The sequence below is a fragment of the Pleurodeles waltl genome, chromosome 5, assembly GCF_031143425.1.
Source record: "Pleurodeles waltl isolate 20211129_DDA chromosome 5, aPleWal1.hap1.20221129, whole genome shotgun sequence".
Lineage (NCBI taxonomy): Eukaryota > Metazoa > Chordata > Amphibia > Caudata > Salamandridae > Pleurodeles > Pleurodeles waltl.
The window spans coordinates 1361010718-1362164150 of NC_090444.1; positions in this window are offsets into that span (position 1 = coordinate 1361010718).

The following is a 1153433-nucleotide window of genomic DNA, read 5'->3' on the forward strand; positions in this document are numbered from 1 at the left end:
ATTTGTTTCCTGTGGACTGGCAAATGGCCTTTGCTGTACATATGTACATATGTATATATTTATTTATTTGAAATTTTCCAACAACAATACAGTGGTTGGATGTCCTGGCTTTCTTTGCTCCTGTGTTATGTTACTGTTGATTTACTCTGCAGATTGTTCTGGGTGTGTGTTATGTGTGTCGTGTGTGTGTGTGTGTCACTCTCTCCTCCCTCCCTTGTGTGCTACGTGGCTGTACTCACCGTCATCGTCTTCATCGGCGTTGGTGCTCCTGGACTTCCATTGCGTGGTACAGCATCGACAGGACTCCCAGTTTGTGGTCCATGGTGGCCGCAGGCTCTTCTGAGTCCCTGGAGGTGACTGTCTCCTTTTACATGATGTGTTTCTGCCAGGCATTTGGTGGCGATGGTCCCGCCCCAGAAGTCCTGGAAGTCTGCAATGTCATAATGTGGTGGGCGGGTCGTTGTCTTCCGCCTGCCTGAAGGTGTCTGCCGCCGTGGTCAGTGGGCGGACCGCATTGGCGGTTCAGGTGGTACATTGGCTGTCTATGGGGGGGATCACCACCATGGTCATAATTTGTCAGTCTTCACTGCCAGCCTGGCGATGGTTCTACCACCATTGCTGTCATGGCGATCAGCTGACCACCAATGTCATAATGAGGGCCTCAGTCCTGGAGAGCTCTCTTGGTAGCAACAATACCATGATGTCCTTCATGAGCCACTTCAATCACTTTTTGTTGTAGACTCTCTATAATCAGGATCCTCGATCATCGCAGTAGAACTCCTTCCTGAGTTATGGACAATTAATCTTTAACATTTTTGCACTTTTGATAATCAGCATCATTACTAAAGGGATGAATGTGCTTATTCCACAACTGATGTGTAATTATTTAATTTAACTTCAGGACAGTGACAATATGGGCTAACGATATAGCAGCTGGTGTACTTGACTATTGAAGTGATGCAGGCCTTAGCCGTTTTGGATGGAGTACCATGAACTTAAATAGGCACCCTCAAAAAGTCGTCAGTGGGATTTTGATCCTTTCCTGGTTGCTGCACAATTGTATAATCCTACTTGTGCAAATGTGACCCCCATTGTTCAATTTGCTGAGGGATCTTGTCTTTTGGATTGCCAAAGATGGTCAGCAAAACTTTATGATCAGTCACCAGCATCACAGGCTTTCCATACAGATATACTAGGAAAAGTTCACAAGCCCACACTACAGCCAAACTTTCTATCTCAGGCTGTGACTAAACACTTTCTGTTTGAGACAAATTTCTACTAGCATAGGCCACAATCTGACATCTTGCATTTGGGTGTCCACTATGCTGTGCAAGTATTGCACCTATCCCAACTGGGCTAGCATCAATTAAAATCTCGTTAAGGAGCTTTGGATTGAAGTACTCCATTTCTATAGCATATTTGACGACATGTTTGATTCTCTTGAAACACTTTCCACATTCTTCTGATCATTTAAAAGAAACCTTGTTCTTTGTTAACTCTCGTAATGAAGCACTGACAGTGGCAAAGTCCTTTATGTATTGAGAACAGTAACTGCCCATTGCAATAAAAGAACATGCCATGGAAACATCTTGTGGGGAATCAACATTTGTCAAAGCTCGTACTTTTGCAGGATCGGGCATCATAACCCCATCCAAAAAGATATGGCCGAAGAATTTCAGTTTTCCCATATTGAACTCACACTTTTATTCATTTGAGGTTAAACCTGCATCGAGTAATTGACGTACTTGTGTGAGGGATTTAACATGCTCCTTCTGTGTAGTTCTAAAACGAATATGTCATTGCTATAATTGAATTAATTCACAACAGGTTATATGATGTTCTGTTCTTTCCAGTTTTCATCAAGCCATCATTTTTATCATGCATTATGTGTGATTTTGCTGAGTTGCACATAGAAGAGGCCATAACACAACCACTGGTGTAATTCATAGTGTGTGGGTTAACGATCACGATGACTCCCTTGTAGCTAGTGAGTATAATAGTAATTGCTGATAAGCAAGCAACGTGACTTATCACTGCCTGTCTCTGCCGTCGCATCCCCCCTTGCTCCATCTGCTTCTGCAGCTAAACTTGAGGCGATGCCACTGGTGGTCGGTGTGGTTAGAAAAAGAGTGCATACATTTTTTAGATGCCAGGTACACCTCCCTTAATTTTTTATTTAAAAAAATGCAACTGCGATACTTCGCTACAATTCTGTTAGCACTGCAATATCTTCTATATTTCATCAAAAATATCACTGTGTGCATTTTGTTGGTTCAGAATGTTAGAAAAGCCAGGTAGTCAAGCCAACTGCAAATGTTTCATAATGGAGGGGCAGAGCTATAGCCCATAATGATAAAGACAGAATTATTGAAGCACAATGAAGGGGTGGAATAAAATGGTCAACGAAAGACAGAAAAAAAGATAATGTACGGATAACAGGAATTAAACAAAAATTAGAGAGGGGAGTTGGAAAAAACAGAGACAAAGTAAAAAGAAACATGGCAAAATTACAAGTAGTATAATAGTGTGCAGAGGGTAAAATTAGGGGAATTATAATAATAATAATAATAATAATACTAATAATAATAATAATAATAATGATAATAATAATAGGACTTACTGGGATGATCAGAGCCCTCAGCACTGACACTGGGGGTCGGCGCCTCCTCCTTCTTGCCGAAACCGCCTCTGTGTTATCCCTCTTCTTGGTCTTGATTGCTAATGTAAAAAATAAAAAAGATGAAAAAAAGATTAGTGGTACAGTTAATCTTCATAAAATTATTATAACAGGAAAATGCACTCAATTTGTACTTAGCTACATCAGATCACCTATGTTACTAGTATGATCAATTATCGTTGAGTTGGCTATACTTCTAAAATCCCTATTCCAAATTTCCTTACCAAAATCTACATTTGGAACTAAGCATTGCAATGAATGATCTTTGATTCTATTCTCATTTCTTAACCCCCATGGCAGACCAACTAATTCTTCCTTTTTTGCAATGCATAGATGTATACTAGAAGTACTACTACACATCACTGTGAAATTGTTTGGGACTGTAGCAGCTACATAAATAAAAGTCACAGAGATTGCTAACTCACTGACATCACTAATTCACTATTGTGACAGGAGGACAAAGGAGATTGCATTGCAATGGCTTCTTAAATAATCAGCCAAAGTTTTGTAACAATATGACGGGAACTCTGCATGATGAAAGCATAAAGGTTTATTATGTACGGGAGGAAAAGGAATTACCCGACAACACGTCCCGATCTCTGCAACCGCTGCTCCCGGTAAACTCACATTCCCTCGAATTCTAGTAAGCATCAGAATTCAGTGTTCTTAATTCTAATGGAACTAAACTACAACATTATCTCCTTTTTTTTTTAGAACACCAAGAAATAAATACATTCTTTATCATAAAAGTAACTTCATAATACTCTAAGCTAAAAATAAATTGTATAAACCTGACCTAAAAAAAAACATAACTAAAACACAGAATAACACAACTGTGACTGAAGCCCAAATAAACAAAAGCACAGAGGGAAAATATACCCAAAAGTAATTAAAAACAAATTTCACCCAAATGCAATCTACACATCTAGCTTCAGCTTCCAAGGTAAAGGTTTTTCCAGGTGGATCTGCGTACACTCACATTCCCTGATACCCTAGTATGAGTTTGGACATTGGGAGACCCTGACACCTTTTTCAAGAAATCCTCTGCTGGACAAACCTCCAACACCATTCACTTTCACCACCTGTGGGAAACTTTTCTTGTATCTTTACATATTCCACTAACAACCCCCATCCACCATTACTGCATTCTCACAAGTTTTTTACTCTCACAGGATCACTAAAACAAACATCTACTTTTCTTACAAAGGTACTATTTTTTATATATACTAAGTCCCCCGGGTGTACATTTCGCTGTTTGATAGCTTTCATGGAGTCATACCTGTTCTTCATTTGAACCTGACCCGAAACAAATCTCTCCCACTTATCAACACCCCCACATCTCTTGGGAACGTTTCCCTTACTGAACTTGCTAACCATGCAGGAAATAGAATGGAAGTAGGTTTGCGACCACTTAACGCTTCAAACTGAGACATCTTAGTCAATGATGTTGGTGTAGAACGATTGAACTATAACATGGCCTTAACCGCTTCTTCTATATCAAAGTTATTGCTCCTAGCCCATTTTATACATTCCCCTACTACTCTGTTCATTCTCTCACCCAAACCATTAGTTTAAGGATAGTAATGGGAACTCTTTAAATGCCTTATACCAGATTGTTTCAAGAAACTTTCCATCACAAAATTAACAAATTGAACCTACTATCTGATATAATTCCTTCTGGAAAACCTTCCCACATGAAAATGTCTTTCAGGGAAATCACAGCATTGGACACAGAAGGTGTGGCACAAAAACATACTTCCTGCCATTTGCTTTGATAATCCATGGGGGCGAATGCGTACCACAAAATATGAGGAAGAAAGTTAAATGGACCACATTTTCGTTCTCAGCATTCTTTCAGTTATCTTCGCTAAATGCTTTACATGTAAGTAAATTCACCCTAGCAACAAAACTGTCTTCTCTATCTTCCTCTTCATCCAACTCGTCCAAATCACCAATCAGTAATCTTGAAAGAAAATCAGCCCTTACATTGTCTCTGCCTAGTACGTACTTAACTTCCAGATCATACTACCGAACTTTTTTGGTCAAGCGTGCTATGCCTGGAGTGGTATAATTAACCTTGTCACCACCCAAAATATACATGAGGCGTTTATGATCAGTTTGAATAACAAATTTTCTTCTACATTTTTCACTTGCCCAAACACACACTAGACATTCCTTTTCCATAACCGAGTAGTTTAACTCAGCTTCTCTCAAAACCCTTAAAGCATAACTAATGGTCACTTCACCCTGTACAGATTCCTGGGTTAAGACTGCCCTCAACCATACTTGCTGGCGTCTACTGTAATAGTGCAAGTCAAATGGGAATCATATGAACAAAACACCTTAGCATTCATCATTTGTGATTGCACCAACTGAAAGGTGTCTTGACTATCCTTGTCCCACTCAAAAGCAAAGCTATTCTTTAGCATATTAGCATATTAGTTAAATTCCACACTTTAGAAGCATAGTCATGGGGAAACCTGACGTAAAATTTGCACAAATCTATGTAAGAGCATAACTCGTCTTTATTCTTGGGAGAAGGACACTCCTTGACCACCTTGACTAACCCTGGTCTGGGTTTGATACCTTCAGAGGATATAGCATGTCCTAAGAACTCAATTTCTTTCTTTCAAAATTCACACTTTTCTCTTTTGGCTACCACACTACATTCCTCAAACATCTGTAGGACCGACCTGAAAAAAGAATCATGTTCTATTAGCTGTTTTGCGAAAATGCGAACGTCATCCTGGAAAATCAAAACTCCATGAAGTTCTTTTAGTAGCTGGGATATAATCTGCTGGAAGACCAAAGCCGCAGAGGAAAGACCAAAGGGCATTCTAAAAAATTGGAAACTGCCAAAGATGTGTTAAATGCTGTGTAATGTCTCGAATGTTCCTCAAGCACAACTTGGTGGTACACCGATGCCAGATACATTTTTGAAAACCACTCTGTATTAAGTTCTTCTAACAGATCATTAATTCTGGGGAAGGGGAAATGAATCACCCCAAATCTCCTTATTCAAACTTCTCAAATCAATGCACATATGCATTGTGCTTGCACGCTACAATGATGGGCGACAGCCAAAGATTATTTTCATTAGGTTCAATCACCCGCTCATTTGCAATTTTCCCAACTCTTGCTTAAGTTCATCTCTCAAATTGAAAGTGATTGACCTCAATTATGTTTGACAGGAACTGCTCCCTGTTTGACTTTAATTCTGTGTTTAAATCCCCTGATACATCCTGATTTAATCTCAAAGGCTTTAGGGAATTCTTTGTACAAACACTCCACCTCTGACAGTAATGATTCTTTTGCCACCATCACCTGTTCACTAGTGTTAGGTTTGAGACCCATTTCAAAAAGACCCTGATGGAACCATCCAAGAATGTTTAGTCCCTTGACCGCCACATGAACCTTACCATGGATCTTGGGACCCTTGAACACCAAGACATCATCAAAGTATCCCTCAAGGTCAATCATTCTGCCGTCATTAAAAACTGGGGCTCTATCATGTGGAAACAACTTCCTGGTACCCCATATTCTCTTGAATAATTCTGAAGTCACCATAGTAATGTGCACTCCTGAGTCAACTGGTAAGCGCAGGGTCTTACCCCCAACCACAACATCCACATAAGGATCAACACACTCCCCGGTATCACCTGTGACGATACCATGATCTGACTCAACCACAATTATATTCTGGAACTCAGTTGCCAATTGCTGATCTGAAACATGGTCAGCATCAAATATGCTCATAACCTTCACATTTTCGTTTGCACCGCTCTGACACACCTTGGCGAAATGACCTATTCAACCACACTTGCGACAAACAAATGCCCTTGCAGGACAACCCTTGGTATCTCTCCCGTGCGGTATATTGCCACATCTAAAACATATATTAGTGCGTTTATAAAATTGGTTATTCACACTTTTGTAATCTTTTTGTGATGATGCATTAGTAATAGTATTGATTTTCTCATCCTCTCTTGGCTGTAAGGCCAGTTCATTGAGAGCTACTTGTGCAGGTTCAATAGTCTTCTTTACATTAATAACTTCTTCAAGAGAAGGGTTCCCCCATAGTGAGCAGCTTCTGCTGAATTTGTTTGTCTATACAATGGCCAATAAATTGATCTCTGACAAGCTGATCATCAAACTCATCAAATTGGCACTGTGAACACAACTTCCTTAACACACCAATGAAGTCATCCACATTTTTGTTGTGTAGTTGCATCATTTTGAAGAACTTGTGACACAAAACCACAAGACTAGGTTGTCTGTCAAACCTTAAAGCCAGCTTCTTCAAAGCTTCCTGATATTCATCCAGCTTTTCATCATCTCCAAGTGCAACATCCAGGAGATGTTTAAAGATCTCTCTTCCTTCAGAGCCAAGAGAGTGCATCAAAAGGATTTTTTTTCCTTTCAGGCCTGAAGCGTGAAGCACCAATGGCACCCAATTACGTTTCAAAAGCATCCCCCATTGTCTCCACACAACTGGAGGGTTGCCTAGTGATTTCAAAAAGGGGGGTCGTGCAGATACAGACTGCATGATACAGAACCAAGCAGCCCTAAATAGAAATAATTACAGAAGGTATCTAAATATCCCGTTGAACTCAAGACACACTGTCACAAGCGGTTGCTTAATTTTCCAGAGTTCACAAGAGAAGAATGATGTTGAAACCTAATGCCTCTCCCAAGCTCTCTGTCTCCACTAAGATTCTTAATGTATGAAGACTAAAGGGCTCCAGGAGGGGAAAGGGTTTGGTGATAAGAGAAGAGACTGCCTCGTCTTCTACATTGCGCTCATCTGTCACTTCGTCTATTTTCTTAGGGACTCAGTGAGGATGTTACACAAGCTTTAAAATTAATTAAACATCAATACACTCCTCACTAGTCTCTATCTCTCTTATTTAAAGTAACATTATATTCTAAATAAGACTGTTGTATAACCTACCCCAGAGTTAAGAGGCATTCACTTCTCCTAATTTCCTTCAATTGTTTGTAACTAGCTGTAGTAGTAAATAACATGCATTGAACGTATACCCAAAACTCTGTGGTCAAGGCTGTATCATTTATACTATGTTCTCCTTAATCTTTCTTAAATAGAAAATAGTTGCATGACTGGGAACAAGTATATCAGGAGACTATTCTGTAGTTTAAATTCTTGCATGACTGGGTAGGAGTATGTTGAGGGATTATTCTGTAGTATAAATTATTGCGTTACTGAAAAAGAGTATATCAGGAGATTATTCTGTAGTCTAAAATCTCCTCAAGGGCCAGTATGTCTCCTCAGCCTTAACGTCAGATATTCTTAATTCTTTAAGACCTTTTGTGTAAGGCTTGAATTTTTTCTCAGTTGACCATTGTCACTCAAATGATAACCTTAAACTGCTTGACGGACAAGCATTACGAACACTATCCCTGAAACACTATTCTAATTTTACCACAGCTTCAAAAATTCTGAAATTCTCTTCAGTGAAGTGCGCCGCTTGAGAGGTTGTGTGCACGTTTCACTCTGCTATGTAAATCTCAAGACCCTCTTCTGCCGCATCACTAGAGCAGCTACTCAAGGTCATAACGGCCGCCATCTTGAGAGACTGCCGCTTCCATAATTCTCTCCAGTATGAGGTCCTCAACTGTTGCGTGGACCGTTCTTTCGGAACTAGCCACAATACCTGGGGGGGAGCCTGAATTGCCTTTGTTTTCCTGACACACACAATGCCCTGCATACAAAACAAATAACACAGACTAGACCTCCAGCTGTGAGTGTCAGCATAAAAGTACAATAACTAAAATTTCTCTTGGGGCACCAACACGCTGAGAATTAAACTTGTGTGCGAAACACTAGAAGGTCGTGCTGGTCAGTGTGGGAGACCTTAACATCTCATGGGCTGTGTTCACTTTGCCTCAAATAAGCTGTGCACATCAGCGTAATTGACCAACATTCATGAATGTTATCAGCTGTTTGCACTTTAGCCCGAATAAACTGCGCATCAGTGTAATTGTGAAAACGCGAGTCGGCCATAGGCGTTGCGTAGCAACCATTCCTGGAAATGCCGTTACAGCAGACTCCTCACATCTGTGCGTTACCTCAGGCTACTGTCAGGTCAATTGTTGTGAGCCTCATGTACACAGCTTGCGCTCCTAAGAATATAAAGTACTTACAGTTCACACGATTGTCAGAGATACCATGAACCAGCTGAAGCAAGAAAAGTATACAGTTGCTGAGCAGCTTCACACAGCATTCACCGCAGGTAAAAGCTTCCGTACCGTGTTAGATAAGGCCTTTTTGTTTGGGAAGTTATTTTTGTTCTGTAAAGTACGCATAGGCTCCTCTCAACAGTTTATGTTGAAACAAGATGACGGGAGCTCCGTATGATGAAGCCATACAATTTTAGTATGTACAGGAAAAAGAGGAGACACCCCACGACATGTCCCAATCTCTCCAACCTCAGCTCCCCATACACACATGTTCCCTAAAATCCTGGTAAGCACCAGAATTCAGTGTTCTTAATTCTATAGCACTAAACTACAACACAAAGTGAGAGCCGTTGAGTACGATGAGGTAGCCCCAAGCACCTCCTACCTCTAACAGGATCCTATAAACATGTTCTTAACTAAACATGACTTACCTCTGGGTGTGAGCAGAATGCTATTTGAAAAGAAAGATAGCATTGTGGAACACAAATGCAATAATATAGTTAATACTCACTGAGCCTCTGTATCTCTATGCCTAGTAGGTCAAGCAGGTCTTGCTAACAGGCGATAATATCCCCCCAGGCTGGTGTGCTGCACACACTGGCACCCCCCCAATGCACCCCATGCTCCCGCATGGAATACCCTCTGCCAGGCCTGCCATCTGCTGCCAGCATGTAGGAGTGGTGGCACAGTGTGTGTGACTTTGAACTCGAGAACATCCGTTGCATTGCGTTTGATGTAAAAAACAATGTCAATGGGCATGACGGAGAACTCCACCCACCTGCATAACGTCCGCATAACGTAGCAGCGTTTTTGACCCACTTCATGGTGTTCCACATAGCATGACACTGCACACTCCACCCAGGCCTAACTAAAAGTTTCACTCAGCATTCGTTGTCTGAAAGAATCAGACAAAGGGGGTCATTCTGACCCCGGCGGTCAGAGACCGCCGGGGCCAGGGTCGGCGGGAGCACCGCCGACAGACCGGCGGTGCCCCGCAGGGCATTCTGACCGCGGCGGTTCGGCCGCGGTCAGATGCGGGAAACCGGCGGTCTCCGTGGGGATTCTGACACCCCCTACCGCCATCCTGTTCCTGGCGGGTCTCCCGCCAGGAACAGGATGGCGGTAGGGGGTGCCGAGGGGCCCCTGTAAGAGGGCCCCACAAAGTATTTCAGTGTCTGCTATGCAGACACTGAAATACGCGACGGGTGCCACTGCACCCGTCGCACCTTCCCACTACGCCGGCTCAATTCTGAGCCGGCGTCCTCGTGGGAAGGTTGATTTGCCCTGGGCTGGCGGGCGGCCTTTTGGCGGCCGCCCGCCAGCCCAGGGCAAATCCCAAAATACCCTCAGCGGTCTTTCAACAGCAGAGCGGTATTTTGGTGGGGGTACTTTGGCGGGCGGCCTCCGCCGCCCGCCGAAGTTAGAATCACCACCAAAATCTCTACGCCTAGCAGGTCAAGCAGGTCCTGTTAGCAGTTGATGTTATCCTCTCAGCGGTGTGTCAGCTGCTGGGTGGTGCGTTGTACCAGGCTGGTGTGCTGCACACACCGGCACCCCCAATGCAGCCGACACTCCCACATGGAATACCCTCTGCCAGACCTGCTGCCACCATGGAGTGATGGTGGCACTGTGTGTGCGATTTTGAATGCGAGAACATCCGTCGCATTGCGTTTGATTTAAAAAGCAATGTCAATGGCCATGTCGGAGACCTCCACCCACCCGCAAAAATGCACATAGCGGGTCAGCGTTTTAGACCCACTTCGTGGAGTTCCACAGAGCATGACACTGTACACTCCGCCCAGGCCTAACTAAAAGTTTCACTCAGCATTCGTCATCTGAATGTAACAAACATCCATTGATTAATCTAAGTTGCCTGGCTTCTTCATCGAACTTACAGTGTTTGATGTCAAGTCTTTCACTAATTTATCAATTGTTTTGCCCACTCTTTGTTTGACGTTCTTTACTGAAAATATATTGCTCATAGTCAACATTTAGTACCAGATTAAATTTGAGATTGCATGCATTCTAAATCTGATGGTAGTGACTTCTTTGTCAGTTCTTGGCATTTTCTTTATGAATTCTTTTAAACCATTACCACCCAATTTTTTGAGCTACTTGATGATTTTCCTTTTATTATTCTCTTCAAGTGCATCTATGAAATCTTCAAATGTCTCTATCCGTGTAGTCCATCTATCGACAATATTTTGCTTTTTGTCAGTGCCAAATGGTGGTTTTGGTTGAGGAAGAAGGCAGTATTGTAACTGTTCATTGGAGTGGCTGACGTTGTGGCTGGAGCTCTGTCAAATGCTGTTGACTGTCCCTGGGAATCTGCACCATCACTGAGGACGACCATGTTTCAGCCTACGGGTCATCCAGGACAGTATCTGGAGTTTTGACCTTCTTCTTGGTCTCCATTGGAGCCCCATCACTTGTGGAGACCTCTGGAGTTGTTCTGCGACACTACCCGGCAGCTTTGATGGTGTGCCACTTCAGGTATTGGACAGCTCTGTAAACACAACCCCAATGTGTTTTCTTGGGTCTCCCTGCCCGGTGCTGAGGTCATAATGCTCCATTTATGAAGACTCATGCAAGCGTAATAACGAAATGTTTCTTTTTTACTTGTTCTGTCAGTCATCACTATTATACGTAGTAAGATACAGCAACTTATGATTGTCTTTATCGGTACTGTATAAGCCTGTTTTTATCCGCTTTCAGCATTAATACTTCAAATAATGTATAACTTTATTTTGCATGGCAGCGCTGTACCGTTTTTTAGGATCTTGGTCATTGTTGCTTCACCAAAAATATGTAGGGTTTTCCGTGAAGCTCTCTTTCAATTCATACAATTCACGCTGGCTGGAGTTGCACTTTGATTCCACGTACGCCAACTGTTGACTCAGCACTTCAACAAAGGCACACGTGGTACACACAAGCAGTTTGCTTGGACCAAGGCAAACACTCCTGTAGATCACTTTCTTCTTCAGGTTACTTATTCCCTATGTCATCACCAGTTGTAACATCTTCCCCAGGCTGGGACCCGCTGGATGACTGGGCCACACAAGGAGCTGTAAATCACACATCTTTATTCCTCTGTGTGTACCTGTGAGCGCCAACATTCTAAACTAAGTTTTCATTACATGGAAATGCTGCCAAAATCCTCTCAGGTCAAGTACCACTCACAGGTACACAAAATGTTGGAAGCATTTCCAGCAACCCCAGATTAATTTTCTTTGTTCTCTACTCTCTACTGATGAAGGGCTGCACCCAGAAACACGTCTAGAGATATACAGCAATGTCTGCACCAACTTTGGTGAAAAACTATAGATCATTTTCAAGTAAGAGCTAACTGTGAACTGCATTTACCAGGATGCAAAGGGGCGAACTTTGCTTGGATGTGAGGCAGTGTGCTCCCAAACCCCCCTTCCTGTTTAAAAGGCTCCCTTGAGCCAGTGAACTGGCAAGCTTTGGAAATGCACCTGTGTGAATGTGAGTGGGACTTGAGCTGAGGGGATTTTGGCAGCATTTCCAGCAACTCCAGATGAATTTTCTTTGTTCTCTACTCTCTACTCTCTACTGATGAAGGGATTAAGCCAGAAACACGTGCCTAGAGATATACAGCAATGTCTGCACCAACGTTTGGTGAAAAACTACAGGTCATTTTCAAGTAAGAGCTAACTGTGAACTGTATTTACCAGGATGCAAAGGGGCGAACTCTGCTGGGATGTGAGGCAGTGTGCTCCCAACCCCCCTTCCTGTTTAAAAGGCTCCCTTGAGCCGGTGAACTGACGAGCTTTGGAGATGCACCTGTGTGCCTCTGAGTGGTACTTGAGCGGAGAAGATTTTGGCAGCATTTCCAGCGACCTCAGAGGAATTTTCCTTGTTCTCTGCTATCTACTGATGAAGGTATAAACCCAGAAACACGTGTCTAGAGATGTACAGCAAGGTCTGCACCAACTTTGGTGAAAAACTACAGATAATTTTCAAGTAAGAGCTAACTGTGAACAGCATTTACTAGGATGGAAAGGGGCGAGCTGGGCTGGGATGTGAGGCAGTGTGCTCCCAACACCCCTTCCTGTTTAAAAGGCTCCCTTACTTCAGTGAGCTGACGAGCTTTGGAGATGCACCTGTGTGCCTGTGAGTGGTACTTGACCTTAGAGGATTTTGGCAGCATTTTTGGCAACCCCAGATGAATTTTCTATGTTCTCTACTTTCTACTGATGAAGGGCTAAACCCAGAAACATGTTACTAGAGATATACAGTAATATCTGCACCAACTTTGGTGAAAAACTACAGATAATTTTCAAGTAAGAGCTAACTGTGAACTGCATTTACCAGGATGCAAAGGGGTGAACTGTGCTGGGAGGTGAGGCAGTGTGCTCCCAACCCCCCTTCCTGTTTAAAAGGCTCCCTTGAGCCAGTGAGTTGACGAGCTTTGGAGATGCACCTGTATGCCTGTGAGTGGTACTTGAATTGAGAAGATTTTGGCAGCATTTCCAGCAACCCCAGATGAATTTACTTTGTTATCTTCTCTATACTGATGAAGGGATAAACCCAGAAACGTGTGTCTCGAGATATACAGCAATGTCTGCACCAACTTGGTGAAAAACTACAGATAATTTTCAAGTAAAAGCTAACTGTGAACTGCATTTACCAGGATTGAAAGGGTCACACTGTGCTAGGATATGAGGCAGTGTGCTCCCAACCCCCCTTCCTGTTTAAAAGGCTTCCTTGAGCCAGTGAGCTGACGAGCTTTGGAGATGCACCTGTGTACCTGTGAGTGGTACTTGATCTGAGAGGTTTTTGGCAGCCCTTCTGCCACCCCAGATGAATGTTCTATGTTCCCTATTCTCCACTGATGAAAGGCTAAACCCAGAAACAAATGTCTACAGATATACATCAATGTCTGCACCAAGTTTGGTGAAAAAATACAGATAATTTTCAAGTAAGAGCTAACTGTGAACTGCATTTATCAGGATGCAAAGGAGCAAACTGTGCTGGGATGTGAGGCAGTGTGCTCCCCCTTCCTGTTTAAAAGGCTCTCTTGAGTCAGTGAGCTGACGAGCTTTAGAGATGCAACTGTGTGCCTCTGAGTGGTACTTGACATGAGAGTATTTTAGCAGCATTTCCAGCTACCTCAGATGAATTTACTTTGTTCTCTACTCTCTACTGATGAAGGGCTAAACCCAGAAACATGGTTCTAGAGATATACAGCAATGTCTGCACCAACTTTGGTGAAGAACTACAGATAATTTTCAAGTAAGTGCTAACTGTGAACTGCATTCATCAGGATGCAAAGGGGAAAACTGTGCTTGGATGTGAGGCAGTGTGCTCCCCCTTCCTGTTTAAAACGCTCCCTTGAGCCAGTGAGCTGATGAGCTTTGGGGATGCACCTTTGTCCCTCCTGTGAGTAGTTCGTAACATGAGAGGATTTTGGCAGCATTTCCAGCAACCCCAGATGAGTTTTCTTTGTTCTCTACTCTCTTCTGATTAAGACCTAAAAACAGAAACACATGTATAGAGACATACAACAATGTCTGCACCAACTTTGGTGAAAAACTACAGTTAATCTTGAAGTAAAAGCAAACTGGTAAGTGCACTTACCAGGATGCAAAGGGGAAAACTGTTCTCGGATGTGAGGCAGTATGCTCCCACCCCTCTTCCTGTTAAAGACGTTCCCTTGAGCCAGTGAGCAGACGAGCTTTGAACATGCACCTGTGTGCTTGTGAGTGGTACTTGACCTTAGGGGATTTTGGCAGCATTTCCAGCAACCACAGATGAAATATCTTTGTTCTCTACTCTCTACTGATGAAGGGCTAAACCAAGAAACATGGTTCTAGTTATACAGCAATGTCTGCACAAATTTTGGTGAAAAACTACAGATACGTTTCAAGAAAGAGCTAACTGTGAATTACATTTACCTGGATGCAAAGGGGCAAACTGTGGTGGGATGTGAGGCAGTGTGCTCTCAACCCCCCTTTCTGTTTCAAAGGCTCCTTTGAGCCATTGAGCTGACGTGCTTTGGAGATGCACCTGCGTGCCTGTGATTGGTACTTGACCTGAGAAAATTTTGGCAGCATTTCCAGCAATCCCAGATTAATTTTCTTTGTTCTCAACTCTCTACTGACGAAGGGCTAAAAACAGAAACACATGTTTAGAGATGTACAGCAATGTCTGCACCAACTTTGGTGAAAATGTACGGATAAATTTGACTAAATTTGGGAACTGCATTTACCAAGATGCAAAGGGGTGAACTGTTCTGGGATGTGATGCAGTGTGCTCCCACCCCTCCTCCTGTTAAAGACATTCCCTTGAGCCAGTAAGCTGACGAGCTTTGGTGATGCACCAGTGTGCTTGTTAGTGGTACTTGACCTGAGAGGATTTTGGCAGCATTTCCAGCAACCCCAGTTGAATTTTCTTTGTTCTCTACTCTCTACTGATGAAGGGCTAAATCGAGAAACATGTTTCCAGAGAGATACAGCAATGTCTGCACCAACTTTGGTGAAAAACTACAGATAACTTTCAAGTAAGCGCTTACTGTGAACTGCATTTATCTGGGTGACAAACTCTGCTGGGATGTGAGGCAGTGTGCAATCCCTTCCTGTTTAAAAGGCTCCCTCGAGTCAGTGAGCTGACGAGCTTTAGAGATGCACCTGTGTTCTTGTGAGTGGTACTTGACCTGAGAGGATTTTGGCAGCATTTCCAGCAATCCCAGATTAATTTTATATGTTCTATGCTCTCTACTCATGAAGGACTAAGCCCAGAAACATGGTTATAAAGCTATACAGCAATGTCTGCACCAACTTTTGGTGAAAAACTACAGATAATATTCAAGTGAGAGCTAACTATCAACTGCATTTACAAGGATGCAAAGGGACAAAATGTGCTGGGATGTGAGGCAGTTTGCTCCCAAACCCCCTTCCTGTTTAAAAGGCTCTCTTGAGCCAGTAAGCTGACGAGCTTTGGAGTTGCACCTGTGTGCCTGTGAGTGGCACTTGAGCTGAGTGGATTTTGGCAGCATTTCCAGCAACCCCAGATGATTTTTGTATTCTCTACTCTCTAACGATGAAGGGCTAAACCCAGAAACACGTGTCTAGAGATATAGAGCAATGTCTGCACCAACTTTGGTGAAAAACTACAGATAATTTTGAAGTAAGAGCTAACTGTGAACTGCATTTAACAGGATGTAAAGGGGTGAACTGTACTGGGATGTGATGCAGTGTCCTCCCAACCCACATTCCTGTTTAAATGGCTCCCTTGAGCCAGTGAGATGACGAGCTTTGGAGATGCACCTGTGTGCCCGTGAGTGGTACTTGACCTGAGAGGATTTTGGCAGCATTTCCTGGAACCCCAGATTAATTTTCTTTGCTGTCTACTCTCTAATGATATAGGGCAAAACCCAGAAACACGTGTCTAGAGATATACAGCAATGTCTGCACCAACTTTGGTGAAAAGCTACAGATAATTTTCAAGTAAAAGCTAACTGTGAACTGCATTTGCCAGGATGTAAAGGGGCGAACTGTGCTGGGATATGATGCAGTGTGCTTCCAACCCCCCTTCCTGTTTAATTGGCTCCCTTGAGCCAGTGAGCTGACGAGCTTTGGAGATGCACCTGTGTATCTGTGAGTGGTACTTGACCTGAGAGAATTTTGGCAGCATTTCCAGCAATCACAGATTAATTTTCTTTGATCTTCACTCTCTACTGATGAAGAGCTAAACCCAGAAACATGTGTCTAGAGATATAGAGCAATGTCTGCACTAACTATGGTGAAGAACTATAGATAATTTTCAATTAACATCTAACTGTGAACTGCATTTACCAGAATGCAAAGGGGTGAACTGTTCTGGGAGGTGATGCAGTGTGCTCCCAAACCCCCTTCCGGCATAATTGGCTCCCTTGAGCCAGTGAGCTGATGAGCTTTGGAGATGCACCTGTGTATCTGTGAGTGGTACTTGATCTGAGAGGATTTCAGCAGCATTTCCAGCAACCCCAGATGAATTTTCTTTGTTCTCTACTGACGAAGGGCTAAACCCAGAAACACGTGCCTAGAGTTATACAGCAATGTCTGCACCAATTTTGGTGAAAAACTACAGATAGTTTTCAAGTAAGAGCTTTCTGAGAACTGCATTTACCAGGAAGCAAAGGGGCGAACTGTTCTGCAAGGTGATGCAGTGTGCTCCCCACCCTCCTTTCTGTTTAAATGTCTCCCTTGAGCTGGTGAGCTGACGAACTTTGGGGATGCACCTGTGTGCCTGTGAGTGGTACTTGACCTGAGAGGATTTTGTCACCATTTCCAGCAACCCCAGATTAAGTTGTTTTCGTTCTCTACTCTCTACTGATAAAGGGCTAAACGCAGAAACATCTGTCTAGAGATATACAGCAATGTCTGCACCAACTTTTGTGAAAAACTACAGATGATTTGCAAGTAAGAGCTAACTGTGAACTGCATTTACCAGGATGCAAAGGGAAGATCTGTGCTGGGATGTGAGGCAGTGTGCTCTCAACCCCCCTTTCTATTTAAAGGTCTACCTTGAGCCAGTGATCTGCCGACCTTTTGAGATGCACATGTGTGCTTGTGAGTGCTAGATGACCTGAGAGGATTTTGGCAGCATTTCCAGCAATCCCAGATGAATTTTCTTTGTTCTCTACTCTCTACTGATGAAGGGGTAAACCCAGAAACACATGTCAAGAGATATACCGCAATGTCTGCACCAACTTTGGTGAAAAACTACAGATAATTTTCACGTAAGAGCTAACTGTGAACTGCATTTACCAGCATGCAAAGGGGCAAACTGTGCTCGGATGTGAGGCAGTGTGCTCCCAAACCCCCTTCCAGCTTAAAAGGCTCCCTTGAGCCAGCGAGGTGACGATATTTGGAGATGCACCTGTGTGCCTGTGAGTGGTACTTGATCGGAGAGGATTTTGGCAGCATTCCCAGCAACCCCAGATGAATTTTCTTTGTTCTCTACTCTCTACTGACGAAGGGCTAAACCCAGACATACGTGTCTAGAGATATACAGCAATGTGTGCACCAACTTTGGTAAAAAACTACAGATCATTTTCAAGTAAGAGCTAACTGTGTACTGTATTTACCAGGATGCAATGGGGTAAACTGTGCTGAATGTGAGGCAGTGTGCTACCAAACCCCCCTTCCTGTTTAAAACACTCCCTTGAGCCAGTTAGCTGATGATCTTTAAAGATGCATCTGTGTGCCTGTGAGTGGTACTTGACCTGAGAGGATTTTGGCAGCATTTCCAGCAACCCCAGATGCATTTTCTTTGTTCTCTACTCTCTACTGATGAAGGGCTAAACCCAGAAACACGTGTCTAGAGATATACTGCAATGTCTGCACCAACTTTGGTGAAAAAGTAGAGATAATTTTCAAGTAAGAGCTAACTGTGAACTGCATTTACTAGGATGTAAAGTGGGGAACTTTGTGAGGCAGTGTGCTCCCAATCCCACTTTCTGTTTAAAAAGCTCCTGTGAGCCAGTGAGCTGACAAGCTTTGGAGATTCAGCTGGGTGCCTGTGAGTGGTACTTGCCATGAGAGGATTGTGGGTGCATTTCCAGCAACCCCATATGAATATTCTTAGTTCTCTACTCTCTACTGATGAAGGGCTAAACCCAGAAACATGTGTCTAGAGAAATACAGCAATGTCGGCACCAAGTTTGGTGAAAAACTACAGATAATTTTCAAGTAAGAGCTAACTGTGAACAGCATTTACCAGGATGCAAAGGGGCAACCTGTGCTGAAATGTGTGGCAATGTGCTCCCAAACCCCTTTCCTGTTTAAAGGGCTCCCTGGAGCCAGGGAGCTGACAAGATTTCGTGATGCACCTATGTGCTTGTGAGTGGTAATTGACCTGAGAGGCTTTTGGCAGCATTTCCAGCAACCCTTGATTAATTTTCTTTATTTTCTACTTTCTACTGATGAATGGCTAAACCCAGAAACACGTGTCTAAAGATATACAGCAATATCTGCACCAACTTTGGTGAAGAACTACAGATAATTTTCAAGTAAGAGCTAACTGTGTACTGCATTTACCAGGATGCAATGGGGTGAACTGTGCTATGATGTGAGGCAGTGTGCTCCCAAACCCCCCTTCCTGTTTAAAACACTCCCTTGAGCCAGTGAGCTGATGAACTTTAAAGATGCACCTGTGTGCCTGTGAGTGGTACTTGACCTGAGATGATTTTGGCAGCATTTCCAGCAACCCCAGATGCATTTTCTTTGTTCTCTACTCTCTACTGATGAAGGGCTAAACCCAGAAACACTTGTCTAGAGATATACCACAATGTCTGCACTAACTTTGGTGAAAAACTACTGATAATTTTTAAGTAAGAGATAACTGTGAACTGCATTTACCAGGATGCAAAGGGGTGAACTTTGCTGGGATGTGAGGCAGGGTTCTCCCAACCCCCCTGCCTGTTTAAAAGGCTCCCTTGAGACAGTGAGCTGACGAGCTTTTGAGATGCACCTGTGAGCCTTTGAGTGGTACTTGACCTGAGAGGATTTTGGCAGCATTCCCAGCAACCCCAGATGAATTTTCTTTGTTCTCTACTCTTTACTGATGAAGGGCTAAACCCAGAAACACGTGTCTAGAGATATACAGCAAAGTGTGCACCAACTTTGGAGAAAAACTACAGATAATTTTCAAGTAAGAGCTAACTGTGTACTGCATTTACCAGGATGCAATGGGGTCAACCGTGCTGGGATGTGAGGCAGTGTGCTCCCAAACCCCCCTTCCTGTGTAAAACACTCCCTTGAACCAGTTATCTGATGAACTTTAAAGATGCACCTGTGTGCCTGTGAGTGGTACTTGACCTGAGAGGATTTTGGCAGCATTTCCAGCAACCCCAGATACATTTTCTTTCTTCTCTACTCTCAACTGATGAAGGGCTAAACCCAGAAACACTTGTCTAGAGATATATCGCAATGTCTGCACCAACTTTGGTGAAAAACTACAGATAATTTTCAAGTAAGAGCTAACTGTGAACTGCATTTACCAGGATGCAAAAGGGCGAACTTTGCTGGGATGTGAGGCAGGGTGCTCCCACCCCCCCCCCCTTCCTTTTTAAAAGGGTCCCTTGAGCCAGTCAGCTGATGAGCTTTTGAGATGCACCTGTGTGCCTTTGAGTGGTACTTGACATGAGAGGATTTTGGCAGCATTCCCAGCAACCCCATATGAATTTTCTTTGTTCTCTACTCTCTACTGATAAAGGGCTAAACCCAGAAACACCTGTCTAGAGATATACAGCAATGTGTGCACCAACTTTGGTGATAAACTACAGATAATTTTCAAGTAAGAGTTAAATGTGAACTGCATTTACCAGGATGCAAAGGGGCAAACTGTGCTGGGATGTAAGGCAGTGACCTCCCAACCCCCGTTCCTTTTTAAAAGGCCTCCTTGAGACTGCGAGCTGACGAGCTTTGAAGATGCACCTGTGTGCCTGTGAGTGGTACTTGACCTGAGAGCATTTTGGCAGCATTTCCAGCAACCCCAGATATATTTTCTTTGTTGTCTACTCTCTACAGATGAAGGGCTAAACCCAGAAACACGTGTCTAGAGATATACAGCAATGTCTGCACCAACTTTTGTGAAAAAGTACAGATAACTTTGAAGTAAGAGCTAACTGTAAACTGCATTTACCAGGATGCAATGGTGCGAACTGTGCTGGGATGTGAGGCAGTGTGCTCCCAACCCACCTTCTTACTTAGACCTGGAGAAATAGTAGATGCTGATGAGTCATCAGCAAGGCAAGCTGCAAGTTCGATCCAATTGGGGGTTCGACAATGGCGAGTTGGTGAAGAGCTAGGTCCCTGTGCAGTCTTTGATGGAGTTGGAAAAGCTCTGAGTAGGCAGTTTGGCATATGTGACCAAGAAAATCTAAATGTTGATTGGCATCTCTCTCTGTGAAACTCTCTACGTTCAGATTTATAAACTTTCTGAGAGTCAGATCTTCTTCAGCGGTACAAGCCAGCAAGTTGGATTGAACCAGCAATTTAACACCGACGGCTTGGAATTGATGGTGATCCCGGTCTCCCACCAGTTCTTTAGAAGACAAGTGAGAAAAAAGTTTGGAAGTTTCAGCTTATACAGTTTGGGAAGCAAGAGTACACTCTAACATTTGCCAAGGATTCCATTCCCTCAGAAACAGCACGTTGGGAATGAGGGCTCACACCAACAGAACCTACCTGCAGGATCATGTGCGAGTCCAGTTGAAACCAGTCAGCTTGTCTCTTTCAGGAAAGTGGCCTTCTTGCACCTTTTGTGTCCCATTAGCGCAACATCAGGTCAGCAAACTGAACATTGGAATCCACGTCTTGGCTCTGGGTACAGCTGGGAGCTGGTCTAGCCCTTAGGGCTCTCCTCAGAGGTCACATCAGCAGGTACAGTCATTTTTTGTAATTCACAAGCCCAGCAGTGTTTTAAGGAGGATGCTGGTGGTGCTACATTTATGCACAGTGCCTGCCTGTGGGTAGGGGAAATTCCTGACCACTTCCTAAACGAAGGGTAAAAGTTCTTAGGGGTGACTCTACTAACGTTTGTATAAATTCCTGTGGGTTTTACGTTACACTCTCCCACAATCTCCTTCACCTAAAAGCAAGATGACAGAGCCTTTCTTCTTCTGTGCAGAACTCTGTTCTCACTCAGTGATGTGGCCATGATATTGGGCAATCCCTTCCTTGTGGGCACTCAAAACTGGCTCTGTAGGCAGCACCTTTTCCACTGGCATTAGTGCCTGGCTGTCTAGCAGGACAATTAAGGGGACAAGCCCTGGTGAGCACTACATACGCTAGTGACAGAGCTGGCATACTTTGAAGTTAATTAAGTTGCGGGGTCAGCAAAGATAGCCATCCTATCAGGAGAAAGTCAACCTTCTCCATTTGTCTCAGCTGTGGGATCTACTTCCCAACTAATCAAGGAGCGATTGCTCTCCTGGGTGACATTGAACACTGGCAGAAAGGCACATTTGTCTCAGGCAGGAAAATGACAACTATCTAAAAAAATTTACTTTCAAAATAATAATACAAAATTAGACCTGACCATTGAATTTTATATTAAAATAAATGTAATATTCAAATGAGTAGTTACATCATTTTTCTGGCTGCTCCCAAACTGAAGTTGGACAAACAATGGCAGAGGCAGCCCTGCCAAAGTGCATGCAAAAAATAAAATATACTTTAATACTTGTTAAATACCAAACACCTTTCCCTATGGGCATTTAGGGGTGCCTTATAAATACTAAAAAAGAAGGTTTAGGACTGGCAAAAGCCAGGTCGGCTTTGCAGTCTTAAAAAAGCACACCTGGTGTGCATGGGCAGGCCTGGGGACAAGCTTTGCATTTTCTCTTTAGTGGTGGCACATAACCTGCTGCAGTCCACTAGCAACATTTAACTTACAAACACTGGATACCTTTCTGTGTCTATATTAGGGACTTATGGGTATGTGTAAATATGCCAATCAAGAGTGTAGTCAATTTCAACATGCTTTAGGGGTCAAAGCACTTGCACTGGGGCATTGTTAGCAGTACCCAGTGTTAAAAAAACAGCAGCAATAGTCTAAACAATGAGGGTGATTATGCCAAAAAAGGCATTTTCTTACACTCAGTCTCCCTCCCTTTCAGTCAATTTGTGACAATATCGTACTACCATCCATTACCATTATATATCTCTAGTAGCCAACCCTCCATGATACCTACCAGGACTTGTATTACCTGTACTTCTTATACATTGACTACACCTAAACATTCATCCGCTTCTTTTCTCTCTAGACTTAACCAAAGATTTCTTTCCATGTGACTCTCCCTTAAATGTAATTTTCTCATATCTCTCAAAGCTGCCTCTAGCATGTTCACACTAAAATGATTTTCTCCCATCTCTAACTATCCATTGTACAAATATAAGCCTGAACAAGCCCTTTTAATACCCCTGTATTCATACACCCATGAAGGCAATGCATCTCCCACCTGCCTCTGCCTACAAGTTATCAGAATCCTATTTTCTTCTTTCTCCAGAACCCATGAAATTCATCAACCTTTTCATTCCTTCATGTCCTAGTCTGTTTCCCACCCTCTTCATACTATGTATATACTGTCCCTTCCCTTTCGGACCTAAGCACTCTCATCTTCACCAGATTCAATTCAAATAATCAGTAGGGTTTGCAGAACTGCTGTAATTCTCTCTGGCATAAATACTCGCAATTACAACAACATTACTTGTAATTAGGTGTAATTTTGTGGGACATGCAATGCAGCATTTAGAGCAATTTTCCAAAGTGGGCAACGTGTAGTTACATGTAGTAGTCAATTTTGATGCAGTTGTGTTGAATGTCACTGCATCACTAATTAAAGTAGTTCCAACAACACTCAGGTGACGCTATGCATAATTTGCTCCCACAGCGCCCTCAAGCCTTAGAGATAAATAGGACTGGACTTAAAAGCTTATATCTGCACATGGGGAAGAGACTAAGAGCATGCCTCCGATGTGATAACTAGATACTACAGAGTTGAAAAACTGCTATATTGATTGTAATCAGGTATGGCCTCACCATTACTTGGTATGCCAGGGTAGTTCCTTGTATGGCTCTTAAGCCATCATAAGGGTGCTTCATTGCAGTTTGAGATAAAAGGAATAGAAAAACGTAAAGAGAAAAAAGCAAAAAGGAAAGAAGAAAAAGCAAGATAGATAGTATTATTGCATGTTTGCATATCCTAGGGTATCTTCAAAACACAGCAAGGGAACAGAAGGAGGGGAGGGGAAAATAGAAGATAAGCACACTTTTGATGTCTGCATACCACAAGTGCGAAGGACTATAGGGGCTATTTAAGGATGAGGGGACATTCTGGCATGCTAGGTGGTTGTATAACACACCAGAGCCAGAACCTGAGCGTGAGGAATCTTGCAGCACTTTGAAGCAGTGTTATAGCAGCACACGCGCTAGACATACAGCCAACATGTCCTTACGTTTCCTTTTGTACTATCCCTTTCTTCCAAATTGTTCTTTTGCCCTACTTTGAAGAATGTAGTATTAGCGTTGAACGATATTAAAAAGCAACAATTAAAAAGATCATCACACATATAATCCTCTAATATATTAGGAACACATAGAATGTAAAAGAAGACCTGCGAACCATTGTGTGGAATATAAAATAAAGGGCGGGCATATACTATAATTGAAATGAAAAATAACGATGATAACAACAATAAATTGCATATTCCACCATGATGCAAGCTAGTCTCAACATATCACAACTTGAACATTCGCCACCACACATTCCACATCTGCTCCATTATTAACAGAGAATAACAGTGCAAAGTACCTAAAATAAAACTGCAAAACAGAAATGAAGAACAGATGCGCACAAAAAAGAAAACTTTTAAACACACCACACAAGGTCTGTAAACCTAATTAAACCAGTCACTCAAGTCCAATGCGTCTAGGATGTCCGTGCCTGGCAGTTTCAAGGGTTCCTTCTGCCCTTCTTCCCCACCCATCCTGAATAAACCGTACACGTTGACTGAATGACCTATGTTATCCGAGACACAGGGAGAGGTTGGAATTCAACATATAAGTAACCTTTTTTAAAGCAAAAAATGTGTATTCTGATTCGAATGAAATGGGCACGTAGGAGAAAACAATGCTCTGTGAAAATCCAGCTGATGGTCCTTTCACAGAGGACACTGGTGAAATCTCTTTTGATATGCTCCAGTCCACTGCGACCGTGAAACCAGGCAGCCTAGGGGGGAACATAGCCTGAGAGGTCGCCGTAATCACCACCGTATAAAAATATTTCCTTTCAATATGTTCTCTGCCTGCAGACTCCACTCTAGAAGATCATATCATTCAGTCATGTTTTTACACTACTCATTCCAACACTTCTCTTTTTTCTTTCCCTCTCTCGCTACTGTCACTCTCCTCCAGCAAATTTCTGCTTTTCCAAATCCAACTGCGACTTCATCTCTTCCATGGTTCTTCTTTAATAATCCACAGTGATGTCAGTATTTGTTTGCACGACCGGATCAAGGCATCATCAAATCCATCATTTTATCCATCAATCATCATTCCAAGGGACACTGTGGAGTCCACCATTTCACGAGTGGACAAATGGTGGAGGTGGTGACAAATATTGTAACTTTGCTGTGCAAAAGACAAGACAATCTTTGCCAATCTGGGCCTTGGTCAAGAAAGCTCTGCACCCACAAACCTTCTGGTCTAGTACTCGATATCGTAACCCTGATCTGAGAGGGTCTGCCGACGTTTGCCGATGTGAGCAGTCTAAACTTTAGCATACAATCATATAAAGGAAAATTATACCTATGTGAAACACAATCAGTCAAACAGGGTATCTGTTACTTTACATTAGCTTATCAACAAAGTATTCCTAATGTTTAAACATTGTCCTTTGGACAACAGAATAAGCATCTCTTTGGGTCTGTTCAGCATTTGATCGGCTTGTCTCCGGACTCCAGTTTAATCAGAAGGCTACAGTGAGATTTCTTTTTGGATTCCTCAATTTTGATCACATCTTCTGGGCCCCTGAGTCCCTTTATTACTTTCCTGTTGGTAAGAGTATCATTTTCATGAGTATGTAAACAATGTAGTTAGTATTCTACAAAAGATCGTGCTGGTCACTTGCAGACAACGTCTGACCTGCATGCCCTTCATAAACCTTGTGTTTTAGCTCCATCTTTCAACTAAACAGTTACAATGTCTCTGTGACACATGAAGGAAGCCGAGTACTTGAGAATCATTAGTGGGCCTCCCCACACCTTTCACTCAAGCAACTGACTAACATTATGCTTTGAGATAAGGTTTGAAAGCAGTTCTCTTCACGATACCACAGGGGTATCTCTAGATCCCTCTTTACTGCTTGCTCCATCTTAGATATGACTGCCTTCGATTGGTCTTCCCACCAACCGTTTGCCTGCATTCTCTACTTTTCTGACCTCGTTTTTGCTGGCTTTAGGACTCTGAGCACTTTACCACTGCTAACCAGTGCTAAGGTGTGTGTGCTCTCTTCCCTAAACATGGTAATATTGGCTTATCCCTAACTTGAATTTTCATTTACTTATAAGTTCTTAGTAAAGTGCACTACATGTGCCCAGGGACTTTAAATTAAATAGTACTTGTGGGAATGCAGCATTAATTGTGCCACCCACTTAAGTAGCCCATTTAACCATGACTAAGGCCTTCCACTGCCACCAATAGCTGTATGTCGAAGATAAAAAAAACACTGAATACAAATAAAACTCTGAAGAGCACCATAACTTATTGGAACTGGTGCAGCAAAATGGTCAACTGCAGTTATTTGCAATGTCCAGCTCTGTGTGTAAGAATCAGACCATCTTATAGCATTGTTGGACACCTTAGTAATAGGAGATAGAGGAGGGAGGTGTTATGATCCAACATGATAGATCAGCAAGGCAAATCAATGTGGGTACAAAAAAAACAGATTTCTCCACATTTTTTAAATTGGTGCATATGATTCACCTGCCCACCATTCACTTTGTGATCTAAGCCGCTTGATTGATTATTACTAATAACAATGATCTTGATTCCATTATGCAACTAACTATACAATAATTAATTGCTGAGGTAATTCCTAAGCTTTGCATATTATTATATGTTTTTGTTTCATATATTCCAATGAGGTAGAATGATTCGCTTATACCTAGTGTTTTCCTATATAGGTATTCATGTGCAAAATAGTAAGAATTTCTATCAGGGGCTTCACATCCTTCTTCAGAAATCACAGGAACACTCATCACAGTTCTTATGGAAAGATGTGGAACTGTCCAGTTTTCCCATCTCTGAGACAGAGACTTGCTTATTCTTGTATCCAGCAAGCTTGCATCTCTTCAAAGAACACTAACTGATAACCAGCTGGGATCTCACAGACAGATCCTGGTCCAGCCTGTCTGCACCATAGAGGCATACAATAATCTATTGCACTTCTGTCAATGGCAGACTTTAGATTGGTAATTCTAATTAACAAATGTTTCAGATTTGGTCTCTAGATGACAGAGGTCTGCACCCTGTCCAAGTAGGGACCACAATCCTAGTCAGGGTAAGTCACAACACAACCTAAATTATCCTACACTCACCCTCCAGTGGCTGGGCACAGAGCAGGCAGGCTTAACTTAGAAGGCAATATGTAAGGTATTTGTGCAATAACATATACAGTAACACAGTGAAAGCACCCCACAAAGTACTCCACACCAGTTTAGGAAAATAGATAATAATTATCTGAATAAAATAAGACCAAAACAACAAAAATCCAATATACACCAGTCAACATATCACTTTTTAAAGATTTAGCTGAGTCTCAATCCTTAAGAATCAGTGGTTCTACCCTTTTAACACACAATACCTGGAATACTCATAAAATACTGCTGCAGAGGGCCACAGAGGAGGAGATGTGTCAAAAGGTAAAGCGATGCACGACAAAGGCGATGCATTGTTTCTTTCCACTCTGCATAGCCGTTTCCAGGAGAGCAGTCTCACTGCAATGTTGGAATATTTTGATTCCCAAGGATAATGCAAGAAAAATCCAGAATGCGTTGAGAAGAGGCAACAGGTGCTGCTTCAATCCGGCAGGCGTTGCGTCAAATTTTGCAGGTGTTGCATCGATTTTTCGGCACGCTTGATTTTCTTCTCTCTGGTGAAGTCTTTGATAGCCCTGAGACATCAGAACAGGAGGCAAGCTCAAGCCAAGTCCTTGGAGAGCACTTGTGGAGGAAGGCAGAGTCTTTCCAGCAGAGTTAGGAGTTAGCAGGCAGCAGGGCCACAAGCAGGCCAGCAATCCTTTAAGCAAAGCAGTCCAGATGGGTTATGTGAGCAGCAAGGCAGTCCCTCTGACAGAGTCCAGTTGTAAATCTAGAAGTGACTCATTTGGTGGGGTCAAAGACCCAGTATGTATATACCTAAAGGTACCGTTGAATTGGAGGAAATTTCAAAGAGAGGTTGTTAAGTTCACAAGTTACCCTTCCAACACAGCCCTGTCTGCAAAGAGCCCTGTGGGGGATTATCAGTCCTTTATGTGAGGGCAGGCCACTGGCCTTTGGAATGTAAAAGAGAGCCCCTCCATATTTCCTCCCCAGGGAAACCCATCTGTGTGCCGATGACTGAAGCTGTGTATCCTGTGTTTATGGCTGTCTGGGTGGAATACACAAGGGGAGCTGTCAACCAACACATACCAGTCATGGATTGGAGACTGGCTGTAAGGCACAGATGGCAGAAGGTACAGAGAAATGCCTACCTGCTAAAAGTGGCATTTGTGAAATAGTAATGTAGAATCCATCTGCACCAGTAAGTAGGATTTCTCACTACCATTCTAACCATGCCAAATATTACAAGTCTATTCGGTCAAGATTAGAAATTACAACTTAAAACCATAGAAGTGAATCTCTAATGCTGGCGAGAGGAGCAGGCTTCACAGTAGTGAAAAATGACTTTGGGAGTTTTTCACTATCAGGGCATGTAAAACTTATAAATGAGTACATGTGCTGCCTTTTACTTACATAACACTCTGCCCTATGTGTTACCAAGGGCCTACCTTAGAGGTAACTTATATGAAGAAATGGGATTTTAAGACTTGCCAAGTTGAAGTGCCAGTGGAACTGCACACACAGACCTAGCAACGGCAGACCTAAGACATGGTCAAGGGGCTACTTATGTAGGCAGCATAATCAGTACTGCAGGCCCACTAGTAGCATTTAATTTACAGGCCTTGGTCACAACTAGTGCACTTTACTAGGGACATACACCAATTGGGTATGAGCCAATGTTACCACATTGAGTGGAAAGAGAGAGCACATGCACCTTAGCACTAGTCAGTACTAAAACCAGCAAAACTGAGATCAGAGAAAATTGAGGGAAGAAGGCAAAATGTTGGTGCGGGGAGACCACCCTAAGGCTGTCAGTTCCAAGAACAAAGGAATAGTAAGAAGGGTAATTATCACACATAACATTACCTTTCTTGTTATTTACATTATTTTCATTGTTATGACTATACCTGAGATATTTGCTACCATAATTCAAACACTCTGCACTAGTTTTGCTTGAAATAAGAGCCTCTTATAACACTACTCCAGGTGTCTTGATGGTGTGCTCATTCTATGGAGAGCTTCTGTGAAAGTTGAACTAATTAATAATAAATTTGCATTGATAAGTAGTTAAGAATTCTACATGAATTAGGCTAATAGAGAGAAATCAAATGTCTTTGAAAAATGTGCCCACCTGAGTGGCCATCATTATGTGTACAACATTAATAAAGGAATGACATTAACCGTTGCTCTACAAGAGGCTGTTGACAGGGAAGAAAAGAGAACGTGGGCTAAAATTAAAGGTGTTCAAATCGAAGACGGTGTTTGGGTTTCCGGGGAGGGACCAGTGGTTCTGCCAAATTGCCTGCTCACCCAAATGGCTAGATATTATCATGGTCAAGCACATGTTGGGAGGAATGCAATGATTCGAACCTTTAAGCAGACATGGTTTAATCCAAAATTAGATAGGTTGCCAAAGCAGTTTGCCACCGCTGTGTCATTTGCAAACAGATGCACGAGGGAAAAGGTACATTCGTTAACATGAGCCACATTGGGAGAGCAGGAGGTCCATTTAGCAGAATGCAGATGGATTTTATTGAAATGCCTGTGTGCGGAGGACTGAGATATGTGCTGGTGATTGTTTAAATTTTTAGTCATTGGATTGAAGCATACCCCACACGCAGAAATGGCAGGCTTACTATCGTAAAGTTATTGCTTAGGGAGTTAATTCCACATTTTGTTTTTCTGGTCACTTTAGAATCAGATAGAGGAAGTCACTTCAACAATGAGGAGATTAAATGACTAGGTTCAGCTTTAAATATTGAGCAGAAGTTGCACTGTAGCTATCACCCTGAAGCCTTAGGCCTTGTAGAGCATATGAATGGTACCCTGAAGTCACGAGTTGCAAAGATGTGTGCATCCACGCACCTGAAATAGCCAGATGCATTGCCCTTAGTTTTGATGGGCATGAGAAACACACCCAGCAGGAAAATGCATGTACTCCTCATGGGCAGAACAATGAGATTGCTGGGGGTTCCTGCCAATGCTCTTGTGAACATAACAGATGATATGGTGTTGGACTACTACAAGGGTCTAGCTGATGTGGTTCGCTCTTTCTCTCATCAGGAGGAAGCAACAACTGTGCTGCCATCCCCACAGCAAAGCCACAATCTGACAGCTGGAGACTGGGTTGTGATCCGGAAACACATAAGGAAAACGTGTCTGGAACGTTGGTGGAAGGGTCCCTACCAAGTAGTATTAGTTACTACTACTGCTGTGAAGTGTGCAGGAGTTCCAAACTGGGTGCATGCCAGTCACACAAAGGTACCCTGTTCTCTGGATGATGAAGAAGAGTTGTTGAGAGTACCAACAACATCCAAACAGTCTCCAGAAAAGGAGAACAAAACTGGAGAATCAGAGACAGACTCTGAGTATATGGAGGAAAATTCAGATACTCCTGTAAGAGACGAGACTGAAGGCTTACAGGAAATCAACTTTGAACCAGTCTCAACTGAGACAGCAGGACAGTCTAGTCAGAGTAGGGCTCTCCCAGAAGCAGACAATTTGAATGAGCAATCAGAGCAGCCCACTGACCCGGCAGCAGGAGTTGAAGCAAACCAGAGTCAGACAGGTCTGAACCCTCAAGAACCAATTGCAGGTACTCCAAGCAAAATCCTGCAGAGCAAGGAGAAACTGCCAGTCCAACTCTAAAAATAACGTTGCCAAAAGGGGCACGTAAAGAAGATAACTGGCTAAAATTACAAGCCAAGAGAAAAGAGTCAAACACATTGTCAACAATCAAAGAAGAAGTAGACACAACAAGGAAAGAAGATTTGAGTGATGGGGAATTGAGTGCAGATCGAAAAGTTGTTAAAAAAAAAAAACAAGTTGAAAAAAGATTATGTGAAAACCTAGAAAAGAAAGAGACATTAAAATATAATTTGAAAGTGATATTAAAGTAACCTGAAAAGACTTTGAAATAAACTGATTTGACAAGCTGGTAAACCAATTTTGACAACATTTACTGATTTTTGACAAAAAAAGTTCTGGAAGAGAAACTGACAGCTGTAAATAATTGCAAAGAAGATTGATGATTAAAAAAAAAAAAGCTGCATAGTTAAATTTCTTTCTTTTCCACTTTCTGATTCTTTGCAGATCATGGATAATCATAACAAGAAGTTTAGGTGTCGTGAATATTTAGGTATTGGATTAGCCATTGTGTGTGTGGTACTATGTTTGCTATTGATTGTGAGTGTGGGCTTTCATAGTAGGTCTGAAACAAATTGCACTTCTTCTTTAGAAATTACTACACTTACAGAGTTACACACGTTTAGGCTGGATGAGAAATATTTACATCTAAACAAATCACAAGGAGATCTTTCTTTTAATGTCTTCTATCACTTGCTGTATGTTGAGACGAGGAATGTGAGAGAGTGTTATGTTTGCACACAAATTCCTTCATCAGTGGAAGACGGAATAACCTAGAACAGATTGCCACTAACGTCTGGAATTAGTTGCAGTATCCTATTGACAAGATTCTATAACCAGGAATACATTCAGTGTTTTTACTCAAACTATGATCTTGTGTTTACTTTTGTTCCTATTATTAGGTACTTGTGTGAAGTGGCTAGAAAAGAGCACATAGAATTAGTAAGAGGATTCTTTGAGCCAACACTGATGTTTGGTACAGCTTATGTGCACAAGAATAATCTCACATGCTTACCAACACCAGTAGAAAAATCTTTTCTGGACCAGACTGACAGCAGTAAAAAGGCACTGAAGGAGAAAATAGATAAAGGGTTAGTAAAAAGGACATTTAAGAATGACCATGCTTTTAGTGTCACTAAGAGACAAGGGAAGTCACCTTTAGATGCACAACATGTAGGGAGGCTTTGTATATATAGACTGCAATCTAAGACTGACACATTATTTGTGGGAATGAGTGAATGTTGACGTGTTTCTGTTTCAGAGCAAATGGACTTTCATGTTAAATGGGCAGGACCCAGCGATTCCTGGGATATACTATATTTGTGGACAAACTGCCTATTACGGTCTTCCAAGAGGATGGTATGGTATATCCTATTTGGGAATTGTTTTTCCAAATATCTGTCAACTTGAGAAACTGAATGAGACACCTAAGGTGAATGAACTTCACCTTGCTAGATCAAAGAGAGAATCTTACTCTAGTGTAACTGGAGACATATTTGGAACAATTATTCCTTCTGTAGGAGTAATCCTAAATTCTTTGAAAATTCAAAAGTGTGTCTATTATTGTGGACAGCATGCTGACAAGTTGTTCTGGAGCCATGGTCCTAATGGACACAGAAATGGCTGCGGCACAATCTATGACTCTTCAGAACCGCCTTGCGCTAGCCATCCTTTTAGTGAAAGAGGGCAGAGTCTGTAAAATGTTGAAATTGCAGCATTGTTGTACTTATACACCTGATAACAGTAGAGAAATGAAAAACTTCATTAAAAATCTGACTAATGCTAACGCTGGCCTAAAAGTTCTGAAAGGGCCAGGAGTTTGGGAAAAAGTTGGCAAAGGTTTTGCTTCTCTGGAAAATTGGCTAGGCAACATAGGGAAAGGGATAATTGTGAAAATAATTCAGGCAATATTGATTATTATCATTTGTATCCTTGGCATATGGGAACTCATAAGTTGTATACTATGAATAAAAGACAGAAAATGGAAAATGATCAGAGGAGGGAAGAAATTGAATTAGAAACAATGAGAAGCAGATATTTTGATGAAAACTGGAGAAACAAAACAAATGCCAAACATTATCAAGAAACAACATTTTAAATTACTAAAATTATTTTGTGTAATGAAAGGTGTGATGACACATTTAGTCATCAGAGGAGGGATTGTGAAAGCTGAACTAAGTAATTAAAAATTTGCATTGATAAGTAGTTAAGAATTCTACATGAATTAGGCTAATAGTGGGGAATTGAATGTCTTTTGAAAATGTGCCCACCTGAGTGGCCATCATAACATGTATGTCTGTGGCAGGGCGGCGCAAGGAGGACAAATAGCCAGTGGTCAGATGGTATGTTGATTTTATTAGAAGGAACAAAATCATGCAGTTAGGTCTGTGTTCTCCCACCTATATGGTGACCGCTTTTCTTCTTCTCTTCGTCTTTGTCTTTACAGGGATCCTAGGAGGCGCATGTGGGGGAAAACAAAAGAGAAAAGAAGGTAAGTGGCCTGTCCTTTTCGTGGCACTATTTCCTTTTTCTTCCTTTCCTCTCTTTCTTTACTTTCTTAGCTTTAGTCTGGGTCTCTTTGGCTCCTTTTATTTTCTGTCTGTGCTGACTCCGCCTCTATTCGTCTCTTTACGCTCTCCTGCTTTCTGTACGGGTCTGGTTTATCTATACAAGTTTCCTTGTCTTCTGCATCTTTTCTCCTCTTTGTTTGTAGTACTTTCTTCTGGTGGAGCGTCGATTGGATTGCTTGTGTCGCTCTCTATTTTCCCTCTTTACTTGAAGGGTTGCTTATTCACCTCTCTTGACATGTGCTATCACCAGGTATGGGAATATGTATTTGACTCTGACTCTCCTTCTCCCTCCCCAGCATGTATAGTACTCAATCTGGGTAACAGGATTGCAAACCCCCCCAAAAATTTTTAAAAATAGGCTGACACTGTACCCTTCAAACGGGACCGCTACATTCCCCTCCTGCCTTCAAACAAATAATCATGAACACCGCTTTGTTCTCATTCGGCACACACTACTCAGATTTGTATTCCCTTTTTTCCTTCCTCCCCTCATCCCCTATCCTCCCTCCCTCGGTTTGGAACAGCCACTCACCTGAGGGGCCACGCTTTTCCCCAAGTGTGGCTGGAGCTTGCGATCGCACCGTCGGCAGGCTGAGTTTCTGCTGGTTCGTCCCGGCTGGAGTATCTTCCGTTCTCCACCTCGTCTCCATCTTCTTCACCAAGGTTCCCGCTCCGTGATCTCCACTCTCCTCTCTCTCTCGTCACCTCCGGAACATCCTCCTTTTGACGCCCTGGAACGGCGTGAAATGGTCCACTCTGCCCCTGGTCACCTGGAAGTGTAAGGGGATTGGTTGGTACGTGCTGCACTTCCAGGTCGGAAGTGGCAGTGCAGTCTCGGTCCTCGGAAGATGGCAGGTCTGCCTGCAGTAGCAACGGCCCGTCACAATGTCATTAATAAAGAATTGGCATCAACTGTTTAAATAAATGATCACAATAGAAAAAATGTATTAGTAGACCATATTAACGTATAATTGATATGTATTTGCTTAAACTTATGATGCATAGATTAATTGTGAAATGTTGGGCCTAATCGACAAAGACTCGTGTTGAGTTTTATGGCATTAATAAATGTTCGTAAAGGTTTTTCTGATGCAAGGAGAGAAGTTTTGTTGTTCATTGTTCTGTGTACACACAGAGTTGACCAAATAATTTGGAATGTTTCAACGTTAAACTAGATGATGTCTTGACTTTCCTGTGAGAATTGCCTGCTGTCAAGTAATGTACCCTTTACAGATGTAAATGAATCAGTGGCACGTGAGAAGCAAATGTTCCCAGTGCTTGACAATGGCTTCTCTCATAAGAGTGTGAATTGCAACTAAAAGTTACCTAACAGAAACTGGTGACAGGAGATGAGGAGCCAATAACTGACGTGTGAAAGACTGTCTAACAACATCACAGAACTGAGAATTAATAATTATTGGTTCAACTGTGAACAGCCAATATTCTGACCAATGACAACATGAGAAAATCCTTTATGGATTTTCAATATACCCCGACTACACTTGGCAGAAAAGTTCAGTTCAGTTTGAGGAGAGTTAGTTCCAGTTAGTTCGAAATCGAGAGATCTTCCAGGAGAGATCCAGAACAAACTTAGACGCCCTTTTTTAGATACATTACTCAGCAACTGAATCTCAGATGGTGCTCTTCTAATTTGGTTTGGTTAACTTAGAGCCCACAGTGGCTGAGACAGTCCCCTTCACTTCCCCATTGCTAATACAGACCAGACGGATTTCTAGCTGACAAAGAAGTCTCTGCTTGCTGACCCATTATGGAGAGGTATAATGAGATGAAATTGTTTTTTGTTGCAGGTTTTTGTCTTTCTTTTCTAGGTACCAACCTCTATATTGTGCTAGAGCTGTAGCTAGATGTTTTTCCAAATTAACCTTTTGTCTGACTTTTCCTTTTTGCATGAAAGTCAATAATGCCATTCAAATTAGGGGGCTAGATAGTGTATCCATATTCAATAATCAATATTATCCAAGGATTGATTTTGTCCAACTGTCAATGTCTAAATGTATGCTATATCAGTAGTTCAGTTATTGCTGTTATTGAATTGCATGGTAGATCTTGAATGTTTAATGTTAAATGCTTTCGTGTAATTAAGATTCTTCCACCGTTTTGGTCAACCTCTGTTGTTTATATAGGTCTATCGGCTAATTTTGAGATTGCTTTCTGTGACCTTAGCATTGTTAATCTAGGAACATAGGGGCCTGATTTATACTTTTTTAGCGCCGCATTTGCGCCATTTTTTAACACAAAAGCGGTACAAACTTACAAAATATAATTGAATTTTGAAAGATTGTGCCACTTTTGCATCAAAAAACGACACAAATGCGATGCTTAAAAAAGTAAAAATCAGGCCCTAAATATTCTAACCTTTACTGAAATGTGTGGTTATTCTCGGTCACATGGGCCATGGTGCATGAAGTTTACTGACTCAAACTTTGACAATTGATTATTGTATTTTGATGTGTTATTGTTAATTGAGTTATGAGTTTGGTGGTGGATCGCTCTTAACTGAGTCAAAACGTCCATCGAATCTCTAACACTTTCCCTTATCAATAAATTATAAAAGACAAATAAGGCAGGACGTGCTCACACTTCTCCTCTTTTGTCCCCAAAAGGTGTTCCAGCAGTTCTCTCAGACTCCTCACCACTCTTTGGGGCATATTTACAAGCCCCCAACGCCAGTAAAGCATCACTTTTTTTGATGCTCCGGTTGCTTTTTATGGCCTTGTAAAAATGGCCCCCTTTTACTCATTACGCTGCGCGAAAGGGGCATTCCATGGGTTTTACTATGGGTGTTCCCATGCAACACCCATAGAATCTGACAATTTATCAGAGTTACAAGACTGGGAATATGTCAGATAGCTACGCCACCCCATGGGTGGCGTAAACGTGGCATAAAAAGGAGAAATATATTTATTTCCCCTCATTTTTCCCTCTTTCTATCTGTGCTGGTGCTAGGGTGCCTGCGCTGTCGCTAGTCTGCCAACTGTGCTCCAGCGCTGAGGAAAGTACAGGGATGTGTCATATTGTAGTAAATACAAAAACATCCCTGCACTTTCCTAATGGCACAGCTTGGTGCTGCAAGATGCGGGTTGCATCCTTATTTTGTAAATATGCCCCTTAGTGTACCTGTTTTTGTTGTATTGTAAAGCGCCACTGCTCTCCATGTTGTGCGGGTGCTACATAAAACTGTTAGATTAAACAAAGAAAGTGAATGCTGAAAATACATGTGATGACAGGCGCTGTCTGCAACATATGTAGATATTTCTGGGTAAGTTTGGGAGAGGCTTACCGAACGCCTGTCCATTTCCCCTGCTACAAATGATAATTTGGTATATATACAGTGCCTGGGGGCCAGGGGAAATATACTGGGGGTGACCAACATTTCTTGCTGACATAACAAGAGGTGGTTGTTCTCATCTAACACATAAATGTCTACGTTTCATGTGCCTACAAACATGTAAAATGAGACTTAAATGATGCTGATTGAATAATAGTGAATTATGAGGTATACAAATGCTCAGTGCTCATTTCCTTTTATTTGCTTTACAAACATATTTGTGTATAAGAGAGCAGCACGCCTCTGTGTCAGAGAAGTGCAGTGTTTCTTGCAGACACTAGTGTATAATGTTCCTGTCCCAGATTTGAAGCCTGATAACACGGCGCAAAGTGTTAAAGTGCACACAACCGCACACGACCTTTGAAATCTCAGGAATGAACGGAAGAGTACTCTGTGGTCTCACGCACACATTGGGTGTAAAGATCCATGTATAACCTGAAGTTCGTAAGTTCCATTTATGGCATGATGGCTCAATAGCTTTTGCGCCTCTTCAATGACCTATCAGAGCTACCTCAGTCTTATATTTATAAAATAAAAAACATTGCATTGGATAGGAATTAACAGCTACTATAAAGCAACATGTAAGTAATGAGTTTGTGTTGTGTGTTAAACAGTAATTTTTGTAACTCTAACACATAGCGACAAACATACATGCACATGCAATGCGCATTCGGTACACTTTAGAAACAGACAAACGGATGCAACACATCTTTAAGACTCCTCTATTGCCTCTCGTATTAGAGCTGTTGACTTCTCCTTTGGAAATGTTTTGTCTTTTAAGAGAACATTCACACCTAGTAGGTACTTGAAGTGGACTTGTAAGTTGAGGCACAGTGTACATTATTCGCATCACTTGTTTCTCTTGATGCCACGGTGGGCCAATAAGGTACGTTTGAGGGATCCCCATACAGCTGCACTCTATCTGACCCATCACACATACCCCATCCCAGTCAGCAAAATATAATTGCATAAATAACAACAGATGGAAGGTGTTACAGAGCAAGGCACATTATGACCAGTACAGGCAGGGTAAAGAGTTGACAAGCAGTCTATCTGATCTCTCACCAAATTCGGTTATTCGATGTGTTTAATTCTCTAGACCCTACCTGTGCCGCACGTGTTCTACCACCTAAAATCACATAACCCACTTTTTCCAAGTAAAACAACCATTGAGTGCTGCTTCTCACTAAAATCTTCTTTTTCATTGGTTTTGTACCTAGCAAAGCTGACAGCGCGCATTTTATAACGTGTCTAAAAGTATATATTATAGCCAAACATTACGATGTCCGTGAAATAGGAAGCATTATATTAAAGCAATCGTCTTGAAAAAAATACAGACTGCTATTTAGGCCTCATTCCTAACGAGGAAAATGTGCACCTTAATTTTGTACCCTTCTTTAAAAAAAAAAAAATGTTCATTAAAAAGTGTAGCTTTTCTGCTTAGGTTACAGCTTTGTCTCTTAACTCTGCTAGATCATTCGTTATATGTCACGAGATTCCTTTCAAAGGTCAAACATCTGCATCGCTACAGTTCGGAGATCCCCAATGAATTAAAACGGGCCTCTTCCATTTCCTAATGTCATCCTGATAAAAGAAACGAAGTCGAGTTTGACGAATTACTCCCTCACAGATGTTACATCCTAATGACTCACGCTCTATTTGTGATTCAAAAACCCATTTGCTTTACAGCCCTTAACTTTTTTTTAATAAATGTGTGTTATCCCCTGGCATGAGCTCCTGTCCCAGTCATTACAGAGTGAGGTGGCCCTGTCCCTCAGACTGCCAATTCACAAGCGCCCTAGTCCTTTTTAGGCCGAGAATAGCAGCGCGCAAGCTCTGCTTTTCTGATGTGTTGGTATGTATCTGGACTTTTAACCACACCCACCCCATGCCCATTACTATCGCTCATTACTGGGCCTGCCTTTCAAAAATCCTTTGTTTTCGTTGGTAAATGCTTTATGTTTGTCCCTTCTTGGGGTGGTTTTATTACCGGATTGGGCATTGACCCTGTTTCATGTCTAATTGCTCTTTTGCTGATAACTTGGACTGCGAGCAAACTTCTTTTAACTTTTGTGTCTCTTCTTTGCGCTCAGGGCAGCAGTGGCGCTTTGAATCGGCTCACTTATGTCAACTGTTTTACTTTTGACTTTTAGTTTATGTGGCAAGAAAAGTCCAGTTCGGAATTTACAACGCTAATAGCTCTAACTCGAGCAAACACAAGCCCCATTGCATTGCAAATGCTTGTTTTTAATCGTTATTAACTCCTCTGTGATATTAGCAGTCAGGGGGAGGTCATAGTGGCTTGGTCATGCGCTGTGCACTTGCTGCATAAGAGACCAAAGTTGGTGTTATCAACTTGCATTTGGCGTGTGACTCCCAAGCTGCCTATTATTGGCCGCCAAACGTGATGCTCAGGGAAACCAATTAACTCACATCTGTAGGGGCTTCATGCTAGTCTCCTCCACACACTTTGGTAGTGGATGACACTACATATCCACTCACCTTTAACTGAAAACATAAACATTCACAACAATCAAATGTCACAACCAAATAGCTCTATGGAAGGAAGGCAGGCAGTTTGGGAGGTTTTTGCGGGGACTCGGAGTTCAGAACAATCAGCTCTTTAGCCTAGTTCACAGCGTTGGATTGTTTCTCAAGAGATACCTCATACAGATGCTCCTGTCACATACAGCCTGTCTAGCTTGTGAGGGACTTGTGAGCACCATTAGGGGATCATGTAGGGATATTTGTATCAGGATCAGCAGGACTACGACCCTGAGGACCACTTCCTTGGGCAGCAGCACACAATGGTTAGGATATTGCAGTTTCACAAACAGATGGTTACAGGTTGGTCATGGTTCTTGTTACAGACACCTCTCACAGATTTACAACAGGAGATGTTCCAAGTGATTTCCTCATCATTTCATCAGGCCATGATCATTGTGCCTCGAGGCTACATTACAACGCATGGGTGGCATTCAAAAGGCAACGTGAACGTGCTGCCAGGGTACTGGTCGTCAATGAATGTTGTGTCACCTGGACGAAGGCCTGACGGTCGGGCTCCACGAGAGACACTCGCCCTCAGATTGGTGTCCTTTCGCTTTTGGAGCACCCTCACATCATCGATTGGGAGGGGAGTCAACTTTGGGAGGTGTGGAAAGGTGTCTGTCATGACCTGCCCCATTCTGGTATGCTCCCAGGCCTGCCCTGTGGTGCAGTGAGGAGTTTGGCGATATTCCAGCAAGAAGGCATAGATGGCTCTTTCCACCAGTTGATAGTCAGTATGTGCTATGCATATCATTTTATTAAGGGTCTGCATAAAATGTTTAACATCTCCATTGGCTTGGGTCCAATGTGGAGTCACCTTGCAGTGTCTGATACCCCAGGATTGTAGGTAGGCAGCAAACTCTTCATCCCGAAACAGTGGTCCATTATCAGTTTGAAGTTTTTCGAGGAGCCTTAGAGTGGCTATCATTGTTTTTTAGCTTGGGAAGGACCTCAGTGGCAGCCTGTGATTTAACTAGTTCTATTTCAGGGTGCTTGGTGTAGTCGTTAATAAGGACAAAGATATAACATCTGTTGGGAAGACACTCAAAGTCCAGGCAGGAGCATATCTAGGGCTGCTGGGGATCTCGTTCTGTGAGTATTGGAGAAGATGCCTCTGGGGGTCTGGTGATATGGCACCACTGGCAGGATCGTACCGCAGCTTTCACCTTTTCATTCATTCGTGGGAACAAAACTTTTGTCTGGAGGCGGTTCTTGGTTTTCATCATGCCTTGGTGACTGATGTGGGCGAGCTGCACAGACTCTTCCACCGGGTTGGCAGGGATTACAAAGCTGGGCCCTCTTGCCATACACCCACTTGCATAAATGGTACAGTGACTCCAGAGTAGAGGTGGGCAATAAATTCTGCTCCGCCGGCAAAGTTGAGGTAGTTCAGGCAACTCTGTGTTACACATATAACTCGGAGTTCCGGCCAAATTCCTCCAATTGCCAAGTGCAGAGTTTTTTCATTTGTGCAGCTCACTAACACTACGTTGGAGAGTGAGATTTAGCATCCCCTAGCATGATTTCAGTTGCTGAGAGGGCGCCAAATGAGATTACCCCAACATGTGCGGTCACAACTGCTTGTGGTCAGAAAGCTGCAGCTGGTGTAGAAAATCTACTCAGGAGGCAGCAAAATCAAATTGAGAAGCAGCACCCTCTGGCATGCTGTGTGGTGCTGTTTGCGCTGATTTGTCAGCATGGAACAAGCTCCATGCGCTAAAAAACAGCATGAGAAGCACAACATGCCTGATTCCGTCTGTTTTCTGAACTTCACGGAATCTCATGGAGTTTTCATTAAACTCCGCAGAATTCCATGGAGTGAAACTACATTAGCTCTGCCCATCCCTATTCCAGAGTTCTTTTCACATCAGGGGTCTAGTAAGACAGGTGTTTCTTGAGTGAATGCCACAGCCCTGACTGGGTTGCAGCTATAGCTAGCTGCAGGCACTCATCTCCTTCCATCATGGTGCGGATAATGTCAAGAGACAAAGGTAGCAGTCGGATCTCTCTACGACATATCTACAACAGCTCCCAGCCCTTTTGGGCTTGCTTCAACTGCTACAGTGGTTGGCTTGGAAGGATCAAAATTAATGGGAGTGGTGTCAGCTCAAAGGCCCCATTTGGTCACCTGGAATGGCTTTTCTTGAACCTTGTTACAGACATCCACAGGGCTGCAACTTTCATGAGATCCGTCAGAGGCTGTGTGAGGCTTGTTAAGTCCACAATCTTGCATCGACCAGAATCACCCACAATTGTTTATTTCTTAGAAACTCCTCACTTCTAACATTTTGTTGGGAGCACCATCATCCTGGACCTCCTGTCACTTCATAAACTCACACTCTCCCCAATGAAGCCTGCATCCTGAAACATGGATCCTTTTGAGTACTCCGCGAAGGCACTCATGATGTTTTCTTACAGACGTGGTTGGCATCTGAATGTCATCACTGATGTTGAGGACACTGGGCAGCCCGGTGAGTAGCTCATGGATGTTTTTTTTAGCAGGCCCTTAGTGGCGCTCAATATTCCAAAGTTGAGCCGCCGATAGTGTCAGAGGCCCATGTGAGTAGAGAAGGTATTGACACCTTGTGTCCGGGACCAGGGGCAGTTGATGGCACCTTAACTGCAGGTATACCTCAGAGGCCCTCTGGGCTCCTTTGAGTTTAACTATAATATTGTCCGCTGTGGGGTTCAGATGACGTCCACGCTTGATTGCAATGTTCAGGAGTCGCATGTCCACATAGCTATGGACTTCTCCCAGCTGCTTTTGCTTCTTTGCTACTACTATTGGTAACACCCACCGTATTGGACCTCTGACTTTCTCAGTTATTTCTGGGTGTTCCGGTTTGTCAAGTGCCTCTTCCACCTTGAGTATGAGGTGGAATGCAATGTGACAATGTCATAGAATGGCTGGCTGTATCGATTTATCTACGTATTTCAGCACAACTTTGTTTTTTTAAAAAGCCCATTCCTTTGAAGAAGCTTTCAAGCTCAGCCAGGATGTGAGATAGTTCATCGACCTGCACATCAAATGGCAAGGAGATTAGGCCCAAGGTTGTGGCTGTGTGGCAGCTGAAGAGCATGCCCTCACTGCCATCTGCAACATAGATGGTGATGTCAACACTCACGTCCCAGTGGGATACAATATCCTAAAACTCCCAAGCATGGGCAGCTACTGTGTTTTCCCGTAAGTGAAGACTCTGACATTGGCTTTTGGGAGCACTAGGGTTTTCACTAGTGTCTGATATGTGCTTGCTGACATAAGATCTTAGAAGTCCTGTAGGAGGCTGGCCTGGTTTGTAGTGGGTACCAATAGTGCTTACACCTTATACCAGGTCCAGTTATCCCTTATTATTAGAGTGAAGAAGTGTTCTAGCAGCTTAGTCTGATAGAGGTAGCTATAGCAGTGCAGCCAAGGCTGAACTAGGAGACATGCAAAGCTCCTGCAATACCACTATATCATAGAGGTACCATATCATAAGAAAGACAATACTCAGAGTTACTAAAATAAAGGTACTTTATTTGAGTGACAATGTGCCAAACACATCTCAGTAGATATATTCCCTTGGGAGGTAAGAAACATACAAAAAATATACACAAATAACCAAATCAGGTAAGTGAAACAGTCAGAAAGTAGTGCAAACACTGTAAAACACAATGCAATGCAATAGGCCTAGGGGCAACACAAGCCATATACTAAGTAAGTGGAATGCAAATCATGAATGCACCCCTAGGCAAGTGTAGTGTGTAGAGGGTTGCTTGGAGTGTTAGAAAACACCAAGGGTATAGAGGAGATCCCACCCCAGGACCCAGGAAAGCAGGAGTAAAGTACTACTGTTTGCCCCAAAACACACTAAAGTTGTGATAAAGGATTTTGCAAGGACCACACCAGACTGCAAAGTACTGAAGACAGATTCCTGGACCTGAAGACGTGTAAAGAAAGGGGACCACGTCCAAGAGTCGCTAAAGTGTTCAGGGGGACAGGAACCCACTAAACTCCGGGTGAAGGTGCAAAATGGCTGCATCTGGTTGTAAGGAGATGCTGGATTTGCACCAACGGAGTGAGGTGGGAGATTCTGCTTTGTGCAGAAGATGTCCCACGGAATGCTGGTGGATGCAGGGTAGTTTCCTTGGCAAAATACCACAAACAAGCCTTGCTACACGCAAGAGTCAAGGTTACAGAAAAAGGGTGCTGACCGGGCCCAGGAAGGACCAGGATGTCGCCACTCAGGAGGGGAGACAGAGGGGGCCCTCAGCAACGTAGAGAGCCCACTGGAAGGAGGGAAACACCTGCAGGAGTCCTTGAACATGGGTTAAAGAAGACTGAACATGGTGGTCGTCTCAACACTGCAAAGAGAGCTCCCATGACACTGGAGGTCACCTCAGGGAGCTGAGCTTCGCAGGACGGATTGCTGGGGTCCTGGACTCAGCTGTGCATGCAGGATTTCTTTGAAATGTGCACAGAAACTCTTGTAGCTTCAGATCACACTGTGCAAAGGAATACTGTCTGGGGAGGGGAGGCAAGAACGTACCTACTCCAAATTCGGACAGTTGGACCTCTGGACAGTGGGGGTCACTTGGGTCCACCACCTGTGTTCCAGGGACCATGCTCGTCAGGATGAGAGGGGACCCAGAGTACCAGTGAGGCTGTAGTTTGGTGCCTGCTGGAGCAGGGGGAAGATTCCGTCAACCCACGGGAGATTTCTTTGTGGCTTCCAGTGCAGGGTGAAGGCAGGCAGCCCCCAGAGCATGCACCACCAGGAAACAGTCAAGAAAGCTGGCAGAAATAGGTGCTACAATGGAGCAGTCAGCAGTCGATCCTTGGCAGAAGTCGAAGAGAGAAGTGCAGCGGAGTCCTTGTGGATTCTTGCAAGTCAAAATCTAAAGAGAAGCCCACTGGAGAGATCCTAAATAGCCCTGAGCAGAGGATTGGCTACCTACCCAGGTACGCACCTATCAGGAGGGGTCTCTGATATCACCTGCTGGCACTGGCCACTCAGAGGCCTCCAGAGTGTCCCCACACCGCTGAAAACAAGTTGGCAGAGGTCTGAGACACACTGGATTCCTGGACCTGAGGACCTGTAAAGGAAGGGGCCAAGTCCAAGAGTCACAAAAGTGTCCAGGGGGGAAGAAGCCCACTAAACCCTGGATGAAGGTGCAAAATGGCTGCCTCTGGGTGGAAGAAGCTGAATATTCTGCAACAACGGAAGATGCCAGGAACTTCTCCTTTGCAGAGAAGATGTCCAATAGAATGCTAGAGGATGCAGAGTTGTTTCCTTGCAGAAAGACCGCAAACAAACCTTGTTAGCTGCAAAGGTTGCGGTTAAAGAAAATGGATGCTGCCCGGGCCCAGGAAGGAACAGGAGATCGCCTCTTGGAGAAGGAGACAGAGGGGGCCCTCAGCAACAGAGAGAGCCCATGCAGAAGGCAGCACCCTCAGAAGTTCCTGAACATGGGTTCAAGAAAACTGAGCACGGCCTCCATTGTGCCCTCACTCTTCTGCATTCAAGATGGCAGAGGTCTGGGAAACACTGGAGGAGCCCTGGGGTGGTGATGGGCAGTGGAGTGGTCACTCCCCTTTCCTTTGTCCAGTTTCACACCAGAGCAGGGGCTGGGGGATCACTGAGCCAGTGTAGACTAGGTTATGCAAGGAGGGCACCATCTGTGCCCTTCTAAATATTTCCAGAGGCCAGGAGAGGCTACTCCTCTCAGGCCCTTCACACCTATTTCCAAAGGGAGAGGGTGTAACACCATTTCTCAGAGAAATTCCTTTGTTCTGTCTTCCTGGGACTGGGCTGCCCAGACCCCAGGAGGGCAGAAGGCAGTCTGTGGGTTGGCAGCAGCCGTAGCTGCAGTGAAAACCCCAGGGAGCTGGTTTGGCAGTACCCGGGGTCCATGCTGGAGCCCCAGGGATGCATGGGATTGGCACCCCAATACCAGATTTGCATGGGGAGACAATTCCATGATCTTAGACATGTTACATGGCCATATTCAGAATTACCATTGTGAAGCTACATATAAGTATTGACCTATATGTAGTGCACACATGTTATGGTGTCCCGCACTGACAAAGTTTGGAGGAATTGCCCTGACTATGTGGGGGCACCTTGGCTAGTGCCAGGGCGCCCTCACACTTAGTAATTTTGCACCTAACCTTCACCAAGTGAGGGTTAGACATATAGGTGACTTATAAGTTACTTAAGTGCAGTTTTAAATGGCTGTGAAATAACGTGGGTGTTATTTCACTCAGGCTGCAGTGGCGGTCCTGCGTAGGAATTGTCTGAGCTCCCTATGGGTGGCAAAAGAAATGCTGCAGCCCATAGGGATCTCCTGGAACCCCATTACCCTGGGTACCTAGGTGCCATATACTAGGGAATTATAAGGATGTTCCAGTGTGCCAATTAGAATTGGTAAAAATGGTCACTAGCCTGCAGTGACAATTTTAAAGGCAGCGAGAGCATAAGCAATGAGGTTCTGATTAGCAGAGCCTCAGTGACACAGTTAGGCACTACACAGGGAACACACATTCAGGCCACAAACTATGAGCACTGGGGTCCTGGCTAGCAGGATCCCAGTGAGGCAGGCAAAAACAAACTGACACACAAGGAAAAATGGGGGTAACATGCCAGGCAAGATGGTACTTTCCTACAGTGGAGCCCCCAGGATGCATGGAATTGGCTCCCCAATAGCAGATTTGGAATGGGGGGACCATTCCACGATCTTCGACATGTTACATGGCCATATTCAGAGTTACCATTGTGAAGCTACATATAGGTATTGACCTATATGTAGTGTACACGTATAATGGCGTCCCCGCACTCACAAAGTCCAGGGAAATGGCCCTGAGCTATGTGGGGGGCACCTTTGCTAGTGCAGGGGTGCCTTCACACTTCGTAACTTTGCGCCTAACCTTCAGCAAGTGAAGGTTAGACATAGGTGACTTATAAGTTACTTAAGTGCAGTGAAAATGGCTGTGAAATAACGTGTGCGTTATTTCACACAGGCTGCAATGGCTGTCCTGTGTAAGGGTTTGTCTGAGCTCCCTATGGGTGGCAAAAGAAATGCTGCAGCCCATATAGATTTCCTGGAACCCCAATGCCCTAGGTACCATATACTAGGGACTTACAAGGAGGGTCCAGTATGCCAATTAGAATTGGTAATTGCAGTCACTAGCCTATAGTGACAAACTTAAAGGCAGAGAGAGCATGAGCACTGAGGTTCTGATTAGCAGTACCTCAGTGACACAGTTAGGCACTACACAGGCATACACATTTAGGCCACAAACTATGAGCACTGGGGTCCTGGCTAGCAGGATCTCAGTGAGACAGGCAAAAACATACTGACATACATGTAAAATTGGGGGTAACATGCCAAGAAAGATGGTACTTTCCTACAACTCCCCAGTGTCGATGGTCACAATGATGGAATGTGAACCCACATGGAGTCGGCATTGGGGAAGGGGTCTGCAGGGATCGTCAATGTGTCTAACAGTGAAGACCGTATGCAATGTGTACTCAGTGATATTCTCAACGTTCATGTCTTCTGGTTCACTTTTAACTTATGGAATAGTGTGGATAGTCTCTTTTAAGGCTGTGTGTCTCAAGAATCTGCAAACTTTGGCATAGTGTTTGTACTTTTTTGCCTTTGGCCGAGCAGTCTGCCTGGCTGTGGGACTGCCCTCTGCAGTATTCACATGTCTTTTTGCCCCTTGGCGGTGTCCACCGGGTTTCCACATTGTTTTGCGATTGGACTGCATCGACTTGTTCTGTCTTGATCGTTCTGTGGAGTGTGGCTTCCATATGTGATGCACAAGTTTTTGAGAGTTCTTTTGGTCTGCAAAGTGTAAAAATGTCTTGTAATGACTTCCTAGATTCCTGCAGTGTGGCCTCCCTGAGCTTAAATTATGCACAATCTTGAATGGCTTGACCTCTGATTTCCTCTTGTTCATCATTGAAACCGCAGGTGCTTGCAAGCTCTTTGAATCTGCCATAGAATCCACCTAGCGGTTGTTGACAGGCCTGTCTAAAGATGAAACACTCATAGTCCCTTTTTACCACTGGCTTGAAGTGCTCATTCAGGGCTGTGACAAGACTGGCATAGGTTCAGGGGATTGCTTCTTTAAGGGTTTTATATACTTTGTGGATGCAGTAGAAGGGTGCAACAATGTTCCCCTGCTATGTCTGCACCTTCAAAGTGGAACTGGAGGCATTCTACCCAGCCCTTCAATTTGGGTGCTTGTTAGGATGGTGCCTTCAAAGAGCATTGGTTCAATGGCAGGGACAGTGGACATTCTATTGTGGTCCGAGCAGCATATAGTTGCACAGTTACCCTTCCGGGAACTTTGGGTTCTGGAAGCACTCCTTCCAACACAAACACTGCTTGGACTAGGGGAGGAAACACGTCACCTGGCAGTGGGTCAGATGTTAGGTAATGAGTCTCTTGGCTGCAGGGTGAGTCTGCAGTCCTCATTTGTGGAAGTACCAGCCACCTGAGTCAGGTCACCAGGTCTGGGCCAATGTTATGGGGCATTTAGGCTGTGCCAGGAGGCTGAATGAACCTCTTTGGGGGCCCACAATGGGCAAAGAAATCTCTTGAAGGCTCACCATGGCCTAAATTGGGGCCTAGGTCAGTGAGGTGCAACCTTCCTAGTCTGCAAAGCACTATAACCACTGGTGTGGCTTCCTGTAAGGTAGCCGCTGCCAAGGAGACTGAGAGGCAGATGAAGGGAGCTGGTAAGAGCAGGGTGAAGATAAATACCAGCCTCATCACCAGTGTGATTTTGGCAGTCAGGTGTGGAGCTGACTGATGCTGTGGGGTAAGTGAGGGCTCATCATGCGCTGCATGCTCACTGCATAAGAGACCACCCGAGCCGGTGCTATCAGTTGGCAGTTGGTGTGTGACTTCCTAGCAGCCATGCCTACCACTTTTTATTGGCTGTCCTACGTGGCATGCATGGAAAACCAATTAACTCATGTCTACAAGGGTTTCATGAAATTACCTTCCACAGACTTTAGTAGTGGACAACACTACACTCACCCCGCATTACGGCTTCCTGCTGATATCCTGTCTGCAGATGGCTGTCGGGTGTTCAAGGTTATTTCTAAGACAACTTTCTTCATGTTTCTGCAGTTTTTGGTTTCAGCGCATGTTCGCATATTGGTGCCAGCTAGGCTGACATGCTCCCCACTCATGTGCAAGGCTGAGATGGGGAGTGATTTCACTGTTGGCCTTCTTGCCATGCGGTTACCCAGTAGAAGGGTTGTCCCGGATAGTGCTGCGTGCACTGAGCGCGCAGGTCAGGCTAATTTGTCAGGCACAGGGAATTGTCTTTTAGTAACAGTTCTTATCTCCCAATATGGAACCTGTTGCTATAGTTTCCCTATATAAACAAGCCTGGGGTCTCACTGCCATTAAGGAGTCTGTGAAAAATTCAAAGAACAACATGCATGTGGAGCAACCACAGGAGACTACACAGGAGGAAATGATGACTATTTAAAAATCACAGCTCGAAATCCATATTAACAATGCAATAACCACCGCTATGAGTGAGCCATCAGATGATGGCAGAGGCAGGAGATAGATCCTGATGAGGATCTGGATGAAGAACCTCAAGGAAAATATGTGCAAGGTCATCATGTTCCGGTTATGCTGTAGTATATCAGGGAAGTGTTGCATAGAAAAAAAACTGAACTTCAAAGCAAAGAATATTATGCACTGTGTCCATCATCATAGACTGACTCATTGCTTTTCCATGATGTTATTGAGGATAATATCTTCAAGGAATAGAAAGATATAGATAAACAGTCCTTTCCAATATTTTCATCCAAAAGATGTATACTGGAAGATTTTGATGAGAAATTCCCTCAGGCACTTAAAGTTAATTATAAAACAAAAAAGAGAAGAAACCCAAATACAGTGGTGAGAGTATTACAACTCAGATACTGTTTCAATACCCTGTCAACCAATATGGATATGTGCCACTGACATTTACACAAATATACTTCACACAGAAGAGACTAAGGGCCTCATTACGAGTTTGGTGGTCTTTTGGGAAGACCACTGCGGTGGCAGACGCCAAAAGGCTACCATGTTGGCGGTAATCCGACTGCCGTATTAAGAGTTACACTGTGAAATCCACCAAAAAACAACCACATTTCAGAAACCTCCAGGACACCGGAGGATGGAAAAGAGGCGTTCCCACCACCAGCACCACCAGCCCGCCAAAACCCTCCCATTAGTTTACGATCTACAAATCATGACAATTGTTCTTCCATGGCAGAAAACCGTTGGTGGTGCGAACAGCGGAAGTTTCAACTCACGTCACACTGAACACAACACCACATTGGATAGTTTAAATACCCACACCTAACATATATCGACACACCCGATACACCTACTCACTGTACTATATAACATACCACTACAATCCTTTGCAATCAAAATGCCACACGTAGCCACAGACAACCAACATCCCAGAGAGAACAAATTAGAAAGAATAGGCACCCAGTTACACTTCACTATGCACACATCACACACCTGCACAACATATTTAACAAACAGATTAGTACCATACACAATCCACAACACCCATCACCCACTTGCATCACATCACCAGCACCTCACCATTTATCTAACTCTGCACCTTTTCGCTTTGAACACAACCACACAATCATCATAACTACTACCATGTCCCCACAAAAAATCCGCATTTCACAGATGAGTAGTTGAGGGTCCTGGTGGATGAAATTGTCAGGGTAGAGCCACACCTGTTCAGAGCACAGGTCCAACAAACATCTATTGCCAAGAAAATGGAGTTGTGGCAAAGGATGGTCAACAGGGTGAATTTTGTAGGCAGTTATCCACACACAAGGGAGGACATCAGGAAGAGGTGGAATGATCTCAGGAGGAAGGTCCGTTCCACTGCATCCAGGCACCAGCTCGCTGAACTGGAGACTAGCAGTGGGCCCCCACCTCCTCCTCCTACTTTCACATCTTTGTAGAAGAAAGTCTTAGACATCTTGCGTCCTGAGGGCCTGACAAGAATACCTGGGGGAGTGGAGTCTGATAAGTACCCACAACTTTTGTGTCACCCAATTGTCTAGTCCTGCATATTCCCTCTCCAACTAAACCTACCCCAATTAACACACCACCCACTACAATTCTGTCCTAAGCACCTAATACCCCTCTCTGGCATGCACATGTCCACTAAATTCATCTGGTGCCACAGCCCTTGGAAATGGCATGTGAAGTAATGGCTAATCAAATCACTACACTCCCAAAATGCAATATCCCAACATTTTCAAAACCTGGACACTGCACCAAATAGTACATGTCATGCATGTACACCATCTTGATTGTGCAAGTGTGGAACAGTACATGGCAATGACAGCAATGCAATGGCACACTCACACTAGCATCCCAAGCAAAACACAGCTATAGCTGAGTGCCTAGTGAAAATGGCTACAAATGAAAGATCCCAAGCTAGTAAAATACTCACCTGGTTTGGAAATTCAGATGGCTGATAGGATGCACATGCAGAACATCCTGATACAGATCAATGTCCATTGCTTACTCATATACTGTGCTTCTACAAGGACATTGCTGTTCATTGTACAGCTCTTAATTGTACCATCTATCATGCCAGACAGTAAAATAGGTAATAGAAGTGACTGCCATGTCAATAATCAGACAATATCAGCTGACATCAGCAGTACACATAGTACCAACCTAGCCTAACAACTTAATACATGGAAAATGGAATTCAAGTCACAGAGTTGTATGTTGTGCTAAATTGTTCGGTGCAGCAGCTGTCAATGCCACTGCTGGAGATCAAGTTCAGGCACCGGCTGCATCTCACACAACTGCAACAATATCCCCAATTTAACCTGAACTCTTTCTTTCACTCCTTTCATAGTTCACCTTCCTATTGTCACCTTAGAGAGGATACCAGAAACTGTCACTACACCTCTGGATGAAGGCTTCAGCGAGGAAAACACCCCAGGATGTCTGGACATTGACGAGGAACCTGGCCCATCTGGGACACCTGGTAAGTCAATAACTGTCAGCCTCAGCCTGCCCACATCAACTCTTCCCAGCCCTGTTGCATCTACATGACAGGCAACCACAAACCTGTGTCCCAAGGACTGTTTCATCCATTGTGTGCCCCATAGCATAGGTACCTGAGTCTCACCTTGCCACCCCTGACAATAATGGACCTGCCACCACTGGTAGTGGGCACACTGTGCCCCTCTGGCACAGTCACGTGGTGGTAGCATGTGTTGGAGGGATGCTGTGGGCCAGGGGACCGGGTCTCAAATGGACAATACTGACCAGGAAACAATCTTCCAAGTCTTGGGAGCCTATCAAAGTTTCCAAGTTGTCACCATGTTGGTAGAAATCCAAAAGCTATAGAGGAACACCCACCAGGAAGTCATGCAGCAGTGGCAGGCCCAAAATGGCCACTTGGCTTCCATTGAAGGAGTGCTGAGAGACATGAATACCACACTGAGTAGGTTTTATACCCAACATCTGGCCCCTTCCACTAGCAATGAAACATCAGTCCCTTCTACATCCGCTAGTTGAATGGAGGCCCTGTCAGGGAAAGGACATGCCACAGACACCTGACTCTCTGTAGCTGAAGAACCCCCCCTGCAAATGTGGACATCCACCCAGAGATACAGCAGGAACAGATGTCAAGACCAAACCTACTGCCAGGAAGTAAACCTCACCTGACTTGTACCCTTTGTGTGCCACAGATACACCCAGTTGGCCATTCTGTAACCAATATTAATTTTCCTATGGTGCAAGGACACTGGACTTGTGTATCCCAATGGTGTAGCAGCTACCCTCATAATTCCAGCTACCGTGACTGAACCCATCACTGTTTATTTTGTGTTTTCTTTACATATATAGTCATATATGTTGTTTTAATTCCACAGTAAGTCAGACTTGAACACAGGTCCTGTGTATGTGTAATGTATCATCCATGTACAATAGATTTGCATGCCAACTATAGTCTGAATATGTACACCCATTGTTATGGACATTAAATGTAGACTCCATCAGCAGGAGACTCATCACAATAGGATAGGAACACAACGGATTCCAAACAATTTGTAAACTACAACTACACACAATCATTGATAGATGTGCTAACATCACATAGAACAGGACTGAGAGTAGCATCAGGATGTTTGCCAAGGTGTCAGACAATGCTAAACCACAGGATACAGAAGTTAGGGTCATGTTAGTCTACCAACAAGGCAGAATGCACACAGATTGGTCCTTTGTTTCATCTGGCAAAGCCTTATAACATACCCAACCACAGCTTCCATAGATCATATCCCATTGTACAGACAGTGATCAACACTGATGCCCCCAGTCCTGGAACCTTTCACTTACATTAGCCACATAGCTGTGGGCTTGTCATTCACCCATGTCAGTCCACCGTGGCATGCACATTGGTATGCAAAGTAGTAACACACTGACAGTTAGTTAAAAGGTAGTTTACATACAACAGAAACCATTGTGATGGTAGAGGCTATGGTCTTACATTTACACATGTGCCAGACACACATCTAGACACAAGTGACAGCATTTTTGTCAACCTCCTGTACCCTACAAGTGAACTTGATGGGAAAACACATTACTATCCTAGTGTTCTGATAGTCTAACAATGTTCGTTGCACTCCACATAATCAATACCAATAGTACCTGCTTTCAGCCATGTCTACTTCTCATGTCAGTCTGCAATTCCCATCTGCTTCTCAAATCTGTGATTGAAAGAGAAAAGGGATAGAACATAGCAGAATACACTCCTCAAATCAGAGAAGTCATGTCCACAATAGTGACTTTGCATCTGCAACAAAAATACATGATACTGTAGACCACGCTGTCCTGTGCACAATACAAACTTTCAGTTTGCATGCACAACTCACTCATAGGCATTGGAGCTATCTGCAACCCCACAGATGATGCAAGAAAGGAGGTGAGATTCTAACCATTTACTTCAGGTTACAAAATTACATTACAACATTACATCAAATTCACATACCTTTCCGTCAGTTCAAGTACTCATTGATGAGATCTGCCCTGGAGTCTCCTGCTTCATCTTCCTTTGGCTCTTCATCACTTGGAAAATCTGAATTTCCACCCACAGGTTCTGCTGGCTCTCCTCATCTGCTATAAATGGTACCTGTCATCTCAGGGCAAGATTATGGAGCATGCAGCAGGCAACTATTATTTGACATACCTTTTAGGTCAGTAGAGGAGGGCTCCTCCTGACATGCCAATGCACCTAAATCTTGCCTTTAGGAGCCCAAACGTCCACTCAAAGACATGCCTTGTCCTCCCATGGGCCTCATTGTAGCAGACCTCCCCTGGTGTAGTTAGGTACCTCACTGGTGTCAACAACCAAGGACGGTTAGGATACCCAGAGTCACCTGTGAACAATTTGGTAGGACCACATAAACATATTTGTGGGACATGCAACATTGTGATGGCAGGATACATACATTGCAAATACACATTTCAATTGTAACTTACCAACCAGCCAAGCCCTCTCTGTGTGGAGTCGTGAATCAGCAGTGGGCCATTGCTGTTCCGCATGATGAATGAATCATGGCTTATCACTGACTTGTGAAATGTACTGGTCTGCCAGACACACCAATTGAATTTGTGGATGGAGTGGTAGTTTTTCCTATTCCTATACCCTGTTCATTGGCACTGGGGGAACCAAGGCTACATGGGTGCCATCTATGGCTCCAACCACACGTGGAATGTGTCCCATTGCATAAAACTCTGCCTTCACAAAGGCCAAATCTGCATGTTGGGGAAACCTGATGTAGCTGTCCAGATGTTTCAACAATGCACACAGTACATCCTTCAAAACGTGCCTGAACGTGGGCTGAGACATCCCTGCCGTTAGGGCCACTGCATTCTGAAAGAACCCAGTGGCCAGGAAGTTTAGCACTGGCAAGACTTGAATGATGGGTCGTATGCTATTGGGATTGCGTATGGCTGGCATCAGATCGGGCTTCAACTAATCAGAAAGATCCATGATAGTATGACGATTCAGCCGATATGTCTAGATACAATGTCTGTCCTCCATGATGTGCAGGTCTATTAGTGGATGGTACACTGGTGGTTGTCTTCCTCTACTCATGGCAGGATAACTATGTAAAAAGATGTAAACATATTATGTGTAATGCAGCATGCACACATCATGTAAAGTTAATAAACAACTCACACAATTCTACCATTGAAGTTGGTTACAACCTCTGACATCTACAGTACAGCACATAGCTATGCTTCTGATCACACCCTCCTTGGTGCACATACCCCAACATTTTTTTAGAGCTACACATACATATACATCTGTTACGGAACTTGTTAGTAAGTCCCTCCGACTTGACATGTTTTACCCATATTGTTATACATTACCTACATTTTCAAAGCACATAGGAACTTCAGAGTAGGTGTACATTGCTATCACCACATATCCTCCTGTTACACAACATTTACTGTGCAGATGTACATGTAGACAACTAAACTTGAAGGCAGTACTTACAGATATACTGCACAATATGGGGTATAGTTCATGACACAGATTTGAAAACTCTTTCATGCATGAAATGTACTTAAAATGGCAGCCGCCTGATCTACTGTACTGGATATGTGGAAGTGACCTAAGTTGTCATGGCGGTAGGCAGTCACAACTGCGGTTGAAATTGCCATTGGAAGACTTTGCTGCCTTTGGTGGTCTTGGGCCAGTGACGATGTCTGCCGGCAGTGACGGTCACGTATGTGGTGGACGTGACAGCCATCTTTTGCAGTATTGCTCACTTTACTCCTGACACTGCTGCCAGCAAGACCTCCACTACTTGAGCTGCTGTGTACTGCCTCTGGGAGTTATTATGCCATGTCCTGCAGGTGTTAGGGCCCCAGCTTTCACCCCACAAGAGCTATATGAGTTCATGGAGGAAGCCTGTATGAACAGCTATATGGTGCACCAGAGGAGCAAGTGAGTCCAATGCAAAACCAATGTGTGATAGGTGTGGTGTGTGATGGTGTACCTGAAATGTAAATTTGTGAAGGTGGTGACGCATACAGATGCTAATTTGTATATGAGTGTGAGTTGAGAGGATGGGAATGTTTGCCTACTTGCCGTCACTGAAGTGATCTGTCCACCACTTTTGTACTGGTGCATGCTGACATGGCTTTTTCCTTTTGTCTGTGTCATTCATGCAGGTCAACGCCAATCAGAAGAAGGGAATTTGGTGTGTTATCGCCAAGCAAATGTGGACCCTGGGAGTCCACAGCCGGTGGGGTTCCCACTGTAGGAAGGGGTGGGAGGACCTGAGACGCTGGGCCCGGAAGACCACAGAGGCCTAGCTGGGGATGTCCTCTGAACGAGGGAGAGGGTGCCCGTCAGAACTTGACCCCTCTAATGGTCCACATTTTAGTGGTGGCCTACCCTGAGATGGATGGGTGTTTGAGGGCACCACAGCAGCCACAAGGGAGTAAGTACTGACTGAACCCATATACATGCCTCAGCAAGTTCAGTGTATGATGTATTAGTATCTCATCTGTGGCAATGTGGTAAGTCATACAGATAAAGTGTCATCTAGGTAGACAAAGTATTCCAGTTGGCAACATAGGAACACAGATGTAGCCATAGTATAGTGTATAGGGACATGTTCATAACCCATGTCAACCAAATGGTATGACTTCATATGGAGATGCAGATGTGAGTGTGTCATATGTGTAATTCTACTCAGCCACACATATGTGTAGCCAGCTGTGTCATCCTACCTACCCAATGTTCCCAAGTCAATTTACCCATTTGATCAGTTGTATAGCTCTTTGGTCTCAGATCAGTCCTATTCCACTGGACTTTGCTCTATGTGCCACATTGGGTCTGACAGGTGAGTAACAGGGCCAAGTATTCCTGTGTCCTGAAATAGATGGAAACTTCATGTAGGCATCATCTCTAGCAGGAAATAGCTATGGCAAACTCACTACACTCCATGTGAGGTCTGAAGAGGTGTCCCCATTCTCAGCTCATACTTATACATTAAGAAAGATTAGTTTTGATCACGGTGTACATCCTACATGTTGGATTTTTTTTTGGCAATGATACATTGCTAGTTCAAGACATAACATTGACATGTGTACTAATACCTTTTAGTCTCATGTATATGATTATGAAAAGGTAAGTGGCTAGTTTACTGATCTCTTAGCCTATGTATATTATCCATGCTACATAGGGCAATGCCATAACTATACGACTGCAACAAGAACTATTTTCTGCCTACATCATGTGTAAATTGATACTTCGTGGCTACTGTATTGTTGAAACTTCTTTGCCAGACTTACCTTTTCAAATTTGAGGCTGTTTGGGCAGTTTTAGTAATGGATCTGCTCATTTCTGCCTGCCTTCATGGTGTCGCAGCTGTTCCATTAGACATATACATGTAGGTGTTATGCGATATGTTGTCATTCATTTTGCTTGATTCTGGATGTATGTGCCATTCAGGGTTACCTTAGTAATTAGCTGTTTCAGTATTAGTTCTGGACTAAGGTAATAGGAATCAAATGTCTGGAGAGTTGTTAGTGATTATGGTGTTTTGTGTAGTCATGTAGAAGTTTCTAATCAGCATGTATGCTGGAAGGCTATGAGCCCTTCATGCACATTGTTTGGTGTCCATTGTATTGGCAGTGTTACTATGCTTTCTGTGGTTGTCTGTGGATGTATCCTGTGTGCTAAGTAGGCCCTTATTGCAGGACATAAAATAATTGTATATGTGTCAAAGAGTTAGATACGTGGGCCCAGATACTCTTTCTGAATCTTTTCATTGTATTCAGATAGATGTTTCAATGACATGCTATGTCATTTCGTGAGGCACACAATTGGGGTATGCCATATGTAGTGTCTTCATCTGAGGTGTTTGACATTGTGTACAGATTGATAAGTAAGGCATGTGTTTCGAAAGCAACATGCTGTTATAAACTACATGTACAACAGCAACATGCTGTTGTACATGTAGTTTACTTTAATCGAACATGACTACTGGTGATGGACTGGGCAGGTGTCGAGCAGGAGGAGACATGATATTGTGTTGTCAGTTAACTGCATTTTCTTAAAATGATTTCCTGATAGACAGTGATGATCTGTATGGGAAGAGATTTTACATGTTGCCAATTCATCTTCTGCTTGATGCTTTAGAGCTACTGGTAAATTGATGGGATGAATATGTGGTGGTCAGATGGTTGGCATATGTTGTGGTCATATGGGTAATGTTTAAAGTATCTCGGTGTGACATGATGTAGGCTCTGAATGTTTTTTACCTGGTGCTTTATTTGACATTTATGTGTTGTTACTGTTATTTTAGTTGCAATGTATGTGTATGTTAAGAATGTGATAATCCTCTCTCTCTCTGCTTCTGAGCATCAGCATTTGCAGGTGAAGGAGATGGGGTTCAACTGAGTGGGGAAGCTGCTGGCCACAGAACCTGGAGTGCTGAGACCACCGACACCAAGGGACCCAGTGGCCCGGAGGGCAAGAGGAGTGCCACAGGGGAGACAGGATCCACGTCTTCATCATCGGAATCCTCCTCCAGTGGATACTGTCTAGTGGTGGTGGACCCTGTGGGTCCAACCCAGCACCATCTAAGTCCACCACCTCCCTTACTACCACTAACCTCCCTGTAACCCACCACCCAGTTGGCTGTGCCCGCTCACCCAAGAGGGTGGCTTCTCCTTTGCCACAGGTACCTCTGCCCCTGACCCTGTCAGCGTGCTGTCATCAGTGAGAAGGCCTTTGACCTCCTGAGGTCGATCTCTGTGGGTCTGTGGGTCAGTCGACCATTGTAAATGCCATCCAGGGACTTGCAACTCAGATACAACAGAGTAATGCATTCATGGAGAGCATCCACTGTGCACTGGCTGGCCTACAGAGATCCTTTCAGGTTTTTGCCTCCACACTGATGGCAACTAGTTACCCTTTGTCTCCCGTTCCCCCTCCACCTTCCTCTTCCCAAACCCCTCTTCCCTGACCAAGCCAGAGCACACAGACAGGCATGCATCCACATCAACATCCAAGGGTAGCTCAGACAAAAAGAAGCACCACAAGACACACTACCAGCATGCACACAGGCAAGATACACCTGCGCACTCAACAACAGTCACTACCTGCCCAGGTACCCTATAACGCCATGCATCATTGACAACACACCTGACACACCTTCAGACACTACACCAACTATTAGAAATGGGGTCTTTCGTTGGCAGTCAGGTTACCCCATGTCCAAGCAAGGACCCTCACTCTAGTCAGGGTAAGTCACACACAATCCAAATTATCCAGAAATATACATATATATATATACACCATGTACATAATATATACCAAGGATAGTAGTCCAGGTAGTGCTCTAAGAAAGTCAGTGGAACACTGGGACCACACGGTATGGGCGAGGCCCACACAAGATCCCTGACCATGAAGGAGAGAACACTGCAGGGGCATCAGACAGCAACTAAACAGGCACCTCAGGGGGAGGGAAAGGGGGGGCACCTCAGCTGCTTGGGTGCACGACACCAAATCCACGAGGGGGCCACATGCCCACTGTTCAATCCTGGGGAGTGCAAAGCCACAGTCTCTCAAGTCTCTACAGTGGGTGGGTTGCCCACTGTTCAATCCTGGGGAGTGCAAAGCCACAGTCTTTCAAGTCTCTACAGTGGGTGGTTTGCCCACTGTTCAATCCTGGGGAGTGCAAAGCCACAGTATCTCAAGTCTCTACAGTGGGTGGTTTGCCCACTGTTCAATCCTGGGGAGTGCAAAGCCACAGTCTCTCAAGTCTCTACAGTGGGTGGTTTGCCCACTCTTCAATCCTGGGGAGTGCAAAGCCACAGTCTCTCAAGTCTCTACAGTGGGTGGTTTGCCCACTGTTCAATCCTGGGGGGTACAAAGGCACAGTCTCTCAAGTCTCTACAGTGGGTGGGCTGCCCAATGTTCATTCCTGGGGAGTGCAAAGCCACAGTCTCTCAAGTGGATAACAGTCCCCACTGGTTCTAGAGGGGGCTTTGTGCCCAGAGTGCTTCATCCTGCTAAGGACAGAGGGAGTGGATGCCTTTCTCTACTGGTTCTGGAGGGGGCTTTGTGCCCAGAGTGCTTCATCCTGCTAAGGACAGAGGGAGTGGATGCCTTTCTCCACTGGTTCTGGAGGAGGCTTTGTGCCCAGTGTGCTTCATCCTGCTGGGGACAGAGGGAGTGGATGCCTTTCTCCACTGGTTCTGGAGGGGGCATGGTGCCCAGAGTGCATCATTCACCCCATGACGGACTCAGTTGCATCAGTGCCCTTGCCGCTCATGGGCCAGCGGTGCTTGAGATGGCGGAGCCCTGTTCAGCAGTGCTTGACATGGCGGTGCTCTGTGCAGCGGTGCTTGAGATGGCGGTGCCCTGTTCAGCAGTGCTTGAGATGGCAGTGCCCTATTTAGCGGTGCTTGAGCTGGCGGTGCCCTGTGCAGCGGTGCTTGAGCTGGCGGTGCCCTGTTCAGCGGTGCTTGAGCTGGCGGTGCCCTGTTCAGTGGTGCTTGAGATGGCGGTGCCTTGTGCAGCGGTGCTTGAGATGGCGGTGCCCTGTTCAGCGGTGCTTGAGATTGCGGTGCCCTGTTCAGTTCAGCGGTACTTGAGGCGGCGGTGCCCTGTTCAGCGGTGCTTGAGATGGCGGTCTCCATTGCAGGGTCTCAGCTGCTGGCGGTCCTTCATGGCCCAGCGGGCCTTTTGCTGGCGGTCCTTCATGGCCCAGCGAGGCTTTTGCTGGCGGTCCTTCATGGCCCAGCGGGGCTATTGCTGGCGGTCCTTCATGGCCCAGCGGGGCTAGTGCTGGTGGTGGCCTCCTGGCCAGGTGGGCTAGTGCTGGCGGTGGCCTCCTGGCCAGGTGGGCTGGTGCTGGCGGTGGCCTCCTGGCCAGGTGGGCTGGTGCTAGTGGTGGCCTCCTGGGCAGCTGGGTTGGTGCTGGCGGTGGCCTCCTGGGCAGCTGGGCTGGTGCTGGCCGTGGCCTCCTGGCCAGGTGGGCTGGTGCTGGCGGTGGCCTCCTGGGCATCAGGGGTGATGGCGGTCTTCTCCGTCGTGCTGCTCCTCCCAGACTTGCCAGGGTTCTTGTGACCCTTCCCCACCTTGGAAGGTGTCACAGCTGACTCCACACTCCCACCTGTACCCCTGGGAGCGGCTTTGGTGGCTGGAGTCTTCCCCCCTCTCCGCCGGGCACTGGGCAACATCTGATGCTTCACAGGTGGGGGACTGTCTGTGCTGTGGCTCCGTGCCACACTGGCTACCCTGGTGGCCGGTGCACTCCAGATTCCGGTGACTACAGGCACCACTGTTCCCGGAGATGTTGTGGCTGAGGTGCTAGTTCGGGACCTATGAGATGGACGGGGTGTGGGAGGTGTGGGAAAGAGGTCATGGTTGGACAGGAAAGGTTTTTTGGACACGCTGGGACGGGTAGCTGGAGGGGGTTTGGGAGTGGAGGAAGAGATGGTGGTTGTAGGAGGTGTACGTTTAGTGACTTTGGGTGAAGGTGCATGCGCTGGAGACTGTCGTGAGGTGGATGGCTGTTGGGTGGGTGTGTGCCTGTGTTTGTGTATCTTGGGAGGGGGCGTCACAGGCACACTGGGAGAGGACACAGGGGACGTGTGAATGGTAGTGGGGGTGGTGACTGAACGTGAGCAGGTGTGGTGGTGGGTGTGCTGGAGAGGGACGTAGTGGCTGTAGAGGTAGTGCATGCAGGTGTGAGTGTAGACGAGACTGGGATGGAGGAAGGAGACGAGGAGGAGGGGGACACAGTGGAGGCAGTGGATGTTGGTGTGTCTGCATGTGTGTGATGCTTGCGTGAATGCCTGTGGGATGTGTGGTGCTTATGTTTGCCGGAGCTTCCCTTGGGTGTTGACGTGTGTGCATGTTGGTCTGTAGGTGTGCTTGGGATAGGCTGAGGTACAGGGGATTGGGTCGGGGTGGGGGAAGTTGGAGGGGGGAGGCTAGAGACGGGGACAATGGCTGCCATCAGTGCTGAGGCCAGAGTCTGAAAAGCTCGCTGAAGGGCTGCCTGACCAGAATGAATGCCCTCCAGGAATGCATTCGTTTGTTGCAACTGCCTCTCTACACCCTGGATGGCATTCAAAATGGTAGACTGCCCAACAGTGAGGGACCTGAGGAGGTCAATGGCCTCCTCACTGAGGGCAGCAGAGGTGACTGGGGCAGGGCCTGAAGTGCCTGGGGCGAAGGTGATGCCCACCCTCCTGGGTGAGTGGGCACGGGGCAAAGGCTGAGGGGCTGCTGGGAGGGCGGTGCCGGTAGGGGGGGTGGCGGCTGTACCTGTAGATACGGGGGGCACAGATGTTGCCGCCACCACAAGGGAGCCACCATCAGAGGACGTGTCCGTGTCGCTGGTGTCAGCTCCTGTCCCCGCCGTGGAGCTCCCCTTGCCCTCCGTCCCACTGGTGAATTCAGACTCCGTAGTGTCGCCCTCCAGGGCCATGTGGGATGCAGCTCCCTCCTGCTCCGGTGCCACTGCTCCTCCGCCTGATGATGCTAATGCACACAAGAACAGGGAGACCACAAAAAGGGGGGGGAGACAGAAGAAAGACATGTTGAGTGCATGCATTACCGCTACCGTTGGCAGACACGACATACACAGAAGCCCCCTGCACTACGCCGCGCTTCTGGGCTCCACTGTTCAATTGCTGGGAAATGGCCTACAAGGCTATGGTTGACATCTGCACACATAGATGACACAGGGGCATGACTAGGTGTTCTTGGCACTCTACAGAGGTGGGGTGGGGTGCCACATGGCCTGCCTTATGGAGGGGCCTTGCCTACGGAACTTGCCCTGGCCTAGGGAAAACCATAGCCCTCCTCCCCCACCCAGACCCCTCCACTGCGTGCAAAGTCAGCAGAATGCGAGTGTATTCACCCCCTTTTGGCTGCTGTGATGCCCTCAAGCGCCCATCCAACTCCAGGTAGGCCACTGCCAGGATCCTGAACATCAGGGGGGTCATGGTGCGACGGGCACCCCTCCCACGTTGGGAGGCCATCCCCAGCTGAGCCTCCGCCGTCTTCTTGCTCCAGGGGCGAATGTCCTCCAATCTTTTCCGGCAGTGGGTGCTCCGTCTGTGGTAGACCCCCAGGGTCTGGACGTCCTTGGTGATGGCACGCCAAATATATTTTTTTTGGTGGGCGCTGACCTACATGAAATGTACAGGGGAAAAAGAGAAGTTATTACCAACTGCACCGTCAAAGTGATTGGCCCCCATCCCTATCCTTGCCATGTGACACATGCATTCACCATCTGTCATGCACGCAGCACTCTCCACCCTTCCTTCTTACATCCAGCCCTCTCCACACAGGCACAGCCCATACAACATGCTCCCTGTGTACTTACCTGTTTGTCTGGAGGACCGTAGAGTAGCGTGTACTGGGGGAGATCCCCATCCACAAGCTTCTCCAATTCCTCCAATGTGAAGGCAGGGGCCTTTTCCCCAGACACTCGAGCCATTGTCTCTTCCAGACCGAGGTCACAGCAGCACTTGCAGTGTAGGTCCTCTCCTGTCGAAGATCAGGTATCGAGTGATTGAACAGTTAGAAAATGGCGGTCACGTCCGCGGCGGTGCGTACCGTCACTGCTGGCGTACATCGTCATTGGCTCCTGGGAACCATAGGGTCCAATGTTAACCAATGCAGCATTGCACCGCGGTCTTCGACCTCCTACCGCGACGGTGTACAATGCCAGCGCAGTTACCTCACATCCCATTGTCCCACTTTAGAGGTCAGGCAGCCGTCATTTCAGGGGCCCACATCTCTTCATTTCCAACTGCGTCACACATACCTAGGACTAGACTCAACACACATACAGGCCACCTTTTGTGTATGATTGGTGTTTTGGGTAAACTGTGGGTACGTACCTCAGAGTTGTTTGACTCTGTGCTCGCTGTTGTCCTTCATAGGCACCGTCCGCTGGGACATGTGAGGAGATGGCGACATCCTGCGGTGTACCGACCGTTGGTGGACCTGTCGACAATGGAGGAGCGACATGTGATTATCACATACAGGCTTGACCGTGCCACAATCCAGGAACTGTGTACCCAGTTGGAGCCAGACCTGATGTCAGCAATCCACCATCCCACAGGAATCCCCCCTCAAGTGCAGGTGCTGTCAATGCTCCATTTTTTTCTTGCAAGTGGATCTTTTCAAACAACAGTGGAAAATAGCATCAGGGATGTCCCAGCCTATGTTTTCCAACGTATTGTCCAGAGTGTTGGCTGCCCTTCTGAAACACATGCGGAGCTACATCGTTTTCCCTCAGGTGGAGGATTTGCCTACAGTGAAAGGTGATTTCTATGCCCTGGGACATATCCCCAACATCATAGGTGCCATTGAGGGGACCCATGTGGCTTTGGTCCTCCCCCACAGGAGTGAACAGGTGAACAGAAACCGGAAGAGTTATCATTCTATGAATGTACAGATGGTATGTTTGGCAGAACAGTACATCTCCCATGTGAATGCCAAGTTCCCTGGCTCAGTGCATGACGCCTACATCCTGCGGAATAGCAGCATCCCTTATGTGATGGATCAACTCCAGAGGCACCGTGTGTGGCTATTAGGTGAGCACCTGGAGGCAAGTCAGTGGGAACGGTTGTCTGGGGATATCCCTCCAGGTTAGTGTGTGTCTAACAGTTGTCCCTCACCATTTGCAGGTGACTCTGGTTACCCCAACCTGTCATGGCTACTGACCCCAGTGAGGAATCCCAGGACAAGGGCAGAGGAACGCTCCAATGAGGCCCATGGGCGAACTAGGAAGGTGATCGAGCGGACCTTCGGCCTCCTGAAGGCCAGGTTCTGGTGCCTCCATATGACAGGTGGATCCCTATTCTACTCACCAAGGAAGGTGTGCCAGATCATAGTGGCGTGCTGTATGCTTCATAACTTGGCATTGCGACGACTGGTGCCTTTTCTGCAGGAGGATGGTCCGTCCAGATGACGGTGTTGTTGCAGCTGTGGAGCCTGTGGACAGTGAAGATGAGGAAGCAGAGGAATAAGACATGAACAACAATATTTCCAGTGAGACACAGGTAAGAGTACAGACCTGCCTACTACATGTACTTTAACAGTACTACCTCTCTACTGTCTGTCGTTTTCACCGAGTGTATGGTCACTGAGTTGTCACTTTCCCTTACGATTTCACAGATGTGGGTCCCACTGTGTGACATCTGCTTAGATTCCTCATGGACTAGAGCTGTGTGACATAGGTATGTTGACATTACAATTAAAAGAGCATTTTGTCACTGTAATTGCTAATACACTATTTCAAAATCACAGACAGACTCCAGATTGTTTTGTGCTTTTAGTGTGTTTATTTAAGTGCTCAATATTGGAGGGGGTAGTGAAATGGTGAGGGGTGATGACGGAGGAATGTCCATGGCAGAGTCCAGTCTGTTAGTTCACAGGTGCATTGCCCAAATGGGCATAGGAAGTGGAGCTGGGGCAGTTTAAGGATGGACAAGGTGACAAAGTGGGACAGTAGGATGACAATCAGGGTGGTCTCATTTCTTGGCGGGGGTCTTGGCATCGTGCTCTGTCTTTGTCCTGGATCTCAGGGACCGTTTGCGGGGTGGTTCTCCCTCTGCAGGGGGTAGGGTGCTGGTGTGGTGGTCCTGTGGCGAGGCGTCCTGTCCACTAGCGCCAGCAGATGTGGTGGTCAGTTCATCGTCCATGCTAGTGTCAGGGGCCCCTTGTAGTGCCACAGTGTCCCTCCTGGTGTTGAGTACTTCCTTCAGCACCCCTACGATGGTGCCCAGGGTGGAGCTGATGGTTCTGAGTTCCTCCCTGAAACCCATATACTGTTCCTCCTGCAGATGCTGGGTCTCCTGAAACTTGGCCAGTACCGTTGCCATCATCTCCTGGGAGTGGTTGTAGGCTTGCATGATGGAGGAGAGGGCCTCGTGGAGAGTGGGTTCCCTTGGCCTGTTCGCCCCCGGTCGCACAGCAGCCCTCCCAGTTCCCCTGTGTTCCTGGGCCTCCGTCCCCTGGACCGTGTGCCCACTACCACTGCCCCCAGGTCCCTGTTGTTGTTGGGGTGGTGGGTTATCCTGGGTTCCCTGTAGTGGTGAACACACTGCTGATTGACGTGTCCTGGGGACTGAGGTATGGGCCCGCTGGGTGGATGCTGTGCTGGTGTTTCCAGAGGGGGGAAGGTCTGTGGTGGCCTGTGACTGGGTGAGGGGAACCGACTGTCCTGAGGTCCCAGATGGGCCAGGCTGGTCATCGAGATCCAGTTGGACAGAGCTGCTGTCATCACTGTGGGCCTCTTCTGTTGGTGGTGTGGACATATGTGGACCCTCCTGTCCGGTGACGCACGGTAGGGGTCCTGCAGGGGTATAAAAGGATGGTCATTACATCTGTGTGTGTCATGGTGTGCAATGGGTGGGTGACCATGTACCCCAGTGCGCATTCCTGTGTGGGACCTTGTGTGATGATGGTTTAGGGGGTTGTATGGGTATGTGCAGTGGGCATGCTTTAGTGATGGGTGTCCATGCTTTGTTGTTGCATGCAGGGCTCGGTGGTTTGTGATGTTGGGACATATGTGAGGAGTTGGGGTGCTGGGGGTGGGTGTATGTGATAGCTTGCAGGTAGGGTGGGGGATGTAATAATTAAGATTTGTCTTACCAGAGTCCATTCCTCCACCTACTCCTGCGAGGCCCTCAGGATGCAGAATTGCCAAGACCTGCTCCTCCCATGTTGTTAGTTGTGGGGTGGGGGTCCACCGCCAGTCCGCTGAACCGCCAGGTGGTGTCTTAAGACCACGGAACGCACCTTCCCCTGTAGGTCGTTCCACCTCTTCCTGATGTCCTCCTGATTTCTTGGGTGCTGTCCCACTGCGTTGACCCTGTCCACTATTCTTTGCCATAGCTCCATCTTCCTTGCAATTGAGGTGTGCTGCACCTCTGCCCCGAATAGCTGTGGCTCTACCCGGACGATTTCCTCCACCATGACCCTGAGCTCCTCCTCCGAGAACCTGGGGTGTCTTTGCCGTGCCGTGGGGTAGTGTAGGTGATGTGTGGGGTGGAGTGTGTGGTGATAAGTGTGCTGATATGTAGTGGTGTGTTGTGTGAGGTGCGTGGAAGTTCTGTGGGTGATGGTGTTGTGTGCCTGTGGATGCTGTTGTTCTTGGTGGTGCTGTCTCTCTCTGGCCTTCTTTCGGAATTTTTTGTCGTGGGGGTTTGTGGAGGATGTGGGTGTGTGTTTTCTATTGTAATGGGTGTGTGGGAGTGGTGTGTGTATGTGTATCAGGTGTGTGTATTTGGATTTGTCCAATGTGGTTGTGTTTTGTAAATATGTGTGTATTTTGAGCGCAGCAGTGTGTACCACCAATGGAATACCGCGGTTGAAAGACCGCCGCGTGGATTCGTGTGTCGTGATAGTGTGGGCGTATTCCTGTTGGCGTGATGGTGGAGGTTTTGTTTTCGCCAGTTTATCACTGACCTTTGGTGTGGCGGACTTATGTAGGTGTCTGAATTTTGGCAGATTCCGAAATGTGGGTCATAATAGCTGTGGCGGAAATCCACGGCCCCGGCGGTGTGTTGGCGGTCTTCTGCATGGCGGTAAGCGGCTTTTACCGGCAATGTTGTAATGACCCCCTATGTTTATACTAATCAAGAGCAGTATGTTAGTGGGCATGGGGTGTTCTTGTTGATACTGGGGAAATTTGTGGGTTTGTAGTGTTGGGTAAAAGACATAGGCCCTCATTATGGCTTTGGCAGTCTTTTTCAAATAACGCGGAAGCTGATGCAGCCAACAGACCGCCATATTTTGAGTTGTTGGAGGACTTCTGCCCATTTATGGGCAGACGTCCCACTCCGTCAGCCTGGCAGACGGAGTTGAAGAGGCCGGTGCAAGACTCCACCCGCCGTATTCCGAGCCGGAATACAGCTTGGTGGAGTCTTGCTGGCGTGGTGGTACTGGCAGTGCAACACCGCCAGGACCCATCCTCTCCCGGACGACCAGCTTGCGGGAAAAGGTAAGGTGGTCGTCCGAAAGGGGTGTGGTGGGGAGTGTTGTGTGCATGTTTTTGTTGTGTGCGTGTATGTGTGCAAATGTGGGTGCATGTATGAATGTCTGCGAGTGAGTAGGGGTGCATGTGTGCAAGTGTGCGTATGTGGAGGGGGAGTGTGTGAATGTATGCAGGCTTGGAGGGGGTGCGGGTGTGAATGATTGTGGATGCGGAGGAGAGGGTGTTTGTGGGTTGATGTGTGCGTGTGCGTGTGTTTGTGTGAGTCAACTGGGAGAGTGGGTGAGTGTATGTATATGGTGCAGGGGGAAGGGGGAGCTGTTAATGTTTGCGGAGGGTAATGCATATGTGTGAATGGGGTGTGTGTGTATGTCATTGTGAGTGCAGGTGTGGATGCTTGGATGGATGTGTACATTTTGGGGGGTGTTTGGAAGTGTGTGGAAGGGTGGGGTGCTGCATGAAGGTGTGGGGACATGTGTGCATGTGTGTGTGCCAGTGACAGGAATGGGGATTCCTGTCACCGGGTGCGTTACCATCAGGGTTTTCATGGTTGGGTGACCGCCACGGAAAGCCTGGTTGTCTGCAGCCTTGTAATCCAGCTTGCAGACTGAGGCCTGCCCCTGGGCTAGAGGTGCTCACTGCTGTCCACGTCGGTGTGACCACACCGGAAGGCTAGGCGGTGTTGTGGAGGTTCAGCTTCTGCCAAATCCCCCAACTTGTAAGGCAGAGTTCTTTACCGTTGGCTGTTGTTTTTTTAAAATTAAATTTAAAAACTGTCCTGCAAATTCCAAAACAAAGTGATCTACTCTGGCTATATGTGTGTTTAAGTCATCGTCGATGCGATATATATCCTCAACATAGGACCATGCTTCTGGGACAATATCATGAAATTTAATGTTACTTGGGCTGCAAACAGCCCATGACTCTTCTTATATCCCTGAGGATACCGATAAAAATGGTGCTGTGAGATGAGTGTAGAGAAGACAGTTGTCTTCTGCTTTCTGGGGTTAGATTTCGGCAGAAAAACCTGTTGGAACTATCCAGAAATGTTTGCATATTTTACTGACAATATTGTTCATTAAAGCTGTACTGTGTGAATTTTGAATTGCAAATGTATGTGTGTGGCTGTTTAAATGTCTATAATCTAAGACTGTGCAATACTAGTAGTCATCAGGTTTAACTACTGGAAATAAAGGGTTATTCAGAGGAGATACACAGGGTTAATTTACTCCCTGACACACTAATTCTGAGAGAATTTCTCTCACTGGTGCTCTAGCTTCATGTTTTATTGAGTATTGTGGTTGCACTTGTGGGCTGAACCTCTTGCGTATAGTACAATAAGGCGAATCCTTATCCCAGCTTACATAGCTGTTGTATAGTACGGGGGCTTGTGCAAGGTCCCACTCTGCAGCGTCCGGTTGTTTAACTTCTTTAGGAACAAGGACAGAAAACAAAAGTATTATTACATCTTCTCCTTGTAGGAGTGCTCTAACAAACTTTGGTGGCCAATCTCTTTCCACCTCTTTCCACCAAGGGAATGTCATAGCTAAGTGTTACATTTTCCCACAACATGACTTTAATCGGCCTCATAATCTAACCATCAATTTGTATGTTAGCTTTGTACAGTCTCTCTTGAGGGGCGACACACTGATCTTGTGTTTCAACCTCTATCAAGTCATTCTTTGCTTTCACATCCAGGAACTCTTGAAATTCTGGAGAATTATTGTGACTTCTGCCACATTGTCTAGCAGAGCCACTGCCCATGTCCTGTCCTGAAGGAGAGCTCTCAATATGTGTGACATATTTAGACAAAGTTTCGGCAACAACCTTCTTCTTTTTGAATTGGGGTTTTTGTTGAGGACGTTTCAGTTCCTTTTTTTATGATGATGTCAGACAAGCATTGTGAGTCTTTTTTTCGGTTTCACATACTGTTCTTGTCTGCTCTCTGACCACCCTGCTCTCTCAGTCCATTTGTCAGATGAGTCCTGAAAGGAATGAGAAAGGCGTGTATCAGTATACTGATATCTATTAGGCCATTTTAATGTATCACAGCTGTAGTGTCTTCCCCAGCCTGGGTACCCGCCAATGACTATGCCACACACGGACCTGTAAATCACACATCTTTACTCCTCTGTGTGTACCTGTGAACACTAACATTCTAAACCAAGCTTTCATTACATTATAATACAGCAATTATGTCACACTGATATGGAATCTACTTTTATAAATAAATAAATCAATCAGTGGAATCAATTTTTATAAATCTTTAGACATACAAATATATAAAGAAACATGTACAACTATATCTATTTGATCATTCTTCTTGGTACTTTGATCATCTGACCCTATCTGATTACCTGAAGCAGTAAACTGTCATTTTCACTGTCAGATGGTAAAGAATCAGCAACAGTCACTGAGTCTTCAGATTCAATCTTTCTTTCACTATTTTTGAGTTAAAGACCAATGAAACACAGGCCTGAAGTGAGAAGAGTCTCTTTTAATCGACTTCCCAGGTCACGTGGAAGCCACAGTGTATCCCTTGGCAGATACCACTTGGAAAGGTTCAGCATCATAAGGAGCATCAGATTTGCTTTTGCGCATCTGTCAGGCGATCACCAAATCTCTTGTCTCTCTTGTCTCCATAAGCTTTCATTTTCTGTTTGTTAATCGAGTCCCTTGTCCACATCATGTTTTTCCTTTTATCTGCCTGAGTGGGCAATTGAGGTTACTTGGCTGTCATTGCCCTTCCAAACATCAAAGTCGCAGGACTTTCACCTGTGATCAAGTTGGGTGTCGAACAAGAAACTTTTAGAGTAGAATTCAAAAGAGTTGCAAGCTGTACTGCTTTCTTCAGTGTACTCATAAAACTCTCAACAACTCATTTGGCCTGTGACCATAAAGGTGGGATCTTTTATGTTCAGATGGCATATTATGTTAGGTTATGTTACAGTATATCTCTAAAGCGTACGTACACCAGAAGGATTTTGTGGCACTGAGCCAGAAAAGACCCAAGGATTAGCCATAAGCCTGTTTAAAGAGCCAGGTTTTTAATAAAGTCATGAAGCTTGCATAGGAAGTTGTAGCTCTACTGTGTGGGGGAAGAGAATTCCATACATTTGGGGTAATCACGGCAAACTTGATTTCACTCATTCTCTTCCTGTTAAATTTGGGGACCTCTAATAGATTTTAATGGTCTAATCTAAGATTATGTTTAGGAATGTAATTGCGGATTCTAGAAGTTACAAAAGTTCGGCTTTTGCCATGTCAGGATTTGAAGATGATACATTCATTTTTAAACAGGTTCTCTGAGCGACTGAAAGCCAGTGTAATTTTATCATCAGAGTTTTTATGTGGAAGTATCTAGGCTGGTGCCATACCAGTCTAGCTGCCTGATTTTGAACCAGGTGCAGCCTTCGACTCAGTCCTTTTGGGAGTCCCAGGTAAAGGGAGTTAGCATAGTTAATGTATGGCAATTATAATCTGAAGGAAAGCCTCAAGAGTAAAGTATTTCAGATATTTTTTTTTATTTCTGAAGTTGGAAGAAGTAGAATGAGGTTACTGTGCCTACGTGAGGATTCATAGAAAGGTCTTCATGAACAAGAATCCAGAGGTTTTTGACCGCTTTTTTAGGGATAGGACAAGCACCCCTCTTCAATGGCCAGAAGGAAGGGATCCAGCTATGCAGTTTATTTTTAACCAACACAATTTCAGTTCAGCTTTCCATACAGAAATACATGGAAATGTTCACAAGCCCATTCCACAGCCAAACTTTCTTTCTCAGGTTGTGAGTAAGCACGTTCTGTCTGGAGCAAACTTCTACCAGCATAGATTACAATATGCATTTGAGCATTTGGGTGTCCACTATGTTGTACAAGGATAGCTCCTAACCCGGCTGGGATAACGCCAATCACAACCTCTGTCTGAGACTTTCGATTCAAGTATGGCATTTGTGTAGCATTTTCAAAGGTGTATTTGATTGTCTTGAAACTTTTCCACATTATTGTGACCATTGAGAAGAAAAATATTTTCATTCTTTAACTTTCATTGTGAAGCACTAACAGTAGCAAAGTTTGTATGTATCTTGAACAGTAGCTGGCCAAGCCAAGAAAAGGACATACTATTGAAACATCTTGTAGGGGTGTCAGCATTTGACAAAGCTTGTACTTTTGTAGGATCAGCTGTCATAGCCCCATCAACTGTAGCTCTGCAAACTAATATGCCATCACTATAATTGAATATAATCACAACAGGATGTATGACACGTCAAATGATGTCCTGAAAAAGTTCTGAAGTCGATGGCACCCCAAAACTAAGTCTCTCGTATTAAAACAAACCAATATGTGCAGAAAGTGTTTTAATGTATCTGCAGCATTCTTCAAGTTCCAACTGATGATAACCTTTATTTAAATGAAGTCGAGAAAAGACCTTTGCAACATTCAATTGCATCATCATGTCAGCAATGTACGGCCCTGGATGTCGTTCTTCTTCTGTTCCTTTATTCGCCTGATGCGTGTCAATGCATATCCGTACAGCTCCTTCATTGCCCTGTTTGGGCACTACTACTACGGGAAACCGATGGTGTTGAACCAGTGGAACACTCAGTGGTATCATGCTTAAGTAACAATTCAAGTTCTTTTTCAAGAACGCTCAGTGGTATCATGTTTAAGTAACAATTCAAGTTTTTTAACAGCTACTTGTAAGCTTCTTGTAAATGAAAAGAAATGTGTCTATGTCACTAAGCAACAGGACGGAAATCCTCATTAATATGCAGTTTTACTTTCATAGTCTTAAGCTTTCCTAAACCATGAAACAATTAAAGGAATTGAGTTACTATTTCGTGATGAGCATTCATGTTGTAATTCACAGAAATCAGTCTGATATCAGCAGCTCTATTGAAGCTGAGTAAGAAGGATCTTGACGCTGTACCTTCAAGCACGTGGATTGGTGCTTGTACCTTTGTTTTCTTATGGTTCACTGTTGCTACAAATGGAACATTATGGGCAGCAATGCAGCCAAAGTATACACTTTGATCTTTGATGCAGTAAGCCACGGTAATGGAGACAGTTCATTGTATTTCTCTTCAGGCATTACGTTTATCAATGCATCACTGTTGATAATGAAAGGTATTGAACATGCTTTTATTTTCAATATGATCTTTGGACTGTGTTTGTATGATTTTTGCTGCTTTGGCATATCAACTTTTCTTTGACTGACATTTTTCTTCACACTGAGGTAAACATTGACATAGCACAATTGCTTTCTTCACTCTCACTTGTTATTGAGACGGAAGCACTGTTTAATGATGATTCAGATAATGATCCACTTTGTTCAGTATCTATTTGCCTTACTTTCTGGCACTGCTTGGTCTTGTGCGTGAGCATCAAACATTGCTTCTGGAAGCCTCTGATAGCCAATTTGTCCTAACACCGTGATGCACTTATCTTTTCTTTCGCATTGCACATTGTCAAAAAATGGTTCTTTTTCCCACAGTCTTTATATTTCTGCCCAATGGCGGGACACATTCCTTCATGTGGAAACAAAAATCCACATTTGAAACACAGCTTCTTTTTACATGTAGTCATCACTTTGTATTCCTCAGTCTTTTGCTTCTGATTACTTTTTATACTCATGACAGACTCGCTGTGGGCACCTCTGACCTTCATGTCAGCAGCTTGTCCCTCAGCATGTTCCTTAGCTCTGGCAGCCATCAACACTCACGTCAGACTGAGTTTCTCTCAGAATTCGTTGTCAGAATGAATTAGACAAGCATCCATCAATAATTCTAAGCCACATTGCTTCTTTGTTGTTAAATTAATTGAACTTTAGCATTTGTCAAGTCTTTCCACAAATGTATTGCTTGTTTCTCCAACTCTTTGATGTTTTGGACTGAAAACATATCATTTCTAATCAATGTTCGGTACTGGATTGAACTTGAGATTCAATGCATTCTTAAGCTCGTGGTATGTGACTATTTCATCAGTTCTCAGCATTTTCTTTATGACTTCTTTTACACCATCACCAGCATGATTCTTTTAGATATTTGATATTCTTTTTATTATCTGTCTCTTCAAGTGCATCAATAAAATCTTCTCTATCCAGGCAGTCCATCTTTCACCAATGTTTTGCATCTTGGTGGTATCAAAAGGTGGTGATGTTTTCAGGAAGGTGGCAGCATTATAACCGTTCATGGGAGTGGTTGACACTGAGGGTGAAGCTCTCTCAGACGCTGTCAGCTGTCTTGGGAATCTGCATCATCACTGAGGCCTAGCGATGGTTCAGCCTCTGGGTCATCCAGGACAGTCTTTGGAGTTCTGTCCTTCTTCCTGGTGTTCACTGGAGCCTTGTCACGTGTGAAACCCTCTGGAGTTGTTCTGAGCCACCACCTGGCAGCTTTGGTGATGTACCGCTTGAGGTATTGGACAGCTCAGTAAGCACAACTGCAGTACTTCTTATTAGGTCTCCCTGCCCAGTGCTGTGGTAATAAAGTTCCATTTATCAAGTCTCTGGTAAGGGTATTAGCCGTATGACGATGCCTTGGAACCAGTTTTGGTGTTCCTTAAATGTTAATGATATTCCTAAATTACTATAAGCTCTGTGCTGGCCTGATAAGGCACCTTCAGTGCATGTGTGGAATGTGTTTGTATTAGCTGTGACTGCAGGAAAAGTGACTTGTGAGTAAAATACTCACGTTTTATAAGCTTCATGATCCTCAACCATTAAGCTAACACCTACAACAACATTAGGTAGCCCATGTATTGTGCTGTAACAACAGGTCTGCAATTAGCAGGACCATTATTAAGACTCTCCATTTTGAAGAATGAAGTTCAGAGAGGGAATACACTACAGTGGGGTATCTTTTTAAAATGTTCAAGCTTAAACAACCTACAGATAAATAAAGGTGTTTCCTTTAATGCTGAGGAGGAATGAATCCCTAACACCATTGATGTCTCAGTTTTTAAGTGAATAGGAGACCTGGGACCAACAAGAGAACTACTCAGGAGACCTGTCAAATAAGTACCTGACCAATGAACATTTGTGGTGCTGTGATATACTGTTCCCACTTAAAGGTAGGACTGTGTATTAGGGTAGTAGACCTTCAGGACTAGGGGACTGATTCCACCATCAGTAATTGCCGCCCCAATTCCTAGCTAGATCACAGTGCCCCACCTGAAGCTCAAACCTTCCCAGGGTAACGGATGATTACAGCAATCTCAACATGACATTCTGACTATAAAGGAAGTTGTGGAAACAGATCTTACCCATTTTGTTGCTTATTCATGCATACACAAGAAAGATATGAATAAAGTTTTCAAACATTTATTGAAATAATCATATTCTTGCATAGACTGATTGCGCTGAGGTTATAGGCAGATGAAACAAAGCATTGTAATCAGCATTACTTATGAGTTGAAAAGAATAAACAGCCCAACCATGGTGATCTCAGATTCATATCTTCCTACATAGCACTATCTATAATTCAAGAGCATAGCAGGTGTACCATTAATCTGAGAGCATAGCAGGTGTACCCTTTGCCTGTGCCTGATTTAATGGGTTAGTCTAAGAACCCCATACCTGGAGAGCTGAGCCAGGGTACCGATCTGGAGTGAAGTTGGCAGTCCTTCACTGAAAGGTGAGAGGGAACAGTGTCAGCAGAGCTGTATGTCAAACACTGTAATCATTCCAGGACAGCAGTGGTCAGAGTGATCCTCTGCACCATTTGGGTCAATGCATTGTTTATATATTCTAAGACACAGTGTGTTAGAGGCACAACTCTGATCCAATAACATGCCTAGATGTTGGAAGCTGTCCCGTAGTGGTGAATGCAAGCTGCAGGATATCATGTTTCATGTACCTAAACTTGAACAGAGCATACAGATTATATGTTGAAAAAGGCTAACTAAAACAAGCAACATGTACAATATATTCTCAGAATAATATCATGCAAGCATAAAACTGTGTGAAAAAATGCAATGGCAGCTAAAACGTGTAAATATAATAGTAAGCAGAAATGGAGAACCAATTTAAATAACTAGAGACTAGGAGAAACAACATCTTTACACAATAGGCACACATACACATCACACTCAGCACAAACCCCACATTAGTACAATTAACACAATACACACATCACTGATGAACACAATTTGCAATAAAAGTCTCACCCTCAAACGCAGCACCCACACCTCAACAATTAAACACTGCACACTTGCACTCACAAACCCTGACCCACCATCTACACAACAACTACCATGTCACCATGAAAACACCCAATATTTTACTGATGAGGAGCTGAGGGTCATGGTGGATGAAATTGTCAGGGTAGAGCCACAACTGTTTGGAGCACAGGTCCAACAAGCAGAGATTCCCAGGAAAATGGAGTTGTGGCAAAGGATAGTCGACAGGGTGAACTCAGTAGGCAGCTATACACACACAAGGGAGGCCATCAGGAAGAGGTGAAATGACCTACAAGGAAAGGTGCATTCCATGGCATCATGCCACCAGATAACCGTGCAGAATACTGGCGGTGGACCCCCACCTCCTGCCCCACAGTTCACATCATGGGAGGAAAACGTCATGGACATACTGCATCCTGACGGCTTGACTAGAATACCTGGGGGACTAGAGTCTGGTAAATACCCAAAACAAACATGTCTCATATATCTATTGTCCTGCATGCTTCTTCACCACCCAAATACTCCCAAATCAACTAAATGTCCTACTACACCTGACATATAATCACCTAATGGCCCTCTCCTGCATGCCACCACTCCACCCAGCCCAACTGCTCTCACAGCGCTTGGCAATTGCATGTTGACTGCTGGCTAATCATACCACTATGACTTCCAGAATGCACTAACCCATTATTTAGAAAACATGGAATGTGCACAACACATCACATTTCATGCATGTTCAGCTAAAGTACAAGCTACACCATCTACATTGTCCTAGTAAGGACTAGTACATGGCAATGACAGCAATGCAATGGCACACTCACAATAGCAAACAAAACAATATATAGCTACAGCTGAGTGACCATTCCTAATGGCCACATATCAAATATCCCAAGCCAGAAATAGACAGACCTGGGTTGGAAAGTAACATGGCTGAGTCGATGCACATGCACTACATCTAAATACAGGACTATTACCCTTGCATACCCACATACTGTGTTCCCATTAGGACACCATTGTGCATTGTCCAGCTTTAATGTGTGACATTTAGCAAGTCTGGCTATTCACTAGGTAACAGAGGTGAACTGTCAAGTCAATTATCAGACAAAGACAGAACCCATTTGCAGTGCAATCTGTACCAAACCTGTATGACAGCTCCCAACATGGAGTATGGTGTTCAAGTGACAGAATTGTATGTATGACAAAGGTATGTTGTGCAGCATCTGTCGATGTCATTTCCGGAAATCATGTTAAGCCACTGTCTGTGTCTCACAAGAGGAAACCAAACACATATTCCAAACTGAACTCTGTGTCTCACTCCCTCCACAGATAATCCTGCCATTGACACCATGCAGCGGATCCCTGAGACTGCCATTCCCCCTCAGGATGAAGGCCCCAGTGAGGACAACATGCCTGGATGTCTGGACAATGACAAAAAACCTGTCCCATCTGGGACACCTGGTCAGTCAACAACTCCCTGCCTCACCCTGCCCACATCAACACCCCCCACCCCTGGTGCAGCCACATAACAAGCAGCCATTTGCCCCACAACCTGTGTCCTAAGGATTGTTCATTCAATTGAGTGCCTCACAGTACTGGGACCTGAGTCAAACCTTGACCTCCTTGACAATGAAGGCTCTGCTACCACTGGGAGTGGGCACATAGTGCCAGGGGCACAGACACCTGGTGGTAGGGTGCGTGGGAGGGATGCTGTGGGCCAGAGGCTAAGTCCTCAAAGGGTATCCACTGACCAGGAAACCATCTCCCAAGTACTGGGAGCATACCAAAGTTCCTAGGACAGGATTGGACAAATAAACACCATGTTGGGGGAGAATCAAGGGCTGCAGAGGGAATACCACCAGGACATCATGCAGCAGTGGGAGGCACATTATGTCACCATGTCCACCATTGCAGGGGTGCTGAGGGACATCAATACCACCATTGGCTCCTCAACACAACATCAGGCCCCTTCCACTAGCAATGTAACATCTGCCCTATCTACATATTGGGGCAGTTAGTGGAATGGAGGCCTTGCCAGGGGGCCCACATGCCTCAGACACACCTCCCTCTGTTGCTGAAGAGCCCCCCGCAAATGTGGATGTCCACCCAGATCTCTAGCTGGAGCAGATGCCAAGACCAAACCCACTGCCAGGAAGTGAACCTCTCCTGATATGTCACCCTTGTGTGCCACTCTGACACCCTGTTCTGAGACATGACTCCAATTTCCCATGGTACAAGGACACTGGACCTGTGTAACCAACTGGTGTATCGCTACTCTGATGTATCCATCTACCATGTCCTATCTCATCACCCTATTTTTCATTTAAGCACTTTGATTTTGACCTTAAGTATTATTATATGCATGGTTAATTACAACTGAACACAGCAACTATATATGTGTCTTTTATAATACATCAACAAATGCCATGCTTGCGAACTGTGGTCTGGTAATGCCCCCCTGCACCGATCAGCCAGTGTAATGGTCATCAGATGGAGGCTTTCTCAACAGGAGACACATGACAGCGGAAATGTCACAGGACAGATGTCAAAGAGTTTGAAATCCAGGCCCACGCCATAGTATAGTCAGTATTCCAATCAGCAAATAGAGCATGACAGAGAGTACTATCAGGATAGAAGGCGTGGTGGCATACAATGCTCAAATACATGTAATAGAAGTCATGTCCATGGTAACCCATTTGCAAAGAAGGGTCACCCAGGTTGGACCTATATAGTACCAGGTACAGGCTCTTCACATACCCAGACCATACCTACATTATCACATATCCCATGGAACACATGCAGAACATCACTGAGGAACCTAGTACTTTAATCATATACTAACATAAGGATCATACCTGTAGGATTCTTACTCACATTTGTCAATATACAGTTACCTGCACCTTGGACAGCAACATCTGAATACAAACACAGCTAGGTCCCATGGTAATCACAAATTACCGCACCCATTGTGTAGCCAGAGGGCATGATCCAATCATCACATTTGGGCCGCAATCTTCAACTGGCACGTAATACATCATTTCACATCGCCCCAACCCCACTGGTAATAGGAAAGGACTAATCAGTCACAACCCCACTTGTATGAGGTAGTACAAACATGTTTCGAACCCACTGTAACTATATCCATTTACGAGCTGTCATATACACCTCTCATGTTTGTCAGCAATTACCATTGACTACTGACAATGAATACATCAAGGCATAAGTTGCAGAGTCAAACATGGAATAGCAATTTCAGTGAGTTGAAGGAAAACAGGATAAGAGATTCCAAGAAACATACCTCAATATTGAGTAGTCCATTACAGAAGTGTATTTTAGGATCAGATGAAACAATACATGATAGAGCAGAACACTGTTTGCTGTACATATCACAATCTATCAGTCTACTTCCACAACTCACACATAGGCATTGGTGCTCATTACACCCCCACTGATCAATCAAGTCAGGAGGTGTCATGGCAACCATCTACTTCAAAATGTGGTAATGTTGATAATAGTTTATTGTACAGATATTAAAATCTATTACAATTTAAAACAAGAACAATCGAATGCTACAAAGTACACATTTAAACCCCAGGCTACCGGTGAAACACATATGTAAAGTACATGATAAAATACTTTATTAATTTGTATACATTAACATCAAATTGAGGACATTCCCATAATCCTTCAAAATGTGCACATTAAACACTTCTAAAGGTCCACTTCACATACCTGTATGTCAGTGGAAGTACTGATTAATGAGATCTACCCTAGAGTCACCTGCTCCATCTTCCTTTGGCTCTTCATCACTTGCCATATCAGCATTTCCTGCCACTGATCAAGATGCCTCATCCACATCTGCTATCTGACATCTCAGGGCTAGACTGTGGAGCATGCAGCAGGAAATGATTATTTGTGGGGCGGGTAGAGGGCGGCTCCTCCAGATAGGTCCAGGCACCTGAATCTTGTCTTCAGGAGCCTGAATGTTAGTTCAATTACACGCCTTGTCCTACTGTGGGCCTCATTGTAACGGAGTTCCCCTGGTGTGGCTGGGTACCTTGCTGGTGTCAACAGCTAAGGAAGGTTTGGATAGCCTCAGTCACCTGTGAACACAATGGTAGAACAACTCATAAATAGGTCTTGTGACTGGCTACATTGTGATGACAGGTGTCATAACACACAAACACACTACAATGCAAACTTATCAACCACCCAGACCCTCTCTGGAGTCATGCCATCAGTTGTGAGATATTGCTGTTCCACATTATGTAGGAATCTTGCACAGATCCAGGAAACCTAACTGTGACTTGTGAGATTTACTGGTCTGCCAGACACACCACCTGTACGTTGTTTGAGTGATAGTTCTTCCTGTTCCTATAAACCTGTTCCTTTGCACTGGAAGGGACCAGGGCAACCTGGGTGCCATTAATGGCTCCTACCACATGAGGAATGTATCTCATCTCATGAAAGTCTGCCTTCACGTAGGCCAAATCTGCTTGCGGGGGAAACCTGATGTAGCTGTCCAGGCATTTCAACAATGCAGACCATATATGTCCTTCAACACCAGACTGAACATGGGCTGAGACATCCCAGCTGTTAAGGCAACAGTATTATGAAAGGACCGTGTGGCCAGGAAGTGTAGCACTGACAAGACTTGAATGATGGAAGGCATGCCATAGGGACTGCGAATGTCTGGCATCAGATCTGGCTCCATCTGTGTACAAATATCCATGGTGGTATGACGATTAAGATAATATGCCAGATCTACTAGTGGACGGTACACTGTTGGTTGTCTCCATCTCCTCATGGCAGGATAACTATGTTGAGAGGAGAGAATATACAATGAGTTATGCAGTATGTACACATCATTGACACATTGTATATTACCTGACACCTAACATCTGTAGAGGATGAGTAGCACTTCTGACAAATACAGTACAGCCCATAGATATGTACCTAATTCACCCTCATTGCTGCACATTGGTTAACATGTAAATTAGAATGAACATATGAAATAATGTTATTGTGCATGTGTGTAAGACTTAACTGTCCTGCACTAATATCACACGTTATTGATTTAACCAACATCTACCCATGGCCTATGTACCTCAGAGTAGCTTTACATAGTTCTTACCATATATACTCCCTCAACACGTCATTGTGTACAAATTACCATAATACGTTGCACAACCACGATGGCACAACATACGGTTGCACAGATTTTTGGGAGAGTAATTGACAGACGCAGATAATTAAGCACATCCATTGATTACAATGTGCCCAAAATGGCAGACGTCTGACATACTGTAGTGGACAGTTGGAAGTGACCTAAGTCTGCCAGAGGAAGTCATCATGGCGGTAGGCGGTCGCAACCACTGTGCAACTTGCCATTGGTTAACATTGTTGCCTTTGGCAGTCCGGGACCAATGGCCATGACTGCCGGCAGTAACAGTCCTGTACGTGGTGGCCGTGACTGCCATTTTCTGCTGTATTGCTTACTTGACTACTAACACCTTTGCCAGCAAGACCTCCATGACATGAGCTGCTGTGTACTGCCTCTGGGAGCCATTATGCCACATCCTGCAGGTGATAGGGCCCCTTCCTTCACCCCAGAAGAGCTGAAGAAGCTAGTGGAGGATGTCCTACCCCTGTATGAACAGCTATATGGGGAACCAGAGGAGCAGGTGAGTCCAATGCCCTAGCCATGTGTGATTGGTGTTGTGTTTGACATTGCAATGGGCATGTGAACTTGTGAGGGTGTAGATGCATGCAGACGGCATAATGTGAAGGCGTATGAGCAGAGAGGATGCCTACTTGCTGTCACTAATGTGTACTGACCACTCTGTGATTGTCTGTGGATGTCTCATGTGTGCTATGTAGGCCACTGTAGCTGTTCATGCATGTATGATGTGATTTGGTACATCTGTGTATAGTTTCTACAGAGATTCCTCTGAGATTTGGTACATGTAGTGACATGGCTGTTCTCCAGACATGGATCCTAAACATCAGATGTCACCTGCATGGGAGTACCACCTGTTGTGGCCTTACCAGAGATTATATCTATTATGGTATATACAGGGAGTGCAGAATTATTAGGCAAATGAGTATTTTGACCACATCATCCTCTTCATGCATGTTGTCTTACTCCAAGCGGTATAGGCTCGAAAGCCTACTACCAATTAAGCATATTAGGTGATGTGCATCTCTGTAATGAGAAGGGGTGTGGTCTAATGACATCAACACCCTATATCAGGTGTGCATAATTATTAGGCAACTTCCTTTCCTTTGGCAAAATGGGTCAAAAGAAGGACTTGACAGGCTCAGAAAAGTCAAAAATAGAGAGATATCTTGCAGAGGGATGCAGCACTCTTAAAATTGCAAAGCTTCTGAAGCGTGATCATCGAACAATCAAGCGTTTCATTCAAAATAGTCAACAGAGTCGCAAGAAGCGTGTGGAAAAACCAAGGCGCAAAATAACTGCCCATGAACTGAGAAAAGTCAAGCGTGCAGCTGCCACGATGCCACTTGCCACCAGTTTGGCCATATTTCAGAGCTGCAACATCACTGGAGTGCCCAAAAGCACAAGGTGTGCAATACTCAGAGACATGGCCAAGGTAAGAAAGGCTGAAAGACGACCACCACTGAACAAGACACACAAGCTGAAACGTCAAGACTGGGCCAAGAAATATCTCAAGACTGATTTTTCTAAGGTTTTATGGACTGATGAAATGAGAGTGAGTCTTGATGGGCCAGATGGATGGGCCCGTGGCTGGATTGGTAAAGGGCAGAGAGCTCCAGTCCGACTCAGACGCCAGCAAGGTGGAGGTGGAGTACTGGTTTGGGCTGGTATCATCAAAGATGAGCTTGTGGGGCCTTTTCGGGTTGAGGATGGAGTCAAGCTCAACTCCCAGTCCTACTGCCAGTTCCTGGAAGACACCTTCTTCAAGCAGTGGTACAGGAAGAAGTCTGCATCCTTCAAGAAAAACATGATTTTCATGCAGGACAATGCTCCATCACACGCGTCCAAGTACTCCACAGCGTGGCTGGCAAGAAAGGGTATAAAAGAAGGAAATCTAATGACATGGCCTCCTTGTTCACCTGATCTGAACCCCATTGAGAACCTGTGGTCCATCATCAAATGTGAGATTTACAAGGAGGGAAAACAGTACACCTCTCTGAACAGTGTCTGGGAGGCTGTGGTTGCTGCTGCACGCAATGTTGATGGTGAACAGATCAAAACACTGACAGAATCCATGGATGGCAGGCTTTTGAGTGTCCTTGCAAAGAAAGGTGGCTATATTGGTCACTGATTTGTTTTTGTTTTGTTTTTGAATGTCAGAAATGTATATTTGTGAATGTTGAGATGTTATATTGGTTTCACTGGTAATAATAAATAATTGAAATGGGTATATATTTGTTTTTTGTTAAGTTGCCTAATAATTATGCACAGTAATAGTCACCTGCACACACAGATATCCCCCTAACATAGCTAAAACTAAAAACAAACTAAAAACTACTTCCAAAAATATTCAGCTTTGATATTTATGAGTTTTTTGGGTTCATTGAGAACATGGTTGTTGTTCAATAATAAAATTAATACTCAAAAATACAACTTGCCTAATAATTCTGCACTCCCTGTATGTACAGAGGGTACAGCCAGGCATGTGATTGGAATGGCAAGTGCTGTGTGGTCTGTGAATAGAGTTGTCTTTACTTATGGACAAGGATAGGTGAGGTGTTGAATCACAATAAGGTGTAATCTGTCAACTGCTCATCCTAAAGGTGATAGGAGTATGAAGAGTTATGATCGGGATTAAGACAGAATTTAATTTTAAGATTAAATGTAAACTTAATCTTAAGAATTTCAGCTCAAACCAGGGCTTAAGAATTTCAGCTTAAGCCAGGGCTTAAGAATTTCAGTTTAAGCAAGGGATTAAGAATTCCAGCTTAAGCCGGGGAATGATGAGCATGCTGGCATAGCTTTACATGTGATTTGTTGGAATGCTCCAGTTGTGCTACTTAACTTGGATTTTGATGTCAGTGAGAGAGATGACATAAAGGGGTGGGTAGAAGTAACGTGTTGTGACATGATGTAGGATATTTGGTTTTCTATATGGGATTGCCTAGCCAGGAGATGAATACCTACAAGTGTCCATGTTGTAATGTGTGTATGTGAAGAATGCAATGACCTTCTCTCTCCATCTCTATATCTCCCTCTCTATTTGTGTGCATCAGCATCAGCAGGCAAAGAAGACGGGTCACAGTCGAGTGGGGATGCTGCTGGCCATGGGACCCGGAGTGCTGATGCCACCGACAGCGAGGGACCCAGTGAACTGGAGGGTGAGGGGGTTGCCAGGTGGGAGACAGTATCATCATCATCCCCAGAATCCTCCTCCAGTGGACACCCTGGTGGTGGCGGAACCTTCTGGGACCGGTCCAGCACCATTTTTGTCTGCCACCCACCTTACTACCACCACCCTCCCTGTAGCTCCCCACCCAGGAGTCCGTACCCACTCACCCAGGAGGATGGGTGTCTCCTTCACTGCAGGCACCACTGACTCTGCCCCTATCAGCCCTCAGTGAGGAGGCAATTGACCTCCTGAGGTTGATCTCTGTGAGTCAGTCGAAAATTGTGAATGCCATCCAGGGTCTGGCAGCTCAAGTCCAACAGAGCAATGCATTCCTGGAGGGCATTCATGGTGCACTGACCGGCCTACAGAGATCCTTTCAGGCTCTGGCCTCCACACTGATGGCAGCCAGTCTTCCATCCTCCCTCCATCTTCCTTTTCCTAATCCCAAACCCCTGTACTCCGACCCAGCCAAAGCACAGTGACAGACAAGCATGCATCCACCTCACCAATGAAGGGGAACTGCTGACAAATACAAGCACCACAAGACCCACCACCGGGATGCACACATACAACAGCCACCTGCAGAGACACCAACACTCACTACCTGCACTGACTCCCCCACAACCCCCTGCTTCACCTACAGAACACCAAACACACTTGCAGACACCACACCAACATTCACTGATCCAGCCACAACTCCTATCCTACCCAAGGTAAGCACAATAGCAGACCCTCAGACATCCACCCTAGTCACCACATCTGCAGACACCACAACCAGAGACATGCCTACATGCAGCACATCCACCATGCCTGCAGTCACCACCCCAACAGACAGTCACCCATCCACCACAGCATCTCCCAGCACCTCCATCCCCCTCCTCCCAAGACACATAAACGCCAACACTCACCCACCCAACAGACACCCAGCACACACAAGCATACATCGCACACACATGAACCCAAGACATCCACCAAAAAACCTCTTACAACCACTCCCTCTTCCTCCATTCCAAAGCCCTTTTGCCATGACCATCCCAGTGTGTCGAATAAATGTTTCCTCTTGGAGTTGTGCCTTTTCCCTACTCCTCTCCCACCCCATGTAACCACCAAATGATCTGTGTCCCCCCTCAAGTCCAGTCCTTCCACCTCAAAGTCCTTCCCTGGCCCTCCCCTGCAAGTAGCCATGCCCCTCTCCCGCCAAGAAGTCAATCCCTCTCAAGAGTTCCCAGCTCTCCCCTAAGCCTTGACCTAAGCCCCCCTCCCAAGCCCAAAGATCCCCCGCCCAAGCCAAAGCCCAAACCCCCTCCTTTGCTCCTAAATCCCTGAGGTACCCGCCTACCCCATTGATGTCCTTACCTATATAGCAGTCAGGAGTCAAGTTGGGGCACTTAGATGTGCCATCTGTGCATGATGCATATGTGTTTGGACTGACCTGTGGCCTTAATCTTTGTACTTAGTTCTCCATATATATTTATTTATTAACATATATCTGGGCCGACAGGTTTGAAGGTTACATCTTTGTCCTGCCTTTCTTTTCCTAGGGCTGTTTCGGTCTTGGCTGCTTTTGTTTGTGTGTGAGCTAGTTTTGTGTGTGTGGTGGTTGTGCTACCAGTTGTGTCTGGGCAGCATGTGTGGGTGTATGCATTGCATTTGGCCTGCAGTGATGGGTGTGTGTTGTGTGATGGGCATGTATGAGTTGGGGAGATAGATTATTGTTGGTATTGTGTATTGTGATTGTGTTGACATGTGTTATTTGGAATGTTGTGTGTCCTTGTGTGGTTGGACTGTGTGCATGAGTGTGTGTGGTGATTGGTATGTCAGGTCCGTTGTGAAGTGTGTTTGCGGGGTATGATGTATGGATGTGTGATTGTGTGTCCATTCTCTGGTGTTGTTAAGTTGTGTTATAAGTACGATTTGTGAAGTGGAGGTGTGCACTATGGATTCTTAAAGGTGCTTTTGCGGTCTTGCGGTTGTTGTGTAGTTGTGTCATTTGGTAGTTTTGTGTGTTGTTGTGCTTGACTGTGCTTGCGCTGTGTATATGGGGGTTGGTGTGTGTTTTTGACGTGTGTGTGTTGGCTGTAGAGTATGTATTATGTATGTGTGTGTGTGGATGTGTGTGAGTGTGCATGTCAGTGTGAGGGTACGTGTGTGTGTCACTATCACTACACGTTCGGGATGTGTATGTTTTGTGTGCGTAGATACATTGACATTTTGCAACAGTGACGGGTAACTGTGTGTACTCACGGTTGCTGTTGTCACCATCATCGCTGGTTCCGGAGTAGTTTGGCAAGTAGCAGCAGTGGGAAAATGTGTAGTTCAGGTTTTCTGCAAATCCAGACGGTATGTGTTCCTGAAGTGATGCCTCCTTTCATAGGGTTCATTTCCATGGTGGTGCGACCGCGGCGGAAACCTTGCCAGTGTTCAGCCTCGTAATATGTCTGGCTGGAACATGGTCTCCGCCAGGCTGCAGGTGGCTACTGTCGTCTGTGGTGGCCTGACTGCACTGTCAGTGCCTGCAGTGGTTGCTGTGAATACTGCCATAGTCATAATTTGGCGGTCTTTACTGCTAGCCTGTTGGAGGTATAACCGTTATCACCAACATGGCACCGCCAGACTCATAATGATCCCCCAATATGACCTTGTGATCCTAAGAACATGACAGACCTATTCCTATATTGCATTTCCAAATCAGCCATTTGGGCAGAAATTGCAGATGAAAATGTTGTTAGCTATTGCTATTTCTTCCTATTTTTTTAAATATTTATTTCTATGCCTAGTTCCTTTGGGAAAACCTTGACCTACCTACAAAGTTCTCCCCTTTCTGAAATTGTCTTCAACATTCCAAAATGTATAGCTTTCTGTTTTTATCTATGTGCTTTATGTGTTTTTTCATCATAAACAACAAGTAGGTTGAAACCACAGAAATAACGGAAAATGAACTACCACTTAATGGGGAAATGTGATTAAAATGGCTTTTTTACAACACTACTTGATCTAGAAAGCTGAAAAGTTATTTATTTTAGCACTGCAAACATCACACTTTCTCGCACAACACTTTTTCCTATTTTTTTTTTTCAAATTATCCTAAATGTTGTACCAACTTTATGCTTTTTCCTCTGATTCCCTCCTAGAAAATACACAAAGCTTAGTTACCTTTAGAATTCCAAGGATGTAACTAAAGGGATGGAAATAAAATTTTGTGGAAAAAGGTTGTTAACATTTAAAAGCAAAGGGCCCCAAATCCCAAAAAATGAAATAGAATTTGGAGAGAAATATCCTCCATATATTCCTCGGAAATTATTGTCATTCCGGACCCTGAATCCAACATCAAATCTACTACTTTGATGTTTGCTGTTACGTTAGCAAATAATATCTCTCATTTTATTAATCTTCTTCCCTTCCTCACCCTTGTCACAAATTTGATTTAAGCAAATAGAATGAAAATTTCCATCACTGCTCTAGTGTCTTCCTCATCCTCCTCGTTAGTCTTTTTTTTGTCTTACCACATACCTCTTTCTGTCTCTACATACCGTAAGATGCCTTAATTTTCCACACTTCTTACAATGTGGCAATGTTGTTTTAAGAGCTGTATTTCGAGTGGAACACGTTGTTTTTGCTCCTTTGCTACATGCACTATTAACTGAACCAATGATATTCTCCATTCCTTTCACCATCTTTAGATTTCCACTACTTCCCACAATAGCTACACCTTTCAATTTCTTCCCAATGCTTTCTCTGCATGTGCCCTAGTTCAATAGCTTTCTCTAATGCAATGGTTCCCAACCTTTTGACTCCGGTGCTCAAAGCCCTCCTCTTAAAAACGCGGCTGCTGCAATTAAATGTGGGTACACGGAATACTGAGGCAGCACAATCCTGAAGCCATCTCGGGACTCTTCAATTCATATAAAGCCACTCCCTGCCACTTCAGCTCACTCTAGCAGCTTTCTACTTTCTCCCTTTGTGACGCTTTTTTTGTTTTTCCCTTCCTCCGTCTTTCCCATATGTGTCTTTTGCTCGCAGCAAATGCTTGAGGCAGAAGAATAAGCCCCGGCCCTAAAAAATAAGAGCACAAATTAAGCACTGTGTTAACAATAAGAATGTATTTCTACACATGCAAACCTTTTTTAGCAGGATAAGGAAAATTAAAGACTAGGAAAAAAACAACTTTCTAATTTGTGCCATGCGGTTTGCATGCAGCTCTTTGATGGCAGTTCACAGTTCACTGTGCTTGATTACGAATATAAACTGCATAGTAACAAAAGAATCTCTGTGACAAAAGCAGTAACCCACTGTGCCATGCACATAAAAGACTGTTCTTTGCATGATACACATTCTTTGCAGCAGGCATATTAACCATCTGCGCTACCTTTGAGTCAAAACTGCCACTACACAAAACACCCATCTCTCTCCAGCAGATACATTTATCACTTGAGTTAGCTTGACACTTTTATTTTTACAGTACAAGGAGTTTTGCAGTGCGTTTAAAACTGCTCTACAAAGGAAGTAATAAATATGAAAACACCACCCAGTGTTTGTCAGAGGCCCAAGCTGGAGAAGTGCCTTCCTCCCAGCCCAGGCCTGCAGACCCCCTAGTTATGTTTGTGAATAGTCTATGAATTTCCTCTGGCTTCTAATTGGTCTCTTCTCAAATAATCCTTGAACCACTCACATTCACAATTATTAGCCACAACGTTCCATGCAGATATGTATGCATAAACAGTTTCCCACGTTTGTGATCTTATGAAGAATGTGTGCCTATGCAACATTATATTGTTCTTTTAATAATTGTTCTAAGATTCACATGCCAGCTAGAATTCTTTAATTCCCTCCTTCTCTTTATCTTCTTGTCTGTACGTTTTGAATTTATTTTAACCTTCAGCTCCCAAGCATTATGCCACCGATAGCTTTTCATTCCAGGTTGGTATTTCAGTCCTTTAGTCGCTCCCAAATATGTAATGAATATTAACACCCATGTCTGATTGTGTCTGTTCGGCACACTGACTACCATGGCCATGCATCAGCGCTTTTAGCTTTCCGTGGGCGGCAATCTTCTGACTTTTAGGATACCACCCATAAAGCTTACTCCTATCGGCACCTTCAAAATAAGGAGTGATGTTTTTCAACATTACAAACTGCATATATGCTGGGGATACAAACAGTACCTGAATTTCCTTTAAACACGTATATCAAGCATGGATTAAGCTCCTTAAAGCTCCTTACGTTTTATGACCCGATGATGACCCTTGCCTGCCGGTAGAAACCCCTTCCACGCTTGGGGAATTTTGACCAAATGTGATTAATTTTGCCTGTGTGTTCACTTGAGCACTCACAAAATTCAAGCTGTTATAAATATTATTTTTGCAAATAAACGTTTTATGGCTTATGTCACTATTTCCTTTGTTTGTTTGGCTTCCTATTGATGACCAGTTCATAATGATTTATGTATAACTAATTATCCCTCAAGAAACAGTTGCTTCATATGTGTTATTTTAAAAAATAGCAGTCATCACTAGCCACCCTTTTTTTCTACAGGTAATAGGGCATAGTGGTGCAGATAGATTTGCTCAGAGATCGTACACACAACCATGGCCCCTCCTTTATGGGTGTTCTTCCCGGTGCAAGGTAACTGATCTTCAATGTCCAAAATACTTTTTCAGGTTGAAGTCTCTTTGTCTCTCAATGTGCTCTCGTTCTTCATCTCAAATTATGGAGTCATCATTTGATGCTCCCATATTTTAAACATAATGGCCCTCTTAGTGAGACTGCCAAAGCCACAGGTGGCAGAAGATCGTCAGTGCTGGCGGTCTTCCACCCACCATTTAATGGGTACTGCTGGATTTCCACCACACTTTGGGCAGATATCCGGCAGTGGCCATGCTGGCGGGTGGTGGTGCACTGGCGTTGCTACCACCTGCACTGCTCCACCAGAAGGACACCGCCAGCCGTATTAAGACTATTAATACCGCCTGGCAGAGTTCTGCTGGCGGGGCACTGCTGGCGGAGGCAGCACCCCTTCCCTGCCGCACAACCTCCTTGCCGGACAAGGTAAGTAGGGAGTCCGACAAGGGTTGGGGTGGGAGGGTGGGTGGTGTTGTGTGAGCGTGCCTAAATGTGTGGCATCTGCGTGTGTATGTGCATGTGTGTGAGCATGTGTGAATGTGACTGTGAGTGTTGTGGTGTATGCGTGGTTTTATGCCTGGGTGAATGCGTGTATGAATGTTGATGTGAATATGTGTCTGCATGTCAGTCTGTATGCGTGTGAGGATGCATGTTTGGATGTTTGTGTATATGCATGCCTGAATGCGTGTGTGGATGTGTAAGTGAATGCGTGGATGGATGCGTGTGAGTAAATGCGTGTATGGATGAGTGTGAGTGAATGCGTGTCTGGAAATGTAGGGGAGTGGTGAGTGTGGGTGTCTGTGTACATGTAAGTGGGGAGGGGGCGCTATGTGAATGGGGGTGTGGGGACACTATGTGAGTGGGGGGTGGGTGGCACTGTGACTGTAGAGGGATGGGGGGTCAGGTCCTTTCTGGTGGGAGCCATCTACCGATGCCATGGAAGGAATTCCCTGTCTCCGGGAGCCCTACTGCCATGGTTTTCGTTGCGGTTCTACCGCCGTGGAGACCAGGGTGGTGGGCCAGCTCCTAATATCCCTGGCGGTCCTCTGTGGACCGCTGGGTCGGAAATGGACATCTCTGGCCTGACGGTTCATACCGCCATGGCGTTATGAGTGGAGATGTGGTGGGTTGGCAGAGGCCAACCCGCCAAACTCATAATGTGGTGGTCTGCACCGCAATCCTGACCACCAGGGTCATAATGACCACCAATGTTCCCAATGTTGGATTTTTTCAGATTTGATTTTTCCTTCAGATACAACTGTGTTCCGACACCAAGGCCCATATTCATGCTTTTTGCTGCAAAACTGCGTTAGCGCCAGCTTGCGTCATTGAACAACGCCAGCCGGGCGCTGTATATATGGAATGGCGCAAGTCGGTGCTAAACTTGGGCTAGTTTCTTAGAGGAGATGCTAGCGTGGGGGGTGGTGGTAGGGAAGGAGGGGGTTGTGCATCAGAAAACAACGCTAGCCTGGTTAGAGACAAAAAATGGCTCTAATCAGATTAGTGCCTTTTCCTAGCACACAAGCACCAAAAACATGACTCCTGTCTTAGGAAAGACAGGAGTCATGCCCACCACCCCTATAGCCAGTACAGGGGACAAGTGTCCCCTGGGCCTGACCATTGCACCCTGTGCCATGCAGGGTGCCCCAAGTTAGGGTCCCCGATGGCACATACATACTTACCAATACTTACCCTATTTACCTGGGATGGGGTTCCCCCATCCTCTGGTGTCCCTCTGATGTGGGTGGGGGTGTTCCTGGGGCTTTGAAAGGGCACCTTTGGACCCATTCAATGGTGTTTAACCATGGAAATGGGTCCCCAGATCGTCCCCTAACACCTGGTCTGACCCAGACGTTAAATAATGGTGCAAAGCAAGCTTTGCACCATTATTTAGTCCCTCTTTCCACCCGTTCGTCATTTTAGCACAGGGAGATAAATATGGGGCTATGGGGATAGCACCATTTTTTAGATGGAAACGCCTACCTTGCATCTCATTGACACAAGGTAGTTGCATGCATCCACAAAATGGTGCAAACTCCCATATTTTGAGGTTAGACATGTCTAAAGGCAAAATATAAATATGGAGTTAGGTTTGCGCCGACTTTTTGTAAAACAAATGACGCAAATTTGGCGCAAACAGAGTGTAAAGATGCCCTCAAATGACTCTACAACTTTGTATTGTTCAACAAACAGCCTTTTATTGTGAGCCAGATAGAAACGTGACAGCTTCTTTAGAAGAGGATCGGCTAAACTGCCATTAATGAAACTCTCAGTTCCTGAATCCAAATAGGAACTGCTCAGCACAGAAAGATGTTACTGTTATACCGCTGGGAGCTTTGCTTAAAGGCACATAAGAAAGGTTAGAGCTGGGCTATGCAGGGTCCTATCTTGCCACAACTTAACAGAGTCATGAAATAAATCTTGCAAGCATAAATCCTCTTTTTTCTAATTTGAAGGAAGTTGTCAGTATGAATGTATAAGGGATTTGTGATTTGGGGATCTAGAATTATAAACCAATGCCGTAGGTAATACTCTCTAGAGTTTGAGTACCATGAAACGGCCAAAGAGATGAGAAGGGGAAATGTTGGGGGCTAACATTATGCTTTCAGATTTTATTTATTATCCTGTCTCTAGAGGCAATGTGGGAGTTCAAGTTAAGTAAAAAAAGGAGGTTATTTGTTCAGTAGCTGTGTTCCAAATCAATTGGACGAATGGAAGCATTCCTCCTCCAGCCCCATGAAAGCCCTCCCACAGATGCACAAGTTGCATACTATGGCCCAGATTTAAGAAGCTATAGCACCACATTAGTGTAATTTTTTTAACGTTAATGTGGTGTTAGGCTTCAAAAATCGCTGCACCATACTTACAAAGTGGCCACCTTGTAACCCCTTGCTACACATTATGCCTGTGCCAGGCATAATGTAAGCAGGGGGTGCGTTCCCCATTAAGGGGGGGGGGGGTTTAAAACATAGAAACATAGATATTGCTGAGCTAACCACAATGGTTCTACAGCCTACTAGACAATGATTTTTCTTCATAGTTTCCCTTCAGGTTGTTAGGAGTGTTTTCGGTGACAATTCACAGGTGACATAGAGGTAGATTTAAGAAAAATGGCCCTGCTTCCAATGCAGCACCACTTTTCTAGTGCCCCTTAGCGCCCCCCCACCACCACCACCATGAGTTTTTGATGCTATTGTTATACTTTGTAGGACAATTTTGGCACTAGCCTAGCAAATTACATAGAGGCCCATTTTAACAAATGGGGTGCCTCCTTTTAATGCCTGCTCAGAGCAGGCTTTAAAAAATGCCCCTAAACATGGCATAAAGAAAGCTTTTAGGTTTTAGGTTTAGGTTTTTGCTTCTGAAAAACAACACAAATGTCACTGAAATGCAATGTTAACCCTTCACAACAAAGACATGGCTTGTGTTTCAGGAGTGTGACTGCCATGCCTCACCTCGCAGTTCCGGTCAGGAAAAACAAATGTCTGAAAACCTACTATAAAAATTGCTTGTTTGTCAGTGGTCACGATGTTCATTATCTGTTCAGTCTGCAATAGACGTTTTCCGGCTAAATGTTTCCTTTAGCAGAGCCAGATGACGCTCTGCCATCAGATACTTGATGGCTCTCCCATTTCTGAAGGAGGAGGAAGAACAATATGTTTGGCAGATTCTCCTTCAAAATAACCCAATTGTCATTTGATAGGATAGATAGTAAATTACAAAATGCTTAACAAATACACAGGAATCATCCCAAGCATTTCCATGTAGCTCATTATATTAATTAAGGCTGTGATAATGAAATGAATGATGTGTAACATTTGATGATAATTGGGAGCGAAACAAATATGAACACTTGCCAGTCATCTCTAGAGATGTTAGCACCCAGACTTAATGATACAAATGCACATTTATAATATGAGGTGAGTGTAGGAAACTTTGGGCCAGATGAACGAAGCCATTTTGCATTTAAAACCACCACATGTACCAATGCCTTTAGGAAATCACATATTGCGATTTCTACCCTATAGAAATTGTAATATAAGATTCCTAGAATAGGAAATCACAAATAGGCAATTGCGATTCCTATTCTAATGTACACAGCATTTCATAAATGTGACTTGGGCATTTAGAAGATGCAATTATCAGTGGTACCTAGGTGTAATTTAAAAAAAACAGCCAATGGTGCTTTTTTAAATTGCAATAGAGCAAACACACATGCCCCTTAGGCATATGTGTGCTCTACAGGTGCACCTCTATTTGTGGGGTGCACCAAGTGGGGCCTTTAGGCCTTTGCCAACCCTGGTTTCGCATTTCCTAAATAGAGATTTCTTAATAAGAAATCTCTATTTAGGAAATGCAAAACTGGCCTATAGACTAATATGCAACGTGATTTCTAAACACCGATTTCATAATAGTGATTCCTACTTTGTAGAAATCACTATTAGTAAACCGGTATCGCTGTACATAGCATTTTGCATTTCTTAAATAGCAATTTCAATAAAGTTGCTATTTAAGAACTGCAAAATTGCATTTTTGTACATCTGGCCCTTTATGTTTTGCTACAGAAAAGAAGAGTGTCACGTGACTGTCAAAAGAGGTACCTGTGGACAGCAATCTGACTGTTAGTTTTAATTTCTATGGCTAAAACCTAATAATGAAGTTCATATAGGTGTACAGTATTAACACAAAGTGGAAATGCATGGGACTGAGCTGCAAAGGCAGTATGGCTACAATACTTTGATGAAGAATGCCATATCAAAAAGTGCAGCCTCAAGGATTTCCAAATAGGACATAATAAGCGTAGCGCTGAAGAGCTAGAATTGTTTGATGCAGAGGCATTGATTGAAGATTGTTGTCATGAATCGACTGATATTACTGATGTAAGGTTTTCCAGGGCAAAATATTCAAATATGTGCTACAGAAAGAAGGTTGAGTCTGTAACTAGCAACATTACAGGGAAATTGTAGGTTAATCACATATTTCATCAGATTTGCTAGCAAGTGCTAGTGTACCCGGTAGAGCTAGCTGGCATGCATTCACTTGTTTTTAAAGGGGCGAAAGGGGAAAGTTCTTATCCTCTGTTTTCATAGATTTTAGTCCCATGACCAGATGTTTTTAACCATGGTGAATTGTTATGACCATCACAGGCAAAGCAGATTGTGAGTAGGCCAGAGTGCTAAGATAATTTCTGAATTTTCAATCAAAACTTTTCTTGCAACAGGTTTTTCAATCAAGCAGTGCATAGAATGTGTTTCACAGGATTAGATGGGTCAAGTGATAGCCCCTGTTGTATGAAAGTTTTGCAGTTGTGGTGGGTGGTTTGCACCCTGCATATCGACACCTGATATTGATGGGATATAATACTGAGGGCAAAATATCAACATACATATATATATATATATATATATATATATATATATATATATATATATATGTATATGTATATATATATATATATATAAATATGTATATATACATATATATATATATATATACATATATATATATATATATACGAAAACAAACAGTTGCAAGCAACTTCACCACCGCACTCCATGGGGAATTTATTTCCTTTTCTTGCAGTCAAGATTTAATCACCATCCTTCTCCACCGACGCGTTTCGACCTACTGGTCTTGATCACAGACCAGTAGGTCGAAACGCGTCGGCCTTAGGGCGTGCATTTTAGTTACTTGAAAGAACTCTAACTATAACTGCTGACTTTCTATGGTTTTGTACGAGAAAAATTCAGAACCTAACTATAACCTCCCTGTAATCTATGTTTTTTTAGTGAATTTCTGTGGCTTTTTTGACGCATAGTAATTTTCATTGCTTTACGTGAAGCCAACCACCTTCGGCCATGCACGGTGGCAGTTGCTCATTTAGCCAGTCACAGACCCAATGATACACTGATGCAACTCACTCATAGACTTAGTCAGACCCTTATGTGCCCACTCACAGGTCCACTCACACCTTGATGCACCTATTCGCAGACCATAGCCACACCCTGATGCACCCAGTCACATAACCAGTTATGCCCTCATGCACCCATTGAGAGACCCAGTCACACCCTAATGCACCCATTCATACACCCACTCATGTCATGAAGCACACAATTGCAGATCGAGCCACATTCTAACACACCAATTCACAGACTCACTGATACCCTGATGCACCCATTCACAGACCGACTCACCCCCTGATGCATGCATTTACAGATCCACTTACACCCTGACACATCTATTTGCATACCAAGTCACAACCTCATGCACCCATTTGCAGATCCACTCACACCCTGATGCACCCAGACACCCACTAACAGCCTGATGCACCCATTTGCAGATCCAGTTGCACCCTAATGCACCCATTTACAGATTCACTGACACCCTGATTCACTTATTCACAGACCCAATCACACCCTGATACACTAATTCCAGACTCAATCATTCCCTCATGCACCCATTTACAGATACAGTCACACCCTCACAAACCCATTCACACACCTACTCACAACCTGAGGCACCCATTCTCAGATGCAGTGACACCTGCTGCACCATTTGCAGACCAAGTCACACTCTCATGCACCCATTCACAGATCCAGCCACACCCTGATGTACCCATTTGCAAATCCATTCACACCCTGATACGCCCATTCGCAGACCCACTCACATGCTTATGTACCTATTCACAGACCCAGTTACAACCTCATGGACCCATATGCATATCAAGTCACACCCGGATGCACCCATTCGGAGATGCATTCACACCCTGATGCACCCATTCACACATCCATTCACACTGTGATGTATCCATTTGCAGCCCCAATCACACCCTTATGCACCCATTCACAACCCCAGTCACAACCTCACACACCCAGATGGGTACATCAAGTCATATACTGATGCACCCATTTGCATACCCAGTCAGACCCTCATGTACCCATTCACATATTCAGTCACACCCTGACGCACCCATTTGCAGACCCACTCACACCCTGACACCTATTCACAGAGTCAATCAGAACCTGATGCACCCCAGAAACAACCTCACACACCAATTGGCAGATCCAGTCATACCCTGATTCACCATTTGCTGATCCAGTCATACCCTGATGCACCCATTCACAGGCCCAGTCAGAAGCTCACACACCCTTTCACAGATCTATTCATACCCTGATGTACCCATTTGCATACCCACTCATATCCTAATGCACCCATTAGTAGATCCATTCACACAGTGATGCACCTTTTCACAGACCATATAACACCCTCATACATCCATTCACACACCCAGAATCAACCTAACACACCAATTCGCATATCCATTCACATCATTATGCACCCATTCACAGAACCAATCACACCATCAAACACTCATTCACAGATGCAGTCGCACCCTCATGCACCCATTTACACACCCACTCACACTTTGATGCACCCATTTTCAGATGTACTCACACATGTTGCACTCATTTGCAGACCCACTCACACCATCCTGCATCCATTCACAGATGCAGTCACACCCTCATGCACCCATTCCCACACTCACACTCTGATGCACCCTTTCTCAGATCCACTCGCACCTGCCGATCCCATTTGTACACCCAGTCAGACCCTCATGTACTCATTCACAGACCCATTCACACCCTGATGCGCCCAGCCACAGGTCCATTCATACCCTGAAACACCCAGTTGCAGTCCCAATCACACCTTGATGCACCCATTTGCAGATCAATTCAAACCATGACACACCCATTTGTAGCAAAATTCCAGAGTTCGTTGCAAATATGTTGAAAATATAAAAAAGAATTAAGACAAAAAAAGTGAACAAGAATTTTGGACTACAGGGTGGCCCTCACAAGAGCCTTTGTGTTCATTGTTAGTATGAGATAGTTACTTGCAAGACTAGATGCAGAGTTTCAGGTTTGGAAGAAAACTCTGTTACCTTCCTCTGTAAAGTGCATACCGTCACTTCTATATATACTGTTCATGTGAAAGCATAGGGTGTTGTCTATAGAGCCCATGATATTGTCCTAGAGGAATGCAGGAACAGTTTTATTAACATGTTTCCTGACGTTGTCAATCTATGGTCAGAATTGGGTGGACCACTTCCATTTCTGCCTTTGGCAAATGTTGGAGTATACCAAGGCAGTGTGAGTGAAAAGTCTCATCAATTGTGCAAAAATATCTTTCAGTAGGATTTGCAGTCCTACCCCAGTTAGGGGCAGATTTATGGAAAGTGGTGCTGCACCTAGCACACCACCACCTTTGCTGCACCACTTAGCACCCCGTAACCACCACCATGTGTGCATCGTATTTAAAATATGACACACCATGGCACATGGTAGTGGGCAATAGCATCATAATTTTTTATACTATTGATATACTCTGCAGTATTCTTGCAAACTGTTGGTGCTATTCCTGCAGAGTACATAGGTGCCATTCTAAAAATGGACGCCCCCTTTATAGCCTGCTATGAGCAGGCATTAAAAGTGCAATAAAAAATTGTGCAAGGAAATCTCATAGATTTCCTGGCGCCATTTTTTCACTCCCCCTAATTGGGGAAAGCCCCCTTTGCATACATTATGCCTGGTGCAGGCTTAATGTAGCGCAAAGGGTTACAGAGTGGCACAAAGCATGCATTGTGCCACTCTGTAAATACGGTGCTGGGATTTCGGCCTCTTTGGGCCACATTAATGTAAAAATAATGACGCTAATGTGCCGCAAGTTGGCGCTAGGGCATTATAAATATGCCCCTAAGCGTGCTAGGTCTTTACAACCACAGTGCACAATCATGAGGTCAAGGGGTTGGCAATCTCTAATGCTTTTATCCAAAGCAAGCAATTGATGGCACCTTAACCCTCTCTGGCCAATCCAATTAATGTCCACAAGTCCCTGTCAATTGCACTCTTTCTAACAGCCTCCCTAGCCCAAAAGACATAGCTGTGCCCAACAATCCATATCTAACCATTTTGAAGTGAGGCAGCAGTAGCAGTAAGGAGAAGACTGGATCTCAATGAGGCAGTGTTGGGGATGGGATGCATTTAAAATGAAGCTGTGCTCCTGCTTTAAAACAATACAAATAATTGGGTACTGTGCATATACAGGTCAAGAAAATTAGGTGGTATCTTGAAAAGATAAGTAACTAGTTCTTTGATTGGCTCTAGTAAAACTAAAATTTGTACTGCTGACTTTAATATGGTATTTTATCTGAACAGTAAACCACACCTGCTGCAGCTCATTTTGTATGCAGTATGCCACTTCTAGATTGTGCTGCAAACTTGTGACCTACTGGTTCTAGAGGGTTGCTATGCAGACTGTGCTAAAAGTGTCTTGGGAGAAGGCTCTTAAAGGGACAGCATGTCTTTGTAAAAAATGAAAAGGCTTTCTAGTCATCACTTTGTGACAAAAGTTTACTTCCCAAGAGATTTTGCTAATCATTTGTACTGTACTGTTGAAATAGTAAAACTATCAAGCGAAATGCATTTTTGAACACCCGTTTTTTTCCCCCGCAAATTTGTCTTTTCACTGTGTGGACACTCTATTAAATGTCAATGGGAAAGGATGGTCTAGGGTGCAACTCAGGTTCACTAGGGTTCACAGAGACCAGAGTCACCCCAATGTAAACTGTAACCTGTATGCAAAGAATAATGCAGTAGGTTACAAAGGCATAGTTGCACAGCTTATGGGTCGTCCAGGAATCTCAGCTCTCTTTGACTCAGCTCAGAATTAGGGCCAATGACTGCTCTCTCCAGATCTGTCCAGCTGCCTGAACAGGGCCTTGCATCAGTCAGCCAGCTGTCACCCCATGCCAGGAAATGAGCGGAGAGGCCCTGGAAGGAATGTCAGGGAGTAGGGGCTGGGACTTTCAGAGCACATGTGGCACTAGCTCCTGGATGGTGGCATGCCAGTCTGAGCTATCCCAGAGGTCTGTGCAGGAATGAGGGGGCAGGGCCAAGGAAGTGATAGGGCCCATATGTATTGGCCACAGGTGCAGGCCTTCTATCTCCACTTGAAAGGTTATGCACAGGGGAGAGCTCTTTCTCTTGTCTATGTTTCACTGCAGGACACTGGGACTAAGAGGAGGCATCATTGATATCTGGAAAGAAGAACCCCCTGACTGCACACTGAGGCAGGGACTCTGCCCCTGAATGACTTCAGACCCAGTGAGGCACATGCCAGGGCCAGGTAAGCTGAACCCCTTACCCCCCTTGTTGGGGGAAAGACTGGGCTGGGGCAGTGAGCGCACTGCCCAGAAGAAAGGAAGGCACCCAGAAGAAAGGCTGGCTCAGGGAGTCAGTGGGACTGGCTCCCTACAATTTGGGGATCTTCTAGGCCAGGAGGCCTAACGAAAGTGCTCCTGTTGGCAAGGGCTTATCTTCAAGAGAGAAACAACACCAAGGTTGTCAAAACCCGCCCTTAGGGGCCGAGATATCCCCAAGAGAAGGTCTGCAAACTTTGACCTAGTTCTGAGCAAACGGTGCCACTGTTTGGATTGATGCCCCCAGGGTGGGCACCATTACACCCTGTGAAGCCTAGCAGAGGGGCCCAGACCCCAACCTGGGGCTCCCAGTGAGAAGCAAACCCAGGGAGTGCTGTCACTCTGCTAGCGAATATGTGCTGGGCCACAGCCTAAAGTAAAGCCGGGGGTGCCATTGTACCCCCTGTGAAGGTGCTGGAAGGGGCCCCATCCCAGGGCCCCACAGGGAAGGCCAGTTCAGGGAGTGCCGTCACACTCTCCGTGAACATGCTAGAGAGGCCCCAGACCCCATTCCGGGACCCCATCAAGAAGCAAAGCTGGGGGATCCCGTCACATCCCCATGAAGATGGCTGTCAGCTGAAGGAGGGGCCAGCAGCCAAAGACAAAGCCAGGAAGCACCGTCACATTCCCCATGAAAATGCAAGAGAGGCCCCAGACCCAATCCCGGGGACCAACACGAAGATGAAGTCATATGGCCAGAGGGGCCCCAGACCCCATCCCGGGAGCCTGTGAAAATGAGGAAGGTGGGAAGCACCATTGTGCTCCCTGTGAAGGTGAGGAAGACCCCGGACCTATCCTGGGGCCCCAGTGGAACCAAAGGAGGAGGGGGAATGCAGCTGCATTCCTTCAAGGCAGATTCCCAGCTGCAACTGCTCGAATCATCAGGAGCGGGTAGACACCAACTGAAGGATGGGCTCCTGCGGCAGCTCGTGGAGGTGCTGGCCATGTGGGAAGCCAGCAGAGGCGATGAGGGGTGGGCTCCCCAAGTTGCTCCCCAACGTTACTTACCCCAAGGGAGTTTCCAGTGGGACGGTACGCCCCCAAACACGAGGGCAGCCGGGGGTGGGCTCCCTGCACTGCTCTCCAATGTGGAGGCAGCATGACAAGGGTGTCTAGGTGGGACCGGGCATCCCCCGAACACGAGAGCAGCCCAGGGTGGGCTCCCCAAGCTGCTCTCCTACGAGACAGCTTTATAGGAATGTACAGGTGGGATCAAACACCCCCACACAAAAGTGGAACGTGGCGCGAATCCGCAGGAATAAATCACTGACAATTAAAGGGAAGCATCTCTCCCTGGCACAGCAGTAAAGCCGCTCATGTAGTATACAACCTACCCCACAATGCCTTGTGAGGCACCACATTCTCTCCAGCTCCATACTCAGCTTGCGATGGCCCCAGAATGATGGGGCAACCACTAACAAAGTGTCCATAGACAGGGGGACTTGCAGGAGCCACACAGCCTCTCCCAATGCAAACTCTGTGTCCTCACCCTAGGTTGGGTGGAGCAAAAGAATCATAACTCCACCAAGGGTTCCGAAGCCCCCTAAAGCACAAGCTCTTTGAAACTTGTGTTTTGTGCTTGTCAAAACAGCATCCTCTAGGGGTGAAAGGCTGCATTAACAAGTTGTTTTACAGCCTTAATTAAAATGATAGAATGCTGTGCTAAACATAGTCTGGGAATGTGTGGTCCCAATAGGAAGATTCCTAGTATGGCTTGTGAAGGGTCATGTGATAAAGCACCTACAGTCATTGATACAGCCTGTAATTTATGTGTAATCACTCATATACCCATTCAATCACCCATACAGTCACTTATTTACCCACTCACACACCAATAGTCACTAACACATCCACTAACTCATCCATACACACTCACTCACTCAACCATGCAGCAACTCATACACCCAGTCACTCCCCAATGCACACACTGACACACCCAGTGAGGAACTGATATAGATACTCACACATCCATTCACTCTCCCATAAACTAACTGGCACATCCACCCACTTATGCAAACACCTAGTGATCCATCCACTCACCCATACAGGCACTGACTCACTCACTGATACCGACACTCACCCATGCAAGCAAACATGCACCCAGTCACCTGTACAGCCTCTCACACGCCCACATCTATAAAACCCCTTACACTCACTAGATGATGTCATCCGTCATGTCATTAGTAATGTCACTGACCATGTCATAAATGATGTAATATGTGAGGTCATAAGCAGTGCATTACGGGGATGTAAGTTATAGTTAGCTGGGGTAATTATAATTGCTGACTTTTACTGGATTTCTATGTGTGAAATGTGAGCCTAACTATAACATCCCTGCAACCTTTGTTATTTCAATGAATTTCTAAGCTTTTTTTAGTCCTATTTCCAAAATATAATGTCCCTGTAACCTTTGTTTTTTTCAATGAAAATATGTATATATGGTTTACCTGGGGGCAGTCGCCACTAGGTAGTTATAATTAGGACCATGTTTTCATATGAAAAAGCATTTTTGGACTTGCCTATATCTATGCAGCGTTTGATGAATCTTCTCAAAATTTCCCAACAAAAAGTGCCCCGGTGATTTTTGTTGCACACAGAAAGTTTCAGGGTGGTCTGTCAAGTGGGGGCCGGGAAAAAGAGGAGGGTCAAAAAGGTTGCATTTCCCATGCTAATTCCTATAGGCCATTTAGACACAACTACAGCCCGAACCACTGGACGGAATTACACGCACCAGGCTAGGCTTTGGTAAGCAGATTGTGCTTTCACTTATTTGGTGTAAATCCGTTCAGCAGATTTTGAGATATTAATGACACAATAAATTTGCATATCGAGGGCCACAGATCCTTCACAATGATTTTGTGACGGTCGTGGTGAATTTGCGAATGCACGCATTAAAAGGAATGCTGTGATTGGCTGATGGCAAGTAACTATACTATTGCACTAAGGTAACTATAATTTGCGCCCTTGCCTTGAACTGATTATTACCCCACAAATGACGGCAGTCATGACATGTTTGATAACATCATTGATAATATCAAAGAAATATTTGCAGTAAAATTTTTATCGAAAAAACTGTGCATGATGGGGCCGTGAGTTATAGTTACCTTAGGGCACGAGTTATAATTACTTGGTTTTGTATATTTAAAATGGGAGCCTAACTATTACATCCCTGTAAACTTTGTTTTTTTAAGTCATTTTCTATGTTTTTTAAAATTGTATTTCCTAACTATAAGGCCCCTTAGACCTTTGTTTTTTAATATATATATGTGTATATATAAATATATATATATATATATATATATATATATATATATATATATATATACATACATGTATATACACATACATATATATCTTCAATGTGCATAAATGCGGAGTTAGGAAGGGAAAATATATGTTTCCCTATATGCACATACCTCTCGATATCTGGCCCCTCTATAAAATGTTCTCGATATTCTCATATCATGATATACTGGATGTCGATATTTAGAAGTATAACCATGGAGGAGCCATTTTAAAAAAAAAATGTTATTGATGAGATCCGACATTATCACTCAACCAATTTCTGTTACAAACTGAGCTCAGCGAAACATTAATATCAAATTCAATAACATTAACATCCTCTCAAGTACCCTCAAATAGGGACAGCTGAGTCCTTGTCCCCACCCATAGACTGGGCTACTGTCAGGTTTGGAAGAATCTCTTGAGCTCGCCTGACCTCAATGCATACTTCCATTCCTGATTCCTTACTTGTGCCATTTTATTTAACCATTCCCCGACAGTGGGAAATTACGTGGTGCACCAATTGTGTAATAAGAGGGATCTAGCTACTGGAATGGCAATGTAAACTAATTTTACCTATCTAGGTGCAAATTTCGCCCCAGGGTCATAGCCCAAAACCAGTAACCACACACTGGGGTCTATTTCAATCTGTAAAGTTATTTTTAAAAACTTAAATACCTTACCCCAGAACTCTTGAATAAGCCAGCAAGTGCCTATCACGTGTTCAGTTTGCTATGCCCTCTGCTTGACAGCAAAAACAGCGATTAAAACAGCTGGGATTTATCTGGGCTAAACATCGTGGAGTACGATAGAGCAGCCATTTACTAAAAAACAAAATTCTGTTCAAATTTGCTCCTCTCAGTACCCCAGAGTTTAATACATTAATTTTCTCCCAGATATCCTTTGTTAATTTTAGCCCTTCGTCTCGATCCCATTTTCTAGTGGCTTTTACCAGAAGATTAGGGTTTTTCAACTTCAGAAGTAGCCTTCTCTATTCACCCGCTCGTCTATCCCCCAAGGGGTCTATCAGTTCTTTCACTAACTTCTGAGTATCGCAAATTTGACCATAATCCAAATCGATAAGGCTATGAAGCGTACTACTATAGGACTCATAGGCAGAAAATTGCCTTGCACAGCCACCCCTATCTTCGGAAGTGTTTCCCATCTATCACCGGCTAAAAAATCTACAATTTTCCTGAATGTAGCATAGACCCATTTCCTGATTATCTCTGAATTGAGCCTAGAGCCGGACCTCTTTGTAAATTCGTACAGAAGAGTGAATAAGTTCACATATGGGATTGCGTATCTTCAAAAAAATCTGACCTATTTTTAAAGAACAACCTAAAAATCTTAGAGCGTACTTTCTTTGGGGATTTCACCAATAATATGGGATCCCTTATACCATATTCCTTACAAATTAATTCACAAAAATCTTGCAGGAATAGACTGTCCTGAAGAAATGCAGGTTTGAATTTTGTCATATATTGGGTGGAAAATGGGGATGTTAACACACATGGAATGGCTGAGAACAAGAAGTTAAACAGCAGCAAAATTACCATTTTAATCAGGGTGACTCTCCCTACAATAGTTGAAGGAAGTGACCCCCACTGAGCTAGTAACACCTGAGTTTTAAGAAGCAGAGGAACAAAATTACGATCGTAAAGATCTATTTTAGATGAGAATCTAACCCCTAGACATCTCTTGGGCCAAAGGTTCACGCATGGCACCAACTCAGGAAGCAGTCTATTGGAAGTGCAATCACAGAGTATAATTTCATTTTTTTTCTTATTCACCTTATACACCCCGGAGCAAATATTTCAAAAACCTTCTCCTGGGAGCTTCTGTTATCATCAAGAAACAACATAATATCATCTGCGTACAATTTAATCTTCCTCATCTGCTCAATTCGAGGATGGACCAAATAATTTTGTCTAATTGAGATGGCTAAATGTTCGATAAATAAAGCAAACAGGATACGTGACAGGGGCATGCCTGCTGGCTGCCACAGTGAACTTGTAGTTTACCCTTATTTACAGAATTTCTTATGATGTTAGCTTCCGTATTTTGATACATCCTTTGTACCAACCCTGAGATCTGGGGCGGAACCCCAAATCTAGATGATATCTCAAACAACATATCCCATAGCACCAAGTCGAAATCTTTTTCTGCATCCAGAAAGATAATAACAGCAGGGACTTTATTAATAGCGAAGTAGTCTAGTGCCTCAGGCAAAAAATGTGTGTTAGTTGCAAGTTGTCATCTGGCAATAAACACATGTTGGCCTTGATGAACCAAAGTGGTGTTTATCGTGTTGAGGTGATTAGGTAGAAGCTTCATGATAATTTTATAATTGGTGTTTAATAGTGTGATTGGATGATATGAGTTTGGATCTTCCTTATCTTTGTATTTTTTAGAAAACTAATTACATTCCTTGCACAAAATGAATTCGGAATTGTTCCACCATTTAACATATTATTGAATACAAGCAGAAAATCACCTGCCGACACATCAATAAAGGTTTTGAAAAATTCAGCTGGGAGGCTATGTGGGCTGCAGGCCTTCCCATTTGTGAGGTTTTTGACCACCTCCAGAAGTTCTGGCTTGGTAAATGACCGGGATATGGCATCCCCATCTTCCCTAGACAAGGTGGGAATGTCCAGTTTCCCTAGAAAGTCCTTAATGGCCGCTGAGTCAATACGTTGTTTTTGGCTATATTCGTCTATAGTGTGCAAGCATCACTTCTACCACTGTCCTAAAATCTGTATACCTGTTCCCCGTAGTTGGGCATCTGAATGCATGTATCGTATTACTAGCCACTTGGCCTTGTACTTGCCAGGCTAGGAATCTACCCGTAAAATTACTTTCCTCATACAGTTTCTGCTTGTGGGCCTGGTACGCTCTTTCGTCTTTGCCAAGAGTCTGGTTGGAGAGTGCCTGCTTGGCCTGATCGAATACATTTTTGTTACTTTCTGTGGGGGACCTAAGTTGTTTATCTACCTTTCTCTTCTCTTCCTCTACTAGAACCCTACTTTGTCGTTTATCACGGCTTCTATTCACCACCTCCTTTGCAATCACAATCCCTCTTATATAAGCTTTAAATGTGTCCCGGATCGTACTTGGAGCGGCTGAATCCCGATTTCTAATAAAGAAATCCCTAATTTCCTTTTTACAGACCTAAACCCATCCTTCCTCTTGCAGATGCTGCTTGTTAAATGTCCACCTCCTGGGCAGCGGTGTATCCCGCTCAGGCTCTAGCAGTACGTCCAGAGTATGGATATCATGGTCTGAAAGACCAGTGTGCAATGTCAGCTGGCCCTTAAAGTTCAACATTTTAGTCATCAAGAAAAAATCAATACGAGACAAGCTTTTAAATAGACTGGGAAGGCATGTGTAATCTCTTTTATTTGGACCTCCAGGGATTGCACAACGACAATAATCCTAAATATTCTCTAAAAGCCTTTGCCACCTTGGGTTTAGATTGCTTTTTCTCTTTCACTGAGGAGTAAATAAATGGATCTTAAAGAAAATTAAAATCCCGGCTAAAAATAATTTTGCCCGGGATTTGTAAGAGAAATAGCTTCTCATATGGTCCAGGATCATCTTCCACCGGAGCGTAGAAGCTAACAAACATAGATCTTTTAGTGAACACAATAGCGCTCACCCAACACTACTGCCCATTTTTATCACTGAAAAAATCAACCCCTGGGGCCCCCAGTTTCTTGGCCAAAAAGACTGTGGTGCCCCTATGGGCTGCTTGCGCCTCGGTGACCCCCTTATAATCTACCCAGTTTTTGAACATCCCTCAGTTTCATGCCCGGAATGTGAGTTTCTTGTAGCATGATTACAGAGGCATTTGCTATTTTAAACTACTCTTCAATTGCACCCTTCTTCTTCCTAATATTTAGCCTATGAGCATTACAAGAGACGACTTTTAGTGTATAATTTAAGCCCGCCATTTGGTCATTTTATCATACTGAAAATATACGACCTAATTGAATCTCTTCCTAAAGCCACCTTGTATTTTATAATCTCCTTAGTTCCCCACCAATAATTTATCATAACCCCGTCCCTAGTTCTTTTACACCAGTTGACTATCTTGTTTCGCCTATTTCCCCAAAATGTGATTCCTCCGCTTTGCGTTAGGGTCTTGTTTTCTTCCTTCCCCCAGCATCCCACCACCTCACCATCCCCTGACACTGTGGCACTTGAATACCCTCCCCCTCCCTTAGTGGCCTATACCTGGGGCCCTCCAATCTGGGCAGTCCTGGACCACCTCCCACCCCCACATCTACTGTCTGTCGATGACCCTGCTCAAACTCCCCACCCCCCAGAACCACCCTTATCCCACTAAGGCATCTTTACATTGCACCCTAATCGCCTGGACCAGCACAGCAGAGAGGAGTTGATAATAGATTACTTATGGTGCACTGTGCAACCGGTATGTTACTTATCACCGTGGAATTCATCACCCTTACTGCTTATTCCCCTCTCAGCCCATCCTCTCTACATTTTGTATTGAATGCAAAGAGTTTTGGCTGCATCAACTGTTTGTAATATATTTGACCCCCCCTTAAAAAACACAAGTCCTGCCGGGGCTCCTGCTTTTTTAAATTTGGGTATAATTTCCTTCAGCTCCCGACTCCTCCATGCAGCTAAGGCAGATATAGCTGACATTTTTTTTAAAAGTGTAGTCGCCTGGAATCTGATATGCTTTGTTTTTGATCACCTGAGAAAGAATGAGTTCTTTGATACGAAAATTGCCAAAGTTCACCAGGATTGTTCTGGACTATTTTGCATTAGAAGGTTGCACTGCAGGCGCTCGATGAGCACGCATAATAGAAAGGTCTCGGTTTCTGTCAACTGACTCTGAGAGAACGTACTGTGTGATGAGGTCTGTGATTAAGTTCATAACAGTTTGCTAGTTTTCACATCCTTCCGGAATCCCTGTATACCTTAGATTAGATCTGCGTGAGCGGTTTTCTGCGTCGTCCATCCGGATCTGCAAGTCCTACAAATCTACTTGGCATTTGGAGCATGATGGCTCCAAGTGGATCTGCCCCTCTTCCAAATCTGAAACTCACTGCTCCACCTCCTTAACACGAGTGTTTAGTTGCTGCATGCTCTTACTTATCAAATTTAACTGCACTTCAGTCCTCTGGTTTGCCTCTTCTTATGATATTTTTAAGGTTTTTAGTTCACTCAGTATTTGAGGGAGCAGGCTTTCTGTTTGGGTGCCAATCCCTCCTTTTACTCTTTCATCCTGGGATTGAGAACCTGCCTGAGGACTCCCCAGCTCGGTCTGCGACGTAGCCGCTATATTTCTGAACGCTGTAAAGCTCTGTTCTCCAAACGGCTGTTGAGGGAGAAAGTCACTGCCCCCCCGAGAATAGGGGAATCTGACCAGTGTTGGACATTAGGCAGTAGGTTGTCTTCAGAAGATATTGAATTGTGGCTATTTACCTGGGACCTCTTAGGGCTTCCTTAGGATCCTTACCCCCACCACTAAATAAGGGATATAACTGCTTACAGCCCGTGCCAGCCTCCTGGTTAACACTGCTATTGGGTACTAGGCCGGTTTTTTCTCTGATTGAGTGAGTTCTTGTCTAGAGCTGTCAGCATTATCCAAGTTCCCAGAGTCATACTCTCCTTGCTTACCAATTGCCGACCTGGTACACTCTACTTCATATGTAGCGCTGTAGCCATGGCAGAGATTTTGTGATATTGGTATTGGAAGAGTCATGCTAAAAACCAGGGAGGAACCTGAAGCGGGACTGTTGTCCGTCTGGTGGGGCCCTCTTGCCCCGAAATCGATGTTTGCCATTTTATCAGAGATTATTGGGCGCTTACCCCTGACGTTACGTGCCGTTTTAACAGATTTCACCATGGAGCGGCCCTTGCTCTGCAATTCATGTGGGGATCGTTGCATTGTCGAGTAAGTGCAGCACCCTGCGCCCCCTTCCATAATGTCAAGGCACCAGAGGGCCACAAGCCGCACCTGTGTCTACACAGGCAGCCTCCGTGACCAACCTGAGCATCTGTTCAGCCTAACAGGAAGACCTAGTGCCACTCCTGTTACTGGGGGTGCACCTTTCTGTGTACACTTATAAGTCTTTATATGCATTGTAGTTGGTAATTGGTAGTGGTAGTTATTCTTCTTCCATTATCTTAACTGCCTGCATTTTGCAGAAACACTTACCGACGCCCGACTTTACTTGAGGTTCGAAGCTACCAAGGAAGGAAAGCCTCCCTCCCACTGAAATTGAGATTTCAAATCTAAAAATCATGAACGAGCCATTCTTTCATAAAGGTACATTGTAGTAGAATGACAGTTGTGTACAATCCATCCAGTCATCTTTTAGCAGCAATGGTGGAAAATAGTAAGGCACCTGTTTAAACCTAGTCTCTCCTTAAATGAGTTATAGGTGGGAGTGAGAGCTTGCATAAAATTAATGGAAAGACACCATGGTGGCATCCAGTACAGTGTAATTATTATATTGAGGTCAAAAACCTCGTTTGGGTTAGTACAAGGCGCAGCTAACATTCAGTTTGCCATTGCACTGAAAGTGCTCATCTCAAAGAGCCACAGCCTCCAGCTGATAGCAACAGGGCTATTTTAATAGATAGGACTTAGCTATAGGCTCCCTTAAATTATAATTCGATAGAAAATAACAAGTTTTGTTTCAAATCGTAGAACTTAAACATTCTACTTTCTGGATAGACGTATTGCATATGCCATTTTCTGTGCAATGCAGTTTTGACTGTATATGGCTTTTTATAAGGCTTTTAACTGGAAAGGCGGTTCCATAGTTAGTTCATCAGACATGGTTACGATACTCTCACTCTTTTTGTGCCTCTCCTTTCTCTTTTTTTTCACCTCCATCCACCATTGTCTGTTTCTCTCATTTTTTCATTCCCGTTTCTGTCTCTCTTTCTCTGTAATTTGATTAACATTAAAATGGCAAGAAAACGTTGTATACTGTACATGCCGAAGACGTGCACTCAAGCTCTGTAGACGTATTCAGTGGAATGTGAATACATTGAGCTTCAATGTAATACTCGAACTACCAAAAAGAAAACTATTCAGTCTGTGAATCTTAAACATTTACCTTACATAAATGATTACGACCTGATTAGATCCAGAACATATTTGAATGCTGATTTACTTTTTAAACAAGGCTTACATTTTTTCTGCTGTCACAGTGAAAGATTATGCCTTCACTTTACTGTAAATAAACTTGGACAAATTAACTAGACTCAAAGACACATGGTTTCTGATGACCATCCCCGATTGAGAAGTGTCTGGCAAGAAGAAGCATTTTTAGAGTAAGTTGCAGACGTATCACGTATATATCAATAACTACAATTTCCTTTTACAAGTCCATACATAAACGTAGAATTAATCATAATTTGCTTAAACATCACTAGAAAACACAACGATTCTAAAAGGATATCGCGTTTGAAATGGAAAAGATGTTTGACGGAAGCTCCTGTGAAGATGCAGTGCAGACTACGAGTAAAGGCAGAGCACATATGGAACGCGGTGCAATACAGAGCGAATAACATGCATGAACGCCAGCTAATGTGTTAATGCCTTCAGCTTTAGCGGGATTTTATATACAACCCTTCCTTTCATTGCACAGGCAAAGATCCAGTTTGTAATTATGCCACGTTATATAAAGTCAAATGGACTTTGCTGCCGATTAAAGTCTCCTTCTGCGGGGAATGAAACTTGGCTGCAACACCATTCATATATAAACATCTACATTTGACCCATGCAAATTTTTAATTACTGAGCTCTGCGGTTTGAATCGTCGTTTACAGATGGATATAGAAGAGAGGTATTTTTGTTTTTATTAGGCTGAAAAACAGTTGAAAGGGAGAACTGCAGAAACGGCTAGGAAGAAACTTTTTTTGGGTGTGTGAGAGCCATGCGGAGAAACGATGCAACTGTGACATAACGTTACCATACATCTGAATTTGTATAAAGACTGGGCGCGCAGCTTTCATATTACCGTATAATTCATAAAGTTTATAATTCCGATATCAAACTCATTATGTTTTGATGTTTCGGGCAATTTCCCTTTATCTAAGAGTACATTTGGCACATATTTTCACTGGGGACCATGAGACCATTCCGACCATAGCAGTGAATCTGGAGGTACACATTTGAAGTAAGGTTTCTGTTTGTGCAGCGCTTTATCTTTCGTTTTAGGGGGGTATAAGGAAGCCAAGCTGACAGTGAAGGGACAGAGGGAGGGATAGAGTTTTGGGAGTGTAAGGGGTATCGGAGTTTAGAAATATCATTATTTAAAGATGTCAAACAATAATACATGTATTAGTATTATTGTTACTATTATTATTATTAAAATAAACTATATATTACCTTAAAAATGTGTTTAAAATATAAAAGTGCATATATATATATATATATATATATATATATATATACAAATAAATATATAAAATATGTATGTAATTATCTTATACAAATATATGTGTATGTATGTATATAAAGTTCACTGGAAAAACCAAATGTTAAAGTGACGTTATGTTTAAGAGAAACGTAATGTTTTACATTATAAAAACCACTGTAATTCAACAGTTATTTACCTGAAGTAACTGTAACTTGTGCCTTCTCGTTGCACTGCTTTTGTCCTTTCATATAACATAACTCATGACATGTCCTACGACTATAACTCTCATACACGTGTGAGATACATGTTATACATGTTATCAAAGTATTCAGAAATACCCAACGACGGAAAAGGAATTCACACTGTTTTGTTCTTTGTTTCAGGTCTCCTTCCCTGCTGTTCCCATCCCACACTTGTGCCCTAAGGTAACTATAACTCATGCCCGGGCCATGCACAGTTTTTTCGGCAAAAGGTTTACTGCAAATATTACATTGATATTATCAATGATGCTATGAAGGAAGGCACGATTTCCATAATTTGTGGGGTAATTTGCAGTGGATGGTGAGGGTGTGAGTTCTAGTTACCTTAAGGCACGAGTTATAGTTAGTTTAGGTAACTCTAACTAAAACTGGTGAATTTCTATGGTTTTGTATGGTTAAAATGTGGGCCTAACTATAACCTCCCTATAAGATTTGTGTTTTTTTTCATTGAATTTCTATGTTTTTTTAATTCTATTTCCTAACAATAACGTCCCTGTAACCTTTGTTTTTTTCAGTGAATATATATATATATATATATATATATATATATATATATATATATAAAACTACAATGTTGTCTTCGCTCCAGCCACTTACTCTTACGGTGAATCACAGCAAGGCGGCGTCCCCTCCCATAAACATCAAAACGTTATATTTAAGAGAAACATAATGTTTTACATTTTAAAAACCACTGTAATTCAACAGTTATTTACCTGAAGTAACTGTAACTTGTGCCTTCTCGTTGCACTGCTTTTGTCCTTTCATATAACATAACTCATGACATGTCCTATGACATCATTGATAACATAACTAATGACATCTGAAATGACATTTATGACAACACTATCCTTTGATTTTCTAACCTTTGTTTTTTTCAGGGAATTTCTGAGTTTTATTTTAAAGTAAAGTGAGATATTAGCACAAGACCTAACTATAAAATAACTTTGACCTTTGTTTTTTCAGTGAACTTCTAAGGTTTTTGTTTAACACAGGGTAACAAAAAAAAGGCATGGCTTCGTCAAAGGGTGAGCAGTACAAAATATAAAAGACTGTTATGAGGCAACCAGCACACCGGCATATTTAAAGCACACCTGTTAGCTTTGTCAATAAATCACCACAATAATGAATCAATAACTACTATCCAATGTATTCCTATGTTCATGGCTATAGCTGTCACAAAAATATTTTAAATACAAAAAATTTTCAAAGCAACCATAAACATCTTTTGAGTCTATTCCATGCTCGTTAAGTAAAAAATGCAGCTAGGAGAGCCAACACAAGGGATCCTTGTGCCCCAGCTGAAAAGTATACATCTCCAGCTTGGACTGCTTTAGAAATAGGTTAAGCTCTTCTGTTGTGAGGCACCGAATGACCCATGAGACTTATGGTGCCTTTTTTTCCAGTGTTTTTAGGGCAGTGCTGCACTCTCTGGAGCCCCCGACAACATTAAAATAAATGGTGATGTTGGTGTCAGAAGGCACCAGCAATGAGCATCAGGGCACTTCATTTTATAGCTTCAGGACACGTCATGTCTGAGCTTCAGGGTGCCTCATATCTCAGATGCCTAGCAGTTGATGCAGGTGTTTATAATAAGGAGGACTGCCATAACCTTGGGTACCTTGCAATGAGGATAGTAATGTGGTATGAGGCTATATGGCCTCTGTGGAGGACTGTCATTTATAATGTCCAGGAATATTTGGGAGCTAACACTCTTTGGACTGTTTCAGAAACTGAGTGGAGGGACTACATGTATCAGCTTCTCCTGACAAGTGGCCATCTTGGGTGGGGCACAGGTATAAGCCCCACCCATTTTGCCATTGCACGTTATTCCTGTGGTTTGGAGCGGAAGGTCCTCCACTTCCTGCTCAGCTCATCTAACCATACTCAACAAGCTGTTTCAGCCTGCCACTTATAAGCTACCAAGAGCGCATCAGAATTGTCCCGACTGCAAAGGTAAAAAATATTTCTGCTCTTTGTTTTCACTGTTCCTTGTGACAGACTTCCTGCTTTTTGTTGGTTATGCTTTGTTGTGCTTATTTTAAGAGCCCACACTTCCACTTACAGTCCACATCTCTGCAATTGGTATTAGAGACAATTCCCTTGCAGGGGTCTAAGTTTTGCTATAAAAACTATTGAATAAGAAGCAAACTAGGAACATGTATTCTACTGTTTAAGCTGTGAAGTTACATTGTCTATTCGTCCTCAGAGGTAACTCTCATACACATGTGAGATATATGTTTTATCAAAGTATTCAGAAATACCCAACGACGGAAAAGGAATTCACACTGTTTTGTTCTTTGTTTCAGGTCTCCTTCCCTGCTGTTCCCATACCACACATGTGCCCTAAGGTAACTATAACTCATGCCCCGGGCCATGCACAGTTTTTTCGGTAAAAGGTTTACTGCAAATATTACATTGATAATATCAATGATGCTAGGAAAGAAGGCATGATTTCCATAATTTGTGGGGTAATTTGCAGTGGATGGTGAGGGTGTGAGTTATAGTTACCTTAAGGCATGAGTTATAGTTACTTTAGGTAACTCTAACTAAAACTGGTGAATTTCCATGGTTTTGTATGGTTAAAATGTGGGCCTAACTATAACCTCCCTGTAAGATTTGTTTTTTTTTTCATTGAATTTCTATGTTTTTTAAATTCTATTTCCTAACAATAACGTGCCTGTAACCTTTGTTTTTTTCAGTGAATATCCACATATATACATATGTATATTTTTATATATATATATATATATATATATATATACACATATACATATATATATATATATATATAAAACTACAATGTCGCCTTCGCTCCAGCCACTTACTCTTACTGTGAATCACAGCAGGGCGCCGCCCCCTCACATAAACATCAAAACGTTATCAAAACCTCACTAGGACAGATGTCCCATGATGAAGAGCAACAGGCCATGATTCCAAGTCGAAAAGAACGTGTTTTATTGAATTTAAATAATCCTGATGCGTTTTGGATCAATGGATCCTTGCTCACAGGTCATATCCCATGTTGGATTATGCATACATTTAAATCAAAGGACAAATGAACAACATTAAAAAAGGACTCAAAGGCGCTTGTTGCAAATGTGTCAGCCATTTTGAAGTGGAATCTATTTACTGCACTGCCTAATCAGTCAATGTTTGTCAAAGTTCTGAATCAAATTTAGCTTCACTACTCACACTAATTATCAGAGAGCATATTGCATATTACAATTTACATACTCATGATTCATATACATATGTCTCTTTCCATTTGTATTAACAAAACTACCAGAAAAGTGCTTTACTGCTAACGTGTCGGCCATATTTAAAGGGTGTCCCACATTAAAAAAAATCATATAAACTCATATGGACCCGTGTGTATGCATAGTTTGAAAGGAGCAAAAACAATACATAATATTATGTTTCTATTTTAGCAATTCTTTGCACACATAATCCCACAGGAAATGTAAAATTAATATATGATACTCATCTAATCTGAGGCGTGTGCTCCAATAATACCAATAGCTCCTTACACTTCCAACACATATCAATATTTTCTGTCCTAATTTTTGGACATCCTTGGTCGATAGTAATAGCTCTTTTGCATTGCCACTTTTTCTTTATACCTGTAACAAAACATAAAGAATGCTTACAAACATAAATAAAAGTACACCAACTATAATATTATTCAATTTCCATCCCTATGTAGTTCACAATAAAACATACTCCCCTATCAGTCTAAGTAGAACTAAGATGGACAAAAAGTTCCCCAACCTGATTAAATCCATCTGGGACACAATTGGAATATTTAATAATTAATTTAGATTCTAGTTGTCTCAATTGAAGTTCTCTATTGCCCCCTCTTATATTAACTGGGACATTATCCAATACACAGAATCTCAGTAAGTCACTGTTTTTTTGAAGAACTAAAGCAAAATGTCTGGCCATTGGAAATGTTTTATCTTCATTAGTTATAGCTCTCATGTGTTCCAAGATTATTTTGCTCGCTTTATGAATAGTACTACCAATATAATGTTTATTACATGGGCAACTAAGAGCATAGACACAAAATTCAGTATTACAGTTGAAATGCTTTTTGTGATAAAAGGGCTTGCATCTCTTGATAGCTTAACTTTACTACAATTGGTACTGCCCCTACAAGCTTTACACTTGCCACATATGAAAAAACCCTGAATATTAGGTTTTCTTATTCCCTCTGATGATTGTATCAGGCTTTTACATAAACGGTCTTTTAGGGATATGCATCTTCTGAAAGTCACTTGAGGTTGTTGACCAATTACATCTGCTAGGTGTTCATCACTTTTGAGAATATCCCAATATTTCAATAGAATACGTTTCATTTCCCAAAATATACCAAAAAGTGTGCCGTGATTCTTGTTGCGCATGGAAAGTTTCAGGGTGATCCGGCAAGCGGGGGCTGGGAAAAAGAGGGTGAGGTGTCAAGAAAAGTGTGCTTCCCATGTTAATTCCAGTAGGGGTTTTGAACATGACTACAGCCCAAACCGCTGGACAGAATTACAACAAATTTGGCAGAAAGCTAGATTTTGTCCCATAGATTGTGCTTTTTGGTATAAATCCGTTCAATAGTTGTTGAGAAATGTATTGAAATCCAAATTTGTATATCAAGGGCCACGGATCCTCCCTGGCGACTTTGCGAATAATAACAAGCTTTTGCATGGAAATGCAGAGCTCTGATTGGCTGCCAACATTTCAATCAGGAAGTTGAAGCCATCCTGGGACTTAGATTCAGCTGAATCCCACAAAAAAAGTAAAGAAAAGGAAAGGGGGCAGGCTAGGAATACCCTGACCCTCAAGCTTTCTTCTTGAGCACCCAGAGGGACCCTAGCAGGGCAAAAAGGCATTTGTTTTTACATTTGTGCGGCAAATTTGCGAAATTCAGAAATTCACAGCAAAAATTACATAAAAAGCAAGCATGGACTCCCGCACTTGTTTTTAATAAATCCAATAGGGGGGGCAAGGACCCCTGGGCATGCTGTGTTAAAAAAAAAAATAGATGGGTACACATAGCCCCTTCAGAGGGCTTATTAATGCCCTGGGGACCGCCACCTCCCCAGGGCTTAAGGTAAATATTATGTGGGGGGCTGCATCCCAGGGACCACCACCTCCCCGGGGCATAAAATGTTAATTGCAAAGGGGGGTCCTGCAGAGCCCCCGATGCCCCAGGAACCACCACATCCCTGCGGTTTAAAGATAATAGTATGCAGGGGGCTACGTGGCCCCCCTGTGCCCAGGGGCAAAATGTGTATTTAGGATGGGGGAGACCAATACGGCCTCCCCCACAGCCACGTGGAGTGCCACCTCCCCTGGGCTGAATATGAAATTTATGCAGGGGTGCTCAGCTCTCCAGCAGCCCTGGGGACCACCACCTCCCCATATCTAAATTAAAGATTGGAGGGGTGCCACACAGGCTCCCTCATGAAGCCATACATGGCCCTGAGGACCGCCACTCCCCAGGGCCAGCTCCTGCTATGTCCTGGGATGCCCAGCTCCGGGACATGACTGTTTGCTCCCACTTGGCAGGAGCTTTGACAGCTTCCACCAAGTCAGAGTAAGCACTGCGATTCCAGTGAGTGAGAGCTGTCAAAGTGCTCTTGCCCGCTGAAAGTGGAGGTTTAATCTCTTTGCCTGCTTACAGAGATGGGGGCAGGGAAAGAGATTAAATAATTGCTCTTGCATACAGGAAGCTGCATGTTTAGCAGTTCCCTGTGTGCAAGAGCATGGCAGGTTCCCACAGGAAGTGGGGAGCTGACTTGGACCGCAGGGGTCTTGAGGCTTCTCCCGTGGTCTCCATAATGCACACTGGGTGCATAGGGCACCAAGGTGACATGGCCCTGCCCATGGAGATGGCGGTCCCTTGGGCCAAAATCGGCCTGCAGAGGGTGACCATGTAGCCCCCTCCCCCATTGATTAGTGGTGGGCCCTGGGGAATAGGGTCCCCAAGGGCAAAACCAAACATAGGAGAGGGGCATGTGGCACCCCTCCCCTATTGAATAGTGGTGGGCCCCAGTGAATGGGATCCTGGGGCCGAAATCAGCACAGGAAGGGGAGTGGCATGGTCCGCCTCCCCCATTGAAAAGTGCTGGGCCTCAGGGGATGTGGTCCCTGGTACTGAAATATTTCCAGGGAGGGGGAGCCGCACAGCCCCCTTTTCCACATGATTGCCCATTTAATTTGCTAAAAATATGTGAATGTGCAAATCACCCGGGAGCTGCACCCACTTGGCACTGTACTGTCCACCTTAGCAGTATGCAAGGGTCTTTTTCCTTTTGCCAGGATCATGTACAGCTTCCCAAAGGGCCCTCCCAGTGTATTTCCTGATGGTTTTGATGGTGCGTTCTTGATGCTGAGTGTTATAAATGGGGTTTCTGGTTGGCAGTCAGTTTACACTCTGTCCAAGCAGGGACCCTCACTCTAGTCAGGGCAATGGAGATACACACTTAAGATAACCCCTGCTCACCACCTTGGTAGCTTGGCACAAGGAGTCAGGCTTATCTCAGAGGCAATGTGTAAAGTATTTGTACCAACACACAGAGTCATACAGTGAAAACACTACAAAATGGACACAACACATGTTTAGAAAAATAGCCAATATTTATCTAAATCAAACAAGACCAAAATAACAAAAAATCCAGCATACATAAGTAAAGTTAGGATTTTTTTAAGTGAAAAGAGTCCTACTCCACAGGAAACAATGGATGCAATTGATGTTACATAAAGTACTTGGTTTGCGTCAAAAATAAAGCTGCACAGGCGAGCGCGCATCCGAAAAGTCAGCGATGCATTGGTTCCTTACTCGCAAGTGAGGCCGTGTGTTGTTTCTTCTCCCATTGGGTAGGTGATGCATTGCTTTTCTCTCCTGCAAGAGAGCAATGCGTTGATTTCCAGATGGGCACCTTGGAGCGGGGCAGGCTCACGTTAATTTTGACACACAGCAACAATACATATGAAAACTGGCCGCACAATGATGAGGAACCGCACTTCATGGGGGTTGTGTTGATTTCAGCAGCCGCAAGCGGGTGTTGCATCCTTTCTTCAGCCACAATGCAGGTGATGCATTGATTTCCCAGCTGCAATGCATGAGGTGCATCACTTTTACAGCCATTTTGCAGGTGGTGTGTCGTATTTTCTCTGCACGGCTCCTGTGCATGGATTTCAGTCTTGGTTTCACCACTTTCACCTCTCAAGGGCCCAGGGACTGGAGTGGGCACCACATGGCAAGGTAGGAGTCTTAAAGGCAGAAGCAACAACTGCAGGCTAACTCAACAAAGCATACTCACAGGCAAAGGGGTAGTACTCTTCCTCCAGCTCTTCAGTTCTTCTCCTTGGCAGAGGTTCCTCTTGTTTCCAGAAGTGATCTAAAAATCTGGGGTTTTGGGTCCACTACTTACACCCCTTTCTGCTGTTGAAGTAGCAAACTTCAAGGGAAAGTCTGTTGTCCACAAGATACTGCCTTTCCCAGGCCTGGCCTCAGACACATACCAGGGGGTTGGAGACTGCATTGTGTGAGGGCAGGCACAGCCCTTTCAGGTGTAAGTGTCAGCTCCTCCCTTCTCTAGCTCAGTAGATTCACCAGGCTACACCCCAGCTCCCTTTGTGTCACTGTCTAGAGGGAATTCATAACAGCCCAACTGACCCAGACTTGGAATACACAAGCAGGCAAAAGCACAGAATGGTTAGGCAAAAAAATGCCCACTTTCTGAAAGTAGCATTTTCAAACTGACAATCTAAAAAACAACTTTACCAAAAGATGCATTTTAAAATTGTCAGTTCTGAGACCCCAAACTCCAATGGGAAACTACACTTAAAAGATATTTGAAGCCTGTCCCTCTGTCAACCTATGAGAGAGATAGTGAAACAGTGGAAACTGAATTTGGCAGTATTTCACTGTCAGGACATGTAAAACACATCAGTACATGTCCTACCTTGAACGTACTCTGCACCCTGCCCGTGGGGCTACCTAGGGCCTACCTTAGGGGTACTTACATGTTCAAAAAGGGAAGGTTTGGGTCTGGTAAGTGGGTATACTTACCAGGTCAAATTCACAGTTTGATACTGCATACACAGACACTGCAGTGGCAGGTCTGAGCTATCTTTACAGGCCTACTCATGTGGGTGGCACAAACAGTGCTGTAGGCCCACTAGTAGCATTTGATTTACAGACCCTGGGCACCTCTAGTGAGCTTTACTAGGGACTTACTAGTAAATCATATATGCCAATCATGGAAAATACAATTACAATACAGTTTACACAGAGAGCACTTGCACTTTAGCACTGCTCAGCAGTGGTAAAGTGCCCAGAGTACCAAAACAAGCAAATATATAGTCCAGCACACAATTAAAACATAGGAAGCAGAGGCAAAAAAGACAGAGGAGACCACGCCAAGGATGCTAGGTTTAACACATGTCCCCCCATCTGAAAGTGGGAAGAACTACCCAACCTTATAGGAGTTTTCATCACTAAGGCAGAAGAATCTGGACAGACCCCAAGCATTGGCGTATTCTGTTCCAGGGTGGTGTTCCACCATAAACAGTTTTGGATTCTCACCCATCTGCATTAACCATCTGAGTGGCCTATGGTCTGTCTGAACCCGGAAGTGAGTCCCAAACAAGTAAGGTCTTAGCTTCTTCATCGCTCAGACCACAGAAAAATCTTCTCACTCAATTGCATTCCACCTGCGTTTCCCGGAGAAGTAACCTCCTACTAATGAAGGCTACAGGCTGGTCTAGGCCCTCTTCATTTAGCTGTGCAAGTACTGCTCCCACACCATGGTCTGAAGCATCAGTCTACACGACGAGCTCCTTGGAGAAGTCAGGTGAGTTCAGCACGGGTGGCATGCACATGGCTGCTTTCCGGGCATCAGAAGCAGTCTTGCAACTCTCAGCCCAGATCACCTTTTTGGGTTGTTTCTTAGAGTTTAACTCAGTCAAGGGGACAACAATAGTTCCATACCCCTTTACAAACCTCCTGCAGTATCTTGTGAGACCTACAAAGACTCTCACCTCTGTCTGGTTCTTGGGAGCCTCCCAAGCCAGAATGGTGTCAATTTGTGGTTGCAGGGGTGCCACCTGGCTACTCCCCACCTGGTGTCCCAGGTACACCACAGAACCCTGCCCTATTTAGAAATTATTTGCCTTAATGTTGAGGCCTGCCTTCTGCAGAGCCTTCACTTTGCAGAGGTGCTGCAGATGTTCCTCCCAGCTAGAGCTGGGCACTGCAATGTCATTCAGGTACGCTGCACCTAAATCCTCCAACTCAGCCAAAACCTTTTTGACCAGCCTCTGAAAAGTGGCAGGGGCATTATTAATCCCAAAGGCCATAACCCTGAAGTGGTAGTGCCCATCTGGGGTAGAAAATGCTGAACTCTCCTTTGCCCCATTGGTTAGGGCAGTCTGCCAGTACCCAGGTGTTAGATCAAATGTGCTGATAAGCCTGACAGCTTCCAACTGAGCACTGAGCTCATCAACTCTAAGGATGGGGTGAAAATCATTCTTTGTGACAGCGTTGAGTCCACTGGAGTCCACAAAGAGCCTGCGTTCTGAGGAGGCACCGGGGGCAGCAGCCTTTGGGACCAAGACCACTGGGCTGGTCCAAGGACTAATCTCAATAACCCATTCCCGCTAACATCTTGGACACCTCATCATTGATGCTAGCCCTGACCTTGTCAGTCACTCTGTAAACCTTTTGCATTACAGGTGGACTGTCCCCAGTGTCCACATCATGTGTACACAGATGGGTGGCCCCTGGGGTCAAGGAGAACAAGGAGGCAAACTCTCCCAACACCTGGCGACAGTCTCCCTGTTGCTCTGGGGTCAGTGAGGGGGCGAGACCCACACCATCCACAGAACCAATCTATCTCCTGGGCAGACAGGATGTCAGAAGGTCAGGGAGAGGCTCACTCTCTTCCTCCACCCCATCATCTGTTACTAGGAGCATTGTAAACTCAGACCTCTCAAAATGAGGTTTGAGGCGGTTCACATGCAGGACCCTCAAAGGGTTATTTGGAGTCTGCAAGTTCACCAGATAGGTGACCTCACTCTTGTGCTCCACCACCTCAAAAGGTCCAGTTCAATTGTCTTGGAGAACACGAGGCTCCACTGGGGCCATAACCCACACTTTCTGGCCAGGGTCAAACTCAACCAGAGCGGCATTCTGGTTGTAGCAGTGCTTCATGTCTTCCTGTCTTGCTTCCGTGTTCTCCTGAGCAAGCTTCCTAAAGTGTGCTGTCTGGCTTCTAAAAAGCCAGCATGTAACTAAACAAATCCTGGGGGGCTTACTGGAGGCCTTTTCCAATCCCTCCTTCACCAGACTCAGAGGTCTCCTCACAGGGTGGCCATATAACTACTCAAAGGGGCTAAAACCAAGGGCCATATTTATACTTTTTGACGCAAAACTGCGCTAACGCAGTTTTGCGCCAAAAAAATTAGCGCCGGCTAACGCCATTCTGAAGCGCCATGTGGGCGCCGTATTTATTGAATGGCGTTAGCCGACCGGCGCTGCCTGGTGTGCGTGAAAAAAAACCACGTACACCAGGCAGCGCCGGCGTAGGGAAAAATGGCGTTTGGGCGTCCAAAAATGGGGCAAGTCAGGCTGAGGCAAAAAAATCGTCTTAACCCGATTTGCGCCATTTTTTTTTGGCGCCCAGACGCCATTAACATGACTCCTGTCTTAGCAAAGACAGGAGTCATGCCCCCTTGCCCAATGGCCATGCCCAGGGGACTTCTGTCCCCTGGGCATGGTCATTGGGCATAGTGGCATGTAGGGGGGCACAAATCAGGCCCCCCTATGCCACAATTTTTTTTAAAAAAAAATACTTACCACAACTTACCTTTTCTTCCCTGGGATGGGTCCCTCCAGCCTTGGGTGTCCTCCTGGGGTGGGCAAGGGTGGCAGGGGGTGTCCCTGGGGGCTTGGGAGGGCACCTCTGGGCTCATTCTGAGCCCACAGGTTCCTTAACGCCTGCCCTGACCCAGGCGCTAAAATCCGGCGCAAATGTGGGTTTTTTAGTCCTGCCCACCCCCGGGCGTCATTTTTGCCCGGGAGTATAAATACGCCGCATATGCATCGCAGTCATTTTTTACGACGGGAACGCCTACCTTGCAAATCATTAACGCAAGGAAGGTGTTCACGCAAAAAAATGACGCTAACTCCATGAACTTTGGCGCTAGACGCGTCTAACGCCAAAGTATAAATATGGAGTTAGTTTTGCGTCGAAAAAAACGACGCAAATTCGGCGCAAACGGAGTATAAATATGACCCCAAGTCCCTTCTGTGGCACCTCCTTGTAAGCAAACAAAAGGCATGGCAAAAGGACGTCCCACCTATGCCTCATGGGCTCTGACAAGCCCATATTCATGCCCTTCAGGGTTCGGTTGAATCTCTCAACCAATCCATTTTCTTAGGGTTGGTAAGGAGTGGTGAACTTGTAGGTCAGCCTACACTCCTTCCATAGAGACTTCATATAAGTAGATATGAGGTCCGTACCCCTGTGAGATATCACCTAACTGGGGAATCCGATGTGGGTAAAAACCCCCATCAATGCCCAGCCCACCGCAGGAGCTGTGATTAATCTAAGAGGGATAGTTTTGAGTACCAGGTGGCCTGGTCCACTAAGACCAGGATAAACCTGTTGCCCCTGGCTGTCTTGGGATCCAGAGGACCCCAAATGTCAATACCCACCCTTTCAAAGGGGATCCTGAGCACAGGAAAAGATTTCAGGGGAGCCTTACATTTACCCCCACTCTTGCCACTTGCCTGACAAGTTTGGCAAGACCTAGAATATACACCAGAGTATCTGCACATTTGGGGCCAGTAGAAGTGGGTGACAATCCTTGCAAAGGTCTTATCCTGCCCCAAATGTCCATCTAAAGGCACTTCATGAGCCAAACCCGGTAGGAAGGCTCTGAAGGAATGGGGTACCACCAGCACACATGCTGCCCCATGCTCAGCAACCTTAGGCTCACTATACAAGAGTCTATCCTCCCAATACATCCCGTGTGATCTAGACCAGATTCGTTTCCAGATGCCTGGTCTGTAGCCTGCTGTCTCAGACTCTCCAGAGTAGGGCATGTCTTCTGTGCCTCACAGAATTCCTCCCTGGTGGGACCCCCTTTCTGCTGTCAATAGGTCAGCTCGGGTGCCTCCCCCAGTTCAGCCACTTATTCCCCTGTAGGCTCCAGGGCATCCATCTCAGATTCAGCCTCCTCCCAGACTGTGGGAACTTCTGGATTGGTTCTGTCAGGCCACTCTTTCAGGCCCCAGGGCCTCCTGATCACCCTGAGGGGCATCCATTGACCGAGTGGACACACCCACCCACCCAGGCAGACCCAAAAAACTCCAAGGGGAATCCTCCAGGTCATTGCCTAGCAGACAATCAACAGGCATGGTTGGATTCACAGCGATCCTCAAGGAACCTGAGACCCCCACACTCAAAGGGAACCTGCACTACTTTGCATAGGTGCTCAGAGTTGTCTACTGCAACTCCTTGGTGAAGTGCATGGAAATCTACCTGCTCTTCAGATACCAGGTGACTTCTCATTATAGTCACACTGGCTCCTGTGTCCCTCACAGCCTCCACCCCATGTCCATTGATGGTCACCCACTGCTTGTAATTCTTAGTGTTTGTTGGAAAGTGGATTATTGTTAAGGGCAGATAAGTACCTACCCTTAGCAATAGGCCACTAACCACCACTAGGTTTAGTTAGGTCTCAATGAATTAACCCCAGCTCAACCTGTGGTAGATTGGCAATGAGCAACAAGGCTTAACTTAGGAGCCAAAGGGCCTCATTATGAGGGTGGTCTGACTTCCCCATTATGACCGTGGCCTGCAGCATGGCAGTCCCAGCAGTAGTAATCTGCCAGGGCAGCGCTGCAAGCAGCGATTCCCTGGGGATTACGAGTCCACATCTGCCAGCCTTTTCATGGTGGTTAACACCGCCATGGAAAGGCTGGTGGAATTGGGGTTTCGGGGGGGCCCTGGAGGCCACTAAACTGCCCATGCACTTGGCATGGGCAGTGCAGGGTCCCCCATCACACATTTCGCTGCCCAAATTATGGGCAGTGAAATGCAAGACGGGTGCTGTCACACTCGAGGCACCACAATATTGCCACTGGCTCAATTACGAGCCGGCGTCAATGTTGTGGTGAGTGTTCTACTGGCCCAGCAGGAAAAAATGCTGTCTTTGCCCGCTGGCTCAGCAGAACACTCCTACTGGCGGTCTTTTGCCTGCAGTGGCTTCAGCAGTCCTGTGAAAGGACCGCCGAAGTCGTAATGAGGCCCAAAGTGTGTGAAGCATCCAAGCATCACAAAACAGTAATAAAAATTCAAAAGCAATTTATAAAACTAGGAAATATTTTTTACTTTAATTTGACACCAAAATGAATACAATCAGATATGGGGAACCGGAGTTAATTATTTTGAAAGAATTAATGTTTTTTAGAAACTAAAAGCGCCACTCGGGACATCTGGTTGCACCTCAACTGGGGCAAAGTCAAAGTTTCAGGCCAACTGTGATGGAGCCCTGTTCAGCTACAGCAAGCTGGAGGCTTTGGACAAAAGGTTACATTTGGACTTTGTATTTTATATAAAGATTTTATTCAGCGGGACAAAGTCACCAATCCGATCCGACCTCTCTAGAGCCCTCTTCGGATACACATCGCAGGAGACCTCCGTGAATAATTCTATCATCAGACTTACACAATATTTTAGGCCGGAAATTTTTATCCGGACCAAAGCTGAATCTTGATCCGACGTCCCTGAAACCCTCCTCGGATACGCTGTGTGGGAAGTCCCGGTCAACTTTTTGTGTTCCGACTCTGTCACTTTTTTGGAGCTTTTTCTCTCAGATGTCAGATGAGCCTCCACAGCAAGCTGATTTTGAGCCATCATCGTTGGATTGCCTTTAAAGGAGCCCCTGGTGAAATCATGGATTTCTGGGAGTCCAGAGCTTTTCAGGGTTATGAATCTGCAGGTCAGACCGGGTCGCGGTCGGCTTAAGCTGCCTTGACTCTTGATGGAGGGTCGGTACCTTTGTAGAGCTTTTTACAAAAAGTTCTCCAATCTTCTCCAAGCTTCTGGATCTTCTTCCAGAAGGTCTTTGAATGCCCTTTAGGAGTCCACAGCTCACCCCAAGGTTCCAGAAGCTCTGAGATGCTCCTTGAGGGCTAGAAATTCAACTCTCAGAATAGACAGTGGTCAGCTGGTCAGTTTCTCCCGGATTTGATGCAGGGGGCTCTGGTTAGCTATTTTCCACCTGTAGCAAGCAGGGAGTCCCTTCTTGAACCAGTTGAAGCCAGACAAAGTTATTTTAGTGGTGAAGCCTAAGTGTACAGCTGGTGCAGTCCTTCAGAGTGCAGTGTCCAGATACAGGTCAGGGGTCCAGCAGGGCAGTCCTTCTTCTTCTGATGTTGTTCCTTGTGCAGGTTCTAAGGTATGGATGCAGCTCTGCCATATTTCTCCTTGCTCCTGGGGTGAAAAGCAGGGGAGACGACAGTCCAGTCACAGGCAGGCCACTACCCCCCTAGTTGACAACTTCCTGGGAAGTGTGGCAAGAATCAATTCCAGGGAGCAGCATTCTTTAAAAATCCAACATGGCTGAAACTGATTTTTGGAGGTTAGGTTTGTCTGAGGCCACCCACTGGTGTGGCAAACAAATCCTTAACACACTCCTCTCCTGCCCTCTCCTAATCTACTCAAGAGGGCACCTGGTTGTCTGGGGTTGCAGGAAATGGGGGAGGTCCTGAACTGTTCCACATGTCCTTCCCTCCTATGAAGACCAGTTTGGCTGCTCTCCTCTGATCCTGTTTCATCATCTGCTAAGGCAGATCTCCTGCCCCCAGGAACTTCCTTTGTGTTCAGCGCAAGCCACTTCAAACCTCATCAAGGCAGCCTGGTCAGGCTGCCAGAGGCCGGCCAATCAGAGAAGGGCAATATAGAGCTGAAGTTGGCAACTTTCAGGTAGAGTTTTAGAACTCTTTCAATGAACTAGTTATATTAAATCCAAAAATGGCAAGTTGTGGGATTTTTATTATAACAATTAATCTGATCCCAAACTCAAAATATCTCGCTCCTATGGGGACTCTATTAATTAGTCTTCCCATTTTAGCCTGTGAAGCCCATTTACTACAGTGAGGGAAAAACAGATTTGACTATTTTACCTCGCCAAGGCTTATCAAACAATTGTTATAAGTTACCTGCTTATAGTTATATGGCACCCAACCCTAGGGGCACTTAGGGCACACCTTAGGGGTGAACTATATGAAGAAATAAGGTAGTTTGAGACTTTGGAAGTATTTTTAATTCCAAAGTTGAATTAGCATACAACTTTAGTTTAAAAGCAGCCAATAAGGCAGACCCGCCTTTAAGATTATACTGGGCACCTCAACATTGCACCTATGAGTTCACTACCTATGCTTGGGTCCCTAAACCTGCTTGCCCTACAATTTCCTGGGAATTTATAGGTAGTTTGATACCCGCCAATTAAAATTAGCCTAATATGCATATCCACTTTACACAAATCACTGGCCCTGGGACTGATAAGCAGTACCCAGGGCACAGCCAAGAGTCAGTAACCACCAGTATATGTCCAAAATGTGTGGGGGTGACCAGGGCAAAAAGGAGGACTTTCCTGCAGTATTCTCAGGCCTGAGGATCCTCTGGACCATCTCACTGTCCCCTAGTGAGACAAGGGTCATCTCATCTGACTCCCACCCTTCTCCTGGATCCAACTCCTCATCAAGCGCTACACTGGCCAAACCCTGTGACTGAGCACCAGTGGGTACCTGTGTCCACTTGGGAGATTTGAGGTTCCCCCTCATGTGACCCACCTGATCACATGCAATGCACTTGCAGGGACCCTTCTCTGCAGGTTTCCGTGTAGAGACCCATGGTTTCTTTTCAACTGGGGTTTTGGAATCCTTACCCTGGGAGCTAGGTTGGGGCCCTTTAGAGAACTCCACTTATTTCCCCTTACCCTCCCACACATCGCTGGTAGAGACCCTGTCCACCCTTGGCAGATTCTCCCCCATACCTCCTTTGGACCCTGGTGCTCTCCCACGGTCCGCTTCCTGAGCAAGCTTCCTAGGGTCAGTCTGCTTGCTGTTAATTAGGTGCTGGCGCAGCTCTGGAAAACAAAGACTATACAAATGCTCCCACGCAATCAAATTGTACAGCCTCTCAAAAGTTTTCAACTTACAGCCCTTCACCCAACCATCTAGTGACCTGCAAAAAGAGTCTACACAATCCAACCAAGTTTGGGATTCTTTCTTCTTATAGGACCTAAACTTTTCCTTATATTGCTCAGGACTAAGACCATAACTGGTGTGTAGGCTTCCTTCATGATAGGGTAGTTGAATCCCTGAGGATCCCCTTAAGCTGGCAGAGTGTCCCTCCTCTCTACCTCAATGTGCTTCCACAGTCCCGCCCCCCCCCCCCTAATGTGGTTCAGGGACCATGTTCATATGAAGAACAGACTCATACCCCTTGAACCATAGAGAAGTTTTATCCGCCCTCTTGTAATCCCTCACCGAGTCCTTCGGAAGGCTGCTCTGAGGTACTGCTGCCACCATATGCACTGGGCTGGCTCTTTTGGTCCAGCTCCCTGTATATGTCCTACCTTTAACATACACTGCACCCTGCCCATGGGGCTAACTAGGGCCTACATTAAGGGTGCCTTCCATGTACATGTTTGGGTCTCGCAAGTGGGTACACTTGCCAGGTCAGATGGATGGGCAGTTTAAAACAGAACACACAGACACTGCAGTGGCAGGTCTGAACTATGTTAACAGGGCTACTCATGTGGGTGGCACAATCAGTGCTGCAGGTCCACTAGTAGCATTTGATTTACAGGCCCTCGGCACCTCTCTTGCACTTAACTAGGGACTTACTGGTAAATTACATATGCCAATCATGGAAAAGCCAATTACACATACAGTTCACATAGAGGGCCCTTGCACTTTAGCGGGTGGTGATATTTAGAAGTGGAGGGGCGCCGGAGCGAAGTGGGTGACAAGCACTGTGATAAATGCCAAAGCTCTTAATCATGGCTCGCTAACAGTGTTTTTATAATACCAGACCATGATTGAGAGCTCTGAAGTTGAGGTTAAAGGCATTGCATGTTGTTCCACAGTGCCTGTCTGCTCTCCGCAAACTAACATCTCAGGCAGGGATGTTAACTCACACTTGTGACATACTAAAATTGATACTCTTGACCACTGGGCACAGCTAGCTGACTGCAGCAGAGGCCTTTACCTGTGACACTTTCTTTCTGAAACTAGAATGAATGACTCTTGATCTCACACATAGCTGGCAATCCAGTGCTCTACCTCTCTCATACTTTCACCCAGAGGATGGGGGACAGGTCTGTGCAGCAGGCATGTTGACCAGCTGATCTGACTCAGACAAGTATCCTTCCAGCATCCTGCAGTTGAAGCTCACCCAGGCCTCCCTCCCTGCTTCCTTCCCTCCTTGGTCTATGGCTGCCCTGCAGAAGCCATCACTGCTGTTTAAATAATTTGCTCAAATTGTGGCAGAAATGGGGGACATATCATTTGGGAACTGCTCTTCATGTCTAGATTTCAAGATTGAGAGTAAAGCTTTGTTGAATCATGTACTTGTCACAGCACTCTGTGTTTTTCAGGTGTTTACTAGAGAATTCATTGAGAGGACAATTTGCTTAGCTTAATTTGATTGATTAGAATCTATGCTGTAGGCACCACACCAAACATGCATGAGTAGAAATGGTGAGATCATTTATTTTCAGTGTATGGGACAACTCAAGGAGCCACCTCTCATTACTGTCAAGATGCTTCTACTGACAAAATGTCAGTGCGTGGAAGATGGAACACCCTAACAACATTCAACACAAACATTCTACAAGCTGAGTATAACATATACCTCTTTTTGTTTTAAACAAAAATAACATGCAATGATAAATACATTAAAATTAAAACAAATCATAATACTTACAAGGATTATTATAAGGAAAAATACAACAGAATAACACATATGCTAGTACAATGTCAGTGAGCACGAAATAACATATCATATACTAAGACACATCTTACAAATTATCTCAACTTCCTAGGTACAATTTTTTCCCATGCAGGCATACTTAAACCTGTATCATTTGGCACCCCTACCAACATCTCAACTGGTTGGATAGTAGGTTCCACTCTCTCTCCAGTGTTGATCATCTTTTCATCTCTTGTGTGTATATAGGGTTTTGTTTTTGGACTTTCACTACTTTGGCCATGTTCCACCAATGTCCACCCTCCACCATCACAGCATTACCACATATTTTCTTTACTCTCACTGGGTCACCATAACTACATTCTTTTTTTTAAACAAAACTACCATTCTTCACACTTACCAGATCACCAGGGCTTATACACATTCTTCTCGTTGAGTTGATGACATCATACCTACTTTTCATCAACTCCTGACCACATAACACCCTATTCATCATACTTGAATTATCCGTGCAATTTGTGCTTTCCTTCTTTACTGATTTGGATTTATTTGCCGGATATAGAGTGGATGTAGATTTACGTCCTCTTGGCAATTTAAACAGGGAAACCTTAGTGAGAGAATGTGGAGTTGTGCAGTAAAACCATAACATGGATTTTACCACTTCTTCTGTGTCAAAGTTGTTGTTTCTGGCCCATTTCACACAATCACCTACTACCATATTCATCCTCTCTACTAAACCATTGGTTTGAGGGTGATAGAGTGAGCCCTTTAGATGTTTTATGTCTGAGTCTTTCAAGAATGTTTCCATTTCATAACTGAGAAATCGAACACCATTGTCAGAAATAATGGATTCTGGAAACCTTATCCCATGAAAATATCTTTCAGAAATTTAATAGCATTACTTGCAGTAGGTTTGGAAGAAAATGAAGCTCAGGGCATTTGCTATGATAGCCTATCAGAACAAAAGCATAGTGTTAAAAGTGTGGAAGAAAATTGAACAGGCCCCCATGTCATTTCCAACTCTCATTCGAGGCCTTTCTGGTATGTTTATGGGTTGTAAAGGAGGTGTCACTACTTTAAGTTCTTTCTCGGCATTTTAACACCCCACACAATCTTTCACCAATAGTGTTCCCTGATCCTTCTACTTGTCATAGTATAACCCAAATGACCTTCATGAGTATGTTTGATCAATTTAGTATGGATAGTTCTGAATGGCACACATTCCATCTTCTTCAATAGAGAGTTCATCAGCCACCTTGGAAAAGGATTGCTTCTCCACATCCAAATTTCTTTTGGCAAACCACTGACAATACATTCTTTTACTTTTACCTGAACAAATATTCCTCATTTGCTATCTTCCAATCAGCCTCACTGCATGCTTTGTGTTTTTTATTATATCTACTAAAGCTACAAAACAGTTCCCTTTATCTTCCTCTGGGTGTATTATCTCTTGGTCAGTAATAGGAAGTCTTGACAGTAAATCTGCCCTCAAAATTTCTTTACCAGGTATGTGCTTAACCTGCACATCATATTGTAATGTTTTAGTAGTTACTGGAGCAATCTGTGGTGTGGTGTACTTAACTTTGTTTCCATTTAATATATAAACAAGTGGTTTGTGATCTGTTTGTATAACAAACTTTATTTCCCTCATATAACTTCTGAATTTTTCACACGCCTTGTAACATGCCAACAGCTCTTTCTAAGACATAACAATTCAATTCTGATTCATGGGATAACCTTGATGCAAAGCTGATAGTGACATCGCCTTCCAAGGTATTTTGGGTCAAGACTGCTCCCAACCCATACATACTAGTATCTACGGTGATGTGCACATTAAATGTGGATCATAGGCCCTGAAGGCCCTGGCATTTGTCTTCTCTGCCTGAAATAGGTTGAACGTCCCTGAAAGCTTTTATCCCACTCAAATGCCACCTTATTTTTTAACATATTAGTCAAACATTTCATTTTTTTAGCATCCCCAAGAATATATCAGGCATAAAGTTGACATCGACTAATAAAATAATGTAGTTCATCTCTGTTTGTAGGACTGGGACACTCCGCCACCACTTTGACAAGACCAGATCTAGGTCTAATACCCTCACTATATTTACTATGACCCAAAAACTCAATATCTCTTTTCTAGAAGTCATATTTTCCCTTTTTCACTACGATTCCATTTTTCTCAACTATGTGAAGTACTGACCTGAGTACTTTTTCATGATCTGAATGTTTTATGAATTTCAAGGCATCATCTTGAAATACAAGTACACCCTGAACATTTTATAACATTTGTTGCATGATACTCTGAAATACTGAGGCCACTGATGCCAATCCAAACGGCATTCTGCAGAACTGAAAAGTTCCAAGTGGTTAATCAAGTGCTATATAATGCCTCAATTCATCTTCCAAGACTACTTGATGGTATGGAGACGCAGGGTCAATCTTAGGAAACAGTTCAACTCCTCCTAATTCTTCTAACAGATCTCAAATCCAGAATAAGGCACATAAATCCACTCAGATTTCCTTATTAAGGCTTCTCAAATCTATACACAGACACACTTCACCCATTTGTTTAGGTGCTACTTCAAAGTCTGATAAGCACAGACTTGACTCAATTGGTTCAATCACTTTTTACTTGTGTAATTTCTCTTTCTCTAATTTGAGGTCTTCCTTCAGGCTAAGTGGTACAAACCTATTCTTGTGCTTAACCAGAATGGCATCTTGTTTTACCTTAATCTTATGTAGAAAGCCTGCAAATGGACTTAGATTTTACCTTGAATTTTGCTCCCTTTGAATTCTAATATATCCTCAATGAACCCTTCCAGTTCAATTTTTCTACCTCATATGACACAGGAGGCCGGTCCAAATGGAACATCTTTTGATCATCACATGTCTTATGGAATAAATTAGAAATCATCATAGTTATACAAGCTTCAAAGTCAACCAGTATATGTAACATCTTGTCCCTTATTAAAATGTAAACATATGGATTTACACAATAGTTCGGGTCACCTATAATCATTCCTTCTTCAGTTACTACTTCGACCATGTCTTTTAACTCTTTCACTATTTGTTGGTCGACATTTTCAGTATTTACACACTTGACTTTCATACTTTTGTTTTGAGTCCTTTGACATATTCTTGCGAAAGGACCCATTTTACCACCCACATAACACAAAACTGACTTTGCAGGACACCCTTTGCTATTCCTTCCATGTGGCATATTACCACATCTAAAACATACATTAGAGCATTTATAAAAAACATTTTCATGACTTTTGTTGTCTCCATGCCTATTTGGTTGTTACTCACAGCATTAACATTTCCTTTCTCAGTGGTCTACACTGTAGGTTCCTTAAGAGGAGCCTGTGCAAGTTCTACACTATCAGCGACTTTGATTACTTCTCCTAAAGAAGGATTTCCCGTAGTTGTTAATTTTTTTTTAATTGTTTGTCAGAGCAATGTCCGATGAACGGGTCTCTTAACAGTTGGTTATGAATTGTACCAAACTGATATTGTGGACAGAATTGTCTTAACTTACTGATATAGTCATCAACCTTTACTTGTTGCATTTGTTTTCTTTTGAATAATTTATGCCATGGTACATCTAAAATGGGTTGTATATCGAATCATGTAGATCATTTATTTAGACAGCTCAGGTTGGAGATGTTGAAAGTGTGCATGTCAGGCTGGTCATTGCAAGACAGCCAGCCAATGTGATATGCACACATTAAACAGGAGTGGGCACCAGTCCTCCCCGCTGCAAATCAGCTGCCAAAGAAACGCCCTGATTCAGGCTGAGAACAGCAGTGTAAATAGAATGTTGATAAATAATTTTATAACCATTTTGTTTTTCTCCTCTGCTGCTTTTGTGATGGGGGGGAGTGACATTGATCCACCCATATGAAGGCCCGCCGCTGTTTGGTGGAGAGTTATGTCTTTGTAGTTTCATTGGACTTTCTAGAAGAGGATACATGTTATCAACCAGTTCTAGGGAAACAGGCACCAGGAACCATCACATTGCCAAAACGCAAACAAGGTCACAGCTGTAGTGTAGAATACATACTAGACATGTACCCAAGGAGGCAGAAAGAACTCCACTTGGGGAGATATTTCATCCAAAGGAGTGGATTCTGGTTGAATAAACGGGCAGGTAAGTTTTTTTTGTGGCAGAGTCACTCACATAGCTACTGACAAAACCACACAGATACTCACACACCCATTTACAGACCCAAACAGACACCTCACACATCCACTCACAGACCAACTCAGAGACTCACATACCCACTCACAGGCTCACTCAGACTCTCACACACAATCACAGACTGACACAGACACTCGCACCCATGCACAGAGCCACTTTCACACCCACTGTCACTCCCAGAGACACCTTCTCACACCTACTCTCAAACCCAGACAGACACTCTCACACCTACTCTTGCACCCACATAGACCCTTTCACACCTACTCTCACATACAGACAATCTCACACCCACTCTCAAACCCAGAGACACCTTCTCACAGCTAGTCTCACACCCAGAGAGACAGGCACTTCAGCCAACTCCTGCTGCACACAGCCATATGTGGTGTGCAGCATGGGGTTGGGTGGTTATGGGTTTTTGCCGCAGGGACAACCGAGGGCCATGCACAGCGCAGGTTTGGGTGGTTATAGGGGGCTGGCCACAGGCCCTTCAGCCACGCACGGCAGGGGTTGGATTAACTTATAGTAATTAAAAATACTTTACGTAAAATAAAATATAGCAATTCACTGAAAAAAACAAAGGTTACAGAGACATTATAGTTAGAAAATAGAACTAAACCAAGATGGAAATTCACTTAAAAAACAAAGGTTACAGGGACTTTATAGTTAGGTTCTGAATTGATTCATGCAAAAACAAAATTCAGCGGTTTTAAAGTTACTATAACTCGCAGCCTATGGTAAATATAGCTTGCGCCCTCGCCAGGAACTGCTAATTGCCCCTGATTTTACAGCACTCATGAAGACTTTTATAAAATCAATAAAAAATATCAACGAAACATAGTCACAAATTTTTGAAGAAAAACTGTGCGTGGTGGGGCACGAGTTATAGTTACTTGAAATACCTCTGCAAATAACTATTGAATTTCTCTGGTTTTGTGTTGGTAAATTCAGAACCTAACTATAACATCCTTGTAACTTTTTTAAAGTGAAAAAAATATATATAAATATATGCCTGCCAGTATGCAATATTGAAATATTGAAGAATAAATTAACTTCACTACCTGATTAGAGCTGTGCTGCTTGTGTAATATACATATACAAATACTTTGTTGGAAAGTGTTGTATTATTAAGGGAAGGTAGGTAATTACACTTAGTAACAACGCCACAGTCTCAAATCGAGTCAAATCAAGATCTCAGTAAATGAATCCATGCTCAACCCTTGGTAGCTTGGCCCATGAGCAGGAGACACGTGTGTAAAGCTTTTAATATCAACACAGTAAATAGGTAAAACACAATGTACAATAAAAAGCCAACACCAATTTAAAAACATGAGAGCTATTTTTTCCTTTAAAATGACTTAAAAACAACAAAAATCCACTATTTGGAACCAGGGATAATAATTATTAAAGATTAAGGCCCATATATATACTTTTTTAGCACCGCATTTGCATCGTTTTTTTGCGCAAAATCAGCTCAAACATACAAAATACAATTGTATTTTGTAAGATTGCGCTGCTTTTGCGTCAAAAAATGACGCAAATGCGGCGCTAAAAAAATATAAATATGGCCCTAAATGTAAAAATGTGCTTTCTAGTTCTTAAAATCAAAAGGTGCCAATCGAGGATCGTGCCTGATCGGGACAAAGTCAAGTGTTTGCAACTGCAGGAAGCTGGCTCTCTTTACAGTGCACTAAAATGAAGTGCATTGTGCAAAGTGTCCAGTGGATCCAAAAAAGGTTTGCAGAGGCATTAATAGATAGGCCGAGTGCCCTTCTTGTGGTAAAGTGGCCGAGCAGTTAGGCTTATCAAGGAGTTGTGTTAAGCATTTGTTGTACTCACAGAGGCAATAACACTCAAAGAATAAATCCAAGACCAATTTAGAAAAATAACAGTTGCTTTTATATATGCTTTAAACCAAAGGACTTCACTAAAAAGTAAGCAGTTTTTACATTAAAAATACTTTGCTCTTTCAAACATCAACGTACTGCAATTTTCAGAGTCTTCAATGTTTTACTATCGGGGGAAAACTAGAAAGCAGTTTCACAGGCAAGTCCATGGCTTATGATTGCACACTTCAGGGTTTTAGACTAGCACCAGGAAAAGTTCAGATTGGTACCAAGAGTGCACCCAAAGTGGCACAGGGGCATCTGGGTGCAGAGGCCGAATTTGGAGTTGGTGCCCAGTGTTAGTCAAAGGAGACTGGTGGGATGATGACACGCTGCTTCCAGGAAAATACAAGTGTTGTCAGAGGTTGGTGTCTGGGGTTTTGAGGTGAGCACTGGGGGGAGGTCACAAGGCAGCACCAAACTTACACCCTCAGCAGCCCAGGGGTGGCCGGGTGCAGAGTGCCAAAACAGTGTCAGGCACCCAATGTTATCTAATGTAGGAGATTAATTTCATAAAAGGACTACAAGCTCTGGCCAGGAGGCTGGGAGTGGTCACCCCAAAGCTTCCCAGGTATGTTAACATGCCAAACATTGAAGTGACACCGACGGTTCAGCTCTCCAAAGCCCAGGGGCTCCAGGTGCAGGGGTGTCTTTTGGTGTTAGAAACAGCTTACCAAGCAGGTTGCGCTCTGGGGGAGTCCGAATTTAGGCTGCAGGTTTCGCTGTGGAGTACGGCAGGGGTCAACCCACGAAGCACTCTTGGTCAGAAGTGCTGAGTAACCTCCACTGGACTGTTTGGCCACTTGGACTAAGACTGGGGGCGTCGGGTGCAGAGGTGGTTCCAGGCGGCGGTTTCTCAGTTCCTCAGGCAGACTTCTATTTCTTTGGAGATGGTTTCTTCTGGACAGGTCCGCTGTCCCCTGGGGTTCTTGGTCTTTTTCAAAGGCAGGCAGTCCTTCCAATGCTTTGGAGGTCGCTGGGCCGCAGGACACTTGTCTTCTGGGTACAGGTTCCTATGAAGGCTGCTGCCAGGCTGGTAGTGCTGAGGGCCAAGTCAGTTGGTGTCTTCAGTCTGCTCTGCTGGGTGACTTCTGATTTGTCCTGTTATTCTTAGACAGGAATCTGATTGTAGGGTACAGGGGTGCCACCTAAATGCTGACTTTATGGGCATTAAAGGGAATACAAGGTGGTTGTCAATGGGTTACTCACCTTTAGGATGACTATATCCTTCCTTGACCACTTCGTTTGGGAACGTTTTGGCTTCGTTTTAGCCCAGCCCTATTGGCCTAATACCTTTCATGCAAGATAGATGAATTGAAAAAGTGGCCACTTCAGCTTGTCAACCCTAGGAGTGGGACTTGCATGAAGTGGGCACAATTCTTAATTTAGTAATTTGTTCAGTTAGTCCTTCCACCAGAAGTGGGGTCAGTAACTGGGGTCGGCCCCCTCCACCATTTGGAGAGGCCTGGGTCACATTTCAAAGGCAAAACAGCCTTTGAAGCTCCCTGCCTTGGAATGTTCATCCTGCTTGGGAGAGGAGGTCACACCTCTGCCCAGAGCAGGCCTTTGTTCTGAGCCATCAAGCACATTGGCTCTCAGCTCAGGGGGCCAGAACTCTGTGTTAAGGTGGCTGTATGGGTTTTCGCCAGGCAGTGCCCACCCCATGGGTTTTGGTAGGTTTTTTCAAGGGTCACCTCTAAGGTGACCTCTGAGTGCATGTATTAATTAATCTGTCACTGTATTCAGTGAAGGTTTATTAATACAAGATGTTTGATACCAACACCCCCTTTTGTCAGTGAAACCATCATGTAGATGGAGAACTCATAAGGACCAGTGGACAGCACATGTACTTAAAATGGCTTCACTGTTTCCTTAGCATGTCGGAGAATTGACAAAGATATCACAGGGGCATATCTGCTAATGCAGGTATATCATCACTTGTAATATAATGCACCCTGCCTTTAGGGCTGGAAGACCTGTTAGAGGGGTGACATACATATATTGCATGCAGTGTAAAGGGGACAGGGCACACAGTCTGTGTGCCATGTTGTGTTTTCATTTTAGTTCTGCACGGACATGCAGCCTGCAACAGCAGTACTGTGTGCACTTATTGAGGGGGTCCATGAGGGGGCACAGTTTGTGCTGCAGCCCTTAGCGGCCTTCCTTTAGTATCCCATTCACCAGGTACAAGAGGTGCTATTCACTAGAGACTTATAGTGGTAGCTAAGTCTTGCAGATTGGGAAAAACAACTGTGCAGTTTTAGGGAAAGAGATCTGACACTGGGGACTTATTTAGCAGGGACCCAGTGTATTTTCAGTCACAATGGCACAAGAAACCAGGCAAAAAGTGGTGGGGGTGATCATGTCAAAAGAGAAACTTTCCTACAGTGGCTGACAGCAATGGAGCCCAAGTCGGACACACTGAGCAGCAGGCCTCAGTCAAAATTTTACCTTTGTACTGAGTGCCTGATTATGACCTTGGTGGATGGAATACTCCATCACAAATGTGATGGATATTCCATGCCATTATATCTTATGGATATTTTAAAATGTCTGGTGGGATATCAGGCCTTCACTCTCTTTTCTGGAGCTTTTTCTCTCAATGTCAAGCAGGACTACTCAGGCCGGTTTGCTATGATGGTGGCTTTGGCTCAGCACAATGCTGCTGTCAACTTCTAGAGGTCTTATCAATGATGAAATGTTCTGGAGCTTCAGCAGGACAAATCTGAAAATCATGCCAGGTCTTAGTTCAACGTTGCCGGATTGACTCTGGTCAACGGGTCAATCACTTTATGGAGCTTTTTTCCAAATTTGTTCCAAACTTCTCCAAACTTCTAGATGTTCTTCCAGAAGGTCTTTTTATGGTCCTGCAGTTTACACAATCTTGGTCCAAGGTTCCAGAAACTGCGCGTTGCTCCTTGGGTATTGGGACTACAGTTCTAACAATGCACCTTGTCAAATCCGTAGAAACGACTACTGGATGCAGGCCAGCTGGGCTCTTCTTGCAGAACGTGATGCTGGAGACTCTTGGTAGCTGTTTTGTACTTTTAGCTTTCAGTCCACTCATGAATCTTTAGAAGCAAGGCTAAGTCCTTTTTGTGGTGAAGCCCAGAGTGCGCAGTATGTGTAGCCCTTGTGAGTGCATTCCTTCTTGTGGCAGAGGTTGGCAGGCAGGGGGCACCATTGACTAATGGGTGCAGGGCACAACTTTCTGTGATGATCACTTGTTGCACAGTGTGGCACATTTCAATCACAACATTAATTAATTCTTAAAAATTCAAGATGTAGAAAATCCCTTCAGGAGGTGCAGGTCAGGCTGAGCCCAAACACTGGCGTGACTAACTTTCCCTGCACACTTTCCTTCCAATCCCGCCCCTAATCTGATTACAGAGTCTCCCATCTGGCTGGGGATGCTGGAAATGGGGAAGGTCTTGTTTCTGTCCCATTTGTCTTTCCCTACTTTGAAGACACCACATGCACCCTTTATCTCAGGCCAGGCATACCTCATTCAGGTAGCTGGACTCAGCTTGCCAGAGGCTGACCATTCTGGAAAGGAAACTGCAGGGTTGATTTGTTGTAGCTTTAAGAAAAGGTTCTAAAACTCTTTACCTGTAATAGTTATAATAAATCAAACAGTGGCAAGTTATTGGCTTTATTCTAACTATTAATTTGATATCTTAAATTATGTCCCTCATTACAACCCTGGCGGTAAATCCCGCTTACCGCCGTGCTGACGGCAGCCAACATACCGTGGCTGCGGCAGAAATCCGCTACAGGTATTATGACCCACATCTAGAAATCCGCCACAGCAAAGACACCCACACAAGTCTGCCACATCAAAGGTCAGTTATAAACTGGTGATAGCAAAACCCACACCGTCACGCCAACAGGAATGCGCCCACAGTATCACGACCCACGAATCAACGCAGCGGTCTTTCAACCGCGGTAACCCATTAGCGGTACACACCGCTGCGCTCAAAATACACACACACTTACAAAACAACACCACGTTGGACAACTCAAAATACACACACCTGATACACATACACACACCACACCCACAACACTATAAAACACACACCCACATTACCCACAACCCCTTACAACTAAAATTTTGGAAGAAGCAGAGAGAGAGAGAATAGCAAAGATAACACCAGCATCCAGAGGCACACAACACCATCACTCATACAACATCCATGCACCTCTAAGAACACACACCAACACATCACCCCACACATCACATCAAACATCACCCCCCACATCACTCACACCACATCATGGTCCCTCTAAGGCACCCAAGGTTTTCTGAGGAGGAGCTCAGGGTCATGGTGGAGGAAATCATCTGGGTAGAGCCACAGCTATTCGGATCACAGGTGCAGCAGACCTCCATTGCAAGGAAGATGGAGCTATAGCAGGGAATAGTGGACAGGGTCAATGCTGTGGGACAGCACCCAAGAACACGGGAGGACATCAGGAAGAGGTGGAACTACCTATGGGGAAGGTGCATTCCGTGGTATCCAGACACCAGGTAGCTGTACAGAGGACTGGCGGTGGACCCCCACCTCCTCCCCCACAACTAACAACATGGGAGGATCAAGTCTTTACAATCATGCACCCTGAGGGCCTCACAGGAGTAGCAGGAGGACTGGACTCTGCTAAGTCAAATCTTTACTACTATATCACCCACCCTACCTGCATGCCATCACAAAAACCTAACCCTACCCTCACAACCATCACCCCAACACCTCACAGATACCCACTATCACAACCCACACATCCTAAAACCAAGCCCTGCATGTGACAACAATTCATGGACACCCATTACAGACCTGCATGGACACCCATCACCTAAGCATGTCCAGTAGAGAGACACAGCCAAGGCACACAATCACCACTCACACAAGGGCCAAGGCAAAAATGCAAGCACAGGATTAGCGGAAAACCCACTCATTGTACAAGGTGGCACACACAAATACAATAACTATGCATTTACACCCCAACAGGACCCCTACTCAACGTCACCGGACAGGAGGTGCTAGCCATATCCAGTCCCCCCACAGAAGTGGCTCACAGTGACAACAGCAGCTCTGCACGCCTGGATCAAGATGACCAGCCTGGCCAATCAGGGACCTCTGGAGAGTCAGTTCCCCTGCCACAGTCACAAACCACCACTGAACCTCCCCCCTCAGGAAACACCACCACATCACCCACCCAGCTGGCCCATGCCACTGTTCCCAGGACACGTCAATCAGCAGTGTGTCCACCACTACAGGGACCCCAGGCAAACCCACAAACACACTCAGATGATCAGGGACCTGGAGTCAGTGGCAGTGGGCACACGTTTCAGGGGACAGAGGCACAGGATACCAGGGAAGCTGGGAGGACTGCTGTGCAATTGGGGGAGGACAGACCCACTCTCCACAAGGCACACTCCAACATCATGGGAGCATACCACCATTCCCAGGAGACCATGGGCACAGTACTGGCCAATTTTCAGGAGACCCAGCAGCTGCAGGAGGAACAGTACCTGGGGATCAGGGAGGACTTGAAGTCCATTAACACCACCCTGGTCACCATTGCAGGGGTGCTGGCAGACATGGCCAACACCATGAGAGAGACAGTGGCACACCAACAGGCCCCTGACACTAGCTTGAACGATGAACAGCCCTCCACATGCGCCGGCGCTAGTGGACAGGAGGTCCCACCACAGGACCAACAGGCAACCAGCACCCCACCCGCTGCAGAAGGAGAACCACCCCGCAAACGGTCCCTGCCATCCAGGCACAAGACAGAGAACATTGCCAAGACCCCCGCCAGGAAATAAGACTTTCCTGATTGTCAACCTTCTGTCCCACTGTGTCACCCTGACCACCTTGAACTGCCTTTGCTCCACTTCCTATGTCCCCTTGGACAATGCACCTGTGATACCAAGAGTCTGGACTCTACCATGGATATTCCTCCACCATCACCCCAGCCCATTGCACATCCCTCTCCACTTAATAGCACTGAAATAAACACCCTGGAATCACAAAACAATCTGAAGTCAGTCTGTACTTTCACAAATGTGTCATTACAACCTCTCTGACAAATCTCAATGTTAATGTTCATTTGCACATACCAAAGTATGACAGTGGTTGGGAAGCAGTGAACATAGCAGAAGGCAGAATGTGGTACCCAGATCTGTGAAAAGGAAAGGCAAAGTGAACTGTCAGGGTCCATACACAGAGGTAAAAAGGCAGACTTATACAATTTCCTACAGTAGTCTGATATGAGAGGAGCAGTGCCAGTCTCTTACCCATGTCTCACGATGATGTTGTTTCGGTTGTCAATATCTTCTTCTTCTGCCTCCTCTTCTTCACTGTCCACAGGCTCCACAGCTGCCACAAGACCAACATCAGGCCCATCCTCCTGCAGAAAAGGCACCTGGTGTCGCAAAGCCAGGTTGTGCAACATACAGCATGCCACGATTATCTGGCACACCTTCTTCGGTGAGTAGTATAGGGAGCCACCTGTTAGATGGAGGCACTGGAATCTGGCCTTCGGGAGGCCGAAAGTCCGCTCTATAATCCGCCTAGTTCGCCCATGTGCCTTATTGTAGCGTTCCTCTGCCTTTGTCCTGGGATTCCACACTGGGGTCAGTAGCCATGGCAGGTTGGGGTAACCACAGTCTCCTGCAAATATCGAGGGGTATCTGTTAGACATATACCAACCCTTAGGGACTCTCCCATCCCCAGACACCTATTCAAATTGTGTGGGGACCTTGAGCTCACCTATTAGCCACACACGGTGCCTCTGGAGTTGGCCCATCACATAAGGGATGCTGCTATTCCTCAAAATGTAAGCATCATACACAGAGCCAGGACACTTGGCATTCACATGAGAGATGTACTGGTCCGCCAAACACACCATCTGCACATTCATATAATGGTAGCTTTTACGGTTTCTTTACACCTGTTCATTCCTGTGGGGTGGGACAAATGCCACATGTGTACCATCAGTGGCACCAGTTATGTTGGGGATATGTTCCAGGGCATAGAAGTCACCTTTGACTGTGGGCAAATCCTCCACCTGGCGGATAACGATATAGCTGTGCATGTGTTTCAGCAGGGCAGATAACACTCTGGTCAACACGTTAGAAAACATTGGCTGTGACATCCCTGATGCCATGGCCGCTGTTGTTTGAAACGAACCACTTGGCAGGAAATGGAGCAGTGACAGGACCTCCACTAGAGGCGGGATTCCTGTGGGATGGTGGATAGCTGACATCAGGTCTGGCTCCAACTGGGCACACAGTTCATGGATTGTGGCACGATGAACTCTGTAGGTGATAATGATGTGCCTGTCTTCCATTGTCGACAGGTCCACCAGGGGTCTGTACACCGGAGGATGACGCCATCTCATCAGCTGCCCCAGCGGATGGGCCCGATGGAGGAGAATGGAGAGCAGAGGGTCATATACCACATAGGTTGCACAAGGGTGATCTCACTATAGTGATTTAATTGGTGTGTGGCGCTGTCTGTCCGTATTCCTGCTCAAATGTGCTGTTACGCAGTTAGATGCCCTGCCATGTGCCCCCTGAAATGGTGGCTGCCTGACCTGTAAGGAGGGACAAGGGGAAATGAGGTAACTGTGCTGGCGTTGTGCAGCTTCACGGTAGGCGGTCAAAGACCGCCGCGCAATTCAGCATTGGTTATCATTGGGCCCTATGGGTTCGAGGAGCCAATGACGATGTACGCCAAGAGTGACGGTATGCACCAACGCGGACTTGGCCTCCATTTTCTATCTGTTCACTCACTTGATAACTGACCTTCAACAGGAGAGGACCTACACTGCAAGTGCTGCTGTGACCTGAGTCTGGAAGCGACAATGGCCACAGTGTCTGGGGAAAGGGCCCCTGCCTTCACCGCAGAGGAGTTGGACAAACTGATGGATGGGGTCCTCCCCAGTACACGCTACTCTACGGTCCTACGGTCCTCTAGACAAACAGGTGAGTACACTGTGAGCATGATGGATGGGACATGAATGTATGGAGTGGTCCGGATGGAAGACACATTGGGGGGGCTGTGGCCTGTAATGGAGGATGGTCAGTGTATGTGTTTCGGGGCATGGGTGGAAGTTATGGCCAATGAGTAAGAAGAACCGGACGGGGGAGTAAGTTCAATTTTTTATTTACCTTTCCTGGTGGTCAGCGCCCACCAGAAGAAGATTATTTGGCGTGCCATCGCCAAGGATTTGCAGACCCTGGGGGTCTATCATAGACGGAGCACCCACTGCCGCAAGAGATGGGAGGACCTGAGCTGCTGGAGCAAGAAGACAGCGGAGGCCCAGCTGGGGATGGCCTCCCAAAGTGGAAGGGGTGCCCATCGCACCGTGACCCCCCTGATGTTCCAGATCCTGGTGTGGAATATCCGGAGTTGGATGGGCGCTTGAGGCCATCACAGCAGCCACAAGGGGGTGAGTACAGTCTCATTCAGCTGACTGATCCGCCAGGGCAGCGCTGCAAGGAGTGCTGCCCTGGGGATTATGAGTCCCCATCCGCCAGCCTTTCCATGGCGTTAAACACCGCCATGGAAAGGCTGGTGGAATGGAGGCGTCGCACTTGGCATGAGCAGTGCAGGGGCCCCCATGCACAGCCCCATCGCACATTTCATTGCTGCAACCAACGCACCACAACATTGCTGCGGGCTGACTTATGAGCCGGCATCATTGTTGTGGTGAGAGTTCTGCGGGGCCAGCAGGCGAAGGCGCTGTTTTTGCACGATGGCCCATTGGAACATTCCTAATATGGCTGGCAAAAGACCTCCATTACTGGCGGTCTTTTGCCTGCAGCGGCTTCAGCGGTCCTGTGAAAGGAAAGCATTCAAGTATCACAAAACAGTAATAAAATAAAACTAAGGAAACAGTTAAAAAATCCAGAACTAATTTATTCAAATATAAATTATTTTTATCTTTAATTTGACACCAAAATAAATAAAATCGGATAAGGTGAACCGGAGACATATTTTTTTAAAGAATTATTGTTTTTTAATGCTTAGAAACTAAAAGCGCCACTCTGGACATCTGGTCTCCTGGTAAAAATTATACCTCACTTGTGTAGGTGGGCCAAGTGCCTGTGACAGGGAAGAGCCAAGAACATGTCAAAATTTAGGGGGAACCAAAGCGGGTCCAAAAGGGCAGTTTGGAAAAAAACATTTTTAGGCTGACAAGTGAGGCAGGCTTTCTATCGGTATAGATGAGACAATGCTGGGTGGTAGGAATTTTGTGGATTCCTGTAGATTCCGGTAGGTTCCATCACAAAAATGTGGGAAAAATGTGTGATTTCCAGCAAAGTTGGAGGTTTTCAGGGCATTGTGGGTAAGAAAATGGTGCAGGGTGCATGTGAAGCACACCACCATGGACTCACCCAGATGTTTAGTTTTCAGATGTGTCTAGGTCTTGTGGATTTTTCTACATGGCAGCATCCCAAAGTCCAAAAAGTGCAGCCCTCCCCATTCCAAGTGGGACGATTTTGAGAGTTAGCCAAGCTCTCATGGCCCAAATGTAAAACCAAAAACCCAAATAATCAAATGTTCACTTGCTTGCCGTGGGATAAGATGTTTTAGTGTGCGGGGGAGAGCTGAAAGACTGTTACCCCCTTCAGTTGGGGTGGGGGCATAACCATGCCCATACTGGTTGGTAGCCACCACCCCACTATTTTTTTTTTATTCCCTGGCATTTAGTAGACTTCCTGCCCCCCGGGGTGTGGATCAGGGTTAATTGCCCCATCTGCCCACTGGTGGGCAGAACAACTTTGGCCCTATTTATTTGCGGTGAGGGTATGGCCATACCCCCAACCTCTTATTTTGAAAAAAAATCTTCCCTGGTCTCTGGTAGGCTTTCTGCCCCCCCTTGGGGGCAGATGGCCCTCCCAAAAATAAGCCAATCTGCCCCCAAGGGAGGCAGATATGGCCAACAGTAATGTGCCCCAATGGGGAGCAACCCTTGCCCAAGGGGCTGCCCCCCCAAACAAAACACACACACCAATCCCTGGTGCCTAAGTGGTTTATGCCCCCAGGGGCAGATTGGCCTAATAAAAATAGGCCGTTCTGCCCCCAAGGGGGGCAGAAATGGCCTAAAATAAATTTGCCCCCCAGGGGAACGACCCTTGCCTAAGGGGTCGCTCCCCTTGCGTGAAATTTTCACAAAAAAATAAAAATCCCTGGTGTCTAGTGGTTTCTGCCTCCCCTGGGGGCAGATTGGCCTAATAAAAATAGTCCGATCTGCCCCCAAGGGGGCCAGAAATGGCCCAAAGATAATTTTGCCGCAGGGGAGCGACCCTTGCCCAAGGGGTCGCTCCCCACATATAAAAAAATAAAACAAAACAAAAAAAATCCCTGGTGCCTGGAGGTTTCTGTCCCCCCTGGGGGCAGATCAGCCTAATTACAATAGGCCGATCCGCCCCCAAGGGGGGCAGAAATGGTCTAAAACAAATTTGCCCCCCAGGAGAGCGACCCTTGCCTAAGGGGTTGCTCCCCTGAAGTGAAACTGACAACAAAAAAAAATCCCTGGTGTCTAGTGGTTTCTGCCCCCCTTGGGGGCAGATTAGCCTAATAGAAATAGGCCGATCTGCCCACAGGGGGGGCAGAAACGGCCTAGAATTTATTTTTCCCCAGGGGAGTGACTAAGGGGTCGCGCCCCACATATAACAAACAGAAAAAAAAATAAACAAACAAAAATACCTGGTGTTAGGGGGTTTCTGCCCCCCTGGGGGCAGATCGGCCTAATTATATTAGGCCAATCTGCCCCCAGGGCGGGCAGAAACAGCCATAACATTGTTTGCCCCCCTGGGGAGCGGCCCTTCCCCAAGGGGAATCACTTTTCAAAACCATTTCTCCTCCGATCACGTAGAGGGGGCAGAGAAGCCTGAAAGGAGAGGAAAGGCCCTACCTCCCCTTCAGAAGCCTTTCTGGCTTCTCTGAGCATTTCTGCTGCCCGATCGTGCTCCCCCCGGGGGCCCATAGCAGGATGAGGTGGTCTTGTCCTTGGCACCGGGGAACCGGCGCCGAGGATGAGATCACCTTGTCCTGGGCACCCAAGTGGTTAAGGAAAACAGATTGCATTTTTTTTTTTAAAACTGCTTTATTTAAAAGCAGTCACAGATGTGGTGGACTGCTGTCTGCTCTCCTTCTCAGGCTGATCTTGGATACAGGGACTCCATTCCCACCTAAATATTTGATTTTTTGGGTGATGAGGGAGACCATGTTCGCCCTTGCCATTAATTGAATAATTGCCCCTGGGAGGCAGCTGTCCCTCGGGCTGCTACGGGGCCAGAGAGTCCCAGCATTTCATTCTATCTTTGGCACCTGGGGAGGTGGCGGCCCCCAGGGCTGTGAGGGGGCCAGGCAGCCCCCCTGCATTTAATGCTATGCTTGCCCCGGGGAGGTGGCAGTCCCAGGGGCTGCAGGAGGGGCTGCCTGGCCCCCTGCACTTAATTGAATATTTGCCCCAGTAAGGTGGCAGTCCCCAGGGCATGGGTGTCCGCAGGACCCTCCCACTTAACATTTTGCCCTGGGAAGGTGGAGGTCCCTGTGGCGGGGGGCAGTGAGGCCCGCCCTAATTCAATGCAGTAATTGCTGAGGTTGCCATCCCCAGGGCTTCAATAAGCCCAGGAGGGGGTCCATTACACCCACTCTTTATTTTTAACATACCTCCTCGACCTGGTCCACCCACTGGCCTTAATATAAACAAGTGTGGGAGCAGACACTTTAGATTTTAGTTTTTTTGAATTTTCACTGGACCCGCTGCAACTCCCGGTGGAAATTCAAAGTATGCTTTTTTGGTCTGGGGAGTCTCTCTGAGACCCCAGCACCAGAGCTAAGGGGTTAGGGAGTCCCTACCCAGGCCCCTTTTTATTTTCTTGAATCTCTTTTTCTGGGACTCGGCTGAAGTCGAGTCCTAAGATGGCTGCCAACACTTCCTTGTTGAAGTGCTGGCAGCTAATCAGATCTCAGCACAAGATCTGGAGGGTTCACGGAGCCTTCGCATCCCTATATATACAAATTCGTTTTTTCTTTAAGTTCTCAAAAATTACTGAACAGATTTATACCAAATAACAAAAAAGACTCTTTCTGGACCAAGATCTACCTTTCTGCCAAATTTGGTGCAATGTCATCCAGTGATTCTGGTGCTATTCCTGTTCAAAATTCCTATGGAAAAATGACTGAGAAAAGGAGTTTTGGGACCTCCTTTTTTCTCAGCCCCCACTTGAAGGATCACCCCAAAACTTGCCATACAAACGCTGAACTGAGCATTGCATATTTTGAAAAAATTGCATGAATATTCATCAAATGGCGCCAAAGTTATTAACAAAATAAAAAACACTTTTTCTATAAAAACTAGGTCCTACCTATAACTACATACCATGGGCCAGATGTACGAACCGTTTTGCATGGCGCAAACCACGATTTTTGCAGTTTGCGCCATGCAAAACGCCCATTGCGATGCACATTCCCATTTTGCGAGTCGGTACCGACTTGCAAAATGGGAATGCGACTCGCAAATAGGAAGGGGTGTTCCCTTCCTATTTGCGACACGCACCGCGATGCAGAATTGCTTTGTAACAGCGAAAGTGGTCGCAAAGCAATTCGCAGTAAGCACCCACTTGAAGTGGGTGCTAACTAATTTGCAAAAGGGAAGGGGTCCCAAGGGGACCCCTTCCCCTTTGTGAATGTCGCCAAAAATGTTTTTTCAGACCAGGCAGTGGTCCATTGGACCACTGCCTACTCTGAAAAAATGAAACCAAATGGTTTCATTTTTTATTTTGTATTGCAACTCGTTTTCTTTTAAGGAAAATGGGCTGCAATACAAAAAAATAAAACTGCTTTATTGAAAAAGCAGTCACAGACATGGAGGTCTGCTGTCTCCAGCAGGCCACCATCCCTGTGAGTACAGGGAATCTCAAGGGGGTCGCAAATTGCGACCCACCTCATTAGTAATAATGAGGTGGGTCTTTGCGACCCCCTTGAGATTCGCAGATGGTGTCTGAGACACCATTCTGCATACGATTTTGCAAATCGGAAATTGCGAGTCGCACCAACTCGCAATTTCCGATTCACAAAATCTCATCTTGCTACAGCTGGCCCTATATACCCATAACCTATAACTACTGCCACTAGGTAATAAATTTAAAAAACATTCAGACTCATTCATACTCTAATCCATTGACTCATACATTCAGGCAAAGACTCATGTGCCCACTCACACACCCACTCTGACCCACTCAAAGACTCATGCACCCACTTTGAGACCCACTCAGACCCTCATGGTTGGTTATAAGGGCTTGGCTGCTGGGCCTGGCTGCAGGTCAGGCGCTGCAGGCAACCTCCGCTGTGAACAGGCCAAGTCAGTGCATGGCAGTGGTTGGATTAACATATAGTAATTAAAATTCACTAAAACACAAAGGTTACAGGGACATAATAGTTAGGTAAAAACCATAGAAACTCAGCAGTTATAGTTAGAGTTATTTGAAGTAAATGTACCTAGCACCCTAAGGTAACTATAACTCAAGCCTTCGCCATGCACAGCAAATTACTCCAGATATTATATCATGGATGACATCTTCTTTGGCATATTTGATATTATCACTGCAACATTTGCATTAAAATTATTGATAGGAAAACTGTGCATGGTGAGGGCGCGAGTTATAGTAACTTGAAATAACCATAACTATAACGGCTGAACCTAACTATAACGTCCTAGGAACGTTTTTTATGCAGTTGAGTTCTTTCATGCACCCTTTTGGACTTTCATTTTTTATGAATGAGTCAATAGAGGACATCAACAGGAGTTCTAACACATTTTCGCAATCATAAAAGTATTTTTCTATGTTTATGAGGCAATTTTGCAGATGTTTATTGGTATTACTAATTGAATTGTTTATCATTAATTTTTGATGATTGAAACTGCCACAGGACATGAATATTGATTAACTTAACATTGTTTACATATATGTGCCCATAGCATACCATAGTATGTCTTCTATGTCGTCAAAAGGTCTTGATTATATTGACGGCATATGGAACTACCTCCCTTTTTGGCAAAGGTTACGGCGTAGCTTAAATGCATCTTGCTTTCCTGTGGCATTAGAACTGTGGTACAAGGAATTAGTGTGCCACTTCTTCCATTACGGGTGGTTGTTTTGGTGAACTATTGAATTAGAAGACTGAGTGCGACCACTTGCTGGCACCCGTGTTGCTTGGTGGAAAGAGACTCTCTCACCACATCTTGCAGCTAAAATATGTATGGAGATAGATATAGGTATTGAGATAGACAGTGGGACAGCAAGCATGCTTGCACAAAATAACTGTTTTATTACAAACCTAAAACAAACTGCCTGCATGTGGCTTGCATATGGACTCAGTGTAAAAAATGTGAGAAGTGCAGAAATGTAACATTTCTAAATTCTGAAAGTCATAAAGAGGAACTAGAAACTGAGATTACAATAGCTACTCCAAATCAAGTGTCAACTGGCATAAACACATTCTTCTACTAATGCCCAATGTGAATTGCTAACTCTTCATCCATATTTTGGCCTGTTGGTCAATTTTTGATGAAGTCAGTGTCATACCGTGAGTCCAAGACTCTCAGACTTTTTCCCGGTCGCCTGCTTCAATATGTTTTCAATTCTATATATGTCATAGAATGTGATTGATTCCTTATCACCTTGATTGACTCTTGCAAAGTGACGTGCCACTGGATAAGTGGGGGTCATTATTGTTTTATTGCACTATGTATCTGTGTTGGCAAAGGAGATTCAGGGTGTAAACTGTAAAGTTAGATGTGTATGTGATAAATTTGTTAATTGACCTACTCTTTCCTGTAGAGAGTATGAATTGCTTTCGGGTTTAAACTGTATATACAGGCCTTGCAAGAGCCGCATTTAATAAAACTTTTTTTCTCATTCAACCATGTATGTGTTTTCCTGGGGTTAGAGTAGCTACGATCAAGCATGTCCCTAAGGGATCTGTCTTTTTAAATGTAACCTTGGATCATGCATCTATGCTTCTGCCTGTGACTGGATCAGTAGCGTTGAGCCACTAGTTTTTAAGGCACTCACTGATTTTGATTACTAACCTGCTGTAGGTGGTTAGGAACCTAGGTGGGGGATTGTCCGTATTAAATTGTATGAAATTAGATCATGGTACTCCCAACAAGCTTGCCACACATGAGCAAGACAAAATCATTCATTAAGTGTCTAAACATGAGATTAGTTTCACATTTTGCACTGTTGCACTTTTCATGCATCACATTTTTTTTTGTTTGTTTACACACTATGTTAGGAGTGCCTTCTTTTGTCATGTTATCACACATTTATCGTCTGTGAAGCAGTGTATGCTCAAATTTCTATGCTCAATTGAACTGCCATGTGGCAATAATCAATAAGCTGATTGAACTGAGCTGTAACACAAAATGACTTACCTTGATGATTTGTAATATGAATGGTTGTTCATCAGAAAATACGTTACTTCATCCCTCCTTATTTACATATATATTTTGTGTTATACTGCAAAACTATTTGGAATTCTTACATAGAATTGCAAAGCATTTTTATGGAGTACATTTTCATGGTATGTTGTTGCTCTTCATGAACTGTTTGTACTTCTTGAAGAATTTGAGCTTACTTTGTTGACTCTGAGAAATGCTTCTGTGAAGTCGAAACGTGCCAGTACTGAGCACGATTAAAGGATGACAGTACCTAATTTGGTGTGCCACATTTGTTTGCCCAGGATTGTTGGGGCAACAGTGGTGTGTTTGTTGAGAATTGACGGGAGCCAAGGAGCATTGCATGCACTGGCAATGCCAGGCCACTTGTCAGCATAGCTGCAGAATTTATATATATATGAATATATCTATATCTATAGGTCTACCTCTACAACGATATCTTTACCTCTATCTCTCTCTCTATATACGTAGATATATATAATCTATATCTATATCTCTCTCTCTCTCTCTCTTTCTCCCTATAGATATACATATATATATATATATATATATATATATATATATATAATCTACATCTATATATCTCTCTATCTCTCTTTCTCTTTCTCCATATATATATGTATGTTTTTTATATATATATGTATGTTTTTTATATATATATATGTTTAGATAGATAGATATAATGTCCTGAGCAGTTGGCAGTGACTTTCACCTATCCTATATGTATCTGGATAACTCTGGGTAGTTCTCAAGTTTAGGTGCAGAGCAGCTCCTGTACAGAGCACCCTACAACACCAACCTCTGAATCTGCTCTCCTCAAACCGTTTTTCTAGCAAAGTTTTTAAGAATTGGATTAGCACAGTGCCATCCACTCTGAGCTAGAAAGGGACAATGTTGTTTGCCATTCATACACTAAAGTCTTTAAGCATAGGATAAGCACAGTACCATCCACGCCAAGCTGCTTGTATCATTATAGCTCTTCTGAGAGGTTTAGCTTTGTCCAGACATAAGGGAGCACCCAGTATAAGTCAAAACAATAACTTTTCAAACTTAGGGGCATATTTATACTCGATTTGCATCAAATTTGCATCATTTTGTTTACGCAAATTTGGCACAAAATATTGGAGTTTGCACCATTATTTAGATGCATGAATCTACTTTGAGTCAATGAGATGCAAGGTAGGTGTCCCTATCTAAAAACAGTGCTAACCCCATAGCCCCATTGTTATCCCTCCATGCTAAAATCACGTATGGGTGGAAAAAGGGGCCAAATAATGGTGCAAAGCTTTCTTTGCACCATTATTTAATGCCTGGGTCAGTCCAGGCATTAGGGGACCTGAGGACCCATTCTCATGGGTGAACACCATGGAATAGGACCACAGGTTCCCTCCTCAAGCCCCAGGAACACCCCCACCCACACCTGAGGGACACCGGAGAATGGGGGACCCCATCCCAGGTGTTAGACTTTTCATCCTTGGCGTGGTCTCCCTTAACTTTTTGCCTCTGTTCCCCAGGTTGTTGATGTGTGCTGGACTCTGATTTTACTGTTTTTGTTACTCTGGGCACTTTACCACTGCTAACCAGTGCTAAAGTGCAAGTGCTCCTGTTTAAAATGTATACGTAATTGGTTCTCCATGATTGGCATATTTGTTTTACTGTTAAGTCCCTGGTAAAGTGCACTAGAGGTGCCCAGGGCCTGTAAATCAAATGTTACTAGTGGGCCTGCAGCACTGGTTGTGCCACCCACACAAGTAACCCTGTAATCATGTCTCAGACCTGCCACTGCAGTGTCAGTGTGTGTATTTTTACACTGTAAATTCGACTTGGCCAGTGTACCCACTTGCCAGGCCTAAACCTTCCCTTTTCTTACATGTAAGGCACCCCTAAGGTAGGCCCTAGGTAGCCCCAAGGGCAGGGTGCAGTGTTTGGATAAGGTAGGACATATAGTAATGTGGTTTATATGTCCTGACAGTGAAACACTGCCAACTTCGTTTTTCACTGTTGCAAGGCCTGTCTCTCTCATAGGGTATTATGGGGGCTACCTTTAAATATGATTAAAGCGTAGATTCCCCTAGAGAGTAGATGGACATGTGGAGTTTGGGGTCCCTGAACTCACAATTTAAAAATACATCTTTTAGTAAAGTTGATTTTGAGATTGTGCGTTTGAAAATGCCACTTTTAGAAAGTGAGCATTTTCTTGCTTAAGCCATTCTGTGACTCTGCATTGTTTGTGGATTCCCTGTCTGGGTCAGTTTGACAGTTGGGTTGTTTTTCACCTCACACTAGACAGTGACACAAAGGGAGCTCGGGTGTAACCTGCATTTCCTGATTAGCCATCTCTGCTAGGAGGGAGGGGTGGAGTGGTCACTCTCATCTGAAAGGACTGTGCCTGCCTCTGACAATGCAGACTCCAACCCCCTGGTGTGTGTCTGAGGCCTTGCCTGGGCAAGGCAGGATTTCACAAGTAGGTGTGAGTCCCCTTTGAAGAAAGGTGACTTCAAAGACTAAAATGGGTATAAGAAGGGCACCCAAATCTACAGACTTTAGAAACACTTCTGGAACCAAGAGGAACCTCTGCCTGGAGAAGAGCTGAATAGCTGAGGAAGAAGTGCTGCCCTGCTTGTGACTGTGCTTTGTGAAGCTTTCCTGCAGTGCTGCTTCTACCAGAGTAAGAGGGCAAAGACTGGACTTTGTGTGCCTTCCATCTTGTGAAGAAATCTCCAAGGGCTTGAGTTAGAGCTTGCCTCCTGTTGTTGGAAGTCTCAGGGACAGCAAAGACTTCTCTCTGCCAGCACCTGGAGTCTCTGGAGAGACACCTGCTCTGACAAGTGGTGCCCTATCCAGTCCCTGGGCCCTTGAAAGGAAAGCTGGTGGAAATCCAAGGAAATCTACTTCGGACGATTCCGGACCGACGCCGCTGCTGGACCTGGTGACGCCGCCTGCACCCAACGCCGTAACCTTCGCTGGAACGCAACGCTCTTCGCAGGCCCGACGCCGCTGCAGCCCCGCTGAAGTCCGCGACTCAGTGGAAGTCGCCGTACCACGTCGTGACCGACACCGCTCGAAGTGCACGGATTCAACGTTTCACACAGACGCCACGATTCCCGACTTCGCGCATCGGCTTGTTTTCACTCTTCACCAAAGGTACTGTACTTGGGGGTCTACACGACTCCGTGTCCGGCGCCGCTGGTGTCGGCTTGTTGGGAACGACTCCGTCACGACGCTGTGTTAACATCTCATCAAAGCATTTTTGTTTCTAAGTGCTATTTTTGAGTTTAGGGGCATATTTATACTCCGTTTGCGCCGGAATTGCGTCGTTTTTTTGACGCAATTCCGACTCAAAACTAACTCCATATTTATACTTTGGCGTTAGACGCGTCTAGCGCCAAAGTCCATGGAGTTAGCGTCATTTTTTAGCGTGGACACCTACTTTGCGTTAATGATATGCAAGGTAGGCGTTCCCGTCTAAAAAATTGACTCCGAGGCATGTGCGCCGTATTTACACTCCCGGGCAAAATTCACGCCTGGGAGTGGGCGGGTCAAAAAAAATGACGTACGGCCGCTTTTGCGCCGTTTTTTTGTGCCTGCAAAAGGCAGGCGTTAAGGGACCTGTGGGCTCTGAAGGAGCCCAGAGGTGCCCTCCCATGCCCCCAGGGACACCCCCTGTCACCCTTGCCCACCCCAGGAGGACACCCAACGCTGGAGGGACCCATCCCAGGGACATTAAGGTAAGTTCAGGTAAGTATTTTTTTCTATTTTTTTTGTGGCATAGGGGGGCCTGATTTGTGCCCCCCTACATGCCACTATGCCCAATGACCATGCCCAGGGGACAGAAGTCCCCTGGGCATGGCCATTGGGCAAGGGGGCATGACTCCTGTCTTTGCTAAGACAGGAGTCATTTCTATGGGGGTTGGGAGTGAAAAAAAAATGGCGCAAATCGGGTTGAGGAGAAAAAATTGCCTCAACCTGACTTGCCCCATTTCTTGACGCCCAAGCCCCATATCCCCCTACGCCGGCGCTGCCTGGTGTACGTCGTTTTTTTTAACGCACACCAGACGGCGCCGGCGGCTAACGCCAGCTAACGTCATTCAATAAATACGGCCCCCGCATGGCGCTTCAGAATGGCGTTAGCCGGCGCTAATTTTTTTGACGCAAAACTGTATAAATATGGGCCTTAATCTCAAAAAATTCATAACTTGTGTATGTTGGATTTTTGTCGTTTTGGTCTTGTTTTGTTTAGATAAATATTTCCTATTTTTCTAAACTGGTGTTGTGTCATTTTGTAGTGTTTTACATTAAGTTACTGTGAGTGTTGGTACAAATACTTTACACCTAGCACTCTGAAGTTAAGCCTACTGCTCTGCCAAGCTACCAAGGGGGTAAGCAGGGGTTAGCTGAGGGTGATTCTCTTTTACCCTGACTAGAGTGAGGGTCCTTACTTGAACAGGGGGTAACCTGACTGTCAACCAAAGACCCCATTTCTAACACCAGGTAAGTAGGTTAAATATAGGGATGTTTTTTTCATTTTTAAATTAAAGTGCCATTGGGGCCCAACTTGGGGTCCCCTGCATGGCACTGGATGCAATGACCATGCCCAGGGGACCCTGGCCCCCTGTGCTGGCCTTTGGGGTGGTGGGCATTACTCCTGTCTTTCCAAGACAGGAGTCATGAGGTATGGATTGTTTTGCATCAGAAAATGAGGCTAGGCTAGTTAGAGGCATTGTTTTTTGCCTCTAACCAGCCTAATGTCATTTTTTGGGGCAAAACCCCCTTCTCCCAAACCTCCGCCCCCACCCGGCTAATGTCATTTTTTTTACACTAGTATAAATATGCCCTTAGAGTGCTGCATAAATTATGAAAACGCTTGAGAACTACCCAACGTTCTCTGCATCTCTTTTTGAAATAATTTACTTTATTCCCAAATCTGAAAAAATAAAAATTGCATTTTATTAGGAAGATTGGTGTTTTTACTAAATTCAATAGAGACCACCCATCATCCATATTATATTCTGTCTAAATACTACTACAAATCATTCTGGGAATACCAACTTAATTCTTAGCCTTTTGTTTCACATTCCTTTACAACTAAGCAATTGTTTAAAATGTTTGATTTTACAGTTTGCTTCTCAAGTTATTCACTTTACTAATCCAGCAATATTATTTAATATTCTAAGCAGTCGTGGATGCCCTGAGTAGTCGTCACAGACTCTTCACGGGTCCTCAGACCACATGTTAAGAACCACTGCACAAAATGGTTTCCTCATACAGAAAATGTCACTGTTCATCACGTCCCTTCAGAAATAACTTGCAATGGCATTCGGTCTGAATTGCAGTTCAAAACACCTCTTCAATCACCTTTTAGTTTATGGCACTCAAAAAATGATCATTCATGCACTTCACATAAAAAGAGATGCATGCACTCTGTTACTCATTCTTGCACTCATGTACCCATACATCTACCCAGTGACCCTTTCTTTCATTCACTGGGTCACCCATCCAAAATACATAACATACAACCAAACTCAACATGCTATCAATCAATATGCCATAAGTCACAGTGCATTGTTTGTGTGTGTGTGTGTGTGAGTGTGTTTAGTTTATCACAGTGAATGACATCTTGTGAAATAGTCATTTGTGAGATAAAATACCTGTTTAAGGGCTTTGACAAAGTGTGACAGCAATCCATCCTTAAAGCTTCACGTGTGATAACATATACTTATCATAAGACATAAATAAGGTCTATTGACTTTATTGTAACTTCTCCTAGTGAACATATCAGACCTGCTCACTTCAATAGCTCGTCAATCTAATAAAATCAGACATACAATATTGACCTCACATTTTTCCACGAGGCAAAACAAGCACAGTTATGGGTAATCTATTGGGATATTGGATTTATTTTTACAACACTCCAACTTCATACTAGATACTCCCATAGCATTTTGTGATTGTGAACCATCAATTGAAAAGAATTCCAGAGATCGGTCAGAAACACAGACATTGGACTGCAAATTTGTGTTGACCTTGTGTGACTTGGGTTTGGATGTTGAGGCAAGAATACTCTGGAGTTCCACAAAGAGGAATTTAAAACATACAGAGATGCAGCACCTGGAGCTATTGCAAGACATGATATATCTCTTTGTCAGTTATTGTAGGCATCCCGTGAAAAAAATGGATATTAATGCAAACAGATTGGAATGTAGCTATAGCAGAATGTAGGAATGTGATGAAAAAACAAAACACAGTATGAAACGGGTAATGAAAAGGGAGCCATACTTATTGAACACATGCTATTGAAAAAATATTTTTAGTTTTGCAAATGAATGCCATAAAACAGGATATTATCCTTTATTATTATATTGTTAAAAAATGGCACTCCGCACTCAATAATATAATAAGTTGTTTAACATAGCGCTTTTTACAACTTCTGCATTTTCTAGGTCATTTAAACGATAGCGATTGTAATTACACAAATTACCCAAGTACCCCAGTTATGGTGCTCAATTCACTGACCATTAATTATTTGTGATAATTTGATTACCTGACATATTTTCTTCTTGTACTACTCACAAAACAGCTCTAAAATTATAACAAAGATGTTAAAAGGGGCAACGGCAAAGCCAGTAGATCTGGTCTTGGCATACCAGTGCAGTGGTTGCGTTTTCTTTTTGAATTTGTATTGCAAGAATCCCACATAAAGTGGAAAAGAAAGCAGAACACCACTTATGTATGACCACCACGAGCTTGCAACAAAGATATGAAATAAAAAAAAAAACATTCACTGACGTGGCTGTTTTACTTGTGATCCTTTCGATTGTGCTATGTATTTAATCATCATTTTTTCGGAGGCAAAAAGCAGCAATCATCACTCAAATAAGCACTCAAATTACAGGCAAATGCAATATCACTAAAATCCTTTAAAAATGAGAAGGAAATAAATCACCATCTAACTGCCCACTTGACGTGCAGGCAAATGAAATAGTAATTTTTACATAAAATATACAAAAACATAGTGAAAAAGGAAATGTTGATAGATTTTTATCACCGAAAACAAAGGAAAAGTATTTAAGTGGATGTTAACAATGAGCACAAGTTTTGCACAGTTACTCAAAGTGAAGGAAGCTTCTGGGTAAAATGTGCTAACCCACTACCTTATGCTGTATGCTGTGATGGGTGTAACAAAAATTGTAGATTACATTTTATCACACCAGTGGATGTAGTCTGCTGACCAAAAATCACTCTATCTATGGATTTTATTTTTGGCAACCAATAGTCTGGTGTGACTGCTAAGCTGTCTCAAAGGCCAGACTCAAAAATTTTCACCACCTAGTAATCTAGCAGATGCCTAACAGACAGCAAAAAAAAAATCAGAAGGTTTGGCCCCAAATTTCAAACTCAGCTTTTAAATAAGGCACATAAATAATTGTGCATATTGGTATTATCCCCAGGTCCCATGTATCACTAATGAGGTGATCCCACTTCACAAGACAGAAAAAACAAGAAGAATGCTAAGTATAAGTCCCTCCCATAAGGCTGTAGCCTATCAAGGCTATACTTACCCATCATTTCTCCTGTTCTTTCTGTCTCGCAGAACAGGGATGAGGAACGGCACACTCTTCTGGACTTCATCTGCTCACATGTTGCTTTGGATTCCTGGCTCTGGGTCACCATTGCAAGCTTGGAGATTTTGGTTGTCTCTCTTCCACTGCTATTATTTTGCAATAGAGGCACAGAAGGTTGTCGGCAGTGTATTGAAGAAGCCAGGCATCTTCCAGATCTGCTTTACCTTTCCGCGGTGTGTTGTCACTTCTGGGTTACCATGCCAGAAGTTTTGCAATGAGTTGCTGATCTAGACTCCGTGTTAGGTGGAGGTGTCTTAAGACAGCGAATAACGGTAGGCCTACGTAGAAATTTTTGGATACAAGTGGAGTTGTGTTGTTTGCAATTCTATGTCTACCTTTGGAGATTGTTTGGGTATAATGGGGAATGACTCGTACAAGAGGAAACAGGGTGTGTCCTCTTCTGATTCTTCCTCTCCTGTGAGGCAGCGATCTGAGGGATCAGATGAGCAGCGATCAGTGGAATCTGAAGCGCAGCTGAAGCACTTCATCAGGAAGACCTTGCTCTAACTGTCTCCTGTAAAAAACGTGCAGCAGGAACCTTTTAATGCCTATTCTCCTGAATGCTTGGGGTCAGATGAGGAGGTTCTCAGGCCTGATGAAAAAAAGGTCAAATACATAGGCAAAGAGGGTTGGCCTGAACTGTTGGCTCACGTTAAGGACAATATGGGTTTTCAGGAGGAGGTGGTGCCTTAGACCTTATCTTCTAGATTACTTCAGAAATTCCAGAGTACCCCAGAGTTTGATTTTCCAGTTTATCCTTTTATTTTGGAAGTCCTGAAAAGGCAATGGAAAGATCTAGACACAATAATTTTGCCTTCCTTCATGCTTAGTTTACCAGATTCTGGTGGTCATTACAACCCTGGCGGTCGGTGTTAAAGCAGCGGTAAAACTGGCAACAGGCTGGCGGTAAAAAAAATGGAATCACGACTGTGGCGGAAACCACCAACATGGACAGACACTTTAACACTCCGACCGCCACGGCGGTACAAACAAACACCGCGGCGGTAACTGCCAACAGACAGGCGGAACACAATGTACTGCCCACAGTATTCCAACAGTCCAATCCGCCACCTTTTCCGGGGCGGATTCACCGCATACAAAAACACGGCGGAAACAGGACTTGGAAGGGAAAACGCTCACCTCTACACACCCCACGAGGAACCAGGACGCTATGGAACCGGAACTCAAGATTCTCCCAGCCTTTGTATTCCTGCTCCTCTACCAGGAGCACGAACGCCGGCGGCGAAGACCACGGTGAGTACTGCACCTATGACACAGGGGAGGGGGGAGGGAAAAGAGAGTGACACACACAAACAACACCCCCACACCCACCCTCACCCACTACAACACACACACTAATACATCATGATACATTACAGTTACTCCTCCCAGGCCCTCTGGAAGAATGCAAAGACAAAAGGAAATTATTTGAACGTTTGTAATCGATTAAAATCCAGTACTAAAAACATATATATACACTATAAACAAATATATACACCAATAATACAAGTCCAAGGTATTGCACCATAAAAGTTCGTGGACCACTGAGCCCAAAATGCATGGGCGAGGCCCAAACAAGATACCCAATCAAAACGGAGAGAACACTGCAGGGGCATCAGATAGAAATACAACAGGCACCTCAGGGGGAAGGGAAGGAGGGGGCACCTCTGCCGGATGAGTGCACGACGCCAGATCCACAAGGATCCTCCATGCCCACTGCTGTATCCTGGGGAGTGCAAAGCCACAGTCTCACAAGTCTCTCCAGTGGGTGGGTTGCCCACTGCTTTATCCTGGGGAGTGCAAAGCCACAGTCTCACAAGTCTCTCCAGTGGGTGGGTTGCCCACTGCTTTGTCCTTGGGAGTGCAAAGCCACAGTCTCACAAGTCTCTCCAGTGGGTGGGTTGCCCACTGATTTATCCTGGGGAGTGCAAAGCCACAGTCTCACAAGTCTCTCCAGTGCGTGGTTTGCCCACTGCTTTATCCTGGGGAGTGAAAAGCCACAGTCTCACAAGTCTCTCCAGTGGGTGGGTTGCCCACTGCTTTATCCTGGGGAGTGCATGGGTTGCCCACTGCTTTATCCTGGGGAGTGCAAAGCCACAGTATCACAAGTCTCTCCAGTGGGTGGGTTGCCAACTGCTTTATCCTGGGGAGTGCAAAACCACAGTCTCTCTGGTGATTAACAGTTTCCACTGGTTCTGGAGGGGGCTTTGTGCCCAGAGTGCTTCATCCTGCCAAGGACTGAAGTAGTGGATGCCTTTCTCCACTGGTTCTGGAGGGGGCTTTGTGCCCAGAGTGCTTCATCCTGCCAAGGACGGAGGTAGTGGATGCCTTTTTCCACTGGTTCTGGAGGGGGCTTTGTGCCCAGAGTGCTTCATCCTGCCAAGGACAGAGGTAGGGGATGTGAATCTCCACTGGTTCTGGAGGGGGCTTTGTGCCCAGAGTGCTTCATCCTGCCAAGGACTAAGGTAGTGGATGTGAATCTCCACTGGTTCTGGAGGGGGCTTTGTGCCCAGAGTGCTTCATCTTGCCAAGGACGGAGGTAGTGGATGCCTTTCTCCACTGGTTCTGGAGGGGGCTTTGTGCCCAGAGTGCTTCATCCTGCCAAGGACTGAGGTAGTGGATGCCTTTCTCCACTGGTTCTGGAGGGGGCTTTGTACCCAGAGTGCTTCATCCTGCTGCGCTCATTGGCCTGTGGTGCTGGTGGCGGCGGTGTCCTTGGCAGCGGTGCTGGTGACGGCGGTGTCCTGTGAACTGGTGCTGGTGGCGGCGGTGTCCTGTGAAGCGGTGCTTGTGGCGGCGGTGTCCTTGGCAGTCGTGCTGGTGGCGGCGGTGTCCTTGGCAGCAGTGCTGGTGGCGGCAGTGTCCAGTGAAGCGGTGCTTGTGGCGGCTGTGTCCTTGGTCGCGATGCTGGTGGCGGCGGTGTCCTTGGCAGCGGTGCTGGTGGCAGCGGTGTCGTGTGAAGCAGTGCTGGTGGCGGCGGTGTCCTGTGAAGCGGTGCTTGTGGCGGCGGTGTCCTTGGCAGCGGTGCTGGTGGCAGTGGTGTCGTGTGAAGCAGTGCTGGTGGCGGCGGTGTCCTGTGAAGCGGTGCTTGTGGCGGCTGTGTCCTTGGTCGCGATGCTGGTGGCGGCGGTGTCCTTGGCAGTGGTGCTGGTGGCGTCCTGTGAAGTGGTGCTTGTGGCGGGGGGAGGCTGGACACAGGGACAATGGCTGCCATCAGTGCTGATGCCAGAGTCTGAAAAGCTCTCTGTTGGGCTGCCTGACCAGAATGAATTCACTCCAGGTATGCATTGGTCTGTTGCAACTGCCTCTCTACACCCTGGATGGCATTCAAAATGGTAGACTGCCCAACAGTGAGGGACCTGAGGAGGTCAATGGCCTCTTCACTGAGGGCAGCAGGGCTGACAGGGGCAGGGGCTGAGGTGCCTGGGGCGAAGGAGATGCCCACACTCCTGGGTGAGCGGCCATGGGGCACACGCTGAGGGGCTGCTGGGAGGGCAGTGCTGGTAGGGGGGGTGGCGGCTGTACCTGTAGATGCGGGGGGCACAGAGGGGCCCACCACCGCAAGGTGTCTCCCATCAGAGGAGGAGTCCGTGTCGCTGGTCTCAGCTCCTGTCCCCGCCGTGGTGCTCCCCTTGCTCTCCGTCCCACTGGTGGCTTCAGACTCCGTTGTGTCGCCCTCCAGGGACATGTGGGATGCAGCTCCCTCCTGCTCCAGTGGCACTGCCCCTCCACCTCTGCACTTTGAGTTCCCTAATTAATCACAGGGACATGGGTACAAGGCCTATGCCCGATTGCTGCACACATGGAAGTCACAGGAGCCTGACTAGGTGTAGGTGGCTCTGAACACAGGTGGGGTGGGGTGCCACATGGCCTGCCTTACGAAGGGACCTTGCCCACTTAACTAGCCCTGGCCTGGGGAAACCCACAGCCCACCTCCCCCCCCAGACACCTCCAATGCGCGCTGAATGAGCTGAATGAGAGTGTAATCACCCCCTTGTGGATGCTGTGATGCCCTCAAGTGCCTATCCAACTCCGGATAGACCACCGCCAGGATCCAGAACATCAGGGGGGTCATGGTGCGACGGGCACCCCTCCCATGTTGGGAGGCCATCCCCAGCTGGGTCTCCGCCGTCTTCTTGCTCCAGCTGCGAATGTCCTCCCATCTTTTCCGGCAGTGGGTGCTCCATCTGTGGTGGACACCCAGGGTCCGGACTTCCTTGGTAATGGCACGCCAAATATCCTTCTTCTGGTGGGCGCTGCCCTACAGGAATAGTACAGAGGAAAAAGGTAAAACCTTAACCGTCCGGACCATCACAGTCATTGGTCCACGTTCCCACCCTTGCCCTGACGCACATGCACTCACCGTTGTTTCATGCACGCCTCATTATCCCCCCCTATCTTCCGTCCACACCACTCCACACAGGCCTTGCCCATTCGGCATGCTCACAGTGTACTTACCTGTTTGTCTGGAGGATGGTAGAGTAGCCTGTACTGGGGAGGACCCCATCCACTAGTTTCTCCAACTCCTCTTCGACCGCCTACCGCGACGGTGTACAACACCAGCGCAGTTACCTCATATCCCCTTGTCCCACATTACAGGGCAGGCAGCTGCCATTTCAGGGGGCCACATGGCATTAATTTTAAATGCGTCACACATATCTAGGCCTTGCATACACACTAATACAGGCACATAGCGGATTAAAAAAATTGTGGAATAAAGTTGTGTTTTCGTACCTCAGTGTTGGCTGACTCTCTGCTCGCTGTTCTCCTCCATAGAGCACGTCCGCTGGGGCAGGAGAGAAGATGGCGGCACCCTCCGGTCTTCAGACTGCTGGTGGACCCGTCGACAATGGAGGAGCGACATGTAATTGTCACCTACAGACTGGACCATGCCACAATCCAGGAACTGTGTGCCCAGTTGGAGCCAGACCTGATGTCAGCTATCCGCCATCCCACAAGAATCCCCCCTCTAGTGCAGGTGCTGTCAGTACTCCATTTCCTGGCCAGTGGGTCTTTTCAAACAACAGTGGCAATTGCATCAGGGATGTCCCAGACTATGTTCTCAAATGTGTTGTCCAAAGTGTTGTCTGCCCTGCTGAAACACATGCGCAGTTACATCGTTTTCCCTCAGGTGGAGGATTTGCCTACAGTGAAAGGTGACTTCTATGCCCTGGGACATATCCCCAACATCATAGATGCCATTGATGGGACACTTGTGGCCTTGGTCCCCTCCCCCGCAGGAGTGAACAGGAGTACAAAAACCGGAAGAGTTACCATTCTATGAATGTGCAGATGGTGTGTTTGGTTGACCAGTACATCTCCAATATGAATGCCAAGTTTCCTGGCTCAGTGCATGACGCTTACATTCTGAGGAATAGCAGCATCCCTTATGTGATGGGGCAACTCCAGAGGCACTCTGTGTGGCTATTAGGTGAGGACATGGACCCTATACATTGTGACTAGGTGTCTGGGGATGTCCCTAAGAGTTAGTGTGTGTCTAACAGTTGTCCCTCGACATTTGCAGGTGACTCTGGTTACCCCAACCTGTCATGGCTACTGACCCCAGTGAGGAATCCCAGGACAAGGGCAGAGGAACGCTACAATGATGCCCAGGGGCGAACTAGGAGGGTTGTAGAGAGGACCTTTGGCCTCTTGAAGGTCAGGTTCCGGTGCCTCCATATGACAGGTGGTTCCCTATTCTACTCACCAAAGAAGGTGTGCCAGATCATGGTGGCCTGCTGTATGATTCACAACTTGGCTTTGCGATGACAGGTGCCTTTTCTGCAGGAGGATGGTCCAGATGGAGGTGTTGTGGCAGCTGTGGAGCCTGTGGACAGTGAAGAGGAGGAAGCAGAAGAAGAGGATATCGACAACAGAAACACGGTGATTCATCAATACTTCCACTGAGACACGGGTAAGAAGACATCACTGCCTGCTACATCTGATACCCTTGTTCTACCTCTCATCTGTCTGTCACTTTCACCCAGTGTATGGACCCTGATTTGTCACTTTCCCTTTCAATTTCACAGATGTGTCCCACTGTGTGACATCTGATTTGTTTCCGCTTGGACTAGAGCTGTGTGACATAGGTATGTTGACAATACAATGGATATAGCAGTTTTCCACAGTTGTTGCAAATAACCATTTTCGAAAGCACAGACTTACTCCAGATTGTTTTGTGCTTTAAGGGTGTTTATATAAGTGCTAAATATTGGAGGGTGTTGTAAAATGTTCAGGGGTGATAGTGGAGGAATGTCCATGGCAGAGCCCAGTCTATTAGTCTCACAGGTGCATTGTCCAAAGGGGCATAGGAAGTGGAGCTGGGGCAGTTGATGGATGGACAGGGTAACACAGTGGGACAGAAGGATGACAATCAGGGTGCTCTCATTTTTTGGCGGGGTTCTGGCATTGTTCTCTGTCTTTGTCCTGGATCTCAGAGACCGTTTGCGGGGTGGTTCTCCATCTGCCGGGGGTGGGGTGCTGGTGTTGTGGTCCTGTGGCGGTGCCTCCTGTCCACTAGCGCCGGTGGAGGTGTTGGGCAGTTTATCGTCCAGGCTAGTGTCAGGGGCCCCTTGTTGTGTCACAGTGTCCCTCCTGGTGTTGACGAGTTCCTTCAGCACCCCTACAATGGTGCCCAGGGTGGTATTGATTGATTTACGTTCCTCCCTGAACCCCAAATACTGTTCCTCCTGCAGCCGCTGGGTCTCCTGAAACTTGGCCAGTACCATTGCCATAGTCTCCTGGAATGGTGGTAGGATCCCATGATGTTGGAGAGGGCCTCGCGGAGAGTGGGTTTTCTGGGCCTGTCTTCCCCCTGTCGCACAGCAGCCCGCCCAGTTCCCCTGTGTTCCTGGGCCTCTGTCCCCTGAACGGTGTGCCCACTGCCACTGCCCCCAGGGCCCTGGTGTTGTTGGGGTGGTAGGTTAGCCTGGGTTCCCTGTAGTGGTGGACACACTGGTGCTTGACGTGTCCTGGGGACAAAGGTATGGGCCCGCTGGGTGGGTGCTGTGCTGGTGTTTCCAGAGGGGGGAGGCTCTGTTGTGGCTTGTGCCAGTGTAGGGGGAACCAACTGTCCCGAGGTCCCAGATGGGCCGGGCTGGTCATCTAGATCCAGTTGGACAGAGCTGCTGTCATCACTGTAGGCCTCTTCTATGGGGGGAGTGGACATGTCTGGCACCTCCTTTCCTTTGACGTTGGGTAGGGGTCCTGCAGGTGTGTAAAGGCATGATTATTGCATCTGTGTGTGCCATGGTGTGCAATGGGTGGGTGACCCTGTACCCCAGTGCTTGCATTCTTGTGTAGGATCTTGTGTGCTAAATGTTTTGGGGTGTGTGTGGGTATGTGCAGTGGCCATGCATTGGTGATGGGTGTCCATGCTTTGGTGTTGCATGCAGGGCTTGGTGTTGGGATGGGTGGGTTGTGATAGGGGGACATATGTGAGGAGTTGGAGTGATGGGGTGAGGGTGGGGGTATCTGATAGCATGCAGGTAGGGTGGGGGATGAAGTAGTGAAAGATTTGCCTTACCAGAGTCCATTCCTCCAGCTACTCCTGCAAAGGCCCTCAGGATGCAGTATAGACAAGACCTGCTCCTCCCATGTTGTTAGTTGTGGGGGAGGAGGTGGGGGTCCACCGCCAGTCCTCTGAACCGTGATGTGGTGTCTTGAGACCACGGAACTCACCTTCCCTGGTAGGTCGTTCCACCTCTTCCTGATGTCATCCTGTGTTCTTGGGTGCTGTCCCACTGCGTTGACCCTGTCCACGATTCTGCACCATAGCTCCATCTTCCTAGCTATGGTGGTGTGCTGCACCTGTGATCCGAATAGCTGTGACTCTACCCGGATGATTTCCTCCACCATGACCCTGAGCTCCTCCTCAGAGAACCTGGGGTGTCCTTGCGGTGCCATGGGGTGGTGTGGTGAAGTGTGGGGTGGTGGGTGTTGTGATGTGTGGGGTGATGTTTAGGGGTGTGTGGTGTTTTGTGTGTGGATGTTGTGTGAGTGATGGTGTTGAGTGCCTGTGGATGCTAGTTTGTAGATGGTGGTGTCTCTCTCTGGCCTTCAGTCGCAATTGTGGTCGTAAGGGTGTGTGGGTGATGTGGGTGTGTGTTTTATATTGTATTGGGTGTGTGGGAGTGGTGTGTGTATGTGTATCAGGTGTGTGTATTTCGATTTGTCCAATGTGGATGTAATTGTGTGTGTATTTTGAGTGCGGCAGTGTGTACCGCCAATGGAATACCGCGGTTGGAATACCGCTGCGTGGATTCGTGGGTCGTGGCAGTGTGGGCGTATTCCTGTTGGTGTGATGGTGGAGGTTTTGGTATCGCCAGTTTATCACTGATCTTTGTTGTGGCGAAGTTGTTTGGGTGTCTAAATTTGGCGGATTCCGAGCTGTGGGTCATAATAGCTGTGGCGGAATTCCGTGGCCGCAGCGGTGTGTTGGCGGTCTTCTGCGCGGCGGTAAGCGGAATTTACCGCCAATGTTGTAATGACCCCCTCTGTGCCTATTTATTCTTTTCTGGCCAGTTTGGGGGACAGGACCTCCCTGCCAAAAGATGCTATTGTTAAAGACATGACAGATAAAAAAAAGTAGATTTTTCCCTCAGAAAGGTTTCTTCTGGTTCCCCCTTGTCTTGGAGAGCAGGGATTTATGGTTCTTAAGTTTCTCAGTCCTTACTGTCTGATATCAAGAAATTGTATAACGCAAGAGATGACTTTGTCTGTTCCACTTTGCTGGATCATATTAAATAACAAGTCTAATTCATGTCAGGCATTGTTTTTTATATAGTACGCGCTTCTGTTTTGAAGGGGTTGCTTGAATTGCTGCTAGACATTAGCTGGTTCTGAAAAGCTGGCATACTGATGCTGTTTAAAAGTCCTCTGCTTTAAGACTGCCTCTTCAGGTTTTGTAGCTGTTCACTATAGAGTTAAAAGTCAAACTCCAAAGGTTGCTCAAAGAAAATAAATATTCTTCTTCCTTGAAGCAGTCTGGCTCAGAGAAGAAGCACCACTTTTTTCCTCAACCCTTTTGCCACTAGCAAAAGCAGCACTGTACTCCGCAGAGAAAACTCTATCCTAAGAAGGGAGTACAGAAGAAGCCTTGGTCTCCCCCAAGCATTCCTGACTATATGAAAGTTTCTCTGGCATGTGGTGTTGGAAGCAAACTTCTTCACTTCATTGCAGCATGTGAGGCATCTACTTCAGACTAATTGGTTCTCTGCAAAATCAAGGGAGGTTACAGGATCGAGTTTGTAACTTCCCCTTGGATTCCAGACTAAGACCAACTCCATGGCCCAGGTTGAAGGAGCAGCAACTCACTCTGTCTTAAGGAGTGGAGTCTGTTGCTGCAACAGCAATAGTGAGGGTGCCTCTTATCATTTTACTAGTGGAAAAATCATTGTGGGGATTTTAGATGATCCGGAACCTGAAATCATTAAACAAATTTGTACAGACATTTCCTCCAAGATGGAGGCTTGAAAGTGGGTGATTTCTCTCCTCATAGACTATTTCATTTGTACTCTGGACCTCCAGGACATTTATTAGAATGTGACCATTCATCCCCTTGATCAAATGTTCCTGTGGTTTTGCATTCAGAACCAGCACTTTCAATTTTGAGTTTTAATGTTCTTCCTCAAGACGGCTTGACAAATGTGGTAACTCCCCTCATTGCCTTGTTCCACCTTCAGGGGATTCACATCTACTTGTATCTGCATCACTGGCTTTTCCATGCTTTGACCTAATCCCAGTTATGCAAGAAGTGTGAGGTGGTTTGCCAGGACATCATGAGGCATGGGTTTCTCCTCAATTGGAAGAAGTGCAGGAAGATCCCATTGCAGAATCTGGTCTTCAATGGGGCCAGGTTTTGAACCAATCTTAACAAAGTCTTCCTTTCAGAATCCAGGTGGGTGGTCTTGCAGTCTCTGGCTCTCCAGGTATCCAACAGCCAATCTCTTCGGGTGAAGTATTGGTTGAAGCTCATGAGGTGTATGAGGCACATAGCAGCAGCTGCTTTCACAGTTCCATTGCCCAGGTTCCACATATGGCCATTTGGGACTCATCTGCATGCTTGGTGGTACCCTGTTGTGGAGGACGTTAAGGATCAGGTTCTAGTGACACAGAACATTTGGCAGGAGCTTCTTTGGTAAATGGATTCCTCCTGAATGGAAAAGGGTATTTTTCTTCCACCAGACCCCCTGAAAGTGTTGATAATGGATGCCGGCTCATTTGGTTGGAGGGCTACTCTAGAGTTTCTTTTACTTCAAGCTAAATGGTCCCTCCAAGACAGCAGATGCTCTTCCATCTGGAGGGAACTCATGGCTGTGTTTCAAGCTCTATTGGATTTTCAACAGGATCTGGAGGGTTGCAATCTGGTGGCCCAGATGGACAATTTGGTGACAATGGCATACCTCAAGAACCTGGGAGGAATCAGGTCACAGTCATTAAATCAAGTTGCAGCCCGTTTGTTCCAGTAGGCAGAGTAATCACCTGGTGTACCTTTGTGCAGTACACATGAAAGGGGTAGATAATGTGGTGGCAGGTTCCCTCAGCAGGGTCTTTTTTGCTCAGAGGAAATGTCCCTAACCAAAAGTGCATTTATCCAAATTTGTGCCAGGGCTGGGGAACCGAGTTTGGGTCTATTTGCCTCCTGCACAATGCTAAGGTTCCCTGTTTTGGTGCCAGGGTTCTTCAGGAAGGAGCTTGGAGAATGGATACTTTGTTGACTCCCTGACCTCAGTCTCTTTTGTATGCCCCCCGCCCCCCAAAATTCCTCTGATTCCCAATCTCCTGGCTAGGTTGTTGGGGGAATGCAGGTAGTTGGTTCACTTTTAGCCTCATAGGTCACAGTTTCCTCTACTAAGGTCCCTGGCTGTTCAGGGTCCTTGGTTTCTTCCTCTCTTCCCCTCTCCTCTGTGGGAATCTCATGGTCTCTTGTTCCATAGACCCCGACTCTTGGTGTAGTGTTTGAAAGGAGCGGGTTACAGAACCCCTTTTTTGCCACAGGTTTTCTCTCAGTTTCATAGAACTGAAGAGATAATTGTGCCTGCTTTGAATGGGGAGTCTGAGTCTAGGGGAGCTTTTCAGTGGCAGTTGTTGTATGTGAAAAGGGCCCTTTTGGTGTATGTGAATAGATCAAAGTCTTTTAGTTGTTCTGGCTCACTGTTTGTTTCATTTGGTTTCTCCAAAAGAGGAGAAAAGGCTTCCTTGTTGTACATTAGTTGCTGGATTAAGCGGGTGATCTTTATGGCTCATTCTTTGATGTGTTCTGTGCCTTCTGAAGGGGTTCAGGGGTGTTCCACTAGTGGGATGTCAGCCTCTTGGGCAGAAACCCATGGGGTTTCAATTTCTGAGATTTGTTGTGCAGCCACTTGAGCTTCTCAAAATGCTTGGTAACAATTACTAGGTACCAATTGGTACTGATTTTGGTGTGGGGGAACTAATGGTAATGTCATATTACTTACCGGTAATCTTCATTACTCCTGGCTCCATTGTTCTCGTCCCATTAGTCTCACCCCTTCAGTGGGAGTTATGGAGGTGAGAATGTAAATTTGTTGGGGTATGTGCCTATGGAAATTGTGTTTAAGGTGAACATAACTGTGGGCAAAGTTTATGGAGTGCAAAGAGGTGACAACATTTTGAGTTGGAGACATCAGCATAATTTGGGATTATTCTAAATCCCAATTTGTCTCAGCAGGTGATGATGGGGGATTGTGTGAGTGAGGATGCTGATATTATTGAACATTAGCCTGATGTGTTTATGACTAAATTAGGATTGCTAAAAGGATTCAAACACAAGATCATTTTGAAGGAGGGTGTACAATCGGTGGTTCTCAAAGCACGTAGAGTCCATAATATGATGATGAAACTACCCAAAGAAGAACTTGACAGATGAAAGGAATGATTGAGGAAATTGAATCCATTGAATTCTCAGAATGGTTAGCTCCAGTGGTTCGTCTATCTAAGTATGGGGGAAAACATTGAAATGTGTGTGGATCTTCAAAAGCTTAATATGAGTATTTGGGTAGATGGACAATGACTCCCTGATATAGCAGAGGTCATACATCATACCGCTGAAGAGATCAGGATAGATGGCACAAACTCCAATCAACAATAGGGGAGAATTAGGCTGTTGAAGGAGTGAGACATGCCCTAGAGTAGGTACCTCTTAAGAACATGTACCCAAAATCTTCAGGAGTTACTCCAAGGAGTTGAGCCAGAACTAGTGACTTAAGTCAGCACAATAGCCACCACAGCACCAATATCAACATGAAAATGGGAGTGACTGACCCAATGCACCCTTCATGTGAGTGGCCCAATACTGCAGTCATGTGCAAACAATGACGCAATAAACATACTGGATTTGCACATCAACTTCACAATAGGGTCAGGCAGCACATACCTACACAAGGCATACGCATTCCTGTTTGATGATTACAAACAACACAAATAAAATACATTGAGGAATTAGTTGTCAGCAATGCAAGGGAGTGTAGAGAATGTACTTCACTATATTCTCATCCCATCTTAGTCCTAGGCGGTTGCCAATATGGGTAGTGTACACAAGAGCCTTTCAATATGAAATCATGAAAACCTGAAGCATAATGGTAAACATGTATGTCGATATCACACAAAACTAAGGAAGGACATGATGAGACTGTAATAAAGAGTGAGGAGACCTGTGATAGCACTTCTGTACCACAACAGCACCACATCTGGGGTAAGAGTAATAACTTTTCTAGGGCCTTTAAGGTCAATATGCCAGCCTGAAACAGAAAAGCAGGTTGAATGCAATCATCCCACAAACAACTGCGCATTACTTGAGCAAGGTGAATTTTAGGAAAAGATCAATGCAGTGAAACATCACTGGAATAGTTAGTAGAACCTAAACCAACTTTCATCATGAATAGACACACTCAAGAACACTAGGAAACTAGGAATATATTTTCAAAGTTAACTAAAATTAAAATCATATCCTAATTCTAATCATATGAATAGTAACTAGAATAAAAATACACATATTAGTGACGTTAATACTTGCGAGAGGACATAGCTATAGAAGATAGTGTTGCATTGTGATGGTATTATAGAACATATATACATTAGTACTCCAAACCCCTTCTCTTCCCAGGCAAAGTAAGCTGAACTCAGTACCAAAAGGGGTTCCAATCGAGGTTTTATGAATGGTTCACACCTGCACACTTTTTCTGAACAATATAAGCTATCTTCATCAAAGAAACAGCAACTGCTCTTCTAGTGTCCACAACTTGGCGGCTATGGTGTTCTTGAACCCGCAGATCAGCTTGTAAGATAACTTAATGTGACTCCTCTGTAGCTTTTAGCAGGGAAAGAAGATTATGCCCACTGGATAACCCTCAGTCCTATTACCCTGGACTGAAGTTCCTCTCTATCTAATGCATATGTATATATATTCACTGAAAACACTAAAGGTTACAGGTGCATTATAGTTAGGAAAAAAAATTTACTGAAAAAAACAAAGGTTACCTGGACGTTATAGTTAGGTTCTGAATTTACCCATACAAAACCATAGCAATTCAGCAGTTATAGGTAGTTCAGCTAACTTTAACTGGCGCTCCTGTAATGCACTGCTTATGACCTCACATATTACATCACTCATGACATGGTCAGTGACATCACTGATGACATCTCATAAGACATCACAGATGACATCACTGATGACATCATCCGGTGAGTGTAAGTGTATCAATGTGTGCGTGGGTGTGTGAGTGAGTCTATGGGTGAATGAGAGGCTGAATAATTTGTTGTATGGGAGGCTGGATGGATGTGTTAGTTGCTGTGTAGGTGAGCAAGTGACAGTGTGAGCAGCAGCATTACATTTAGTGAGTGGATCAGTGGGTGGCTGCATGTATGAGTGAGTGGGTGTCAGAGTGGGTGTCTGGGTAAGTTAATGGGCGTCAATGTATTGGTGAGTGACTTAGTGACTCACTTACTGTATGGCTGTAAGTAGAACTGAGTGGCTCCATCAGTGACTGTATGCGAGAGTCAGTGGGTGTATGAGTAGCTGTATTATAAACTGAGTGGGTGAGTTAGGTTTTTTATAGGATAGTGAGTGGAAGTGTGAGAACTTGAGTCGGTCAGTGAGTGGCTGTGGGAATGGCTGTATTGGTGACTGAGTGGGTATGTAAGTATCTGTTCATGTGAGTGAGTTGGTGTGTGAATAGTTGTACAGTTAAGTGAGTGTGTGTGTAAGTGACTGTAGTAATGAGTCAGTGACTGTAGGGGTGAGTGTGTGGGTGTGTCAATGTTTCTACAGCCAATTAACTGGATGTGTCACTACAATAGTGATATATTCATGGTGTGCATTAGTATGATTGGGTGAGTCAGTGGGGGTATGAGTGGGTGTGTAAGTAACTGTATGAGTCTTTGACTACCTCAGTTGGTACTGTATGGGTAAGTGAGTGGTTGTCTCAGTGGATGTTTGGCTGACTGAATATCTGTATATCACTACTCTTATGCACCTCTGAATAAGTATGTGAGTAGATGTGTTTGTGAGTATACAAGAGCTTGTATCAGCAAATGAGTGGGTGTGTGACTGTATATGTGGATTATGTCATCCGTGATTTCATATGAGATGTCATCAGTGATCTCATCAGTGATGTCAATGACTATGTAATGAGTGATGTAATATGTGTGGTCATAAGCAGTGCATTATGGGAGTGCCAGTTATAGTTAGTTGAACTACCTAAAACTGCTGGATTTCTACGGTTTTGTACGAGTAAATTCAGAACCTAACAATAACGTCCATGTAACCTTTGTTTTTTCCAGTGAATTTCTAAGGTTTTTTTTTATTCTATTTCTTAACTATAATATCCCTGTAACCTTTGATTTTTTCAATGAATTTCTAAAGTTTTTAAATTATATTTCCTAACTATAAGGTCCCTGTAACCTTTGCTTTTTTCAGTGAATTTCTATGGCTTTTTTAACAAATAGTAATTTTAATTACTATACGTTAATTCAACCACCACAGTGCCCGGCTTTGGTGCACAGCCTGGGCGGTCCCTGGGGCTGTAGGGGGGCCACAGGGCCCTCCGCTTTAAATAATACATCACCCCGGGGAGGTGGCGGTCCCAAGCGCAATGAAAAAAATGAGCCCCGGGAAGGTGGTGGCCCCTGGGGCAGCAGGAGTAGGCCAGACATGCCCCCCCGCTTTAAAAAAAAAAAAAGGCCTCCGACTTGGCACACCCAGGGGCATTAAACTAATGAAGCGCGAGAGCCCGTGCTTGTTTTTTTTGAAAAGTTTATGAGCAGATTGACAGATCCACTAGGTAATACATATATAAATATATATATATATATATATATATATATATATATATATATATATATGAATTGCTATTTATATTGTGTAAAGTGGGTAACATTCTTTACAATGCAGTTGTAACCACACAGTCCCTTTATGATGCAGCTTTTATCACACATGTATTTTTGGGTGCGTTTACAAGGCATACCTTCACTACGCATATTAAATCTAGTTAAGATAAGTGTATATAAGTATATATGCATTCATTTGAGATGTCATGATTGATGTCATAAAATCTGTAATAGAAAATGTGATGAGTGATGTCATATGTGAGGTTATAAGCAGTGCACTGAGGGAGTGCAAGTTATAGTTAGTGCTGTTAACTGTAACTGGTGAATTTTTGTGTGTTTTTATTTGTTTAAAAGATTAAAGTTGTCAATGAGAAGGTCACTATCAATAATGTTACTTTAACCTTTTGTTTTTTTCAGGGAATTTCTAGGTTTTGTTTTTAAAAAAATATATGTATAAATACATGGAAACTAACTACTCCAATAATGTTTGCACTGTTCAACTTGTTAGTTTTTGTAACTAACATATACAGAAATATTTCCAGCATTGTTTTAATAGCCTTTGTATCTTCACATAAACATATTTATATTTCAGCTAGACACTAATACCTGTTTCCTATGCTGTAAACTGTGTGTTTTCACAGTGAACATCTACTATGTACATCAAGGCTTAAGAGATCATAGAGTTATAAATTTCACTCTAATCTGTTGTACAGAGATATTTTTCATAAGGTCAGTTATTATTGAATGCTAATGTTTCATAATAAACTGACTACATTATGTATATTGCATTATTTATTTTTACAAGCGTATGGCTCTTGTTAGAAGATCGCAGGAGCCAAACCCCTGTGTGGACTATGCGAGGGCTGTACTTCCTGCCTGGGTGTTGCCATCTGTTTGCGAGATCATACATTTGCAATTAAGTTCAGAACAGTGTGATTTTGTAGTTCTGAAGAAAATAATACATGAAAAGTGTTGTTTAAAGTATTAAAACAGCTGATTTATTGTTACATGCCAGATATAAAAAAGGTTTTCTATTTTTATGCTTTTTCGAGAGGCTACCAGCATCATAAACGCCTTGTAGCAGGCTCAGTAATTTTTCCTCAGGTCTTGTGAGCATCTTGAGAGACAACATGTGTGCATACAGCAAACTTCACTCCCCCAAGCTTGTGAGCTACTGTGGGAAAGTAGCCTCTTTCTAGCAGAGTTACCCCCACTTGTGGCTGTTTGTCAGTGTGTTTGACTGTGTCTACTGGGATCCTGCTAATCATGACCCCAGTAGTTATGTTCTCTCCCTTAAATTATGGTTGTAGGAAACTGGTAATCCACTGTTTCACACACAAGTGGCATAATGGTGCCCCCTTAGAAGTCCCTAGTAAATGGTACTAAGGTACCCAGGGCATTGGGGTTCCAGGGGATCCCCATGGGCTGCAGCATTTCCTTCGCCACCCATAGGGAGCCCATGCAAAGGCTTCTGCAGGACTGCCATTGCAGTCTGCGTGAAAAGGTGCATGACCCCTTTCACTGCCATTTACACTGCACCAGGTCACTTATGAGTCACCCCTATAATAGGTCCTTCAGCCCTGAGGGCAGGGTGCAGAGTACCTGTATGTGAGGGCACCCCTGCACTAGCAGAGGTTCCCCCACGACATTCATGAGTGCGGAGATGCAATTTTACGTGTGTACTGGACATAGGTTACTACCTCTGTCAAGCTACATAATGGTAACTCCGAACATAGGCATGTTTGGAATCAAACATTTTGGAATCATACCCCAATGCTTTTGCAAGCATTGATTGTATGATTCCATGCACACTGGCGGCTCCTTAGATGACCCACAGTATTGCCATTCCAGCCTTCTAAGGTTTTCCAGGCATCCACAGCTGCTGCTTCCTCTCAGACAGGTTTCTGCCCTCCTGTTGCTTGAGCAGCTCAAGCCCAGGAAGGCAGAACAAAGGATTTCCTTTGTAAGAGGGGTGTTACATTCTCTCCCTTTGGAAATAGGTGTTACATGCTTGGGAGGGGTAGCCTCCCCAAGCCTCTGGGAATGCTTTGAATGGCAAAGATGGTGCCCTCCTTGCATAATCCAGTGTACACTGGTTCAGGGACCCCCAGTCCCTGTTCTGTCACGAAACTGGACAAAGGAAAGGGGAATGACCACTCCCCTGTCCATCACCACCTCAGAGGTGGTGCGCAGAGCTCCTTTAGAGGGTCCCTGGGTTTTGCGATCTTGGATTCCAAGTTGGCAGGGCACTCTGGGAGCATCTGAGTGGCCAGTACCAGCAGGTGATGCCAGAGCCTTCCCCTGATAGGTACTTACCTATTTAGCTCACCAATCCCCCTTTAAAGGCTATTTAGGGTATCTCTCTTGGGTGTTTCTTCAGATTCAGATTGCAAGACTCTGCATCCTTAGTTCACCTTCTTACCAAAGAAATTGCATCCGGACCCTCCAGGAACTCTACAACTGCAACAAAGAAGCAAAGACGACTTCTGCAACATTTCATCTTTCGCTTCTGCCATCAACTGCTACTGTTTCCATGTCGTGCATCTGCAGAAGACAGCCTGTCTTCAGCCTGCACCAGAAGAACGAAGGAATCTCCCTTGGAGTCACTCCCCTGCTTTAGCAGGCACCCCTCTGCAGTGACGACTGGTAGTGTGGGACACCTCTCCTGATGAAGTGCGTGGATCCAGCATCACAGGTGGTGGACTGAAGTGGTCCTGATGGTCCTCACGTCCTACTGTCCAACTTTGGTGGAGGTAAGAGCTTGCCTCCCATGTAAGAAAGTACCCCCGTGTATCACGTGTTTTGCTCAAGGCTTGTTGGCATCCTTCCACAAAGTTCTTTATGCACCATGCAGCTCCAGCCCCCTGCATTCCTTCCTGCAATGCACAACTTCCTCTGTGCTTCTCTGGTGGCATGGGACCCTTTGTTGTAGGGTGGTGTGAGCCTCCTTTTGCACCTTCTTTGTCCCAATGCTGTGGGACTCCTGTGCACGCTGTCTGGTCTTCTGAGGGTTCTCTGAATTTCTGAGAGCCCCATCTGACTTCCCGTCCTGGGTAGAGTCCACCAGGTCCCTCCTGGTCCCGGGCAGCACAATTTTCCGCTAACCATGAGCTTGTTGACAGAATCCAGCAACACAAACCAGACTGCAATTATCCATCCAGTGTGGGACATCTGCACCAACCACGAACCTGCATCTGTCTTCTTGGGTGCAGTACTGACTGTTGTTCTTCACCGGTGGTTCTTCTTTTGCACCTTCATCTGGGTTAGCAGGGGCTCCTGTTCTCCCTGGACTCTTCAGTGCTTCTTGAACTTCATCCCCTTCTTATGCAGTTCTTCAGGTCCAAAAATCCATTGTTGGTGTCTTGTAGTCTTTTCTGGTTCTTGTGATATCTTCTTTCTCATTTTCTTGTGTGTTTTAGGAAAAAACTGTGATTTACTCCTGGGCTCTGGGTTGGGTTCTATTACTTACCTTTGGTGTTTTTTAATACTCCCAGTGCACCTCTACACACTACACTTGCCTAGGTGGAAAACCGACTTTTGCATTCCACTTTCTTAGTATATGGTTTGTGTTCCACCAAGCCCATTTCTAACTATTGCGATTTTCACTATTTGCACTGTTTTCTGACTGTTTTTACAGCTATTTCTGCATACTAGTGTATATAATTTGTGTATTACCTACCTCCTAAGGGAGTATAGTATCTATGGTATTTTTGGCATTTGTGTCACCAAAATAAAGTACCTTTATTTTTGTAACACTGAGTATTTCCTTTCATGTGTGTGAATACTGTGTGACTACAGTGTGTATTTCATGAGCTTTGCATGTCTCCTAGTTAGGCCTTGGCTGCTCATCCACACTACCCTTAGAGAGCCTGGCTTCTAGACACTGTCTACATTTCACTAATGAGTGATAACTGGACCTGGTATATGGCGTTAGGTACCCACTACAAACCAGGCCACCCTCATACAGCTACTCTCCAGAGAGTCTCACAGGATCTCTGGAAAACTGTAAGGAAATAGTAATATGTGGGATAGCGTATCCTCTCCACTGAGACCTACCATTCACATGACAAGTGTGTATGCTAGGATGTGGGAGAGACTGGCCTCCTAACAAAGACCTCTGGTCAGATGACAGGTGTGCGTAGCAGTGTGTATGGAGGGACTGGCATCTCCACTGAGACTCCTCTCTTGCTTGGATGACTGATGTGGATAGCATGGTGTGAGGACAGACTTGTCTCTTCCCTCGGACCTATTGCTTACATGAGACATATGCATAGAAGGTTTCTGTTGGGACTATCATCTCTTTCTACACCTCTTTCTCAGATAACAGGAGTGCAAAGTAAGGTATGTAAATGGACTGCCCTCTCCTTCAAAACCACTCAATCAGCTTTGTGTAGTAGAATGTATAGGTAGAGACTGACTCTTCACTAAGACACCTCTCTCAGATGATGGGAGACAAGTTAGGGTGTGTACACACACTGGCCTCTTCTGTCAGACCTCTGTCTCAGATGATGACTGTGTTTAGTATGGTCCCTAAATGGACTAGTCTCTTCTTCCAGACCTCTCTCTCAGATGACGTGTGCCTTGTAGGGTGTGTGGAGAAAGACTGGCTCTCTGGTGAGACCTCTGTCTCAGATGATTGCTGTGCATGGTAGGGTGTCTACATGGACTAGCCTCTCCTGTCAGACCTCTCCTGCAGATGACAGGTGTGCGCATTAGGCTATGTACATGGACCAGCCTCTTGGCCTATTGTGTCACAACTCAGATGATCTCTGTGCCTCTCCAGTGAGACTTATCTCCTGGATGACAGGTGTGCCTTAAATGGTCCCTTCAGGGTCTGCCCTCCCAGCTAGCACCCTCTTTCTGATAATGGATGTGTTTAATAGGGCGTGGGAAGACACTATACCCTACTCACAACTCTTACCAAGCTAATGGGGGTAAATAGTACACACTGACAAACACCATCTCCAGTAATACTCCTTCCTACAGCAGCAAGAGAGCATAGTACATTCTTTAAAAAAAAAAAAAAAACACCATTCTACTGCTCAGAATCCCAAAAGAGCCTTGGACATTGTAACATTTTTTTTAAATAAAAATTATTCATCTACTAATCACAATACTTATCTCTTACACACTTCCCCTCAAAACCAATGACCACAATACACATCCCTAATAATGGAGTGTATTCAGAATTCATCTACCCCTTTTTACTATTCACGATCTCACGAGAGTCCCAAGAGATTGTAAAACTTAGTTAAAAATAATATACATTTATTTTCTTCACAGTAGTTGATTTCAGATATTTAGAGATCTTATAATATAATGTGAAAAAATATATAAACATTATTGTGTAGAGTAAAATCTATAATAGTATTTTAAATATCTCACAGTGGCCGACACTTTAAAAAAAAAAATGTGTGAGCATTTGTTAGTCCGTCATTTATGTTAATTAGTATGTCGCAGTTTAGTTTACATAAGTTACGAAGAGGAACTGCAATGGATTCATTTGAATCTGTGAGCAAGGAGCGAAGGCTCCGAAATGCGTTGGGTATTTTTTGTTACTGTGGCATGCTGTTTAAATAAAGACGCTGTGTAGACTAGAGACGTGGTACGTTTCTTTGAGGTGTTTGAATGCACGCACGGAGGTGACGCGTGTGGTTGGATACATTTGGGTTTGCTACCTTACTGAAGGCTTACCGCTAATAAGTGGCCGGAATTAAGCGACAAATCATGGAAATTTTATATAATTATAAATATATATATATATATATATATATATATATTCACTCTTGTATTTGGCAATGCCCTTGTTGCTCCTGACCGCCAATGGTGCCCGGTAGACGCGCGCCACCACGTCTGTAATACAAACACTCCCTTATATGTAAATAAGGCCACCGGCACTCCGTGAAAGTATAAATAGGATTTAATTCAATCCACACAGGAACGCGTTTCGGCGTCTCCGCCTTTCTCAACCTGCGGGCCGCCATTTTGACCCCCTTTTATATATCATGTTTGACAAGTCACATGCACTTCATTTAAAGCAACACAGTCAATAAAATATAATACATATGCTTATACTCGTAAATCATAAATTCCAGGTCTACTAACAGTTTGGTCATCTGATGCAAAAACCCACTTTCAAAATTCGGAAAACTAACAATAAACAGTAACTGTGAAAAATAATATTCATAAATGTCAACAATGAATAATAAATGGATAATATGTAGTAATGCCAAGGTTCATTCAGTTACAAGGAGCACAAGAACTAGTCTTAAATTTCAAGATATGAATTAAACATGAAAATGATTCCAAAAAGGGAGCACCATACCCTGGAATATATCTATATCCCCCAGTCATTAAACAAATGTAATATTTTTTACAGTTATATCTACGACGTCTCATAGGAGAAAAAAATCATTAATACATGTAGTCTGCTATGCATTAATTTAAGTATACATTTATTTTTATTTATTTTATTTTATTTTAGGTATACATTTTTTGGAAAGAGGGGGGGCCTGGGCCGGAGGGGTAGGTAAAGTAACTCACTTGAGAGAGAAGATAATATCAACTGCATATATTAACTGCATATATTAACTCAGATGGATATATAATTCCTCACTGGAATTCAGTCCCGCTGGTTCCCTAGAATCTAGTGTAAGAATATACCTGGACTCCAACTTCCTCAAGTTTTTCTCTCTATCCCCTCCACGGACATCTTTTCTTACCCCGTCGATTACGCTGTATTTGACATCTTCTATTCTGCCACTATGGACCTCATGTACATGTCTGGCGACTGGGTAGGAATTGTCTTTATAAGCTATGGCTCTAAAATGTTGGAGAATTCTTTTATGTACCTGTAGTTTAGTGCTCCCTACATATATCTTAGGACAGCTACATTTCAAAATGTAGATGACATATTCACTTTTGCAGTCATATCTGCCTTTTATTGTGTGTATCGTTCTGTCCCCTTGTCTAATGGTTTTAATATTCTCCCCATTTTTGCAAGCTTTGCATTTGGAACATTTGAAAAATCCATTTAACGATGTGAGCCAACTACTTTGGGAAATTTTATCTTGCCGTACGTCACTTTTCACCAGGACACTTCTCATGGATTTCCCTTTTCTATACGTTATCATGGGTCTTTTATTTAAATTCATGCCAATGACAGGATCACTTTTTAACATGTGCCAATGTCTCTGTAATATCTTTCTGATAGATTCATGTGCCATATTAAAAGTAGTTATGTATCTCACATTAGTGTTATCCTTATGGGTATCACTATTCTTATTCAAGTCATTACCCCTATGTCCTGATGTGAAAAGCAACTGGTCCCTAGGACGGGATTTGGCTCTCACGGGGCTTTGTTATAATGTATCACTAGTATATCCTCTCTGTTTTAATCTCACAATCATGTCTGATTGGAAATTTAGATAATCATCCTCTTTACTGCAAATCCTTTTTGCTCTCAAGAACTCTCCAAATGGAATGTTATTTATCAAAGGTTGGGGATGATAACTTTTGGCATGAAGAATGCTATTCCCTGCTGTGACTTTTCTAAATAATGTTGTCTTTATTTTATTATTTTCAATCTGTACTTTGATGTCAAGGAATTCAACTTCAGACTTATCGATTTTACCAGTGAACCTCAAGTTGCATTCATTCATGTTTATCTCTTTGATGAAATTACTGGCAGAACTGCAATCACCTTTCCAAATTACGAAAATATCATCGATGTATCTGAGCCACAAGATTATGTTATTGCTCCATTTCTCTAAGGGGACATTATTTAATATCTGTTCTTCCCACCAACCCATGAATAAATTTGCATAGCTGGGAGCAAAGCAGGTTCCCATTGCTGTACCGCATACCTGCTCAAATATCTCATTATTGAAAAAGAACATATTATGTTGTAAACACCATCGTATTATCTGGCTCAGCATTTTGCTGTGTTGATACAAATTGATGGATCTCATTTTTAGAAAATACTCTAACAATCTTGGTCAGACATTCACTTACACGTTATTTCTATCACTTGCCGCATCTCAGTTGTTATAGAATGGTTTCACTCTACTGTTTATTGTTAGTTTTCCGAATTTTGAAAGTTGGGTTTTTGCATCAGATGACCAAATTGTTAGTAGACCTGGAATTTATGATTTACGAGTATAAGCATATGTATTATATTTTATTGACTGTGTTGCTTTAAATGAAGTGCATGTGACTTGTCAAACATGATATATAAAAGGGGGCCAAAATCGCGGCCCCGCAGGTTGAGAAAGGCGGAGACGCCGAAACGCGTTCCCGTGTGGATTGAATTAAATCCTATTTATACTTTCACGGAGTGCCGGTGGCCTTATTTACGTATAAGGGAGTGTTTATATATATATATATATATATATATATATATATATATCTGCACTTGAAGCGGTGTGCTCTTCTGCACCAGAACGCTGGGGGTGCCAAATGTAACGCACGCCACAGCCTCTATAATTGCCACTTGCCTCCAGGGTCCTCAAAAAGGAAACTGCACTCCAAGAATACTGTGAATCAGTTTGTTGACTTGCAACGGAACGCGTTTCAACACCGTGAACAAGACCAGGAGGTCAAAATGCGTCAGTGGTGATGGTTGGTGATTTATATGACTGCAATTAAAAGAGTATAACAACTCTCCTATAGTGCAGTGTTACAGTTGCTGTTAGCTGTTTGTTTTGAATATAATTTGGAGGAAAGGTCATTCAAATGACATTAATAATAAATATAATAACCTGAAAACCTGGATGAATAGATTAATTCTCCCATGAATTATCATTCTAGATCTGATTGATCAACCATATGTTACAAATGATCAAGAATATAATATTCAATGTAAATTAGCCATCATGGTGATTCTCTTTCATTGTCCTAAATGCTCCATCACTTATATACAAATACCTATGTTAAATCTATTCAACCAGTTTATTCCTTAAACACCAATATTCCTATTATATATGTATTGATAATTCTTCATTCATATTTAATCCATTTGGAGCTAGATGTAGAAAGCGTTTTGCATGGTGCAAACAGCGAATTTCGCTGTTTGCGCCATGCAAAACACACATCGCGATGCTCATTCCCATTTTGCGAGTCAGTAACCTGGTTACCGACTCGTAAAATGGGAATGCGACTCACAAATAGGAAGGGGTGTTCCCCTTCCTATTTGTGATTCACATCGCAATCTAGAATTGCTTTGTGACCGCGAACGCGGTCGCAAGACAATTCGCAGTTAGCACCCATTTCATATGGGTGCTAACTCATTCACAAAAGGGAAGGGGTCCCCAGGGGACTCCTTCCCCTTTGTGAATGGCTCTGAAAGAATGAAACAAAAACGTTTCATTTTTTCGAGTGTATTACCACTCGTTTTCCTTTAAGGAAAACGGGCTGCAATACAACAAAAAAAACAGCTTTATTAAAAAAGCAGTCACAGACATGGTGGTTTGCTGTCTCCAGCAGGCCACCATCCCTGTGAGTGCTGCGAATCACAAGGGGGTCGCACATTGTGACCCACCTCATTAATATTAATGAGGTGGGTCTTTGCAACCCCCTTGCGATTTGCAGATGGTGTCAGGGACTCCATCTTGCATCCGATTTTGCGACTTGCAAATTACGAGTCGGTCAGAGTCGCAATTTGCAAGTCGCAAAATCGGATTTTCCTACATCTAGCCCCTGGTTCCTAGTATCCAACTTGATTATGTATCTTGACTCTAAAATTCTTAATTTCAAATCTCTGTTGCCACCTCTAATGTCTTTCGAAATAGCGTCTATAATACTATATTTTATTTCTTTAATATTTCCTTTATGTTTCTGCTGTATGTGCCGTGCGACAGGGTATGTATCATCCTTATTCTGTATGGCTCTTAGATGTTGCAAAATTCATTTACAAGCTTGCAGTTTGGTACTTCCAACATAAATCTTAGTACAACTGCATCTTAAAACATATACAACATAATCGCTTTTACAAGTGTAATGACCTTTAACTCTGTGTAATACCCTTTGCCATTAGGGATTTGATATTTTAACCATTTTTACATGCTTTACATTTAGAACATTAGAAAAAAACATCTTGTTGTGTCAACCGTCATTCTTTCGTATCACAAATCCTTAGATCACTTTTAACCATACGTTAAAAGGGGGTTTATTAGTTATTACCATTCCTTTGACAGGATCAATCTTTAATACATGCTAGTGTTTACGCAGTATGTTCCTAATCTGCAAGTACGCAGTATTATTTGTAGTGATGAATCTTATAGTACCTGCTCCTGTACCATTCTTTTTGTTCATGTTGTCTTTTGAATTAAAAGAAGCAAATATCTAGTGCATAGTCTAACTTTCCTTTTTGCCCCCTCAAGGGTTGTGTCTGTGTACCCACTCCTTTTTAATCTTACACTTCTTTCACTTTGTGCTTTCTCAAAATTTTCTTGAGTACTACAAATTCTTTTGGCTCTCAGGAGTTCTCCAAATGGGATACTTTCTTTTAATGGAAGGGTATGTGTGCTTGATGCATGTAATATACTATTTCCTGCAGTAGGGTTCCTAAATACTGTGGTTTGTAATTTGTCTTCTTTAATGATAATCTTAACACCAAAAAATCAAATGTATTGTGTATGTACATTTTCAACAAATTTTTAATTTGTATATTGCACATAAACCTTAATATCCAGATATTCTATCTCCTTTCTATTGGTTTTATGTGTACATTTTAAACCTACGTCATTAGTATTCAAGATCTCAAAAAATTCCTGAAACTTCTTTTCTGTTCCCTTCCAAATAATAAACAAGTCACCAATAAATCTCAACCATAGTGGTTTTTTAAAGGAAATGGTTAATATATCTAGATTTAACAGTTATTAGTACAACACACCACAGGGATTATATCATGAAGAACAGCACACAAATGGATGTATAAGTAAGTCATGGAGAACAAGTTGATGTTTAAAACTACATGTCCCAGAATGCAACATCTTAGCTAATTGGTTTGAGACTATATAAGTGGGGTGAGGTACGACAATGTTCACCTGTGATCAAGACCTGTTTAGGTTGAAATGCGTTGGGTGGTGGAACACTGACTTGTGGAATAATTAAAGGCCGAGATAAGAACTTCCTGGAGTGCAATGAATTCTTTTGTTGAAGAAATTTATGGGAGTTCTGGTCTCTAACTCCTTCATCGGCACCGGCAGTGAGAGCGCGCGATTTTACATGCAGCCATTTGGTGATATATATGTATGTATATATATATATATATATATATATATATATAAATGAAAGCCCTCCTTTTCCTCTGGTCACCCCCAAACATTTTGGACAGATACTCGTGGTTACTGACTCTTGGCTGTGCCCTGGGTACTGCTTACCATTCCAAAAGCCAGTGCTCTTTTTAAAGTGGATATGCAAATTAGGCTAATTATGTTTGCAGTACCAACCTACCTATAAGTTCCTAGTGTATGGTAGGGCATGTAGGTTCAGGGACCCCAGTATAGGTAATGCACCAATAGGTGCACTGCTGAGGTGCCCAGTATCATTTTAAAGGCAGGCCTGTCTTGCTGGCTGCTTTTAAACTAAAGTTATATGCAAATTCGACTTTGAATTTGAAACTACTTCCAAAGTCTTAAACTACCTTATTTTTATAAATAAGTCACCCCTAAGGTGTTCCCCATGTGCCCCTAGGGTTGGGTAAATGTAACTATAAGCAGGTACCTTACAAAATTTTTTTTATAAGCCCTGGTGAGGTAAAATAGCGAAATTAGTTTTTCCCTCATTGTTGTGAATGGCCTCCGTATGCTAAAGTGGGGAGACTTTTTTTTAATTTACAAAGTCCTGATAAGTGACAGATAGCTTGAGTTTGGTATCAAATTAGTTGTTATAATAAATCCCATAACCTTCCATGCTTGGATATAATATAACTAGTACAGGGAAAGAGTTTTAAAGCTCTACCTGAAAGTTGCCAACTTCAGCTCTTTAGTGCCCTTCTCTGATTGGCCAGCCTCTGGCAGCCTGGCCAGGCTGCCTTGATGAGGTGTGAAGTGACCTGGGCTGAATACAAAGGATGTTCCTGGTGGAGGAGATCTGCCTCAGCAGGTGGTGAAACAGGATGGGGGGAGAGCAGCCAAACTGATCTTCAAAGGCAGGAAAGGACATTTGGAGCAGCTCAGGACCTCCCGCTTTTTCAGCAGCCCCAAACAATTAGGTGCCCTCTTGATTAGATAAGGAGAGGGCAGGAGAGGAGTGTGTTAAGGATTTTTAGCCACACCAGTGGGTGGGCTCAGCCAGATCTAAGCTCTAAAAATCTGTTTTTGTCATGTTGGATTTTTGAAGAATGTTGCTCCCTGGGATTTAATTTTGCCACACTTCCCAGGAAGTGGTCTTCCAAGGAGGAAGTGGCTTGCCTGTGATTGGACAGTCGGGCTTCCCTGCTTTTCACCCCCAGAGCAAGGATAAATATGGCAGAGCTGCACCCCCACCTTAGATCCCTACAAGGAAGAACATTAGAAGAAGAAGGACTGCTCTGCTGGACCCCTGTCCTGCACCCGTACACTGCACTCTGAAGGACTGCACCAGCTGGACACTTGTGCTTCACCACAAGATGGACTTTTCCTGGATTCAACTGGTTCAAGAAGGGACCCCCTGCTTGCTACAGATGAAAAATAGTTAACCAGAGTCAACTGCATCAACTATTGAAGAAACTGACCAGCTGAAGACTGTCCAGTAGTAATTTTGGAGTTTGAGCCAGGTGCATTCTGGGAGTTGGAGTCCTAACCCCCAATGAGCAACTCAGAACTTCTGGAACCTGGGAGTGAGCTATGAACTCCAAAAGGACCTCCAAAGTCCTTCTGGAAGAAGATCTAGAAATTTGGAGAACTTTGGAGAACTTTTGGTAAAAAGCTCCATAAAGGGACCGACCCGCTTTTGAGAGTCAAGCCGGCTTCCGTCGACCGCGACCCGGCCTGACTTGCAGGTTTGTCCTGCTGAAAAGCTCTGGAGTCCAGGGATTTCACCGGGGGCTCCTGGGAAGACAATCCAATGACATTGACTCCAAATCAGCTTGCAGTGGAGGGTTGTCCCACAGCAGAGAGAAAAAGCGCAGAAAAAGTAACTAGGTTCGAAGATAAAAAGTTGACCGGGTCTTCCCGCGTAGCCTATCCGAGGAGGTCTCCAGGGACGACAGATCAAGATTCAGCTTTGGCCTGGACAAAGATTTTCGTCCCAAAAATGTTTCTACATTCAAACATAGAAATCTTCGGCAAGGTCTTCTGCGACGTGTATCCGAAGAGGGCTCCAGGGACGTCGGATTGGATTGGTGACTTGGTCCTGCTGAAGAAAATCTTCAAAAAAACGACTAATTACAAAGGTAAACTTTTGACCGAGGCCTTCCGCTTCTTGTAGCTGAGCAGGGCTCCATTGCGGTCAGCCAGAAACTTAGACTTTCCCCTGATCGAGGTGCGACCAGATTGGCGCTTTTAGTTTTTATGTGCTAGAAAAAGGTTATTCTTTACAAATTAATTTCTCCGGTTCCCCTTATCTGTTTTTATTTGTTATGGTGTCAAATTAAAGACAAAAATATTTCCTATTTTTATAAATTGGTTCTGGATTTTTAAACAGTTTCCTGTGTTTTATTTTATTAATGTTTGGTGATACGTGAATGCTTTACACACTTTGGGGGTCATTGTGACCCTGGCGGTCTTCTGACAGCCAGGGTAGAGGTGGAGGTCCCACCGCCAACAGGCTGGCGGTGAAGGAGGGTTAGCCGCTGCCAACCCGGGACATCTCCACTCACACCGCCGTGGCGGTCGGAACAAAAGACCGCCGGCAGTATTAGGAGCTGCCTTTCCACCAGGTTTTCCGCAGAGGTAGCACCGTTATGAAAACCATAGCGGGAAGGCTACGGTGACAGGGAATTTCTTAAGTCACCGGTAGATGACTCCCTCAGCCCTCCTCCAGAAAGCACTAAACCCCCCTCTCCCACTCCATACACAGTGCCTCCCTCCCCCCAACCCCTCACTCCCACTCCAGACACAGCGCCCACTCCATACACACCACCCCCTCCAGACACAGCACCCCTATCCCCCTCCATACAAAGTGCCCCCTCCCCATATGCATGCACATGCACACAGACTGCCACACGCACAACGCATATACTCATTCATCTACACTTACATGCACGCATTCACTCACACGCATCCATACACGCATTCACCTCAGCACTCATACACGCATTCAGCCACACATACTCACACCCATCCAAACACGCATGCTCACACGCAAACATGTATTCCCCACTACACTCACACTTGCATACATGCTTACATGCATACAAGCACTCACTTCAACATCCATACACCCATACAACTAAACATACACACATTCATGCACACAGGCAGACACCACACACTCACACATGCACACACAACAGCCCCCCTTTGGCCAATCAACTTACCTGGTCTGGGGAGGAGGTCGTCCAGCAGGGAACGGGTAGGGGTGCTTCCACCGCCGGCAGCGCCTCACCAGCAGGACACCGCTAGGCCGTATTATTGCACATAATACGGCTGGCGGAGTTACACTGGCGGGGGGGCTGGTGGTGTAACTGCCACAGTGCCTTTGACCGCCAGCACGACTACTGCAGATTTTCCACCCAAAAAATGTGGCACAAATCCTGCAGTGATATGGTGGTCGGAAGACCGCCAGCATTGGCGGTCTTCTGGCGCCCGCTGCTTTGGTGGGCTTCTGAGAAGTCCACCAAAGTCGTAATGAGGACCTCTGTCTCTGAACTTAAGCCTTGTTGCTCGTTGCCAAGCTAACAAGGGTTGAGCTGGGGTTAATTTATTGAGACCTAACTGAACCTAGTGGGGGTTAGTGGCCTATTGCTAAGAGTAGGTACTGACCTACCCTTACCAATAATCCATTTTCCAACATTTGTTGGTGCTCAGTGGTGGAATCCAGAAAATGTGTTCAGTATCACACTGCAATTTTAAGTAAAGCAAATTGAAAATCCTTTAACTTGTCCTAGTGCAAAAATTGTTTTTGATTTTTAATTTGGATTGATTTCAGTTTTTGCATTTTTTTGATTTTTCTAAATTCTTGATTCCAATTTTAGAAATAAAAATCAATGAGACAAAACTAGGGAACCATGGAGCTTTATCTGGCTAACCTACCCACAACAACAGTAGTCCAGCTTAGGGGGTGGTGCACTGGGAGGGGTTTGCCTGCAGCCACTAACCTCAGGAAGAATGTGTTAATTATATCGTTGAAAGCTTGGGCAGAGGCCCAAGAAGTAGGCACAGAAGAAGCTCTAGGGGAGGAAGAAGTAGGGGAGGATACCAGCTCTAACCACTCAGAGGTAGGTGGGCATTTGAACCTTAGTGAGGAGGAGGAAGACTGGTCCTCACAGCGCACAGTTACCAGGGCCATACTGAAAGCTAGTTGGGGGGAGGGGGTTCCTTCAAAAGGAGAGAACCTGTCCCTTAGAGAAAGATTACTGGAGGCACAGCTGGCATATATAGCTTTGGAGGCAGTGAAGCTGACCCTGGAAAAGAAAAAGTGGACAAGGGAAGGCAAAAGAGATGATGACAGCAACAGAGAAGCTGAGATGTCCATGGGTGGAAGGTTTTGTCCCAGACTACCAAAGGGGGTGGTTCCTGTCGATGTAGAGGGGGATGATATAGATAAATGACTGGGGGCCTTTGATAAGGCCCTCCAGATGAGGAGAGTTAAGCCTCAATACTGGGGTTCTCCTATGAGAGTTGGTCCCCAGCTCTGGAAGGGATAGGCTTCTGACCTTAAGTGGGGAGAAGCAAGATTCATACTCTAGTATGGAGAGGTGCTTAATTAAAAAGTTTGGTCTGACCCCATAACAATTTAAGTTTAAATTTAGGGACACCCAGAAGACAGCTACCCAGTCCTGGGTTGATTTTGTGGACAATTCAGTTAAGTCACTAGATGGCTGGATATGGGGCAACAAGGTAAGTACCTTTGAGGGGCTGCATAATTTGATTATGAGGGAGCACCTTCTAACTAATTGTGCCCAAGAGAAACTCCGCCAGCATCCAGTTGACTCTAAGTTGACCAACCTCAGAGAGCTAGGGAAGGCAACAAACGACTGGTTAAGAACCAGAGTTAACCAGAATCCTGTAGGGGGTGACCAGAGAAGGGAGGACCTGATTCTTCTCAGGGGAAGAACAAGGGAAAGATTTAAAAAGTCCAAGGAGTCCTCACAAGAGTCTCCTAAACCTTCTTAGGGTAGGGGAGCCCCGAGCCATGCCACTTTGAAGGTGAAGGGGTACCAGGGGAAGCATTAAGATCCTGTTAAAGCAGAAAAGTTTCAGGAGCTTGCTAAGGCCAGCAAGTGTTTTGAGTGTCATCAGCCTGCACACAAAAGAGGAGATGCTATCTGTTCCAAGAAGCCCCCCACTGTTGAGCAGTCCCATGGGATTACAAGTGTAGATGTAGGGGTGGAAGTTGACCCAGGGTTGGGATCAGGGTACACAGAGTTCACCTTAGTGTCTGTGGGTGGGGTAGACATTGCACCCATGGCACCTTACCTCCCAGCATGGAGAGGTATAGGCAGAGGCAAGGCAGGGGGCAAGCCAAAGGCTCCCTTGATAGCACTGCTATTGGTTGGGACTCCCTTTGAGAATGTGGGGATCGACATTGTTGGTCCCCCAGACCCACCAACTGCCTCAGACAGGTACATTTTGGTTGTTGCGGACCATGTCACCAGGTACTCTGAGGCAATGCACCTCAGAACAGTCACTGCTCCCACAGTAGCTAGGGCCTTTCTTGGTGTGTTCACCAGAGTGGGATTCACAAAGGAGGTGGTCTCAGATAGGGGCACAAACTTTATGTCAGCCTATCTGAAAGCAATGTGGGATGAGTTTGGTGTTACCTATAAGTTCACCACCCCCTATCATCCCCAAGACCCTGAAGGGCATGATCATGGTTTTGTCTGACAAACTCAGGAGGAGATGGGTTGTTCTTCTCCCATGCCTGCTGTTTGCATAAACGGAAGTGCCACAAAAGTGGTTGGATTCAGCTCCTTTGAGTTATTATTGGGCACCGTGCAAGAGGCCCATTGTGTTTGGTGAGAGATTCTTGGGAGAAGCCTCTCAAGTAGTCCAAGCAGAATGTGCTGGATTATGTGCTGGGCCTGTGGTCACACATGGCTGAGTATATGAAAAAGGCAAGCAGCAACATGGAGGCCAGCCAAGAGATCATGAAGCACTGGCATGACCAGAATGCTACCATGCCTGAGTATCACCCAGTGCACTTAGGGCGGCAAAAGCAAAGCAAAACACAAACGCTGTGGGATAGCGTAACTGGATGGACAGAATGCAGAACCAATCAAACATTCACCCCCAGTCACAGATCTGGGTTTAATCCATCATTTTTTTTGCTCACCATGCCACCCCAGTTTAGACCCAGCCATATGCAAATCAGTCTTGACCGTGTTCCCCATGGGAACAGTCCATTCCAAACTGCAAGGCCAGGTTCTCCCTGGACTGGAAAAAAGCATCCTGGGACCGGTTTCAGGGTATCACCCTTCATTAGCCAAGCTGGCTTGAATCCAGTGGCTTAGTGAGCCCCATACCCACATCTGGGCATACCTGGAGCATTTACGGCAATAAAATCAAACAAACACAAATGATGGACGGACGCGTGACCAATCAAACATTCACCCCCCAGTCACAGATCTGGGTTTAATCCATCAATTCTTTTCCTAACCATGCCACCCCAGTTTAGACCCAGCCATATGCAAATCAGTCTTGACCCTGTTCCCCATGGGAACAGTCCAGCCCGAAGTACAAGGCCAGGTCCTCCCTGGACAGGAAACAAGCATCCTGGGGCCGGTTTCAGGGTATCACCCTTCATCAGCCAGGCTGGCTTGAATCCAGTGGCATAGTGTTCTGCTTTCCTTCTCTTATCTTATGACCGAGCTTACAAAACCTCTCTGGAATGCACTTCTTAGTTTAAAGAAGACATTTATTATTATTATTACTTCACCACGTGGTTCCTGAGAGACGAAATTAGTAGATTAGAAGCACACGTTCAAAAGTAGTCGCAGCAATGAAAGTGAAATATATCAAAGTACTTCTCAGTTGAAATGCACACAGCAAATACATGTGATTATATTATAGCATAACTTCAAAGCAAAGCATACACGTCAAAATTGCATCACCGTAGGGCTGTAGGGCTTCATCTTTCTGGGGCTTCAAGTTGATGACTCCGGTTCAACTGCGAGAAAGAGATTTTCTACCCAAACGGGGACAGGCAACTGACGTCCGTTCCTGTCTGAAGTCAAGATATTTTCTCCTTCGCTGTTGTCCAGAGCCATCCTTAAAAGCAAACTCAGTGTGAGAACCGAATAAACTTGGAGAGTTGCCAATTCTCCAGAATTCACTAGTTCCCAGACTGGATTGAGAAGTAAACATAAAATCTACGCGCTCTTATCAGCTAGGGTTTGGTGTGAAAAACACAACTTGGAAAAACACAGGTCATCTGCAATGTCTCAACTGCAATGTCTAACTCCACGTTAAATCCAATAGGCTGCTAACCTAAATACCAAATGTAATGTCTAATGCCATGTTAAAGCCAGTAGGCAGCTGTCCTGAATACAGAATGTAATGGCTAACTCCATGTTAAAGCCAATAGGCAGCTAAACCCAAATACCAAATGTAGGCCCGTATTTATACTTTTTTTAGCGCCGCATTTGCGCTGCTTTTTGGCGCAAAACGGTGCAAACCTACAAAATACAATGGCATTTTGCACGTTTGCGCCGTTTTTGCATCAAAAAACGATGCAAATGTGGCGCAAAAAAAGTATAAATACGGGCCGTAATGTCTAATGTCCTGTTAAAGCCAATAGGCAGCTAACCTGAATAATGTGCTACTGGTGAACATTGAGCAACTAATATGCGCAGTGGTGAAACACAAAGTCATTGGTCAAACACAATTAATAGCATCACACTCCACCCTATGACCAATGAATTTTTGTTTACATACCTCTTATTTCAAACAAAAACATCAGCAACAACATTATAAGCAAATCAAATTTGAATGATGAAAGCAATCACTGTAAAGCAATGGAAGTGGATTAGCATATTAATCTCATAACCTTTTACATCAGATACATCTACAATGAAAAGACTGAAACTTATATACTCTGATTGGGATAATAACTGATTGAACAGTGTCTCTAAAACAGCGAGTGGATGTAGCATGAGTTCTACTCATGTAAAAGTACACAGTCTACCTGAAAGGTTTACTGGAATATAAGCGAAAGTCAGAGTTCCACACGAAAAAACACAGATTGATCCCAGGTAGAACTTGAACTGAAGGCGCCAGTGGTGCAAAATGGATCCATGGGGTTTGTACTTTAATCAAACAGGTTCAGGTTGGGGGTTTGGTCCCTCCCCCGGCCCCACACGCACACATCCGAAGGGAGACCACACAGCACACTCATGGTCAGTGGCGAGTCGTGGTAGGATCTGCAAAAGAAAAAAATATGACTTTTCTTGCAAATAACATTTGTCATCTGAAATGTGCCCTTCCACATCCTTTCCTTGTTTTATAATCAGCAGGACATTTTTGGGGCCTTTTGTTATAATTTCTGCAGGTTCTAGAGGGTCATTTGGGGATTCAACCCACACCTTAGCACTGAGGTTTTTATCTGCTGCACCACAGCTTCCCTTTCCTTGCACTGTCAGAAGGGCTGGGGCAGACTCCTTCTTTACTAAACCTCCATTCACTGCACTTTTGACAAGTTGGGCAACTCTGTCTCCAATTTGTATGAATGAATCAGATTATTTTCTAGTTATCAGCATCATTTTGATTGCGACTTGGTAATCTGCAGCAATCACTCCCCCTAAAACCTTATCAATTTGCCACATCTGTCCTGGTAACTTTCCTCTCCCCAACTGATGTTTTACTGTTTGTGGGACAGATTGCTGTTGTGTGTGCTGACAAATAGGACATTGCAAAATCACAGTTTTTATCAAATCTAGGGGAATGTGCATCTCTCTAATCTCTGCCCACCTGTAAGTGGCGTTTTCTCCCAGATGTCCACATTTCTGGTGCACCCACTTAGCCATCCCTACTAAGTCAGAATTCTTGGTGGACACTTCAGACTCTGAATTATTCTCTTTAACATCTGCAAGGGAATTGAACCAGTTATGTTCAAGCCATATGGAAAACCAAACGGCTAAACCATTGGCAGTGAACCAAGAATCAGTGTAAAAATGGCACATCTCAACTAGCTCTTGCTTTAAAGTCTGACACACATTGTACAAATCTGAATCAATAGTCAAACAAACATTCTTTTTATCCTCAGGGGACACTAATTTAAATGGTGCATCTACTAATTTTAATGGTGCATCTAATTTCACTGGTGACTCTTTTACCTGTGGTACTCCCTGCACCCTCTCCTCATCCTGAAAAGGGGCTTGTGACACCTGTTCATGTAGGGCTGCAGTGCCTCTAGCCCGTCTTGCATGTACCAGATCCAGTGTATGATACTAGCCTCCTATGCCTGTCCTATACTGTGAGAGTTAGGTGAACTCATCACCCACTGTATGCTTGATATTTCAGGTTTCAGAATTACATTATCATTTAATGTCATTTGCTCAGTATTTACTAGAGCCCAATAACACGTCAAAAGCTTACTCCAAAGTTCCAGGGGCACTCTTGTCCTCCCCTGTTCCTGATTTACATGTAAATCAATGTTTCTCTCTTGCACTGCGCAGAAACCTAAAGTATGAATTATTTCATTTGCCAAATCAAAAGCGCGCAGCTGCTCATGTTTTTTCCTAGTTACTTTGTACCAAAGTGTTAAGATTTTACTCAGATGAGGGCTATATTGTTTCCAAAAATCAAACAAGCTCATGAAACTCGTTGTCTCTTGCTTAGTGCAAATAGTAAGAGACTCTAAAATCTTTTGTTTTACTTGTGACAACATCTGTCTATTTTCTGGGTTCCACTGAATTCCCAGTAACTGCACATTTTGCGACAGTACTTCTGCCTTGTCTGAATTAATTTTAAACATCGTACTTTGCAAAAGCGGTCTGTAAATTACATTGTGAGCTCTGTTCTCAGTGTTATCTGTTAAGGGATGCACTTCAACTGCCAAAAACTGTGGGCTGTTCTGCGGATCTGGGCTTGGCTCACACTGAGGCTTAGACTGGCCCACAGCTGTTTTAACCTCCTCATTACTGGAATGGGAAAAGCCAGATTCTTCTAAAACAGCAGTTTCATGGATTTCAGCATTATCTTGCAATAATGTGTTCTGGCTAATTTGCTCACGTAAATTCTTATTTTCATGTTCTAATTGCCTACATCTCTCATGCATTTTTCCATAAGCAGGCAAACGTATCCAAACCCTTCTGTCAAGAACAAAAGGAACATAATTTCTTTCAAAATGCACATTTTTTAAATATGTTTCCAAACACTCATCCCAAGACTCACACAGTCCTGATAAACAAGAAAACATGTTTCTCACAGCACCATAAGGCAGTTTAACTTCACATGCATTTTCAAACATGGTATGCCGTGCTTCTTTAATTCTCTAAACAACAAAAAACAATTACACTTTTAAATCGTGCACCTCCAATCTCCAATTTGACTCCCAGGCTGCTGACTCATGCCAAAATGTTCTGCTTTCCTTCTCTTCTCTTATGACAGAGCTTACAAAACCTCTCTGGAATGCACTTCTTAGTTTAAAGAAGACATTTATTATTATTATTACTTCACCACGAGGTTCCTGAGAGACGAAATTAGTAGATTGGAAGCACACGTTCAAAAGTAGTTGCAGCAATGAAAGCAAAATATATCAAAGTACTTAGTTGCAATGCACACAGCAAATACATGTGATTATACTATAGCATAACTTCAAAGCAAAGCATAAAAGTCAAAATTGCATCACTGTAGGGCCTATCCCTCTGCTTCATTCTTCTGGGGCTTCAAGTTGATGACTCCGGTTCAACTGCAAGAAAGAGATTTTCTACCCAAACGGGGACAGGCAACTGACGTATGTTCCTGTCTGAAGTCGAGATATTTTCTCCTTCACTGTTGTCCAGAGCCATCCTTAAAAGCAAACTCAGTGTGAGAACCGAATAAACTTGGAGAGTGGCCAACTCTCCAGAATTCACTTGTTTCCAGACTGGATTGAGAGGTAAACACAAAATCTACGCGCTCTTATCAGCTAGGGTTTGGTGTGAAAAACACAGCTTGGTCTATCATGTGGAAAAACACAGCTTGGAAAAACACAGCTCATCTACAATATCTAAACCCCAGTTAAAGCCAATAGGCAGCTAACCTAAATACCAAATGTAATGTCTAATGCCATGTTAAAGCCAATAGGCAGCTGACCTGAATACAGAATGTAATGGCTAACTCCATGTTAAAGCCAATAGGCAGCTAACCTGAATAATGTGCTACTGGTAAACATTGAGCAACTAATATGCGCAGTGGTGAAACACAAAGTCATTGGTCAAACACAATTAATAGCATCACACATAGTGAGCCCGGGACCCACGTCTGGGCATACCCTGCGCATTTATGGTGACAAAACCAAACAAACACAAATGATGGGGAACAGGGTCAAGACTGATTGGCATATGGCTGGGTCCAAACTGGGGTGGCATGGTGAGCAAAAGAATAATGGATTAAACCGAGATCTGTGATTGAGGGTGAGTGTTTGAAAAGTTTCAACACTCTGTCCATCTTCCTTTTGTGTTGCTAAAGTTGCCCTAAGTGGGAAGGGTATGCCCAGATCTGGGTCCCCTGCTCACTGTGCCACTGGATTCAAGTTAGCCTGGCTGATGAAGGGTGATACCCTGAAACCGGTCCCAGGATGCTTGTTTCCAGTCCAGGGAGGACCTGGCCTGACAGTTGGGGCTGGACTGTTCCCATGGGGAACAGGGTCAAGACTGATTTGCATATGGCTGGGTCCAAACTGGGGTGGCATGGTGAGCAAAAGAACAATGGATTAAACTGAGATCTGTGACTGGGGGTGAGTGTTTGAAAAGTTTCACCATTCCGACCATCATCCTTTTGTGTTGCTTGAGTATCACCCAGGTCAACTTGGGTGTGTTTTAGAGCCCTTGGCTCCCAGGGCACTCCAGGCCAAATGGACTGGGCACTGTCCATTTTTGGAGAAAAAGGGTGAGGTCACCTACCTGGTGCAGCTTTGCACCCTCAGGAATCCTCATAGGATCCTGCATGTAAACAGACTGAAACCTCACCAGGACAAGGCAGACATGAGCATGTGTATGGTCATTGATGAGGGAAAGGAGGAGGAGTATAAACCTCTGCAAGACCTCCTCTTCACAAATGCACAGAATGGGTCAGTGAAGAGAGTGGTACTCTCTCCCAAGTTGACAGCCCAGCAGCAGAAAGACTGCAGACAAGTTTTAGAGCAGTTTTTTGGTCTGTTCTTTTTGACTCATGGACTCATCAATTGGTGTGTCCATGATATTGACAATGGTGACAGCGTACCTGCCAAGAACAAGTTGTACAGGCTGTCTGACCAGGTCAAGGCCAACTTCAAAGCTGAAGTGCCTAAGACATTGGATCTCAAGGTAATTGAGCCCTCTGATAGTCCTGGGGCCAGCCCAGTGGTACTGGTACCCAAACCCAATCCCCAAGGTGGGAAAAGGAATTAATATTCTGTGTAGACTACAGAGGTCTAAATGCAGTCACCAAGACTGATGCTCACCCCATACCTAGAGCTGATGAGCTCATTGATAAGTTGGGGGCTACCAAGTTCCTGAGTACATTTGACCTGCTCTCAGGAAACTAGCAGATTCCCTTAAGTCCAGGAGCTAAGTAGAGGTCAGCATTTTCCACTCCAGAGGGCTACTTTCAGTTCAAAGTGATGCCCTTTATCCTGAAAAATAGCCCTGCTATCTTCCAACGGTTGGTGAACAGAGTTTTGTCTGTGTTGGAATCTTTCAGTGCAGTTTATCTGGATGACAGAGCTTTATTAAGTTCCACCTGGGAGGATCACCTGGTCCACCTTAATGAAGTGTTTCAGGCCCTGCTCCAAGCTGGCCTGACTATCATGTCAAGCAAGCGCCAGATAGGGTAGAGTTCAGTGGTGTACTTGGGCCACCTTGTTGGTGAAGGCCATGTACAGCATCTCCAGCCCAAGATCCAGACTATCCTGGATTGGGAAGTTCCTAAAACCCACACTCAGTTATGGGCATTTCTTAGCCTGACTGGGTACTACCGTTGGTTTGTTCACAAACATAGGACCATAGTAGCCCCTCTGACAGAACCTACCTCAATGAAACAACCCAAGAAAGTAACTAGAACCCCAGAGTGTCAAAAAGCCTTTGGCACTCTGAAACAGGATATGCGTTCAGCACCAGTCTTACTGGCCCCTGACTATAGCGAAGAGTTTATAGTGCAAACAGATGATTCAGAGGAAGAGATTGGGGCAGTGTTAGCAAGTTAATGGAGAAGGCCAGGATCAGACAGTTTTCTTCATCAGCAGGTGACTACTCTCCAGAGAGAAGAGATGGAGTGCAATTGAGAGGGAGGGTTTTGCTGTAGTATGGTCCCTGAAGAAGTTGAGGCCATACCTGTTTGGCCCTCACATCTGTGTTCAAACTGACCACAGACCTCTCAGATGCCTAGTGGAAATGAGGGGGAAGAACCCAAAACTGTTAAGATAGTCCATTTCCCTACAGGGTATGGACTTCACAGTGGAACATAGACCTTCGAGTGCCCATGCCAATGTAGCTGGCCTTTCCAGATTTTTCCACTTAGCTGATGAAAACTACCAGGATGTAGGTTAGTACCCATCACGTTTTATCCGGGGGGACAGTGTAGGAAAGTTCACCTTTTTGCCCTGGTTACCCCCAAACCTTGTGAATAGATACTGGTGGTTACCTACTCTTGACTGTACCCTGGGTACTGCTTACGAGTCCCAGGGACAGTGCTCTGTGTAAAGTGGATATGCAAATTAGGCTAATTATAATTGGCAATATCAACATATCTATAAGTCAGTAGTATATGGTAAAGGCATATAGGTTTAGGGACCTCAGCATTGGTAGTGCACCCAAAGGTGAAGTGCTCAGAACCCATTTTAAAGGCAGGTCACCCCTGCTGGCTGCTTTTAAACTAAAGGCTTATGCAAATTCCTCTTTGGAATTAAAAGTATTTCAAAAGACTTAAATTACCTTATTTTTGCATATAAGTCACCACTAAGTTGTGCCCTAAGTGCCTCTAGGGTTGGGTGCCATGTAACTGCAAGCAGGGAACTTATAAAGCATGTTTTATAAGTCTTGGTGAGGTAAAATAGTCAAATTTGTTTTTCCTTCATTGTAGTGAATGGGCTCCATAGTCTAAAATGGGGTGACTTTATTTTAATTAGTAGAGTCCTAATAGGAGCCAAATATGTTGAGTTTAGTGTCAAACTAATTGTTATAATAGATCCCTTGCCATTGTTGGATTTACCATAACTAGTTCAGGGAAAGAGTTTTAAAACTGAAAGCTGCCAACTTCAGCTATGCAGTACCCTTCTCTGATTGGCCAACCTCTGGCAGCCTGGCCAGGTTGCCTTGATGAGGTGCGAAGTGGCCTGGGCTCAACACAAAGGAAGTGCCTGGGGGAGGAGATGGTGAAACAGGATTGGGGAGAGCAGCCAAACTGGTCTTTAAAGGCAGGGACGGACATTTGGAGCAGCTCGTGACCTCCCCCATTTCTAGCAACCCCAGACAACCAGGTGCCCTCTTGATTAGATTGGGATAGGGCAGGAGTGGGGTGTTTTTAGGGTTTTTAGCCACACCAGTGGGTGGGCTCAGCCAGATCTAACCTCCAAAAATAATTTTCAGCCTTGTTGGATTATGAAGAATGTTGCTCCCTGGGATTGATTTTTTACATCCTTCACAGGAAGTGGTCATCCAAGGGGCAATTAGTTTGCCTGTGATTGGACAGTTGGGCCCCCCTACATTTCACCCCCGGAGCAATGATAAATATTGCAGAGCTGCACCCACACCTCAGATCCCTACAAGGGAGAACATCAGAAGAAGAAGAACTGTCCTGCTGGACCACTGACCTGCACCTGGACACTGCACTCTAAAAACCTGCACCAGCTGCACACTTGGGCTTCACCACAAGAAGGACTTTGCCTGGCTTCAACTAGTTCAAGAAGGGACTCCCTGATTGCTACAGGTGAAAAATAGCTAACCAGAGTCCCCTGCATCAAACCCTGAAGAAAATGAGCAGCTTGCCACTGTCCAGTGGGCATTTTGGAGTTTGAGCCAGGTGCATTCTGGGAGTTGGAGTCCTAAACCCCCAAGGAGCAACTCAGAGCTTCTGGAACCATGGGGTGAGCTGTGGACTCCTAAAGGACTTTCAAAGACCTCCTGGAAGATCCAGAAGCTTGGAGAAGTTTGGAGGACTTTTGGGAAAAAGCTCAATAAAGGGACTGACCTGTGGTTAAGAGTCAAGCTGGCTTACGTCGACCGCAACCCCGCCTGACTTGCAGGTTTGCCCTGCTGAAAAGCTCCGGAGCCCCAGACTTCCAGGATTTCACTGAGGTCTGCTGGAAAGGCAATCCAAAGACGTCGACTCGAAATCAGCATGCTGTGGAGGGTCAACAGACTTCAGAGAGAAAAAGCTCAAAAAAAGTGACTAAGGACCATATTTATACTTTTTTAGCATTGCATTTGCGTCGTGTTTTGATGCAAAATCAGCACAAACTTACAAAACACAAATGTATTTTGTAAGTTTGCACTGCTTGTGCATCAAAAAATGATGCAAATGCAGCGTTAAAAAAGTATAAATATGTGCCTAAGTCTGAAGATAAAAAGTTGACTGGGCCTTCCTGAACAGCGTATCCAAGGAGGGCTCCAGGGACGTTGGATCAAGATTCAGCTTTGGCCTGGACGAACAAAATTGTCTAAGTGTAAAGGTGGAATCCTTCACTTAGGTCTCTTGTGATGCATATCTGAAGAGGGCTCCAGGGAGGTTGGATCTGATTGGTGACTTCGTCCCGCTGAAGAAAATCTTCAAGAAAAAATTAAGGGGTCATTATGACCCTTGCAGTCTTCTGACCACCAGGGTAAAGGTGGCGGTCCCACTGTCAACAGGCTGGCGGTGAAGACCGCCACATTATGAGTTTGGCGGGTTGGCTGCTGCCAACCCACCACATCTCCACTCATACCTCAATGGCAATTCGAACCGCTGGGCCGGAGATGATGGTCTCTTACCCTGCGGTCCACAGAAGACAAATAGTGGTATTAGGAGCCGTATTTCCACCAGGATAGGAAGGCTACCGGTGATGGGGAATTTCTTCCCTGTCACCGGTAGAGGAGTACCCCATCCCCCAGCACACACTAAACGCCCCACCCTCATCCATACACAGCACCCCACCCCTTTCAGACACAGCGCCCCACCCGCATACATGCACACATTCACCTACATTTACATACACGCATTCACTCACATGCATCCATACCCGTATTCACCTCAGCACTCTTACATGCATTCAACCATGCACACTCATATCTATGCAAACACACATACTTACACGCAGACAAACATGCATTCACCACAGCACTCTCACTCGCATACACACACTCACACACACTTACATGCAAAACACGCACGCACTTCAACATTCAGACATGCATACAACCACACATACACACATTCATGCACACACATAGACACCACACACTCACACATGCACACACAACACCCCCCTCCCCTGTCGGACGATCAACTTACCAGGTCCAGGGAGGAGGCCGTCCACCGCTGGCGGCGCCCCGCCAGCAAGACACCGCCAGGCCGTATTATTGCACATAATACGGCTGGTGGAATCATACTGGTGGGGCAGGGCTGGTGGTGGAACCGCCACAGTGCCTTCAACCGGCAGCACGACTACTGCAGAATTTTCACCCAAAATGTTGCGGGAATCCTGCAGAACTCGTGATATGGTGGTCTGAAGACCAACAGTGCTGACGGTCTTCTGGCGCCCGCGGCTTTGGCGTCTTCTGAGAACACCGCCAAGGTCGTAATGAGGGCCTAAGTCAAAAGGCCAACGTTTGAGGAGGCCCCCCGCTTCCTGTAGCCGCGCAGGGCTCCATCGTGGACAGCCTTAAACTTTGACTTTGCACTGGTCGAGGTGGTACCAGACATCCCAAGTATCGCTTTAAATGCTAAAAAAAAAGAAAATTCTTCAAAAATTCATATCTCCAGTTCCCATTATCCAATTTTATGTGTTTTTGTGTCAAATTAAAGATACAAATAATTCATATGTTTATAAATTGACTTTGGATTTTTAAACTGTTTCTTGTGTTTTATTTTATTACTGTCTTTTGATACTTGAAAGCTTTAAACACTTGTGGTGGTCGTTTGGCGGTGTTCTGTCCGCCATGGTTAATGTGGCAGTATCACCGCCAACAGGCTGGCGGTATTGACTGCCAAATAATGATCATGGCAGTGAGGCCTCCCACAGACAGCCAATGTGCCACACCAACCACCAGTGCGATATGAACACCGAACACAGTGGTAGCCACCTACAGGCAGGCGAAAGACAAGGATCTACCCACTATATTATGACATAGCACATGGTCAAGATTTCTGGGGTGGTACCAATGCCACCAAAAGCCTGGTGGAAACACATCATATAAAAGGAGACCCTCACCTCCAGGGACACAGGGGAGTTTGCGGCTGCCATGGAACTAAAACTGCATGTCTTCCTGATGCTGTACCAAGCCATGGCCGTCCTGGAGCACCAATGCTGACGATGATGGTGACTACAGCCGCCTAGCACACAAGGGAGTGAGAGGGGGAAGAGTGACACACACACAACACACACCACACACCCAGAACCAGATGCAGAGGAAAATAACAGTAACAGGACCTTCCTGCCCACTGGTTCTGGAAGGGACTTCCTGCCCACTGGTTCTGGAGGTGGCTGGCTGCCCACTGGTTATTGATGGTGCTCCTTGGCCTCTGGTTCAGGATGCTGCTCCATGGCCTCTGGTTCCAGATGCTGCTCCATGGCCTCTGGTTCCGGATGGTGCTCCTTGGGCACAGTTTTGAGTGGGTCCTCCTTGGCCATGGTTTCAAGTGGGTCCTCCTTGAGCATGGATTTGTGTGGGACCTTGGATTTTGGTGTGGCCTTCTTACCCTGGGATTTGGTTGGGGCCTCCTTGTCCTGGGATTTGGGTGGGGCCTCCTTGGCCCTAGGTTTTAGTCGTTGCCACATGGTCTTGCCAGTCTGCTTGAGAGGGGGTGGCACTTTAGCCATCCGTTTTGGGGGAGGAGTGTCCATTGTTCGGGAGGTCGGCGTCCCACTCATGTGTCCCTAAGTGGCAGCTGGAGACATTGGTGGTGGAGCTATGTCAGACTTGGTGCTTGAGGTACTGGGATGGGTTGGTGGGACCTTCTTCTTACAGGCAGGACAGGAGAGGGAAGAGGTCAAGGCAGGCAAGGAAAAGCTTCTTAGGGCCAATGGTGTGGGATGTGGGAGGAGGGATGGTAGTGGAGGTAGATGGAGTGGTTGTTGGAGGAGGAGATGTGCTGGACTTAGGTGGAGGTGCATGGACAGTGTGAGTGTGTGAGTTCGATGGCTGTTGGGGTCTGAGTGCGAGCGTGTGTGTGGCTCTGGAGGGGGGCAGAAAGGGTTGGGAGGACAAACAGGACATGTGGATGGATGTTGTGGTGGTGCCTGCAAGTGAGTTGGGTGTGCTGCATGAGGTGGTGGTGACTGTGCATGTGGTGTGTGGGGTGCATGTCTGCGGGTCTGCTGTTGTGGTGACTGTGGGCAAGGCTGTGAAGGTAGCAGGTTCTGGGACTGTTGATGCAGTGCATGCAGGTGTGAGTGAGTATGTGACTGTGAGGGAGGAGGAGGGGGAGGGGAACACAGTGGAGGCAGTGGATGATGTTGTGTGTGCATATGTGTGTTGTCTGTGTAAGTGTTTGTGGACTGAAGTGGGCTGCCTGTGTTTGTCTGTGTGAGTCTTGTATGTTGTTTTGGGTGCATGCTTGTCAGAATGTGTGTGTGGGATGGGTTGGGGATGAGGAGGATGAGACTGGGTAGTGGTACTTGGAGGGGGGACGAATTAAACAGAGACACTGGCTGCTGTCAGTGAGGAGGCCCGAGCCTGAAACGATCTCCATAGGGCCGCCAAACCACCATGGATGCCATCCAGGAAGGCATTGGATTGCTTCATCTGGGATGCCAGCCCCTGGATGGCATTCACTATGGTTGACTGCCCTACAAAGATGGATCTCAGGAGGTCAATAACCTCCTCACTGAGGGCAACAGGTCTGACTGGGGCAGGGCCTGAGGTGCCTGGGGTGAAGGAGAAGTCCACCCTCCTGGGTGAAAGGGCACAGGCAATTCGGTGGGGGGCTACTGGGAGGGCAGTGCTGGTACGGGGTGGTGGTAGAACCTGTAGCTGGGGTGGTCCCAGAGGGGTCCGCCACCACCAGGGAGCTCCCATAGGAAGACAAATCAGAGTTAGTGGTATCACCTCCTGTCCTCACTGTGGTGCTCCCCTTGCCCTCCGTCCCACTGGTCTCCTCGATGTCGGTGGACTCTGCTTCCTGGGTCCTTGGGCTGCAGCTCCCTCACTTGTCGGTGCCCCTGCTCCTTCACCAGATGAAGCTGATGCACACAAGGATAGGTAGACAATGAGGGGGAGAGAGAGAAAGGGAGCACAGGGTCAATCCCTACACCGATAGCACAGATGGCAGACATATCACTGTCACACACTGAGACTGAGAATGGGCAGTATGGACCACACTGGCATACCATTGACTAATTACCACAGCAGGTAGGAGCCAAACACTGCGAGCTACATACCAACTCGGACCAGCTGAGCCCTGTCTGGGATGGGAAGCCACCTACCTAGCTATCTAATACATGCTTTCCACCCTATTAACCTGAGCTGGACCACGCAGCAATGTCTGAACTGGCATATTGGGGCATCCACTGACTAGTACCCTGCACACAAATCCCATGCTAGGCAACAGAGTTGGTTGACAAACACACTGTACTCACCCCCTTGTGGCTGCTGTGATGCCCTCAAGCACCTATACAGCTCTGAGAAGGCCACCGCCAGTATGCAGCCCTTCAGTGGGTCAGGTTCCGATGGGCACCCCTCTCTCATTGGGAGGATTCCCCCAGATGGGCCTCTGCGCTCTTCGGAGCCCAGCGTCTCAGGTCCTCCCACCGTTTCCTGCAGTGGATGCTCCACCGGCTATAGACCCCCAGGGTCTGTATGTCCTTGGTGATGGCACGCCACTACCCCTTCTTCTGATGGGTGCTGACCTGCAGAGGAGATACATAAGGTGGGATACCATGAACCAGACAATCCAGCCTGTCACACAAATGGCCCACAAAAGCATTATCCCCTCATCGGGCACACACATGACCCGTAGCCCTGCATTAGCGCTACCACCAGCCACCCTACCATCTGACACACTGCCAGCACACACACTCATCTACATGCAGCCATGTCGCATGCAACGTACCCATGGTGTACTCACCTGTTGGTCTGGAGGCCCACACAACTGCCCATACTGGGGTAGGACCCCATCTAAGAGGCTCTGTAGTGAATCCTAGTTTGTTTTAATGGGATAACAGGAGTTAGCTTAGCCTTTGGCTTGAAGACTCATGCCCCCCGTCACCTAGTGACTTTTAACCTACTTAGCTTGCTCTGTCTTGGCCCATTTATTTAATTAATTCTTTTAAGATGGCTGCCTTGTTTATAGTTAGGCCGTTTGTTTAAGTTTATGTTATCAGTGCTACCGTGCTAAAGTGTCAAATCAAGCGACAAAGACAAACAAACTGTAGGTGTTCACATTAGGTACTTTCCCTCTTCACGCTTTTGAGGGAATTGTTTATATTGATCACTGTCCCAAGCATGCTGTGTTATCTATTGTTTAGGAACAACCTACATCAGGGGTCCAAGTAGATCTGTGTAAATACATCTCACTTTAAACAGATAATCAGAGGGATTCCGACCAAATACCATAGCTGCTATAAATGCTGCACGTCGCCTTGATGCTGACCCGGACTTCGTGTTCCTACAGAGTCTGAGCTAGAGACCTCATTTCAAGGTAACAAGGGTTGGAGGCTCTTCTCGTGGACATGGCATTGGCAGATTAGGTTTAACATACCCAGCTCTCCTTTAGGTAGACGGTTAGGTCAATCAGAATAGAGTTATAGGACATATTATACACTCTATGTCTTTCCATGTTACAGCAAGATGGTGGGGGTCTTTTTAATCATGACTCTTGTTTTTACAATTGTGTCTCTTGCACTGTTCATTATCCTAATCATTGCAGCCCATGCAATTTACCACAGATTGCAGATTGTGTTGAATAAAACTATTGAAACTTTACTGCATCTTATGTTGTTGCCTGTGTTTGGTTGAGACATGATGTATCTGTGAGAAAGGGGTAATCTCCATTTAACCACAACACTCCCTGAGATGTCATACTCTTGAGTCCATGTGTAAAGGATCCCAAAATCACCTTTACCTGTTTGGGTTTTTGGTGATGTACTGCTAGTGAGCCAGAAGGTTTGCGACTACAGTTGCGACTTGTTGTAGGATAGGCATAGTCACATACAAACATAAGTACTGTCATCCTTAAACCAGAAGTCTTGCCTAGAGCAAGAGTCCTACTACGACAGCTCTCCCACTCCTCTGACATGAAGGCTGGAGCCCTTTCCCCTGTTGCACGAGTCATGGCAGGTTCCAAACACAGGTCACAGCAGCACACGCAGTGGAGATGTCATCCTTCAAGTGAAGTGGTAGAAAGGAAATGGCGGTCACATCCGCGGCGGTGAACACCGTCACCACAGGACTTGAACATCATTGGTTCCCATTCTCCATAAGGGCCATGTTAGCCAATGAGGAATTACACAACGGTGCAGACCGCCTCCCGCTATGATTCGAACGCCAGCAGAATGAAGTCGCTTCTACCTGTCCATGAATACAGGACAGACGGGCGCACATTTTCTGATGCTGGTACACATGAACAGATTGATAAGTGTGTCATTGTAGCCAAAGGTACTCACTTACACAATTCCAGTGTCCAACATACAAGCATGCTCAGTGTACACTGCTTTAGTATGTTTATGGTTCCTGTTGTCACTCCTTTCTTACATTTGGGTTCCTTAGGTACCAAGCACTGCGGAGGAATAGGAGGAGGCAGACACCTGTGTACAGACCCTTTATGGATTGGCTACACTACAGGACCAAACTATCGTTAGGACAGGGCCACAATCATAGAGCTGTGTGAAGAATTGGAGCCTGATCTGATACCTACTATCCGTAGAACACCAGCAATCTCCCCTCTTGTGCAGGTACTCTCAGTGCTCCATTTCCTGGCAACTGGCTCTTTCAAGGTGACAGTGGGCTTGGCTGCAGGGCTGTCACAGCCAATGTTCTCTATTGTGAGTGCAAGAGTTTTGGCACCATTACTCAAACACATTTGCAGCTACATCACATTCCCCCATGTAGATAATTTACCCACTGTGAAGGCTGGATTTTATGCATTTAGACATATTACACATGTTATTGGGGCCATCAATGGGACCCATATTCCCTTAGTCCCCCCCAGGGCCAATGAACAAGTGTTCAGGAATCTGAAGAGTTTCCACTCACTCAATGTCCAGATGGTGTGCCTTGCTGACCAGTACATCTCCCACTTCACTGCCAAGTATCCAGGGTCGGTGCATTGTGCTTTTGTCATGAGGAATATCAGTGTCCCCCAGCTGATGGCACAATTATAGAGGCACAGAGTGTGGCTAATGGGTGAGCCTGAGTCCCCATCCAATGTATGTCAGTGTATGCCTTCAGGAGTCATAGCCCTTGCCATTTTGCAGGGCTTCCTTACTTCTTGCAAATGATTCTGGCTACCCAAACCTGTCCTGACTCATGACCCCTCTTAGAAATACGAGAACAGGGGCTGAAAATAGGTACAATGATGCTCATGGGTGTACCAGGAGGATTATAGAAAGGACCTTTGGGCTCCTGAAGGAAGGATAAGTACAGGTGCCTCCATCTGACAGGTGGAACCCTATGCTACTCCCCTGAGAAGGTCTGCAGAATCGTTGTTGTGCGCTGCATGTTGAACAATTTAGCACTCAGACGGCAAGTACCCTATCTGCAGGAGGAGGGGGCTGACAATGCAGCTGTGGCAACAGTGGACACTGAGGTCAGTGAGCAGGAGGAAGAGGAAGAGACCTCCTGTGGACAAAAGGTCACATTTGATCCTGCAGTACTTCCAATGACACTCAGGTATGACTGTTGAACTAAACATTTCTACATTTTAGTGTTGTGCTGTGTGACTGGAAGTCATTACCTCTGCATCCCACCTGACTATCACCTATGCCTTCCCTTATTTCAGATGTTGGTGTTGTTCCAACAGTATACTGCTGTGATGTTTACAGACTGCTGCATCACATTTGTTGGATGGATCAACATGTTACTGGACATTTACACAGGATCATGCAGTTCATTACAGTTCAATACATTTTACCTTACCTGTAGATAAAGCACTATTACTCAAGTTGTGTCCAAGGGTGTTTATTGATAATTGGTATACAGTGGACAGTGCAATAGAGTGGGGTGATGGTTGGGAATAGTCCAGCGTAGTGGACCAGTCTGTTTGTAGCACAGTTCCAGTGTCCAAGGGGCCATAGGAAGGGGAGCAATGGCAGTTCAAAGTAGACAAGGTGATGCAGTTGAACACAAGGGGGATATTCAGGAGGGTGCCATTTCCTGGTTGTTGTCTTTGTCTTGGCAATTGTCTCTGGTGTCTATCTGGGTCTCAGGGACCATTTGCGGGGTGGTTCATCTTCTGCAGGGGGAGGGGTGCTGGTGGCCTGTGCGTCCTGTGGCAGGGCCTCCTGTCCACTAGCTGCAGTAGATGTGAGAGGGCTGGTCAGTAGACTGGCTAGTGGAAGGGGCCCGCTGGTGTGATGTATAGTCCCTCATGATGTTGGCCATATTACCCAGCACCCCTGCAATGGAGACCATGATGGTGTTCAGGGCCTGCAATTCTTTCTTGATCTCCTGGTGGTGTTCCTTCTACAGCCGCTGGTTCTCCTGCATAATGTTTATCACCTGACCCATCTTGTCCTGGGTTTGTTGATAAGCCTGCAGGACATTAGTGAGTGACTCCTGGGCAGTTGGTTCCCTGGGCCTGTCCTCCCCCTGGTGCACAGCTGTCTTCTGACTGTCCCTGGCCTCCTGTGCCTGTGTCCCCTGAACAGTGTGCCCACTGACCCCTGGACCCTCATTGTCTTGCCTGTAAGGTGTGGACTGGGGTCCCTGTACAGGTGGGCACCCTGCTGATTGACATGTCCTGGGGACAGAGGTATGAGGAGCCTGGATGGCTGCTGTGGTGTTGGACAATGAGGGTCGTGGCTCTGTGGTGGACTGGTTGTGGGCTTGGGTAGCCGGCTGACCATTGGTCCCTGATGGGCCAGGGATTTCATTCAAATCCAGCACTCCAGAGTTGCTGTCATCACTGGGGGCATCTTCTGGTTGGGGACTGGGTAGCCAGGGCACCTCCTCACCTTTGAAATTGGCTGGGGCACCTGTGGGGGTGTAAGTGGTGTATTGTGCTACATGTCTGTGACAAATTCTGCATCCCTAGCTTCCCCTATATTATTGCTGTTGCCCTACCACCTTTGTTTGTGTATGGTGATGGATTGTGGGATTGTTAGTTCTCCATGCTGTGCATGCATTGGTGGTGGTTACACATGCAGGGCTGGAATGGATGTGCATGCAGTGGGTATTGCATGCAGGACTTGGCATTTAGGTTTGTTAATTGTGGTGGTGATCTGTGTGGGATGGAGTGGGGTGATGGGTGTCAGGGTAAGGGGTGGTGGTGGCATGCAGGTATGGGGGGATGATAGGTAGTAAATGTTGACTCACCAGTGTCCAGTCCTCTGGTGACTCCAATGAGTCCCTCATGATGCAGGATTGCCAAAACTTGCTCCTCCCATGCTGTCAGCTGTTGGGGAGGAGGTGGGTGTCCACAGCCAGTCCTCTGGATAGCGAGCTGGTGCCGTGCTGCTATGGAACACACCTTTCCCGTAGGTCGTTCCACCTCTTCCTGATGTCGTCCCTTGTTCGTGGATGCTGTCCCATGACATTCACCCTTTCCACGATCCTCCTCAATAGCTCCATCTTCGTGGCAGTGGATATCTGCTGGATCTGTGCTTCAAACAGCTGTGGCTCTATCCTTACTATTTTCTCACCCATGACCCACAACTCTTCATCAGTGAAACAGGGGTGCCTTTGTGGGGACATGGGTGTTGTGTGGTGTGTATTTTGTGCAGAGGGTGTTGAGTAATGTGGTGGGGTGTGGGATGTGTGGTGCGTGACGGATGAATGGGTAGTTGTGGTGTGTGTGTAAAGTTGCCTCTGAGATTGGCGTGGCAAAGTGTAGTGGTGTGTTTTCACTTTTGCAAAGGATTGTGGGTAGTGTGGATGTGTGTTTTGTAGTGCTGTTGATAGGTGTGTGTGGTGTGTGTATTTGTGTCAGGTGTGGGTGTTTTGTTTTGACCAATGTTCTCTTGTTTTATATTGTGTGGCCATATCCACCCCAGCTGTGTTCACCACCAATGGTTTACCGTCATGGAATGTACACTGTGGTGATTTGTGGGTCATTATTTGAGGGCGTAGCATTTGTTCCGTAATGATATGGGTGGTAGTTCCGGCAGATTATCACGTTCAGTGGGTCTGGCGGATTTGTGGTTGTGTCTGTTTTCTGTTGGCTTTGTGTGTGTGTGTCATAATCTGGCTGATGGGTGTTCGCACCTGCCGCGGTATGTTGGCAGCAGTCACCACGCCGGAATTTGGAATTTACCGCCTATGTCATAATGAGGGCCTTTGTCTCCTAAGTTAAACTTTGTTGCTTGTTGCCAAGCTACCAAGGGTTGAGCTGGTGTTAATTTATTGAAACCTAACTGAACCTAGTGTGGGGTTAGTAGCCTATTGCTAAGTGTAGGTACTTCCTGGCCCTTACCAATAATCCACCTTCCAACAGTCTCTTAATGAGTACATTAGGGTCTGAATAGACATGGGTGTGCATAAGAGTTAGAGTATGTTTGTGAGTGTCTAAATGCATCTGTGAGTAGGTGAGTGAGTCTGATTTGGTCTGTGTGTGGGTTTTTCAGTGTCTGAGTAGGTCTGTGAGTGGGTGCCTGAGGGTCTGAGTTGGTCTGTGATTGGATGCATGAGTGTCTGAGTGGGTCTGTGAGTGTGTGCCTGAGTTTCTGAACGGGTCTGTGAGTGGGTGTGCAAGTGTATACCTGGGCTGTAAGTGGGTGCATGAGCAGTTCTGTGAGTGGGTGTGACTGTGTGTGACAGCATGTGTTTAAATATAAATATATATATATTTCTTTCATTGGAAGGGTTTACAACTCAGTTGTAATGATTTACAAGGGGCTGTGCTAGGTACCAGGATAGAGTCAAGGATCAACGATTGTCAAAAAAATTAGGTTTTAACCTTTTAAACTCATAATTAGTCCCTCACAAACTCATACATTATCCCCATGGGGTCAGAGTACCTCTACCTCTAAAAGAAAATCTATCCCCCAGGACTGTTGGTGGTTGATAAAAATGGCAGTCACAACTTTCTGAACAGTTTGCACCCTGCAATCACACTCCTCCATGTGTCTCACAGATTTGCGGTGGTCAACGTCAGCCGTGCGAAGGATCCGCATCCCTATATATACATTTTTCCCCCTTTAATGACCAAAAAAGCACTAAACAGATTTACAGCAAGACACAAATGTGTCGCTTTCTGGACCATTTGAACCGGCAAGACGCGCAATTCTTTCCTCGTGTGATTTATTCCTGAATCTATGTTGTGTTATTCATGGTGCACAATCCTTCTATGGTGTTTACTACCTATGTGAAAATCTGCAATGTGCGTAATTCATGTTCCAATATTTTGAGAGAACAAAAAAGGCCAGAGTTTTAGATGTAATGTTGTGTGTTCCTAGTATGTATTCTCAAAAAGGATTCATGTGATGGTTCAGAACTTATTGAGATTGTTTTCCTGAGTCTCATGCAAAAGAAAGTACTTGAATTTGAAAGTTTAATTTAACCTCTCTTGATTCCCTCACAGGTATTCAGTCATCTTGAAGCCTAGTCATTTTACGTCTATTCTTAGGTTGTTCATGTTTTCAGAATGACGATGCTTAGAGTCATAGCCTAGTACTGATTTCATGAGATGTAATTTTGATGTTGTGTGTTTTAACCTTTTGCTTCCTACAGGTCTCCTTCCCAGCTGTTCCCTTCCTAATCCCCTTTTCCCCACTTGGACTCTCTTAGACTCTGTGACAAATCTAATCAGAGTATTGGAGCTGTCTTGTGGTGGAAGTGTTGGGAACGTGCACAGACCCCGAGGATCTGGTGACTCTGACAGAATAGTGAGCCCACAAATTATTATCCTCCTGGTTTGTGTATGTTCTCAGCATGGCCACACAGGACGAGCTAGTCAAGGCTATCACCCAGCTCCAGGCAGAGGTGGTATCATCAAAAGATTTGGCAACTAGCCTAGCTGAGAGAGTGAGTCAGTTACAGGATAAGGTAGAGAAGAAGGAACAAAGTCCCACAGGTGTGTCTTGGCCAGGTACTTCTCCTCAGACTTCTGGATGTAATCCGACAAACATTTCCCTCAATGTTCCTTAAGCCATTCCTTTAGCTCCCCCAGAACGTTTCTCAGGTGACCCCTTGAAAGCGCAATCTTTCCTGGTTTAAGTGGAACTACACTTCACCTGCAGACCACATACATTCCCCGATTCCCAGACCAAAGTAGCTTTCTTGTTATCATATCTGTCTGGAGATGCAGCTACCTGGGCCATTCCTCTTGTGCGTAAAGATAGCCCCCTGCCGTACAACTGGAGAAATGTTGTTCGTGAGTTTGAGAGAGTTTTTGATCGTAGAACTGTAACACTGTCAGCAGATCGTGAATTATTAGACTTACGCCAAGGGAATCAGGACTTAGTGCCATATTTAGCCAACTTTAATTGGCTGGTTGCTGAGACAACCTGGCCTGGGGAAAAACAAGCGGCCTTGTTTTACAAGGGACTCAAAGAGGAGCTAAAAGATATCTTAGCGCAAATCGACCCGCAACCTACAGACTGTCAAGAATTAATAAACCTTGTCTTGAGGCTTGATCATCGTTTAACAGAACGAAAAGGAACGCGCAAAAAGACTGAAAAATATTCCTGCCGTGTTCACGATAACAGAGACTCAAGAACTCCAAAAGAAAGAACGGCGGAACCGATGGAAATTGGAACCATCAGGAGACCTTTGACCAAAGAGGAAAAGGACCTACGCAGAAGGAATGGACAATGTCTCTATTGTGGGCGGAAGGGCAATTTTGCCAAAGATTGTCCAATCAAACCAAAGAGCAAGCGAGGTCCAGTTCAGAAGGTTGCAGCCAATGCACCAGTCGAGTCGGAAAACTAAAGCACCCAAGATGCAGAGAAGGGTTGCTCTGGGGTGTCACCGTGGACCCTTCACAATCTAGACCTCTCAAACTGGGAATCAGAGTTCAGGTTAAGAAAACGACCTACCGCAAGAAGGCTCTAGTCGATTATGGGGCTACCGGGAACTTTTTTGATGCCCAATTGGTTTGTGCATGGGGGATCCCATGTATTGAAAAGAAGACCCCAGAAATCATCCAGGCAGTCGATGGAAAACTCTTGACTGGAGGTCCGGTAACTCTTCAGACTGTCCCCTTGTCAGTGATTTGTGAAGATAAAAATCAAAGAAAGAAACATAAAGAGAAACGTATCCTTGACGTGATCCATGCTCCCCAGTATGGGATTGTCCTTGGCTTGCCATGGTTAACTCATCACAATCCAGAGATTAATTGGGCAGAACGAAAGGTCGTGTTCTCTTCTGCGCTATGTAAAGAACAATGGCCCTCATTCTGACCCTGGCGGTCGGTGATAAAGCGGCGGCCAAGCCGCCAACAGGCCGGCGGTCTAAAATATGCAATTCTGACCCTGGCGGGAACCGCCAACACAGCCCGCCGTATTAACACTCCGCCCGCCACGGCGGTACAAACAAACAGCGCGGCGGTTCCCGCCAACAGCCAGGCGGCAGACAATGTACCGCCCACCCTATTACGACCCACCAATCCGCCACCTTTTCCGGGGCGGGAGCACCGCCGATAAGAACACGGCGGAAACAGACTACGAACGGGAAAACGCTCACCTCTACGCATTCCACGCGAAATTCCGGCAGTATGGAACCAGAGTTGCAGGTCATCCCCGCACTCCTATACCTGCTCATATACCAGGAGCACGCCCGGCGGCGCGGAAGACATCGGTGAGTACTGCACCTACGACACAGGGGAGGGAAAAGATTACCGGCACACACCCACCCACCCACACCCACTACAACACACACATCAATGCATTCCCACAGATCACTGTCACAACCCACAAACCACCCCCCACCGAAATAATGCAAAGACCAAAAGAAGAGATCATAAACGGGCAGACATATTGAAATATGTACACCAGTAATCCCAATAAATAAATAAACTATGTACAAAATATATACAGCTACTAAATGTAGTCCAACCACTGTCCGTGGATCACAGGGGTCCTGTGCAAAGGGGCAAGGCCCAGTCCCACGACAAGAACTCCACGGAGAGAACACTGCAGGGGCATCAGAAAGAAAATAGGACAGGCACCTCAGGGGGAAGGGAAGGGGGGGCACCTCAGCCACTTGAGTACACAACGCCAGATCCACGAGGGGACTCCATGACCACTGGCCCATCCTGGGGAGAGCAAAGCCACAGTCCAAACAGTCCATACAGTGGGTGGCCTGCCCACTGGCCCATCCTGGGGAGAGCAAAGCCACAGTCCAAACAGTCCATACAGTGGGTGGCCTGCCCACTGGCCCATCCTGGGGAGAGCAAAGCCACAGTCCATACAGTCCATACAGTGGGTGGCCTGCCCACTGGGCCATCCTGGGGAGAGCAAAGCCACAGTCCAAACAGTCCATACAGTGGGTGGCCTGCCCACTGGGCCATCCTGGGGAGAGCAAAGCCACAGTCCAAACAGTCCATACAGTGGGTGGCCTGCCCACTGGGCCATCCTGGGGAGAGCAAAGCCACAGTCCAAACAGTCCATACAGTGGGTGGCCTGCCCACTGGCCCATCCTGGGGAGAGCAAAGCCACAGTCCAAACAGTCCATACAGTGGGTGGCCTGCCCACTGGGCCATCCTGGGGAGAGCAAAGCCACAGTCCATACAGTCCATACAGTGGGTGGCCTGCCCACTGGGCCATCCTGGGGAGAGCAAAGCCACAGTCCATACAGTCCATAACAGACCCCACTGCCACTGGAGGAGGCAAGTTGGCCAGAGGACATCCTGCAGCCCTGCCCGAGATAGATCCTGCCCTGCCACGTCTGCCAAAGGGCCAGCGGTTCTTGCCTTGAAGGGCCCAGTTCAGCGGTTCCTGAGACGGCGGGGCCCAGTTCAGCGCTCCTTGCCTTGAAGGGCCCAGTTCAGCGGTTCTTGAGACGGCGGGGCCCAGTTCAGCGCTCCTTGCCTTGAAGGGCCCAGTTCAGCGGTTCTTGAGACGGCGGGGCCCAGTTCAGCGCTCCTTGCCTTGAAGGGCCCAGTTCAGCGGTTCTTGAGACGGCGGGGCCCAGCGGAGCAGTGCGTGAGACGGCGGAGCCCAGTTCAGCGGTTCTGGAGACGGCGGGGCCCAGTTCAGCGGTCCTTGCCTTGAAGGGCACAGTTCAGCGGTTCTTGAGACGGCGGGGCCCAGTTCAGCGCTCCTTGCCTTGAAGGGCCCAGTTCAGCGGTTCTTGAGACGGCGGGGCCCAGCGGAGCGGTGCTTGAGACGGCGGGGCCCAGTTCAGCGGTTCTTGAGACGGCGGGGCCCAGCGGAGCGGTGCGTGAGACGTCGGGGCCCAGTTCAGCGGTTCTGGAGACGGCGGGGCCCAGTTCAGCGGTCCTTGCCTTGAAGGGCCCAGTTCAGCGGTTCTTGAGACGGCGGGGCCCAGTTCAGCGCTCCTTGCCTTGAAGGGCCCAGTTCAGCGGTTCTTGAGACGGCGGGGCCCAGCGGAGCGGTGCTTGAGACGGCGGGGCCCAGTTCAGCGGTTCTTGAGACGGCGGGGCCCAGCGGAGCGGTGCGTGAGACGGCGGGGCCCAGTTCAGCGCTCCTTGCCTTGAAGGGCCCAGTTCAGCGGTTCTTGAGACGGCGGGGCCCAGCGGAGCGGTTCTTGAGACGGCGGGGCCCAGTTCAGCGGTTCTGGAGACGGCGGCCGGTCTATGGCCAACTGCTAATTGCCTGGTGATGCCCTCCTGGGCAGCGGGGATGGTGCTCCTTCAATGCCCACCTGGGCTGTGGGTGGTGGGGCCCTCCTGGCCAGCTGGGCTGGGTCCTCCCTGGGCAGCGGCTATGGGGGTGGTGGGCTCTCCCGGGGCAGCTGTGCCGGTTCCTCCCGAGGCAGCAGCTATGGGGGTTGTGGGCTCCTCCTGGGCAGCAGGCCTGCTGCCTGACCTCTCCGACTTGCTGCCCTTGCCCTCCTTAGTCGTGGGCCTGTGGCCCTTTCCTCCCTTTGGAGCTGTGGCTGGTGACTGTCTCTGGGTGGTGTCCGGGGGGGATGTAGAAGGCGGGCTCCTGCGGCGCCCCTTCCGCCTTCTGCTCCTCTTCCCAGGGGGTGGGCTGGCTGTCCCCTTGCTGCTGGGCGAAGATCCAGACATGCGGGCTAGCGGGCTCCAATACCCCTGCACCCTTGTCAAGGGGGCTGCAGGGCTGGTGGTGGCTGAGGTGCTCTTCTTACCCCGACGAGAAGGAGGGGGGGGCTCAGGGTCAGGAAAGAAGTTAGTAGTGGCGAGGAAGAGCTTCTTGGGACAATGGAGAGTGGTAGGTACAGTGGGAATGGGAGTGGAGGGAGAGGATGTGGTTGTAGGTGAGTGACGTTTGCTGTCTTTGGGTGCAGGTGCAGGAGGGATAGGCTGTCGTGAGGTGGATGGCTGTTGGGTGGGTAGGTGGCTGCGTTTGTGTGGTGTGGAAGAGGGGGTGACAGACACAGTGGGAGAGGACACAGGGGACGTGTAAATGGCAGTGGGGGTGGTGACTGCACGTGTGCGGACTGGAGTGGAGGGTGTGCTGGTGATGGAAACACTGGCTGATGGTGAGGTGAATGGAGGTGTGAGTGTAGACGTCACAGGGAGGGAGGAGGGAGACGAGGAGGTGGGGGTCACAGAGGTGGTAGTGACTGTTGGCATGTCTGCATCGGAATGTTGCGTGTGTGAATGTCTGCGTGATCTGTGGTGCTTATGTTTGGATGATCTTCTCTTGGGTGTTGAGGTGTGTGCAGGCTGGTCTGATGGTGTGGGTGGGACAGGCAGAGGAACAGGAGACTGGGAGGAGGGAGTTAGTAGAGGCAGGCAGGAGACAGGGACAATGGCTGCCGTCAGTGCTGAGGCCAGAGCCTGGAACGATCGCTGATGGGCAGCCTGACCCGAATGAATGCCCTCCAGGTACGCATTGCTGCGATGAACCTCCCTCTCCACCCCCTGGATGGCATTCAAAAGGGTAGTCTGCCCAACAATGAGCGTTCGGAGGAGGTCAAAGACCTCCTCACTGAGGGCAGCGGGGGTAACAGGGGCAGGGCCTGAGGTGCCTGGGGCGAAGGAGATGCCCGGCTTCCTGGCAGAGCGGGCACGGGGCGAACGCTGAGGGGCTGCTGGGAGGGCGGAGATGGTGCGCTGGGTGGCGGCTGTACCTGTAATGGCGGGGGGCACGGATGGTGCCACCCCCGCAAGGGAGCCCCCTTCCGAGGACGTGTCCGTGTCGCTGCAGGGTCCAGTCGTCCCCGTCGTGGAGCTCCCCTCGCCCTCCGTCTCACTGGTCCAGTCTGACTCTGTGGCATGGCCCTCCTGGGCCATGTGAGATGCAGCTCCCTCCTGCCCCGATGCCACTTCTCCTCCGCCTGATGATGCTGATGCACACAAGCACAGAAAGACAAACAAAAAGGGGGGGGGAGAGAGAAATAAAGGGATATTGATTACATGGATCTCCGGTACAGTTAGCGGACATGACAGACACAGATGCCCCCTGCACTAAGTTGCGCACTTGGGGTCCGCTACGCATTCCGTGGAACATGCCCTACACGCCTAGAGTTGACAACTGCACCCATGGATGACACGGCCCAGGGATGGCTGTACTGACAAACTACTGAGGGTGGTGGCTGGGGACACAGGGGCTTACGGGGTTGCCCAGCCTACAGATATCGCCCTGGCCTAGGGGGACCCCCAGCCCTCCTCCCCCACCCAGACACCTCCACTGCGCGACAACAGAGTAGATAATGCTTGTACTCACCCCCTTGTGTCTGCTGTGCTGCCCTCACGCGCCCATCCAAATCAGGGTAGGCCACCACCAGGATCCGGAACATCAGGGGGCTCAGTTGACGGCAGGCACCCCGCCTACGTTGGGAGGCCATCCCCAGCAGAGACTCGGCGGTCTTCTTGGTCCCGCGGCGGATGTCCTCCCACCTCTTGCGGCAGTGGGTGCCCCGTCGATGGTGGACCCCCAGGGTCCGGACTTCCTTGGCGATGGCACGCCAAATCCCGATCTTCTCATGGGCGCGGACCTATGTGACACGTACAGGGAGGGAGAAATACCACGTTCAAGTTTGTCAGCATTTTCCTTGCCAGTGGCCCAACGCCCCCCATCCCCGCCAGGCCCCCCGCCATGCCCCCCGCCAGGCCCAACATGCCCCCCATCCCCGCCATGCCCCCCGCCAGGCCCAACATGCCCCCCATCCCCGCCAGGCCCCCCGCCATGCCCCCCGCCAGGCCCAACATGCCCCCCATCCCCGCCAGGCCCCCCGCCAGGCCCCCCGCCATGCCCCCCGCCAGACCCAACATGCCCCCCATCCCCGCCATGCCCCCCGCCAGGCCCAACATGCCCCCCATCCCCGCCAGGCCCCCCGCCATGCCCTCCGCCAGGCCCAACATGCCCCCCATCCCCGCCATGCCCCCCGCCATGCCCCCGCCATGCCCAACATGCCCCCCATCCCCGCCATGCCCCCCGCCAGGCCCAACATGCCCCCCATCCCCGCCAGGCCCCCCGCCAGGCCCCCAAGCCAGGCCCAACATGCCCCCCATCCCCGCCATGCCCCCAGCCATGCACAACATGCCCCCCATCCCCGCCATGCCCCCCGCCAGGCCCAACATGCCCCCCATCCCCGCCAGGCCCCCCGCCAGGCCCCCAAGCCAGCCAGTGGCCCCAAATCCAGATTGAATTAAACTCACTTGTTGGTCTGGAGGACCGTAGAGTAGCGCATACTGGGGGAGGACCCCATCCACAAGTTTCTCCAACTCCTCTCCAGTGAAGGCAGGGGCCCTTTCCCAAGGCGCAGCAGCCATTGTCCCTTCCAGACCGAGGTCACAGCAACACTTGCAGTATAGGTCCTCTCCTGTGAAAGTTCAAGTCGCAAGTGGATAAGTAGATAGAAAATGGCGGTCACGTCCGCGGCGGTGCGTACCGCGGCGGTGCGTCCCGCCACCGCCGGCGCCCTTCGCCATTGGCTCCTGAAACCCATAGGCTTCAATGTTAACCAATGCGGCTTGGCGCCGCGGTCTTCGCCCGCCGCCCGCCGCGGTGTGCCACGCCAGCGCATTGACCTCACATCCCATTGTCACACTTCACAGGTCAGGCAGCTGCCATTTCCAGGGCCCACATGGCTCAATTTCAACAGCGTCACACAGGCCTAGGCCTTGCATAGCCACTCAGACACGCCATTCACTGCATAGAGAATCGTTTACTGTGCTAGCTGTGAGTACGTACCTGTGGGTTGCTTGACTGTGTGCTCCATGTTGTCCTTCCTAGGCACCGTCCGCTGGGTTGGGCGAGGAGACGGATGAATCCTCCTGTGTACCGACCGCTGGTGGACCTGTCGACAATGGAAGAACGCCACATTATCCTGACCTACCGTCTTAACCGTGCCACTATCCATGAACTGTGTGCCCAGCTGGAGCCCGACCTGATGTCCCCCATCCGCCAACCCACAGGGATTCCCCCTCTGGTGCAGGTCATGTCAGTACTCCATTTCTTGGCAAGTGGGTCATTTCAGACAACCGTGGGAATTGCTTCTGGGATGTCTCAGCCCATGTTTTCGAAGGTGTTATCCAGAGTGTTGTCTGCCCTGATGAAATCCGTGAGGAGCTACATCATTTTCCCTGAGGTGGGCGAATTGGCTACAGTGAAGGGTGATTTCTACGCCCTTGGACATATTCCCAACGTAATTGGTGCCATTGATGGGACCCATGTGGCTTTGGTTCCCCCAAGAGACAGGGAGCAGGTGTACAGGAACAGAAAAAATTACCATTCAATGAACATCCAGGTGGTGTGTTTGGCTGACCAGTACATCTCGCATGTAAATGCCAAATTCCCAGGGTCAGTGCATGACGCCTACATCCTCAGGAATAGCAGCATCCCTTACGTGATGGAACAGCTACAGAGACACCGTGTATGGCTAGTGGGGGACTCTGGGTACCCCAACCTGTCGTGGCTACTGACCCCAGTAAGGAATCCCCGGACCAGGGCAGAGGAACGGTACAATGAGGCCCATGGGCGTACTAGGAGGGTGATCGAACGCACCTTTGGCCTCCTAAAGGCCAGGTTTAGGTGCCTGCATATGACAGGTGGATCCCTAATGTACTCACCTAAGAAGGTGTGTGACATCATCGTGGCCTGCTGCATGCTTCACAACCTGGCTTTGCGCCGCCAGGTGCCTTTCCTGCAGGAGGATGGTCGAGACGGTGGTGTTGTGGCAGCGGTGGAACCTGCGGAGAGTGACGAGGAGGAAGACGACGGGGCTGAAACAGACAACAGGGACAGAATCATTGAACAGTACTTCCAATAGGACACAGGTAACATTTCAAAGATAATTTAGTAAATGTTAACTACTCTCCTGCATCTCTGCTGCCTGTCTATTTGCCCCAGTGTATGATGACTGAGTTTTGGCTTTTCCCTCCCTATTTCAGATCTGGGGTCCCCACTACGAATCCTGTGCTTCGTTTCCCCATGGACTACAGCTTTGTGGCAGCTGTTTGTTGACTTCACCATGTACAAGGACATATTTGCACTGTCATGTCAATTACAATATATTGAAATCACAGCCAGACTCCAGATATTTTGGTGCAAAATAGGTGTTTATTTAAGTGCTCAAAATGGGATGGGTGGTTTCAAGTGGGTGGGGGCTATGGTGAAGGAATGTCCATGGCAGAGTCCAGAGTAACAGTCACACAGGTGCATTGTCCAGAGGCCTGTGGAGAGATGGAGCATGGGCAGTTCAAGGATGGACAGGGTGACAATGTGGGACAGTGGGATGACATCAGGTGGTATCCATTGCTGGCGGGGGTCTTGACATCCTACTCTGTCTTCTTGCGAGATCTCAGGGCCCTCTTGCGGGGTGGTTCTTCTCCTGCAGGAGGTGGGGGTCTGGTGGGCTGCTGCTGTGCGGGGGCCTCCTGTCCACTAGCGCCGGCGGAGGTGGTTGGCTGTTCTTGGTCCAGGCTAGTGGCAGGGGCCCTTGGGTGTTGTTGAGTGTCCGCCCTGGTGTTGACGAGGTCCTGCAGCAGCCCTACCATGGTAACCAGGGTGGTGTTGATGGCTCTGATGTCCTCCCTGTACCCCCGATAGTGTTCCTCCTGCAGTACCTGGATCTCCTGGAACCGGGCCAGTACCGTCGCCATCGTCTCCTGGGAGCGGTTGTATGCTCCCATGATGGTGGTGAGGACCTCGTGGAGAGTGGGTTCCCTGGGCCTCTCCTCCCCCCCCTGTTGCACAGCTGCCCTCCGAGTTCCCCTGTTTCCCTGGGCCTCTGCCCCCTGGCCGGTGTGCCCACTACCACTGCCCCCAGGTCCCTGTTGTTGTTGGGGTGGTGGGTTATCCTGGGTGCCCTGTAGTGGTAGACACACCGCAGATTGACGCGCCCTGGAGACAGAGGCATGGGCCCGCTGGGTGGGAGCTGTGCTGGTGTTCCCAGAGGGGTTTGGGTCTGTAGTGGCCTGGGCCTGTGTGAGGGGAACCGACTGTCCAGAGGTCCCCGATGGTCCGGGCTGGTCATCGGTGTCCAGGTCGACAGAGCTGCTGTCATCGCTGACGGCCTCTTGGGTGGGGGGTGTGGAGAATTCTGGCCCCTCCGCCGCGGTGTGTTGACGGTCAAGTCCTGCAGGGGTATAGAGGTATGGTTATAGTTTCAATGTGTGGCATATGGGTGTATCTATGGGTTCTCGTGTCCCCAAGTGCTGGCATTCGTGTGTGGGGGCTTTGGTGAGGGTGGCTTGTGGGGGGGATGTGTATATGCATTGGGCATGCTTTGGTGATGGGTGTCCATGCTTAGTGGACGCATGCAGGCCTAGGTTTTGGGATGTGTGGGTTGTGATGGTGAGACATTGGCGGGGAATAGGTGTGCTGGGGGTGGGGGTGAGGATGGTGGTGGGGGTGAGGGTGGGGGTGAGGATGGGGGTGGGGGTGAGGGTGGGGTTCGAGGATGGGGGTGAGGGTTGGGGTTTGATTTGGCATGCAGGTGGGGGGGAAGCAGTATTGAAGCTTCAACTTACCAGTATCCATTCCTCCGCCGACTCCTGCGAGGCCGTCAGGATGCAGGATGTTCAAGACTTCCTCCTCCCATGATGTGAATTGTGGGGGTTGAGGTGGGGGTCCTCCGCCAGTCTTCTGCACGGCGATGTTGTGCCTGGATACCATGGAACGCACCTTCCCCCGTAGGTCGTTCCATCGCTTCCTGATGTCTTCCCGATTTCTGGGGTGCTGTCCCACTGCGTTGACCCTGTCGACAATCCACTGCCATAGCTCCGTCCTCCGGGCAATGCTGGTGTATTGTATCTGTGTGCCGAACAGCTGGGGCTCTACCCGAACGATTTCCTCCACCATGACCCTGAGTTCTTCGTCTGTGAAGCGGGGTTGTCTTTGGGGTGCCATGGGGTGGTGTGTATGATGTGTGGGGTGGAGTATGTGTATTTAAGTGAGTTGAGTGTGGTGGTGTGTGTTGTTTTGTGTGTGGATAGTGTGTGGGTGATGGTGTTGAGTGGCTGTGGCTGTTAGTTTGTGGATGCTGGTGTCTCGCTCTGGCCTTCTTTCAGAATTTTTTAGCGTAGGGGTTTGTGGGTGATGTGGGTGTGTGTTTTATATTGTATTGTGTGTGTGGGAGTGGTGTGTGTATGTGTATCAGGTGTGTGGGATTCAAATCGTCCAATGTGGCTGAGTTTTGTTCGTTTGTGTGTATTCTGACCGCGGCGGTGTGTCCCGCCAATGGAATACCGCGTTTGAATGACCGCCTCGTGGATTCGTGGGTCGTAATGGCATGGGCGTATTTCTGTTGCCGTGACGGTGGAGGTTTTGTCACCTCCACTTTTCCGCCGACCGCTGGTCTGGCGGTCTGTTGTGGCGGTCGGATTTTCGGAGGTTTGCCTTCTGCGGGTCAGAATGACCGTGGCGGGTTTCCGCGACCGCGGCGGGATTATGGAGGATTTCTGACCGGCGGTAGGCGCCTTTTACCGCCGAGGTCAGAATGACCACCAATGTCTCCAAAAGGTTCAAGTCTAAAAAGTTTGCAACTCTTACATAGCTACTGCCACAGAGAAAGAAGTTCAGTTGCCCAAACAGTATTCATCTTACGAAGATGTATTTGATGAGAAAGAAGCAGAGAACTTACCTCCTCATAGATCTATGACTATCAAATTGATCTAGTCCCAGGTGCAATACTTCCCAACTGTCATGTGAATGCCCTGTCAGAACATGAAAATCAACATTTACGAAAATATCTAGATCAATTCTTGGCGAATGATTTTGTGGTAACATTCCGGCCTGGTAAAGATAATGGCAAGAGTCCACCACGTTGCCTTCATTTCAAACCTCCAGAGCTATCATTGCTCCTGACAAAGTCCTATATATCACAAAAACTGAAGATTTCTTTGAAGACATCCGCAATTCTTTCACTGTTGAGAAATGGCAGACATGGGCCCAAGCAGATCCCAAAAGGTCAATCAAGCAAGGACTACCCTTTCATGATGCTCATTTGTTCGTGCTCACTACCAAACTTCGCAAGATAGTGTTTCGTTGGTTGCATGTTATACCTACGGCAGGTCACCCAGGTACTCCTAAACCTCTTGAATTAATCCAACGCTATTTTTGGTGGCCTACCCTAACAAAAGATGTAAACGCAGTGGTAAACAACTGCGAAGTCTGTGCTTGCACTAAAACAAGTCATTCAAAACCGAAAGGGTTGTTACACCCACTCCCAACCCCAAGTCGTCCATGGGAGCACATTTCCCTAGACTTTATTACCGGTCTGCCAGTGGTTCAACAGCATTCAGTAATTCTGGTGGTAGTAGATAGTCTCACGAAATATGGACATTTCATTGCCTGTAAGAAATTGCCCACCTCTAGTGAACTGGCAACTATTTTACTGAATAGAGTTGTTCGTTATCATGGACTGCCAAAAGTGATCCTCTCCGATCGGGGGTCGCAATTTGCCTCCAATATCTGGAAGACATGGTGTAAAACACTCCAAGTGACATCTACACTATCTACTAGCCACCATCCTCAAACAGATGGTCAAACGGAGAGACTAAATCAGACTTTGAAGCAATACCTACATGCTTACGCTGATAAAGCACTTCATTCTTGGACATCAATGCTCTGGTTAGCTGAATTAGCCTACAATAACTCATTCCACACTTCTACTGGCGTTACACCCTTTTTTTGGTTTGTTTGGCTATCATCCTGACACCTTTCCCATCACAATCCCTCAAGAAAGTTCTCTTACTCCAGCTGTGTCAGAAACCATTCAACATTTGCATCAAACCCAGAAACTGATTCAACAGAAAATGCCAAACAAAATACAAAAAGCATTATGACAAGAAACATTGTGAGGGACCTCAGTATCAACCAGGTGACAAAGTGTGGCTTTCCACAAAACATATAGGGGGTCATTACAAGCTTGGCGGGCGGCGGCGGCCGCACTCCCGCGGTCCCCATTACAACATCCCCGCTGGGCCGGCGGGCGCAAACCTAGTTTACGCCCGCCAGCCCAGCGGGGATGCGGCCGCAACATAGGAGCCGGCTCCTAATGGAGCCAGCGGTGTTGCGGCCGTGCAACGGGTGCAGTAGCACCCGTCGCACTTTTCACTGTCTGCTGTGCAGACAGTGAAAAGCTGCACGGGGCCCTGTTAGGGGGCCCCTGCACTGCCCATGCCACTGGCATGGGCAGTGCAGGGGCCCCCAGGGACTCCAGGACTCCCCTTACCGCCAGCCTCTTCCTGGTTCCTGCGGTCAAAATATGGGTCTCCGTACCGCCAGCCTGTTGGCGGTACGGACGCCACTTTAGCCCTGGCGGTCTCCGACCGACAGGGTTAAAATGACCCCCATAGACCTCAAGAAGAAGCACATGTTCAACCCCAAATTCATGGGTCCTTACACTGTCCTTCAGCAAATCAATCCTGTGACCTATAAACTGCAATTGACAAGATCATTACGGATTCATTCGGTGTTCCACACTTCCCTCTTGAAAAAGGCAGTCCAAAAGGTCCGCCCTCATCCAGCTCCTGTTCTAGTACAGGGGGATGAAGAAATCAAGAAAGTGTTGGATTCTAAACTGAGAGGGCTTAACCTATGGTACTTAATCTCATGGAAAGGTTATGGCCCTGAAAGTAACTCATGGGTTTCCGCATCTGATATTCATGCTCCATTACCTGTGAGACGCTCTCATCGTCTCAATCCAGACAAGCCAGGCCCTAGAGCGCGTCTGGGAGAGGGGAGTACTGTCAACACCAGGGCAGTGCGCGCTCTACAGGCGAATAGAATGCAAAAACCCAGCACTCTCAAGATAACGTAATTAATGCATTGTGCTGATATGTTGTTGTTTAACCTTTTGCATTGCAGAGTTCAATACTGAAGACTTATTTTTAAGGTGCTTATAAATACTGTTCATTTGCAATGTATTGCTGCAGGCTTTCAGAGTGTGTCAGGGTGTGGTCCCTTTCCAGGGCCTTCTAGAAGCTTTCCTTGCAGCATGCCTGGGTGTGGTTGTGGGCTGGTCCAAGACTCTATAAAAGGGAGCCAGCCCAGCTCCACGTGCTCACTATTCAGAGGTCCCGGTGCAGAGCAGCAGCAACTTCCTGAGCTCCTGTTCCGGTGGCCTATTTTGATCTTCCAGGCCTCTGCCCTTCATTCTTCATTGGTGATCCTGGTTCAGGGGGGTAAGACATAGGTTGGGCTGGGCCCCCGACTCCGTTATCGAGGACGCTCGAATTCTCTGGCCTAATTCTTGCATGATTAACAAATTACTCTTGTGCGTGTGAATATGCGCTTGGGCGTTTTGTGGAATTTGTATGTTGATACTCGAATCGGCAAGACGCGCGATTCGTTTTCTTGTGCTTAACCGTTGATATTCATTGTGTGCTACCATTTCTTGATAGTTACATTGGTGGCCTTCGAATCGGCAAGACGCCCGTTTCGTTTTCTTGTGCTTAACCCTTGATATTCATTGTGCCATACCATTTCTTGATAAGTACATGCTGGCCTTCGAATCGGCAAGATGCGCGATTCGTTTTCTTGTGCTTAACCCTTGATATTCATTGTGCAATACCATTTCTTGATAAGTACATGGTGGCCTTCGAATCGGCAAGATGCGCGATTCGCTTTCTTGTGCTTAACCCTTGATATTCATTGTGCGCTACCATTTCTTGATAATTACATGGTGGCCTTCGAATAGGCAAGACGCGCGTTTCGTTTTCTTGTGCTTAACCCTTGATATTCATTGTGCGCTACCATTCCTGGGCAGTTACATGGTGGCAATCGAATCGGCAAGAGGGGTGATTCTTTCCTCGTGCTTAATTCATGTTATTCATTGTGCGCTACCATTCCTTGGCAGTTACATGGTGGCATTCGAATCGGCAAGACGCGCAATTCTTTCTTCGTGCCTAATTCATGTTGTTCATTGTGCGCTAACATTCTAAGGCATTTACTTGGTAGTACCTGAGTTGACAAGTCGTGTGATTTATTCCTGAATCTATGTTGTGTTATTCTTGGTGCACAATCCTTCTATGGTGTTTACTACCTATGTGAAAATGTGCAATGTGCGCAATTCATGTTCCAATATTTTGAGAGAACAAAAAAGGCCAGAGTTTTAGATGTAATGTTGTGTGTTCCTAGTATGTATTCTCAAAAAGGATTCATGTGATGGTTCAGAACTTATTGAGATTGTTTTCCTGAGTCTCATGCAAAAGAAAGTACTTGAATTTGAAGTTTCATTTAACCTCTCTTGATTCCCTCACAGGTATTCAGTCATCTTGAAGCCTAGTCATTTTAAGTCTATTCTTAGGTTGTTCATGTTTTCAGAATGACGATGCTTAGAGTCATAGCCTAGTACTGATTTCATGAGATGTAATTTTGATGTTGTGTGTTTTGACCTTTTGCTTCATACAGGTCACCTTCCCAGTTGTTCCCTTCCTAATCCCCTTTTCCCCACTTGGAATCTCTTAGACTCTGTGACAAATCTAATCAGAGTATTGGAGCTGTCTTGTGGTGGAAGTGTTGGGAACGTGCACAGACCCCGAGGATCTGGTGACTCTGACACAAACTTTGATTGGAAGTGTGCTGGGACCCTGCTAACCAGGCCCTGTACCTTTGTTTTCACAATTGGCACACAAATAAGTCCCTTGTAAAAGGTACCCATGGTACCAAGGGCCCTGTGGCCAGGAAAGGTCCCCAAGGACTGCAGCATATACTATGCCACCGTGGGGGACACCTCACCATGCACATGCACACTGCCTTTGCAGCTTGTGTGTCCTGGTGGGAAGAAAAAGGCAAAATCGACATGGCATCCCTCTCAGGGTGCCATGCTCACAAACCACTGCCTGTGGCATAGTTAAGTCACCCCTCTAGCAGCCCTTACAGCCCTAAGATAGGGTGCACCATACCACAGGTAAGGGCATAGCTGCTTGAGCAGCATGCCCCTATTGTCAAAGCCCATTCTTAAACATTGTAAGTGGAGTGTTGCCATATTAACTATATGGTCTGGGAGTTTGTCATTACAAACTCCACAGCTCCATAATGGCTTCACTGAATACTGGTACGTTTGGTATCACACCTATCAGCACAATAAACCCACACTGGTGCCAAAAAAAAATGCATCCAAAGGGCATCTTAGAGATGCCCCCTGTATGTTAGCCAAACTGCTAGTGCAGAACTGACTTGTCTGTGCCAGCCTGCCACTTTCAGATGAGATTCTGACTACATTGGGTGAGAGCCGTTTGTGCTCTCTGTGGTCAGAAACAAAGCCTGTCCTGGGTGGAGGTGCTTATCACCTCCCGTTGCAGAAACTGTAAAACCTGGCTGTGAGCCTCAAAGGCTCAAGCCTGTTGTTACAGTGCCCCAGGGCACCCCAGCTGGTGGAGCTGCCTGCCCCCCAGACAATCCCCACTTTTGGTGGCAAGTCCAGTTGGAAAATTATGGAAAACAGGGAGGACTGACCACCTCAGCTAGGACCACCCCTAAGGTATCCAGAGCTGAGGTGACCCCCTCCCTGCAGAATCCTCCATCTTGGGTTGGAGGACAGGGACCAATAGGGTTAGGTTTGTGTCCCCCTCCCCAAAGGGAGTGGACACAAGAAGGGTGTAGCCACCCTCAGGGACAGTAGCCATTGGTTACCACCCTCTGACCACTAAAATGCCCCTAAATCCAGGATTTAAGGGCCCCCTGAACACAGTTCACCAGATTCCTGGCGACCTAACAGGAATGAAGAAGGAGGCGCAAACTGACTCGTCCCAGCCCTACCGGCCTGTCTCCTGCTTCAAAGAACCTACAACAAGAATGTGCCACATCCAGTGGGATCAGTGACTTCTGTCAAGCTCTGGAGGACTGCCCTGCACCCCAAAGGACCAAGAACTCCCCTGGATAGCGGCCCTCCAGAGCCTCCCCGGATCCGTGAGTCCTGACCACTCTGCACCCGATGCCTGTGGCCAATGACCAGGTGACCCAACTAGATAAAGAGAGCCCCCGGATGACTGTGACCTCTCCACCCCTCCACTACCACGCCTGCAGAGGGAATCCTGAGGACCCCCCGACCATGAAAGCTCCTGATGAAGACATCCCATGCCTAAAAGACCACTGCACCCGCAGCCCCCAGGCCTTGGAGAACCCAACCTCCAGTGCAGCTACGTTCAGCAGATGGCCCTCTTCCCTGTCCAGCCTGTGGTTGGCCCAAGTCGACCCCCTGGACCTCGCCTGCAGCATCTGAGTGACCCCCGGGGTCCCCTCATAGAAAAGCATTGGAAACCTGACATCTTGTTTGCACCCTGCAAAGGGCTGTCTCAGTGTTGCTGAGGTGTATGTTTGGTGCCTACATGTGCCCCCCCCAGCGATCCTCTAAACTCCCCCAAGGTCTGCCCTCCAAAGTCGCAGCTACTTACCTGCAGGCAGGCTTGATTCCCAGTGTCCACAGTCTCAATAGGAGCCAATGTTAAATTTGCCTCAAATTTGACCTGTCCACCCGGCCATCCCCGTGTTGCTGGTGGTGGGTATTTGGGGTTAACTTGAACCCCAACCTGTGGACTTCCTAATCCCTGGAGACTGGAACTATAAGTCAAGTACTTATCTGTAAATCGTACTACCCTTTCTTCCCCTAGGAACTGTTTCTGAAAATTGTTGTCAACTTTAAAACAGATAATTGCCAATATTTCAAAAACTGTGTAACTTACAATTTCAAACCAAGTGCTAATGATACATATGTGAAATATGAATCTATTGAAGTACTACATACAACTTGAATCTTGTAATGAAAATTACTATGTGTTAAAAAAAATAGACATTCACTGAAAAAAACAAAAGTTACAGGGACGTTATGGTTAAGCGCACATTTTAAACGCACAAAACCATAGTAATATATCTGTTAGAGTTCTCAAGTATAACACGTTCCCCAAGGTAGCTATAACTCGTGCCCTCACCATGCACTGCTATTTACCCCACAAATGACAGCACTCATGACATCTTTGATAACTTCATTGATAATGTTAATGTAATATTTGCAGTAAAATTTATGATGAAAAACCAGGGCGAGGGCATGAGTTACAGTTACCTTAAGGCAAGAGTTATAGTTACTTGAGATAACTCAAACTATACCAGGTGAATTTCTTTGTTTTTGAACGTCCAAAATGTGCACCTAACTATAACGTCCCTGTAACCTTTGGTGTTTTCAGTGAATATATATATAGGTATATATTTAGATACATAGGGCCAGATGTAGTAAGGTCCGAATTTGCGATTCGAAAACGAGTTGCAAAATGAAAAACAATTACGAAACCATTTGGTTTCGTTTTTTCAGTGTAGGGCAGAGGTCCATTGGACCACTGCCTGCTCTGAAAAAACCTTTATACCCACATTCACAAAGGGGAAGGGGTCCCATGGGACCCATTCCCTTTTGCAAATGAGTTACCACCTGTGTGACACTGGTGGTAACTGCGAATTGCTTTGCGACCGCATTCGTGGTCACAAAGCAATTCTGCATTGCAATGCGAGACGCAAATAGGAAGGGAACACCCCTTCCTATTTGCGAGTCGCATTCACTAATTGCGAGTCGGTACCGACTCGCAATTTGTGAATGAGCATCGCGTTAGGCTGTTTGCATGGCGCAAACTGCGATTTTTGCAGTTTGCACCATGCAAACGGCTTCCTACATCTGGCTCATAGTTATATATAATAATAATAATAATGTACAGGAATGTACTCCTCTATAGTTTGTTTGACTGGCCTACTCAGTAGAATTAATCAACAATGTCAGTTGTAGCTCCCACAGTGCCTGCATAAATAAGAGTTGAAGATACTTTCTGAAAACATGTGATCAGACACTCTGCCTCATACTCTTCCTCAATGTGTGGGTGGGTGAACTTGTGTGATTTTTCCCATGAAACTTCAAGAGATTTCATGAACATTTAGTAAAATTGCTCTTTTGTAACGTAATGTGAATTGTCAGTATCTTGCATAACCATTGTACAACCTAGCATGTAGCTCACTTAAAAGGTAAACATAGGATACCACCATAAGAAAAGTTTGAGCAGAAGTTCTTGGAAAGATATTTTCTGTGTGAACTAGTCTCCCACTTATATCTTGCAAGAGTGTTAAATGCACGCTGCATGCCTGAGTAAAAACAATAATGCAAAATCAGATAATATGAAATTGAGAAATTTCATGAATTTCATATAGCACAAAATTGGGGTATTTCCCAGCATAACAAAATAATTCACCCATGTTGAGTGTTCTTTTTTTGGTTACCGTATAAGTATTCATTCACAGATGGTAAACATATTGCTACATGTGTCTCACCAACACATTCTGTTACATGAGGCAGTTGTGCAATTCTACAGAATTGCAGTTTGGAGTTCTGCGTGTCACATGGGTTGTTAGGAAATACTATGTGGTAGTTAATTCTACACATTACTGCATTAGGAAATTACAACAATATCTTCATAAAGCGCTTTGTGTCAGAATGCACTAACTTTGTGTTCAGAAATCAATTGGAGTGATACAATTTTCCGTCTCTTGCTGCACCACTGATGACCACCTACAAAGGTGTTGTACCTGCCCTTTTTTTGCAGGGTCATCCCCAAACTTTTTGCCTCCTTCCTCCTATTTTTCCTGACCTGTTTTTGTTGGCTTTACCAGTGCTAGAGTGCATATGCTCTATGTGTACATTGTACTGTTGATTGGTTTATCCATGATTGGCATATTTGATTTACTGGTAAGTCCCTAGTAAAGTGCACTAGAGTTGCCCAGGGTTTGTAAATCAAATGCTACTAGTGGGCCTGCAGCACTGTAAATTCAACTTGGCAAGTGTACTCACTTGCCAGGCCTAACCCTTCCCTTTTCCTACATATAAGTCACCCCTAAGGTAGGCCCTAGGTAGCCCCATGGGCAGGGTGCCGTGTATGGTTAAGGTAGGGACATATACTTATGTGTTTTATGTGTACTGACAGTGAAATAATGCCAAATTCGGTTTTCACTGTTGCAAGGCCTGTCTCTCTCATAGGTTAACCTGGGGGCTGCCTTTGAATATGATTAAAGCGTAGATTCCCTTTTGGAACAGATAGACATGTGGAGTTTGGGACCACTGAACTCACAATTTAAAAAAACATCTTTTAGTAAAGTTGGTTTTGAGATTTTGTGTTTGAAAATGCCACTTTTAGAAAGTAGGCATTTTCTTGCTTTAACCATTTTTGTGACTCTGCCTGTTTGTAGATTCCCTGTCTGGATTAGTTTGACAGTTGGGCTGTTTGCACCTCTCTCCAGACAGTGACAAAAAGGGGTCTGGGGTGTAGCCGGCATACTCTGATGAGCCATCTGTGCTAGGAGGGAGGGGAGGAGTGGTCACTCGCACCTGAAAGGGCTGTGCCTGCCCTCACACAATGGTGTGTGTCTGAGACCCTGCCTGGGCAAGATAGGATTTCACAAACAAGTGAGACTTTCCTTTGAAGTAAGCCTACTTCAAAGGCCAAAATGGGTATAAGAAGAGCACCCAAAACCACAGACTTTAGACACTTCTTGGGGTAGATACTCTACCTCACAGACACTTTCTGTAGAAGAGAACCTGAACCAGAACCTGCCTCCTGCCAAGAAGGCCTGCCTTGTTGCCCAAAGGACTCACCTGTCTGCTTTCTGTGAAGGACTGCTGCCTTTCTGTTGCTCTGCTGCCTTGATGCTCTCTGGCTGTGGTGAAGATGTTCTCTCCAAGGGCTTGGCTAGAGCTTGCCTCCTGTTCCCTGAAGTCTCAGGACTAAAAAGACTTCATCTCTACAAGAAGGACTCCTTGTGTGGCGAAATTTGAAGCACAGCCTGCCAGAAATGACGCACAGCCTGCACCACGGTGAAAAATTCACTGCACGCCGAACCAGAACGACGCAGCCCAACTTCGCATCGAGAAGATCGATGCAGCACCAGCATAGCGACTGGAAATTTGACACCCGGCCCACTGGATAGATGCACAGCCGAACCGAAATGACACAGCCTGACTTCCAGAGAGGAATCGACGCAGCGCCTGCCGCGCCGTAGACATTTCAATGCAATACCCACCGAATCAATGCAGCTCCTGTGACTTCGTCCTGCCAGTGCAGGAAATCCAGGCATCATCCCCGGGGCGTCCTGAAGGGGATCAACGACGAGAGCCGGATATCGAGGCACAGCCATCCCTGCATGAAACCTAAATGACGCATCGCTGTGTGCGGCCCGAGTAATCAACACACACCCCTTTGTTTCCACGCATCTCCTCCTCTGCAGTTCTGCGGAGGCCGCCCGCCAAAGTACCGCCGTCAGAATACCGCTGCGCGGTCAAAAGACCGCCACGGTAATTCGGATTTTCCCGCTGGGCTGGCGGGCGACCGCCAGAAGGCCGCCCGCCAGCCCAGCGGGAAACCCCCTTCCATGAGGATGCCGGCTCCGAATGGAGCCGGCGGAGTGGAAGGGGTGCGACGGGTGCATTTGCACCCGTCGCGATTTTCAGTGTCTGCTTGGCAGACACTGAAAATCTTGGTGGGGCCCTGTTAGGGGGCCCCTGCAGTGCCCATGCCAGTGGCATGGGCACTGCAGGGGCCCCCAGGGGCCCCGCGACACCCGTTACCGCCATCCAGGTTCTGGCGGTCAAAACCGCCAGAGCCAGGCTGGCGGTAAGGGGGTCAGAATCCCCATGGCGGCGCTGCCTGCAGCGCCGCCATGGAGGATTCCCCAGGGCAGCGGGAAACCGGCGGGACACCGCCGGTTTTCCATTTCTGATCGCGGCGGTACCGCCGCGGTCAGAATGCCCATGGATGCACCGCCAGCCTGTTGGCGGTGCATCCGCGGTCGTTGGCCTGGCGGTAGTCTACCGCCAGGGTCAGAATGACCCCCTTTATATCACTTTTACAGTGATATCTCAACATATACTTATTGAATTTTAATTGTTTTGACCTGCCTCTTATCATATTAATATTATATATTTTTCTGAACACTGTGTGGTGTATTTTTGTGGTGCTATATGGTGTTATTGTATGATTTATTTCACAAATACTTAACCATTGCCTTCTAAGTTAAGCCTGACTGCTCAGTGTCAAGCTTCCAGAGGGTGGGCACAGGATAATTTGGAATGTGTGTGACTTACCCTGACTAGAGTGAGGGTCCTTGCTTGGACAGGGGTAACCTGACTGCCAACCAAAGACCCCATTTCTAACAAAAGGGATATGAGGACTGGTAATAGAAGTTGGGAAATGAGTGTGGTAAGAGAGAAAATTCAAACACAGGACTCCATCACTTCGACCTGTCACTTCTGTTAATAAAGGGTGTCCAGAGGGCATAGTTCCGGTCAACAAGATAAAGACTGACCTTATGGAACTTGCCTTTAAGGGTTACATTTTTTATTGTAAAAATTGTGAACAGATATACTTTAACAATATCTCTGTGTAACCAACTTTGTACTTTAATATGAAACTGCTAATTTCCGAAAAGTAAACATAAAAAATGTGTACCTACAAACAGTTCTCCCTACGGATTCAACAACTATCTAATGCTTTGCTTGCATGCACTCTTAATGAAGAAGAGTGTCTGTTTGCCCTTTCTAAAACTGGAAAATAACCAACAATTATAACAATCTTGTGTTCTGTATTCTTAGTAATTTGCATGTGCATGCAAAAACTCAATACCTAGTGGTTGACATTCATTTATACATGTGCAACATCATGCAGCCTGGGAATCCTTTCTGTCTCCTTATTTTAGCTCAAATACTCCCAAGCCTAAGATGAGTTCTGATAAAACCTTCAATAAAAAACTCAGGCCCTCATTCTGACCTTGGCGGTCGGCAGAGAGGCGGCGGTCGGACCGCGAACAGACCGGCGGTCCAAAAAATGGCATTCTGACCGCGGCGATCACCGCCGCGATCGACCGCCACTTCCCCACTCCGACCGCCACGGCGGTCATGACCGACGGGCTGGAGTTTGCGCACTCCGGCCCGGCGGTCACCCCAAGACCGCCACCCGTATCATGACCCTGCTTACCGCCGCGGTTTCTGGCGGTCGGGAACCGCCATGCGAACCATGGCGGTAGGCACTATCGGGGCCCGGGAATTCCTTCCCTGGCACTGATAGGGGTCCCCCCCACCCCCCACTGCCCCCGAGTCCTCCCCCCACCCCCTCCACCCCCCTGCCACCCCCCAGAGGTGGTACGAACCCCCTCCCCACCCCCACCCCGAAATGCACATACACGCACCCCGACATGCACGCACCCCAACATGCACATCTGCACACCCCCATGCACGCACACATCACACAACACCCCCCTACCCCCTCCCCTCACGGACGATCAACTTACCTTGTGCGTTGGTCCTCCGGGAGGCGACGGGAGCCATAGGGACGTGACCGCCGACAGCACACCGCCAACAGAAGACCGCCACACAGAAATGTGGGTCGTAATTCTGGGGGCGGTGTTCTGCTGGCGTGGCGGTGGAGGTTGACCAGTCTCCACTTTCCCGCCGACCGCCAGTCTGGCTGCCGGCGGTTTCCCGGCGGAACGCTCCCAGCGGTCGGAATGCGCACAGCGGCATACCGCCGCGGTCGGCGGTCTTCACCGCGACGGTAACTCGGCGGTCTTGCGAAAAGACCGCTGAGGTCAGAATGAGGGCCTCAATGTTCATGTTCACCAACAATACAACATTCCTGGATACTTCTTGGCATTATCAGTTTTTACCAAGGTAAACTCTCATGACGAAACATACCCCTGCATGTAAAATCTGAGATCCATGTAGCAAGGTCCGGGTTGAAACAACGTAGTATCACAAATGCCCAGCAAAGATACTGGAAGCATAAAACAGGTTATAACTAATAATCGATAATGGCTGCTGCCTCTCCAGCATATGCAAGAGTGTTTTGCCTATGTATAATCGACACACAAGACAACATTGACACTGTGATGACTGCCCACCTTTCCTTCACTAAAAGGAATCTAGTACTAACGGGTTTCATTTACCACTTCTCTGGGTTTGATCCAAAGTAAGTGGCTTTAGTTCCACTGCCCAACTCTTTCAACATCCCAAGAGCTACAGCCAGGTGGTGAATTAAGCACAGTACCTAAAAATGTGCCTGTCTGGCTTTACTACTGAGTGTGCTGTTACTTATCTCTGGGTTTACCTCATTAATGAGTTCCAATATTACCTGTCTAAAAAGCATTAATTTGTCATACATTTCTTCCAATTTATGTTCAAACTAGTGTAACATTTATCCTGAAAAACCTCTGTTGTTTCCCCTGTCACTTTCTCCTCCTCTGTGTTCCACTGATTGTCCACACCTTCCTCTGGAGTCCATACTGTGTAGCCACTTTAAAAGACACTGCAGCATTGAACCTTGCTTGCACTTGATTTTCACCTGCTTCAACGTATGGCATAATTTTAGTTCAACAAAATAGTAATTCACTATTTGAGATTCACAGAGATTTGCAAATTTCAAATTGGTAAATCACTAAATTGCGGTTTGGTTTTCCTCCTAATTTTGGCAAATTACTTTTAGGATATTGAAACATGCCATTTTAGCGGTTGCAAACCAGTTTGCAACTGGTTTGTAAACCAATAAACCTTCAAACATCTGGCCACATATCTGTACACATAGGTGTGGGAGGAAGTGTGAGAAAATACTTCAAAATTGCTCTTGAAGCCTACACAATAGGGTGCTTAGTATGTAAAAGTGATACAGGCAAGAATTTAGTGTTGCCATGTAGCTACTGTGACTAGCCACCAAAAGCAATTTTCACTAGAAAAGGGTGGTAGCTGGCCTATGAGAAACACTAAAGTCAGACTAAAATCATAACTCTGCTATTTTGGCTTTGGAACAGCCTATCTAAATGATTCAAGATCTATGTTTTAATGTATGTAAAATATCCAATTCCCTGGAAAGGTCAGATTTTAAGTAAATATTTATGAAACATATTTTTTTAAAACAGAAACTCCAGTAGGGTAATAGCAATATCCTGCCATCAGCTGACCCATGACAGTGCTTCCTCTTTCCCACCTTGTTTCTTCCTACAGCATGAGACAGCATGGATGCTTGCCCTGTTAGTTCTCTGCTGCTGGTCCATAGCCTGTCCCCCACCTTATTCTGCATGGGCCTGCTGCGTTCATTTACAATCTTGTACAGGTGGCAAATGGAAGCAGAATTGTTCCAGAAAACGGAAATCTACATGTGTCGAAATTACAGGTCTGCGTGTTAATCTCTTTTGTACAGACACAATCGTGTAATTATAAAGTGCAGTCAAACAATTACTGGCTAAATGCAGTCATATGAGCTTAATAATAACATCACCCTTGCACTGTGCAACATGGTGCAAAAAGATACCATAAGACTGTTTCTCCCTTAGATGGGCACTATGAGGGCAATGGAAAAGAGGTCTCAAGTTCTCTGGAGATGAGAGGTCAGAACCTGAGTGGTGGTATGTCACTGGCAGGCAAACTATTGACATTTAAAGAAAAGGTCTGGATCGATTTTAGTCAACTTCTGCTATTGTACAGAGTATGATAATTTCAGTCTTTCTACCTTCACATTTAGTCAGTATGGTAGTGAGGTAACTCTCAGATCTCATATATAGCTTATATGAGATGGATTTAAATGAGGAATGCAGGGACCATTTTTTAAAATAATTTGTGTGTATGCTACAGGGCAATATACACTTTCAGTATACACTTAGGCCCATATGTATGGGAAAATGACGGAGTGCAACGATGCGACAAAATTGGCAGCGCCAGGCTCCATCATTTTTACAATGAGTTGAGGGGTGTGATTGTTTATGTGCAGGAAGGTGTCCCTTTCCGCACATAAACAACCACTAATGGAGCTTTGACACTTCTGTGTGTGCTGCAGAAGGCAGCACACACAGAATTGCCAAAGTGTCATTTTTAAGTGATTTTTATGTGAAGGAAGGGACACCTTCCCGTACATAAACAATCATTTCTTGCATTTTGCTCTTTCTATGTGTGCTGCAGAATGCAGCACGCATAGAAAAAGCAAAAAACGAGGAGGAATGAAAGTATTCCTCCTCATTGTGCCTTGTTAACGCCACCCCTAGGGGTGGTGTTAGATTTTGGCTCTGCCTCAGGTTTATGAAATCTTGTAAATCTGAGGAAGCGTCAAAATGCAATGGGAGCTGCTGTGGTACGCCCACAGCAACACCCATTGCACGCCCCTCTGACGCAGATGACTGCATCGGATGGGCCCATATTTACAAGAAGGTGTAATGCCACAAAAAGTGGTCATCCGTCATAATTGCGAATGTTTTTTTTGATTTTCTTGATTGAAACTGTTTTATGCTTAGCTTAAATTTAGTAGAGGCTTTGGCCTAGTCACCTGGTCTCAAATTCAACTGCATGGTTTTCACTTGCACTAACAAAAGCATATTATTTCATTTAAAGGTTGTACTTTTCCAGTAGAAATGACTAATACCCTTATCTCAAGGTTTCGTGCTAGGATGGTTGCATCCCTTTTGATGCAAGGTCAACTCCTGCAGGTGCGGACAATAAAAGCACTGTGATAAAATTAATTGGCAAAATCATTGTTACTTGTGCTCCAAGGCTCCAAGGACAATGTATGCATAAAAGAGTACTAGGAGAAAGACACTATTCATTGGTCAAATTGAAGCCACCCTATGAATCCTCCAATGGAAGACTCTGCAGAATTTGGAATGTTTCTTACTTAAACCGACCGGACAAAGAGAAGTCAGCCATTTTCCTTGATGCCATCTTTGAAGCTAAATGCCAGACGCCATCTTGGATGACATCTTGATGCCCTTTTCTCTATTCCAGAGAAAGAGACTTTAAGAATTCTCACCCTAGAGACTTTAACTTTAAAGTTGCCCCGTTTTGCCTATGTAGTAACTTTGCCCCATTTTCCTTGCTGCTGCAAGGAAACTTGCCCTAAATTCTGCCCCATGAGATCTGCCCCATGCTGACCGAACCGGTACCTGAAGGACGAAGACTTTCCTTGTATGCTGATTGTATTTGGTAATTATGAAAGGATAACTGTATTATGCACTGTGTTTTTCCTTTTAGGTACCAACTGCTATGTGATAGGGCCCAAGCTAGAAGTTTTCCAAATTCGTGTTGACTAAATTCATTTTGCATGAAGCCCCACATGCCAATGCTAATTAGAGGTTAGTCGAGGTATTCACTTGATGCAACATGTCGAACTGAAATCTTGTCATGCTGACCGATGTATGCAATTAGTCAAATTCAATTACTCGTATTAGTGATTTGCATTGCCATAACCGAGTGTATTATAGTTCAGATTCTGCGTAGATTGCGTTTCTTCCGCCGCTATGGACAGCTAGTAATGTTCGTATACATATATCATTTGGTTTTGAGACTCATATATATCGTTTTAGCTTTGTTAATATAGGGAAATAAATTCACTAACTAAATAAACAGGTGTGGTTATTCATGACTGAAAGGTCATGGTGCGTCGAAATACCAACTGTTATTGATTTCTAATGCGTTATTTTGATCTATTAATTGAGTATTGGCTATCGATTACAATAGCTATTGATTATTGATTTAAGTGATCCGACTATCCTAGGATGAGGAGGCCCCAACTCGGTTAAAAGGTTCACCGACCTCCAACGTGTCCAGGTATAGGGAAATTTATAAAGGCTGGACGCGTTACCAGTAGATGGTAGCAGAGATTGATGGTTACACCCTTTGGGACCCCATCCAAACAATAGACGGACTCAAGTTAGAATTTTCTTTGATAAAACAAGTTGGAGAGATGATGATGCTCTAAATCCCCAATTACTTTCCCGGAATCTTGGAGCTTGCGAATGGAGGAAATGGAGGTGTGAGAATGTTTCCGGCGTTTCTAGTGACAGTGTGAGAGAAGTTAGGGTTTTGCGCTTACACAGCTTATTGCCGCAGATTAATTGAGAAGTTTGTGAGGATTCCAGGGGGTTATGAACTCCAATCAAAAGATTTTAGAGGAGTGTTACTCCAAAGTGTGAGAGTAGGGAAGTCGTCGAACTTCACATGTGTGTAGCGCTTTGTGCAGGAAAATTGTCCACGTGGTTGTTGATGTTGAGACGGGCCCTGCGAGGTCAAGAGACTCCGGAGTATGTTGAAAAGTGTATGAGACACTTGATTGATGTTGTAATCTGTTCGGTTTAATAGGTTGATCGGGCGTGGTCAATGAGTCTGTATGAATATTGAAGAATGAAAGACAATTTTCGACTTTGAGATTTGACGAATTCTAAGGTGCACTAGAATAGTTCATTGATCAGTTGAGAGTAAAGTTTGCGGGTCAAATTTTGCTTGCGACAGCGGGAAACCGAGAAAGATGGAATAACTGCCGAGGCTAGTGAAAAATCCCTAAGGTTTCTGAAGCAATTGTATTACCCCTTCCTGTAGTAAACTGACAGATTTGTTTTCTTCTTTTTGGTTAGTGCTCGCGATATATTGCAGAAATTAGTTTAGAGTGAAGCTGAATGAAGGAGGACAAGCTGCAGGACTTTGTCAGCCGCAGTGTGTGAGTGTGACGTCACTAGGAGCCGCGCTGGGATAGGTTGGTTGGTGAGAAGGGTCGTGCACGGATTGGACGCAGTCCGTGAAGCGCAATTGGTGGGGAAAGGCAAGCGAAGAGTATTCCGGGAATTAAAGTCACTTATTGATTACACATTTTAGAAAAATAAAAGACGGAAAGATGAAATTTTTCAAAGCATTTAAGAGTGCATTGAGGGGAGATGTGTATATAAAAGCAAATGTAGGAGAAGAAACACCACCTGAGGATACACCAGCTTACATCGTGATCAAAGAAAAGGGTGTCGCACCATGTCTTTGGCTAAAGCAATGGTGTAAATTAACAGAAAAGCATGGAAGTGTAGCGTTCCCTATCCATGGGTCGTTTAATCTAAGAGTTTTGGAGAATCTGAGATTCGTGCTATACGACATGAAAGTACCTCCAAGACCGGCGCAGTTTGAGGCATTAGCAATTTGGGAACTAATAGCTAGGAACCAACAACAAAAGAAATTTGAGACAAGAATAAGAAAATTAGAAAAGACACTAGCGGATGCTAGATGGGATACCACACAAAAGGTTTGGAGATCAGACGTACTGCAGGGAATTAAATTGTTTCCAGCAATTACTGATGAAGCAGAAACGGAAGGAAGGAAAGCTACCTATAAAACAAACAGGAGTCAGTCCAAAGATAGAGAAAACAACAGAAATTTGAAAAGATCAGATGAGTCAGACGATGAGGAGTTCATTATGCAATTGTTAAATGATCACCCGCCACCATATGTGGAAAGCGAAAAAGGCTCAAGCATTAGCACTGCCCCTCCAGAACCAATACAAGGTAATGTGACACCGAATTTGAGAATATCACAGAGGCAGAGCAGTTCCGATATGCCCTTTTCACCACAAATACCACAAATTCAGAGGATATATCCTGACGTGCCTAAATTTAATCCTGTCGATAATTATCAGCCGCAGGTTCAAAGGCGCTGCTGTGATGAGCATAATCTGGGAATGACTTCTGATTTAATGGCGCAGGGAGGACAGAATTATCAAAGACCGACATTGATTCAAGCTGAATCAACACAAATTGTGATGCCTCAGAAGCAGATGCAAGAGGTGCCGAAGTACACACAAATAGCAGAGAACCAGTTAGACATGCCAATAATGATGAACCATAATGTGGGAATTAACATGCCACAGAGTTCGGGGAACGGACAGAATCCAGACGCAATATCTCTGCCTATCACTCTAGGTCCGCCAGTACCATTGTATATACAGCAAAGCCGAATGCATGTGACCAAGGGGTAATGATACGAAATGAGACAGGGAGGAGATGCATAGAAAACACTCCAGAAACAACCCTGGTAGGAACACTGCCAAATAGATCTGGGTCTTTGTCTGAATTTAGTCCTATTCCAATTTGTGCTCGTCAACTGTGGTAAGGTTGAATCCACCACTAATAGTACCGCTAACTTCAAAAACTGAAACGTTGCCGTAACCATCAGTAGCAGTTGATGTAAGTGCTACATTGATGGGACTGAACGCACAACAGCTAACACAATGGTTCAACAGTTTGAACTCCCCACAGAGTACATCCAGTGGGAAGGGAGAAGAATGCCTGAATAAAATAAGATTGGGCATGGAAGCAGATGAACTAGTAGAGGGAACGATGGGTCTAAACAGGTTAGAATCATACACAGAAGAAGAGCTGAGGCACATGTGCCCTAGGATTACAAGAGAAGTGAGCAACATACATAAGAAGTTACAAGAGATTGCAGACAGAAACGAGATCAATATAGGTAAGACTAAACACTTGAGCAGAAGTTACAGGCTAGACTTTAAGACAAAAGACTTTGAACACATGAGATCTGCAGGGATGAAAACACACCTTAAGGAGATACTGCAGAGCGTGCAGGTCTGGAGATGCTTAGACAAGTGGGAAAATAGATGGGTTAAGGAAAAGGACAAAAAGAAGGAAGTACCCCAGATTGGAATGAAAAAGTACAACAGAATGACCTGATAACCATGTTTCCAATGAGAGAAACAGCAGGGGGAAAACTTGTACATATACCATGGCACAGGTGCGATATTCAATCCTTTACGGATGATTTCCCTAAATTAAGAGAGAAACCGATCGAATGGTACCAACAAACAGATAGATTTGTAAAACTCGCAAAATGTCTTTGGGAAGACCTGAATACCTTATTTGAAATTGTGGTTCCGGCAGATTTGTGGGAAGATTGTAAGAGGGCTGTAGGTTGGCCAACAAGTGAACCAGAAAGGGATAGGGACACAGGTGCACCAACACCTACGGTAATGAGTTTATACCATAAGGTGATTGAGCACTTGAAAACAAAGGTTGCGGCGAAAAATGTGGATTGGCAGAGGATTGACAGAACGGCACAAGAAGCTAAAGAGTCAATACATGCGTATTATGAGAGATTGTTGAAAGCGTTTAAAAATTACAGTGGCACGGAGACGATTGAGGTAAAGGACATGCTCCATTTCCTGTTCAGATTTGTGGAAGGGTTGAGACCCGAAATCAGCCAGATGATTAAAATGCATTTGATTTGTTGCCAGTCAAAATCGATCGACGAAGTGTTGAACTATGCAAAATACTGTAGTGATGAGACTGAGACGAAGCAGAAAAGGTTGAAAGAAAAGGTGATAGTGATGCAGCTTAGAGCAGCTCAGACAGGTTTGCAAGGTTTACAAGGTTTTCAACAGCAGTTGCCGCAGCACAACAGCAGGGAAATGCTATGTTTCAGCCACAAATGAGAGGCAGAGGCCAAGGAGGTTTTGTAAATAATGGTCCTGATATAAATACTGTTATGATTCCGAATGGTATACAGGCAATGAAGAAGGTGATGCCATGTCACACGTGCGGAATCGTCGGGCATTGGAAACGGGAGTGTCCAATGTTGGTGCAGGAAGGTGTAGGTCAGCAAAACAATTATGTCAATGCATTTCAGAATATGAGAGGACCGAAATTGAGAGGTCCAAATCCAAATTTTCAAAATAATGTAAATCAAATGCAGGGTTTACAACCCATACAACCGCAGCAGGTGCAAATGCCCCGTGCACAAATGGCACAGTTGCAGCCAATGCAACAGCAGTTTCCTATGGTACCTAATCAGCAAATGCAAATACCCTTAGCACTAATGAATCAGCATCAAGTAATGCTTCCTCAATAGGTCGCGGGTCAAGGGATAAACCAAAATGACACAGTACACCAATTCCTGTTACACAATGAGCACGGAATAAACGATGTATGGGAGAGTAAAAGTTCAGAAGAGGAGGGAAATTGTATGCTTGCAGCATCCTTGGAAGTTGATCAAAAGGGTCTGTATGTGGAAGGAAGAGTTACGGGTCACCGCGTTTCATTCTTGGTTGACACAGGAGCTACACGCTCTACAGTTAGAAGCATTGAAGTACCAAACTTGCCACTTTCAGGGAGAACAGTTGAAGTAGTGGGTGTAGCAAATGGGTACCTGACAAACCCAATCACAGATCCAGTGCAAGTCAGAATTGGTAACTATCAAGGGTCACATAAATTTGTGGTGTGTGACTCAAGCCCGATATCATTATTAGGTAGAGACTTATTGTGCAAATTGGGGTGTTCGATTATGTGTTCAAATGATGGAATTAAAATTCAGAAAAACAGTGATGAGGAAGAAGAGGACAGTTTAGGAGGAGACGTAGTGGAAACTGTCGATGAAGAGTATCCCCTGATTACTCTTTATCCAATCCTCACTGAAGCAGATATTCCTGCTGAGTTACAGGAAACAGCTGGAAAGGAAGTGTGGGATATGACAGGAAAAGAAGTAGGATTGGTCAAAGGAGTAGAACCAGTGAAAGTGACTGTAAGACCCAATGTAAATTTTCCCCAGACCCCACAATACCATATGGCACAAGACACCCTCATGAAAGTTGCCCAACTCATTGATGAGTTTGTGAAACAGGGAGTACTGAAAGAAGTGTTAAGCAGTCCATGTAATTCACAAATCATGGGACTAATAAAACCGAGTGGAAAGGTCCAGATTGTTCAGGATTTGAGGAAAATAAATGACATAATAGTCAAGTGTTGTCCTGTAGTACCAAATCCAGCTGTGATAATGTTTCAAGTTCTCTGTGATGCTGAGTGGTTCTCAGTCATTGACTTGTCACAAGCATTCTTTTCTGTGCCCCTTCATGAAGACAGCCAAATTCTCTTTTGTTTCAAATTCCTAAGCAGAGTCCACCGTTGGTGTCGAATTCCTCAAGGGTTTTCGGAGTCACCATCAATTTTCAATCAGATTCTAAAGAAAGATTTGGAATCATTGGAATTACCATTTGAATCAACCTTGGTGCAGTACATTGACGATTTGCTGATCGCATCCAAGACAGAAAGTGACTGTACAGCTGACACCATTGCCCTATTGAATCATTTGAGAAGGAATGGACACAAAGAGTCCCCTTCGAAATTACAGTTCTGTCAGAAGAAAGTGAAATATTTGGGTCACCAAATAGAGAAGGGGTCGAGAAGAATTATGAAAGAGAGAATAACCAGTGTACTTCAAATGAGTCCACCGAAGACGAGAAGAGAGGTGAGAAAGTTTTTGGGAATGGTGAGCTATTCTCGCCAATGGATTCCCAGTTTCTCAACTCTAGCAAAACCTTTGCTGAACCTGACCCAGAAAGATGCGCTGGATGAAATAGTGCTGAAAAGAGATGAGATGGATGCTTTTATTGAATTAAAGGAATGCATGTGCAGGGCTCCAGCTTTAGGTATGCCTGATTACACAAAGCCTTTTACATTATTTTGTCATGAACGTGATGCATGTTCCTTGTCTGTCTTGACTCAAGCCCATGGTGGCGTAAACAGAATAGTAGCATATTTTTCAGCTACTTTGGATCCGGTCGCAGCAGCACTGCCAGGGCGCTTGCGTGCCGTAGCAGCAGTTGGTATCAGCCTAAATCAGAGTGAAGGAATAGTGATGGGACATGCTTTGACAGTCATGGTCCCTCACTCAGTCGAGATACTTTTGACACGTTCCCGAACACAGCACATGACCGGTGCTAGGCTTACAAGGTACAAGACAATAATTTTGGGTTCACCTAACGTGCAGCTGAAAAGGCGCACTACGTTGAATCCAGCAACCTTGTTTCCTAGTGAAAATCGAAATTGAGAACGCTGAAGACATCGAGCACGACTGTCTTCAGGTGACTGAATTTTGCACAAAACCAAGACCTGACAACAAAGACACCCGATTGGAAGAAAATGATCAAGTTATTTTTGTTGATGGTTCATGTTTAAGAGATGCACTAGGAATATTGAAAGCAGGATATGCTGTATGTACAATAACAGGTGTTCTGGAAGCATCTTGGCTTCAAGGAGTTTACTCTGCACAAGTAGCATAACTGGTAGCACTTACTAGAGCTTGCCAACTTTCCGCATTAATGAAGGTCACCATTTACACTGACAGTCAGTACGGATTTGGAATAGTGCATGATTTTGGACAGTTGTGGTCACAAAGAGGCTTCATGACCTCTTCAGGATCACCAGTGAAAAATGGTGAAAGAATAAGGGAACTGTTACATGCCATCCAGTTACCAGGAGAAGTTGCAGTGGTAAAATGCAGTGCACATTCAAAATCACAAGACTATGTTTCTTTGGGAAATGGATATGCAGATCAAGTCGCAAGGTTTTGCGCATTGAACTGTATATTGCTCAGAGACGAATGGAACTTGATAAATGAGCCAGAACTTGAACCAAGTGAAGCTTTTGCTCTAAAGGTTGTAGATACAATTGATGAATTGAAATCCTTACAGAACGACGTCAGTGAAGATTAGAAACTCTCATGGAGCAAATTACAATGCGTAAAGAAACCAGATGATTTGTGGGTTTCAAGTGAAGGGAGATTGGTTTTACCAAACAGGCTTTTGACGCAGTTGGCTAGATTGTACCATGGACAATCCCATCTTGGAAGGGATGCCATGGTTAGACTATGCAAAATTGATTGGTTTAATCCCAAATTCCGTCAAGTTGCTGAAGCAGTTTGCCATTGTTGCGTCGTTTGCCAGCAAATGAACACAGGGAAGGGAACAGTAGTAAATTTGAGCCACATTGGAAGAGCCGAGGTCCCTTCGGCAGGATGCAAATGGATTTTATTGAGATGCCTGTGCATGGAGGCTTGAAATATGTGTTGGTGATTGTGTGTATTTTTAGTCACTGGGTTGAAGCATACCCCACACGTAGAAATGATCGCCTTACAGTTGCAAAACTACTCTTGAGAGAACTAATACCACGTTTCGGATTCCCGATCTCCTTAGAATCAGATAGGGGAAGTCACTTCAATAACGAAGTAATAAAATTACTGTGTGTAGCACTGAACATTGAGCAAAAATTGCATTGTAGCTACCGCCCTGAAGCATCAGGACTAGTGGAGCAAATGAATGGCACTTTGAAATCGAGGATGGTGAAAATATGTGCATCAACAAACTTGAAATGGCCTGACGCATTTCCCTTGGCATTAATGTCAATGAGAAACACCCCTGATAGAAAGACCGGACTGTCCCCACACGAGATCCTCATGGGCAGAGCCATGAGGCTTCCAGCAGTTCCTGCAAATGCTCTTTTGAATATTACAGATGATATGGTGTTGGACTATTGCAAAGGTCTAGCTGATGTGGTACGCTCTTTTTCTCACCAGGTGGAGGCAACCACCTTGCCACCGATCCAAGGTCCAGGACACGCCCTGAAAGCAGGTGACTGGGTCGTGATAAAGAAGCACGTGAGGAAGTCGTGTTTGGAACCCCGTTGGAAAGGACCTTTTCAAGTGATTCTGACAACTACCACCGCTGTGAAGTGTGCAGGAGTTCCCAACTGGATTCACGCCAGTCACACGAAAAGGGTGACGTGCCCCACAGAAGAGGAAGTTGAAGCGCTGAAATCGCCAGTGACTGACAAGAAAGTACCAGGCACTGAGACAGAACAAAGAGAACCTGGAGGCGAACAAGCAGAAATAGAGGAGGGAGAGATATTTTCTGAGGAAGAAACAATAGACCCATTTGAGGAGATCGGAGGAGAAACCTCAGAAAGTGACAGAGATCCTGAAGGTACCGAAGAGCCTGCGACAAGTGAAGGAGCAGGAGAGCCTGATCAGAGGAGGGCTTTCCCAGAAGCAGCCGATACAGGAAAAGAAAAGGAAAACCTGATTGACCTCCTAGGGGAAGAAAAGGAGGCGGGACAGGGTGAAGTTGTTCAACCTCATCCAGAACCGGTTGCACGGCCCTCAGGAGAAAACAGTGCGAAACGGAGACAAAGCATATTGCCAGTGAAATTAAGGATGAAAGAATTATCGAATGAAGGTGAAGGGCCAAAGTTGAAAGAGAAAAGAAAAGAAGTGCCTGTCGCAATAGCAACACCAAGTGAAGAGAAAGACCTGGCCAATGAAGAAAGTACCAGTGAGAGAGAATCAAAACGAGATGCAAAATTGAAAAGGAAAAGAATACAGAGCAGAAGATATTCTGGTCCAGAGTGGGCATACATAGCCACTAACGATTGGTCAGATGAATTCCTATCTCTCAGTCTTGAGAACGAAGAAGCAGAACTTCACTTTGGCACTTGAGAAGCGAAATCCCATGAATATTACTGAATAAGACATTAACAATCTGATTGAGTTTTGAACCGGCTAAGACATTGCTAACTTGATTGACTTTGAAACCAATTTTGAGACAAAGCTGCTAACCGATAAGAGACTAAGCTGCTAAAGAAAACAGTGTGAACATTGAACTCGTTCAGCTTTATATATATATCTGCAAATCTGATTTGAAAGAGTGTCTTCAACTTTCTGATTCTATATAGATCATGACAGGTTACACTACACAGAGACATAAGATGAAGTGTTGTAAATACGTGTGTATAGGTCTAATAACTGCATGTGTACTAATCATTGTAGCAATAATTCTTGGAATGCATGTAAAGAATGAGAGAGACGAATGATGCCTCTACTTCTAAACCTATTACTGAACTAACCCCTTTAAAGAAACTCGAACAAGACGAAAGACATTTGCATGATAAGAAGGAACTTTCGTTCAACGTTTTCTATCGCTTGTTGAGTGAGTATGTTGAGACAATGGATGCAAAAGATTGTTATGTATGCACACAAATACCTACCTCAGTAGTGGAAGGGGTGACATATCATAGCATGCCTCTTGCGTATGGAATTACATGTAGTTTAATAATGACCAGATTTTACGGCCAGGAGTATATTCACTAATTTTTTTTCCAATCAGGATGTTACATTTGCATATATCCCCATAATCGAGTACCTGAGTAAAGTAGCAAGGGATTACTATATAAAATTGATGAGGGGTTTCTTTGAGCCATTGTCACCTTTCCACACAGCTCACGCCCACAGGGAAAATCTTACTTGCTTGCTTTCACCGATGGAGATAAGCTTCTTAGATCGCACTGACGATAGGAGAAAAGAGGTGAAGGAGAAATTAGAAAGGGAATTACACAAGAGGACTTCTGTAGATAATTATGTTTTTGCCGCGATAAAGACGCAAGGGAAAATAGCTTTAGATACATTACACGTTGGGAGATTTTGTGTACATAGACATAAATCATATTATGACACAGTTTTTGTGGGAACGAGTGAATGTAAACATACGTTTTTGTTTCAACCTAAATGGACGTTCATGCTGAATGGACAAGACCCAGTTATTCCAGGGGTATATTATATTTGTGGACTTAACGCCTATTATCGCCTTCCTAAAGGATGGTATGGGAGATGTTATTTGGGAATAGTATTTCCAAAGGTTTATCAACTGGATGACTTAAAGAATTTTCCAAAGCTGTCTGAATCACATCATGTTCAGAAAAGAGAGACAGCTTCTGGTGTGGTAGGAGATGTATTTGGAGCAGTGATTCCTTCTTTAGGAGTCATATTGAATTCAATCAAAATACGAAAGTTGTCTACTATTGTGGATAACATGCTGACAAAATTCTCAGGAGCTATAATCCTGATGGATGCTGAACTTGCTGCAGAAAGAGCTATGACTCTTCAAAATCGGCTTGCCTTAGACATTCTTTTAGCAAAGGATGGCGGCGTTTGGAAAATGCTTGGTACACGTCACTGTTGTACTTATATTCCGGACAACAGTGGGCAAATTAGAAAAATGCTTACAAACTTAACTAACGAAAGTGCAGATTTGAAAGAATTGAAAGAACCAGGAGTATGGGAGAAGGTTGGAAAAGGATTTGCTTCAGTGGGAAATTGGCTCAGCAACATTTGGAACGGACTATTATTGAAAATAGTAAAATATTAATAGTGTTAATTTGTTTATTAGGCATTTGGGGAATATGGAAAGCTATTAAAATATTGAAAGCAAGAAACAAAAGAAGAAGAGAAGAGAAGATAGAAAACAAAATGGTAGAAATATACAGAGAAAAATCTAAGGGAACCAAAAGAAAGAGGGAATTGACTGAAGTGCCGAATTACTAAAACAGAATTTTAATTGGAATAAAATTTGTGGGTAGATTTGATGTGATGACATAATTAGTCATCAGAGGAGGGATTGATGACGCAGAAAAAGAAGGACTAACATATATTCATATATCATGTAACAAAATCGTATAAGGTAGAATGATTTTAGCAAAGAAAAATAATGTACGTGGAAAATTGTGCCCACGGAGTAGTCCGCCATTATTATAAACAAGCCTAATTAATCATGAAGAATTGACAAATGTAGTAATCCGTCATAATTGCGAATGTGTTTTATGATTTTCTTGATTGAAACTGTTTTATGCTTAGCTTAAATTTAGTAGAGGCTTTGGCCTAGTCGCCTGGTCTCAAATTCAACTGCGTGGTTTTCACTTGCACTAACAAAAGCATATTATTTCATTTAAAGGTCGTACTTTTCTAGTTGAAATGACTAATACCCTTATCTCAAGGTTTCGTGCTAGGATGGTTGCATCCCTTTTGATGCAAGGTCAACTCCTGCAGGTGCGGACAATAAAAGCACTGTGATAAAATTAATTGGCAAAATCGTTGTAACTTGTGCTCCAAGGCTCCAAGGACAATGTATGCTTAAAAGAGTACTAGGAGAAAGACACTATTCATTGGTCAAATTGAAGCCACCCTATGAATCCTCCAATGGAAGACTGCAGAATTTGGAATGTTTCTTACTTAAACCCACCGGACAAAGAGAAGTTAGCCATTTTCCTTGATGCCATCTTTGAAGCTAAATACCAGACGCCATCTTGGACGACATCTTGATGCCCTTTTCTCTATTCCAGAGAAAGAGACTTTAAGAATTCTCACCCTAGAGACTTTAACTTTAATGTTGCCCCGTTTTGCCTATGTAGTAACTTTGCCCCATTTTCCTTGCTGCTGCAAGGGAACTTGCCCTTAATTCTGCCCCATGAGATCTGCCCCATGCTGACCGAACCGGTACCTGAAGGACGAAGACTTTCCTTGTATGCTGATTGTATTTGGTAATTATGAAAGGATAAATGTATTATGCATTGTGTTTTTCCTTTTAGGTACCAACTGCTATTTGATAGGGCCCAAGCTAGAAGTTTTCCAAATTCGTGTTGACTAAATTCATTTTGCATGAAGCCCCACATGCCAATGATAATTAGAGGTTAGTCGAGGTATTCACTAGATGCATCATGTCGAATTGAAATCTTGTCATGCTGACCGATGTATGCAATTAGTCAAATTCAATTACTCGTATTAGTGATTTGCATTGCCATAACCGAGTGTATTATAGTTCAGATTCTGCGTAGATTGCGTTTCCTCCGCCGCTATGGACAGCTAGTAATGTTCGTATACATATATCATTTGGTTTTGAGACTCATATATATCGTTTTAGCTTTGGTAATATAGGGAAATAAATTCACTAACTAAATAAACTGGTGTGGTTATTCATGACTGAAAGGTCATGGTGCGTCGAAATACCAACTGTTATTGATTTCTAATGTGTTATTTTGATCTATTAATTGAGTATTGGCTATCGATTACAATAGCTATTGATTATTGATTTAAGTGATCCGACTATCCTAGGATGAGGAGACCCCAACTCGGTTAAAAGGTTCACCGACCTCCAACGTGTCCAGGTATAGGGAAATTTATAAAGGCTGGACACGTTACCACCCTCACTTGTAAATATGGAGCAGAGGTTAGTGCCATTGGAGCGTCACTTAAAGTGACGCTCCAGTGGTGCTAGGGGATAATAAATATGCCCCTTAGCTTCTGAGAGACTGTTCCTCTCCACTTCATAGATAAGGCAAGCATGAACCAGGGATCGCCCAAAGTTGGAAGCGAGTAGAGTGAAGGTAGAAGCAAGACACAATGTTTGACACATTTTTGGGAAAACAAGAAAACGGATCGGATATAGGCCTGTAATTCCACTCATGTGTATTGCACAGTTGAGGTAGTGGCCAGGGGAACCCTCAATTTTTTCATCCTTATTATCCCTATCTGCCCCCACAATGCTTGTTGAAGACATTTAAGAACTATGCATTTGAGAGTTAACGCCGGACTATGGTTCGCCAGTTGCAGTGTTGAATATTAAATTAAAGCAGGATTTATACTGATAAAGTTTACTTAACTAGGAAAATCCTGAATGATATATCTGGTTGCCAGTATTGCTTTGCACCACACACATAGTATTTTCCACCAAGATAAGTAGAAATTGTCTGGGTAATGGAATTTGAGTCCTCGTTAGCTTAATATTTATTCAATCGTTTATGGGAGAAAAGGAAGAACGTAAAAGGAGGGAGGAAGAGTTAGAGAACATAATGGCTGTTGTGCACATTTGACAAATTCTAATTTTATTACCAATCGTTTACCACATGCGTGTTATGGGGCTCTTTTCTTGATATTTAGTGTGAAAATCCTCACTTCAGTGTATTACTCTCGGATTTTAGAACTTATTCACCAGGTAAGAGGAACCGCAAAGTCAAAAGATTATAAACTTGCTCAAAGGAAAAACATACGCTGACATATGAATAATTTCTGATGCAAACTTTCCTATTAATGAAAGAGTGAACCTTTACAAAGGCGGAACGACAAGAGATCAGAGGGTATATCTGTTAGTTTTCATGCGGGATAACTTATCCCGGATAAGGCGTACAGACATTCCCATTTTCTCCATGAATTCACCAAAAACATTTGTACTAAGGGTAACTTGCGTGATGTGGCACTGGGATATTAGAGGGGTGGTGTTATTTTGGTGCAGAATCTGCTGATGGCGAGGACTAAACCTGATATGATCAGAGTTCCAGCAGCACTAGTTCAAGGTATAAGTTGCCTGACATGTGATGACAATTGCAAAAGGGCTAGAGGTCCTAGCTCAAGATTGGATTTGTTTTTAACTCCCAATCTACGTTATGAATCTCAGCACATCTTGCGAGATGTGGGAAAGGGATGATTACTCCCCGTCCTATTAAATAGTGACCATGGCAGGCACCTTTTGGTAGATTGGCATAATGCAAAAAAGAGAAACACACTAAAAACGTAGGTATGTCAACTGCATTCTGCAGGTTTTTTTTTTTTTAATATATAAAGTTCCCTTATGAGATGGATTCATTTTGTGCCCCAAATCACCCTCATCCAGGGAATTCTACAATACCGAGACATTTTTTAGAACGAGACAGATGGGGCTTTGGGGAAGTGTTCACATCCCACTTCTAATCCATATTTTGCCGATTTTTCTTAGCCCACTCTAGAGTAATTCACAAACCACAAGCATCTTTCCAATCCCCTATGTGGGAAAAAGTACGATTTTGGCACAGACATCATTTGTTAAAAATGTAATGAAGCCATTAGCACGAACTGTCAAATAGATCAAAAAGCAGGTGACAATGCGGGGTCACTTTCACAGCACTTTCAGGGTTCAACATGTTGTTGTCAATGTGTGGTACAACAAGACCTATAATTTTCGTACAAAAAAAGATCACCTGGGCATAAAGTATGAGGAAATGTTTCAATTTATGAGTTTTATCTTTATCTGTCTATGATACTGGAAATAACTGACTATACTGAGAAATTTCGATTTTATTGTATTTGTTGTTATGTATCTCTCTTCATAATCATTTGAGATCAATATTGTGTGTCAACCAAACAGCAGGGCATGGTGCCAGAATATTGCCAGCTAAATATTCTCTACCTAAAAATAGTGTTCTAAATATTGGTTACAAAAATATTCTTCCAATGGTGTTACTAATAGAACATCTTCACCAAAAAGAGCAATATTTTCAAACAAATGTCACTCCATAATATTCTGACATACAACTACATGGTTCTTTATTAATAATATGTTTACCTAATCGGTGATAATATTTACGGTAGAAAATGCACGTTACGTGGAGTCTTCCTCAAAATTATCACCCCCCCCCCCGTAACTATTTAATGCAAGAAGTGGCAATTGGCCTTAAAAATGTCTAGAAACTTTTAGTTGTGTTGCAAATTGTGTTAAGAACATAACCTGAATTAATGCAGCAAATGAAAACTCTTTATGTGATCATTCTAATATGTTCTCACATGAACGGCAAACACTGGAATCTTCCCTTTTTTGATCAAATAATGCTTTTAAAAAGGCATTACAAAATTATTTAGTAGCCGCTCTGGAAAAATTCCCTCTGCTAGTAAGCTAAGAATCTTTTCCTGACTGAGGGTTGCTAAACACACTACAGATTTTGGCCATCCACAATGTGTAAATCATGTTGAAACACGATATTGATAACAAACCAAGGGGCATATTTATGAGCCCCTAGCTCCACCAGAGAGTCACTTGTTGTGATGCTCCGGAGGCGCAAAGCCCTGCACTGTATTTACAAGGCTGAACGCCACCTTGTAAATGCAGCCCCTTCACACGCAGCCCTTTGCATAGAAGAGGCATGCAATGAGTGTTGCTGTGGGCATGCCATACCAACACCCACTGCATTTTGACGCTGCCTCAGATTTATAGGTTTTCGTAAACCTAAAGCAGCACCAAAATCTAACGCAACCCCAGGGGTGGCGTTAGCAAGGCGCATTGAGGAGGAATAATTTTATTCCTCCTCATTTTTTGCTTTTTCTATGCGTGTTGCATTCTGCAGCACACATAGAAAGAGCAAAATGCCAGACATGATTGTTTATGGGGTGAAGGTGTCCCTTCCTGCACATAAACTACAATTTCAAAATGATGCTTTGGCACTTCTGTGTGAAGTGCCAGATCGCCATTAATGATTGTTAATGTGCAGAAGGGACACCTTCCAACACATAAACACCCAAACCCCTCAATGCAGACATCCTTGCACAATGGTGTAAGGATGCCTGCGTTGGTGCTAGGTAGCTCAATTTAGAAGCAGCGCAGTGGACAACACAGGGGTGTGCCATATTAAATTAAATACAGTGCATTCCTGCGTTGTGAAAATGACGGAGCGCAGCACTGTCAACTTTGGCACAGCATCGCACATCGTCATTTTCTGTTAAATACGGGTGCAAGGGCATCAGAAGACTTCAGATGTCCTTGGAGTAGTACAGCAATACATTTGGAGTGGGATGGCCAGTAATACACTATAATTATTATCAATATATTCATTGAACGACAACAGCGTTTATAAAGACAGTACAGTTTTGCATTTTCAGAAATAATGAACTGTCAATGTCCTCTCTATAGTAACTTTTGACTTTATGGTTCTCTAGCTCAACAGTTCTTTGGTGGTCATTATGAACATGGCGGGAAACACCGCCGACCGCCGTGGCAATGGTGAACAGCACACCGCCATGCAATGATGCCAAAAATAGAAACCTCAAAAAATCCTGCAACCTCCACCAACCATGGGGCCAATGATGGCGTAAATGCTGTACACCCCACCCGCCACCGCCAAGCAGACAAATCCTCCACCCACCAAATAATGATGCACACATCACCGTGGGACCCAACAACAACAAATGCACACATTGGCAAGTTTGAAACCCACACACCTGACACACATCCACAACAGTATAAAACACCCACATACACACCCCAACAGTCCTTTGCAATGCCAATTGCACAAATCAGACTGACAAAACTACACGCATACACTGTACACAATATAACAAAAGTCATACACACATATACACAAAAGCACCCTCAGCAATACACCCAGAACACCACACATATAACACACCATGGCAGCCCCTAAGCACCCACGCTTCACGGAAAGGGAGCTAAGGACTATGGTGGACGAAATACTCAAGGTCGAGCCACAACTATTCAGGGCACAGGTGCAGGACACACCTATTACCAGGAAGATGGAGTTGTGGCAGATGATTGTAAACAAGGCCAGCACAGTGGGAAACCATCCACGCACAAGGGACATCATCCACAAGAGATAGAACAACCTGAGCGGGAAGGTGAGGTCTGTGGCATCCAGGCACAACATTGCGGTACAGAAGATTGGTGGAGGACCCTCACCTACACCCCCAACTACACCGACTGGGAGGAGAAGGTACTGGCTATCCTGCACCCGGAGGGCCTCACTGGACTCACTGGAGGACTGGACTCGGGTAAGGCATCTAAAATTACTTCATATCCACCACACCTTTAATGCATGTACCACCCCACCCCTCCAACTACCACCAGGACCATTTCCCCACCCAGGCCACAACATCCACAGCCACTAATAGGCCCACATCCCTCCCCCTATGCACAGTCACCTACCCCTGCAAGGATTCACAATGGCACTACTTCACCCACAATGCACCTCCACATCCCATGCAAAATGAAAGGATAATCCCACAAAAGGTCCCTCGATGGCCCAACAGGGGAATAAACAGCATAAAATAGGGCAGGGCTGTGCATCCTTATCCAATTTTGTACATGTAACATACATGACCACACCCCCCACTGGCACTACCAACCATGCCACCGGACGGAAAGGCCAAGGAGTACCAGCACCCCACATGAAGACAGAGGCCCCACTCAGGAGACTGGAGAGGGATGTATGCCATTGAGGAATACCCTGGCCCGTCACACAGTCCTGGACTGTCACCCTCCAGCAGCCCGACCCAGGATACCACTGACAGCCCTACCGCCCATCCACCAACATCAGATCTGGCCAAACGACCCCACGCCAGTGTGTCCAGGCCACAGACTGGCAGACCTCATGTACAGAGGCCAGAGTTTTCACCAACCAACAGGCAGGATGAAGATGGCCCCAGTGCAAGTGGGACTGCCAGACCTATTCAGGGGACACAGGCACAGGGGGCTAGGCCCAGTGGGAGGGCATCAGTGGCCGAGGGGGGGAGCCAAAGGATGGATGCTGCAGCCCAGGAGGTGATCTCTGAGGTCCTGGGAGCATACCACCATACCCAAGACAGGATGGGCCAGATCCTGGCCACAATGGAGCAGAATCAAATACCAGAATCAAAGGCTGCAGATAGCACAACACCAAGAGGCAATGGAGCAATGCAAGCAGCTCAATGCCACCATGGCCACCATTGCAGGGGTGTTGCAGCACCACTACCCTAGCCAGCCTGAGACCCCTACACACCTGGAAACCCCTACCACTAGCCAGTACACAGTCCTGCCATCCACATCTGCAGCAGCAACTGGACTGGTGGCACTGGCAGAGGACACACATGAGACCAGCATCCCTAGCCCTGCAGCCCAGCACCAGTCACTCAAACGTGCCCTCAGACCCAGATATGGCACACCTGCCAAGACCAAGGCCCCCACTAAGAAGTGACTCTGCCCTGAACTGTCTCCCATGTATGCCAGTGTGCTACCATCTAGACCCAACAACTTGCAAGGGACATATGGACCAATACCCACTGCCACCAATAGCTGAGCCCATGTACCTGGTATGGATATGCACCATGAGCCCACTCCCTATCACTGTACAGTGCACCTATGAAATTGTGACATGTAATAAAACACATCTACACCAATTCATATGTCCCCTGTTGTTATGAGTAGTCAATTGTTATTGTGAATGCATTAGCCAGTCAGTTCCGTAATCATACCTTTATTGCAGGAATGGTACTCCACACACAACAATGTCTGGAGTAAGTCAAAATGTAAACCATGTTTGTTTCCATGGCACATGCCACCTCAGTCTTCAGGTAACAGTGTCAATGACTACAGACACCACATCCTCAAGCAAATGAGTCAGACAAACATTGTGCAGTGTAGACAACAGTATCAGTGAATAGTACCTCATAGTCACTGGAAGTATAGGCGGATCAGCTGGTTCCTGGAGTTGACATCGTCCCCCTCTTCATCCTCACCATCACTCTCATCCCCTACCAGAGGTTGAAGGTCTGGATGTACAGCAACGTCCTCCTCTAGAAGGGGGATAGCTCTCCTCACAGCCAAGTTGTGTAGCATTCAGCAGGCCAGGCCACCATTATTCTACACACCTTCTCAGGGCCATAGCAAAGGAATCCCCCAGAGAGATGGAGGCAACGAAATCTAGCCTTCAAGAGACCTATAGTGCGCTCAATCATCCTCCTAGTACGTCCATGGGCCTCATTATAATTCCTCTCTGCATCTATCCTGGGATTCCTCACAGGTTTCAGGAGCCATTGCAATTTGAGGTAGCCAGAATCACCTGCAAAAGTGGGTGAAATAGCACTTTAACAAAGTGCATTTACTTGCATACAGCCTGGCTGTCAGCTATGTTCTGATCCAGTGTCATACACACTCACCTATGAGCCAACCTCTGTCCCCTTGTAGTTGTTCCATCCTGTGTGGCACACTGTTGATCCTCAGGACAAAGGAATCATGAACTGATCCTGGAAACCTAGCATTGATATGCAATAAGTACTGGTCAGCAGTACACACCAATTGCATGTTCATTGAGTGGAAGTTCTTTCTGTTCCTGTACACTTGTTCATTCACTCTTGGGGGGATGAGAGCATTGTGGGTTCCATCAATGGCACCTATCACATGGGGTATGTTAGCAAAGGCATAAAATCCAGACCTGATGGCAGGGAGTTCAGACCTTTGGGGAAACTGGACATATGTCTGCATGTGTTGTACAAATGCATCCAGGAATTTGGACATGATGAGGCTAAACATTGGCTGTGAGAACCTTGCACCCATGTCCACTGTCACCTGAAATGAGCCTGTAGCCAAAAAATGGAGTACAGATAGCACTTTCACTTCAGTAGGGATGGCATGCATATTCCAATTAGCTGGTCTCAATCCAGTAAAGCACATAGGTCCTGGATTGTTGAACGATTGAGTCTGTAGGTGACAATGATGTTACGTTCCTCAATGGTATCCAAATCAACTAGAGGTCTGTACACAGATGGGGCCCTCCCTCTCCACATGGGTCTGTACCTTTGGGCAGGAAAGAACACATATGAGGGACACACACACACATGCAAAACAGGTTGTGAATGAATAACTGGTGTGCAATACGTAGGCTACACACACAGGTGATGAATGATGTACAACGTTAGGCACATGTATGCAGAGATACCTCTGGTCTAATGGCGTGCCAGTGTGGATACATTACATGAGATGGGTGAATGTGAGGAACAGACACTCATGTGGGCAGGCCACTAAGGACTGGGATTTGTAGGCCCTGAATGGGGCCTCTGACCAGGAAAAAATGTACGTGATGCTAGCAAAATGGCAGCCTCCTGCCATCCAGAAGGAGTGGAAGTGATATAATTCCGGTGGCGGTAGTTGTAATGGCGGAAGGCATTGTTTACCGTTGTGCACCCATTCATTGGTTTCCATGGTTGTCAATGGGGAACCTGGGCCTATCATGATAGCCACTGGCGGTGACGGTGCACACAGCCATGGAGCATACCCCATGTTGTCACCACAATTTCACTTGACTCCCGATTCCCGTGCATGCAAGTAATCCACTGAGTGTGCTGCTGTGTCCTGACTCTGGTTACTTCAATGGCATGAGTCACAGGGGAAAGGGACCCGGCCTTCACCATGGAGGAGCTCGAGAAGCTAGTGGACAGGGTCCTACCACTGGATGCCAAGTTATATGGACGACCAGAGGAGCAGGTGACTTGGTAGTTGTCTTCCATGGATGTGTGTGATGGTGGCAGATGCCTGTATGCATGTGTGCTCGATTTGTAACTGCACAGGCATATATTGTGTGGCATGTACTGTTAGTGAGTTGTTAAAATGATCCTGTGAAGTTTCCGTCCCATAGGCGACGACATGTCAGCTGAATCAGATGGGCATATCCTGACATCTGTTTTTCTCTTCTGTGTGTCCCATACAGGTCAGCGCCCATCAGAAGAGGGTACACTGGCAAGCAATCACCAAGGAAGTATGGACCCTCGGGGTCTACAACCAGCAGAGCACCCACTGCAAAAAGCGGTGGGAGGACCTGCGGCGCTGTGCCAGGAAGACCTGCAAGGCCCAGCTGGGGCAGGCCTCCCAATGAGGAAGGGGTGCCGGTCAGACCCTGAACCCCCTAATGTTCCGCATTCTGGTGGTGCCATATCCGGATTTGGATGGGCGCTTGAAGGCAGCACAACAGCCACAAGGGGGTGAGTACCAACACTGTTTAATGCTACTTTGATGGATGTGTTTGAGTGCTGTCTTTTGCCAGGCACTCTGACAGGTGTGTTCCTGCAGTCCTGCCCCCCATATGCACAGAAATGATGTGGGGCAGGTGTCGGCGGTCCAAATAGGCCCATGGGGGTTCATCTTCCTGTACTGTAGGATTATTTGTGGGCTCATGGACTAGTGGGTGCATTGGCTGGCCATGGGCCCCATGTGTGCAGTCCACACAGTTCATCAGGTCCGTGTTTCATGTGGGAAATGAGTTGTATTCTGGGGTTGTGGCCACTAGTCAGGGGCACATTCATGACTATTGTTGTAGGTGCTGCGTGTAGGTGTGTAAGGTGGATGTGGTTGTGTGTGCACCAAGTATGTACATTCAAACAGGTATTTGCAGATTTCTCTCATGTTCTGTCTCCCCACCCCTGTGCTCTTGTGTTCTTTGAGTACATCAGCGTCATCTGTCGAGGGAGCAGTGGCACTGGCAAGTGGGGATGCAGCGGACCACAGTTCCAAGGAGGCAGAGTCGACGCAGCCTAAGGGGACCAGTGGGTTGGAGGGCGAGGGGAGTACCACGGCGGAGGCAACTACCACTGTTGGTAGTGACTCTGATACCTCCTCTGATGGCAGCTCCCTGGTGGTGGTGGACCCTAGTGGGCCCACCCATTCTTTGTCATTTTCTGCCACTCCCCATGCCATCTCCGCCCTCCCAGTTGCTCCCCACCCAGATGCCCGTGCCCACTCACTCAGAAGGGTGGGTGTCTCCTTTGCCCCTGGCACCTCATCCCCTGCCCCAGTCAGCCCTGCTGCCCTCAGGGAGGAGGCTATTAACCTCCTGAGGACCATCTCTGTAGGGCAGACAACCATCGTGAATGCCATCTTGGGCTCGCATCCAAGATGCAGCAATGCAATGCATACCTGGAGGGCATTCACGGTGCCATTTCTGGCATACAGAGATCTTTTCAGGCTCTGGCCTCCTCTTTGACGGCAGCCAGTGTCCCTGGTCTTTCCGTCTCCCCTCCCAGCACCTCTACCCCTCCCAGCACCCCACTCCCTTCACCCATCCCAAGTACACATTCAGACAGCCATGCACACACCTCAAAACACAAGAAGCACACAGAGAAACAGAAGCACCACACTTCCCACCACAGGCATATCCACACCCAACATACAAAGGCACACACAACAACATCCACTTCCCCCTATGTGTCCACCTCTCCCGTCTCCATGTCTGTCATCTCAACATAAACACCCACAAGCACTGCACCCTCAGTCACTGTTGCTGGCCCCATTCTTGCAGTCACCTCAACATCTGACATCCAGTCATCCACCCCAGACACCACACCTGCACTCACCACAACTACATTGACTGACACAAGCAGCACACTCACCAGATCTGCAGACACCCAGACAACATCCATTTACACTGGCAGCCTGTCTTGTCCCACTGTGTCCACCACCCCTCCTCCCAAGACACTCAAACGTTCCCAGACACCCACTCAGCACATATCCACCACACCTCAGCATACCTTACAGGCACCTGCTTCCACTTCCAGCACACCTACACCTGGTACAAGCACTCCCTCTACCTCTACTCCATCACCTTCCTCCATGTCCACCCCAACTGCCCCTAAGAAACTTTTCCTCTCCCATGTTGACCTGTTTGAACTCACTGGCCCACCCCGTCTCGTCCCTAAACGTGCCCATCTCCTTGCCCTGTCCACTTCTTCCTCGTCCAAGTCCGCCCCAGAACGCCCTTCCCATTCCCGTGCCCCTTCACCAGAGAGGAAGAATCCCTGTGTTGGCCCAGGTCCCTCTGCCACCCCATTGGTCCAAAACCCACTTCCCCACCTTCCAAGGGCAAGCCCAAACCCCATCCACCTACCAAATGTAAGCCCAAGCCCCCACCTTCCAGGCGTAAGTCCCCACCCTTGCCACCCCCTGCCCCTGTTCCCTGAGGCTCCTGGCTGCCGCATTGATGTCCCTTTACAGTGGAGTATCCTGTGCACATGTGGGAGTCAAGTTTGGCCCATTTGGGCCCTTCAGGGTATTCTGCATGGACTGGCCAATGGCCTTATTTGGACATTACCATTTTGATGTTCTATTAAAGTTTGTGTGCCCAGTGGTGCTTTTGGCACAATATGGAGACGTGGTTCATCGTTTCATTGTGTGGGGGTGGTGTGTACTTTGGTGCAGGTCTTGGTTGCCTTGTGTTTGGTAAGTCCCCCTTATTCTGGTGTGTATGGTTTGAGATGGTTTGAGATGGTGGGGTGGGGTTGGGAGTGCGTTGCAGTGTGGGTGGGTGTGTAACTGTGCCCTTTCTTCCCATGTTTACTAGGTTGCGGTACTTACCATCGTTGTCTTCGTCAGCGGTATGTATATCTATAGATATATATCTACATATATTTATATATATATATATATATATATATATATACTCCTAAATGGTGAAACCAGCTCACCAAACAGCTGCACCGTATCCAAATATACCATCGATCAGAATAACGGAGAAAAGCTGTTTCTTCCATAAAGTTAATCTGTTTTATTATAAATCCGAAGTGAATAAAACGCTGTCACCAAGCAAAATGTCTATGCGTTTCAGCTGATGCCTTCTACTGGACACATTTGCCCCCCCAACATCACGCTCTAGAAATATAACTAATGAGCCCTCATCTATTTCCATTATCTGCTGATCCTTGGAAAGGCGGCGGCCATCTTTAAACAAACACACTGTTCAATCCTCATCTATTGCATCTAATGTTAATAAGATCTAGATCAACATATATAATGTGAATCACAATAATAATCAAAGACATCTATGACATTATAACTTAATGTACATCTCATAATCACTCATATCAATCTAAACCTTGCACATATCAACAATTATTAAACTTATTCTAAAAAACTGTTATTCTTCAAGCTTGAATAAGGGCAGAAAAATCAATTGACATAATGGAAACCATCATGTTAAGTACTGTGATTCTGCCCTTAGATTAAAGTGACTGACACCTAATGTATTATTCATGGATTGACTGAAATCACAGTATATTAACGTTTATATTATTGTACATAATTACACCCATGGATATCCTAAATTTAAATCATAAAATCTACCATCTCATATTTATTGGCAATAGAAGGAAACCATCCAATACTTTTAGGAATGAATCTTGGGCACATATCATAAAGTGTCTAGTGCAAAAAAGTGCTCTGCCATCAGTGAGTGTTAAATATTAGAAACCAATTATACTAAAAATATGTGTCAGAAATGCTAAATCAAAAATAATGATTAAAAAGTGAGCATGTTACAGCACCTATATGAACATGGCAAATGCATCTATAAAGTCATTAACTAACCAATTGTGACAATGATCATCTTAGACACTATGGGGATACGTCCCATCACAAATGGACAGATAATTCTGCATCAAGATCATGTCCCCACGGATTTTCAGAACCAAGTAAGAAAATCATCTTAGATTCCATTTGTCTTAGTTCAGATAATCTATCACCTGATCTGGGGCCTAACTTAATGGATTTACTCCCATAGAAGCATTACGTACTAGAGTCACCTCCATGTACATCCCAAAAGTGTTTGGCCAATAGATAGGATCTATCATGGTTCTTGATAGCTCTAAAGTGCAGTAAAAATCGAATTTTACGTTTATGAATCGTGCTGCCTACATATTTGTTTCAGCAGCCATATTCAATGACATATATAACATATTGAGTTTCACAAGTGATCTGTTATTAAATATCACATTTTCTGTCATCAAATTTTTAATACTCCTGTGTATTTCGTCAATATTTGCATGCCTTACAATGGGAAAACTTACAAAATCCGATACTTTTCTTGGTCAACCATGACCTGTTATCATTGGTCATTAATAAACTGCTTGTCAGATAATCTCCGAATGAATTGGTTTTACGATAGGTATTCTGAGGATGTTACCCAATAATATCCTTAATATGAGGATCTTGTTGTAGAATGTGCCAATTACGTTGTAAGATATTCTTGAGGGCCATATGTTGATGATTGAATTCAAAAAACAGTCTCAGTGGCGATCCCTTGATATTTGGATTGTCCAACATTGTTTGATTTTTAAAGAGCAATTCTTCTCTGGTTTTGCTCATGACCCTATTTTGAGCATAAACAAGACTTTTATGGGGATAACCCCTGTTTAAAAATCTTTGGGTCATGTCCTCCATTACTTCTCCCGCCATCCCAATAGAGATTTGCATATGTGGGAGCAAAAGATGCACCCATAGCTGTACCTTGTTCCTGAAGATAATACTCATTATTAAATAGGAAAACATTGTGTGTCGAGCAAAATGATAACATGGACATAAGCATTTCACTGAGTTGTAGGAATTCTATGGGGCATGTTTTCAGAAAGTATCTGCAAGCATCCATGCCATATTGGTGCTTTGTCGATGTACAGAGAGAGGCAACATCCATTGTAACCAATAAATAACTTTTCTGCCATGGAATGTTGTATATTTTGGATAAGAAATCATTGGTGTCACACAAATATGATAATAGTTCTGTAACATATGGACATAAAAAGAGGTCCAAATATCTCAAAGTCTTCTCTAAAAAAAGACATATTCATGCTCACAATAGGTCTCCCCGGAGGATGTTGTGCATTTTTATGGATTTTAGGCAAAAAGTAGATACATGGAATTTTAGGAAAGTCAATTTTTAGATATAGATATTCATTATGACCGATCAATTTATCAGCGTGCCATCGTTCCAGCAATCCATGATAAATTTTTCTGATATTGTCCAATGGGATTTGTATGCAACTTCTTATAATGACTCTCATTGGTTAGTTGACACTGAGGGCCATATTTATACTTTTTGACGCAAAACTGCGCTAACGCAGTTTAGCGTCAAAAAATTTAGCGCCGTCTAACGCCATTCTGAAGCGCCATGCGGGCGCCGTATTTATTGAATGGCGTTAGCCGGCGCTACCAGACCGGCGCTGCCTGGTGTGCGTGGAAAAAAACCACGTACACCAGACAGCGCCGGCTTAGGGGGAAAATGGCGTATGGGCGTCTTAAAATGGGGCAAGTCAGGTTGCGTCGAAAAAATCGTCTTAACCCGACTTGCGCCATTTTTTTACGACGCCCATCCCCCATCAACATGACTCCTATCATTGTAAAGATAGGAGTCATGCCCCCTTGCCCAATGGCCATGCCCAGGGGACTTCTGTCCCCTGGGCATGGTCATTGGGCATAGTGGCATGTAGGGGGGCACAAATCAGGCCCCCCTATGCCACAAAAAAAAAAAAAAAAAAACTTACCTGAACTTACCTTAATGTCCATGGGATGGGTCCCTCCGTCCTTGGGTGTCCTCCTGGGGTGGGCAAGGGTGGCAGGGGGGGTCCCTGGGGGCAGGGGAGGGCACTCTGGGCTCATTTTGAGCCCACTTGTCCCTTAATGCCATGCCTGACCCAGGCGTTAAAAAGCGGCGCAAATGCGCCGTTTTTGGCCACGCCCACTCCCGGGCGTCATTTTTGCCCGGGAGTATAAATACCACGTAAAGGCCTGGGAGTCATTTTTTAAGACGGGAACGCCTCCCTTGCATATCATTAACGCAAGGAAGGGGTTCACGCTAAAAAATGACGCACACTCCGGGCACTTTGGCGCCCGAAGCGTCTAACGCCATAGTATAAATATGGCGTTAGTTGGCGTTAGTTTAGCGTCGAATTTGTGTCGAAAAAAACGACGCAAATTCGGCGCAACCAGAGTATAAATACGGCCCTGAGCCTCATGCACATAATCTGCCATATCCATAATAACAATGTTACCACCCTTATCAGATGGTTTAATGATAGTTGAATTATTAGATTTTAAAGAATTCGAATCCCTCCAATCTCTGGAGGTAAAGTTTTTTGAAATATTACTTTTTTGTATTGCACAATTAGATTTACAGTTAATCCGAAATTTGTCTATATCACCAACTACCAGCTCATGAAATACATTAATCAAGATACCACTAGGTAGTTGAGGATTGAATCTACTTGATGGTTTCAACATACTGGTTCCAGTGAGATTGGTGGTGAAGCCCATTGTTTTAAGTGTGACTACATCCGAACGTTCTTTGTCACATATCATAGGATTGCCTGTTGCATCTTCAGCTAAATCATTGATCAAAACCAAAGCAGAAGTATCGTCAATGGTGAATCCAGAAAATGTAGGGCTCTCAAGATCATAGTTTAAATTGGAAACCATGGTTTTACTTGAAAAATGTTTCATCAGCCGTAGTTTGCAAACAAATCTATATAATTCAATACATGTTTTAACATAATCCCAATTTAAAGTTGGACAAAAGCTGAGTCCTAGATTTAGAATACGTTGCTGGTTGGTTGTGAGGCAAGTATTTGAAATGTTGACAATGATATTAGAATCATTCGGCAGGGTCTCTAGTTGGACCAATCGATCTATTCCTGATGTTTTTTGTCTCTTCCTCTTCCCCCGCCTTGTCTTGTGCGTCCGCACCCTCGTCTTCTGCTTTTGCCTAGTTGTGGCATGACCATTTGCGTCAGTCACATCTCTCCTTGAATATCCAACTTATTAAGTGGCACCTCATCAGCCGATGTACCTGGATCAGAGCTCACATCTGTGAGATTGTACTGTGCACTCACATTTCCTCCTAATGGATTTATACAATCATGTAAAACTGTTTTTTTCTTTTAAATTTAAATGGTCCAAATTTTTTGGACCGAATGTATTTAAATAAATAAAATACTGTGCACTCACATTTCCTCCCGTGTCCATCTTTTTCTTGGTTCTTAAAGTATCATATGTATGTGCAAAAGTGTAGATTCTGCCATGTTCATAATCCATTTTATCTCTATAAAATTTCTGTGCCTTCTGTGTCTTGATCTTATCCTCCTTCTTCTTAAAACGTTCTTCCATTTTCTCCAATAGCTGTTACACTTCATGCTGATTAGAAACCCCTTCTAATTATGTTGTCAGAGTTTCTATGATTTTATTCTGTTCCTCCATACGCCTTTTGTCTTGAGTAATAAGGGTGCCCATAAGTTTAAGAGACCAAGCAGCAGTGTAAGTTCTCCACTCTTCCAGTAGATCCAGATCTATTTCACCTAAAGTTGGTAATATCAGAATATGCAAACCTCTTGGTACCCTGTCATTTTCAATATATTTGGTTAACAATGTCATCTCCCACTATTTCTTTGATTCCAAGATGTGACCTTTTTCCAAATCCTTAATAATATTGGAGGTGGTACGAGGTCTTATAGCTGAAGATCTAATGACATCTAGGCCTTGATTGGTTTCACTAAAAAATTCAGCTGCCATATTGCTATACTTGCTATGAAGAATAGGTGCTGGTAAGCATCTCAAACGTACCACATATGTTTCAACGACGGAAATAATTCAAATAGCAAATTCAAAAAAGATTATTTTGGATTGTGCTGAACTGTTATACTCAGGAGAAAGGAGCAGCGTATATGTTAGAACGATTTTCATCAACGTAAAACAGGCGAAGATCGATCTTCAAGATGGTAATGTAGAAATCATTAATATAAATATTTGAAGTCTCTTGATACGCCGGGCATCAGCCACCAACAAGTGGCCCTACATGTACCGGCGCCAATGGAGAAGGGAACAATCTTCTGTAACACACAGTAGGAAACCTGTAAACTATGGGCACCCTCCGACCCTCCAGAAAACAAGAAAACTCCTACTGCAAGTTCGTAACACATCAATAGTTCCTAAAGGTGTGGCGCGGTGCTGCATGTTCAAACAGTACATATGAAGATCACTTTTGTCAATGTATCTGTGGTTTTCCTGGGGGCTGCGATCGCCCCCAGGAAAACCACACCCACATATATAAGTGATCTCTCTCTCTATATATATATATATATATTTATATATCTTCACCACCAGTTGTCTCGCAGCTCTCGTCTTCAAAGCAATGCACATGCTCCAACCAATGCGTTTCAACTGTAGCTTTTAGGCAGTAATAGAAAAGTCAAGCTAACTCTTGTGGTAATGTTTCTGACAGAAAAGTGGCAGTTTTGATGCCATAAAGTAGTGCAAAAGGTTTATATGCCTACTGCAAAGATCAAGTCTGTATTTTATGTGAATGGCTGAGTGGATTAGTAAAGCCAGCCATTACCTGTGCTGTAATACAAATGAAATGTATGTGTGAGGGGGGCTATGGAGAGATGAAGGGCACTTTTGGTGGGTGGTAGTGAGGGAATCTGAGGAGGATGTCATGGGAGTGGAAGCACCAATGATGATTGTCGGACTGGGTGCCAAAGGCGCAAACAATTGTGACAATTGGTATGTGACAAGGTGAAGTAATAGTGTGTCTTTTTTGTTTTGTTGAGTCTCTTGAGAAAACATGCTGATTGAGGGAAGAAGCGAAGGTAAGGTGACCTTTACTGTTGCACGCATCACACCCATTCCCATCAGCAATTTTGTGACTGTCTACTTAGGCTAGTGTTTTAGAGTGACAGTTTAGCAAGTAGCAGAGATGGCGTCTTGTTGGATGCCTGCTGCTCAAGCCCTAACTCGGGTTATGGAGGACAGCTCTGATGCAGGATCAGGGACTGAGACAGCAGATACTGAGGCTGCATCGGAGGGATAGGATTCTGGGAGTGATTCTTCAGTCAAAGGAGTCCCATACGACAACTCCTCTTCCAGTGATTCTGAGGGAGGTGATGAGGACAGTCCTGCTGTCCCTTCGCAAGCACAGTCTGTGCAGAGAGACAATAGCGGGTTAGCTCAGAGAGCAATAGCGGGTTAGCTCAGAGAGCAGGTGCATGCAGTGGCAAGCACAGAGAGAGTGGTCTCTTGGAAGCTCCCCAATTTAGTTTAGCCCCCAATTCCACTGCCCAATTCATATTGTGGAGACATCAAAATTATCTGTCACAAAGCAACCTGGTTTTGAAAGGTACGCACCTGCGTTTTTGGTCCTGGCCTTGGCGGCCATATAGGGAAACCTACCAAACACAGACATTTCTGGAAACTAGACACCCAGGGGAGTCCACTGAGGTGTGGCTTGTGTGGATTCCAAAAAAATGTTTTCTTACCCAGAATACCCTGCAAAGGTGAAATGTTAAATAAAAGCTCTATTTTTTTGCATTTCTTTCTCACAAACTACAGCAATACGCTCAGATCCACAAAAGTCCTACCACCCAGTGTTTCCCCAGCTGTCCTGATAAAAACGCTACCCCACTAGAGTGCCTGTACCTAGTACCTGCAGCGAAAATGGATCACGCCAGGATCAACAGTTGTCCTCATGTAAAGACTAACATTGATCGTTGGGTGATCCATTCCTGACACAAGAACTAGGCCTACCCACACAAGTGTTAACGCTGAATTTTACCAATGAATATTCATGTATTTTGAGTGTTGGATTTGCCTAGAAAATTAATGAACTTAGAGAGATATAATGCACGCATTTGAAGTTGCGCCCACTTGAGTGGCCGTCAATATTCACAAATTGTACTTATTAATAGCTTATTAATATGAAATGTTGAGCTTATGTTTGATTAATATAGTAATATGTCATATTGAAGGTTATGTATTATGCATTAGCTTTATTAATCATAGGCCTTAACTTGGTAAGCCTTAGGACTAGTTGCACAGCCTCATGTCAAGCTGCATTTCTTAGGCGACTGATTAAATGGATGCTTAGAGAATTAAATTGTGATTTTCCACTGTACTGACCAAGTGCTCGTAGCTGAAATACATTCACATGAGAAATTGTTTGCTAGAAGATGCTGTACTAGCTAGGGAAACATTGTATAATGTAGTATGTGTAAGAATGACCTTCCCAGGAGAAGACAATGGATGCACTGACTGGAGTATAAGTTGCAACAATATTGATACCTGACAAGCCGAACAATGGGAACAGGAGAAGACGAGCCAATCATCAACATGTGAACCATGTAGTAGTAAAACTTTGTGGTTTCATTTTTATTGGACTAAATGCAAACATGCAATTCTTTGACCAATAAGATAGTGGGAAGTAGTTTTAGGAATTCTAACTTATCCAGAACTCACAGAGAGGAGGAGAGCATTTGCCCATTTTCCATTTTCCACTTTGTGTCGAACTATCCTTTCTGAACTACATGAAGAGACTTTGCTTTTCCTGAACTTTAGTGCTGAATCCCAATGTCTTGCTGACTGAACTGATGTCCTATTGACGAAGACAGTCACAGCTTGCTGAACCACATTCAGGACAGGTATAAGACGATGTTACTGATTGTTATGTCTATCTGATTTGTTTCTAGGTACCAACTGTTAATTTTGGTACACAACGCCGCGCTCAAAATACACACACATTTACAAAACACAACCACATTGGACAATTCGAAATAAATACACCTGATACACATACACACACCACTCCCACACATTCAATACAATATAAAACACACACTCACATCACCCACAAACCCTTATGACAAAAATTGAGAACAAAGCACAGAGAGAGACACCACCATCAACAAACTAGCTTCCACAGGCACACAACACCATCACTCACACAACATCCACGCACCTCACACAACACACACAAACACATCCCCTCACACATCACAACACATACCAGCTCACACATCACCCACACCACACCACACCATGGCACCGCAGGTTCTCTGAGGAGGAGCTCAGGGTCATGGTGGAGGAAATCGTCCGGGTAGAGCCACAGCTATTCGGATCACAGGTGCAGCACACCTCCATTGCTAGGAAGATGGAGCTATGGCGCAGAATCGTCAACAGGGTCAACGCAGTGGGACAGCATCCAAGAACACGGGACTACATCAGGAAGAGGTGGAATGACCTACAGGGGGAGGTACTTCCCATGGTCTCAAGACTTCAGATTGCAGTTCAGAGGACTGGCGGCGGACCCCCACCTCCTCCTCACAACTAACAACATGGGAGCAGCAGGTCTTGGCTATACTGCATCCTGAGGGCCTCGCAGGAGTAGCAGGAGGAATGGACTATGGTAAGGGAAATCTTAACTATTACATCCCTCACCCTACTGCATGCTATCACATACCCCCTCCCTCACTCTCACCCCCATCACTCCAACACCTCACATATGTCCCACTATCACAAACCACCAATCCCATCACCAAGCCCTGCATGCAACACCAAAGCATGGACACCCATCACCAAAGCATGTCCACTACAGATACCCACACAGATCCCCAAACCAAATATCACACAAGGTCCTAGACAAGAATGTAAGCACTGGGGTACAGGGTCACCCACCCATTGCACACGATGGCACACACAGATGCAATAATGATGCCTTTACACCCCTGCAGGACAGGAGGTTCCAGACATGTCCACACCCCCACAGAAGAGGCCCACAGTGATGACAGCAGCTCTGTCCAACTGGATCTAGATGACCAGCCCGGCCCATCTGGGACCTTGGGACAGTTGGTTCCCCACACACTGGCACATGCAACCATAGAGCCTCCCCCCTCAGGAAACGCCAGCACAGCACCCACCCAGCGGGCCCATACCTCTGTCCCCAGGACACATCAAGCAGCAGTGTGTCCACCACTACAGGGAACCCAGGCAAACCCACCACCCCAAGAACATCAGGGGCACACAGTTCAGGGGACAGAGGCACAGGACAACAGGGGAACTGGGAGGACTGCTGTGCGACAGGGGGAGGACAGGCCCAGGGAACCCACTCACCACAAGGTCATCTCCAACATCATGGGAGCGTACCATCATTCCCAGGAGACGATGGCAACGGTACTGGCCGAGTTTCAGGAGACCCAGTGGCTGCAGGAGGAACAGTATTTGGGGATCAGGGAGGAACTCAAGTCCATCAACACCACCATGGTCACCATTGTAGGGGTGCCGAAGGACCTTGTGAACACCAGGAGGGACACTGTGGCACAACAAGGGGCCCCTGACACTAGCCTCGATGATGAACTGCCCACCACCTCCACCGGCGCTAGTGGACAGGAGGCACCGCCACAGGACCACAACACCAGCACCCCACCCCCTGCAGATGGAGAACCACCCCTCAAATGGTCCCTGAGATCCAGGGCAAAGACAGAGAACAATGCCAAGACCCCCATCAAGAAATGAGACCACCCTGAATGTCATCCTTCTGTCCCACTTCGTCACCCTGTCCATCCTTAAACTGCCCAGCTCCACTTCCTGTGCCCCTTTGGACAATGCACCTGGGAGAAAAATAACTGGACTCTGCCATGGACATTCCCCCACCATCACCCCTGACCATTTTCCAACCGCCTCCACCAATTTGCACTTAAATTAACACCCTTGAATCACAAAACAATCTGGAGTCAGTCTGTGTTTTCACAAATGTGTATTTGCAATAACTGAGGAAAATAGCAATGTCCATTGTATTGTCAACGTACCTATGTCACACAGCTCTAGTCCATGAGGTAACATAGGAGAGGTCACACAGCGGGACCCACATCCTTGAAATGGAAAGGCAAAGTGACAGGTCAGGGTCCATACACTGGGTGAAAGTAACAGACATATGATAAGTCTAACAATTGTATGAGATGTAGGAGGCAGTGATGTCTTCTTACCTGTGTCTCACAGGAAGTATTGCTGGATCACGTTGTTTCTGTTGTCGATATCCTCTTCTTCTGCCTCCTCTTCTTCACTGTCCACAGGCTCCACAGCTGCCACAAGACCTCCTTCTGGACCATCCTCCTGCAGAAAAGGCACCTGTCATCGCAAAGCCAGGTTGTGCAGCTTACAGCAGGCCACGATGATCTGGCACACTTCTTTGGTGAGTAGTAGTGAGAACCACCTGTCATATGGAGACACCAGAACCTGGCCTTCAGGAGGCCGAAGGTCCTTTCGATCACTCCCCTAGTTCACCCATGTGCCTCATTGTAGCGTTCCTCTGCCCTTGTCCTGGGATTTCTCACTGAGGTCAGTAGCCATGACAATTTGGGGTACCCAGAGTCACCTGCAAATGTCGAGGGACAACTGTTAGACACACACTAACCCTTGGGGACAACCCCAGACCCAGACAACTATTCACAGGGTATTGGGTCCTTGTCCTCACCTATTAGCCACACACGGTGCCTCTGGAGTTGCCCCATCACATAAGGGATGCTGCTATTCCTCAGAATGTAAGCATCATGAACTGAGCCTGGAAACTTGTCATTCACATGGGAGATGTACTGGTCGGCAAAACACACCATCTGCACAGTCATTGAATGGTAGCTCTTCCTGTTTCAGTACACCTGTTCACTCCTGCGGGGGGGTACCAAGGCCACATGTGTCCGATAAATGGCACCTATGATGTTGGGGATATGTCCCAGTGCATAGAAGTCACCTTTCACTGTGGGCAAATCCTCCACCTGAGGGAAAACGATGTAGCTGCGCATGTGTTTCAGCAGGGCAGACAACATTCTGGACAACACGTTTGAGAACATAGGCTGGGACATCCCTGATGCAATGGCCACTGTTGTTTGAAAAGACCCACTTGCCAGGAAATGGAGTACTGACAGGACCTGCACTAGAGGGGGGATTCATGTGGGATGGTGGATAGCTGAAATCAGGTCTGGCTCCAGCTGGGCACACAGTTCCTGGATTGTGGCACACTCAAGTCTGTAAGTGATAATGATGTGTCTGTCTTCCATTGTCGACAGGTCCACCAGTGGTCTGTATACTGGAGGATGCTGCCATCTCCTCACCTGCCCCAGCGGACGTGCCCTATGGACGAGAACAGCGAGCACAGAGTCAGCCAACACTGAGGTAGTAAAAAAATAATTTATTGCACACATTTGTCAATCTGCTATGTGCTTGTCTCTGTGTGTATGCAAGGCCTAGATATGTGTGACGCATTTAAAAATATTGCTATGTGGCCACCTGAAATGGTGGCTCCCTGACCTGTAATGTGGGACAAGGGGATATGAGGTAACTGCACTGGCGTTGTACATCAGCGCAGTAGGCTGTTGAAGACTGCAGCGCAATCCTGCATTGGTTAACATTGGGCCCTATAGGTCCCAGGAGCCAATGACAATGTACACCAGCGGTGACGGTATGCACCGCCGCGGACGTGATCGCATTTTCTCTCTGTTCACTCACTTGATACCTGACCTTCGACAGGAGAGGACCTACACTGCGACCTCTGTCTGGAATCAACGCCTGCTCATGTGTCTGGGGAAAGGGCCCCTGCCTTCACTTCGGAGGAGTTGGAGAAGTTAGTGGAGGGGTCCTCCCCAGTACACGCTACTCTACGGTCCTCCAGACAAACAGGTGAGTACACTGTGAGCATGCTGTATGGGCAATGCCTTTTTGGAGTGGCGTGGATGGAAGATACAGGGGAGGACTGAGGCCTGCATGAGTGGACGGTGAGTGTAGGTGCATCAGGGCAAGGGTGGGAACGTGGGCCAATGACTGTGACAGTCCGTACAGTTTAAGTTTTTCCTTTTCCCCTGTACTATTTCTCTAGGTCAGCACCCACCAGAAGAAGGATATTTGGGTGGCATCGCCAAGGACGTTCGGACCCTGGGGTTCCACCACAGATGGAGCACCCACTGGCGGAAAAGATGGGAGGACATTTGCCGCTTGAGCAAGAAGACGGTGGAGGGCCAGCTGGGGATGGCCTCCCAACATGGGAGGGGTGCCCGTCGCACCATGACCCCCCTGATGTTCCGGATCCTGGCGGTGGCATATCCGGAGTTGGATGGGCGCTTCAGGGCATCACAGCAGCCACAAGGGGGTAAGTACCGTCACATCCATCTGACTCTGCGTGCATTAGGAGGTGTCTGGGTGGGGGAGGTGGGCAGTTGGTTACCCTGGCCAGTGCGAGCTTTGTAGGCAAAGACCCTTTGTGATGCAGGCTGTGGCACCCCAACCCCACCAGTGGTAAGAGCCATATACACCTAGTCAGGCTCCTGTGACTTCCATGTGTGCAGCAATCAGACATAGGTCTTGTAGCCCATGTCCCTGTGATTAATTAGGGAACTCTAAGTTCATGGCGTAGTGCAGAGGGCTGCTGTGTCTGTAGTGTCCGCCAACAGTAGTGGTATTGCATGCACCGAACATGTCTTTCTTCTTTCTTCTCCCCCACTTTTTGTGGTCTCCCTGTTCTTGTGTGCATTAGCATCATCAGGCGGAGGAGCAGTGAGACCGGAGCAGGAGGGAGCTGCATCCCACATGGCACTGGAGGGCGAGACAACGGAGTCTGAAGTCACTGGTGGGACGGAGGGCGAGGGGAGCTCCACTGTGGGGACAGGAGCTGAGACCAGCGACACCGACTCCTCCTCTGATGGGAGCTCCCTTGCGGTGGCGGGCTCCTCTGTGCCCACCACATCTACGGGTACAGCCTCCCCCCCTACCAGCACCGCCCTCCCAGCAGCCCCTCAGCGTGTGTCCCGTGGCCGCTCACCCAGGAGGGTGGGCATCTCCTTCACCCCAGGCACCTCAGGCCCTGCCCCAGTCAGCCATGCTGCCCTCAGTGAGGAGGCTATTGACCTCCTGAGATCCCTCACTGTTGGGCAGTCTACCATTCTGAATGCCATCCAGGGTGTAGAGAGGCAGCTGCAACAAACAAATGCATACCTGGAGGGCATTCATTCTGGCCAGGCAGCCCAACAGCGAACATTTCAGGCTCTGGCCTCAGCACTGATGGCAGCCATTGTCCCTGTGTCCAGCCTCCACCTCCAACCTCCTCCACCCACACCCAATCCCCTGTACCTCAGCCTATCCCAAGCACACCATCAAACCAGCATGCACACACCTCAACTCACAAGGGTGGCTCAGGCAAACATAAGCACCACACATCCCACAGGCACTCACACAAGCACATTACCCATGCACACATACCAACATCCACTGCCTCCACTGTGTCCCCCTTCTCCACATCTCCCTCCTCCCTCCCTGTCTCATCTCCACTCACACCTGCATGCACTACATCTTCAGCCACTACCTCCATCACCAGCACGCCCATCACCACACACCGCTCACATGCACGCACCATCCCCGCTACCATTCACACATCCCCTGTGTCCTCTACCAGTGTGTCTGTGAGCCCTCCTCCCAAAGTACACAAACGCAGTCACACACCCACCCAACAGCCATCCACCTCACAACAGCCTCCAGCCCATGCACCTTCACCAAAAGTCAGCAAATGTACACCTCCTACATCCACTACCTCTTCCTCCACTCCCAAACCCCCCTCCATCTACCCGTCCCAGTGTGTCTAAAAAGCTTTTCCTATCAAATGTTGACCTCTTCCCTACACCTCATTCCCCCCCATCCGTCCCCTAGGGCCCGTCTTTCCAGGTCCCAACCCAGCACCTCAGCCACCACTTCACCGGGATCAGTGGTGCCAGAAATAGCGGGATTTTGGAGTGTGCCAAGCAACAGGGCTGCCAGTGTCCCAAGGAGCGAGGGCAAGGACATTCCCCCACCTCCAAAACGAAAAAGTTGGCCACATCCCGGAGAGTGAAGGCGAAAACACCTGCCACGAAGGGCTCAGGCAAAACAAAAGTGGAAAGTGGCAAGACAGCTACGCCACACCCAAGGTGGGGAAGGGCCAAAAAATCAAAGGCAGGTCCACATCAACGCCAATCTGCATGGCAGACAAGACCGCCACCGGCACCGCCACCACAGACACTGCCGCCAGCACCGCAGACACTGAGCCCTTCACCAGCACCACAGACACTGTGCCCTTCACCAGCACCGCAGTCAGTGAGCCCGCCACAGCACCGCCGCTACTGACACCGCCGCCAGCACCGCAGTCAGTGAGCCCGCCACCAGCACTGCTGCTACTGACACCGCCGCCAGCACCGCAGTCAGTGAGGCCGCCACCAGCACCGCAGTCAGTGAGCCCGCCACCAGCACTGCAATCAGTGAGGCCACCACCAGCACCGCCGCCACAAAGACCGCCACCAGCACCGATGCCACAGAGCCCACTGCAAGCACCGCCGCTACTGACCCCACCGCCAGCACCGCCAGCAGTCCTGCGACATCCTGCGCCAGTGGCACCACCGCAGACATGGCTGCCATCCCCAGTGGTCAGACGTACAAGGCTGGTGGAGTGTCACATCTACTGCGTCTGTCCTTGGAAGGTTGAAGCACTCTGGGCACAAAACCCCCTCCAGAACCAGTGGGGAAAGGCATCCACTACCTCTGTCCTTGGCAGGATGAAGCACTCTGGGCACAAAGCCTCCTCCAGAACTAGTGGAGAAAGGCATCCACTACCTCTGTCCTTGGCAGGATGAAGCACTCTGGGCACAAAACCCCCTCCAGAACCAGTGGAGAAAGGCATCCACTACCTCTGTCCTTGGCAGGATGAAGCACTCTGGGCACAAAGCCTCCTCCAGAACCAGTGGAGAAAGGCATCCACTACCTCTGTCCTTGGCAGGATGAAGCACTCTGGGCACAAAGCCCCCTCCAGAACCAGTTATCCACTTGAGAGACTGTGGCTTTGCACTCCCCAGGATGCAGCATTGAGCAGACCACCCAGTGAAAAGACTTGAGAGACTGTGGCTTTGCACTCCCCAGGATAAAGCAGTGGGCAAACCACCCACTTGAGAGACTTGTGAGACTGTGGCTTTGCACTCCCCAGGATGCAGCAGTGGGCAAACTACCCACTGAAAAGACTTGAGAGACTGTGGCTTTGCACTCCCCAGGATAAAGCAGTGGGCAAACCACCCACTGATAAGACTTGAGAGACTGTGGTTTTACACTCCCCAGGATGCAGTAGTGGGCAAACCACCCACTTGAGAGACTTGTGAGACTGTGGCTTTGCACTCCCCAGGAGACATCAATGGGCATGGAGCTCCCTCGTGGATGCTGGCGTCGTGCACTCATCCGGCTGAGGTGCCCCGTCTTCCCTTCCCCCTGAGGTGCCTGTTTCATTTCGATCTGATGCCCCAGCAGTGTTCTCTCCATTTTGAGTCTGGTATTGAGTGTGGACCTCGCCCATGCAGTTTGGGCCCAGTGGTCCACGGACTATGAATGGTGCACTACCCGGACTTGAATAGTTGGTGTACATAATTGTTTATACTGTATTTCAAGTTTTGACTAATGGATTTTTATTGATTACAATCATTACAATCATTTCCTTTTGTAATTGCGTGCTTCCAGGGAGGGGTGGGGGTGTAAATCTAATGTTACAGCATGTATTTGTGTGAATGTTGTTGTGTGTGAGGGTGAGGGTGGGGGTGTTGCATGTTGCGTGTGTGTGTCACTCTCTTTTTCCTCCCCCCTCCCCAGTGTTGTAGGTGCAGTACTCACCGTGGTCGTCGCCACCGTCTTTCGTGCTCCTGGTAGAGGAGCAGGAAGCCTATCGCAGGGAGGATTTGGAGTTCTGGCTCCATGGCGTCCTGGTTCCTCGTGGGTTGTGTAGAGGTGAATGTTTCCCCTTCCAAGTCCTGTTTCTGCCGTGTTTTTGTTTGCGTTGAATCCCCCCTGGAAAAGGTGGCGGATTGGCCTCTCATAATCGTGTTGTCGGTACATTGTCTTCCGTCTGTCTGTTGGCGGTGACCGCCATGCTGTTTGTTTGTACCACCGTGTCGGTCGGAGTGTTAAAGTGGCTGTCTATGTTGGCGGTTTCTGCCATGGTCGGGATTCCATTTTTTTTACCGCCGGCCTGTTGGAGGTCTTACCGCCGCTTTAACACTGACCGCCAGGGTTGTAATGAGGGCCTAAGTTATGTGACATTAGCATTGTTAATATAGAGAAATAAACATTCTAACTTTTACATAAAGGTGTGGTTATTCATGTTCATGTTCTTGAGGTCACAATGTGTGGTACTTACTGACTCCTATTTATTATTGATGTCATTGATTGTTATTGCTATTGATTTGGTACAGGGTTACATGGTGGGAATAACGCGAAGCACAGTTCAAAGGTCCATCGGTCTAAATGCATCTCCCTTATAAATTTACTTAATAGGGGCTGACACGCTTACAGAGATGGTAACAGAGATTGATGGTTTGTCTCCTTAAGAGCACATCATAGATACCCGAGACATGGTTTGTCTCCTTAAGAGCCCATCATACAGTACAGAGATAGGTAGTAGAGTATTTGATCCCATAGATTGTAAGCGAGTAATAATAGGTGTCCCCAGAGATGGTAGTGGGGTAAGGGTTAATATCCTACAAAGAACATAATAATTCATAGGTTTGGAAGTAATTCTGGGTTTTTCTAGGTTCGATGAATCAAAGTAGAGAGGAAATGTGCCGCTAAGTACCTGAAATGGCTTTCCCAGAATCTTGGAGCTTGCCAAAGATTGTTTGAGGATGTTCTCGGCGTTCCAGTGACAGTGTCATTGAAGTAGGTTTGGTGCTTGCACAGCTTATGCAAATCGCAGGTGAATTGTGATGTTTGTGACGGTTTAGGGAGTTTGCATACTCCAAATGAAGTTGTAGGAGGAGTTTGCATACTCTGAAGCATGAGAGTAGGGAAGACGTCGAACTTCACATGTGAGTGGCGCTTTGTGCTCAAACATTGTGCATATTTTTGTTGGTATATGGCCCCTGCATGATCTAAGACTCCGGAGTATAATGAAAGGTGCATGAGACACTTGGTTTGTGTTGTAATTTGTCTGGTTTAATAGGTCGATCGGGCATGGTCAACAAGTCATAATGTGAGTGAAAGAAGTTTTCGACTGAGATTTGGCGAGTCCCATGTGCCCCAGGACAGACCGCCTGATCAGTTGAGAGTGAAATTTGCAGGTCAAATTTTGCTTGTGAATCAGGGAAACCGAGAAAGGGTAGCTGCTAGAGAAAAACATCATCAGTGAAAAATCCCTAAAGTTTCTGAAGCAATTGAGTTACCTTACCTGTAGTAAACGGACAAATTGAGTTTAAATTTTATTTAGTGCTCGCAATGATTTTGCATTAGTTCAGTATGAATTTGAGTTTGGGAGAGAAAGCCGCAAGTCTTTGTCAGCCACAATACTTGTGAGTGTGACGTCATTGGAGCAGCACAGGGATAGGTTGCTTAGTGAGAAGAGTTGCGATCAGATTGGCAGCCGTCCGTGAAGCGCAATTGGTTAAGAAGTTGGGTGAAGAGAATTCTGGGATTAAAAGTTGCTTCCTGATTTCATTTAGACTAACATAAAGGTCACAAAAATGTTTTTTTTCAAAACTTGAAAGTGTGCTTTAAAGGGAGATAGGTACATTCCAGCCAGTATAGGAGATATTACACCACCAGAAGGTACACCATCTTACATTGTAATCAGAGAGCAGGGTGTAGAGCCATGTCTTTGGTTGAAACAATGGTGCAAAGTGACAGAGAAGGATAGGAGCTTAGCGTTTCCTTCCCAAAGAACATTTAATTTGAGGAGCTTAGAGAATCTGAGGAGGGTGCTGTATGATTTGAAACCCCCACCGAGACCAGCACAGTTCCAGGCACTAGCAATCTGGGAGTTAGTAGCCAGACAGCAACAGCAACAGAAATTTGAAAGGAGGATGAGAAAAGCAGAGAAGACAATAGCGGAGGCTAGATGGGACAGTGATCAGAAATTGTGAAGAGCCAAGACTTTACAGGGGATTAAACTGTTTCCAGCGATTCTACAAGACCAGGAGGAAGAAGGAAGAAAAGCTAGCAGAAAAACAAACAGGAGCCCTTCCGAGAGTAGGGAGCGGAGATCAAAGGAGTCTAGGAGATATTTGACATTTGAGGAAGAGTCAGACGATGATGAGTTTACTTTATAGTTATTGAGAAACAGTCCCCCACCATATGTAGCACAAGAGTGGTCCATGCACTATGGTAAATCCTTGAGCTTCGATATAGGTTAACGTGACAACGAGTCCAGTGCAGAATAATCCTAGCATGACACAGAGCAGAGCAGTCTCAATACACGTATTACTGCGGTAGCACAAAATCAGGTGCCACAGTTGAGTGTCCAGAGAATTTACCCTGATGTACTCGTAGTGGAAATTGACACAAACCTAATAGTGTCAACAGGACAGGTTTTCCCGAAATCAATGTTGGTTCAGACAGAACTAATTTTACATTTACTGCCTCAAGTGCAGTCACAAGCAGTGCCAACATATGCGCAGATAATAGGGACACAGTCAGACAGGTCCGTACTGATGAGTCAGAGTACGGGAACTATGCACCCATAGAACTTGAGTGTTAGACCCAGCCCAGATGCTGTACCTGTCACCATTGGTCCAGGTGTACCTTTATTCAAACAAGAGTAAAACAGAGCAAATGGACAGGAAGTCCTGAGTCAGAATAAAATGAGGGGGGGGGCTTAATGAGAATATCCGAGTAGTCTCTCCTGTGGGAGAGACCTTTGACAGATCAAGATCATTGCTAGACTGTAGTCCATTTGGAGTTCCTCCGGATACTGTCAATGGGTCAAATGTTAGTCAGAGCTTGAAATTACTGATGCCGTAGTCCCCAAATGCAGCAGTAAAAAAAGTACCACATGACCAGGCTAACAACATTTCGCTGCAAGGTTTGACTGGCCAACAATTGATTAAATAGTTAAACAAGCTGAATACCCCACAGAGTGCTCCTAGGGTTGAGGAGTACTTGAACTATACAATACTAGGAATTGAAGCAGGTGAGCTCATTGAAGGAACTATGGGTGCGAACAGATTAGAGTCCTATACAGAAGCCAAACAGAGATATCTGTGCCAGAAAAATTACTAGGAAAGTGAGCAATGTGCATCAAAGCTTAACAGACTTGGCAGAGAAGTACGGTGTAGAAATAGAGAAACAGAAGCAGTTGAAAAGGAGTTACAGTTTTGATTTTGACACAAAAGACTTTGAACACATGAGATCTGCAGGGATAAAAGCACATCTTAGGGAGTTACTCCAAAGTGTCCAGACATGGGGAGCATTAGACAAATGGGAAGCCAGGTGTGCAAAAAAAGAGATAAAAGAAAAAGGGATCATGCAGAGCTGACTGCAAAAGTGCAGCAGGGAAAGAATCCAGTGAAAATGTTACTAAGGAGAGAGATTATAGGAGGGAATTTTGTTCATGTCCCTTGAAGCAGAAGTGATATTCTGTCCTTTACAAATGACTATCCCAGGTTGAGAGAGAGGCCAGTAGAATGATACCAGCAGAAGACAGGTTTGTGAAACTTGCAAAGTGTCTGTGGGAAGACTTGAACACTCTATTGGAGATAATAGTTCCAGCTGATCTGTGGATGGAGTGTAAGAGGAGTATAGATTGGCCGACAAAGGAACCAGAGATAGATCGGGATACAGGTGCTCCATCTCCTGAAGTAATGAGATATTACTACAAAAGTGATTGATTTCTTGAAAACATGAATTTCACCCAAAAACATTGACTGGCAGAGAATAGATAGGTGAGCTCAGGAAGCCAAGGAGTCTATACATGCATATTATGAGAGATTGTTGTAGGTGTTGAAGCATTACAGATGTACAGAAACGATTGAGCCAAAAGACATGATTCATTTTGTGTTCAGATTTGTGGACGGGTTGAAACCCGAAATTAGCCAGATGATTAAGAGTTATTTGTTTGCTGGCAAACAAAACCGATTTGTAGTGACGAGATTGAATTAAAGCAGATAAAGTTGAAGGAAAAGGCTATGGTGATGTAGGTTAAAGCTGCACAAATAGGGATACAGGGACATTTTCCACAGCAGCAGCAGCCGGGAAATGTGTTGTTTCAAAATCAGATGAGAGGTAGAGGTCGCAGAGGAATTGGTAATGGAAACCGTAGTCACGATTTGAGTACAGTAGTGGTCCAGAATGATGTGCAGGTAATGAAGAGAGTGTTGCCTTGTTCTGCTTGCAGAGCGGTCGGACATTGTAAGCTGGAGTGTCCGATGATGGTACAGGAAGGTGTTGTTCAGCAAACAGGTGACATCAATTTGTTTCAAAATATGAGAGGACCGAGAATGAGAGGTCATAATCCAAATTTTCAGAACAATATGAATCAATTGCAACATTTTCAACCCATGCAGCAGGTGCAAGTGCCATGTGTCCAAATGACACAGTTGCAGCCACTGTAGCAGCAGATGCAAATTGTACCTAGACAGCAAATTCAACTACCTCAAGTCCCAATGGAGATCTGATATTAGAGACACCCGATTGGACGAAAATGACCAAATTATCTTTGTTGATGGTTCCTGTCTAAAGAGACAATGCAGGAGTATTGAGACCAGGATATGCTGTGTGCACAATAACTGGTATACTGGAAGAATCTTGGCTTTGAGGAGTATATTCTGCACAAGCAGCAGAACTGGTAACCCTTCCTAGAGTGTGCCATGTTCCTGCTCAGCTTATCAATCAATCAATCAAAAGATTTATAAAGCGCGCTATGTACCCGTTAGGGTTTCGAGGCACTGGGGGGGGGGTGCTGCTAACATTCGAAGAGCCATGTCTTGAGGAGTCTCCTGAAGGTGAGGAGGTCCTGGGTCTGGCGAAGAGAGGTGGGGAGAGAGTTCCAGGTCTTGGTGGCGAGGTAGGAGAAGGATCTGCCGCCAGAAGTCTTGCGCTGGATTCGGGGGACGATGGTGAGGTTGGCAGAGCGTAGTTGACGTGAGGGAACGTAGAAGTTGAGTCTGGAGTTCAGGTAGGTGGGTCCGGTGTTGTGGAGTGCCTTGTGTGCGTGGGTGAGGAGTTTAAAGGTGATCCTCTTTTCCACAGGGAGCCAGTGGAGGTTCTTCAGGTGGGGGGAGATGTGACCTCGGCGGGGTACGTCGAGGATCAGGCGGGCAGCTGCGTTCTGGATGCGTTGGAGTCATTTGATGTCTTTCGTTGGGATGCCTGTGTACAGTGCGATGCCGTAGTCGAGTCTGCTACTGACGAGGGCTTGGGTCACCGTCTTTCTGGTTCCTGTTGGAATCCACTTGAAAATCCTGCGGAGCATGCGGAGGGTGTTGAAACAGGAAGAGGAGACAGCGTTGACCTGTTTGGACATGGTGAGAGCGAAGTCGAGGATGAAGCCCAGGTTTCGTGCGTGGCTGGCAGGGGTGGGTGGCGGGCCGACGGTGGTGGGCCACCAGGAGTCATTCCAGGCCGAGGGGGTGCGTCCGAGGATGAGGACTTCCGTCTTGTCGGAGTTGAGTTTCAGGCGGCTGTTGCTCATCCACTCGGCGATGGATTTCAGTCCCTCGTGGAGGTTGGTTTTGGCGGTGAGAGGATCTTTGGTCAGGGAGAGGACGAGTTGGGTGTCGTCGGCGTAGGAGATGATGCTGAGGTTGTGTTGGCGGGCCAGTTGTGCGAGGGGGGCCATGTAGACGTTGAACAACGTTGGGCTGAGTGAGGAGCCTTGGGGGACGCCGCAGATGAGGTTGGTGGCTTTGGAGCGGAAGGGTGAGAGTCGGACTCTCTGAGTTCTGTCGGAGAGAAAGGATGAGATCCAGTTGAGGGCTTTGTCTTGGATGCCGGCCTCGTGGAGACGGTTTAGTAGGGTGCGGTGGCAGACTGTATCGAAAGCAGCTGATAGGTCTAAGAGGATCAGGGCTGAGGTTTCGCCGTTGTACATTTGTTGTCTGATGTCATCTGTGGCGGCGAGGAGTGCGGTCTCAGTGCTGTGGTTTTGTCTGAAACCAGATTGAGAGGGGTCTAGGATGGCGTTGTCTTCTAGGAAGTGGGCGAGTTGTGCGTTGACGATCTTCTCGATGACTTTCGCTGGGAAAGGGAGGAGGGAGATCGGACGGAAGTTTTTGAGATCGTTGAGGTCAGCCTTGGGTTTTTTGAGGAGGGGTTGGATTTCTGCGTGCTTCCAGCTGTCCGGGAAAGTAGCGGTGTCGATGGAGAGGTTGATGATCTTGCGGAGTTTGGGGGCGATGGTGGCGTCGGCTTTGTTGAACACGTGATGTGCGCAGAGGTCAGCGGGGGATCCTGAGTGAATGGAGTTCATGGTTTTTCGTGTTTCGGCGTCATCTACTTGAGTCTAGGTAGTGATGCGGTAGGCGTGGGAGGAGTTGCTGGGGGTGGGGTCCGGCGGAGGTGAGGTGTTGAAGCTGTCGTGGATGGTTGCGATTTTCGGGTAGAAGAAGGTGGAGAGCTCGTCGCAGAGTTCCTGGGAAGGAGGGACGTCGTTGACGTTGGCGTTGGGGTTGGAAAGTTCCTTCACGATGTAGAAGAGTTCTTTGCAGTCGTGAGCGTTGTTATTGAGGCGTTCTGTGAAGTGGGAGCGCTTGGCGAGTCGGATCAGTTGGTGGTGTCTGCGGTAGGCTTCCTTGAGGGTGGCAAGGTTGTCGGGTGTACGCTCGAGGATCCATTTTTTCTTGAGTTTCTGGCAGGTGCGTTTGGAGGTGGTCAGTTCGTCTGTGAACCAGGCTGTTTTTTTCTTATCTTGGTTGGTGGTGGGTCTCTTGAGTGGAGCTAGGATGTTGGAGCAGTTGAGGATCCATTGATGGAGGTTGATGGCGGCGGAGTCCTGGTCGGTGGGGTCGGGTGGTGGGTTTTTGGCGAGGGTGCTGGCTAGTTGTTCTTCGGTGACTTTTCCCCAGCGGCGGTGAGGCGGTAGAGGGGTGCGGTGGTGTTCGGTGTTTTTCTTGAAGGTGAAGTGTACGCAGTGATGGTCAGTCCAATGGAGTTCGGAGGTGTGGCTGAAAGAGATGTGGTTGCTTGAAGTGAAGAGTGGGTCAAGGGTGTGTCCTGCGATGTGGGTGGGGGTGTTGACCAGTTGACGGAGTCCGAGGTTGGAGAGGTTGGTGGTCAGTGATGCGGTGTTGGCGTCATTGTTGTTCTCCAGGTGGAAATTGAGATCTCCCAGGAGGATGTAGTCTGGAGAGGCGAGGGCGTGGGTGCTTGCGAGGTCGGAGACGGTGTCGCTGAAGGGGGCTCTTGGTCCTGGCGGACGGTATATGAGGGTTCCTCTGAGAGTGGTGTTGGGGTCCGTGTGAATCTGGAAGTGGAGGTGTTCGGCTGACTTGAGGGTGTCGTCCGTGTGGGTGAGGATCTTGAGGGAAGATTTGTGGGCGATGGCTATTCCTCCGCCGATTCCGTTGGTGCGATCTCTTCTGGTGATCTTGTATCCGTCAGGGATGGCGATGGCGATGTCAGGGGCCGAGGAGTCGTTCCACCAGGTTTCGGTCAGGAAGGCCACGTCTGGGGCGGTGGTGTCGAGCAGGTCCCAGAGCTCGATGGCGTGTTTTCGTGCGGAGCGTGTGTTGAGGAGGATGCAGTGCAGGTGGTTGGTGTTGGTTGTTGCTGGTTTCGTTGTTCTGTTGCAGGAGAAGTTGCAGGTGCGGCAGGAGAAAGGTCCTTTGGTGTGCTTCGGGGTGGCCTGGAAGCACTCTGTGGAGGGGCCAGGGTTGAGGGTGCGGAGTTCGCTGGCTGAGTAACGGAGGCAGGGGGTGTGGGGGTGTGAGGACCAGGGGGGGTGGCGCTGGGCGCGGTCCAGGCGCGGACAGGCGCAGACGGGCTTGCCTCTGGCGCGCCGAGGTGCGCCAGCGGCACGCCCGCTGCGCGGCCGTGCAGCACCAGCCATTAAGAAGGGAGGGGGGAGGGAGGAGCAGCTGGGAGGCGGGAGGCAGGAGGCAGGAGGCGGGAGGGAGCGGCGAATGGGGGCGCGATGGGGGCGGGGCCGCAGGGAGGCAGCGGCAAGGGGAGATCAGCAAGGGGGAGCGCCCAAGGGGCGAAAAAACCAGGGAAAAAGGCACAAAACAGTAAGGAACAAGATTCAAAACAGGCACAAAATACAATTATGGCACAAGTTACACTCAGGGTACAGCAATCAGAGGGGCACAACGGGGGCAGAAGCGCAAGGAGGCAAGGCGCTGAAAGTTGGAAAACACTTATAGGACGGCGAAAAGCGGCACAATCAGAAGGGGCACAACGGGGGCAGACGCGCAAGGGGGCAAGGCGCTGAAATTAGAAAAACAACTTACAGGACGGCGAAAAGCGGCACACGGGTCAAGTGAAGCTTACAAGAGCCCACTAGACACCAGGGATGAGGCGCAGGAGGATGCCTGCGGGTGGAGGAGGGCCTCGAACACGCTAGCAGCAGCGTGGGCAGGGGTCAGAGGCAGGAGACAGCAGGTTGGTGCTGCGGACGTGGGGGGCGAGCTCTAGACCTAAGGCAGGTCAGAGGTTGTTTAAAGTTACCATCTATACGGATAGCCAGTATGGACTTGAAATAGTCCATGACTTTGGCCAGTTGTGGTCACAGAGAGGCTCCATGGCCTCTTCTGGTTCACCAGTGAAAAATGGTGAAAGAATTTGAGATTTGTTGCAAGCTTTCCAAATGCCTGAAAAGATTGCTGTGGTGAAATGCAGTGCACATCTGAAATCACAAGACTTTGGGGGTCATTAAAACATTGGCGGTAAAAGCCGCTTACCGCCGTGCAGAAGACCGCCAACACACCGCCGCGGCCACGGAATTCCGCCACAGCTATTATGACCCACATCTCGGAATCCGCCAAAAGTCAGACACCCACACAAGTCCGCCACACCAAAGGTCAGTGATAAACTGGCGAAAACAAAACCTCCACCGTCACGCCAACAGAAAAACGCCCACACTATCACGACACACGAATCCACGCGGCGGTCTTTCAACCGTGGTATTCCATTGGCGGTACACACCGTCGCGTTCAAAATACACACACATCTCCAAAACACCACCACATTGGACAATTCGAAATACACACACCTGATACACATATACACACCACTCCCACACACCCAATACAATATAAAACACACACCCACATCACCCACAAACCCCTACGACCACAATTACAGAGAGAAGGCCAGAGAGAGACACCACCATCAACAAACTAGCATCCACAGGCACACAACACCATCACCCACACAACTTCCACGCACAAAACATCACACACCACTACACATCACCACACTTATCACCACACACACCATCCCACACATCACCTACACCACCCCATGGCACGGCAAAGACAGCCCAGGTTCTCGGAAGAGGAGCTCAGGGTCATGGTGGAGGAAATCGTCCGGGTAGAGCCACAGCTATTTGGATCACAGGTGCAGCACACCTCAATTGCAAGGAAGATGGAGCTATGGCGAAGAATAGTCGACAGGGTCAACGAAGTGGGACAACACCCAAGAAATCGGGAGGACATCAGGAAGAGGTGGAATGACCTACGGGGGAAGGTGCGTTCCGTGGTCTCAAGACACCACCAGGCGGTTCAGCGGACTGGCGGCGGACCCCCACCTCCTCCCCCACAACTAACAACATGGGAGGAGCAGGTCTTAGCGATTCTGCATCCTGAGGGCCTCGCAGGAGTCAGTGGAGGAATGGACTCTGGTAAGTCAAATCTTAACTATTACATCCCCCATCCTACCTGCATGCTATCACATACCCCTACCCTCGCCCCCACCCCTATCACTCCAACTCCTCACAAATGTACCAATATCACAAACCACACACCCCAACACCAAGCCCTGCATGCAACAACAACGCATGGAGACCCATCACTAAAGCATGCCCACTGCACATACCCATACACCCCCCCTAAACCATCATCACACCAGCTCACACACAGGAATGCCAGCACAGGGGTACACGGTCACCCACCCATTGCACACCATGACACACACAGATGCAATAATCATGCCTTTCCACCCCTGCAGGACCACTACCCAACGTCACCAGACAGGAGGGTCCAAACATGTCCACTGCACCCACAGAAGAGGCCCACAGTGATGACAGCACCTCTGTCTACCTGGATCTAGATGACCAGCCCGGACCATCGTGGGCCTCGGGACAGTTGGTTCACCTCACACAGGCACAGGCCACTACAGACCCTCCCCCCTCTGGAAACACCAGCACAGCACCCACCCAGCGGGCCCATACCTCCGTCCCCAGAACACGTCAATCAGCTGTGTGTCCTCCACTACAGGGAACCCAGGATAACCCACCACCCCAACAACAACAGGGATCAGGGGGCAGTGGCAGTGGGCACACGGTCCAGGGGACGGAGGCCCAGGAACACAGGGGAACTGGGAGGGCTGCTGTGCGACAGGGGGTAGACAGGCCAAGGGAACCAACTCTCCACGAGGCCCTCTCCTCCATCATGGGAGCCTACGACCACTCCCAGGAGACTATGGCAACGGTACTGGCCAAGTTTCAAGAGACCCAGTGCATGCAGGAGGAACAGTATTTGGGGTTCAGGGAGGAACTCAGAACCATCAGCTCCACCCTGGGCACCATCATAGGGGTGCTGAAGGAACTACTCAACACCAGGAGGGACACTGTGGCACTACAAGGGGCCCCTGACACAAGCATGGATGATGAACTGCCCACCACCTCAGCCGGCGCTAGTGGACAGGAGGCACCGCCACAGGACCACCACACCAGCACCCCACCCCTTGCAGACGGAGAACCACCCCGCAAACGGTCCCTGAGATCCAGGAACAAGACAGAGCACGATGCCAAGACCCCCGCCAAGAAATGAGACCACCCTGAATGTCATCCCACTGTCTCACTTTGTCACACTGTCCATATTGAAACTGCCCCAGCTCCACTTCCTGAGCCCATATGGGCAATGCACCTGTGAGACTAATAGACTGGATTCTGCCATGGACATTCCCCCGCCATCACCCCTCACCATTTAACTTCCCCCTCCAATATTTTATATTTAAATAAACACACCTAAAGCACCAAAAGATCTGGAGTCTGTCTGTGATTTCGAAATAGTGTATTTGCAAGTACAGTGACAAAATGTTCTTGAAATAGTAATGTCAACATACCCATGTCACACAGCTCTAGTCCATGAGGAATCTAAGCAGATGACACACATTGGGACCCACACCTGTGAAACCGTAAGGAAAAGTGATAACTCAGTGACCATACACTGGGAGAAAACGACAGACAGGATAGAGGTAGAAGTGCAAAAGTACATGTAGGAGGCAAGAATGTATTCTCACCTGTGTTTCACTGGAAATTTTGCTGGATTACTGAGTCCCTGTTCTGCATGTCTTCTTCCTCTGCTTCCTCCTCATCACTGTCCACAGGCTCCACACCTGCCACAACACCGCCATCTGGATCATCCTCCTGCAGAAAAGGAACCTGTTGTCGCAAAGCCAAGTTGTGAAGCATACAGCAGGCCACGATGATCTGGCACACCTTCTTTGGTGAGTAGAATAGGGATCCACCTGTCATATGCAGACACCTGAACCTGGCCTTCAGGAGTCCGAAGGTCCACTCGATCACCCTCCTAGTTCGCCCATGGGCCTCATTGTAACGTTCCTCTGCCCTTGTCCTGGGATTCCTCACTGGGGTCAGTAGCCATGACAGGTTGGGGTAACCAGAGTCACCTAATAGCCACACACGGTGCCTCTGTAATTGACCCATCACATAATGGATGCTGCTATTCCGCAGGATGTAGGCATCATGCACTGAGCCAGGGAACATGGCATTCACATGGGAGATGTACTGGTCTGCCAAACACACCATCTGTACATCCATGGAATGATAACTCTTCCGGTTCCTGTACACCTGTTCACTCCTGTGGGAGGGACCAAAGCCACATGGGTCCCATCAATGGCACCTATGAAGTTGGGGATATGTCCAAGGGCGTAGAAGTCACCTTTCACTGTAGGCAAATCCTCCACCTGAGGGAAAACGATGTAGCTCCGCATGTGTTTCAGCAGGGCAGACAACACTCTGGACAATACGTTGGAAAACATAGGCTGGGACATCCCTAATGCCATGGCCCCATTTGTTTGAAAAGACCCACTTGCAAGGAAATGAAGCACTGATAGCACCTGCACTTGAGGGGGGATTCCTGTGGGGTGGCGGATTGCTGACATCAGGTCAGGCTCCAACTGCGTACACAGTTCCTGGATTGTGGTATGGTCAAACCTGTAGGTGATTATCAAATGTCGCTCCTCCATTGTCGATAGGTCCACCAGCGGTCGGTACACCGGAGGATTCCGCCATCTCCTCACATGTCCCAGCGGACGGTGCCTATGAAGGACAACAGCGAGCACAGAGTCAAACAACTCAGAGGTATGTACCCACAGTCTACACAGAACACCATTCATACACAAAATGTGGCCTGTATGTGTGTTGAGACTAGGCCTAGGTATGTGTGACGCAGTTGGTAATTAGGCCATGTGGGCCCCTGAAATGGCGGCTGCCTGACCTGTAAAGTGGGACAATGGGATGTGAGGTAACTGCACTGGCGTTGTACACCGTCGCGGTAGGCGGTCGAAGACCGCGGCGCAATGCTGCATTGGTTAACATTGGACCGTATGGGTCCCAGGAGACAATGACGATGTGCGCCCGCAGTGACGGTACGCACCGCCGCGGACGTGACCGCCATTTTCTATCTGTCCAGTCACTTGATACCTGAACTTCGACAGGAGAGGACCTACACTGCAAGTGCTGCTGTGACCTCAGTCTGGAAGAGACAATGGCTCGTGCGTCTGGGGAAAGGGCCCCTGCCTTCACATCGGAGGAGTTGGAGAAGCTCGTCGATGGGGTCCACCCCCAGTACACCCTACTCTACGGTCCACCAGAACAACAGGTAAGTACACAGGGAGCATGTTGTATGGGCTATGCCTGTGTGGAGAGGGCTGGTTGTAGGAAGGAAGGTGCAGAAGTCTGCGTGCATGAAAGACGGTGGGTGCATGTGCCACATGGTAAGGGTAGGGATGGCGGCCACTCACTTTGACAGCGCAGTTGGTAATGACTTCTCTTCTTCCCCTGTACATGTCATGTAGGTCAGCGCCCACCAGAAGAAGGATATTTGGCGTGCCATCGCCAAGGACGTCCGGACCCTGGGGGTCCACCACAGATGGAGAACCCACTGCCAGAAAAGATGGGAGGACATCCGCCTCTGGAGCAAGAAGACGGCGGAGGCTCAGCTGGGGATGGCCCCCCAACGTGGGAGGGGTGCCCGTCGAACCATGACCCCCCTGATGTTCCAGATCCTAGCGGTGGCCTACCCGGAGTTGGATGGGCGCATGAGGGCATCACAGCAGACACAAGGGGGTGAGTACACTCTCATTCAGCTGACTTTGGACGCAGTGGAGGTGTCTGGGGGGGGTAGGAGGGCTGTGGGTTTCCCTAGGCCAGGCGAGTTCCGTAGGCTAGGCCCCTCCGTAAGGCATGGCCTTGTGGCCCCCCACCCCATCTCTGTAGAGTGGCAAGTACAGGTAGTCATGCACCTGTGTCATCTATGTGTGCAGATGTCGTCCATAGCCTTGTAGGCCATTTCCCATGAATTGCACTGTAGAGCCCAACAGCGCGACGTAGTGCAGGGGGCTTCTGTGTCTGTCTTGTCCGCCAACTGTAGCGTTAATCCATGCACTCAACATGTCTTTCTTCTGTTCCCCCCCCTTTTTGTGGTCTCCCTGTTCTTGCGTGCATTAGCATCATCAGGTGGAGGAGCAGTGGCACCGGAGCACGAGGGAGCTGCATCCCACATGGCCATGGAGGGCCACACTACGGACTCAGAATACACCAGTGGGACGGAGGGCGAGGGGAGCACCACGGCGGGGACAGGAGCTGAAACCAGTGACACGGACTCGTCCTCCGATGGGAGCTCCCTTGTGGTGGTGGCAACATCTGTGCCCCCCACTTCTACAGGTACAGCCGCCACCCCCCCCTACCTACCAGCACCGCCCTCTCAGCAGCCCCTCAGCCTTCGCCCTGTGCCCGCTCACCCAGGAGGGTGGGCATCACCTTTGCCCCAGGCACCTCAAACCCTGCCCAAGTCACCCCTGCTGCCCTCAGTGAAGAGGCCATTGACCTCCTCAGGTCCCTCACTGTTGGGCAGTCTACCATTTTGAATGCCATCCAGGGTGTAGAAAGGCAGTTGCAACAAACCAATGCATTCCTGGAGGGCATTCATTCTGGTCAGGTGGCCCTTCACCGAGCCTTTCAAACTCTGGCCTCAGCACTGATGGCAGCCATTGTCCCTGTGTCTAGACTCCCCCCTCCAACTTCCTCCAGCCAGACCCAACCCCCTCTACCTCAGCCTATCCCAAGCACACCATCAGACCAGCCTGCACACACCTCACCACACAAGGGAAACTCAGGGAAACATAAGCACCACACATCCCACAGGCACTCACGCAAGCATCACACACATACAGACACACAAACATCCACTGCCTCCACTGTGTCCCCCTCCCCCTCGTCTCCCACCTCCCTCCCAGTCTTGTCTACACTCACACCTGCATGCACTACCTCTACAGCCACTACGTCCCGCACCAGCACACCCACCACCACACCCCGCTCACGTGCAGTCACCACCCCCACTACCATACATACGTCCCCTGTGTCCTCTCCCAGTGTGTCTGTGACGCTCCCTCCGAAGATACACAAACGCAGGCACACACCCACCCAACATACATCCACCTCACGACAGCCTCCAGCGCATGCACCTGCACCCAAAGCCACAAAACGTACACCTCCTACTACCACCACCTCTTCCTCCACTCCCAAACCCCCTCCAGCTACCCGTCCCAGTGTGTCCAAACAACTTTTCCTGTCCAGCCTTAACCTATTTCCCACCACCCCCGTCCAACTCATAGGTCCTGAACTAGCACCTCAGCCACAACATCTCCGGGACCAGTGGTGCCTTTTGTCACAGGCATGTGGAGTGCACCGGCCACCAGGACAGCCAGTGTGTCACGGAGCCACAGCACAGCCAGTCCCCCCCGTGAAGCACCAGAAGTTGGCCAGTGCCCTGCGGGAGAGGGGGAAGACTCCAGACACCCAAGTCACTCCCAGGGGTCCCGGTGGGAGTGTGAACTCAGCTGTGACTCCTCCCAAGGTGGGGAAGGGACACAAGAAACCCGGCAAGTCTGGGAGGAGAGGCACGGCAGAGAAGACCGCCATCATCCCCACTGCCCAGGAGGGCCCCGCCAGCCCCATCGTCGCTGCCCAGGAGGCCACCGCTAGCCCCATCGTAGCTGCCCAGGAGGCCACCGCCAACCCCATCGTCGCTGCCCAGGAGGCCACCACCAGCCCCATCATAGCTGCCCAGGAGGCCACCACCAGCCCCATCGTCGCTGCCCAGGAGGCCACCGCCAGCCACAGCCCAGCTGCCCAGGAGGGCCCCGCCAGCCACAGCCCAGCTGACCAATGAAGGACCGCCAGCCCCAGCCCAGCTGGGCAATGAAGGACTGCCAACTCAAGCACCGCTGAACAGGGCAAGAACCGCTGTACAGGGCAAGGACCACCAACTCAAGCACCGCTGAACATGGAAAGCACCGCTGTAGAGGGCAATGACCGCCAACTCAAGCACCGCTGAACAGGGCAAGGCCCGCCAACTCAAGCACCCCTGAACAGGGCAAGCACCGCTGTACAGGGCAAGCACCGCTGTACAGGGCAAGGACCGCCAACTCAAGCACCGCTGAACAGGGAATGCACCGCTGTACAGGGCAAGGACCGCCAACTCAAGCACCGCTGAACAGGGAAAGCACCACTGAACAGGGCAAGGACCGCCAACTCAAGCACCGCTGAACAGGGCAAGCACCGCTGAACAGGGCAAGGACCGCCAACTCAAGCACTGCTGAACAGGGCAAGCACTGCTGTACAGGGCAAGGACCGCCAACTCAAGCACCGCTGAACAGGGCAAGCACCACTGAACAGGGCAAGGACCGCCAACTCAAGCACCGCTGAACAGGGCAAGCACCGCTGAACAGGGCAAGGACCTGCCAACTCAAGCACCGCTGTCCAATGAGCGGCAGGGGCACTGACGCAACAAGGACTGTCAGGGGGTGAGTGATGCACTCTGGGCACCAGTCCCCCTCCAGAACCAGTGGAGACATGCATCCACTCCGTCTGTTCATTGCAGGATGAAGCACTCTGGGAACCAGTCCCCCTCCAGAACCAGTGGAGAAAGACATACACTACCTCAGTCCTTGGCAGGATGAAGCACTCTGGGCACAAAGCCCCCTCCAGAACCAGTGGAGAAAGACATCCACTACCTCAGTCCTTGGCAGGATGAAGCACTCTGGGCACCAGTCCCCCTCCAAAACCAGTGGAGAAAGACATCCACTACCTCTGTCCTTGGCAGGATGAAGCACTCTGGGCACAAAGCCCCCTCCAGAACCAGTGGAGAATGTTATCCACTTGAGAGACTGTTGCTTTGCACTCCCCAGGATGCAGCAGTGGGCAACCCACCCACTGTAGAGACTTGAGAGACTGTGGCTTTGCACTCCCCAGGATGCAGCAGTGGGCAAACCACCCACTGTAGAGACTTGAGAGACTGTGGCTTTGCACTCCCAAGGAGACATCAATGGGCATGGAGGCCCCTCGTGGATCTGGCGTCGTGCACTCATCCGGCTGAGGTGCCCCCCCTTCACTTCCCCCTGAGGTGCCTGTTGTATTTCTATCTGATGCCCCTGCAGTGTTCTCTCTGTTTTGATCTGGTATCGTGTGTGGGCCTCGCCCATGCATTTTGGGCCCAGTGGTCCACGGACTATGAATGGTGCAATACCTGGACTACTATTCTTGGTGTATATTTTGTTAATAGTGTATATATGTATATTTTTGCTTACTGAATTTTGATATATTACAATGGTTACACTCATTTCCTTTTGTCTTTGCATTCTTACGGGGGTTGCGGGGGTGTAACTATAATGTATAGATATGTATTAGTGTGTGTGTTGTATTGGGTGAGGGTGGGGGTGGGGGTGTTGCGTGCTGCGTGTGTGTGTCCATGTTTTTTGCCTCCCCTGTGTCGTAGGTGCAGTACTCACCGTGGTCTTCGCCGCCGGCGTTGGCGCTCCTGGTACAGGAGCAGGAAGACTATCGCAAGGAGAATTTGGAGTTCCGGTTCCATGATGTCGTCGTTCCTCATGGAGTGTGTAGAGGTGAGCGTTTTCCCTTTAAAATTCCTGTTTCCGCCGTGTTTTGATCCACAGTGAATCCGCCCCGGAAAAGGTGGCGGATTGGCCTGTCATAATAGTGTGGGCGGTACATTGTCTTCCGCCTGTCTGTTGGCGGTGACCGCCGAGCTGTTTGTTTGTACCGCCGTGGCGGTCGGAGTGTTAAAGTGGCTGTCTTTGTTGGAGGTTTCTGCCACAGTTGTAATTCCTTAATTTTTTCCGCCGGCCTGTTGGCGGTCTTATCGCCGCTTTAACACCGTCTGCCAGGGTTGTAATGACCACCTTTGTGTCAATGGGAAATGGATATGTTGATCAAGTTGCAAAACTTTGCGCATTGAACTATATATCGTTCATGGATAAGTAGGAGTTGTTGAGACATGTCCAAGTTATGCATTACATGTGATAGATACATTTAAAGAATTGAGAACACTGCAGAATAATGTTGACAGGGAGGGAAAATAATCATGGAGCAAAATGAAATGTGTACAGCATCAGGATGAATTGTGGGTTTCAGAGGAGGGTCAATTGGTCTTACCAAACAGTCTTTTGTCTCAAATGGCTAGGTATTATCATGGTCAAGCACATGTTGGGAGGGATACCATGATTCGCCTCTCCAAACAAAACTGGTTCAATCCGAGGCTTAGACAAGGTGCTGAAGCAGTTTGCCATCGTTGTGTCATTTGTCAACAACTTGGGACGTGGGAAAAGGGACAGTGGTTAATTTGAGCCACTTTGGAAGAGCAGGAGGTCCATTCAGCAGAATGCAAATGTATTTTATTCAAATGCCTGTCTGGGGAGGGTTGAGATATGTGTTGGTGATTGTCTGCATCTTTAGTCATTGGATTGAAGCATAGCATACATGGAGAAATGACAGCCTGACAGTAGCGAAACTGCTGCTTAGGGAGCTGATACCACTTTTTGGGTTTCCGATCTCTTTAGAATCAGATAGATGAAGTCAGTTCAACAATGAAGTAATTAAATTGCTGTGTGCAGCCTAAACCATTGAGCAGAAGTTTCATTGTAGTTACTGCCCTGAAGCATCAAGACTAGTGGAACAAATGAATGGTACCTTGAAATCAAGAATGGTGAAAATGTGTGTGTCCACAAATCTGAAATCGCCTAGTGCACTGCTGTTAGTTCTGATGACAATGAGAAACACACCCGACAGGAAGGCAGGACTGTCACTGCAGAAGATCCTCATGGGCAGAGCAATGAGGTTGCCAGTGGTTCCTGCAAACGCTCTTGTGAACATTACAGATGATATGGTGTTGAACTATTGCAAAGGTCTGGTTGATGTGGTTAGCTCTTTCTCTTAGCAGGTGGAAGCCACCACACTGCAACCATCCCAAGATCAAGAACACAACCTAAGAGCTGGTGACTGGGTTGTGATCTGAAAACATGTGAGGAAGACGTGTTTGGAACCTCGGTGGAAAGGCCCTTTCCAGGTAGTTTTAATCACTACCACAGCCATGAAGTGCGCTGGAGTTCCGAACTAGATACACACAAGCCATACAAAAAAAGTGGCATGTTCTTTGGACAATGAAGAGTAGTTGTTGAGAGTACCAACAATGACCAGACAAGCCTCAAAGCCGGAAAGAGAAGAAAGAGGAACTGAGACTGGATCTGAGCAAATTGAGAATGGTTCAGTCACTCCTGTGAGAGACGAAGGAGAAGACCTCCAGGAGAGTGACAGTTAGCCAATATCGAGTGAGGCAGCTGGAGAGTCTAGTCAGATGAGGGCTCTCCCTTGAAGTAGATGATTTTGACAGGCAATCAGAGAAAAAGCCAGACCCTTAAGGGGAAGGAGTTGAGGTTGATCAAAGCAAATGTGGTCTGACTCCTCCTGAACCAGTTGCAGGTCCGTCAAGAGAAAATCCTTCAGAGCAAGAAGAAGTTTTGAGTTCAACACTGAAAAGAGCATTGACTAAGGGTCCACTGAAAGCAGATAAGTGGCCGGCATCACAAGCAAAGAGAAAGGAAGAAGTTGTTGTGACAACAATCGAGGAAGGAGTGGATACGACAAGAAGGGAAGACTTAAGTGAAGGAGAATTGAATGGAGATCGAAAGTTGAAAAGAAAGAGAATTGCAAATCGAAGGTACGCAGGTCCTGAATGGGCATATGGAACGACAAGTGAATGGCAAAATAAGTTTTTGTCTTTTTGTTTGGATAGAGACATTCCAGGTCAATATTTTGGCACTTGAAAGAAGCTAACGAACTGAACTGTTGAACAAATTGAGAGAAGTACAAAGAGAAAGATACTGTTGAAAGTAACCAAAAGACTTTTGAAAACCTGATTTGACAAAGATAACCTGATTTGACAAGCTGCTAAGATGATTTTTGACAAAGGATCCTGGAAGTGAGACTGAAAGCTGTAAATAGCTGCTGAAAGAAGATGTTGTTTTTGATTTTTGCTGTATAGTTATTGAACTTCTCCCTTCTACTTTCTTATTCTTTACAGATCATGAGTAAAGTCAGCAGGGTAGGAAGAACAGGTGCTGTAAATACTTGAGTATTGGTTTGGCATTTGTGTGGGCGATATTGTGTGTGATATTGATCATGGGTATGACTGTTCTTGACCAGAGTAAAGCCAACCATACTTCAGCTTTGGGGACAACTACTGCACTACCTGCAATAAAGAAGATTAGGTTAAATGAGAAGTATCTGCATGTAGATAATGCACAAGGGGAACTTCCTTCTAATGTCTTCTATCGCTCATTGAGTGAGTATGTTGAGATGATGGGTGCAAGGAACTGTTATATGTGTACGTAGATTCCTTCATCAGTTGAAGAAGGAGTTACCTATCATAGTTTGCCTCTTACTTATGGGATACGTTGTAGTCTGTAACTAACAAGATTTTATAACTGGGAGCACATTCAGTATTTCCATTCCAAACACGATGTAGTGCTTCTGTTTGACCCCATAATTATATATCTGAGTTGAGCAGCTGAGGTCCAGGACGTAGTGTTAGTAAGGGGTTTCTTCGAGCCTACATTAACTTTTAGGATAGCCTATGCACACAAAAACAACCTGATATGTTTGCTTACACCATTAGAAAAGAGCTTCTTAGATCAAACAGATGATAGGAGAAAGGCATTAAAAGAGAAGTTGGAAAAGGGTTTAGAGAAAAGGACTTTTAGAAATGATTATGCTTGTAGTTAAATGAAAACACAAGGGAAATTAACTTTAGATGCAGAAAATGTTGGAAAGATTTGTGTATATAGACCTAAATCCAGCACTGACACTTTGTTTGTGGGAACAATTGAATGTAGGCATGTGTTTTTATTTCAGAGTAAATGGACATTTATGTTGAATGGACAGGATCGAGCGATTCCTGGTATATATTACAGTTGTGGACCTAGTGCTTATTACCGTATTCTGTGAGGATGGTATGGCACATGTTATTTGGGGATAGTTTTCCCAACGATATCCCAACTCGATGACTTAAAAAGATTACCGAAATTGACAGAAATACATTACACTAGACAAAAGAGAGCGTCTCCTTCTGGTATAGTGGGAGATATATTAGGAGCAATGGTTCCTTCAGTAGGAGTCATTCTGAATTCAATGAAGATTCAAAAGTTGTCTACTATTGTGGATAACATGTTGACAACATTTTCAGGAGCCATGATCCTAATGGATACAGAAGTTCCTGCGGTAAGATCATTGACTCTTCAGAACCCCCTTGCGTTAAACATTCTTTTAGCAAAAGATGGCAGAGTTTGCAAAATGCTTAATTAGAGACATTGCTGCTCATATATTCCTGATAATAGTAAAGAAATTAGAAGTTTACTTACTAATCTGACTAATGAAAGCGCTGATTTGAAAGAGTTGAAAGAACCAGGTGTTTTGGAGAAAGTTGGCAAGGTGTCAGCGAGACCGGATCCTCGGGGTTTGCTCCTGTTCCCAATATGTCCACCTCTTGGCAGCTCCACACTCTACTAGCCGTTATAGCACAGAGTTAAGGAATGGCAAAGCGGGGGATGGGGTTTAGGTTGGGAACAGCGGGGAAGGAGACCTGTGGAAGCAAGAGTTAAGAACACAATAGCAAGGTCATTCACATTAATCTTCATGAACTTTGTTTTTAACTCTTTATGCTCTAATAACATGAGAGATCAAGAACTTTTCAATAACGTGACCTTTTTATAATCATATACTCTGAACAGTGAACTTTCTCAAGTTAATCCTTAGAATAGCAATTACATCACAACAAGAGTCAATGAGTACAATCGTTCCCAAAGAATTAACTGCTATAGGATTCATGAATCATACTGTGGAATAGGCAAACTGACTAAACTTGTTTTGTCTAGAAAGATCACACTCTGTTTGATCTAAGTTTCAAGATTCAATTGCCCAGAAATTATTGCACAAAATACTTGAACTGGGTGCAAAATGAGGAGAAGTGGCGCTCAGGATGTCACAGTACCCTATGTGTTGCAACCGGGAAACCCCACAAGGGAAACACCCTACCCTTAGAGGTATACACAACCTCAAAACTAAGACAAAAACACAGTGAGGGTCCCCTAATGTAAAATCATAAAAATTAATAGAAGAAGCAGATCACATGATACAAAATTTCATATCATGATCAATGACACATCAAACAGGTTCTAGATTCCACCGACGAATCCAAAGTTTATGAGAATATGCAGAACATCCAAAGAAGATTGTATATCCAGCCAAATTTATTGAGAATATGTAGAACATCCAAAGAAGATTGTAATTCCAGCCAACACGTGTTCCGTCTTGGGATACATTTACATCCCCATACGACTTCTTCAGGGCTAGAAATCATAAACGCAACAAACCAGTTAAGACCAAAATGCTCAACCGCCAAGACAATATCATCTGTGTACCAAAGCCCAAGGGAGGAGAACTCACCAATCTACCACCTAACATAAGTGAGAGGAAAATAAGTTGAAAAAAGTTGAAAATACACCTAGTAAAAGACAGCTACTATAACCACTGTGTACAATGAACAAACAAACACTCAACTCATGCTCAACCTTAAGTGAAAGACTAAAGTCAGAACACACCAGAAAACCACCACATGCAACCCATAGTGTGTAAAAGTATCCACAATAACATTAATATGTTAAAATACCTTATATGTCCACAACAATTTCTGAAACAAATGATCATAAGAGTGTATCCAAGTCAATATGAACTTCAAGCGTAATTATTATCCAATCAATACTTCCAATCTAATATCAAAGAACAAAAAGGAACAAAAAGAAAGCGGGGGAGAAAACATATATCTCAAAGAACTAATAATTTACAAAATTCAAATAACTTAATCAGTCAATACAAGCCCTAACCATCATGGACAGTATCCCATGAAGACTTTCCCAAAATCCAAACACCGACATAAAATCATCCCTTTAGGAATAACAATAACAAGTGCACACCTTGTTACCAGACTGCGCATCAAGACTCAAGTACCTGGAATGATTGCGCGCTCTGCCGATCTGAACTGCAAGGGTTAATTGCCAAGAATGAATTGCACACACTGTTGCCGATTGAACCATCAAGATTCAAATGCTTTGAAATGATTGCGCACTCTGCCGATCTGAACTGCAAAGGTTATTTACCAAGAATGAATCGCGCACACTGTTGCCGATTCAACCATCAAGATTCAAATGCCTTGAAATGATCGCACACTCTGACGATCCAAACTGCAAGGATTAATTGCCAAGAATGAATCGCGCACACTGCTGCCGATTCAACCATCAAGATTTAAATGCCTTCAAATGATTGCGCACTCTGCCGATCCGAACTGCAAGGGTTAATTGCCAATAATGAATCGCGCACACTGTTGCCAATTCAACCATCAAGATTCAAATGGCTTGAAATGATCGTGCACTCTGCCGATCCGAACTACAATGGTTAAGTGCCAAGAATGAATCGTGCTCACTGTTGCCGATTCAACCATCAAGATTCTAATGCCTTGAAATGATCGCACATTCTGCCTATCCGAACTGTAAGGGTTAAATGCCAAGAGTAAATCGCACACGCAGTAAATCACAAAGCCAAAAACTCAAATGTTTTTAGAAAACGGAGTCGAGGTCTATCCCGAACTACGCCTTACCGCCCTGCTTGAAGATCAGCAAGATAACGAGGACAGGGCCGGGAAATGTCCAAGTAGGCCTCTGGAACAGGAGCTCTGGAAAACACTGCTGCTGTGCACAGGGACCTCTGAATAGTGAGCACGTGGAGCTGGGCTGGGTTCCTTAAATAGACCCAAGCCCCACCCACCTGCCACACCCAGCCACACCCAGCCAGGCTGCAGGAAAGGCTTGGAAATAAACAATACATTGCGAACAGTTTTATTGCAAACAGTATTAATGACATTTCAAGGTAAATACCTGCAATGCAAAAAGTAAAAAAGTAATATCAGCACACAATGCATGAATTATTACATTGCATAAGGTTTGTCATTTTGCATTATGTTGCCCATAGAGCGCGCACTGTCCTGGTGTTGACACAAGGGATTTATTTCAGTGGGAAATTGGCTCAGCAACATTGGGGAAGGGATAGTGTTGAAAATAATACAAGGGATACTGATTATTGTGATTTGCATCTTGGAGCATGGGAAATATGTAAATTGTGTAGGATGAATAAATTGAAGAAAATGAAAAATTATCAGAGGAGGGAAGAAATAAAAAGGGAAAAATTGTTTAGGGAAAATTCAAACAGGGAACGAAGATTTAAGGGGATAGAGATGACACCATTTTAAGGTGAAGCAAAAGAAAATTTGTGTGGGAAGATTTAGGGAGTCATTACAACTCTGGCAGTCAAAGACCGCCAGGGTTGTTGTGGCGGATTTCACCACCAGCAGGCTGGCGGTGAAATCCCTGGTATTACGACCGCGGCGGAAGCGCCGCGGTCGCACCGCCGGGACCGGCGGTTTCCCGCCACTTTAGTCCCAGCGGGAGTAATCCTCCAGGGCAGCGCGGTTTGCACCGCCATGAAAAGGCTGGTGGAAAGGGGTGTCGCGGGCCCCTGGGGGCCCCTGCACTGCCGATGCCACTGGCATGGGCAGTGCAGGGGCCTCCGGCCACGGCCCCGTGCAGCATTTCACTGTCTGCTATGCAGATAGTGAAAAGCTCGATGGGTGCAACTGCACCCGTCGCACGCCCGCAACACCGCCGGCTCCATTTGGAGACGGCTCCTGTGTTGCGGCTGAGATACCCGCTGGGTATGTCATACTGAAGGTTATGTATTATGAATCATAGGACTTAAGTTAGTGAGGTCTTGGCATAGTTGCACGGCCTCAGGTCAAGCTGCATTTCTTAAGCAACTGATAAAATGGCTGCTTAGAGAATTCAATTGGGATTTTCCACTGTACTGACCAAGTGCTCGTAGCTGAAATCCATTCTCACGAGAAACTGTTTGTTAGAAGATGTTGTACTAGTTAGGGAAACATTGTATAATGTAGTATACGTAAGAGTGACTTTCCCAGGAGAAGATAATGAATGCACTGACTGGAGTATACGTTGCACCAATATTGATACCTGACAAGCTGAACAATGGTAACAGGAGAAGAGGAGCCAATCATCGACATGTGAACCGTGTAGTAGTAAAACGTAAGATTTGGGGTTCCATTTTCCTTGTACTGAATGCAAACATGCAATTATTTGACCAATAAGGACATGGGAAATAGTTTTAGGAAATTTAACTTAGCCAGACTACACCGAGAGGAGGAAAGCATTTGCCCATTTTGAATTTTCCACTTCGTTTTTAACTATGCTTTCTGAGCTACATGAAGAGACTTTGGTTTTCCTGAACTTTAGTGCTAAATCCTGGTGTCTTGCTGACCGAACTGTTGTCTTATTGACAAAGACAGTCACAGCTTGCTGAACCATATTGAGTACAGGTATAAGATGATGTTACTGATTTTTATGTCTATCTGCTTTTTATTTTCTAGGTACCAACCACTAATTCGGTTGAGCCATAGTTAGATGTTTTCCATATTTGTGTGATAAATTGTTTTCCATGAAGTCCAAACATGCTATTCTAACCTGATGGTAGTCAGGGTTCCCACTGATGAAGTTCACTACATGTAATAACAGTTGATGTCTTTTTTTTGCTGAATCAAAATTTACGCTATTTCATTTGCGCAGCTAGTCGTATTATTAATTTGTACTATAACTTTAGAAAGTGTGGTAGCTCAAGCTTTGATTAGAGTGTGATTCTTTCGCCGTTTTGGTCAGTCAGTATTGTTTCTATACGTTTATCACTTGATTTTGAGATTAAGTCACTTGATTTTGAGATTAAGTTATGTGACATTAGCATTGTTAATTTAGGGAAATGAACATTCTAACTTTTACATAAAGGTGTGGTTATTCATGGCCGTGAGGTCACGATGTGTGGAACTTTCTGACTCCTATTGATTATTGATGTCATTAATTATTATTGCTATTGACTTGTATTGGTACGAGATTACATGGTGGGAATAATTTGCATTGCATTCAAAAAGTCCATCGGCCTGCATGCTTTTCCCTTGTTAGTTTACTTAGTAAGGTCTGACGTACTAACACAAGTGAGGTACCATTTTTATCGAGAGACTTGGGGGAATGGTGGGTGGAAGGACATTTGTGGCTCCTCTAAGATTCCAGAACTTTTTATCACCGAAATGTGACGAAAAAGTGTTTTTTGCCAAATTTTGAGGTTTGTAAAGGATTCTGTGAAACAGAACCTGGTAAGAACGCCAGAAGTTACCCCATCCTGGGTTCCCCTACAAGTCTAGTTTTAAAAAATGCATAAGTTGGTAGGTTTTCTTAGGTGCCTGCTGAGCCAGAGACCAAAATCCGCAGTCAGACACTTTCCAAAAAACACAACAGTTTTCAATGTAAAAATGTGATGTGCCCGTGTTGCGTTTTGGGGAATTTTCTGTTGCGGGCACTAGGCCTACCAACACAAGTGAGGTACCATTTTTACCAGGAGACTTGGGGGAATGCTGGGTGAAGGATATTTGTGGCTCCTCTCAGATTCCAGAACTTTCCATCACTCAAATGTAAGGAAAAAGTGTTTTGTTGCCAAATGTTGAGGTTTGCAAAGGATTCTGGGTAACAGAACCTGGTGAGAGCCCCACAAGTCACCCGTTATGAATTCTCCTAGGTGTCTAGTTTAAAAAAATGTATAGGTTTGCTAGGTTTCCCGGGTTGCCGGCTGAGCTAGAGGCCACAATCCACTTGCTAAGCACTTTGCAAAAAACAGCTCTGTTTTCTTTGGGAAAATGTGATGTGTCCGCGTTGTGTTTTGGGCCATTCCCTGTCGCGGGCACTAGGCCTACCCACACAAGTGAGGTATCATTTTGATTGGAAGACTTGGGGGAGTGCTGGGTGGAAAGAAGTTTGTGGCTCCTCACGAATTCCAGAACTTTGCAGCACCGAAATGTAAGGAGAAAAGTGTTTTTTTGCCAACCTGTGAGGTTTGCAAAGGATTCCTGGTGAGAACCCCACAAGTCACCCCATCCTAGATTCCCCTATAAGTCTAGTTTTCAATTATCCACAGGTTTGGTAGGTTTCACTGGGCGCCATCTGAGCTAGAAGCCAAAATCCACAGCTAGGCACTTTCCAAAAACCAAGTCAGATTTCAATGAAAAAATGAGATGAGTCCATGTTGCATTTCCTTATGCGGGCACTAGGACTACCCACACAAGTGAGGTGCCATTTTTAGTGGGAGACTTGGGGGAATACAGAATAGAACAACAAGTGTTATTTCCCCTTGTCTTTCTCTACATTGTTTCCTTCCAAATGTAAGACTCTTTATTTGAGAAATATCCTGTAATTCACATGCTAGTGTGGGGGCCCCGGTATTCAGATATGTGCAAATACCTACTGCTTCTTAACACCTTATCTTGTGCCTTTTTCGGAAATACAAAGGTTTCCTTGATACCTATTTTTCACTTTTTAAATTTCACCAAATGAATTGCTGCATACCTGGTACACAATGAAAACCCATTGCAAGGTGCAGCTCGTTTATTGGCTCTGGGTAGTTAGGGTTCTTGATGAACCTACAAGCCCTATATATCCCTGCAACTACAAGAGTCCAGCAGATGTAGCGGTATATTGCTTTTAAATATCTGTCATAGCTGGAAAAAGTTATCGAAGAAAATAGGGCTCAGAAATAGCTCTTTTTTTACCTCAATATTAATATTTATTTTATTTCAGCTGTTACTTTCTCTAGGAAAACGTTGAAGGATCTACACAAATGACCCCTTGCTGAATTCAGAATTTTGTCTACTTTTCATAAATGTTTAGCTTTCCGGGATCCAGCATTGGTTTTGCACCCATTCCTGCCACTAGAAGGAGGCAGAAAGCGCAAAAAATTGTAAAAATGGGGTATGTCCATTACAATGCCAAAATTACGTTAAAAAATGTGGTTTTCTGATGCAAGTCTGCCTGTTCCTGAAAGCTGGGAAGATGGTGATTTTGGAACCGCAAACCTTTGTTGATGCCATTTTCAGGTAAAAAATACACATGCTTTCTTCTGCAGCCATTTTTTCCAATTTTTCTGAAAAAAAACCAAACTTTTCTCCACGGGTACCTACAAACTCTGGGTACCTTTAGAATTGCTGGGATGTTGGACAAAAAAGGACGCAACCTTGGTGTGGATAGCTTAAGTGAAGAAAAAGTTATGAAGGCCTAAATTCGAACTACCCCAAATAGTCAAAAAAGGAATCAGCACAGGGGGAGGGGTTAAAATCAAAGGGGAGAGTGAAGAATGGGTTGCTTCAATTTAACCAAAAGCACATGATTCACTTGTATGGCAACTTGTTACAAAAACAATTCGACTGATGACAAAAAGGATCGATTCCTAAAAAATGAATTCAAAAGGTAAAGTTTATTTTTAAAAATTGCCGTAAATTGCTACATGCAAAGTTTTATCTGATTTGCAATTTGTGAGTCTGCTAATATTTTCCACACTCAGGTGAACATGTGCTTTGTAACTTAATGTTACACTATCATAAGCATGTTACCAATTTGAGCATTAGATACATTGTGAGGAAGAAGAAAGCTTAAAACTCCAATGTAATAACAATTTTATTTACCATGTATGGAATTTCAATGCTGGTTGCTGCGGCGCCTCCTCTGTTATCTCGGACGAGCGTCGCCCCATTGCCTCAGCAGCATAAAACCATGTAAGACAAAATGATAATAAATCAGTTTTATTATCAATTTATTTTACATGACAGAAGCCGAGCTGAGTCTGGGAAGTGAGGCCAAAGCAAGCATGAAAGGCACTTGCAGTGGTGGGCACTGCAAGTGCACATGGCGGTTTGGATGGTTGTCTTACGATGGCCAAATCCTCATGCGCACTTAGATTGTCTCCTGGTTGGTTTTTCTTGAGTAACCTTTATTGATGGTCTGTTGAACTGAGTGCAAACATTCCAGCATTTGCGCATCAACCTCACAGTGTGCACCATATGTCTTGTGGTCTGGAGCGTGTTCTTTCCATTGGTAGGCAGTTGAAATCCCTTTAGCGAAGCCTGTCTTTCTCCTGGGAAATGAAAAGTTATGTTCTGTGCAAACACTGAAATATTTCTTATATTTTCTTTCACATATAATATGATGCTAAATTCCTTTAAGACAGCAGCAGGGCTTCAGATTATGGGAATTTATTTGCCATCATCTGTAAACCTTTTGTTTTTTGGGGGGATCTCCTTTTCATAAACAGGCCAATGCTTAAAGGACAGGGACATTTTTTTAATCTTACTATAAACTGAGAAGCAAAAGATCTTATATCAGTCTTTGGGATGTCCAGTAAATGTAGGTCTGAATATATGTTGGCTGCTCATGAAGGTCTGAGTTGCAAAGTGATGGTCTGCCTCAGAATAATATATCAGTGCAGTCTGGTGCACCTTAATCCAGGCTGGTGGAGTGGATATCCGTCTGTGCAGAATGGTCAGAGGAATTAATGACTGGGTATTTTCCAGCAGCAGTAGAGAGCAAGCGTCACTGAGGTTGGAGATTTAAGTGGATAATCTACTACTTCAATGATCGTTGTTTCTATCCTGCAGTGTGATCTGAAGCTGAACTGCTAGTTTTGTCTGAGTTAATTGTTGATGTTTAGACCTTGACATTGAACAGAACTGCATTGACAAGGATTCAAGGTCTTTGAGAGTCTGTAATTTGCATAGTTACATGGGTCCAAGTGGGTGGGTGTTTTTGGAGTGGTCTGATCTATGGTCTTTTGAATACGTAGAAGATGATGTTTTATTAGAGTGATATTATTACTATGCGTATTTAAAGATGCTTAAAAAGGATATGTTATCTGTAACAGGGTAATGTCTTAAGATCAGTGTTAGACTTGGCATCCTTGGAGTGGTCTCCCTTAATGTTTTGCCTCTGTTTCCCAGGTTGTTGATGTTTGCTGGACTTTTTGCTGTTTTTGATACTCTGGGAACTTCACCACTGCTATCCAATGCTAAAGTGCAAGTGCTCCTAGGTAAAATGTATGTGTAATTGGCTTTCCATGATAGGCATATTTGATTTACTAGTAATTTCCTAGTACAGTGCACTAGAGGTGCCCAGGGCCTGTAAATCAAATGCTGCTAGTTGGCCTGCAGCACTGGTTGTGCCACCCACATGAGTAGCACTGTAATAATGACTCAGACCTGCCACTGGAGTGTTTTTGTGTGCAGTTTTAAACTGCCAATTCGACTTGACAAGTATACCCACTTGCCAGGCATAAACCTTCCATTTGTATACTTGTAAGGCACCTCTAAGCTAGGCCCTAGGTAGCCCCATGGGCAGGGTGCAATGTATGTTTAAGGTAGGACATTTACTAAAATGTTTTATATGTCCGAACAGTGAAAAACTGCCAAATTCGGTTTCCACTGTGCAAGGCCTATCTCTCTCCAAGGTTAAAATGGGGGCTGCCTTTAAATATTATTTATGTGCAGATTTCCTTTGGCAGCGGATAGGAAAATGGAGTTTGGGGTCTCTGAACTTACAATTTAAAAATACATCTTTTAGTAAAGTTCGTTTTTAGATTGTGTGTTTGAAAATGTCACTTTTAGAAAGTAGGCATTTTCTTGCTTAAACCATTCTGTGACTCTGCCTGTTTGTGGATTCCCTGTCTGGGTCAGTTTGACATTTGGGCCATTTGCACCTTTTCTCTAGACGGTGACACAAAGGGAGCTGGAATGCAGCGTGCATATCCTGATGAGCAATCTGTACTGGGAGGGAGGGGACGAGTGGTCACTCACATATGAATAGGGGTGTGCCTGCCCTTACTCAATGTAGTTGCCAACCCCCCGGTATGTGCCTGGGGCCTGGCATGGGCAAGGCAGAATCTTACAAACAAGAGAGACTTTTCTTTGAAGTTTGCCTACTTTAAATGCAGAAAGGAGTATAAGTAGTGGACCCAAACCCCCTGAAAATTAGATCACTTCTAGATTCAAAAGGAACCTCTGCCAAAGAGAAGAGCTGAGGAGAAGTGCTGCCCCTGCCTGCGACTGTTGGGCTAGCCTGCAGTTGCTGCTTCTGCCTGTGAAAGGGGACAACGACTGGACTTTGTTGTGCATTCCTGCTTGAGAAGAAGCTTCAAGGGTTTGAACTGAGCTTGCGTCTTGTTGTTGAAGTCTTAGGGCCATCAAAGACTTCCCCCGCCAGCACCTGGACTCTCTGCTGAGACTCCTTCCCTGCAAGTGGTGCCCTAACCAGTCCCTGGACCCCTTGAGAGGTGAAGCTGGCAGCCAAGAACTAAAAATCTACAGCACAGAATGGCGGGTGGGGAAATTGCTGACACACCTTCCATGACCATGCTGATAAATGACGCACCGCGGCTGAAATCGATGCTCCACCTGCATCACGGCTGGGAGATTGACACTCGTGGCTGGAGAAACGATGCACAACACCCACTTACGGAGGCTGATAACTACGCACACCCCAAACAGTGTGGTTTTCTAACACTGTGCAACCGAATTCTCCATGCATCGTTCCTGGGAGTCCAAGTCAACCCGACTCTGCACGGACCCGAGGTGCCTATACGGAAATCGATGCATCACTAACCCGACCAGAGAAAGAAACGATGCCCAGCCTCACTTGCGAGTAACGAATCCACACATCACTGGCTTTTCCGCTGCATGCTCACCCGTGAAGCTTTATTTTTTACGCTATCCAGGTACTTTGTGTACAGCATTTTCACTGTTTTCTAAGGATTAAGACTCTTTTTCTTTTGAAAATTCATATCTGAACTTGTGTCTTTTGGATTTTTATCATTTTGGTCTTGTTGTATTAAGATAAATATTACCTACGTTTCATAACCTGTTTGTGTCATTTTGTAGTGATTCACTGCATTACTGTGTGTGTTGGTACAAATACTTTACACATTGTTTCTGAAGTTAAGCCTGCCTGCTCATGGCAAGTTACCAAGGGGGTGAGCGGGGGTTAACTGAGGGTGATTCTCAGTGGCTAAACCTGACACCGCCCCTTTCACAATGAAGGGATAATAAACATAAATCATTAATTCCTCGTTGTGAAAGGTTTTGCAACATCTGCTGCTGGCAGGGAGAATTTGAAGTCTTTAGATTACCTTGGATGTTTGGACCACTGTACATGTATGATCTTTTTTGTGTTCATCATCATTGTTTCCTCTTCCAAAGGATTCACTGTAATATTGTGCGATATTATATAATCAAGGGTAATAATGTCACACACAGATGCTAGAGCATGGTGTTTGGCACTTTCTGATGTGTGAAGGTATTGAAATAAGCATTGACCATGTTTGGCCTGGTTAAAACACCGTCCAGGCTTGATTTAGAATTTGGCGGAGGGAGTGACTCCATCACAAACAACAAATATCCTGTCCGCCTTATTAGGTTCCCATAACAGCCTAAGGAGATTGTAATATGTCAGACAGAATATCTGCACGTTTGTGATGAAGTAACCTGTCCCCTAAAACAATAAATCAGGCCCTATCTGTTCTATTTTCAAAGGAGCAAGCAGAAACAATGGTGCCAAAGGAGTTACTCTACTCTTTCTGCACCAGTGCAAAGCTTCCGTAATACAGCCCTAGGATTGTCTGTAGTGTTTGTCTACCAACTGTGCTTTCACACTGCAGGTGTGAAAAGTGTATGGAATGAAGGGCCATTAGCATGCATATTAAGACTGGAACTTGTGAGTCACAGAAGTCACTTTATTCCTTGAACAGCGGTTCCCATGCACATGATTAATGACGCAGTGTTCCTCATTTGTAAGCAGACATATGCAATGTAGAACCCTTGTTTCATGGTGCTGCAGCAGCTAAACAGCATCATTTACCTGTGAGGTTTTATCTCTGCCACTGAACAGCAAAGTTGTTGGTTAGCTGTGTGTGGCCAGCATCCCCCGTGGCAAAATGTAAATCAACAAGGCAGTTGGTTGATGTATATGTAAAACCTTGATTTAAACTTGTTAGGAAAAAATTGCAATTATCTTGCCCATATCTTGTGAATTAACAGCATCAGGTTTAAATACATATAACACTAGGAAGAGGACTGTGGAAACATTCAAATAAAGGTTTCTCACTGGGGAAAATAGTGAATGTGCACACAATGCACTTCAACAAAGATCCTCTGACCTCTAAGGTATAAAATATTATGGCACGCTCTACTACAGGATTTCCCAAATTGTGGGTTTGAACCCACTGACAGGTCGCCTGCAGACTTTTGGGGATGGGAAAGCCTGAGCAATAAATAAAGATGTCTTTACATTCTGTGTTAATCTTGTCACATTTGATGGGGCTTCTAAGTTAGAGGTCAAACATCAGGCTGCTTTATTATGTTAGCATTGGCACTGCTGCTTACTTTTCTTTTCAGCTAAATTATGTGAAAATCTTGATGGAGTACAGGTAAATGAAAGACTGTAGGATGTTGGTTTATTGCAACACACAATGAAATATAAATATTAGTATGTGAACTAAATGCTTTTAGCAGTTAGGAAAGCACAAATGAAGCATATTTTTGTAATTCTGAAGTGTTTCTGGCGATTTTAACCCCCCCCCACCCCAACCCTAAAAAACAAAATTGCACACCACGCTGCTCCTAAAAACCAAACTACCCCGATCCTCCCACCCAACCCCCTAAAAAATAAAACTACCCTGACCCCCCTACAACCCAAAAACAAAAGTACCCTGACCCCTAAAAACAAAACTACCCCACCCCTAAAAGCAAAACTACCCGAGCCCCCACACCTCACCCCTAAAAACAAAACTACCCTGACCCCCCCACCCCCCGCCTAAAAAACAAACTACTGCACCCCTAAATACAAAACTACCCCAACCCCTCACCCCCAAAAACAAAACTACCCTGACCCCCACCCCTAAAAACAAAATTACCCCGACACCCGCCCCTAAAAACAAAACTACCCTGATCACCCACCCCACCCCTAAAAACAAATGCTGACTGCATCCTCTTCCGGTCCTCTCTGCCTTTTTCTCTGCCTTAACCACGCATATGCATTGTTCAGCGCATGCATGGTTAAGGCAGAGAAAAAGGCAGTCATTGTTCAGGCAGCATGGTTACGCTTGCGTTATTCACTGGATCATTCTTCCGGAGTCGTTGTTGAGGACCTATTCCTTCAAAACCATCAAGATTTTACTTGATGAGGCACAAATGATATATATATGCACTGAAACACGATTTTCATACATTATAATTTATGTGCAATATGGTTTTATCAGTAAAACTGTATGTCTGTGCGATTTTGGTGGCTATTTTAATGAAAATTTGCTGTGTGTAAATGATAATGCATTATCACAGAATTCTTTAGGTCTGATTGGCCAAGATGGTGGACTGGTGAGATGCTTGATCCGGTCTCTCCGCCCCCCCCCCCACACTACAGCTTCATAGAGAGCCCTGCCTGCTTCCAGCTGTATGACCACACCGGTGTATGAAGGTACAAGGAGAGTTGTGGAACACCAGGTGCTGGCTGGAGAGTACTGGGTCCGACCTCACCACCTCTGACATCAGGCGGTGGCGCCCAGGTCCATGGCACACAGCAGCTCCTGCAGAGCCCGTTCACTCCCTTCTGAGATGGTGTTCCTGTGTGCTGTGACCCTAGGGGCTAGGGAGTGGAGATCGAGCTGGTGGCTGGATGTGGCTCTGTTGGAGGTGCCCGGCCGACCTGGAGTTCAGCGACTGAGGGCTGCTGCAGTGGCAGTGGACATTTGAGGCCTCACTCGGTGCCCCTGGGCTAGCTCTGCCCCTGCTCACCACTGCACCGGAGTTGGGGGCTCCAGACCACATGCACAGAGAAACGCCCCACCGGCAGCGGCCTACAGCATTAGAGCCACAGGTGAGAGGGCCACAGGCCTGTGAGGCACCCCAGCAGCCACTAGCATGTTTAGAGAAGAACTACAGCAGCAGTAGAGACACTCAGCAGGCCCCATTACTAACTGCCAGCAGTTAATAAATGGGGGCAGTGAAAAGACCAGAAGTACTCTAGCAGGGCCCCTGAAGCCTACCCTGCCAGAAACTCAACTACCACACGCCCTTAGACTTGATCGCAATGGAGGTCAATCTGAGCCTACCTGCCTCAATGCATCTTGAAAGCCTTATTCCCATCTAGACTAATAAATGGACACTGAGATGCCCCTCTACACTACCATCTCCTGCTTGCATAATCTTGAGCCCTTGTAGCACATTACTCGTTGTCCCCGTAAGGGGCCCTAGCTGGCTAAGAAACCAGAGGCTATAGCAGGGTGGCTGTAAGCAGCTGTGCTCCTAGGCGTGGGGCCCTGGCCTGTCCTCCGAGCTTCCCCAGTGACATGTGGTCACCTGCTCTTCGGGATACCAGAAAGCTGTACCTAAACCATGGCAGCCAAGCACACAAAATTGGGCCACTCAGGGAAATTTTGTCAAAACCTACTGGAAGCCCCAGAGGCAGAAAATGATGATGATGAGATTGCAGCAGAGGACAAGAACGCTGAAGGCTTGTTGACATGCGCCTTCTTCGAGGGGCTATTTTCCAAATTATGAGATGACATGCTGACCATCAAAAAAGATCTCTCTGCAGTTCTAAAGAAAGTGTGCAAATATTTAGATGAGGTGGGCAAGAGGGTAGCAACATTGGAACTCAAAGATGATGAGCAGAGAAAAGAAATTGAGTGGATGCAACAAGAAATATTGCACCTGCAGAACCAGCAAATTAAACTCCGAGCTCACGCTGAGGACTTGGAAAACCACTATAGGCGGAAAAATATCCACATATGGAAGTGCCAACAGGTGTGGAGGGCTCAGACTTAAAATCTTATCTGATATCCCTGTTCACCTTTATACTGGGGGATGCGGCATCGCTGTCCATGCAGCTGGACCGATATCATAGAGTCGCGTCCGACGGCCAGCGCCAAACCCCCCTGCAGACATCTTAGTCTGCATGCATGACTGAAAGAGTATATTCTGCGAAATGTGCAAGAACTCCACCACCCTCATTTCAAGGACCACGCTCCTGTGCTTTACCAAGATCTGGCAGCTATCACATTCCAGAAAAGGAGGGTCTTCAGACCTGTCACAAGTACACCTAAAAAACGACAAAATCTCCTACTCCTGGGGCCATCACTTCCAGATCATTTTCTTCTACGAGGGTAAACTCCATCATCTGTAGTCCTTGTGGGAAGCATGCAAGGTGCTCAGCATCTCAGAGCCTGATACAGATGGGACCCTAACGAAGCCTCATCCATGTGATTCGACAAAGTGGCCCCGCAGACGGTCACCCCAGAATTCCTGGGCCACACATAAACCGGATGCAGCTGCCATGGCCCTGGAGCGAAACGGTGATAGCTACTCTGACTGGCGACCAGGGATTGTCATCCTCGTCCTGAGTTGAGCCCATTGTAAGTCATATTCCTAAGGTTGGGCAGGGTTGGGAGCGGGGATGGAGAATGGGAGACTGAAGCACCATGTTGAAATCACCCTTCTGAAGGAAGATGCTTCCACCCCGGATGACAGGCAACATTGGCCTCCCCGGTCCAGACGGACCACACCTCTCTGAACACATATTGATTTATGATCTATATGAAGGACTTTTTGTATTGTTTGATTGGGGGGAGGGTTGTTTTCTTTATCCTGTGTTACTATACTCACAGCAGTATTCCATATCCTTGACTGAATATTACTAAGCCTGATTACACAAGAGCTTTTGGAGAGGCTCAGAGTCCTACCTAGCTTCCCTATCTAGTCCCTATAAGTAATGGATATGAAGGTACTTAGTTTCATTGTGAAAGGTCTTAATAACCCAACAAAGAGGCTAGCTGTCTAATCCCTACTAGAGCAATCAGAGGCCAACATCTTCCTCCTTCAGGAGACCCATCTATTACGGTTGGATGTTCATAGAATGCAGTCAAGAAGATTCCCTAGACAGCTCCAGTAGTCCAGCCCTTCCAAAAAAGGGGAGATAGCAATACTTTTCTCACAGAGGTTTAATTGGGGTAACCACATGACTTTACATGCGATTAAGGGTTGCCTACTCGCCACACGCATCCAGCTGGAAATGTTTCAGTTGACGTTATTAAATATTTACGCACCTAATGAACACTAAAAGACTTTCCTACTCCCAGCCCTTGCAACAGTGCTACGGATGCTGGATGCATCAATCTTAGTGGGTTGGGACCTAGTCATGGATTCGATGTTAGACAGGTCAGGCCAATGCTTTGGTCAAAGCGGGGCCCTCTCTGCGGAGGGTCACCAATGGCTATGTGACTGGACTGCTAGATGTATGGCGGAGCCTTTACCCCACAGTGCGTGAAAATACTTATTACTTGGCTGCACATAAAACGTATGCGTGCATCAACCACTTTTCATGCCATCCCTTAGAGGCTTGATAATAGGTGCGTCAATTGAGCCACAAACACTGTCCGATCATGCCCTTGTAGTCTTGATGCACTGACTCCCTGTGAGTTGTGCAAAGTTTCCTCCCTGGAGGCTGCGGGATAAACTCTTGTGCTCCCAAGCCAATGTTTCTAACCTTAAGAAAGTGCTGCTGTCATACTTACAAGTCAATGACACAGGAGTTACTCCAATAGCATTGGTTTGGGAAGCCCTGAAACTGGTAATAAGAGGGAAGCTGATTGCTCTAGCTGCTGATGACAATTGCAGACAAAAAGAGAAAATAGAGGCCTTACAGCAAGAGGTGACGGTGCTGGAAACTATACACAAATGAACAGGTGCCCAGAAAGTGTGGAGGGACTTTGAAAAGGCACAAGTCCACCTCAAACGATTAGACCAGGACAGGGCAGGGTATGCAGTGCTGCACCTCAAACACACATTTTATTTGAGCAGCATTAGTGGTGGACATATGCTTGCACATTGACTGTGCTCTCGCTCTCATGCATGAGAGGTAAAAAAGATCCACTCCGGACCCTCCTCCATTGTGGAGACAGCGACCAAAATTGCACAAACATTCAGAGCCTTCTACAGCACTCTGTATGCCTCATCAGACACCCTAAACGATGACACCACAAAATATCTGGGGGACACTACTCTCACCTCATTCCCTGACAATGAGTCTTCTGCTCTAGAGAACCCAATCCGAATAGATGAGGTTATCTCTGGTATCAGCCACCTGAAACCAATAAAGGCCCAGGGACCTGCTGGCTTTACATCTCTATTCTAAAAATCCTTTTGTCCCCACTTCCCACTCAGCTCGACATCAAATATTCCATGAAGGAGGCTACCATCTCTGTGACACAGAAGCCAGACAAAGACCCCATTCAGTGTGGATCTTATCACCCTATTACTTTGCTGAATGTAGATACAATACTGTTTGCTAGTATACTAGCTGCAGACCTCAACCCTCTGATGCCAGGGTTCATCAATCCCAATAAGGCAGGTGTTATTCCAATCTGCCAGGCAAGTAACTGTACCAACCGTTTCTTACACTTAATTGACAATATACATTGGTCTAAGCAGGAGCGTTTTTGTTGTCCCTAGAGGCATTCCTTCATGTGTATTGGCCCTACCTGTTCACCACCCTTCAATAGTTTGACCTAGGACCCCGCTTTTGTAAATGGATTGAGAGCATCCCTCATGCCTGATAGCGTCCATCATAGTTAATGGAATGCTGTCATCTCCCTTCCCAATATAGAGAGGATCAAGACAGGAATGTCCACTGTCTCCTCTCCTCTTTGTTCTATATATGGAGCCACTAGCACAGCACCAGAGAGACAACCCTAACATCCAAGGCATTCCATTTGGGGGTACCCAACACTTGGTTAGACTATATGCTGACAACATCATTCTCTCTGTTACTGATCCCTTGGAATCTCTCCCCGCACTAGCCGCAGAGATGAATCTGTTCAGCGATGTGGTAGGTTTCAAAACCAATGACCAGAAGTCCCAGATACTCAACTTGATGATCTCCCAGCTCTTGAAATGTCCCTACGATCTACGTATCAGTTTGAGTGAACATTGGACTCGCTACCTTACTTGGGCATCGCTTTGGCACGCACAACTCATAAGATGATGACCATTAACTACTTGTGTCCCAGACATGTAGGGACCTTGCCGTATGGGGACGCCTTCAGTTGTCACGGATGGGTAGGATGGTAGCGTTCAAGATGACTATACTTCCCCATATCTTTCAGACACTCCAGCTAACCTCCTCCACTGCAAAAGTATATTAATTCATCAGGGATGGCAAGGCTCCATGCCTTCAGTTCTATCACCACAAGACACAGGGCAAGTTTGCGGCCCCCCAATTTCTGCACTACTACCAAGTGGACAAACTGTGATATATAGTCTAGTGGAATTTCTCAATGTACGAGAAACACTGGACTTTCATAGACCAGTCAGTCACTGGCTCCCACATCTGAAAGCAGTTACCAACCAAAGCAACATAGAGCCGGGGACCTTTACTCCTCACCTATCACTGGAGCAACTATGCAAGTCTAGGATGCTGTGGCGACGAGGACGAGCCTCACTACATTCCTTTTGCCTATGATTCCGGTCGTGGCTAATCCCGATTTTCCCCCAGGATTGCAGTCTGAAACTTTTAAACGGTGGCGCAATGCTGGTTGTAAACGCCTAGGCTCCGTCTTTGATGCAAATGGTTTCCTCTCCTTCGACCAACTCAAATTAGATTCTTTCCTCTCAGACCTGGAGTGTGTACAGTATCTTCAAGAGCATCACTGGGCTCAGAAGACGACAATCCAGAAAGGGGGTGGGCTAACACTGCTTCCATTTGAAAAGTGTCTCATCCTTAAAATGGACGATCATCGTCTGGTCTCTGACCAATATTTGTTACTAGGGGGTGACCCACCTATACCCAAGACCAAGGGACAAGTGCGATGGGAGACAGAACTTGGTAGCTCGCTATCCGATAAAGATTGGGCTGACATCATAGAATACATCACACATCTCATTCAATAGTGGGCACTGAAACGGCCTACAAGATTGCCTCTTACTGGTACCATACACCATTGCTATACCATTGCCCAAAGCTCTCCCGCTTCTGGGATCAGGTCCTTGATGACATTGATATAGCATTTGAGACCTTTGTAAGTGGTTCCACCTTTACATGCTGACATACCCTTTACAGTTGCACAAGGGACTGTTGCTGGCCGTAGCCCTAAACGCTGCTCATCAAGTCATCCTGGCACACTGGGGCACTGCTTACGTCCCTGACCATATAGGTGGTTATACTGATTCTGATTGGTTTTGGGTATGGAGGAACTCTTTAGCTATGGACATGGACCTCACCAGATATACGGACACATGGGCCCCACATAATACATTACTATCCCAGGAATTCAGAGAACTGACCTTTGCGGCTTATCTTAAGGTCCTACGTTTACTGCTTGATACCACACAGTCTCAAACAGCTGGGAAACAGAGTTGAATACTATCTAGGCTCAGGCTAACAACCTCACACTGCTCAATAGGCAGATTGCAAGAATGGCACAGGAAGGAAAGGAGAGTTGTTTGGGAGATTTTTTTTAATTTTTTCTTACTTGTTGGATCAATGATTTCGAATGATGCCTCCCCAATGACACTGGTCCCAGGGTTATTGGCATATGACTGTGTAATAGGCTTGTTCCGGATTCCATATTGTCTTGCAGGCGGGCCACTAGGTTGTAGGTGTAATGCTGTGCATCATCTCATAAAGAAGGTACATGTTTACAATGAAACCTAACTAAACAAAACGAACTGTTCCAAAACATATGTCTGCCTTACGTCCATTAAAGGTAAGTGGATTGAGAAATATTGATGTTCTAAAAAGTGGCTCTTGGTTCTAAAAAGTTTTAGAATCACTGGTCTACAGTTATTGCTGATGCATAAGAACAATAAAAACCTATTAGTTTGGCCCCTATACAATAGAATTTTGTGTACAGTAAGTAGAGCTTCAACATTTTTCATGGATTACGGCATAGGTAATGTGAAGGGAGTCAATGAAACTAAGGCCCTACTTATGACCTTGGCGATAACAGATCCGCCATGTCAGCAATGGCGGACGGACTACCACCAAGCCGGCGGTGCAGACTACTATATTACGACCACAGAGGTCCACCGACAAGTCGCCCCATTATGAATTCTCCTAGGTGTCTAGTTTTAAAAAATGTATAGGTTTGCTAGGTTTCCCGATTTGCCGGCTGAGCTAGAGGCCACAATCCACAGCTAGGCACTTTGCAAAAAACAGCTTTGTTTTCTTTGGGAAAATGTGATGTGTCCACGTTGTGTTTTTGGCCATTCCCTGTCACGGGCACTAGGCCTACCCACACAAGTGAGGTATCATTTTGATCGGAAGACTTGGGGGAGTGCTGGGTGGAAAGACGTTTGTGGCTCCTCACAAATTCCAGAACTTTGCAGCACCGAAATGTGAGGGGAAAGTGCTTTTTTGCCAACCTGTGAGGTTTGCAAAGGATTCCTGGTGAGAACCCCACAAATCACCCCATCCTTGATTCCCCTATAAGTCTAGTTTTCAATTATCCACAAGTTTGGTAGGTTTCACTGGGTGCCAGCTGGGCTAGAAGCCAGAATCCACAGCTAGGCACTTTCCAAAAACCAAGTCAGATTTCAATGTAAAAATGTGATGTGTCCATGTTGCATTTCCTTTTGCAGGCACTAGGACTACCCACACAAGTGAGGTGCCATTTTTAGTGTGAGACTTGGGGGAACACAGAATAGAAGAACAAGTGTTATGTCCCCTTGTCTTTCTCTACATTGTATCCTTCCAAATGTAAGACTCTTTATTTGAGAAATATCCTGTAATTCACATGCTAGTATGGGGGCCTGGTATTCAGAGATGTGCAAATACGTACTGCTTCTTAACACCTTTTCTTGTGCCCTTTTGGAAATACAAAGGTTTCCTTGATACCTATTTTTCACTTTTTAAATTTCACCAAATGAATTGCTGTGTACCTGGCACACAATGAAAACCCATTGAAATGTGCAGCTCGTTTATTGGCTCTGGGTAGTTAGGGTTCTTGATGAACCTACAAGCCCTATATATCCCTGCAACTACAAGAGTCCAGCAGACGTAGCTGTATATTGCTTTGAAAAATCTGTCATAGCTGGAAAACGTTATCGAAGAAAACAGGGCTCAGAAATAGCTCTTTTTTTCACCTTAATTTCAATATTTATTTTATTTCAGCTGTTACTTTCTGTAGGAAAACCTTGAAGGATCCACACAAATGTCTTCTTTTCATGAATGTTTAGCTTTCCGGGATCCAGCATTGGTTTTACACCCATTCCTGCCACTAGAAGGAGGCAGAAAGCACAAAAGATTGTAAAAATGGGGTATGTCTCATTACAATGCCAAAATTACGTTAAAAAATGTGGTTTTCTCATACAAGTCTGCCTGTTCCTGAAAGCTGGGAAGATGGTGATTTTGGCACCGCAAACCTTTGTTGATGCAATTTTCAGGTAAAAAAAAAAACACATGCTTTCTTCTGTAGCCATTTTTTCCCATTTTTCTGAAAAAAACAAAATTTTAGCTGTATTTTGGTTAATTTATTGGTCTTCTCCAGGGGTCTCCACAAACTCTGGGTACCTTTAGAATCGCTGGGATGTTGGAAAAAAGGAGGCAACCTTGGTGTGGATAGCTTAAGTGAAGAAAAAGTTATGAAGGCCTAAGTGCGAACTACCCCAAATAGTCAAAAAAGGGATCAGCACAGGGGGAGGGGTTAAAATCAAAGGGGAGAGTGAAGAATGGGTTGCTTCAATTTATCCAAAAGCACATGATTCATTTGTATGGCAACTTGTTACAAAAATAATTTGAAGGATGACCAAAAGGATCGATTCCTAAAAAATGAATTCAAAAAGGTAAATTTAATTTAAAAAGAAATGCCGTAAATTGCTACATGCAAAGTTTTATCTGATTTGCAATTTGTGAGTCTGCTAATATTTTCCACACTCAGGTAAACATAAGCAGGTGTGTGCTTTGTAACTTAATGTTACACTAGCATAAGCATGTTACAAATTTGAGCATTAGATACAATGTGAGGAAGAAGAAAGCTTAAAACTCCAATGTAATAACAATTTTATTTACCATGTATGGAATTTCAATGCTGGTTGCTGCGGCGCCTCCTCTGTTATCTCGGACGAGCGTCGCCCCATTGCCTCAGCAGCATAAAACCATGTAAGACAAAATGATAATAAATCAGTTTTATTATCAATTTATTTTACATGACAGAAGCCGAGCTGAGTCTGGGAAGTGAGGCCAAAGCAAGCATGAAAGGCACTTGCAGTGGTGGGCACTGCAAGTGCACATGGCAGGTTGAATGGTTGTCTTACGATGGCCAAATCCTCATGCGCACTTCGATTGTCTCCAGGTTGGTGCATGACGAAAATCTGGCACATGTTTCCAGTCCCTCTTGGAGCTTAATACCAGCCCACTACGCCCAAACCTGATGCTGCTCTCATGCTGGCTATTAGAATTACTAGCATGAGAGCAGCACCTATAGTGGCGCAGGGGAGTCTTGGAGCCTATGATCAGAAGAGCTGTGAGCAACAGCGCGGCAGGCGGCAAAGCAGCAGAAAGGTTTTCATTTGAATGTATTCATTATTGCCCCACCACTTCTCCCTCATGACAGCCACCACTGGCTGGTTGTGTTTTTCCTGAGTAACCTTTATTGATGGTCTGTTGAACTGAGTGCAAACATTCCAGCATTTGCGCATCAACCTCACAGTGTGCACCATATGTCTTGTGGTCTGGAGCTTGTTCTCTCCATTGGTAGGCAGTTGAAATCCCTTTAGCGAAGCCTGTCTTTCTCCTGGGAAATGAAAAGTTATGTTCTGTGGAAACACTGAAATATTTCTTATATTTTCTTTCACATATAATATGATGCTAAATTCCTATAAAACAGCAGCAGGGCTTCAGATTATGGGAATTTATTTGCCAACATCTGTAAACCTTTTGTTTTTTTGGGGGATCTCCTGTTCATAAACAGGCCAATGCTTAAAGGACAGGGACATTTTTTTAATATTACTATAAACTGAGAAGCAAAAGATCTTATATCAGTCTTTGGGATGTCCAGTAAATGTAGGTCTGAATATATGTTGGCTACTCATGAAGGTCTGAGTTGCAAAGTGATGGTCTGCCTCAGAATAATATATCAGTGCAGTCTGGTGCACCTTAATCCAGGCTGGTGGAGTGGATATCCGTCTGTGCAGAATGGTGAGAGGAATTAATGACTGGGTATTTTCCAGCAGCAGTAGAGAGCAAGCGTCACTGAGGTTGGAGATTTAAGTGGATCATCTACTACTTCAATGATCGCTGTTTCTATCCTGCAGTGTGATCTGAAGCTGAACTGCTAGTTTTGTCTGAGTTAATTGTTGATGTTTAGACCTTGACGTTGAACAGAACTGCATTGCCAAGGTTTGAAGGCCTTTGAGAGTCTGTAATTTGCATAGTTACATGGGTCCAAGTGGGTGTTTTTGGAGTGGTATGATCTATGGTCTTTTGAATGCGTAGAAAATGATGTTTTATTAGAGTGATAATGTAACTATGCATATTTAAAGATGCTTAAAAAGGATATGTTATCTGTAACAGGGTAATGTCGTAAGATCCGTGTTAGACTTGGCAACCTTGGCGTGGTCTCCCCTAATGTTTTGCCTCTGTTTCCCAGGTTGTTGATGTTTGCTGGAGTAGTTGCTGTTTTTGATACTCTGGGCACTTTACCACTGCTATCCAATGCTAAAGTGCAAGTGCCCCTAAGTAAAATGTATGTGTAATTGGCTTTCCATGATAGGTATATCTGATTTACTGGTAATTCCCTAGTCCAGTGCACTAGAGGTGCCCAGGGCCTGTAAATCAAATGCTGCTACTGGGCCTGCAGCACTGGTTGTGCCACCCACATGAGTAGCACTGTCATAATGACTCAGACCTGCCACTGCAGTGTTTCTGTGTGCAGTTTTAAACTGCCAATTCGACTTGACAAGTATACCCACTTGCCAAGCATAAACCTTCCATTTTTATACTTGTAAGGCACCTCTAAGCTAGGCCCTAGGTAGCCCCATGGGCAGGGTGCAATGTATGTTTAAGGTAGGACCTTTACTGAAATGTTTTATATGTCCTAACAGTGAAAAACTGCCAAATTTGGTTTCCACTGTGCAAAGCCTATCTCTCTCCAAGGTTAACATGGGGGCTGCCTTTAAATATTATTAAAGTGCAGATTCCCTTTGGCAGCAGATAGGAAAATGGAGTTTGGGGTCTCTGAACTTACAATTTAAAAATACATCTTTTAGTAAAGTTCATTTTTAGATTGTGTGTTTGAAAATGCCACTTTTAGAAAGTAGGCATTTTCTTGCTTAAACCATTCTGTGACTCTGCCTGTTTGTGGATTCCCTGTCTGGGTCAGTTTGACATTTGGGCCATTTGCACCTTTTCTCTAGACGGTGACACAAAGGGAGCTGGGATGCAGCGTGCATATCCTGATGAGCCATCTGTACTGGGAGGGGGGAGGAATGGTCACTCACATGTGAAAGGGCTGTGTCTGCCCTTACTCAATGCAGTCGCCAACCCACTGGTATGTGCCTGGGGCCTGGCATGGGCAAGGCAGGATCTTACAATCAAGATAGACTTTTCTTTGAAGTTTGCCTACTTTAAATGCAGAAAGAAGTATGAGTAGTGGACCCAAACCCCCTGAAAATGTGATCATTAGATTCATTTTGGTCTTGTTGTGTTAAGATAAATATTACCTACTTTTTCTAAACCTGTTTGTGTCATTTTGTAGTGATTCACTGCATTACTGTATGTGTTGGTACAAATACTTTACACATTGTTTCTGAAGTTAAGCCTGCCTGCTGATGGCAAGCTACCAAGGGAGTGAGCGGGGGTTAACTGAGGGTGATTCTCAGTGGCTAAACCTGACACCGCCCCTTTCACAATGAAGGGATAATAAACATAGATCATTAATTCCTCTTTGTGAAAGGTTTTGCAACCTCTGCTGCTGGCAGGGAGAATTTTAAGTCTTTAGATTACCTTGGATGTTTGGAGCACTGTACATGTATGATCTGTTTTGTATTCATCATCATTGTTTCCTCTTCCAAAGGTTTCACTGTAATATTGTGCGATATTATATAATCAAGGGTAATAATGTCACACACAGATGCTAGAGCATGGTATTTGGCACCTTCTAATGTGTGAAGGTATTGAAATAAGCATTGACCATGTTTGGCCTGGTTAAAACACCGTCCAGGCTTGATTTAGAATTTGGCGGAGGGAGTGACTCCATCACAAACAACAAATATCCTGTCCGCCTTATTAGGTTCCCATAATAGCCTAAGAAGATTGTAATATGTCAGATAGAATATCTGCACGTTTGTGATGGAGTAACCTGTCCCCCAAAACAATAAATCAGGCCCTATCTGTTCTATTTTCAAAGGAGCAAGCAGAAACAATGGTGCCAAAAGAGTTACTCTACTCTTTCTGCACCAGTGCAAAGCTTCCGTAATACAGCCCTAGGATTGTCTGTAGTGTTTGTCTACCAACTGTGCTTTCACACTGCAGGTGTGAAAAGTGTATGGAATGAAGGGCCATTAGCATGCATATTAAGACTGGAACTTGTGAGTCACAGAAGTTAGTTTATTCCTTGAACAGCGGTTCCCATGCACATGATTAATGACGCAGTGTTCCTCATTTGTAAGCAGACACACGCAATGTAGAACCCTTGTTTCAATGGTGCTGCAGCAGCTAAACAGCATCATTTACCTGTGAGGTTTTATCTCTGCTACTGAACAGCAAAGTTGTTGGTTAGCTGTGTGTTGCCAGCATCCCCGTGGCAAAATGTAAAGCAACAAGGCAGTTGGTTGATGTATATGTAAAACCTTGATTCAAACTTGTTAGGAAAAAATTGCAATTATCTTGCCCATATCTTGTGAGTTAACAGCATCAGGTTTAAGTACATATAACACTAGGAAGAGGACTGTGGAAACATTCAAAAAATGTTTCACACTGGGGAAAATAGTGAATGTGCACACAATGCACTTCAACAAAGATCCTCTGACCTCTAAGGTATAAAATATTATGGCACTCTGTACTACAGGACTTCCCAAATTGTGGGTTCGGACCCACTGATAGGTCGCCTGTAGACTTTTGGTGGGTTGGGAAAGCCTGAGCAATAAATAAAGATGTCTTTAAATTCTGTGTTAATCTTGTCACATTTGATGGGGCTTCTAAGTTAGAGGTCAAATATCAGGCTGCTTTATTATGTTAGCATTGGCACTGCAGCTTACTTTTCTTTTCAGCTAAATTATGTGAAAATCTTGATGGAGTACAGGTAAATGAAAGACTGTAGGATGTTGGTTTATTGCAACACACAATGAAATATAAATATTAGTACGTAAACTAAATGCTTTTAGCAGTTAGGAAACAACAAATGAAGCATATTTTTGTAATTCTGAAGTGTTTCTGGCGATATGAACCATCCCACCCCAACCCTAAAAAACAAAATTGCCCACCACCACCTCAACCACACCCCCCGCTCCTAAAAACCAAACTACCCCGATCCTCCCACCCAACCCCCTAAAAAACAAAACTACCCTGACCCCGCTACAACCCAAAACAAAAGTACCCTGACCCCTAAAAACAAAACTATACCACCCCTAAAAACAAAACTACCCGAGCCCTCACACCTCACCCCTAAAAACAAAACTACCCTGACCCCACCAACCCGCACCTAAAAAACAAACTACTCCGCCCCTAACTACAAAACTACCCCAACCCCTCACCCCCAAAAGCAAAATTACCCTGACACCCGCCCCTAAAAACAAAACTACCCCGATCCCCCAACCCACCCCTAAAAACAAATGCTGACTGCATCCTCTTCCGGTAATCTCTGCCTTTTTCTCTGCCTTAACCACGCATATGCATTGTTCAGCACATGCATGGTTAAGGCAGAGAAAAAGGCAGTCATTGTTCAGGCAAGCGTGGTTACGCTTTTGTTATTCACTGCATCATTCTTGCGGAGTCGTTGTTGAGGACCTTTCCCATCAAAACCATCAAGAATTTACTTGGTGATGCACAAATGATATATATATGCACTGAAACACGATTTTCATACATTATCATTTATGTGCAATATAGTTTTATCAGTAAAACTGTATGTCTGTGCGATGTTGGCGGCCATTTTAATGGAAACGTGCTGTGTGTAAATGACAATGCATTATCACAGAATTCTTTAGGTCTGATTGGCCAAGATGGTGGACTGGTGAGATGCTTGATCAGGACTCTCCGCCCCCCCACACTACAGCTTCATAGAAAGCCCTGCCTGCTTCCAGCTGTATGACCACACCGGTGTATGAAGGTACAAGGAGAGTTGTGGAACACCTGGTGCTGGCTAGAAAATGCTGGCTCCGACCTCGCCACCTCTGACATCGGGCGGTGGCGCCCAGGTCCATGGCACACAGCAGCTCCTGCAGAGCCCGTTCACTCCCTTCTGAGATGGTGTTCCTGTGTGCTGTGACCCTGGGGGCTGGGGAGTGGAGATCGAGCCGGTGGCTGGATGTGGCTCTGTTGGAGGTGCCCGGCCGACCTGGAGTTCAGCGACTGAGGGCTGCTGCAGTGGATGTGGACATTTGAGGCCATTCTCAGTGCCCCTGGGCTAGCCCTGCCCCTGCTCACCACTGCACCGGAGTTGGGTTCTCCAGACCACATGCACAGAGACAGGCCCCACCGGCAGCGGCCTACAGCATTAGAGCCACAGGTGAGAGGGCCACATTCCTGTGAGGCACCCCAGCAGCCCCTTGCATGTTTAGAGAAGAACTACGGCAGCAGTAGAGACACTCAGCAGGCCCCATTACTAACTGCCAGAAGTTAATAAATGGGGGCAGTGAAAAGACCAGAAGTACTCTAGCAGGGCCCCTGAAGCCTACCCTGCCAGAAACTCAATTACCACACGCCCTTAGACTGTGTCGCAATGGAGATCAATCTGAGCCTACCTGCCTCACTGCATCTTGAAAGCCTTATTCCCATCTAAACTAATAAATGGACACTGAGATGCCCCTCTACACTACCATCTCCTGCTTGCATAATCTTGAGCCCTTGTAGCACATTACTCATTGTCTCCGTAAGGGGACCTAGCTGGCTAAGAAACCAGAGGCTATAGCAGGGTGGCTGTAAGCAGCTGCCCACCTAGGCGTGGGGTCCTGGTCTGTCCTCCGAGCTTCCCCAGTGACACGTGGTCACCTGCTCCTCAGGATACCAGAAAGCTGTACCTAAACCATGGCAGCCAAGCACACAAAAGAGGGCCACTCAGGGAAATGTTGACAAAACCTACTGAAAGCCCCAGAGGCAGAAAATGATGATGATGAGATTGCAGCAGAGGGCAAGAACGCTGAAGGCTTGTTGAATTGCGCCTTCCTCGAGGGGCTATTTTCTAAATTGTGAGATGACGTGCTGACCATCAAAAAATATCTATCTGCAGACCTAAAGAAAGTGTGCAAAGATTTAGATGAGGTGGGCAAGAGGGTAACAACATTAGAACACAAAGATGATGAGCAGAGCAAAGATATTGAGTGGATGCAACAAGAAATATTGCACCTGCAGAACCAGCAAATTAAACTTTGAGCTCACGCTGAGGACTTGGAAAACCACTATAGGTGGAAAAATATCCACATATGGAAGTGCCAACAGGTGTGGAGGGCTCAGACTTAAAATCTAATCTGATATCCCTGTTCACCTTTATACTGGGGGATGCGGCATCGCTGTCCATGCAGCTGGACCGATATCATAGAGTCGCGTCCGACGGCCAGCGCCAAACCCCCCTGCAGACATCTTAGTCTGCATGCATGACTGAAAGAGTATATTCTGCGAAATGTGCAAGAACTCCACCACCCTCATTTCAAGGACCACGCTCCTGTGCTTTACCAAGATCTGGCAGCTATCACACTCCAGAAAAGGAGGGTCTTCCGACCTGTCACAGTGCACCTAAAAAACACCAAAATCTCCTACTCCTGGGGCCATCACTTCCGGATCATTTTCTGCTACGAGGGTAAACTCCATCAGCTGTAGTCCTTGTGGGAAGCCTGCAAGGTGCTCAGCATCTCAGAGCCTGATACAGATGGGACTCTAACGAAGCCTCATCCATGTGATTCCACAAAGTGGCACCGCAAATGGTCACCCCAGAATTCCTGGGCCACACATAAACCGAATGCAGCTGCCATGGCCCTGGGGCGAAACGGTGCTAGCTACTCTGACTGGCGACCAGGGATTGTCGTCCTTGTCCTGAGCTGAGCCCACTGTAAGTCATATTCCTATGGTTGGGTAGGGTTGGAGCGGGGATGGGGAATGGGAGACTGAAGCAAAATGTTGAAAACACCCTTCTCAAGTCATCCTGGCACACTGGGGCACTGCTTACGTCCCTGACCATACTAGATGGTTATACTGATTCTGATTGGTTTTGGGTATGGAGAAACTCTTTAGCTATGGACACGGACCTCACCAGATATACGGACACGTGGGCCCCACATAATACACTACTATCCCAGGAATTCAGAGAACTGACCTTTCCGGCTATCTTAAGGTCCTACGTTTACTGCTTGATACCACACAGTCTCAAACAGCAGTTGGGAAACAGTTAAATACTATCTAGGCTCAGGCTAACAACCTCACACTGCTCAATAGGCAGATTGCAAGAATGGCACAGGAAGGAAAGGAGAGTTGTTTAGGAGATTTGTTTTTCTTTTTTCTTACTTGTTGGATCAATGATTTCGAATGATGCCTCCCCAACGACACTGGTCCCAGGGTTATTGGCATATGACTGTGTAATAGGCTTGTTCCGGATTCCATATTGTCTTGCAGGTGGCCCACTAGGTTATAGGTGTAATGCTGTGCATCATCTCATAAAGAAGTTACATATTTACAATGAAACCTAACTAAACAAAAAAAAGAACTGTTCCAAAACATATGTCTGCCTTACGTCCATTGAAGGTAAGTGGATTGAGAAATATTGATGTTCTAAAAAGTGGCTCTTGGTTCTAAAAAGTTTTAGAATCACTGGTCTACAGTTATTGCTGATGCAATAAGAACAATAAAAACCTATTAGTTCTGCCCCTTTACAATAGAATTTTGTGTACAGTAAGTAGAGCTTCAAACTTTTTCATGGATTACGGCATAGGTAATGGGAGTCAATGACACTAAGGCCCTCATTATGACCTTGGCGATAACAGATCTTCCATGTCAGCGATGGCGGACGGACTACCACCAAGCCGGCGGTGCAGACCACTATATTACGACCACAGCGGTCCACCCACTGAAACCAACCAGTTTGCTGACAGTTCTCCCAGTGCGGCGAGATCACCGCCGACGGCAGTTACCATCCCCAGGCTGGCGGTAGCCATTCCACCTGCAGACTGCCACAATTTCCGGGGCGGGATGCCCGCCACTCAAAGCCTGGTGGAAACAGCAAGTACAAAAGGAGCCACTCACCTCCAGGGACACAGACGACTCTGTGGAAGCCATGGAATGCCACCTTGAAATCTTCCCAGCACTCTTCCTTGCCTTTCTCCTCTATGACCGCTGATGCCATCGGTAAGTACACCTGCAGAGCACACAAGGGGGGAAGGGGAGAGTGATACACCAACACACACACCATGTACAAACTCTAGTGCTCACACATGTGCACACACGCACCACAACACCCGTACCGAGACACACAGAACAAAGCCACGCCAAACACACACGTCACATACACACACCCAAATCACAACTACACAACCACACCAGTAGCAACAACAAGCAAAGACACACAAACCAATACAAAGGCACAACACTTCATACAATGCCCAAATACAATAACGAACAGTGAATCTGAGTAAAAAAATGCCTAGAAATGCACATTTCACAGCACATGATAGATAGTTGGAAACTCATCAGAGAACAAAAATATTCAACAACTGTATGTGAAGTAAAACAACAGGAATCCTGTATTGGAAACATGAACATATAAATGGCAAATGCAGATGAACGAGGTCATAAAGCATCAAGGCCTGTAGGCCAGTTCAATGGGCACAACTGTGCCTGTCAAAGGCACCAACTTGACTCCTGATAGCCTAATGTCCTCCACAAGGTAGGGGCATTAATGGGGCAGGCAGACAGGCACCTCAAGGGTCTGCGGCTAGGGGTTTGGGTATGGAAGGGGGGTCCTTGGGCTTTGGCTTGGGAGGGGGGTCCTTGGACTTTGGTTTGGGAGGGGGTGGGATGTTTCTCCCTTGCTCTTGACTGAGGGGCAGGGGCCTTGGAACCATGTTTCCGGCCAGCTTCCTTCTTGGGGACAGGGGATGGCTTCTTCACAGGTGGAGGGGTAACAGAGGTAGGAGGGGTGTCACAGGAGGACTTGGAGGTGAGGGACTTGGCTTGGAGGGGGAAACATGAGGGCGAGGAGCAACACAGGGTGGTACAGGGTCAGGTAACAGGTAAAGGCAGGAAAGGAAAAGCTTCTTGGGACCAAGGGGGATGGATTGTGAAACAGGTTTGGGAGTGGAGGTAGAGTGAGTGATCGTATGATGTGTAGGGGTGCTGGATATGTATGCAGATGTATGCAGAGTATGTATGTGTGAGGAGGACACATAAACGCCCACACTTGAGTGTCTGAGTGTGGGCGTTTATGTGTCCTCGGAGGAGGAGTAGAAGAGAGGGTGGGAGTGGACAGACAGGTCATGTGGATGAATGTTGGGGTGGTGTCTGCATGTAAGGTGGGTGTGCTACATGTGTGAGTGATGGTGGTTGTGGTGAGTGCAGATGTGGTGCATGGGGTGCATGTATGAGTGTCTGCTGTTGTGGTACTGAGGGCAAAGTGGTGACAGGGACTGGGAGTGAGGATGCAGTGCTGGCAGGTGTGAGTGGTGTTGTGACAGCAAGGAAGGAGATGCTGGAGTAAACAGGGGAGGTATTGGCTAATGTTGTGTCTGCTTTTGTGTGTTGAGTGTGGGTATGCTTGTGATGTGATTTGTGGTTTGTGCATACCCTGTCTGTTGAGTTGAGAACTTGTCTGTATGTGTGGCTTGGCTAGGAGAGGGTTTTGGGATGGGGCACAGGTAGCAAGAGGGAGAACGGAAGTATTAGGGACACTGGCTGCCAGCAATGAAGAGGCCAGAGCCTGAAATCATCTCTGTAGGCCAGTCAAGGCACTGTGAATGCCCTCCAGGTAGGCATTAGTCTGATGCATCTGGGAGGCCAGGCCCTGGATGGCATTTACAATGGTTGACTGCTCTACAGAGATGGACCTCAGGAGGTCAATACACTCAGCATTGAGGGCAGCAGGGCTGCCTGGGGCAGGGGCAGACCTACGCCATTCATAGGCCTACCAACAGTACTTAGCATCGTACACGACTTCACAACTTCACGACTACATGATGCTAATCAGCATCATACACAACTTCACACTTACACAACATTCCGAGCAGTCATATCCTTAGCTACACCCTCCACTGTAACGTCCTGCATACATGTACTATTACACACTTACATACCCATGTAGCAACATACATAACCATTATGTGACCTACCTGCTGTTCTGGAGCCCCATACAGCTTTGTGTACAGGGGTAGGACCCCATCCACAAGTTTTTCCAGTTCTTCAGAGGTGAAAGCGGGGGCCTTATCCCTTGTAACATGCGCCATTGGGACTCCCACAAACATGACACAGCAGCACACTCAGGGCAGGTCTTAATAGTTGGAGAGTCAGGAGTCAAGGGCCACATGTACGATGCTTTTTGCACCTCGCAAACAGCGAATCTGGTTGTTTGTGACGTGCAAAAAGCACTTCCCGATGCACAAACCCAGTTTTGCAATTCGGGAACATTGTTACTGAGTCGCAAAACGGGTTTGCGACTCACAATTAGGAAGGGGTGTTTCCTTCCTAATTGCGACGCACAGTGCTATGTAGGATTGTTTTGTGACCGCGAACGCGGTCGCAAAGCAATCGCAGTTACCACCAGTGTCACACTGGTGCTAATACATCCGCAAAAGGGAAGGGGTCCCGCTGGGGCCCCTTCCCCTTTGTGAATGTCAATGAAAAATTTTTTTCAGAGCAGGCAGTGGTCCTATGGACCACTGCCTGCTCTGAAAAAATGAAACAAAAACGTTTCTTTTTTTGGTTTTTGTAATGCAACTTGTTTTCCTTTAAGGAAAACGGACTGCATTACCAAAAAAAAAAACTGTTTTATATAAAAGCAGTCACAGACATGGTGGTCTGCTGTCTCCAGCAGGCCAACATCCTGTGAGGGCTGCCATTCCCAAGGGGGTCGCAAATTGCAACCTACCTCGTGAATATTCATGAGGTGGGCATTTGCGACCCCCTTGCGCGTTGCAATTAGTGTCAAGGACACTACCCTACATTCGGCTTTGCGAGTCCCAAATTGAGAGTCGCTCTGACTCGCAATTTGCAAGTCGCAAATCGGAACTTTGCTACATGTGGCCCCAAGTGAGATACACTGTAGAAAACGGCTACAACGGTCTGCACCGTCACCGCCAGTGGAAGTTGTCATTGGTCCCTGTATGCCATAGACATCAATGTTAACCAATGAGGAGTTGCACGGCGGTTCCGACCACCTACTGCCATGACGGAAAATGCTGCTGGAATGAGCACACTGACATCTGACCCCTGCATGCAGGACAGGCAGCAGACATTTTGCAATACAACTGTAACGAATACATTTATCAATGAAGTCACTACTCATTTCCAACATGGACATGTGATGAGTTAAGCCCTGGGACAGTGTAAAGTACAATTAGGCAGCAAGAACTTGGAGTGTGCACATATTCTGGTAATGGCATCATGACAATGTGGGAATGCTTTTACATTTTGATGGTGACTGTAGAATAGCAGTTGCAGTCAAGCATCTCACTATTGTCATCCATTGTAAATACCAGATGTATGTGCATCTGACATGAGAATTACAAATTCTTGACACATTGAAGTCTGCTTTGGATGCAACAAGTGGCAGCATATGTGAGGTTGTTTTACCGTTTATCACCCTGCAGTAGGATACATGAATGGTAATCGTTGATATACTTGTGTTGTATGCCATGTGTAGATGCCGAACACTGTGGAGGATGAGGTGTGCACCTGTGCACCTGTGCACCGGCCCCTGGTTGGCTTGGTAATGATGGAACAATGCCACATCACCTCCCACTATCCACTGAACCATGCTACAATCAGGGAGTTGTGTACCCAGTTGGGGTCTGATCTGCGGGAAGCCATTCGACCACCTACAGCCATTGCAACTGTGCAGGTTTTCTCCATTTCTTGGCCACTGGCTCATTCCAGGGGATAGCGGGAATGGCAACAGGCATGTCTCAACCTATGTTCAGCAATGTGTTGGGGAAAGTCTTGTCCTCCTTAGTCAAACATATGGACAGCTACATTCAATTTCCCAAGCCTGTAGATATGTCCAGTGTGAAAGCTGATTTCTATGCATTGGGACATATCCCTCATGTGATTGGGGTCATAGATGGCACTAACATTGCATTAATACCACCCAGAGCTGATGAGCAATTGTTCAGGAACCATAAGGGCTTTCACTCCATGCTTAGCTGACCAGTACATCTCCCAGGTGACTTCAAGGTTTCCAGGGTCTATCCATGATTCGTACATGCTCAGGAATAGCAGTGTCTCACGGTTGATGGTGCCTCTACAAAGAGTGAGGGCCTACCTCATTAGTGAGTATGATGAGTGTATATGTCATCACTGTTACCCTAGCCTTACTACTCAGTCTGTATGTGACACTGTGGAATGTAAATGTTGGTTTACCCTATCCACAGTTGATTCAGGTTATCCCAGTCTGTCCTGGCTACTGACACCAGTGAGGAATCCAAGGACCAGGGCTGAGGAACAGTACAATGTGGCTCATGGGAGGACAAGAAGGGTGGCCCAAAGGACATTTGGGCCCTCATTATGACTTCGGCGATCTTTCCTTAAGACCGCCGAAGCCACAGGCGCCAGGAGACCGGCACTGTTGGCGGTCTTCCACCCTCCATATTATTGGTACTGTCGGATTTCTGCAACACTGTGGGCGGAAATCCAGCAGTATCGATACTGGCGGTCAGAGGCACTAGGCGCTGCTACCACCTGCACCACCCCGCCAGAAGGACACTGCCAGCCATATTATGACCAATAATACGGCCTGGCGGTGTACTGATGGTGGGGCGCTGCCAGCGGTAGCAGCGCCCCTTCCCGTTCCCTGCCGGACGACCTACTCACCGGACAAGGTAAGTAGGGTGCCCGACAAGGGAGAGGGGTGGGAGGGTGGGGGGTTTTGTGTGTGAGTGTGTGGTGTCTGCGTGTGTGTATGAATGTGTGTGCGTGTGTGAATGTATCTGTAAGTGTTGTGGTGTATGCGTGAGTGTATGCATGTGAGTGAATGCATGTATGAATGTTGCAGTGAGTCCGTGTCTGCAAATCAGTGTGTATGTGTGTGAGTATGCATGTGAGAATGTTGGTATGGATGTGTGCCTGAATGCGCGTGAGTATGGGTGAGTATAGCATGTGAGTATGTGTGAGTGAATGCGTCTATTGATGCTTGTGAGTGGATGTGAATGGATGCATGTCTGGTGCGTGTGGATGTGTGTGTGCATGTATGCAGGGGTGGGGGGTGCTGTGACTGTAGGGGGGTGAGGTGATTGCTGGGGGCTTGGAGAGCCATCCACTGGTGACAGGGAAGAAATTCCTGTTTTTGGAATGGCACTTTGCAACTGGGGACAGCTTGAACCCGATGAGGTGAAAGAGGGGACCCAAGGTGTGTCTGGCACAAGGGACGTTGATCTTGTCGCATCACAAAATAAAGTAATCCTATATTTTTGCTTGATATGACAGCTAGTTATGATGCAGGTTGCTCCGAGCTTAAACAATTAATGAAAAGTATATTAGGGTGAAAATGCAAAAAATTACTCCGACTCCGTCAACAGACCAGTCCGTAAATATGGTAGAGCTGGGAATAAGGAATTAATAAGGGGGAACGCTAAGCATGCAAATTAATTATTATGGACGCCAATGCAAGGCTATATAGGAAATGGCTATCAAAAGATCAGTTATTTAGGAGACCACTTGCAAAGCATTATTGACAGCAAAATGTCAATCTTAAAAAAAAAAAAATATGCATTATGTGTTGTCTTGCAGTAATGCTGTCAACTAGTGGAGGTTTGGTAAATCCTTATTTTTCATTAGCCACTGTTGAGTATTCAGGGAGATATGTAACAATCAACAGGATCGATCCCTTAGCCCAAAGTATCAGTCTAGCTGTTATATATCAATCAGATTGTTCGTTCTAAGTCCTAATATACGCAAAACAGAAACACACAAATCAAAAGGTAAAGAAATACATATCAATTTATAAATCACAATAAAAATGATTTATGATGACGCAGAGCATAAAGTGGACGGGTCAGTGCGCAATTAGGCCCATATTTATACTTTTTGACGCAAAACTGCACTAACGCAGTTTTGCGTCAAAAAAATTAGCGCCGGCTAACGCCATTCTGAAGATCAATGCGGGCGCCGTATTTAATCAATGACGTTAGCCGGCGTTAGCCGCCGGCGCTGCCTGGTGTGCGTGGAAAAAAATGACGTACACCAGGCAGCGCCGGCGTAGGGGAAAATGGAGTTTGGGCGTCAAAAAATGGGGCAAGTCAGGCTGAGGCAAATTTTTCGCCTCAACCCGATTTGCGTCATTTTTTTTCACTCCCAACCCCCATTGAAATGACTCCTGTCTTAGCAAAGACAGGAGTCATGCCCCCTTGCCCAATGGCCATGCCCAGGGCTTTCCCATTACTGTGCTTTCCCACTGTGTTGGCACCTTTTTGGCTAGCGCCAATGCAGGTTCCCTTGCACCCGTTGTAGGCAGATTGGTTTTGTGAAGGAAGGGGACACCTTCCCACACATAGAAAGAGGAAACAAGAAGAAGAAATAAAGATACTTTTCCCATGGTCATTGGGCATAGTGGCATGTAGGGGGGCACAAATCAGGCCCCCCTATGCCACCCAAAAAAAAAAAAGAAATACCTACCTGAACTTACCTTAAGTTTCCTGGGATGGGTCCCTCCATCCTTGGGTGTCCTCCTGGGGTGGGCAAGGGTGGCAGGGGGTGTCCCTGGGGGCATGGGAGGGCACCTCTGGGCTCCTTCCGAGCCCACAGGTCCCTTAACGCCTGCCCTGAGCAGGCGTTAAAAAATGACGCTAACGAGGGTAGACGTCATTTTTTTTGACCCGCCCACTCCCGGGCATGAATTTTGCCCGGGAGTATAAATACGACGCACATGCCTCGGAGTCAATTTTTTAGACGTGAACGCCTACCTTGCATGTCATTAACGCAAAGTAGGTGTCCACGCTAAAAAATGAAGCAAACTCCATGGACTTTGGCGCTAGACGCGTCTAACGCCAAAGTATAAATATGGAGTTAGTTTTGCGTCGGAATTGCGTAAAAAAAAACGACGCAATTCCGGCGCAAACGGTGTATAAATATGCCCCTTAGCGACTAAAGTGCAGTACAATTTTGATTACATGAAAAAAAGTAATAGGCTGAATTAGGACACGATTCATATGAAAATCTCTCAAAATTTGAAAAACATTTCCAAGTATACGTATATACATGATGTTCAAACAAATTATGCAGCCCACATTAAAATAGCAAGTTGACGTTTCAACCCCTTTGGTGCCATTGACCTGGGCAATCATCTGGACAATTGTCAAAACACCCCTAAGGAGAAGCAACGCAAAGGGAAAAGAGAAGTTACCGACAGTGTGCAAGAAAGGAACAGGGCTTGTTGCTCATCTACCAGACCCACGTCACTTGGCTTACCTAAGAAGGTCTGCTATTGCAAACAATTGTCAATATGCAGAACTCCACGTCTCGCCCAAAGTCACTGATAATTATTAAGGGGAGCATAAATTGTAGGAGGTAGCCTTAGTGGTCTTATGCTATTTACATAAAATAGCCAGGCCTATATTTATTGGCTTTGGGCTCTGGGCAGCCCAGGTAGTCGCCTGGCTGTGCTGCCCCGTCGAACGGAAAGGGCAGGAATGCGCCATAACTATGGCATATAGAACATTCCTGTGCTTTCCCACTGTGTTGGCACCTTTTTGGCTAGCGCCAATGCAGGTACCCTTGCACCCGTTGTAGGCAGATTGGTTTTGTGAAGGAAGGGGACACCTTCCTACACATAGAAAGAGGAAACAAGAAGAAGAAATAAAGATACTTTTCCTCATTACACCTTCCTTGGGAGGCATAAGGCTTTGGCACATCCACAGGTTTACAATGTCTTGTAAACTTAGGGATGCCTCAGAATCTGTGGGTGTTGCATAGGAACACCCAACGCAATACCCATGGAATGCCTCCCTTTCGTAGAGTGAGGCAACCCTGCGAAAGTGGCTTTGCATGACCTCTTAGATATGATTTCATGGTTTGTGCTGCCGTTGCATCACAAAAAATCACTGCAATGGCAATGCAAGGGGCTCGTACATATGCCTCCCAGTCTGTAATTTACAGCGTACACACAAAACTACTCCTCTTCTCCAGTTGTAAAAAGCTACCTTTATTCAGGGCATCTTCATAATCTATCCCGATTTGTTTGGAGTTCCAGGAGTAAAGCCTCCCAGTCTGTCGCTACTGGGTATTTGCCCATACCAAGTGCTTCTGCATGGTGCAGTGCTACTGCCTCGGCTCACCCCCATAAGAACGCTGCTGCACACCAGTGGGTAATGTCAGGCAAGATTGAGGCTTTCCAGTGCATGGCAATTAACTTATATTCTATGAGCAATGCTAAGTCTATAAAAAGAGTAGTAGCCTTTGTATTTTTGGGTGACGTAGAGTCCCAGTAGCTTTCCCTCGTTGGTGCCCAGCCCCATTCATTCAGTGACAGACTAGCACAGTGATCACTGCAGAACAGAATGTCTTGGACACAGTGCACACCCAGAACATATGCATCATGTCTGCAGCAGGCTGCTGACAGTGTGCGCAAGATGATGAGGAGCCAAATGTGGGACAAAGTCGCAGGGATGACGTAAGCTCCATGAAAGATATTAAATTGGATATATTGAAAGTTTGCATTTTGTGAGACTTTCCTAGGATATAAAAGTACAACCTCCCATTATTTGTCTATAAATTGCGTGCTTATGTCCTCTTCCCACTCTCTGCAAGGTGCGATCAATGTGTCTTGTGGCATGTGTGCAAAAGCTCAGGTGAGCCATGTAACAAGTTTCTTTCTGTCTCCCATAAGATGCTGTGTATGAATTAGAGAATGTTGGGTAGGTTCTGAATTTGTAATGCCCCACAACTTTACAGGTTCCAACCCATAATGGCCATAAGCTAAGAAATGCCTTCTTGGTAGCTCATATTCTTAGCACAGCTGTTAGAAAGGCATTCGCAGTCTCTCTTGAAAGAGTGTCCACTCCTGCTTCCTTTCAGATAGTCAACACTGCTTCTCCTATCATTTCCCATAAGGAAGATATAGCTTGTATTGAAATTTCTGTGGTATAGGGGGGTATTTGCACCATGAGACATGAACTGTGGAGAAAACAGTCATGTGCGGCTCACAATAGCCCCTTAGTTACTTGCAGGAGATGTGTGTGTACCAAAAGAGCTGGAGAACTGCATTGCTCACTTGCATCTCAGTAGGATATAGCAGTTCAAACAAGTGACATCCTGCAAGCTAGGGGGCAGGCTACTACAGCTGCGCAGCCAAATATTAATGTTCAAAATTAGGTGCACCTAAGCCCCCCCTGTCTACAGGCAACTGTCGCTTGCGGAGTGCTACTCAGCGTTGTCCCATATTCCACAGAAAGGTCCCTAGCGCTGAGTGTAGTGAGTGGAAGGTGGTCTACGGGATACAAACTGATACATTCTGGAAATGATAAAGAAGCAGGAATAATATGATCATTTTTGCCAGCGTCACCTGCCTGTAAGGAGTAATGTGATCCAGAGCATCATCTGCGACCACAGGGATGTAATAATTCTCATTAGGTTTCAATCTATTAAGTCTTGCTGTTATGATAAATATTGGTTTGGAGAATATTTAATGTGCAGGGTTCCCAAAAGAGTGGTTGCTCATCCACTACAAACTGGTGTGGGGGGCAATTCAAGTGTAAAAGGTAGAGACATGAATTAGCCCAGATTATACCAGAGAATTAAGCACATGTTATTTTAGTGACTTTTTGTATTTCACCCTTACACGGATTGTAGATTTTGTTGGAGAAGGGTCTTCAGCCCCATCAACAAAAAACTAGGGCCAGATTTACTAAAAAGTGGTGCAGCGCAATGCTGCACCGAAACTGGCAGCACTATGCTGCGCCACTTTTGAAACGCAGGGATACACCGTACTTACTAAAATATGGTGCACCCCTCTGTTTCCCCTGAGTTGGCGCTAAATGTAGCTGCCAGTGCCAATGCAGGGAACCTTGCACCATAGAGCAAGGGTGTTTGCGTTGAGGGGATTGTTTATGTGCAGGAAGATGTCCCTTCCTGCTCTGCTTAAAATTTCTGTAATATGTTCTGTATTTGTGTGATGTCTTCTCATATGTTGCTCACATACATCATTACATTGTCCGCACACCGAAAGACAATATAAAGCTCCCATCCTGATGCCCCAGTCTCAAACTTGATGTATCAGTCGCTGCACCAGGGGTTCCATAGCTAAGGTGAATAGCAATGGGGATAGTGGACACCCTGACATGTCCTATTGCTCACCTTAAAGGGGGGGGGACAACATGTACTGGCCAGCCTTTACTCGCATTGTCGGCTACATATAGAGGAGGCATATCTGGGCCTGCAAGTGTCCTGTACTATTCACTGTTGTTCAGGTCAAGAACAAGTAATCCCAATTGACAGTATTGTATGACTTCTCTAAGTCCAGACCTAGGCATGCACCATATTGTAGGAAAGTACCCTCTTTCTTGGCATGGTTACCCCCTTTTTCTTCCTGATGTCAGTGTGTTTGACTTTGTTCACTGGGATCCTGCTAATCAGGACCCCACTGATTATGGTCCCTCCCAAAACTCTGTATTTCATCCCACAATTGGCACACTGGTGCCCCACTGTAAGTCCCTAGTATATGGTACCTAGGTACCCACGGCATTGGGGTTCCAGGGATGCCTATGTGCTGTAGCATTTATTTTGCCACCCATAGGGAGCCCAAGCAAAGGGTTCTTCAGGACTGCCATTGCAGCCTGTGAGAAAAAGTGCAAGCACCCTTTACTGCCACTTTTCACTGCACCAGGTCACTTATAAGTCACCCCTATGACAGGCCGTCTAGCCCACAGGGCAGGGTGCAAAGTATGTGTGTGTGCGGGCACCCCTGCATTAGCAGAGGTGCTCCCATGCACCCCAGGCCCATTTTCCCAGACTTCGTGAGTACGGGGTCACCATTTTACGTGTGTACTGGACATAGGTCAATATCTATGTCCAGCTACATAATGGTAACTCTGAACATAGGTATCAAACATGTTGGAATCATACCCCATACCTTTTGCAAGCATTGGCTGAATGATTCAATACACTCGGGGGGCTCCTTAGAGGACCCCCAGCATTGCTCCTACAGCGTTCTGAGGTTTTCCGGGCAGCCCAAGCTGCTGCCACCTCACATACAGTTTTCTGCCCTCCTGTTGCTTGAGCAGCTCAAGCCCAGGAAAGCAGAACAAAGGATTTCCTTTGGGAGAGGGGTGTTACACCCTCTCCCTTTGGAAATAGGTGTTACAGGCTTGGGAGGGGTACCCTCCCCAAGCCACTGGTAATGCTTTGAAGGGCACATTTGGTGCCCTCCTTGCATAAACCAGTCTACACCGGTCCAGGGACCCCCATTCCCTACTCTGGTGCGAAACTGGACAAAGGAAAGGGGAGTCACCACTCCCCTGTCCATCACCACCCCAGAGGGTCCCTAGGTTTTGCCATCTTGGATTCAAGGTTGGCAGGAAACTCTGAGAGCCTCTGAGGGGTCAGTGCAGGCAGGTGACGTCAGAGCCCCTCCTGATAGGTGGTCACCCAAGCTGCAACAAAGAAGAAAGATGCTGCCTGCAACATTGTATCCATGGCTCCTTTCAGCAACTGCAACATTTCCCCAGTCCTGCATGTTGTGGTACTTACCTTTGGACTTTCCTAGTACTCCCTAGCTCCCCTCTACACACTCCACTTACCTAGGTGGTGGATCGACTCTCACATTCTATTTTTTTAAGTATTATGTTTGTGCTCCCCCTAGGGCCATTATTCTCCATTGTGATTTTCACTATATTGCACTGTTTTCTAACTGTTTGCATGCCTATTTCTGCATACTAGTGTATATAACTTGTGAATTACTTACCTCATAAGGAGGGTATAGCCTCTATGGTATTTTTGGTATTTGTGTCACCAAAATAAAGTACCTTTATTTTTGTAACACTGAGTGTTTTCTTTCATGTGTGTAAGTACTCTGTGTGACTACAGTAGTATTGCATGAGCTTTGCATGTCTCCTAGATAGGCCTTGGGTGCTCATCCACAGTTACCTCTAGAGAGTTTGACTACACTACACTAATAAGGGATACCTGGACCACCACACACCAGGCCAGCTACCCCTACACATATGCCACTGGTCTGGAGATAGATCTATTACCTTATAGAGGTCGCGTATGTTTAAAGAGGTGGACCTGTCAAGTATAAACTCATTTTGACCTGGGTTTATCAGACACTTCATTAATTCATAGAGGTGGCTTGCCAGAACTTTGCTCAGAATTTTTAAATCTGGGCCCAACATTGATAGGGGGCGGTAGGAAGCCAGTTCTTGGGGGCTCTTTCCCTGGCTTTAGGATTGAAATTAATAAGGGTTTCCAGAGGGACAGTAGGAGTCAGCCTTCCTCAAGTGCCACCCAGTAGAGTTCTAGTAATTTGGGAGCTAATTGAATGTCATATGTTTTAAAGAACTCTATAGGGATCCCGTCCAACCCTGGTGTTTTAAGAGCAGCTGCTCCCCTTGTGGCATCACAGATTTCTTGTACAGTGAGTGATGTGTTGAGGTAGTTTTTGTCCAGTGTGGTGATTGTCAGAGTTCCACCTAAGTTGAAAATTGGGTAATGACATCCTGTTGTTCTGCAGGTGGTGGGTCATATAAGGTTTGATAATGTGCTGTAAACGCTTTATGGATTTCTGTTTGAGTTAAGACAACTTTAGTCAAGAAGATCCTTATTTCTGTAATCGGCAATGAGGGGCTCGCACTGCGCAAAATTCATGCCATGAAGTGGCCCGGTTTATCCCCATCAGCAAGTGTTTTGGCTTGGTAAGCATGGAAGTCAACACTGCTTAGTTGTTCAATTAGTTGTGCCTGTGTGGTGAGTGCCTTGGTCAGCATTGCCCGTTTCACGGGGTCTCGTCTAGCAGAAGAATCCAGCACTCGCAAAGTAGATTCAAGGTGTGACAAGTCAGTATGTAAGGTTGTCTAAATGCCAACTGTCCTTGAATACTATGTCCCCTTATCACCACCTTCATGGCCTCCCAGTCTATTAACTTAGAGGTAGATGTCTCTCAGTTGTCCATAAAGTTATTCATGAGTGTCTCTCGGAAAGACGAGTCTTCAAGCTGGGTGGGTTGGAGTCTCCACTCAGGTACTGGGGTCATGGGGATCCCTATTATATTTGAAGATGCAGAGGATTATGGTCTGAGAAGTTCTTATATAAATATTCTGCCTCCAGAACAAGCAGCTGAGTAGTTGGATCACAGAGTATGCAATCTAGATAGACAACTAAGTTGTGGGGGGGAGTAGTAGGAAAACTCATTCGCTAAGGGATACATCGATCTCCAGCAGTCCAGAAGGGACCAAATACATATCTGCCCTCAGAGTCTGTGATAGTGTCTACCTTGGCATTATGTTTATTGTTGTACAGCGTGTCTCTTCTGGGGAGTGCCCATACCACAGATGTTCCATATTAGTATGTTTAATCATTCCATGGGAGAGACTTGTGTGGAGTAACCTGCGCTGTAGCACTCGCAGATCCCAACATGTCAAGAGCAAGTTGCACAATAAAGGATAGTAAGCGTGGTGTGGAAGGAAATAGCAGTACACAAGGTATAACAGATTGCAAAAACAATAACCCAAACTCTCTACCCACGGCCAACCAAAAACAGTCAGTCACCCAAATGATTAACAATTTGACCTGTAAGCAGGGAACTCCAGTTTCTTGTATTGGCATGCAGTGTACTTGCCTCAGAGTGAGGAAACATCATAGTTTCAATGTTTTTGTTAAGGTGAGATGTATTAGACCCATCATTGGCGATGGGAAAGTCATTGATTCATTGGCATATCCCAGGTTGGTGTATAGTGTCCCAGTGACCATCATCATTTGCTGTCAGCTGTCTGAGGAGTCACCTCCAATAACAGTACAGAGGACATATTACTGGTGGAGAGCATAGAAACATTGCCCCATATCTCATCGTCCATTGGGGAGGTTGGTGGCAAGCTTCTGTCTGCCCGCATCATCACCGCTGTTGACAGGGCATGAGCCTGTTCTTCCTTCGCTTGTTCAATCAGGGTGCTCCCTGGATCACAGCTTATCATCAGCTAAGCATCTTACACTTCGTGCGGTGTGAAGTCCGTCGCAAAGTCCAGCCCTGGTTGCATGGCTTTAAAGATGGTGAAGACCATTAGGGGTTTCAAAGCGGCGCTGTTCAAGCCAGTGTCTCTGTGTCCCTTGGCTCTGTGAAGAAGTATGTTTTGTTATTCATAATGACCTTGAGCTCTGCTGGGAACAGGAGTGAGTAGCTCAATCCTGCTTGATATAGTTTCTGCTTTACACCGAGAAATGAAGCCCTCCAGCACTGCACTGAGATGGTGTTATCTGGAAATAGGAACACTAGCTCCATTGTATTGCAGCAGTTCAGAGGTCCGACTGGCCTCTAGTAGAGCTTCTCTATCTCTATAATTACCCTGGCCACTATGAGTATTGGAGGTGCTCATGGTGGCGGGCAGTGTGTCAGGACCCTATGAGCATGCTCGAGCAGAAAATGGGCAGATCGTTGAGAAGGCACAGCTAGCTTTGACAACCATGATTCAAAGAACCGTACAGGGTCAGAGCCCTCTAAACCCTCAGGAAAACACACAATCTTCAAGTTATTATAGCTGGAATGTCCATCTGAGTCGTCAGCCTGGGCTTCAAGAGCTTGGACCCATCCCAAACCTCTCTTAAAACTTTGGATTCCCAAATAACCCTTTCCACACTTCTCCCTCATTTTCCCCTCCTTCTTTGTATTCATTCAACTAACAGCTGCACATGTTCACCACCCCCAATACCAATTTATATCTTCCCTCCGCTATTCCACCACCGATCCACCTGGGGTTCCTGTGCACCCTTCTACTTGCTGGAAAACCTCATTAAGGTTTGTAATTGCTTTAAAAATGCAACATACAATTACAAACAAGTCACATCCAATAGTTCAGATGCAATGTCCCTATTGATGCACTACTTAAGCATTAGAGATCTAGATAGGCTTCGAGTAGCTTGTATACAAACTTAATATTAGACAAAAAACAATAAATGAGTCAGCTTTACAATTGCGCAGACCCTCCTGCTCCTACTGGATAATTTTCTGACCCAATGCTGTTAAAGCCAGACTACAATCAACACTGTATGACACCACCCAAACCCCCACAATTATATCAAGACTACTTCTCTTCATGAATGTTGTCATTCGTTTCCTCTAGCTCAATCTCATTGATCTGTTGTGCTCTGTGATGTTAAATACTCTTGGTGGAGTGCCCAAATGTTTGATTGCAAAATGATGGCCAGAGCGGCAGAGTCATTTTGTCGCAATAAATAAGATGAGCTATCCAGTCTTTAGGTTTAGGCATTGTTCCCCTAATCCATTTTAGAGACATGGCATGGAGGTGTATTTTTTTACTGTTTATGGTATTCTTGATGTAGCCCAGTAGAGCTATGAGGAGCAAAGGAGCTATTTCTATATGTTCTATTTTGGAAATGTTACTAACCACCTGGACCTATGCAATAAATAAGTGAACACAACCAAGCCACATGCATGTAGTCCTTCCTGGAAGCTTGGCACTGTATGTAATTTGGGTCTACGTCTAAACCCATTGCCGAAAGACCGACCTGCATATATTGTTGACTGTGTAGGAATTAAAGTGTATAATTCTCTGTCTGCTACTCAGAGTTATTTTATCAGTTTGAGTGCAAGAATAATCTCACACAGTATCTAAAAATGTTTTCTCTAAATTGGCCTCCCATTTCATTCTAGCTGTGATGGTAAGGGCCAGCTTACTATCGGTGGTGGCGCTATATAGCTTACGTATGATACCACGGTTCACATTACTGATAATGAGTTGTGTCAAAGTTATGGGCACACACTAGGAGGGGAATGGTAGAAAGCTTTACATGTGTAGAACGGTGAAGTCTGAAGTAAAGAAAACCCTAAGGTAACTATAACTCGCTCCCTTGCGATGCACTGCTAATTACCCCATAAATTACGGCACTCACGACACCTTTGAAAACATCATTGATAATATCAATGTAATATTTGCAGCAAATGTTATGACAAAAAAACTGTGCATGGTGGGGGCATATGTTTTACTTACTTGAGATAACTATAACTATGACAGATGAATTTCTAGGGTTTTGTAAGTTTAAAATGTAAGCCTCACTATAACGTCCCTGTAATCCTTGATTTTTTACGTGAATTTAGATGTGTTTTAATTCTATTTCCTAACTATAACATCACTGTAACCTTTGTTTCCTCAGTGAATATCTCTCTCTCTCTCTCTCTCTATATATATATAGATATATATATATATATATATACATATATATACACACACACACCCTGAAAAAAACAAGTTCCAGTGACACTATTGTTAGGCTCAGTTTTCACTCGTACAAAACCAGTGAAAATAAGCAGTTATAGCTGCCTGAGCTAACTATAACTTACGTCCTGCTTATGACCCCACATATTACATCACTCATGACATGGTCAGTGACATCACTGATGACATCTCAAATGACATCACTCATGACATCACTGATGATGTCATCCAGTGAATGTGTGTGTTTTCTAAAAGTTTAGGAGTGTTAAGCATATATACCAAAGTACTACAAAAGTTTAAATATTGTACTTTCTGTACTACTAATGAGTGATACTATTACTAACACATTATATCAGTGGCTGTGTGATTGTATGTTTCTGTGTGTGAGTGGGTGTCTGAGTGCCTGTAAGTCTGTGTGAATGAGCGGATGTGTGAGAGCTTGTTTGGATGTGTGAATGGGTATGTAAATGCTTGTGTGTGAGTAAGTGGGAGTGTAAGTAACTGTATGGGTGAGTGTGTGGCTTTGTGAGCGGTTGCATGGGTAAGGGACTGGATGCATGAATAGCTGTATGGGTGAGTGAGTGGTTGTGTGAGTACCTGTATGAGTAAATGAGTGGGTGCCTGAGTGGCCATATAGAGTGAGTGGTTGTGTGAGTACTTGTATGGGTCTGTGAATGGGTATGTGAGTGGTTGTGTGGGTGCAAGAGTGGGTGTGTGAGAGGTTGTATAGTGGTGTGAGTGCTTCTGTGGATGATGTCATCAGTGATGTCATTCAAGATGTCATCAGTGATGTCACTGACCATGTCATGGGTGATGTAGTATCTGAGGTCAAAAGCAGTGCTTTGTGGGGGCGTAAGTTATAGTTAGTTCAGGTAACTATAACTGCTGAATTTCACTGGTTTTGCATGAGTGAAATGTGTGCCTAACTATAACGTCACTGTAACCGTTGTTTTTTCAGTGAATATATATATATATATATATAAATGAGGTCTTTGTTTGGGAGTCAGGTTACCCCCTGTCCAAGCAAGGACCCTCACTCTAGTCAGGGTAAAGGAGAATCATCCACAGTTAACCTCCGCTCACCCCCTTGGTAGTTTGGCACAAGCAGGCAGGCTTAACTTCAGAAGAAATGTGTAAAGTACTTGTATCAACACATACAGTAATTCAGTGAAAACACTACAAAATGACACAACACAGGTTTAGAAAAATAGGTAATATATATCTAAACAAAACAAGACCAAAATGACAAAAATCCAATGGACACAAGTCAAGATATGAATTTTTAAAAGAATAAGAGTCTTAGGTGGTCATTACAACCCTGGCGGTCGGTGTTAAAGTGGCGGTAAAACCGCCAACAGGCCGGAGATAAAAAAAATGGAATTACATCCGTGGCGGAAACCGCCAACATAGAAAGCCACTTTAACACTCCGACCGCCAAGGCGGTACAAACAAACACCGCGGCGTTAAACACCAACAGACAGGCGGAGGACAATGTACCGCCCACAGAATTAAAACAGTCCAATCCGCCAACCTTTCCGGGACGGATTCCACGCGAACAAAAACAGGGCGGGAACAGGACTTGGAAGGGAAAACGCTCACCTCTACACACCCCACGAGGAACCAGGATGCCATGGAACTGGAACTTCAGATATTCCCAGTCTTTATCTTCCTGCCCCTCTACCAGGAGCACGAACGCCGGCAGCGAAGACCACGGTTAGTACTGCACCTACGACACAGGGGAGGGGGGAGGGAAAAAACAGTGACACACACACCCAACTCGCAAAACTCCAACCCCCACCCTCACCCACGACAACACACACACACTAATACAGCATGATACATTACAGTTGCACCCCCCCAACCCCCCCAATCCCCCTGGAAGAATGTAAGGACAAAAGGAAATGAGTTGAATAATTGTTATATAGTCAATTACATTAATCAAAAATATTTACATGTATATACATTTACACTATAAACAATTATATACACCAAGAACACAAGTCCAAGGGATTCCACCATCATAGTCTGTGGACCACTGGGCCCAAAAGGCATGGGCGAGGCCCACACTCAATACCCAAAGAAGACGGAGAGAACACTGCTGGGGCATCAGATCGAAAAAAAACAGGCACCGCAGGGGGAAGGGAACGGGGGTCACCTCAGCCGGATGAGTGCACAATGCCAGATCCACGAGGGGGCTCCATGCCCACTGTTCAATCCTGGGGAGTGCAAAGCCACAGTCTCTCAAGTCTCTACAGTGGGTGGGTTGCCCACTGTTCAATCCTGGGGAGTGCAAAGCCACAGTCTCTCAAGTCTTTACAGTGGCTGGGTTGCCCACTGTTCAATACTAGTGAGTGCAATGCCACAGTCTCTCAAGTCTCTACAGTGGGTGGGTTGCCCACTGTTCAATCCTGGGGAATGCAAATCCACAGTCTCTCAAGTCTCTACAGTGGGTGGGTTGCCCACTGTTCAATCCTGGGGAGTGCAAAGCCACAGTCTCTCAAGTGGATAACAGTCTCCACTGGTTCTGGAGGGGGCTTGGTGCCCAGAGTGCTTCATCCTGCCAAGGACAGAGGTAGTGGATGTAACTCTCCACTGGTTCTGGAGGGTGCTTGGTGCCCAGAGTGCTTCATACTTCCCGTGGCGGCCTCAGTAGCGTTGTAATCATTGGCGCTCACTGTCCTGCGGTGGTAATGGCGGTCTTGTCCTGGGCAGCGGGGCTGCTGGTGGCGGTCTTGTCCTGGGCAGCGGAGCTGCAGGTGGCGGTCTTGTCCTGGGCAGCGGGGCTGCTGATGGCGGTCTTGTCCTGGGCAGCGGGTCTTGTCCTCGGCAGCGGGGCTGCAGGTGGCGGTCTTGTCCTGGGCAGCGGGGCTGCTGATGGCGGTCTTGTCCTGGGCAGCGGGGCTGCTGGTGGCGGTCTTGTCCTGGGCAGCGGGTCTGCTGGTGGCGGTCGTGTCCTGGGCAGCGGGGCTGCTGCTGGCGGTCTTGTCCTGGGCAGCGGGGCTGCTGGCGGTCTTGTCCTGGGCAGCGGGGCTAATGGCGGTCTTGTCCGCCGTGCTGATCTTACCAGACTTGCCGGTTTTACTTTGCCTCTTCCCCACCTTGGATGGTGTCGCAGCTGTCTCCACACTCCCAACTGTACCCCTGAGAGCGGCTTTGGTGGCTGATTTCTTTCCCCTCTCCCGCCGTGCACTGGCCAACTTTTTATGCTTGACAGGTGGGGGACTGTCCATGCTCTGGCTCCTTGCCACACTGGCTGCCCTGCTGCCTGGTGCACTCCAGAATCCGGTGACTACTGGTACCACTGGTTCCGCCGATGTTGTGGCTGAGGTGCTAGGTGGGGACCTGGAGAGTCAGGCCCTAGGAGACTGAAGGGGTGGGGGAGGTGAGGGAAAGAGGTCAAGGTTGGCCAGGAAAAGTTTTTTAGGAACACTGGGACGGGTAGCTGGAGGGGGTTTGGGAGTGGAGGAAGAGGTAGTGGTTGTAGGAGGTTTACGTTTGCTGACTTTGGGTGAAGGTGCATGGGCTGGAGGCTGTCGTGAGGTGGATGGCTGTTGGGTGGGTGTGTGGCTGCGTTTGTGTACCTTGGGAGGTGGCCTCACAGACACATTGGGAAAGGACACAGGGGACGTGTGAATGGTAGTGGGGGTGGTGACTGCACGTGAGCGGGGTGTGGTGGTGGGTGTGCTGGTGATGGACGTAGTGACTGAGGATGTAGTGCATGCAGGTGTGAGTGGAGACGAGATTCGGAGGGAGGAGGGAGACGAGGAGGAGGGGGACACAGTGGAGGCAGTGGATGTTGGTGTGTCTGCATGTGTCTGATGCGTGAGTGAGTGCCTGTGGGATGTGTGGTGCTTATGTTTGCCAGAGCTTCCCTTGTGTGTTGAGGTGTGTGCATGCTGGTCTGATGGTGTGCTCGGGATAGGCTGAGGTACAGGGGTGTGGGTCTTGGTGGAGGAAGTTGGAGGGGAGAGGCTAGAGACAGGGACAATGGCTGCCATCAGTGCTGAGGCCAGAGTCTGACAAGCTCGCTGAAGGGCTGCGACCAGAGTGAATGCCCTCCATGTATGGATTGGTTTGTTGCAACTGCCTCTCTACACCCTGGAGGGCATTCAAAATGGTAGACTGCCCAACAGTGAGGGACCTGAGGAGGTCAATGGCCTCCTCACTGAGGGCAGCAGGGGTGACTGGGGAAGGGGCTGAGGTGCCTGGGGCGAAGGTGATGCCCACCCTCCTGGGTGAGCAGGCACGGAGCAAACGCTGAGGGGCTGCTGGGAGGGTGGTGCTGGTTGGGGGGGTGGCGGCTGTACCTGTAGATGCGGAGGGCACAGATGGGCCCACCACCACAAGGGAGCTCCCATCAGAGGAGGATTCCATATCGCTGGTGTCAGCTCCTGTCCCTGCCGTGGAGCTCCCCTCGCCCTCCGTCCCACTGGTGAATTCAGACTCCGTAGTGTCGCCCTCCAGGGCCATGTGGGATGCAACTCCCTCCTGCTCCGGTGCCACTGCTCCTTCACCTGATGATGCTAATCACACAAGAACAGGGAGACCTCAAAAAGAGGGGGGAATGCAGACAAAAGACATGTTGAGTGCATGCAATACCGCTATCGTTGGCGGACACAACAGACACAGAAGCCCCCTGCACTACGCCACACACTTGGAGTCCACTATTCAATCCCAGGGACATGGGTTCCAAGGCTATGCCCGATTTCTGCACACATGGATGTCACAGGAGCCTGACTAGGTGTAGTTGGCACTGTACACAGGTGGGGTGGGGTGCCACATGGCCTGCCTCAAGAAGGGTCCTTGCCTTCTAAACTCGCCCTGGCCTAGGGGAACCCACAGCCCACCTCCCCCACCCAGACACCTGAATCAGCAGAATGAGAGTGCACTCACCCCCTTGTGTCTGCTGTGATGCCCTCAAGCGCCCATCCAACTCCAGGTACGCCACCGCCAGGGTCCTGAACATCAGGGGGGTCATGGTGCGATGGGAACCCCTCCCAAGTTGGGAGGCCATCCCCAGCTGGGCCTCCGCCGTCTTCTTGCTCCAGTGGCGAATGTCCTCCCATCTTTTCCGGCAGTGGGTGCTCCGTCTGTGGTAGACCGCCAGGGTCCGGACTTCCTTGGCGATGGCACGCCAAATGTCCTTCTTCTGGTGGGAGCTGACCTACAAGAATTGTTCAGTGGAAAAAGAGAAGTAATTACCATCTGCACCGTCACAGTCAATGGCCCGCATCCCTACCCTTGCCATGACGCACATGCACTCACCATTGTTTCATGCACGCCTCATTCTCACCCCCCCATCTTTCACTCCACACAGGCATTGCCCATACAGCATGCTCACAATGTACTTACCTGTTTGTCTGGAGCACCGTAGAGTAGCGTGTACTGGGGGAGGACCCCATCCACGAGTTTCTCCAACTCCTCCGTGCTGAAGGCAGGGACCCTTTCCCCAGACACACGAGCCATTGTCTCTTCCAGACTGAGGTCACAGCAGCACTTGCAGTGTAGGTCCTCTCCTGTCGAAGATCAGGTATCAAGTGACTGGACAGATAGAAAATTGCGGTCACGTCCGCAGCGGTGCATACCGTCACTGCGGGCGCACATCGTCATTGTCTCCTGGGACCCATACGGTCCAATGTTAACCATTGCAGGATTGCGCCGCGGTCTTCGACCACCTACCGAGACGGTGTACAACGCCAGCGCAGTTACCTCATATCCCCCTGTCCCACTTTACAGGTCAGGCAGCCGCCATTTCAGGGGCCCACATGGCAATATTTTGGACTGCTTCACACATATCTAGGCCTTGCCTAAACACTCATACAGGCATATTTCGATTTGCTAATATTTTCAGAGTAAGCTGTGTTTACGTACCTCAGAGTTGGTTGACTCTCTGCTCGCTGTTCTCCTCCATAGGCACCGTCCGCTGGGGCATGTGAGGAGATGGCGGCATCCTCCGGTGTACAGACCGCTGGTGGACCTGTCGACAATGGAGGAGCAACCTGTGATCATCACCTACAGGCTTGATCGTGTCACAATCCAGGAACGGTGTGCCCAGTTGGAGCCAGACCTGATGTCAGCTATCCGCCATCCCACAAGAATCCCCCCTTAAGTGCAGGTGCTGTCAGTACTCCATTTCCTAGCAAGTGGGTCTTTTCAAACAACAGTGGCCATAGCATCAGGGATGTCCCAGCCTATGTTTTCCAACGTGTTGTCCAGAGTGTTGTCTGCCCTGCTGAAACACTTGCGAAGCTACATCGTTTTCCTTCAGGTGGAGGATTTGCCTACAATGAAAGGTAATTTCTATGCCCTGGGACATATCCCCAACATCATAGGTGCCATTGATGGGACACATGTGGCCTTGGTACCCCCCGCAGGAGTGAACAGACTTACAGAAACCGGAAGAGTTACCATTCCATGAATGTGCAGATGGTGTGTTTGGCAGACCAGTACATCTCCCATGTTAATGCAAAATTCCCTGGCTCAGTGCATGACGCTTACATCGTGCAGAATAGCAGCATCCCTTACATGATGGGGCAACTCCAGAGGCACCGGGTGTGGCTATTAGGTGAGGACATGGACCCAATACAGTGGGAATAGTTGTCTGGGTCTGTGGATGTCCCTATGAGTTAGTGTGTGACTAACAGTTGTCGCCATTTGCAGTTGACTCTGGTTACCCCAACCTGTCATGGCTACTGACCCCAGTGAGGAATCCCATGAAAAGGGCAGAGGAACGCTACAATAAGGCCCATTGGCAAACTAGGAGGATTATAGAGCGGACCTTCGGCCTCCTGAAGGCCAGGTTCCGGTGCCTCCATATGACAGGTGGTTCCCTATTCTACTCACCAAAGAAGGAATGCCAGATCATCGTGGCCTGCTGTATGCTTCACAACTTGACTTTGCGACAACAGGTGCCTTTTCTGCAGGAGCATGGTCCAGATGGAGGTGTTTTGGCAGCTGTGGACCCTGTGGACAGTGAAGACAAGGAAGCAGAAGAAGAGGACATCGACAACAAGAACACAGTGATCCTGCAATACTTCCAGTGAGACACAGGTAAGAAGACAACACTGCCTGCTATATCTGATTTACATCTACTACCTCTCTACTGTCTGTCATTTTCACCCAGTGTATGGTCACTGAGTTGTCACTTTCCCTTACGATTTCACAGATGTGGGTCCCACTGTGTGACATCTGCTTTGTTTCCTCATGGACTAGAGCTGTGTGACATAAGTATGTTGACATTATATTTGAAAGAGCATTTTGCCACTTTAATTGCTAATACACTATTTTGAAATCACAGACATGCTCCTGATTGTTTTGTGCTTTAAGGGTGTTTATTTAAGTGCTCAATATTGGAGGGGGTTGTAAAATGTTGAGGGGTGATGGTGGAGAAATGTCCATGGCAGAGTCCAGTCTATTAGTCTCACAGGTGCATTGTCCAAAGGGGCATAGGAAGTGGAGCTGGGGCAGTTTAAGGATGGACAGGGTGACAAGGTGGGACAAAAGGATGACAATCAGGGTGGTCTCATTTCTTGGCGGGGGTCTTGACATTGTTCTCTGTCTTTGTCCTGGATCTCAGGGACCGTTTGCGGGGTGGTTCTTCCTCTGCAGGGGGTGGGGTGCTGGTGTGGTGTCCTGTGGCGGTGCATCCTATCCACTAGCGCCGGTGGCGGGCAGTTCATGGTCCAGGCTAGTGTCAGGGGCCCCTTGTTGTGCCACAGTGTCCCTCCTGGTGTTCACGAGTTCCTTCAGCACCCCTACAATGGTGCCCAGGCTGGAATTGATGGATTTGAGTTCCTCCCTGAAGCCCAAATACTGTTCCTCCTGCAGCCGCTTGGTCTCCTGAAACTTGGCCAGTACCGTTGCCATCGTCTCCTGGGAATGGTGGTAGGCTCCCATGATGTTGGAGAGGGCCTCATGGAGAGTGGGTTCCCTGGGCCTGTCCTCCCCCTGTTGCACAGCAGCCCTCCCAGTTCCCCTGTTTTCCTGGGCCTCTGTCCCCCAAACTGTGTGCCCACTGCCACTGCCCCCAGTTCCCTGGTGTTTTTGGGATGGTGGGTTAGCCTGGGTTCCCTTTAGTGGTGGACACACTACTGCTTGATGTGTCCTGGGGACAGAGGTATGAGCCCGCTTGGTGGGTGCTGTGCTGGTGTTTCCAGAGGGGGGAAGCTCTGTAGTGGCTTGTGCCAGTGTGAGGGGAACCGACTGTCCCGAGGTCCCAGATGGACCGGGCTGGTCATCTAGATCCAGTTGGACAGAGCTGCTGTCATCACTGTGGGCCTCTTCTGTGGGTGGAGTGGGCCTATCTGGACCCTCCCGTCCGGTGACGTTGGGTTGGGGTCCTGCAGGGGTGTAAAAGCATGATTATTGCATCTGTGTGTGCCATGGTGTGCAATGGGTGGGTGACCGTGTACCCCAGTGCTTGTATTCCTGTGTAGGACCTTGTGTGATGATGGATTAGGGGGGTGTATGGGTATGTGCAGTGGACATGCTTTGGTGATGGGTGTCCATGCTTTGGTGTTGTATGCCGGGCTTGGGTTTGGGATGTGTGGCTTGTGATATTGGGACATGTGTGAGGAGTTGGTGTGATGGGGTGAGGGCGAGGGTGGGGGTATGTGATGGCATGCAGGTTGTGTGGGGGATGAAGTAGTAAAGATTTGACTTACCAGAGTCCATTCCTCCAGCTACTCCTGCAAGACTCTCAGGATGCAGGATAGCCAAGACCTGCTCCTCCCATGTTGTTAGTTGTGGGGGAGGAGGTGGGGGTCTGCCGCCAGTCCTCTGAACCATGATGTGGTATCTTGAGACCACGGAACGCACCTTCCCCCGTAGGTCGTTCCACCTCTTCCAGATGTCATCCCTAGTTCTTGGGTGCTGTCCCACTGCATTGACCCTGTCCACGATTCTTTGCCATAGCTCCATCTTCCTAGCTATAGAAGTGTGCTGCACCTGTGATCCGAATAGCTGTGGATCTACCCGGATGATTTCCTCCACCATGACCCTCAGCTCCTCCTCAGAGAACCTGGGGTGTCTTTGCGGTGCCATGGGGTGGTGTGGGTGATGTGTGGGGTGGGGTGTGTTGTGATGTGTGGGGTGATATTTAGAGGTGTGTTGTGTGAGGTGCGTGGATGTTATGTGAGTGATGGTGCCTGTGGATGCTCGTTTGTAGATGGTGGTGTCTCTCTCTGGCCTTCAGTCGCAATTGTTGACGTAAGGGTTTGTGGGTGATGTGGGTGTGTGTTTTATATTGTATTGGATGTGTGGGAGTGGTGTGTGTATGTGTATCAGGTGTGTGTATTTCGAATTGTCCAATGTTGGTGTGTTTTGTAAATGTGTGTGTATTTTGAGCGCGGCGGTGTGTACCGCCAATGGAATACCGCGGTTGAAAGACCGCCGCGTGGATTCGTGGGTCGTGATAGTGTGGGAGTATTCCTGTTGGCGTGACGTTGGAGGTTTTGTTTTTGCCAGTTTATCACTGACCTTTGGTGTGGCGGACTTGTGTGGGTGTCTAGATTTTGGTGGATTCCGGGCTTTGGGTCATAATGACCATGGGGGAATTCCGCGGCCGCGGCAGTGTGTTGGCGGTCTTCTGCTCAGCGGTAAGCGGTTTTTACCTCCAATGATGTAATGACCCCCTTAATCTTTAGAAAACGGAAAGAACGCTGTGATTTCACAAAAGTACGTGGGGTACCGTCAAAATAAAGCTGCATGGGCGATTTTGCATCTAAAAAGGCCAGTGATGCATCGATTTCTAACCCGCAAGCGAGAACGTGCATCATTCCTCCTTCAGTCGGGTCGGCGTGCGTCATTTCTTCTCTCCCGCAAGAGAGCGATGCATCGATCTGGAGAGGTACCTCAGGTTCGGGCAGCCTTTGTGTTGATTTTCCTTGCCCAGCGATGCCAAGAAACCGTGCTGTGTTGGGGGCTTGAGTCATTAATAACAGCTGCTGCGGGTGTTGCATGTCGTTTCTCCAGCCACGTTGCGTTGATCTTCCAGCCGCGATGTAGGTGGAGCGTCAATTTTAGCAGTGCAGCCAGCGGCACGTCGTTTATCAGCTGCAAGGCGTGTGGTGCATCAAAAGTTTCCCCACAAGGCGGTCTTTGCATGGATTTCTATCCTTTTCCACCAGCTTCATCTTTCAAGGTCCCAGAGACAGGTTAGGACACCACTTGGCAGACAGGACTCTCAGCAGAAAGCCCAAGTGCTGGCAGAGAGAAGTCTTTGTTGTCCCTGAGGCAAACTCAGTTCAAGCCCTTGGAGATTCTTCCCCATTGGGAGGTCACACAAAAGTCAGTCTTTGTCCTTTCTCAGGTAGAAGCAGCTGCTGCAGGCCAACCCAGCAAAGCACAATCACAGGCAAAAGGGCAGTGCTCCTCCTCCAGCTCTCCAGGTCTTCTCCTTGCCAGAGGTTCCTCTTGGTTCCAGAAGGAATCTGATTTTCATGGGTTTTGGGTGCTCTTCTTATACCCTTTTCTGCCTTTGAAGCAGACCTACTTCAAGGAGAAGTCTCTGTTGTTTTCAAGATCCTGCCTTGACCAGGCTGGGCCCCAGACACACACCAGGGGGTTGGAGACTGCATTGTGTGAGGGCAGGCACAGCCCTTTCAGGTGTAAATGACCACTCCTCCCCTCCCTCCCAGCACAGATGGCTCATCAGGATATGCAGGCTACACCTCAGCTCCCTTTGTGTCACTGTCTAGAGGAGAGGTGCAAACACCCCAACTGTCAAACTGACCCAGACAGGGAATCCACGAACAAGCAGAGTGACAGAATGGTTTAAGCAAGAAAATGCCTACTTTCTAAAAGTGGCATTTTCAAACACACTATCTAAAAAACAACTTCACTAAAAGATGTATTTTTAAATTATGAGTTCAGAGACCCCAAACTCCACATGTCTATCTGCTCCCAAAGGGAATATGCGATTTAATAATATTTAAAGGCAGCCCCCATGTTAACCTATGAGAGAGGCCTTGCAACACTGAAAACCAAATTCAGCAGTATTTCACTGTCAGGACGTGTAAAACACTTAAGTACATGTCCCACCTTTAACATACACTGCACCCTGCCCATGGGGCTACCTAGGGTCTACCTTAGGGGTGCCTTATAGGGAAGGTTTAGGCCTGGCAAGTGGGTACAGTTTAAAACTGCACTCACAGACACTGCAGTGGCAGGCCTGAGCCTTGTTTACAGGGCTACTGAAGTGGGTGGCACAACCAGTGCTGCAGGCTCACTAGTGCCATTTGATTGTCAGATCCAGGGCACTTCTAGTGCACTGTACTAGGTACTTACTAGTATGTCCAATATGTCAATCAAGGATAAGCAAATGTGCACATATAATCACACAGAAGCAACCTGGGAAGTAAAGGCAAAAAGTTAGGAGAGACCATGCCAAAGATGCCAAGTCTAACATATATATATATATATAAATATATATATATTTATATATACACACACACACACTCACACAAACACACACACATATATACATATACATATCAAACAACTCCACCAAAACCCGGAGTTACGAGGCTCTATTCACAGTGGTCCGTGTCGGGGTCCGGTCGCCCCTCACATTTTCAAAACATGAGCTCCTTGAATGCGCAACATTTATTGTAGCAATATAAGTCCTCACAAATGAGTTAGGGCTGTAGCCTTGTTCAGGGTAAAGCAAAGAAACTGACTATTCTTGTGTTGATACTTTCAATGACGCAAACAAAGGACACAAAAACCTTGTAGGGAATAGTGCTGATATGGCGGCCATTTTAAACAACGAGTTAGACATATTCTAACATAAACAATCATTTAAGAAGCTACCAAAATGTTTTTATTTGAACATCATAAAACTAAACCCAAATATACTTTTACAAAAAATATTCTACTGAATAATGCTATTTTCAATAAATATTCTAATCCACTCAGTTCAAAAAGCAAAAAGACCAACCATTCCTATATGTAATTATTTACATAGATACAAGCAAAGGACAAAAAAGTCCAAGTGAAGAGTACCAATATGGCAGCCATCACTAAAAATGAATTCTAACATAGTTTGACCATTAATGTCAACTACAGGGCACTCAACATATTTTGGTTTGACACAACAATATCTGGCATTACAATATCTTATCACTTAACAGGATTATACATTTGAAACAAGTAATATATTCAATAACACACTTTCCATAAATATTCTGGTACAATACCTCTTTGAAAATATTCAAAATAAGCAAATTTATCCAAGGATTTACAACAACATGATGGAATGCATGTTTTCCCGCTGTTATAATTGCACTCTGAACCAGATGGGTACCTTCCTGTATTTTTCTGGTATTTTTGCCAATATATCGTTATTACGCTAATGTAAGTATACACAATCAAAATGTCCTACAGTATCATATGTTATAATATGGTCTCCGTGATGTTAGGAAGGAAAAGGAAGCAAAAGTTTTTTTCTGTTGTATCAAATGTAAAGCATGTAGCAACAGCTCCAACTGTGATGAAATTGGGATCCTCTATATGATTTGCAAATTTGACATTCTTTACATTCTGGTCTTTCGGTTACTTTGACTCGAAGGCAAATTGACATTAATGCTGCAAAACTGATTTGCACCATTTTAACCCCGCATTAGCGTCAACTTTAGACGCCAAAGCAGGAAAGGTGGCAAATCAGAGGGAAGATGGAAGTAGCAGGCCAGGAGAGACCCTAGGGTGACCCCATATACCCATGAACTGGCCAGGAGGACACACAGAAGGTCCAGGAGAAGGAAAAGAAAAGGCGCAAATGTTGGTTTAGTGTGGAGGAGCATGAGAAAGAGGCGATATGGCAGCAAATAGTGGACAAGATAAACAGTGTGGTAGAGGTGAAGCGGACTGTCACTGAGTGCAAGAAACGCTGGCATGCTTGTAAGCAAAGAACTAAGGAGAAAATGGCCAGGACCAGAAAGGCAGCACTCCAAACTGGAGGTGGAAGTCCAGCACCACAGGAGGACCTGGATGAGATGGAGGAGATGGTTGTAGCAGTCATCCCAGAAGATCTGGTCACTGGAACACAAGGACAGGACAGAGCAGACTACCAGGAACCACCACAAATGCAGGGTAAGTTGCATGGGGGAAATAACTGCCAATTTATAAAATGCTAGAAGGGGGAGGCACATAGGACACACTCAATGCATGTGAAAGGAGTGCAGCGGGACACATTGCACATGAATCAAGTTGCACTATTCAAACATAAGCAACACATGTGCACATGCCTTGGTCGTGCCATGCAACACAACACATACTCAACCTGGACACACGTCAATCACCAGCGCTATTTACCAACATGTACATATGCAGCACATAGGATGGTAGACATGTCCACATTACTGTGCCTGTGTCATCACAACACCTGCAGACAGTCAAACCTACTTTAACAACAGAACTGAGACATCAGAGACTAGGAAGTCAGTTAATACATTCCTGGGGTAATGTCATGGTGGTGTCTCTTGCAGAAACACTTCGCAACCGCCATATCCCATTGCCAAAACACATGTGTGCTGCATCTTACAGCATACATTAAAATGCCACCTTAGATAACATTACACAGACAAGCGCAGGAACCAACACCACTATTCACATAAACAACACATACTCATAAGGCAGCCACTTCTCCATCATGCTGCAACAATGCATGTCTGGGAGCAGGGAAAACTAAACTTTGCAGCTGCTGGGGAAATTGCAGGGTGGTCCCTTGAGGGAGGCTGGCCTGGCTTTTAGTGGGTACCTGATGGTACTTACACCTTGTGCTAGGTCCAGTTATCCCTTATTAGTAGATTAGTATTGTTCTAGCAGCTTAGGCTGATAGAGGTAGCTATAGCAGAGCACATTAGGCTGAACTAGGAGACATGCAAAGCTCCTACTTTACCACTTATATCATATAGGTGCTATATTATAAGAAAGGCAATACTCAAAGTTACTAAAAATAAAAGTACTTTATTTTAGTGACAATGTGCCAAAAATATCTCAGACGATATACTCCCTTAGGAGGTAAGTAAAATACACAAAATATACACACAAACCAAAATCAGGTAAGTAAAACAGTCAGAAAGTAGTGCAAACACTGTAGAAATACAATAGGATGCACTAGGCCTGGGGCAACACAAACCATATACTAAGAAAGTGGAATGCGAACCACGAATGGACCCCTAGGCTAGAGTAGTGGGTAGAGGGTCGCTGGGAATGTAAGAAAGCACTAAGGGTGTCCAAGATACCCCATCCCAAGACCCTGGAAAGTAGGAGTAAAGTACTACTATTTCCCTAGAAACACACTGAACTCGTGATAGAGGATTTTGCAAGGACTACAACAGACTGCAAAGCACTGAAGATGGATTCCTGGACCTGAGGACCTGCAAAAGGAGGGGACCAAGTCCAAGAGTCATGAAAGTGTCCGGGGGGGGGCAGGAGCCCACTAAACCCCGGATGAAGGTGCAAAATGGCTGCCTCTGGATGGAAGAAGCTGAAGATTCTGCAACAACGAAAGATGCTAGGAACTTCTCCTTCATGCAGAAGATGTCCCATGGAGTGCTGGAGGATACAGAGTTGTTTCTTTGGCAAAAGACTTCAAACAAGCCTTGCTAGCTGCAAGAGTTGTTTTTGAAGGAAAAGGGTGCTGCCCAGGAAGGACAAGGATATTGCCACTTAGGAGAGGAGACAGAGAGGACCCTCAGAAAGGTAGAGAGCCCAAACACAAGAAGGTAGCACGCACAGAAGTACTTGAACACGGGATCAAGAAGACTGAGCATGGCGGTTGTCTCAACACTGCAAAAGAGGGTCCCACGAAGCCGGAGGTCAACTCAGAGAGTTGAGCAATGCAGGACAGAGTGCTGGGGACCTGGGCTTGGCTGTGCATGAAGGATTGCTTGGAAATGTGCACAGAAGCCCTAGCAGCTGCAGTTCACGCAGTGCACAGGATTACTGTCTGGAGATGGGTGGCAAGGACTCACCTCCTCCAAATTCGGACAGTTGGACCACTGGACAGTCTGGGTCACTTGGGTCTACAACCTGTGTTCCAGGGGCCACGCTCGGCAGGATGAGAGGGGTCCCAGAGTACCGGTGACGGTGAAGTTTGGTGCCTGCTGGAGCAGGGGGAAGATTCCGTCAACCCACTGGAGATTTTTTTGTGGCTTCCAGTGCAGGATGAAGGCAGGCAGCCCCCAAAGCACGCACCACCAGGAAACAGTCGAGAAAGCCATCAGGATTAGGCACTACAATGCCGCTGGAAGTCTTCTTGCTACTTTGTTGCACTTTTGCAGGCGTCCTGGAGCAGTCAGCGGTCGAACCTTGGCAGAAGTCAAAGAGAGAGGTGCAGAGGAACTCTGGTGAATTCTTGCATTCATTATCTGAGGAAAATCCCACTGGAGAGACCCTAAATAGCCATCAGAGGAGGATTGGCCACCTAGTGAGGTAAGCACCTATCAGGAGGGGTCTCTGACGTCACCTACTGGCACTGGCCACGCAGAGGCCTCCAGATTGCCCTCACACCTCTGGATTCAAGATGGCAGGGGTCTGAGACACACTGGAGGAGCTCTGGACACCACCCCTGGGGTGGTGATGGACAGGGGAGTGGTCACTCCTCTTTCTTTTGTCCAGTTTTGCGCCAAAGCAGGGACTGGGGGTTCCCTATACTGATGTAGACTGGGCACCATCTGTGCCCTTCAAAGCATTTCCAGAGGATGGGAGAGTCTACCCCTTCCCAGCCTTTAACACCTATTTCCAAAGGGAGAGGGTGTAACACCCTCTCTCAGAGGAAATCCTTTGTTCTGCCTTCCTGGGACTGGGCTGCCCAGACCTCAGGAGGGCAGAACCCTGTCTGTGGGGTGGCAGCAGCCGTAGCTGCAGAGAAAACCCCAGAGAGCTGGTTTGGCAGTACCCGGGGTCCATAGTGGAGCCCCGGGGATACATGGGATTGGCACCCTAATACCAGATTTGGCATGGGGGGACAATTCCATGATCTTAGACATGTGACATGGCTATATTCCGAGTTACCATGGTGAAGCTGCATATAGGTATTGACCTATATGTAGTGCACACGTGTAATGGTGTCCTCGCACTCACAAAGTCCGGGGAAGTTGCCCTGAAATATGTGGGGGCACCTTTGCTAGTGCAAGGGTGCCCTCACACTTAGTAACTTTGCACCTAACCTTCAGCAAGTGAAGGTTAGACATATAGGTGACGTATAAGTTACTGAAGTGCAGTGAAAAATGGCTATGAAATAACGTGTGCGTTATTTCACTCAGGCTGCAGTGGCAGTCCTTTGTATGATTTGTCTGAGCTCCTTATGGGTGGTAAAAGAAATGCTGCAGCCCATAGGGATCTCCTGGAACCCCAATACCCAGGTACCATATACTAGGGAATTATAAGGGTGTTCCAGTGTGCCAATTAGTCCACTAGTGTGAGGAGGGTAAGCATTTATTTCATCATTATTTTCACATTGATTTACACGTTGATCCACAGTGGGCATACTTCACCTATGTGTGGATTTGCACAGAGCACATTGCTGTTGATATTGTGCATGTGAATAATGTGTTGTTCTTTTTGTTTGTTATTCTTCTCATTTCAGGTCCCTGCATTGTACTAATATTCCTTATTATAGGTTATATTTACACATAGGATTAAGTAGTTTAGGTCCTGAAGAATCGTGTTAGATCCATAGGACATCAATAGCGAGAAACATGTTGACCTTCTGGTGAATCGTACAGGGGATCCTGTGCGTACAATTCCTAACCTCAAATTGAGTGAGGAAGTGAATAATTTTTTGGGGAGCGTAGACCTTGTTCTTTTCTTTCCCCGCTCTTTGGTTTTAATCATGACAGTGGTTGGATTATTTAATAAAATTTGCCTAACCTCTAGTTATTTTTAAATAGAATTTTTCCAATCCTATACCCTATTCTTTCTAAACCGGGCATATATCTCAAAAGATCTCCGGCAAAGAGCCCCCCTTGAGGGGCCCGTCAGGCATTGCAGCGCCGGCCTGACGTGGAGCAAAGCCCTAGGATGAAGCATGTCACCTTTGGTGAGTGAGGGCTCTTGTTCCAAAATAATTAATTTTCCAGGGACCTGGCTTTCTTTCTTCTTTCTTCTCTCTTTTTTACGATCTTTTCCTTAGATCAGGACCCAATGTGGTTTTCCTGATTATACTTACGTTGTGGAACTGTGTATACCTTGTTTTTGTAGACATATAGGTGACGTATAAGTTACTGAAGTGCAGTGAAAAATGGCTATGAAATAACGTGTGCGTTATTTCACTCAGGCTGCAGTGGCAGTCCTTTGTATGATTTGTCTGAGCTCCTTATGGGTGGCAAAAGAAATGCTGCAGCCCATAGGGATCTCCTGGAACCCCAATACCCAGGTACCATATACTAGGGAATTATAAGGGTATTCCAGTGTGCCAATTAGAATTGGTAAAAATGGTCACTAGCCTATAGTGACAATTTTAAAGGCAGAGAGAGCATAAGCACTGAGGTGCTGATTAGCAGAGCCTCAGTGACACAGTTAGTCACTACACAGGTACACACATTCTGGCCACAAACTATGAGTACTGGGGTCCTGGCTAGCAGGATCCCAGTGAGATAGGCAATAACATACATGTAAAAATGGTGGTAACATGGCAGGCAAGATGGTACTTTCCTACATCCCCTATCACAGGAAACATGTACCTACCCTCTGTTACTAACCTGGTGCAGTGTGGAGCAACACATATTGCAAAATCTCCATCAAACTTGCCAGAGGCGCTGATCAAAGTTGCTATTGAGTCAACTGGATTTGTCCATAATTTGGTGGCATCAGGCACTGTCATGTAGAAAAAGATGTACAGATCAACAAATGATACCCATGCTGCCCATCCCTGGGTCCACCCCGGTTCCAGTGTTAAATTAGCTGCACTGCCACAATGCTGCATCCCTTGTACCATAGTGCAAGATTGGCTACATTGAGGGGGAGACATTAGTAATGTAGGAGGAGCACCTTCCAGCACAACCAGTGACTGAAATGGCAATCTGCCAGGTCTATGTGTGCTGTGGAATGCAGCCCACGTACAAATATATCAACATGAGGAGCTATCAAAGGAAACTACAATATTGGACCTTTGTAATGCCATCCCTGGGGTGGTGTAAGGTTTTGATGCCACCCTGGTGTACAAAAAACACGTAAAGCACATAAAGCCTGGACAGAGGCAAATTGCAATGTGTGTTGGTGTGGCTTGACCATATCAACACCCATTGCAAGTCCCTACCATGCAAATTAATGCATGGAAAAGGGGCAAAATAATAAGTTGGTGTCAAACCATCAAAAGGAAATACATCACACCTTATAAATATGACACAGTCTATGGCCCCACCTGAGCATCCCTTAACGTGACACTCAGGTGGGGCAAAGGGCTGATAAATTGCACCCATAACGTACAAGAACAATGTCTCAGGTGTAAGTTGTCAGTGAGCCTCCAAAAGCAAATTATTGATGTGACATGTCAACTGCTACAACATAGAAATACTGATTTTCCACCATCTCATTGCAGAGGATGTTGGCTCTACTGCTGGTCTGCCTGTCCTGGAGTTCTCTGATTACCTGGATGAATAGATGACAACCATCAGCCAACAGACCTTGCAGCATGTCCTGGTATCCCTCAAGACACCACCTCCAGTTGCAAGGAGGACACCCAATGTAGCCGCCATCCCAGATGACCCACCCAACTCCCACATTTTACAACCTGCCAGAACAGACACAGCTCAGGACTCCAAAGACCCAGGGACAAGGTTCCAGAGGACAGTGGTAGGGGGCCAGTGGGAGCTGGCCAAGCTGGTGCGGGTGGGATGGAGGCAGTGGCAGCCAGCCTAGAGAGAATGTGCATGTGCCTTGTGTCAGCTAATGAACACACAGCTGCCAACTAAGGCACACACTCCCCACTGTCTGGAGTCCACCAGTGTCTGAAGAACATAGCTACTGCCATGAGGGAGATACTGCAACAACTGCCCTCCCAAACTGGTAGCAGCATGATGGAGAACAAGCTGGACTCCATTCAGCGTGAAGTGGCTTCCCTCAGGGCAGACACGGCTGCCTACCACTAGGGTCTTGCTGCTATCCTGAAAAATCATCAGTTCTTCCTTGCTGCAGTGATTCCATATGTAATTCCGCAAATGGCAGCTGCCAGGAATTGGGACTACACATCTTCACCCACTGAAGTGTGCGTGGCCCCCTCTACCTCCACACCACCACCACCAATGGTACAGGAGATACCACACACATAGGAGGATGAAGATGTGTAACAGATCACCTTTACTCGGAAGAGTACCTGGAAGCACCAGTCTATGCCACATGGCCAGTGTTCTCCTTAGTTCTGTGCTAAAGATCATGCCAGTGTTTTTACAGTAGGATATGTGCACTCTTCACCCACACACTGTTGACCTGGCTGGTATGGACTGTCATTGTCTCTCACTTACCAATTGGCAATTTGTGTTCCTCTACACTGATCGAACCTACTCTGAAGCATGTCTGAGGACATGTCCCTAAACCCTGGACTGTGAGGTTTCACACCTGGACATTGTTGATATATCACGTAGACATTTTCACTTGTAAATAAACACTTTGTGCACATTGTCCATGTCAACTTTTTCTGTGATTCATCTACTCAGCCAAATACCAGTATTGTGTGAAACCATGTCAATGACTTCAGAAGATCAGAACAATAGTGCATAACTGTGGGTCCACAATGCTACACACAAGGATCCAAACATGACAATGGTGTATGATGTAGACTTCTCATTAACTGATGGATACATATAGACTTTGGTCAAGATATATGGCAGGTCAGGCAGAAAACCAAGTAAAAGGCAATGTAGCCAGTTGGGAGTGCCAGACAAACTCATTGGTGTGGTACAGAGGTAGCTAACCTCATCAGTGATGAGCACCGGTCTATGTTGAAGGATAGAGTACCATTTGGGCCTGATGTCAGATCTGTCACAATTCCCAACATTGTCCAAACAGAACCCTACCAGTGACAGCTGAAGGACCGGACTTACCTGTCCAAGAGAAAGCAGACATAGACATAATGAATGGTGGCTACGCTGCATGGCAGATGCATGGACTATTAGATGTGATGTTGCAGTCAATGTGACAGCTCTGTTGTCAATATGTGATGCTCATGCTGAGAAAGGGATTTGAAGGCAGGACGGATTCCCTAGGCCAACCCCCAATTTGTCCTGTTCACTCATGGGAAGACCCTGAGACTCAATCATGTTACAAAAATTGTATGGGAGAGTGAAAATCTATTTATTATAAATTCAAGTAACCTAAAAAAAATAAAACCTACCTTATCCTAAACTAACCTATAATAACTATACTTATCCAAAAACTAAAGCTATCTACCCTATGCTAAACTTAACTTACACATTGAACACCACACTCTAAACATTGGCCCCCTTAAGTTACAAGACACAAGCAGGACAACCAATACTAATACTACACATTTACTAACTAATCCTAAACAAATATATATTTTTTGTATTTGTATTTTTAAATTTTTATTTTATAAAACACATAGATACCCCAACATGACCCGCCACCCAACCACCCACATACAAACACATAAGAAGAAAAAACCCACCCCCAACTACACCTATCCTAACTAATCTACATACCTACACTAACCTAACACTAACCCTCTAAAACCCACAATAAAATATCAGACAACTTCATAAGGGAGGAGACTGACCTGGGAGTTTGCAAATCACAAGGAAAGTCACAATTTGGACTTGATCTTCTTCTTTATGTATTTCAAAATCTTTTTGTTGTCTGCAACTTATACCTCCAATATGTCTAAATGAATTAGAATGAGGGACATGTCCCTCTGTAGATCCTGCAGCAACTGCGTTGAACTGGCAGCAAGTGGTATGAGCAGTTGTGCCAGTGTGGCGATGGCTGCAGCCACTGTGGTTGGGGTGGTGCCAGCTGTGCTCCTGCATTGCTGAGGAGCCTGAAGCTTGGTGGACCTTTTTAGGCTGTAGGGGGGCCCCATGTGGGAATGCCCGCCATTCCCCTGTAGGCTTCTTTGCACGGAAGCGGCAACCCATGCGTCGGTACCCTGACTCCACTTCCAGGATGTGGCGGTACCATAATGCCCCCTTCTGTAAGTCACACCTCTCCTCATTTGTCATGTTGGCAGCTCTAATATGAAGACAAGCACCATCAGTGTCAGTATTGGGTGGAATCTGTAGAGATTAATAGTTTACACTGCTACATCTAATAAGACATGCACTCAAATACATATTCCAGAAAAGACAACGGGCCTGATTTATGAAAATTCAGTGCATAATTTGCATAATTTTCTTATGCAAAAGCAGCGCAAACTTACAAAATATCTATATCTTTCATAAGTTTGCACCGCTTTTGCGTCAAAATATAACCCAAATGTGGCACTAACTGTTCATAAATCAGGCCCAAATTTCCTCCTCATCTGTGTCTATCCCCAACCATACATCACAGTATCTTGTACATGTCAGTGGGAGGAGGGGATACTGTTGGTAACCATAAAGGGTCAGAGCTGATAGGTACACATGCAAGCCTGATCAACATAACTGTCACCAACACTGTGAGCATCACGTCTTGCTACAAATTTGATATGGGATGGCCATACTATCCATCTCAATAGTCCTGGTCATCCACCAAGGCCTGACCACTCATTCATGGAGTCAAGGAGTGGACCATATGATAGGAGGACTGCCAACTAGGTAACTGGTATCCGAAGGTCAATCAAATCTTCATTCATGTGTCCAGGTGTAGATACCGATCAATATGTGATCTGCATAATCATTCCTTTCACACACAATTCCGTGCCAGCATACGTTGGGCCTTGACCTGCATGCAAGCCAATGACATTCCACAAAAGTGGAACATACATGGAGTGAAAAAAACAGAGCACCATGCTGGGGGAAAATTGGCAGCCCACGCCTCCGCCTTCATGACAACAGCAGGCTTACCGCCATTATTTAAGGCCCTCTTCCTTTCTCCAGTGTGTCATTTTTGCATGGGATGTTAAATAAGGCGCTAGGGCCTTTGAGTCATTTCTTGCCCGGGAATGCCTACCTTGCATCTCATTGATGCAAGGTAGTTTTCCCACAGGCAAAAAATGACTTTAACTCCAATATTTTGGTGCTAGACATGCCTAGCGCCAAAATATAAATATGGAGAAAAGTTAGCACCTTATTTGCGTTAAAAAAAATGACGCAAATCCAGTGCAGAGTATAAATATGCCCCCAACTGTGTTCTATTATCGGTTCCCTCTAAGTGCCCGTGTAGTACTGATTGTGGTTACCATTCTCTTAAAAATCTCCTCCAACTACTTATATAGTCCATCAACAACAACAACTGTAAAGTGTTGGGTCTCTGACAATGTAGAAAATGAGTCACTAAAATTCATAAAACATCTTAATTCAATATGCACTAGAATTTTCTAAATGGTGTGTATTCACACCAACACCTACTTTCAATCTTTTCTCACAGTTGTTGCAAACCACCCTCCTACATACATGTGCTTCCATGCCCAGCCACCAAAGTCCTTTGCTAAGTATTTTCTTTGTCATCATTTGGCATAAATGAAATTGGTGTGCCAAACTAATTAGCTTATTCCTCATACATTGGGGAGTTATAAACTAAGCTCACTCAGCACTACGTAATTACTGCACTCCTCCAAAAGTTCCTCTGTGATATTACAATATGGTCTGACACTCATTGATATCAAACATTCTGTACTTGCTCCTTTTCAAATCATTTTTAAATCTCATCCATTATTTTGTCATTTCCCATCTCAGTAAAACATCCTTCTGTTGAAATGGCATTGTATAAACTGTCACCGGCATCACTCACACAGGCCACAACTTCCTCTGTTATCAAATCGACAGCCAGTTTGCTTCCATCCAGTAAACATAGTAAGCAATCTGCCATGCAGGTATTCCAACCAGCACTATGTACACATGTGTAGGTAAAATTCATACTTTCAAATGTATTCTGTGACCCATGCTGTTGTGAATGTTTTTTTGTGTCTATTACAGCTTTCTATTAATTACTATCTGAAGGAATTAACACTCAAGAGGCAAATGGAGCAGTAATTTCTTTACCATTGTACCTCTGGGAGAGACCCACTTCTATACCCAAGGCCCTGGCATCAGCCATGATTGTAGACTATTTATTAGTTTCTGAAGGGTTGAGAATTGCTGTATTCCTAGTGCTGGAGCATTATTCAGATTTTCCCACAGCTCTAGGAAAGCTTTCATGCATTTATTGTCTCATGGAATCAAATCAGACACATCTCCAAGTGTCAGCCTCAGTAAAGGCTTTGCCACCAGGGAAATGTTGGGTATCGACTGTCTACAGTAGCTAGCCTTTTCCAAAAACATCCTGACTTCTCTTTGCATCTTGGCAGGAACCATTCGTAAAATGGCTTACACTTTTTCTCTTGACACTTTTCTTGTTCTTTTTTTAATGATATCCCAAGTATTGGACCTCTTTTTGACAGTATTGTAACTTGCTTGGGGACAGATTTTGTCCTTTCTCAGCCAAGTGAATAGCAAAGCAATGGTGTTTTGCTTGCAAGAGTATTTTGTCTCTGGTGCCACTGAGCAATTGGCAAAGTCAAAGGACCTGTTCTTCAAGTCATTAGTCACAAGAATGCCATAAGTAAACTCTTATCTATGTATCTATCCTGAAATCTTGGACTGCTTATTAGTCCAATAACTTATTTATCTTCTTCGATAAAACAGCAGAAGTATCAGCAATGCAATTCAACACCTAAATGAATAAGCAATTTTCAAACCAATATACAATTCATAAATATTATTGATCATTTCAACTGGAATGTAGAACCCTATTGATACCCACTCCCAAAACTGGAATTCACCAATCTGCAACTGCTAATGGCAACTGCTCCTGCAACTGCACTCTGTCAAACTTCAAATTCAGGTTTTGGACAATTGGACATTTATCTATCTTGGGCACTTTTTAATGTTTTCTCTGCTACCAACTTTGTTGAAGCGGAGACTTGAAAATAAATAATTGCTACTACCATTCATTAAAATAATTGCTTCTACCATTCATTAAAATCCCTGCTTTCTTCTGGACTCCAAGGCAACGAACCTTAGAGGCAAGTGAGAAGAGAAAGAGCTACAAATCCAAATCATAGAATATTCTCAGTTTATCAATTACATTTTCTTTTAAGAGTCAATGATGGGAGTTTTCAGTTCTATTTTTAATGTTTAATTTAATCATTAGTTCATCAATATCTTTATTAGCAAATCAGTTAGAATCAATACAAGTTACTAAATAATGCATATAGCACTTCCCAAAAAGACATAAACCCTATTCTAATTTAGTTTTAGGAAAAATAACGTTCAGTAGAACCCTTTAGGAGTTCTCATCTCTGAAAGTATACAATTTTATAGTCAAGTATCTCTCTATGGTTTTCAGTAGAATCTCTCAGTTATAGGTTCAAGCCAGATAAAGTAAGCCTCAAAATGAATCCAAGATATCTAGCAAAGTAAAAAGAACAAAAACTGTCGGAATCAGAAGGATCTCAGAGGATCTCTCCATGTGCAGAGAGTCTGAGAAGAGTGCGCCTGTGAAAAGAGTCCACCCTTAGGTCTCTATCTTACTGTGGGAACACATTTTTATACATGTTTATAACATTATACAAAGGAATAAGTTACAAAACATGGGTAGATAATCTTATGGTCGAGCAAATCAGAATTCAAGTTCTTCATGTGAACCAAACAGCTTCCATCAATATGGCAAGTTTTAACAAAGAACGTTATAAATATGCAATACATTTATTTTCTAATCAGCAATGAAACACTCCTTTCCATCAGTAAGCGCCTATGGGGGAAAGAAAAGTTTTGTGAATACCATACCATTTCTCAATTGATCTGATTTTCATTTTCACATATTTATTTAGCAAGAGACTATTCATAAAGAAACCCTTTTCAGATTCTTTTCATGTGTTAAATCATCATGAAACAAAATGTTATTATTCTTTCTATTTATTTGTTTATTACTATAGGAAATTTGTGTCATTAACACCTTCGCTTCCAGGCCTTTTTCCCCTCAGGTGGCAGGCCTTTTTTTGGCTATTTGGGGCAGTTCGCCCTTAGGGCCTCATAACATTTTGTCCACATAAGCTACCCATGCCAAATTTGCGTCCTTTTTTCCAACATACTAGGGATCCTAGAAGTACCAAGAGTTTGTGGTTCCCCTGGAGGAGACCAAGAAATTAGCCAAAATACAGCAACAATTTCATTTTTTTAAAAAGAATGGGAAAAAGGGCTGCAGAAGAAGGCTTGTGGTTTTTTCCCTGAAAATAGCATCAACAAAGGGTTTGCAGTGCTAAAATCACCATCTTCCCAGCTTTTCACGGACAGGCAGACTTGAATCAGAAAACCACATTTTCAACACAATTTTGGCATTTTACTGGGACAGACCCCATTTTTACTTTATTTTGTGCTTTTAGCCTCCTTCCAGTTAGTGACAGAACTGGTTGTGAATCTAATGCTGGATCCTGGAAAGCTAAACATTTCTGAAAAGTAGACAGAATTCTAAATTCAGCAAGCGGTCATTTGTGTAGATCCCTCAAGATTTTCTTCCAGCAAATAACAGCTGAAATAAAAAAATATTGAAATTGAGGTGAAAAACAGCAATTTTTCTACATGTTTTACTCTGTCACATTTTCCTGAGATATCAGATTTTTTAAAGCAATATACTGTTACGTCTACTGGACTCTTCTGATTTCAGGGATATATAGGGCTTGTAGGTTCATCAAGAACCCTAGGTACCCAGAGCCAAAAATTGAGCTGCACCTTGCAATGTGTTTTTATTGTATACCGGGTATACAGCAATTCATTTGCTGTAATATAAAGAGTGAAAAATATGTATCAAGAAAAACTTTGTATTTTTAAAATGGGCACAAGATAAGGTGTTGAGAAGCAGTGGTCATTTGCACATCTCTGAGTTCTGGGGTCCCCATATTAGCATGTGAATTACAGTGCATTTCTCAAATAGACGTCTTTTTTACACACTGTCTTACATTTGGAAGGAAAAAAAGGAGAGAAAAACAAGGGGCAATAACACTGTTCTTCTATTCTTTATTCCCTCAAGTATCCCAATAACAATGGTACCTCACTTGTGTGGGTAGGCCTAGTGCCTGTGACAGGAAACGCAACATGGACAAATCACATTTTCCCAAAGAAAACAGAGCTGTTTTTTGCCTAGCTGTGGATTTTGACCTCTAGCTCAGCCGGCACCTAGAGAAACCTACCAAACCTGTGCATTTTTGAAAACTAGACAGCTAGGGGAATCCATGATTCTATTACCCAGAATCTTTTTCAAACCTCAAAATTTGGCCAAAAAACACTTTTCCTCTCATTTCGGTAATAGAAAGTTCTGGAATCTAAGAGGATCCACACATTTCCTTCCACCCAGCATTCCCCCAAGTCTCCTTATAAAAATGGTACCTCACTTGTGTGGTTAGGCCTAGTGCCTATGAAAAGAAATGCCCCAAAACACTGTCGGGGTCATTCTGACCCCGGCCGGCGGCTTCTGCCGCCGGCCTGGCTGGAACCGCCAGAATACCGCTGCGCGGTCAAAAGACCGCTGCGGGTATTCTGGGTTTCCCGCTGGGCTGGCGGGCGACCGCCAGAAGGCCGCCCGCCAGCCCAGCGGGAAACACCCTTCCATGAGGATGCCGGCTCCGAATAGAGCCAGCGGAGTGGAAGGGGTGCGACGGGTGCAGTTGCACCCGTCGCGATTTTCAGTGTCTGCATGGCAGACACTGAAAATCTTTTTGGGGCCCTGTTACGGGGGCCCCTGCAGTGCCCATGCCATTGGCATGGGTACTGCAGGGGCCCCCAGGGGCCCCACGACACCCTATACCGCCATCCTGTTCCTGGCGGTTTTGGGATGGCGGTATGGGGGTCGGAATCCCCATGGCGGCGCAGCAAGCTGCGCCGCCATGGAGGATTCCCCAGGGCAGCGGGAAACCAGCGGTACACCGCCGGTTTTCTGTTTCTGACCGCGGCTGTACCGCCGCGGTCAGAATGCCCATGGGAGCACCGCCAGCCTGTTGGCGGTGCTCCCGCGGTCATTGGCCCTGGCGGATTTTACCGCCAGGGTCAGAATGACTCCCTATGTGGACACATCAAAATGATCAAACACAAAACTAACTGTTTTTGCGGGGGAGAGGTTCTGTGTTTTTTAGTCCTGGTCTCAGCAGCCATATAAGGAAACCAACCAAACCCAAACATTTCTGAAAATTAGCACCCAAGAGAGTCCAGGGAGGTGTGACTTGTGTGGATCCCCCAGTGTTTTCTTACCCAGAATCCTTAGCAAATCTCAAATTTAGCTACAAAATCATATTTTTCTGACATTTCTGTGTACAATCACCGCACCAGAACAAATTTCCTACAACCCAACGTTCCCCTCAGTCTCCTGGTAAAAAGGATACCTCACTTGTGTAGGTGGGCCAAGTGCCTGTGACAGGTAAGAGCCAAAAACATGTTGAAATTGAGGGAGAACCATTGAGGGTCCAAAAGGGCAGTTTGAAAAAAAAACAATTTTAAGCTGACAAGTGGAGCAGAATTTTTATCAGTATAGATGTGACAATGCTGGGTGATAGGAATGTTGTGGTTTCCTACAGATTCCAGAAGGTTCCATCACAAAAATGTGGAAAAAATGTGTGATTTTCAGCAAAGTTGGAGATTTGTAGGGCATTGTGGGTAAGAAAATGGTGTGGGTGCATGTGAAGCATACCACCCTTGTCTCACCCAGATGTTTAGTTTTCAGATGTGTCTAAGTCTTGTGGATTATTCTACATGGCAGCGTCTCAATGTCCAAAAAGTGCAGCCCTCACCATTCCAAGTGGGACAATTCTGAGAGTTAGACAAGCTCTCATGGTCCAAATGTAAAACCAAAACCCGTAATAATCAACTGTCCTCTGGCTTGCCGTGGGCTAGGATGTTTTAGTGTGCAGGGGAGAGCTGAAAGACTGTTACCCCCTTCAGTTGAGGGGGCGGCATAACCATGCCCATACTGGTTGGTAGCCACCACCTCACTATTTTCCATATTCTTTAAATTCCCTGTCATCTAGTAGGCTTTCTGCCCCCCCAGGGAGTGGATTAGGAGTAGTTGCCCCATCTGCCCACAGGTGGGCAGAACATCTTTGGCCCCATTTATTTGGGGTAGGGGTATGGTCATACCTCCAACATATTTTTTTGAAAAAAAAAATCTTCTCTGGTATCTCGTGGGCTTTCTGCCCTCCCTTTGTAACTACCCCAAAACACCCTATTCCATTTCTGTCCCACCCCATCAACCACCCAAACCCATCCCCTGCATGCCCATGCACCCCACAAACATCTACCCAAACAATGTGCACACAACCACCAGTCCCTGCATGCAACATATGAAACTCTACAAGTCCCACAATGCATCACCCATCCCACTAATAACTATGCACTGCACCCATTCAAAAGGGAGTCCTGCATGCAGATGTATGGGGATGTAAGCTCAAGAAACAGGTGGCAGATGCTGACAGGTACATGGGAATAACAGGACAGAGGACATGAACAACAGGAAACACATGCCACTGCTAATATGTGAAAGCACAACACATATGGGCTGTCCACCATCGACAACTAACTGACTGTCAATGCTATATCTTCTGAAGTGTTTGAACACTACTGTCACCCATCTGACACACAGCCAAACACCCTGCAGGACACACAATAAACTGTATTTCTACTTCACAGGTACTACTGCTCATGGCAGCCGCCAGGAGGTGCCAGGAAGTGCCAGTCCCCCAGCAGAAGAAGGCCCCAGTGATGACAGTCCAGCAGGATGTCTGAATCTGGATGATCAGCCTGACCCATCGGGAACCTCTGGTCAGTCACCATCCAGAAGCCACACCCAGCCTACAAGACAGACCCCCTCCACTCAGACACCACCCACAGCTGTAGCCCAATAGCCTCTAACTAGTATCCCCGGGTCAGTTACTGTGTGCTCACCTGTATATGGATAGGACTCACCACCCATCACCAGGCAAGACAATGAATGTCCTGGTGCAAGTGGGAGTGGGCTCGCTGTGACTGGGTCACAGGAACAGGGGGCCGGGCATAGTGGGAGGGCATCTTTTGGCCAAAGGGGGGGCAAACCAGGGAAATGACTGGCCAGGAGGCCATTTCCCAAGTCCAGGCAGCATACTACCACTCCAAGGACAGCATGGACCAGATCCTGCCCACTTTGCAGGAGATTCAGAGGCTGCAGAGTGAACACCATCAGGAGGCCATGGAGCAATGGCAGGCCCACAATGCCACTATGGCCTCCATCAAAGGGGTGCTGCAGGACATGACACCAGTCCTGCGTGAGATCTCCACCTGTATGCAGGCCCCTTCCACAAGTCACGAGACACACCAGCCTTTCACATTTGCTGCTGTTATTGGACTGGTGGCTCTGCCAGGGGACTCACAGGACACCAGCACCCCTTCCTCTGTAGCCCACAAACCGCCTTGCAAAAGTGGCCAGTGAGCCAGACATCCCTCAGGGACCGTAGTCAAGACCAGACCAACCGCCAGGAAGTGAATTTCTCCTGATTTGTCTCCCTTATGTGCCGCTGAGACACCTTGTTGACTTTCTACCATCATTGTTCCATTTTCCAATGGCCCCATGGACTCTGAACCTGTGCTACCAACAGCTGTGAACACCAAACTGACTATTTCGTCCACCATCTGCCCACTCCCTTACATTTCCCAATCCCTTATTTTGATTCACTTAATAACCACTGTACAATCACACCCAATGTATTTGTGCTTTATTCACTATGCATGAATGTGATAAACAACTTTATCAATGTAAAATGTTGAAACAGTACCTGGAATTGGCTAGCCTGATAGTTTTCATTCCAAATCTATGAAATGGGTTTCTAACACTTGCACCAGGAATGTCCAAATTCCTATGTACAAGGCATAGCAATGGAAACCCCACCATAGACAGACCTATGATAAACAGATATGTAGCACACATTTAGGTACAGTATATTACATGACACGTGTACCTGCTTTGTGTCAAAAGTTTTACATCATTGCTAGAGTACTGTCACTTCTTGATTGACCAGTATTACCATATGTCAGCTGCACAACACACCAGTAAGTAACTCCAAAATTCAGCTTTGCACATTAGTACAATTCTAGGGCCATCTATATCAGCTGAGGGTACCTCCACCCACATAGTGAGGTTGGTGTGTAAGTACTGAGGAGATACTGAGTGACAAATACTGACAGGAAAACTGGCCCACACCCTCTATCCACGAAGCATGGTCAAACAGTCCATATATGTGCAGGCAGGAAACACATTCAGAAAACACAACTTCTGTGTGTGAACTACCTTTGGGAGTCCTCGAACCCATGGAGCAGTAAGGGGTATGTGACAGTATACACATTGCACCACACACACCCTGTTGTGTCTCCAGCACTGGTTGTACAATCTGTAAATTGTACACAAATCTACCTAGGCAATGTTGTGGGATATAGTAGGCAAAATGTATCTTCAACTCATTGGAAGTACAGCTGAATGAGCTGAGGTCTGGAGCCCACATCACCTCCTCCCCTTTCTTCATCGCTGTCTTCTGTCCCCTCAGCTTCCACCGGTGGATCAGGCCATTCCTTTTTTTCCAGTAGAGGTACATGCCTTCTTAGTGCCAAAGTGAGCAGCATACAGCAGGCCACGATGATCTGGCAAATCTGTTAGAAATGGGGTTTCTGCTTGGCTAGGCCAGGAAGAACCCACTCTCGACTCTAGTCAGGTCAAGAGAGTCACACATCAAAGATAACCTCTGCTCACCTCCTTGGTAGCTTGGCACGAGCAGTCAGGCCTATTCCATTGGTAATGTGTAAAGTGTTTGTACAACACACACAACACATGTGACACACTATCCCCACCACAAAGGAAACACAACACCAAGTTATATACAAATAAACTGTATTGTACACAACACAATTAGACCAGACACAACATGTCAGTAATACCCTTCTACTCAAGTAGTTGTCAGAATATTACACAATCTTTACTCTGCAGAAACCAGCAGTAGTCATACATAACACACAGGTTACTTATTCTGCAACATAAGCAGTAGTCAGGAATCACATTACTAAAGAAATGCACTTGTCATAGTAATATCATAAATGCCCATACCAGGAAAATTATAAAACATATGGCAAGTAGTAAAAACATATCAGCATTGAATGCCCATAAAAGGAACATCAGCACATATGTGGCACATCATCAAAAGAGAACAGTAAAATACTAATCAATAATGTCTATACCAGGAACATTCAGAAAACATATGTCCATAACAAGTACCTCTTTTCCTGATGAAAAGGCACCTCTAGTGCCATGAAGAGAACCAGAGGGTCCCAGCCGCTCCTCTCCACAAAACAGGGGCCTTAGGCTGATGTTAAGAGGGAGGCATGCACCCCCTCCTGCTTTTAAATTGGGCACCTCCTGGGGCCCACAATATCTGGGGGCCCCATCTGGGCCATAACTGTCCCTCTGGGGCGGGGGGGGCAAAGCCAGGACAACAATATGGGGCCAAACATCAGAGGTCTCACCCGACTCTCACAGGGGCCAAAAGTACTGTGGGAGCATGCACGCTCCAAGTGCAGCGACCGGGGAAGAGGGACTCATCCTCACTTCCCTGTGTCCTGCCTCTCTGGGGGCCAAAAGCACTGTGGGACGATCTTGCTGCTGGGCAGGACCTCCAATAAGTTTTTCCGGCTGCCTGACGGGAGAGGAGATGCTCTGGCCACCTCTCACGCTATCGGGGCCACACTTCTCCCCCCCAAGCATGTCCGGGCAATGTTTCTGGCCCTGGGCTGGCCCTGGGGATAAGAGGGACCTTTGCTGAGGTCTCCCTCTCTCTTGGGGCTGTCCTCCCACACTCGTCCGCACCTGACCTGGTGCACAAATGTTCCTCGTGATCCCTGGGCCGTAGCGGTGAATTGTGTCAGATGAGGGCTGGGCGCACCTTGGAGCGTGCTTCACCCAGGGGGCAACACTAGGAGCAAGCTCGCTCCAAACTGCTTTTCTTTGTGCCCCGGTGCCACCGGGGCCAGTGCATCTCCAGCGCTCATGATATTTACAACACCCGGATCATGGCAGTGATTTCCTTAGCGATCAATTTTATGAGCGCTTACAAAGTGCATAGGGCCATAAATTAGAATGCGACAGGCATATATGAAATAAACAGAGCACCCTCCCTCGAAAGGAGAAGCGCTCCTCATGTGCTCCAGATAGTTGCAGGCGTCAGGGGCTACAGCACCCTGCCCCTGGGGGACAAAGTACAATGGAGCACAGGGCAGCAGGGCCCAATAGCAGGCCAGCAGAAGCTGAATGCAGGCAGTTGGCAGTTCCTCCAAGTGACCAAACAGGTCACAGGTCAGCACAGCAGCAGCAGTCCAAGGTGGTTCCTGGTGAGTCCCTCCAGCAGCATTCTGCATCCAGTTACAAGTAAGTTCAGAGTGTCTCCAAATTGTTGGGCAAACTCCCCTGTACTTATACTCAATTTTTCAAGGGTTTCACAAAGAAAGGGAGAGGAGGTTCCAACAAGTTACAACTGGTTCTAGGAGTGTTCCCTTTCGCCTCAAGCACAGGCTCCAAACATCAGTTGGGGGTAAATGACCATTTTGTGTGAGGCCAGGGCACAGCCTTTACAGATGCATGTGTGCCCCACCTCCCCCTTCTCTCAGTCCAGGAAGACTATTCAAAATGCAGATGCACCTCTGTGACACTTCCACCCTCCCTGTGTACAGGCTGTCTGAAAAGTATGCACAAAGACCAACTGTAAATCTCTGCCCAGACGTGGATTGAAGTCAAGCTGCAAAACACCAGAGTCATACTTTCTAGAAGTGGCATTCCTGTAATAGTAATAAAAAATCCACTTACACCAGTGAACCCCATTCCTCACTAGCACTACAACCATACCAAACATGCCTACGCTACCCCTCATGAATCAGACAATACCCCCTACACATAAGGCAGGGCATTTCCAATGCAATTCTATGAGAAGGCAGCACTCACAGCAGTGAGAAACCAAATAGGCTGTTTGTCATTACCAGGCCAGGCCAAGCAACCAGGCACATGTTCTGCCTTCTACATACATAGCACCCTGCCCATAGGGCTAACTAGAGCCTACCTGGGGGGCGGCTTACATGTAGTAAAACGGGAGGCCTGGGCCCGGCAAGTAAATTTAGATGTCAGGTCCCTGGGGCAGAAACTGCCTGAGACAGGTTTGACAACCTACTTCAGTGGGTGGGGCAAGCAGAGCATAGGCCCACTAGTAGCATTTAATTTACATGCCTTGGGTATAGAGGTATCACTGTAAAAGGGACTTGCATGTAAATTAAATATGCCAATTAGGTATAAGCCAATCATACTAAGTTTAGAAGGGAGAGCACCTGCACTTTAGCAATGATCAGCAGTTATAAAGCGCTCAGAGTCATAGAGCCAACAGCAAGAGGTCAGAAAAAATAGGAGGAAGGAGGCAAACAGTCAGGGGATGAACTTGCCAAAAGTGCCAGGTCCAACAAGAGGGTAAAGAGTAGAAAAAGCAGGTTGCTAGCTACTGCACTCTCACATCTCACTCACCCACAAGCCAGGCTCTCTCCCTTTGTAACTGTGTCATCAGGTGTGGGACACTGCTGTTCCTCAAAATGGAAAAGTCATGCAAAGATTCAGGGAATTTTGCAATCACTTTGGAGATGCACTGGTCTGCAAGACACACCATCTGTACATTAATGGAGTGATAATGTTTCCTATTCCTGTACACTTGTTAATTTACCCTGGGCGGAATGAAGGGAATATGGGTGCTATCTATGGCCCAAATCACAAGTGTGCAATGGCATAGAAATCAGATTTCACAGTGGGCATGTCAGCAGATTGGGAAAATTTTATGTAGCTGTGGAGGTGTTTCAGCAAGGTAGTCAGGACATCCCTTAAGATGTCACTGAACATTGGCTGTGACACACCTGCTGCCAAGCCCACTGTCGCCTGAAATGACCCAGTGGGCAAAAAATGTAGCACAGATAGTACCTGCACAGTAGGGGGAATAGCATAGGGATTACATAGAGCTGGCTGTAGATCTGGCTTCAATTGGGCACACAATTCACATATAGCCATCCGGTTCAGACGGTAGGTCAGTAAAATTTGTTGTTCCTCCATGGTTGCCAGGTCAACCAGGGACCGGTACACCGGTGCATTCCTCAGTCTCAACATGGGTTGGTATCTAGGGAGGGCCAACACACATATGTCACTATAACAACACATTATGAATGATTTCTACGCACACACAACTGCACTAACGTAGCCTTTCAATCATGGAAGGGTTGTATACAGCTTACACTGTGACAATCAACAAGTGATCACAGTGGTATTCAACCTACATATGAATCCAACTAGTGCCACACATCACATATGTCAAGTATAGCTGTGTATGACTGATGTATCTAACATTTACAAAATAATATGACAGCATGAACGGCACATGGAGATTGAACTCCAACACATCTTGCAATTCAAATGGTAGTCGCCTGTCCTACATGCAGAGGACATATGGAAGTGACATAACTTCGCTGGCGTTATTCGTCATGCTGTTAGACGGTCTGTACCGCTGGGCAGTTCCTCACTGGTTAACATTGGTGTCAATGGGGAACAGGGGTCAATCATGATCGCCGCCGACGGTGACGGTGTGAACCGCCGCGGTCATCACCACCATTTTGATTTCTCTTTGCCACTTGACTCCTGCACTCAACATGATCACAACTCCACTGCGTGTGCTGCTGTGTCCTGCATCTGTTTGCAAAGATGGTACATGCAACAGGGGAGAGGGTCCCAGCCTTCACTCAGGAGGAGCTTATGGACGGGGTCCTACCCTTATATGCATAATTGTAGAAAGGAGCAGGTGAGTGGATTAACAGTGTCCTAGAGGTGAGTGTGATTGCTTTGGGTGCAAGTGTGTGTGTATGTAGGATTACCAAGCATATGGGAATAGTGGAATAGGCCATCAATGTGAACCTGTAGGAAGATGATAGAATGTATGGTGGACTATTGTCAGTACGATTGTACCCTATGTCAGTATGCATGTGGTAAGTCTACATAAATGTATTTTCCCATGTGTTTTCCATGCAGGTCAGGGCCCATCAGAAGAAGGGGTTACGGCGAGCCATCACCAAGGATGCGTGGACCTTGGGGGTCTATAGCTTGGGGGGCACCCACTGCAGGAAACTGTGAGAGGACCTGAGACTCTGGGCCTGGAAGACTGCAGAGGCCCAGCTGGGGATGTCCTCCCATGTTGGCCCTTTATCCCTCTAAAGCACCACAGCAGCCACAAGGGGGTGAGTCCTCACACTGTCCTTCATGCCAACTGTATTGGGGGGATGGCAGGTAATGTGAAGAAAGGATGCTGTTACAGTGACTCATAGATGTCAGGGTATGCAGGTTTTCAGCTTCTTGACTGGGTGTCGTTACTTTACTGTATAGGTGGCATGTGTATCTAGGTAAGGTTGGGAATTGGGTAGAACAGACAGTCAGGTAGTGTTCCTGTTGTCTTGCAAAGTGACGTAGTGGTACTCAAAACATCTGAGCATTGAGTGGAATCATCAGTTGGATTTGCAGGACATGTACAGTGAATCTGTATGGCACCACTGACAGTGTAGTGCTCTCCAAAGAAGCAGGCGTAATCACTATCAATGGCACATTCCTGTAGTGCAAAAGCTATGGTAAAATGAGGTCCTAGACTGACGTGTACTACATGTATGTCTTCCTGCATCATAGCTGTTACTCATAGCCTGCATCCCTTTCTTTGTCTCCTCCCTTTCTGTTTTCTTGTGTCCTTGTGTGCATCAGAATCATCAGGCAAAGGAGCAGAGGCACTGGCGAGTGTGGATGCGGCAGCCCACAGGACCCAGAAGGCAGAGTTCACCGACACTGAGTGAACCAGTAGGTTGGAGGGTAAGGGGAGCATCAGGGGAAAGCCTACTACCACTGCAACCTCAGACTCTGATTCCTCCTCTGATGGCAGCCAGCTCCCTGGTGGTGGTGGATCCCTCTGGGACCACCCCAATGACATCTTCGTCCGCCACCCTCTCCACTAGCACAACCCCCCCAGTTTCTCCCCACCGAGTTGCCCTTCCCCGCTCACCCAGGAGGGTGGGCGTCTCCTTCACCGCAGGCACCGCAGCCCCTGCCACAGTCAGCCCTGCTGCCCTCAATGAGGAGACTACTGACCTCTTGGGGGCCATCTCTGTGAGACAGACAACCATTGTGAATGCCATCCAGGGTCTGGCATCCCAGATGCAGCAAACAAATGCCTACCTGAAAGGCATTCACAGTGCCTTGTCTGGCCTCCAGAGATCGTTTCAGGCTCTGGCCTCCTCTTTGATGGCAGCCAGTGTCCCTGGTACCTCCGTCCCCCCTCCAACCTCTTGTGCCCCATCCAGCACCCTCTCTCCTCACCCATCCCAAGCACACAAGCCAAACAGCATGCACACAGAACAACACACAAGGCACACAAGGACACACAGGCACCACAAGTCACACCCCAGCCTTGCACACACTCAACAGACAGATTCAAACAAAACAACAGCCACATCCTCCACTGTCTCCCCCACCCCATCTTCCCTTACAGTGACCTCACCACACACACTCACAACCACTGCATCCTTACTCCCAGATCCTGCCCCCATTGACACAATCACCCAGACATGCACCCCAGACACCACACTCACACTCACCACAACAACCATAACAGACACCTGCAGCACACACACCAGACCTGCAGACACCACCACAACATCCATTCACACAACCTGTTTGTCCTCTCTCCCCTTACCCTCTTTCTAAAACACATAAAAGCCCCACTCAGACACCCAACATTCATCCACCACACACAAGCAGACTCAGCACCCACCTGCATCCACATCCAGCACACCTACACGTCCTACAACCACTCCCTCTACTTCCACTCCCAAGCCTGTTTCCACAGCCCCTCGACATGCTCCTAAAAAAGTTTTCCTTTCCTGCATTGACCTATTCGAACCACATGGTCCACCCTGTCTTGTCCCTGTGCATTCCAGTGGCCTCCCCAAACCCAGTCCCTCCGCTTCACTATCTTCCCTAGACCTTCCTTCCGGTTCCTATGGCCCTTCCCCTTCAAGATGAAACTTGTGAAGAGGCCTGATCCCATTCCCACCCACCGGTCTAAACCCACTCTCCCTCCAGGTATGTGGATCGTTTTCCTCATCTGTGCATGTGTACTGTGATTGTGTGGCAACATCACCTCTGTTCCTAGCTTTGCCCCTGTTTGTATTTGTGTGTGAAATGGTGTATGTGTGGTGGTGGGTTTGGTAGTTGGTGTGGGTGGTGTATGTGGTTGATTGATTGTGATGTGTGTTCAGTTGTTGTGCATGGTGTGGGTGGAGTGAGTGGTATGGACGGTGGCATCATGGTATGGTACCAGTGTATGTGTGGATGGCACTTGTGGTTGTGTGCCTTATGTGTGTCTGTGTTGGCTGTGGTTTGTGATCAGTTTCTGTGTGGGTGGGAGTGAGTGTTGTGGCATGTTTACTGGTGGATTTTTTGGTGTGTCAGTGTCATGTGTGTTGGACGTAGTGTGTGTTCTGGTTGTGAGTGAATGTAGTGTGAGTGCGTGTGTTTATGTGTGTGTGCATATGGGTAGGGATGTTGCTGTGGTGTGTTTGTATGTGGGAATGGCAGTCGGTGTCGTGTGTGGTGTGTGGATGTGTAATTGTCCCCTTCCCTCCCTTGTGTGGTAGGTGGGGTACTCACCATTGTCATCTTCATCGACTCTCCAAGTCCTGAAGGTGGATTGCAAGTACTAGCATTGGGAAGATCTCCAGTTCACGCTCCATCTCGTCGGCGGCCTCCTCTGTGTCCCTAAGGTGAGTGTGTCCTTATATACTGTTCCAATCTGCTAGGTTTTGGGTGGTGTTCATGGCAGTATGGTGAGCAGTAATACGGTGGGCGGTAAGGTCCTTTCCATTGCCTGGAGGTGGCATCCGCCGTCGGCGACAGTCGCCCCCACTGGTGATACTGGAGGTGAACTGGGTGTGTCCTGGCCTGTTCACCGCCACGGTCATAATACAGCAGTCTGCACCGCCAGCCTGTTGGCAGTTGGATCGCCGGCGTGACGGTACTATCACCGCTGAACTCGTAATGAGGGTCTAAATGTACACTGTCAGTGCAGGACATGTCCTGCAATCAGAGCCTTCCGTGCAGTGCTGCATATTTGGTGTACATGGATTGTGGATGGGGTGAATTACAATTTGGTGATGTTCTAGCAATTCTCCACTTTATTAATATGTAGCTGTGTAAACGTAAGCTACAATTTCCACAGTGTAAGAGCTAGTAGTCATTGCTTCAAAATCATCCTGAAAATTAGTTGGTGAATGAATGCTTTTCGTCTTCAACTTTTATACAGTAACCAGATTGTTTGTTTAAGGCTCTGTGTGACAAACCTATGTAAAAATTTAAAGCACCCTGGTGTGTTCAACTTCTATATTTTTTTTCAAATTTTGCCAGACCTGGCAGATCTGAGTGAAGTGCATTCTAGGTAACAAATAGACTTGTGTTATTTTGCAAGGGTGATTAGTAGAGCAATTCTACTCTTTCTTTATGAATGGGCATATTCAAGATCAACAGAAAAACAGAAATATATTTTCAAGATTTATTAGAATCAAAATCCATTCTTGGTGTACACAGTATTAATAGCAACTGTTATTCCTGACATTCTTGGTATGGTCTACCCTCTAACACTTTGCCTTTGCTCCTCCTGTTTTCTGATATTTTCTTTTGTGGGCATTAGGGCTCTGTGCACTACCAACCAGTGCTTAAGTGCTTTCTCCTTAAAATATGTGAAATTGGTCTACATCTAATTGTCACAATTAATTTACTTGTGCATCCCTAATATAGTGATACTGCACGTACCCTGGGTCTGTAAATGAAGGCCCATATTTAACAGAAAATGACAGAGCCCAACATTGCACCAAAATGTGTTGCTACGCCTTCCTTCATTTTCACAATTCAGGGATGCCCCGTATTTAATAGAATATGGCGCACCCCTGTGTGCTCTCCTGCGCCAGCATTAAATTTGCAGCTGAACGCCAATTGTAGGAAGTTGGCTCTGTATGCACTATTTCAAAGTAAGGAATAGTATGCACAGAGTCCAAGGGTTCCCCTTAGAGGTAAGATAGTGGCAAAAAGAGATAATACTAATGCTCTATTTTGTGGTAGTGTGGTCGAGCAGTAGGCTTATCCAAGGAGTAGTGTTAAGCATTTGTTGGTTAGGGAAAGAACACTGGTGCTGGGGCCTGGTTAGCAGGCCTCAGCACACTTTCAATTGTAAACATAGCATCAGCAAAGGCAAAAAGTCAGGGGGCAACCATGCCAAGGAGGCATTTCCTTACACCAATGCAGCCACCCTTTCGCCATGGTGGAAGGGACACCTTCGTACAACAAAACAATCTGAAATGGCGATTTGCTCTTGCTATGTGTGGTGCTGAAAGCAGCACACATAGAAAGAGCAAAAAACAAGGAAAAATTAAAGTATTTCTCCTCGTTGCGCCCTGCTAACACCACCCCTATGGTGCCTCTAGACTTAGGCGCTGCCTTAGGTTCAAGAAAATCGTAAATATGGGGCAGCATCAAAATACAATGGGTGTTGTAGTAGCATGCTCACAGCAATACCCATTGCACGCCCCTTCCATGCAAAGTGCTGTGTGTGAAAGGGCCGTATTTACAAGGTGGTGTTAAGCCACAAAAAGTGGCTTAACGCCACCTTCTAAATATGATGCAGGGCATAGCGCCACCAGAGCATCATGAAAAGTGATGCTTCAGTGGTGCCAGGGGCTCTTAAATATGCCCCTAAATACAACTAGCAGCAGCAGCACTCATTTTACCTCCGACTAAAGTAGCACTTTAAAGCGTATTTCAGGTTTGCCATTACAGCTTGTAGTACTGTTTAAACTGCGAATTCAACCTGGTAAAATACACTGTTTGCCATGCCTAAACCTTCCTTTTTAATAGATATGTCACCTCTAAGTTAGGCCCTAAAAAGGCCCATATGGCACAGTGTATTGCATTTAGAAAGTAGGACATGTGTTTTTACATTTTGCATGTCCTATTTTTTACTAGCCTTCCCATAGAATAACATTAGGTTACCTTGTCACATGTAATAAGTGATAATTTGTGATTGGGAGCATGTAGAAATGTCATGTTTAGACACAAACAATTTTTAATTCAAACTATTCATTAATAGAAAATTCTGACCCAATATACCCTTGTGAGCTTGGGTACTGAAATTATAACAGGTAAGAGTACCAACAAAGGATATTGCTCAAAGAAATGTTGTATGACTTGTCATTATTTACTGATGTCTCTCATTTACAGCACAAATTAATTCACTGCAATTAAAATGGCCATGCCATATTTGTGATAACATAACAGCAGGTGTATCTGTTTTTAAATCTGTGTTAAGAACCAAGCACAAAACCAAAGAAAGAATGACAATATTAGGGGTTCTATATAAATGATGTTTCTAGGTACCTCAACAATGTCTGATATAATACAAATCTCATAGATTAATACGGATTGAGACTGAAATGTCATCATAGTACCCATCCTTCTTTGGAATAATTTGCAATACATTTTTGCGCTTTTTGTTATGTTCATTAGGCATAAATCTCCAGATATATTTAGAAAGTGGGTTTTAAGTATGTTGGCATATTTCAACAATATCAGACTATGATTGCATCAAATCAGACATTGTTGATGTACATAGAAACATCAGTGATATTGAACCCCTAATCATTTCCTTTCTTTTAATTGCAGTGAATTTATTTTTTATGTAAATGATAAACATCAGTAAATAATGTTGTCATACAGAATGTCTTCAGGCAATATCCTGTGTTGGCACTCTTACCTGTTATATGTTTAGAAAGTTGGTATTTCAATACCCCAATCATTTGGTGCCTGCTACCAGTGTCCTGGGTCACATGGCTGTGAATAGCTTCACTGCTGGGATTTGTGTATTCCTCCCAAACAGTTAGAAAAAGGGGGCACAAGGTATTAATATTTCACCCTCAGGGCAACTCTTCACTACACTCCTGGACCTGTGAAAGACTTCAGAAGGACTGACTGCTACCAGAGGACTGCACTGCTGCTTGAGGCTTGCCATGTCCCACAGAGGACTGCCCAGCTGCTTCCTGCCTAAATTGCTGCTGGAACCCAGGACTACCTGAGTGACTCTAAGGGCTTGTTGGCTGGTCTACTGTGTGAGCTACAGGGACATAACAAGCTCCAGAAACCTTGAATCATATACCTAGCCTCTGTTTGTGTGTGTCCTACCCTCAAAGTTACCCCCCCCCCCCAAGTCCTTGACCTTTGGAAGTGATTTTAGAGGTTCTGCTACTGCCTATTCCTAGCATTAGGACTTGGAAAAACTTCTACCAAAAAGTATCAGAAGAACCAAAAGAAGACTGAGACCTACTTGCCAAACGATCAAGTCAAGGTGCAATCTTCACTGGGTTCACTGCAACAGGCTTCCCTTCAATGATGACAATGGCTTTCTCAGCCTGGAAATCCTGCTTCTCCCACTTGGAGCCTTTTCCCACCATCAGTGACGGATTCACCAAAACCTTGTCCAACTGTTCTCAGCAACAAAACTCCTCCTCGGAAACAGCCTGCTGCCATGCTTGCTGAACTCTATCTTCTCCTGGAATTTTATTTTTTTAGAACTATCTTCTAAGTCCAAAGGTGAGCCAAGACCCAGCTCAGTCCTCTTTGTTTCATCGACCCATGGTCCAACATGGTTGGGCTTAACTTTAGACTTTGCCCCAGTCTTTCGCAACCAGATTTCCTTGGTTGCTGTTTTGGTCTTTTAGGTCTTATTTTGTGCTAAAAACTAGAAATTCATAACTCTGCTTCTGCTGATTGGATTATAGTCATTGGTGTCAGTTTATTCATTAGGATTTTCTCTATTTTTCTAAATTAGTTAGACATTTTTCATGTGTTGACTCAAATCAATGGCAGGAAACAAAACTCCACCACAAAGAAGAATTTACTGAAAAATATTTCTATATTATTATATACGTTCAGTATAAAATACATCCAACCATAAGGATACTTAAATTGCATCACATTTTCAAGAATGAATCAAACAGAACATTTCAATAACTTTCCTAACATAGGGGGTTATTCTAACTTTGGAGGAGTGTTAGTCCGTCCCAAAAGTGACGGTAAAGTGACGGATATACCACCAGCCGTATTACGAGTTCCATAGGATATAATGGACTCGTAATACGGCTGGTGGTAAATCTGTCACTTTTCCGTCACTTTTGGGACGGATTAACACCTCCTCCAAAGTTAGAATAACCCCCATAATCTCCATCCGCCTTAAAATGATCCACATTTCATAGCACCGAAGTTGCCAACATTGCCATCCACACTCTAATGATCAACATTTCTTAGCACCGAAGTTGCCATCCACACTAAAATGATCCACATTTCTTAGCAACGAAGTTGCTGACACATGTTTAGAAGAATTTCTGCTTCTTCAGAGCAAACCCAAATTTACATATTAAGTTGTAGATATCGCCTTCAGACTAGTGTCACTTATGGGGAAATGAACATCAAGTAGCCTCAGGAAAAAACATTCATACAGCCACAGTCCACAGCCATGTATGGGATTCAAATGAAAGTCACATGCTCTTCATTCAATACAGTATGTTTTAAACACAGTTTATATCCCTCCTAAATACTGTAGCATTGCGTCACCGAGAAAACATCCAGTATGCTAAGAACACAGGCCTTATGGAGAACCAAAAAATGTAGATCCATCCAAGTAAAAAAAACTGACAGGAACACTCCAAATAAAGCCACCAGACACCCAAAAAGGGTATTACAGTGAAAGGTTAGACATAGAGGGACAAAGGGCCAGATGTAGGAAGAAATGGGTTTGCGACTCGCAGTTTGCGAGTCGCAAACCCAAATGCAGGATGGTGTCCCTGACACCATCTGCGAATCGCAAGGGGGTCGCAAAGACCCACCTCATTAATATTAATGAGGTGGGTGGCAATTTGCGACCCCCTTGCGATTCCCTGCACTCACAGGGATAGTGGCCTGCTGGAGACAGCAGACCACCATGTCTGTGACTGCCTTTTTTATAAAGCAGTTTTTTTTTTGTATTGCAGGCCATTTTCCTTAAAGGAAAACGAGTTGCAATACACTCGAGAAAATGAAACCATTTGGTTTCATTTTTTCAGAGTAGGCAGTGGTCCATAGGACCACTGCCTGCTCTGAAAAAATATTTTTAGAGCCATTTACAAAGGGGAAGGGGTCACATGGGGACCCCTTCCTTTTGCGAATGGGTTAGCACCCACTTCACATGGGTGCTAACTGCGAATTGCTTTGCGACTGGGTTCGCGGTCACAAAGCAATTTCGTATTCCGATGCGAATCGCAAATAGGAAGGGGAACACCCCTTCCCATTTGCGAGTCGCGTTCTCATTTTGCGAGTCGGTAACCAAGTTACCGACTCGCAAAATGGGAATGTGTATCGCGATGCGCGTTTTGCATGGCGCAAACAGCGAATTTAGCTGTTTGCGCCATGCAAAACGTTTGTTACATCTGGCCCCAAATCACCAACAGGAAAGAAACATAAATTCAGTGAGATTACAGCCCAATCAATAGCATGCAATGTCAGAAAATACTGAACACAGAAACACTCCTTAGCTACTGAAAATAGTATACACTTAAGGATACATTTTTACACTAGGTGACACACTTTGCAAGAATTTGGTCCACCAGCTCTCCTTGCATCATAATTTAAGATCTCTGTCACCACCCCTATGGTGGGCTGATATATGATCAATGCCTATGAAAGTAATTTGAGGTAATTGATCCAAAAGGGGATTATTCTTGAAATGTAATGGCAGAGGAGATCTTGGATCCGCATGTCTAATCACTCCCAGATCTTATTTTCAGTGCTTGCTTTGTTGAGCCCACATATTGTAATTTACACACACATATTAATATATAACTACAACACTTAGGTGGTCATTCTGACCCCGGCGGTAAAAAGCACTTACCGCTGGTCAGAAGCCCGCCATAACACCGCCGCGGCCGCAGAAACCCGCCACGGTCATTCTGACCCGCAGAAGGCAAACCTCCGAAAATCCGACAGCCACAACCGACCGCCAGACCAGCGGTCGGCGGAAAGGTGGAGGTGACAAAACCTCCACCGCCACGCCAACAGAAATACGCCCATGCCATTACGACCCACGAATCCACGCGGCGGTCATTCAAACGCGGTATTCCATTGGCGGGACACACCGCCGCGGTCAGAATACACACAAACGAACAAAACTCAGCCACATTGGACGATTTGAATCCCACACACCTGATACACATACACACACCACTCCCACACACACAATACAATATAAAACACCCACCCACATCACCCACAAACCCCTACGCAAAAAAATTCTGAAAGAAGGCCAGAGCGAGACACCAGCATCCACAAACTAACAGCCACAGCCACTCAACACCATCACCCACACACTATCCACACACAAAACAACACACACCACCACACTCAACACACTTAACTACACATACTCCACCCCACAGATCATACACACCACCCCATGGCACCCCAAAGACAACCCCGCTTCACAGACGAAGAACTCAGGGTCATGGTGGAGGAAATCGTTCGGGTAGAGCCCCAGCTGTTCGGCACACAGATACAATACACCAGCATTGCCCGGAGGACGGAGCTATGGCAGAGGATTGTCGACAGGGTCAACGCTGTGGGACAGCACCCCAGAAATCGGGAAGACATCAGGAAGCGATGGAACGACCTACGGGGGAAGGTGCGTTCCATGGTATCCAGGCACAACATCGCCGTGCAGAAGACTGGCGGAGGACCCCCACCTCAACCCCCACAATTCACATCATGGGAGGAGGAAGTCTTGAACATCCTGCATCCTGACGGCCTCGCAGGAGTCGGCGGAGGAATGGATACTGGTAAGTTGAAGCTTCACTACTGCTTCCCCCCCACCTGCATGCCAAATCATACCCCAACCCTCACCCCCATCCTCGAACCCCACCCTCACCCCCACCCCCACCACCATCCTCACCCCCACCCCCAGCACACCTATTCCCCGCCAATGTCTCACCATCACAACCCACACATCCCAAAACCTAGGCCTGCATGCGTCCACTAAGCATGGACACCCATCACCAAAGCATGCCCAATGCATATACACATCCCCCCCACAAGCCACCCTCACCAAAGCCCCCACACACGAATGCCAGCACTTGGGGACACGAGAACCCATAGATACACCCATATGCCACACATTGAAACTATAACCATACCTCTATACCCCTGCAGGACCCGACCGTCAACACACCGCCGCGGAGGGCCCAGAATTCTCCACACCCCCCACCCAAGAGGCCGTCAGCGATGACAGCAGCTCTGTCGACCTGGACACCGATGACCAGCCCGGACCATCGGGGACCTCTGGACAGTCGGTTCCCCTCACACAGGCCCAGGCCACTACAGACCCAAACCCCTCTGGGAACACCAGCACAGCTCCCACCCAGCGGGCCCATGCCTCTGTCTCCAGGGCGCGTCAATCTGCGGTGTGTCTACCACTACAGGGCACCCAGGATAACCCACCACCCCCACAACAACAGGGACCTGGGGGCAGTGGTAGTGGGCACACCGGCCAGGGGGCAGAGGCCCAGGGAAACAGGGCAACTCGGAGGGCAGCTGTGCGACAGGGGGGGACGGGCCCAGGGAACCCACTCTCCACGAGGTCCTCACCACCATCATGGGAGCATACAACCGCTCCCAGGAGACGATGGCGACGGTACTGGCCCGGTTCCAGGAGATCCAGGTACTGCAGGAGGAACACTATCGGGGGTACAGGGAGGACATCAGAGCCATCAACACCACCCTGGTTACCATGGTAGGGCTGCTGCAGGACCTCGTCAACACCAGGGCGGACACTCAACAACACCCAAGGGCCCCTGCCACTAGCCTGGACCAAGAACAGCCAACCACCTCCGCCGGCGCTAGTGGACAGGAGGCCCCCGCACAGCAGCAGCCCACCAGACCCCCACCTCCTGCAGGAGAAGAACCACCCCGCAAGAGGGCCCTGAGATCTCGCAAGAAGACAGAGTAGGATGTCAAGACCCCCGCCAGCAATGGATACCACCTGATGTCATCCCACTGTCCCACATTGTCACCCTGTCCATCCTTGAACTGCCCATGCTCCATCTCTCCACAGGCCTCTGGACAATGCACCTGTGTGACTGTTACTCTGGACTCTGCCATGGACATTCCTTCACCATAGCCCCCACCCACTTGAAACCACCCATCCCATTTTGAGCACTTAAATAAACACCTATTTTGCACAAAACTATCTGGAGTCTGGCTGTGATTTCAATATATTGTAATTGACATGACAGTGCAAATATGTCCTTGTACATGGTGAAGTCAACAAACAGCTGCCACAAAGCTGTAGTCCATGGGGAAACGAAGCACAGGACTCGTAGTGGGGACCCCAGATCTGAAATAGGGAGGGAAAAGCCACAACTCAGTCATCATACACTGGGGCAAATAGACAGGCAGCAGAGATGCAGGAGAGTAGTTCACATTTACTAAATTATCTTTGAAATGTTACCTGTGTCCTATTGGAAGTACTGTTCAATGATTCTGTCCCTGTTGTCTGTTTCAGCCCCGTCGTCTTCCTCCTTGTCACTCTCCTCAGGTTCCACAGCTGCCACAACACCACCGTCTCGACCATCCTCCTGCAGGAAAGGCACCTGGCGGCGCAAAGCCAGGTTGTGAAGCATGCAGCAGGCCACGATGATGTGACACACCTTCTTAGGTGAGTACATTAGGGATCCACCTGTCATATGCAGGCACCTAAACCTGGCCTTTAGGAGGCCAAAGGTGCGTTCGATCACCCTCCTAGTACGCCCATGGGCCTCATTGTACCGTTCCTCTGCCCTGGTCCGGGGATTCCTTACTGGGGTCAGTAGCCACGACAGGTTGGGGTACCCAGAGTCCCCCACTAGCCATACACGGTGTCTCTGTAGCTGTTCCATCACGTAAGGGATGCTGCTATTCCTTAGGATGTAGGCGTCATGCACTGACCCTGGGAATTTGGCATTTACATGCGAGATGTACTGATCAGCCAAACACACCACCTGGATGTTCATTGAATGGTAATTTTTTCTGTTCCTGTACACCTGCTCCCTGTCTCTTGGGGGAACCAAAGCCACATGGGTCCCATCAATGGCACCAATGACGTTGGGAATATGTCCAAGGGCGTAGAAATCACCCTTCACTGTAGCCAATTCGCCCACCTCAGGGAAAATGATGTAGCTCCTCACGGATTTCATCAGGGCAGACAACACTCTGGATAACACCTTCGAAAACATGGGCTGAGACATCCCAGAAGCAATTCCCACTGTTGTCTGAAATGACCCACTTGCCAAGAAATGGAGTACTGACATGACCTGCACCAGAGGGGGAATCCCTGTGGGTTGGCGGATGGGGGACATCAGGTCGGGCTCCAGCTGGGCACACAGTTCATGGATAGTGGCACGGTTAAGACGGTAGGTCAGGATAATGTGGCGTTCTTCCATTGTCGACAGGTCCACCAGCGGTCGGTACACGGGAGGATTCATCCGTCTCCTCGCCCAACCCAGCGGACGGTGCCTAGGAAGGACAACATGGAGCACACAGTCAAGCAACCCACAGGTACGTACTCACAGCTAGCACAGTAAACGATTCTCTATGCAGTGAATGGCGTGTCTGCGTGGCTATGCAAGGCCTAGGCCTGTGTGACGCAGTTGAAATTGAGCCATGTGGGCCCTGGAAATGGCGGCTGCCTGACCTGTGAAGTGTGACAATGGGATGTGAGGTCAATGCGCTGGCGTGGCACACCGCGGCGGGCGGCGGGCGAAGACCGCGGCGCGAAGCCGCATTGGTTAACATTGAAGCCTATGGGTTTCAGGAGCCAATGGCGAAGGGCGCCGGCGGTGGCGGGACGCACCGCCGCGGTACGCACCGCCGCGGACGTGACCGCCATTTTCTATCTACTTGAACTTTCACAGGAGAGGACCTATACTGCAAGTGTTGCTGTGACCTCGGTCTGGAAGGGACAATGGCTGCTGCGCCTGGGGAAAGGGCCCCTGCCTTCACTGGAGAGGAGTTGGAGAAACTTGTGGATGGGGTCCTCCCCCAGTATGCGCTACTCTACGGTCCTCCAGACCAACAAGTGAGTTTAATTCAATCTGGATTTGGGGCCACTGGCTGGCTTGGGGGCCTGGCGGGGGGCCTGGCGGGGATGGGGGGCATGTTGGGCCTGGCGGGGGGCCTGGCGGGGATGGGGGGCATGTTGGGCCTGGCGGGGGGCATGGTGGGGGGCCTGGCGGGGATGGGGGGCATGTTGGGCCTGGCGGGGGGCATGGCGGGGGGCCTGGCGGGGATGGGGGGCATGGCGGGGCCTGGCGGGGATGGGGGGCGTTGGGCCACTGGCAAGGAAAATGCTGACAAACTTGAACGTGGTATTTCTCCCTCCCTGTACGTGTCACATAGGTCAGCGCCCATGAGAAGATCGGGATTTGGCGTGCCATCGCCAAGGAAGTCCGGACCCTGGGGGTCCACCATCGACGGGGCACCCACTGCCGCAAGAGGTGGGAGGACATCCGCCGCGGGACCAAGAAGACCGCCGAGTCTCTGCTGGGGATGGCCTCCCAACGTAGGCGGGGTGCCTGCCGTCAACTGAGCCCCCTGATGTTCCGGATCCTGGCGGTGGCCTACCCTGATTTGGATGGGCGCGTGAGGGCAGCACAGCAGACACAAGGGGGTGAGTACAAGCATTATCTACTCTGTTGTCGTGCAGTGGAGGTGTCTGGGTGGGGGAGGAGGGCTGGGGGTCCCCCTAGGCCAGGGCGATATCTGTAGGCTGGGCACCCCCGTAAGCCCCTGTGTCCCCAGCCACCACCCTCAGTAGTTTGTCAGTACAGCCATCCCTGGGCCGTGTCATCCATGGGTGCAGTTGTCAACTCTAGGCGTGTAGGGCATGTTCCACGGAATGCGTAGCGGACCCCAAGTTCGCAACTTAGTGCAGGGGGCATCTGTGTCTGTCATGTCCGCTAACTGTACCGGAGATCCATGTACTCAATATCCCTTTATTTCTCTCTCCCCCCCCCTTTTTGTTTGTCTTTCTGTGCTTGTGTGCATCAGCATCATCAGGCGGAGGAGAAGTGGCATCGGGGCAGGAGGGAGCTGCATCTCACATGGCCCAGGAGGGCCATGCCACAGAGTCAGACTGGACCAGTGAGACGGAGGGCGAGGGGAGCTCCACGACGGGGACGACTGGACCCTGCAGCGACACGGACATGTCCTCGGAAGGGGGCTCCCTTGCGGGGGTGGCACCATCCGTGCCCCCCGCCATTACAGGTACAGCCGCCACCCAGCGCACCATCTCCGCCCTCCCAGCAGCCCCTCAGCGTTCGCCCCGTGCCCGCTCTGCCAGGAAGCCGGGCATCTCCTTCGCCCCAGGCACCTCAGGCCCTGCCCCTGTTACCCCCGCTGCCCTCAGTGAGGAGGTCATTGACCTCCTCCGAACGCTCATTGTTGGGCAGACTACCCTTTTGAATGCCATCCAGGGGGTGGAGAGGGAGGTTCATCGCAGCAATGCGTACCTGGAGGGCATTCATTCGGGTCAGGCTGCCCATCAGCGATCGTTCCAGGCTCTGGCCTCAGCACTGACGGCAGCCATTGTCCCTGTCTCCTGCCTCCCTCTACTAACTCCCTCCTCCCAGTCTCCTGTTCCTCTGCCTGTCCCACCCACACCATCAGACCAGCCTGCACACACCTCAACACCCAAGAGAAGCTCATCCAAACATAAGCACCACAGATCACGCAGACATTCACACACGCAACATTCCGATGCAGACATGCCAACAGTCACTACCACCTCTGTGACCCCCACCTCCTCGTCTCCCTCCTCCCTCCCTGTGACATCTACACTCACACCTCCATTCACCTCACCATCAGCCAGTGTTTCCATCACCAGCACACCCTCCACTCCAGTCCGCACACGTGCAGTCACCACCCCCACTGCCATTTACACGTCCCCTGTGTCCTCTCCCACTGTGTCTGTCACCCCCTCTTCCACACCACACAAACGCAGCCACCCACCCACCCAACAGCCATCCACCTCACGACAGCCTATCCCTCCTGCACCTGCACCCAAAGACAGCAAACGTGACTCACCTACAACCACATCCTCTCCCTCCACTCCCATTCCCACTGTACCTACCACTCTCCATTGTCCCAAGAAACTCTTCCTCGCCACTACTAACTTCTTTCCTGACCCTGAGCCCCCCCCTCCTTCTCGTCGGGGTAAGAAGAGCACCTCAGCCACCACCAGCCCTGCAGCCCCCTTGACAAGGGTGCAGGGGTATTGGAGCCCGCCAGCCCGCATGTCTGGATCTTCGCTCAGCAGCAAGGGGACAGCCAGCCCACCCCTGGGAAGAGGAGCAGAAGGCGGAAGGGGCGCCGCAGGAGCCCGCCTTCTACATCCCCCCCGGACACCACCCAGAGACAGTCACCAGCCACAGCTCCAAAGGGAGGAAAGGGCCACAGGCCCACGACTAAGGAGGGCAAGGGCAGCAAGTCGGAGAGGTCAGGCAGCAGGCCTGCTGCCCAGGAGGAGCCCACAACCCCCATAGCCGCTGCCCCGGGAGGAACCGGCACAGCTGCCCCGGGAGAGCCCACCACCCCCATAGCCGCTGCCCAGGGAGGACCCAGCCCAGCTGGCCAGGAGGGCCCCACCACCCACAGCCCAGGTGGGCATTGAAGGAGCACCATCCCCGCTGCCCAGGAGGGCACCACCAGGCAATGAGCAGTTGGCCATAGACCGGCCGCCGTCTCCAGAACCGCTGAACTGGGCCCCGCCGTCTCAAGCACCGCTCCGCTGGGCCCCGCCGTCTCAAGAACCGCTGCACTGGGCCCTTCAAGGCAAGGACCGCTGAACTGGGCCCCGCCGTCTCAAGAACCGCTGAACTGGGCCCTTCAAGGCAAGGAGCGCTGAACTGGGCCCCGCCGTCTCAAGCACCGCTCCGCTGGGCCCCGCCGTCTCAAGAACCGCTGCACTGGGCTCTTCAAGGCAAGGACCGCTGAACTGGGCCCCGCCGTCTCAAGAACCGCTGAACTGGGCCCTTCAAGGCAAGGAGCGCTGAACTGGGCCCCGCCGTCTCAAGAACCGCTGAACTGAGCCCCGCCGTCTCAAGCACCGCTCCGCTGGGCCCCGCCGTCTCAAGAACCGCTGAACTGGGCCCTTCAAGGCAAGGAGCGCTGAACTGGGCCCGCCGTCTCAAGAACCGCTGAACTGGGCCCTTCAAGGCAAGGAGCGCTGAACTGGGCCCCGCCGTCTCAAGAACCGCTGAACTGGGCCCCGCTGTCTCAAGCACCGCTCCGCTGGGCCCCGCCGTCTCCAGAACCGCTCCGCTGGGCCCCGCCGTCTCAAGCACCGCTCCGCTGGGCCCCGCCGTCTCAAGAACCGCTGAACTGGGCCCTTCAAGGCAAGGAGCGCTGAACTGGGCCCCGCCGTCTCAAGAACCACTGAACTGGGCCCCGCCGTCTCAAGCACCGCTCCGCTGGGCCCCGCCGTCTCAAGCACCGCTCCGCTGGGCCCCGCCGTCTCAAGAACCGCTGAACTGGGCCCTTCAAGGCAAGGAGCGCTGAACTGGGCCCCGCCGTCTCAAGCACCGCTCCGCTGGGCCCCGCCGTCTCAAGAACCGCTGAACTGGGCCCTTCAAGGCAAGAACCGCTGGCCCTTTGGCAGACGTGGCAGGGCAGGATCTATCTCGGGCAGGGCTGCAGGATGTCCTCTGGCCAACTTGCCTCCTCCAGTGGCAGTGGGGTCTGTTATGGACTGTATGGACCGTGGCTTTGCACTCCCCAGGATGGCCCAGTGGGCAGGCCACCCACTGTATGGACTGTATGGACAGTGGCTTTGCACTCCCCAGGATGGCCCAGTGGGCAGGCCACCCACTGTATGGACTGCATGGACTGTGGCTTTGCACTCCCCAGGATGGCCCAGTGGGCAGGCCACCCACTGTATGGACTGTATGGACTGTGGCTTAGCACTCCCCAGGATGGCCCAGTGGTCATGGAGTCCCCTCGTGGATCTGGCGTCATGTACTCAAGTGGCTGAGGTGCCCCCCCTTCCCTTCCCCCTGAGGTGCCTGTCCTATTTTCTTTCTGATGCCCCTGCAGTGTTCTCTCCGTGGAGTTCTTGTCGTGGGACTGGGCCTTGCCCCTTTGCACAGGACCCCTGTGATCCACGGACAGTGGTTGGACTACATTTAGTAGCTGTGTATATTTTGTACATAGTTTATTTATTTATTGGGATTACTGGTGTACATATTTCAATATATCTGCCCGTTTATGATCTCTTATTTTGGTCTTTGCATTATTTCGGAGGGGGGTGGTTTGTGGGTTGTGACAGTGATCTGTGGGAATGCATTGATGTGTGTGTTGTAGTGGGTGTGGGTGGGTGGGTGTGTGCCGGTAATCTTTTCCCTCCCCTGTGTCGTAGGTGCAGTACTCACCGATGTCTTCCGCGCCGCCGGGCGTGCTCCTGGTATATGAGCAGGTATAGGAGTGCGGGGATGACCTGCAACTCTGGTTCCATACTGCCGGAATCTCGCGTGGAGTGCGTAGAGGTGAGCGTTTTCCCATTCGTAGTCTGTTTCCGCCGTGTTCTTATCGGCGGTGCTCCCGCCCCGGAAAAGGTGGCGGATTGGTGGGTCGTGATAGGGTGGGCGGTACATTGTCTGCCGCCTGGCTGTTGGCGGGGACCGCCGCGCTGTTTGTTTGTACCGCCGTGGCGGGCGGAGTGTTAATACGGCGGGCTGTGTTGGCGGTTCCCGCCAGGGTCAGAATTGCATATTTTAGACCGCCGGCCTGTTGGCGGCTTGGCCGCCGCTTTATCACCGACCGCCAGGGTCAGAATGAGGGCCTTAGTGTTACAGTACATGAAATTCCTAATCAGAAAACATCTGGAGCCATCATAACTATAAAAAAACACTGTTTTATCATTGACATAATAAGTGACCAACAGGTGCTATGGCAATATATGGTTTAAATCAATATTTGAGAGTCAAAACATCCAAATGTTTCATCAATATTTGAAAACTCTGCCTATTCTTAGCACAAAAGGTTGTTATAAATCGGATCTCAGAATCCTTAATACGTCTGGTTTTAACCTTGCTTCTTACTTCCAGCAAGGATATGTGCAAGACCTTTCGCGTCCTAACTAGTGCTGTGATAAGAATGTTACTGTGATAGCCTCTTGACTGGAACCTCTTGAGGAAATTCGATTTTTAATACGATCGTATCGACCCGCCATTTTGTGGCCCGCCGCCATTTTATGTTGCCTTCACTCAGGCAGCACAGCGAACGAAGTCCATTCTGCCTTTTCTGCTTATTCTGCAACATGGTGTTCAAAACAGCCTTCTGCCTCTATCTTTACAAGGCTGGTATTAAGGTCTGACCGAGTACACTAATCCCTGTCTGGTTTTCTAATCCTTGTTTCAACTATCTGTAGGCTCACACTATTCTCCGCCGATCTTATCTTATCGTCTGGCCTTCGCTGTCCTTTGCTAGTATTCTCTCATTTCACAACTGTCCTCCAAACGCACACAAACTTATCGCACCACATGCAACTTCGTTGTGGATCGGTTAATGAATTAGTTCAAGGGAGGGGTGACAAACACAGCTGGAGGGGAGGCAACCTTAAGTCACTTGATACTTTGTTTTCCAATTCCTTCTATTGGTGCTGTCTTGTTTTCCGACATTTCTATTGGCTCTGTTCTATCTTTACATTATTCTTACTGGCTCCTTTCTATGTGTTCTGGGAGTGTATGTAGTTAATAAATGGTTTTTATACGGTATATAAGATTGTGCGCCACAAAGTAAAGTGGCAGTCTCCTGAGAACATACCTTGTGTACTTCTTGGACAACTGTACTAGCTGCAGCTAATAAAATCTGATCTTTTACGCCTGACAGAGTGTCCCGTGTCTCTGTTAGTTGAGGCAGGTGAATCCAAGGAGATTTCAGGCGTACCCTGCGCCGCCAGGCCCATAAGGTTCTGGTTCTTCAACTGGCGCCCAACGTGGGGCGGCTTCAGCGGTACCGGTTCTGCCTGAAGGTCGTGAGGAACCCCGCAAGAAAATTCTGGAGGAATCGCGAGCCACGTCAAGCATCATCGCGAGCGGTTACTCCTTCCTGACGGCTACTGACGACTGCTGCCCTGACTGCCGCCCTGCCTTGGCCCTTTCTTTGATGATGTATGGTAAAGCGAGACGATAGACGGGCCTCTGTTGGTGTAAGAAGACATCCTTAGTTAAGTATTTGGTGGGTCGCGCCCACAAATTTTGGTCTTTGTTTTGTCCTTAGGTCCTTAGATTTGGCCATTGCAGTGGCCAAAGCCGAGGGGTAAGTGCATTTGTGCTGTGTAAACTGAAAGTTTTACCCCCTTGATGTTTGTGAACAGCCAGTAAAAATCGTGAGATGTCTGGTCTGACTAAGTTTGGAAAACTTTGTTGCTTTGGTTGTAATAGGGACTCCCAGCTTGAGGACTCCTGTCCGATTCCTTCGGTTGGAACTCCCACATATGAGCTCTATTCTAAACATGGTGTTGGTCCTATTGCCTTTAATAAGACATGGACCCGATATACAAAGAAAGATGGTGTTTTAAAATGGCCAGAAAATGGTAGTTTCGAAACTGATGTGCTAGATAATTTAGAAGCAACGTTATTTAAAAGAAAAGCCCGGCCGGCAATGTTTGACTCTTTTCGCCTTTGGCGTAAGGAAGCCAAACAGAGAGAAATTAAACAAGCGAAACGAGATAGGAAAACACAGGGAATGACGATTATACAGGCTGCTCAGCAATTCAAAGATGATGAAATAGATAATGCAATGGAAATTTCAGACAGACAGCATCGAATGGCAGTAGATAAATGCTATCCGACGTTGCCTATCTCTTCCCTTGATAAGAGAAAAGATTTTGAGGAAGATTCCTTAATGTCCCACTTATTGAAATTGCCTCCGCCCTATGTACAAGGTGCTAATGCACCCCCGATGTTACAGCCTGTTCAGCCGCCAGTTGTGCTTCCGCCTGCTCCAGCTTTTCCACATTTGCCTCCTCAAGTATTGCCTATGCCAGCTTTGCCTTTAACTCCTTTGCCTTCTGCTCCTTTGGCAATTCCTAATGCTCCTTTAGTTAATTCACCTAATACCTTGTCCCCTATCCTTATGTCAAATTCTCCATCTATGCGTAAGCGATTTGCAGATACTGTCTCTGGTCTCTTATCACCTTTCTTTGAAGCTTTAAATGTGTCTCCAGCTTTTTCTCGAAGACAGTCTCGTAGTCAATTCCCAGACTCCGAAGAGCGAGAAAAATTGGACTCACTTGCTTGTAGATGGATCAAGAAGGGTCCCCAATATAGTACGTCTGATATTATGTCCACCTTTCTGCAATGGAATGCACCTACGCAGAGATATGTTTTTAAAGTTATGTGCGATACTCTCGCTAAAGAATGGGAGGATATGAATTTGGGTTCGGTCCCACAGGATCTGTTAGATGTTCAGGCTGACTTTGACAAAGGACTTATTGTGGGTCCTAAGGTTGAAAACGCTGTCAGAACACTTATTTCTTTCAGATCCCTATTGTTCTCACAGACTTTTCCTGATTCTGATCCTTCAGTTAGGACAGCACTGAAAAACTATCCCATGAGAGAGGTTTCTCCAATATGGAAGGAAGAAGTTGCAGCAGCAGGTGCTAATCCAGCTATTCCTGCGCATTTTCAGCGCATATGGATACATGTCCCCTGGAAAAGGTCTGAAGTTTTAGCACTTAAACAGTCACTACCAGATCCACGCAAAAATCCTGCTGGTTACTATAAAGAGTTGTCGCAAACAGTTGATGCATGTACTATGAATCTAGCAGATATTGACATGTTGATGGGAAATGTAGTTCCACAGACAATATGGGCTAAAATTCGTAGAGAGGATCACGCTCAAGAATTAGGCGGCGATTGGAACGCTATTATTGCCGCAGATAGAGGTCAAGTAGGTGGTGCAAAGCCCGACGCTTTGATCTCAGAACTCCCTGGTAGGATTATTACATTAATGAAAACAATGATGCCTGCTTTGAGAGTTAATTGGGATAAGCTAGCAGTATGTAAACAAAAGAAAGATTAAAGTGTTTCCGATTTCTTTACCCGATTCGAGGAGACATTCATTGATCACAGTGGTCAAGATATGGCTACAGAAGGGGGACAGCGATTATTTGTGGATAAGTTCGTATATAACTTGCTTCCTGAACTATCACACAAGCTAAAAGACTCCGAGAGTTCATGGGCAGTTTCTTCTTCCGCCCAGATATTGGCTACTGCACAATATTATGAAAATAGAGACAAAGAAGAAAGGGAAAAACAAGAGAAAAAGACGAAAGAATTAAAAACTAAAGTTCTCTTGCAACAGGCTTATCCTCCTCGTTATGTTCAGCCTCAGTTTCAACAGCCTCCGCAGTTTCAGAGGTTGTATCAAAAGCCTGAACCATTCATTCCAAGACCTTTGCTAGGTCCCAATCAATGTGCTTATTGTAGGGAGGAAGGTCATTTTAAGAACAATTGTCCGGCATTGTTGCAGCGTAATGGAGCAACATCTGCTTCACGAGGTCGTGGTGGTCTTCAGTCAGCAAATAGAGGTAGAGGTCGAGGTGTGTTAACCCAAGAGCATCGTTCTTTTGTTCCTCCAAATTCCGGAAATTACTTTGATCAGCAAAATGTTAGGTCTACACAGTATTACAGTGAGGATCAGTATATTGAAGGAGGGAATGAAAGTCTTCATTTTGAATAGGACAGCCATGGACAAAGTAAGGGGGTTACGTCATTTCCAGTGGATCAGAATGGACCTTATGTTAATGTCACTACAATGGGTGTTTCAGAGCCATTTCTTTTAGATACTGGTGCCATGAGAAGCTCTATCATTCATTCTAAACTCCCTGGCGCACCTTTGTCTGGCTTAACGAATGTATCTGTAGGATTTTCTGGCGCCCCTGTTCGCAATCCAGTTTCTTGCCCTTTGCCTGTTTCAATAGGCCCTTATGATTTAGAAGCTCTGCTTCTTCTGACGAATGGTTGTGGTGAAAATCTGTTGGGTTTAGATCTATTAAAAAGAATGCATGCTACGATATATTGTTCACCTTCTGGTGTATACCTCACTCTAGGACAGAAAATGACTAGTCCAATGTACTTATCAAAAGATCAATTCCCACCTGAATTGCTTTCTCTTCCCGAAACGCTTTGGGCTACGGGTCCGAATGACGTTGGTTGTCTTGAGATCCCACCTTATGTTGTTACTCTTAAGCCCAATGCTGAAATGCCACGTATTCCGCAATACAGAATCTCTACTGAAGGTGAGAAAGCACTTCTGGAAATTGTCCATGATTTGATTCAGAAGGGTGTGGTTGAGGAAACGAGAGGAAATACATGTAACAGTCCTGTTCTTCCGGTTCTTAAGCGCACTGATCCTTCTCAGCCTCCTGTTTATCGTTTTGTAATTGATCTTCGGGAGGTAAACAAGATTGTCGTACCGCAGTTTCCTGTAGTCCCAGATATCACTGCTCTGTTGACGATGATACCTTCTACAGCGACTTGGTTTTCAGTTATTGATCTAAAGAATGCTTTCTTTAGTATTCCCATCGCCGAAGAGAGTAGAGATATTTTTGGTTTTTCCCTCGGAGGCCGAAGCTTCCGGTTTAAACGCGCACCTCAAGGTTATTGTGAAAGTCCCTCTATTTACAGTCAAGCTCTAAAATGTCATCTTGATGCCTTTTCCTTACCGTCCGGTGCCGCTCTCATTCAGTACATGGATGACTTATTAGTTGCCGCTGATTCAGAGGAGATTTGCAAAAACGTGACCGTTGCACTGTTGCGTCATTTGTTTGATCTAAATCACAAGGTTTCTCCTTCTAAATTACAATATGTCTGTCGCGAGGTGACTTATTTGGGTCATCTCTTGTCAAAGGAGGGACGACGATTGACCCCCGAACGAATTCAGGCAATTGCACAAATGTCAGTGCCATCCACACAAAGAGAGGTACGTGCTTTTTTGGGCATTACTTCTTATTGTAGACAGTGGATTCCGAGTTTCTCTTTATTGGCTAAACCGCTGTTGGCGCTAACTTTAAAAGATACGCCTCAGCCTCTTCCGTGGACTGACGAGTGTCAGAAGAGTTTTACTGATTTGCGTATTGCTTTGTGTTCTGCTCCTGTATTGGGTACTCCTGATTACAGTAAGCCCTTTACGCTCTATGTCCACGAAAGAGAGGGTTGTGCATTGTCAGTCTTAACGCAGCGTTTTGGAGATCAACAGCGACCATGCACATATTTCTCAGCTACGTTAGATCCAGTAGCTAAAGCATTGCCTAGTTGTCTTAAGGCGACAGCGGCAGCAGCAATTTCTATTCGACAGTCTGCTGGAGTAGTGCTAGATAATACTCTCATTGTTATGGTGCCACATGCAGTGGATACTTTACTAAATAGGACAAAAACGCAGCATCTTACGAGTGCTCGGTTGTCCGGATATGAGCTGACGCTTTTGGCTAGTCACATACACATCAAACGATGTAATACCCTGAATCCAGCTACTTTGTTGCCTCTTCCAGAAGAGAGAGATGTCTCTGAACAGCATGATTGTTTTCTCCGTACTGAAGAAGAGACTAAGGGTAGAATTGACCTAAAAGACACGCCATTAGTGAATCCAGATGGAACACTATGGGTAGATGGTTCTTGTTTCAAGCTCCCGAATGGAGATACAGTTTCAGCCTACGCTATTACTACTTTGCATACGATTGTGGAGACAGCACGCATTAGACATAATTCAGCTCAGGCAGCTGAATTGATAGCCTTAACTAGAGCGTGTGTGTTATCCAAAGGAAAAAGAGTAAACGTGTACACTGATAGCCAATACGCTTTTGGTGTAGCGTTTAACTTTGGGCGTTTATGGAAGGAAAGAGGATTCTTTACTTCCCATGGTACTAAGATACAACATGGTCCATTAGTGACTGAACTTCTTGAGTCACTTACAATGCCTACTCAGATAGCGATCGTGAAGTGTAGTGCACACAAAAAGATTGTGGACGATGTTGGTCGAGGAAATGCATTTGCAGATGAGGTAGCGAAAAAGACAGCCAGAGACAACACAAGTCGAATGTATGTTGCAAGTCCCGCAAACTGCGTAAGAGAAAAGGGAATGTGTGAAGATACAGTAGAGAGTGTGAAATCAATTCAAGGAGAGGCTACAGAGAATGAGTTGAGAAAGTGGAAGGAAAGTACAGGAATGTTAGATGAGATGGGATGTTGGGTTGAATTATCAGAACATCAACGTTGGCTGTTACCAGATGCTTATGTACTACCTGTAGTTACTATGGCACATGGTCCAGCTCACCTAAGTGCAAAAGGAATATGTAAACTTCTGGCTCCAGTGTGGCAAAATGAGGGGATCCCAAAGTGTGCAAATAATGTAGTAAAACATTGTATTGTTTGCTTGATGTACAATCCGGGAAAGGGAACCCCAACTCCAGCAGGTCATTTTGCTCCTCCAACATATCCATTTGAGGTGTTGCAGATCGATTATATTCACATGGAACGATGCAACAACCTCAAATATGTTCTGGTGGTAGTATGTGCTTTTTCTAGATGGGTAGAAGCCTACCCTCTGAAGGACAATACTGCTTTATCAACTGCCAAAATACTTTTGAAAGAATTCTTCCCTAGGTTTGGTTTGCCGCGCATTGTCTGGAGTGACAATGGGAGCGAATTTGTGGGTCAAGTCATGCAAAAAGTTTGTGCAGGTCTTGGCATAAAACAGAAGTTCCACGCGGCGAATCACCCACAGTCGGCTGGTTTAGTAGAATGCTACAATGGAACCTTGAAGCTTAAAATTGCTAAGGTGCAAGCTAGCACAGGACTTAATTGGCCTGATGCTTTACCATTGGCTCTTCTGTCCACCAGAACAGCAGTACACTCTCGTTTGGGGCTTAGCCCTTACGAAGTGATATTTGGTCGCCCAGCTAATGTATGGGGAGTTCCTCGCCCTAAGAAATACTCAGACTTGCCATACCCGATGTTGATTGACTACTTGCATGACCTTACAACTAAATTGCGTGTTCTTCATCAACAGGTTCAGAGTGCTCTACCAGAGGCTTCCACAGACCCAGGTCATTCCATCCGACCAGGTGACTGGGTCTGCACGAAAAATTTCCAACGACAGAGAAATTTGGAGCCCAGATGGAGAGAGCCACGCCTGGTTCTTTTGACCACAAGAACAGCAGTTAAAGTCGAAGGAAAGAAAAACTGGGTGCATGCCGTGCACTGCAAGAAAGTGCCTTTGCCCTTGCCTTTCGATCAGTGGGTCCGTAGAGGCATCAGTGACTCTGAAAGTGAGAAAGTTCCGCAATTTGTACCATTCAGTGATGCGCGTCTAATTGGAACACTTTCTGAGAAAGAGGACGACGACATCCTTCAAGAAGCAATACCATCGCATCGTCGTTTGAACACGACAAATCCAGGAACATTGTTTCAAAACCAGACTGCCTCTGGACAGGAACGCTATAATTTGAGACCAAGACCAAAGAACTTGTAAATTTCTCTCCTATGTAGTACTCTATCCCGGTTGCAGGGTCACGGTAGGAGTCTTAGTTACGACCTGAGTAAGTGGCAATAGGCCTGCAGGACCTCACAGTGTCATAGGACGGTAGATAATCGTGACTACAGTGATTGAGGAAGATTGCCGTGAGCATCCACTTAGAAAGATGGAGGCTACATTAGATAAAAGAGAAAGTAAAAATGTAAAGAATAATTGTAAAGAAATATATAGTCGTTGTAGTATTGCTCTACGCGTCATTATATTGTCGTGTATTCTTTTGGCATCTGTAAACTGGATCATTATTACTCTGCAGCAAAAAGTTGTCTCTTCTCCTACCTCTACATCTTCTTCTACTATCTCTCCGCACCTATTTCACACTCTTCCCCAGCATGAACTCATCAGAAGAACTGAATACTTTAACAATTCCTTCGTCCAGTTGTTACATCAACATCAGTTAGTGATCAATACAACTGACTGTTGGGTGTGTGAACTCATACCACATACAGTAGAAAAAGGAATGCCATATTTAGTTCTTCCATTCTCCTATGAAGGTTCCGCTTGGGCTTATTTTGTCATTTTCAATAATGCATATCAAAGTAAAATTAAACAACCTGTCAGTTCACATAGTGTTGGTTCAGATTTCAGTCATAGTTTATTGATAAAGGGAATGGTAGCTATGGCTAAAATCATGGAAAAAAGTGAAGCTTCCATAGATGAAAGAAAAGCATATACCAATTGGAACATAACTAATTACATTTCCAGCCTCAATGATAAGATTGAGCAAGGAAAATCTCCTCCGATACGGGTCATACCCCAACAAGGAAATTTCTGTCTGCAAATAAATGGTAGAACTCCAAACACCGGACAAAGAGACAGTTTATGTTCCCATACATATGTTTATTCAGCCCTGAATTCACCGCCGTTAGTACCATCTCAAGGTACATACTTCGTTTGCCACGATAGGGCTTATACATGGTTGCCAGCTGATTTCTCTGGTACTTGTTATATAGCCTTTCTTCTTCCCCCTACATACACCGCTCCTGCGAACCATCATAAAAATAGATATGGCAGAGGGATTGTGGATTCGAAAGACACAGCAGGACAAGAGGGAGGAGATTTCCTCAAAGGATTTCTTCCCTTCTGGGGTCCAATGGCCAACAGCAGAAATATAAGGCAATTGGTTCGTGTCGTAGAAACCACCATAGACATCACTGTAGGAGCTTTAAGTAAGCTGAACTACAGGCTGATCGTCTTAGGACCTTGCAGAACCGTGTTGCCTTAGACTTTGTTCTTGCGGACCGTGGTGGAGTATGCAAATTGATCGGATCAAGTTGCTGTATTTTCATACCTAATGACGCTCCGACAGTATACCAAGCTATCTCTAAGTTACACATAATCTCTGAGTCGATTCATCAGGACGAAGGAGATTGGTCCTTTTCAGAGTGGTTTTGGGGAATACTGTCCAAATGGGGTTGGAAGGTATTGACATTCTTTGGAGTAATTTTAGCTTTTATATTCTCTTGTTGTCTTTGTATGCACTGCGGTCCTGCCATCTGCAACCTATGTGCTACTGCATGTATTCCCAAACCCAAGTCACAAAGAGCAGAGAATATCAAAATGATGGTACAGCAACAGCTTGATGACCTCATGGCCATAGACATCGACTCAGATTAACATGAGTTTGTGTATCTTGCCTGAGTTCTGGCAAAAGGAGGGTCTGAGGAAATTCGATTTTTAATACGATCGTATCGACCCGCCATTTTGTGGCCCGCCGCCATTTTATGTTGCCTTCACTCAGGCAGCACAGCGAACGAAGTCCATTCTGCCTTTTCTGCTTATTCTGCAACATGGTGTTCAAAACAGCCTTCTGCCTCTATCTTTACAAGGCTGGTATTAAGGTCTGACCGAGTACACTAATCCCTGTCTGGTTTTCTAATCCTTGTTTCAACTATCTGTAGGCTCACACTATTCTCCGCCGATCTTATCTTATCGTCTGGCCTTCGCTGTCCTTTGCTAGTATTCTCTCATTTCACAACTGTCCTCCAAACGCACACAAACTTATCGCACCACATGCAACTTCGTTGTGGATCGGTTAATGAATTAGTTCAAGGGAGGGGTGACAAACACAGCTGGAGGGGAGGCAACCTTAAGTCACTTGATACTTTGTTTTCCAATTCCTTCTATTGGTGCTGTCTTGTTTTCCGACATTTCTATTGGCTCTGTTCTATCTTTACATTATTCTTACTGGCTCCTTTCTATGTGTTCTGGGAGTGTATGTAGTTAATAAATGGTTTTTATACGGTATAAGATTGTGCGCCACAAAGTAAAGTGGCAGTCTCCTGAGAACATACCTTGTGTACTTCTTGGACAACTGTACTAGCTGCAGCTAATAAAATCTGATCTTTTACGCCTGACAGAGTGTCCCGTGTCTCTGTTAGTTGAGGCAGGTGAATCCAAGGAGATTTCAGGCGTACCCTGCGCCGCCAGGCCCATAAGGTTCTGGTTCTTCACTCTGTACACATTCCATTAGTCGCACCTCAAACTTCTCAGGGTCACTACAGTTATGTTCACGTCTGCGTAATTCTCCACAGGATATATTGTTCTTTTGTCTAAAAGGATGCCCAGAGCGGCAATGTACTACACTGTTCCTAACAGTAGGTTTAAAGAAAGCCAAACTGTGTAAAACATTATCTTTCACGTATATCTGAAGATCAAGGAACATAAAAGTGAGCCTATCATATTCTAATGACAGCTCAACATTTAAAGAGTTATTTATGAGAAAAGCATGGCAATCTCACAGTTCTTCCTCCGACCCATCCCATATACAGATAACATCATCAATATAGTGATACCATGCAAGTACATGGTGATAGCTATCATGCTGTCTCTCATTCCATGCATGCTCCCTCTCACACCAACCCATAAATAGGGTTATGGGAGCAAACCTGGCACCCATGGCTGTATCTTGAAGTTGATGGAAAAATCCTTTTGAAACAAGACAAAAATATTCTCTAGCACAAATCGAGACATGTCTACAATCATTTGGACATGTTTATAGTGACCCGCACTCTTAGATGAAAAGAAATACTGTAGTGCCTGTAGTCCATGAGTATGAGAAATGATAGTATAGAGACTCTTAGCGTCCATGAAAACCAAAAAATATGACTCCTTTCACAGAATATCAGATCATTTAAAAAATCCTTAGTGTCTTGAAGATATTAAGGAAGTGCACTAACCAGCAGTGTTAAATAAATATCTATATATTCAGACATTTTCTCTGTTAATGAGCCTATGCTTGATATAATTGGTCTGCATCTAGGATTAGTACCTCCCATGTCCATTTTATTGAAAATAAATGATAGGAATTGTGGGGTCTTTAACAAAAAGATATCTAAATTCTTCCACATAAAAAATCCATCCTTATATCAACCATTCAGCAATTAGGACATGTATGCCCAGAAAAGATATGACTCTATATTTAATCAGAATTAATTATTACATTGCAAATATTATGTGCAATTATTATGTGCATTTAGATTTGAAACACATACCTGAATAAATGAAAAAGAGAATCCCTAATAAACTAAATACATGACACATATAACAGTTCTGCAGTAATCCAACACAAGTACTTTAGAAAATATGAACTAAAAATGTATTATGCAGAACATGAAGGAATGTATGAGAATTAAAAGAATCAGTCCAATGTAAATAAAATAGGCAAAAGAGTTTGAAAACTAGGTAAAGAGGTCACCTCCCTTTTGGGGACATAAAGCAGGATTAGGCACAAAGGGAAGCTTGCCTAGGATCAAGCAAAGTGGTCAAGTGTGAGATCTAAGGGCCAGATGTATGAAGCTATTTTACAGTTGCAAATGACGATATTTGCCTTTATCTACTGCAAACTGGCCTTGTAGCATGTACCATCCCTATTTTGTGAGTCGGAAATCTGTTACTGCCTCACAAAATAGGGACTGTAACTTGCTATTAGGAAGGGGTATGCCAGCAGACCACCGTCTCTGTGATGGAAGCGATTTGTAATAGATCTCAATTTACGATCTACTTCATGCATATTACTGAGGTAGGTCAAATTGCAATCCCCTATGATTCTGAATTTTCCAAACCAACCTGTTTGAACATACGTTGTTCATAAAAATCTAGGCCCATATTTATACTTTTTGACGCTAAACTGCGCTAACGCAGTTTAGCGTCAAAAAGTTTTGCGCCGTCTAACGCCATTCTGAAGCGCCATGCGGGCGCCGTATTTATGGAATGGCGTTAGACGGCGCAATCAGACCGGCGCTGCCTGGTTTGCGTGGGAAAAAACCACGTAGACCAGACAGCGCCGGCGTAGGGGGAAAATGGCGCATGGGCGTCTTAAAATGGGGCAAGTCAGGTTACGTCGAAAAAATCGTCTTAACCCGACTTGTGCCATTTTTTAACGACGCCCATCCCCCATCAACATGACTCCTATCATTGTAAAGATAGGAGTCATGCCCCCTTGCCCAATGGCCATGCCCAGGGGACTTCTGTCCCCTGGGCATGGTCATTGGGCATAGTGGCATGTAGGGGGGCACAAATCAGGCCCCCCTATGCCACAAAATATTATTAAAAAAAAAAATATATATACTTACCTGAACTTACCTGAATGTCCCTGGGGTGGGTCCCTCCAGCCTTGGGTGTCCTCCTGGGGTGGGCAAGGGTGGCAGGGGGGGTCCCTGGGGGCAGGGGAGGGCACTCTGGGCTCATTTTGAGCCCACTTGTCCCTTAACGCCATGCCTGACCCAGGCGTTAAAAAGCGGCGCAAATGCGCCGTTTTTAGCCACGCCAACTCCCGGGCGTCTCTTTTGCCCGGGAGTATAAATACCACGTAAAGGCCTGGGAGTCATTTTTTAGACGGGAACGCCTCCCTTGCATATCATTAACGCAAGGAAGGGGTTCACGCTAAAAAATGACGCACATTCCGGGAACTTTGGCGCTATTCGCCTCTAACGCCATAGTATAAATATGGCGTTAGTTGGCGTTAGTTTTGCGTCGAAATTGCGTCAAAAAAAACGACGCAATTTCGGCGCAAACGGAGTATAAATATGGCCCCTAGTGTATACAGTAAAAGACAGTGTGTAAATTCTGACCACTTTTACTGAAGACATTTCACAAATATAAGACTAATAAATCTATAAGTGGGTAGTATCGCTGAGAGGACAAACAAATTCCACTATATGAGTATGTTTCTTAAAAGGACATTAACCATCAACCACCAAGCTAAGTGGTGTGCTCCATCTTTGGATTGCCCCTCAATCGGACCTCATTCGGGTAGTTTGGATGAGCTCCAAAGAGTCTTTGAAAAAAAAAGAAAATATATTGTGACACAAACAAATAGTTACAGGAACTTCTTGGTGTCAAAAATATTGCAGACATAAATTTTGAAATTAAGTGTATCTTTTTTAGTCATATTAATATCATTGTAAAATGTATAGTTCACAAAAATATTGTTGTAAATTATGTAGACCTGGCCAGAAAATGAACTGAAAGTGCACTTTTGAGGTAAAGTTCTACCCAAACTAACAGGTTGGATTTTTTTTTTGTGCAAGTACACTCTTTATGGTTTGTTTTTTAAACAGGAAGGAAGGGCCGTAGAGACTCAGAGGCTGCCTGGGAGGCTTCCTGTCCTAAAGACCCCTCCCTCTGCTTTGTTCAGCATTTGGTCACTTTGGATAGGGAAGGAAAGCATCACTCCCTCTCTTTGTCTGCAACTTCTGCTGTATTCACACCACTAGAACCTTAACATTGAAAAATCAAGTAAGTTAAATGCAGCAATTTGGAAAAAGTTTTTTTGAAGGATTGCAATCATCAGCATTTTTGTTCTTTTTTCGTTTTATTTTTATCTTTGTTGGTAAGTACCCTTGAGTTTGGGCTGGAGTAAGGGATGCGGTTATCTGTAGGATCAGCTTTTTAAGGGGAGATATTTGCACTTTTTATAGTGGAGGCCGAGGGTTAAACATATGTTTTGCTCAATATCTCAAGTGGATTTTTTACATTTTTACTGAATTGTTCACCATTTTACTGTGATGATTTTGTTTTATTGTTTGGGGTTTAGCCTGCCCTGCACTGGGCCTAAGGTGTATTTTGGTTTATTTTTTGTATTATCAATACTGCTCTGCTATATGCTTTTAAACCTTTTAGGAGGTTGTGAATGGCTTTGGATGCAAAAAATAGTTTATTTTATTTTTGTCTGCATGTGCTTTTTGCTGGATAGAGTTGAGTTGACTCTTGAAGTCCAAGCATCTTCCTCTGTTCTCGGCTAACTTCTTCTTGCCCCCATTTTTCGTGACTCTGTGTATTTGTGACATAGTTGATATTGTGGTGGTGGATTTCTTTTAATTAATTAAATTTTCATTTTTGGCAATCATTTCCATGCAATACTGCAAAATGTTTTTTTTATGAGGAGGTAAAGTGTTCCCGTTAGAACATGTTTAATTTGTTCTCCCTGCTTCTTTCTTTGCTAGTCATGCGGTGGTGGCCATTTATATAGCCAGTGTGTGTTTGCTATGGATTGCCATATGCTCTTTGCTCTTCATGCCCTCTTCCTTGCGGCCATGTAGTGACCACCATTTTGTGAAACCAGTAAGGGTGTGTGGGTTTGGTGGCCATTTTGTCTTTTTCGATGTTGGCCTGCCTCCCCCATGCCCTCCATAAAGTCCCCCCAGGCCCTGGAAGGGCATGAGGAATTATTGTTTACCTGCCTACCCTTTCTCCCATAGAGTCCCCATGGGCCCTGGTGGGGCACCAACTATTTTGTAATTCATTTTTGTTTTTACTTTTACCAGTGTGTGTGTTTGCCATAGGCTGCCATGTGTTCTTTGTTCTCCATGCCTTGTCTTTGCTGGTCAGGCAATGGTGCCCATTTTGTGCAGCCAGTGTGTATGCTTGGTGGCGAATTTGTCTTTGCTCTCTAAGCCTCCTTCTTGGATGGCCATGCGGTGACCAGCATTTTGTGGAGCCAATTAGTGTGTGTGTTTGGTGCCTATTTTGTCTTGGCTGTCCATGCCTGATTTCCTCAGTGGCCAAGTAGTGAATGAGCTAGCTTCCACGATTTTGTGTAGCCAGTGTGTTCGTCAGTCTCTTTATTCAACTTTTAAAAGCTATTTTCTAGGAACACCAATAGAAGATGTAAATAAAACGTTTGTTCAATTGTTTCCCTTTTTTCCTTATAAATGTATTTTTGCTTATGGCTGATTTTAGTACAGTATTGTTGTTGCTGCCTCCCGTAGATTCCCCGTAGTCCCTCGTGGGGTACCAGCAGTTGTTTATTTTATGTTTAAAAATTTTACCTGCCTTCCCCTTCCTCCTATAGAGGCCTTGTTGGCCCTGGTGGGCCAACAACAATTATTTTATGTATTTTTTCAGCTTTGTTAGTGCGTGTGTGTGTGTCATAGGTTCATAGGTATGTGTTCTTTGTTCTCCATGCCTCCTTCTTTGCTAGCCATGAGGCCGTGGTCATTTTGTTTAGCCACTTCGTGAGTGTGTGTGTGTGTGTTTGGTGGCTATTTTTGCTTTGTTCTCAATGCCTCCATCCTTGCTGACCATGCAAAACACAATTTTGTGAAGCCAGTTTGTGTGCACGTGTGTGTTTGTGTGTGTATTTAGTGACCATTTTGTCTTTGTTTTCCTTATGTCCTTGTTCAGCAGCCATGTGGTGGATTAGCTAGCTTCCACCATTTTGCACAGCCAGTATGTCCTTCAATTCCTTTGTTCCACTTTTTAGGACCATTAATATAAGAAATATTTATATGTGCGTATGTGCGTATGTTTATATGATTGTAGTACAGTGTTGTTGTTCCATTCATTTGTTTGATTTTTGTCTGCCTTCCCCTGCCTCCCTTAGGGTTTTCATGGGTCCTGGTGGAGCACCAACAGTTCTTAATGTATTTTTTCAACTTTTGGCAGTGTGTTTGGCCAAAAGCGGTCATGTGCTCTTTGTTTTCGATGCCTCCTTCTTTGTGGGCCACACTGCACTGGCTCTTTTGTATAGCTAGTGTGTGTGTGTTTGGTTGACATGTTGTTGTTCTTTGTGCCTCCTTCCTTGCTGTCCCTGAGGTAACCACTATTTTGTGGAGTCAGTGTGTGTGTGTTTGTTGGCAATTTTGTCCTCCATGTGTCCTTCATCAGCCATATGGTGGATGAGCTAGTTTCCACCATTTTGTGCTGCCACTGTGCTTCATCCCCTTATTTTTCACTTTTAAAACCATTTATCAGGAACTTTGACAGAAGAGGCCTATGCTATTTTTTCCTTTTCCATGACATATTTACTTGCACATTTGACTGATTGTAGCACAGTATTTTTGATTTTATTCATTTTTTAATGTTTGCCTTTCCCCTTGCCTCTTATAGAACCCCCATGTGTCCTGGTGGGCCACCAACAATTATTTAATTTATTTTGTTTCAGTTTTTGTCCGCCTTCCCCTTCCTCTGACAGAGTCTCAATGAGCCTTAGTGGGGATCGGAATTATTTAATGTATTTTTTTTCTGCTTTGTCTACCTCCCACTCCACCTTAGTGAGGTACCTTCACTTAATCAATACATTGTTTATATTTTGTCCTGGCACCCCCTGACTCCCATAGAGGTTCCATGGATCTGGAAGGAAACAAACTTATTTTTTGTGTAATATTGTCATATGAAAAATGTGTTTATGATTGTTTTTAGTACAGTATTGCTAAGCATTTCAGAAGATGAGAATAATGATGACTTCACTTATGTTATGTTTACTAGATCCTTCTGAGTGCCCATGTTTCACAGAATTTTTGTTTTTGTTTTTTCACAAATGTGGAACATTTGGAGAGAGGTCGACATTGGGATCAGCTAACAGTGTCTAGTCCTACATGCTAACTGCTAGTGCTAAGAAGATGACCCCAAATAAGGAGTTTCTTGCAAATAAAGTGACCAGTGGGGCGGAGAAGAAGACAGTTGCAACCACTTGCATGAAGACTGTCACCTTTTTTCAGGAAACATAACGTACATGCATTACCACCTCTGGGTCGAAAGAGGCTGATAGGATCACTTCTGCATCTAACAGCACTACCACCACCAAACGTAAGGCCCTCTCTCTAAGCACTACAGTTACAACAGCCTTATAGAGCAGTGAAGCTGAAATGGAATTGTCTCAGCCATAAACCAAACCATCACAGTAAAATCAGCAACAGGGGAAGTCATAGTTAATAAAAGTTCTTGCAGAAGTAGAAGTAGAACAGGACATTGAAGTTTCTGCTGAGCAAGATATTGATTAAATGACAGCTCTTGCGCCATCTGATTCATGCTCTCCAGCAAGGAAAATAAAAAGTACTCCTCATCATCTCCAAGTGCCCTTCTGATTATCTGGACATTAATTGGACACTGGCCGAGTCCGAGAGACATGGAAAATGAAGATTCCTGAAAGTTTTGCAAGTGAGAATGGTGGCGATGATCATGACGAGCCAGTGATCATAGTGTGAGTGTGGGACAGAGGAGGTACAGATCACCAATATTTAACCTCCTTAAAGGCATGGGTTCTACCAACACCACTGGCTCTTATATTTGCAAGACCCCACAAACCTGGAGCCTCCACCACCACCACCACCCCTACCACAACCGCAGCACACCCTACAGAAAGAAAAATATCAACACAACCATCTAGCTTAACCTCCACTTCTTCAGGGTTTGGTAAATAAGAAAGCTCTCCACAGCAGTGTGAGAGTTTTTTATGCTTAGCTCCCATGAGGATACCATTACAATATGGTCTAATGCCACAGGAGAGTTTGTTGTGGTAAGCCAGGTTGGTGCTACTGTACCAAAACCAACTGTCTAATTTGAAAAAAAAAACACACAACCATGTGGGAAGAGTACCTTAAAAACATGGGCGCTGGTATTGAGAAAGAACCAGCAGCTGAAGGGATAGAAGAAGGTGGTCAGGAGGAAGGAGGGAAGGGTGCTAGCAGCATCATGCGAAACAGTACTGTAAGCCTACTCCATAATATGCAATCCTCTCCCACAACAATCTTTACATGGCACAACACACATGAGAATACAGCAAATTTCAACCCAAGGCACCCAGGCAACCTATCTTCAACTGGTACCCATAGAAGAAGAAGAAAAGCAGCCCACTACAAACTCTATGTTTATCAAGGAGTCAATATAACACCAGAACCAAGAAAAAGTCCACTTCTACAATAGGGAGCTGCCTAAAATGTTAGTTTGTGACCGCCTCCTTTTTTCTTTTGTGGAAGAATTTGGATCTCTGCAGTTTGTAGAGGCCCTCTGCCTTGAAAATCATGCAATAGGTTGGCACACTATGAACACTATGAAGCAGAACGCTGTTCAGTCCATCCACCTCACAATGGACATGTGGACTAGCTGTGAAGCAACAGATTACATGAGTATCAGTGTACACTGGGGGGTCAGATTTATCAAGACTCAAGCAGTGATGTGCTGCACAATCATGCAATAGGTTGGCAACACTATGAAGCAGAGTGCTGTTCAGTCACCCACCTCACAATGGACATGTGGACTAGCTGTGAAGCAACAGATTACATGTGCATCAGTGCACACTGAGAGTTAGATTTATCAAGTTTCAAGAAGTGCTGCACTGCTCAATGTTGTGTGAGAATGATTGTGCTATGGAATATCACCTCCCTGCATCATGGATGCACTATATTTACTATATGGTGTACCAGAACATAGGCTATAGAGAAGAATCATGCAATGTGGCACAAGGCTGTAGTTGTGCTACAATGCAACATAATGCAACAACTACCTGCATGATATGAAGCTGAATTTCATGTCATAAGACATCTTTACTTGCATCAAACCAGCATGTAAGGAGCATCAGGAAGACAGCAGGGAAACCAACCATGAAGATCTCTCTGAAACCCGAGGTGAAAGAAAGGAGGCTAAACTTCACAGAGGAGGAATTGAAAACACTGATAAGTGAGGTGGCCGAAAAATTAAAGTCTTTTTTTTTCGTCACCTCTACATTACCATTAGCTAATAAGGATGCTTTATGGCAAGCAATAGTGTTCCAGTTCAACTGTGTGGCACCAAAAAGAAAGACTATAGTGGAATGTTAAAAAAAAGTGGCATTACCACAAATGCAGCACTAAAGAAAAACTGGCCAGGAACTGTAAAGTTGCAATGAGGACAGGAAAGGACCGAATGTACAGGAGGAGTTGAACCCTTTGGAGGACGAGGTGTCATCACTTTTTCCAACTGAGCTGGTTTCCAGAGTTGAGGGAAAGGACAGAGCTGACATAGATGTGCAAAAAGACTGAAAACATAATGCATGCAACATATTTGTTTACATTTGCAATACGATTAGCTATATACACATGGGCACAGGTACCAAACTTTCATGCAATGAAGGGCAGAAAGTAATGTTGCTGTTCTGCATTGCATGAAAGGGATAAAGCAAAAATGATCCCTTTTTACAAAGATAAGGTGCATTTCTGCTCTCTCCTTGATCTGGTGCACTGCATACAGCCTAGTACCAACACAGACAACCTTGCACTATAGTGCAAGGGTGTCTGCATTACAGGCAGAATTGTTGCTGTGCAAGAAGGGATAACTTCCTGCACAAAAATAATCCTTAGAGGCATTTGCTCTTTATATGTGTGCTGCAGAATGCAGCACATGTGGAAAGAGGAAATTAAGAGTAGAAATAAAGAAATATCTCTGTGTGATACCTCACTTTGGATGTCATACCATATTGAGACACTTCCAAGTTTATAGGTGTGAATAAATCTAGCAATGCCACAAAAGACATGGGTGGATGTGTGGGAACACCTTCTCAGGGCAGAGTTAGGTGATGCAGTGACTCAAGCTGTCTTGTGTTACTCCATATTTACTATGTTACGCAGAGCTGCGCAAGCTGTCTCTGTGTGACCTAGTAAATCTTATGTAAGGGCTGGCGTTGCCCTTGCGCCACCCTGTGTGATGCAAAGGCAACACAACCTTTTAATAAATGTGTCCTGGAGTGTATAGTACCACATAAATATCAACACCTCAAGCCCACAATCCATATACCAGTTACTTGTGGTGCATTGTGGGCTGCCTAGTTACACATCTTACGTACCTCAAACCGATTGGAAGGGTGCCTGCACTGCAGAGTTCTGTGTGTGCAGAATGATGTTAGACCTTCAATTCTGTACCTACATATGTTTCACTTGTCCACAATGCCACACATATGAATGCATTTTTAAGAACAAACATACTGGTTGATGTTTATGAACGCATTCTCATGCTATTTGCATAGATGGCAAGCAAAGTAACATGAGTCCATGTACACCAAATACATAAACTTTAAGCACATCTCAATGCATCTTCATTACATTTGATCACAATTCTGTGTAAAATGTTATATCAGCTCTACTTGTACAACTCCATTCAAGCATAAATGTGATGCTTAGTACTCCACTGCAGGTAATCATGTGGAGCTTCATTTAGCACTATTCACCTGAGAACTGTTAAAGCCTATTTTCCACCATGATGCAACACTCTGGTGTGAAGACTGGTAAAGCAGGATATCATAGTGAATCTGTGTTTCTGACTGTGTTAAGTTCGGAAATGTGTGTGGATACCACCAATCCACTTATATTTCTCTCTAATAATGTTGAAATAAAATGTTCTTATTGATATGTCAGTGCTACTCAACGTCTTCATAGAGTGAAGATCTAATATAAGTAGGATACTAAAATAATGTCATATTTTGGTGATATCTGGTGAACATGTCTATGGCAGGTATCTAATATCAATTGACAGTTTCTCATTCTACAGGTTTCAAGGAATATACATGCTTGTGTACCACTGTGTACAGGCAATGAAGACAACTGTGAAGTGAATTCCAGTAGCAGACTTTTTCAATATTTGAGCCAGCACATCACAGCAATACAACTTGGTACTCTAAGGTGCAATGGTGCCAGCATTGAAGGCAGCATTTTCTAATTTGCAGGAAGAGACACCTTAGAGGGATTTCGTCTTTCTAAATGTGCTGAACAATGAAAGAGGAAACAATGAAGAGAAGACATATCTCCTTGTTGGGGCTCTATTGGGAAGACTTTCTATTTTGGATCATTTCCAGGTTTACTTGTCTTGGTAAATCTGGGAATGCATAAAAAAACATGGGTGGATGTGTGGGAAGATCCATGATCCACCCATGTAATGGATTCTTGGCATAGAGTAACACAAGCCAGCAACTTGTGGTGGCTTGTGTTATTCTGGAATTGCCAAGCCATGCTGGGCCAAGCAAGGTAGCTTTGTGTTGCCCTTGTGTGACTTAGGGCAGTGCAATACTTTGATAAATCTGGGCCCCAGTTTTTTAAAATATGATCTTTATAAGTTTTGAAATAGAATGATGATCATTCCTGAAGTTTGACCTATGTACTAAGGTATATGCATAACTAATATGTGTGTGTCAACTTGTTACACTTCACTTAAATATCAACAATGCAATAGTATAAAATGCGGTTGTAAAACCATCCCAAATGCCCTTACTAATGACTTTTGCCTACAATACAATATGGCGATGTTTACATGTTGGCGTGTATGCTTGTCAAATAGCTGACATTGGCAGTGTAATGATGTTGAGGGGCAAAGAAGACATGCCTTCATCATCTAACGCCTGTGATGTTCGCAACCAGCTGGCAGCTATCATTTTCTCTGTCCAATCAATGAAAGAAGAACTGTAGGCCTTACACTATTAAGTGGAGAAGAATATGGACTCCTTCATGGGAGCAACTAATGCCCTCAACAGCTGCATCATTGCTGTATTGCAAAACCAGAAAGCCCTTGCCAGGGAACACCATGCAGCCTTAGTGGCTTTCCCTAATGTTCTTGGGAAAATGGGACATACATCTTTACCCTCTAATGTATGTGCATCGGAGGCAAATAACATAACTCCTCAGCCTCTTCCTTCCACTCCAACTACAAGAAGAGGAGGCTGAACAGTCATCAGAGGATAAAGATGCACAGTTCCCAAGTGTAAGAACGTAAATTTCCAGATGAACATAGTCAGTGTGTTCTGGCCAGTTATTCATTTTGTCATGTATTTAATGGCATGCCACCTTAATTTCTAACAACTTCGGTTTTCAATTGTGACATATAGTTGATCATGTCCATCTGTTCTTGTCATGAAGTGTCATTCTTAGCTGATGATAGTGGTCTGTAGTGCATTTTTGAGTTTTCTTTCTCTATATGTTTTTGCTTATCTTCCTAACCATGCAATCTAATATATGTTATTTAGCGTTCCTCCTCTACAACAAATGTATATATTTTCAAATTACATGTGAAGTAATGTGGGAGACAACAACACATAAAAAATGCAAATTTGCTTGGTTGTGATTTATGTTATTTATGTAACATCTTCTTTCTATATCACTGATGTATGGCTGTGATGCTTCGGCAGAGTGAGTGCTTTGGACATTCCAAGCTACCCATGGTTTAGCCTCATGAAGCAAGATATTGTACATATGTCAGGTGTGTTATTTTAACCATAGGTCCAACAGGATGAATGGGCACACAGATTGCACATCATAGAAGGTACTAAATGATATTGTTTGACAAACAGTTGTTACTGAAAACTAACTAGCCATCATTCAATAGTCTGTAAACTGACTACAGACCAATATTACAAACATTTTGTACTAGCAACGGCATATCTGGATTACCTCAAAAAAGGGCTAAACAATACAATGAGGCCTATAGTCATATCAATTGTTATTGTGATGTTGTTTCCAATACAAACATTTTCCCCTGGACTTGTTGTTAAAATCCAATCTTTCAATGTGGATGCTTAATTATCAACGTAAGAAAAACAGATATAACTTTGATATCAAAAGTAACCAATTATACTCTAACCACAATATTTAGAATCTCATAAATATGTAATAAAATACACATAAAATACTATTGACGTGTTAATATAATTCATCATCCACTGTAAGTTTGTTTGTTTGCCTGCATTGTATGAGAAAGTAGTACATTTTGCACCCAATGGTACATAATTGTCTATCTGATTGGTTTTATTCACACGTGTGTACATTTAACACTTTGTATAATGGAATATTTTGTCAGCTGTATTTCTGACCCACATAGGAATGATTAGACGTGCAATTTGACTTACCAATCAGTAGTCCTTTTGCATATCTTCCATGCTCGAAACACTAATTAATAGTACTGTGCATAAAAATGCAGCACACTTCCTGGATACTTCACTAGGACATTGTTGAAAACTCCATTATGGTCCACAATTGCCTGCACATTTATGGAGTGACTGTGTTTCTGATTGTGGAAAATATATGATGTAGCTGCAGGTGGCACCAAATGTACATGGGTGCAATAAGTTGCACCAAGCACATGAGAGAATGCCACGATGTCATAAAACCCTAGCTTGGTGGCAAGTTGTTTTTGGCAGTTTTTTGGAAGAACTGTTACAGTGGCATAAACTTTGTGATGGTGTCCAATATGGATGGCAGAAATGCAGAAAAGGCACACTGTGATATGCCAGCCAACGCATAGCAGATGTCTTCTGGAAAGACACTGAGCCCAACACGTGCAGCACTGCCATCAAATTCACATGTGGTGGGATGGAATGGATTCTTCCTTTTGCTGGTTGAAGACTTAAGGAAATAGTCACCACCAACTCAAAGATGCTCTCCTTCAAATGATTTAGATGAATCACTTCCTCCTCCTTCAGATCAATGAGGTGATCCTTTGTCTGAATATGTGCTTCCTCCTCCTTTTCTGCCATTGTTGCTGACTCACACCAATTCCCAATTGTAGAATAACTACCTCTGTGATATAGATGAGCTTGCCAGAAAGTTTTTAGTTGGGGATCTTTTTATACTGATGGCCTTGCATTGTTGCATGTACCTACATTGGCTGTGCATAGTATTCTGATGCATTGCCATCATTGTGTTACACTGCTTGACAATGTATATGCAGTGATATTTTGGTAAATCCCACTGCATTAAGTTTGCTTTGGATTTGACGTGGGGACACCTAGCTTGCGTTGATTAATTCCTGTATAACACAGACCAACGTGGCGCAGCACTTAATCCATGCAAGCTCCTAAATATGATGCAGGAAGGCTCCTGCATTGCTTGATAAATCAGAGTGAAAGAACAATACAAGAGCTTGATAAATTTGAGCCTGGATCTCTTTACAGGGAGTTAGGGAAAGACTAGCTTCTGGTTTAACCGCTAACAATGCTTTTCAGGACATTCAACAGCATGCAACTGTTGAGATGTTCACCATTGATAAATAGGGTTCAGCTATCAACATCTTGGAAGAGTTTAATACCAAGGTCTAAGAATGGCTTAGCCAGCGGTTTGGCAATTGGATTTTGTGCCACGGACAATGTCAGTAACATAGTCAAAGCTGTGGATGATGGTCGGTATTTCAAACTCTTGTTTTTAGAGCAGTGCATCAACTAAGTTGTGCAGGACTTTCTAAAAAAAGAAGAGGAAGTCAGTAACATACTGGCCACCTGCCACAGAATACACACACATTTCAGTCATTCATTCAAAGCCCAGAAGCAGTTGAGGATCCTTCAGCATGCCACTAAACTACCTGCAAAAGCCCACTCACAGAAGGTGCCAACACACTGGAACCCACATTGAAATGCTTGTTTGAGCAGTACAAGACTACAAATGATTAAGTAATTTTAAGGAGAGGGAATGCAACTGCCAAAGTCATTCAAATGGAGATAAACAAATGGGGTCTAGCAGAGTGCGTGATACAAATGCTACTTATTTTTTAGATTATGACATGAGAAGCCAGCAAGGAAGTTGGAGAGCAATCCTGTTGTTGCATCTGCTAAAGGATCAATTGCAGGAGTTGGAAGAAACATTTACCAGTAACAATGAAAAGAAGCTTCTTTGGTGGCTAACCTAATCCTTTGCTTGAAAACTATTCAGACTGCAAAAAAGAGATTGTGTCCTCAAAATATTACATCTGTGCTGAAATAAAGGATAAATGATGCAAAAAGGCACTTTCTGCTTTAATTCCTTTAATTGAACTAGATGTCTTAGTTTACAAGACATGGATCATCAGTAAATTGAGTGATCTAGAAGAACAACAACTGCATATTTGAGGCCGGGGCAGACGTCCTAAAGTGAAACTTTCAACCTCCACACAGGGTGGATCTGTTGACTTGTATTCTGATCAGACAGCACTATTGCCAGATACTAATAAACATATAGCACCAAAAGCTTCAAGTTCACTGCCAAGCTGTGCTATAGAGTGGCTTTCCTCTGCAGGAATTAAGTAAAGTGCAGAGGCATAGACATAGCAAGTTACAGCACCAATTACAATTCAGATGAAGGTCCAAGACTATGTGGATGACCCTGCAGAGGTGTACATGGATCAAGACCCACTGATCTATTGGTATGGGAAGAGGGCACAGTTGTCATAGTGCAGCAGGTCAGTAATAAAGTATTTTGCGTGTGTGCTAGCTAGTCTTTTTAGGGAGTGTGTTTTTAGTGCAGCTAGCACAGTTACCAGAGCCAGAAGGATCAGGCTATCACCTCAAAATGGTAAGAGAAAGGTGATGATTAAAATGAAGAAACACTTCATTCCAAATGATAATAGTGCTCCTGAGACAACCAAGGATGAAAAGGGCAAATGTTCTCAAGTTTGATAGGCCAGTGATTATATAACCTTCAGATGCCCCCCCAACCCCAGAGTTTGAGGACAAACTATACACTCCAGACTGATGAAACAGAAGTTACACATAGGGGGGGAGTGCTTTAAAAAAATGTATATTATATATATATATATATATATATATATATGTGACTTCTTATATATATATATATATATATATATATATATATATTGATACACATATGTATGGTTAGGACCATACCATAGACAGAGCCTTTTTTGTTTTGCCAATACTTTTGGCGCCGCTAGACAAATCTTCACAACATTTTCAAAAGTATAAATTAGTCAATTCAGCTGCTGTGTTCAAAGTTTCAGGGTCATCAAGGGTGGGCCAAGAAAAAGAGGGGGGGAACAATTTTTTTTTCCGCATTTTAAGTCAAAAGCACTTTATCAAATTTTGAACATGACTACAGCCCGAACCGCTGAACGGAATTACATCAAATTAGCAGGAAGCTAGATCTTGGTCCAGAAAGCATGTGTTTTGTGATTTCTTATGAATCAGTTTAGTGGTTTTGGAGAAATTACAGTTTAAAAAATATACATATATAGGGACGCAGATCCAATTGTCCCAGTGCTGATATCTGATTGGCTGTCAACGCTTCAAGCTAAAAGTGTTGGCAGCCATCTTGGGACTCAACTTCAGCTGAATCCCAGAAAAAAAGGAAAAAAAAAAGGAAAGTAGCCAGGGTAGGGCCAACCCGATCGTTTAGCTCTGGTGCTGGGGTCCCATAGGGACCCTGCTGGGGCCAAAAAGCATTTTTTAAGCCTAAGAAAAAACTGCGGATCCAGATCCACAGATTTTTCCCATGTTTTTCTTTTTTTTAAAGGGTGCTTTTCTGCCCTTTTTTTTACTGAAGTCAGGTCCCAGGACATGCCAAAGAGAAGCAAGGAGGCACTCGGGCCCCCCTCCTGGGTTTTCTGAAGCCTCAGGGACCGCAATCTCCCCAGGGAGATTATTAGATTGCTTGTGGGGGGCTGTGCAGCCCCACTGTCCCCCAGGGACTACCGCCTCTCCAGGGCAAAATGCTTTAGTTAATGTAGGGAGGGTCATGCAAACCCCCAATGCCCAAGGGACTGCCACCTGCCCAGGGCCAACTTTCAGTAATGTGCAGGGGGCATGCAGTCCCCTCACACCCCAGGGACAGCCACCTCGCCAGGGCAAAGATTTAGTTGTGTAGGGGGCTGCATTCCCCCCCACAGCCCCAGAGACCAGCACCTCCCTGGGGTTTCTACCAAATGTTATGCGGGGGCTTACCTGCACCCCACAGCCCTGGGGACTGCCACCTCCCCGGGGCTCAAATTAAATGTAATGCGGGGGGCCACCTAGCCCACCCAAATGCCCATGGACTGCCAACTCCCTGAGGCTCAAATTAAATGCAAAGGGGGGTCCTTGTGGACCCCACAGCCCTGGGGACCACCACCTCCCGGGGCTAAAATATAACAAGGAGTGGGGTTCAAGTAAATTCAGAACCTAACTGTAACATCACTGCAACCTTTAGTTTTCTTTGTGAATTTCTGTTTTATTTAAATTCGATTTCCTAAATATACTGTCCCTGTAATCTTTGTTTTTTTCAGCAAAGTTCTATGTTTTTTTAAAACTCAAGGTAATTTTCATTATCTTTCATCTGAAGGCCATGTGCGGCAGGGGTTGGCTGCAGGGCCTGGCCTGCTGGCAACTCCCTATAACCACCAAACCCCGTATCACGCATGGCCAGTCAGTACCTGTGGCCAACCCCCAGAACCACCCAATCCCGTGGGGCACCTGGCCTTTGGCCATATGAGGCAGGAGTTGGCCTCAGGGCCTATCTCTCTGGATGTGAGAGGGTGTCTCTGGCTGTGAGAGAGTCTATGTGGGTGTGAGAGTGTCTGGGTGTCAGTGTAGTTATGAGAGGGTGTCTCAGGGTGTGTCAGTGGTTTGAGAGTGTCTCTGTGCATGGGTGTGTGAGTGTCTGTGTGGATCTGTGAGTGTGTGTGTGAGTCTGAGTGGGTCTCTGAGTGAGTGTGTGAATTTCTGAGTTGGTCTGTGAGTGAGTACATGACTGTCTCAGTGGGTCTCTGAGTTGGTGCATGAGGCTCTGAGTGGGTCTGTGAGTGTGTGCGTGGATCTCTTAGTGGGTCTCTGGGTGGGTGTGTAAGTCTCTGGGAAGCGCAGTGATTGGGTGCATGAGTCTTCAAGTGGGACTGTGAGCGGGTATGTGAGTGTCTAAGTGGGTCTGTGAGTGGGTGCATGAGGGAGTGGCTCTGTGAGTGGGTGTATGAGTCTCTGAATGGGTCTGTGAGTGGGTGTATGAGTGTCTGAGGGAGTGTCTGAGTACACCTCGGAGTGGGTGGGTGAGTGTCTGTATGGGTATGTCAGTTGTTGTGTGAGTTACTCTGCCTCGAAGGGACATCCACTGCCATTTTATCAAACAAGATTTCACAGCTTTGCATGAAATATCTACCAAAGTAGAGTTCTTTTTGTCTCCTTGAATAAATGTCCATTATTTATTCTACACTACAGCTGTGTAATGGACCACAAGGAAATGTCACTAGTGACCTCGTGTACCTTTTGGAAATATGAATGTTCCGGGTGCCTTTTTCTCTAGAATTGTGAGATAACATGAATCCTCATATAGACAGGGCAACAAGACTACAGAAATGTAAATATCCACCAAACCAGGGTCCTCCCTCCTATCTATATGAACTAAGTGCTTGTTTGTTTTGTGGAGATGTCCTCATATTCCTTGGCTTCGAGAATGCACCATCAAAAACTGTGGGAAATGCACAGAGGACCCTTTGGGAAGCTATACATCATGCTATAAAAATGGGGGAGACTTTGCACACTACTGAGGTGGAAAGTGCATGCCAACCAGGTTCAGTTTCCAGGTGATTTACACATTTGAATACTCATAGCGATTTAAAGGGAGAACCATGTCCCTTAGGAAAGGGGGCTGTTAGGCCCCACTCCCGGGCCAATTTGGGGCCTGGAGACTCCATCCTCGGGGTCAACCACTATTCAGGGGAGGAGGGGGCCATGTGGCCCTCTTCCCCAGCTGATTTCGCCCCTAACCATTGCACGGGGCACATCAGTATTCAACTGGGAAGGGGGCTACATAGCCCCCCCTCCCCAAGTCAATTTCAGCCCCAGAGACACCAACCCAAGGACCCACCATTATTCAATGGAGGTGGGGGGGTGTAGCCCCCTCTACTGGCTGATTTCGGCCCAGGGACCCCCATCCCCTGGGGCCCATCACTATTAAATCAGGGAGGGGGGCCACACAACCCACCTCCCCAGGCTGATTTTTGCCCAGGGCCTGGCCATATGTCCTCGTGCCCTGATGGGTACACAGTGTGCAATGGGACTCCGGGGGGGAGACTCAGGCTCCCGCTGTCACAGCCTGCTCCCCACCTACTGCAGGAGGCAGCATTGGTCTTGCATATAGGAAACTGCTAAAAATGCAGCTCCCTTTGTGCAAGAGCAATAATTTTTATCCCTTTCTCTGCTCACATCTGTGCAGGCAGGGAAAGAGATGAAACCTCTACTTCTAGCGGGCAAGAGCACTTTGACAGCTCTCGCCCGCTGGAAGCAAAGTGTTTGATCTTACTTGGTGGAAGCTGTCAAAACTCCCACCAAGTCAGAGCAAACAGCTATGTCCAGGGGATGGGCACCCCAGGACAATACAGAAGCCGGCGTTGGGAAGTAGCTGTCACCAGGGCCATTATTGGCTCCATTAGGGACCCTAATGCAACCCCCTCCCATGTTTCAAATTAGCCCCAGGAAAGTGGTGTACCTGGGGTCAGGGGTCCGCAATGGACCAGCTTCATTATTTTTTTTCAGCCCTGGGAACGTGTCAATTGAGGTTAAGGAGGACACAGCAATTATTTGGACTGGGCTAGATGAGAGCTGAGAAAGATTAATTCCATCTTCAGTTCAATGGTTGACTTTGAAATTACCAAATGGTGACAGTCTGATGTAATAGAAAACCTCTGTTTCCTAAAACGAAGTTAAAGGAGTTGAAGAACAAGAAGATGCCTTCTATCTTTATTCTTTCTGTCATTCCCTTGCTGGGCTGCCACTGAAGATTTAAAAGGCTATCCTATATTGCTTCCATGGAGAACACAGACACATAGGGACAGCATATAAGAACAGGGACCTTACTTGCACTAATGAGTGTTGTCAAATAAAAGATTCATGCTGTGGTGGATGGGAAGATTTGGTAAGATACACTTGATAATGTAATTTATGGGGTGCTCTTTCTGCATCAATGCATTTACATAGTGTAATATATAAAGAAGAAAAACCACGGCACATCCCAAGCGGTTATAATGTTCCAGTTTATTCCTCGTGATGTCTTTAGATGAAACAATAATCTGTGGCCCAAGGTAACATCTTGGAGCCAGAGTCAAGAGATGACAACAGAAATCCTTTTCAAATGAACATCAGCCCAAATAGACAACAGCCGACACGTGTTTCGTCTGGGTAGACTTTATCAAGGCTGTGGATATACACAAGGAAATAGAATATCAACTACTGGAAAACAATTTAAATGAGAAAAGAAGTGTTTGTGACCAATGAAGAAAACAATTATTTGAATTAAATTAAAAGTAGGGAAGCCCGATTGTTAGCCAAAAAACGTGGCCCGAATAGAGAGATGTCGTTATTGCTCTCCATATTCATTTAGGATGTAAGTCACCAAAAGAGTGTCAGAAAAAGAAATGTGATCTGAAGTAGGTGTATCACAAATAGAGTGCAAAGGGAAAAAACCAGAGCTGGGGAATGAGAATTATTGTTTTTGAAGAGTACAGTCAAGTAAAGTTAAAAGGGAAACAAAGACAACACACACACCTACAGTATTCTAGTGATGCCATAAAGTATAGGGAAAACCATGTGTTGAGATAAAAGTGTGTCCTAGATGTTGAACCACGAAAGGGAAGACATGCATCGTTGGAAACATTAGTATTATGTGCAGAAAAATGAACAAAAGGTGGATTAACTGATCCGATAATCGAAAAAACATACCTATGATGCAGATAAATAGCTCAATATTCCAAAGTACCAGAGACAAATTGATGTCTTATGTTTTGAGAAGGAGGTCGAGTAAGAAGAGGCTAGAGGACCATGGTAAGCCTGTATAGTGAGAAAGAGGGCAAAGAAACCTGGTAAGGGCGGTCCATGAAATATATATTGACCCTATTATAATGGTTACTCAAAATTAGCATGGACTAGTAGGAGTGTCGTTATTTAGAATGTGTTATTGCGAGAAGAATGACATGGTGATCATAACCCATATGGTGAATGTATAGATCGCCGAAGTAAGAATATATATAAATAGAGAGTGGCGTTTGCGTAAAACCTAATGTATCGTAGATTATATGTAATGTTTAAGACAAATAGCAGGCGATGTATAGCATCCGTGAAACTCCCATGGATGAGAGTGAATGCTTAAGGCCATCGCCAGTGATGTAAAACATCCACATAAACCCCATACAAGACCTGGACTAGCGCACTGCACTATCAATTAATAAGTGTCCATACCTCAGATGTCTCCAAGCGTTTCTTTCGGCGTGGTATGGACGGCGCTGCAAATAGTAATCGCGCGCCGGTGGCGGACTCCCTCTATTTGAAGCCCAATAGGGAGTGGAAATGGAAAAGGGACTGTAAAGCTAGAGCTGTAGCCAAGTAGGGATGGAAAACGGGCGCCACATTGAAATGTCAAAGAAGGAGATAAAACAGAGGAAAAGAGAAATATATGTGAGACACCCACTGAATAGTGGAAAAGAAAAAGAAAAAAGAAGAATAAGTGTGTATTGGTCTTCAAGATGATATAGTTCCTTAGTGACTAGTTTTTGGAAAATGTCAATTGAGTTATCTGGTGGTAATAGTGGTGTGAATTTGGAAGAAGGTCTAACAGGAGCACATCAGGGCAATCAGAAACAACAACACTGACTACCCCCTTGCAGCTCATTTCAACAAGAAACATCCATTACAAGAGAGGCTAAATGTGCAGACTTTTGGAATCGCCACCCTGGGCGGCTGCCCTAGGGGTGGTAATAAAACCCTTCAACTAAGGCAATTAGAGAGTAGGTGGATTATAAGATTGCGAGCAGTGGAGATGGGTTTAAACTCGGACAAAGACTTACATGTCTTTCTCTAGCACTTTCGGCATCTCCAAATCTGCCCACACTATTTGCATCACCTTTCCATGTACAGTATTTATGATATTCTGAAATATATGTTAGATGCAAAGACATCGGATTATCTCCTTTATCCCCTTTGATTTCATGATGCAGTGTACATATGTGTTTTTGTCGATTTTCATATTGTTCATTGATCTCTGATGTTTTGCAAATATTTTCTCTCCATGTATTATCCGTGCATGTACAGGAATGTTGTTTTGTTTCCCTTTATTTTTCTTCACTTTTCTATATCACTGGTCAATTACATTATTTTCTAGCGTCTGTCAATTTCTGCATCATTCTTTCATGCATAGCACCTATGAAAATTTGAATAGACTTGTTACATGCAACAATATGGGATTACCCCTTCCGTCCTTCTCGATTTTATAATTTAGCATGCAATGCTATTTCTTGGCCATTTTCATATTTTTACTATTATATTTTTTCAACAAATTTCAGATCCTATACGACATTATACTTCAGAAATAACTCTCCATATTCTTCTTTTTTCTTTTTCTTTTCCACTATTCAGTGGGTGTCTCACATATATTTCTCTTTTCCTCTGTTTTATCTCCTTCTTTGACATTTCAATGTGGCGCCCGTTTTCCATCCCTACTTGGCTACAGCTCTAGCTTTACAGTCCCTTTTCCATTTCCACTCCCTATTGGGCTTCAAATAGAGGGAGTCCGCCACCGGCGCGCGATTACTATTTGCAGCGCCGTCCATACCACGCCGAAAGAAACGCTTGGAGACATCTGAGGTATGGACACTTATTAATTGATAGTGCAGTGCGCTAGTCCAGGTCTTGTATGGGGTTTATGTGGATGTTTTACATCACTGGCGATGGCCTTAAGCATTCACTCTCATCCATGGGAGTTTCACGGATGCTATACATCGCCTGCTATTTGTCTTAAACATTACATATAATCTACGATACATTAGGTTTTACGCAAACGCCACTCTCTATTTATATATATTCTTACTTCGGCGATCTATACATTCACCATATGGGTTATGATCACCATGTCATTCTTCTCGCAATAACACATTCTAAATAACGACACTCCTACTAGTCCATGCTAATTTTGAGTAACCATTATAATAGGGTCAATATATATTTCATGGACCGCCCTTACCAGGTTTCTTTGCCCTCTTTCTCACTATACAGGCTTACCATGGTCCTCTAGCCTCTTCTTACTCGACCTCCTTCTCAAAACATAAGACATCAATTTGTCTCTGGTACTTTGGAATATTGAGCTATTTATCTGCATCATAGGTATGTTTTTTCGATTATCGGATCAGTTAATCCACCTTTTGTTCATTTTTCTGCACATAATACTAATGTTTCCAACGATGCATGTCTTCCCTTTCGTGGTTCAACATCTAGGACACACTTTTATCTCAACACATGGTTTTCCCTATACTTTATGGCATCACTAGAATACTGTAGGTGTGTGTGTTGTCTTTGTTTCCCTTTTAACTTTACTTGACTGTACTCTTCAAAAACAATAATTCTCATTCCCCAGCTCTGGTTTTTTCCCTTTGCACTCTATTTGTGATACACCTACTTCAGATCACATTTCTTTTTCTGACACTCTTTTGGTGACTTACATCCTAAATGAATATGGAGAGCAATAACGACATCTCTCTATTCGGGCCACGTTTTTTGGCTAACAATCGGGCTTCCCTACTTTTAATTTAATTCAAATAATTGTTTTCTTCATTGGTCACAAACACTTCTTTTCCCATTTAAATTGTTTTCCAGTAGTTGATATTCTATTTCCTTGTGTATATCCACAGCCTTGATAAAGTCTACCCAGACGAAACACGTGTCGGCTGTTGTCTATTTGGGCTGATGTTCATTTGAAAAGGATTTCTGTTGTCATCTCTTGACTCTGGCTCCAAGATGTTACCTTGGGCCACAGATTATTGTTTCATCTAAAGACATCACGAGGAATAAACTGGAACATTATAACCGCTTGGGATGTGCCGTGGTTTTTCTTCTTTGCATATCATAACTGCAACCCTCTCTTGGGGCAACAGTTTCCGCACTCTGTGGCTGGGTGCATACCACTTCGAGCACTCCCCTCATCGTTCTACGTCATCATGGACTTTGTAAACAAACAATAGCTTATATTTGGAAAGTGCGCTCTCTCCTTTACACAGCCACCTTTTTTCTTATAGTGTAACATATACTTAAATTGTCCTTTCATTAACCAAAGTCCAGCATTTCTAGGTTCTTCTGGAACCAGTCACTTTATTTACCAAGACACAACTAATCTCCAAATTCTTTTCATTTTCTGGTCAACACTACAAGTCTATCTCTCTCTGTTAAACTAAATATTTAAGTATTCATAAGCAAACAATTTAAACATAACTTTACAAATGCAGAGAGTCTGAACATGTGGAGACTTTACACATAAAAGGACAGGCCTGTCCTATCTTTGTATGTGTGAATTCTCTGCCCTGACTGCTGAACTCCTGCAGTCATAACATTATTAATAAATTGTTTGTTTACGAATACCAAAGAAGAACACTTAGGTGTAAGTTTACCTTTGTGAATCAGACCTTATTTATTGCTGTTTTGGCATGGCAGTCTCTGTCTTAGATTTTCCAATCATTCTGTGCATTCTACTAGTCTAGTTGCTGGCTGTGATGCACTAGATCACCTTACAAGAGTCATTTAAAATAAGGAATATGTCTGGTGATGTCTACCTTCTTAGCCCTAGTGATCAACTACCACTAGCATTAACAAGGCCCTTTTCAAAACTTTGCATTAAGATATGGACTATTTATAGGAGAGGAAGCAGATATTGCTTTATCTACTCTGGTAAGAAAAGAAGCTCTCGGGTAGGAAGCACTGGAATTTTTGCTGGCTGCTGAAGTACTCGAATAGCAATCAATAGTTACAAAGGGTAAAAAAGGTAAGTAAATAGCATACAAATCTTAATGACACTGATGGGAGGATGGGTGCTGATCAGCCTGGTCAAGCAAGGGTGGGAGGTTTGTGTATGTTCTCTCATATTCTGTTTTACAACACTGTTTGTGGAGGGTGTTCTGGACTGTAATAGGTAGGGTAAGTACAGTACTTACTTGACAACACATGGAAAGGGGAATCGGGTAGGGACATATTAAACACTTGAGGGGGATGAGGATAGACACAGTGGTCCAATTTGTTTACAATGGGACATGCACAGAGAACAGCCTCCCATGTCACTGCATTGGTAGAGCTTGCTCTTTAACTGTGTGAGATGCTGCTCTAACCACTAAAGCATAGATAGATATTCATGATGATATGATATGAAATTCCATTTATTTAACAAAAATGTATAAAAGTCTCACCACCACACCCCACAACAGGCTAACTTACTCTTTCAAACCCAAAAAATGTAAAATAAAACCTTGTCCCCATCTGTTTTTCCCACTCTCACCTCCCACAACAAATCCCAATCCTCCTTATGAAAAAATAAAACTCCATAGTCTCAACCCAGTGCAAAAGGTCCTGCTGGCCACCTTGATATTCTCCAGGGGCCACATGAATTGCTGGGAGAGAGCATAATCTGTGGTGGAAGTGATGGTTGTCATGGCTTGGCTGGCTGGGTGCCTTGGCTACCTGCTGTGAAGAGAATGCCATTGCCGGTGTCCCTCCAGCTGGCGGCCTGTGACAACTGCAGTTGCCTCCTGATCCTAAAGCACCACCGACCAGTGATATTCTAACATAATTACCTCCATTTGAGTAGGTCCTGCGTCTTGCTGGCAATGGGCCTTTGAGGCAGGTCCTCCAGTAGGAGTAGCTAGATGATGCAAAGAAAAATACAAAAGAAAAACATGAACTGTAGTACTCAACGCATTGTATATTTGCCACAATGTCGCTTTTCCCCTAGGGCCATGGATTTTTTTTTAAATGTGATTCTTTGTTACAGTGCACAGTTTTTTCATGTACATTGTTTCCCTAATGCAGTAGCAGTGACTGGTATGAATTAATCTGTAATCACCACCATGATCAAAAATTACTTGCATTTTACTACAAATTATGAAAAGTAAAAATTCTTTCAAGTGCCGAAATCTGCATCACATGCTTAATCTATGAGCTTAATGGAAGAGCTTCTAAATATAAATATATATTGCCATTGATGACTATGACACAATAAATTTAATGCTACACAATTTACTTGATCATTATGTGAGACATCATGGAGACATCCCGGAGGGGCAGCATGTGTTTTTGGGAATATCTAGTGGCATGTTACCGGAAATAACACTGGACCTGCTCTTATTCTACCTACTCCCTACTGAGTTCAACACTACACCCTGCACCCAAATACTGTACAAATACTTTGCCCCTTGTCCATGGGGCAAGTAAGTGACAGTGTAGTGTAAGGTAAATTAAACAGCAAGTGTTGTGTTCGGTTTATGTTTGGCTAAGGAATGTGTGGGTGTCAATTACTGGTACGCAGGGCCGGCTTTAGTGCTGGTGGCGCCTTGTGTAACAGTCTTTGGCCCTCATTCTGACCCTGGCGGTCGGTGATAAAGCGGCGGCCAAGCCGCCAACAGGCCGGCGGTCTAAAATATGCAATTCTGACCCTGGCGGGAACCGCAAACACAGCCCGCCAACTTAACACTCCGACCGCCACAGCGGTACAAACAAACAGCGCGGCGGTTCCCGCCAACAGCCCGGCGGCAGACAATGTACCGCCCACCCTATTACGACCCACCAATCTGCCACCTTTTCCGGGGCGGGAGCACCGCCGATAAGAACACGGCGGAAACAGACTACGAACGGGAAAACGCTCACCTCTACGCACTCCACGCGAGATTCCGGCAGTATGGAGCCAGAGTTGCAGGTAATCCCCGCACTCCTATTCCTGCTCATATACCAGGAGCACGCCCGGCGGCGCGGAAGACATCGGTGAGTACTGCACCTACGACACAGGGGAGGGAAAAGATTACCGGCACACACCCACCCACCCACACCCACTACAACACACACATCAATGCATTCCCACAGATCACTGTCACAACCCACAAACCACCCCCCTCCGAAATAATGCAAACACCAAAAGAAGAGATCATAAACGGGCAGATATATTGAAATATGTACACCAGTAATCCCAATTAATAAATAAACTATGTACAAAATATATACAGCTACTAAATGTAGTCCAACCACTGTCCGTGGATCACAGGGGTCCTGTGCAAAGGGGCAAGGCCCAGTCCCACGACAAGAACTCCACGGAGGGAACACTGCAGGGGCATCAGAAAGAAAATAGGACAGGCACCTCAGGGGGAAGGGAAGGGGGGGCACCTCAGCCACTTGAGTACACGACGCCAGATCCACGAGGGGACTCCATGACCACTGGCCCATCCTGGGGAAAGCAAAGCCACAGTCCAAACAGTCCATACAGTGGGTGGCCTGCCCACTGGGCCATCCTGGGGAGAGCAAAGCCACAGTCCATACAGTCCATACAGTGGGTGGCCTGCCCACTGGGCCATCCTGGGGAGAGCAAAGCCACAGTCCATACAGTCCATACAGTGGGTGGCCTGCCCACTGGGCCATCCTGGGGAGAGCAAAGCCACAGTCCATACAGTCCATACAGTGGGTGGCCTGCCCACTGGGCCATCCTGGGGAGAGCAAAGCCACAGTCCATACAGTCCATACAGTGGGTGGCCTGCCCACTGGGCCATCCTGGGGAGAGCAAAGCCACAGTCCATGCAGTCCATACAGTGGGTGGCCTGCCCACTGGGCCATCCTGGGGAGAGCAAAGCCACAGTCCATACAGTCCATACAGTGGGTGGCCTGCCCACTGGGCCATCCTGGGGAGAGCAAAGCCACAGTCCATACAGTCCATAACAGACCCCACTGCCACTGGAGGAGGCAAGTTGGCCAGAGGACATCCTGCAGCCCTGCCCGAGATAGATCCTGCCCTGCCACGTCTGCCAAAGGGCCAGCGGTTCTTGCCCTGAAGGGCCCAGTTCAGCGGTTCTTGAGACGGCGGGGCCCAGTTCAGCGCTCCTTGCCTTGAAGGGCCCAGTTCAGCGCTCCTTGCCTTGTAGGGCCCAGTTCAGCGGTTCTTGAGACGGCGGGGCCCAGTTCAGCGGTTCTTGCCCTGAAGGGCCCAGTTCAGCGGTTCTTGAGACGGCGGGGCCCAGTTCAGCGGTTCTTGAGACGGCGGGGCCCAGTTCAGCGGTTCTTGCCCTGAAGGGCCCAGTTCAGCGGTTCTTGAGACGGCGGGGCCCAGTTCAGCGCTCCTTGCCTTGAAGGGCCCAGTTCAGCGCTCCTTGCCTTGTAGGGCCCAGTTCAGCGGTTCTTGAGACGGCGGGGCCCAGTTCAGCGGTTCTTGCCCTGAAGGGCCCAGTTCAGCGGTTCTTGAGACGGCGGGGCCCAGTTCAGCGGTTCTTGCCCTGAAGGGCCCAGTTCAGCGGTTCTTGAGACGGCGGGGCCCAGTTCAGCGGTTCTTGAGACGGCGGGGCCCAGTTCAGCGGTTCTTGAGACGGCGGGGCCCAGTTCAGCGGTTCTTGAGACGGCGGGGCCCAGTTCAGCGGTTCTTGAGACGGCGGGGCCCAGTTCAGCGGTTCTTGAGACAGCGGACGGTCTATGGCCAACTGCTAAATGCCTGGTGGTGCCCTCCTGGGCAGCGGGGATGGTGCTCCTTCACTGCCCACCTGGGCTGTGGGTGGTGGGGCCCTCCTGGCCAGCTGGGCTGGGTCCTCCCTGGGCAGCGGCTATGGGGGTGGTGGGCTCTCCCGGGGCAGCTGTGCCGGTTCCTCCCGGGGCAGCGGCTATGGGGGTTGTGGGCTCCTCCTGGGCAGCAGGCCTGCTGCCTGACCTCTCTGACTTGCTGCCCTTGCCCTCCTTAGTCGTGGGCCTGTGGCCCTTTCCTCCCTTTGGAGCTGTGGCTGGTGACTGTCTCTGGGTGGTGTCCGGGGGGGATGTAGAAGGCGGGCTCCTGCGGCGCCCCTTCCGCCTTCTGCTCCTCTTCCCAGGGGGTGGGCTGGCTGTCCCCTTGCTGCTGGGCGAAGATCCAGACATGCGGGCTGGCGGGCTCCAATACCCCTGCACCCTTGTCAAGGGGGCTGCAGGGCTGGTGGTGGCTGAGGTGCTCTTCTTACCCCGACGAGAAGGAGGGGGGGGCTCAGGGTCAGGAAAGAAGTTAGTAGTGGCGAGGAAGAGCTTCTTGGGACAATGGAGAGTGGTAGGTACAGTGGGAATGGGAGTGGAGGGAGAGGATGTGGTTGTAGGTGAGTCACGTTTGCTGTCTTTGGGTGCAGGTGCAGGAGGGATAGGCTGTCGTGAGGTGGATGGCTGTTGGGTGGGTGGGTGGCTGCGTTTGTGTGGTGTGGAAGAGGGGGTGACAGACACAGTGGGAGAGGACACAGGGGACGTGTAAATGGCAGTGGGGGTGGTGACTGCACGTGTGCGGACTGGAGTGGAGGGTGTGCTGGTGATGGAAACACTGGCTGATGGTGAGGTGAATGGAGGTGTGAGTGTAGACGTCACAGGGAGGGAGGAGGGAGACGAGGAGGTGGGGGTCACAGAGGTGGTAGTGACTGTTGGCATGTCTGCATCGGAATGTTGCGTGTGTGAATGTCTGCGTGATCTGTGGTGCTTATGTTTGGATGAGCTTCTCTTGGGTGTTGAGGTGTGTGCAGGCTGGTCTGATGGTATGGGTGGGACAGGCAGAGGAACAGGAGACTGGGAGGAGGGAGTTAGTAGAGGCAGGCAGGAGACAGGGACAATGGCTGCCGTCAGTGCTGAGGCCAGAGCCTGGAACGATCGCTGATGGGCAGCCTGACCCGAATGAATGCCCTCCAGGTACGCATTGCTGCGATGAACCTCCCTCTCCACCCCCTGGATGGCATTCAAAAGGGTAGTCTGCCCAACAATGAGCGTTTGGAGGAGGTCAATGACCTCCTCACTGAGGGCAGCGGGGGTAACAGGGGCAGGGCCTGAGGTGCCTGGGGCGAAGGAGATGCCCGGCTTCCTGGCAGAGCGGGCACGGGGCGAACGCTGAGGGGCTGCTGGGAGGGCAGAGATGGTGCGCTGGGTGGCGGCTGTACCTGTAATGGCGGGGGGCACGGATGGTGCCACCCCCGCAAGGGAGCCCCCTTCCGAGGACGTGTCCGTGTCGCTGCAGGGTCCAGTCGTCCCCGTCGTGGAGCTCCCCTCGCCCTCCGTCTCACTGGTCCAGTCTGACTCTGTGGCATGGCAGTCCTGGGCCATGTGAGATGCAGCTCCCTCCTGCCCCGATGCCACTTCTCCTCCGCCTGATGATGCTGATGCACACAAGCACAGAAAGACAAACAAAAAGGGGGGGGGAGAGAGAAATAAAGGGATATTGAGTACATGGATCTCCGGTACAGTTAGCGGACATGACAGACACAGATGCCCCCTGCACTAAGTTGCGCACTTGGGGTACGCTACGCATTCCGTGGAACATGCCCTACACGCCTAGAGTTGACAACTGCACCCATGGATGACACGGCCCAGGGATGGCTGTACTGACAAACTACTGAGGGTGGTGGCTGGGGACACAGGGGCTTACGGGGGTGCCCAGCCTACAGATATCGCCCTGGCCTAGGGGGACCCCCAGCCCTCCTCCCCCACCCAGACACCTCCACTGCGCGACAACAGAGTAGATAATGCTTGTACTCACCCCCTTGTGTCTGCTGTGCTGCCCTCACGCGCCCATCCAATTCAGGGTAGGCCACCGCCAGGATCCGGAACATCAGGGGGCTCAGTTGACGGCAGGCACCCCGCCTACGTTGGGAGGCCATCCCCAGCAGAGACTCAGCGGTCTTCTTGGTCCCGCGGCGGATGTCCTCCCACCTCTTGCGGCAGTGGGTGCCCCATCGATGGTGGACCCCCAGGGCCCGGACTTCCTTGGCGATGGCACGCCAAATCCCGATCTTCTCATGGGCGCGGACCTATGTGACACGTACAGGGAGGGAGAAATACCACGTTCAAGTTTCTCAGCATTTTCCTTTCCAGTGGCCCAACGCCCCCCATCCCCGCCAGGCCCCCCGCCATGCCCCCCGCCATGCCCAACATGCCCCCCATCCCCGCCAGGCCCCCCGCCATGCCCCCCGCCAGGCCCAACATGCCCCCCATCCCCGCCAGGCCCCCCGCCAGGCCCAACATGCCCCCCATCCCCGCCAGGCCCCCCGCCATGCCCCCCGCCAGGCCCAACATGCCCCCCATCCCCGCCAGGCCCCCCGCCAGGCCCCCCGCCAGGCCCAACATGCCCCCCATCCCCGCCAGGCCCCCCGCCATGCCCCCCGCCAGGCCCAACATGCCCCCCATCCCCGCCAGGCCCCCCGCCAGGCCCCCAAGCCAGCCAGTGGCCCCAAATCCATATTGAATTAAACTCACTTGTTGGTCTGGAGGACCGTAGAGTAGCGCATACTGGGGGAGGACCCCATCCACAAGTTTCTCCAACTCCTCTCCAGTGAAGGCAGGGGCCCTTTCCCCAGGCGCAGCAGCCATTGTCCCTTCCAGACCGAGGTCACAGCAACACTTGCAGTATAGGTCCTCTCCTGTGAAAGTTCAAGTCGCAAGTGGATAAGTAGATAGAAAATGGCGGTCACGTCCGCGGCGGTGCGTACCGCGGCGGTGCGTCCCGCCACCGCCGGCGCCCTTCGCCATTGGCTCCTGAAACCCATAGGCTTCAATGTTAACCAATGCGGCTTCGCGCCGCGGTCTTGGCCCGCCGCCCGCCGCGGTGTGCCACGCCAGCGCATTGACCTCACATCCCATTGTCACACTTCACAGGTCAGGCAGCCGCCATTTCCAGGGCCCACATGGCTCAATTTCAACTGCGTCACACAGGCCTAGGCCTTGCATAGCCACTCAGACACGCCATTCACTGCATAGAGAATCGTATACTGTGCTAGCTGTGAGTACTTACCTGTGGGTTGCTTGACTGTGTGCTCCATGTTGTCCTTCCTAGGCACCGTCCGCTGGGTTGGGCGAGGAGACGGATGAATCCTCCCGTGTACCGACCGCTGGTGGACCTGTCGACAATGGAAGAACGCCACATTATCCTGACCTACCGTCTTAACCGTGCCACTATCCATGAACTGTGTGCCCAGCTGGAGCCCGACCTGATGTCCCCCATCCGCCAACCCACAGGGATTCCCCCTCTGGTGCAGGTCATGTCAGTACTCCATTTCTTGGCAAGTGGGTCATTTCAGACAACCGTGGAAATTGCTTCTGGGATGTCTCAGCCCATGTTTTCGAAGGTGTTATCAAGAGTGTTGTCTGCCCTGATGAAATCCGTGAGGAACTACATCATTTTCCCTGAGGTGGGCGAATTGGCTACAGTGAAGGGTGATTTCTACGCCCTTGGACATATTCCCAACGTAATTGGTGCCATTGATGGGACCCATGTGGCTTTGGTTCCCCCAAGAGACAGGGAGCAGGTGTACAGGAACAGAAAAAATTACCATTCAATGAACATCCAGGTGGTGTGTTTGGCTGACCAGTACATCTCGCATGTAAATGCCAAATTCCCAGGGTCAGTGCATGACGCCTACATCCTCAGGAATAGCAGCATCCCTTACGTGATGGAACAGCTACAGAGACACCGTGTATGGCTAGTGGGGGACTCTGGGTACCCCAACCTGTCGTGGCTACTGACCCAAGTAAGGAATCCCCGGACCAGGGCAGAGGAACGGTACAATGAGGCCCATGGGCGTACTAGGAGGGTGATCGAACGCACCTTTGGCCTCCTAAAGGCCAGGTTTAGGTGCCTGCATATGACAGGTGGATCCCTAATGTACTCACCTAAGAAGGTGTGTCACATCATCGTGGCCTGCTGCATGCTTCACAACCTGGCTTTGCGCCGCCAGGTGCCTTTCCTGCAGGAGGATGGTCGAGACGGTGGTGTTGTGGCAGCGGTGGAACCTGAGGAGAGTGACGAGGAGGAAGACGACGGGGCTGAAACAGACAATAGGGACAGAATCATTGAACAGTACTTCCAATAGGACACAGGTAACATTTCAAAGATAATTTAGTAAAAGTTAACTACTCTCCAGCATCTCTGCTGCCTGTCTATTTGCCCCAGTGTATGATGACTGAGTTTTGGCTTTTCCCTCCCTATTTCAGATCTGGGGTCCCCACTACGAGTCCTGTGCTTCGTTTCCCCATGGACTACAGCTTTGTGGCAGCTGTTTGTTGACTTCACCATGTACAAGGACATATTTGCACTGTCATGTCAATTACAATCTATTGAAATCACAGCCAGACTCCAGATATTTTGGTGCAAAATAGGGGTTTATTTAAGTGCTCAAAATGGGATGGGTGGTTTCAAGTGGGTGGGGGCTATGGTGAAGGAATGTCCATGGCAGAGTCCAGAGTAACAGTCACACAGGTGCATTGTCCAGAGGCCTGTGGAGAGATGGAGCATGGGCAGTTCAAGGATGGACAGGGTGACTATGTGGGACAGTGGGATGACATCAGGTGGTATCCATTGCTGGCGGGGGTCTTGACATCCTACTCTGTCTTCTTGCGAGATCTCAGGGCCCTCTTGCGGGGTGGTTCTTCTCCTGCAGGAGGTGGGGGTCTGGTGGGCTGCTGCTGTGCGGGGGCCTCCTGTCCACTAGCGCCGGCGGAGGTGGTTGGCTGTTCTTGGTCCAGGCTAGTGGCAGGGGCCCTTGGGTGTTGTTCAGTGTCCGCCCTGTTGTTGACGAGGTCCTGCAGCAGCCCTACCATGGTAACCAGGGTGGTGTTGATGGCTCTGATGTCCCCCCTGTACCCCCGATAGTGTTCCTCCTGCAGCACCTGGATCTCCTGGAACCGGGCCAGTACCGTCGCCATCGTCTCCTGGGAGCGGTTGTATGCTCCCATGATGGTGGTGAGGACCTCATGGAGAGTGGGTTCCCTGGGCCTCTCCTCCCCCCCCTGTCGCACAGCTGCCCTCCGAGTTCCCCTGTTTCCCTGGGCCTCTGCCCCCTGGCCGGTGTGCCCACTACCACTGCCCCCAGGTCCCTGTTGTTGTTGGGGTGGTGGGTTATCCTGGGTGCCCTGTAGTGGTAGACACACCGCAGATTGACGCGCCCTGGAGACAGAGGCATGGGCCCGCTGGGTGGGAGCTGTGCTGGTGTTCCCAGAGGGGTTTGGGTCTGTAGTGGCCTGGGCCTGTGTGAGGGGAACCGACTGTCCAGAGGTCCCCGATGGTCCGGGCTGGCCATCGCTGACGGCCTCTTGGGTGGGGGGTGTGGAGAATTCTGGGCCCTCCGTGGCGGTGTGTTGACGGTCGGGTCCTGCAGGGGTATAGAGGTATGGTTATAGTTTCAATGTGTGGCATATGGGTGTATCTGTGGGTTCTCGTGTCCCCAAGTGCTGGCATTCGTGTGTGGGGGCTTTGGTGAGGGTGGCTTGTGGGGGGGATGTGTATATGCATTGGGCATGCTTTGGTGATGGGTGTCCATGCTTAGTGGACGCATGCAGGCCTAGGTTTTGGGATGTGTGGGTTGTGATGGTGAGACATTGGCGGGGAATAGGTGTGCTGGGGGTGGGGGTGAGGATGGTGGTGGGGGTGAGGATGGTGGTGGGGTGAGGATGGTGGTGGGGGTGAGGGTGAGGGTGGGGGTGACGATGGGGGTGGGGGTGAGGGTGGGGTTCGAGGATGGGGGTGAGGTTTGGGGTCTGATTTGGCATGCAGGTGGGGGGGAAGCAGTATTGAAGCTTCAACTTACCAGTATCCATTCCTCCGCCGACTCCTGCGAGGCCGTCAGGATGCAGGATGTTCAAGACTTCCTCCTCCCATGATGTGAATTGTGGGGGTTGAGGTGGGGGTCCTCCGCCAGTCTTCTGCACGGCGATGTTGTGCCTGGATACCATGGAACGCACCTTCCCCCGTAGGTCGTTCCATCGCTTCCTGATGTCTTCCCGATTTCTGGGGTGCTGTCCCACTGCGTTCACCCTGTCGACAATCCTCTGCCATAGCTCCGTCCTCCGGGCAATGCTGGTGTATTGTATCTGTGTGCCGAACAGCTGGGGCTCTACCCGAACGATTTCCTCCACCATGACCCTGAGTTCTTCGTCTGTGAAGCGGGGTTGTCTTTGGGGTGCCATGGGGTGGTGTGTATGATGTGTGGGGTGGAGTATGTGTATTTAAGTGAGTTGAGTGTGGTGGTGTGTGTTGTTCCGCAATATTCCGCAGAATTCTGTGATGGGATGGAGTGGACATTTTGAGCTATTTTCTTAGTGTAAAATGTACCCTTGCATCTAAAAAATGAATACAGGGATGTGTTTTTTCTAAGAAAATAGCTTAGTCAAACACCACTTGATGCCCTGACTACTCTGCATATCCCACTACAGTGGTATATGCAGTGGTTTCTAAAGTTTAGAAACCACTGCATGTCACTCACCTCCCTTACATACTTTGCAGTGATTAAAATTGTTAATCAGTGCAGAGTATGCAAGGGTGCGAAGTGGTATGAAGTGTTTTCTAATTTTTAGAAACTGTTGCATAATGTTTAATTCTGACAGCAGAGCTGCAGAATTTTCATTTATCAGTAATTCTGTGTTTCAAGAGTAATGCAGAATTGCCATAAGTCCTCTAATTCTTCCGGTTAAATTGAAAATTGGCCCATGCCTATCCTCACAATCCGCCCAGGTTTGTTGGGGCAGTTTCTGACTGTTCCTAAACTTTTACCTATACCTCTCCAGGGTGAGCCCATATTTCCTGGTTATGGCCTCTTTATGGGAGGATACTTTCCTCCATATGTCTGACATCCCGTCCTTCATTGGGACTATGCCTCCAGAGAATGCTCCCTCTCCAATGTTTTTTTAAGAAACCCTATTCACTTCCATAGCAGCCTTATAGACCTTAAACTAGTTGTTTATGTTATCTCCCACAACAAAGTTAGGGTCTGTAGTGGCCTGGGCCTGTGTGAGGGGAACCGACTGTCCAGAGGTCCCCGATGGTCCGGGCTGGCCATCGCTGACGGCCTCTTGGGTGGGGGGTGTGGAGAATTCTGGGCCCTCCGTGGCGGTGTGTTGACGGTCGGGTCCTGCAGGGGTATAGAGGTATGGTTATAGTTTCAATGTGTGGCATATGGGTGTATCTGTGGGTTCTCGTGTCCCCAAGTGCTGGCATTCGTGTGTGGGGGCTTTGGTGAGGGTGGCTTGTGGGGGGGATGTGTATATGCATTGGGCATGCTTTGGTGATGGGTGTCCATGCTTAGTGGACGCATGCAGGCCTAGGTTTTGGGATGTGTGGGTTGTGATGGTGAGACATTGGCGGGGAATAGGTGTGCTGGGGGTGGGGGTGAGGATGGTGGTGGGGGTGAGGATGGTGGTGGGGTGAGGATGGTGGTGGGGGTGAGGGTGAGGGTGGGGGTGACGATGGGGGTGGGGGTGAGGGTGGGGTTCGAGGATGGGGGTGAGGTTTGGGGTCTGATTTGGCATGCAGGTGGGGGGGAAGCAGTATTGAAGCTTCAACTTACCAGTATCCATTCCTCCGCCGACTCCTGCGAGGCCGTCAGGATGCAGGATGTTCAAGACTTCCTCCTCCCATGATGTGAATTGTGGGGGTTGAGGTGGGGGTCCTCCGCCAGTCTTCTGCACGGCGATGTTGTGCCTGGATACCATGGAACGCACCTTCCCCCGTAGGTCGTTCCATCGCTTCCTGATGTCTTCCCGATTTCTGGGGTGCTGTCCCACTGCGTTCACCCTGTCGACAATCCTCTGCCATAGCTCCGTCCTCCGGGCAATGCTGGTGTATTGTATCTGTGTGCCGAACAGCTGGGGCTCTACCCGAACGATTTCCTCCACCATGACCCTGAGTTCTTCGTCTGTGAAGCGGGGTTGTCTTTGGGGTGCCATGGGGTGGTGTGTATGATGTGTGGGGTGGAGTATGTGTATTTAAGTGAGTTGAGTGTGGTGGTGTGTGTTGTTTTGTGTGTGGATAGTGTGTGGGTGATGGTGTTGAGTGGCTGTGGCTGTTATTTTTTGGATGCTGGTGTCTCGCTCTTGCCTTCTTGACGATTTTTTTTGCGTAGGGGTTTGTGGGTGATGTGGGTGTGTGTTTTATATTGTATTGTATGTGTGGGAGTGGTGTGTGTATGTGTATCAGGTGTGTGGGATTCAAATCGTCCAATGTGGCTGAGTTTTGTTCGTTTGTGTGTATTCTGACCGCGGCGGTGTGTCCCGCCAATGGAATACCGCGTTTGAATGACCGCCGCGTGGATTCGTGGGTCGTAATGGGATGGGCGTATTTCTGTTGGCGTGGCGGTGGAGGTTTGGTCACCTCCACCTTTCCGCCGACCGCTGGTCTGGCGGTCTGTTGTGGCGGTCGGATTTTCGGAGGTTTGCCTTCTGCGGGTCAGAATGACCGTGGCGGGTTTCCGCGACCGCGGCGGGATTATGGAGGATTTCTGACCGGCGGTAGGCGCCTTTTACCGCCGAGGTCAGAATGACCACCTTTTTTTGGTGCCCCCACCCGATAACCACCTCCTCTGATTCCCTTACTACCACCCTGCAAATGTGTCCCTCGTCTCTCTATAGCCCCCTTTACACATACATTTATTGTTTTGAAGTGCTTGTAAAGGCTGGCTTTACTAATCCACTCATCTATCTACATAAAATATAGTTCTGTTATTTGCAGTAGGCACATTAACCTTCTGCCCTACTTTATGGTGAGTCAAAACTGCCACTAGACAAAACTCCCATCCCTCCCTAGCAGGTACATTAATCACAAGAGTTATCTTGATATTTTTATTGTCTCCTGAAGGCTGGAGGTACAAGGAACTTTTGAACAGGTGCTTTTAAATTGCATGTTTCATAAGTCAGTGCTACACACAGCGCCCCCATGAGGTCAGCGCCCCCAATCCAGGCCAGCACCTGGTGCAGCCGCAGCGCTCACACTGCCCTAAAGCCAGCCCTGCTAGTAGGCTTCCTGAGAGTCAGCAAGTAGCTAACATCTATGGGGGGTTTCTAGGGAGCTTGCTCCCATCCCTCCTTGATCAAACTGAGAGGTCCCCTAACAGGGTGACCATACAGATATTCAAATGGCACTAAACCCAACTGCCTTTAGTGGCACCGCCTAGTATGCAAAAAGCAGGCATGGCAAGCGGATGCTCCACTTTCACCTTGTGGTCTTAGACAAGCCCATATTCCTGCATTTTAGGGTCTTTTTTAAACTTTCAACAAGTCCCTTGGTTTGAGGATGGTAGGTTTTAGAGAACTTCCAGGTTATCCCACACTCCTCGAACATTGACTTCATATATGCAAACATGAAGTTGCTGTCCCTGTCAGACACCACTTCCTTGGGGAACCCCTCTCAGGGCAAAATCTCCATCAGGGCCCAAGCCTCTTAGGGTGCAGTAATAGTCCTTAGAGGTTTTGAGTCTAGGTACCTAATGGCCTGGTCCACCACAACCAGGATAAACATGTTGCCTAAGGCAGCTTAGGTTCAACAATGTTGATGCTCACCCTTTCAAAGTGAGTGCCAATGACCGGTAATGGATTCAGGGGAGCCTCATCTTTTTTCCCATATTCCCACTGGCCTGACAGATGAGGCAGGTCCTACAAACAGTATCTGAGGCTATCCTCATCCTGGGCCAATAAAAGTAGGAGAAAAGCCTGCCAACGTTCTTGTCCGATCCGAGATATTCTGCAAGCAGGATTTAATGGGCCAGCCTTAGTAGGAAGGTCCTGTAGCATTTGGGGACCACGAATATATGTGTTGTCCCATGCACAGGTGCTTTAGACTCAGTGATCTCCAGAGGTGTCATCTGCTGCCTGGGCTTCAGCCTGATCCCTTATGCCCGCAGGGGTTAAAAACTCCCTCTGTACTTTACAAAACTCCTCCTTGGTAGGCTCACCCTATTTTTGCCATCCAGCAAGCTCAGGCAGGTCATCAAGGGATGCAATGTCCTTGTTGGTAGGCTCCAAGGTGGACTCTATTGCCCCCATCCACCTGTACAATGGGACAATTTTGTGTTGCTTCCCACACCTCTTACCCTTATCTTTCTTGGCAGCTACCTGGACCATATTTCTTAGCTCCAGACCTCCTTGACTCCCCTCCTGGGCAGCCGTAACCTGAGCTCTACTTCCTTCCAGGCAGTATGCTCCAGATACTTTTATAGCAAACAGTTCACGGACATGACAGGGCTCACAACTACTTTAAGAAGACCTTAGATTCCCCACTCAAATGGATTCAAAGCCACAGGGTAGTGGCTCTATGGGTTGTCTACCACTACCACCTGGTGGAATGTATTGAGAATCACCTGCTCTGAGGACACCAGATGACATCTGACAATAGCCATACTGTCTCCTATGTCCCTCAGAGCCTCCACTCTTTGCCCATTGATGGTGACCCACTTTCTATACTTGGAACTATTAGAATGCATGTGGGCCTTGGGCACTACCTTTCTCTTACCCAGGAAAATAGGGTGACCTTAGCTGTCTCACCCAGTCCAACTTGGGCCAGCTCCTCCCAAAACACTACAATGGTAAAGCCCAGGGTCTTCCCACAATTGGGGTGGCAGTGCCCTCTTGTGTCACTTAGTATACGCCTTGGTAGGCCCATACCAGTAAAACCCATAACATTTGAGCAAAGCTTTCCAGTGCTTTTGTCAACAAAACCTTTCTTCTGGTAGCTAGACTGGGAATGGGACCCTTTCCCTGTGAGCTATTCTTGTTTTTATCTCTCTCTTCTTCTTCTGGTGGGAACCCTGACCGCCCTTTTGGGAGTCTCCTAGATACCATTTTGTGCTCCCTGGTACTGATCCAGCGGTCCAACTCCTTTGCAAGAACCCTGGGGCAGTGATCTCTCTATCCAGGAGATGTTGGTGCAGCTCTGTAAAACAATGACTGAACAGGTATTCTCTAGCAATCACGTTTAACAGGCCTTTGTAACATTCATTTAACTGCCCTTCACCCAACCATCCATTGCCTTGCAAAAGTGGTCCAGACATTACATTCCACAAAATTCCGCAATATTCCGCAGAATTCTGTGATGGGATGGAGTGGACATTTTGAGCTATTTTCTTAGTGTAAAATGTACCCTTGCATCTAAAAAATGAATACAGGGATGTGTTTTTTCTAAGAAAATAGCTTAGTCAAACACCACTTGATGCCCTGACTACTCTGCATATCCCACTACAGTGGTATATGCAGTGGTTTCTAAAGTTTAGAAACCACTGCATGTCACTCACCTCCCTTACATACTTTGCAGTGATTAAAATTGTTAATCAGTGCAGAGTATGCAAGGGTGCGAAGTGGTATGAAGTGTTTTCTAATTTTTAGAAACTGTTGCATAATGTTTAATTCTGACAGCAGAGCTGCAGAATTTTCATTTATCAGTAATTCTGTGTTTCAAGAGTAATGCAGAATTGCCATAAGTCCTCTAATTCTTCCGGTTAAATTGAAAATTGGCCCATGCCTATCCTCACAATCCGCCCAGGTTTGTTGGGGCAGTTTCTGACTGTTCCTAAACTTTTACCTATACCTCTCCAGGGTGAGCCCATATTTCCTGGTTATGGCCTCTTTATGGGAGGATACTTTCCTCCATATGTCTGACATCCCGTCCTTCATTGGGACTATGCCTCCAGAGAATGCTCCCTCTCCAATGTTTTTTTAAGAAACCCTATTCACTTCCATAGCAGCCTTATAGACCTTAAACTAGTTGTTTATGTTATCTCCCACAACAAAGTTAGGTACTAGATCATTTTGGATGGGGACTCAATGCTGCCACCATTGCTGCTGGATTATGGAGTCTTCCTGGCTTTGAGCTCCAGCTTCTTCAGACCCATCTCATGTCCCAGCAAATGTTTCTTTGCTGGTACAAGGCCCTTTCTGCCTCAGTGTTCTCTCAACCCAAAGGCTCTCTCTGCCTCAGCCTTCCTCTAATCTGTCTACAACTTCATCTTGGTCAGCTGAAGTTTAATCTCCCTCCCCACCACTTCCTCTCCTCCAGCATTTCTGGGGACAGAATGCTGGTGGACACACTGCTCCGTGTCGCATCCTGAGAATTCTGTGTAGCCTCTTGGGAAAGTTGTGCTCATGAAGCTTCTCAGGGCCCAGGTCTGGGTCTTCAATTTCCTTATCAATCAAGTTTGCCACTCCTTCTCTGGATCATTCTCCTCTGGGGTGTCATGCCATCTTTGAACCTCCTCAAAGGCTCTGAGGGCTACCTGGAGATTTAGGGCCTGATTACAAGTTTGGAGGTCGACTTTGCTGATTGCCAGACCTGCGGTGTGGAGACCAGTATCGTGGTGGCGATCTACCCATCGGTCCTAGTACGACTTTCCCACTAGGCTGAAGGGTGGGATCCAAGGTTGCCATCCATAAGCCCAGTGGGAAAGGTGTGGCAGCATTGTCGCAGGCTCATAATAGGGCCGGTGGCAATTCTGTTGCACGCAGGGGCCACAAGCACCCTCAAAATGCTCACCATCTGCTGAACAGACAGTGTGCATTTTGTCGGTGCTAGACAGGGGGGCCCCTGCACTTGTTCTTCGCCAGCCTTTTCATGGTAGTTGAACCGCCATGAAAAGGCTGACAAAGAACAAGGTTGTAATCAGCAGGGGGGTGCTGACTTCAACACCCCCCTGGCTGAATACAACCTCCACTGCCTTAATCCCATCAGGATTGGAGATCCTGACAGAGATGGCTGCAGGTTGGCCGATCTGTCTGCCATCTTCTTAATGTGGTGGTCAGACTGCCACAACCGCAGGGGTCTGACTGCCACTGCAAGTTTGGCAGTCTGTTAACTGCCAGACTCAAAATAAGTCCCTTAGGGGCATATTTATACTATGTCTGTGCCGGATTTGCATCATGTTTAATGCAAATCTGGCGCAAACTTATCTCCATATTTATATTTTGACGCTAGACATGACTAGCGTCAAAATATTGGAGTTAAAGTCATTTTTTGCCTGCGGAAAACTACCTTGCATCAATGAGAAGGAAGGTAGGCGTTCCTGGGCAACAAATGACTCAAAGGCCCTAGCGCATTATTTATCCTCCCGTGCAAAAATCATGCACAGGAGGAGGAGGGCCTTAAATAATGGCACTAAGCCTGCTTAGCACCATCATTTAATGCCTGGGTCAGGGCAGGCATTAGGGGACCTGTGGGCCTTTTTCCATGGTCAGAGACCATGGAAACAGCCCACAGGTGCCCCTCCCTGCCCACAGGGACAACCCCACCCACCCGCACCCACACCTGGAGGATGCCTAAGGATGGGGGGACCCATCCCAGGTAAGCATTTTTATGTTTTTTGCAAAGTGCCATGGGGGGCCTAACTTGGGCCCCCTACATAGCACTGTGCCCAATGGCCATGACCAAAGGACTTAAGTCCCCTGGACATGGCCATTGGGCTGGGGGGGGCATGACTTCTGCCTTTACTTAGACAGAAGTCATGTCCATAGGGGTTGTGCATGGAAATAATGAAGATAATCAGGTTACAGTATTTTGACTCCAACCTGACTAGCGCCATTCTTTCACGCACAACCTCCAGTTTCCCCTATGCCCCCACCCCCCCGGTTAGCGTCAATACTTTTGACACTAACTGGGCCTTACCCCCGGCTAGCATCATAGCTTAAATATGATGCCCGGCTGGCATCCAGGAATGGCGCTAGCCGGCGGTATACTTTTTGAAGCAAACCTGTGCTAACGCAGGTTTGTGTCAAAAAGTATAAATCAGGGTTGAAGTTTGGAAGCCTTCCTGCTTCCTTCTGCTCCTTCACTTTGCAGAGCTTCAGTAGCTCAGTCATGTTGTATGTGGATCAGATCCATCTCCATGGTACAAAAAAAAGAAGGTAGGGCACTTAAGTTTATAAATGGTGAACCACAAAAATACTAAATTAACCTGTGCTTAATACTCTGGTAGCTTGGCACAAAAGCAGTGAGGCTTAACTTAGAGGCAATATGTAAAGTATTTGTGCAGCACACAAACAGCAATAAAGTGAAAACACAAGACAAGAAAAAAAAAAAACTCACACCAATTTAGAAATATAAAATTCATTTTAATAAATTATTTGACACCAAAATGACAAAAATCCAGTCAGTAGAACCAGAGTTATCTATGTATATATTTTTTACAAAAATCAAGGAGGTGAACATGACGGTAAACACCGTCGGCCGATGTGGCGATGGTGAACAGAAGACCGCCATTGGCGGTGTACAGAAACCCGCCATATAATGATGCAAAAACCAGAAACCTCCAAAAACTCTGCTACCACCAGCCACCGCCAGGGCCTTGTCAGCAGAAAGGCTGCACATCCCACCCCGCCACTGCCAAGCAGACAAATCCCTGCCTCCCAAATAATGATGCACAAATCACTGTGGTGGTTAGTGGATGTTGAACGACCATTGGCGGTACAAACCGTCACAGCCAGCAATGAGGCCCAAAAGCAAGAAATGCACACAATGGCAAGTTTGAAACCCATACACCTGACACACATCCACAACACTATAAAACACTCAGACACACCCCACAAACATTTGCATTGCCAATAGGACAAATGACACAGTCAACACAATACGCAGACACAGAACGTAACATCACATAACTCACACACCCAACCACACAACAGCACCTCACCAATATCCACAAAACAACCCATCTACAACCCACACCATGGCACCCCCTAATCACCCACGCTTCACAGATAGGCAGCTAAGAACAATGGTGGATGAAATACTCAAGGTCGAGCCACAAATCTTCGGGGCACAGGTCCAGCACACACCCATCGCCAGGAAGATGGAGTTATGGCAGACTATAGTGAACAAGGTCAACGCAGTGGGAAACCATCCACGCACGAGGGACGACATCTGCAAGAGATGGAATGACCTGCGTGGGAAGGTGAGGTCAATGGCATCGAGGCACAACATTGCAGTCCAGAAGACTGGGGGAGAACCCCCACCTACACCCCCTGACTACACCGACTGGGAGGAAAAGGTACTGGCCATCCTGCACCCTGAGGGCCTCACTGGTCTCACAGGAGGAATGGACTCGGGTAAGTCATCTACAATTACCCCATATCCACCACACCTGTAATGCATGCACCACCCCACCCCTCTAACTACCACCAGGACCACTACCCCACCCATGCCACAATCACCACATCCAGTCACCCTGCATGCCCACAAACCCACAAACAGGCCCACATGCCTCCCCCAGTGCACAGCCATCCACCCCTGCAAGGAATCACAATGGCACTACACCACCCACAATGCACCTCCACATCCCATGCAAAATGCAATGGCAACCTCACAAAAGGTCCCTGCATGGCCTAACAGGGGAAGAAACTGCACAAAATAGGGCAGATCTGTGCATTCTCATCTGAATTAGTAAATGTAACATACATGTCTATTCCCCCCAAAGGTACCACCACTCATGCCACCCTGACGGAAAGACCAAGGAGTGCTAGGGCCCCACATGGAGACAGAGGCCCCACTCAGGATACTGGATAGGGAAGTGTGGACAGTGAGGATTACCCTGGCCCGTCACACAGTCCTGGACTGTCACCCTTCAGCAGCCCCACCCAGGATACCACTGACACCCCTACCACTAGCCACCAACATCGGCTCTGGCCAAACAACCCCACACCAGTGTATCTAGGCCACAGACTGGTGGTACACAAGTACAGAGGCCAAAGTCTCCACCTACTAACAGGCAGGATGACGATGGCCCCAGTACAAGTGGTACTGCCAGACCTGTGCAGGGGACACAGGCACAGGGGGCTAGGCCCAGAGGGAGGGTATCAATGGGCCAGGGGGAAGGCAAAAGGATGGATGCTGCAGCCCAGGAGGTGATCTCTGAGGTCCTGGAAGCATACCACCATACACAAGACAGGATGGGCCAGATCCTGGCCACCCTGGTTCAGAGTCAAAGGCTGCAGATAGCACACCATCAAGAGACCATGGAGCAGTGGAAACAACTCAATGCCACCATGGCCACTATTGCAGTGGTTCTGCAGCACTACCACCTAACCCAGCCTGAGACCCCCACAACCAGGAAGCCCCTACCACTGGCCAGGACACAGACCAGCCATCAACATCAGTAGCAGCAACTGGACTGGTGGCACTGGCAAAGGCCACACAGGAGACCAGCACCCCTACCCGTGCAGGCCAGCACCAGCCCCTCAAACAATCCCTCATACCCAGATATGGCACAGGAACACCCGCCAAGACCAAGGCCCCCACGAAGAAGTAACTTTGACATGGACCGACTCCCAAGTGTGCCACTGTGCCACCATCCTCACCCGGCAATAGCCACACAACAACTTGCAAGGGACAGATGGACCTATACCCACTGCCACCAATCACTGAGCCCATGTACCCAGTATGGACATCCACCATTAGCCTACTCCCTATCTCTGTACAGCGTACCAATGCATTAAGGACAGAAAATAAAACACATGTACACCAAATCTTATGTCCCCTGTCACATTGATGAATGAATTGTAAATGTGAATGCATAATCCTGTCAATACCATAATCAGACCTTTATTACAGGAATGGCACCCCACGCACAACATTGTGTGGAGTAAATATAAATGTACACCATGTTTGTCTCAATGGCACATGCAACCTCAATATTCAGGTAACATTGTCAATAACTACAGACCCCATATCCCAATAGTGAATAAGTCAGACAGATAATATGCATTGCAGACAATATCATCCGTGAACAGTACCTCATAATTACTGGAAGTAAAGTTGGATCAGCTGGTTTCTGGAGTGAACATCTTCCCCCTCTTCATCCTCACCATCACTCTCATCCCCTCTCAGATGATACAGGTCTGGATATACAGCACCCTGCTCCTCCAGTAGGGGGATAGCTTTCCTCACAGCCACATTGTTCAGCATGCAGCAGGCCACAACTATTCTACACACCTTCTCAGGGCCACAGCACAGGGATCCCCCGGAGAGATGGAGGCAACGGAATCTAGCCTTCAGGAGACCTATAGTGTGCTCTATCACCCTCCTAGTACGTCCATGGGCCTCATTGTAATTCTTCTCTGCATCTGTCCTAGGATGTCTCTCAGGTGTCAGGAGCCAATGCATGTTGGGATAACCAGAATCACCTGCAAAAGGGGTTGAAACAGGACTGTAATAGACTGCCATTACTTGCAGGCTGCTTGGCTGTCAGCTATGTACAGAACCAGTGTCATACACACTCACCTATAAGCCATCCTCTGCCCCCTTGTAGTTGATCCATCATGTGTGGTACACTGCTGTTCCTCAGGACAAATTAATCATGGACTGATCCTGGAAACATTACATTCACCTGTGAAATGTACTGGTCTGCAGTACACACCAATTGTATGTTCATTGAGTGGAAGTTCTTCCTGTTCCTGTACACCTGTTCATTTATTCTTGGGGGGATAAGAGCTATGTGGGTACCATCTATGGCACCTATCACATGGGGAATGTTAGCAAAGGAATAAAAGTCAGACTTGATGGCAGGGAGATCAGCCCTTTGGGGAGACTTCACATATGTCTGCAGGTGTAGTACAAATGCATCCAGGAATTTGGACAGGATGAGGCTAAACATTGGCTGTGAGAACCATGCACCCATGCCCACTGTCACCTGAAATGAGCCTGTGGCCAGGAAATGGAGTACAGAGAGCACTTGCACTTCAGTAGGGATGGCATGTTGATTCTGATTTGCTGGTCTCAGTACTGGATCCAGTAATGCACTTAGCTGTAGCATGAGTGAGTCTGTAGTTGATAATGATGTGACGGTCCACCATGGTCTCCAACTCAACAAGAGGTCTGTACACAGATGGGGCCCTCCCTCGCCACATGGGCTTGTACCTAGGAAGAGTGGAGAACACATGTGAGGGACACACATACATATGCACAACATGTTGTGTATGAAAACCTGCTGTATATTATGTAGGTTACACACAAGCATTGTATGATGTACAACTGTAGGGACATGTATGAAGTGATACATCTGGACTGTTGTGGGCAGAAATGAGTCATGTGGGCATGCGACTAAGGGCTGGGGTCCATAGGGCCTGCATGGGGCCCATGAACAGGAAATATCTGCGTAGTATTAGGAAAATGGCAGCCTTCTGCTATCCAGATATGTAGCAGTGGCAGTGGAAGTGACCTCATTCCGCTGGCAGTTGTTGTTATGGCATAAGGCAGTGTTCACCGCCGTGCACCCATTCATTTGTTAACATGGTTGTCAATGGGGAATCTGGCCCAATCATGATCACCGCCGGCGGTGACGGTGCACATCGCCGTGGTGCGTACCCCATGTCGTCACCCCAAGCACACTTGACTCCCGGATCCCGTGCATGGAAGTACTCCACTGAGTGTGCTGCTGTGTCCTGACTCTGGTTACTCAAATGGCATGAGTCATAGGGGAAAGGGCCCTGACCTTCACCACAGAGGAGCTGGAGAAGCTGGTGGACGGGGTCCTACCCCTGGATGCCAAGTTATATGGCAACCAGAGGTGCAGGTGAGTAGGCAGTTGACGTGCATAGATGTGTGTGATGGTAGCAAATGCCTGTATGCATGTGTAGTCGGTGTGTACCAGCTCAGGCGTAGAATGTTTCGCAAGTACCGTGAGTGAGGTGGTGGAATGATGTTGTGAAGTGTCCGTCCCATAGTGGACGTATAGTCAACGGTGTCACATGGCCAATTTCTGAACTCTGTGTTTCTTTTCGGTGATGCACCGCATTCTGGCAGTGGCATATCCAGACTTGGATGGGTGCTTGAAGGCTGCACAGCAGCCACAAGGGGGTGAGTAGCAACACCATGTCATGCCCCTTTGATGAATGTTGGAGGGTGCTGTAGGATGTATGCAGTCTAGTGTCAGGTACTGTGACAGGTTTCTTACAGCAATCCAGCCCACATGGGCACTGAGATGATTATGGGCAGGTCTGCAGTTCATCAGGTCCTTGTGTCATGTGGGGGATGAGTTGTATGCTAGGGTTGTGGCCACTAGTCAGGGGCATAGGCATGACTATAGCTGTAGGTGCTGTGCGTTGGTGTATATGCTGGGTGGGAGTATGAGTGAACCAAATATGTACATCCATTCAGGTGTTAACATATATCTCTCCTGTTTTGTCTCCCCACCCCTGTACTCTTGTGTTGTTTGTGTACATCAGCATCATCTGGCGAGGGAGCAGTGGCACCGGCGAGTGGGGATGCAGAGGGCCATGATTCCAACAAGGCAGAGTCGAGCAGCGCCAAGGGGACCAGTGGGTTGGAGGGTGCGGGGAGTACCATGGGGGAGGCAACTACCACTGGCAGGAGTGACTCTGATACCTCCTCCGATGGGAGCTCCCTGTAAGTGGCAGACCCTAGTGGACCCACCCATTCTTTGACATCTTCTGCCACCCCCCATACCATCACCGCCCTCCCAGTTGCTCCCCACTCAGTTCCCATGCCCGATCACCCAGAAGGGTGGGCATCTCCTTCGTCCCAGGTACCTCATCTCCTGTCCCAGTCAGCCCTGCTGCCCTCACGGAGGAGGCTATTGACCTCCTGAGGACCATCTCTGTAGGGCAGGCAACCATTGTGAATGCCATCCTGGGGCTAGCATCCCAGGCCCAGCAGTGCAATGCATACCTGGAAGGCATTCACGGTGCCATGTCTGGCCTACAGAGATCTTTTAAGGCTCTGACCTCCTCTTTGACGGCAGTGAGTGTCCCTGGTCTAGTCAAGTCCGGGCCATTTGGGCCCTTCAGCCTTTTGAAGTTGGACTGGCCAATGGCCTTATTTGGACATTACATTTCCTTATTTATTAAAGTTTGAGCTCCCAGTGTTGCTAGTAGCACAATCTGGAGTCGTGGTTCATCGTTTCATTGTGGGGGTGTGGTGTGCACATGTGTGTGCTTTGGGCCAATTGTATTGGCATTGTGTTGGGTAATTACCTCTTGTTCTGGTGTGTATGGCTTGCGATGGTGTGAGGGGATGGGGGTGCGTTGCAGGGTGAGTGGAGGTAGGTGGGTGTGTAACTGTGCCCTTTCTTCCCTTGTTTAGTAGGTTGCGGTACTTACCGTCGTCATCTTCGTCGGCGGTCACGTCATGGAGGTATGTGGCAAGGAGCAGGACTGACATGATTTCCAACTCTCTCTCCATGTCTGCTTTGGCATGTTGTGTGTGCCTCCGGTGAGTGTTTCTTTTTATATTGTTTGTTTCCGCCAGGCTTTGCGTGGAGGTGGTTCCCACCCCGGAACTGACGGTGGTCTTGTGCTTCATTATTTGTTGGGCAGGTGGGGCCTTTCCATCGGCCTGTGGGTGGCCTCTTCCATCAATGTCGGCACTCCTCTCCTGGTGGTGAGTGGTTTTTACGCTGGCTGTTTTTCATGTCCTTCATTATTTGGCGATCCAGACCGCCAGCCTGTTGGCGGTAGTTACCGCCGGCAGTGCAGGCTTTCCCGTCATGTTCATAATGAGGGCCAAAGTGCCTAAAAGATCAAAGTGCCAATCACAGACATCCAGTCATGTGAGACCGCGTAAAAGTAAAAAACTATGGCCGACCACAATGGAGCATGGGTTGGATACAAAGACCGGATTGGGCCTGGTGAGCGCTTACCTTTGAAATTTGAAGAAATTTTGAATAGAATGTTCTGAGAAGGTAAAGATCAGTGGGGCAATGCTGTAAGAGCACCGAGGGGGGAGAGTCATTGTGGGGGTACCACTGGACAATGTTGTGAAGATTTCTACATTCAGACATTCACTTTTTTGGAAGTTGAAAATTTGTAGTGGGGCAAAGCTGGAGGCTTCATTTGATGAGAATTCCAGGAGGCCAGATGCCCTTCACCGAGGGGCTGCTTAACAGTATTTGCATCTGCGAAGCAGAAAGTAGTGAGAGCTGCTGTGAAGTCATGGTGAGTGGTGATGCACCTTGGGTGGGTAGATAAGCATGTTGGTTCCAGTTTTCCCTTGGTTCTCAGAGCCACTTTTAGCCACAGTGTTTCAAGTCCTAAGGTGTAGATTTTAGATTTCTGGGCACCTTTAGAACCACCACCACTAAGTGTCCAGGACTAAAGCGGCACTACTTAGGGGAGGCGGTTAGGACTCACTCAGGCTGGGTTCAGTTGTAGGTTCAGGATGGAGGGAGCCTTTTCTGTCCCTGCACAGGCTCTGAACAGCAGGCCAGCAAACTAGCCCTTGGAGTCTCTCTGGTAGTCATGGGTAGAGGTGATGAAACAGAGCTCAAGAAGCAGGGCAGGCCTTTGAGGGTTCAAAACAGGCTTCAGGAAGAAAAACAAACCTTCCAGGTGCAGCAAAGCAGGCTTATGTAGTGCAAAGCAGACCATAGCAGCAGGCAGTCCTCTGGGAGTCCTTCTGTAGATCCAGAAAGTGAACTGGAGAGTGGGTCTGAGAGTTCCCTTTTTATACATGGAGCTTTCTTTGCTGAAAAAGACGTTTCTATAGAATTCCCTTTGAAGTGTTTGAAATGTCCTTACTTCCCTGCCTTGGCTCCAAGCATGCTGCATGAATAATGCAGGAGTGACATGTCCTTTGTGTGAAGGCAGAGCACAGCCTATTCAGTTGTAAGTGTGGCTGTGTTCTGTTCCATCCCCATTCTGTTTGTCAGTTGGGTTTCAGAGAGAACAGGACAGAAAAGAATGCTAATTAGACCCACCCCCTATCCCTGTACCCTCCAGCCAGATGGCAGGCCAAGGAATGGAGTTTGCAGATTATCTGTATGGGGTGATAATGTAAATGAGCCACACCAGTAGTTTGCTTAAGTCATGTCTTTCTCTTCTAGAGAGACATCCTCCATTTTGTATTTTTAAAGTGCAGTGCTTTGTGGGACAAGAAAATGCCATAATTTGGAGAAAGCTGTCATACTTTTGGGTGGCATGCTTTATCTCATTGGACGGGGTGTCCCCCCCCCGCTTGCCCACTAAATATGATTGAATAAATATGTGGGAGCTGCATTGCAACTGAGATCTGCTGCTGGAAACCACAAGACGAAGAAGGACTGCCCTGCTGGAATCCTGATCTGCAACTCAAAGGACTGCACTCTGAAGGCCTACTCCTTTTGCACACAGGAACACAGCTCTAAGGACTTTGCCTTGCTTCTAAAAAGACTAAGGTGTGGACTTCATTAAAGAGACAGTCTAACAGAGTTTCCTTGCACCAACTTCCACAAGATGTCACCAGCCTGGAGTGAGTCCAGTGAACCTTTAGCGATTTGGTGAGGTGCATTGTTGGAATTGAAGTCCGAACTTATGCGGACCATATCAGAATTGCTAGACCCTTTGATTTGTGTTTTGGACACTTTGAGACTCAAAGGATATCTTCTGAAAGGATATCCAGGAGTTTGGAAATGTTTGGAGAACTTTTTGGGAAAAGCTCCATAAGGTGACCGACTTGTCGACAATAGTCAAGCCGCTGCCACCGAACCGCCAGCTGGCCTTAATTTCAAGTGCGTCCCACTGAAGTTCCGGAGCTTTTCCCTGTTGAAGAAACTTCCAGGATTTTACCAGGGCTCCGCAGAAACTCAAGCCGACGACTATGCATCAGATCCTGGTCTGAAGAGGAGAATCACTCGCCGACAAGAGAACAAGCTCCAGAAAAACGATTAAGGCAGAAGGTATAATTTTGACTAAGGCCTTCTACACTTGTATCCGGGCAAGGCTCCATCGTGATTGGCTGCAGATTGTGATTTGGTCCCTGTGTAGTGCGGCCAGATGTCCCCAGCAATCACTATTGATGTTTGAGCACTAGAAAGCAAATGTTTTGACTTAATGTTTAAATATCATATCTCTAGGTTCCTATATTGGATTTTGGTTCTTTTGGTGTCATTTTAAAGATACAAATATTTCATATTTTTATAAATTGGTGTGGGATTTCTATTGTGTGTTGGGTCTTACTTATTTACTGTATTAGTGTAGTTAGATGCTTTAGATACCTGTCTCCTAAGTTTAGCCCACCTGCTCGTTAAGCCAGGGGCTAAAGTTTTGAAACCTTGACTCAACCTAGCATTGGGTTGGTGGACTTATTGCTAAGGGTAGGTGTGTACCTACCCCTACTAATAATCCACCTTCCAACAGACACCAAATAATTTAGGGCAGAAAAATACCATCTTTCTAAAAGTGGCATCTCAAAATAATAAATATGATTTACTAATAAAGAGGATTTTTAATTACAATATTTCAGAAACCAAATAGGAAATGTTAACCATTCCCAATCAAATATTAGTACTTAAATGAAATAAGGCAACCCACTGTTATTCTACGGGAGAGGTAGGCCTCACTGTAGTGAAAAATGAATTTGAGAGCTTTTCACTAAAACAGCATGTAAAATTTAAAAGTACATAACCCCACTTTTAATTACATCGCATCCTGCCCTGCCCTACCTTAGGCGTGACGTGACCTACATGCAATTAAAGGGAAGTTTAAGGCTTGGCAAGACGGTTACATTGTAAAGTTAAATTGGCAGTTTAAAACTGCTTTCAGGCTGCAATTGTAGGCCCAGGACATGTGTGAAGAAGCTACTTAAGTGACTAGCACAATATGTGTTGTAGGCCCACTACCAGCATATAATTAACAGGCCCTAGGTATATGGTACACCACTCTACAAGATATTTATAAGTAAATTAAATAAATATGCTAATGAGGTGAAAGCTAATTATACCATGTTTAAATGAGAGAACATACCCACTTTAAAACTTAAGATCAAAACAAATGAAGGCACTTTACTTAGTGATGCACAAAAGATACATATTCACTGAAACCTGTTTTCAACACATTATCATATTAGTGCCATATAGTTCTATTAGTAAAACTGTAGTCAGCCTTTAAATGCAATATGTGCCACCTGTAAGTAACAATGGCTACCACTCGATGCTTTTGTTACATTAATAAAAACACACCTGTCTCATGTCCATTAAAGCTGGATGGGTAGCAAACGTGTGTTCAAAAAATGTAGTTGTGTTTCTGAACATGAGGGAAGCACCGCTCTAATCCATAGGTGAAAGAGGCTGATCGAAATGTTACAACATGCTGACCCAAATCCAATCGATTAATACTGTAAGCAATGCATTTTGCAAATGCTAAGCTGAAATTCAAAGTCCTAAAATTGCTACCACCAGTATAGGTTCACACACAGCATAACGTGTATGACTTCTGATTTTAACGTTCTCCCACAAATAGCAATACAGTAGTAATGAACGGGACAGAGATCAGGATTAAAGGGAAATGCAAAATGGCTGTACACTGTAGCTTCAGTCGTGTGAGAAATTCCATGGCAAAGGAACTTTCTGCAAAATAAACTATTACTTTACCACACTAAGGCCCATATTTATACTTTTTGACGCTAAACTGCGCTAACGCAGTTTAGCGTCAAAAAGTTTTGCGCCGGCTAACGCCATTCTGAAGCGCCATGCGGGCGCCGTATTTATTGAATGGCGTTAGCCGGCGCAAGCAGACCGGCGCTGCCTGGTGTGCGCGAGAAAAACCACGTACACCAGGCAGCGCCGGCGTAGGGGGAAAATGGCGCATGGGCGTCTTAAAATGGGGCAAGTCAGGTTACGTCGAAAAAATCGTCGTAACCCGACTTGCGCCATTTATTTTCGACGCCCATCCCCCATCAACATGACTCCTATCATTGTAAAGATAGGAGTCATGCCCCCTTGCCCAATGGCCATGCCCAGGGGACTTCTGTCCCCTGGGCATGGTCATTGGGCATAGTGGCATGTAGGGGGGCACAAATCAGGCCCCCCTATGCCACAAAAAATTATTAAAAAAAAAAAAAAAAATACTTACCTGAATGTCCCTGGGGTGGGTCCCTCCAGCCTTGGGTGTCCTCCTGGGGTGGGCAAGGGTGGCAGGGGGGGTCCCTGGGGGCAGGGGAGGGCACTCTGGGCTCATTTTGAGCCCACTTGTCCCTTAACGCCATGCCTGACCCAGGCGTTAAAAAGCGGCGCAAATGCGCCGTTTTTAGCCACGCCCACTCCCGGGCGTCTCTTTTGCCCGGGAGTATAAATACCACGTAAAGGCCTGGGAGTCATTTTTTAGACGGGAACGCCTCCCTTGCATATCATTAACGCAAGGAAGGGGTTCACGCTAAAAAATGACGCACATTCCGGGAACTTTGGCGCTATTCGCCTCTAACGCCATAGTATAAATATGGCGTTAGTTGGCGTTAGTTTAGCGTCGAATTTGCGTCGAAAAAAACGACGCAAATTCGGCGCAAACGGAGTATAAATACGGCCCTAAATACTTCATACAAGTACCATTGCCTAACATGGTTTTAACTGACACATGTTAATTCAGTAGTTTTAATACTTAATTCCACCTTAATTTCGGAGAATCAAAAGTTAATTTTAATTCCCTCAAATATACATGCGTTGTTATTCAGGTTTGATGGAAAAAGTGAAGGATGGGAGAGGAGGTAAGTAGAAAAGTAAGCTAGTTATTTTTCCGTTTTCTGTCAGTGCAGACAGTGTGGCAGCATTGGCCTTGGCTCTCCCTGAGAGCTGAAGCCAAAGCCGCCACACTGTCTGTGCCGGCAATCCCTGCGGGGAACTCGTAATACGGCGGTGGTGAGGCCGCCGTCTTTGTGATCGCCTCCCCACCATCGTTTTAGCACTCCAGCAGCTGCACCATCAAAATCAGAATGAGGCCCTTAGTTTGTAATTTCAGGAAAAATTGTAACAAAATAGGTGAAGTAGTTCAGTCAAAGGATTGTTCCATTCCAGTACATTTTGCTGGTGTATTAACTAAATATGGTGTTCTCAGAAATCATCCTTCGGAAGTCTTGCTAGAATCTATTTTCTATAAGGCTCCCCCCGTTTACCCACAACAGGAATATCAAAGCACTGTGCAATTAGGCCCCTATTTACAAGTGGCCTGTGCGGCCAGTGCGTCACTTTTTTGTGACGCACCAGTGGCACAGGCTGCACACCCATATTAACAAGTTCACACAAAGCCAGTTTGCATGGCTTTACATGCCCTTGTAGATATGGAATAAGGCAATACAGGTCAAGTTGCTTAGTTGCCTTACTTTGCACCAGGAAGGCATTTCCGTGGGTGTTCCCACGCAACACCCATGGATCTTGACGCATTCCCAGATTTACAAGGTTTCATAGTGGCGCTATGGGCAGAAATAGCATTATTTATCCCCTCATTTTCCTCTTTCCTTTTTTGTCTCCAATGAAAATAAAAATTGGGTGCTCTGCACAAAATCATTGTCTGCAGGACAGATGAGCACAGCTTAAATCTATATACATCCTTACGACTTCCCACTTAATTCGGATAGGGCAGATCCACATGAACATTGCAGAAGACAACTGAATTCTCCAATTGAAAGTGCAGGTGGAGAAGGAATGATGAATTACTAGAGGAATCAGACACAAAATTACTGATTCCCCTCGTAATTCCTCATTTCTAAGTGAACCTTCATTGTCTAACTTGTAATGGGGCAGATTGTTCTACCCTCTAAATTAACGGTATGGTTGGTATTGGGAGCAATACAAATTAGCCCATTCACTGGGCCACAGAGAATAAGGGCAATAGTCATGATGACAGAAATGAAACCATATTTCAATTAGTTTTTGTATCTGGGTCTGAAAATGCTAGCATGGTGCGTACATGGTTTGGTTTGCCTGAGCCTAGAATTGACACGAGGCCATGACAAATGACAGAATTGTGTTTTTCAAGATTTCTGCCAGTGCCAGATGTTGACACAAGAGTTGTGCTGGCTGAGATAAGGTTACAGTGTATCGCAGAATTCCAGGTGCCCTTCTGCTATCATATAGGATAACTTAAAATATCCTATGCAGGATTGTGTTTTGTAGAATGTTTTTCAACAGGTGATGTTGGTGTCAGCAAAATGGGATAATGCCATCTCTGACACCTTCAGAGGACTTTGGCTATCATCTAACTGTACTTTCCATGTTTGAAGTTTCGTGCGTATCCTTATAAAGATATAAGCAAAACTACCTCTTCCAGATTTCACCATGCTTGGACTTTGGATTGGAACACATCACATCACATGGAGTTACGTGACAGCTATTTGTCAGAGCCCCCAGCTTTTCTCGATTTGGGATCCATGAAATAATCGCAAAGTCAGTTAAGGAGCGCGAAGGCCCTGATATTTTATATAACTTCCCCACAAAAAAAGACAAAAATAGTCTCTCAGCAGTGAAAACTAAATGTTTCACACGCTCAGACAAATTTGCTTACTTAAGTTGCTAAATGGTTCTTGCAGAATTATCTGCCATGGTACAGCCCTGAATAGTAGCTTCTTCCTTTTGCAGTTGACCCACGAAGAACGCCAGGAGCATGACAAGAGGCCTAATAACTGGCAGATTTGAACACTGGAGGTCGTGTGAGTCAGCACAGTGCTGAGGAGGAAAGTGCACATAATGTTAGCATGTGGATGTGTTGTCATAAATGCTTCCCATTATAGCAATGTACTAAGGATAATTTATTAAAAGTGACAGTTTTTAAACACACACATAGAACTATTCCTGCCCACCCCCACCATGGTGACAGTGCCATTAGTGATCTGAGGCAAGACAGTTGTGGCCCAGATTCTTATGGACAGAGCAACATTTTAGCCTATTAAGTCAGAAACAATAGAGTTTTGTACAGTTGACATTCTGAACTCATATATTTGAAGCTACTTTGATGTGTGATAATGAAAAAGGAGGATCTGTAAAATAAAATATTTTGTCAAAGATCTCACAATTTGGTTAAGCAGGGAAGCCGTGATAAATCCAGTTTTTTTTATTTCACTTTTTTCAAATCAGTTACTAAATGTCTTTCCTTTTCATCTCAAAAGTTATTATTCTGATTTTAACCCCTCAGCGCTGGGTTTAGAGCAAGGGTGGCAAGCAGACGTAATATGAAAGCTCATCTTGTTATGGGCTCGAGGTTTCAACTTCATGGCAAGCTGAGCCAGAGCCGGACGTCAGACTTGAGCCTAGTTCGAGCTTTCAGTGGCTCACCTACCTCTACACGTTGGTATAAGTCTGTTGTGGGAGAGAATGTGTAGCCAAGGCAGGGTATGAGGGACCAAGACTTCTGCTCATGCATGGATTCGTGTGAGTAATGTAATGAGCTCCTGCAGGGAGTGTGCGAGTGATGCTGAGAGTGCTGGGAAGTGATTGATGGTTGTAGGGTGCTCTGCAATGAGTGTTGTGGGGTTACATTGAATTAATGAAGGGAGGAGAGAGAGGGCTTTAATTAACTGAGTGTTGTAGGAGGTGGAGGGAGCTCCTGCAGAGAGTAAGGGAGATGCAGAGTGCTCCTTCTGGGAGGTGAATGAGAGGTGCAAGGAGCTACAGTATTGAACATCAAGTGGGTGCAGACAGCTCCTGCAAGGGGGAAAAAGAGGGATGCATAGCACTCCTTCATTGAGAGCCCTGAAGGGCACAGGGAGCACCTGCAAGATGAAAAAATGGTGCAGAGTGCTCCTTCAGGGTGGTGAGTGAGTGGTGCAAGGCACTCTTGTAGTGAGAGTTCTGAAGGGTGCTCATGCGCTGAGGTGTTATAAGGGATCATTGAGTCTGTGCAGGAAGGAAAGTGATGGGTGCAGTGATCTGCTGTAGAAAGGAGAGTGGGGGGTGCTGTGAGCTCTTACAAGGAACATTGGGAGGATGCAGCAGAGTACCTGCAGGGAGTGTTGTAAGGATTTTACATCAGGTCTCTGCTAAAAAAGTAACATAAGCCTAATGCAAAATCTTTATAGGTCTAGGCCTTGGTGTTTTAGATCCAAATAACCGAAGGAATTAAACCATTGTGTGCTTTCTTTTTAGGATAACTAGCAAGTTATGAGTTTGAATTCCGGCAGAATCAGTTCAGGCTTTCACCCTTATAATGTTGATTATCTGAATGGCAATAGAAAACAAAGACTCTCCGATACCTAAAACGTGCCTATACCAAGGTGAATAATCTGATGGAATAGTTTCCATAAACGTGAGGCTGAAAAGGAATGATTGAAAGTGCTGCAATAATTCACCAAAAAGTGTCGCAAAATTTGCTAATCTAAGGTGCAAAATCCCAGGGGTCTGATTTGTGTTTGTAGCTATGCCAAATTAGTAGACAAACACGTTATTGGTAAACATATTTTAATCTAACAGATAATAATTTTTTCGTCTCATCACCACTAGTCAAAATGGGCAGCTACATCATAGGATTTGCAAAGTGGTGTAAAGGTTGCAAGTAGACAGCTTTGTAGCCCATGTGGTTTAATCAATTTACTTACCTTTAGATTTCGATTGTTGCAGTGGTTTGCTAATTATGCCTGCAGTCTTTTCATGTTCTTTAACATGCTGAAGTGCGAAGGTGTGAATTTCCAGTGGACATTTTGAAAACTTGTTTCTCACTCACTTCTGCTGCTGTTTGAAAGGTTTTGAGATGATTTGTCAAGCAGGGGCGGAGAAAAAGGGAAGGTCCCAAAACACATTTTACCAATGCAATTTCCCATAGGGATTTAGACATGATTACAGCCTGAACTGCTGGACGGAATGACACCAAATTTGGCAAAAAGCTAGGTTCGGTCCAGAAAGACCCCTTTTTAGGTCAAACCTAGGCAGTGCACATGCACTGTCTTGGAGACATTCTGTATTTGATATAGGAATTTTATCCTATCTGCTGCTTACCACAGGTTGACTCAAGAGTCGGTCTTCTTTGCCACCTCCTATTTGGCTCTTGCACCTGATACATCACTTCTGTTCCAAGCTGAGGAGCAGCAAATATGAATAGTTCCACTTGATTACTGTCCATCTGCTACAATGCAGGTACTATTTCCTCTACCCCCTCCCGTATCCCCTGGCCCTCTGTTGGAGACTGGCCCTCTATGATGTGTGCAAAGCTAGGCACACTGTGCAGGGGGTACAGGCAAACACACGTTGGTTTACAAGTGTAAAAACTAGAACACCTAATGCTCTAATTTGCATGGTAGCTTGGTCGAGCAGTTAGGCCAATCTTGGTGAAGTGCAAAGCATTTGTTGTATTCACAGTATCAATCATGCAACTCACACATTAGAAGGAATAATGCAAGACCAATTTATAACAATACTTCAGATTTTTATATAATTTTCAAGACAAAGATTATCAAAATTGGTTAAGTACTTTTGAGATTTTAAAAAAATAGTATTTTTATGCGTAATTAGGCACTATAGGAATCAATGGAAAGTCATCTTCAAAAATACATATCAATTAACACAGTTGTTTTACCAAGTTTTTCTTCTGCAGGTTGGTGGAGGTCGTCGATGGGCACACTGTGCCAGCTGGAGAAGTTTGGGCGGTTCCCAGTTCCGGCGGAAGCAGTGGTGGAAAGTCTCTGGGGCTGGTGCAGGACCACTGTGGGGAACCACTTGGAAAAGGTCTATACAGGTAAGTTTAGAGGTGGTTCCTTGGGGCCCCCTAGGAGTGTCAAAGTCACAATGGGTGAGGGACACTAAGGGCACAGCAGGTTCTTCGTTGCAGGGCACAGGGCGGCCGGGTACAGTTATAGGTATCCTGACCCCAGAGGGGAGTAAGAGGGGTCCCTCAGGGACCCGTCATTCGTGACAATTGCCCAAATATTTGTTTTTCTTTGGCTGAACTGCAGATCCACTGCCGTGTTCAGTGTGGCCCCCCTGTTGAAACTCATAAAGGATCCGCTGATCCAAACAATAAATAAATAAATAAAAACATCACCCACTCACACACCAAAACCCGTTGTGCATGGCCAAAGGTCATGTGGGGCATGTGGTTGGATGCATGCAGGAGTGTTGACAACAGGGCCATGGCAGCAGGCCAGGCTCTGCGGCTAAACCCCACCACGCACAGCCAAAGGCTGTGCACAGTGGCAGTTGTATTAACGTGTGGTAATTAGATATTACATGAAAAACAAAACATAGAAATTTACTGAAAAAAAAGTTACAGGGATGTTATAGTTAGGTTGATGTTTCACCCATTAAAAAAAAATGGAAATTTAGCAGTTATGGTTATACTTATAGTTATACTTATCTGAAGGAACTATAAGTCATGAGGTTTAGTAACTTTAGGCCACAGGTTATAGTTTCCTAACATAAATGTAACTATACGTTAAACTATAACTGCTGAATTTCTGTGAAATATATCTATCTATCTATCTATCTATGTATCTATCTATCTATCTATCTATCTATCTATCTATCTATCTATGAGATGTCACCAGTGTTGTCATCAGTAATGTTGCTGACTATGTCATGAGTGATGTAATATGGGAGCTCATAATCAGTGAATTATGGGGGCCCAAGGTATAGTTAGCTCAGGTAACTATAACTGCTGAAATTCTATGGTTTTGTACATGTGAAATGTGAGCCTAACTATGACGTACCTGTAACCTTTGTTTTTTTCAATTAATTTCAAAAGTATTGTCAATTATATTTCCTAACTATAACACCCATGTGACATTTGGTTTCTTCAGTGAATTTCTAAGTATTTTTAATTCTAATTCCTAACAATAAAATCCCTGTAACCTTTGTTTTTTCAGTGAATTTCAATGCTTTTTAAAATTGAATTCCTAACTGTAATCCCTATCTGTTTTCTTTTTTAAGTGAGTTTTTAAGCTTTTCAGGGTGGTTGCAGGATGTCTATGTGAATATATTTAAATATATATATATATTAACCTAGTGCATGAGTGTGTGTATAGATGAGTGAGTGACTGTATTAGTGGTGTATGTATGAGTAAATGGGTGCATGAGTGTGTGCATGGGTGATTGAACAAGTTCAACAGTGTGTGAGTGTGTGGGGGAGAGTGAGTGTTTGAGTGGTGTATGTATAAATGAATGAGTGCATAATTGGTGCATCAGTGATTGACTAAGTGCATGAGTGCAACTATGTGCAAGTGAGTGAGTGTATGGGTGTTTCAGTGAGTGTATGAGTGTCAGTATGTGTGAGTGAGTGCATGAGTCATGTATGTGTGATTTACTAAGTGCATGAGTGAGTGAGTGGTGTTTAGGTGACTGAATGATTGCATAAATTGTATATGGGCGAGTGATTTAGTGTATGACTGCGTATGGCTGAGTAAGTGAGTGCATGGGGGTGTATTGGTTATTGACTGAGTGCATGTATTGGTGACTGAGTGAGTGCATCAGTGGTATATGGGTTGTTTAGTGCATTTCTAAGGTTTTTTTAACATTAAGTAAGATGCAGTGTGCAATAGATGTTGGGGCTGGTAGGAGGTAAAGGCAGGGCATGGCCTGGCATTGTGAAAGTCCTCATCTGAGCTTCTAATCAAATAATAAAGATGACTATAATATGGTGTAACATTAGCCCTGTTTTTTCTCTTTGTTGCAGCCATGTTGGACGCTCCACAATACACGGTGAGTCCGTGTTTTAGTTGTTGAGGTCACATAACCTCAGGGGCATTATGAAAGCATGCTGATGCACATACGCAGGCTCAGTGAATCAGAAGGTGCCGGACCTGACGGTCTCTATTCATTGGGGGGAATACTTTGGGGGTGATTGCTTGCGATGCCAACATACTAGCATGGATCGGTGCAGGAGGGCTTGCCTTAGGCGTGCCTTCTGCACATCAGTGGTACACCCACTATGCACGTCCGCTGTGCATCCGCAATAGTGCCTATAGTTGGCGGTGCTTACATGGTCAGAAGATGAGACAGTATCTCAAATAGTGAGCTATTGGGTAGTATTGCCTCAACTCTTAGAATTATGGCAGATAGTTACAACTCTCCAGCAGCTAATTTTAGTAAAGGTGTCCAGTCTACATTGGATGAGTTAGTTGCCATTAAGGAAAAGAAAAAGGGTAGAAGGAAAAGGTCCACTCAGTAATTCTCAGGGGAATTGAAAATACTTTAAGACAGTGTCCCAGCCAAGAACAGAGGTGGAGACTGGTACCCAATCTGGAGAAGAAATCAAAACAAAAAAAGCATTGGAGAACTCACAGGAGGTCTGTGATAAAGTAGCCACATATTTCAGGGAAGAAATTCTGAATATTGTTTCTGATTTTGTGGAAATTAATGATTCTCAGATTGCTGAGATAGAAGGTGAGATGCTAAATAAGCAATCAAACAGTAGCACACTAGTCAGCTGGTGGATAACATCAGAGGGGCAGACTCGTGTATGGCTTTTTGTAGGGCAGTCAAAACTTGGCTGTTTGCTGCAACTTAGCATGCTTTTGGTCTGCTTTCCCTGTGGTTTTTCTCTGTATGAGGCTAACTTCTGGTTTCTTTTTCTCTGCATCTAGTGCTTTGATACCTGTTTGGATTTAGTGAGCTGCATAAATGCAAACTACAAATACAAATACACATAGTATGCATCTCATATGCATAATGATAAATATAAAATTGAAACATATTGTAAAAAGAAGAGTTTTTTAAGCTTGTGTCATATTTTATGGAAGAGGGGTAAACCAGAGTAAGGCCCATTGTAGTTGAGATGGTTGTTTAGTAGGCACCCTATGAGGCCGATCTGTACACAACTGATTTGTGTTATTAGTCTGGTTCTGAAAATATATTACTTATGTGTATGTATTATCTTGTTTTTTTCTTTTAAACATGTCCGATATTCATGAATACTTTTTGTATGTTCCGTCACATACATTCCATTTTGAGACACACTTATCCATACACTGACGCACCCAGACACACTCTGATGCACGTGTCAATGTGTGCCTGGGTGTGTTACTCTATGCATCAGTGTTTTTAAGTTTGAAACCATGCTCACTGTATCGATGATTACAAGTTTAAAATTCTTTAAGGCTCTTGAAACTTTGTGACAAGCTTCTCCAGATAACTTTCAGAACTCCAGTTTATTATTGTGTTTGACAGGGAGCATAAGTGGACGATGTTAGGTAATTCCTTTCATGATGTGTGCAGCTAATCTATTATGGGCTGTTAGCACACATGATAAAATGAAGTCTGTAGTCTTTTATAGATAAGTGATTAGTACATGTATTAAAAAAACCTTTTCCAGTGCCAGCATACTAAAGAATTGGTTTAAAACTTGAACATTTACATTCATTGTTTTTGCGGAGAAATCCATGCTCTTTTTTTTCTTTAACTTCCATATATATTTCTTTCTGCTCATCACTGTGCTGTTCTACTAAATGTTCCAAGTCAACATTTCCTTCTTTTGCTTGTTGCATTGCTGTCTCCACCTCATTCATTGCTATGGACTGTCCAAAAGGATCTTGACTGAGAGGTCCAGAACCGTGTCTGCTTTGTGAACTATCCTTTGCTATCTCAGTAGCAATTGTTTACTCTTGTTCAATTTCTTCAATTAACATTTTCAGGTTGTTGGAAAACATTGGCCCCTCAATGCTGTCTTTTATAGCATTGAAAGAGTGTTCATAGCAGTCATACTATCCAAGTTACTCTGTTTCAGAGCGGTTTGAATAGATGGAGAAGTGCTAAGTAGAAAGCTTATTTTTTCTCAGCAGTTTGACAAGTAAGTTTTCTATGGTTTATTAAGTTACCTTTTGCATGCCAAACCAAACAACCATCGCAGCTGGCTACACCATATTTGCCTTCATCAGTGTTTTCCGAAACATTATTTTTGTACCTATAGTACTGCAGAATTTTGAAAAGGCACCTATTTGCGAGGTGTGGTCCTAGGATTGCCAGACTCGCTGTGGCGGTCAGACGCGACGCCAATGCGGCAGTCCAGTCTCCACATTATGACTGTGGTGAACACGCCATGGTTGGCCCACTGGCACCGCCACTTTTTTGCCAGCCGACGGCCTGGCGGTGCTGCCGGTCTTAATATGCCAGGGCAATGCAACAAACAGCTCTGCCCTGGAAATTACAAGTCCCCTCTCTGCCTATTAATACATGGTGGTTGCACTACCATGCAAAAGCTGGTGGAGATGGGGTGCCAGGGGGGCCCCTGCACTGCCCATCACTTGGCATGTGAAGTGCAGGGGCCCCCAGGGACAGTCCTGTTGTGCTTTTGACTGTCTGCTTAGCCTGTGAGAATGTTGTGGGCTTTTTCCAGCTGGGCCAGTGATCGGAAACTTTGTTTCCACCAGCTGACCCAGCAGGAAACTTGTAATAGGGGCTGCGGGAAGGAGACTGCACTGGCGATCTCCTGAATGCGGCAGTTTGGCGGGCAACATTTTCCCCTGCCAAACTCATAATGAAGGCCTGAATCTCTGGGAAATATTTCAAAACTCTGTTTCATGAGTTGGCAAGGCCTAGACTAACCTAAAAAATTCCCCTAAACTTTGAGAACAACCTAGCTGAACTCAACCTGTCACAGCACTCACAAGAGCTTATCTCCCTATGCAACAGCACTTTCAAGTTGAAGCTTTATAAATTCTTCGATGGAGATTATTTTGAAGAAATGTTCTCCCATGTTTGCTTCATCTCTCTTTTGGGATTGTCTGCCACAAACTGTATGCCTATATTTGGCTTCCATCTTTTAAGAATGACAGGATTTAATTATTAACATTGTAGGCCTCTGATCCTTTCAGATTATATGTATTATTGGTAATATTCTTGTCAGTGTATGTCTTACTGCAGATAAAAAGCTGTTCACTCTTATTTTGAAAATGATAGGCCTTGGAAATCTAAAACAACACCTTGTATAAAGCTTTCGTTTACATCTGTATCTTTAGAGGCAATACTTGCCACATCTATGTGTTTGAAAGCATAGAACTTGCTATCGTCAGGTTTTGTTATTATTCACAACTGGGATGGTGCATGTAACATACTGTTCTATGAAAGTACGCAGTTATCAGAAACAGTTCCATAGTTTGGTGCATCCTTTATTCATAAGAGTATGTGTATATGAGGGACACCTCTTGCCTGGTATTCTTTTTGCCCAAAAGAATTTGTAAATTATCCAAGCAGAGGATTTGTTTTATTGCACATAAATGCCAGCATTGCTTGAAACTTGTGCTTAAAATACCTACATACATTAGCAGGATCCAAAGAGAAAAGTTCTTCTTCAGTTTTGTAACTGATATCGTTAACATTCAAGTTTACTTCTCTGAGAAATTCTAGTAAACCATCCCATACATACGCTGCACAACTTAAGCCCTCATTACAAGGCTGGTGGTCTTCAGACCGGCAGCTCTATGGTGTTGGTCGCACTGCTGCACTCCAGGTGGCCAGGTGGCCAGACTGCTAAATTACGACCATGGGGGTCAGACTGGCAGGGGACCACCTTTACCACTGGTAACAAGGTTCTCGATGGGCTGACAGCATGCAGACTCGTGTTCAGCCTCTGCGGCGCTAAACTCAGCACTACTTTGCAGATCACAACTCCTGTATCCACTTCTTTCCCACACACTCATTGAAGCTCTTCTAGCTTGTTTCATTTGAAACAGGTCAATAGCATCCCCAATAACTTATTTTGAATGTAGTGGATGAATACTATAGTGCTCATAAATTTCTTCTGACTTCTGCTTATCCACTTTTTCTGTTTGTCCAGTTAATTGCAGTATTTTGTCATTGATGCAACTTACATCTCCAGTAACATCAAGATTATTGTAAAAACATTTTTTTTTCTTTTAAGTATATTGTGCTTTTTTTTACTTTATTCACATCCACTAATAATAGATTTTTGATAGGAACCCCATTTATTAGAATACTGATTGTTTCATCTACATCTTTCTCAACACTGACAGTAACACATTTTTCTGAAATCTAAAGGTAAATACACAACTCTTCTTTTAAGTCCTTTCTGTAGTTCTGTTGGTGGCACTTTCCCTGCTGTTGGCTCCATTCAAATGATTGTTTGAAATGGATGCACAGTTTGTATTAGAATTGATCCATACACATTTGATTGATCAAATGCTTATTGGTACTAATTCTAATGTGTTATCGTGAGAATGGGCCTCTTTCGTCATGGTACCCCTCCACCTTTTGCCTGGGAAACAATGTACTTTCATACTGTAAGTGCCCTGGGCCCATGCAAACCAGGTTCCCAGGGCCAGATCTCTTTCCCTCCAAACTGTACTATGTTTGGCGCTTCAGCCACCCTTATAAATCCCTAGTAAATAGTACCTCTGGTATCTAGGGAACGGGTGCTGGAGAGGGCCCCCAGAGCTGCAGCACCAATTGCGCCACTGTGAGAGGCCCCACACCAGCCTCTTGCAGACTTCCATTGCAAGTGAATGACAAGGTGTATTTAAAAGTTGAAAACTTGACATGGCACTCACCAAGAGTGCCATGTCCACAGCATGCCATATCTGTAGGTCACACCTCTGGGAGGCCTTCGAGCCGTAAGGCAGGGTGCACTATAATGCATGTGAGGGTATATGTGTGCATGAGCAAATATGCCCCTACTGTATCTTTGCAAAACCTTAAGACAAGGAAGCCATAGCAAATGCATATGCGGGACACTGGTCATTATTAGTATCCCAGCTACATGATGGACTCTCTGAATACTGGGTTATTTGGTATCAAACAACTCAGAATAATAAGCCCACACCGATGCCATTATTGGATTTATTATAAAGTGCACACTGCAAAACCTAACAGCCCTGGCATGGTTGCTGACTGGTCGTAGCCAGTCTGCCACCACCAAATAGAAGTCTGGACTCCTGGGGTGATAGCCTCTTCTCTCAGGAGCCAGAACACACAACTTTTCCTGGGTGGAGGTGTTACACCTCCTCCCCCAGGCAGGCACCCTGCACCTGCCTTTGAAATCCGACATCTACCTATTCTGCTAGCAGCCAATGGCCGTCCAATGGTTTTTCCCATACTTTGAGAAGGGAAACCAGTAGAAAATCTTAGCCAGATTAGGAAGAGTGACCATCCCCAGCCTGCATCACTCTCCTCAGATTTGGCATGCAAGGTGACTACTCCATTTAATTTCCCTTTATCTTGGATGGTAGGAAAATAGCCAATCAGGTTTAGGGATGTGACCCCTTCCCACAGGAAATGGTCACTTATAGGGTGTAGCCACTTTAAGGTAGGCAGCATTTTGGCCACTACCAGGTACTCCCCCTAATACCCACTAAATGTAGTATTTAGTGGGCACCACTAGACCTACAGGTAAGATTCGATGGATACAACAAGAAGACCAGAAACAAAGAAGACCCGAGACATGCGAACAGAAGTCCTGTTGAATGAAGAAAAAAGTGCCAGGACTAGACAGTCACTGCTGAGGTGTCGCCTGGAAACCTGATGGACTCTACAAAACCCCAGAGCACCTCCAGCCTTCTGCTAATCACCAAAACGCTCCCTGAGAGTGAAGGTATCACTCTCCGGCAATCTACAAGCAAGAATCCAGTGAAGTTGAGTTCACTAACCAGCTGCTGACCAATGAACTGAACCCAGGAGCCGAACCAAAATGGACAAGAGAGTCCCAGAGGATAAAACCTACCAGTGTGCCAAGTTTGGTTGGATTGCAACTTTCAGGGTCTAACATTGCCTGGGGAAGTGGACCCCCAACATCAGACACCTAGAAGCAATGCCCACCCCAGACTCTCCAAAGCCCATAAGCAAGCACCTGATGAGAGACTTCAGGTCACCCAAGAACCACGCAGAGGGCCCTGCTGACCTGAAATCTACCCTCCAAGTGACCTGCTCCTGGCTCCAAGGACTCCCTGACACACAACTCTTGGCTGATCTATCTGCAGTGAACCCAGCCTCCCTAGCCACTGCATTAGCTGTGCTTTAGGGGTCCCTAGCCCCTTGCCACCCCTAACTTCTAAGTGGACCCACAGAACTCATCTTTAAGTACATCTGTGCAGTGTCTTTACAAGTGGTCTCCTTCTCCATTGTGCATTAGCTCCAAGACTTTCAGCCGCTGCTCCCGCTTAAACCACGAACCGCCCAAACTTCTCTGGCTGGCCTACCGGACATCTTAACTACCTCAACTTAAAAATAGAAGGGTACACTTGTCAGAGCACTTCCTAATTTTATCTGCAATTTAAAATAAAAACCCATTAATTTATGTGGTGCATAATTACTCACAAAAATCATATATTTTCTAAACTTTGAAAAATCGTAACAAAAAAAGTACTTACTGTACATTAATAATCGTGGTCTTGAAAATGTTATAAAAATCTGAAGTATTTTTGAAAACTGGTCTTGAGTTATTCTTTTGAGCTTGTGTCAACATTTTTATGATACTGTGAGTTCAACAAATGCTTAGTACATCTCCAAGATAAGCCTAATTGCTCACCCACACTGCCACAAAAACAGAGCATTAGGTGGTCTGCTTTTTACCTCTGAATACCAAAGTAGGGTTGCCTGGACTCTCTGCACAGCACATGTCACTTTTGTACACTATATAGAAAGCCAGCCTCCTACAGCGTCCACATTTATTGACACTGTGGGTGCAACAAATGCGCAGTACATCTCCAAGATAGGCCTAACTGCTTAATCACAAAAACAAAGTAGTAGGTGGTCTGCTTTTTACTTATGGATACCAAAGTGGGGTTGTTTGGACTTTCTGTACAGCTCACATTTTTTTCGTACACTATATAAAGAGGCAGTCACCTACATTGGCTGAGTGGGTCTGTTAGTGGGTGCATGAGTGTCTGAGTGGGACTATGAATGGGGTCATTTTAGTGTCAGCGTGGAACTGTGAGGGGGTGCTTGAGTGCCTGAGTGAGTATGTGAGTGGGTGTGTCAGTGTCTGAATGGGTCTTTGAGTGGGTGTATGTGTCTTTAAGTTGGTCGGTGAGTGGGTACATCAGTGTCTGAGTGGGGCTGTGAGTGGGTTCATGATGGTCTGAGTAGGTCTGCGACTTGGTACATGAGTGTCTAAGTGGGTCTGTGAGAGGGTGTATGAGTCTCTAAGTGGGTCTGTGAGTGGGTGTGTCAGTGTCTGAGTGGGTCTGTGAGTGGGTGCATGAGTCTATGAGTGGGTCTGTGAGTGGGTGCATGAGTGTCTGAGTGGGTCTGTGACTGGGCACATCAGTGTCTGACTGGGTCTCTGAATGAGTGTGTACATGTCTGAGTGAGAGTGTGAGTGGGTACATCAGTGTCTTAATGGGTCTGTGAGTGGGTGCATGATGGTCTGAGTGGGTATTTGACTGGGTGCATGGGTGTCTGAGTGGGTCTGTAAGTGGGTTTCTGAGTTTCTGAGTGGGTCTGTGACTGGGCACATCAGTATCTGACTGGGTCTGTGAATGGGTGTGTAAGTGTCTGAGTGATTCTGTGACTGGGTACATGAGTGTCTGAGTGGGCCTATGAGTGGGTGCATGAGTCTCTGAGTGGGTCTGTAAGTGGGTCCATGAGGGACTGAGTTGGTCTGTGACTGATTGCTTGAGTGTCTAAGTAGGTCTATGAGTGGGTGCATGAGTGCCTGAGTTGTTCTGTGAATGGGTGCACCAGTGTCCTAGCATGTCTGTGAGTGGGAGCATGAGTCTATGGATGGGTCTGTGAGTGGGTGCATGACTGCCTGAGTGGGTTTGTGAATGGGTGCATCACTGTCTGATTGGGTCTGTGAGTGGGTGCATGAGTGTCTAAGTGCCTCTGTGAGTATGTGCATGGCTGTTTGAGTGGGTGGTTCAGTGTGCCAATGTGTTTTTTATGTGTTTCTGATAATCACAGATTTGCTATGAATCTACACAGGGGGCCCACACTGAGTGTCATGGTGTTATTCGCGAAAGTGTTATGGAAAAGAAAACGCCTTCACCTTTTTAAAACACATAACGTGTCACAATATAACTTTCCCATTTCATTAATGGGCTCAGAGTACTTCCACCCTGACCCTTAATCCCACCTTTCCCATATTTTTCCACCTCATTTCAGCCCCAGACAGCATTCCTAATTTTACAAAATGGTGGCTGCAACTTTCAGATCAGGTTGTGGCCAGCCAATGGGAGCATTTATGTGGCTCGAGGGTTTGCAAATAAGTCACGAGAATATGCACAAATTGTTTGCCCCTCAGATATCTATATTTACTTTTCTTTTAATATTTCAAAAACTACTGAGTTGACATACATCAAAGAACAAAAAGGGTTCCTTTTTGGACCAAAACAAAAGCTACCTTTCTGCCAAATTTTGTGTAATTCCATCCAGCAGTTGGGGCTGTAGTTGTGTTCAAAATCCCTATTGGAATTATAATGGGAAACACACTATTTTTACCCCCCCGCATTTCCTTGTCCCTCACTTGACAACTTCCCATATGCAACAAGATTCTTTGTAACACTTTTTTGGAGAAGTTTGTGAGGATTCATCAAATGGTGTCAAAGATATCAGCAAGTCAAAAAATCCATTTTCTATGGAAACATGGTCCTAACCATAACTACCTTCTGGCAATCACAATTAATTACAGTGATTTAAGAGTGAATTACCAGTTCAACATGGCACAGTACATTAGCAATGATATTCAAGGGTTTATAATTCACAGTGTGTCATAAAACATTATTATGTGGCTTTCATAAACCAGTGATTCACTGAAATACTATGGGCCTCATTATGACCCTGGCGGGCGGCGGAGGCCGCCCGCCAGGATCCCGCCCTCCAAATTACCGCGCCGCGGTCAAAAGACCGCGGCGGGTATTACGAGTTTTCCCCTGGGCTGGCGGGCGGTTCCAGTTAAACCGCCCGCCAGCCCAGGGGAAAACGACCTTCCCACGAGGATGCCGGCTCGTAATCGAGCCGGCGGAGTGGGAAGGTGCGACGGGTGCTACTGCACCCGTCGCGTATTTCACTGTCTGCAAGGCAGACAGTGAAATACATTTTGGGGCCCTCTTACGGGGGCCCCTGCCTTCCGCTTCTGACCGCGGCTGAACCGCCGCGGTCAGAATGCTCATTGGAGCACCGCCAGCCTGTCGGCGGTGCTCCCGTGGTCGGTGGCCCTGGCGGCCACCGGCCGCCAGGGTCAGAATGACCCTCTATGTGTGAATAGCCGGCCTCCCCCATGCCCTATTTTAGAAGCACTGCTCACTTGGGTTTCAATGAGCCATGAACTTTCATCACATGTCACATAGAATATTAATGCCATGTAGGTACATGTAATCTGTTGCCTATGATTTACCACTTTAGGGTGTAGATCACCCTTATTAATTGGTCAGACCACTTTGGCTTGAATGCTCATTTTTGTAAGTATGCCATTAATATCATGTTTCTCACAACAGTTTATGCAGTAACTTACGAGTGATTGACATATATTTATTCACCTTGATGCAGTGTCTGTTGACGTTACCTCGTCACAACCTAACTTGTGGGCACCCATCATTAACTGCATTTATGTTAGAGCATTTCTGAGTGCCTCACGCTCTGCTCATTCAGATTTCATGATTTATGTTAAATTTGTGTTTGCCTCATAAAACATATTTAGGTGAGTTATTAAGTGATTGTATGTACTTTGGGGTTTTGTTTACAATTTCTGTTCAGGAAACTAATGCTTTTATCAATGTCACTTCAAGGGCGCACATCTCTTTCCCTGCATGCAAATATGCTTGCATGGAAAGCGATAAAAACATTGCTTCTACAAGCAGGGAGCTGCTATTTAAAGCAGCTACGGCCTTACAGAAGAAAACCAGGTCCTGCAGGACGCAGGGAGCCGACTAGAACCGCTGCGGCCTTCAGGCTCTTCCCCGGTCCTCTCCTAGCAGCAAGCATCTTGCTTGTGTGCCCCTTTGAAGTCACTATGAAGAGACCATTGCAATAACAACAGCCTCTCCATGGAAGGACTTCACTGTGGCACACAAGCAAGAAGTTTAGGTTGAATGCTATAATTACTTCATAATATACAACAAATCAGGCTCACCTCTGGCCCACTGATAAAGCTCTTAAACTGTCACTCAGAACGTTGAATGTTCATTTCCCGGTGTCTTACAGGTTTATTTATTAGAGCTTTGACTGTTAAACATTCCCAGTGGTGGAAAATGTACATCTTTTGCCATCAAAATCTTTTGGTTGAATGTGCTGTCTATGTTCGAAAACTGCATATTATATAGTCAACTGGGGCCTAGAGGTTAAAGGCTCAGGCCCTAACCTTGAGGTTTCCAGTCTAGTTGTGTGAGTAGTCACATTCATGCTTGAATTACTTTTCAAATTCAAATATTTATGGTATATAGTGAAATGTGATTGCACCCTTTTTACTTGACAAATACATTTTTTATTTAAATTTGTCCTATAATATCTCATTCTAAGTATCTCATTCATCAAAGTCAAGCAAAATTCTCTCTCTCTCTCTCTCTCTCTCTCTCCCAATTTCTCTCTGTCAAAGTCTTACTCTAAATGGCTAACTCTCTCAATCTCTCACTTTCTCTCTTGGGATGGAAGAGAGAACGAGAGAGATTGGTATAGCAATTGTCTCTATATACAATGACTTCAAAGTGTCACTCTAGCAAGATGTTTGGTTCAAACATTATAGCTATGTTTTGATGCAAATTACAGCACAGTCACCTGTGGACTACTGAGAAAGCACTTGGTTTGACCTTTAGCAGGTTGAGGGTTTAAATCCTCCAGGTGGTTTGTCTGTTATTACTAGTGTTTTGAATGTTAAACATTCCTTGTGATTGAACGTTGAAGTCTTTTCCCCAGCAAATTCTTTGGATTGTAACCAACCAACCCCAGGACAGGCCCAGTGGCCATTCCCCACCACGCATGGTCAAAAGCCATGTGTGGTGGGGGTTGGGTGGCTATCGGTTGTTGGTTTCCCTTCCTGCACATAAACAATCATCCCTGTAATGCAGGCACCCTGGGCAAAGGGGGCCTGCATTGGTGCTAGACAGGCAATTGTGCACCAGCACAGTGTAAAGTACAGGGATGTGTTGTATTGCTGTAAATACAATGCATCAGTGCACTTTTATAATGATGCAGTGCGACACACACACAGCTGGCTTGCAGTGCCCACTGAATAATTTTTTGTGACTAAGGGCCTTAGTGTTTACTTTCGCTTGATGGGAGCTTTGAAATTGCTCCCACCAAGCAAGAGCAAACACAGATTTCACTGCCCGTGCCAATGTGGGCAGCGAAAATGCTATGTCCCGTGGGTGGGCACCCAGGGATGTAGCAGGAGCCTATCCTGGGGGATGGGGTCAGCAAGGCCATTAATGGCTCCAGGAGAGGGGACATGTGAAAACAATCCCTTTTGAATTTTTGGCTGGGCCCCAATGGTTGGGGTTCCCGGGGGACAAACTTGTCCTGTGCAGAGGGGCTGAATGTACCCTTTCCCTTTGAAAGTATGGCCAGGCCCTGAGGGATGGGCTGCCCAGGGCTGTAATAGGCCTGGGAGTGTGGTTGCATGCTCCTCCCACTTTATTTGAAAGTCTGAGTCCCGGGGAATGGGGTCAAGGGGGCTGAAATCAGCCTGGGAAGAGGGGCCACACAGCATGCAGTCCACTCCCTGGGACAATAGTGGTCCCAGGGACTGCATCTCCTGGGACCTGGCCATAAAATAAAGGGGAGGTGAGCATGCTGCCCCCCTCCCCGGGCCAGCATTGGCCCTGGAGATGCCATCCCCCGGGATCTCACTAATTAATAATGGAGGAGGGGGCCACACAGCAACCTCCCTTGGCTGACTTTAGCCCAGGGGGGCAAGTTAAATCATATCCCAAGTTATTCCTACTCCTACTTTTATTTATTATTTTTTCCTGGGACTCAGCTGAGTCAGAGTCATAAGGTATATTTGTCCCAGGACCTGGCCCACACCGGGGGCAAAATAAAAGCAAGCACAGGTAACTATAATTACTATTTTTTTTTTTTTCCATGTGGATTAGTGGATCCTCTGCAAATTCGCAGGGACATTTTTGTTTACGTTTTTCGCCCCAACGGGGTCCCTGTGGGACCACACGACCAGGACAGAGGTCAGGCTATTCCTACCCCAGGTTATTCCTACTCCTACTTTTATTTATTGCTTTTTCTTGGGACTCAGCTAAGTCAGAGTCATAAGTTGGATGTCAACACTTCCCAGTTGAAGTTTTGGCAGCCAATTATATCTCACCATGAGATCTGTCAGACCTGCAGATCCTTGTGTGTCTCTAGATATCTATAAAACTTTTTTCATTAATAACTCAAAAACTACTGAATGGATTTACAACAAATTACAAAACACACTTTATCTATTCCATGATCTATCAGATCAGTGGAAGGCTACTGCCGAAACGCATCACCATGACATGGAAATGAAAGTCTGTTTAGCATATAAGAAAATAAAACCGTGAAACAAACCAGAGTGTGCCACCGTCATCTGTGACCTCTATGTGGCTTGTGAAGTGTTACAGTGCCACGGATAGGATTTTATAGTGATCAAGTTTAATATATATATATATAGCAGTGCTTGGGGAGGGCACGAGTTTTAGTCTTGTTAGGGCAAAGGTTAATCTTTGTTTTGAATTTCTATATTTTTTTCAACATAAAATAATTTTAATTACTATACGGTAATCCAATCACTGCTGCACACAGCCTTTGGCCATGCACAGCGGGAGTTGACTGCTGTGCCCATGGTTAGGCCTCTAAATTTACCCAAACCGGACTTTGGTTGTGCGTGGCAGGGTTTGGCCCCAGGGCCTGGTCTGCAGCCAGGCCCAGCAACAATCACCTATAAACACCTAACACCATGCATGGCCTTTGACCTTGCACAGTGAGGACTGGCTGCAGGCCCTGGTCTGCGGTCAAGCCCTGCAGTCAAGCCCTATAACCCCCAAACCCTGTGCCGTGCTCTGCCTTCGGGCAAGTGCAGCAGGAGGTTGCCACAGGGCCTGCAACCGACCCCTATAACAACCCAACCTTGTGCTGTGCACATCCTTCGGAAGTTTGCATACAGGGAAATAGATGAAAACTCCACTTTCTGCAAGCAGGACCTGTTTGACAGCTGCTGTTTGCAGAAAGTGGACTTTGTTTGCTTTTGCTTTGTGGGAGCAGTCAGCTCCCACCAAGCAAAAGCAAACAGTTATGTCCCGGGGGTGGGTACCCTAGAACATAGCAGGAGCTAGCCCAGTGGGGTGGTGTGTTCCCAGAGCAATGGATGGATCCACAATGGTGGTGACCTCCAACTTTGCATTTGCCCCAGGAAGGTGGTGGTCCCCGGGGCTGGGGAGCCCCAATGGACCCCCTGCATTCTTTTATTATAGCCCCGGGGAGGTAGTGGTCCACATGGGTGCGGGGGACACAGGGCCCCTCGAGTTTTACTGTACATTTGCCCTGGGGAGGTGGCAGTACCCGGTGCTGCAGGGGGGTGTGCGGCCCATCCACATTCATTTTAGTTAAAGGCCTAGGGAGGTAGTGGTTCCTGGTGCTGTTGGAGCGGCTGCACGGCCCCACCACACTCATTTTGTTTACCCCACCCAGGAAGTGGTTGTCCCGGGGATTAAGCAAGCCCAGGAGGGGGTCCTGTTGTGCCCCTCTTCTTATTTTTGACATGTCCCCAGGACTTGGCCCATCCAGGGACATCATCAAAAACAGGCACGGGAGCCCGCGCTTGTTTAAAAAAAAAAAAATGAATTTAATTTGAGCCATCATTGTGAATTTGCAACAATTCTTTTTTTTAAAGTGCTTTTTGTTCCCTGGCGGGGTCCATCTGAAACTCTAGCAGCAGAGCAAAGGGGTCAGGGTGTACCTAACTGGCCCTTTTCTCATTTTTTTCTGGGACTCGGCTGAAGCAGAGTCCCAAGATGGTTTGAAGTGTTGGCAGCAAATCAGAGCTTTGCAGCTCTCTGCACAAGCTCTTATTATTCATAATGTCATCACGGAGGATCCGTGGCCCTAGATATACACATTTATTTTCCATGTAATATCTAAAAGACTACTGAATGGATTAATTAAAAGAAAGAGCTTTTTTACCCTGACAGGACTCTACATCACCCCTGGGATTTGGGATCATTTGAGATGTCATCAGTGATGTCACTGACCATGTTATCAGTGATGTAATATGTTAGATAATAAGCAGTGCATTGCGGGGGCATAAATTATAGCTCAGTTAGCTATAACCGCTGGATTCCAATGGTTTTCTACGCATGAAATGTGAGTCTAGCTATTATGTCCCTGTAACCTTTGGCCTTTTCAGTGAATTTCTAAGATTTTTCAAATTCTATTTTCTATCTATAACTCCCTGTAACCTTTGTTTTTTAATTGAATATATATATATATATATATATATATATATATATATATATATATATATATAGTATCTCTCTCTCTATATATATACAGATTTATATATATTACCTAGTGGCGTTCTCCACTAGAAAGGTATAGTTAGGACCTAGTTTGGCACAGTTTGATGAATCTTTACAAAATTTTCCTCCAAAAAAACGGTGGTCACTTTGGCTGCTGTCTTGAAAGTTTGGAAGTTTTGAAAGTAATCTGTCAAATGGATGCCAAGAAAATGGGGGGGTGTGTCCCAAAACACATCTTCCCAATTAATTTATCAAATGGAATTTTGAACAGCAAAAGCACCCAAACTACTGGGTGGAATTGAATCAAATTTGTCAGAAAGGTAGAGAAATGGCAAAGAAAATCCAAATTTGTAAATATAGGGACACAAAGGTTTGGAAACCCTCCCAATCTCGTGCTGAGATCTGATTGGCTGTCAGCACTTCAACAAGGAAGTGTTGGCAGCCATGTTTTGACTCAGCTTCAGCTGAGTCCCAGAAAAAAGTGTAAAAAAAACTGAAAGGGGCCAGGGTAGAGTCACCATGAGCCCTTAGCTCTGGGGCCGTGGTCTCTTAGGAATCCCCCTCTGAGCTAAAAATATATTTTTTTAATTTTCACTGTGATTTGTGGCAGATCTGTGAATCCAGTGAAAATGTTTTAACAAAAGGAAGCACAGACTCCCACACTTGCTATTTCTGAAGCTCCCGGATGAGTCAAGTGCCAGGGGCATTCCCGGTTTAATGCAAGGGTGCCTGCTGGCACCACTGCTGCCATGGGGACTGCCACTTCCCCGGGCCAAAATTATGCTGGCCTTAATACTAATTTGATGAGGGGACCGCATGCCCCCCCTGCTGCTCCTGGGACCAAAACCTCCCCAGAGCTTTATACTCATTTGATGCAGGGGGATGGTGAGCACCCGCACTGCTCCAGTGACTGCTACCATCCTAGGGCACACATTTTAAACACATAGGCGGTCTTTTTCAGATCCCCAAGCCCTCGGGTCCACCAGCTACCCAGGGCTAATAAAGAAGGAGTAGTTGCCATCCAGCCCCTCCCCCCCAAGGAGCTACGGATGGCCCTGGAGTCTGCCACCCCCAGGGCCAGCTCCTGCTATGTCCCATGGTACCCACCCCTGGAACAAAGCTGTTTGCTTTAGCTTGGTGGGATCTTTGACAGCTCCCACCATACAAGAGCAAAGTCCGGTTTCTGATAGCGAGAGCTGCCAAACAGTTCCCGCTGTCAGAAAGCAGAGTTTTCATCTGTTTTCCTGCACGCAATTATTGGTGCAGGAAAATAGATGAAAACATTGCTCCACACAGGCAGGGAGCTGCTATTTAAAGCTCTTGGGAGCAATGACGGCTCCCACAGGATGTGGGGAGCCAGCTAGGACCGTAGGGGCCTTGAGGCTTCCACGTGGTCCTGTGAGCCTCTCTCTCTTTTGAATCCCATAATGGGATGGAAGAGAGAGAGAGAATCATTGCAATGGTCTCTCCATGCAATGACTTCTAAAATAAAATGCCATATTGAGAAGCCAGCTGTGTTATAATGGCTAAGGTAACAGACCCTCACCCTTAAAATAGAGGGTTCTGGTCCAGGTGTGTCGGTTCTAATTTCCCTTCTTTAACTTATTTTAAAACTTTAAAAAGTTAAGGTTCATACTGAAAGGTGATCTCATTCTTTTTAATTTACAGATACATTTTTCTTTTCAATTTGTTCAGAAATATCTGTCTAAGTATATACCATTCACCAAAGCCTGTAAAACTCTCTATCTCTCTCACTCTCCTTCTCTCTCTCACAATTTCTCTTTTTCAATCTCTTTCTCCCATTCACACACCCTCTCAGACCCTTATGCACCCGCTCACAGACCCACTCGGACACTCATGCACCCAATCACGGATGCACCGAGACCCTTGTTCAATGACTCACAGTCCCATTCATACCCTCGCTGTTAGACTAGGCATTCTTGGCGTGGCCTCCCCTAACTTTTTGCCTTTGTTTCCCTGGTTGTTGATGTGTGCTGGACTCAGTTTTTTTGCTGTTTTTTGATACTCTGGGAACTTTACCACTGTTATCCAGTGCTAAAGTTCAAGTGCTCATATGTAAAATATATGTGTAGTTGGGTTTCTATGATTGGCATATTGGATTTACTAGTAAGCCCTCAGTACAGTGCACTAGAGGTGCCCAGGGCCTGTAAATCAAATACTACTAGTGGGTCTTCAGCACTGGTTATCCCACCCACATTAGTAGCCCTGTAAACATGGCTCAGACCTGCCACTGCAGTGTGTGTGTGTGCAGTTTTAAACTGCAAATTCAACTAGGCAAGTGTACCCACTTGCCAGGTCTAAATCGTCCCTTTTTATACATGTAAGGCACCCATAAGGTAGGCCCTAGGTAGCCCCACGGGCAGGGTGCAGTGTATGTTAAAGTGTTAAAGGTGGGACATGAACTTATGTGCTTTACTTATCCTAACATTGAAATACTGCCAAATTTGTTTTTCACTGTTGCAAGGCCTATCTCTCTCATAGGTTAACATGGGGGCTGCCTTTAACCAGTATTAAAGTATAGATTCCCTTTGGGAGGAGATAGAAATTGGAGTTTAGTGTCTCTGAACTCACAATTTAAAAATACATCTTTTAGTAAAGTTTATTTTAGATTGCATGTTTGAAAATGCCACTTTTAGAAAGTATGCATTTTCTTGCTTAACCCATTCTGTGACTCTGTCTGTTTGTAGATTCCATGTCTGGGTCAGTTTGAAAGTTGGGCTGTTTGCACTAGACAGTGACACAAAGGGAGCTGGGGTGTAGTCTGCATATTCTGATGAGCCATCTGTGCTGGGAGGGAAGGGAGGAGTGGTCAGTTATACCTGAATGAGCTGTTCCTGCCCTCACACAATGCAGTCTCCAACCCCCTGGTGTGTGTCTGGGGCAAGGCAGGATCTTATAAACTAGAGAGACTTTCCTTTGAAGTTTGCCTAATTCAAAGGCAGAAAGGAGTATAAGTAGTGGACTCAAAACCCCTGAAAATTAGATCACTTCTGGAGTCAGGAAGAATCTCTGCCCACAAGAAGAGCTGAAGAGCTGAGGAGAAGTGTTGCCCCTGTCTGTGACTGTGCTTTGTTGGACTACTCTGCAGTTGCTGCTTCTACCTGTGAAAGGGGACAAAGACTGGACTTTGTTGTGCATTCCTGCTTGAGAAGAATCTCCAAGGGCTTGAACTGAGCTTGCATCCTGTTGTTGAAGTCTCAAGGCCATAAAAGACTTCCCCTGCCAGCACCTGGACTCTCTACTGAGACTCCTGCCCTGTCAAGTGGTGTCCTATCCAGCTCCTGGGCCTTGAAAGGTGAAGTTGGCACGCAAGAACTGAAAATCCACGCACAGACCACCATGCAGGGACATTTTCGATGCATGTTCCGGGACGCAGCTGATAAACAATGCGCCCCCGGCTTTGCGGCTGAAATCAATGCTCCACCTGCATCGTGGCTGGAAGATTAACACAATGCAGCTGGAAAAATGACGTGCAATACCCGCTAATGGAGGCTGATAATGACGCAAACTCCACGCCTCGTGGTTTTCTGATACTGTGTGACTGGATTTTCCACGCATCGTCCCTGGGAGTGAAAGTCAACCTGACTCTGCGTGGATCCTAGGTGCCCTGTCTGTAAATTGATGCATCTCTGGCTTGCGGGAGAAAAACAACGCATCGCTGACCTGACCGGAGAAGGAAACAACGCACGGCCTCACTTGCGAGCAAGTAATCGACAGACCGCTATCCTTTTCCGACTCACGCTCACCCGTGCGGCTTTATTTTTTACGCTAACCAGGTACTTATGTAAATACAGCATTCTCACTTTTTTCTAAGGATTAAGACTCTCATTATGACATTGGCAGTGAGTGGTAAAGTGGCGGTAATACCGCAAAAAGGCTGGCGGTAATTACCACCAAATTATGACCATGGCGGTGATGACATCCACAGTCAGCCAATGTACCACACCAACCGCAAGGGAGTTAACACCACAGACCACGGCGGTAGCCGTCAATACCCAGGCAGAAGACAAAGTACCACAAGTACCACCCACCATATCATGACCCAGGAAACTGCGATAATTTCCAGAGGGCGTACCAACACCATCAAAAGCCTGGCAGAAACAGAACACAGAAGACCAAAGACTCACTATTGGAGACACAGGGAAGAACAACGACGCCACGGAACCGGAACTGCAAGACTTCCCGATGCTTATCTATGCCATGCTCCACCTGAAATACCAACGCCGACAAAGACGATGATAGTGAGTACAGCCGCCTAGCACACAAGGGGGGGGGGGGAAGGAGAGTGACAAACACACGCACAACACACACCAGACACACACACTATATACACAACCAGCTGCAGACGAAAAACAATGGCACACAACACACTGCATAATAATGCAAGGACAACAAGAATGCAGTAATGAGAATGTATTGATTGTGAACAGCTACCAAAAGAACCAATTGTATGAAAAACAGATATGTACAAATGTACACAAAGTGCCAATGCCCAGTCCACAGTACTAAGGGCTGACATGGCCACAGGGCACAGTCCAAGGCCCAACTCGAATCCTGACTTCATCCGGATAGAACTCTGCAAGGGCAAGAGTTTGTAAGTGGGCAGGCACCTCAGGGGGATGGGGGTGGGGGGCACCTCAGCCGAATGTGGGGAAAAACCTGCTGGTTCTGGAGGCGGCTTGATGCCCTTTATCCTTTGCTGGGGAGTGCAAGACCACAATCTCTGGAGTGGATGACATTCCCACTGGTTCTGGAGGGGGCTCCATGCCCATTATCCTCTGCTGGGGAGTGCAAGGCCACAGTCTCTGGAGTGGGTGACTTTCCCACTGGTTCTGGAGGGGGCTTCATGCCCATTATCCTTTGCTGGGGAGTGCAAGGTCACAGTCTTTCAAGTGGGAAACAAGCCCCCTGCTTCTGGAGGGGGCCCGTTGTACAACAGTCCCTGGTGGGTGGCCTACATGGCTTCCGCTGGTGGTGAGGGCTGCACTGTGTCATCTGGAGGTGAGGGCTGTACTGTGTCAGCAGGTGAAGGTGCCTCCTGGGCAGCCTCTGCTGGAGGTGAGGGCTGCACTGTGTCAGCAGGTGAAGATGCCTCCTGGGCAGCCTCTGAAGGAGGGGTAGGCTGCACTTCCTCAGTTGGCGGTGAGCGCCTTGTAACCACTGGTGGTGGTGGTGTCACCCTGACAGCCTCTGCCGGAGGTAAGGGCTGCACTGTGTCAGCAGGTCAAGGTGCCTCCTGGGCAGCCTCTCCTGGAGGAAAGGGCTGCACTGTCTCAGCAGGTGAAGGTGCCTCCTGGGCAGCCTCTGCAGGAGGAGTAGGCTACACTTCCTCAGCTGGTGGTGAGGGCCCTGTGACCGCTGGTGGTGGTTGTGCCACCCTGACAGCCTCCGCTGGAGTCGAGGGCTTCTTCCCCTTCATGACAGGAGGCGTTGGATCCTTACCCTTCCTGGCAGCGGTTGAGGACTTCTTCCCCTTCATGGCAGGATGTGCGGGCTCCTTTGCCTTCCTGGCTGGAGTCGAGGGCTTCTTCCCCTTCATGGCAGGAGGTGTGGGCTCCTTCCCCTTCATGGCATGAGGTGTGGGTTCCTTAACCTTCCTGGCTGGTGGAGTGAGAACCTTCACTGACTTGCCACCACGACTAGGTGGTGCCACCACTGTCCGCGTGGACTGTTTGAGTGAGGTGCTGGGCTGGATCATTGGGACCCTGCTCTTACGGGCAGGATGGGGGTGAGGGGAAGGGAAGAGGTCAAGTTGGGCAAGGAAAAGCTTTTTAGGGACGGTGGGGCGGGATAAGGGAGGAGGGATAGGAGTGGAGGTTGAGGGAGTGGTTGTTGGAGGCGTATGTCTGCTGGACTTGGATGCAGGTGCAAGGGCAGTGTGCTGATGTGAGGTGTGTAGCTGTTGGGTGTCTGAGTGCTTGTGTTTGTGTCCTTTAGGAGGGGGGACAGACAGGGTGGTAGAGGACACAGGGGAAGCGTGGATGGATGTAGTGGAAGTGTCTGCTAGTGAGGTGTGTGCTGCTTGGTGTGGTGATGCTGGTGGTGGATGTTGATGCAGTGCATGCAGGTGTGAGTGTCTACATGACTATGAGAGAGGTGGAGGAGGAGGAGGTGGGAGACTGTGGAGGCAATGGATGTGGTTGTATCTGCAACTGTCTGGTGTTTGCGTGAGTTCTTGTGGGATGAAGTGTGGTGTCTGTGTTTGACTGTGCCACTCGTGTGTTGTCTTGTGTGCATGCTCATCTGTATGTGTGCATGGGGTGGGTTGGGGTTGAGGAGACTGGGACTGGTAAGTGGTAGTTGGAGGGGGGATGGTAGGAACAGGGACAATGGCTGCCATCAGAGAGGAGGCCATAGCCTAAATCGATCTCTGTTGGGTCGCCATTCCACCGTGGATGCCCTCCAGGAATGCATTGCATTACTGCATCTGGAATGCCAGACCCTAGATGGCATTCACAATGGTTGACTGCCCTCCAGAGATGGATCTCAGAAGGTCAGTAGCCTCCTTACTCAGGGCAGCAGGGCTCACTGGGGCAGGGCCTGAGGTGTCTGGGACGAAGGAAATGCCCACCCTCCTGGGTGAGCGGGCACGGGAAACTCGCTGAGGGGCTACTGGAAGGGCAGTGCTGGTATGGGGGTGGCAGCTGTACCTGCAGCTGGTGTGGTCAAAGAGGTGTCCGCCACCACCAGGGAGCTTCCATAGGAGGAGGTATCTGAGTCTGTGTTGTCACCTCCTGTCTCCGCCGTGGTGCTCTCCTCGCCCTCCGTCCCACGGTTTCCCTCGGCGTCAGTGGGCTCTGCCTCCAGGGTCCTGTGGGATGCAGCTACCTCTATCACCGGTTCCCCTGCTCCTCTGCCAGATGATGCTAAAGCACACATGGATAGGATGACAGAAAAAAAAGGGGGGGAGAGATAAAGGAAACACTGGGTTGATCACTGCACCAACACCACAGTTGGCATACACAGCACTGTCACACACAGGGATCAGGATTGAGCACTATGTATTGCACTACCAGTGATTTGTCTAGATGCCACGGCAAGATGAGGGCCACACACCGCCAACTGCACCCCTCCTGGGACCCAAAAAGCCCTGACTAACATGGAATGCTAACAAGCTAGGTTACCTGCATTTGCCATACACCCATTACCCTTGACCTGGATCACGCTACAATGTCTGACCTCGCATTATGGGGCACTGACTAACTCACACCCACCACCCAGATCCCATGCCACCTACCAATTATAGTTGTAACGCCCACTGTACTCACCCCCTTGTGGCTGCTTTGATGCCTTCAAGCGCCCATTCATCTCTGGGTAGGCCACCGTCAGTATGTGGGCCATCAGGAGGGTCAGGTTCTGACGGGCACCCCTTCCTCATTGGGAGGCCATCAACAGCTGGGCCTCTGCAGTCTTCCGTACCCAGCTTCTCAGGTCCTCCCACTGTTTCTGAAAGTGGGTGCTCTACCAGCCATAGACCCCTCGTCCTTGATGATGGCACGTCAACATCCCTTCTTTTGATGGGCGCTGACCTGCAGAGGTAATACAGACAGGAGGACACAATTACACATACAATCCAGCCTGTCACATATATGGCCCACCAGTCCCGTTTCCATCACCATTGGCACACACATCGCCCGGTGCACACCATGTACACCACCACAAGACATCTCCCCGATGACACGATGCTTGCATACACATCTTCCTTTACATATTCATCGTGCCCAAGGTGTACACACCTGTTGGTCTGGAGACCCATACAACAGTCCGTCCCGTGGTAGGATCCCATCCACCAATCGCTCCAACTCCTCCGTGATGAAGGCAGGGGCCCTTTCCCTGGTCATACAGTTCCGGACACAGGTCACAGCAGCACATGCAGTTTAGGTGTTCTCCTGTTGAAGGTCAGGAAGCAAGTGAGGAATCTGATGGAAAATGGCAGTCACATCCGCGGCGGTGTACACTGTCACCGCAGGCGCTGATCCCCATCAAATCAAATCAAATCAAATCAAATCATTAACATTTATAAAGCGCGCTACTCACCCGTGCGGGTCTCAAGGCGCTATTTTGATTTGATTTGATTTGATTTGATTAGTAGTGGCATGCTGCATGTTGCACAAACTGCCACTCAGTTGGCATGTACCTTTTCTGCAGGAGGAGGAGACTGGAGATGGCCCTGTGGCAGTAGTGGACCCTGAGGACAATGAGGATGAGGAGGTAGAGGATAAGGATTAGGACACACGAACATCAGTTATATGCCAATACTTCCAATGACACACAGGTGAGACAGTGCAACTGACCATACCTCTGACTATTGATGTTTTCCGTGTTGCTGTAGCATGATGGCATTGACTTCCATTGCATCTCAACTTACTGTCACCTATGGCTTGTTATTTTACAGATGTTGGTGAGATAACAACTGTGTACAGATGTGACGACTACAGACAGCTACAGGTCATTATTTCCATGCTCTCATAGTGTTCAGATCATTAGCACTAGATGTGACTGTTTCCATAAATGCACATTTTCAACACATAAAATACTAGTACTCAAGTTGTGTTCAAGGGTGTTTATTGTAGTGCTATGAAACTGAGGGAAAAGTGCAATGGAATGAGGTGATGATGGAGGAAAGTCCAATGTATTGTTCCAGTCTGTTTGTAGCACAGGTCCAGTGTCCAAGGGGCCTTAGGAAGGGGAGCAAAGGCAGTTCAAAGTGAATAAGGTGACAGTGTGGGACACAAGTGGGACAATCAGGAGAGTCTAATTTCCTGGCGATGGTCTTCTGTCTGGGTTGCAGGGAACGATTGCGGGGTGGTTCACCTTCTGCAGGGGGAGGAGTGCTGGTGGTCTGTGGGTCCTGTGGTGGGTCCTCCTGGCCACTAGCGGTAACGGAAGTGGAGGGCTGGTCAATGGACCGGCTAGTGGTAGGGGCCCGCTGGTGTGCTGTTGCTTCCCTCATGATGTTAGCCATTTCTGCCAGCACCCCTGCTAAAGAGATCAAGGTGATGTTGATGACCTGCAAGTCCTCCCTGATCCCCTGATGCTGTTCCTCCTGCAGCCGCCTGTTCTCCTCCATGTTGTCAAGGATCTGGCCCATCGTGTCCTGGGAATGTTGGTAGACTCCCAGGATCTCTGTGAGTGCCTCCTGGAGAGTCGGTTCTCTGGGCCTTACCTCCCCTGGCGCACGGCGGTGCTCCCAGTGTCCCTGTTTCCCTGTGCCTGTGTCCCCTGAATGGTGTGCCCACTGCCACTGACCCCAGGTCCCTGATTGTCTTGGGGCGAGGTGTGGACTGGGGTCCCTGTACAGGTGGGCACATGCTGATTGATGTGTCCTGTGGACAGAGGTGTGGGTATGCTGGGTGGGTGCTGTGGTGTTGGATGCTGATGGGGAGGCTCTGTGGTGGACTGTGAGTGGGCTGGGGTGACTGACTGTCCAGTGGTCCCTGATAGGCCAGGCTGTTGGTCCAGATCCTGAAGTCCAGAGTTACTGTCATCACTGGGGTCCTCTTCTGTTGGGGGACTGGATAGTCGTGGCACCTCCTCTATGCTGGAATTGGCTGGGGCACCTGTGGGGATGTAAGTGATGTATTGTGTTTCATGTCTGTGACATATTGTACATTCCTGGCTACCCCTCTATCGTTGTTGTTGCCCTGACACCTTTGTTTGTGTATGCTGATGTATTGTGGGATTGTTAGTTTCCCTGTGCTGTGCATGCTTTGGTGATTGCTGTCCATGCAGGGCTAGGAGGGCTGTCCAGGCATTGGTATGGCATGCAGGATTTGACATTGGGGTTACTCATATGTGGAGGTGCAGTGTGTGGGATGGAGTGGAGTGATGGAAGTGAGGGTGAGGGGGTGTGATGGCATGCAGGCATGAGGGGTGATAAGTAGTAAATCTTGATTCACCAGTGTTCAGTCCTCCTTCTATTCCAGCGAGTCCCTCAGGATGCAGTATTGCCAAAACTTGCTCCTCCCATTCTGTGAGCTGTGGGGGAGGAGGTGGGGGTCCACCACCAGTCCTCTGTATGGCAAGCTGGTGCCTTGCTGCCACAGAACGTACCTTCCCCCGTAGGTCGTTCCACCTCTTCCTGATGCCGTCCCTTGTTCTTGGATGCTGTCCCACGGCGTTCACCCTGTCCATGATTCTCTGCCACAGCTCCATCTTCCTGGCAATGGATACTTGCTGTACCTGTGCTCCAAACAGATGTGGCTCTATCCTGACTATTTCCTCTACCATGACCCGTAACTCCTCATCAGGGAAACAGGGGTGCCTTAGTGGGGACATGGGTGTTGTTTGGTGTGTGTTGGTGAAAGTGTGTTGAGTAATGTGGTGGGGTGTGTGATGTGGGGTGTGTGAGGGATATATGGGTGTACGTTGTGTGTGTGTGTCTAGTTGTCTCTGTGCTGTTCATGTCAATCTCCTGGCAGTAATTGTTGTTCATAAAGGGTTGTGGTTAATGTGGGTATGTGTTTTATGGTGCTGAGGATAGGTGTGGTGTGTGTATGTCAGGTGTGTATTTTTAGTATTGGCCAGAATAGTGTTGTTTTGTATGTGGGTGTCCATTCTGAGCACTTCAGTATGTACTGCCAATGGTTTACCGCCACTGAATGACCGCCGTGGTGATTCGTGAATCATGATGCGGTGAGCGTTATTTTGTTGGCGTAACGGTATGGGTGTTGGTATTGCCACTTTAGCACTGACCTTTGGGCTAGCGGATATGTGTATGTGGCTGTATTCTGTCAGATTGGTATGTGTGTGTCATAATATGGGGAACGGATATTCGCCACTGCGTCAGTATGTTGGCGGCCGTCATTGTGGCGGTAAGCAGGATTTACCACCAATGTCATAATGAGGGCCTAAGACTCTTAGGGCCTGATTTATACTTTTTTAGCGCCACATTTGCGTAATTTTTTTATGCAAAAACGGCGTAAACTTACAAAATTCAGTTATATTTTGCAAGTTTGTGCCACAAACGACACAAATGTGGCACTAAAAAGTACAAATCAGGCCCTTATACTTTTGAAAATTTATATCTTGACTTGCGTTTGTTGGATTTTTGTTTTTTTAGTCTTGTTGTGTTTAGATAAATACTACCTATCTTTCTAAACCTGTGTTTTGTCATTTTGTAGTGTTTTCACTGAGTTACTGTGTGTGTTGTTACAAATACTTTACTTATTGCTTCTTAGTTAGGCCTGCCTGCTCGTGCCAAGCTACCGAGGGGGTGAGCCGGTGCTAACTGAGTGCGATTCTCATTTACCCTGACAAGAGTGAGGGTCCTTGCTTTGACAGGGGGTAACCTGACTGCCAATCAAAGACCCTATTTCTAACACTCACACACCCACTCACAGGCCACTCACAGACTGACCCATTCTCACACCCAGACAGCCACTGATGCACCTACTCACAGACCCACTCATAGGCACCTCAGGGAAGAGGGGCAGAGGGTGGCGGGGGTGGGGATTTACGACAGGGGCTGGGCTTAGATTTTCATTCAGAAGGTGAAGGGGGTTTGGGTTTGGCCTTGGAAGGTGGTGGAGTGTGCTTGAACCAGGTGGAGGCAGATGGAACAGGCTCAGCACGGGCTTCTTCCTTTCTGGGGAAAGGGCATAGGAATGTGAAGGGCGGACAGGGGCGGGCTGTGACGTGGAAGGCGTGGATAGGGCAAGGAGGTGTGCACGTTTAGGGACGACACGGGGTGGGCCAGTGGATTAGAAAAGGTCAGCACAGGAGAGGAAAAGTTTCTTTGGTGCAAATTGGGTTGGGCCTGGAGGAAGGCATGGGAGTGGAGGTAGAGGTAGTGGTCGTAACTGGTGTAGGTGTGCGAGATGTGGGTGCAGGGGACTGGACACTATGCTGAGGTGTGGTGGATGTGTGATGGGTGGGTGTTTTGGTGTGTTTGAGTGTCTTAGGAGGAGGGGGGTGGACACAGTGGGACAAGACAGGCTGCCAGTGTGAATGGATGTTGTCTGGGTGTCCGCAAGTCTGGTGAGTGTGCTGCATGTGTCAACCAAAGTAGTTGTGGTGAGTGCAGGTGTGGTGTCTGGGGTGCATTTATGGATGTGTGCTATTGTGGTGACTGCAGGAATAGGCTCAGCAACAGTGAATGAAGGTGCAGTGCCTGGGGGTGTGCATGTAGAGGGGACAGACAGGGAGGCGGAAGAGGTGGGCACACTGGGGGAAGTAGATGTTGGTGTGTGTGCATGTGTATGTTGGCTGTGGGAATGCGTGTGGTGGGAGGTGTGATGCTTGTGTTTTGAAGTGTGCTTCTTGCGTGTTGAGGTGTGTGTCTGCATGTCAGAATGTATGCTTTGCGCGCGTGAAGGGAGTGGGGTGCTGGAAGGGGTAGAGGAGGTTGGAGGGGGACTGAATGACCAGGGACACTGGCTTCCGTCAAAGAGGAGGCCAGAGCCTGAAAAGATCTCTGTGGGCCAGACACGGCACCGTGAATGCCATCCAGATAGTCATTGGTCCATTGCATCTCTGATGCTAACCCCTGGATGGCATTGACGATAGGTGTCTGCCCTACAGAGATGGTTCTCCGGAGGTCAATAGCCTCCTCTGTGGGGGCAGCAGGGCTGACTGGGGCAGAGGAAGAGGTGCCTGGGGCGAAGGAGACGCCCACACTTCTGGGTGAGCGGGCACGGCCAACTCGGTGGCGAGCAAATGGGAGGGCAGTGATGGTATGGGGGTGGCAAAAGATGACACAGTAGGTGTGGGCCCACTAGGGTCCGCCACTGCCAGGGAGCCCCCATTGGAGAAGGTATCGGAGTCACTACCTCCAGTGGTAGTAGCCTCCCCTGTGGTACTCCCCTCGCCCTCTAACCCACTGGTCCCCTTGGCGTCGGACAACTCTGCCTCTGAGGATCCGTGGGCCACTGTATCCCTACTCGCCGGTGCCTCAGCTCCCTCACCAGATGATGCTGATGTACACAGACAACACAAAAGAACAGGGATGGGGAGACAAAAAAGCAGAGACACTTGTAAATAGCTGAAGAGAGTTAACATAGTGGTTCATATACACACCCACCTAGAAGACCCTCCAACAGGCAGCACCTACCGCTATACCCATGAATATGCCCCTGACTAGTGCCCAGAACCCTTCACTACAGCCATTCCCCAAATAACTTAAGGACCCAACGTGTAGGAGAACTGACCAAAACACCCCTACTCCCCACAGGGGCCATAATGTAGATGGACATCAGTCAGAGTCCCTGCAACTAAGCAGCATAAACCCGAATGCACACACACACATTCATCAAGGGTCAAAAATATGGTATGTGTACTCACCCCCTTGTGACTGCTGTGCAGCCTTCAAGCGCCCATCCAGGTCTGGGTACGCCACCGCCAGGATGCGTTGCATAAGGGTGGTCAGTGCCTGACGGGCACCCCTTCCCCGTTGGAGGACTTCCCACCTCTGCAGTGGGTGCTCTGCCGGTTGTAGACCCCCAGGGTCCGCACCTCCTTGGCGATGGCATGCCAAAGTGCCCTCTTCTGGTGGGCGCTTCCCTAAAAGGGACCAACATAAATGTTACACAGAGGTCAGGCACTGGCCAATCATATACAGCTGGCTATATGTCCACTATGGGACGGACAGTACAAACCGACTAACAGCACATACACACGCAGCATGTCAGGAACCGTGGCCCATCCAGTGTCAGAGGTGCACACATGTATGCTTCCAACACCAACCATTACACACATCCATGGCACCTGTACTTCTGGCCGTCCATAGAGCTTGGCGTACAGGGGCAGGACCCTGTCCACGAGCCTCTCCAATTTCTCTTGGGTGAAGGCCGGGGCCCTTTCCCCTGCAACATGTGCCACTTCCATGACCAGAGGCAGGACACAGCAGTACACTCAGGTGAGTACCTGCTTCCACGAGATCAGGGAGTCAAGTGAAGTTGGGGTGACAAGTTTGCGTACCCATGGCGGTGGTGTGCACTGTCACTGCCAGCGGCGTTCATAATACGCTAGGATTCCCCATTGACATCAATGTTAACCAATGAATTTGCACACGGCGGTCAACACCGCCTTACGCTGTTACGTCAACCGCTAGCAGTATGAGGTCACTTCCACAACGACAGTAGTGGATTACATGGGGCAGACATTTTGGCAAAAACTACGCATTTTTAAAACTCTCATCTGCACAATGCTGGCCCTATTGTTCCCCAAACACCCATAGGCATGTGACAATTATCATTACCTCACCTGACAAGCCCTGATCTATCATTGTGGTCAAGTTGCTGTTATGTCATACACACTATGCATTTGTGTTGACGACAATCATGCCTGCAGTGCTCAACGACTGACAATGTGTGCCAATGTATGTATGTTCCTCACAAGTGTTTCCAACTCCTCCTAGGTACAGACCTACCAGAGGAAGGGCCCCATCGGTGAACAGACCACTTGTGGAATTGCGGACCATGGTGGAGCGTCACATCATTATCAATTACAGACTCACCCGTGCAATTATTCTTGAACTTTGTGCATTACTGGATCCTACATTGACTCTGGCAAATCGTAATCAGCATGTCATCCCTACTGAAGTGCAGGTGCTTTCTGCACTCCATTTCCTGGCCACATGCTCATTTCAAGTGACTGGGCATGGGTGCAGGTTTTTCACAGCCCATGTTTAGCATTATACTGACAAGATTCCTGAATGCATTTGTACGACACCTTCAGTCCTATGAAAGGTTTCCCCAAAGTACTGACCTCCCTGCCATTAAGTCGGACTTCTATGCCTTTGCCAACATACCCCACGTGATAGGTGCCATTGATGGTACCTACATAGCTATCATCCCCCCAAAAGTCAGTGAAAAGGTGTACACAAACAGGAAGAACTTTCATTGCATGAACATTCAATTGGTGTGTACTGCAGACCAGTACATCACACATGTGAATGCCATGTTCCCTGGTTCAGTGCATGATTCATTTGTGCTGAGGAGCAGTAGTGTGCCACACAATATGGAAAAACTACAAGAGGACAGAAGGTAGATCATAGGTAGGTGTTTCTGTCACTTATTGCCACCTAGCAGTCTGTCTGCCTCTGAAGCTTGTCATCTAAAGTTGTGTTGGGCACCTTTTTCTAGGTGATTCTGGCTATCCCAACTTGCGTTGGCTCCTGACACCAGTGAGGAATCCTGGAACAGATGCAGGGAGGAATTACAATGAGGCCCATGGACATACTAGGAGGGAGATAGAGCGCACAATAGGTCTCCTGAAGGCTAGATTCCGTTGTCTACATATCCCTGGCGGTTCCCTGGCCTATGGGCGTGAAAAGGAGTGTAGAATAGTGGTGGGTTGATGCATGCTGCACAACGTGGCTGTGAGAAATTCTATCTCTCTCTTGGAGGAGGAGGGTGCTGTACATCCAGACCAGCTTCCTCAGAGAGGGGATGAGAGTGATGGTGATGATGAGGAAGGGAAGATGTAAATTCCAGGACCCAACTGATACAACTCTACTTCCAGTAACTATTTGGGACAATTGGATGAGATTGGTGTCTGTGCATCATACTGTCAGTGTGCCTTGTCATCCGGGGTTGGGTGGATCATTTCTAATTGTCACTGTGACCAGGTCTGCATAGGACAGATTACAATTTAGTGTATTTTTTCAACACATATTTAGGCACAACAACATGTAAGGCGAGTGGTGCTTTTCATGCTACTCAGGGACAAATAAAGGAGTTATCAACCAGTTGCATCCATACTTCACTTTGTTCACACTGAATGACAGGGAACATTGTAACATGAGTGAAATGTGTTTTATTTGGTGCAGGAATACAATCATGCAAATTACATTGATGGGAGTGGGTCAATGATGGTTGTCCAAAATGGTGGCAGCATTGTTGACAGTATTGGTAGGTCCATCCATGCTTACATGAGTTTGTATTATTTGTAACACTGTTTGGTGGTTGCTTGAGTGGGACACTTTCTGGACAGTTTTTTGCAGAGTCACTTCTTAGATGGGGCCTTGTTCTTGGCAGGTGTTCCTGTCCCATATCTTGGCCTGAGGGTCCGTTTGGGTGCCTGTTGTTGGCCTGTAGGGGATGTGATGGATGTCCCCTGTATTTCCTCAGAGGGTAGTACATGTGAAGTTGATGCTGATGCTCTTGTTGTCCGGTCTGTATCCTGTGCCTCAGGGTGTGTTTGGAAAAGCTGCAGCAGCGTACCTGCTATGCTGGCCATTGTGGCAGTGTGCAGTTTCCACAGCTCCATGGCTTCTTGGTGGTGTGCTTGCTGCATCCTCCGACTCTTCTCTGGGGTGGATACTACCTGGTCCAATCTGTCCTGGGTGTGGTAGTAGGCTCCCAGGACCTCCGAAATCATGTCCTGGGCTGCAGCATCCATCTTGTGGCCTCCCCCCTGGGCCACTGATGCCCTCCCACTGGTCCTAGCACCCTGTGCCTGTGTCCCCTGCACAGGTCTGGCGGTACCACTTGTACTGGGGCCATCGTCTTCTTGCCTTTTGGTAGGGGGTGACTGTGGCCTCTGTACTTGTGTTCCACCAGTCTGTTGTCTAGATACACAGGTGTGGGGATGGTTGCCCTGGGCTGATGTCATTGGCTGGGTGGTAGGGGTGTCAGTGATATCCTGGGTGGGGCTGCTGGATGGTGACATTCCAGGACTGTGTGAGGGGCCAGCCTGATCATCAGTGTCCAGGGTTCCATCCCCAGTGTCCTGTGTGGTGCCTCTGTCTCCCTGTGGGGCACTGCCACTCCTTGTCCTGTCCATCAGGGTGGCATTGGTGGTGGTGCCTGTTGGGGGAAATGGACATGTCTGTTACATTAGCATGGTCCGATGGGGTGCAGAGGCCTGGGCGGGTTTGTGCAGCTTACACACTTTGGGGCCATGCAGGATGCTTTGGTGAGGTTAGCATTGCTTTTAGCTTAGGATGTGGAGGTGCATTGTGGGTGTTATAGGCCATTGTGTTTCCTTGTAGGGGTGGGTGGCTGTGCACAGGGGGAGGGTTGTGGGCCTGTTGGTGGGTTTGTGGAGTGCCTGTGGCCTGAGTGGGGTAGTGGTCCTGGTGTGTGTTGGAGGGGTGGGGTGGTGCATGCATTCCAGGTGTGATGGATATGGGGTAATTGTAGACGACTTACCGAGTCCATTCCTACAGTGAGTCCAGTGAGGCCCTTAGGGTGCAGGATGGCCAGTACCTTTTCCTCCCAGTCAGTATAGTCGGGTGGTGTTGATGGAGGTCCTCCCCCAGTCTTCTGGACTGCAATGTGGTGCCTAGATGCCATGGCCCTGACCTTCCTCCGCAGGTCGTTCCATCTCTTGCAGATGTCGTCTCTGGTGCGTGGATGGTGTCCCACTGCATTGACCATGTTGACTATTGTCTGTCATAGCTCCATCTTCCTGGCGATGGGTGTGTGCTGCACCTGAGCCCCGAATAGTTGTGGCTCAACCTTCAGGATCTCGTCCACCATGGTCCTTAGCTCCCTTTCTGTGAAGCGTGGGTGTTTGGGGGCTGCCATGGTGAGTGTCGTGTATGGTGTCTGGTGTGGATCTAGGTGAAGGTGCCCTTGTGTGGTTGGGTGTAATTATCGTGGCTTGTGGCGTTCGGTGTCTGCTTATGGTGTTCTCTGTCTTCAGTGGCCTACCTGCGTTGCAAAGGATTGTGGGGGGTGTTTGGGAGTGTTTTCTAGTGTTGTGGATGTGTGTCAGGTGTGTGGGTTTCTAACTTATCCAATGTGTGCACTTCTTACTGTTGGGTCCACTTGCTGCCTGTGGCGGTTTGCACCGCCAATGGTCGTTCGGCTTCCACTGACCGCCAAGGTGATTTGTGCATCATTATTTGGAGGGCCGGGTGTTGGTGTGCTCGGCAGTGGCGGGGTGGGAGGTCCAGCATTTCCGCTGACAAGGTCCTGGCGGCGACTGGTGATTTTTGTCAGATTCAGATTTTTGAATCATTATATGGTGGGTTTCTGTTCACCGCCAATGGCGGTCTACTGTTCACCGTCTCCACAGTGGTCAAAGGTGTTTACCGCCAGGTTCATAATGAGGGCATTAATGTGAAAGTCTGCAACCTTCACACTGAGCTATGGGTATTGTAGTTTTTTTTTTTTTTAATTAAGCCCTTTAAGGGATTCCCCCGGTCCCTATTTATTTATTTTTATATAGTTTTTTTTTTTTATTAATGAAAAGCCTCTACGGGTACCTGGCACTACAGAGGAAGCGTTAAGGCTTTCCATGCAGTGCCAATGTTTCAGCAAGCACGGAGCTGCTTTGATAGCAGCTCCGTGCCTACTGAAGCATTTCATCTCTGTCCCTTGCAGGGGACAGAGATTTAAGCTATGCTGTTTGACAGCGGGACCTACTTCATAAGTCCCACTGTCAAACAGCAGAGTGTTTGCTGTGGCTTGGCTGCAGCATTGTAGCCAAGCCACAGCAAACAGCTATGTCCTCGGGGTGGTCAACCCGGGACATAGGATGAGCCAGCATTGGGGGATGATGGTCCACAGGGCCATCTGTGGATCCAAGAGGGGGACCATGTGGCTCCCTTTCAGCAAGGACATAGCACCGGGGGTTATCCGCAGGGCAAGGGGACCCCCTTTATTTATTTTTTATATTTGCCCTGGAGGTGCTAATCTTTAGAGCAGTGTGGGGGGCAGTGCACTCCCGCAAAGAATAGAGTGTTGCTCCAGGTGGTGGTCCCGCGGTCAGCGGGGGGTATGCCCCCGGAAAATAAAATACATCTCCCCCGTGTGTGTTGGTCCTTGGGGTAGAGGGGTCCACAGGCCCTTCCGCATTATTTTACTTAAATGTCCCAGGAAGGTGGTTGTCCCCAGTGCACCGGGAGGGGCCAGAGCACTCCTCCTCTCATATAAAAACAAAGCCCTGGCTAGGTGGTGTTTTTTTAAAAAGCCTCTGGGATTTGGCCCACCCGGGGGCATTAGACTTAGCTCTTCGGTTTTTAGCCAAGCTAAGGGGTCTGGGTGTTCGTACCCTGGCCCTTTTTCTTTAGTTTTTTACTTTTGGTTTGGGACTCAACTTCAGCCGAGTCCCAAGATGGCTGACAACACTTCAATTACATCTGATGTTGAAGTGCTATCAGCCAATCAGATCTCTTCATGAGATTGGGAGGGGTCACAAATCCTTTGCCAATCCTTTGCATCCCTAGATATACAAATTTGGATTTTCTTTACTTTCTCTGAAACTACTGAACAGAAATACACCAAAGCAAAAAAGCATTATTTCTGGACCAGGACCTACCTTCCTGCTAAATTAGGTGTAATTCCATACAGTAGTTTTTGCACTATTGTTGTTCAAATTCCCTATGGAAAAATGAATGGGGAAAATGTGTTTTGGGACCTCCCTTTTTTCTCGGCCCCCCTGGATGGATCACCCTGGATCTTTGCAGGAAACAGCTGGGCCTGGGCCGACTGCCGCCGCGCACGGTTGAAAGCCGTGCACTGCAGTGGTTGGATTAATGTATAGTAATTAATATCACCATCCATTAAAAAAGAATAGAAATTATCAGAAAAAAACAAAGGTTACAGGGACGTTAGAGTAAGGAAATAGGATAAAAAAAAAAAAAGAACTTCACCTAAAAATACCCAAAGGTTACAGGGATGTTACAGTTAGGCTCCCATTTTAACCATTCCAAACCATAGACATTCACTAGTTATAGTTATAGTTACCTCAAGTAACTATAACTCATGCCCTAAGGTAACTATAACTGATGCCGCTTTAAATACAAAGTGGTCTTCACTGTAATTTTCACTGCACACTCTGCTATCGGCGCAGGCAGAGGGGAAATACCAATATATTATTTTCAAGGTAGACAAAATGTCACAGCTGCACTCCAAGTATCTTTATTACTCAAGAGCAAACACCAACGAGTTTCAACCGAAGCAAATCTTGATCACGGTCAGTAATTCCTTCTTCGATTACATTATTTTATATACATCCACCCTGCCAACAATGTAGCATTCTGGGACATGTAGTAAATTAAACATAAATACAATTTCATAAAATAACATTAAACATTCTTTAGCGTGTAACAGACCAATTTTTGAAGAAAACATGATAAAATTCCAATATATGTTATGTATTTACCATCTTGTGTCCACTTTTCCAAATAGTTACACTAAATGACCACTTGCATCATTACATGATCAGGAAAGAATTGCCATTGGCAGAATCCCTAAACCATTATTTATTTATGTATGTATTGTTCCAGATCGGGATGGGTGCCTCCATCTCCCCCTATTTCCAGGGCTATATGTGCATTGTCATATTTGATAATTGTTATGTACTTAGAAACAAGTGAAATAATGTCCACGAAATGTCCTTACTGTTTATATAAATATCTTGCATATGCACGTCATGTATATACATCAAGATCGCTGCTCTACATGTATTAGGGCCAGTCCAATGTCATTTATAGGCCAAGTTCACCTGCAAAATAATACATATAGAGACTAATATAATAAGGCCAATGCCATACACCCCAGAGTATTCTCCTTTTGTGTGTATATTGACCAAAGGTTTTTACTTGGTCAACAAATACAATACTCCCCATGTATTGTGCTTATGCAAAGGAGGACCAAGAGAACAGCAAATGATCAGTATACACAAATATTTACAGCAAGTACACAAGTCCGTGCACTGTCCCATGAAATGTCCGTGGACCAGTGTTCCCAAAAAGCATGGGCGAAGCCCACACATGACACCTGCCTCAAAACGGAGAGAACACTGCAGGGGCATCAGGTAAAAAAAAAAAACAGGCACCACAGGGGGAAGGGGAGGGGGGCACCTCAGCCGGATGATGGTGCGACGCCACTGCTCCTCGAGGGAGCTCCATGCCCACTGCTTGGTCCTGGGGAGTGCAAAGCCACAGTCACTCAAGTGGGTGCACTGCCCACTGCTTGGTCCTAGGGAGTGCAAAGCCACAGTCTCTCAAGTCTCTCTAGTGGGTGGTTTGCCCACTGCTTGGTCCTGGGGAGAGCAAGGCCACAGTCTCCAAGTGGATGGCTTCTCCACTGGTTTTGGAGGTGGCTTTGTGCCCAGAGTGCTTCATCCTGCCAACGACTGAGTTAGTGGATGTATCATTCCACTGGTTCTGGAGGGGGCATTGTGCCCAGAGTGCTTTATCCTGCCAAGGGCTGGGTTAGTGGATGTATCTCTCCACTGGTTGTGGAGGGGGCAATGTGCCCAGAGTGCTTCATCCTGCCAAGGACTGGGTTAGTGGATGCATCTCTCCACTGGTTCTGGAGGGGGCTTTGTGCCCAGTGATGCTGCACCCGGGGTGTGGCAGTTGCCTTCGTCTCACCTGGGTGTCTAAGCCACGCAATGTACCTGGAACAGGTAGCATGTTACTCCATGGAGGCAGACCCACACTCCATCCTGCTGCGACTTAGGCTGCCAATTGTTGGTTTGTGTCAGTGCTGGAGGTGGTGTCTTAAATGGCGTATCCAGGGTGCAGGACGTCACCTGCAGACTCTGACGGCTGCACACTGGGGATGGGTCTGATGTCTGACAGAGTGGAATCGGCTGTGCACGTGGTGGTGCTGATGGTGGTGCAGGTGGCGGTGGGTGGGGTAGAGATGCTGCCAGTGCTTGCCATGGTGCAAGTGGCTGTTGCAGTGGATGGAGACCACATACCGTCTCCGGCAGCCTCGGATGGCTGATCCTTGTGGAGGATGCTGCAGACTGACGTTGTGGCAGTGGCTGTGCAGGTGGCGTTGCAGGTGGCGGTGCACGTGGCGGTCGGAGCGGCGGTCGTGACTGTGGTGCATGTGCCTGCCATCCCTGATGATATGGTGGTCACCAGCCCCTCACCAGGAGACATCGTGCCCAGAGGTGTTGTGCCCTTTCACTTGTGGCCCGTCCCCATCTTGACAGTCGCTGCAGGGACCTTGGCACTGTCCACTCGGTGTTTGGGCGAGGCCTTGCTGGGTGTGTGGTGTGACTGTCCCCTGCTGGAAGCCAGACCCTTTTTGACCTTTGCAGGTGGTGGAATAGGGTGGTTGTTTTTTTTGGTCAGTGGCACACTGGCAGCTCTGACAGGTGCCCCCTTAGGCTATACTGGAGTAGCAGGGACGACAGCGGATCCAGATTTTGTGGCTGAGGTGCTGCGCTGGGATCTAGACATCCTGACCCTAGGGGAAGGACGGGGAGGAGGTGTAGGGAAGAGGTCAAAGTTAGCTAGGAAAAGTTTTTTTGACACACTGGGACGGGAAGATGTAGGGGGTGTGAGAGTGGAGGAAGAGGTAGTGGTTGTAGGAGGTGTACATCTGCTGAGTTTGGGTGAAGTTGCATGGGTTGGAGGCTGTTGTGAGGTGGAAGGCTGTTGAGTGGGTGTGTGCCTGCATTTGTGTACTTTGGGAAGAGGGCTTACAGACACACTGGGAGAGGACACAGGGGACGTGTGAATGGTAGTGGGGGTGGTGATTGTACCTGAGTGGTGTGTAGTGATGGGCATGCTGGTGATGGAGGCAGTGGCTGATGATGTAGTGCATGCCGGTGTGAGTGGAGACAACACTGGGATGGAGGTGGAGGACGTGGAGGAGGGGGACACAGTGGAGGAAGTGGATGTTGAAATGTGTGCATGGGTATGGTGTTTGTGTGAGTGCCTGTGGGATGTGTGGTGCTTCTGTTTGCCTGAGCCACTTTTGTGTGGTGGAGTGTGTGCATGCTGGTCTGATGGTGTGCTTGGGATAGACTGAGGTAGAGGGGATTGGGTCTGGGTAGTGGAAGTTTGAGGGGGGAGGCTGGACACAGGGACAATGGCTGCCATCAGTGCTGAGGCCAGAGCCTGAAATGCTCTCTGTTGGGTTGCCACGCCAGAATGAATGCCCTCCAGGTATGCATTTGATTGCTGCAAATGCCTCTTGACACCCTGGATGGCATTCAGAATGGTTGACTGCCCAACAGTGAGGGAACTCAGGAGGTCAATAGCCTCCTCACTGAGGGAAGCAGGGCTGACTGGGGCAGGGCCTGAGGTGCCTGGGGTGAAGGAGATGCCCACCCTCCTTGGTGAGCTGGGACGGGAAACACGCTGAGGGGCTGCTGGAAGGGCAGTGCTGGTAGGGGGGGTAGTGGATGTACCTGTTGTTGGGGTGGGCACAGAGGTGTCCGCCACCGCCAGGGAGCTTCCATCAGAGGAGGAGTCGCTGTCATCCCCTCCTGTCCCCGTCGTGGAGCTGCCTTTGCCCTCCGTCTCACTGGTGCCTTCAGACTTCGTACATTCACCCTCCTGGGCCATGTGGGTTGCAGCTCCCTCCTGCTCCGGTGCCAATGCTCCTCCGCCAGATAATGCTAATGCACACAAGGTCAGGGTGACAAAACAAAAAGAGGGGGAAAGACAGAGGAGACACATGGTTAATGCCAGCAACAACACCACCGTTGGTGGACACAACACACAGGGGGCAGCCCTATGCACTAGGCCATGCACTAACAGTTCGTGGGAAAATCACCTGCCCATGGGGGACTGTGCCTAAGCCCATTTGATACACACCTGGAACCCACAGGAGCCTGACTAGGTGTAGATGGCCACTACCACTTTTGAGGTTGGAGTGTCACAGAGCCTGCATAACAATGGACCTACCCTGGCACATTTGCCCTGGCCTAGAGGAACCCACAGCCCACTTCCCCCACCCAGACACCTCATACAGCGCACAGAGTCAGCTGAATGAGACTGTACTCACCCCCTTGCGGCTGCTGTGATGCCCTCAAGCGCCCATCCAACTCAGGATATGCCACCGCCAGGATCCGGTACATCGGGGGGTCATGGTGCGACGGGCACCCCTTCCACATTGGAAGGCCATCCCCAGCTGGGCCTCCGCCGTCTTCTTGCTCCAGCGGCACAGGTCCTCCCATCTTTTGCGGCAGTGGGTGCTCCGTCTATGGTAGACCCCCAGGGTCCGCACTTCCTTGGCGATGGCGCGCCAAATACCCTTCTTCTGGTGGGCGCTGACCTGGAGGAAAAGGGAAGTAAGAATGGATTTAACTCCTCCGTCCTGTTCTTCTTACTCATTGGTCCCAACTTCCCACGCTGGCCCAGAAACACATACAATAACCATCCTCACATGCTGGCCTCAGCCCACCCCCCTCCTGTATCTTCCATCCACCCCACTCCATACATTCATGTCCCATCCATCATGATCACAGTGTACTCACCTGTTTCTCCGGAGGACCATAGAGTAGTGTATACTGGGGAAGGGCTCCATCCACCAGGTTGTCCAACTCCTCCCCTTTCCCCAGACTCTGTAGCCATTGTCGCTTCCAGACTCAGGTCACAGCAGCACTTGCAGTGTAGGTCCTCTCCTGTTGAAGGTCAGCTATCAAGTGAGTGAACAGATAGAAAATGGCGGTTACGTCCGCTGCAGTGCATACCGTCACCGCCGGCGTACATTCTCATTGGCTCCTGGAATCCATAGGGCCCAATGATAACCAATGCTGAATTGCGCCACAGTCTTCGTCGCCTACCGCGATGCTGCACAACCCCAACGAGTTACCTAATTTCCCCTTGTCCCTCCTTACATGTCAGGAAGCTGCAATTTCAGGGGGCCACATGGCAGGGCAACTAACTGCGTCACAGCACTTTTGGACAGGAATATGGACAGACAGCGCCACACACCAATTATATCTCAATTGTTCAAAACATCCTTGTGCAAGGTATGTGGTGTATGACGCTCTGCTCACCCTTCTCCTCCATAGGGCACGTCCTCTGGGGCAGATGATGAGATGGCGTCATCCTCCGGTATACAGACCCCTGGTGGACCTGTCGACAATGGAAGACACACACAGCATTATCACCTACAGACTTGATTGTGCCACAATCCATGAACTCTGTGCCCAGTTGGAGCCAGACCTGATGTCAGCTATCCGCCATCCCACAGGAATCCCCCCTCTAGTGCAGGTCCTGTCAGTACTCCATTTCCTGGCCAGTGTGTCCTTTCAAACAACAGTGGCCATGGCATCAGGGATGTCACAGCCAATGTTCTCTAACGTGTTGTTCAGAGTGTTGTCTGCCCTGCTGAAACACATGCGCAGCTACATCGTTTTCCCTCAGGTGGAGAATTTGCCCTCAGTGAAAGGTGAGTTCTATGCCCTGGGACATATCCCCAACATCATTGGTGCAATTGATGGTACATATGTGGCATTTGTCCCACCCAGCAGAATGAACAGGTGTACAGAAACCGCAAAAGCTACCATTCCATGAATGTGCAGATGGTGTGTTTGGCAGACCAGTACATCTCCCATGTGAATGCCAAGTATCCTGGCTCAGTGTATGACGCTTACATTTTGAGGAATAGCAGCATCCCTAATGTGATGGGGCAACTCCAGAGGCACCGTGTGTGGCTAATAGGTGAGGCCAAGGTCTCCACACAGTTTAAATAGGTGTCTGGGTATGAGAGAGTCCCTAAGGGTTGGTGTGTGTGTAACAGTTGTCCCTCGATATTTGCAGGTTACTCCAACCTGTTATGGCTACTGGCCCTAGTGAGGAATCCCAGGACAAGGGCAGAGGAACGCTACAATGAGGCACATGGGCGAACTAGGAGGATAATAGAGCAAACTTTCGGCCTCCTGAAGGCCAGGTTCCGGTGCCTCCATCTGACAGGTGGCTCCCTATACTACTCGCCGAAGAAGGTGTGCCAGATCATCGTGACATGCTGTAAGTTGCACAACCTGGCTTTGCGACGCCAGGAGGATGGGCCTGGTGTTGGTCTGTGGCAGCTGCGGAGCCTGTGGACAATGAGGAAGAGGAGGCAGAAGAAGAAGATATAGACAACCGAAACAACATCATCATGCAATCCTTCCAGTGAGACACAGGTAAGAGACTGGCACTGCTCCTCTCATATCAGACTACAGTAGGACATTGATGATTCTGCCTTTTTACCTCTGTGTATGGACCCTGACAGTTCGCTTTCGCTTTCCATTTCACAGATCTGGGTATCACTTTCTGCCTTCTGCTATATTTACTGCTGCCCAAGAACTGTTGGGCATTGGTATGTGAAAATGAACATTGACATTTCTATTTTTCAGAGAGCTTGTAATAACACAATTGTGAAAGTACAGACTGACTTCAGATCGTTTTGTGATTCAGGGTGTTTATTTAAGTGCTATTCAGTGGAGGGGTATGTGCAATGGGCTGGGGTGATGGTGGAGGAATGTCCATGGTGAAGTCCAGTCTATTGGTATCACAGGTGCATTGTCCAAGGGGTCATAGGAGGTGGAGTAATGGCAGTTCAAGGTTGTCAGGGTGACATAGTGAGAGAGAAGGATGACAATCAGGAGAGTCTTATTTTCTGGTGGGGGTCTTGGCAATGTTCTCTGTCTTGTTCCTGGATCTCAGGGACCATTTGCGGGCTGGTTCTCCTTCTGCAGGGGGTGGGGTGCTGGTGGCCTGTTGGTCCTGTGGTGGGACCTCCTGTCCACTAGCGCCGGCAGAGGTGGAGGGCTGTTCATCATTCAGGCTAGTGTCAGGGGCCCGTTGGTGTGCCACTGTGTCCCTCATGGTGTTGGCCATGTCTGCCAGCACCCCTGCAATGGTGACCAGGGTGGTGTTAGTGGACTAATGAACAGCTTCCTTGTTATCCTGTGCCTCTGTCGCCTGAACTGTGTGCTCACTGCCACTGACCCCAGGTCTCTGATTGTCTTGGGTTAGTGGGGTTGCCTGGGGTCCCTGTAGTGGTGGCCACACTGCTGATTGATGTGTCCTGGGGACAGAGGGATGGGCCCGCTGGGTGGGTGCTGTGGTGGTGTTTCCTGAGGGGGGAGGTTCAGTGGTGGTTTGTGACTGTGGCAGGGGAACCAAATGTCCAGAGGTCCCTGATGGGCCGGCTGGTCATCTTGATCCAGGCATGCAGAGCTGCTATCGTCACTGTGGGTCTCTTCTGTGAGAGGACTGGATATGTCTGGCACCTCCTGTCCAGTGACGTTGGGTAGGGGTCCTGTTGGGGTGTAAATGCATAGTTATTGTATCTGGGTGTGCCATCTTGTGCAATGGGTGAGTTACCTTCTACTCCTGTGCATGCCTTATTGTCTTGGCCCTTGTGTGATTGGTGATTCGGGGGCCTGGATGAGTATCTCTACTGAACATGATTTGGTGATGGGTGTCCATGCATTGGTGTTACATGCAGGGCTTGGTTTTCGGATGTGTGGATTGTGACATTCGGGTATCTGTGGGGGGTTGGGGTGATGGGTGTGAGGGTTGGGGTAGGAGTTTGTGATAACATGCAGGTAGAGTGGGGGGATATTTTATTTAAGATTTGCATTACCAGAGTCCAGTCCTCCTGCTACTCCTGAGAGGCCCTCAGGATGCATGATCCCCAAGGCTTGCTCCTCCCATGTTGTTAGTTGTGGGGGAGCAGGTGGGGGTCCACCGCCAGTCCTCTGTACGGCTACCTCATGTCTGGATACCACGGAACGCACCTTCCCCAGTAGGTCGTTCCACCTCTTCCTGATGTCATCCCGTGTTCTTGGATGCTGTCCCACTGCGTTGACCCTGTCGACAATTCTCTGCCATAGCTCCATCTTCTTAGCAATGGACGTCTACTGCACCTCTGATCCGAATATCTGTGGCTCTACCCAGATGATTTCCTCCACCATGACCCTGAGCTCCTCCTCAGAAAACCTGGGGTGTCTTTGAGGTGCCATAATGTGGTGTGGGTGATGTGTGAGGTGAGGTTTGTTGTGCTAAGTGATGTGTTGTGTTGGTGTGTGTTCTTTGAGGTGCGTGGATGTTGTATGAGTGATGGTGTTGTGTGCCTGTGGATGCTGGTGTTCTGTTTCCTATTCTCTCCAATGTGGTTGTGTTATGTAAATGTATGTGTATTTTGAGCGCTTCAGTGTGTACCGCCAATGGATTACCGTGGTTGAATGACCGCCGCATTGATTCGTGGGTCGTGATAGTGTGGGTGTATTTCTGTTGGTGTGACAGTGTTGATTTTGCTATTGCCAGTTTATCACTGACCTTTGGTGTGGCGGACTTGTGTGGGTGTCTGTATTGTGGCGGATTACGAGATGTGGGTCGTAATACCTGTAGCGGACTTCCGCTGCGGCCACGGTATCTTGACGGCCGTCAGCATGTCGGTAAGCGGGATTTACCACCAGGGTTGTAATGAAGGCCAAAGTCTTAAGGAGTTCAGTGTGAAAGTTTGCCCAGAATATAAATCTTTTCCATATAACTTATCGGGATCCTGGAACATCAGTGAACAATTAAATTGGACAGGTGAAGAATTGTTCAGTGGGGGAGACAGTCATTCTTCCCAAGTTTCTGAGAGAGAAGGTAGTGAATTTGGTGCAGGAAGGACAGCTGGGTAGAAATATTACTAAGGCCAGGGTAAGGGAATTTGTTCTGGTGCGCGGGAAAGGGCCGACAAGTGGAAGAGGTTGTTAAAGACTGTGACTTATGTGTCAAGAATTAGAAAAGCAAGACAGTAGTTAGCGCACCTTTGTCACCAGTAGATCTTCCAATTGAACCTTGTGAAAATCTTGGATTGGAATTTGCTGGTCCTTTCCATCTTTTACCTGAGAATGAGAGGTATGTCTTATTATTAGTAGACTACGGGCTTGATTTATGAAAAGTTAGTGCTGCATTTGCGTAAAAAAAGGACTCAATTGTGGTGCGAACTTTTCATAAATCAGGCGCTTCATATCTAAATGGGTTGTCTCTAAAAGTGTGAGATCTTTGGATAACAAAGTAATAATTGAATTTTTTAAAGGTGAATTAATTAAAGAAGGCATACCCAATTGCATAGTGATGGTGATGGAGTCCAACTGACATCTCAGGAAATGCAAGAATGTTTAAAAGGGTTATTGATTGTACATCTCAAGACAGCACTATAAGCCAATGGCTTAACAGAATGCAAGAATCGGATGGTAAGGTAAAATGTGCAAAAAGAAGTTAATTTTAAGAGGCCCCTGGCTAAAGTTTGGGATGAGTTATGGTGGGCATACCGCCAAATCCCCAACTTAGGGGCAGATTTATGGAAAGTGGCACTGCACCGAGTGCAGGGACACTTTCCATGCGCCCCTTAGCACTCCCCTACCACCACAATGTGTGCGCCGTATTTCAGATACAGTGCACCATGGCGCAGGGTAGGGGCAATAGTGTAATTTCTCATGACACTATTGATGTACTCTGTAGGAGTAGCGCCAAAATGTTGGCGCTACTCCTGCAGAGTACATAGGGCCCCATTCGAAAGAATGGAAGCCCCCTTTTAACGCCTGCTCTTGAGCAGGCGTTAGAAGTGCCGTAAAAAATCTCATAGATTTTCTTAGCCCATTTTTCCGGCTCCTCTAATGGGGGAACGCCCTCTTTGCATAAATTATGCCTGGCGCAGGCATAATGTAGCGCAAAGGGTTACAGAGTGGCACAATGCTGACATTGCACCACTCAGTAAATCAACGTCTAAAATAATGATGTTAATGTGGCACAAGGTGGCGCTAGGGCATTATAAATATGCCCCTTAGTAACTCTCAAATCTCCTTTCTTCCAGATGAGGGAAAGAGTGGGAAATACTAAGTTGAATCCTGCTTGGATGAATGATGTGTTTCATGATTTAGGACAACCGTATGATGAAGCATATTTAAGGAATTGCAAGGCCCAAGCAAAGGTCTTGCGAAAGAGTTATCAAAGCCAATATAGGGAAGATATGATCAAAATAGATGTGTGAAAACTATACCTGGAAGTGTTGTGAAATTAGTCTTGGTAATATTTACCAGGGTTTGTGAGGAAAGGATTCTCAAAATTCACAGGACCTTTTGCCATTAAAAGGGTAAGGATAAATGTGGTGGCATTTAAAAATGGTGATGTTTGGAGCATGGCCAGACCGGCAAAGTGGGAAGGAAATTCCAGAAGCAGTCATTTGCTGATCAGAGATACCCCTAACCAGGTTTCAGAAAAGTCCTATGACAGCAGAACGTGAATTGGGATTGGAAGAGAAATTAGAAAAGCATACATACCTAGGTGGTGGAAGGACTATATAGTTGGAAAGTTATAAGGTGGCATTTTCTGTTGTCAGGTTGTTTTTAAAGTTTACCAGATTTCATCTTTAACTTTCCCCTTATGAAGGCATAAGGGATAGGATGACACAGTATTATTTACCATATGTAATATAAAGTCAACAAATGTTACTATGTTATCTCTATTGTTTTATAGTTTTTACAGCTGTTCATACATTATTTTATATGATTTCTCTTTTAAATTCCAGGAAAGAAATTGTGAGTTTATATAATGGTTCACTTTTGTAATTATTGTCAGTGTGAGGAGAATGTGTTATGATTTTCTTTGTCGTTCATATTGGAATGCATTGAACCTTCTAGAAGCAAATACTCTATTAGTGAATATGGTGTGTGGTAGATTTCGGGCTTTAGATAACTAAAGCAGCGACGCTGAAAGAGGAACTGTTCCTGTTGGTTGGTGTTACTAAGATCCAATAAAGCTACTTAAACTTACCTGTTGTGATGATTTTGCGATCCAAGAAACCTTAGCAGCATAGCTATCAGTAATGCAGCAGGTTCCGTTGCGCTGGGGCGCTGTGGGTCCACAGTAAGAATGCATTTTACTGTCCAGCAAGTGGATGGCTGGGAAGGGGTAATTTATTTCGCTTACATCGGACCATGGCACAAAAGCTACATCACCGGCTCAAAATTGTTTCCTATGAAGTTTGGCATGGGTTGTCAATGTTTTTTCAGAGCCTTTCATATGGTTAAAGGGTGGAAGAAGATTTCTGACTTAAAGATCGTATTGCAAGAGAAAGAGAAATGGTGGGCAGGATTGGCTTTAAGGCAGTGAGTCTGGTGCAGCAGCACTTGCCACTAACTTTGGTTGGGGGTGCCATGTTTAAAAAATGACAACTGGTTAAAAAGCATGTGAACTTCCTTGTGCATCCAACAGTTTTCAGGCAACCATAAAAATGTCAAGATAACTCTGGTAATTAATGTTCCTACTGATGAGACATCAAATGTTGTTAGTGGCAGTGTTAACTCATCAAAAAGTAGCACAGAGGGTTAGAGTGTGAGTAGCACTATAAAATGATATGTATGTCAGAGACAGGCTATGGAGAGATAAGGTGACTGTTGATGAGTGGTAGTAAGGGAATTAATGGAAAAGGAGGCCATAGGGTGTGTGCCAAAAAAGACTGTTTAATCAGGTGCCACCACCACTAAACCGACCCTGATGGTGGATTTTGGAAGCTTTAATAATTAGAAATGCCACTCTAACAAAATGCGACCCTATATTTCAGAGGAAGACACACAATATAAAACCAATCACATTAAAATATATATCATATTTCATGGAGATTGTAATTCAGCTGTTGAAGTGGTTCTTGGGTATGACATTTTTATTTAATAACTTCCTACAATAACTAAGAAAGCATTTAAGAGTGCTCTTTCTAACAGAGGAACACTTGGCTCAGTAGAGTCAGATGTTTTTCACCGCAGTATGTTTCACTGCCCTGCATTTATCATTATATGTAGGGGAAAAATCTTTCAACATCACATGCAGTTTCGATGGTTGTTCCATTTATTGTTTCATCACATTCCTATTATTTTTAAGTATGATCCACGCTTTTCATGTAAACAAAATAAACAATTAAAACTTAATAAACATAATAACATATCAATTCATTTATTGACATTGTTATTATAACACACATCCATTTTGGATACAACACACTTCCTGATTGGTTACAATTATTTTAGGTGGCTGCAAAGGGATCCTCCTGCTGTGATTTTGAAGGCCACTTATACTTGCAGGAATATTTGAAATCACTACAGACCATTAAATGATAACCACCAGTAGTTTAGTTGGATTGTTTTTTATTCTCTACAGATCTTCATACAGTTTAACAGAGCTAGGTTACCAGATCCTTTTTTTAGATCGTCCTGGTCCTCATATTGTAATCTTCTTCTCTGTCTTGTTACTCTCTGTTAGACCTGGCACCCTGGGATTGGTTTTCCCCCTAATATTTTAATTTCAGACCTCTTCTTTTTTGCCGACTTCGTTTTTGCTGGCCTTAGCATTCAGCACAATTTACCACTTTTAACTAGTGCTAAAGTGCTTTTGCTCTTTCCACAAAACATGATAACATTGCCATTTGCCCAATTGGCTTATTTAATTTACTTGCAAGTCCATAGTAAAGTAGTACTACCTGTGCCCAGGGCCTGTAAATGGAATGCTAATAGTGGAAATGCAGCACTAATTGTCCCATCTACTTGAGTAGTTCTTCAAACATGTCTCAGATCTGCCATTGCAGAGCTTGCGTGAGCAGTTCTGAGATGCCATTCGACCTGGTGACATAAACCTTTTACCAGGCCCAAATCTTTCTTTTTACTACATAAGAATGTAAGCCCTAGGTTAGGCCCTGGACAGCGGAGAGGGCAGGTTGCAATATATTTAAACAATAGCAAATGCACTTTTTAATTTTACTTGTCCTTCTGATGCCAAACTCTTAAATTCATTGTTCACCTCTGCAATGCCTATCTCTCCCATAGGTTAATGTTAGAATCACCTTATTATACTTTAAAAGTGTAATTTCCAAATCGGAAGGGATAATTCGTTCAAGTTTAGTGTCTCTGGAATCACAATTTTAAATCCTAACTTATGTGAAGTCAGATTTTACATTTCAATTCTGAAAATGTCGCATTTTTAGAGTTGGCATTTTCTTGCCTCAGCCATTTGGTGTGTGCAACCTGTCTCAGGTCACATGACTGGGTATAATTGGCAGCTGGGCTTTGTGTATTCGTCTTAGACAGCCACACACAATGTGTCAGGCCTACAAACCTGAATATGCTCCAGAACCCAAATCTGGCTTTTAGTAAAGTGTGCTCCTAAGCACATCACCTGCACTTGCATGGACCAAAGACTGTTGTTGTCTTTGAGAACTGTTTACTTGAGCCAATGATTGTTTTAGAACTTGTGTAGGAATCTGGGGTACATGTCAACCTGTTGCCTGAGCTCGTGGCATCCTCATGACTCAGACTGAGTGTGACCAGGAACAGCAGCCTTATGACTCAGTGTGGGTGTGGCCAGGTGTAGCAGGTATTTAAAGCCACACCAATCTTGAGGTGCCTGCTTGCTGTCAGAGGTCTTCAGATGCAGAGTGGGATTCTCTGCTCTGCCGTGCTTGTTCCTGGATCGTCTATTCCACAGCTCAGCGTTGCAATTGCTAATCCTAGACAAGAAGAGATCAAGAAGATTAGCATTAAACAGGTGGTAATGCGCTGCACATGCTTGAAGGGCTTCTTTTCGGTTACCTTTGATAGTTGATTGCCGGATGTTCAGAGGAGCAGCTCGCACAAGAAGGGCATGTTATCAGTGTCCTTGGTTACTTGAATACTTGCTGTCTGCCGAATAATAATGCTCATTGTTGTTAGCTTGCAATGACAGTACAGATTTGAGTGTGTGTTGGAAAATTGTTGATTTAACGATGTACTATGAACATGTTTGTTATAGTTGAGTTTTATGTAGCATTTTTGTGATACCTGCCATTGCCTATGATAAAGAACACTCACTGCTTGGCACACACTAGTTTCAAAATGTGAATCAAAGGTCTGTTATTTCTAAATTCAATTGTCACTGTGTTTTAACAGTGATGTCACCAATTACATACAAAAGTGGGCTTTAGTAAATTAACCATATGCTTTCAGTGTGGTTAAAACACTGAACTGTGTTCTTTCCAATATTAACACAATGCTATTAGAAAGGGATCTCTGGTTGGCAGTCAGTTTGCACTCTGTCCAAGCAGGGACCCTCACTCTAGTCATGGTAAGGGAGAGACACATGTAGGATAACCCCTGCTCACCCCCTTGGTAGGATGGTACAAACAGTCAGGCTTATCTCCGGGGCAATGTGGAAAGTATTTGTACATTCACACAACCTAACACAGTGAAAACACCACAAAGGGACTCAACACCAGTTTGGAAAAAAAAGCCAATATTTACCTAAATCAAACAAGACCATGACGACAAAAATCCAACATACATAATCAAAGTAATGAGTTTTTAAATTAAAAAGAGCCTTAATCATAGAAATCAATGGATGCCTTGTTTTTACACAAGGTACTGGCACGCAACAAAAATAAATCCACACAGGCGAGCGTGCATTGTAAAAGTAAAGCGATGTGTCAATTCCTGACTTGCAATTGAGGACGTATGTCGATTCTTCTCTGGGCCAGTAGGCAATGCGTCAGAAGAGCGATGGGTTAATTTCCAGATGGGCAACCTTGGGTCCGTGCAGGTTCACTGTGGTTTTGATGCCCAGTGAAGATATGTGCAAAATCCTGGCTCACGTAGGTAAAGAGCCATGCGTGTGGGTGATGCGTTAATTTTGGCAGCCACAAGCGGGTGTTGTGTTGATTTCTCAGCCACGATGCAGGTGGTACATTGATTTTTAAGCAGTGAGGCAGGTGTTGCATTGAATGTTTTCCCGCTCAGCTCCGGTGTGTGAATTTCAGTCTTGGTTACACCAGCTTCTCCTTTCAAGGGCCCAGAGACTGGATAGGGCACCACTTGGCCGAGTAGGAGTATCAGCAAGAGAGTCCAGGTGCTGGCAGAGAAAGTCTTTGATGGCCCTGAGACTTCAGAACAGGGGGCAAGCTCAGTCCAAGCCCTCAGAGGCACTTTAGAAACAGGAAGACACCACAAAGTTCAGTCTTTGTCCTCTCTCAGGTAGAAGCAGTAACTGCAGGCCAACCCAGCAAAAGCACACTCACAGGCGAAGGGACAGCACTTCTCCTCCAGCTTTTTAACTCTTTTCCTTGGCAGAGGTTCCTCTTGATCCAGAAGTAATCTAAAAGTCTTGGGTTTTGGATCCACTACTTATATTCATTTCTGCCTTTGAAGTAGGCAAACTTCAAAGGAAAGTCTCTGTTGTCCCCAAATTTCTGCCTTGCCCAGGTTTGGCCCCAGACACACGCCAGGAGGTTGGAGACTGCATTGTGTGAGGACAGACACAGCCCTTTCAGGTGTGTCAGCTTCCGCCTCCCCACTAGAGCCAAGGAGACTCATCAGGATATGCAGGACACTTCTCAGCTCCCTTTGTGTCACTGTCTAGAGGGAATTCACAAACAGCCCAACTGTCATTCTAACCCAGACGTGGATTCCACAGGATGGTTAAGCAATAAAATGCCCACTTTCTAAAAGTGGCATTTTCAAACTTACAATCTAAAAACCAACTTTGCCAAAAGATGTATTTTTAAATTATGAGTTCAGAGACCCCTGACTCCAATCTCTATCTGCTCCCAATGAGAAACTGCAATTAAAAGGTATTTAAAGGCAGTCTCCATGTTAACGTATGAAAGACATAGGCCTTGCAACAGTGAAAAATTAACTTTGTAGTATTTCACTATCAGGATGTGTAAAACACACCAGTACATGTCCTACCTTTTAAATACACTGAACCCTGCACATTGGGATGCTTAGGGCTTACCTTAGGGGTGCCTTACATGTAGTATAAGGGAAGATTTGGGTCTGGCAAGTGGGTACTCTTGCCAGGTAAAATTGGCAGTGCAAGTCTCAACACACAGACACTACTGTGGCAGGTCTGAGACATGTTTACAGGACTACTCGTGTGGGTGGCGCAGTCGGTCTTCTAGGCTTACTAGTAGCATTTGATTTACAGGCCCTTGAGACCTCAGGTGCACTTTACGAGGGACTTACTAGTAAATCACAAATGTAAATCATGGAAAAGCCAATTACAAATACAGTTTACACAGAGACCACTTGCACTTTAACACTGGTCAGCAGTGGTTAAGTGTGCAAAGTACCAACACCAGCAAAAACAAAGTAAAAAACACAGAAAGCAGAGGCAACAAGACTGGGGGAACCACATCAAGTATGCCAGGTCTAACAGCTGGGCTGATTAATCCCTGAATATTTGAGTTTCTAAATTCTGAAAAATGTATTTTCATTCTTTATCGCCTGTCATATGTCTATGATTATGAGTGTGACTATGTTGTAGAAAGTCTTATCAAGACCCAATGAGCAAGATGTACAATGAATTTCTGGAGCACTTTAGTTAGGTCGTCCAATGGGGCCACAATGACTTGGGAACAAGGGGGAAAAACATGTAGATAGTATAGAAGGCTAAACATTGTATCTGGTTGCATGTCAATACTGTTTCTTGAAGATCCCTAGAGAGAGTGAAGAGCCATCAAAAGAGAGAAAGGGGACTCTGACAGATACACCTAGTTTGTGGGAATTGTCAAATAGTAGTTTTAGTATATCGGTTACATGAAAAGTATTATTTGACCAAATTTTAATTCATCATAGCAGATATCTGCTTTTTGCAGACCACTTCTAGCCATCCCGATCCTGCCAGGCGATGTCCATGTTTCTCTCTCTCTCTCTTCAATCGCCTTTCCCCCGGAACGTTCCCATGAGGATCACGTACAAATAAGTGGGAGACCCGCAACGTCTAGGTGGAGTTGGGAACAAGCAACTTAGGTCAGCATTGCGTCTCTGTGGTACGAACAGGTTAGTGCTTGACACAATGGGAGCTTAGGTGTGACTTAATGGATCATTTTGGGTAGGATGGGAGGGAGGAGCCGAACACAACCTTACTTATACCTGGTTAGACTGTGTCCTCTCCCCACACAAAGGCTGCATACCCCCTAGTTAGACTGGAGCAAGGACAGGACAACAGGAATTTTGTGTACTTCAAAAGCATCTCTTTGAAGTCTCCCTCACATTAAAGGCACCGATGGGTAAAAAAATTGGACCTCATGCACCACCACTTCAGTACAGTTCTGGCCCTGTGGATACTCTGCCAATAAGAGGGACTGCTGTGCTGATGAAGGACTGCCACCCTGCTGGATTCCTGCTTTCTTTGCTGACCTTTTGCCTGCTGCCCTCTTGCCTGAGAGTTGGAAGAACTGGACGTGCATCTCTCTAACCCTAAACTCAGACTGACTCAGAGGAGTAGTTGGCTGGCCTCATGATTTGAAGTCTCAGTGACATAAAAGACTTCTAACCACCCTGCTTCTGCACCTGGACTCTGCCACCCCAGTCCTGGGCCCTTGGAAGTGGGCGTAATGTGCTTACCAGCGAAACCGATGTATCCTTTCTGCTAAGCGGTGCATCCCTTAGCAGAATCAATGCATCTACTCGGCTGAACAGTGCATTGTCGAGTGGGACGGAGGCATCGCCACTGCTTTGTGGATTGGCCTAAAGCACAAGACTTGCATTGCTGCTGCATCCTGTATCGTAAGTGTGGTGAATCAGCTTAGGAAGCGCTGCTGCGATATGCTTCCCTGAAGTGGATCCTTGCATTCATCCTCCACGGCGGCCTCAACGACGATGCCAAAGGTCTGCATCACAGCTTTACCACTCCCTGGAAATTACTCATCGCCTCATCTGCACAATGCATCCCCAAAACCGGCCTTTACATTGCAAGCCCCAACAATTAAATCCCCAATGTCGACACAACACCACAGCCTTGCTGTATCTTGAAACCAATGCATCACATTGGCTGTGCGATGCATCTTCGCCACAGGTCAACATAATGCTCCACAAACAGGATTTAAGGTACTTTGTTCAGCAAGCCTAACTGGTTTCCTGTAGCTGATCCTTGCTTCATCAAAGTCAGCCTGAATTGTTGACCTTGTCGCAGTCCGCTGTGACCTGAAATCCCCAGTTGGCGCTTTTGGTTTCTAAGACTATTCTACAGTTTATTCTTTAAAAATTCACAGCTTTAGTTCTACTGATTGGATTTTTGTCATTTTGGTCTTGTTTTATTTATTATCGTATCACAACGATTTTGGTATCAGCAGACCGAGAATGATTAGAATAGTATGCACAAGCATTGTATTCATATTCGGGTAACGAAATCACCCGAATATCAGAGTTTCCGTCCTGAACCCTCGTGTTCCATTTAAACGACAGCCATTTTGTGATTGCCCTCACATAGGCCAATGTCTAATGCTGAAAACGAGTCTGAAGGACACGTACACCTTTGCTGACTCCTCTGTGACCTGGGCAAGCTGACTCCACTGCCTGAAGCCAAACCTGTTCGGCCAGTTTCTTTCCCAGTGGCTGAATGAGATTAGTATCAAGGCACAACACATCATAAAACCTTTCATCACACACAAACCATGCCTAATCTTACACACACCTGTCCCTGTTTCTTTCTTTATGACTTGCTTTACAAGGAGGAGGTGCCCGTTTATATTGGGGGTCCGTCGATATCTGATGAAAGTACTAAGCCTTGCCGGGTAATTGATTGAGGGCTGGATAAACTGGAATATGGGCTTGTCATCATAAACCTGTTATTTCTTTGTAGTGAAAATATGTGAATGATCAACTGTAAAATAAGGAATGTTTGCCTAAAGCATAATATTTTGTATAAAAGAGAAGGTTAGCTTTGCAAAGGAAGCAGTCTCCTGAGAATATACACTGTGTTGTACTTCTAGGATACCTGTTGCTGGCTGCAGCCAATAAACAAGATCTTTGACTTCACCAAGAAGACTCTGTGTTTCTGTAGTCTGAAACAGGAAGGACTCAAAGTCTTAGGGTGTGTTCCCTGGCACCACTGGGTTCTGAAAAACCCAGTACTTCAGTTGGCGCACAACGTGGGGTGATTTCAGCGGTACCAGTCCAAGCCAGAGGTTCGTGAGGAGCTTCGTGTGAAAATTCTGGAGGGAGGCCGCCACTTCATCGACCCCTGTATGTCGACGTGGTCCGAAAGTCTTTGCTGCGAGGTTCCCCGCTTTCCGACGGCTACGAAGGACTGCTGCCCTGACTATCGCCCTGTTTTGGACCCTTGATGATTTGGTAAAGTGAAACGATAAACGAGTCTTCTGGTGACGTCATCGATACCTCAGTTAAGTATAAGTGGAGCGTCTCCCAGTCCTTAGTTTGGTTCTTAGTTTGGTATCCCCTTGGGATCTTTGATTTGGAACTTGCAAGTACCAAAGCCGAGGGATTCATGTATTCACGAGACTATCGTATTCGATAATCCTTTGAAGTTTGAAGCTAGACTAGAGAGCGAAGATGCCTGGTCTTAGCAGATATGGAAATTAGTTTTGTCTTGGTTATAATAGGGATTCCCGATTGGAGGACTCGTGTCCGGTTCCTCCGATTGGAACTCCAACCTATGAACTATATGTGAAACATGGCATAGGCCCCCTCACATATAATGAAGTATGGATCCGATACACCAGGAAAGATGGTGTTTTAAAATGGCCCCAATATGGTAGTTTTGACACAGAGATTCTGAATAATCTGGAGGTTAAACTTTTCAAGAAGAAAGCCAGGCCGGCAATGTTTGACTCTTTCCGCCTATGGCGTAAGGAAGCCAAACAGAAGGAAATTAAATTAGCAAAGAGAAATAAGAGGGAAGAGGGTATCTCGATAATGCAAGCTGCCATGCAGTTTAAAGATGATGAAGAAGAACAGATGAATGAGCAGTTGCACAGGCAACGTAAATTGGTGACCGATAAATGTTATCCAGTTCTTCCGCTTCTTCAGCAAGATGCAGCAAAAGAACTTGAGAAAGATCCTTTAATGTCACACTTGTTGAGTTCGCCACCCCCTTATGCGCAGAATGCTACAGCACCTCCACAACCTTTAGCTGTGTAACCTCCGGTTATTGTGCCTCAGGTTCTTCCACAGCCGCCAGCTCCTTTTCAGTTGGCTCCTACTACTACGGCGCAGCCCCTTCAAGGGCCGCCGACTTCGCTACCTGCTCCATCTGTACCTCCTGCGACTTTATGTACTACATCGACTGCCTCTTCTGGTGTTCTTCCTGATACTGCCTCTGCGTCTGCTTCTGCGTCTGCCTTGCCTCTCTCTGTTTTTTCTCCTGTTCTTTCATCAACTTCTCCTTCTGTCCGACAGAGAATGACAGATACTGTTGCCAGCCTTATATTTCCTCTCTTTGGGTTGTCTGGTGTGACCCCAGATTCGGAGCGTAAACAGTCGCGTAGTCAACTGCCTAATTCTCATGAGAGAGAAATGTTGGACCGTATGGCGCGTAAATGGGTTGTTTACCCTTTAAGATACGATGTAGAGTCTGTTAAGGATGTCTTCCGTCAATGGGGAGCACTGAAACAAAGATAAGTTTTTGAGAAAATGTGTGCTTTCCTTTGTGAGGAATTGGAAGATAATGATTTGGAAACAAATCCGCCTGATTTGTGCCGAGTACGATTTGAGTTTGCAAAGGGCACGATTGTGGGTCCCGATGTTGAGACAGCAGTTGCGACGTTGTTGTCCTTTAGGAATAAGGATCCTTCTCAGTCATTGTTCCAACATGACTCCTCTGTGCGACAGCACCCAATGAGAGAAGTCCCCCCGGTATGGAAGGACGCCGTTGCGGCTGATGTTGCTAATCAAATTGATGCTGTCCCAGCTAATTTTCAGCGTGTTTGGGTACATGTTCCGTGGAAGCGAGCTGAAGTTTTAGCCCTTAAGCAGACTTTGCCTGATCCCCGTAAAAACCCTGCAGGGTATTATAAGGAATTATCACAGACTGCAGACTCATGCATTATGAATTTAGCCGACATAGACATGTTATTTGGGAATGTTGTTCCACGGCCTTTGTGGGGATTGATTCGCCATACAGATCATGCACAAGAGTTAGGTGACTCATGGGCTAATATTAGTGCTGCAAATGATAGACAAGTTGGTGGTGCCAAACCTGAGCCTTTGGTAGCAGAACTGCCTGCTAGGATCATGACTTACATGAAGACTTTAATGCCTGCGATGCGTGTGAATTGGGATAAATTGTCTTTGTGTAAGCAGAAGAAAGATGAAACAGTGTCTGATTTCTTCACCAGGTTTGAGGAAACGTTTATCGACCACAGTGGTCAAGATATGAGTACAGAAGGTGGTCAACGGTTGTTCGTCGACAAGTTTGTGCACAATTTGCTTGCAGAGCTGTGTAAGAAATTGAAGGATTCAGAGAGTTCTTGGGCCATTTCCTCTTCAGCACAAATATTGGCTACTGCACAGTACTACGAAAATAGGGATAAAGATGAGAAGGATAGAGCAGACAAGAAAACGAAAGAATTAAAGACGAAGGTTCTTTTACAACAGGCGTATCCGCCACGTGGTAGTCAGAGTAAATATCAGCAACCTCAACAGTTCCAGAGAAACTCGCAAAGGTTCGAGTTTTCTCAACCACGTGTTCCTGTAGGTCCCAATCAGTGTTCATATTGTAAAGAAGAGGGTCATTTCAAGTATAGTTGTCCTATTTTGTTACAGCGTACGAATGGTGCTTCTGGCGCAAGAGGTCGAGGTGTTCAACAAGCTCCTAGAGGTAGAGGACGTGGAAGTTTTCCCCAGAACACGCGTTCCTTTCCGTCTCAAAACTGAATGAATAGTTTTGACCAGCAACATAACGCGTCTGGTAGGACGGCTCAGTACTATGCTGACGACTACTATGCAGAAGATGAGAATCTGGAAGGTAATAATTGCTAGGACAGCCATAGACTAAGAGAGGGAGTTTTTTTAGTTCCAGTGGATCAGAATGGACCTTATGTTAAGGTGATTACCTCAGGTGTGTCGGAGCCTTTTCTGTTGGATACTGGTGCTACAAAGAGTTCTATTATGCACTCAAAACTCCCTGGCGCACCTTTGTCTGGCGAGATGAATGTTTCAGTAGGTTTTTCTGGCGCCCCGGTTAGCAACCCGATTTCTAGTCCTATGTCCCTTTCTGTTGGACCTTGTGAATTGGAAGCACCCCTTATTCTGACGACAGGTTGTGGTGAAAACTTGTTAGGATTGGATTTGTTGAAAAGATTGTATGCAACATTATATTGTTCTCCTTCGGGAGTACAACTTACACTGGGTAGGAAATTGGTCTCTCCAATGTATTTGTCGAAGGATAAACTTCCGACCGAATTGTCGTTTCTTCCTGATAACATTTGGGCTACTGGTCCTAATGATGTGGGTCTTTTGGAAATACCGCCTTATGTTTTGACATTGAAAGCCAATGTTAAATTACCACGCATTCAACAATACAAGATCTCTAGTGAAGGTGAAAAGGCGTTGCTAGCGATCATTTATGATTTAATTGAAAAAGATGTAATTTAAGAGACAAGAGGCAACGTTTGTAATAGTCCTGTTCTGCCTGTTTTGAAACGTACTGACCCCTCTAAGCCACCTGTTTACAGGCTCGTGATTGATCTTAGAGAGGTAAATAAAATAGTTGTGCCACAGTTTCCAGTTGTTCCTAATATCACTGCCCTATTGACTATGATTCCAGCTTCCGCCACCTGATTCTCGATGATCGACTTAAAGAATGCTTTCTTTGGCATCCCGATTGCTGAGGAGAGCAGGGATATTTTTGGCTTCAGTTTAGGAGGCCGAAGTTTCCACTTTAAACGCGCTCCACAAGGCTACTGTGAAAGTCCATCAATATATAGTCAGGCTTTAAAAACACAGCTTGATGCAATTGTTTTACCTGACGGCGCTACCCTTATTCAGTACGTCGATGATTTGCTAGTCGCTACAGATACTGAAGAGATTTGTAAAGAAGCCACCTTGTCGTTGTTGCGTCATTTATCTGATTTACATCACAAAGTGTCCCTTTCAAAACCGCAATATTGTCGACAAGAAGTTACCTACTTAGATCATCTCTTATCGAAGGAGGGAATGAAACTGACCTCAGAAAGAATTCAGGCAATTGCAAAATTGAGTGTGCCAAGGACACAGAGAGAAGTACGTGCTTTCTTGGGCATTACATCATACTGCAGACAATGGATACCAAATTTTTCTTTGCTGGCCAAACCTTTGGTAGCATTGACCTATAAAGATACACCGAACCCCGTTCCGTGGTCTGAAGATTGTCAGAAAAGTTTTTCCGAATTGCGTAATGCATTGTGTTCGGCTCCTGTGTTGGGTACCCCCGACTACAGTAAGCCCTTTTCACTGTATGTTCATGAGAGAGAGGGTTGTGCATTGTCAGTACTGACACAGTTTTTTGGAGACAAGCAGCGCCCATGCGCATATTTGTCGTCGACTTTGGATCCGGTAGCTACAGCATTGCCGAGTTGCTTGAGAGCGGCAGCAGCTGTTTCTATTCAACAGTCTGCTGGGTTAGTGATGAATAATATGTTGATTGTGATGGTTCCACATGCAGTGGACACGTTGTTAAACAGGACCAAGACACAGCATTTAACTAGTGCTCGATTGTCAGGTTACGAGTTGACACTGTTAGGGAGTCATGTGCACATAAAGAGGTGCAATACGTTGAATCCAGCCAAGTTATTGCCAATTTCAGTAGAAACAGATGATGTTGAACAACATGATTGTTTTCTTAGGACAGAAGAAGAAACGAAAGGGAGAGTAGATCTTAAAGATGTTCCTCTTGTAAAGTGTGATGGTACCTTATGGGTGGATGGTTCATGCTTCAAGCTTCCGAATGGTGATACGACTGCAGCATATGCTGTCACAACTTTGCATACGATTGTTGAAGCTGCATGTATACCACATAATTCAGCTCAAGCAGCAGAGCTGATTGCACTCACGAGAGCGTGTGTGTTATCGAAAGGAATGAAAGTGACCATATATACTGACAGCCAGTACGCGTTTGGTGTGGCCCATAGTTTTGGACGATTGTGGAAAGAACGTGGGTTCCTGACTTCGCATGGAACTAAAATTCAGCATGGTCCGTTGGTGAATGAGCTTCTTGAGTCACTGACCTTGCCATTACAAGTTACGATTGTGAAATGCAGTGCACACAAGAAGGTTACTGATGATGTCGGTCGTGGCAATGCATTTGCTGACGAAATCGCAAAAGAAACAGCAAAAGATGTGATGAATGGAATGTATGTTGCAGGCCCCGCAAGATGGGTTGGTGACGTTGGAATATGTGAAGATACGATAGAGGGTGTGAAGTCTATTCAAGCTGAAGCTTCAGAGAAAGAGTTGAGTGTGTGGAAAGAAAGTATGGGTAAATTGGATGAAAATGGTTGTTGGGTTGACTTGTCAGAACATCAGCGATGGTTGTTACCCGATGCGTATGTGCTTGCAGTGGTGACAATGGCTCATGGAATGGCCCATATCAGTGTGAAAGGGATTTGTAAGTTGTTGGCTTCAGTATGGCAAAATGCTGGAATTCCTAAATGTGCAGAGAATGTGGTCAAGAATTGCTTGGTGTGTCTGAAATACAATCCTGCTAGGGGAACCCCAACTCCAGCTGGTCATTTTGCACCTCCAACGTATCCGTTTGCGGTTTTGCAGCTAGATTTCATCCACATGGAAAGGTGCAACAATCTGAAATACGTACTCGTTGTTGTTTGTGCTTTTTCAAGATGGGTAGAAGCATATCCCTTAAAAGACAACACTGCCTTATCCACAGCTAAAGCCCTTGCTAAAGAATTCTTCCCTAGGTTTGGAATGCCGAGAATGGTCTGGAGTGATAATGGGAGTGAATTTGTGGGTCGAGTGATGAAAAAAGTATGTGAAGGGCTAGGTATCCAGCAAAAATTCCATGCTGCAAATCACCCCCAATCAGCTGGACTAGTAGAGTGCTATAATGGCACGCTAAAACTGAAGTTGGCAAAGATACAAGCGAGCTCTGGTCTTAAATGGCCTGACGCTCTGCCTCTAGCACTCCTATCAACAAGAATGACTGTGCATTCGCGAGTGGGACTTAGTCCCTATGAAATTGTGTTCGGCCGCCCGGCCAACATATGGGGAGTGCCAAGACCAACAAAATTCAGTGAGATCGAACACCCTGTACTGCTTGATTATTTGTATGAATTGACGGCTAAATTGCGTGTTCTACACCAACAGGTTCACGATACTCTGCCTCAGGTCTCTGAAGCTCCAGGACATCTTATCGATCCTGGATCATGGGTGCTGGTCAAGAACTTCCAGCGGACAAAGAATGACCAGCCCCGTTGGACCAGCCCCTACCTCGTCCTTCTCTCAACAAGATCAGCTGTTCGAGTGGAAGGGAAAAATAACTGTATCCACGGCGTACATTGCAAGAGGGTCCCTTTTCCTCTACCGTACGACCGGTGGGACCAGGAGGGGATTGCTGACTCTGAGACTGAGATTGTGCCTCGTTTTTTGCCACTTAGCGATGCACGTGTAAAAGGAACAATTTCTGAACAAGAAAGTGACAATAATTTGCAAGAAGCTGTGCCACCGTCAATTCGATTGAACACTACAGAGCCTGAACTCTTGTTCCAGAACCAGACAGTACCTGGAAAAAGCCGTTATAATTTGAGACCAAGAACTAAGGACAAATCATTTTTTTCCCGTTCCTTTGCTATTTTTTTTTAAAGGTGCAGCTCTCTCATCTGAGAAACTTTCTTATTTTTGTTTTTTTCTTTTCGAACCGCCATCCGGGTTCAGCTGTAGGGTCGTGGTTGCCCAAGTCTTTGGAGTGCAGCTGAAGATGTTAGGTCGACAGTTCTGGTCGGTCTAAGGGAGTTGCCCTGGACTGACAGAAGCATTCCCTAGCATAGAACACCCTACCACCACAAGCAGCATTTAGAGAGGATGGAGTTTTTCAAGAATGAGAGACCTGCCAGACAGATGGACTTTAAAGCCAGAATGGGTATAATAATGACAAAGAAACGATTTTTGATATTATGTATTTTCATGTTGCTTAGTGTAATGACGTTTTTAATAGGATATGTTTTATTCTCTTTTCAAGTGACATTTGCACCCATTACTCAGCCCATACCTCCTTCTACTGTTTCCTCGCATTCTTTTCACCCCCTGCCTGAACACGAGTCTGCCAGAAGATTAGAGTTTGTCAACAATTAATTCATTCAGCTTCTACACCAACACCAGTTAGTAGTGAACACAACTAACTGTTGGGTGTGTGGTCTTATGCCCCATACTACTGATAAAGGTATCCCTTATCTGGTCCTGCCTTTCAGCCATAATGGTTCTGTGTGGGCATATAGAACGGTGTTCATATACGCGTATGAAGCCAACCCCCTACGTTCTGTGAAAGATAATCCTAAGAATAGTGCTCTAGCTAAGGGTATAGTAGATATGATTAGGGAAGATATTTCCTATTTGACTATCCCGAGAGATGAGACACTAGCATATATTGGATGGAACATAACAGGATATGGAGTTACTCTGAGTGGGAACCAGCGAGCAAAGAGATCCTCCCCGATTTGGATTGTACCCCATCAGGGTCATCTATGTCTGCAAGGTATTGGCAAGAATCCCAGAGCTCAGTTAGGGAAAAGTATCTGCACTGAAACATATGTTTTTGCGTCTCAGACTTCTCCTTCGTTCTTAGCAGCTAAGGGTACCTATTTCATCTGCCATAATAGAGCCTATACATGGTTGCCCCCTGACTTCTCAGGCACATGTTTTGTTTCATTCCTGTTACCTCCCACCTACACGGCCGCGGCAGATTACCATAAGACAAGGATAGTTCGAGGTGTCATAAGTAAAGAAGACACTACAGGACAAGAATTTGGAGATTTCGTAAAGGGTTTTCTGCCGTTTTGGGGCCCTATGGTTAACAGCAGGAACATAAGGCAATTGACAAAGGTGGTTGAATCCACGGTAGTTGAAACCGCCGGTGCCCTTGGTAATTTGACTGCTGAGCTCCAGTCGGATCGCCTTATGACTCTTCAGAACAGGGTCGCATTAGATGTCATACTTGCAGACCGAGGTGGGGTATGTAAAGTGATCCAATCAAGTTGCTGTGTTTTCATCCCAGATAACGCTCCGACAGTCTACCAGGCCATTTCCAAACTGCATAAGATCTCCGAATCTATTCACGTGGATAAAGGAGATTGGTCATTGATGGGGTGGTTCTGGGAGCTGATATCCGCCTGGGGATGGAAGACTCTGATAGTCATTGGGATGATCTTAGCCATTCTTTTCCTGTCCTGTCTGTGTGTACAGTGTGCTCCTGCAATATGTGGCCTCTGTGCTACATCGTGTGTAAGGAAACCTGTATCAAGGGACGAGCTAAGTAATAGGATGATGCTACAGCAACATCTCAACGACTTTATGAATATAGACCTGGACTCAGATTAGCGTGAGTATAGGTTATTGCCTATGTAAGGGCAAAAGGAGGGTCTGTGTTACTGAAAATTCTGGACCCGTGTTATAAGCGTCGTCGTATCACAACGATTTTGGTATCAGCAGACCGAGAATGATTAGAATAGTATGCACAAGCATTGTATTCATATTCGTGTAACGAAATCACCCGAATATCAGAGTTTCCGTCCTGAACCCTCGTGTTCCATTTAAACGACAGCCATTTTGTGATTGCCCTCACATAGGCCAATGTCTAATGCTGAAAACGAGTCTGAAGGACACGTACACCTTTGCTGACTCCTCTGTGACCTAGGCAAGCTGACTCCACTGCCTGAAGCCAAACCTGTTCAGCCAGTTTCTTTCCCAGTGGCCGAATGAGATTAGTATCAAGGCACAACACATCATAAAACCTTTCATCACACACAAACCATGCCTAATCTTACACACACCTGTCCCTGTTTCTTTCTTTATGACTTGCTTTACAAGGAGGAGGTGCCCGTTTATATTGGGGGTCCGTCGATATCTGATGAAAGTACTAAGCCTTGCCGGGTAATTGATTGAGGGCTGGATAAACTGGAATATGGGCTTGTCATCATAAACCTGCTATTTCTTTGTAGTGAAAATATGTGAATGATCAACTGTAAAATAAAGAATGTTTGCCTAAAGCATAATATTTTGTATAAAAGAGAAGGTTAGCTTTGCAAAGGGAACAGTCTCCTGAGAATATACACCGTGTTGTACTTCTAGGATACCTGTTGCTGGCTGCAGCCAATAAACAAGATCTTTGACTTCACCAAGAAGACTCTGTGTTTCTGTAGTCTGAAACAGGAAGGACTCGAAGTCTTAGGGTTGGTTCCCTGGCACCACTGGGTTCTGAAAAACCCAGTACTTCAGCAGGAGTAGGAGGAGGACTGGACTCTGGTAAGTCAAATCTCTATTATTATCACCCACGACCTGCATGCCATCACATACCCCACCCTTACCCTCATTCCCATCACTCCACCACCTCCCACATACCCCACCATTACAACCCACGCATCCCAATGCCAAGCCCTGCATGCAACACCAATGCATGGACACCCCTCACAGACCTGCATGGACACTTATCACCACAGCATGCACACTAGAGAGAATCACCTAGCCCACCAAATAACAACTCACACAAGGCAAAGCTGCCAGGGCAATAACAACCATAGAGGGCAACACACCCATGCACAATATGCCACACGCAGAAACAATAACACTGCATTTACATCCCCACAGGTAACCCACCTAATGTCACTGGCGAAAAGGTGCCAGCAACTTCCAGTCCCCCCACAGACGAGGCCCACAGTGATGACAGCAGCTCTGGTCGTCTGGATCTGGATGACCAGCCTGGCCCATCAGGGATCTCCGGACAGTCGGTTACCCAGGCCCAGTCTCACACCACCACAGAGCCACCCCCCCTCAGGAAACATCACCACAGCACCCACCCAGTGGGCCCATACCTCTGTCCCCAGGACACGTCAATTATCAGTGTGTCCACCCCTACAGGGCCCCCCTGCCACCTCACAAACTCAAGACAATCAGGGACCTGGGGTCAGTGGCAGTGGGCACACGGTTCAGGGGACAGAGGTACAGGACAACAGGGAAGCTGGGAGGACTGCTGTGTGATAGAGGGAGGACTGGCCCAGGGAACTAACTCTCCAGGAGGCACTCACCACGATCCTAGGAGCAAAACAACATTCCCAGGATATGCTTGGCCAGATGCTGGACAAGTTGCAGGAGAACATGCGGCTGCAGGAGGGACAGTACCTGGGGATCAGGGAGGACTTGAAGGACATCAACATCACCCTGGTCTCCATTGCAGGGGTGCTGGCAGACATGGCAAACAGAATGAGGGAGGCAGTGGCACACGACCGGGCCCCTGACACTAGCCAAACCACGGACAGCCCTCCACCTCCTCTGCCGCTAGTGGACAAGAGGCCCCGCCACAGGACCAACAGGCCACCAGCACCCCACCCCCTGCAGAAGGAAAACCACCCTGCAAACGGTCCCTGCGATCCAGGCAGAAAACAGAGAACATTGCCAAGACACCCACTAGGAAATAAGACTCTCCTGAATGTCACCCTCCAGTCCCACTCTGTCACCCTGTCCATCCTGGAACTGACATTGCTCCCCTTCCTATGCCCCTTTGGAGAATGCACCTGTGCTACCCATAGACTGGACTCTACTGTGGACCTTCCTCCACCATCACTCCAGCCCCTTCCACATACCCCTATACACATTAGCCCATAAATAAACACCCTTGAATCATAAACCAATCTGAAGTCAGTCTGTTCTTTCACAAATGTATAATTACAACATCATCCACTAATATCAATGTAAATGTTCATTTGCTCATACCATTGTATGACAGTTGTTGGGCAGCAGTAAATATCGCAGAAGGCAGAATGAGGTACCCAGATCTGTGAAATGGAAAGCCAAAGTGACCTGTCGGTGACAGAGGTTAAGAGGCTGACTTATACAATGTCCTACAGTAGTCAGATATGAGAGGAGCAGTGCCAGTCTCTTACCTGTGTGTCACTGGAAGTACTGCATGATGATGTTAGTTCGGTTGCCAATATCTTCTTCCTCTGCCTCCTCTTCCTCACTGTCCACAGGCTCCACAGCTGCCACAAGACCAACATCAGGCCCAACTTCCTGCAGAAAAGGCACCTGGCGTCGCAGTGCCAGGTTGTGCAACATGCTGCATCCCACGATTATCTGGCACACCTTCTTCGGTGAGTAGTATAGGGAGCCACCTGTTAGATGGAGGCACCGGAATCTGGCCTTCAGGAGGCTGAACGTCCTCTCAATAATACGCCTAGTTCGCCCATGTGCCTCATTGTAGCGTTCCTCTGCCCTTGTCCTCGCATTCCTCACTGGGGTCAATAGCCATGAGAGGCTGGGATAACCAGAGTCACCTGCAAATGTCGAGGGATATCTGTTAGACACACACTAACCCTTAGGGACTACCCCCACACCCAGACACCTATTCATACTGTGTGGGGACCTTGGGTTCACCTATTAGCCACACCCGGTGCCTCTGGAGTTGGCCCATGACATAAGGGATACTGCTATTCCTCAAAATGTAAGCGTCATGCACAGAGCCAGGATACTTGGCATTCACATGAGAGATGTACTGGTCTGCCAAACACACTATCTGCACATTCATAGAATGGTAGCTATTTTGAATTCTGTACCATTGTTCATTTCTGCGGGATGGGACAAATGCCACATGTGTACCATCAATTGCACCAATGATGTTGGGGATATGTCCCAGGGCAGAAAAGTCAGCCTTCACTGTGGGCAAATCCTCCACCTGGGGGAAAAGGATGTAGCTGTGCATGTGTTTCAGCAGGGCTGACAACACTCTGGTCAACATGTTAGAAAACATTGGCTGAGACATCACTGATGCCATGGCCACTGTAGTTTGAAAGGAGCCACTTGCCAGGAAATGGAGCACTGACAGGACCTGCTCTAGATGGGGTATTCCTGTGGGATGGCGGATAGCTGACATCAGGTCTGGCTCCAATTGTGCACACAGTTCTTGGATTGTTGCACAATCAAGTCTGTAGGTGATGATGATGTGTCTGTCTTCCATTGTCGACAGGTCCACCAGGGGTCTGTACACTGGAGGATGATGCCATCTCATCATCTGCCCCAGCGGATGTGCCCTATGGAGGAGAATGGTGGGCAGAGGGTCATGTACCACATAGTTTGCACAAGTGTGTTTTCAGTAATGTGAGTAAATCTGTGTGTGGCGTTGTTTGCCCGTATATCTGTCAAATAGTGCTGTGACGCATTTAGGTGCCATGCCATGTGCCCCCCTGAAATGGCAGCTGCCTGACTTGTAAGGAGGGACAAGGGGAAATGAGGTAACTGCACTGGCGTTGTGCAGCGTTGCGGTAGGCGGTCAAAGACCACTGCGCAATTTAGCATTGGTTATCATTGGGCCCTATGGGTTCCAGGAGCCAATGACGATGTACGCCGGCGGTTACAGTACGCACCGGCGTGGACGTGACAGCCATTTTCTATCTCTTCACTCACTTGATACCTGACCTTCAACAGGAGAGGACCTACACCGCAAGTGCTGCTAAGACCCCAGTCTGGAAGCAACAATGGGTCATGTGTCTGGGAAAAGGGCCCCTGCCTTCACCGCGGAGGAGTTGGACAAACTGGTGGATGGGGTGCTCCCCAGTATACGCTACTCAACGGTCCTCCAGACAAACAGGTGAGTACACTGTGAGCATGATGCATGGGCAATGCCTGTTTGGAGTGATGGGTTGGAAGATACATGTGGGGGGGGCCTGAGGCTTGCATGTGAGGATGGTGAGTGTATGTGCGTCAGGGCATGGGTGGGAACTGGTGGTCAATGAGTATGACGGCCCAGAGGGGCAGTAATTTCCTTTCATCCTGTACCTTTCCTTTAGGTCAGCGCCCACCAGAAGAAGGGTATTTGGTATACCATCACCAAGGAAGTGCGGACCCTGGGGGTCTATCATAGACGGAGCACCCACTGCCACAAGAGATGGGAGGACCTGCGCCGCTGGAGCAAGAAGACGGCGGAGGCCCAGCTGGGGCTGGCCTCCCAACGTGGAAGGGGTGCCTGTCGCACCATGACCCCCCTGATGTTCCGGATCCTGGCGGTGGCATATCCGGAGTTGGATGGGCGCTTGAGGACATCACAGCAGCCACAAGGGGGTGAGTACAGTGTCATTCAGCTGACTGTGCGCTTTACAAAGTGCCTGGGTCGGGAATGTGGGCTGTGAGTTTCCCTAGGCCAGGGCAAACTTAGTAGGGAAGGTCCCTTGTCAGGCAGGCTCTGAGGCACTCCAACCCCAATAGTGTTAGTGGGCATCTATAACTAGTCAGGCTCCTGTGGGTTCCAGGTGTGCAGCAAATGGTGTTAGGCATAGTACCCCATGGGCAGGTGATTTTCCTACTAACTGCTAGTGCATAGCCTAGTGCATAGGGCTGCTCCCTGTGTGTTGTGTCCGCCAATGGTAGTGGTGTTGCTGGCATTGACCATGTGTCTCCTCTTTCTTTCCCCCCTTCTTGTTTTGTCACCCTGTCTTTGTGTGCATTAGCATCATCTGGCGGAGGAGCAGAGGCACTGGCGACGGAGGGAGCTGCATCCTACATGGCCCTGGTGGGTGAATCTATGGAGTCTGAAGGCACCAGTGGGACGGAGGGCGAGGGGAGCTCCACGACGGGGACAGGAGGGGACACCAGCAACAGCGACTCCTCCTCTGATGGGAGTTCCCTTGCGGTGGCGGGCACCTCTGTGCCCACTGCAACAACAGGTACAGCCACCATCACCCCTACCAGCACTGCCCTCCCAGCAGCCCCTCTGCATGTTTCCTGTGCCCGCTCACCCAGGAGAGTAGCATTTCCTTCGCCGCAGGCACCTCAGGCCATACCCCAGTCTGCCCTGCTGCCCTCAGTGAGGAGGCTATTTACCTCCTGAGATCCCTCACTGTTGGGAAGTCAACCATTCTGAATGTCATCCAGGGAGTCGAGAGGCATTTGCAGCAAACAAATGCATACCTGGAGGGCATTCATTCTGGTGTGGTGGCCCAACAGAGAGCATTTCAGGCTCTGGCCTCAGCACTGATGGCAGCCATTGTCCCTGTGTCCAGCCTCCCCTCTCCAACTTCCACTACCCAGACCCAATCCCCTCTACCTCAGCCTATCCCAAGCACACCTTCAGACTAGCATGCATACACATCATACACACAAAAGTGGCTCAGGAAAACGTAAGCACCACACATCCCACAGGAACTCACATAACCACCATACCCATGCAGACACACCAACATCCTCTTCCTCCACTGTGTCCCCGTCCTCCACCTCCCTCCCTGTTAGACTTTTCATCCTTGGTGTGGTCTCCCTTAACTTTTTGCCTCTGTTCCCCAGTTTGTTGGTGTGTGCAGGACTCTGATTTTACTGTTTTTGTTACTCTGGACGCTTTACCACTGCTAACCAGTGCTAAAGTGCAAGTGCTCCTTTACAGAATGTGTATGTAATTGGCTTATCCATGATTGGCATATTTGGTTTACTAGTAAGTCCCCAGTAAAGTGCACTAGAGGTGCCAGGGCCTGTAAATCAAATCCTACTAGTGGGCCTGCAGCACTGGTTGTGCCACCCACCTAAGTAGCTCTGTAATCATGTCTCAGACCTGCCATTGCTGTGTCTGTGTGTGCAGTTTTAACTGTAAATTCGACTTGGAAAGTGTACCCACTTGCCAGGCCTAAACCTTCCCTTTTCCTACATGTCAGAAACCCCTAAGGTAGGCCCTAGGGAGCCCCAAGGGCAGGGTGCAGTGTATGGTTAAGGTAGGACATATAGAAATGTGTTTTATATGTCCTGACAGTGAAATATTGCTAAATTCGTTTTTCACTGTTGCAAGGCCTGTCCCTCTCATAGGTTAACATGGGGGCTACCTTTAAATCTGATTAAAGTGTAGATTCCCTTTGGGAGCGGATGGACATGTGGAGTTTGGGGTCTCTGAGCTCACAATTTAAAAATACATCTTTTAGTAAAGTTGATTTTAAGATTGTGTGTATGAAAATGCCACTTTTAGGAAGTGAGCATTTTCTTGCTTATACCATTTCTGTGACTCTGCCTGTTTGTGGATTCCCTGTCTGGGTCAGTTTGACAGTTGGGCTGGTTTCACCTCACACTAGACAGTGACACAAATGGAGCTGGGGTGTAGTCTGCATTTCCTGATGAGCCATCTGTGCTTGGAGGGAGGGCAGGAGTGGTCACTTACACCTGAAAGGGCTGTGCCTGTCCTCACACAATGCAGTCTCCGACCCCCTGGTGAGTGTCTGGGGCCTGGCCTGGGCAAGGCACGATTTCACATTCACAAGAGACTTTACCTTGAGTTGGGTATAAGAAGGGCACCCAAAACCATAGACTTTAGATCACTTCTGGACATCAAGAGGAAACTCTGCCTGGAGAAGAACTGAAGAGCTGAGGAGAAGTGCTGCCTGTGACTGTGATTTGTGGATCTATCCTGCAGTTGCTGCTTTTGCCAGAGTAAGAGGGCAAAGACTGGACATTGTGTGCCTTCCATCTTGTGAAGAAATCTCCAAGGGCTTGATTTAGAGCTTGCCTCCTGTTGTTTGAAGTCTCAGGGACAGCAAAGACTTCTCTCTGCCAGCACCTGGAGTCTCTGGAGAGACTCCTGCTCTGACAAGTGGTGCCCTATCCAGTCCCTGGGCCCTTCAAAGGAAACCTGGTGGAAATCCAAGTAAATCGACCTCGGACGACTTTGGACCGCCGCCGCCGCCGCTGAATCCGGTGATGCCGCCTGCAACCGACTCTGTGATCTTCACTGAAACGCGATGACTTTCACAGGCCTGACGCAGTTGCAGTCCCGCTGAAGTCCACGACTCCGTGGAAGTCGCCGCACCATGTCGTGACCGACGCCACTCGAAGTGCGAGGATTCAACGTTTCGTACAGACGGCGCGATCCCCGACTTCGCGCATCGACTTGTTTTCACTCTTCACCAAAGGTACTGTACTTGGGGGTCCACGCGACTCCGTGTCCGGCGCCGCTGGTGTCGGCTTAATGGGAACGACTCCATCACAACGATGTGTTAACACCTCATCGAAGCATTTTGTGTTTCTAAGCGCTATTTTTGAGTTTAATCTTTAAAAGTTCATAACTTGACTTGTGTATGTCGGATTTTTGTTGTTTCGGTCTTGTTTTGTTTAGATAAATATTTCCTATTGTTCTAAACTGGTGTTGTGTTATTTTGTAGTGTTTTTATTAAGTTACTGTGTGTGTTGGTACAAATACTTTACACCTAGCACTCTGAAGTTAAGCCTACTGCTCTGCCAAGCTACCAAGGGGGTAAGCAGGGGATAGCTGAAGGTGATTCTCTTTTGCTCTAACTAGAGTGAGGGTCCTTGCTTGAACAGGGGGTAACCTGACTGTCAACCAAAGACCCCATTTCTAACACTAACAGTCTTGTCTCCACTCACACCTGCATGCACTACATCCTCAGCCACTACCTCCATCACCAGCACGCCCATCACAACACACTGCTCACGTGCAATCACCACCCCCACTACCATTCACACATCCCCTGTGTCCTCTCCCAGTGTGTCTGTAAGCCCTCCTCCCAAAGTACACAAACGCAGGCACACACCCACTCAACAGCCATCCACCTCACAACAGCCTCCAACCCATGCACCTTCACCCAAACTCAGCAGATGTACACCTCCTACAACCACTACCTCTTCTGCCACTCCCAAACCCCCTCCATCTTCCCATCCCAGTGTGTCAAAAAAACTTTTCCTAGCTAACTTTGACCTCTATCCTACACCTCCCCCCATCCTTCCCCTAGGGCCATGATGTCTAGATCCCAGTCCAGCACCTCAGCCACCACATCTGCATCCGCTGTGGTCCGTGCTACTCCAGTACAGTCTAAGGGGCACCCATCAGAGCTGCCAGTGTGCCACCGACAGAAAAGAAGCACCACCCTATTCCACCACCTGCAAAAGTCAAAAAGGGGCCAGCTTCCAGCAGGGGACAATCACACCACCCACCCAGCAAGGCCTCGCACAAACAACGAATTGAAAGCGCCAAGGTCCCTGCAGCGACTGTCAAGATGGGGAAGGGCCACAAGCCAAAAGGCACATCACCTCTGGGCACAATGTCACCTGGTGAGGGGCTGGTGACCACCAAATCATCAGGGATGGCAGCCACATGCACCGCAGTCGACCACTGCCGCTCCGACCACCACCTGCACCGCCACCTGCACCAGCACTGCCACAACGTCAGTCTGTAGCATCCTCCCCAAGGATCAGCCATCCGAGGCTGCCGGAGACGGTATGGTGTCTCCATCCACCGCAACAGTCACTTGCACCACGGCCAGCACTGGCAGCATCTCCGTCGCAGCCACCGCCGCCTGCACCACCATCAGCACCGCCACGTACACAGCTGATGCCACTGTGTCGGACGTCAGCAGCATCCCCAGTGTGCAGCCGTCAGATTCTGCAGGTGACGTCCGGGACCCTGGACACGCCATTTGAGACACCACCTCCAGCACTGACACGAACCAGCAATTGGCAGCCTAAGTCGCCGCAGGATGGAGTGTGGGTCTGCCTCCATGGATTATCATGCTAACTGTTCCAGGTACATCACGTGGCTGAGACACCCAGGTGAGACGAAGTCAACTGCCACACCCCAGGTGCCGCATCAGTGGGCACAAAACCTCCTCCAGAACCAGTGGAGGAAAGCACCCACTAACACAGTCCTTGGCAGGATGAAGCACTCTGGGCACAAAGCCCCCTCCAGAACCAGTGGAGAAACGCATCCACTCACCCAGTCCTTGGCAGTATGAAGCACTCTGGGCACAAAGCCCCCTCCAGAACCAGTGGAGAAAAGCATCCACTAACACAGTCCTTGGCAGGATGAAGCACTCTGGGCACAAAGCCCCCTCCAGAACCAGTGGAGAAAAGCATCCACTCACCCAGTCCTTGGCAGGATGAAGCACTCTGGGCACAAGGCCCCCTCCAAAACCAGTGGAGAAGGCATCCACTAGAGAGACTGTGGCTTTGCACTCCCCATGACCAAGCAGTGGGCAGTGCACTCACTTGAGAGACTTGAGTGACTGTGGCTTTGCACTCCCCAGGACCAGGCAGTGGGCAACCCACCTACTTGAGAGAAGTGAGAGACTGTGGCTTTGCACTCCCCAGGACCAGGCAGTGGGCAACCCACTCACTTGAGAGACTGAATATCTATTGCTATATCTGAATGTTCCAATATTACACTAGTTAAACTCATTTCGTTTTGTCCTTGCGTTCTTCCAAGAGGTGACGGGTGTATCTGTGATGTTTTTGGATATATGTGTGTGTGTTGTTGTGGGTTGAGGGTGGGGGTGTTGCGTTTTGCGTGTGTGTGTCACTCTCTTTTCCCTCCTCCTCTCCCCTGTGAGCTAGGTGCAGTACTCACCATCGTCATCGCTGCCACCTTCTTTCCACTTCGTCATGAATTAATAGATACAACAACATGGGCAGGACCTGTAACTCCGGGTCCATGGCGTCCTGGTTCTTCGTTGATTGTCGAGAGGTGAGTGGTTTCCCTTCTGTGTACAGTTTCTGCCATGCTTTTGACAGCGTTGGTACCGCCCCGGAAAAGCTGGCGGATTGGTGCCTTGTAAGTGTGTGGGCGGTACATTGTCTTCTGCCTGGCTGTTGGCGGTGACCGCCACAGTGTTTGTTGCTACCGCCGTGGCGGTCGGAGTGTTAAAGCGGCTATCTGTGCTGGTGGTTTCCACCATGGTCTTGATTCCATTTTTTTAACCGCCGGCCTGTTAGATGTATAACCGCCTCTTTAACACCGACCACCAGGTTTGCAATGAGGGCCATAGTGTACTCTACTAGGGACTTATAAGTAAATTAAATAGTTCAATTGGGTATGATCCAGTGTTACCATGTTTAAAGGGTGAGAGCATATGCACTTTAGCACTGGTTAGCAGTGGTAAAGTGTGCCAAGTCTTAAAACTAGCAAAAACAGTATCTAAAAAGTGGAGGGAGGTTCGCAAAAGTTAGAGGTGACCACCCGGAGGCTCTCAGGTCTAACATATCACTTTTTTTTTTTTTTTTGCTAATTGTTTGTTCATGGTTTTAATTAACTAATAAACTATCTAACTATCTCTCTCAGTCAATCAACTTCATCTAGATAATGGCCCAGAGAACTATATCTGTTCTCAGTGGGGACAGAACATTTTGGGGCATTACCAGGGTTGCTGCCGATGCCCTTGGGTGGCTGATAAAAATAGCCCAGCGGTACAGCCTGGATGTTGACATTAGTTCACACTGCTTGAGTATCCATTCTACCTGCTGTGGATTTTAAAAATTTACTACCACACAATCACCTGGGAGGCTTTTCTTACTGTTACTCAGCCAAAGTACCCTCCTTACTCCAATAGTGCCACTCCAAAGTCACTCACTGCCCCCTCCAGTGTTTTATTCAGCCAATGGACTACTTTATTTTTAAGCTGGTCATCCTGCTCGTTAGTATTGAGTGACAGGGGTGGGACATTTTTTAGCACAATTACATAGGGGGTACATTGAGGTGGAAGTTGCAGAGTTTGTAGGTTCTTTCCCTTAGGTGAATTATGTGCTTTAAACTCCATCAGCCCTGTACTCCCAGGTGCCTGTCCTCTCCCATTTTTACCTAGAGGTGCTGATAAGGATTTAGCTGGAATGCTACTGCTATTGGCGGGCTGGTCTATAGGAGTATTTATCATCTTATTCGGTCCTCCTGATCTAGGATTATGGCCCGTATGATGTACCGCAGCACAATGTTCTGCTGCTGTGCCCGGGGAACAGATCACTGTGTCTGGCTCTGTGGCCTGGGTAATGGCTGGGCTACACTTTGTAGATCCTAGTAAGGGTTTTAGTGAGGAGTCTATACTCTGCAACAAGTTTACTGGAGATTTAGGGGCTCTCTCCGACAGGGATTCCATGTAGGCTTTGTCCCCATATTCGGCCCAGGATCTTGGGGATCCACAGGTTCCACCCTCTGTTTTTTCCCAGCTATAGATGGCTTACAGACCAGGGAATTGCCCCACTTAGATCCGTTTGATTTGGAGGCTTTTGACTTGGACATGCTCGAATTCCCAGGGGTGGACTTCTTCCGTTTTATAGGGGAGAAGCAGTATCTTCCACACAAACAATGGCATCTTTATCTATAATGGACAGGTCATCTGTTAAGTTCATCCAGCAAGACGCACCCCTTTCGTATGCTTGTTATCTTGCGTCCCTTCATTGGCTTACTAGTCTCCAGGTGGGTCCCACCCTACTCCCCTCCAATAGTTACAATGTCACTTGACTTGGACATGAGAGGTGGCGAGGAAACAGGTGTTTTCCTTGATACCCCCAGTCTTTCTTCGACTGATTCAATTTCAGTGTTTAATGCGGACATGGCCGTGGTAAGGTATGATACTATGGAAGCTGTAGGTTTAGTATCTTTCGAGGAAGTCATAGCACTCACCTTTCTTTTGCCCATTTTAACTTGAGTGCACTAGAACCCAGAGGAAGAAAACAGCAATACGATGTAAAGTAATGTAGAACACCAACGGGGCCTGCTTGCTGATAGAAGTTAAGGGGGCGGCCCAGCCCGGCCTCCTTCTGGCTCTGACAGGTGCGGAGGGGCCTGCCCTTGGCCCAGGCTGAGGTGTCCCCCAGGCGCTTTATCGCGCTTGCTGGCAAGTGAGTGGGGGCAGCTGGAGCTGGACATGGCCACCTCCTGGAGCCCAAAGCAGTCTGGGACTCGTAGTCCCCCTTTCAATGTTCAGCGCGTCCCAGGCTGCAGTGTCCCCCTAGCGCTTTGTAGCGCTTGCTGGCAGCTGAGTGGGGGCAGTTGGAAATGGCCACCTCCTGGGGCCCAAAGCAGTCTGGGACTCGTAGTCCCCCTTTCAATGTTTAGCACATTTGCTGGGATGTATTTTGAGTTCTGAGACTGAGCTCACCTTCAACCTACCTCCTATCCTGAGAAGCCATGGCCTGCTCGACCAGCTCTACCACAAAGAGAGTCAAGTGTTGAGGGGTACTTTGCCCAGTTGCTCAGAGCCCACTTGCCACAGATGCTTTGTTGCACTAAGTGCACCAGGTATACTCACACGTGGGTCCTGGCTCACTATGCCACTGAATTCAAGCTAGCCTGGCTGATCAGAAGTGATATCCAGGAACCGATCCCAGGATGCTTGTTTCCGGTCCAGGGAGGACCTGGCCTGGCAGTTTAAGCTGGACTGCTTCTATGGGGACCAGGGTCAATACTGATTTACATATTGGTGTGGAGTGGTGAGCAAATAATTGATGGATTGACTGGGGTGAATGTTTGATTTGTTCTGCATTCCGTCCATTATTGTGTTTGTTTTCTTTTGTCACCCTAACTCAACTGGGTATGCCCAAACGTGGGTCCCGGGCTCTCTATGCAACTGGATTCAAGCTACCCCTGTCTGATGAGGGGTGATACCCTAAAACTGGTCCCAGGATGCTTGTTTCTGGTCTATGGAGGACCTGGACTGGCAGTTCAGGCTGGACTGTTCCCTTGGAGAACAGGATCAAGACTGATTTGCATATGGCTGGATCCATACTGGGGTGGTGTGGTGAGCAAAAGAACTGATGGCTTCAACCCAGATCTGTGATTGGGGATGAAGGATTTGTTCTGCATTCCGTTCATCATTTGTGTTTGTTTGCTTCTGTCACCCTAAGTGCGCTGGGTACGCCCAGATGTAGGTCCTAGGCTTATTATGCCACTAGATTCCAGCTAAGCTGGCTGATGAGGGGTGATACCTTGAAACCGTTCTCATGAGGCTTGTTTCCGGTCCAGGGAAGACCTGTCCTGACAGTTCGGGCTGGACTGTTTTCATGGGTGACAGGGTCAAAACTGATTTGCATATGGCTCGGTCCAAACTGGGCTAGCGTGGAGAGCAAAATAATTAATGGATTAAACCCAGATCTGTGACTGGGGGTGAATGTTTGATTAGTTATGCATTTCATCCATTATTTGTATGTGTTTGTTTTCAGAACCCATAGTAGGCCGAGCCCTGGGACATAAGGAGAAAAGGCTTCAAACTCCACAATTGGGCCTCTGAATGAGGGTCTGAGAGTTTGTAAATACTGAAAAGCTCACAGATGTGTGGGTATTTCCCAAATTTTCCAGGTACATGTGTCTTGGAATATACACATCTCTCATTTAGGAGACCATGTAGTCCAAGGTGACAATAAACTGATTTATGTGTGAAAATTTACTTTTTCGAATTCCAAAGGTGAATTTGCCAACTGTGCACCTAATTTCAATTCACCTGTGCTAACAGTTTTGCAAGTGGACCCATTGTGTTTCCAGGGTTGGACTTATAACTTTCACAATCAAAGGTTAGCTGTAGAGGAAGGAGTTTCTCTATGCAGCTAAATAATGCCCCTGCTCAAAGGCAAGCCAAAAAAAGAGAAAAGAGTAATATGAAAATGAACGTGTGTTAAATGTTTTGCACCTCACGACCTAGCTATAATTGACCATTCTGAAACAATTACACATTGAAGTACTCGACTGTTTAAAAGTATTCCTTGAATTATTTTTGAATTTGACAAAAGTCAGAGTTTTGCTCCAAACTTTGGAGTAGCAGACTACTGTTTTTTTTACTTGCTACGTAAAATGTGAAAATACATATTTAGCATTGTGTAAACATTTAAAGTTTTGCATGCAGGCTCTAATGGGGATGTAACTATTTGGGCGGATGTCTCTCCATCCCAAACAGCAGAGTTTATGATAAAATAAAGCCCAGTACAAAACTCGCGGTGACTGTAATCAAAGAAGCATAGTTGGCTCTTTCTTTCTATCATTTAAAGACATTCGAAACTCACACAAGCAGTTGACATCGTAACGCACTGTTTCACAATTCCAGTAAATTCTCTTTCGTCTATCGCTGATAGAAGTGGGCAGCTGCGATTTCCTACATTAAATCTAACACAACGAAGGTAGGTTTAGATTTACAGGTTGCCTGCCACACAAAGGGCCATATTTATACTTTTTGACGCAAAACTGCGCTAACGCAGTTTTGCGCCCAAAAATTTAGCGCCGGCTAACGCCATTCTGAAGCGCCATGCGGGCGCCGTATTTATTGAATGGCGTTAGCCGGCGTTAGCCGACCGGCGCAGCCTGGTGTGCGTGAAAAAAAAACACGTACACCAGGCAGCGCCGGCGTAGGGAAAAATGGCGTTTGGGCGTCTAAGAATGGGGCAAGTCAGGCTGAGGCAAAAAAAACGTCTTAACCCGATTTGCGCCATTTTTTAACGACGCCCATCCCCCATTGAAATGACTCCTGTCTTAGCAAAGACAGGAGTCATGCCCCCTTGCCCAATGGCCATGCCCAGGGGACTTCTGTCCCCTGGGCATGGTCATTGGGCATAGTGGCATGTAGGGGGGCACAAATCAGGCCCCGCTATGCCACAAAATAATATAAAAAAAATACTTACCTGGACTTACCTTAATGTCCCTGGGGTGGGTCCCTCCATCCTTGGGTGTCCTCCTGGGGTGGGCAAGGGTGGCAGGGGGTGTCCCTGGGGGCAGGGGAGGGCACCTCTGGGCTCATTCTGAGCCCACAGGTCCCTTAACGCCTGCCCTGACCCAGGCGCTAAAATCCGGCGCAAATGCGGGTTTTTTAGACCCGCCCACTCCCGGGCGTCATTTTTGCCCGGGAGTATAAATACGACGCAATAGCATTGCAGTCATTTTTTAAGACGGGAACGCCTACCTTGCATATCATTAACGCAAGGAAGGTGTTCACGCAAAAAAATGACGCTAATTCCAGGAACTTTGGCGCTAGACGCGTCTAACGCCAAAGTATAAATATGGAGTTAGTTTTGCGTCGAATTTGCGTCGAAAAAAACGACGCAAATTCGGCGCAAACGGAGTATAAATATGCCCCAAAGTATTTTCAATCACAGTCCACTCACTGGATGATGCCCATGTGGGACCGCAGTAAACAATGCTCGGGCTCAGAAAGGCTCAAGCGTGTCTATTTACATGAGTTTTTATGAAGTAAAACAAATTACTTTCTGCTCACCCCTGTTTGTAGCATTCCACTTGATATTTACTCTCGTTCACCTTTATTACATTCGAGGTTTTTCCTGATTGCTTACAGTTTGAACCAGACTGCTGCCATGCCTTCCCTGCTTTTCATTACTTTGAGTTTCACAGGTCGATAAAAGACCAGGTGACGCAGAGCTAAAGAGAGTGCTCTTTGAGTCAATGCTTAATTCCAACGTCTTTCACCTTAGCAACTGAAATCAATCACGATTCGGTCGGTATACCTGCTCTTTTCAGTCAGAAGAGCAACGCTGTTCACTTTATTACTATAACGAGTTATTTTAATGTATTGAGAAAAGTAAAACACGCCTTTGTGACTTGTATGGCATTCATTGACAATCCATGGAGCACTGATGTAAGAGGACGACATTGTTACATTTGCACGAGTTCTGCTATTACGCAAAACTGACTCCCAATGTCTGTCCACTAAGGGACAATTCATTTAAAAGAGTGCCATTTAGATTAGGGGAATAGCACAAAAACTGACGCAATGAGTATTTACTTACTGCAGATTAAGATCAGAGGACATATTGTACTCGATGGCTGCTGGCCCTTACACCTATCACCAGTTTTTAACTTGTTGTAAGTGCACTCACAAAAGCAGGAACAAGTTGGAAAAAACGCAGATTGGAACAAATACGGTTAAGAGATACTAGTCTCCTTTTTTGTACTATGTAAATACAATGTTTAAAGAACACACCTGTTTCTACCCCTGGTTCTAAACCATGCTCTAAATATTGTAAACATTGTTTTGCGTATGGAAATGTTTAATATTTTTCCCATATGGAAAACGTGCAAAAATATTAGGTAAGGTGAAGGATGTTCACAGTAATTAATGTATCATGAACTGGGAGTTTCAATCTGTCGAAAAACGGGCTGGGATTTCACAGATAGAAACTGGATAAATGACGGAAAAAGACAAGGCTGAGAAGGCAACAGAGTTAGCGGGCCGATTAGAACACACACCATAAAATTTTGAGAACAAGACTGAAAGGTGTTTTAAAATATACTAGCTTTTCTCGTGCAATGCACTGAAGCAACAAAAGTTACTGCATTGAATTACTTTAAGAAGAGAGCATTACAGAGTCATATCTGCTAGTATTTAGAGCCTAATGTATACTTTTTGCCGCAAAACTGCGCAAACATACTTTTGCGGCAAAAAGTATAGTGCCAGCTTGCATCATTCCACAGCGCCAACCAGGTGCCATATTAAAGAATGGCACAAGCCAGCGCTAAACATGGGCTACATCTTAAAAGAAGACACTAGCCGGGTGGGGGTGACGGTAAGAAAGGAGGGTGTTGTGCATCAAAAAATGACGCTAGTCTGGTTAGAGGCAAAAAAAATGCCTCTAAGTAGACTAGCGCCATTTCCTGGCACACAAACACCAAAAAAATGACTCCTGTCTTAGGAAAGACAGGAGTCATGCTCACCACCTCAATGGCCAGCACAGGGGACAAGTGTCCCTTGGGCATGGCCATTGCACCTTGTGCCATGCAGGGGGCCCCAAGTTAGGTCCCCCGATGGTACTTTAAACAAAAGTTAAAAAATACTTACCAGTACTTACCCTACTTACCTGGGTTGGGGTCCCCCATCCTCTGTTGTCCCTCTGGTGTGGGTGGGGGTGTTCCTGGGGCTTGGGGAGGGCACCTGTGGACCCATTCCATGGTGTTTAACCATGGAAATGGGTCCACAGGTCCCATAGCGCCTGGTCTGACCCAGGCATTAAATAATGGTGCAAAGCAAGCTTTGCACCATTATTTAGCCCCTCCTCCCACCCGTGTGTCATTTTAACACAGGTGGATAAATATGGGGCTATGGAGATAGCACCATTTTTTAGATGGGAATGCTTACCTTGCATCTCATTGATGCAAGGTAGGTTCATGCATCCAAAAAATGGTGCAAACACCAATATTATAACGCTAGACGTGCCTAGCATCAAAAGATAAATATGGAGTTAAGTTTGTGCCAAATTTGCGTAAAGAAATGACGCAAATTTGTTGCTAGCATCACTCACACACACACCACAGTGCAAAGATGTGTGTGCAATATTTAGCATAGGCAATGTAATGAAAAGAGAAAGCTACTCAGGAGACCTGTTAAATAAGTACCTTACCTAAAACATTAGTGGTGCCATGTTATACGGTTCCTACAAATAGAGCAGGATTGTGTATTAGACTAACACAAACTTCACAATATGGAGATCCGGTCCAAATATACCATCAGCAAGTGTTGTTATATCTTGGCTAGCTAACAGTACCACATCCAACCCCCAAACAGACCAGAGAATTATATTGTTGGCAACCTCAGACATGACACACTGATTCCCAAGGAGTTCATGGAACCAAATCTAACACTTTTGTTAGTCACTGTTGTATGCCCAAGGTAAACACAAGAAAGATATGACAAGTATTTTCAAAACATTTATTGAAATGATCTTATTCTTGTATAAAAAATGTGTGCTGCATTTGATAGAAAGATGAGACATAATACGGTAATCAGCAGTGTTAGCATGATAAACAATATGAACAATTCACCCATGGTAGTTGTTGCTAATGTTTGCATACTCCTGTCTGTGTCTAATACTATATTAAAGAGAGCATAGTGGGAGTAACCCCTGCCAGATCAGCTGGGGTAGTCTGACACCCGTACCTTGGTTAGGTGTCAGAAAGCCAGTACAGGTTATCCTCCATGGCAGGATGGAGGTCAGAGTCAACAGGGCTGCATCTCAGTCAGAGCTTGCAGATGTTCTGTGATAGTCCTAGCATAGAAATGCTCCACTGTCTGAATCATGCATGGAAGCTGTTCATATAATAAAGTATTGTCCTTATCACACTGTGAGGGTAAAACAAAGCAGCACATTCCATTTGTCTAGCTAAAATTAAGGCCTGATTTATGAAAAGTTAGTGCCGCTTTTGCATCATTTTTTGACGCAAATACTGAGTAAATTTACAAAATACAGTAATATTTTGTAAGTTTGCTCCGCTTTTGAAAAAAAAATGACACAAAGGCAGCACTAACTTTTCATAAATCAGGCCCTAAGTGTCTCCTAATGAGCACACCAAGAAAGCAAAACAAATGACATCATGTTCTAAAATGTACAACCCTGTAACTATCTGGACAGACTACAGGGCATCAGTGCCTATCAGAAATGCACCTACGGCACATTCACACAGCAAAATGTGGAAATGTTTAGAACAGAAAAGAGATGTCAACTTTTTGAGCTGACTCTAAAATGGAAACAACATGCAAGCCATGTGACACCCTCCCCTTGGTTGTAGGAAGACTTGAAAAGCTAGTTATCCACAAAGCTTTTAAAAATGTAGCATTGTATAATATAAAAAATGAATACTGTAAGTATAAGCGAATGCCATTTATAACAAATGCCAATTAAAAATCCCCAGAAACTACGTAAAAATATTAATAATAACTTAAAAGCAAAAGGCGGAACTAAAAGGTCTATGAGTTGTCCGTACACCAGAACGATAGCCCTGGGAGGCCTACCAAGTTCAAAAAATCATTTGGGGCACTGAGGGAACCTGCATCCGCAGACAACAGATCCATAGTAGCCTGAAGAGAAAGTTCAGAAGAACAAACTTGGTCAGTACCAGCCTCATCTGCCAAAGACAGAGTTGGCAAAAATGTAGCCTCAGATGAGGAGCAAGGTGGCACAGATCCTGAAGAGGAAGCTTCCATCCAATCTGGCACAGGAAACTCATCATAAGCATATTGAAGCAAATGGAATGAAATAGGACAACAATGGATGTGCGTCCTCAGCAGAGACACTAATAGATCCATGTCCATAGCCTGAGCCAATTGCATAGCAAGGCATATGTGTAGTGTACACTCAAAAGAGCACCAGAGACAATTGAACACATGCTGTACACTTTGAAACCACACAGGCTGGGAAGACAAAGACCAATTGTCATTCAAACCCAGTAGCAAACACTATCCAAAGTACTGCACAATACTTTTGCAGCATAACAAAAGTTTGGCAAATGCATCACCATTTGGCCATTTTGTGAAGCATTTATTATAGAGCAACAAAATAGGACCAAAACAGCAATTAGTAGGAATAGTACAAATGGAATGCCCCCCAAATGCTTGAAGATAATGAATGTAGAAAATACAAAATGACTCCAAGTACTTTTAGGAATGGATAACCTTTACATGGGAGTGAAATGGACATGACATAGTTCCCTACTTCCCTGCAACCCAAACGGACCAATGAATGATCACGTCTGAGTCATTGGGAGGAACGGATGAAGCTTGACCAAGTCCAACACTTGATGACGTCTGGTAGGTATATCAGCTTCGACAACAACTAACAACACTACTTAGTGCTTGAAATGTTTGTCATGGGTGTATATCAAATAACACTGTGGCCCCTATTTCATCTACCTAATGTCCCTTATTCCCTTTTGTGGAAAACGCAAACTTGACATTACTAAAACAATACATAATATATAAGCTTGTATATGAAGAGACCCTTAATTTCTCACACCTACCTATACTGTTTAATTCAGGAGCTAGAATAATTAAGGGAAAGAAAACAGCGCATGATAAACATATATCAAATATATATAACCCCTCTGAAGAGCTCTAATGAGAGTGAAACATGTGTCAGGGGATGCTTTTACTCACTCCAGGTTGGCTTGGATGGTATTTTAAGCTGTAATACTGTGCCTGGAGTGGTAAATGGTTTTTGTCATTTTACAGCTCAGCGAGGATGACACTGTGTCAAAACTATGCATAAAGAGTTTGCTGTACAAAAGGCAAAAGACTTTGGCCCTCATTACAACATTGGCGGTAAGTGCCACTTACTGCCATGCTGACTGTCGCCAACATTCTGTGACCGTGGAGGTATACCGCTACCCGTATTATGACCCATACATAGAAATCCGCCACTATACAGACACACACAGAAGTCCACCAGACCATAGGTCAGTGATAAACTGCCAGTACCAAAACCAACACTGTTACACCAACAGAAATGCGCCCACAGCATCATGACCCATGAATCACCGCAGCAGTCATTGAACCGTGGTAATCCATTGGCGTACACACCGGTGCTCTCAAAATACACACACACTAACAAAACAACACCACAATTTAAAATACACACACCTGATACACACACACACACCACACCCACAACACTATTAACAACCACACACCCACAATACCCACAACCCTTTACGACCCAAAGAATTTGGCAAGTGAGAGAGAGACAAGCCAGGAGCACCCACTGAATCTGAGCCACAAAACATCATCACCCATACACCATCCACACTACTCACAGCACACACCCCAACACATCACCCCACACACCCTCAAAAATGCCACTCACAATACACCCATGGCACCACAAAGACACTCCAGGTTCTCAGAGTAGGAGCTAATGGTCATGGTGGAGGAAATCATCTGGGTAGTGCCACAGCTATTAGGATCACAGGTGCAGCAGACGTCCATTGTTAGGAAGATGGAGCTATGGCGGAGAGTCATGGACAGGGTCAACGCCGTGGGACAGCACCCCAGATCAAGGGATGACATCAGGAAGAGGTGGAATGACCTATGATGGAGGGTGCGTTCCGTGGTTGCAAGACACCAGATAGCTGTACAGAGGACTAGTGGTGGACCCCCACATCCTCCGCCACTACTAACAACATGGGAGGAGCAAGTCTTGGCGATCATGCATCCTGAGGGCCTCGCAGGAGTAGCAGGAGGACTGGACTCTGGTAAGTCAAATCTTTACTACTTTATATCCCCTATCTGCATGCCATCACAACCTCCTACCCCTACCCTCACCCCCATCACTCCACCACCTCACATACACCCCACCACCACAACTCACTCATCCCAATACCAAGCCCTGCATGCTATACCAATGCTTGGACCCCCATCACAGACTTGCATGGACACCCATCATCCCTGCATGCACACTAGTGACAATCACTTAGCCAAACCAATCACAAATCACACAAGCCAAAGCTGCCTTGCTAACAACAACCATAGAGGGAAACATATCCATGCACAAGATTACACACACAGATACAATAACACTGCATTTACATCCCCACAGGACCCCCATGCAACATCACCCAAGAGGAGGTGCCAGCCACATCCAGTCCCCCCCAAGAAGAGGCCCACTGTGATGACAGCAGCTCTGCACACCTGGATCACGACAACCAACCTGGCCCATCAGGGACCCAGGCACAGTCCTAACCTACCACAGAGCCTCCCCCCTCAGGAAACACCACCTCAGCACCCACCCAGCGGGCCCATCCCTCTGTCCCCAGGACACATCAATCAGCAGTGTGTCCACCACTACAGGGACCCCAGGCAACCCCACAAACACAAGACGATCAGGGACCTGGGGTCGGTGGCAGTGGACACACGGTTCAGGGGACAGAGGGCCAGGACAACAAGGAAGCTGGGAGGACTGCTGTGTGACAGGGGGAGTACAGGCCCAGGGAACCGACTCTCCACAAGGCACTCACCAACATTGTGGGAGCACACCACCATTCCCAGGAGACCAAGGGCCAGATAAAGGCCAAGTTGCAGGAGACCCAGCGGTTGCAAGAGGGACAGTACCAGGGGATCAGGGAGGACCTGAGGGATATCCACACCACCCTGTTCACCATTGCTGGGGTGCTGGCAGACATGGCCAACACCATGAGGGAGGCAGTGGCACACCAACGGGCCCCTGACACTAGCCACACCAAAGAACAGCCCTCCACCTCCGCCGACGCTAGTGGACAGGAGGCCCTGCCACAGGACCAACAGGCCACCAACACCCCACCCCCTGCAGAAGGAGAACCACCCCGCAAACGGTCCCTGCGATCCAGGCAGAAGCCAGAGAACATTGCCAAGAACCCTGCAAAAGAAATGAGACCCTCCTGATTGTCACCCTTCTGTCCCACTCTGTCACCCTGTCCACCTTCAACTGCCATTGCTCCCCTTCCTATGCCTCCTTGGACAATGCACCTGTGATACAAATAGACTTGACTCTACCCTGGACTTTCCTCCATCAGCAACCCAGCCCATTGTAATACCCACTCCACTTATTAGCACCAAAATAAACACCCTTGGAACAAAATCAAATATGGAGTCTGTCAATTGTTTGACAAATGTATTAGTTTCACAAACTGTAAACATTACAATTCAAATGCTCTCTCATATTTGACCTGTAGTGGGCAGCAGTAAATACACCAGGAGCCAAAGTGGGGCACAGAGATCTGAAAATAGAGATGCCAAATGTTACAGTAAGTGGCCATAGAAATACGAAATTCAGGCTGCCATGTTCAATGTCAAACACAAAACTGCAATGGAAGGTGAATTTACAGTGTCCTACCTGTGTGTCACTGGAAGTACTGTTGAAATAGTGCAGTTCTGTTGTCCACATCTTCTTCCTCTGCCTCCTCTTTGTCACTGTCCACAGGCTCCACCGCTGCCACATGACCATCCCCAGGCTCATCCTCCTGCAGAAAAGGCACCTGGCGTCTCAAGGCCAGGTTGTGCAACATGCAACATGCAACATGCAACGATGATCTGGCACACCTTCTTGGGTGAGTAGCACAGGGATCCACCTGTCAAATGGAGGCACCGTAATCTGGCCTTCAGTAGGCCAAAGGTTCGCTCAATGATCCTCCTTGTTCGCTCATGTGCCTCATTGTAATGTTCTTCTGCCCTTATCCTGGCATTCCTCATTGGGGTCAGTAGCAATGAGAGGTTGGGATAACCAGAGTCACCTGCAAATATCGAGGGATACCTGTTAGCCACACACTCACCCTTAGGACCAAACCCACGCCCATATACCTTCATCAACTGGGTGGGGACCATGGGCTCAACTATTAGCCATACCTGGTGCCTCTGGAGGTGAGACATCACATATGGGATTCTGCTATTCCTCAGGTTAAAGGCATCATGCACAGAGCCAGAATACTTGGCATTGACATGGGAGATGTACTGGTCTGCCAAACACACCATCTGCACATTCAGAGAGTGAAAGTGCTTTCTATTTCTGAACACTTGTTCATTTCACGGGGGCAAATGCAATATGTGTACCATCAATGGCACCAATGATGTTGGGGATATGTCCCAGTGCATAGAAGTCAGCCTTCAGTGTAGCCAAATCCTCGACCTGGGAGAGTACGATGTAGCTGCATATGTGTTTCAGCAGGGCAGACAACATTCTGGTCAGTACATTTGAGAACATAGGCTGTGACATCCCTGATGCCATGGTCACTGTCGCTTGGACGGAACCACTTGCCAGGAAAAGGAGCACTGGCAGGACCTTTACTAGAGGGGGGATGCCTGTGGGGTGGGTGGCAGATAGCTGAGATCAGGTCTGGCTCCATTTGGGCACACAATTCTTGGATTGTGGCCCTATCAAGTCTGTAGGTCAGGATAATGTGCCTGTCCTCCATTGTCACCAGGTCCACCAGGGGTTTGTACACGGAGGATGTCTCCATCTCCTATTCATCCTCAGTGGTTGAACTTTAGGGTGAAAAACGGTGAGCAGAAGGTCATATACACACATATTCCAACATTAATATGCCATTTTTTCTTCACAGAAACAGTATATAAAGTCGGAAGTCAGTTGATGTGCCAATGTCTGCTGTGACGCAGTTAGGTGCCATGGCCTGTGCCCCCCTGAAATGGCGGCTGCCTGACCTGTGAGGAGGTACAAGTGGAAATGAGGTAATTCCGCTGGCGTTGTGCGCTGGTGCGGTCGGCGGTCAATGACCGCCGCGCAACGCCGCATTGGTTATCATTGGGCCCTGTGGATTCCAGGAGCCAATGGCAATGTACGCCAGCGGTGACGGTACGCACCGCCGTGGACGTGATCGCCATTTTCTATCTGTTCACTCACTTTTCACTGTTCAACAGGAGAGGACCTACACTACAAGTGCTGCTGTGACCTGTGTCTGGAAGCGACAATGGCTCGAGTGTCTGGGGAAAGGGCCCCTGCCTTCATATCAGAGGAGTTGGAGAGACTGGTGGATGGGGTCCTACCCCAGTACACTTTACTCTATGGACATTCAGACAAACAGGTGAGTACATTGTGAGCAGGATGCGTGGGGCATGAATGTATGGAGTGCTGTGTGTGTAAGCCTTGTGTAGGCGGGATCTGAGGTGTCCTGGGCAGAGTGCTCTATGTATGGTGGGCAATGTATGTGCATAAGGGGATGGGGGATATGTTGGGCCATGAGTATAACAATCAGGACAGTATGACTACTACCTTTTCTGCGTTTAGTTTTTTCTGCAGGTCAGCGCCTATTAGAAAAAGGGTATTTGGAGTGCCATCGCCAAGGAGGTGCAGACCCTGGGGGTCTTTGATAGGCGGAGCACCCACTGCTGTAAACAGTGGGAGGACCTGCACCGCTGGGCAAGGAAGACAGTGGAGGCCCAGCTGGGGCTGGCCTCCCAACGAGGAAGGGGTGCCCGTCGTACCCTGACCCCCCTGATGTTCCGCATCCTGGCGGTAGTCTATCCAGAGTTGGATGGGCGCTTGGAGGCATCTCAACAGCCATAAGGGGGTGAGTACAGATTCAGAATCATAACTTTGTGCCCGTTAAGGTGTTACCTGGGTGAGGGATGTGGGCTGTGGGTGCCCCTAGGCCAGGGCAAACATGGCAGGGTATGTTCAACGATGGGCAAGCTCATATGCACTCCCACCCCAATAATGTTAGTGGGCATCTACTACTGGGCAGGGTCCTGTGGGTTTCAGGTGTGCAGCTAATGGCGTTAAGCATTGTACTCCATGGGCTGGTGAGTAGCATTGTAACAGGTAGTGCCTGACCTAATGCATAGGGCTGTTCCCTGTGAGTTGTGTATGCCAAAGGTAGTGTTGTTGCTGCCATTGACCAAGTGTATCCTCTGTCTCCTCTCCCCTTTTTGTTTTGTCACCCTGTCCTTGTGTGCATTATCATCATCTGGCGGAGGAGCAGAGGCACCAGCGACGGAGGGAGCTGCATCCCACTTGGGCCTGGAGGTTGAATCCACCGACGGTGAGGGCACCAGTGGGACAGAGGGTGAGGAGAGCACCACGACAGAGACAGGAGGGGACACTACTGACAGTGACTCCTCCTCTGATGAAAGCTCCCTCACGGTAGAGGACACCTCTGTACCAACCCCAACTACAGATACAGCCATCACCCCTCTACCAGCACCGGCCTCCCAGCAGCCACTCAGCGTGTTTCCCATACCCGCTCACCCAAGAGGTTGGACATCTCCTTCACCCCAGGCACCTCAGGCCCTGCCCTAGTCAGCCCTGCTGCCCTCAGAGAGGAGGCTATTGACCTCCTGAGAACCCTCTCTGTTGGACAGTCAACCATACTCAATGCCATCCAGAGTGTAGCAGGGCATTTGCAACAAACAAATGCATACCTGGAGGGCATTCACTCTGGCGTGGTAGCCCAACAGAGAGCATTCCAGGCTCTGGCCAATGCACTGATGGCAGCCATTGTCCCTGTCTCCAGCCTCCTCCCTCCAACTTCCTCTACCCAATCCCAATCTCTTCAACTCCAGCCTATCCCAAGTACACCTTCAGACCAGCAATCACCCAAATCAACACACAGAAGTGGCTCAGGCAAACACAGGCACCACACTTGATCTCACATGCACTCATACAAGCATCATCCACATGCAGACACACCAACATCCAGTTCCTCCACTGTGTCCTCCTCATCCTCCTCGTCCACCTCCCTGCCAGTAACGTCTCCACTCACACCTGCTTGCACTACATCCTCATCCACTACCTTAATCACCAGCACGCCTATCACTACACGCCCCTCACTGGCAGTCACCACCCCCACATCCATGCACACGCCTCATGTGTCCTCTCCCACTGTGTCTGTGACCTCTCCTCCCAAAGTACACAAACGTAAGCACTCAGACACCCAACAGCCATCCACCTCATGACAGCATCCAGCCCATGAACCTGCACCCAAACACAGCAGACTGACACCTCCTACAAACAATCCCTCTTCCTCCACACCCAAACCTTCACCCTCTTCCTACCCAGTGTCCCTAAGAAGGTTTTCCTTGCCAACATTCAACTATTCACTACCCCTCCCCCGTCCTTCACCTTGGGCCAGGATGGCCACAACCCAGCCCAGCAGCTCAGCCACCCAGTCCACAGCCACTGTGGTTTCTGCAGCAACTGCAGGTGTGAGAGGCTCCAAGGAGTCACCCGTCAGACCCGCCACTGTGCCAGCACCACCTGCCAAGGCCAAGAAGGGTCCACCACCTAGCAAGGGCAAGAAGGGGACACCAGCCAGCAAGGGGAAGGATACAATCTGGCAGAGGCAAGGAGGCACCACCATCTGCCAGGGGCAGGAAGGGGCACACAACATCAGCCATGGCACTTCTGCTGTCCAAAGCTGCAGGTGAAGGCCTGGAGGCTACCGCCACCACTGCCAGCACCGCCACCTGCACTGCAGCCAGCACTGCCACCTGCACCGCATCCAGCACCACCACATGCACTGCCGCCAGCAGCACCACTGCCAGCAGCAGCAGCCCCAGTGGGCAGCCGTCCGAGGCTGCAGGTGAAGGCCTGGAGGCTACCACCACCACTGCCAGCACTGCTACCTGCACCGCGGCCAGTACCACCACCTGCACCGCGTCCAGCACCACCACATGCACCGCCACCAGCAGCACCACTGCCAGCAGCAGCAGCCCCAGGAGGCTACCACCACCACAAACAGCACCATCACCTGCAGCGCAACTGGCATCCACTGAGCAGCCAATACCGCTGGCGAGCAGTGTTCAGTGGTGACTACATGGGCTGCAGTGCGTCCTGGCCCCTGTAACACCTGTCGGTGTGACACACAGGTGAGAGACTGTGACCTTACACCATCCAGGATGAAGCACACTGGGGACAAGGCCCCCTCCGGAACCAGTGGAAGAAGCTATCCACTCAGCTCCTCCTTGCCAGGATGAAGCACACTGGGCACAAGGCCCCCTCCAGAACCAGTGGAAGAAGCCATCCACTCAGCCCCTCCTTGCCAGGATGAAGCACACTGGGCACAAGGCCCCCTCCAGAACCAGTGGAAGAAAACATCCACTAGAGAGACTGTGTCTTTGCACTCCCCATGACCAGGCAGTGGGCAAACCACCCACTTGAGAGACTGTGGCTTTACATTCCCCAGGACCAAGCAGTGAGCAAACCACCCACTTGCCAGACTGTGGCTTTGTACTCCCCAGGACCAAGCAGTGGTCATGGAGCCCCCTCCAGGCCACCCCCTGAGGTGCCTGTGTGTTTTCAACCTGATGTCCCTGCAGTGTTCTCTCCGTATTGAGGCAGTAGTCAAGTGTGGCCTTGGTCTATGTGTTTTGGCCCAGTGGGCCAGAGACATTTTCTAGTGGGCATTGTCCCTCCTTTTGTATATATTATACATACTGTTTGTTGCTTTAAGAACGTATTTTTCTATATTTATAATATTACACTCAATTTAATCCATTACTTTTGTCCTTGCGTTATTCCTGAGGTTTACGGGGTGTATATGTAATGTTGTTGCATCTGTTTGTGTGTATGTTTTTGGGGGTGGGGGTGTTGCGTGTGTGTGTCACTCTCTTTTTTATCCCCCCTCCCTTGTGTGCTAGGTGCAGTATTCACTGTGGTCGTCTTCGCCGGCTTTCATGCTCCTTGTGTATGAGAAGGTACACCAGCATTGGGAAAAAGTGCAGTTCGGGCTCCATGGCATGGTAGTTCTTCCTTGGTTGTCGAGAGGTGAGTAGTTTCCCTTCTGACTACTGTTTCCACCGTGCTTTTGATGGCGTTGGTACCGCCCCGGAAGAGCTGGCGGATAGGTGTATCGTAATGCATTGGCCGGTACATTGTCTTCCGCCTGCCTGTTGGCGGTTACCACCGCGGTGATTGTAGCTACCACCATGGCGGTCGGTGTGTTAAAGTGGCTATTTGTGTTGGCGGTTTCCGCTGTGGTCATGATTCAAAATGTTTTCCTGTGGCCTGTTGGCGGTGTTATCGCCGCTTTATCACCGACCACCAGGGTTGCAATGAGGCCCTTTGTTCCTATCTATCTCGGTGTGGATAGCACTGTGCTGACCCTATGGTTAAAAACTTTGCTAGATAAACATACATTTGAGGTGAGCAAATCCAAAGTCTCGCTGGTGTTGCAGGGTGCTCCTTAGTGGAGCTGCTCTCCACCTAAACTTGGAAACTACCCAGAGTTCTTTTTTCTTTTTTGCATAAATTATGCATTACTCTAACCCTGAAAGGACTTTGTTTACATATATATATATTCCCCCTTAGTCCGGTGTGCTCGACCTCACCAAAACGCCAGGGGTGCCGAAACTGACGCAGGCAACTGCGTCTCAAATTGTCACTCACCTTCAAACTCTTCAAGAAGGTGAGGTCAGGAGCACTGTCAAACAATTTTATTGATAGTAATGGCACATAGCGGGTCAACCTCGCGGTCGCTTTATTGGCGTTCATGTTTATACCTCGTATGTGATCACATGATTCAAAATACAATCTACACATGATGAGAACAATACAATTAACATACAATGGCCATAAATATATGTATGATTGCCGAGTATCACGTATGATAAGAAATTACAAGACATAACTGTTTCATCCATTAACCACGCAAATATCCAAATACCAAAATAATCACCATCATATAACAATACTAATCGGTTACGTAATCCAAAAATATTTAAAAATATATATTCTTTAGACTCAAATGAGCATGACAATAAATCAAATATCACAATGAATCAAAAACTTTAAAGTTGATAAGAAACTTAATTGCAATGACATGAAAACATTGTCTATACTTGCAACGTACATCCAAATTTCCATCAAGGCTAATTTCAAAATAAGACCATATGGTACCTATATATATCAAGAGATTCCAAGAAAACTTGATACTCAATGTAGATGTCAAAAACCACTTCAGATAATGCAATCTACCAGTGTATTGAAGATGTTCACTATATTGTATATGTACAGATAATTCTTCATGTATGTTCAACCCATTAGGTTCCTTGGTATCTAACTTAATGATATGCTTTGTTCGTAATTTTAATTCTCCATTGCCACCTCTAATATCATGGGGAATATCATCAATAATGCTAAATGTTAATTGTATTGTTCTCTTCATGAGCAGATTGTATTTCGAATCATGTGATCACATACGAGATGTAAACATGAATGCCAATATGGCAACCGCAAGGTCGACCCACTATGTGCCATTACTATCAATAAAATTGTTTGACAGTTCTCCTGGAGTGCCGTCACCTTCTTGAAGAGTTTGAAGCCGAGTGACGACATATATATAAATATATATATATATATATATATATATATATATATATATATATGTATCGCTATAATCATATGGCTCTTAAAAGGTCATCTAAATTCTTCTCTTGCAGGAAATGGAATCCTGTCCATGTATACTACTAGAGCCATCTGTCTGATTACCAAAACAAACAATAGGCTTTTCCTTTTAACCATTATTTTTTTCTTTTCTGCTTTGTTGGTCCTGTAGGTCCTTCAAGGTGCCAGTGAAGGCAGAAAAAAGAAAATCTGATGAGTCCAATTGCAGCCTATGAACCTGCCACAACTCCTGGGGATGAGGATGCTAATCGAGGTGAGGACCAGGAACGAAGGCAAAGAGAAACTATGTGTGACGGCAAAGAAACACCAACACAGACACTGAGGAAATTACATGTGAGTGCAGGGGGAGGAATGAGAGAACTGACGACGAGCGGTCATCAAAATGCAGTGCACAGCCTTCAAAACTGTATGCTCTGCCTTAAGGGGACCATAGCCAGCACACAGCCAAAGCAGTGTGGCTTGCCTGACAAGTGCAGTCTGTAATGCAGGGACAAATCCAGAACCAATTGACTTTAAAAAGCGTTCTACACCAATGGTGTTTGAAGCATTCAAAATGAGGTTAACTGAAATGAAGCAGCAGCAGAGATTGTACTTCTGAAGATGACCGAGCAACTTGGAGATCAAATGTTTCTCTGGCAGATATTACTTTTACATGCTTTTGAAACAACAAGGCTTTCAGTTGGCTTAGCTGATCAAAGTTAATTTTGGAAGTAGAGACTGTTGGCCACAAGGCTATTCCCACTGCTGTATGTGTGGAAGGCTATAACAAATTTATCCAGTAGGTCACACCCCACCTTGGAAACTGTTACAATACAGGGAACACCTGGCTTCATTCCACAGCAACCTTGGTCATTCTGTCATGGCGGCTGATAGGTCGGTATGACTAGTAACTACTAACAACAGCCACTGGGCATTGCTATGTATCTTAATATATGTACAAAAGGAGTGCACACACATATTTATGAGACCTTGCTGACTTTAGTATATTGATAGACTAACTACTCTCTTGCTGTCAACAGTCTGCTACAATCCTGCAGGTACTTGGGGGAACCATGTACTTAGCTGACCAACAGTATTATGGCAATCAAAACCAACGTAATGCTTACTTGCCCATATCAGACCAAAACACCAAGTTTCAGCTCTCTGACTGCCATGCTATACATGCTTGTTTTGTACTTCACATTTTCTCTATTCCTAATGCTGTCCTTTCTTTGTTTCAGTATGCACGAGTGAAGGCACAGGTGATGCAACAACATCATGGCGGTACGATTGGACATCCATAAAACAAGCCCTGCTGCAGAGTGTGGATTATTGCAGGTTCCATTGCGAGACCCAACATGTATCCAGGCATCTCCATCCTGAGGGAATAAACATAAGTAGCTGTAGTTCTAGTCTGATTCCTAGGAGCAGGTAAACAAGCTCTGTTTATTGTGCGCTTCAGAAAGCTTCTTGTCTAAGTGAACAGGTTGAACAGAATTGGGCACTTCACCTGAATTTCGATGGTGAGACATAGGGGTTTAGTATCTAGTAACAGATAATCAGGACATTATCTCAGTCCATTTTTTAACTGTAATTCTATGGGTTTTGCGAGATACAATAATTTAAGAGAACCCCTTGAGGGTAAAGTTACCGGTGACATTTAACTCTAAGTTATTGAATTTACATAACAAACTGAGTGCATACGAGAATTCTTGGGGAGTGAACTTTTGTAAACTCCAGATGTGAAACTTGAAACCAACAAGGAGAAAGGTGACAAACCGGAAAATCTAGTCACATGGTTTTCATAAAGATGAACAAACTGCACGTCTTAGTTTTCAGGTAAAGTGTCTAATAGAATTGTCACTAATTATTTCAAAAACTGTAGTAATGCCATAGAGAATTGCAGAACCACAGGTTAACGTATCAACTCATCTGTTCCAGGTCTCCCTCCCCGCAATCCCCTCCCTAATTCCCTACCTCTCGTCTGGCCACTCTGACCCTTTGCAATACCCAGTTCAGAGTTGGAGCTGCTGGAAGGTAGTTCTCTTGATAGTACTGCTCCAGGAATGCAGAAGTACCTGCAAGTACATGACACGTTCAGAATCAAGTAACTGACATTAGAAATTAACAATAAAAACTGGCCTAATCAAGGTTACGGGAGCACCCTTGAAATAACATTCCATGTTGGCCATGGACACTCTGCATTCATTCCCACCTCAAAAAACCTCCAGTTCGCCACTCACACTTTTGTAATCGAAGGTAAGAAACCTTGTCAAATGTAGGTAACAACCACGCATCTGCTTGTATCTGCCTACCTGAAAGTGTTTCAGACAAGGCGTGAAATGAAACATAGAAATTCATAAGGAAATTAAAGAATTAATTAACCAAAAATCTGAAGGTTTCTCAGCTACAGTGAGAGGCAGTTTCTCAAAATGCACTATATTAAGGATAGTGTATGTTGCATCTTTCTTTGCCATGACCTGCTGGAAACAAGACAAGTTGTAAGGCAAGAACAATTCTGTTGTATTCAATATTTTTCCATGGCACACTGTTTGATTTGAAAACCTGCAATGTCCAACTCAATTGTAAAACCAATCTTAATTGATTTTTACCATGTAACAGGGCAGGCATGTTTATCTGTATAATATCAAATGCAGATGAGACAATATTATGCAATTAATAAATTCAAGTGGAAAGTGTAGTCATGCCATTATTAACAACAGCCAATGTCTTTTCTAGTTTTTCTTTATCAATTTTACACATCCTTCTAGCTGCTTCTTGGTGGGAAACGTTTCAAACTTCATTATCAATAGCATAGAGAGTGTTTCAAAGATGGAGATCTGGGACCCTATAGAAACTCCTGCAAATCAATTTTGTCAGAAAGGAGAGATAAATGATGATTAATAGTGGACAAAGTAGATGATCTAGCCATTGCTAACATAACTTACCGACGCTGTAGGTAGTTTCCACATCCTAGTGTTGTGATTTCAGGGTCTTGTCTGCTAGCTTTAAAATCCTTGGAAGAGTTTAAACATTCATTGCAGCCATCAGTATCAATGGGTCACATCACCACTCCGGTGAAACATAAAGTGAAGAGTTCACCATTTCATAAACTTTGTTTTCTTTGAGATTACCATTGCCATTTATTAGATTGTCTGAGAGATAGAATGCTAAGTGTGTTTAATGTTTTGTAGCCAATTCAAGACACTTAGGCCCTCATTACGACTTTTGCGGTATTTTTACAAGACTGCCAAAGCCGTGGGCGTCCGTCTTCCACCCACCATATCTTGAGTACTGAAAGATTTCCACTATATTTTGAGCGGAAATCCTCCAGTAGTTGTGCCGGCTGTCAGAGGCGCATCGGGTAGTTCCACCACCGGCCCGCCCCGTCAAAAGCACTCCACCACCGTATTACAAGCAGTAATATGGCCTGGCGGTGTCCTGATGGCTAGGCGCTGCCTTTGGTGGAAGCGCCCGTTCCTGTACCCTGCCTGACAACCTCTCGCCAGACAAGGTAAGTTGATCATCTGATAGGGGAGGGGGGTTGGAGGATGGGGGGTGTTGTGTGTGCATGTGTGAGTGGGTGTTGTCTGCATGAGTGCATGTATGTGTGTATGCTTGTGTGCATGGATGTGTGTATGGGTGTGTGAATGTATGTGTGTTTGCGAGTATGAATGTTGAAGTGCGTGTGTTTATGGATGTTGAGGTGAGTGCATGTATGAATGCTGAGGTGAGTGCGTGTATGGATGTTGAAGTGAGTGCATGTGTAGATGTTGAAGTGAGTGCGTGTATGAATGTTGAGGTGAATGCGTGCATGGATGCATGTGAATGTATGCGTGTATGGATGCTTGTGAGGGAATGCATGTATGTCAGTGTTGGTGTATGTGTGTATGAGAGGTGCATGAATGAGTGTATGTGGGGTGCATGTGGGTGTCTGTGTGTGTACATGCAGGGGTGGGGGCAGAGGGGCTGGGGGTGCTGCACTAGAGGGGGGTGGGAGCACTGCACGAGAAGGGGGTTGGGGGGAGTGGGGTGCTGTTCAGATGGGGGGTGAGGGGTATTGGGCTTGCAGAGAGGGTGGGGGAGTGTTCTGCCGGTGACAGGAAAGACATTTCCTGTCACTGGTAGCCTTTCTGCCAGGGTTTTCGTGGCGGTGGTATCACTGCAGAAACCCTGGTGGAAAGCTGGCTCCTAATACCGCTGGTGGTCTTCATTGCCGGGATGCTAATCTCCGGCCCGGTGGGTTCAACCACCCTGGTGGTACAGGCAGGAATGTGGTGGGTTGTCAGAGGCCTACCTGCCACACTCATAATGTGGCAGTTTTCACCACCAGCCCATCGGCAGTGAAACTGACACCGTGGCCCTGGCGGTCACAACACCGCCATGCTCATTACGAGGGCCATAGTCTGCTGTATGGTTTTGTTTAAAAATATAAGTGGTCAATATAAGTGGTCTGGGGTTTAAACAAGCCCTGAATTAAACATCAATGTCCTGGACCTGTCAGTGTCTTGTACTCCAAATTGATTTCAAATCAGTGATTTTTTTCAAATAATTGTGACCCTTTAATGTCAATTGAGAAACAAAGGAATCAGAATAAATTAATTTTGTTTGAGTCATCATATTATTCTCAGCTGCTGCTGATGGTAATTTATAATAAAATGAAACCATGTCTGTGGGGATATGACCAGAAAAAAGACTTAACTTTTTCAAATTTTGTTGGGGACTCCCTTCAGTTGGTGTTAGGCAGTGTTCCCGCTGTGTATAGTTAAAATCAGCATGTAGTGTACTTGCACTATGTAAATAATGTTGAGCATAATGATGGTAACAAATCAATTCACCATAGTTGGCAAAATTCAATTATAAATCATCAGTTCTGAATACTGTGTAAGATTACAGTTATAATAACAATAATAATATTTGATTTCCCTGTCTTGATGACAGAAACACACCTGGATTGAAGAAATCATCCATAGCAATCTTAAAAGCTTATGGAATTTGTAAAGTACATTGGGACCAAAAATGTCATATGGGTTCTTATCCCAAGCAATACCATCATGGACAGGAAACACAGTAATGCTCACAAGGGACAAGCCTATTTGAAGCTTCTGTAAGGAGGAATAGTGCTTAATTACTTCAGCTATGACTTCTGGAGAAGAACCTTCAGGGAGATAGTGTCCATTGGACAATAGAAAGAAGACTATAACACAGCCAATTCAGATTAAGTGAAAAAACAATGAAAGACCAATCTAAAGGTAATAGCATGGAGGAATCAAAAATATTTTTTCAACCAAAACTGTAGTGCAGAAGCACCGCACAAGGAAGTGTGTGAAGATTCTGTAGAAAAATAACAAATGTTGGCAAAATACCCAGAAGTTGTGTGTGTGTGTGTGTGTGTGTGTGTGCATCCTCAGCATCAAAAGATCCCATCATGGGAATAAAAAATAGCAGCACCGCTTAATGCAAGTATAGTGATCTCTTGCAGGGTAGAAAGAAAAGATAAGGAACTACCCATATACCCTTGTGGCCTACTGTGTAGGAATGACCACATGATGGAGCTTTTTTAAATTACTGGAAACTTGTCATTTCTGTTTACAACCAGCAAGCATTGTCAAAATCACAGTATGAGTACCTTGAACAGCAAGAACAAGCGCTAGTGCTATGTACCTTGGGCTGAACTTGTTTTTGTCTGTAATTTCTCGTGGACCAGATCCCCAACTTTAGGAATCCATCCAGAAATCACTGGTTGTTTCTTCACTTTGTCAAGAGCAGAACATTTTGAGTTCACATTTCAGTGCTCATCCTGTAAATCTTGCAATTCCCATAAGATAACCAAATGTTCATTGATGTCAAAATACTTATCACTGTGCAAGGTTGATCCAAATCTGGAACATACATCTGGACCCTGAAGGGGTTTTTGTATGGGGTTCAATCACCCAAAGACTTTCTAGACAGATTATTTAAAGCTTTCTGGACTCCATAAATGTGATAGATCAAATGACACCCTGAATCTAATACTTTAACTGCTAGAGACTGCTTTAAGGCATGGTTATTCCTTTCCAATATCAAATTTCCCTCAGGATGATAGGGGGAGAAATAATTCACATCAACACCCAGGGTTCCAACAGTGTCCCAGTAAGCCTAAGAAGGAAAAGCCAGTACCTACTCTGGGTGGAATGCTGCTGCTGCTGCATATGTACCAATGAAGTCTTGCAAGTTCTTGATAACAGTTTGAGTTTCAGCCAGTCACTGTGGCCAAACCCATAGAAACTGAGAACACGAATCAACAGCCAATAAAATAAATTTAAGCACCTTCGGATTCAAGTGGTCCACAATGATCCAAATAGACACATTGCTGTGGTTTGTTAGAAACTAAAAGGAGTATTTGCAGTAGGCAGGCACACGTCGAGCTTTTCATTTGTTGGCAAATGTCACAAGAAAGGACATATTATTTAGTCTGTTTAATAGAGACCCTGCCACCAGTAGCCTTTCTATAACAAAGAAACGGTTGCCGCCACACCAGCGTGGATTGACACTAGTCCATTATAAACAGCTATTATTAGCTCTAACCTGCGTTCCTGATTGGGTATCACTCCATCACCCACCTTGAGAATGCGGGCTGAATGACTCAATGTGTGTATTATATGAGCCAGTGGCAGAGTATCTTTTAGCTCTGCCACCTTTCCCCAAAGCAATTTATGAGGCATTGCGTTCTCTTTAGAGTCTCCGAATCTATTCATGCACCAGTAATATACATTTTCAATATAGGTCTCGAAGCAGTAATAGGAATCACACACTATAATTGTTGAGAATTCAGGATCCCTATTCTGCAGTACCAGATCCAAAGCTGAAAATTCAACCAGCTGAGTGGAACAGTCACCCAAAGTTTCTATATATGTTTTTTCTGCCTGAAATTCTCCATCTTTCATGACACTTTAGCAGATGCTGCAGAGTACTCATGCTTAACCCCAGCTACGGGCTGGGCTGAACGATGAGTATATATTACAAAATTATATTGATCTAGAGACAAAATTTCAGTCAACATGGAGTATTCTTGTTCATACTGGAGAAATTCCTATGTATGTAATGTAGGGTCAAAAACGTAATCTACATCAGTAGCTGACAAGGAAGTGGCCCGCTGTATCCATCATGGATTTAAGGCTCCTGAATTAGGAACACACACCTTTATTACAGCCTCTAAGGCTGGAACAGGAGAACCCTTAACTATATGCTTCACCTAAGCCAACGAACGTTCTTTAGAACAGCTGTTTAAACTGCAGCCAAATTATTTTCAAATGTTGCAAAAAGCATTTCTGCAATAGAATATAAATGCAATGTATTTGCTATCGAGAGTGCTTCCCCTTCAATAAAGGTGACATATGTATAGCCAGTTCTGTAGTTCAATGTTTGTCTGAAATGTCTGAATGAATGTAATTGTACAACTGTTTAACACATTGTGCATAAGATAGTATGTATGTTTTACCAAACTTTAAAAAGCCTAAAAGTGATTGTAGCTTTTTTAACATATTTGGTGGTTGTAGAAGAACACACTTCTGTACAAAGTGTGGTGAAAAGCTTCTGCCTTCATCTGCTAGTTCATATCCTAAAAAAGGGCACTACGAAAAGCAATTTTTGATTTTCAAAAGTTGATTTTATAGCTGTAGTCTGCAAATTCTCGGATTATGTGATCTACTCTGGTCAAATGTGTGTTTAAATCATCATCAATGAGGAAAATGTAATCGACATATGACAAGGGTTCTGGGCAGCAACCCGTCCTGGACTGATCTTCTACCCTTGTGGGGGTCAACAGAATTTTCCCTGTGACCCTAAGGCCATAAACACTGTCACAAATCTGCTTTCAGGCATTATATTGTGACAGAAAAAGTCATTAAAAATGTCCAAAGTTGTTTTGTATTTTTTAGAATCAATGTTGTTCATCAGAGGCGTAGTGTGCGCATTTTGTATTTTAAATGTGCATATATGACTATTTAAATGTCTATAGTCTAAAACTATGTGATATGAATCTTCAGGTTTAGCTACAGGACATAAATAGTTCTTTATTGGAGAGGTACAAGTTTTAATGACATCTTGATATTCTACTTTTGACATAACTTCCCTAACTGGTGAAATGTTAATAGGGCATTGTTTGTGTGCTTGCCGGCTGGACCTTACAGGTACAATATGGTAGGTTGAGTCTTTACTCCAGTCTGCTTGCTTGAAACATATTGCAGGGGCTTGCGCAGTAGCCCATTCTGTGTTTCTTCCTCAGGCCAAAACCAGAGAAGGATGGGAAAATTATGTCCTCCCCTTGTGGGGCTTCTATACCAAACTCTGGCAGCCAATCTACCTCAGCCAATAGAATGTCATATGTATTAGACAAGTGTGACCAGAATATTACTTTAATAGTAAGTGGTATAGCACCCTCAATTTGGATTCCCAAATCAAAACATCTGTCCAGAAGGCTGTTTCACTGATCTGGAGTGAATTCATTAGTAGGTCTTGCCATCAGAAACTCTTTTAAGCGTCTGGTGTCCTCAGCACTTTAGGGATTAATAAGGGCTCGGCACTCCGTCCACGTGACATCAGTGTCTTTCATTGGTTCATGGGCTTCCCTGTTAGAATCTACTTGATTTCATTAGTGGAAGGCATGCATACGTCATGCCTTTTCCGGTGGTTAGCCCTCCTCGAGCGCATCGACCAAGTACAGAAAACATGCGAGGCTCGCTATTTTCCATTCGGTTTGTGGACTACTTTCTCTCTATTTTCGCAACGCGATCTCGCTTATTTAAATTCGGGGTTATTGTTGTGGAAGTACTTCCCCCTTATTATGAAGATATCAGAAGAATACTCTGAGTTCTTTTTTGGTTTTCGGTACTGTTCCTTTTTGCGCTTGCCTCATACCACTCACTCTGACTTTCTGTCTGTTGAGTCCTGAAAGGAATCTGAAACATGCAAATCAGAATACTGATACCTATCAGGCTGTTTAAGAGTCTCATAGTTAAACAAATTGTAATGTTTCTCAGTGGACTCCGGTTGCCAAGATCTACTCCATGTTTTTTGTTTTTCTTTTGTATTTGTTTTATCTATTTTTCAGAAGACTCAGGTGTCTGCTTGGTGGTATTTGAATCAGATTTTTTTTTAGATTGTGCTTAAAAGACCTAGGGCCAGATGTATCAAAGGGTTTTACCCATTCTGTGTCAATGGGAAAATGCTTTCATACATATGGCCCCTAGTTTCCAAGCTGTCATGACCTATAGATGCATAGGTCTGAGAAATTAATTTAGGTAGCACGCTCTCGGGATATGCAGGAGCAGCTGTGGCAAGACATTGGCGTATTGCCAAAGATCCTGCTACATTTTCAATATTACTTTAAATCATTGAGGATACTGTGGTAACATTGCCAATCCATTACATCCCCAAATGGGGAATCCCCATGTTAATTTAGAATTTATTTTAGCACTTCTGGAAAGACAACAATTTATGGGGTACTTTGTTATAGTATATACGCCAGCAAAGACCATACCCCAAGAAAAGAGATCGTCAACTGGAAGAACCATACCAAGCGGTAGACACATAGGCCCTCATTTCAACCTCGGCGGTCGTTTTTAAAGACCGCCAAGGTACTGCCATGCTGAAGACCGCCAGTGCAGGCGGTTTTCCTTGCAGCGTATTATGACTGCAGGCAACTCTCCTTCCTTTTTTGGACAGAGAGCCGCCAGCAGCCATACTGGTGGTCGGCGGGGAAGTGGAGGCTACTCCACCTCCACTGCCCTGTCATCAGAACACCGCACACCGAATCACGTTCCATGATTCGGTGTGGTGATGTTCTGGTGATGGGGAGCTGGCGGCGGAGCAGCCCCCATGGATCCCGTCCCCTCCCGGAGGATCAATGGACAAGGTAAGTTGATCGTCCGTTAGGGGAGGGGGTGGGGGTGTTGTGTGTTGTGTGCGTGCATGTGGGTGTGCGTGTGAGTATGTAGAGGAGGTGTGTGAGTACGTGTATGCATGCGGGGGGTGTTGTGTGTATGGGAAATGTGTGCGGGTCGGTCTGTGTGCATGTCTGTTTTTATGTGTGTGGGTATGTGTTGTAGTGTATGTTTGCATGTAGGGGTGTGTGTATGTGCATGTTTGGGGTGGGGGTGGGGAGGGGGTGTGTGTATGTGCATTTTGGGGGTGGGGGTGGGGAGAGAGGTCCTGACACCTTTGGGGGGTGGCATGGGGGTGGGGGTGTGGGGGGAGGACTCGGGTGGGGAGGAGGGTGAGAGAGACCCCTATCAGTGCCAGGGAAGGAATTCCCTGACACTGATAGTGCCTACCGCCAAGGATTTCGTGGCGGTTCCAAACCACCCGAAATCCATGGCGGTATGCAGGTTTCTGATACTGCCGGTGGTATGGTTATGGCCGCCGGGCTGGAGACCGAATGCTCCAGCCCAGCGGTCGTCACTGCCCTAGCGGTCAGAGTGCAGAAGTGGCGGATGACCATGGCGGTAACTGCCATGGTCATAATTCCATTATTTTTTCCCTTTTAGCGGTTTTACCGCCACTTCTCCCTCATCCGCCAGGGTCATAATGAGGGCTATAGTGAGAGTTCTAAATTTTGTTTTTGGGGGTCCTAGATGGGAAAACATTTCTTCTATCTGGTTTGTTTTTTGTGCAATCCAAAAAGAGCAGCTGAAACAAACTAAAAAAATCATAACAAACTGCATCAAACATCAATATAGGCTAATTAAGTTTGTGTAAAGGCCAAGAAGTTCAACATTAGTTAATGGTTCTAAATTTGGATATGGTGTGTAGCCGACTAAAACTGTCCAGGTTGCCCCATCATTACTGAGGGGACCCAGTCTTACATTTTATAATGTGTGCGGGAGAGCACCTTAGAACCAGTTTAGATGTTCCTGGAATTTTTATGGTATTTCTAAATATTCATAAGCTCTATATTGACCTGATATTGCAGCTTCCGTGTATATGAAAATGCTAGTGTATTAGCATCAGCTACAGGAAAATGAACCCAGGAATAAAATGTTTACATTTATAGGCTTTGTGTGCCTCAGTCATAAAGGTAATATCTCCCCCACCAGGGACTAGCCCATGTGCAGTTAAATATGCTGTCTGCCTGTTGACAATTAACAGGGATAACAATTAGGTGCACCATGTTTGTTGAATGTTATTTAAAAAATGGTAAACTATAGTGGGCTAATCCTTTGAAATGTATAAGTTTGAAGAACTGACAGGCATAAATAGGTGCTTCCTATTGCACTCTACGGCAGAACCACTAAACAGCTCATGAACTGCCTCCAGACCATCCAGAATGCAGCCCCAAGACTTGTCCTCCCCAGAAGATCCAGGATCACCCCTCACCTCAGGGCCCTCCACTGGCTCCTCATCTTCAGAGATTCCTCCTCAAGCTCTTCACTCACACATACATAGCCCTCCACAATGTGGGACCTGCCTCCATCAACAACTGCCTCCCTCCCACCAACCCACCAGAGACCTCCTTTCAGTCTCCCTGTCCCAGGCCTACATTTCCCGCATCCGCCATGAACACTATAGAGGATGCTCCTTCTCCACCCTTGCCGCCAGATCCTGGAACGACCTTCACCTGCACTCCTCCCCTTCCCTGAGAGACTTCAGGAAGCAGCTTAAAACCTGGCTGTTTGACCACCAGCAACAGCCTGGCAAGGCTTGCAGCACACCCCAGCACCTTGAGACCCCTTGGGGTAAAAAGCCTGCACTTTACAAGACCTAAGCCCTCATTTCAACCTTGGTGGTCGGACGAGGCCGACCGCCAAGGCTGAACCACCAGTCGGCTGCCCATGCGGCCGGAAACCCGTCGGCCGCATTTGGCCAACCCCGCTGGGCAAGCGGGTGGAAACAGAGTTTCTGCCCGCCGGCCCAGCGGGGATGTCAGCCGTAACATTGCAGTCGGCTCCTAATGGAGCCGGCGGCAATATGGCGGTGCGGCGGGTGCAGCTGCACCCGTCACGCTGGCAGACAGTGAAAATCGCAACGGGGCTGTGCCTGTGGGCCCCAGCAGTGCCCAATACCAAGTGAACAGGCACTGGGCACTGCAGGGGCCCCCAGGGGCCCAGCGACTCCCCTTAATGTCAGCCTTTCCATGGCGGTGTCTGCCGCCATGGACAGGCTGGCGGTGAGGGGAGTCTAAATCCCCAGGGCGGATTCTGGCCGCCGGAGACATCCACGGCGGTGTGACCATGGCAGTCATAATATGGCAATGAGGCCCCTAGTGTGTTGTACTGTCCTGTTAAGATGAGGAGGAGTAATCACTTTTAACATGGATGATTTCATGAAGAGGTGAAAAGGAGCCCTGGGCACACACAAGAAGACTACTCAGGAGACCCATTAGCAAAGTAGCTGAGCTCAAATGTTGGTGGTGCCATGTTATATGGTTCCTACAAGTATAGCAGGACTGTGTACTAGACCAACACGAACGTCACAATATAGAGACTCAGTCCACATATACCATCAGTATAGCTGACAGTATCAATTCCAACTCCCAAACTGACCAGGGAAATATGTTTCTCAAGGATTCTGTGGAACCAGATCTAGCCCTTTCATTAATCACTCTGGTACGCCCCAGGAAAACACAAGAAAGATACAAAAAGTTTTTTCAAAACATTTATTGAAATTCTTGTATTCTTGTATGAAAAGCATGTTCTGTGATTATTAGTAATATGAGATATACTACGGTAATCAGTAATGTTAGCATGGTAAACAATATGAACAATTCAACCATGGTAATTGTTGCTAATGTTTGTGTACTCCTATTTGTATTATATACTATACTAAAGAGTTCATAGTGGGAGTACCCTCTGCCTGATCACTTAGGATAGTCTAACTCCCTTTTTTAGGTGTTAGGAAACCTGTACATGTTATCCTTCTTGGCAGGATAGAGGTCGGAGGAGGCAGGGCTGCATCTCAATCACAGCTTGCTGAGGTTCTGTGATAGTCCCAGCATAAAAGTGTTCCTCACTCTGAATCTTAGAAGGAAAGCTGTTTATGTAATAAAATTGCATTCTCATCACACTGCGAGAAGAGATAGGGCAGCTCATTCATTTTGTCCAGCTAAAATGAAGTGTCTCATAACGAGCGCACCAAGAAAGCAAAATAAATTACATTGTGTTCTAAAATGTTTGACACTGGAACTAACTGTACAGACATCAGTGTGCAGTGCCTATCAGAAATGCACACACATAAAATTTACACACTGTAAATACAAGTATGGAAAGGATTAATAAGGAATGGAGATGTCAGCTTATGGAGCTGAATCTAAAATGGCAACTACATGTAAGTGATGCAACAGAACACCCCTTTTAATCAAAGTAATACAAACCAACAGCAAAAACAAAGCCATTTGTAAAGTGCCCAGCTACCTCAAAAGAGGCATCCTGGTGCCAGCGGAAAGGGTCACCCAAAAAGGCTTCTAAGGAGAGGCTAATCACGACAAACACAGGAGTCAAACAATAGAGTTTTTAAAGACCAGCAAAAGCATTACTTTTAGGGGTATTTTCCAGTGTAAAAAAAGAATTGCACTGCAAAGCAAATGCTTTATCAAGACTGTGGCCCTCATTACAACATTGGCGGTAAAAGCCGCTTACCGTCGCGCAGAAGACTGCCAACACACCGCCGCGGAATTCCGCCACAGCTATTATGACCCACAGCTCGGAATCTGCCAAAATTCAGACACCCACACAAGTCCGCCACACCAAAGGTCAGTGATAAACTGGTGAAAACAAAACCTCCACAGTCACGCCAACAGAAATATGCCCACACTATCACGACACGACGAATTCACACGGTGGTCTTTCAACCGCAGTATTCCATTGGTGGTACACACCGCAGCACTCAAAATACACACACATTTACAAAACACTGCCACATTGGAAAATTCAAAACACACACAGCTGATACACATACACACACCACTCCCACACACCCATTACAATATAAAACACCCACACACATCACCCACAAACCCCTATGACCACAATTACCGAGAGAAGGCCAGAGAGAGACACCACAAACAACTACCAAGCATCCACAGGCACACAATACCATCACCCACATAACTTCCACGCACCTCACACAACACACCACTAAATATCACCCCACTTATCACTACACACACCACCCCACACATCACCCACACCACCCCATGGCACGGCAAAGACACCCCAGGTTCTCTGAGGAGGAGCTCAGGGTCATGGCAGGTGAAATCGTCCGGGTAGAGCCACAGCTATTCATTTCACAGGTGCAGCACACCTCCATAGCTAGGAAGATGGAGCTATGGCGAAGAATAGTGGACAGGGTTAACGCAGTGGGACAGCACTCAAGAAATCGGGATGACATCAGGAAGAGGCGGAACGACCTACGGGGGAAGGTGAGTTCCGTCGTCTCAAGACACCACCTTGCGGTTCAGCGGACTGGTGGCGGATCCCCACCTCCTCCCCCCAACTAACAACATGGGAGGAGCAGGTCTTGGCGATTCTGCATCCTGAGGGCCTCGCAGGAGTAGATGGAGGAATTGACTCTGGTAAGTCAAATCTTTACTATTACATCCCCCACCCTACCTGCATGCCATCACATATCCCCACCCTCACCCCCATCACTCCTACTCCTCACAAATGTCCCACTATCACAACCCACCCATCCCAACACCAGCCCTGCATGCAACAACAAAGCATGGACACCCATCACCAAAGCATGGCCACTGCACATACCCATACACCCCCCTAAACCACCATCACACAAGGTCCCACACAGGAATGCAAGCACTGGGGTCACCCACCTATTGCACACCATGGCACACACAGATTTAATAAACATCCTTTTATACCCCTGCACAACCCCTTCCCAATGTCACCGGACAGGAGGGTCCACACATGTCCACATCACCAACAGAAGAGGCCCACAGTGATGAAAGCAGCTCTGTCCAACTGGATCTAGATGACCAGCCCGGCCCATTGGGGACCTCAGGACAGTCGGTTCCCCTGACACAGTCACAGGCCACTACAGAGCTTCCCCCTCTGGAAACACCAGCACAGCACCCACCCAGCGGCCCCATACCTCTGTCCCCAGGACACGTCAATCAGCAGTGTGTCCACCACTACAGGGAACCCAGGCTAACCCACCACCCCAACAACAATAGGGACCTGGGGCAGTGGTAGTGGGCACACGGTCCAGGGGACGGAGGCCCAGGAACACAGGGGAACTGGGAGGGCTGCTGTGCGACAGGGGGAGGACAGGCCAAGGGAACCCACTCTCCACGAGGCCCTCTCCAACATCATGGGAGCCTACCACCACTCCCAGGAGATGATGGCAACGGTACTGGCCAAGTTTCAGGAGACCCAGCGCCTGCAGGAGGAACAGTATTTGGGCTTCAGGGAGGAACTCAAATCCAGCAATTCCAACCTGGGCATGATTGTAGGGGTGCTGAAGGAAGTACTCAACACCAGGAGGGACACTGTGGCACAACAAGGGGCCCCTGACACTAACCTGGACGATGAACTTCCCACCACCTCCGCCGGCGCTAGTGGACAGGAGGCACAACCACAGGACCACCACACCAGCACCCCAACCCCTGCAGAGGGAGAACCACCCCACAAACAGTCCCTGAGATCCAGGACAAAGACAGAGAACAATGCCAAGACCCCCGCCAAGAAATGAGACCACCCTGAATGTCATCTTTCTGTCCCACTTTGTCACCCTGTCCATCCTCAAACTGCCCCAGCTCTGCTTCCTATGCCCATTTGGCCAATGCACCTGTGAGACTAATAGACTGGACTCTGCCATGGACATTCCTCCACCATCACCCATCACCATTTTACAACCCCCTCCAATATTGAGCACTTAAATAAACACCCTTGAAGCACAAAACAATCTGGAGTCTGTCTGTGATTTCCAAATAGTGTATTAGCAATTACAGTGACAAAATGCTCTTTCAATTGTAATGTCAACATACCTATGTCACACAGCTCTAGTCCATGAGGAAACAAAGCAGATGTCACCCTGTGGGACACACATCTGTGAAATCGTAAGGGAAAGTGACAACTCAGTAACCATACACTGGGTGAAAACGACAGACAGTAGAGAGGTAGTAGTGTTAAAGTACATGTAGTAGGCAGGTTTGTGTTCTTACCTGCGTCTCACTGGAAATATTGCAGGATCACCGAGTTCCTGTTGTCGATGTCTGCTTCTTCTGCTTCCTCGTCTTCACTGTCCACAGGCTCCACAGCTGCAACAACACCGCCATCTGGTCCATCCTCCTGCAGAAAAGGCACCTGTCGTCGCAAAGCTAAGTTGTGAAGCATACAGCAGGCCACGATGATCTGGCACACGTTCTTTGGTGAGTAGAATAGGGATCCACCTGTCATATGGAGGCCCCTGAACCTGGCCTTCAGGAGGCCGAAGGTCCACTCTATTATCCGCCCAGTTCGCCCATGGGCCTCATTGTAGCGTTCCTCTGCCCTTGTCCTGGGATTCCTCACTGGGGTCAGTAGCCATGACAGGTTGGGGTAACCTGAGTCACCTGCAAATGGCGAGGGACAACTGTTAGACACACACTAACCTGTAATGATATCCCAAGACCCAGACAACCATTCCCACTGACTTGCTTCCAGGTGCTCACCTAATAGCCACACACAGTGCCTCTGGAGTTGACCTTTCAAATAAGGGATGCTGCTATTCCGCAGGATGTAAGCGTCATGCACTGAGCCAGGGAACTTGGCATTAACATGGGAGATGTACTGGTCTGCCAAACACACCATCTGCACATTCATGGAATGATAACTCTTCCGGTTTCTGTACACCTGTTCATTCCTGCGGGGGGTACCAAAGCCACATGGGTCCCATCAATGGCACCTATGATGTTGGGGATATGTCCCAGGGCATAGAAGTCTCCTTTCACTGTAGGCAAATCATCCACCTGAAGGAAAACAATGTAGCTCCACATGTGTTTCAGCAGGGCAGACAACACTCTGGACAACATGTTGGAAAACATAGGCTAGGACATCCCTGATGCTATGGCCACTGTTGTTTGAAATGACCCACTTGCAAGGAAATGGAGTACTGACAACACCTGCACTTGAGGGGGGATTCCTGTGGTCTGGCACCAGCTGGGCACACAGTTCCTGGATTGTGGCACGGTCAAGCCTGTAGGTGATGATCACATGTCTTTCCTCCATTGTCGACAGGTCCACCAGCGGTCTGTACACCGGAGGATGCCGCCATCTCCTCACATGTCCCAGCAGACGGTGCCTATGAAGGACAACAGTGAGCACAAAGTCAACCAACTCAGAGGTACGTACCCACTGCTTACACACAACACAAATCATAATCCGAAATGTGGCCTGTATGAGTTTTGAGGCAAGGCCTAGGTATGTGTGACGCAGTTAAAAATTAAGCCATGTAGGCCCCTGAAATGGCGGCTGCCTGACGTGTAAAGTGGGACAATGGGATGTGAGGTAACTGCGCTGGCGTTGTACACCGTCGCGGTAGGTGGTTGAAGACCACAGCGCAATGCTGCATTGGTTAACATTGGACCCTATGGGTCCCAGGAGCCAATGACGATGTACGCCGGCGGTGATGGTACGCACCGCTGAGGACGTGACCGCCATTTTCTATCTGTTCAATCACTCAATACCTGATCTTCGACAGGAGAGGACCTACACTGCAAGTGCTGCTGTGACCTCGGTCTGGAAGAGACAATGGCTCGTGCATCTGGGGAAAGGGCCCCTGCCTTCACATCGGAGGAGTTGGAGAAACTCGTGGATGGGGTCCTTCCCCAGTACACGCTACTCTACAGTCCTCCAGACAAACAGGTAAATACACTGGGAGCATGCTGTATGGGCTATGCCTGTGTGGAGTGGGGTGGATGGAAGATGGGGGGGGGATTGAGCCGTGCATGAAACGACGGTGAGTGCATGTGCATCATGGCAAGGGTAGGGATGGGGACCAATGACTGTGAAAGTGCATTTGGTAATAACTTTTCTTTTCTCCCTGTACAATTCAAGTAGGTCAGCGCCCACCAGAAAAAAGAGATTTGGTGTGCAATCGCCAAGGACGTCTGGACCCTGGGGGTCTACCACAGACGGCGCACCCACTGCCGTAAGAGATGGGAGGACATTCGCCGCTGGAGCAAGAAGACGGCGGAGGCCCAGCTGGGGAAGGCCTCGCAACGTGGGAGGGGTGCCCGTCACACCATGATCCCCCTTATGTTCAGGATCCTGGCGGTGGCGTACCCGGAGTTGGATGGGCGCTTGGGGGCATCACAGCAGCCACAAGGGGGTGAGTACACTCTCATTCTGCTGATTTTGCGTGCAGTGGAGGTGTCTGGGTGGGGGCTGTGGGCTGTGGGTTTCCCTAGGCCAGGGCGAGTGTGCTAGTTAGGTCCCCTTGTTCTGGCAGACCCTGTGGCACCCCACCCCACCTGTGTACAGTGCCAAGTACACCTAGTCAGGCTCCTGTGTCATCCAAGTGTGCAGATGTCGTCCATAGCCTTGTAAGCCATGTCCCAGAGATTGAACAGTGGAGCCCAAGTGCGCGGCATAGTGCAGGGGGCTTCTGTGTCTGTTATGACCGCCAACGGTAGCGGTAATGCATGCACTTAACATGTCTTTCTTCTGTCGTTCCCCCCCCTTTTTGTGGTCTCCCTGTTCTTGTGTGCATTAGCATCATCAGGCGGAGGAGCAGTGGCACCGGAGCAGGAGGGAGCTGCATCCCACATGGCCCTGGAGGGCGACACTACAGACTCGGAGTTCACCAATGGGACGGAGGGCGAGGGGAGCTCCACGGCGGGGACAGGAGCTGACACCAGTGACACAGACTCTTCCTCTGATGGGAGCTCCCTTGTGGTTACGGCAACATCTGTGCCCCCCGCATCTACAGGTACAATCGCCCCCCCTACCAGCACCGCCCTCCCAGCAGCCCCCCAGCCTTTGCCCTGTTCCCGCTCACCCAGGTGGGTGGGCATCGCCTTCGTCCCAGGCACCTCAGCCCCTGCCCCAGTCACCCCTCCTGCCCTCAGTGAGGAGGCCATTGACCTCCTCAGGTCCCTCACTGTTGGGCAGTCTACCATTTTGAATGCCATCCAGGGTGTAGAAAGGCAGTTGCAAGAAACAAATGCATTCCTGGAGGGCATTCATTCTGGTTAGGCGGCCCTTCAGCGAGCTTTTCAGACTCTGGCCTCAGCACGGATGGCAACCATTGTCCCTGTCTCTAGCCTCCCCCCTCCAACTTCCTCCACCCAGACCCAATCCCCTCTACCTCAGCCTATCCCAAGCACACCTTCAGACCAGCATGCACACATGTCAACACACAAGGGAAGCTCAGGCAAACATAAGCACCACACATCCCACAGGCACTCACGCAAGCATCACACACATGCAGACACAACAACATCCACTGCCTCCACTGTGTCCCCCTCCTCCTCGTCTCCCTCCTCCCTCCCAGTCTCGTCTACACTCACATCTGCATGCACTACATCTGCAGCCACTACTTCCATCACCAGCACACCCACCAGCACACCCCACTCACGTGCAGTCACCACCCCCACTGCCATTCACACGTCCCCTGTGTCCTCTCCCAGTGTGTCTGTGACGCCACCTACTAAGATACACAAACGCAGGCACACACAACCACCCAACAGCCATCCACCTCACGACAGCCTCCAGCGCGTGCACCTTCACCCAAAGTCACCAAACGAACACCTCCTACAACCACAACCTCTTCCTCCACTCCCAAACCCCCTCCAGCTTCCCGTCCCAGTGTTCCCCAAAAACTTTTCCTGTCCAACCTTGACCTCTTTCCCACAACTCCTCCACCTCGTCCGTCTCCCAGGAGGCCAACGCCATCATCCCCGCTGCCCAAGAGGCCACCGCCACCTGCCCTGCTGCCCAGGAGGCGACCCCACCAGCCCTGCTGCCCAGGAGGCGACTGCCACCAGCCCTGCTGCCCAGGAGGCCACCGCCATCATCCCCGCTGCCCAGGAGGCCACCGCCAGCACCAGCCCTGCTGCCCAGGAGGCCACCGACGCCAGCCCTGCTGCCCAGGAGGCCACCGCCAGCACCAGCCCCGCTGGGCCAGACAGGACCGCCAGCCCCGCTGGGCCATGAAGGACCGCCAGCAGCTGAGTCACTGCAAAGGACCCCGCCGCAACAAGCACCGCTGAACAGGGCACCGCCACCACTAGCACCGCTGAACAGGGCACCGCTGCCACTAGCACCGCTGAACAGGGCACCGCCGCAACAAACACCACTGAACAGGGCACCGCCACCACTACCACCGCTGAACAGGGCACTGCCGCCACAAGCACCGCTGGCCCATGAGCGCCAAGGGCACTGATGCTACTGACTCCATCACAAGCAGGATGAAGCACTCTGGGCACAAAGCCCCCTCCAGAACCAGTGGAGTATCACATCCACTACCTGAGTCTTTGGCAGGATGAAGCACTCTGGGTACAAGGCCCCCTCCGAAACCAGGGGAGTATCACATCCACTACCTCAGTCCTTGGCAGGATGAAGCACTCTAGGCACAAAGTCCCCTCCAGAACCAGTGGAGAAAGGCATCCACTTGAGAGACTCTGGCTTTGCACTCCCCAGGATGGAACAGTGGGCAACCCACCCACTGGAGAGACTGTGGCTTTGCACTCCCCAGGATGGAACAGTGGGCAACCCACCCACTGTAGAGACTTGAGAGACTGTGGCTTTTCACTCCCCAGGATGCAGCAGTGGGCAAACCACCCACTGTAGAGACTTGAGAGACTGTGGCTTTGCACTCCCCAGGAGGGAACAGTGGTCAACCCACCCACTGTAGAGACTTGAGAGACTGTGGCTTTGTACTCCCCAGGATTGAACAGTGGGCATGTGGCCCCCTCGTGGATTTGGCGTTGTGCACTCAACCGGCTGAGGTGCCCCCCCTTTCCCTTGCCCCTGAGGTGTCTGTTTTATTGCTATCTGATGCCCCTGCAGTGTTCTCTCCATCATGGTCGGGGATTGAGTGTGGGCCTCGCCCATACCGTGTAGGCCCAGTGTTCCACAGACTTCAATGGAGCACTACCTGGACTACTATTCTTGGTGTATATTTTGTTTATAGTGTATATATATTTTTTTGCGTACTGGATTTTAATATATTACAATGGTTACACTCATTTTCTTTGGTCTTTACATTCTTCCGGGGGGGTTGATGGGTGTAACTGTAATGTATCAATATGTCTTAGTGTGTGTGTTGTGGTGGGTGAGGGTGGGGGTGGGGGTGTTGCGTGTGTGTGTCCCTGTTTTTTCCCTCCACCTCCCCTGTGTCGTAGGTGCCGTACTCACCGTGGTCTTCGCCACCAGCGTTCGTGCTCCTGGTAGAGGAGCAAGAAGATAAGGGCTGGCAGGATCTGCAGCTCTGGTTCCATGGCGTCCTGATTCCTTGTGGGGTGTGTAGAGGTCGAAGTCCTGTTTCCTCCGGTTTTTTTTTGTTCACGGTGATTCCGCCCCGGAAAAGGTGGTGGACTGGTGGGTTGTGATACTGTGGGCGGTACATTGTCCTCCGCCTGTCTGTTGGCGGTGACCGCCAAGCTGTTTGTTTGTACCGCCGTGGCGGTCGGAGTGTTAAAGTGGCTGTCTTTGTTGGCGGTTTCCGCCACGGTCGTGATTCCAATTTTTCCGCCGGCCTGTTGACGGTCTTACTGCCGCTTTAACACCGACAGCCAGGGTTGTAATGACCACCTATGTGCCAGTTTCTTGACTTTACATGATTTTGCACCTGCACAGTCGTGATAAGTCTTCCCTCTGTGTGTTTGCCATTGCATATAAAATGCAGAGGCAGGTCAGAGTAATGGAGTTAGAATGAGGGTGAAAAACAAGGAATGGCCAAGAAACCGACAGTCTAGTTTGCCTGCCATCTCTACAACAGAGCTCAAGGAATATGAACTGTGGCATATTTATGTTTGCCAAGCAGATATCAATGGCCCATTTGAGGCACTGGTGCACAAGTGCTCTGAAGGCTTTATGATAAATATTGCTCCCAATGCACAAAGCAGACTAATTTATTTTCTCATGCTTGCATAGGAAATGGCATCTTTCTTTTTCTCCTATTCTGCCTCTTCACGCTCTGCAGTCCTCCACATGGGGAGTAACTTTGGGAAAAAGTGCAATAGTGCTCTTTGTGCCAGGATGGCTCTTTATTGAAATTGAAGCAGGTGTAGGGGCTTCCTACGTGGATGGAATGTCTCAGGCTGTCCACCTCCAAAGAGGTCATTTGAAATTACACAAAAACGACAGCCAGACCTTTTGGGTTCTCTGCTGGTACCCACAGCATTTGTTCTCCCCAGTAGTGATGTTTAAAAGCCACATTCCACAGCACTGTGAGGCAATCCTCTGGTCTGATAGTGAAGGCTGTGCATGAACAGCAATTGGAATTTGAAATATCTGTGGCCCCCATGAACCAATCTTAATGGGTTTAGTGACTCCTGGTGGGCCACTCCAGCAATCAGGGATGCCATTTCGTGGCCTCTGTGCATCTAAAACCTAGATATTGTTTCTCCTGAATGGTAAATAGATGCGTTTATCAGCCATTGCACTGACGCCTTATTTTTCTAGCTGCAGGTAACTGGAAAAAGCTTTGAAACATGCTCTCCTGTTTCACCTCCTGGTAATATTTTGACCTGGGTTCTTCCTACACTAGCACCACATGGTACTCATGCAAAATGACTCTCCCTGGCTGCCTTCCTTAAGCACCCACGTCCTTCCACCAATTGCAGGGTTAAAGTATGTCTAACCATAGCCTGGGTTAAACCTTCTTAGGGCAACTACAGGTAGGACCAGTTCACAGACATCCAAAGGGACTCCCTTCCTTTAGGACCCACAGCAATTGCTCCATGTACTGACCCCTAGAGAAAGTGGGGAAACTAGTGGCCATAGTTCTGGAGATAAATTATGCTAAATTCCAAGGAGAAAACAGATCATACAGGGGTTCATCCGCAAGATGGCCTATTGCCATTCTCTTATGTGGTTTTACACTTCTATAGGTCACTTCTCTTCTGCAGGCGTTCAAAAATATAAGTGGAGGTTCTAGAATGTGTGGGCCATTACCCAGTTGGGCATGCCATATCTATTCTCCATCTAATCTCCACCAACACTCCACCACACTGACACTTCATGGGAGCAGACCCTCAACTGTAGACTGTCACAGGAATCTGGGGGTTTTCAAGATGGTGATTTGATTCAAGGTTATGAAAGACTTCTCTGAGCCTGACTCATTCCAGGCAAAACTTTTTTCATACCTTTACAGCTTCAAAAGATATCTCTTAGTGCACTAGTACAGGTGTTCTGCCTGCCCTCTCTTTGTCTACACATGTGGTTATCAGAGAGAGACAACTAATTGCCTTATGGACATTTCTTCCATGCTCTTTTCAGTTCCCAGTTGAAGCCCAACCCCCTTAAATAGAATTATTGTTCAGGCTTTGTACCGTCTTCATAACAGCAGAGTAATTAACTTGGTCCAGCAGGATAGTTTAATACCCGAATCTCAGTAAAGCTGCCTGAAAGAAATATTGTCAATTTAAAAATACATAAATAAACACAGATAGGACTAAACATTTGGGACCCAGGAAAATATATGAAACGTCACACCTATGGCTTTTTTTACATGCAACCAATCAAAACTTGAATTTTAGGCCTACCTCTAAGATATTTGGCAATATGCAGATCATATGGTAAAATCCTAGCAAGGCAGACTCAGCCTTGCATCCCTGAGAGATTGTTTGAATAGCATTACATATGGTAGTATTAGTACCAATTGTTCTTTGGAGTGGTGAAACTAACAGATTTGAGATAAGGAGCACTAATAAATTAAAAGTATTGTCACTAGAGAGCAAATAAAAAAAAAAGAGTTAGGAATTTTTGACACTTTTTTTTTTCTTAGACAGCCTTGCCTGCTGCATTATGTCGTGTTGACACCATCCACAGATAATGGTGGGATGAGATTTAGGAAAGTTTTCTGCTACCTATGTCCATATTTAGCCGGTCATTCTAGCCCTGCACTGGCATGGGCAGCGCAGGGGCCCCCTAACAGGGCCCCAGCATGATTTTCACTGACTGCTTAGCAGACAGTGAAAATCGCGACGGGTGCAACTGCACCCGTCGCACCCCTGCAACACCGCCGGCTCCATTCGGAGCCGGCTTCTGGGTTGCAGGGCCTTTCCCGCTGGGCCGGCGGGCGCTCCCTTGGCGGGCACCCGCCGGCCCAGCGGGAAAGCCAGAATGGCCTCCGCGGTCTTTTGACCGCGGAGCGGCCAAGTGGCGGTTCCCGCTTGGCGGGCGTCGACCGCCGCCCGCCAATGTAGGAATGACCCCCTTAGACTTTTTTAGCGGTTCATTTGGGTATTTTGTTGACGCAAACGCAGCACAAACTTACAAAATATGGCCCATATTTATACTTTTTGAGTGCCGCATTTGTGTCGTTTTTTTACGCAAAAGCGGCACAAACTTAAAAAATATGGCTCATATTAATACTTTGTTAGTGCCGCATTTGTGTCATTTTTTGATGCAAAAGTGGCACAAACTTACAAAATATAATTGTATTTTGTATGTTTGCGCCGCTTTTGCATCAGAAAATGATGCAGCGCTAAAAAAGTATAAATATGGGCCCTAGTCTTGTATTTCCCATCTCCATAGACAGTCTGTGTATGCACCTATTAGGAAATTTAACAAATTGATAGCCTTTAAACAACCAAGATGGTTACAACGCGCATAAGAGCCTCTTACTAAAGTCAGGTACACAACTACATTTTGCTCCTAATTGCATTGTCTGTTATTTGCATGGGAAAGCTGTATGCACTATGATTATTAAAAAAAAAAGAGGAAAGCAGAGCAGAAACACTTTTGTTTGTTCATGAAGGTAGTTACATTTATCATTCTGGCCGTTAAGATGCATTCAACATTTCATTTTGCTTTGTTCAATGTAAAACAATCTTCTGCCTTTCCCCAGGCTCCACACTACAAAACATGCGCCTCTTGGAGAGCCAGCACACTCACTCTCTAGAGTTGAGGACTTTTGTTATTTGAAGAGTAGGTGCACTTGCACAGATGTGTGGTCAATGGAGAGGTGAGAGTTAATTAACAAAAGTTCAGAGTAGAAGGGCTGTACAGGGCAGTACACTAGTTTTTTTTCACATTATAGCATAGGGAATAACAAAAGGTCTGTGTAGATCACCCTGCTTAAACATAGATATTATTATTTGGGAGTCTCAGCAACTTGTTCTTCCCCTCCAGTGAATGATTGTTAACGAATCACAGCTTTCCCAAAGATTAATTTTACCCTGATGCATGGGTTCAAGTTGCATGGAGGCTTCTCACAATGCCCACTCCTATCAACCGCAAAATGTTCAAGCTACAAGTGTGCCTTTGCCTGTAGCTCATTTGGTGCAACAGCAGCAGTTGTTGACGGCACTTTTCCTATCCCTTGTCTTACTGTAAGGTTTCACACAATAAGAGCAGTAGACCCTAGTTACTTTTTTGTTTGACCAATCATTTTAAAATTGTAAGTGCTCTAGAGCATCTCCGGTGACTCAGCACCACCTTCCACATGCCCCTCTCAATCACAGCTCACTTAAGGGTCTATGAAATGCATCCGCACTGTGTCACAGCTACTAATCACTTGATGCTCAAGGCGACTTTCATTTCCTTGTAGGTCCTCTCGAGGGCCATCTTGGGAAGTGCCTGGCTCCCCCTGCCTCATTTTAATTCACCACATTCTGGCAATGATTGCCATTTTATTTTGTTTATGATTTTACTTTCCAATGTTTAATTTTGTTAGTCTTTTGTTACCAGTAAGCACGAAGCATGGGGAGCAGTTGCTGGGCCCCAGTTACTTTTTTTTGGACTAATCATAGAAAACTTGTAAGCGCTCAAGTAAATCTCAGTTGACTCGGAACCACCCTTTGCCACACACCCCTCAAACATGGCCCACTTAGGGGTCCACAAAGAGCATCCACACTTTGTCACAGCTAATACTCACTCAAGGTGACTTTTATTTCCTTGTAGGTCCCCTTGGGGGTCATCTTGGGAGATTCCTGGCTCCCACTGCCTTATTTTATTTCACGGCATTCTGGTAATGATTGCCGTTTTATTTAGTTTAGGATTTTACTTTTCCATGTTTATTATAGTTAGAATTTTGTTGCCAGTAGTCATGAAGCATAGGGTTGCCTGTGCTGCATGAAGGGGATTTCTGCACCCCAGTTACTTTTTTGACCAATTATTTTAAATCTTTGAGTGCTCTAGTGCACCACCCTCTGCCATGCCCCCTCAAACATGGCCCACTTAGGGGCTCAAGAACCGTGTCCGCATAGCTGGCATGCCGATGGCAAGCCAAAGGCAAGACCGTCTTCACCCATCCGCAGCTAGACAGCAGCAAGCACCAGGACTCCTGGATCTTTTGCCCTCCATAAATACTAAAGCAACAAGCTCTTTGACATCGGCAGCATAGGTAAGTCTGTGCACTGCTCTTGTTATAACACTAGTGTTCCCCCCACAGAGTATTGTTGCTTGGCATGTGGCAACTCATTCCAGCCAACTTTTTGTTTACCCTCCAGTTTAAACAGTGTGCAAGGCCAGAATTAGACGAAAGATCCTCTGGGCAATATAGACAAGGGAGTAACATATCTGCTTCTTAATACACTGTTCCATGTAAAGCGCAAAAAAGAATGTGCAGATCTCATGGCACTGCTGTCCCATGCTAAAGTACAAGTGCTCTCTGTCTAAATGGCATTCGTAATTGGTCTTCCCATGATTGGCATATTTGATTTACTGGTAAGTTCCTAGTGAAAGTCCACTATGTGTGCCCACGACCTGTAAATCAAATGCTACTAGTGGGCCTGCAGCACTGATTGTGCCACCCACATGAGTAGCCCTGTAAATATGTCTCGGACCTGCCACTGCATCTGGCACCCACTTGCCAGGCCCAAACCTTCCCTTTTACTACATGTAAGGCACCCTTAGGTTAGGCCCAAAGTAGCCCCATGGGCAGGGTGCAGTGTATCTAAAAGGTAGGACATGGTGTGTTTTACATGTCCCGATAGTGAAAGACTGCCTCATTTCTTTTCCACTATTACAAAGCCTATCTCTCCTATAGGCTAACATCGGAATTGCCTTGAAATATCTTTCAAGTGTAATTTCCTATTGGGAGCAGATAGAGAAATGGACTTGGCATCTCTGAACTCACAATTTAAAAATACATATTTTGGTGAAGTTGGTTTTTAACTTGTAAGTTTGAAAATGTGACTTTTACAAAGTGGACATTTTCTTACTCAACCATTCTGTGCCTCTATCTGCCTGTCTGTGGAATACCTGTCTGGGTCAGGATGACAGTCGGGCTGTTTGTGAATTCACTCTAGACAGTCACACAAAGGGAACTGAGGTATGCCCTGCACATCCTGATGGATCTTCCTGGGCTGGAGCGGTGGGAGAGGCTGACAATTTCACCTGAGTAGGAGCTCTGCCGGTCCTTACACAAAGCAGTCGTCAATCCCCCAGGTGTGCCTCTTGGGCCACGGCAGAAGAGTCAGGGTCTTGAGGACTTCAAACTCTTTCCTTTGAAGTTTGCCTACTTGAAAGGCAGAAATGAGTGTAAGTACTAAACCTCTGAGACTACAACTTTAGAATCCTTCTGGAGTGAAAACATTCTGCCAGGAAGAAGAGCTAGATGGTGTTGGAGGAACTGCCATTCTGACTGCTTTGCTGTGTTGGCCTGCTGTTTGCTGCTTCTGTCCTGGGTGTGAAAGGACCAGACTTTGTTTTCTGCATCCTGCTTCCAAAGGTTTTCCAAGGGCTTGGACTAAGCTTGCCTCCTGTAACAAGTCTCAGGGACATCAAAGACTACATCTGCCAGCACCTGAACTCTTTTGCTGAGAGTCCTGACTCACCAAGTGGTGCGGAAATTCAGTTCCTGGACTCTTGGGAGTGAATTCTGGTGTAACCCAGAAGAAACCAAGAACATCAACATCAGAGTGACTCCAGAACCAGCACCACTGTGTGCTCAGTACAACAACTGTGACTGACGCCACAGGCCAGACACCGCTGCAGCATCTCTGATGCCAGAGCGTGAGTTCTGAGTGCTGTGTCACTAACGTCCATGACTCTTGACTCCGCCGCAGCACCTGTGGCCCTTTAGTGTGATCGCAACACCAGAGTCGACGCATCGCATCTTGACCTACATTCATTCAGCAACCCCGCTGGATGGTAAGTGATGCCTCACCACCGATGTTGCATCACCTCCCCTGCAACCGTAAGGAACCAATGCCTTGCTCACCTCCCCTGCCTATCAGTAAGGATACAATGGATCACCTCCCTAGTAGAAGTAAGGGACCGATGCCACACTGGCTCCAGAGACGCCTCACCTACCCGACTCCTTGCAGTGTCTTTGTTTCCTAGTTTTCCAAAGGTACTGTACCAGATGAATATTAGCTATTGTTAGGTCAAGCATGCCAGTGGTTCCAACCTATTGTTATCTATTCTTTCGACTTAACCACGCCCCTCTCACACCCATCACTTTCATTTGTTCATGGGCTTGCATTTCAAAGTTTCCTTTCTTTTATTTGTTTAAGGCATGCATACGTCATGCATTTTTGGGTGTTTAGCCCTCCTCGAGAGCACCAGCCAACTCCTATTAACATATGCGGCATTCATGTTTTATGAATGGTTTGTGGACTACTTTTTTACTTTTAGCTCGACCTTCTTTTGACCAGCAGTATTGGAGCGCTTTGAATAACTACCAGTTACTTGTTATTGTTACTTTTATTCATATGCGCTCATGACACTTAAAATTATTATACAGCTGGAACTTGATCAGCAGTATTGGAGCGCTTTATGCAAATTGCTTAAATACTGCTGAGCGAGTCCCCACGGGAAACATCCTGAACAACTAGGTCTAAACCACTACTTGCCTGAACCACTACTGCTAAACAACTAAAAAGTCTCTACAACTAAGTACTGAACAACTACTGTCTGAACAACTACTGTGTCTGAATAACAATTGCCTGAACAACTAATTTTAAGGTAAGGTTTTCCTTTTGGTTTTTATGGTTTATTAGTTGTTTAGAATATATATATATATTAGTTGTTCAGGCAATTGTTATTCAGACACAGTAGTTGTTCAGACAGTAGTTGTTCAGTACTTAGTTGTAGAGACTTTTTAGTTGTTTAGCAGTAGTGGTTTAGGCTATAGTTGTTTAGAACCTAGTTGTTCTGTCACATATTCGTTACTGCACGTCACAGTTACAGAGAGGACAGTGCATCCCATTCATGCACAGCTTACAAAATTGTCAGCACAAAACTTCTTTAACTATAGTTAACCACTTACATTTTGTTCATCATTGTTTAGAGCTGTGATACCCTATCCTTCACAATTCTTGTTTTACTGTTTCTCATTAAAAGTTTGCTTTTGTCACACATGATCTTGTAGAGCTGCTTGCTTAGTGGTATTATGTGGCAGGATAGGACCAAATTATGAGGCAGAGTTCACCAATTTATGTGCCAAAAAGTCCACTTATCTACTTACAATACCAATAGCTCTAAATCTTGCAAATGTGAGACCTGTTGCATTGCAAATGTTTGTTCTAAACTGGATTGGAGTACTTTTGTGGTGTTTTCACTGTGTTGCTGTGTCTGTATGTTTACAAATACTTTACACATTGCCTCTGAGATAATCCTGACAACTTGTGTCAAGCTATGAAGGGGTGAGCAGGGGTTATCTTAGCTGTGTGACTTCCTTACTCTGACTAGAGTGAGGGTCCCTACTTGGACTGGGTACAAACCACTGCCAATTAGAGACCCCATTTCTAACAGGTGGAATACCCTACCTGATGACAAAAGAGCTCAGTCTGATTTACTTACTTTCAGGAAACAACTAAAGCACTGGCTTTTCTTGACAATGGTTTAGGTCTCTCCTCTTACCCTTTGGGTATGAGCTTGTCATAGTAAGTATCATGTCCCTTGCACTTGTATCACAAGTGGAACTAGTGCGAAGACGCCTTTTCCATCCACGCGTTCAAAAAAATCTGTTAACCTTAACATGAACATTAGATATGTCTAGTTGCAGCTGGTTCACTGGCTTTATCTTGGATATCCATGTCTATCTCTGTATTCAGTACCTTCTGCACTATTCCACCACAGGAAGGAGGATACACAAAGCAACAAGGCTGCCTAGGTAGGATCCTGACTCATTTGGCCTGGAGTCAACAAAGCTAGCTTCTTTAGACCTCAGAGAAGCTCCTCATTTCCAGAGAGAAGACAGAGCCAGAGACACAATTCCTTTCACTGGCACTGTCAGGCAGACAGAAATTCTTTCTGAAGTAAGCATGCAAGTCTTTTCATCGTTTGTTCCAGTCCATCCTCTGGATTTCCAGAATTCCTCAAATTCAAGCATTTAACACTGTTTTTCTCATTTCTGTAGATTTGTGTTCCATAACTACAGAGTTGTTTAAATTTCAAATGCTTTTCTTTCTCAGGAGCCACTGATATATATTAATTGTGATTTGCTGTCAAAACTTCTCAAAATGCAAGCAGTACCTAATTTTCAGTTCAGATGTGCTTCTTTCTTAAAATATATTGTCACTTTGAGTATGTTCTGTAGTTTAATTTTTAAAGACAATATTGGGACACTCTCACTTAGTTAGATGTAGAGAGGCATTTGATAGTGAGGTACTCCTCTTCTGGATCTACAAATGTCCCACAGCAAATCAACATGCGTAGACTACATGTAATCTCTTACTGTGATATAAAATGCTGTCAACATCTCAAATCTCAGATGTGAGAATACAAAGACCTAGGATGTCGATGGCAAGGACTTATGGATGCGGGTGTGTTTCGCATGACTCTCTATGACTTGGCTTTCGAACCAACATTGTGTGAAAAGGGAGTGATGCTTTGAATATTTATTCCAGAAAACTTTGTGATTTCTAAATACCATTAGCAAAATGTTTGCTTTCCCCACATTCATTCTAGTACAGGTCACAGTTGATGAATCCGTAATACATTTACAGTGAAAAACACATAGGGGAACATGTAGTCAGTGGTAGCAGACCAGTAGCTTTAGGATGCCAACAACAGACTAAGAACACTTGTCACTGTCATATGCCCTATACTACGAGTCCTCTTAATCTACATTTATTTGTCCATGTTAGCATCTATAAATACTTTCAGCAACTGATATCATCTTAATCTTTACTGCCTGAGCATTCTAGTAAAACAATTGTTTTTGTTATCATATCTACCGCCACCTTGCCCCATCTAAAACCATAAACTAATTAGAAAGTAGCAGATCCACAAGCACTCCTATCTGTCTAACGACCTATTCTTACTATGATAAAAGCTTTTGTTATACAGTGCCAATATAGCTCTATACAGAGTTGCAGATCAGGAGCTAGCATTAGCTAATTTAATGGTACTCCATATCTCAGCAGTGACAATACCATTCTTGTACCTGCTTGAGTTTTGGGACTTGTCATGAAACTATTAATGAATGTAAAATCTGCAGTTTAATCTTCACTGTCCAGGCATGAGTAGAGGATCTTCTTCAGTTACCCAATTGCTGATATTTTTCTTTCAATTCTTTCACAATGCTAATCATCAATAGGGGGCTAACTTACAAATAGATATATTTAACCCAAACACAAAAACAAATTAGGGCGAATTAACCAAACAACAATGGAATAATTTTATGTCCCTCCAACAGCCCTTTATCATTCTATTTGGAGTTAAGAAGCAGTTCCTCAAAGAGTTTTCCCAAATTGGGCTATTTTCAAAGAGGAAGTTGATTCTATAGAAGATCACAAGCCTGGAGCAACAAGGAGTTTTAACAACCTTTAGCAACACGGTTCCACTTTCAAACTAATATATAAACAACAACACACACTATCAACAGAACATGAATCCTATGCTTGCTGTAAATCCCTAATGCTCAGCTTGACACTGAACATTCCAAATGCTGCAGACCATTACACCTTGCATTCATCCATGCACCTGAAGCTCTCCGAGTAGAAATAACATTCTCAAAAAAATTATGCACATATTCATCTTTATTCCAACACTTTTTAAAAGAACATTTCTACAAACCTCCCCTAAGAAATGTAAACACAAAATGTTAGCATAATGTTGTAACCTGCGTCAACATCATAGAGCTATGGCTCACAGGAATTCCAAGTGCTGCCATGATTCTACCATGTTAACAGGAGAACATTGGAGGAGATGAAGTTGACTGTTGGACAGTCAAGAGCTGTTCTGATTTTGTGCTTCATGTTGGTGGATTCAAAGAGGAAGAGTTAAAACAATTTAATGCCTCAAGATGTCTTCTTAATATTGGCAACACTCTCCTGTGGGAGCAGGACATCCACCGAAACCCCTCATCATTTTTAGATGAACCCTTGCCTTATTAGCCTCCAGCATAAATTGAACTGTATTTTGAAGAACTAGGCACCAAGTACAGTGATAAATACATTTTAAATCCTGCACGTTCAAGCATTTCTCATTTTTGTATAAAACTAGACCACTGTGAGGAGTGACCATTGAAACTATTCGTTGCTAGTCGCGTTGCACTTTGAATGACCGTGTGTCTAGAACAACCTCAAGGGAACTCCATATCCAGGAAGAGTGAGCTGGTTGCGGGCAGACTTATTTATGCTTATGCAATACATTAGGAGGAAACTTGTGAGCATTGCTGATTTCGTCACACTTACCATGAGCTTCTTATTCTATATTGTCAGATGTCAGATCGATGACAGGATTGGCAGACGGATCCACAGAGCAGTAGTGTGCAGCAGCCTCAAGCGCAAGATCACCTGCGAGGGCAAAACCATCTGCAGGAGCCTGACAGTCCAGCAAGGGAGGCTCTTAAGTGGCCTCATGAATAAGTTGCAGTTTCATGGGGCACGACTGTGAATGAACCCTCATAGGGTACAATAGCAGTTCTTGGTCCACAGGAGGCACGGGCGGAACAGCAAGGCACACCAAAGGTAGATATTCAAAGAGGCACCAGGTGCAATGAAAGACTGGTTGCACACACTATAAGACTGGTCAGAATGACAGTGACCAATCATGCTCCAATTCTTCAAGCAATCGAGCACCAAAGAACTGCACCATGTGTTCACGGCACAGCTGGGCTGGTGGTAGTAGCTCCATGGTTCCGTTTAGCTGGGAAGGAGCAACCACTGCGTAACAGGAGCAGCAGTATCCCTCTGACCAATGTCAAAGTCACAGGAAAGCTGCCAAACACAACTGAAAAGAGTGAATGGATGGCTGAAGGAATGACTCCGAAGACAGTCTGGAAGAGGGACACAAATCCAGACCTAACAGCCTTAAAGAAGTGCAGAATCCTTGTAGTGCTTGAAGCGTGGAATCTTCTGGATACCAGCTCTCAAAAGTGCTTGGGGAAGTTGGTATTTATTAGGGATTGTATCTCGGCTGATAATCTTGCTATCTGTAGAGCATACGTCTTTCTTTACCCGATGTCAACGCAACTTTTTTCAGGAACAGTAGCGCCTTTAGTCTGCTCAGCTTGTCATAATTTACATTAGTAGTATCAATATGAGGCCACATTTCTGCTACTCTTATCTCTTGTGTGTGTGGGGGGAAATGAAACATGTCCACAACAACTTACAAGCTTGGAGACTGAAATTGTGTAGGCAATTCCTGGTCTCATACTGCAACAGCTCTGTTCCTTTAGGAACACATAACTTTCATTTGAAAGTATATGAAATGCTGGACGATTCAAAGGGACAGGAGTACTCTCCAGAAAACAGGGGAATTTCGAGACCACGCGTATTGCAAATGCCATGAAGGGACACTTGTTTGTAAATAATTGAATGACTAACAGTAGTCTCACATTCACTTCCACTGAGAAAGACTTCTGTTTGGCCATTCAGACATTTATATTCAAAGGACAACTACCCCTCAGTTTTAATGTAGCTATTTCCTAGCAGCTCTTATCTGCCCACAGCAAGATGTTTTAAACATTTTGAAAAACAAAAGGTGTAAAAGGGCAGATTTATAATGCCATGTACGAGCCATACTGACGATGGACTTTCCACAACTGTGAAAGGCAACTTTTCTAACTTCTCTGTGTGAAGCATGCTGAAACTTGCTCACCTTTTAGTCATTGTCTGTTGTTCTTTGGATAAACTAAAAGCAGCAAACAGGTTACTACTCTTAATATATTTTCATGGAACGCGGCCATTCTTCATATTCTGTAGTGTCAAACCTAACTGCGGAATGGAACACAGTTGACTTTGTCCATGGTGTAAAAAGGACTTGTTATTCTGAATGATGTCTATCTCAGATGACACTATGGTCCTCAATACGAGCCTGGCGGTCGGTGATAAAGATCTCCGAAAGACAGCCAATGTACCACACCGACCGCCAGGGCAGAAACAACAGCCACCACGGTGGTAGCCACCTACAGCCAGACGGAAGTCAAATTCCGCCCACCATATTGTGACCAGACATTCCGCCACCTTTTCCAGGGCGGTACCAACAACATCAAAAGCCTGGCGGAAACATAGTTCAGAAGTGAAAGGACTTACCATTGGAGACACAGGGAAGAACCATGCCGCCATGGAACCCGAACTGCATGTATTTCCGATGATAGTCTACATTCTGCTCCACCACAAACACCAACGAAGGTGAAGACAACGACGGTGACTACAGCCGCCTAGCACACAAGGGAGAAGGGGAGGAAAATGACAGTAACACACACATGCACCACACACACCCCATACCACAGCCCATACCACAACCAGATGCACAAGAAAACACATTAACCCCCCTAAATCAGCTGAAGAATGCAAGGACAAAACAAATTTACTAAAGTGAGTGTAATACTATCAACACAGAATAAATAATAATTTAGCCAATGTTACAGATATCTACAAATGTTAAAACAAAGTGACACTGCCCAGTCATCAGTTTGCGTGGGTCACATGACCCTTGCATATAATTAACGCAAGGCTGGTTCCCCCTTCTAAAAAATGAAGCACATGGTGGAACTTTGACGCCCGCGGGGTCGGACGTAAAAGTATAAATATGGGGCAGTGTTTGCGCCGAATGTGCTTCAAAAATTTTGACGCACATTCGGCGCAAACAGAGTATAAATATGCCCCTAAGATGTATTTGTTTGCACCATCATGTCGAAGGGGACCACAATGGTCTAGGTATACATATTGTAGTAACCTATTGGAAATTAAGAGGAACGTCTGCAGTAGGAGTTTGATAATTGAGCCCTTTATCTGCTGGCAAATGTTCCAGAAAAGAACATATTGCTTGGTCTCCTTGTATAGACCCTGCCACCAGAAGCATTTCTGTAAGAGTGTTATTGTGGCCGCAACACCAGCACATGCAGAGGCAACACCCTCATGTGCTGCTTTGATTAGATCTAATCTCTGGTCTTGGTTGGGGATCACTCAATCACTAACCCCAGGAATTGTCGCAAAGGCAACATTCTGTGCACTGATGTCGGATGAATATTTTGCAGGGTATGCTTTTGGAGAGGCTTGCCTTCAGCCAAAGCTTACACAACAGCCAGTATTTCATTATCCAATCTCAACTGGAAATGTGTCACTGCAGCAACAGAAGCCATAGCTACTGCTAATTCGACAGCTACATCAGCCAAAGTGTTGCCAATAATGTGTACTCATTATTGTTGGTGGCCCAGTGTATGGACAACCGGAGCATTAGGTAGCTTATCCTTAAGATCAACAACAAGCCACTAACCTCCACGTAGGTACAGTTAGGTCTCAGTAAATTAATCCCAGCTCAACCCTTGGTAGCTTGGCAACGAGCGTGAAGGCTTAACTTAGGAGACAAAGTGTAAAGCATTCAAATATCACAAAACAGTAATTAAATAAAACACAGGAAACAGTTTAAAAATCCAAAACCAATTTATACAAATAGTTTATATTTTTATCTTTAAAATGACACAAAAACGATTAAAATCGGTTCAGGGGAACCGGAGATATGAATTTTTAAAGAATTATTACTTTTCTAGAGCTTAGAAACAAAAAGCGCCAATCGGGTCTACTGGTTGCACCTCGACCGGGGCAAAGTCAAACTTTCAGGCCGACCGCGATGGAGCCCTGCTCGGCTACAAGTCGCGGGAGGCCTCGGTTGAAAAGTTACCTTCTGACTTAGTCTTTATTTTGAAGTTTTTCTTCACCGGGACGAACCTGCCAGTTGAATCCGACCTCCTGGAACCCTTGTCCGGATACGCGATGTGGGTTTCCTCGGTGGAGACTTTTACCTTCGGACTTAGTCGTTTTTTCGAGATGAAAATCCTTTGACCGGGGTAAACCTGGATCTTGATCCGACGTCCATGGAGCCCTTCTCGGATACGATGGCTGGGAGGTCCCGGTCAACTTTTTACGTTCGGACTTAGTCTCTTTTTTGGATGTTTTTCTTTACCGGGACGAACCACGAAGTCAGGCCGGGTCGTGGTTGAGGCAAGCCGGCTAGAATTTCCGCGGCGGGTCGGTCCCTCTCTGGAGCTTTTTTCCCAAAATTCTCAAATCTTTTCCAAACTTCTGGGGCTTCACCCAGATGTTCTTTTAAGGTTCTTTTGGGGTCCACAGCTCACCCCAAGGGTCCAGATGTTCTGTGATGGTCCTTGGGGGGTGCGGACTTCAACTCCCAGAATGCACCTGGCGCAAACTCCTTTTTGGCCACTGGACAGTGGTCAGCTGGTCGCTTTCTTCAGGAGTTGGTGCAGGGGACTCTGGTTAGCAATTTTTCACCTGTAGCAAACAGGGAGTCCCTCCTTGAACCAGTTGAAGCCAGGCAAAGTCCTTCTTGTGGTGAAGCCCAAGTGTGCAGCTGGTGCAGTCCTTCTGAGTGCAGGTTCCAGGTGCAGGCCAGGGGTCCAGCAGGGCAGTCCTTCTTCTTCTTTAGTTCCTTTCTTGTTGAATTCTGGAGGGGATCTGAGGTGTGGGGTCAGGTCTGCCAGTTTTATCCTTGCTCCTGGGTGAAAAGCAGGGGGGTCCTGATCCTCCAATCAGGTACAGGGTCGTCCCCCTGTGATGACCACTTCCTGGGAAGTGTGGCAAAAATCCATCCCAGAAGGCAACAGTCTCCAAAAATCCAACATGGATGAATCTGATTTTTGGAGGTTATATCTGGCTGAGCCCACCCACTGGTGTGGCTAAAAATCATAAACACACCCCTCTCCTGCCCTCTCCTAATCTAATCAAGGGGGCACCTAATTGTCTGGGGTTGCAGGATGTGGGGGTGTTGTTGGGTGCTGCAAATGTCCTTCTCTGCCTTTGAAGACCAGTTTGGCAGCCCTCCCCCTTCCTGCCTCACCATCTGCTGAGGGGAGATTCTCTCCCCCAAGCACATTCCTTTGTGTGAAGTCAGGCCACTTCACACCTCATCAAGGTAGCCTGGCAGAAGCTGCTGCAGGCTGGCCAATCAGAGCACAGCAGCAAAAACAATGCAGAGCTGAAATTGGCAACTTTTTAGGTAAAGTCTAAACTTTTTACCTGAACTAGTTATATTAAATCCAACAACTGGAAGTTGTAGGATTTATTACAACAATTAATTTGATACCAAATTCTTGGTATGCAACATTTAAGGAGACTTTAAAATTTAAAATAAAGTCTGCCCATTCTAGCCTATGAAGGCCATTTACTTCAATGAGGGAAAAACGAATTTGGCTGTTTTTACCTCACCAGGGCTTATAAATCTATTTTTATAAAGTCCCTGCTTATAGTTACATGGCACCCAGCCCTAGGGGCACATAGGGCACACCTTAGGGGTGACTTATATGTAAAAATAAGGTAGTTTAAGACTTTGGAAGCACCTTTAATTCCAAAGTCGAATTTGCATATAACTTTAATTTAAAAGCATCCAGCAAGGCAGGCTTGCTTTTAAAATGACACTGGGCACCTCAGCAATGCACCTAGGTGTGCACCACCTATGCTGTGGTCCCTAAACCTACATGCCCTACCATATACTAGGGACTTATAGGTAGGTTAACTTAGCCACTTATAATTAGCCTAATTTGCATATCCATTTTACACAGAGCACAGGCCCTGGGACTGGTTAGCAGTACCCAGAGCACCTTTAAAGTCAGGAAAACACCAGCAAAAAGTGGAAAATGGGGGCAAAAAGTTATGGGGCCTCTGCAATCAGCCCTGTTTTCTCACATGGTGTTTCTCTTTGAGTTTCTGAACCTGTTTAATCGTCAATGATTAACATAATCATTGTAAGACTTGACACAGTAGCACAAATCACAGACAATCAGTGTGAGTTGTACTGGATCCCTATGCTCTAGGTCTAGGATAAGGGCTTTAAGTTAGGCCAGCGGAGCTGTATATCTCCCAGGGTCTGCATGTAGGTATTGTGAGGGTAGAATATACCATCCTTCATCACTCCACTCAAGGCTGCGCATGCGGCTGAGTACTGATGTTTAGTACCTACAGCTGGTTGTGCTGAACCATCTGTGTAAATGGCAATATGGTATCTGTCAAGCAGCAAGATATCAAGAGGTGCAGGGTACTCCTGTTCATGTTGGAGAAATTCTTCTGTTTGAAGTTTTGGATCAAAGTTGGCAGTCAGGGAGGTTGCCTATTGAATACAACATGGATGCAATACTTTAGCATTAGGAAAGCTAGTTTTGGTGATGTCCTCTAGGGTGGGCACTTGGGTGAAGGCAATAATGTGTTTCCCTTGAGCAAGTGGCCTCTCCTTAATGAAAACCATCTGTACTGCAGTTAGAATTCTTTCTGTGGGTGCAAATCGGTGTCCTGAATTGGAATATAAATGTAATTTATAAGCTATGGGCACTGTGTCGCCTTTGTTAAAAGTGATATAAGTGAACCCAATGGCACCAGCGATCATTCTGATGACTACAGTTGTTTTGCTCTCATGGGTGTCTTTTGCTTCTAGCATGTCCTGTTGCAATCCTCTAAGGATGCGCGTGTGTTCTACTGTCGGGTGTCTGATAGAAAAATCTGGGCGTATTAAATCATAAAGTGGCTTGATACACTGTGCATAGTCAGGAATGTATGTTCTGCCAAGTAAACTGGCGTTGAGCACATTTTTCTAAAAGGTTCGAGGCCAGGCTCTTGCCCTCGTTGGATAGCTCATATCCCAGTAAAAATACACTGAAAAATACTATTTTGTTTTTTAGAAATGTAATTTGCAACCAAAGGCAGCAAATCCTAGAACAATCCAATTGACCCTGGCAAGATGAATGTTGATGTCATCATCTGTGGGGTAGATATCCTTCAAATAGGACAATGCCTCTATGGTCAATATCATGAAATATTGATGTGACACGGGCTGAGAACATCCCTGGGCTGTTCCTGTATCCCTGGGGAAAACGACAGAAGCATTTTTGTGAGACAAATGAGAATGCACTCAGGTTCCGACTTTCAAGTGCTAGGTTTTGGCAGAAAAAAACATTGGAGATATCAAGGTTTTTTTGTATTTTTTACACACTATGTTGTTCATTAGTGTGACGCTGTGTGAATTTCGTATTGCATATGTCTAAGACTATTCTATGTGAATGGTTGGGTTTTGCAACGGGGAATAACGGGTTATTCATTACAGACACAAAGGGATCGATTACTCCCTGATATTCAAGCTGAGTGACAATCTCCCTGACTGGAGCTTTGGCTTTGTGTTTAACAGGATTTTGGAGCTGAGGCTAGAGTGTAGACCTAATCGGTATTATATGATAAGGAGAATCCTTATCTCAACCTGCATGGTTTACGGTATAGCGCTAACACCCAGTTGACAGCATAGGCTTCTTTTACTGCTTCTGGAACAAGATCAGAGAAAGAAGGCAAATTACATCTTCCCCATGTAGGAGCTTTCAGATGTGTTCAGGAGGCCAGTCCCTTACGGCCAATAGGATATCACAACTAAGTTCATCCCTGACTATTACTCTAACTGTGCGCTCTATGTCTCCCTCAGTTTGGATATTTAAATCATAAACGATGTTGGGTGGGAGTACGAGTACCGTCCACAGTCTCAACTGCAATAAAGTCGCTAGTTGCTGTTGCAACCAGATGATCTTTCAGACTCTGGCGACATATTGTGACTTCTTCTGCACTGTCCAGCAGTGTCACAACCCATGTCTTGTTCCTCAGCAATGTTCTCAGGTTTGCTGGCATTTTCAATTGAAAGTGCTACCACCTATTTCTTTTTAAACTGTGTCTTTTGTTGTGACGGCTTGTATTCTTTCTCATCTGAAGACTTGTCTTTCTCCTGTTTCACGTAGTCAGGACATTGCTGTGACCAGCCCACTCTCTCGCTACATTAATCCCATGCATCCCGAAAGAACGAGAGGGACACAAATCAGTATAGATGTCAGGAGCTTTTATATTTTCTCTTTTTCTTAGATTATATCTCCTTTTGAATTCTCCAGGTTTGGAGAGTCTGCTCTCTGATGTGAATAGTCTGCTGTCTGACTTTGTCGGTCTTTAATTTGCTTTTCTTTATCCAGGTGCTTTTTTGACCCCCCTCCTGTGCTTGTTTGGTGCCTTCCTTAGGGGTGGTACTCTGTATTTCAGGATTTTTCGGCTTGACTCCCAAACTATTCCATCCTATACTGGTATGGGTGTCAGAAATACATTTTGGTAGCTGTTTCTCCTATTCCAAGTGTGGAATATCTCTGAGTCGCTGGCGTATGGCCAACACTACCACTTCCCCTTTTATATTACTGTGTATTATTGAGGAGACTGCATCAAAGTTAGGCATTAATTTCATCCCCAAGCCTAGGGCTGGTGCAGCCCTGTGTTCGTTCTGAATTTATTTTAACACTTCTGGTAAATTGGCAAGTGTTGGGGTACCATGCATGATAGTGTATATTGCAGCAAAGACTGTACCGCATGTGATGCAGTCATCTGCTGAGGGACCATTCCGAATGGCAAGCACATTGTGAGAATTCTATGTTTTTCCTGTGGTCCCATGTGGGGAAACACAGCTTCCAGCTGATTTGTTTTCTGGGCTATCGAGAACAGGATTTTCTGTAGTTCCGTGGGCACTTTGCCCATGATAGAATGTACTGTTTATGGATTAATCCCAGTAACGGCCTACTGGTATGCTCAAGTGCTGTTTGCTGGTGGTGCTGGATGTGCTGATGTTGTGTTAAAGGTTTGCATTACGAACTAAACAGGTCATCTATATAATATCACATAGCCCATAAGATGGGATGTCCGTAAAGGATGAATATATTAAGATGATTTTTAGATGCATAAGTAGATGAATGAACATCTATTTATATGAATAAATAGTTTTTCTATCTTCACCTATGTTGTTCTATGATGTATAAATAATTTTCTGTTTTCCCTTTTAGGGCATTGTTGTATGTAATGGTTTAGGGATGACAGCAATTTTGCTTGTAGGTGACAAGGTCAATCCTACAACAACTCACAAGTGCAGCCCCAACACTTCTGGCTCACAAGCAGTACCCCCCAAAAACCCAAAAAGTAAAAGGTGATTTCTGCCAGCCTTTAAGCATGGACTCAAGAGTGCGACATCTCAAGGGAGTCGTGGTTAAACAGAGATTACCCTTTTCTCACATGAGCAATAAGTCTCAGTCACACACAGGCAATACAGGACATGCAGTAAACTTTTCAATAGGTTTTATTTACAAGACTGCACTCTACTGTAAAATGCATGAGCTGCAATGATTAGGGAAATAAACAAGGCAAGAAGTAGAATTGTAAAAATTAGAGTCATGAATATAAACCCTCCCACCATCTTGCAATAACATGAGATGTAAAATAGGCAGTAATACCCTAGCAGGGAGAACCTAATATCTAACCAAACGAGAGCTAGGTGTGTTAAACCTAATCTGCAGAACCATGTCCATAAGAGGAGCCTCAACCCTTGTTACATTAGAATGAGCTCTTTAGACCAGACTCCGTGGGGACACGAAGACTGGTTCTGCATCAGGGAGATGTGTAGCATAGATAGCGTTGATGGCATCTGGTAGGAATCCATCTGATAACCTTTTCTGCATGAGATGCATTTATACATATCTTGTAGGACCCCTGATGCAGGAATGTTACACAGAGCAGGCTAAGTAGGTTAAATATTACTAGGTGATGAGGGACAGGTCTGCAAGCCAGAAGGCTAAGCAAACTCCTGATTCGCAATAAAACTAAATATGATCCACCACAGGTATTATCCTTCATCTGAACTCTCAAGAAAAAAGTTCTTTTGGTTGCCAATATGGGGGAAAGTTCAAAAGTTACACATGATTTTCAAGATGTAGTTAGGGATGAACTAGGTCTTTTAAAGAATTTTTAAAGAGAAATGCCAATCCTGTTTTGCACAAGGTGAGGAGAGTGCCGAATTTAGGAACAGATTTACGAGGTCCTAGAGCCTCTTAGCACCACACTACCATCATTTTGTTTATGATAATCTGGAATTAAGGAGGCTGTTCTCCTTTGCCATATTTACAAAGTGGGGCAGTGCTTTCCATACACACTTTTTAACCCCCTGGCGTTCCTCCGCAAAAGGGTGCAATGAAATTTACAACATTTCACTAGCCATTTTCAGTGTAATTGTTAGTGCCTGCTCAGAGCAGGCATCAAATTGCATGCCCAGTACTTTTCAATGGGTCTCCCTTTACTTTGCAGGATTAGTGCCACAATTTATGGTGCTAATCCTGCAAAGTACCATAATAGCGTCATGAATTCTGATGCTATTGTCCTAATGTGTGCCACGGTGCACCGTATTGTAAATACGGTGCACTCATGGTGTTGTTGAGTTGGCAAGGAAGCATCAGAAAAGTGGTGCGTCACAGCTGATGCTCTACTTTCTTGTTTTATATGGCCCTAAATTTTGAAACTCTTGCAAGCAGAGATCGAGAAACTATTATCCTCGGGTGTCATTGAGGAGATTGAGTTGTCGGAATTCCAGCTCCCTTTTTTTGGCTTCCAAGGGCAATGGTAACAAAATTAGAATGTGTGTAGATCTGAGGGATCTTAATCAGTGAATCTGGGTAGATAGTTAACCATTAACTAATATAGCTGAAGCTTTAGCATTACTTAAAAATGCTCAAGTGTTTAGTGTAATGGACCTATCTGCTGCTTGCTCTCGGGTTTTGCAACATAAGGATCCTAAAGCTCTAACATCTTTTGTGACACCGCTTACAGCATATCGGTTTGCAAAGATGCCTTTTGGCTTGACATCAGCTGCATCGTGTTTCCAACATCTCATGATGACGGTGCTAAAAGGCATTGACTGTGATTTGTTTTCAGGACAATATCTTAGTCTATGGAGAAGATACACAGAACCATAATTCTCTACTAAGGCAAGTGTTGACAAGACTAAGGGAAAGTGGGTTATCACTCAAAAAAGAGATATGTACATTTGAATCAGTTCAGTCTCATATTTGGGACATAATATTTCAGGGGATGGCGTTAGTCCCAAGTTGGACTTATTAAAATCCATCTTGAATTCACCTACCCCCATCAACAAGGACCAAGTCAGGTTGTTTTTAAGCCTAGCAGAGTGCTATGCAAAGTTCGCTGCAAGCTTTGGTAGTGAGATCCAGCCTGTCAGTTTTCTTCTAAAAAAAGGGGGTGAGGTTTGTATGGGCTGATGAATGTGAAGAAGCGTTCAAAAGTGATAAAAAAAGAGTAGCCAAAATGCCCACCTTAGGGCATTTTGATGCCACTAAGAAAATTATTCTGACCACTGATGTTAGTGTGAAGGGTTTGGGTGCCGTTCAGTCCCAAGTCATGGATGGATAAGAAAGATTGATAGCATTTGCCTTGCTAGAGCGCAAGGTTTTGGCATGTATGTGGGCAGTATGCCGTTTAACATTTTTTTGTGGGGCCTACCATTTGTCCTCAAAATGGACCATAAACCACTTGTATAATTATTGGGGTGCAGGACCATTGAGAACACTACCCCATGCATCAAGATATAGATGTAAAGCTTGCTTGAATACAGTTACTGAGTGGAATACCTACCCAAGGTAAGACATTTACCTGCAGATTGTTCTAGGTTACTAGTTGAAGGAGAAGTCTAATTAGAAATGGATTCACAGATAATGTGGGTCAGAAAAACAGCCATAAGCAAAACTGAATGGGAAATGAAGGTGCAAAATGATAAGACTAGGGAACCAGTGATACAGTTTATGATTGCAGGGTGCCCTGATTGTTGCAAAATGCATTAGGAAGTGAAATGTATTTGGGGTGTCAGGGAGGAACTGAATAACCCTGATGGAGAACTGTACCAAGGAGAACACATGGTTTCACCAGTGTGGTTGTGGAACAAGATTGTGAATCTAGCACATGAAGTGCATTTGGGTATGGATTTAACCAAGTCCAGGGTAAGAGAGTACTGTTGGCATCTGGGAGTAGATTGATAAGTTGAGGGTGTGGTTAAAGATTATCTTCAGTGTGCTGGAAGTTACAAAAACAAGACTGTCAGAGTAACTCCCATGTCTCCTGTTGAGGTTCCCAATGAACCCTAGAACAAATTAGGATTTGATATAGTAGGTCCTTTTGAATTGCTGCCTCCATCGGAGAGTTTTTTTTAGTCTTGGTATATTGTACCTCAAAGTTGGTCATGGCAAGTTGTGTAAGTACAGTAACAACCAAGAATGTGATTGAATATCTGCGTGATGTTCTTACATGTGAAGATGTACCCAAAACAATCATTAAGCACACTGGGGGTCAATTTGTCTCAGAGGAAATGAGAGAATTTGTGAAGGATCTTGCTGTAACACATCATCGTACTACTTTATACTCACCTCAGGCTAGTGGTTTAGTAGAGAGCATGAACCACTTAGTGAAAGCGTGTGCCCAAACTACTGAAGAGAACAGGACATCCTTAAGGGTGGTGCTCTGAGAAAAACTCTGGGCATATTGAAACACTCCCAATTCCATCACAAAAATCTCTCCTTTTAGGTGCCTAAAAGTAAGGTTGGCAGAGAGTAAGTTAAATCATGCATAGGTGGATTGTAGAAAAAAAGTGATCAAGTTGAGTATTCTCAGTTTATTAAACACTACCAACAGAAATACAAGAAACAGTTTGATGACAGACATAGGGGGACGTGATCATGAATGGAAAGTGGGAGATATGGTTTTTGTAAAAATAAAAAAATAAAACTGTTTAAAACCACTTTGGTCACCCAAAGACAACTCTTAGTTTATAGGCCCAAAACGCATAATTGAGGTAATGAAGAATGTGGTTGTTTAGAGTGATGGGGAAGTATGGAGAATGTCACGCAACAAGTGTGAATAATGGCGGGCATACCTCAGCGTCTGACGAACCGGACAACCCAAATGTGGAGGCTGGACCAGATAATGGAGTGAGTGGTAGGAATATTTGTCGCAGTTATCGTCCTAATAGGACACCTGCACATTTGAATGACTGTGTATGATCATCAAAATAATAATAAGTTATATTATTCTATCTTTCATTTCTCATGTTATGTTCTATGCATCTATTATATTTACTGTGTGGGATTTCAAACACTGTATAGAATATCCAGTTATTTTATGTTTCTGATTTTGTTTAACTTTAATGTTATTATACAAATATACTTTTACACTCTTCCATTTTACACTTGTTATCCCAAGTTCCTTTCCCTGTATTGTCTTTGTGTAAAGATGTTACTTTTCTTTTATAAAAAGGGAGATGTGTTGTAACCTGTGTCATCATTGGCTAACTATGGCTCACAGGAATTCCACGTGATGCCTTGATTCTACCATAGAAATGGGAGAACATAGGAGGAGATGAGGTTGACTCTTGGATAGTCAAGAGCTGTGCTGGCTTAGTGCTATATTAAAAGAAGAAGACTTAAAAAAAAAGAATTTAATGCCTCAAGATGTCTTTTCAACACATAGTGCAATATACCTTTTGCATTATTCGTCTTCATGCAAGGCTACACACTTGTGGAAAAGGAATCTTATTAACAAAAATAATGCTTAACATAGGTTGTGTTTACTTGACATCACTGAGCCGCACTAGGCCGTATTATTGAACGTGTACATAAAAAAAAATTATACCAGCATTGCTTTTAATTGTATTTCACAAAATCATCAATCTTCAGCCGCAGACACGGGTTGTCTCTGTACCTGTATTCTTCTTTAGTTTCCTTTACCGAAGAGATGTTTTAAAAAAAAAAACTTTACAGGTTATGAGCTAAACCTCCTTTGCTATGGTCGTAGTGTAGAACAATCTGTTGTTATAAGTTGTATTTCTCAGGTTTTGGATCATTGAAAATCTTTTCAAAAACGGTGTTTTGAATATTAACAGTTTAAATGGTTTGCAGTGAAAGTAACATTTTATTGCTGTCTTTTTACCTAATGTCACAATATGAATCTGTGTGCTGTCTTTGTCTAAAACATTATAAAAGATGTGAAATTTAGGAGGAGTTAATGCATTTTCTCAGAGGCTAGATTCTGTGTGGTCCCTTTGTATTAGGGCTTATTATTATGAATTTTACTATTTCCATAGGTGCTGTGGCTACTTAAGTTCTTAAAGACATATGATATTATTGTATTTATTAATAATAAATTAGAGTCTGAGTCTAAGTAACATTTTACTCTCCCTAATGATTCATTTGATGTTATAAATAAATCTACAAACTAAGAACTGGAAGAAGCTGAGTTGTGCACAATTTTTCTTAATGATTGTGGCTGAATATTTTAGCTCAGGTTTCTACAGGTCCCATCTTAATGTTAATTAAGTTGGAGTGTCAACAGACTTTTAGATAATGTTGTGTAAGAAAATTGACATGGCTTTATAGGTGCAATTACTTCTACTGATCGGCACATGAAAAGGGGAAACATAGTATCATCGTCATCAGCAAGCAACCTGAAATCTACACAATGAGAAAGAGATGTGGCTCAGGGACTGAAGAAGTCACAGCTAAGCTGCCCGCCAAAGAGCACTGATTGATGCATGGCACAAACATAGCTGGGTACAATGAGCACATACAGATTGCATTCACTGCTGTCAAAGCATAGTGTCTGATGACAAATGTAAAAATAGAGCAGCTCCAACAGTCCCAAGTGCAAGCAAAAATGTCAAAGCAGAACATATTTTTAATGGTGACTGAAGAATGAACTGTTAGAAATGAGGTCTCTGGTTAGCAGAGGTATAAACCCTTGTCCAAGTAGGGAACCACAATCCTAGTCAGGGTAGGTCACACACAATACAAATTATCTTGTGCGCACCCTCTGGTAGCTTAGCACTGAGCAGTCAGTCTTAACTTAGAAGGCAATGTATAAAGTTCTTTGTGCAATAAATCATGCCATAACACAGGGAAAACACCACAAAAATACACCACACAGGTTTAGAAAAATATAAGATATTTATCTGGGTATATTACGGTCAAAGCGATCAAGATTTGATAAGCAGAAGTTGAAATATCGCATTTGAAATGATAAGAAGAGTCTTTAAGAATCAACAAATGCCTTGTGTGCACAAAGTACCTGGTATGTGTCAAAATTACACGGAAGAGGACCGCAGAACAGGAGATGCATGGAAAAAGGAAGGTGTGTGTTGGATTTGCTGACATGCACAGACAATGCATTGATTCTTCCCATGATGCAAGGGCTTTGCATCGATTTCCGGCACGCAGTCCTGGGTCCTCACTGTGATGAGTGGTTTTTGACCCTCAGAGACAATGTGTGGAAATCCTGGGTATGCAGGATGAAGTCAAAGGTACTGCATTGATCCGGTGTGGCGATGTGTCAGGATTTCTATGGCATGGCAGGCTCTGCATTGATTCCTCACAAAGGAAGTTGTGCTGCGTCATTCTGGCTCGGTGATGCATTGATCCGGGATGGTTGTGCATCGAAGCTCCGGTGGCAACGTAGGCGCTGCGTCAATCTCTACTCGGGGACCCTGGCTGCGTCATTCCTGTTGGGCGATGCGGTGATCCATTCACCGAGGGGCAGGCTGTGCATCAATTCCAGCAGGCTGTGCATTGAGTTTCCTTGAAGAATAGAAGCCTTTTTGGCCCTGAGTCTTCAGGAACAGAAGGCAAGCTCAATCCAAGCCCTTGAAGAGCACTTCTCAGCAGAGCCAGAGGCCAGCAGGGCAACAGCAAGTCAGCAGTCCTTCACAGCAAAGCAGTCCAGGTGAGCCATTTGGGCAGCCAGGCAGCTCCTCTTTAGCAGGTTGCAATATCTGGTTCAGAGTGTCGGTCCCAGGAAGTGTCTGAGTTGGTGGGGTCAGTGACCCAGGTTATGCACCCAAAAGTGCCTTCAAAGTGGGAGAGACTTCCAAGAGTGTCTTTGAAGTGCACAAGGTCCCCTTTCAGTACAGGTTTGTCTGCCAGGGTCCCAGTAGGGGGTCAGGCAGTCCTCTGTGTGAAATATAAGTATCAGGCCCCTCCACCCTTCCAGCCCAGCAGATGCGCGCAGGTATCCTGTGTTTGTGGTTGTCTGGATGAAATGCAAAAGGGGATTGTAAACCAGCCCAGCCCAGATGTGGATTGGAGACAGGCTGTAATGCACAGATGGATTTTAAGTGCAGAGAAATGCTCACTTTCTAAAAGTGTGATTTGTTAAATAGTAATATAAAATCCAACCTCATCAATAAGCAGGATTTTGTATTACCATTCGGGACATTCTAAATATGACCTGTTTACTCCTTTCTGATCAGGATATAACACTCAAACAGCATATGAGGGTAGCCCTAATGTTAGCCTATGAAAGGAGCAAGCCTCACAGCAGTGGAAAACAAATTTAGGAGTTTTCCACTACCAGGACATATAAACCACACCTGCACATGTCCTGCCTTTTACCTACATAGCACTCTGCCCTGTGGGTTACCCAGGGCCTACCTTAGGGGTGACATATGTGTATAAAAAGGGGAGTTTAAGGCTAGGCAAGTACTTTTAAATGCCAAGTTCAAGTCACAGTGAAACTGCACACACAGGCCTTGCAATGGCTGGCCTGAGATATGGTTAAGGGGCTACTGATGTGGGTGGAACTGCCAGTGCTGCAGGCCTAGTAGTAGCATTCACTCTAAAGGTCCTGGGCACAAGTAGGGCACTTGACCAGGGACTTAAAAGTAGATCAAATATGCCAAATGGTATGAACAAATGTTACCATGTTTTAACGGAGAGAGCATATGCACTTTAGCACTGATTAGCAGTGGTAAAGTACACAGAGTCCTAAAACCAGCATAAACAGTGTCAGAAAAGTGGAGGGAAGGTTGGGGGATGACCACTCTAAGGCTGTCATGGTTAACATGTCAATATCAACTAGACTGTCTAACACCTAGTTAAGGTTGTAAGGGAGTGTATGCAGTGATACTAGGTGCCTGGAATTATCAATACCAACTAGAATCACCAATGTAATTACATGCTGAGAAAACTCATATTAGAGAATAACTTTGTGGACTCTGTTGTAACAGGTGAAACTCTGAGATATTCCTAATTCATAAGGGATTTGAGGCAGACATTTACTGTCTGCTTTGAGCAGGTGCTCAATGTTTTCAAGGACTGCAGGGTGGGAGGAGGGAGAGAAGTGGGGAAGGGGAGTGAGTGGGTAAGGGCAAATATTGCAGCACAAGGGGCAGCAATACAGGTTCCCTTTGCTTTGGCTCGGTGCAATGGGGCCATAGAAGTGGTTCAGGCTGCAATGCAGCCCCTTTCAAATTGAGGTGTCGGAACATCAGCTCACATGGAATATCCACTCCACACAACTCCTTTGTTGGGGTCTTAATAGTTAGTTCATCTAAGGGAACAAGATTAGTGCATTTAGTGCATTAAGAAATGGGAATTAGTTTAAAATACTATAAGATAATTGATAGTTTGTCACCTCAGTATAAATGCCTTATCAAGACCTGATCATTTGCGGAATCACAGAGGTACACCACACCAAAAACATGCAACAGTTGGATTGATTCTCAGAAGGTGAACTGTATCTTTGTGGAACGGGTGTATAGTACGTTTTTCAAGTTAATTTCTAAGATAGACTCATGTTGGTCGTAGAATAGCTACGCAGAATATTTGGATGCTCCATCTGTTTCCAGGTTTACTCCACGCCTATCATTGAAAACGAAAACCTGCCTTAGTTTAAAGAGATGAACATTGCTGTTGAACTTCATAATGGATTCTCAAGCTTCAACTATTGTTAAAGCAAGTTCCTTCTTAGCAACCCTAGGCTGTACAGCTGTCACAGCCTGATTCTATGAATCCCCTATGTAACTAATGGTGTGAAGAAACCGACATTGAAAGGTGGAGTGCAAGAAAATAGTCTGTTAACTGCCAAGCTGTTCAGGAAGGTAGTTGCAAGCACCAGCTTTAAAAATTATTTAAACCCGGTTATATTTCTTAGTTAAAATACAATTTCTTTATTCTTGTAGACAGGGACGTAACGTATCAACTGCACCCCCTGCCTTCTTCCTAGGAATCCGTAATAATGGGACATCATTGCGGAAAGTGGTATTATAATATGGATGTTAACTTCAAGAGGATTTTAAGTAGCCACCTCAAACCTATCAGCAGACATTTTTCAATCTGATGTCTTTTAGGGAATCAAGGCACGTCTCTTGACAATCCACTTTCTGAAGAGGTAACGTGCATGTTCTTTTTTCTTTAAAGTTACTGTTCTGTCTCATTTTTGTGTACTCTACAGTAATATTGCCATCAAAGAAAGGTTTGCAATCTATAAGTATCTGCAATAAATAAATAATCAAAAATAACTGTTCTTTCCACTGTGCCCTCCCTGTTCATCTCAGCGTATGAAAGCCTGGGAAATGATAACACATTTTTGATGGAAAGTTCTTCTTGAAAGTATGAAATTGTGATTTATTTTCACGTCAATGTACATAGATTCACAGAACTCAAACACAGTGAACGTGCCCTTCATCTATTACTACAGTCTGCCAAGCGCGGCCTTCTTGCAAGGTACAAACTCGTAAAGCTAGCATTCTGTCCCTGCAAAAGGCACAATCAATCAGACATTTTTGTAAGCTTGCATTCACCGTTCTGGCCCACAATAAGAGAGTCACAATTTCTCCTAACAGCAATGCCATCTTGCACTGAATGTTGCTGCCAGAGGTTTACATTTCTTCCAGAAACTGTAGTGCCTTAGCCTGACGTGAACCCACACCTAAAGGAACTGTGGAAAGCAAACACTGGCACAATATGGTTCAATGTGACTCTAAGCCAGGGTAGGTTTCCCAGTCAAAAACAACTCTGTCACGACTAGGAAATATGTGATGCTTGGCCCAAAAAAATAATTTAGGAAACATATGGGAGACTTTTAATTTAACTTCCACTGTTACTTGTAATATCAGAGGTTAATAAATTCTCATATACAAATTGTGCCATGTTAGAAAAAAGAGCCAGGGCATATAACGATAATGCTGAATAAATAAAAATCATAGTTTTTAAGACGGTATTTGGGGAGTGAGGACTCTGCAAAGGGGAGGGGCTTCCACACTGCTAAACTCTGATTTGAATGAACCATTGAACATAACAGTCTGTATTATTGCAATTTACCTCACATTGCATGTGTTTTACGGCCTGTCTGTAACTATGGAGATTATGCTGTACATGAAGTATGGAATCACAATTTCCACCGTCCAGAATTTCGCATTTGAAACGGCCTTATTGCACAAGATTGTTACGGTCTCTGTGGTTTCGTTGTATATCTTTGCAAAACGTAAAAAACACATGCTGTCCGCCTAACCGTTTGACTCAAATTGGAAATGACTTAAGTGCCAACATTTATATGAAGGAAAAGATTCAACGATCACTTGAACCTGTCCGTTGTTTGTGTAGTATGGCTGTTTTTTTTATATAGTCTATATAATTTAGAGTGTAGAGTGCATAATTATAGTTATCTGTTATTGTTGATGTAACTTACTATACCTGCACCGTTTCACCGTGCTTGTTTTGCATAATAATAAATATTTTTAAAAAGAATGTAATAAACCGAACCCTCTGTATGGTACACACATACTCCCCCCACAAAGCATTTGAATCTATATGAGGACTGGCGAATAACAGCATGAATCATTGTTTGCATACTGATTTGCTCAAGTTTACATCATTGCGCAGAGCTTTCCCTGTCTAAATTTTGTCTCTGCTTACCCGGAGACAAGGATCAGTGGAACAACTCAAAGGTATCCATCTCATCAATAGTGGCATGCATGGAACGTCTACAGTATTCCCTGTTAATGTCTATAGCATGGCGGCTTTTATGGGTAGGAAGTCTACTCGTTAGTCAAATTCAATTTCCAATCAATGTCTCCCACATAATTCCTTGTGACCGTTACTTTACCACTGCAGGTTGAGATCTACCTCAGAGTTTTTGGGCTTCTCTGTGACTCTTTCACTACTGCTGATGCCTCCATGTTTCACTGTGTTTTCTCTGCACATGGAAAAATCTTAGATGTGCAGTAATTTTGTATCTTCCAAAATACTGGGACCAGAGCACGCACTGCTTGTGCTTCATCTTAGTATTTTCCTGCTACATGTATGAGATAATTTGCGTTTAACAACCACAAGCTTAAACTTGCGAGTATTGAGAAATTGCTAATATCAGAATAGAAGATCAAAGTGTTGCTCAAATGTAAATTTACTTTAAAAAAAAAACTAAAGACAAGAGGAGTTTGGCAAAACAGGAGTTCATTTAAGTAAACATTATGGCCGGGAGAAGTTAGGGTACCAGGATCTGAGGACTGTCTCAAAGTATGCTCTGTTTTAGCGGTGAACATTCCTTTTTTGGGTAAAGAATGTGAGCAGTTGTCTTGGAGTCATAAATAAGGTTCTGATACTAATTACAGGTGGGCCTCGACCTTGCAAGGACAAAATGTGGGCCAGCAGGTGTGTGTCCAGATGTTCAGCCTGAGGGGCGTATGATTGCTGCGTGTGGCTGTGAGTGCTGTGTTCTGATTGGCTAAGTGTTCCTAACTTCATGTGGCATCTGACTTTATGGGGTGCTGGGGAATGTGTGCACCCCTCTGGCCATGTTTGTTTTAATGGGCCAAATTGCCTTGGCCCATTGTGGTGCTGCTGCGCCTATCTGTGGGACTGATCTAAGATTTCTGTTTGCTTGTTTGTCTGCTGGCTACACGCCACCCCATCTGCGACCTGTTCATCTGTAACCTCAGGTCTAGGTCTCAGAGCCTGCCTGACCATGTACTTTTGTATTGGGGTTGATAAAGAGTTCATGGCAGATGAATTTAATAACAGTGATGTGACTTTGTTTGATGAATGAATGTATCACTGTGTGTATTGACATTGACTATTCCAGTATTAACATTCCCCCCTCTAGTTGGATTTTCAACTACGCACTCTAATCTATACTACATGACAGTGAAATTATTGGGGGCTTGTTGTTCTTTGTCGATTACTGCTTCCCTAGCTACATGCATTCTACCCTGTTAAGGACTGCAGTTTTTCTGCAGGAAACCCCCACTTGCAGGAAACCACACAAAAACAATAATACTATGAAAACAAACAGCAATGGAGTGCACAGACTGTTCACCACTTGGGAAGCCTGGAGAACCAGTTTGTGAACTACTCCTACTCAGAGGCACCTCCCTCCTCACGCATATCTTTTTGTAATTGGTGCAATGCTTGGAGTCAGAGTTCCATTGTCCATGTTTTTGCCTGGTATAAACATACAGAAAGATGCACCGATCTTCATACATACCCCACACTCCATTGCAGTTATTAAGTCTAGCACAAATCGATTTTGCATCACCATGGGGTGGATGGCTCTCAGTTCTTCCTTGATTGCAATGAAGCTAAGCTCAGTGCTGGTCATCATTTTAAGCATTTCCCACCTGAATATTTGTAACCAGTGGGCATGCGCTTTTGTCTGCACAGTGAAGAAGGGTATGGACCCTCCCGCTGAGAATTGTGCATCAGAAAACAGCCTGAATTCTTCTAGAATGTCCTTGTACTGAACCAAGCCAAAAGAATCAGCAGTTCTTTCCTCTCGAGCCTGATGCAAAAGAGCCAGCTTCTTACTTAGCAGGTGTTGGGACAATTCTGACAGATCTTCTGCGGGAATGGCTAGGGTCGGGGTGTGTATGGTGATGGAAGCAGAGGCCATGCCATCTGGGAACAAGCTGCATGTAGGCAAACTCGCTGCATTGCCAGTGAGTGTCCATCAGAGTGGAGGTGCCCCATTGCATGTCTGGAATGTGCAGGGTTGTGCCACAGTTTTCAATCATACCCAATGGAATGGTTCATTTGCCTCTGAAACATAAGGAATAAAGTGTGAGTTTCTGTACAGTTAGGGGGTGCCCCTTCCCTTGTGTCCACTTCTACCTATCTATCTCAGGGTCCCACATTTCCTGACATGGGATATCTGTGCTGTTATTCAACCCTACCCTACAAGACTCATTTCTTTTACTATCAAGGAGGTGGATGGCCCGACATTGGGGTCTACTTGTTGTTACAAAGACAGCCCCAGATACGCTAAGGGCGGCCATGGAACTACAGATGAAAGTGGGAGCAGATGTGTTTGTGCATTGATTTGGTGGTTTTGTTACCTCCGAGAATCTCTTTTCTGGAAAGTATTGGGGCCAAACAGTATCTTCCCCTATGGTTTCTTTCCTGCGCATGCTATCTAACTCAGTTTGGATATCACTAGGCTCAGTGAGAAGGTACAGTGCAGTGGGACTGGCCTTGTAGCGGGCACGATTTACTACTACCCTATGGGGTTCTACTCTGTTGGGTTGTATCTTGGCCCTAATCCCATATAGCTTCAGGTGGAGAAGGCATTTTGCTTTTTCAGGGCTACCTCTTTCGACAAGTAAAGCCTGTCCGCACCTACTGCATGCGGAATCAGTGAACAGGCGTAAGATGACCTGGCTGATGTCTTGGAACCCACAGCGGTCATGTGCTGATACCATGTGTTGTGTAAGAGGTCGCTGTGCAGTGCGTGTGGAATGCTAGTGTTCTGTTCAGTGTAACTATAGGTGACATGGAAGACCCCAATGCAAGCACTGTGACATTTTTTGGATGGACTCCATTAGACCAGGCAGTTCCTTGGCAATGAATGGATGCAGCAGTACCCATGATAAACAGATAATATACATATGTGCAGAAATGCATAACTTTTTTAACATTGCAGGTCTTGGGATGAATTCCAGGGGAGATTTCTGTAGCCCTCTGGGGATTGGTGTTTCTTGGTTTTGACAGTCCAAAATGTTTGTGGCAATTCATAGTTCTTCATTTGGGATTGTTGATGTACAGTTCGGGAACAAAGTTCTTGATGTGGTTCGCAGGAAGGTGGTCCTGGTTGGATTATTGATGTGATCACTGAAGAGGTGATGGTGTGCTGTAAAGGTGGTGCACTTGGATGCTCGACTGCAGACCTATTGGGTTAGAGCTAGGTTTGGTTCGTTATTTTAGAAAACATTGCATCCTTACATGTGTCATAGCCAATTATTTCCTTGGGATTCCTGCACTTTTTGCAATTTCAGTGAGGCACCAGACGGTGGCCTGACATTGGGGTATCTAAATTGAAAAGAAATGGGTTATTTTTCACAAACATATTAATTTTATGGGTTGTTGCCCCCCCAACTCTCTGTGTCTGACTAAGTGTATGGCGGTAAATAATTTTTTACAGGGTGATCTTGTGAGCCTGTGGGTAATTTTAGTTATTAACTGGCTCTCTGTGGGCATCATCAACCCTCCATTATTCTAGTGTGTGCATGGGGGTGCCATTGGTACGGGTGGTGTTTCCTTGATGTACACATGGGTGGGGCAATGTGCAAAGAGGAGGTGTGTCACACTGAATGTTGTTTGGAGATCGCAACGTGCCCTGAGGTCATGTGTATACCCTTCTAGTTCCTGCATGAGGCTTGCAACGTGACCCTTCCCAGTGGCACAAGGTGTCTTGACTATGCCCTTTTTCTAGAGCCTACTTTTGGGGAGCTTTGGGCTTCCTTTTATTCAACTTTGGCCACTTCCCCAGATCCTCACATGATCTGTTATCTTAACTGTTGTGATAAGTAGGGGGTCAGAGAGTTATTCTGAGATCTCATGTGCCTCTGATTTGCGGTGTCCGAGATTGGTACTATGGATTCCTCCAGACGGTGTGTGTAAGATCTTGTGTGTTGGCTGATTGCTTGGCCTGATAAAGGAGTGAGCATATTTCTGTGTGATATTCTTGCTCAGAGCAATGAAGGATCTTTTCAGTCTTTTCAGATCTTTTCCTTTCCCTGGCTCGCCCCTCTTCCTCGAACCTTAACTTATTTGGACTTGCAGTTCCCAGTTACTTAGAAAACTTTGAAAGAAAGGAGGAGGCAAAATCACTGCATGGAGAGTCTGGAGCAAGGCCCAGAACTCGTTGAAGTTTTCCCAAAATATTGTAATGGACTGGGGAGGCTGTTTGTCCTCGTAAATCCTCCCCCTCTACAGGTTGGTGCCATGAGTGTTTTGCAACCTGTTGGACTTCGTGCCTGTGCTGTTGGAGGTCATGGAATCTTCACTGTCCCAAGCACACGGGAATCCTTGCTCTGGACAATGAAGGACAGCTTTGTTTTGGAACTAAAAGGGGGCCTCCATTTGGCTGGATGCTGCTAGTTTTCTGGGGACACTATTACAGTTGAAACTACAAGCCATGAAGAAATTTCAGACCGAGACTGGGTGCCTTGGAATGGGGACTTTTCGGCTTGGTGATTGGAACCTGTCCCAGTTGGCTTGTGGGTGCAGGGACCTGGGTGCTGGCTTTTAAGCCGGCCTGCCCCTCCCTGTGTCAGACTGTCTTCTCCCTGGGGTATGGTCAACCAACCCCACCCTGGGGGATCAGCAGCAGAGTGGGGCCTAGGCTTCCGCAGGCATCCTGAATGGTAGACTCTAGTGAAGATACCCGATCAACAGAACATGCACAGCAACCCTGAGCTTCCTGAGTGCAAGTAAAAGCCTTAATCCCTAATGTTGTCTTGTTGGACTTTCCTTAAAGTTTTATTTACAATGATCTTGTAGGTGTGCATGAAATGGAAGCTGCGCATTGGGGGTTTTAACTTAATGCACTTTTCGGTACTGTGTGTGAAGGCATTGCTTCCTTAAACAGTTACCCCTCCTTGCCATGGTTGTGGCCCCATTCCTTTTTGGCCTGGGTTCCCTGTCTGTGGTTGCTATTACCATGAGGTTGCCCAGCTGCCTGACCCCTGTTGCAGTGGTGCGGATGTGGACTGACTTCCCCGTAGCTGAATGTTTGCAATTCCCTGGGCTTAATTACATGGGTGGAATTTTTGTGGGGATTGGCCCGACTCATCGACCTCTGTTCATGATATGTCTTTATCCGGCATCTATCAGCCATGTGGCCAATTCTGTATCAATAGTAACATTCTCTAAGGTCTGGATGCTTCCGACCTCCCTGGCTTCTGTTGTTATGGCTAGGTTGAAATCTTCTGGAGTTTTGTGGTTTAGCTCCTTTCAGAACAGGTGCCATTTGCACGCTTGCAGTCAATGCAGCCCCCTCGAGGGTAGTCTTTTTAAATTTGTGTTGGACCAACTTAGTGGTGTCTCTCTGGACTAGTCCCTGTCCTTCTTGTTCTTTTCATGATAGTGTAAAATCTGAGCATCTATCTCACACCAGTGTTTGGTGTCTAGCTCCACTACACTGTCCAACCCATGTTGTTTTTCAGTGGGCATCGCCCCTGTTTTGCCATTAACCCTCTTACATCTGGGCAGTGAGGGAACGTTTCCCTCAGGGCAATCCATGTTTGGTGCCTGTATTAATTCAATATGGCCCCATCATGCTTGGTGTTTGTCAGCATGATTGCAGGGATGTGAGCTTGGGCGAACACCATGTTAGTCTGCTTTCTGACAAGACTATCTAGCAGACATTTGACATTGCTTATGGTTAGGTTTATTCCTGCTGTGTTCTTCTCAAAACATAAGATCCATTTCCCCGCCTCACCCAAGAATGGTGGCAATTTGGTCCTTAGCCCTTCTTTATCCATCTGGGCCCATGGCACATAGATGGTCCCTGATGTGCCCTTCTGCAGTAGTGGGTACGTGTTGGCTTTGGGTAGCTCCACTGGTTTCTCCCTAACATAGCGCTCCCATCTTCTTAAACAATCCTCCCTGTAGGGGAAGTTCCACTTGGGATCTCCCACTCCATGCCAGATGCAATCTTCTGCAATAGCTATGTCCTTTAGTTCGAAGGATCTCTCCTGCGGCCACGGTCCATTGTACTGGTCACTTCCCTCGGCCTAGTGGGCTATCAGGTGACAAAATGGCAGTGAAAAGATCTCACCTTCTCCTCGGCCCTCTACCTCTCTTGGTCTGTCTGTCTGTCTGGTTAGTCTGTCTGTTCTGCACGTTCGGGAGGAGCCATGGATGTCTTCACCACTGCTCTCCTCGCGTTTACACAAAGGTGCCATCTTGTTTCTCCTGCATCTAAGTTGAGTTTGCAACAAGGCCTGGGCACACAACTCCACTCCGCAGGCAGAATTCATAGAGTTTTGTTACTCCGCGCTCCGCTAGGAGCACGGAGTTGGGCAAAAACTCAGCCTGCTCAACGTGGTGGAGTTTACCAGTGCTCAACATAATAAACCGAAGACTTTTACTACTTTTAAAGTGTATAAAACAGACTCAATACTCAATGTAGCCCAGTGTTTTCTGTTTATGTGAAAATGGAAATATGCACTCGTGTTTAACTGAGATTTGGCTGTGAGGCCGTCAGTTTCTTTGCAACATTGCACTCTGACACCAACCACAAGACCAAACTTGGCACCATAGATATTAACATCACATGGACTAAACTTTGTGCATTTTGATTAAAGTAACATTTGATCAAAAAGTTGTAGAAGTGCTCACAGTAAAATACTGACACAGTAGTCACTCGCTGGAAAAATTTACTTTACGCCTAATTTCTCTTTTGCATGCTCCCTTTTTTGCCTACAGTTACGTGTCCCTATCTCTTCCCTCCTGACCTCTACCTCTAAATATATCTGCTTGCTGTATTCTCTGGGTCTATTAATCGTTTGCTCGATCTGCTTACCTACCTACGTACTATGACCTCTATATTGTTGGATAGGTGGCTTCGAGTGAAAGGTGGTGCTGTAGCTTTCACCCTCCTTCTCTATCCTCTGCGTCTCCCTCCTCTGCTCTCCACTCGGCATGGTATCTAAAATCATTTCCTTGCCTTTAACTTTGAACCTGCCTATTGACTGATTGGTCAGATTGCCCATGAATTCACCTATCTGTCCACCTGTTGTGATAGACAAGCAGGCACCGGCTGGCCCGCTGCTAAGTGAGAGGCTAACTCAGATGGATGGGTGAATGGATGAATGGGTGGGTGTGTGGATGAATGAATGGATGGATGGAAGAATTGATCTAATGGGGATGGATGGATGGATATAATAGTGTATTTTGATGGATGGATTTTTGTTGAACAATATGTTGGTAGGATAGGGAGTGCTAGACAAACGCAGTACCTGTTGATTCAAATAAAATACATTTATGCACTGTTGTAAACGTTTTTCCTTTAAACAGTCTAAGGTGTGAAACTAGGATGCAGTTTGCATTGTCTGTGTTAACTGGCTAATATTCCTAGTACAGTTGCAAAGCACTGCACGCTCAAGCTTTAGAGCTGCTGTTTCTATGTTTAGGAGTGAGGCCGTGGCGTAGTGTTGCACTAATATGACACACAATTTGCACCTTTTGGGACATACCAGCTATCTAAACTTCTTAAGTTTAATATTCAATGGATATGAATAAATGTAACGATTTCATTTGATAAAACGAGGCTAAGAAATGCCTAGTTATGTCAATGTGTGTTTTTCTCCCAGAGAAACATTTACTAAGCAGCATGTTGATTATTTGGCCCCAGACAGATAGGGTAAGCATAAGTAAGCACATGCATGTCATGGTAGCACATACTGGTGTGAGTTGACACCCCACCTCAGTGGTTGGCGCGGCTTTGGTCTGCTAAGAAGACTGTGTTTGCCCTGGGCACACATGAGCTGGGCACTGCTCTTTGTCATGGGTAACCTTTTCTACATAATCCTCAAATGAGTCACCCTGAGGTCATTGCCTGTGCTACCAGACCCTACCGACAAATGTGACATCACTAGCATCTGTCAGAAGATAGGTGAAGCGCACCTGCATCTGCTTGTAAATGCTAACTACTGCTCACTTTAATTATTGTTTTTACATCTTTTGTGAGTTTGTAGCACAACGTCTTTACTGTCTGTGTAATGTGCCCATGGGACAGGCCATATTTTAAATAAACACTTAATTTGCAAAAGCAGCTCCTGTAAATGGAGGTGTAGTAACACAGCACACCAGGTTGCAACAGCCCCCATTCTCTGCCCATTCACATCTTGTTGATGCTATTGGATCCTGCTTTCCCTCCAGTTACCAGCTCGGATGGTATAGTTACTTTACACCAGCTCAGAACGCACGCATGTCACCCCCCCAAAGACCCTGACCATGGATATTATAGTGCTTTTATATCAGTTCGGAACCTGAGGAGTTGGAATGAGTTATAGGTAATCCTCCAAAAGATCACACCTGATGTCAGTGAGGAGCAGGTGGGGTTGTAGATCATGCGGCCAAGGATCACACCTGGTGTCGCCAAGGCCGTGGTGGACATTATAGGCCATCCTGCCTGAGTTCCCATCAAATGTGTGGCTGATAAACCTCCCAGAGACCACTCTGGGTGTCAGGGAAATATGGCAGAGGGACATTATCCTGCCCAAGATTGCACCTAGTGTCAGAGGGAAGCTGATGGGGTGCTGAGCTCATCTTGTCGAAGATCATACAGAGTGTGCTGTAGATTATGATCACTCTGTGTCCGCGAGAAGCAGGGGGGAATCCTAGTGATAGAAAGAGGCTGGTGGGTAGTGGGTGATTCTGACCAAGCAAGAGAGGGAGATGTGGGTCAATAGATAATGCCTTAGATAGCACAGTGTGCCAGGGAGGTGCTGGGACTTCAGCAGAGAGATGTGGGTCAATGGGCACTGCCTTAGATCGCACCATGAGCCAGTGACGTGCTGGCACTCCAGCGGAAAGCTGAGGCGAGAAGTACTGCCTTAGGTCACACCATGTGCCAGGAAGGCATTGTGACTCCAGCAGTGAGGTGAGGCAAAGAATACTGCCTTAGATCACACCGGATATGAGGGAGGCGCCAGGTATTAGCCTAATTGCGGGCCGGGTGTCTACTGGATTCAGCTATGTGGCAGGTGGCGGGACAGATGACAAGGGTTACATTTGAAGTCTGTCACAATCCCCCTTGGAGGATTCCTTTGCACAAGATCACATTAAACCTAATTATAGAAAGATGCTGTGCTGTAAATACCACTGAAGCAGTGAAGTCTGATAGGAACAGGCAGTAGTAGTTCCAGCAGTACCTTAAGGTTTTTGTTTAGGGAGCTGCGACCTTATGAGTGGGTAGTAGTGCAAGCAGAGGGCTGCTAGAAGAGTCTGAGCAGATGCTCTTGGTGAGAAAATGAGCAAAGGGAATGAACACTAATTGTATGACTGATGCATTATAGTGCTGTGAGACTGCAACGCTTAAAATTAAGTGAACGTGTAACTTCACAAGTACTTACAAACAGAACATGCAATTACACTCCACCTGCTCACTGAACTCCTCTTGATCTTACTGAGTTTTTCAGTAACTCTTCAGAATTGCATGGAGTGAAACTCTGCAAGCTCCATCCAGGCCTATTTGTAACAGGTTATCTTGGCCTCTTATTTGCTGGTCATCCGCCCTCCAACGTTGACAATCTGGTGAGGCTCAGACCCCAGCCAAAATGCTTCTCCTCTAGTTCTACTTTGGAATATTCCTCAAATGGGGTACCTACCTCTGCTCTCCTCAGGAGGAGGGCTTGCTGCTCTACTCTCTCATTGTGTTTCAAATGTGTGAGCTCTCTCTCTCTCTTCCTCCTCAGTTTGTGCCTTTCCTCTAAATCCCACAAAGGATGCCTCCTTCATTTTGAGCTATGCGCTGTTCTTTTTGATCGGGACCTGCCCTCAAACTCCCTTTCTGTTGTTTCTTTGGCTACCTGAGCAAACCATGTGTCTCCCCCCCCAGTCATTGGATCCCGGAAGAATGGGACATCTTTCCCCATCCCTGCTAGTTGTCTCACTGTCCTAAACTGCTATGAATCTCCCTGTACTCTGGTGTATTCAATGGAACCAGTGGGAGTGCGTGTCTCCTTGCAGCTACTGTTCAGTGGGCTGAATGCGACAGATGGGGGACGAACTTCAGGGAGCTCTAGTGCTGGACTGGAAAGGGCATGGGATTACTTGGGCCTGTTGGCCTGTTAGTCTTTCATGCCTGGACCTAACTGTTGGTTGTTCGGTAGGGGACCCTCTAGCTCCCTTCCACCAGCAGATTCGTATAACCCAATGAGGGGATAGCAGGCATCAGAGAGAGCTCCTCCATACCTGCATGTGGTGGGGGAGGTGCGGGTGCTTTGCTTGCTGACTGTAGGACAGTGTCATTAGTCTGGGCCTCCCCGAAGATGGCCCATAATTCTAATATTGCTTCTCCTGTCCTTCTTTTACCCTGCATATTTAGTTCATATGTGTGTCCTCATGTGTTCAATTATGTTGGTGTTAAAGGCTCCCTCCTTTAGTGAGGGAAACGCGTGTGCCTTAGCATATGTCCACAATTAGTAGCAAACTTGTAAAGCTCTTTAACCTGTGTGGAGAACCTGGTTTGCAAATGCTTTAGTGGCGATTCCATGATAACTTGAGTAGTTTTTTAGGGACAGATACGCTCCTAGCTTTTATGATTTTTAGGGAATCTTTAGTTTTACTCTGGTAATGGGGAAATATATACACAGGGATTGATAGTTCTAGTCTGCTAGTGGGGAAATAATACGCAGGGATTGCTAGATCTAATGAGCTCAGCGTTATTTACAGATGCATCAACATGAACATTTAACAAACACAAATAAAAATGCATATGGAGGGTCACAACCTAAAAGAAAGTGCAGTTGTTATTTCAAACATCATGGAATTTGGCATAGAAATAGCATACTTTACTCTGGTATCAAATAGCAATTTGTGAGAATTAGCAATGCCTTCATATAGCACATTGAGTCACCAACACTCAAGACAAAAGACAATTTCATTAATTTACCAGCGCTACAACATCAATATCGAAAGACATCATTTTTCGACTGACACAAATAAAAACTGATAAAGCACAAAAAGTTGTGACTTTGTCAAAAATACCTTAGCCCACTCCTAGTGCATGATATCCGGCGACTAGAGTAAGCTTTGCGCAGTACAAAGACTAAGTGAGTCTGATAATCCTGTCAATATTGGGTCCAGGGCAATGATAACAATTTATGCAAAGAAAAAAGGGATAACTTCAACAAGTATAGGCCCTCCTTGGCCAAACCCAAGCTACGCCTAATTTCCTAGATCCAAATCTTTTTCTTCCCTAATGTCTGAATTACACCCTATATCACAACCAGCGGTCATGCATACCATCTGTGTCACATCCAGCAGTCCAAGGGAACAACACCTCTCACTTCTTTCAGATGCTAACAGTGTGAAGAAATGGGTAGCACAGAGAAAACCCTTTTAGACTTAAAATAAGATTGAGGTACAAGCCCTGTATCACACCCAGGGCCTATGCGTACCATCTGTGTCACACCCAGTGGTCCAAGTGATAGATACCTCTCCAAACTGAGGTGCCAGCCTTATATCACACCCAAGGCCTATGCGTACCATCTGTGTTATGCGGTAAGGTCTCAACCCTGCATCACATCCAGGGAACAAGCATACCATCTGTGTCACAACCCGCAGTCGCATCAATGTCACACCCAGTGGTCCAAGCAAGAGACACCTCTCAAAAACTGAGATGCTGGCCCTGTATCACACCCAGGGCCTATGTGTAGCTTCTGTGTCACACCCAGTGGTCCAAGAGAAAAAAAAAAAAACGACATTCAGCGTGCTGACTATTGAAAAAATTTGACTTCCGTGGGTTACTCTTCATCCTAGTTTGCCATACACCAAATGCTGGGATGAGGCTCTGATGTAGTCTCTTACCCTTCTGACAGAGGCTTGGAGATGGACCTCTGCCCTGTGGATTCAGCAGGACTTCCAATCAAGTGCAGCTTCTGCTTACCTTTCCTGTGAATCCGTCCAGGTGGGGTCCCATTCCTTTGAGTCCGAGGAACCAATCAGCACCTGGCTGGTGTGCCAAAATGTAGATGGAATGTGTATTTGCCTTTAAAAAAAGACAAGAGGCGTTTGGCATAATAGGAGTAGCTTGTTCATTTAAACATTATGGCCAAGAGAACAGTTATAGAACTGGGGCCTGATGACTGTCTCAAAGTACACTCAGGGGGTCATTCTGACCCTGGCGGTAATTACCGCCATGGCGGAGGTCGGCGGTAGCACCGCCAACAGGGTGGCGGTGCACCGCTGGGCATTCTGACCGCGGCGGTTCAGCCGCGGCCAGAAACGGAAAGTCGGCGGTGTACCGCCGACTTCCTGCTGCCCTTGAGAATCCTCCATGGCGGCGGAGCGCGCTCCGCCGCCATGGGGATTCTGACACCCCCTACCGCCATCCGGTTCCTGGCGGTTCTCCCGCCAGGAACAGGATGGCGGTAGGGGGTGCCGCAGGGCCCCTGGGGGCCCCTACAGTGCCCATGCCAATGGCATGGGCACTGCAGGGGCCCCCATAAGAGGGCCCCACGAAGAATTTCAGTGTCTGCTTTGCAGGCACTGAAATTCGCGACGGGTGCAACTTCACCCGTCGCACCTTCCCACTCCGCCGGCTCCATTCTGAGCCGCCGTCCTCGTGGGAAGGGTGTTTCCCGCTGGGCTGGCGGGCGGACTTTCGGCGGTCGCCCGCCGGCCCAGTGGGAAAGCCAGAATGACCGCCGCGGTCTTTCGGCGGGAACCGCTTGGCGGGCGGCGACCGCCGTCCGCCGCGGTCAGACTGACCCCCTCAATTTGAGCGCATTTTATACACTTATCTGCGTACCACAAAACAATTACAACATTCCCTTTTGGGTAAAGAATGTGAGCGGTTGTCTTGGAGTCATAAATAAGGGTCTGATAACAAAGCTGGCTGGTAGGCCTTGACCCTGCCCACAATGTGGGTCAGCGGGTACATGTCCAGCTGTCAGGCCTGAGGTGGCGTATGATCACTGCGTGTTGATGTGTGTGCTGTGTTTTGATTGGCTAAGTTCCTAACTTCATGTGGCATCTGACTTTATAGTGTGTTGGGGAATGTGTGCACCATGATCGCCATGTGAGTTTTATTGGGGCCAAATTTCCTCAGACAATTGTGGTATTGCTGCTCCTATCTGTGGCACTGGTCTAAGATTCGAGTTTGTGCATTCGTCTGCCAGCTACACGCCATTCTGCCTGCAACCTGTTGATCTGCAACCTTAGGCCTAGGTCCCAGAGCCTTCCTGCCTATGTACTTTTGTGTCAGGGTTGATAGAGAGTTCATGTCAGGTGAATTTAATAATGGTGATGCAACTTCATTCTTATATATGAATGCATCATTGTGTGCATCAACATTGCAATATTGGTATTCCAATATTAACAGAAGCAAACCAAGCACTAACACCATCATAGATACTATCTCTAACAGAAGAGTGAATCTGAAGTTATTTTTTTACTATGATGGAACTGGAGACCTCATCCTGCCATGTCTCTGGAAGATTAAAATGTATGTGTCTGAGCAATGTGCAAAATTCATCAGCACACATACATTGACTTTGGAACATTTGAGCCCTGACCAAACACAGTTGTATCTGCTCCACACAAATAACACACACAAACCTGGGTTTGGGGAAGGCCTTAAACAGCGCACCAACATTGTGTGGATCCTCCTGTAAGTTTAAGTCACTCCTCTCCATACCCTTGCAATTCTTGGCTACCTATGGTGTCCACAGAAGGTTTTATTTTATTTAGATTTATCTAGCAGTGTGGCTGAGGGTCCTCAATGAGGAGGAGGAATTAGCATATACTGTCTTCCTCATATCCTTCCAATATAACACGTCCATAGCATTATGATAATGGAACCCCTCCTGTAATAAGGATACTCATCTCTCCTTACATAATCTCGATGTCACTTGCATGTCGGAAGGTCATGTCATGATTGGCATAGGACCAGTTCTGTAAGTCTGATTCAGAAAGAATCTCATCTCATTCATCACAGAGCTGGGCCTCTAGTGCCAGATTTATCATTGTGTTGCATTTCCCTTGTCCCACGCAAGACAGCGCAAGACAGACTCAGCATTAAAGCCCGATTTGTTACCTTGCATGGCTTGATAACACAAACCAGCACAAATCACTGCCTTATGTTACTCTGCCCTAGGGAAGCTTTAAGTGGATGGAGAGTGGGTGTTCCTACGCATCCACCCATAGGTTTTAGGACATTCCCAGGTGTACTATTGGGATAGACCTGGGAATGCATCAGAATGCTATGCCTCCCCTGAGAATGCATAACGAGGAGAAACATCTTTAGGTTGCTGCAGCACATGAGAGAAAGAAAAAAGCCTCTAAGGATTGTTTTTGTGCAGAAAGGCATCGTTTTATACACAATAAATTCCTGCTTGCTATGCACGCACCCATGCATCATGTTGCAAGGGTGTTGGCATTAGCACTGGGTAGTCAAAAGTGCACCAGTGCAAGAAAAGGACAGGAATGCACTCTATAACGTTAAATACAGCACATTACTGTCCTTTTCCTTTCATCCAGTGCAGCGCAGAAGGGTAGCTTGCATAAAAGTATGATAAATCTGGGACCACTTTACCCAAAACAGTGTCATGATATAAAGCTATTGATGTACCCCCCCAGAGATTTTGTGAGCCCTATTTCTAACTTTGTAAGCTTCCAAAGAGCATCACGAAAGAAAGAATGAAAAAGCCAAATTGGAAGCAGGCACATGATTTAGTAGTACTTTGGGGGACAGCACGTAGGCAAAGATTTGAGTAAGCAAACACATTTATCCTTCCTGCTTGATATTTCTCTTTTTACCACATACACTGTTTCTATGTTGTCTAAATTGTGCATGCTTCTAATTTTTCCTTAGGATCTTTAACATTTTGAGCTGGCTAACTTGGTAAGAACTGTATTATTTGAATGTTTTACTCCACACTAAGATCAACCACCATTGGCATTGCCATAGTCCCTCACTAAATAAGATTCAGACTTACTCAGCGAGCAATGGTTATTCTTGGGAAGCATTGAAGCCAACACATTGTGATGCATAATATTTTGACTGGCGTGTGTTGCCCCTGCATCCCGCAGGGTGACGTAAGGCAAATCGAGCCCTTGGGTCGATTTACTAAGCCACACAAAAGCCATAGGGCTCTCCGTAGTTTAGTAAATTTAGAGTATTGCAAGGCAGTGCAGTCGTTGCCTTGCCTTACTCTGCATTTGTAAGGCATTAGATGGGTGGAGTGTGAGAATTTCCATGCATTCTCCCATGGATTTTGGCACATTCCCAGATTTACTACGAGTAGTAAATCTGGGAATGTGTCAAAATGCTATGCCATCCTAACAGAGGCATAATATATTTATTTCCCCTGTTATTTCCTCTCTCTACGTGTGCTGCACACTGCAGCACAAATAAATAGAGGAAAATGCCTCAGAGGATTGTTTTTTTACAGGAAGGCTTCTCTTCCTGCACTAAACAATCCAGGCTGTCATGCAGGCATCCTTTCACTGTGGTGCAAGGGGTCTGCATTAATATTAAACAGCATTCAGTGCTCCAGCACAGAGAGAGAGCAGGAATGCACCATATTTTAGTAAATATGGCATATCCATGCTCTCTTCATTAAATGCAGCACAACTGTAAGAAATTGAGTTGTTTGTTGATTGGGGTGTCAGCCCATGTCATGCAGCAACCACAATCCTTCTTAGGGTGAGGTAAGGCACAAGCCAAAGTAACCTGTTGGGTAACTTGGCGCAGAGCTATCAGGCTTAACTTAGCTGTAACGTGTAAAGCATTTGTGCAATACTTCAAATAGTGATGAAGTAAAAACACCACACAAAAGGATCCCATACCAGGATAGAAGAATAGAACATTCTTCAATAAATAAAACAAGACCAAGCTGCAAAAATCAGTAGAAACAGAGACATTTAAGTTTTAAGATGTTATTGAAAATAGCACAATTGAACACAAAGTGCTAACTGTGAATATATCTGGATGTTCCGCACCAGGACAAAGTGACACGTTTGGGCTGACCGCAATGGAGCACAGGCTGGCTAGAGGGTCCCAGCTAGGCCCGATGAACAGAGCACTTTAAAGCCTGGTTTGTGGAGCATTGTGAGAATCCACGACAAATACATGTTGAGCAGTCGAAGCGATACATCAGTTCTGAGACATGGTGAGGCTGCAATGTGAGGGCCTGAGTCGTCATTGAGGATCCCATTGGCAGGGCCTGTGATGCTTAGTCTGGGGTCAAGGATGCAGTGTGAAGTCAGGGTGATGATTCAGTTCTGAAGAGCTGCAAGGTTGCGATGCGGAGTCGGACTTAACCATCAAGGCTGCCATCAAAGAGGGATGCAAGGGCCTGGGCTGAATAATTGTTGCACAGAAGCAGTTTCAATGGGACTGCAGTGGTGATGCCGGTCTTTGCAACAGGTCCATACACATAAAATAGCAGCGATGCACCGGTTCCGCTAGGGTTTGTGCCACCAGCAGATGAGATTTTGTTCTATGAAAGCCACTCACCTGAATTCCAGGCGTTAAGATGGGGCAATGACAGTTCCTCAATCTCGATGAGGACTAATGTGACTACGATGAAGAGCACATTGCCCTTTCACGAGTCCTCAAGGGGAAGGGGGTTTTGGGAAGAGATAAAGAGAAAATACCAGGGTCTGCTTCTTGGACTGCAGAATCAGACTTCTGGAACCTGGACTGCATGTTGTGTTGGGTGTCAGGAGTCCTAATTTCTCCTACTACTGGGTTCTTGGATTTTTAGAATTCCAGGCTGCAAAAGAATTACTTCATTGATATATTGAACTTGCATAAACTATTATACATTACATAATGTCAGTTCTTGTTGACATATTGTGCATATGTTTCTATAAGGCTGAAAAAGTCTCTTCCTCTTTTTTTTTACAACAAAGCAATGTCCTAACACAAAAACAATCAACTTTACTAAAGGGCTTCTTTGTGTTCAGAAGTAACCTCTTGCCAATAATAGTTCTGATAAACTTGCACTATTTCCAGTCTCCTAATTTTTAGGGGGACTCAATATAGGAAATACGTCTTTCCTTAATGTCTGTTTAGTGGTATCTTGGACTAAGGATAATTCACACTAGTTCTTATTGTCATAAACTAGTTAAAAGACAGAGCTCTGTTTTGTTTCATTTAAGCAATTAATCTGTCTTCACCTTGAAATGAAGTTACTTGCTTAAAAATTTCAGGGGAACCCAAACTGGGTTTTTTCACCTTTCTAATTTTCTCTTTTACAGGAAATACAGGATTGTCAGAAGAAGACTGAAGAGGAGAGTGGGACTCTGCAGAAAGCAGAGCGGAGGGCAATGATCGCCGGAACTTGACTAGAGGCTGTCCGGAGGATGAGAAATGCTGGAACTTGACTGGAAGCTGGTCAGAGAATGAGGACACTGGAACTCAACTGGAGGCAGGCTGGAGAACAAGGAACTTGACTTGTACTGGAACTTGGCTGGAGGGAGGCTGGAGGACAAGGAACTCGACTTGACTGGAAACCAGTGATCAGAGCAATAGTTATGAAGCCAAGCAAGGCCTCAGTCTTACAAGCATCCTTAACTAATAAAATGTGCACATGTATTTTGGCAGTTGATTGCTTGTTAAGGGAATGAAAAATGACCCTCCGTATTGTGGCACATGTTCAAAACAGATCAGATTGTGAACAGCACATGTTTTGGCAGTTACATTTGGAGCAGGTGGAAAGGCAGTTGGTTGCTTGTTAAGGAAATGAGCAATTGTCCTCCTGATTGTGGGACACGTTCAAAACTCATCAAATTGTGAAAAGCACGTTTTGGCAGTTACAGTTGGAGTAGGTGGAATACAATATGCATAATCAACAAGCCTTAGATATAATAAATGAGACATTTAACAAGCATTGGTTATTGCAAACTTGATATTCAAGGATGTAATGAATATACCCAAATAAGTCTGACTGTTGCCAGCAACAGCATCTTACTGCAATCGAGCTCTTGGATGTGCTAATGTTCCCACAACAGATATGCTGATTCCACTGGATCAATAGAGTCTGTCAGAGGACCTTGGGCCCACTTCAAGGGTCCAGGACTGAGATGGAAACACTTGGCTGGGTAGACTCACAGATGGCAGAGTCTAGGTGCAGGTGTAAAGTTGTTGGACACATGTTGTGTCTCTGAGGCTTCAGATCAGGAGACAAGGCAACTAGCCCTTGGAGTCACTCTGGGCTCTAAGTTTAAGATATACTTCTCACCTATGCAAATAGGCACTAGGCAGAAGGTCAGCACAACAGGGCAGCAGTCTTTCAGAGCAGCAGTCTAGCAGAGAGTTAGTCCTTTCAGCAGTACAGCAGTCTTTCTGGTACAGAAGAGTCAGTGTGCATTCCACGAAGACAGCCACAAACACAGGATACTAAGCTGCATCTGCATTCATCTGCATACTGATGGGTTTCTCTGGGCAGGAAGGATAGAGGGGCTCTCACTTACACTTCAAATGCCAGTGGTCTGTCCTGACATAAAGGACTGATAACCCCCCACAGGGCTCCTGACAAAGAGGTCTGTGTTAAAAGGGGAACTTGTACACTTCAAAACCACTCTTTGAAGATTCCCCCACTTCAAAGCCATTTTTGGGTATATATACTGGGTTTCTGACCTCACCAAATCAGACACTTCTGGACCTACAACTAGACTCTGTTAAAGAGACTGCCTGCCTGCCCAAAGGACCCATCTGGACTGCTTTGCTGGAAGGACTGTTGCATTACTTCTTGCCTTGCTGCCTGCTGTCCCCTGACTCTGTTGAAAGCACTCTGCCTTCCCCACAGTGGCTCTCCAAGGGCATGGATTGAGCTTGCCTCAGGTGCTGAAGTCTTAAGGCCACAAAGACTTAATCCACATCCATGGAAGAAACTCCTTGCGCATTGGAAAATCGATGCAAAGCCTGCAGAAATCCATGCAGCACTTGCCTCGTGGCTGAAAAATCACTGCATTGCCTACCAGATCGATGCACTGCCTGATCCTTATTACAATCGTGCCAGGGATTTTCAATGCATCGTCCCTGGTTGGCAAAATATCCTGGCATTGCACTAAGGAGCCAATGCTGCGCTCCTAGAAATCGATGCATCACCTGTGCCATGCCAGAAAATCCGATGCTGCGCTTTATTTTTCTACTCATCTCCTCCTCTGCGGCCCTGTGCATCATTATTTTTTATGCATCCTAGGTACTGTGTGGTATAAGGATACTACCACAGATTCTTAAGGATTGCAACTCATTTAATAATTTAAAAAGTAATATTTTGACTTTATCTACTTTCCTAAACTGGTGTGGAGTACTTTTTGTGGTGTTATGGCTTAATCACTTTACACATTGCCTATCTGCTCTGTGCCAAGATAACAGAGGGTGAGCACAGGATAATTTAGGTTGTGTTATGACTTACCCTGACTATGATTGTGTTCTCCTACTTGGATGAGAGTGTGTACCTCTGCCAATGAGAGACACAATTTCTAACAATGGTCAACTTGCAAATAGACTGCACCATGTCATCTGGGCTTTCCAGGGGCCTTTTCTTGAGGTGACCTACATGTATATATATTAAAAATAAAGGTTTGGACCTGACAAAAGGTTTATTTTTCCAGGTTGAAATGGCACTCTCTGCACTGGTAGGCCTTAGACATGTTCAAAGTGCTACTTACGTTAGTGGCACAATCAGTGCTGCAGGCCCATTAGCATTTAATTTATACACCATTGGCACAGATAATGTGACTTTACTAGGTAATTAACTGTGGCAATTGAGTGTAATCGAATCTTACCATCTTTTAAGCAGAGAGCACAAGAAGGTTAGCATTAGATAACAGTGGTAAAGTGTGCAGAATCCTAAAGGCATCCAAAACAAAATGTCAAAAAGTTTGGGGTAAGACCATGCCAAGGATGCGAGGATGCAAGGTCTCAAAGCAGCAAGTTATCAAGTTATTTTGCTGTTTTGCTTTGTGCCAAATGTTAGTAAACCTGGCCCCCACATTTGCCTTTAAGCTTAAGTTCAGAAAACCACTACCTAAAAAACAAAAATGAGGCTTTAGGCAGAGGCTTAGAATGAAAACAATGTGCAGCACTCCTGTTAGAAATGGGGTCTTTGGTTGACAGTCAGGTTACCCCCTGTTCAAGCAAGGACACTCACTCTAGTCAGGGTAAAAGAGAATCACCCTCAGCTAATCCCTGCTTACCCCCTTGGTAGCTTGGCAGAGCAGTAGGCTTAACTTCAGAGCGCTAGATGTAAAGTATTTGTACCAACACACACGGTAACTTAATGAAAACACTACAAAATGACACAACACCGGTTTAGGAAAATAGGAAATATTTATCTAAACAAAACAAGACCAAAACGACAAAAATCCGACATACACAAGTCAAGTTATGAATTTTTAAAGATTAAACTAAAAAGTAGCGCTTAGAAACAAAAATGCTTCGTTGAGATGTTAACACGGCGTCATGACGGAGTTGTTCCCAACAAGCCGACACCAGCGACGCCGGACACGGACAAGTACAGTACCTTTGGTGAAGAGTGAAACCAAGCCGATGCGCGAAGTCGGGAGTCGCGGCGTCTGTGTGAAACGTTGTATCCGTGCACTTCAAGTGGCGTCGGTCACGACGTGGTGTGGTGACTTCCACGGAGTCGCAGACTTTAGCGGGGCTGCTGCGGCGTCTGGCCTGCAAAGAGCGTTGCTTTCCAGCGAAGGTCGCGGCGTCAGGTGCAGGCGGCGTTACCGGATTCAGCAGCTGCGTCAGTCCGGAGTCATCCGAAGTCGATTTCTTTGGATTTCCACCAGCTTTCCTTTCAAGGGCCCAGGGACTGGATAGGGCACCACTTGTCGGGGTAGGAGTCTCTCCAGAGACTCCAGGTGCTGGCAGAGAGAAGTCTTTGCTGTCCCTGAGACTTCAAACAACAGGAGGCAAGCTCTAACTCAAGCCCTTGGAGATTTCTTCACAAGATGGAAGGCACACAAAGTCCAGTCTTTGCCCTCTTACTCTGGCAGAAGCAGCACTGCAGGAAATCTCCACAAAGCACAGTCACAGGCAGGGCAGCACTTCTTCCTCAGCTATCAGCTCTTCTCCAGGCAGAGATTCCTCTTGGTTCCAGAAGTGTTTGGGTGCCCTTCTTATACCCATTTTAGTCTTTGAAGTCACCTTTCTTCAAAGGGGACTCACACCTACTTGTGAAATCCTGCCTCGCCCAGGCAAGGCATCAGACACACAGCAGGGGGTTGGAGCCGGCATTGTCAGAGGCAGGCACAGTCCTTTCAGATGAGAGTGACCACTCCACCCCTCCCTCCTAGCAGAGATGGCTAATCAGGAAATGCAGGTTACACCCCAGCCCCCTTTGTGTCACTGTCTAGTGCGAGGTGAAAAACAACCCAACTGTCAAACTGACCCAGACAGGGAATCCACAAACAAGGCAGAATCACAGAATGGTTTAAGCAAGAAAATGCTCACTTTCTAAAAGTGGCATTTTCAAACGCACAATCTTAAAATTAACTTTACTAAAAGATGTATTTTTTAATTGTGAGTTCAGGGACCCCAAACTCCACATGTCCATCTACTCTCTAGGGGAATCTACACTTTAATCATATTTAAAGGTAGCCCCCATATTATCCTATGAGAGAGACAGGCCTTGCAACAGTGAAAAACGAAATTGGCAGTATTTCACTGTCAGGACATATAAACCACATTACTATATGTCCTACCTTATCCATACACTGCACCCTACCCATGGGGCTACCTAGGGCCTACCTTAGGGGTGCCTTACATGTAAGAAAAGGGAAGGTTTAGGCCTGGCAAGTGGGTACACTTGCCAAGTCGAATTTACAGTGTAAAAATACACACACAGACACTGCAGTGGCAGGTCTGAGACATGATTACAGAGCTACTTATGTGGGTGGCACAACCAGTGCTGCAGGCCCATTAGTAGCATTTGACTTACAGGCCCTGGCACCTCTAGTGCACCTTACTAGGGACTTACTAGTAAATCAAATAGGCCAATCATGGATAAACCAATTACATACAATTTACACGGACAGCATATGCACTTTAGCACTGGTTAGCAGTGGGAAAGTGCTCAGAAGTCAAAAGCCAACAGCGACAGGTCAGAAGAAAATAGGAGGCAGGAGGCAAAAAGATTCAGGATGACCCTGCATAAGCAAAAGTCCAACAACTCCACTTTATGAATAATAAAAAATTGTACAGTGCCATGTTTACAAAATATCACTTCAACTAAGTCATTGGCAACACTCATGCAAAAAAGTCACTTTATCCAGCGGAAAGCGTTGCATCACTGCACAAATTTGAGCAGTTTCCTGTGTGGCATTCCTATTCCAATGACACAATCCAGTACAGGTTTCCTCTCACAGTCAATGGGTTCATTACACATGTGTTTTTTCAATGAAATTACACACAGTAGAATCACACGATCTTTCTTTTGTCCTATGTTCACATGGCACGAACATTTCATGCAAAGCAAGAACATTTTTACATTAGTAGATCTGGCTTTGCACTGAATTCTGGGAGGGTTTGTAAATGCTGCTCCTGCCCCATCACCCTCCTCACATTAGCATCGTTTATCTAGGATTTGGCTCCAAGCAACACAAGGGCATTTTGTGGTGTATTTGTGTCTACTTGCCATAAAAATATGTGCATGTGAAAGTTTATATCACCATTATTTGTACTCATTAGCTTTATGGAGCACACTTTTGGGTTTGTGTGGACAATTAACTGGAGTTATAGACCTTTTTGTTGTATAGTAAAAACATTTCACATTGCCCAAGAGAAATCTGCAACCTGTTAGTAAATGTACCTCTTTGAAATTTGTGAGAGCCAGCACAAAAACATAATAAATATGGGCTGGGATCATGGTTTTAAGTAGGATAAGGAAAAGTGGGAAACTAATAAGAGGATTGTGGTCAATGTAATTAAGGGCATGGCTTAAACATTTAAACTATTAGTATTTTGGGTTCTCTTTGAACTATCTGTAATCACATCCATACAGTATATACAAAACAACAACTGGCGTACACCTAAAACCAGTCAGGACTATTGGCTTTGTCAACGGTTGTTAGATAAATAATATAAATGAGTGACAACAATGATTTTGTTGTATATAATATTAAACCTGTTTCAATTTTGAGACTGTAAATTAAACATTATGGAGGCCTGTGGAATGGGTAGTGGTCATCATAGTATCTCAATCAATCCTGTTATGGTCATTCAAAATTACATATGTATGATCTTTTTCTCTCCACATCTTGTTTATCCGCATACCTTAAAACTCATCTCTCTCGTCTTCAGCACCCTCTTTTTCTCCTCTCTTTGCATGAAGTTCCTCGCATCTCTTTCACTTCACCACCCCCATGCACACACCACACCCTCACACCACGATTGTTTTTACTTTGGCGTCAATATTCTGACAACTGTGTACGTTGTTCACACACATTTGCACAGCATCATAATTGCAACTGGAATACGACTGTTGCTCTGTGCACTTTGCAGAGAGGCCAATGATTTGAGGGCCATGTTTACTAAGCACTTGTTTGACCCACTGTGAAAAACTTGCATTTCCTTCAGTTTCGTTTCTCGATCTTTCAATCGTGGCTCTTTGTAAATACAGAAAGTATACTCAGTTCAAAGAATAAACTATAAATGTATAACATGCTACAAAAAATACAGAATCCTAAAATCCCAAAAATAACTAACACAGTTAGGAAATACAAGGTTAAGTAAAACATGAAATATAAAAAGGAACTACATTGCTGACATGGATTACCTGAACATGTTTTACATTTATTGATCAGATTGGGTTCATCCTGCACCGTAGTACCTCTCTAGACATTAGGCATCTATACCAGATAATGGCTTGAACTAAATACCCTGCCCCTCCTTCAACCTCCAACAGACATTCAACACTCTTACCAAATTTGGCATCCCCCTGCCTATATTAGACGGAGCAAACTCCTATATACAGACCCTACTGTGTGGGCACAAACAGGCTCCCACATCTTCCAATTACTCAGTGTACTCTGGTACTAGGCAGGGATGCACCGTATCCTCGCTAATATTTGTGCTGGCCATAGAACCACCAGCACCGAACATCAGGCAGGTGGCAGGTGACTGGTGTATATTACAAAGATCGCAACACTATGCAGTTTCTATGTACGTGGACAACATCATAATATACATATGTGACCTCACCATGAACCATTCACCACTCGTCACTTTACTTCACCTGTTTGAAGATCTCTCAGACCTTTGGGTTAACTGCAACAAATCACAAGGATTCTCCTTCCAAGAACGCATGCTGGTGGATACCATATCACTGGTAACAAGCAACATTCCAATAGCCCTGCATACTTTCTGTTACCTCAGCATACAGATATATAAGCCACCACAGATCTCTTTAGTTCCAACCTGAAAAATAACTTCCCTCAACTCACAAATTAGGTTCTGGATCACTCTACCCATCACCGGGGGCGAGACGATTAGCGCTCTACATGATGGTGATGCTACCCCATCTATTATACTTTTTTGTTAACTTACCAGTGGTGGTTCCTGTGGCCTATTTTTGTCAATTTAACACCATGCTTCTGGATTTGATATACGGCATGGGTTGATGCAGTGTGAGCCTACCTAAGATACAACTACTGCCAGGCAGTGGGGGAATGGGTGCTCCAGACTTCCAGGCCTAGTGCTATGCAGGCCAATTACAGTGACTGTCATTCTGGCTAGCGGGCTTCCACCTAACCAAAATAGATTCTTCCCCATGACAATTGTGACTGGGTGAACTACACATGTTATTAGTGCTGGGTGTGTTACCCTTCCCCCGATGACCACTACTCTTAAGTAACGAGTTTACATGTTGGAATAAAATACACAGAAGACCTCTAAACTACACACCTAATATACAGCTGAAAGAACTACTGACACAGATGGGCATGTTCACATGCCTAGGGTTGGGGCCGTGGGAGGCTGTAGATATACACACATTGGGGGAGTTGTTCATGGCTGGAGAACTCATGTCACACCAGAACATTATCCAGACTCATGAATTGCCTAATTCTCACTTCTTAACACTTGCTAACATTTCTCAATATGTTCCTGAGCACTAGGCACCAGTGGAGACAGGACCAGAGACACACTCCCTCATCCAGGCTGTATACGAAATGGGTACCAGCAGACGTTTGATCAAATGGCTGTACAAATGCCTGAAAGCAAACCTGCACATCTCACTAGCACCCCTCAGGAATCAATGGGAAGAGGATCTTGGTGTGCCCTGCATGACAAAGAGTGGTGCTTTCTCATCGAATACCCCAACATGATATCACACAGCTCCAGGTTCAAATTCATTCATGTTCCCCTACTATATAGGGCTTATTTCACACCTCAAAAACTGCATCGATTATTCCCCACAATACCTATTGACTGCCCCAGATGCCATACTAACCCTGCAGACTTCTTGCAAATGCTTTCGGCATGCCCCTCCCTGAAGTCTTACTGGGCTGAAGTCCACTCTGCCCTAGTGGACTTGCGAAATCCCCCTACTGGAACACAGTAAAAACACTGCTTGCTGGGCCTGTACACACAACCTATGCATTAAAAAACCCCATCATGTTTCATAGACATGGACTTCCTACTGGCCAAGCAACAGATTACCAGGTGCTGGAGTTCACCTTGAGTCCCACTTGTGATTAGTTGGCGGGAGGAGGTAATACACTGGGAAACTGCTGAGAGTCAAGCGCTGCGAAGGGATGATTACTGCAAACTTTGGAAGCAGCCCTTTGCCTTGACATGGGATACTCTTGTAGAATTGTTCAAGTCCCAAACTACTTATGAATAGGAAACTAGTGATAGGATTTCCCCTAGTGAAAATTGTGAACACTTCTGTGGCATGCCCCACAACTGTTTTCTTGTGACTATGACAGCTTCCAACTTCTGTGAAGGCACATGTCCCATCCTAACACTAATTAATGGGTTTTGCCCCCCTCCACTCTTCCGCAAATCTCCTACTATCACTGCTTCCTATCACTTCACACATGACAGAAGACTAGTTAGGGTTAGGATGGTGGTGGTATGGTATTTTTATTTGCTGGTAAAGCAATTTCTCAGTCATAAAGTCCTTCACAGATTCAGCTTATCCCAAGAAACACAATTACAATATTTGATGTATGATGACATCCAATTGACCTGATCCGAAGCTTCCTTCACTTACATCTCTAACTATGTACTTTGCGACTACTGACTCTCACTACTCTATGTCTATTTTCACTTATGACAAACATAATAAAGTTTGTTTAAAAAAAGTGTTCAGAAATCAGAGTTTCAACGTCAGTTTCTTCTTGCAATCCAGTACTAAACAAACCTCTTCCAGTTGTATGTGAGTCAGCACAACAGCATAATAAATATGGGCCAGGAATGAATTCTTACATGAGATATTTTTATCTGTTGAATGTAAAACATTCTCAGAATGCCAATTTACAAATGGCTATGATACTACTTTAACAAAATTAATTGTGATCCTTTGGTGAAAAAGAGAATAGTAGTGCATTTTATGCAAACATTCAAATATAGCACCTCTTTTATGAGGACCTAGTGCACACTCCACCACTGAATCGTCATTTTGTGTTACGCTCCGGTGGTGCAGTGTGCCGCCCTATATTTACAAGGCCACGCAATGCCACCTTACATGGCCTTTCATGCCCTTGTAAATATGGGCCCCTTTCACGCAAAACACTGTGTGAAAGGGGCATTTAATGGGTGTTGCTTTGGGCGTTCCTACGCTACACCCATGGAATCCAAAGGAATCTGACGCATTCCCAGATTTACAAGTCTTGGAATGCGTTAGATTCCTACGCCACTTCAGGGATGATGTTAGAATGACGCATCGGGTAGAAATATCTTTATTTCTCCCTGTTTTTTCCTCTTTCTATGTGTGCTGCATTCTCACACTAGGAGCAGAATGTCACTTCAGAATCATTGGCAATTACATATTAGAAGGTGGATAGCATAAAACCATGTTTCTGACCTATGCTTTCATGATACAGGTTGTGTGTCATTAGTGAAAATATTATTCCATTTCCTTTACAGAGGTGTAAGTCAACCTATTACTGCTATTCAGTAAAAACTGTAGCTTCCAGAAAAGAGCCAAAGGATCCCAATTGTGCCTTTTAAAGTAGGTCATTGAAGGTGTCAACCAATACAGTACCGAGAATCAGTTTGTCACTGTTTTCGACAGTCACTGGCCAGCAGGTAGTTATATGGTTCACGCTGCCTCCGTGATTACACAGAGAGAACTACATTTCAGATGATGAGTAAGGCAGACCTTATCACACTCAGTCATTACAGGGATAAAGCCTGACCCTCTGAGTTACATTTCAGCAAGTAACGCCTACTATAATTTCACTCTGGGTCGAAATCTGCATGTTATTCAACAAAACCTTGTAATAGGTGATTGTAAAAGGTGATAATTATCACTCCCAATAAAATCCAACCCCCACAGAGTCTGACTTTGTCAGTGTAATAAGTACAACTTCTGAACCCGGACCCGGACCACTCATATTGACTGTCATAGGGTAAGAAGTAGCATTAAGGATAGTGTTCTTGATTAGGTTACAGTCAAAGTAACAAATAGGGTTAAGTTTAAAGTTGAGGTTAGGTTAAGGTACCACTCAAGATTAGAACGAAATTATTCCTAGCAGAAGTGTTAGGTACATGTTTAGACTCCCAGGTTAGGCTAAAGTTTGAGGGTTTTAAAATGGGATCAAAATCAAGGGTGTAAATACGCATCAAGGTTAGTGCGATGGTCAGCATTAGATTTAGGTCATGGGAACAAATAGGGTCAACTTTACGACTAGAGTTAGGTTGAGGTAATGGTTGATAACAAATGGAGTTAGTTATTTGTTTTAATCCAGGATCGGAGGTTAGAAAGAGTCTTTCACTTAGGTGTTATTCATTATTTTCCAAAATATATACACAATAATAATATTGCAAAAAGAGATGGAAACATAATGCTTTAGAAAGTTATTTTTAAGCAAATATGTTGTATTGCAATGTACGTGTAGCTAAATCTGACATTTTCATCACTTGAATAACTTCTCTTAAATCGTACTTCTCTGACATCCTTACTACGTATTACTCAGATGTTGGAATATGGCGTAATCCTGCTGCATTCATTTATTTTATGGCATTCGAACCCATAACGCTTTCCTACCTATTCGGTTCTATATTTCCACGAATATTCAATGGCAGTGGTTGGAAATATGAAATATAATCCTACATGAATAGAGGAGGATAGGGTGGGGGTCAAATAGTCTTAAGAAGGGACCAGCCCAAGCTCAGAAATTGTGTTTCTCCAGGGGTGTATATGAGCAGAATGTGGTGATGAAACAAGTAAAATAAAAACACATCGTTTCGTACAGTGACTTTCAATAGTGTGGTGCAAAGAAATGAAACAGGATCTTAAATGCCATTGAGTGATTCAGACATAGTCTGCCTATTGCCAAGAAAATTCTACCCAAGCGTGCTTTTACCTATTAAAAAGTCAAATAAAAATGCAGCAAATGCAGCTCATGACTGGAATATGCATGTATAAAAGTTGAATTGAGGAGCGAAGAAAACCGACTAGACGCACAGCATTTTTTTTTTTTTGCACAAAGAAGGGCAGGGTTGAAGGAAAGTTTGATCTATAATGTTTAAAAAGTGAGGTGTTTAATGCTGATGTCAATCTGAAACAGGAATAACACACGTACAATTATTCTCCTTCTTTCTGCCAACCTGAAAGAAAGTTAGTAATAATTACAAACATTTATAGTTCTGTGGAGTCGGTTCTTCGAAAAGATCTTTGGGTTTAACTGTAATGCAAAACAGTATTCATTATGTGGGCATTCTTATTACCAACAAGTCTTGCGCTTTGAATACGTATGGTTTATAAATAGGTGGCTTTAGGCTCTTTTGATAATAAAAGTAATCTAAACAACCCATTGCAAGTTCACAGATTCATACTATCCCCGACCTTCGTCATCATGCGCATGAGGCTCAACAGATTCCCAACGCAAGTTCCACGTTTGGTGCCTGAGCTATCTACCAAAAACTTTTCATTTGCATACCTTTGCTGCATCTCTCCCATTATGACAATTTCTTACCACTCTTGCGGTGGGTCCACACCCACGCATCATGGGAGGAGCCCTAATGGGGATGACACCCCAAGAGTCCTGGCGGTTTTTCCCACCGGACTCTGGATGGAAAGCCCCACTATGTCCTGCCCTTTTTGCCCATGTTCTACCCCTTTATCCTGTCCTACTACATGCGTATTCCCTCCTCGCCATATTCCTTACTGGTACACACTCCTCATGCAGCTTTTTCACAAGCACACAATTAGAGCTGCACCAATGTCCCCACCACTTAAGCACCAACTGCTGATTTTTGAGATTTGTAATGGAGGCTGACACCTCCACCAAACTTATCCCCCTCAACGTCAGAGGGCTGAACTCCCCTAACAAAAGACGGAAGGTGTGGTACTATTTGCTTCATTTAGATCTAGATGTAATTTTCCTATAAGAGACCCACATAACAAAAAGGGATTGTCATTGCATGACACGCCCCGGATATCCTGAGAAATACTGGGCCCCCTCACCCATCAAAACACTACGGGCCAGATGTATCATTTTATCCAATAGCAATTACCTAATTGCGATCTTTTGTGAATTGCAATTAAGTAATCCCTATTGGAATGTATGAATCTCCAAGAGTTTCATTCTGCGATTCGCAAGGGCTCGCAAATGGACTTACCTCATTAATATTCATGAGGTAGGTCACAATTTGCGAGTTATTGTGAATGGCTACAATCACAGGGATGGTGGCCTGCTGGGCTCAGCAGACCACCATGTCTGTGATTGCTTTCCAAACAAGCAGTCTTTTTTTTTTTTAAATGCAGCCCGTTTTTCTTAAAGGAAAACGGGATGCGTTTAAAAATGAAAAATGAAAAGTTTTCTTTTCATTTTTTAAGAGTAGGCAGTGATCCGTGGGACCACTGCCTGCTCTTAAAAAATGTTTTCGCATGCATTCACAAAGGGGAAGGGGTCACCAAGGGACCCCTTCCCCTTTCGAATGTGTTACCACCAATTTGAAATTGGTGTTAACTGTGATTGTTTTGCGACCGCATTTGCGGTCACAAAACAAACATACATACCTCTGCGATTCGGTATTACGAAGGGACGCCCTTGACACGCCCCTTCCTAATACCTAATCGGTATGTAATCGCAATTCCACTTTGCGATTCAGTAACAAGTTACCGAATCGCTAATCGAATTTGTTACATCACAAAATTCAGTTTTTGCGATCGCAAACCACTTTGATGCATCTGCCATTTGGAGTTGCCATACTAACTAAACAGGACTTTTCTACTAAGATGCTCAAAGTCACCAGATACCCAGAAGGCAGATTCCTTAAGTTGACAATTGCAAAAGTCAAATCTACACTCACTTTTTTGAACCTCTACGCTCCGAATAAGTCACAGGAGACTTTCCTTAAAAAATTCCTACGAGAGCAACCAAAAGGCGCCCTTTGTCTGGTATCCTTCCTTAGACTGATGCACAGCAAACGTTCAGGGCACTGGTGCCATGTCGGCCTCACTCAAGAAGGAGAAGCTGGCCTAGTGGAAGCATTCCGTGGTCTCCACCCTAATTTCAGGGACTACTCTCTTTACTCCCACTTAGATCTCTCCTACTCATGCTTTGACTACTTATTCGTGTTCCACTGCCTCCTTAAAGCCCTAACACCTGCAGTAATCTCAGATATATCTATATCCGACCATGCACACATAGAACTTACCTGGATGTCACGTCCTGGGCACCCCCATACCATCCTATGCTGGCTCTTAACCCCCAACATCTCTGGGACCCCATAGACAGAGCTGCCGTTGCGGACGCTATCAAAGATCATTTCACATTCAGCGATTTCCCCGACATTCCACCTCACACTCTATGGGATGGCTTCAAAGCTACTATCCGGGGCACTATCTCTACCACATCCTTCTCTAGGGCTCGGGAAGCTTGCCTCACTGAAAATAAAATCCCAGGGGAAATCCGTTCACTCAAGCAAGCCACTAAGTCTAATCCCACAAAACAAACAAAACAACAGCTAGCCCTGCTCCCGGGACAGCTTTGGGTGTTCCACATTAACAAAGCTGAACGCTCCCTACTTACTCTTAAACAGAAATTGTATGATGGCGGGGATAAAGTGAGCACCCCCCCTAGCATGTAAACCTAGACACCAGCAAGCTAAATCCTATATAACTAAGTTCCACACTCAGAAGACGGCTGGGCTGTATTTGAGCATGACCAGTAGTATGCCTTCCACACCTTTTATCAAAGTTTGTGTACCTATGGGGAGAAGACCCACAGGCCATACAGGTATATCTAAGAGATTGCCCTTAGCCACCTTTGGAGCCGGAAGTAGCCCAAGACTTGGAAAAACCCTTTGGTGCTGATGAACTGCCTATGGCATAACATCCCTACAACATTCCGCAGCATTTCCCAGAGGGAAACCACCTACAAACGTATGCCCAGTGATACTACAACCTTGGCCCGCTTACACATTATCTACCTTGCACTGCCTCCCAAGTGCTGGAGATGCAGCAAACCCCAGGACACTTCCAACATATATGGTGGTCATGCTCGCATATAACCATACACTGGAAGGAGGTCTTCAGCCATATCAAAGATACACTAGGGTACCCTATTCCCATGGACTAGAATACAATCATTCTGGGACTTCGCCCTCCAACTTTAAATGCAATGACACACACAGACTGGTATTTGGCACAACAAATGATGGACGCAGCAAAGCAACTTATTGCTCTCGCCTGGAAATCCCATAAGACTCCACCCTTTTCCACTTGGTTTATGAGGCTAAAGCATGCCCTAGCAATAGAGCACATGACTCATAAACTCTCATGCTCGGAAAAAAATGTATGCAGCGATGGCAACCCCTCATAGATCACTCTCATCTGGAATACTTGTACGCCCTACATCTATTCGCTTGACTACTGCAGTCATTGGCGAACCACTTACCCATCTCCTTTCTCACCCACCCAATTCAACGAACTTTGAGCACACTTCCTAGTAAGGAAATGACTCCATCACCATTACACCTCATACCAGTGGCAAAGAGATATCACCCACATATTTGGTGCAGCCTAATTTCTTCTAGTTCACTGCCCTTACTCTGTACCCCCCCACCGACAATTACCATCTGCAGGTCCCACGTATAGACTCTCTATGAACGCCTCATACCGGATTTGCCTCCTCATGAGAGCTCCAACAGGTAATGGTTAATAATGTCACTTATCTTACTGGCACATACTATCATCTTACATCGGGTGGCCCAAAGTTAATACCTGCCCCGCTCTTCTCCTTTTTTCCCCTTTTGTTGGTTTTCACGTTGTATTTCTTTGCACGATGTGCACTGTGGCTTTGCTTGCACAATCATGCTCAAAATAGACTGCTAACACATTAAATAATGCTATTATGTTGCCTGCCACTTGTCTTGTATACCTTTGGAAAACTTACATTAAACAGAATTTGTGCCAAAAAAAAGTCATCGAAATAGCGCAGGATTGTATTTGGATTTGTTGGAATGCACCTTAGTTAACTCTTGACAAAGCACCATGAGATTAATGCAAGCCATACATCAAAAATGGCCTGTAATTCCACAATGCTCATTAATAAGCACAATGTCATGGCTTGTGAGAACCAATACTATTTTTCTCCAAAACATGCAGCAAGTACAGGCTAAAATCTTTAACTGCCCCACGTCCCAACTTCCCTCTGTCTGCAAGCTTTTGCGGATCGGTCTGGAGTTTTTATATTGATCGCTGCAGTAATAGGTGGTGAGTTTGTCATTTTCACGGAATTGTTACCTTTCCCATTGTTTTATTTTACAACTATTTCTACCGTTGTTCCATATGCAAATGCTTGATTTTTTAAACGCCTTAGCATTTCTCATTCGATTTTCTTTAGAACAAATGGTGGATGTCAATGAACTCTGTAACGAGGAAGATCGGAGACGAACTAAAGAATATTAGTGGTAATTCATTGGACATTACCCTTTTATCCATCTCGGTCGTTCCATTCCTTGTACATGGGATGATGATCCTAGCCAGAAACCCAGATCCAGGCACCCACATTGCAGGACACAGGTGACCAGTGCAAAAATAAGATTGAAAATACAGAATCCTGCCCAGTTATCATCAGCAGAACCGTATTTAACAAAGACAATAGCACAGTTAAATAGAAACTCTGGAGTCAAGACAACCCCCAGAACCCTTCTAAAAAACCCAGGTAAGACCAGAGTAAACAACAGGAGGGTCTGAGGCTCAGCAAAAGCAAGAAGCCGAAAATCCCAGATAGTTAAGCAGGACGTCTAGACAGAAATTGAACTAGTGCCAAACAACCGCCACCACACCAATCGCACAGCAGCAAAAACATATGCAGAGACTAACACATCAGGCAAAGGAGGGATCAGAAGGAGCACAAAAGTTCGAAGGAGAACTTTCCACGTACACCGAGTGAAGCCCCCAAAAAAAATCCAAAACAGCTGCAGTAATTTGAAGGCACACCGAGCAGTGAGCACAAACAAGAGACAGAGCTGCTCCAGAAAATGATCACAGAGAAACTAAATCAGGATGAACGGACATTGGGGGCAGAGTCCAATATGGAATAATACAGAGAAGGGCTAAACTTGTAACCTGCATGCCCCAGGCCCAACCAATGATCTCCCCTCACAAGAGACCTGGATAAACTGAAGGGCAGTACTCATATGTGCTCTATGATATCAGAACCACAACAGTGACCTTACAAGGGCAAATACAAAAAAAAAATACTTTGACATAATATGCTCCCAAACACCGACTTGGGATGCCCAACCTCTTAGCCCTCAGCCCGTCAAGCCTAGAACCCCAAAAAGAGACCCAGTAATTGAGAAGAAATGGAAGGAGGTGAAATGTCTGCTAAGTAGCACAGGGACACCCTTCAGGACCTGCACCCCAGGAAGTGCCACTGGAGGAAAGAAAATACAGTGGAAGACGCTATTAGCAGAAATATAAGCGTAGTGGCACACCCTTAGAGGGCTTAACAAAAGGCGAGAAGACCCAAAACCCTGGATGCATGGGCCATCAGGTCTGGTGGTTGAGGACAATGTGTATAATAATTTGATACCATTCTGCCATGAAGTGCTGTCCATAACAGGTATTACTCCCATCAGTACAATAGTGCTCAGTTCACCAACTCTGCAAGGATAGAATGCTGAATCGGCCCGCCAACAAGGGCCGAGAAATAATGCTTCAGCCTCAATAAGTCCTAGTTCTTTTAAGCCAAGGACTCAGCATGAAGCGAAGCAAGGTCTGAGATAACATCACACTGCAGACGATGAAAGTGATGAAAGTGAAAGTCTGAAGGTCGAAATTCCTGGTAGCCTGAAACATTCCCGACACACTAAGGCTAGGACATTTGGAGCAGTGGTGGTATTCTGCATCACAGACCTAATCGCACTGTGGTGGTGTTTGACCTGGCATCCTTGGCGTGGTCTCCCCTGTCTTTTTGCCTCTGCTTCCTATGTTTTGACTGTGTGCTGGATTTTGTTTTTGTTGTTTTTGGTACTGTGGACACTTACCACGACTGACCAGTGTTAAAGTGCAAGTGCTCCCTGTGTAAAGACCCTCACTCTAGTCAGGGTAAAGGAGAATCACCCTCAGTCAACCCCGCTCACTCCGTTGATAGCTTGGCACAAGCAAGCAGGCTGAACTTCAGAAGCAATGTGTAAACTATTTGTACCAACACCCAGTAATACAGTGAAAACACTACAAAATGGACACCTCACCAGTGTAGAAGAATTGTTAATATTTCTCCAAATCAAACAAGACCAAAACGACAAAAATGCAACATACACAAGTCAAGATATGAATTTTTAAAAAGAATAAGAGTCTTCATCCTTAGAAAACAGTGAGAATGCTGTTGTTACACAAAGTACCTGGGTACCGTCAAAAATAAAGCCGCACATGCAAGTGCACCCCGAAAGAGGCCGGCGATGCGTCCATTTCTCACTCGCAACCGAGAACGTGCGTTATTCATCCTCCAGTCAGGTCGCGTGCATCCTTTCTTTTCTCCCACAAGAGAGCAATGTGTTGATTCCCAGACAGGCACCTTGGGTCCAGGCAGGCTTTGCCTTGATTTGCTGGGCCCAGTGATGTTGCATTGAAATTCGGTTGATCGGTGTAAGGAAACCACGCTGTGTGGGGCTTGCATCGTTAACAGCAGCTGCTGCAGGTGTTGCACATAGTTTCTCCAGCAGCAATGCGTCGGTCTCCCAGACGCAATGCAGGTGGAGTGTCGATTTTAGCCTTAAGGCCGGTGGCGTGTCGTTTATCAGCCGCGTTGCGGGTGGTGCGTCAAAAGTTTCCCCACACAGTGGTCTTTGCATGCATTTCTGTCCTTTTCCACCAGCTTCACCTTTTTAAGGGCCCAGAGACAGGTGAGAGCACCACTTGGCAAGGCAGGATTCTCAGCAGAAAGTCCAGATGCTGGCAGAGAGAAGTCTTTGATGTCCCTGGGATTTCAACAACAGGAGGCAAGCTCAGTTCAAGCCCTTGGAGATTCTTCACCAGTGGGAAGTCACACAAAAGTCAGCCCTTGTCCTCTTTAATGCAGAAGCAGCTACTGCAGGCCAACCTAACACAGCACAGTTACAGGCACAGAGGCAGTACTCCTCCTCCTCCCGTTGTTCTCCAGCACTTCTCATTGTCTGAGGTTATTCTTGGTTCTAGAAGTAATCTGATTTTCAGTGGTTTTGTGTCCACTACCTATACGCCTTTCTGCCTTTGAAGTAGGCCTACTTCAAAGGGAAATCCTTGTTGTTCACCAGATCCTGCCTTGCCCAGGCCAGGCCCCAAACACACCAGGGGGTTGGAGACTACATTGAGTGAGGGCAGGCACAGCCATTTTAGGTGTAAGTGACCACTCCTCCCCTCCAGCCCAGATGGCCCATCAGGATATGCAGGCTACACCCCAGATCCCTCTGTGTCACTGTCTAGAGGAGAGGTGCAAACAGCCCATCTGTCAGTCTGACCCAGACAGGGAATCCACAAACAGGTAGAGTCACATAATGGTTTAAACAAGAAAATTCCTACTTTCTAAAAGCGGCACTTTCAGACACACAATCTAAAAACAACCTTTACCAAAAGATGTATTGCTAAATTGTGAGTTCAGAAACCCTAAACTCCATATTTCATCTGCTCCCAAAGGGAATTTGCACTTTAATAACATTTAAAAGGCAGCCCCTGTGTTAACCTATAAGAGAGATAGGCCTTGCAACAGTGAAAAATAAATTTGGTAGTATTTTACTTTCAGCACACATAAAACACATAAGTACATGTCCCACCTTTAATATACACCGCACCCTGCCCATGGGGCTACCTAGGGCCTACCTTCGGGGTGCCTTACATGTTGAAAAAAGGGAAGGTTTAGACCTGGCAAGTGGGTACACTTGCCAAGTCGAATTGGCAGGTTAAAACTGCAGACACTGCAGGGGAAGGTCTGAGCCATGTTTACAGGGCTACTTACGTGGGTGGCACAATCAGTGCTGCAGGCTCGCTAGTAGCATTTGATTTATAGGCCCTAGACACCTCTAGTGCACTTTACTAGGGACTTACTAGTAGATCAAATTGCTGGAGCAAGGGAGGGTGACCAACCTGGAAATAATTGAAATCTTCTCACCAATATCGGCTTGTGATATACATTTGTATTGGATCAGGTCACCAACAGCTCTATAGGTCCACTTCTATAATGAAAAGGATGAAATCCCCTTCCCGGTACTGCAGGGTCTGTCTGAAAATATTGTGTGGCAAACCAGCATGGTGAGCCAGCCACAAACCATGCAGCATCAGTGAATCCAGCAATGCCGTGCCTGATAAACATCCTGCAGACTTCCCATGGAACACAATGAAGAGAGGAGGTGAGGGGAAGTTTGGTAAAGTAAGACAATCCCACACCCACAGCTTCAAGGTACTACTAGCAGGGAGGATTGAAGCTACCATGCTACAGAAAATAATATATGAAAAGAAAGCACGATAATGAAAATAAAACTGCACAAGGGGTACTGTGGCTAAGCATCTGTGTTATGGGTAAGGTGGCAGTGCTTACTTTGCTATAAAATACGTGCCGGAGCCCAAAGGGTGCTATTACAATTCGTCCAGCAAAATCGCAAGACTGCTTTCTCTTGAAACCACTACCAAACACTGCTTCCCCTTTATCTCACTCTTGCTAATGGCTGCTTTTTCCCTTTGTGTCCAGTGTTCGGGTTTTCTCTTTCTCGGTCTTTGCTTTTTTGTGCGTTTTATCTTTCTTGCTCAAGGTCAATATCTGATAAGGGAAAATAGGTTACAGCCCCTGACAACTACCTGCTCAAATTAAGCACTGGTGCAGTGAAGCCAAAGTATTAAAACTGTAGAAAGGCCAATGAATATGCAAAAAAATAAGGGAATGTGTTTTATAATCATGGAATACAAAGATCCAAATCAGAAACAATATTGTTTCTTGAATATGTAGGTCGAGCGGCCATTGGAAAATCTTTTTGTGGCAAAATAAATGGATCAAAGTTCTTCAGCTTGCTACTAATAATTGGACTCTTACAGAAGTAGTAGTGATGCTAGATATCATTAGTTAAAGCCTATAGGAATAAATATTCAGGTACTGGGATTATTTAATGAAGGGAGGGAACAATGGTTTGCCATATTGACAAAAAAATGAGTAAAATGACAAAGAGAAGACTTGTGTTAGAATAAATGAAAAGTGAAGAACACAATTAATACTACTACCACACAAGAGAGTTACATCTTCAAAATCCACCCTTTTTTACGTAGCAGAGTCACAGCTACACCATTCAGTCATTCACTTAGAAAGGAACATCTCATCTGCAACTGTTTATGCATTTACCCTAGATGTGGTGTCATGTGCAAGACTGGCAGTGCCCTGTCTAAAGAATGTCATATTTTCACAATTTAACACACCTTCCAAAGAGGAGAGTCACTGTTTCAAAGTTTATGTTTTAGCTTTGCAGGTATAGCTATCCTGCAACTAATATAGTTTGAAACTTAATTCTTGACATCACCCAGAGTCAATGCAGAGATTTCAGAGGCAGATCATGTAATTCTGTTTCTGCAGTGTAAAATGCATTCTGCCAGCCTAAGCCAGGAAACGAAGAGCTTTTCTAATACATGTGTAAATGACATCACTTGTAGTCCAAAATGTCAGAGGACAAACTTGAAGCTACAGAACTTTCACAACCAATGCAGACGATTCTAATTTAAAAGCCTTCCTGCACTTACGGCAGACACTATCTCAGGGTGTCTCATAGGACAGCAGAAACAGTTAATCTAACGTCAAACCCTCAGGATGATTTATCAACACGTTTTCTGCTTATACACCTTCTATTGCACCCCAGAAATACCTTTATTTGATTGCACAGCTTTCATTTATAAATATATATTTAATTTAGCATTATTTGCAAGTGTGCACTATATCACTCTTGTTGTATTATAGTTCGATGACTGCGTAATTATACACATGTGCATTCACATGATTTATAATTTTTATAGATATAAGTAAAGGTGCAACAAGGTTGATTTATTAATTCTTGCACTTGACAGAATTAGATGTGAGGCCTGACTTTTTAAAAAAAATTGCAAAAGTATAATTAAGCTGGCTAAATTCAAGTAAAGGCAGAGAGGATTCTTTGGCTTCCGGGGATTTGGGATCAAGCAAGCAGAAGCTGTAAACATTCTTCTTGAAGGCCACGGGAAAGCATCTCAGAGCCAGCCTGGCCTTGTCGACTTGGTGGGGCTCCCATAGCTACTGAGCACAGAGATAGACAACAATGTTCTTCATACAGAACAACCAAGGCGTGCAGGTGAGAGGCCACCTTAGAATCATGTGCAGGTCCTTTCGTTGCTAAAATAGCTTAGCTAGAGGCAAGAAGGGAGGTCTGGGGAATAGATACTGTTTATATTTTTGCATGCATGTAGTGGTCTCCTGGAATAATCCCTGCTCCCTCTGAGGAGGCCACTACAATTCACCAAGGTGTCCCCTTTCCACTTCCCAAATTATTTCCTATTCAAATTGAGGATTGGTTACTCATAAATAATTTGCAACTACAATTCCTGGTAGAGTTTATTGATACACTACTCTCTGAATCAGAAATTTGAGTTGTATGCCCCTTTCAAGTCCTCTACTATCTGCTTTTCCAAACGTATTGCAAAAGTCCTTTTATGATTAAAAAAAAAACATTCTGACTTTTATTTGGGCTTTGTACATTCTTAAAATGCTTGTTAGTGGTCGATTTGAAATACAGCATTTGTGACTGCAAAAAGGGTTTTGAACATCTGGTCACATTAGGTATGTATTTTATTAATAACAAATGCTGCCAACATCCATGAAATGCAAACATAAGATTAGATGTTATTAATTTTTTGCAGATGTCTTGCAGCAGCAGAGCTATCTGAAATGTACAGTCTTTGGAACCAATGTAGTGTTGCACAATTCTGTAATTCAGCTGCAAAAAGCCAGTATGGATAGCACGTTTACTCTCGGTTTTAAATAAGTTTATTATTATAGTGTTATCTTTCTGATGACCGGTCTGATACCGTCACAGGTACCCAACCTGGCCGCAAAGCACCTGGGTACGGACTGGGAAAACAAAGGCACACTCTTTTCTAATATCATCTGTGAACGGAACCTGTTTAGCAAGTCTCTGTCTACAGAAGGGTTTGTGATTCAAGAGGTTTAATGTTTTCGAAAACAAATCTTTCATAGAGCACAATGTTTAAATTACGAAAAGTAAAATTAAAAATACATTTTAAAATCTACTGACAATGCCATATCAATCCAACAACTGAAACATGTTGTTATAATAAAACTATTATAATATTATACAAGTCATGACCTCGAATGATGGATTATTTGGGATCCATTAAATCTAAAATAAACATAAATAAGAAGAGAAAACAGAAAGTGGGGATAATAAAGAAAAATTAAGGGAGAAACAAGTGAGCAATAGATTAGCTTGAATAGTGTAACTGAAAACGCAAAGTTTGCCACTTAAATTTCAGTTGCTCAAAAGAGAGAAACGCCATGCCCAGTTATGAAAAATAAGGTATGCAGCCTAAATCCTTCAGCACTTGAACATGTTATTATCAGGCTTACAAATACCAGAGAGAATCTTCCATTACACCCCATACTGTTTTTGATTTATACACTTTGTGAAGTATTCCGAAGCTCTTTTCTTAACCCTTCTTAAAAACACACTGTTATCTTATGAATCAATGTTTAATGTAGATGAGAGTACCTTAACAATGTAACTCATTATAAAATATATGCTTTACATTTCTGCAAGTAATAGTCTCTGGTGCATAACATCTACAACTTTGTTCCTGTGGCTTAAATCTTTAGGAGGTCCATGTCAACATTTTTAAATGATGTCCTCTGCCACATCAGTCGGGTCAGGAATAATCTTCACTTGTTGTGTTTGATAGGATAAACATTCTCTATCATGGTGTGCTAACATAATTCATTCAAAGACTCAAAGACTCTTTTCTAATAAGGTTTAGTGTTATCAACCTATTAGGTCTGCCGAGGAGATGGGCCGGGGTGCCATTTTCACACTTTTTTGAGAGAGTGGGATGTAAGAGTTCTATGTTCGAGTAAAAACAACAAAGGAATATCTATGGAAATGCTTAAATCAACAATAGAAATTCATATGGTTAGCATTACTCACATACAAAAGTCATTTTTGCCCCAATATTCTTAGTGATGTCCCTTATCAAGGTGAAACAATCAAACTCACATGCAATGCACCCTTACAAAGTGGCAGCCTGTAACCCACACCCCACAAGAATAACATCCATCTTCACACCAAAAACCAGATGGGGGTTAGGGATGGACTACAAAGCCCAGGTATCCTTGCAACAGCAGTAAGGAGCCCTAGTGGAGGTGGGGTCACAGCACTTATAGCGCATTCTTCCTTCCTGCGTCATGGCCTGCCAAAAAGTGGACCAATGAACTGGACTGGGCTACAAAGCCCAGCGACCCTTGAAGAAGCAGAGAGGAACCCTGATGGAGGTGGGGCACCAGCACTTTCTTCCTTCCCATCATGCTGGACGTGCCAAGAGGCCAAGAGTGGGCCCATCTGCATCTGTCAGATCCCAGAGGAGGGTGGGCTGGGCCACCCCTCTGGGACCTGGTCTTTTGTATTTTTGACACCACCTCATTCGCTTTATAATGCCATACAAAGTTCTGGGCACAATGGTGATAAGGAAATCTCTGCCATACACTGCCAAGGATTGTTACATATTTAACTCCATTACTAATTTCTTAAGTAACGCCCAGGAGGATATTGATGTTGAAATTGACCTTCTTGTGGAACAGTTAAATAATACTAGACAAATAGACAAGTGCTTACTACCAGTACAATTTGTGGCACATCTAACTTGGCCAATGTTTCCCATTCACATGAAATGCTTGGGAGTAGACCTGGGACCCTTGCAACCTTGCTGATAGTGCATGGAGATATCACAGGCTCCAAGTCAAGCAATGACCACTTGGGTGTGCCAAGCCCGGCCAAAAAGCCAAAATGTGCTTGAGTAGTGATGTATGGTAGAGGGGAACAAACACCAAGCTCTGTACTGACCTGGCCCAGACGCAACTGTAACATTTCTGTTAGAGATGACAAGGCCAACAAGGACTATTCTCTCATTTTGTCTGTGCTGTAGAAATTGGAGGATCAGTTGATATCGTTTATGGAATCAGTGACTTTCTTGAACTTTATTAGAGGATCATCAATCCAAAAACCTCCTGCGTGTACACAGAGGCAATGTTTACAATGCACAAATACATGTTAATATATATCAAAAAACTAATAACTGCAAATCACTTATTTTAATTGCCCTTAAAACATTTCCTTAAATGTTGGGTTCTCCACATGGTCACATTATACCTTGCCCATTTTTCTATGATTTTAATTATCCCTTTATCGTCCTTTTTCAAACTAAAAACGTACCCCCCTTGCGTCCATTCAATCTATCTAGTCGGTTACAGGTGCCCAAATGCGGGATCCCCACTTTCGCACCTTGCAACTGCTACATAGATATTGATAACTCTTCAAGTGATACATTGACAACAGTCCGGCTAACCATTGACATGTGGGGGGATCTGGATTGAGCCAAGCTGTGGTGATACATATACCTGCCACCGCCATAACCACAAAGTTGAAATATAGTCACCCCCTGTTCTTAGAGATTTGCTCATCAATTCCAAACAAGATCATCTGAGGCATGGTCAGGACCTGTAAATTAAGTATATACTTCAGATACCTATAAATTACTTTCTTGAGGTTCTCTAACTTTGCACAGTTACAAAACATATGAGCTAAATCTGCTTCATTATCCCCACATTGTGGCAACCTAGAGTCAGGCCTTTTTTCATTTAGAGATTTATAAATAGGCATGACCTTTACTCCTGTGGGTGACTCAGTAGGTCCCCAAGTGGAACCTGTTCTAGTTTTCCTTTATCCCTGCCTGTATTTTACATGGAATCACAAATTTGCAGATATTTAAAAAAACTCAACTCAAACTTCTTTTTTAGTTCCTCATACAAATATATTTATTTGTGATTAAAATTAAATAGATCCCCTAATCTAACCACTGTGCTTGATCCTAGATGAGACACCTTTTGTCATGAAAAAAACTGAGGGAAGTATAATAATTGTACCCAATGTCTGCTTAAGATGTACCCAGATTTTGAATGCAGCCTTGAATATGTTAAGTTTTAGTTTTTTAGAAATAGCTTGGATCAACAGTCATTCAAAATCAAGGCTTTGCCTTACCTCCCAGTATCAATTCATAAATGGATGATAGCCCCTAGAGCTTCTAATCCTTTCTCTCCCAGCCTATGATTAGAACCGCAATATTCTGTAGTAAGGCTGCCTAGTAACAATACATAATGTAAGGCACAACCCAGCTACATCTATCTCTAGGGAGCATCATATATCTCAGAGCACTCCTTACCCTTGTGTACTCCCAGATAAAGTTACTGCAGATGGCCTCTAATTTTTCAATTCCAAAAACAAGAGGGAGAGAGGGCCCCGCTCAACCTATCACCCGAAGGGGACAGGGCACCATAACACAGTGATTAGAAAAATATCCCCAGGGGGAACAAAAGACTATCCACTACTCAATACACTACTCAAGCACTCATTCACTTCAATGATCAGTCTCAATAAAGAAATATACTAGAAAATCATTTAATAAATAATCTCACATAAGTACAAAGATGTAAATAACAATTAAAATGCCTAGTCAACTTAGAAGAGAACCACTGCAATAAAATTAATTAAAAACACAACATCTGGGAGAAAAAGCACAAGACATCCACCCTAGTCTGGCATATAATGCTGTCTGAAGTTTGGTATATACTGGCTAAATGATTTGTCCAACTAATCTCAGTTCTATTTTGGGCCAGTTCCAATGGGTCCAGCAATCCAACTTGCATCAACCCTTTTCGGTGGTCTTTTAAAGTCCTTCCACCACCTTCTTCAGGACGATTGACTATCCTCCCAACACATTCCTTTCAAGTCTATACAAAGGTAAGGTATAAACACAAAATAAAAATAAAACAAATTCCCTATCCTCCCCATGGTTTTAAAACCTTCTATAGGACTATATATCCCTCAACCAAAACCTCCCACTGTTACCTGAGGGTGATCCCATAAGGAAATCACACCAATTCCTTTATAAAGAACATCACATGGAGGAATTCAGTGTAAACAATCAATCATATCTGTATTTACTTTAAAAAGTCTGCACTCTCATCTCATCACCATAAAACCTCACCACTCACTTGCATCCAATATAAATCATACAAGCACAGGCTCACCAATCACCAAATTCTTAGCCTTACTCAAACAATGTCTTTTGCTTCTCTATAGTCCAAAAACGGATCACTTCTATATGGGCAAAACAAAGCAAATTAGTAGGCTATTATAGTCCTATACATGGGACCCTGTTAATCTATGTGGATGATGCAGCACTGATTGCTAGGATATCTTTTGGGCTTTAGAGATTTACTTAATGTATTTGTTTCTTTTTTGACAGACTTTAAACGAACAGGCAACAGATTTAAGGCACATATTATGGTGCATGGAACAAAGAAGAGGAGAAACAAGTAATTTGTAGTAAATAATACCAAAATCATATCTGTCCCGACATTTCCCTATTTGACGACACTTGTACCCGGAAGTTTCTAGGTTGTACTATAGTAGCAAACATCAACAGAAGTGTTGAAGCACTATTTAAGTTCATAAGGAACTTAGGATCCAAACCCTTTGGAGAACTAGTTGAGGTATACAAAGCCAAATGCTTATCAACTCCAACCTATGGCTCTGGACTGTAGGGAATTAAGGATTACCTGATCATCTAGACAATAGAAAAGAGGCACCTTAGAAGATTTTTGGCAGAACTTCACAGCACTGCTATCCACATCTGTCATGTAGAACTAGGTCTTGACTATGTTTTCAATCATACTAAACATCACCCACTTCTTTTGAGGTTGACTCTCTGGATCAAGCTGAAAATAGTTTTAACTACAGGGTACTGATTAATTGTATGAATTTAAATAAGGCATTAAGGATTTTCTAGCTTGCTTGTATAAAACATATCAGCAAGAGCTTGAATGTTCCAGAATTTTATGGCAATCCAGAGGCCCTCTCACCTTCATTTAGAAAGCACTGAAGGTGCATCTGTGGGCCTATCGCAGGAACAATAGAGATTGAATTGAGGGTGCCAAAGGCCCAGTATTACAGAATAGCTTCCTAAAATGCACTCCAGACATTGAATTGTATCTTACTTGTGTTGGTAATAATTATCATAGATTGTTTCTTGCCAGATTGAAAAGAAATGCATTACATGCTATATATATTGCATTCCATGAACCTGTTTTATATTTTTCAAGTTTGGTAAAGTGCTCATGTGATTGTCTTTCTGTGCAGTCTACTCTGCACTTTATGCTTTCTTAGAAATATTACAATGACATAAGGAAACGTTTTATTACCACTCTCGAGGAAAACTAATCTCAGGTGCTGCAAGCAAGTTGTGCTCTATGTATAGTCACTTCCCTCCAATATTATTTGTCTGTTGGTGTGTGCAATCAAAAGGAAATAATAATTGGGATCATTTGTGTCTTTTATGGCCTGTTTATGGCTGAATAAAGAATTGAATTGAAATTAATCTTCATCATTGTTTAACTACATATATCCCAGATTCATTGCTCTGTCCACTTATATTTGGGGTTAGACAGTGACCCAGTGGAACAGGTGGGCTTAATCCATTGAGATCAATATGCCTAAGGTGTGTTTTGATCTTTGATGGGACCCAAAAGCAAGCTAGTGTTGTTGTAATCCCTATGTGCTCACCAAAACTGAAATGCTTTCTCCCTTGGTGCAGACCCTCATAAAACAGAGTCAGGCATTGGTCAGTACTAATTGTTAATAATACATACATGATAACACAATTGTGCTGCAGGTGCTCGTCCCTATCAGATAGTTAATTTACTATTACCACACTGAGAAGTTTTTCATTAAACTACAACCCATTCCTAAAATAAATATGCAGGCTTGTAGGAGGGATGGGTGGAAGCTTTTAAATTCAAAAGGTGGACAATGGAAGGGGCCCCAGAGGCCTGAACATCTTCACAGTACCAACATTCCAAGGCCCTGACCTGGCCATGTTGGAGGAGTGGGTAGCCAACCCACATAATTGTTCAATGGGAATGTTTAAAATCCTCATAAAATATGCATGGAATGGTAGAAAAAAGTTATTGGCAACAATTGAGGAACTGACAAAAAAATTGTTGAAGATAACCACTAAACAGGAGTCCACTCAAGGATTAGGAAAAATGATAACAAATTGGAGGAGGAAATACAATTGAAAAGCAATGTAAATTCTACAGAAACTATAAAGATTATGAAAGAGGACAAAGATTGACCTTCACTAAAAGATTTGACCACTTACACAAGGGACAGGAACAACTGAAACAGATAAGTTTATGCAAACACATAATTGTCTCAGCACGCTATCTTCAAGTAAATACATATAGGAAGAAGGCAGTGCCAATGGCAGTGATACATCAATCAGTCAAGATCATTTCGGCACAAAAACAACCTTTTAAAAAGAATTCCAGCTCCTGGCACTAGGACGATTGGAGTCCAGACCAAGTCAGAAGGTGCCAGGAAGAAGAGGAGGAAAAGGCAAAAAGCCAAGAAAGCAAGAAATAAAGAGATCAATGGAACACAACACCCTGGTGGGGAAAATGAACAAGGGGTCAGAAAGCACAGAAACAATGAAGTGCCATCAAACTGTGCTAAATGTATCTAAATTTCCAGTGAAATTTTTTCAAATTGAGGCTCTCTCTAGGGGCCTTTCCTTTTGTCTAACTCCTGATTTAGATTACACCAACTGTAGGACAGGCCTTTTTAAGTCCACAAGAAAACTTAAATTAAAAAAGTGGTACCCAACATCCAATAGCAGCGGTACCTTCAAAATTAACCATAAGTGACATAGAATTGGTACATGCAATGCCTGTGCTGGATGAAAACATATCTGCAGAGGAGGATGTCATCCTTAATTCAGGCATTTTTAACATTGAGATTGATTTAAGTTGTCCTAGTGGCTTTAAGGCAAAATCGTTTTTTCTTTCTACACTGTGATGCTATTGATATTTTTGAAAAGAGTGCATTGAAAAAACTTACAGCACTATGTAGGGATGCATAAGATATGTCTAGCGAACACTGGAGGGCCCTTCAAGAATTGAAATCTAATACACAAATGTTTATAAAACAATCTGATAAAGGTAGAAATGTGGTGGTCTAGGGCAAAATAAAGTATATAGAAGAGGGATGCAGACAGGTCAATGACAGAATTTGGTATGCTCCATCAGACAGGAAGGCAGGCAGAAAATAGGCAGAATGGCAGGCAACAGGTTTATTGGAATGGGAGGAAAAAAGTTTCACAAATTAACATACCCAAGGATCCCTGTACTATACGTTCTGCTGAAATGACAAAAGAATCCCTGTAACCCCTCTCATTAGGCCTATAGTATCCTCAATAGGGTTTCTGTTGGTACACACACAACACAGTATGTGGACTTCTTCTTAAGAACCTTTGTGGAGGCCCTCCCATCTTGTGTAAAGGACACCACGACATTTTTGAGAATTATAGAAGGAATTGAAGTAGAGGATAATTGTTTGTTGATAAGTTTAGATGCGAAAAGTTTATACACATGCATCCCACATGCCTTTTTAAGGGCCAGGTCTTTGTCCCATCTTCTCCACAATGAAATGGTGTAAGAAATTAACTACTTTTTCTTTGATGACAAAATATTCAAACAAATCCAGGGCACTGCAATGGGAACTTGTTTCGTCCTGAGCTGTACCTGTTTATATCTTGGCTGGTGGAAGGAACAGGTTGTAAGTAGAATTCAACAATTTGATGACCAGGCATTGCTCTGGCTGAGGTATATTGATAACCGTTTTTATCATTTGGAAAGGTTCAAAAGATCAGACAGATTATTTTGTCCAAACTCTAAACATGAATGATTTGAATTTACCATTTAGAAGTGAACATACATTAACATTTCTGGGGTTAGAGATTGAAATAACATTTGGACCACCACATTTTTCATGGTGGTAAGGCAGGTCCAAATATTCACAGTGGGAAGGGTGGCTGGGTTCCCACCAGCATTCACTTTTCTCTCTCCAGTCATTGACGCGGATGGCGTTTCTTGGTGGAGACACCATTCGCATGTGGGTTTTTGAATATGGGACCATCAATATCTAGATAAGCCAGGTAAACCATCAGGGCTGCAGATGAGTTTTCAGTCAAAAACTCAACAGCTGGACCATTACTGCCAACATCTAAATCAGGCCCTAAGTCTCACCTTTATTGAACTGTTGGAGAAAGTCTTTATGCTAACTATTACATCTCCAGGTTTTCGGGTTAGTCTTCTGGCTCCAGGGGTCAAATTTATTCACACTTTGCACTGATGCAAATTCACTACATTTTACAGAAACTGGCACAATGCCTTGATTTTGTAACTATATTTTGAGCGTTAAAACACTTCATGCGCTAGAAAGTTGCCTTAAGTAAAGCAAAGTAGTGTTTTGCACTACCTTAATCAAGAAGACATCAACTTAGGTATTTCCATGCACCCAACCATGATTTTTGATGCAAATCCTTAGCTACTAACAGTCAGGGCTTCCCACCAAACAAATTATGCTTCTTTGAGGTAAGTGCAAAGATGTAGTTTTCTTTTTTCCACCCTTTTCTAACTTTCCACATGTGCTGTATTGTACAGCAAACATACAAGGTGGGCAAAGTTTACCAGTAAGTCTGATCATAATAATTTGTATTGGAACAATACCCTTCCAGTGTAAAAGCCTATGTTAGAATCATTAGAACACTGTGCAATGTGATGCAAAGATGTGTGTGTGGCGCGAGGCAGCTAGAACTGTGGCTTGAGAAGATAGTAGTAGCACCATATCCTTCTAGCTATGTCACTCTCCTGCTTTATGCATTCCATGCAATTCAGCACCTTTGGTTGTTACTATACAAGAATAAATAGCAAACAGTATATAGTAAATTTGGCTCATTGCCTCTTTCCAGCCAGGGTTCCTATGGAGCCCAGTCATCTTAGGTCAGATGGGCCCTCTTGAAGTCAGCAGTCCTTCTGTTTTTTTCCCCCAAATGTAGCCAAACTGGAGGTCAGCCACCTAACCCTTCAAGGTCCATTCCAATTTGAAGGAGCCAAGAGGAGTGCTCGAGTAAGCTTTCCCCCAGAGAGGCCCTCTTCTTCAGATGGCATCTTCCCTCATCCAGGAATAGACTGAGGATGTGTTAGTCAGGGGATTGGAGAATTTTCCTTAGCCAATCCTATTTACTCATCCAATGCTCACCTTTTATATCACTCCCTCTTTAATTTACTATAAAGGAAATTATAGAGGCCCAGAGCCCAAAATCAGTTATCCTTTCTTTCATTGAAAAGGATACGGGCTGTCCCTAAACCATCACTCTGTTTAGAAGAGGAATTGTTTTCCTCCTGCTGAGACTTGCACCCGAAAATGTCAGAGGGCTTAGGGAATAATTGGGAGGAGATGTTGTCAACCACATTTGGTATCTTAAAGTTAAAAGACGTAGTGGAAATATTGTCCTTTGTTCCACCAGTTTCCAGTCCCTCTCCCAGATGACTAATCCTTGTAAATTGGCCAGTTAGTCACAACACCTCTGCTTCCCAGGGCAGGAGAACAATTCTTTGTCTTCCAGCAAGTGGATTCACTAAATATAGCAAGGAATTTGTGTTGGGCCTCTGGAGGTGAGATAATTGGCAAATATGGTCCTTGTTAATTTTTGGCTCATGCAGCACAAAGTACATTTGTTTAAAGTTGTTTTTCTATGTGTTTTATCAAGATATGATTTAGTCATTAAATTAGATTTTTAAAAATGAGTTAAAAATATATTAAATTTTTTTGCTAGCATTTTCCCAAATGAAGATATAAACGAAGGATTTTAATTATACCTAGCCATGTTCATAGGAACCTTATCCTAACCTACACACTAAAAACAGCTTTTTAATGCCTAGCCACAATGAGGGAATTCAAGTCCAAATATGTTGTGTAGAACATTTTTAAATATAAACTACTCAGTCAAATGGGCTTGCTAGGCTCACTTGATGGCCAATGTCTTAAAATATGTATTTTTTAAAAGTGTTTTCTACATGTCAAAGTCACTTTTACTTTCACTGCAGTGATTTAAAATGAAGCCCATTTAGAGCAGAGCCACACCGCTTTGTTGTATGTCTAAATGCATAACTAAAAATTGAATCCATGTACAACATATAATTTACATGCCACTGGTGCATTTCCTAAAGTCAGTCAAACCAGTCATATAAAAATGAGGAGGGAAACACAGTTCTTACATTCTTGAAGATAACATGTTTAATTGTGAGGATTGCTAAAGTTTGATCAATGAGGAGGACAGTGCGCAGTATCCTGCAGTCCTAACTTATTAACTGCAAAACCTCTCTTTTTCATAAGTTTAAAGTGTTCTGTTTTCAGTTGTTGTCAGAGCCATGTGTAGTTTACGTCACCTCTCAGCCATTGGTACAGGCAGGCCATTTCACATTCTAAGACCTTGAACCCACAAGGATCTCCCATTTGTTGAGCTATTTAAGGAAACTTTAGGTGATAAAGTGAACAATTATTAAATAGAGATTCCTGGTTGGAGAATTTTGGCCGGCTAATGCATGTGCATATTTTGGATTTTTCCTCTAAAAGCTTTGGAGACAGTGCAGAAGACCCTAAAGTTAACCACTGCTTTCCCTGTGAGCCAGTAAAACACTCTCAAAGCTGGTGAGGTGTGGTCATGCATTCAGATACATTCTAGCTTCCGGGTTTGATACCCATCATTGGTAATGAGTTTCTTAGAGTGACCTCAGTATGAAACTAACAATAGTCAAGATGTACCAAGGTGAGCAGTGATTACAATACAGAACAGGAAGGATTTTTGGAGACAACAGTCATGCATATTAAGCACTTCAACCAGTGCTTTGACGTGAGGAGTGAGTAAAAACTCAGCATGTTTCACTTAGTGCAATATTTATAGAGAGCACATTCATCGAAAGGGCATGTTTTCAGTGAGTAACCACTAAGGCACTCAGAGCAACAAAAAGATAGAAAACAGAAAAGATAGGTTTCAAGGACATTCCTGCAGGACAAGAGAGAAGAATACCTTATCAAATGAATAGGGAGGTTGTACCTCAGTTTGGGGCTCAGAATATACAGAGAAAGGGCACCTCTATGAGTATGTTTCACACAAGGTACTGAGAGAAATTAAAGAGATATAGAGCACAGTGGTCTAGCTGTAGAATATCAATTGAAACTAAATTGAAGGTGAGATTTCTCATCTTGACAGAAAATCTGTTGCATAGTGCAGAGTTTTTCATTTCACACTGTGCTTGACTGGCAGTCAGTGCAGGTTAATCCTGGAAATACTGGAATAATCAAACGGGCAAAGCTTACATACTAAAAAATATTCAATTCCCCTAGGTATTCTACTCGCATCAACACTCAGACTACATATGCATACCAAACATCTGATCTAACACAATCACATACCACTAAACATTTAGACAAATACAACTTACCTTTCATTTTTCATATAAGAACAATGACATTTTTCCACATTTAAAACTTCATAAATATATCCATACAGTTAGAAAGACAACAAATATATTTAAACTAAAACCCATTCCTGGGCTGAAATTAATCAATATGGAGAGGAGGACAGCACTGCCCTGCCTCCTGAGCCATCACAGAAAGTGACTCTGACTCATGCGCCAAAGAAACTTTAATTTGAGATCCCACCATGCACAGTTTTCTCATCAATAATTTAATTACAAACGTAGCAGTAATATTATCAATTATGTCGTAGAACATGTCATGAGTGATACAATATATGCAGTAATGAGTAGTACATAGCAAGGGCGTGAGTTATATTTACATTAGGACACAAGTTATAGTTACTTAAGTGAATTACAACCAGTGGAGTTCTGTGCTTTTTAGAGTTAAAAATGTTACATTGTTATTGAACATTTCACATAGCTAGGACATTAATTTAACATTTTTTGTTTCATTGTGTTGATCTTGGATCAATCAATGATGATGCACATGACAACAAGACACCTTTATACACAAACAATACATTTTTATCCACAAAGGAAGTTGCATCACCTCTGTTAGATTCCCCTGTCATGAACTCTCTGTGAATCCTAGCACATAGGTACATGGTCAGGCAGGCTCTGCGACCCAGGCCATGAGGTTAATGACTGACAAGTCACAGGTAGGGAAACACTTTGCCGACAGCCAAATACACAAAGCTTAGATCAGATCCCACAGATAGGCAGTAATACTACATTGGTCCTCGGGGATTGGACCTAATAAAGCACACATGGCCAGAGGGGCGCATGCATTCCCAAAATACCATGAAGTTAGATGCCACATGTAGTTAGATACACTTAGCCAATCAGGACAATGCACACACAGCACATGCAGTGAACACCAAACTCCTCAGGCCAGATATCTGGGCATGTACTCAATGGCCCACATTGTGTCTATGCCAGTTCGAGGCCCACCTGCATTTCCTATCTAAAATCATATATTTTTGACTCCTTGACAACTTTTTGCATCTTTCACCAAGGAAGTAATGATTGTGTGATTTTATTGCACCCGTAGAAATGTATAAAACGTGCTTCTACTCAATGTACAGCGAGAGACAGTTCTCAGTCCCTGGTACTGTAACTGTTTTTCCAGCCATAAAGTTTAATTAAACAATCCATTTTCTGTTTTGCCAGATGCCTCATGTCTCTTGTTTTTTAAAGTAAACTCGCTTTTGAGCAACAAGTGAATTTCTAGAGTTTTTATATTATAAAGTAATATGTTATTACCATCTGTAAAGCCAACCACCCACCTCGCACCGACGAAGGTCTTGCAGCCAACCACTCACAGATAGCCAACTACAAGCTGTGCACGGTCTTCGGCTGTGCATGGCAGGAGTATGACTACAGGTCCTGGCCTGCAGCCAGGCCCTGCAGCTAATCCCCAGAGGCAGCCAAACACCCCAGACCCCCTCAACCTCCACACCAAATTCCCACCCTATATAATACCCTACATATAAAGCAGATCTATCATCTCTTTCCAAAAATTACTAATAATTTTAATCAAATCTATATTTCAATAATGACTTAAAAATATTTAAGAACTTTTTGCCTGTGACACTTTCTTTTTACACAGTTATTATTATTACATTTTATGTTTTGTGGTGAAAAAAGTGAAAATAAATAGTCAGAGATATGTTATTTTTTTCTTAAATATATCTCTGTTCAACCTTTTCACATTTTACACCCCGAAAATGCAGTGGTAAATATAACCACGTAATGAGTTTGTATTTTATGTGATACATTTTTAACATAAATGATCCATCAGGCCCCCATGTGGCAGTACTACCCCAGCAAAAGCTCCAGAAAAGTAAATGCTTTAGAAAAAAAAGGTAAGTTCTCCTAGGGTCATGGTTTCAAAGAACCAAGAGACGTGTTTTTCTAGAGCTGCTGAGGAGCTGTATACCTTCCTACTGCCCTCCCACAATATAAAAAAAAATTGGTGATATCATTGCCCCCTCTAGGGACACCACCAAAAACAATATATGTATATGTAGCCATCTCAGGGCATTATGGGGCATTCCTTGAAGGAGCAGTGAATAATAAATGACCGTCCCATCTGGGACACTCATACTTTAAATTTTTTATAAGGGACCACAAGGGGATCCCCTGCCACCCCAGCGGCTCCCTGTTATTGGCCCTATTTCATGGGGGCCTCTCGGGAGAGGACTGTTTTTGCTCAGGGTGCCCCTGTGCCCAAAGGGGTGACGTGGTGAGCAAAATAACGATGGATTAAACATAGATCTGTGACCGGGTGAGTGTTTGAAAAGTTTCAACACTCTTTCCATCCTTTTATTTTGTGATGTTGCTATGTGCACCCTAAGTGGCTAGGGTATGCCCAGACATGGGTACCTTGCTCGCTGCGTAACTGGATGCAAGCTAGTCTGGCTGATGAGGGGGGATACCTCAAAACTAGTCCCAGGATGCTTGCTTCTGGTCCAGTGAGGACCTGGTTTGGCAGATCCAGTTGGACTGTTCACCTGGGGAACTGGGTGAAGACTGGTTTTCATATGGCTGGGTCTAAACTGCGGTGATGTGGTGAGCAAAATAACAATGAATTCAACCCAGATCTGTGACTGGGGTTGAGTGTTTAAAAAGTTTCAACACTCCACCAGAGGCACCCCAAACCATTATTTATTTTTGCAGGCTGTGGGGGATTCTTAAGGTCCCTGTGCCCCCACCAGCATTGGCTTTTTTTTTTGTTTTTTTTAAAACTGATGTGCCTCGTGCCTACCCAGGGCATGCCACGTCTAGAGCCATTCTTTTTTTTATAGGATAAGAAAGTGGCATACCCTGGTGTCCACTCAGCACACCACAGCTAGAGGCCTTTTTAAAACGAAAAGTGGGTTGTCTTGGAACTCATACAGGGCCCCCCACAGCCTGTCCTGCACTGGGAGCTGTGGGAGAAGGCCCAGGGCCCCCACAGGCCCGTTGGCTCCTCGGCTTGCACCTATTGCAGGTGCAGCAGGAGCCAGAATGTCTCCAATTCCAACAGGAAAGTTTCCTTTTTCTCTACACGACATGGGTGCAACAAAGCATTTCCCTGCCCACGATAGTTTCTTGGTGATTAGGGACCCCGGGACACTCTCACTGAGCCACCCTAGGGGTAAGGGTCTGAGCAGCCATTATGGGGCTCAAGGAGGGGGACTGCAAAATCCCCTCCCCTTTTTTAAGGTATTGTACCCCGGGGATGGAGTCCCCAGATCCATCCTATGGCTCAGGGAGGGGGCCTTGCGGTCTACCACCACTTGAATTATCAGCCACGGGGATGGGGTCCCTGATGCCTCATGGAGGCTCAGGGAGGGGGGCCGTGGAACCCCCTATCCCTACTCTGCTCTCTACCCTGACACCTATGGGTTTTTATGCCATTTTTCTTAGGACTCAGAACCAGGTCCTAAGATGGCTGCTACCCCTTACTGGTTGAGATGGAGGCAGTAAATCAGATCTCAACAGGTGTTATGTTCAATCCACCGAGGCTCCGCGTTCCCTAAATATACAATTTCTTTGAGCATTAATTGCTCAAAAGTACTGAACGGATTTACAACAAAACACAAAAAGAACACTTTCTGTACTAAGGTATAGCTTTCTGTCAAATTTGGAATAAATCTGTGGTTTGGGAAGTAGCTGTATTTAAAGTTCCTACGTAAAAATGAATGGGGAATATGAGTTATAGAACCCCGCCCCTTTTTCTCAGCCCCCACCTCACTGATCAACCTGAAACTTTCCATGTGAAAATAAGAAAAAAAATAGCACTTTTTTTTGGAAAGTTTTGTGGAGATTCATCAATCTGCACTAAAGTTAGTAGCAACACAACAAAGGCAATTCCTATGGAAGCATGATCCTAACTATAAATACCCAACCACCACTGGGTAAGATATACATATATATACATCCAAAGCGCCCTTTTCCTTCACTCCACAAAAGGAGCCGACTCTTGTTGGAATCTGCTAAATGGGTAATTTATCTACTCCGTGCTACAGCAACTTTGGTTGACCTGCGGCCTTGCTCACAGAAAATGAGACGCCATTTTGTGCCTATATTTACAATAGTGTTAGCTTGTGACCTCATCATTTTCAACAAAAACAGACTTAAATATTGATGCATTTGGCCACTGAATTGTATAATATATCAATTATAAGCTCATATATGCATAATACAAATATAATATTTTGTGTTAATTCAATCACCAGGGTCAGAAAAAAACTATTATTAACTTTGTATCCAACCCAAGTGGGCAGCATATATATTGGTATAAAATTAAGCAAAGCTAAAAAAATCATGCCCAAGTGGGCAGGTAAACTTATCATATATCACTCCAAATCAGCAATCATTCAGATTTTGGAGGAAAAAATAGGTTAAAATCTGAATAATACCATTATTTTAGATTACAAATGTCACAATCATGATTAGTATCTATCAAACATGACTCACATAATCATGAACAAGTGGGCAGGTAAACCTATCACATATCACTTCAAATCAGTAAATATTTAGGGAAAGAATTGGATAAAAACTAAATATTAACATTATTTTAGATGGTATAACCATAAGTAATATCCCAAATGGGCAATGCTATAATTGCTTTCGTCCTTATTTAACACAAGGAAAATCATATTTTTGTCACAATTGTTACACAGTACAATTCAGCTCAAGTTGGCAGTTTCTTTATGTGCAGTACATGCAGTTTAACATATATTTGTACCAAATGTATGTAATATTATGGTGATACCCAAACGAAAAAAAGACCTCTGCATCGAATAACGCTACTTCAATAAAAAAACACTGTGTGCAATAAGGAAATCATTAAAAGCATAGTGTCATGTTTCAGGGAGAGAGTTTCAGATTTACAAATTTGTGTGCATATCTTCATCTGTGTTCAAACCATTTGGGCTTTTAGTGTTCAATTCTATAATGTATCTACACTCTAGCCTCCTCAAAGCCTTTTTCCTCCCCCCTCTTATGTTAGCTAAAATTGAAACAATTACAAAGTAAACAAGTCCGCTGACATCGCTCTGCTGTTTTTCTTCAAAGTGTCTAGCCACAGGGTAAACCCTGTCCTTGTTCTTAACGGATCTTAAACGCTGTTGAATTCTCTAGTTGACAGGGAGAATGGTGCTGCCTATTTACATTAGTCCACAGAGGCTTGTTAAATATACACACCATAGTTTGTTTTGCAGTAGTAATTACCTCTTACACCTTTATTCATTTTAGTAAGGGGTGATTTGAAATCTTTGTTGTTCTTGCTACACCAGCAGGCTATGCATCTGCCACATTTTCTGAAACCAGAAATGTGATCTATCCAAGTGGTCTTTTGGGGTATGCTAACTTTATGGCTACTTTTAACCAACTCTTCTCTCATTCCTCTAGTTCTTCTAAAAGTCACACCTGGTCTCCAGAAGGGTACTTTCCCTATCACTGGGTTGTTCTTTATGAGGTGCCAATGTTTTTGTAATATAGATCACACCATCCCTTCCTGTTTGATAAAAGTAGTTATTAGCCTGAAATGTCGATCTATTCTGTTTTGCCTCTTGTTCCAAAGAGTACTTGTTTAGATTGGCCTTTCCTCTATATTTCATTAGATCTAACAATACTTGTGTATATATTTCCTCACCACCAGGGTAGAACTGATAATTCCCGGGCATATATTTCCCCATTATCAGAGTAAAAGCTAAAGATTCCCTGTAAAGCAGAATAGTTAGACGCACTAACTTGAGATCCCCTAAAATAATAAAAGCTAGTAGAGTAACTGTCCCCTAAAAATTAAAGAAAAAAAAAAACTACCCAAATTTAGCATGGAATCGCCACTAAGGCATATGCAAACCAGGTTCCCCAGGCTAAAAAGCTTGACAAGTTCTGCCTTGAACGGCACACTCAAACTAAGGCACACATGCCCCCCTGGCTAAAAGAGGGAACCCTCACACTGACATGATTGAACACACAAGAACACATATACGAATAAAATACACAGGGCCAAGAAAAGACAAAGGAGAAGCATTACTAAAATTTTGGGCCATCTCCAAGGAGGCCCAGGCTGATAACACTACCCCTCAGTCAGCAAGCAAAGCATCCATATCTTCCTGCCATATGTAGGAATGGAGGTGGTCTCCCAGATGTCTGCTATTCATGCATTAGGTTATACCAATGCACTGGTTGAGGGAGCCCAAGGGGCCCCTACCAAACAACAAGCTGTTCGGTCTAGGCATGACAGACTAACATGCCAACAAGCTCAGGCAATCCCAGCACCACCCCAGTCCAGCACCAGAGATCCCCAAAGCTCTACCCCCTATCTACTGCGTTCAGTCTACTCAAACCCAGTGGCATGGAAAACACGCACTCCCACGGTTCCGGGGAAATACACTGAGTAACAGGGAGATTCATAGCAGTACTGGACAGTGAGATAACTAGGGGCGGTGAGGAAAAGGCTCCCAGTACTCCAGGATCCAATGACGAGGAGGGAGCCACTGGGTACGCTCCGATATCTGAGGAAACAACAGAGAACAAGTTCAAGGGCAGGTCCCAACCAAGAAGATCAGAGTATAGCTCAGAGCAAAGGAGGCAAACTAGGTGGGATTTAGAGGAAAGGCTTAAATTATGGAGAAAAAGAGAGAGCACCCTGGAAGCCCAGTGAGAGAGCAGAGTAGCACGTCCTCTCACCTCAGAAGAGCAGGTGTAGGTACAGAGCACCAATTGATGAAGAATCTGAGGAAGAATTAGAGGAGAGACCTTTACTGGGATCTGATCCTCACCTGAGCACCAATGATGGAGTTGGGCTAACCAGAAATTAGAGACTAAGGTTGTCTAGTGCAACTCAACCCAGACATAGGGGAACCAAGATGGTGTCTTTGTATGGGCAAGGAGGGAGAAGTAACAAAGATATCTGCTACTGCTCCTGAATGCGCAGGAAAGACAAAGTAACCCCAAGACAGATAGTAGCTCAAGATGAGGGGGAGATCTTTGTGTGACCCTTCTGCCACCTGCTAGCCTGCTAGGCTGAAGGAAGTGACCAAGATGACAGGCCCTGGCTGGAGGAGGGACACTTCGAACCAGAGGAAATAGCTGTTGCGAAAGATTACATCTGGCACAGAGGGGGAGATCCCAAATGGAACTTCCCTCAAATGCAGGATTGTCTAAGGAAAAGGGAACACTATGTTGAGGAGAAAACAGTGGACTTGCCCAAAATGAGAATATGCCCGCTACTGCAAAAGGGCACGTCAGGGACCATCTATGTGCCATGGGCTCAGATGAATAAGGAAGGGCTATGAGACAAACTGCTGTCATTGTTGGATGGGGCAGGGAAATTGATCTCATGCTTTGGGAACACTGCAGAAATAAACTACTGATAGGCAATGTTAAGAGTCTGCTAAGCAGTATTATCAGAGAGCAGACCAACATGGTGTTCGCCAGAGCCCACAGCTCAGCTATCACACTGACAAACACTGAGCATGAAGGGGCTGCATTCAATTCATATAGGCACAAAATATTGACTGCCCTGAGAAAAATGTTCCCTCACTGCACAGTTGTAGGAGGGTTAATGACAGAAACAATGAAACCTGGGGAGACCATAACAGACCTTATAGGTAGAATGGAGGGGACAGGAGACAGGACAGCCATGGACCAATATGGCCCCCAGGTCATATTCTTTTACAATATCCTGGGGCCCACAGAAATACAAAGTCGTTTAGACAGCATAGCTGGACTAGACAACAAAACCTGGTAGGAGATACAGGCTCACATATTTCATTTTCACAAAAAGAAGCCGAGGAAAAAGACAGGAAAAAACAGGAGCAGGCCCAGAGAGACACAGCTAAGTTGGCTCAGCACAAATAGAAAAAGAACATCCTTGAGGGGGCCCCATAGGCTGCAAGCATACAAATGGCACCGGTCCGGATGGGAGCTACACCGCAAAAACCTAGAGCACTTTAACCCTTTAAAACAGAAATCAGGGAGGTTGGCAGCAGCCAGATCCCATAGAATGATACTATTGCCACAGAATGGATATATCATTAGCATAAGTCAACAAGCTGGGCCACTCCCTGCAAAATTTCTAACCACAAAACAGAGTCCAGTTGTAGGAAGTTGGCTCTGTATGTGCTGTTTCAAAGTAAGGAATAGCATGCACAGAGTCCAAGGGTTCCCCTTAGAGGTAAGATAGTGGCAAAAAGAGATAATACTAATGCTCTATTTTGTGGTAGTGTGGTCGAGCAGTAGGCTTATCAAAGGAGTAGTGTTAAGCATTTGTTGTACATACACACAGGCAATAAATGAGGAACACACACTCAGAGACAAATCCAGCCAATAGGTTTTGTTATAGAAAAAATATATTTTCATAGTTTATTTTAAGAACCACAGGTTCAAATTCTACATGTAATATCTCATTTGAAAGGTATTGCAGGTAAGTACTTTAGGAACTTTGAATAATTACAGTAGCATATATACTTTTCACATAAAACACAAATAGCTGTTTTAAAAGTGGACACAGTGCAATTTTCACAGTTCCTGGGGGAGGTAAGTTATTGTTAGTTTTAGCAGGTAAGTAAATCACTTACAAGTCTCAGGTTTGTGTCCAAGGTAGCCCACCGTTGGGGTTTCAGAGCAACCCCAAAGTTACCACACCAGCAGCTCAGGGCCGGTCAGGTGCAGAGGTCAAAGAGGTGCCCAAAACACATAGGCTTCAATAAAGAGAAGGGGGTGCCCCGGTTCCGGTCTGCCAGCAGGTAAGTACCCGCGTCTTCGGAGGGCAGACCAGGGGGGTTTTGTAGGGCACCGGGGGGGACACAAGTCAGCACAAAAAGTACACCCTCAGTAGCGCGGGGGCGGCCGGGTGCAGTGTGTAAACAAGCGTCGGGTTCTCTGTAGGTTTCAATGGGAGACCAAGGGGTCTATTCAGCGGTGCAGGCAGGCAAGGGGGGGGCTCCTCGGGGTAGCCACCACCTGGGCAAGGGAGAGGGCCTCCTGGGCGTCACTCCTGCACAGAAGTTCCGTTCCTTCAGGTGCTGGGGGCTGCGGGTGCAGGGTCTTTTCCAGCCGTCGGGACTTTAGGTTCAGGCAGTCGCGGTCAGGGGGAGCCTCGGGATTCCCTCTGCAGGCGTCGCTGTGGGGGCTCAGGGGGGACAACTTTGGTTACTCACGGTCTCGGAGTCGCCGGAGGGTCCTCCCTGAGGTGTTGGTTCTCCACCAGTCGAGTCGGGGTCGCCGGGTGCAGTGTTGCAAGTCTCACGCTTCTTGCGGGGATTTGCAGGGGTCTTTAAATCTGCTCCTCTGTAACAAAGTTGCAGTTCTTGTGGAGCAGTGCCGCTGTCCTCGGGAGTTTCTGGTCTTTCTTGAAGCAGGGCAGTCCTCTGAGGATTCCGAGGTCGCTGGTCCTTGGGAAAGTGTCGCTGGAGCAGGTTTCTTTGGAAGGCAGGAGACAGGCCGGTAGGTCTGGGGCCAAAGCAGTTGGTGTCTTCTTTTCTTCCTCTGCAGGGGTCTTTCAGCTCAGCAGTCCTCTTCTTCTTGTAAGTTGCAGGAATCTAAATCTTTAGGTTCAGGGAAGCCCTTAAATACTAAATTTAAGGGCGTGTTTAGGTGTGGGGGGTTAGTAGCCAATGGCTACTAGCCCTGAGGGTGGGTACACCCTCGTTGTGCCTCCTCCCAAGGGGAGGGGGGTCACATCCCTAATCCTATTGGGGAATCCTCCATCTGCAAGATGGAGGACTTCTAAAAGTTAGAGTCACTTCAGCTCAGGACACCTTACGGGCTGTCCTGACTGGCCAGTGACTCCTCCTTGTTATTCTCATTATCGCCTCCGGTCTTGCTGCCAAAAGTGGGGCCGTGGCCGGAGGGGGCGGGCAACTCCACTAGCTGGAGTACCCTGCAGTGCTGGAACAAAGGGGGTAAGCCTTTGAGGCTCACCGCCAGGTGTTACAGCTCCTGCCTGGGGGAGGTGATAGCATCTCCACCCAGTGCAGGCTTTGTTACTGGCCTCAGAGTGACAAAGGCACTCTCCCCATGGGGCCAGCAACATGTCTCAGTTGTGGCAGGCTGCTGGAACCAGTCAGCCTACACAGATAGTCGGTTAAGGTTTCAGGGGGCACCTCTAAGGTGCCCTCTGGGGTGTATTTCACAATAAAATGTATACTGGCATCAGTGTGCATTTATTGTGCTGAGAAGTTTGATACCAAACTTCCCAGTTTTCAGTGTAGCCATTATGGTGCTGTGGAGTCCGTGTTTGACAGACTCCCAGACCATATACTCTTATGGCTACCCTGCACTTACAATGTCTAAGGTTTGGCTTAGACACTGTAGGGGCACAGTACCCATGTACTGGTGCCCTCACCTATGGTATAGTGCACCCTGCCTTAGGGCTGTAAGGCCTACTAGAGGGGTGACTTATCTATACTGCATAGGCAGTGTGAGGTTGGCATGGCACCCTGAGGGGAGTGCCATGTCGACTTACTCGTTTTGTTCTCACCAGCACACACAAGCTGGCAAGCAGTGTGTCTGTGCTGAGTGAGGGGTCCCCAGGGTGGCATAAGATATGCTGCAGCCCTTAGAGACCTTCCCTGGCATCAGGGCCCTTGGTACCAGGGGTACCAGTTACAAGGGACTTACCTGGATGCCAGGGTGTGCCAATTGTGGAATCAAAAGTACAGGTTAGGGAAAGAACACTGGTGCTGGGGCCTGGTTAGCAGGCCTCAGCACACTTTCAATTCAAAACATAGCATCAGCAAAGGCAAAAAGTCAGGGGGTAACCATGCCAAGGAGGCATTTCCTTACACCAGTAAAGCCTGAATGTACCCTATACTCAGCCACAGAGAAGTCAGTCCACTGCCGCACCACCTCCACAGGGGTCAGGTAGTTGGACTAACACATGACATCAGCAACCACTGACAGGGAACCCAGCCCCACAGGGAACAGGACCACAACCACAGTATGGAGGGGTAATTGTTTGGGAAAGCAACGCCTTTGCGCAAATGCAAAACCCAAATCGGCAGTAACTTAATAACCCCAGTGTGAAGCTTCCATTTAATGCACATCTCAAAATTCACTCTGCCCAAAACTGAAAAGAAGTATCAATGAGACAACATTAGAAATGTAAACCCTTACTTGCATTCCAGAAACTCAGGGCTGCTGTATGTGTTCTGTCGATCTGGTATCCTCACTAGAGTCTGCCATTCAGGGTGCTGGCAGGAGGATAGGCCCCACTCTGCTGTTGATCTCTCAGGGCAGGGTTGACTGGCCATACCCTAGGGGGAGGGCAGACTGATGAAGTAGACAGGGTGGCTCCCCGGCCAGTGCTTAAGAGCAGGCACCCCAGGTCCTCCAACCCACAAGTCAATTGGGTAAGTTCCAATCACCAAGTCGAAGGGTCCCCATTCTCAGGCACCCAGCCTGGACTGAAAGTTCCTTTTGGTGTATAGTCCCAACATCAATAGTGCCCTCAGAAAGATAACAGCCTCCAGCAAACTGGAGGCTCCCTTTAAGTTCCAAAACAAAAGTGTCCTCAAGTGTCATGGGGTAGGGAAGTCTCCATAATCTCCACAGCACACGCACAAAATCCATAGATTGTGAAGCTCTGCATGGTCCTAAGTCACTATAGGGGAGGTCGCACCAGAACAGCCAGCCATCCAGATCCTTTCCCATCATTTGAGCAGATTTCTGCAAGTTCTTAGTCTTGCACCAGACTCTCCATGCAGCATTGTAATGCCTCCTATTCTCCCCTTTCAAGTAACAGCCTGGATCAGCAGGTCCATTAAAAGATGGTCCTGTAGAGAGGGGGGGGGGCTGGCAGAAAGGCAGTACAAAAAGATCCACCAGAGCTACAAGCAGAGTAGAGCATAGAGATATGATCACCCCCATATCAGGCCTAGCAATAAGCTAACATAAGCCTTTTGCACACACCTTCCGGAGGAAGCAATAATACCAATTCTGTGCACCGCAATATCAGAGTTACATGGGGGCAACGGTACAACTCTCCGACCCTCTCCAGTTCACAACAGTTAAGAATAGCAGGTCATAAGAATACCAATAAAAAGAAGCAGAAAGCCAGGCCAACAAGAATCCTGTAAAAAAGGGCATAGTCAAGACAACTGGAGCCACTATGGTGGGTCTAGTGGTACATCACATGCCGGGACTCAAGGGCATACACCAAATAACTTTCAGTTGTGATACGCCTCGACTATATATATCACCCCACGCATGTGTTGGTCAAAGGACATTGGTGGCATTAATGGCACCCTGTAGGAGGCTGGCCTGGCTTATAGTGGGTATCTTGTGGTACTTACATCTTGTGCCAGGTCCAGTTATCCCTTATTAGTAGATTATAGGGATTCTAGCAGCTTAGGCTGATAGAGGTAGCTATAGCAGAGCAGCTTAGGCTGAACTAGGAGACATGCAAAGCTCCTACTATACCACTTATATCACTTAGCACTATATCATAAGAAAACACAATACTCAGAGTTACTAAAAATAAAGGTACTTTATTTTAGTGACAATATGCCCAAAGTATCTCAGAGGATATACTCCCTTAGGAGGTAAGTAATATACACAAAAATATATACACAAAAAATATATGCAAACAAACCAAATCAGGTAAGTAAAACAGTTAGAAAAGTAGTGCAAACACTGTAGAACACAATATAATGCAATAGGGAGAAATAGGCCTGGGGCAACACAAACCATATACTCCAAAAGTGGAATGCGAACCACAAATGGACCCCAGGCCTAGTGTAGTGTGTAGAGGGTCGTTGGGAGTGTAAGAAAACACTAAGGGTGTCCAATATACCCCACCCCAAGACCCTGAAAGATAGGAGTAAAGTTACCCTACTGCCCCAGAAAGAAAGTAGAGTCGAGATAGGGGATTCTGCAAGGACAACAACTGACTGCAAACACTGAAGACGTATTCCTGGACCTGAGGACCTGTAAGGGAAGAGGGCCAAGTCCAAGAGTCACGCAAGTGTCCGGGGGGGCAGGAGCCCACTGAACCCCGGATGAAGGTGCAAAAGGGCTGCCTCTGGGTGGAAGAAGCTGAAGATTCTACAACAACGGAAGGTGCCAGGAACTTCTCCTTTGGTCAGAAGATGTCCCACTGCGTGTTGGAGGATGCAGAGTTGTTTCCACTCAAAAAGACCACAAACAAGCCTTGCTAGCTGCAAGACTCTCAGTTCAAGTTTTTGGGTGCTGCCAGGGCCCAGGAGGGACCAGGAGGTCGCCCCTTGGAGGAGGAGACAGAGGGGGCACTAGGAGAGCCCATGCAGAATCAGACAGCACCTGCAGAAGCACCTGAACAGGCACTTAGAAGATCTGAGGACGACGGTCAACTCAGACAAACAAAAGAGTATCCCACGACGTTGGAGTCCAACTCAGGGAGTTGGGCAATGCAGGATGGAATGCTGGGGACCTGGGCTAGGCTGTGCACAAAGAAAGTCTTGCAAAAGTGCACAGAAGCCCGAGCAGCTGCAGTTCACGCAGTACACAGGATTACTGTCTGGCGTGGGGAGGCAAGGACTTACCTCCACCAAATTTGGACAGAAGGGCCACTGGACTGTCGAAGACACTTGGACACAGCTCCTGTGTTCCAGGGACCACGCTCGTCAGGATGAGAGGGGACCCAGAGGACCGGTGATGCAGAAGTTTGGTGCCTGCGTTGGCAGGGGGAAGATTCCGTCGACCCACAGGAGATTTCTTCTTGGCTTCCAGTGCAGGGTGAAGGCAGACAGCCCTCAGAGCATGCACCAACAGGAAACAGTCGAGAAAGCCGGCAGGATGAGGCACTACAATGTTGCTGGTAGTCTTCTTGCTACTTTGTTGCGGTTATGCAGGTGTCCTGGAGCAGTCAGCAGTCGATCCTTGGCAGAAGTCGAAGAGGGAAGTGCAGAGGAACTCTAGTGAGCTCTTGCATTCGTTATCTGGTGAGATACCCACAGGAGAGACCCTAATAGCCCACCGAGGAGGATTGGCTACAGAGAATTGTAAGCACCTATCAGGAGGGGTCTCTGATGTCACCCGCTGGCACTGGCCACTCAGAGCTGTCCATTGTGCCCTCACACCTCTGCATTCAAGAAAGCAGAGGTCTGGGACACACTGGAGATGCTCTGGGCACCTCCCCTGGGAGGTGCTGGTCAGGGGAGTGTTCACTCCCCTTTCCTTTGTCCAGTTTCGTGCCAGAGCAGTCCTGGGGGGATCCCTGAACCGATGTAGACTGGCTTATGCAAGGAGGGCACCATCTGTGCCCTTCAAAGCATTTCCAGAGGCCAGGAGAGGCTACCCCTCTCAAGCCCTTCACATCTATTTCCCAAGGGAGAGGTTGTAACACCCTCTCTCAGAGGAAATGCTTTGTTCTGCCTTCCTGGGATTGGGCTGCCCAGGCCCCAGGGGGGCAGAAACCTGTCTGAGGGTTGGCAGCAGCGGTAGCTGCAGAGAAAACCCCGGAAAGTTAGTTTGGCAGTACCCGGGCTCTATGCTGGAGACCCGGGGATGCATGGAATTGTCCCCCCAATACCACAATGGTATTGGGGGGACAATTCCATGATCCTAGACATGTTAGATGGCCATGTTCGGAGTTACCATGGTGACACTACATATGGGTATTGACCTATATGTAGTGCATGTGTGTAATGGTGTCCCTGCACTCACAAAGTCCGGGGAAATTGCCTTGAACAATGTGGGGGTACCTTGGCTAGTGCCAAGGTGCCCTCACACTAAGTAACTTTGCACTTAACCTTCACTAAGTGAAGGTTAGACATATAGGTGACTTATAAGTTACTTAAGTGCAGTGTAAAATGGCTGTGAAATAACGTGGACGTTATTTCACTCAGGCTGCAGTGGCAGTCCTGTGGAAGAATTGTCTGAGCTCCCTATGGGTGGCAACAGAAATGCTACAGCCCATAGGGATCTCCTGGAACCCCAATACCCTGGGTACCTAGGTACCATATACTAGGGAATTAGAGTATAGGGTCATGTGTACCACATGACAGCTACATATGGAAGCCAATGGCTGTGTCTGTCTGCATCACTGATCGTGTACACCATGTACTTGTATGCTGCATATTGACAAAATGCTCACTTGCCGCCTAACACTGCAGCTAACAAAACCTCCCTGTTTTTTGCTGCTGTTACTGACCGCTGGGAGCCAGGATGCCGGGCAAAGCAGTTGCCAGGGCCCCTGCCTTCTCCCCTGAGGAATTGGAGATCATCACAAGGGAGGCCCTTCCCCGGTACAGCCAGCTTTAGGGAACCCAGAGGAACAGTTATGTGTTTGAGAGGGAAATGTTTGCCAAAGTAACTTGTTCCCTCTTTGTCCACAGACTATTTGGTCCATTTTTGTTCATGAGTAAAGTGTTGTGATTGGAGTGTGGTGAACTGAATGATGTATCTGGGTACAGGAGATTGTTTGATGATGTTAGAAATGTCTGTGCATTGAGATTAAATAACACCTGAGTTTTCAGTGAGCATTACTCACAATTCCAGACAAACGGAAGGCATCTTACTATCAGTGGCTAGTAGGTGTTGTACCACTAGTTTGAGTGGCATGAGAGAAATGTTTAGTCCAAGTGGAATCTTCGAAGTTATGGACTTCTTTCATGCTGATCTGTCTAGTGAATTTATAGCCCATATTTTGGATTATGAATATCTGTATATTTTAAACATGTCATTGTGCCACAGATGGGGAAAGATATTGGCTGTGCTGCCAGGCTAAAATGACCCAGACTCTCAATCAGCCATACAAGTATATCCAATTACTACACACACATCTTCATAAATCACCCAATACAATGCTCTAACGGACACATGGCAGCCCTCCCATACTGCCCTTAGTCACTGTATGTGATGGAAACCATAGTATTTGATTCTTAGAAAATTAGGCATGAAGACAATGTAGGTGTGTGTGTATTTATGTTCAAATAATGTGCAGGTGGTTTAGCTGTTAGAAGCTCACTATGAGTTGAACTAATTCAGAGTGGGTCTCACCACATGAAAAGTTTCCTAGGTGTGGCTTAGATGAGATTTGTGTCTTGAATTGGTAATACGAGGAGAAAGAAAGTGTTGATACTACTCCAAAGATCAATGCAAATTAGAACTTCTTAGGAACTATGAAATGTTTGTAAATAATCTGTACTGACTGTTCTGGGAATGTATGTGAGAGATGCAACAAAATTAAGTCACTGCATGACAGACAAACAAAATCACTCAAAACATCTTTTGTTGTATTTTTTTCCCATTCACACAGGTCAACACTCATCAGAAGCAGGATTTGTGGAAGGCCATCGAGAAGAAGGTGCCTCCCTAATGGCCCACATTCTTACGGTGGCCTACCCAGAGCTTGATAGGCATTTGAGGACACCAAAAAGGCCTTCCCGGAAGAAGATCTAGATGTTTTGAGACGTTTGGAGCAACTTATGAAAAAGGCTCCATAAAGTGACTGACCCAACGATGAGAATCAAGCTGGCGACATCGAACTGCAATGCAGCATGAATTTCAGATTCGTCCCATGGAAGCTCCAGGGCTTTTGCTGTCAACAATATCTCCAACAGTTGACTGGGGCATTTCACTGAGCCAACCTGCTGTTGTCTCATCGTAAGCCAGCTTAAAGAGGAGACCCACTAGACGTTGAGAAAAAAGCTCAAGAAAAGAGAGTAAAGGCCTGATTGAGATTTTGGTGAAAAGCACATTTTTACATTTAGGGGCATATTTATACTCTGTTTGCACCGAATTAGTGTCATTCTTTTTTACTCTAATTCGGTGCAAAATTAACTCCATATTTATACTTTGGTGCCAGACCCCTCTAGCACCAAATTTATGGAGTTAAAGTCATTTTTTGAAAATGGAGACCTACTTTGCCTTAATGAGATGCAAGGTAGGCGTTCCCATGCAAAAATATGACTCTATGGCCTTAACGCCATATTTAGGGGCATATTTATACTCTGCGGCATATTTATACTCTGTTTGCACCGAATTAGTGTCATTTTTTTTTACTCTAATTCGGTGCAAAACTAATTCCATATTTATACTTTGGTGCTAGACCCATCTATCACCAAGGCCCTGATTTAAACTTTTTTTGCACCGTATTAACGTCATTTTATGACACAAAAGTGGCGCAAACTTACAAAATATTGGCCCTTATTTATACTTTTTGTTGCAAAACTGCACTAACTCAGTTTTGCACCAAAAGGTTTAGCACCGGCTTGCACCATTTCTGTGCACCAGCCGGGCACCATATTTATGGAATGGTGCAAGCCGGTGCAAAGGGTAGGTTAGAGTTTTAAAAAATTACTTTAGTCGGGTGGGGCTGGCAGTATAGAAGAAGAGGGTTTAGCACCAAAAAATGGCTTTAGGCAGGTTAGAGTAAAAAAAAATGACTCTAACCAGATTAGTGTCATTTTATGGTGCTAAACCTACCATGCCACATGACTCCTGCCTTAGAAAAGGCAGGAGTCATGCCCACCACCCCACTGGCCAGCACAGAGGACAGGGGTCCCCTGGGCATGGCCATTGCACCCGGTGCCATGTATGGGGGCCCATTTCAGGGCCCCCTATGGCACTTTCAAAAATAAAATGCACTTACCTGTACTTACCTGGGATGGGGTCCCCCATCCTCGCAGTCCCTCTAGTGTGGGTGGGGGTGCCCTTAGGGCCTGGGGAGGGCACCTCTGGGCTTATTCTATGGTGTTCCGCCATGGAAATAGGGCCACAGGTCCCCTAACACCTGCCCTGACCCAGGTCTTAAAAAATGGGGCAAAGCAAGCTTTGCCCCATTTTTGGACGCCTCCTCCCTCCCTTGCACCATTTTTACATGGGAGTATAAATATGGTGTTAAGGCCATAGAGTCATTTTTTTGCACGGGAACGCCTACCTTGCATCTCATTAAGGCAAGGTAGGTTTCCACTTCCAAAAAATGACTTTAACTCCATAAATTTGGTGCTCGACGGGTCTAGCACCAAAGTATAAATATGGAGTTAGTTTTGCACTGAATTAGAGTTAAAAAAAATGACGCTAATTCAGTGCAAACAGAGAATAAATATGCCCCTTAGCGTAAAAAAATGATGCTAATCTGGTCAGAATCATTTATTTTTGACTCAAAACTGCCTAACGTCATTTTTTTTAAAGCTAGCCTACCCTTTGCACCGGCTTGCACCTTTCCATAAATATGGTGCCCAGCTGGTGCTAAAAAATGGTGCAAGCCGGTGCTAAACTTTTTGGGGCAAAACTGCCTTAGTGCAGTTTTGCACCAAAAAGTATAAATAAGGCCCTTAATCTTTAAAAATTCACATCTCCGCTTCCCTACATCGGATTTTTATGATTTTGGTGTCATTTTACAGATAAAAAATATTTCCTATTTTACTAAATTGGTGTTGGATTTTTATGTTTTGCTTACATACTGTTGCTTATATACTGTTTTGTTGATTTTAAGGAGCATATTTAAAAGCCCCTAGTGCCACCTTAACGCCACCATAGCGCGTTTATTTTGCACTTAGGCAGAGCTAAAGTGGCTTTACTGCTGCGCTATATTTACAGAGTGGTGCAATGCATGCATTGCGCCACTTTGTAACTTCTTGCACCACATTATGCCTGCGCCAGGCATAATGTCTGCAAGGGGGGGTGTTCCGGCACTAGGAGGCCCGCAAAAATGGCGCAGTGAAATTTAAAAGATTTCACTGCACCTATTTTAGGGTCATTTTGGTCTGCCTGCTCAGATCGGGTGCTAAAATGACACACCCTTAGAATCCTATAAGCCTCCTAGCTCTTTGCTACACTAGTGTTAAAAAATGTTGACGCTAGTGTAGCAAAGCGCCAAAATAGCATCAAAAATGTTGACGCTATTGTACCAACAACCACCATGGTGCACCAAATTATAAATACGGCACAACCATGGTGTAGTTAGGTACCTGATACGCCATTTTGTCATAAATACTTTACACACATGTCCCCTAAGTTAGGCCTGACTGCTCCTGTGCAAACTACCAAGGGTTGCACATGGATTAATTTATTGAGACCTTGACTGGACCTTATTTAAGATTGTGGCCTTATTACTAAGTGCAGGTAACTACCTGCCCTTACTAATAAACCACTTTCTAACACATACTATAAGTAACTGATTCATATATAAAGGTTTATCTCAGTTTCTAACAGGCTCTTTAACTCTCTACCTATAAGTACAAAAGTATGTTTATAAGTTGATCTACTGATAGGCATCTAGGTGTGTTACTGGTCTAAAGGATATCACAGTAACTGTATCAGTGCCTCTGTGTGTGTCATTAGATATATTAGTAACTGTCTGGGTATAGCAGTGGCTGTGGTATTGATAGTATGAGTGTGTAATAGAGTATGTAACTGCCTGGATGGATTGGTAACTGTTTGTGTTAGTTCATCTTTGGATGTTTAACTTTGTGTAGTATTGATTATGTTAGTGAAATACATAATTGTTATGTGGGTATGTGAGTGGATGTGCAATTGCCTCTGTTTCTGTGCCACTTGGTGTTCAAGTAACTTTTTGGTTTTATAAATAGGCATATGAGTGTTCATTTGTGTAGGTGGCTGAATATATAACTGGGAAAATGCAAATGCAAGTGTATGTTTCCCTACCTGTCTGAGTGTTGGATATATAAATGGCTCTATAGGTGTTGCAGTGCATGCAGCATTGCCAGTGTGGATCTACGAATGACTAGGTACATGGATTGATAGGTAAGTACATTCATATGTGAATGCTTTTATATGTGCCTTTCTGAGTCTCTAAGTCACATTCTAACTATTTTAGTAGTGGGTACATAAGTACTTCTTTGCTAATGTAGTGTGTACCAGTTACTGCCTCACTATGTATATGCAAGTAAGTCCCTAAATAACTGAATATGTGAGTGTGTAAGAGCCTGATGTAGGTTTGTGACTATACATGTATAAATGAGTATCCTGGGTCTGCTTGGTTGCCATACTAATCTGTACACTGTTAAGGCCTGTGTTTCATCTCAAGGTTACAATTTATATGTCCCATGATCCACTCGGCCTTTGTCCTCATCAGTAATATTCAGTTGGGTAATAATAAACATTTGTTAGCGCCAACATACCCTTCTGGATAAACAGGAACTTTAAAAATACACATATTTTGTTCAGTAATACGAGTGCGTGCACAGTGGCTGAATTGTATTATGAGTAGTTCAGTACATAAATCGTGTCTGATTGGATGTCTAAGTGCCTCTGTCACTCTCTAACTGAGTGTGTGAATGGCTCTATGGTATTGGAAATAGGTATATGAGTGTGCTGCTCGAATGTGAATTTACCTTAAAAAAGAAGATAAGAGGCATTCGGCAAAACAAGAACGGTTTGCTAAATTAACCATTATGCCACTGAGAGCAGTTACAGAACCGCGGTCTAAGGACTATTTCTCAATGAACATCAGTTTGGAGTGGAGTTTTATACATTTCTCTGAGTGCCATAAAATAATTAAAACATTCCTTTCTTGGTTAAGAATATAAACAGTTGTCATGGAGCGATAAATAAGGTCCTGATAACAAATGCATGTGGACTTCTACCTTGTGTGGCCACAATGTGTGCCTGAGGGGCACATAGTCGCTGCGTGCTGCTGTGCACGCTGTGTCCTGATTGGTTAAGTTTCCCAACTACAAGTGCCATCTGACTTTATGGTGTCTTGGGAATGGACACTCCCTTCTGGCCATGTGTGTTTTATTGGGGCCAATCTCTTGGGACCATAGTGGTGTCATTGTTCTTATTTGTGGGATCTGATCTAAGTTTCCTGGTTGTGCGTTTGTCTGCCGGCTACATGCTACAGCATCTGCGACCTGTCAGTCAGTGGCCTCAGCCCACAGCCTGCCTGACCACATATCTTCATGCTGGGGTTGATGGAAAGTTCATGACACGGGAATCTAATAGTGGTGATACAACTTCATTCTTATAAGTGAATGTATCATTATGTGCATCAACATTGACTCTTCCAATATTAACATTCCCCCCTCTAGATGAATTCTCAACGACACCATCTAATCCATGCATTATGACAGCCACATTGTTGGGGGCTTGCTATACTACTTCCCGAGCTACTTGCATTCTACCCGACTTGGGGGCTGCATTTTTACAGCAGGAATCCCCCACTTGAAGGAAACCACACGAGAACAGTAATACTATAAAAACAGGCAACAATGACAAACATAGACTGGTTAGCCACAGGGGGAGCCAGGAGAACCTGTTCATGAATCACTCCCTGTCAGAGCACCTCCCTCTTCACACATGTCTTTTTTGCAGTCGGTACAATGCTTGGATGGCAAGAGTCAGAGGTCAATTGTCCATGTCATTGCCAGGTATGAACGTACAGCAAGATGCACTGTTCTTCATTCATACCCCACTGTTCATTGCGGTCATCAAGTCCAACACATACCAAGGTTGCATCACCATTAGGCGTATGGCTCTCTGTTCTTCCTTGATTATATTAAGTCAGAGCTCAGTGCTGTTCATCATGTTGAGCATTTCCCACCTGTTTGTTTGCAGTGGGTGTTCGCTTTTGTCTGAAAGGTAACAAGGATATTGTCCCTCCCGCTGATACTTGCACATCGGTGAACAGTCTAACTTACTCTGAAATGTCCTTGTACTAAGCCCAGACAAAATATTCAGCTGCTTTTTTCTCTTGAGCCTGATGCAACAGAGTTGTCTTCTTCCCTAGCAGGCGTTGGTACAGTTTTGACAGATCTTCTCCCGGAATGACCAGGGTGGAGGTATATATGGTAATGTGGGAGCAGAGACCACACCATCCAGAGATGCTGAGTATAGGCAAACTCACCGCACTGCCAGTAAGTGTCTATCGGCATGGAGGTGCCCCACTGCATGTCCAGAATGTGCAGGATTGTGTCACAATTTTCATTCATACCCAGCCGAATCATTCCTTTGCCTCTGAAATATAAGGAATGCAGCATGAGTTTCCATACAATTAGGGATTGCCCCTTCCTTTCTATCTACATATACCTATCTATCTCAGAATCCCAGATTTTATGGCACGGGGTATCTAAGCTGTTATTAAACCTTCCCCTACGAGACACATTTCCCTTTGTATCATCAAGGTGGATGGCCCTGCACTGAAACTCTATGTCTGCGGTCCACCTGTTGTTAATGAACACAGCCCCAGATATGCTAAGGGCCACCCTGGGACCACAGATGGAAGCGTTAGCAAATGTGTTTGTGCACTGGCAAGGTGGTTTTGCTACCTCCAAGAATCTTTTTTCAGGAGAGTCTCTGGACCAAACAGCATCCTCACCTATGGTGCCCTTCTTGCGCATCCTATCTAGCTCGATTTGGATATTGCCAGGCTTGGTGAGAAGGTATAATGGTGTGGGATGGTCTCCTAGTATGTCAGATTGACTACTGCACTGTGGGGTTTTACTCTGTTATTTTGGCCTTAATCCTACATAGATATAGGTGGACAGGGCATTTTGCTTTTTCAGGAGTACCTCTTGTGACAAGTAAAGCCTATCTGTGCCTACTGCATGTGGTATCAGCAAACAGACTTAACATGCCCCTGCTGAAGTCTTGGAGCCCACGGTGGTCATGTGTTGATGCAACATCTTGTGTAAAAGGACGCTGTGTAGTGTGTGTGGAATGCTAGTGTTGGATGTGGTGTAATTATAGGTGATGTGGGAGAGATCCCTATTCAAGGGCATGATAATTTCTGAGTAGACTCCATTAGACTAGGCAGTTCTCTGGAAATGCATGGATGTAGGAGCACTCCCAGTAAACAGAGAGTGTATGAATGTATAAAAACACATAAAATGTAGAACATTGTAAGTCTTGATAGGATTCTGATGGAGATGTTCGTAGATTGCTGCTGATGGGAGTTTCTTGGTTGTAAACAGTTTGAAAAAAAAGTGTTTGGAGCTGGCGTAGTTCAGGATCCCGTTGAGGGTACTGATGTAGAACGTTCTTGGAGTGGGTGGTAGCTCTTGAGATGTTAGGGGTACTGGTGTGGAAAGCTCTTGGAACAGTTTGTGACTCTCAATTCTGTTGGGGGTACTGGTGCGGCCGCTGAGAAAGTGATGGTCCACTGTAGAGGTGGTGCACTTTAGCAGCTCAACTGCAGACCTGTTGAATACAAGCTAGGTTTGGTTGTTATAAAAGAAAAAACATTGCATCCTTACATATGTTTTTTCCTATCACTTCCTCATTTTAGGAAAAAGATATTGATTTTATGAGTTGTTCACACTCCCCCCCCCCACTTTGTACCTGTCTCAGTGTATGGGGGTAAAGCTTTTTTTCAGGGTAATTTAAGGTATTGACCTCCAGTATTCTATTGTGTGAATGGGGGTGTGTAGGAAAGTACCATCTTGCCTGGCATGTTACCCCCATTTTTACTGTATGTAGGTTTGTTTTTGCCTGTGTCACTGGGATCCTGCGAGCCAGGACCCCAGTGCTCATAAAGTATGCCCTGTATGTGTTCCCTGTGTGGTGCCTAACTTTATCACTGAGGCTCTGCTAATCAGAACCTCAGTGTTTATGCTCTCTCTGATTTCAAAATGGTCACTGCAGGCTAGTGACTAATTTTACCAATTATGATTGGCACACTGGAACACCTTTATAATTGTGGAGTTTACACCTACTATGCTGTCAACTTCTGCCAACACCCTTCAGCTATCCAAGCACCCGCTATTTGTTAATATAAAACTGTGTATTTTTTTATTGTTTGTGCATCATCAGCACTCAAAATGGTGACTGGTATATATACACAAATTTCAGATATGAATTACATGGTTTTTGGCATGATATAAACATTACAAAGTGAAGCCTGACTGTGTTCAACCTCAATAGTGCTGTGGAGTATGTAATACCTCAGTTGACGGTATTTAGAAAAAATATGTAAAAAAGAATAATGTGCAAATAATACAGTTCAAGGCCCAGATTCTGAAAGGTGTCACGCAGTGCAGTGCAGCAGCCAAAAATGTTGTGCTGTACTGCGTGATATGAAGAGTACCATATTCACATAGCTATGGCACTCTCCTCCTCTCTCCCTAGTGCTGGTGCTGATTTCAGGTGCCCGGCACCATGCACACACCATAACGGCATAGTGCTAGGGTGTGTGCATGAGTCTAGTGTAAGTTTTGCACAGGAAGGATACCATTCCTGTACAAAATACTATGTCTAGACAAGTGGAAATGCTTTTCCTATGTTGAATATGTGCTGTAGAGTGCGGCACACATGCAAAGTCAGAAAAGCAGGGAGAAATAAAAACATTTCTCCATTAAACGCCTGTTTTTCAGTGGTGTTAATTTTAGCACTAACCCTTTTCTTCTGATGTTTCAGAATAGCATGAAAAATCATGGTTGGTAGCACGGGTATTCCCATGTAACACCAATGTAACACCACCTTGATGCACAGTAATGCAAAGCAGCATTTTGTGCTGCTTTGCATTACTTTACCACACAGACCAAAGCAATTACAAAGATAATGCTAACCTGAAACTAAACCTTTGAAAATTTGGCCCAAATGTGTTATTTGCTCATTATAAAAAAGAGACAGGTAAAAAAGTCAGTTTTAGAGTAGGAACAATTTAATAACATTATATTTACATATAAGACACAATGAGAAATCTAATGTTACCAAGACATAGGGAGACATTCTAAGTTTGGCAAATGGAAAAGGCCAATCTGCCAGACTCCTGTGGTCAGGTTACCAACAGTGCGGTCCCTTTCCCGTGGGCCCCATTACAAATTTCCAACTGGGTCAGCAGGCGGAAACGGAGTTTCCGCATACTGGCCCAACGGGAAGCAGCCCACAACATTGATGTTGGCTCATAATTTAGATGGTGGCAATGCTGCAGTACTTAGGGTGCACCAGCACCTGTCACGCTATTCACTGTCTGCAAGACAGACAGTGAGAAGCACAATAGGGCTGGCCATATGGGCCCCTGCACTGCCAACACCAAGTGCATGGGCAGTGCAGGGGCCCCTCTGGGGCACCCTGCACTCCGTCTCCTCCAGCCTTTACATGGCGCGGCTACTGCCATGTAATCGCCGGCAGAGAGGGGACTCGTAATCCCCATGGCGGTGCTGCTTGCAGAGCTGCCCTTGCAGATTAGGACCTCCAGTACCACCAGCCCCTTCAGTGGAGGAGACGTGGTAGTGCTGGTGGGTCCGACCATGTCGCAACCACCACGGTAGTAACGTGGCGGTCTGAATGCCACGTTGGCGGCGGTCCAACCACCACTGCGGCTGCCAGGGTCGTAATGAGGCCCATAATGTGTGTTGATCATCAAAGTATCATGTGAACATTTGAAGTGATACTTTGTTTTCCATGCATGCAGATATTTGAACCCAGGCATGGGTAGAAGACAATGGTCTCAGGTCTTCAGACCATTTCCAGACGTTGCCACCATGGAGGAAAGGGGTGTACTAAAGAAGATTAAATTAAATAGACAATCTATCCTGAATTTGTTTCACAAGCTGGAGACATGTCCCAACCATCTTTCAGTGCTACAAAAAGTTATTTCTTCAATACTGAGACACATCAACAAATAAATCCAGTTCCTATGACAATTGGATTTGGCCACTGTGAATGGAAAATTTATGGTTTGGGTGGTCTACCACTTGTGGTTGGAGCAATAGATAGCACACATATTGGTGCCACCACAGACGGGGGAACAGGTCTACTGCAATTGGAAGAACGTCAATTCCATTGATATACAAGTTGTCTGATTAACAGATTTGTACATCTGAAGTGTGTGTGACTGCTTTCCTGGGCCAACACATAATTCCTTTGTACTACGGAACAACACCGTATCCCTGCAAATGTCATAGCTTGTAGCTGAGAGAGCCTGGCTTGTTGCTAAGTACAATATGACTTGAGGATCATTTGCTTTAATCCTAGTTTAGGACAGTACAATGGTTTGATATGATATTAAACTATTGATATGTTGCTTTCATGTACGAGACTAAGGATACCCTAGCAGACTATGGATCTAATTTCTTAAAATGTGGTGTAGCACGGCACTGTGTCAAAACTGGCAGTGCTGCACTGCGGCACTTCAGAAACGCAGGGATGCTCCTCATTTAAACAAAATGGCACAGCGCTGGCACTACAATTAGCTGCCTAGAGACAATGCAGGCACCTTTGCACCATAGTGCAAGGGTGCCTGTATTGCAGGGAATGACTGTATGTGCAGGAAGGTGCCCCTTCATTCACATAAACAATCAATAATAGTGATTTGCTAGCCCTGCGCGTAGGCTCTCATTATTCTAATGAGACTACTGGATTTTGAGCAGCAGAATAGTCCACGGTGTGGGAGACTGAGTCTAACCCACTGGGGGTGACACCTGTTCCTCTAAATCTGGGTTTTGCTCCGGCTAACTAGCAGTGCCTCGTCTCTACCAGAGGATAGTGACGATTGGGCAGCCGAGCGCATGACATACTAGGCTTCTCAGGGAAGTCATGGTCACTCAGGTCCCATCCAGTTCTCTCATTTACAACTCAGTCTCATATATAAACGACGAACAGAGGCAGTATATGTTTCAATAATGAGTTTAATAAAAACGACCGCATCTTAGATAGCAAAGCATGAGCGTGCAATAACCAGGACGACACAACATGACAGTATTAAAATTGTGATGAGAAAAGTGAAGCATAAAAACAACGCTATCATATTGTCACTATGATTGATGGACTATTTCCTATCTAAGTTATAATTTGAGCACAGCATGTTAAGCTCTAATTCTGCCTTTCAGGTTCCCCTGGGAAGACATCAACCCTCATACCTGAGCAAAGGCCTGTGGTCTGCGTTAGCATCTGTAGTGAAGCATTCAGCAATCAGCACACAGTCGTGGTTCCCTGGCTGGAAGCTCCCTCTAATGTGTAAGGGACAAGGAAGTGTTTATATAACAACACAGCTGATGGTTCTGAGAAAATGTCCCTACGTAAGGATGTGTATTTTCTATGAATGTTGGAGACTAAAATTCTACCATGTTCACCGGCAATGTACCGAACTGTAGCCTTGAATGAAGCACAGAGTGATCAAGAATGTCTTGTTTGAGAACAGAGTGCAGGGCTAGGCAAAAACAGTTAGATAGATGAAAATAAAACAAGACCGTAAAAATGATTATTGTAATAATAACAATGCAAAGCCGAATAAAATATATCTAGGTTAAAGTGCACAGCGGCCTAGTATGTCAAAAATAACGTGCACGGAGCTATAACTAAAATGGCTACACAACAGCACTATGGGGGTTATTCTAACTTTGGAGGAGGTGTTAATCCGTCCCAAAAGTGACGGAAAAGTGACGGATTTACCACCAGTCGTATTACGAGTCCATTATATCCTATGGAACTCGTAATACGGCTGGTGGTATATCCGTCACTTTACCGTCACTTTTGGGACGGATTAACACTCCTCCAAAGTTAGAATAACCCCCTATGTGTGCTGCACAATGCAGCACACATAGGAGTAGCAAATCATCATTATTTAATGATTGTTTATGTGAAGGAAGGGACACCATCCTGCACATAAATAATCATTAATGGCATTTTGCTCTTCCTATACGTGCTGCAAATTGCAGCACACATAGGAAAAGCAAAAACAAGGGGCAATAAAAGTATTTCTCCTTGTAGCGCCATGCTAACACCACTCTTGGGGTGGGGTTGGTATTTGGCGCTGCCTCAGGTTTACAAACTCTCATAAATCTGGGGCAGCATTAAAATACAAAGGGTGTTGCAGTGGAACACCCACAGCAACACCCATTCCACAGCCCTCTGCTGCAGAAAATTGCATTGGGGAGGCCATATTTACAAGGTGGCGTTAAGCCACGCTAGGTAGCTTAGCGCCACCTAGTAAATATGGAAAATGTCACAGAGTCAGCTAAAAGTGACAATCCGGTGGCGGTAGGAGCCCGTAAATGAGTCCCTATATTTGTTAGCACTGCTGAGGAAGTCTGCTTCAGTGAGGCTTATGGAAGAACATGAAGGCTGTTGGAGTAGGCATTTGGGCTCCTGAAGGGCAGATTTAAATGTCTGGACAAGACCGGTGGAGCCTTCCTCTACTCACCCGATAAGGTGTGTCAAATCATGGTTAACTGCTGCAAATTGCACATAATCGTCCTGTGATAGAACATCCCAACCATTGCTGAGGATCAAGACCATGAAGAGCCAATGCGTGAGGATGTTGAAATGCCCAATGGAGATGACAGTAGTGAAGAAGAAGGAATTTACCTAGTTCAGGCTGTTATTTACCACTGGTTCACCAGAGTATAAGTAAACCTTTTCGTAGTGTAACCTCCAATGTTAGAACAATTTGTGACATATTGAATGTGTGATGATGGTCTGTGACGCTAATGTAGTGGTAATGGTCAGTTCAGGAAAGTCCAAGGCAAGATGTATATTGATCAAAGATCACATACATTGACTACTGTGTTTATTAACAGAGATTTTCTTTGCTTGTGCTAAGTATATGTCTCCTGTCACGTAGATTTTCATTATCCTAATGAGGCTACTGGATTTAGGTGGCAGAATCACCTGAATTGGACAGTACTGAGTACAATACCACACCATGTGACACCTGTCAATGTAATCTGGGTTTTCCAGCTAACTAGCAGCGCCTCATCTCTGCCCAAGAACAGAGATGATTGTGGCAACCAGGCGCATGATGAGGAAGACTCCTCAGGGGAATCATGGTCGATCAGATCCCACACCTTTCTCTTGGTTACATTAGACTCACACGCGAAGACAAACAAATGTAGAACATACTTCAGTAAGGGTTTACTTAAGTAACTGCATCAATAAAATAAAATCACATGTATTGCAATAACTAGGATGATAACACACACTAAAAGCAAAAAACAAGAAGTGTGAAACACAAAATCAGTTCCACCATACTGTCACTAGGAGCGCTATATATTTTTCCTACCCAAGCAATGTTAGAGCACAGCGTTATAAGCCCTAATCCACCCTTCAGGTTTCCCCCCCGGGAAGACATCATCCCTCATACCTGAGCAAGGAAGCCTGTAATCTAGAGAGACACTGTCCCCATATAGGCGAGGGATCCAGTAGTCTAAGCAAGCAGTTGTAGCGAAGACAATCAGCAATTAGCATGCAGTCATGGTCATCTGGCTGGGAGCTCCCTCTAACGTCTATGGGACAAAGGAGTGTTTTATAATAAAACAGTTGATATTCTAAGAAAAGGTCCTAATGTAGGAATATGTATTTTTCTGTTAATGTTGGACACACAGCGTACCACTTTTGCCTGAAACCCTATCTGACTGTAGCCTTTAGGAAAGCGCAAAGTGAAATGCTAAGAACATGATGCTTTCCTCAGTGAATAAAAAAAATAGATAGAGAAAATGAAGCAACACCAGAAATGTGGTCATGCTAGAGAAACAAAGCAATGCTGAATAAAATGTATCTGGGCTAAATTGGACATAGGTCTAGTCTGCTAAAATAACATGTCTAAAATATGGCTAAAATAGCTATACAGCACTCCTAACTTATCACTTATGTCACATTTCTTCTGTGAAAACATTAATTTTCCCTTGTTTTGCTGTTTTAGGATGCTTCGCCATGTAATCTTCATTTAGGCATTTCAAAGCTGTGACATTTGCAGTGATATGTTGCTGCTGGAAAGTGCAAAGGAAAAATGAGTTGATCCTCGAACAGACACCCACTTCGATGTACAGATCTTGTACAAAGACAACTTATACAGTGATTGACTGGAAGTTACTGAGATTGTATCAGACCTGTTTTCTGTTGGATGTTACCACCAAGGCAATTTTTACTGCTTAACTTGCTCTAACCACATGTATATGTCAAGCCATAGTATAGTGATCTCCCTTCACATTGGCTAAATCTTTAATTTGTGTGCAGTGTATGAAGCTGTTGATGTCTCTCATCATGGTTGCGATACCTTTTTGTAGCACACCACTTGATGGTGGTTGTTACAGGCCTCCAGGTACTGCCACGGTGTACTGAAACTCTCCTGTGCCATGATGTAGACTATTGGTGTTATTTATTTAGGAATCCAGTTGTGAGGGCAGGATGTTTGACCCAAGCTTATGCCATGAATCAATAATATTTTGCTTTTTTGATTTGTTTTTTGGAAAAGGGCCATTTCTTCCAAGGTGTCAAGGACGTGGATTGTCAACCTCTGAATGGCACAGACTTTTGGGGTCATGCATGGTTTCAGAAAACCATCTCTGATTTTGTCAAAGGCTTGTTACTTGCAAATGTATGTCAACAGTACATTGTGAATTTGATTTGTTATGTTTGAATGAAAATAACACATTGCCTAGTTGTTGTATAAAATTTTTCTCTGCAAATAATTGTTCAATAGATTTAACGAAATGATGGTGGAAGAAAAACATGAAAATTAAATACCACAATTTACAACACAAGTCTTAGAGTATGTGTCCTTAGCATTTATTTATGTGACACCATAGAAAAGACACAAGTTTCTAATACAAAGACAATAAACAAAACCAAAATAAAGAGTCTATCATGGTGGATGAAAGTATAGTAGTAGAGGCAAAATTGTTTGTAGTCCAATGTACAAAAAACAACTGTCCTAAAAAAAGATAAATGTGTCCCTAAAATAGTCCTCACAGTGACTGCTAGCCACACACTGGAGGAAATAAGGATCTGCATGTCTTGGAGGTGGTGGTGGAGATCTTGCCATCCTCTTCTGGTGTGCCACATTGCTGTCCCCTCCGGGGAGGAGGGAGCACAGGTGCAGGAACTGGGGCGGGGGCAGCAGGCTTCTCTTGTGACAGGGCCTCTGTGTCAATGGCTGCTGTTGGTGTATTTGGTCCAAATGTAGAAGGACACAGATATGGGCAGATGGCACCGGAAAAGCCATGCACATGTATATTGAAAAGTACCCCAGTCAGGGAGATAATTTTGTCATTGTGATTGTGGATTTTCAATATGAGCTCCCTCAATACCTGCCTCATCTCCTGGAGTCCAGTTACGACCTGGCCCATCACGTCTTGGGACTGTTTTAATGCTCTCAAGACTTGGTCATTGGTGGCCTGGGTTCTGGTGACGCAAGTGGCTTCACTTTGCTGGCCCACAGATTCATGCCATGACCCCTACGCCCACTACCCTGTGCCCTAAAGGTAGTGTGCCCCATTCCACTGGGTCCTGGTACAACTGGAGACGGTGTTAGTGTTGTCTAAACAGCAGGGAGGACAGGGGGGCACATGATGATGTGTTCCTATAGACACTGGAAGTGAAGGTTTCCTGATGCTAAGATATGGTTGCAGCTGGGATGGGAGAAATAGGTGTGGCCAAGTGAGAGCTCACTGGAGCTGTCTGCTCAGATAGAAAAGATGGATCAGGCATGTCCATTTCCTCTGGACTTGCAGGAGTCATGTCCTCACTGAAGGCTGTTGCAGACAGTGGTCCACTGACCCTAGATGTTGGACCTGAATTGAATGCAGACAATATGAAATTAAAATCTGGTTTGTACCTCAAGTGCATCTTCAGCTACAAATGAGGCAACCTAAAATGAAAATTCTGACTGATAAAATGATTAGGCCTTTGTGTTATTTTGATTATTTTACACATACAGACTGATTTACACTTATGCAAACTCCAATAATGTTGAAGAGGTGCACTGAAATGCAAAATGGTATTTATGAACTGGACATTACATGTACCAGACATTCAACCCAACGCAGTAGTGAGAAGATTTGAGTACTAAACCATTCCAAGGCCTAGCAGGCTAAAAAAATCAGATAAACTGTGGTACAACATAATGGAAAAAATGGCATTGGTCATCACATGGACACTGCGATATAAATTGTGTGTGGATACTACTTCTTTTCAGGATGCCACATAACATGGTAGCAAATCTTGGATTCAAGAGGATGTGAAATATATGAGCAATTACATCAATTCAATGTAGCTATGACAAGGTGTTAACATGCTTGATCAACACAACAGTAGCCATTTTCATACATGAAATGGTGACTGACAAATGTACAACCTTCTGAGCTGTGTGCATATATGGAAGTAAAGTGAGAAAGAGAAACATGGCAATGCAATATTGTTTTGCGGATACAAAATCATGGTGTCATGGAAGTTGTAGTCATCGGTTAACAACACTGACAATATTTCTTTTAAAGTGAGTTAGACATACATATTTCAATGACTATAGTGGAGATGAGCACACATGTACAACATGTACACACATATGGGTATGATGTGAATAGGTGGTAATACCACTTACAAGCACTATACCTTTGTGTACAAATGGTTTGAGTTTTGAACCTGTTTTGTTGGAAAACAAGAACATACATTGAGAGAAAGCAAGGGGGTAGGCAAATGGATAGGATGGTCTTTGGGAACAACACACAATCTGACAAAATCTGACAAAATATATTGTTCATTGTTGATGAGAGAGATACAACCATGATGCTATTAATTGAGATGAAACAAGATATTTTGTGAACCCAAGTATATATATATATATATACATACATATACATACACACACACAAACACAGTTCCTCACCGACGCTTCCTTGTCTGTGAAATGCCTCTCATAGTGCAGCAACACTAAAACAGATATACGGCAGATGTGTTTTGGCATTATGCCTTCAGGTGGGTCTCAGAAACATCGGTGACAAACTACTCTTTAGTCCTTAATCCTTCATCGAATTCCAATGTATCAGCCACTAGGCTGCTACATACAAAATAGTTCCCTAGCTCAAAAACGGCCCAACCCATCCACCATTTTACTATCACAGTCATTGCAAGAAAGGTGAAGAATCCCTTACACAAACTAAGATATAAGATTAACAATAATAAACTTGTTGTACATTCATAATGTGGCACGATAATTAATCAATTTTCTTTTTTACATAGACCTAAAAAATTTGATAAATAATAGAAGAATTATTACATTTTATGCAAGATCCTAATAGAATATCAATAAATAAGAATGACACTGAGATACAAATCAAACAGTAACATCACAAAATACATATCAATTCAAATAAATATCATAGTGTGCAAAGGGACGTACATCAAGCTAGCAGCAATAGGAGCAGTACAAAACATGCAAGAATGTTAACATGCAAGACACACAAGCTAAACGCTAAAGTGCAACTGAAAAATGACAAAGTGCAAGTCAATTCAAGTAGACATCTTAAGTGTGCAAAAAGCATGTACTGAACGAGCAACAATAAAGATAGTGCAAAACATGCAAAGATGTTAAAATACAAGACATGCAGGGGTGTTAAAGCGCAAACTGGCAGACTCATAAAAGTTGAAAATGTATTAATCCATCCACAGGGAAGACAGTGGAAGAATCAGTATGGCATCACGAGTGTACAATCAAGAGCATGTCAGCTGTTAACAATCGAAGTACTACGAAACATGCAAAGATGTTGAAGTACAAATTACAAATAACTCTATCAACTTGAGTAAAAATGCACATGAATGTGCAATTGAGAGTACATCAAAACAGTGAAAACAGTACAAAACATATCCAGTTGTTAAAATATAAAGTGCATGTAAATCTATCAACATGGGTAAAGATGGTATAAGACCCATCTTCATGTTGAAGGGTGACACCACCCAAATCATTCAAAATCCAAGTCATTCCTACCAGAATAACTTTAGCACAAAGGCACCAAACATTAAAAAACCATAAAAATCTTACATGGATACTCAAGGATGCAAAACTGCCCCAAATAACAAGATCAAGTTATATATCAAAAGTATATCAGACTGGCATCAAAAACATTAAGAATATGCAAACATGGAAAAAGGATTTCAAAATGTAAAAATTCAACCCTGCCCATATGTTAATGATGCAAATTCCATATTTAAACTAAAATAGTTGCCAATATACCTAAGACCGAGTAGTATCAATCACAATAAAAAAGTTTCACATGCGTATCCAAATATACTCGCCTACATCTTTAACACCGAATATAAACACCACCATGGGAAAGGCCAGATGACACCAGTTATAAATGGAGGATCATCTTAAGAAATTGCACGAGACAAATCATAGATGGACATGTAACTAAGCGTCAGTATTGTGGCCTCATGGGACCTCGGTGCCCAGCATCAGGATCATAAGTGACTCCTCTCTCCCTAAATCCTTTTCACAGTTCTCACCTCATGTGTGAGCCTTAACAGGTCGTATACCATAATATCAAAAACTCACTAAAGAGCGTTCATTGTACTGTTCAAAATGGGAGGCCATTAGGTAGCTTTTATCACCATGTCTAATAGTGCATATATGTTGTAAAATACATAACCTCAGTCTATTGATCGTGCTCCCAACATTTTGTTTCCCAAAGCCATACTGCAAAACATAAACAACACATTCTGTGTTGCAGGTGAACCTCTCTTTAATCAGGACTTCACAGCCCTCAAATGTATGAAACACTTTTTGATTGAAACCATATTTATGGGCTTTACATGAGTTGCACTTTATGAAGCCTTTTATGTTTTGTTGTAGCCAACCTCCACTCACCATTGGGGCCAAATAACTACTTGTTAATATTTTAACAATAGACTTAGGGCCAGATTTATACTTTTTGACGCAAAAATGCGCTAATGCAGTTTTCTGTCAAAAAGTTTAGCACTGGCTAGCGCCATTTCTTAATGCCACTTGTGTGTCAAATGTATACTTTGATGCTGGGTGGCGCTAAGAATAGTTTAGAGTTATTTTTCCTGACGCTTACCATTGCGCCTTGTCGTAAGGAAAAATGATGTTAATGCAGGAAAAATGACTCTAATCCGGTTTACGACATGGAAAAATGTCCCAAAACGGATATGAGCCATTTTTACCCGCAATAGTGTCAAAAAGAAATGCACACAGAGCAAACAGTGCTAAGGAGCCCCAACCATGGATCCCAGAAGCCAGGAGAGACCCCAGGGAGACCCCATACAACCAGAAACCAGCCAGGAGGACACAGACAAGACCCAGGGGAGAGACAAGAAGAAGAGGAAGTGTTGCTTCAGCGCAGAGGAGCACGAAATACTGGTGAGGGAAATTATGGAGCATCAGCATCAAATCTTCATAACCTCTAAATTGCTAATTGGGAGGAGAGAGGCAATTTGGCAACAGATTGTGGGCAAGATTAACAGTGTGGCAGAGGTCAGGAGAACTGTCACTGAGTGCAGGAAACACTGGCATGACTGCAAGCAAAGGACAAAGGAAAAAATGGCAAGGCAGCACTGCAGACCGGAGGTGGGAGTCCAGCACCACAAGAGGACTTGGAACGAGATGGAGGAGATGGTTGCAGCATTCGTCCCAGAATAAATCGTCACTGGTATCGCAGGGCAGCACAGATTACCAGGAAACAACACATATGCAGGGTAAATTTCATAGGGTACCAAAATTCCTAAAGGTCAAGTGCAAGAAGGGGGAGGCACATACCTACTACCCAATGCATGTCAGCCCTGCAAATCAGGCAGCGGAAAGGGCAAAGGGGCACGGCACGGGACTCCCTGCACTGCCCATGCCAGGTGCATGGGCTGTGCAGGTGCATCCAGGGGCACAGCACAACACAACATCAACAACCTTTGCATGTGGGTACACCACCATGCATAGGCTGGTTGAAATGCTGAAGCAGACAGGAGGGTAGACTAGAACGTACAACTGGTCTGGTGTCACAGGACAGCTGGTATTGTCAGAATGTAAACTAGAGGACAATGCCCAGTCTCAGGACATTGGCTCAAGCGGCATTCACCATTGACAACAGTTGCCACTAATACCTGTGCTGTGTGCTGGTCAATTAGGAAATGGCAGTTAGGTGTCCATGGAACAAACACACTCAAAATGACGGTTCAGTATGACTAAGTGATCAATCCCCATCAATCCCTATCCAAGTGTAAGTCCTGTCAACTGCTCATGTCCATAAACTCAATAATCATCATGCACTGTCACATACATACTGATGTACACAGCAGTTATCTCACAACCATGCAACCCATCCCTGGGTTTACCTCTGTGCCTGTGTCACAATAGCTGCAATGCCACCATGCAACATCTCAGGTGTCATAGTGCTAAGACAACTGCATTGAGAGGGAGGACATATATGTGTGTAGGAAGGCAAACACACCCGCACAGTCACAAGAGGAAATGGAACTCTGCCAGGCCCATCTGTGCAATGCAATGTAGCACACATATGCAAACATCAACATGAGAAACTACCAATGGTAAATCCTGTATTGTATTCATGGAAATTCAATACATTGTGTGGTGCTAGGTCTCAGCACCGCATAGGTGTATGTGAAAAATTATAGACTGGAACAGGGCCATATTGTTATGTGTAGTGCTGTGGCATCAGCACACCAACAATCATTGCAAGACCTCACCATGCAAGTGGAAGCAGAGGGAGGGTTGATGAGGACAAGAAGGTGGCAAGCCACAATTTGGACAGAACCCACACCTAGAAGATGTGACGCAGACAATTGCCCAAACAGCCCACACTACATATGACATGCAGGTGGGGCATAGGGCTGAGAGACTGCAAACATTAATGATAGGAACAATGCATGGAAACCAAGATGACAATGTACCACCAATAGTAAGTCAGTAACGTCACATTGCAACTGGCACAACACAGACACACTAATTGTACAATATCTTATTGCAGAGGACGATGGCTCTCCTGTGGATCTGCCTGTTCTGGACTAGCCTGATGCCCTGGATGATCAGCTGACAACCATCAGCCAGGAAACCCTCCAAGATTTCCTGGGAACCCTCCAGACACCACCTCAATGTCGCAAGGAGGAACATTCATGTAGCAGCCATCCCAGAGGACCCACACACCACCCCAAGAGTACGACCTGCCAGCTCAAACACAGCTAAGGACTAGGATGACACAGGGACCACTTTTGAGAGGACAGTAATGGGAGTACAGCAGGACCTGGCCATGGAGGTGCGGATGGGGATGCAAACTATGGCAGCCTGCCTTGAGGGGATGCTTATGTGCATGATGACGTTCGCAGAACAGACAGCAGCCAACCAAGTCATACAACCCCTACTGCATGGACTACATAAGTGTGTGAGGGACCCAACCACTGCTGTGAGGGAGTTGCCACAACACCTGCCCTCCCAATCTTGCTGCTGCATGCATGACAACAAGCTGGACTCCATGCACCAGGAAGTGGCCTCCCTCAGGGCAGACATGGCTGACTACCACAGGGATGTTGCTGCCATACTCAATAATCAGCAGCTCCTCCTTGCTGCAGTGATGCCATATGTAGTTCCACATCTCTGACCACTGAAGTGTGCGTTGCCCCCTCAAACCTACCAGTACCACCATCAAGGGCAGAGGAGATGACACACACATCAGAGGATGAAGATGTGGAACAGATCATCTTCACCCGTAGAGTACCCGGTAGCATCAGCTCATGCCACATGGGCACTGATTTTCCTTTGTCCTGTGCTTGGCAACATGCCAGTGTTGCTACAGTTGGTGACATGCACTTTTCACAGACACACAGTTAACCTTTCCACTATGGACTGCAATTGTCTCTCACTACTTAATCGTCCATTCATGTTCCTCTGCTCTGAACAACACTTCATCTCAGCATGTCCAATGAGATGTCCCTCAACCTTGCACTTGTGTTGCGTCACAATAGAATGGTTAACACTAATGAGGTCACAGACCTGGACAATGTGAATATTTCACTACAACACTTTAAAATAAACAGCACCTACACACCCACTTTGTCTCTGTGTAATGTGACACTCTACTTTGCCGGAGATTTCTGATGCTTGTAACATGTCTATGGTCACAGAAAGTCAATACCAGAGTGCAGAAAGAATGTGGTCAGATACCTACGCACAAGGGCCCTCATTTATACTTTTTTTGCACCACATTTGCATCAAAAAAGCGGCACAAACTTACAAAATATCATTGTATTTTGTAAGTTTGTGCTGCTTTCGCGTCAAAAAAAGGCACAAATACAGTGCAAAAAAAGTATAAATCAGGGCCAAGGTATCTACAAGATGAAAGTCAATGCTGGCCACATCCCCTACAAGCAAGTCATTGTGTATGTGACATTTGCTTTAAAACGTACATGCCTCACCCACAACATACAGCAGGAATGGCTGTGTAAGAGTGTTCTCCCAATAACATCAGCTGGGAGTACAAGTAAAACACATTAGTGTGAAATTTTTATACTTGACCTCATCTTAAATTGGCACTACTTAGTTTAGCAGTGTTCACATGAACTTCAGGCTGCAGGCAGACGTCCCACAGTGCCCAACATCATGACATAGGATCAAAACAATTACAGCTTAAAAAGCACACCTACCTGTCCAATACATGGGAACCATAGTCATGTCGAGTGGTGGGTACAATGGATGGCAGATGCATTGAGATTTAGATTTGTTGTAGCTGCCAATGTGACAGCTCAATTGGAAGTGGGATTTAACACGTCAAGAGAGTGATGTGGCTGCAGGACAGAATTCACAGGCCAACAGACATTTGGCACTGTACACTCATGCAAAGACCCTGAGACACAAGCCTATGACACATGCAGTAAGGGAGTACCTAAATCTTTAATAACTATGGGCCAGATGTATCATCACGGCCCTTTGCAATTCGGAAATAGCGATTTTTAAGAAATCGCTATTTCCGACTCGCAAAGTGCCATGTCTCACATTTGCGAATCGGTAATAGCGATTTCTTAAAAATCACAAATGCTATTACCGAATCGCAAATTGCGATACCGGCCCCATTCGCAGCTATGGACCTGTTGGCCCATATCTGCAAATTTTTTGCATTTCCAAAATTGCGATTTCTGAACCAGAAATTGCAATTTTGGAAATGCAAAACCCCAGGGTGCTGGGGGGCTAAGGCCCCCTCTGCTGCACCCCAAAATCTTTTTTGGGGGACATGTAAAGTGCACACATGCAAAAAGGGCATGTGTGCTTTACATGTACAATTTAAAAATGCATTTTAAATGCATTTTTAAATTTTGCACATGGTTACCACCAAGTTCAACTTGGTGGTAATTAGCGATTCCTAAATGCCAAAATCACATTTAGGAATTGCTTCATACATGTGCTAAGAAACCGCAAATAAGGAATCCTTTTTTGCGATTTCTAATTTAGAGAGTCGCAATTTGCGACTCTCTAAACAGGGTTGCAATTTTAAGGAATCGCTATTTTAGCGATTCCTTAAAATTGCGTTCAGAATGTACGTCATACATTCTGAAATGGCATTTTGCATTCGCACACGGTCATTCGCACCATTTGTGAATGTAAAATGCTTTCATACATCTGGCCCTATGTACGAAACAGAACTTAAAACTATGTAACACCTATACTAACCAAATCTATCCTAACTATACATTACAAAGAACTGGCCTTAACTACCCTATACTAAGCTTACATACCACATTTAACAAGACATTCTAAACATTTTCCCCCCCACCCTCCTTATATGACGAGACACATGTAGGACAACATATACTAACATAAACAGATACTACATAATACTAAAAAAAATATATATTTTTACATTCTTTACCTTAAAAAAATGTAATACACAAAAGCCCGAACAGTAACCAAACAAACTAACATATAACAATATGAAACTCCCAAACCTACTTATCCTATCTAAACAACTACCCTACTCTCACCTATCACTAAACCCCTTAAACCCACTACAAAGAAGGATGGGGAATGGGGAGGGAGGGGACTGAATTAGGGGTCAGGGGAGGCAGGAGTTCATAGGCTTGCCCTCCTCAGTGTCTTTTTAATTGCCTTCAGCCTATGTGTATTTTTGTCCACATCCTTGGAAATTGTGTCAAGCGTTTTAACACCTTCTTCATGTCCCTCTGGAGCTCAGCAATTGCGGCCATATCCATTGCAGCAGGTGTGGTGGTCTGTGTTGCAAATGTTGATGGTGCAGCAGGAGGGACAGATGTGACGGTGGCCACTGTGGTACTATGTGCAGTTGTGGTGGTGGCTACAACCTTTGTGGCCAATGCTGGTCCCCCTTGGCTGAAAGCCCGCCATTCTCCTGTGGCTCTCTATCTCTGATAGCGTCTTGACATCCTTCGGTACCCAGACTCCACATCCAAGATGTGTCTGTATCTCACTGCCCGCTTCTGGAAAGCCCTGATTTCTGCTACATCCATGTTGGCAGCTGTAAAAATGAGACAGGCAACCATCAGTGTCATCATTGTGGGATGGATGTACAGATGATAATGTAACTCTCTGCCTCAATTTGCACATGCAGTCCAAATCACAGTCCAGATGATACAATGTCCCTGATGAATGTAATGGCAATGCTAGTAAGCCCCATCACGTCTTTTACACCACAGCAAAGCACAACAAGAGTTGGACCAAATAAGTGAACTGTGCATTGATGTAGTGCAATGTGTCACAATGCAAAGGCAGCAACTACTTCACATGGGCCAGGCCGACTAATCTTTATCATCTGAGTCAACTTCAAAGCACACAAGACCAGTGACTTGTAGATGTAATTGGCAGGATGGTACGCAGTTGCTAATCATAGGTGGTCACTGTTGTTTGGGACACATGCATGCTTGAATGAGATGACTGTCATCTACACTGTGACCATCACATCTACCTTCATATATTTTGTTCCCCTACCCATGTGCCTCAGGGGAGATGAAAATGCAATACATCATCACGACTGTCGAGGACAACCACAAATCCATGTCCACTTGTACATGGATTTAGTGAGTGGAACACATGTGAGGAGCGCTTCCACCTAGGAATAAGGCATCCATAGGTCATTCACATCTACACTCATGTGTCCAGTTGTGGACAACCATCAACACCTGATCTGCCAACACAATTCCCAAAACACCCATATTGATGCCAGCACACGTCTGGCCTTGACCTACATGCACGCCTATTGCATACCACATAAATGTCACATAAATATAGTACAACTTATGGGGCTAGATGCTGGGAGACAGTTACCCATACATGTCCTACATGTATATTACAATACAGGGATGCACAATTTTGTACGGAAAACTGATGCATCACTGTGTTGTGAGAAGGAGGGTATGACCCAGGTACAATTTACTGACACTGGAGCACTTCAAAGTCACATGTAGGCCTACATGTGGCTAGTAATCACCTTGTAATCACCTTGTTCACACGCTGTTGCCTATTGCACAGCACAAGACTCCCAAGATATGACTCTCTTCCTGTGAATGTCTAACCCTTACACGGACCACTATGTCAACATCCAGTCATGTAATATATCAGATCATGTGCCAGCTCATCATATCTTGCAATGAGTGCAACACACATGAGTCACTCACACAACAGCTGCAATCACTGCACAGGACAGACATTATCACACTACGTCTGGGTCCTGAAATCAAGACACTTCCCCAATGGTATAGGAGGCAGGTCCACCTGTAAGACATGGAAAGGAAATATATGCTCAATGTCAGATCACTGTACAAAAGTGTGGACAACATATCACAGGCTGTAACATTTTACCTAAGTGAGCTGGTGATCCTGCATGTAGACAGTCCAACAGACATACCACTGCAAACTCACATTGACACTGACACTTCAGTGAGTGATAGCCACACCTCTGCACACATGCACTGAGCCTAACATTCATGTGGTGTTAAACCCAACTACAAACATTTGTGGTTAATCCATGCCAGATGGTACTCCATGTCATGATTTGTATTTGGGTGACAATTTCAATGGCACTTCCCTGGGGCATTGCAATACTAGTGACTCAGGTATTGTGGCTTGTGCATCAAGGGACACTGTGTTATTGTGTGATGGACATGTGGCTCAATTTTCAGTCTGTAATTATCATGCATTCAGTGGTCCATGACAGATGTGGCCCAGTTGTATGTGGGTAACAAATGCCCCATTAGCAGTGTCCCCTAAGCTGTGTATTCCCCCTTTGCCAACATAATGGCAGGGATCATGTGTGTGTAATGATGACAATGTAGCGCTAAACATGGATTGGCCACTTTGCTGTCCTGATACAGTGAAATGTGGTATGCTGACAGTGTCTTACCTGATCATCATTGACAGAATGCATGGGCACAGATGTTGTTATTGCACCTGAAATGTGTGACTAAGGGCCACATGTACGAAGATCAGGTTTTGTGAGTCACACATTGCGAGACTTAGCAACTCACAATTTGCAAGTCGAGTAACCTGATGTACAATACTGTCAATGACACTGTTTGAAAATCACAAATGGGGTAGCAAATGACCTACCTCATGAATTTTAATGAGGTAGGTCTCATTTTGCAAACCCCTTGGGAATGGCAGCACTCACAGGGATGCTGGCCTGTTGGGCTCAGCAGACCACCATGTCTGTGACTGCTTTCAAATAGAGATGTATTTTTATTTTAAAAATGCAGCCTTATTTTATCAAGAGTAAACAGAAAGCATGTCAAAAGCCAATATTATGATTCTATTATTTTTTTAAAGCAGACAGTGGTCCGGTGGACCACTGCCTGCTCTGAAACAATATTTTGGCATAGATTCACAAAGGGGAAGAAATCACATGGGGACCCCTCCCCTTTTGTAAATGGGTTAGCACCAATTTGAAACTGGCGGTAACTGCAATTGTTTAGTGACAGCATTCGCTGGCAACAAACAATCAGCCGACTGTGATTCGCAAATAGGAATGAAATGCCCCTTCCTATATGCCACTAGCAAACCCTGTTTTGTGATTCGGCAATGTGATTGCAGAATGGCAAAATTGGGTATGTGCATTGGAATAAACAGTTTTTATTGACGTAAACACACAAATTCTGAAAACTAGGCCATTTGTGAACATTAAAAAAAGCTTGGTACGTGAGGCCCTAAGTGATAGTCGTACATGACTCAACAAACCTCAGGACTGCATTGTTAACAGGTTGAGTCAGTACTGGGACACTAACACTTTGTTCTGCTTGCATTCAACTTGGCCACGAACATTGCATGCAGCACGACAAGATGTCTGCTACTGTCATTCAGGATCATTCTACTGTACATTTTTGTCAATGTGATACTCACCAACAGGGCCACCGATCACCCCAACCAGGTGGTCCAGCAGATCTTGCTCTCTGGCTACCAGGTCAGCCCAGCGATGCTTCAGCTGGTGCTCATTCCTACTCGTGTGGTATACTCTTTTGAGGGGGTAGAGCACCTTGCCCCACCACAGCTGCCTTGCTTCTGTGTGATACCCCTGTACCACACACCCACCCATCTCCAGCATCAATGGAAGGAAGTGGCACACTAGCCACAAAAAGCCCCCAGCTCCTCCTCCCCCATGCAGGTTAGCCTCGCCCTTCCCAACATGTCCTTGCACAGCAAAGCAAAATTGAAAAAGTGTAAAAAAAGAAGGAAAATAAATGTAAAAAAAGGAAACTTATAGCCCAAACCTAAGAACCCCAAATAACCCAATTATTCTAACCCCCAGACGGAGACCCAACAGTACAAATACAATCTGAAAGACACTAAACTTCACAAAAGCACATACACAGGTACAATAAACAAACAGAATTCACAAAAGGCACAAGAGAAACACGACAAGATACAAGAAACACAATTGAGACACCAGCAACACCGAGACACAGCCACACAGTCAAGCAAAAGCACAGACTGTAAAGTGAAATTGAAAGTGAAAGTACAACCACTGTACCATGCCTGTAAACAGGATTTCCTATTACATCACTTCCTGTCCCCTTTGCAGCCCCGTTTTCCATCATGCGTGTATTTTTTTGACACATACAATGTTTGTGTGAATATTTTCGATGCATAACCTACATGTGCAGCAAAATACTATGCATTACCGGTACACTTCAATTTCAATGGATATCCACATGCCTGTGGTGCGCAGGTGGAATTAACGTTAAGGGCTCATGTATGGTTAGTTGGCGTTTGCATGATTTTTCGAAGCATTTACGTCAACATTTTTTACTAAAACTTTGATTGCGTGATTTTAAAACATTTAACATGCATGCACCCTGTATCAACATGAAGACAGGATGGTATGGCCTGCAGCGTGTGGTATAGTGGTTGGCCACATTTGGCAGAGCATGCAACTGTGTGTTTTGGGTGTGAATGATCTGTAACAACAATATGCGTGTTTCTGAAGGAAGGGCATGCAATACATTGGAAGTAATGCTCATGTATGAATGTGTTCCAAATGGGTATCTACATCTGATGGCAATCAGTGATGTACAACAGTGTTTGTAATATGTGTTAAGTCATGTGATGTGTGTAGTTGTTTGACTTTGAGGACATTACATTTCACATGACAAACAAAACTCAGGGATGATTGAGGATGGCTGATGAGTGCTATGTTGGATATGTTACCCCTCATATGTCATTAATTGTTGGTTACTACTTCATGGTGACTTGTTTGTGAACTACACATATGTCAGACATGTGTACTTTTTTAGTATGCACACTGCCTTGATTCCACCCATAAAATGTTTGGTACACATCAGTTTGACTCACAAGAATTACCTATGTTACTTATGCTGCTGTGGTGGACCTGCTGCTCTGGCTGCATGTGTTCACATATTTTCAGATGTGTATTCCACAGAAGTGTCCAGTTCAAGTGTGTGGGCATGTGTACCCTGTGTCAGGATTGGGCTCTATGGTGTTACGGTTTCAGGTGGGCCTAGTCAGGACTCTGTTAGGGGCACCCCTGGAGTTCACAGAGTATCTCGCAAGGAAGTAGTATACCAAAGCAGAAGAGCAGCTAAAGGCGTACAAGGGGAAAGGCCAGCTATGGTAAGGCAGAGAAAACAGATATGTGAAGGCAGAGCAACCTTAGTGTGAACAAATATGGAACGGGTCAGTAATGGACAAACACGCTGGGGTTATCACTAAGGTTGTACACAGGGTAGGGCTCAGAACTTTCCACAGCAACAGAGAACTTCAAGAACTTTGTGCAGATTAATCTTACAGATAGTCACCAACGCAAGCCCCATAGAAAGGAGGCAGTAGAAGTGATTCTGTGTCTGGACCCTTAGGGCACAAAAAAGGATTGTACTTACATACACAAGACTAGTCCTTGTGGGTCCTGCTGGAGACACAGGGGCAATTCCTGAAATACAGCCATAGCACACTGTCACTGTTAGGCACTGATGACTACATGCAACACTAGACAAAGGATGGGGGCTGGATTTGCCTCGTGGAAATCAGGTGCCAACCCAAATACTAAGGAAAACACTTCTAGACAGGTAAGGACTGATAGCACACTTACCAGACACAATAACCCAAGAGGAAACAGAAAGTGAGGGAACCAACTAGGAGGCAAAGCCAGGCACAGGGAACAGGCTCAGGTTGATGCAAAGGCTGGAACAGGTCTGGGAAACAGAAAGCAGGCTCTGGCAGAAACAAACATGAGCAAGGCTAAGAAAAAGGGAGCAGATTCTGACTGGAACAAGCAGGAATAGGACTTGGTAAACAGAGAGCAGGTTCAGGCTAAGTCAGGACGTTAACACAATCCAACTAGGGGTCTGGAACACAAAGGAATCGTACTCCAAAGCACGATGAGGAGCTTCAGGGACTGGCAGCTTATAAGCAGTTCCAGGCAGCAGCAAAGCCAGGGCAGAGTCACATGGCTGGGCTACAGAAGAGAGGTCACAGGTGTGTGCAGCTTCAGTCTCTCACAAGTCCTGGAGGAGAGAATCCAGTAGAAAGGGACAACTGGACTTTTGCCATAGGAAGCAATGGACAGAAGATTACAGGTCTTACCGACTACCAGGCAGTTCAGTATGGGACCTGAAGTCCATGCAAACTAATGTAGTTCTTCTATAGCATGCCATATGGAATAGAGAAGTAAACAAGAGTCAGAAAGGGACTCTGGTGAGTGTTAATGATGATTACCAGGGTACAGATAGTCCTTTTACAGAGCCCCCTGGAGATGGGAGGGCAGAGATGTAACACATGGCAGGACTTCTTTCCAGGTATGGACTGCGCAGGGCATGTGTTGTGAACATTGCTTGTCATACCTGGGACACTCATGCTATCCATTTTCAGAAATGATGCCCCCCTTGTCGCACAAGCTCCTTGCAGAGATTCCAAATGTCACACTTACTAATGTCAGGGGTCTCTTCATACATTCCTATTTCCACTGAAATTTCTCATCCACTGCCTCATGTATGGGGCGCTTATTTACCTTATGAGTGGAGATGTCATAGTTGTGTGTCATGTGCTACAGTAGACTATGTTGGCAACGTGAATGTGTGTCATATGCTGTGGTCCATTGATTTAGTCCTTCATATGTGAAATTCAAAAGGTGAGTATTTTTTATTTGTGTGTGATGTTTGCTGTATCACATGTGATGTTGCATCAGAAGTAGTCAGATGTGTGTTTGTAGCATGCTCCCTGAGGTAATACTCACATTCCTAAGGAACTTGTGATGGAGAAAGAAAAAACCAGAGCAGGATTGTGTGATCAAGTAGGCGTTTATTTACATTTCTTAACTAGGTGTGTAGAGTGACTATTGGTTTAAAATATTTTGCGCAATTAGCAGTCTGCGGTGAATTCCTGCAGCTGTGTTTTGCTGTTCCCCCTCCTTTTCCCTGGCACCATCCTCTTCCTCCTTCTCAGGCAGTTCTTGCTCTGGCTCATATAGAGGGATGTAACTCCCCACACAAATGTTGTGCAGGATAGCACAGGTAAGTATGATTTTGCAAACAATGTGTGGGGCATATAGGAGGCTGCCTCCTGTGATTTCCAGGCACCTGAATCTGGACTTCAGGATGCCAAAGGTCCTTTCACCAATGGTGCGTGTCCACCGATGTGCATCATTATGGGCACGCTTTGCTGCTGTGCTTGGATTGGGAAATGGGGTCATGATCCATGGCTGGATCCCATAACCCTGATCCGCTGCAAAAGATAATAGGAGTGAGTATTTTGTTAGTGCTTGCAACAGGAATGTCATGTAGCATGGCAGTTGATATCTTGTGTCGTCTGTGACTCATATGTGTTTGTGGTATTGTGTGAGATCCTGGGCTTCTGTGAGGTTTTTTCTGCAGTGGGATGTTTGACTTGACAATTTATGTTTGGCTCATTGACCTGAGATCTATGATTTTGTTTCCAAACTGCTGGTCAGTATATATGTACCATGCGTTGTGTAGTGTCCAAGATGTTTTAGTGTGCTTTCACTGGAGGGGACATGATACTTCTACACACACAATAGATTCCAATGGGGTGCTAACCTGGTTGCACTACATGGCTTGGATATCCCATCCAATTAGACATATGTCATTGCAGATGAAATGCAACAGTGAGGCACTTTGATTTGTCTAGGTGACAATACACAACACATCACCATAAGCTGGCAGCACTGAGGTGTTCAGTACTGACAATGCACAGTTGTCCCATGTGTGACTTGGTTCTAGGCAAACCTTTGTTGTTCCCTCTGCCAGTTGTTCATATGCAACCACGCACCTACACTACCAAACTTTCTCCAGGTAACCTGGCTAACTGCCTTGTGGAGGTGGATGTGTCTGTGCAAGAAGGGCCATCTCCCTGTACATATGCTATTTTGATGGACAGTTGCCTCTTTCAGTGTGGGCAGCAGTGTGCAGTATGCATTTGTGGCACATCAACATGTGTTCATAGCACAGTCCACTTCCTTATTGCTACCTGGAAACGGCACCCCAGGAATGATGTATGATGCTGGGACTGCCTCAGTTTTTCCGTGTCACTTACATCATGCTATGTGTCTCATGGTGTTAGACCTGCAGCAACACACATTGCACAACCCTTCTATGCTACCTACTCCTTAGGAGGTTGTTGGATTGACTATGTGGCCTAATGTAATTGTAAATGGTTTATCTTCCAAGTTGTACTTCCAGTGCAGGCCATGTCATTGTCACAGTGTGCTTTGACATTGTTCCCTTGTTGCTCTAGAGTGGTGGCTAATGTTTGTGGCAGCAGTCATTTGTCCATAGGTGTGTATCCCATTGTGTCGGGCTGTACAACATAACTACCTGTGTCACACCTCTGTGTCATCCTGCCCACGTGTCAATGTTGTGGTGTATGTTTTGTGTGTCCTACAGGGTTGTTGTGCAGTCTGTATGTTTCTAGGTTTATGGACTTACCGACAAGAAGGCCATTGCCATATTGTCCATCCTGGAAGTGCTGATTGATCGTGCTGTTGCAGAATATGAAGTAGTTATGGACACTCCCAGGATACTTGGCCAAGATGTTGGTGAACAATCTCTGGTGGTCATCTATGGCCTGCACATTGATGGAATGCATGTGCTTTCTATTCCGGAATAGATGATCCGTTGCTGCAGGTGGTACGATCCGGACATCGGTGCAGTCAATTGCACCAAGCACATGTAGGAAGCCATGGATTTGGTAGAAGCCCTGCTGCTTCTGCTGGGTGTTGGGGAAGCTGATGTGGTGGGGTTGTGAGGGAGATAATGGCATCTAAGACCTTGGGCAGGAAGGTGGAGAGTAAGGGCTGTGATACCTCAGCGACCAAGGCACCCTTTGTCTGGAAAGAGCCACTTGCCAACATATGCAGGAAAGCTAGCAGCTTGGTCATTGGTGGTATATTGTGTGGTGTCTGCAGGCTAGCTATTAGTTGTGGCTCAATTTGGCGCATCAGCTGCTGCGTGGCTTCCCAGTCGATACCTCCGGATGATGTTCTCTTCCCTGAGGCCATAGAGGGTTGTCCTGTTCCTGAAGACCCTCTCCTGCCTTCTGCGTTGCCTTTGTGGGTCACGTTGGGGTGGTGGTGACTGCTGCTGTTGGTCCTGTGCTCGGCCTTGTCTTGCAAGCTGCATCAGTAGCACCTCCATGTTGTCCTGTTGGACTGTGATGTTGCTTGTGTGTATTTTCCTTAAGTAGTGGTGTGTTTGCCCCATTTCAACGCCTGCCCTGACCCAGGAATTCAATTTTGACACAAACTGGGTTTAGGGCCATTTTTCTGGCCCACCTGTGCATCATTTTTGCCCTGTTGGATTAATTTGGCGTAAAGGTGTTTGAGTCATTTTTTGGACAGGAACGCCTACCTTGCATTTCATTGATGCCAGGCGGTTTCACGCAACCTTAAAATCATTCTAACTCCATATTTTTGATGCTAGAGGGGTCTAACGTCAAAATATAAATATGGAGTTAAGTTTGCGCTGGATTTGTGTAAAAAAAATAATGCAATTCCGGCACAAACTGAGTATAAATATGGCCCTTAGTTCTCTTGGAGGTAATGTGTGGGCCCATTTGACTAATATCCCCAGGCTGTTCATCCTTGCTGAGCTCATGCCAATTCCTTTGTATTATAGTTCATATTTGGGAGTCCGCCTCACTATGTATAGATACTGATTGCTGGTGCAGTCGTTGGCACATGACCAACGTCCCCAGAAATGTTCAAAACAAAAAATATGATGCTCACTCCTGGGGGCTATTAATCACTGGATTTAATTAGCATCAGCTGTTGCATCAAAAACACAGCTAATGTGTTTCTACCTTTGGGATCTTGATCATGGTGGCTTAGTCTCTTCTTACTTTTCAATGCATGCCTTTATATTCCCTAATGGGCATTTTGGTTCTTGTAGTCAAACACAGTTCACTTTCACATCATTGCTGGGATATTATCATACTTGATCGAATGTATATCAGTCATTTCAGTTTCCATTTGAAAGTGTGTTACGTTCGATCCTTTTAGCATAGTGCTTAATATTCCACTCTGCTTCAAGCACTTCTCACTATTTTATGTGCGTTGACAGTGCATGTACATTTCACGAGCACAGCACATCTGCAATTCACTGGCACTTTTACATTCAGAAACAAGGCTGTTTTCAAATTCACAAGTGTGTTATTTTTTATTTTTAACCCCTTCGCTGCCAGGCTTTTTCCCCTCCTGTGCCAAGCCTTTTTTTTGGCTATTTGGGCCAGTTTGCACTTAGGCCCTCATAACTTTTTGTCCACATAAGCTACCCACATCAAATTTGCGTCCTTTTTTTCCATCATACTAGGGATTCTAGAGGTACACAAACTCTGTGGGTTCCACTGAAGGAGACCAAGAAATTAGCCAAAATACAGCGAAAATTTCATTTGCAGAAGACTTGTGCTTTTTTCCCTGAAAATGGCATCAACAAAGGGTTTGCGGTGCTAAAATCACCATCTTCCCAACTTTCAGGAACAGGCGGACTTGAATCAGAAAACCACATTTTTCTACACAATTTTGGCATTTTACTGGGACATACCTCATTTTTATTATTTTTTTGTGTTTTCAGCCTCCTTCCAGTTAGTGACAGAAATGGATGTGAGACCAATAGAGGATCCCAGAAAGCTAAACATTTCTGGAAAGTAGACAGAATTCAGAATTTAGCAAGGGGTAATTTTTGTATATCCTACAAGTGTTTCATACAGAAAATACCAGCTGAAATTTAAAAAAATATATTGAAATAACAGCCATTTTCCTCCATGATTTACTCTAACTTTTTCCTGCGATGTCAAATTTTGTAAGGCAATATACCATTACGTTTGCTGGACTCTTGTGGTTGTGGGGATATATAGGGCTTGTAGGTTCATCAAGAATCCCAAGGTACCCAGAGCCAATAAATGAGATGCACCTTGCACTGGGTCTTCGTTCTATATCGGGTATACACCAATTCATTTCCTGAAATATAAGGAGTGAAAAATAGGTTTCATGAAAACCTTTGTATTTCCAAAATGAGCACAAGATAAGTGGTTGAGAAGCAGTGGTTATGTGCACATCTCTGAATTCCGGGGTGCCCATACTAGCATGTGAATTACAGGGCGTTCCTCAAATAGATGTATTTTTACACACCGTCTTACATTTGGAAGGAAAAAATGTAGAGAAAGACAAAGAGGAATAACACTTGTATTACTATTCTGTGTTCCCCAAAGTCTACCGATAAAAATGTTACCTCACTTGCGTGGGTAGGCCTAATGCTCGCGACAGGAAACGCAACATGGACACATCACATTTTTACATTGAAATCTGACATTTTTTTTGCAAAGTGCCTAGCTGTAGATTTTGGCCTCTAGCTCAGCCGGCACCTAGGGAAACCTACCAAACCTGCATTTTTGAAAACTAAACACCTAGGGGAATCCAAGATGGGGTGACTTGTGGGGCTCTCACCAGGTTCTGTTAAACAGAATCCTTTGCAAACCTCAAAATTTGGACAAAAAAAATACTTTTTCCTCACATTTCGGTGACAGAAAGTTCAGGAATCTGAGAGGAGCCACAAATTTCCTTCCACCCAGCGTTCCCCTAAGTCTCCCGATACAAATGGTACCTCACTTGTGTGGGTAGGCCTAGCGCCCGTGACAAGAAATGCCCCAAAACAAAATCTGGACACATCAAAATGATCAAATACAAAATTATCTGTTTTTGTGGGGAGCACCTGCATTTTTGGTCTTGGGCTCAGAAGCCATCTAGACATTTATGAAAACAGACAGCCGAGGAAGTCCAGTGAGGTGTGACTTGCGTGGAACCCCCAATGTTTTCTTACCCAGAATCCTCAGCAAACCTCAACTTTAGCAAAAAAAAATCACATTTTTCCCACATTTCTGTGTGGGATCAGCGCACCGGGACAAATTTCCTACCACCCAACTTTCCCTTCAGTCTAAAAATGATACCTCACTTGTGTAGGTGGCCCATGTGCTTGTCACAGGGAAGAACCTAAATCATGTCGAACTTGAGGAGGAACCAAAGCAGGTCCAAAAGGGCAGTTTGAAAAAAAACATTTTTAGGCTGACAAGTGCAGCAGAATATTTATCAGTATAGATGAGACAATGTTGGGTGGTCGGAATTTTGTGGATTCCTGCAGATTCCGGAAGGTTCCATCACAAAAATGTGAGAAATATGTGTGATTTCCAGCAAAGTTGGAGGTTTGCAGGTCATTGTGGGTAAGAAAATGGTGCGAGTGCTAGTGAAGCACACCACCCTGGAATCAACCAGATGTTTAGTTTTTAGATGTGTCTAGGTCTTGTAGATTTTTCTACATGGCAGCATCCCAAAGTCAAAAAAGTACAGCCCTCACCATTCCAAGTGGGAAGATTTTGAGAGTTACCAAGCTCTCATGGCTCAAATGTAAAACCAAAACCCAAAATAATCAAATGCCCTCTTGCTTGCCGTGGGATAAGATGTTTTAGTGTGCGGGGGAGAGCTGAAAGACTGTTACCCCCTTCAGTTGGGGTGGGGGCATAACCAGGCCCATACTGGTTGGTACTTACCACCCCACTATTTTTTTTTTTATTCCATGGCATCTAGTAGACTTTATGCCCACCTGTGATGGGGATCGGGGTAAATGTTCCATCTGCCCACTGGTGGGCAGAACAACTTTGGCCCCATTTATTTGTTTAGTTGGGGCGGAGGAATGGCCATACCCTCACACTCTTATTTTGAAATAAAAATCTTCCCTGGTCTCTGGTGGGCTTTTCCCTTTGGGGGCAGAGGGGCATTCCAAAAACTGGTCGATCTGCCCCCAAGAGGTGCAGATATGGCAAACAGTAATGTACCCCCATGGGGATAGACCCTTTCCCAAGGGACTGCCCCCCCAAACACACACACACACATAAACACACCAATCCCTGGTGTCTAGTGGATTGGCCTAACAAAAATAGGCCGATCTGCCCCAAGGGTGGCAGAAATGGCCTAAATACAATTTGCTCCCCCAAGGGAGCAACCCTTCTGCTAAGTATATAAAAAAATCCCTGGTGTCTAGTGGTCACCTAAAAATATTTTGCCCCCCAGGGAGCGTCTCTTGCCCAATCACCGCTCCCCTAATGCGGAGCTTAAGGGGTCACTTCCGTCACACAAAAGAAAAAAAATAAACGGAAAAATAAATTATCCCTTGGGTTTTCTGCAGAATGGCCTAAAAATATTCCCCCCCCCCCCCCCCCCGGGGAGCGGCCCTTGCCCAAGGGGCCGCTCCCCTCTTGACAATTACCTAAAAATAAAAATTCCCTGGTGTCTAGTGGGCATTTCTGCTGCCTGATCGGATCGCGATCGGGCAGCAGAAATGCTTGCAGAGACATGAAAGGAAAGGCCTTTCCTTTCATGCCTCTGCCGGCCCCCTCCTACCGAGCAGAAGAGAAATGCTCAGCGTTTCTCTTCCGGATCGCGCTGGAAGCAAGAGGTGATCTATGATGAGGTCAAACATCACTGGGGGTGTCGGGGTGGAAGGGGAAGCGACTTCCCCTTCCAGCCCTGCCATGGGGGCGGTGGAGGGGAAGCCCATGGAGGGAGCTGAACTCCGGTGCCGGGACAGAAACACTGTGCCGCAGGACGTAACCATTACGTCCCTGTCACAGAATGAGTTAAAGCCCCAGTCTCTCTATTTCGGCACTGCTGATTGTCCAGTGCCACAGTAACATACAAAGCCCCTACATCCCAATCAATTACAGGGTTGCATCGATATGCAGGATGGTTTTGTCAGTAACACGCACTCACCATTTCCTTTGAGGCTGTTCTCGATGTTCACAAGCACATGGAATTCCAAATTGTAATGGAAGTCCTTGTTTTTCCAGGCTTTTTTAGTCTTCCACGTGTAGTACACGTGCAATGATTGGTATCGGGTCTCCCTGTGACACTTTAGTTCCTAAAGGTTTCTGCGTATCTGGTACAGCCATTAAACAATTCTCAAAGTAATGTGGTTAATAATTGACACGCTCTGGCTACTGGTGCGGTCATTGGGACATGACCAATGTCCCCAGACATTTTCAAACCCAAAAATATGACGCTGCACTCCTGGGTGCTTTCAATCACTGGATTTAATTAGCATTAGCAGTTGCATCAAAAATGCCACCAATGTGTGTCTACCCTTGCGATCTTGATCACGGCGGCTTAGTCTCTTCTCAATTTTCAATGCATGCCAGTATATGTCCTAATGGGAATTCTGGTACTTGTAGTTAAACACTGTTCACTTTGACATCAGTGCTAGGATATTATCATACTTGATGGAATATATGTCAGTCATTTCAGTTTCCATTTGAACTTTTAGCACAGTGCTTAATGTTACGCTCTGCTTCAAGCAATCCTCACGATTTTCTGTGCGAGGGCAAGGGCACGAGTTATAGTTACCTTAAGGCGCAAATTATAGTTACTTGAAAGAACTCTAACCATAACTGCTGAATTTCTATGTTTTTTTACAAGTAAATTCAGAACCTTACTATAACGTCACTGGGACCTTTTTTCCCCAGTGGATTTATTTATTTATCTATATATGGGCAAGAACTCCATTTGTGATTGTTGAGGCATTGCTTAGTGCCACCTACCAATCTCCTCTCCAACTGACCAGGGATTCCAGTCAAACCTTCAGGATGTAGGACCTGCAAGACCTTCTCCTCCCAGATAAAGAGTTATCATAGGGGGCTGGGAAAACTACCACCAGTCCTCTAGACCTCCAGTTGATGCTAGGAGGACAGTGAGTGCACTCTACTTCACAGGACATTCCACCTCATCCTAATATCCTCCACTGTTCTGGTTCACATTTGCCTTTTCTGACATATGGTTGTACTTTGTACTTGTGCTCCAAACAATCGTTTCTCTACTCTAATAATTTCATCCACTGTGACAGACAATTCCCTCTCTGTTAAACGTGAATTCCTTCTCTCTGCCATAGTGACTCATTGAAAAACGATCCAGTGCCCAAAAAGTTAAAGGAAAATCAACAAAAAAAAGTAATAGTAACAAAAAGCATAGAAGGAGATTAACACAAAAAAAAACTAGCTCCTCAGCGACAATTCCTATATCAAATTGCTCTGCTGCAGTGTGATGGCAAAGGATCATAGTTTTGAAATGGGGTGTGTTTTATAGTGTGTTTTGCAGGTGTTCACAATTGTTCAATAACATCAGGTGTGGGCTACTATCATCCAACCCATAGCCATACCCATATTAAAATACTGAACAGGTTCCACGATGGACTCGCACTATCATGAGCCCATCCCTGATACACCGCCATTCATGACTGATTTTTCTGAATAGGGTGTATGGGATCCTGCTGTCAGGATGGTGACATAGGGGTAATTAGCAGCATTGGAGTCCTCTGCATTGGCTGTGGGATGCAGCTGACACAACGGACTACACCCTGTTGACGCAGATGGCGGCTGTCCCAACATAGATGTAAATATGGCAGGCGACCTGCCAACAGTTTGATGGAGTACTGGGACTACCTCCACGACGGATTGTGGGCAACACGGTCAGGATCTAAATAAAGCCCAAAGTCCCTTTTTGGAGCTTTTCCTCTTGTTGCTGAGTGGGCCAGCAATTCTTACATTGCACAGTGTCAGACCTTTAAAAGTCCACAGGACGCTGGTCAGCTTGGCTTTTTTTACTGGACTTGATACAGGGGACTCTTGCTACCTCCTTTGTACCTGTTGCTTACAGGGAGTCCACTCCTGAATCTTTAGAAGTAACATAAAGTCCTTTTTGTGGTGAAGCCCAGAATATGCAGCAGATGCAGTCCTTGTGGGTGCAGTCCTTCTTGTTGCAGACCAGGGGTTTATCAGGGCAGTCCTTCTTCGTCTGATTTTTTTCATGTAGAGATCTGAGTTGCTTGGCAGCTTTCCCATATTAATCCATGTCTTTGGAGTGACAAGCAGGGCTGCTACCTTCTGAGATGATCACTTCCTGCTAAGTGTGGCACATTTCAATCTCTAAAAAGCCTGGGTTCTCAAACATTCAAGATGGAGAAAATCTCTGCAGGAGGGTCAGGTCTGGCGAAGCCCACCCACTGGTGTGGCTAACTATCCCTAACACTCCCCTTCCAACTCCTCTGCTAATTCAATAACAGGGGCTCCCATCTGGCTGGGGGTGGAAGAATTGGGGAAGGTCTGGTTTCTGTCCTAGCTGTCTTTCCCTCATTTGAAGATCAGTCTGGCCACCCATCCCCCTTCCTACTCTGGCATTTGCTACCACAGTTCACCTCCCACGAGATGCTTCTTTTGTCCCAGCCTAGGCCACTTCAAACCTCATTAAGGCAGCTTGGCTCAGCCTGCCAGAACCTAACCAATCAGGAAAGGCTACTACTGTGCTTATTTTAGGTACTTTTAAGAAAGAGTTTTAAAACTCGTTTCCGATAATAGTTATAAAAAATCTAACATTGGCAAGTTGTTGGATTTAATCTAACTATTAATTTGACGCCTTGAATGAAATGTTTAGCTCGCTACTATCAAAAGTAAGACTTTATGAATTTAAAATAAAGCCTTCCCATGTTAGCCTATGGAGCTAATGAACTACAATAGGGAAAATGAAAAGGGCAGTTTTTCATCAGGGCTTATACAACACATTTTTTAATGTCCCTTCTCATAGTTACACTGCACCGTACCCTTGGGGGCACATAGGGTAGAACTTTGGATTGATTTATATGTCAAAAAGAGGTAGTTTAAGGCTTTGGAAGTACTTTTAATTCCTAAGCTGAATATGGGCTTGAATTTATTTTAAAAACAACCAGCAAAGCAGGGCTACAGTTACAATGACATCGGATGCCACAGCAGTGCACACATAAGTGCCTCAACTCCACTGGGGTTCCTAAACGTATGTGCCCTACTATATACTAAGACTTACAGGTCAGTTGTCAAACCAATTGTAATTACAATATACCTTTTTCATCAGAGCCCTTTTACTGGGTCTGGTTAGCATGGCTCAGGGCACAACCAGAGTCAGAAAACGCCAGTATCAGTCAAGAATGAGGACAAACATGATAGGACATCTGCAAAAAGCCCAGTTTTCTCACAGTATGTAATGAAGTCGTATTTAATATAAAGTTACATGTATTTTATGTTTTTCTTTTCAGATATTTTCTTGTGTTAAAATAAGATTTATAATGCCAAGAAAGATAAAAAAGAGAAAGAAACAGACAAAACACAACTATCTGCTTGAAACTGACAGGAAAAAAACACAAGATGTGGAGAATGTGCGTAGAAAAAAAGTGCTACTCATAAGATAACTAAGAAGTTTGTTAGGAAAAAGCAAAATGTTTCACATAAAAACACAGCTTCACAATTGAGTGGCGATGGAGAAGGTGTAAGTCATATTGAAAGTGGGAAATGTTCTAAAAAAATCCTACAATGACAAGAAGCCTGAAGGAAATTAAAGAATTTTTAGTGAGAATATTTAGAAATAGGGCAACACATAATTTGCTATGAAATATAAGGAGGAGTAAGAGAAGAAGGACATCACTGAAGCAAAAACAGCATATCGAACGTTTGGTTTATAAAGTGTTTGCTTCGAAGCAAAAACTGTTTATCATGATACCAAACAGGATGAGAATACTGGATAAAACAGTATTGTGTATTAAGAGAAAAAGTCAAAAGATAACAATTATTAATAGATGTAATTTTTGCAACATTTCAAAGGAGAATTGAAGCATATATTTAGGACAAAGCCTTACTTTAATGAAGAAAGCTATTTACAAGCAGTTGAAACAACTGGTGGATGCTAAGAGGTTAAAGATGGAACTCTCATTCCATAAGAGGAGGAGGTTCCTTGAAATGGAAAGAAAGACATAGCTGTAGAGGTTCAAGGAAGGCATAGACATGCCCCTGTGTAGAAATGGGGCTGCAGTAGTACTTTGTAGTGCTCAGCAGGAATCAATTGATATTTTAAGAAATGTTCTACATCAATTTCGAGATAGACGTGTGAAGCCGAAAACTGCACTCTTGCAAGGTTTAGATCCATGTAAAGTGAGCCAATACACTTATTTACAAGAACAATCATTGGCATGTTTATCCAGGGAAGTGTGCACAAACACCTTTCATCATATTAGAAGCATAGCTGTTTATCAATACAAATGTGATATTTTGTTAGATGTCTTTACTTTGTAAACATTCCTTCAATGTGTTTGCAAAAACTGAACAAAACACTGTTGTATGGTAGAATATCACAGGTTGAAAATGTTTGTGATGATATTCAGTTAAGTTACTTTGGTTCTGAAGAGGAGTCTAGGCCAAATGAGTGACTGATATGTTCAGGTAAACATAGGAATAAAACACAGATACTACTACTGATAACTTTGCACGAGAAATAGTATAGTTTAATGCAGTTTCCACAAAGAAACCAAACTTTGTTTGTATTTGCTGTCAACACACTCATTACAAAGGCCAAATTAGAAAATGTTGATGTGTTATTGGAAACTGAACAAGAAAATAGAGATAAATGGCTAGAATTTGAAGTGTACTAATTTGTGGAAGAACTATTGATTTGTCTGCATGCCACAGTATGTGTAAGTACTGCTATTACAAATTAGAGTCCAACAAAATGCTTGTCAAAGCAATACATAATAAGTTAGAGTTGGTTCAGATTCCAGAGGAAGTTTGACATCTAAATATTTATGAAACAATACTGATACAATCTTTGTATTCTTTTTAAGCAATAGTTCATATGGAACCAAAGACTGAGAAACTACCACCAACTGAGCTACAGAAAGGCTTTAAAGTTAGAGTTGTGTACTTAGGTTTAGATTTTAAATGCATTATAGACACTGTGGGTGTAGAAAGAATTTTGGAAGAACCATTTGTTACTCTAGTGATTGGTGTACCCACAAAGAAATGGCTGGGACTACTGAATGTGAATGAGATGAGGAAAGCTACATTCTATTGCAAACAGAATCATTTATATTACAAAGATGTTGCTGTTCAGAAGGGCAGAAGTTGCATGGAGGAAGAAATGTTGCCTTCAGTTTGAAAAAGTGGATAAAACTAGATTCAAAGAAACATATGAGCAGTAAAGTATCCACCCACTCCATTCAAAAGAGATTCTGGGTGATGCCATTGAAATGTATCAGATGAAACAAGCTAAAATAGTTCCATTCAGTGTGTGAGAGAAAAGTTTAGAGGCTCGCTGTTTTACACAACTAATTAAGTAGGCGGAACGTATGATGACCACCCAGTGCAAATAACAACACCGTAGTATAGGTCAACAGGATTATATTCAAAGGTCCCCAGATTTCAACAAAGTATTTCATATATATTCCATCTGTTATTTGAAAGTGATTTGTCTGGATTATCATACACTGTTAACCGAATTCTTAAGACAGGAGTTTATCTACAAAATATGTCTGCAAAAGTCTTTGTTCATGGGAAAGATGAGAAGTTGGAGTACAATTTGATGCATTTGATGGCATGCCATTGTGGGACCAATGAATATTGGTATTGTCGTCATGGTGAACTAAAATATATGTTGCAAGATTTTTGGTGCACCATCTTGGTTTGTGAACCTGACTTGATGGGATGACTTGCATGACATTTTGAGAGAAGCAAACTCTAACATTAGACAGACAGCCACTTTAACACACCGACCTACAGGGCAAAACCAACAGGCACCACGGTGGTAACTGCCAACAGCCAGGCGGAAGACAATGTACTGCTCACAGTAATATGACACACCTATCCGCCACCTTTTCTGGGGAGGTACCAACAACATCAATAGCCTGGCGGAAACACTGCACAGAAGGGAAACGTCTCCCCTCTGGAGACTCATGGAAGAACCACGCCACCATGAAGCCTGAGTTGCATGTGTTCCCCATGCTCTTCTACCTTTTGCTCCATTACAAACACCAACACCGGTGAAGACGACCACAGTGAGTACTGCTGCCTAGCACACAGGGGAGGGGGGAGGAAAAAGAGAGTGACACGCAACACGCAACACCCCCAACACCACACACACAACCAGATGCAGTAACATAACATATACACCCCGTACCCATCAAGAATAATGCAAGGATAACTAATATAGTGTAAAAAGGCTGTAATAAGATAAATATAGGTGAAATTTGTGCATCCAAATCAAAAAGTATATACATATTTACAATACAAGGGACACTGCCCAGTCTTTAATGTCTGTGGGCCACAGGGCCAAATCACAAAGTCCAAGGCCCAACCTCACTCCTGCAACAACATGGAGAGAACACTGCAGGGTCATCAGGTCTAAAATAGACAGGTACCTCACGGGGATGGGGAATGGGGCGGCACCTCAGCCGGAAGATGGTATAACGCCACTGGTCCTGGAGGAAGCAACATGCCCATCACTCTGTCCTGGGGAGTACAAGGCCACCATCTCTCAAGTGGGTGATTTTCCCACTGCTTGGTCCTGGGGAGTCCAAGGCCACAGTCTCTCAAGTGAGTGATTTGCCTACTGCTTGATCCTGGGGAGTGCAAGGCCACAGTCTCTCAAGTTGGTGATTTGCCCACTGGTTCTGGAGGGGGCATTGTGCCCATTGATCTTCATCCTGGGAACGATGGGGTGAGTGGATGGCTTTTCCTCTGGTTCTAGAGGGGGCATTGTGCCCAGTGAGCTTCATCCTGGGAAGGCTGTGGTGAATGGATGGCTTCTCCACCGGTTCTGGAGGGGGCATTGTACCCAGTGATCATCCTGGGAAGGATTGGGTGAGTGAATGGCTTCTCCACTGGTTCTGGAGGGGGCAACATACCCTTTGATGCAGATCTTGGGGAGTGCAAGGTCACAGTCGCTCACCTGGGTGTCAGACCCACAGGATTTGCTGGGGCCAGGGCCCACGACAGCCCATGGACACCGGAGTACACACTGTCTGACGCCGGTGATGGCTGCTCAGTGGTGGCAGTGGCGGTGCAGGTGGTGGTGCTGGCGGTGGTGGGGGGAGGCTCCAGCGGTTGCCCTGCAGCCTCAGATAGCTGCCCACTGGGGCTGCTGATGCTGGCAGTGGTGCTGGCAGTGGTGCTGGTGGCGGTGCTAGCAGTGGTGGGTGGAGGCTCCAGCCCATCCCCTGCAGCCTCAGACGGCTGAACCACCATGGTTAGTGGTGGGGGCTCCGACTCAGTTCCAGCACCAGGCCTCTTATCCTTTTTAATGCTGGTGCAGGCCCCTTGCCTTTCCTGCCAGCAGCTGGGGATGGCTCCTTGCTCCTTTTCAAAGCAGCTGGGGACTGCTCCTTGCCCTTCTTCTCAGCAGCCGGGGACTGCTCCTTGCCCTTGCTTTTACCTGCTGAGGGTGCCTCCTTGCTCTTCCTTGCCGCACTTGGTGCAGGCACCCTATCAGTGTGGCTGCCTGGTGTAGCTGTGGACACTACTGTACCCCTGGGCTGGGTGGCTGTGGTGCTTGGCTGGGTTTTGACCACCCTGGCCTGACGTAAGGGACGGGGGGTGGAGGGCTAGGGAAGAGGTCAATGTTGGCGAGGAAAAGCTTCTTAGGGACATTGGGGCCGGAAGAGGGAGAAGGTTTGGGAGTGGAGGAAGAGGGGGTGGTTGTAGGAGGTGTCTGTCTGCAGTGTTTGGGTGCAGGTGCATGGGCTGGATGCTGTTGTGAGGTGGATGGCTGTTGGGTGTCTGAGTGCTTGCGTTTGTATACTTTGGGAGGAGGGGGCACAGACACAGTGGGAGAGGACACAGGGGACGTGTACATGGGAGTGGGGGTGGTGACTGCCAGTGAGGGGCGTGTGCCTATAGGTGTGCTGGTGATGGGGCTAGTGGATGAGGATGTAGTGTGTTGGAAAATGGGTTATTGGTAAGGGCAGGTAAGTACCTACACTTGGTAATAGGCCACTAACCTCCACTTAGGTCCAGTTAGGTCTCAGTAAATTAAACCTAGCTCAACCCTTGGTAGCTTGGCAACGAGCGACAAGGCTTAAATTAGGAGACAAAGCGTAAAGCATTCAAATATCACAAAACAGTAATTAAATAAAAACAGGAAACAGTTTAAAAATCCAAAATCAACTTATAAAAATAGATTATATTTTTATCTTTAAATCAACACAAAAACAAATAAAATCGGAAAAGGGGAACCGGATATATGAATTTTTTAAATAATTAATTCTTTCTAGCGCATAGAAGCAACTAGCGCTCAAAGGGTTAAAAAAGGTGACACTGGAAAGGAACAAAGCCCAGAGTTCAGACCACCCATGAGGTAACACTCTCACACTTACTTTCAGAAGTGTTTGATTCAAGAAGCTCTGGTGTGCCTCTTGGGGTCTGGGACTACAACTCCCACAATGCACCTCTTCAACTTATGGAGTTGCTCCAAACATTTCCAAACTTCTGGATCTTCTTCCAGAGGTCCTTTTTGTGTCCTTGAAGTGTCCACAACTTGATCCAAGGTTCCAGAAGCTCTGAGTTGCTCCTTGGGAGTTGGAACTACAATTCCCAGAATGCACCACGTCAGACTCCTCAAATGGCCACTGTACACTGGTTAGCTGGGCTCTGCTTGCAGGTCTTGATGCAGGGGACTCTGGGCAGTTCCTTTGTACCTGGAGCAAACAGGGAGTCCCTTTTTGAAGCAGTAGAAGACAGGTAAAGTCCTTTTAGCGTTGAAGCCCAAGTGTGCAGCTGGTGCAGTCCTCCAGAGTGCAGTGTCCAGGTGCAGGTCAGGGGTCCAGCAGGGCAGTCCTTCTTCTCCTGTAGTTCTTCCTTGTTGGAATCTGATAGGGATCTGAGGTGTGGGTGCAGGTCTGCCAGTGTTATCCCTACTCCTGGGTGACAAACAGGGGGGTCCTGGTTCTCCAATCAGGGGCAGGGTCCTTCCCCCTGTGATGACCACTTCCTGGGAAGTGTGGCAAAAATCAATCCCAGGGAGCAACATTCCTCAAAAATCCATCATGGCTGAAAGTGATTTTTGGAGGTTACATCTGGCGGAGCCCACCAACTGGTGTGGCTAAAAATCCTAAACACACCCCTCTCCTGCCCTCTCCTAATCTAATCAACGGGGCACTTAATTGTCTGGGTTTGCAGGATGTGGGGGTGTTGCTGGGTTGCTCCAAATGTCCTTCTCTGCCTTTGAAGACCAGTTTGTCAGCCCTCCCCCTTCCTGCCTCACCATCTGCTGGGGGGAGATCTCCTCCCACAGGCACATCTCTTTGTGTGAAGCCAGGCCACTTCACACCTCATCAAGGCAGCCTGGCCAGGCTGCCAGAGGCTGGCCAATCAGAGCACAGCAACAAAAACACTGCATGGCTGAAGTTGGCAACTTTTCAGGTAAAGTTTAAAATTGTTTACCTGAACAAGTTATATTAAATCCAACAACTGGAAGTTGTGGGATTTATTATAACAATTAATTTGATACCAAACTTCTGGTATCTGTCACTTAAGGGGACTTTTAAAATTAAAATAAGGTCTCCCACATTCTAGCCTTTGGATGCCATTCACTACAATGAGGTAAAAACAAATTGGCTGTTTTACCTCACTAGGGCTTATAAAATTATTTTTATAAGGTCCCTGCTTATAGTTACATGGCACCCAGCTATAGGGGCATGCAGGGCACACCTTAGGGGTGACATATGTAAAAATAAGGTAGTTTAAGACTTTGGAACTAATTTTAATTCCAAAGTCGAATTTGCATGTAACTTTAATTTAAGAGCTGCCAGCAAGGCAGGTGTGCCTTTAAAATGACACTGGGCACCTCAGCAGTGCTCCTATGGGTGCACGACCTAGGCTGGGGACGCCAAACCTACATGCCCTACCATATACTAGGGACTTATAGGTAGGTTGACTTAGCCAATTATAATTAGCCTAATTTGCATACTGATTTTACACAGAGCACAGGCCCTGGGACTGGTTAGCAGTACCCAGGGCACCATCAGAGTCAGGAAAATACCAGCAAAAAGTGGAAAATGGGGGCAAAAAGTTAGGGGGCCTTTGCAATCAGCCCTGTTCTCTCACACAGTGATGCAGGTGTGAGTGTAAACTCAACTGGGAGGGAGGTGGAAGATGAGGAGGAGGGGGCCACAGTGGAGGGAGTGGATGTTGATATGTCTGCATCTAGATGGTGTTTGTGTGAGTGCCTGTGGGATGAAGTGTGGTACTTGTGTTTGCCATGTCCACTCTTGTGTGTTGTCATGGGTGCATGCTCGTCTGCCTGTGTGCTTGGGATAGGTTGGGGTTGAGAGAAATGGGATTGGGTAGAGTGTCCTCACTCAGGGAAACAGGGCTCACTGGGGCAGGGCCTGAGGTGCCTGGGGCGAAGGAGATCCCACCCTCCTGTGTGAGAGGGCACAGGAAACTCGCTGAGGGGCTGCTGGGAGGGCAGTTCTGGTACGGGAGGGGCAGCTGTACCTGTAGCTGGGGTGGGTACAGAGGTGTCCGCCACCACCAGTGAGCTTTTATCGGAGGAGGAATCCGTGTCCGAACTGTCACCTCCTGTCTCTGCCGTGATGCTCCCCTCGCCCTCTGTTCCACTGGTGCCCTCACTGTTGGTAGATTCGGCCTCCTGGGCCCTGTGGGATGCAGCTCCCTCCGTCGCCGGTGCCTCAGCTTCTCTGCCAGATGATGCTAATGCACATAAGGACAGGGTAACAAAGCACAAAGGGGGGGAGAAGAGACAAAGGATACACTTGGACAATAGCGGCAAGAACACAACCGTTGGCGTATTGGAAACAGGAAAAGAAAAGGTGGTTGATGCTATAAGGTCCACACATCTGTAGTTATGATGACAGGCTAATTAGTCAAAAATAAAGTGTTAGGGTGCTAGATCCGGTATGACACCCAACCACCCAGGTGTCAATTGCACTGGTCATAACAAAGTTATGAACTAGTGCTAAAGGAATTCATTTAACAAAATACCAGAGCACACCAAAAGGTAGTCCAAACAATAAATGGCAAAGTCCATAAAGAAAATCTTCTTCTTCTTCCAATGAATGATCTTTATTTCTGGTGAATATAGAAGTACACAGAACAGCCAACACGTGTTTCGTCCTAAAGGACTTTTTCAAGGCGAAGTATAATGCAAATTGATGAAATCATATGTATGGATATAGGTTGAAACGTCACAAGTCCGACAAAGAGAAAGTGTCTTTCACCAATAGAAATGGAACAGCAAATCACTGTAAGATGGTTTCACAAGAGTAGTCTCAGGGCATCAAAATAGGTCGACATAAGCTCGAAAATAGAAGGCCATGATAAGACACTAAAGGAACGTAATGTAAAAAAGCCTGACGTTCCGTCTGCGACAGTGGGTGCTCCACCTGCCATAGACCCCCAGGGTCCGCACGTCCTTGGTGATGGCATGCCATATACCCTTTTTCTGATGGGCGCTGATCTGCAGAGAAATTAACACAGGGAAAGGTATTAGTCAGACCGCCCTGCCTTGTTACACTCATGGCCAACCATGCCCCTTCCCATCTCCATTAGCACAGACATGGCCCACCAGACATGCTGCACGCTGCCCAGGGCCCATCTACCACACACCCCCTACATGAGGCCTTTACAAACAGCACTCCATGCATTCATGCCCCATCCATTGTACTCACGGTGTACTCACCTGTTGGTCTGGAGGCCCATACAGCATTCGGTACTGGGGTAGGACCCCATCCACCAGTCTCTCCAACTCCGCCGAGGAGAAGGCAGGGCCCCTTTCCCCAGTGACACGTGCCATGGTCAGTTCCAGACACAGGTCACAGCAGCACTTTTCAGTTTAGGTCCTCTCCTTTTGAAGGTCAGGTAGCAAGTGAGTGAACAGATAGAAAATGGTGGTGACATCTGCGGCGGTGCATACCGTCACCGCCGGCATACATCACCATTGGCCACTCTACCTCATAGTTCCCAATGTTAAGCAATGAGGACTGGCACAGCGGTTTTCTACCACCTCCCACTATGTCGCACAGCGTCAGGAGAATCACCTCATTTCCACCTGTCCCTCCAAACAGGACAGGCGACGCCATTTCAGGGGGGGTGCAGGCCATAGATCCTGACTGCATCACTATACACATATGCACCATTTGGACCTCTCCAACAAAATACTGTTACAATCACAATATGCATTGAAGTGTAGTGGTTGGAAATTAGAGATACTGAGCGGCTGCTCACCATTTTGCCCCATAGATTGCAACCGCTGCGGATGAATAGGAGATGGAAACATACTCCCGTGTACAGACCCCTGGGGAACTTGGCAACAATGGAGGACAGGCACGTTATCCTCACCTATAGAATGGACAGGGCCACAATCACAGAGCTGCGTGCCCAATTGGAGCCTGACCGAATGTCTGCTATCCATCACCCCACCAGGATCCCCCCTTTTGTGCAAGTGCTATCAGTGCTCCATTTCTTGGCATCTGGCTCCTTCCAAGTGACAGTGGGCTTGACAGCAGGAATGTCTTAGCCAATGTTCGCAATAGTGCTGACCAGAGTGTTGTCTGCCCTGATTAAACACATGCCAGGCTACATCATTTTCCCCCAGGTGGAGGAATTGGCCACAGTCAAAGCTGATTTCTATGCAATGGGATGTATAGCCAACATTATTGGGGCAATTGATGGTACACATATTGCAATTGACCCCCATCCCCCAGTGAAATGAACAGGTGTTCAGAAATCGAAAGAGCTTTCACTCCATGAATGTGCAGATGGTGTGCCAGGCGGACCAGTACATCTCCCACGTCAATGCAAAATATCCTGGGTCTGTGCATTATGTCTTTATCCTGAGGAATAGCAGTATCCCATATGTGATGGCTCAACTCCAGAGACACAGGGTGTGGCTAATAGGTGAGCCCTGGTTCCCACCAAGTGGATGTTGGTGTATGGGTATGGTGTTTGGCTAACAGTTGTCCCTCGATATTTGCAGGTGACTCTAGTTACCTCAACCTCTCATGGCTACTGACCACTGTGAGGAATCGCAGGACAAGGGCAGAGGAATGTTACAATGAGGCACATGAGAGAACAAGAAGAATTATAGAGAGGACCTTTGGCCTCCTGAAGGCCAGGTTTCGTTGCCTTCATCTAACAGGTGGAACCCTGTAATACTCACCCAAGAAGGTCTGCCAGATCATCGTGGCATGCTGTATGTTGCACAACCTTGCCTTATGTCGCCAGGTGCCTTTTCTGCTGGAGGATGAGGCTGGAGGTGGCTGTGTGGCAGCAGTGGACCCTGTGGACAGTAAAGATGAGGAGGCAGAGTATGAGGATGAGGACAAAAGAAGTGCAATAATTCATCAATACTTCAAATGACACACAGGTAAGACAGTGTACCTTCACATTTAATTGACAGTTTTGTGTTTGACATAGCCGCTAGCAGGCTGATTTCCCCACTTCTATGGCTACTCACTGTGCCCTTTGGCATCTCTATTTACAGATATTTGTGCCCCACTATCGCTCCTATGTATACATTTCTGTACAGTTGATTTTCAATGTTTAAACCTTGTTAAACGAATACATACTTAAATCATTTGACATACTCCATACTTGTATTTTTTCAAAGGGTGTTTATTTAAGTGCTAAGAGGTAGACAGGGATCTGCAATGGGCTGGGGTGACGGTGGAGGAAAGTCCAAGTTAGAGTTCAGTCTATTTGTATCACAGGTGCCTTGTCCAAGGGGGCATAGGAAGGGGAGCAATGGCAGTTCAAGGTGGACATGGTGACAGAGTGGGACACAAGGGTGGCATCAGAAGAGTCTTATTTCCTGGCGGGGTCATGGCAATAGTCTCTGACTTCTGCCTGGGTCGTAGGGAATGTTTGACGGGTGGTTCACCTTCTGCAGGGGTTGGAGTGCTGGTGGCCTTTTGGTCCTGTTGCGGGGCCTCCTGTCTACTAGCACAAGCAGAGGCGGAGGGCTGTTCATTGGTTTGGCTAGTGTCAAGGGCCCAGTGGTGTGCAACTGCCTCCCTCATGATGTTGACTGTGTCTGACAGCACCCCTGCAATGGAGACCAGGGTAGTGTTGATGTCCTTCAAGTCCTCCCTGATCCCCAGGTACTTTCCCTCCTGCAGCTGCATGTTCTCCTGCAACTTGTCCAGTATCTTGCCCAGGATATCCTGGCAATGTTGGTGTGCTCCCAGGATCTCTGCAAGTGCCTCCTGGAGAATCGGTTCCCTGGGCCTGCCCCCCCCCCCCCAGCGCACAGCTGTCCTCTCGGATTCCCTGTAGGCCTGTGCCTCTGTCCCCTGGACCATGTGTCCACTGCCACTGACCCCAGGTCCCTGATTGTCTTTGGTATGAGGTGTGCCCTGGGGTCCCTATAGAGGTGGACACACTGCTGATTGATGTGTCCTGGGGACAGAGATGTTTGTATGCTGGGTGGGTGCTGTGGTGGTGTTTCCAGATGGGGGAGGCTCTGTGGTGGTATGCGACAGGGCTTGGGTAACCGACTGTCCAGAGGTCCCTGAAGGCCCAGGTTGGTCATCCAGATCCAGGAGACCAGAGTTGCTGTCATCACTGTGGGCATCTTCAGTTGGGGGACTGGATAATGCTGGCACCTCCTCTCCGGTGACATTGTCTGGGGTACCTGTGGGGATTTAAATGATGTGTTATTGTTTCTGTGTCTGACATATTGTGCATTGGTGGCTTGCCCTCTTCGATTGTATTTGACCTGGTAGCTTTCACTTGTGTAAGCTATTATGTGGTGGGCTAGCTGATTCTCTCTGGTGTGCATGCTTTAGTGATAGGTGTTCATGCAGGGCTGTAAATGGTGTCCATGCATTGGTAGGGCATTCAGGGCTTGGCATTGGGATGAGTGAGATGTGATGGTGGGGTGTGTGGGAGGTAGTGGAGTGATGGAAGTGAGGGTGAGTGTGGGGGTATGTGATGGCATGCAAGTAGGGGGGTAGTAGTAGTAGAGGGTTGAATTACCAGAGTCCAGTCCTCCTCTTAATCTGGCCATGCCCTCAGGATGCATGATTGCCAAGACTTGCACCTCCCATGTTGTCAGTTGATGGGGAGGAGGTGGGGGTCCCCCGCCAGTCCTCTGTACAGAGAGCTGTGTCTTGCTGCAGTGGAACGTACCTTTCCCCGTAGCTAATTCCACATCTTCATGATGTCATCCCTAGTTCTGGAGTGCTGTCCCATGGCGTTGACCCTGTCCATGATTCTCCGCCATAGCTCCAACTTCCTAGCAATAGATATCTGCTGCACCTGTGCTCCAAATAGATGAGTCACTACCCTGATGATTTCTCCACCATGACTCTTAGCTCCTCCTCTGTGAATCGAGGGTGTCTTTGTGGTGCCATGGGTGTTGTATGAGGTGTGTAGGTGAGGGTCTGTTGGGTAATGTGTTGGGGTGCGTGATGTGGGGTGCGTGAGTAGTGTATAGGTGTGAGTTGTGTGTGGCTCTGGTTGATTCTGTGGTTTTGCTGTCTCTCTCTGGTGGCAATTGTTTGGAAGGGTAAAGGGTTGTGGGTAATGTGGGTGGGTGTTTTATAGTGGTCTGAGTGGATGGGTGTGGCGTGTGTATGGGTGTCAGGTGTGTGTTGTTCAAATTGTCTAATGTGGTGTTGTTTTGTCTGTGTGTGTGTATTTTGAATGCAGCGGTATGTACCGCCAATGGTTTACCGCCATTAAATGTCCGCCGTTGTGATTCGTGGGTGATAATGTGGTGGGCGTTGTTCTGTTGGCATAACGGTGTGGGTTTTGACACTGCCACTTTATCACTGACCTTTGGTGTGGTGGAATTGTGTCTATGGCTGAATAGTGACGGATTGGTATGTGTGTGTTATAATATGGTGAACAGATATCCGTGGCGGCGGTGATATGTTGGCAGCAGTCAGCATGGCGGTAAGTGGGATTTACCGCCAATGTCATAATGAGGGCCTAAATGACTTGATATGTAGAAAGTATTTGCAGTAATGCAAGCTAAAAATGAAGATTTGGAGGCACGCTCCTGCCATAGCAACATGAGAATCACAGGGATACCGGAGTCAATGAATAGTAGCGAAATGGAGACCTAAGTGGAAAGCATTCTTATAGATCTTTTTGAACCCGAACACCTATCACAGTAACTAGTAGTAGAGTGATAACACCGCTCTTTAGCTGCCAGGCCTCCCCCGGGTTCCCCTCCAAGGCTGATCTTTGCAAACTCTTAAAATAACCCAATGCGGTGCTCTGACTGGTGTGAAAAAAAAGGGACACTAACTATCAAGGGAATAATATGGCGTTCTTAACATATTTCACTGCAAGCGTGCAGGCAGCCTAGAATGAGTTCCTGCTTGCCAAAAAGAAGTTGTAATACAATGCTATAACCCGCTCGTTTGCGCATAGAACACCAGGGTAAAGCAAAGATCGTCACAACCACCATGGCAGAGATGGATTTCATTACTAAATTATCCCCATGTAAACAAGACCACCCTGATCCTGAAGATAAATCAGGGAATGACTGAACATACACTCATCACACATTTTCATTGCGATGAGTGGTGAGCTCCTACCCACCTGCAGCAACACATGATAGGGGCTCCAAAACCTAACCGAACAAAGAAGCAAATTAGGATGTTAACTATGCCTTACACCAACCTCACAGCATTTTAACATTCTATCTCTCATTCCCAGTCGACCCTGGGGGTAACAGCCACGGCAGGGGATACTATATCAGACCCCACAGTTGCTACCCAGAAGCTGCTGCAAAGGACAAGTACCCAATGAGACTCCCAGCCACCCCAGGCACTAGGTGGGTTATTGGGAATCCAGCTGCCCCCTGGAGGGAAAACCCAGAATGACTACCCATTACAATGCTATTGTACACACTTTTGTTAGCCGACACTTGTTTTATATTCTGCTTAATTTGTTTTATATTTATGGGATGTTCTGTGGCATGTTTTGGATGCCGAAGTGGGAGGGGAGATAGGTTACAGTTTTGAATTGTTGTTGCCACAGACTGACGACACTAACTAAGACTGACACACATAACTATACATTGTTTGCCACACCACGCCAATTACTCCATATTACCACCAAACTGATATGTCCCAGCCCCTAGGATGCAACTCACTTGTAATATGGAATGTACTGGAGCTTAATAACCCCCTTTTAACACACCAAGCACCGGCCTATTTGGACACGGGGATACTATTCACAGTCACCTAGATGAAAACAGATAATCTTTGAAGATACGCTATTATGCAGGGTGTGCCCTACGGCACGCTAGTTATTTTGGTCAACACCTATGGGCATATTATAGACGACCCGGGTCTATATACAAATCTGAAACAAACTGCACTCCATGCCACCATCTGCGGTTCTGTGGGAACTGAATACGTACCTAGACTTCAGACAGGATAAGTCAACACAGGTGGTGTGGCATGGGGAACATTCCACCAAAGTTTTAAGAGAGGGACAAAGGAATACATACTGGTGGCCCTCTGGAGGCTGAGGAACCCAGTTCACCGGCGGTCGCACTTTCACAACTTCAGTACACAACTCCTGGTCTAGACTAGATTATTGACCGACAATCAGAGAGGTGAGGTGCTTGGACACTGAACATATAGCACCTTGCCAGGACCCTACTGGACCACAAACCAGTTAAATTAGATGTATCCATCCCTACACCATTCACATGGTGATTCAGGGCCAGCATGCTGCTTGATCCATTGTACAAGGAAAGCATGCAATCGACAAATATAGAATATTTTGTCACATATAAGTGATCAGTAACAGGGGTAGACACCCTGTGAGATACATTTAAAGTCACCATGGGCACACAGTCTGGGATCCTAAAAGATATTTGCATGCAATTTCACAATATACAGAAAACCTTGCATACAATAGAACGAGAATATGAAACTTAACCCAGCGCAGATACATTGGCACACATTAGAGAACAAATTACAAATGATAACAAAATAGTGGCTAGGGAACTACACTATCTCTCCCATTGACATGTGTGGCATGCCTATGGGAAAGGAGTACGCCTGGGCAAAAACTTGCCACTTATGTTCAAGACCACCTGGGTGCAGAACCACGTGGTTAAATTCGTGGGTCAGGATGGAGAGGACAGATATGGAACACACGCAGTATTAGCAGCCTTTTTAGAATTCTACACATACTTTCATTCGGCTCAAGCACTGTCCACTGAAGTGGGGATAACCAAGTACCTAGAGGGTATTGCCCTGGCGTGACTGTTACCAGGTCAACGAGAATATTTAAGTCAAGCCGTAACCATGGAGGAGGTGAAAGCAGCTATGAGAACACTCCCCAATGGCAAACCACTATGCCAAGATGGCCTTGCGTGTGAATTCTATAAGGAGTTTGCGAGCTGCTGCCACCTAACCTACAGGTGCTATATGAGGAGGGTAATACCAAGCAGACTTTCTCCCCAACTATTCGTGAGGCCCTTATAGTTGCACTCCTAAAGCCTGGCAAAAGCCCTGAACATTGCAAATCATGTTGCCTTCTCTCACTCACTAACATAGACACAAAAATCTTGGCAAATATTTTAGCCAGCAGTCTTTAGCCTCTACTGACAAACCTGGTCCTCCCTTATCATTCAGGTTTTATTCTGACTCATTCTACAACGCACTACCTGGCTAAGACATTCACATTATTACAACAACTTGACCCTGAATTGGAGGTGGCGGCAGTATTGCTAAATGCTCTTAAAGCCTTTGATTCTATTGAGTGGACTCACGTGTACACTACACTGCATCACATGGGGATGCCAGAAACTTTTCTAAAATGTGTGCAGTTACCGTATACAGCTTCTGTTGCCAGAGTGCGCACTAACAGCCATACATCAGACTTGTTCCCCATACACCGGGGTACAAGACAGGGATGTCCCCTGTTAGACCTGACAGCCTTACGGTGGTCATCCCCCAACTTTTGGCTCTGCTCACTTTACCACTGCTAATCAGTGTTAAAGTGCATATGCTCTCTCCCTTAAACATGGTACCATTGGTTCATACCCATCTGGCATATTTGATCTACTTGTAAGTACCAGTAAAGTGCACTACATGTGCCCAGGGCCTGTAGATTGAATGCTACTAGTGGGCCTGCAGCATTGGTTGTGCCACCCACATAAGTAGCCCCTTAACCACATTTTAGGCCTGCCATTGCAAGGCCTGTGTGCGTAGTTTCACTGCCACTTTGACTTGCCATTTCAAAGTACTTTCCAAGCCTTAAACTCCCCTTTTTCTACATATGTCACCCATAAGGTAGGCCATAGGTAAGCCATAGAGCAGGGTGCTATGTAGGTAAATGGTAGGACATGTACCTGTGTGTTTTATATGTCCTGGAAAACTCCTAAATTTGTTTTCCACTACTGTGAGGCCGGCTCCTTTCATAGGATAACATTTGGCCTACCGTCATATACTGTTTGAGTGGTAGATTCTGATCAGAAAGAGGTAGCCAGGTCATATTTAGTTTGGCCAGAATGGTAATACAAAATCCCGCTTGCTGGTGAAGCTGGATTTTATATTACTATTTTAGAAATGCCATTTTTAGAAAGTGAGCATTTGTCTATGCTATCTAAATTCATCTGTGCTTTACAGCCTGTATCCAATCCACATCTGGCTGGGCTGATTGACAGCTCCCTTGTGCATTTCACACAGACAACCACAAACACAGGATACTCAGTCACACCTGCACTCATCTGCATACTGAATGGGTCTTCCTGGGCTGGGAGGGCCTTACACATTTCAAAGGCTAGTGTCCTGCCATTGTACAATGGACTGAAAAAACCCCTACTGGGACCCTGGCAGACAGACCTGTACTAAAAGGGGACCTTGTGCACTTCAAAACCACTCTTTGAAGTCTCCCCCACTTCAAAGGCATTTTGGGATATATAAACTGGGTCCCTGACACTTCTGAACCTTCAACCTGCCAAGAGGAACTACCTGGCTTCCTAAAGGACTCACCTGGACTGCTTTGCTGTGAAGGACTGCTGCCTTGCTGTTGCCCTGTTGCCTTGCTGGCCTCTGAGAAGTACTCTCCAAGGGCTTGAATTGAGCTTGCCTCCTGTTTCTGAAGTCTCAGGGCCACAAAGACTTCCTCTCATCAAGGAAAGTCCTTGTGCACTGAAGATCAACGCACAGCCTGCCCTGCGATGAGAAAATCACCACTCCGCCAAACCGGAACAACTCAGCCCAACTTCTCGAGTGAAGATCAACGTAGCGCCTGTGTTGCGACTGGAAGTTCGACGCACAGCCCTACTCGATCAATGCACAGCTGAGCCAGAACAACGTAGTCGGACTTCCTGAGTGAAGAATCAACGCAGCGCCTGCCGTGCGACAAACTTTGAGGCATCGCCCACTAGATTGATGCCGCACCGGTGACTTCGTCCCGAATGCTCAGGATTTCCATGCATCCTCCCTGGGCATCAAAAGAACATTGCATCGCAGTGAGGACCCAAGATTGCATGTCAATAATCGACGCAAAGCTCTTGCAGCGTGGAAGAAACAATGCATCCTCTGTGCCACACCGGAAAATCCGATGCACACCTTCCCTTTTCTACGCATCTCCTCCTCTGCGGTCTCAGTGCGTGTAATTTTGATGCAAACCAGGTGCTTTGTACACACAACAGACTCCTCTTAACATTGCCAATGTGATATTTCACCCTGTGCTTATTGAATCTTTATTGTTTTTTTACCATCATTTAACCAGATAAATATCTTATATTTTTCTAAACCTTATGTGGTGATTTTTTGTGTTTTTTCACTGTGTTATTGCATGGTTTATTGCACAAATAATTTACACATTGCCTTACAAGTTCAGCCTGAGGTGGGTTCAGGATAATTTGAATTGTGTGTGACTTACCCTGACTAGGACTGTGGTCCCTACTTAGACAGGGGTGTATACCTCTGCCAACTAGAGACCCCATTTCTAACATCCCATTTCCCCAGTTCTGTTCTCACTAGACCTTGAACAACTGTGCGTGATCCGCCAGAGGCACGCTGCAACTGTGCTGATGTTTCTACTGAGGCTGATCAGTGTGTCTCTCTACGGGAACAACATGGTCCCCTATGTCTGCATCCCTATGTTGCACCTTACATCACTTCCTAGGGAATACATCCACTTTGAATAGCATTCCAGGCTGGGAATAAATTGGGTGAAATCAGTGATACTCCCTCTGACAACCAGCATGAAAATGAATGATATAGAATATCCCTTAGAATGGAGCACTGAGTCTGTCAAATTCCTTGGAATGTGGATACACAGAGACCCTCAAATAACAATTCTGGGAGAACTACATTACAGCAATATCAAAACTAGGTGGCTAGATGGTCCAAAAATGTAATTGTCCCTAGCGAATAGAGTAGCAATTATGAAGATGACAATACTCCCTCAGGTTCTTTTTGTATTCACCAACATTCCTATAGTGCTACCACAGACCCCTGTTTAAAACAATTTGAACACACCTAAAAATGGTAGCCTGGATTGGCAAGCAACCCCATAATCAGCTGGAACATTATGGGCCTGATTTAGAACTTGGCGGTAACAGTCCCACTGCTGGTTTTCCATCTGAAAACCCACCCACCCCCGTGATGGCCTGCCCATTGTATTTAGATTTTAGCGGGCCCACAGGAAAAAGACTGCCGGCGATCCACCATTACCACCAAGAATCACCACCTGCATCAGCAGCGCCACAGCAAAAGCGGTTGGGGGAGGGACTCCAAACCTTTTCCCACAGAGACAATCATGATGTGCATTCCCGCTGATGCTACTTTGTAGGCTAAACCTTAGCACATGAGTTGGCAGATTGGGAAGGATAAAATAAAAAATTCACCTTTTTTAAGTTTACACATTTGCTGCCACAGTAAACCCAGTCATACAAGTCTTGCCACTGCTGCTACTCCTAGACTGAGAAAAAAATCAACCCAGTTCTTGCAGGAACAGAAGGTAAGTCACTGTATTACCTGGCATCCCTAAAATTGCTGCTGTACAGTAACACTGGACTCAAACTTCTTTACGAAAGGTTTGCAAACAACAGTATAATAACATGCAATGTATATGCCTATAGTGTTGTACTTAGAAACATGTTTAAAAACATACGTTGAAATGTCAGAAGTACAAACCAGTCTGGAACTAACTGCGTTCATGGCAATGGACACCCATACCAAAAGTCACAACAATCCCAAATAAAATTGTGTCCATACAGGTGTGTGTAATAATGGTCCCCAACTAACAAATCCAATACATAAATAACCCCTTCGCTGCCAGGCCTTTTCCCCCTCCTGTGCCAGGCCTTTTTTTGCCTATTTGGGGCAGTTCGCGCTTAGGCCCTCATAACTTTTTGTCCACATAAGCTAACCAAGCCAAATTTGCGTCCTTTTTTTCCAACATCCTAGGGATTCTAGAGGTACCCAGACTTTGTGGGTTCCCTTGAAGGAGGCCAAGAAATTGGCCAAAATACAGTGAAAATTTCGTTTTTTTCAAAAAAATTGGAAAAAGTGGCTGCAGAAGAAGGCTTGTGGTTTTTCCCCTGAATATGGCATCAACAAAGGGTTTGCGGTGCTAAACTCAACAGCTTCCCAGCTTTCAGGAACAGGCAGACTTGAATCAGAAAACCCAATTTTTCAACACAATTTTGGCATTTTACTGGGACATACCCCATTTTTGCAATTTTTTGTGCTTTCAGCCTCCTTCCAGTCATTGACAGAAATGGGCATGAAACCAATGGTGGATCCCAGAAACCTAAACATTTCTGTAAAGTAGACAAAATTCTGAATTCAGCAAGGGGTCATTTGTGTAGATCCTACAAGGGTTTCCTACAGAAAATAACAACTGAAAAAGAAAAATATTGAAATTGAGGTGAAATAAACATAAATGTTTCTCTACGTTTTACTCTGTAACTTTTCCCTGCAATGTCAGATTATCGAAAGCAATATACCGTTACGTCTGATGGACTCCTCTGGTTGCGGGGATATATAGGGCTTGTAGGTTCATCAAGAACCCAAGGAACCCAGAGCCAATAAATGAGCTGCACCCTGACGTGCGTTTTCATTCTATACCGGGTATACAGCAATTCATTTGCTGAAATATAAAAAGTAAAAAATTGCTATCAAGAAAACCTTTGTATTTCCAAAAAGGGCACAAGATAAGGTGTTGAGGAGCAGTGGTTATTTGCACATATCTGAATTCCGGGGTGACCAAACTAGCATGTGAATTACAGGGCATTTCTCAAATAGATGTCTTTTTTACACACTCTCCTATATTTGGAAGGAAAAAATGTAGAGAAAGACAAGGGGCAATAACACTTGTTTTACTAATCTATGTTCCCCCAAGTCTCCCGATAAAAATGATACCTCACTTGTGTGGGTAGGCCTAGCGCCCGCGACAGGAAACGCCCCAAAGCGCAACGTGGACACATCCAAATTTTTTGAAGAAAACAGAGGTGTTTTTTGTGAAGTGCCTACCTGTAGATTTTGGCCTCTAGCTCAGCCGGCACCTAGGGAAACCTACCAAACCTGTGCATTTCTGAAAACTAGAGACCTAGGGGAATCCAAGGAGGGGTGACTTGGGGGGCTCGGATCAGGTTTTGTTACCCAGAATCCTTTGCAAACCTCAAAATGTGGCTAAAAAAAACATGTTCCTCACATTTCTGTGGCAGAAAGTTCTGGAATCTGAGAGGAGCCACAAATTTCCTTCCACCCAGCGTTCCCCCAAGTCTCCTGATAAAAATGATACCTCACTTGTGTGGGTAGGCCTAGCGCCCGCGACAGGAAACGCCCCAAAGCGCAACGTGGACACATCCACATTTTTGGAAGAAAACAGAGGTGTTTTTTGCGAAGTGACTACCTGTAGATTTTGGCCTGTAGCTCAGCCGCCACCTAGGGAAACCTACCAAACCTGTGCATTTCTGAAAACTAGAGACCTAGGGGAATCCAAGATGGGGTGACTTGCGGGGCTCAGACCAGGTTCTGTTACCCAGAATCCTTTGCAAACCTAAAAATGTGGCTAAAAAAACACATGTTCCTTACATTTCTGTGGCAGAAAGTTCTGGAATCTGAGAGGAGCCACAAATGTCCTTCCACCCAGCGTTCCCCCAAGTCTCCCGATAAAAATGATACCTCACTTGTGTGGGTAGGCCTAGCGCCCGCGACAGGAAATGCCCCAAAGCGCAACGTGGACACATCCAAATTTTTGGAAGAAAACAGAGGTGTTTTTTGCGAAGTGCCTACCTGTAGATTTTGGCCTCTAGCTCAGCCGCCAACTAGGGAAACCTACCAAACCTGTGCATTTCTGAAAACTAGAGACCTAGGGGAATCTAAGATGGGGTGACTTGCGGGGCTCGGACCAGGTTCTGTTACCCAGAATCCTTTGCAAACCTCAAAATGTGGCTAAAAAAAACATGTTCCTCACATTTCTGTGGCAGAAAGTTCTGGAATCTGAGAGGAGCCACAAATTTCCTTCCACCCAGCGTTCCCCCAAGTCTCCCGATAAAAATGATACCTCACTTGTGTGGGTAGGCAAAGCGCCCGCAACAGGAAACGCCCCAAAGCGCAACGTGGACACATCCAAATTTTGGGAAGAAAACAGAGGTGTTTTTTGCGAAGTGACTACCTGTAGATTTTGGCCTGTAGCTCAGCCGCCACCTACGGAAACCTACCAAACCTGTGCATTTCTGAAAACTAGAGACCTAGGGTAATCCAATATGGGGTGACTCGTGGGGCTCGGACCAGGTTCTGTTACCCAGAATCCTTTGCAAACCTAAAAATATGGCTAAAAAAACACATGTTCCTCACATTTCTGTGGCAGAAAGTTCTGGAATCTGAGAGGAGCCACAAATGTCCTTCCACCCAGCGTTCCCCCAAGTCTCCCGATAAAAATGATACCTCACTTGTGTGGGTAGGCAAAGCGCCCGCAACAGGAAACGCCCCAAAGCGCATCGTGGACACATCCAAATTTTTGGAAGAAAACAGAGGTGTTTTTTGCGAAGTGCTTACCTGTAGATTTTGGCCTCTAGTTCAGCCGGCACCTAGGGAAACCTACCAAACCTGTGCATTTCTGAAAACTAGAGACCTAGGGGAATCCAAGGAGGGGTGACTTGCGGGGCTCGGACCAGGTTCTGTTACCCAGAATCCTTTGCAAACCTCAAAATGTGGCTAAAAAAACACATGTTCCTCACATTTCTGTGGCAGAAAGTTCTGGAATCTGAGAGGAGCCACAAATTTCCTTCCACGCAGTGTTCCCCCAAGTCTCCTGATAAAAATGATACCTCACTTGTGTGGGTAGGCCTAGCGCCCGCGACAGGAAACGCCCCAAAGCGCAACGTGGACACATCCAAATTTTTGGAAGAAAACAGAGGTGTTTTTTGTGAAGTGCCTACCTGTAGATTTTGGCCTCTAGCTCAGCCGGCACCTAGGGAAACCTACCAAACCTGTGCATTTCTGAAAACTAGAGACCTAGGGGAATCCAAGGAGGGGTGACTTGCGGGGCTCGGACCAGGTTCTGTTACCCAGAATCCTTTGCAAACCTCAAAATGTGGCTAAAAAAAACATGTTCCACACATTTCTGTGGCAGAAAGTTCTGGAATCTGAGAGGAGCCACAAATTTCCTTCCACCCAGCGTTCCCCCAAGTCTCCCGATAAAAATGATACCTCACTTGTGTGGGTAGGCAAAGCGCCCGCAACAGGAAACGCCCCAAAGCGCAACGTGGACACATCCAAATTTTTGGAAGAAAGCAGAGGTGTTTTTTGCGAAGTGACTACCTGTAGATTTTGGCCTGTAGCTCAGCCGCCACCTAGGGAAACCTACCAAATCTGTGCATTTCTGAAAACTAGAGACCTAGGGGAATCCAAGATGGGGTGACTTGTGGGGCTCGGACCAGGTTCTGTTACCCAGAATCCTTTGCAAACCTCAAAATTTGGCTAAAAAAACACATGTTCCTCACATTTCTGTGGCAGAAAGTTCTGGAATCTGAGAGGAGCCACAAATTTCCTTCCACCCAGCGTTCCCCCAAGTCTCCCGATAAAAATGATACCTCACTTGTGTGGGTAGGCCTAGCGCCTGCGACAGGAAACGCCCCAAAGCGCAACGTGGCCACATCCAAATTTTTTGAAGAAAACAGAGGTGTTTTTTGCGAAGTGACTACCTGTAGATTTTGGCCTCTAGCTCAGCCGACACCTAGGGAAACCTACCAAACCTCTGCATTTCTGAAAACTAGAGACCTAGGGGAATCCAAGATGTGGTGACTTGTGGGGCTCGGACCAGGTTCTGTTACCCAGAATCCTTTGCAAACCTCAAAATTTGGCTAAAAAAACACATGTTCCTCACATTTCTGTGGCAGAAAGTTCTGGAATCTGAGAGGAGCCACAAATTTCCTTCCACCTAGCGTTCCCCCAAGTCTCCCGATAAAAATGATACCTCACTTGTGTGGGTAGGCCTAGCGCCCGCGACAGGAAACGCCCCAAAGCGCAACGTGGACACATCCAAATTTTTTGAAGAAAACAGAGGTGTTTTTTGTGAAGTGCCTACCTGTAGATTTTGGCCTCTAGCTCAGCCGGCACCTAGGGAAACCTACCAAACCTGTGCATTTCTGAAAACTAGAGACCTAGGGGAATCCAAGGAGGGGTGACTTGCGGGGCTCGGACCAGGTTCTGTTACCCAGAATCCTTTGCAAACCTCAAAATGTGGCTAAAAAAAACATGTTCCTCATATTTCTGTGGCAGAAAGTTCTGGAATCTGAGAGGAGCCACAAATTTCCTTCCACCCAGCGTTCCCCCAAGTCTCCCGATAAAAATGATACCTCACTTGTGTGGGTAGGCAAAGCGCCCGCAACAGGAAACGCCCCAAAGCGCAACGTGGACACATCCAAATTTTTGGAAGAAAGCAGAGGAGTTTTTTGCGAAGTGACTACCTGTAGATTTTGGCCTGTAGCTCAGCCGCCACCTAAGGAAACCTACCAAATCTGTGCATTTCTGAAAACTAGAGTCCTAGGGGAATCCAAGATGGGGTGACTTGTGGGGCTCGGACCAGGTTCTGTTACCCAGAATCCTTTGCAAACCTCAAAATGTGGCTAAAAAAAACATGTTCCTCACATTTCTGTGGCAGAAAGTTCTGGAATCTGAGAGGAGCCACAAATTTCCTTCCACCCATCGTTCCCCCAAGTCTCCCGATAAAAATGATACCTCACTTGTGTGGGTAGGCAAAGCGCCCGCAACAGGAAACGCCCCAAAGCGCAACGTGGACACATCCAAATTTTTGGAAGAAAGCAGAGGTGTTTTTTGCGAAGTGACTACCTGTAGATTTTGGCCTGTAGCTCAGCCGCCACCTAAGGAAACCTACCAAATCTGTGCATTTCTGAAAACTAGAGACCTAGGGGAATCCAAGATGGGGTGACTTGCGGGGCTCGGACCAGGTTCTGTTACCCAGAATCCTTTGCAAACCTCAAAATTTGGCTAAAAAAACACATGTGACTCACATTTCTGTGGCAAAAAGTTCTGGAATCTGAGAGGAGCCACAAATGTCCTTCCACCCAGCGTTCCCCCAAGTCTCCCGATAAAAATGATACCTCACTTGTGTGGGTAGGCAAAGCGCCCGCAACAGGAAACGCCCCAAAGCGCAACGTGGACACATCCAAATTTTTGGAAGAAAACAGAGGTGTTTTTTGCGAAGTGCTTACCTGTAGATTTTGGCCTCTAGTTCAGCCGGCACCTAGGGAAACCTACCAAACCTGTGCATTTCTGAAAACTAGAGACCTAGGGGAATCCAAGATGGGGTGACTTGCGGGGCTCGGACCAGGTTCTGTTACCCAGAATCCTTCGCAAACCTCAAAATTTGGCTAAAAAAACACATGTGACTCACATTTCTGTGGCAAAAAGTTCTGGAATCTGAGAGGAGCCACAAATGTCCTTCCACCCAGCGTTCCCCCAATTCTCCCGATAAAAATGATACCTCACTTGTGTGGGTAGGCAAAGCGCCCGCAACAGGAAACGCCCCAAAGCGCAACGTGGACACATCCAAATTTTTGGAAGAAAACAGAGGTGTTTTTTGTGAAGTGCCTACCTGTAGATTTTAGCCTCTAGCTCAGCCGGCACCTAGGGAAACCTACCAAACCTGTGCATTTCTGAAAACTAGAGACCTAGGGGAATCCAAGGAGGGGTGACTTGCGGGGCTCGGACCAGGTTCTGTTACCCAGAATCCTTCGCAAACCTCAAAATGTGGCTAAAAAAACACATGTGACTCACATTTCTGTGGCAAAAAGTTCTGGAATCTGAGAGGAGCCACAAATGTCCTTCCACCCAGCGCTCCCCCAAGTCTCCCGATAAAAATGATACCTCACTTGTGTGGGTAGGCAAAGCGCCCGCAACAGGAAACGCCCCAAAGCGCAACGTGGACACATCCAAATTTTTGGAAGAAAACAGAGGTGTTTTTTGCGTAGTGCTTACCTGTAGATTTTGGCCTCTAGTTCAGCCGGCACCTAAGGGAAACCTACCAAACCTGTGCATTTCTGAAAACTAGAGACCTAGGGGAATCCAAGGAGGGGTGACTTGCGGGGCTCGGACCAGGTTCTGTTACCCAGAATCCTTTGCAAACCTCAAAATGTGGCTAAAAAAACACATGTTCCTCACATTTCTGTGGCAGAAAGTTCTGGAATCTGAGAGGAGCCACAAATTTCCTTCCACCCAGTGTTCCCCCAAGTCTCCCGATAAAAATGATACCTCACTTGTGTGGGTAGGCCTAGCGCCCGCGACAGGAAACGCCCCAAAGCGCAACGTGGACACATCCAAATTTTTGGAAGAAAACAGAGGTGTTTTTTGCGAAGTGCCTACCTGTAGATTTTGGCCTCTAGCTCAGCCGGCACCTAGGGAAACCTACCAAACCTGTGCATTTCTGAAAACTAGAGACCTAGGGGAATCCAAGATGGGGTGACTTGCGGGGCTCGGACCAGGATCTGTTACCCAGAATCCTTTGCAAACCTCAAAATTTGGCTAAAAAAACACATGTGACTCACATTTCTGTGTCAAAAAGTTCTGGAATCTGAGAGGAGAAACAAATGTCCTTCCACCCAGCGTTCCCCCAAGTCTCCCGATAAAAATGATACCTCACTTGTGTGGGTAGGCAAAGCGCCCGCAACAGGAAACGCCCCAAAGCGCAACGTGGACACATCCAAATTTTTGGAAGAAAACAGAGGTGTTTTTTGCGAAGTGCTTACCTGTAGATTTTGGCCTCTAGTTCAGCCGGCACCTAGGGAAACCTACCAAACCTGTGCATTTCTGAAAACTAGAGACCTAGGGGAATCCAAGATGGGGTGACTTGCGGGGCTCGGACCAGGTTCTGTTACCCAGAATCCTTCGCAAACCTCAAAATTTGGCTTAAAAAACACATGTGACTCACATTTCTGTGGCAAAAAGTTCTGGAATCTGAGAGGAGCCACAAATGTCCTTCCACCCAGCGTTCCCCCAAGTCTCCCGATAAAAATGATACCTCACTTGTGTGGGTAGGCAAAGCGCCCGCAACAGGAAACGCCCCAAAGCGCAACGTGGACACATCCAAATTTTTGGAAGAAAACAGAGGTGTTTTTTGTGAAGTGCCTACCTGTAGATTTTAGCCTCTAGCTCAGCCGGCACCTAGGGAAACCTACCAAACCTGTGCATTTCTGAAAACTAGAGACCTAGGGGAATCCAAGGAGGGGTGACTTGCGGGGCTCGGACCAGGTTCTGTTACCCAGAATCCTTTGCAAACCTCAAAATGTGGCTAAAAAAAATATGTTCCTCACATTTCTGTGGCAGAAAGTTCTGGAATCTGAGAGGAGCCACAAATTTCCTTCCACCCAGCGTTCCCCCAAGTCTCCCGATAAAAATGATACCTCACTTGTGTGGGTAGGCAAAGCGCCCGCAACAGGAAACGCCCCAAAGCGCAACGTGGACACATCCAAATTTTTGGAAGAAAGCAGAGGTGTTTTTTGCGAAGTGACTACCTGTAGATTTTGGCCTGTAGCTCAGCCGCCACCTAGGGAAACCTACCAAATCTGTGCATTTCTGAAAACTAGAGACCTAGGGGAATCCAAGATGGGGTGACTTGTGGGGCTCGGACCAGGTTCTGTTACCCAGAATCCTTTGCAAACCTCAAAATTTGGCTAAAAAAACACATGTTCCTCACATTTCTGTGGCAGAAAGTTCTGGAATCTGAGAGGAGCCACAAATTTCCTTCCACCCAGCGTTCACCCAAGTCTCCCGATAAAAATGATACCTCACTTGTGTGGGTAGGCCTAGCGCCTGCGACAGGAAACGCCCCAAAGCGCAACGTGGACACATCCAAATTTTTTGAAGAAAACAGAGGTGTTTTTTGCGAAGTGCCTACCTGTAGATTTTGGCCTCTAGCTCAGCCGACACCTAGGGAAACCTACCAAACCTCTGCATTTCTGAAAACTAGAGACCTAGGGGAATCCAAGATGGGGTGACTTGCGGGGCTCGGACCAGGTTCTGTTACCCAGAATCCTTTGCAAACTTCAAAATTTGGCTAAAAAAACACATGTTCCTCACATTTCTGTGGCAGAAAGTTCTGGAATCTGAGAGGAGCCACAAATTTCCTTCTACCCAGCGTTCCCCTAAGTCTCCCGATAAAAATGATACCTCACTTGTGTGGGTAGGCCTAGCGCCCGCGACAGGAAACGCCCCAAAGCGCAACATGGACACATCCACATTTTTGGAAGAAAACAGAGGTGTTTTTTGCGAAGTGCCTACCTGTAGATTTTGGCCTCTAGCTCAGCCGGCACCTAGGGAAACCTACCAAACCTGTGCATTTCTGAAAACTAGAGACCTAGGGGAATCCAAGATGGGGTGACTTGCGGGGCTCGGACCAGGTTCTGTTACCCAGAATCCTTTGCAAACCTCAAAATTTGGCTAAAAAAACACATGTGACTCACATTTCTGTGGCAAAAAGTTCTGGAATCTGAGAGGAGCCACAAATGTCCTTCCACCCAGCGTTCCCCCAAGTCTCCCGATAAAAATGATACCTCACTTGTGTGGGTAGGCAAAGCGCCCGCAACAGGAAACGCCCCAAAGCGCAACGTGGACACATCCAAATTTTTGGAAGAAAACAGACGTGTTTTTTGCGTAGTGCTTACCTGTAGATTTTGGCCTCTAGTTCAGCCGGCACCTAAGGGAAACCTACCAAACCTGTGCATTTCTGAAAACTAGAGACCTAGGGGAATCCAAGGAGGGGTGACTTGCGGGGCTCGGACCAGGTTCTGTTACCCAGAATCCTTTGCAAACCTCAAAATGTGGCTAAAAAAACACATGTTCCTAACATTTCTGTGGCAGAAAGTTCTGGAATCTGAGAGGAGCCACAAATTTCCTTCCACCCAGTGTTCCCCCAAGTCTCCCGATAAAAATGATACCTCACTTGTGTGGGTAGGCCTAGCGCCCGCGACAGGAAACGCCCCAAAGCGCAACGTGGACACATCCACATTTTTGGAAGAAAACAGAGGTGTTTTTTGCGAAGTGCCTACCTGTAGATTTTGGCCTCTAGCTCAGCCGGCACCTAGGGAAACCTACCAAACCTGTGCATTTCTGAAAACTAGAGACCTAGGGGAATCCAAGATGGGGTGACTTGCGGGGCTCGGACCAGGTTCTGTTACCCAGAATCCTTTGCAAACCTCAAAATTTGGCTAAAAAAACACATGTGACTCACATTTCTGTGGCAAAAAGTTCTGGAATCTGAGAGGAGCCACAAATGTCCTTCCACCCAGCGTTCCCCCAAGTCTCCCGATAAAAATGATACCTCACTTGTGTGGGTAGGCAAAGCGCCCGCAACAGGAAACGCCCCAAAGCGCAACGTGGACACATCCAAATTTTTGGAAGAAAACAGAGGTGTTTTTTGTGAAGTGCCTACCTGTAGATTTTAGCCTCTAGCTCAGCCGGCACCTAGGGAAACCTACCAAACCTGTGCATTTCTGAAAACTAGAGACCTAGGGGAATCCAAGGAGGGGTGACTTGCGGGGCTCGGACCAGGTTCTGTTACCCAGAATCCTTTGCAAACCTCAAAATGTGGCTAAAAAAAATATGTTCCTCACATTTCTGTGGCAGAAAGTTCTGGAATCTGAGAGGAGCCACAAATTTCCTTCCACCCAGCGTTCCCCCAAGTCTCCCGATAAAAATGATACCTCACTTGTGTGGGTAGGCAAAGCGCCCGCAACAGGAAACGCCCCAAAGCGCAACGTGGACACATCCAAATTTTTGGAAGAAAGCAGAGGTGTTTTTTGCGTAGTGCTTACCTGTAGATTTTGGCCTCTAGCTCAGCCGGCACCTAGGGAAACCTACCAAACCTGTGCATTTCTGAAAACTAGAGACCTAGGGGAATCCAAGATGGGGTGACTTGCGGGGCTCGGACCAGGTTCTGTTACCCAGAATCCTTTGCAAACCTCAAAATTTGGCTAAAAAAACACATGTGACTCACATTTCTGTGGCAAAAAGTTCTGGAATCTGAGAGGAGCCACAAATGTCCTTCCACCCAGCGTTCCCCCAAGTCTCCCGATAAAAATGATACCTCACTTGTGTGGGTAGGCAAAGCGCCCGCAACAGGAAACGCCCCAAAGCGCAACGTGGACACATCCAAATTTTTGGAAGAAAACAGACGTGTTTTTTGCGTAGTGCTTACCTGTAGATTTTGGCCTCTAGTTCAGCCGGCACCTAAGGGAAACCTACCAAACCTGTGCATTTCTGAAAACTAGAGACCTAGGGGAATCCAAGGAGGGGTGACTTGCGGGGCTCGGACCAGGTTCTGTTACCCAGAATCCTTTGCAAACCTCAAAATGTGGCTAAAAAAACACATGTTCCTAACATTTCTGTGGCAGAAAGTTCTGGAATCTGAGAGGAGCCACAAATTTCCTTCCACCCAGTGTTCCCCCAAGTCTCCCGATAAAAATGATACCTCACTTGTGTGGGTAGGCCTAGCGCCCGCGACAGGAAACGCCCCAAAGCGCAACGTGGACACATCCACATTTTTGGAAGAAAACAGAGGTGTTTTTTGCGAAGTGCCTACCTGTAGATTTTGGCCTCTAGCTCAGCCGGCACCTAGGGAAACCTACCAAACCTGTGCATTTCTGAAAACTAGAGACCTAGGGGAATCCAAGATGGGGTGACTTGCGGGGCTCGGACCAGGTTCTGTTACCCAGAATCCTTTGCAAACCTCAAAATTTGGCTAAAAAAACACATGTGACTCACATTTCTGTGGCAAAAAGTTCTGGAATCTGAGAGGAGCCACAAATGTCCTTCCACCCAGCGTTCCCCCAAGTCTCCCGATAAAAATGATACCTCACTTGTGTGGGTAGGCAAAGCGCCCGCAACAGGAAACGCCCCAAAGCGCAACGTGGACACATCCACATTTTTGGAAGAAAACAGAGGTGTTTTTTGCGAAGTGCTTACCTGTAGATTTTGGCCTCTAGTTCAGCCGGCACATAGGGAAACCTACCAAACCTGTGCATTTCTGAAAACTAGAGACCTAGGGGAATCCAAGGAGGGGTGACTTGCGGGGCTCGGACCAGGTTCTGTTACCCAGAATCCTTTGCAAACCTCAAAATGTGGCTAAAAAAACACATGTTCATCACATTTCTGTGGCAGAAAGTTCTGGAATCTGAGAGGAGCCACAAATTTCCTTCCACCCAGTGTTCCCCCAAGTCTCCCGATAAAAATGATACCTCACTTGTGTGGGTAGGCCTAGCGCCCGCGACAGGAAACGCCCCACAGCGCAACATGGACACATCCAAATTTTTTGAAGAAAACAGAGGTGTTTTTTGCGAAGTGCCTACCTGTAGATTTTGGCCTCTAGCTCAGCCGGCACCTAGGGAAACCTACCAAACCTGTGCATTTCTGAAAACTAGAGACCTAGTGGAATCCAAGATGGGATGACTTGCGGGGCTCGGACCAGGTTCTGTTACCCAGAATCCTTTTGCAAACCAAAAAATTTGGCTGAAAAAACACATGTTCCTCACATTTCTGTGGCAGAAAGTTCTGGAATCTGAGAGGAGCCACAAATTTCCTTCCACCCAGCGTTCCCCCAAGTCTCCCGATAAAAATGATACCTCACTTGTGTGGGTAGACAAAGCGCCCGCAACAGGAAACGCCTCAAAGCGCAACGTGGACACATCCACATTTTTGGAAGAAAACAGAGGTGTTTTTTGCGAAGTGACTACCTGTAGATTTTGGCCTGTAGCTCAGCCGCCACCTAGGGAAACCTACCAAACCTGTGCATTTCTGAAAACTAGAGACCTAGGGGAATCCAAGATGCGGTGACTTGTGGGGCTCGGACCAGGTTCTGTTACCCAGAATCCTTTGCAAACCTCAAAATTTGTCTAAAAAAACACATGTTCCTCACATTTCTGTGGCAGAAAGTTCTAGAATCTGAGAGGAGCCACCAATTTCCTTCCACCCAGCGTTCCCCCAAGTCTCCCGATAAAAATGATACCTCACTTGTGTGGGTAGGCCTAGCGCCCGCGACAGGAAACGCCCCAAAGCGCAACGTGGACTCATCCAAATTTTTGGAAGAAAACAGAGGTGTTTTTTGTGAAGTGCCTACCTGTAGATTTTGGCCTCTAGCTCAGCCGGCACCTAGGGAAACCTACCAAACCTGTGCATTTCTGAAAACTAGAGACCTAGGGGAATCCAAGGAGGGGTGACTTGCGGGGCTCGGACCAGGTTCTGTTACCCAGAATCCTTTGCAAACCTCAAAATTTGGCTAAAAAAACACATGTGACTCACATTTCTGTGGCAAAAAGTTCTGGAATCTGAGAGGAGCCACAAATGTCCTTCCACCCAGCGTTCCCCCAAGTCTCCCGATAAAAATGATACCTCACTTGTGTGGGTAGGCAAAGCGCCCGCAACAGGAAACGCCCCAAAGCGCAACGTGGACACATCCAAATTTTTGGAAGAAAACAGAGGTGTTTTTTGCGAAGTGCTTACCTGTAGATTTTGGCCTCTAGTTCAGCCGGCACCTAGGGAAACCTACCAAACCTGTGCATTTCTGAAAACTAGAGACCTAGGGGAATCCAAGATGGGGTGACTTGCGGGGCTCGGACCAGGTTCTGTTACCCAGAATCCTTTGCAAACCTCAAAATTTGGCTAAAAAAACACATGTGACTCACATTTCTGTGGCAAAAAGTTCTGGAATCTGAGAGGAGCCACAAATGTCCTTCCACCCAGCGTTCCCCCAAGTCTCCCGATAAAAATGATACCTCACTTGTGTGGGTAGGCAAAGCGCCCGCAACAGGAAACGCCCCAAAGCGCAACGTGGACACATCCAAATTTTTGGAAGAAAACAGAGGTGTTTTTTGTGAAGTGCCTACCTGTAGATTTTGGCCTCTAGCTCAGCCGGCACCTAGGGAAACCTACCAAACCTGTGCATTTCTGAAAACTAGAGACCTAGGGGAATCCAAGGAGGGGTGACTTGCGGGGCTCGGACCAGGTTCTGTTACCCAGAATCCTTTGCAAACCTCAAAATGTGGCTAAAAAAAATATGTTCCTCACATTTCTGTGGCAGAAAGTTCTGGAATCTGAGAGGAGCCACAAATTTCCTTCCACCCAGCGTTCCCCCAAGTCTCCCGATAAAAATGATACCTCACTTGAGTGGGTAGGCAAAGCGCCCGCAACAGGAAACGCCCCAAAGCGCAACGTGGACACATCCAAATTTTTGGAAGAAAGCAGAGGTGTTTTTTGCGAAGTGACTACCTGTAGATTTTGGCCTGTAGCTCAGCCGCCACCTAGGGAAACCTACCAAATCTGTGCATTTCTGAAAACTAGAGACCTAGGGGAATCCAAGATGGGGTGACTTGTGGGGCTCGGACCAGGTTCTGTTACCCAGAATCCTTTGCAAACCTCAAAATTTGGCTAAAAAAACACATGTTCCTCACATTTCTGTGGCAGAAAGTTCTGGAATCTGAGAGGAGCCACAAATTTCCTTCCACCCAGCGTTCCCCCAAGTCTCCCGATAAAAATGATACCTCACTTGTGTGGGTAGGCCTAGCGCCTGCGACAGGAAACGCCCCAAAGCGCAACGTGGACACATCCAAATTTTTTGAAGAAAACAGAGGTGTTTTTTGCGAAGTGCCTACCTGTAGATTTTGGCCTCTAGCTCAGCCGACACCTAGGGAAACCTACCAAACCTCTGCATTTCTGAAAACTAGAGACCTAGGGGAATCCAAGATGGGGTGACTTGCGGGGCTCGGACCAGGTTCTGTTACCCAGAATCCTTTGCAAACTTCAAAATTTGGCTAAAAAAACACATGTTCCTCACATTTCTGTGGCAGAAAGTTCTGGAATCTGAGAGGAGCCACAAATTTCCTTCTACCCAGCGTTCCCCTAAGTCTCCCGATAAAAATGATACCTCACTTGTGTGGGTAGGCCTAGCGCCCGCGACAGGAAACGCCCCAAAGCGCAACATGGACACATCCACATTTTTGGAAGAAAACAGAGGTGTTTTTTGCGAAGTGCCTACCTGTAGATTTTGGCCTCTAGCTCAGCCGGCACCTAGGGAAACCTACCAAACCTGTGCATTTCTGAAAACTAGAGACCTAGGGGAATCCAAGATGGGGTGACTTGCGGGGCTCGGACCAGGTTCTGTTACCCAGAATCCTTTGCAAACCTCAAAATTTGGCTAAAAAAACACATGTGACTCACATTTCTGTGGCAAAAAGTTCTGGAATCTGAGAGGAGCCACAAATGTCCTTCCACCCAGCGTTCCCCCAAGTCTCCCGATAAAAATGATACCTCACTTGTGTGGGTAGGCAAAGCGCCCGCAACAGGAAACGCCCCAAAGCGCAACGTGGACACATCCAAATTTTTGGAAGAAAACAGACGTGTTTTTTGCGTAGTGCTTACCTGTAGATTTTGGCCTCTAGTTCAGCCGGCACCTAAGGGAAACCTACCAAACCTGTGCATTTCTGAAAACTAGAGACCTAGGGGAATCCAAGGAGGGGTGACTTGCGGGGCTCGGACCAGGTTCTGTTACCCAGAATCCTTTGCAAACCTCAAAATGTGGCTAAAAAAACACATGTTCCTAACATTTCTGTGGCAGAAAGTTCTGGAATCTGAGAGGAGCCACAAATTTCCTTCCACCCAGTGTTCCCCCAAGTCTCCCGATAAAAATGATACCTCACTTGTGTGGGTAGGCCTAGCGCCCGCGACAGGAAACGCCCCAAAGCGCAACGTGGACACATCCACATTTTAGGAAGAAAACAGAGGTGTTTTTTGCGAAGTGCCTACCTGTAGATTTTGGCCTCTAGCTCAGCCGGCACCTAGGGAAACCTACCAAACCTGTGCATTTCTGAAAACTAGAGACCTAGGGGAATCCAAGATGGGGTGACTTGCGGGGCTCGGACCAGGTTCTGTTACCCAGAATCCTTTGCAAACCTCAAAATTTGGCTAAAAAAACACATGTGACTCACATTTCTGTGGCAAAAAGTTCTGGAATCTGAGAGGAGCCACAAATGTCCTTCCACCCAGCGTTCCCCCAAGTCTCCCGATAAAAATGATACCTCACTTGTGTGGGTAGGCAAAGCGCCCGCAACAGGAAACGCCCCAAAGCGCAACGTGGACACATCCAAATTTTTGGAAGAAAACAGAGGTGTTTTTTGCGAAGTGCTTACCTGTAGATTTTTGCCTCTAGTTCAGCCGGCACCTAGGGAAACCTACCAAACCTGTGCATTTCTGAAAACTAGAGACCTAGGGGAATCCAAGGAGGGGTGACTTGCGGGGCTCGGACCAGGTTCTGTTACCCAGAATCCTTTGCAAACCTCAAAATGTGGCTAAAAAAACACATGTTCCTCACATTTCTGTGGCAGAAAGTTCTGGAATCTGAGAGGAGCCACAAATTTCCTTCCACCCAGTGTTCCCCCAAGTCTCCCGATAAAAATGATACCTCACTTGTTTGGGTAGGCCTAGCGCCCGCGACAGGAAACGCCCCACAGCGCAACATGGACACATCCAAATTTTTTGAAGAAAACAGAGGTGTTTTTTGCGAAGTGCCTACCTGTAGATTTTGGCCTCTAGCTCAGCCGGCACCTAGGGAAACCTACCAAACCTGTGCATTTCTGAAAACTAGAGACCTAGTGGAATCCAAGATGGGATGACTTGCGGGGCTCGGACCAGGTTCTGTTACCCAGAATCCTTTTGCAAACCAAAAAATTTGGCTGAAAAAACACATGTTCCTCACATTTCTGTGGCAGAAAGTTCTGGAATCTGAGAGGAGCCACAAATTTCCTTCCACCCAGCGTTCCCCCAAGTCTCCCGATAAAAATGATACCTCACTTGTGTGGGTAGACAAAGCGCCCGCAACAGGAAACGCCTCAAAGCGCAACGTGGACACATCCACATTTTTGGAAGAAAACAGAGGTGTTTTTTGCGAAGTGACTACCTGTAGATTTTGGCCTGTAGCTCAGCCGCCACCTAGGGAAACCTACCAAACCTGTGCATTTCTGAAAACTAGAGACCTAGGGGAATCCAAGATGCGGTGACTTGTGGGGCTCGGACCAGGTTCTGTTACCCAGAATCCTTTGCAAACCTCAAAATTTGGCTAAAAAAACACATGTTCCTCACATTTCTGTGGCAGAAAGTTCTGGAATCTGAGAGGAGCCACAAATTTCCTTCCACCCAGCGTTCCCCCAAGTCTCCCGATAAAAATGATACCTCACTTGTGTGGGTAGGCCTAGCGCCCGCGACAGGAAACGCCCCAAAGCGCAACGTGGACACATCCACATTTTTGGAAGAAAACAGAGGTGTTTTTTGCGAAGTGCCTACCTGTAGATTTTGGCCTCTAGCTCAGCCGGCACCTAGGGAAACCTACCAAACCTGTGCATTTCTGAAAACTAGAGACCTAGGGGAATCCAAGATGGGGTGACTTGCGGGGCTCGGACCAGGTTCTGTTACCCAGAATCCTTTCCAAACCTCAAAATTTGGCTAAAAAAACACATGTGACTCACATTTCTGTGGCAAAAAGTTCTGGAATCTGAGAGGAGCCACAAATGTCCTTCCACCCAGCGTTCCCCCAAGTCTCCCGATAAAAATGATACCTCACTTGTGTGGGTAGGCAAAGCGCCCGCAACAGGAAACGCCCCAAAGCGCAACGTGGACACATCCAAATTTTTGGAAGAAAACAGAGGTGTTTTTTGCGAAGTGCTTACCTGTAGATTTTTGCCTCTAGTTCAGCCGGCACCTAGGGAAACCTACCAAACCTGTACATTTCTGAAAACTAGAGACCTAGGGGAATCCAAGGAGGGGTGACTTGCGGGGCTCGGACCAGGTTCTGTTACCCAGAATCCTTTGCAAACCTCAAAATGTGGCTAAAAAAACACATGTTCCTCACATTTCTGTGGCAGAAAGTTCTGGAATCTGAGAGGAGCCACAAATTTCCTTCCACCCAGCGTTCCCCCAAGTCTCCCGATAAAAATGATACCTCACTTGTTTGGGTAGGCCTAGCGCCCGCGACAGGAAACGCCCCACAGCGCAACATGGACACATCCAAATTTTTTGAAGAAAACAGAGGTGTTTTTTGCGAAGTGCCTACCTGTAGATTTTGGCCTCTAGCTCAGCCGGCACCTAGGGAAACCTACCAAACCTGTGCATTTCTGAAAACTAGAGACCTAGTGGAATCCAAGATGGGATGACTTGCGGGGCTCGGACCAGGTTCTGTTACCCAGAATCCTTTTGCAAACCAAAAAATTTGGCTGAAAAAACACATGTTCCTCACATTTCTGTGGCAGAAAGTTCTGGAATCTGAGAGGAGCCACAAATTTCCTTCCACCCAGCGTTCCCCCAAGTCTCCCGATAAAAATGATACCTCACTTGTGTGGGTAGACAAAGCGCCCGCAACAGGAAACGCCTCAAAGCGCAACGTGGACACATCCACATTTTTGGAAGAAAACAGAGGTGTTTTTTGCGAAGTGACTACCTATAGATTTTGGCCTGTAGCTCAGCCGCCACCTAGGGAAACCTACCAAACCTGTGCATTTCTGAAAACTAGAGACCTAGGGGAATCCAAGATGCGGTGACTTGTGGGGCTCGGACCAGGTTCTGTTACCCAGAATCCTTTGCAAACCTCAAAATTTGGCTAAAAAAACACATGTTCCTCACATTTCTGTGGCAGAAAGTTCTGGAATCTGAGAGGAGCCACAAATTTCCTTCCACCCAGCGTTCCCCCAAGTCTCCCGATAAAAATGATACCTCACTTGTGTGGGTAGGCCTAGCGCCCGCGACAGGAAACGCCCCAAAGCGCAACGTGGACACATCCACATTTTTGGAAGAAAACAGAGGTGTTTTTTGTGAAGTGCCTACCTGTAGATTTTGGCCTCTAGCTCAGCCGGCACCTAGGGAAACCTACCAAACCTGTGCATTTCTGAAAACTAGAGACCTAGGGGAATCCAAGGAGGGGTGACTTGCGGGGCTCGGACCAGGTTCTGTTACCCAGAATCCTTTGCAAACCTCAAAATGTGGCTAAAAAAACATGTTCCTCACATTTCTGTGGCAGAAAGTTCTGGAATCTGAGAGGAGCCACAAATTTCCTTCCACCCAGCGTTCCCCCAAGTCTCCCGATAAAAATGATACCTCACTTGTGTGGGTAGGCAAAGCGCCCGCAACAGGAAACGCCCCAAAGCGCAACGTGGACACATCCAAATTTTTGGAAGAAAACAGAGGTGTTTTTTGCGAAGTGACTACCTGTAGATTTTGGCCTGTAGCTCAGCCGCCACCTATGGAAACCTACCAAATCTGTGCATTTCTGAAAACTAGAGACCTAGGGGAATCCAAGATGGGGTGACTTGTGGGGCTCGGACCAGGTTCTGTTACCCAGAATCCTTTGCAAACCTCAAAATTTGGCTAAAAAAACACATGTTCCTAACATTTCTGTGGCAGAAAGTTCTGGAATCTGAGAGGAGCCACAAATTTCCTTCCACCCAGCGTTCCCCCAAGTCTCCCGATAAAAATGATACCTCACTTGTGTGGGTAGGCCTAGCGCCTGCGACAGGAAACGCCCCAAAGCGCAACGTGGACACATCCAAATTTTTGGAAGAAAACAGAGGTGTTTTTTGCGAAGTGACTACCTGTAGATTTTGGCCTCTAGCTCAGCCGACACCTAGGGAAACCTACCAAACCTCTGCATTTCTGAAAACTAGAGACCTAGGGGAATCCAAGATGCGGTGACTTGTGGGGCTCGGACCAGGTTCTGTTACCCAGAATCCTTTGCAAACCTCAAAATTTGGCTAAAAAAACACATGTTCCTCACATTTCTGTGGCAGAAAGTTCTGGAATCTGAGAGGAGCCACAAATGTCCTTCCACCCAGCGTTCCCCCAAGTCTCCCGATAAAAATGATACCTCACTTGTGTGGGTAGGCCTAGCGCCCGCGACAGGAAACGCCCCAAAGCGCAACGTGGACACATCCAAATTTTTGGAAGAAAACAGAGGTGTTTTTTGTGAAGTGCCTACCTGTAGATTTTGGCCTCTAGCTCAGCCGGCACCTAGGGAAACCTACTAAACCTGTGCATTTCTGAAAACTAGAGACCTAGGGGAATCCAAGGAGGGGTGACTTGCGGGGCTCGGACCAGGTTCTGTTACCCAGAATCCTTTGCAAACCTCAAAATGTGGCTAAAAAAAACATGTTCCTCACATTTCTGTGGCAGAAAGTTCTGGAATCTGAGAGGAGCCACAAATTTCCTTCCACCCAGCGTTCCCCCAAGTCTCCCGATAAAAATGATACCTCACTTGTGTGGGTAGGCAAAGCGCCCGCAACAGGAAACGCCCCAAAGCGCAACGTGGACACATCCAAATTTTTGGAAGAAAGCAGAGGTGTTTTTTGCGAAGTGACTACCTGTAGATTTTGGCCTGTAGCTCAGCCGCCACCTAGGGAAACCTACCAAATCTGTGCATTTCTGAAAACTAGAGACCTAGGGGAATCCAAGATGGGGTGACTTGTGGGGCTCGGACCAGGTTCTGTTACCCAGAATCCTTTGCAAACCTCAAAATGTGGCTAAAAAAACACATGTTCCTCACATTTCTGTGGCAGAAAGTTCTGGAATCTGAGAGGAGCCACAAATTTCCTTACACCCAGCGTTCCCCCAAGTCTCCCGATAAAAATGATACCTCACTTGTGTGGGTAGGCCTAGCGCCTGCGACAGGAAACGCCCCAAAGCGCAACGTGGACACATCAAAATTTTTTGAAGAAAACAGAGGTGTTTTTTGCGAAGTGCCTACCTGTAGATTTTGGCCTCTAGCTCAGCCGACACCTAGGGAAACCTACCAAACCTCTGCATTTCTGAAAACTAGAGACCTAGGGGAATCCAAGATGGGGTGACTTGCGGGGCTCGGACCAGGTTCTGTTACCCAGAATCCTTTGCAAACTTCAAAATTTGGCTAAAAAAACACATGTTCCTCACATTTCTGTGGCAGAAAGTTCTGGAATCTGAGAGGAGCCACAAATTTCCTTCTACCCAGCGTTCCCCTAAGTCTCCCGATAAAAATCATACCTCACTTGTGTGGGTAGGCCTAGCGCCCGCGACAGGAAACGCCCCAAAGCGCAACATGGACACATCCACATTTTTGGAAGAAAACAGAGGTGTTTTTTGCGAAGTGCCTACCTGTAGTTTTTGGCCTCTAGCTCAGCCGGCACCTAGGGAAACCTACCAAACCTGTGCATTTCTGAAAACTAGAGACCTAGGGGAATCCAAGATGGGGTGACTTGCGGGGCTCGGACCAGGTTCTGTTACCCAGAATCCTTTGCAAACCTCAAAATTTGGCTAAAAAAACACGTGACTCACATTTCTGTGGCAAAAAGTTCTGGAATCTGAGAGGAGCCACAAATGTCCTTCCACCCAGCGTTCCCCCAAGTCTCCCGATAAAAATGATACCTCACTTGTGTGGGTAGGCAAAGCGCCCGCAACAGGAAACGCCCCAAAGCGCAACGTGGACACATCCAAATTTTTGGAAGAAAACAGAGGTGTTTTTTGCGTAGTGCTTACCTGTAGATTTTGGCCTCTAGTTCAGGCGGCACCTAAGGGAAACCTACCAAACCTGTGCATTTCTGAAAACTAGAGACCTAGGGGAATCCAAGGAGGGGTGACTTGCGGGGCTCGGACCAGGTTCTGTTACCCAGAATCCTTTGCAAACCTCAAAATGTGGCTAAAAAAACACATGTTCCTCACATTTCTGTGGCAGAAAGTTCTGGAATCTGAGAGGAGCCACAAATTTCCTTCCACCCAGTGTTCCCCCAAGTCTCCCGATAAAAATGATACCTCACTTGTGTGGGTAGGCCTAGCGCCCGCGACAGGAAACGCCCCAAAGCGCAACGTGGACACATCCAAATTTTTGGAAGAAAACAGAGGTGTTTTTTGCGAAGTGTTTACCTGTAGATTTTGGCCTCTAGCTCAGCCGGCACCTAGGGAAACCTACCAAACCTGTGCATTTCTGAAAACTAGAGACCTAGGGGAATCCAAGATGGGGTGACTTGCGGGGCTCGGAGCAGGTTCTGTTACCCAGAATCCTTTGCAAACCTCAAAATTTGGCTAAAAAAACACATGTGACTCACATTTCTGTGGCAAAAAGTTCTGGAATCTGAGAGGAGCCACAAATGTCCTTCCACCCAGCGTTCCCCCAAGTCTCCCGATAAAAATGATACCTCACTTGTGTGGGTAGGCAAAGCGCCCGCAACAGGAAACGCCCCAAAGCGCAACGTGGACACATCCACATTTTTGGAAGAAAACAGAGGTGTTTTTTGCGAAGTGCTTACCTGTAGATTTTGGCCTCTAGTTCAGCCAGCACCTAGGGAAACCTACCAAACCTGTGCATTTCTGAAAACTAGAGACCTAGGGGAATCCAAGGAGGGGTGACTTGCGGGGCTCGGACCAGGTTCTGTTACCCAGAATCCTTTGCAAACCTCAAAATTTGGCTAAAAAAACACATGTTCCTCACATTTCTGTGGCAGAAAGTTCTGGAATCTGAGAGGAGCCACAAATTTCCTTCCACCCAGCGTTCCCCCAAGTCTCCCGATAAAAATGATACCTCACTTGTGTGGGTAGGCCTAGCGCCTGCGACAGGAAACGCCCCAAAGCGCAACGTGGACACATCCAAATTTTTTGAAGAAAACAGAGGTGTTTTTTGCGAAGTGCCTACCTGTAGATTTTGGCCTCTAGCTCAGCCGACACCTAGGGAAACCTACCAAACCTCTGCATTTCTGAAAACTAGAGACCTAGGGGAATCCAAGATGGGGTGACTTGCGGGGCTCGGACCAGGTTCTGTTACCCAGAATCCTTTGCAAACTTCAAAATTTGGCTAAAAAAACACATGTTCCTCACATTTCTGTGGCAGAAAGTTCTGGAATCTGAGAGGAACCACAAATTTCCTTCTACCCAGCGTTCCCCTAAGTCTCCCGATAAAAATGATACCTCACTTGTGTGGGTAGGCCTAGCACCCGCAACAGGAAACGCCCCAAAGCGCAACATGGACACATCCACATTTTTGGAAGAAAACAGAGGTGTTTTTTGCGAAGTGCCTACCTGTAGATTTTGGCCTCTAGCTCAGCCGGCACCTAGGGAAACCTACCAAACCTGTGCATTTCTGAAAACTAGAGACCTAGGGGAATCCAAGATGGGGTGACTTGCGGGGCTCGGACCAGGTTCTGTTACCCAGAATCCTTTGCAAACCTCAAAATTTGGCTAAAAAAACACATGTGACTCACATTTCTGTGGCAAAAAGTTCTGGTATCTGAGAGGAGCCACAAATGTCCTTCCACCCAGCGTTCCCCCAAGTCTCCCGATAAAAATGATACCTCACTTGTGTGGGTAGGCAAAGCGCCCGCAACAGGAAACGCCCCAAAGCGCAACGTGGACACATCCAAATTTTTGGAAGAAAACAGAGGTGTTTTTTGCGTAGTGCTTACCTGTAGATTTTGGCCTCTAGTTCAGCCGGCACCTAAGGGAAACCTACCAAACCTGTGCATTTCTGAAAACTAGAGACCTAGGGGAATCCAAGGAGGGGTGACTTGCGGGGCTCGGACCAGGTTCTGTTACCCAGAATCCTTTGCAAACCTCAAAATGTGGCTAAAAAAACACATGTTCCTCACATTTCTGTGGCAGAAAGTTCTGGAATCTGAGAGGAGCCACAAATTTCCTTCCACCCAGTGTTCCCCCAAGTCTCCCGATAAAAATGATACCTCACTTGTGTGGGTAGGCCTAGCGCCCGCGACAGGAAACGCCCCAAAGCGCAACGTGGACACATCCAAATTTTTGGAAGAAAACAGAGGTGTTTTTTGCGAAGTGCCTACCTGTAGATTTTGGCCTCTAGCTCAGCCGGCACCTAGGGAAACCTACCAAACCTGTGCATTTCTGAAAACTAGAGACCTAGGGGAATCCAAGATGGGGTGACTTGCGGGGCTCGGACCAGGTTCTGTTACCCAGAATCCTTTGCAAACCTCAAAATTTGGCTAAAAAAACACATGTGACTCACATTTCTGTGGCAAAAAGTTCTGGAATCTGAGAGGAGCCACAAATGTCCTTCCACCCAGCGTTCCCCCAAGTCTCCCGATAAAAATGATACCTCACTTGTGTGGGTAGGCAAAGCGCCCGCAACAGGAAACGCCCCAAAGCGCAACGTGGACACATCCAAATTTTTGGAAGAAAACAGAGGTGTTTTTTGCGAAGTGCTTACCTGTAGATTTTGGCCTCTAGTTCAGCCGGCACCTAGGGAAACCTACCAAACCTGTGCATTTCTGAAAACTATAGACCTAGGGGAGTCCAAGGAGGGGTGACTTGCGGGGCTCGGACCAGGTTCTGTTACCCAGAATCCTTTGCAAACCTCAAAATGTGGCTAAAAAAACACATGTTCCTCACATTTCTGTGGCAGAAAGTTCTGGAATCTGAGAGGAGCCACAAATTTCCTTCCACCCAGTGTTCCCCCAAGTCTCCCGATAAAAATGATACCTCACTTGTGTGGGTAGGCCTAGCGCCCGCGACAGGAAACGCCCCACAGCGCAACATGGACACATCCAAATTTTTTAAAGAAAACAGAGGTGTTTTTTGCGAAGTGCCCATCTGTAGATTTTGGCCTCTAGCTCAGCCGGCACCTAGGGAAACCTACCAAACCTGTGCATTTCTGAAAACTAGAGACCTAGTGGAATCCAAGATGGGATGACTTGCGGGGCTCGGACCAGGTTCTGTTACCCAGAATCCTTTTGCAAACCAAAAAATTTGGCTGAAAAAACACATGTTCCTCACATTTCTGTGGCAGAAAGTTCTGGAATCTGAGAGGAGCCACAAATTTCCTTCCACCCAGCGTTCCCCCAAGTCTCCCGATAAAAATGATACCTCACTTGTGTGGGTAGACAAAGCGCCCGCAACAGGAAACGCCTCAAAGCGCAACGTGGACACATCCACATTTTTGGAAGAAAACAGAGGTGTTTTTTGCGAAGTGACTACCTGTAGATTTTGGCCTGTAGCTCAGCCGCCACCTAGGGAAACCTACCAAACCTGTGCATTTCTGAAAACTAGAGACCTAGGGGAATCCAAGATGCGGTGACTTGTGGGGCTCGGACCAGGTTCTGTTACCCAGAATCCTTTGCAAACCTCAAAATTTGGCTAAAAAAACACATGTTCCTCACATTTCTGTGGCAGAAAGTTCTGGAATCTGAGAGGAGCCACAAATTTCCTTCCACCCAGCGTTCCCCCAAGTCTCCCGATAAAAATGATACCTCACTTGTGTGGGTAGGCCTAGCGCCCGCGACAGGAAACGCCCCAAAGCGCAACGTGGACACATCCAAATTTTTGGAAGAAAACAGAGGTGTTTTTTGTGAAGTGCCTACCTGTAGATTTTGGCCTCTAGCTCAGCCGGCACCTAGGGAAACCTAACAAACCTGTGCATTTCTGAAAACTAGAGACCTAGGGGAATCCAAGGAGGGGTGACTTGCGGGGCTCGGACCAGGTTCTGTTACCCAGAATCCTTTGCAAACCTCAAAATGTGGCTAAAAAAACCATGTTCCTCACATTTCTGAGCAAGAAAGTTCTGGAATCTGAGAGGAGCCACAAATTTCCTTCCACCCAGCGTTCCCCCAAGTCTCCCGATAAAAATGATACCTCACTTGTGTGGGTAGGCAAAGCGCCCGCAACAGGAAACGCCCCAAAGCGCAACGTGGACACATCCAAATTTTTGGAAGAAAACAGAGGTGTTTTTTGCGAAGTGACTACCTGTAGATTTTGGCCTGTAGCTCAGCCGCCACCTAGGGAAACCTACCAAATCTGTGCATTTCTGAAAACTAGAGACTTAGGGGAATCCAAGATGGGGTGACTTGTGGGGCTCGCACCAGGTTCTGTTACCCAGAATCCTTTGCAAACCTCAAAATTTGGCTAAAAAAACACATGTTCCTAACATTTCTGTGGCAGAAAGTTCTGGAATCTGAGAGGAGCCACAAATTTCCTTCCACCCAGCGTTCCCCCAAGTCTCCCGATAAAAATGATACCTCACTTGTGTGGGTAGGCCTAGCGCCTGCGACAGGAAACGCCCCAAAGCGCAACGTGGACACATCCAAATTTTTTGAAGAAAACAGAGGTGTTTTTTGCGAAGTGCCTACCTGTAGATTTTGGCCTCTAGCTCAGCCGGCACCTAGGGAAACCTACCAAACCTCTGCATTTCTGAAAACTAGAGACCTAGGGGAATCCAAGATGGGGTGACTTGCGGGGCTCGGACCAGGTTCTGTTACCCAGAATCCTTTGCAAACTTCAAAATTTGGCTTAAAAACACATGTTCCTCACATTTCTGTGGCAGAAAGTTCTGGAATCTGAGAGGAGCCACAAATTTCCTTCTACCCAGCGTTCCCCTAAGTCTCCCGATAAAAATGATACCTCACTTGTGTGGGTAGGCCTAGCGCCCGCGACAGGAAACGCCCCAAAGCGCAACATGGACACATCCACATTTTTGGAAGAAAACAGAGGTGTTTTTTGCGAAGTGCCTACCTGTAGATTTTGGCCTCTAGCTCAGCCGGCACCTAGGGAAACCTACCAAACCTGTGCATTTCTGAAAACTAGAGACCTAGGGGAATCCAAGATGGGGTGACTTGCGGGGCTCGGACCAGGTTCTGTTACCCAGAATCCTTTGCAAACCTCAAAATTTGGCTAAAAAAACACATGTGACTCACATTTCTGTGGCAAAAAGTTCTGGAATCTGAGAGGAGCCACAAATGTCCTTCCACCCAGCGTTCCCCCAAGTCTCCCGATAAAAATGATACCTCACTTGTGTGGGTAGGCAAAGCGCCCGCAACAGGAAACGCCCCAAAGCGCAACGTGGACACATCCAAATTTTTGGAAGAAAACAGAGGTGTTTTTTGCGAAGTGCTTACCTGTAGATTTTGGCCTCTAGTTCAGCCGGCACCTAAGGGAAACCTACCAAACCTGTGCATTTCTGAAAACTAGAGACCTAGGGGAATCCAAGGAGGGGTGACTTGCGGGGCTCGGACCAGGTTCTGTTACCCAGAATCCTTTGCAAACCTCAAAATGTGGCTAAAAAAACACATGTTCCTCACATTTCTGTGGCAGAAAGTTCTGGAATCTGAGAGGAGCCACAAATTTCCTTCCACCCAGTGTTCCCCCAAGTCTCCCGATAAAAATGATACCTCACTTGTGTGGGTAGGCCTAGCGCCCGCGAGAGGAAACACCCCAAAGCGCAACGTGGACACATCCAAATTTTTTGAAGAAAACAGAGGTGTTTTTTGCGATGTGCCTACCTGTAGATTTTGGCCTCTAGCTCAGCCGGCACCTAGGGAAACCTACCAAACCTGTGCATTTCTGAAAACTAGAGACCTAGTGGAATCCAAGATGGGATGACTTGCGGGGCTCGGACCAGGTTCTGTTACCCAGAATCCTTTTGCAAACCAAAAAATTTGGCTGAAAAAACACATGTTCCTCATATTTCTGTGTCAGAAAGTTCTGGAATCTGAGAGGAGCCACAAATTTCCTTCCACCCAGCGTTCCCCCAAGTCTCCCGATAAAAATGATACCTCACTTGTGTGGGTAGACAAAGCGCCCGCAACAGGAAACGCCTCAAAGCGCAACGTGGACACATCCACATTTTTGGAAGAAAACAGAGGTGTTTTTTGCGAAGTGAGTACCTGTAGATTTTGGCCTGTAGCTCAGCCGCCACCTAGGGAAACCTACCAAACCTGTGCATTTCTGAAAACTAGAGACCTAGGGGAATCCAAGATGCGGTGACTTGTGGGGCTCGGACCAGGTTCTGTTACCCAGAATCCTTTGCAAACCTCAAAATTTGGCTAAAAAAACACATGTTCCTCACATTTCTGTGGCAGAAAGTTCTGGAATCTGAGAGGAGCCACAAATTTCCTTCCACCCAGCGTTCCCCCAAGTCTCCCGATAAAAATTATACCTCACTTGTGTGGGTAGGCCTAGCGCCCGTGACAGGAAACGCCCCAAAGCGCAACGTGGACACATCCAAATTTTTGGAAGAAAACAGAGGTGTTTTTTGTGAAGTGCCTACCTGTAGATTTTGGCCTCTAGCTCAGCCGGCACCTAGGGAAACCTACCAAACCTGTGCATTTCTGAAAACTAGAGATCTAGGGGAATCCAAGGAGGGGTGACTTGCGGAGCTCGGACCAGGTTCTGTTACCCAGAATCCTTTGCAAACCTCAAAATGTGGCTAAAAAAAACATGTTCCTCACATATCTGTGGCAGAAAGTTCTGGAATCTGAGAGGAGCCACAAATTTCCTTCCACCCAGCGTTCCCCCAAGTCTCCCGATAAAAATGATACCTCACTTGTGTGGGTAGGCAAAGCGCCCGCAACAGGAAACGCCCCAAAGCGCAACGTGGACACATCCAAATTTTTGGAAGAAAACAGAGGTGTTTTTTGCGAAGTGACTACCTGTAGATTTTGGCCTGTAGCTCAGCCGCCACCTAGGGAAACCTACCAAATCTGTGCATTTCTGAAAACTAGAGACCTAGGGGAATCCAAGATGGGGTGACTTGTGGGGCTCGGAAAAGGTTCTGTTACCCAGAATCCTTTGCAAACCTCAAAATTTGGCTAAAAAAACACATGTTCCTCACATTTCTGTGGCAGAAAGTTCTGGAATCTGAGAGGAGCCACAAATTTCCTTCCACCCAGCGTTCCCCCAAGTCTCCCGATAAAAATGATACCTCACTTGTGTGGGTAGGCCTAGCGCCTGCGACAGGAAACGCCCCAAAGCGCAACGTGGACTCATCCAAATTTTTTGAAGAAAACAGAGGTGTTTTTTGCGAAGTGCCTACCTGTAGATTTTGGCCTCTAGCTCAGCCGGCACCTAGGGAAACCTACCAAACCTCTGCATTTCTGAAAACTAGAGACCTAGGGGAATCCAAGATGGGGTGACTTGCGGGGCTCGGACCAGGTTCTGTTACCCAGAATCCTTTGCAAACTTCAAAATTTGGCTAAAAAAACACATGTTCCTCACATTTCTGTGGCAGAAAGTTCTGGAATCTGAGAGGAGACACAAATTTCCTTCTACCCAGCGTTCCCCTATGTCTCCCGATAAAAATGATACCTCACTTGTGTGGGTAGGCCTAGCGCCCGCGACAGGAAACGCCCCAAAGCGCAACATCGACACATCCACATTTTTGGAAGAAAACAGAGGTGTTTTTTGCGAAGTGCCTACCTGTAGATTTTGGCCTCTAGCTCAGCCGGCACCTAGGGAAACCTACCAAACCTGTGCATTTCTGAAAACTAGAGACCTAGGGGAATCCAAGATGGGGTGACTTGCGGGGCTCGGACCAGGTTCTGTTACCCAGAATCCTTTGCAAACCTCAAAATTTGGCTAAAAAAACACATGTGACTCACATTTCTGTGGCAAAAAGTTCTGGAATCTGAGAGGAGCCACAAATGTCCTTCCACCCAGCGTTCCCCCAAGTCTCCCGATAAAAATGATACCTCACTTGTGTGGGTAGGCAAAGCGCCCGCAACAGGAAACGCCCCAAAGCGCAACGTGGACACATCCAAATTTTTGGAAGAAAACAGAGGTGTTTTTTGCGTAGTGCTTACCTGTAGATTTTGGCCTCTAGTTCAGCCGGCACCTAAGGGAAACCTACCAAACCTGTGCATTTCTGAAAACTAGAGACCTAGGGGAATCCAAGGAGGGGTGACTTGCGGGGCTCGGACCAGGTTCTGTTACCCAGAATCCTTTGCAAACCTCAAAATGTGGCTAAAAAAACACATATTCCTCACATTTCTGTGGCAGAAAGTTCTGGAATCTGAGAGGAGCCACAAATTTCCTTCCACCCAGTGTTCCCCCAAGTCTCCCGATAAAAATGATACCTCACTTGTGTGGGTAGGCCTAGCGCCCGCGACAGGAAACGCCCCAAAGCGCAACGTGGACACATCCAAATTTTTGGAAGAAAACAGAGGTGTTTTTTGCGAAGTGCCTACCTGTAGATTTTGGCCTCTAGCTCAGCCGGCACCTAGGGAAACCTACCAAACCTGTGCATTTCTGAAAACTAGAGACCTAGGGGAATCCAAGATGGGGTGACTTGCGGGGCTCGGACCAGGTTCTGTTACCCAGAATCCTTTGCAAACCTCCAAATTTGGCTAAAAAAACACATGTGACTCACATTTCTGTGGCAAAAAGTTCTGGAATCTGAGAGGAGCCACAAATGTCCTTCCACCCAGCGTTCCCCCAAGTCTCCCGATAAAAATGATACCTCACTTGTGTGGGTAGGCAAAGCGCCCGCAACAGGAAACGCCCCAAAGCGCAACGTGGACACATCCAAATTTTTGGAAGAAAACAGAGGTGTTTTTTGCGAAGTGCTTACCTGTAGATTTTGGCCTCTAGTTCAGCCGGCACCTAGGGAAACCTACCAAACCTGTGCATTTCTGAAAACTAGAGACCTAGGGGAATCCAAGGAGGGGTAACTTGCGGGGCTCGGACCAGGTTCTGTTACCCAGAATCCTTTGCAAACCTCAAAATGTGGCTAAAAAAACACATGTTCCTCACATTTCTGTGGCAGAAAGTTCTGGAATCTGAGAGGAGCCACAAATTTCCTTCCACCCAGTGTTCCCCCAAGTCTCCCGATAAAAATGGTACCTCACTTGTGTGGGTAGGCCTAGCGCCCGCGACAGGAAACGCCCCACAGCGCAACATGGACACATCCAAATTTTTTAAAGAAAACAGAGGTGTTTTTTGCGAAGTGCCTACCTGTAGATTTTGGCCTCTAGCTCAGCCGGCACCTAGGGAAACCTACCAAACCTGTGCATTTCTGAAAACTAGAGACCTAGTGGAATCCAAGATGGGATGACTTGCGGGGCTCGGACCAGGTTCTGTTACCCAGAATCCTTTTGCAAACCAAAAAATTTGGCTGAAAAAACACATGTTCCTCACATTTCTGTGGCAGAAAGTTCTGGAATCTGAGAGGAGCCACAAATTTCCTTCCACCCAGCGTTCCCCCAAGTCTCCCGATAAAAATGATACCTCACTTGTGTGGGTAGACAAAGCGCCCGCAACAGGAAACGCCTCAAAGCGCAACGTGGACACATCCACATTTTTGGAAGAAAACAGAGGTGTTTTTTGCGAAGTGACTACCTGTAGATTTTGGCCTGTAGCTCAGCCGCCACCTAGGGAAACCTACCAAACCTGTGCATTTCTGAAAACTAGAGACCTAGGGGAATCCAAGATGCGGTGACTTGTGGGGCTCGGACCAGGTTCTGTTACCCAGAATCCTTTGCAAACCTCAAAATTTGGCTAAAAAAACACATGTTCCTCACATTTCTGTGGCAGAAAGTTCTGGAATCTGAGAGGAGCCACAAATTTCCTTCCACCCAGCGTTCCCCCAAGTCTCCCGATAAAAATGATACCTCACTTGTGTGGGTAGGCCTAGCGCCCGCGACAGGAAACGCCCCAAAGCGCAACGTGGACACATCCAAATTTTTGGAAGAAAACAGAGGTGTTTTTTGTGAAGTGCCTACCTGTAGATTTTGGCCTCTAGCTCAGCCGGCACCTAGGGAAACCTACCAAACCTGTGCATTTCTGAAAACTAGAGACCTAGGGGAATCCAAGGAGGCGTGACTTGCGGGGCTCGGACCAGGTTCTGTTACCCAGAATCCTTTGCAAACCTCAAAATGTGGCTAAAAAAAACATGTTCCTCACATTTCTGTGGCAGAAAGTTCTGGAATCTGAGAGGAGCCACTAATTTCCTTCCACCCAGCGTTCCCCCAAGTCTCCCGATAAAAATGATACCTCACTTATGTGGGTAGGCAAAGCGCCCGCAACAGGAAACGCCCCAAAGCGCAACGTGGACACATCCAAATTTTTGGAAGAAAACAGAGGTGTTTTTTGCGAAGTGACTACCTGTAGATTTTGGCCTGTAGCTCAGCCGCCACCTAGGGAAACCTACCAAATCTGTGCATTTCTGAAAACTAGAGACCTAGGGGAATCCAAGATGGGGTGACTTGTGGGGCTCGGACCAGGTTCTGTTACCCAGAATCCTTTGCAAACCTCAAAATTTGGCTAAAAAAACACATGTTCCTAACATTTCTGTGGCAGAAAGTTCTGGAATCTGAGAGGAGCCACAAATTTCCTTCCACCCAGCGTTCCCCCAAGTCTCCCGATAAAAATGATACCTCACTTGTGTGGGTAGGCCTAGCGCCTGCGACAGGAAACGCCCCAAAGCGCAACGTGGACACATCCAAATTTTTTGAAGAAAACAGAGGTGTTTTTTGCGAAGTGCCTACCTGTAGATTTTGGCCTCTAGCTCAGCCGGCACCTAGGGAAACCTACCAAACCTCTGCATTTCTGAAAACTAGAGACCTAGGGGAATCCAAGATGGGGTGACTTGCGGGGCTCGGACCAGGTTCTGTAACCCAGAATCCTTTGCAAACTTCAAAATTTGGCTAAAAAAACACATGTTCCTCACATTTCTGTGGCAGAAAGTTCTGGAATCTGAGAGGAGCCACAAATTTCCTTCTACCCAGAGTTCCCCTAAGTCTCCCGATAAAAATGATACCTCACTTGTGTGGGTAGGCCTAGCGCCCGCGACAGGAAACGCCCCAAAGCGCAACATGGACACATCCACATTTTTGGAAGAAAACAGAGGTGTTTTTTGCGAAGTGCCTACCTGTAGATTTTGGCCTCTAGCTCAGCCGGCACCTAGGGAAACCTACCAAACCTGTGCATTTCTGAAAACTAGAGACCTAGGGGAATCCAAGATGAGGTGACTTGCGGGGCTCGGACCAGGTTCTGTTACCCAGAATCCTTTGCAAACCTCAAAATTTGGCTAAAAAAACACATGTGACTCACATTTCTGTGGCAAAAAGTTCTGGAATCTGAAAGGAGCCACAAATGTCCTTCCACCCAGCAATCCCCCAAGTCTCCCGATAAAAATGATACCTCACTTGTGTGGGTAGGCAAAGCGCCCGCAACAGGAAACGCCCCAAAGCGCAACGTGGACACATCCAAATTTTTGGAAGAAAACAGAGGTGTTTTTTGCGAAGTGCTTACCTGTAGATTTTGGCCTCTAGTTCAGCCGGCACCTAAGGGAAACCTACCAAACCTGTGCATTTCTGAAAACTAGAGACCTAGGGGAATCCAAGGAGGGGTGACTTGCGGGGCTCGGACCAGGTTCTGTTACCCAGAATCCTTTGCAAACCTCAAAATGTGGCTAAAAAAACACATGTTCCTCACATTTCTGTGGCAGAAAGTTCTGGAATCTGAGAGGAGCCACAAATTTCCTTCCACCCAGCGTTCCCCCAAGTCTCCCGATAAAAATGATACCTCACTTGTGAGGGTAGGCAAAGCGCCCGCAACAGGAAACGCCCCAAAGCGCAACGTGGACACATCCAAATTTTTGGAAGAAAACAGAGGTGTTTTTTGCGAAGTGACTACCTGTAGATTTTGGCCTGTAGCTCAGCCGCCACCTAGGGAAACCTACCAAATCTGTGCATTTCTGAAAACTAGAGACCTAGGGGAATCCAAGATGGGGTGACTTGTGGGGCTCGGAAAAGGTTCTGTTACCCAGAATCCTTTGCAAACCTCAAAATTTGGCTAAAAAAACACATGTTCCTCACATTTCTGTGGCAGAAAGTTCTGGAATCTGAGAGGAGCCACAAATTTCCTTCCACCCAGCGTTCCCCCAAGTCTCCCGATAAAAATGATACCTCACTTGTGTGGGTAGGCAAAGCGCCCGCAACAGGAAACGCCCCAAAGCGCAACGTGGACACATCCAAATTTTTGGAAGAAAACAGAGGTGTTTTTTGCGAAGTGCTTACCTGTAGATTTTGGCCTCTAGTTCAGCCGGCACCTAAGGGAAACCTACCAAACCTGTGCATTTCTGAAAACTAGAGACCTAGGGGAATCCAAGGAGGGGTGACTTGCGGGGCTCGGACCAGGTTCTGTTACCCAGAATCCTTTGCAAACCTCAAAATGTGGCTAAAAAAACACATGTTCCTCACATTTCTGTGGCAGAAAGTTCTGGAATCTGAGAGGAGCCACAAATTTCCTTCCACCCAGTGTTCCCCCAAGTCTCCCGATAAAAATGATACCTCACTTGTGTGGGTAGGCCTAGCGCCCGCGAGAGGAAACACCCCAAAGCGCAACGTGGACACATCCAAATTTTTTGAAGAAAACAGAGGTGTTTTTTGCGATGTGCCTACCTGTAGATTTTGGCCTCTAGCTCAGCCGGCACCTAGGGAAACCTACCAAACCTGTGCATTTCTGAAAACTAGAGACCTAGTGGAATCCAAGATGGGATGACTTGCGGGGCTCGGACCAGGTTCTGTTACCCAGAATCCTTTTGCAAACCAAAAAATTTGGCTGAAAAAACACATGTTCCTCATATTTCTGTGGCAGAAAGTTCTGGAATCTGAGAGGAGCCACAAATTTCCTTCCACCCAGCGTTCCCCCAAGTCTCCCGATAAAAATGATACCTCACTTGTGTGGGTAGACAAAGCGCCCGCAACAGGAAACGCCTCAAAGCGCAACGTGGACACATCCACATTTTTGGAAGAAAACAGAGGTGTTTTTTGCGAAGTGAGTACCTGTAGATTTTGGCCTGTAGCTCAGCCGCCACCTAGGGAAACCTACCAAACCTGTTCATTTCTGAAAACTAGAGACCTAGGGGAATCCAAGATGCGGTGACTTGTGGGGCTCGGACCAGGTTCTGTTACCCAGAATCCTTTGCAAACCTCAAAATTTGGCTAAAAAAACACATGTTCCTCACATTTCTGTGGCAGAAAGTTCTGGAATCTGAGAGGAGCCACAAATTTCCTTCCACCCAGCGTTCCCCTAAGTCTCCCGATAAAAATTATACCTCACTTGTGTGGGTAGGCCTAGCGCCCGTGACAGGAAACGCCCCAAAGCGCAACGTGGACACATCCAAATTTTTGGAAGAAAACAGAGGTGTTTTTTGTGAAGTGCCTACCTGTAGATTTTGGCCTCTAGCTCAGCCGGCACCTAGGGAAACCTACCAAACCTGTGCATTTCTGAAAACTAGAGATCTAGGGGAATCCAAGGAGGGGTGACTTGCGGGGCTCGGACCAGGTTCTGTTACCCAGAATCTTTTGCAAACCTCAAAATGTGGCTAAAAAAAACATGTTCCTCACATATCTGTGGCAGAAAGTTCTGGAATCTGAGAGGAGCCACAAATTTCCTTCCACCCAGCGTTCCCCCAAGTCTCCCGATAAAAATGATACCTCACTTGTGTGGGTAGGCAAAGCGCCCGCAACAGGAAACGCCCCAAAGCGCAACGTGGACACATCCAAATTTTTGGAAGAAAACAGAGGTGTTTTTTGCGAAGTGACTACCTGTAGATTTTGGCCTGTAGCTCAGCCGCCACCTAGGGAAACCTACCAAATCTGTGCATTTCTGAAAACTAGAGACCTAGGGGAATCCAAGATGGGGTGACTTGTGGGGCTCGGAAAAGGTTCTGTTACCCAGAATCCTTTGCAAACCTCAAAATTTGGCTAAAAAAACACATGTTCCTCACATTTCTGTGGCAGAAAGTTCTGGAATCTGAGAGGAGCCACAAATTTCCTTCCACCCAGCGTTCCCCCAAGTCTCCCGATAAAAATGATACCTCACTTGTGTGGGTAGGCCTAGCGCCTGCGACAGGAAACGCCCCAAAGCGCAACGTGGACACATCCAAATTTTTTGAAGAAAACAGAGGTGTTTTTTGAGAAGTGCCTACCTGTAGATTTTGGCCTCTAGCTCAGCCGGCACCTAGGGAAACCTACCAAACCTCTGCATTTCTGAAAACTAGAGACCTAGGGGAATCCAAGATGGGGTGACTTGCGGGGCTCGGACCAGGTTCTGTTACCCAGAATCCTTTGCAAACTTCAAAATTTGGCTAAAAAAACACATGTTCCTCACATTTCTGTGGCAGAAAGTTCTGGAATCTGAGAGGAGCCACAAATTTCCTTCTACCCAGCGTTCCCCTATGTCTCCCGATAAAAATGATACCTCACTTGCGTGGGTAGGCCTAGCGCCCGCGACAGGAAACGCCCCAAAGCGCAACATGGACACATCCACATTTTTGGAAGAAAACAGAGGTGTTTTTTGCGAAGTGCCTACCTGTAGATTTTGGCCTCTAGCTCAGCCGGCACCTAGGGAAACCTACCAAACCTGTGCATTTCTGAAAACTAGAGACCTAGGGGAATCCAAGATGGGGTGACTTGCGGGGCTCGGACCAGGTTCTGTTACCCAGAATCCTTTGCAAACCTCAAAATTTGGCTAAAAAAACACATGTGACTCACATTTCTGTGGCAAAAAGTTCTGGAATCTGAGAGGAGCCACAAATGTCCTTCCACCCAGCGTTCCCCCAAGTCTCCCGATAAAAATGATACCTCACTTGTGTGGGTAGGCAAAGCGCCCGCAACAGGAAACGCCCCAAAGCGCAACGTGGACACATCCAAATTTTTGGAAGAAAACAGAGGTGTTTTTTGCGTAGTGCTTACCTGTAGATTTTGGCCTCTAGTTCAGCCGCCACCTAAGGGAAACCTACCAAACCTGTGCATTTCTGAAAACTAGAGACCTAGGGGAATCCAAGGAGGGGTGACTTGCGGGCTCGGACCAGGTTCTGTTACCCAGAATCCTTTGCAAACCTCAAAATGTGGCTAAAAAAACACATGTTCCTCACATTTCTGTGGCAGAAAGTTCTGGAATCTGAGAGGAGCCACAAATTTCCTTCCACTCAGTGTTCCCCCAAGTCTCCCGATAAAAATGATACCTCACTTGTGTGGGTAGGCCTAGCGCCCGCGACAGGAAACGCCCCAAAGCGCAACGTGGACACATCCAAATTTTTTGAAGAAAACAGAGGTGTTTTTTGCGAAGTGCCTACCTGTAGATTTTGGCCTCTAGCTCAGCCGGCACCTAGGGAAACCTACCAAACCTGTGCATTTCTGAAAACTAGAGACCTAGTGGAATCCAAGATGGGATGACTTGCGGGGCTCGGACCAGGTTCTGTTACCCAGAATCCTTTTGCAAACCAAAAAATTTGGCTGAAAAAACACATGTTCCTCACATTTCTGTGGCAGAAAGTTCTGGAATCTGAGAGGAGCCACAAATTTCCTTCCACCCAGCGTTCCCCCAAGTCTCCCGATAAAAATGATACCTCACTTGTGTGGGTAGACAAAGCGCCCGCAACAGGAAACGCCCCAAAGCGCAACGTGGACACATCCACATTTTTGGAAGAAAACAGAGGTGTTTTTTGCGAAGTGACTGCCTGTAGATTTTGGCCTGTAGCTCAGCCGCCACCTAGGGAAACATACCAAACCTGTGCATTTCTGAAAACTAGAGACCTAGGGGAATCCAAGATGCGGTGACTTGTGGGGCTCGGACCAGGTTCTGTTACCCAGAATCCTTTGCAAACCTCAAAATTTGGCTAAAAAAACACATGTTCCTCACATTTCTGTGGCAGAAAGTTCTGGAATCTGAGAGGAGCCACAAATTTCCTTCCACCCAGCGTTCCCCCAAGTCTCCCGATAAAAATGATACCTCACTTGTGTGGGTAGGCCTAGCGCCCGCGACAGGAAACGCCCCAAAGCGCAACGTGGACACATCCAAATTTTTGGAAGAAAACAGAGGTGTTTTTTGTGAAGTGCCTACCTGTAGATTTTGGCCTCTAGCTCAGCCGGCACCTAGGGAAACCTACCAAACCTGTGCATTTCTGAAAACTAGAGACCTAGGGGAATCCAAGGACGGGTGACTTGCGGGGCTCGGACCAGGTTCTGTTACCCAGAATCCTTTGCAAACCTCAAAATGTGGCTAAAAAAAACATGTTCCTCACATTTCGGTGACAGAAAGTTCTGAAATCTGAGAGGAGCCACAAATTTCCTTCCACCCTGCGTTCCCCCAAGTCTCCCGATAAAAATGATACCTCACTTGTGTGGGTAGGCCTAGCGCCCATGACAGGAAATGCCCCAAAACACAACGTGGACACATCACATTTTTTGAAAGAAAACAGAGGTGTTTTTTGCAAAGTGCCTACCTGTAGATTTTGGCCTCTAGCTCAGCCGGCACCGAGGGAAACCTACCAAACCTGAGCATTTTTGAAAACTAGAGACCTAGGGGAATCCAAGATGGGGTGACTTGCGGGGCTCGGACCAGGTTCTGTTACCCAGAATCCTTTGCAAACCTCAAAATTTGGCTAAAAAAACACATGTGATTCACATTTCTGTGGCAAAAAGTTCTGGAATCTGAGAGGAGCCACAAATTTCCTTCCACCCAGCGTTTCCCTAAGTCTCCCGATAAAAATGATACCTCACTTGTGTGGGTAGGACTAGCGCCCATGAAAGGAAAGGGCCCAAAACACAACGTGGACACATCACATTTTTTTATAAAAAGCAGTCCCTACCTGTGGATTTTGGCCTGTAGCTCAGCCGGCACCTGAGGAAACCTAGCAAACCAGTGCATTTTTGAAAACTAGAAACCCAGGGGAATCCAAGATGGGGTGACTTGCGGGGCTCTGACCAGGTTATGTTACCCAGAATCCTTTGCAAACATCAAAATTTGGCCCAAAAAACACTTTTTCCTCTCATTTCGGTGACAGAAAGTTCTGGAATCTGACAGGAGCCACAAATTTCCTTCCACCCAGCGTTCCCCTAAGTCTCTCGATAAAAATGGTACCTCACTTCTGTGGGTAGGCCTAGCGCCCACAAAAGGAAATGGCCCAAAACACAACGTGGACACAACATATTTTTTCACAGAAAACAGAGGTGTTTTTTGCAAGGTGCCTACCTGTGGTGTTTGGCCTGTAGCTCAGCCGGCCCCAGGTTTCTGCCCCGCCCCCCGGGGGCAGATCGGCCTAATAAGAGGCCGATCTGCCCCCGGGGGGGGCAGAAATGGCCTAAAATAAATTTGCCCCCAACCCCCACCCCCCCCCGGGAGTGACCCTTGCCTACGGGGTCGCTCCCCCTGCGTGACATTGGCGCCAAAAAACAAATCCCCGGTGCCTAGTGGTTTCTGCCCCCTTGGGGGCAGATTGACCTAAAATCAGCCAATCTGCCCCCAAGGGGGGCAGAAATGGCCTAAATACAATTTGTCCCCCAGGGGAGCGACTCTTGCCTGATGGGTCGCTCCCCATCTCTAAAAAACAAACAAAGAAAAAAACAAACCAAAAAAAATAATTTCCCCTGGCACCTAGAGGTTTCTGCCCCCAGGGGGGGCAGAAATGGCCTAAAATAAATTTGCCCCCCAACCCCCACCCCCCCCCCCGGGAGCGACCCTTGCCTACGGGGTCGCTCCCCCTGCGTGACATTGGCGCCAAAAAACAAATCCCCGGTGCCTAGTGGTTTCTGCCCCCTTGGGGGCAGATTGACCTAAAATCAGCCAATCTGCCCCCAAGGGGGGCAGAAATGGCCTAAATACAATTTGTCCGCCAGGGGAGCGACTCTTGCCTGTTGGGTCGCTCCCCATCTCTAAAAAAACAAACAAAGAAAAAAAAAAAAATCCCCTGGCTCCTATAGGTTTCTGCCCCCAGGGGGGGGCAGAAATGGCCTAAAATAAATTTGCCCCCCAACCCCCACCCCCCCACACCCCCCCCCACGGGAGGGACCGTTGCCTACGGGGTCGCTCCCTCTGCGTGACATTGGCGCCAAAAAACAAATCCCCGGTGCCTAGTGGTTTCTGCCCCCTTGGGGGCAGATTGACCTAAACTCTGCCAATCTGCCCCCAGGGGGGCAGAAATGGTCTAAATACAATTTGCCCCCCCTGGGGAGCGACCCTTGCCTGATGGGTTGCTCCCCATCTCTAAAAAACAAACAAACAAACAAAAAAAAAATAATTATAATTTTGCCCTGGCGCCTAGAGGTTTCTGCCCCCCCTGGGGGCAGATCGGCCTAATAATAGGCCGATCTGCCCCCTGGGGGGCAGAAATGGCCTAAAATAAATTTCTCCCCTCCCCAACCCCCACCCCCCCGGGAGCGACCCTTGCCTACGAGGTCGCTCCCCCTGCGTGACATTGGCGCCAAAAAACAAATCCCCGGTGCCTTGTGGTTTCTGCCCCCTTGGGGGCAGATTGACCTAAAATCAGCCAATCTGCCCCCAAGGGGGGCAGAAATGGCCTAAATACAATTTGCCGCCCAGGGGAGCGACCCTTGCCTGATGGGTCGCTCCCCATCCCTAAAAAAAGAAACAAACACAAAAAAAAAAAAAAGAAAAAAAATAATAATAATTGCCCTGGCGCCTACAGGTTTCTGCCCCCCCTGGGGGCATCTGCCCCCAGGGGGAGCAGAAATGGCCTAAAATAAATTTGCCCCCCCCCAGGGAGCGACCCTTGCATAAGGGATCGCTCCCCTTGCGTGAAATTCACGCAAAGAAAAAGCTCCCTGGTGTCTAGTGGTTTCTGCCCCCCTTGGGGGCAGATTGGCCTCATCAAAATAGGCCAATCTGCCCCCAAGGGGGGCAGAAATGGCCTAAATATAATTTTCCCCCAAGGGGAGCGACCCTTGCCTAAGGGGTCGCTCCCCACCTAAAAAAAAAAAAATGAAACATAAAAAAAAAAAAAATATGGTCCCTGGTGCCTAGAGGTTTCTGCCCCCCCTGGGGGCAGATCAGCCTAATAATAGGCCGATCTGCCCCCAGGGGGGGCAGAAAAGGCCTTCCTGAAAAAATTCCCCCCATGTGAGCGTCCCTTGCCCAAGGGGTCGCTCCCTTATGTGAAGATTAGTAAACAAAAAAAAAATCCCTGGTGTCTAGTGGGGTTTCAAAAGCCGGATTGCAAGCAATCCGGCTTTTGAAACCCTCGGAGAGACTTCAAAGGGAAGGAAATACTTTTCCTTCCCTTTGATGCCCCTCCGGGCCTCCCAAGTGATTGAAAGAGAAATGCTTTTGCATGTCTTTTTCAATCGCGCTGGAAGCAGAGCTTCCAGCGCCACGAGGGAGGCCCCTGTGACTAATCAGCGCGCGCGCGCTGACGTCACAGGGGGGGGTGGGGGGGGGTCGGGGGTGGAAGGGGAAGGTCTTCCCCTTCCATCCCCGACTTGGAATTGCAAGACAAAAAGCTACAAGTGAGTGTACACAGAATCTACAATCAATCTTGCATCTAAACAGCGAACATGTCAGAAATCCATCAAGGTCACATGTCTCCTTGGTGTCTGCAAATGTTGACAAACAGTAGATGACATGCATTCTCCATTCACAATGTCAGAAACACATATAAGTTTGGTGTAAGTGTCCAGTAACATGATGAATGCTTGCACCACAATTAGTATGTCCATCTTTTATGTAGAACACTAATGCATGCATTTTAACAGAAAAAATAAAATATACAACCTATGTTTGTCACTGTCACAAATATGAGTAAGTGTATGGCTCACACATTAGCATCAGCAACACCAGCAGCAAACAATTAGTAACAATCAAAAGGAAGACCAGGATAAGGTTATTCTCAAAAGAAAAGTAATTTCTATAGATCAGAGATAATTCTCTCAAAGTAAAACAAGTCACTATGTACATATGTACATTTTTGGTATGCCCATGTGGGCCATAATGGCTGTCAGGTCGGAACTTGCTTCCTAAAGTCACTGCCAGAATTAACCTCCTCTGGAAGGGGTATCTATGGGGTGGAGAGCAGGTCCCTCAATTGCCTTACTGAGGGGTCAGTCCTTGGGTTTGGGAGGGGCAGATTCGGGTTTGGGAGCGGTGGATTTGCTTTTGGGAATGGGTGAGCTTGGATTTTAAAAGGATGGGTTGGGATGTTGAAGGGGTGGGTTGGGATGTGGAACTGGAGTTGCGGTGTGGTAAGGAGACGAAGACATTGGGGTGCGGTCGACTTAGGTTTGGGATTGGTGGTCTAGGAGGAAGAAAAGGTCAGGTCCAGGGCAAAAAATTAGGTCCTCCTTCATGGCTGAGGTAGGGGGTTAGGGTTGGGAGGCAGAGAGTGGCTGTGTTTGTTGTGGATGTGCATGTTGAAAATATGGATGCCTGAGAGTCTAGTGTATGTGCTATATGTTTTGATTTGTTATTGCTTACTGGTTGTGTGTCGGGTGGGTGAGTTCTGTATGAGTGTGTGTGGGGATGTGTGTGTTGTGGATGTAGTGTGGGTGTTGTTATAGTGGTGGGTGTGCTGACTACAGTGTGTTTGTGGTCTGAGTGGTTGTAGTATTGGCTGTTGTGTCTGTGGTTGTGCTAGTGTGGGGTCTGTGTGTTTGTCTAGTTGTGGGTGTGGTGCCTGCTAGCGTGTTGGTGGTAGTCTTGGGATGTGTGTTGTCTGCATGTGTGTATCTGAGTTTTGTGCTAGGTTGGTATGAGGATGTGCTGCATGTGGTCGTTGTAGTGGACGCATGCAAATGATTGCGTGTGCTTGGGATAGAGCTAGGTAGAGGGAGTCTGGGCATGAGGTTGTTGTGCTCAGTGAGGAGACCAAACTCTAGAATGACCAATGTAGGCCAGGCAGGGCACTGTGAATGCCATCTAGGTAAGTCCGCATCTGGGATTTTTGGCCAGCCAGACCCTGGATGGCATTCAGAAGTATGGTCTGGCCTACAGTGATGGTCCTTGAAAGGTCAACAGCCTCCTGATTGAGCGCAGCCTGGGACACTGGGGTGGGGTAGGTACCTGCAGCAAAGGTGATGCCACTGCTTTATGGGGCAGCAATGGCCAACTGGGTGTAGGTGGAGATTGGATGTGGGTTAAAGATGATGACTGAGGTGTGACAGTTTCTCCAAGCTCTGCTCCACTAGGGACTGGTCTTCATTGGGGGCCTCTGAAGAAGAAGTCGAGTCAGTCGTGGCCTTCGTGCCAGTCCCCTCACCCTTCATGCCACTGGGTCCTTCCGTGTCAGTGGTGTCCATTCACGATCCCCATTGGCCAGGTTTTTACTGACATTGCTGCTGTCACCTTCACCTTGCCCAGATGATGCTGCAAAGACAGATAAAACAGTATGAGGTTATCTGTGCAAATACAACTGTACATCAGTTTTAATCACACATCATTTGCTCAAAATCAGTAATCCACCATGCTACCTCCCATAACATGTATGCCTTTGTCTCTTATACACTTGTTTCCACTATGACAAAGGACTTCAACAGCATGAGTAAGCACAATGACCTGTTTGAAACCATGTTGAGACATTTTGAAATCACTGCAGTACAAAGCTAAAATGTATTCACATTTCCAAAAGGGCCATGTGTGGGGGTGGAAATTGACTTCTCGAGATGGGATAATACAATACCTATGTGATGTAACCTTCCCTCTGTAAATGTCCCTTAAGTATCACATTCCTCTCCATCATTTATCTCTCCTCTGGACAGAAGTAAGGACACCAAAATGTTGTTTGGGGGTTGTGTAACTCTCACCAATGGGGACACATACCTGTCTGTTGCAATCAATACTGTTTGGCATACAAATGCATGTTGTTTGACAGGCTGGCTTACATGCACATTTGTGAAGGGCTAAGGCCTCATGCCAACCTGCTACTGTCCACATTAACTGATTAGAATACTGCTAGAATAACTGGTTTTAAACATGTTTCAGATAAGGAATGATGCCACTGTACACATGTTTCCAGTACTTTTGTACCAGATGTTAATTCTCATATTGTCATAGCGACAACTATTTAGAATTTGATACATCGACTGCATCATAAGTGTCCCATCTGCCATGTCACCAGTAAGGGGGTCTACGTTACCTGACCTAGTGGTTGAAGTAGGCAGGATTGGAGGACATGCCCCTGGTTTTTTAATTAATGAAAAAACGTTCCCCTACTTCTTATTAAAAGACAACCATCTCAGGACAGTAAACTGCGATCGTGCAAATGCTTAAGCTTCATTCAGGGAGTCTCATATTCTGTGAGATCACGGGAGGGGCAGGAAACTTAACAATAAACAGAGCTTCTTGCCGTGTTGCCTCCTCACCTAAAGCAATGCAAATGCACACAACTCGTTAATCTGCAAATGTAAAGGGGGATTGGAGCATCTACGGGTTTAATTGATGGAATCACATTCTTTTTGAGTGTTAGTGTAAGGGAGTTAGCAGTTGAGCTATGCAGTTTGTGCTTTTTAGGGAAGTTAAATAAAGATAACTCATTGCCTACAGTCTGGGTATTACTGAAACCTATATTTTGGAAGCAATGTTTTATCTGAAACCTTTTTGCACATTTGGTAGCAATTTGTTTTATACTGTGTTTAATGCAAGTTTAACAAAATGATTTACATTTTCTGAGTGCTTCCTGTCACAGGCTGGGCCCTTGTAGCACTAACAACACACAACACACACAAGCCACAATTCTCCATTGCACCAGCCAAGATTTCATTATTTGACTTTCCGGTTACACACAGACCTCTCAGTGCATTAAGAAATAGAGTTTCATAATACACAACAGTGTACATACCAGTAATCAACCTGACTTTTTAATTGTTTTTCATTTAATCCATGAGATATTATATATGTAGCTACCTGAAGGAGAATATTTAGGGGCATATTTATACTCTGTTTGCACCGGATTTGCGTTGTTTTTTGCGCAAATTCGACGCAAAACGAACTCCATATTTATACTCTGGCGTTAGACGCGTCTAGTGCCAAAGTTCATGGAGTTTGCGTCATTTTTTTGCGTGGACACCTACTTTGCGTTAATGATATGCAAGGTAGGTGTTCCCGTCTAAAAAATGACTCCGAGGCATGTGCGCCGTATTTACACTCCCGTCCAGCCGCTTTTGCGTCGTTTTTTAGCGCCTGGTCAGGGCAGGCGTTAAGGGACCTGTGGGCTCGGAAGGAGCCCAGAGGTGCCCTCCCATGCCCCCAGGGACACCCCCTGTCTCCCTTGCCCACCCCAGGAGGACGCCCAAGGATGGAGGGACCCATCCCAGGGAACTTAAGGTAAGTTCAGGTAAGTATTATTATATATTTTTTTTTTGTGGCATAGGGGGGCCTGATTTGTGCCCCCCTACATGCCACTATGCCCAATGACCATGGGGCATGGCCATTGGGCAAGGGGGCATGACTCCTGTCTTTGCTAAGACAGGAGTCATTTTAATGGGGGTTGGGAGTAAAAAAAAATGGCCCAAATTGGGTTGAGGCGAAATTTTTGCCTCAGCCTGACTTGCCCCATTTTTTGACGCCCAAGCTCCATATTCCCCTACGCCGGCGCTGCCTGGTGTACGTCATTGTTTTTTGACGCACACCAGGCAGCTCCGCCGGCTAACGTCATTGAATAAATACGGCGCCCGCATGGTGCTTCAGAATGGCGTTAGATTTTTTGACGCACAACTGCGTTGGCGCAGTTGTGCGTCGAAAAGTATAAATATGGCCCTTAGTTTTTGTTAGCTACACCATTGACCCTGCCCCACCCATTGACCCCGCCTCCATTGCATGCAGCATCACAGTTCCCATACTTTTTAATGCACTTTGACCGCTGATCTACTCACAATCGTGATGATGCATCCCACCTGACCCAATCATAACATGGGACATGTTTGATCCAACTGTCCCTCATGACAGTGAGAAAATGCAAGTACCCCTTTGTTCTCATGCAGCCATCTGTCTGCTCAAAACAGTACTTGCTGATGAGGAATAGAGTGGCAACCTTCAGGACAAGGCAATACACCACACATAGCATTAGACACTGTCTCATTAACTTACACCTCCAGAAACTCCCATGTGCTTTTGATGTGTGCCAACTGTCATGTGGCTACCATACCACATTTTTGGGAATTAAAAAGGGTTAAACAACAAAAACAGCTACAGGCAATAACTAACCCCATTAACGCTGCTTTTGTGCCCTGAACTGCCCATCAAGCTCCAGGTAGGTCACTGCAAGGATGTGGGCCATTAGAGGAGTGATAGATGTGGAGCGCCAATTTGGATCTCTGGGAGGACTGCTGTAGGAAGTTGGGGCCATATGTACGAACACTTTTTCCCATAGACACAGAATGGGTAAAAACCTTCGCTACATCTGGCCCTTGGCTCTGTATATACTATCTCAAAGTGAGAGATAGTGTGCACAGAGTCCAAAGGTGCCCCTTAGAGGGTGATAGTGGCACAATTAGATAATACTAATGCTCTATTTTGTGTTAATGTTGTCGAGCAGTAGGCTTATCAGAGGGTAGTGTTAAGCATTTGTTGTACACACACAGGCAATAAACGAGGAACACACACTCAAAGACTTCACTCCAGGCCAATAGGTTTTTATACAGAAAAATATATTTTCTTGATTTATTTTTAGAACCACAAGATTCAGATTTGAGGTAAGTACATAAAATGAATGTACTTCACACAGGTAAGTATAGAACTTTGATTTAAAACAGTAGTACACACAGTTTTGGTTAAAATGGCAAATAGCTTGTTTAAAAGTGGACACTGCAAAAATCAACAGTTCCTGGGGGAGGTAAGTATTGGTTAGTTTTTCACGTAAGTAAAGCACATATACAGTCAGTCTCCTGGGCATAGGCACCCCAAAGCCACAGCACCAGCAACACAAGGCCAGTCAGGTGCAGAGGTCTAAGGAGGGCCCAAACACATAGGCGCCTATGGAGAGCAGGGGTGCTCCAGTTCCAGCATGCTAGCAGGTCAGTACCTGCGTCCTCGAGGAGCAGACCAGTGGGGTTTTGTAGTGCACTGGGGGGAGACACACAAGCACACAAAACACACCTTCAGTGGCACAGGAGCGGCTGGGTGCAGTGTGCAAAGTAGGTGTCGGGCTTGCTTAGAAAACAATGGAGGGACCCGGGGGTCACTCCAGCGATGCTGGCAGGGCACAGGGGGGCTTCCTGGGCCAGCCACTGACTGGGCTAGGATGAGGGCCACCTGCTGGTCACTCCTGCACTGGTAGGTGGTTTGTCTCGGTCCTGGGGGCTGCGGGTGCAGTGCTTGGTCCAGGCGTCGGGTTCCTTTGTTACCAGGCAGTTGCGGTCAGGGGGTGCCTCTGGATCCTCTCTGCAGGCGTCGCTGTTGGGGTGCAGGGAGGTCAACTCAGGGTGTCCATGTTGTTGGAGTCACCTGGGAGTCCTCTCTGCGGTGTTGGTTCCTCCAAACTCGAGCAGGGGGCATCGGGTGCAGAGTGTGAAGACTCACACTTCTGGCGGGAAGTGAGAGTCTCTTTAAAGTTGCTTCTTTGTTGCTTTTTCAGGACAGAGCCACTGTCCTTGGGAAGTTCTTGGACCTTTAGGTGCAGGTCAGTCCTCTGAGTCCTCAGAGTTCGCTGGTCCCACTAGATGCGTCACTGTGCAGGTTCTTTGAGTCTGGAGAAAGGCCTGAAGGGCTGGGGCCAAGTCAGTCGTCTCCGTCGTCTCTGCGGGGCTTTCAAGTCAGCAGTCCTTCTTGTTGTAGGTTGCAGGAATCTGATTTCCTGGGTTCAGGGTCACACCTAAATATTGAATTTAGGGGTGTATTTAGGTCTGGAGGGCAGTAGCCAATGGCTACTGTCCTTGAGGGTTGCTACACCCTCCCTGTGTCTCCTCCCTTAGGGGGGGCCACAATCCCTATTCCTATTGGGGGAATCCTCCAAAACTAAGATGGAGGATTTCTTAAGGCAGGGGCCACCTCAGCTCAGGACACCTTAGGGGTTGTTCTGACTGGTGGGTGACTCCTCCTTGTTTTTCTCATTATCTTCTCCGGAATTGCCGCCAAAAGTGGGGCTGTGTCCGGAGGGGCGGGCATCTCTACTAGCTGGGATGCCCTGGGCGCTGTAACAACAGGCACGAGCCTTTGAGGCTCACAGTCAGGTGTTACAATTCCTGCAGGGGGAGGAGAGAAGTATCCAATGCAGGCTTTGTTCCTGGCCACAGAGTGACAAAGGCACTCACCCCATGTGGCCAGGAACCCGTCTGGTTGTGGCAGGCAGGCAGGAACTGGTCAGCCTAACACTGGTGTTTGGACTGGTATAAAAGGGGCATCTCTAAGATGCCCTCTGTGTGCATTTTTCAATAAATCCCACACTGGCATCAGTGTGGATTTATTGTGCTGAGAAGTTTGATACCAAACTTCCCAGATTTCAGTGTAGCCTTTATGGAACTGTGGAGTTCGTGTTTGACAAACTCCCAGAACATATACTCTTTATGGCTACCCTGCACTTACAATGTCTAATGTTTGGCTTAGACACTGTAGGGGCATAGTGGTCATGCAACTATGCCCTCACCTATGGCATAGTGCACCCTGCCTTAGGGCTGTAAGGCCTGTTAGAGGGGTGACTTACCTATGCCACAGGCAGTGGGATGTGGGCATAGCACCCTAAGGGAAATGCCATGTCGACTTAGTCATTTTCTTCCCACCAGCACACACAAGCTGTGAGGCAGTGTACATGTGCTGAGTGAGGGGTCCCCAGGGTGGCATAATACATGCTACAGTCCTCAGAAACCTGCCCTTGTCACAGGGCCCTTGGGATCAGGGGTACCAGTTACAAGGGATTTATCTGTGTGCCAGGGCTCTACCAATTGTGGAGACAAAGGTACAGTTTGGGGAAAGAACATTGGTGCTGGGGCCTGGTTAGCAGGATCCCAGCACACTTTCTATCACAACTAGCATCAACAAAAGGCAAAAAGTTAAGGGGGTAACCATGCCAAGGGAGGCTTTCCCTACAACTGCCCAAGCTGACCTTCAGCAGACCTGAATGTTGAGTGCCATAGGTCCTCCTCCTCTTTCGACAGTGCATGCTGCGCAGCTCATGGACCCCAGGGTCTGCACCTTCTTCATGATGACCTTCCAGATCTCACACTTTTGAGGGATGATGACTTGTATGGATGACAGAAAAGAACTAGAAAGGAAGGTTTGAGTGATTTTGTTTATTCACAGTGCTGTGACACAATTTTCTTGTTAAGCTCACATGCATTCACTAAACAGTAACTTCATCTTTTACCAAAACACTTAGAGGTACCTAGGAAATACTGGTGTGTAGGGATCTTATGGGGACCCTCAACAATTCATATGTCCTCATTTTCCCAATTTAGGCCTACATCATCATCTTGGCCAGGTCTATGAAACGTGCCCTGTTGTAAGACCCACTCCTGATTACTTACAGTCAGCGTGAGCTACTAAAGACTAAACAACCTTTACAGTCCTTCTACATAAGCCTACTTTGGCTTCATACAGCTACCGTGGCTTCATCCCTAAACTCCTAAGAGTCAGAACCCATGGTCTGCATCACATACAGTCACTAAGGGCAGTATGGAAAGGCAGATATATATCAGTGAATTGGTGGATGTCTGAACAAGTGAGTGTTGAAATGGGGCATACAATTTTCTTCAACCTCACATCACTATCATTTTGATAGTGTCTGTATGTTCTCACTCATACTACTGGTACACTGTCTACTGGCCACTGGTAGTAAAGGACCTGCAATTAGTCTGATGAAACTGGAATTGAGAGTTACATGGACAGATATTACAGCTTCTCATTTCAGGTGACTTATGTTTCCATGCACAGACATTTCTAACAGTGGAAAACAACATTCTGTCCCCAGCTAAATCATTCTGTTCACTCCACTCGAACCACAACACTACCCCCATTAACAAAAAGGAACAAATGAGCCTGGGGACAAAAAAGGAACCAGTTACTCAGTCAAACATTCCCCAATCAGATTTGTGTACCTGTTCCCCAGGGGTCCCATAGAGCTGGTTGTTTAGGGACAGGATCTCTCTGGAAAGGAGCTCTAGCTCCTCAGGGCTGAAGGCAGGGGCCCTGTCACCTGCTCTGCTCAGCATCCTGGCTCCCAAAGGCAGGAACCAAAAGCAAAAATTGAAGAGGTCTGGTTGGCAGCAGAGTTAGGAGGCAAGTGAGTTTTTTCTAATATGCTGTGTACAAATATACGTGGACACGATCTGTGACTGATGCGGACACAGCCATTGGCTTTCGTGCATGGCTGTCACACACTTTAGCCTCTGGTAGGGTCCATCATGGAGTGTTCTATCTACTACGAGTTCAGCTGCCTCTAAGGGCAATCAATTATCCAATGTCCTGATGGCAACATCAGGCAGCCGCTATTTTAGGGGTTGAAGTTGTGTACTTTCACTTTGTTAGTGTGTCACCAGCACTCAAAATGGAGGCTAGTGCTAATGCAAATGTCAGATACTAATGACACATTTTTGTCAATATATGACAAATTAAAATTGAACCATGTCTGTGTTTGACATCGATAGTGCCACGAGGGAAGTACTACTTCCATTGACAATATTTACAAAACAACTTTTAAAAATGATGTGCAAATCATACATTTAAGCATATAAAAATAATAGTAAATCAACATTTACAATTTAAAGTTTCCTAAAAGTGAAGAACATCAAGTCCACATATATTACTCTGTGAGATTCATAATGTAACCAAGCATAAGCTGTCTGTTTAGCATCAAAGTATGGTGTGACTGTTTCAGCCCATACTGTTTATGTTTACATGCAGACATTTGAACCCAGGCATGGATAGAAGACGACAACCTCAAGTGTTCAGATCATTTCCAGACATTACCACCATGGAGGAATGTGATGTCATCAAGACGTTCAGGTTGGATAGTGAGACTATCCTGGATTTGTGTTAGCATCTGGAGCCTGATCTCCTGCCTCACAAAATGAATCCACCTGCAACAGCACCAAGAGTGAAACTCATGACAGTACTTCATTTTCTGGCCACAGGATGTTTCCAATACACCGTGACCGTGCGTTGTTTCTCCTCCTCCGGCCGCATCGCCGAGCTTCCTTTCTTTTCCCCACAGGAGAGCGATGCATAGTTTTTCCATGCCCAGCTTTGTTGCATTGAAATACCGGCTGCCTGGTATCAGGAAAACCACACTGTGTGGGTTGCGACTTATCAGCTTCTATCAGCGGGTGTTCCGCGTCGTTTCTCCAGCTGCGTGCATCGATCTTCCAGCCGCGATGCAGGTGGAGCGTCGATTTCAGCCGCAAAGCTGGCTGCTCGTCGCTTCTAAGCTGTGTCTCAGAAAGAGTGCCAAAACTTTCCCCGCACGGCGGTCTGTGCGTGGCTTTCAGACTTGGTCTGCCAGCTTTACCTTCCAAGGCGCCAGGAACTGGAAAGGGCACCACTTGGCATGGTAGGAGTCCCAGAAGAGAGTCCAGGTGCTGGCAGGGAAAGTCTTTGATGGCCCTGAGCCTTCAACAACAGGAGGCAAGCTCAGTACAAGCCCTTGGAGATTTCTTCTCGAGCAGGAATGCACAACAAAGTCCAGTCTTTGCCCCTTGCACAGGCAGTAGCAGCAACTGCAGGATCGCTCCTCAAAGCACAGTCACAGGCAGGGCAGCACTTCTCCTCTGCTCTTCAGCTCTTCTCCAGACAGAGGTTACTCTTGATGACCAGAAGTGATATAATTTTCAGGGGTTTGGGTGCCCTTCATATACCCAGTTCTGCCTTTGAAGTAGGCCTACTTCACAGGAAAGTCTCTCTTGTTTGTGAAATCCTTCCTTACCCTGGCCGTGTCCCAGACACACACCAGGGGGTTGGAGACTGCATTGTGTGAAGGCAGGCACAGCCCTTTCAGGTGTAGATGACCACTCCCCCCCTACCTCCTAGCATAGATGGCTCATCAGGATGTGCAAGCTACACCCCAGCTCCCTTTGTGTCACTGTCTTGAGAGAGGTGCAAACAGACCTACTGTCGAACTAACCCAGACAGGGAATCCACAAACAGGCAGAGTCACAGAATGGTTTTGAGCAAGAAAATGCCCACTTTCTAAAAGTGGTATTTTCAAACACACAATCTCAAAACCAACTTTACTAAAACATGTATTTTTAAATTGTGAGCTCAGAGACCCAAATGTCCACATGTCTATCTGCTCCCAAAGGTTATCTACATGTTATTCATTTTAAAGGCAGCTCCCATGTTAAACTATAAGAGAGATAGTCCTTGCAACAGTGAAAAACAAATTTGGCTGTATTTCACTGTCAGGACATATAAAACACCTTGGTATATGTCCTACCTTAAACATACACTGCACCCTGTGCATGGGGCTACCTAGGGCCTTTCTTAGGGGTGTGTTACATGTAAGAAAAGGGAAGGTTTAGGCCTGGCAAGTTGGTACTCTTGCCAAGTCAAATTGGCAGTTAAACTCTGCACACAGACACTGCAGTTGCAGGTGTGAGCCATGTTTACAGGGCTACTAATGTGGGTGGCACAACCAGTGCTGCAGGCCCACTAGTAGTATTTGATTTACAGGCCCTGGGCACCTCTACTGCACTGTACTGGGGACCTATCAGGAAATCAAGTATGCCATTCATAGAAATCCAATTACACATACATTTTACGTAGGAGCACTTGCACTTTTTTTTGCCACTGGAGAGCAGTGGTAAAGTGCTCAGAGTAACAAAAACAGCAAAAATAGAGTCCAGCTCATATCAACAACCTGGGAAACAGAGGCAAAAAGTTAGGGGAGACCACACCAAAGATGCCAAGTCTAACAGTATTCAACCATTCTAAAGGTCTAGCATAATTAAAGAACTCTATTTGTGATTGATGAAACATTACCAAGGGCAACTTTCCAGACTCCAGTCCACCACGGAATCCGAACGCCTTTAGGATGTAGGATCTGCCTGTCCTTCTCCTCCCAGGGAAAGAGTTGTAATGGGGGGCTGGTAGAACCACCACCAGTCCTCTGGGCCTCTGGTGATGATTAGAGGCCAGTGAATACACTCTCCTTCATAGGTTGTTTCACCTCAGCCTAATCTCCTCCTGTGTGCACAGGTTGTTAGCTACAGTATTCATTCTGTCAACTATTCTGGATCACAGTTGCCTTTTCTGAGATATGGCTGTATTTCGTACTTGTGCTCCAAACAATTGTGGTTCTACTCTAATGATTTCATTCACAGTGGCAAACTGCTCTCTCTCTTTGAAATGGGGATTTCTCTTCCCTGCCATTGTGAATTTGTTCTAAATTAATCTAATGCCAAAAAAATAAAGGCAACTATGAGAAAGTAAAATTAACAAAAACACAGATGGGGAGGAACACAGAAAAAAACCTGTTTCCTATGTTGTAAAGTCATCTGGCTGTTTGGTCTTTTGCAGTGTGATGGTAAAGAATTATGATCTGAAATGGAGTGTGTTTTGTAGTGTGTTCTGCAGGTGTTCACAATTGTCCAGTATACAACAGGTGTGGGCTACTAGCATTCAACCAACAGCTACAGTCATAGTACTATACTGAACAGGTCATGCGACAGACACCACCATCATGGGCCCGCCGCTGATACACTGCGAGCAGGGCTGTGTGATATAAATAGACTCAGTGGGATCCTACTGACAAGATGGCAATGGAGAGCCAACCCACCGTCCACTACGGAATGCAGCTTGCGCGTCAGAGTGGCGGTCTTTGGTGGTCGTGGTGATCTTTGGCTCAGCTGCAATACATATAAATATGGCAGGAGAAACACAGTCAACTTGATGATCTTTTTGGACCCTTTTTGGGGCTGCCTCCAACATGGCTTGGCAGTAACACCATCAAGATCTCAATCAGGCCCTGTCATTACCATTTTCACTGGGAGGCTTCGCCACACCTGATTTCCAATTATATTATTTCTTCACCCAGGCAGGGTTTGTGCATTGTCTGGTACGGAAATTAACAAAATCTGTTGCCTGCCTGGCAATCACTTGGGGCATGAGCTAAAATGTTCCCCCTGAGCCATCATCCAGCCCTGTCCGTCACTCAGGATACTGAAGCCCTTGCTCTATTCAAGAAAGCAGGACTGGAAATGATGAGCGGTGTGTACCCCGAGGGATAGTTTGTTGCCCTCAAAAATCTGACTGCCAAACCCAATGAGACACCACTGTTTGCATTCACCTACTATTGACTCAGGTTAGCTATCAGGAAGTTATTTCCTTCATTTCTGGGGTAATCCACCTACACTAAAAGTTTTACAAACCTTACTTACCAACTCCACATGCCAACACCTCATCACTAATCTCTACAATGCAGTCCAAGGGGACAGACCAGCTCTCCCAGATCCTATGCTGGAGTGCTGGAACATATCCCTAGACACCCCATTAACATTAGAAGACTGGGAATTCTGCTGTACAGTAACGGGGATGGTCATGCCTAATTTCAATTTAAGGGTAATCCACTTCAGATATCTGTCTGCTAGATTACACAAATATGGGCAGCAGGACGATACATGTTGCAAGTGTTGTGGGACATTGGAAACAGACTATCTGCAGCTAGACTGGTGCTGGGCCTGGGTAGAGGAGTTTTGGCAACATATGGTACAGTATCTGAACTCTATGACACTGGACTCAGTGAACTGCACTCCCCAAATGTGCCTGCTGGGCCTGGTCAAGAAGCTTCAGCCCTCATGCCACATGTTTGTGGCAGTAGTAATATTATTAGTAAAATGAAGAACAGCCATGCATTGGGGAAAGCATTCTGCACCTCACCGTAAATAATGGTTGGTGGATATGATTTACTGCAAAGACCAACTGGAAATTTCTCCAGAAGAACTAGCAGAGCTTTTTAATCCAAAGGATATTTGGGCTCCCTTAACAGCATATCAACTGGTGAACTGACCATGCCATAGTTTGAAACACTGTGAAGGGTGGGAATGGGCCCTGGCTGTGAGGATATTGTCACTGCGGCATGGACTGCATTAATACTATTTTTGTAATGTTTATGTGTGTTATAGGTATGAAACAATTTCTGGTGCATAGTCTTTTTCATGTTATCTATGCTGGAAGAAACCAATATATATATATATATATATTTCTTTAAAAGTAAATCATCCAAAAACATATACATCCTGAGAAGAACATTCTTTTTAAAATATAATAATGACTACAATCCTGTCATTCTGTAAATGTTGAATGCCAAAATGGATATTGAATTTGTGGCAGATGACTTCATAGCTGTTGTTTCTTATGTAACATCATATATAACAAAATCTGAGAAGACGGAGATGAAAGATTTGTGGGAAGTGATTTCTGCTGAAAAGTCTTTAACAAAGAGACTGCAAAGCTTTAGTCTGAATATGTTTGTACACAGGGAAAAATGATCCTATAAGTGCTGTGATTGGTTGAGTTCAACTAGTTTATACTCTAAGTCAAGAGTAATTGTTTGGGTGATTCTAGGTCTGGCATGCATGCAAAATAGAGTGTTGACGTATTTTCCAGAAATTCAATATCTTGCAGAATTTGACCCAGGAAGTACAGGGATTGTCAAAACAAATATGTTGGACACTTACTCTGCAAAAAGGCATTTCTTTATGAAATACTTCAAACTATAGATATAGAAAATATAGATCAAGATAAATTGCAGTAGTTGGTGTCAAGACGGGGACACTCACCTGAAAAGCAGGATGTATGCAGGGGCGATGGTATGCCTCCGACCTCCTGGAACACATCTCGGCGCTTCCTGGTGGACACAGAAACCCGGTCAGGTGTCCCAAAAGGAAATGGGGAGTGGAAGAGAAAGAGACAAAACACTGCCACATCTTGTCGGTCCAGCCAGGCACCCTGTATCTTCGGGGGGCAAGTCGCTGTTGACAAAGTGATAGTAGAGTTAGTGCACTCAACCTCCTTGAAATTGAATCTCTCTTTCTGATATGGGCATGGGAGCGGTAGAAGAACACCGGGATGCTCCAGCACTTTCCTTGGATAATAATAACTGGTGGCAAAATTACTAATACTGCATTACCAAAAACCCAAACTGAGTACCATAACAATAAGTACTGCGACACGAGGGCTGGCTTCACAGAGATTCACTGTTGCACACTACAATTAGAACTGTGGTTGCACTGATCATGCACAAGAAAGACAAACAAGGGCATTAATTATATCACGTATGAATTTACTGCATGCATAGGGTTAAACTAAAAGGAACAAAAACAATCCAAGAAATACAAATGTCCACTCTGGGTTTAAACAGTTCGGGTGGCACAGTTTGATTTGGTTTCACTGTGTGTGCAAAAAACCATTCACAAGCAAATTCCTCAAACCTGAAACACAGGCATGAATGACACAATTTAAATCAAAGAGTGATGCTATTAGAGAAAGAAAAGTCATGTAAATGCTCTTTTAAAATTGAACTGTCACTTTTTGTAGTACTTGAGCTCAAGCAGATTTCCCAAAGCACATGTAGGCAAGTGTTAGAAATGGGGTCTTGGGTTGACAGTCAGGTTACCCCCTGTTCAAGCAAGGACCCTCACTCTATTCGGGGTAAAAGAGAATCACCCTCAGCTAACCCCTGCTTACCCCCTCCGTAGCTTGGCAGAGCAGTAGGCTTAACTTCAGAGTGCTAGGTGTAAAGTATTTGTACCAACACACATAGTAACTCAATGAAAACACTACAAAATGACACAACACCAGTTTAGAAAAATAGGGAATATTTATCTAAACAAAACAAGACCAAAACGACAAAAATTCGACATACACAGGTCAAGTTATGAATTTTTAAAGATTAAACTCAAAAATAGTGCTTAGAAACAAAAATGCTTCGATGAGATGTTAACACGTCGTCGTGATGGAGTTGTTCCCAACAAGCCGACACCAGCGGCGCCGGACACGGAGTTGTGTAGACCCCCAAGTACAGTACCTTTGGTGCAGAATGAAAACAAGCCGATGCGTGAAGTCGTGGATCGCGGCATCTGTGCGAAACGTTGAGTCCACGCACTTCTAGCGGCGTCGGTCGTGACGTGGTGCGGCGACTTCCACGGGGTCACAGACTTCAGCGGGGCTGCGGCGGCGTCGGGCCTGCGAAGATCGTCGCGTTCCAGCGAAGGTTACGGCGTCGGGTGCAGGCGGCGTCACCGGATTCAGCAGCGGCGTCGGTCCGGAGTCGTCCGAAGTTGATTTCCTTGGATTTCTACCAGCTTTCCTTTCAAGGGCCCAGGGACTGGATAGGGCACCACTTGTCAGAGCAGGAGTCTCTCCAGAGACTCCAGGTGCTGGCAGAGAGAAGTCTTTGCTGTCCCTGAGGCAAGCTCTAACTCACACCCTTGGAGATTTCTTCACAAGATGGAAGGCACACAAAGTCCAGTCTTTGCCCTCTTACTCTGGCAGAAGCAGCACTGCAGGAAAGCTCCACAAATCACAGTCACAGGCAGGGCAGCACTTCTTCCTCAGCTATCAGCTCTTCTCCAGGCAGAGGTTCCTCTTGGTTCCAGAAGTGTTTCTAAAGTCTGTAGATTTGGGTGCCCTTCTTATACCCATTTTAGTCTTTGAAGTCACCTTTCTTCAAAGGGGACTCACACCTACTTGTGAAATCCTGCCTTGCCCAGGCAAGGCCTCACACACACACCAGGGGGTTGGAGTCTGCATTGTCAGAGGCAGACACAGTCCTTTCAGATGAGAGTGACCACCCCACCCCTCCCTCCTAGCAGAGATGGCTAATCAGGAAATGCAGGTAACACCCCAGCTCCCTTTGTGTCACTGTCTAGTGCGAGGTGAAAAACAACCCAACTGTCAAACTGACCCAGACAGGGAATCCACAAACAAGGCAGAGTCACAGAATGATTTAAGCAAGAAAATGCTCACTTTCTAAAAGTGGCATTTTCAAACGCACAATCTCAAAATCAACTTTACTAAAAGATGTATTTTTAAATTGTGAGTTCAGGGACCCCAAACTCCACATGTCCATCAACTCTCTAGGGGAATCTACACTTTAATCATATTTAAAGGTAGCTCCCTTATTATCCTATGAGAGAGACAGGCCTTGCAACAGTGAAAAATGAAGTTGGCCGCATTTCACTGTCAGGACATATAAACCACATTACTATATGTCCTACCTTATCCATACACTGCACCCTGCCCTTGGGGCTACTTAGGGCCTACCTTAGGGGTGCCTTACATGTCAGAAAAGGGAAGGTTTAGGCCTGGTAAGTGGGTACACTTGCCAAGTCGAATTTACAGTGTAAAAATACACACACAGACACTGCAGTGGCAGGTCTGAGACATGATTACAGGGTTACTTGTGTGGGTGGCACAACCAGTGCTGCAGGCCCACTATTAACATTTGATTTACAGGCCCTGGGCACCTCTAGTGCACTTTACTAGGGACTTAACAGTAAAACAAATATGCCAATCATGGAGAACCAATTACGTACACATTTTAAACAGGAGCACTTGCACTTTAGCACTGGTTAGCAGTGGTAAAGTGCCCAGAGTAATAAAAACAGCAAAATCAGAGTCCAGCACACATCAATAACCTGGGGAACAGAGGCAAAAAGTTAAGGGAGACCACACCAAGGATGAAAAGTCTAACACATGTCCCCCTCAGCTAAAAGTGGGGAGCAACTACCCAACCTCATGGGAGTTCTCATCACTAAGGCAGAAGAATCTGGACAGACCATCAGCATTGGCGTGTTCTGTACCAGGACGATGTTCCACCGTAAAGTCCATCCCCTGTAGGGAAATGGACCACCTCAACAGTTTTGGATTCTCACCCCTAATCTGCATTAACCATCTGAGTGGCCTGTGGTCAGTCTGAACTCGGAAGTGAGTCCCAAACAAGTAGAGTCTTAGCTTCTTCAGTGCCCAGACCACAGCAAACGCTTCACGTTCTATGGCACTCCACCTACGTTCCCTGGGTAGTAACCTCCTGCTAATGAAGGCTACGGGTTGATCTAGGCCCTCTTCATTAAGCTGTGAGAGTACTGCTCCAATACCATGCTCTGAGGCGTCTGTTTGCACAACAAACTCCTTGGAGTAGTCAGGTGCCTTCAGCACAGGTGCTGTGCACATGGCAGCCTTCAGGGCATCAAAAGCGTTCTGGCAAGTTTCTGTCCAGATCACTTTCTTGGGTTGCTTCTTAGAAGTCAACTCAGTTAAGGGGGTAACAATGGTACCATATCCCTTAAAAAACCTCCTGTAATATCCTGTGAGACCTAAAAAGGCTCTCACTTCAGTCTGGGTATTGGGAGGCTCCCAAGCCAGAATCGTGTCAATCTTAGGCTGTAGGGGTGCCACGTGGCCACTCCCCACCTGGTGTCCTAAGTACACCACAAAACCCTGCCCTATTTGGCACTTGCTCGCCTTAATAGTGAGGCCTGCCTTCTGCAGGGCCTCCAACACTCTCCAGAGGTGTTGCAGGTGTTCCTCCCATGTGGAACTAAACACAGCAATGTCATCCAGGTAAGCGGCACTGAACTCATCCAGTCCAGCCAACACCTGGTTGACCAACCTCTGAAAGGTGGCAGGGGCATTCTTCATCCCAAAGGGCATCACATTGAAGTAGAAGTGCCCATCTGGGGTAGAGAATGCTGACCTCTCCTTTGCCCCCTCAGTTAAGGCAATCTGCCAGTACCCAGATGTTAAATCAAACGTACTGAGGTACTTGGCCTCTCCTAACCGGTCAATGAGCTCATCAGCTCAGGGGATGGGGTGTGCACCAGTCTTGCTGACCGCATTGAGGCCCCGGTAGTCCACACAGAACCTAAGTTCTGGAGTGACACAAGGAGCAGCAGCCTTTGGGACCAATACCACTGGGCTGGCCCAAGGACTGCTGGAGTGCTCAATAACCCCTAGGGTTAACATTTTGGAGACTTCCTCCTAAATGCAAGCCCTGACCCTGTCAGTCACCCTGTAAACCTTATGTTTAACAGGTGTACTGTCCCCAGTGTCCACATCATGTGTGCACAGGTGTGTGACTCCTGGGATCAGGGAAAACAGCAAGGCAAACTGTCCCAACACGTGGCGACAGTCCCTCTGCTGTTCCTCAGTCAGGGAGGGGGAGAGGATCACTCCCTCCACAGACCCATCTTTCTCTCCTGCAGACAGGGCGTCAGGAAGAGGCTCAGTCTCTTCCTCCACCCCGTCATCTGTCGCTAGGAGCATGGATAGCTCAGTTCGCTCAAAGTGTGGTTTGAGGCGGTTGACATGTAGGACCCTCAAAGGGTTCCTGGGGGATTGCAAGTCTACCAGATAGGTGACCTCGCTCTTTCTTTCCACCACCTCAAAAGGCCCAGTCCACTTATCTTGGAGAGCCCTAGGCTCTACTGGTGCCATGACCCACACTTTTTGGCCAGGCTGAAACTCAACCAGAGTGGCATTCTGGTCGTACCACCGTTTCATATCCTCCTGGCTTGCTTCCAGGTTCTCCTGAGCGAGACTCCTGAAGCGGGCAGTCTGGTTTCTTAGTGCCAGCATGTAGCTAAATACATCCTGGGGTGGTTTACTAGGAGCTTTCTCCAAAGCCTCCTTCACCAGACTGAGCGGTCCTCTCACAGGGTGGCCATAGATGACCTCAAAGGGGCTAAAGCCAAGTCCCTTTTGAGGCACCTCCCTGTAAGCGAACAGAAGGCATGGCAAGAGGACGTCCCACTTACACCTCAAGGGCTCTGACAGGCCCTGAATCATGCCTTTCAAGGTGCGGTTGAATCTCTCGACCAGACCATTACTTTGGGGGTGGTAAGGTGTGGTGAACTTGTACGTTAACCCACACACCTTCCACAGAGACTTCATATAAGTGGATATGAAGTTTGTACCTATATCAGATACCACTTCCTTGGGGAACCCCATGCAGGTAAAAACTCCCATCAAGGCACGTCCCACCACAGGGGCAGTGACCGTCCTTAGAGGAATGGCTTCTGGGTACCGAGTGGCATGGTCCACCAAGACCAGGATGAACATGTTGCCCATGGCTGTCTTGGGATCCAGAGGCCCCACAATGTCAATTCCTACCCTTTCAAAGGGATTACTGACTACAGGAAAAGGTTGGAGGGGAGCCTTACATTTCCCCCCACTCTTGCCACTTGCCTGACAAGTCTGACAAGACCTACAATAAGCAGCTGACTGCTTGTGCATCAAGGGCCAATAAAATTGGGAGACAAGCCTCTTAAGGTCTTGTCCTGCCCTAGATGTCCTGCCAAAGGCACATCATGAGCCAAACCCAGTAGGAAGGCACTGAAGCACTGGGGTACCACCAGCATACGAGCTGACCCAGGCTCAAGAACCTTAGGCTCACTATACACGAGGCCATCCTCCCAATAAATCAGGTGAGTACCTGGCGCCTCGCCAGCCGCCTGGGCTGCAGCCAGCTGCCGCAGCCCCTCAAGAGTAGGGCACTCCTTCTGCGCTGTGCAGAATGCTTCCCTGGTGGGTCCCCCTTCCTGCTGCCACTGTGACAGCTCAGGGACCTCCCCAAGTTCAGCCACCTGCTCCCCTGTAGGTTCCGGGGCGTCACCCTCAGGCTCCGCCTCCTCCCGGACCGCGGGAACCTCGGGCCGGTTTCCTGCGCCCCCTGTCCTTCCTCTTCCTGGCTGTCCCCTGGGCCACTGTTTCAGGCTCCAGGGGCTCTTGACTACCCTGATTGGCTGCCCTAGACAGGGTGGATACGCATACCCACCCAGGCAGACCCAACATCTCCAAGTGAGACCTGTGTTCCACCTCCTTCCAAGGGGAATCCTCCAGGTCGTTACCTAGCAAACAATCAACAGGCATGGTTGGACTCACAGCTACTTTCCAGGAACCTGAGACCCCACCCCATTCAAAGGGAACCTGCGCCACTCTGCAGAGGTGCTCAGAGTTGTCTACCGCAACTACTTGGTGAAGTACCCGGGGATCAATCTGCTCTTCAGAGACCAGGTGATCCCTCACTGTAGTCACACTGGCCCCTGTGTCTCTCAGAGCCTCCACCCTCTGGCCATTGATGGTCACCCATTGCCTGTACTTCTTAGTGTTATCAGGTACTAAATTTCTCTGGACCATCTCACTGTCCCCTAGTGAGACAAGGGTCATTTCTGCTGGTTCTCACCCACCTGAAACCAACTCCTCCCCAAGCGCTACACTGGCCAAACCCTGGGACGATGCACCAGTGGGTGCCGGTGTACTTTTGGGGCCTTTGGGGTCCCCCCTCGCATGACCCACCTGGTCACATGCATAGCACTTACGTGAGGGACCACCTGCCACTGGCTTCCCTTTGGACAACCATGGCTTCTTTTCACTGGGGGGTTGGGAATCCTTACCCTGGGAATCAGTTTGGGGCCCTTTAGAGAACTCCCCTTGTTTGCCCTTACCACCCCCCCTTTCTTCTGAGAGGGACCCTGCCCACCCTTGGCGTGGTCTCCCCCATACCTCTTTTGGACCCTGGTGCTCTCCCTGCGGTCCGCTTCCTGCGCAAGCTTCCTGGGGTCAGTCAGCTTGCTGTCAATGAGGTACTGGCGCAGCTCTGGAAAACATAAACTATACAAGTGCTCCCAAGCAATTAAATTGTAAAGCCCCTCATACGTGTTTACCTTACTGCCCTTCACCCAACCATCCAGTGACCTGCAAAAAGAATCAACACATTCCAACCATGTTTGGGATTCCTTTCTCTTGTAGGGTCTAAACTTCTCCTTGTACTGCTCAGAGGTGAGACCATACCTGGTGAGTAAGGCCTCCTTCATGACAGGGTAGGTGAGACTCTGAGCATCCCCTAAGGCTGTCAGTGTGTCCCTCCCCTCTGCCTCAAAATGCTTCCACAGGGCTTCCCCCCAATGAGCTTCAGGGACCAGGTTCAAGTGGAGAGCTGACTCATAACCCTTGAACCACAAGTAGATATCATCCTCCCTCTTATAATCCTTCACAAGGTCTTTTGGGGTGTGTACCCTTCTCTCAGGCTGCACTGTAGGATTGCTGCCACCATCCCTACTGGACTGACTCCTCTGATCTATCTCTTTTAAACTGAGCTCATGAGCCATTGCTAACTTCCTTTCCTCAATGGCCAGCCTTCTCTGTTCCATCTCTAGACTGAGCTTTTTCAGCTCCAATTGGTACTCCCTTTCTGCCTGTCTGTCCTGTAACTCTTCAGGTGTCAGAACCTTGGAGGACACACTGCTACTTGCCCTGGAGAATCTCTCCCTGGGAATAACAGGTCCCCCCACTATACCATTATGTACTGATTGCCCTCCTTCCTCATCCTCATCCTCCTCCTCATCCTCAGTGTGCCCTCCAGTGCTTCTGGTTGTCACCCAGGCCCTCAGCAACTTTTTCAGCTCATCCTTCTTGGAAGAGCTCTTAACGGGACAACCAAAATTTTTACAAAACTGCTTTAGCTGAGCCTTGTTATAACTATCCAATTGCTTCAGGTCAAAAACAGCTTCAACTGATGCATCTCCAAGTAGAGACATGATGAAAGGTTAAAAGAGTGCAAAGTTCCAAATGCAGAAACAAGTTCCCAAATGAAGTTCCAGAAAAGTCATTCACAGGATCAGCGAAGAAAGAAACTGAATGCAGAGCAAAAACAGTCCAAATAGAAAAAAAACAAAAATCACAAGACTAGTAGTATGTGGTCACGTAGTGGTCTGAACTCAAACAGTAGTGTACACTTAATTACTGTATGTCAAGCACAAATACAAGTCCAAATCCCATCCGCTGATCACCAATGTTAGAAATGGGGTCTTGGGTTGACAGTCAGGTTACCCCCTGTTCAAGCAAGGACCCTCACTCTATTCGGGGTAAAAGAGAATCACCCTCAGCTAACCCCTGCTTACCCCCTCGGTAGCTTGGCAGAGCAGTAGGCTTAACTTCAGAGTGCTAGGTGTAAAGTATTTGTACCAACACACATAGTAACTCAATGAAAACACTACAAAATGACAAAACACCAGTTTAGAACAATAGGGAATATTTATCTAAACAAAACAAGACCAAAACAACAAACATCCGACATACACAAGTCAAGTTATGAATTTTTAAAGATTAAACTCAAAAATAGCGCTTAGAAACAAAAATGCTTCGGTGAGATGTTAACACGGCGTCATGATGGAGTCGTTCCCAACAAGCCGACACCAGCGGCACCGGACACGGAGTCGTGTAGACCCCCAAGTACAGTACCTTTGGTGCAGAGTGAAAACAAGCCGATGCGCGAAGTCGGGGATCTCGGCGACTGTGCGAAACGTTGAGTCCACGCACTTCGAGTGATGTCGGTCACGACGTGGTGCAGCGACTTCCACGTGTTTGCGGACTTCAGTGGGGCTGCGCGGCATCGGGCCTGCGAAGAGCGTCGCGTTCCAGCGAAGGTTACGGCGTCGGGTGCAGGCGGCGTCACCGGATTCAGCAGCGGCGGCGGTCCGGAGTCGTCAAAAGTCGATTTCCTTGGATTTCAACCAGCTTTCCTTTCAAGGGCCGGGGACTGGATAGGGCACCACTTGTCAGAGCAGGAGTCTCTCCAGAGACTCCAGGTGCTGGCAGAGAGACGTCTTTGCTGTCCCTGAGACTTCAAACATCAGGAGGCAAGCTCTAACTCAAGCCCTTGGAGATTTTTTCACAAGATGGAAGGCACTTAAAGTCCAGTCTTTGCCCTCTGACTCTGGCAGAAGCAGCACTGCAGGAAAGCTCCACAAAGCACAGTCACAGGCAGGGCAGCACTTCTTCCTCAGCTATCAGCTCTTCTCCAGGCAGAGGTTCCTCTTGGTTCCAGAAGTGTTTCTAAAGTCTGTAGATTTGGGTGCCCTTCTTATACCCATTTTAGTCTTTGAAGTCACCTTTCTTCAAAGGAGACTCACACCTACTTGTGAAATCCTGCCTTGCCCAGGCAAGGCCTCAGACACACACCAGGGGGTTGGAGTCTGCATTGTCAGAGGCAGGCACAGTCCTTTCAGATGAGAGTGACTACCCCACCCCTCCCTCCTAGCAGAAATGGCTAATCAGGAAATGCAGGTTACACCCCAGCTCCCTTTGTGTCACTGTCAAGTGCGAGTAGAAAAACAACCCAACTGTCAAACTGACCCAGACAGGGAATCCACAAACAAGGCAGAGTCACAGAATGGTTTAAGCAAGAAAATGCTCACTTTCTAAAAGTGGCATTTTCAAACGCACAATCTCAAAATCAACTTTACTAAAAGATGTATTTTTAAATTGTGAGTTCAGGGACCCCAAACTCCACATGTCCATCTACTCTCTAGGCGAATCTACACTTTAATCATATTTAAATGTAGCCCCCATATTATCCTATGAGAGAGACAGGCCTTGCAACAGTGAAAAACGAAGTTGGCCGTATTTCACTGTCAGGACATATAAACCACATTACTATATGTCCTACCTTATCCATACACTGCACCCTGCCCTTGGGGCTACCTAGGGCCTACCTTAGGGGTGCCTTACATGTCAGAAAAGGGAAGGTTTAGGCCTGGCAAGTGGGTACACTTGCCAAGTCGAATTTACAGTGTAAAAATACACACACAGACACTGCAGTGGCAGGTCTGAGACATGATTACAGGGTTACTTGTGTGGGTGGCACAACCAGTGCTGCAGGCCCACTAGTAACATTTGATTTACAGGCCCTGGGCACCTCTAGTGCACTTTACTAGGGACTTCACAGTAAAACAAATATGCCAATCATGGAGAACCAATTACGTACACATTTTAAACAGGAGCACTTGCACTTTAGCACTGGTTAGCAGACATCAATAACCTGGGGAACAGAGTCAAAAAGATAAGGGAGACCACGCCAAGGATGAAAAGTCTAACAGCAAGTAACTACCATAATAATGTAGAATGTTCAGAAATGCATTTGTCTCTTCAAGATAAGCACTCTGCCAAAATACAAGGTCTAAAATACACCAGCTATTCTAGGAAGTGCGGTGTTCAAAGAACAAACTCCCTGGAGAATACCAGTCACTTAGCTACATCTTTTCCAGAGTGCTGGAGGAATGCCTGGTGTCAGCTGGTACAGGAATAAAGAAAAGAATTGCCTCAAAAGTCATGAATACGAGGATTACAGTAGGGGCTGGACTGCCAAATCAGATGCTGAGATCAGGAAGCAAAACAAAGCCAAGCATGGAGGTATGCTTCACTCTGCTATTTACAGACAATCAGGAAAGCAGTTGAGTTTCGACATGTGGATGAGTCACCACACCCAATTAGAAGCACATGTCTACACCAGACCCAATTAGAAGCACATGTCTACACCTGCTCACTTTAGTAAACAAGCATTGGTAAAACAAGCATTGATAAAACCAATTGTGTAACACAACACATTATGTTTACTTAGAAACATGAAGGTTTAACCAAGAACAGAGATATGATTTAACCCCAATCCCTGGGGATGCTGACAGATAACGCAGGAGGCACCTTGGGGATTCCTGACAGTTGGTTGTGATGGTTGTTTGTTAAGACACAGAAAAGGGAGTCGAATTAACAATAGAAAACTGAGGTTTCAGACTGCTGAAAAGGAGAGTTTTTCCATTTGGCACTTTTTGGGATATTTTAACCTCAAGATTCTGAATCAGCATTGCTATGAGAACTCAACAGCTACGAAGATTATTTAGATGCTGCAAAGGATAGTATTGAGTGTTCACTATTTCCTACTTTTTTACAAAGCAGCCAAAGTTCAGGTCCTCAAGTCAAGATCGAGTTGGACAGCCAGTAATTGAAAATGAAGCTACTATTGCAACGAATGAAGTGTGCACTGCAATGGAACAAGCAAGATGGGAAACAATTAATTTGGAAGACTTAGGGGGTCATATGACCGCGGCGGTCATTTTGACTTTCCCGCTGGGCAGGCGGGCGAACGCCAAAAGGCCGCCCGCCCGCCCAGCGGGAAAGCCCCAGCAACGATGAAGCCGGCTCCGAATGGAACCGGCGGAGTTGCTGGTGTGCGATGGGTGCAGTGGCACCCATCGCGATTTTCAGTGTCTGCTTTGCAGACACTGAAAATCTTAATGGGGCCCTGTTTGGGGGCCCCTGCAGTGCCCATGCCAGTGGCATGGGCACTGCAGGGGCCCCCAGGGGACCCACGACACCCGTTCCCGCCAGCCTCTTCCTGGCGGTGTAAACCGCCAGGAACAGGCTGGCGGGAATGGGGTCGGAATCCCCATGGCGGCGCTGCTTGCAGCGCCGCCGTGGAGGATTCCCTGGGGCAGGGGAAAACCGTCGGGAAACCGCCGGTTTCCCTTTTCTGACCGCGGCTTTACCGCCGCGGTCAGAATTGCCCCTGAAGCACCGCCAGCCTGTTGGCGGTGCTTCCTCCGTCCCCGGCCCTGCCGGTCCATGACCGCCAGGGACGGAATGACCCCCTTAGTTGACAACTAAATGACAGACAAAGGAAATATACATAGAGGTCAAAGCTAGAGTTGAACATGGATTGCTTCATGATAAGAAAGAGTGTGCATACACATCATTTAAGCCTAAAGTGTTGTCTGTAAGTGGACTAACTGGTACTGGTAAAAGCTTAATACAAGCTTTCACTGCTTTCCTATAGAAGACTACAGACTGTAATTGGTTGTGTATGTACAGCACCTACTGGATTAACTGCACACATTATTATAGGAGTTACTTGACATTTACTTTTAATGCTTCCCATGGAGCATGAAAACAAACTGGAATACCAAATGTTATCTGGTGAAGTTTGCCATGAAGTGTCAAGAGTGCTGAAAAAGATAAAGCTTTTAATCATCAATGAGGTGAGCATGGTCTAAACCTTAATGCCTGCCTTTGTACAATTGCGAATGCAATAGAATCTAAAAACAGACTATGATGTCCTATTTGGTGGAAAACGCCATTATTTCCGAAGATCTACTGCAACGTATCCCCTTTTAAGGACAGCCTGTGTTCAAAACACAGCCTCATGATGAATGCTTTGAGAAGCATTGGAAATGTCAATATTTGGTTAAGCTTCCAATACAAATAATTACTTAGGAACATGCAACAAGCATCTGATGTTGAATATGAGAATATTCTGAAGTAGAAAATTGCCTTCTTAAAAAACTGTTTCCAACAAACATGACAGCAGCAGAGTTAAAGTTTCCTTTCATTCAAAAAGGAAAACCAATTGTGTGCCTATTGCCTACACTGATGGTGTGCACATCTTTGAACACAGAATTGCTGGAATTGGAGAAAGAAGAAATGTTGGAACTGACGGTAATAGACAAAGTGGAACACCAGAGTGTCACAGTACTCCTAAATGAAAAATTAGAAATAAGACTGGATTAATTTGAAACATCTATTTCTAGAACTATAGAGTAACTTTGTGTTGAACTTTATATGTTGAGGAAGGATTAGTTAATGGTGCTATGGGTAAAGTTATTGATTTCAATTGTTTTCCTAATAGGAATGAAGAGGAATACCTAGCGATAAAATTGATAAGATTGATGGTGTAAAGCAGATTGGAAGGTCCACTGTAAATTTTTTGTTTGCGAAACACATATACGTTTGAGTGAAACAGTTTCCAGTTTCTCTTGCATGCATGGTTACTATTTATAAATCGCAAAGTTTGAATGTAGATGCACCATTTATTTATATTGGTAGTACAGTGTTCAAGGAAGATATGTCACATGTAGCCTTATCTCAATTTTGAACATTGTCTAGTTTGTATCAAGTTGCATTTGATGACAAGAAAGTAATTGCAGATCCAAGTTGTGTGAAAGAATGCAATTGATTAAGAAGTCTTTAAGCTCTTCATTTAGGACAGTCTCCAGTTTATGAAAAATGCATCATTTGTACTAAATCAAATTTGTTTTTAATACAGATCAGTGTCACCATGTATTGGACTAAAACAGTTTACTAAATACTTCTTTCAGTGTTGTTCCATAAGGTGTTCCAGACTTCAATTTAAAAAAAAACATATAACCGTTTCCAAATTCGGATGCCCGTTTATACTCCCATACAGCCACTCACATATCCACTCACACACTGATACAGCCTTTCACACACCCGATGACAAATTGTTGCTGCCACTCTCTCACACACACACACACAGCCACTCACACACGCTCTTGCACATCAGTAAAGCCTCTCACACACCCAGATATACTCAGTTACATAGACAGACACACGCTGATATAGCCATTGACAGAGGTATAGCCACTCACAAATCTAGCCACTCACTCATCCAGCCACATGCACACCCAGTTACACATTGATGCATACACTGACACACCCATTTGCACACTGGCAAAGTCACTCACACACCCGGCCACACACTAGTACATCCACTCATACACCCACTCACACTGATACAGCTAATCACACAACCATTCCCACACTTAAACATCCACTAACATATTCACTCATACACCAATACCAAAACTGAGACCCCTCTCACACACCATTACAGCCGGTCACACACACACACTCACACATTGGTACACCCACTTATATAGAGACACTCCCATAAAGCCACTCATACGCCGAGTCACACACTGGCAGAGACACTTGGGGGCACATTTATGGAAAGTGGCACTGCACTGAGTGCAGCGCCACTTTCCCTTAGCACCCCTCTACCGTCACCATGCGTACACCATATTTAAAACGCGGCGCACCATGGCACAGGGTAGGGGGCAATAGCGTCATTTCTCATGTTGCTATGGCATGTACTCTGCAGTAGTAGTACCAAAATATTGGCACTACTCCTGCACCGAGTACATTCGGGCCGCGTTCTAAAGAATGGAAGCCCTCTATTAACACCTGCTCTTGAGCAGGTGTTAAAAGTGCCATAATAATATGCGCAAGTTTCTTACGCCTTTTTTCCTGCTCCCCTAATGGGGGAACGCCCCCTTTACATACATTATGCCTGGCGAAGGCATAAAGGGTTACAGAGTGGCACAATGCATGCGTTGCACCACCCTGTAAATACGGCGTGGAGATTTCGGCCTCGTTGGGCCACATTAACGTACAAAATAATGAGGCGCAAGGTGGCGCTAGGGCATTATAAATATGCTCCTTACACTGACACTTACACAACCAGTCACACACCAATCCAGCTACTCACACACCAAGCCAGACAGTGACACAGGCACATAGGCATCCAGTCACACATTGATATATACACTAACAAACCCATTCACACACTGAAACAGTGATACACTCACTCAACCACATAATGATATGGGCACTAACACTTTCACTCACACATGAAAAAAAAACACTTATACACTCACCCACACACTGATACAGCAACTCACACACCCAGGCACAGATCAATACTTTAAATTAGGGACCCAATTACATACCCGTACAGCACTTACACAACCACCCACACTGATACAGTCTTTTACACACCCACTCACACATCGATACAGCCAGTCACATTCCACTCACACACTGATACATCCACTCAGGCACCCACTCACGCACCCACATACCCACTCAAAAAGCCACTCATACAGTTCTACAGCCACTCAGAGATCCAACCACACACTGATACAGCCACTCACACACCCAGGCACACACCAATACACCCACTAACACACTCCAATACAGCCATACACACTCAACCCAGGGACTAATATAGCCACTCACACACCCACTCACCCACCCATATAGCCACTCACACACCCACCCACATACCCATACAAACATTCACATACCCACTCACACACCTATGCACCCACTCACACATCTATGCATATAGCATCAGGTATTCAAGCATTTACAGACAAACATAATAAAAAGTGTTTCTTTTTGGTTTATGAAACCATATGATAAATAGTATTTAATTTCTGTATTTGAAACCAGGAAAGGTGGTTCTCACAAAAACATTGTTTTCTATTTTTATTTGGTAACTACTTTATTGGGGTGTTTTTAAACAATCCTTTTTTTAGAGGTTTTTTTTGTTTTTAAATGGCAAGTAAAAAAATGTACTTTTGAAAGAAAATGCACAAAAACTTGTGCAACAAGTGCCTTTAAAAAAAACTATATCACTTATGGCTTTTTACAGCCTCAAGAACACTAGCAATGGACTATTCCCCAACAGTCAGCACTTTTTTTCAGAGCGTGCAACAGATTCCTATTTTTAAAAGTGAAGGGGCTCTTTGAGGTAGCTGTTGTTGCAGAAATAGTATTGCCAGGCGCTACTTGTGCCACATGAAATGTTGATGGTTGCAGCATATAACTCTGTCTCTTCTCTCTTGCAAGCTGCAGAGGACGTATCGTCTTCAGATGCTTCAGTATGTTGCTTGTGCCATGTGAGTATTTCTTTTGAAGTACCCCTCGACAGCACCTTCTCACGTAGCTTGCACTTGGTATTCTTGGCAGCAACCTTTTTTCACCAGATGCGATTGTAATGAATTCCCACACAATAGTTTATTTTTTGGCAGGTATTCCTCTTCTGAAGAGCTGCTGTCTCTCTCCTACTGCTACTGCTGTTCTTAACTATTTTGAGATGCCATTTTAATCTCCAAAAAACAAAAAACACCAATTCAAAAAGCAAAACTGAAGCTCCAATATCAATAAGGTGTTATGTCTTCCAACGACATTCAAAGGAAGGGACTTCCTCTAAAGAACCATGAAATATGTTTTGACTAATGAAATCCCTTATTTCCATTGTCACATAGGATTTGCTGTGCTCTGACTCCACAGCACATCTGGAAATATGGAATAAAACAACCTTCTAACATGCAAATACTTATTGGAATGTATGCTTCCATGTGATTTAAGTAAAATACTTAAATCAAGCAACAATTCTATAACCTGTATATACATTTTTAAGTATTGTTTGAAATCACGCTGAATCCATGGATGTATCACAGAACCGAAATGCACATAATGGGAGGATTTGTGATGGATTCGCAAATAATAGGAAAAAAACATAAAAAATAACTTTTTGCTTTTAAAATAATTAACATTCTGTAATTTACTATATTGTAATACTTTTTAAAGTGAATATCAGAGTTAAGAAGATGCAGATAGTGATGATGTCTGTCAAAGCGTATTCCTCAGGTCATGTGGCTACCCTGCATTGGCCTTCAAGCTAATTATGATAAAACTTCTACTGTTCTAGAACTCAAATCAAATGTGTTGATCTATCACCAGGACATGTAGAACTATGAAGCTGAAGCAGTATGCACTAAAGATGACCATCCCCATTGATCACATGTGTTTCTATATCTTATCAAACAATTGTGATGATGAGGTATGTGCAGGACCTACAGAGAAATGTCCTATGAAAGCATGATCTTTGGGACCTGTTTAACTACTATTTGAGAAAGAACTAGGACTTGGAAATCATGGAAGGCAAATGTCTTCATTGATGAAAAAGTCAAAGCACATTTCCAAATAGACAATAGAGCTTTAAAAACATCAGCCTGCCACAATATCACTCATTTAATTAAGATTCATTTTTAAAACACGTTTCAGCTGTTGTCTTGGTCATGGATCATTGGTCACTCAAAAACAACAAATACAAACAGTGCTTTAGTGAAGTAACAAAAGTGAAAAGGGACTGTCTACTCAAAATGTCTGCTTATAACATCCCAATGCTAGCCATCTTATAATGCAGCCCACTTCACAAGCCTGATAGTTAAATGTGTAATCGAATATTGCATAGAACACTATGCAAATAAGCTTTGAATGATTATAGCGGTCAGTAATGCATGATATGATTTGCGATCCAATCAAATGACCTAATTAATAATCCATAAAAAATAAAGTAACGTATCCATGGTATTACGCCATATAATGACATTCCTCGATGTCTCAATGCCTTATTACTAAACTCAGATAGAATGGAAATCATATATATAAGCAACAATATGCATGAGGAAAGTTTGATCGTCTGCCCTCTGGCACTGATTACATGATTTAATGTATATGGTAAAGTGTAGCCTGATATCCCCATCCATTGATAAACCATGTCACATATATGACCATATGTGCAAATGGGAATAAACATTGTGACGTCATTGTTGTCAAAACCCAAGGAATCACTGAACGCCCCCTGAAGAGATTACAGACAATACAAATCTCAGTGGCACGACTCATCCTCGACCTCACCAGATGGACCATCATCACACTGCACATCAAGCTCTACTGGATCCCAATCCAGAAGAGATGCCAGTTCAAGATGTTGACCCACACATAGAAAGTCTAGCTCAATGAAGGACCAGCATACACCATGAAATACATGACCTTCCTCCAGACACCTACAATTTGCCTCCCTCTTCCTTGCACACACCCCAGATATCCACCAAAGCAACAGCAGAGGACGCTCCTTCTCACACTTGGTGGAAAAAGCTTGGAATGACCTTCCCCTGTACCTCAGGACCACCCCATTACTCCAGAAATACAGGGAAGGACTCAAGACCTGTCTGGCAAAATTAACAAATCACCTCAAATCAGTTAGCTACTCTGGTGCCTTGAGATACTCATGGATGATGGGCTGCGCTCTGTAAATCCTTGATTGAATGATTGATTGATCATTGTAAGGGGCATGTCTGTGCTTGCTTGGCTTTTAGGCAGTAGGCTAAAATGTGTTCATTATAGATGCTGTGCAGTCATTATGATTTCTAGGCAAATGATAGAGTTTGATGTACATTGAGTAGGGCAAACATCTTAACAACCTTCTGTAGCAAGTGATTTGTTCATTATCTAGCCAGTTTGTTAGTTTTTGTCTAAAGAATAGTGCCGACTGTACAGTTGTTGTTAATTGTTTGCTAGCCACCACCCTTGGAAGGGGATGGAGATTGTAATTCACCCTTGACTTTTGAAGTTTTCAAAATGGCCGACTCAATGAGTTTGCTGCTGCGTGTTGAGCGAGGATGTGGGGTGATATTTGATCCCTGTTGTTCATCCATATCCACAGGTACTTATAGGAGTCCACAGTCTCAATTCTGTTCCTTTGGATGAACCATGGTCTACTTTTTCTAAGTTTACAGGTGATAATCATGACCTTTATCTTTGCAACATGAATCTTTAAATTGTTGGTTTCGCAAATAATTGGCCAACAGATTCAAAATGTAGGCCTATCTGCTTCTGATCGAGGAACACTGTGTCATTTGGATACTGGAGCATCCGGAGGCAAAGGCCTGCACCCTTGAAGAAGACATTCTTGCTTCTTCCAGATGTTCCTTTCGGTCAGCCACGTAAAGGTAGAATAATAGTGGGACCAGGGCACAGCTTTGCTGTAAGATTTTATTAGTTGAGATTGTTGCAGTTGTTGGCCACCCAGAGCTCAATTTGATCTGTACCCAGGTATTTGAATACAATGATATGATGGCATTAAGTAGAGGAGTTGGAATGCCCAGTTATTTATTTTAGTCCAGAGTTTCTCTCTGGAAACACTTTCAAAGGTTGTTGTAAAGTCTACGAACCCTGCATATAGGATCATATTTTTGACCACCATTTTCTCCTTGATCAGGTGGGTGATGCAGAACAGACAGTCAAGAAAGTCACAAAAAATTATAATCAAACATAGATTTGATAAACTCTCACTTTTCAATGTTTACTAAAAGTGATTGTTATAAAATATTTTCAACAAAATCTCACTGAAAAGAATCATTATACACATAAGTCTTTCTTAACATTTTTTCAGGCAAAAAATGCAACCCTAAAACTAAGTGCAAGGGTTCCTTGAACTCCATTGAACTCCATCAGAAGAGCATAAAGCACCAACTTAGCATGTGTTTTCAAATAAGGAAAGCTTTCTTGGGGATTCAATGACCCAGGAGACTTACTGTGTTTTATTTTTAATGTTTGTGTGACTGCTGCACTCCCTATAGCCCCCTACAACATTACACACATGGTTGGTAGTGCCTCTTTTAAAGGCACGACAGGGATAAAGGAATTTAATTTAAAATAAAAAACCTATAGCATTATGGGGCACTCCTTGCCAGAGCAATGAATAATAAACAAGCATCTTCTAATGCCTACGCATTATACTTTATTTAGCCTTTGGAAGGAGTCGGACATTGTTTAATTATTTTTTTTAAAGTTGATGCCCCAATATCCATTGAGGCAGCCACAAAGCAGCCCGCATTGGAGGCTGCAGAGGGAGCCCCAAGACCCCTGCAGCCTGGTCAACTTCCCGGCCACCACCCTTTGTGGTGCTGGCAGAATCCCGCTCTTTCACTTTGCTCCCGCCCAGGCAGCAGCAGCATTTATTTCTGCTTCCACCTGGGTGGGAGCAACGTTGTGTTTGCTGCCTGGGAGAGTGCCAACAGGGAATGGTGATTATATTACCTGCCTGCACTTTCTCAAGCTGGGAACAACAATGCCCCAGGGTCTCTGGGATGATGCACAAGTATCTTGTCCCATGGAATGGGTTTGCTAGGGCAGAACTACGGCCAGGGAGGTGGGCCTGATGCCCCATCCCACAATATGAAATAGTGGCCTAAAGGATGAACTTCCTTATTGTAGGAAAGTACCATCTTGCCTGGCATGTTACCCCCATTTTTCACTGTATATATGTTGTTTTAGTTGTATGTGTCACTGGGACCCTGCCAGCCAGGGCCCCAGTGCTCATAAGTGTGCCCTGAATGTGTTACCTGTGTTATGACTAACTGTCTCACTGAGGCTCTGCTATCCAGAACCACAGTGGTTATGCTCTCTCATTTCTTTCCAAATTGTCACTAACAGGCTAGTGACCAATTTCACCAATTTACATTGGCATACTGGAAAACCCTTATAATTCCCTAGTATATGGTACTGAGGTACCCAGGGTATTGGGGTTCCAGGTGATCCCTATGGGCTGCAGCATTTCTTTTGCCACCCATAGGGAGCTCTGACAATTCTTACACAGGCCTGCCACTGCAGCCTGAGTGAAATAACGTCCACGTTATTTCACAGCCATTTACCACTGCACTTAAGTAACTTATAAGTCACCTATATGTCTAACCTCTACCTGGTAAAGGTTGGGTGCTAAGTTACTTAGTGTGTGGGCACCCTGGCACTAGCCAAGGTGCCCCCACATAGTTCAGGGCCAATTCCCTGGACTTTGTGAGTGCGGGGACACCATTACACGCGTGCACTACACATAGGTCAATACCTATGTGTAGCTTCACAATGGTAACTCCGAATATGGCCATGTAACATGTCTATGATCATGGAATTGCCCCCTCTATGCCATCCTGGCATTGTTGGCACAATCCCATGATCCCACGGGTCTGTAGCACAGACCTGGGTACTGCCAAACTGCCTTTTCAGGGGTTTCACTGCAGCTGCTGCTGCTGCCAACCCCTCAGACAGGTTTCTGCCCTCCTGGGGTCCAGCCAGGCTTGGCCCAGGACGGCAGAACAAAGGACTTCCTCAGAGAGAGGGTGTTACACCCTCTCCCTTTGGAAAAAGGTGTTAAGACAGGGGAGGAGTAGCCTCCCCCAGCCTCTGTAAATGCTTTCATGGGCACAGATGGTGCCCATTTCTGCATAAGCCAGTCTACACTGGTTCAGGGACCCCTCAGCCCTGCTCTGGCGCGAAACTGGACAAAGGCAAGGGGAGTGACCACTCCCCTGACCTGCACCTCCCCTGGGAGGTGCCCAGAGCTCCTCCAGTGTGCTCCAGACCTCTGCCATCTTGGAAACAGAGGTGCTGCTGGCACACTGGACTGCTCTGAGTGGCCAGGAGGTGTTGTCAGAGACTCCTTCTGATAGGCTCCTTCAGGTGTTGCTAGCCTATCTTCTCTCCTAAGTAGCCAAACCCTCTTTTCTGGCTATTTAGGGTCTCTGCTTTGGGGATTTCCTTAGATAACGAATGCAAGAGCTCATCCGAGTTCCTCTGCATCTCTCTCTTCACCTTCTGCCAAAGAATCGACTGCTGACCGCGCTGGAAGCCTGCAAAACTGCAACAAAGTAGCAAAGACGACTACTGCAACTCTGTAACGCTGATCCTGCCGCCTTCTCGACTGTTTTCCTGGGGGTGCATGCTGTGGGGGTAGTCTGCCTCCTCTCTGCACTAGAAGCTCCGAAGAAATCTCCAGTGGGTCGACGGAATCGTCCCCTTGCAACCGCAGGCACCAAAGAACTGCATCACCGGTCCTCTGGGTCTCCTCTCAGCACGACGAGCGAGGTCCCTTGAATCCAGCAACTCTGTCCAAGTGACTCCCACAGTCCAGTGACTCTTCAGTCCAAGTTTGGTGGAGGTAAGTCCTTGCCTCCCCACGCCAGACTGCATTGCTGGGAACCGCGTGCTTTGCAGCTACTCCGGCTCCTTTGCACTTTCCGAGGGAATCCTTTGTGCACAGCCAAGCCTGGGTCCACGGCACTCTAACCTGCGTTGTCCTCCGGCGGCGTGGGACTCCTTTGTGCAACTTTGGGTGAGCACCATTTCACTCCACTTCATAGTGCCTGTTCCGGCACTTCTGCGGGTGCTGCCTGCTTCTGAGAGGGCTCTTTGTCTTGCTGGGCACCCCCTCTGTCCCCTGACGCAATTGGCGACATCCTGGTCCCTCCTGGGCCACAGCAGCACCCAAAAACCCTAACCACACGACTTGCAGCTAGCAAGGCTTGTTTGCGGACTCTCCACGGCGTGGGACATCTATCCTCCAAAGGGGAAGTTTCTAGCCCTTGTCGTTCTTGCAGAATCCTCAGCTTCTTCTGTCCAGTAGCAGCTTCTTTGCACCCACAGCTGGCATTTCCTGGGCATCTGCCCACTCTCGACTTGATCGTGACTTTTGGACTTGGTCTCCTTGTTCCACAGGTACCCTCGTCTGGAAATCCATCGTTGTTGCATTGCTGGTTTTGGTCTTTCCTGCAGAATTCCCCGATCACGACTTCTGCGCTCTTTGGGGAACTTTAGTGCACTTTGCACTCACTTTTCAGGGTCTTGGGGTGGGCTATTTTTCTAACCCTCACTGTTTTCTTACAGTCCCTGCGACCCTCTACAAGGTCACATAGGTTTGGGGTCCATTCGTGGTTCGCATTCCACTTTTGGAGTATATGGTTTGTGTTGCCCCTATCCCTATGTGTCCCCATTGCATCCTATTGTAACTATACATTGTTTGCACTGTTTTCTAATACTATACTGCATATTTTTTTTTATTGTGTACATATATCTTGTGTATATTTGCTATCCTCATACTGAGGGTACTCACTGAGATACTTTGGCATATTGTCATAAAAATAAAGTACCTTTATTTTTAGTACATCTGTGTATTGTGTTTTCTTATTACATTGTGCATATGACACTAGTGGTACTGTAGGAGCTTCACTCGTCTCCTAGTTCAGCCTAAGCTGTTCTGCTAAGCTACCATTACCTATCAGCCTAAGCTGCTAGACACCCTATACACTAATAAGGGATACCTGGGCCTGGTGCAAGGTGTAAGTACCCCTTGGTACTCACTACAAGCCAGTCCAGCCTCCTACACTTGTGCCTTAAGAATGCTCAGGGAGGGATACCATAAACACACCCTCACCCCAAAAAACAGAAATCATCTCCGGGAGATTGGTTCCCAAGGGGCTAAAAAGGCTTAGGGAGATGGGTTGCATGCCTCCCTCTCAATTTTATAAAAAGTGGCCCAAGGGGATGGGGTATCAGGGCTAAAAAGTATCTGAGCCAGGGCTGAGTTCCCCCTCGCCATTTGAAAAGTGGTCTTGGGGCCTGGGGAAAGTGAGGCCTAAAAAAGGATCAGGAACAGGACTGCATACCACCTTCAAAACAAAAATAAGTGCACCAACCCCCACTGTCTTGCCAACATCAGGGGGCTAAGATATAAAATGGGCAGAAGTCCTTCTTTTTTATTGAAGCTGCAAATTATGTTTTTAGCCTCAAGGTGTGTCCCTTGGGACCCCCACAAGGCCTATCTGCAACTTTATATATTTTTGGTAACTTTTTTCACAAGACAGGGGACTGAGTCACAGATTCCTAAAATGCTCTTGCCACATCTTTGTTGTTGCAGTAGCCCATCAGTTCAAACTGTTGATTGGTTGGATTAGTGTTATGCCATACACATCAACTTTGAACTTTAATTTCTCAAAAACTACTGAATGGAGTTACCCCAAATCACAAAAAGCATGAGGTTTTTACTCCAAACCCTATTTCATGAAAAATCTTCAAATTGTGCCAAAGTTCATATTGAACCAAAAAACCAATTTCCTATGGAAACCTGTTCCTTACTGAAAGTGGCAGTAGCCTCTCTGTATTTATTGTTAGGGTTACCATAGAAAGTAATGCCTCAGATTTCTCTCCATTAATAACTTTGCATCTATTTGAGGTATCTCCAGGAAGCTTTGCAGTCCCTTTCCCCTTTCTACATTGGCAGAGTATGTAAATTTTGAAGAGATTCATTAAAAGGGTGCAAAGAAAAGAAGGGAATCCCAAAATATGTTTGAGCACCAATGCATTTCCAATAGAGTTTGTACTCATGCCTAGTGCAAAACGGCTTGATTTGGATATCAATCAAATCTAGCAGGATTACAGATTATGGTAGGTAGACAATATTTATGGGTACTACAGGTAAGTAGGTTAAGTATTTTTTAAGTTATAAGGCATTTCAACTTAGTGAAACTTTAGTTGCCATACTTTGTGAAATTTCACGTTATTTCAAAGAAATACTGCAGTACATAGTGATGACATGTCATTATGTGACTGCCTAATGAATGCCTTTCCAAAAAAGTTAAAGGCAGCCATGCAGGTACACTTTGGCTGTGTTCTGCGTTTCGCCCTTAGATATAAGTAGGTATTAGGTTTGATTGTTTCCCCTACCTATTACCACATTATTAAAGTGGTAATAGGTGGGTAAAATTAGTTATCAGTTTCTATATATTATTGAAAACAATGTACAGAGTACCATGATATTGTCTCAGGAGTACCTCAGCGCTTAAAAAAAACAAAAAAACAAAATCTGTAAAACAAAAATAGACTGTAATACACTGTGTTTTACACATATTGGCACTCATTACGAGTTTGGCGGTGGTATAGGCTGTCTGCCAAACTCTTTCCGCCTTCAGTCCCCCTCTGCAGCCAGAACCCCGCCAGCCCTATTAGAAGTTCACCGCAGGGCCAGCAGGTGGAAACAGTGTTGCTGCCCACCAGCCCTGTGGTGAACAGGGCCTTAACATTGATGCCGGCTCCTAATGGAGCTGGCGCAAATTGGGCGGTGCGGCGGGTGCAGCAGCACCCATCACACATTCCATTGCTGGTAATTACGGCAGTGTAATGCGTGACGGGGCTGTGCATGGGGGCCCCTGCCGTGCCTGTGCCAAGTGCACCGGCAGTGTAGGGGCCCTCAGGGCTCCCCGTCACCCACATTCCTCCAGCCTTTCAGTTAGACCTGACAGCCTTAGGGTGGTCACCTCTAACTTTTTGCCTGACTCCCTCCACTTTTTGGACACTGTTTTTGCTGGTTTTTAGACTCTGCGCACTTTACCACTGCTAACTAGTGCTAAAGTGCATATGCTCTCTCCTTTTACACATGGTAACCTTGGATCACACCAAATTGGACTATTTAATTTACTTATAAGTTCCTAGTAGAGTGCACTAATTGTGCCCAGGGCCTGTAGATTAAATGCTACTAGTGGGCCTGTATCACTGGTTGTGCCACCCACTTAAGTAGCCCCTCAACCTGGTCTCAGGCCTGCTATTGCAAGGCCTGTGTGTGCAGTTTCACTGTCACTTTGACTTGGCATTTAAAAGTACTTGCCAAGCCTAAAACTCCCCTTTTTCGACATATAAGTCACCCCTAAGGTGTGCCCTAGGTAACCCCTAGAGCAGGGTGCTGTGTGGGTAAAAGGCAGGACATGTACCTGTGTAGTTTACATGTCCTGGTAGTGTAAAACTCCTAAATTTGTTTTACACTACTGTGAGGCCTGCTCCCTTCATAGGCTAACATTGGGGCTGCCCTCATACATTGTTGAAGTAGTAGCTGCTGATCTGAAAGGAGTAGGAAGGTCATATTTAGTATGGCCAGAATGGTAATACAAAATCCTGCTGACTGGTGAAGTTGGATTTAATATTACTATTCTAGAAATGCCACTTTTAGAAAGTGAGTATTTCTCTGCACTTAAATCTTTCTGTGCCTTACAATCCACGTCTGGCTGGGTTTAGTTGACAGCTCCTTGTGCATTCACTCAGACACACCCCACACACAGGGTACTCAGCCTCACTTGCATACATCTGCATTTTGAATGGGTCTTCCTGGGCTGGGAGGGTGAAGGGCATGCTCTCACACAAAGGACTGCCACACCCCCTAGTGGGTCCCTGGCAGACAGGATTGAACTGAAAGGGGACCTGGTGCACTTCTAAGCCACTCTTTGAAATCTCCCCCACTTCAAAGGCACATTTGGGTTTAAGACAGGCCCTCTGCCCTACCACCTCAGACACTTCCTGGAGAAGAAACCTGAACCACAACCTGCACCCTAACAAGAAGAACTGCCTGGCTGCCTAAAGGACTCACCTGACTGCTTTCTACAGAGGACTGCTGCCTTGCTGTTGCCCTGCTGTCTTGCTGCTCTCTTGTTTTGCTGCAGAAGTGCTCTCCAAGGGCTTGGATAGAGCTTACCTCCTGTTCCCTGAAGTCTCAGGACCAAAAAGACTTCTCTCTTGCAACTGGAAAAATTTGACGCACAGCTTGTTCCGCGGTGAAAAATTCACCGCACGCCGAACCGGAACGACGCTCAACTTCGCAAGGAAAAGATTGACGCAGCGCCTGCAGTGCGGCCGGAACTTCGACGCACAGCCCACCTGGACAACGCCGCCTGACTTCCAGAGGGAAAATTGACGCAGCGCCTGCGGTGAGGGAGAAATTTCCCCGCATCGCCCACCGGAATGATGGATAACCGGTCAACAAGCCCAGGATTCCATGCACAGACCCAGGGGCATCTGAAAACCTCGGAACCCAAAGAGGAGACCTGTCCGCACTCCGGAAATAGACACAACGCCTTCCCGCGTGGAAAATAACAATGCAAGTCCGTGTGTGAAGGGGCAAAACCGACGCACACACTATTTCCACGCATCTCCTCCTCTGCGGCCCTTTGCAGAGATTTTTCACTCAAACCAGGTACTTTGTGCTTGAATGAGACTGTGTTTGATTTTAAAATACAAAAGACACTTTATATCACTTCCCAGTGATATCTTTGCATTTTCTTATTGCATCTTATATCGTTTTGACCAGCAAATATCCAGATAAATATTATAGATTTTTCTAAACACTGTGGTGTATTTTTGTGGTGCTATATTGTGTTATTGTATGATTTATTGCACAAATACTTTACACATTGCCTTCTAAGTTAAGCCTGACTGCTCAGTGCCAAGCTACCAGAGGGTGGGCACAGGATCATTTGGACTGTGTGTGACTTACCCTGACTAGAGTGAGGGTCCTTGCTTGGACAGGGGGTAGCCTGACTACCAACCAAAGACCCCATTTCTAACACTTTCCATCGCGGGTCCGCTACCGCGAGTCTGGTGGTCATATGACCGCCAGACTCGTAATGAGGGCCATAGTGTACTACACTGTGCTTCTATTCTTAACATATTTAAATATGCACAAAAAAGTTGACAGAGTGCTACAGTAATACCTACAAATTCTCCCTAAACTGCTGTAACAATACATAGAAATTTATGAATGCCTTTCTCTACCTATTTCCACTTTAATAAGAAAGTGATAATAGGGAGAGAACAACAATGAAACCTAATATTTATCTATATCTAAGAACGTAACCCACAAACAGTGAAACATAGAACGTGACCAGATTATGCTTAAACTACATGGTCACCTTTTACCTTTGATAAACACAGCTGTAAGCCAATGACATACTTCCTTCTCATTCGCATGCATCTTAGTATAGCGCAAACATATGGCAGTATACCATGGCACAATGTATAACTATGTTTTCTAAAACTTACATCCTGAACATTAATTACACTACTCACACACACTAGGAAAAAATTATCATATACACCTAATAATGTATATTCCTGACAAATTACATACACATCTGTTCACACTCTTTCATGCTATATCTTTCAATTACCACACTATGCCACTCCTTTCTATGCCTCGCCACGCTATGCCACGCCATACCATTACATGCTACGCCATTCCAGCTTATGTCACTCCACTATACGCCACTCCACTCAATACTAATTCACTGCAGACCACTCCCCACCACCCCACTCTAGTACACTCCACTATACGCTAATACACTCTATGCCCTCCGCTGTATGACAATTCTGTCTATGCTGCTAGAGTGTATGCCACTCCACTTTACGCCTCTACACTGTACACTATTCCACTCTGCGCAACTCCACTCTATGCTAATACAGTCTACGGTAATTTATTGTATGCCACTCCACTGTACACCAATGCAGTGTACACCAATGCAAGATACACTATTCCAATGTATGGCACTCCACTCTAAGATACTATCCTATATGCCACTCCACTTTACAGCAATTCACTGAAGGCTATTACACTGTACACTACTCCATACTATATCACTCCACTCAAAATCACTCCATTCTATGTCACTGCACTCTACATTCCTACATTATATGTTATGCCACTGTACAACACTCCACTATATTCTACTCCACTATGTGCTTCGACTGTACACTACTCCATATCATGCCACTTGCTAGAAATTGGGTCTCTAGTTGGCAGAGGCATATACCCTTGTCCAAGTAGGGACCACATTACTAGTCAGGGTAAGTCACTACACAACCTAAATTATTCTATGCTCACCCTCTAATAGCTTGCCACAGAGAAGGTAGGCTTAACTTAGAAGGCAATGTGTAAAGTATTTGTGCAGTAACACTCATACTGTGTCATACAGTAACACAGTGAAAACACTACAAAACGTACTCCACACAAGCTTAGAAAAATATATCATATTTATCTGAATACAATAGGACCAACATGAAAAAAATCCAATATGCACAAGACAACATATTACTTTTTAAAGGTTTAAAAAAGTCTCAATCTTTAATAATCAGTGGTTGTATCCTTGAACACATAGGCCATCATTAGAACCCTGGTGGTCGGTGATAAAGCGGCAGTAATACCGCCAACAGGCCGGCAGTAAACAAATGGAATTCTGACCATGGCAGAAACCGCCAAAACACAGACAGCCACTTAAACACTCCGACCGCCATGGCGGTAGAAACAAACATCGCGGCGGTAACCGCCAACAGACAGGCGGAAGACAATGTACCGCCCACACTATTAAAAGGCACCAATCCGCCAGCTTTTCCGGGGTGGTACCAACGCCATCAAAAGCACAGCGGAAACAGCCGGTGGAAGGGAAACCACTCACCTCTCAACACCCAACGAGGAACCAGGACGAATTGGAGCCCGAACTACAGGTGTTACCAATGTTGGTGTATATTCTCATCTACGAGGAGTACGAAGGACGGCGGCGATGACCACAGTGAGTACTGCTCCTAGCACACAGGAGAGGGGAGAAGGGAAAAGAGAGTGACACACACACGCAACACCCCCACCCACAACAACACACAGACACATATCAAATCACTTCACAGATACACCCCGTCACCCCCTGGAAGAAAGCAAGGACCAAACGAAATGAGTTTAACTAGTGTAATAATCGAACAATCATATAGCCCAAGAGAACAGTAAATAAGCAGTATGTACAAATATTTACAGCAAGTACACAAGTCCGTACACTGTCCCATTAATTGTCCGTGGACCAGTGGTCCCAAAAAGCATGGGCGAAGCCCACACATGACACCTGCCTCAAAATAGAGAGAACACTGCAGGGGCATCAGGTCGATAAAAAAAACATGTGTGTGATGCTTGTGTGAGTGCCTGTGGGATGTGTGGTGCTTATGTTTGCCTGAGCTTCCATTTTGTGTTGACGTGTGTGCATGCTGGTCTGTAGGTGTGCTTGGGATAGGCTGAGGTACAGGGGATTGGGTCTGGGTGGAGGAAGTTTGAGGGTATAGGCTAGACACAGGGACAATGGCTGCCATCAGTGCTGAGGCCAGAGTCTGAAAAGCTTGCTAAAGTGCCACCTGACCAGAATGAATGCCCTCCAGGAATGCATTGGTTTGTTGCAACTGCCTTTCTACACCCTCAAAATGGTGACTGCCCAACAATGAGGGACCTGAGGAGGTAAATGGCCTCCACACTGAGGGCAGCAGCGGTGACTGGGGCAGGGCCTGAGGTGCCTGGGGCGAAGGTGATGCCCACCCTCCCGGGTGAGCGGGCACGGGGCGAAGGCTAAGGGGCTGCTGGGAGGGCGGTGCTGGAAGGGGGGGGTGGCGGCTGTACCTGTAGATGGGGGTGGCACAGATTTTGCCACCACCACAAGGGAGCTCCCATCAGAGGATGAGTCTGTGTCACTGGTCTCAGCTCATGTCCCAGCCGTGGAGCTCCCCTCGCCCTCCGTCCCACTGGTGAAGTCCGATTCCATAGTGTGGCCCTCCATGGCCACGTGGGATGCAGCCCCCTGGTGCTCCGGTGCCACTGCTCCTCTACCTGATGATGCTAATGCACACAAGAACAGGGAGACCACAAAAAGGGGGGGGGCGACAGAAGAAAGACATGTTAAGTGCATGCATTAATGCTACCATTGGCGGACACGACAGACACAGATGCCCCCTGCACTATACCGCTATCTTGGGCTCCACTGTTCAATCCCTGGGAAATGGCCTACTAGGCTATGGACGACATCTGCACACATAGATGACACAGGGGCATGACTAGGTGTACTTGGCACTCTACAGAGGTGGGGTGGAGTGCCACATGGCCTGCCTTATGGAGGGACCTTGCCTACGGAAAGCGCCCTGGCCTAGGGAAACCCACAGTCCACCTCCCCACCCAGACCCCTCCACTGCGCGCAAAGTTAGCAGAATGCGAGTGTACTCACCCCCTTGTGGCTGCTGTGATGCCCTCAAGCGCCCATCCAACTCCGGGTACGCCACCGCCAGGATCCTGAACATCAGGGGGGTCATGGTGCGATGAGCACCCCTCCCACATTGGAAGGCCATCCCCAGCTGAGCCTCCACCGTGTTCTTGCTCCAGCGGCAAATGTCCTCCCATCTTTTCCGGCAGTGGGTGCTCCATCTGTGGTAGACCCCCAGGGTCCGGACTTCCTTGGCGATGGCACGACAAATATGTTTTTTCTGGTGGGCGCTGACCTACATGATTTGTACAGGGGAAAGAGAAAGTAATTACCAACTGCACCGTCAAAGTGATTGGCCACCATCCCTACCCTTGCCATGTGGCACAAGCACTCACCGTTGTTTCATGCATGCCGCACTCTCCCTCCTTCCTTCTTACATACACCCCTCTCCACACAGGCATAGCCCATACATCATGCTCCCAGTGTACTTACCTGTTTGTCTGGACGACCGTAGAGTAGCGTGTACTGGGGTAGGATCCCGTCCACGAGTTTCTCCAACTCCTCCGATGTGAAGGCAGGGGCCCTTTCCCCAGACACTCGAGCCATTGTCTCTTCCAGACCGAGGTCACAGCAGCACTTGCAGTGTAGGTCCTCTCCTGTCGAAGATCAGGTATCGAGTGATTGAAAAGATAGAACCGTCACAGCCGGCGTGCATCATCATTGGCTCCTGGGACCCATAGGGTTCAATGTTAAGCAATGCAGCATTGCACCGCGGTCTTCTACCGCCTACTGCAATGGTGTTCAACGCCAGCGCAGTTACCTCACATCCCATTGTCCCACTTTAGAGGGTAGACAGGTGCCATTTCAGGGCCCCACATGGCTTCATTTTCAACTGCGTCACTCATACCTAGGCCTAGACTAAACACACATACAGGCCACTTTTTGAATATGAATAGTGTTCTTTGTAAGCTGTGGGTACGTACCTCTGAGTTGTTTGACTCTGTGCTCGCTGTAGTCCTTCATAGGCACCGTCCGCTGGGACATGTGAGGAGATGGCGGCATCCTCCGGTGTACCGACCGTTGGTGGACCTGTCGACAATGGAGGGAAGACATGTTATAATCACATACAAGCTTGACCGTGCCACAGTCCAGGAACTGTGTACCCAGCTGGAGCCAGACCTGATGTCAGCTATCCGCCATCCAATAGGAATCCCCCCTCAAGTGCAGGTGCTGTCAGTGCTCCATTTCCTTGCAAGTGAGTCATTTCAAACAACAGTGGCCATAGCATCAGAGATGTCCCAGCCTATGTTTTCCAACGTGTTGTCCAGAGTGTTGTCTGCCCTGCTGAAACACATGCGGAGCTACATCGTTTTCCCTCAGGTTGAGGATTTGCCTACAGTGAAAGGTGATTTCTATGCCCTGGGACATATCCCCAACATCATAGGTGCCATTGATGGGACCCACGTGGCTTTGGTCCCCCCTCCACAGGAGTGAACAGGTGTACAGAAACAGGAAGAGTTATCATTCGATGAATGTACAGATGGTATGTTTGGCAGACCAGTACAACTCCCATGTGAATGCCATGTTCCCTGGCTCAGTGCATGACTCTTACATCCTGTGGAATAGCTGCATCCCTTATGTGATGGGGAAACTCCAGAGCACCGTGTGTGGCTATTAGGTGAGCACCTGGAAGGAAGACAGTGGGAATGGTTGTCTGGGTCTGGGGATATCCCTCCAGGTTAGTGTGTGTCTAACAGTTGTGCCTCGCCATTTGAAGATGACTCTGGTTACCCCAATCTGTCATGGCTACTGACCCCAGTGAGGAATCCCAGGACAAGGGCAGAGGAACGCTACAATGAGGCACATGGGCAAACTAGGAGGGTGATCGAGTGGAGGTTCGGCCTCCTGAAGGCGAGGTTCAGGTGCCTCCACATGACAGGTGGATCCCTATTATACTCACCAAAGAAGATGTGCCCGATCATTGTGGCCTTCTGTATGCTTCACAACTTGGCTTTGCGACAACAGGTGCCCTTTCTGCAGGAGGATGGTCCAGATGGCGGTGCTGTTGCAGCTGTGGAGCCTGTGCACAGTGAAGACGAGGAAGCAGAGGAAGAAGACATGGTCAACAGGGACTCAGTGATCCAGCAATATTTCCAGTGAAACACAGGTAAGGATACAAACCTGCCTACTACATGCACTTAAACACTACTGCCTCTCTATTGTCTGTCTTTTTCACCCAGTGTATGGTCACTGAGTTGTCACTTTCCCTTACAATTTCACAGATCTGGGACCCACAGTGTGACATCTGCTTTGATTCCTCATGGACTAGAGATGTGTGACATAGGTATGTTGACATTACAAATGAAAGAACTTTTTGCTACAGTTATTGCTAATACAGTATTCCGAAATCACAGACTCCACATTGTTTTGTGCTTTAAGGGTGTTTATTTTAGTGCTCAAAATTGGAGGGGGTAGCAAAATGGTGAGGGGTGATGGCGGAGGAATGTCCATGGCAGAGTCCAGTCTATTAGTCTCACAGGTGGATTGCCCATATGGGCATAGGAAGTGGAGCTGGGACAGTTTAAGTATGGACCTGGTGACAAAGTGGGACAGTAGGATGACAATCAGGGTGGTCTCATTTCTTGGCGGGGGTCTTGGCATCGTTCTCTGTCTTGTTCCTGGATCTCAGGGACCGTTTGCGAGGTGGTTCTCCCACTGCAGGGGGTGGGGTGCTGGTGTGGTGGTCCTGTGGCGGGGCATCCTGTCCACTAGCTCCGGCGGAGGTGGTGGGCAGTTCATCGTCCATGCTTGTGTCAGGGGCCCCTTGTTGTGCCACAGTGTCCCTCCTGGTGTTGAGTACTTCCTTCAGCACCCCTACAATGGTGCTCAGGGTGGAATTGATGGTTCTGAGTTCCTCCCTGAAGCCCATATACTGTTCCTCCTGCAGACGCTGGGTCTCCTGAAACTTGGCCAGTACCGTTGCCATCGCCTCCTGGGAATGGTGATAGGCTTCCATGATGGAGGAGAGGGCCTCGTGGAGAGTGAGTTCCCTGGGCCTGTCCGCCCCCTGTCGCACAGCAGCCCTCCCAGTTCCCCTGTGTTCCTGGGCCTCCATCCCCTGGACCGTGTGCCCACTACCACTGCCCCCAGGTCCCTGTTGTTGTTGGGGTGGTGGGTTATCCTGGGTTCCCTGTAGTGGTGGACACACTGCTGATTGACGTGTCCTGGGGACGGAGGTATGGGCCCGCTGGGTGGGTGCTGTGCTGGTGTTTCCAGAGGGGGGAAGCTCTGTAGTGGCCTATGACTGGGTGTGGGGAACCGACTGTCCCGAGGTGCCCGATGGGCCGAGCTGGTCATCTAGATCCAGTTGGACAGAGGTGCTGTCATCACTGTGGGCCTCTTCTGTTGGTGGTGTAGACATGTGTGGACCCTCCTGTGCGGTGACGTTGGGTAGGGGTCCTGCAGGGGTATAAAGGCATGATTATTGTATCTATGTGTGTCAAGGTGTGCAATGGGTGGGTGACCGTGTACCCCAGTGCTTGCATTCCTGTGTGAGACCTTGTGTGATGATGGTTTAGGGGGGTGTATGGGTATGTGCAGCGGGCATGCTTTAGTGATGGGTGTCCATGCTTTGGTGTTGCATGCAGGGCTTGGTGTTGGGATGTGTGGTTTGTGATGTTGGGACATTTGTGAGGAGCAGGAGTGATGGGGGTGAGGGCGAGGGTGGGGGTATTTGATAGCATGCAGGTAGGGTGGGGATGTAATAGTAAAGCTTTGACTTACCAGAGTCCATTCCTCCACCTACTCCTGCGAGGCCCTCAGGATGCAGAATTGCCAAGACCTGCTCCTCCCAAGTTTTTAGTTGTGGGGGAGGAGGTGGGGGTCCGCCGCCAGTCCGCTGAACCGCCAGGTGGTGTCTGGAGACCACAGAACGCTCCTTCCCCTGTAGGTCGTTCTACCTCTTCCTGATGGTCTCCCGATTTCTTGGGTGTTGTCCCACTAGGTTGACCCTGTCCACTATTCTTCGCCATAGCTCCATCTTCCTAGCTATGGAGGTGTGCTGCACCTGTGATCTGAATAGCTGTGGCTCTACCCGGACGATATCCTCCACCATGACCCTGAGCTCCTCCTCTGAGAACCTGGGGTGTCTTTGCCGTGCCATGGGGTGGTGTAGGTGATGTGTGGGGTGGTATGTGTGGTGATAAGTGTGCTGATATGTAGTGTGGTATTGTGTGAGGTGCGTGGAAGTTATGTGGGTGATGGTGTTGTGTGCCTGTGGATGCTAGTGTTGTTGCTGGTGGTGTCTCTCTCTGGCTTTCATTCGTGATTTGTGGTCGTAAGGGTTTGTGGGTGATGTGGGTGTGTGTTTTATATTGTATAGTATGTGTGGGAGTGGTGTGTGTATGTGTATCAGGTGTGTGTATTTCGAATTGTCCACTGTGGCTGTGTTTTGGAGATGTGTGTGTATTTTGAGCGCGGCGGTGTGTGGGTCGTGATAGTGTGGGCGTATTTCTGTTGGTGTGACGGTGGAAGATTTGTTTTCGCCAGTTTATCACTGACCTTTGGTGTGGCGGACTTGTGTGGGTGTCTGAATTTTGGCGGATTCCGTGCTGTGGGTCATAATAGCTGTGGCGGATTTCCGCTGCGGTGTGTTGGCGGTGTTCTGCACGGCGGTAAGCGGCTTTTACCGCCAATGTTGTAATGACCGCCTCAGTGTTACAATAAAGGTACTTTATTTTGGTGACACAAATACCAAAAATACAACAGAGGCTATACTCCCATAGGATGTGAATAATACACACATTATGTACACTACTATGCAGAAATAGGCATAACAACAGTTAGAAACAGTTCAATACAATGAAAATCACAACAGAGAATAATGGCCCTAGAGGGAGCACAAACCACGTACTAAAAAAATGGAATGTGAGAGTCGGTCCTCCACCTACATAAGTGGAGTGTGTAGAGGGGAGCTGGGAGTACTAGAAAAGCCCCAAAATAAGTGCCACAACACCCCCCAGAATCCAGGAAAGCAGGAGTAAATGACCATAAATTCCCCATAACACTCATTTAGAAGAGAAGAATAATGATGCAAAGGCCAGAAGAAACTGCAACACACCAACAGTGGATTTATGGACAAGAGGACCTGTGGAAAAAGGGGACCAAGTCCAGCAATCACAACAAAGTCCAGGAAGGGCAGGAGGCCCTACCCACCAAACTAAAGGTGCAAGAAATGAGTAGACGGTGATGAAGGAGAGTCAGCACTGCACCCTAGAAGACATATTCGAGTTCCTGGAGGATGCAGGTGATGTCCCACGCCGGATTGCAGTTGAGTTTGCGTCTTCGGATTCCACCAACAAGCCTTGGCAGACGCAAACTCGTGGTTGGCGGAAAGTGGTGCTGCCGGCGTGCAGGAAGGACTAGATGGACTCTACCCAGGAGGGGAAGTCAGAGGGGGCCCTCAGCAACACAGAGAGCCCACAGAAGCCCAGGCGGCACCCACAGGAGTCCCACAGAATGGGGACACAGAGTCAAAGAAGGAGCCCATGCAGCACTACGGGAACGAGTCCCACGCTGCTGGAGAACCACTCAGGGAGCTGTGCGTAGATGAAGTGCTAGGGGCTGGAGCTTCACGATGCCTGATGATCCCTTGGAGAGGATGCCAACAAGCCTTGGGAGCTGCAAATGATGAAGTGCAGGGGGGGTACTGTCCTGCATGGGAAGGCAAGGGCTTACCTCCACCCAATTTGGTCAGCTGGAAGAGAGGATCACTGGGACCACTTCAGTCCACCACCTGTGTTGTAGGATCCACGTCGCTCAGAAGGAGAGGGGATCCATGCAGCCAGTTGTCATTCCAGTTGGTGCCTGCAGATACAGGGGAATAACTCCTTCACTCCCAGAGAGATTCCTTCTTCTTTCTTGTGCAGGCTGAAGACAGTCCCCTTTCCTTTGTCCAGTTTCACCAGAGCAGGTACTGGGGGTCCCTGAACCAGTGTAGACTGGTTTATGCAAGGATGGCACTAAATGTGCCCTTCAAAGCATGACCAGTGGCTTAGGGAGGCAACCCCACCCAAGTCTGTAACACCTATTTCCAAAGGGAGAAGTTGCAACACACCTCTCCCAAAGGAAATCCTTTGTTCTGCCTTCCTAGGCTTGGGCTGCTCAAGCAACAGGAGGGCAGAAACATGTCTATGAGGTGGCAACAGCTTGGGTTGCCCTGGAAACCTCAGAAGGCTGTAGGAACAATACTGGGGGTCCTCTAAGGAGCCCCCAGAGTGCATGGAATCATACAACAAATGCTTGCAAAAGCATATTGGGGTATGATTCCAACATGTTTGACACCAAACATGCCTATGTTCAGAGTTACCATTATGTAGCTGGACACATGTATTAACCTATGTCGAGTACACATGTAAAATGGTGTCCTCACACTCACGAAGTCTGGGAAAACGGGCCAGCAGTTCATGGGGCACCTCTGCTAGTGCCATCACACACATGTACTTTGCACCCTGTCCCCTAGCCTAGAAAGCCTTCCGTATGGGTGACTTAAAAGTGACTTGGTGCAGTGAAAAGAGGCAGTGAGAGGGTGCTTGTATCTTTTCATGCAGGCTGTAATGGCAGTCCTGCAGAACCCTTTGCTTAGGCTCCCTATGGGTGGCAAAATATATGCTGCAGCCCTTAGGGATCCCTTGGGACCCCCAATGCCCTAGGTACCCAGATATCACATACTAGAGACCTACAGTGGGGCACCAGTGTGCCACTTGTCGGATGAAATACAGAGTTTTGGGAGAGAGCATAATCACTGGGGTCCTGGTTAGCAGGATCCCAATGATCACAGTCAAACACACTGACATCAGGCAGAAAAAAGGGGGTAACCATACCAAGAAAGACTGTACTTTCCTACAGTTAAAAATTGGGTTTCTGGTAGACAAGGGTATGCACCTAAGCCAGACAGAACCCACGCACTCTAGTCAGGGCAAGGGAGTTACACATCACCAAGATAACCCTGCTCACCCCCTTGGTAGCTTGGCACGAGCAGTCAGGCCTATCCCAGAGGCAATGTTTAAAGCATTTGCACAACACACACAACACATGTGTCGCACTATCCCCACCACAAAGGAAACACAACACCAAGTTATATAAAAATAAACTGTATTGCACAGAACATCATTAGACCAAACACAACCGTAATAGCCTGCTACCCAAGCAGTTGTCAGAACATTACACAGTACTATTAGTCTGTGAAAGTCAGCAGTGGTCACATAAAACACATAGGTTACTGATTATTCTGCAAAATAAGCAGTAGTCAGGAAAAAGATTACTACAGTTATGCACATGTCATAAGATCCTCAGAAATGCCCATACCAAGAACATCAGAAAATGTATGGCAAGTCATAGAAACAGAAACATATCACCCTGTTAAACACACCCTCATGAAACCAACATGAGTGTCCCAAAAAGAATTTCAGAAAAGATATGGTGCGCCATGAAAACCATATCAGCATAAATGCCCATAACCGGATCATTGGAGAGTACCTGGCAAATCATGGAAACGTCATGGCCCATAAGAGGATCCTTCCCTTATTCAGTATAGGGCAAAGGGGGACCCCAGTGCTACTCAGCGCCAAAACGGGGGCCACCTGGTGATTGGGGAAAGGAGAGGGGCGGCACCCACCCCCTCCATTGCTAGGTAGGTGCCACTACTGGGGATCATGCCCAAACCAGGGAGCCCACTGTCCACGCGGACTCCGGAGGCCACAACTGGACATCCCGGGTGGGGGGGGAATAGGGGAGCAAAAGAAAGGGGCCCAGCAGTGCGGGACCCTCAGGTGAGGCTTCTGCCACGCCTGCAAATCCTACACAATTGGGGAGCCCGGAAGGGTTGGGAGCCTCTATTGAGGCTTCCACCCCACCAGTGTGATCTCCTTTGCTGGAACCTGGTGGGGCGGGGAGCCTCCAACGAGGCCTTATCCCCACCTCCTGCCCACGACTTCTCTGGAGCCTTGGTGGAGCAGGGGGACCTCCGATGACACCTCCTCCCCACCCAGACGGCAACCGCACCTGATGTGGTGCACTAGCCTGATGACAGCCCGCCCGGGCCACAGCGGTGAGACCTGACAACAGTGAGGGCCAGATGGTGCTCCAGGGGTGCTCTACGTAGCTCACTTCGTCCCAGGGGCACCGCTAGGAGTGCTCTCTCTCCAGGTTTTTACTCCAGCGTGCCCCGGCGACACAGGGAACAGAGTGCCTCGGCCGCGCTCTTGGCTTCACTCTGAATAAACCACCCGGGTCTTAGCAGTGATTTCTCCACTTGGCAACACAATTAAGCGCTCTCAAAGCGTTATAGGCAATAAAACAAAGTGCTCTCATAGCGTGATGCGGATCCAGCAGACAAAGAGAAGCACTCCTCATGCTGGAAAGCCCAAGGTGGCAGGGCAGGGGCCACAGCACCCAGCCCATGAAGGACACAAGGGGAGCACAGGGCAGTAGGGCTCGACAACAGGCTAGCACAAAGGGGATGCAGACAGTGGCAAATACTCCTAGTGACCCAGCAGATCACAGGTCAGCACAACAGCAGCACTCCAAGGCGGTTCCTGGCGAGTCCCTCCAGCAGCATTCTGTGTCCAGTTACAAGTATGTTTCTTGTGTGTCTTTTTCATGGGGAAAACACCCTGTATGTATTCTCAGTGTTGCACAAGGTTAACAAAGAGCGGGAGAGGAGGTTCCAATCAGTTAAAACTGGTTCCAGGAGTGTCACCTCTCTCCTCCAGCATGGGCTCCAGAAATCAGTAGGGGGTAAACGAGCCCTTTGTATGAGCCCAGGGCACAGCCTTTACAAATGCAGAGTGCCCGCCTCTCCTTCTCTTAGCCCAGGAAAAGCATTCAATATGCAGATACACCTCTGTGACACCTCCACCCTTCCTGTGTGCAGGCTGTCTGAAAATTATTCATGAAACCTAGCTGTCACTCTGCCCCAGACTTGGAATGGAGTCAAACTGCAAAACACCAGAGTCAAAAGCACGGAGAAATGCTCACTTTCTAGAAGTGGCATTTCAATAATGGTAATAAATAATCATAAGGCAGTGCATTTCCAATGCAATCCTACGAGCAAGGCAGCACTCACAGCAGTGAGAAACCAAATAGGCTGTTTGTCACTACTAGGACAAGCCACACAACCAGACACATATCCTGCCTTCTACATACATAGCACCCAGGCAATAGGGCTAACTAGGGCCTAACCTTAGGGGTGACTTACATGTAGTAAAAGGGGAGTTCTGGGACTGGTAAGTAAATTTAGATGCCAGGTCCTGTGACAGAAACTGGTACGCAGGCCCTGCTCTAGCAGGTCTAAGACAGGTTTTAAAGGGTATGTTTGTCAGTTGTGCAAGCATCACTGCAAGCCCACTAGTAGCATTTAATTTACAGGCCCTAGTTGTAGGGATACCAATGTACAAGGAATTTACTGGTAAATTAAATGTACCAATTAGGTGTAAGCCAATCATACCAACTTTAGAAGGGAGAGCACCTGCACTTTAGCACTGATCAGTATTGATAATGTGCTCAGAGTCCTAGAGCCAACAACAAGAGGTCAGACAAAATAGGAGGAAGGAGGCAAAGAGGGCCAGGTCCAACACACACACATATATATATACTTACATATGTATCTATCTGTATATATATGAATATATATATATATACTCACTGAAAAAACAAAGGATAAATTGATGTTATAGTTAGGTCTGGTAATAATATAATTACATTATTAAATACAAGCTAGGCCTTGCGCTGGTATAATCACCATCATTTTAAAACAAAAGAAAACACTACAAATCACCAGTCCTAGTTACCTTACTCATAAATGATCAATTACATTATTGATAACATCACTGATGACATCTCAAATGAAATAATGTATGGCATCACTGATGTCATTTAACATGTCATAAGTGATGTAATATGTGAAGTCATACGAAGTCCATGGCGGGGTACAAATATTGCTCGTTCAGAAAAATGTAACAGGTAAATTTCAGTGCTCTTTGTTTTAAAATGATTCTAACATCACTTTACCCTTTGTTTCTTTAGTGATTTTTTAAGTGTTTTAAGCATAAAATAAGATCCTATTAACATATCTAACTAGAATGTTACTTTGACATTTTGTTAATACAGTGAATTTTGAGGGGGTTCTGAACGTATTTCCCCTACTCCCTCACTGAGTATTTTTTTAGACTGTACACAGTAGAGGGTTTAACTCAAAGCCTGGCTGTGGCTTAGAGCTGGCTGTTAGGGAAACAAAAAAATCTGCTCTGCCAATCAGATTGCTTTATTTTGGGGATTTACAGTGCTGCAGGAGTCCAATGGGAGTCCCCTTGGACCAAGTGTCAATATATCATTCACTTTTCAACCATAATTTCTCAAAATAAATGCAGAACAGATTTACAGCCAATCACAAAAAAACTTGCTTAATGAGTAAAGCTCTAGTTTTCTTCTAAATTTAGGGTACTTCTGTTCAGCCATTTTTCTAAAATGCTAACTCAAATTCGAATGGTAAATTGCATAGAGAAATGTGTCTTTTGGGACCCCTGTTATTTTCCTCATCCCTCGCTTGATGGATTACCCAGCAACTTTTCAAGGAAGGAGCTGAGGAGGCTGCACCTTTTCTTTTAGCGTTTTGCAAAGATTCGTCAAGAGGCACAAAAGATATTAGCAAATCAAAAAACGTTCTCCCTATTTAAAGTCCGACCTAACTATGATACACTATATCTATGATGGGCTTTGGCCAGCATGCTCTGTATTTAGGAAGTGCAGAGTACAGGTAAACTCACCTGTAAATTAGCCAAAACACCCTGCAACAAAAGCTCTTTACATTTAGGGCCTGATTCTAACTTTGGAGGACGGTGTTAAACCGTCCCAAAAGTGGCGGATATACCACCTACCGTATTACGAGTTCCATAGGATATAATGGACTCGTAATACGGTCAGTGGTATATCCGCCACTTTTGGGACGGTTTAACACCGTCCTCCAAAGTTAGAATCAGGCCCTTAGTTTGCAATATGGTCTAAATTTAAGCAAATACACCCCAAACATATTTTAAAATGGCAGATGCTTTTTGACCTTGTTCTTTTGTATGTTGAGGTTTAACAGCAATGTATTCATCATATTGGATGGTACACAAAAGGATTTTGCACAATATCATAAGAAAGTGAATGAGAATACAGTAAATTTGGTGTTCACATATGATATAAGTACATAACGCGAATTCTGTGATTGAACCAACGCTACACAGAAAGCCTACAGTGACAAACAATATACTGGGTTGTAGAAACTTTCAGCAGTAAAGTCTGAAATGGTCAATTTGTCAAAATGTTTAAAGAATAAAACAAAATTGTTCCACCAATGTATACTTTGATAGACACAATAAGGAATCCCAAATAAGATGTAATACCAGAATTGACTCCAACAAAGTAATTAAGAACAGCTTAACAAAGGTCAAAGACAAACAGATCTACTCAATGCATGTGGAAGTGGTGAAACTTCTCGAAGCACTGCAAATATGGAACCATTAAGGTTGATAACGAGGTATTCCAGAGAATAAAATTAAATCAGAAAGATGCTAACAAAACACTCCGCAAACTAAAAAAGTGATGACCGTATCAATGAGATGATTGGAAACGCTCCTTCTGTAACATTTAGGAGAGCAAGGAGTAATAAGGACAAATTGGTGCATAGGCCTCATGGCTTAAACACAATGATTCTGGAGGTGCTGCATGAACAAAACGTGCAAGATGTGATTGAATACACAGCAATTCAAAACATCCAGAGGACAAATGAGGGAGATGATATCAAGATTAACTTGAACAAGTAAATTTGTGGTATATGTGATTATGAGTACATGTGGCAAATGGCAGCACCACATGTGAATTAAAAAAGTGAATTTTATAAAATATTCCAGCAGTCACTATTAATGATAGAAGTTATTCTACTGCAAAGCATATGTAAATTACACAATAGAAATGGCAAGACAATGTCATACTATATTATTAATCAAGCAAACAAAAATTCAAGAGAGGGAGATCATGAAAGAAAATTTTGCCTGCTAAAGACTAGGTACATCGTTATGTTAAACATTATGAGTTCAGAGGGGCTTAAAACAATGAAGAACTGTTTACACACATAAAGTAACCACATCCAAAAGTCTATTGCAATAGAACTTGATAAAATGTTCATGTAATTAGGAAAAAAAATGAACTTGAAAATATTGCAACATGATGCCAACTGGAGTCATGCCACATCATTATGTCAAATAACATGAGCCAAATGGGGTTTAACGATGATGAGTAACAGTATGTACACTTGGACTGAGACTATCCAAATCTTCAAAATTCAAAACTCTGTCAAAATCCCCATTTTACCAAAAAGAATATGAAATGGTAAATATTTCAATGTTAATTACTACAGAGAAAACAGAAATCATCACTAGAAAATGTGTTACTACATGAGGAAAATGGTTTGCAGCACATGGAAATGGCTGCACATACTAGAGGGTGAAGATGAGAAAATTATCCAGCAATGCAATAGGCAATGAGTGATAACTAAACCACAAGAATAATGCATCACTAGTTACACAGCAAACTAATTGATGTACAATCACCTTCCAGACAATCAAATCATACGAATGTCCAAACATCTGAAACACAAATTATTAAAACTAAAAGAGAATGGAGAATTGCATCATGTAAAAAATGCAAGCCTTTGCAGATCAAAGAATATGTATGTTCTTAACTTTATCTGTGCTAAAGCTAAGCAAAATTAAGTAAATTATTTTGAAACAACAAGTTACAGAAATCAATGTGTAATTAAATATGGGAAATAAGGCCCCAGAAACAAAAGAATATTGTGAATGACACCTGAGAGTACCTGGGAAGGAGACATGCAGTTGAAACACATCATGTGGTTGTCCCCAGGGGATGGGGTGTCATACCGACCGCTGCTCACTTCATTTATTTATTGACCCAGTCCCTGGGGCATGGGGGGTGCCTGGTCATTTATTTAGCATAGATTGTCCTGCGGAGGGAGTGGTCCACAAGGCGTTGGCCCCCCGGCATACATTTAACATAGAGTGCCCTGGGGAGGAGGCGGTCCCCAGGATGCAGGGAGGCCACGCTGGCCCCCGCATATATACACACACACACCCACATATATATACATATACATAAATATATATATTCACAGCTTCGGCGATGCTGTGCAGCACCAAATCGCCTTCGATACTTTCTCCCTGCACAATAGAAAAAAGGATAGCACTCAGGGTTCCAGAAAAATAAATCCTTGAGCAAAAGTTCAGGAATGCGTTTTAGCAAACAAACATCTTTCTCAACCATTGAGACACCATATTGCCTCTCTCTTTTAAATTATCATGTGTACCTTTCTCCACCATACACCTCTGTGCTGTCGATTTACTCTAAGGGTAACTCTGTTATCTAATCTCTGATTGGTTTAACTACACCACATATTCAGAGATTTCATAGAAATAGTGAACATCCTATATTTCATTTACTTCTCATATATATTGTCATTATTCATCTCTAGTATTCACAGCTATTTACTTACTCGTCTATAAAAACACTCTTTTATAATAGAGAAGTTGTTAATTATTACACAACACCATATATGTGTCTTAGACCAACATAATTCTTCTTTACGGTTTAAATTTCCACCGACTATTGCCCACTTTCTAAATAACAACTTTATATTATCCAGTCACCATTTGGTTTGGACAAAACATTCAACTTTATATTGATCACAGTGTTGAAATAGGCGTTCTTCCAATTTCATACTAGATGAGAAGCTTCAATTCTTCACACTTCTCTAACTTTCTTGTCTTCTATCTGTGGAGAGCACACACAGGCCCTCATTCTGACCTTGGCAGGCGGCGGAGGCCGCCCGCCAAAGTCCCGCCGTCAGGTTACCGTTCCGCGGTCGAAAGACCGCAGCGGTAATTCTGACTTTCCCGCTGGGCTGGCGGGCGGTCGCCTTCAGACCGCCAGCCAGCCCAGCGGGAAAGAGGCTTCCACGATGAAGCCGGCTCGGAATCGAGCCGGCGCAGTGGAAGCTGTGCGACGGGTGCAGTTGCACCCGTCGCGTATTTCACTGTCTGCGCAGCAGACAGTGAAATACATGTAGGGGCCCTCTTACGGGGGCCCCTGCAATGCCCATGCCAGTGGCATGGGCACTGCAGGGGCCCCCAGGGGCCCCGCGACCCCCCCTACCGCCATCCGGATCTCGGCGGTCCGACCGCCGGGATCTGGATGGCGGTAGGGGGGGTCGGAATCCCCGCGGCGGTGCAGCAAGCTGCGCCGCCGCGGAGGATTCAATGGGGCCGCGGTACACTGGCGGGACCCCGCCAGTGGTGCCGGTCCGACCGCGGCTTTACCGCCGCGGTCGGAATCCCCATTGGAGCACCGCCGGCCTGTCGGCGGTGCTCCCGCGGTCCTCCGCCCTGGCGGTCAAAGACCGCCAGGGTCAGAATGACCACCACAGTGATTACCCTTTACACTATTTAAAAACAACTTTGCATTAAAAAAATTGTTTTTGAAAATTTTAACCCTGTTCATAATAGGACTTCAGTAACTAAGCATACTTTGTATCATGATCCGTACTTATATCTTGGCATCATCATATATGTACATGCATTTGTTCTACTGCATTCATCCCTTCAGGTTCTTTACTATCAAGTGGAATAATGTATTTAGATTCCATTATCCTAAAATCTCTTTCTCTGTTGCCTTCTCTTCTATAATTTCTAATTCCATTTATCACAAAATATTTTATTTCTTCTCGTTTCCCTCCATGTATCTCATTCATATGCCTTGCTACTGGATACAAGGTATCTCTATTCTTGATCACTCTCAAGTGTTGTAGAATCCATTTGTGCACTTGCAGGGTTGTACTTCCAGCGTATAATTTCATACAGGTGCATCTCAGGAAATACACTACATTATCGCTCCATTAATTGTACGTTCCCCAGATCCTATATACGATCTTGCTATCTATTATCACTTCTTTCACATTCTCTCTATTTTTACAAACCTTACATTTTTTACAAGTTATCAGAGAAAGCCATGAGGAAGTGGAAGAGGCAAAAGAGAAGAGCAGGCCAAGGAAGAAGAATCAGGCAAAGTCAACCAAGAGAAGATAATCAGGAGCAACAGACGTTACTGACTATGGAAAATACAGTACTGAATATATCTGACATTACTTTATCTAAAAACGATCTCAAGTACTTGGCTTTGGGACCATCTTATTGTGACAAAAATTAATTTGATTAAGTGCAAAGTTAAATCACTGTATTTCTATTTAGTGGAAAACTAAAACTGATGAAATTCCAGAAACTAAATAAAAAACCGACAACAGTGAGAATGACTAAACAGAGCCATAATAACAATTTGCTAATTGATGATATTTGTATTATGAGAGAGTTAATGGCATTGGAAGACAATGTGCAGGACGAAGCCGTGTCGCCCTCGGACATTTGCTCTTATCTGATTCACATGAAGAATCCAAGATCTCTGTGTTGGCCATGGAGAAACCGTCTGATGACGTATCCCAGACCCCGAATGGATGGAGAAGTAAAAATTAAAGTGAAGATAAGGGCACTCCGGAGACGGGCACCCAAAGGAGCATTTAGAATATAGAACCCATATATGGTGACAATGCTCTTGATATAATAGATATATGAGTAAACCACAGCAACTAAGCACAATCAAATATGGCAGAATCATTAGCAGCGGACTTTAGGGAGCATAAATTAAGAGCAGTGCAGATCTTTTTAGACTCTAGTATTAATACTCAGGCGAAAAATAAAAGTAATAGACAGCAAAAAATGGGAAATGAGGAAGATATTTACGTGCTCACAAAAAAAATTGAAAAATTAAAAAGAACTGAGTTGAATAAGTGGTGGGAAAGCGAGTCCCTACAGAGATACCTGGAAGTGGGAAGGGCTCCAAGAGGCTTACGAATATTAATCACACCCACGTATGAGAACCCTAATCCAGAGATGCTAAAGAATGGGCAGCACATTATGCTAAAATCATTAATAGAAAGATTGAATAAATTGGCGAATTAAATAATTTAGAAAAAGGCCCTCAAATTTAATAGAGATCGTATTGATTACTAAGTGGTCACATCTATACTTTTGCAAGAAAATTTGACAATTTGAGGAGAAAGAAAATGGACAATGTCAAAGTAGGAGTGAATAGACCAATGTCAGGTGGTATAAGTGCAGATCCCAGTGAAAGTTCTGATACTGCTGCAGATGAAGGACAGAGATTGAATGCACAGACCTCCCTACAAGAAGAGTTACATTTTTTATGCAGGGATCGGCATACCAACCACAGACCTTGGCAGAAAAAGCCACGAGGAAGAGGAAAAGGCAGAGGCAAAAGAGAAGAGGATGCTAAGGAAGACAAATCAGGTAAAGTCAATCAAGAGAAGAGAAGATAACCAAGAGCAACAGACGTTACTGACGGTTACTGACGGTACTGAATCTATCTGAAATTACTTTGTCTGAAAATGATCTCAAATTCTTGACTTTGGGACTATCTTATTGTGACAAAAATGAATTTGATTATGTGCAAAGTAAAATCAATGTATTTCTATTTAGTAGCTAAAAAAGCAACAACAATGAGAATGACTGAACAGGGTCATAATAACACTACACAAATGCTAAACCCCCAGGGGATGGTACATTGCTTGAGAGATGGCATGCAGGTGTATTTGGGCAAGCACAGAACGATGTTTTGGTTTGAGTTACAGAAACAGGGCTTCCTGGCAGTTATAGTCATGTCAATTGCTGTCTCCCCGCACTACAAAAATTTTAAACCCCCAGGGAAGAGTGAATCATTTAAAGGGGTGGCACACAGGTGTATTTTGGGCAAGTGCAGAATGGCCTAATGGTTTGAGTTACAGAAAAAATGGTCTCCTGGTAGTTGTGGGCATGTCACTTGGTTGCTCCCTACACCACAGAAATGCTAAACTCCTTGGTGCATGAACATCAGTTGTGAGATGGCAAACAGGTGTATTTGGGCAACAGCACACATACCTGTTGGTTTGAGTTACAGAAACAAGGCCTTACATATCTGTTTCCACACTGCAGTTAGGTTGGACCATACATTTAAATGTTGAGACATACCCTAGGGTCCTGGGATGATCTTTTGATATTGAAACACTTTCAGACCTCATTCAAATATATAACATGTAATGGGATTGATATATGTGATGATTTGTATGACAATACACATTGCCAAACTTACATCTCTGCTTCTCTGGGTATTGTATGTTGGGAAAGTAGATGAACAAAACAGTGGCAAAAGGTGAGATGTGAGCATGCAGGACATTGAAGATTTTTGACAGTTTTTGTGTTGTAATTTACCAGACTCCCCTCCCCCTGATATTCCTGTCAATGTGGGTAAAATGCAGGATTGCTAAGACCTTTTCCTCCCATGGAAAGAGTTGCAATAGGGCATTGCGTGGAGCACCACCGGTCTTATTGGCCTCCATGTGTTGCCTGGAAGCCAGGGAATGCACCTTTCCCCTCAGGTCATTCCACCTCTTCCTAATGTCCTTCATTGTGCACAGGGTGGTGCCTACAGCATTCACTCTTTCAATTATCCTTTGTCGCATTTACATTTTTCTGTTCTGAGGAGTATGCTGGACTTTTGCTCCAAACAATTTTGGCTCTACTTTTATGATTTCATCCACTATGACTCTCAACTCATCTTCAGAAAAACAGGTAATTTTGAGATGTGACATGGATGCAAATTAAAGTAGGTGGCAAAGACTTACTTAACAAGAAAAGTGGTATAGGGAGTAAGTGGACCAAAGTGTGTAAAAGGTGTTAAATGGGATGGTGATAAAAAGGGGTGCCTTACCTATCAATAACAAAACGGTGGTCTCTTTCTTGCAGTGCTGTAGTGGAGAGGCAAAGGATCATGGTTTGGGAAGGGGCGAGTTTTATAGTGTGTTTTGCAGGTGTGTCAACTGTGCCAATGTATGTCATCTGTGTAGTTCTTGAATCCATCCAATGGGCACTTGCCTGTTGCTTTGCTAAATGCGTACTGCAGTGGCGGACCACCATGAGCTAACAGCCAGAAGGAGACTGCCACGTCTACTGTGTTTTTGTGATGGGCTAGGCGGTTTCCCGTGGCAATGACTGCAACGGAGTGTGCATTGCAAAGATTGCAGGCCTCCACGCAGCTGGCAGGTTGCCATTTGACTTTGGCGGACTGTGGGCAGCCTGCATACATCGTAATACGACATTCTGGAGACCTGCATTGGTCTTTCTGGGATGGCTCCTGCAGCAGTCTGGTGGTCTGACCGTCAAACTCATAATCGGGCCCTAATTTTCTAATGCAGTCAAGGATACAAACACTTTTAATCACAAGGTCATGGTAGAGCTTCAATTATTATAATTGCATTGTACAAAGACTGCACTGTACTTATTCCCATTTGAAATAAGGGTACGGAAATGAACAGTAGGAGACATAAAATCATACAAATGTTGCCTCTCAAGACTTCGCAGAAATAATTTTCCTGCTAGCACGATCCTATCATGTGATTCAAACTAGGAATGGAGATTTTCCAGCTGGAGAAATGTGGCGCTGGTCAGAGAAATCGTGGAAAAGTAAACACTGTAACAACTGGACCACAGCCAAGTGGAAACACATTGAGTTGCACAGAACGCATTGCATTTTATTCTCACAGAGGCCGAGTCTAATCACTAAATCAGCGAGAATTCATCGGATAAACCGCAAGTTTTTTTTTGCTCCATTTACCTACAAGTTACTGTGTAATATGCAAATTAAGGGATTCTAATTGAAACGGAAACTATTTCACTTTAAGCCGCTGGGTTTTTGACGAGCCCTATGCAATTTCCCCTCCACTCCTTTGTGAGCTGGTCACTCTAATACTGAATAATGCACATGATTGACAAAGTTAGCCTGTGCTGTGCTGCAGAATGCTTTCACAGAAGTGCACTACTTGTGTTTTTTATGTCCCGTTTAAACATTTTGTTGCATGATTATATAACACATGACTAAGATAGGACTTAAAATACTAATGGGTTCCTACAATACGTACCTTTTTAATGTATTAATCTGTTTTACTGTGCGAATTGACACCAGCTGAGTATTTCTGGCACTTAATGTGCTGGCACATATTCAGCTAGAAAAGCTGGAGATGACATAAGAAATTAGGCCCATATTTATGGAAAATGATACACAACTGCGCTAGCTACGCAAGCTACCGTCATTCCATAGCATCATTCCCTAGCACCATCCGTCCACCATCTTAAAAAAATGACGCACGATGGTGCTAACGAAAGGTTAGCGTAAAAAATTACGCTAACCATTGCAATATGCTGTAAGGAAAAAACATGCTAATTCTGCAAAAGTGGGGACAGACCATTTTGAAGCACATATCTTTGACGCAAAATTAGTTAGCGCTATTTTAATAGCACGAGCGTAAAAAAGAAATGCACAAACAAGAGAAAAACAAATTAAAAGACAAGATGGAGATTGTAGGCCAGGAGAGACCCCAGTGAGACCCCAATCACCCAGGTCAGGAGGGTCCAGCAAAGACCCAGGAGAAGGAGAAGAGGAAGCAGCAGTGTCGCTATAGTGAAGAGGAGCATGACATCCTGGTCAGAGAGGTGATGGAGCACCAGCTCTTAGTCACCTCCAAATTGCCAGTCAGTAGGAGAGACGCCATATGGCAGGCAATAGCAGAAAAGTCAATAGTGTGGCAAAGGTAAGGAGGACTGTCACCAATTGCAAGAAGCGCTGGCACGATTGCAAGCGCAGGAATAGGGAGAAACTGGGCAGGAACCTAAAGGCAGCACTGCAGACTGGAGGTGGAAGTCCTGCACCACAGGAGGACGTGGATGAGCTGGAAGAGATGGTTGCAGAGGTCTTCCCGGAGGAGCTGGTCACTGGAATCGCAGGACAGGACAGCACAGAATACCAATAACAAACACAAATGCAGGGTAAGTTGCAGGGGGATAACATCTGGAATCTCACAAATGGCAGAAGGGGGAGGCCCATAGGACACACTCAAAGCATGCTAAAGGTTAGCATCTGGACATATAGGCCCTGAATCAAAACACTCCATTGCCACCCAAGCCACACTTGTACTGACACTTTGGTTGCAAAATGCACTCCAACATATACACAACGTGGACATAAGCCCCTCACTACGGCTATACTCCACCATGTAAATATGCAGCACAGTGACGTGCAATTAGTGTGGCTGTGGGTGTGCCACAACAACACCCATTGCATATTGTCAGAGCCCCTGATCCTACACAACTTGTACATCAGAGACTATGATTGAAGTCAATGCCACCCCAGGGGTTGTGTCCAGATGGTGTAACTGGCCAAATTGCTTCCCTTCCTCCTTGTCTCATTGCCCGTCTCATGTGTGCTGCATCTTGCAATGCCACCTTAGCAAAAATAGCTTGTACATGTGCAGGAAGAGACACCTTCCTGAAAATTAACAATTTATCCCCTCAGGGCAGGCACATCTTCATCATGCTGCAACAATGGCTGCGTTGGTGCAGGGAGAACAATTCTGCACAGGTGCTGGGGGAATTGCAGGCGTGTAGCGTATTCCAGGAAACATGGGACATCCCTGTGTTTCTAAACTGGTTCAGCGTTGTGCAACAGATATTGCTGCTGCACTCAGCTGTGCTACTTAAAATGTGCATCCTGTGGAACGCAATTCACACAGAGTGAAACCACAGCAACTCTCACACAACTCCATGTGCCATATGGAATGGCCACAAAATTAAACATATACAACACATGGGGCATGTCTGTGAACATCATGTGTGCAGCTGTAGAAGTAGCTGCAATCTCGCCATCTGACAAGACACATGTGGTCATTATGAACATGGCGGTAAACACCACTCCACTGGGGTAACTACCGCCAACAGGCTGGCGGTCTGGACTGTCAAACAATGAAGCCCATAAGAAACAAGTAGCAGTCCATCCACAAAACCACCATTTTTGTAGTCTCGACGACGATGGAGGAGGCCGCCCTTAGGCCTGCGGAAAGTCCTCACCCGCCCACCAAATAATGAAACACCACACATCCATCAGTTCCAGGGTGGGAACCACCGCCAGGTAAAGCATGACGGAAACAAACAATATAAAAGGAAACACTCACCAGAGGTACACAGAGCACGCCAATGCAGACAGGGAGCAAGAGTTGGAAATAATGTCAGTGCTTCTCCTTGCCATATTCCTCCAGGACCGTGACCGATGATGAAGACAACAACGGTAAGTACCGCAGCCTGGTACGCATGGGAAGAAAGGGCACAGTTACACATACACCCAACCCACCCCACAACGCACTCCCAACCCCTCCCACCATCTCAAGATATACATACCATAACAAAATGTACGTACCAGACACAAGCCAACCTGCACAAATGTACACACCTATGCACACCACCCCCACAGTGAAATGCTGAACAACGTCACTATGTTGTGCCAACAGCACTCCTGGGCACTTAAAATGTATTTGAATTATCAAAGGTAATGTCCAAATAAGAAGGTAAAATATCGCTCTCCCTAGGTTTTTATACAGTCAGTTCAGTCCAAAATGGACGGGCACTGAAATAAAACTATCTTTGATAGTGATCAAATATTTATTCACAATAACAAAATAATTCAAGAAAAATACATATATGTGTTTATATATTTTGTACATATTCATTTTTCTTGAATTATTTTGTTATTGTGAATAAATATTTGATCACTATCAAAGATAGTTTTTGTTTCAGCACCTGTCCATTTTGGACTGAACTGACTGCATAAAAACCTAGGGAGAGCGATATTTTAAATTCTTGGTGTACTTTTCCTGTTTCTCTCTCTTTATTTGCTGAGGGACCCTGGTTATTACTGGGTTTAATGTCCAAATAAGACCATTGGCCAGTCCATCGTAAAGTGCCTGAAGAACAAATATAGCCCAGACTTGACTCCGACGTGTGCAAAGGGAACTCCACTAGAAAGGGGCATCAATGGGGCATCCAGGCACCTCAGGGAACAGGGGCGGGGGTGGGGACTTATGTCTGGAGGGGGGGTCTTGAGCTTAGGGTTGGGAGGTGGAGGAGGTTTGGGCTTGCCCTTGGAAGGAGGGGGAGTGGGCCTGGACCGGGGGGTGGCAGAGGGTCCTGGGGCAACACTGGGCTTCTTCCTCCCTGAGGAAGGGACACAGGAATGGGGAGGGTGGACTGGGACAGACTTAGACGAGGAAGGAGTGGACTGGGCAAGGACATGGGACAAGGGTGGGCAAGTGGGTTCAAACAGGTCAACATGGGATAGGAAAAGCTTCTTAGGTGCAGTTGGATGGGATTTTGAGGCAGGTCTGAGAGTGGAGGTTGAGGGAGTGCTTGTACCAGTTGTAGGTGTGCCGGACATGGATGCAGGTGCCTGTATAGTATGCTTATGTTTGGTTGATGTGTGTGGTGTGGATGTGTGTGAACGTTTGAGTGTTTTGGGAGGGGGGGTGGACACAGTGGGAGAAGACAGGCAGCCAGTGTAGATGGATGTTGTCTGGGTGTCTGCCGGTCTGGTGATTGTCCTGCAAGTGTCTGTAAATGTAGTCGTGGTGAGTTCAGGTGTGGTGTCTGGGGTGCATGTCTGGATGTCAGATGTTGTGGTGACTGCATGAATGGGGCAGCAGCAGTGACTGAGGGTGCAGTGCGTGTGGGTGTGCATAGTGAGGTGACAGACAAGGTGGCGGGGGAGGTTGACACACTTGGGAAGTGGATGTTGTTGTGTGTGCTTTTGTATGTTGGTTGTGTGCCTGCCTGTGGTGGGAGGTATTGTGCTCGTGTTTGTCTGCGTGCATCTTCTGTGTTGATCTGTGTGCATGACTATCTGTATGTGTGCTTGGGATGGGTGAAGGGAGTGAGGTGCTGGAAGGGGTAGAGGTGGTGGGGGGACGGAAAAACCAGGTACACTGGCTGCCGTCAAAGAGGAGGCCAGAGCCTGAAACGATCTCTGTAGGCCAGACATGGCACTGTGAATGTCTTCTAGGTATGCATTGGGATGCTAGCCCCTGGATGGCATTCACAATGGTTGTCTGCCCTACAGAGATGGTTCTCAGGAGGTCAATAGCCTCCTCCGTCTGCTTTCTTCCATCGCAAGATTAGCGACCTCCACGACAGCTTCGGACACCAGACCCAACCATACACCACCGAACCGGCATCCACGGCCATCACCCTCAACAACTGGTCCCACATCAACACGGAAGAAACCAAATCCATTATGAACTCTATCCACTCCGGCGCCCCTTCGGACCCCTGCCCGCACTTCATCTTTAACAAAGCCGACGACATCATCGCCCCGCACCTCCAGACCGTCATCAACTCTTCTTTTTCTTCTGCTACCTTCCCCGAATGCTGGAAACACGCCGAAGTCAACGCCCTACTAAAGAAACCTACGGCTGACCCGAGCGACCTAAAAAACTTCCGCCCCATTTCTCTTCTGCCTTTCCCAGCCAAAGTAATAGAGAAGACCGTCAACAAACAGCTGACCACCTTCCTGGAAGACAACAACCTGCTCGACCACTCCCAAACCGGATTCCGAACCAACCACAGCACTGAAACCGCCCTCATCTCAGTCACTGACGACATCAGAACCCTGAAGGACAACGGTGAAACAGTCGCCCTCATTCTGCTCGACCTCTCGGCTGCCTTTGACACCGTCTGTCACCTCACCCTAATCACCCGCCTCCGCTCCACCGGGATCCAAGGCCAGGCCCTGGACTGGATCGCCTCCTTACTCTCAAACCGTTCCCAAAGAGTTTACCTCCCTCCGTTTTGCTCAGAACCCACCGAGATCATCTGCGGCGTACCCCAAGGCTCATCACTCAGCCCGACACTCTTCAATGTCTACATGAACCCCCTCGCCAACATCGTACGCAAGCACGACATCATCATCACCTCCTACGCCGACGACACCCAACTTATACTCTCCCTCACCAAGGACCCCGCCAGTGCCAAGACCAACCTACAAGAGGGTATGAAGGACGTCGCAGATTGGATGAGGCTCAGCCGCCTAAAGCTGAACTCTGAAAAAACTGAAGTCCTCATCCTCGGCAACACCCCGTCCGCCTGGGACGACTCCTGGTGGCCCACGGCCCTCGGCACCGCACCGACCCCCACAGACCACGCCCGCAACCTCGGCTTCATCTTGGACCCTCTTCTCACCATGACCAAGCAAGTCAACGCCGTGTCCTCCGCCTGCTTCCTCACCCTCCGCATGCTCCGCAAGATCTTCCGCTGGATCCCCGCCGACACCAGAAAAAACGTGACCCACGCCCTCGTCACGAGCCGCCTGGACTACGGCAACACCCTCTACGCCGGGACCACAGCCAAACTCCCAAATCGCCTGCAACGCATTCAAAACTCCTCGGCCCGCCTCATCCTCGACATACCCCGCAGCAGCCACATCTCCGCACACCTGAGACACCTGCATTGGCTCCCTGTCAGCAAAAGGATCACCTTCCGACTTCTCACCCACGCACACAAAGCCCTCTACGACAAGGGACCGGAATACCTCAACGGACGCCTCAGCTTCTACGTCCCCACCCGCCTCCTCCGCTCCTCTGGCCTCACACTCGCTGCTGTCCCTCGCATCCGCCGCTCCACGGCGGGTGGGAGATCTTTCTCCTTCCTGGCGGCCAAGACATGGAACTACCTCCCCACCAGCCTCAGGACCACCCAGGACCACTCCGCTTTCCGGAGACTCCTAAAGACCTGGCTGTTCGAACAGCGATAACCCCCCCACTTTTGCCCCTAGCGCCTTGAGACCCGCACGGGTGAGTAGCGCGCTTTATAAATGTTAATGATTTGATTTGATTTGATCCGTGAGGGCAGCAGGGGATAAGTTGCCTGGGACGAAGGAGATGTCCACCCTCCTCGGTGAGCAGGCACGAGCAACTCGGTGAGGAGCAACTGGGAGGGTGGTGATGGTATGGTGGCTGGCCACCACCAGGGAGCTGCCATCGGAGGAGGTATTAGAGTCACTACCTCCAGTGGTAGTTGCCTCCCCCGTGGTACTCCCCTCGCCCTCCAACCCACTGGTCCCCTCGTAGGTGTCGGTCGACTCTGCCTTCTTGGAACCGTGGGCTGCTGCATCCCTACTCGCCGTTGCCTCAGTTCCCTCACCAGATGATGCTAATGTACACAGGACCACAAGAGCACAGGGATGGGGAATCAAAACAAGAAATAAGTATGTAAAGTCCTGAAAATATGGACATTTTGTGTCACAGACACTCCCACCCAGGTCAGGCACGAACCATCAGCAGACACAACATATGTTATGAATGTGCCCCTGACTAGTAGGCATGACCCCAGAATACACCACATAACCCTCATGAAACACGACTCAAACACTTTGTGAAGTACACCCATGAGAGACCATACCAAGCCATTGCACCTACAGGTCCATAAGGCCACAATGAATACCAGATGACAGAAAGGGGAACCCTCATAGGCCTCTAGAGCCTGCCAAAACCAGCCCTTACACCATCCCAAGGACTTGGAGGGGGCAGGACTGCAGGAACACACCTGTCTAAGTGCCTAGCACTACAATGCACACATACTGCAGCACCCAAATGCACCCATCAAATTGGTATCACAACAGTGTTGGTACTCACTTCCCTTGTGGCTGCTGTGCTGCCTTCAAGTGCCCATCCAAATTCAGATAGGCCACCACCAGTATGCAGGCCATTAGGGGGGTAAGGGTCTGATGGGCACCCCTTCCTCGTTGGGAGGCCTTCCCCAGCTGGACCTCTCTGGTTTTCCTGGCCAGGCACCTCGAGACCTCCCACAGCTTCCTGCAGTGAGTGCTCCACCGGTTGTAGACCCCCAGGGTCTGCACTTCTTTGGTGATGGCTTGCCACAGGCCTTTCTTTTGATGGGCGCTGACCTGCATGGGACACACAGAGCAAAGAAACAGACGCCAGTGTGGTTGCCCCGTACACAAATGCCATGCTCTTTCATACTGACATGCATATTAACAAATTACAGGCAGAATGTGCCAGACAATCTACAAGCATCCGCCACAATCACACACATCTAAGGTTGACAGATGGCAACTCACCTGCTCCTCTGGTCACACATACAACTTCACACACAGGGGTAGAACCCCGTCCACCAGCTTTTCCAGCTCCTCCGCGGTGAAGGCCAGGGCCCATTCCCCTGTGACACGCACCATCTCAGTGACCAGAGTCAGGACACAGCAGCACATGCAGTGGAGTTCTACCCTTCACAGGATGCAGGAGTCCAGTGTCAAGGGTATGACAAATTGTCGGTAGATACCACAGCGGTGTGCACCATTAACCACTGCCGGCAATCATGACTGGCCCAGGTTCCCCATTGACAACCATATTATCCAATGATCAGGTGCCCTGCGGTGAACACTGCCTTCCGCCATGACGACTTACGCCAGCGGAATTAAGTCACTTCCACACTACTGTACCTGGATGGCAGGAGGCTGCCATTTTGCTTTCAACACGTCTCAATGGCATTGCCAGGGGCCTCATCCATGGCACCATTCTCTCTCCCATTTGTCGATTACTGACATGATTCCTTGATCCACATATGTAGTCATAGTTGGAAGTGTTGTCACATTAGCCTGATGGTGTAGCTCATTCTTTCTGTTTTTGTGCGTCACCTATGTGACACATTTTGAAAAATACAGTGACATCATCTGATGCAAGTGTATGTTGACACTCAAAATGTGTTCTTTCCTCCCCCATAGGTACAGACCCATGTGCGAGGGAGGGCCCCATCTGTTTACAGACCCCTGGTAGATCTGGCCACTATGGAGGAACTTCACATCATTATCATGTACTGACTCAATAGAGCTGCAATCCATGACCTATGTGCATTAATGGATCTTTTCTGAATGGGGCTAATCAGAATCAGCATGCCATCCCTACAACTGTGCAAGTGCTATCTGTGCTCAATTTTTTGGCCATGGGCTCATTTCAGGTGACTGTGGGCATGGCTGCAGGGGACTCACAGCCAATGTTCAGCCACATCCTGTCCAATTTCCTGGATGCATTTGTTAAACACTTGGAAACGTATGTCCTGTTTCCCCAAAGGACTCAACTCACCACCATCAGATCTGGATTCTATGCCTTTGCTAATATCCCTGATGTGATAGGTGCTATTGATGGAACCCACATAGCTCTCATACCCCCAAGAGTGAATGAACAGGTGTATAGGAATCGTAAGAACTATCACTCCATGAATGTACAATTGGTGTGTACTGCTGATCAGTACATATCACAGGCCAATGCCAGGTTCCCAGGATCAGTCCATGATTCATTTGTCCTGAGAAACAGCAGTATGCCACACATGATAGGACAACTACAGGGGGACAGAGCTTGGCTCATAGGTGAGTGTGTATGACACTGGATCAGTTACATAGCTGACAGCCAGGCTGTATGCAAGTAAAGGCAGTTTGTTCAAGTCCTCTTTCGCCCACTTTTGTAGGTGATTCTGGCTACCCCCACTTGCAATGGCTCCTGACACCTGTGAGAAATCCCAGGACAGATGCAGAGCTGAAATATATTGATGCCCATGGTCGCACTTGAAGGGTGATAGAGCGCACAATAGGACTCCTGAAGGCACAATTTTGTTGCCTGCGTCTCTCTGGGGGGATCCTTGTGCTATGTCCCTGCTAAGGTGTATAAGATAGCGGTGGCCTGCTGAATGCTGCACAACTTGGCTGTGAGGAAAACTATCCCCCTTCTTGAAGAGGAGGGTGCTGTCCAACGAACCCTGCAACCTCAGAGAGGGGATGAGAGTGATGGTGAGGAAGAAGAGGGGGAAGATCTCAACTCCAGACCCTGCTAATCTGGCTATACTTCCAGTGACTCTAAGGTACTGTTCAATGATGCTGATATCTTCACTGCATAGTTACAGTCTGACTCATGTAATAAGTACTGTGGTGTCTTTTGTCAGTGACAGTGCTAACTCATGAGTGAAGTGGCATGTGCCAGGGAACGCAATTTTAGGTACAGTGTGACATACTTCAGACACTACAATGTGTTGGCTCCCCTACTGCAATAAAAGTGTGATTATGATAGTAACTGGCTAATGCATTCACATTCACAATTGATCTCTCATATTGATGAAGTGCATACAATTTGAGTGCATAGGTGCATTTATTCAATGACAATATATGCATAAGTATTGGGACAGTGAAAGGGAGTAGGCACATGGTGAAAAACATACTCAGGTACATTTGCTCAGCTGTTGGTTGCACTGGGGTATGATCCATGTGGCGATTGGAAGATGGTACTATGGCAGTGGCATGTCAACAAGGTAGCTCTGTGCACACAAGGGAGACAGTTCAGGGCAGATGTCACTTTCTGGCACTGGTCTTGGCTGGTGTTTCGGTGTGATATCTGGGTCTGAGGGCATGTTTGTGAAGGTGCAGCTGGGCTGCAGGGGTAGGGGTGCTGGTTTCCTGTGAGTCCTCTGGCAGTGCTACCAGCCACGTATATGCTTCAGATGTAGATGGCAGGTCAGTGTTCTGGCTAGTGGTTAGGGCTTGCAGGTGGGTGGCGGACTCAGGCTGGCTGTGGTACTGGTGCTGCAGCACCCCTGCAATGGAGGCCATGGTGGCATTGAGCTGTTTCCATTGTTCCATTACCTCCTGGTGGTGTGCTATCTGAATCCTCTGATTCTCCTCCAGGGTGGCCAGGATCTTGCCCATTCTGTCCTGGGTATGGTAGTATGCTCCCAGGACCTCAGATTTCACCTCGTGGGCTACATCCTCCATATTTTGGCCACCCCTCTGGGCCACTGATGCCCTCTGACTGGCCCTAGCCCTCTGTGCCTGTGTCTGCTGCACAGGTCTGGCAATCCCACTTACACTGGGCCCTTTATCATCCTTGGTGGGAGGAGACTCTGGCATCTATACATGTGGGCAGCCAGTCAGTGGCCGGGAGACACTGGTATGGGGTCGTTTGGCCAGAGCTGACGATGGTGGCTTTGTGGTAGGGGTGTCAGTGGTGTGCTGGGTGGGGCTTCTGGAGGGTGACAGTCCAAGACTGTGGGTTATGATTTCCTCTGTGTCCAGACATCCCTCTGCACTTTCCTGAGTGGGGCCTCCATCTTCAAGTGGAGGACTGGCACTCCTTGGCGTCTCCATCCGTGTAGCATGGATGGTGGTGCCTGTGTGTGGGAGAACAGACATGTAGGTGTCTTGTATTTTTTCGGCAATTGCTGCACTGGTCTGCACTATTTTATGCTCATATTCCCATGGAGTGGCATGCAAGGTCCCTTTGTGTACATTTTGTTGCATTTTTTGTGGGGGGTGGAGGTGCATTTTGGGTGCTGTAGTGCCACTGGGATTCCATGCACTGGGTAGGTGACTGGGCAGAAGGGGCTGGATGGAGATTTGTTTGTGGGATTCTGGGCATGCAGGGGACTTGGATGTGGGTGTTGTGGATTGGGTAGTGGATGGGGACCTGGGGGTAGTGAGGGGATGGAGTGATACATGCATTACAGGTGTGGTGACTATGAAGATATTGTGGTTGACTTACCCGAGTCCAGTCCTCCAGTGAGTCCGGTGAGGACCTCCGGGTACAGGATAGCCAGGACCTCCTCTTCCTAGTCGGTGTATTCATGTGGAGAAGGTGGGGGACCATCACCAGTCTTCTGTACAGCTGTGTTGTGCCTGGATGACATAGACCGATCCTTTCCACAGGTCGTTCCTTCTCTTCCTGATGTCGTCCCTTGTGTGTGGACAGTTTCCCATTGCATTGACCTTGTTGACTATCCTCTGCCATAGCTCCATCTTCCTGGCTATGGGTATCTGCTGCACCTGTGCCCGAATAGTTGTGGCTCAACCCTGAGTATTTTGTGCACCATGGTCCTTAGCTCCCTGTCTGTGAAGCAGAGGTTCTAAGGGGGTGCCCTGGTGTGTGTTGTGAGTGGTGTGTTGTGGGTGTATTGGTGAGGTTGCTGTCGTGTGGTTGGGTGTGTGGCTTGTGATGGTGTTTGGGGTATGTATGGATTTTGGTGGTATTTTTGAGTGACTTTTGTGATGTTGAGTTCAGTGTATGCGTGTTGTGTTGTCAATCTAAGTCATGCTATTGGTGTTGCAAAGGATTGTGGGGTGTGTATGTGTGTGTTTTATGGTGTTGCTGATGTGTGTCAGGTGTGTGGGTTTCGAACTTGCCAATGTGTGCATTTGTTGTTGGTGGGTCCCATTCCTGGCCGTTGTGGTCTGTACCACCAATTGTCGTTCGGCATTCACAGTCCACCAAGCTGATTTGTGCATCATTATTTGGTGGGCAGAGGATTTGTCTGCATAGTGATGGCGGGGTAGGGTGTACTGCCTTTCCGCTGTCGTTGGCCCTGGCGGTTGGTGGAGGTTGCAGGATTTTTGAAGGTCTATCTTTTAGGCATCATTATTCGGAAGTGTGTAGTTCCCTGCCACTGGTGGTCTTTTGTTCACCGTCAGCACGGCAGTCGGCGGTGATCACCACCAAGTTCATACTTCATAAGGGCCAAAGTGTCTTGTGTGACTGGTTGGACTACTGCTAAGTGGTATAATCAACATGCGTGAGAACTGGCACAAGTGGTATCAATGTTGCACTACAGGTACAATGTCACTAGCCCATAATGCAACTGTATCATCATTCTAACAATAGCCCAGAACCAAGCTGCACATTCCCCTTGTGCCACATCTACAAAGTCACAAAATCATGTATTGATCCACATTCCACACCCTTACATCAACACATGCCTGTAGCAGATATCTTGTGTGCAAGGAAATGTTTCAAATTAAGGGAGGGACAATCTAATGGTGCAGACAATCCATAAGGATTGCACTGCCAAATCCAATTAGCACATGCGTGGGGCCTACTACAGGGAAATGAGAATGTAACAAAAGCAAGGTATGCAATAGACCTACCAGTGCTATGCTGCACTAGTCCCATCATTCATGGTGTCAATGCATCATTGCACCAAAAGAGTGACAGTGCACATTACACTACTGTGGCAATGTTACCCATGGTGAATAGGAAGGCTTATTACATGCCACCATGGTGTCAGTGGCAGGGAAAAGGAGACTGCAAGGATGTAGGTGGTGTGGGATCACAGCACAAAGGCCCAGATGTAATAGGAAATTATATTGTTGCACACTTCCCCAAATTTGGCAGCGTTGTGCACCGTAATTTTCAAAACTCACTGATGGCCAGTATTTACTAGAACACGGGGTATCCCTGTGCCACTCCCTGTGCGGGGGCTAAATTAGCTGACGCAGGCCAACACAGCAAGCCTTGCACCATAGTGTAAGGATGGCTACATTGAGGGGAAATTGTTTTTGTGCAGGGGCACCTTTCTGCACAAAAACATTCTTAAAAGGCCATTAGCTCTGTCTATGTGCGTTGCTGAGAGCAGCACACATGGAAGGAGTTCAAAATGAGGAGAAAAGATGGCATATAACTTCATTGCGCCATACCAATGCTACCCCTGGACTGGTGTAATATTTTGGCAAAGACTCTGGTTTACAACAACTTGTAAATCTGAGGCACTGTCAAAATGCAGTGGGTGTTGCTGTGGCACACCCACAGCAATATCCATTGCACGCCCCTACCACACAAAGTGCTGTGTGTGAATGGGCCATTTTTACAAGATGGCTCTAAGCCCCAATAAGTTGTGTAGCGCCACATTGTAAAACCATCCCAGGGCATTGCGCCATCCGAGCATCATGGAAAGTAAAATTCAGGTGGTGCTAAGGGCACCTAAATATGCCCCAAAATACCTTGTGAGCTTGACCCATGTGTAATGCACAATGCTACACATAATATAGAACTACAACCCTGGGTCTGGAACATATCACTGAGCCTCCAGTGGCAAGTAAATGATGTGCCATGTCAACAGCCACCACAATTCAAGATTGACATTTCACTTTCTCATTACAGAGGATGATGTCTTATCTCCTACCGATCTGCCTGTCCTGGATTTTACAGATGATATGGATGGCCAGCTGCTGACCATCAATGAAGAGACTCTCCAGGATGTACTAAGTTCCCTCCAGACACCACCTCCAGATGCAGTTAGGACACACAGCGTTGCGGGATCTCCACATGAACCGCTCAGCTACCAACACACAGCACCAGCCAGTCCTGACACAGCCCTAGACTCCGAGGACCCAGACATCACTTTCCAGAGAACATTTGTAGAAGTCCAGCGGGAGCTGGCCTAGCAGGTGCGGGTGGGGATGCAGGCCATGGCATGCAACCTACTGGGAGTGTAGGGGTGCCTCAGTCCAATTAAGAACAACTCAGCTGCCATCAGAGGCACCCACTCCCGGCTACAAGGACTCCAGCAGTCCCTGGCCGACATAGCTGCTGTCATGAGGCAGAAGCATTAACAATTGCCCTCCCAAAGTGGCAGCAGCATGATAGACAACAGGCTGGGGGCTATACAGAATACCCTGGAGTCCAAACAGCAGAAAGTGGCCTCCCTCAAGTAAAACATGGCTGTCTACCACTGTGATGTTGCTGTGGTGTTGAGAAATCAGCAGTTCCTCCTTGCTGCAATTATGCCTTATGTGTAACCACAAAGGGCAGCTGCTGTGACCTTTGACTCCACATCTCTATTCCCTGATCTGTGTGTGGCCCACTCAAACTCAACAACAGCACCACCCATGGCACAGGAGGCTCCACACACACCAGAGTATAGAGATGTGAGAGGAACAGCATTCACAAGGAAAACCACACGATAGCACCAGTCCGTGCCACTTGGACAGTGCCTCCTTAGTTCTGTGCTCAAGATCATGCCAGTGTTGTGAAAGCATGAAATGTAATCACTGTTGACTTGTCTGCTATATACTGCCATTGTCTAATTTCTTACCTATTTCTTACCTATTGCAATTTTGACGCGTGCTCACTAATGGACACTTCTCCTAACCATGTGTCATTACATGTCCCTCATCCCTGGACTCTGATTGTACTACAAATGGCTATGGTTCTCTCATAGGGTCTGTGTACTGGATATTGTATATAATTTTAAATTACACTTGCACCTGTAAATAAAGCACCTTGTTCACATGTAACATTTCTATGTTTACTGTGATCCATCAGCTCAGCTAAATGATAGCATTGTGTGAATCCATGTCGATGAGTACAAAACCTAATTTCATCAGTGCATTACTATCAGACACAAAGCCACACACTAGGATCCAAACATGAGAAACATGAATTATGGTGTTGTTGGCTACAACCATCTTACACAGTATTCAATACATATATTGAACAGAAATCCTTGGAAGTGGACACACAGCACTTATGGCTCAGAACCAAGTCAGTGGTAATTTACCCTGATGGGAGTACCAGTACAACTCATATATGTGGTACAGAAGAGGATAACCTAATTAGTGGTGGGCACCTGTCAGTGTTGCAGGATACAGACCCAAATTTGGCTGTTGTCATATGTGCCACACTTGCCAACAATGATACTGTAAGACCCCACCAATTACAGTTGAAGTTCCATACTTACCTGTTCAAGATAATGTATACATACACAATGTGAATAGCTGGGACAGTGGATGACAAATGTATGGAGTAGTTGATGTCACTTAGCAGCGAAACTGACAGCTCCTTGGCCATAAAGGGTGCACATGATAATCCATGGAAATGAAGACAGTAAGCATACCCTAAGCCATTCCTCCAACTTGGCCAGTGCACACATGAGAGCACCCAGACACTCAACCAGCATGTAGAAAAAATAGTCTAATACAAACAGGATTTATTTAAAATTATTTAAAACTTCAAACCTAAACCGATCCTAAAAAATTACCCTACACTAAACTAACCTACACTAACTTAACTTAACTTGCAACTACACCTATCTAACCTATTCTAAACTAATCTTACACAAGTAACGCCACACTTTAAACATTGTCCCCCCCACTCTTCTTAAGGGACAAGATACAAGTAGGATAACATAAACTAAGGCTACATATGTACTTACTTAACCTATGTTCTAAACAAATATATATTTTGTCAAATTTTTTTAACATTTTCTACACATATATACCCCAACACAACCCCCCCCAACCCCCTAAATAAAAAAAGGACTAAAACCCACCCCCAACTATACTTACTCTAACTTATACCTACTCTGCACTATTTCATTAACCGAACACTACCCATCTAAAACCCAATCAAAAAAACTGTAAGATGGAGAGGGAAGGAACTGGGAGGTTGCCGCTTCACATTTTCTTCAATTTATTCTTCATGTACTTTCATAACTTGTGGTTCATAGCACTCTGCTTCTCTAAATGTTCCAATCTAGCCAGCATGGAGGCCATGACCCGTCTCATGTCACTTTCAAAGTTAGGTGTGATGGCTGCAGCAGGTGGCTGTGTGGGTGCCTGGATTATGACAGGTGCAGCTGATGTGGAGGGGGTCGTACCCACAGAGGCCTCCTGGGCCTCTGATGTTATCCCCAATGTGGCCTGCTTTTTTGTGGCTGCTGAGGAGGACCCCCGTGTGGGAAAGCACACCATGCCCCTGTGATCTTTTCCTTCCCGGTCTTCCTCTTCATCCTCTGTTACCTGGCATTCACATCCAAAATGTGTCTGTATCTGTCTGCCCTTTTGTGCAATACATGTTGTTGTGCTAGTGTGATATTGGCAGCTGAAAAAGTAGGAGAAGAAAGCATTCAATACAACATTGGGTGGAGGTAGAACAGACATGTAATGAACACAGCATTCTCAGAAGACACATGCAGTCCACCACAGATTCCTAAACAATAAATTACTCCAAATGTATGACTATTTCCTACCAGCCATCTGTTGTATCATGTACATGTCACTGTTGACCATCAGGGCCCAGGGGTGAGTGGACTACTGCATCCTTGCTCAACATTTGTGTTAAACAACTGATGAGGATAACAAGGCCCAAAAAGTCTTCTGCCTTTGTAAATAAGGGGGAGGGGTTTGTACGCAGTCTATCACTTTGACACTCTTGGTGCTACATTAAGCCTTGCCCAGACATCATGGATGCAAGGTGGGGGTCATCTAATAGGGGGGCGGGAAACTTCACACCGGCTATTCTAAGGTTTGTTAAAGCTTCTTTCATGCGTCCTGTTTAAGTTTATTACCTGGTCTGAGAATATGTTACAAGGGGGAACTGTAGGACAGTAGCCTCTTTCTAGCATGGTTGCCCCCACTTTTGGCCTTTTGTGAGTGTGTGTCAGTGTGTTTTGCCTGTCTCACTAGGAGCCTGCTAGCCAGGACCCCAGTGCTCATAGTTTGTGGCCTAATGTGCATGCCTGTGTAGTGACTAACTGTGTCACAGAGGCTCTGCTAATCAGAACCTCAGTGCTTATGCTCTCTCTGCTTTTAAATTTGTCACTGTAGGCCGGTGACTTCATTCACCAATTTCAATTGGCATACTGGACTCCTCTTAAAAGTCCCTAATATATGGCACCTAGGTGCCCAGGGCATTGGGGTTCCAGGAGATCCATATGGGCTGCAGTATTTCTTTTGTGACCCATAGGGAGCTCAGACAAACCTTTACACAGGACTGCCACTGCAGCCTGCGTGAAATAGTGCACACACTATTTCACAGCCATTTTCACTGCACTTAAGTAACTTATAAGTCACCTATATGTCTAACCTTCACTTGCTGAAGGTTAGGTGCAATGTTACTAAGTGGGAGGGCACCCTTGCACTAGCAAAGGTGCCCCCACATAGGTCAGGGCCATTTCCCCGGACTTTGTGAGTGCGGGGACACCATTAGACAAGTGCACTACATATAGGTCAATACCTATATGTAGCTTCACAATGGTAAATCCGAATATGGCCATGTGACATGTCTAAGATCATGGAATTGCCCCCCCCATTCCAAACCTAGTATTGGGTATCCAATTCCATGCATCCTGGGGGCTCCAGCATTGCACTGCAGCTACAACTGCTGCCACCTCACAGACAGGGTTCTGCCCTCTTGGGTTCTGGGCAGCCCAGTCCCAGGAAGGCAGAGCAAAGCATTTCCTCTGAGAGCAGGGTGTTACACCCTCTCCCTTTGGAAATAGGTGTTACAGGCTGGGGATGGGTAGCCTCCCCCAGCCTCTGGCAAGGCTTTGAAGGGCCCAGATGGTGCCCTCCTTGCATAAACCAGTCTACACAGGTTCAAGGACCCATTCTCCCCTGCTCTGGTGGGAAACTGGACAAAGGAAAGGGGAGTGACCACTCCCCTGTCCATCACCACCCCAGAGGTGGTGCCCAGAGCTCCTCCAGTGTGTCCCAGACTTCAGCCATCTTGCTTTGCAAGGTGTGGGGGCACTCTGGAGGGCTCTGAGTGGTCGGTTCCAGCAGGTGACGTCAGAGACTCCTCCAGATAGGTCTATACCTGATAAGGTAGCCAATCTCCCTCAAAGGGCTATTTAGGGTCTCTCCTGTGGGTTCTCTTCAGATTCTGCTTGCAAGCTTCCTGCAGGAATCCTCTGCAACCACTTCAGACTCTTCTGACCGCGGATCAACCACAGCCTGCTCCAAGAAACGCTGTAACTGCAACAAAGTGTCTACAAGAGACACTTTTCTTCAGCAACCTCAGCTCCAAGTCAGCAACTGCAACAGTTTCCACGGTGTGCACACTCTGGGGACTCCCGGTCTTCATCCTGCACCAGATGAACTGAAGAAATCTCCAGTGGAGTGACAGAGTCACTTCCCTGCTCCAAGGAGGCACCTTCCAAGGCGATGACTGGTACCCTGGGACTCCTCTCACGGCAACGAGCATGCTCCTAAGGACACAGAGGGTGGACCTCATCAACATAGACAGTCATGAGGTCCTGCTGACGCAATTTGGAGGAGGTGAGACCTTGCATTCCCCAAGAATGATGGTACCCCTGTGTATTGTGTCTTAGTCTCCTGAGGCCTCTGTGCACTCCTTGCAAAATTCCTTCATGCACAGCCTGGCCCAGGTCCCCAGCACTCCACCCTGCGAAGCTCAACTTGCTGAGTTGTTCTCGGGCAGTGTGGCACCTTCTTTTGTTGTGCTGCATCAACTGCATTTTGCACCTTCTTTGAATCCAGGTCCTGCAGCTTCTGGGGGTGCTGGCTGGCATCCTGAGGGCTCTCTAAAGTGCCGAGAGCCCCCTCTTCCTCCTCACACAGAGTTGAGGCCCCAGGTCCCTCCTGGATCCATCCAGCGCCATTTTGAAAAACACACTTTTGCTGTAGCCAAAGCTTGTTGGTGTCTTCCAGAACAAAATCTTGTCTGCAATGATCTTCACACCATGTTACATCTTTTGCATCACACAGGAACCTGTTGGCATCTTCCCAGGGTGCATTTCTTCAGTCTTCTACTAACCAAGGACTCTTCTTTTTAACCCTCTTCTGGGTTGGCAGGGGCTCCTGTCCTTCCTGGAACTTCTTTCGACTTCTGGACTTGGTCCCTGTCCTTTGCAGGTCTTCAGGTCCAATAATCCAGCAGTTGTTCTTTGCAGACTTGGTTGGCTGCTGCAAAATCCTCAAAATTAGGTGTAGTGTGTCCTAAAGAAACTTGCAGTATTTCACTCCTGCTTTTCTGGGCTCTGGGGTGGGGTACTTTACTTACCTTTACTGTAGTCTTACTCTCCCAGCAATTCTGCACGCACTACACTTGTCTAGGGGGGGAACCTGTCATTCACATTCCACTTTCTTAGTATATGGTTTGTGTTGCCCCTAGACCTATTTTCTCCCAATGCATTCTATAGGATCTCATACTGTTTGCATTGTTCTATGGCTATTTACTTGTCTAATTTTGGTGTCTAGTGTATATATTGTGTATAATACTTACCTCCAGAAGGAGTATTGTCTCTAAGATATTTTTGGTACTGTGTCACCAAAATAAATACCTTTACTTTTGGTAACACTGAGTGTTGTCTTTACTTGTGTATAAGTACTATGTAACTATAAGTGGTATTGCATTAGCTTTGCATGTCTCCTAGTTCAGCCTAAGCTGCTCTGCTGTAGCTACTTCTATCAGCCTAAGCTGCTAGAACACTACTACTTCACTAATAAGGGATAACTGGACCTGGTATAAAGTGTAAGTACCCAAGGTACCCACTAAAAACCAGACCAGCCTCCTACAAACATTATCTGCCCTAGCTTCTTAAAGGGAAGAAAGGTCCTCATGCACAGTCAAGATAACAGCATCAAAATCCAGTCCTGCAGACTTGCTGTCATTGAGACCTTGAATCCCACAACCAATGCACAGAACACTGCTTTTCGCCCTCTACTACCGTTGGGCTAGGAGAAAGATTGTGAGTAGCTAACCGATGGAGGTCCGACTATTGCCCAGCAAAAGACACACAGGCCCTCATTCTGACCCTGGCGGTCTTTGACCGCCAGGGCGGAGGACCGCGGGAGCACCGCCGACAAGCCGGCGGTGCTTCAATGGGGATTCCGACCGCGGCGGTAAAGCCGCGGTCGGACCGGCACCACTGGCGGGGTCCCGCCAGTGTACCGCGGCCCCATTGAATCCTCCGCGGCGGCGCAGCTTGCTGCACCGCCGCGGGGATTCTGACCCCCCCTACCGCCATCCAGATCCCGGCGGTCGGACCGCCGAGATCCGGATGGCGGTAGGGGGGGTCGCGGGGCCCCTGGGGGCCCCTGCAGTGCCCATGCCACTGGCATGGGCATTGCAGGGGCCCCCGTAAGAGGGCCCCTACATGTATTTCACTGTCTGCTGCGCAGACAGTGAAATACGCGACGGGTGCAACTGCACCCGTCGCACAGCTTCCTCTCCGCCGGCTCGATTCCGAGCCGGCTTCATCGTGGAAGCCTCTTTCCCGCTGGGCTGGCTGGCGGTCTGAACGAGACCGCCCGCCAGCCCAGCGGGAAAGTCAGAATTACCGCCGCGGTCTTTCGACCGCGGAACGGTAACCTGACGGCGGGACTTTGGCGGGCGGCCTCCGCCGCCCGCCAAGGTCAGAATGAGGGCCACAGTCTGAAGGCTTACACACTCTTAATAGCAAACCTTGAAATGAGCCTCTTTGCTGAAAAGAGGGCTAGGCAGCTTTTTAGGTCAACGATGTGATAATGATTCACTCTGCCCGATGAGATGGTGGTTCCGTTTTACCATCACCGCACAAAAACGTTTTGGGTATAAACCAGTTAGTTCACTGTGTTACTTGTGCTTTGAGCAGGTAGGTCGCTTCCATCGCACCTCGCTGCTGCCAGCTGCCACCAGTTCTTGCCAAAATTAGCCCAGTATTTTCCTTGTTTTTGCTCCCCTGTAACAGCTGCGTCCCCGCGGCCCCGCCCCCTCCCTCCTCGAGTCCTTGCCTTCCGCCTTGGTTCCCTGCTGGCCCGCCCCCCCGCCCTGCCATTGGATCCCGCCACCCCTCCTCCCAGCTGACACACCCTCCATCCTCCCCTCTTATGCTGGGCACGGCGAGGACAGTGACCTCCGACCTTGCTTTGAGCAGGTAGGTCGCTTCCATCGCACTTCGCTGCCGCCAGCTGCCACCAGTTCTTGCCATAATTAGCCCGGTATTTTCCTTGTTTTTGCTCCCCTGTAGCCGCTGCGTCCCCGCGGCCCCACCCCCCTCCCTCCTCGAGTCCTTGCCTTCCGCCTCGGTTCCCTGCTGGCCCGCCCCCCCGCCCTGCCATTGGATCCCGCCACCCCTCCTCCCAGCTAACACACCCTCCCTCCTCCCCTCTTTTGCCAGCCGCAGCACGGGTGCGCCGCTGGCGGCAAGCCCGCCTGCGCCCGTCCGCGCCAAGACTGCTCCTAGCGCCAGACCCCCTGGCCAACACGCCCCCGCACTACCTTTAACCATTACACCGCCGACGAACTCCACGCCTTAAACACAGGTCGTTCCTCCATCTACTGCCAATCCACACCAACGTGCACCAGAGGACCTTTCTCTTGCAACGCCTGCAAATTCACCTGCAAGCCAACCCCCGAACACCATACCAAAACAACAGACTGCCACCTAAGATGCATCCTGCTCAACACCCGCTTCGTCCACAAACATGCAATTGAACTCTGGGACTTACTGACCACTCACTCACTGGACGTCGCATTCCTCACCGAAACATGGATGAATTCTGTCTCGGAACCAGACATAGCAATAGCTATACCAGATAATTACAAAATCACCAGAAGAGACCGCAACAACAAACCAGGAAGAGGAATCGCCATTGTCCATAAAAACACCGTAAGAATCTCCACCAACTCCGACGACATCATCAAGTCCGCCGAGCACCTCCACTTCACAATCTACATAAATGCCAACAGCACACTCAGAGGAACACTGGTCTACAGACCTCCCGGCCCGAGACCACAGTTCTGCGATGATATCGCCGACACCATCAGCTCCCAAGCCCTCACTTCAACGGACTACATCCTCCTAGGGGACCTGAACTTCCACCTGGAAAATAACAACGATACCACCACCACCAACCTAATCGACAACCTCAGCCTCAAGCAACTTGTCACTTCACCGACTCACTCCCCAGGCCACACACTCGATCCCATCTTCTCAACCAGCAACCACGTCGCCTTCAGCCACACCACCAAACTCTACTGGACAGACCACCGATGCATCCATTTCTCCTACTAGAAACCAGTCACTCACAACCACCGCACACAACCGCCCGACGCAACTGGAGCAAAATATCCACGGACCAACTGATCTCCACCCACGCCCAGACCCCCCCCGGGACTTCAGACCCCAACACAGCCGCCACCAACCTACACCACTGGATTGAAGACTGCGCCAACACCCTTGCATCGCTCAAAAAACACCCAAACACCCTGCACAGAATCAAGGCCAGCTGGTTCACCCCAGATTTAAAGGAATCCAAACAACAATGCCGCAGAATGGAAAAAAGCTGGCGCCATGACCCCACCACCTCCAATCGCATCACCTTCAAGGAGGCCCTACACAGACATCACCAATTGATATGCACTGCCAAAAGGACCCACTTCTAAAACCGTATCGACACCAACGCTCTCAAAAGCAAAGAACTCTTTGGCATCATCAAAGAGCTATCCACCCCCAGGGCCTGCTCCAATGAACCCCCGCCATCACAGGAGCTCTGCAACTCACTCACATCTCACTTCCGTCGAAAGACAGAAGAAATCCACAACAGCTTCAACTCCCAGTCCCACCAGCTAACTACAAACACCCCTGTTCCCTATGCGCCAAGCAACACCCACCTCCTCCACACCTGGACCCCGGTCAACACAGAAGACACCGCGAACACCATGGCCACCATCCACTCCGGATCACCATCGGACCCCTGCCCACACCACATCTTCAACAAAGCCAACTCCATCATCGCCCCCGATCTCTGCCATACCATCAACAGTTCCTTCGAATCAGCCACCTTCCCAGAGAGATGGAAGCATGCAGAACTCAACGCCTTGCTAAAGAAACCTAAGGCAGACCCCGACGACCCCAAGAACTACCGACCTATCTCCCTCCTCCCCTTCCCAGCCAAGGTCATCGAAAAAATTGTGAACAATCAAGTATCCGGGTTCCTGGAAGACAAGGCACTCAACACCTCCCAATCCGGATTCCGCAAAAACCACAGCACCGAGACTGCACTCATTGCTGCAACAGACGACATCAGGACCATGCTCGACAAAGGAGAAACAGCAGCACTCATCCTCCTGGACCTCTCCGCAGCTTTCGACACGGTATGCCACCACACTCTCCGCACACGCCTTCATAACGCTGGAATCCGCGACAAAGCCCTGGACTGGATCTGGTCATTTCTCACAGACAGGACCCAAAGAGTCCGCCTCCCGCCATTCTCATCAGAAGCCTCCAACATCACCTGTGGCGTCCCTCAAGGATCTTCACTCAGCCCCACACTTTTCAACGTGTACATGGCCCCCCTCGGAAACATCGCACGAACACACCACATCAACATAGTCTCCTACGCTGATGACACCCAGCTCATCATCTCCCTCACGAAAGATCCCACTACTGCAAAGGTCAACCTCTACAACGGACTCCACGTCATTGCCAGCTGGATGGAATCAAGCCACCTCAGGTTAAACACAGACTTGTCTTGTATGATCTTAGTTTGTTTGCATTTGGGGTGTACTTTTACCTACACAACACTTCACAGTCCTTCTTGTCTGCTCACAATGCCATTCCCACTCTCTTGCTCCTTTTGCACTTGGTTTACACAGTTCTTGCTACCTTCTATTCCATGCGATAACAACTGTCTACCGCTTTACTTCAGCTGTATCCTGTTAAATATGGATATCGCTACATACAAGTGTTTTATACCATTGTTTTGCAGCCTTGATGAAGTCACCTGAGTGATGAAACATGTGTTGGCTGTATTTGGAAGAACTTGACATCTGCTTTAAGGCTAACTGTGTCTCCAATTAAAGACACTTAGGGGGTCATTACGACCCTTGCGGATGACGGAGAAGCGGCGGTAAGACCGCCAACAGGCTGGCGGTCAAATTTGTGCAATTATGACCATGGCGGTTACCGTTATGGTCATCCGCCTCTTCTCCGTTCCGCCCGCCAGGGCGGAGACGACCTCTGGCCTGGAGACCTGGGTCTCCAGCCCGGCGGTCGTCACTATATCACCGGCGGTATTTGGACCTGGCTGACCGCCATGGATTTCATGCGGTTTGGAACTGCCATAAAATCCATGGCGGTAAGCACTATCAGTGCCAGGGAATTCCTTCCCTGGCACTGTTAGGGGTCTTAAACCCCGACTCCCTCCCCTACACCCCCCATCATCCCTCCCACCCCCCAAAGGTGGCAGGACCCCCTCCCCACCCCTACCCCCAACATCACATCACTCATACACACCCAACACTCACGCAGGCACCACCATCACACTTACACGCACACACACCGACATACATGCCAACAGCCATACACACAGTCAGACATGCACATCCACATTCAAACATACATGCACACATCCATACAGACATACCTACAGACATACACGCACTCATTCCCAAACACACAACACCCCCGCAAGCAAACACGCACTCACACACCCCCTCTACATACACACACGCACACCCCCATGCACGCACACAACACCCCCCACACCCCTCCCCTAACCGACGATCAACTTACCTGGTCCGTTGATCATCCTGGAGGGGACGGGATCCATGGGGGCTGCTCCGCCGACACCACACCGTCAACAGAACACTGCCACGCCGAATCACAGGACGTGATTCGGTGGGCGATGTTCTGTTGACGTGGCAGTGGAGGTGGAGCAACCTCCACTTCCCCGCCGACCGCTAATATGGCTGTTGGCGGCTCTCCGTCCGAAAAAGGACAGAGGGCTGCCAACAGTCACGATACGCCGAGTGGAAAACCGCCACCACTGGCGGTCTTCAGCACAGCCGTCCCTCTGCGGTCTTGACAAAAGACCGCCGAGGTCAAAATGACCCCCTTTCTCCAACGTCTACATTCTACCAGGGATACTATCTGTGCATTTTTGATTGGACTATTAATCTGTGTGCTGTGGCCATATTGTGTATATTGGAATTGTGTACATTGGTACTCAACTTTGTGTCTACTGGGTAGTAAGGCACCTGACCACTGGCACCAATATTGAACTGTGCTTACATCAGCAACTTACACTGTATTTACTCCCTGGATGTGCGGCACTTTTCACCCTTACTACCCCTTCATACTCTCTTAATGATGTTGCAGCGGCACAGAGACTGAAGCGACACTTTGCCACACTTTGTCAAGAGACTATTTTAACATGTTTGTAGTTTACAGTATTGCCGTTTACAGTATTTTTGTACTTTCTTTAGAAAATTAGTAGTGTTTTTAACCAGATGAGTTGATATGCATTATAACTGTTTTACCTTTTTACTCACGCAAATGCAATGGTTTTAGTTAAACACACATGATAAATAGTTTATTAATATATTGTATCACTTGGTGTATCTGACCTGCACGTCTGCAAGGTCTGCCTGAAATTGTAAATAGGCGTTTTTCTACTAAATCATTTTGGTATTCTTGACAATTTAACTGTTTTGTTATTTGTAAATGCTTTACACATTTTCCCTAAGTGAAGCCTGTTCACTCAGTGATATGGGTGTGGGCCCAGGTTTAAATTACTGACATTTTTGTCTCAAACTAGTAAGCTAGTGATTTTATTACTTATGGAAAAATCTTAAATCACTGTTTCACAAAATATGTTTAAGAACAAGAAATTCTCAATTAAAGTGCATGTATAGGGATGAATTAAACCACGCAAAATAATTAACTTTTTAAGTTATGTTCAGGAGAAAAACTCCTAAATCTGGCAGCAGCCATGTACTGAATGCAACGGTTATGACCTCACAATATTTATACCAATAAATATGTATGTTTCTGAGTAAAGTTCTACTTCCAAGCCAAGTTTGGCATACATTAATTCATTTGTTTGCACTGTAGAAGCAAGTAAAATTTCATATGTGCCCTCAAATGGAAAGAAACAAGATTTGTAACCACCCCCTAATTATTTTCCCTTCCCACAGATCATCATTAAAATTGACATGCTGACCTTACTTGACTATGCCAACCAATAGCCATTTTTGGTGCATATCTGTGAATGGGGTCAAACATTACAGACAAAAAAAAAAAAAACATTTTGAATAGAAATTGTAGCTGAATCATAACTATGCAGTGCAATTGCAACTGTGCAATACAGTTTTTCATACACACACATATATATGTTGGTAATGTTAATCTGTACCTACTTGCAAAGCAGTGTCTCAGGCAGTGCACTGACACCTGAAGAAAATGTAGCAAAACATACTTGCAACGCCATGGCTCCTAACATACTGCCTGCTATGTAATAGTAGTACACCCCGTGATATCCTCATAAAGTCACCCAAACACTTAGGGCCTCAGTACGAGTTCGGCAGTAAGACTGCCAGACAGCCATGTTGGCGGTCCTGAAAAGACCACCATGCTGGTGTTCTTTCAGACAGCCCTATTATGAGTTACACAGGCAGGACTGCCGACTGTCAAGCAAAAATGCAAGACCACTAGTGGCATGGCAGCCTGCAAGAAGGCAGTCTGACACCCAGTGCCGTCAGCACTGAAGGCCATCACCGAGAATATTCCAAGCACATAGTCCCCGTGGTGGACCCTTCACTGCAGTCAGCCAATGGCGGTCCGAACCACAGCGGTTAGCAGTCAGCAAATTAATAGACAACTACACATTGGATAAATTTGAAAACAACACAGCTGGCACACATTGCCACAGTGGACACACCTGCACAGGACACAATTAAACACATCCCTAAACACATCACAAACCTTTGCATTCTCATTCCAAAACACAGAAGTCAGAGCACCTTATTTCTAAAACACTTCATAGATCAGACACCCTTCTATTTCACCATCCCATAGAACACCATGCACACACCTTTGTCCATTCACACCCTTTTGCACTTATCTGGTTTAGTAACTCATTGTCACCCATTTTTTTCACCATGTCATGGTAAAAAATTATTTTCAGAAGATGAGTTAAGAGTGATGGTGGTTGAAATCATAAAAGTAGAGCCACAATTGTTTGGAGCACAAGTCCAGCACACTCCTCTCAGTAGGAATATGGAAATGTGAGACAAGATCATCTACAGAGTCAATGCTGTGGGCACCACCCTGCGTACAAAGGAGGAGATCAGGAAGAGGTGGAACAAACTCAGGGGCAAGGTCTATTCCCTGGTCTCTAGCCACCATTCGCAGGCCAAGAACACTGGTGGTGGCCCTCATAGTGCCCCGTTACATCTCATTCCCTGGGAGGAGAAGGTCATGACCATACTGCATCCTGAGTGCTTGACAGGAATATCTGGGGGGGTAGACTCTGGTAAGTCACAACACACAAAATGTCACCAAAATGCATTGTCAAGCATGCTCACATCTCACCTTTACCCACTGTCTTGTCCATGTACCCCACCAACACTCAAATCCCAGAGTATCTGAGTTTAAACATTGTCAATCTGTATAGTTGGATCCAACAGCACAGTCACCAAGGCCCACCACATAATCCCAAATGGGGCCTGTAAGTCTTTCAATATCAAAAACTGATAACAGAACACCTGGTATGTCTCAACAGTATGCCCAAACCCAATTACAGTCTGCGTCCAAATATGTAATACACAAAATTTGTATAGTGTGTTTAGTACAGAGGGCTACCTGACTCCAACACTCAGGTGGCACTATTTCAGCAACTCCAAACTCCAGACCAGTGGACACTTGTCCACATACCCCTATTTGGCAAATCACAAATTAACTTCACTCACCTGGGAGGATGCCATTTATCAAGTGTGGGAAGTAGAGAGAGTGACCTGACTGCAACTACCAAGAGGCACTGTTTCACTAAATCCAAACACCAGACCAGTGTTCACTTGTCCAAAGACACCTGTTTAGTAACTCTCAATTGAAGTGCACTCACCTGGTAGGATAATATTGATATCATCTGTGTTGTACAGGAAGTGGCATCACTGCTGAGGCCAGAAGGCTCTGTTACTGTGACTCCACACACACACACACACACACAAGCCCAGTGTTCTCTTGTCCAAATAACTTTGTTTTTGTTTGCTAAACCACAAGGGAAGTGTACTTACCTGGGGAGATCACCTTTGTATGGTGTGTGTAGTACAGTGAGTGACATGACTACTGAGGCCAGGAGGCTGTGTTGCTGTTACTCCACTCACCAACCCAATGTTCGCTTGTTCAAATGTCCCAGTTTGGTAACACTCAATTGAAGTGTACTCACTTGGGAGGATAATATTTGAATAGTCTGTGTAGTACAGGGAGTGACCAGACTTCAACTCCCATGAGGCAACATTTTCACTAAATCCAAGCACCAGCCCAAATACCCCTGTTTGGTAACTTTCAATTGAAGTGCACTCGTCTGGAAGGATACTATTTGCTAAGATTTGGAAGTGGTGGGAGTAACATAACTGCTAAGACCAGGAAGGCCCTGTGTCTGTAACTCCAACCACCAGCCCAGTGTTCTCCTGTACAAATAACATTGTTTGGTAAACCACAAATGAAGTGTACTCACCTGGGTAGATATTATTTGGCAAGTGTGCGAAGTAGAGGGAATAACCTGACTGTAACTCCCAGGAAGCACTGTTTTGCTAAATCCAAACACCAGTTTAGTGTTCACTTGTTCAAAGACCTCTGTCTGGTAACTCTCAATTGAAGTGTACTTACCTGGAAGGATATCACTTGGTAAGTGTTGGGAAGTAGAGGGAGTGGCATGACTGCAAACCAAATAGGCCATGTAACTCTAACTCCAAACACCAGCTCAGTTGCCACGTTGCTCTTGTATATCAACTCTCAAATGAAGTATACTCACCTGGGATCGATCAAGTACAGTTCATGCCCAAATCACAAACATATCTATCAACACAGCTCCATCTTGACTTGGTAAGACAAGATTAAATATTGGTGGACAGGATTGCTGGTTAAACACTGTGTATAACAAGTATTTATAAGGCCCCAAGATGCATCACCACGTTGGTACGGGAAACAGAAACATTCACACTACAGTGTACACATGATGACTCCAGTCACATATATACAAGTCCTGGTTCTGCCTGCATCACATTCAATTAGGCCTCCTAATAGGCAAAGCCATATCTTGCCAACAGCTGTTTTGCCTGCACTGGTGGCAAAAGGTCATTTTCAGGCCATCCTCCCTAGTGCTAATGATATGCACATTTCAGCAGCAGCTTGAGTCAAAATGAATTGACATGCTTCACACATGGCATACCAAAACACCCAATACTATGCATGCCACAATACTATTAACTGCAACTGTACTTTTTACAAGGTCTCTGCTTACTGTAACTCTAAACCACTGGAGGTAGATGTCACAATACAACCAGTAACATTGTATAATTTACATCAACAGGTGGTACCACTGGGCACACAGAGGACACAAAACAGGCTGTCACTACCCCTCTGGATGAATCCCTCAGTGAAGAAGACACTCCTGGACATCTGGATGTGGAGGATGGTTCTGGCCCATCTGGGCAACCTGGTCAGACCGCAACAGTGAGGTTCACTGTGGCTACTACATCACCTCTGAGCCCGGTTGCCTCTACATCACAGGCAGCCATTCACCCCCAACCTGTGTCCCGAGCACAGTGTCTACCATCTCGTGCCCCCGAGTCCTAGATCCTGAGTCGTAGTGCAACACCCCTGACAATAAGGGTCAAGGAACAAGTTGGAGACAGCACCCAGTGGCAAGGGCACAGGCCCATGGGTGTAGGGTGCATTGGGAGGGATGCTATAGGCCAGCGGGTGAGGCCACTGGGACTAATCTAGGCTGAGACACCATCAGCCACTTCTTGGGGGTCTATCAGGAGTCCCAAGGCATGACCTGGACCATCATTGACGGAACTCCAGGAAATCAAGCAGCTACAGAGGGACATGCGCATACACATGTGGGAACAGATGAAGGCCCACAATACAAACATGGCCTCCCTAACAAGAGTGCTAAGTAACATTCACTCCACCCTGAGCACGGCTTCTTAATAATAGTCTACCCCTTCCTTTCGCTCATCAATACCAGGCACATCAAGATCGGTGCCAGCCATTGGAAGGAAGGCCCTACTAGAGAAAGAACCAGAACCAGACACCCTGTAGCAGCAGATCCCTGTCCGCAAGCAGGGACATCCAGCAAAGAATTTAGGAGGTGCAGATGGCAAGACATCCACCATTGCCAGCAAGTGACTTCTTCCTAAAGGACCTCCTGTGTGTGCCATAAATTCATCTACTGACATGTTCACTTTACACCTTTTGTTTCTTCTTGTCAAAAGTGTATGTTCAGAATTAGCACTGTAATCAATTCACGCATCACAAACTCATTATCTGCTTGCTTAATTTTCACATTTAGCTCTGTAGATATGAAAGACCATGTGAACCATATGATGAAGACACAAGCTACTTGTGCAAGCAGGGATATGTTACAGATACACAGTGACCAACTCAGGATTATGGGGGTCATTCTGACCCTGGCGGTCTCTGACCGCAGGGTCGCGGATGACTGAAGCACCGCCAACAGGCTGGCGGTGCTTCAAAGCCCATTCCGACCGCAGCGGTAAAGCCGCGGTCGGAAAACCGGGTCCGGTGGTTTCCCGCCGGATTTCCCCCGGCTGGGCTAATCCTCCATGGCGCCGCTGCTTGGGGATTCCGACCCCCTTCCCTCCAGCCTGTTCCTGGCGGTTTTCACCGCCAGGAACAGGATGGCGGGAACGGGTGTCCTGGGGCCCCTGGGGGCCCCTGCACTGCCCATGTCACTGGCATCGGCAGTGCAGGGGCCCCCTAACAGGGCCCCAGCATGCTTTTCACTGTCTGCTTAGCAGACAGTGAAAAGCGCGACGGGTGCAACTGCACCCGTCGCACATCTGCAACACCGCCGGCTCCATTCGGAGCCGGCTTCAGTGTTGCAGGCCGCCTTCCCGCTGGGCCGGCGGGCGCTAACAATGTTAGCGCCCGCCGGCCCAGCGGGAAGGTCAGAATGGCCCCAGCGGTCTTTCGACCGCAGAGCGGCCATATGGCGGTTCCCGCCTGGCGGGAGGCGACCGCCACCCGCCAGAGTAGGAATCAGGGCCTATATGCCTTGCACACCAGCATATCAGTAATAGAATCTGGTCAAACAAAAAATGTTATTCCAGTGTACAGCACATAGGGTGTCAATATGTCTGGACTATTAGGAACAAGATGGAGTGACTCACACTGAATCAATAACATATTTCAGACCACAGAAGAGAAGGATTTGTCAGACATTGCCTTGTTGAATAGGCAAACATTAAAATGGTTAATGTCACCAGCTTGAACCTTATGACATAACACACCAAAGTGATCCAACAACACATAATCCAAGTTGCAGACAGATGGCAATACAACAGTCCCATATCATAGGCCCATCATAATCCAGTCACCATGCATCTGGTGGTATGACACACATGTATGTCAGTGTTGTGGCACAGGCTCTGTAGCCTGCAATGATAAAACACATCTACAGCTCTATACAAGTCATACAAAATAGTATCTAACTAATGTGAAGGAAAAATCACTTGATCAAAAGCTAGGCCCACCTCAATACACTAAACAAGTGCTGTGTGTACCACTGTACCTCCATCCAAACACTGTGCCAACTGTCTTGGTACAGGTCTCATACATTCAAACTCTGCAACTTACATTACCTGGAACAGTCTATGCCCACTTTGTATGTAAGAACAGCATCAGATGCCTGTCAATGGAACAACTCTGAAATGCCCACAGTTACCTGAACAAAGAACAAAACAAGGATCACAGGCTTGAAACCATACCTAAGACACAAGCCACAGAGCAAGCAAATGGAAAATGAAGTACATTGCAAGGAAACTGACACACACAATGCAACATCATCAAGGTGGGGTCTGTCAAAAGCTATCAGCTCCCCAGCTGTTTCTAAAACACTCAACTCCACATATTCCCACAACTAAAGTTCATTGTACAGTCACAATCATTATGTCACATGGCATACTAACACTCAGAAAAGATATCTGTGGATGAGATCCCCCTCCAAGTCAGCTGCTTCCTCTTTACCACTGTCATCCTCACTAAGCATTTGAGGATTTTTACCCACTGGCACTACAGGCTGCCCCTCCTCTGAGATGTAAGAGATACTCCTCTGCAGGGTAATGTTGTGGAGCATTCAGCATGCCACAGTTATCTGACAGGCTTTCCAGGGTAAGTAGAGGAGGGCTCCACATATCTGGTCCAGGCAGCAGAATTTGTCAGTAGCCCAAAAGCCCACTCCACTGGCTGCAGCTGTCTTCCATGGGTCTCATTGAAACGGACATCCCCTGGCGTAGTTGGATTCCTCACTGATGTCAACAACCAAGGACGTTTAGGATATGTGGAGTCTTGTGTCAAGGAATGGGACATAAGTGCAACAATGAGTCTAACACTTCATGATTGTAGCACCTGACATTGCTCACACACAATCAGGACAGATGCAACTTGCCAACCAGTCAGGCCCTCTCTGGGTGCAGTTGGGACATCAGCGAGGGTATGGTGCTGTTGTCCATTTAGAAGGAATTGTGGGCTGAACCTGGATAATGAACATTGACAAGTAGAGATCCACCAAACAGACAACTTGCACATTGATGGAATGGAAGTTCTTTCAGTTGTGATAGACTTGTTCAGAGGCCTACGGTGGCACAAGCCAACATTGGTCTGAAGGTCTGGCAGTGGGTAGTAGACAGGAAGTTGTCGCATCATTCCTTTCCGAGGGTACTTATGTGTGACAAGACATGATTTGTAACATTAGTCAGTGTGCCCCCAGCAACATACACGATGAAGCCAACAATATCATGTTGCAAAGCATTTCTGACTGGATAGACATGACACACAGTACACATCCAGCTGACAACTACACAAGGGTAGATTTGGGTCACATATGACTGCCATGTTTTTCAAGACATGTCCACAACTTGGATTTGGACAGGAAGTCAAAGATGTGCTGCACAATTGCCCCATGAAATGTAACTGTATTCCGACCACCAAAAGGACCCGTGGTGGTGTCCCATACACCACTATTGAATGCCATCTTTACCCTGTAAGACACTACAATGGTGGTTGATTAGAAGGACCTTTATGACAAGACAGATTAATGATGTTTGTGATGCAACTAAACATATATGGTAGGTGTGACAGTTTATACAGCCAAATATAGCATTTCAGTCCACCAAAATGGTGGAGGCTTGACCTACTCCACTGGACATTAGGAAACACCTGCGACTGCTGGCGGAAGTAATTAGGGAGGTAGATGGTTGCTACTGTGGTGGACACAGCCATAGGGTAAGAATGTTGCCTGTGGCAGTTGCAGCCCAATGGCTATGTCTGCTGGTGGTGATGTCTGTGTACATGGCGGACGTGACTGCCATGTTTTGTAGATTCACTCACTTGACTTCTGACACTGCTGCCAGCAATACCTCCACAACCTGAGTTGCTGTTTACTGCCTCTGGGAACAATCATGCCACATCCAGCAGGTGATAGGGCCCCAGCCTTTTCTCCAGATGAGTTGGAGAGGCTTGTAAATAAGGTCCGACCCCTGTGTTAACAGCTCTGTGACTCATCAGAGGAGCAGGGAAAATTCTCGCACAAACAATACTGTTCAAGTCCATCTTTTCCCTCCTCACAGGCTACAATGTGCCCCTGACTCCCAGTTAGACTTCTTGTGTGCCTGTTCTTGCAGTGTATGTGGCATCAATGGGGTGTAGATGGTGCAAGTATTGGTGGTCAGTAACATATGTGAAGTTCAGTCACTTTGTGTTGTGTGAGGTTTTTGGGTCCTAGATCCTCCTTGTGTTGGATGCACCTAACTAGGTAAGGAGACTTTACTGCCATCCAATGGTATATTTTTCATTACAATGTTAGCAAATGTTAGACATCATCTATGTGTATGACAGCATGAGCTGTGTACGCATTTTGTATGAGTCATTTGAGGATCTTGTAAGCAATGTGTATAGTACCACAAACCTTTTACCCTACATCTGGCCCTGCCAAACTGAAGACTGGAAGGCATATCCTGACTCACTCTACCCTTTTGCTTGCCACACACACTACATTTCAAATTGCTGATGGCCACACGATGGACTGTCATGCATGGAAGTAATGGAAACAAGTGTTATGTAGGTTCTGTATGTTCAGCGTACAGAGGCCAGGGTCTGGGAAATGTATCTCCCAGTATGGGACATGGTCCAGACTGTGGTAGAGCCACTGTGGCTATGCCACTGAGGCACTGTGTCTACTCCCTGTACACCAGAAGATCCTGTCATGTGGCCAATATGAGGATCTAGTTGCAACACTTGCCCTGAAGGCCTTGGTCCATTGACTAAATTAGGAATGGGTACTGAGGGCAATCCATGAACTAGTACATGTGTGCATTTAGCATCATTCCCAGTGTTTGTCTTTGACTCATCACAGGCCTCTTATTCCCACATTTCTGTTGCCACCTTCACATAAGTCCTATCTTTCCTCTACAAGCTTATTGTACTGACTGATTACAGTCCCACAGTGCAGACAGTGTGTTGCCTGTTGGGACTTTATGCAGTGAGTCAATCTTACATAGTGTGAATTTTTTGGTCTATTCAGGCCTCAGGAGTGTAGCCTACAGAAGCCCCATATGTGTATAGTGTTTAATTGTGGCTCACATCACAGTACTATCACGCCGCAGTCCACCACGACCCAAGCGGTACAATCGGCTTGGGGTGCGGCTGGAGCCGTGGTTCATTTTCTCGGCCGCAGGGCGTGCCGTGCCCCTTTTATCACTGTTCTCTCACACGAGGCCCTAGATTGGGCATTGGGCCTCGGTGAGTTCAGGGTGCGGTACGGCCTCTAAATTAGGTATGGGTACCCCCCAACCTATAACTTACCTGGTGATGCCTGTTCTTTTCTTTCTTTTCTCTTCTTTCTCCTTTTTTCCTTTCTTTCATTTTTACACATAGGAGCCATGTTCTTCTTTATCCCAGCATGCCATTTTTCTACCCTTTTCCCTGCATGCATTAGGATCCTCTTCCAAAATTGTGACTTCCTCTATATTCTCCTATGGTCCTTTCTCAATCCAACATGGTGTCTTTTTTCTTCCTGTCTGTCACTTCCTGTTTTAGGGTATATAAGGAGTGAGATTGTTGCTCTCTTTGCACTGCAACACTTCCTTTGGTGGTGATAACGCTCCAGTTGTTTTTCCTCCAGCCTTTTTCTTTGCCTGTTCCAGCTTCTTCCAGTATTTGTTTTCTTTTATGGGAAGACTTACCATTTTGTGCTTATTCTCGGTTCCGGGGAGTTCCACTCATAGAGGGTTTTCCCTTTGGGGTTTTCTCCTCTGGTACTCTTTCTGGAGAGCATGGACTGCCTTTTGACATCCCATTGTCAGCAGCACCATGGCTACCAGAAAGGGGCACCCTTACCTTGGTCAAGGCAGAACCTACAAGGATCAAGACCACTCTACAGTTCCAATTGGCCTGAGTCACAAGCAACGAGTAATCCATGACAAGTACATGTTGCTGGAGCATGGGCTACCTGATGTCAGTAGGCTTGCTTAGTCATTGTAGTCCATTAGCAGGGTAGTGGGTTAGTCTGCAGATGGATATAAAAGTATGTAGTCATATCCCTGTACTTTATTGGCGTGTGTGCTTCACATTTGTGGTCTGCTAACAAATTGAAAATATGCAGTTTGTTTTTCTGACATGTGTGTGACTCAACCATTTGTGTGGAAAGTTGTTATTGTAATCTCTTGATTTGTCTTTTGCATCCCTGCAGGTCAACACCTATCAGAAGAAGGAGATATGGAGATCCTTCACCCAGAAGATGTGGACCCTGGGGGTTCACAACCGGTCCCCACAACTCATTCGTAAGAGGTGGGAGGACCTGAGACGCTGGGCCCAGAAGATCACGGAGGACCAGCTGGGGCTGTCCTCCTAAAGTGGACAGGAAGGACATCGGACCATGTCCCCCTAATGTCATGGATCCTAGCGATAGCATACCCAGACCTTGATGGGGGTTTGAGGGGAGCACAGCAGCCATAAGAGGGTGAGTACTGGGCATACTCCTGCCTGTCACATTGCCATGTTAATGTGTTATATTCTGACATCTCCCCCTGATTATTAGGAATTTGCCATGTGTGCCACAGTAGATGAGTGACTGTTTGCGTGGATATGTAAGGTGGTGCACATTGATGTGCCTTGCCTATTGGCCCAGGGACCTGGGACACAACTATGTACAATCCACAAACAATTTGCTCTCCAGGGACAACACATGGCTATGTACATTGATCAATCAAGTACTGTTTGTTGTTGTAGTGGTTGTCAATTCTATGCAACAGACCATTACTCCTCAGTGCTACATGCCAAAGTAAATGAGTATATTGGCATCTGCCACCTAGAGCCTACTTGTCTTCCATGTATGCTGGATGCTGGTGCCTCACTACTGTCTGTAATGTGAAGATGACCATCATACATGTGACAGAGCATACCCTTTTTCTTTGGGTGCAGCTACAGATCAATATTTTCCCTTTGTAAGTGGGGAATGGCCATGGACATGATTTGTGTGCCATCTCTGTTGTCAACATTCCTTGTGCCTACATATTAGCATGTGACCCTTTCTCTTTTGACAAAATTTGTATGCTGCTGTTTAATGCATGGTCTACCTGTGTTCATGGGATGATTCCTGTATTCCCTCACATTTATGTGCATGCCAACCTGTGTTTGGAATTTGTGATAAGAGTACATTTCATGTGGTGCCACAGACAGGAATGTGTCACCATTGGTTGTTGGCTCACACATACCATCAGCCATCATTGCATGTCATTTGGCTTGTACAACTGCAGTAGCAATGAGGGACAAGATGTCTATGACACAATGTGCATGTCCAGGCTATTGATGTGGCATCATGTAGCATAGTGCACTGCACATGTGCAGCGGAAAAGGGTTTTTCATGACTTTTGGCATGCATCTTGGAATGTCTTGAAGTTATGTTGAAATCACATGTGTTTGGGTACAATAATTAATTCATGGACATCTGGGTTTGCAGGACCAAAATAGAGACAGTGATGTGGTTTCCCATTGGGCAACATGTTGAGGGCCTTCTACAGGTACTTGCAACTCTTTATGTCTCTCCAAAATAGAAAGGACTAATGGCTTCTACTGCTGCAATCAGAGCATGTCATTGTAAGGTGTGCTAGACATCAGTGGTGATTTCCCTGGGACTTGCTGATTCATTGTGTTGTGGAGTTTACGGACAATTTGCACATAATGTCTACAGTGTACATATCCATGACAAATATGTGGCCAATCAAAGCAACATTAGTACAACCTCCATGACTCCATTGGGGCAAATTCCACTTGGAAAATTGTGCATTGTGGATATGTTTCCAGTGTGACATGGGTATTTCAATGTCACCTTCTCAAGACTACTGTACTTTTGTCAGCAACATGGCATGTTCTGGGAGCATCATTTCATATTGTTGTGTCATGGTGTATTTGACAAATAGATGTATGCATGACCTTGTGTGGAATCTGTGGGAATGCAGTTGGCATTGGCCTACTATTGCACAACTTCAGCCATTCAATTGTAGTTGTCTGAGATTCTCATTTTCTTTTGGACAACTGTTGACAGTTCAGATGGTACGCATGCATTTGGTATGGTGCATGTAGGGGCCACTTAGGTGGAGTTTGTGGCTGGGGCCTACCTGACATCATGGTAATATTTGCTAATCAGAGCTGCTGTTCAAGTGTGATCAAGGACATGTGGTGACCCTATTTCTCTTTGTATTTTCAGCATCTCCCAGGCAAGTAAAGGAGACAGGTCACAACCAAGTGGGGAAGAATATGGCCACGGGATCTCGGATCAAGACACCACCGACACAGAGGGACCCAGTGGCCCAGATGGTGAGGTGAGTGCCATGGAGGAGATTGGATCTCCATCATTATCACTGAATTCTTCCTTCAGTGTCTACCCCCCTAGTGGTGGTGGACCCATTGGGACCTGCTACAGTACCATCTTTGTCCACCACCACAGTTCTATCACCACCCTCCCTGTTGCCCCCACTCAGTTGGCTATGCCTACTCACCCAACAGGGTGGGTGCCTCTTTTGTACCAAGCATCTCTGCCTCAGCCCCTGTTACCCCTGCTGCCCTGAATGAGGAGGGTATTAACCTCCTGAGAAGTATCTCTGTGGGTCAGACTGTCATTGTGAATGCCATCCAGGGGTTGACCTGCCAACTTCAGCAGACCAATGCTTTTCTGGCCTCCTCACTGATAGCAGCCAGTCAACCCCCACATTTCATCCCCCTCCACCTCCCTCTTCCAATTTCAAAACCTCATTCCCCTACCTATTCTAAGTACACAGACAGATCTGCACACACCCACCTCAACATACACAAGCAGCACACATAAACACAAATAGCACAAAACATTCTGGCACCCAAGCACTCATCATACACCCACACATATATCAGCCACCACTTCCCCAGACACCCCCACCATACCTACCAGCCCAAACACCACATCAAGCATATCCGCATGCACCACAACAACAGAGACACATCCACCACACTCACCAAACCTGCATACACCAGCAAAACAGACACTCAGACCTCCTCACACCCACCATACCCACTGACACTACCCTAACAGGCACACAGACATCCACAAGACCCACCGTACCTGCAGACACCACCTCAACAGACACATGTATCCGCCACTTCAAGCATACCTGGATACAACCCCCAAACAGACACACACATATCCACCACTTCAAGCATACCTGCAGATTCCACCCCAACAGACACACACATCCACCACTCCCCCTCACCAAGCACTACTACCTCTCAGCACTCCAAGACAAACAAACACACACACACACACACACACACATGCAGCAGACACCACCCAAACATACGCATACCTCACACATGCACACATCCAAGACATCAACACCAACACACCAGACAACCAGTCCCTCAACCTCCAAATCCCCAACCCCTTCTGATGACCATCCCTGTGTTCCAAAGGAAAGTTTTTGGTTTTTTTTAACTTGCCCTTTCCCCTTTTCCCTCCACCCCTGTTTGAAGCCCAAGAAGCCCCAACCCACATCCCAATCCATCCCTTCCATATTCCAGTCCTCCCCATCACACCTGCCCCTCTGCAAGCACCCATACCCCTACCCTCTAATAAGAAGCCCCCTCCTAAGAAAGAGTCCACCACTCACAAACCCAAACTCATCTAAATCTGACCCACCAGCCTCACCCAAAGATGATCCCTGAGGTGCCTGCCTGTCCACTTGATGCCCCTTCCTATGGGCTATTTGTGGCTGTTAATGTGTCCTTATTTGTGGATGACTCCAACTATGTACACAATGCCGAGTGTACTTGATGGCTGTAGCATGGCCCTCATCTCATGTGGGTGATGGCAAATAATGACACAGGTAGGTATGTGCACTTATGGTTGCATCCACAGTGACGTGATTTTGTGCTCCATTGATCAGCAGCGATAAGACTTGTGTGATGGGCTCCATGGTGACAGCGGATGTGTAAGCCTCCTGCAGGTGAGTTGCTCCCTTAATACTCTCAATTTCTGCCTCCTAAGATGTGGTGGTTGGACCACCATGGTCACATTGATGGTGTGCAATCTCTTAATGTGTCTGGCACAAACACAAGCTCCGCCAACCTGTTTGTGCTGCCTTGTGACCGTGGCTTCTCTCTGAGGGCAGCAGGGGAAACAGGGACAGGGGCAGAGGTACCTGCAGCAAAGGAGATGGTCACCCTCTTGGATGAGGGAGCACAACCATCTGTGTGGGGAGCTACAGGGAGGGCGGTGATAGAACTGGGTGTGGCAGACAGAGATGGTACAGAAGTGGTTCCCGATTGGTTCGCCACCACTAGGGAGTGGCCACTGGAGGAGGACACACATGAAGATGTTGCAGATCCGGTCTCCCCTATGGCACTTCCCTCACCCTCTGGGCCACTGAGTCCCTCAGTGTCTGTGGTGTCATGACTGGAGGTCACGTGGCCAGAAGCTTCACCACTCAGCTGTGCCCTGTCTCCTTCGCTTGCCAGTGCTAAAAATAGATAGTGAAGTAGGGTCATCACATACACATGAAAACACTTCCATTATAAATTAGACAGAAATCACATACCATCTAGTCAACTGACCCTCGGAGGAAGTGCCAGTAAAGTTCTAACATCATGTAACAACACAATAATATGCATGTCCCTCAATTTATCAACTGTCACACACCAGCAAAGCAAGCTAACAGACACCTACAATACTATGAATGAAGAGGACAAATCACACTGACCATACCATGACTAGGTATCAATTCTACTTAATATAGGTGCCCTAATCACAACAACATAGTCAACCAGTAGACAAGTAATGGGTTCCCCTTGTAAGGTAGCTTAAAAATGACACAGACCCAATCCTACCACGCAAATACATTACCTTGATGTCATGTACCAGGCAATAACATGGTGCCAAGTAAATGCAGGCAACCCTAATACAAACAAGTCATACCTTCATCAAGTTATATAGATTCAACCATATCACTATGGACACATATCATCATATGAAATATGAACATGTCACACCTGCCAAATGTTGGTCAAGGAGAAAATACACGTCATACACACATACACCAAATGTGATGTACCCAAGAGTGACAATGGACTCAGGTCCAAACTCTCCATGAAAAATGTCTCAAAAAGACAAACAATAACAGTCATGTAAGGACCAAGTAAGCTCACATCCATGTCCTACACACAATTAGCAGTTTACTATATTGTGTATGTATCAAATAGACTGTATTATGCAGGAAGAAGGAAAACAGACCTTGCTAACTCTAAAATGAGTAAACCAATTTATCACAAAATGAGAAAAGACATTACTACCCACAAATCAGACACAGCAAGCCTGGCATCTGTCTGTGGTGGATTACCGAAGGAAAGCATAAGTGATGCTAACAGAACTAGTACAACAACCATGATGCAAGCCAACATTCAGGTCACATTTACTAACCTACACACAGGTGTTTACGAACTACCACAACTGCACCCCATATGTTTATTGTTAAACAGGAAGTTCCCAGACACCCTGGCCTCATTTGTCATATCCTTCATAGCTGCAGCAAGTACACATGATACATCCCAACAGTGAGACATGAAACTTGTCTTCAAAATACACATGATGTTGACACAGTATTGTCTGGGCCATAGCTATGAGTGGACAACCATTGCCTTTGTATCATACCAGCACATGTATACCATGGACAAAATATGTGTCAAGTCTCTGCAGTCAGGACATAAGCCTGGAAATCACATTCTTACATCTGATACCAACATATGTGTCCCTCTGGAAATGCAGCATATGCACACTGGTTAGCAACATGAATATTGTCAACTCTGATGGAACATCACACAAGTCATTGTACATTCCTCACTTACCAGGGGAATTACCTTGCGACAAGTGTGAAGATGTTAGGTAGGTATGTTATGTGACATGTCTGATGGACACCACTGCTTCACATAATGCTGTGACACATCAGAAACCAACACACACTGGAGATGACTTGCCCTTACCGGACCTTCAATTCACACATAGACATACCCCCTGATACATAGGAGAGGACAGAGAGCAAGAACTGACCCATCTTTCTACTGTGACATTAGGGAGGAGTGATATGTTGGTTGGACCTAATACCCATGAGAGTAGTAAAAGCAGATCACTGGAACACAAAAAACACTGTGCTATAGGACTGAGGGGACTCCATAGTTGAGTACCTTGTCTCAAAACAAATGAATGTGCACACCTGTTGTTAATATATGACTCGTGTACATCAATGTGGTCATAGAAGATATGTGACACATTACACTTACCATATTGTCAGAGCTAACATCCTGTCCCTCACTCAATTATGTGTTAAAGGAGCAAACATGTGTTTGGTATGTACTTACCCCCTTGTGGCGGCTGTGCTGCCCTCAAACACCCATCCAACTCAGGGCAAGCCACTGCCAAAATGCAGGACATCAGAGGGGGTAATGGTCTGATGGACAACCCATTCTTATTGGGAGAACAGCCCCAGCTGGACCTCTGTGATCTTCTGAGCCAAGCGTCTCAAGTCCTCCCACGTCTTCTGACAGTGGATGCTCTGCCAGCTGTGGACCTGAGGGTCTGTACTTTCTTGGTGATGGCACACCAAATCCTCTTCTTCTGTTGTGCATTGACCTACATGGATGCAAAAGACAAGAATGAATATCATGTCCACAAATGTCGCACTAGAGCAGGTAGAGTTAACTACAAGTCAGTCCAACAAGCCAATGACAAACTGTCTTTAATATCTAATCCACCTATGGCACATATCAAATATTGGTTAACAGTCCTCACAAGGGTACCCATCATAACCTCCAGTGCAGCCCCTGCACTGACCAGGTACGAGAGCAGTGTGTTTTGTGTGACATGAGAAATCCACTTGTCATTGACCAGGAACACATTACAACATATCACACAAACTGGCAGGTGGCAGCTACACCAAATAGAAGACAGTGCACACATACATCCATAGACCCTTATGATCACAAGCTGCATATGGTCCCCACAGGACACAGCCAGGCTACATAAAGGCCCCTATTGCCATGACAACATACAAGGTAGTCACATGTTGTGCACACAAACATGCAAGTCTCTATATGTGTGTACCTATGCACATACACATGCACCCACATGCTACTTCTGGAAGTGGGAGTCTTTGTGTCATTCCAAACAATTTGTACTATACTTCCAAAACATGTGGGCACACAAAAACTATGTTTAAGAAAAATACACCTAACTTTGCATTTGACATGTCCCACATCATGTCCAATACACTGGGTCAAAGGTCATGGTACATCAGCTCACATCACACTGTTTGCAGAAGTTCAATGTCCAATAAACTAGGAGCATACACAATATGCATCAGAGCTGGATTAAAGAGCCAACAGGGCAGCTTCATCATGGAACCTGTCAAAGACATGTAACATAAATTGTCAAAGTTGTCATGAGCATATCTGTCACTGCTCTCCTCCATGGCATAACAATGGTAAACACTGGGTATAGGCTGAAGTTGATGAACCTTAGTAGTGAGGATTGATTTTTAACCATAGCAGGCTGCATATAAATACAAGGTGAGGCTACAGGCTCACATTTGCAGCGCAGAAGCTATACAATAACAGTCCAGAGGGCAATATGTACAGAAAGTGGCAATTGAAAGGCAACTTTCTCTGCAGACAGAACACACAAATCAACACAAACTACCATGTCCCAAAAGGTTAGATGCATCAGAATAGTTCATGTATCCCATAGCCAATTGGCAAGGGCTGTCATTGTGCAGAGCTTAGGACCATAGAGTGTCATTAGTTGGCTTCAGTACACCACTGTAACAATGCCAGACGTGGCCACAGATGTATGTGCAGATACACTGAGGGCACAGGTATGGTGAGAAACCGGAAAACAACATGCATTAACACCTCCTGCTGTCATGTTAGCACACATATCCACACATTAAGCACATCTGATGATGGGATTGACCTGGTGATGGCTGGCATTACTCCTCAGCTAACCATGTGCAACAGTCACAAGGGGGGTCAGGGCACACTCATTGCACACTCACCACAATGTCTCACAACCCTACACCTGTCATAGGTACATACCCAGGAACTCAATCATTTAAGCACACTGATAGTACCTACAGGGCTTTAAGGACACATTCGGACAGATTACCCAAAAGCCTAGGCTAACCAAATCAAAGCTTAGTCGAGCTACAGAAACATATGTGAATATGGTACTCTTATCTGCTCCTCTGGTGTACCATAGAGCTGTCCATACAGGAGTAGAATTATGGTGAGAAGAGAGGGGCCCTGTCACCTGTAGGATATGGCTTGATTGCTCCCAGAGGCAGTACACAGCAGCTCAGGGTGTGGCGGTCTTGCTGGCAGCAGTGTCAGGAGTCAAGTGAGAGGTTAATCAGGAAATGGCAGTCACGTCCATCAAGCACATGACCGTCACCGCCAGAAGACACTGCCATTTGGCAAAGACCACCACAGGCAGCAATGTGCTCCAATGGCAATGTCCGCTGTGGTCCGCCGGCAGTAGTTTCCTATTGTCCAGTGTAGTAGGTAAGGCAGTCGCCATTTTAAAGCCTTTCGATGGTCGGAAAAGTTACATTTATGATGCGTCACAATGTGGGAAACAATTCTAATGCATAATTTTTAGTACTGGCATTGCCCAAAGATGTATATTTGTCCAGAATGAAGGAACATGTTGCCATGTTGCCCTGCTAAGTTTCAAGAATCTTTGTTGGCACAGTCATCACCAACTCGACCATGGGCAAAAATGTACTTTGGGCTTTTAATCATAGACATTGTTTGATGTCACTGTCACATAGTCTCACTGACACATCCGTTCATATATACATATCTTCACTGCGGCAGGGGAATGACATGTCAATATTGTGCCACCTTTGCCATTGGTATGTGCTGTGTATCATGTTTTTATTGTTTCAAATGGCATGTCACATTTTTATGTGAAATCTGTGGTGTCACTTACAAGGGACACAATGAGTGATAGACATACCTTCTTATATTTTCTCTCACATAGTTACCCTGGAATGAGTAGGGCTAGACAACCTCCAGTGTACTGTCCACTAGCAGACTTGCAAACCATGGAGGATAGACATGTCATTCAGATCTATTGCCTGGACAGGCAGACAATCAAGGATCTCTGTCATCAGTTTGAGCCAGATCTGATGCCTGCCATTCGTCACCCAGACAGTATACCACCCATTGTATAAGTCATGTCAGTGCTACACTATCCAGGCACAGGCTCCTATGAAAATACAGTGGCACTAACTGCAGGGATGTCCCAGCTTAAATTCAGTCTGGTCTTGAAGGCTGTACTGTCTGCATTGTTGAAACATCTAGACAGCTCCATCTGATTTCCACAACGTGAGGATTTGCCCATGTGAAGGTAGTGTTTTATGGTTTGGCGCACATCCTGCATGTGGTGGGAGCCACTGATGGTACCCATGTAGCCTTGGTTCCCCACATGGCAACGAACAGGTCTATTGGAAAAGGAAGAACTTCCACTCCATAAATGTACAAGTAGTCTGTTTGGTGGACCTCTACGTTTCCCAAGTATGTGAATGGTATCCAGGTTCATCATGCGGATCAGCGCTATCCCACAGCTGATGACATGAGAGTACCCAGAGAGGGCCTGGTACGTTACATATGTCATTTGTGTTTGTATGCTATGTCTGCTGCCAAATGTGATGGTGGCCTGGACTCATATTTGCATATATGTCACGATTCCTTACAGGGGACTCTGCTTACCCAAACCATCCCTGGTTGTTGACACCAGTGAGGAACCCAACCAGGTCAGGAGAAGTTTGCTTCAACGAGGCTTATGGAAGGACGGGTGTTTTGTGGAATGAACTTTTGGGCTCCTGAAGGCAAGATTTTACAGCATTGATAAGTCTGGTGGAGCCCTCCACTCATCAGCTAAAGTTTGTCAGATCATTGTGGCCTTCTGCATGCTCCATAACCTTGTCGTGAAGCGACAGATCCCATTCATCCCAGATGAGGAGGAGCTAGCAGTTCCACCAGGGGAGAATGCAGAAATGCCAAGAGAGGATGACAGTGATGAGGATGAAGGTGGAGACATGCAGGCAGATCTCATCAATCAGTACTTCACCTGAGTGTGAGTATGTAATGTTCTGTAATTTCACTGATTCCGTGTGGTAGAGTGGGGGTCAGGATTGTTTGAGAAGGCTCTCTGTGTGACCATCAGACAGGTCATTTGATGCTTTGCAGTATACAGCTCAGGTTTTCCTGCAAGTATGGACTCGGGGATGTGACCCTCATGAGGAACTCCTTTTTTTAGGGCAGTCAAAATGCACAATTGGAGAGACTACAATAAATGTGCTACAGATTTTTCTAGGTTATGTAAGCCTTTACCTGCCCACAATCCTTGTTGACCATGTTTTCCTTCCAGGTCTCTTCAGAATGCCATCCTCATGTGAACATTTCTGAGTTGTGTCAATGGCAGGTGGATTTAGATGGTCTGACATGTAAAGTGGAAATGGATTGATACAGGTACTGTGTTACATATTTTTGAGGTGTGTGAGTCCCATGCCCAGGCTCAGGAGAGTTTGAGCACAGAGATCTGTGCTACACAATAGACCTGTTTGCCGGGGGGGCAGGAGCCCACTAAACCCCAGATGGAGGGGCAAAAGGTCTGCCTCTAGGTGGAAGAAGCCAAAGATTCTGCAGGATGCTATGGTATGTGGGTCCAATGGTGTCATGTGTGTGATCATGTCTCTTTGACACAAGTCATCCTGTGCAATCCAGTCACTTAATGCAGTGGTTCACAACCAGTGGTCCGGGGACCCCTGGCGGTCCGCAAAGCCATCTCATGGTGTAAGTGGCTGCTTACAAAATTAAAAAATATCAACAACGGCAAAGACTATCACGATGAATACAGCCTCCTAGAACACCGGGGAGGGGGGAGGAAAAAGAGAGTGACACACACACAATGCGCAACACCCCCACCCCCAACACCACACACACAAGCAGATGCAGCAACATATTTACCCCGTACCCCTCAGGAATAATGCAAGGACAACTCCAATAGATAAAAGTGAGTGCAATAATGTTGGAGGCTTGCCTGGCTTATAGTGGGTACCGTGTGGTACTTACACCTTGATTAGAGGTGTTCTAGCAGCTTAGGCTGATAGAGGTAGCTATAGCAGAACAGCTTAGGCTGAACTAGGAGACATGCAAAGCTCTTATTATACACTTACATCACTTAGCACTACATCATAAGAAAACACAATACTCAGAGTAACTAAAAATAAAGGTACTTTATTTTAGTGACAATATGCCAAAGGTATCTCAGAGGATATACTCCCTTAGTAGGTAAGTAATATACACAAAATATACACACAAACCAAAGTCAGGTAAGTAAACAGTTAGAAAAGTAGTGCAAACACTGTAGAACACAATAGAATGCAATAGGAGACCAAGGCGGTCATTCTGACCTCGGCGGTAAAAGGTGCTTACCGCCGGTCAGAAGACCGCCATAACACCGCCGCGGCCGCGGTAAACCGCCACAGTCATTCTGACCCGCAACTGGCAAACCGCCAAAAACCCGACATCCACAAAAGTCCGCCACACCAAAGGTCAGCGAAAAAATGGCGAAGACCAAACCTCCACCGTCACGCCAACAGAAATACGCCCATACCATTCCGACCCACAAATCCACGCGGCGGTCTTTCAAACGTGGTATTTCATTGGCGGTACACACCGCCGCGGTCAAAATACACACACACATAGAAAACTCAGCCACATTGGTCAGTTTGAAATACACACACCTGATACACATACTAACACCACTCCCACACACCCAACACAATATAAAACACACACCCACATCACCCACATGCCCCTACGACCCGGAATCATTGACGAAGGCTAGAGAGAGAGCACAGAATAGACAATCCCACAACACAGAGGCACACAACACCATCACCCACACAGAATCCACGCACCAAACACCACACACCACCACACGCACCACACTCATCACCACAAACTCCACCCCACAACTCAACCACACCACCCCATGGCACCCCAAAGACACCCCAGGTTCAGTGACGCCGAACTCAGGGTCATGGTGGAGGAAATAGTCCGTGTAGAGCCCCAGCTCTTCGGGGCACAGGTGCAGCACACCACAATTGCCAGGAAGATGGAGCTATGGCAAAGGATAGTGGACAGGGTCAACGCGGTGGGACAGCATCCATGCAATCGGGACGACATCAGGAAGAGATGGAACGACTTACGGGGGAAGGTGCGTTCCATGGTATCAAGGCACAACATTGCGGTGCAGAAGACTGGCGGCGGACCCCCACCTACTCCCCCAGAATTTACCGCGTGGGAGGAGGAAGTCTTGCACATCCTGCATCCTGAGGGCCTCGCAGGAGTAGGCGGAGGAATGGACTCTGGTAAGGCAAATCTTCACTACTGCTTCCCACCCCCACCCCACCTGCATGCCAAATCATACCCCCACCCTCACCCCCTCCCCCATCACACCAACCCCTAGCAAAAGGCTCACCATCACAACCCACCCATCCCAACACCAAGCCCTGCATGCGACCACAAAGCATGGACACCCATCACCAAAGCATGCCCACTGCACACACACATCACCCCCACAAGCCACATTCACAAAAGCCCCCACAAGGGAATGCCTGCACTTGGGTACACGGACACCCACCCATCACACGAAATGCCACACACAGAAGCAATAACCATACCTTTATACCCCTGCAGGACCCGAACGCCACCACACAGCCACGGAGGGTCCCGAGATGTCCATCCCACCCCCAGAAGAGGCCCCCAGAGATGACAGCAGCTCTGTCTCCCTGGAGCCAGATGACCAGCCCGGCCCATCGGGGACCTCTGGACAGTCGGTTCCCCACAGACCGCCACAGGCTAAACCAGACCCAACCCCCTCTGGGAACACCAGCACAGCTCCCACCCAGCGGGCCCATGCCTCTGTCTCCAGGACACGTCAATCAGCGGTGTGTCCACCACTACAGGGCACCCAGGTTGACCCACCACCCCAACAACAACAGGGACCTGGGGGCAGTGGTAGTGGGCACACCGTCCAGGGGACAGAGGCCCAGGAACACAGGGCAACTGGGAGGGCTGCTGTGCGACAGGGGGGGGACAGGCCCGGGGAACCCACTCTCCAAGAGGCCCTCTCCTCCATCATGGGAGCATACCACCGCTCCCAGGAGACGATGGTGACGGTACTGGCCCGGTTCCAGGAGATCCAGGAACTGCAGGAGGAATGGTACATGGGGTTCAGGGAGGAACATCGGTTCCGCAATGGGGACCATCGTCCTGGCCCTTACCCAGATCGTCACCACATGGCGGGACCATGTGGCACCCCAAAGGGCCCCTGTCACTAGCCCAGGCCAGGAACAGCCTACCACCTCCGCCGGCGCAAGTGAACAGGAGGCCCCCACACAACGACATGCCACCAGAACCCCACCTCCTGCAGAAGAAGAACCACCCCGCAAGCGGAACCTGAGATCTCACAAGAAGACAGAGTAGGATTGCAAGACCCCCGCCAGCCTAAGATACCCCCTGATGTCATCCCACTGTCCCACATTGTCACCCTGTCCAACTTTGAACTGCCCCTGCTCCATCCTTCCCCAGGCTTATGGACAATGCACCTGTGCGACTGAGAACTGGACTCTGCCATGGACATTACTCCACCCCCACCCATCACCGTTTCCCAATCATGTACCTATATGTAGCACTTAAAATAAATCACTTATTGCACTTAAAAAAACAGGAGTCTGCTTGTATTTTCAACAAATGTATTACACATAATGGTGCAATAATGTCCAGTTACTTTGTGATGACAACATACCAATCTCAATAAGCTTTAGTCCATGGGCAAACAAAGTTGATGTCAGGCAGTGGGTCGTACAGCTCTGAAAAGGGAAGGGAAAGTCACACATCAGTTAACAGGAACTGGGGGGAAACACAGACAGTGGAGACGCATGAGGCCTTCAGTAAATGTAAAATGGGGTGGCTGATTCTTACCTGGGTGCTACTGAAAGTATTGTTGTATGACTGTCTCCCTGTTGTCCGTGTCGTCCCCGTCGTCTTCCTCCTCTTCACTCTCCACAGGCTCCACAGCTGCTACAACACCACCATCTGGACCATCCTCCTGCAGAAAAGGCACCTGGCGTCGCAATGCAAGATTGTGATGCATACAGCAGGCCACGATGATCTGGCACACCTTCTTTGGTGAGTATATGAGGGATCCCCCTGTCATATGCAGGCACCTAAACCTGGCCTTCAGGACCCCGAAGGTCCTTTCTATGATCTTCCTAGTTCACCCATGGGCCTCATTGTACCGTTCCTCTGCCCTGGTCCGGGGATTCCTAACTGGGGTCAGTAGCCACGACAGGTTGGGGTAACCAGAGTCACCTATTAGCCACACACGGTGTCTCTGTAACTGTCCCATCACATAAGGTATGCTGCTATTTTGCATGACATACGCGTCATGCACGGACCCAGGGAACTTGGCATTTACATGGGAGATGTACTGGTCAGCCAAACAGACCACCTGGACATTCATCGAATGATAACTTTTTCTGTTTCGGTACACCTGCTCACTTCCACTGGGGGGAACCAAAGCCACATGGGTCCCATCAATGGCACCAATGATGTTGGGGATATGTCCAAGGGCATAGAAATCACCCTTCACTGTAGCCAATTCGCCCACCTCCGGGAAAATAATGTAGCTCCGCATGTATTTCATCAGGGCAGACAACACTCTGGACAAAACCTTAGAAAACATAGGCTGAGACATCCCAGATGATATGGCCACTGTTGTCTGAAAAGACCCACTAGCCAAAAAATGGAGTACTGACAGAACCTGCACCAGAGGGGGAATCCCTGTGGGTTGGTGGATGGGGGACATCAGGTCTGGCTCCAGCTGGGCACATAGTTCATGTATGGTTGCTCTGTCAAGCCGGTATGTAAGTATGATATGTCGTTCTTCCATTGTCGACAGGTCCACCAGCGGCCGGTACACAGGAGGATTCATCCTTCTCCTTGCAAGTCCCAGCGGACGGTGCCTAGGAAGGACAACATGGAGCACAGAGTCAAGCAACCCACAGGTTCGTTCACACAGCTTGCACAGTACACGAATCGCTATGCATTGAATGGCTTGAATGAGTGGCAATGCAAGGCCTAGGCCTGTGTGACGCAGTAGAAATCATGCCATGTGGGCCCTTGAAATGGCGGCTGTCTGACCTGTGAAGTGTGACAGTGGGATGTGAGGTCACTGCGCTGGCGTGGCACACCGTGGCGGTAGGCGGTCGAAGACCGCGGCGCAAAGCAGCATTGGTTAACATTGAATCCTATGGCTCTCAGGAGCCAATGACGATGTGCGCCGGCGGTCGCGGTACGCACCGCCGCGGTACGCACCGCCGCGGGCGTGACCGCCATTTTCTATCTGATTAATCACTCGAGACCTGATCATCCACAGGAGAGGACCTATACTGCAAGTGCTGCTGTGACCTCGGTCTGGGAGATACAATGGCTGCTGTGACTGGGGAAAGGGCCCCTGCCTTCACTTCCGAGGAATTGGAGAAACTTGTTGATGGGGTCCTCCCCCAGTATGCGCTACTCTACGGTCCTCCAGACCAACAGGTTAGTACACAGGGTGCACGTTGAATGGGCTATGCCTGTGTTGAGTGGGGTGTATGTAAGATGGTGGGGAGGGGAGCGAATGAGGAGTGCAACGCACGAAAGATGAGAGCATGTGCCACATGGCAAGGTTGGGGAGGGGGGGGCCACTCACATTGACCAGGCAGAAAACTGATGCGATTTCTTTTACCACCCTGTACATGTCACATAGGTCAGCGCCCATCAGAAGATCGACATTTGGCGTGCCATCGCCAAGGATGTCCGGGCCCTGGGGGTCCACAACAGCCGGGGCACCCACTGCCGAAAGAGGTGGGAGGACATCCGCCGCAGGACCAGAAAGACTGCGAGTCTCTGCTGGGGATGGCCTCCCAACATAGGAGGGGTGCCAGACGCCAATTGACCCCCCTGATGTCCCAGATCCTGGCGGTGGCCTACCCCGATTTGGATGGGCGCGTGAGGACATCACAGCAGACACAAGGGGGTGAGTATCAGCACATTCTGCTATCTTTGCGCGCAGGGAAGGTGTCTGGGTGGGGGAGGAGGGCTGTGGCTATCTCCAGGCCAGGGCACATTCTGTAGGCTAGGCCCCTCCGTTAGACACAGCCCTGTGCCCCCGCCCCCCACCTCTGTAGGGTGCCAAGTACAGCTATCCATGGTCCGGCCTCACCCATGTGTGCATTTGTCGTCCATAGACCCGTAGGACTAGTCACAATAACTGAGTAGTGTACCCCCATTGTGCGGCCTAGTTCAGGGGGCTTCTGTGTCTGTCCTCTCCGACAACGGTGTTGCCAATGCATGCACTCAACCTGTCTTCATTTCTCCACCCCCCCCCATTTTCTCTGTCTTCCTGTTCATGTGTGCATTAGCATCATCTGGCGGAGGAGAAGTGGCATTAGAGCACGAGGGAGCTGCATCTCACATGGCCCCGGAGGGCCATACGACAGACTCCGAGTACACCAGTGAGACGGAGGGCGAGTGGAGCTCCACAACGGGGACCCGTGGAGACGTCAGCGACACCGACACATCCTCGGAAGGGAGCTCCCTAGCGGTGGTGGCAACATCTGTGCCCACTGCCACAACAGGTACAGCCGCCACCCAGCGCACCAGCCCCGCCCTCCCAGCAGCCCCTCAGCCTTCGCTCCGTGCCCGCTCACCCAGGAAGGCGGGCATCTCCTTCGCCCCAGGCACCTCAGGCCCTGCCCCAGTTACCCCTGCTGCCCTCAGTGAGGAGGTCATTGACCTCCTCAGGACACTCATTGTTGGGCAGTCTACCCTCTTGAATGCCATCCAGGGTGTAGAAAGGGAGGTTCATCGGAGCAATGCATACCTGGAGGGCATTCATTCGGGTCAGGCTGCCCATCAGCGATCGTTCAACGCTCTGGCCTCAGCACTGACGGCAGCCATTGTCCCTGTCTCCAGCCTCCCTCTTCTGACTCCCTCCACCCAGTCCCAGTTTCCTGTTCCTCTGCCTATCCCATCCACACCATAAGACCAGCCTGCACACACCTCTACACCCAAGGGCAGCTCATCCAGACATAAGCACCACAGATCACACAAGCATTCACCCAAGCAACATCCAGATGCAGACATGCCAACAGTCACTACCACCTCTGTGTCCCCCACCTCCTCATCTCCCCACTCCCTCCCTGTGACGTCTCCACTCACACCTGCATGCACACCACCATCAGCCAGTACTTCCATCACCAGCACACCCTCCATTACAGTCCGCACACGTGCAGTCACCACCCCCACTGCCATTTACACGTCCCCTGTGTCCTCTCCCAGTGTGTCTGTACCCCCTCTTCCAAAGCACACAAACGCAGGCAGCCACCCACCCAACAGCCATCCACCTCACGACAGCCTCCGTCACAAGCACCTGCACCCAAAGACAGCACACTTGACTCTCCTACAACCACATCCTCTTCCTCCACTCCCAAACCCACTACACCTACCTGTCCCTGTCCTCCCCAAGTCCTTTTCCTTTCCAACCTTGAACTCGTTCCAATCACTGACCCACCCCCTCCATCTGGTAAGACCAAAAAAAGCACCTCAGCCACCACCAGCCCTGCATCTACTGTGACCATAGTGCAGGGCTATTGGAGTCCACCAGATCCTAGGGCAGGAACATCGGCCAGCAGCAAGGGGACAGCCAGCCCCCCCCCCTGGGAAGAGGACAAAGAAGAAAAAGGCCCGGCGCGACAAGCCTGAGACGGCTGCCACCAAGGACAGTAGCCTTGCCCCGTCACCTGCCACATCATCCAAGGGAGGCAAGGGCCACAGAGCTCCAACGAAGGAGGACAAGGGCAGCAGGGCGGAGAAGTCAGGCAGCAGGCGAGCTGCCCAGGAGGTCCCCACCAGCCCCATCCCGGGTGTGACGGACGACACCCACGGGCCCAGGACTCCATCACAGGAGGGAGCCACGACCGCAAGTTCGGATGGGGAATGAGCGGGAAGTCTTGCCCAGGTCTGGCTCCCTAGACACACAGGACAAGCACCGCTGAACGGGCCCCGCCGGGAGGAGCACCGCTGAACAGGGCCCCGCTGGGCCAAGAACCGCTGAACAGGGCCCCGCCGGGCCAAGAACCGCTAAACGGGCCCCGCCGGGCCAAGAACCGCTGAACGGGCCCCGCCGGGAGGAGCACCGCTGAACGGGCCCCGCCGGGCCAAGAACCGCTGAACGGGCCCCGCCGGGCCAAGAACCGCTGAACAGGCCCCGCCGGGCCAAGAACCGCTGAACAGGGCCCCGCCGGGGCAAGCACCGCTGAACTGGCCCCACCGGGCCAAGAATCCATGAACGTGCCCCGCCGGGAGGAGCACCGCTGAGCGGGCCCCGCCGGGCCAAGAACCGCTGAACAGGGCCCCGCCAGGCCAAGAACCGCTGAACGGACCCCGCCGGGCCAAGAACCACTGAACAGGGCCCCGCCGGGGCAAGAACCGCTGAACGGGCCCCACCGTGCTAAGAACCGCTGAACGGGCCCCGCTGGGGCAAGAACCGCTGAACGGGCCCCGCCGGGCCAAGAACCGCTGAACGTGCCCTGCCATCTCAAGCACCGGTCCGCTGGGCCCTTCCTGTCAAGCACCGCTCCGCTGGGCCCTTCCTGTCAAGCACCGCTCCGCTGGGCCCGCCGTCTCAAGCACCGCTCCGCTGGGCCTTTCCTGTCAAGCACCGCTCCGCTGGGCCCTTCCTGTCAAGCACCGCTCCGCTGGGCCCTTCATCTCAAGCACCGCTCCGCTGGGCCCTTCATCTCAAGCACCGCTCCGCTGGGCCCCGCTGTCTCAAGCACCGCTCCGCTGGGCCCTTCCTGTCAAGCACCGCTCCGCTGGGCCCTTCATCTCAAGCACTGCTCCGCTGGGCCCTTCATCTCAAGCACCGCTCCGCTGGGCCCCGCCGTCTCAAGCACCGCTCCGCTGGGCCCTTCATCTCAAGCACCGCTCCGCTGGGCCCCGCCGCCTCAAGCACCGCTCCGCTGGGCCCGCCGTCTCAAGCACCGCTCTGCTGGGCCCTTCCTGTCAAGCACCGCTCCGCTGGGCCCTTCCTGTCAAGCACCGCTCCTCTGGGCCCTTCATCTCAAGCACCGCTCCGCTGGGCCCAGCCGTCTCAAGCACCGCTCCGCTGGACCCTTCATCTCAAGCACCGCTCCGCTGGGCCCCGCCGTCTCAAGCACCGCTCCGCTGGGCCCTTCCTGTCAAGCACCGCTGGCCCATTGACAGTGCCGGTTCAGTGCCGAGCAGGGCTTCAGGGAGCACTCGGGGCACCATGCCTCCTCCAATCACAGTGGAGTCGGTAATCCATCTGATGGACTGTGGCTTTGCATCCCCCAGGATGGGACAGTGGGCATGGAGGCCCATCGTGGATCTGGCGTCGTGGACTCATGTGGCTGAGGTGCCCCCCCTTCTCTTCCCCCTGAGGTGCCTGTACTTTTATCATCTGATGCCCCTGCAGTATTCTCTCCAATGGTATCTGGTCTCCTGTGTGGGCTTTGCCCATGTGTTTGTGCACATTGGCCCACTGACTATGGAACTTTGACGGAATGTGCAGGACTTTTTGCCTATGGATATCTTGTTGACTATCTTCATTCCTTATTTTTGTATCTTTTATATGGCATATTTGCCATTCCTTCTATGGAGCTATTTATACATATATTTTTTCGAACATTTAAATTGTGTCTTTGCATTATTCCGGGGGGTTTGTGTGGTGTCACTCTGACTTGTTGCTCGGCAATGGGGTGTAGGTATTTGTGGTGGGGGGGTGGGTGTATGGCGCATGTGTGTCCCCGTAATATTTTCTCCTCCCCCCTCCCCTGTGTCGTAGGTGCAGTACTCACCGTTGTCGTCTGCGCCGGCGTTCGTACTCCTGGTAGATGAGCAGGTAGACAATAGCTGGTAGGATGTGTAATTCGGGCTCCATGCTGTCCTCCTTCCTCGTGGAGTGTGTATAGGTGAGCGTTTTCCTGTTCGTTGTCTGTTTCCGCCGTGTTTTTATCGGCGGGGCTCCCGCACCGGAAAAGGTGGCGGATTGGTGAGTTGTGATAGGGTGGGCGGTACATTGTCTGCCGCCTGCCTGTTGGCGGTGACCGCCGCGCTGTTTGTCGGTCCCGCCGTGGGGGTCGGAGTGTTAATGTGGAGGCCTGTGTTGGCGGTTCCCGCCAGAGTTAGAATACCATTTTTTGGACCGCCGGCCTGTTTGCGGGTTGGCCACCGCTTTATCACCGACCGCCAGGGTCAGAATGACCCCCCAAATGCCTAGGGGCAACACAAACCATATACTCCAAAAGTGGAATGCGAACCACAAATGGACCCCAGGCCTAGTGTAGTGTGTAGAGGGTCGCTGGGAGTGTAAGAAAACACTAAGGGTGTCGAAGATACCCCAACCCAAGACCCTGAAAAGTAGGACTAAAGTTACCCTACTGCCCCAGAAAGACAGTAAAGTCGAGATAGGGGATTCTGCAAAGACAACAACTGACTGCAAAGCACTGAAGACGGATTCCTGGACCCGAGAGCCTGCAAAGGAAGAGGACCAAGTCCCAGAGTCACGCAAGTGTCCGGGGGGGCAGGAGCCCACTAAACCCCGGATGAAGGTGCAAAAGGGCTGCCTCTGGGAGGAAGAAGCCAAAGATTCTGCAAGAACGGAAGGTGCCAGGAGCATCTCCTTTGGTCAGAAGATGTCCCACGGCGTGCTGGAGGATGCAGAGTTGTTTCCACGCAGAAAGACCGCAAACAAGACTTGCTAGCTGCAAGAGTCGTGGTTAAAGGTTTTGGGTGCTGCCAGGGCCCAGGAAGGACCAGGAGGTCACCCTTTGGAGGAGGAGACAGAGGGGGCACTCAGCAACATGGAGAGCCCTACCAAATTTGAACAGAATGGCCACTGGATTGTCGGGGACACTTGGATGCAGCTCCTGTGTTCCAGAGACCACGCTCGTCAAGATGAGAGGTGACCCAGAGGACCGGTGATGCAGAAGTTTGGTGCCTGCATTGGCAGGGGGAAGATTCCGTCAACCCATTTGAGATTTCTTCTTGGCTTCCAGTGCAGGGTGAAGGCAGACAGCCCTCAGAGCATGCACCACCAGGAAACAGTCGAGAAAGCAGACAGGATGAGGCACTACAATGTTGCTGGTAGTCTTCTTGCTACTTTGTGACGGTTTTGCAGGCGTCCTGGAGCAGTCAGCATTCGATCCTTGGTAGAAGTCAAAGAAGGAAGTGCAGAGGAACTCTGGTGAACTCTTGCATTCGTTATTTGATGAGAAACCCACAGGAGAGACCCTAAATAGCCCTCAGAGGAGGATTGGCTACAGAGAAAGGTGAGCACCAATCAGGAGGGGTCTCTGACGTCACCTGCTGGCACTGGCCATTCAGAGGTCTCCACTGTGCCCTCACACCTCCAAGATGACAGAGATCTGGGACACACTGGAGGAGCTCTGGGCACCTCCCTTTGGGAGGTGCTGGTCAGGGGGGTGGTCACTCCCCTTTCTTTTGTCCCGTTTTTCACCGGAGCAGGGCTGGGGGAATCCCAGAATCTGTGTAGACTGGCTTATGCAAGGAGGGCACCATCTGTGCCCTTCAAAGCATTTCCAGAGGCCCGGAGAGGCTCCTCCTCTCAGGCCCTTCTCACCTATTTCTAAAGGGAGAGGTTGTAACACTCTCTCTCAGAGCAAATCCTTTGTTCTGCCTTCCTGGGACTGGGCTGCCCAGGCCCCAGGGGGACAGAAACCTGTCTGAGGGTTGGCAGCAGCGGTAGCTGCAGAGAAAACCCCAGAGAGTTTGTTTGGCAGCACCCAGGCTCTATGCTGAAGCCCCGGGGATGCATGGAATGGTCCCCCAATACCAGAATGGTATTGGGGTGACAATCCCATGATCCTAGACATGTCACATGGCCATGTTCGGAGTTACCATTGTGATGCTACATATAGGTATTGACCTATATGTAGTGCACACGTGTAATGGTGTCCCTGCACTCACAAAGTCCGGAGAAATTGCCCTAAACAATACGGGGGCACCTTGGCTAGTGCCAGGGGGCCCTCACACTAAGTAACTTTGCACCTAACCTTCACTAAGTGAGGGTTAGACATATAGGTGACTTTTAAGTTACTTAAGTGCAGTGTAAAATGGCTGTGAAATAAAGTGGACATTATTTCACTCAGGCTGCGGTGGCAGTCCCGTGTAAGAATTGTCTGAGCTCCCTATGGGTGGCAAAAGAAATGCTGCAGCCCTTAGGGATCTCTTGGAACCCCAATACCCTGGGTACCTAGGTACCATATACTAGGGAATTATAAGGGTGTTCCAGTGTGCCAATCAGAATTGATAAAATTAGTCATTAGCCTGCAGTGACAATTTTAAAAGCAGAGAGAACATAAACACTGAGGTTCTGGTTAGCAGAGCCTCAGTGATACAGTTAGGCACCACACTTTATGAGCACTGGGGTCCTGGCTAGTAAGATCCCAGTGACACAGGCAAAAACAAACATACATACAGTATAAATGGGGGTAACATGCCAGGCAAGATGGTACTTTCCTACAAATAAGATAAACATAGTAGCAATATGCGCATCCAAATCAAAAAGTATATACATATTTACAAATGAAGGGACACTGCCCAGTCCTCAATATTCGTGGGCCACAGGGCCACATTACAAAGTCCAAGGCACCACTTTACTCCTGCAACAACACAGAGAGAACACTGCAGGGGCATCAGGTTGAAAATAGGCAGGCACCTCAGGGGGATGGGGAATGGCTGGCACCTCAGCCGGCGGATGGTACAATGCCATTGGTCCTGGAGGGGGCAACATGCCCTGTGCTTGGTCCTGGGGAGTGCAAGGCCACAGTCTCTCAAGTGGGTGACTTGCCCACATGCTCTGGAGGGGGCAACATGCCCTGTGCTTGGTCCTGGTGAGTGTAAGACCACAGTCTCTCAAGTGGATGGCTTCTCCACTGGTTCTGGAGGGGGCATCGTGCCCAGTGTTCTTCATCCTGGGGAGGATGGGGTGAGTGGATGGCATCTCCACTGGTTCTGGAGGGGGCATTGTGTCCAATGTTCTTCATCCTGGGGAGGATGGGGTGAGTGGATGGTATTTCTACTTGTTCTGAGGGGGCATCGTGCCCAGTGATGCAGATCTTGGGGAGTGCAAGGTCACAGTCTCTCAGGATTTGTAGGGGTAGGCCGCACAACAGCCCATGGATGCAGGCCTACAGAATGTCTTCTGGCGGTGACGGCTGTTCAGTGGTGGCAGTGGTGTTGCTGCTGCTGCTGCTGGTAGTGGTGGGGGGAAGCTCCTGCCCATCCACTGCAGCCTCGGATGGCTGCCTCTGCTGGTGGTGGTAGTACTGCTGCTGGTGGTGGGGGGGGGGCGCTCCAGCCCATCCCTAGCAGCCTTGGACGGCTGCCCACTGGTGCTTCTGCAGGAGGATGGGTGCACATGGTGCTGGTGGCGATGCTGCTGGAGGAGCTGGTGGTGGTGGGGGAGAAGCTCCAGCCCATTCCCTGCAGCCTTGGATTGCTGCCCACTGGTGCTGCTACTGCTGGTGGTGGTGCTGGTGAAGGTGCTGCTGGAGGAGCTGGTGGTGGTGGTCGGGGCAGCTCCTGCCTATCCCCTGCAGCCTTGGATGGCTGCCCACTGGTGCTGCTGCTGCTGGTGGTGGTGTTGGTGGCGGTGCTGCTTGAGGAGCTGATGGTGGTGGGGGGAAGCTCAAGACCAACCCCCGCAGCCTCAGACGGCTTCCCACTGGTGCTGCTGCTGCTGGTGGTGGAGCTGGTGGAGGAGCTGGTGGTGGTGGTGGGGGGAAGCTGCCGCCCATCCCCTGCAGCCTCAGACAGCTGAACCACCAAGGTTGGTGGCATGGGCACTGACAGAGTCCCAGCACCAGGCCCCTTGTCCTTACTGCCTGCTGGTGCAGGCTCCTTGCCCTTCCCGCCAGCAGCTGGGGATGGCTCCTTGTCCTTCCTTGCAGCAGCTGGGGGAGCCTCATTGCCCTTCCTTGCAGCAGGTGGGGGTGGCTCCATGCCCTTCCTTGCAGCAGCTGGGGTGGCTCCTTGCCCTTCAGTGAAGCACTTGGGGCAGGCACCCTTTCCGTCTGGTTGGCTAGTTCCCAGGATCCTTTCCCACCTTGAGTTGCTGGGGACACTACTGTGCCCGTGGACTGGGTGGCTGAGGTGCTTGCCTGGGTTTTCACCACCCTGGCCTGACATGAAGGACGGGGACGTAGGAGGGGTAGGGAAGAGGTCAATGGTGGAGAGGAAAAGCTTCTTAGGGACATTGGGGTGGGAAGAGGGAGACATTTGGGGAATGGAGGAAGGGGGAGTGGTTGTAGGAGGTGCCAGTCTGTTGTGTTTGGTGTGCAGGTGCATGGGCTGGATGCTGCAGTGAGGTGGCTGGCTGTTGGGTGTCTGAATGCTTGCATTTGTGCTCTTTGGGAGGAGGGGGCACAGACACAGAGGGAGAGGAAACAGGGGACGTGTGCATGGATATTGGGGTGGTGACTGCCAGTGAGATGTGGTGGTGATGGTGGTAGTGGATGAGGATGTAGTGCATGCAGGTATGAGTGTAAATGCAACTGGGAGGAGGACGAGGTGGAGGGGTATACAGTTGAGCCAGTGGATGTTGGTATGTCTGCTTCTGGATGGTGTTTGTGTGAGTGCCTGTGGGATGAAGTGTGGTGATTGTGTTTGCCATGTCCACTCTTGTGTGTTGTCCTGTGTGCATGCTCATCTCCCTGTGTACTTGGGATAGGTTGGGGTTGAGGAGAATGGGACTGGGAAGAGGAAGTTGGAGGGGGGACGGCAGAAACAGGGACAATGGCTCCCATCAGAGAGGAGGTGAGAGCCTGGATTGATCTCTGTTGGGCTGCCAAGCCAGAGTGAATGCCCTCCAGAAATGCATTGGACTGTTGCATTTGCGCTGCCAGCCCCTGGATGGCATTCACAACGGTTGACTGCCCAACTGAGATGGATCGCAGGAGGTCAACAGCCTCCTCACTCAGGGCAGCAGGGCTAACTGGGGCAGGGCCTGAGGTGCCTGTGGCGAAGGAGATGCCCACCCTCCTGGGTGAGCAGGCACGGGAAACTCGCTGATGGGCAGCTGAGAGGGCGGTGCTGACACGGGGGTGATGGCTGTAACTGTAGCTGGGGTGGGCACAGAGGCGTCCACCACCACCAGGGAGCTCTCAGCAGAGGAGGTGTCCATGTCTGAACTGTCCCTTCCAGTCTCTGCCGTGGTGCTCCCCTCACCCTCTGTCCCACTGGTGCCCTCACCGTTGGTGGACTCGGCCTCCTGGGTCCTGTGGAATGCAGCTCCCTCTGTCGCCGGTGCCTCTGCTCCCCCACCAGATGATGATAATGAACATAAGGATAGGGTGACAAAACAAAACGTGGGGGTGAGGGACAAAGGATACACTTGGTCAATGGCGGCACCAACACCACCGTTGGCATACACAACACACCCACACACAGGGAACAGCCCTACGCACCAGGAAATGCACTACCATTTACAATGCTAATCTCCAGGCTATAGGGAGGGAAACATACCGCCAACTGCAGCATATCTAGGACCCACACACCCGTGCCCAGTAGTTTATACCTACTAGCTAGGTTGGAGGAATTTCGTATAAGAACCCTGCCCAACATGGGACCTACTCTTCAATGTCAGGCCTGGCCTAGGGGCACCCACAGGCACACATCCCCACCCGAATACCACCCTACCATGCGTAAGTTGTGATAATGGGCACTGTACTCATCCCATTGTGGCTGCTGTGATGCCCCCAAGCACCCATCCAGCTCCAGATAGGCCACCGCCAGTATGCAGGCCATCAGGGGGGTCAGGGTTTGACGGGCACCCCTTCCTCAATGGGAGGCAATCCCCAGCTGGGCCTCCGCCGTCTTCCGTGCCCAGTGTCTCAGGTCCTCCCACCATTTCCAACAGTGGGTGCTCCGCCTGCCGTAGACCCCCAGGGACCGCACGTCCTTGGTGATTGCACGCCATATATCCTTCTTTTGATGGGTGTTGACCTGCAGAGGAAATACACACAAGGAAAGATATTAGTCAGACCGTCCTGCCTGTTACACTCATGGCCCACCATGCCCCTTCTCATCCCCATTAGTACAGACATGGCCCAGCATACATGCGGCACGCTGCCCAGGACCCATCCACAAAACTCCTCCTACACGAGGCCTTCACACACGGCACTCCATGCATTCATGCCCATGCATCATACTCACAGTTTACTCGCCTGTTGGTCTGGAGGCCCATACAGCAGTCAGTACTGGGATAGGACCCCATCCACCAGTCTCTCCAACTCCACTGAGTTGAAGGCAGGGGCCCTTTCCCCAGTCACACGAGACATGGTAGGTTCCAGACACAGGTCACAGCAGCACATGCTTGTGTGGGTCCTCTCCTGTTGAAGGTCGGGTAGCAAGTGAGTGAACAGTTAGAAAATGGGGGTGATGTTCGCGGAGGTGCATACCATCACCGCCGGTGTACATCACCATTAGCCACTGTACCCCATAGGTCCCAATGATAACCAATGAGGAGTTGCACAGCGGTTCCCGACCGCCTCCCGCAACGGCACAAAACATCAGCGGAATTACCTCATATCCCCCTTGTAGGAAAGTACCATCTTGCCTGGCATGTTACCCCCATTTTTACTGTATGCATGTTTGTTTTTGCCTGTGTCACTGGGGTCCTGCTATGCAGGACCCCAGTGCTCATAAAGTGTGCCCTGTATGTGTTCCCTGTGTGGTGCCTAAATGTATTACTGAGGCTCTGCTAACCAGAACCTCAGTGTTTATGCTTCCTCTGCTTTTAAAATTGTCACTGCAGGCTAGTGACTAATTTTACCAATTCTGATTGGCACACTGGAACACCCTTATAATTCCCTAGGATATGGTACCTAGGTACCCCGGGTATTGGGGTTCTAAGAGATCCCTAAGGGCTGCAGCGTTTCTTTTTCCACCCATAGGGAGCTCAGACAATTCTAACACAGGACTGCCACTGCAGCCTGAGTTAAATAACGTCCACGTTATTTCACAGCCATTTTACACAGTACTTAAGTAATATATAAGTCACCTATATGTCTAACCCTCACTTAGTGAAGGTTAGGTGCAAAGTTACTTAGTGTGAGGGCACCCTGGCACTAGCCAAGGTGCCCCCACATTGTTCAGGGCATTTTCCCCAGACTTTGTGAGTGCGGGGACACCATTACACGTGTGCACTATATACAGGGCAATACCTATATGTAGCGTGACCATGGTAACTCTGAACATGGCCATGTAACATGTCTAGGATCATGGAATTGTCACAACCCCAATACCATTCTGGTATTGGGGGTGACAATTCCATGCATCCCCGGGTCTCCAGCATAGAGCCTGGGTACTGCCAAACTAACCTTCCGGGGTTTTCTCTGCAGCTACCGCTGCTGCCAACCCTCAGTCAGGTTTCTGTCCCCCTGGGGCCTGGGCAGCCCAGTCCCAGGAAGGCAGATCAAATGATTTCCTATGAGAGAGGGTGTTACACCCTCTCCCTTTGGAAATAAGTGTGAAGGGCCTGAGAGGAGTAGCCTCTCCTGGCCTCTGGAAATGCTCTGAAGGGCACAGATGGTGCCCTCCTTGCAGAAGCCAGTCTACACCAGTTCAGGGATCCACCCAGCCCTGCTCTGGTATGAAACTGGACAAAGGAAAGGGGAATGACCACTCCCCTGACCAGCACCTCCCAGGGGAGGTGCCCAGAGCTCCTCCAGTGTGTCCCAGACATCTGCCGTCTTAGATGAAAGGTGTGAGGGCACAATGGACACCTCTGTGTGGCAAGTGCCAGCAGGTGATGTCAGAGACCCCTCCTGAAATGTGCTTACCCTTCTCTGTAGCCAAACCTCCTCTGAGGGCTATTTAGGGTCTCTTCTGTGGGTATCTCACCAGATAACGATTGCAAGAGCTCACCAGAGATCCTCTGCACTTGCTCTTTGACTTCTGCCAAGGATCGACCGCTGACTGCTCTAGGACGCCTGCAAAACCGCATCAAAGTTGCAAGAAGACTGCCAGCTACATTGTAGCTCCTCATCCTGCCGGCTTTCTCGACTGCTTCCTGGTGGTGCATGCTCTGAGGGCTGTCTGCCTTCACCCTGCACTAAAAGCCAAGAAGAAATCTCCTGTGGGTCGACGGAATCTTCCCCCTGCCAACGCAGGCATCAAACTTCTGCATCACTGGTCCTCTGGTTCCCCTCTCATCTTGACGAGCTTGGTCCCTGGAACACAGGAGCTGATCCAAGTGTCCCCGACAATCCGGTGGCCCTTCTGTCCAAATTTGGTGGAGGTAAGTCCTTGCCTCCCCACATAAGAAAGTAATCCTGTGTACTGTGTGAACTGCAGCTGCTTGGGCTTCTGTGCAGTTTTGCAAGACTTTCTTCGTGCACCGCCTAGCCCAGGTCCCCAGCACTCTGTCCTGCATTGCCCAACTCGCTGAGTTGGACTCCGACTTCGTGGGACCCTCTTTAGTTGTGCTGAGTTGACCATCATGCTCAGATCTTGTGAATGCCTGTTCAGGTGCTTCTGTGGGTGCTGCCTGCTTCTGCTGGGACTCTATATTGCTGAGCGCCCCTTCTGTCTTCTCCTCCAAGAGGTGACCTCCTGGAACTTCCTGGGCCCTGGCAGCTCCCAAAATGTTCAACCATGACTCTTGTAGCTAGCTAGGCTTGTTTGCAGTCTTTCTGTGTGGAAACAACTTTGTATCCTCCAGCACGCCATGGGACATCTTATGACCAAAGGAGATGTTCCTGGCACCTTCCGTTGTTGCAGAATCTTTGGCTTCTTCCGCCCAGAAGCAGCCCTTTTGCTCCTTCATCCGGGGTTATTGGGCTCCTGCCCCCCCTGGACACTTGCGTGACTCTTGGACTTGGTCCCCATCCTTTGCAGGTCCTCAGGTCCAGGAATCCATCTTCAGTGCTTTGCAGTCAGTTGTTGTCTTTGTAGAATCCCCTATCTCGACTTTACTGTCTTTCTGGGGTCGTACGGTAACTTTACTCCTACTTTTCAGGGTCTTGGGGTGGGGTATCTTCGACACCCTTAGTGTTTTCTTACATTCCCAGCAACCGTCTACACTCTACACTAGGCCTGGGGTCCATTTGTGGTTCACATTCCACTTTTGGAGTATATGGTTTGTGTTGCCCCTAGGCCTATGGGTTCCTATTGCATTCTATTGTGTTCTACAGTGTTTGCACTACTTTTCTAACTTTTTACTTACTTGACTTTGGTTTGTGTGTATATTTTGTGTATTTTACTTACCTCCTAAAGGAGAATATCCTCTGAGATACTTTTGGCATATTGTCACTAAAAAAAAGTACCTTTATTTTAAGTAACTCTGAAAAATTGTTTTTTCTTATGATATAGTACTAAGTGATATAAGTGGTATAGTAGGAGCTTTGCATGTCTCCTAGTTCAGCCTAAGCTGCTCTGCTATAGCTACCTCTATCAGCCTAAACTGCTACAACACTTCTAATCTACTGATAAGGGATAACTGGACCTGGCACAAGGTGTAAGTACCACAAGGAACCCACTATAAGCCAGGCCAGCCTCCTACACACCTGCCCCTCCCTACTGGACATGCAGACGGCATTTCAGTTGGGTGGGGGGGGCAGGCCATGGATCCTAACTGCGTCACTGTTCACAATTTCACATTCTGGACATTTGCTCCAATAAATTGTAACAATCACAATATGCATTGAACTATAGTAGTTACAATGTACAGATTATAACCAGCTGCTCACCCTTGTGCCCCATAGATTGCTACAGCTGCAAATGACTAGGAGATGGAGACATCCCCCCATGTACAGACTCCTTGTGGACTATGCAACAATGGAGGACAGGCACATTATCCTCACCTACAGACTTGTCTGTATATCTGCTGTCTGTCACCCCTCTTGTGCAATTACTATCAGTGCTCCATTTTTTGGCAATAGGTTCTTTCCAAGTGACAGTGGGCTTGGCAGCAGGAATGTCACAGCCAATGTTCTCGATAGTGCTGACTAGAGTGTTGTCTGACATGATTAAACACATGTGCAGCTACATAATTTTCCCCCAGGTGGAGGATTTGGCTACAGTGAAGGCTGACTTCTATGCAATGGGACATACCCCCAACATCATTGGTGCGATTGATGGGACACATATAGCATTTGCCCCACCCCGGCAAAATGAACAGGTCTTCAGAAATAGAAAAAGTTATCACTAGATGAATGTGCAGATGGGGTATTTGGCGGACCAGTACATCTCCCATGTCAATGCTAAGAATCCTTGGTCGGTGCATGATGCCCTTATCCTGAGGAATAGCAGCATCCCAAATGTGATGCCCCAACTCCAGAGGCACAGGGTATGGCTAATAGGTGAGCCCTGGTTCCCACACAGTGGATGTTGGTGTATGGGTATGGTGTGGGACATAAGGGTTACTGTGTGGCTAACCGTTGTCCCTCGATATTTGCAGGTGACTCAGGTTACCAAAACCTATCATGGCTACTGACCCCTGTGAGGAATCCAAGGATAAGGGCTGAGGAACGTTACAATGAGGCACATGTGCGAACAAGAAGGATTAATGAATGTACCTTTGGCCTCTTGAAGGCCAGGTTGCGGTGCCTCCATCTAGCAGGTGGATCCCTGTGCTATTCACCCAAGGAGGTCTGCCAGATCATTGTGGCATGCTGTATGTTGCACAACCTTGCCTTGAGATGCCTTGTGCCTTTTCTGCAGGAGGAGGAGGCTGGAGATGGCCGTGTGGCAGCAGTGGACCCTGTGGACAGTGAAGATGAGGAGGCAGAGGATGAGGATGAGGAAAACAGAAGTGCAGTCATTCATCAATACTTCCAATGACACACAGGTAAGACAGTGTTATTTCACCTTTCATTTACAGTTTGATGTTTGACATTGACACTGGCAGGCTGTGAATTCCTACTTCTATGCCCACTCACTGTACCTATTGGCATCTCTTTTTGCAGATGTTGGTGCCCCACTATTGCTCCTGGTGTGTTCACTGCAGCCAACTACAGGTCTTTCCTATGTACACATTACTGTACAGATGAATTACAATGTTTAAACCTTGTTAAACAAATACATACTTAAATCATTTCACATACTCCATGCTTGTATTTTTTCAAAGTGTGTTTATTGCAGTGCTCTGAAGAAAAGTGGGAAGTGCAATGGGCTGGGGTGATGATGGAGGAAAGTCCAAGTTAGAGTCCAGTCTATTTGTAGCACAGGTGCATTGTCCAAGGGGACATAGGAAAGGGAGCAATGCCAGTTCAAGGTGGACAGGGTGACAGAGTGTGACACAAGGGTGACAATCAGGAAAGTCTTATTTCCTGGCAGGGGTCTTGGCAATAGTCTGGCTTCCTCCTGGATGGCAGGGAAGTTTTGCTGGGTGGTTTACCTTCTGCAGGGGGATGGGTGCTGGTGGCCTGTTGGTCCTATGGCAGGGCCTCCTGCCCACTAGCGGCACCGGAGGTGGAGGGCTGTTAATTAGTCTGGCTAGTGTCAGGGGCCCGCTGGTGTGCCACTGCCTCCCTTATACTGTTGGCCATGTCTGCCAGGACCCCTGAAATGGAGACCAGGGTGGTGTTAATGGACTTCAAGTCCTCCCTGATCCCCAGGTACTGTCCCTCCTGGAGACGCATGTTCTCCTGCATCTTCCCCATGATCTGGCCCAGCGTATCCTGGGAATGTTGGTATTCTCCCAGGATTGCGGTGAGTGCCTCCTGGAGAGTCAGTTCCCTCGGCCTGTCCTCCCCCTGGCCCACAGCAGTCCTCTCAGCTGATGTCTTGTGCCTCTGTCCCCTGAACTGTGTGCCCACTGCCACTGACCCCAGGTCCCTGATTGACCTGGGTTTGTGGGGTGGCCTGGGGTCCCTGTAGTTGTGGACACACTGCTGATTGATGTGTCCTGGGGACAGAGGTATGGGCCCGTTGGGTGGGTGCTGTGGTGGTGTTTCCTGAGGGAGGAGGCTCTGTGGTGGTGTGAGAATGTGCCTGGTTAACCGACTGTCCAGAGGTCCCTGATGGGCCAGGTTGGTCATCCAGATCCAGGCGACCACAGCTGCTGTCATCACTGTCTCTAACAATTGTAAAGTACACTGTTCCACTGAAAAGGAAAAGAGACACAACTAATATACAGGGAAACATAAATAGTCAGGAGCAGAACAGCCCTCACACATCCAATAGGATGTCAAGCTTCATCACTGGGCAAGCTCCTCATCAGACTGGCACTGCAATGTCTGACGGGCCACCCCTTTCAGAAAAGGAGGTAGCACTTAACCAGAGATTTTATTACCAATGGTGAATGTGCCTGTAATAGACACAAACTATAGATGTGTGCAGGAGAGAAAAGAAAGTGAAACATAAAATTGGCTCTAAACCATACCCATCACATTTAATAATTCAGAAAGTGGTCCAGGCCAAGGTTAACAAAAGAAATGGGGAGTGCTTGTAGAGATAATGCTCATCCACACTCACACTCCATATGAGTAAGGGAAGATGAATACAACCCAAATTCCTATAGTACTAGGTCGACATGTTTTGCGTCTAAGTGGCCACGAGGGATCCAATGACGCTTCCTCAGGACCAATAACATAACTTCTCCTAATAATAGTGCCCAGACCCAATTAGGATGCAATGGAGTAGATAATAACCGGTCATTTACTCACAGTATCTGGCTGTGGTTGTGTGGGTGCTCTTGCTGTCTCTCTCTGGTGGCAATTGTTTGTAGTCGTAAAGGGTTGAGAGTAATGTGTGTTTGTGTTTTATAGTGAGGTGGGTTTGGTATGTGTTATTCAAATTGTCCAATGTGGTATTGTTTTGTTAGTGTGTGTGGATTTTGAGCACGGTGGTATGTATTGCCAATGTTTTAGAGCCATTGAATGTCACCGTGGAGATTTGTGGGTTATAATGTTGTGGGTGTTGTTCTATTGGCTTAATGGTGTGGATTTTGATACCGCCAGTTTATCACTGACCTTTGGCCTGGCGGATTTGTGTGTGTGGCTGTATAGTGATGGCGGTCTGTGTGTGTCATAATATGGTTAGAGGATATTGGCGGTATGTTGGCGGCAGTCAGCATGGCGGTAAGTGGGATATACCACCAATGCCATAATGAGGGCCTTAGTGTCCAATACCTTCACCAAATAGTTTAGATTTGACTGGGAATAGAAAAATGCAAACACCTTCCCCAAATGGGTTGGATTGGGAATAGTAAATGTAATCTCTTTAATGTTCAGCACATTCTCCACAACTGCTTGGATTGAAGTGGGAATAGTAAATATAACCCCTTTACTGTCCAACGGCTTCCGCAATAGGACTTAGATAGGAGTGGGAATAGTGAATATAGTTCCTTTAGTACCCAACAGCTTCCTCACAATGGTGCAGATTTGCATAAGAATACTAAATATAAGCCCCTTATTATCCATCGCTTTCCCTAAAACGGTTTAGATTCTAGTGAGACCAGCAAATGTAGCCCTTTTATTGTCTAATGCCTTTCCCAAAAGGGTTTAGATTGGATTGGGAATAGTAGATGTAACCTCTTTAGTGTTCAATGACTTCCTTAAAATGGTTTTCAGTGTTCACATACATAATTACCATTTATATTTTTATAGCGATAAAGGTAAGTAACACAGGGCTCAATCCACAAGGAGCCTCCGCAGTCGTTGCAGATGCTCCGCAGTCGCACCAGGATCTCTGCGCTGCAGATTCTCTTTATAGAGGTTCTGCCACAAGTGCGGAGGCTCACAGTTTGCCATTTTTTACTATATTTTTGAAATATGTATTTAATGTGTATGTCTACATTTTTATTACATATATAATTTTACCGATAAGAAAACCATTATCATGGCTATACTTAAACAATATTTTCATCATAAATAAAACATGAAAATAAAATGTGAACATTGATGTACATGTCTACGTTTTTCTTCAATTTTCCTAGTTGTGGTAAAAGAGTATTTGTACAATAATACAGGTTTTTTCACATATACTGGTGAACAATGTTTATATAATTTCTTATATACATTTTCAATGATAATTTTTTAAAAATAATTAATGTATACATTACAGAAGTGTTTCACATTTTCATAGCACTTGTATTGACATGTTTTACATAATGTGCACATTGTTACATTTTTTAAACATTTAAAAAAATGTTTTTAAAATAAATTCCTCTTTGTTTTCTATACGGAAGGAGTCTTTTTTTAGTTTAATTTAGCAGACAGTTTTTTTGCACTGATAACTTAACTTTTTGTGTATTTGGGCCATTTTTAGTTAATTTTCCTGGAAGTGGTTTGTGGGAAGATCCACCTGTTAATCGGAGCAGGTATGACATTTTTTAAGGTTTCTTATAGGGTTTTGAGGGTAGGTGGATGTAAGGAGTAATAATAAAAGTTAGTTAAGTGTTGTTTTCTAGTTTTTCGAACGTTTATTTGTAGGTTTTAGCGTTTGTTAGTAATGTATCATTTTCACAAAATGTTATTTTATGTTATGTTATGCACTTTGTATAGTTTACTGTGATGTGTATGCTATGTTTGAAGGTACTTTTATGTGGGTGGGTAATATGTCTTATTTTACAGGTTTTGTATCTAAAGGTATCATATGAATGTTTGGATTTTGTTTTTTTGGGGTTGCCAACAGTGTTCTTATTTTTTAACACTTTTTTTATGTTTCCTTAAGAGTTTCGATTGCTTCAGTGGGCTTCTAATTGTTCTGTTTTATTTTTCCATTTTCAGGACTTTTTTTAACTTATTTTCCCTTTTTGACAAATCATATTTCTGACTACATGGATACGGCAGAAGAGCAACAGCTACAGAACAGTAGGTTATAATCAAGAGATTTTTTTGTTGGTGGGAAATGTTATATTTTATTATGTATGTGTATTTGATGGGATTGATACTTGTTATATTACATTTTATGTGGGTATTTAATTGTTTCCATTTGATTTTACTTGTAATTCTGTGATTTTTATTTCTTTGGACTGCTGTATAAAAATTATCTAGCTAAAAATTACTTTAGTTATGATGGTAAGGTTTTTTCATTTGATTTATTTGGTGCTATTTAGGAAATGTGTTTTTAAAATAGGGTTTTGGTTAATGATTCTTAGGCCCATATTTATACTTTTTTAACGCCGCATTTGCGTCATATTTTAACGCAAAAGCGGCGCAAACTTACAAAATACAAAAGTATAAATATGGGCCTTAGTGTACACCTTTGTTGCTATTAAAGAGTTTTGCATTACACTGCAGTATTTTATAAAAGGAACAACAGCCCCTCAAGTGAAATTGTAGGAATCAAATATCCCATAGAAACCCATGGAGTCTGTTGGACCTGGCCCTTTTTGCAGGTTCATCCCCAGACTTTTTGCCTCCTTCCTCCTATTTTTTCTGACCTCTTGCTGTTGGCTGTAGGATTCTCAGCACTTTATGCTGATCAGTGCTAAAATGCAGGTGCTCTCCCTTCTAAAGTTGGTATGACTGGCTCATATCTAATTGGCATATTTAATTTACCTGTAAGTCCCTTGTACAGTGGTATCTCTATACCCAGGGCCTGTAAATTAAATGCTACTAGTGGGCCTGCAGCGCTGCTTGTGCTACCCACAGAGGTAGCCTTTCAAACCTGTCTCAGCCCTAGCGTAGGGCCTGCATGCGCAGTTTTCTGCCACAGTGGCAGGCATCTAAACTTACTTGCAAGGCCCAGAACTCCACTTTTACTATGTGCAAGTCACCCCTAAGGTAGGCCCTAGCTAGCCCTATGGGCAGGGTGCTATGTATATAGAAGGCAGGACATGTGCCTGGTTGCGTGGCCTGTCCTGGTAATGACAAACAGCCTATTTGGTTTCTCACTGCTGTGAGTACTGCCTTCTCATAGGATTGCATTGGAAAAATCCTGCTTTATGTCTAGGGGGTATTGTCTGATTCATGAGGTGTAGCGTAGGCATGTTTGTTGTGGTTGTAGTGGTAGTGGTAGCAAGAAATGCTGCTTACTGGTGTAGGTGGATTTTTTATTATCATTACAGAAATGCCACTTCTAGAAAGTGAGCATTTCTCTGTACCAATGACTATGGTGTTTTGCAGCCTGACTCTAATCCACGTCTGGGCAGAGTGACAGTTCGGCTTTGTGCATACTCTTCAGACAGCCTGTACACAGGGAGGGAGGAGGTGTCACAGAGATGCTTCCTCATATTGAATGGTCTTCCTAGGCTGAGAGAGGAGGGAGGAGGAGCAAACATGCATCTGTAAAGGCTGTGCCCTGGCCTCACACTAAGGGCTTGTTTACCCCCAAATGATGTTTAAAGCCTGTATTGGAGGAGAGAGGGGGCACTCCCAGAACCACCTGTAACTGGTTGGAACCTCCTCTCCCCTTCTTTGTTAAACCACTGCAAAACTTAGTATAAGTACAGGGGATTTTTCCTCATAATTTGGAACACTTTGGGAACAAGAACATGCTTGAAACTGGACACAGAATGCTGCTGGAGGGACTCACCAGGAACCGTATTGAACTGCTGCTGCTGTGTTGACCTGTGACCTGCGACCTGCTTGGTCAGTAGGAGGAACTGCCAGCTGCCTGCATCCATCTTGTGCTGGCCTACTGCTGGGCCCTGCCACCCTGTGCTCCTTCTTGTTGTGTTCCCCAGAGATTAGGTGCTGTGGCCCCTGCCCCCGGCCATCACCTGCTGCAGTGCAGAAGGAGCACTCCTTTTTTTATTGTTCATAGCGCCTGCGTAGCACTCTAGACCCCTGCCCCAGTGCCTGGTGAGTGATTTTCTTTTTATCGGTTTCATGCTCTGGAAGCGTTTGCTGTGCCAATTTCACCACTGCAGCCCGGGATTTGGCTGGGCGGGCTGTTTTCTTGAAGCGTGAGTGAAACACTCTGTTTGGTGCCCCCAGGGCCCCTGGGGGATTTGTTCCGATCCCACGAAGAAAGTGGTATCGGAATGAGCGCACTCCTATCGTGCCCCTGGGGTGAGGTATGCTCTGAGGAGCGCCCGTGGGGCACCAGAAGGCCCTCACTTAGGCACGGGAGGAGAGAAGAGACACTTGTGCACCAGATCGAGTGCGGGCAACTGCCCATCGGCGGTGCCAGGAGGAAGGAAGACCTCATCGGAGGTCTCCTTTGGATCCCAGGGCTACCCTGGAAGCAGGACACGGGGCGAGGGGGAATCCCTCTCCTCCAATCCCTGCGCTAAGAACGTGATCACTCCGGGGGATTCGTTACGATCCCGCGAAGAAAGTGGGATCGCAACGAGCGCACTCCTATCGGTGCCCCTAGGGTGAGGTATGATCTGAGGAGCGCCCGTGGGGCACCAGAAGGCCCTCACTTAGGCCCGGGAGGAGGGAAGAGACACTTGTGCACCAGATCGGTGCGGGCAACTGCCCATCGGCGGCGCCAGGAGGAAGGAAGACCTCATCGGAGGTCTCCTTTGGATCCCAGCGCTACCCTGGAAGCAGGACATGGGGCGAGGGGGAATCCCTCTCCTCTAGTCCCTGCGCTAAGAACGTGATCACTCCTGTAGTGTTTCTTTTGGCCTTTTGGCTAAACCAGGCCCCCATCTTCACCTAGAGGTTGCGGGCAGGGAGGAAACCTCATCAGAGGCCCCCGCACTTCTAGGCTACTTCTTGTTGTTTGGCTCTGCCCCCTCCAGTGGGAAGGCCAGTCGTGGCCTGGGGGAGCCTCAGAGATCATGGGCACCCTAGTTTGAACGTGTGCTCCAGGAGGGGCCCCTATATAAATACAGAGGAGGGTGCATGCTGCACCCCTCCCCCAAACATAAAACCGGCCCCTGTTTAGCACAGAGGAGTGCAGGGGCCCCCAGTTACTTTGAGGCACTGGAGGTGCCCTCATCAGTAGAAACAGGTACTTTTAGTGGACATAGGCCCTCATTAGAACATTGGCGGTAAATGCCGCTTACCGCCGTGCAGAAGACCGCCAACAAACCGCCGCGGAATTCTGCCATAGCTATTACGACCCACAGCTCAGAATCTGCCAAAATCAAGACACCCACACATGTCCGCCACACCAAAGGTCAGTGATAAACTGGCAATACCAAAACCTCCACCGTCACGCCAACAGGAATACGGCCACACTGTCACGACCCACGAAACCAAGCGGCGGTCTTTTAACCCCGGTATTCCATTGGCGGTACACACCGCCGCGCTCAAAATACACACACATTTACAAAACACTACCACATTGGACAATTCCAAATACACACACCAGATACACATACACACACCACTCCAACACACCCAATACACTATAAAACACACACCCACATTACCCACAAACCCTTACAATGAACAATTTGGAAGAAGCAGAGAGACAGCAAAGCAAAGACCACACCAGCATACAGAGGCACAAAACACCAGACACCCCAAAACATCACCCCACACATCACAACACACACCACCTCACACATCAGCCACACCACCCCATGGCACCGCAAAGACACCCCAGGTTTTCTGAGGAGGAGCTCAGGGTCATGGTGGAGGAAATCATCCGGGTAGAGCCACAGCTATTCGGATCACAGGTGCAGCGCACATCCATAGCTAGGAAGATGGAGCTATGGCACAGAATCGTGGACAGGGTCAACGCAGTGGGACAGCACCCAAGAACACGGGATGACATCAGGAAGAGGTGGAACGACCTACGGGGGAAGGTGCGTTAAGTGGTCTCAAGACACCACATTGCAGTTCAGAGGACTGGTGGCGGACCTCCACCTCATCCCCCACAACTAACAACATGGGAGGAGCAGGTCTTGGCTATACTGCATCCTGAGGGCCTCGCAGGAGTAGCTGGAAGAATGGACTCTGGTAAGTCAAAGCTTTAACTACTTCATCCCCCACCCTACCTGCATGCTATCACATACCCCCACCATCACCCTCACCCCCATCACTCCAACTCCTCACATATGTCCCACTATCACAAACCACACATCCCAACACCAAGCCCTGCATGCAACAACAAAGCATGGACACACATCACCAATGCATGTCCACTACAGATACCCACACAGACCCCTAAACAATTATCACACAAGGTCCTACACAAGAATGTAAGCACTGGGGTACAGGGTCACCCAACCATTGCACACCATGGCACACACAGATGCAATAATCATGCCTTTACACCCCTGTAGCACACCTACCCAACGTCACCGGAGGTTCCAGACATGTTCACTCCCCCCACAGAAGAGACCCACAGTGATGACAGCAGCTCTGTCCAACTGGATCTAGATGACCAGCCCGGCCCATCCAGGACCTCAGGACAGTCGGTTCCCCTGACACAGTCACAGGCCACCACAGAGCCTCCCCCCTCAGGAAACACCAGCACAGCACCCACCCAGCGGGCCCATACCTCTGTCCCCAGGACACGTCAAGCAGCAGTGTGTCCACCACTACAGGGAAGCCAGGCTAACCCACCACCCCAAGAACAGCATGGATATGGGGGCAGTGACAGTGGGCACACAGTTCAGGGGACAGAGGCCCAGGAAAACCGGGGAACTGGGAGGTCTGCTGTGCAACAGGCGGAGGACAGGACCAGGGAACTCGCTCTCCACGAGGCCCTCTCCAACATCATGGGAGCGTACCATCATTCACAGGAGACGATGGCAACGGTATACTGGCCAAGTTTCAGGAGACCCAGCGGCTGACGGAGGAACAGTATTTGGGGTTCAGGGAGGAATTCAAATCCATCCTGTGCTCCATTTTAGGGGTGCTGAAGGACCTCGTGAACACCAGGAGGGACACTGTGGCACAACAAGGGGCCCCTGACACTAGCCTGGATGATGAACTGCCCACCACCTCTGCCGGCGCTAATGGACAGGAAGCACCGCCACAGGACCACAACACCAGCACCCCACCCCCTGCAGATGGAGAACCACCCCCCAAGCGATCCCTGAGATTCAGGAGAAAGACAGAGAACAATGCCAAGACACCCGCCAAGAAATGAGACCACCCTGAATGTCATCCTTCTGTCCCACTTTGTCACCCTGTCCATCCTTAAACTGCCCTAGCTCCACTTCCTGTGCCCCTTTGGACAATGCACCTGTGAGACAAATAGACTGGACTCTGCCATGGACATTCCTCCACCATCACCCCTGCCCATTTTACAACCCCCTCCACTATTTAGCACTTAAATAAACACCCTTGAATCACAAAACAATCTGGAGTCAGTCTGTGCTTTCACAAATGTGTATTTGCTATAATTGAGGGAAATAGCAATGTCCATTGTATTGTCAACATACCTATGTCACACAGCTCTAGTCCATGAGGTAACATAGCAGAGGTCACACAGTGGGATCCACATCTGTGAAATCGAAAGGGAAAGTGAGAAATCAGGGTCCATACACTGAGTGAAAGTGACAGACAGATGAGAGGTAGAACAATTTCATCAGATGTAGGAGGCAGTGATGTCTTCTTACCTGTGTCTCACTGGAAGTATTGCTGAATCACTGTGTTTCTGTTGTCTATGTCCTCTTCTTCTGCCTCCTCTTCTTCACTGTCCACAGGCTCCACAGCTGCCACAAGACCTCCTTCTGGACCATCCTCCTGCAGAAAAGGCACCTGTTGCTGCAAAGCCAAGTTGTGCAGCATACAGCAGGCCACAATGATCTGGCACACCTTCTTTGGTGAGCAGTATAGGGAACCACCTGTCATATGGAGGCACTGAAACCTCCCTTCAGGAGGCCGAAGGTCCTTTCTATCACTCTCCTAGTTCGGCCATGTGCCTCATTGTAGCAGTCCTCTGCCCTTGTCCTGGGATTTCTCACTGGGGTCAGTAGCCATGACAGGTTGGGATAACCAGAGTCACCTGCAAATGTCGAGGGAAATCTGTTAGACACACACTAACCTTTAGGGACAACCACAGACCCAGACAACTATTCACAGGGTATAGGGTCCTTGTCCTCATCTATTAGCCACACACGGTGCCTCTGGAGTTGCCTCATCACATAAGGGATGCTGCTATTCCTCAGAATGTAAGCATCATGCACTGAGCCAGGAAACTTTGCGGTCACATGGGAGATGTACTGGTCGGCCAAACACGCCATCTGCACATTTATTGAATGGTAGCTCTTCCGGTTTCTGTACACCTGTTCACTCCTGCAGTGAGAACCAAGGCCACATGTGCCCCATCAATGGCACCTATGATGTTGGGGATATGTCCCAAGGCATAGAAGTCACCTTTCACTGTAGGCAAATCCTCCACCGGAGGGAACACGATGTAGCTGCGCATGTGTTTCAGCAGGGCAGACAACACTCTGGACAACACTTTTGAGAACATAGGCTGGGACATCCCTGATGCTATGGCCAGTGTTCTTTGAAAAGACTCACTTGCCAGGAAATGGAGTACCGACAGGACCTGCACTAGAAGGGGGATTCCTGTGGGATGGCGGATAGCTGACATCAGGTCTGGCTCCAACTGGGCACACAGTTCCTGGATTGTGGCACGATCAAGTCTGTATTTGACTATTACATGTCTCTCTTCCATTGTCGACAGGTCCACCAGCGGTCTGTACAACGGAGTATGCCGCCATCTCCTCACCTGCCCCAGTGGACGTGCCCTATGGACGAGAACAGCGAGCACAGAGTCAGCCAACACTGAGGTAGTAAAAATACAAATTTATTGAACACATTTGTCAATCCGCTATGTGCCTGTCTCTGTGTGTATGCAAGGCCTAGATATGTGTGACACATTTAAGAGTAATGCCATGTGGCCCCCTGAAATGGTGGCTTCCTGACCTGTAATGTGGGACAAGGGGAAATGCGGTAACTGCGCTGGTGTTGTACACCGTTGCGGTACGCGGTCGAACACCGCGGCACAATCCTGAATTGGTTAACATTGGGCCCTATGGGTCCCAGGAGCCAATGACGAGTTACAAGGAACTCTAAGTGCATGGCGTAGTGCAGAGGGCTGCTGTGTCTGTAGTGTCCGCCAACAGTAGCTGTATTGCATGCACTGAACATGTCTTTCTTCCCCGACCTTTTTGTGGTCTCCCTGTTCTTGTGTGTATTAGCATCATCAGGCGGAGGAGCTGTGCCCCCGAAGCAGGAGGGAGCTGCATCCGACATGGCCCTGGAGGGCGAGACAACGGAGCCAGAAGTCACCAGTGGGACGGAGGGCAAGGGGAGCTCCACGGCAGGGACAGGAGCAGAGACCAGAGACACCAACCCCTCCTCTGATGGGAGCTCCCTTGCGGTGGCAGGCCCCTCTGTGCCCACCGCATCTACAGGTACAGCCGCCACCCCCCTACCAGCACCGCCCTCCCAGCAGCCCCTCAGCGTGTGTCCTGTGGCCACTCACCCAGGAGGGTGGGCACCTCCTTTGCCCCAGGCACCTCAGGCCCTGCCCCAGTCAGCTCTGCTGCCCTCAGTGAGGAGGCTATTGACCTCCTGAGATCCCTCACTGTTGGGCAGTCTACCATTCTGAATGCCATCCAGGGTGTAGAAAGGCAGTTGCAACAGACAAATGCATACCTGGAGGGCATTCATTCTGTTCAGGCAGCCCAACAGCGAGCATTTCAGGCTCTGGCCTCTGCACTGATGGCAGCCATTGTTCCTGTGTCCAGCCTCCCCCCTCCAACTTCCTCCACCCAGACCCACTCCCCAGTACCTCAGCCTATCCAAAGCACACCATCAGACCAACAGGCACACACCTCAACCAACAAGGGTGGCTCTGGCAAACATAAGCACCAAACATCCCACAAGCACTCACACAAGCATCATGCCCATGCACACATACCGAGATCCACTGCCTCCACTGCCCCCTCCTCCATGTCTCCCTCCTCCCTCCCTGTCACATCTCCACTCACACCTGCATGCACTACCTCCATCACCAGCACGCCCATCACCACACACCGCTCATGTGCACTCACCACCCCCACTACCATTCACACATCCCCTGTGTCCTCTACCAGTGTGTCTGTGAGCCCTCCTCCCAAAGTACAAAAACGCAGTCACACACCCACCCAACAGCCATCCACCTCACGATAGCCTCCAGCCAATGCACCTTCACCCAAAGTCAGCAAACGAACACCTCCTACAACCACTACCTCTTCCTCCACTCCCAAACCCCCTCCATCTACCTGTCCCAGTGTGTCTAAAAACCTTTCCTCTTAAATGTTGACCTTTTCCCTACACCTCCCCTAGGGCCCACCTTTCCAGGTCCCAACCCAGCACCTCAGCCACCACATCACCGGGCACAGTGGTGCCAGCAATAACCGGATTTTGGAGTGCGCCAAGCAACAGGGCTGCCAGTGTCCCAAGGAGCGAGGCCAAGGACATTCCCCCACCTCCAAAACAGAAAAAGTTGCCCACATCCCAGAGGGAGAAGGCCAAAACACCTGCCACCAAGGGCTTAGACAAGACAATTGTGGGGAGTGGCAAGACAGCTGCGCCACCATCCAAGGTGGGGAAGGGCCTGAAGAAGGAAGGCAAGTCAACGTCGCCGCAAACCTGCACGGCGGACAAGACCGCCACTGGCACCGTCACATGCACCGCTGCACGGACACCGCCGCCAGCAGCCCAGATACTGAGCCCTTCACCAGCACCACAGACACTGTGCCCTTCAGCAGCACCGCAGTCAGTGAGCCTGCCACCAGCACCGCCGCTACTGCCACCAGCACCGCAGTCAGTGAGCCCGCCACCAGCACCACCGCTACTGACACTGCCGCCAACACCGTGGTCAGTGAGCCAGCCACCAGCATGGTAGTCAGTAAGCCAGGCACCATCACGGCAGTCAGTGAGCCAGCCACCAGCACCAAAGTCAGTGAGCCAGCCACCACCACCGCAGTCAGTGAGGCTGCCACCAGCACTGCCGCCACAATGACCGCCGCAAGCACCGTCGCTAATGACACCGCCGCCAGCGGACCCACTACAACCTGAGCTGCCATCCCCAGTGGTCATCCGTACGTGGCTGGTGGTCAGTTCCAGGGGCCTGGGCAGCTTCCATGTTGCCCCACCATCAGTGGACTGTCACATCCACTACCTCAGTCCTTGGCAGGATGAAGCACTCTGGGCACAAAGCCCCCCGTGAACCAGTGGAGAAATGCATCCACTACCTTAGTCCTTGGCAGGATGAAGTACTCTGGGCACAAAGCCCCCTCCAGAACCAGTGGAGAAAGGCATCCACTACCTCAGTCCTGGCAGGATGAAGCACTCTGGGCACAAAGCCCCCTCCAGAACCCATGGAGACTGTTATCCACTTGAGAGACTGTTTCTTTGCGCTCCCCAGGATAAAGCAGTGGGCAACCCACCCACTGGAGAGACTAGAGAGACTGTGGCTTTGCACTCCCCAGGATAAAGCAGTCGGCAAACCACCCACTGGAGAGACTTGAGAGAATGTGGTGTTGCACTCCCCAGGATAAAGCAGTGGCCAACCCACCCACTGGAGAGACTTGAGAGACTGTGGCTTTGCACTCCCCAGGATAAAGCAGTGGGCAACCCACCCACTTGAGAGACTTGAGAGACTGTGGCTTTGCACTCCCCAGGATAAAGCAGTGGGCAAACCACCCACTGGAGAGACTTGAGAGACTGTGGCTTTACACTCCCCAGGATACATCAGTGGGCATGGAGCCCCCTCGTGGAGCTGACGTTTTGTACTCATCTGGCTGAGGTGCCCCCCCCCCCTGAGGTGCCTGTTTTATTTCACCCTGATGCTCCTGCAGTGTTCTCTCTGTGTTGTTGCAGGAGTCAAGTGGGGCCTTTGCCTATGTGATGTGGCCCTGTGGCCCACGGACATTGAGGACTGGGCAGTGTCCCTTCATTTGTATATATGTATATACTGTTTTGATTTTGAAGCACAAATTTCTACAATATTAACTTATTACACTCACTTTAATCAATTCCTTTTGTCCTTGCATTATTCCTGAGGGGTAGAGGGTAGATATGTGATGTTATTGCATCTGTTTGTGTGTATGGTGTTGGGGGTGGGGGTGTTGCATGTTGTGTGCGTGTGTCACTCTCTTTTTCCTCCCACCTCCCTTGTGTGCTAGGAGGAAGCACTCACCATTGTCGTCTTTGCCTCGTTGCTGTTCGTAATGCATGAAGAGGTATACAAGCATGGGGAAGATGTGCAACTCGGGCTCCATGGCGTTGTGGTTATTCCTTGAGTCTTCAGAGGTGAGTCCTTTGCCTTCTGTGTACTGTTTCCGCCGTGCTTTAGATGTCATTGGTACTGCCCTAGAAAAAGAGGCCGATAGGCCTGTTGTAATACTGTGGGGGGTACATTGTCTTTCGCCTGGCTGTTGGCCGTTACCACCTGGCTGTTGACGGTTACCGCAGTGGTGCTTGTTGCTACCTCCGTGGCAGTCGGTGTGTTAAAGTGGCTGTCTGTGTGGGCGGTTTCCACCGTGGTCATAATTCCATTTCTTTTTACCGCCGGCCTGTTGGCGGTATTACAGCCACTTTATCACCAACCGCCAGGGTTGTAATGAGGGCCTTTTGGTCTAAATTCTGAAGGTAAGTGAAGACCTGGCCTAATTCATCTTGTGAATCCGAACTACTCTTCATTGCTGTCAGTCATAACTTCTGACTTTGCCATGGTCCTGGGAGACTAGGACCCATATTTATACTTCTTTTAGTGCTGCATTTGTGCTAAAAAAGTATAAATAGGGGCCTAGAGGTCAACAATTGGTGCTGTGATCTTTTAGGCTCTAGATTCTACTAAGATCTTTAAATTTATATATCTGATCCTACTGGTTTTATTTTTTTGTTGCTTTGGTGTCAAATCATTCATTGTATTTTACTCTATTTTCCTAAATTAGTGTGGGTTTGTTTTTGTGTTTTTTTTCACTTGTTATTGGTTAAATGCAGCATAAAAACTTGTACAAGTTGCCTCTAAGTTAAGCTTGACTGCTTTTGTGCCAAACTACCACAGGGATAAGCACAGGATAATTTAGTGACTTTTTGTGGTCCACCCTGACAAGGATTGTGCATGTTTCTTGAGAAGGGCTTACACCCCCCTCAACCAACAACCCTCTAACTCACAAATATATTCCCTAGTTTTACTTACAGTGAAGTACAAATAGTAAATGTGACCCTTCCAAAGTCGAGCCCTTACTCTGCTCTTGGTTACATCAGGGGCGGCTTCTCCATTAGGTTGGAGGAGCATCGCCCCCCGCCCGCCATCAGTGGCAACTGCAAAACCTTTTAAAATAAATGATAATGAACTATTTTTATTATCATTAAACTATGTTTATTATCATTTTCTTGAAAAGGGGCGGGTCATTGGGGTTACGAGCACTTGATGGGAGTACACAGAGCACTCCCCTCAGAGCCCATGTGTGTTTAGCCGGCCGTCTAGACTCCCAATCTGCCTGTGAGCACCCTGGCTGGGCACTCCCAGCCAATCCTGACGCTGCTTTGGGCAGCGTCAGGATTGGCTGCAGGGCAGGCTGGGAGCTTGTGCCTGCATCGAGGAGACGGAGGAGCGGAGCGGCGCGCAGCGGCGGAGGTGTTTTTTTATTTTTATTAATTGTTATTTATTCCATCCCTCCTTCCCCACTGAGTGCCAGCACACCCCTTCTGGTTGTTGTGAGCCACAACTGGGTTACATTGGAGTTACAATAGTAAATCTGAATATTTCATATTTGAAAGTAGCCCTCCTGGTGCCCTGGAAAGAGCTCTCAAGAAATAGCACACCGATTGGAGAATTGTGGAACAGCTAAGATGGCCGCTCGATAACAATGCTCCTGAGCTGCCGAGGATGTTTTCATATTGGAGAGAGACTTTTTGACAGCTGGCTGCTTTTTTTCCCAGAATTGGATGTTGGAACAAGCAGGGAGCGGCATGGTGAGTTTTTTCTCTTTTAAAACTCTGGTGTTTTACAGAGTTCAATCTTTTTAACCTACTTGCTCCCTTTATGACAGGAATTTTGGCCGTCATTTTGAGAGGATTTTTTTTTTTTTATTCCTAAAAAATATATATTTTTTTGTCTTTTGGCTACTTGAATTAATGTGGAGATCTTAATACTTTTTGGACACTCTTGGATGCCACTCTTGAAGCTGTTATAGTAATTTTTTCTGGATTTTCTTCTAAAAATGTTAAAATTTGTTCTCTGAGGTGACTTAATTGGCGTTACAGGAACATTAACTAAACTATTGTACTAAATATATACTGTATGACTGAAATGGAAGCCCCTCATACTTCCAAATTATCGGTATCCTCTGTCTCTAACTCTAATGGTCGTAAAGACTCCGGGGGCCACAAAAGAGCTAAAAAAGACCCATCCTCTCCAACTAAGTCTGCATTGCCCCTCACATTGGATGACATTATGGATGAGCTCAAGCTAATAAAGCCTTTTGTTATGGAGACGAATATTGCGCTACAGCGAATTGAGGAGAAATTGTCACGTCTGGATTCTAGACTTTCTGAGGTGGAACAGAGGATTAGTGACATGCAAGATACTACTACTAAAGTTGATACCTTGACTAAGGAAGTCACACTACTTAAAAAACCGACAGAAGATTTGAAAAATCGCAATCGGCTGAATAATCTTCACATTTATGGCATTCCGGAAGGTTCAGAAGGCCAAGATTTGATAACATTCTTGCAAACTCATATTCCAAAGATTGTTGGTCTTCAGAATACTACTGCACTCAACATCCAGAGAGCCCATCGTGTTGGTCCATCTTCTCCATCAAAACCGAGAGGAATTATCGCCTACTTCCTACAGTACTCAGATTTAATGACTATTTTGACTGCCGCCAAACAACGTAAACAACTGTTGTGGTCAGGCCAAAAGATTTTCTTTAGCCAGGATGTGGCCACGGCGACCGCCAAGCGAAGGAAGGAATTTCTGGATCTCCGGCCAGCCTTAAGATCTATGAATGCTAGATTTGCCCTAATTCACCCTTGCTTTTTTAGGGTCACCTTCAAGGACAGAACAACTACTTTTGAAAATCCCTTTGATCTGAAACAGTTTATATATACTCACAAAGGGGAGTCAATGGAACTCAGCAAGACTTGATCGGTTAATGTGAAATTCTTAAATTACTTATTTATTCTTTACAGATATTGGAACCATTGAAATCTCAGGTTGAGAAAGTCCCCTTTCCGATTGTGTCTACATTCCTGTATATCTCGACATCATAGTGTTCTTTCCCTTGTTGGTAAGTCACGTCGTCAGTTGTTCACATTGTAATGTATTTATTTTGTTTCCTCGTCTCTCCTCTCTCTTGTTATACAATTATTGTAGTTCCTCGGGGGTACTGTTGCTGATTGGCCTGTTTTTCTTTTCTTGCTCCTCCCTTTCTCCCATGCAAAGTATTTTTCTTCTCTTTAAGACAATTATGACTGAAGTTTCTTGGCTTTTTGACATATTTTCTTTCTTTTATGAATGGGGTGCTTTTGCTACCCTTTTCTTTTTCTCTCTTTTTGGCTTTTTCTCTTTCTACTTTTCTTTCTACCTTTATTATTTCTTACGTCCTACAATGCAAGATTGGCATCAACACGCAATCTCATTTAGATATATGTTCTTATGTTTCCTTTCCACCTTCTTCTATGATTCAAATGTTGTTTGTCTCTTAGGTTTCGGTGAGGCTTTGTTGTCTAAATGTCTTCTACTAGTTAAATGACCAGTCTTCGAATCATCTCATGGTATGTTAAAGGTTTACATAATCCAGTTAAGAAACAAAGAGTGCTCCAGCATCTCTCTAAATTGAATTGTCAAGTTGCTCTTGTACAAGAGACCCATCTTAAATGGCAGGATTTTAAAAGTTTGAATAGAAATTGGGTTGGTCATGTTTTTGGCTCCTCTGCAGCTCATAATAAGAATGGGGTAATAATATTGTTTCATAGATCTTTACAAGTACAAGTTGTAGAGGAGCCTAAGGATGATATAGGAAGATGGATTTTTTTGACAGTTAAGATTAATGGTTTGCTGTTTTCCATTTGCAATGTTTATGGTCCAAATGGAGTAGAGCCTCAATTTTGGGTGAATTGTTCTTCTTTATTATTATCTGGCAACACTGAAAATCTTGTGGTAGGAGGTGATTGCAATCAACTTATGGATCCTTTTATAGATCGTCGCTCCCAAACTCGTTATATCGCTAATAAAATGCAAAAAACATTTTATCAAGCAATCTCCTCCAGAGGTCTACGTGATGTATGGAGAATTGCTCACCCAGATGTACTAGAATTCACATTTTATTCTCCAGTACATCACTCATATTCTAGAATAGATTATATATTTGCTACAGAAAATGTTATACAAACAATTTCACATGCTGATATTGGGTCTATTCTCTTATCAGATAACTCCCCAGTAAAAATGTATATGAGCCTTGCAGGAAATTCCTCCTTTTCTAATCGCTGGAGGTTTAATAACACTTTATTGCAAGATAATTTATTTATTGAACAATTTACAATGTTTTCTAAAGAATTTTGTAAGCACAATTTACCTTCGGAACTCAGATGAATTTTATATGGGATGCATTTAAAGTTACTGCTTGAGGCTTTTTTATAGATTGTGTTGCTATTAAAAAGAAAGAAAAATCTAAAGTTTCCTCTCAGCTGCTCACACAAATAAAATGTCTTGAGCATGAATATTTCTCATCTAACAAACCAGACACCTTATCCAGGTTGATTGATGCTAAACTACAATACAATAAGCATTCCTTGGAAAGTGCATTTGGAACTCTACTCAAAATAAATTCCAAATTTTACGGGGGAAAAATAAAGCGGGTAAACTATTGGCAAATTATTTAAAGATCAAAAAACAAAAGTCTAAAATTACTGTTATCACAGACACATTTGGAAATAGACACACTAAAGATTCAGAAATCCTGGATTGCTTTACTGACTACTATACCACATTATATACTCCCGAAAATACTCCTAATATGACTGAAGTGGATGCCTTCTTCCACTCTATTCCTTCAAAACAAAAAGTAGATTTGTCACCATTAGACTCTGACCTATCTGAAGCAGAAATTAAAAATGCCATTACCAAGCTTCCTAAAGATAAGGCTCCTGGCCCAGATGGCTTTTCAAGAGAATTTTACTCAACCTTTTCATCTATTTTAGTTCCTAAGCTATCAACACTTATACAATATTTCATATCAAAAGATCAAGCAAAGGGCACTTTTTCTGAAGCTATGTTGTGTTTGATTCCTAAAAAAGATAAGGATTTATCCAAATGTGGTAATTACAGACCTATATCCCATATTAATGTTGATTGTAAAATCTTTGCAAAAGTCCTAGCCTTACGGATTCATCATTTTATCCCAGACCTAATAGACATTCATCAGTCAGGTTTTGTTAAGGAGCGATACATATCAGATCATTCTAGAACTTTTCTCAATATTATCCATCTTGCCTCTAAGTCCAGGGATCCTATAGCTGCCATAACTCTAGATGCTGAAAAAGCCTTTGATCGAGTTTGTTGGGATTTTATGTTTGGAGCATTAAAATTGCATGGTTTTAGTCCTCATATTATTAAAATTATTAGACTTTTATACTCTTCACCCTCTACATCAATTTTAGTCAATGATAAACAATCTCATTACTTCCCCCTACACAGAGGTACTAGACAAGGTTGTCCTCTATCACCTCTGTTATTTATATTAGCCCTTGAGCCCCTTCTAGAGAAAATACTTAAGTCATCTGATTTTTATGGTTTTAAGCACAAAGATACTGAGATTAAATTCACAGCTTATGCTGATGATGTTTTACTTTTTATCTCTAATCCTCACAAGACTATTCTGTATTTTTTTAAATTATTACAAGAATACTCAAGTGTCTCAGGTTATAAGCTTAATGTAGATAAATCAGAGGTTTTGCCACTAAATGCTTACTGTCTACCAGACATGTTTAAAGATACTGGGTTTAACTGGAACTCTAAGCATATCAAATGCCTGGGCATATCCTAATCCAACTCTCCTAAAGACACTATTCGAACTAATCTCAAAGAGGTAGAGTCAAGGATTGTGAAATTACTTGATAGATGGTATCCTCTTTATTTAACTTGGTGGGGACGACTGGCCACGATTAAAATGATGTTGTTACCCATTTACATTTTTTATTTATCTATGCTTCCTGTTAAACTTCCTTCTAGTTTTTTTTAAATTATAAATGCATTATTTATGAAATTTTTTGGGAACAAACGTAAACCTCGTATATCTCTAGTCAAATTGCAGGAACCTAGAGACAATGGACGTGTAAATTTTCCATGCCTTAGAAGATATCACTCTGCATTTGTTTTAAAACAAATATGGTTGTCCCTCTCTCCCACTTTTCATAAAGGGACTTCTCTATGGAGTCAATTGGAACACTCACAAATTACACCATTTACATTTAGAGATGCAGTTCGGCTTTCAAAACCCCCTAAATCTCTTTTCTCTCCGATAATAACTCAGTCTATTTCTATTGCCAGGCCATTACTTCATGACTCTCACTCCTCATATGAGAACTTTAGGCAAACTCCTATATGGCACAATAATGATATTAAATTTCATAATAGAACTTTGGTATGGAAAGAGTGGATGCACAAAGGCATTATAACTTTAGATCAGTTAATTCTAGATAATGCTGTAGTTGAATTTCAAGATATTCAACGAACATTTCATATCTCCACTTATTACGCTGTGAAATATCAAACTCTCTATGCTATCCTCTATAACTTATTGTCTCAATCTTTGGAGGCTCCCTCTTCTACACAGCCTAATTCCCAACCGTATAATTTTTTCTCACAAGTCCCGGAGTCTTTTATATACAGAACCCTTACACATACCACTCTTGTGAGACCAAAATCTAAAATAGATTTAGCATGGGAGCAGGATTTCAATTAAAAGCATTCCTCTACCTGCATGGATAAAACTATGGTCAAAACTCCATACAACATCCCGTTCAGCATCTACAACCCAAACGTTATTTTATTTTTACAATAGGTTGTACTATACTCCTGTAGACCTTTATAAATTTAAACTTACTACAGATAGCAAGTGTTGGTCGTGTTCTAAAGAAAACAGTCATTATATGCACATGTTTTTTGAGTGCCCTGCAGTTCATACTTTCTGGGAACAAGTTTGGGATAAAGTTAATCTGATTTTCTCCATCAATGTACCTTTCAATGTATTACATGTTTTTTGGGTAGTACTTCATCTATTTGGTATTCCCAACCACTGCTTGGTAAATTGGCTGATTTGCTCAGTGCTGGTGCACTGCAAATTATAACTTCTAATTGGAAAGATACTACGAAAATATCTGGTGTAACTTGGTGCAATCTGATCTGTTATAATCACAGAATGGATCGAGCAAATGCTAACACTACTCAACTGTTAATTAAAAGGGACATGCTTTGGTTTCCCCTCACCGCTTTCCTTTCACAACACAAGACTTTACATACTACTGTTAATACTTAATGGTTGCTTTATTGTAACTATGTGATTTTTAACTTGCATTGTTTTACTTTTTCTTTCTTTCTTTCCTTTCTTTCTTCTCTTTCTTTACTAAAACATAACAAAAAATGCTATTATGCTATGGTACAATATTACAGTCTGGTTGTGTATACAAATTGTTTCTTATAGATATAATTATCTTTATTATTATGATTAATCCTTTTTAATTGTTTTTTCTTCTGGTTGCAAATGTATTTATTCTATTGTACCAGTGTATGCTAACTTATTCAATAAAGCATTATTAAACTATAAAAAGAAATAGCACACCACCCCCGGCCCTAATTTCTCCCTTTTGAGGTTTATGTGTCTTTGGGCGGTCCTCCCATTATACTTGCGTTTCCAATATTAATATTCATATGTTCAGAATCTGTAATAGGTTATGCACAGTTTTCGTGAGATACACGGAGCTGCTGCGAGGAACATGCTTAATATTGAAATGCAAATAAATAGGGACAGAAGTGGTAGGCAAAGTTGTTAGGACGTGCTTGAATTATTATTGAACGTTCATCACTCGTTTACGATATGATGTGGTTTATTTCAGTCTTAAGTCTTAAACCACTCATTCATAATGGATCGCATCTTTGTAATTTTCTTTAGCTAGCCAAACGAATGTACCAATCCTTTCATTCTAGTCGGTGATTCTCCAAAGCGTTCATGGGAATGCAGGCTAATCTGACCAGCGAAAGCACAGCCAGCAATACGATGAGAACAAAACTATGCATTTTACGAAATCCTAAGAAAGGAACAGAAAGACATGTTGTAATTAGTACTTAGGTCTAATCTGACATAGACTACTCCCTAGAAAGATGGTAACACTTAAGTACACCATATTGCCTACTTGCTAAACTTCTTAAAGAGGGTGTGCGCGGTTTCAACATTATTTAAGACGTGGCTCAGGATTTGGACTGTTACCTGAACTGATATTACTTATCACGAAAGCTATCCAAATTGAATATGAAAATTTTAAATTATTAAACGTGGTAAATGAGAATTACTATGCTGGACCCTGTGACAGAAATCTGTGTTCGTCAACGGAAGTATTTGGGCATCAACCAAACATACCACCATTTGACGTTTACATATATTCACTAAAAGGAGCAAGATGCCAAGGTATATGATTGTCAGCACATTTACATGACTATAACCGATGAGGATATTGATCACGAAATCATGAGAAAACAAATGATTTTGAAAAACGTGCAAACACCTGAACCGTTTATTAAGATAAACGCACGGCGCCTGCAATAGCTAAATAATGACCACCTGTCAAAAACAATTGCCTCGTCACACTTGCTGCTATAGATGGTTCACAAACTTCCCTGAGACAAAAAAGAGCAGAACATTGAATATACATCCCTTTCTTCATCACCTGGGTGCCGTGAAAATGTTGTTATTCCCAGCATCCTCCTAACATACAGAGCCTTTCTTTGGAGGACTTGATAACCAGGGCAAAGGAGGGAGAGATGTAATGATTTTGAAGAGGGCACCTTCGATTAGGAATAATGATTACACCCCCCTCATTGCAAAGTGTCTATCCGAGCAGTGAACATTGTCTCCACTTTCAAAATTTGCAAAAGAAACATACACACCAGTTGACAGCAACACCTCGGCTTAACCAAAGTAAATGTAATCAGAACTGAGTAGGTCAGTAGCAATGTCCCTCCTATGCAGATTATAATGCCGAACAAACATGTTCAGAGAAAGCTAAGCGGCAGACCTACAGATGTCTGCAACAGGCACCACTGTATCCTCTGCCTATAAACCATTAAGATGGTTTTGTTAGAATAACTGCTGGAACTGGTATTCCTGGCAAAGATGAGACCAAGACCGTGGTGGTTATAAACCGCCTACTAACTGTGCGAGAGGAAGCCTTTCGACCTTGGTCGCCTGGCCCCTAATTTACAAATAAGTGATATAAAACCCTAAAATGTTTGGATATATCCAGATAAATCAAAACAATACCTTTGACATCTAGTACATGTAAACGTGACTCCTCTGAAGAAGAATGAGATGGACAAATATTCGAACAATTTCTTGAGCTATGGAAGCAAATGCAGGCAGACTTAGGAACAAATGTGCGATCAGTTCTAAAGAATACACCACCTTATGAAATAATTCGTAAGGAAAACTTAAAAGGCCCTCTTTCATATGTGGTGTTGAAGTTATAGGAACCGATAGGATTTCTTTCACATGACAGTAAAAATGAGAAACATTTAATTTAAAAAAATCAAGCAGCAAACACTACTCTTTCTACCAAATTGTTCCTACATTTACTAGGAAGACCATTGGCCATAGTGCTTTAAAGGGTCTATTCACAAACTGCATTGTGTATTATTTTTAGTACTACTATATTAGTTCTAAAGTACTACAAAATGCTATTGACTAACCTACATGCGAACGTTTACGTCCCTGCCTGTTCTATCTTTTCTGGGCAAATATCTTGGCCTGAATGTAAGATACGCCTAGGTTTTAATAGTAAATGTGGGAAGGACAGGGAAGTTACTGGAAAACTGGGCTTAATCCAATGGATTCAGGGAGGGCTAGGGAAGGATTCAGGGAGACATGCACATGTCCACAAAAAATTAAGCCCATTCTTAGTTACTCCCTAAACGTCTGAAGTTACTATTTTCAAACATGGCCTAAACAGTTGTACATATACTCCAGTTCTGACCTTGAGTAAGTTCAGCGCCACACAGGTTATTTTCTGTTAATGTTATGTTAATTTGTCTTTCTATAGTGCAAGTCCACCACAGGTTTCTTGGTGGTCAATATACAAAGTTATGTGACTGAGTGCAGAGTTAGGTAAGACCTATATCTAGCAGCAATAAGAATGTTTGAACCTGCACATTTTCAAGTTCAACTTCTTTCTCAGAATTGTGAATTCTGTTTCAGTTTATACATGATCTCAGAGAGAATTCCATTGTGTGAGCGTTTGCACAGAGACACGTTGATATAGTCATCTTTGTTTGGCATATCTGAGTTTTATTAAGTAGTCTGCTTAGACACAAATAGTGGTGTCATTCCATGCTTAAATGTTTAGCAACATATTTTGAATTGTAGTCTTCGCTTAACTGGGAGCCATTGAAGCTGCTTTATCACGGATGTCACAAGAGATCTCCTTGGCATTTTAAATAGTAATCGTGTAGTCTCATTGACAATACACAGTGAGGGTCCCCTATTGTAAAAGCCTACAAAAATTTAAATCAAAAGGTAAATTATGTAGAACATAATATCATAAAAGTCCATGTCACACCACACAGGTTCTAAAGTCGACCGATGAATCCAAAATTTATTGGGAAAATTCAAATCATCAATAGTAGATTGTATTTCCAGCCAACACGTGTTTCGTCTTGGGAAGTATTTGCATCCCTTTACATCCTGAGCGCCATATATCCTCACTTTGCACCCCGTTTAATTAATTTTGTAGTCTCATTTGTACTAATTATTGGCTATGTAAAAACACTATTGGGAAGTACCAGTTGTGGAGAGTTTGTGTAATCTGACCTGGACCCAGCAAGACCTATGATTACCATTTTTAGAGCTTCCACACACTCTTAGGAGGAATATTCAGAGCCCATTTATTCACTACACCACACATCCTTTATGTGAGTAAAACCCTACAACACAAAGCTTTTTCCTTGCACAGCGATCTTATGTAGAGTCTTTTTCCTCAGCATGACCAAGGCCCAACGGCATGGACTAGTCGCTACTACACCCATACTTTGCTCTGTACAGAAGTCTTCATTCAAAGCCTAGCCTCTCACCACAGAAAAGCCCCATTACATGGGCAAAAGCGTACTACGCACAATGTTCACCCTCTACATAGTTGTTCTCAGAGATCCCAGTCCATCTGCATACCAAGCCCCATTATATCAATAAACGTCTACTACATGTTGGATTCGACCAGTACAGATCCATTTACATAGGTCAGTTGCTCACTACAGTTAAGCTCCATTACAATTGCTCCTTGAGGTGGCCCATCCTCACACAGCCTTCACTCTGTACACAGTTCTTCTACATCAGGAAGGAAGTGTCACTGTTTTGATGTTTCAATGCACTAGCACATTTTGAGCTGACTTGCCCTAATTCAGACACCCTTGCCGAGTATGGCAAAGGTGTTTGCATTAAAGTGACCATAGTTTTTGTGAATAAAGAAGTCCTTTTTAAACTAAAACTATAATTTAAGCCTATTTTCTCCATGTATATGTAAGTAGAATGTAGCAAATATGAAAAGTAGGCCTGAGAGAAGATTTTGTTGCACCAGAGTAGCCAGATTAATTGTAGTAATTCTGTGGTACTATTTGATGCAGAATAACCGATAATTACCCAATTTCTCCTGTTCACGAGATTTGGAGTAATGTGGGGTGAATGAAATTAGCACAGAATCAACAAATTTAAAAAGCATATCGGCAACTTGCACTGATGTGCATGATGTTTTGCATTTAGTGCTATTTTCTTAGCACAAAATGCATCTTCATGTCCAATAACTCTAAAGGCAGAGAGTAAATTAGGGGAAAATCCCACCGAAGAGCACATTTAGCAAGCAGCTGCTTGTTCTGCTATTCTTGTACGGTTGAATTTAGTATTATTCCGTAGCACAACATGCATCCTTGCATTCATTTTGGAAGCAAAGGAGCATTTTTGCAGCAAGAAAATAGTGCTAAATGCAGAGGTACTCTTTTTGCATAATTCTGCGAAATCCCATCAATTTCTTTGCTACTCAGGATTACACAGGGTATGCCCACCTGTTACAAGTTGGGTTGTTGGTTGACTGGGGTGTGCATCCTCATCAAGCAGCAACTGCTTTCCTAATCAGTGGAAGCACAAGCAAACCCTAAATTAACCTGTGCTCACCCTCTGGTAGCTTGGCACAGAGCAATCAGGCTTAATTTAGAGGCAATGTATAAAGTACTTGTGCAACACTTCAAACAAGCAAACAAAATTATTACACACCAAGTTAGAAAAAAGGCCTAAATTTTGTAAATGAAACAAAACCAAAATATCAAAAATCCAATAAGCATAATTGGAGCTATTGAATTTACAATTTTAACTAAAAATAGCACCAAGAAGCAAAAAGCACTGTTTGGGACATCTGGTTGTACCAGACTGGGACAAAGTCCAAATGTCTGACAGACTGCATAAGAGTGCGGGCCAGCTACTGGGACCCAGTTAGGGCCACTAAAGCAAAGTATCTTAAATCCTGGTTGTGCAGCATTGCGTGAATCTGTGTTTAAGATGTGCCATGCACAACAAGATATGGCAAGGCTACAATATGAAGTTCTGCATTGATTGATAAATCTAGAGAAGCGCAAGTCAGTGCAGTTTGGTGTTTTGCATTACTCTGCACACCATAATCTACATTGCTGCTAAATTTCACATACATACATATGCCACGCCAGTGTAGCCACTCAGCTATCTGCTATTCAACTCTATGCAACTCCACTCTATACCTCCCCACTGTATGAGACTCCATTCTACTCCACTCTACACTATTACACTGTATGCAATCCCTCTGTATGCCACCATACTCTTCCACTCTTACACTGTAGGCACCACCACTCTATGCTACTTCCCGCTACATCACTATACTGTACTCCTTTCCATTAGATGCAACTCCACTATATGCTATTCCACTCTGTGCCATTCTACTGTACTCCACTCAACTTCATTCCACTGTGTGCCTCTGTACTCTACAACACTCCACTGCATGCTGTTCCACTATATGCCACTCCACTGTACGCTATTCCACTCTATGCCACTCCAGTGTATGACACTCCACTCTATGCCACTTCATTCTACACTATTATATCGGACCCCACTCCAATGTACACCACTCAATTGTATGCCATTACACTTTACCCCACGCCACTGTATGCCACTCCAGTCTAAACCACTCCATTATATGCCACTCCACTATATACTATTCCACTGTACATTGCTACACTCTCTGCCACTCTCCTGTACAACACTCCACTCTATGCTATTTCACTAAACTCTACACAACGTCCCTCTATGCCACTCCACTCTATGTTATTATTCTCTATGCAACTCTACTCTATGCCTCTTCAATGTATGTAACTTTGCTACATGCAACTCCAGAATATGCTATTCCACTGTACACCAATCCACTGTATGCTACTCCACTCTGCTATTCCATTGCATGTCACTTCACTGTATGCTACTCCACTCTACATCACTCCACTGTACAGTATGCCACTCTACTCTACCCCACTCCATTCTATGCTATTCCATTGGGTGCCACTCTACTGTATGGTATTACACTCCACTCTACACAAATCCACTGTATGCCACTCCACTATATGCTCCTCCACTTTACGCCACTCCACTGTACACCACTCCTCTCTACGCCACTGCATTCATTTTAGTCCATTGGCTGCCACTCCACTGTATGCCAATCTACTATATACTATTTCACTATGTGCCACTCCACTGTACACCACTCCAGTCCATACCACTCCATTTTATGACACTGTAATCTACACTATTCTACTGTAGGCTATTCTACTCTATGCTATTCTACTCTATGCCACTCCATTCTAACACTATTCCACTGTGCACAACTCTACCTTGCGATAATGTAATGTACACAACTTCAATCTTTGCCCTTCTTCTGTATGGTATTTCACCATACCCCATTCTACTGTACGCCACTCCTCTGTAAGCTATTACATGCTACTCCAACCCACAATACATCATTCCAGTCTACACCACTTCACTGTATGCCACTCCACTGTATGCTACTACATTATATGCTATTATACTTTATAGCACTGCACTATACTACATTATATGCTATTACACTCTACAGCATTCTATTGTATTCCCCTTCAGTCTACATTACTCCACACTATGCTATTCTAGTTTATGCCACTCGACTGAACGCTACTCACTCTACACCACTCCGGTGTACTCCCCTCTGCTCTATATAAAGCCACTCTCCGGAACTCCTCTAAACTCTAGGCTACTCTGCTAGACTCTACTTCACTCTATCCCTTTCACTCCACTGTCCAAATTTGCACTCAACTCTATGCCTGCACACTCTATTGTACAACGCTCTGCTCTACTCTACAACAGTTTCCAACACTGTATATCACAGCACACCACCCAACTTTATGAGATACTAGTGCAATTTCTAATAGTTTCCTCAACTCAATGCTAGGCCACTTCAATTATGCCAGCCCACTCAATGCTGATCCACTGTACCCTACTCCACTCTATTCCACTCCACTGCACACTACTCCAATCCATGCTATTCCACTCAATGCTTCTCAACTCTTCTACACTACACTACATTATTCAACTGTCTGCTACTTTACATCATGGTAAACCACTCTTCTCCACTGCAGTATAGGCCACTCCACTCTATGCCACTCCATTGTATGACACTCCCCTACACTCTATACGATACCACTTTATAAAAGTCTACCAAACTTCATGGTACTCTACAGCATTCTACTCCACTCAGTCCCCATACACTCAACTGTCCAACTCTATACTTCCATCTAATTTTTAACAGTTTATTTCCTGTGCTACGTCAGTATACTCCACTTTTTGGCACTCTACTTTATGACACCCCAATAAACTCTATTGGTATTTGCTGCTCCACACTATGTTACACAGTGACATTCAAATCTACTGCACTGTAATGAGACTTTACCTTACTCTATGGTACTATAGAACAATCCACTTTACATTGCTCCATCGTTTCGGACACTACTGCACTCTATGCAACTCCACTCTACAAAAATCTACTATACTTTATGCCACTCTCTAACACTTTACTCCTGTCTATACCCCTTCAGTCCACTGTACAAGTTGGTACTATACTGTATGCCACTGTACAACACTCTGCTCCACTTTACAATACTCTAGTCCACTATACAACTTTTTATGCAACTATTTGTATGTCATTGCATCCCACTTTACTCCATTCTGCTTTGACACAGTATTCCAACGTACTTGATTATGCTACTCCACTCTACTCCATTCAATGCCATTTAACTCTATAATACTGTATGCCAATCAACTCTACCACTCTATACAGCACTGTACTTTATAGTACACAACTCCCCTCTACAAAAATCATCTAAACTGTATGCCACTCTACTCTACTGTGGTCTACATCACTTTCCAATACTGTACAATACCCCCCTACACTCTACTGTACCACACAGATCTCCAATTTATGACACTTTACTTGATTGTATGCTGGGCCACTCCACTCTAATGCACTTCACACCTCTATAGTCTATGACATGTCACTCAACTCTATGACAAGCCACTCCACTCTGCACCACCCTGTGTACTCCACACCAGTATACTCCACTCTACTACACTTTGTCCCACTCTATGCATTGTGCTATACTACTACTCCATATTCCAACACTGTACTCCACTATATGCAACTCTACAACATTGTACTACACTCTATGCCAGTCTATGACAGTGTATCTTACTCTATGCCTATCCACCTTATGCCACTGTACTACACTGTATGACACTCAATGACATGCCACTTAACTTCTCTCCAAGATATGCCACTCCACTATATTACACAACACTCTATTCTATGGCATTCCGGTCCACTGTACTCTACGACACTCCACCTGATGATACTCCACTCTATGACATTCTACTTCACTCTAAAACACTCTACTCTATAACACTCTACTCCTCCCTATGACAGTCCACTACACTCTACTCTACTGTTCGACATGCCATTCCATTGTACAACTCGCTGTTCTAGTCTATGATACTTGACTCTACTATTTGAGACACCATAGCACTACACTATGTAACACTTTACTAAAACGTACAGTATGCTACTACACTCTACTTCACTCTATTCTAATCTACAATACTCCAATTTATGACAATAGACTTTAAAACACTCTCCCCACTGTACTGTACTAACTACACTCCACTTTATGACACTCCAATCAATAACACTCGACTCAGAGATTTGAAATACATTTTTGTTAAAAATTAAAAACTATATACATACAATGAATAAACAAGGGTTCAGTATAATTTATAGTTACAAATGCCTTATGTAGTCTTTTTAGACTAACCCAACTTACAATTCACAAACATAAAAAATTGTAGATATAAGTATAACTTCAATTTATAATTTACACACCTTCTTATTATTATGTCACACACCTCAGAATAGTCTTTTCACCTCACCTACCACACTACATTATCCATAAGTCCCACTTTTTCCATGCACTATATATATATATATATATATATATATATATATATATATATAATGACAAGCATTTTCACCGCACTCCACGAGGTACCAGTAACGTGTATTTTATTGTAGTAACAACCACCAACAATTTGGATTAAATATAGATGTAGTACCACATAAAAAAATAGCAAATGCCAAATGAAGCAAATGACAAAAAAGCAATATTGTTACATGTACAGTAGAATTAGTGAAAAGACAACAGCAAACAAAATAGTGAGGAATTATAAGTCAGAAAGGATTGGAAAAATATTGAAAAACAAACGAAATGATGGTTATGTGTTTAAAATGGGATTTAGAATTTTAATTTTAAGTGTAATGTATGTGAACTACGACATCCAGAATGCATTGTGCATGATGAAGAGGTATTGAGTATAAAAGGCAAAAGTAAAAAGGGACTCACTCACCGTGAACAAGAGTCCTTGGGGAGTTGAAATGCGTTGGTGGTTGTTACTACAATAAAATACACGTTACTGGTACCTCGTGGAGTGCGGTGAAAATTCTTGGCATTATATAAACTTCGAGATTGGTCCTCTCTGTCACTGGGCACCGGCAGTGGAGTGCGCCGCCCAGCAACTCTCAGACCATTTTGTTCTACAATATATATATATATATATATATTTTTAGTGCTGCTAATAACTTTAGCCCCATTTGACAAATCTCCACTAAATTTTCAACAAAGGTGCTACGTTTTGACTAGTTGTTGTATGGATATTTTCAGGGTGATCTGTCTCGCTGGGACCGAGAAAAAAGAGGGATCCCATAATGCAAAATCCCAATGCATTTCCCATGAACTTCTTTCTTTAAGAAGTGCTACTGCAAAAACTGCTGAAGGGAATTACATAAACTTTGGCAGGAGCTAGACCTTGGCCAATAGGTTGTGCTTTTTGTGTAAATCTGTTAAGTAGTGCTTGAGAAATTCAGGATAAAAATATTTGTATATCTGGATGGGTGGGTCCGCGAGAGTCCTGTTAGAGTTCAAATAAAAAAATGGAGTCCTGTGATTGGTTGAGAGGTCTGTTTTTCCCATCAGGCTTCTTCCTTCTACAGGAGCGAGAAAGTCCCACTAGACCTGCTGGAGTGAGCTCTCTGATTGGCTGGCTGTTGGAAGTTTAGAAATAAAATGCCTGCCATTACTGTTAACTATGCACAATTCTTGGTGTTGTTTGAATGAAGTACAAAAAGCTATACAAAGAGGCAGGAGAAAGGCATCCTGTCCCCCTAGATTTGTACATGAGGTATGTAAGGCATAACTATTATGATTTAAATAAATGTATGTATATTTTTTTAAACATTTGTGATCTCACAGGACTCTAGTTTGATTTTGTAAAATAAGAAGAAGTAGGTGAGTTCTGAATACACTCTAATGAGAGAAAGCTTCCTGTCCCTTTAGTTATTGAGAGGAGGTAAAGGTGGGAATGAAGTAAAAAAAATCCACAAGGGAGGAGGAGAAAGGCATCCTGCCCCCTCGATGTGTGTAGGAGGTCTATAAGGCATAAGTAATGTGATGAATACAATGTTAATTATTTTTCTTTTAAATCTTTCAATCTTGCGGGACACTTGCAGTATTGTGAAAAGTAGGAAGGAGTAGGCGATCCTTAAATACAGTCTGGTATGCATTTTTGTCACTGTAGAAAGCAGTGGTATTGGAGATGGTAGTCGTTTATAAGAGCTGAGTATTCATGGCCATCACCCTGGGAAGAGGTGTGAGCTACACCCTTCTACATACACTCAGTATCCTAGGGATAGCTATCAGTAGAGAAGACATTCCCTCCACATTTCCTACTTTACACATCCAGCACTCCAGAGAGAGGTCTCAGCAGAGAGGCTAGTCTCCCTTCACAACACACCCATTATCCCATGGAAAAGTGTTTAGCAGAGAGGCCAGTAACTCTCTAACCCTACTATGCACACCCATCAACCAAGAGAGAGGTGTCAGGGGAGAGGCTAATTCCACCCACAACACTACTATGCATGCTAATCACCCTGTGGAGAGATATTAATGAAGAGGTTACTTCCTCCCTACACCCTGTTACTTACAACTGATGCCCTGGGGAAAGCATCATCAGAGAGGATAGTCCCTCCACATATCCTATTATGCACATCTGTCATCCCAGACAGAGGTCTAAACAGAGGGGCCATTCCCTCCCTAAACCCTACATCACACTTCTGTCATCCAAGAGAGAAGTCTCAGCATAGAGGCCAGTCCTTCCCCACACCCTACTACACACACCTGTCATCCAAGTACAGGAATTCAATGGAGAGGGCCAGGCCTTCCACACATCCTACTACACACAACCGTCATGTGAGACAAAAGTCTTAGTGGAGAGGCCAGATCCTCCCACAACATACCATACGCACCCATCATTCAGGAGAGAGGTCTTAGCGGAGAGGCTAGTCTCTCTCTGTACCATACTGCAGGTACTTATCATCCAAGAGGGTTGTCTTAGTAGAGCGGGCAGACCCTTCATACATGCTATTATACACACCAATCATCTGAGACAGAGTTCTCAGCAATCAATCAATCAATCACAGATTTGTAAAGCATGTCTAATCACCCATAGGGTCTCAAGGCACTGAATGAAGGTGTGCTGCTCAGTCGAAGAGCCAGGTCTTGAGATCCTTCATGAACTGTTTCAGTGATGCGGTCTGCCTGAGCTTGAGGGAAAGTGTGTTCCATGTCTGAGCTGCTAGCTAAAAGAATGATCTTCCTCCTGCTGTACTTTTCCAGATCTTGGGAATGGCTGCAAGGGCAAGCTGTGAGGAACGGAGACTTCTGTTGGGTACATAGAAGGTGAAGCGGTGGTTGAGGTGTGCTAGTCCTACGTTGTGCAGTGCCTTGAAGGTGTGGATCATAAGTTTGTATCTGATGCGCTTGTTGACCGGGAGCCAGTGTAGGTCTCTGAGGTGGGAGGAGATACGGTTGTGACGGGAGATGTCCAGGATGAGTCTGGCTGCTGCATTATAGATTCTTTGAAGTCTAGATTAAAAATTCTTTGTGGTGCCAGCATAGAGTACGTTGCTGTAGTCTAGTTTGCTGATGATGAGTGCATGAGTGACTGTCTTCCTTGTGTCAGGGGGAATCCATTTGAAGATCTTTCTTAGGAGATGGAGGGTGTGGAAGCCTGATGAGGAGATTATGTTAACTTGGCTGGTCATTGATAGAGATTAGTCCAGGATGATGCCCGGTTGCGTGCATGGTCAGTGGGGTAGGAGTATTACTCAGAGTAGAGGGCCAGCAGGAATCGTTCCAGGCAGAAGGGGTGGAGCCGATCACGAGGATCTCTGTTTTGTCTGAGTTGAGCTTGAGGCAGCTGGCCTCCATCCAGGTGGTGACTACTCTCATCCTGTTGTGGAAACTCGTCTTGCGTAGAGTCCTCGGACATGGAGAGGATAAGCTGGGTATTGTTGGCGTAGGAGACTATCTTTAGCTCGTGTTGTTTGGTGATCTTAGCGAGCAGGCCATGTACAGAGGCCAGGATCTCCCTACACTCTATTATGCCGGGTTATGTGGATGACAGTCTGTCCTGCTCATGATTACAACTCCATTACTAAAAATCTCCTGCTCACTGCATTGTCTCCACCCCTGCAGACCAAGGATGAGTGGAGGAATTCAGAACATCTGTGGCTGGCTGTTGCTAGCCTGCTCACATCTGATGCATGTGATTACTGTGAGCCCTTTTAAGCCTCAGCTTCCTTCAGCCCAGTGTTGGTCATTGTAGCAGTTTTCCATTGAGACCGACCCTTGTTTTCTGAAGTTCTTGAGCCATAGTTATTCCTTTTTCTTGAGCGATAGTTATTCCTTGTTCCTGAGCGGTAGCTATCCTTGTTCCTGAGCTGTAACAAATCCTTGTTCCTGAACTAGCACGCAAGTGCTACTTGACTCCAGAGTCTCAGCTATTCCTTGTTTCTTGTACTGTTTCTGCCTGCAGTGTTTCATTGTGTCCTTGTTTCATTTAGTCAATCTTACAGTGTGAAACTCTCAAGTGTTTTACCAACCATTTCCTTGTTATTATTTATGCTGTTTAATAGCTTTGTATCAGTATTCTGACTCCTTTGTCTTCCCTGCCTCTAGTCTAGCCAGCACCCCAACAGTTCCTGACAGAATGACCAACCCACATTTCCGGGATCACTTGTAAGGTTTCTTGCATACGGTTAGTTACCTTTTTCTGTGTTTGAATTGTCTGTGAAATTGTTTTCACTATGTGTTATAATGAGAGGTCTAAGAAAGAAAACCACCAGTGCTTCATTTACGTTTGTGCATGGCAGTTCCCCAGTGGCTGATAATGATAGACATTTAGGGCCTCATTACGAGTTTGGTGGTCTTTCGATTGCCATTGCAGTGGCAGCGGTCCAACTGCCATTGGGTTGGCGGTCGGACTGCCAGATTATGAGTCATGCAGGCCTATGAAGCAGAGACGCTGTGATCCCTTCAGCACTGCCAGGCAGAACAGACCGCCATGTTCATAAGGCTGCACAAACAGGCCGGCAGAGCCTGTGTTGCCGCTGGACACATTATGAGGTTGCACACCACTAATGTGACCGTGGTAGTCCAACCACCATATCACAGCAGGTGGAAACAGACAGTCTAAAGTGAGAAACTCACCCTGCCGTGAGTGCAACTGACGTATACACACTGACCTGTGTCATCAACAGTTACAACAGATCGTTGCATCATCATCCCCATGATATGGGGGTCACGCTACAGGCACCAAGTACACATTGTGTACACAGTCAGAATCAGAGATAAAGATGGACACATTCACAGTTACAATACGCCTCCTTTGGGGCGGTCATTCACACATTATCTCACACAACACCAACAACACACCAACATCACATCTATAAATGCAATTCACAATACAATTCACACACTGACATTTCTCACATCACATTCAACACAAATATGTATGGCTGTGGCATAGAACACAAACAATACTCCCAGTGAACAGCCCTGCAATGGGCACACATATCACACACATTACAGTACAATGGAAGGACAATGGCATGCACAATAGACAGAGAGACAAATAGACAAACCTCACTATGCAAATAATACCTGCACAATTGGGATGGGGCAATCAGAAGCACTTAGAGAAGGAAGCTGCACTGGGGCACATATCACTTTTCACATGCCCATAAAACAACATTTGCAAAGGAATGTGTCCTACATGTATCTCAGGGACAAACAATACCAGACCCAAATGACATGCCCATCTGCACAATGTGGAAGTACAAGTTAACAAAACACATACATGTCCAAATGCTTGGGACATACCTCTACAGGGACTAACTGCAAGGTATACACAGCTAAATGGACACATGCACAGTCAATTGCAAACAAAGGTAGTACAGCTGTACACACTTCTTTCTGCACAAACAAAACTCATGCTGGCACACATCGGGTGGATACATGATCGATATCAGGGGGACAAGTGTAACACCATACATGCTCATATTGGACAACACAAGATGAAATACTTCCCATACCAAACAGTACAAAATGCTATGACACCACCAGTGCATTTACACAAACATATCCATATACTCAACATATACTCTTGTCTTGGGGGACACCATCACTGCCCACAAAGTCATATCTGGCAAACAATAGTAAAAGTAACAGCAAGCAGGCAGAAACACACCCAAGTTACTCAGGACAAATGTGTACTTTTAAATAAATGTCAAAAGTCCAAGGCCATTGGCCAGACCATGGAAGTGTCCAAAATAGCACAGTATTGTGCCAACACTTGACTTCTAATTGCCATGGAACCTCCACAGGAAGGATGTAGGAAAATAGCCTCTTTCTAGCTTGGTTACCCCCACTTTTGGCCTGTTTGTCAGTGTGTTTGACTGTGTGTATTGGGATCCTGCTAACCAGGACCCCAGTAGTAATGCTCTTTCCCTCAAATTTGGTTGTAGGTTACTGCTAACACAGTATTTCACCCACAATTGGCATACTGGTGCCCCATTATAAGTCCCTAGTATATAGTACCTAAGTACCCAGGGCATTGGGGTTCTGGAGGATCCCTATGGGCTGCAGCATATCTTTTGCCACCCATAGGGAGCCCAAGCAAAGGCTTCTGCAGGACTGGCAATGCAGCCAGCGTGAAAAGGTGCAAGCGCCCTTTCACTGCCATTTTCACTTATAAGTTTTCCCAGACTTTGTGAGTGTGGGGACGCAATTTTACGCCTGTACTGGACATGGGTCACTATCTATGCCCAGCTACATAATGGTAACTCTGAACACACATATCAAACATGTTGGAATCTTCCCCTAATGCTTTTGTAAGCATTGGTTGTATGATTCCATGCACTCTGGGGGCTCCTTAGAGGACCCCCAGAATAGCCATTGCAGCCTTTTGAGGTTTTCCAGGCAACCTCAGCTACCGCCACCTCACAGACAGGTTTCTGCCCTCCTGTTGCTTGATAAGCTTGAGCCCAGGAAGGCAGAACAAAGGATTTCCTTTAGGAGAGGGGTGTTACACCCTCTCCCTTTGGAAATAGGTGGTACAGGCTTGGGAGGTGTAGCCTTCCCAAGCCACTGGGGATGATTTAAAGGGCACATTTGGTGTCCTCCTTGCATACACCAGTCTACACCAGTTCAAGGACCCCCAATCCCTGTTCTGGTGCAAAACTGGACAAAGGAAAGGGGAGTGACCACTCCCTTGTCCATCATCACCCCAGTGTGGTGCTCAGAGCTCCTCCAGAGGGTCCCTGGGTTGTGCTATCTTGGACTCAAGGTTGGCAGGGAACTCTGGGAGCATCTGAGTAACCAGTGCCAGCAGGTGAAGTCAGAGCTTTCCCCTGATAGGCGCTTACCTGGTTAGCTGACCAATCCCCCTTTCAGGGCTATTTAGGGTCTCTCCTTTGGGTGGTGCTTCGGATGGCAAGACTCCAGCAGGAATCCTATGCATCCTCTACTTCAACTTCCCACTGAAGAGACTGCTTCTGGACCCTCCAGGAACTCTAGAAGCAGCAACAAAGAAGCAAGACTTCCTCTGCAATATTGTATCTCCGGCTCCTGCCAGCAACTGCAACTGTTTCCTGGTTGTGCATCCTCTGAGGATAGCCCGTCTTTAGCCTACACCAGAAGAGTGAAGGAATCTCCGTTGGGGTGAAGGAGTCACTCCCCTGCTTCTGCAGGCACCATCTGCAAAAACGACTGGCTGCGTGGATCCCCTCTCCTGCTGAGCTGCATGGATCCTGCATCATAGGTGGTAGACTGAAGTGGTCCCGACAGTCCTCTCGTCCAACTGTTCAACTTTGGTGGAGGTAAGAGCTTTCCACCCCACGCAAGTCAGTACTCCTGTGCATCACATGTTTTGCAGCTGCCATGGGTTGTTGACATCCTTCCGCCAAGTCCTTCATGCATCATGTAGCTCCGGCCCCCAGCACTCTATTCTGTGATGCACAGCTTCCTGAGTGTTTCTTCATGGGAAAGCCTTTGTCGTAGTGCAGCATAGGCCTCTTCTGCAACTTTCTTGCCCCAGTGCTGTGAACTCCTGTGTGTGCTGCCTGGTCTTCTCTGGGCTCTTTGAGTTGCTGAGAGCCCCCTCTGACTCCCTCTCCTGGGTAGAGTCCACCTGGTCCTTCCTGGTCCTGAGCAGCACCATTTTCCACTAACCGCGAGCTTTGTGGGTGCAAAGGCTTGTTGGTGGACTCCGATGATGCAAACCTCACTGCAATCCTCCATCCGGCATGCAACATCACGTGCGCCCTCCAGAAACCCGACTTCATCTTCCGGGGTACAGTGCTGACTTTTCTTCCTCACCCGTGGTTCTTCTTTTGCACCTTCATCCGTTTAGCAGGGGCTCCTGCTCTTCCTGGACTTTTGTGCTTCTTAGACTTGGTCCCCTTCTTCCACGGGTCTTCTTGTCCAGGAATCCTCTGTTGGTGTCTTGCAGTCTCTTCTGGGTTTTGCATTATTATTATTCTCGTTTCTGTGTGTGTCTGGGAAAGCTACAGTGATTTATTTCTGCTTTCCTGGTCATTCGGGTGCATTCTGGTACTTACCTTTGGGGTTTTCTAGTTCTTCCAGCTCCCCTTACACACTACACTTGCCTAGTTGGGTTCAGGTTTGGGAGGCTTGGTCTGCTTTTTGGGATGGGTGGGCTTTTTCATGGGGAGGAGAGACATGGGTGCTTGCGGGGGGCAGGGGAGGCCATGGAGGTGGAAGGGAGGGAATGGGAGGTGGGTGGTTGCCTCTTAGGTTTCGGATGGGGTGGAGGAAACAGGGGAAAGGTTAAGGTCAAACACAAAAATGCCGTAGGGACATGGGGACAGTTAGTAGAAAGGGTTGGGATTTGGAGTTCGAATGAGTCATTTTCTGCTTGCATTGCTGTGGATGTGAGTGCGTGCTTCTGGGAGGTATGCTTGTGTTTGTTGGGTATCTAGTGGGTGGATGACTTAGTGTGTTTGTGTGTCTTGGTGGTCTGTGAGGTGAAGGAGCTGGGGGATTGAGTGGTAGATGTGTGTGTGTCTGTTGGGGTGGTGACTGAAGGTATTCTGGATTTAGTGGATGACTGTATGTCTGATGTGGTATCTGTGAGTATGGTGCTTGTGGTGAATGTCTGGGCTCTGTTGGGGTTGTGTCTGTGGGTATGATGGGTGTGGTGGGTGTGTCACTGACTGTGGGTATGTTGGATGTTGTGTGTATAATGCTGGGGTGTTGGGGGTGTCTGGGCAAGTTGTGATTGTTGTTGTGTCTGTGGGAGACTGTTGTTTGCTTGAATGCCAGTGTGTTTTGTTGCTCTTGTGTGTTGAAGTAGATGCATGTTGATCTCTCTGTGTGCTTTGGGTAGGTACAGGATTTTGATAAGTAGGTGGGAAGTGAAGGGTGGACAGAAGGTGGGAGGGTGACCGGCTGCCATCAGTGAGGAGGCCACAGCTTGAAAACATCTCTGTAGGCCAGCCATTGCAACATGAATGCATTCCAGGAATGCATTCGTCTGTTGTAGCTGAGTTGCCAATCCCTGGATGGCATTCACAATGGCTGAATGTCATACAGTGATACTTCTCAGGAAGTTAACAGCCTCCTCACTGAGAGTAGCAGGGTTAACAGGAGCTGTAGAAGAGGTGCCTGTGGAAATGGAGATGCCCACCCTCTTGGGTGAGCAGGCACAGCCAACTGGGTGAGGAGCAACAGGGAGGGTGGTGTTAGAGTGGGAGGTGACAGATAGGGGGATGCCCTGATGGGTCTGGCACCACAAGGGAGTCTCCACTGGAGGAAGAACCAATGATGAAGATGTCCCAGTCTCCCCAGTGGCACTCCTCTCACCCTCCAGGCCACTGGATGCTCCTGTTTCTATGGTGTCTTGACCCAAGGCCCTGGTGCCAGATGTGTCCCCACTTGGCTGTGCCTCGTCTCCTTTGCTGCTGGTGCTGATGCTGAAAATACAAAGAAAAATAGGGTCATCACATGTCCATGATCACACTTCAACAATAGCTGTGATTAGCAAACATTACCAAGATATCAAGTAGGCCCCAGCAAAAAACTACATCTAATTGCCCCCTACATGTTCCATACCATATGCATGCATGCCATCTGAACTGTCAACAGTTGCCCACAGGAAAATCAGGATCTCAGACAACTACAGTTGCATGGCTGAAGTTGTGCAATCACAATAACCATTCAACAAGTAGGAAGCACCATCACCTTCAAACCTTTGCCCCATGGAGCAGACCTCAGTTACCTGTTGGCATACAATAGTTATCTATTTGTCACATACAAAAGGACGCCAAAATAAGAAATGATAAAACACAATTCTGCCATGTTGATGACAAACGTCCAATAACCTAGAGAAAGTGACATGGTAATACCTATTTCACACTGTAAACATTTAACCAATGCACACTTCACCAAGTGATATTTAACCCAATAGAGTCATGGAGGTAGCATAAATGTTGCTCACGTACACTACACATGTGGCATGGAAAGAGACACTGTAGAGGTCATGTGCAATATGTTAGGGAGAGATGTCCCCTAAATCCACAACACAATGACTCAGCAAGCCCCAGGCTAATCACCACTAATGTCTGGCACCCCTTACAATGACATACTGTGAGTGCATCAGTAGATGCCATAAGTCCCTAGCATGTTCAAGAGGCCCAGAGATTTAAAACTACTTGATGAAGGCCCTCAACATGTTGCACAATTGGAAGCTACATCATTGTCTCCATTATGATCATGTCGACCCAGATGTCTGTCTGTGGATGAATGTTTGTCCCCAAACACATGTGATTTAAACATAAATGCAAGTCACTCCATGATGCTGGCCAACAGTCAGGACACAAACCTTACCCATTACACAGGTGCAGTGCACTTTTCCACATGATGCCACATAAAGGGCATATATTTACACAGTGTTTCTCTAATCTCTAGGCCTACCAGTAATTTCTCTCATTGGTACTGCAGATGTACATGTCAAATGTTATTCTATGATGGGTGAGGGCTATAAACAATGGTGAGAAACTCCTGTATGTGCCACTTGAAATGTACCCCCATTGTAAATTTACAATTCCACAAACAGTTTGCCATGTACATATATGTAAGGAATTACAGACATCACCCCATTAACATAAGTAGACCATGCATTAAACAGCAGCTAAGAAACATTTTTCAAAAGGGAAAGAGACACATGCTGACATGTAGGTACAAAGAATGTTGGTAGCGGAGATGGCACATAAATCATGTCAAAGGACATTCTCCACTTACCAAGGGAAGCTATTGACCTATAGCTGCTTCAAAAGAACAATTTAAGCTCTGTCACATATATGATGGACATCTTCACATTCCAGACTGCAATGAGGCAGCAGCACCCATCATACACTGAAGACAACTAGCCTCGGGAAAGCAGATGCCTTTATACACATTTACCCAGGCACATGGCTGAGGACAGTGATCCATCACCTACTTACATTTGGCCTCTAACATTTAGAAGTAGTGGTTTGCTGCATTGAAATTACACATACTACAACAGTAGTTTTTTGCTCAATCTACCCAGCCAGATGTCATCCCTGCAGAGCAAGTGGTTTGTGGATTCTACCCAGTTGTGTCCTAGGTGCCTGGGCCAATATGCAAGGCACATCAGAGTGTACCACATGACATGTCTACACAAAGAATCATTCACCTACTGTGTGACATGTGTGTCACCCTTAATCATCAGGGGGAGCTGTCAGAACGTAATTCATTCACTTGCAATGTGACAGGCAGGAATATGCCCTGTACCCATCCCCTTGTGCCTGCTGTGCTGCCCTCAAATGCCCATCAAGCTATGAATAGGCCACTGCCAGAATGCGGGCCACTAGGGGGGGTCATGGTCTGATGGACACCCCGCCCACATGCTAAGTGTATATATGGACTATATTAATAAGTTGCCCCCATTGAGAGGACACCCCAGTAGGACCTCAGGGATCTTCTGGGCCCAGCATCTCAGGTCCTTCTGCCTTTTCCTACAGTGGGTACGCTGCTGGCTGTGTCCCCCCAGAGTCTGTACCTCCTTGGCAATGGCTCTCCATAATCCTTTCTTTTGATGGGCGTTTCCCTGCATGGGCGCAAAAGACAAATCAAGAGATCATAATCACAAGTTTCATCACAAATGGTTGACTCACATACATGTCAGTTGCATACAGTTAGGACTTTCATATTTGTCAATACTCCCCAAGTGTGACACATACAAGCCAATAAGTACAGGGGCATGACTACACACACATATTTCTCTATCTGCAGACTAACACACTACCCTGCGCAGGCCCTACAATGACTAAGCAAACTTACTGACATCATGTAGCCCATGCTCTATGAACCTGACTGTGAGGTGAGCCACAATGAAACACTGCACACCTATGTGGCTTCTGAAGGGTAAATTCTTAAGGCATGAATGGACCAATGCACTCACACTCTATGCAAATGACTCTGCATACAGTCCCTACAGGCATCTGCTAGAGTACAATCTCAAACATTACACATGGTTAATAATAAAGGAACTGGCATAGTGGGTACAGAAAATGTCTTCCTTGCCATGTGCGGACATGTGCCATAACAAATGGAGACTCATGTCACTTCTGCGATGGGGTTTTGTGGTATCTACCAATATCACAGAACACTTCTTTGCACATATGTGTCCATTCTACAGAGATAGAATCCAACAAACAAAAGGCATGCATTGTACAGCTTCTGCTATGTGGCCAAGCTACTGAGTCACATACCACGGACTCCCAGGAATCAACACACTGTCTGTACTGTGGGACTGTCATTTATGCAATTAGCAAATACAAGACAAATATGACCAGTGTGAAGGTAACAAAAGGGCAGTGGGAGTAAGGGACTTGTCATGAGTCAAAGACACACATTGAAATTGATGCTAAGTGCACATATGGACTAGATTAATCAGTTACCTCTGTACCCATTCCTAATATAATAAAAGGAATGAGTGATTCTGGGCAGGATTTGCCACCAGCGCCTCATATTGGCCATATGACAGGATCTGCAGGGAACAGGAAGTGGGCACAGTGCCACAGTTGCATAGCCACAGTGACTCTACCCCAGCCTAGATTAGGACCCATACTGGGAGATGCATTAGACAGGCCCTGTTCTCTGGGCTGAACTGACAGAACCTAATATGGCGCTCCATTCCAATCACTTCCATGTTTTGCATGTGGTGTGTGTGGAAGCCTGTAGGGCAGAGTGAGTCATGATATGCCTTCCCAACAACAGTTTAGCAAGGGCAGATGTGCTAAGAAATCTTTGTAGCACCATACACATTGCTCACATTACTCTCAATTGACTCATACAACATGCATAATCTACTCATGCAGTCGTGCACATACTTCTTGTGTGACTGTTGGAAAATGGATTATTGGTAAGGGCAGGTAAGTACCTACACTTAGCAATAGGCCACTAACCTCCACTTAGGTCCAGTTAGGTCTCAATAAATTAAACCCAGCTCAACCCTTGGTAGCTTGGTAACAAGGCTTAACTTAAGAGACAAATGTGTAAAGCATTTAAAGATCACGAAACAGTAAATAAGTAAAACACAAAACACACAAAAAATCCACCAGCAATTTATAAAAATAGATGATATTGTTATCTTTACAATGACACCAAAACGATTATAATCGGATAAGTGGAACTGGAGCAATGAATTTGTAAAGAATTAATGTTTTCTAGGGCATAGAAGCAACTAGCGCTCAAAGGGTTAAAAAAAGTCACACTGGAAAGGAACAAAGTCCAGAGTTCAGGCCACCCACGAGGTAACACTGTCACACTTACTTTCAGATGTGTTTCTTGATTCAGGAAAGTGGTCTACAACGCCATGCAAGGGTTCAGAGGCTCTGGTCTGCCTCTTGGGGTCTCGGACTACAACTCCCACAATGTACCTCTTCAACTTATGGAGTTGCTCCAAATGTTTCCAAACTTCTGGATCTTCATCCAGAGGTCCTTCTTGGGTCCTTGAACTGTCCACAACTTAATCCAAGGTTCCAGAAACTCTGAGTTGCTCCTTGGGAGTTGGGACTGCAATTCCCAGAATGCACCTGGTCAGAATCCTCAAACGGCCACGGGACACTGGTCAGCTGGGCTCTGCTTGCAGGACTTGATGCAGAGGACTCTGGGCAGCTCCTTTGTACCTGTAGCAAACAGAGAGTCCCTTCTTGAAGCAGTAGAAGACAGGCAAAGTCCTTTTAGTGGTGAAGCCCAAGTATGCAGCAGGTGCAGTCCTTCAGAGTGCAGTGTCCAGGTACAGGCCAGAGGTCCAGCAGGGCAGTCCTTCTTCTTCTGACATTGGGATCTGGTAGGGAACTGAGGTGTGGTTGCAGCTCTGCCATATTTATCCTTGCTCCTGTGTGAAAAACAGGGGTGCCCTTGTTCTCCAATCAGGTGCAGGGTCCTTCCCCCTGTGATGATCACTTCCTGGGAAGTGTGGCAAAAATCAATCCCAAGGAGCAACATTCCTCAAAAATCTATCATGGCTGAAACAGATTTTTGGAGGTTATATCTGGCTGAACCCACCCACTGGTGTGTCTAAAATTCTTAAATACACCCTTCTCCTGCCCTCTCCCAGTTTAATCAGGGGGGTACCTAATTGTCTGGGGTTGCAGGATGTCAGGGCTGAATTTGGCAACTTTTTAGGTAGAGTTTATAACTCTTTACCTGAACAAGTTTTATTAAATTCAACAATTGTAAGTTGTGGGATTTATTATAACAATACATTTGATACCAAACATGAGGTACCTGACACTTAAGGGGACTTTATAAATTAAAATAAAGTCTCACATTCTAACCTATGGAGGCCATTCACTACAATGAGGGAAAACAGATGTGGCTGTTTTACCTCACCAGGGCTTATAAAACTATTTTTATAAGGCCCCTGCTTATAGTTACATGGCACCCAGCCCTAGGGGCACATAGGGCACACCTTAGGGGTGACTTATATGTAAAAATACGGTAGTTTAAGACTTTCAAAGTACTTTCAATTCCAAAGTCAAAACTGTCTACAACTTTAATTTGAAAGCAGCCAGTAAGGCAGGCCTGCCTTTAAAATGACACCGGGTACCTCAGGGGTCCCTAAACCTACATGCAATACCATATACTAGGGACCTATAGGTAGGTTGACATAGCCATTTATAATTAGCTTAATTTGCATACTTATTTTATACAGAGCACAGGCCCTGGTACTGGTTAGCAGTACCCAGGGCACCATCAGAGTCAGGAAAACACCAGCAAAAAGTGAACAAGCATTTGCAATGCAACAGGTCTCGCATTTGCTCATGTTAGAGCTGATAGTGTTGTAAACTCCTAACCCGACTTTTCACCTATCGGCAAAAGTGCATTTATGTACGTAACCCGAAAAAGTCCAATTAACTATGTAAAGCGCTCGACTTCTGTCAAGCAAAATCGCGCTAGTAAATTAGAGAAAACGTAGTCCACGAGCCGGACAGAAAACAGTGAGCCTCGCATGTTTTCTGTACTTGGTTAATGCGCTCGAGGAGGGCTAGCCACCGGAAAAGGCATGACGTATGCATGCCTTCGACTAATGAAAGCAAGCAGATTTTATTAGGCAAGCCCACGAACCAATCAAAAACACTGACGTGACGTCGACAGGGCTCCGAGCCCTTTCCTAAACACTAAGGCATCTCGCTGCGATACGCATGCGTGAGCGCATTCAATGCAGGCTCGACCCTAAAAATGGGAGCAATAGTTAGGGGCCACTGCAATCAGCGCTGTTTTCACACAGTAACATTTACAACGATCATAAGGAAAGAGATGTCAGTGTGTGGCAGTACTGTCTCCTAACCTAGTTATGTGCACCCAACACAAGGAAGATCTAGGACCCCAAAAAACTAACACAATACAATTTGACTGAACTTAACATATGGCATTGGCCACCAATAGCTCCACATTGTCCCTCCCATTAATGCCGCACAGACTGCAACAACATGCACATGAATAGTCAAACTGACACACATGGCCACATTCTAGCCTTTGAGTAGGAAAAGGATGGTGAAGTACAGAGAAACTGTGCCCATGAGGTACGTACCTGCTCCTCTGATGCACTGTAGAGCTAATCATGCAGGGGTAGGACCTCATCTACTAGACTTCCCAATTCTTTAGGAGAAAGCGGCCCTATCACCTTCTGGACATAGCACGATAGCTACCAGAGTCAAGTGAATGAATCTGCAGACCATGGCTCTCATGTCCCCCAATACACGGTCGTCACCACCGGCAGACACAGCCATTGGCCCACGACCGCCACTGGCAATAACATTAGCCTATGGCTGTGTCTGCTGTGGTTGCAACCGCCTACTGCCATGATGACTTCCGCTGGCGGTCACAGGCAGTTCCTAATGTCCAGTGGAGTAGGTCATGTAGCAACCATTTTGGAGGGCTGAAATGCTGTAATGGGCTTCACAAACATTTTCACACCTCCAAAAATTGTGTTTTGAGCTCACAAACATGCTTATCCTGTCTTGTCATGTAGGTCCTTCTACTCAAACACCATTGTTATATATTGCAAGGCACAGACGGCATCTAACAGTGTGCAAGGCCGGCTCTAGGGTGGTGCAACCGGTACCACCACACCGTGTGATGACTTTGGGCGAGGGTACTTTGTAGACAACTATACAATAGTTTTTAAAGCCCCTGCTGAAGCGTTCCTTGCCTCCAGGGATTTTTAGGCAACAATAAAAATGTCAAGATGACTTTGGAGGTTAATGTTCTTCCTGGAGAGAGTTTTCTCTAGTAGACTTTTTAAGGTAGGACAATGGGTTAATATGCCTCCTGCAAAGGGGCTGTGATCAGGGACTGTCGTTCTGCCCTCTGTCTGTACTTTAGTTTATGTTATGTTGGATTTCTTTGCTTATTCTACAGGGCAATGTCTGACAAGGCCCTCCCTTCCATGGTCTGTGGAGCTGTACCTTGACATGTGTACCTTGATACAATATGAGTCAGCCATTCTTGGTTACGACAGTCCAGACATTTTAGCAGTGTTAGAAATGGGGTCTCTAGTTGGCAGAGGTATACACCCTTGACAAGGAAGGACCACAATCCTAGTCAGGGTTAGTCACACACAATCCAAATTATCCTGTGCCCATCCCCTGGTAGCAAGGCACTGAGCAGTCAGGTTCAACTTAGAAGGCAATGTGTAAAGTATTTGTGCATTAAATCATAAAGTAACACAGTGAAAACACCACAAACATATACCACACAGGACTGGAAAATATTTATCTGGTTAAAATAAGGTCAAAACGATAAAGATTCAATAAGCACAAGTTGAAATATCACTTTTGCAAGTTTAAAAAGAGTCTTAAATCTTAGAAATCAACAGTTGTCTCTTGATTACACAAAGTACCAGGTTTGCGTCAAAAATAACAAGGAGATCGCAGAGGAGAAGTTGCGTGGAAAAATAAGGCATGTGTTGGATTTTCGGATGCAGCACAGAAGTTGTGTTGCTTCTTTCCACCCTGCAAGAGGCTTGCGGCATTTTTCGATGAGCAGTCTTGGTTCCTCACTGCAATGCAGGAATGTTTTTGTCACCCAGGGACAATGCGGGGAAATCCTGGGTGCACTAGAAGAAGTCGATTTTCCACTTGGGGAACCAGCTACCTCATTCTGGTTCGGCTTTGTGCCGATTCGGTAGGGTGGTGTGTTGATTTTTCTGTTGCAAAGCAGGCGCTGCTTCGAATTTCCACTCAGGAAGTTGGGCTGGGTTGTTCCGGTTCGGCTGTGTGGAGATTTCTTGGCTGCACAGCAGGCTGTGCATTATTTCCGGCAAGCTGTGCATCAATTTTTTGCATTTACGCAGTTTTGCATCAAAAAGTATCGCTTCAGCTTGCACCATTCCAGGACACCAGCTAGGCACCATATTTAAGGAATAGCGCAATCTGGCGCAAAGGGTGGGTTAGTATCAAAAAAATTTACGTTAGCCGGGTGAGGGTGGCAGAATGGGAGAATGGGAGAATGGGGTTTTGCACCCAAAAAATGACATTTTGGTCGTTAGAGGCAAAAATAATGCCTCTAACCAGCCTAGTGTCATTTTCTGATGCAAAACCATCTATACCACATGACTCCTGTCTTAGAAAAGGCAGGAGTCATGCACACTACCCCAATGGCCAGCACAGGGGACAAGGGTCCCCTGGGCATGGCCATTACACCCTGTGCCACGTAAGGGGGCCCAAGTTGGGCCCCCGTTGGCACGTTAGTTAAAAAATAAAAATACTTACCTATACTTACCCTACTTTCCTGGGATGGGGTCCCCCATCCTCCAGTGCGTCTCTGGTGTGTGGGGGGTGTTCCTGGGGCTTGAGGAGGGCACCTGTGGGCTCATTCCATGGTGTTTCACCATAGAAATGGGTCCACAGGTCCCCTAACGCCTGGTCTGACCCATGCGTTAAATAATGGTGCAAAGCAAGCTTTGCACCATTATTGAGCCCCTCCTCTCACCCGTGTGTCATTTTAGCACAGGGGGATAAATATGGGGCTATGGGGTTAGAACCATTATTTAGATGGGAATACCTACCTTGCATCTCATTGATACAAGGTAGGTTCAGGCATCTACAAAATGGTGGTAACTCCAATATTTTTACACTAGACATGCCTAGCATCAAAATATAAATATGGGGTAAGTTTTGCGCCGAATTTGTTTAAAAAACAAATGACGCAAATTCAATGAAAATAGAGTATAAAAATGCCCAACAGTCTTTTTGGCTCTGAGACTTCAGAAAACAGGAGGCAAGCTCAATCTAACCCCTTGGAGAGCACTTCTCAGCAACGTCAAAGGTCAGCAGGGCAGCAAGGCAACAGCAGGGCAGCAGTACTTCTCAGCAAAGCAGTCCAGATGAGTTCATTGGGCATCCAGGCAGTTCCTCTTGACAGGTTGCAGGTTCAGGTCCAGAAGTGTCTGATTTGGTGGGGTCAGAGACGCAGTTTATATACCCCAAAATGCTTTTGAAGTGAGAGAGACTTCAAAGAGTGGTTTTGAAGTGCACAAGTTTTCCTTTCAGTATAGGTCTGTCTGCCATGGCCCCAGTAGGGAGTTTGGCAGTCCATTGCATGAGGGCAGGCCACTAGCCTTTGAAATGTAAGTGTCAGGCCCTATACCCCTCCAGCCCAGGAAGACCCATTTAGTATGGAGATGATTGCAGGTGTGACTGAGTGTCCTGTGTTTGTGGTTGTGTTTGGGTGAAATGCACAAAGAAGCTGTCAACCAGCTCAGCCCATGCATTGATTGGATACTGGCTGCAGGGCACAGATGGATTTTAAGTGCAGAGAAATGCTCACTTTCTAAAAGTGGCATTTCTAAAATAGTAATACAAATCCAACCTCACTTATAAGCAGGATTTTGTATTACCATTCTGGCCATACCAAATATGACCTGGTTACCCCTTTCTGATAAGAATCTACCACTCAAACAGTTTATGATGGTATCCCTAATGATAACCTATGAAAGGAGCAGGCCTCACAGTAGTGGAAAATTAATTTAGGAGTTTTCCACTACCAGGACAAATAAAACACACATGTACATGTCCTGCCTTTTACCTACATAGCACCTTGCCCTATGGATTACCTAGAGCCTAATTTAGGGGTGACTTATATGTAGAAAAAGGGGAGTTTAATTGTTGGCAAATGTTGTTAAATGGCAAGTCAAAGTGGCAGTGACACTGTGAACAGAGGCCTTGCAATGGCAGTCATGAGACATGGTTAAGGGGCTACTTAAGTGGGTAGCACAATCAGTGCTGCAGCCCACTACTAGCGTTTAATTTACAGGCCCTGGGCACATATAGTGTACTTTACCAGGGACTTGCAAGTAAATCAAATATGCCAATTGGGAATTAACTAATGTTACTATGTTCAAGGGAGGGAGTATATGCACTTTAGCACTGGTTAGCAGTGGTAAGGTGCACAGAGTCCCAAAACCAGCAGAAACAGTGTCAGAAAAGTGGAGGGAGGCAGGCAAACAGTTGGGGGATAACCACCCTAAGTCTGTCATGTCTAACAAACAGACTATGTGCAGCACATTGGCATAAAGTATTTGGGGTGACCAGACACTTGCAGCATTGTGTTTGTGTGTGTTGGTAGGAATCCTTAGCAGGACACTGCATATGTAACATATCCCTCCTTGATTTAGTATGTTGTGGCTTCCTCATTTGCTCCACATGATCTTATATCTCTACATGGCAAAATGTGTGGCTTTATAAAAAATGTGCACATGAAACAAAATTGGGGAATGATGGAAAATAAAAGTGGAGGGTTCAGTCATGATGGATGAAATCATTGGAGTAGATGGCACACCATTGGGAGTTCAAAGTCAAATGTCCTCCTCCCATTAAAAGCAGACGGTGGTTAAAGAACAGACAACAGAGTGAATATGTGGAATACAAAGGAGGTCATTTTGGAAGAGGTCACTTGCTAGCAGTGGTGGGTGTCTTGCCATCTTCACCTCCTGGACTCTTTGCTGGATGTCCTTGCTTGTGTGGTGGTGGGGATCTGCTGTTACAGAGGCATGGGTGTCTGGGGTGGGTTCTTCCCCTGACAGGGAATCCCTTCCAGTGGCTGGCACCGATGAAGGACCTGATGTAGATGCACCAAAGAAAGGGGCAGTGTGTTGTTTACGATCTCTCCTCAGGGTGGTACTAATGTCCCTCAACACCCCTGTTGGGGAGGCCATTTGTTATTGTGAGCTTCCCACTGTTTATGCATTTCCAGATGTAAATTCCTCTGCAGTTGCTTTGTTTCCCAGAGTTTAGCAAGTACCTAGCTCATCACACCTTAGGACTCCCGATAGACTCCCAAGATGTGACTGGTGGTGTCCTGACCAGGAGCATCCCCAGTGGCTTCACCCCGCTGGCTCACAGCATCCCTCCCACGCACTATGCCCCAAATGCCCTTTGCCCTTGCCATAGGGGGACCCCTCCCACTGAATCCTGGGCCATTATTTTGTGAGAGGTGTGATGCTGCGACTCAGGATCTTGGACTGGGGGCACAAGATGGTTGCCACTATCTCAGGGACACAGGTTGAGGGGCAAAAGGGCTGCCTGTGATGTGGAGGTGACCAGGCTGCGAGTTGATGCAGTGGCTAAAGTGAGACTTACTGTTGGTGTCTCACCAGGTTGTCCAGAGCCATCCTCCATATCCAGATATCCAGGAGTATCATCGTCACAATCGGCACTGTGGGCTGCATCCACCAGGGTAGTGGCAGTCTCTTCTGTGGGTTCTGTGTGGCCAATGGCAGCTCAACCTGTTGATGTGAAAGATACAATGTTACTTGTTGTATTGTGACATCTACCACCAAAACGTTACATTGGCATATCGCAAAGCCCTTGTGCATAGTTGATTTGCCGATTATCCAATTGTGACAGGTATCCATGGTATTGGTTGTATTAACAATTCCATTTAAGTCAAGCAGCTGCTTAAATGCCATCTTGCCACCAGTGCAGGCAAACAGTGTCTAGGCAAGATATGTCTTAGGCCATTTTGAGGCCTAGTTGATTGTTATGCAGACAGACCCAGGTCTTTGTTGTATATGTGTTTGGAGTCAGTAAATGGCCAGTGCATTGTGAATATGTCTGCTGCCAATACCTGTTTATCCATCTTGAGGCATTTTAAATCATTGTTTAGTACACTGGGTAAGGTTTCCTTCCTGTCCTCAATAGTTCCATCTTGGTTAGCAGGTCTAGATGGAGCTAGGTAGTCAGACACATCTCAGAGTTGAGCTTGATCTGTGTCTTGGTCACTGCCAGGTGAGTAAACGTCAATTGAGAGCTAGCAGGAAAGGGTATTTGGGCATGTGACCACTGTTCTGGTGTTGGAGTAATTGAAGCAGTGCCTCCTGTGGGTTGCAGTCATGTCACTCTCCATACTATACTCACTTGACTGATAGTATCCACCCAGGTGAGTGAACTTCATTTGAGATTTCATAAATAGATGGAACTGGTCAAGTGAACATTGTATTTGGGTTTGGGGTTAGGGACCTATTGTGTTTTGCATTCTGGTCACTCCGTCTCCTTCCCCCACTATAAATATGTCATGCTACCAGATGAGTAAACCTCCTTAGGACGTTGAGACAAAAGAATATTTTGGCATAAGAACACTGGGCTTGTGTATGAGGTGGAAGAGACAGAGGGGGTCATTTTGACACTGGCGGTCCGAGACTGCCAGGGAAAATGACGGAAGCACCACCAACAGGCTGGCGGTGCTTCCAGGCGTATTACGACAGCGGCGGAAGTGCCGTGGTCGCACCGCCGGGGCCGTCGGTATTCTGCCACTTTTGCCTCGGCGGTGATAATCCGCCTGGCCAGCACTGCTTGCAGCGCTGCCCAGGGGATTACAAGTCCCCGACTGCCAGCCTTTTTCTGGCGGTTTGAACTGCCAGGAAAAGGCTGGCGGAACGGGGAGTCGTGGGGCCCCTGGGGGCCCCTGCAATGCCCATGCCACTGGCATGGGCAATGCAGGGGCCCCCTGACAGGGCCCCATGCGGCTTTTCACTAAAAGCGCAACGGGTGCAACTGCACCCGTCGCACGGCCGCAACACCACGGGCTCCATGTGGAGCCAGCTCCTATGTTGCGGCCGTGATCCCCGCCGGGCCAGCGGGAATCTCCAAATGGCCGCGGCGGGGGTACGGCCGCATTGGTGGCCGCACGGCGGTCAGATCTTGGTGGGTCGTAATGACCCCCAGAGTCTCCTGCACTTAGTAGTCTTGTCACTGCCTCTACTTCATACACTTGGGCCAGTATTTATACTCCGTTTGCGCCGAATTAGCGTCGTTTTTTTCGACGCAAATTTGGCGCAAAACTAACGCCATATTTATACTTTGGCGTTAGACGCGTCTAGCGCCAAAGTATGGGCAAATAGCGTCATTTTTTTGCGTGAACGCCTTCCTTGCGTTAATGAGATGCAAGGAAGGCGTTCCCGTCTAAAAAAATGACGGCGACGCAAATGCGTCGTATTTATACTCCCGGGCAAAAATCACGCCCGGGAGGTGGCGGGTCAAAAAACCCCGCATTTGCGCCACTATTTAACGCCTGGGTCAGGGTAGGCGTTAAGGGGCCTGTGGGCTCAAAATGAGCCCACAGGTGCCCTCCCCTGCCCCCAGGGACCCCCCCTGCCACCCCTGCCCACCCCAGGAGGACACCCAAGGATGGAGGGACCCACCCCAGGGACATTCAGGTAAGTTCAGGTAAGTATAATTTTTTATATTTTTTAATATTTTTTGGGTGGCATAGGGGGGCCTTATTTGTGCCCCCCTACATGCCACTATGCCCAATGACCATGCCCAGGGGACATAAGTCCCCTGGGCATGGCCATTGGGCAAGGGGGCATGACTCCTGTCTTTACTAAGACAGGAGTCATTTAAATGGCGTCTGGGCGTCGAAAATAATGGCGCAAATCGGGTTGAGGCGATTTTTGTGCCTCAACCTGACTTGCCCCATTTTAAGACGCCCTAACGCCATTTTCCCCCTACGCCGGTGCTGCCTGGTCTACGTGGTTTTTTTCCACGCACACCAGGCAGCGCCGGTCTGCTAGCGCCGGCTAACGCCATTCCATAAATACGGCGCCCGCATGGCGCTTCAGAATGGCGTTAGACGGCGCTAAATTTTTTGACGCTAAACTGCGTTAGCCCAGTTTAGCGTCAAAAAGTATAAATATGGGCCTTGATAACTGTCATCCCCATGGGTGAACACACTTTAATTGTGAGCTCATAAAGAAAGGTATTTGTAGAACTGAACACTGGGCTGGTGTTTTGAATTAGGGAAACAGTGCTTACTGGAAGTTGCAGTCAGATCACTCCCTATACTACACACACTATACAAATAGTATCCTCGCAGATGATTACACATCAATTGAGAATTTACAAACAATGGTATTTGGACAAGCGAACATTGGTCTGATGGTTAGTTTAGCAGACACAGGGCCTTCCTGGCCTTACTAGTCACATCACTCTCTCTATTCCCACATTTGACAATTGGTATCTTCCCAGCTGAGTAACCCTAAATTATGATTTGGCAGACAGCGGTCTTTGGACAAGTGACCACTGTCCTGTGTTTGGAGTGTCTGCTGGGATTTATAGTCATGTCAGTCCCTGTACTGCACACACTTGACGCATGTTATCCTCCCAGGTGAGTACACTTCAATTGACATTTGCCAAACAGGGGTCTTTGGACAGGTGAACACTGGGCTGGTGAGTGGAGTAACACTAAAAGTGGCAAAAATGAGCTATGGGCATGCATGGCACAGCATTTTGTGACATTTTTATTGTTGTGACTTATCAGACTCCTCTCCCCCAGGTACTCCTGTCAAGTGTTCAGGATGCAGGATGGCCAAGACCTTGTCCTCCCAGGGAAAAAAGAAAGGTAATGGAGCACTGGGAGGGCCACCACCGTCTTCTTGGACTGCAGCTGGTGACTAGAAACCAGGGAACGAACCTTGCCCCTTAAGTCGTTCCATCGCTTCCTAATGTCCTCCCTTGTGTGCAAGGTGGTGCCCACAGCATTGAGCCTGTCGACTATCTTGTCCCACATTTCCATTTTCCTACTGAGAGGAGTGTGCTGAATTTTCTAACTCCTCTGATGTTTTGTCTTTTAGTGCTGAATTATGTTTAGGCTCTGCATCTGAGATTTGTCACTCCACCTTCAAGGAACTCAAATGCCAGGCAAAACTCGAAACATCTTTTTGCTTTCTCTTACTGATGGTAAAGTCAGTTCGACCCGGAGGTATTACATGTACAGGCCATTGACATATACTGTAGACAAAACTTGAACCAGTGCCCCATACAATCCCTAATGTGAAAATGTCCTGTGACTCTGACCATGTTCTTGATCTAAGTGCTGCAATGGAAGTCAATCTCCTCACTGAGAAGGAACAAAATCCTGGCCCCTTGTTTGCTCTCTCACCTTCAAGCAGACCACAAATTGAAAGCTAGAAATATTAGTAATTTATGCTCTGATGCTGCTGTACCACCTAGTAATGCAGAAGAAAAATAGGATCTCCCATGACCAAGTACTTCCTGACTTGTTTCCTCTGACTGAGAGATGTGAGCTGCCAAATGGAAAAAGAAGTCTGGTCAACAGGAACTCTGAGATAAGAACTATTCTTTGCCATCCTGAGAAAAGAGCTTCTGTGTGTTGTCATGTGCCAAGAAACTATGACGGTTACACTACTGACAATAGGGAATCTACTGTTCATGAACTACTACCATTCCCAGAGTTTAAAGTCTATCAGCCTTGTGCCTCTTTGCCTTGAGCTTGTCTTCTGCAGAGTGTCCAGAGTTCTCAGCCAGCCTGCTGCCATTAGAGCCAGAGTTCACAGCCAGCCTGCTGCCTTTAGAGCCAGAGTTCTCAGTCGGCCTGCTGACTTCAGAGCCAGAGTTCTCACCGGCCTACCACCTGAACTGCAGCCGGCAGCCTGCCTGCCATCATTGTCCAAGCCTACAGTGTGCCTGCCATCAGTGCCCGAGCTTGAAACCTCCCTGCCACCTGTGCCTAACCTGCAGCCTGTCTTACATCTGTGCCCGAGCCTCTGGACTGTCTGCCATCTGTTTCTGAGCCTCTGGCCTGTCTACCTTTAGAGTCTGAGCTCTCTGCTCACCTAGGTACAAAGCCAGAGCCTCCAGCCTGTCTGCATTTGGAGTTTGAGCCCTCAGCAAACCTACCTACAAAGCCAGAGCCTGCAGAGAGCCTGCTTGCAGAGCCAGAGCCTCCAGAAAGCCCGTTTACAGAGCCAGAGCCTCCAGAGAGACTGCTTACAGAGCCAGAACCTCCTCCAGAGAGCTTGCTTACAGAGCAAGCTTGCTTATAGAGCCAGAGACTCCTCCAAAGAGCCTGCTTGCAGAGCCAGAGACTCCTCCAAAGAGCCTGCTTACAGAGGTAGAGCCTCCAGAGAGCCTGCTCAGAGAGCTAGATACTCCAGCCTGTCTGCCTTCAAAGCCTCCAACCTGTCTGCCATCAGAGCCTCCAGCATGTTTTCCTTCAGACCTTCCAGTCTGTCTGTCTTCAGAGCCTCCAGCCTGTCTGCCTTCACGGCCTCTACCATGCCTGTCTTCAGAGCCTCCTGCCTGTCTACCTTCTGACCCTGAATCTCCACTTTACCTGCCTTCCGAGCCTGAGCTTCCAGCCTGTGTGCCTTCTGTCTCAACACCCAGCGAATGCAGCAGGAGATAAAACAAGGCTTTTACCAATTTGCTGGCTTTCCGCATGTGCTGGGTGCAATGGACTGCACCCATGTCCGACTTGTCCCATCTGCAGCAACAGTACATTTATACAGAAACCAGAAACATACGCATTCCACAAATGTGAAGGCCATAGTGGACCACCGTGGACTATTTACGAACATTTTTGCCAAGTATCCTAGTACTGTCCATGACGCCTACATATTCAGGCATATCAGGATCAATGAACACTTGCAGGATGGCCAATATGGTGATAGCCTATTTGTGGGTAAGTCAACAAACCTAGAAATATGCACACAACACACCGACCCTGTAGGACACACAAGACATACACCACTCCAAAAAGACATGGCCAGGGTAACACATATATGCAGGTACAATACATTTGCACCATGCTGCTGTACACCACAACCAGTGCACAGCACAAACACATGCATCCATTTGTAGGTAACACACCTACGACTTGACAGGCACAGCACGTGAAGGACAGGTGGAGCTATGTACTCTTTGCTAACAGAAGATGTCCACAAGTCACTACAAGTGCCCGCAGGTTTGCTACTAAATACACTTCACACACACATTACACCAAACAAAGAATAGCACAGCAATGTCAATGCCATATACCATGGTAATGTAACGAAAGTCACATATAGGCACAGACCCCTTAAATTATCCTGTGCAAGTCTCTGCCAGAACATACATCAACTACATCTCATCAACACATACCTGACTTACCTGTAGTGTGCATATACATCTGCCTGATGCATTGGGTCACACACATAGGAATACAACAATAACTGCCATTACATACCATGTGCCAAATTTGTGAGAAGTGGCACTACACCTACTGTAGTGCCACCTCACATACACCACTGACTGACCCACAACACCATCATGTCTGTACCTTAAACAATAAATAGCCCACCATGGGGCAAAGTCACTGTTTGACAGTGCAGATCATGAATGCTATAGTGGGACCCTGTAGGAGCATTTAGGACATCACTGACCTTACATGCACTGTGCTAAGGGACACATTTGTAAAGTAGCTGCGTTCCATCCCATAGCCTGCACTGTGCACATGTTGACAGTATAAATGCTGATTCCTGTATTGGATATAGGAGAAGCCTTGGTAGTAATGTTGCTCATCCTGAAACAATGGGATAGACACTCTTGGACACCTGATGGCTGGCATAAACATCAGCTGCCACTCAAGATCACTAAGGGACATACTTAAGAGCCCTAGTGCCATTGACATGCCCTACACTGTGTGTACTAGTTGGCAGGTGAGCACTCTTTTGTGACTTGATGCCACATTGTAAATAGGGCCCCCTCCCATGCAGCACTTTGTATGGAAGGAGTGTGCAATGTGTGTTGCCGTAAATGCGCTCACCGCAAGACACATAGCATGATGACGCTGACTTAGATGTAGGTGTCACCTAAAACCTGAAGCAGTGCCAACATCAAACACCTCCCCAGGGGTGACGTTTGCAGGTTGCAATAAGAAAATAGACTGTGATTTGACCTTATGAATGTGCCACCTATGCATACTGCACACTGCTACACACATAGAAAAAGCAAATTGCCAATGAAAATAGTATATGTATAGGAAGGTGTCCCTTCCAGCACAGACTTATCCACCTCCACAGGGCAGCAGCCAAGCACCCTGGTTCAAGTTTGGCAGTGTTGATCCATGGCTGCATTTTGGCGCCAGCGCAGGGGACAACAAAGGGTTGCCTAGAAACACTTTACTCATGGTGCATTCCTGCATGGTGAAAATGATGCAGTACGGCGCTGACAATTTTCGAGCTGTGTTGTGCACTGTCATTTACTCTTTAAAATGGGCCTAAGTGTTGCACTTTATCTGTACTGAGACATGTCAAAATGAATGGGATGTCCAGACTTTGTAGGGCTACCATGTTGTCACTACATCTTAGCCTATTGTGTTGCAAGGATGTGTCATGTCCCCTCTGGTGATATCACACTGCTACAAAGATGCACTACACAGCACATGGTGCATACATACCGTGCATCAGTTAGGAATCCAAATTATATGTCCCAAGTCCTTGAGCCAATACCCAAGATTGTCATGTCCAACAATACATTGCTAGTAAAACTTAGGACAAGGCCAGGAACTCACACCATACCACAAACACGTCTGAGTCCCAACCAACTCCAACTAACAACTACTATGCTACACACTAAACCTGTTGCAAGCTTTAACAACAACTTACATCTTTTTGCAGCAGATCAGGGTTACGGCATACAGCTGTGGGGAATTACCCCATTTGCAAACCCTAACACAGCAGCAGAGCGTGCCTACAATGATGGACACCGTCAGACACGCAATGCGGTGGACAGGACATTTGGCATCCTCAAATCCAGGTTCAGGGGCCTGGACCTGACAGGAGGCAGCCTCCTTTATGCCCCACCCATTGTGTGTAGAATAATCATCACATGTGCCATTCTGCACAACATATGTGTATGAATGAACATGCCATTGTACGACCAGGTTGCTGACTTGCCTGAGGAGGAGGATGGTGCTGATGATATGGAGGAGGAACAGCAAAACACAGCTGCTTGGGTGTGCCGTACACAACATTTTGTTGACAACTTAAATATCAAAGAACCACAGAAATCACCATGTAAAATTTGTAAATAAACATTTCTCATTTTTCCACCAATCCTACTTTGGTCTATTCAATCTCCACTACGTATACCATAGGGATTTGACTCTAACCTCATGGAGCATGTAACAAACACTAAACTGACAAGTATTGTAGCAACATCATATGTGATGTGTTATATCATACTGTCACCATCACACACATCACTTACAGCCTTATCACTGGTATGTGACAACTGAAGGACACAATCCATATTTTGTACATTCACGTTGCCAACTTGCTAATCAATAGCCCATCACACCCAATTACATCATGTCCTAATAGGATGTATGCAAGGGGCCCACACATAAGGTATGGAATGTCAAAAACATTAAATTAAGTAATGTTGGAACTGAACACTGTCACAACTCAGGGTGAGAGTTGCAATGGCTGCAAGAGACATATGTGATGGGGGGGACTTAATCAGTAACTATGCATATCATGATTTGCCCAGGGACAATAACAAATGGAAGAAGTTGAGCCTGTGCAGTCTATCCATGGTAAACTGTCCTGTCCCTGCCATGGGGCACAACCTTGACACAGGGTAATCATGACCTTCCCCATTTCACAGACAAGTCTGTGGAATGCACATGAGTATAGATATGAATATATGTAGCTAGGGCTGCAGGTCAACAATACAAAAACAACAACTATTGGTAAATGCATTGAGTTATCAAGACATGGGTAGAATGCAGGCAGAGTGTGTCATACACACTATGTACCAAAGATGTACACATATTAGACAAATATGCTGTCTTCACACATGTCTCCAGAAAGTCTAAATCTAAATACGGAGACAGATGTCGGGTTATATTTCCTAGGTAGCAATAGTTTGCCCATCATCTACAATGCCTGACCTGTGTATGCAGCTTTAAACAGTATGCTTTGTATGACAACATCGCACATCACACATCACATACCAATACACAATCACAATGCAGAACAATCACATGGTACTAAATGTTTAAATGTGTCCCATACATGTTATGGACTCAGAAGCACAATCTGGAGTGTGTATGCTACTATGTGTTGCAATGTCCAGTACTATCATATATCCAACTTCACATTGAGTCGCAGTACACCTAGCCATGTAGGTAGGTTATTCCAAGAGATGACTACAGACCTGAGGTGATCTCTAAGCGTTACATCATACAGTCATGGTTAGAGTCAGCTAGGTTGTGGGATGCTGGAAGAATTGCATGACCATGTTCCAAGGAGGTTGTGGTTGGACAGCTCAGAGATACCCACTGATGGTTCCAAATAGTACACGCCATGTCAGCTGGAGAATACACAAGTGCTGTGCCATAAGTCATGATATTTGTGCGTGGCACTCATTACACATATACCAACAACGGTATGGGAACTAACAAGTTGCCAGTAGGAGGAGGAGGAAAGATCCCAACATCACACAAGTCATGTGTTGAATTCTGTCCCCGCATCACCACACAATCTAGTTGTAGAAGATGTGTACAAAGCAGTAGCTGCCAAATATCTGTGATTGATGGAGAACATAATACACAACTCACAGTAACGCTAGAAAATAAAAGGGAAATGAACAGAGATACTCCAAAACAGACAGTGCAACACATCAATGATTGCAGGTCTATCCTTCACAAATGTATATTGATGCTGGCCAGGTACATACATGAACCAGACATCTTTTGGTACTACCATAAAATGACAATTGGCCTACACCTGGCACCATGACATGAACATCTTACGTACAACACCATCTGTACCATGCCATTAGTTGATTGTTGAGACAATTACACTCATACAACCCCTACACATGCTGCAAATGGAAACAGACTATGAGTCCCATGAACGTGAGATGTTCTACATGTGCAGGCATCCGAGCACTGTACCTGAGAGGGGAAGGCCTGTCATCAAGTGCCGAATAGCAAAGCAGCACATCGTAGTCTGTATGAACACATTTGTGCATGTGTAGAACCACTGAGGAGTCAGCATAGGCTGCTGAGTTCCAATCATTAATGGCTGAGATCCCAGCTTTGTTAAGCATGCAGACCACTGTCCTAACTACTTCAACATATGACATAGTCAGGTGCTTCTTGTAGCTCCAGAGGGGCAAGAACGAAGTGGGGCACCAGGGACTGACAGCCTCCCTAATCAACAAGTGTTTCTGTTGCCGTTCATACCCACACAGTGATGATGGAGAGTAGCCCTGCAAACTATGCCAAACTGCAACAGTGGTACCCCGTGGTACAGGAGAGTATGTGACAGTAATGACAAACATGAACAAGACTAATCTGATAGTCCATTTGGAGGCTAGTACACATATACAACATATCACTGCACACTTTCAACCATAATAGCCCTGACATTGTAATGTGTCGGGATTCAGGACACTAAACAACCTAGCAGTGCTATGATGGCATAGGTAGCAAAACATCTGTGACATCCATATATGATCTCCACATGGGTACTCACATTCATATAGAATAGGTGCCAGTGATGTGACTGCATATGCAATAGTCGAATTCCAATATCTGCCCATGCTGTAAGATTGTTATTTGACCTTCAACATCCCCTTCAGAAACCAATCTCATTTGTATTACCAAAATGCACTTACACTGAGATGCATGGATAACCACATGATGCACGTGTACCTTAGCAACAAGACGGAAGATACAACTACAAACTACAGAGTCAACACACGATACCGTCCAACTCATCAGTGGAAATGTGATGTTAAAGCAGGACAAATTTTAATGGCTGACACAAGACAGAGCATGTGTTGGAGTTAGGCCATCTCACATCATTAGTCATGGGTATTTAAAACACTATTGTCACTTTGTAGTACACCCACACATTCAGATACCTACACATATATACACATAGGGCACACATGTGCCAAACATATGTGGACACACTGTTGTTACACATGTATATAAATGCACGATGTGCAAATGATTGCATGCTGTTGACTCCGTAACACACTTATTGGTGGAATCAACCAATCACACCCTTAGCACATTGTTGCATGAACTTCTACATTGGCCATACCCTATATGCCATATTGCAGCATAGCCCATGTCGTATGTATGGTGAATCAGGGTGCACTCAGGGACAAGCAAAAAACCATGCAATTAAGAAAAGAAGCTAAAAATATGATACAAATGTGTCAAAAATGTCCACAAACATTAAGAAAATAACACATGGGCCCCTAGCGTGAATTCTAGGTTCACACTTCTCTTGATGCAACCTTCAGTGAAATTGACGCATAAGCATCATGCATCAATATAAACAAAACATGTGCATTGTGCATCTGAAATAAACTACGCATTTGTCAAATGCGTCAATTAAAAACACGCATAACTGAAAAATGGGACGCACATGCAGAGGAAGTGATGTAATAGGAAACTTTCTCTTTACAGTCTGTGCCTTTGTGACTGTGTGTGGTTGAGTATTGGAGCTGGTGGTCGATTGTTGATTGTGCTTGGAAGTTTGTGGTGTCCCTTGTGCTGTGTCCTGTTTAATTTTGGGTGCATTTTGTCCCAGAAGTTGTGGTTTTGTGTAGTTTTCATCCAGTTTTGTAATTGTACTGTGGGGTGTCTGTCCTGGGTTGTTAATTAGATAGGTTAGTGGGGTTAAGTTTCCTTTTATTTTGTATCATAATTTATTGAGGTGAATCCTACATCTGTCGACAAGTCTGTTAAGGAGAGGATGACCAAAATATCAGCGGATGAGCTTGGAGGATTCATTTGGCTGGTTGCACTCTACCTGCCAATGATGCTGGAAATGGGTGGCTGGGTGATCCTCGGCTACCGGACAGAGGCCAGGCGGTGCTCCTCCACCAGAGACGTATATTCCAAACAGGCTGGAATGACCACTAGCTGAAGCATCGCTGGGCAGATCTGGTGACCAGGGAGGAGGTTATGCTAGATCACCTGAGGATCAAGATCGGTGGAACTGTTGGTAAGTCTTCCACTGGCATGCTATCAACTGATTACTGCTTTTGAATGACAGTAGCAGATACGTTGGAGTGCTGAATGCAATGCTTGTGAACAGGTTGCATGCAACCAGTATGAAGAGTATCTTCGCCAGTTCAGGCCTGGTGTTCACATGTCCAACAATGATACCAATGCACGTCAGATGTCTGATGAGTCATGCACAACCATCACAAAGGCATATCATTCAGAGCACATAGCGTCACCTGTGCACTGGCATTGTGCCATGTATGTGACGCTAAGGCACCACCAGCATACTATTTTTCCCAGGATTGTGTCAACAAAGTGGCGCAATGCAAACATAGCGCAACTTTGTCACCATTTCACGCACCTGAGCCCTGCCCCAGCCGTTATGTTTGCAAAGGGGGTTTACCCGCCTTAAGGGGGCTGTCTTGTGATGCAGGGGTGTAATGCAAATCCCCAACACCTTGTAATACTCACACAATCCCAGGGTAGTAGCATTTCAGTGAGCTATGATGATGACATAGTTGTTTCTTACATCTTTTGCAGGAAGAAATGGCATGGCTGTGACAATGGTCCTGCCACTGCTACAACCGTATTATAGCCCTCAGATGGAAAATACATGATTAAACTGTCCCATTTGGCAATGGAGGTGTTGTGCCCACAGACAGCTGCATGACAATGCCACATATAAATGTTGCAGGGTGTAGTGCAACATGAATCTCTGGCCCAGTGTTTGTGTTCAGATGAGTGGCTCTAACTCACCTGAGTGTATGTGTCATTGTGTGATCATAGTGGTATGTCTGTTGCACTGATTTCTACTAGGATGACTAGCTCACTCCTCTTAACTAGTTCACACTGAAATTTTTTGTCCACTCGCAGTGACTATGATTTGACACTAAGCGTGGTTTACCATTCATGTCTTACAGATTGACCAGTCCCCTACACTATTGGTGAAGTGTTGTTTTGAAGACCCTGATGGATCCAGTAAACATGAGAATGTGTGTCCTGTGACGTAATCCAGGGTTTGGTGTGAGTGAGTCATGTGTGTTGAATACAATGCCAGATGTGATAAACTGTCCAATGATCAGATATCATAGTAGTCTGGATGGTGATATCATGGCCCATTTTAAAGAGCCCCTAGCACCACTAAAGGGTCATGTTTTGTGAGGCTTGTGGTGTGCTATGGCCAGCATCGTGTATACAAGGTGGTGACAAGCCACATATAGGGCCATATGTAACTAAGAATGACAGAGTGCAACTCTGTGAGAAAATTGGCAGTGGCGCACTCCGTCACTTGCACAACACAGGGATGCGCCATATTTAATTGTATACAGTGAACCCCTGTGTTGTCCCCTGTGTTGTTGCTAAATGTGCAGCCAAGACACAACGCACAACGTGCACGGATGGCTGCACTGAGAGGGTGTTTAGGTGTTGTGCAGAATGGATACCCTCCTGCACAAAATAGTATTTCCATATGTGATTTGCTCTTACTCTGCGTGTTGCAGAGTGCAGCATGCATAGAAAGAGCAACAAAGATGGGGACATGACAACATTTCTCCTCATTGCACCCTGCTAATGCCACCACTGGCATGGGGTTAGCCAAATTTGCTCTGACTGAACTGTGAGTAGACTTCAATGTCTGGGGAACCGTGATAAGCTGCAATGGGTTTTGCTTTGGCACAACCACAGCAATACTCATTGCATTTAGACGCAGTCCCAGATTAACAGATTTGCTCACACCAGAGTCAGTGCCAAATTCAGCACACAACCTAAGGGTGGGGCCTTAGCAATGCGCAATAAGGATGTATACTCGCATGTATCCTCCGATTGGGATCGTTCAATGGCTGATGCATTAGGCAGCAACATCTATTGTATATCCTAGTTCTCGGTTACTGTAATGTGTTGGAAGGTGTCCCTTCAGGCACATAGTAAAACTCCTCCTCAATGCAGCCAACTATGCACCATGGGGCAAGGCTACCTGGATTGATGTATGTTAGCAAAATGTGCCCAGGCATAAGTGACAACACAGGGGTTTGCCATATTGATCCTAATTTGGTGCATCCCTGTATTGTCATGAAGGTGGAGGGCAGGGCTGGCAGTTGTCCCCCAGCATAAAGCTCTGTCTTTTGCACTCCATGTATGTTTCACATTTGTGGAATGTCTTTGGCTTGCATGCAGGTCACGGTCCAACATGTGCTGGCATGTAACTCTGTATGAAAGGAATAGTTATGGCAGATCCTGTATTGGTGGGTGTCTACACCTGGACACATGCATGTAGATGTGATTGACCTATGGATACCAGCTTCCTAGTTGGCAGCCCTCCTAACATATGGTCCACTCCTTGACTTCATGTATGAATGGTCGGTCCTTGGTGGAAGACCAGGACTGTTGAAATGATGGATAGCATGGCCATCCCCCCTTAGGCTCGGGGGAGAGGAATACCAAATTTGTAGGTAGATGTGATGTTCACAGTGTAGGTGACAGTTATGCTGATTAGGCTTGCATGTGTACCAATCAGCTCTGACCCCTTATGGTTACCAACAACTTGCCATCCTCTCAATGACATGTCAAAGTTACTGGTGATGTATGGTTAGAAATAGACACAGATGAGGAGTAAATTTAATGCAAAGTTAGCGTCGCCATTGCATAATTGTTTGACGCAAAAGCGGCGCAAACTTACAAAATATAAGTTTCTTTTGTAAGTTTGCGTTGCTTTAGCATAAAAACTATGATGCAAAGGCTGTGTTGACGTTACATTTATCAGGGCCTTTGTCTTTTCTGAAATGTGAGTTGGAGTGCAGGTGTAATTAGATGTAGCAGTGTAAGCTAGTTATTTGTACAGAGTACACACAATGCTGACACTGATGGTTGCTTGTCTCCATATTACAGCTGCCAACATGACAAATGAGGAGAGGCGTGTGTTTCTGAATAGAGCAGTAATGTACTGCCACATCCTGGCAGTGGAGGTTGGGTACAGACGTATGAGTTGTCGCTTCCGGGCAGAGAAGGCTACAGAAGAAGGGCAGGCATTCCCAAATGGGGCCCCCACACTGCTTAAGAAGGCTCAGCAAGCTTCAGGCTCCTCAGCAGTGTAGGGGGGCACAGCTAGCACCACCCCAACAACAGTGGCTGCAGCAGTCACCACACCAGAGCAACAGCCTACACCACCTGCTACCAATGCAACAACAGTTGCTGCAGGATCTGCAGAGGGAGGTGTCCCTCGTTCTCAAATGTTTGGACAGATTGGAGGAGGAAGAAGCAGGAAACAAGAAGATGTTGAAAATACATAAACAAAGAAACTAAAAAAGGCAAAACTGTCACTGCAATGTAGTTTGCAACCTCCAAGATCAGTCCCCTTCCTTACGATGTTCTTAGATACTTTATTGTGTGTTTTAGAGGGTTACTGTTAGGTTAGTGTAGGTTTATGGATTTTTTAGGATAAGTGTAGTTGGGGGCTGTTTTTTTTTTTCTTCCTTTGTGTTTATTTGTGAGTGGTTGGGTGGGGGGGTCATGTTGGAGTATCTATTTGTTTTATTAAAAAAATATAAAAAATAAAAATAAAATATCTATTTGTTTAGGATAAGATAGTATATGTGTAGTATTAGTATTTGTTGTCCTCCATGTGTCTTGTAACTTAACAGGGGTGGTGGGGGTAATGTTTAGAGTGTGGTGTTCAATGTGTAAGTTAAGTTTAGCACAGAGTAGATAGTTGTTGATTTAGTTGTGGGATAGGTATAGTTAGAATACGTTAGTTTAGGATAGGGTAGGTATTAGTTTTTTTTAGGTTACTGGAATTTTTATGAAACATTTTCTGCACTCTCCCATATAATTTGTGTTATATGCTTGAGTCTCAGGGTCTTCCCATGAGTACACAGGGCAAATTGGGGGGTGGCCTAGGGATTCCGTCCTGCCTCCAAATACTTCTCTTGACATATACTAGTCCATGCATCTGCCATCCAGTGTACCCACCACTCATGATAACTATGTCTACTTTGATTGGACAGGTAGGTCTGGTACTCCAGCTGTCAGTGTTGGGGTCCTGTGTAGGAATGTTGGGAACTGTGGCACATCTGAAAACAGCCTAAATTGGAACTCTATCCAGCAAAACTGAGGCAATCACTAATGAGGTTAGCTACCTCTGTATCACACCAATGAGTTCTACTAGTACTCCCAGCTAACAGTATTGCCCTAGACTTGCTTTACCGCCATTCCTGTCGTATATAGTGAGGAAAGCATACATATGTTCTTCATTTGTGACACACTCAGTGAATTGATTGTAGGTGATGAGACCAGCATACACATTTGTCATGTTAGGGACCTTGGCCCTCATTACGACCCTGATGGTGGGTGATAAAGTGGCGGTAATAAAGCCAACAGGCTGGCGGTAAGTACCGCCAAATTATGAACATGGCGGTGAAATCTCCGATAGATAGCCAGTGTACCACACCAACCGCCAGGGCGGAAACAACAGCCAGGTGGAAGTCAAAGTTCTGCCCACCATATTAAGACCCTGCAAACCGCCACCTTTTCTGGGACGGTACCAATGCCAACAAAAGCCTAGCTGAAACAGAGCACAGAAGTGAAAGGACTCACCATTGGAAACACACAGAAGAACCACGCTGCTGTGGAACCCGAACTGCAAGTTTTCCAGATGATCTTCTACGTTATGCTCCACCTGGAACACCAACGCCGACGAAGATGATGACGGTGAGCACAGCCGCCTAGCACACAAGAGAGGGTGGGAGGAAAAAGAGAGCGATACACGCATGCACCACACACACCCGGCACACACACCATACACACAACCTGCTGCACAAGAAAAACAATTTGACCCCAAAAATTTGCAAAATAATGCAAGGACAACAGGAATTGACGAAAGTGATTGTAATCAGTTCACCATCAAAATTAATAATCCATTTTGGCCATGAAACAGATATGTACACTTTTTTTATAAAAAAAGGGACAATGCCCAGTCCAAAGTTCAAAGGGACCACATGGCCACAGGGCACAGTCAAAGGCCCAACTCGAATCCTGAGCACATCCGGATAGAACACTGCAGGGGTATCAGTTTGCAAATAGGCAGGCACCTCTGGGGACAAGCCCACTGGTTCTGGAGGGTGCAACATGCCCATTGCTCTTTGTCCTGGGGAGTGCAAGGATGCAGTCTCTCAAGTGGGTGTCTTGCCCACTGGTTCTGGAGGGGGCAACATGCCCATTGCTTTGTCCTGCAGAGTGCAAGGTCACAGTCTCTTAAGTGGGTGTCTTGCCACTGGTTCTGCAGGGAGCAACATGCCCTTTGCTCTTTGTCCTGGGGAGTTCAAGGCCACAGTCTCTCAAGTGGGTGTCTTGCCCACTGCTTCTGGAGGGGGTAACATGCCCATTGCTTTGTCCTGCAGAGTGCAAGGTCACAGTCTCTCAAGTGGGTGTCTTGTCCACTTGTTCTGGAGGGGCCTACATGCCCATTGCTTTGTCCTGGGGAGTGCAAGGCCACAGTCTCACAAGTGGGTGAATACCCCAATGGTTCTGGAGAGGGCAGCCCGCACAGTATCCCTTGGAGGGTGGACTACATGGCGTCCACTGGTGGTGGTGGCTGCATGCTGGTGGTGTTTGGGGGAGGCTCCTGGGCAGCCCCTGCACTCGGTGATGGCTGCATGCTGGTGGTTGGTGGAGGCTCCTTGCCAGCCCCTGCACTCAGTGATGGCTGCATGCTGGTTGTGGTTGGGGAGGCTCCTGGGCGGCCCCTGCACTCAGTGATGGCTGCTTGCTGGTGTTGGTTGGGGGAGGCTCCTGGGCAGCCCCTGCTCTCAGTGATGGCAGAATGCTGGTGTTGGTTGGGGGAGGCTCCTGGGCAGCCCCTGCACTCAGTAATGGCAGCACATCCACCGCTGGCGGTGGGGGCCCAATGACAGCTGATGGTGTGGCGGTGTTTGCCTGACAGCTTCCGCCGGCTTAGAGTGCCTCTTGTCCTCCTGGTCATGGGTTGGGAATCTGTTACCCTTCCTGGCAGGGGTGGATGCACTCTTCCCCTCTCTGCCTGGTGGTACAGGCTCCTTCCCCTTCCTCACAGCTTGTGCAGTCTCCTTCCCCTTCTTCACAGCTGGTGCAGGCTCCTTCCCCTTCTTCACAGCTGGTGCAGGTTCTTTCCCCTTCTTCACAGCTGGTATAGGCTCTTTTCCCTTCCTCACAGCTGGGGCGAGACTCTTCCCTTTCATCCCAGGTTGTGCTGCCTCCTTCCCCTTTAGTGTTGTTGGTCTGGTATGCCTACCACCATGAGTAGGTGGTGCTACCACTGTCCCTGTGGAATGTTTGGCTAAAGTGCTGGGCTGTGTCCTTGGTACCCTGCCAATACGTGCAGGACGGGGGGGGGGGGTAGGGGTAGGGAAGAGGTCAATCTGGGAAAGGAAAAGCTTTTTAGGGACGTTGGGGTGAGAGGAGGGAGGAGTTAATGCAGTGGAGAATGAGGGAGTGGTCGTCGGAGGCGTATGTCTGCTGGATTTGGATACAGGTACATGGGCTGTATGCTGTTGTGAGGTGGATGGCTGTTGGGTGTCTGAGTGCTTGCGTTTGTGTCCTTTAGGAGGGGGGACAGAAATGGTGGGAGAGGACACAGGGGACACGTGCATGGATGTTGTGGAGGTGTCTGCCAGTGAGGTGTGTGTTCTGCTTGGTGTGGTGATGATGCTGGTAGTAGATCATGATGTAGTGTATGCAGGTGTGAGTGTGGATGTAACTGGGAGGGAGGTGGAGGAGGAGGAGACAGTGGATGTTGTCATGTCTGCAACGGAATGATGTTTGTGTGAGTGCCTGTGGGATGAAGTGTGGTGCTTGTGTTTGCCTGTGCCACTCTTGTGTTGTCTTGTGTGCATGCTTGTCTGCCTGTGTGCTTGGGATGGGTTGGGGTTGAGGAGAATGGGACTGGGAAGGTGAAGATGGAGGGGGGACGGTAGAAACAGGTAGATCAGGGAGCTCCCATCGGAGGAGGTATCAGAGTCTGTGTTGTCCCCTCCAGTCTCTGCCGTGCTGCTCCCCTCACACTCCGTCCCACTAGTTCCCTCAGCGTCAGTGGACTCTGCCTCCAGGGTCCTGTGGGATGCAGTTCCCTCTGTCGCCGGTGCCTCTGCTCCTCCGCCAAATGATGCTAATATACATAAGGACAGGATGACAAAACCTGAAAGGGGGGAGAGAGACAAAGTATACACTAGGTCTATGACTGCACCAACACCACTGTTGGCATACACAGCACCCTCACACTCAGGGAACAGGCCTACACACTATGCATTGCACTACCACTGAAATGGCTATTCACCAAGGCATGAGGAGGGCCACACACCATCAACTGCAACACACCTGGGACCCATGCAGACCTGCCTAGAAGTGAATACTAACAAGTTTGGTAAGCAGTAGTTTCCATTCAAACCCTTAGCCTCCAGAGGACCTACGTTGCTATGTCAGGCCTGGCCTAGGGGCACCGACTGACACACAACCACCCCCGGACACCACCTCACCAGCTGTAAGTTGTAATGATAGCCACTGTACTCACCCCATTGTGGCTGTTGTGATGCCCTCATGCGACCATCCAGATTAGGGTAGGCCACTGCCAGTATGCAGGCCATCAAGGGGGTCAGGGTCCGACAGGCTCCCCTTTCTCATTGGGAGGCCATCCCAAGCTGGGCCTCCGCAGTCTTCTGTGCCCAGCATCACAGGTCCTCCCACCTTTTCCAACAGTGGGTCCTCCGCCTGCCATAGACCCCCAGGATCCACACGCCCTTGGCGATGGCACACCATATACCCTTCTTTTGGTGGGTGCTGACCTGCAGAGGCAATACAGACAGGAGAACATCATTAGACAAACAGTCCAGCCTGTCACACAAATGGCCCACCATACCCGTTTGCATCGCCATTCGCACACACATAGCCCAGCGCACAACATGTACACCACCAAGAGGACATCCACCCACCCCCTTACACAATGCCTTCACACACAATTCCATGCATCATGCCCACAGTGTACTCACCTGTTGGTCTGGAGGCCCATACATCATTCAGTACTGGGATAGGACCCCATCAACCAGTCGCTCTAACTCTTCCGAAGTGAAGGCTGGGGCCCTTTCCCCGGTCACACAGGCCATGGTAGGTTCCAGACACAGGTCACAGCAGCACAGTGTAGGTCCTCTCCTATAGAAGGTCAGGAAACAAGTGAGGAATGTGAAATACTATGGCGGTCACATCCGCGACGGCCAGCGTAGATCCCCATTGGCCAAAGTACCCCATAGGGCCCAATATAAACCAATGAGTTGCACGGTGGTTCACGACCGCCCTCCGCCACAGCGCATAACGTCGGCGGCATTACATCACTTCCACCTGTCCCTCCACATAGGACAGGCAGTTGCCATTTCAGGGGGGTGAACAGGCCTATTGGTTATTCCTGCGTCACAGGATATATAGGCACATACTTTTAAATTACACTGTCCCAAAACATGATTGCACGATATGGACTGCTGTTGTGGTATAGTTGTTCAAAATGTGACAACCTACTCACTCTTGTGTCCCTTAGATACCTACCGCCTTAGATGAATAGGAGATAGAGACATACCCCTATGTACAGACCCCTGGTAGACTAGGCTACACTGGAGGACAGGCACATTATACTCACCTATAGACTGGACAGGGCCACAATCACAGAGCTGTGTGCCCGGTTGGAACCTGACCTGATCTCAGCTATCCGTCATCCCACTGGGATCCCCCTCTTGTGCAAGTTCTATCAGTGCTCCATTTCCTGGCAACTGGTTCTTTCCAAGTGACAGTGGGCTTAGCAGCAGGAATGTCACAGCCAATGTTCTCAATAGTGGAGTCTTGTCTGCCCTGATAAAACATGTGCAGCTACATTGATTCCCCCAGGTGGAGGATTTAGCCACTGTGAAGGTAGGGTTTTATGCAATGGGACATATCCCCAATATAATTGGGGCGACTGACGGAACACATATTGCATTCCCCTCCCCCCGGCAAAATGAACAGGTGTTCAGGAATCGTAAGAGTTTCCACTCCATGAATGTGCAGATTGAGTGCCTGGCGGACCAGTAAATCTCCCATGTCAATGCTAAGTGTCCTGGGTCGGTGTAAGATGCCTTAGTCCTAAGGAATAGCAGCATCCCAAATGTGATGTCCCAACTACAGAGGCACAGGGTGTGGCTAATAGGGTAGGTCGCTCCTCCTGCCGCTGCAGCTCCACCAGCCCAGGCTCCTGACACCTCCCAGCAAGACCTGCTAAAACAGTAAGTACTCCCCCCACCCAGCCCTTCGCCCAGCCCTGCGCTACTCACCTCTCTTTGCCTGTACTTCTGTCTTCTGCCTTCCGCTCTCTCCTCCAACCTCTCTCCGCACCTCTGCTGTCCTTTTCCCTTCGCTCTCTGCTCCTCTTCTGCAGCCCACTTGCTGCGTGTTCCTTCTTCTTTCTTCACCTGTGTTCTTCTTTCTCCTCTGCACCCTGACCTGCGTGTTCTTTCTTCTCTCTTCATCTGTGTTCTTCTTTCTCCTCTGCACCACGTCCTGCGTGTTCCTTCTTCTTCTGTGTTCTTCTTCTGTGTTCTTCATTCCTCCTCTTCCTCACCGCGTTCTCTTCCTGCTTTGCTCTTCATCTGTGTTCTTCTATCTCCTCTTCCTCACCGCGTTCTCTTCCTGCTTTGCTCTTCATCTGTGCTCTTCTATCTCCTCTTCCTCACCGCGTTCTCTTCCTGCTTTGCTCTTCATCTGTGCTCTTCTATCTCCTCTTCCTCACCGCGTTCACTTCCTGCTTTGCTCTTCATCTGTGCTCTTCTATCTCCTCTTCCTCACTGCGTTCTCTTCCTGCTTTGCTCTTCATCTGTGTTCTTCTATCTCCTCTTCCTCACCGCGTTCTCTTCCTGCTTTGCTCTTCATCTGTGTTCTTCTTTCTTCTCTGCACCCCGACCTGCGTGTTCTTTCTTCTTCTGTGTTCTTCATCTGTGTTCTTCTTTCTCCTGTGCACCCCGACCTGCGTGTTCTTTTTTTCTTTCTTCATCTATGTTCTTCTTTCTCCTGTGCACCCGACCTGCGTGTTCTTTTCTTCTTTCTTCATCTGTGTTCTTCTCTGCACCCCGACATGCGTGTTCTTCTCTTCTTTCTTCATCTGTGTTCTTCTTTCTCCTCTGCACCCCAACCTGCGTGTTCTTCTCCTCTTCTGTACTTTTCTCTGCGTGTTCCTTTTCTTCCTCTGTGGCCTCTCCCCATCTTCTGGACACTTCCCCTCTGCTTCTCCGGTCTCTCCTCTTCTGCCTGACTCTTCTTCTTGACTCTTCTCTCTTCTCTCTTCTCTCTTGACTCTTCTCTCCTCTTCTTCTTTACTCTTCTCTCTTGACTCTTCTCCTCTTCTTCTTGACTTTTCTCTCTTCTCTCTTGACTCTTCTCTCCTCTTCTTCTTTACTCTTCTTCTTGACTCTTCTCCCTTCTCCTCTTCTGTTCTTCCTGACTCCCCTCCCGCTCTGTAATCTCCCCTCCCCTATCTTTTCTCCCCTCCCCTCTACCTGACCCCCCACCCTCCGCTTTCCCACCGCCACCTCCTGGTTGGCCCCGCCCCCCCTACTCCCATTCGTCGCCCCCCTCCTGCCCCCCGTCCCCAGCTGACCCCTCCTCCCCCCTTCCTCCCCCCTTCCTCCCTCTTATGGCGGCACAGTGGGCGCGTCGCTGGCGAGCCGAAGGTGCGCCAAAGGCAAGCCCGTCTGCGCACGTCCGTGCCTGGACCGCGCCCAGCGCCACGACCCCTGGCCCAGCACCACTACGACCCCAACGCCCTCCACGCCCTCAACCCGGGGCGCTCCAGTACCTGCTTCCAAGCCAACCCTAAACGCACCCAAGGACCCTTCGCATGCCGAACCTGCAAACTCACCTTCCACCGCGTAACCACCCCTCCCGCCAGCCCACCCGCCAACAACCACCTCAAACGCATCCTGATCAACGCACGCTCCGTCCACAAGCACGCCATTGAACTATGGGACCTCCTGGACTCCGCCGCACCGGACGTCGCCTTCATCACTGAGACCTGGATGAACGCCTCTTCGGCCCCCGACATCGCCATAGCCATCCCTGACGGCTACAAGATCTCCAGGAGAGACCGCACCAACCATGTCGGTGGAGGAATCGCCATCGTCTTCAAGGACTCCATCAACGTCACCACCTCCACCGAAGACACCCCCCTCGCCGCCGAACACCTGCACTTCCAGATCCACACCAACCCCAGGACCACCCTCAGAGGAACTCTCATCTACAGACCCCCTGGACCACGCGCCCTCTTCAGCGACTCTATCACTGACTTCATCTCCCTGCACGCCCTTGCCTCGCCGGGCTACATCCTCCTTAGTGACCTCAACTTCCACCTGGAACAGAACAATGACCCCAACACCACCGCCCTGCTCGACAACCTCGCCAACCTCGGTCTCAAGCAACTGGTGAACACCCCCACCCACATCGCCGGACACACGCTCGACCCCATCTTCTCCGCCAGCAACCACGTATCCTTCAGCCACTCCTCCGTAATACACTGGACCGACCACAGATGTGTCCACTTCACCTTCCGACGTGAGACTCGCCACCTCCGCACACAATCCATCCCACGCAGACATTGGAACAAAATCCCCGCGGAACAGCTTCTCTCCACTCTCACCTACAACCAACCCACCTTCTCCACCAACCCCAACGACGCAGCCCTCCGCCTCAAGCATTGGATCACCAACTGCGCAGACAACCTCACACCCCTCAGACGCCTCCCAAGACAGACCAACACCAGGAAACCTCTTTGGTTCACAGACACCCTCAAGGAATCTAAAAAAAACTGCTGCACCCTCGAGAAAGCCTGGCGCAAGGACCACACCACAGAAAACATGTCTGCCCTCAAAAACGCCACCCGCGAACACCACCAACTGATCCGCGCCACCAAAAGAACTTCCTTCCCAGACAGACTGGACAAGAACACTCACAACAGCAAAGAACTCTTCCACATTGTCAAAGAGCTCTCCAATCCCAACGCCAACGCCATCACGCCCTCACAAGACTTCTGCAACTCCCTCGCCACCTTCTTCCATCGTAAGATCACCGACCTACACGACAGCTTCGAAACCAGACCCAGCCAACCACCACAGAACCTACAACCCCAGCCATCACCCTCAACGCCTGGACTCACATCAGCACGGAAGAGACCAAAGCTACCATGAACTCCATCCACTCCGGTGCCCCCTTGGACCCCTGCCCATACTTCATCTTTAACAAAGCCGATGACATCATCGCCCGCATCTCCAGACCATCATCAACAGCTCGTTTGCTTCTGCCACCTTCCCAGAGAGCTGGAAACACGCAGAAGTCAACGTCCTACTGAAGAAACCTACGGCGGACCCCCAGTGACCTGAAGAACTTCCGCCCCATCTCGCTCCTTCCCTTCCCTGCCAAAGTCATAGAGAAGACCGGCAACAAGCAACTTACCAACTTCCTTGAAGACAACAACCTACTCAACCCCTCTCAGTCCGGATTCCAAGCCAATCACAGCACAGAAACCGCCCTCATCTCAGTCACAGACGACATCAGAAATCTGATGGACAACGGAGAAACAGTCGCCCTCATCCTCCTTGACCTCTCGGCTGTCTTCGACACCGTCTGCCAAAGAACCCTAATATCCCACCTCCACTCCACCGGTATCCAAGGACAGGCCCTGGACTGGATCACATCCTACCTCTCCAACCGCTCCCAAAGAGTCTACCTCCCACCGTTCCACTCAGACCCCACCGAGAACATCTGCGGCATCCCACAAGGCTCCTCGCTCAGCCCGACTCCCTTCAATGTCTACATGAGCCCCTTCGCCGACATCGTATGCAAACACAACATCAACATCACCTCCTACACCTCCTACGCCGATGATACTTTCCCTCACCAAGGACCCCACCAGCGCCAAGACCAACCTGCAAGATGGAATGAAAGACGTCGCAGAATGGATGAAACTCAGCCATCTGAAACTGAACTCAGACAAAACGGAAGTCCTCATCCTCGGAAACACCCCGTCCGCCTGGGACGACTCCTGGTGGCCCACGACCCTTGGCACCGCACCAACCCCCTCAGACCACGCACGCAACCTCGGATTCATCCTGGACCCTCTTCTCACCATGAGCAAACAAGTCAACGCCGTATCATCCTCCTGCTTCCTCACCCTCCGCATGCTCCCAAAGATCTTCCGTTGGATCCCCGCCAACACCAGAAAGACTGTGACCCACGCCCTCATCACGAGCCGCCTGGACTACGGTAACACCCTATATGCAGGAATCACCGCTAAACTCTAGAAACGTCTACAGCAAATACAAAACGCCTCCGCCCGCCACATCCTCGACATACCCCGCAACAACCACATCTCCGCCCACCTGAGACACCTGCACTGGCTTCCCGTCAACAAAAGGATCACCTTCCGGCTCCTCACCCACGCACACAAAGCCCTCCACAACAAGGGACCCGAATACCTCAACCATCGCGTCAGTTTCTACACGCCCACCCGTCAACTTCGCTCCGCCAACCTCGCACTCGCTGCCGTCCCTCGCATCCGCCGCACCACGGCAGGTGGGAAATCCTTCTCCTACCTGGCGACCAAGATATGGAATTCCCTCCCCACCAACCTCAGGACCACCCAGGACCATCTCGCATTCCGGAGGCAACTCAAGACCTGGCTCTTCGAGCAGCAGTAACCCCTTCCCCCTAGCGCCTTGAGACCCTCACGGGTGAGTAGCGCGCTTTATAAATGTTTTTTGATTTGATTTGATTGATAGGTGAGCCTTGATCCCCACCCATTACATGGTAGTGTATGACTATGCTGTTGGCCATATACAATTGTGTGTGGCTAAATGTTGTCCCTCAATATTTGCAGGTGACTCTGGTTACCCAAAACTCTCATGGCTGCTGACCCTTGTGAGGAATGCCAGGACAAGGGCAGATGAGGCACATGGGAGAACCAGAGGGATCATCGAGAGGATCTTTGGCCTCCTGAAGGCCAGGCTCAGGTACCTCTATCTGACAGGTGGATCCCTGTGCTACTAACCCAAGAAAGTCTGCCCAATAGTCATGGCATGTTGCATGTTGCACAACCTGGCCCTCAGACACCATGTACCTTTGCTGCAGGAGGAGGAGACTGGAGAGGCCCCTGTGGCAGCAGTGGACCTTGAAGACAGTGAGGATGAGGAGGCAGAGGATGAGGATGTGGACAACAAAACATTGGTGATACGTCACTACTTCCAAAGACACATAGGTGAGACAGTGCAACTTCACATTTATAGAACTATTGGTGTATTCTGTGTGGCATTGGAATGCTGGCATTACACAATTCTTTCCTCTACCTTCTGTTACCTATGGATATTCATTTTACAGATGTTGGTGATATGACAACATTGTCCTGATGTGATCACAACAGCCAGCATCAAGTCATTAATTCTATGCTCAAACTATGGGGGTCATTACAACCCTGGCGGACGGTGTTAAAGCTGCGTAAATACCGGCGGACAAAAAAAGGGAAATATGACCCTGGTGGTAACCGCCAACAAAGACAGCCACTTTAACACACCGCCCGCCACGGCGGTACAGACAAGCAGCGCGGCGATTACCGCCAACAGACAGGCGGGAGACAATGTACCGCACACACAATTACAACCCGCCAATCCGCCACCTTTTCCAGGGCGGATTCACCGTGGATAAAAACACGGCGGAAACAGCTTTTGCTATGGGAAAACGCTCACCTGAACACATCCCACGAGGACACCAACCTGCCCTTGTCTTTCTGCTCCTCTACGACCAACAGCTACGTAGGCGCCGAAGACACCAGTGAGTACTGCACCTACGACACAGGGGAGGGGGGAGGCAAAAGTTAGGGGGACACCCAACAAACACCCCCTCCCCCACCCTCGCATATTACAACATACACACCAATGCAGTCACAAAAATCACAGTAACAACCCACAATCCCCCTGGAAGAATGAAAACACCAAGCGAATTTCGGGCAAACATTGTAATGTGGCAATATACATGTCATACAAAAATGTACATATCCAAGAAGTAGTGCAGATGTGTACACAACAATGTCCGTGCACCAACAGTCCAAAAATGCATGGGCGAGGCCCACAAACTATACCTGACCAAAATCGGAGAGAACACTGCCGGGGCATCAGATAGAAACACTACAGGCACCTCAGGGGGAAGGGAAGGGGTGGCACCTCAGCCACATGAATGCGAAGCCAGATCCACGACGGGGCTCCATGCCCATTGATGTATCCTGGGGAGTGTAAAGCCACAGTCTCTCAAGTCTCTACAGTGGGTGGGTTGCCCACTGTCCAATCCTAGGGAGTGCAAAGCCACAGTCTCTCAAGTCTCTACAGTGGGTGGGTTGCCCACTGTGCCATCCTGGGAAGTGCAAAGCCACAGTCTCTCAAGTCTCTACAGTGGGCGGGTTGCCCACTGCTCCATCCTGGGGAGTGAAAAGCCACAGTCTCTCAAGTAGATGCAGTTCTCTACGGGTACTGGGTGGGACTGGTGCCCAGACTGGATGAGTCTCCCCGTGAAAGTTCATATCCTGTCACTGTCCCAGCTGCACATGGGAGAAGGATGCCTGAAGTGGCGGCCTCTTCCTTCCTACACAGTGCATGCCCTGTTCAGCGGTGCTTTGACATGGTGGTTCAGGACTGTTCAGCAGTGCTTTGCCATGGCGGTCTTTGCCCTGTTCAGCGGTGCTTTGACATGGCGGTCTTTGCCCTGTTCAGCGGTGCTTTGCCATGGCGGTCTTTGCCCTGTTCAGCGGTGCTTTGCCATGGCGGTCTTTGCCCTGTTCAGCGGTGCTTTGCCATGGCGGTCTTTGCCCTGTTCAGCGGTGCTTTGACATGGAGGTCTTTGCCCTGTTCAGCGGTGCTTTGACATGGCGGTCTTTGCCCTGTTCAGCAGTGCTTTGACATGGCGGTTCTGGACTGTTCAGCGGTGCTTTCACATGGCAGTTCTGAATCGGACATTGGTGTGTGGCATGACGTTCTCTACAATGGGCATTGGTGAGTGGCATGATGTTCCATCATTGCCCAGCGGGGCTGTGGCATCCGGGCCACTCCTGGGCTGTGACTCCGGCGGTGGTCTCCTGACCAGTAACGATACTTGGGCCCTCCTGGGCTGTGACTCCGGCAGTGGTCTTCTGACCACTGACGATACTTGGGCCCACCTGGGCTGTGACTCCGGCGGTGGTCTCCTGACCAGTAACGATACTTGGGCCCTCCTGGGCTGTGACTCCGGTGGTGGTCTCCTGACCAGTAACGATACTTGGGCCCTCCTGGGCTGTGACTCCGGCGGTGGTCTCCTGACCACTGACGATACTTGGGCCCTCCTGGGCTGTGACTCCGGCAGCGGTTTCTGGACCAGTGACGATACTTGGGACCTCCTGGGCTGGGATTCCGGCGGTGGTCTCTGGACCAGTGACGACGGTGCTGGCGGTTGTGTCTGGACCGCTGGAAATGATGGCGCACTTCTCCACCGTGACACTCACAACTGGCTGGGCAGACTTCCTCTGGACCTTCCCCACCTTTGTTGGAGTTACAGCTGACTCACCAATCCCCTTCGAACCCATGTCACTTGTTGTCCCACCAGGAGTCTTAACACGGTCCCGTCGGCCACTCTCCAATTTCAAAGCCTTTACAGGGGGTGGGCTGCCAGTGCCTTGGCTTCGGGTCCTACTGCCTGCCCTGGTGGCCGGTGCACTCCACAATCCTTGAACACGCACCACTGGTATTGGAGGCTTTTTGGCTGAGGCGCTACGACGGGACTGATGCATTGGAGGGGGGGTGGGGGCAAAAAGGTCAATTTGACATAGGGACAGTTTCTGACGGACACTGGGATGGGTAGCTGGAGGGGGTCTGGGAGTGGAGGAAGAGGAGGTGGTTGTAGGAGGTGTCACTTTAGGTGTTTTGGGTGCAGGTGCAGGTACTGGAGGCTGTCGTGAGGTGGATGGATGTTGGGTGAGTGATTGCCGGCGTTTGTGTACTTTGGGAGGGGGCGTCACAGACACACTGGGAGAGGACACAGGGGACGTGTAAATGGCAGTGGAGGTGGTGAGTGCAGGTGATCTGCTTGTGGTGCTGGGTGTCCTGGTGCGAGTCCTAGTGCCTGTAGATGTGGTGCATGCAGGTGTGTGTGTAGATGAGACTGGGAGGGAGGAGGGAGAAGAGGAGGAGGGGGACACAGTGGAGACAGTGGATGTTGCTGTGTCTGTATGTGGGTGAGGCTTGCGTGAGTGCCTGTGGTGTGTGTGGTGCCTATGTTTGCTTGAGCTACTTGTGTGTGTTGACTTGTGTGCATGCTGGTCTGTAGGTGTGCTTCGGATGGGCTGGGGTACAGGGGATTGGGTCTGGGTGGAGGAAGTTGGAGGGGGGAGGCTGGACACAGGGGCAATTGCTGCCATCAGTGCTGAGGCCAGAGATTGCAGGGTTCGCTGAAGGACAGCCTGACCAGAATGAATGCCCTCCAGGAATGCATTACAATGTTGCAACTCTCGTTCTACACCCTGGATGGCATTCACAATGGTAGACTGGCCAACAGTGAGTGACCTGAGGAGGTCAATGGCCTCCTCACTGGGGGCAGCTGGGGAGACTGGGGCAGGGCCTGAGGTGCTTGGGGCAAAGGTGATGCCCACCCTCCTGGGTGAGCGGGCACGGCGTGAACGCTGAGGGGCTGCTGGGAGGGCAGTGCTGGTAGGGGAGGTGGTGGCTGTAGAAGTGGGGCGCACAGATGGTGCCGCCACCACAGGGGAGCTCCTATCGGCGGACGAGTCCGTGTCGCTGGTTGGTGATCCGGTGGCCGACGTGAAGCTCCCCTCGCCCTCCGTCCCACTGGTGCATTCAGAGTCTGTGGGGTGGCCCTCCATGGCCATGTGGGATGCAGCTCCCTCATGCTCCGGTGCCACTGTACCTCCGCCTGAAGATGCTGATGTACAAGAGGACAGGGAGAGCAGGAAAAGGGGGGGGAGACAGAAGAAAGAGAGTTTTAGTGCATGGCATTCCGCTACCGTTGGCGGACAAGACAGACGCAGCAGCCCCCTGCATAACGCCGTGCTCCTGCCCTCTGCACATGCAATTTCTGGGATATGGCCTACATGGCAATGGTGGACATCTGCACACATGGATGCCACAGGGGCAACTATACCTCAACTTGGCACTCTGCTGAGGGGGGGTTGAGTGCCACATGGCCTACATTACGGAAGGGCCTTGCCTACAGAATTCGCCCTGGCCTAGGGACACCCACAGCCCACCTCCCCCACCCGGACACCTCCACTGCACGCAAAGTCCGCAGAATGAGGTTGTACTAACCCCCTTGTGTCTGCTGTGATGTCCTCAAGCGCCCATCCAACTCCGGGTAGGCCACCGCCAGGATCCGGAACATCAGGGGGGTCATGGTGCGATGGGCACCCCTCCCACGTTGGGAGGCCATCCCCAGCTGAGCCTCCGCCGTCTTCTTGCTTCAGCAGCGAATGTCCTCCCATCTCTTCCGGCAGTGGGTGCCCCGTCTCTGGTGGGCCCCCAGGGTCCGGACCTCCTTGGCGATGGCACGCCAAATGTCCCTCTTCTGGTGGGCGCTGACCTACATGACATGCACAAGGGAAGAGGAACAGTCATTACCAACTGCACCATCAATGTGAGTGGCACCCTCCCTACTCTGGCCATGAGGCCCATTCATTCACATGCATTAATGTTCTATGTACTCTGCCCCCTTCCCTCTTCCACCCAGCCCTCTCCACCCTGGCCTAGCCCATACAACGTGCTCCCTGTGTACTAACCTGTTGGTCTGGAGGACCGTAGAGTAGCGTGTACTCGGGGAGGACCCCATCCACAAGTTTCTCCAACTCCTGTGCAGTGAAGGCAGGGGCCCTTTCCCCAGACGCAGCAGCCATTGTCGCTTCCAGACCGAGGTTACAGCAGCACTAGCAGTGTAGGTGCTCTCCTGTCGAAGGTCAGGTATCTAGTGATTGAAGAGATAGAAAATGGCGGTGACGTCTGCGGCGGTGACGTCCGCGGCGGTGCGCATCATCACCGCCGGCGCACCTGTTCATTGGCTCCTGGGACCCATAGGGTCCAATGTTGACCAATGCAGCATTGTGCCGCAGTCTACGACCGCCTACCGCGACGGGGTGCAACGCCAACGCAGTTACCCCAAAATCCCATTGTCCCAGTTTAGAGGTCAGGCAGCCGCCATTTCAGGGGCCCACATGCCTTCATTTACTACTGCATCACACATAGCTAGGCCTACACTCAACACACATACAGGAAGGGTTTTGTGTCTGGTGTAGTCTTGTGTGTAACTGTGGGTACATACCTGCAGGAATAGTGACTCGTTCTTCGCTGTTGTCCTTCGTAGGCACCGTCAGCTGGGACATATGAGAAGATGGCGGAATCCTCCGGTGTACCGACCGCTGGTGGACCTGTTGACAATGGAAGAAAGACATGTCATCATCAACTACAGGTTTGACCGTGCCACTATCCAGGAACTATGTAACCAGTTGGAGCCAGACCTGATGTCACCGATCCGCCATCCGACTGGAATCCCCCCTGACGTGCAGGTGCTGTCAGTGCTCCATTTCCTTGCAAGTGGGTCATTTCAGACAACAGTGGCCATGGCATCAGGGATGTCCCAGCCTATGTTTTCCAACGTCTTGTCCAGAGTGTTGTCTGCCCTGCTGAAACACGTAAGGAGATACATCATATTCCCTCAGGTGGAGGATTTACCTACAGTGAAAGGTGACTTCTATGCCCTTGGACATATCCCCAACGTCATAGGTGCCATTGATGGGACCAATGTAGCTCTGGTCCCCCCCGCAGGAGTGAACAGGTGTACAGGAACAGGAAGAGTTATAATTCCATGAATGTCCAGATGGTCTGTTTGGCAGACCAGTACATATCGCAGGTAAATGCTATGTTCCCTGGCTCTATGCATGACACCTACATCCTGCGGATTAGCAGCATCCCTGATATGATGGGTCAACTCCAGAGGCACCGTGTATGGCTATTGGGGGACTCTGGTTACCCCAACCTTTCCTGGCTATTGACCCCAGTGAGGAATCCCAGGACCAAGGCAGAGGAACAGTACAATGATGCCCATGGGCGGACTAGGAGGGTTATCGAACGCACCTTCGGCCTCCTTAAAGCCAGGTTCAGGTGCCTCCATATGACAGGTAGATCCCTATTCTACTCACCGAAGAAGGTGTGCGACATCATCGTCGCCTGCTTCATGCTCCATAATTTGGCATTGCGACGCCAGGTGCCTTTTCTGCAGGAGGATGATCCAGATGACAGTGTTGTAGCAGCTGAGGAGCCTGTGGAGCCTGTGGACAGTGATGAGGATGAAGCTGAGAAAGAAGAAAACGACAACAGGGAGTCAGTCATACAGCAATATTTCCAGTGACACAGGTGAGAACACTTAATGGTTTGACATTATATTAACTTTCACACGTCTACCTCTATCCTGTACCTACATTTCACTATTTGTTAATTGAGTTGTACCCTTCCATTTCAGTTTCACAAGTGTGGTAACCTACGTGTCAACTGCTTGCATCCCTCAAGGGCTTGTGATGTCTGACATAGGTATGTTAGCCTTACAATGGGTAACCCATTATGACACTGTGATTGATAATACAAAGTACCAAATCATAGACTGACTCCAGATTTTTTGGTGTCTCAAGGGTGTTTATTTAAGTGCTCATAAAATGTTGGGGGGTTGTAAAATGGTGATGGGTGATGGTGGAGGAATGTCCATGGCAGAGTCCAGTCTATTAGTCTCACAGGTGCACTGGCCATCTGGGCTTTGGAAGTGGAGCTGGGGCAGTTCGAATATGGACAGGGTAACAAAGTGGGACAGTGGTGGGACAATCAGGGTGGTCTTATTTCCTGGCGGGGGTCTTGCCATCTTGCTCTGTCCTGTTCCTGGATCTCAGGGACCGCTTGCGTGGTGGTTGTACGTCTGCAGGGGGTGGGGTGCTGGTGTGATGGTCCTGTGGCGGTGCCTCCTGTCCACTTGCGCCGGCGGAGGTGGTGGGCAGCTCCTCATCCTGGCTAGTGTCAGGGGCCCCTTGGAGTGCCACGGTGTCCCTCAAGGTCTTTTGAATGTCCGTCAGCACCCCTACGATGGTGCCCAGGGCGGAGCCAATGGTCCTGAGCTCCTCCCTGAACCCCAAATACTGCTCCTCCTGCAGACGCAGGGTATCCTGCAACTTGTCCAGCACCGTCGCCATCGTCTCCTGGGAGTGGTGGTAGGCTCCCATGATGGAGGAGAGGGCCTCGTGGAGAGTTGGTTCCCTTGGCCTGTCCTCCCTCTGTCGCACAGCAGCCCTCCCAGTTCCCTGGTGTTCCTGTGCCTCCGTCCCCTGGACCGTGTGCCCACTACCACTGCCCCCAGGTCCCTGTTGTTGTTGGGGTGGTGGGTTAGCCTGGGTGCCCTGTAGTGGTGGACACACCGCTGATAGACCTGTCCTGGGTAGGGAGGTTTGGGCCCGCAGGGTGGGTGCTGTGCTGGTGTTACCAGAGGGTGGAAGCTCGGTGTTGGGCTGTGGCTGGGCAAGGGGAACCGACTGTCCTGAGGCCCATGATGGTCCGGGCTGGTCATCAAGATCCAGTGGGGCAGAGCTGCTGTCGTCACTGTGGGCCTCTTCTGGGGGTGGAGTGTGGTTGTCTGGACCCTCTGGTGTGGTGACGGACCTGCGGGTTCCTGCAGGGGTCTAAGTACATGATTATTGCCTGTGTGTGTTTCATGGTGTGCAATGGGTGGGTGTGTGTTAACCCCAGTGCAGACATTCCTTTCTGGGGGCTTGTGTGATGATGGTTGGGTGGGTGTTCTGGGTATGTGCAATGAGCATGCTTTAATGAGTGGTGACCATGCTTAGTTGTGTCATGCAGGGCTTGGTGTTGGGATGGGTGGTTTGTGTTATGGGTAGATTAGTGAGGATTTGGGGTGATAGGGGAGGGTGTGAGGGTGGGGGTGTGTGATAGCATGCAGGTAGGGTGGGGGATGTGATAGTTAAGATTTGACTTACCAGTGTCCCATCCTCCACCGACTCCTCCGAGGCCCTCAGGATGCAAGATGGTCAAGACTTGCTCCTCCCATGTTGTTAGTTGTGGGGGAGGAGGTGGGGGGTCCACCGCCAGTCCGCTGCACCGCGATGTTGTGTCTGGAGACCGTGGAATGCTCCTTCCCCCGTAGGTCGTTCCACCTCTTCCTGATGTCCTCCCTATTTCTTGGGTGCTGTCCCACGGCGTTCACCCTGTCCACTATTCTGCGCCATAACTCCATCTTCCTGGCTATTGATGTGTGCTGTACCTGTGAGCCAAATAGCTGTGGCTCTACCCGGACGATTTCCTCCACCGTGACCCTGAGCTCCTCCTCTGAGAAGCGGGGGTGTCTTTGGCGTGACATGGGGTGGTGTGTGTGAGTGTGGGGTGGTGTATGTGGTGATGAGTGTGGTGAGTGTAGTGGTATGTGGTGTTTTGTGCGTGGATGTTGTGTGGGTGATGGTGTTGTGTGCCTCTGTGTGATGGGGTTATCAATAGCTGTGCTCTCTCTCTCGCCTTCTCTCAGAATTTCTGGTTGTAGGGGTTTGTGGGTGATGTGGGTGTGTATTTTATATTGTGTTGGGTGTGTGGGAGTGGTGTGTGTATGTGTATCAGGTGTGTGTATTTGTAATTGTCCAATGTGGCGGTGTTTTGGAGCTGTGTGTGTATTTTGAGCGCGGCGGTGTGTACCGCCAATGGAATACCACGGTTGAATGACCGCTGCGTGGATTCGTGGGTCGTAATAGCATTGGCGTGTTTCTGTTGGCGTGGAGGTGGAGGATTTGTTTCCGCATGTTTATCGCTGGCCTTTGGTGTGGCGGTGTTGTGTGGGTGTCTGAATTTCGGCGGATTCCGTGATGTGTGTCATAATTGCTGTGGCGGTCTACGGCGGCCGGAGCGGTGTATTGGCGGTCTTCTGCACGGCGGTAAGCGCCTTATACCACCAATGTTGTAATGACCCCCTATGTACAGTTCATTTGCAATGGATGTAACTGTTTCAATCAATACATATTTGCAATACATGAAATACTAGTAGTTGAGTTTTATCCAAGGGTGTTTATTGTTGTGCTAAAATATAGAGGGGAATGCTCAATGGAATGGGGTGATGATGGAGGAAAGTCCAGGGTATTGTTCCAGTCTGTTTGTAGCACAGGTGCAGTGTCCATGGGGACATAGGAAGGGGAGAAATTGCAGTTCAAGGTGGACAAGGTGACAGAGCGGGACACAAGGGGGACAATCAGGAGAGTCTCATTTCCTGGTGGTGGTCTTGGCAAGTGTCTCTGGCTTCAGTCTGGTTCATGGGGAATCTTTGCGGGGTGGTTCACCTACTGCAAGTGGAGGGATGCTGGTGGCCTGTGGTGTGCCCTCCTGGCCAATAGAGGCAGCAGAAGTGGACGGCTGTTCAGATGACTGGCTAGTGGTAGGGTCCACTGGTGTGCTGTTGCCTCTCTCATGATGTTGGCCATGTCTGCCAGCACCCCTGCTATGGAGATCAGGGTGGTGTTGATGACCTTGAAGTCCTCCCTGATCCCCTGACACCATCCCTCCTGCAGCCACCGATTCTCCTGAACGTTGTCTAGGATCTGGCCCATCGTGCTCTGGGAATGTTTATAGGCTCTCACTATCTCGGAGAGTGCATACTGGAGAGTGGGTTCCCTGGTCCTGTACTCCCCCTGGCGCACATCAGTCCTCCAAGTGTCCCTTTTGGCCTGTGCCCCTGTCATCTGAATGGTGTGCCCACTGCCACTGACCCCAGGTCCCTGATTGTCTTGTGGGTGAGGTGTGGCATGGGGTCCCTGTACAAGTGGGCACACTGCTGATTGAAGTGTCTGGGGACAGAGGCGTGGGTACACTGGGTGGGTGCTGTGGTGTTGGTTCCTGATGGGGGAGACTCTGTGGTGGTCTGTGAGTGGGCTTGGGGTACCGGCTATTCAATGGTCCCTGATGGGCCAGGTAGGTCATCCAGATCCAGAAGTCCAGTTACTGTCATCACTGGGGGCCTCTTCTTTTTGGGGACTGGATAGTGGTGGCACTTCCTCTCCAATGACATTGGCTGTGGTACCTGTGGGGATGTAAATGATGTATTATGCTTCAAGTGTATGACATTTGTTCTTCTGTAGTTTCCCCTCTATAGTTGGTGTTACCCTGCCAGCTTTTGCTTGTTTCTGTTGGTGTTTTGTGAGATTGTTAGTTTCACTATGCTGTACATGCTTTAGTGATGAGTGTCCATGAAGGGCCGGGAGGGGTGTCCATGCATTGGTATAGCATGAAGGGACTGGCTTTGGGATTAGTGAGATGTGTTGGAGTGTGTGGGATGTGGTGGAGTGATGGGAGTGATGGTGAGGGTGTGTGATGGCATGCAGGTATGGGGGTGATAATTGTTAAAAGTTGACTTATCAGTGTCCAGTGCTCACCTAACTCTGGTGAGTCCCCTAGGATGCAGTATTGCCAGTACCTGCTCCTCCAATGCTGTGAGTTGCGGGGGAGGAGGTGGGGGTCCACCGCCAGTCGTCCTCTGTATGGCAAGCTGGTGTCTTGTTGCTATGGAACGTACCTTCCCCCATAAGTCGTTCCACCTCTTCCTGATGTTGTCCCTTGTTCTTGGGTACTGTCCCACGATGCTGACCCTGTCCACAATTCTCCTTCATAGCTCCATCTTCCTTGCTATTAAAATCTGCTGTACCTGTCCTCCAAACAGCTGTGGCTCTACCCTGACAAAATTCCTCCACCTTGACCCTTAACTCCTCCTCAGTGAAACGGGGGTGCCTTTGTGGTGACGTGGGTGTTGTGTGATGTGTGTTGGTGAGGGTGTGTTGGGTAATGTGGTGGGGTGTGTGATGTAGAGTGTGTGAGGGGTGTATGGGTGTATGGGGTGTGTGTGTTTAGTTGTCTCTGTGCTCTCCTTCTCAGTCTCCTGTTGGTAATTGTTGTACGGGAGGGGTTGTGGGTAATGTGGGTATGTGTTTTATAGAGGTGTGGGTGTGTAGGTGTGGTGTGTATATGGTTGTCAGGTGTGTGTTTTTGGTATTGGCCAATGTAGTGTTGTTTTGTATGTGGGTGTCTATTCTGATTGTTTCGATGTGTACCGCCAATGGTACACCGCCGTTTAGTGTCCGCCGTGGTGATTCGTGGGTCATAATGTGATAGGTGTTGTTCTGTTGGCGTAACGGTGTGGGTTTTGGGGCCGCCACTTTCTCACTGACATTTGGTCTGGCAGATTTGTGTATGTGGGTGTATTCTGTCGTATTGGTGTGTGTGTGTGTCATAATATGGTGAACAGATATTCGCCAGTGCGGCGGTAAGTTGGCAGCTGTCAGCGTGGCGGTAAGCAGGATTTACTGACACTGTCATAATGAGGGTCCTTGTGTGTAGATTTGTGCCCCCACAGTCCTGTACTCTTGTTCTGATATTCTGTGACCAATGACATGGATTCTCACATTACAATTATTTTGCTAAGTCAATGGATCACAATACAGATTGACATGCTGTAGAAGGTGTTTATTTACAAGTGGAAGTGTTGTAGTGCGATATTTACAATTTCCGGGTCAGTGACCCTATTAGTGAAATCCATACATTTGTGACACAACACAAGTCCAGGGTTGAGGGACATGTCATGGGACATGCTTGGGAGAAGTGTTGTTAAGTGAGGAGGAACAATAATTGCAAATTGGTACGTGAGCGACAATGACAGTCCATAGTAGACAGGTCAACAGTGTGTAGGTGAAGAGTGCACATATCCAACTGTGCTAACACTTTCATGATCCCAAGCACAGGACAAAGAAGAACAGTGCCCATTTGGCATAGGCTGGTGCTACCGGGAACTCCGAAAGTGAAGCTGATCTGTTCCACATCTTGATTCTCTGATGTGTGTGGTGTTTCCTCTGCCCTTGGTGGTGATGGTGGGGTAGGTCAAAGGGGCCACACACACACTTCAGTGGTGAAGATGTGGAATCCAAATTCCCAGCAGCTGCCATTTGTGGGACAGCATATGGCATCACTACAGCAAGGAAAAGCTGCTGATTTTTCAGGATAGCATCAACATCCCGCTGGTAGGCAGCCATGTCTGCCCTGAGGGAGGCAACTTCCCACTGCATGGGGCCTAGCTTGTTCTCAATCATGCTGCTGCCAGTTTAGAAGGGCAGTTGTTGTGACCTCTCCCTCATGGCAGCAGCTATGTCCCTCGGTCACTGCTGGACTTCATGGAGTGTATGCCTCGTTTGGTAGCTGTATGTTCATTGGCTATCACAAGGCATGTGCGCATTCCCTCTAGGCTGGCTGCCACAGACTCCATCACCACCCGCACCTGCTTGGCCAGCTCCCGCTGGACTCCTACCACTGTCCTCTCGAAGCTTGTCCCAGGGTCCTCGAAGTCCTAAGCTGTGTTGGCAGATTGTACTATTGGGGTGTTGGGTGGGGCACTTTGTCCTCCTTGCAACTGGAGGTGGTGCCTGGAGGCATACCAGGACATCTTGGAGGGTTACTTGGCTGATTGTTGTCAGCTGGTCATCCAGGTCATCGGGAACTCCAGGACAGGCAGACCCGCAGGAGAGCCATCATCCTCTGCAATTAGATGGTGTAAAATCAATCTTTCTATGTTGTGACAGTTGACATGTCATGTTACTGACTTGCTATTGGAGGCTCAGTGAAGCTTACAGCCCAAACATTGTTCCTGTACGTCATGGGTGCAATCTATCAGCCCTTTGGCCCATCTGAGTGTCACATAAAAGGAAGCTCAGGTGGCACAATTGACTGCATCATATTTCCTATGTGTGATGTATTTCCTTTTGGTGGCTTGACACCATCTTGTTATTGTGGACCCTTCCCATGCATCCATTTGCACGATAGGGCCTTGCAATGGGTGTTGCAGTGGTCACGCCACAGCAAAACACATTGCAATATGCCCCTGTCCCAGTTTTACATGTTTAACATACACCAGGGCGGCACCGAAACCTTATACCAACCCAGGGATGGCATTACCAAGGCACTATGTTATTGTCTCCTTTGATTGCTCCGCATGTTGATGTATGTGTATGTGTGCTACACTGCACAGCACACATGCACCTAGCAGATTGGCATTTCATTTTCTGGTTGTGATGGAAGGTGCTACCTTCCAACAGAACTATGATCTCCCCCTCAATGCAGCCATCCTTGCACTACTCTGTAAGAGATGCAGCATTGTGGCAGTGCAGCTAATTTAACACAGGCACAGGGGTGGACCCAGGGATGGCCAGCATGGGTATCATTTGTTGATGTGTACATCATTTTCTGCATAAAGTGCCTGATGCCACACAATAATGGACATAGCCAGTTGACTAAAGTTTAATTTAAATCATGCCCTCGAGCTAGTTTGATGGAGATTTTTCAGGTAGTTGTACTGGTACATACATGGACCCTCATTACAAGTCCGGCAGTCCTATGACCATTAGGCTGCCATTGTCAAAATGACCACTGCCAACAGCACAGGTGGAAGTGGCACATGTTGGCCATGGGGAATGCCCAATGGGCCAATGGCCTGGCATGGCAGGTTGCCAGCAGCTTACAGACTGGCAGTGCCACATGTCTTGTGACACCAGACCAGTATTACGATCAGCGGTAGCCTCCAGGTATGTTCCCGCTTTTCCACCAGCCTTTGCATTGCTGTAAAAAGCCCATTCAAGGGTTGGTGGTGATGTGGTGTGGCCCTGGGTGCCCCTGCACAGCCCATGCACCTGGTATGGGCAGTGCAGGGGGCACCATGCCCAGGCCCAGGCCCTTTACGCTTTCTGCTGCTTGATTTGTAGTGCTATTAGCAGCATGTTCTTTCACACCCAATGCACCCCAAGATTGGCACTGACTATTTGATCCATCAACAATGTTGTGGTAACTGCCCCACAGAGCTGACATGAACAGACAGATTTCCATCCGCCATTCCAGCATGAATGCAAATAGTACACTGCACTGGCAGTCTTACCAACACCAGATTTGCCCATGCACCATTCTCCGCCAGTCAATGTGAAATTGTTCACCATGATGTTCACATTCCCCGCCCATCAATGTGAAATTGTTCACCATGATGTTCACAGAAATACACCATGGGTTGTGTTCGTGTGGTTATTTCCCCATTCCTATGTGTCTCACATGGTTGTGTCAGAGTAGTTGTGGGATCAGCCTGTATGTGTTATGACCTACAGGTTGCAATCTGTAGTACATATCTTCTCTATTGGCACAGTTCTGATCAGCGTCCACACCACACCAGTTTAGTTACAATGGGTAGTGCCATGTTTCCTGTGATACAGGAACACCCCGTAATTCCCCCAGCAGCTGCCCAGATTACTTTTCTCTGCACCAAGAGAGGCATCCTTACTGCATGATGGAGAAAGTGGCTGTCTTATGAGGATCTGTTGTTTATGTGAGGGGTGGTTGTGCTTCTGGCATATTTCTGAGTAATGTTGGCTAAGGTTGCATTTTATTGTGTGGTGTAAGATGCAGCACACGTGTTTTGGCAATGGGACAAGGCAGTTGCGAGGTGTTTCTGCAAGGGACACCACCATGATGTAACCCCAGGAATGGTATTGACTGACTTCTGAGTTTCTGATTTCTTGGTCGTGTTGGTGGGGTTTGTTTGACTATATGCAAGGAATGTTGTGATGACATAACCACAGGCATAGTAATTAGACATGCCTTCCATCCTATGTGCTGTATATTTACATGCTTGTATGTAGCCCTTGTGATTAACATATGTTCAGGTTGAGTATGTGTTGTGGTGCATGGCACAACCAAGGTGTGTGTACATATGTTGCTTACATTTGAATGGTGCAACTTGACTAATGTGCAATGTGTCCCTCTGCGCTCCTTTCACATGCATTGAGTGTGTCCTTTGTGCCTCCCCCTTCTTTCAATTGACAATTTTGCATTAATTTACCCCATGCAACTTACCCTGCATGTTGTGGTAGTTCCTGGTAGTCTGCGCTGTCCTGTACTGCAATTCCAGTGACCAGTTTCTCCGGGATGACCGCTGCAATGATCTCCTCCATCTCGTCCAGGTCCTCTTGTGGTGCTGGACTTCCACCTCCAGTTTGCAGTGCTGCCTTCCTGTTTCTTTCCATTTTCTCCTTTGTCCTTCGCTTACAATCATGCCAGAGTTTCTTGCACTTGGTTACGGTTCTCCTCACCTCTGCCACACTGTGAATCTTGTCAACTATCTGCTGCCTTATTGCCTCTCTCCTGCCAATTGTCAATTTGGAGGTGACGAAGTTATTGGTGGTGCTCCGTCACCTCTCTCACAAGGATTTCATGCTCCTCCGAACTAAAATGACATTTGCGCTTTTTCTTCTCCCTCCCCTGGGACTTGTGTGTGTGTCCTCCTGGCTGGTTCCTGTTTGAAAGGGGTCACTCTGGAATTTCTCCTGGCCTACTGGGTCCATTTTGCCTCTCCTTTGCAATGGTACCTGCATTGGTGTCTGAAGTTGACACTAATGCAGTTTAAAATGGTGTATTTCCGTTTTGCTGCATATTTACGTGCCATAAAACTGGTTTGAGTCATTTTTGCAGCATTAACGTCATTTTGCCTTATGAAAGGGTGCAAGAGTTAACGTCAAAAATGTTGACTCTAACCAGTTTTTAGCGCTGTTATTCGTCATGGTATAAATATGACGCCCAGATGGCACTAAAAAATGGTGCAAGCCAGCGCTAAACTTTTTGACACAAAACTAAGTTTGTGCAGTTTTGCATCAAAAAGTATAAATATGGCCTGAGTTTCCAATCTCAGAGATAAAACTCTCAGCATATAAGCCTCCAGGGCCTGGTTCTCCTGCATCTCTGCTCCCAGAGTCTCCTGTATCTGAGTCTTCTGTATGATTTCCTCCAGAGGAAAAGTTTCAAGTTTGCTTCCTGTTATCTCATTTGTCTTTTTTATCAGCTTGCCTTTGACTTCTGTGCCTCCGGACAATCTGCTATCTGATTCTGCCCTACAGTAAATCTGCCTTCATTTTCAGAGTGCTACTCTAGCTTGTAATCTAAATTTCAAGCACCTTTGATTCAGGCTCCTAGGCCCCTGTTACTGGATCTGGACTCTTCAAGTCTGCATTAAATTTTGCCTCCGACATCAGGGTGCTTCCCTCCTGAAAGTTTTACCTCTAAATCTGCTGCTAATTTACGGCCTTCTATTCTACCCTCCAGAACATCACATTTTTCCAGGCATCCTCTTGTTTCATACACTACAACATTGATGTAAATGGACTTATTACATGTGAGCAAAGACTCTAACCAGGCCCAGATCCTGGATCATGGTAGGGTGTACACTGTCACCATTCGCTCCCTGCACTCTTGTGCCCATCACCTGGGGGCCTAATTGTAGGACTTTCCAAAGATCTAATAAGCTACCACACCTTCCCCTGCATGCATATTCTGACTTCCAGCTCACACTTGATGCATGTGATGACTGTTAACCATTTTAAGCCTCAGCTCCCTTCAGTCCAGTGTCGGCAATTAAAGGTGTTTTCTGGTGTGAATGACCCTTGTTTCCTGAACTTCCTGAGCCATAGTTATTCCTTGTTCTTGAGCTATTGTTATTCCTTATTCCTGTTCCTGAGCTGTAGTTATTCCTTGTTCCTGAGCTGCAATTATTCCATGTTCCTTAGCTGTATTTTTTTCCTGTTCTTGAGCTGTAGCTATCCTTATTCCTGTTCCTTTGTTACTGAACTGGCACTCCCAGCAGTGCTACTTGACTTCTGAGCCTTAGCTATTCCTTGTTCCTTGTACTGTTTCTGCCTGCAGTGTTTCCTGGTTTCCTTGTTTCCTTGATTCCTGCACCATCACTCCTTGTGCTTCCTTGAAGCTTCCCCTTCCATGCTTTCCTTTTCATATTCTTTGCCTTTCTTTCAATGTCTTTGTTCCAGTTCCAAGTTTGCTGTTGTCCTGCTAAATTGCTTCTAATTTCCTTGTATGTTTGTTACTTGCTTTCTGCAAGTGTGCCCTTGTTTTCCCTTTTTTCCTGTTAAACACTCCTCCTTGCTAGCTGCTTGTCTATCATGGTTGTTTTTAGTTCTACAGCCTTGCTGTTACCACCTTGTGTGTTCCTGTTTGATCACCAAGATTCTTGGGCTCAGAAAACAACCTAGGTGTTGTTTCTTGTCCATTGTGAGCATTGTCTTTCAGTTACTTTTATAATAGCACCATAGGGGTCAGCTCCACAGACCCTGCCTTTGCATGTATATCCCTTATGTAGGTATTAGCAGTCAGAATCTGTAACAGCAATTGTCAGTCTTACTGTGTGGACCTCCTAAGTGCTTTACCCCACGTTCCCTTTATTGTTTATGCTGTAATATATATATATATATATATGTATATATATATATATATATATATATATATATATATATATATATATATATATATATATATATGTATAACTATAAATCGTTCCCTACGGTAACTTTAACTTGAGCCTCAGCATGCAGGTTTTTTTTTTGTCAAAAGTTTTACTGCAGATATTACATTGATATTATCAATGATGTTATGAAAGATTGTGAGTGCATCAATTTGTAGGGTAATTAGCAATGCATGGAGAGGGCGCAAGTTATAGTTACTTTAAGGCATGAGTTATGGTTACGTGAGGTAACTCTAACTAAAAAGGGTGAATTTCTATGGTTTTTTATATTTAAAATGTGAGCCTAACTATGACGTCCCTGTAACCTTTGTTTTTTATAATGAATTTACTTTGGCAGTAGCTCCATACTTACTGAAGCATTTCATCTCTGTTCCCTGCACGTGAGCAGGAAACAGAGATAAAGGCTTCAGCTTTTGACAGCGGGTCCTGCTTTACAGGTCCTGCTGTCAAAACCCAAAGGGGCATATTTATACTCTGTTTGCGCCGAATGTGCGTCAAACATTTTGACGCACTATCGGGGCAAACCGTGCACCATATTTAAACTTTGAAGCCCGGGAACGCCAAAATCCTGCTGTGTGCGTTATTTTCTGGATGCGGGAAACCGCCTTGCGTTTATGACATGCAAGGTAGACGTTCCCGTCCAAAAAATGAGTTTAACACCCGTGCGCCATATTTATGCTACCGCGCAAAAATGACGCACGGCCGGGAGGCGGAGTCAGAAAATGACACACAACCCGATTCGCGTAAAAAAATAATGCCTGGGTCAGGGCAGGCGTTAAAATGGGGCAAACACACCTGTATTTAATGAACACACACAGAAGCAACAGCAGAGCTCCAAAACGAAGACATGGAGTTGCTTTTCATCCAGCATGCACGCAGACGCAGAGCACAGGACCAACAACACCAGCTTCCACAACACCAGCAGGGACCCCAAAGGCAACGCAGAAGGCAGGAGAGGATATTCTGCACCAGGACAATCCTTCTGGGACTCCGCCAACAAGACATCATTCAGAGGTACAGGCTGAACTGGCAAGCCATTCAGAAGCTGCTGTGCAACATTGAGCCACAGTTGGCACCCAGTTTGTAGACACCCGCACCATTCCACCAGAAACCAAGCTGCTAGCTGTACTACACATATTGTCAAGTGGCTCCTTTCAAACCACTGGTGCCCTGGTTGCTGGGACACCTGTATCACAAGTCACAATGCAAGGGAGTACACACTGTACTGCAACTCTCCAGAAAAACTGCTGACATCCGGTCAACAGCCAAACACCTGTTCAGATAAGGAAACAACCCAATGCTGATGGTACATCCTAGAAGTCTAGGAATCCACACAATAACACAAACACCAATGAGTCACAGACAACACAAGAGAACTACTGCCATGCAAGGTGATATTTATGGGGCAAGGTACATCAACATGTTCTCACTCATTTTATGTTTCAGCTGATCAGGGGTATGGGATCCAGCCATGGATTATGACCCCATTTGCCAACCCAAGCACTGTAGCAGAGCGTGCCTATAATGAGGCACATAGGAGGACACGCGCCATAGCTGAGAGGACCTTTGGCATCCTGAAGTCAAGATTCAGGTACCTCGACATCACCGGAGGCAGCCTCCTATACTCACAAGAAATGGTGTGCAAAATATTTTTGACCTGTGCCAAATGCCTGAAGAGGAGGAAGAAGAGGATGCTGGCCATCAACATGAGTGGGACCATCCAAACACAGCTGCAGGATTGCGTCGGAGACAACATATTGCCCAAAATTTCTTTTAACCCTACTCACCCCTCACCACTGGCTTACCATATGTAAATAAACACATATCATGGTCTGGATAATCATTTTTGCATAACATTATCTCTAACTATCAGCTTCAGAGTGTAGCCTCATGGGGCATTGCTGAAATACCGATTGGGACACAGAACATTGCTAAACTAGTTAGATGCGTATGAATGTACAGCCACATTCACTCATACTGTAAATGACATATATCCTGTACATGTCACATTTGAAGGGCAATAGCAGAGGACCACACCTATTTCACACATACATGTTGGCAACATGGTTCATTGCAGCATATGACACACAACTAAGACACCATCAGTCAATAATGGAAAAAATGCATCATACATGAGGCAGTGGGTGTGCTATTGCATTAGTAACAGGAACATATGACCAGACCCTTGACAGCAGTAACTGTTACATCACTTACCTTTGCAAGGACTATGTGTGACTAGATTTCCATATAAGCAGCAAAGTCATAGCACAAGTGCCCCAGGTATGACTAGCATTGCTCACATGACATCCCATGCACATAGCAGCCCATGTCCTAAGTCCTGACACACCCATGTTCCTGGTCTCACCCCACCCGTCTTCAGAGGTCCCTGGAATGGTAATATGTGTACCCAGATAACCCCTCCTCTACACACTTCCAGACTCCAGTGTGCTTCCCCCCTTAGTATGGTATGCCATAGTCATTGTACTTCTGTCTGCATGGATGTCACGTTAAATAATGCACTGGCTTGTAGTTTCTAAGACCTGTTATCACCTGTACAGTGATTCCCATGTGAAAGGTACTGTTTGCCCTTTGAACTTAAATCTCACATACAGGACTTGTGAGAGACTCATGCTGCACACACCTGCTAGCACCCCCATGGAGACCAGCCATTTGAACATGCACTGCCCTTGCAGATGCTTGGAACAGCATAGAAGCTGCCATTTTATCTCTAACACTGCTATTCCTTGCCATTTAACTCAGCTGTGTAACACAACCCTTGGGTTAATGTGTTACCTTCCAAAACACAGGACAAACACAGTTTTCCATTTCAACTGTCTTGTTCCTCCTTTGACCAGTCTCAGTCTGACCACTGTGCATTTACCTTGTGAAATGTCTCGATCCTGATTGACCCTGCATCCTGTTAGCCTGACTGGCTCCTGTCTTTGCGTTACCCTAAAGGTTCCTTGTGGTTACATTTGTATCATAGTTGCTTTCCCAACCCTCATATTCCTCCTGGGGTAATGTGTCAGGTGGGTGTACAATGCATACTCAAATACATTGTATAGCATAATCAGTTTATTTATCGTACCATGGGGGGGGAACTTGTCTCCAAATACCTGAATCATGGCCTATCCATTGTCAGGATCTCATATATGCATGAGTGACAAATTGTGACAGTGTGCCATGGCTATATGCAGGGATTGGGTATGGTGCCTCCAGCAGAACCAACAACGTCAGATAGTGTGCATGAAATGTCGACACATGTTAGGACCCTGACAGTCCACATACTGATTCACATTGCTCCCAACATATTGATGGGGCGTGCGTGGTGAATAGCTGTGAGATTAATCAGCACAGAGGCAATGATGTTCCCAGATGCAGTGGGAATTTTAGAGGCCAACCTTCTGTTGTGATGTTGTGATGACACCTGCCGGTACAAGAATCCTGAGATATTAACTTTCTCAGCACACCAAGTTTGCCCTGTTGACAGTCTCATAACATGTCTGCAGTGACAGGGTTGGACCATCCCCATGTGTGTTCTCAAATCCTCATTGGCTTTACTTCTATTGATCTGCAAAGGATACTTTGTAGATACAGGAAATGGCGCCACAGACTCATGACTAGACCTGCACGTAACTGTGACAACATAGACCCTAATAATTATACAGGCTAAACATTGGCCCACACACATGAACCAGACACCTCTGTGCATTTGACCATTGGAAATATGTGAACACGAGCTGCTTGGTCTGCTGGTCCTCCACTGCCACAGGAGAGACATGGCTCAGTTATATGACCTCAACTGTGGCGTAACATTACAAATGTGGCTTATCTTTGGGTCTCCGTGTTACAAACACGGTACCCACATAGTATGTACCTTTGCCAGACTCATGATGGGTTAACAAACAAGTGCCAGGAAGTAGTACCCAACATTCGAGGACATGTGATGGCCAAGTTTGGACCATTGACATGAACAACCGTCTGCTATCTATCCAGTGCATGCTTTGTCATTTATGGTGTTTATGTTACAAAACAACTAGTAAGTGCACACTGCAGTTGTTGCTACGTGTATGACTAACACACGTCCTTTCTCATTTCCACACTGACTTGCATCTGAGGGTTGGACACTTTGACTCCACATGCATACAAGCATATTTGCTAAAATACATCTTGTGATGGTCACACAGTGGGTCAACAACAATAGTAGTAGCCAAATCACACACATTGACCCATAGGCATTGAGTTATTGTACTTATGTGCGTCGCCTTGCTATCCTCTATTGATGCCAAACATGCCCAAATGGGTAATACATATTTGTAGCCCACACGTTTGGCCATCTATTGCGTCAGTGAAGAGTGAAAATCCTGTACACCAATTAGCGGATCATGGTCCGCAGTAGTATGATCTTTCACATGTGCCCCCACACCATAATGCCCAAAGTGGGTGCAATCAGCCTATCTCTGAATTGTCACAACTGTCGTGTACCATTAAAATGGAAAAATGACCCAAACCCAGTTAATGTCAGAAGTTTTGAAGCACACGCGTCAAAAAATGACGCACATGCAACTAAAAATGACACTTATGCTTTGAAATATGATGCACAATGCCCTGAAACATCCATTGGCCCTGAGCGGTTATTCCGACACTGTACCCCCGGAAATTGGTTAAGTTTGAAACATTTTTGGACCATATGGATGCTGGGTTAGTTCTACTCATGTGCGTAAAAAAAAAATGATGTGCAGACTGTAAGCATCATAATATTTTGACGCATAACAATAAAAACACACCGCATTTGAGGCAGGAAGTGATGTAATAGGATATCCTGTTTACTGAATGGGTACAGTGGGTGTACTTTCACTTTCACTTTGCAGTCTGTGATATTTCCTGACTGTGTGGCTGTGTCTAGAATTGTCTCTCTGTGCATTTTGTGATTTTGTCTCCAGTGTGGTCTTTAAATTGTCTTTTGGTGTTTCATAACTGTGTGTGGTATCCTGTCTGAGTGTGTTTGTGGTCATTTGTGTTATCAACATTTGTCTTTGTTGTGTTGGGAGTCTGTTGTGGTTAGTGGTAGTTTGGGTATAGTTGGGCTGTGTTTGTAGTTTTTTTGCATTTTTCCTGTCGTACTTTCTCTCTATTCTCCTTTGTTCCCCTTTATCCCCTCTTTATTTTTCTGAGATAATGTATTATAGTTATACATATATATATATATATATATATATATATATATATATATATATATACTGGAAGATGCAGGATCACAAGAAAACTCACTTCTTTCTTGGATATATATATATATATATACATATATATATATATATACGTCCTATGAAAGATGACCAGGCTGCGGCAGGAGGTGGCACAGGTCAACCGGTGGGTGCGTGCCATTAAAAAGACCCTGAGGAGGGCCAACCTGTAGGCATCAACGTGGACATGATTCCCTCCCCACTCACCTCTTTCCTGGTTCTTAAACTTTGTGGGTTTAGGGGGCATAGTGTTAGGTTACTATACGCTGTTAGGTTAGTTAGTAGTAGAGGGCGGGGTGGGGGTTTCAGAATATTTCTACAGTTTTTTATTATGTGTGTGGGGCAATGTTGGGGTTATGGTGTTTTAAAAAAATGAAAAGAAAAAGAAAAAAAAAATTACAAAAGAAAATTTTCAAAAAAACATATATTTGTTTAGTATAGGATAGTATGTATTTAGGTTGTTATCTGTTGTCCTCCATGTGTCCCGTCTTATAAGGGGGTTGATGTTTAGATCGTTTCGTTAAATGTGATAAGTACGTTTAGCTTAGGTTAGTTAGGGACAGTTGTGGGTAATATGTAGTTAGAGTAGATTAGGTTAGGGAAGGTGCTTCCCCTAGTTTTAACTTCTGTTTTTACTGTTTAATAAATATCTAGGCAACCCTTTACAGTATGTGTAAAATGCTTAAAGAGCAGGGCCTTGCCATGAGTGAACAGTGTCTCTTTTGTATTAGCTTTTGTGTCCCATGCTACAACCATATCCCAACCGAGCTGTTACATTGGCAGCTACCCCAAAGCTGCTTATCTAAGATTCGGCCATTCATTGTACCCACCGCTCACGGTTACTATGGATCCCAAAGTGTGGTTATTTTGGGATGTATGTTTTCAATGTCAAATACTGTGCTACCAGATTTGGTATTGGGGACACTGTGTTAAGTCTTCTTGCAGCCTGATGTCCAAGCAGATCCTTATAAGGTGAGTGGTAGTATGCTTTCTTGTAGTATAGTGTACATAACTCATACATATCATTTGTTACAATGTTCAGCATGGTTACTTATTTGTATGAAAACTCATACACATCCATTCATGCAGTTTGGTGTGTGTTAGGTTAAATTTGGGGCAAATGTCAAATACAAAAGTTTTCACTTTCAGCAACAATTGAAGGCAGTATTTTCTGGCTCAGACATCCCTTGAGGAAGTGTTATTCTGTCCAACACAGCATTATACTGTATAGTTTCTATTTCCCTCAGAGTTAACCCTCAGGAAGGGCAGATGATGGTACAATCCAGGCCACTGTCCATAGTTATCAGCCCACATTATTTCAAGGCAGTTTTACTGACAATCTATAATCATTGACAGGAGGCAAACATCACTGATCTACAACACGGTTGATGTGTCACATTACATAAAGACAAAGTGGTTGTGTAAGTGCTATTTATTTTAAAAAGTGCTGTAGTGCTATATGTACATTGTCCATGATTGTGAGTCCATTATTGTGACATCTTCCATTGTGATCCTACACAAGTGCAAAAGGACATGTCATGGGACATGCTGGGGTGAAGTGTCAGACAGTGCAGAGGGACATGATTTGACAAGGAGTTAGTGAGAGACAATCACAGGGCAGGCTGACAAGATAAGCAGTGGGTTGCAGAACAGTGCTTGAGTACAGTTGTTGCAAGACTAGCATGTTACAAACCACAAGACCTTGGTAATAGGTGGCCATGTGGCAGGGACTGGTGCTACCGGGTACTCTTACGTGTGAAGGTGATCTTTTCCACGTCTTGGTTGTGAAGGGGCAATACACATCTCAGTGTTTGAAGACGTGGAGTCAGACATCCCGGTAGCTGCTAACTGTGGGGGTCTTAAAGGCAGTACTGCAGCAAGGAGGATCTGCTGGTTCTAAAGAATAGCAGCCACATCACGGTGGTAGGCAGCCAGGTCGGCCCTAAGGGGTTCAATGTTACATTCATGCACGCGTTGACAGGATTGCTGTTCTAGGTGTGGGTCAACTGTATTACGGCTGTGCTTATTTCCTTCAACCTTTTTTCTACTTCCTGCAAGATAGTTGTTCGCCCTTGCATAGCTGCTGCCTGTTCCTCAGTTGACATCATGCACGAATGCACCCCCTCTAGGCTGGCAGACATATTTTCCATCCCCACCCGCACTTCCTTGGCCAGCTCCCGCTGTACTTCAACTACAGTTCGCTCAAAGCTGGTGCCAGTGTTGTCAGAATCCTCAGCTTTGTTGGAGCTGGCAGATCGTACAATTGGTGTTGGGGGCGGGTCCTCTGTGACGGCTGCTAGTTCTGTGCTCCTCCTTCTGACTGAAGGTGGGGTCTGGAGGGTTCCAAGGACCTCTTGGAGGGTCTGCTGGCTGATGTTTGTCAGCTCGTCATCCATGTCATCAGGGTGGTCCAGGACAGGCATATCCGCAGGAGATCCATCGTCCTCTGCAATGAAATACAGTACAATTAGTGTGTCTGTGTTGTGGGCTTTGTAATGTGACATGCCTGGCTTCCGTTTATTTTCGCATTGTGATCTTGGTTCCTGTTCATTGTTCCTGTCTTTCAGATTGGCATTCTCCCAGGCCTATGCCCCACCTGAATGTCACATGTATTGTGGTGAGTTTGTGGACTTGTCAGCATCATATCCTCTAGATGTTGGTTCTGGCCAAATTGTGAATTGCCACCTTCTTGTCCTACTCAACCCTCCGTCTACTTCCATTCTCATGGTGAGGCCTTTCACTGGCTGTAGGTGCTCTGATGGCACAAGCACCACACTTAACAATCTGGACCTGCCCCAGTCTCTGATCTTTCACATCCACCTATATGTAGTTGAGATGAAGCATATACTATGTATAGCATTGTTATGGCACGATATGGATGTCAGCATTGGTAATGTGTATTGCTGATGTTGGGGAATGTGTGGTACATTGGATTGCACTGATAGTCGTAGCAGTGTCCAATTTCTGACTGTGTAGGTGTATTTCTGTGACCAGTTACATGTGTCCTCCCCCTCAATTCTATTGTCTGAGCAGTATGACATTTAGTATGTTGCATGGTGTCACTGGAGCTGTAGTAACCCAGGCACAGGGTGGACCCTGACATATTTAGCATGGGTAGGACATTAGTGCTGTGTACCTCCTAATGTTAATGACAATGGGTGAAGTTTGTGGCAACTTTTGGCAATCACTTTTGACAGGATTGGAGCATTTGTCTTGATTTCAGGGGATTGATAACGTTGTCATCCTGAACCCTCTAATTTGGGTGTTTTAGATCCATGGGGACGTTACTGCCATTAGCTACTTGACCTGCACACACAGCAGAGGTGGTAGTGGAAACTGTTGTCAATGTTACATTCCACTTGCAGGTATGGCCAGAGGTTGTTAATTGGGCCCTAGTTAATGTAGGGAGTATACTGGCTGATGTGTGACGGGCTGCCAGTTTTACGTTGTACCTGCCCTCCTGGCCTGGCTTTACCTTTGCAACATCCTTGGCATGGCAGCAAACCCTTTACCCATTCCACTCCCTGAATATCATGACTTACAGGCATTGTGTAGTAGGTATGTCCACCCCCCCGGTTGCAGTTAACATTAGTGCAATTTTATTCCCCAGGCGACTTACCCTGCATGTACGTTGTTTCCGCTGTCCTGTCCTTGAATCCCTGTCACGATCTCCTCAGGGATGATGGCTGCGACCATCTCCTCCATGTGGTCCAGGGGCTCCTGTGGTGCTGGACTCTCACCTCCAGTCTGCAGTGCTGCCTTCCTGTTCCTGGCCATCTTTTCCTTGGTCCTGCGCTTGCAGTCATGCCAGCGTTTCTTGCACTCGCTGACTGTTCTGCGTACTTCTGCTACACTGTTGATCTCGTCACCTCTTTCACCAGAATTTCCTGCTCCTCTGCACTGAAGCAACACTTTCTTTTTTTATTCTCCCTGTCCTGGGTCTTGTGTGGGTCCTCCTGGCTGGTTCCTGGTCTGTTGTCATCTTCCTGGGGTCTGTCCAAACATCTGGGATCCATTTTGGCTCTCCTTTGCACAATTTGCTGTGTTTGCGGCGTTTTTTGGAGCAATTGCGTCAAAAATGCCACATATCTGGTTTGCGGTGTCGTAAACCGTCTCACAGTCATTTCCGCCGCGTTAACGTTGTTTTCCTTTACGACGTGACGCAGTGGTATGTGTATAAAAAAATGACTCACACCAGTGGTTTGCGCCGCCGTGCGTCAAACTATAAATTTGATGCCCGCACGGCGCAAATAAATAGCGTTAGCCGGCGGTAATATTTTTGACACAAAACTACGTCTGCGCAGTTTTGCGTCAAAAAGTATAAATTTGGGCCAAAGTGTTTGCTGTGGCATGGCTACAGCTGCCGAGCTGCAGCCAAGCCACAGCAAACAGCTATCTCCCAGAGGTGGGCACTCCAGGACATAGCAGGAGCTGGCTCTGGGGGGTGGTGGTCCCCAGGGCCATCTGTGGCTCCACGAGATGTGCTATGTGGCCCCCCTCCAACTGTGCACACAGCCCTGGGGAGGTGGTGGTCCCCGGGGCTTGGGAGTCCCAAAGGGACTTCCTTTCTTTTTTTAAATATTTGCCCCAGGCAGGTGGTCCCCAGGACGCTGGGGGCCACATGGTCCCCTGCTTAAAATACAGTATAGTTCCAGGAGGTCGTGATCCCTGGGAGGCCACAGGCCCACCGCATTAAGTACATATTTCTCCCTAGGGGGGGTGGTGGTCCCCGCAGCAGTGGGGTTGCACGTGGCCCCTGCATATTTAAGATTTGTCCTGGGGAGATGGTGGTTCCCAGGGCAGAGGGAGTGCACACCGGCCGGCACCCATATAACTCATAAGCCCCAGAGAGGTGGTGGCTGCCAGGGCAGCAGGAGGGGTCCAGGAGGCCCCACACTTTTTTTACAAAACCCCTGGAACTTGGCCCACCCGGGGGCTTTAAAGTAACAAAGCATGAGTACACTCTTGGTATATTTTTTAAAATTTTATGGTGAATCTACAGATCCACTGCGGCTCCGCCCATAAACTAAAAAAGGGGTTGCATGTCCCTACCCTGGCCCTTTTACATTATTTTCATTTTTTTTCCTGGACTTGGCTGAAGCCAGTCCCAAGATGGCTGACAACACTTCCTTGTTTGAAATGTTGTCAGCCAATCAGGTCTCTGTACCAGATGGGGCAGGATCAAGAATCCTTTGCGTCCCTATATATCCAAATTTGGATTTCCTCAAATTTCTCAAAATCTACAGAATGGATCACACCAAATATAAACAAACTTTTTCAATGCAACGGGTTTTAGTGTTTGCTCGAGTTAGAGCTATTAGCGTTGTAAACTCCTAACCGGACTTAAAACACAGCGCAATCGCGCTGAAATTCAAAACTGAAAAACGGAGCACGATTGCTCTATGTAAACCCCAGCGCGATCATGCTGCGTGGAAACTAAACAGCTAAAGTAGTCCGGAAACCAGGCTGAAAATATGGAGCCTCAAATGGTTTCAGTAGTTTACCAGTGCTGTGTAGGTGGGCTAAACACCGGAAGAGGTATGACGTATGCATGCCTTTCACAAATGAAAGCAAGCAGGTTTTAAAAGGCATGCCCACAAACCAATGAAAGTGACTGACGTGACATGGGCGTGGTTGGGAGCCCAAAGAGAGATTACAGCATGTGACGGAGCGCTTTGCACTCGCCCATAAAAAATTATGCTGTATCATTCCTTAGGCAAAGCCAATGGGTCAAAAAGACAAGATCTATCAAATTTACTAATTCTTGTTTTTGTTTTTGTAGCTTTCTGTGCGTGGTTGCAACGTCACAACTCTATTGCTAGTTGCTTGCTGTGTTTATGATCCTTTTGTGTGCTACTGATTCCGCCATAATATCTTAACAGTGAAATTAGTAGGGATAAAAAAATGCAATATGAAGAAGTGTGGGAAAAGGCCACAATGTAAGCATCTACAGTCTCTGTTGCTGGGGCTCCCTTTATTACTCATACTCAGCTTACATCTTTCTCTGTAGCTGTGAGACGGCAACGTTTTGGGTGCACTCCACCATATTTTGCTGGGGTTTTATTTATGTCGCTGGCTCAATATTAACTTGAGTTCTTATGTTGTATATCTGTTTTGTGTTTGTGGAGAAACTTGAGTGCCTTTTTTCCATGTGTGCATGATGAGTGTGGCTGAAGGATGCTCAGAGTGATGTTAACAGCCCAGTATCTTATTTCTTTAAGTTGAGGGCAGTGTTTACTTACACTACTGCTATTTGTGCTGTTATTCCTCTATGAGTGAAGCAGCACTGCTGTACAGCTGCTGATTATACTTGTCTGTTTTGAGTACCAAGCAGTAGGTTGCACTGTTTCTGCCCGTACAGTACCAGCTCTGTAAGAATAGAAAGATTGCACTACAGAGACTGGTGTTTTTAAGTATCTTACAGTATATTTCAATCTTGCACTGAAGGAATTTGGGATCACATGTACAAAGCCTTTTTTGAGGTCGCAAACAGGCCTATTTGTACCAATCCCAAATGGCGATTCGATAACCTGTTACCGAATCGCAATTCAGGTTTGAAATTCGATATTAGGAAGGGACATCTTGAGAGTGTCCTTTTCTAATACCGGATTGCAGTGGTATGTATGAATGTTTTGCAATCGAAATGCGGTCACACAACATTTGCATTTTACCACAAATTTCAAATTGGTGGTAACCCATTCTCAAATTGGAAGGGTTCCCCAAGGGACCCCTGCCCCTTTGTGAATATTTGTAAAAGAATTTTTGAAGAGCAGGCATTGGTTCCAAGCACCACTGCCTACTCCCCAAAAATTTTAAGAAAACGTTTCATTTGTTGTTTAAATGCATACCATTTTCCTTTAAGGAAAATGGGCTGCATTAAAAAAAAAAAAAAAAGATTGCTGTATTTAAAAGCAGTCACAAACATTGTGGTCTGCTGAACCCAGCAGGCCACCATCCTTGTGATTTTAGCGATTTCCTAATGGGTTGCAAATCAAGACCTACCTCATTAACCCCTTCTATGCCACAAAATAAATTCTCATCCCACATACATATGTGCCAAATCCACATTGAAAAATAGCAGGGTAACATTATTTATCTTGAAAATGAGATGATTGGTGTGTCAGTGGCACTTAAAGAACAGTTATCACATAAATTCAGTGGAAATGTGGGACGACAAAACTAAACTCCAGCTCAATTCCTTTGTTGCGTTTCATTATCTGTGTGTAACTGAATCCAAGAAAAGATTCCCAAATTCGCTCTTCTAACACTGCACCGAAACAATTTATTGTGCTTCAGATTCTCGAAATATACCGAGCATGTGATATAAAGTGACCTATTTCACTGAAAGTATGAATGCCTCATTTTGTTTAAAAAAAAGTAAATTGTGTAGTGTAAGATCGTTTGTAAACCCACCATACCTGTGTGTTTACATGTGAACCTCTATAACTCAAAATAACCCATTTTAAGGCCATTGAGGAAAGGAGGAACAGCATCTTAATATTGTCTCAATTGGTTAAGAATGCATGGTGTCTTTAATGTAACAGTAAACACGGCATAGGACGGTGTGTAGTGTAAAACGTCATTCACAAGCACTTAATTGTGACGTAGGCACGCCTCCATCAAAGTCCGCAGGAGGCAACCTAGCTATAGTAAAATGTAGTTAGAAATAATCTTGCGCTATTGGAAAGCAGTGTGCGCTGTTGAGGAGAACAAAAAAGGAACAGAATTTTGCATTTTAATTTAAAACTTTGCGATTGTAAAAAAATTCAAAACTTCTTTGCAAAATGGCTGCTGTATAGAAAAATAAAATGAGAGAGTCAATTAAGATGTTTAAAATTTAAGATACATAGTAAATATCTAGAAGATAGGTTTAAGATGCAATAATGAGTGACAACAAACCCAGCTCAATATACTTCATGCCTGCAACCTCATCTCCAGACCAGAACAGGACTGCTGGGAAATAACTTGTAGTTTGCCACAAGCTTAGACTAGTGTTTGCAAATCGTTTGTCATTTCTAATTAGTGCACAAAATAAAGAAGAGAAATGCTGTGCAGGTGGCATATATAACGGTTATAAAAATCTCCAGTAATAAGAGTTTTTTACTTGGATGCGAAATACCAGGTCAAATATACTTCACATAAAATAAAATGTCAAATATAATTTACTTTATAAATGATTAGCAATGCAAGTTTACAAACAATGCCATTTTTGTAGTAAATACATCGACTGTTTCTGACTGAGCTGACAGCTTTTGCCCTAAATAGTGAAGTCTCCAATATTTCAAAAGGTACAAATACATTGTTCTGGAATCTAATAGAAAAGATTCCTGCAGATGTAGGTGGTTGTTTTTACACAGGGGTGGAATATTTATTTTAGTCAATGTACACAGGACTAGGGAATATTCTGTGATACGAAGATCAGTATAAACCCTATAGCTATACATCTCAGACATAAGGTGAGTAATTGACACCCACTTGTTGTGTCTAGGACTTAGAAGCTCAAGACAGACTTGGAAGACTGCGAGAGCGGTTGTGTTAGAGAAGTTCCCTTTGGGATCCTTTACCGTTGCTTGGAGTGGGATGGCATCATGGCACGATTTAAACAAATGTTTATTAATATGTATGTACTGCACAGACAGTGACTGAATATACATTACCTGGCAATTCTGAGAGTAGGTCTCACCTCGGTGTGATGTGTATAGCATAGGCAGTAGTGTGGGCTGAAGGGAGGTGACAGCCGGGCCCCTGTGCTTACCACGCACATTGTGGAACATGTGTATTTCACATTCGCTGTTTATAAAAAGCATTCCTTTAATTCAAACCTCGATTGCACGCACTGAAAAGATAACGCTGGAAACTAAACAGCTTTTCGTATGTTTTTGTCAATAGAAAGATGTCTGGTGTTGAAAACGCACCACCTTTTAATTGGACAATTGTTAGCGCAGTCAGAGAATTCCTGCGCATTACTCTTTCACGATCATAAATTGACTGTCCGTGAGCCCAAAATGTGGCCTTAAATTCGGATACTTCCCTTTTTCCGCATAGCATGCAAATCCAAGACAAGTAATTTCCTACATGGATAGCGCTTCCTCCTGGAAGAATGGGCGGCATTACAGCGCTAATGTGCTCACAATTTCTTCACACATGTTCTAAGAATGAAACGACGACGCAAAACATACATTCGTGTTAGAGCTAATAGCGTTGTAAATGGAGACGGCAAAAGTGCAATTATCTACGTAACTGTAAAAAATGCACTAACTGTGTAACAGGGTCGATATTATGCACATCGCTTGACTTCTGCCAAGCGAGATCGTGCTGTGAAAATAGAGAAAAAGTAGTCCACGAACCAGACGGAAAACAGTGAGCCTCGCATATTTTCAGTACTTGGCCGGTGCGCTCGAGGAGGGCTAACCACCGGAAAAGGCATGACGTATGCGTGCCTTCCACTAATGAAAGCAAGCCGATTTTATTAGGCAAGCCCACGAACCAATGAAAGCCATTGGCTTGATGTGGACGGGGCTCCGAGCCCTTTTTAATTCCTAAAGTGTCTCTCTAGGGAAACGCATGCAGGCTCTTTCTGGACCAAGAGCTACCTTTCTGCCAAATTTGGTGTAATTCCATCCAGTGGGTTTGCAGTATCGTTGTTCAATTTTTCCTAAGGGAATTTACACTGGGAGTGCTCTAAATTTTACCCTCCCTTTAACTCAGCTCCCTGCTTGACAGATCACCCGAAGACCTAGTTAGGTCAGCTGTTCCATAGGAAAAATGTTTTCTGTGTTGCTAATAACTTTGGCCCCATTTGACAAATCTTCACAACATTTTCAACAAGGGTGCTACTTTTGTATATATATATATATATAAGCCACAATATTCTAGGGCTGCTAACCAGTGCGTGCAAGACTTCACGTTCACTCGTGCTGCTTCCGGCTGTGACATGGGCCAAAACAGTGCCACTAGTGAGTGAGAACACACCTGTAGTAGATTTAATACTAATCTATATCTAGTCAAGAACTGATATTTTAGTGGATTTTCTTCTCTGATTGACTCTTCAAGCTGTTTTTTTTTCAAATAGGAAGGAAGTGTCCTAGAGACTCCAACTTCCTGTTCCTGTCTAGCAGGCTCCTCCTAGTACTTTGTCCATATCCCGGTCACTGTTCATTTGGATTTCGAAGTGGAAGGATCACTCTCTGTGTGTCCTGGATATACCTTTGGATTTAAGGACTTTATTTTTGTGATATCACACAAGTAAGTAAAAAAATTATTGTATAATGGTGTTGTTTGCTTACTTGGGCATGCACCAGTATTTCTTTGTACTTCAATTTGATTTTTAAATTTTATAATTGTGGTGGCCTTGAGTTTAAGTGTGTGCCTACTTATTATTTATTTAGAATTCATTGTTTTTTCTTCTTTTGTAAAGGTAAATTGTTGGACAGATTTTGTGCATGCTTGTAACATTTTCAATATTATTACATTTCTTTCCGGACTAGATTTCCAAAGGTCTATCTTGCCAGTAGGCCCAGTACTAGAAGTCATCAGTGCATGAAATAAATGTTTCATTAGTATATGTTTTAAAAACTTCATTTAGGACAGGACTTTCAATGGATTAATTAAATAATGTTGGCCATTGTTTGCATTTCATTTGTTTGCAGAAAGTGTATATGTTGTGGAGTGATATTTGATGGCATAGGAGGATGTGTGTTGTGAAATGTTTATGGTTCAGTTAATTTTGGTGTTTTGCATTAATGTTAGTGTTTTTTCAGTCTTACACCATGCCTTCTTATGGCCAGTGTGTGTGTGCGCATGTGTTTGTCATCATCCACCATGTGTCTTTGTTCTCCATTCTGCGTGGCCAGGTGTCATTTTGTGTAGTCAAAGTCCATAGGCTTGTATGGGTTATTTGTTCTCCATGCTTCCTTAGTCACAGAGGTTGTTTGATCATGTGGCTGGCAGCCATTTTGTACATCCTGCCAGTGTGTCTTTGCTATAGGCATATATGAGTTATTTGTTTACTGTGCCTCTCTGCTCACTGTTGTTGCTTGACCATGTGGCTGGCAAGCATTTTGTGTGTCCATCCAGTGTGTTTTTGCCATAGGCTTGCATGTATTATTTGTTCCCCTTGCTTCTTGTTGTTGTTGTTTGACCATGTGGCTGGTGCTGGAAAGTGGAATATTGGTAGATTATTGGTAAGGGCAGGTAAGTACCTTCATTTAGCAATAGGCCACTAAACCCCACTTGATCGAGTTAGGTCTCAAGAAATGAATCCCAGCTCAACCCTTAGAAGTTTGGCAATGAGCGACAAGGTTTAACTTAGGAGACAAGTGTGTAAAGCATTTAAAAATTAGAAAGCAATAACTAAGTTAAACATAAAACAAAATAAAAATCTAACACCAATTTATTAAAATATTTTTTATTTTTATCTCAGAATGTCCCTCAAAATGTTTAAAATCAGACAAGGGAACCAGAGATGTGAATTTTTAAAGAATAAATAGCTTTTTAGCACATGGAAATTAAAAGCACCACTCGGGGTAGCTGGTCGCACCTCGACCGAGGCAAAGTTAACAATTTAAGCCAACCGCGGTGGAGACCTGTTCGGCTACAGCAAGCAGGAGGTCTCAGTCAAAAGTTTACCTTCAAACTTAGTCTTTTTCTTGAAGATGTTTCTCACCGCAGTGAAGTTACCGATCCGATCTGACCTTCATGGAACCCTCTTCAGATACGCGTTGCAGGAGTCATCAGTGATGACTTCTACCTTTGGACTTAGACAATTTTTGAGAACAGAAATCTTCACTCAACCCAAAGTTGAATTTGGATCTGACATCCCTGGATCCCTTTCTCGTATATGCTGCGAGGGAAGTCCCGGTCAACTTTTTACGTTAGGACTTTGTCACTTTTTTGGAGCTTTTTCTCTCTGACAGTGGATGACCCTCAACAGCAAGGTGATTTTGAGTCAACATTATTGGATTGCCCTTCCAGGAGCCCCGGTGAAATCCTGCTAGTCTGGGGCCCCGGAGCTTTTCAGTGGGATAAACCTGCAAGTCAGGCCGGGTCGACGTTGGCCGGCCTGTCTCACGATGTCGAGTCAATTCCTTTATGGAGCTTTTCTCAAATGTTCTCCAATCTTCTCCAAACTTCTGGACCTTCTTCCAGAAAGTCTTTGAAGGTCCCATAGGAGTCCACAGCTCACCCGAAGGTTCCAGAAGCTCTGAGTTGCTCCTTGAGGGTTAGAACTCCAACACCCAGAGTACACCTGGCTCAAGCTCCAAATTGACCATTGGACAGTGGTCAGCTGGTCAGTTTCTTCAGGGTTTGACGCAGGGGACTCTGATTTGCTATTTTTTACCTGTAGCAAATATGGAGTCCCTTCTTGAACTAATGGAAGCCAGGCAAAGTCCTTTTCGGGGTGAAGCCCAAGTGTGCATCTGGTGCAGTCCTTCAGAGTGCACAGTCCAGGTGCAGGTCAGGGGTCCAGTAGGGCAGTCCTTCTTCTTCTTGTCTTGTTCCTGGTGGGACCAGCTCTACCAGATGTGTCCTTGCTCCAGGGGTGGAATGCAGGGGGGGGATCTGTCCAATCACAGGGAGGCCACTACCCTTTTGAATGACCACTTCCTGGGAAGAGTGGCAAAGATCAATCCCAGGGAGCAACATTCCTTAAAAATCAAAAACGGCAGGATCTGAATTTTGGAGGTTAGGACTGGCTGAGTCCACCCACTAGTGTGGCTAAAAATCCTTAACACACCCCTTTCCTGCCCTCTCCTAATCCAATCAAGAGGGCACCTGGTTGTCTGGGTTTGCAGGAACTAGGAGAGGTCTTGAGCAGCTCCAAATGTCCTTTCTTCCTTTGAAGACTGGTTTGGCTGCTCTCCCCCATGCTGTTTAACCATCTGCTGAGGGAGATCTCTCCCCACCCAGGCAATGTCTTTGTCTTCAGCCCAGACCACTTCACACCTCATCAAGGCAGCCTGGCTAGGCTGTCAGGGGCTGGCCAATCAGAGAAGGGCACTACAGAGCTAAAGTTGGTAACTTTAAGATCGAGTTCTAAAACCCTTTCCCTCAACTAGTTCTATTAAATTCAACATCGGCAGGTTGTTGGAATTTTTATAATAATAAGTTTGATACCAAACTTGACACATTTAGCTCATTTTGAGACTTCTTGATTAAAAATAAAGTCTCCCTATTTTAGCCTCTGGAAACTTTTTACTACAATGAAGGAAAACACATGTAGGTATTTTTCCTCCCCAGGGCTTATAAAACATATTTTATAAGGTCCCTGCTTATAGTTACACTGCACCCAACAATGGGGGCACCTAGGACACGCCTTGGTGTGATGTATGTAAACGTAAGGTAGTTTAGGACTTTGGAAGTACTTTTACTTTCGGAGTCAAAATTGCATGTAACTTTAACTTAAAAGCAGCCAGCAAGGCAGCTGGCCTTTAAAATGACATTGGGCACCTCTGCAGTGCAACTATGGGTGAACTACTTATGCTAGGGTCCCTACACCTACATGCCCTACCACATACTAGGGACTTATAGGTAGATTGACACATCCAATTATAATTAGCCTCATTTGCATAATCATTTTACTCAGAGCAAAGGCCCCGGGACTGGTTAGCAATGCCCAGGGCACCATCAGAGTCAGGAAACACAAGCAAAAAGTGAAAAATGGGGGGGGAAGGGAGTTGGGGGCTTCTGCAATCAGCCCAGTTTTCCCACAGCTGGAATTTTGGAAATCAAGCCATTGTGCCTTTACCCTAGGCTTGCATGTGCTCTTTGTTCCACATGCCTCTTTGCTCCTTGTTATTATTTGATCATGTGTCTGACGGCCATTTTCTGCATCCAGCCAGGATGCCTTTGCTATAAGCTTGCATGGACTGATGTGATACCATATTAATATTGATATGCTTGGGGATCATTGCAGCATATGTATACTTGCCTCCTTTGTCCTTCTTTCCTCACAAAAGGTTTCCTTCTTCTTGTCCTCTAATACAAACATGGCAATTATTGATCATTTGTTTAATTTAATTTTAATTTTTAAGTTTTAATTTTAATGTATTTATTTTCTTTTTTCTTTTAATTTTATTTAATTTCTTGTTTCTTTATTTTAATTTAATTTTATTATATAAAATGTTTGTTTTACATTTTCTGTTTTTCAATTTTTAATAGTTTTATTCTTTCAATTTATTTAATTCTGCTTTTAGCCTTGATCCATCAATACATCTTTCCATTGATTCCTTCATCGATCCACTATAGGCACACAGCCGCACTACAGCATTAGGTTTCTTTAGGAATATGATAATTAAGTTTCCTCCTAGACACCCTGGCTGATGTTCACTGCAGACACATCAGCAGCATAATTACTTTTTTAATGATTATTAAATTTTCCCTGGACCACCTTGCCACCATAGGTTTTTAAGGATTCTATTTACCCTTGTACCTCTCGCTCACTACCACAGGGGTCTTTTTTAAACCAGATGGACACAAATCAAAGAGCTGAATCTGCATGTTGTGTTGCCTGATCATGGTGTGGTGATGTGTTTTGACTTTACAAAGTTTGATTAGTATTCATTACATAAGTAATCAATCACACCGTAATATAGCATTTGCCTGTACTATTTCAACCTGCAACAATGTCACATTTCACTAACTACATGTTTTTATTGCTTTTAGGTGCACTAGAGAAGAGACATCCTATCACCCGCAGTACTGCCAAAGAAAAGGCCTGTATAGTTATTTCAGTCCTCCAACATCTTCCGCGTGTGCATCTTAGTGCCAATGCCAACTGCGAGCAGCACTCCCACATCAACAGTACTACCCAAACCTAATCACAAGACCATTTCTGTCAGTGAGGCAGCCACTGCAATCATGTTGATGCTGACATTGAATAGGATTTGTCCCTTTCGCAATGTAGTGCCCAATTGTTTCAGGAAACAGTCAAGTGGAAAGCAGCCACAGCCAGCAGTAGCAGATCTTCCCAAAGTTGGTGCAGAACACTAGGTCAAGATTCCTGCAGAGCAAGAACCTCCTCTTTTAAAATCAATGATTCCCAGATCTCAAGCAAGAAAAGGGAAGGGTACTACTCCTCCATCTTCTCCAAAGCACCATTTCTGATGATGATAGGGAGATAGAGTGCACCTCAGCAGAGTCTGGGAGGTGCCAGGAGCGGCAGGGAAAAAGAAAAGTACCAGAAGACCTTATAATCATGGAAGGGGATGATGAGGGGAAAAAGAAAAGTTTCAGAAAGTCTTACAATCACAGAAGGAAATGATGAGGAGGATGATGATGAGGATGAGCCATTCATTGTGGAAGATGGCACAGAGGAGTCTGACTTTAATATTCAACCTGCTCCAAGGGATGTGGCACAGATAGCACCCCTGCTTCCATATTTGTAAAGCCCCAGCTGAGACCTGCACTACCCTCTACTTCAGTAGAAGTATGCACTGCAGTGAGGCAATCAACAATAAACCCACCTACCTCCAGTTACTCTTCAGGCATTTGCCGAATAGGAATGTACTCCTCCCCAGTTTGGGACTTTTTTGCGCTTAGCAAACAGGAGGAGAACATTGCAATATGCTCAGTTTGTCACACAAGAGTTCAGCAAGATAAACCTCCTACACATTCAAATGACCCATATGAAAAAACATCATACAATCCAGTGAGAGGACCACCTTAAAAAATTGCTGGATGTGGTCTTGGTGGTAAAGGTGAGGAGAGCAGGGAAACATCATCCACAACTGGCCCAATCACAGTGGGAGGCGAGGAAGAAGAGGGTGAAATCCTCATGCAAAGCAGCCTTGTCCCTAGCAGTGTTCCACCTGCCTCAGCGACCTCACAATGGCACAGGAAGATTCAGAGTCAGATGGAGACACCACAGCATACAGTAACTGCCCCACAATGCACATTGAGTCTACCACCACCTTATTCTTGAAAATCGCCTGCGTCAGTGGCCTCAGAATAGAAGAAACTCCAGGCTCCTATTACAGGCATGTTTAGACAGGAGGGCCCATACAATCACAACCACCCAGTGGCACGTTTGTACAGTGGGAAGCAGACAAAATGTTAGCGCTGGGCCTCTTCCCTTTTTTCATTTGTTGAAGGAATGGGATTCTTAGAATTTATGGCATCTATCTGCCTGAAATGGAAGATTCCAAGTCGGACCTATTTTGCCAGAGTTGGTGCTCCAGTGCTGCATCACAAGGTGTAGCATTTGATTGGACAAGCTTTGCAGCAAAGTCTTGACCCGACTATCCACCTGATGTCAGACATGTGGAACAGTTGTCAGACTATCCACCTGATGACAGACATGTGTATCACTGTACATTGGATCTCATTTTCTGGGGTAAAACAAAAGCTATCTACAGGTCTTGGCCCTGAACATTTTTCATAAGCGTTCGGCGACATTTAACAGTAGCAATGTTAGCCATGGAGAAATTACATACAGCTGCAAACATCTTCAACAAAAAACTTAATAGCAAGGTGTCTGAATGGCTGTGACCCAGAGGACTCTGAATTGGATTTGTTGCCACGAACAATGGCAGTAACATAGTCACGACCATGTCAGACTGTGTCTATTTCAGGATCCTGTGTTTAGGGAACTGCATCAGCCTGGTTGTCTCAAAAAAGAAGACATAGTCAGCAACACACTGACCACCTGCAGACAAATCTGAACTCATTTCAGCCATTCTTTTAAAACCCAGAAGAAATTACAGATTATTCAGCTTACTAATAGAATAGCAGTGATAAAGGAGGTGCCAACACATTGGAACTTAACCCATTATTTTCAGCAACTTCTGTTTGAACAGTACAGACAGATCAGTGACTGTGTCATTCAAAGAGGAGGGGATGCAATTGGTAAAACTATTACCATGGATGCAGACAAAGGGGGCGTGGTCAAATGCCTGACACAGGTGCTGTTCCCTTTTGAGGTTTTCACATGGAAAGTTAGAAGGAAGACATTATGATGGGCCAAGCTATCCCATTGTGGCACCTGCTGCAGGACCAGCTAAAGAAGCTGTCTGAAAGGTTTGCACTTGGAGGTGTGAGCAAAAATGCAGAAGCACATGCCGTGGTTGAGATTCTAAGCTATTGCTTGACTTGTACAGCAAGGCTGCAAAATTACATTCGCTCATCCAAAGACAACAGCTGTACTGTCCTACATGGTCCACACTACAATTTTGTTCCCCACTTTCATTCATTTTTCTGGAAGGGATGATTCAAAATACAAGAGGTGGATTGTTGAGCAAACCAGAGAATTGGAGAGTCCTACTCTGCAGTTCTGGCGTGCCACCTTCAATATCCAGAGAGGTCAGTCTCATAGCAGCCAACACCAGCAACAAGACCACCATCAACAACAGCAACAGAAGAATCTGACCCAACCTCTGCAACTTCTTGGTTTCAAGTGGCAGGTCTCATGTTCAGTGCAGAGGCAAAGGCAAATGTAAAGGCAAAAGAGGTCGAGCAACTAGCAGCACCAATGACCATTCAGAGGAAGTTCGAAGATTATCTGGATGACCCAAGAGAGGTGAATATGGATCAAAACCCATTGGTGGATTGGTATGGAAAGATGTGACAATGGCCAGTGCTCAGCAGGCTGGAAATAAAGGCTTGTTTTGTAACCAGCGTGTCTGCTGAATGTGTGTTCAGAGCAGATGGCACAGTTGTTACAGTGAGAAGGACCAATCTCTCACCTCAAAATGTGGAGAGATTAACCATGTTCAAAATGAACCAACATTTTTTATACCACCTGATTACACCATTTCCGAAACACCACAGGAGGAGGATGAGGAGGATTGTTCAGAATCAAGTGATAGCTGACCAACCTCTGGGTGAACCATCTGAGTTTGAAGACATAGAACTTTTTAGATACCTCTTGTTGAACTTTTTTCTTTCTTTGCCAAAAAAAAATCTAGCTAGTGGAACATTATGTTTGTGTCAGATTTATGCTGCCCCTCCATGTCTGAGTCACATAGTGGGCTGGATTGGAGTTGGACCCATGTGCATTGAAGAAGCCCCGACATTCCCTTCAGGACATTGGAGACAATGCCTGCCTCCCATACAAGCCATTGCCTATCCTGTTTTTTTACATCACCTAGCAGGCCTGTTCCAAAAAAATAATTGATTAAAAGACTGCCAGTGTCAATTCAAAATTCCAATGTGTTGCTACCATCAAAGATGAGATAACATTTGTATCCAACACTCTGCTTAGAGCGGAAGCCGTAACTACTAACTATTGCACCAATGAGTGGTGATATATGGAGTGATTGTGAGTGATGATTGACGTATGTGGTGGCTGACAGTGTGGGAGTTAGTTCAACAAATTCGTAAGCTTGATTTGAATGATGTGCAATGTTTGGGGCCTGATAGGTGATCATTTTTTCCTGAAAGTGCTTGGCCTTTCAAGCTTAGCTAAATTTACCTGAAGGGTCCACTCCTTTTTTTGGTTCCTTAGAGACCACACTAGTCACTTTAGTTACCACACAAAAAAACTACACAAAATACTCCAATTCTGTTTCTCTATTTGTTCTTCAACAGCAGTACACTATACAAGGACTACCTCACCAGCTAGAAGGAGAAAGCTAGCAACTTCAAAGAGAAACCATGATGATGGTGAAGACCCTGAGGCCTATACTCACTCAGTACTGTGGAGCGGAAAGAAGTGCGTTGATTTGGGAAATGCTGTTGAGTGTGTGTTTGCTGCATTGCTGGCTCAAACGTGAAATTCCCCTTTATGTTTTTGTTCTGTCTCTAAGTTTTCTTGGTACACTCCTGATAAAGCTTACTTTGCTTTATTATGTCTTTCTCCTTTCCTCTTTAATAAAGATACTGTTTTTCAATATGCAGGCTTTCTCCTAGTCCTCTCCTGCACAAACAAAACTTGGTGAAAGCTCAGCACTCCAGCTTACATAGCAGATTGGTTGAGCCACCCACCCAAGAGTGACAGACATTCCGAGAAGAATGGCGATTCAAAGTCTAATTTGACAATACAACATAATTTTCCTTTACCGATCGTAATTTTTAGAACTGGGTGGGATAACTTCAATCCTCCATAATTTGTATTTCTCAAACTTAGAGGACAGAAAACTTATAGGCATACTATTGTGGGTCTCTCTGGGCCTGAAGGATTGTTTGTAATGTATTTAATTGAACTGCATCATACTTATCCCTTCACCATTTCCTTCCACAATAGATTGATGATGGTGTGCTGCTCATTGCCCCGGTAAATATTGTCTTTGGTTCTTTTGTGTAGTGTTTGTCTTTGTCACACCTTCCCCCAAATCCCCTTTTCCACTCATTCCTAGAGCCACTAACCCTCTTCCCTAGGGCTGTTTGATTTATTGAGGTATTACTTTTTTATACCATAAATGCATCAAATCTGCTTGGGCAGCTGTGGTGAAAGCAACACCAACTCACTGCATGATCTTCTATTACCTGATCAATATTAAACACCGGCCACCATCAACATCATCATTAAGGCCTTGTATTGTGTGTTGTATAAAAAGCCTATCCTTGTCCAACTACTCCTGACTCTGAGTCCACTTTTCCTGACTTGAGGATTTCAATCATTTCCTACATTTATTTTTCATTGAATACTAGCTCCCCATTGCTCAGGAAAGGTTGATATTGCTAGTTTTCACTATCATATGTTATTTGTTTTGTGTCAAATACTCGCACCATGGTAGTCTAGTCTCAGTCTTTCTAAAGTTATGATAATACATAACCCACTAATTCTCTGCTTTCTTTCAATCTAGTTGACAGTGATGGATAACCCTTTGATTAATGCTCCAGTTGGAGATAACATAAGTGGGAGTGGCACCTTGTGTCAACGCTGTTAGTGCGCTAGCCTGCTACTAGAACTACCCCCCCTAAGATAAGATGCCGCCTTGGGAAAACCATGCAGTTAGTTGACTGAGGTATCAGACCTTGCTTCATCTATTCAGATATGAGAACTGTGGATTGAAGTTAACTTGTTTGCAGATTTTTAAAAAAACCAGGCTACATTAAAATACTAATACTAAAATACCAAAATAAAGATTTGAGGCATAATGAAGACAAATAAATGTATTTATTAATAGAAAACCCTCCCTCTCTATCCACAACAGACCCACCTCTCTCCCCAAACAAATGGCCCCTTCCCCAAAAGTCCAACAAAAGTCCACAACAAAAGAAGCAAAAGTCCACAATGAAATTCCAAAGAAAAAGTCCAAAGTGCAAAAAACCCAGTCCCAACTCTCTTTTCCACCCTGTCCACCCACAAAAACTGTCCGTCCAGCTAAAACAAAAAATTAAAAAAGAGTCAGAACAGGGTGTTTTCCACAAGGATCCAGAGATCATCCAGAGTTGCCTCGATGTGTGCCACCCGGCGGGCCAGGAGTGCAAAGCGTTGCAGGATGCAGTTGGAAGTTGTGATCTGAGCATGAGGGGGGCAACAAGTGTGGAATGGGGACAGGCTGATGGAAGCTGGTGGCACTGCTGATGGTGCCACTGGGAGGCTGGTGACGCTGGCAGCCAATTGGAGGAGCTAGGACTGGTAGGCATGTTGGCTGCTCCATGGGCCTCGTCCTCCTCCTCCTGAAGAGCCACCTGCCCTTGATATTCATTGTGGAAGTACTCTAGCCTCTGCTGCCGCAGGTGTGCTTCTATCTCCTGGTGAGTTGGATGTCCACCAGGAGTAGCTATAGCAGGAAAGAAAAAGGAAAATTACAAATTATAAACAGTGCTCCATGCAAAAAAAAAATAAACAGTAGAGTGTCACAGTGACAGTACATTGCTGCCCCCCCTGGGGCCATTGGAATTTGATGTGCCTGATTACGAGTCACAGGGCCATTTTTTGACTATTTTATTTAGCCACACATGCTTTACTATAGTTGGTGAATGTCAGAAAGGGTACCATTTGAACTGCAATGAATCTGTTATGAAAGCCATGAAATATTAAATCACTTGTACATAAATGTGGCACATGCCAAAAGGATTTATTTTGGGGGTTGCTGGGACAGATCTTTGGAAAGAATAAAGGACTGAAGTACTAGGAGGTGACAGATTGGTCACTGGGAGGGAAGGGAAACACACCTTGATTTAAGTTTGCAATGCACTGACACCTTTGTAAGTGTTGCAGTAACCGAAGCAGATGCACATTGCACAGATAACACTATTGTACTGCAGAATTTTACCATGCTGCAGTTATGTCATAGTAGCATGGGTCACTAGTGGGGAGGGAGGTATGATGATTGGCAGGAGGATACATATCTGCCTTGCTTAACAACTCCACAAGTTAAGGGAGAAGATAAAAAATGTAAATACCCCCACTTTGAAACAAAGCTTTGATAACCATGCAAAGCGAAGTGAGTGAAGAGACACATACCTCTCCTGAAGAGCTCCCTTATTCTTGATCCAAGCAATTATTCATTCGTCTTTTTATTAATCTATTCTACTCACCCTTTGATGCCCACCATTTAAGCTTTACATTCTCTTGTCCAATCTTACACCAATCCAAACCAGCCATCCATATATCCACCTGCCCATCCATACACTCACCTATCCAGTATTTACACTTTCAAGCACCCTGCTTTCACCTATTTATCCATTTACCCATGCTTTGTTCTTTACCATCCACCCATCACCACCAAAGTATCCTTTTACCCACCCACCCTTCACCCACTGAGGCATCCTGTCACCCCTTCCATCCATGCTTTCACTCTCCTATCCTGTGCCCACTCTCTGATAGCTTGGCACTTAGCAGTCAGGCTTAAATTAGAAAGCAATCTGTAAATTAATTGTGCAATAAATCATAAAAGAACTCAGTGAAAGCACCACAAAAACACATAACCCAGGTTTAGAAAAATAGATAATATTTATCGGAATAAAATAAGGTAAAACTGACAGAAATCCAATAAGCACAAGTTGAAATATCAGTATTAAAAGGCTTAAAAGAGTCTCAATCCTTTCAAGTGAACAGTTGTTTCTTTGTTACCCACAGTACCTGGGATGCGTGGACATCACAGAGGAGGAGATGCGTGGAAAAATAAGGTGTTGCTTTGGATTTTCCGGTGCGGCACAGACCATGTGTCATTTCTTTCCATGCTGCCAGGGCTTGCTTTGTTTTTCGGCGCGCAGTCTTGGTTCCTCACTGTGATGAGGAGATATTTTGTCACCCAAGGATGATGCATTGAAAATCCTTAATGCGCTGGAAGAAGGACAAGGTACTGCATCGTTCCAGTACACGATGAGTCAAATTTTCCATTGCAAGTCAGGTGCTACGTCGAATATCCAGTCGGGCAGTCGGTGCTGCATTGTTCCGTTTGGCTGTGTAGCAATTTCACAGCTGTGATGCAGGCTTTGCATTTATTCCTGCAGGTTTTGTTTTGATTTTTGGCACACAATCAGTTTCTTGAAGAAGTGAAGTCTTTGTTGACTCTGAGACTTTAGAAACAGGAGGCATGCTCAACCCAAGACCTTGGAGAGCACTTCAGGAGGAAGGCAGAGTCCTTCCAGCAGAGTCAGAAGCCAGCCGGGCAGCAGGGAAACAAGCAAAGCAGCAGTCCTTCTCAGCAATGCAGTCCAGAGCGAATTTTGGGCAGTCATAGAGTTCCTCTGAGATAGTGCAGGTGTAGATCCAGAAGTGTTTGAGTTGGTGGGGTCAGAGACCCAGTTTATATCCTCAAAGATGCCTTTGAAGTGGGGGTGACTTCAAAAGGGTGGTTTTGAAGTGCACAAGTTCCCCATTCAGCCCAGTTCTGTATGCCTGGGTCCCTACAGGGGGTTATCAGTCCTTTTGTGTGAGGGCAGGCCACTGACCTTTGAAATGTAAGTGTCTGGCCATCCACTCTTCCAGCCCAGGAAGACCCATTCATTATGCGGACGAATGCAGATGTGACTGAGTGTCCTATGTTTGTGTTTGGGTGAAATGCACAAGGGAGCTGTCAACCTGTACAGACCAGACATGGATTGGAGACAGGCTGTAAGGTACAGATAGTATTAAGTGCAAAAAAATGCTGACTTTCTAAAAGTGGCATTTCGATAATAGCAATATTAAATCCAAACTCACCAATAAGCAGGATTTTCTATTACCATTCTGGCCATACTAAATATTACCTGGTTACTCCTTCCAGATCAGAATCTACCACTCAAATGTATATGAGGGCAGTCCCAATGCTAGTCAATGAAAGGTGCAGGCTTCACAGTAGTTCACTACCAGGACATATAAAACACATAAGTACATGTCCTGCCTTTTACCTACATAGCACCCTTCCCTATGAGTTACCTAGGGCCTACCTTAGGGTTGACTTATATGTAGCAAAAGGGGACTTTAAGGCTTAGCAAGCACTTTTAAATGCCAAGTCAAAGTGGCAGTGAAACTGCACACACAGGCCTTGCAATGGCAGGCATGAGGCATGGACAAGGGGCTACTTAGGTGGGTGGCACAATCAGTGCTGCAGGCCCACTAATAGCATTTAATTTACAGGCCCTGGGCACATGTAGTGCACTTTGCTAGGGACTTACACGTAAATCAAATATGCCAATTGGTTATGAACCAATGTTACCATGTTTAAGGGAAAGAGCATATACACTTTAGCACTTGTTTGCAGTGGTAAAGTGTGCGCAGTCCTAAAACCAGCAAAAACATGTGCAGATAAGTGGAGGGAGGCAATCAAAAAGTAGGGGGATGACCACCCTAAAGCTGTCAGGTCTAACAGTTCTTTATATGTAGAGATTAAAATGTAGAGATATGTCAGCAGGGATGGCTGATTGTATATAAAAGGAAGTGTTCACCCTGTATACAGTTCTAAGAAAAGGAGGCAATGTTAACCGAATTATAAAACAGAGAATATAGAGTGTTTTAATACAAGGCCTAGTGTTCTCTTGAAGTCTAGTATGTACACTTCCTTTACCATTTTCAGCGGTTTCAGTGGGGAGATTGTTGTTCACAAAGTGAAACACCATGGTCACTGAACGGGAAAGGTCTCTGAACAGGAATGTGTTACTTCCTAAAGCTTCATAAAACTAGATGTTACCTTCTACGGCAGTATCAGTAGTTAAAGTGTATGACATACAATCTAGGGGCATCCATTGGGATTGTTACTTTGAGATGGGTAGAGTACACTTGAGATGATCTTCATGATGTTCTCAGGCTAGCTAATGCAAACATTGCAGGCATTAATTATAAAACTCTTGCTAATTCTGTTCTATTGATCTTGCACAGATTTGCAACCATGCCCTACTTTGTAACAAAAAGAATGATGCATTAAATGAGGCTGTAGCATTTTTCTGGAGAAACAGCCGTCAAGTTAGTGGTGCACTAGATATACATATGTTATTGTAGGTGAAAAGTAATGTTTGATCAACAGTGATGAATCAGTGCTATAATTCATTGAGTAGTATAACTTTTATTTTTTGTTAATTTATATTTCTTTTGGTTAGAGGAACATGGAAAAAGAGATCTTTGAAAAGAAAAAATACCATGTGACAAAATATATGGAGGAGAAGAAAAACAACAATTTTATTTTTGAACAAACAGGAAACAATAACTTTGTGGCAAATTAGACAAAACTATTGCCTGGACAGGTATTTATGCTCCAGTGAAGCTTATTTAGGGAGGGCAAGTTGTTTCAGAATAAGCAATAATTTACTTACAGAAGCATCAAAACAAAGCCTTGGTTAAATAGGCCACATTGGTATCAGATGGACTGGAAAGTACTTGAGGTGGCAGTGTATTCTTAGGTGCAAAACATGTAGAACGTCCTGAGGTATTGTCCACTTCAGAAGAGCGAGCCATCTGAGCACTGACAAGCTCTGTTATGTGATGGTCTTAAATGTATCTATATACTAGCAGTTCTGATGGTGTACTGCTTCTTTGTGGCTGTGCTGAATTTTTTGTTATACAGTTTGCAAGTCACAAACTTGTAAGAAACATTTTAACTACTGCTCTCATAATAAAAATGTTCTAAACAAGAAACTCTTTTACAAGTTGAGCAGCCTGAGCTGATCAAACTGCTGGTGGCTGCTCGTCAGAGTCAGAAGAATACATTATAAGTGAATGAAGTTGGTTGCATTCTTTGTTTTAGAGTTTATGATATAGTTTGTTGATATAGTTGTTGTAGGTTTTGTAATGTTGTTAGATTTATTTTCTTGTAATGAAAGTATTATAGGGTATTTGCAGAACAGAGAAAAAATATTGTGTGGACAAAGTATTTTGTCAAGGATATTGAGGGCAAACATATCTTTAAGTTAATTTTCTATGGGTAAGTACATTTTAACTACACTTAACTCAATATATCTGTACCTTGATGATATTTATATATCCAAGGTACATAGATGTCGAGTTAGGAATAGTAAATATATACTTATCTCATTGTAGTTAGCTTCTCAGTATTTTGGTTCTCAATATTTTTGACTCAATATTCTGTCCACACTATATTTATTTCAGCAATGTTTTGTCAGACAACCTTATTTTGGATTTCAATATTACAGCATTGGAATGTTCACTGAAACTGGCAGTTCCATTTCCTCAGACCGAATGGATGTTCCTGCATGTATATCTGTCTATACAGTACTAAGCATACCTTGAAATGCCAGAGAGAGGTGTTAGTGGAGAAGAAAATTATTTTTACACACCCAACACTTACTTCTCATGCAAGAGGATGGTCTAAGTAGAGAGATAAGCTCACAATGAAGTATGGAGAGCTCCCAAAGAAGAGAGAGGTCTTAGCACAGAGTCCTGTCTGTTCTCATGCTCTAGTACACACAACTCACATCTGGTGGAGATGTGGCAGTAGAGGTTCCAGTTCTTTTACACGTTACTGTTTATGCTTGTTACCCTGGGAAGAAGTTTCAGCGGAGAGGTAAGTGTACACCTTTCTATGAATGCTTATCCCCATGGGAGACATCAATCAACAGAAAGAGTGGTATGAGCAGAGAGGCAAGTCTATATGCACATCTGTTACCCTTGGATGAGATCTCAACTGATATGGCAGTCTCTCACCATACCCCACTGTCTATGCTTGTTACTCTGGGGAGAGGTATAAGTGGTGATGATTCTTCTTTCTGAGATCCTACTACATACATTAGTTATCATGAAGGAAGGAGTGACTGCAGAGGTGTGTGTTTGTTCATATTATATTATGCACATCTTTTACAATGGGTGAACGTATTATCAGAGAGGACAGTTTCTTTTTACATCCTACTATGCACATCTATTTTCCTGGGGAAAGTTTTCAGTACAGAGTTCTCTCATTTCCAACACCCTAATAATACATACTCTCCACATCCTGATATGCAATCTCATTACTTCGAGGAGAGATCTCATCACTTCCCCACTCCCTCCCACATGCTACTATGAACACCTGTCTCCATGGTAAGAGGTCTCAGTTAGAGGTCAGCCTCTCCACATATTTAACTATGCCCACCTGTCATCTAAGACATCTTACTTGCACATCTGTCTTTGTGGGGAGAGGTGTGATCAAAGAGGTAAGCCGCAGGTAGGTAATATCCTATCTATTTGACACACCCATTATCCAAGAGCTAGGTCTCAGCAGGGAAGCCAGTTCCTCCCCACACCTGTTATCCAAGATAGAGGTGTTAGCAAAGAGGCAAGTTCCTCCCCACACCCTACTATGCATACCCGCCACCATGGTGAGAAGTATAAGCAGAGAGGTAACTGTCTCTCTTTAGCCTACTATGCACACTTGTCACCCTGTGGAGATGTGTTAGTGGACAGGCCACTCTCTTCCTCACCCTACTACACATTTATGTTGCCCTGGTGAGAGGTCTCAGGGTAGAGGCCACTCCATCCCCACACCCTGCTGCACATCCTTGTAGTCCTGGGGAGAGATCTCAGCAGAGAGAACAATCTTTCCCTACACCCTACTGCACAAATCCATCACCCTGGGGACAGGTGTGATCGAACAGGTGAGTCCCTCCCCCACACCCTAATGTGTATGGTTGTTGCCTTTGAGGAGAACTCCCAGCTGTGAGGCCAGTCCATTGCAGACTTTTCACCCTGGGGAGGAGTTTCAGCAGAGAGGCCTGTCTCTCCTCGCAACCTACAATGCACACCAATCACCTTGAGGAGATGTCTCAATGGAAAGGCCAGTCCCTTTCCACACACTAACATACACACTTCCTACCCTGGGGAGAGGTGTTAGTGAGGAGCCCAGTCTCTCCTCATACCCTACTATGTACACTTGACATATTGGGGAAAGGTCTCTGTTGAGAGGCCACATTCCCCCTACTCTCTACTACTGGGGATTATAAGGAATAAGTACTGTGATGAAGCAAAGTGTAAAAAATGTTGCAATCCTGTGTGACTCTACTATGAACATGTATAGCCCTAGGAACAAGCTTGCCTGCAAAGGTAGCTCACCATTACACTTTATTCTCAATTTTCACTATGTACAATATCTAAGTGGAGGTACCAGAACATCCCTGTAGTGTACTATGCATGCTTGTGTCCCAGTCCAGCACCACTTTTTTTGTGCCCCTTAGGCCCCCTAACACCACCATGTGGGTGCTGTATTTAAAATTTGAAGCTAGTTCTGAGCTTTGCAGGATTAGCGTAAAAAATGTTGAAACTAATCCTGCAAAGCCTGTTGAGGCCCATTGAAAACAATGGTGTGCCTCCTTTGGGCACTCTGAGCAGTCATTAAAAGTGCCAAAATAAATGAGGCAAAGAAATCTTTTAGAATTCATAACAGTGGAGCGCCCCCTTTGCATATATTATCTAGAGGTCCATATTGGCTGTTTTCAAACTAGAATCTGCTCTAACTGAATTGAATCATAGATGCAGCACACTCAGAGAAATAATGCTTGCGCAGGAATTACTTCCTTACTAAACTGTTTAATTCACAGGTTTTTCTCTGTACAGAAGTGATTTGTAGAGAGTGTATGTTGTTATTGAAATGAAGCATTCATGCCGTATAGAATTGTATAAGATAGACTCCAAATTTTATCAAATTGCATTTTTTTTATGTACTCCTTGTTAAAATGTGCTCTTTTCGGAGCTGTCACTAGAGAGTGTTCTCATTCTAAAACAAATTATACATGTGGTTTACTCAGACGAAAGGTCTTTGTAGAGGAATGGGTTCCTCACTAAGCCTTTTACACCCAGCATTTATCACATGGGGAGGTCTCAGCAGATAAGCTATGCTGTTGTAAAGTGCAGCATTTATGCTGTATACATGTATAAGAAAAAAGGCACTCTTTCATCAAAATCTACCATATAGAGTCTCCCCCCTTTTACAAGTTGAGAACAGAAGGCCTAGTGTTTCTCTGGAGCTGTCTACACATGTCCTTTAGCCTTTTTAGAGGTGTCAGTGGAGGCATTGTTCTTTGTAAAGTGACTGAAACACCCTGTTCACTGTAAGAAAAAGGTATCTCCAATGAGATGGGTTTCTTATAAAGCTTTTCACACATAGACTTCACCCTGAAAATAGGTCTCACTGGACAGGCTACGTTGCCATAGAAAAGGAGCATTTACCATGTATACACTTATAATAAAAAGAGTCCATCCTTCATCAAACTCCAACATTCAGAATCTGCACCCTCTTAAAATGTGATCATAGATAAACTATTGTTTCCATAGAGCTTTCTCCAGAGACCCTTCATCTTTTTCAGAGGTGTCAGTAGTAAGATTGCTATTTATAAACTATGTCAAACACCTTGATCATGATGGGGAAAAGATCTGTAAAGAAAGGTGGCTTCATTACTAAAGCAGTTTACATCTACTGTTTACATTGTAAGGAGGTATGAACAGACATGACGCCTTGTTATAAAGTTGAACCATTCACTCTGTATGGACTTGTATGAGAAGGAGTTACTCTTTCATGAAACTCAACCACACACAATTTGTACCCTGATTAGATTTGCTAGCATAGAGTCTAACATTTGTCTAAAACCTTACGCACTAACCATTTACTATGTTCAGATGTATCAGTAGAGACCTTTCTGTGTGTAAACCCATTAATGTACTGTATTCTGAGGAGATGCGTTTGTTGTACAGGGCTGCGTTACTCATTAACACCCTTTCACCCCAGTCTTTAGCTTCCACTTACCTATTAGTAGAAAGGGAATGTTATAAAAGAAGTGAGCCAGTCAATCTGCTTAGATTGCATTACAAAAGTTTACGTGTATGTCCAATTTTACAATGCTCAATACGCTTTGAGTTCAAATGTGGTAGCATAGGGGCTAGTGTTTCTCTGAGAACATCTGTACATATCCAAGATGTAAACTTTCTTCTGCAGTTGTAAATAGCAATGAAGATCTGTCAACATCTAACAAAAAATACTATTGTGCATAAAAAAACATAATTCCAGAAACTAAATACAACAAGGAAAAAGTTTAAAGACAAAAAATGTAAAGAACTTCATTAGAAGTTCTTCCACAGAAGATTAGTATCAAATATTATGAGGAGCATGAAGACAGTAGAAAGTAGAAAAGCATTGCAAAAGCAAAAAGAGTTTGTTGAGTCTTTTGTAGATAAGGCCTTTGTGTTAAAGAGAAAGTATGTATTCTCAGTTTGAACTCATGTAAAAAGTTGTTGGCAAAAGGTGCAAGTTAGTAAAAACAAATATTTGCACTATTTTCCTAGGGAGAGTGGAAGCACGCTTGTAGTAGTGAGGCATTTTTTCTTTTTTTTTGTCTTCATACACCTCAAAAGCTCCTAAATCAGCTCCATAATTGCTCTTTGCACCCTCTCAAGGATGAAGCTGATCATGTCGAGGAGCCCCCATTTCCTCTCATTTAGCCATCCAGCAGTAGACAAGGTGGTCATATCAACCAATCTAGCGAGGGGGAGGGGAATATTCATTGGGCATTGATCTACGAGCACCAATCTTAAACCCTTTCTGTTCTATTACCGCCTCTCTTGACCTCTTTCCCAATTGATCAAAGGGGCCCACATTTCCTCTTTCCTCTTATTTAAACCACCCACCTCCAGATCCATTCTTGCAACATAGAAGAGAGCCTGAAGCCAATCCATAAGAAGAGGGGGGGGCATTCACCATCCATTTTCAACATATTTCCCTCCCGGCCACCAAAATGAAATAGAAAATAAAATTCTTATGACCTTTATGTCTATTATGTCCTTTCACACCATCTCCTCCTCGTGGGTCTTGCTCCTGTACATGCCTGAAAATAATCAAAGGAAGAGTTGCCCGTTTTCTCGACCCAAAATATTAGACAGGGAATTACACAATTCTTTCCAAAAGAGCACCACCCCTGGGCAATCATAAAGCATGTGTATATCAGTGGCGTCCTGTAAATCACATTTAGGACACTAATTTGGCTTGCTATTCCCTATTTTAGAGAGTCGTCCAGGAGATAGGTTGGCTCTATGTATAGTAAACAGACGGTTCTTCCGTAGAGACGCAGGCTTTACTATCTTGAACAAAGATAGCATAGATGATTCCCACCATTGTGTTACCGTCTCTTGCAGCCTCACCTTCCCTCAAAGAGAGTTGGGCAATATAAATTCACAATCCAACCCTTCTAGAATCTCCCAGTACCAGCTTGAAACCCGCTTAAGTCAGGGGGACTCTGCTAGCACACACTACTCCAAAAAGACTGCAGCCCTGAAAGTTACTCGAGACTTCAGTAACCAACCTTTTAATTGAGCATATTTCAAGTTAGAGAGAGCTCCCTCAGCTTGTCCTCAAGATCTTCCAGGGAGATTAGAGCCTCTTCACTAATCAGATCACCCCAGATTGCTATACCAGCCTTCCTAATAGGCAGCGCTAAAACATCCTTTAGGCATTAAGGAATACAAGGTGAGTCCCAAATCGGGGCATGAGGACTATAATAGTTGACTCCGGCCGCAGACCTCAAGTGATACCAACTTGCAGCAAGGTCGCGTAGAGTTTTACATTTTATTTGTTTGACAAATTTTGGGTCTCCAAATCTATAAAGGAATCCCTTAGAGGCTCTGTTAATTGTAGTAACCATAGCTTTAAACATATCTCCAATGGCCTAAGAGCCAGGGGCAGAGAATAGCATGTTTGTGGTGTTCAATTAGAATGCCCAAGCATAATATTTTAAATCAGGAAGTGCTAACTCCCCCTTTTCTCTCCTTCTTCTCAGTTTTGTCCAAGAAATCCTGGGGCCTTTTGATGCCCAAATGAAAGAGGTAATAGCCTGCTGAAGATTCACTGAATAATGTTTATGCATTAAAAGAGGTATAGAACTATAAAAAAAGAACTTTGGGCAAAATCATCATCTTTACCAAGTTAACCGTGCCCAATATTGTCAACGGAAGATACATCCATCTTTGTAAAGACCTGCACCCTTCCTCTACCACTGACTTTAAGTTCCTTATTACAAGATGGTCAATTTATTTTGTAAACAAAATCCCTAGATATCTAATTTCCCTCTTCAGTTGTACTTGTCCCTCCAACTTATGATTCCAAGCCGTAACCTCTGTTTTCTCAGGATTCACACAGGTACCCGGACACTCTACCAAAATCTTCTGCTAGGGTCAACAGCATAGACAGGGCTGATGGTCAATCAGCCGTATATACTAAGAGATCATCAGCATACAGGGCCACCTTTTTCACCCAGCTATTACAATTGAACGGTACAATGGCCGAATTTCGCCTTATTTTTCTCGCAACTGGCTCTATATAAAAATCAAACAATAAAGGGGAGAGAGGGCAGCCCCATCGTTCTGCAAACATTCTCTCCTAAACCAAATAATCTCAAAATGTGAGCTAAATATTCCCAGTTCACTCTATCAAAGGCCTTCATTTCATCGAGAGTGATTTTATCCAGAGGCATTTCAAGAGATGTAGCCATATCTATGGCCCCTACCAGATTATACGTCAATTCATGTAAAAATCTACCTTTGATAACCCTTTCTGGTCTGTATGAATTAACCGACCCACCACTCTGCTGAGTCTGTCTGCAAGTATTTTAGCGAATATGTTATAATCACAGTTCAGCAAAGGGGCCCAGTCTTCAAAAATTGCCACAAATAGATCTACCAAAACCGGAATTATTAACTCACCCAACGCCTTATAAAGTTCCATCGGAATACCATCTAGCCCGGGTGCCTTACCACCCTTACTACCATTCAACACCTTCCTAATTTCCCCAGCAGAGATTGGGCTATTTAATTGAATCAGCTCCTCTTGTGAGATAGATGGGAGTATATCATCTGCCAACTATTTTCCTATATCCTCCTTTCTTACCTCAATCCCCTCTTTATATAAGTCAGAAAAGAATGTTTTGAAAAGCGGCCTCCATTGCCTTGTTACTCGATGATCTCTCATCTAACTAATTTATCTCAACTTCCTTGACATGGTTTCTCACTAGATCTCACTTACACTTCCAGGCTAATAATTTTCCTGCATTCTCGCCGTATTCAAGGTGAGCTAGCTTATTAACCTCTATTCTTTTAGCAACCCTAGCTTGTAACACCTCCTCAAGCTGAGATCTCAACCCCCTTAACTCATTCTCTAAAGCCTCAACCTCCTCCTTCTTGGTATTCCCAGATAGATGACTCCTTACATTACACATTTCCTGTTTTAACTGCAAAATAGCAGACCTATACTTCTTATTTTTATAGCTGGCTATGCTCATAATTGTACTTCTCATAACCACTTTAAAGGTGTCCCATACCACTGCTAGCAGAGCAGATCCCAAGTTGTCTTTAAAAAAAACATTCATCTCTATTTGTAACTGATCCAAAACCTCCACATCCTGTAATAGCGTGAGGTCAAGTGTCCACCTACTGCCACTTATCCCCCCCTGCCAATATTAAATTTAATGTCACAGCTGCCTCATCTTATAAGTGGGCGGGCGCGTGGCCAGCAGCTGATGAAGCTGCACGTGTGAGAGCGGCACTCCGGGGCCGAGAACGGGACCCGGACAGAATCCTGCCTTCAAAAAAGCCCAAAAACGTAACTAAAAGCAGTCCCAATAGTAGGGGACCCCCGAGCAGAAGCCTGTGAGGTGATATCGCCCAAGAGCGGACGCACGGAAGGAAAAATGCGAACGAGCTACACCTCGCGCAGGTCCCAAAATGGCGGCCGCACCGGTAAACCAACTTCGCCCAATGAAACTGCGGAGCTCCCAAATTGGGCACCGCAGACCCAGACACCCGACTCCCCGCGCTGAACTGGGGAAGAAAAGTTGGCACGACCCGGAGAACAAAAGAAGCGGCAAAGAAGAACAGCTGAACAAATGTGAAATCCAGGTGAGAGCGCAGAGTCGGGCGGCCCGGGGGGCAGATGCAAGGGAAAAACAAAGAGAAAATTAATGCTGAGACAGCGGGTTGCACAGTGAACGTCAAGCTCAGGGACACCACCAACCCAAGAATACCTGCTCCCACCGGTGTCCTAACATAATCAAACGCTAAGGGGAGACCCCACGGCAGCAGGCGCAACAGGACACGCACAAGGAGCCACATCAGAGAAACTAAAGCGTTTCAAGTACAGCTAGCCGAACCCCACCTCATACGAACCCGCCCGCCAAACTCTACCAGTCAACCAAGGGCCAGAAAGACACAGCGATCGTCACCCCCGCGGACCACCGGAGATTCACACACAGGGGCCCTTCATGAGCGAGAGCTGAGTTAACGCGCAGCCCGGAGAGCAGGAAGCAGCTGAAAGATCAAACACCTTGAAATCAGAAAAACGAAATAAAGAAGGGGGGGGGGACAACACGCACAAGGAGCCACCCCAGAGAAACTAAAGCGTTTCAAGTAAAGCTAGCCAAACCTTACCCCAAACATACGAACCTGCCCGCGAAACTCCACCAGTCAACCAAGGGCCAGAAAGACGCAGCGATCGTCTCCCCCCGGGCCACTGGAGACTCACATGCAGAAGGATACCCAACCCATAACCAAGTGCCCGGGTTGAGCTTGAGACCCGGCAGAGAACCCAGCGACGAGGAACGGGATACAGAGCGCTCTCCCTGCCACAGATTGAAATCCCTACCCAATAATCCCCGACTTGAAACCACACCACACTTGATTCACCCAACGACGGCACCCATTCGCCTGGGCCCAGGACAGCCGTCACGGGCGGGTTCTTCTCACACGCCACCCAACGATAAGAACAGCAAAATGGGCAAATCCAAAAAACGAGATGGACAAGACCAAGAAGAACCGATGACCAACAAGATGCCCGGACAACCTCCTCATCCGGACCCCAAGACCACACCAACTCAACAAGAAACAACCCTGGACACACTCCAGCAGGCCATAAGAAAATCTCGTGAAGTTCTTGAACAGAAAATAGATAATCTAACCGTGGACTCATCACTATTACGAGACGACCATCGCAAATTAACAGAAAGAGTAGGAACTGCGGAGAAAACACTAAACTTGGTGACGTCCACTCAAAAAACAACAACCATAGAGACGGCCGAGCTCACAGCACAAATTAAAACACTGGAGGCCAGAACAGAGGACGTGGAAAACTGCTCCCGCAGGAACAACTTGAGACTAATTGGAGTGCCGGAGGGGTCAGAATCTTCCATGGCAAATATGGAAACATTTTTAGAAAACTGGATCAAAGACACCATCCCTTCCGAAGGCCTCTCAGCATTTTTTGCAATCGAAAGAGCCCGCCGGGTCCCCGGCAGAACCCCTCCACCGGGATCCAGACCTCACCCAATTATAGCCAAACTACTGCACTTTAAGGACAGGGACTATGGGCCAGATGTAGCAAAGGTTTTTCCCCATTCTGTGTCTATGGGAAAAAGTGTTTGTACATATGGCCCTATATCCTATAGCAAACCCACGCTAAAGGGGAAATCACACTAAATAACCAGCGTATTATGATATTCCCCGACTTTACCAAGGAAACCCAATCCCAGAGGGAACATACAATGACTGTAAACGCACACTGCGCGAAAAAGGCATCAAATATGCAATGCTATTCCCAGCTAAAATGAGAGTCTAACATGATGGCAAGACACACTTTTTCCAAACCCCACAGCTGGCAGGAGACTGGATAGAACTCTTAACTTCACACCATCAAGTACACAGAGTAGATCCTCCCGCACAGTTAGCAAAAGACGAGGTAGATCCACCAATAGGGTATTGGATATAGCACCTCCTAGACACCAATCCTTACAGGAAATGGGTGAGGCAATAGACAGAGCAGCACCCCTGAGCAAAGGAACCTTACATCACACGCAAGCCTCAGGAGACGCCTCAGACCACGACTCAAGCTGTGGGAGCTTCTCCATCTCTTCGCAAGACACCTGCACTAACCTCCCAAAAATCACCCCCAGAACAGCAGAAGAAATCATCTAATACCTCTTGAATCGCACACAGCAAACTTAAACTACCATTTGACCATCACTAACATACGGCCCTCACCGAGGAGAACTCGACACGCAACCAAAAGTAAATAATAAACTTTGAATAATCCACTAAGGGCTGCAGATATACCTCTACCGGGCCCTGGGACCGGCCTGGAGTGTAAGCTCTCGGCCCTGGTACACCTCCCACCACCAATAGGTCTTAAGACAAGTTAAATGGTTTGGACGGGGAAAGTTTTATTATCCGGTCCTGGGGAGAGGGAGTTGGGGAAAATCGTTGTTAGTGTTGGGGAGTAAATAACTCATGCAAACACAACCACAATAGTTGGAGGAGCTCAAACCAAACATAGGTAACTAAACCTGACCTCACACACCGCAGAGTACACATCTAATCCTGTCAATATAATACAGATCAATCTAGTCAATGACGACGCAGTATAAAATAATAACCGGGAATGTAAGAGGACTAAATAACATGTCCAAACGATATAAAGTCCACAACTACCTCAAGCGTAGGGGAATCCATATAGCCCTACTACAAGAAACCCACCTCACAGAACAGGAAGTCAAAGCCCTTAGCAAAAGATGGAGGGGTCAAATAATAACCACTAACTATTCCGCTTACGCTAGGGGGACACTAATGTGGATCCGCCCTGGGGTCCCCATCCAAATACTTCATAAGATCATTGGCAAAGAGGGAAGATATGTGGTGATAAATGGGAGACTAGGAGGAAGAGAAATAACTATAGGAAGTAGATACGCGCCAAATCACGATCAAAGTAAATTCCTGGACGAACTGTCACTAGAAATAGACCCTCTGCTGGCAGGCATAAATATAATAGGGGGGGACTTCAACTGCATAGCTAGCAACACTCTAGACAGATCACACCCACCAATATCACAAACCCAATCACTGAAAACTGCAAAGCAGTTCGTAGAATGGCAACAACACTGACAACTAATAGATAGCTGGAGAACAACTAACCCACAGTCAAGGGACTACTCATACTACTCACCAGTACAGGACCTACACGTTAGACTCAACACCATTCTGGTATCTCCCGAAATACAGAGCGACATGATTGCAGCTGAATACCTTAGTCGAACGATATCAGATCACAACCCCCTGTTATCTACTCTATCCTGGGGCAGAGAAAAGCCCACAATCCCAACATGGCGCCTTAGAGTAGAAATGCTCGAAGAGAAAGCGTTCAAACACACACTACACACAGCCATAGGAGAATTTTTTTAACTTAATGGAGGAACCGCATCCACTAGATCCATCGAATGGGAGACTTTTAAAATAGTGATCCGGGGCAAGTGCATTGCCGAAATCATAGGTGTCCGAAAAACAATAGAAGCAGAACTTTTGCAATTGGAAGAATCTCTTAGAGACCTAGAAAGGAGGCGCCCCACACAACCCGACTTACACACCACGCTGGTAGCAACCAGGACAAAAATCTACGCAGCAAGCACCAAACTCGCTCGTTTCGATTACAAACAATTACTAGCCAGACAACACGCAGAAGGGGACAAAGCTAGTGCCTTACTAGCCTGGCTCGCGCAACCCCTCAAAAAACAAACCATCATAGTTGAAATCGGAAACTCGCAAGGCACACAGGTATATACTCAAAAAGAGATAAATGCAGTCTTCCATGATTACTATGCAAATCTATATGCACCTCCCTCTGAAACATTGACCACCACCCAGTTACGCGAATTGGAAGCCCTCCCCACCCCCAGCCTGGCTGCAGAAATAAAATCATCTCTAGCACTACCTATAACAATTGCCGAAATAAAAGAAGCCATCCAAAGCATGGCAAGGGGCAAAGTTCCAGGAGCAGATGGGCTTCCATTAGAATTTTACCATCAGTACCAAGACCTGCCAGCCCCCCACCTCTGCACATTATACGCAGAAGCATGGAATAGCAATATTCTATCCCACTCGACTAATGTAGCCATTATGATCCCATCGCTGAAACCCACCACAGACGTCCGCTCTTACCGACCCTTATCCATGCTCAATATAGACTATAAAATACTTAGCCGTATCTTAGCCGATAGACTACTTCCCCACATGACCTCACTGATACATCAAGACCAATCAGGCTTCACACCCAAACGCAGCACATCCCAAAATATTAGACGCCTAACATCAATACTTCACTCCTTGCCCCCAAATATACCAAAGGCAGCAATATTTTCGGTTGACATAGAGAAAGCATTCGATAGTCTGAGGTGGGACTATCTAGAACAAGCCATGCTGAAAATGGGACTAGGTGAAGGGTTTGTAAGAGGACCCAAACTGCTATGTGCCAACCCCACCGCAAGAGTAAGAACAGGCAACTACAAATCCCCTGCTACAGGTTGGAAGGGGTACCAGACAAGGGTGCCCACTGTCCCCCCTTCTCTTTGCAATTGCAATAGAACCACTAGCCCAAATGGCTAGATGCGGCTCCTACTATAAGGGTATCCCAATCAAAAACTGGACTCACCACATCGCTTTGTACGCAGATGACATGCTACTCTTCCTACAAAACTTAGAGACAGAACAACCAGGGGCCATGAGAATGCTAGACAATTATGGTGCTGCTTCCGGACTCCGGATTAACTGGAGGAAGTCATCAATTTTCCCACTGCACGCTGACACCACAGAACAGGTCTTCAATGGTCTCCTAACACATTTAAATACCTAGGAGTAAGGATCTATCACTCAGTAAACGATCTGCTAGAAGGAAACATTCAAGGAGCACTTAAAGGGATTAGAACTAGCATGCGCTTCTGGGAAACACTACCTCTAATAGTCACAGGCAGAATTGCTCTCCTTAAAATGATAGTGCTGCCTAGATTGCTATCCTATTTTTCAACTATCCCACTCATAATTCCGAAATCAACATTCAAAGAAATAGAGACCATGTCAACAAATTTCATATGGGGTCAGAGCAGACATAGAATAGCAATACGAACTCTCCAAAGACCCACAGCCGAGGGAGGCTTAGCAACCCCGGACATGGAAATCTATTACTGGGCAGGCCAACTACAATGGATTGCAAAACTACTATGCAACCCCCCCAAACATTGCTGAACTGCGCCTCCCCTTAAACTGCTCTATAGACAAAATAATGGGAATTCTATTGAACCCCTGGAAATCCAAAGATAGACTTCCGATAGAATGGGAGTCGTCCAGACATTGCTGATCCCAATACCTAAAACACTCTCATATCAAAACTCCATATGCACCGGAAATCCCGCTGTCCTGCCTGACTAATATTTCAGGGAAACAAACAATCCCAGGTCTCAACAAATTGATATCTTACATTACTAAATTGGGAGACCTATACAATGGAGGGAAAATGTACACCTACGCTGAACTACAAAACCAATACAACCTCCCCCCCGGTTTATTTATCACCCACAATGCCATCATCAAAATTGCCCACAAAGCTTGGAGAACAGGGATCCTCGAACCCCCCACCCATAACAGTTGCAAAATCATTTGCTCAATAGGAGACCAAAAAGGAGTAGTATCAGGAATATATAAAACACTACAAACTAGCACACACCTGCCATTAATAAAACTTAAATCCAAGTGGCAAACAGAACTAGGCACCACCTGGGATGAAACACAATGGGACCAGATCATATCACGTATTTATCCAGTATCCAGAAATGCCAGGTTCAAATTAATAAACCTGTACATCTTCCACAGGGCTTATCTAACCCCACAAATGATATTTAAAAGCTATGGTACAAATAACGCAAAATGCCCTAGATGCGCGGAACCTACAGCAGGCTTTCTACACATGCTCTGGAACTGCCCTCACCTCAACGCATTCTGGGAGGGGATCTTTGCAAAAATATCAGCTTGCACTGAAAGATCACTGAATAACTCTCCAACAGTGGCCCTATTAGGGGATTTATCAAGACCGTCAGCCCTTAAAATATCCCACAAGTTCATAGACCTAGCCCTAATTCTGGCAAGACGTGAAATCACCACAAACTGGAAGTCCCCAACAGGCCCACAAATGACCAGATGGCAAAACACAGTCGAGAAATGGGCGGACACAGAAGGATCAGTTCTACTGCGCGAAGCACTTCGAGAGAAAAGACCCAGAGACGACGCCATGCAGTGGGACTCAATTCTGGAAAAACTCAAATCCCCCAAAACATCTACCATAGAAGTAAGTGTAACTACCTCAGACACTGATACAGACTCAAGCACGGCACTCGAACAATAAAGCTCTGCGAAAGAAGGAAAAAAAAAACAGCAGCTAAAACTACCGAGACTCGCCAACAGTGAACTATATCACACAATTGGAGTTGCATGAGGGGAGGGAGGGGGGGTTCAGTTATATAAGTAGAGTAATCACTATATCAACGTTATTGTTATGTTGTAAAACTTTAATAAAATCTTATTAAAAACAAAAAAATCTTATAAGTAGGCGGGCAGATACGTAATATTGTCTACCAGGCCCTCCAACTTCATATCAATAAGAAAATAATCAATACAAGAGGCATGCTTATATTTTTTGTTATAAAAGGAGAAAGCCCTTAGTTCCCCCTTTCTCTGCCGCATTAGATCCTTTAACCCCCACTCTTTCATCATTCCTCTCAAGAAATGTTGAGATTGTGGAACCCCTAGCGATCTGCACTTCTCAGACCTGTCTAGCTTATTATCTAACACAACATTGAAGTCCCCCGCCATTATAACGGGATCAGGAAAATCAACTAGCTGTGAAAAAAACTTTTCCAAGGAGCCAGTGTCATCACAGTTTGGGCCATAAAAGCCAGCCAATGTGAATCTCCTGCTATAAATTTGTACTTTAACTATAATCCATCTGCCCACCGAGTCAGACCGCACCTCGAATATTCCTGCCTAAATGCCATGCTTGATTAGAAAAGCCATTCCCCTGGTATTAAAATTATGCTCAGCACAGGCATACTGTAGTTATTAAGCCATTTTTGTTTTTTGAACAACTCACTCCCCTCTTCTCTAGTTAGGTGAGTCTCCTGCAAAATTAATATTTGAGCTGGGGAATCTTTTAAATATTGTAAAATCTTCTCTCTTCTATCCGTTGTTGTTAAACCATTAACATTCCAGGAAAGTATCAGAAAAGAAGTACCCCTGGGGTCCCGGCATTTACTAAGCTCACTAACCATTACCAACTAGGTGCCACATTGATTGAGGTGAAAGTGGAACTTTTTTTCCCCCTCATGCTCCCCATCTAGTGTCCCTTCCCCATTCCCATCCCCAACCCCTCCTCCGAGTCTGTTTTTTTGGATACGTGACCCAGTAAACTAGAAGAAATAGCTTTACCCCAGGGGCCCCAAAAACCTTCACACTTGCTTGAAATGTCAGAGTTAATAATATTACAAGATGTTACCAGACAGAAAGGGTCAGTGACCGTCCTACCTTGAGTTTGAACCCCACTCCCTGTGTTCTTGACTTCTTGAGGGGTTACTGGGTCTCTCCACGTCGACTTACCCCTCCTTACCGATGCCTTGAGCAGGTCAGAGCTCATCCAGCCTTTGCTTGTGCTGGCTCTGCCTCTACCTGCATCACCACGGAGTGGGGCCTGCACCACAGCCCTTCATGAACATCGGAGCTCCAAGGCGGATCCGCTCCAACACAGAGCCCAAAGAGTGCTATCACCACCATTCGAGCCACTCCGAGGCTCCCCTGACCTCCAATCCTCCTGCAATACGCGCTGACACATCGGCTCGGGCAGGAATCACCGCTCCGCCGTCGCCCAACAAAGCACGGCACTCAGCGCGCAGCAGCGACGCTGCACCCCACCATGTTCTCCCAGCATTTTTTCATTAGAAATCTCTTTACAGGCAAATGAGTTAGTGTTTGTAATTGACAGAGATGCTCCAGCATATCAAATGAACTAAGAAAGAAAAAATAGTGTTTAGAAATATAGAAGAAAAAATAACCATTGAAGTATTAGGTCAACGTCCTTGATAACCAGGTTTTGAGTCTAAGTGTAGGAAAGTATGCAACATAAGACATCAGTCTTTTGACAAACTTAGACTCTCCTTAAAGAAATACATCAGAGGAGCTGTGAAATGAAAATAAAAATTCCTGAAATGCCTTGAATTTTTTTGAGCTATGAGACTGACAAATCTTCAAGGCCAATATTTGCCTCGCTCATCAGAACAGATTTATGACAGTGCTTTCAATCACATATCAATGCTGTCTGTGAACCACACAAAAATGAGTAATTTAGTAGGAAGATTGTATTTTGTGAAAACTCCACCTCTTTAACTTCAAAAACTAAATGATATGTTATTAAGAGGTACTCATTCTGAAGTCAGTTGTGTTATATATGATCCACAGATCATATACTTTGGGCCTGAAAGGAAAACAGAAGAGAATAAGATGGTTGTGAACACCAACACTGAAACATTTAATACACACACAGTTTTAGAAAATTGTAAAAAGGAAATGGATGGATTTGCAAGAACAACTGCAGAAATTCCTGGCAAAGATCCTCATTACGAGTTTGGCGGTGTTAGGACTGCCATGTTGGTGGTTGTACCGCCAACAGGCTGGTGGAGGAGACAGCCAAATTATGACATTGATGGCATTCATTAGAGAACACAGCCAAAGCACTGCTGGCACCGCCACTGTGATCTGCCTGCCACGGAAGACAGTAGCCACCTGCAGGCCGGCGGGGACCATGTATCCGCCGGACAGAATATGAGGTTACACACACTAAGGTTTCTGCTGCGGTCGCACCACCATGGAAACCCAGGCGGAAACCAACTGCATAAAAGGAGACACTCACTTTCAAGAAGCTATAATCGTCCTGAGCGCCATGGAACTAGAACTGAATGTCATCCCACTTCTCCTGCAATGACTCCGGAATCTGCAATGACGATTACAAGAGCAACTATAAGTACACACACTTACCTGGTACTGTTGCAGATTGTCAATTTTGTACTCTCAGACACCATACATTTGGGCTACACTCACACGTAACAGCACATGGACACACACACTCACATACAGCCACACATATACTCACATATAGACAATCACCATGCTATGGCAAACACACACACACATACACTTCACAAACACACACTCACACAGTACCCCATAATACCACAGCACATCACACCACAACACAACCACACCAACTCCAATCACATGTCAGGAACCCACAGGGGACACTACCCAGGGACACATCACACATACATCACCATGTAACACCAAAACACAAAACATACACACAGTTACACAAACACACTACTTAGCGATTGACTTACACAGAACATCGTTTCTAACATACTATGCACAAAACATGCACACGCACACAGTCAAATCACACAAAGCCAACAAACACATCTCAACACAAACAACACTCAATCTCAACACTACAAAAAAGTCTTGAACACACATTATTCCTTCACACAACACACACCCTACCACTTACAGACAAAGGCACTGCACACAGCCTCATATACTGACTACACAGCACAGTTAGTCCAAGCAGCACACACAAATACAGACACACAACTAATGTCAGCCAGGAACACCTCCATACTAGGGAAAGAAATGTATGTTAAAGATTTAAGCTGGAAACAAACAACAGGTTGGCTCTAATGATTATTGAATAAAATAATTAGCAAAAACAAAGGTCATAGGCCAGTCTATATTTAAAAGTCACAATGAACACATATGTGTGCCCTGGAATGGACTCCTGACTGCCATGTAACCTCAACAGGTAGGGGCATCTATGGGACAGGCAGGTACCTCTGGGGTCATGGTGGGGTTGCAAAGTGGAGGTTTGGGTTTAGGTATTTGAGGGGGGTCTTTAGGATCTGGTTTGGGAGGGGGGTCTAGGCTTCATCTTAGGTTTAGGGGAGAGTTGAGTTTTCTTAGGAGGGATAGACTTCTTTGGCAGGGGGCGGGGCACGGGTATTGGAGGGCTTGGAGGTGGTAGGGCCAGACTTTGTTATGGACACAGAACATCCAGGGGTATCATGGGAGGGAGGGGAGTTGAGAACAGGGCAAACCTCAAAAGGAAAGCTTTTTTAGACACACGGGGACCATCATAGCAAAAGGGTTTGGGTGTGGAGGTGGAGGGAGTGGTTGTCTGAGGTATTTTGTGGACGTAATGAGTGCATGTTATTGCATGGTACGTTTGTAGGTGGTGGGTGTCTGTTGGGTAAGTGAGTGCAGGTGTTTATGTGTCTTGCCATGAGGGGGATATAGGTGCTGGAGGATGCCTCGGTGGGTGGGTGGCTGTCTGTTGGAGTGGTGACTGCAAGTAAGGTAGATGTGCTGCCTGTAGGTGTATCAGTGTTTGTGGTGTCTGCTGGTGTTGTGACTGGGGTGGATCTCAGAGGGTCTGCTGTGGTGCTGTCTGTGGGTAGGATTGGTGTGGTAGCTGTCAGTGATGCTGAAGTTGGTGGGGGTGTCAAAGCAGGTTGTGTGCCTTGGTGTGTGTACATCTGAATGTTGCTTGTATGCATGCTGGTGGTGTCTCTTGTGGTGCTTGTGTTTGTCTGAGCTACCCTTGGATGTTGAGGTGGGGAGCCTGAAAGGATCTCTGTATGCCAGCCAGTGCACATTGAATGCCCTCAAGGAACACATTACTCTGTTGGATGTGAGTTGCAAGCCTCTAGATAGCATTCACGATGGACGACTGACCCACAGAGATAGACCTCAGGAAGTCAATAGCAGGGTTGACAGGGTCAGAGGTGGCTATGCCAAAGGAGATGCCCACCCTCTTGGATGAGTGGGCACGGCCAACTGGGTGGGGAGCTACAGGGAGGGCTGTTATAGTAAGGGGGTGGTGGACTTAGATGGTGCTGGGGTGGTCCCGGATGGGGCCACCACCATAGGGAGGGTCCACTGGAGGAGGATTCAGAAGATGGTGATGTGGATCCTGTCTCCCCTGTGGCACTCCTCTCGCCCTCAGGGCCACTGGGTCCCTCGGTGCCCTTCATCTGCCAATGCTGATGCTGAGAAACAGAGAGATATATAGGTTCATCACATTATTTACATACACATACATTACTCCATACACCACAGTCACATCACACCTATGTGTAAAACACCCCCCGGTAGGAACCATTTTGAGCCAATATCATGCCCCAAAAATATACTTCCCACAACCCTCTATAACAACAATGTCACACCCAATATATGCCTACTATCGGACCACTACATTACCATCCTATCATTATAGCTAAAACAAATGATCCCTGCACAATATGGTTTCTCAACATAAATATAGTGTCCTTATAGAGAGCATCACTGTGAAGCAACAAACCATCAGTGGAAATCAGTGTTCACTTTGGTTTCAAATTCATACCTACTCCAAATCTACACTTGCTAAGCCATTGCCAGATGTCATGTTCTATGAAAGTTACCTCATCACATTCCAATAACAACACAGCATGTTGCTTAGCTATCACATCTCTAAAATGACTAAAATGTAACTGTGTCTAAAACATTCACAATGTCAAATGACTCAGATGCATCCACACCATTTGGCATATCCAATTTTGAATTATAGTAAACTCTCAAACCATTTCTCCAACACATGTATCAACTGTGGTTTTGCAAAGGATTGCACAGACATTCAGGACCTACTCATCTCAGCCATTCTCACATAGAAAACAAAGTCATGTACATCAATATAGCTCTACTTAGCACACAGAATACAACCACAGACAGAGGACCACAGGGAGCATACCAACACCTTCAATACAATGGACACCTGTTGTGTGCATGAAGGCCACATACAATTCCACTAATCATGCTGAGTAGCAACCTTGAGATGACCATATCAAATGACCAACATAACTATCAACAATTCAGACATGAGTCACCTTACATCTTTGGAGTAAACTTACACTGACAGAAACCACTTCTTAAGTAACGATGATTGGCACATAAACCTAGAGTCTAGCAATTTGACTGACAACATATACCATTCCTCCAACATGTGACCGTCAACTACAACACACAACACATTATGTAGCCATGGTAAACTGAGCTTATCCATACTAAAATACTTCAAAACATATTCAGAATAGCAAAAGTAAGTGTGCCAAGCCAAAATCTAAAATCTTACAAATGGCAGGAGGTCCCAATAATCACATGATGTTGGCAACACACAGTAGATGTAGTGCCTGTAGGAATGTCCTGCCCTATGTAGCCTGGGCAAAATAAATTGGCTAAGTGAATATCAGGCTAGCTGATTACCTTCTCAATAACACGTACATGGTACAGATATTCTGAACTCACATGTCTATGATGTGCCTTGCACTAAGAATGTATAATTACCACCATTCATTTCATCTTGTAGGATGTCCACCCTGATCAATCATTATATTCGCCAATGAACAGTCCACACTTAACACGTGGGACACTTCCTCACACCTCTGATTAAGTGTAGCAAGTATGCCCTGTGAAGTATCTGAATGAGGTAACACCCTCACATGAAGCTGACATTTATATCACAACTCAGGAATATGTGGCCTGTTTGTCACTTGTCAGACCCTATGTTGCACATAAAGCCAGATCCAGTGGAATAGGAATGGACTGAGACCAAAGAGCTGGACAACTTGTCAACAGGAAATCTGGACTATGAATCAGGAAGGATGACAGAGCAGCTTATACATATGTATTGCACTGTAGAGGTACACATATGACACAGTCACATGTGTATCGCCACATGCTATCATACAATAGGCTTAACATAGGTGAGTTGTATTTCCCTATACACAATACCATGTCTACATCTGTGAATCAATGGTACTGACTATACTTCTATGTGTTCCTAGGAGACCCTTAACCTTTAGCACTCACCACAATGTTACAGTTCAGATGCTTACACTTAAACACCCATCCAACTTAGGGCAGACCACCACCAAAATGTGGGCCATTAGACGGTTCAAGTTCTGATGGGCAACCCTCCTTTGTTGGGATGACATACCTGGCTGGGCCTCCGCTGTCTCCAGTGCCCAGCATCTCAGGCCCTCCCACCGCTTCCTACAATGGGTGCTCGGCCGGCTGTAGACCTCCAGGGTCAGAACTTGCTTGGCAATGGCACACCAGATCCAGTTTTTTGATGGACGTTGACCTGCGTGGATGACACAGACAAAAGGAGAAAGTCATGTCCACATGCGCCATACCACCACAAATGGTCAAAACACTTCAGTAACAGCAAGCAGGCAAACATTCCCATCCTCTAAGTTTAAACACCTTTACAATTTAGCATCTGCAGGCAGCCATGTGTGAAGTGGAGTGTCACATACAAAATGCATGATTGGTACCTGGTATTGACTACACATATATGTCCATGCCACATGATTGTCCTTAAATGAAGGGTCTAAAAAACATTTCTGATGCCATCATTGTTGTCCATGCTGCAATCTGTGCTGTGTATGAAGGAAATTACATTACATACTATCTACCATGTGACACTACTATATCTCTGCCTATATATATGTACACATTTCACGGCTGCCATGTACAGGACCGTTACCACATGCGGACATCGTCATTAGCCCAAGTCTGCCAAAGACAGCTATGTGTTCCAATGGCAATGTCCACTGCGGTTGTAACCACCTACCACCATGACGACATCTGCCGGAGGAGTGATTTCACTTCCTTAGGTCCAGTACAGTGGGTGGAAATGGAAATGTACCACAGAGGACAGGCATAATATACAGATCTATTGCCTGAGTAGGCAGACAATAATGGACCTTTGTGATTAATTGGAGCCAGATCTGATGCCTGCCATTCGCAATCCCAATAACATACCTCCCATCGTTCAAGTGATGTCAGTGCAACACTTCCTGGCCACTGGGTCCTTTCAAAATACAGTGGCACTTAATGCAGGGATGACTCAGCCCATGTTCAGTCTAGTTTTGAAGGATGTACTGTATGCATTGTTGAAACACCTGGACAGCTGTGTCAGGTTTCCACATCATGCGGATTTGGCTCATGTGAAGGCAGAGTTTTATTCTACAGGACATATTCCACATGTGATTGGAGCCATACATGGCACCCATGTTGCCTTGGTTCCCCCCAGTACCAATGAACTGGTATACAGGACCAGGAAAAGCTACCACTCCATAAGCATCCAAGTGGTGTGATTGACAGCCAAGAACATTTCATAAGTTTGCATGAAGTATCCAGAATCAGTCCATGATACCTTCATCATGTGCAATATCCCACTGCTGATGACACGACTCTACAAAGTGAGGGCCTGGCTGGTAAGTCACATTTGACATGTGTGTTTGCTAAGTTTCTCTATTGCTATGACAAATGTGCATGTACCAGAGATATGTCTGTGTTGTTATACTTAATCCCTACAGGGGACTCAGGCTATCCAAACCGTCCTTGGTTGTTGACGCCAGTACCCAGCCATGCAAGGGGAAGTCCGCTGCAGTGAGGCCCACAGAAGGACAAGGATTATCATTGAGCGGACTTTTGGGATCCTGAAGGGAAGGCTTTGCTACCTGGATATATCTGGAGGATTCCTCCTCTACTCACCCAACAAGGTATGTCAAATAATTGTTGCCTGCTGCATGCTCTACAACCTTGCCCTGGGACATCAGATACGATTCATACCAGATGAGGGTAAGGCAGCAGAGCCTGTGGATAGAAATGCAGATTAACCAAGTGAAAATGAACCAGATGAAGGTGAGGGTGGAGACATCAATCAGTACTTCAACTGGTTCAAGGTATGTGATGTATTCTTCATGGTGAGAGTTCATTTTGTAACCTAGAATTGATAGCTGGGATGTCACCTCATATTTAAAGTCATCCATGAGGTCCAATGCCAATGAGTCAGTTCTGCATGTTGTTTGTAAATTGGTAATGGTACAGAACAGATTGGTATGCAGTGTCTTGATTTGTTACTGCTCATGCAAAGTCACACTTGTGAAAAGGACTTGTCAAAATTGATGTATGTTTACAGCTATGTCCTATCCCTCATCTCTGTCAATCACAGATTTGCTGAGTTTCTGTTTAGCTCTTCATCATTGGCAGGTCACAGACAGTGTCAGAGGCAGATGGGAATTCAGGCAGACATGGGAAGTGGACATGGATGAAACCAAGTACTGATTGGCAGGAGTATGTGGAGTTTAACTAATATGGCCAGACTGTCAGGACACTGGGGTGGAATTCTGTTTTCCCCCCAAGAAGACCTGTTTGGTACTGGAGGTGGTCAAATGGTGTCATGTGTGTGTCCATGTGTGACAGCTTCAACACAAACGGATGGTTCTATTTATTCTGTGCCACCGCGAGAAACACCCACTCCACCAACTAACACACCTCCAGTTTTTGCACACACTGCTTCTGGATATTTTGCTGAAAACAATGATGACGTCTCAGACTCATTCGCCTCTTCAACACCTGAACTGTCAAGAACATGAAAGCTAATGAACTGACTTAAAATAACATACTTTATGTTTCCATGGAACTATCTGTGGGTTACATTGACTGTACTGGCTTTCCTACTTTGGATTGTTTTGTCATCACTTTCTTTTTGTTAATACATGGCCATTTTCTTCTTGAAAAGTGAACAGTTGAACTGGTGGATGAGGTCCTAAAACCACATTTTTCATCACACAAAGTCTGAAGAGACTTGTCTTTTGTGAACATTTCCGCAATACCAATTCCTGATGGGATTGTTTGGGCTAAAGTAACTTTTGATATTTACAGTCCTACGGAGGTCATTCGCATACCATATGTGCTCAAACTCTCCATGAATGATATAATAATACCAGGCATTGTTTCTGATGATTGGGATGTGAAAACAGTTGATTCTATGATGACTGAATTGCAGTGTTATACTGTATTTGAAAACGAAGATGTTTATCAATCTAAAGATTATGGGCACCATTTGATACACAGAGCAAGCAGCCCCAAAACTGAGTTTAATTGTACACAATGGGAACATTGTCCAACTCCCCCACAAGGGAGTTCCAAAATGTGTTCTGAAAAGTTTACATATTTTTCTGGGCATGATGTTAAAAAAGCTGAGTCGTATTATTTGAAATTGCCACCTACTGAAAACATACACATATAATTGACAAATACAAAATGTAAATATTTGGATGCCTTTGTTTCCCAGTTGACTGTAGAAGGCTATGAATATTGACTGAAGTTGATTGACTTAAAAAGTGTGTGGGGAACTAGACAATGGCAAATGAGGGGGAAGGAAGCTTTATTCAGGGCATGCCTGATGCCTGTACAAATGATATTCTTAAATGAAACAGTAAAACAAACAAGTTGTCTAGGCTTAGTAAAGATCAAGGAATTAAACACGCCCATTATACCTGCCCCTGCAAGATTTTATAAATGGCAAAAATATACAAATGCAACTGAAGATCAGCTCGACAAATGGGCCCAGAATGGTACATTTATTGTTTCACTGACACTGCCTGATGGGTGGTTATTATGGCCAGTAGATACCAATGGGTGTCACCAACGTTTTATCAACTCCTCTGGGGGTTTTAGAACTAATAGGCCGGACCCCCGCTGTATATCATCCGAACACGCGGGTATTGTTACAACAGACAGTGTAGGCAAAATATGCCAGCAATGGTTAAGAACTTCCTCACTAGATGCGGTTAGAGAACACCTCAGTCTCCTGTCTAATAATACCGATTTACAGGACTTCCCAAGGGCCCCAGAAAACACAGCAGAAAGTGTTTCTTATATGAAGTATATAATGAAATTTGGAAGCTTTCCCAACAAGAAGCAGCTGCCCTGTTAAGGCAAATAGACCAGGAAAATCTAAAAAAGGCATTAGCTGTTGTGGAGAATGGGATTAATACCCTGTCTGACTGGATATACACCTTAAAAAAAATTGTCTGTTCTTCTATAGACATTATACAAACAGATATGTCTTCCTTACACCACGGACAGAGTCAGCTAAGGTCCATAATGCAGTTTGGTTGGACACTTCAAACAGTGAAGGCGGGTCGCGTTCCCTGGTAACATGTCAGCGCAAGGGAAATATTTTTTTCTTTAATTTAATGCGACAACAACAACTAATGGCTAAGAAAAAGAGACTTATGTCATGATAAACATCAAGAAATTAGAAAAATTGCCTTTTACTGTGGCTGAAATACCATCTGCTGAGTGGCTAATGCACGGGGTCATTAATCTGCCTATTTCTACACTTCAATTCACCTCCTGTTTAAAACACATTCCGGTAGGCAGATATGAAAGGCTGGGAGATAGTTATATCTATGAAATGTGGGAGCTACCCTTCTCATACAAATGTCTCAGTGGCATGAAAGAAGTATTTCTTAGTGGTAGTGATTGCAAGACTTCAGTTAGCCATTCAATGGTTTGTAAACAGCTGTCCTTGCATGGGGCGTGTAACGCGTCTGCAGCAAATTTAGCTTGTTATCTGAATGAGTTCCTGTGTTCTTGATTACACTTACGTTCCAGGTGCTTTAAAACGGCAGCTATGTTATCCTCAATGGTGAAGACTGTTGTGGGATGCGAGCCGGAAAAGTTTATGTTGTTTCTGTCTCTATGATTGTTACATGCTGCGGGAATGTAGTGTTTCCTCCTACTAAAATAAAAGAGGTGGCAGACATTTGGCCTCACATTGCTACTTCCAATGTAAATTTTGACAAGTTGAGCAGAACCAAGGCTTTATTGTTTCAGAAGCATGTGGTCCTTACATCTGCACGGGAGACCTACGCACTTCAGGTGGCAAGGTCGTCAGCAGAGATACAGTCCCTTTTAAGTACAAACTTTCTGAGACACATGTTGAACTCATGGGACGGATATTTAATGCGTCCAGTACAACTGGAATTGCAAACTTTTTTAAGGCTGTTGGTTCTGGTTTCATTCACACCTTCTCCTCCATATTCGGTGTGATACCGTCAGCCATTCATTCAATTTTCTCCACTATTTTCGGGGGATTTCCAATAACTTTGGCTATAATTGTTGACATTTAGCTGTTGCTATTTTTTATGTGCAACGGCTGTCCCACTGCAACAAGGAGGAATGAAAGCGCTCCCATCAGCGCAGCTGTGTCATGAACGCATGATGCAATGTTTTGGAGCAACACTCCTGGAGCAATTGGAGTGTGACTGGTCTCTGTCATTCGGTTTTCCATTGTGTGCAGTGCCTCTGGTGCTCTTTCGAATACGCACTGGAAGTCTTTGTACGCAGTGCTTGCTTTCATTGGATGCTGATCAGCTGATGTTCTCGCTGAGGGATCATTACCAGACATGTGCATTGAGGTTGTGTTTGCTACGGGAAAGTTGCCCTTCATGGAGGATGTGGCTCTTAACTCATCTTTGGGTACACCAGGGAATGCCGCCTTGGCTGAGGCTTTGAAACACAACTGCTCCTAGGTCCTTCTTGGCAATGCCTTTCCAACTTTAACATCTGCCAAAGTGGAAGATTTCCAGTCCTCTATGGTCCCAGAAAAAATAACTTTGTAATTTGTTTTTTTTATGCCACATGTTCACTTTTTAAATTGTCCTTTTATATGCTCATGTGTCCCTTCTACTTGTCATAATTGAAATTAATTTTTACATGTATATCTTAGGTTGAGCTTTTTTAGTAGCAATTTTATATTTCATTAGGCTTTGAACCACCTTCAACTGACAAGGGGAGGGTGTTGTGTAGCTGTTTTAGCTATAGCTCCATGCATGTTATTTTAACACACTAGGCCAAGCCGCTGTGCACTCTAACCTAGATCGGCTTTATTTTATTATTGTTACAATAACTACTTTTACGGTCTTGTTTTATTTTCTGTTTATCTCAGTGTTTTGGCCTAGGTCAGCACTCTGTTCTCAAACAAGACATTCTTGCTCACTCTGTGCTTTTTCCAAGGCTACTGCAAGGTACATTGCCGTTGAATGAGGTATAAGTTTAGTCTTCGACATTAGTAGAAAATACACATCCTTAGGTATGGACATTTTCACAGAATAGCAAATGTTTTATTATAAAAACACCTCCCTGCCCCTTACACGTTAGAGGGAGATTCCAGCCAGAGAACCACAACTGTATGCTGATTGCCGAATGCTTCGCTACAGCTGCTCTGAAGACTTCAGTCCTTTGCTCAGGTATGGGGGATGATGTCTTCCCAGGGGAACCTGAAGGGCAGAATTAAAGCTTAACATACTATGCTCTATCATAGTCTAGGTAGGAGTCTATTGACTGTAGTGACAATATGGTAGTGTTATTCTTATGCTTCACTTTCCTAGTCACAATTTTAATATTGTCATGCCGTGTCATCCTGGGTATTGCAGCTCACGCTTTGCTATCTAAGATGCAGTCACTTCATTAAAATCATTATTGAAACACATACTGCCTCTGTTTGTCATTGTATATATGAGACTAATGTAACTGAGAGAAACAGATGAGACCTGAGTGACCATGGCTTCCCTGAGAAACCAATTGTCATGCGCTCAGCTGCCCAGTCATCCCTGCCCTCTGGTAGAGATGAGGCACTGCTAGTTAGCCGGAGCAAACCCCGGATTGGAATGACAGGTTTCACCTGCAGTGGGTTAGACTTAGGCCCTCATTATGAACATGGCAGTAAACACCACTTCGGCGGCGGTGGTGGTAACAACAGCGAAATGTCTGGTGGTCTGGACCGCAAAATTATGAACCACCTTAAAAACAGGCAGCCTGAAAACCACTCACCGCCAGCAGAGGAGTGCCGACAATGACAGCAGAGCCCACCTACAGGCCGATGGAAAGGCCCTACCTGCCCATCAAATAATGAAGCACTAGACCGCCGTCAGTTCCAGGGCGGGAACGACCGCCAGGCAAAGCCAGGCGGAAATGAACCAAATAAATGGAAACACTCATCAGAGGCACACACAACACGCAGAAGTAGAAATGGATAGAGAGTTGCAGATCACGCCAGCCCTGCTCCTTGCCATATACCTCCACAATCGAGACCGCAGATGAAGACGACGACGGTAAGCACCGCAACCTACTAAACAAGGGAAGAAAGGGCACAGTTACATACCCACCCACTCCACCCACCCCGCAACACACTCACAACCCTTCACAACAGCACAAGCCATACACCCCACGAGGTACTTACCCAACATAAGGCAAATCCAACCTGCCCAAAGTACACACATGTGCCCAACACCCCCAACCAAAGAAACGATGAACCACAGATCCAGAGTGTGCCAAAAACAACACTGGACACACAAATTTTAATTCAGATCAATGAGCAACAGAAGTGCAACATTAGGCCAATGGCCAGTCCATAGTACATAGTACGATGGGCCAAAATGGCCTCAACTTGACTCCCACAAGTGCACAGGTACTCCAGCTCATAGGGGCAACAATGGGGCAGCCAGGGACCTCAGTGAACAGGGGCAGGAGGTGGTGGGGGTTGGTACTTATGACTGGGAGGGGGGCTTGGCTTTATGTTTTGAAGGTGGAGGGGGCTAGGGTCTGGACCTTGAAGCTGGTAGAGCGGACTTGGCCTTGGGTGTGGCAGATGTTCCAGGGCCAGCACAGGGTCTCTTGCTCACAGGGGAGGTAGCATGTGAATGGCGGACGGGGCGGCTGTGAAGTGGGAGGAGTGGACAGGGCAAGGAGGTGGGCACGTTTAGGGATGAAACGGGGTGGGCCAGTGGGTTAGAATATGTCAACACAGGATAGGAAAAGATTTTTAGGGGCAATCGGGGTGGACCTGGAGGAAGGCATGGGAGTCGAGGTAGAGGGAGTGGTCGTGACAGGTGTAGGTGTGGTGACGTGGGTGCAGGTGACTGGACAGTATGCTGAGGAGTGGTGGATGTGTGTTGGGTGGGTGTTTTGGTGCGTTTGAGTGTTTTGGGAGAAGGGGGTTGGACACAGTGGGACAAGACAGGCTGCCAGTGTAAATGTATGTTGTCTGTGTGTCTGTAGGTTTAGTGAGTGTGCTTCACGTGTCAACTAAAGTCGTTGTGTTGAATGTAGGTGTGGTGTCTGGGGTGCATGAATGGATGTCTGATTTTGTGGTGACTGCAAGAATAGTGTCAGCAACATTGAATGAGGGTGCAGTGCCTGTGATTGTGCATGTAGAGGGGACAGACAGGGAGGCGAAAGATGCAGACACACTAGGGAATATGGATGTTGGTGTGTGCCTGTGTATGTTGGCTGTTTGTATGCCTGTGGTGGGAAGTGTGGTGCTTGTGTTTTGAAGTGTGCTTCTTGTGTGTTGAGGTGTGTGCCTGCGTGTCAGAATGTGTGCTTTGGACGGGTGAAGGGAGTGGGGTGTTGGAAGGGATAGAGGTGGTTGGAGGGGGACTGAATGACCAGGGACACTGGCTGCCATCAAAGAGGAGGCCAGGGGCTGCAAAACATCTCTGTAGGCAAGACACTGCACCGTGAATGCCATCCGGGTAGGCATTGGTCTGCTGCACCTCTGATGCTAGCCCCTGGATAGCATTGATGATAGTTGTCTGCCCTAGAGTGATGGTTCTCAGGAGGTCAATAGCCTCTTCCGGGAGGGCAGTAGGGCTCACTGGGGCAGGGGAGGAGGTGCCTGGGGCGAAGGAGATGCCCACCCTTCTGGGTGAGCGGGCACGGGCAACTTGGTGGGGAGCAAATGGGAGGGTGGTGATGGTATGGGGGTGGCGGAAGTTGACACAAAATGGGTGGGCCGACTAGGGTCCACCACCGCCAGGGAGCTCCCATCGGAGGAGGTATTAGAGTCACTACCTCCAGTAGTAGTTGCCTCCCCCGTGGTATTCCCCTCGCCCTCCAACCCACTAGTCCCCTTGGCGTCGGACGACTCTGCCTCTGTGGAATCGTGGGCCACTGCATCCCCAATGGCCGGTGCCTCAGCTCCCTCGCAAGATGATGCTGATGTACACAGACAACACAAGAGAACAGGGATGGGGAGACAAAACAGGAGAGACAATTGCAAATAGCTGAATGGAGGTACATAAGTGGTTCACACATACACCCACCCTGCATATAATCCAATAGGCAGCACCTACAGCTATACACATGGCTATGCCCCTGACTACTGGCCACAACCCTGCTCTACAGCCATTCTCCATAGCACTGCAGGACCTGAAGCACTGCAGACCTGACCCTCACAACCCTACTCCCCACGGGGGTCTTTATGTAGAAGGACATCAGTCAGAGTCCCTGCCAATAGACAGCATACATAACACAGCACACTCACACATCCATCAAGGAGCCATACAATGGTTTCTGTACTCACCCCCTTGTGTCTGCAGTGCAGCCTTCAAGAGCCCATCCAGGTCCGGATATGCCACCACCAGAATGCGTCGCATAAGGTGGGTCAGTGCCCAACGGGCACCCCTTCCTCGTTGGGAGGACTTCCCCAGCTGGGCCTCCCAGATCTTCCTCGCCCAGCGCCTCAGGTCCTCCCACTGCTTCCTGCAATGGGTGTTCCACCGGTTGTAGACCCCCAGGGTCTGCACCTCCCTGGCAATGGCCTGCCACAGTCCCCTCTTCTGATGGGTGCTAACCTATATGGGACACACAGATAAAGGAACACAGAGGTCAAACAATAGCCATTACATACAGCTGGCTATACGTCCACTTTAGGACTTACATTTACAACAGTATAACAGCACACACAGATGCAGCATGTCAGGAACCCAGGACTGTGCAGTGTCAAACGTGCACACGTGTTTACAGCCATCTACCACCATTATACACATCCATGCCCCCCAATCCACCTACTCACCTGTACCTCTGGTCGACTGTAGAACTTGGAATACAAGGGCAGGACCCCGTCCATGAGCTTCTCCAATTTCTCGCTGGTCAAGTCCGGGGCCCCTTCCCCTGCCACACGTGCATTTCCATGACCAGAGGCAGGACACAGCAGCACACTCAGTGGAGTACCTGCATGCACGAAATCCAGGAGTCAAGTGAAGTTGGGGTGACGAGTTAGCGTATGTACTGTGGCGGTGTGCACCGTCACCACTGGCGGCGATTATGATACACTAAGAATCCTCATTGACAACCGTGTTAACCAATGAATGGACGCACAGCAGTGAATACCGCTCATGGTATGAGGTCACTTCCACTACAACATTTCTGGATTAGAGGGGGCAGACATTTTGGCTTTTACTACCCAGTTATTAAATCCTCATATGCCCCATGCAGGCCCCATTGGACCCAACCCCCATAGGCATTAGAAAATATACATTTACTCACCACAACTGTTCCGATGTATCATTGAGGACATGTTACTCCAGTTTCACACCTACTATGCATATGTGTTGACTTGTATGCCAGCTGTGCTGAATAGGAAACATTGTGGGCAGATGTATGTGTGTTCCTCACATGTGTTCTCAACTCCTTCTAGGTACAGACCCTTGTGGAGATGGAGGGCCCCATCGGTGTACAGACCACTTGTTGATTTGGGGATCATGGTGGAGCATCACATCATTATCAATTAAAGCCTCAATCGTGGTACTATCCATGAACTTTGTGTATTACTGGATCTAGCACTGAGACCCGATAATCGGAATCAGCATGCCATCCCTACTGAAGTGCAGGTGTTCTCTGCACTCCATTTCCTGGCCGCAGGCTAATTTCAAGTGACAGTGGGCATGGGTGCAGGTTTTTCACAGCCGATGTTTAGCATTATACTGTCCAGATTCCTGAATACATTTGTATGACACCTGCAGTCCTATGTTAGGTTTCCCCAAAATGCTGACCTCCCTGCCATCAAGTCAGACTTCTATGCCTGTGCCAACATTCCCCATGTGATAGGTGCCATCGATGGTGCCCACATTGCTATTATCCCCCCAAGAGTCAGTGAACAGGTGTACAGAAACAGGAAGAACTTTCACTCCATGAACATTCAATTGGTCTGTACTGCAGTCCATTACATCTCACATGTGAATGCCATGTTCCCTGGGTCTGTCCATGAATCCTTTGTGTTGAGGAACAGTAGTGTGCCACACAGGATGGAACAACTACAAGGGGACAGAGGATGGATCATAGTTAAGTGTGTCTGACACTTTCCGGCACATAGCAGACAGCCAGGCTGTCTGCCACTGAGGGTTGTCAGTGACAGTCCTGTTTTGCACCCTTTTTTAGGTGATTCTGGCTACCCCAACATGTGTTTGCTCCTGACACCAGTGAGGAATCCTAGGACAGATGCACAGAGGAGTTACAATGAGGCCCATGGACATACTAGGAGGGTGATAGAGCGCACAATAGGTCTCTTGAAGGCTAGATTCCATTGCCTCCATATCTCTGGCGGATCCCTGGCCTATGAGCCTGAAAAAGTATGTAGAACAGTGGTGGCCTGCTGCATGCTGCACAACATGGCTGTGAGGAAATCTATCCCTCTCTTGGAGGAGGTGGGTGCTGTATATCCAGACCAGCTTCCTCAGGGAGGGGACGAGAGTGATGGTGATGATGAGGAGGGGAAAGATGTACAATCCAGGAACCAACTGATACAACTTTACTTCCAGTAAATATGTGGGACTATTCGATGATGTTGCTGTTTGTGCAGCATACTGTCAGTGTGCCTTCTCCTCGATGGGGGTGTTGGGTCTATGGACATTGTCATTGTGACCAGGTTTGCATGGGACATGTAACATTATGGACAAATTGTTTGACAATTCTGTTGGCACAACCACATGTGATGTGTGGGGTACAATTCCTAAAACTCAGATAAGAATAAATGATTTCTAAGACTATTGCATCCACACTTCCATTTGTTTTAACATAATGACAGGAGACATTGACATTGGTGAACAGGTGTTTTATTTGGTGCACGGATAACATTGTGCAGTTTACAGTGATGGGAGTGGGCTACTGGTGTATGTCCAAAATGGCTACATGGTTGCAGCATTTGTTGGCAGTGGTGGTATGTCCAGCTATCATTTACAGTTTCTGGGGTTGTTTTAACACGGTGTGGATGTTGGTTCAGTGGCACACTTGGAGGACAGTTCTTGCCAGAGTCACTTATTTGAGGGGGCCTTGGTCTTGGCAGGTGTTCCTGTGCCATATCTGGGCCTGAGAGACCATTTGGGTGAATGGTGCTGGCCTGTGTGGATTGAGATGCAGGTCTCCTGTGTGTCCTGAGATGGTGGCACAAGTCCAGTTGCTGCTGATGGTGTTGTTAGCCGGTCTGTATCTTGGCCTGTAGTAGGGGCTTCCTGGTCTGTGGGGTCCTCAGGTTGGGTAGGGACAAGGTACAACAGCGCACCTGCTATGGTGTCCATGTTGGCATTGTGCAGTTTCCCCTGCTCCATGGCCTCTTACTGGTGTGCTTCCCGCATCCTTTGACTCTGCTCCAGGGTGGAAACAAACTGGGCCAATCTGTCCTGTGTATGGTGATACGCCTCCAGGACCTCAGATATAACATCCTGGGCTGCAGCATCTATCCTGTGGCCTCCCCCCTGGGCCAGTGATGCCCTCCTACTGGGCCTAGCCCCCTGTGCCTGTGTCCCCTGCACAGGTCTAGCGGTACCACTTGTACTGGGGCCATTGTCTTCCTGCCTGTTGGTAGGGGGTGACTGTGGCCTCTGTCTATGTGTTCCACAAGTCTGTGGCCTGGATACACAGGTGTGGGGACAGTTGCCCTGGGCTGATGTTGTTGGCTGGGTGGTAGGGGTGTCAGTGGTGTGCTGAGTGGGGCTGCTGGATGGTGACAGTCCAGGACTGTGTGAGGGGCCAGGGTGTTTGTCACTGTCCATGGTTCCCTCTCCAGTGTCCTGGGTGGTGCCTCTGTCTCCATGTGGTGCACTGCCACTCCATGTCTTGTCCGTCAGGGTGGCATGGGTGGTGGTGCCTGTTAGGGGGAATGGACATGTCTGTTACAGTTGCATGATCGGATGGGGTACACAGGGCTGGGCTGTTTTGTGCAGGTTTTACACTTTTGGGCCATGCAGGGTGCCTTTGTGAGGTTTGCATTGCATTTTGCTTAGGATGTGGAGGTGCATTATGGGTGGTGTAGTGCCTTTGTGATTCGTTGCAGGGGTAGGTGGCTGTGCACAGGGGGAGGGATGTGTGCCTGTTAGTGGGTTTGTGGGCATGCAGGGTGACTGGATGTAGTGATTGTGGCCTGGGTGGGGTAGTGGTCCTGGTGGCTGTTGGAGGGATGGGGCGGTGCATGCCTTACAGGTGTGATGGATATGGGGTAATTGTGGATGACTTACCCGAGTCCATTCCTCCAGTGAGTCAGGGTGCAGGATGGCCAGTACCTTTTCCTCCCAGTCAGTGTAGTCAGGTGGTGTTGGTGGAGGTCCTCCCCCAGTCTTATGGACTGCAATGTTATTCCGGGATGCCATGGACCTCAACTTCCCGCACAGGTCATTACATCTCTTGCGGATGTCGACCCTTGTGCGTGGATGGTGTCCCACTGCATTGACCTTGTTCACTATTGTCTGCCATAGCTCCATCTTTCTGGCGATGGCTGTGTGCTGGGCCTGTACCCTGAATAATTGCGGCTCGACCTTCAGTATCTCATCAATCCATGGTCCTTAGCTCCCTTTCTGTGAAACGTGGGTGTTTGGGGGGTGCCGTGGTGTGTGTTGTGAGCGGTGTGTTGTACAGATATAGGTGAAGGTGCTGTTGTGTGGTTGGGGTATGTATCGTGTATTGTGGCATTCAGTGTCTGCTTCTGGAGTTCTCTGTATCAGTTGTCCTAATGTCATTGCAAAGAATTGTAGGGTGTATCTGTGAGTGTTTTATAGTGTTGAGGATGTGTGTCAGGTGTGTGGGTTTCAGGCTTGCCAATGTGTGCAGTTCTTGCTGTTGGGTCCCATTGTTGGCCATGGCAGTCTGTACCGCCAATGGTCATTCAGCTTCCACTGACCGCCCTGGTGATTTGTGCATCATTAATTGGAGGGCAGGGAGTTTGTGTGCTCGGCGGTGGCGGGGTCGGAGGTACTGCATTTCCTGGTGGTGACTGGTGGCTGGGACTTTTTTTGGGAATCTGATTTTTGCATCTTTATATATTGGGCTTCTGTTCACTGTCACCACGGCAGCCAACAGTGTTTACCGCCATGTTTATAATGAGAGCCTAAGTCTCCAACACCGTGGGCGATTCTGCCGTTCAAAATCCAGTAGTGTCATTAGAATAATGAGATCCTACGCAACGGTACCTGTTTGATGAATGACACATACACAGAACCTGTGTTAATGTGTCATTTATTGGGGAGTGCAAAACAATATGTGTGAATAGAAACAAAAAAAACGCAAAGTGAACAGTGAGTTGGCTCAAATCAGCAGGTTATCTGCTACACCATTAGGTCCAGTGTCCTTGGACCACAGGAAAATGGAGGTAGGTTTCAGAACAGCCAACAAGACGTATCTGTGGCACACAAGGGGAACAAGTCCGGAGAGGTTTACTTCCTGGCAGTGGGTTTGGTCTCAGCATCTGCTCCTCCTGGATGTCTGGATGGAAGTCCATGTTTGTGTGGGAGTTCCTCTGCTACAGGGCCTCCATTCCACTAGCAGCCACTGATGTTGAAGGGCCTAAAGAGTCATTACTAGTGGAAAAGGCCTGATGTTGTGTGGCAGACCCATTCAGGGTAGTATTAATGTCCCTCAGCACCGGTGCAATGGAACCCAGGATGGCATTATGTGCCTGCCACTGCTGCATGATTTCCTGGTGGTCATCCCTCTGTAGCTGTTGGATTTCCCCCATCATGGTGACTACCGGCCCCATCATGCCTTGGGAGTTTTGGTAGGCTCCTAAGAGTTGCAAGATGGTTTTGTGGTCAGTATTGTCCCTTGGAGGCTCCATCCTCTGGCCCACACCATCCCTTCCACGCACCCAACCCCACGTACCTGTGCCCCTGGACTGTGTGTACCTGTACTGGGGGACAAACAATGGATGGAACAGTGCTTGGGCCACAGGTTTGGGGCTTATGGTTGCCTGTGATGTTGAGGCAACAGGGCTGGAAGGAGTAGCTGTGGGCAGGGTGAGGCTGACAGTTGTTGACAGAACAGGTATCCCTGATGGGCCAGCTTCGTCCTCAGTGTCCACAAATCCAGGGGTGTTGTCCTCACTGGGGCCTTCATCCAGAGGGGGTAGTGGCAGTCTCTGGTATGCTATCCATGGTAGTAATGGCAAGGTTACCTGTGGGAGAAGTGGAACACAGGTTTGCAGTAAACGATACAAGTGATGTTTCATTTTGAGTATTAGTGATGATGTGTGAGATGCTCACAGTGCCTTAGCAAGATCCACAGAAATGACAATGACAGCTGCTGCTTACTAATCTTACTTAGTACAACATGAGGGTCTCTAAGTTCAATACCAAACACCATACTTAAAAATGTTAAACTATGTTGGTAGTCATTAGACTGCTGATTCCATCTTATTTTGTCTGACTATTGACATGGGTGTTCCCCTTTGTTGCCTAGTGAAGTGTCTGGGATAGAACATGGCACAATAAATGCTGGGACACAGGGACACAATATGGGAGTAAGCAGTAGACATTGACCTCCATTTGGATGTCCTACATCCGCGCTGGCATCTAGATTCCCTGCCCAGGTGAATATATAGCAATCTTACATATACTTGTTCTAAGGGCAGTTTAATGGGGCACTCAGCCATAGCTGTGTTTTGCTTGTAATGATAGTGGGAGTAGACCTTTGCATTGTTGTCATTTCCATAAACAGTTTTACAGTTGGACATTCATGATGGGTTAGATTAGTAGTTAGTTTCACATGAATGACAATTCACTTTTGGTGCACTGTTCAGGTTTTCATAATGGTGGGATGGTGGCTTCTTGGAGTTGTAGTGCTACCAGTTTCCAGTACTTCAGATGCCATTCCCAAGGGCTGTGGTGCTAGATGAGTTAGGGGAGATGTGGCATGCCAGTGAGGGGTATTAGGACACTTGGACTGAGGGGTGGTGGGTGGTTTGTTAATTGAGGTGGAGTAAGGTAGTGAGGGAGCATGCAGGATGAAACAATAGGGTGACATGAATGTTATGTGGACTTATCAGACTCTACTCCACCACATATTGCTGTCAGGACCTCAGAATGCAGCATGTCCAAAGACCTTTTCCTTACAAGATGTGAAAGTAGAGGGATGAGTTGGGGGCCCACCATCAGTCTTCAGTACTGCCAAATGGTGTCTAGATGCCATGGAACGCACCTTCCCCTGGATTGTCATTCCACCTCTTCCTGATGTCCCCTCTTGTGCGTGGATAGGTGCCTATAGTATTGACACTGTCGACTCTTCTTTGCCACAACTCCACTTTCCTGGCAATAGATCTTTGCTGTACTTTTGCTCTGAACAGTATGTCTCTACCCTGACAATTTCATCCACCGTGACCCTCAACTCATCATCTGTGACACATGACAGTTTTTGTGAGGACATGGTAGTGGTGGTAAAGACAGTGACGTAGTGTTTAAGGATAAAGGCTGCAAAAAATGTGAGTGATGTGGTGTAGGTGCTGTAAGAGTGAGTGGGTGACGGTCGTGTTGCGTGTAAAAGTCAACTGTGTGTTGCGCAGGTGTGTAATGTGTGCGTGGTGAAATGTGGATGTGTGCGAAAAATATTTATCGTGGAACCTGTGATTTTTGTCCCTCCTCTGTGGCTGTGATTGGGGTTCTGTTTGCAAAGGATTGTGGTTTGTCTAGGGGTGTGTTATGTAGTGAAGTGTGTAGGTGGGTCGAGTGTGTGGATGTGTGTCAGGTGTGGGGTATTCAAACTATCCAATGTGGCGTTGTGTTCAGTGTGATGTGAGTTGAGACCACCGTGGTTTGCACCGCCAATGGTTCTCCGCCATGAAAGAACCACTGTCGTGATTTGTGGATCGTAATCTGATGGGAGGATTTTTGTCAGACTGGCAGTGCTGGTGGTGGAACCGCCTCTTTCCCATCCAGGCGGTTTCAGAAAATTGCTGGTTTTTGGTGGATTTCACTGTGTAACTCTTAATATGGCGGTCGGATTACCTCCAACATGGCGATCTTTTGACGTCTGCCACTGTAGCAGTCTTACCGTCAGACCACGAAACTCGTAATGAGGCCAAAGTCTGTGTTTGTTGTAGGCAACCCCACTACAAAGCGCAAACCAAAAAATGTATATCTGTGAAAAAACAGAAGAGAGTGATTTAGTACTATGGTTTAAAATGGCTCTCAACTTGGTAGTTGAAAATCGGATTGACTTGTGCTTAAGGCAGTTTGTCTGTAGATATTGTATTAACAAATATATTAACAACTATTAATAATAAAATGCCTCCTAGAGGTGTTCACAATAAATTGGAAGTTTTTCCATTTCTGACTAAGCTTCAAAATCTCAACGTTTATGGGAGTATTCTCATACATAAGGTGCATCCCTTCAAAGCAATTGTTAGACTGGAGACCAAAAATAAGAAACTACTTCATTCGTAACTACTAAAAGGTCTAAAAGGTAAAGTTGTGTATATGCCTTTGAATATGACAGAGAACATTTAACCTATACATAGAGGTTGAGAAAATGAAGAACCACTTGTGGTTCTAGTAAATCAAGTGCCTAAAAAAAAAAAAATTGGCAGGAAGCCTGTGTCAGAACACAAAGTTTCACTTCAGCTGCTTCTGCTCAGTTTGAAAAAGTTGTTAGGTAAAGCAGAAGAAATGTATACAAGTTACAGCATTCATCCTCTACATACAGGAGACATGAAGGGTGATGCTTTATGTTAGAGCTAACAGCCCTCCCCCCCAACTTTTTTCCTGCACCCTTGCATTTGGTGACCTCATTATTGATGGCTTTAGGACTCTGCAAAAAGAACAGGTGATAGCCTGAATGCTGAACAGTGTCAAACATTCACCCCCAGTCACAGATCTGTGCCCAAATCCATCATTTTTTGCTCTCCAATCCATTCCAGTTTAAAACTTTACCTTTGCTAACCAGTGCTAAAATGCTTCGCTCTCTTCCCTAAAACATCGTAACATTTGCTCATACCCACCTGGCAAATTTAATTTACTTATAAATCCCTAATAATGTGCAATACATATGAACATGGCTTGTAAATTAAATGTTACTAGTGGCCCTGCAATACTGATTGTGCCACCCACCTAAGTATCCCATTAACCATGTCTCAGGCATGCCATTGCAGAGCCTATTTTAAACTGCCATGTTATCCTGGCAAGATAAACCACTTGCCAGGTCTAAACCCTCGATTTGAATACATTTCTCACCCCTAAGTTAGGCCCTACGTGAACCATAGGGCATGGTGCTACATAATTAAAAGGCAGGACATGTACTTTTAAGTTTTACATGCCCTGGCAGTGATAAACTCTACAGTTCATTTTTCACTACTGCAAGGCCTATTTTTCCCATAGGATAACATAAAGATTACCTTACTACATCTTCTAAGTGTAATTCCCAATCTGAATAAGATATATTTGTCAAACTTGTTGTCTCTGAACTCACAATTTAAAAACACAACCTATGGTGAAGTCTGATGTTAAATTGCAGTTCTGAAAATGCCTCTTTTAGAATGTTAGCATGTTCTTACTTTAGACATTTGGGGGGTCATTCTAAGTCTGGCGGGCGGCGGAGGCCGCCCGCCAGACTTCCCCCACCAAAATACCGCTCCGCGGTCGAAAGACCGCTGAGGGTATTTTGGGATTTTTCCCTGGGCTGGCGGGCGACCGCCAAAAGGCCGCCCGCCAGCCCAGGGCAAATCAACCTTCCCACGAGGACGCCGGCTCAGAATTGAGCCGGCGGAGTGGGAAGGTGCGACGGGTGGAGTGGCACCCGTCGAGTATTTCAGTGTCTGCAAAGCAGACACTGAAATACAGAGTGGGGCCCTCTTACGGGGGCCCCTGCAGTGCCCACGCCATTGGCATGGGCACTGCAGGGGCCCCCAGGGGCCCCGCGGCACCCCCTACCACCATGAACAGGATGGCGGTAGGGGGTGTCAGAATCCCCATGGCGGCGGAGCGCGCTCCGCCGCCATGGAGGATTCTCAAGGGCAGCGGAAAACCGGCGGGAGACCGCCGGTTTTCCAAATCTGACCGCGGCCAAAGCGCCGCGGTCAGAATGCCCTGCGGGGCACCGCCGTCCTGTCGGCGGTGCTCCCGCCGACCCTGGCCCCGGCGGTCTCAGACCCCCGGGGTCAGAATCAGGGCCTTGATGCCTACTGCCTATCTCCAATACATGCCTGAGGTGGGGTGAGAGCTGGACTTGTGCATGCCCTCTAGACAGGCACAATCAATCAATCAATTTGTAAAGCGCACTACATACCCGTGAGGGTTTCAAGGTGCTGGGGGTGGGGGGTGCTGCCACTGCTCGAAGAGCCAAGTCTTAAGGAGTTATTTCAGGGAGCTTAGGTGTGACTGATAGGCCATCAATATTCTGATGGGACATCCTGGGCAGGATGGGTGGGAGGGGCTAGCACACCTGAAAGAGTAGTGTTCTGCCTCACACAAAGAGCTGACTATCCCTTGGTAGTGAGTTTGGAGCCAGGTCAGGAAGGAGGGCCTCTGTGCACTTCAAAGACCCTTCTTTCAAGTCTACCCCATTTCAAAGGATCAACTAGGCATAAGTACTGGATCTTTGATGCCACTACCGCAGTACACTTCTGGACCTGTGGATACTCTGCCAGGAAGAAGGACTGTTGGGCTGCTATAAGGACTGCCACTCTGCTAAGCTTCTATTCTGCTGGACTCCTGCTTTGCTGAGCTGATCTACTGCATGTTGCCCTCTTGCCTGGGAGTGAGAAGGACTGGACCAGTGTCTCTCCATCCCAGAAACAAAGTGACTCCAAGGGTTTGCTGGTTTGCCTCCTGTTTTCTGAAGTCTCAGGAACACAACATACTTCCAAATCACCTGTAACCACTCTTGGGCCTACTTTCAACCAGTACCTAAATAAGTGCTCCTCCAGTCTTGGGGCTTTATTGCTACTGAAATCAAGCTTTTGGATTCTTTGTGACCACTAATGGGTCCACTCACACCAGAGCCACGCCGCTTGTGCAAAGGATCAGTGCAAACCACAGCAAGTTTGTCTGTGTGCACAGCAAGTATCACCGCTCATAACCACGCCCAAGGACCACTGCCAGTGATGATGTCCTTGCTCCCAGGGAACTTCTCCGCCGTGAGTGGGGCTCTTAGCTCAATTGTGAGAAAGTAAAACTTAAGCAGGACATACCTGGGACTGTATCTGACCCGAGCTCCATCGCAGTCAACCTGCACTTTACAAATTTCACTCAGTCTAGCATTGCCAGATAGCCCCGGTTGATGCTTTATGCTTTTGAGCACAACAATTAAGTTTAATCTTTAAAAAATCATGGCCGTCATTCTGACATTATGATATTGCTGGTAAATGTTACCTAGTGCCACGCTGACGGCCGCCAACATACCACCGCGCTGGCGAATATCCATTCACCATATTATGACACGCACATACCAGTCTGACAGAATACAGCCAATTACACAAATCCGCCAGACCAAAGGTCAGTGCAAAAGTGGCAGACCCAACTCCCATACCATTACACCAACAGAACAATGTCCACCATATTACGACCCACGAATCACCACAGTGGACATTCAACAGCAGTAAACCATTGGCGGTACATACAGCCGCGCTCAGAATGGACACCCACATACAAAACATAACTACATTGGCCAATACCAAAAATACGCACCTGACACTTATACACACACCACACCCACACCACTATAAAACCCACACCCACATTACCCACAACCCTTTACCAACAACAATTACTGCCAGAAGTTTGACACAAACAGCACAGAGACAACTAGAGACACACACCACTCACACCCATACATCCCTCACGCACTCTACATCACACATCCCACCACATTACTCTACACACTCTCACAAACTCACACCACATAACACCCATGGCACCACAAAGGCACCCCCATTTAACTGAGGAGGAGTTAAGGGTCATGGTGGAGGAAATAGTTAGGGTAGAGCCACAGTTGTTTGGAGCACAGGTAGAGCAAATATCCATTGCCAGGAAGATAGAGCTATGGAGGAGAATTGTAGACAAGGTGAACGCCGAGGGACAGCACCCAAGAACAAGGGACGACATCAGGAAGAGATGGAATGACCTATGGGGGAAGGTACATTCCATTGCAGCAAGGTACCAGCTCGCCATACAGAGGACTGGCTGTGGACCCCCACCTCCTCACCCACAGCTCACAGCATGGGAGAAGCAAGTAATGGCATTACTGCATCCTGAGGGTCTCGCTGGAGTAGCCGGTGGACTGGACACTGGTAAGTCAACATTTACTACTTATCACCCCCATACCTGTATACCATCACACCCCCTCACCCTCACTCCCATCACTCCACTACATCCCAAGCACTGCACCTACAAATATGACTAACCCCAATGCCAGGTACTACATGCTATACCAATTAATGGACACCCCTCCCAGCCCTGCATGGACACCCATCAGTAAAGCATGCACAGCATAGGGAAACTAATAATCACACATTACAACATACACAAGCAAAAGGTGGCAGGGCAAACCCAACGATAGAGGGGAAGCCAGGGATGTACAAATGTCTCACGCATGAAGCATAATACATCACGTACGTCCCCACAGGTGCCCCAGCCAATGTCAGTAGAGAGGAGGTGCCACTTCTATCCAGTCCCAAAACAGAAGATGCCCCCAGCAATGCCAGTAACTCTGGACTTCTGGATCTGGATGACCTACCCGGCCCATCAGGGACAACTGGACAGCCAGTCACCCAAGCCCACTCACAGACCACCACAGAGCTTCCCCCATCAGGATCCAGCACCACAGCACCCACCTAAGGTACCCACACCTCTGTCCCAAGGACACGTCAATCAGCAGTGTGACCACCTGTACAGGGACCCTAGTCCACACCTCGCCCCCAAGACAATCAGGGACCTGGGGTCAGTGGCAGTGGGCACACTGTTCAGGGGGCAGGAGCACAGGCCAACAGGGACACTGGGAGGACTGCTGTGAGCCAGGGGAAGGACAGGACCAGGGAACCGACTCTCCAGGAGGCACTTGCAGAGATCCTGGGACCCTACCAACATTCCAACGACACGATGGGCCAGATCCTTGACAACGTGCAGGAGAACAGGAAGCAGCAGGAGGGACAGTATCAGGGGATCAGAGAGAACTTGCAGGCCATCAACACCACCCTGATCTCCATAGCAGGTGTGCTGGCAGACATGGCCAACATCACGAGGGAGGCAACAGCACAGCCAGTCCATTGACCAGTCCTCTACTTCCGCTGCTGCTAGTGGCCAGGAGGCCCGCCACACGACGCAAAGGTCACCAGCACTCCCCCCCCTGCAAAAGGTGAACCACCCCACGAAAGTTCCTTGCAACCCAGACAGAAGCCAGAGACACTTGCCAAGACCACCACCAGGAACTGAGACTCTCCTGATTGTCCCCCTTGTGTCCCATTCAGTCACCTTGAACTGCCTTTGCTCCCCTTCCTATGGCCACTTGGACACTGCACCTGTGCTACAAACAGACTGGAACAGTACCCTGGACTTTCCTCCATCATCACCCCATTGAATTTCACTTTCCCCTCAATTTGTTAGCACTACATTAAACACCCTTGAACACAACTCAAATACTTGCATTTCATGTGTTGAAACAGTGTATTTATAGAAACAGTTACATCTGTTGCAAATTAAATGTACAGTGTGAGAGCATAGAAATAATGACCTGTAGCTGGCTGTAGTCAGCACATCAGTACACAGTTGTCATTACACCAACATCTGTAAAATGATAATCCATTGGTGGCAGTAAGTAGAGGTAAAAAGTGGTTAATGCCATCATGCCACAGCCACACAGAATACAATAGTAATAGAAATGTGAAGTTACACTGTCTCACCTGTGTGTCATTGGAAGTACTGACAGATAACTGATGCTCTGTTGTCCACAGCCTCTTTATCCGCACTGTCATCAGGGTCTACTGCAGCAACAGGGGCATCTCCAGTCTCCTCCTCCTTCAGAAAAGGTACATGGCGTCTGAGGTCCAGGTTGTGCAACATGCAGCATGCCACTACTATCTTGCAGACCTTCTTGGGTGAGTAGCACAGGGGTCCACCTGTCAGATTTAGGCACCTGAAGCTGGCGTTCAGGAGGCCGAAGGTTCTCTCAATTATCTGTCTGGTTCGCCCTTGTGCCTCATTATAATGTTCTTTGGTCCTTGTCCTGTCATTCCTCACAGAGGTCAGCAGCCATTACAGTTTTGGGTAGCTAGAGTCACCTGCAGGTATTGAGGGACAACATTTAGTTACACACTATCCTATGAGTTTAACACCAGAGACATACACTAACATACAGTTGGTGGGGTCCAAGGCTCACCTATTAGCAACACCCTGTGTCTCTGGAGTTGGGCCATCACATTTGGGATGCTGCTATTCCTCAGAACAAAGGCATCATGCCCAGACCCAGGATACTTAGCATTGGTGTGGGAGATGTACTGGTCAGCCAGGCACACCATCTGCACATTCATGGAGTGGAAACTCTTATGATTACTGTACACCTGTTCATTCTGGCAGGGGAACAAACACAATATGTGTACCGTCAACCGCCCCAATAATATTGGGGATATGTCCCATTGCATAGAATCCGGCCTTCACAGTGGCCAAATCTTCCACCTGAGGGAAAGCTATGTAGCTGCACATGTGTTTTACCAGGGCAGACAACACACTTGCCAGCATGATTGAGAACATTGGCTGTGACATTCCTGCTGCCAAGCCCACTGTCACTTGGAAAGAACCTGTTGCAAAGAAATGGAGCACTGATAGCACTTGCACAAGAGGGGGGATCCCCGTCAGATGACGTATAGATGAGATCAGGTCAGTTTCCAACTGGGCACACAGCTCTGTGATTGTGGCCCTGTCAAGTCTATAAGTGAGTATAATGTGCCTGTCCTCCAGTGTTTCTAAGTCCACCAGGGTCTGTTCACGTGGGCATGTCTCCACCTCCTATTCCTCTGCAGTGGTAGGTATCTAAGGGACACAAGAGTGAGTAGGCTGTCTCAATTGCAACAACAAAACCACAACAGCAGTCCACATGGTGCACTTATGTATTGGGACAATGTTAATGGCGAGGTATGCATTAATCTAGGCTGTGACACAGTTAATGTCGATATGCCTGTCCCCCCCCCGAAATGGCAACCGCCTGTCCTGTATGTAGGGACAGATGGAAGTGAGGTAGCTCCGCCAACATTGGGCATCGTGGCGGAAGGCGGTCTTGCACCGCAGTGCAATTACTCATTGGATAATATGAGGCTCTAGGGAGTACAGTGGCCAGTGGGGATCTACGCCGGTGGTGATGGTGTACACCGCCGCAGACGTGACTGCCATTATCTAACTCAATCCTCACTTGTTTCCTGACCTTCAACAGCAGAACACCTACACTGTGTGTGCAGCTGTGACCTGTGTCTATAACCTACCATGGCCCATGTGACCGGGGAAGGGCCTCTGCCTTCACTTCGGAGGAGTTGGAGAAACTTGTGGATGGGTCCTACCCCAGTACGGACAGCTGTATGGGCCTCCAGACCAACAGGTGAGTACAATTTGGCCATGATGCATGTGTCAAGGATGCATGGAGATGTGTGTGCAAGCATTGTGTAAGAGTGGGTGGGGGTTGGGGATTGTCTGTTGGCGGAGCACATGTTGTGCGCTGGGCTGTGTGTGAGCCAATGGTGGTGGAAACGGGTATGGTGGGCCATTTGTGTGACGGCCTGGACTGTTTTATTTAACGGTGTTCTCATCCCATCAAAAGAAGGGATTATGGCGTGCCATCGCCAAGGACATGCAGACCCTGGGGGTCTATGGCAGGGGGAGCACCCACTGTCGGAAACGGTAGGAGGACCTGAGCTGCCGGGCATGGAAGACTGCAGAGACCCAGCTGGTGAGGGCCTCCCAACAAGGAAGGGATGACCATCGGTCCCTGACCCCCCTGATGGCCCACTTACCGGCAGTGCCCTACCCTGAGCTGGATGGGCGCTTGAGGAAATCACAGCAGCCACAAGGGGGTGAGTACAGTGGGTATCAATACATATTTTGGCTGGTGGGATAGTATCTGGGTGGTGGATGTGTGTCAGTGGATGCCCCTAAGGTCAGTCCAGACATTGCAGCATGGGTCATCTGAAGAGTAATGGGTGTATATCAAATTCAGATAACCTAGCTTGTTACCAGTCCATTTCAGGCATGGAATTGTTGGTCACAGGAGTGCTGCAGTTGGTGGTGTGTTGTCCTCATCTTGCCTTAGTGACTAGCCATATCCCTGGTAGTGCAATACATAGGTGGTCATTATGAACTCAGCGGGAAAACCCACCAAGTTCGGTGCTGGCAGTCAACAAAAGACCGCCAGAGCACAGAATTCTCCGCCGGCCACATAATGAACATTCAGCTGGGCCGGCGGGCGAAAACTGTGTTTCTGCCAGTCGGTCCAGCTGAATGCAGGGCCTGAACATTGACGCCGGCGCCATTTGAAGCCGGCGGCAATGTAGAAATGCAGCAGGTGCAGCAGCACCCGTCGCCCATTTCACTGCCCATAAATCAGGCAGTGAAATGCGTTATGGGGCAGTGCAGGGGCCCCCAGCGGGGCCTGAGGCACCCTTTCCACCAGCCTTTCCCTGGTGGGATAAACCACCAGGGAAAGGCTGGTAGAACTTGAAACATTATACGGGGGCAGTGCTGCTTGCAGCGCTGCCATGTAGGATATGTAACTCTGCCATCGCCAGGCTGCCTTGTCGCAGAAGCCTGGCAGTGGCGGAGTTACAAAAGTGGCGGTTCTGCCACGTTTATTATATGGTGGTCTAGATTGCCACGCCGGTGGCGGTACGCCATGTACTTAATGAGGGCCATAGTGCTTAAGCATGTTCCCTGGTGTTCTGGTGGAGGAGCAGGGACACCTACGACAGAGGGAGCAGCATCTCACATGATCCAGGAGGCAGAATCCACAGATGCCAAGGGAACCGGTGGGACGGAGGGTGAGGGGAGCACCACGGCAGAGACTGGAGGAGACAATGCAGACTCAGATACCTCCTCCGATGGAAGCTCCCTGGTGGTAGCGGACAGCTCTGTGATCACCCCAGCTGCAGGTACAGCTGCCACCCCCATACCAGCACTGCCTTCCCAGCAGCCCCTCAGCGAGTTTCACCTGCCTGCTTTCCGAGGTGGGTAGTCATCTCCTTTTCCCCAGACACCTCAGGCCCTGCCCCAGTGAGACCTGCTGCCCTGAGTGAGGAGGCTATTGACCTCCTGAGATCCATCTATGTAGGGCAGTCAACCATTGTGAATACCGTCCAGGGGTTGGCATCCTAGATGCAGCAATGCAATACATTCCTGTAGGGCATCCACAGAAGATTGGTGGCCTAATATAGATTGATTCAGGCTCTGGCCTCTCCCTGGTGGCAGCCATTGTCCCTGTTTATACCATCCCCCCTCCAACTCCTACTTCCCAGTCCCATTCTCCTCAACACCAACCCATCCTGTGCACACACACAGACGAGCATGCATACAAGACAACACCCAAGAGTGTCACAGGCAAACACAAACACCACACTTCAACCCACAAGCACTCAGGCAAACACCATACAGTTGCAGACACAACCATATCCACTGCTCCACTGTCTCCCCCTCCTCCATCTCCCTCCCAGTAATGGCCACACTTACACCTGCCTGCACTACATCAATATCCATTACCAGCATCACCACACCAAGCATGACACACACCTCACTGGCAGACGCGTCCCCTCTGTCCTCTCCCACCCTATCTGTCCCCCCACCTAAAGGACACAAATGCAAGCACTCACACACCCAACAGCCATCCACCTCACATCAGCACACTGCCCATGCACCTTCACCCAAGTCCAGCAGACATACACCTCCAACAACCACACCCTCAACCTCCACTCCCATTACTCCTCCCTCCTCCTACCCAACGCCCCTAAAAAGCTTTTCCTTTCCCAAATTAACCTCTTCCCTACCCCTCCCCACCCGTCCTGCCCGTATGAGCGGGGCACCACGGACACGGCCAGTACCTCAGCCACACAATCCACAGGGACAGTGGTAGCACCACCTACTTGTGGTGTAAGGATACCACTCCTCCATTGAAGAAGGGGAAGGAGACTGCACCACCAGGAAAGAATGGGAAGAGCCCATCCACCCCTGCCAAGAAGGGTAAGGAATCCTCGCACCATGTACTAGAGGAGACGAAGCCCTCTACTCCGGCGGACACTGTCAGGGTGACACCTCCACCACCACCAGCTGTCCCGGGGCCCCTACTACCAGCTGATGAATTGCAGCCATCAGAAAGTTGCAGAGGCCGCCCAGGAGGCTCCTCCATCCACCACCACCACACTGCAGCTATCAGACAGTGCAGAGGCTGCCCAGGAGGCTCCTCCATTCACCACCACATTGCAGCCATCAGACAGTGCAGAGACTGCCCAGGAGGCTCCTCCATCCACCACCACACTGCAGCCGTCACCGCCAGTGGACGCCATGTAGGCCACACTTCATGGGCTGCTTTGCAAGTTGCCCCCTCCAGAACCAGTGGGAAAGTCACCCACCTGAGAGATTGTGGCCCTGCACTCCCTAGCAAAGAGCAATGGGCATGTTTCCCCCCTCCAGGACCAGTGGGGTAGTCACCCACTCCGGAGACTGAGGCCTAGCACTCCCCAGGACAGAGCAATGTGCATGTTGCCCTCTCCAGAACCAGTGGGGTAGTCACCCACCTGAGAGACTGTGGCCTTGTGCCCCCCAGGACAGAGCAATGGGCATGGTGCCCCCTCCAGAACCAGTGGGGCCATCACCCACTCCAGAGACTGTGGCTTTGGACTCCCCAGGGCAGAGCAATGGGCATGTTGCCCCCTCCAGAACCAGTGGAGTAGTCAACCACCTAAGAGTCTGTGGTCTTGCACTCCCCAGGACAGAGCAATGGGCATGTTGCCCACTCCAGAACCAGTGGGAAAGTCACCCACTCCAGTGACCGTGGCCTTGGACTCCCCAGGACGGAGCAATGGGCATGGAGCCCCCTCCAGAACCAGTGGGCTTGTTCCCGCATCCGGCCCCCCTCCACCTGAGGTGCCTGCCTATTTGAAAACTGATGCCCCTACAGTGTACTATTCAGATGTGGTCAGGATCCGAGTTGGGCCTTAGACTGTGCCCTGTGGCCATGTGGGCACTTTGAACATTGGACTGGGCAGTGTCCCTTTGTGTACATGTCCACATATCTGTTTCATTGACAAATTGAATTATTGATTTTGAATTGTATCTGATTACAATCACTTTCATCCATTCATGTTGTCCTTGCATTATTCTGCTGTTTTTCAGCGAAAAATTGTTTTTCATGTGTAGCTGGTTGTGTGTATGGTGTGTCGGGTGTGTGTTGTGCATGTGTGTGTAACTCTCATTTTCCTCCCTCCCTCCCTTGTGTGCTAGGTGGCTGCACTCACCATAGTTGTCTTCATCGGCGTTGGGGTTTCAGGTGGATCATAACGTAGAAGATCATTGGGGAAACTTGCAGTTCGGGTTCAATGGTGGCGTTGTTCTTCATTGTGTTTCCGAGGGTGAGTACTTTCTCTTCTGTAATGTGTTTCTGCCAGGCTTTTGATGGCCTTGGTACCGCCCCGGAAAATGTAGCGGATTGCAGGGTCAAAATATGGTGGGTGGTACTTTGTCTTCTGCCTGGCTGTTGTTGGCTACCGCCGTGGTGAGTGTTGTTTCCACCCTGGCGTTTGGTTTGATACATTAGCTGCCTATGGGAGTTATCACAGCCATGGTCATAATTTGCTGGTACTTACTGCCAGCCTGTTGGCCGTATTACCGCTACTTTATCACTCACCACCAGGGTAGGCTGGCCTGGTTTGTAGTGGGTACCTTGGGTACTTACACCATACACCAGATCCAGCTATCCCTTATTAGTGAAATGTATTAGTGTTCTAGCAGCTTAGACTGATGGAGGTAGCTATAGCAGAGCAGCTTAAGCTGAACTAGGAGACATGCAAAGCTCCTGCAATACCACTTATAGTTACATAGTACTTATACACAAGTAAAGACAATACTCAGTCTTACCGAAAATAAAGGTATTTATTTGGGTGACACAGTGCCAAAAATATCTTAGAGATAATACTCCTTCTGGAGGTAAGTCTTATACACAATATATGCACTAGACACCAAAATTAGGCAAGTAAATAGTCATAGAACAATGCAAGTAATAGGAAATCCTATAGATTGCAATGGGAGAAAATCGGTCTAGAAGCAACACAAACCATATACTAAGAAAGTGGAATGCGAATCACAAATTCCCCCCTAGACAAGTGTAGTGTGTGTAGAATCGCTGGGAGAGTAAGAATACAGTAAAGGTAAGTAAATTACCCCGCTCCAGAGCCCAGAAAAGCAGGAGTAAAGTATTGCAAGTTTCCTTAGGACACACTACACCTCGTGATTGGGATTTTGCAGCAGCCTACCAAATCTGCAAAGAACAACTGCTGGATTCCTGGATCTGAAGACCTGCAAAGGAAGGGGACCAAGTCCAGAAGTCGAAGGAAGTTCCAGGAAGCACAGGAGCCCCTGCCAAACCAGAAGAGGGTGCAAAAGAAGAGTCCACGGTTAGTCGAAGACTGCAGAAATGCACCCTAGGAAGATGCCAGCAGGTTCCTACATAATGCAAAAGATGTCGCACCACGTGAAGATCGTTGCAGATGTGATTTTGTGTTAGAAATCGCCAACAAGCCTAGGCTATTACAAAAGTGCATTTTGCATCAAAATGGCACTGGTTGGACCCAGGAGGGACCTGGGATCCTCAACTCTGTGTGAGGAGGAAGAGGGGCCTCTCAGCACTTTAGAGAGCTCTGAGGATGCAAGCCAGCACCTGCGGAGACCCCAGGACACAGGGACAAAGGAGGTACAAAATGCAGTTGATGCAACACAACAAAGGAAGGTCCCACGCCACCGGAGCCCAACTCAGCGAGTTGAGTGTCACAGGATGGAGGGCTGGGGACCTTGGCCAGGATGTGCATAAATAAATTTTGCAAAGAGTGCACAGAAGACTCAGGAGGTGAAGAAGATACAGTACACAGGGGTACTGTCACTCTCAGGGAAGGCAAGGTCTTACCTCCTCCAGATTTCCTCAGCAGGACCTTAGGACATGATAGTCTATGTCGATGATGACTCTGTGTCCTTAGGAGCACGCTTGTCACTGTGAGAGGAGTCCCAGGGTACCAGTCCTTGTCTGGAAAGGTGCCTGCTTGGAGCAGGGAAGTGACTCCGTCATTCCACAGGAGATTTCTTTGGTCCTTCTGCTGCAGGATGAAGACAGGGAGTCCCCAGAGTGTGCACACCATGGAAACTGTTGCAGTTGCTGACTTGGAGCTGAGGTTGCTGAAGAAAAGTGTCTCTTGTAGACACTTTGTTGCAGTTACAGCATTTCTTGGAGCAGACTGCAGTTGATCCAAAGTCAGAAGAGTCTGAAGTTGTTGCAGAGGATTCCTGAAGGAAACTTGCAAGCAGAATCTGAAGAGAAACCACAGGAGAGACCCTAAATAGCCCTTAGAGGGGGATTGGCTACCTTATCAGCTAAGGACCTATCAGGAGGGGTCTCTGACGTCACCTGCTGGCACTGGCCACTCAGAGGCCTCCAGAGTGCCCCCACACGATGCAAAGCAAGATGGCTGAAGTCTGGGACACAATGGAGGAGCTCTGGGTACCACCCCTGGGGTGGTGATGGACAGGGGAGTGGTCACTCCCATTTCCTTTGTCCAGTTTCGTGCCAGAGCAGGGGAGAAGGGGTCCCCGAACCGGTGTAGACTGGCTTATGCAAGGAGGGCACCATCTGTGCCCTTCAAAGCTTTTCCAGAGGCTGGGGGAGGCTACCCCTCCCCATCCTCTAACACCTATTTCCAATGGGAGATGGTGTAATACCCTGGTCTCAGAGGAAATGCTTTGTTCTGCCTTCCTGGGACTGGACTGCCCAGACCCCAGGAGGGCAGAACCATGTCTGTGAGGTGACAGCAGCTGTACCTGCAATGCAAGCCTCAGAGAGCTGGTTTGGCAGTACTGGGGGTCCATGGTGGAGCCCCCAGGATGCATGGAATTGGCACCCCAATACCAGATTTGGAATGGGGGAACAATTCCATGATCATAGACATGTTACATGGCCATATTCGGAGTTAACCATTGTGAAGCTACATATAGGTAGTGACCTATATGTAGTGCACACGTGTAATGGTGTCCCCACACTCACAAAGTCCAGGGAAATGGCCCTGAACTATGTGGGGACAACGTTGCTAGTGCAAGGGTGCCCTCACATCTAATAACTTTGCATCTCACCTTCAGCAAGTGAAGGGTGGACATATAGGTGACGTATAAGTTACTTAAGTGCAGTGAAAATGGCTGTGAAATAACATGTGTTATTTCACACAGGCTGCAATGTCAGGCCTGTGCAAGGGTTTGTCTAAGCTACCCTTTTGGGTGGCAAAAGAAATGCTGCAGCTCAGATGGATCTCCTGGAACCCCAATGCCCTGGGTACCTAGGTACCAGATACTAGGGACTTATAAGGGGGGTCCAGTGTGCCAATTGAAATTGGTACATGAAGTCACTAGCCTACAGTGAAAATTGTAAAAGCAGAGAGAGCATAAGCACTGAGGTTCTGGTTAGCAGAGCCTCAGTGACACAGTCAACCACTACTGACAACACATACATTAGGCCACAAACTATGAGCACTGGGGTCCTGGCTAGCCAGTGAGACAGGCAAAACACACTGACATATAGGTTTTTAACTATGAGCACTGTGGTCCTGGCTAGCAGGATCCCAGTGACACAGTAAAAACACACTGACACACACTCACAAACAGCCCAAAAATGGGGGTAACCATGCTAGAAAGAGGCTACTTTCTCACACAGGGTCATAATGAGGGCCCATATCTTGACTTCTACATATTGAATTTGTCATTTTTGGTCCTGTTTTGTTCATTATATTATGCTCTATTTTTCTAACATGGTGTAGCTTTTTTTGTGGTGTTTTCCGTTTTTACCATTGCGCTTTTCAAATACTTTCTATATTGACTCTTATGTTAAGCCTGACTGCGGTGTGCCAAACTACCAGAGGTTGCGCGCAGGATAATTTATGGTGTGTATCTGACTTACCTTGACAAAGATTGTGGTTCATGATTGAACCAGAATCCCAGTTTCTAACATTTTAGAATTTTACCAATTGAAGCAAGCAAAAGGAGAACCAGTGAATGTCTGGTAAAAGAGCTTAGAAACACAGGGATAAAATTTAGAAAAAGTGGCGCAACTTTTCTTGCGCCTCCCTGCTTCCCCTAACACCACTGTGTGTGCGCTGTATTTATGATACGGCACACCATGGCAGCATTAGGAACAATGGCGTCAACATTTTTGACGCTATTGTGGCACTTTGGTCCAGTAGCGTCAAATATTTTGATCTAGTGGAGCCAAGGGCAAGGAGGCCTCTTGATTACAATGGATGTGTCCTTTTATTTTTTTTTATAAAGATATTTTTATTATTTTGAAGTACAAATAGAAAATACACAACGAACATACACTATAGCAATACCTGAGAAACACCGATTTCAATACCATAGCACTCTTATCATGATGTAACATCTGCCACCTTTGTCTCAATCTTCCTGTGGAGTCCGGGGACCTGTTAAATTTAGGTTTTTAAGGTTTGCGGGATTCCAGAGATTATGGTCCTGTCTTTATGACTTTAGAGTAAGTGACCGTCTCTCCCTGAAACTACTCCAAGGGGGACGGTATGCTCTCCCCTTTTATGGCCAGTGTTCGGTCACCCCACACACAGAGCAAGGACTTCAGCCATATCTGCCCCATGGACCCTGGGTGACTTTTATTCGGGTGTGTATGGAGCTTCTTGTTGTCATAGTTTAATCAGTCAGTCAACAAACCCACCCATCTCCCCCATATTCTATTATATTTTTCAGGACACCCTCTCGCTTCATACACCAGTTTTTCGCAACCTGCACACCAATCCACTCCTCTTCTCCACTTATTAAGGGACGGCGCTTTTACGGCCTTCCATGCCGACATAATGTCCCTTTTTGCCACTAAGCAGGCCACTCCCAGAAACGTACGGCTCGATCTATTTAGCCCTGTCTCGCCCAGTGCCCCCAGTAAAAGTGGTGTTGGGGATACCTCCATCGTAGACTGCATTACCTCGGAAACTTCTTTTATAACCGCCCTCCAGTATGACTCTATAATTGGGCAGGCCCAGACCATGTGGAAGAAATCAGCTCCTGGCTGAGAGCACCGGGGGCATTCGTCTGTGGTTCGAAGATTCGCCCGGTGGAGCCTCTTAGGCGTAAGGTAAGCTGCGTGTAAATAAAGGGACTGTAACAATTGAAACCGTGTGGATATGGCCAGTGTTCGGGGAGCCATTAGAGCCTCTCTCCAATCTAAATCCTCCATGGGACCCACCCATTCCTCCCATTTCCGGCGCAGTTCCCCAAGGGGAGGGGATGTATTAGTGAGGATGGAGCGGTATATTTGGGAGGTTCCCCCTTTATTTAGATGTCCCATCATAATCATAGCCTCAAGCGGGCTATACTCTGGGATGCTGTCTCCTGGTCGTACGTGTACCCTTAGAGCATGCCTGAGCTGTAGATATTTGTGAAACTGGGTGTTGTGTAGAGAGTATGTTTTCTGGAGTTCTTCATATGATCGAATGTACGAGTTGCCCCAGATGTCGCCGATCGTAGTTATTCCAATATTGTCCCAGTTTCGAAAGCCCTCCAGGGTGGAGACCTCCTTTAGCCATTTCCCCTGCCAAAGAGGCGTCTGGAGAGTTAGGCGGCCCCACCACCCCGTGGCCTTCTGTGCTGTGCGCCATCCCGTGAGGACCAGCTTGGTCACCTCTGGAGTGGATTTCGGAATCGCGCCTCCAGACAGGGCGTTGAAAACCCAGTTGTAACCCATCTCATGAAGTTCCAGTCTGTATGCGGGATCGGTCCAACCCCCGGCTAGCCAGTCGTTAATCACTAGTAGACGCATAGCTAGGTAGTAGAAATAAATGTTAGACATCCCCAATCCCCCGTCATAGACGTTTCTTTGACACGTGGCTAGAGCTAGTTTGGGGCGCGAGCCATGCCACAAAAATGGGCCTGCAATAGCCTCGACCTCGTTGATCCATTTCCGAGGGATTAGGTGCGGGAAGTTTTGTAGTTGGTATAGGAATCTTGGGAGTATCATCATTTTGTATAGAGCTATTCTCCCCAACGTGTTGAGTGGTAGATTCCGCCAGCGTTGGAGGTCCTTCCTAGAGTTTTTAAGAAGCGGTGTGATGTTCAGTTCCCAGGCTAGCTCTGAGAGCAGGGCTATGTGGACGCCCAGATATTTAAAACTATTGCGGCGGATTGGGATGTTGTCCTGCCAGCTAACACAGTCTCTCGAGGGGTGTAGTGGGATCAGTAGGGATTTGTTAGCGTTCAGGGTAAGCCCCGAGGCTTGTGAGAAGAGCTCTAGGAGTTCTAGGACCCGCGGGCCGCTCATTGTCGGGTTGGAGAGGTAAAGGAGGAGGTCATCAGCATACAATGCCACTCTGTCCTCTGGACCCGTAGGCCATACCCAGCCTGTTATTAGTGGGTCTTCTCTCAGCAATTTTGCCAGGGGCTCAATTGCCAGGGCGAAGAGTAACAGTGATAGTGACAGGGGGCAACCCTGGCGGGTCCCGCGACGGATGGGGAATGGATCGGATGACACCCCGTTCACCTGAATACGAGCAGTCGGGTCGGAGTAAAGTAGTTTTACTAGGTTTCGGAACTTAGGTCCAAAACCGTTTTTCTTTAAGACGTGTTCTAGGTACGTCCAGTCCACAGTGTCAAAGGCTTTCTCAAAATTTATTAGCAGGAGCACAAGGGGGGACCTGGTCAAGGTGTCACGTCGAGCTAGGGCATTGTGCAACCTTCTAATGCAATGTCTAGTGCTGCGTGAGGGCATGAAGCCGCACTGGTCTGGATGTACTAGCGAGGGGAGCACTTCCCTTATCCTATTGGCCAGTAATGTTGAGAGCACTTTAATTTCCGCATTTATCAGGGAGATGGGCCAATAGGCTGATCAGTCGGGCGCCGGTGGGCTCGTCTTCGGAATCACCACTATTGTGGCCTGGTCTATTTCTGCGGGGAAGCGTCCTTTTTCTGTTGCTTCGATAAACATGTTAAGCAGATGAGGACCTAAAATGTCCCCACATTTGCTGTAGAGCTCGGCTGGAAAGCCATCCGGCCCAGGAGTTTTGCCCGATGCTAGCCTGGACATGGCCGTTGTTATTTCGGCCAGAGTTATGGGTTCCTCCAGGACCTCCTTGACTGTCTGCGGGATTTTAGGGAGGATTATGTCGTCTAGTAGGGGAGACTCCCTTTCAATTTGCGGGCGGGGGCGCTCAGCGTATAGCTGGGCGTAGTATGAGGCAAAGCTCTTAGCGATTTCCCAGGGGGTCCTCACAATTGAGCCCGCCCCGTCCGCGACCTCCGGGATAACTCTGTCGGCTAGCGCCCGTGAGGCCAGCCAGTGCAGGAGTTTGCCATTTTTATCGCCCCATCCATACACACGAGCCGCCGACGCCCTCCATGTGTGTTTCGCGGCTTCGAACACCAGTTGTCTTATTTCTTCTCTAACCATTGTTAAACGCCTCAAGGCAGATGCTGATGCCACTGTAGTCCCTGACTGCTCCAGGGCCAGGGCTTTGGCTTCAAGGGTTGTCACTTGTAATTCTCGAGCTCGTTCGCGAGCGCGCACACGGTACTTGGCATAGCCTCTGAGTGTGGCTTTACAAGCCGCCCAAACTATGCCTGGGGATTGTACAGACCCCAGATTATGCGCAAAGTACTGAGTGAGGTGGTCTCTTATTTCAAGAATGAATTAGTTATTCTGCAAGTACCATGCGTTCATGCGCCACATGGGACGCTGATTTGGGGCTATGTCCCCTATTCGGATTCTGACTGGAGAGTGATCCGAGACTCCCCGAGATAATACCTCAGCGCCAGTGACTCTAGGAACATCCAGGGCGGGCATGAGCACCAGATCAATTCTTGCCTGAGATTGGTGAGCCGCTGAAGTGTGTGTGTATTGTCGTGTTTTGGGGTGCCATGTCCTCCAAACGTCGCACAGGGCTAGACTCGTTGACCAACCTTTTAATTTGGCTGCTCTCCCTACTCGGGTGGAAGAACTTGGTCCGGATACGTCTATCTTAGGATCTAGGACCGAATTAAAGTCCCCTCCAATAAGTGTGAGCCCCTGTGGGAGACCTACAATCGTCCGGCGGAGAGTTGATAGGAATATGTCAAAGCCAGTTGGGGGAGCGTACACACATATGAAATTTATTGGTGACCCATGTAGTATACCGGTTACTGTTACAAATCTACCCTGTGGGTCTGACTGTGTGGCTGTAATCACTATGGGTAATGAACGATGGAATAAGATGGCCACCCCTCTGGAACCTCTCGAGAAACCTGCATGGAAAGCTTTGTCAAACCCTCCCCGTGCTAGGATAGGGCATTTAGTTCCCAATAGGTGGGTTTCCTGCAAGAGGGCCACTGAAGGGGCATACCTGCGCAGGGTGTTGAACACTGCAGATCTTTTGATTTTATCTAAGAGGCCATTAACATTCCATGAGAGAATCTGTGTCAGTGCGGGGACCATGTGTGCCATAGTTGCGTTACAGGGATTCGGAGACCTGACCAGAGGGCCAGAGATAGGCACCTTGAGTGGAAGGGATCTATGCGGTGGGTGTATGTATTGCTATAGTAACTTATCACAAACCATTCACTAAGCCCTAACGTGAGCTTTAAACTTCCCAACTCCCCCCCACCCCATACTTCTACCCTTGAAGCATCTGTCGCCCTACTGCCCAACGGGGCCAACGCAGCCGTGCAGACTGCCATCGAGTGGAGTGGTGGACCCCTCCTGTGTGTCGGATCAATTGCAGTTGATTAATGAAAAGTCCCTGTCCGTAATAAAGTTGTTGGGGTGCTTGGCATAGTACCACCCTGGGCGTGCAGCGCACCAATCACGTGGACACCATCTAGTTCTGTTAGTTTTGACCAATGCAGAAGAAGCTCAGCGCACGAAGATTAGAGTCAATCAAGTTCGGGAGACTGGCTCAAACGGTCCACTCGCTGCTCCTCCCTCGAGGTCTGGTCTCCAGGTTGAGCCGCTGGTCCCTCCCCCGGTGTGGGGGTCAGGATCGGATCATTATTCTCGACTGTTTGGGTATTAGAGTTCTTCAGCCTTCCTCCTCTGGATCTAGTTCGCTTTCGACCTTTCCGCTCGATCTCCTGCATGCTTGGACGTGTCGTCCGGAGGCTTCCAGACGGGTTAGTTGGACCCCTTTGGTTTCCGATACCTTCTTCCGTCAACCAGTCCCATGCCTCCTCAGGTGACTCGAAGAAGTGTGCTTTGCCGGCAAGGATTACTTTCAGGCGAGCTGGGAAGAGGAGCATATAAGAGAGCTGCATCGCTCTCAGTTTTTGTTTCACCTGTTCATACGATCGGCGTTTGGTTTGAACTTCTCGAGTGTAGTCCGGAAAGACCAAGATTTTCTGGTTGTCCCAGAGGAGGTCAGGGGAGCGCCTGGCTTCCCTGAGGATCGCATCACGGTCTTTAAAGTTAAGGAAGCGCGCTATCATGGGCCTTCGGGGGCCACCCGGGGGGGGGCCGCGGGGCCAGGGCTCTATGCGCTCTCTCAATCGCGAACCAAGGTGAAAGAGTGTTCTCCGGCATCCAGGATTTAATCCAGTTTTCTAGAAACTCTGTAGCTTTGCCATCTTCCTCCCCCTCCGGGACACCCACGAAGCGTAAGTTGTTGCGTCTGGAGCGGTTCTCTGCGTCTTCCGCTCTGCGGTGGAGTTCGCCGGTCCTAGTCTGCAGCTGAGCTACCTTGGTTCTAAGGTCAGCCAAGTCATCCTCTGTCTGAGAGACACGGTTCTCCACCTCCGTAATTCGGCCCACCGCATTTCTAAGATCTTGTCTTACGAGGCCCATCTCTTCCCTCACCTCACCAATCTTGGTTTCTACTGCCCGTTGCGATGTTTGTATTGCGAGAAGGATAGCACTGACCCCGTCTGCAGTCTGTTCATTGAGCGGTGCATCGCCTCCGGTTCTAGGGACCGTTGGCGTGGTAAATTGGTCGATCCTCTGCTGGGATGGCTGCGTCTGTTTGGTGGCTCTATCTTTACCCATGTTGTCCGATGGGCCAAGGAAGCGCCAGCGCGGTCTGGTGGGAGCGGTGTGTATCCACGATACGGGTCGGGGGTCCGGTTCGGGGCAGCCACTCCGCAGGTCTTCACTGGATCCGCAGGCGGGGGTGGGATCACCTGTCCCCCCGCGGTATGTCCCAGGGATTGAAGCTTGTCCAGTTATCGTTATCGTGGCGCACTCATGATGAGTCCATGGGACCTGGTGTCCCCGCAGGCGCGGGACAGCATCGACCCTGGGCCATTCCCGGGCTCACGCCCGTCTTTCTTGCCCTTTCGGTGTCCCCTCGGGTGCAGGCTCCAGGATCCTCAGGGCCCTTGCCTCCAGTCGCTCCCCGCTCTCGTTCCCGTTCCAGAGGAGGTGCGCTTCGGTGCTTCACATTTTTGGGGGGTGGGGGGGGCAGCGGATGATCTTCTGTGGCGGGGGAGGGGGCCCCCCCGATTTGTCGCCAATGACCAGCAATCTCAGGCTCCGGGTTACAGGCCTAGTCGACTCCCTCTTATTGGTGTGCGTTAGTGTCTCTTGGGGCCCAGAGGGTGCGGAATCCCTGCATGCGCCCCTCTATGCTTCCTACCTGGAGTCGCTTTGCCCGAATCAGTGCATCGGCGCTCGGGCCTGCGGCCCCCGGCCCGCCGATCCATGACGCCGGCCCGCCCCGGAGCCATCCATCCCCGGTGCCGCTGGTCGCGCCTGCAGTCCCCCGGATGGTCCCTCTTCAGGCGTGATGGGTGGTGTGTCGCCCTCGGCGCTGCTCCGGCAGCCCCGGTCGGCCTCCTCCGGTCAGGGCCCGTACGCTGTTCACCCGGCTATCTCGGCCGTAGGGCGAATCTCACCTCGGCGCGGTCCGGCCCTCCAATCGGCGCCGCCCACCAGCGGCAGCAGGCACTCCCGCGCCCCGGATTTTTGAGGCACCGGGGATCAGGGGGCCACCAACACACCCCTCGAGTCCCGGTTGGGACAAACAGGATCGATTATGGCAGTGGATTTAGGCGGATGACGGAGGGGTCCGGAGCACTCTTAGAGGGCGACCGCCATCTTGACGCCCGTGGCCACGCCCCCGGATGTGTCCTTTTAAAGCCTGTTTCAGCAGACATTGAAAGTGATGCTAAAAATGGCATAATGAAATCTTGTAGATTTCTTTGTGCCATTTTTGTGGGCCTCCTTGCGCCAGAACGCCCCTTTTGCATACATTATGCATGACACATGCGTAATGTGGTGCTAAAAGTTACAAAGTGGTGCAATGCCAGCATTATGGCACTTTGTAAATGTGGTGCAGAGAAAAGGCCAAATTAATATCAACAAAATGATGCTAAAGTGGCGAAAGGGGCTCTTAAGTCTGCTCTACAGTGTTTTCAAATTTTGTTCCCTACAAGAGAACTTTGTAGTTATGACAGGTTCCTGCATATAATAGAGATCAAGTAGATTACAGGTTCCTGCATATAATCGAAATCAAGTAGATTATTTATAGATCCCTGCTTTAGGCAAAAGATTCCACACACTTTCCACCTTTTGTTTGAAAGTGATCTTTCAGCGCTATCTTTTGCTATGCACCATGTTATTAAAACATTTTAATGATATCATAGAAGGGATTTTGTTGAAAAAGTATATGGTAACAATGCTGTACTAGTGAGTAATTTGATGAATATCACGGCTTGCCAACATGGTTCAAATGAATATTGGTTACGTCCCCATAGTGAACTAAACTGCATGCTATGCAATCTAGATTGCAGGGATTCATTTCAAGACTGCTGGTGAATTGTGTTCCATTAATTGTGCACATGTTTGAAGATGTTTAAGCAGAGATTTGAAGCCATGCTCTATTTTATCTGTAACAAAAAGAAGCCACCGCTGGGCGGAGTCATGGGCTTTTTCTGGAGAAAGGTAGAGGTGCACCACATACACAAGCGTTATTCTGGTAAAAGATACACCAACGTTTGGTCACGATACTAATGACTCAGTGTTTTCATCCTTTGAGCAGTGTGTAACTTCTGACATTCCAGAAGATTCTCAGAACAAAACTCTTAGGAAACAAGTCTTCCAACTCCATTCCCATAAATGTGGAAAATATTGTTGATGGAGGTAAAGAGCAAAAGGGAAATACTACACTAAGGGCCTCAATTACATGGACTTTGCACCACTGTTGTGTCATTTCTTTACACAACGGTGGTGCAAGCAGTGCTCTACACTGCTCCACATTTACAAACTGAAGCATTGGGCCCAAACCATCATTTTTAAAGCCTTGCATCACATTATACCCTCGCCAGATATAATGTATGGAAAGTAGTCGTTCCCACGGGAAAAGCCATGCAGAATGAATGGAGGCAGTGAAATTTACATTTCACTGCATCATGCTGCAACTTGACTGCAGCCAAATTTTACTTCCTGCTCAGAGTAGGCATAAAACTGACTCAGGGCTTCTCTCAATGAGGGCGTCCTGGCATTGCTGTAGTAGAGTCATTCTTTGAGGCTGGTCCAGCAATGCGTGAGTTTTAGCACATGGAATTTTTCATGCATCTGTCAAACATGTGCCATGGAGCTCTGTATTGTAAATACGGTGCATCCATGAAGTCGTTAGGGTCATAGGACAGTGAAAGAAATACGACAAATCAGAGCTGATGCATCAGATTTTCAGGTCATTATCAGGACTGTACCCTTTTCTGTTTGATGAGAGCAAACTCAATGTTGACTCATAAAATGTGATAGAATGCAGTTGTTTAAGAGTGATGTATGTTCCTTATGTAGGTTTATATCCCATTGTTGAGAAACATCCAGGGTATAAAAACCAAAAAAATGCTGAGGTTACTGATTTTTCAAAAGTTGCAAAATTAAGTGAAGCATCTACAAAGACTTACAAAAAGGTAAAACTAGTGAAGTGCATAATGAAATAGGTTTTCAATTTTCAATCAATCATAGAATTTGTAAAGCACACTACTCACCCATGAGGGTCTCAAGGTGCTGAGGGGGGGAGGGCTGCTACTGCTCGAACAGCCATGTTTTGAGAAGTCTCCTGAAGGTAAGTTAGTCCTTAGTTTGAAGCAGGTGGGTGGGAATAGTGTTCCAAGTCTTGAAGGCGAGGTGGGAGAACGATCTAGCACCGGTGGTTGTTCTGTAGATGTGTGGGACGCATCCGCAGAACACTTCAGGAGTTTCATGTTACTGTAATGTAGTAGTTTTATGTTCTATTCCACCTACAGCCGGTGGCTGAAAACATCCAACAAAACAAAGAGAAATCTTTAAGTCAAGCTTTCACAACTCTGCTCAGTTTAATGCACACTGAACAATATATTGTGTACTTCAGCTGAATTCATACATGATATTGTTGACAACCGTAATAGTGTACACAGTTCTCTTTGAATGTACATCATGATACACAGGAGTTTTTAATGGTAATGCTAAATCTGAAACAAAATGAGGGAATTAACATTAATGACTTCTTCAACCAAACTATTCAGGCAACCAGGAGTGTCTTAGTTGTTCCTATGCAGGCTGAACAGACATTAATTAAGAGTGATTTTTGTACCTTACAATACCAGATTGCAAATCAGAAGCTTTTGAAAACAATTTGATAAAAGCTGTGCAAAATAGCAGCTGTCCAGATTACATATCAGAACTACTGTCTTCATTAGTTGTGGGGCACAATGCAAAATAGCCTCTCATTCCTATGCTACAAAGGTAAAGAACAGATGTCAGTAAAATCAATATTGACATCGCCAACTTTAAAGTTAGTCAGATATCAATTTATAGGAAAACATACACTGGTGCTGTCATTATTTTTTATCATGGACAGTCAATCAACTCTGGTCACTAAACTGTGTACATGAAAAATGAATGTGACTGGGCTGAGTGTGAGTATGAATACACCTGTTTTACAGTAAACCAAAGGTTACCCTGGAAGCTTCCCAGCTCCTATCTCATATTTCTGGAACCAACGCTCTAGAGAATTTTTTTTAGAAACTCTATGTACATAAAAAAACAAAAAAGTGTAAAAGTTCATGTTCATTGTCATTATGTGGCCTACAAATGATAACTACTTTAGCTACTATAGAAATATTGAAATTTGTTAATAGTAACAAAAGAAGGTCTTATGAAAAAAAAACATATCAAAGAAACATCTTACATCACTTTAATAATAATTTGTCTTCAGTTCCTCCCTGTTATGTCATGAAACTGTTTTGTTAAATGCCAGTTTGACACATAAATCTTCCTGATTCATTTTTTCCCACAGTTAAATGATGGATTGCGGTATGATCAATTATTCAGACAACACAAACTGTTATCATTCTGCTATATGTATACATCAAACATTATATCAGGATATATTCAGTGTACATGTAATTTCTGAGAATGACATAAACATTTATTTGAAGAAAGCTAAATACATTTAATATTCACATTATACCAGTAAGTTACATAGAATAACACAACCTTAATATGTTCTCTTCTTTTCTATCAGGCTCACAAGTGTCCTGGAAAATGTCAATCTCTTTCCATACCCTACTAGAAACCATCATCACCTTGAGAAGAAGCCTCAGCTGAGAGGTCAGTGTTTCTGTACATTGCACTATTCACATGCATAAACAAAATAATGATGTAAGTAGATTGTGCACCACTTTATCACTGTCTATCACATACACTTCTCATCCAAACCCCAGTTATTCCAGACAGCATTGTTAACTATTATTTTACTGCCACCCAATACTATCAATCAATCAATCAATACATTTGTAGATAGCGCTACTCACCCGCGAGGGTCTCAAGGTGCTTTGAGGGTGGGAGCTGCTACTTCTTGAACAGCAAGGTATTGAGGTGTCTCCTGAAGTTCAGCAGGTCCTTGGTCTGCCGTAAGTGGATGGGGAGGGTGTTCCAGGTCTTGGCGGTTAGGTAGGAGAATGATCTGCCGCCAGTTGTTGTCCTGTGGATGCGTGGAACGGTGGCGAGGTCGGCGGAGCGGAGCTGTCAGTTCGGGGTGTAGAATGTGAGTCGTTCATTGATGTATGCTGGTCCGGCGTTGTGGAGTGCTTTGTGGGCGTTGGTGAAGAGCTTGAAGGTGATCCTCTTGTTCAGGGAGCCAGTGTAGGTCTCTCAGGTGGGCTGTGATGTGGCTGCGGTGGGGGATGTCGAGGATGAGGAGTGCTGAGGTGTTCTGTATGCGTTGCAGTCTGGAGATTGGCCATGGTTCCCGCGTAGAGAGCGTTGCCGTAGTCCAGTCTGCTGCTGACGAGGGCCTGGGTGACCGTCCTTCTGGTTTTGGGGGGGATCCACCTGTAGATCTTGCAGAGCATGCAGAGGGTGTTGAAGCAGGAGTGTGAGACGGCATTGACTTGTTGGGTCATGGAGAGTGATGAGTCTAGGATGAAGCCTAGATTGCGTGCGTGGTTGGTGGGCGTCGGTGCGGCTCCCAGTGTGGTCGTCCACCAGGAGTCGTCCCAGACGGAGGGGGTGGAGCCGAGGATGAGGACCTCCGTCTTGTCTGAGTTCAGTTCCATATCTGTATCATGCATTTATTTTACCCTAAGGAGAGGTCCTAGAACAGAGATTACATCCTCTTCAATCACTACTATGGTTACCCATTACTTTGGGAGGAGGTGTCACAGAGAGCACAATCTCCCTCTACACCCTATTACATACCTCCATTATACTGGGGAGAGTTTTCCCAGAGAGCCCAATGTCTATGTGAGTCCTTCTATATACATCTATGATTGAACAGACAGTTTTCAACTCAGAGAGAAGTTTCTAACTAAACTGTACTACATACAACCATTAAGGCATGGAGAGGTATTAATGGAGATGCCAGCTTGCTCCCAATACTCTACTACATCCATCCATCATTGTAAAGGAGAACAACCCAGCTTCACAGCTCTTGCTGTGAATGAACAACAGATAACAGCTGTGACACTGCTGTAGCTGTGAAACAAAAGGCTGTGGAGCCATGGGACTGTCAATGCTTTCAGCTGTAAAACCTTTCCTTTATTAATTAGGGTGTTCTGACCTCAAGGGATGGAATGGTCTAAACCCTTATAGCCCAACATAGCTGGACTATACCAGCCTTAAGGATCAACAGTGGATTTTACCAGCCAGTAAAAGCCCACTGGCTTGTTAAAGGCCCCTGTCCTCAGGTTAGGACTTTAGCACTGGAAAATACATTTTATGGCTGATATAGCCTAGTATAGTAGACTATAGGGTTTTATTAGAACTTTGGAATGTAAGGAGCTGCATTGAAGAGAATAAAATAGCTCCCAGCTTATGATAGATGGTATAAGTCTTCTGTTCCAATATTCCATTGTCTGTGCTTATGTATGCCCTTTTTGGATTGAGAACATATTGACCTATTTAGTGGATGTGAGAAAACAGGGCTGATTGCAGAGGCCCCCTAACTTTTTGCCCCCATTTTCCACTTTTGGCTGGTGTTTTCCTGACTCTGATGGTGCCCTGGGTACTGCTAACCAGTCCCAGGGCCTGTGCTCTGTGTAAAATCAATATGCAAATTAGGCTTATTATAATTGGCTAGGTCAACCTACCTATAAGTCCCTAGTATATGGTAGGGTATGTAGGTTTAGGGACCACAGCATAGGTAGTGCACCCATAGGTGCACTGCTGAGGTGCCCAGTGTCATTTTAAAGGCAGGCCTGCCTTTCTGGCTGCTTTTAAATTAAAGCTGTATGCAAATTCGACTTTGGATTTACAAGTGGTAGCAAAGTCTTAAACTACCTTATTTTTACATATAAGTCAGCCCTAAGGTGTACCCTATGTGCCCCTAGGGCTGGGTGCCATGTAACTATAAGCAGGGACCTTAAAACAATAGTTTTATAAGCCCTGGTGAGGTAAAAACAGCCAATTTTGTTTTTCCCTCATTGTAGTGAATGGCCTTCATAGGCTAGATGGGGAGACTTTATTATAATTTTAAAAGTCCCCTTAAGTAATGGATACCAAGAGTTTGGTATCAAATTAATTGTTATAATAAATACCACAACTTCCAGTTGTGGGATTTAATATAGCCTGTTCAGGTAAAGAGTTTTAAACTTTACCTGAAAAGTTGCCAATTTCAGCCCTGCATTATTTTTGCTGCTGTGCTCTGATTGGCCAGCCTCTGGCAGCCTAGCCAGGCTGCCATGATGAGGTGTGAATTGGCCTGGCTTCACACAAAGAAATGTGCCTGTGGGAGGGAATCTCCCCTCAGCAGATGGTGAGGCAGGAAGGGGGAGGGCTGCCAAACTGGTCTTCAAAGGTAGAGAAGGACATTTGGAGCAACCCAGCAACACCCCCACATCCTGCAACCCCAGACAACTAGGTGCCCCCTTGATTAGATTAGGAGAGGTAAGGAGAGGGGTGTGTTTATGATTTTTAGCCACACCAGTGGGTGGGCTCAGCCAGATATAACCTCCAAAAATAATTTTCAGCCATGATGGATTTCTGAAGAATGTTGCCTCCTGGGACTGATTTTTGCCTCACTTCCCAGGAAGTGGTCATCAGAGGGGGAAGGACCCTGCACCAGATTAGAGAATCAGGACTCCCCTGTTTTTCACCCAGGAGCAAGGATAAAACTGGCAGACCTGCACCCTGCAACCTCAGTTCCCTACCACATCCCTACAAGGAAGAACTAAAGAAGAAGAAGGATTGCCCTGCTTGACCCCTGGCCTGCACCTGGAACCTGCACTCAGAAGGACTGCACCAGCTGCACACTTGGGCTTCACCACAAGAAGGACTTTGCCTGGCTTCAACTGGTAAAAGGAGGGACTCCCTGTTTGCTACAGGTGAAAAATTGCTAACCAGAGTCCCCTGCACCAACTCCTGAAGAAATCAACCAGCTGACCACTGCCCAGTGGCCAAAAAGGAGTTTATGCCAAGTGCATTCTGGGAGTTGTAGTCTGCACCTCCAAGAATCATCTCAAAGCTGCTGGACCCTTGGGGTGAGCAGTGGACCCCAAAAGAACCTTAAAAGAACATCTGGGAGAAGCCCCAGAAGTTTGGAGAAGTTTGGAGAACTTTTGAAAAAAAGCTCCATAGAGGCAACTCTAGCCGGCTTTTCTCAACCGCGACCCGGCCTGATTTGCAGGTTTGTCCCGCTGAAGAAAATCTCACAAGTCACAAAAACAGACTAAGTCCGATGGTAAAAAGTTGACCGGGACCTCCCAGTCAGCGTATCCGAGGAGGGCTCCAAGGACGTCGGATCAAGATCCAGGTTTACCCCGGTCGAAGGATTTTCACCTTGAAAAAAACGACTAAGTCTGAAGGTAAAAATCTCCACCGAGGGCTCCCGCGACGCGTATCCGGAGAAGAGTTCCAGGAGGTCGGATTGGACTGGCAGGTTCGTCCCGCTGAAGAAAATCTTCAGAAAAGAGACTAAGGCCCTCATTCTGACCCTGGCGGTCTTTGACCGCCAGGGCGGAGGACCGCGGGAGCACCGCCGACAAGCCGGCGGTGCTCCAATGGGGATTCCGACCGCGGCGGTAAAGCCGCGGTCGGACCGGCACCACTGGCGGGGTCCCGCCAGTGTACCGCGGCCCCATTGAATCCTCCGCGGCGGCGCAGCTTGCTGCACCGCCGCGGGGATTCCGACCCCCCCTACCGCCATCCAGATCCCGGCGGTCGGACCGCCGAGATCCGGATGGCGGTAGGGGGGGTCGCGGGGCTCCTGGGGGCCCCTGCAGTGCCCATGCCACTGGCATGGGCATTGCAGGGGCCCCCGTAAGAGGGCCCCTACATGTATTTCACTGTCTGCTGCGCAGACAGTGAAATACGCGACGGGTGCAACTGCACCCGTCGCACAGCTTCCACTCCGCCGGCTCGATTCCGAGCCGGCTTCATCGTGGAAGCCTCTTTCCCGCTGGGCTGGCTGGCGGTCTGAAGGAGACCGCCCGCCAGCCCAGCGGGAAAGTCAGAATTACCGCCGCGGTCTTTCGACCGCGGAACGGTAACCTGACGGCGGGACTTTGGCGGGCGGCCTCCGCCGCCCGCCAAGGTCAGAATGAGGGCCTAAGTCCGAAGGTAAACTTTTGACCGAGGCCTCCGGCAAGCTGTAGCCGAGCAGGGATCCATCGCATCGGCCTTAAACTTTGACTTTGCCCCGGTCGAGGTGCAACCAGATGACCCAATTGGCGCTTTTTGTTTCTAGGCGCTAAAAAACAATAATTCTTTAAAAATTCATATCTCGGGTTCCCTTCATCTGATTTTATTTGTTTTTGTGTCATTTTAAAGATAAAAATATAATCTATTGTTATAAATTGGTGATGGATTTTTAAACTGTTTTCTGTATTTCATTTAATTACTGTTTTGTGATATTTGAATGCTTTACACTATGGGGGTCATTACAACATTGGCGGTAAAAGCCGCTTACCGCCATGCAGAAGACCGCCAACACACCGCTGCAGCCGCGGAATTCCACCACAGCTATTATGACCCACATCTCGAAATCCGACAAAATTCAGACACCCACACATGTCCGCCACACCAAAGGTCAGTGATAAACTGGCGAAAACAAAACCTCCACCGTCACGCCAACAGAAATATGCCCACGCTATCACGACCCACGAATCCACGAGGTGGTCTTTCAACCGCGGTAAACACCGCCAAATTGGACAATTCGAAATACACACACCTGATACACGTACACACACCACTCCCACACACCGATCACAATATAAAACACACACCCACATCACCCACAAACCCCTACGACCACTATTACAGAGAGAAGGCCAGAGAGAGACACCACCATCCACAAACTAGCATCCACAGGCACTCAACACCATCACCCACACAACTTCCACGCACAAAACACCACACACCACTACATATCACCACACTTATCACCACCCACACCACCCCACACATCACCCACACCACCCCATGGCACGGCAAAGACACCCCAGGTTCTTGGAGGAGGAGCTCAGGGTCATGCTGCATCCTGAGGGCCTCACAGGAGTCGGTGGAGGAATGGACTCTGGTAAGACAAATCTTAACTATTACATCCCCCACCCTACCTGCATGCCATCACATACCCCCACCCTCACCCTCATCACTCCAACTCCTCACAAATGTCCCAATATCACAAACCACCCATCCCAACACCAAGCCCTGCATGCAACAACAAAGCATGGACACACATCACTAAAGCATGCCCACTGCACATACCCACACACCCCCCTAAACCATCATCACACAAGCCCCCACACAGGAATGCAAGCACTGGGGTACACCGTCACCCACCCATTGCACACCATGACACACACAGATGCAATAATCATGCTTTTCCACCCCTGCAGGACCACTACCCAACGTCACCAGACAGGAGGGTCCAGAAATCTTCACCCCACCCACAGAAGAGGCCCACAGTTATGACAGCAGCTCTGTCCAACTGGATCTAGATGATCAGCCCGGACCATTGTGGGCCTCGGGACAGTCGGTTCCCCTCACACAGGCACAGGCCAGCACAGACCTTCCACCCTCTGGTAACACCAGCACAGCACCCACCCAGTGGGCCCATACCTCCGTACCCAGGACACATCAATCAGCTGTGTATCCACCACTACAGGTAACCCAGGATAACCCACCACCCCAACAACAACAGGGACCTGGGGGCAGTGGCAGTGGGCACACGGTCCAGGGGACGGAGGCCCAGGAACACAGGGGAACTGGGAGGGCTGCTGTGCGACAGGGGGCGGACAGGCCAAGGGAACCCACTCTCCACAAGGCCCTCTCCTCCAACATGGGAGCATACCACCACTCCCAGGGGACGATGGCAACGGTCCTGGACAAGTTTCAGGAGACCCTGTGCATGCAGGAGGAACAGTATTTGGGGTTCAGGGAGCAACTCAGAACCATCAGCTCCGCCCTGGGCACCATCGTAGGGGTGCTGAAGGAAATACTCAACACCAGGAGGGACACTGTGGTACTCCAAGGGGCCCCTGACACTAGCATGGACGATGAACTGCCCACCACCTCTGCCGGCGCTAGTGGACAGGAGGCACCGCCACAGGACCACCACACCAGCACCCCAACCCCTGCAGATGGAGAACCACCCTGCAGGCGGTCCCTGAGATCCAGGAACAAGACAGAGCACGATGCCAAGACCCCCGCCAAGAAATGAGACCACCCTGATTGTCAACCCACTGTCCCACTTTGTCACCCTGTCCATATTGGAACTGCCCCAGCTCCACTCCCTATGCTCATATGGGCAATGCACTTATGAGACAAATAGACTGGACTCTGCCATGGACACTCCTCGGCCATCACCCCTCACCATTGAACTTCCCCCTCCAATATTTTGTATGTAAATAAACACACCTAAACAACCAAAAAATCTGGAGTCTGTCTGTGATTTTGAAATAGTGTATTTGCAATTACAGTGACAACATTTCCAGGAAATAGTAATGTCAACATACCTATGTCACACAGCTCTAGTCCATGAGGAATCTAAGCAGATGACACACGCTGGGACCCACACCTGTGAAACTGTAAGGGAAAGTGACAACTCAGTGACCATACACTGGGTGAAATCGACAGACAGGAGAGAGGTAGAAGTGTAAACGTACTTGTAGTAGGCAGGAATGTATTCTCACCTGTGTTTCACTGGAAATATTGCTGGATCACTGAGTCCCTGTTGTCAATGTCTTCTTCCTCTGCTTCCTCCTCATCACTGTCCACAGGCTCCACAGCTGCCACAACACCGCCATCTGGACCATCCTCCTGCAGAAAAGGCACCTGTCGTCGCAAAGCCAAGTTATGAAGCATACAGCAGGCCACAATGATCTGGCACACCTTCTTTGGTGAGTAGAATAGGGATCCACCTGTCATATGGAGGCACCTAAACCTGGCCTTCAGGAGGCCTAAGGTGCGTTCGATCTCCCTCCTAGTCCGTCCATGGGCCTCATTGTAGCGTTCCTCTGCCCTGGTCCTGGGATTCCTCACTGGGGTCAGTAGCCATGACAGGTTGGGATAACCAGAGTCACCTAATAGACACACCCGGTGCCTCTGTAGTTGACCCATCACATAAGGAATGCTGCTATTCCGCATGATGTAGGCGTCATGCACTGAGCCAGGGAACATGGCATTCACATGGGAGATGTACTGGTCTGCCAAACATACCATCTGTACATTCATGGAATGATAACTCTTCCGGTTCCTGTACACCTGTTCACTCCTGTGGGGGGGGACCAAAGCCACATGGGTCCCATCAATGGCACCTATGATGTTGGGGATATGTCCAAGGGCATAGAAGTCACCTTTCACTGTAGGCAAGTCCTCCACCTGAGGGAAAACGATGTAGCTCCGCATGTATTTCAGCAGGGCAGACAACACTCTGGACAATACGTTGGAAAACATAGGCTGGGACAGTTGTTTGAAAAGACCCACTTGCAAGGAAATGGAGCACTGATAGCACCTGCACTTGAGGGGGGATTCCTGTGGGATGGCGGATTGCTGACATCAGGTCTGGCTCCAACTGGGTACACAGTTCCTGGATTGTGGCACGGTCAAACCTGTAGGTGATGATCAAATTTCTTTCCTCCATTGTCGACAGGTCCACCAGCGGTCGGTACACCGGAGGATTCTACCATCTCCTCACGTGTCCCAGCGGACGGTGCCTAGGAAGGACAACAGCGAGCACAGAGTCAAACAACTCAGAGGTATGTACCAACAATCTACACAGAACACGATTCATACACAAAATCTGGCCTGTATGTGTGTTGAGAGTAGGCCTAGGTATGTGTGACACAGTTGGTAATTAGGCCATGTGGGCCCCTGAAATGGCGGCTGCCTGACCTCTAAAGCGGGACAATGGGGTGTGAGGTAACTGCACTGGCGTTGTACACCGTCGCGGTAGGCGGTCGAAGACCGCAGCGCAATGCTGCATTGGTTAACATTGGACCCTATGGGTCCCAGGAGCCAATGACGATGTACGCCGGCGGTGATGGTACGCACCGCTGCGGACATGACCGCCATTTTCTAGCTGTTGAATCACTCGATACCTGATCTTCGACAGGAGAGGACCTACACTGCAAGTGCTGCTGTGACCTCGGTCTGGAAGAGACAATGGCTCGTGCGTCTGGTGAAAGGGCCCCTGCCTTCACATCGGAGGAGTTGGAGAAGCTCGTTGACGGGGTCCTCCCCCAGTACATGCTACTCTACGGTCCTCCAGACCAACAGGTAAGTACACAGGGAGCATGCTGTATGGGTTATGCCTGTGTGGAGAGGGCTGGTTGTAAGAAGGAAGGGGTCAGAGTTCTGCGTGCATGAAAGACGGTGGGTGCATGTGCCACATGGCAAGGGTAGGGATGGGGGCCACTCACTTTGACGGTGCAGTTGTTAATGACTTTTCTTCTTCCCCTGTACATTTCATGTAGGTCAGCGCCCACCAGAAGAAGGATATTTGGCGTGCCATCACCAAGGACGTCCGGACCCTGGGGGTCCACCACAGACGGAGCACCCACTGCCGGAAGAGATGGGAGGATATTTGCCGCTGGAGCAAGAAGACGGCGGAGGCTCAGCTAGGGATGGCCTCCCAACGTGGGAGGGGTGCCCGTCGAACCATGATCCCCCTGATGTTCCGGATCCTGACGGTGGCCTACCCTGAGTTGGATGGTCGCTTGAGGGCATCACAGCAGACACAAGGGGGTGAGTACACTCTCATTCTGCTGACTTTGTGCGCAGTGTAGGGGTCTGGGTGGGGGAGGAGGGCTATGGGTTTCCCTAGGCCAGGGCGAGTTCCGTAGGCTAGGCCCCTTCGTAAGGCATGGCCCTGTGGCCCCCCACCCCACCTTTGTAGAGTGGCAAGTACAGCTATTCATGCACCTGTGTCATCTATGTGTGCAGATGTCGTCCATAGCTTTGTAGGCCATTTCCCAGGAATTGCACTGTAGAGCCCAACAGCACGACGTAGTGCAGGGGGCTGCTGTGTCTGTCTTGTCCGCCAACAGTAGCGGTAATCCATGCACTCAACCTGTCTTTCTTCTGTCCCCCCCCCCTTTTTTTGCGGTCTCCCTGTTCTTGTGTGTATTAGCATCATCAGGTGGAGGTGCAGTGGCACAGGAGCACGAGGGAGCTGCATCCCACATGGGCATGGAGGCCCACACTACGGACTCTGAATACACCAGTGGGACGTAGGGCGACGGGAGCACCACGGCGGTCACAGGATCTGCAACCAGCGACACGGACCCGTCCTCCGATGGGATCTCCCTTGTGGTGGCGGCAACATCTGTGCCCCCCACTTCAACAGGTACAGCCTCCACCCCCCCTACCAGCACCGCCCTCCCAGCAGCCCCTCAGCCTTCGCCCCGTGCCCCTCAGCCCCTGCCCCTGTCACCTCTGCTGCCCTCAGTGAGGAGGCCATTGACCTCCTCAGGTCCCTCACTGTTGGGCAGTCTACCATTTTGAATGCCATCCAGGGTGTAGAAAGGGAATTGCAACACAAAAATGCATTCCTGGAGGGCATTCATTCTGGTCAGGCTGCCCTTCATCGAACCGTTCAAACTCTGGCCTCAGCACTGATGGCAGCCATTGTCCCTGTGTCCAGCCTCCCCCCTCCAACTTCCTCCACCCAGACCCAATCCCCTGTACCTCTGCCTATCCCAAGCACACCATCAGACCAGCCTGCACACACCTCACCACACAAGGGAAGCTCAGGCAAACATACCATCCCACAGGCACTCACGCAAGCATCACACACATACAGACACACCAACATCCACTGCCTCCACTGTGTCCCCCTCCTCGTCGTCTCCCTCCTCCCTCCCAGTCTCGTCTACACTCACACCTGCATGCACTACCACTACAGCCAATACATCCCTCTCCAGCACACCCACCATCACACCCCGCTCACGTGCACTCACCACCCCCACTACCATTAACACGTCCCCTGTGTCCTCTCCCAGTGTGTCTGTGACGCCCCCTCCAAAGATACACAAACGTAGGCACACACCCACCCAACAGCCATCCACCTCACGACAGCCTCCAGCGCATGCACCTGCACCCAAATCCACAAAAGTTACACCTCCTACAACCACCACCTCTTCCTCCACTCCCAAACCCCCTCCAGCTACCCGTCCCAGTGTCTCTAAACAACTTTTCCTGTCCACCCTTAACCTATTTCCCACCACCCCCGTCCAACTCATAGGTCCCGTACTAACACCTCAGCCACAAAATCACCGGGACCAGTGGTGCCTGTTGTCACAGGTATGTGGAGTGCACCGGCCACCAGGCCAGCCATTGTATAACGGAGCCAGAGCACAGCCAGTCCCCCCCCTGTGAAGCACCAGAAGTTGGCCAGTGCCCGGCGGGAGAGGGGGAAGACTCCAGCCACCCAAGCCACTCACAGAGGTCCCAGGGGGAGTGTGGACTCAGCTGTGACTCCTCCCAAGGTGGGGAAGGGGCAGAAGAAACCCGCAAAGTCTGGGAGGACCAGCACGGCGGAGAAGACCGCCATCATCCCCCCTGGCCAGGAGGCCACCACCAGCCCCATCGTCGCTGTCCAGGAGGACTCCGCCAGCCACAGCCCAGCTGCCCAGGAGGGCCCCGCCAGCCACAGCCCAGCTGCCCAGGAGGGCCCCGCCAGCCACAGCCCAGCTGGGCAATGAAGGACCGCCATCCCCAGCCCAGCAGGGCAATGAAGGACCGCCAAGTCAACCACCGCTGAACAGGGCAAGGACTGTCAAGTCAAGCACCGCTGAACAGGGCAAGCACTGCTGAACAGGGCAAGGACCGCCAAGTCAAGCACCGCTGAACAGGGCAAGGACCGCCAACTCAAGCACCGCTGAACAGGGCAAGCACCGCTGAAAAGGGCAAGGACCGCCGAATCAAGCACTGCTGAACAGGGCAAGGACCGCCAAGTCAAGCACCGCTAAACAGGGCAAGCACCGCTGAACAGGGCAAGGACCGCCAAGTTAAGCACCATTGAACAGGGCAAGCACCGCTGAACAGGGCAAGGACCGCCAAGTCAAGCACCGCTAGCCCATGAGCGGCAGGGGCAGTGACGCAACAGGGACCGTCACGGGTGAGGGATGCACTCTGGGCACCAGTCCCCCTCCAGAACCAGTGGAGACATGCATCCACTCCATCTGTCCTGCACAGGATGAAGCACTCTGGGCACCAGTCCCCCTCCAGAACCAGTGGAGACATGCATCCACTCCATCTGTCCTGCACAAGATGAAGCAATCTGGGCACCAGTCCCCCTCCAGAACCAGTTGAGACATGCATCCACTCCATCTGTCCTGCACAGGATGAAGCACTCTGGGCACCAGTCCCCCTACAGAACCAGTAGAGACTGTTATCCACTTGAGAGACTGTGGCTTTGCACTCCCCAGGATTGTACAGTAGGCAACCCACCCACTGTAGAGACTTGAGAGACTGTGGCTTTCCACTCCCCCGGATACAGCAGTGGGCAAACCACCCACTGGAGAGACTTGAGAGACTGTGGCTTTGCACTCCCCAGGATTGTACAGTGGGCAACCCACCCACTGTAGAGACTTGAGAGACTGTGTCTTTGCACTCCCCAGGATACAGCAGTGGGCAAACCACCCACTGGAGAGACTAGAGAGACTGTGGCTTTGCACTCCCCAGGATTGTACAGTGGGCAAATCACCCACTGTAGAGACTTGAGAGACTGTGGCTTTGCACTCCCCAGGATACAGCAGTGGGCAAACCACCCACTGTAGAGACTTGAGAGACTGTGGCTTTGCACTCCCCAGGATACATCAATGGGCATGGAGCCCCCTCGTGGATCTGGCGTCGTGCACTCATCCGGCTGAGGTGCCCCCCCTTCCCTTCCCCCTGAGGTGCCTGTTGTATTTCTATATGATGCCCCTGCAGTGTTCTCTCCATCATGTTCAGGTATCTTGTGTGGGCCTCACCCATGCATTTTGGGCCCAGTGGCCCACGGACTATGAATGGGGCATTACCTGGACTACTATTCGTGGTGTATATTTTGTTAATAGTGTATATATGTGTATTTTTGCTTACTCTATTTTGATATATTACAATGGTTACACTCATTTCCTTTTGTCTTTGCATTCTTCCGGGCGGGTTGAGGGGGTGTTACTGTAATGTTTGGATATGCATTGGTGTGTGTGTTGTAGTGGGTGAGGGTGGGGGTTGTGGTTGGGGTGTTGCATGTGTGTGTCCCTGTTTTTTGCCTCCCCCCTCCCCTTTGTCGTAGGTGCAGTACTCACCGTGGTCTTCGCCGCCGGCATTGGTGCTCCTGGTACAGGAGCAGGAAGACTAGCGCAGGAAGAATATGGAGTTCCAGCTCCATGGTGTCGTTGTTCCTCGTGGAGTGAGTAGAGGTGAGCGTTTTCCCTTTGAAATGCCTGTTTCCGACGTGTTTTTATCCGCGGTGAATCTGCCCCGGAAAAGGTGGCGGATTGGCCTGTCATAATAGTATGGGCGGTACATTGTCTCCCGCCTGTCTGTTGGCGATGACCGCCGCGCTGTTTGTCTGTACCATCGTGGCGGTCGGAGTGTTAAAGTGGCTGTCTTTGTTGGTAGTTTCCGCCACGGTCGTGATTCCAAAATTTTTACCGCCGGCCTGTTGGCTGTCTTACCGCCGCTTTAACACCGTCCGCCAGGGTTGTAATGACCGCCTATGTCTCCTAAGTTAAGACTTGTCGCTCGTTGCCAAGCTACCAAGGGTTGAGCTGGGTTCAATTTACTGAGACCTAACTGGACCTAAGTGGAGGTTAGTGGCCATAACAGTGGAATGTTCAAATACCTTTGCACATGATCTGTCTAATGCTATACCAGTTGTTGAAGGCCCTTTCCTTTGTTGTAGGCCTTCTTGTGTTGTGCAGCCTTATACCATTGGTTGAGGGTCTGCAACAACTGGTATAGCCCTCAGTAGTGGGCTATGAGCCAGAGGATAGGCAGATGAGTCTCTTCCCACACACTACCACACGCATCCATCAGCAACAGAAAGGCCTCACTGGAGAGGCCAGTCCCTCCCCACAACCTACAATGCACAGCTGTTTTCTAAGCGTGACCACTGTGTAGAAAGGCAAGTTTCATCCTACACGGTAATATGCACTCATTTTCTAAGACACATATCTTACCACAGAGCACAACTTGCTGACACTGCACTATATACACCTATCATTCAGGGGAAGAGTATAAGCAGAGACACTAATCCTTCATTGGCAACACAAAAGGATGATGGACAGAGTGCTGAACAATGCAAACACTCACCCCAAGATCTGGGTTTAATCCATCATTCTTTTGCTCACCTTGCCACCCCAGTTTGGACCTAGCCATATGCAAATCAGTCTTGACCCTATTCCTCATGGGAACAGTCCAGCCCGAACATAAATAATGCATGTTGGGCAACATGTAAGACAGTAACTAGCTCTGTTACAAAAAGGACCTATGGAATAAGACAGCATCTTACATGTCGCTCAACATGCATTATTTATGTGATTCAGTGCCAACGTCAAAGCTGTAAAAAACAATATGTAGGTCAAACTGTGACCTCCGTACACGATTCAGGAACCACAAATCAGCAATAATTAACAAGAAACTTGACCAGCCTGTAGCCAACCATTTTAACCTTGTGGGCCATTTACTATCAGATTTGAAGATTTTCTCTGTGGAACATGTTTTAAAGGAAGAACTACTGGACATCAGATAAAATTTCTGGATGTATTGTTTAAAATCACTGCATCCAGATGGACTGAACATCACTGACAATACCACTTGATTTCTGCATATCTGAAGAGTTCTCAGGACTGCATTGATTACACATTCCAATTGGAATCTTCACTCATGATGCTTTTTGAAAATCCACCAGTGTCAGCTGTGCAGCCACTGAGCAAACAATCTTGTACTACCTGAGGAAGGCAGAAGCTGAAACGTTGTAGTAGAAATATATTTTTGTTCTTTAGTGAGATCATCTGTTTGAGTCACTTCTTTCTTAGATATATATGTATACATATAAATGTGTATACACACATACATTGATGCACAGTGACTATAAAGTCCCTGTAACCTTTGGTTTTTTAAGTGAATTCATATGATTTTTTATAATTCTATTTCAAAACCATAGCACTCTCTATTCTTTGGTTATTCAAAGAAATTCTATGTTTTTTTTAACATAAAGTAATTTTCATTACTATATGTTACTCCCAACCACCGCTGGTTGGCCAAGACACAGCTTGAGACTTTTTGGGAAAATTATATGAAGATTCATCAAATGGCACCTAAGATATAGCTAAGTCAAATAATGCTTTTCCTATGGAAATAAGATCCTAATTATAATTATCTACTGGCGACCACCAGCTTAAAAAAAAAATATATATAGGTATATATATATAAATGTCCAAAAACGCTCTTCACAATTTAACTCACAAACTCTGCAGCGTCTAGCACTTTGTTGTTTATTTGATCCCAATAATCGCTAGCACCATAAAAACACCCAACACATTTCGGCGTCCTACACCTTGTTCACGGGTAACTCATTCACATGATTACTTGGAAATTTCAAACCTACATCCAGTAACTAAAATAAACAAAGGACCACCACCAAAAACTCAAATGAATCTAAACACGGGAGCCATATTGAAACATGCATCTATCCACACATATGTGCTTTTTTGTACATTTTTTTACTATTGCACTTCTTATTTCATACAGTTTCATCAATTATTCCCCTAATTTTTCCCCCATTTCATTGTTAACTTTTCAATATTATTTAACATGATTTTATATTTCACAGAATTCTCATCTCCATATCGCCACAGTGGGCACATTCAGTATTGTTAACATGATTTTACCTACTATTGTGCCACTTCATTATTATATGCATAAATATGAATATATTCATATTTAGCCCAAGTGGGCTTTCAAAGCCAAACTGCTGTATCCCAAAGTTATTGTCCTCTATTCATTGCGATGAAATACACATTTCAAAATTAGTCGAACAACAGTCTGGGCATTCTTCCATTGAATCTGCATAGACATATATTAGTGTAACTGTGAGAAAGTAGCCTCTTTCTAGCCTTGTTACCCCCACTTTTGGCCTGTTTGTGAGTGTATGTCAGGGTGTTTTCACTGTCTCACTGGGATCCTGCTAGCCAGGGCCCAGTGCTCATAGTGAAGACCCTATGTTTTCAGTATGTTTGTTATGTGTCACTGGGACCCTGCTAGTCAGGACCCCAGTGCTCATAAGGTTGTGGCCTATATGTATGTGTTCCCTGTGTGGTGCCTAACTGTCTCACTGAGGCTCTGCTAATCAGAACCTCAGTGGTTATGCTCTCTCATTTCTTTCAAATTGTCACTAACAGGCTAGTGACCAATTTTACCAATTTACATTGGCTTACTGGAACATCCTTATAATTCCCTAGTATATGGTACTGAGGTACCCAGGGTATTGGGGTTCCAGGAGATCCCTATGGGCTGCAGCATTTCTTTTGCCACCCATAGGGAGCTCTGACAATTCTTACACAGGCCTGCCACTGCAGCCTGAGTGAAATAACGTCCACGTTATTTCACAGCCATTTTACACTGCACTTAAGTAACTTATAAGTCACCTATATGTCTAACCTTTACCTGGTAAAGGTTAGGTGCAAAGTTACTTAGTGTGAGGGCACCCTGGCACTAGCCAAGGTGCCCCCACATTGTTCAGAGCCAATTCCCCGGACTTTGTGAGTGCGGGGACACCATTACACGCGTGCACTACATATAGGTCACTACCTATATGTAGCTTCACAATGGTAACTCCGAATATGGCCATGTAACATGTCTATGATCATGGAATTGCCCCCTCTATGCCAAACTGGCATAGTTGGCACAATCCCATGATCCCAGTGGTCTGTAGCACAGACCCTGGTACTGCCAAACTGCCTTTCCTGGGGTTTCACTGCAGCTGCTGCTGCTGCCAACCCCTCAGACAGGTTTCTGCCCCCCCGGGGTCAAGCCAGGCTTGTCCCAAGATGGCAGAACAAAGGACTTCCTCTGAGAGAGGGTGTTATACCCTCTCCCTTTGGAAAATGGTGTGAAGGCAGGGGAGGAGTAGCCTCCCCCAGCCTCTGGAAATGCTTTCTTGGGCACAGATGTGCCCAATTCTGCATAAGCCAGTCTACACCGGTTCAGGGGACCCCTTAGCCCTGCTCTGGCGTGAAACTGGACAAAGGAAAGGGGAGTGACCACTCCCCTGACCTGCACCTCCCCTGGGAGGTGTCCAGAGCTCCTCCAGTGTGCTCCAGACCTCTGCCATCTTATAAACAGAGGTGCTGCTGGCACACTGGACTGCTCTGAGTGGCCAGTGCCACCAGGTGACGTCAGAGACTCCTTCTGATAGGCTCCTTCAGGTGTTGCTAGCCTATCCTCTCTCCTAAGTAGCCAAACCCTCTTTTCTGGCTATTTAGGGTCTCTGTCTCTGGGGAAACTTTAGATAACGAATGCAAGAGCTCATCCGAGTTCCTCTGCATCTCTCTCTTCACCTTCTGCCAAGGAATCGACTGCTGACCGCGCTGGAAGCCTGCAAAACTGCAACATAGTAGCTAAGACGACTACTGCAACTCTGTAACGCTGATCCTGCCGCCTTCTCAACTGTTTTCCTGGTGGTGCATGCTGTGGGGGTAGTCTGCCTCCTCTCTGCACTAGAAGCTCTGAAGAAATCTCCCGTGGGTCAACGGAATCTTCCCCCTGCAACCGCAGGCACCAAAAAAGCTGCATTACCGGTCCCTTGGGTCTCCTCTCAGCACTACGAGCGAGGTCCCTCGAATCCAGCAACTCTGTCCAAGTGACTCCCACAGTCCAGTGACTCTTCAGTCCAAGTTTGGTGGAGGTAAGTCCTTGCCTCACCTCGCTAGACTGCATTGCTGGGAACTGCGACTTTTGCAGCTACTCCGGCCCCTGTGCACTTCCGGTGGAAATCCTTTGTGCACAGCCAAGCCTGGGTCCACAGCACTCTAACCTGTATTGCACGACTTTCTAAGTTGGTCTCCGGTGACGTGGGACTCCTTTGTGTAACTTCGGGTGAGCACCATTTCACGCATCCTCGTAGTGCCTGTTTCTGGCACTTCTCTGGGTGCTACCTGCTGCTGAGAGGGCTCCTTGTCTTGCTCGATGTCCCCTCTACCTCCTGGCGCAATTTGCGACATCCTGGTCCTTCCTGGGCCACAGCAGCATCCAAAAACGCTAACTGCATGATTTGCAGCTAGCAAGGCTTGTTGGCGTTCTTTCGGCGGGAAAACACTTCTGCACGACTCTCCACGGCGTGTGGGATCCGTCCTCTAAAGGGGAAGTCTCTAGCCCTTGTTGTTCCTGCAGAAACCTAAGCTTCTTTTGTCCAGTAGAAGCTTCTTTGCACCCACAGCTGGCATTTCCTGGGCATCTGCCCATCTCCGACTTGCTTGTGACTTTTGGACTTGGTCCCCTTGTTCCACAGGTACCCTCAACTGGAAATCCATCATTGTTGCATTGCTGGTTTGTGTCTTTCTTGCAGTATTCCTCTATCACGACTTCTTTGTCCTTTGGGGAACTTTAGTGCACTTTGCACTCACTTTTCAGGGTCTTGGGGTGGGCTATTTTTCTAACCCTCACTATTTTCTAATAGTCCCAGCGACCCTCTACAAGGTCACATAGGTTTGGGGTCCATTCGTGGTTCGCATTCCACTTTTGGAGTACATGGTTTGTGTTGCCCCTATCCCTATGTGTCCCCATTGCATCCTATTGTAACTATACATTGTTTGCACTGTTTTCTAAGACTATACTGCATATTTTTGGTATTGTGTATATATATCTTGTGTATATTTCCTATCCTCTCACTGAGGGTACACTCTGAGATACTTTGGCATATTGTCATAAAAATAAAGTACCTTTATTTTTAGTATAACTGTGTATTGTGTTTTCTTATGATATTGTGCATATGACACTAAGTGGTACTGTAGGAGCTTCACTTGTCTCCTAGTTCAGCCTAAGCTGCTCTGCTAAGCTACTATTATCTATCAGCCTATGCTGCTAGACACCCTATACACTAATAAGGGATAACTGGGCCTGGTGCAAGGTGCAAGTACCCCTTGGTACTCACTGCAAGCCAGTCCAGCCTCCTACAGTAACACACAAGCCACAAAGGGGAATCATAAATTATAAAACAAAAATTATATAATAGACACATCACAAATACAAAACACATACAGGAAAAAAAAACAAGGTGCTAATAATCACTGCAAACTTAAGAAGGCCTACCATGAATCTACTAATAACAATAGACAGTGATCATATTCTCAAATTTCGAAAAAACTCAAAAACTAGGAAAACTAATAAAGCCCCACAGAGGCTTGCCCAGACACATAGAAGGCAATTTCCCATATTTTAAACAACTCATCACCCCCAGACTGCTCTTAAAATTCTACACAAAAATATCTACAGTTATAATTATATAGATATATCTGTGGGAGGAAGTCTTTTTGTGTTATTGCTAATATATTTTGCAACTATTCGAAGATGTCTTGACTTTTCCTTCAAATGAGATAAGAAAATATTGGATTTATATTTATGGGATTCCCGATCCCATGTCAGACCACCGCATGGAGCCTCGTTATTTCGGAAATGACATTTGATGAATATATATATATATATATATATATATATATATATATATACACACACAAGCGGTCGCCAGTAGGTATTTGTAGTTAAGACCTTGGGCCTAATTGTGAGTTTGGTGGTATTTTGCCAAGACCGCTGTACTGGCGGCCACCAAAGGACCGGCAGTGATGGTGGAACAGTGACCCCTGTATTGCGAGTCACAAACTGATGACCACTCTAATACAGCCACAAATTCCAAACTGCCAGGCCGACTAAGGGAAGGAGAGAGATGGTCCAACCACCAGCACCACCATGCCAACAGTACCCTGCCCTCCATATTACGTCCCACAAATTAGCGCGGCGGACATTGCTTGTCAGAAGACCATTGACGGTGCAATATTGCTGTGGTAAAAAAATCACCTCCACCAGAAACTGACACCACATTGGATAGTCTGAATACCCCACACCTGACACACACCACACACATCCTAACTGCACTATAAAGCACACCTTTACAGCCCTCCACAGTCCTTTGCAACCACAACTACCAAAAGAGAGACCGAATAGCACACCAACGGAGGACACTGCACATCGATGCCATAGGCACCAACACACTTCCTAAACATCACACACCACACAACTACACCACCAGTACAATACGCACATCGCCACTGCATACAGACACCATAAACCACCAGCACACACAACCAAACACCTTCACCCCACCAACCACCCTACACTGCTTCCTACACACACATCAGCCCCCTCCACAACACAACCACCATGTCCAGTCAAAAGCATTCACGTTTCACTGATGATGAGTTGAGGGTCATGGTAGATGAAATCAACAGGGTAGAGCCACAGCTGTTCAGAACACAGGTCAAGGAAACCTCGATAGCCAGGAAAATGTAGTTACGGCGGAGGATTGCCATCAGGGTCAACTCAATGGGCACCCATCCGCACACAAGGGAGGACATCTGGAAGAATGAAAGGTGCTTTCCATTGCATCCAGACACCAGATTGCCATCAACAAGAATGGCAATGGGCCCTCTCCTCCTCCACCTGAGTTCATATCGTGGGAGGAGAAGGTCTTAGACATCATGCATCCTGAGGGCCTGACTGGAATCGTTGGAGGACTCGACTTTGGTAAGTCAACAACACTCCCCAGACACCAACCACTCCTGAACAGCATGTGTCCCCACCACCCATCACTCCCTAATCTACCCCAACTCACACTTCAGCACCCCCCATCACCCTGCATGGAATACCATAGCACATGCCACACCAACGGGATAATTCAACTGCGTTCCAACACATGGCAATGACAGCAATGCAATCCACAATCCCTGACCCTAATTGCAAAATTGAAACAATGCCACAATATGTCACACGCAAGCTATGTCTTCAGTGCTGCAGTTGTCATTGCCATCACTGGGAAGCAAGTCAAGCTAATTCATGCATCAGATGGTGATACAAACAAGTACATCTCTACAATGTAACGCCCTCCCTCTGCATCCACAGGTCCCCCTGCCACTGCCACCCGGTAGCCGATGCCAGAGACAGCCCTCTCCAGGATGAAGGCCCCAGTGGATGTCTGGATATTGATGACTTGCCTGGCCCCTCTGGGACAACTGGCCAGTCCAACACCACAAGACCTACCCTGGACACATCAGAATCCCCCACCCATGTGGCTACCACAGCACAGCCAACCCCACATCCCCACACCCCACATCCCAAGGACAGGTCAATTAGCAGTGTGCCCTATAGTACAGGGACCAGAGTCAAGGCTACACACCAAAAACAATGAAGGTCCTGGTGCAACTGGCTGGGAGTGGGCACACTGGCAGGGGCACAGGCACAGGGGGCCAGTGGCAGTGGGAGGGTACCTATTGGACAAAGGATGGGGTGCCCACAACAAATAATTGGCCAGGAGACTTTCTCCCAAGACCTGGGAGCATACCACCAGTCCCAGGACACTATGGGAAAGATCCTAGCAACTGTCCAAGAGAACCAGAAGCTGAAGAGGAATACTACCAGGAGGTTATGCAACAGTGGCAGACCATCAATGCCACTATGCCCTCCATTGCAGGGGTACTCAAGGAACTGACCACCACCCTGCGTGCATCCTCCATCCACCAGCAGGGTCCTTCCACTAGCCACATTTCAACAGAGCCCTCCATGTTTGCAGCAGCAAGTGGAATGGAGGTCCTGCCAGAAGACCCGCAGACCACCAGCACCCCTCCCCCTATAGCTGAGGAACCCATATGCAAGCAAGGACATTCACCCAGACATCCTGCAGGACCCGATTCCAAGATCAAGACGACTGCAAGGAAGTGAGCCTCTCCTGAACATTCTCCCTTGTCTGCACTGACACACCCTTTTGACTGTCCCCTATCATGTCTTCATTTTCCCATGGCCCCTTGGATACCGGACCTGGACTAGCTACAGCTGAGACAAATATTCTGATGATTACACTCACCATGACCCCACTCATCACCCATTGCACTTGTGAATAACATTTATTACCTTTGAGCACAGCTACTGCTTACGTGTGTTCATTGTAATAAGTAATATTTTCATTTGAACAGCATGTCATCACAGTCAAACCATTGTCCTGCAAATGTCTGAGAGAAAGACAGAAGGGGGAGCAAAATGGTGCAAGGTCGATGATAGAGCAGACATATTCTGGGTACATGTGTCAAGAAAACCACCAGGCAAGGCAGGAACCAGAGTTGCACCACATGAATGACCTGCAAATAAAGAAAGACATGGACAATTATCACAATAGGAGTCAGTGTAGGCCACATGCTGTACATTTTTTAAATCCCTAGTGTGATTTGTAAGGTGGTATCACAAACCATATGCCCATGTCAGATTTACAATTCCAAGACATCCATACCCAATTGTCTCACTCTCACAGCAGACAAATCTCAACTAAAGGCATCTTCCACAGTCAGTAACAGTTGGGTTACACATATTCCCATTGTGGACGGTGAGGATGAATGGCAATAATGATGTCACCACTAACTTTGGCACCCCAATCACAGTTGAAAAAGCAGTACAGGGAACATGGCACATGCACAACAAATTGCTACAGTGATGCTACACAACAGCAGAGTGGAAATAGTACACTGATCTGAACTATAACACTTTCTCTGATGGGCAAAGTTCCCCCACAAACCCACCCAGAGGCTCAGCTGCACTCCACACCTCCACTGATGACAGTCACCAGGAGGAGCTATGGCACAATGCAGACAGGAGTACAGGTAACATACATTACACATGACACATATCTGTTTCTCATGGGAAGTATTGTTTAATTAACTGCTCTGGAGTCAGCTGGATCCTCATCATCTCCCTTTTCATCCCTCACTATGTCCTCTTCATCAGCCACTGGTCCAGTTGCCACTTCCTCTACATCCAGCAATGGGATGTGATGCCTCAAGGCTAGATTGTGCAGCATGCATCAGGCAACAATGATCTGGCAGACTTTAAGTGGTTTGTAGAGTAGGGCACCTCTGAAGAGATGTAGGGAGTGGAATCTGGCCTTCAGTAGGCCAAAGGTCCTCTTGATGACACATGGGTCTCATTGAAACAGTTTTCACAATGTGTTGCCGGATATCTCACAGTTGTCAGCAACCACGGAAGGTTAAGGTAGCCAGAGTCACCTATGTGCACAAAGGTAGGACACATCTCAATACCGGTTCGGATACACGGCAAATTGTGAAGTGAGGTGAGATTACAGGGGCACACAACTTATTGGATACATACCGATGAGCCAGACATAGGCCTTCCTTAAAACCTTGGCGGTAAATGCCGCCTACTGCCGTGCTGACGGCCACCAACATACCGTAACCGCGGCGGTAAACCACCACAGGTATTATGACCCACACAGAGAATACCGCCACAATACGGACACCCACACAAGTCCGCCACACCAAAGGTCATTGATAAACTGGCAATAGCAAAACCCACACCGTCACGCCAACAGGAACACGCCCACAGTATCATGACCCACGAATCAACGCAGCAGTCTTTCAACCGCGGTAAACCATTGGCGGTACACACCGCCACGCTCAAAATGCACACACACTTACAAAACCACACCACATTGGACAATTCGAAATAAACACACCTGACAAACATACACACACCACACCCTCACACGTATACCACTATAAAACACACACCTACATTACCCACAACCCTTTCAACAAAAAAAATAGAACAAGCAGAGAGAGAAAAGCAAAGAGCACACCTTCACTCAGAGGCACAGAACACCATCACTCATACACCATCCACGCATATCACAGTATACATCACAACACATCACCCCACACATCACCTCACACATATCACTCACACCACATCATGGCACCTCAAAGACACCCCAGGTTTTCTGAGGCGGAAGTAAGGGTCATGGTGGATGAAATCATCCGGGTAGAGCCACAGCTATTCGCATCACAGGTGCAGCAGACCTCCTTTGCAAGGAAGATGGAGCTATGGCGGAGAATCGTGGACAGGGTCAACGCCGTGGGACAGCATCCAAGAACCAGGGATGACATCAGGAAGAGGTGGAATGACCTCAGGGGGAAGGTGCGTTCCGTGGTATCAAGACACCAGATAGCAGTACAGAGGACTTGCGGTGGACCCCCACCTCCTCCCCCACAACTAACAACATGGGAGGAACAAGTCTTGGCGATCTTGCATCCTGAGGGCTGCACAGGTGAGCAGGAGGACTGGACTCTGGTAAGGCACATCTTTACTACTGTATCGCCCCACCCTACCTGCATGCCATCATATACCCCCACCCGTACCCTCACCCTCATCCCCCTCACTCCACCACCTCACATATACTCCGCTAGCACAACCCACACATCCCAATACCAAGCCCTGCATGTAACACCAATGCATGGACCCCATCACAGACCTGCATGGACACCCATCATCACAGCATGCACACTAGAGAGACTCACCCAGCCCACACAATCAGCTATCACACAAGGCCAAGGCGACAGGGAAAGCACAATTCTATAAAGGAAACACACTCATTGCACAAGATGGCACACACAGATACAATAACAATGCATTTGCATCCCAACAGGACCCCTACCCACTGTCACCGGACAGCAGGTGCCAACTACATCCAGTCCCCCCACAGAAGAGACCCACAGAGATGACAGCAGCTCTACACGCCTGGATCACGATGACCAGCCCAGCCCATCTGGGACCTCTGGACAGTCGGTTACTCTGCCACAGTCCCAACCCATCATAGAGCCTCCCCCCTCAGGAAACACCACCATAGCACCCACCCAGCGGGCCCATGCTACTGTCCAGAGGACACGTCAATCAGCAGTGTGTCCACCACTACAGGGACCCCAGGAAACCCCACTAACCCAGGACAAGCAAGGACCTGGGGTCAATGGCAGTGGGCACACGGTTCAGGGGACAGAGGCAAAGGTAAACAGGGAGGCTGGGAGGACTGCTGTGTGACAGGGGGAGGACAGGCCAAGGGAACCAACCCTCCACGAGGCACTCTCAAACATCATGGGAGCATACCACCATTCCCAGGAGGCCATGGGCACGGTACTGGCCAAGTTTCAGGAGACCCAGCAGCTGCAGGAGGGACAGGACATGGGGATCAATATTTGTAAAGCGCGGCTACTTACCCGTGAGGGTCTCAAGGCACTGGGGGGGAGAGGAGGGACCTTATTTGAAGAGCCATGTCTTGAGGTTCTTCCTGAAGATGGTGAGCAATGGGCTTTGTCTGAGGTCCAGGAGGAGGTTGTTTCAGATCTTTGCTGCAGTGTAGGTGAAATATCGTCCTCCGGTGGTGTTTTTGTGGATGCGAAGGATGGTGGCCAGGGCCATCTGGGCAGGGCGGAGGGATCTGGCAGGGGTGTGGAAGGATACGCGGTGGTTCAGGTAGGCTGGTCCAGCATTGTGTATGCACTTGTACATGTGGGTGAGGAGATTGAAGGTGATTTGCTTCTTAACCGGTAGCCAGTGGAGGGTCCTCTGCTGTTGGGAGATGTTCTCGGCGAGGGAGGTCCAGAATGAGTCTGGGGACGGCGTTCTGGATGAGGTCCTTTAAAGTGTAAGAGGGAGCCCCTCCACCCTTCCTGCCCAGGGAAACCCATCTTTATGCTGATGAATGCAGGTGTGGCTGAGTTTCCTGTGTTTATGGCTGTCTGGGTGGAATGCTCAAGGGGAGCTGTCAACCAGCACAGGCCAGACGTGTATTGGAGACAGACTGTAAGGCACAGATGGCAATAAGTGCTGTTTTTGTAGGTACCTAAATGCTTATATTATGTAACATAGTAGTATATAGTGAGAAGCTAAGTGTATTGAATTGTTCTTTTCATTCCAGACATCTACTTATACTTAAAAACAGATATTTATAATGCTGAATAGCAGAGAGGTACTTAGAAATATGGGAGAAATGGTTGATCAAGCTACCAAAGGTGGGATCACCACCTGCCTCCCAAGACACTATATCCTGGGGCCCTCCAGGAGACATGGACAGTGGATCCAGGAAGAGATAGGGAGATACCTCCAGATATGATGTCTGTGACCCTAAATTACATTGTGACTGTGGTTGCATGCCCTTCCTTGACCTGGGGTGAGACGGGCAACACAAGATGCGAGCCTGTGGTGTGACTGAGGTGTTTGGCTATGCTGTGTGCTGCAGTGTGAGATCTGGAAAGGTGTATTCATAACTGACTGTACTGAACTGCTGCTAAGTTTGAAATATGTTATTTTTATTTGTTATGCTTGACACCTGTTGTTCCAAAAATTGGAAATGAACAGAGTGATTAATGGAGTGGGGCAGAGGCAAGGGGACATACACAGCATGGAATAATGAGGGCTATCCTAGATTGGTGCGACCAGTCTTGACCAGGAGACATTATGGGCCTGATTTAGAGTTTGGTGGATGGGTTACTTTGTGCCAGTGGTGACAGATATCCATTCCACCGAAATAAACATCCCATTATTTCATATGAGATTTAGATCTGTCACTGTTGTGATGGAGTAACCTATCCACCAAAATTTAAAGCAGGTTCTAGATCTTGCAGTGCTGTGGGGATGGACCAACCTTACTTGATTTGGTGACCTGTTGGAACCAGTTCCTGATTGGGGTGTGATACTACAACATAAGAAGACTAGGGTCTATTGCCCAGTTCAGTATAAGGACACTTCACTACCAATGAGGGCAAGTACAGTAAGACCAGCCAGTGGTCACAGTAGCCAACCTTGAAGTACTTTGCTTTGGTGTATAGACTTCATGGTACACGTTTGTATTGTTTGGGGTTTGGTCATGCCCGCTAAGCTTTAGCCATGGAATTGTAAAATGACTCCTGGCTCTGCTTTTTTCTACCATTGCGTTTTCTGAACAAAATCTCAGTAAAAATATTTTTTTTTTAAAGTTTAAGTAGTTTAAACAACATTTCAAGAGAGAAGTTCAAAGTATGAATTCATCAACAACTTGACTTCAAAACACTTCTGTGTACTCCAATTGTCGATTGAAAACAATCTTTTGAAGAAAAATGAGCAAGAGACAACTTCACTCTTTCAGCAACTAAATTCACAGCTTGTTCTATCGCAAATGAAATTTTGAAGAATTTTTTCAAATGTAAACTTTCATAAGTAACCATGCCTTCTTTCCACCATTTTAGTATGCAACCAGTGAAAACAGACTGAGAAAGAATAGTTACAGTCTCTGCACTTATAAATGGTGCCAGCTGCTGAAATTGTTTGGCATGGCAGTTCTAGTGGGAAGCTTGAAGGACCTATTGGAGTCAAGTATCAACACACAATGAAATGTTTATGCATTCTTGATTCATAGGTAACTTAACAATAAAATCCATTGACAATGCATGCCATCCTCTAGGGAGAACTGGATAAGGTCTCAGTAGTGTTTGATTTGTGCACTAAATAAGCATGTTTGTACATAACATTTAACTTTTCGTAATTAGACTTGCCCACTAAAAGTATATTTAAAAAAAGTATGCATGAACCTTTAGAAGAGCAAGTCAGAAAAGTGAGCAAATATTGCCTCTCTTTGTTTCTGACATATTGGTGGTCATTATGACTTTGGTGGTCTTCCTTGAAGACCGCCAAAGCTGGAGGCGCCAGAAGACCGCCATTGTTGGCGTTATTCCGCCCACCATATTACGGGTACTGCTGGATTCCTGCCACACTTTGGGACAAAATCCAGCAGTAATTGTGCTGGCGGGCAAAGATGCTGGGGCAGTTCCACCACCAGCCCCGGCCCACCAGAAGGACTCCACCCGCTGTATTATGAGCAATAATATGGCCTGGCAGTGTCCTGATGGCAGGGTGCTGCCAGAGGTAGAAGCACCCCTTCCCGTTCCCTGCCAGACGACCTCCTCCCGGACCTGGTAAGATGATCATCTAACAGGGAAGGGGGATGTGAGGGTGGGGGGTGTTGTGTATAACTGTGTGTTGTCTGTGTGTGTGCATGAATGTGTGTATGCGTGGTTGTATGCGTGTCTGAATGTAGAAGTGAGTGTTTGTATGCATGTAAGTGTGTATGTGAGTGTGTATGTAAGTATGAGTGTTGTGGTGAATGCATGTTTGTCTGTGTGTAACTATGCGTGTTTGTCTGCATGTGAGTATCCGTGTTTGTTTGCGTGCGAGTATGCATGTTTGGATGGGTATCAGTATGCATGGTTGAATGCATGTATGAGTGCTGAGGTGAATGTGAGTATGGATGCATATGAGTGAATGTGTGTATGTAAGTGTAGGTGAATGAGTGTATGCATGGTATGTGTGGGTGTCTGTGAGCTTGTGCATGTATGCAGTGTGGGGGGAGGGGCACTGTGTCTGGAGAGGGGTTTAGTGCTTGCTGGGGGGGAGTCATCTACAGTGACAAGAAAGAAATTCCCTGTCACCTGTAGCCTTTTTTGCCAGGGTTTTGGTGGAAAGGTGGCTCCTAATACCGCTGGTGGTCTTCTCTGGACTGTCGGAGATGCACATCTTTGGCCCAGCTCTCCGACCGCCCTGGCGGTATGAGTGGAGATGTGGTGGTTAATCTGCCACCTTTGCCCTGACGTTCATGAGACTGCCAGGTTCATAATAAGCACCATTGTGTCTAAAGTTCATGCATTGATGCCCAGAAATTTCAAGCTATATGTTTGAACTTACCTCACCTTATCTTGGATACCGCAAGCATAAAACAAGAGGTGTGCAGATCATCATGAAATGACCCAAGAAGAGAAAACAGGCAACCCCAGATGAGTTTCAGCATTTGGCCCACTTGAGTGGGGTGCAGTTTGGGTCCTAAGCCACAGTGATAACAGGGCCCATGTCTGGGCATATCTGTTGCATTTATGGGGTCAATTGCAAAAAATCAAGCAATATTTGTAGTGCAATGTACACCAAAATATGTTTCTTGGCACTATAAAGATAATTTAATGGTGAATGAGTTACTGATTGAAAATGATGGTTTTTAATGCCTTTCTGAATAGGTTGGCTATTTGCAGACACAAAGATTATTCTGTCTCCAAAGTTAGTGGTATGAGATTTTGGAAACTTTAAAAGAAATTGCTGATTGGATCCTAAGCTCCTAGGAAGCTTATGGCAAGGTCAAACTCATTTGCCCATGAAATCAAGTGATTGACAATAACTTGTTTTATGCACCATAGTCATGGCCTTGAAAGTAACCCACTCATAACCTAGGACACAACTGTGTACAGTCCACAAACCACATGCTCTCCAGGGATGACATATCGCTGTGTACAGTGATCAATCAAGTACTGTTTATTGTTGTAGTGTGTGTAAATTCTATGCAACAGACCACTACTCCTCAATGCTACAGGCCAAAGGTAAGTAAGTGATGGATCACTGTCATCATTCATGTGTCTGGGTAAATGAGTATGTTGCCTTCTGCCAACCAGAGGCTACTTGTCTTCAGCGTATGATGGATGCTGGTGCCTCACTACTGTCTACAATGTGAAGATAGCCATTCTACATGTGAAAGAGCATACATTGTACTCTGGGTGCAGCTACAGATCACTACTTTCCCTTGGTAAGTGGGGAATGTTTATTGACATGATTTATGTGCCAACACTGTTACCAACATTCCTTGTACCTACATGTCAGCATGTCATCCTTTCTCATTAGCAAAACATTTTTAAGCTGCTGTTTCAGCATGATCTACCTCTATTGAGGGGATGATGCCTGTATTCCAACACATATATGTGCATGGCAACCTATGTGTTGAATAAGCCCTTTACAATGGGAATACATTTCATGTTGTGCCACATACAAGAGTGTGTCACCATTCTTGATTGGCTGACACATTCCCTCGTGTGTCATAGCATGTCATTTGGCATATACAACTTCAGTAGCAATGAGGGACATGAAAGGTAGGACTAGAGTTTTAAACCACAATGTGCATTTCTATGCCATTGATGTGGCAGCATGTATCAAAGTGCACTGCATATGTGTAATGGGTAAGGTTTGTGACATAACTTTTGGAATGCATCATGGAGTGACTTGCAATTATGTTGAAATCTCATGTGTTTGGGTACAAGCATTCACCCACAGACAGACATCTGGGTCTGCACGGCCATGATGGAAACAATGATGTAGCTTCTAATTAGGCAACGTGTTGAGGGCCTTCAACAAGAACTTGCAAATCTCAGGGCCTCTCAAACATCAAAGGAATTATTGGCACCCATTGATGGACTCAGAGCATGTCATTGTAAGGGTGCCAGACATTAGTGGGGATGACACTGGTACTTGCTGATTCATTGTGTTGTCGATTCTGGGACATCTCTCCCTGACATATTGCGCAAGATGTCTACAGTATCTATTTCCATGCCACATATATGGCCCATCTGAGCAACATTAGTACTTTCTCCATGACTCTATTGGGACAAATATCACTTGTTGAAGTGTGCAAAATAGAACTGCTTCCAGTGTAACATGAGTATTTCCATGTCACCTTCTCCAGGCTATTGCACTTTTGTCTGCAACATGGCAGGATTTTGGTGCATAATTTCTTATTGTAGGATTATTATGTATGTAACAAATAGATGTGTTCATAACTTTGTGTGGGATCTGTGTGAATGCATTTGGCATTGGCCCACTATTTTATGACAACAGGTAACTGGGGTCTACTCCATGGGAAAAAGCTTTGACCGTGATGAAGTCTCTTACTTGTTGAATGGTTACTGTGACTGCACAACTTCAGCCATGCCATTGTAGTTCCTGAATTTCATGTGGGCTACTGTTGACAGTTCAGATGGCATGCAGGCATATGTTACGGCACACATATGGACCACTTACGTGTAGTTTTCTGCTAGGGCCTAGTTGACTTCATATTAATGTTTGCTAATCAAAGCTGTTGTTCAAGTGTTATCATGGACCTGTGGTGACCCTATTTCTCTTTGTATGTGCAGCATCAGCACCAGCAGGCGAAGGAGACAGGGCACAGCTGAGTGGGGAAGCATCTGGCCAGGAGGCCTCGGGTCAAGATACCACCAACACAGAAGGACCCAGTGGCCCAAAGGGTGGGGGGAGTGCCACAGGGAACACCGGAACATCTTTTTCATCATTAAATTGTTCTACCAGTGGACCTTCCCTAGTGGTGGCAGACCCATCGGGGTATACCCCTATACCATCTTTGTCCACCTCTCCCCATTCTATAACTGAGCCCTCCATGTTGTGCTCCACCCAGTTGGCCATGCCTGCTCACCTAGGAGAGTGGGTGTCTCCTTTGCCACATGCACCTGCCCTCAGTGAGGAAGCTACTGACCTCCTGAGAAGTATCTCTGTGGATCAGACAGCCATTGTGAATACCATGCAGGGATTGGCAATACAACTCCATCAGACAAATGCATTACTGGAAAGCATTCATGTTGCAATGTCTAATCTACAGAGATCTTTTGAGGCACTGGCCTCCATACTGATGGAAGCCAGACACCCCCATCTTTGGTCCCCTCTCTATCTCCCTCTTTCCTTTCCAAAACCCCATTCCCCTACATACCCAAAGCACACAGACCGATCTTCACACACCCACCTCAACACACAATAGCAGCGCACACAGACACAAACACCATAAAACACAGCAGCACACAAGCAAACAACACCCACAGACACAACATCAGTCACCACTTCCCCAGACACTCCCACCACCCCAAGCGTAATACACATGACATTGGGTATACCCACAGGCACAACCACAACAGTCAGTGACACACCCACCACACCCAGCATGCCTGCAGACACCACACCAGCAGACACACAGACATCCACCACAACCCCCAAACCTGCAGACAACACACCAACAGACACTCAGGCATCCATCACTCCATCCCCAGCACCTCTACCTCCCAGCCCCAAGACACACAACTGCACACACTCACTCACACAACAGATACCACACAAACACAAGCATACCTCCCACACACATGCACCCACAACATCCACACAAACACAGCAGACAACGACTCTCTCAAACTCCAAATCCCCACCCTTTCTGCTGACCATCCCTGTGTACCTAAGAAGCTTTTTTGTTTGACCTTGACCTTTCCCCTTTCCCTCCATCCCTGTCCCAAATCCAAGCTGCCCAGACCCACCTCCCAACCCCCTCCAAGTCCTCCCCTGTCACACCTGCCCCCACTGCAAGCATGCACATCGCTCCCCTCAAAAAGAAGCCCACCCCTCACAAGAAGCAGTCCAATCCTCCCAAACTGAAGACCAAACCCACCCCTCCCAAATCCGACCCCTTTCTCCAAGGACAATCCCTGAGGTGCCTGACTGTCCACATGATGCCCCTACCTTTGAGGATCACTGGCAGTTAGGAGTCAAGTGTCAGCTGCATGATGTACCTGTACAGGGATATGTGGACTGGCCAATGGCCTTGGACCTTTAGACAATTACATTTAATAAACACAAACTGTTGTTTTTTTGTTGGGGTATACATTTGTCCTGCAATTCCTTCTCTAATGTGATGATCCTGATTGACTTGTGTTGTGTGCATACAGTTGTGTGTGTTTCACTCTGTTTTCTGATCCATTTGCTGTTTGCAAAGTCTGCCTTTGTGGGCAGTGCTGGTGTCCCCCATGACTATTGAATATGTGAGTGTAAATGCACTCATTGTGTCATGGGATTGTGTACTGTTTGTCATGGTAAGTATTTCATTTTAAGTCTCCCAGTGTGAGCATGTCTGGTGTAAGAATTGTCCTCCTGATATGGGTAATTGATTCATCTAATGTGTGGCAGCTTAAGTTTTGCTTGTGTAGACAAAGAGTATGTTCAGTTGTGCTACCTGTATTTGCATTTCACTGTGCATGTGCCCATTTAGCTGTGTGTACCTTGCAGCTACCTCATGTCGTGGTATGCCCCATTCATTTGGAGTTGTATGTGCTTTGTTGACTTGCTCCACATTTTGCAGATAGGTATGTCACTTAGGTCTAGTATTGTTTGTCCCTGGGATAGCTGTAGGGCTGGTTCCTCTGCAAATGTTGTTTAAGGGGTATATTCAAAGTTATATGTGTCCCAGTGCAGCCTCCTTCCCTGAGTGTTCCAGATGCCCCCAATCATATTGCGCAGGTATTGTTTGAATAGTGATCTTTGATTATCTCTATGTCTATTATGCATCCCATTGACCTTCCATTGTGTTCCAATGTGGATGATGTGTGTCCATTGCAGAGCTGTATATTGGGAGTGGTGTTTGTGTTTCTTGCAATATCCATAAATATGTGTGTTGAGTGTGATGACAGTCTATGGCATGTGAGGAATGTGAGTTTGTGAGTTGAATTTGTAGATGTGATGTTGGTGTTTTGGTGTTGTGTGACACAATGTTGTGTACACGTCACTGTCCCTGTGCCGGAGATGGTCAGACATGTGTTTTTATGTAGTGTTGTGGTGCAGTGTGAATGACCCACCTAAAGGGGCATTTTGTGATTGTGCAAGTGTGTGTGATTCGGACATGGGACACAATGACAAGCCCTTAGCTTGACCACCATACAATGTGGCTGATGGCACGATGATCTATTGTTGAGTATAATGACACACGTAGGTGTGTGTATTAATGGCCTGGATTTTGTGCTCCAGCAATGATCAGCAGCAGAGGCAGGACCGCATGTGATGGGCTCCATGGTGGCACAGGACATGTGAGGCTGCCTGCAGGTGAGTCTCTCCCTTTATAGTCCCCAGTTCTGCTTGCTGATATGTGGTGGTTGGACCCCCATGATCACATTGGCGGTGTGCAACCTCATAGTGTGTCCAGCAGAAACACTGTTTCCGCTGGTCTGTTTGTACATCCTTGTGACCGCAGAGGTCTGTGCTGCCTGGCAGTCCAAGCTGGCTTGCAGCGGTCTTTGCTCCATAGTCCCCAAAGACTCATAATATAGTGGTCTGTCCATAAACTCGATGCAGCTCAGACTGCCAATGCCGCCATGGCAGTCCACAGACCTCCAAACTTGTAATGAGGTCATACGTTTTTGCAACAAGCCATTTGTTGGAAATGGTGGTGCAGTTCAAGCTGTGAGTGGAATACAAGTGGGTGGTTTTCTAACAAGAATGCAAGGTGTAATGGGTGGAAAGATGGTGTCTCAAGGAAGAGGAAGAGGTGCTCCGATTGATCTTAGTACAGGTGGGATGTTACAACTCTGAAGAAAATGACACCTTGTCACCTGTGCAAATGGGTGTGCATTAGAAGTGCAAGTGTAGGCTCAATCCACATAGAACTTTCAATAATCAGATCCAAGGAGTAAATCAAATGCAGGTTCCAAATGTTCATATGAGACAGATACAAGAGCCAATGCAAAATCATGCTCAAATGGTACTAATGCTACAAGAGTCTATGGTACAGTCAAAGGTAAACAATGCAAGATTAAATTAGAATCATTTACCTAAGATGAACCGAAATGTGATACAGGTTCAAAATAAAAATGCTGTTCAACAGTTTTCCATATTTGATAATATTGAGATATTGGATTCAGGCATGTCACAATGGCAGTGCCTTAGAGGGGAAGTAGATTGCATGCTTGGAGCAGTCTTAGTGGCAGACCAGAGTAGACAATTTGTAGAAGGTGCGGTAAATGGCCACCAAGTGTAATTTCTGATTGACACAGGAGCTACTGGTTCCGCTGTGAGATCAGCAGAAGCACCAGACCTACCCCTCTTGGGAAAAGAGATCCAAGCTGTGGGAGTTGCAAATAGACATATTACTAATCCGAATGTAAAAACAGGATCCTTTGAAGAAAATCATCAATTTGTGGTGTGCAATTACAGTCCTGTTAACCTGCTAGGGAGACCTTTATTGCACAAGTTAAATTGCACTATTCTTGTACACAACAAGTAGTGGAGTTCCAGACACATGATGTGGACATAGATTTTAAAATTGTTCAGTGAAAGACGGTATGGATTTACTCAGTATTCAAGACAAAAGATTTATCTGCAGACTTAATCGAGAGAATGAACCCAGAAGAATGGGATTTCACAGGAAAATATATTGGATTAATTAAATATGTTGAACCAGTCAAAATAAATGTTAAACCAGATGCATTTTTCCCCAAAACACCACCTTATCACATGACACCTGAAGTGGTAGAACGAATAACATCATTGATAACTGACATGCTAGAAAAGGGCATTTTGAGGGAAATAATTGAGAGTCAATACAACTCACCAATTATGAGATTATGAAAACCAAACAGTAAATTCAGGATCTTGCAGGATTTAAGAAAGATGAATTACATCATAATCCCATATTTTCCTGAGGTACCACATCCAGCCACCATGCTTTATCAAATTCCATGCATAGCTGAGTTGTTTTCGGTGATGGGATTCTGTCCCACAAGGGTATACTGAGAGTCCATCTATTTTCAAACAGATTTTGAAATCATTGAGTTTGCCCCAAAATTCAATCTTGGTGCAATATATAGACAACTTACTTACTGCATCAAGAACTAATGAATCTTGCAAAGTTGACACCATTGCCTTGTTGAATCATCTGGAAGAGAATAGATATAAGTATCACCAAACAAGCTTCAGCATTATCAAAAAGAAGTCCAGTATTTGCGACAAGTCATTGAAAAAGAACAAAAATAGTGTCAAGAGAAAGACTCAAAGCTATCTTGAGAATGAGTCTACCAAAAACACAGACAGAAGTCAGCATGTTTTTGGGAATGATTGGCTACTGTACACAGTGGATAAAAAACGTTATTTGGTGGCAAAATCTTTGTTAAGACTGACACACAAGGACGTACCAGATTTAATCTCATGGGACAGCTCTGTGAAAGAAAGTCTTTTTGCAAAATCACACCACATTTTGCCCCCATTTCTGACCCCTAGATGCTGGTTTTCTAACTTAGAGGGTGCCCTGGGCTCTCCTAACCAAACCCAGGGCCTGTGCTCCAATTAAAACTGCATGCAAATTAGGCACAATTGTGATTTGCATTACAATCTACCTGTAAGTCCCTAGCATATAATAGGGCATTGAGGATTAGAGGCCTAGTGGATTTAATGCACTTGGGTGTGCACTGCTGGTGTGCCCGTTGTCACTTTAATGGCAGCACTGCTTTTCAGGCTGCTTTCAAAAGTAAATCATAAGCAAATTAGACTTTGGAATTAAAGGTACTTCCAAAGTCTCAAACTACCTTATTTTTACATATAGTTCACCACTAAGGTCTCCCCTAGGTGCCCCAGGGGGAGGGTGCCTTGTAACTGTAAGCAGGGGCATTATAATATATGTTTTATATGCCATGGTCTGGGAAAAGCTGTTAATGTAATTTTTCCTCATTTTAGTACAGCAGCTTCTGAAGCTAACATAGGAAACCTTTATTAAAGTATAACTATTGCTAGGAAACAGCTACAATTTCCATTCTTATACTTAAAATGATAGGTAAAATAAATCCATCAATTTTCAATTTTTATATTTATTATAACTCTCATGGAAAAGACAGAACTTGATTTTCTGATGAGCCAAAATCGAGCTCTCCAGCTGCTCTTCTCTGATTGACCAGCCTCTGCCAGGCTGAGCCATGTTGCCTTCATGAGGTGTGAAGTGTCCTGCATTGAGACAATGAGGCATCTGGTGAGGGGTGGTCTGATCAAAAGGGAGGAAGGGTTTTTGGTAGCCAAAGTGGTCTTCAAAGGGGGAATGGCACTTAGGACAGGACACAGGCTCATCTCAGGTTCCTGCCACCCCAGCCAGATGGGAGCCTCAGTGATTGCAATAGTAGAGGGGCTGGAGGTTGAGTGTTAAGGGAAACAAGCCACACCAGTGGGATGGCTCAGCCAGATCCCAACCCCAAGGAGAGATTTCCTCCATCTTGGATTTTAGAAGACTGGTGCTACCTTGCATTGAATTTTGCCCCTCTTCGCAGATAGTGGTCACCCCAGAGGATGGCAAACTGCACCCCACTGGTGAGGGGTATCCCCCTGCTTTCCAGCCCAAGAGCACTGAATAAATGTGGGAGAGTTTCCCACCTGAAACTGCAAGGCGAAGAAGGATTGCCCTGCTGGAAACCTGGTCTTCACCCAAAGGACTGCACTCTGCATGATAGCATCTGCTGCACACTGAGGAACTACAGCCTTAAGGACTTTGCCTGGCTTCAGGAAATGAAGTAGTGGACTCCCTGAAAGCAACAGGTTAACAGAGCTTCACCTGCACCATCTCCATCAAGAAGACTCCTGCTGGACAGCCTCCAATGGCCTTTGAAGGAATTTGTCAGGTGCATTCTGGGAAATATAGTCCCAACATCCCAAGGACAATCTCAGAGCTTCGAGACCCTTGGATTGGTCCCTGACTGGAAAGAAGAATAAGGACTGCCCTGTTGAACCCCGGGTCTGCACCAAGAAGGACTGCACTCACAAGGACTGCACCTGCTGCACACTCTGAGCTTCACACAAGAGACCTTTGTCTGGCTTCTAAAGGATGCAGGAGTGAGCTCCCTATAAGTGAAAGGTATTAAGGAGCTACCAAGAGTGACGTGCATCAACTCCTGCCAAAAGAGCCCAGCTGGACCATTGTAGTCCCAGACCTCAAGAGTCAACCCAGAGCCCTTGAGCCCTTTCGGGTGCTGTGGACCTCTTTCCTGCATCACGAAACACTTTTGGAAGTAAGTATACAAGTGTTACATTGTGGGCGGCTAGAACTCTTGACTTTATCAAGGAGCAGCGCAACCTATTATATTGGCTATTTGCTTCTAAGCACTAGTTTTACCTTTAATCTTTAACAATTCATATCTCTGGTTGCTTTCATTGGATTTGTGTTGTTCTGGCGTCATTTTACTCATAAAAATATTTCCTATAGGTATACATTGGTGTTGGATTTTTATTGTGTGTCATGTCTTACTTATTCAATATATAGATGTTTTTTAATGCTTTACACACCTGTCTCCTAAATTAAGCCTGCCTGCTCATCACCAGCTACTATGGGTTGAGCAGGGGGTTAATTTATTGAGACCTTAACTGAACCTTATATTGTGATTGTGATATTATTACTAGTGGTGGGTACATACCAACCCCCATAATAAACCACCTTCCGACTACAACAAATTAATGAAAACGTTCCTAGGTCTTTTCCGTGCCCCAGCACTGGGAATGCCAGATTACACAAAAGATTTCATACTGTTTTGCAGTGAGAGGGAGAGCTGCACTCTCTCAGTTCTCACCCAAATTCATGGAGTTGCCAAAAAGCATGTGGCATACTTCTCCATAGCTCTTGACCCTGTAACCGCCACTTGCCTGGTTGTCTTAACGTAGTAGCTTCTGTGAGCGTTAGCCTTGAAAAATGTGAGAACATTGTGATGGGATATCCTTTAATTGTCATGGTCCTTCACTCAGTCAAGTTTTTGCTTACTATAACTAAAACACAGCAACTTACTAATACTAGACTGACTTGTTATAAGCAGCAGATTCTGGCAGGAAGAAATGTTATGCTGAGAAGGTACTACGTACTGAATCCTAGTACATTGTTGCCCATTCCCAAAGGAGTAAAATCTGATTGTTTTGAACATGATTGCTTTGTTGTCACAGACTTATGCACTAAACCCAGACCACACATAAAGATGAGCCTTTAATAATTCCAGATTATATTCTAAGTGTGCATGGCTCATGCTTGAGAACACATGAAGATTAATTGAGAGCAGCTTCTGCAGTCTGCACAATTCAAGAATTAATAGAAGCTTCATGGCATCAAGGAGTTTCCTAAGCACAAGTTGCAGAATGTATTGCCCTTACCAAAACTAGTAGTTTGACAGCACAAATGAGAGTGACTATATTTGCTGATAGCCAGGATGGTTTTGGTATTGCCCAGGATTTTGGGCATTTGTGGGCACAGTGAGGGATTATGACCTCTTCTAGTTAGCCCTTTAGAAATGGGGAACAGGTCAGAAACCTTGTAGGAGTTCTACAACTCCTCATTAAAATTGTAGTGGTGACCAGCAACGTGCATGACTGGCAAATGTTACTTCACAGTCAGCAACAGGTATGCTGATGAAGTGGCCGGCTAATGTGCAAATGTGGACTGCACATTTAACAGCTCATTCTCAAATGAAAATACAGGAGAAAATGTCTCTTCCATGAAGTTGAGAATGGCTGACAATTGGGATGAACTGAGATAAATGCAAGAAAATGCACAAGAGCTAGAAAAGCAGGGATGGATCAGAGCAGGTTGTGGAATTGATTAATGCAACATTTGGATTTTAGTGGATGGAAGACCAGTATTGTCTGACAGTCTGCTATCTCCAATGACAAGGCATTTTCATGGTCAAACTCATTTAGGTAAGGATACAATGATCCGCACCTTTAAGAAATTCCGGTTTAATCCCAGATTCAGAGCCCAAGCAGGAGATTTGTGTCATCATTGTGTGACATGTCAACAAATGAATATAGGCAAATGAACACGTTACATTGAGTCACATAGGAAGATCCGGAGGTCCTTTTTACCACATGCAAATGGATTTCAAAGAAATGCCCATTTGCAACAGGTTGAAATATGTTTTGGTAATTGTCTGCCTGTTTCTGTAGAATCTAATTACTCACTTCAACAGTGAGATTATAAAAATAATATGTGCAGTATCGCAAGTTGAACAGAAGCAACATTCCATTTATCACCCAGAAGCTGCAGGCATAGTGGACAAACTCAAAAGGATGATTAAATCAAGATTGGCAAACACTTGGGCTTCCACTTCCCTGAAATGGCCTGATGCTTTACCTCTAGTGTTGATGAGTCTACGAAGTACACCTGACGGACCTCAATTACTGTAGGGATTGTCTGATGTGGTACATTTTGTCTCTCAACAGGTTGAAGCTTTACCCGCAAATCTAAACCAGGAGCAGTGCCATGACCTTAGTCCTGACGACTGAGTCTTAGTCAAAAAGCATGTGAAAAAGTCCTGTCAAGAGTCACGTCGGAAAGGCCCTAAGCAGGTGATTCTGAATACAAATGCTGCATTCAAATGTGCTGGAATCTCAAACTAGGTACATGCATCTCATACTTGGAGAACAAGGGATCCTTATGAAAATACAGTATTCTATGAGCCAGGTCCAAAAGCACTTGTGTACGCACCACAACATATTGTATGAGAAGAAACACAAGAGAGAAAAGACTGTAATTCAGCGACAGCAAGGAAAAGAAAGTGGTGAATATTTTCAGACAGGTGAAGAGGTCTAACTGCTGGGCATTTCACAAAGTGGAACTGGAGAAGAACTGGTAACACAAAGTGAGGAAGTAACTTCTGCAACTGTTTCAGAACAAACAGAAGACTTTGGGGATCCTGGAAAAGGAACAAGTTATGGAATAGAAACAAGAAATGATTCACATAACGAAAAGTGGCCAAAAACGTACAGTAGAAAAAAATCAAGATTGAGTGTGTGAGCTAAATCAAGACCAGCGACAATCAGAGAAGAATAGGAGTCTAGCAGTATAAGTGAAACCGAAGAAAACTAAATGCACTTAGAAGATCAAAAATATCTAGAGTACCTTTCGGAAGATTTTTGTCACCTGAATGGACATATTATTTGAGCCAAATTCTGAATGATTCAATTTGTGATCTCCTTGATTGGCACTAAGAACTGCTGGAGCCACCTTGAAAGTCCATGTTTACAAAAGAACTAATGATCTAAAAATTACAAGACTGAGAAATAAAAAAGACTAAACTATTATTGAACAATTTATAAAATAAAAAGAGAAATAAAACTTATTGAAAAAGAAGATAAAAAGAGTACTGGGGTCCAAGGGAGTACCTGAAGAGTAGGGATACATTTTTTTAAGATCATAGAGTACGGTTAAGAATTGTCTATACAGAGATATCATTAACAAGGCTAAGAGAAAAGAATAAAGAAAATGACCAAAAAAAGGAAAGACTAAATCAAAAGGATAAACTAACCTGAAGAAGAGTATACTGATATTGTTCAACTTAACCCCTTCGCTGCCAGGCCTTTTCCCCCTCCTGTGCCAGGCCTTTTTTTGGCTATTTGGGGCAGTTTGCGCTTAGGCCCTCATAACTTTTTGTCCACATAAGCTAGCCAAGCCAAATTTGCATCCTTCTTTTCCAACATCCTAGGGATTCTAGCTGTACCCAGACTTTGTGGGTTCCCCTGAAGGAGGCCAAGAAATTAGCCAAAATACAGTGAAAATTTCATTTTTTTAAAAAAAATGGGAAAAAGGGGGTGCAGAAGAAGACTTGTGGTTTTTTATTTGAAAATGGCATCAACAAAGGGTTTGAGGTGCTAAAATCACCAGCTTCCCAGCTTTCAGGAACAGGGAGACTTGAATCAGAAAACCCAATTTTTCAACACAATTTTGGCATTTTACTGGGACATACCCCATTTTAATACTATTTGTTGTGCTTTCAGCCTACTTCCAGTCAGTGACAGAAATGGGAGTGAAACCAATGCTGGATCCCAGAAACCTAAACATTTCTGAAAAGTAGACAACATTCTGAATTCAGCAAGAGGTAATTTGTGTAGATCCTACAAGGGTTTCCTGCAGAAAATAACAACTGACAAAAAAAAATATTGAAATTGAGGTGAAAAAAACTGCAATTTTTCTCCACGTTTTACTCTGTAACTTTTTCCTGCAATGTCAGATTTTTTAAAGCAATATACCGTTACGTCTGCTGGACTCCTCTGTTTGCAGGGATATATAGGGCTTGTAGGTTCATCAAGAACCCTAGGTACCCAGAGCCAATAAAAGAGCTGCACCCTGCAGTGGGTTTTCATTCTATACCGGGTATACAGCAATTCATTTGCTGAAATATAAAGAGCGAAAAATAGCTATCAAGAAAACCTTTGTATTTCCAAAATGGGCACTAGATAAGGTGTTGAGGAGCAGTGGTTATTTGCACATCTCTGAATTCCGGGGTGCCCATACTAGCATGTGAATTACAGGGCATTTCTCGAATAGACGTCTTTTTTACACACTCTTTTATATTTGGAAGGACATTTTTTAGAGAAAGACAAGGGGCAATAACACTTGTTTTACTATTCTATGTTCCCCCAAGTCTCCCAATAAAAATGATACCTCACTTGTGTGGGTAGGCCTAGCGCCCGTGACAGGAAATGGCCCAAAACACAACGTGGATACATCCAATTTTTCGACAGAAAACAGAGGTGTTTTTTGCAAAGTGCCTACCTGTAGATTTTGGCCTCTAGATCAGCCGGCACCTAGGGAAACTTACCAAACTTGTGCATTTTTGAAGACTAGAGACCTAGGGGAATCCAAGATGCTTGTGGGGCTCTGACCAGGTTCTGTTACCCAGAATCCTTTGCAAACCTCAAAATTTGGCTAAAAAACACATTTTCCTCACATTTCGGTGACAAAAAGTTCTGGAATCTGAGACGAGCCACAAATTTCCTTCCGCCCAGCGTTCCCCCAAGTCTCCCGATCAAAATGATACCTCACTTGTGTGGGTAGGCCTAGCGCCTGCAACAGGAAATGCCCCAAAACACAACGTGGACACATCCCATTTTTTGACAGAAAACAGAGGTGTTTTTCGCAACGTGCCTACCTGTAGATTTTGGCCTCTAGCTCAGCCGGCACCTAGGGAAACCTACCAAACCTCTGCATTTTTTTAAACTAGAGACCTAGGGGAATCCAAGATGAGGTGACTTGTGGAGCTCTGACCAGGTTCTGTTACCTAGAATCCTTTTCAAACCTCAAAATTTGGCAAAAAAAACACATTTTCCTCACATTTCGATGACTAAAAAGTTCTGGAATCTGAGAGGAGCCACAAATTTCCTTCCATCCAGCATTCCCCCAAGTCTCCCGATAAAAATGATACCTCACTTGTGTGGGTGGGCCAGGTGCTTGAAACAGAATAAGGCCAAAAACTTGCAGAGATAGAGGGGATAGCACAGCGAGTTGATAAGGACATATTCTTCTTTTATACATCTTTAGGCTGACTCTGCTTTGGGGACCCACACAAGTGAGGTGTCATTTTACTTGGGAGACTGAGGGGAACGCTGGGGAGTAGGAATTTTGTGCTGGAGCGGTGATCGTAGAAACAAAAGTCTGGAAAATATGTTTTTTTAAGCAAATTTTGAGGTTTACAGAGGAGTCTGGGTAAGAAAATGTTGGGGGATCCACGCAAGCCACACCTCCCTGGACTCCTTGGGGTGTCTAGTTTTAAAAAATGACTGGGTTTGGTAGGTTTCCCTAGATGAAGGCCGCACCCAGGACCATAAACATAGGTGCCCCCTCACCCCAAACACAGGTAGTTTTTTAATATATCATTTTGATGTGTCCACATACGTCTGTGATGTGCCAAACACTAAAATTGTGAAAAGAAACGCACTTAGGTTATGTGAAAAAGACCCCTCACCCACCAACCAAGTTGGTGGAATGCTTCATCATCGGGGTCCCACCTGAGACACTTAGGCGGTCATTCTGACCCTGGCGGTCAAAGACCGCCAGGGCGGAGGACCGCGGGAGCACCGCCGACAGGCCGGCGGTGCTCCAATGGGGATTCCGACCACGGCGGTAAAGCCGCGGTCGGACCGGCACCACTGGCGGGCTCCCGCCAGTGTACCGCCGCCCCATTGAATCCTCCAAGGCGGCGCAGCTTGCTGCGCCGCCGAGGGGATTCCGACCCCCCCTACCGCCATCCAGATCCCGGCGGTCCGACCGCCGGGATCCGGATGGCGGTAGGGGGGGTCGCGGGGCCCCTCGGGGCCCCTGCAGTGCCCATGCCACTGGCATGGGCATTGCAGGGGCCCCTGTAAGAGGGCCCCTAAATGTATTTCACTGTCTGCTGCGCAGACAGTGAAATACGCGACGGGTGCAACTGCACCCGTCGCACAGCTTCCACTCCGCCGGCTCGATTCCGAGCCGGCTTCATCGTGGAAGCCTCTTTCCCGCTGGGCTGGCGGGCGGTCTGAAGGCGACCGCCCGCCAGCCCAGCGGGAAAGTCAGAATTACCGCCGCAGTCTTTCGACCGCGGAACGGTAACCTGACGGCGGGACTTTGGCGGGCGGCCTCCGCCGCCCGCCAAGGTCAGAATGAGGGCTTAGTGTGTCTCAAGTGTGCTGCGATGCCTGATTACAATGGAGCAGGTTTTGTCATTTGTACCACACATACTGGTTGGATTTGGCACGAGGGTGAGTGATGGTTCAGTAGATCAAATGTTATTAACAAGAGATTTCACAAAAGTGAAATGCACTGGTAATAACTGAAAGGCCAAAAAACGGAACCAATGATTCACAGCTCGTGAGCTGTAAAGCCACGGCAAGGCACCAACCGCTTTACAGTCCATTCACACACCTTTCATACATGACATGCACAAGACCATTCACGCCACCAGCCACGGGCCCAGCACATTACAACACTTGCATCGACAGACAGCGCCAGTCAAGGGCCCATCACTTTCATACGCCCACATGTCTGTTACAGCAATCACACCAGCTGATGAGTGTGTGGACTGGCGTTTGGCTGGCACCGCTAGCCAAGCGCCACCCCACCCATACCGCCAGCCAAGCGCCACCCCAAGCACACCGCCAGTCAAGCGCCACCGCAAGCACACCGCAAGCCAAGCGCCACCCCACCCATACCGCCAGCCAAGCGCCACCCCAAGCACACCGCCAGCCAAGCACCACCCCACCCATACCGCCAGCCAAGCGCCACCCCAAGCATACCACCAGCCAAGCGCCATCCCAAACAAACCGCCAGCCAAGCACCACCCCACCCATACTGCCAGCCAAGCGCCACCCCACGCACACCGCCATCACTTTTTTTGTTTATAAACAACAAAGAAATCACTAACTAATTATAAAATAAGTACAACACTACAAACACAAAAGCTCTAACTAAATACATGACAGTAATGCCAACCATGAAACCGAACATAAGAAAATATAAAATAGGCAGTTTAGGCTCACGGTATTTCCCAAAAGTTTTTCCTTGTGTGGTAACTTCTAAAACAGCCGGGCACACACAGCCCAGGCTTTGAAGGGCATTCAGGGCAGTACATCCGGCTCTCCCTCCGGATTGATCTCCGGGCACATACTCTACATTTCTTTGTGGGCAAGTATTTTTTGGGAGTGGGAGGAATGTGATCTGGAAAGTGCTGATCTTTCAATCTAGCCACATCCTCCACCACACCACTTCTACTCTAGGAACTCATGCCTGTTCCACCACAATAAGGCTTTCTATCACTGACTCCTGAAATTTAACAAATGTCATCCTTGACTCAGGTGAACAATCCTTGAACACAATAAAAGCATTAAAAGTTGCCAATTGAAATAAATGTAGGGCCAACTTTTTATACCACACATAAGACTTACGAAGAGCAGTGTAAGGTTCCAACCTTTGATCTACTCTATCAACACCACCCATGTGCCTATTGTAGTCCAAAATGCACGCAGGTTTGCCCACTTCCGCAACCTGACCCCAAACAGTCACAGAGGAAGTACTCTCATCATGGATGGTAGATAGCATGTACACATCCCTCCTGTCTGAAAATTTCAGAGGTAGCAGCTCATTATTCCGCAAGGCACTGCACTGTCCCCTCTCAAGTTTTTTACAGACAAGCACCCTTGGATAGCCTTTCGGGTTAGAACGGATTGTGCCACAAGCAACAGTGTCCACTCTAAACAACTCCTTGAACAACTGCACTCCAGTGTAGAAATTATCTACGTACAAATGGTGACCTTTGTTAAACAGTCGTCTACCAAGTGCCCACACAATTTTTTCGCTAACTCCAAAAGTGGCTGGACAACCAGGAGGGTCAATACTGGAATCCCTACCAGTGTAGACCCGGAAATTATACAAATATCCTGTACTGCTTTCTGACAGCCTATACAATTTAATCCCATACCGATCCCTCTTACTAGGAATGTACTGCTTGAAAAGGACCAAAGACTCGTCCACACTTATCTCTTTGCCTGGAACATAAACCTCTGAAAAACGATCTACAAAATGATCAAGGACAGGCCTAATCTTAAAAAGACGGTCACAATCAGGGTGATCTCGTGGCAAGGCTAAAGCATTGTCTACAAAATGCAGCATACGAAGAAGAAGCAAATAGCGATTATGTCATGGTTGCAGGAAATATAGCCGTTGCCATCAAGGGACTAGTAGACCAAAAAGAAGCCAGTGATGGCTTCCTGATCAACCCCATCAAAAAAGTAAAACCTAAAAACTTTTTCATCACTTCCAGATATGTGGGAACCCACTGAGTAACTCTAGACTGAGGCTTAAGTCTGGCAGCGTTGTCCCGCAAATATTGCTCTGCATACAAATTAGTCTGCTCCACAATCTCTTCCAAAAATACATTGTCCATAAACAAGTGAAAGAAATGGATGGGCAAAAAGTTTTCCGTAATGACTATACACCCTGGGAGACCAGTAAATGCACGTAACTGTGGCTGCTCCATGTTTGGGGCAATACAGGTGTCAGGTCTTCTAATGGGAAACCCTTCAGCCCCAGACTGCTGCACTCTTGGCACATCAATGTCCTCCTCTACAACAGGCCCTTCATCTGCACTGAGAGTAGCTTCCTCATCAGAAGAATACTCTCGGACAGAAAACTCACTGCCAGAATCTCTCACTTCCTCCTCTGCCCCAGATGCAGAGTCAGTCTCGTAATCATCGTCTGAAGACGACTCAAAGAGCATGCAACAATCTGCTGAGCGGTCACTCTGCGGCTAGCCATGATCCTCACTAACAACAAATAGATTGCCAACAACAACTAGCACTAAAATAAGTAATAAACAAAGTGTAGCTTTATCACAAAGAGTTATGTACTAAAAAACTATACCTGAAAAAGCTACTCACCAGCAACTACTCTGCACAGACACAGCAATCACCAATGATATCCCACTAAAAAGAAAAAAGAAAATTAGACAGATGACAACACAAATATCTTTGTGCTCAAATCTAAGGACAATTTCACACACAATACTGCATTTAGTACACCACCTACAAACATGCCATTTATGCATGTCAACAATACTCCTTTGGAGTAAATTGCTTTCACTTACCTAAAACAAGCAACTATGCAAACCGCAGGACACCTACTGCCAAAACCGCAAGGTTCCACAGCAAAGGAAGCAAAAGCTTTGAACTAGAACAAAAAGAAGAAATAAACTGTTATAATCACAAATACAAATACTTCGCCAGTTGACAAACACCCCACCACCAAGAACTTAGAAATTGTCCCTGGTGCCTAAGTGGCTTCTGCCCCACTAGGAGGTGGGCAGAAATGGCCATCACTAACGTGCCCCCTTTGGGGGGCAACCCTTGCCAAAGGTGCCACCGCCGCCCCCCCCCACACACACACAGGATCCCTGATGCCTAAGTGGATTCTGCCCCTCTTGGGGGCAGATGGGCATAAACAAATTGGCCGATCTGCCCCCAAGGAGGGCAGAAATGGCCAACAGCTCTGTGCCCAATTTAGGGGGTGACCCTTGCCAAAGGGGGCAAACGGGGGGCACCCCAGGACTAAACAAAAAAAAGGGGAACCAAAAAAAAAAACCTGCCGTATTGGTGGTTTCTGCCCTTCTTGGGGGCAGATGGGCCTACAAAAATAGGCCCCTCTGCCCCCAAGGGGGGCAGAGATAGCCAATACAAAATTTCCCCCCTTTGGGGGGTGACTCTTGCCAAAGGGGTGCCCCCAAACACACAAAACACACACAGACCTCACAATCCCTGGCGCCTAGTGGGTTTCGACCCCCCCCCGGGGGCTAGATCGGCCAAAAACATGGCCTATCTAGCCCCAGTGTGGGCCGAAACATATAAAAAAAAATATTGCCCCCGGGGCAGCAACCCTTGCCTGAGGGGTCGCTGCCCTAAAACAAAGAAAATAATTTCCCTAGTGTCTAGTGGTTTTCGACCCCCTGGGGGCAGATCGGCCTAATAATTGGCTGATCTGCACCATGGGGGGCCAAAATAAGAAAACAAATTAGCCCCCAATGGGAGCGACCCTTGCCCAAGGGGTCGCTCCCAAGATATTTGCAAAATCATAATATCCCTGGTGTCCAGTGATTTTTCACCCCCCCCCCACCCCCGGGGGGCAGATTGGGCAAAAAATCAGCTGATCTGCCCCCAGGGGGGAGCCGAAAATGAAAAAAAATGCCCCCCAATGGGAGCGACTCTTGCCCATGGGGTCGCTCCCAAAATATTTGCAAAAAAATAATATCCCTGGTGTCCAGTGGTTTGTCGGCCCCCCCCCCCCCGGGGGCAGGTTGGCTGAAAAATCGGCTGATCTGCCCCCAGGGGGGGCCGAAAAAGGAAAACAATGCCCCCCAATGGGAGCGACCCTTGCCCAAGGGGTCGCCCCCCAAAACTACCAAAAAAGGAAATCCCTGGTGCTCTTACCCAAGTAGAGACCACATAAAACTAGAAGAAAGAAATGAATAATTTGCAAATAGTGCATCTCAGAAAGAGGATGTTTAGAAGAATGCGTTGACAAAGAAAGAGGATGAATTCCAAATGAAAATTTATTTTCTCAAAACGTAAATTAAATAAATGGCAAGGAGGTGAAAATACATATGTTTAAGAGAGGAATCAGTGGGAGAAAAACACCAGTGGGAAAAAGTCATTGTCAGCATGTGTTTGAATTGTCTGGAGGTGCATGGCAAATTTTGCAGGCAGATGACCCTACAATACCTGAGGTGTATTTAGTTTGTTAAGGGAATACATGTTTATATTACCTGCTCAGTGGGAGGGTATTTGTCATTTAGGCTTCCTTTTCCCAGAGATGTATCACACACAGAGTTTAGATGCATTAAAGAGCACATAAAAGATGCATGTCGTTGCGTTGGAGACGCGGCGTAATACGGACGAGCAGTTCACTCAGGCAGAATTTCTGCCGCCGCGCTGTACGTTGAATATTCTTCCGAAATCATTTCAATAACTGCAGACGCTTTGCGGACTAAGTAAGAAAGTCTGTATCAGCATTACTTTCAAGTAGCGTTTAGACCAATGCTGATTTCTCCCTGGCCACTAGTGCCGCGAATGCGTGCTGGGTCCAGATAAATAACTTCTAATGACACAGTGAGTTTCGTTTTTGAATAGCCCTCACTTTTGTTTAAATAATTTTTACTTGAATATTTGCAAGTGAGGGACTTGTTTTGTTCTTGCTTAGTATCTGCAGGTGATAGTACACGATGTTCCTTAAGGTAGAACAAGGATACGGCTGGTGACAGGTACTGCCCATTGCTATTCTTTGGTTGAAATTGAAAAGTGCATGCCTCAGATTAGCATGACGTGATAAACAAAAATAAAAAATCTTTTTATAGGTTCATATCTATAGACACTGACACAATTTGGGTGCTAGAAACACCAAATTATAGCAAGCATGTTGTCCCACTGGTACAAGCAGTTCTGTTCACAGGGATTTCGTGGTGATTTCACAGTACTAATGCACACAGTTTAGCTCTCTTGCACTAGTGACTATTTTAATATATTCTCAGTCAGTCTCCTTGTTTTTAATTTTCATAGAGGTGACGCTGCCCTTTGATAGTCCTGATGAGGCCCTGATTGAAAAGGCTGAAACGCGTTGACATACATATTGGCGAGATCCTGTTCTTTAATTGGAGTCAGCTTTACAAAAAATCACTCAATATGCACTACAAAATACCTTAAAAAAACATATAGGTATTTGCCAGTTGCTTGTGTGTGAACCTCCAATCATCGCAACAGAGTGGATTACAATCGGAATTTTGAAATTGTGACCACCATTTTGTTACAAAGAAAGGTTATTGGGCATAACCCTCTATTGACAGTATGGTCAGCTACAAGACTTCAAGAAGCTAGATGTTGGCCATAGTTGAATTAAGATGAAAAAGTGAATTCAATTCCACGTGTTGTATTTTATGTGTGTAATGTTTTATGTTGTGGAACATTTTTTGTATTCTGTTGATATTCACCAATGAGTTATTGTCTGCCTTGCATATAATTAGTTACAATAAATTTTGGATAATAATTGATCCATAAAGACAGTATTGAGCACTGTGTTTTAAAAACATTGATGCAATTGATCCCTACCTTCAGACCACTTTTTTGTTGATATTTTGCTATATAACCCAGGTCAGGTAGGGCAATTGGGTTTCCTCTTTTCAGTATAATGATGGATGTGAGTGGGGCATGTAGATGTGGAGTTTTGGGCTCATGGTGGAGCCATGTGGAACTCCGCAGCTGACTTCTGTAGGTTCTGACAGGTAAGGCAGGAGTCGGACTCTGTGTTCTGTCAGACAGGAAGGCACATATCCATTGTGGGCCCTTTTTGTGAATTCTGCCTGTGTGGAGTCTGGGGCAGAGGGTGAGGTGAGAGACCGTGCCGAAGGTAGCTGATAGGTCCAGTAGGATGAGGGCTGCTCTATGGCCACGGTTGAGGAGCCAGTGGATGTCATCTATCGCGGTCAGGAGGGCGGTCTCCATGCTGTGGTTTCTCCTGAAACCTGACTTGGAGATCCCCAGGATGTTGTTGTCCTCTGGAGCTGAGCGTTGATGGCCTTTTCAATGACTTTGGCTGAGAAAGGCAGAGAGATGTTATGTGTATAAATGTGTTCCCAGGGAAAAATCTGTAGAGATTTGCAGACTTTAGCAGACTCACTCTCAGACCCACACTCTCTCTCTCTCTGAACTCTTGACACAGTCAGATTTGTTTCCTCCCTAGACTATTCTTTATTTAGAAGTCTGTTACAGTATTCTTTATGAGTGCTGATAGCTTCGCAGATAAGACTGCTACTAGAATTGTTCTTGTCACTATTCATTGACTGACATATTTTACTTTTTCTTATTTAGAATAATAAAATATGGATATTTCAGAAGATTTTTTACATGTTTTGTAAACTTTAATTCACTAATAAAGAGAAACTAAATGCATGATAAAATAAAGCTTGTAAAACTTTAATCAACTCTCATTATTAACTCCAGAAGAAAAGGAAGTTCTAATTTGTTCTCATTTGTATTGAGAATTGCAGCTTGCACCTATACTCTTTCGCAAGAGCCTCCGCTTGTGCCCTAAGGGATGTAGAGTAATTTATAATTTTAGGATTCTCCGCTCTCTCAAAAATGAAAGAGAACACCCTCAAAACTGATGCAACGGTCGGGAAGGGGTTTTTCAAACGTCTGAGTGGTACAATGTGAAAATTGTGATTGTTCTATGTTTCCAGGTGTAACCATGAGAAAATTTCGATTCCAAAACGTAGACATATTCGCCCATGTGAAATCACAAATGTGCACACGGGGATTTGTACCATTTTTGTGTAAACTATGCATTCTTTCTTTAGAATGAGCATTTGATAACCTACTCAAAATAGACAAAACTAGGTGTAAAAATGCCTTTCCCATTATTACGATGTCAGTTTACCTCTTTTAATCTAATATCTAACTATGCTTTTGATGCAGGATATGAATGTAATTGTTTGTCATTTTCTTAATTTCAGAGCAGAAAGCCACAATTGAGAATTAATTTACAATGAATATCGGACTGTCTTCAATGTGAGCGTCTGTGGACTTTTTGACAGATACAATTTCTGTTTTTTGTTTGAGGATTCAGTACTCATGATGAAGAGGTTTGTAGGGGGGAAACAACTCAACCCTTCTTCATCACTGCAAAATAATGTGTGTAGTATATACCAGAAGGATGGGCACAACAAGTATTCGTGGGACTCACGCGGGCTGGATGGGGGAAGCGAAAGCCTACTGGTCCTTTCACTGGGTAGAAGAAATACAATTCAAAGCCAGCCCTCTTCTGGTTGGTTGTGATAAAATATGGTATACGTGTCTGTTTCACCACCCCTGCTGGAGGAGTGGCAAAAATGTAGGTTAACCTCCCTCATATGAAAAATCCTCTATTGCGTAGTCTACATGGCGCTGCAAAACTGCAAAAAATTACCTCTGTCTGCTGTGAACTACTGCTGTGAGAGTGCAACATCTCTATCAGTGTGCAGCAGTGAGTTGCATAGATAAGGTCCGAATCACTGATGTTTGTCAGATTCCAATAATTGGATTACGGCTTTTCTTTTAATAAAAGAATGATGACTTTACCAGGCCTTCACACAGTATTTGTCAAGTGAGCTTAAGCAATGTACATAATCAATTAAGATTAGATTTTCTTTTAAAGTTTGCAAACGAGCTACTTAAACAAACGTCCGAGGAGAATATAAAAGCCAATAAAAGTAGCAAGCCTATTCGCACATTTCAATATTGTTTTTTTTTTTGCTGAGAAGCACAAATTTAGAAAATCCGCATGATATTTTAAAAGCGTGTCTTCCTTTGGTTACCAAGTTAAATGGAAGTGTATGTTTTATTTTGAAAGAAACATATATGACCCAAGCATGAGAATACATATTATAAAAAAAACGTGCTGCATGGGCTTTGTAGCGAAGATATTATGGCCTTAGCAATGATTTCTGCCTTAAATTGATCTACGTGTTTGCATGAACATTGGTATTTATCAACAATATTGCGAGTGCTTGTTATTAGTGCCTTCGCGCTGCCATCATATTATGTTTCTGGTAAACACCTACCTTCGTAACCTCCCCAGGCTGATGTGCTTTCCAAAGCATGATTAAGTGCTGGTAATGTTTCATCGATTTTGAACGCTGAGAAGACTTTTACACTTAGGGCCATATTTATACTTTTTGACGCACAACTGCGCCAACGCAGTTGTGCTTCAAAAATGTTACCGCCGGCTAACGCCATTCCAACGTGCCATGCAAGCGCCTTATTTATGGAATGACGTTAGCCGGCGTTGCGGACTGGTCTGAGTAAAAAAAAAAGACTCACACCAGGCAGCGCCGGCGTAGGGGAAAATGCGGGTTGTGCGTCAAAAAATGGTGCAAGTCAGGTCTGAGGCAAAAATTAGGCCTCAAACCGGACTTGCGCCATTTTTTTTAATGCACAATCCCCATTGACATGACTCCTGTCTTAGCAAAGACAGGAGTCATGCCCCCTTGCCCAATGGCCATGCCCAGGGGACTTCTGTCCCCTGGGCATGGTCATTGGGCATTGTGGCATGTAGGGGTGCCCAAATTAGGCCCCCTTATGCCACTTAAAAAAAACGTTAAAAAATACGTACCTGAACTTACCTTTACTTCCCTGGGATGGGTCCCCCAATCCATGGGTGTCCTCCAGGGGTGGGCGAGGGTGGCAGGGGGTGTCCCTGGGGGCAGGGGAGGGCACCTCTGGACTCCTTCCGAGCCCACAGATCCCTTAACGCCTGCCCTGACCCAGGCGTTAAAAAACAGCACATAACAGGCTGTGCGCCGTTTTTTAAGGCCCACCCCCTCCTGTGCGTCAAAAGGACGCTGGGGTATAAATAAGGCGCACGGGCCTTAAAGTCATTTTTTGGAAGGGAACGCCTACCTTGCATATCATTAACGCAAGGCAGTTTCCCGCTTCCTAAAAATGACGCACATGGTGGAATTTTGATGTCCGCGGGGTCGGGCGTCAATGTTTAAATATGGGGCAGGGTTTGCGCCGAATGCGCGTCAAACTTTTTGACGCACACTTGGCGCAAACAGAGTATAAATATGCCCCATAATGTCAATGGAAGTGGATGATACTTTTTAGAAATGTAATAAATGAACAAAATGAAAAGACACACGTTTATGATGCATACAAACAATTCTGCTTAGCTATTAATAATTAAAACTGCTTAGATTACTTTTTCAGTCTAGTGGAGCATTGAAGAAAGGCCATGACATGTTCCCCCTCGACTGATCAGACTAAAAAAGAGGGCAGTGAAGGTCATCTACATTCTGAACAAGGTCATCTACATTCTGAGCGCTGTCTCTCTCAAAATGTGATGCCGGCTAAGTCCTGATAACAAACAAGTTAAATATTAAACATGTCAAAGTCAGGAACAGGTCATCATGGCAGTACTCCACGATAGTTTATTCTGACCCTCATCAATAAACCATATTTCATTCGTTTTTAAATATTCATTTCTTACAACGTGTTCAAAACAAAACATTTTAGTAAAAGAGAAACTAACACAAATTGGTATGTTTGCGGCACTTAAAAGTCTCATTTATTGTAAGAGGTGCGTTGAACGTTTTATGTATGTACGAATGTTTTTGTATGTCTAAAGCACAAGCCCGGGTGGCAAGCAACGAGCACTGTACATTGGTAAGCCACACAACTGAAAAGTCAGCCTATTTGAGATAGTGTTCCGTGAAGCGCTGGGCTTTCAGTTTCTTCATGGATTGTAAGAGGGATGGTGCGGGTTCTGATATCAGACAGGGTAGTGTTCCAGATCCTAGGGAAATTTACCTAAATGCTAGTTTTCTCATTCTTGTAGTGTTTATTATCTAATTTGGCAACGTTGGAGCTTCTCATTTGTCATAGACCTCCAGAGATTGTTGGTCAGCTAACTAGCTAATCAGTGGTCTTGGCAGAGGCCCTTGTAAAAGATCCAGCTGTTCTTGAAGATGATCTTAGTTTGTGGGGAAGCCAGCGTACGTCCTTTATCATGGAGGTCATGTGCTCAGATTTCTTAAGCCCCATGACAAGCTGTTCCTGCTTCAGAAAGGATACCTTTTAGGAGAGCAAAAGTGGTCTCTGAGATGAGGCTGAGTGTGTTGTTTATGCCGTCTAGGTGGAAGAGGACTAGGGATTGAGCTCCTATTCTGAAATCTTCTCTTGGGAGAAGACATTTAATTTTTTTCAGGAAAGGGAGTAGGAACCACACTGTTTTGGTCCCTTTCGTAATGCGATCTTTGAGTGAGAGATTTGCCCTGTTTTGTCAGTTAAGGTGTGAAGCCCATTAGGTTTATATTGGAGAGCCATGACTGAATCAGAGAACCTTTGGCATTGATGGCTGTTAGAAATGGGATCTTTGGTTGGCAGTCAGGTTACTCCCTGCCCAAGCAAGGACCCTCACTCTAGTCAGGTTAAAAGAGAATCACCCTCAGCTAACCCCTGCCTACCCCCT